The 1,153,433-nt window shown below is 42.3% G+C and overlaps 4 protein-coding genes, 1 long non-coding RNA gene and 2 pseudogenes across 15 annotated transcripts; 5 read left to right on the top strand and 2 right to left on the bottom strand.

Annotated features, from left to right (window-relative positions):
• Window positions 1-37,894: 37,894 nt before the first annotated feature.
• On the top strand, window positions 37,895-38,919 carry LOC113902547 (annotated as a pseudogene). Its single transcript, XR_003513858.1, has one exon. The product of XR_003513858.1 is annotated as a prohibitin pseudogene (transcript).
• Window positions 38,920-226,881: 187,962 nt separating this feature from the next.
• Window positions 226,882-836,250, bottom strand: FAM155A (family with sequence similarity 155 member A). 2 transcript variants are annotated; one of them, XM_027557947.1, is made up of 4 exons: window positions 835,293-836,250; window positions 257,247-257,418; window positions 230,915-230,960; window positions 228,564-229,033 (listed from the first exon to the last, which is right to left on the bottom strand). In XM_027557947.1, the coding sequence occupies exons 1-3, from the start codon at window positions 836,199-836,201 to the stop codon at window positions 230,938-230,940; spliced, it is 1,104 nt and encodes a 367-aa protein (XP_027413748.1). In that variant the 5' UTR covers window positions 836,202-836,250; the 3' UTR covers window positions 228,564-229,033; window positions 230,915-230,937. The 2 variants fall into 2 exon arrangements, with proteins under 2 accessions (XP_027413746.1, XP_027413748.1); XM_027557945.1 differs by lacking the exon at window positions 230,915-230,960 and having other exon boundaries at window positions 226,882-229,033.
• LOC113902550 lies at window positions 283,227-287,269 on the top strand. Its single transcript, XR_003513860.1, has 3 exons — window positions 283,227-283,399; window positions 283,630-283,877; window positions 286,600-287,269. It is a non-coding gene; the product is annotated as an uncharacterized LOC113902550 (long non-coding RNA).
• On the top strand, window positions 475,109-475,958 carry LOC113902549 (annotated as a pseudogene). The gene has a single exon (XR_003513859.1). The product of XR_003513859.1 is annotated as a non-histone chromosomal protein HMG-17 pseudogene (transcript).
• A 180,515-nt stretch (window positions 836,251-1,016,765) lies between the features above and the next one.
• Window positions 1,016,766-1,024,441, bottom strand: LIG4 (DNA ligase 4). 6 transcript variants are annotated; one of them, XM_027557948.1, is made up of 3 exons: window positions 1,024,354-1,024,439; window positions 1,021,709-1,021,881; window positions 1,016,766-1,020,972 (listed from the first exon to the last, which is right to left on the bottom strand). In XM_027557948.1, exon 3 carries the CDS (start codon window positions 1,020,942-1,020,944, stop codon window positions 1,018,209-1,018,211), a length of 2,736 nt encoding a protein of 911 aa, XP_027413749.1. In that variant the 5' UTR covers window positions 1,020,945-1,020,972; window positions 1,021,709-1,021,881; window positions 1,024,354-1,024,439; the 3' UTR covers window positions 1,016,766-1,018,208. The 6 variants fall into 6 exon arrangements, with proteins under 6 accessions (XP_027413749.1, XP_027413750.1, XP_027413751.1 ...); XM_027557949.1 differs by having other exon boundaries at window positions 1,024,349-1,024,367; XM_027557950.1 differs by lacking the exon at window positions 1,024,354-1,024,439 and adding an exon at window positions 1,023,951-1,024,313.
• A 158-nt stretch (window positions 1,024,442-1,024,599) lies between these two features.
• ABHD13 (abhydrolase domain containing 13) lies at window positions 1,024,600-1,044,798 on the top strand. Of its 2 annotated transcripts, none has more exons than XM_027557956.1 (2): window positions 1,024,600-1,024,712; window positions 1,039,845-1,044,798. In XM_027557956.1, the coding sequence occupies exon 2, from the start codon at window positions 1,039,865-1,039,867 to the stop codon at window positions 1,040,876-1,040,878; it is 1,014 nt and encodes a 337-aa protein (XP_027413757.1). In that variant the 5' UTR covers window positions 1,024,600-1,024,712; window positions 1,039,845-1,039,864; the 3' UTR covers window positions 1,040,879-1,044,798. The 2 variants fall into 2 exon arrangements, with proteins under 2 accessions (XP_027413757.1, XP_027413756.1); XM_027557955.1 differs by lacking the exon at window positions 1,024,600-1,024,712 and adding an exon at window positions 1,026,905-1,027,159.
• Window positions 1,044,799-1,063,511: 18,713 nt separating this feature from the next.
• On the top strand, window positions 1,063,512-1,095,350 carry TNFSF13B (TNF superfamily member 13b). 2 transcript variants are annotated; one of them, XM_027557957.1, is made up of 6 exons: window positions 1,063,512-1,064,032; window positions 1,064,129-1,064,219; window positions 1,081,730-1,081,786; window positions 1,089,613-1,089,725; window positions 1,089,812-1,089,962; window positions 1,093,398-1,095,350. In XM_027557957.1, the coding sequence occupies exons 1-6, from the start codon at window positions 1,063,715-1,063,717 to the stop codon at window positions 1,093,508-1,093,510; spliced, it is 843 nt and encodes a 280-aa protein (XP_027413758.1). In that variant the 5' UTR covers window positions 1,063,512-1,063,714; the 3' UTR covers window positions 1,093,511-1,095,350. The 2 variants fall into 2 exon arrangements, with proteins under 2 accessions (XP_027413758.1, XP_027413759.1); XM_027557958.1 differs by having other exon boundaries at window positions 1,064,132-1,064,219.
• Window positions 1,095,351-1,153,433: the final 58,083 nt, after the last annotated feature.

A 1,153,433-nucleotide genomic window follows, 5' to 3' on the forward strand; every position in this document is an offset into this window, starting at 1 on the left:
CTAATTATGTTGGTTTTCAAATCAAAACTATTTAGGCTTTGCCATATCTCTAGACTGTTGAGAATATTTTAAGATCATATAAATAATCCCAAGGTTTCCCAGAATAAACACTGGGAACTACTCAGCAAACCCAGCTATTTTAGTTCTCATCCAGCCATGCTTCCCTTCGTCTATTTCCAAACCATGCTCTTTTTATTTCCTGTATTATTAAAGATAGCTAGGATTATGCTCGAGTAGGTTCATGTTGAAAAAAGGCTGTGCCTTTTATTTTAAGAAGTTTATGACTTTGTAAATGAAGAAAATACCGGGATGTGAGAACAACCGTGTTGCTAGCATATCCTAACGCTGGCTACACTGAAGCTGAAGCTAAATCCTTGGCTCAAATCCTGAAGACCATTAGCAAGCGCAAACAAGGGGTGGCTTACGAGGACGTGTATTCAGTCCGATGCCAGTCGTCTGTTTACAAAACATACTTACTCCTTAAGACGACTTCCTGGAGCCTTTGCATGGGTGTTGGGTTTCTTAGCCAGCACACACAGCCCCCTTGGAATCTAGAGTCCAGGATTATCCAACCAGACAAGCCAAAGGGGACGAGTGAAAACAAAGTAGAAAGAAAGAGGATTTCTACGAGGATCCTTTGGTTATCTGTGTCTCCACTGTCCCTGAAGGACTGCAAGATGGACTCCATTATTTCGAGAGGCCAAAGGTCACATTCTTAGTTTTTAAGGCAATACAAATAACAGCTGGCCACTGAAGACGTGTCCTTCCCCCTGATTTCAAAACTGGCTTTTCTTTTCCGCACGGCCAGGCTTGGCTTGGATCTAACTCATGTCTGCCTTCTCTCACCAGGTGGAAATCGATTGATGATGCTTAAAACTGGTGATTCAAGGCAGCGATGTGGTTGCATTATTTAGCGATGAGAAAACAACCAGACACAAAGTGTATAAAAGAAGGCCCCGGTTCTGAGGAGCAGGGGTGCGAGGGGCAGGACGGATCAAGGAGCTCCTGCTGCTTTTCTCCGTAAGCCCTGAAGTACCTGCTTTTTGGTTGTTTGTTTTATTATTAAAGACATTGTAGGTGTTACTTCCATTAAAAACAAATCCAGGTTTGGGATTAGCAGATACGCACTACTATATCTAAAATAAATAGCAAGGTCTTCCTGTATAGCACGGGGGACTGTATTCGATATCTTGTAATAACCTACAATGGAAAAGAATCCAAAAAATTATATATCTATATATCGATATATATATATACACACATAACTGAAGCATTTTGCTGTACGTCAGAAACGAACGTAACATTGTCAACTAACTGTTGTTGTTGTTCAGTCACTAAGTCATGTCCGACTTTTTGAGACCCCTGGCCAGGCTCCCCTGTCCTTCACTGTCTCCTGGAGTTCGCTCAAATATCATGTTCATTGAGTAGGTGATGCCATCCAACCATCTCACTCTGTGCCACCCCCTTTTCCTCCTGCCTTCAATCTTTCCCAGCATCAGGGTCTTTTCCAATGAGTCAGTTCTTTGCATCAGGTGGCCAAAGTATTGGAGCTTCAGCTTCATCAACAGTCCTCCCAGTGAATATTCTGGACTGAATTCCTTTTGGATTGAACTATACTTCAATTTAAAAAATTCATTTGAAATAAAACATTTGGTTTTTTTCTAAAATAACTTCCGTATGTCATTCATTCCATTTTTTAAACACAATATATTTTTTACCCATTATTTAAATGTTAAGATTAAGGTATTTTCTCATTAATAAATATTTAGTATCTGGGCCCCAGAGAAGGGAAAAATGGTCAAAAGCACTCTGTTATAATACATTCTGTAGCAAAACAATAGTTGAATGTAAGAGATAAGGGTGATTATGATAAGAAACAAGACACTGAGCTTTTTAATTCTTTTTTTTTTTTACTCCTATAGAAGGACTTCAGAATACAGCTTAATAGACTCATTGGATTGTATTCCCATCCCCCTACTTGATCGTCTCTTTAAAGCAGTGCAGCATTCTTTGGCTGTACCTAGGTTATCATACGGAGAAGGCAATGGCACCCCACTCCAGTACTCTTGCCTGGAAAATCCCACGGACGGAGGGGCCTGGTGGGCTGCAGTCCCTGGGGTCGCTAGGAGTCGGACACAACTGAACGACTTCGCTTTCACTTTTCACTTTCATGCATTGGAGAAGGAAATGGCAACCCACTCCAGTGTTCTTGCCTGGAGAATCCCAGGGACGGGGGAGCCTGGTGGGCTGCCATCTATGGGGTTGCACAGAGTCGGACACGACTGAAGCGACTTAGCAGCAGCAGCAGGTTATCATAAACCTGGCTGAGAGTCTGCACTTTACAGACAGTAGAAGATGTAAAGCCCGGCTCTTCTGCTCTGCTCTCTCAGTTCACTGCCCCTTCGACCCTTGCCCCCACCAACCTTGCATCAGATGCATCTCACTGTAGCATCAGCATCTACCTTGCAGGGTTGACAGAAGAATTAAATGGATGATGCATTTAAAGGGGTTGGCACGTAATAAGCATGGAATAGTCTTTTATTATTGATAAGGAAAGCAAGTAATTCAGTAATGACGTTGCACAGCACAGAGCAAGTAAACGGAAGTCACTTGGCCGCGCCGCTGTGAGTCAGATCCATGTTTGAGTATTGCCCAGCGTCCTGGAGCCAAGCTCACAGCTGATCACTGCTGAACGGATGTTGTCCCCACAAGTTGCAGACACGTATCGATAGCTAAAACCAGGAAAGCCAAACAGTTTGTGAAGGATGTTAGCTTTTATCCAAGAGACATCGTGAAGGGGTTCTCTCCTGCTTTCTAGTCTTACAGGGCTGATTTTATGTTCTCACAAACTGGGCATACTTGAGAGTGGTCCAAATAAATGCCCAGTAAATCGTTTAGGAATTATGTCCCTAAGGACACAAAACTTCCCAAAATTAGGATCCGGGGGAAGATCATTTTCGCTCTTGTTGACATTTTTTTTTTTAAATTCTTGTTTCTTGGGAAACAGACCCCGGTTCCCTGTGGCCAGATAGTTCCCTACGGACCCCCTGCACCTTCCATTTGAGCTGCTTTATGACTTGGCTGTCCTCTCTCCACTTCAGGCCAAGCCACGTAATGGCTTTCAAGTGTGTCCTCTGTCCACCTTCAGGGACCTGGGCTCTCTCTCACACACACACACACACATCACACTCGTGTGCATGCGCTTGTAACAATAAAGTATACGCGTGTTGGTTCTCAACCCTGAAATGAGAAGTCTCATTTGGCGTTTTCTGATTTTTGCCTTTAGCTTTTCCAGCCATAGATGTTTTATATGTTTACTTACTAGAAGAAAACAGAAGCAAATAGAAAAATTTGGGGAACAGACGGGGGGTTTCTGTTTGAGGAAATGGAAACCATACATCCACAATTTCTTAGACCTTAAGTGTGCAAACAGTTATTCCCAATGACTTGTTGGCAGAAAGTGAATTGCATCTTTACTTGTTTATATACAGATGGTGCTTTAAGAATATGAACACCTCGTCAGTAAGAGAGATGACAACTTCACATCTGAAAACAGGAAATACTACTATTATTTCCCCAAAGCTGATTTCAAAGCCACTGTGTTTGGTAAAGATTTCTTGTCTCCAGGCCCCCTTCTCCACTGCAGGGAACCCCTGAACATCAGCGTGGGTTCCCAGGCTCTCCTTTACCCCCTCCACACCAGTCCTCAAGCCTAGCTCACTCTCATGATCTACCTCCTACTTCTCGGAAGTAGAGAGACAATATAAGCTTTAATTCCACCCTGAATGAGGCCAGCTGCATCATCTGTGGGGTCTCAGTGCAAAATGAAAATCTGGGGCCCTGGGAAGGAAGGGTCTAAGGTCAACCTTCCCTTCCCTTAGAACCCTGAGCTCCCAGAGAATGACCGAGAGCTCCTCGGCTGTCTTTATCCAAACTGCTCATGTGTGATTCTCTGCCAGGGCCTCCATCACCTACCCACGTGCTGCTGAGGAAACTCAGGGACTGAGAACACTGTCAAGGGCTGATTCCACCCCTGCACTGGGTTGGGCTTCCCGGGTGTTGCTCGTGGTAAAGAACCCACCTGCCAATACAGGAGACATAAAATACGCTGGTTCGACCCCTGGGTTGGGAAGATACCTGGGAGGAGAGCATGGCTACCCACTCCAATATTCTTGCCTAGGAAATTCCATGGGCAGAGAAGCCTGTGGGGTACAGTCCATGGTGTCGCAAAGAGTCGGACATGACTGAGCAACTTAGCACGCTTGCACTGGATTGGGTTCCAGGCCTCCTCACAGGCTTCAGGTTTTCCATTGCAAAATGGTGCCACATTCATACGGGTACCAGTGACATGGCCAAGCTCTACTAACTTAATTGGGAGTGTGACTGCACCTGCAGGCTGGCTGAGGTGTGTCCGGAAGTCCTGAGGGTGGGCATCTGTGCTTCTCTGCCTTTAAATGTGTATGAGTTGAAAGGCTGAGGGACACAGGTACCGGGTGGGCTCAGGGGTCCTTACCTGGGAACTGACACTGATGAGAAAGGCATGCAGAGCCCCGGCATGGTCAAGACTGATGTTATCATGAGACTTTCTTCTGGTTATGCAGACCTCAGGGGGTGGAAGAAGACCAGATCCAGGACAGAAGGAGAAGGAAGGGACGAGAGAAGGCTGATCTACATGGAGCTCAAGGAGTAAGGCTGAGCAGAGATACTGACAGGCAGCAGGAGTAGCTGTCAGGGAAGCTGAGGGAGGGGTCAGCTGACCAAGTCTTCAAATGTATGTCTATGTTGCTGGCCGCTCCTGTTGAAGAAGCCATCTGCTTGGGGAGGGTTGGTTCCTTAGAGGAACTGCATGGGCCAGCACTCCAGAGAGATCCGCAGTCTTCGCAGGAGAATTAAGAAATCAAAATGTCCCCAGGGAAAGTAAAGGGACATTACTTTGCCAACAAAGGTCCGTCTAGTCAAAGCAGTGGTTTTTCCCAGTAGTCATGTGTTGACGTGAGAGTTGGACCATAAAGAAAGTCGCTTAAAGTGAAGTCGCTCAGTCATGTCCGACTCTTTGCGACCCCATGGACAGTAGCCAACCAGGCTCCTCCGTCCATGGGATTTTCCAGGCAAGAATACTGGAGTGGGTTGCCATTTCCTTCTCCAGTAAAGAAAGCTGATCATCAAAGAATTGATGCTCTTGAATTGTGGTGCTGGAGAAGACACTTGCGAGTCCCTTGGACTGCAAGGAGATCCAACCAATCCATCCTAAAGGAAATCAGTCCTGAATATTCATTGGAAGGACTGATGCTGAAGCTGAAACTCCAATACTTTGGCCACCGGATGCGAAGAACTGACTCATTTGAAAAGACTCTGATGGTGGGAAAGATTGAAGGCAGGAGGAAAAGCCGGTGACAGAGGATGAGATGATTGGACGGCATCACCGCCTCAATGGACATGAGTTCGAGCAAGCTCTGGGAGTTGGTGATGGAGAGGGAGGCCTGGCTTGTTGCAGTCCATGGGGTCGCAAAGAGTCAGACACGACTGAGCAACTGAACTGAAGGGAGTAAGGATAGAGGCTCTTATTAAGTGTGATTGGCCATCAATGGGAAAACTCAACCCAGCAGACTGAATCATAATTCATTAATATTCTTTCAATTTATCATTTTTGTCTCATTTAGAACTTGAAAAAAATATGTCATAAATGTTGAGACTGACTTACAGACTGCATTTAAAAGTTTCAAATCTGACATTTCAGCTCCCTTTTCCTTTTAGGCTGTAAATACATATTTTATACATGTCACCTATTATCTATTAAGAAACAGATAAAGAACCATTTCCTGGTAAAGACCTCCTCAACATTCATAGGCATAATCTCAGAAATTTTATCCTTGAAGAAAAATTGTGAAAAGCTACAAGTATCTTAAAATTAAGGCTTGAAACAGAACATGTTTTTGTATCCTTAATTATAGCAGTTTTCTGCCATACTTGGCTCCTGGGTAGGGTTAGTCTCTATACATATTGTTATGGAAATATTTCTCATCCTTCATGTCTTATTCTTAGTTATATTCTTTTTGTTCAGACATCTAAATTTGAGCTAGATTGGGGTAGGAGAGAATTATTATTTTTGACACATGTTATTTGGGAAAAATAATACCTTTTTTTCTCCAAGTGTATGTAGGAAGTATATTTATTTTTTTAAAAAAGATACAAAAGCACCCCTAGGCTTAAAGTAGGAATATTTAAATATTTTTAACATCTATTCATAGTTTATTATTTAAATTATCTCTCTTCTTAGTAGCCTAGGGGAATAAGGAGTATTTATTTGCCCAGGAGGAAATATCCACAGGTGATACACATGTTCATATCTGGATTTTAAAATGTTTCTCACAGAGTGACCCTACAACCTTCTGCTACAGTGTCATGCTAAGTCGCTTCGGTCGTGTCCGACTCTGCGACCCCATGGACTGTGGCCCTCCAGGCTCCTCTGTTCACGGGATTTCCCAGGCAAGAATACTGGAGTGGGTTGCCCTTCCTTCTCCAAGGGATCTTCCCAGCCTCGTGATCAAACCCGTGTCTCTTGTGTCTCCTGCGTTGGCAGGCGGGCTCCTTACCACTGGTGCCGCCTGGGAAGCAGTGTCATCAGTTGCTTATTTAAAATGCAGATTCCTGGCTTTCAAAACAGATTTATGCCATCAGAAGCCTGCAGTGGGGCCGTGCTCAGCAACTATTTATTGAGTATAATTTTAGATTCTGTTTATCTCCTTTTTGGGTAACAATTACTTTGACATAGATTATATCCTTATTGTTAATTCCACATCAGGAATCACAGAAATGTTATCAATTGTGAGTAGAGCAATTGACTTCAATCATTGAAGGGAAAAAATTAACGGTTATGCAACAAGGCTTCATAAAGTGAAGAAGCAGGAACAAGAAATGGATTCTCATCTGATTCTTTTGCTTCAGTAACACTGAGTATGAGGCACAGCCGAAGAGAGAAAGAATGCATAGTCGACATTTAGTCAAGACAATAATCTGTCTGAAACCCACATGGTGTTTGAGATTCCTATTTGTGGGAAACGCAGGTGAAGTTGAGTGAATGATAAATTATTTAAAAAGTAATTGGACCGCAAGAATCTTCTTCCATTTTGTTTTATCAAATTGGCAACAGCCCTTCCACGTTTGCCAATGTCTGACTTGGGGGAAATGAAATTTGACACAGGGACAGGTAAGGGCAAGGTTGAGTTTGCTGGCATAATAGATAAACCACACTGACTGAATTATCCCCAAGTCGTCTCCTCAGGGCACGCCTCGGAACCTCCCTCACCAACCTTCTGAATTATAAGGCCGTGGAGAACTCCACAATGCTTTTCCAAGAATTCATAGTTTGTTAACTGCGACAATATGAGAACAGGTTTGTAGGTAAGAGGGTGACGCGGGTTCAATCAGTAGACAATGCTTGAGGGCTGATGAGGGGGTAGATGGTGCATAAGGATGAGGGGGTGCTTTGCAGGAACCTGGAACCTTCTATGGCTCAGCCATATTCCCCAAATTCCAGACTTGACTCCACTCTTAATATCTGTATGGTCATGAACACGAAAAGGCATTCCATTTCTTGTTTTTCACACCATGATTTTAAGCTACATCAGTGGTTTCCAAGTCTGGCTCATCAGAATCACCCAGAGAGCTTTTAGAAATCTTGGATTCTCTGTCTGACTCCCCCAGATTCGCAGTCAGTGTGCAGTAAAGAATGAACTGGACCTTAAGAGCGGTCTGACCTTTGCCCTTGGCTGCTAAGAGGGGCTCTCCAGGCTCCTGGAATATCCTGTCTGATAAGAGTGTCTTTGTTTGCCTGGGATTTTGGCCACTGGACAGTCCAACAATGTGACTTATGGCATGGCTTTGGGGGGAATATTCAGGTTAATTTCTCTCTCTAGAGTAACCAGAGTAAAGTAAGCCCAGACCTCCAGGAGGGGCCAGGCATGCAGGTCAGCCCTACGAGCAGGATGGGGCCGAGCTCTGGAAGGATCTCTGGACACCAGAGCTCCAGGTGAGCCCCCAGGTGTGATGCTAGTGCCCATCCTTCCCAGAGATGCCTGCCTGCACCTTGGGTATCTCTGCCTTCACCTGGAGCTCATTTGTGTCTTGTCTGTAATAAACCTAACTGTGAGTGAAGAGCCTTCCGTGAGCTTTGCGAGTCTCTCAGCGAGGCACTGAGCCTGACAGTGGGTATGTGGAGTCCCTCCAATTTGCAGTCAGCGGGTCTGAAGTGCAGGTGGTCCCTGAACCTGCAGCTGATACCTAAAGTGAGGGCGGTCTTGTTTCTTCAGACTTTCCAGTTCATCTAACTCATAGCATTCAATATACAGTCACACCACGTTTTATTGCCATGTGTTTTTATTGGGCTTGCAGATATTGAATTTTTGACAAGTTGAAGGTTTGGGGCAACCCCACTCCAAGCAAGTTGACTGGGGTCATTTTTCCAATAGCATTTGCTCACTTCAGGTCTCCATATCACATTTTGGTAATTCTTGCAATATTTCAAATGCTCCACCAGCAAGAAAGATTATGAATCGCTGAAGTTTCAGCTGATGCTTAGTAATTTTTTTTTAGCAATAAAGTATTTTTTAATGAAGGTATTCACATTTTATTTTAGACATAATGCACACTTAATAGAACACAGGATAATGTAAACAACAGTTTCATATGCACTGGGAAACCAAAAGATTCATGTGACTTGCTTTATTATAATACTTGCTTTATTGCAATAGTCTGGGATGGAACCTACAGTATCTCTGAGGTCTGCCTATATTTGGAAGGAGCCGGAAAAATGTTATAAACAAGAATTGAAATGGCCCTGCTGGGCTATGTTCTATCGAAAGGTCGTCTCCAGGTCTCAACTTTATTTCTTTACATATTTTGTCTATTTGGCACATACATTTGTTTTTTATTTAGACTTCAAGTGCAGGACGTTGAATGATTCATGTTCCTTAATTCAAGAAACATTATCATTCTTGGTTTTGTTGTAATTCTCTATTTCATCGATTTATCCTCGTACCAACACTATTTCTTTTCATCTTGTTTGAGTTTATCCTTCTCTTGCTCTTTTTTTTCAACTTCCTAAGTTGAATGCTTAGCCGTTTATTCTCCAACTTTCTCGTTCACCAAAAAATTCATCATAAGCTACATGCTGTTTGAGCTGTGTTGCATATTTTGGCCTGTAGTATTTTATTGTTCAGTTCCCATGTAATTTACTCTTTAACTGAAAACTTATTTAGTAATCATCCATTCAGTTTCTGAATATCTGGAATCTTGCTTAGTTCTTTTTTTATTGACTTCTTATTTAACTAAACTTGAAGTCAGAGGTCTTGGGTCATTGTTGCCAACCTTTATTATTTTGTTAGAAATAGCAAAATAACGATTTTATAATTCTTTTATTCCTTCTGCATGCATTAGCCAGAATTCTTCCATAAAGAAGAACTATCCCTCAGCAACTTTTTTTTTTTTTACCCTCAAATAAGGTTGGTAAAAGAAATTCAGGATGAATGTTTAATTTTCTTGCCATTATCAATTTTCAAAATCATGGACTTGTATCTTAGCAACCTCCAGTGGTGACCAGTGTGTGTATTTTAATATCAAGAGCCTATGAGCGTTCATATGCTTGAAGTGTTCCATTTATTGCATATCATTATTCTTTTTCATGCTTAGCCCCTCCTCTCCCTGCCATGAGGCCAACCTTTAGGTAAGTCCCTGGGTCCTTGAAATAGGATCCTGCTAGTCTTTGATGTTGGTGGCTTCTCCAGTGGCTCAGATGGTAAAGAATCTGCCTGCAATGGGTCAGGGAGATCCCCTGGAGAAGGGAATGGCTACCCACATAACTTCCTTTCATGCTGACATAGCAAGAAGCTTATGCCAGCAAGACTTATGAACTTTCTCCCTCAGACCTGGCATCTTCTACATCTCTGTGTGCCCAGGCTTTAATGGGAATTGGTTTTAGGGACCTCAGTTTAAGTGCTGTACGTGTTTCTAAGCTCATTGCTTCTAGCCTGGAAAACACACACAGTTTTTAAAGCAAAGCATATCATAAAATTGTTCTGATATTTCCAATTCAAATTTAATATTGCCAGATTTTAAACTTCTTTACATTATTTTATTTGCTCAGAAAATGTACTTCCTCCTTCTCCCATGGGTAACAAGTTTATTATTTATTCTTTATTGTTTCTTTTGAAGAAAATTTTCCCTTCCCCTTATTTACCCAAGAGTTTAAGTAACTTGGAGAAGGAAATGGCAACCCACTCCAGTACTCTTGCCTGGAGAGTCCCATGGATGGAGGAGCCTGGTGGGCTACAGTCCATGGGGTCGCAAAGAGTCGGACACGACTGAGCGACTTCCCTTTAGGTAACCACTATGTCTAGAGAGCTTCCCTAATGACTCAGATGGTAAAGAATCTGTCTGCAATGAAGGAGACCCAAGTTCAATTCATGGGTCGAGAAGGAAATGGCAACCCACTCCAGTATTCTTGCTTGGAAAACTCCATGGATGGAGGACCCTGGTGGGCTACAGTCCATGGGGTCACAAAGAGTTGGACATGACTGAGCAACTAACACTCTCACTCACACTTTAAGTAACCACTGTGTCTACTTAGCTTTTTTAAAAAACCATGTAGCCTACCGTATCGTGATATAGAGACTCTTTCTAGTCGTTCCATAGTCAGCTGTGTATATCCCAGTTTGTGGATGGTACCAAAAATTTTCAACTAGTTTGCTGTTGATGGTCATTTGGGTTGTTCCTAAGCTTTTGTTTTGGGAAATAAATACTTTCTGCATAAATCTCATTTTTTATTTGTGTTCATGTATATTTGAGATCAATTATAAGAAGTAAGACTGCTGAGTCAAAGAGTTAATTCCTTTGGAAATTTTCTAGCTAGATGAAGACTCTTCTCCTGAGTGCTGAATAACTTTGCATTCCCATTGGCAGTGGTAAATGTATGTATTTCCCCATGGCCTCACCAATCTGTTATGTTGTCACATATCTGGATTTGTACTGGGCTTATAAATAATGTAAGTCTCCCAGTGAAGTTTAATATACTTTCCTTTCCCCATGAGCAGGACTGACTAATTTTTTTTTTTTTAAATCTTCTCATTCTTCTTGTGCTTTTGTCAGTGGGGCCCTTATATATTATGAGGCAATAATGTTAGATCAGTAAATGTTTATAAAAATAAAATTCTAAGATCTATCACTTTGTTACATAATGCCAGTTACAGAATTTTCACCTTGAATTTTTATTGTATGTGCTATTAAAATCGCTAACGTGGCTTTCTTTTGGTTTACATTTGTCTGGAGTACCTTCCTCAATGGGCTTCCCAGGAGGCTCAGGGGTAAAGAGCCCCACCTGCCAGTGCAGGAGATGCAAGAGATGCGGGTTCAACCCCTGGACTGGGAAGATCCCCTGGAGGAGGAAATGGTGATCCGCTCCAGTATTCGTGCCTGGAAAATTCCACGTGCAGAGGAGCCTGGTGGACTGCAGTCCATGGGGTTGCAAAGAGTTGGACACGACTTAGTGACTGCCTGTTAGATGAGCTTCTCCTTCCTTCCAAAGCCTTTAACTTGATGGGCAGCCATAATCTGCCCTGGATTAGGACTCAAAAAGGAAATACTGCAAAGAAAATGCTCTCCCTCAACCCGCCCCCATTCCACTCCTGACAGTGTCTGCTCTGGCCCATCACTCTCCCCCACTTCCCAGGAAGCACCACTCTCCCCAGGGCTGTCAAACGGCCCTGATGCCTATGTCTCACATCCATTAACTTCCTCTCATCTCTCCGGATCTCCAGAGTGAAGTCCTGGGGGCAGAGCTGGTAGCCGCCCGTCCCCAACTAGTTTGTCATCCTGACCAAAACTGGAACAGCTCCAGTTTCAATTAAAACTTAAGCAAATAATCTAGTGTGTGCGTGTGGCTTTCTACTCAAGTAGAGTAACTTCCAAGTTATTCGCTGTTCACTCCAATGTGATTCTTTCAATATTCCCCCAAACCTGTTTCTTGATATATGATATATATATTTCTTGATATATGATATTTATATATTTGTAATGTAGAAGATCAGGTCTTTATTATTAAAAATACTTGTCATCAGTTTGGTTGCTTTCTTTATCATTATGCTAGATAACAAGCTACGTTCAGTATGATGAATCTGATGGTGAAGAAATTATATCTGGTTATCTGATCTGGATGTAGAGTCCTGATTTCTTATTAACAAGCAGAGGAAAGCCTTTCGGAGGTTTTGGTGAAAGGAAAATTTCTTTTCTCTGCCTCCAGATCAGAATGGTTCTCCACGGAGCTATGCGCACAGTCCCAAGTATTTTCTCCAGGAGAGCCAAAGGCTGGAACATCATCCTCTATGCTTTTCTTTTTAAAGTGCTGACAGAACTAGATGTTACATAAGCTGAAATCCTAAAGAGAGAGTCTGGTCTGAAACTCAGCCTGGGATATACAGTCTTTGAAGTTAAGGGTCTTCGATCCACGTGCCACCCCTCACCCCCGCCATATGCAGGGAACATGAATGCAGAAGGAAAGCAGGGGAGCTCTTCTAACACAAAATTACTGGGGTCAGTTCCTAGTTCTTGATTTAAATATCCCTTGTTTTCAACTCTTTCTTGTACTTTCTGTCCATCTGTTCCTCTCTAATTAGAAAGATATTTCTGGCAAAAGAGAACTTAGGATGAGACAGCAAAGCCCCTTGACAGAGGGTCCGGGAGGGAGAAAAGCAGTTAATATAATGAGAGGAAAACAGAAATCAAAACATCTGTTTGAGAACAGGCAGAGAGCGTGATTGTGAGAATAGGGCAGTGTGTGAAGCAGCAGGCTACGGTGATGAATTTAATCTCCAAAAGTAAAGCAAATTCTTCAATCTATGAAGACTTCACACTTGTTTAGTGTGTGTGTGTGTGCATTACCAAGACTTTAATATAGTCTTGGCTTTCCTACTAAGTCATGCTGTATTGATAAATGTAGTCACAAAAAGACTGAGGACACCGAAAGCCAACCAGAAGCTTCGTGCATGGTCCGCACACGGTTGAGAGTCAGGCACTGGCCAACTCTGATCCCTGGCAGGAGCCAGTGGCACGTAGGTCACTGGATTTTGTGGACATTTCCCCCAATATTTTTCCCTACATGTTTTATAAATTGGGTTATATATGAAATAATTTATCCTGCTTATATATATAATTATATATATATATATATATAATTTTTTCCCATTCACTAGATGAGATGGGATGAGATGAGAGGATGAGATGGTTGGATGGCATCACCAACGTGATGGATATGAGTCTGAGTAGGCTCCAAGAGTTGGTGATGGACAGGGAAGCCTGGTATGCTGCAGTCCATGGGGTCGAAGAGAGTAGGACATGACTGAGCGACTGAACTGAGCTCTATTACTTTATAATTTTCAGTGACTGTATAAATATTCTGTTATACAAATGTGTTAGAATTTGCCTTTTTCTGGTGCTTTTTAATTTTGAGACATTATTTTTGATAGATATTTTTTTAATAGATCATTTAAAATATGATCTATCTGCTTTTTGATAGATCATTTAAAATATTTTGGTTTTTCACTTCTTAAAAGGGGGTTAATAAAACATGCATGGCATCTGTTAAGACACCAAAAACTGCTTAAGAGAAATAGAGCAGATAATTATTACAACCAGGTGAAATGACTTTAATTATTCAACTTTGAACTAAACTATAATTTCATTTAAAAATTTTCGATATTTCTAAGGCTTTTGAGAGATGATCCCAATCTTACATTTTGTGTTGCTCTGCCAGGCAGTGTTTTTGTGTGTGTGCGCTCAAGTGCAATTTTCCTATAATGGATGGAGGAAATAAGGCATTAAGAATACAAGGTGCTGAGAGCCCTTTTCTGGTAGATACTAAATATCCAAACTTTTTTTTAACCCAAATTATTCAAGCATTTATTTGTAGGGCCCAATAATTCATTGTGTTTGGAATTTCACTTGAAATCCAATTGGAGTACATTTGAAAAGCTCATCCATCTTGAGTAGTGATATCCTAAAATCAATGGTAGATTATGTCATCTACAATGGTAGCAAAATTAAACAATTGTTTATGCATTATTGTTGCAAAGTAAAACTGTATAGCTTAGAGTACATTCTTCCATCCAAGAAAATCCAACAACCTACATGGATGTTTATTGAAAAACACCGTGTATTAGGCTGTGGTAAGAGAAGCAGAACCAGTAGGAGAGAGAGAGAGTGAGAGAGAGAACAGACAGATATTTCCATTTATTGCAGAGAATTGGTCTACAGCGTTATGGGAGCCGTCTAAGCGAGCCCACAGTCTGTAAGTCAGGAGTCAGAAAGAGACGATTAGAGGGTGCTGCACAGACTGCTACCCATGAAAATGAGTTAAAAAGCACAGAGTCTTCAAGCTCAGTGAAGCCCTAAAAGACTCTCACTTAATAAGGTCAGGGCCATCTAGGATCATCTCCCTTCCTTTGACTTAAAGTCAACTGATTAGGGATTCTAATCACACCCACAATGTCCCTAGCATCTGTGTCTGATTGAGTAACTGAGAACTGTGTTTTTACCTGGCCAAGTCGCCATATTAAAACCACCACAATATTGTAAAGTAATTAGTCTCCAATTAAAAAAAAAGCCTTTGCCTATGGAAATAAAGTAAATTGAGCTTAAGTCCAGTTTTCAATGCTGGTTGGAAAGTGTTTGACCAGCTTAGTTTTGTAATTTAATTTTTTGAGCTGAAAGAGTTAAAGACGAACAGCACAACTTTTGACACTTCATTGTCAGTCCTCAGTTTGCTGGCTTTGCGCGGCACACATAGTTAGAATTTGTGAACTTTATACACATTTACTCCATGTATTATTGACTTCTGCAGTTCTTTAAAGCTCTTAGCCACCATTTGCATTAATATTAATATTTAATACAATTCTGGCTAATATTATCCTCTGAATGCTTTTCTATAATAATAGCTTTGCATCTGCACAATACCACTCTTCCAAGGGCTCCTGGTGCTTTGTTGACGACAAGCCAGATCACTTCCCTGCCTAAGTCGTTTTCCAGCCACCCCTAGAGAAATGTTAACACTTCAGAACAGGACCTCGATTTCTGCTTGTAGCAGAGATAAAATAATCAGTGTTGTTACAGCATAAGATCCTTCTCCAGTAGGTCTGTAGGTCTGAGGAGGATTGTTCAGGGCTTTAAGCACTTCACAAAGTCTCATATGGAGTTAGCTACTCGTTACAGTTGTGATATTAAACATAGGATATTAGACATTAAGAAACTCTGTCTCTAAGTAATGGATAAGTTGTAGTTGGAACAAAATATTGTTCAGGTCAATGGGATTTTCCAGTGGTTTTAGGAAAGAATCCGGTGGAGTTTGGTTAGGGTTGTACCTTTTTTATTATGTAGTTTTTATTACAAAGGAGAAAATGTTCATAACCAGGAAGAGGAATGTTCTCAGCTATAAAGTTGGGGGTAACTTAAATACTTCCTCTTTGTTTGAAAAAGTGAGAACCATCTACTGTGTTCAGTCTAAGATACTATCAGTGACATGTCCCAGGAAATGACATCACCTCATTAAACAATAAGCCACACTGATGGTACTGGGGGTCATGAAGTCTCTTGCTGGATTTGTACCTAAATACTTTTGTAGTTCGAGCAAATCACTTAATTTCTCCGTCTCTGTTTCTTCATTGATAGGGCTGGTGAATTGGTTTAAGTGACATTTCTCCACACTGTTGTGTGTAAAACTCTTTAAAAAAGGGAATAAACACATTGAGTGAAGCAAACATTATCTAAAGAAAGGGTATGGATATTTCCATTTGACATGGAAATGCTTCAAAATTTTATCCTTAGTGCCAAATATTTTCTATACTTGAAATGAAGTGACAGTTGGTCAGTCATGTCCGACTCTTTTCGACCCCACATACTGTAGCCCACCAGGCTCCTCTATTCATGGGATTCTCTAGACTAGAATACTGGAGTAGGTTGCCATTCCCTTCGCCAGGGGATCTTTCTGACCCAGGGATCCAACCTGAGTCATCAGCTTTGCAGGCAGATTCTTTACCACTGAGCCACATGGGAAGCCCGTATAATATAATACATGTGGACAAATTAAATATTTATTAAAGAAAATATGGTGGCTATAGTTGGTTTTACATATTCTAATATTATTTTCAAACTTGGTAAAATTATCTTTTCACTTTCAACTTAAAAAATTCAACTTAAAATTAAGTCTAAATTAATTACTTAATCGCATTAGAAATTTTAATACCATTGCTAATCTTCTGGATTCTCTAGGATATCAAATTCTCTTAAACATTATTAGCACCCTACACATCAAATATACAAACTATTGTTCCCAAACTTAACGCATAAGTCTTCATGCAATCAATTTGATTTATATCACCAATATACTTGATTCTAAACCTTTCTGGGTTATTTATAGTCATCTATTTATCTTTTATGGAAACAATTTTCTATCCCAAGTAAGTTGGGTTACATCATTTACCAAATGAGTTTGTGTGTTCAGAAATTTTGGCTGCAGTATGAGATCCGGAGAGGTGGACATCCAGGGCAGTTTTTCCCCAAATGATGAGAGACAGATTGAACCTTTTTTATAGTCTTTTGGTCAAACTGGGCTTCAAGTCCAAACCTTGAAAGTGGAATGGATTACATTTTAATTTGGATATGCAACGACTCCCATTCTCAGCTCTGGTTTAACCTGCCAACTCCACGCATTTAAAATCAGTTAATGAGTAACACTAAACAGCACTTACTCTTCTGTATTGTTCTCAATTTTATTCTTACTCATCTTGCGTGTGTTAGTCACTCAGCCGTGTCTGACTCTTTGTGACCCTACGGACTGTAGCCCACGAGGCCCCTCTGTCCATGGGATTCTCCAGGCAAAAAAATTGGAGTAAGTTGCCATTTCCTCCTCCAGGGGATCGTCCTAACCCAGGGATTGAAGCTGCAGTGTCCCTGAGCCACCCTGAAGCCCTTGAATATGGCTACTGAAGATGCTATTCTTGCCTGCTCTGTGAGTTGGAGCCCACAGGGTTGCCCTGGGCATTTCCCGGAGCACTCAGCCGTCCTGGGAGAGGGTCTGCAGGAGACAGCAGAGCATCCAGAGGGGATGTGGGTGGGGGAGGCTGAGGCGAGACACCAGGCTCTCCGGGAAGGCCCGCAGGCCCGCTTTCTTTTGATTGGTTGCACGGAGTTGGCATTCCTGAATGAGGTGATATCATTAAGTCCAGGGCCTTTCAAGTCCTTGGGGCATAAACATTGCTCACTAAACTCCAGCATTTGGAATGGGTCCTGGGTGAGGAATAGACCCAAGAAGATGGTAATAGAAGTAGTAGCTCTTTTGTGGAGGGGATTGGCAAGCACGCTCCTGCTGCTGCTAAGTCGCTTCAGTCGTGTCCGACTCTGTGCAACCCCATAGACAGCAGCCCACCAGGCTCCCCTGTCCCTGGGATTCTCCAGGCAAGAACACTGGAGTGGGTTGCCATTTCCTTCTCCAATGCATGAAAGTGAAAAGTGAAAGGGAAGTCGCTCAGTAGTGTCCGACTCCTAGCGACACCATGGACTGGAGGGTGGTAAATAATGTCCTTCTGATGACAGTTCGTTCTGCTGTTACGCTCCTTTGTCATCATCAGTCATCATTTCCCTCACCTTTGTCTCACTAAGTGGGATAAGAAGGGAAAAAAAAAGACAAACTGTGATGTCTTGCTACACTCTTGCTGCATTATTTATGGTTCAGATTCTTAAGGAAGTTAGACTTATTGTTCCTACATTGAGCACACAGCTTTCTAGCAAAAACAGCCTCCCCAGGTTAGGACTCTAGGCTCTTCACTTGAGTGGTACTAATTTCCCTCCATCTGCTGGGAAATTGTATTTAGAGATGCAGTTGACCTCATTTGAAATACATCCGCTTTATTGGTGAAAGGTAGGAATCTTATTTATGTAAGAGATAGGTTTCCCAGTGGCTCAGACAGTAAAGAACCCGCCTGCAATGCAGGAGACCTGGGTTCGATCCCTGGGTCAGAAAGATCCCCTGGAGTAGGAAATGGCAAACCACTCCAGTATTCTTGCCTGAAGAATCCCATGGACAGAGGAGCCTGGCGGGCTACAGTCCAGGGGGTTGCAAGAGTCGGGTATGACTGAGTGACTAAGGCACCACCAGGAGATAGATGATTAAGAGAAAACCCCATGTAAAACCCGTTTTGAATCTTTTTTAAGACTGTTTTAAAAACTTATGTTCTGTGTTAAATGACAGAGTCCTTTTCACTAAGGATGTAAAGACTTAAAGATGATAAGGGAGCTAGTAAGGAAAGTCATGGTTTATAGAGTAAAAATTTAATCAGCAAGGAATAAAACTTGGAGAGAGTTGTTTCGAAAAGGAGAAGAAAGGAAAAAGCAGCCGTAAGGAAAATCCCTGGAGGCACTCAGGTGTGGAGGGCCTTCTAGACTCAGAGATAAAAGCTGACGGGTTTCTTGTCAGCTTAGTGCTGCCTGCCTGGCCGGTCCACGGTGAAGAGTGTAGCCAAGAGACCAGAGAGAAGAGACAGCACTTTCCAGAATGATAAGCACAGGCTCGCCAGGAGACCTACATTTATTTAGCACAAGCAGCTTCAATAGCCAAGTGGATCGAGGTGGGCAACGTGCAGGAGAAACCTTAGCAGGTGGAAGGAGCTAGAGCAGCCTGAGGGGAGGAGTTGGCCCACAGCTGAGATTCCTAAGAGGCATGTAAGCCCTGGAGAGGAGAGGACCCTAAAATTGAACTTGATGACTGGCGAGGAAGTCATTTTCTAACAAAGGATGGGAAAATGCAATGATTACATTAAGCTGTGTGATTAAGTCAAGGCTGAACAATGGACATTTTTCTTTCTTGTTTTCTTTTTTCTTGTGAACTTTTAATTCTGTATTGGGGTACAGTCGATTGACAATGTTGTGTTAGTTTTAGGTGTGCAGCGAAGGGACTCAGCCATACATATACCGGTATCCTTTCTCTCCCACACCCTCCTCCCGTCCAGGCAGGCACATAACCTTGAGCAGAGTTCCACGTGCGATACAGCTGGTCTTTGTTGGTTATCCATTTAAAATATAGTAGTGTGTACATGACCTCCCCAAAGTCCCGTTTTAAATATAGCAATGTGTATAAAAAATCGACAGTTTTCTTAAGCATTAAACATATCTTAGTCTTTAAATGCATTTTCTATAGTATTCTTTGACTTACAGCCTATTTGATGATTCTACCATGACTAAAAGATTAATGAATACAGCTCTGTACTGGTTTATTTTTCTCACTCACTAGTTAAAAGCTTGGTAATCAGGCCACTCCGATGAAGACAGAATCTGCAGTCATCCCCTGGGAAAGCCGGTCCTTTGATGAGGGGACATTAAGTCCTAAGACTTACAATCACCACCTCAGCTCTAAGATGGCCATTACAGCCCTTTTACAGGGCTGAAAAGCCACTCAGGAGATTCCTTCATTCATTCAACCAGTAATTGAGTCTGCTGTGTGCAGGGCACTTACTGAGACCTGGGGGTTGAGAGATTCAGGGCACCCTGCCTTCAGAAGCTCCAGTCTAGAGGGGAAGTGTGTGCAAACCTCGTTACACGTGCGGCAGAAAGGGTCAGTTCAAGACTCTCCTTCAGAAAGAAGTGCTTTGTGGTCCAGTCTAAGACACTGGCTGGGAGTGATGGGACGTGCCCGAGTGCTTTCCTCACCAAATTAAGTCTATTTACAAACTTTCAGATTTATAAGTTTTACAAATGTTTAGGAAAAAAATTCTCTGAAGCACAGGTGGTGTTAAGAGGCAGGTTTTAGAGTCGCTCTGGGGTAAAGACCCATAAGAATCTGGCAGGTTGTTCGCCTTTTCTGAGCTGTAGGGAGAATTCGACACCTGAAACAGGGAAAACTTTGATGGTTACAAGGAGTCAGCGAGGGAACTTCGCAGGTAAAGCCGTCTGCACGGGAAGCGATGGGCAGTTTGTAGCTGTTCCCATGACAACGTCAGGAGAGGACCTCTCAAAGTGTCAGCGCTTCCTACTGTGGGTCTTCACCATCCGAATCTGGAGACAGAGACCTCGCCACCCTCAGTCTTGCTTCCGCCCAGTCTGCCCATCACACCTCTACCAGAACCATCCCTCTGAGACCAGAGTGCCCCGCTGACTGCCTGGAGACAAAAATCCCTCTTCCCTGCTTGAACACAAGTTCTCCCCAGGACCGACCAGGACCTACTCTTCCGCATCTTATCTTAGCCACCCACCACCCTGCCAGCTCCTGACCCTGGGAACTGTCTCCTCTCCCCAGACAGACCCAGGGGTGGGCGCTGACCGTGCTAGGTCTCGCCATGACCCTCTTCCTGCGCCTACCTTCCTTCCTTGTGATGCCCTCCCCCTCATCGCTCCGTAAACACCTTTTAAAATCACACGCATTCATGGAAAAGCTCCCCCGTCATAACCCTTCCATGGGAACATGTCTGCCCTGGCCTAAATACACACAAGGGCTCCTACATTATGAAATAACCCAGCCTGTTCATGTCTCCCTCTCTTCATCTGGGTCACAAACTCCTTGGAGTCTCTTATTTGCCTTTGAATTCTGGCATGTAGTTGGCCTTCCGTTATGTTTATTGAATTAAATATATATATAATTTTTTTTCTGATTTGATGTGATGTATATTTACAGGTTCTCATTTTCCTTAAGATAAAGTCCTGACAATTGCTATCGTTTGTTGCTCGTGCAGCCGGTAATTATACATCTTGGTTGGAGCAGTTTATCTCCATCCCTGCGTAACTGAGAATCGATTTGCTCAGCATCATAATTTGAGTCCCCTCTTCCCCGTCCTTGTATTGTCTGCAGTGACCTCTGCGCGTCCCCGAAGTGTGCTGTCCTCTCTTCCTTGGTCCTCCCCTCCTCCCCCGAGCCCTCTGACGCCGTGGACCGTTCGCTTTAATTACACTCCATCTTGTGATTTGTGCTGTACCGCTCTGCGGTCCCTCGTCTCCAGGGTCATCTGGGGTCGATGATATATTCTGGAACCCATCCAGCGTGTCTGGAGTGTGTGTCTATTTGTCAGAGTAACCTGTGCTCATCACCTCCGCCGTCAGGCTAATAGCGCGGTGCGAGTGGAGGGTGGTTATTTATGGGGTTTGCAGCCCCCACAGCCGCTGCTGCCGCCTCTGCTCATTGCTTCCTGGTACTGCTGTTTGGATGTTGGCTAATTCCTTCAAGCATAATGCCGAGAAAATAGCGCTCTTCTGGAAAAGTCCTCCGACAGAGATACCTCTGGGCAACTAAATCCTGCATGGTTTCTTGAGTCTGTTCCCCCTTCTCTGCCCCTTCCCGCCGCCCCAGGCTTTCTAATCTTCCAATCACCTTTGACTTTGAGTTTCTTGGTAGGACATATTTGAAACAAATCATTGTTTCCGTTGTTTCCGTGATCATCTTTATGTCACTGTCTTAATTTTAAATCACTGGTACCAGTGGATGAGAATTCAAATGAAATAAGTGCCAGGGGCAAACGTTATCACCCCTTATACGGTCCCTCCTTCCCCAAACCACCTTGGACCTTCCCATTAGTTTTCCGCTGTCATTTAAAGTAATGCTTACTTGCTGCTCTCAGTTGAACAGAAAGCCTCTATTCTTCTCTCAAAAACAAGTATTTTGATGTCACCTCTTTTGTTTTGCTTGCACAATTTAAACCACTGATTTCTTCAGTTGACTTTTTTTCCCTCCCATCTGAGCCCTTTCTATGTCCTTTTTCTCCATAATTATTTTACTTAATCTTGTATTATAAAACCTCATGGGGAGGATACATTAAGAGCTTGGGATTAAGACACACGTTATATATATATATATATATACACACACACACACACATAACATATACATAACGTAAATGACATATAACTCTGTATAAAATAGATGTTCAACAAGGACCTACTGTATAGAGCAGGAAACTCTACTCAATATTCTGTAATAACCTACCTGGGGAAAGAATCTGAAAAAGGATGGATATATGTATAACTAAATCACTCTTCTGTACACCTGAGACTAACACAACACTGTAAATCAATGATAGTCTAATGGAAAATAAAAATTAAATTAAAAAAGAACTCATTACTTAGCCCTCCACAAATTTGGGAGCTAGAGAGTCCCACGGACAGAGGAGCCTGGCGGGCTACAGTCCATGGGGTCGCAAAGAGTCGGACACGACTGAGCAACTGGCACTAACAAAGACACACCAAGCTCAGAATCTGCTCAAATCAGTCTGTTGAGACCAGACCACTGCCTTCTCTTGTGTGACGTCACGGGTCAGTCCCTAAGGGGAAGGGTGGGTGATGACCCACACAATTCTGAGTTCTCTAGCTTGTCTGAACTGTGTGTGTCTTTCTGGGTTCAGTTCTACTGTTGGCTTTTGCTCCCTCTGACTTTTCATACTGAGGCCCCTTCCAGCGTGCTTGGCTCCCTTTTAAGACTGCAGGCTTGGGAGCTGGGTGGGGTTCTCTGCTGCAATGTGAGGAAGTCCCCCCTTGATGGACACGTTCAGGCTCCTCCTTTCGGTGGGGTGGACTAGCTGGGCCCCCTGGAATGCGGGTACAGCCTGTTTCCTGGCTTCTCTGGAGCGTGAACGGGCAGGGAACCTGCCGTCAGTGGCAAGCTCCTCCCGCCACCTCCAAGGCGATGTCAGAACCCGCAGAGCCAGGCTCTGGATAGCCAGCGCCCACTTGTCCTTCCGTTTGCTGTTGTTTTCCTGATGCCAACCCCCTGGTAATCTACGCCTGGTGGATCTTCAGTCAAAATAAGTATTCGCGAGGTTCTCTGTTGTTCGTCACACCGTATTTGTTTCCGTTGCCCCTTCTCCCCGCCTCCCCCCCGTACCTGCTGGTTTTCTCCTGCGCCACGCCCTCTCTCAGTGTGAATGCATCAAAGCCCCATTTCCCGGGCCCTTCGGAGAAAAGCATTTTTCCAGCTGCTTTCCTTGTTTCTGCTTCATGTGCCCAGAGGCTTGGCTTTCTCTTCTCCAGGAACTCGTTCATCACACACATCTGATGATGGCGTCCTCTCTTCTTGGCTTTTAAAAATAACTGAAGTATAGTTGATTTATAAGGTTGTGTTAATTTTTGCTGCTCAGCAAAGTTATTCAGTTGGTGGCTCAGACGGTAAAGCGTCTGCCTACCATGCGGGAGACCTGGGTTCGATCCCTGGGTGGGGAAGATCCTGTGGCGAAGGAAATGGCAACCCACTCCAGTCTTCTTGCCTGGAAAATCCCATGGACAGAGGAGCCTGGTGGGCTACAGTCCATGGGGTTGCAAAGAGTCAGACACGACTGAGCGACTTCACTTCACTTCACACATTTAAAAAATTCTTTTCCATCATGGTTTATCACAAAATAATAAATATTGTTCCTTGTGCTATTCAGGAGGAGCTTGTTGTTCACCCAGTCTACATATAAGGGTCTGCATCTGCTAATCTCAAACTCATCCCTATTTTTTTCTTTATAGTTACAGATTTTTCTTCTTTTTATACTTCTGACAGACTTTAAGACAAATGGGAATTGATGTACGCACTTATTTCTGCCAGTCTGGGCTTGAAGCTCCCATAACTAGTTAAAAAATTCATGAATGAAGAATTATTTTTGAGGAATTATCAATTATTAAGCACCCGGCTTGAAACTTTCCTCTGTATCATCTCATTAACTTCTCATCATCACTCTAAGTAGGCCCGTTTACAAGTGAAGAGATGGAGGTTCAGAGAAGTCTATGAATTGCCCCAGGTTGCACAGCTCTCAAATGGGGCCACCACCGTGTAAACTCAGGAGTCTGAGTCTAAGCTGAGTGTGCTTTTATTTATGCTATAGCTGAAAACAAACAAGTCACCTTGGACCTTGGAGAAGGTTGGGAATGGTGAAGAAAAATGGGTATTTGTACTTAATCACTGTATGAGATGAGTCTATTTTTTTCTATGGATGGGGTCAGATGTCAACTCTGATCCCATCCCTTGGAATTCACATAAACAGGCAGAGTAACTTGATGGTCAGAAACAGGAGACTATTTTTGAGAACTAAGCACTTTTGAGGACAGAATTAGAGTCCAAAGTGGTCACAGAGGCATGACAAGGAAAACAAAACAAAACAGATCCAACCAGAATAAGTTTCATGGGGTTAGTAAACAAGAATACAGGACACCCAGTTAAATCTGAATTTCAGATAGACAGTGAATTCTCTTAATATATATCCCAATAAGAAACAATTTGTTGTTTGTCTGACATTTCAATCTAATTGGGCTTCCTGTGTTTTCTCTGGCAACACTACGTAGGCATAAATGCATTTTCATGAATTTCAGCCTTAAAACGTATACAGTTGTAGCACAGGGACTCTGATAGGGGTTCCTGTAGAAGGCTTATAGTTTAGGTCGACTGTAATATCAAAATGGGGCTCCCGTGGTGGCTCAGTGATAAAGAACCCACCTGCCAACACAGGAGATTTGGTTTCCATCCCTGGGTTGGGAAGATCCCCTGGAGGAGGAAATGGCAACCCATTCTAGACTTCTTGCCTGGAAAATCCCATGGACAGAGGAGCTTGGAGTGCTAGAGTTCGTGGGGTTGCAAAGAGTCAGACATGACTGAATGAGCACACACACGGCCCTAAGAAAATGGTTCTCAACATGTGGGCTCAGGAATACCTTCTCATCAAATGCAGCTTCCTGGGCCCCTAGAAACCTCAATGTCCAGAAAGATGGCTTGGAAATGTCCATTTTTAACAAGTTCCCCACGTAATGCTTGGACACACAGAAGTTTGAGAATTACTGATAAAGAAAAAGAAGACGTTTCATCAGGTGCTAGTCAGTCCACACCCAGAAGACTGTTCAGTTCCCAGACTGCGTGTTATAAATACAAACACAGATCCTGAGAAATGAGACTGGGGTGGGAGGGCTTTGCTCGGATGCTATAAGCAAAACATTAGAAGGAGCCAGCACTGTTGAACCCAGAGGATTTTCAAGAAACGTGAGAGATTTACTCAAATATGACGGGAGAATATGTGGACTTTTTTCCCAATGGGTGCCCAGAAGTTAGGATTAAGCTCAATGAATAGAATTTACAAGCACAGTTGGGCTTAATTAATATAAGGATGGATTGTTGCCCATTATTCTGCCTAGAAATATAACAGACCTCCTTTCAAGAGAAGTTCTTCTTCATCACTGGGGCGTTTAGAAAAGGAAGGATGAAGGCTTGCCTGTTTATGGGAAGACTGAAGACTTGCCTGAAGACTCCGTTGATGGGATTCCTCGGAGGCTGGCCGTAGGGTCAGTTCTGAGTGAGCATCCGAACACTCCCCAAGTCCCGCTTATACATCACAGGCTCAATATTGAGAACCAGCATGTTTGCACTGAGATGGATAAAAAAACATTAAAGGGCTGAAGTTTCCTAAAAAATAACCAGCCCTCTGAATTTTGACCAGAGTAGAAACTGTTGATAGTGATATAATGATTTTCAAAATCACACTGGACTCAGGGGAATGCAAATTTAAGGCTATTCATCGTGGAGAAGAGAGAAAGCAATGCCACGTCCATGGAGGATTTTCTTTCAAAGGCTGGGTTTGTTTGTGGGGCAGACCATGGGATCTCCTTTTCTGGAGTTAAAACTTCCTGCTGAGACTTGGTCAAGTCCAGCTTAGATGTGAAGTGGGCGGCGACGTGGAAGGAAATGTCCAAATTCGTATCACCCTTGGGGATCATACGATCGTTGTTCAGTTTTTCAAAACAGTCTTTCCTTTAAAATTAAAAGTGGGGATTTCCCTGGAGGTCCAGTGGTTAAGAATCCACCTTCCAGTGCAGGGAACGTAGGTTTGATCCCTGGTCGGGGAACCAAGATCCTACATGCCTTGGGGCCACAGCTAGAGCGCCCAGGCTGCAAATACTGGGCTCCCCACCCACAGTCTATGCCCTGCAACTAGAGAAGTCTCTGCCACCACATCAAAGAGCCTGAATGCCAACGTTAAAAAGTAAATGGAAAAAAAAATACAACTAAATGTGAATAACTGGGAAGGCAACACATATTTCTTTGAAAACGATGAAATCCTATATTCCTTTTTTTCTAATTGAGAATATTTGAAAGTTACTGAATGTATTTCACGCCATCCAGCAAACTCAAATTCCACGTTTGAAGTGAAATGTGATAAATTGTCTTGAGAGGAAAGGAAACACCTTTGAGTTAAACGCTTAAGTTCATGTCAATTTCAGCAGCAGATGCGGCTGCTTAGGAACTGAAGTTGCTTTTTTCTTTCTCCTCCTTTTCACAATGCAATGAATTTTAAAAAGGGATCCCACTCATTACTCAAATTGCCAAGGTCTTAACTCATTCAGGTGACTTGATTGATGGGAGTTCTGGGGGTACTGCAAGCCCTGTGTGACTTTGGTTCAGACCCTGAGTAGCAGGTTCATCCTTCTTATTGTTGTTATTTTAATAGTCAGCCTTTGTCTTTGTCCTGCATTTTGCTTTCCTAAGGAAAAGACCAAAGGGAGGGGGGGATCGGGAAAAGGCGAGCAATAAGAAAGGCTAGATGTATAATCAGGGGAGTAAGCAGCTCAGTTGGGGAGGGGGTGCTGGGGTCGGTTACAGGAGAAGAGGGGAAACCTCGGTGCCCAAGAACTGTTATGATTATTAATTCAGTTCTATGGATCTGAGGCTGGGGTTGGGGGGTGGTGGTGGTGATGGTGGTGGTGAGGAGAGGTCAAGGGAAGGGCGGGGCTCCTGTGAGAGGGGAACCCAGAAGGTCTGGCCTTGGCCCCAGGGAAGGAGGAGACAGGAGGGCCCACGCCTGGGCTGCAAAGGAAAGCACACGCTATTTTTAATTTCAATGACTCTATTAAAAGATGCAGTGGACCCAGAGGACCAAACGGAGATGCAGCTTGGTATGAGGACCTTGGCAGCTTCGCCCACCACTCAGAACGGGCTAGAAGCTGGGGCCGTGGATGGAGCTGGGAAACCTCAGATGAGGGCCAGGATGAAGGCAGGGAGAAGAGGCGGATGCTCGGAGCACAGCTGGGACCAGTCCTGCGGGGACCACATGGACCACGTGGACCCGGCCCGGCGCCCCCGGGGGTCGGGGAGATGGAGCCGCCAGGCTGCCAGCCAGGCCTCTGCCCAGGCTTGTGGACTTTCATCCAAGGTGCTCCGGGTTCTCTGCTGAACACAGTCCTGGGCATTTTTTGCTGCTCAGAGGGATGGAGCCTCAGTTAAACCAAATGCTGAGATGAGGAAGTCAAGGACTGTGTTGTGCCTCAGAGACAAAATGGAGTGAGGCGTATGAGGGGCGTTTCCGGGGATATCTCCAAGATTCAGAGGATTTTCCAGGAACCTTCACGTCTTCTGACTGCGTGTTAATATCTACTCGGATGCCAGAATGTTTGCTTCTTGGGCCAGAAGCTCCTCCATGTACAACTGTTATTTTTCTTTTCTTTTGGTCTGTAGAACTAACAGGAGATACCTTGCGGATAGACTGTTTCTGCTGTTATATACTGCCCTCTGCTGTCCACTTCGATTGTTTTCGACCAGCTTCTGAAGTCAGTGTTTAGGATAGCAAGCTTGGATTAATAAATCAATTTGACTTTTTTTTCCTCCCCTCCTCCTTCTGGGAAAACCTAAAAAAAAAAAAAGAAGAAAAAAACCCTAGATTGTTACATTTAAAATAATAAAGAAACTGAGGCATGTTATTTCTTAATCTTTCTACATCCTCCTAAAATCATAGTAAAAATGTTAAGGTAAAACCAGAGTTTGGCACTTTGATGTTATCTTTCTACTTTTACATGCTTAAGCGTATTCTTAGGAGACTAGAAATTCTTGAGTTAATTTATGCTTGTAAAGACTAAGTGGTGCAGCTTTCCAGATTGTTAAACCCTGTCAGAGATCCTTAGTATGTAAAGAAACCACCTCAGCCCCAAATCAAAAAGTAAAACAAAAAATGCAGCAAAATATATTTGAAAGCCAAACTAGACTTTGCGAGACATACTCGAGGCATGGCTTCTGAATAGGCGGGTATGTGAAATAGCTCGATAGCCACAGTCACCAGACATTTCATGCTTTGTAATAACTTGCAGTTCATAAACCATGGGTTCATGCTTAATTGTGAAGGGAACTCAGATGGAGTGAAAGTTGCAACGTCTGGGTTAGAATTAATTGTTTCAAAATCCTCAGCCTGTTGCTTTGTCTGCTGAACAAAGCTCTGTCTTTAATAGTAATTAGGAGAAAGAATTTGGTGTGTCAAACACTTTCTTGCAAAACCAAGGTTCAGTGGTGAATTCTAATTAAAGTCATTTTATTATTAAAAGAAAGCCAAACATACTTTTAAAAACATCTTTAAAAAAGAAAGTCACTGTGGCATGGCAAAGGATTGATCATTGTTTATGGAACTGAAGCCTGTTTTAGAGTTAGCTGTGTTCTGTTGTTTATAATTATTTGGGGGTTTGGAGGTCTCTCGTGTGGCTTTTTCCTGGGTTCTTTAAATTAAATAGCACTGTGTCTCTCACAGCTCCATTCCGTTCTGGTTGAATAAACTTCTTCAGGGTATTGGGGAGGGGGTCCCATCACTTCCTGGACGAACAGTTGGTTGCTGAGAGCAGGTTTATTTAAAGCAAGAAACTCGATTAAATAAGTCTTTGGTCACGCTGTCGAGGAGGTTGTTAACGCCTCGTGGACAACGGCTATCCATGCAGGGGGACGTTCATAAAAGCTTCTCTGGTTTTCTGACCATGTAGGTCTGAAGGAAGCCTTTTCTGTGTATCGAAAGACTTCATGTTCATTTTATTCTACACAGTCTTAATTTGAGTCTGAAAAGGGGAGCTCCAGGGCAGACATAAAGTTAACTTCTCTTTCAATGTCCTAACCTTTGGGTTTTAATTTATTCACTTGTCAATCTTCTGAATGCCTCATGAACTCCAGCCATTGATTTCCGTGGCCGATGCTATTTTTCCTGTTTATGATAATATATTGTCCCATTGTTGTGGCCGCTTGCACTCGGTTGAATTTCCCACACAGAGGACAGGAAACTGCTCCACGGCCTCAGACTTCCTTGGATTGATTTTCACAGAGGCGGGGAGGGCCCTGCCCACTTCTGGGTCCTTTGTGCAGAGCCTGCCTTGGCCCCGACCACCACCCTGGGGACACTTCCTTCCAGGCACCCAGCGCACAGACGGCCTCCTGGGCTCGGTCCCACGCAGCCCCTGGGAAAAGCTCCCTTATCAGCTCCGACTATTATGTCATTTCTTTTTACATACGATGTTTATTGTCTTTAGAGCCCGCTCTGTGGGAATGTTCTTTTCAAGGGCGACAATGGGGAACCGCAGGACAAACCTGGTGAAGTCACTCAGCCTGGGGCATCAGGCCTTCCAGCCCTTCATAATCAGAAAACAAAACCCTCAGCAGCAGTTCAAGGGTGTCTTTACACTCTCTGGCTACTGAATTATTTATTTAAAAAAAAGCTTTATTACCAGTGCCTTATCCACCTCCCTAAATACAGGTTATAAAAAACAATGAAATCCACCCTGAATATTCATTGGAAGGACTGAGGCTGAAGCTGAAGCTCCGGTACTTTGGCCGCTTGATGCAAAGAGCTGACTCCTTGGGAAAGACCCAGGTGCTGAGAAATATTGAAAGCAGAAGGAGAAGAGGGCGGCAGAGGATGAGATGGCGGGATGGCATGGCCGACTCGGTGGACGAGAATTTGAGCAAACTCCAGGAGATGGTGAGGGACAGAGAAGCCTGGCGTCCTGCAGTCCACGGGGTTGCAGAGTCAGATATGACTTAGGGACTGAGCAACAACAAACACTGAGAATCATTTAGGACGAACCAGGAAACCTAAAACGCTTTTTTTTTTTTAAAGATAAGTCAGAGTTTTTGTAACTATTTTGAGTTTCACTAAACACTTTCTTGGGCTTCTCTGGTGGCTCAATGGTAAGGAACTTGCCTGCCAATGCAGGAGACGCAGGTTCCATCCCTGGGTCAGGAAGATCCCCTGGAGAAGGAAATGGCACCCCGCTGCAGTATTCTTGCCTGGGAAATCCCAGGGACACAGGAGGCTGGCCGGCTACAGTCCATGGGGTCACAGAGTCAGGCATGACGTACTGACTAAAACACAGCATACTTTCCTAAGCTTCTCTTGGCAAAGTCAGCATCTATGAGTTCGGATTTAAGAAACACCTGCCCTACATACACTCAGCTGTTAGTCTGAAATACTTTTAAACTCAACAAGTTGTCTTAGACAACATAGATGGTGTTTTTTATTTTATTTTTTTTATACTTTGGTATTGTTTATTTCAACTTTTAATTTTATATTGAAGTGTAGCTGTGAGGACTTCCCTTGTGGCTCAGTTGGTAAAATATCTGCCTGCAATGTGGGAGACCTGGGTTCCATCCCTGGGTTGGGAGGATCCCCTGGAGAAGGGAAAGGGAACCCACTCCAGTATTCTGGCCTGGAGAATCCCATGGACTGTATAGTCCATGAGGTCACAAAGAGTCGGACATGGCTGAGAGACTTTCATTTTCACTTTCATAGCTGTGACAGTTTCAGGTGGACAGCAAAGGGACTCAGCCACACACACACACACACACTCACATATTTTTTTTAAGTAGGGTCACCACAATTGTTGATTTGCTTACTTATGTGCAAATCATAAGTATGTGTGTCAATTATCGTCAGACTCAAAACATCATAAATGTTTTTTATGTTTACTTATGTGCAAATCATAAATGTGTGTCATTTACCATCAGACTCAAAACGTTTTTTTTTCTTTTTGTAAATTTGCCTTTTACAGGACAAGTTTATTCCTAAAGATCACACACAAGGTAGTTGATAAGTTATTAAGAGTCAGGTGCCATCCTTGGAAAACGATTATTAACTTACACTCTGAAATCCCGCTCCCCCAAGGAGCTCGTTATCAATTAGAGAACCTCGGGCAGGAGGAGGCTGACAGGGGAAGCTGGTTCCACAACCACAGCTACAATCCCATGGAGGCATCTATGTGCAAGGGATAATTTGGAATTCGGGGGTTCTTTTCTCTAGTGTGGAAGGTTTCAGAAGTCTCAGAGAAAGATGCCCGCTTTATGGAGACTTTATCAAGGTAACTCGGTCAGAGCTGTCAGACAGATGCGTCTATGGGGAGGAACTCTCTGTTTCAGAGTTGTGACTACATAGCCACAGTGTGAAGCACTCCTTCACGAAAATTGATAGCCAGTTTCTAGATCTAAGGGGGGAATTGGGCTTCCCTGGTGGCTCACATGGTAAGGAAACTGCCTGCAAGGCGAGAGGCCTGGGTTTGACCCCTGGTTCAGGAAGATCCCCTGGAGAAGGGAATGGCAACCCACTCCAGTATTTTTGCCCAGAGAATTCCATGGAGAGAGGAGCCTGTGGGTCACAGTACAGGAGGTCTCAAAGAGTCAGACATGACTGAGCGACTGACGAAGAGGGAGTTAATGGTTTTGATCAGCTGCAAATTATACCTTGTTCGTTTTCATCAACAAATGGCATTATGAGCAGAGTTTGACTGGGTTTCGTAAAATCATTTCCAGAGTTTCGACTTGGCTGAAATCGGCCAAATCACTATCAGGCTCTCAAACAGGACACATTATAGACCGACGCATCTCTGTTCCATTCGTTTGGAAACTCAAAGTTACAGGTATCAGGTCCGCCTCTGAGCACTGTTTCTATCCCTGCAGCAAGTCACCTGGATGGGAGACAAGCTCTTCATTTTACCCTCCAAACCTTTGTTCATTTGTACTGTTCGCCTTTTTGGAGGGCGGAAGGGGGTCCTTCACAGTGAATACATGTTATTGTTTAATTATTCAGTCATGTCTGACTGTTTGTGACCCCATGGACTGTAGCCCCCCAGGCTCCTCTGTCCATGTGATTCTCCAGGCAAGAATACGGGAGTGGGTTGCCACTTCCTTCTCCAAGGGATCTTCCCAACCCAGGGATCAAACCTGTGTCTCCTGCATTGGCAGGTGGATTCTTTACCACTGAGCCACCAGGGAAGCCCATAGTGAATACCTATGAGGCATCAAAATGATATGATCAGATCATTTAATTTGACATGTGAAAATATTGGGAAATGTCCCAGATAGGTTCTTCTTCAGGTGATGTATTGGTAAATATTGGGTCGGTCAGAAGGTTCATATAGGTTTGTCCATAAGATAGTACAGAAAAACCCAAACGACATTTTGGTTAACCCAATAGTATATAAACCAGGAGAATTTTTGTCCCCCTAGTGAAGCGATCAATATTATAGTTTACAGATTTGATCAGATTAATAGTAGAACCATGTGAAGGCAAGCTACTATTTTAATTATGTTTTTCAGCCTTCATTTCCTAATGGATACTCCTTCTGTCATATTTCTCATTTACTGTCTTCTTCTTAGACTGTAAGAAGGTTTTGATATTTTATAAGTCTTAGCCAGCATCAGAAGATTATGTGTATTGGATCCAAGGATTTCTGTTCACAAATTTCCTTACCTAGTGATTGAAAGAAATGGCAACCCACTCCAGTGTTCTTGCCTGGAGAATCCCAGGGATGGGGGAGCCTGGTGGGCTGCTGTCTATGGGGTTGCACAGAGTCGGACATGACTGATGCGACTTAGCAGCAGTGATTGAAAAAGTCCAGATACAAGAGTACACCAAAGCTGTGCAGGCTCCCCTGATTGTTCTCCTGGGGGAGTGAATAGCACAGTGATCTCAGGTGGTATCCTGGCATTCTGACTTTAGAGTCAAAGGCTGATCCAATGAAGAGGGGAGAGTTCAAATTTGTGAGGAAGGAAGGCCGTTGGGGAGCTGGGGCAAAGGATTCTAGTGTAGTGCACTGTTTATTCTGGGGACATGATCTAGGAACTCTATAAAATGTCTGGCTTGAGTGACTGGCTTCTTATAGTACTAAATATTTGGGGAAATATCAAGAGCACCAATCTTGGTTGGGAAGATGAGTAGCTCCAAGCTTGGTTGAGAATGTGTTGAGGATGTGATGAGTCTGTGGTACATCCAGACATCCATGTCCAAAGGGCAATGGCTCTGAGCAGGGAGAAGAGATGGGGGCCAGGTGGGGCTGTGACTCTCCCACCCCAATGTCATCAAGCCTTGAGGGCTCACAATCACCCAGGGAGACGAAGGAAAGGAGGCTAGCTGGCCACGGAAAGAAACCCAGGAAACACCAGTTGAAGGGTATGAAGAGGAGGCCCTCAAAGTGAGACGGGGAAAATGGTGCCAAAGAAGAATCATATGAGGAGGACAGTGTTATAGAAATTGTGCCAGTGAATCCTTGTACAACCCTTTCTCAGGGAGCCATTGGCATGGAACAATCTGGAACAATCTTTATCTGGAAACTTCATCAGGAGTTGATAAACTCTGGCAAGGGGAGCATGACTGATCCATTATATTCTCCAGAGATAATTTATGTAAATTGTACAGTAAGAAGGAACTATAAACAGAAGAATCCTCTTCATTCTATACCTACTGGTCTGGCCTTGAGAATTTTTTGCATGCTTGTTTCTTTATACTTTTGAAAGTATAAATAGTATAAATACTTTTACATATAGTATTTATAAATATGTATAGTTATAGTATATACAATATATATATATTATATTTTCAACAAAATATAGTAGAACCATCCACCCCCTTTTAAGGTCTCATAGGACACAGAAGAGATTGCAACAACATCACATCATTGTAAAGCATCTCAAAAATGAAAAGAGGAGGCAGGTTACTCCACAAGGGCAGAACATCTTTTAGACTATGTTTCTGGAGATTGACTTTGGATGAATTTCTTTTCTTAGGTAGCTTTTACTCTGCTTAAATTATGAAATAAGTCAAGGAAATGGAAATCACCAGCAAAGGGCAGGGAAGATGGTAGGTCCTGACATTTCCAGGAAATAAATGAAATCTGTTAAAAATCAAACAAGAACTCTTCAGATTAAGGTCTCTCTTTGCAGCCATAGAATCCACCCATCACTGCCATAATTAAAAGACAAATGCTAATTAATACATTTTGCACTTTGGAAGGGACAAAGTAGTCCCCCTTGATATTTCGCCAAGGAACGTTCTCTAATACTGGGTTATTACAGAGATCTGGGAGGATAAAGGCTGAACAGAGCCTAGGAGCTCTGATGATAAAGACGTCTTTGCTCCCCTTTGCCGGAGTCATTTCTGTGGGAGTCCTGGAGGCAGAGAGCAGATGGCAGTCGGAAGAAAAATGCATGGGAGGTGAGGAAGGGAAGGAAGAGCGGGAGGATGTCAGTTTCATTGCATTCAAGCAGCTTGGCTGAGAAGAGAAAGAAAGCTCAGAGGGTGGGAGCTCGAAAGCAGCACAGGGCTGGAGAGATTTCTGTTTATTTATTTCAGTTTGGGAAATAAATGAGGATGCTTGGAAGTTGAGAAGAGAGAGAGAAAACAGGAGAGTGCACAAATGAAAATAGAGAGGAGCCTTCTCTCTTCTCGGTCCTCACTGAGTGATCTTCATAACCACAGTCATCAGTTCTCGATGCCTGTCCTCTTTCCTGCCTGGACCCCTCACCCGAGTTCCCAGCGGCATGGCCACCAGGATGTGCGCGCCTGAAGCTGTGGTTCCTAGGGTTCAGTTCAGTTCAGTTCAGTTGCTCAGTCGTGTCTGACTCTTTGTGACCCCATGAATCGCAGCATGCCAGGCCTCCCTGTCCATCACCAACTCCTGGAGTTCACTCAGACTCACGTCCATCGAGTCGGTGATGCCATCCAGCCATCTCATCCTCTGTCGTCCCCTTCTCCTCCTGCCCCCAATCCCTCCCAGCATCAGAGTCTTTTCCAATGAGTCAACTCTTCGCATGAGGTGGCCAAAGTACTGGAGTTTCAGCTTTAGCATCAGTCCTTCCAAAGAAAACCCAGGGCTGATCTCCTCCTAGTCTTGGTTGACTGTAAAATGAAGATAATGGGGCTTGATGAGTTTCGGGGACTTCCTTAGGCCCACACCCTCTGGGCCCCTGCATTGCAGCTGCCCTCTAATTTCCCGCCCCCCCTGATCCAGTCTACATGTGCCGCCAGGACAATTTTTCTAAGCACCTATAGTTCCTTTGGTTTAAAATTCTTCAACAATTCTCCATCAGCTACGTTTGGATAAACTCCAGACTCCTTGGCTTGGAAAAGAAGACAGTCTCTAAAAGTCTCTTTATGAGTCTGCTCTTACTCTTTCTCCATATAGATCTGATTTCCGGCCAGGCCAACTTGTACCTCATTGAATGCATTGTGTGAGCCCTGGAGAGTATCATCTTGTCTTTTTGAGATTCAGTCTAAATGTGGACTCTTCTAGTTGTGTGTGTGTGTGTGTGTGTGTGTGTGTGTGTGTTAGTTTCTCAGTCGTGTGTGACTCTTTGCAACCCCATGGACTGTAGCCTGCCAGGATCCTCTGTCCATGGAATTCTCCAGGCAGGAATACTGGAGTGGGTTGCCATTCCCTTCTCCAGGGTATCTTCCTGACCCAGGGATTGAACTCAAGTCTCTGGACCTGCAGGCTGATTCTTTACCGTCTGAGCCACCAGGGAAATCCCGAACTCTTCTATTAGAATTTCCTAAATGTTCTCAAGCAGTTAGCCCAGTCTGTTCTTGCCTGGTCCGTGTTCTACTTTTCTTCCTTGTTTTCTCTTGTTTTTCTTTCGGCACATGTAGGTCTCCCCCATCCCCCAAACTCCATGGTATGCTTTGCATCTTTAGCACGGCCAGATGTCATATTTGCCTCCTCCAGAGTATTATAAAACCTTCCCAAGACCAAACTATTCACCATTGCACTTTAGCACTTTATAGAAATGTCATCTTCTCAAGTTTGATAAAATGCAAATAATATCCTTCCATGGTTAATGTATCTGTGTTCCAGATACACAGTATGATAAAGACAAGTCAGTTATCAGATTAACCTAAGGAATCACCTTGATTTTGCAGGACCTCTGTAACAGTGCCTAAGGCAGAATTTTAGACCCTTTGATGGAACCAAAAAGAAAAAAGTAGTGAATTCTAAAGAGCAACAGTATAGCTGATAAGAGAAAAACAACATGGAATCAGAGAGTTCCAAGACTGAATCTTCATTTAACTTCTATAAAGTAAAAGTATCTCATCTTGAAAATGGCACCGCGTCTGGAATGTGCAGACCACTTAATAATTAAGGTTGTAGCTAGACATTTCTAACTCTCACTGTCTGTCTGGAAGGGGCTGAGGTAACCAGCTCCTCAGACTAATTCATACTAATGTGAACTATAGTCGAGTCTGCTGCTGCTGCCCTTTAGTCACGAAGTCGTGTCCGACTCTGTGACCCCTTGGACTGTAGCCCGCCAGGCTCGTCTACCCATGGGATTTTCCAGGCAGGAATACTGGAGTGGGTCGCCGTTTCCTCCTCCAGGAAATCTTCCCAACCCAGGGCTTGAACGAGTGTCTCCTGTGTCTCCTGCTTTGGCAGGCAGATTCTTTACCACTAGCGCCACCTGGGAAGCCCCTGTATTCATGTCACTAACCTGTTGACATTTCACAAGCTGGTCTGACACTGATCATTTCCATCTAAATATTCAGATACTGCGCCTCATAGCCCTTGCCTCAAAATATTAAATTTCACCTTCACTCACTGGTGTACACACGAGACATGTTGAGCATGGGGGTAAAACACAGCCAGCTGGGTGAGCCCTTTGGAGTGGGGCGTGTGTCAGACACTGTCAAGGTGTTGGCAGCTCTGGGGCTGTTTTTCACACTAGATTTCGTGATGTGACAAGCAGTCAACATGGTGTTTAGACATCTTTATTGAATTTGCTACAATGTTGCTTCTGTTTTTATGATTTGGATTTTTGACCTGGAAACTCATGGGATCTTAGGTCCCTGACCCAGAATTGAACCCTCACCCCTTACCCTGGAAAATGAAGTCTTAACCACTGGACCTCCAGGGAAGTCTCAGCATCGTACTTTAAATTCATGCATAGAAATCTGCTGTCACCCAGAGAATATCCCGGACCTTTTCCTTTCTTGGGGTTTTCACGCTCCTGCTTTTCTCACAGGTGATTTTACTGTGGAGAAGATGCTTCACTCTGCCACCCAAGGTCTCGAGGAAACTTGCTGTACTCTCAGACATTCCAGTCCCAGAAAAGGGTCTGGCACTGTGTTTCCCCTTCTTCCCCTTTCCTCTTCTTCTTTGTCCTTCCACATCAGCGGCAAGAAAAAGGTTTTCTCCAAACATTTTTTGCATCAGATTTTTACATGCCTAACATGGTCCTTCCAAGATCTGCTGCAATTCTCTCTTCCTTACAAACCTCAGATTTTCTGAAGAACTTAGGGAAAGTCCCTATAGGATTGAATGAGAAGGTTTGGGATATAGCCAACATATGTTCTTGGAACACACAGAATCAATCTCCAAGGAGGGGTTCTATCCATTTCCAGTATCTTCCAGCTCATCGTCTCTGTGGGGGCAGTCCAAATGTCCATCTGCCTACCCTTCTCTTGTCTCCTGTGGAGTTTTATGACAGCTTCATCCTATTCTCAGTTCACGAGTCTAGAATTCTCAACTCCCATAAGTTCTAGGATATGTCACTTTTAAAGCGTGTTCCCAGTGCCTCTCAGGAAGTCAATGGAAATAGGACTCTGGCAACTTTTTCATGCTTAATTTATCCCAGGTGGCTTTGCCATCCCAACATCTTTGCCTGCAACTGACCATACATTTATGTCATGGAGGATGGTGTGATAAGTTCATGTCATTATGTTATCCCAGATTCTGTCTGGGGTTGAATTGTAGAAATATAGATTGAATCAGTTTCCCCTTACCATTATTTTCAATTGTTAGTTGTTTACCAAACTGATGAAAAATTCTGTAGCAAAAGTACATGAATTGCGGGGGAATTCATGTGGAGGTCAGAGTGGAAGCAGGTGTGAGTGGGTCCAGCCAAAGGAGACATGGCTGCCAAAGTGTTTGAGTCCATGAGCAAGTTTGGTCTTGCCTTAGCAGTTGCAGGAGGCGTGGTGAACTCTGCCTTGTAAAATGTGGATGCTGGGCACAGAGCTGTCATCTTTGACCGGTTCCGGGGAGTGCCGACATTGTTGTAGGAGAAGGGACTCACTTCCTCATCCCTTGGGTACAGAAACCAATTATCTTTGCCTGCCGCTCTCGACCACGTAATGTGCCAGTAATCACTGGTAGCAAAGACTTAAACAGAATGTCAACATCACGCTGCGCATCCTCTTCCGGCGGGTTGCTAGTCAGCTTCCTCGCATCTTCACCAGCATCGGAGGGGACTACGACGAGCGCGTGCTGCCGTCCATCACTACAGAGATCCTCAAGTCCGTGGTGGCTCGCTTTGATGCTGGAGAACTGATCACCCAGAGAGAGCTGGTCTCCAGACAGGTGAGCGATGACCTCACAGAGCGAGCAGCGACCTTTGGGCTCATCCTGGATGACGTATCCTTGACGCATCTGACCTTTGGGAAGGAGTTCACAGAAGCGGTGGAAGCCAAACAGGTGGCTCAGCAGGAAGCAGAGAGGGCCAGATTTGTGGTGGAAAAGGCTGAGCAGCAGAAGAAGGCAGCCATCATCTCCGCAGAGGGCGACTCCAAGGCGGCAGAGTTAATTGCCAACTCGCTCGCCACTGCAGGCGACAGCCTGATCGAGCTGCGCAAGCTGGAGGCAGCGGAAGACATCGCGCACCAGCTGTCGCGCTCACGGAACATCACCTACCTGCCCGCCGGGCAGTCGGTGCTCCTCCAGCTGCCCCAGTGAGGCCCACACCTCCTGGGCTAGCTGGACCACAGCCCCGAAGTTGCTCAGCACCACCTTCCTTCTCCTGCCCCAGAAATCACTGTGAAACTTCATGATTGGCTTAAAGTGAAGGAAATAAAAGTAAAATCACTTCAGATCTCTTATTTACTCAATCAGGAAAAAAAAAAAAAAAAAGGACATGAATTGCAGACTTTGCCTTGCATTTGAGGGGCTCCAGAGACCCTGAAGCCTCCAGTCCAGGCCCTTCTGCTTTACAGATGGTATTTTTTGTGAACAGTTTGAATCCTACTGTTGGAAAACGGAAACAATTTTTTTCTTCTGTCTCTCTCTGGATTCATTCAGAACTGTTCACAATGCTCTTTGCCTTTGTGCCCAAAGGTAACAGGCTTGAGAAAATGAAGGGGTTTCAATGATGATGGCTACTCCAAATTCATAATTCACCTGGTTACCGGTTCAGAATTGGCCACTGCATTAGGAAAGGAATCATGAAGGGACAACATATTAGAAAATGGGCTTCTTAAACACAAGAAGGCAGACCCTGTATGGGTTCCAACTATAAGTACAACTGTGAAAAACATCACGGAAGAAAAATGAAGTAGAAAAAGGTCAGTGGGGGTAGTAGGGACTAATTTCCAGCAAAATAAGTTCAGTAAAATTTAGAGTTGTTGTTCAGTCGCTAACCTGTGTCTGACTCTGCAACCACAGGAACTGCAGCACGCCAGGCGCCTCTGTCCTCCACTCTCTCCCGGAGTTTGCTCACATTCATGTCTGTTGAGACAGTGATGCTATCTAACTATCTCATCCTCTGTGACCACAAGTGTAAATAAAATTTACATTTATGATGGGGCTGTTTGTCTCATGAGACAGTACCTCACCCCAGGATTCATTTAAAAGAGTACTGACTACTGGGCTTCAGTCTAGGAGTTTCATTTCTTCCCCAGAGGGTTAGACTCTTGACTTAGAAAAAACATAAGATCCCTATGCCCTGTCCATAAAAGCTTCTGTTGTTTGTTTGACGAGTAAGAGCTATAGCAGCATGCTGATCTGTCTCATGCTACCCACCCAGGGAAGGTTGCAAAGGGAAGTTCTATCAAGTTGCTGTTCTTCAATCCCTCACAAGATCATTTCTTTTCCGTTGTACACAGCCGTGTGCTTTACTGTTTAACCAGCCGAGGCTAAGCAATCAGGCTCCTCCTTTTCTGATGTCCTGGAAGAGCTGGCTGCACGCATCCCAGCTGCCCTGTGCTGGAGGAAATGCAGTTCCAGCTGACTGCAGACGTTTTTACAGTTGGTCCCTCCCTCAGTTTGGAATTCTCCAAACAAATAAAGCTTGGCCATGCCTCTTTTTTTTTCCTTTTAATTTATCCTTGGACTAGAAATCACGTTAGTTGGTTTTGTTTAATGCACTCTACTGATTAATCCATTTATTTAACTGGATTTGAGCACTTTAAAACCACATCACAGATACAATACCTATTTCTAAAGATTTCTTTTCTAAAACTTTCTTTCCAAGTCTTTAAATTTGCTTTTAAATCTCTTCACTATCTAAGTGATTAGTTTCTTTGAAGGAGACTCTCCTTTTTACCATAATTTCCTTTTCTTCCTGGAAGTGATTGAAGGAATGAAGAGTCCTTGAGATGCCGCGAGGATATTAGCTACAGACGATGAGAAAATGGGAGCTGAGCTATGCATTTAGAGAAGGATTTGTGATACGTGGAGATATGCCAGAGAGAGACCATCGCAGAAGTCAGATGATTGCAATGCTAAGTTACATGTTCACCTTTGCTATCGGTTTAAGAAAGCCTTCCCTCTCATGAAGGGAAATTGCTACCAACAGCTACTTATTAGCTGAGTAGTGTTTTCTCTCTTGGTTAAGGTCAACTGCTGCCAAGTCACTTCAGTCGTGTCTGACTCTGTGCGACCCCATAGACGGCAGTCCACCAGGCTCCGCCGTCCCTGGGATTCTCCAGGCAAGAACACTGGAGTGGGTTGCCATTTCCTTCTCCAATGCATGAAAGTGAAAAGTGAAAGTGAAGTCGCGCAGTCGTGTCTGACTCTTTGCGACCCCATAGACTGCAGCCTACCAGGCTCCTCTGTCCATGGGATTTTCCAGGAAAGACTGAGCCAAATATTCACTCAGAAGCATGAGTAAGGTGGGGAGGGGAGAGAGAGGAGGAGAGAGAGAAAGAAGAGAGCACACCTTATGTTGATCTGATCATTAACATCAAGGATCTATTGAAATTGGCAAAAATTATTTCTTCATCACTTTATGTCACTTTTTGCCTGTAGGACTGAGGGCTACTTTTGATGCAATAGAGAGAACTTTTTCCTTCAGTTGAACAGTTCCGAAATAAATGAACGTCAGGTAACTATCAATCCCAGACTGTCTGTGAAGGCAGCCACAGAATCAGCGTGAAGGAAACTAGGCTAGCTTTGGCTGGACAAACCAAGTGACGGAGAAACACTCACAGGTTCTTCCAAGTGTGGCCCTGTGCTCAACCAGCAAAGCCCTGTATGCAGATCACCGTTCAAGCAGTGGGGCAAGGCCGCTCATTTGTAAAATTCACTTTTATTGGAGTGTAGCTGCTTCACGATGTTGTGTTAGTGTCTGCTGTAGAGCAAAGTGAATCAGCTATATGTACACGTATCTCTGGTTTTTTTTTTTTATTTTGCATTTTCTTCCCATTTAGGTCACCACAGAGCGTTGAGTCGAGTTTATTGTGCTATGGTGGGTATGTCAATTCCAGTTTCCCGGTTCATCCCTCCTTCCTCCCCTGTATCCACACATCTGTTCTCCAAGTCTGTGTCTCTATTTCTGCTTTGTAAACAAGTTCATCTGTATCATTTTTATAGATCCCACATATAAGCCGTATTATATATTTGTTTTTTTCTTTCTGACTTGCTTCACTTTCGGCTCCATCCATGTCTCTGCAGATTGTGCAGTTTCATTCCTTTTTATGGCTGAGTAAAATTCCATTGTATATATGCACCACGTCTTCTTTATCCATTCCTCTCTTGATGGACATTTATGTTTTTTCTGTGTCTTGGCTATTGTAAATAGTGCTGCAATGAATATTGGGGTGCATGTATCTTTTTGCATGTGTGTGCACTCAGTCGTGTCCAACTCTTTGCAACCCCATGAAATGTAGCCCCTCAGGCTCCTCTGTCCATGGGATTTTCCAGGCAAGAATACTGGGTTGCCATTTCCTTTTTGAATTATGGTTTTCTCCAGATATGTGCCCAGGAGTGGGATTTCTGGGTCATACAGTAATTCTATTTTGAGCAGTTTTTAAAGAAACCTCCACATTGGCTCCACAGTGGCTGGGCCGATCCACATTCCCCTCAACAGTGTAAAGGGCTCCCTTCTCTCCACACCCTCTCCAGCATGTATTGTTTGTAGACTTTTTAATGATGGCCATTCTGACCGGTGTGAGGTGGTCCCTCACTGTAGCTTTGATTTGCATTTCTCTAATAATTAGTGACGTTGAGCATCTTCTCATGTCTTTGTTGAATCGCCACTCATTTTTAAATGCCTTTACTTATGGATCATTTCATGCTGGTTCCACAATTATTATGGGGTTAGATGTCATGAGTTTTGATGATTTTATTTGATGTTCTTGAATTTATCAAAAATGTTCTGAATCTCTATAATTTGCATATAGTTTAGAGTAAAACTGAAATATGAGAAGGTATCAAAGATAGGAAAACCAAGGCAGTCTATAGTCTCTTAATTTTTTAAATAAAATTCCAGGATTTTCATGGAAATTTCTTGGCATTTTTCCCCAGTAGGTAGATTCAGTCATTCACCTTCTTATCCTTAGCGCAGCTTTCCAGAAAAACAAAGGGAGACTAAAAACAATTCAGCTATCAACTCACATTTTATGTATTTTTAAAAGAGCTCTATTTTGTTTTAATCTTTCAGAAACTTTTCTTCATAGTCAAGAAATCTTGAAACTGATTATATTGAACAAGAAAGATCACTTTCCTCTGAAGTCTCAAGTAAAAATTGGCAGAATGCCCTTTCTCATCAGTTAGAAGAGATGCTATTTAAGTAATTGTGTCTCATTCTTCATCTGTCTAGGAGTTATCTGTGTTCTCACAGGCTCTTTTTCCTCAGGCCTTTGTGAAAACCTCTTACACAGTTTTAATTTCACCTTCACCTTTCCTGCTAATTGGTCATTACATGCTCTTGAATCAAGGAAAGGTGAAATCTGCTCTTGAGTTAAAAAAATAAATAAAGCAAGTTAAGGGCATCGGACTATTGATCTTTCCGAAGGCTGTCTGTGGTCCTAATCACATCGATCAGCATGTAGGGGCTACCGGAAGTAAAGGAGGGCGGAAGGGCCCTCCTTTAATTTCTTATCTTAAATAGCATCCTGTTGCCAAGAGACTCTTTCACCTCCGACACGTGCTGCCTTAAGATAGCCCATCCTAATCAAGTGTCAGTCTGGGTACAAGAAACTTGCCCGGTTTTCTTCTGAAAATGTTCCAGACTCTCCCCTTGGCTCTGTGAACACGTGGGCATTGGGGTCATCTTTAAGTCATCACCTTGGTTCCAGGAAGTCCCCGCTGTGTAGGAATCACACAGTGAAAGCCTGAACTCTCCTCCCTTTGGTCAGAACTCAAGTTCTTCTGGGTCAGTCAACCTGCTGTGCGGAGAGGAGAGCGGTGTAAAGTGAGTCACGTGGGTCTCCCTCACTGCCTTGAAGGGGAGAGAGGAAAGCTTTCCATGTGACAGACTTCTGATGGGAGGCATTTCTCGAAGCGGAGAGTAAGTAAGAGGGATGGAGTGGAAACTTGGGCATAAAAATAAAGGAATGTATGGTCAACTTTTTATCTTCTAAGAAGCTCTAAATATAGCTTAAAAAATGCTTAAAAGCCACATGGGCCATGCCAGTACATGACCGTAGATTGGAGCAAGGCCTGGAGGGAAGTCATAGCTGAACCCTTTCCATGGCAACTTTCGTGATCTGTTTATAGTAGGAATATTTTATTTTATTTTTTTCATATACATAGCATATTAACATAAAGTATGTGTGTTCTGAAAAGCTATGGCAAAAGTATTTCTCTACATGCTGTGAAAAGTTAGCCCAGCAACAGTCAATTTCTACTATCTACTATCAGGTTAGAAGAAAGTTTATTTTCATCTCAATCTTCAAGCTAACTCAGAAACTGAACGAATATTATGCTTTATTAATGGGTAATCTTATTTGTTTTTTTTCTTTTTCAATTTCTCTTATTTAAAAAATAAATTTATTTTTAATTGGAAGATAATTACCTCACAATGCTGTGTTGGCCTCTGCTGTACATCAGCGTGAGGTTTACAAATGTCCCCGCCCTCTTGAACCTCCCTCCAATCCCGGCCTACCCCTCCCCGGTTGTTACAGAGTCCCAGTTGGAGTTCCCTGAGTCATAGAGCGAGTTCCCATTGGTTATCTATTTTACATATGGTGGTGTGTATGCTTCCATGTTATTTTTAAATTTTATATATACTTACTTATGGCTGCTTTGGCCATAAATGAATAAACCAGCTGTGGCACACGGGCTCTAGAGAGCATGGGTTCTGTAACTATGGCCCTCGGGCTCTCTAGTTGCAGGGTGTGGGCTTAGTTTCCCTGTGCTATGTGGGATCTTAGTTCCCCGACCAGGAATTGAACCCGTGTCCCCTGCACTGGAAGGGGGATGCTTAACCACTGGATTGCCAGGGAAGTCCCACATGACCTATGTTAGCCTACCACCCTGCCTTGTGTGTGCCCAGCACTGTCAGGCCGGACACACAGGATACAGACTTACAGACACTGTCCACCCCCTTCTAGTACCCTTCATGTTCATCTTTGGGGTGGTTCATTTTATGTGTCCACTTGGCTGATCACTGGGCCCAGCTATATACTCAAATATTATACTGAATATTTCTGTGGGGTGTTTGTAGGAGAGTAGCATTTAAGTCAGTGGACTTTGAATTCCCTGGCAGCTCAGGTAAACAATCTCCCTGCAGTGCAGGAGACCTGGGTTCAATAGCTGGGTTGGGAGATCCCTGGAGAAGGAAATGGAAACCCACTCCAGTATTCTTGCCTGGAGAATTCTGTGGACAGAGGAGCCTGGTGGGTTACAGCCCACGATTTCATATGAGTCAGACACAACCTAGTAACTAAACCACCACTTTGAGTAAAGCAGATTGCTCTCCATAAAGTAGGTGGGCCTTGTCCAATCAGTTGAAGGCCTGACTAGAATAAAGACTGACACCCCCTGAGCCAGAAGGAAATTCTCCAGCCTGATGGCCTTTGAACTTGTATTGAAACCATGGGTCTTCTGGGGTCTCCAGCATGCAGGCGAGCCTGCGGAATTTGGACATGCCTGCCCTCATTGTCCTGTGAGCCAATTCCTTAAAATAAATATTTCTCTGTGCAGACACGTATCCTATTAGTTCAGTTTCTCTGAAGAAATCTGACAAATGCACTCCTTGTCCCCCTTCCCTCTTTTCCTCAACTCATGTTGCACCCATCAAATGCTTTCCATTGGCCTGAGGTCATGGTGATATGAGAATCTCTTAGGCCAAATATTACTTTGCCCCACAAGGAATAATGAAAAGCTAGAACTGACCAAGAAAGTATCATGTGTCCCCTAAAATCAGTGAAATCTTTTGTATATATTTATGATACTTATATACCAATTGTTATCCATTCATTTCTAGAGGATATTTAAATAAGATAGAATGTGTATTTTGTTTTATTTTATCTTGTTTTAGTAAAAGGTAATAATTATTTGAAAAGCTTATCCCTGAGGAGATAATGGAAGGAAAAAAAAAAAAAATCAAAGTCAAGTGTCAGAGCTGAATGGCCTGAGGAAATTGTGGGAAACCTTGGTGGGGATCTGGTAGACCAGAAATGGTCACCGCATAGCAGCCCCCCACCCCCTTCTCTTACAGCACCAGGTCAGAGTGACCTCATACTACGTCTTAATTTAAAAAAGCCTTTGCAGACTCCCCTTCGCCAGGTAGATACACTCCAGGGCATGTAGTTGAGCCTTCAAAAATCTTCACTCTCTGGATAGGAAGCTAGATTCTGTCCATCTCTCCCTTCCCAACCCCCCTCTACTTCAGCCCCAGTAGGTCACTGAACTTCTTCTAAAGGTTGCCCACTCCTCTGCTTATATGTGGACCCTTCCATTGGCCTGGATGCCCTGTCCCCCCACCGGAGACACCTACTTACCTGAAAAATCTCAGCACAGATATTTCATATTACTAGAGACTTTCTCTGAAAGCTGTATCCAGTTTTTCTCTAAAAAGTATTACATATTTTTAAAAATATATTTTTGACAAAGGGCATTTGTTAATTTGTTAGGGTGTATGTCTACCACTCCACCATTAGCTTCTGAACCTTCTCAAGAAAGTGACCATCCCTGATATATCTTTGCACATAGTAATGCCTGACAATAAATGCTCCATTAAAAGTGAAAAGGAGCACGCACCCAGCTCTGACAGCATTAGCTTGATAATAGTGTTAACAAGTAGTCCTTTTAGTACTTTCAAATTTCTCCCACTCCTGTGAGGATAATGGAAGTCTTTTCAACAGAAATACCAAAAAGAAAGAAAGAAAAGTGCAGATAAATAACGGAGTTCCTTATTGTGTAGAGAATTTAAACCTTAAACTCATTACCTTTTTAGAAGGAGTTAGAATGAGCATTGGAGAAGGAAATGGCAACTCACTTCAGTATTCTTGCCTGGAGAAGCCCAGGGACAGAGGAGCCTGGTGGGCTGCCGTCTATGGGGTCGCACAGAGTCAGACATGACTGAAGCGACTTAGTAGCAGCAGTAGCAGAATGAACATTAGCAGAGAGATTAAGAACTAAGAACTGAAATTATCACTAAGAATGGAGAAGCATGGAGGGCTGATCCTACCCCATCTCCAAAAGAAGGAAAGCGGGAAAAAACAAGAGAATGGGAGGCTCCCATTGAAGGAACCGTCCAGGCACGTCCAACAGCAAGAGGAGGAGAGAATTTCAGGGAGGCACATTCTCAAGTCTGAAACTTTAAATCTCTTACAGACAAGATTTGGAATAACAAACTTCAAGTCCACCTCAGCACATGCATTCCAGAGCAGTTCTCTTTCCATATCCAAACATGTTCTCAGCATCTTATTTTGAGACTCAGTTTTAAATTATTGTTGTTCAGTTGCCAAGTTGTGTTCAACTCTTTGCAACCCCATTCACTGCAGCATACCAGGCTTCCCTGTTCCTCACCATCTCCCGGAATTTGCCCAAGTTCAAGTCCATTGCATCAGTGATGCCATTCAACCATCTCATCCTCTGTCATCCCCTTTTCCTCCTGCCCTCAATCTTTCCCAGCATCAGGGTCTTTTACAATGAGTCAGATTTTCACATCAGGTGGCCAAAGTATTGGATCTTCAGCTTCAGCATCAGTGCTTTCAAAGAGTATTCAGAGTTGATTTCCTTTAAGATGGACTGGTTTGATCTCCTTGCTCTCCAAGGGACTCTTTTAAATTATTATACCGGATAAAATATTTAGGTTGTGTTTTGAGAGGTATTTTCCCCCCTGAAGTTGTTAAAATAGACTGCTTGATGTAGAATAAAGCTCACAATCAGTTAAAGTGGAATTCTGACTTCTTACTTGGTATAACGGTAAACACGTTCGTATTCTGAGGCGTGAGCAAGTATTTGAGTTGGGGTCCTCACCCTTTACTCTGGAAGGAGATGCTTGGCGAGCTTTGAAGGCCAGCAGATGTGGACACGGACCAGCCCAGAGTTGCTGGGGAACCTTGTTTTACACCAATACATACTCTGTTTCCTTTCTTAAAATATACACTGAGTGGCATGGCAGTTCACATCTTCTGTACTTAGAGAAATATTGCTTTTCTTAAAAATGGAGTTGGACTGGCTTCCTTCGTGGCTCGGTGGTAAAGAATCCATCTGCCAATGCAGGAGACCCAGGTTTGATCCCTGGGTCGGGAAGATCTCTTGGAGGAAGGCATGGCAAACCACTCCAGTATTCTTGCCTGGAGAATCTCATGGACAGAGGAGCCTGGCAGGCTATAGCCTATGGGATCACATGGAGTTGGTCACGACTGAACGATTTAGCATACACGCACACATTTGGAGAATGACTTTCCAGGAAGGGGTGTGTGTGTACATGCCTTTACACAAGGGTACATGGATTTTTTGTCCAGGGGATAATCATGGGAGACCAGAGAGTCTCTGAACAACAGCAGGAAAGGATGAGGTGGTCATTCTGGCCACAAAACTGGAAGATGATCCGTCCACCTGCTGAAGTTCTAGATGGCCATGCTTTGCACTGTATATTAATAACCCACACTTGGCAAGTCTTCCTTGAACACCAGAATCAGATAAACTGTCACTCACGTGTTCCCTTAGGTGTCTGATCTTGAACGTAAGGACCTGCTTGTCTTTACTCCCACTCCCCATCTCTTCTACATCACAGCTGGGGGCAAACTCATCCTCTGGGCTGCTCAGGTCAGGAGAACCTTGGATTCACCTTTCATTTTTCTCTTTCACTCACAGTCTGCATTCAATCCATCAGTAAAATTTGAATCTCCCTTCAAAATACTGCTCCTCTGCTGCGAATTCTGGGGGCTCATTTGCTATCAGCTCTTCCACACACTGTTGCAAAGTCTTTCCAGTAGGTCACCTCCTTCTGTTGTTGCCTCTGCAGCGTGTTTGGAAACCAGCAGCCTGAGTTGTGTGCCTTTAGTTGGATCCTTCAATATCTTCCCATTTCACTCTGAGTCAAAGGCCAGGTCTTTCCGGTGGTCTCAATGACTCTGTTATATTGACAGCCACCCTCTAACAGTGTCTTGATCAAGGTCCTCCCTCTCCTTCACTCTGTTTCCAGATACTTCTGCATCACTGCTGTCCCTCCACTCTCAGAGGAAGCCCTACCTCAGGGCCTTGGCATGGACTGTGCTTCCCTCCTGGAGCAGACTGCTCCTGATCCGTCTCTCATAAACACTCTTATGTCAATTATGAATTGATGCTTTTGAACTGTGGTGTTGGAGAAGACTCTTGAGAGTCCCTTGGACAGCAAGGAGATCAAACTAGTCCATCCTAAAAGAAATAAGTCCTGCAAATTCATTGGAAGGACTGATGCTGAAGCTGAAACTCCAATACTTTGGCCACCTGATACGAAGAACTGACTCATTGGAAAAGACCCTGATGCTGGGACTGACTGAAGGTGGGAGGAGAAGGGGATGACAGAGAAGGAGATGATTGAATGGACGTGAATTTGAGTAAGCTCCAGGAGTTGGTGATGGACAGGGAAGCCTGGCTTGCTGCAGTCCGTGGGGTCACGAAGAGTTGGACATGACTGAGTGACTGAACTGAAACCCTCTTGTATCTCACAGGTCTTTGCTCAATTCTATGTTCTGATTTCTTCCCTGGTGAACTCTATTTAAAATGGTGAATCTTCCTGAATACCTGTTCTGTCTTCTTGCTTTAGTTTACTGATTTACTTGGTATTTTATTTGTGTATTTTTTTATACACTATATTCCAAGTGTGTATACGGCTCCTCTGTTGCAAATTTCAGGAGCTAATTCACTATCATCTCATCTGTGCACTATTTCAAAGGCTTTCCAGTAGGTCTCCTCTTTCTGTTGTCCCTGCAGTGTGTTTGTAACCCAGCTGCCTAAGTTATTAGCCTTTAGTCAGATCCTTCAGTATCTTCCCATTTCACTCTGAGTAGAAGAGTTTATATGTATATACAAACTCTAGCACTCACTCATGTGTGCTCAGTCGTGTTTGACCCTTTATGACCCCATGGACTGTGGTTAATCAGGCTCCTCTGTCCATGGGATTCTCCAGGCAAGATTACTGGAATGGGTTGCTGTTTCCTTCTTCAGGGGATCTTCCTGACCCAGGTATCAAACCCACATCTTTTGTGTCTCCTGTGTCGGCAGGTGAATTCTTTACTGCTGAGACACCTGGGAAGCCTATAAACTTTATAAGGGCACATATTTTCAATCTTTTAAAATTTATTACTCTATCTCAGTGTCTAGATTTTTGTCTGACATGGATATTTATTGAGTAAATAATTCTGAGGCCAGATAATATTTCCATACTCCTGTCTTTAAGAGTTGTATGTAAGGCAGGGGGAACTTTAAGCCAGAATGATAGAAGAAATCAAAATATTTCCCTCCATTTTAGCATTCATGATATGAGAGATTTATAGGCATGTTCTGGACATTCCTGACAAAGAGCAGAATGCCAAGAAAGCTATTGAAATCCCACAGATTGGAATGCTGTATTCTAGACCAGTCACATCAGAAAACCATGCTGTGCTTTCAAATAAATCACAAGAAATCCAGCATGTCCCAGAAAGGACTCATCATCTTCTCCGTTTCCAAGCACTGAGTGTCCTATCTTTGGGTCATCTCTTTTCAGACATAAAATCTCAGGATGGCATAGTATACCTCCCTCCACATTGATTTAATTGCTGCATGTCATTGAACTTGCCATTAAAACTGGTCTTCTTTTCTGATCTTCAATTTTGCCGTCCCTCTGCTGGAACTTCATATCTCCGCCTGGTCTGTTGCTTCCCATCTGTTTCTTTCCGTCCTGGATTCTGCTCTCTCTGCCAAAAGTTCTCAATCTTTTATGTGCTATGACTTTCCTATAAGCAACACACTCACATGGACAAAGCCGAACAGTCAGTCTCCTTCCCCATCACTGTTCACAGGAATAAAGCAAAGATTGCTGCATTTTTTTTGGGTATGAGAGTCGTTAAAATATTTTAACGGCATAAAAGTAATGCAGTCAGCCATTTGAAGATATAAAAATGTCATTTAACTGGAACAGTAAATAAATTGCCAGTTTTTACTTAAAACATTTTTATTTTTATAGGGAATAAGTCAAACATACTGAAAAGCAATGAAAATAATATAACAGATACCCAAGTATGGACCACCCAGATTTACCAGATGTTAAGCATTTGTTGCACTAACTTCAGAGTTCTCCTCTTTGTTTTAAAGAGAGGAAAAGAGACACCACTCAAACTGGGCCTCCTTCCATACCCTTCTCTTCCTCTCCAGAGGCTAAAGTTTTGTATATCCTTGCTGTGCGTATGTTTGTACCCCTATTATGTTTCTATTACAAGCAACTTATATGATTATCCCTCTTGAATTTTTACTCCAATTGCATCATTATATTTACCGTTTGTACCCTACTATTGGCATCGACATGTGTGGGTACATGGTAATACAGTTCATTCAAACAACGGTCTTGTGGGATTCCAGTATTTGAAAAACCCACTGAGAAATGGAGTATTTTCTGCCTTATCAGTAAACAAGGATGTAAGTTAGCAGCGATTGCAGCCCTCCAATGTGAGCTGGTCAGCCCTGAGGGACCTCGGGAAGGAGAAGAATGCCTTCCATCTAGAAGCCATCAGACTGCAGTCACTCCCTACGGTGAGCTCTGAGGAGAGGAAGCTCAGGATGTGAAAACACAGAATACTGAACATCAACAGCTGAGGTGCATATGAGAGGAGTGATTTCAGTGAGCCCAGACCCTTGTATCTTCCATTACATAAGAAACTGCTAAATGCCTTAACTTGGGTTATCTGGTTTTCTTTAATTAACAATAGTCTTTTGATGTTCAGTCTACCTGCCCTTTGTTGCAAAACTTCTGTATAACCTGGCTTCTTGCTTCCACCTCCCACCTTCTCGGAGCAGTTCTCTCACAGTCACTTGAGATGCTTCCTCCTGGGCTTGAGTCCTAAGAATTTCCACCAAATAAAACATAACTCTCAATTTTTAGGTTGCGTGTAATTTTTCAGTCCATACCATCTACTTATGTGTTCCCCTACTGGGGAATAGTAACTTTGTTCCACTTTGCTCATTATCTCACTGGTACAAACACTACTGCAGCAAAAAGCCTTGTGCACATAAGGTAGGCCTTCTAATCCAGAGGAGATTTGCAATCCCTCCACTTAGTGAACACACCTCTTCAGCTCTCCACAGTAGTACTACATCCTAGATGGTTGTACAAGGCACCCAACCACATTGTATCAGAGTTCTTCTATCATTGTCACATACAGAGTGATTAATAGGTTTTCCAGTCTGATGAATTGAAATCGAATTTCATCACTGGTTTAATTGCATTTCCCTTATTATGAATAATGTTGCAGGAGTATATCCATATATTTACTGGCTCTTCTCATTGTTTTTCACTCTGCATGGCAGAATGTTCACAGTTTTGTGTACTCCTTCATTGGGTTGTTTGCTTGTTTCATTAATTTGCAGCATAATATATCTATATTCTAATCTTTTGTAGGTATATGTGTTGGACTTCCCAGGTAGCTCAGTGGTAAAGAATTCACCTGCCAATGCAGGAGACGCAGGAGACCTGGGTTCAATCCTTGGGTTGGGAAGATCCCCTGGAGGAGGAAATAACAACCCACTCCAGCATTCTTACTTGGGAAATCCCATAGACAAAGAAGCATGTTCAGCTGCAGTGCATGGGGTCACAGAGTCTGATACTACTGAGCTGAGCACACACACATGCATGGGCATATGTGTTACATATGTTACATACATATGTTACAAAGGTTCTCTTCCAGTCTGTAGTTTGTTTTCACTCTATTTGTGTTCAGTTGATAGCAGTTTGTTTGAATTTCTAACTTTAATTAGGCCAACTTTATCAATCTTTAGTGTTCCATTTTGTATGTGTATGAGCTTTACATGCTCAACAACAATGACATAATCCTCTATTTTCTTCTGTTTCTAAAGTCTTGTTGTTCAGTTGCTGAGTCATGTCTGACTCTTTGCGACCCCATGGATTGCAGCACACCAGGCTTCCCTGTCCATCGCTACCTCCTGTAGTTTGCTCAGACTCATGTCCCTTGAGTTGATGATACCATCCAACCTTCTCATCCTCTGTCACTCTCTTCTCCTCCTGCCCTCAATATTTCCCAGCATCAGGGTCTTTTCCAAGGAGCTGGCTCTTCACGTCAGGTGGCCAAAGTATTGGAGCTTTAGCATCAGTCCTTCCAATGAATACTCAGGGTTGATTTCCTTTAGAATTGACTGGTTTGATCTCCTAGCAGTACAAGGGACTCTTAGGAGTCTTCTCCAGCACCACAATTTGAAAGCATCAATTCTTCAGCACTCAGTCTGAGAACAAAGCAACGTAGCACCAGGCCACCCTCTCTCCAGAGACTCCAGGGAGAATCTGACCCTTACCTCTTTCAGATGTCTCTGGCTGCCAGTATTCTTTGGCTTGTGGTCACATCTTCAAGTGTCTCTGTTCTCTGTCTTCATGTTGGCTTCTTCTGCGTGTGTCAGATCCCCCTGTACTCCTTCCTATAAGGACACTTGTGGTTGCACTTAGGGCCCACTAATCTGGAATACAAATCTCCATCTCAAATCTTCAATTTAATTACATCTCCAAATCACCATCTCCCTATTTTGTCATATAAGGTAACATGTACAGGTTCCAGGAAGCAGAAGGTGACTGTCTTCAGTGGTGGTGCTGGTAGAGGAGATAGGACGTAACACTTTTCCACCTGCCTTAGTAACTTTATAGTGAAAATGATTAGTTAACACTGGACAGTCATTAGAAGTTTGCTTGCTTTTTTAAAAAAAATTAATATACAACTCAAAATTTAGAAAGTATTATCATGGGAATAATATTGATTGTACTTTAATTTATATAGCAAATAAGTAATTGACAAAATTTGATACCTATGACATTCTGCCACAGAAATGGGGGGAGGTATCAGAATGTTAGCAGTATCTTAGATTTCAGCAATTAAAAAATTTTTTTATTTGGAGTATAGTTGATTTATAATGTTTTAGTTTTAGGTGTACAGCAAAGTGAATCAACTACATATATGCTGGAGAAGGCAATGGCACCCACTCTAGTGCTCCTGCCCGGAAAATCCCATGGATGGAGGAGCCTGGTAGGCTGCAGTCCATGGGGTCACTGAGGGTCGGACACGACTGAGCGACTTCACTTTCACTTTTCACTTTCATGCATTGGAGAAGGAAATGGCAACCCACTCTAGTGTTCTTGCCTGGAGAATCCCAGGGATGGGGAGCCTGGTGGGCTGCTATCTGTGGGGTCGCACAGAGTCAGACACGACTGAAGTGACTTAGCAGCAGCAGCAGCAGCATATATCTGCTAGTTTTTAGAACCTTTTCCCACAAAGGCCATTACAGAGTATTGAGTAGAGTTCCCTGTGCTCTACAGCAGGTTATTATTAGCTATTTTATATACAGTTGTGGGTATATACATGTCAAGCTCAATCTCCCAATTTACCCACCCCTCCAATCCTCTGGTAACCATAAGTTTGTTTTTTTATGTCCATGAGTCTATTTCTGTTTTGTAAATATGTTCATTTATATGCTTTTTTTTAGATTCCACATGTAAGTGACACCATGCAATATTTGTCTTTCTCCGTCTGACTTACTTTACCCAGTATGACAATATCTAGGCCCATCCACATTGCTGCAAATGCTGTTATTTCATTCTTTTTATGGCAGAGTAGTATTCCATTGTATATGTGTACCACATCTTCACTACCCATTCCTCTGCTGATGGACCTTTAGGCTGCTTCCACGTCCTGGCTGTAATAAAAAGTGCTGCAGTGAAGTTTGGGGTGCATGAGCAATTGTTTTAAAAGGAAGAACTAATTAAATTATTTCATCTCAGTTGGCATGGGCTTTCCAGGTGGCAGAGTGGTAAAGAATCCACCTGCCAATGCAAGAGAAGCAAGAGACTTGGATTCAATCCCTGGGTAGGAAAGATTCCTTGCAGAAAGGAGTGGAGACCCACTCCAGTATTCTTGCCTGGAAAATTTCATGAACAGGAGAGCTTGGCAGGCTACAGACCATGGGGTCACAGAGTCAGACACAACTGAGCACATAGTCTCGTGCTTCCGTTTGGCATACACTGCCTTTGACCACTTGTCTCTTACTCCTTTTCTCCTTTCGCCTTTTACTGCATCTCCCTATTTTCTCCTCCCCCTGCCTCTGCTCCCCACTCAGGCAGACACAAAGAGGCCACGTGCAGGCAGAAACAGCGGAGGTTAGTGGTCCGAACTCTAACTGAAACCAGGGCTTGACAAACCTATCCAGCAGCCAGGCGAGAGGCAGGGCAGAGGAAAGGACTGTCCATGCCCTCTTTTCCTGGAGGAGGGCATGGTTGTCACCTCTGTCCACACAGAGAAAGTGCAAGTGCTAGTTGCTCAGTCGTGCGGACTCTTTTGCAACACTGTAGCTCGCTAGACTCCTCTGTCCCTGGAATTCTTCAGACAAGAATACTGGAGTAGGTTGCCATTTCCCCTCTCCGGGGGATCTTCTCGACCCAGAGACTGAAGCCGGGTCTCCTGCACTGCGGGCAGATTTTTACCGTCTGAGCCACCAGGGAAGCTCACAGAAAGCAATGCTGAAAGTGCACCTGCCTTAGGAGTGATTGATGCAGGTGGCTGAGCGCGACCCACTTAATGGTTCCAGAGGGAGAATTAATCCCTGTATGAACAGCTCGAAGGAATCTCAGGGGTGGGTCTATGGCTGGGGCAGAAGCCGACTTTTAGCTAATTTGGGTTGATATATCAATCAACATGTATTTATCAGTATACATGGGTGTCCTCAGTCATGTCTGACTCTCTGCGACCCCATGGACTGTAGCCCGCCAGCCTCCTCTGTCCATGGGATTATCCAGGCAAGAATCCTGGAGTGGGTTGCCATTTCCTTCTCCAGTTATCAATATGCATATCTGTATAGCTGGTGAACTTTGGTAAAATAAGGGATAATACTCATTTTGCTTTTCTCTCTAGAACCACGGAGATGACAATGTTTTGTACACAGTAGGAGCTCACTGAATGTCTCTAGTGTAAATACCTTCGTCTGGGTCAGAAGCCATTTCACACATCAAATGCTTCAGAAGATTCGAATTTTAAAGATGGAAATTTTCCTAGAAAGAGGAACTACACATGAAAAAGAAAAGGTTAAGTCTGAAAACTGACTAATTATAGGATTCAGAGGCCAAGCTGTGATTTTTTTTTTTTTTTTTTGGACAGGAAATCTTGAGGTTTTTTGGTGAAGTTCAAAGACAGCTATTGTAACAGCTTTGGAGACGATTCCAGGTCAGTTGTGTGGGTGTCTCTGCTGCACATGAAGTCATCCTTGAAATCTTCCTCTCATAAATGAACTGTTATTTTAGGCTTGGTGATGAATTGGAATAGAACATGGCCCAATACTAGAAATTTTTTGTAGGGGAAAAATAATGCTGCCTAAGGATTATGTCGGAGAAGGCGATGGCACCCCACTCCAGCACTCTTGCCTGGAAAATCCCATGGACGGAGGAGCCTGGTGGGCTGCAGTCCGTGGAGTCGCTAAGAGTTGGACACGACTGAGGGACTTCACTTTCACTTTTCACTTTCATGCATTGGAGAAGGAAATGGCAACCCACTGCAGTGTTCTTGCCTGGAGAATCCCAGGGACGGCGGAGCCTAGTGGGCTGCCATCTATGGGGTCGCACAGAGTCCGACACGACTGAAGTGAGTTAGCAGCAGCAGCAGCAGCAGGATTATGTGGGTTCCCAGGTGGTGCAGTGGTGAAGAACCCACCCGCCAATAAAGGAGATGCAGGAGACGTGGGTTCGATCCCTGGGGCAGGAAGATCCCCTGGGGAGAGAAATGGCAACTCACTCCAGTATTCCTGCCCGGGAAGTCCCATGGACAGAGGAGCCTGGTGGGCTACAATCCATGGGATTGCAAACAGTCAGATGTGACTGAGCACACATAAGGATTATGTGGACAACATTTTACAGTTAAAACAAATCAAATGCACTTCGTTTTGGGGACCAAGTCTAGATTTTTAATATGTGTTTTGTTTTGGAGGCTCTTTTGGAAATGATGGTTTCTTGATGTGAAATGCTTCTGGCTCAATTCCATTTCTTTACTGACACTTGAGGGGAAGTCTAATCAATAACTCACTATTAGGTTGAATCTCAAATAAAACAATGTGTTGAACATCATTCTGTTTGTGATGAATATATTCCATTTGTAGTTGATACATTATCCCAAATCACATGGTTCAACACCAGACATAGAATGGTTTGATTCTTGAGTTTAATGTTTCTGAATTTGAATCTGTGGACTGATGACTGCAAATGACCAGTCTCTGGGTCTTCTTTTTAGAGAGTCTGTTCAGCATGTGGGGAATTATCAGGAGGGGGAGATACAGTTTCCTGAGAGTGTAGGCTTGTGCCTTGGTTTCCAAGGGCTGTAGTCAGACACAGTTGCAGGGGGTGGGGCGGGTTAAAACAACAGGGATGCATCTTTGACCTTCTGGAAGCTGACAATTCAAATCAAGGTGTTGGCAGTGCTGGTTTCTCCTGATCACTCTGAGTACAACCCTTCCTAGCTCCTTCCTAGCTTCTAGTGACGGATGACTGTCCATTCCTGGCCCCCCCTTGACTTGCAGCCGCATCACTCCATTCTCTGCTCCATCCTCCCCAGACAGTCTTTGTTTTCACATGGATGCTTCTCCTGTGTCTTACATAGACATCAGCCATACTGGGTTATAGGGACTCACCCGCCTGCAGTACGACCTCATCTTAACCTGACTAATTCCACCCACAATGGCCCCATTTCCAAATCAGGTCAGGGTGTAAAGTAACATAGGCACCCTTATGGCGAAGCCTTCGATGGTGGGAGAGCCAACCAGGCACTCTGGTGATGACAATGGCGTGGCAGGATTTCAGGACATTCGAGCAGGAAATATTACATCAGGAGTGAAGGAGGGCTGTAGGAGGTGGCAGGAGGGAAGAACACCGACCTCACTGCTGCATTCCTTGGTGCTGAGGCTTTGAGCACAGCTTCTGAGGAAGGCTATGAGAGATATAGCTTCTGGACAGGACCAGGAAGAGGACAAAGATGCAGAAGGTACAATCTAGGGAGAAGTCAAGGAAAATTCTAGAAGGGAGGTGGTCTCTGAGAGGGCACCAGCAAACAGAAATCACAGAGGATCATAGAGAGTTTTAGGACTGTTCACTGGAGAGGACGAATGAGCAGTGATGCCATGTTTTCATAAGCATGAAAGGATGAGAAAGGGACACAGAGCCCTCCCTGCCAACTCCTCTGACGTGAGTGGGTCCAGAGAGGAAAGAGACTCTGCTCAGAAACTCCTGTAGTCAGCACCCCTGGGCGCTGGCTGTGTGCCAGGCTTTGTGACTACCTAGGGGCACCGTTCCAGGCTGGGAAGGAGTGAGTCTGCTGTGGGGTCAGGGAGGTTGAATACAAAGTGAAATATGTCTCAGAACCACATAAACACACAGTCACAGGAGCATGTAGAAGGCTCGTTGACTCGTCCGGGCCCCACCCGGCACGGCTGGTGATGGCATAAGAGTCCAGCATTGAGGAGGTTGGAGGGAGAGCAAATTCGGGGCTTCTGGGTGGATGTTACAGTTGTAGAACCCCAGGGTCCCTGAATGCCGGGCTGAAGAGTTGGGTGAGTCTTCCGGTCATGAGCATTAAAGGAGGAACTGAATAACCCCCTCTGAAATACTTGGGCAGGAGTCAAGCCTTTATGAAGTGAGGTGCTGGCTTCTTGCATCATTGACTTAACGGACATAGGTTTGAGAAAACTCCAGGAGATGGTGAAGCCTGGCATGCGGCAGTCCGTGGGATTGCAAAGAATCAGACACGACTGAGCAATAGAACAACACCAACAACCCGGCTTCTTGCCTATGAGAGGGTTTGTTCTTTGCCTCCTGAGACCTACGTGGCTGCTCTGTGGGCAGCCACTGAGAAACCCTTCAAGAGTGATCCTGTCAGAGGAGAAGGGCGTCTAAAAACGGTGCTATAAATGGGGCTGACTGGCAAGTGCTCAGCCACCCATGTGCTGCACCGAGGTCGGTAGGCGCCTGTATACTTCAATCAGCATCAGGAACTTCATTTTCATGTAAACTCTTTCACGTGTCTGACTCTTTGCAACCCCATGGACTGTAGCCCGCCAGGCTCCTCTGTCCATGGAAATTTCCAGGCAATGGGTGGGTAGCCATTCCCTTCTCCAGGGGATCTTCCTGACCCAGGGATCCCACCCAGGGCTCCTGAACTGCAGGCAGACTCTCTACCATCTGAGCCAGCAGGGAAGCCCCATCATATTAAGTCACTAACTGTTAGTTCGTCCCCTTGTCATTCCCTGAGGATGTTAAAGGGCAGAGTGTAAGATGAGATGAACTTCTACCCATCAGGCTATTGACCTCTGGAGTTCTTTATTTTTTTTCTCCTTCATAGTTCTTTTCATTGTTTTTAGCATGTGGAAAACCATCCAGTGTGTATTATTGTAAAGGATGTGTACAGGATGTGGATTTTGATGAAAAGTCCCCTTTGATAGATAAAAGAAGATACTCATCAGGGCCAAACCTAGAGAAATAAGTGTGAGGGATCGCTCCAAGTCCTTTGTCAGCCTCTTCTAACTGTGCCCTGCAACGGAGTAAGGGGGACGCAGATAAGGGGACGTGAAGAGACAGTCTGTGTGGACTTAAGGCTTTTGATCACGGATCGCACCTAGCAACTGATTCTGCACTGACCTTAGAAGTAAACAATGTCAGGACCAGAATTGCTCCATAGCTTAATAATCTCTTCAGAAGGAGATTTGGAAAGGCATTATTAGCATGATCATTGACACTAAAATAAATACGCTTGCTCTAAGTGTTCTGGAGGAGAAGTCACTTTAAAATGACCACGAAGAATTAGAAAGATTATATCACAAAGGAGAAAGATAGTTAAAGAGATCATTTTTACGACCATTGATTTATAATTCACTGATTGGTCTTATTACTTATGTGAATATGTGAACCATATTCATAACTCTAAATCTCTTTGATATTTTTCCAAATATTGCAGTCTGTTTTCTGGAAATGGTCTTAAATAAACCAATCTGGTATTAAGATAATGAAAGAATTTAATTTCCCCTTTTTCTATGTGCTCTGTATCATTTTTTTTCTCAAACTACCTGTGGTGAGAAGCCAGATTTTAAAATTTCCAACTCACTGAAAAACCCTGTGTTTGTAAAATACAAAAGAACTGAAGTGCTAAGAAATGACTAGAAAAGAAAAGGTATAGGAAACACAAGTATAGTTGATTTAAAATGTTGTGTTAGTTTCTGCTGTACAGAAAAGTGATTAAATTACATATATATTATATGTATAATATATGTGAATCTATATATACACATACATACACATTCCTTTCCATATTCTTTTCCATTACTGCTTACCCCAGGATACTGAGCATAGTTCCCTGTGCTACGAAGTAGGGCCTTACTGTTTATCCATTCCATATGTAACAGTTGGCATCTGCTAACCCCAAACTCCCAGTCCAGTCCTCCCCAGCCTCTCCTCCCCTTGGCAACCATAAGTCTGTCCTCTACGTCTGTGAGTCTTGTTCTGTTTGTTCATTTGTGTCGTATTTTAAATTCCACAAAGAAGTGATATCATGTGATATTTGTTTGTCTCTGTCTGACTTATTTCACTTGGTATGATAATCTCTATCTATGTTGCTGAAAAAGGCATTATTTTGTTATTTTTTATGACTAAGTCATGCTCCATTTATATATATATATATATACACATATATACATATATACATATACATATATTTAAATGCAGGAGACCCAGGATCCCTGGGTAGGGAAGATCCCCTGGAGAAGGAAATGGCAACCCACTCCAGTATTCCTGCCTGGAGAATTCCACGGACAGAGGAGCCTGGCAGGTACAGTCCTTGGTCTCCAAAGAGTCAGACAACGACTGCACGATTAATTTTCACGTTTCATATATATATACCACATCTTCTTTATCCATCCATCTGTCAATGAACACTTAGGTTGCTTTCATGTCTTGGCTATTGTGAATAGTGCTGTAACAAACATTGGGGTGTATGTATCTTTTTGAATTATAATTTTGTCTGGATATATGCCCAAGAACAGGACTGCAATATCATATGGCAATTCTGTTTTTAATTTCGAGATACCTCCATACTGTGCTGCACTAATTTACATTCCTACCACCAACAATATCAGTTCAGGTCAGCGCTTTCTGACCCCATGGACCACAGTGCACCAGGCTTCCCTGTCCATCACTAACTCCTGGAGTCTACCCAAACTCATGTCCATTGAGTCAGTGATGCCATCCAACCATCTCATTCTCTGTCCTCCCCTTCTCTTCCTGCCTTCAATCTTTCCCAGCATCAGGGTCTTTTCCAATGAGTCAGTTCTTCGCATCAGGTGGCCAAAGTATTGGAGTTTTGGCTTCAACATCGGTCCTGCCAATGAACACCCAGGACTGGTCTCCTTTAAGATGGACTGGTTGGATCTCCTCACAGTCCAAGGGATGCTCAAAAGTCTTCTTTGACACCACAGTTCAAAAGCATCAATTCTTCAGTGCTCAGCTTTCTTTATAGTCCATCTCTCACATCCATACATGACTACTGGAAAAATCATAGCTTTGACTAGACGGACCTTTGTTGGCAAAATAATGTCTCTGCTTTTTAACATGCTATCTAGGTTGGTCATAACTTTTCTTCTAAGGTGCAAGCAGCTTTTAATTTCATGGCTGCAATCACCATCTGCAGTGATTTTGGGGCCCCCTAAAATAAAGTCTGTCCCCATTTCCATTGTTTCCCCATCTATTTGCCATGAAGTGGTGGGACCAAATGCCAGGATCTTAGTTTTCTGAATGTTGAGTTTTAAGACAACTTTTTCACTCTCCTCTTTCACTTTCATCAAGAGGCTCTTTAGTTCTTCTTCGCTTTCTGTCATAAGGGTGGTGTCGTCTGCATATCTGAGGTTATTGATATTTCTCCTGGAAATCTTGATTCCAGCTTGTGCTTAATGTCGGAAAGCCTCAACTTCTTTAATTCTTGGGTTCAATGGACATGAAATCATTTTTTCAAAATAGTTCCTCTGAACTTCAGCACCTGACTAGCCTAGGACATGCAGCAGTTCGGGGCCAGCATCTTTGCAGAAGTACAGCTCATATGTTCACTGTAAGCAAGGAGGCCTTGATTCCAACCCAGTCATTTCCACCCAGTTCCTACTGGGAAAAGAACCCGCCATCCCCAGCATGGGCTTCAAGATGAGTATGTCCTCCTTTCCACCCCTAAAGGTCTCACAGTTGGATGCTGAATTTCTGATGAATCAGGCACTCTCAAACTCAATCCTACATTACTTTGTTGGAAGCCTCTTTTATTGAACAATTATTTTTAAATGTAAAATTATGAATTTGATCATTTAAAAATGCCCCTTTCTCCAAAATCTATTTCTATAACCAATTTTTATTGTTCAATAATTACCTACATGTATTTCAATTCACATTCTAGATTTTTTTCTTTTTCATATTTCCTTGTGGCTCAGCTGGTAAAGAATCCACCTGCAATACAGGAGACCTGGCTTCGATCCCTGGGTTGGGAAGATCCCCTGGAGAAGGGAAAGACTCCCCACTCCAGTATTCTGCCCTGCAGAATTCCAGAGACTGTATAGTCCATGGGGTTGCAAAGAGTCAGACACGGCTGAGCGACTCTTGCTTTCTCTTTCCCTCATAGTCCTTTCTCCATAGATTTCCTTTCTTGCTGTTCCAGAAGACAAATATCCTTGTAACTTCCCTTTACTCTGCTAAAGTACACTCTCGGTATTATTTCAGTGTTATTTTGACTTCTAATACTATTGCTAACAGTGATAACTCTACCTCTTAGATTACTGATGGTTCATTTAACAAGAGTACAGTCTTTTTATGTGGTAAAGGTGAAAATATCACACAGTCCTAGATCCCCAGGGACCTCTCACAAAATCTCACTTTATTAAGCTATCAAATTGGGATGTAATTATTCATTAATGAGGATTTCAGTGAAATGCCAGCATTATGTGTGTGCCCATGTTGCTGTATTTGACCTCTAGTTCTAGTTCCTATTTACTCAGATGATACGAGACTGTTACAAGGGACAATAAACTTTATTAGTGAAGAAATATGATGCCAGTGCTGCCTCCTAATTTACCAGGCTCTCACGAGCGTAGGAAGAAATTATAAAACTTTGACAGCGTTTTGCTTCAGACTATCTGTGAGTTATTATCTAGCACTGCTCACTCTCCTCTGCACTCACAAATTGATTTTGGATGATTTGTTCAGGTTTTTCCAGGTAAGGAAAATAGGCTGACGCCTATAAGTTCCAGGGTCATCGTTCATCCCATTTTAAAATCTAGACACTGCGTTTGCCCTTTGCAAGTCCTCTGCTGCTTCACAGTGTCCTCCACGAGTCCTTAAAAATAATGGCCGATCACCTGATGGCTGAATATTTCAGCCAAGTTCTCTGACATAATAAACTGTTAGTCCTACGCATTTGAACAACAGCAACAAAAAGGTGGAGGGAGGGGAATGGCTCAGATCAATAAAATGAGACATGAGAAAGGAGAAGTTACAACCGACATCACAGAAATATGAAGGAATGTAAGAGATCACTACGAGCAACTCTATGCCAATAAAATGGACAATCTAGGAGAAATGGATGAATTCTTAGAAAGGCGTCAGCTCCTAAGACTGGACCAGAAAGAAATAGAGAATATGAACAGACCAGTTACCAGTAGTGAAATTGAATCTGTGGTTAAAAAACGCCCAAGAAACAAAAGTCCAGGACCAGATGGCTTCAAAGGAGAAATCTACACACATTTAGAGAAGAGATAATACTGATCCTTCTGAACAAATCTATTCTTTCAAAATTATTTTTAAGTAGAAACAAGCAGGAAGATGACCTCATTAATGGGATAAAGATAGAAAACCGTTTGCTCACAGGAGCCTATTTGGTTCTGATAAGAGAACACCGACCAAGTTTTGATGGAAAAGCTCCATTAAATGTGATTTCTAATTTTCTTATATAAACACCAGATTGTATTCAAAGAGTGGCATGCTAATTTTGTGTTCCCTCCCACAGGGAATACAAAAAGTGAACAGCATTTGTCACTCTTACAGGATTGTAACCAAAATTGCAAACCCATGTGGCCCATGGAGAGGACGAGGTTCTTGGCTAAAAGTGGCTCAGCCCATTAGGATCAGAAACTTTATTGGAATGCTGGGAATATCCCAGTTTCTGTACGAGCTCCAAAGACATGCAGGAGATGCTAAGTGAATGAGCACACATCCCTGGAGGTCAGTTCTGCTCAGAGTCAGCCCAGGTGATCCTGTAGCCTGATTGGACCCAGGGAGGTGCAGGCTCATTTCCAGTTTGTGTGAGGATGCTCTCAGATGCTCCCTGCCCAAGTCAACACTGGGTACTCACCGGCCCAGGGGAGGGAATTTAGTGCATAGCTCTTCTTCGAGCTCCACTCACCTCTCTCATGTCCAGGGTGTTTGCAAACCTGCCACACCTGTGTCTTCTGGTACCCAGTCCTGAAAACTAGATGTCGAGCTAGTCCTCTGGCAAGCTCAGTTAATGGGTTAATTTGCTTATAAAATATTTGGGAAAAGCGTACCGGTTTCCTGAAGGGAGATAGACACATATATAAATCTGGCTAGTAGGAGCCATTACTGTTGCAAGATTCCTCCTAACTTGACATTTCTGAGAAAATGGAATGCATGTTTCCTTGGCTTCCTAAACCATCTGGGGGTGTGAGGGTGGGGAAATGACATTCCTGAATGAAGCTCTCAGTCTCCCTGCTGAAGCCGACCCCCACTCCTACCCCACAACAAAAAGGGGCAGGTAGGTAGAGCAGGGGTATAATACCCACCTTCATTTTTAAATACCAAACACCACTTCTGCAACATCATTGACAATCTATATCAATTCAGATCTCTGAGAGGGGCATTTACACACGTGCTTATTGCTTAGTCCCTGAGTTGTGTCCGACTTTGTGACTCCATGGACTGCAGCACGCCAGGCTTGAGACAGACCAATTGAACACATCATCATCAATGACTAGAGAGTCAGATATCCAGCGTCCTTGGACTACAACTCTACCTGAGTAGTCTGAGAAAGTTAAGATAAAAGTTAAGATAATCTCCGTGGTTAATAGCCTTTTGTCTTCATTTCTTCACTGGCATCGAATTTCCTTCCATTTGCAGGAACAAGGAAGTACATTTGGTCCCAATATGAAAAAAAAAAAAGTATTTTGTCTATATTGATGGCCTGGTGGCTCAGTGATAAAGAAGTTGCTTCCCAACACAGGAGATGTGGGTTCAATCCCTGGGTCGGAGAGGTCCCCTGTAGAAGGAAATGGCCACCCAGGCCAGTATTCTTGCCTGGACAATCCCATGGACAGGGGAGCCTGGGTGGCTAGAGCCCATGGGATCACCAAAGAGTCGGACACGACTTAGCAACGAAAACAACAACATATTGATGGCCATTCAGTGTTCAGGTATTATTGTTAAGATACTATATATGCATTTTTTGGTAAAACCTGCTGATACGGGAAGCATGTAATTACAGTGGTCAGAACTTGTATTAAGAGTTTAGTTGTAGCTACTAGAGCACCTACAGATACTAGTTTTGTGATATTAAGGGAATTTAAATCTTGAACCAGAGGAAAAGAAAAAGAAAGGGAAAAGCAGAGAAAGAGAGAGATACTTGTTTCTTTCTTTTTTTTCTTTTTACCTAATTGCAAGAAAAGAAATGGGCCCTTGGCATGCCTTGAACTGAAGGTAGCCTGCAGGCCCATTGCAAGCAGCATTTTGTTGTATAATTTAATGACCCTCACATACTTCTATCAAGGTGTCTGAGGCATTTTTTCCCCCTTTCATACAAATCTCATGGTAACCTTTGCTCCCCAGTGGTTTAAATCACATTCTTAAGGGATTAAACTGTTATGACAAAAGAGGAATGTTTAGATACCGGGCTCTGCAGCTCAAAATTTGTCAGATTAGAAACTGTGTATTTTATAATCTTTAGATCAAAGAAGCTCTCCATCAAAGCTTTACATCTACTACAATATTTTCCCAACCTTTGCTGAACCTGAATTGTTTTGGATTATCTCACGTCGGGTTCACCGAGTCTGCCTAGGCTAATGTGTAGGGCCAAGCTTTCTCCCAAATATTTTAAACATTCTGCACACTAAGCTCCAGGTACTTGCTGACTGAGCCAAGCAGCCTGCCTTGACAGTCTTTGTAACTTCAGTCCGGGAGTGGACGCTTTTTTAGATTAGTATGATGGATAAAATGCTGTAAGGCAACGGTTTACCTTGCATTAAGAACACTGCTCCCTGTCTTTAACCGGCTGACCAGATTGCTCCATAAAGAGACCTTTTTATAGAGTTTTTAGATCTCGATGGATTAGGTATCATTACCCCGTTGGAAAAGAACAGTTCAATTTTCTCAGAAGAATGGTTTGTCAGAGCAGAGCAGTTTGTCATTATCCATCTCTAAATCCAGCAATCTTGTTTCCCAAACAGGCACAAAGCCATGATCATTCAAAGTTCAAACTGCCAATTAATTTAGAATCTGCTCCCTGAATTCCTTTATGACTGTACTGCCGTGAATTCAGAAAAGCAAGCTTGAGGTCAACTTGGTGGGATCTATTATAAATATCTTTGTATGTTAAAGGAGCAAACAAAAATCGATGCCATCTTTCTTTCGATGGAAGATATTTTCAAAACTGTATTTTCAAAAAATGTTTTGAAGGGGAACCCAAATGAAGATTAAGTGCTTTGAAAATTGCTTTTTTGATGTCATGAAAAGGACAACACAGGTGTGTAGCATGTGAACATTTAAGTCAACGGCGTTTATCTCTGCGTGTTAGATGTCTTCCGTTCATATGTCATAGAGGGTAACGCGCATTGTCGAAGAGATGAGGGCCTTTATATTCCAGAAAAGCAGAAGACGATGACTATGAATGCTGTTTGCTCTTTCAGACCATCACCTTTACTGTAACACGCTGGTATATTTCTCAAATGAGTTATAAGGATCAGTTTTGAAAGGGTGCGTCCTGAAATTCATCATTGCTTCTAGAATTATGTCATCATATAAAATCCACAGGAAAAATGTCTTCTGTTGTTCAGCATTAGGAAGAGTTGTGGGGTTTTTGTTGCAACCGCTTTGCTTATAACTTAGGAGCACAGTATCTCCTGCATCCAGCCATTTCCTCCCAGCTTTCTGAGTGCTCGTGCTAAGTTGCTTCAGTGGTATCTGACTCTTCACAACCCCGTGGACCACAGCCCTCCAGGCTCCTCTGTCCATGGGATTCTCCAGGCAAGAATGCTGGAGTGGGTTGTCATTTCCTCCTTCAGGGGGTCTCCCTGACCCAGGCATCAAACCCCACCCCACACCCCCGCCATCTTATGTTTCCTGCTTTGGCAGGCGGGTTCTTTACCACTAGCGCCACCTGGGAAGCCTTCTGCGGGCTGAACATGTCCGTCTAGGTTTGCAATCTGGCCTCAGCAAGGTGTAGAGGGAGCTGGGGCCTCCCTCTGCAACCTAAAAGCCCACTCTTGATCCCTTTTTACTTTCCAACCTTTCACATTACCTTTAGATTCTTTTGATTGCCTATCGTTTTGCTTTTTGTCCACGCAGAGCTGTATGCAACAAGATCTTAGTTCCCTGACCAGGAATCGAGCAAGCACCCCCGCCCTGAGAGCACAGAGGCTTTTCTTTTTTTTTTTTTTTTTTGAGTTTATTTTCAAGTGGCCAACACCCACATGGAAAGATGCTCAACACCGCTCATTATTAGAGAAATGCAAATTAAAGCTATAATGAGGTATCCGCTCACACCTGTCAGAATGGCCATCGTCAAAAAACCTACAAACACTAAATGCTGGAGAGGGTGTGGAAAAAAGGGAACCCTCCAGCACTGCTGGTGGGAGTGTAAATTGATGCAGTCACTGTGGAGAATGGCAGGAAGCACAAAGTCTTAGCCCCTGGATCACCAGAGAAGTGCTTTTATTACCCACCTTAATTAACTTTGTTATATTGTATAGATTTTTGTAAATTAACATCCTCTTGGGAACAAGTAAAGAGTAAAACAACAACAGCAAAAAAAAATAGGACTTTTTTTAAGGGTAAATAATCATGTGAACGGAGAAGGCAATGGCACCCCACTCTAGTCCTCTTATTTGGAAAATCCCATGGATGGAGGAGCCTGGTGGGCCGTAGTCCATGGGGTCACTAAGAGTCAGACAGGACTGAGCGACTTCACTTTCACTTTTCACTTTCATGCATTGGAGAAGGAAATGGCAACCCACTCCAGTGTTCTTGCCTGGAGAATCCCAGGGACGGGGGAGCCTGGTGGGCTGCCGTCTGTGGGGTCGCACAGAGTCGGACACGACTGAAGCGACTTAGCAGCAGCAGCAGTAGCAGCAATCGTGTGAAATAAAGGCAAAAATTGAATATGTGTGGATATATGACATCAGTAGAACGTGACCTTGCCCTAGTCTAGAGTGGACCCCAGGAGATCCTCCTGTTTTACCAGGAGGCTTGCAGCAGTGAAAGCCTGCTCAGAGTCCCCCCAGCAATGTTGGGGACATTGCGTTGTCCTCCAAACCAGCCAGCAACAAGCCTTCCCCTTCAAAGGTCTGTACTACAAGAAGTTTCATGGTGTCAGGAAACACCCTCCTTGTTCTCGAGGAGGCAGTGCTTTGCTGATGGAGACATCCAATCTACAAAAATAGAATTCCTTCTGATACAACTAACACTGATGTTGACCTGGACATAACTAACTAGTTCTGCAGAGATATTATTTTTTGGTGTCTCCAGGAAAATGAGCTGCTGGGATGGTTGGGGAGCAAGAACTAGGAGACTGAGGAAATCACTGGAGTCTTAACTCAGGGGTCAAGGAGAACGTGGGAGGCAGTCGTGGGTACTGGCCATGCCTGGAGCCTGGACAGCATAGGGAGGTTTAGGATACCTGGCTTTTCCCCAAGTTAGGGTCATTAGAAGTCTTAGCTAGTTCTGTTTGGGAAAATGTTGCTGTTTTCTAAATAAAAAATAGAAGAGAGGTTTAAAATGACAGAATGTAGGAAATAACCACTGACTGCTTTGAAAATTAATGCCCGTAACAGCTGTGATTTATTAAATAGTATTTTGTCCTTGGTCTCCATTGGGTAACCCCTATGATCTATAATCCTTATGGTCATCCTGAGATGTCATCATCAGGATTCCTGATTTATAAGCAAACACACAGACACGCTTACGTCTGGTCCCTCAGCAAACTGCAGCAAAAGTGAGGCTTGAATCAGCTCTCTCTGATTACAGAGACCGTTCTCTTAACCACTCAATAACGTATTTCGTGGGGTATTTTATGTTGACTCCCATGAATACATGCCACTTTCATGCTGTTTTTAAGCTTTATTGAAATTTTCCAATTCTGGATATTGCACATAAGTTACTCATATAATATATGATCTTTTGTGACCAGTTCTTTTCATTTAGCATACTGTTTCCAAGGTACAACCATAGAGTAACAACTCTCACGCTCTATTCCTTGTAATTGCCTAGTAATGTCTTTACCACATTTACTTATCCTTCCATCAACTGATAGACACTGCTTCCACTTTTTGGCAATTATGAAGCATGCTGCTCTGAATATGTGTACACTTTTGGTGTGGACATACACTTTCATTTCTCTTGGCTGAATACCTAGGAGTGGACGTGCTTGATAATATGGAACTCTGTTTAACATTTGGATGAACCACCAGAGTGTTTATGGAATAGCGTCACCATTTTCTCCACATGCTTGTCATTGCCTTTTTGATTCTAGTCATTCTAGCGTGTGCATGTGTGTGCATGTGTGTGCGTGTGTGTGTGTGTGCGTGTGTGTGTGTGTGCACATGTGTGTGTATGCACATGTGTGTGTGTGAAGTGGGGTCTCACTGTACTTTTGATGTACATTTCCATAATGGCTAATGATGCTGAGCATCTTTTCGTCTGCTTGTTGGTCGTTTGGACCCCTCTGCAGCCTGCCCCTCCGGGAAGGCTCCACAGCCCTAGACTGGGGCTGGGGGAGAGGAATGTCTTCATGCCAGTTTGCATCCGCCTGCAGTGGCACCTCCGTCGTGGTGAGCTGCAGACGGTGGTGAGTGGGGATAGTGAAATGGATCATGGCTCAAATGCCACAGACTCCTGGTGCTCTTACTGAAACTTAGTTGGTTGTAGTTCCATCACGTACGTCCGACTCTTTGGAACCCCATGGACTGCAGGACATCAGGCTCCCCTGTCCTTCCCAGTCTCCCGGAGTTTGCTCAAATTCATGTCCATTGAGTCGGTGATGCCACATAACCATCTTATCCTCTGCTGCCCTCTTCTCCTTTGGCCCTCAGTATTTCCTAGCATCAGGGTCTTTTCCAATGAGACTTAGTAAATAGTCTTGAATAAATGTTTCTCTCTCTCTCTTTTTTTCCTATAGGTCCTTAGGACACTTCCCAGAATTTTGGTTATATGTATATTTGTGTATGTTTAGTAATTTCCCCCGCTTATGGTTATTCTATAGGAAAATTGTTCATTGAGCTCTTCATGATGCCATCTAGAAAGTGTCACCCTTGAATATTAGTTTTAATATTAACTTCAATGATGACTCATGTAGCTTGAGGTCAATCATAACTCTTACTAGATCTTTCTGCTACTTATGGGATTTCCTTGATGTTTAATTGATTTTGCATTTACATTTCAATGACATGCACTTCTGACTTTCTTTTGTCATCCAGCCTCAAATTTACTCACATTGCTTTATAAAGTATATAAAAATATATTACATAAATTATATGTAAAATGATATGAGTAAAAAATATATTGTTGTTCAGCTGCTCAGTCATGTCCGACTCTTCGCAACCCCATGGACTGCAGCACGCCAGGCTTCCCTGTTCTTCACCATCTCCCAGAGCTTGCTGAAACTCATGTCCATTGAGTCGGTGATGCCATCCAACCATCTCATCCTCTGTTATCCCCTTTTCCTCCTGCCTTCAATCTTTCCCAGCATCAGGGTTTTTTTCCAGTGAGTTGGCTTTTTGCATCAGGTGGCCAAAGTATTAGAGCTTCAGCTTTAGCATCAGTCATTCCAGTGAATATTCAGGGTTGATTTCCTTTAGGATTGAGTTGTTTGATATCCTTGCAGTCCAAGGGACTCTCAAAAGTCTTCTCTGGCACCACAGTTCATAAGCATCACTTCTTCAGCACTCAGCCTTCTTTATGGTTCAACTCTCACATCCATATGTCATTATTGGAAAAACCATAGCTTTCACTACATGGAGCTTTGTTGGCAAAGTATATAAAACATATAGAAACACATAAAATATAAAATCACATTTCTAATTGATATGGTGATTCCTCCTTTCCTCATTTCATTTTTGTGTTTTATAAGGTATTAGGAATTCTGCCTAACGTAGCATGTAAGACATCATAAAAAGTAATCCTTGCAGCAGCCAACAGAATCTAGCTTCTAAATGTGTCTCAACATTTGATGATCTCGGTCTCCGGTCCTCCACGTGGATCATTAATATGTGAGTCTAATAATCCAGGTTCCACAGTCATTTTTATGGTACAATCCAAGTTCACACTGCACTCCTAGCTGACTATCTTTAGAACAGGACCCTTCATGAAAAAGCTTAACTACGTTATCTCAGTACATAGAGACCATGCCACAGACTCTCATCAACCAGCAAACTCGATCATGATAAGCGCTGCAGAGGTCAGACGCCACAGCCTTATCGGTGTTGGCTGTCCATGACAATTGTTTTCCTTTTGCTGATGTGCCTGCCAGGCTGTCAGAGAAAGAAAATGTGCCATCTTCCTCATTTGCCTTTTACAAGGCCATTATGAGTGTTCCATGCTGGCATGCCCTTGCGGTGCTTACGGACAAGGATTTCTGTGCGCATGTCCCTGTGCGTGTGTGCTGAGGGTGTGCTGGGGTGAACAGAGGGGAGAGGACTTCAGGATGGGGGGGATGTCTTAGCTCTACTGACAACCCATGTCTGTGGCTACACTCTGTATCTGTTGCTCTTTTCATTTCTGGATGTGTCTAGAATGTGTAGGTATTCAATATATTTGTGGATTACGTTAATAGGTTCTTACATTCAATTTTCAAAAAAGGCTGAGTCCCACTTACATTCTATCATTCCTACTTATGAGATTTATTTTTATCAATTTCATCATGTATCCACATCAAATTTTAAGCACTCTATATATATACTGATCTTATAAGCTTCAATTTCATTTTTTTCTCTCTTTTATCTTCTCCACTTTATTTCATTGCTGCCTGAGACATTCTTTTATAAATTCCTTCTGTTCACATGCACACACACCTACACACACATAGACACACTGGTCCCTACTCTCCTGTCTTTCATGGTAGGCGTACTGCTCACAAAGACCGCCCCCTGCCCCAGCAAGGTAAACCACAAGAGTCTTCCCTCATCCCCCTTCCAGTTGTGCTTCTTCAGCCTTGATCTTGAATGCTAGCCCAAGATACAAAGCAATACCAGTGAACTTCACCTTCACAAGCAAGTGAAGGATGAATAAGAACTCGGTAGACAGCCAAAAAACCTTTAAAGGCATGGGAATGTGTGTTTGTGGCAAATTATGAATGGTGGACTGTGTTGTATGGTTAGAGCATTGGCTGGAAAGATGCCTTAGACCTCCTTTGTAAAGAGACGTGGAATGCCATTGTTGGGGTTTTGTATTCATTTTTAAGGGGACAATAGGGAGAGCCATTTTTGTAGAAATGGGTGATGTTATCTCAGCTCTATTTTATATTTGTTTTTGTTGTTCAGTCGCTAAGGTGAGTCCGACTCTTTGCAACTCCATGCACAGCAGCACGCCAGGCTTCCCCTTCCCTCACTACCTCCCGGAGTTTGCCCATGGAGTCAGTAATGCCATCTAACTATCTCACCCTCTGTCGCCCCCTTCTCCTCCTGCCCTCAATCTTTCCCAGCATCAGGGTCTTTTCCAATGAGTCAGCTCTTCGCATGAGGTGGCCAAAGTATTGGAGCTTCAGCTTTAGCATCAGTCCTTCCAATGAACACCCAGGACTGATCTCCTTCAGAATGGACTGGTTGGATTTCCTTGCAGTCCAAGGGGCTCTCAAGGGTTTTCTCCAACACCACAGTTCAAAAGCATTTTACATGGATAACACTAATGCTGAGGAGAAATGGATGCTAGACCAGAGGGAGAAAAGGCTGGGGACAGGAAGATGAATGAGGAATCCGTTCCTATAGTCTAGGACAGTTAATATGGGCCCCTGAACTTGAGGAGTGCCAGTGGAAATGAGGGCGAATTTAGGGCTGAAAGTTCTCTAGAGTCAGGGAGACTTGGTTGTCGTTTATTTGCTCTGTCGTGTCCGACTCTTTGAAACCCCATGGACTGTAGCCCGCCAGGCTCCTCTGTCCATAGAATTTCCCAGGTAAGAATACCGGAGTGGGTTGCCATTTCCTTTCCCATCGGCTCTTCCCAACGCAGGAATTGAACCTGCATCTCCTGCTTGGCAGGCGAATTCTTTACCGCTGAGCCAAGGAGACACAGTTGTACTGTACTGGGTTTCTGGGCAGCAGAGGACCGGAGACTGGCTCTGCACTTCCTGAGTGTGTGTGACCTGCACCTGGTGTGTGAGCAGGTTTGTTGCAACTTCACTGACACACGGGAGGTATGAGCCCCTGCGATGTGGCGTTTGAGTCTCTGCAGTACAGCTGTGAGGAAAAGTCTAATAAGAACTTTAACATAAGACCCTCAAAGACCAGGAGAGAATAAGTGCCTGAGGAAATAAATAGAGAATCAGCATAAAGTTGGAAATGGAAGACACAAGATAGAATCAGATTTATTTAGTCACCTGACCTTCAGCTTTCTCATGTGAAAAAATGGGTTCTAGTTAAGATTCCACATATTGTCTCTAAAGACATCTAACTCATTTTTTAGCATTTCTTTCCTTTTAACTATTTTATTATTGTTATTTTATTTAGTATTATTTTTTGCCTGAGCATAGAGGCATGTGAGATCTTAGTTCCTCAACCAGGGATCAAACCCATGGCCCCTGCATTGAAAGTGCAGAGTCCTTACCACCAGACCACCGGGAAAGTCTCAAGACATCTAACTCCTTACAGATCAGTGACAGCTGACTATTAACCAGATACCAAAGTTGTCATTTTGTAAGCTCCTTAGAGCAGGAAGTGAAAACTGGGGGAAATTGGAGATCATTATTTATGGATGAATGGGGCATCAGAAATCTTTTCCACGAAACCCCCCTCAGCCCCCCAAATCCTGGTTCTTCCTCCAGCTCCCACCTTGATTGACAGTCTTGCTTTTGCCATGTCACCACCCCGATAAGGCTCTTTCTAGCCCTTCTCAGTGACTGTTGCATGAAGCAAATCCCAGCTCTTCCAGTGGTTTTAGCTTCACCCACACGGAGGCCTCACACGTCTTTGCTGTGGTTTCCTCCCCTCCCTTTCCTGCACATGTCTTCTTGATGTCCATGCTCCAATCCCTCCTATCTTCACTCGACCAAGTTCTCCTCCTCAAATCCTCACTTGCCGACTTCTTCACGCTCAGCCTCACTTCCTCTCCCCCAGCAGACACTCTGTCCTCGTGCCCTGAATTCCCTGGGCCCTGAGCACATCTCTTCTGGTGCTCACGGCCCGCGTCCTAGGTATTTGTTTATGACCCTTGACAGGTGGCAAGGTCCAAGAGCATTTTCCCTCCTCTTTTCAGTTCTTGCAAAGCCTGGAACATTTGCCTGCCCAGAATGACTGCCTGAAAGCAGATTTAGTGAATTAAACAGAAGCAGTGTTCTTAGGCAAGTATATTTGGTTCAGCAGGAGAACTGGGTCTGGGATGCCCAGACGCACTGTCTCGTGTGCCTAATTTCCCTTTCTTCCCAGACATTGTCCTTCCTCCTGCATATGCATCTCTTTGTCGGTACTCTGGGCAATGAACTTTAAGAGGGGAGGGACTTCCTCGGTGGTCCAGTGGCTAAGAATCTACTTGCAAGGCGGGGGCACAGGTTGGATCCCTGGTTGGGGGCCTAATCCCACATGCCACAACCAAGTCCCTATGCAGCCAGATAAATAAATATTAAAAGAAAAAATCTATCTATAAAAAATGCAAGAGTGGAGTTTGGTCCCTTTGAACATTTATCCTTCTCATTTCTTTGAAAGCCTGTGATGGAATGATTTACATCTTCATTTCGGAGAACTTCGTGCTATATTTCATAACTCAGTATTCAATTTTTTTGCTTGGTCTTTCATATTTAAACTATTCTCTCTTAAAAATAAAGTGGTTCACCGGCCAAGTGTACTTACCTATGTAAATAGAATAACTTCATTGAGTGAGAATTTTTAATCAAACTGTCTTGGTAGTCTGTGAACACTGGTTACACAAACAGGGAGACAAGAAAGCCCATAGAAACCCTATATCATCAGAGAAATGCTCTGTGTGCTTTTCAGTTTAATTCAGCAAGAAATAGCAATTACACCATCTGAACATTTCAACTGAGGACCATCTTAAACATGCATCAAATATTAGGATTAATATTGCATGATTCCATTTTTTATGACTCCTTGTCTAGTTTTATGGTAGTTTTATTTCTTCAGTGGAAACATCTTTAGGTATAATAAATTTTTGCAAATATTGGAGCATTTATAAAATAAAATAAAGCAAGTTCCTTGCTTTGATGTTACCTACAATAGCGTGTCTTAACTTCTTGGACCATAAACAAATATTAATGAGTTTGTGATTTGTCATGAAATCTTTGGGACCCAAAGAAATGAGTTTTAAGAAACAAATATGTCTTGAACCTTCTAGAATACCTTCTCCTCTTTTGTTTTAAAAAAGAGAGTAACGTATCAGTAATCGAGAGAATTAATCAAGGTGAGCAGAAATAAAATTTCAAAGCAATGTAGAGTTCTTTCTGCTTGAGTAGCACAAAGATAATTATTTGTCATAACTGTTGTTGCCTAAGGGAATGATGGAATTAGAGAATTGTACTTTCAAATAGATATGGTTTATTACTTTCTGCATTATTTTAAGCTTGTTGTTGCTCAGTCACTAAGTAATATCTGACTCTTTTGCAACCCTATGAACTGTAGCCCGCCAGGTTCCTCTGTCCTTGGGATTTCCCAGGCAAGAATACTAGAGTGGGTTGCTATTTCCTCCTCCAGGGGATCTTCCTGACTTCAGGAATTGAACCCATGTCTCTTACATTGGCAGGCAGATTCTTTACCATCTGGGAAGCCCATTTTATTTTAAGCTTGCATCAATCAGTGTGTACATAAAGGAAAGTTGTTTTTTTTTTTTTTCTGGAGTGAAGATAAATTTATGCACAGTAGCCACTATTCTATTTTTTTTTAACTTTTCAAATTTCACCATAAGTTTAACTAAAACACCTCTGAATTCAAATACTTTAACACCTGGTATTGTATTTTAGGTCTCTGTTTACTAACCAATTTTCATTGTGTGTCCACCTTCTTAAAGACCCTGGGTCAGATGAGACTTGCAGAATTTTGGTTAGTACTCTGTCTTGGAGAAATTTACAAATTCTGAGAGAACTAACCATTTTTAAAATTCATGTACTTCCCCACTTGTCAAGGATGAAAGCCATGCCCATCAGTCTTCAAGAGCTTGTATTGAAAATCGGTTATTGACTCAAATTGTGGTGGATAATGTTTTGCCATCTTATGTTTTCGTAAAAGGTTTTCATTGTGTGTGAATTACTTGTCCTTCAGTTATAATCTCTCTGAATGTTTGTCATCGGGATCATGTGAGGCCCCCTCTCATCCATTTTCTTGAGAGTTTCTGGGTTGGCAGCCAGTGTGTTTACTGAACAGTGCTTCGTGGCCATTGTATAGACTCAGGGTAAAAACTACAGCATCACCTAGATGTCGACAGACATGCTGTCTGTGTAATGTATATATTTACACATGTGTATTAGAATACAGTTATACACATCTGTGTTTATTTGTCTTCATATATATTATGCCTCTTTATAAATATTTAATGAAATATTTAATCAGGCCTCATCAAATGAAGATATAGTATTATATTGGAAAGGGTGACAATTACATTGTACAAAAACAGTACTAATTTTTTACATTTAGAATCTGAAAAACAGCACTCAAAAAGAAAGAAATTACCAAGGTGAACAACCTAAAGTGAATTTATATTTATTTCTTTATTTAAGAAGCTAATAGAAATATGCTTATTTGATCAAAAACCTTAGACTATGCTAAAATTTAGAGTAAGAAGATATAAAAAATCAGGGATCTCAGCTAGGTGAAAACTTTTTATCAAGTAATAACATTCTAATTTAATATCATTAGGATGCACGAAATATGCATGTTAAACCCAGGGATATAAAATTCCCTATTAATGTAGCTAGGCTTCCCTGGTATCTCAGTTGGTAAAGATTCCATCTGCAGTTCCGGAGACCCCAGCTTGATTCCTGGGTCGGGAAGATCCCCTGGAGAAGTAATAGGCTACCCACGCCAGTATCCCTGGGCTTCCCTGGTGGCTCAGAGGGTAAAGAATCTGCTGGCAATGGAATTAAGGTAATGTCCAGTCAAACTCCCCAAATGAAGATGCCCCTAACTACAGTTCACAGGTCCTTCAGCGTCTCAGAAGGCCTTTCCCTAACTACAGTTCACAGGTCCTTCAGAGTCTCAGAAGGCCTTTCCCTAACTACGGTTCACAGGTCCTTCAGAGTCTCAGAAGGCCTTTCCCTAACTACGGTTCACAGGTCCTTCAGAGTCTCAGAAGGCCTTTCCCTAACTACGGTTCACAGGTCCTTCAGAGTCTCAGAAGGCCTTTCCCTAACTATGGTTCACAGGTCCTTCAGAGTCTCAGAAGGCCTTTCCCTAACTATGGTTCACAGGTCCTTCAGAGTCTCAGAAGGCCTTTCCCTAACTACAGTTCACAGGTCCTTCAGAGTCTCAGAAGGCCTTTCCCTAACTATGGTTCACAGGTCCTACAGAGTCTCAGAAGGCCTTTCCCTAACTATGGTTCACAGGTCCTTCAGAGTCTCAGAAGGCCTTTCCCTATGGTTCACAGGTCCTTCAGAGTCTCAGAAGGCCTTTCCCTAACTATGGTTCACAGGTCCTTCAGAGTCTCAGAAGGCCTTTCCCTAACTATGGTTCACAGGTCCTTCAGAGTCTCAGAAGGCCTTTCCCTATGGTTCACAGGTCCTTCAGAGTCTCAGAAGGCCTTTCCCTAACTATGGTTCACAGGTCCTTCAGAGTCTCAGAAGGCCTTTCCCTAACTATGGTTCACAGGTCCTTCAGAGTCTCAGAAGGCCTTTCCCTAACTATGGTTCACAGGTCCTTCAGAGTCTCAGAAGGCCTTTCCCTAACTACAGTTCACAGGTCCTTCAGAGTCCCAGAAGGCCTTTCCCTAACTATGGTTCACAGGTCCTTCAGAGTCTCAGAAGGCCTTTCCCTAACTATGGTTCACAGGTCCTTCAGAGTCTCAGAAGGCCTTTCCCTAACTATGGTTCACAGGTCCTTCAGAGTCTCAGAAGGTCTTTGCTATGCTGTCTCTTTGTTCACACCCTGATCCAAACTTCTCTGTGAAAAGCCAAAGCATTATACCCAGCATTTCCTCTAGCAGCTTCAAAATGTTCCTTCCTTGATTTACTTAGAAACCATTCTAATGGACTGCTTAGATAGGGTGGCCCCATTATCTGCAAAACTGACCTTACAAAGGAGCTGATTTGATTAAATGGCTTCACGCGGTAGTTAATAGATAATCTTGGTGCTGAGGAAATGGTCTTCGGCCAGCCCTTGGAGGAAGGGCTGTTTCAAATAACAGATCAAAACTTTTCTCTCTCTTTGTTCCTTCCACCCTCATATCCACATCTTCATTGTTTAATTAAGAGATGACAGAAATGGGGATTTTTCCTGGGGCCTCAGTGGTAAAGAAGCCACCTGCCAATGCAGGAGACACAGGTTCAACCCCTGGTCCTGAAAGACCCCACACGCTGTGGAGCAACTAAGCCCATGCACCACAGTTACTGAGCTTATGCTCTGGAGCCCAGGGGGCTGCAACTACTGAGGACCGAGCACCCTAGAGCCCGTGGTCCGTGATAAAAGAAGCCAGCACAATGAGAAACCCACACACCGCAAATACAGAATAGCCCCTGCTCACCGCAGCTAGAGAAAAGCCCGTGCAGCAATGAAGACCCAACACAGCCAATAAATAAATAAATAAAATGGAATAATGGAGTAAATAAAATTTCAAAAGAGGCCACACATGCTCCGTATCTGTAATAAAAAGTAAAACGAAAGCCAACAACAAGGTTCCTGAGTGCACACATATTCCTCTTTCTTTTATAGACGTGAATGGAAGAAGAAGAGGCCCCTCGTCAGCCGTTCTTAAGCTTGCGTATCAGAATCTGCGTGCAAACGGCGACGGCTGGGCCCACCCCTCAGAGATTCTGATTCAGCCATCTGGGTGGGACCTGAGTGCGCAGATCTCAGCACCCGTGGGTGACGCTGCTGCTGCAACCCCTGGCCCGGGTTTCAGAATCACTGCTGACTACTTGCTGCTTCTGGGTTCCACTTGGAAACAGTCAGCTTTGTCTAGTGTTTTAAAAAGAGTCACAGTTTTTGTTCAGTCACTAAGTCATGTCTGACTCTGCAACCCCCTGGACTGTAGCCTGCCTGGCTCTTCTGTCCATGGGATTCTCCAGGCAAGAAGACTGGAGCAGGTTGCCATGCCCTCCTCCAAGCGATCTTTCTGATCCAGGGATTGAACCCGCAGAACAACAGACTGGTTCCAAATAGGAAAAGGAGTACGTCAAGGCTGCATACTGTCACCCTCCTTATTTAACTTCCATGCAGAGTACATCATGAGAAACGCTGGACTGGAAGAAACACAAGCTGGAATCAAGATTGCTAGGAGAAATCTCAATAACCTCAGATATGCAGATGACACCACCCTTATGGCAGAAAGTGAAGAGGAACTCAAAAGCCTCTTGATGAAAGTGAAAGTGGAGAGTGAAAAAGTTGGCTTAAAGCTCAACATTCAGAAAACGAAGATCATGGCATCCAGTCCCATCACTTCATGGGAAATAGATGGGGAAACAGTGGAAACAGTGTCAGACTTTATTTTTCTGGGCTCCAAAATCACTGCAGATGGTGACTGCAGCCATGAAATTAAAAGATGCTTACTCCTTGGAATGAAAGTTATGACCAACCTAGATAGCATATTCAAAAGCAGAGACATTACTTTGCCAACAAAGGTTTGTCTAGTCAAGGCTATGGTTTTTCCTGTGGTCAAGTATGGATGTGAGAGTTGGACTGTGAAGAAGGCTGAGTACCGAAGAATTGATGCTTTTGAACTGTGGTGTTGGAGAAGACTCTTGAGAGTCCCTTGGACTGCAAGGAGATCCAACCAGTCCATCCTGAAGGAGATCAGCCCTGGGATTTCTTTGGAAGGAATGATGTTAAGGCTGAAACTCCAGTACTTCGGCCACCTCATGTGAAGAGTTGACTCATTGGAAAAGACTCTGATGCTGGGAGGGATTGGGGGCAAGAGGAGAAGGGGACGACAGAGGATGAGATGGCTGGATGACATCACTGACTCTATGGACATGAGTCTGAGTGAACTCTGGGAGTTGGTGATGGACAGGGAGGCCTGGCGTGCTGCGATTCATGGGGTTACAAAGAGTCGGACACAAATGAGCGGCTGATCTGATCTGATCTGATCTCCTGAATTGCAGGTGGATTTTTTATTGCTGAGCCACTGAGGGAGCCTGCAGTCAAGAACTATATTCAATATTATGCAACAATCTATAAGGAAAAAGAATCTGGGAAAGGTTATACATATATATAAGTATAACTGAATCACTGTCCTGATACCTGAAACTTACATGGTATTGTAAATCTACTATACCTCAATAAAAAAATAAAAATAAAAAGATAAGAATAGTAATGCTATCTTAAAGGAAGATTTTTCATTGCTTCATTCCAAAAGGGAATCACATAAATGCTTTTCATGCATTTTATTTACTTTTGTGATGTTGATCTAGGTTGCCAGATAAAATATAGGACGCCCAGTTAAATTTGACTTGAAGATAAACAGTGAGTAGCTTTTCAGTGTAAGTATGTCCCATGGATAGATTTGCTAAATTTAGAAACCCTACATTGAGTCACAAAAACTCAAATCATGGCCTGTTGTTTCATCCTGAAGTATAATCTTTCCAATTAAGCAAATTATGATCTGAGTGGAAAAATGTATATAGTCTATAATGATATTAAAATTTCCATAATATCTCAAAGTATAAATAAAATATGAGGTCATTTTGCATTTTAAATAATAATGCTGCAAATTTGAGATGATCACTTTTGGTTAATTATGAGGTTTCATTTTATTCCTTAAATGCCTTTTAACAATGATTCTCTCTAAATTAAGGCAAATGCTACAGTGGTAAACTAGCAAATTTGCTTCACTTTACCTAGAGAGGTTTAGAACATGCTGTAGCTTTGTATTGAATAAATAGAATGAGAAAAACAATGGGTACACGGGAAAGTCAGAGATGAGATCAGCTATAATTACAAGTCACTGTAGACTTTGAGGAAGCCAGTGGTCTCTGTTTTCTAACTCAGAAAGAGGATTGCCAGGGATCAAGGCTGCACATTTGGTAAATATTAGACTTCAGAAACTCAATGTTGAATTGGGGCTCCTTGATCACTGTTGAGCTGATGGATGACAGTCGAAGAACAAAGGTGTTGCCCATGTGGATTTCAAATGATGATTGAGTAGAAGACCCTGTTTCAAATTGATGCATAACTTCTAATAACACTGATTGGCTTTTTAGGAGTTAAGCAGCATCAGATCTAGGATTTCTCAAATGTATCAGAATTCTCCAGCAAAGCTCATCTTTTCATTTTCTCTTCCATGCAAAAGAAACTTTCTAGTAGTCAGAACTCTTGCCTGGAAAATCCCATGAACGGAGGAGCCTGGAAGGCTGCAGTCCATGGGGTCGATGGGAGTCGGACACGACTGAGGGACTTCACTTTCGCTTTTCACTTTCATACATTGGAGAAGGAAATGGCAACCCACTCCAGTGTTCTTGCCTGGAGAATCCCAGGGACGGGGGAGCCTGGTGGGCTGCCGTCTACGGGGTCACACAGAGTTGGACACGACTGAAGCGACTTAGCAGCAGCAGCAGCAGCAGTAGTCAGAAATTGATTGCAGTTCACTCTGGCAGGCACCCACGTGCTTCTTAATCATCAAAAGAGAATGAATTGTTAGAAACACAAGTGGCCATGGATTTGAGAGATTTCATTAATATTTTTTACTGCAACATGATTCCTTTAATTGTCTGACATGACAAAGACATGTTCTTCCATCTTTCCAGCATAGAGTCCACGGTATGTTATGTTCCTTTGGCACAAAAGCAAATAATTGAGTGCAGTATCCACTACTTCTGAAATATATCTCTGACTTTTTTCCTCTGTAGTGCTTAAGGTTGATATAGCTTTTATTTTTACAGAGTGCAAATTTGAGTTGTTCCCAGGTTGAGAAATATTTTCCATGAAGGACTATGGAAAGTAAAATAAAAATGATGTTGACTTAGGTATTTTGGTACTTACACATGAAAGAAAGCTTTTAGGAGATTATTTCTTAAAAAAAAAAAAAAAAAACAGCTTTCCAGGATTTCTTAGTAATCATAATCTAGCCTAAAATTTTCGAGAAATTTTCAGGAAAAAAAAAAATGCCTCCAGCTTTTTGGACTGAAAGCCAAGTTGAGTGTTGTTTGGAACATCAGTCTTGAAGGAGCTTTGCCACTAGGATTGCTGTAAATGAGGTGATGCTTGCCAGGCTGCTCAAGTAACACCTCAGCTAAACAAGTGTCCCTGTGTCTTTCCAACATTTTTATGAGAAAACAACCCATTTATTTCTTTGGTTGGAAAAAAAAAGGTCTTACTGCCAATCCACTCAATAAAGAAAGCTTTGGAGGAAAATTCCTGGTAAGTAAGAAGCCAATTTCTTTCTTCCCTTTCTTCCTGAGTTCCCTGCAATTTGGTCTCTACCACCACCATCCCTGGTGGCTCAGTGGGTAAAGAACTGCCTGCGATGCTGCAGACATGGGTTTGACCTCTGGGTCAGGTAGATTCCCTGGAGGAGGAAATGACAACCCACTCCAGTATTCTTGCCTGGAGAATCCTTGGACACAGGAGTCTGGCGGGCTATAGTTCAAGGAGTCATGATCAGACACAACAGTGTGACTTGCACACGCACACACACACGACATACTCACATTTACTTTTCATCTCATTGCCTGTCTCCATCCAATCACGTAGTTCTATCAAGGCAGAGATCTTTGTTTTGTTCACTACTCTATCCTAGACCAAGGACAGTGCCTGATGCAGAGTAGTTGCTGAATAAATATTTATTAACAATTAAACAGATAAATCCCAGTGAAGCAGCAAATTTATCTCTTTCAACCCCAGATACTGCAGTGGGAGAAAAAGATGGTAAAAGTTGGGAGGGAGGAAGCAAGCCATCATCACAAACATAGATTAAAAGGCTTCCATTGGGACATTGTAGATCATACTCCACCCAGGAATTATCTATCTTTGATTAAACCAGAGAATTCTATCAAGTTTCTCATACGTATTTTATTTTGTCACCACCTTTTTACAACAGGTATTTTTTCGGTGGGCATTAATATCCAAGAAGATTAGTTTTTCTGACACTTCAAGGCTGTGTGGAACAGCAATTAGGAGGAGAAAGTGCTGACATGACAGAAATTCAGCAGATGAAATCAATAAAATTTAAAGACAACTCTGAGATGGAACATGGATTGAGTACCATCTGCAATTAACATATCCACCCTTGTTAAGAAATCTGGCCAAGTCACAAGACTGGGAAAGCTAACAGTGGAACCAAGATGAGAAGAAAGACATTCTTAAGGCTGCATGTTTCTTTAGTGGCTGATCATTCTTATGACTTAATCCCCATATATTTATTCTTTAGTGTTCTGCTTAATACACTGTATCATAGTGTTCCAGTAGTCTCAACTTGCTTGTCATACATGAGGCTCAGCTCAGAAGAGCATGTGAGATATTAAAGAGAGGATCTTGAACTGGGTATGCAGTTACTAACCTGCAGAGATTCAGGAAAGAAGGGGAAAGTACTTTCCTACAGAATGGCAACAAAATAGGACCCATTCGTGTGTGCTCAGTCGTGTCCAGTTCTTTGTGACCCCATGGACTGTAGTACCCCAGGCTCCTCAGTCCACGGGATTTTTCCAGGCAAGAATACTGGAGCGGGTTGCCATTTCCTCCCCTAGGGGATCTCTCCACCCGGGGATCGCACCCAAGTCTCCTGTGTCTCTTGCATTGCAGGCAGATTGTTTACCATTGAGCTCCATGGCAAAATGCTAATCTTCAGTGATAGCTAGATTAGTACCAGAACTAGAGGCTGGAGCCATATACGTTCAGTCGTATCCTGTGCTCTCCCTAGGATATTGTAGGCAGTTGGTGTGAGTGAGAATATGAAAGTAGGAATGTTGGCCATTAAGTCTGAAGACTAGCGATTAGCTTTAGTTGGCACCAAGACTTTGTTTTTCAAAGCAAGGTTTGGAAAGGAAGCTGGGTTTACCACGGCAACAGGCCCTGTCTGCATTTCCCTGCTTCCCTGGAGATTATGTGGATTTTCCTTCTACCTATATTCCCATGGTCTCCTGCATGATAAGATTTCTTTCCAGAATCACTGTTTTTGGATATGAGCATGGCAAATTGTTCCGGGGTTTCAGCAGTAGAGAAAGAGAAGCTACCAAAATAAACCTTAAGGGAGGGGGCATTGTGCCTGTGAAGGCAAGAGAGTGATTGATATTCTATGATTCTTTGTCATCATCCTAAACTCCACCAATGTAGTCAAGATAAAGCAATCTGGTCCAAATGACATGCATGCATTTGAACATTGTTTCCATGAGAAAGAATATCTTAGGACCAGATACCTCAGTATTTTGAATAATTCTTTAGAAAATCCATGACTTTTATCTCATCAGTAAAATAATAAGACAGGAGTGTTTCTCCCAACGTTTTCATAAAGTACACAACCATGAAGCCCAACAGGCACACTTCTTCCCATGTTTCTACCTTTTTCTCTTCATCTCAGTCTATCTGTTCTTTTTTTAAAAAAATTATTTACTTATTTATTTATCTGGCTGCGCTGAGTTTTCACTGGTGTGCAGGCTTTTTGCTAGCTGCAGAGAGCAGGGGCTGCAGAGAGTTGCAGCGGGCGGGCTTCTCATTGCTGTGGCATCTGTTGCTGCAGAGCGTGGGCTCTAGGAGTGCGGGGTTCAGTAGTTGCGGCACGTGGGCTCAATAGAGGCAGCTCCCAGACTCTCGAGCACAAAATCAGTAGTGGTGGCTCATGGTCTTAGCTGTGTGATCTTCCTGGACCAGGAATTGAACCTGTGTCTGCTGCAGTGGCAGGCAGATTCTTTACTACTGAATCACCAGGGAAGGCCAGGCTATTTGTTCTGACAGGCAAGGGGGATTACTCCCCCACTTCTCAAAAACCCTTCACTTCATTCAACAGTTTCTTTGAAAGAATTCGGCTCATGGAGATGATTAGTAGTGGAAAGTCTACTCCTTAAACCAGACCTCTTTTCCTCCTCTCTTTCGTCTCCGCCACCATCCCAACCCTGTCATGTTGCTGTGTGTTGTACTCTGCACACAGAAGGCACTTAGCACATGCATTTTGTTGAGTATTCAGTGGCATCCATGAGATATGTTGTTGCCATGACTGCTGCCAGTAAAGGAGGACAAATGAGAGGGTGTATTAAGCAGGAATGTGGCAGCGTCACAAAGTTCATAGATACACTTTCCTGTTGAAATATTTCTAAACTAACGCGTGACACTTTGCTGGGTATCATTTTGAACATAGCGATAACTTCTGAAGAAGATAAATCACAGGACCAGACAACGCTTATTAGCCCGTGTGCTGTTATTTCCTAAGCCCTCTTTCCACGTGTGATGAAACGGGCAGCCAGGGGAGATAAGGGGAGTGTTTAGAAGCGTCTTATCCTGGGTCCCAGATGAATCGCACAAGTTCAGTGTGTATTCCATGCGGGATGCTGTTCTTTCATTTTGCTCTGATGTTTTACGAAAGTGCTGCTTTAAAAATACTAATTATCTTTCCTCCAACTCTGCTTAATGAAAATGTTTCATGTTGCTGAGACTAAAAGGAAAAGAGTCATTCATTCACTGATTGTTCTCCTTCCTTTCAACTAGCTCCTGATGTCCTCAAATTGTAAATTTGTTTGTCTTTTTTCCCTTCTACGTTCTATGATAATTATGCTCCTGGCCACTCTGCCTTCTCCCCCATCGTGGGCTGTATATCCATGTTTTATGATAGCTTTTCTGTTACACTTGGGGAAAGATAAAAGAGCCTGTCCCCTAGCAGGAGGTGGGCTCATGCATCCAGCGTGACTCTGGGGCAGGTCTTGTGGGGACTTGCAGTTTCTCTCGAAGACTTAGCGCTCTTTCCTACCGCTTCCACTTTCCTTGTGAACTTGCTGAAGAGCCCAAGGCAAAGGTTGGTTTTTACTTTGCTGGTCAGATTTGCAAGCTTAAGCTGCTGCTGCTAAGTCACTTCAGTCGTGTCCAACTCTGTGCGACCCCATAGACAGCAGCCCACCAGGCTCCCCCGTCCCTGGGATTCTCCAGGCAAGAACACTGGAGTGGGTTGCCATTTCCTTCTCCAATGCATGAAAGTGAAAAGTGAAAGTGAAGTCCCTCAGTCGTGTCCCACTCTCAGCGACCCCATGGACTGCAGCCTTCCAGGCTCCTCCATCCATGGGATTTTCCAGGCAAGAGTACTGGAGTGGGGTGCCATTGCCTTCTCCGGCAAGCTTAAGCAGTGTGTAGTATTTCAGAAGCCACAATAGGGAGCAAACAAGAGGCTTGCCTGGTGGTCGTGCCTTTCCTGTTCACCCCTCTCCTCCTCCCAGAGGCCCAGATGTCCCTTCATCACAAGCCTTGGCGGTCCCTCAGAGCCGTCCAGGAGAATCTTGCAAACATCCCATTTTCTCGTGCATCATTCCCCTTTTCCCTGCTTTCTCCCTACCTCATAAAACTGCTGGGATCCGCAGAGATGAAGCACAGATGCTCAGGGATAGCTGAGATGATCCCTGATTTGGGGCTGGAGAGGGAGAGGGCACCTTGTCAGTTTCAGTAATCATGAGGAGGGGTCCTACCGCAAGACCCCTTTCTCCTCCATGACCATTCAAAGTGAGATGGTTCAACCACCCTTGAGAAGAAAAATGTAAATCCAGGATATTAAGTATCTACAGATAAGATGCTTTCATCTTCATCAAGAATATATAAACTGCCATTTTATCTCTCTCACATTTCTAAAAGATGACCATGACCTTTGCCCTTTCTAAGAGAGGACGGTGACCTCCCCCGGCAAGCTTGATCCATCACCTCCTCTTTCGCGCGTCTCTGGCCTCCCAGATAGGATTTGCTTTTGCAACACTTTCAGCTTTTTGTGGGTTTCATTTCAAATTCAGAGCTCTCTCTGTTTTAACTATAAGCATTGCTTGATGCATGTTTTGTCTGAAGCACACTACTGAGGGAGGCGACCTTCGGATGGTTCTTCCACATCTACAGGGGGATGAATTTCCTTGCTTCCAGTCTCATGGGCTTTGTGGGGGTGCTGCTGGCATCTGGGCAGCACAGCGAATGCCCCACAAACCCCCTGGACTGAGGTTTTTGCTCATTCGTTATTTAGAGCACAGAGCACGCTGGCTCAGGAGAGGCTGGCCTCCGCGGAAGTCATCCTTGTTGGGATTGCATCGAAGCTAAGATGGCTTAGAAGGACAACTGGTGAATAACAACACGTCTCTATTTCCTTTCGCATCGCAGCTGGGAGGAATCAGCTCGTTGTACAAGCCCAGGCTGTGCTGGCCAGTTGGCGGGGAGCACCACAGAGCGAGTGCCAGATACTTAACAGCTGTATTACTGCTTATCCATCTGTAGCAGGAACCATATGCCAAACCCCAGAGTAAGTGGGGAAGGGGATCCCTTGAAGAAGAGATTTTTCAAAGCCGCACAGAAAAAGCATTTTCCCCTCTAGTGTACAGGCTTTGATCTCATCTTCTTAAGCTCCTTTATCTGTTCCCCACCCAAGCTGGACACCCCACATCCTTTAGAGTTCATGCAAAACAGGAATGGGACATTTTGCTTCGTCATCTTCAGGAAACTATCTTTTAGGTAACTTGCAAAGAAACCTAATGCCTGTTTGCATTTTTTTTTTTAAGAATCATGTAATGGTTTGATTCATAAAAAAACTTCTCATGATGTTTAAAACACTTTATCTCCATGTTTCATCGTAATATCCCATTTGGAACTGTCTTTGAAAAACACAGAGTAAGTACCTTTAGGAGATATTCCAAGGTTTTATTCATCCTAGCAATTTCAGAAGTTCATAATCGACAGTCCAGGAGCACATCCCAATAAGACCATCTAGTCCCTTTCTTCCTTTCCAAGGTCGTGGGGGATCGTGAGAACGGAACTTGGGAGACAGTCTGATCAGATATTTCATTTTCTAAAAGGAGATGCCCATTTAAGTAAATGTGAATTTTAGAATGAGGACTGTTTAGAGTAAGTCAATCAGCTACAGAAATTATTTCTTGCTGGAAAAGAGAAGAAAATATTTTCCCACTCTTTTGCAAAGATCTCAAAATACAGATGGCCAGGGGCCAATGGCCGCGAGAATATGGAAGGGCTCCCTGGGTCACTGAGAGATGGCAGAGCCACCCTCCAACTCAGAACCCGGCTGCCTTCACAGTTGGTGGTGGGCCTCCCTCGCCGTCCTCAGTTCTCAGGGTTGGCCTTGGGAGGTGGCCGAAAAGCTAAACCTTCATTGTATTTCCCCCTTTATCTACCATTAACTTTGATTTCTAGGTTCCCCTTATTACTACGAAGAGCGATATTTCACCTCTAAATACTGCTTTATTGTTTAAATAGTGTTTACTCACAAAATAGTTCATTTAAAGAGATGTCCAGTGCATAAAACTGCAATGTCCTTTGGAAACTGACCCACGCTGGATGATCAGGTCAGCCCTATTTGGAGACATTTTTATATTATCCTAAGTATAAGCCAGGGAGCCACATGGGAGAGTCTTTGCGTGGAGCTGGACTTGGAAAAGAGTCCAGCCACTGAGCAGCAAATAAAGGTTCTAATGTTTACTTTGATTTTTCAAATAGCACAGTAAGGGATCCACATTCTAATTTTCAGCAATATTTTTTAAGAACTCTCTCCATTTTCCAATTGTTCATTCATTCTCAATTCTCCAGATTCTGAATCACCAAGAATGTAATCTTTGGCTGACATCATAGGTATTACGTATGTGTGTAGTGTATACAGCATGTGCTTATACAAATGCATGTTGCTCCTTGGAAGAAAAGCTAGGACAAATCTAGACAGTGTATTACAAAGCAGAGACATCACTTTGCTAACAAAGTTCCATATAGTCAAAGCTATGGCTTTTCCAACAGTCATGTACGGATATGAGAACTGGACCATGGAAGAAGGCTGAGCACTGAAGAATTGATGCTTTTGAACTGTGGTATTGGAGAAGGCTCTTGAATGTCCTTTGGACAGCAAGCAGATCAAACCAGTCAATGCTAAATGAAATCAACCCTGAATATTCATTGGACGGACTGATGCTGAAGCTGAAACTCCAATACTTTGGCCACCTGATGTGAAGAGCCGACACATTGGAAAAGACCATAATGCTGGGAAAGATTGAGGGCAGGAGGAGAGGATGACAGAGGTTGAGATGATTGGATGGCATCACCGACTGATGGACATGAGTTTGAGCAAGCTCCAGAAGACAGTGAAGGACAGGGAAACCTGGCGTGCTGCAGGCAATGGGGTCACAGAGAGTTAGACATGACTGAGCAACTGAACAACAATGAATACAAATACATATATAATACACATGCAGATATGTTATTCCTCATAGACATGTGTGTATACACACTTACAAGATACATATCCACTAAATACATACATGTAATATTCATGAACACAGAATAATACATGCATATACATATACATGCAAATGTATGTACATGTGTGCTTCAATTTAAGCATGCATATGTATGTTTAAAAGACTAGAAATAATCTTAGCAACACATACTTGTTATTTATCTAAGGGTAGTGGAATTATAAGCAATTTATTTAATTTCTATTTTCATTTGTTCTCCAAAAAGTCTATAAAGCATATCCCAAATAGCATTCCCTTGTGGCTCAGCTGGTAAAGAATCTGCCCGCAATGTGGGAGACCTGGGTTCAATCCCTGGGTTGGGAAGATCCCCTGGAACAGGGAAAGGCTACCCACTCCGGTATTCTGGCCTAGAGAATTCCATGGAATGCAAAGAGTTGGACATGACTGAACGACTTTCACTTTCACTTTCAAATAGCATTATTGCATTTTGTCCTCATCAGGAGCTGCCAGAGTTTAGAGTTTCGAGGAACAGCTTAACATGGCCAGTCTGGTCATCCCCAGTGAAAGAGGGGTCCCCACCCAGGTTGTCTGGAAGAGGTTTATTGATGTACAGAGTGGCAACCATGAAAACTGCAACAAGGCTGCCTTGCTAATCTGCTGGGATTGCCACAAGAAAGTACCATGGATAGGCGTCTTAAATCATCATCATTGATTTTTTTCATAGTCAGGTCTGGAAGTACCAGATCAAAGTGCCAGCATGGCAGATTCTGGGGAGGGCTCTATTCCTAGCTTACACGTGGCTGCCTTCTTGCTGTGTCCTTGTAGTAGTGGAGACCTAGAGAGAGAGGGAGATGGAGAAGGAAGGCGTTCTCTGGTGTCTCTCCCTTGTTGTTTAGTTGCTCAGTCATGTCTGACTGCAACCCTACGGACTGTAGCCTACCAGGCCCCTCTGTCCATGGGATTTTCCAGGCGAGAATACTGGAGTGGGTTGCCATTTTTTTAAAGGGGATCTTCCCGCCCCAGGAATCGAACCTGTGTCTCTTGCGTCTCCTGCATTGGAAGGCAGTTTCTTTACCGCTGCACCACCTAGAAACCTCTCCTTATGTGGATTCTAATCCTAGCATGAGGGCCCCACCCTCTGACCTCCTCTAATCTTAATTATTTCCCTGAGACCCGGTCACAGTGAGGATCAAGGCCTCAGCATAAGAACTCGGGGGAGACACTCAGTCCCCGGCAGCGGCCATCCGCTGATCTATTTCAGTAAGGGTTCCAGACTGATGACATGGCTCCAGGGAGGTTTGCAGGGACACAGGGCTTCATTTCGGTCCCCTGAGACCTAGGTGGCTGCATGGCAATGACCACACGATCCACAAAGACATAGCTCACATGCCCTTCAGAGTTCCCAGGGGTGAAAGGTAATACTACCCTAGAAATGGTGCAAAAAAAAAAAAAACCCTTCCACTCAACATGCTATTTTCAATTCAGTACAGATGATAGGAAAAAGGCATACACAGAAATTAAAAGAAAAACAAATTCAAAACAGATGTCAGGAAATACTTTGCTCCCCAGAGGAGGGAAAAAAAAATAGATGAGAAGAATATTTAAACAAGGCAGTTTACTGAGCTAAGACACCGGGATCATCCTTTAAAAATAGAGACTGGGCGCTGGGCTGCGGGAGGAGGAGGGGGAAATGGACGCTAAACTTAGAGTGAGAAACGTGACCTTCCGTAGATGAAAACTGACCCAGTGTGAGCTGGCTGGTGGACCGTGCCCCTCTGCCCCACGGCCTTTGTCTCTCCCTGGGTGTTTGAAAGGTGTGTTCAAGTTGTGTTTATGAGACAGGAAATACATGTTTTAGCAGGAAATAAATCTGTCCCTGCATGCACAGATGGCTGCGTATTTCATTATGTTGGGAGCCAACAGTGCCCCTTTCACCTGCGTTTCTACTTCTGATTCTATCACATCAACACAACCTCCCAGACCAAGGTCTCATAGCTGGTTTTCTGGACGACTCCAGGTCACGTTTACAGAGCAAAATTTCCTGAGTGATTATCGGTGGGTAAGTTCCTCGCTCAGATGCACGGTTAACAACTTCTCTCGTTTCAAGGGCGAGAGTCACAGTGGTTGACAAGCCGAGAGGAGGTTTGGGGCCAAGACATTTTCAGTTCATTTTAGAAATACGAGTCTGAGGAGAGGCCGAGCAGCTTTAAGCTCCTCAGACACGTTGTTGTGGGTGTCTTCATCTCTGCGTCATCGAGTCACTCAAACAAGCAGCAAGTCAGACTGCCATAAAAAAAGAATGAAATAATGCCATCTGCAGCAACGTGGATGGGCCTAGTGACGCTCACGTTAAGTGAAGGAAGTCGGATCGAGAAAGAAGTACGATATCATTTACATGTGGAATCCAAAATGCGACACAAATGAGCCTATCTATGAAACAGACTCACAGCCATAGACAACAGTCTGGTGGTTGCCAAGGGGGCGGGGATGTGAGGAAGGGAAAGGCCGAGAGACTGGGATAAGCAGATGCAAACTATTGTATGCAGGATGGATAAGCAACAGGTCCTCCTACCGTATCATGCAGGGAACTATACCATACTTGCTATCTTGTAAGAAACCATAATGGAAAAGAATATGTGTGTGTGTGTGTGTAACTGAATCACTTTGCTGTACAGCAGAAACTAATAAGACTTCTGTGGTGGCTCGACAGTAAACTGTCTGCCTATAATGCAGGAGACCTGGGTTCGATCCCTGGGTTGGGAAGATCCCCTGGAGAAGGCAATGGCACCCCACTCCAGTTCTCTTGCCTGAAAAATCCCTTGGACGGAGGAGCCTGGTAGGCTGCAGTCCATGGGGTCGTGAAGAGTCGGACATGACTGAGAGACTTCACTTTCACGTTTCACTTTCATGCATTGGAGAAGGAAATGGCAACCCACTCCAGTGTTCTTGCCTGGAGAATCCCAGGGACGGGGGAGCCTGGTGGGCTGCCGTCTATGAGGTCGCACAGAGTCAGACACAACTGAAGCGACTTAGCAGTAGCAGCAGAGCGACTTCATCTCATTTCATTTCATAGAAACTAATAAAATATTGTAAATCAACTATACTCCAATTAAAAAAAATTAAAAAGAAATAAATCAGGCTGCCTGATAATGATGTTTAAAATAGAGGAAAGTTTACAAAGGCAAGGTTTTGATAAATTTCAGTATGAAACTAAAAGAAAAGTAGTCCCTAATGTCAAGATGTTCACAGTACACTGAAAAGTCAGTGGAGTCATGAAAAATGTCACACAAAATGCTGTCTCCTTCACTGACTCGTTCTCAGCGTCTAGCAGAAAGCTCACCATGGCTTTGTGCTTGGTAAGTCACATGGAAGGAATACACAGCCCATGCTTTCTGTCTGTGTTCAGATTATTCCTGCCTTCCCTCTGTCATGAAGCACACTATTATTATAACTAACAGTGTTAGTATTGGTTTACACACCTCTTCTGGAAGCATCTCAGACAAATGCCTGCTACCACAACCCCCGCCCTGCAAAATCTCTCCCTTCTCTGAGCTCTCATAAACCACTGTGCATGCTATTATCACAGCAATGATAATGTTCTATTGTGATCAAGTATCTATTTGTCTCTTGCCCTCAAAACAAGCTACCCCTCCTTGAGATCAGGAGAATGCATGACTACACTGCTTATCTTTAAACCCTGGCACATGTCCTAGCATAGAGTCCATGCCCAATAAGAGTTTATTAAACTGAAGTGACCTGGGAAATTATCTTAGTTGGTGTTCACCCCCCATAAAAAGCTTGATGTGAGGTCTCGGGTGCAAGTGGTCCATTTGGAGGCTGATTCCAGGCATGAGGGGGCTTCCCTGGTGGCTCAGATGGTGAAGAATCTGCCTGCAATGCAAGAGACTCAGGTGCGATCCCTGGGTTGAGAAGATCTCCTGAAGAAGGAAATGGCAACCCACTCCAGTGGAGGACTGAGACAGGGGAAGAAAAAGCCAAGGGAAAAAATAATGCACCAGTAAAGAGTGTGTCTGCTGTGAGTAACTGGGGCTCAAGCCCTCTTGGGACCCCTTGGGAAATCACATCATGTGCAGCACAGATTTCTCCTCCAAAGGGAGAGATGGTCATGCATTTGCCTACCTGTCCCTCCGTCCATGAGTAATGGTTGTCCTGAGGACAGCACTGTGGCTGCCCAGCTGCCCAGACTGAATGCTTGCCACTGACAGTAGCCTCTATTGAGGGCTATCGTTTAAAAAAAAAAAAGAAGAAGAACAATGGGAGATTTACAACTTCAGGTGCAGGCATCATAGAAATAAGAGGAAGCAAGACACCTTGCTCACTGTCGAAGAATACACGCTAGTGCGTCTTAACATTTTCACAGGCTTCTTAAAAATAAATGTTTATATTGATTTATTGATTTGGCTGCGCTGGGTTTTAGCTGCAGCTCACAGGATCTCCAGTCTTCCTTGTGGCAGGCAAACTCTTAGTTTGTGGGGTCTAGATCCCTGACTGGAGATCGAACCCAGACCTCTTGCACTGGGAGTGCAGAATCTTAGCCACCAGACCACCAGGGAAGTCCCCTCATAGGCTTTCTTAAAACTGAAGTATAGTTGTTGCACAATGGGCTTCCCTGGTAGCTCAGATGGTAAAGCGTCTGCATCCCCTGGAGAAGGAAATGGCAACCCCCTCCAGTACTCTTGCCTGGAAGATTCCATGGATGGAGGAGCCTGGTGGGCTACAGTCCGTGGGGTCGCAGAGTCGGACACGACTGAGCAACCTCACTGGCACTGTTGCACAATATTATGTAAGTTACAAAATAGAGATTCACAATTTTTTGAAGTTATGCTTCATTTGTATTTATTGTAAAATATTGGCTATATTCCCTGTGTTGTATGATATTTCCCTTGTTTCATTCTCTTCGTGGCTGAGCAGTGCTCCATAGTATGTATGCGCCACGTCTTCTTCATCTGTTGATGGACATTCAGGTTATTTCCATGTCTTGGCAATTGTAAACGGTGCAGTTATGAACATTGGGGTGCAGGTATATTTTCAAATTAGTGCTTTGTTTATTTCAGATATCTATCCAGGAGTGGAATTGCTGGGTCACGTGGTAGCTCTATTTTTAATTTTTTGAGAAAGCTCTGCACTGTTTCTCACAGAGGCTGCAATAATTTGCATTCCCACCTACAGTGTATGAGGATTCCCTTTTCGTCACATGCTTTTATGAGCTCTGACATTCATAACCGTAGACTGGTAGGGCCTTGTGTTAAGTTGTAGAAGTTATATAAAAAATCTGTGGCTGATATCTTTGAGACCCCTTAGATATTTATTTACTAATCCTAACCATGTCCTCTCTGGGACAGAAAATTCATTTTACAGGTAGGAACTGACTGATACAGAAACAAAAGGATTCACAACTTGTGATGGTGAGGGAAACACATTTCCTGACTTTTAACTTCAACACTGTCTACTAAACTAAGCAACAGCGTTGAGTGGAGCAAGCACACCCTATCCTATAAGACAAAGTGAGGGGACTTGTTGAAGATGCTGCTGCTGCTGCTGCTAAGTCACTTCAGTCGTGTCCGACTCTGTGCGACCCCATAGAGGGCAGCCCACCAGGCTCCCCCGTCCCTGGGATTCTCCAGGCAAGAACACTGGAGCGGGTTGTTGAAGATGAGCAACAACAATTATCACGTGAATGGGAAACATCTAAAAAAATTCATGGCACCCCTTTGTGGCAGAATTTAATCATATTAGTTTATTTGTGGATTTTTTCCCCCTCAAATTATGTTTGACTTTGGAGTGAGAGGAAACTTGGTATTTTGCTTGGTAGAGAATTAATCTGATTTAAAATTCAAAGGCTGAGATGACATAAAAGAGCATCAGTGATATTTAAACAAAAGCGAGGATTTCACAAATTTGGAAAGTCGTCTAATTGGAGATATCATGCTAGTTTTTAAAAACTAACAAACTTTGTGTTTTCTGTAAAGAATATTACAACTAGTGCATGTTGGTCATCTTCAGGGTGAAGCTGAAACAAAAGTTTACATTTTGAGTAAACTGAAAGTGTTAGTTTCTCAGTCATATCTGACTCTTTGGGACTGCATGGACTATAGTTCATGGGATTCTCCAGGCAGGGATACTGGAGAGGGTTGCCATTCCCTTCTCCAGGGGATCTTTCTGACCCAGGGATCGAACCCAGGTCTCTTGCATTGCAGGCAGATTGTTTACCATCTGACCCACCAGGGAAGCCTGTTTTGAGTAAGGTCACATCATATTCTGTGGAATACTGTGCAATAGTCACTCACTAATGCTATGACATTAGGTCACTTTTGGGTCACAAATGGATCCAATCTAATATGTGATGTATAACTGAATAAGAAGACCCGATTTATGAATAGGTTGTCTCAAGAAATAAGGAATGAAAGTGCAAGGAGGTAATTCTGGAAATTCGCCTTTGAAGGTGTCTTCAGTAGTCAGCGGGGTCAGAACAGCTTTACTGTTGGGAAACTTCAATCCCGTCTGATCACATTCTCAGCGGCGACCTTCTCATGGATAAACCCAAGCTGTACAAATAATGATGTACTAGGTAACAAAGATTAAAGCTATTTAGAAAAGATAAATTCCATGGTATCGGGGCAGAATAGTCAATAATTTATTTGGTCTGAAACGCATTGTCATGTCTGCAGAAGTCAAGTAGGGTAACTGGGTGGGGGGGTGGTTGATATTTATCCTGTTCTTAAGAGAGCAAGATGTCGGGAAGATGTTTGTAAAGCGGTATTGAGTTATTCAGATGCACGTGGAACCTGGTTCATCCTCCACTGGCAAGACCCGTTCCCCCTACCTTCTTTCATGGGCTAGAGAGAGAAAAAAAAAAAAGATCATTGTTAAGGAATCACAGCCTCTCTGGATTAGAAGGGGGTGTTAATTTTCAAGTTTAATTGTTCATATGACACTTAATGCTTTTCTCTTCTATTCTTATCAGTGGCCTTTAGGTCTTTGCCTGAGTTTCAGCATCACTGAGGCATCTCGAACTTCTTCAGACAGTTTATTCTGTAGAGAGATGTGTGATTTCCTGATAGCTTTCCTAGATATTCTTAAAATGCAGTCTCAGGACCTTCCAAAAGTGATCTTAAGTACAGAGCATGAAATCCATCATTTAATAAATTATGAAACTCTTAATGCAGCTGAAGATCAAACTGGCTTTGGTTTGGCAGTTAGTCATACTACACTGTTGATTTATAAAAAGCTTAATCCACCTAGGACCTCACAAGGCTCATTTATGCCTGCTACCTCCAGGGCATAAATTCTCAGTTGTCATCTTGTAGAAGAAGCTATGAAAATTGAAGGTGGACTACGAATTTTGAATCCAGTGGGTAATTATTCCATCAGGGGCTTCTCTGATGGCCAATGCAGGTGATGAGAGTTCGATTCCTTGGTCAGAAGATCCCTGGTGTAGGAAATGGCAGCCCACTCCAGTGTTCTTATCTTTGAAATCTCATGGACAGAGGATCCTGGTGGGCTACAGTCCATGGGATCACAGAGTCCAACATGACTTAGCAACTAAACAAGACATCAGACTCTAGGTAGACGCTATGGCCGTCCTATGCCTCTTTCTGAGCTCACTGGCCCGGACACCAAGATCGCACAGCAGGAATGTGGTGTGGGTGTATCCCTTCCCTGCCAGGGTTGCCTTTCAAACCACTGCACCTGAGTGTGTGTACAGCAGTGGTTTTCAAGCAGTTGGGGGGAGGTAGTTTTGCTCCCCAGGAGACACTGCGTGATGCCTGAAGACGTTTTTAGCTGTTGTAACTGGGAGAGAGTGAATTGACCACAGGAGGAAAGAGGCCAGGATATTGCTAACACCCTACAAAGCATAAGATGGCCCCCCAACAACAAAGAAAATCAGACAGCCCTAATGTCAGTGGTGCCGACTTTAGAACTCCTTGTGGTGACCATCATCGTTATTTACAAGACCATTCAGTGCCTTTCTGCGCGAATTGCTGAACTAGGGAGCTGGACTGACTTGTTCTCCTTGAGGTTTAGTCGCTGAAACAACCAATCCTGATCCGTGGGGTGCAGAATGTGTGGAGGAAAAACACAATCGTACCTAGGAGCATGTTTATCGCTGTATTTCCTGACACATTTAACAAGAAGACCTGTGACAATTTCTTCTGGGAGGTTAGGTGGCAGAAGCTCATTACATTAGATTCACAGTTACACCCACGAAAGTAAGAAAATGTGAACCCAAATGCACATCTTGAGGGCCACTTTCTACAATGTGGACTGTAGGTATTTGGGCTTATATCATTCAAGTTGATGCAAGCTGTTGATCCTTTTAGTTAGGTTACATTCGTTGCAATTCCAGGAAGATAAAGATTTATGTAAGGCTCTACCACATTTTAAAATATATATATATATATATTTTGCAATCTCAGTACTCAGATTGTGTGACCTACACCTTGTACTCAGTTGCTACGTCATGTCTGACTCTTTGCAGCCCCATAGACTGTAGCCCACCAGGTTCCTCTGTCCAAGGGATTCTCCAGGCAAGAATACTGGAGTGGGTCACCATTTCCTCCTCCAGGAGATCTTCCCAATCCAGGGAATCGAACCCAAGTCTCCTGCATTGGCAGGCGGATTCTTTGCCACTTGAGCCACCTGGGAGGCCATCTCTAGCTTAGGTAGCTCCTGAAGAAAGGTATGGTTTCTATTAAAATATTAGTTAATTTTCAATGCAGTAATAGATTGGCCTGATTTGTAAAGTAACTTGATGTACTTTATCTTCCCCAAGTGATTCCTATATTTATTGCAATGTATATTTCCTCAAGTTAAAAATTTTGAGATGAGCTCTCAGATACATTCATCTGACCCGACCTCTACTGAACGTCCTTCCTCCTGCAGGTCTCCATAACAATTCAGCCCACTGTTTTCATACTCAGCATTTCCTGCCCTGTATTAAGGCAAGTGGGTCTGGGACATTGTGCTGTTCACCCTCTGCCTCTCATCGGCTACTTGAATAAGTATCAGTTAATATTGAATAAAATATTTTATTCAAAGTATTGAATAAATATAAACATATTCAAACATGTTGCATATGAACCATATTCATAAGTTCTTGGCCCTATGGGGAACACGGATCCAAGTTGAGTCCCAGGGCAGAGAGTCCCTCTGGTCAGAACAATTACTTGCCCATTCAGTACATCACAATCTTTAAGGGTTATTGAGCATGTACTATGTGAGAGTCACTAAGGTTTATTGAGCATGTGCTATGTGAGAGTCCCTTGGACTGCAAGGAGATCCAACCAGTCCATCCTAAAGAAAATCAACCCGAATATTCACTGGAGGGACTGTTGCTGAAGCTAAAGCTGCAATACTTTGGCCACTTGATGCAAGCAGCTGACACACTGGAAAAGACCATGATGCTGGGAAAGATTGAAGGCAAAAGGGGCAACAGAGGATGAGATGGTGGGATAATATCCCTGACTCAGTGGACTTGAATTTGAGCAAACTCCAGGAGACAGTGGTGGGTAGAGTAGCATGGCAGCTACAGTCTCTGGGGTTGCAGAGTCGGACACGATTTAGAGACTGGACAATATCGACAACTGTGTGCTGTGTGCTAGTTCAAGTGCATCCCAGGTAAGCGTTCACTCAGTTCTCATGACTTCCAAGAAGGTGGGTACCATGGTGATCTCCATTTTACAGCTCAGGCACAAAATAAATGACTTGCCCGTCTACCCGGGGGTAGACACTGAACCCAGCACGAAGAATGCAGATGAAGCAGTACAATCTTTGGTCCTGTCCTTACGGCATTGAGAGTCTACAAATAAGCAAGCAGGGAACACTTTACACTATGGCGATAAAAATCAGTAGAGGCTGTAAAGGATGCCACAGGGAGGCATAACCAACTCAGACTTCAGAGTCCATTGACAACCTGCTGCTAATCTGAGGCCCGAGGATGACGGCTCCTGAGAAGGGGCTGGGCATCATAGGGAGTGACCTGGAGAGTCTCAGGAATATAAAAGGTCAGCACGACCGCACCACAGTGGGGTAGGGGGGAGTGGCGGGGAGGGACGCTGGAGAGGTGGCAGGAGCCGACATCATTGACCCATGAGACGCGTTAAGGAGTTTGCACTTGACTCTCAGAGCAGTGGGGAGCCGTTGCAAGGTTTTGTTATCTCCCATTTTAAAGTTTTCAGCGGAAGAATGACGCGATCGTTCCTCAGTATTTTGTATAACCTGTAAGGGGAAAGAATCTAAAAAAAAAAGAAAAAAAAAGGCATGTATGTAAGTGTAACTGAATCACTTTGCTGTATACCTAAAATTAACACATTGTAAGTCAACCACAGTCCAATTAAAAAAGAGAGACATTGATGGATACTTTTGTTTATACTTAAGGAAATTGCTAAGCATAAGCATATCTAATGTATGTGTGCATGCTAAGTCTCTTTAGTCGTGTCTGACTCTTTGTGATCCTATGCACTATAGCCCACCAGGCTCCTCTGTCCATGGGATTCTCCAGGCAAGAATACCGGAGTGGGTTGCCATGCCCTCCTGCAGGGGAATTATCCCAACCCAGGGAGTGAACCAGTGTCTACCGGCTTTGGCAGGTGAGTTCTTTACCACTAGCACCACCCGGGAAAATCTTGTCATGTAAAACGTAGTATAAATTTAATTCTATCCAATGAACTGTTTCCCAACCTGTTAAAAAATATTAAATAGTAATAATAAAAAAACCTAGCATGCCTTTTTAGATTTTAAGAAGTGTCAGATAAATCCAAATGTCCTAAAAAGGCACTCTCATGGGGTCAAGATTGTGTAAGGGAGGCAGTAACATTCATTCAATCTTTCACAAACCGACTTGACGGACATGAGTTTCAGCAAGCTGGTGATGGACATGGAGGCCTGGCGTGCTGCAGTCCATGGGGCCACAAACAGTCGGACACGACTGAGCAACTGAACTGAACTGATCAGAAACTGAAGGATGTATTTCCTCTGCCACTTTCCTTAAGCCTAACACAGGCAATCTGCTTGAATTGTCACTAGTTTAAAATGTAAACTTCTAAAACGAAAGCTGCCCAGATTGGCAGCAATATATTGGAGGATAAAAACATGAGCTGGTTTTTTTTTATTTTTTTAAGAAATCACTTGGAAGTTAATCCTTGGAGTTGCACATTCATGGATTAGAACACATGGTGAAGATAAAGATTGACTAGCAAGATTTCTTGGATAGAAGCAAATTAATACATATTCCAAGGAGCAATGCAGAATATGAAGAATGTTCATTGTATGGACTGTTTCAGAACACTGCCATAAAGACTGGTAAACTAACAACCTATTGTTTGACATTTGCAGGAAGGATGTTGGATGGAGTAGCTTTCCTTGGCCTCCTCGCCGTGGATCTGAGGCCTTATTTGGGCATATTGCTCTGCGCTATATGAGCAGATGCGCTGAGAAAGTAAATAAAACTCTTTCCTCCTGGTGTCTGGGTCAGGATGAAGCTCTTTTAACCTTTACACAGGGTACAGCAAGAGCTGAGCACAGTAGAATGGGCCCTCAGGTAAGACCACAGGAGCCATCTGGAGTGCAAAGGGGCAAAGGAAAGTATCTTAGTCAACTCTGCTGCCATAACAACATGCCGTAGACTCACACGGCAACCTGCATCAGTACTCTTGCCTGGAGAATTCCACGGGCAGAGGAGCCTGGCGGGATACGGCCCATAGGACCACAAAGAGCCAGACACTACTGAACTGACTTATCACGAAATTCCAGGGCCTTAAGTAAGAGACCTTTATTTTTCACAAGCTGGAAGCTGGAAGTCTGAGGGTGCCGAGTAAGGTCAGCTTCCTCCAGGCTGGTACGTGGCCAGCCTCTCACCTTGGCTCGCATGGTGGGGAGAGAGTGCTGGTCTCTCGTCCTCTTTTTATAAGGGCACGGCTTCCTTCATGGGACCCCCACTCTCACGACTGCACCTAAGCCTCATCGCCTCCCAAAGGGCCCATCTCCAAATATTAAGACCATCACAATGAGGGTTAAAGCTTCAACATGTGGAGCTGGGGGGACAGACATTCGAACCACAAGAAGCAAGTTCAAAGCGAGGAACAAGCTCTACTGAACTTGGGACTGTCTGTCCATCTAGAGGATCTCTCCATTTTGATAAGAAACAATTCTATTGCTTATAGTTTTGACTTTCTTTTTCTCTCTCTCTAGTTTTTTTCCTTTCTTATTTTACTCCTTTTCTCCTTCCTTCTTTCCTTCTTGTTGCTGGCATCAGCAATTTGCAATTAATGGACTAAAAGTTCTATTTCTGTTTTCTCTGAGGTCAAACCCATTAATGGCAATGGACTTTAGGCAGCCCTTCATCCAACTGTAACTTAATTTGGAATTTTATATTTCTAATTTAGAAAAAAGCCCTATATGCAGAAAACTGAATATGAATTAAACAATTATTTCCTATTAAAAGATGAAAGTTTAAGGAATAAAAGAATCTAGCCTGTCAAATTAGAAATGAAGGTATATACCATCTTAAATAAGTGTTGTTTCAGCTGTTTAATAGAACCTCCCTGGGAGTACATGAGATGTAGGTGATAATAGTTACTATGGCACTAATAATTTAGCTCTCCAAAATGAAAGTTTTAATTGCACCCTTAAAAACTTTGACCATCAACTACTGCAAAGATTTCCTCTAGAAGACACACACGTACATTTCTTTATATAAGTTTGACACTGGCCAAATAATAGGTCAGTAATTAGATGCTTGGCCATTTATAAAATCGGGGAAAAAAGACATTTAAAATCATGTAGTGTGCGTTAGCCCAGGAAGCATGATATTACATTTTGCTCCTTAAATTCCTACATATTTGGCAGGTTATTTCACTTACTCTCAGTTATTGATATTGATGGAACACTCTGTATTGTAATGTGGCAGGTTATTAAATCTCAAGGCCACTCATCATAATTTATGTTGCCATAGTTTGAAATACTGCAATCAGGATTGGTACTTAAGATATTCTTGTGTGTGGGACAGGGAGGAATGAATAGCTTTTTTCTCATTGAAAGGACTTCTTTCCCCTTCTGTCTAGGAGAGCTCTGGCTACACCAGAGCTTGGCAGGGCATTTTGTCTCTCTCCACATCTGATGAGACCCTTTGCAAACTCCTCCTGTTGCTTTGCATGCGTGCTCAGTCGCTTCAGTTGTGTCCAACTCTTTGCGATCCCATGGATTGTAGTCCACCGGTCTCCTCCGTCCATGGGATTCTCCAGGCAAGGATCCTGGATTGGGTTGCCATGCCCTCCTCCAGGAGATCTTCGCAATCTGGGGATCAAACCTGCATCTCCATGTCTCCTGTATTGCAAATGGATTCTTTACTACTGAGCCACTGGGGAAGCTGCTTGTTGCTTTGGCTTTATTTAATTCCCTTAGCCCTGTTTGCCAAAATAGTTTATCTTTCTATATACAGTCCCCATTGTTTCCTAACTGTTTTAATCACTTCCAAGTCATTCTAAAAAGAAAATAACTGTAATAAAATGCAATTATCAATGCTGGCAGTATTGGATTTTTAAAGAAGTAAAGCTCCTTAACTCATAGCTCATGAAACAGTCTTTATTTTGTAGGTTTGTGTGACTTTATCCCAGTACAAAAAGCATTATCATGAAGCATCATAAATAAGGAGAAATAATGAAATACTAATTTGAGCCAACCAGGCACTAAAATAGCCACATTCCTGACCACTTGCCCCCTGAGACTTGCTCCTCCCACGGGTCTTCCGCTTTCAACAAATGGCAATGGTTCTTCCCAGTTACTTAGGCTTCAGATCCAGTTATTTGTGGTATCTCTCCTCTCAGAGCAAATCCTGCTGCCGTGACCTTCAGAGTCCTCGACCCAAGTCTTTTCACCATCTCTGCACACACCACGCTGGTCCCAGCCACCGTGACACTGGCTGGACACCTCAGAGCCGCCAGGCTCTTTCCTTGGCTTCCCCTTGGTCCTCTAGAATCCTCACTCAATAGCTACATGAGAGGATCTTTTTGTTATGGGGGCGGATTGGTGCCCTCTGCTCAGTCCTGAGACCCTTCACACCAATTCAAGGAAACGACAGAGCCTCAAAATGGTGGCCTGGCGTTCTGACCTTACCTGGCCCCCTTGAGTTCTCGCTCTTTCCTCTCCAGCCATCCTGGCCCCGCACTGATCTTCCCAGCTCAGAGCCTTGGTGGGTGCTGGTCTTCCCACCTGGACACATTCCTCCCTCATTTCCCATTAGAGCTTCTACTTCACCACTTGCTGGTTGGTTGTTACTCAGATATCTCATCCTGAGGCCATCTTGACCACTTGATTTAAAAGCTTCAGCCCTCCTATGACATGCTGTGTACACACATATGGTACACTGTGTATTTATTGGGTATCTTTTACCGCTCCCACAACCACCACCACAGAATGTGAGTCTGTGATGACTGAGACGTGCTTGTGATTTTTAAAATGTGTTATTATTGTTGTTATTGTTTTTGATCTCTTGGCCATGCCACTAGGCATGTGGGATCTTAGTTCTATGTGTGCATGCATGCTAAGTCACTTCAGTCATATCTGACTCTTTTGTGACCCCCATGGACTATAGCCCGTGGGCTCCTCTGTCCATGGAATTCTCCAGGCAAGAATACTGGGGTGGTCTGCCATGCCCTCCTCCAGGGGATCTTCCCGACCCAGGGATTGAAGGCACATTTCCTTCATCTCCTGAATTGGCAGGTAGATTCTTTACCACTGAGCCACCTGGGAAGGCTTAAGTATTAAGTCTTAGTAGCACAGATACAATTACCCTCAGATCAAACAATCCCTTTCTGACCACCAAGTCCTCTTTTTCCACTCTATTACTAATGTACATTAATTTTTCTCATCCTAAACTGTCTGCTTCTTTGAGGAAAGGAGCTACATACTTCTCCCCATTTCAAATCTTCCTGGGATGCTAAGTTCTAAGTTTTATCTAAGTAACTTGTTTGCAGACCTGGAATAGACTGATCTCAAGCGTTCCCTGAGTTTATCTGCTAAGAATTCACTTAATTCCTGTGAATTTCAAGTTGACCCCACCGCAGCCTTATTACTTCATACTCTTTTGGAGTTCTTGGCTAAGTGCGTACAAGGTCATAAACAAATCTTTTAATCATATACTTTTCCTGTTCCTGTTTTTATAACACATGATGAAAAATTGTTTATAAATATGGGATTTAACTATTTTTATTTCAACTGACAAAGACTGTAGGTAAGATTTCACTTTTATAAAGTCAATATTTTGGGACTCTTTTTAATATATTCATAGTATTGAGGCTTAAAAATGTTTTCTGGGGGAAGTATCATTACATACCAGTGCTTGGAAGAATTCCTGGGGAAAATGGATGCTATAGATCCACAGGGGATGGTGTTTGTTAGGGAGCCACCTGGTGCGGGGGGAAGAGTTCAGCCTCTGATGTTTGGTCCCAGTCTCCCCGCTCACCTCGTCCACCAGGAAGGGCAGGACTCAGCCCTGGATGGGTGGAAGCCAGGTGCTCCCTCAGCTGTCATCCAGCTGCCTGCACACTCAGCCTGAGCCGGTGGGATGTGTAAGCAATTTTGAACTAATCGTCCTTTTGCCTTGTTGGGGGCACCTCCACAGCTGCACTCACACGTGACCTTGGACCTCCTCCTTCGTAATGGCTCTCATGCTTGGACAGAGACGGGGTATGCACAACACAAAATTGTGGTGATGACGCTAATCCTCAGCTGCTCCACACTGTGGGAGAGGATGGGCCTTTCAAGGTCTGTGGGAAAGCAGGGATGGAAAGCAGAAACCAGCCTCACATTTGTTTTTGTTTTTCTTTTTCCTATTTCTCCATATTTAGTTTAGAACTGACAATGGACTCCTACATATCTCAACTCATGAGTTGTTAACAGTGTAGAGCCATCACTTCTTGGCAAATAGATGGGGGAAAAGTGGAAACAGTGACAGATTTTCTTTTCTTGGGCTCCAAAATCACTGCAGGCAGTGACTGGAGCCATGAAATTAAAAGGCGCTTGCTCTTTGGAAGAAGAGCTATGACAAACCTAGACAGCTTATTAAAATGCAGACATATCACTTTGCTGACAAAGGTCCACATAGTCAAAGCTATGGTTTTTCCAGTAGTCATGTATGGATGTGAGAGTTGGACTATAAAGAAAGCTGAGCACTAAAGAATTGATGCTTTTGAACAGTGGTGTTGGAGAAGACTTTTGAGAGTCCCCTGGACAGCAAGAAGATCAAACCAGTCAATTTTAAAGGAAATCAACCCTGAATATTATTTGGAAGGGCTGATGCTAAAGCTGAAACTCTAATACTTTGGCCACCTGATGCGAAGAAACAACTCATTGGAAAAGACCCTGATGCTGGGAAAGATTGAGGGCAGGAGGAGGGGTTGGGCAGAGAATGAGACGGTTGGATGGCATCATTGACTCAATGGATAAAAGTTTGAGCAAACTCCAGGAGATAGTGAAGGACAGAGAAGCCTGGCATGCTGTAGTCCACGGGATATCAAAGAGTGGGACATGACTTAGCAAGTGAGCAATAACAACAAGGAGCTATTTGCTAACTTTGTTTTTTAAGAAACCAGGACATCTTCGCTTGGGGTAGCATCCGTTCCCGGGTACCATTCAGCACCTACCTACCCTGTGCCTGACAGGCGTGTGACAATTCTGGATCTTGTGTGAGATAAAAGCCACCAAGCCCCTACTTTCTACCTCCCAGCCTCTGAGGTCTATGTTAGCTCAATTGGAGAATAGTTAATAAGTTGTCAGAAAGAATTTACCCATGGATATTTCAATTATCTTTTATCATATCCCCATGAACTGTAAAGCAATAAAACACAATAAAGTCATTCTAATCTTACTTTAAATGATTTTAGAAACAATAGAATTCACTAGCCAACTATGTCAGAAATCTTTTGGTGAAAAAGTGTGGATATCCTTATCTTGATTTTTTTTCAATTCATTTTTCTTGAAGCTTAGGAGTGTTATGAATGTATATTGGAATGTAACTAAGGAATTCCATTGCCAGTTAAAAGATACTTTACTGGATGCCCATATAAATAACCTTCAGTGAGGACATACTTTACATTCTATTTGGGATGCTAAATACAGAAGAAAGTCCATTGAAACACTAACCCCTGGGGCTCATATGAACTTAAGTCTTTTCCACAAAGGAGCAAAAAGCAAACACTAACAAGTCCAACAAACGTAACCATCCCAGTCAGTCAGTGAAGTTGCTCAGCTGTGTCCCACTTTTTGCTACACCATGGACCGTAGCCTCCAGGCTCCTCCGTCCACGGGATTTTTCCAGGCAGGAATTCTGGAGTGAGTTGCCATTTCCTTCTCCAGGGGATCTTTCCAACCCAAGGACCTCCCGCATTGCAGGCAGACGCTTTACCGTCTGAGCCACTAGGTAAGCCACCAGTCAGTTAGTTTAAGGCTAAAATGTAAAGTCTGTTTTATGAGCCCAGTGTATTTTCTTTGACAAAACGTTTATTTATCAGACCAAAAAGCTAGGGAAATAGATTTTTCAACACAAATTATATCACCAGGTAGAATTCTAGTAATATAACGAGCAACACATGAGTCAAGTGTAGAAAGAGTTAAACCAGATATAATAATTCAGAAGTATTGTTGCTTTAGATTTGGGAAAAAATAGAAATCAACCTGAATTATTCACATTTTGGAAGATATATGCTTTCAGCAAACATAGAATACACACATACATATATTGTGTTTTATTGCTTTATAGTTTGTAGGGATATGATAAAAGACTATTAAAATATCCAAGGGTAAATTCTTTCTGATAACTTATTAAGTGGGCTTTCCTGGTGGCTCACATGGTAAAGAATCTGCCTGCGATGTAGGAGATCTGAATTTGAACCCTGGGTCAGGAAGATCCCCTGGAGAAGGAAATGACAACCCACTCCAGTATTTTTGCCTGGAGAATCTCATGGACAGAGGAGCTTGGTAGGCTACAGTCCACGGGGTCACAAACAGTCAGATAAAGCTCAGTGATTAAGCACACACTCACACACATACACTTTCAGCAAATATGAAATACACACATATAGGCATGCAGTCAAAGCAAGGCATGCATGGCTAAAGATGCACACACACGCAGTGTGTGTTTGCATGCCAACATAAATTACCCTCATGTTCACTTTTGGTCAATAATAAATTATAGACCAATTTTTCTTTGTTTTGAATCGACTGTATGTTTGTTCCATAGGCCCAGGCACACGCGCAGCTCATATGAGGGACACTCAGTAAATATTTGCTAACTTTGACTTCACTGAATTGAATGAGTTTAGGACTGTGTAACAGAATCCCTGCTTTACAGGAACCCACTCGCATCAGATAGTACTGGACTGAACCAAGTCAACATTCTCATTGCCGAACACTCTCCGTTTTCCAGGGTACCTTCAACACTTAGATGCAAACGCTGGGGACAGAATACTCTAAGCTGGTAAAAGTGTGTTGATCCTTGCCTTCTAAAGTAGCACCTTTACAAAACAAAAACAAGTGACTATTTTGCTTCCCTTTGTCTTGTTCTATTTTCGGCTTCTCTGACACAGTATCAGTTTTTCTAATAAATCTCCAGCGCAGAAAGGAAACAATACCCAAATTCTGGAAGTGGGACAAACTGTTAACTGAACAACTAAAACTAAGCGCATCATTTTGCCAAACCTGGGGGAAAGTTAACATGAAAAGGGGACAGGCTGAAACAATTCTCAGGATTTTTGTTCTGTGAATTTCCAAACTGGGCCTTCACTTCCACCTAAAGACCTCTGTAGAGTCTAAATTTCTCTTTCAAAGTGTTCCTTTTTAAATTTTTTTCTCATTGAGGAATAAACACGACAAAGGGCTTCTGTTTTTGCTCTTCAGGTTAAACCAGCAGAAGCAAAGGGCCTCTGTTTTCCTTAAGTGTGACCCCTCCTGCGTGGAAACGAGGAAGGACAAGCTGGCGTGTCTGAAGTGACCTCTTCTGGGCAGGATGTGGAAGGCTGATGGGTCTCCTTAAGCAAGACCTTCCAACGTATCTAATCTAAAGTAAATAATGTTCCAATATCCTCAGGTGGAGAACTCACATTCCTAAAGGCTTTCCTGGGCAAGGAAAAGGTCAGTAAAAATAACCCAAATAAAACGGCAACCCAGATAAGATTATCACACAACAGACCGAAGAACTGCTTGGTGGTGATGGTCAATCTCTGCAGAAATGTTCCGTCAACAAGCGAGCCATAAAAGGAGCCAGAGTGCACGGAGTTTATTGGTCTCATGGGAACAAAATATTGATCAGACAAGGTAGTGCCACTTGATAATCTTCAAACGCTGCTCAAGTAACTGGTTACTGATTTGAAGAGTACAGCAGATAATTTTTAAATAATTTCTTCAGTGTGAAAGAAAAGCACCATAAAGCAGGTGAAGAAATATGAAGTGCTAATTCAGGTGATTTTATGGTAGAGCCATAATTCCCTTTTAAGATAGAAACCTTGATCAGGGAGATGATCAGTGTTGGGTCTTTGCCTTTTGAAACTGTAAAAACAGATGAAGAGCAAGGCAAATATAAAGTGAGTTACATACACACAAATGCCCCCAAATAAGTATATTCACAGAGATTCACAGACTTTTCCTGCAATTTCCCATTTATCAGAAAGAGTGGGGAGTCTTGAGTTTTAACCACACAGTGGATTTGACTCTACTTAGATTCTAAGCATAATTACACTTTTTCCTGCAGATGTAACACTTTCTGAAAAGGAAGTCCTTTTGAAGTCTAGGAAGAAAGAAGAGACCCCAGGTGAATGGTTTTTCTCTGGGGACTGATCTTACAATCGTTAGATAATATGGACCATTAAGTCATTTCCATAAAAACTGGGGTAGTGATGCTTTTCAGCTTGCTTTGTAGAATGAAGAAAATCAACAATGCTATTTTCTGACATACAAAGACCATCCCTTTTCCCACCATTAAATTATCTGTCCAATTTTAGAATCATTTTGGTATTTACCAGACACCAAACTACCTTCAGACATTCTCTACTCTCTGCGTCTCTAAACTGCTCCTGGTTTACTTTCTGTTCTGAATTTGTGTAGAGCTGCCAACTGCATGATAAAAAAAGGAAAAAGTGAAAAAGAGTTTGTTTTTGCTTCTTTGGTTTCAATTAACATCTGCCATCTCCCTGACCTGAGTTCTGACAACACAATTGCTATGAAATATTGGTTTTAACTTAAAACCAGAAATCTTGAGTGTAGGTTTCTGCCAAATAGGTGCTAGTTAGAACCAGCTGCCTGGAGCGGAACTACTAAGTGCTTGAAGGTTGCCTCTGATCTGAGCCAGTCTCCCCGGCAGAGCCCTTTCAAAGGAGAAACTGCCAGAGTGGATTCGTCTCCAAGATGGATGAAGATTTATCTATAGCCCAATCAATGTGTCATTTCTCTTCTTGTTTAGTTTATCATTGGGTAGATCCCAAAGTTAAGCCGAAGTAATGAACGATAGCTATATTTAGAAACTTAGAGCAATTATCTTGGGATATAGACCGTGGTGGGAAGGTGTGTGCATTTGAGGGTGTGAAAGAAAAGAATTGGAATATCAATAAATCTGCAGACTACAATCATGGAACACATGTTTGGGGGAAGTGGCCTGAATTGTGGGTGTCTGATGGAAACTGCGAGCCGAAACAGGCTCAAATCACTCCTCAACATACCTGTGCCACAGGTGACCCTGGATCATCAACAGCAATCAAAAGCTTAAGTAATGGAAACAATTCTCTGTGGGTAGAATTGGCCATGGTCATCTCATTAAGCACACAGATCTGTGTTCAACGTAATTAGTCATCTAATTACTCATCCAAAATTAGTGCATTCATATGCCTAATTAATTATAATTTCATTCATACTACCCTGTTGGTAATGCTTTTGTTCTCTGTTCCAACAAATCAAGTGGCGGAGGAACATATTTGATCTGGAAATTGATTTGGGTTGCGTCTCATCATAAACATATTAAAACACTAATGAATAAAACAGTGAGAGTGTTAATTTCCATAATAAAGATAACACCCCCTCAACTATTAACTCTTTCTAAGGAATGTCGGTTTCAAACATTAGAGCCGTTTACCTCACAGAACCTCAGATGGAAGGTCGAGGTCGAAAGAAGATCTGAGTTCAGATACACCCAGTACTAACAATGGACGTTTTCCAGGTGGCTAAGTGGTAAAGAATCTGAGTGCCAACCCAGGAGCTGCAGGAGACCTGGGCTCCATCCCTGGGTCAGGAAGATCCCCTGGAGAAGGAAATGGCAACCCACTCCACTATTCTCGCCTGGAGAATCCCATGGACAGAGGAGCCTGGTGGGCTACAGTGTGTGGGGTTTCAAAGAGTTGGGCACAACTTAGCAACCAAGCAACAATAACAACCTGTGCACATAAGAATGAAAATTAGTGTAGAGCACAGAAAACCTGGGATGTAGAGGGCTGTTGGGTTTCTTATGAACAAAACAGATTGTACACTATTTTTTGGTCCACTGTTCATAGCTGAACCAGGTAAGATTATTCAGAAAAGATAGCCTACTGTATAGCACAAGGAACTCCACTCAGTGCTCTGGGGTAACGTAAATGGGAAGGAAATCCAAAAAGGAGAGGATGTATGTATACATACAGCTGATTCACTTTGCAGTACAGCAGAAACGAAAACAACATTGTAAAGCAACTACTGTTCAAGTCGCTAAGTTGTGTCCGACTCTTTGCAACCCCATGCAGCACGCCAGGTTCCCTGTCCTTCACCGTCTCCCCGAATTTGCTCAAACTCACGTCCACTGAGTCCGTGATGCCATCCAACCATCTCATCCTCTGTCACCCCCTTCTCCTCTTGCCCTCAGTCTTCTCTTCTTTCCTCAACTGGGACCTTTTCCAATGAGTCAACTCTTTGAATCAGGTGGCCAGAGTACTGGAGCTTCAGCTTCAGCACCGGTCCTTCCAATGAAAGCAACTATACTCCAATATAATTAATTTTAAAATAATAAAAGTAAAAATAAATAAGATCATCTCATCTGAAAATTGTATGATAGTCAATCTACGCTTTTAGTGTTTTTTCCCAGAAAAGTAGTGAACAGCTGTTTCTAGGGGATTGATCATGCCCTAGTCACCAGGGGCTTTGAATTTTGACTCATTTAATCCTCTCAACTGACCATAGAAATGGCCGCTATATTGGCTTCGTTTCCCAGAAAAGAAAATTGAAGCCCAGAAATATTAGATCACGTGCCTGAAGCCACCAAAGGGGGGCCAGTGAAAAACTGTTCTTTTAGGAAATCAACTGTCACGCGATCTGTTCTGAGTTTTGTCCCAGAAGCATGGTAGAAATAAAACACTACTGACTCTGAAGATTGAATACGAAGAATATTAATAAATATTGGCTCTTTTTTCCTTTTCATTTTTGACTATACTTGTGATCTGCATTGACTTTCAAGCTCGACCATGGAAAAGGCGCCAGGCAGATGCCCACTGCCTGCCTCAAACTCTGTGTGTGCTAACGGGACAGCGTGTGACACTGTGAGCTTCAGTTCAGTTCAGTTCAGTCGCTCATTCGTGTCCGACTCTTTGCGACCCCATGAATTGCAGCACGCCAGGCTTCCCTGTCCATCACCAACTCCCAGAGTTCACTCAGACTCACGTCCATCGAGTCAGTGATGCCATCCAGCCATCTCATCCTCTGTCATCCCCTTCTCCTCCTGCCCCCAATCCCTCCCAGCATCAGAGTCTTTTCCAATGAGTCAACTCTTTGCATAAGGTGGCCAAAGTACTGGAGTTTCAGCTTTAGCATTATTCTTTCCAAAGAAATCCCAGGGCTGATCTCCTTCAGAATGGACTGGTTGGATCTCCTTGCAGTCCAAGGGATTCTCAGGAGTCTTCTCCAACACCACAGTTCAAAAGCATCAATTCTTCAGCACTCAGCTTTCTTCACACCCACACATGACCACTGGAAAAACAATAGCCTTGACTAGACAGACCTTTGTTGGCAAAGTAATGTCTCTGCTTTTGAATATGCTATCTAGGTTGGTCATAACTTTCCTTCCAAGGAGTAAGCGTCTTTTAATTTCATGGCTGCAGTCACCATCTGTAGTGATTTTGGAGCCCCCAAAATAAAATCTGACACTCTTTCCACTGTTTCCCCGTCTATTTCCCATGATGTGATGGGACCAGATGCCATGATCTTCGTTTTCTGAATGTTGAACTTTAGCCAACTTTTTCACTCTCCTCTTTCACTTTCATCAAGAGGCTTTTTAGTTCCTCTTCACTTTCTGCCATAAGGGTGGTGTCATCTGCTTATCTGAGGTTATTGATATTTCTCCCGGCAATCTTGATTCCAGCTTGTGCTTCTTCCAGCCCAGCGTTTCTCATGATGTACTCTGCATATAAGTTAAATAAGCAGGGTGACAATATACAGCCTTGACGTACTCCTTTTCCTATTTGGAACCAGTCTGTTGTTCCATGTCCAGTTCTAACTGTTGCTTCCTGATCTGCATATAGGTTTCTCAAGAGGCAGGTCAGGTGTTCTGGTATTCCCATCTCTTTCAGAATTTTCCACAGTTTATTGTGATCCACACAGTCAAAGGGTTTGGCATAGTCAATGAAGCAGAAATAGATGTTTTTCTGGAACTCTCTTGCTTTTTCCATGATCCAGCAGATGTTGGCAATTTGATCTCTGGTTCCTCTGCCTTTTCTAAAACCAGCTTGAACATCTGGAAGTTCATGGTTCACATATTGCTGAAGCCTGGCTTGGAGAATTTTGAGCATTACTTTACTAGTGTGTGAGATGATGCAATTGTGTGGTAGCTTGGAGCATTCTTTGGCATTGCCTTTCTTTGGGATTGGAATGAAAACTGACCTTTTGCAGTCCTGTGGCCACTGCTGAGTTTTCCAAATTTGCTGGCATATCGAGTGCAGCACTTTCACAGCATCATCTTTCAGGATTTGGAATAGTTCAACTGGAATTCCATCACCTCCACTAGCTTTGTTCGTAGTGATGCTTTCTAAGGCCCACTTGACTTCGCATTCCAGGATGTCTGGCTCTAGATCAGTAATCACACCATTGTGATTATCTGGGTCGTGAAGATCTTTTTTGTACAGTTCTTCTGTGTATTCTTGCCACCTCTTCTTAATATCTTCTGCTTCTGTTAGGTCCATACCATTTCTGTCCTTTATCGAGCACATCTTTAAATGAAATGTTCCCTTGGTATCTCTAATTTTCTTGAAGAGATCTCTAGTCTTCCCTATTCTGTTGTTTTCCTCTGTTTCTTTGCATTGATCATTGGAAGGCTTAGCTCTCTGAAAATAGAGGGCAATTACTGAGGTGCACTGCTTTGAAGTAAATCTGAATTCTCGTAGGGGTTTAGAAGCTGAAATGAAGAAGAGAGTGCTAGCTGCCCGCAGCCAAGTGCTCTCAGAAGGACAGGAGTTTGGGATCACTTCTTCAGGATCGGTTACTAATTACTAACCTGAAAAATTGTCCTAATTCCTGACACACTGGGATATTTTGTTGTGGCTTAGGGCTGGCTCTGAATTACCATCTCTCCCTTACCCTCATGGAGTGTCCCCTACATAAAAATGAGTCCTGTTCCAAGAGCCTGTTCTTAAGTCCCGTTTGTTCCTAAGTCCAACAAAGTTAGGCTAGGAACCCAACTAACGGGCTTCCCAGGTGGCTCAGTGGGTGAAGAACCTCCTGCAGTGCAGGAGACCCCGGAGATATGGGTTCAGTCCCTGCGTCGGAAAGATCCCCTGGAGGAGGGCACGGCAGCCCACTCCAGGACTCTTGCCTGGAGAATCCCACGGACAGAGGAGCCTGGCAGGTACAGTCCGTGGGGTCACAAAGAGTCGGACATGACTGATCAACTGATCAACTGAGCACAGCACTCAGTCCTCAGCTAACACAATCGGCTGTATAGTACTGTACTGTAATAGGTTTATGGTACTTTTCACACAAATAATACATTAAAAAACAAACAAAAACAATAAAACATTTTTAATCTTCCAGTAACATACCTTGAAAAGTACAGCAGTCCAGCACAATAGCCAGCACACAGGGGCTGGCATCGAGTGAACAGGCAGGAAGAGTCACTGGCTGGAGGAGGGAAACAGGGCTGGAGGACCGTCAGCAACAGGAGACTAGGGCAGGCTGCGGTGTTGCTCACACCAGACACTGGGGGAAAGTTCCCATCTTTGAAAGTTCAGAACTTGGAGGTCTGTGTGTAGGGGACTTATTGATATCTGCAACTTTTCTGGGATTAGCCAGCACCATCCAAAGCAGTTTGAATGCAAGAGTTTGCTGCTTGATGACCTGGTTAAAAAGAATGCATGCATACATGCTAAGTCGCGTCAGTCATGTCCAACTCTGTGCGACCGTATGGACAGCAGCCCACCAGGCTCCTCCATTCACAGGGTTCTCTAGGTAAGAATACTGAAGTGGGTTGCCATTTCCTTCTCCAGAAAAAGAATGCAAATGGGTATAAAATACCTGTATTCCCACGCTGGTTGGATCACTGTGGGAATAAATAAAATGTAGCTTGGACTGGTGCCAGAGCACTCTAAAAGCCCTGACTTCTAGGCCCAGATTGGCTCCTAGTTTGCAATGTAACATAGGTGAGGCACCTAATTTCCCTGCATCTCTGTTTCTCTTTTTTAATAAGCATGGATTGACTTTTTTCAGGTCTGAAAAGAAGAATGACCTGGCAAAAATGATTTAACTTCAGTTGCTTTATGCACATACTGGTAATAAAAATAGAAATAATAATGAACAGATCATAATAATGAATAAGAAGCATGAACAAGAGGGATGGCTGCAGGGCAGTAAGTGAAATGATGGTCTTGATGATATAAAGACTTCATGAATGAGATGACTCTGATGTGTGAGGGTGTAGCCACCCTTCCCTCCCTTCCTCTCTAAAAAGTAGCAGCTAAATGCATTTCCTGGATGCTTTATACACAAGAGGAGATGCTTCACTTCTAACTACACTGTAAACTATGTTTAAAAAAAATCTACTTTTTAAAAAACTGGGCCACTGACTCATCTTCATATTATGGTTATAAAAGGAAAAATTTAAACTCCTCAAGGGAAAGAGACACAGCCAGAGAACCCAATTACCTGGCTGAAATTGTACAAATATCAGTTCGCACACCCAGCCTCAGAACAATAGCTATTGTAATGAGTTACCTTTTTCCTTGAAAGGCCTCTGCTTCTATCCCCTGGTTTGCTATTTTCTCCAAAGGTTGCTATCCCGTCTGAGCTATAAAGACATGATGCATGGGTTTCCTTTCTTCGTCTCCACCTTTTGAATTTGGTACAAAAACGAAACCATTCATTTTCATTTTTCTCAGGAGTTTTCTTGCCTTAATGAATGTTTTTATGAGAAAGAAGGAAAGGAAAGATAAACTATGCCAAGAGAATAGAGAAAATCTTAAAGGGGACAAAAAAAATGTGAGAGAAGAAAGCTGAGAAGGAGAGAGAAGCGAAGCAAGGAGTCAGAAAATTAGAAGGGAAGAGAAGGGTCCGGTCTGCGGGACTCTGTGCTCCTCTTTCTTTATTCACCAGTTCCCATTTTCTTCTGTTCCCTGCTTCCGTCTTCTCCCCCTCTGTTTCTGCTTGTGCCCTTCAGAACTCAGTGCAACTAGAAAGGCTCCTTGTCTTTCTTCCCAGATCCTCTCTGAATGATGAAATAAGATCAAGTCTATTCATAATTGCTCTGTGCTGTTCAAAAAGCATTTTCCTGAAGGGAGCTTTCTACTTTATTCATTTCAGCTATTAATGTGTATATAATATGGCTTCATTCCTAATTATTTTGTCACCATTTTGTTAACTGTCCAGAATCTACATTTGAACTAAGACACTTTAATTATCAAATTAACACAATTTCATGGTTGATATGTTCAATTTCTCACCACTGGACTTTTTAATTTTCTTTCTTTCTCTCTCTCTCTCTCTCTTTTTTTTTTATTAACTGGCTCCTTTCTGGTCCTTTCCCCTAGTCATACAAAGAGGTGCCTAATACCCTTGGTTAACATTCATGAATACTTTCCATAAATATGCAGACATTAAGGGTTGCAAAAGAGTGCCTGTTCTTGCAACACGATTTTCCTTGTAGTCTTTCTTCATTGATTTCTAACCCAGCAATGACATTTATTTATTCACAGGCTATGATCTTCAGTTCAGTTGGAAAAAGAAAAATTCTCATGGCTTTTTCTACTGCTAATTGCTTGAACTCAACAGCCTTAGGTACAAAAATAAAGGCCCTTGGCTTTAATGAAAAGAAAAGGAACACCTACAATTGTAGCTAACATTAAATTATGAAAAGAAGAAAGATAGGTTACTTTTTTAAGTTGTCAAACACAGATGATAGAAATGAAGAAGTAATGGTGGAATAAAAGAGAAAGTAATTACAAGATCCAGAATAATGAATTTCTTAGCTTACTCATCGTGAAGTCCTTTGCACAGTTTCTCTCATGGATTAAGGGCCGTGAACACACTGGTCCTGAGCCAGGAGGATGGCAGCTTTCCTCCCGTGAGACTCAATGCTGATTCAGAGGCAAAGTAACCATAATCATTCTCAGATTCAGAAAGTCATCTCCCCCACCCTTAAAACATTTATAGTTCTAGAAATCCACCTTGATGACTCCGGACTGGCTGAGATGGACTCCGGACCATCTTAATAAGCATCTTTATTGGGGTATAATTTATATACCATAAAACTGACCCTTTGAAATATATATTGGAATGACTTTTGGGAAATTGACAGAATTATGGGAAGTTTACCACAATCCAGCTTTAAACATTTCCACCATCCCCCAAAGATCCTCTGTATCCATTTCCAGTCAATCCCCATTTCTGCCCTCTGGCCCCAGGCATCACTAATCTTTCTTTACATATTTGCCTTTATAGACACTTCATGTAAACAGAATCACGCAACGTGTGGTCTTTCGTGTCTGATTTCCAGCGCTCACCCTCAATTTTACTGTTACAGCGGGTTTTCCAACAGGTTTGGTGTAAATTATGGTTCCTCTTATTATCAGCTTTGCCGAGGTCTGCAGGATTATGTGGTACCTTCACTGGTTATAAAGGTGGACAAACACCGCATCATGCTGAAGGGCAAAGATAACTTTTTAAATGATCAAAAGAATATCACCAAGAGTAGGAAGTGAGAGCAAGCACAACTGCAAGAACGGGTTGGCTGTAAGAATAAGACATTTATTCAAAAAGAAAGACAAGCATGCAGTGTGCACTTGGTGTGTTAGCGTGTTTAGAGAAACAGCAAAGACGTAACATTGAAACTTGACTTTTTAAAAACACATTTTAATAATGTACTATTGCTTTTAATTTAAAAAATAAAGTTATCAGCGATTTTCCCAAAGTATCATTTTATAGTTATTGAATTTAAAATGATCTCTTCTTAATAGATGATGCTTGAGTCTTTTTTTGAAACAAAGCTTCCATTTATCGAGGAATTCAACCGCTCAAAATTATAGCATACTGTCGTCTTTTTTACCAATTCAGGATTATTTCTGGGGAGAAATCCTGACTGAGAGTTTGTGGAAACACATCTACAGTTTTGAAATAATTGTACAAAATATTGGGATCTTCCTTTCCAATTGCATGGGGATACAGCGAGTGTTGACCAACCCATAGTGAAGCCCAAGGCGACCAGTAAAGTGTGTGCCCTCGTGTTCATACTTGTATTATTTAGAAAATAGATTTTATTTTTTAAGGCAGTTTTAGAATGACACAGGAATTAAAAAGGTAGTCCGGAGAGTCCCCATATACCTCCTCACCCAGTTTTCCCTGTTATTAGCACCTTACACTGGAACTGTAGATTTGTTACGATTAATAAGCCAGTCTTGGTAGGCTAGGACTAAATAAGGTCCATAGCTTATTCAGATCGCCTGAGTTTTATATTATTTTTTTTCATTTATTTTTGGCTGCACTGGGCTTTTTTTTTTTTTTTTTTAGAGCTTTTCTAAGCTGCTGCGTGGGCTTTTCTCTAGCTGTGGCTTGCAGGCTTCTGTCCTTGCAGAGCACGGGCTCTAGAAGGTGCAGGCTTCAGTAGTTGCTGCCCGTGGGCTCAGTCATTTCAGCTCCCCGGCTCTAGAGCGGGGGTTCAACAGCTGCAGTGCGTGGGCTTAGGTGCTCCACCGCATGTGGAATCTTCCCAGACTGGGGATCGAACCTGTGTCTCCTGCATTGGCAGGAGGATTCTTAACCCCTGGACCATCAGGGAAGTCCTTGTTTTCACCAAATGTTTCCTTTTTAGTCCACGATCCTGTCCAGGATGCACATAACACTTCACCCTCATGTCTCCATGGCTGTGATAGTTTCTTAGACTTGTTTTTGATGCCCTTGACAATCTCGAGAAGGACTGAGCGGATATTTTCTGGAACTCTTCCCTGTTGAAATTTGTCTAGTGTTTTGTTTTGTTTTATCCCCTCCTCTAAGATTTGACTGGGATAATGTGTTCTGGGGAGGAAGACCACAGAGGTAAGGGAAGTCCCATTCTTATCTCAAATCAAGGGCACACGCTGGCCACATGAATTAACTCTATTGATGTCAGCCTTGACCGTAGGACTGAGGTCAGAGCTCTCAGCTCTTCCCACTGGAAAGTTACTCTCCCACTATTTCCATGCCATCCTTTTTGAGAGAAGTCACACTCCACAGCCCATATGTAAGCAGAGTGAGCTTATATGCCACCTCCGTAAGTGTAGAATACTGCATAGGTTATTTGCATATGTGTCTATCCTTCCCTATTTATTTATTTGCTTATTTATTTAGTCACTTATTTATATTATTGTGAGCTCATTGATGTTTGGATGTTTATTTTATATCTGGGATCCCCAGATGACTCAGTCTACAAGATCCTCCGTTGTGACACCAACGCAACACCACAACATTGGGAAAGGACAGCTAGTGCTCAAAAGGGACGTTTTTAATGATGGTGCCCAGCAAACAACCCTTCTTTCTGTATCTAAAGCATGTCTACACGCCCAAGGCACGCGCAGCAGGGGCTGGCAGGGATCAACCCCGGTTGACCGAGAAGCACAGTAAAATCCACGGTGAGCTCAGAGCTTCGCTCATTTGTAACGTCACTCGCTCACACATGCGTCAGTTCATTATCACATTCAAAGGGTGTTTGTGAGTGCTTTGTTTTTCATAAAATATTATGTAGTTTATTTTTAAATTTTGTATATTTAGCACAGTTGATTGACAACACTGAGTTAGTTTCAGGGAAGGGCTTTCTTGATGTCAGGTGACAGTTTGGGTTCCGCGGCTTTAAAGCAGATCTAGGTGGGAGATGAAGCAGTTCAAGAGATAACAAGGCACAGTAGACTTTCAGGAGGTTTCCCTGGTGGCTCAGTGGTAAAGAATCCGTCTGCAAGGCAGAAGATGCAGGTTCCACCCCTGGACTGGGAAGATGCCCCAGAAGAGGAAATGGCAACCCTCTCCAGTATTCTTGCCTGAGAAATCCTATGGACAGAGGAGCCTGGTGGGCTTATACTCCATAGGGTTGCAAATAGTTGGACTTAGCAACTAGAAAACAAACAACAGGCTTTTAGGAATATAACGTGAGTTAGGAGGGGAGGATACTTGCTCACACTGTGGTAGAGGCAATGGTCCTGGTGATTCATCACAAAGGATGAGAGCAGAGTTGGAGAACATTTGAGGCAAAATGAAACATACATGCAACAAGCACAAGTGGGGCCTTTGTGGGGCTGGAAGAGGGTGCTTGTGGTGCGGTGGGCACAGCATCTCTGAGAGATGGTGGGAGAAAAGATGCCGAAGAGCACGGAGCCAGGCCACATCCAAAAGGGTCTGAAAACCATCTTGAAAAGCTTTGTTTTGATATTTTCTAAATAGTGTGGTTACTAGACGTCAGTGTCACGAGGTCTGGCAGCGCCGCGGGGAAGAACTGTGGGGTGTTTTGCTTGGAAAGAGAGAAATCTCTCTGCATCTATCGTCCCCTTCATTCATAGACTTCAGACTTCAGTTGTGAACAGAGGTGTGAACTTGACTCTCAAGGCTGGGCAATACCATCCACATCCCCGAAATAACTCTGTGACGACAGACACAGCTATTGTTCCAACCACAAGTCACCTTTCATGGGAAATAAGCCAGCCCGGGAGAGGATAACTCAAAAGAGAAGCTTGAGATGGACCCAGCCCGGGGACAGAATGCTCACCTGTGGGAGGGAAGGGGAGATGCGTTTAGAAAAGGGTTTTTAAAACTGCTGTTTTAAAGAGCTTTAAAAAGCAATTTTAAAAGCACTTTAACTGTTTTGAAATGCCAGCATTTTTCATTTGTTCCCAAGCAGTAGGACACAAGTGACCACAAATGTATACACCACGTATATTGAGGTGCACCAGATAAATGGCCAAACATGTCACTTTACTCTAAAATATCTTTCCCCCCCAAAACACAGCCTTTTAGAAAATTTCCAATGCCAACTTTTCAGGAACAAATCTACTTCAAAGAAATGTAGGAAAGTACCAGAAGCTGATTTATCACATGTGAAATGATAAATGTGCAACCCTAAATGTGTTAGTCTTATGACATTTTTTCTGACTCGATTTTAGGGTCATTCTCTATTTTATATTATTTTAGTTTTAGGTTCTTTAAAAAATTTGGTACTTTTTTGGGGGGCCAGTTGGAAGGATTAATTGCAATTGATTTCTCTGAACACTCTTTAGTGGTTAGGTCATCACTGAACCTTTTCTCAATATAAATCCTTTAGGCCTTTTAATCACAACATGTGTTATATTCTGCACACCCTAAGGAGAAATAATCTCCTTACCAGGGCAGCCTCCATCTGCCCAGCAGGCATTGTGAGCAAAGTGAAATGAAGGAGAAGACCTTCTAGGTTTCCCTTAATTAATTCCCTAATCTACTGCTGTTTGTGTTGAGAAAATCAATCACAACCCAGCTTTGAAAAAAAAAAAGTTCAGCGTGGAATTGAACTGAGCTAACTACTACAAAGATGTAAGACCATCTTTATTCTAGAGTCATAGATTTCTTTATAGAGTCTTATCTACACAGCTCAGTGATTTTGGTAGATTGTCAAAAACTATAGAAGCAAATCATTTTTACTTAGATTTTACAAGTAATTACTTATTTATATGCAAACACGGTGCCGAATCTGGCCTCTGCAGACCAACCCTAAATTAATTCTCAGAGACAGAGTTTTGGGTGAAGTAGGAAAGAATAACATTATTGTTTTGCCAGGCAAAAGGGGTCACAGCGGGCTATTGCCCTCAGAACTGTGCGTTCCAACCTGAAGAGAGTACTGAGGGAGCTTTTAAATTTAATTAATTAACTAAATGTGGTTGTGCTGGGTCTTCACTGCTGCCTGGGCTTTGCTCTAGTTGTGGTGAGTGGGGTCTAATCTCTGGTTGAGAAGCGGTTCGCAGGCTTCTCAGTGGGTTGGTGTCATTGCGGAGCACAGGGATGCATGGGTTAGTAGCTGTGGCTCCTGGGCTCTAGAACACAGGCTTGGTAGCTGTAGGGCATGGTCTGGGTTGCTCTGAGGCATGTGGGATCTTCCTGGATCAGGGATGAACCAGTGTTTCCTGTACTGGCTGGCAGACTTTTTACTGCTGAGCCACCAGGGAAGCCTGAGGAGTTTTACAGTGATGGTTCAAAGAGGGCATGATCAGCTCATGGACATGCTTCTGATTGGTTGGCGGGGAGGTAAGGAGGAGTCAGCATCTAAAGCCTTCTGCTTCTGACTAGTCTGGAGTCCCAGTGCTTGTGGGCAGTGTATTCTTGACTTGTCCCAGCTGTTGGGGGTTTCAGTATCAGCAAAAAGCTTAAAGATCTTGTCATGTGTATGGCATCACTGACTCAATGGACATGAGTTTGGGTAAACTCCAGGAGTTGGTGATGGACAGGGAGGCCTGGTATGCTGCGGTCCATGGGGTCGCAAAGAGTCGGACACAACTGAGCGTCTGAACTGAACTGATCCCTTGAGGAGGAACAAAGACCTTGCCTCAGGACTGCCCTATTGTTTCTTGAATGTTCCTCCCTTGTCTCTAAATTCCCTCCTTTCTCTAATTAGCAGCTGTTTCAACCTGCCTATTGGAACTCAGGAAGATAAAGGAGGCTGAATGAAACCTATTTCCTGTAATCAAGAAATGGGGGACACAGAAAGGCTTTTGTGAGCCCCACAGGGTCTGGCTCGGTATCAGTACATCATACAAAATTTGTAAATTGGGCTTTTTATCTAACCAGGATGATGCTCTGAATTTTATCTATCAGTATAAATGTATATGTTGACATATTTACATGGATATATACATTTATGTCATGTATAAATATATACATATATATATGTGTGTGTATATATATATATATATATATATATAGTCAATACCAGGGAAAACAATGAGAGATGAACAGTAGAAACATTGAACAGTATATTCAGAATTTTGTAGAAAAGTTAAGAAAAATAAATATGCTTTCAACTTTAAAACCTGCTAATTGATAAGAACATTCTGAGATTTTCTTCGCATGAAATAAAGCTTAGGTGAGAATGAGTGAGTGTTTAGGTTAAGAATGCTCTATTAAGGCTTTAAAGAAGAGAAGATAGTAGAGAATGTTTTCAAGATGGGCAAACATTTTAGGAGTGCAGAAAAAGATGCTCTTCGATAGCTTTGGGGTTGAGGGAAGAGACATGAAGCCAAAGCAAATGAATGAAAGTGCCCTTGTGAACCAGGAAAAGGTGGGAAATGGTGGAGCTGAAGGATCGTCACCGATAGGAGACGGAGGGCAAGCTGCAATTTCATTCATGCCTGACGTTGATGGAACGCATGTTCGCATCTTTGAAAGTTTGCGGCTTGAAGGTTCATATGTAAGGGACTTACTGTGGTTTATTGCACTGAGATATCAGTGTAATGCCGATCCAGAAACCTAGAAGGCACGTTGATTTTTCAAAATAACTACTTCATAATTTTTCTCACATCTTCTTTGCTTCCAGATGATAAATGTATTTATGGCAGAAACCTGTATTTCATTTTTGAATCTCCAAATGCCTGGCCCAGAATTTGACCGACAGATGGTTGGATGGCATCGTCGACTCAATGGACATGAGTCTGAGCCAACTCCGGGAGATGGTGAAGGACAGGGAAGCCTGGCATGCTGCAGTCCATGGCATCGCAAAAAGTCGGACCCAACTGATCGACTGAACAACAACAAAAAGTGTGACAAAAGGTTTGTTGAATGGGTGCACAAACCAGGCAAACATCAGGTAAAATTCCAAGAACGTGAAGCCAGATGACCTCAAAGTCTCATTTATAGTCTGCACTTCCCAAAGGCTATCTTTCATCCCAGACAAAGCTCATGTGGTCTGTGATCCTGCTTTTCTCCACATCACTCCTCCCATAATACATGTGGAACACAACCAAAACAAGTTGAAAAATAAAATGTATTAAAACACAGATGATGAGTCTAAAATTTGACTGACTTGATCAGCTGGATTAACTGAAACAGGCAAAATAGTGAAAACCGATACAAGAGTGAAACAGCAGTTTGCTCTCCGGACCATAATTTTACTGCTTTCAACGTGCTGTAAAATGATGCTTCTCGAACTGTGGCTGAGCTGAAGACATCAGTGTAAAGACTATTGTTTGCTAAGTCGCTTCAGTCATGTCCGACTCTCTGCGACCCCATAGACGGCAGCCCACCAGGCTCCCCGGTCCCTGGGATTCTCCAGGCAAGAACACTGGAGTGGGTTGCCATTTCCTTCTCCAGTAAAGGCGATAGTGGGCTTTAAAAAGAAAATTAATAGAACATCAGTGAAGGAAGGTCAAAAGGTAGAAGGGGATTGGGAGTTTAAGACTGACACATACACAGTACTGTATTTAAAATAGTGAACAAGGACCTACTGTATAGCACAGGGAACTCCACTCCACATTCTGCAATAACCCAAATGGGAAAAGAATGTATTGAAAAATAGATGTATGTGTGTGTATAACTGAATCACTTTGCTGTACACCTGAAACTAACAAAACATTGTAAATCCACTATAGTCCAATATAAAATAAATCTAAAGAAAGAGGTAAAAGAAAATTCACGAAACTTAATACATTCCTATATTTGTAAGTGATCGGTCAGGGTCACATAGAGGGATGTTAAAAAGGCTTGAAAAACACGGATGTGGAGGAATGCTAAAATAATCGATGCTTTTAGGGTGAGAAACTTACACTTTTCTGGATAAAAAAGCACAGGGGATTTCTTCCTGATCATCTCCGGCAGACCACATCTGAGCTCTGAGAAGTCACTAGCAGACCGATGCCGTGAAATCACCGACTTGGCGTGACTATCGGCAAAGCCTCACCATGTAAAAGTCACTGCCTTTCGGGTGGCATTTAAAAAAAAAATGCTGTAAAACATCACTCGCTGCAGGAAGGTCAGGCTGATTCAATCCTTTCACGGAGAAGCCTGTTCTGTTGAAAGATCACACAAAAAAGAAAAGCACCTTCATTCCATTCTCACCCCGCGTGGCTCTGGGCTGACAGGGAGCGGCTTAGCGCATCTGCTAAGTGCTTCACAGAATAACTTGGAAGCGATTGTGAGGAGCAAATTAATAGTCTGAATGCAAATTGGGACTGGAATGGCTTAACAAGAACATATTGACCTTCACTGCAAAAATGTTCATTCATTGCCTTTCATTTTCTTAGAAGACCCATTTTCACATAGCTCGCTATTAAATGTGCTCTGTCTGCGTTCCCTTTATGATTTCCTGATTTATGTTAATAGTATTTAGCCAGTATACATGCACTTGCTCATTCATTCATTCATTCACCTTTATTGAATTTTGACGGTGTTCCAAATTATGTGCTTAGATGCCAGGGAATAAGGAGGGGGAACAGTTTCTGCCTGTTAGGAATTTTGCAGTTTCAATGGGGGAGAAAGACAAGTGGATGGGGGGTTAGAGTAGAGTGTGATAAATTTCTCAGTAGGATGCTATGAAAATATTGAGGAGGGATATTAAGATTAGACCAGATGTCAGGGAAAGTTACCCTGAACAGATGATGCCCAAGATGAGAATTGAAGGATGAAGAGTTTCTAGCCATGAGAAGAAGGGGATAATTGATGGGGTTAATTGATTGATTTTTCCCCACTATCTTGCATTGATTCACGCAGAGGAATAAGAATCGGTACAAATAATAAACACTGCTTTAAATACAGATAAATAGCTCTGGTTTCTAAAGGAAACAACTCTAGATAATTCGAAGTTAAGTATTTTCTTAAGTTCCTATTAAAAATAGAAGACTATTTTGCATAAAGTCCTATTCCACCATAACTCTTAGAGGACCTTAAGGGTAAAGCAGTGAATTCTGTATTCTTAGAAGTCACCAGAAAAATGGGAGATAGTTGATGGGGTCCGAGGTGGTAGAATGGCTGAAGGAAGACTATAAAGATCAGACCATTTAGAATACATCCCATCCAAGAAGTCACCCTCATGCCACCTTCTCTCAAAGGCCAGCAAGCTGGTTTCCTTGACACCAGTTTCCCTATGGTTTATCCTGTATTCTATGGGTATTTAACATCCCAAAGTCTCTGTTTCATTTTATCCCTTCCCGCAGGGAAGGAGGGGCTTCCCAGGTGGCTCAGTGGTAGAAAAACCACCTGCCAGTACAGGAGACTAGAGTCTGATCCCTGGGTCGGGAAGATCCCCTGGAGGAGGAAATGGCACGCATTCATGCATACTAAGTCGCTCAGTAGTGTCTGACTCTTTGCAACCCCACAGACTGTAGCCCATCAAACTCCTCTATCCATGGGATTCTCCAGGCAAGAACACTGGAGTGGGTTCAATATTCTTGCCTGCGAAATCCTACGGACAGAGGAGCCTGGCAGGCTACAACTTAGCATACAGGCAGAGAAGGAGGATAAATATTATTCTAACAGCTAAGATTCCCCACTGATCAGCGCATGTCTCTTTCTAACCTGTTTCCTTCCAGTCTCATGTATGAATTACATGCATCACTGATGCTGGTTCCTCGACGGCCTTATTTCTATTCTTTCCTCACATTCAATTAGCTTGAAACTTGCAACAGAGAATGTAGAGATGATTAACTATGCCAACTCTTTACTCTCTTCCTAGCTACAATTTTGGCTGTGTCTGTGCTCAGCCCCTAGTTCCATCCCTCTGGTTTCAAGGGGAAAGACATATTTTCTCTTTCACCTTCTTTACCTTTTCTATGTGCTCCCTGTGGACTTCTCTTCTCTCTCTCCCTCTCTTTTTCTCTCTATTTTTCTGGGCAATTTCATCCATATGTGTGGCTTCCTACACAATGACTGAGAACCCAAAAGCCAGGTCCAGCTAAGACTTGCCCCCCAACCCCAGTTCCCAATCTGTGTTTCCAGTTTCCTGCCAGACCTACAACCTTATTCGAAGAAGCACTGAGACTGGAATTAGCCCTACTTTTCAGCTTGAAGGCAATGGTTTTAATTACTTGAAAATCAATTCATCAACTCTTATTCATGCAATAATAAATGGTCATCAATGCCAGTGGGCTCCTGAGATCTAAGGAGAAGGGCCAAGCACACTTTTCCATCTCATATAATCCTCATGACAACTCTGGGTGGTGGTGTGATAGCTCTCCTCATTTCTGCATTTGACACCTAAGTCACTAGTATTTCAGAGGTTAAGTTATGATTTCCTCCAGGCCAAATGTCTCCTGCTTAACACATCCAGTCAGAGGTCTAACTATACTTCAAAATCCTTGCTTTTGAATATCTCATATGCTGCTTTCAAGTAGAAATGCTTTTTTTCTTTTTTTTTTTAAGCATTCTGCAGTAATCTGTGTTTGCCTTATTAAAACTCCCATGGGGAAATATGTTGTTTATTCTTCTGTTTTGCCAACTAGAAACTAGAAGGCAAGGAACATGAAGAAGAAGCTCTCAAATTGTGTGTTCACAGGGTGATCAGCTGATCTAGGAATTAAATTCAAACATAGGTATGGGCTTCCCTGGTAGCTCAGTGGTAAAGAATCTGCCTGCCAATGCAGGAGACATGGGTTTGATCCCTGGGTTCGCAAGATCCCCTGGAGGAGGAAATGGCAACCCACTCCTGTTTTCTTGCCTGGGAAATCCCCTGGACAGAGGAGCCTGGTGGGCTACAGTCCATGGGGTCTCAAAAGAGTCAGACATGATTTAGCGCCTAAACAACCATGCATGTTGCAGCACATAATGAAGCAGAAACCACAGGCTGCCAAAGTCAAATCAGAAAAGTCTGACTCTTGCTCTTAATATGTATTTGAAATTTTAAGAAAGTTTAAACATTGTCTCCAATATTGATGTTAAAATATTGTTTACCATAGTTTTCTAAACTCCTATAGAAGCAGGACCTAGCATTTCTCAAAGTCATGAATTAAGCTTGCCTTTCTCTTCTGTGTCTTACTCAGTCATGTCTGACTCTTTTTAGCATTCTCTTTTATTTGTATTTACCTCCTATTAATTTTTAGCCTTTTTAGTATTATTTCAAAATGAACATCCTTAGGAATTACTCTCTTTTCATACATTATAAAGCTACCACTCATTCGTAATCTGTTATCTGTGATGACAAAATGAAATATTATTGCACAGTTCCCTTTATTCTCTAAAATGAGAGCTCCCATGAATAGGCAGATAACACAGGCTTCAAATGACATAAAGAGCAAAAAACCAACATATCAAATGCCTCACACACTTAAGCAAAGAAAGATAATTTTGTTCCTGAATAATCAGAAGGTCATGGAAGGAGGCAGCATTATGCTGATTGTTTAAGGTCAATGTAGAGAACGGGTTTTACCCTTGCGGACAGAAATCTCTACTCCAGTCCTGTGAACTGTCTCATCGGGTCATGGGGAAGAAGGTCTTATCCCATGTTGTTGACAAATCAAAAAAAAAAAAAGTCTCGGAGAAGGCAATGGCACCCCACTCCAGTAACTCTTGCCTGGAAAATCCCATGGATGGAGGAGCCTGGTGGGCTGCAATCCATGGGGTTGCTAAGAGTCAGACACGACTTCACTTTCACTTTTCACTTTCATGCATTGGAGAAGGAAATGGCAACCCACTCCAGTGTTCTTGCTTGGAGAATCCCAGGGATGGGGGAGCCTGGTGGGCTGCCGTCTATGGGGTCGCACAGAGTTGGACACGACTGAAGCGACTTAGCAGCAGCAGAGTATATATTATTATTAGCTCATTTGTTTAACTGAGAAATGGACAGAGTGAAGAGAGGAAGAGACTGAGGAAAGGTTGGAGGGAAGGCATAAGACACAAGACATTCACTCCCTAGGTCATCACAAGCCACACCCATCCTTCCTGTCTCACTGTAACCGGTATGGGGAATTTTGCACATTCATATTCCCTCCCTGAGCCCTGTAGCCTCTTAAATTTGTGACTTTGGCCCCTGAAGTTGAGGGAGAGTTCGAGTGGGTCTCCCCCAAAAAAAAGTCTCTAAAGAAGTGATTCTAAGTGACGAAGTAAACAGGAAGAAGGTAAAATGACAGATGTTAAAGTTGAATAAACTCTTGGGTGATGGGTTTTGAAGTCATTTATGGAAAAGTTCCTAGCTCTTTTCAAAGACTAACACAAAGTGATATGATTTCTCAGTTTCCCCCAGAAGTGACTTAGGAAACACAGGCAACAGCAAATATAAGCTTCCGTCAGTATTCATATTATTTTGTTCTTAAAGAAAATATTATTAAGGTTCCCTGATTCATACCCTCTCCCGCCCATTGCTTCCAGAACATTCCGGACAAGTCCTGGTTGACTCTCCTTTACTTTATTGTTGTTGGTGCTCAGTCTCTAAGTCCTGTCTGACTCTTTGCAACCCCAGGGACCCAGGCTCCTCTGTCCTCCACTGTCTCCTGGAGTTTGCTCAAATCTGTGTTCATTGAGTTGGTGATGCTTGTTTATTGGATTTCAGCAAATGTCCTGCCATTGCTTACTGCAGTCACAGCATTCTAGGTCTGGACTGAGAATCCCTGGGTGGCTTGACTGTTGATGAGTCAGCTTGCCACAGACCACTAGCTCCTGACAGCCAGTCTCTGCTGTTGAAGGAGCAGTCCCTGGAGCAGAGCTGCGCTTGTGACAAGTTCTCACTAACGCATTCCAGTGCTGCTTCGTCGTTAACTCTGGCTTTGTCTGCAAAGTATAGACACGAGGTTCTGTGCTCCCAGCCCTCCTTCTCATTTAAAATCGTGTCTCCCTGTCTTGACTGTGGAACACGTGGTCTCACTGTACTACAGGCAAAACCGTGTTAGCAATTTGAAATGTGGTTTGGGGAGAGGTGATAAAACCTTCCGTGAAAGTTGTTCTTGAGCCTTTTCTTGGAAATACTGAATTTAGATCCTGACCGATAAATCAGAAAGTCCCAATGTCTTGTCTGAAGTAGTTTGGGACCTAGAATTGAAGGAAAAGTTGTGGAAAATGTTATTGTATGCCCTTAGCTAACAATTGATTGAAATGTATCTTTCTAAAAGCCTTAAAAAAAAATAAATAAAAGCCTTATTACTTCAAATTAAATAGAATTATAGTCATTCAATTTCACAAAAGTTTAAAAAATTATCTCTAATAATTTATTGTAACTTAATATCCAAAATGTCAATCATGATGGTATGCTCTTGAAATCACTAACACTTATATTTAGAAAACAATTATCAGCTCAACAGTTATGGTCTTTAGAAGAAAATGTGAGCCCTCACAAATAAAACATTATCGCATGATGCCTATACACCATAGGTTAGTGATTATTACTTTTTTAAGAGAGTTGATTCATTTGGGAATCTGATTAATAGGATAACACTATCCTTAGAAAGGATCTCCTTTGAACTTCTACACTATTTTTTTAAAGTACTTTTTAAAGCTGTTTAAACCATTATCTCCCCATTCTTTGTTCCTTCAGTTGTGATTCTGCTCTTACTAGCCACTGAGAGAGTAAGAGGTCTTAGTTTATTGCCTCAGAATGAAGAAAGCTGACTCGATTTTGGAGGTATCTCTCTGAAGCCTGCGTGACACCATTACAACAAAAGATCATCTTAAAATACAGATATACAGTCAATCTCTAGCCTGGTGACGGTGGTTTAGGAGCTCAGTTGTGTCCGACTCTTGGGACCCCATGGGCTGTAGCCTGCCAGGCTCATCTGTTAATGGGATTTCCCAGGTAAGAATATTGGAATGGGTTACCATTTCCTTTTCCAGGGAATTTCTAGCCTAGAAAGATGAATTCACTTGAGAGTTTCAAGCTAGCCTTGCTGTTAGCTACTAATAGGATTTACTCACATTTCGTTCATCAAAGCAAAACTGTGGTTACTGTTTATTGAGAACTATTTATGTTATAAGTGTTTCATATTTATTGCCTGAGATCTCCAAGACATTCCATCAGAGTGGTTGGTATTACACCTATTCCATACACGGGGAGCCAGACTGAAAGGTTTACATAACGGCTCAAAACCACAGTTAATAAATTGTTAAAATAGGAGTCAATCCCATGATCCTGATGTTACAGAGGTCAAACTTAAAAATGCTTCTGATCACGTGACAATATTTGAGAGGTAGATAAATGGTTGTATTAGGCAGGGTTTTCCATGCAATTATGGAGGCTAGCAAATTCAAAATCTATGGAGGAGGCCAGCAATCTAGAAACCCAGGGAAAAGTTAGTGCTTCAGCCTTAAATCCAAAGGCAATCAGGCGAGGAATTCCATCTTCCCTGGGGGACCTCAGCCTTTTCTCTTAAGACCTTTAATTGGAGGAAGCCCACCCAAATTATGAGTAATCCGTTTTATTCGAAGTCAACTGATTTAATGTTAATTTCATTTAAAAACTGCCTTCACAGTAAAATCCAGTGAAAGTCGCTCAGTCGTGTCTGAATCGTTGCTGCCCATGGACTATAGCCCGTGGAATTCTGTCGGCCAAAATACTGGGGTGGGTAGATTTTCCCTTCTCCAGGGGATCTTCCCAACCCAACCCAGGGGTCGAACCCAGGGAATGCAGAATCTCCTGCATTGCAGGCGGATTCTTTTGAACCACAAGGGAAGCCTTGTGAGATCTAGACTGGTGTTTAACCAAATACTGGGTACGATGATCGAGTCAAGTTAACAAGTCACCACAATGATCATTAGACAGGAATGTAGAGAAGTGTCAAGGATCTGATTGGTGATTGTCAGCTTCGGGGCCTTTCTGAGGTTCCACAATTTTGTTCTTCTACCCATGAGGTGGAAGTATGGGTGGTATGGGAAGTATGGGAGGTATGGGTGGTTATAACCAAGCCAGGTGACGTGTCCTCCAGGAGTTCGCCATCAAACCAGAGACTCATCATGGAAATCCCATTAAAGAAGAAATTCATGAAAAAAAACAAAGAAACGAAAATGTTCATGAAGAGGCTTCTTAATTCTTATAAACAGATGATGGACACTCGCCAAAGTTTTTTGCTTTTGACCTCTTTCCTGAGCTGCAGTGGCTGACCAGTTCTCAGGATAAGGAAGCAGAGATCAGAAAGGTCAATACCATAAGTCAACAAGACTGAGACTGAACTGAGATGTATTATCTGACTCCCAGTTCTTTTCCTGCTGTCTTGACTTCTGCTTCTGTTTTATCAGTCCTGTGCAGTTGGGTTACTGAATAATTCTGGGCATAAAACCAAAATCTGTCTATAAGTCTGCTCTGTACTTCTGGTGGAGTTGCAGGGCTATTTAAACCTTCTTGACCACATATCGACCCTCTGGTTTTAGCGACCCTCTGTGTGTTTTATTGCATGCTAACTTTCAAGAGAAGAACATGGGGAGCACACAGTGAGGAAGGAAGCCCTCAGAAAGTGGAGGACCACTGTACTGACTCTGGTGTGACAGGTGCTGCACTTGGGTGACCTTTGGGTCCATGATCTGACCTTGACCTGTGATGCTCCCGTGGAAGAGGGTTTTGCCTGTTCCCTGGAAACCCTTAATGAAACCCAAACCCTGCATGCATTTCAAGTATCATGTCAGTTTTCATCAAATTTGATTAATATACTTCCCCATCCTTGCTTGATCCCAAATTATTCTTTCAAGGTATCTCAGCAATGGCTGGAAAACAAATAATCCTCTTTTATTCCTAACCAGATTAACTGTACCACCTGGTGTATACTCCCTTCATCTTGTTAAAGATCCCAAATCATGACCCGAAGAACAGCAACAAAATTTTACTAATAAGACTTTTAATAAACATTTTAAATTTACTTTTAAAATGAATAAGACATTTAAAATCAAGCCAGTCTTCTGGATAATAAGTCAGCCCTCAGCACCTTAAGAGTTTCCAGTGTAAAGATAAGATTTCAAAAACCAACTTACTTAAAAATCTGAACAGAAACTTCACACCTGCAGATCATCTTAGAAATGTGCAAAATGCAGACACATTTTTAACAAATATAGAAATAACATCCACACATTAGAAATAGAAACTGAGAAACATGAAACCTTACAAACTTGCAATAAACTTTAGAGATGAAAAAATTAAATGGCCCCCAAAAGAACAGATCGGTGACTTTTTATCATTCTAATGCTAAGATAAGAAGCCATTTGCTATCTTTCCTAACACATTAATTTTTACATGAAGACATTTCAAGAATTGCTTAACTGAAAATATAAATTTAAAGCATTAAAGATTTTTCTTAGGAGGGAGGCTTTTCTCTTGCAAAACTTGAATACTGAGATTAACTGCATTAATTTTATGACATTATCCTATCTTACATTTCTTCTCTTTTCTTCTGTTTCTTAAAATCTCTCATTCATGTCCGACTCTTTGCCACCCCATAAACTGTAGTAGTCTGCCAGGCTCCTCTATCCATGGAATTTTCCAGGCAAGAAAACTGGAGTAGCTATCTGTACCCTTCTCCAGGGGATCTTCCCCATCCAGGAATCAACCTGGTTCTCCACATTGCAAGCAGGTTCTTTATCATCTGAGCCACCAGGGAAGCCCTATCTTATATTAACCCATGCCTAACCTCAAACCTCATAACCATCATAGTGATTATTAGAGAATTATTGGGTAGCTAAGAGTTATTAGCCAGAAATAATTAGGAAGGAATATATGATCAGGTATTAAGTAGTATGCTAAGGTCGCTGAATGCACTAGCTGTTTAGTTGAAGAGAGGCCCGTGGGAACAGCCAGGGGGAAATCAAGGTAAATTCAAAATTTTCACAAAAGAAATGAAGTGTGCGTTGGATTCAACTGGCATATACAGATACAGCAATAGTGACTTGCTTAGTGATGCAGTGGTTCAGACTCGGCAGTTCCAATGCAAGGGTTGTGGGTTCGATCTCTGGTCAGGGAACTAAGATTCCAATGCCATGGCCACAATGTGAAAAATAAGATGCAGCAACTTCAAGTTTATTAGGTTTTTGGTGAGAAAAAAAAAAGCGGTAAAAATGCTTTTTCAGTTCTTCAAAATCATATCTGTATTCTATGGTTTGATAATGTTAACTTAAGAATTTACTATAGTCACTCAAATAAAAATTGAGGGAAAAGATATGTAATTTTCAATACTTCTGTCACTGGCCATGAACTTTAAAATATCAAATAATCAGCAAGTTCAATCTCTTTTTGCCACCCAAATATCGTTTATCTTCCTCCCACTTTTCATTCCTGCTGCTCCCACCCAAGGTTGGCCCCTGCACAGCTCCGAGGGCAGAGTTTGAGTGTGTTCTCCTGGATGATGCCCTTGATTCCCCTGAGTGGACCTCCTGGAGCAATGCTGGGACCCCGATTCTTCTTCTTACCACTCCTTCCTGGGGCTCTGGCTCCTTTTATTTATTTTTTTTAATCTAGTCACCTCCTTTCTGATGCTTTTCCATCCAAAGCTACTTTCTAAACTGATGCAACAAATTACCTTCTGAACACTCTAATCTCACTGTTCTAATTCCTTACATCCTTCCTTTATTCATTCATCAAAAAACTACCAAGTTCCTCAATACTCACCGTATTTTCTAAGAACCACTGCACTTCTCAAAATTTAAACTAAGTGCCATACCTTTTTTTCTTTGACAGATATATGATTTTTATATGTGGGCACCATGTCTGACCCAGGAGCACTCAGAGCCTTTCTGATGGGACCTCCCACCTCGCCAGCCGCCCGGCTTTACCTGTTGGTTACCTGCCAGTACTTTTTAAGGATTTGCAGCTTTTTCCTGTAAACTGGAGGCTATTTTCTGACCCTTGGCCTTAGCATGTGCTCTTATGGCCGCTGAAGTTTTGTTTATGTCTTTTCATCCTTCGTGGCTCACTAGAATGTCCACCAAGCTACAGGACGGCAGGGGTTCTATTTTTCTTTAATTAAAATTTCTGTATACTTATTTTTAGTTTTAACTTTAAAAAATTTTAAAGTTTAAAGTAATTTTTTAAAAGGAGCTCTTGTTCTTTGTTCCCTGGGATAATAAAAGCACCTAGGGGGCTTCCCTGGTGGCCCAGTGATAAAGAATTAGCCAGTCAATGTAGGGGACATGAGTTCAATCCCCGGTCTGGGAAGATCCCACGTGCCAAGGAGCAACTGAGCCCGTGTGCCACAGCTACTGAGCCTGTGCTCTGCAGCAAGAGGGGCCACAGCAATGAGAAACCGGCTCACCGCAACTAGAGAAAAGCCCACATGCAAGGAAGACCCCACAGAGCCACAAATCAGTAAATAAACAGCAGCTAGAACAGTGCCTGGCATGCCGTAGACACTCAGTAAATCTTGTTGAACGTCTGAATGAACGAATGAAGTGAAGGCCCAGCTCAGATCACTTCTGGGCAGCACTGGGAGTTTCTTAAAGCAAACACTCCAGTGGCTAAAAGGGGTGATGTTGGGGAGGTATTTCAAGGGACACGGGGCTTCCTGTAACAGAATGAGCGGATGGGAGCCAGGAACTTTCCCAGGAGGACTGGCCAATGAGCTGCTCCTGAAAGAAGAAGGAAGGGGCAGATATTAGGAACCAGGGCCTTGTGCCAACCCCCACAGAATTTTCCTTTCTTCCGCTCACTTGGTTTTACTCATCTGTGACTCAACCTCTGCTGAATCACACAAAGCACGTCTAGCCTCTCTGAGTGGGACGGACACACGCAAAATTGAACAGACACATGAGGAAAGCGTAAAATGAACCTGTAAGAACAATGTCAGGAAAGGCTCAAACCCATGACAAATGAAGTTCATGAAAAATGCTAGAAAAACCATAGACCTTCTTTTCTGTTTGAAGCGACAAGAACAAAGAAAGAATGGGTCCTCGGGAACTCTGACGTCATGTTGGCCAAAGGCAGAGAACTGTGTTTCCCAGATGGCTTTGGTGCCTTCAACTCAGAGGACGGGCTGGTCCCAAAGTGCACAGGGTCAGGCCTCTTTGGGGGAAAAATCCAAATGCAAGTCAGCTGCAAAGAATCTTTAAACAAAACTGACCAGTCTCAATACACTCAAGTCTTTATATGCATGAGAATTCTATCTGAAAGTGTTCAGTGGATATGAGTAATCTCAGAAAAACTATAAGTTATAAAAATATATGGATTTTGTGAGGTTCCTTTTTTTTTTTTTTGGATTGAAGAATGGCAACTAGTGCAAGTCTTCTGGAATTTCCAGAAACGACAGACTTTTGGGAATTGTGGCCAAAATAGACAATTAACTCTTTTCGGCAGGTTGTCTGTGAGTATTTAGAAAAGAATCTGGTGATTGTGCATTCGCTAAAAACACATCAAGCCTGACCAGAGAAATGCAGTATTTTTTGTTAGGGTTACTAGGCACACGTTTCAGATGAGCCAGATGCAGTTGACAGTTACTCTCATACTGTTGTGACTGTGATACTGGAATGTTGAAGGGACAGGAGATTTGGGGCTGAACTCAGAGGTATAACATCAGGCTGCCATCTGCTGTTTAATTATCTGAGGCCGCCACGGAGTTCAGAAGTTCAACACGCTTCTGTCTCGAGATCCATCTTTCTCAAGATGTTTATCAGTAGCTAAAATGAAGGCATAAAAAGCAGGCAGATCTACTTTAGAAAGACAAATACATCTGAGGAATATTTGATATACTGTACTGAGCACACTGTGAGGCTTATTATTTCTTTTGGAATATCTGGGATGTGGGAGAAAGGCATGTTTGGGAGGATTGCATGCAATTCACCATGCTAGAGGGGCTTCCCAGGTGGCTCAGTGGTAAAGAATCCGCCTGCAATGCAGGAGACCCAGGTTCTATCCCCAGGTTGGGAAGATCCCCTGGAGAAGGAAATGGCAACCCACTCCAGTATTCTTGCCTGGAGAATCCATTGACAGAGGAGCCTAGTGGGCTACAGTCTATGGGGTTGGAAAGAGTCAGACATGACTGAGTGATTAAGCACACACCAACCACTGTGCTAGGTGACAGGTGATATCTAAGATTTCTGAAAGCTTGAAATACTTCCATGATGTTTTAGCTCTTAGGGTGTTAATACGAATTTTCCTTACCGCATGATGTTTCAGGGCCTAGATTTGGATCTATAAATGAGAGACCCTCTTTATGACCTTTAAAACCACGACGAGCCTTGCTAGACTTTGCACACGTCTCTCTCTGTGGGCTCTGCTAGACGCTGGGCAGAACTGTTCTCCTAGGTCCTGTTCTCTGGGTCTTTCTCGTGTGCCGTAGCTGGACTTTGGTAGGAATTTCATGAAGCGGAAACGGACAACACAGAAGCAGTATTCAAACATAGGACTCGGTGGAAACCTTTTTTTAGGGTTTACTTCCTGTTAGAGAAAGACAAGCCACAGGACCCAGTGACGAGGCATGGTGGCGTTGGAAGATTTGGGAGAATCAACAAAATAAAAGGAAAAGTCATTGACCCTACGTCAAAGAAAGACAAGAATGTGACTTTTCAAGTAAAATTTCAGCAGAAGGGAAAGCGTATACATTGAAAGTGTTAGTGGCTCAGTTGTGTCTGACTCTTTGTGATCCAATGAACCATAGCCTGTCAGGCTCCTCTGTCCATGGGATTCTCCAGGCAAGAATACCACAGTAAATTGTCATTTTCTCCTCCAGGGGAACTTCCTGACCCAGGGGTGGAGCCCAAAGTCTCCTGCATTGTAGGCAGATTCTTCACCATGGAGCCACGAGGGAAGCCCCTATACATTGGAATTGACCCCCAATTCTGGAGTCACCTCCTGCCCACTTTCAACTCTAGGCTCCAGCTTTCTCATCTGGTTCACGGAGAAGACTATGCAACATCAGGATAGGGACATGCAGGGGCGGGGCATGTATACGGGTTTAGAGAGTGCTGCCCACATGCATTGCCTACTTCATGCGATAAACGGATGAAGAGTTCTTATCTAAGGCCTTGCAGGGAACTATGACCACGCTGCTCCCACATGTGGCTTCAGGATTGAGCCCCAGCAGTGCCAGGCGGCCCAGGCCATGCTTCTGCCCCTGCCTGAACACCGCCAACCAGGTTTTTGACAGGTGACATCCCAAACCACCAAGCTCCTTCTTTCTAAAAAGAGAAGGTTGAGAAGGCTAACTTCCCCGATGGCTCAGTGAGTAAACAATTTGCGTGCAGTGCAGGGGACACAGGAAACATGGGTTCGATCCCTGGGTTGGGAAGATCCCTTGGAGGAGGAAATGGCAACCCACTGCAGTTTTCTTTCCTGAAGAATCCTAGGGCCAAAGGGCCTGGCAGGCTACACCTTCTGGGGTCGCAAAGAATCTGATATGACTGAGCATGCATGCTTGCACGCGCATGCACACACACACACACACACACACACACACAACATTCCTATAGCCAACTCATCCAATCACTTTTGTATCAAAAATGGCATTTCTTTAACTGTTTTAACTTATTTGTGTTGGCACAGCATATTAGTAAGTCTGAAATTTTGTAGCATCACAGAAGATGAAATATCAGTACTGACTCATGTGTCTTCATTCTTTTCTACCTGCACCCAGTTTAAGGGGAGTTTTCTAAGAACGTTTTAAGAAGCATGCCTGGCAGCTGGTTGCTGTTCCTGTCCATATCTCTATGACCTCGCTCTTCGAAGTTCTGACCCACATTTTAATTTCCATCTCAAAAAAAGTGGTTGCTTCGGTACATAATGGATCCTACACTTTTTTTTTCCACTTTAAAAATCTACTAAAGTTTCAGAAAAACAAAAAACTGAGTGCAGACTGTTCAATTTTATCTAAAGCAGCAAATCTCTTCCTGGGAAGTTCAAATAGAGGCTAGCCTCTCCAGAAACAACTTTAAATAAACTTAGAAACGGAGCGGTTTAGACTTTCCATTCTTGGCAAATAGTACTTTTATTTTAGCGAAGGGAAGATGATGAAAACTTTCCAAGGAGATCAGAGGTGACCTTCCCTACTCTTAACTTGATCCACCCCAACTGGGGGGCACTCTTTGCCCCATATGCACAGTTTTCAGCAAACACATTCTTAAAGATCTTTTCAGCTCGCTGGTTTCAATGAATGGTGAGTGGACACATATGTTAATGAAGTATGTTTACTACCAAAGCTGATGCTGAAATAAAACGACTGGCTAGCCTGCCGTGTCCATTTCTATTGCTGGCACGATCGATTGACTTCCCTTGTGTGTGTTCTCTATGTTCCATCTCCCTCACCCTTTCTTCTATCCCAAGGAGACAATTCACACTGACTTTACTATAATTTTTGCTCAGCCCTTCCCTGCTTCCTGGATGGCCCCCATGCTCTAAATCATGGTTAATGTGGTAGAGATGTTCCCTTCCAGAACCCATCTCTTCAGCTCCCGATTTTTCAAAGTTCACGTTTTGCCAAAGTGTTCTTTGCCTCTGGTCTTAGTTCGGTTCAGTCTCTCAGTCATGTCCAACTCTTTGTGACCCCATGGACTGCAGCACACCAGGCCTCCCTGTCCATCACCAACTCCCGGAGTTTATGCAAAATCAGGTTCATTGAGTCAGTGATGCCATCCAACCATCTCATCCTCTGTCGTCCCCTTCTCCTCCTGCCTTCAATCTTTCCCAGCATCAGGGTCTTTTCAAATGAGTCAGTTCTTTGCATCAGGTGGCCAAAGTATTGGCGTTTTAGCTTCAATACCAGTTCTTCCAATGAGTATTCAGGACGGATTTCCTTTAAGATGGACTGGTTGGATCTCCTTGGTCTCAGTCAATTGCCACTTGAAAAATGTTGCTAGGAAAATTGAAAAAGCAGGATCTTTTGTTTCTCCACTTATTCTAAAATGTCCTGCTTCTAGAAACAAAACGTTCAGGGACAATTTTGTCTTAATTTTTGTTTATTTATTGTCTGTGCTGGGTCTTTGATGCTGCCCGGGCTTTCCTCCAGTTGTGACAGGCTGGGGCTGCTCTCTAGTTGCGGTGCACAGGCTTCTCTCGTGGCGAAGCACAGGCTCTCCTGCACGTGGGCTTCAGCGGTCGTGGCTCCCAGGCTCACTGATGGCGGTGTATGGGCTTAGTCACTCACAGCAGGTGGAATCTTCCTGGAGTAGGCACCAAACCTGTGTCTCCTACATTGGCAGGCAGATTCTTTACTGAGCCGCCAGGGAAGTCCTAGGCAAAATTTTAAGCCTCAGTTGGTGGACACATTTTTTAGTTTTACCTATTTTGGAGGAAGATGAGTCACTCTCATTTCTCTAGATAGTTATGTCTCCCGCCAAAACACCGAGCTCAGTTCAGTAGCAGCTTTGAGTAAATCACACACACCTACATTTTTCTAACATATTCCATTGTTACCAGAACCCTTGGAGGAAGACCCTGTTTTTTTTTGAAAAAACAGAAAATTAAACTAGTTTCATTGCAAGTGTGCATACAGTGTCCTTAAAACATGGAAACATTTTTATTGCCATTTCTTATACTTTATGGCCAATGCATCTGACCAAAAATCCATCTCCAGCCAGTGTTTTTCCATCAGATGGAGACTGAGTGACTGTCCCAGCAGGTGACAGGAACTTCTGCGGTGTGGTAGACACACACCTGAACTTCAGCTTCATTGTTCAGGCAGGAAATTACCCGATTTCCCTGCATTCTATATTTTCACTCTTTCAAAGCACACATTTAAAGTGTGCCTTTATAAACGGGTATCACACGGTCTCACTTTCACAGATGACAAAGGCTTGGGGGAAGTTCATGCTTGGCTATTATTAACTTATCAAACAGCCACAGTCTCAGGCATTCTTTCAGGCAATAAACCATATTCCTTTTGTTGTTGGCTCACCCTTTATTTTTATGGCCCATTAACCAGTACTGAACTAAAATCAAATTTATAAAGATGATCTAATGCCCATGTAAATAGTTCTGCAAACGAGTTAGTCATCTGAATACCCAGCACAAGGCAATGTCAGCATAAGGTTATGAATCAAACACAAGCATAGATTTTAAATGGTTGATGATTAAAATATTCTTTTTAAAAGAAACTCATGACTAAAAATATGAGAGAAACGGTAAAAAAAAAAAAAGTTTGGCACAAACTTTAGCAAACTTTCCAGTTGCATACACAGCAGGATTTATGGCTGAATGAAAATCGTGCTCCCTGTTGGTGAAAGTGCAGGTTACAAGTTCCCACTTCTTGTTCCTTCTTGTTCCTTGGTATTGGCCTTTGCAGGAGTTGAAGGTCTCCAGACTAGTTTTTCCATCTCTCAATACTAATACCATCCAACTGTACAAAAGCTTTACCTTGTGAGTCCTTTTGCCATCCTGGGGAAAAAATTAAGATGAAACAAAATTTTAATTTATTTATTTTGCTGTGGACAATTTTTAGAGTCTTTATTGAATTTGTTGTGCAGTATGACTTCTGTTGTTGATGGTCTGTTTTGTTTTTTTTTTTTGCCTAAGGGGCATGTAGGATTTGAGTTCACTGACCATGGATCAAATCAGCATCCCATGCATTGACACTTTGTCAAGAAATTTTGAAAGGCAAAATCTCAACCACTGGATCAGGGAAGTCCCTGACATAATTTTTGAATGTGAAAATTTTTGTGATTCTAATGAGAGGATTGGAGATTTTTGAACCATTAATTATGATGATTTGATCTTAATTTTTCTTTCTCAAATAATAAGCAGCTTTTATTTTGAGGAGAAGAATTGAACTAAATTCCTCCTAAATGAAGGAGGTGAGACATTCCACAGAGACCCCCTCTGGCTTGGCCAATCTGTGGCCACAGGACCTCTCGGGGAGGTGGGAAACGTCACTCGAGATGCATGGAGCCACGCAACAGTGTCAGCACTTCTCAGGGCTGTTACGCTGCTGTGATGCACTCTGCTCCCAAATGGTACTCTCATGATGCATAAAATATGGCATTTCACTGTGGGCTTCTGCAAGAAATTTTGCCAATCAGAGATCTATTTGAAGTGAGATGCTATGATAATGGAGGAGGTTGTGTGGTTGAAAGACAGGGCCTTTCTCTCCCATATGGGTGGACTCTCCATGACTGTGGTGGAGAGAAGTGAAGACTGATTCAGATATTTCCTGGTGGTGGTGATGTAAATGCCATGGACAACATTATAGGATTTTCCAAAATGATGAATAATTCTTGGGAAAGTTCAGGGGGAAAAATATTCTCCCTCAGTTGATATATATTTGCATTCTTAGAAAACACTATTCATATTAAAACTGTACAAAAAGCAGTTTGCATTCATAATTAATCAGTTTGATTTTAGGAACAAACATCATTGGCAAGTTTCTCTTCTTCATATGAAAGTTTTGGGGGACATAGAAAGCGTGAGGGAGTTGGGATCATTCTTCATTTGTTCTCCCTGGTGGAGGGCCAGCCAGCCACACTTTGCAAGAGGGAGACTTCCATATTATTATTTGTTAACTTGTCTTAGAGGCAGCGATCTCTTGGCAACCAAAAAACGAGGTCCCCTGATCTTCAAAATCTCCCCTTGGGTCTGTTCTTCCTTTTAGAAGGGGACTTTCTTTTGTAGTGACAAGCTCTGTGGGGACCCGCAGACCAGGTGAGACTATCAGAGAGAGGCCAGCACCTGGTCTCAGACACGGGGACAGGAGCCTTGAGGGAAGATGCTGACAAAAAAGAAGACATTGACAGAGGAAGTTCTCTGAGCACTCAGGAGCCGGACAAGGAGCACAGGCCATTCCAGAAGGAGAAAATGCAACTGAGAACAGATGACCCAGCATGCACAGGCCAAGGACCAGGACCCCAAGTGGCACCCAGCCCCAGAAACTGAGAAATGGAATGTTTGCTGCGTATCAAACAAAGGATGGCACTGTTGTCAGCGGTTGCAGCCACCCTGAATGGTGAGCTGATGAGCCCAGAGGGAACTCAGGAAGGCAAGAATGCCTGCCATCTAGCAGCCATCAGCCTGCAGCCACTCCCTACGGTGAGCCCTGAGGAAACTCAGGATGTGAAAACAGGATACCGGCCCCCAGATGGCTGAGGTGCTTCAAAGGGAATGATTTCAGGGACCCCAGACTCTTGCCTCTTCCCATGCATAGAAAAGCACTAAATTCCTTCACTTGGGATATCTGGTTTTCTTTAATTAACAAAAACATTCTGACATTCAGACTACCTGCCCTTTTTTGCAAAACTTTTGTGTAACCTGGCTCCCCCTCTTGCCTCCTCAGAGTAGTTTCTCAGAGCTACCTGCAATGCTGCATCCCAGGCTGCAGCCCTCATTTCGCCCCCAATAAGACTTAACTGTCCACATTCACATTGTGCATTTTTTAAAGTCAACAAAACCAACACTGAGTTGAATCTGACCAAAAACACAGGTGGCCCCAAAAGGGGAAGCACAGATTGATCCTGTAGAAGGAGTCACCTCCTGAGAAGACCATAGCCCATGCTTCTCCCCCTGTGGAAAGCAAGGACAAAGCTCCCAAGGAATCCTCTAGCCCAGCCCTCTGTCCTGGCCAAGCCCTGATCTTCACTGGTATCAAGAAATATCTAACACCCACTGTGAGAATCATCCTCTATCCACACAACTTGGACATTAAAAGCGGTAACCTTCCAAGTTCATCCAACTCCCAATGTGTTTACTTTGAAGGTCCAGAAAAATAGCAAGATTGTTTTTGCCTTTCTTAAAAGTCTTTGATTTTACCTCTTTTTGTATTACTCTATTAAGCCATTCTATCAATGGCTAAATTGTGAATCTGATAGGTTACATTTGTTAGTTTGATGTTTTATAGGTAGTGTAGTTATAGTATTTTATTACTGTTTAAAAAAATAAACCAAGAAAACAGACCACAGAATCTTGGTTTCTGGTGTTTAATATGCCTCTATAGCATAAACTATACTGAATATTACATAACTGAAACATTTAAAATTCAGATTTATTTCTATATAACTAGGGCTCAATATCCTCTTATTATATGATTGATATTATTTACCATTATAGTTGATAGAAAAGTCAAAAATTTTAACCAGAATATGCATTCTGTTCTCTTCAAAGGCCAGAACATTGGTTGTGTTTATTAGTAACATGCTTCTTAACTCATTTTTGCTCACAAGAAGTACAGTCAGTAGAAATTTCACCTTGACTGACCTCTGCTTCCACATTCACATTTTATGGTGTGTGGCCTGTTTATTTTGCATTTCTGCATGTCTGCACACCTTCACAGAAACCCTGGAGAATGGGTGTCAGGCACGTGTCATCTGCTACCATTCAGACCACATGTTTTCTCCTGTTTGTGGCCTCATAGTTGCAGGGAACTTAGCAGTTTTGTTCATCCTTGTATCCACAGCACCTAGAATGGTTGCTGCCATGGATTAAGCACTTATAAAATAGTGGTTACAAAAAGTTCAGTTTAGTCACTCAGTCATGTCCAACTCTCTGTGACCCCATGGACTGCAGCACACGAGGCTTCCCTGTCCATCACCAACTCCCGGAGCACACTCAAACTCATGTCCAATGAGTTGGTGATGCCATCTAACCATCTTATCTTCTGTTGTCCCCTTTTCTCCTGCCTTCAATCTTTCCCAGCATCAGGGGCTTTTCAAATGAGTCAGTTCTTCACATCAGGTGGCCAAAGTATTGCAGTTTCAACCTAAGCAGCAGTCCCTCCAGTGAATATTCAGGGTTGATTTTCATTAGGACTGACTGGTTGGATCTCCTTGCAGTCCAAGGGACTCTCAAGAGCCTTCTCCAGCACCACAGTTCAAAAACATCAATTCTTTGACGCTCAGCTTTCTTTATAGTTCAGCTCTCACATCCGTACACGAGTACTGGGAAAACCATAGCTGTGAATAGATGGACCTTTGTTGGCAAAGTAATGTCTCTGCTTTTTAATATGCTGTCCAGGTTAGTCATAGCTTTTCTTCCAAGGAGCAAGTGTCTTTTAATTTCATGGCTGCAGTCACAATTTAGAGTGAATTTGGAGCCCAAGAAAATAAAGTTTGCCACTGTTTCCATTGTTTCCCCATCTATTTGCCATGAAGTGATGGGACCAGATGCCATGTTGTTAGTTTTCTGAATGTTGAGCTTTAAGCCAACTTTTTCACTCTCCTCTTTCACTTTCACCAAGAGGCTCTTTAGTTCTTCTTTGCTTTCTGCCATAAGGGTGGTGTCATCTGCATATCTGAGGTTATTGATATTTCTTCTGGCAATCATGATTCCAATCTGTGCTTCATCCAGCCCAGTGTTTCTCATGATGTACTTTGCATATTAAATAAGCAGGGTGACAATATACAGCCTCAATGTACTCCTTTCACAATTTGGAACCAGACTGTTGTTTCATGTACAGTTTTAACTGTTTCTTCTTGACCTGCATACAGATTTCTCAGGAGGCAGATCAGGTGATCTGGTATTCCCATCTTTTTCAGAATTTTCCACAGTTTGTTGTGATCCACACAGTTAAAGGCTTTGGCATAGTCAATAAAAATAAATATATCTTTTTCTGGAACTCTCTTGCTTTTTCAATGATCCAACAGATGTTGGCAATTTAATCTCTGATTCCTCTGCCTTTTCTAAATCCAGCTTGAACGTCTGGAAGTTCACGGCTCATGTACGGTTGAAGCCTGGCTTGGAGGATTTTGAGCATTACTTTGCTAGCATGTGAGATGAGTTCAATTTTGTGGTAGTTTGAACATTCTTTAGCATTGTCTTTCTTTGGGATTGGAATTAAAACTGACCTTTTCCAGTCCTGTGGCCACTGCCGAGTTTTCCAAATTTGCTGACATATTGAGGGCAGCACTTCCACAGCATCACCTTTTATAATTTGAAATAGCTCAACTGGAATTCCATCACCCCCACTAGCTTTGTTTATAGTGATGCTTCCTAAGGCCGTCTTGACTTCGCATTCTAGGATGTTTGGCTCAGGTGAGTGATCACATCATGATGGTTATCTCAGTCATGAAGATTTTTGTACAGTTCTTCTGTGTATTTGTGCCACCTCTTCTTAATATCTTCTGCTTCTGTTAAGTACCTACCACTTCTGTCCTTTATCATGCCCAGCAGTGCATGACATGTTCCTTTGGTATCTCTAAATTTCTTCAAGAGGTCTCTAGTCTTTCCCATTCTATTGTTTTCCTCTATTTCTTTTCATTGATCACTGAGTAATTATATCTTATCTCTCCTTGCTATTTTTTGGAACTCTGCATTCAAATGGGTATATCTTTCTATTTCTCCTTTGCCTTTAGCTTCTCTACACGCAAAGGACAGGAACAAATGGGTGATAAATTGTCCATCCTTATGTTTTAAATAAATGCTGATTATTTTTCAAAACTCTTGACCCACTGGATTCAGGTTGGCTAAGTGAAGCCATAATGTCTCATTTAAACAATCTTCCTATGGAACATGCACATATAAACACACACTCTGTATTAGCCCATAATTTATGAATCCTCATTAAATAGTCAGTCTTGATCAACATCTCTATGATATTTATCACCTTTGTTCCAAGCAAGGAGGATGAGCACAGCAGAGAACACAGTGAAAATGGAACTGTGTGCAATAAGTCTCTCTGAAGACAAAAAAAAAGTACTATGAGGTGGATCCAGCATTATGAGGTAACCAGAAAATTTACAATATCAGAAATAACTGCAGTCTTGGCCCAGAGACTGCTGAACACATGAGGTTTGTCTTCAGTCCTTATGGCACTACCATTTGGTCATGGTGTCACTAAATATTTAGGTATGTTTCCACCATGAGTTAAGTTCAGACACTGAGAATAAGTCTACAATAGTATATAATTAGATGGCTTGAGGATTAAATGTTTAATCCTCAGAGATATAAGAGGTATGAGTTCAGCATCACTGGAGTGTTCAAGTTTGGGCCTGGCGTACACTCGGTGGAGACGGTGGAGAAGCTCACGGATCATGCCAGGGTGGTGTTGGAACTACTCAGCCTTCAGTATCTTCCAAATCTGGGAACTTATAATTTCGTGAGACAAAATCCCAAGCATTATTAAGCTCTAAAACTAACTGTGGTGCTGGGTTTATGAAGCAAATGTCAGAGAGGGTGAGAGGCTTCAGGGCAGCTCTAAGCTGAATCAGCAGAAGGATGCAGTAGAGGACTTGGGAGGATGTTTAGGACTGGGAGAATGTTCTGAGGAAACCTGCAGAGGAGGAGAAAACCCTGGAACACACTCAGAGGTCAGGTTAACTAAAATGAAGGTCCCTACAGAACTGTGTTAAAATTGGGCTCTGTGAGGTGCAGTGGGAAGAGATAACATGTTGCCAATTGAGAAATACCACATTAGTGTTCAGTACAATATTATCCAGCTTCCACCGAGAGACTTGGACGGCCAGGTGGAATGTCAGGTAGCTTGGCAGGAGGTGATGCTCTCAGGTCCAAGGTTAGCCCAAAGTATGAGTCCCCGAAGAAGCAGAGAGCTCTGAAATGTATCTCAGTTTCCAGGAAACAGGCAACCATGCAGGCAGTTGACATCACAGGAAAGATCTCTGGCTTCTGAAGAGACCATTAAGAGAAAGGGAACACTCAAACCTCAAAGAAAAGATGTATCCCCAGCAAGCAACCAAGATAGAAACTCAGGGGACTTCCCTGAGGGTCCAGTGGTTAAGACTTCACCTTCCAATGCAGGGGGTGTGGTTTTTACTCCTGCTCAGAGAGCTAAGATTCCATATGCCTCATGTCATATGGAATCATGTCAAACATGTCAAAATGTATGACAGAGCAGTATGGTAACAAATTTAATAATGATTTTTTAAAAAGATAGACACTTAGATATGGTGCCATATGCAAAGGATCCTAAGGCATAAATCAACAGGCCGGTGAATAGAACTAAGATGTGAGGCCAGAAGGGGATCCCATGAGGAGGCCAACTTGTTTCTGAGCCTCTAAAATACTGGCATGAAGTTCCCTAAACTTGTATCCTTGCTGTGAAGCTGGACCTCAGGGTTTGGGATGAACCTGAACTAGAGATGGAAGTTAAGGAGTCTTAGCCACAAGGTTTGGAAAAGAGGGGAAGAAAGAGGCCACCAAGAACAGTAGATATTTTTAAACCTGATGTCCACTCTGATCAGATTCTTCCCTGGTGGCTCAGACAGTAAAGAATCAACCTGCAATGCGACAGACCCAGATTTGATCCCTAGTTCGGGAGGATATTCCCCTGGAGAAGCAAACAGCAATCCACTGCAATATTCTTGCCTGGAGAATCCCAATGGGCAGAGGAGCCTGCTGGGCTGCAGTCCTTGGGGTCACAAAGAGTCAGACACAACTGAGTGACTAACACACTCTGATCAGTTGTCCAAGCCACTTTCTGGGATGTGGTACTGAGAAGGTTTCAGAAGATATGTTAGTACGTTGTGTGAAAAAGAATGCCAGAGCCAAGTAATGGAGCCTCACAGGAGCATGGGATGGAGGTCAACACACACCTCACGTGTTCAGCATTCTTGTCCAGGAGCATCCAAATTAATGATGAGGCTCTGGACTGAATTAGCGTCAGGCAGACCTCGATTACCAGACTGAAGAGGCGTGATGTTATCTGAGAGCCAAGGGACTTCACTGAGAGATCACGGCTAGCGTTGCTGTGCACGTCTGGTGTTAGATCAGAACAGGTTTGCGGACAAGCTGTATTGATCAGGAGAGCAGAGGCTCTCCAACATATGTGTTTGTGGCTCTCAGCTTCCAGGCTAGTGTGAGACACGAAATTCTGTGCCCTCACGTGAAGTTTTCTGTGCGGTGAATTGTAGAAGCCATTGCCAGTAAGAATTATTTCATGTACACAAAATCCCACGTGCAGCCTGCTGCAAATTTATTCATGATCTTCTCCAGCTAATAGGAGGAAACTCAGTGGCTGTGCCAAAATGACAGGATGATTTATACATAAAACTGAAATCCACGTTAAAATTCTTTGACTTGATTTACTGTTCTGGAGTTTAAAGTAAAATACAGGGATATTTGGAAAAAAATAAAAACAACCTTTCCTTAGTTCTCAAATAATTTAGAGGATGATTCCATTGTTTTCTGATTCATACCATGCTTTAGAAAAATAAAAAGTAATCCTTCCTAAGGTAAGATGTGCAGGGAAATGAGCATCATTGCTCACCTAAAGTAGAATTTGTGTGTTGCTTAGGAAGATATGGGACAAAGATACTGGAGGAATGACACCAAAACTAATGTAGAAACTAAGTAAAATTATAGAATTGTGATCTGAACATTTAAAATATTTATGCATATATATTTTAAATGTTCAGATTAAGAGATATATATATATATACATATCCTACAGCAAGCACATTTTATAGGTGAGGACAATGAGACCCAGAGATGGCAGAGACTCATCAAAGGTTCATAATGATTAGAGGCAGGAATAGGACTCGATGAGACCTGCCAAGAGCAGAACCTTTGTCATTTCCTCACCATCATGATGCATTTTGAATGTTCTATCCTTTACTTTGTAAAATTAATTTTTCAAAAAGTACCTATTTATTTATGTGGTGTACCAGGCCCTTTTAAAAAATTTTATCTTCAAGAAAATATTTATTTATCTGGCTGTGCCAGGCCTTAGTTGTGGCAAGCAGATCTTGGGTCTTCTTTGCAGCCTGCAGGACTTTTTTGTTTAGTTGTAGTCTGCAGGGTCTTTAGCTGTGGCATGCGAACTCTTAGCTGTGACATGCAGGATCAAGTTCTCTAGCCAGGGTCCCCTGCATTGGGAGCTGAAAGTCTTGGCCACTGGACCACCAGGGAGGTCCGAGCTTTCTTTTAGAGCGCCATCAATTCTCCTCCAGTTCGAGGATGAAGAGTCTCAGATTTGCTAACCTCTGTCACTGCCCTGCCCTCCTCCCGACCCCTCGACCTTCCTCCAAGGGCCAGTACTCGCCCTGTACCTCTCCTGTGGACCTCTCCCTGCGGCTGCCTCTTCCTTTCTCACTGTACTCTTGAATTTCTCAAAGGGACTCTCTATCAGTGCTCTCATTCACTTGGTGGCTTAAAAAATTTTTTTTTAAGTTTTATTTTTTCTTCTTTGTTAGAGTCCATAAACAGGCTTCCCTGGTCGCTCAGATGGTAATGAGTCTGCCTACAACATGGGAGACCCGGATTGGATCCCTGGGTGGAGAGGATCTCCTGGGGAAGGGAATGGACAACCCACTCCAGTATCCTTGCCTGGGAAATCCAACGGACAGAGGAGCCTGGCGAGTTGCAGTCCATGGAGTCCCAAAGAGTTGGACATGACTGACTAACACTTTCATTGTTCATAAATTGCCATCAGCTTCAGGTTTGCTTATTTTCAAATTGCTTTTTGGTGTGGATCATTTTAAAAGTCTTTATTGAATTAATTAATTAATTTATTTTGCCTCTGGCCATGTGACATGTGGGATCTTAGCTCTCTGACCAGGGGTTGAACCCACACCCTCTGCACTGGAAAGTGAAGTCTCAACCACCGGACTCCCAGGGCAGTCCCAGCCTTAGGGTTATTAAACGTGTGTTATAACACCACTCCCAGGCTCAAAGGCCTTCAGTTCAGTTCAGGTCAGTCACTCAGTCTTGGCCAACTCTTAGCTTCCCCATGAACTGCAGAACACCAGGCCTCCCTGTCCATCATCAACTCCCAGAGTTTACCCAAAAGCGTGTCCATTGAGTCAGCGATGCCATCCAGCCATCTCATCCTCTGTTGTCCCCTTCTCCTCCTGCCCCCAATCTTTCCCAACATCAGGGTCTTTTCCAGTGAGTCAGCTCTTCTCATCAGGATTGGAGAAAGGATTGGAGTTTCAGTTTCACATCAGTCCTTCCAATGAATACCCAGGACTGATCTCCTTTAGGATGGACTGGTTGGATCTCCATGTAGTCCAAGGGACTCTCAAGAGTCTTCTCCAATACCACAGTTCAAAAGCACCAATTCTTCGGCACTCAGCTTTCTTTATAGTCCAACTCTCACATCCATACATGACCACTGGAAAAACAATAGCCTTGACTAAATGGACCTTTATTGGCAAAGTAGTGTCTCTGCTTTTTAATATGCTGTCTAGGTTGGTCATAACTTTCATTCCAAGGAGTAAGCGTCTTTTAATTTCATGGCTGCAATCACCATCTGCAGTGATTTTGGAGTCCCAAAATTAAAGTCAGCCACTGTTTCCACTGTTTCCCCATCAATTTGCCATGAAATGATGGGACCAGATGCCATGATCTTCGTTTTCTGAATGTTGAGCTTTAAGCCAACTTTTTCACTCTCCTCTTTCACCTTCATCAAGAGGCTCTTTAATTCTTCACTTTCTGCCATAAGGGTGGTGTCATCTGCATATCTGAGGTTATTGATATTTCTCCCAGCAATCTTGATTCCAGCTTGTGCTTCATCCAGCCCAGCATTTCTCATGATGTACTCTGCATATAAGTTAAATAAGCAGGGTGACAATATACAGCCTTGACGTACTCCTTTTCCTATTTGGAACCAAATTGTTGTTCCAAGTACAGTTCTAACTGTTTCTTCTTGACCTGCATACAGATTTCTCAGGAGGCAGGTCAGGTGGTCTGGTATTCCCATCTCTTTCAGAATTTTCCACAGTTTATTGTGATCCACACAGTCAAAGGCTTTGGCATAGTCAATAAAGCAGAAATAGATGTTTTTCTGGAACTCTCTTGCTTTTTTGATGATCCAGCAGATGTTGGCAATTTGATCTCTGGTTCCTCTGCCTTTTCTAAAACCAGCTTGAACATCTGGAAGTTCATGGTTCACATATTGCTGAAGCCTGGTTTGGAGAATTTTTAGCATTACTTTACTAGTGTGTGAGATGAGTGCAATTGTGTGGTAGCTTGGAGCATTCTTTGGCATTGCCTTTCTTTGGGATTGGAATGAAAACTGACCTTTTCCAGTCCTGTGGCCCCTACTGAGTTTTCCAAATTTGCTGGCATATTGAGGGGAGTGCTTTCACAGCATCATCTTCCAGGATTTGAAATAGCTCAACTGGAATTCCATCACCTCCACTAGCTTTGTTCGTAGTGATACTTCCTAAGGTCCACTTGACTTCACACTCCAGGATGTCTGGCTCTAGGTGAGTGATCACACCATTGTGATTATCTGGGTTGTGAAGATCTTTTTTTTGTATACATCTTCTGTGTATTCTTGCCACCTCTTCTTAATATCTTCTGCTTCTGTTAGGTCCATACCACTTCTGTCCTTTATTGTGCCCATCTTTGCATGAAATGTTCCCTTGGTATCTCTAATTTTCTTATAGAGATCCCTAGTCTTTCCTATTCTATTGTTTTCCTCTATTTCTTTGCATTGATCACCGAGGAAGGCTCTTATCTCTCCTTGCTATTCTTTGGAAGTCTGCATTCAGATACTTATATCTTTCCTTTTCTCCTTTGCTTTTGGCTTCTCTTCTTTTCACAGCTATCTGTAAGGTCTCCTCAGATAGCCATTTTGCTCTTTTGCATTTCTTTTTCTTGGGGATTGTCTTGATCCCTGTCTCTTGTACAATGTCACAAACCCTATCCATAGTTCATCAGGCACTCTGTCTATCAGATCTAGTCCCTTAAATCTATTTCTCACTTCCACTATATAATCATAAGGGATTTGATTTAGGTCATAACTGAATGGTCTAGTGGTTTTCTCCATTTTCTTCAATTTCAGTCCGAATTTGGCAATAAGGAGTTCATGATTTGAGCCACAGTCAGTTCCCAATCTTGTTTTTGCTGACTGTATAGAGCTTCTCCATCTTTGGCTGCAAAGAATATAATCAATCTGATTTTGGTGTTGACCATCTGGTGATGTCCATGTGTAGAGTATTCTCTTGTGTTGTTGGAAGAGGGTGCTTTCTATGACCAGTGTGTTCTCTTAGCAAAACTCTATTAGCCTTTGCCCGGTTTCATTCTGTATTCCAAGGCCAAATTTGCCTGTTACTCCAGGTATTCCTTGACTTCCTACTTTTACATTGCAGTCCCCTAAAATGAAAAGGACATCTTTTTTGGGTGTTAGTTCTAAAAGGTCTTGTAGGTCTTCACAGAACCATTCAACTTCAGCTTCTTCAGTGTTACTGGTCGGGGCGTAGACTTGGATTACTAAGATATTGAATGATTTGCCTTGAAGATGAACAGAGATCATTCTGTCATTTTTGAGATTGCATCCAAGTACTGCATTTCAGACTCTTTTTTTTTTTTTTTTTTTTACTATGATGGCTACTCCATTTCTTCTAAGGGATTCCTGCCCACAGTAGTAGATATAATGGTCATCTGAGTTAAATTCACCCATTCCAGTTCATTTTAGTTCTCTGATTCCTAGAATGTCGACATTCACTCTTGCCGTCTCCTGTTTGACAACTTCCAATTTGCCTTGATTCATGGACCTGACATTCCAGGTTCCTATGCAATGTTGCTCTTTACGGCATCGGACCTTGCTTCTATCACCAGTCACATCTACACCTGGGTATTGTTTTTGCTTTGGCTCCATCCCTTCATTCTTTCTGGAGTTATTTCTCCACTGCTCTCCAGTAGCATATTGGGCACCTACTGACCTGGGGAGTTCCTCTTTCAGTATCCTATCATTTTGCCTTTTCATACTGTTCATGGGGTTCTCATGGCAAGAATACTGAAGTGGTTTGCCATTCCCTTCTCCAGTGGATCACATTCTGTCAGACCTCTCCACCATGACCCGCGGGTCATGGCTTAGTTTCATTGAATTAGACAAACTGTGGTCCGTGTGATCAGATTGGCTAGTTGTCTGTGATTGTGGTTTCCATCTGTCTGCTCTCTAATGCCCTCTCTCAGTGTCTACCATCTTACTTGGGTTTCTCTTACTCTGGACGTGGGGTATCTTCACGGCTGCTGCAGCAAAGCACAGCTGCTACTCCTTACCTTGGACGTGGGGTAGCTCCTATGAATTTTTCATATGGATTTGGGAGAAATGTTCTTCAGAGCCCCATATTCAATGCCCTAAATCATAACACACGCTTTTCCCAAGAAAATCACTTTTATGCCCCCATGGATAATCTATCATTTTAATATTCTATATAGTGGTACAAATGTGTGTCACTTTATAAACTTGTCCCTGTTTATTAAATTTCATTTACTCAGAGGCTTTGCCCTGAGACCGAGTCCAGCCTGACTCCCTGTGCTGGGCTTGCTGACTCTTTCATCACCAGTGCTCAGGTGTTCGGTGAGAGAGTGAAACTCTCCTAGCAATTTACACATTCTGTCAATTCCTGACATAAGCGTTTGCATTGCAGCTGCATCAGCCTAGTCTCTATCCCAAGAATACATACTGCACTGTTTTTTATCTGTTCTACCTTCCCCATCAATCTTTTTCTCTTCCTCCCTTTCTGGCCATTCAGACTGGATTTTTCTTTCATCTACTGCTGATTCTACTCAATTGCTCTTTTTTTCCCTTATTTTTAATTTCTTGATTTTTAATTTCCTTTCTTGATTATTACAACTGGAAAAGATTCTTCTCGCTTCAGACTTTCTATCGCTTAAGAATTTCAGTACAAGACGTTGCATGAACTGTGTCCTAAAAGCCTTATATGGTGATTATTTGTGTGCGTGCTTTATTTTCTTGTGGACGAAGGTGGTCTTACCCATAACTGTGCTTGCCAGCATAGTTAGTACCAAAGGAAAGAGCGGAGATGAAATGCCAGTTCAAGATGGGACATTTACCATGTTACTCAGTAATAACATAAACAGAATGGACAGTGTAAAGGAAGAGGTTATTGGCAAACCAAGACTTGGGAAGAATTTCTGAAAGGTAGGGAAGCAATTCACACATAAGTATTGACTGGTGGGCATTTCAGAGCTCAGCAGTCAGAGAAAAATTCTAAACCTTCCTTTTAAAAAATAGGAGCAAGTGTTAAACAAACATGAGACTTCTTTTTTCTTTTTTTTAAATTTTATTTTATTTTTAAACTTTACATAATTGTATTAGTTTTGCCAAATATCAAAATGAACCCACCACAGGTATACATGTGTTCCCCATCCTGAACCCTCCTCCCTCCTCCCTCCCCATACCATCCCTCTGGGTCGTCCCAGTGCACCAGCTCCAAGCATCCAGTATCGTGCATCGAACCTGGACTGGCAACGCGTTTCATACATGATATTATACATGTCTCAATGCCATTCTCCCAAATCTTCCCACCCTCTCCCTCTCCCACAGAGTCCATAAGACTGTTCTATACATCAGTGTCTCTTTTGCTGTCTCGTACACCGGGTTATTGTTACCATCTTTCTAAATTCCATATATATGCGTTAGTATACTGTATTGGTGTTTTTCCTTCTGGCTTACTTCACTCTGTATAATAGGCTCCAGTTTCATGCACCTCGTTAGAACTGATTCAAATGTATTCTTTTTAATGGCTGAGTAATACTCCATTGTGTATATGTACCATAGCTTTCTTATCCAGTCATCTGCTGATGGACATCTAGGTTGCTTCCATGTCCTGGCTATTATAAACAGTGCTGCGATGAACATTGGGATACACATGTCTCTTTCCCTTCTGGTTTCCTAGACTTCTTATGAGCAAAATCTAACGTTTGACAACCATGGAGTGACAATGGTCTGAGGGAAACCATGTTAGCATTCAGGCATTGGGCAAAAACTAGGTGCCCTGCAACAGAAAAAGATTCAGCAAGTTTATTTGGTCATGCACCTTTTAAAAAATAAACTGTAAACAATTTTTAAAAAATGCAAATTCAGGATACAGATCCAAAAAGAAATCTGAGAAAGAAGAGGATATGAGTTTTAAGGGGGAGCTAGGAGGAGCGCATGGCAACCCACTCCAGAATTCTTGTCTTGAGAGTCCCCATGGACAGAGGTGCCTGGTGGGTTACAGTCCACGGGGTCACAAAGAGTCAAACATGACTAAGCAACGAATAGATAGTGTCGTGCAAAATGAGTGATTATGTCTCCCATCAAGAAAAAAAGAAAGGTAATTACAAAGTGAGGTTAAAAAAAAAAGGTGAAAATAAATCATCGTCCCCAAATGAAATTTTGACATAATTCTTAGCCAGTGATGGAGTTTAAAGAACAGTGGCTTTTGAAATAACAAAGACAAACAAACACTCTTCAGGTAATACGTAGGAAAAGAGAAGGCTGACAGATATTCTCAATTCAGGTATCATCACTGTGCATTTATGAGAGCCACAACCGTAATTACCACAATTTTCTTTTCTAGAGAGTGATTTATCACTTTTTATATAATGACCCACCTTCTAAAGTTTTTGAAAAATTTCGGACTTCATAGAGATCTATAAAAATTGATGTATATTGTTGATAAGAAACTTTCGTTCTAAATTTGGCAAGTTCTTCAGCTTTGTTTTTTCTAATAAACTTTTTAATGAAATATAACACTTTGAAATATTAACAGTGCTTTTCTCATGATTATGCTCTACTTTTCCAAGCACATGCATCACTCTTAAAACAACAATGGAACATCACTTTAAGCAAATTATTATAAGGAAATTACTATAATAAAAGTGTCAAAAATATTTTAATGCTTTTATCAATGATATTGCAACCCAATTCTGAAAACCTCAGAACTAATGAGAGAGTTTAATTGATTTTTCAACTTTAATGGGCTGTTTGTCTCTTAATTTTTTAAAATCAAACTGCCCTATTTACTTTGAATTTAGAATTTTATTTCTTCTGAGTAATTACTATTACTATTATTTAATTCAGAATTATTCTTCCTCTTATTTAAGGAAAATAAATCTGAAAAAACTTTTAATGAAATTAATCAAGATTCAGGAAGAGAAAAGTTTGCTCCAAAGGTAAGGGAGAAGACAATCATTGATTAGGCTCTTTTTGTTATTGATCAAGTATAAAGCTTTTGAAGATCAACCTACAGTGAAACATTCTTTCAGTCCTGAAAAGGAGAATCAAAGTCCTGAAAGGGTCAGAGGAACCTGGAGTGATCCGTGATGAGGAGAAGGGAAGATGGGGTGGGGTGTAGATTTGGCACCTGTTTAAACTCAGCTGGTGATGGGATGTATCCAGGAACCTTGTCCAATAGGAAGGAGCAGGCGGATGGAAGTGGTTGAAAGGAAATGTCTGACTCCGGAGTCAGACAAGTCTGGCATGAAATCTAACACTACAATTACATAAGCAAATGGAGGGACCTCCTCATGCTTTATTTTTCTTATCTGAAATATGGTGATAATAAGTGAAAGTGAAGTTGCTCAGTCAGGTCCGACTCTTTGCGACCTCATGGACTGTAGCCTATAAGGCTCCTCCAGCCAGGGGATTTTCCAGGCAAGAGTACTGGAGTGGGTTGCCATTTCTTACCTTAATTCTTACCTTACATATGCCTTGAGGATGGTCAAGTATGGACAGGAGACATTACCAGGATTCTAGGGGATCTGTTCTCTGCAGTGGAGGAACTGGAAGGCAGAAGAGGTTCAAGGATGAGCTTTGGTCCTGATAAGGCTGAAGTACTGACATGATGTTCATGCAGAAACAACTTGTACCAAACAGACGTGTGCAGAAAGTGCAAGACTAAGCCAATGTGCTTCAGCCCTCAGACTGCTCGAGATGGGTCTCATCATCCCCTTCAGGCTTTGTCAGGTTCTGCTCATGTTTCTGCTAAACTGAACTTACAAACAATGCTTCTCAATTGTACGTTTGAATCATAGGTAACAATTGGGAAGTTCCATGGCTCACATGGCAAAGAATCCACCTGCAATGCAGGAGAAGTGGGTTCAATCCCTGGGTCTAGAAGATCTATTGGAGAAGGGAATGGCAACCTACTCCAGTATTCTTGCCTGGAGAAGTCCCTGGACAGAGGAGTATGGTGGGTTACAGTTCATGGGATTACAAAGAGTTGGACATGACTGAACAACTAATATTTTAACATTTAAAATATGTATTTATAGCTGGGTCCTACTTGCTACAATTACTGAGATGGTCCAATGAGTAGCTGAGATTGAGAACCACTGACCAAAGTTGGTTAGTCTCCACAACTAAATGGAGTTGAAGAACCTGGAACTGCATTGATTCCTCAGCTACAAAAAATGCTACCTCTCACCCGCTCTTGTCTGTAGTCCCAGAAATGACTGCTATCTTGGGTTCCGCATCAAATTCTGACTTAATTTAGGTGAAATGAATGTATTCCACAGTTTGAAGGTTATGAAATAGTGCTTTAAGGTAGATAACTCCCTGTAATAAGCCTTCTTAAATAAATCTTAGACAACACATATATAAGGATCTGTCATGCCATGGGAACATGACATTAAAATCTTCGCTTTGTTGGTCAAGCATTCAAGTGAACTCTGTATATATTTAGATCAAAACTTTCTCCCTCAGTCATTTGCTTGTCTGTGTGAGGCTTCCCAAAACAGAGGGAGATGGTTTTCAAGCCTTGTTAGGATGTTTTTCCTTAGTTTTCAAGATAATCAATACAGACAGGCATGTTTCCTACCGATAGTACTCCTGGGACTAATGTCTGTGACATTAGAAGCTCTCTGTGTGTAGACTGTACATGGTTCCACCCTAGTCTATATAGGTGGGCTTCCCAGGTGGTTCAATGGTAAAGAATCTGCCTAGCAATGCAGGAGACATAGCTTCGATCCCTGGGTAGGGAAGATTCCCTGGAGGATAGCATGGCAACCCACTCCAGTCTTCTTGCCTGGAGAATCCCACTGACAGAGGAGCCTGGAGGGCTGTAGTCCATGGCTCACACAGAGTGGGGCGTGACTGAAGTGACTTCTCAGGAACACACACACACACATCAGTATTCTTGCCTGGGAAATCCTGTGAACAGAGGAGCCTGGTGGGGTACAGTCCCTGAGGTCACAAAAGAGTCGGATATGATTTAGTGACTAAACAACAAACCTAGATACTTTTATAAGTTAATCGATGGGCTTATTTACGCGTACCCCCTTCATCTTTCCAGTAAAGATGTAAGATGAGATGATGTCTAACGTGTATCTATGACCCTGATTCTTCATCTTTCCTTGCAGAGTGTAAGCCTTTGGCTCCATCCTGGGCTGGAGGGGCCAGTGAGGGGTTGGTTTGCTTGTGAGAAGCCCTGCTTCTGGGACATGGTCTGTTCGTTTGCTCATCATTCCATATGGCCCATTGACAGCCGATGGCAACTTTGCTCATCATTCCAGTTGGGGGTTGACAGATGACAGATGCCACTGGAGATGGCTCTCTCTCACACATGGCCAGCCAATCACGAGGCACCCCCCAAAGGTGGGGACAGCATCCCAGCCAACAGATGGCATGGCCTGTCTTGATGAGGCGGTAATTAAACATTTTGGCTAGAAATCTCTCTCTCTTTTTTTTTTTTTTTTGGTTTCCCTTAAGAAGTTGTCACTCACTCCCATATGCACTGCTTTTCTCCTTCTCCAAACATTTTTTCACACTGTCATTCAGGCGCTTGACAGAAAGTTCCCACGAGTACATTTTCAGAGATTCTGATCAAACAAATGATAGGAAATCAAAAGATGTAACCACTGAGGTTTAGTACATCGAAAGGAAACAACTGAGTTAACGATAGCCACTGTATGAAAGCCACGGGCGGTTTTTGTTGAAGGTGCATTGCTTCTTTTTTCAAAAAGGATGGTCTCAGAGGCCACTACTTTACTTATAGCTTTCTTCATATTCTTGTTGGTGTTTATGTTTCAAGAAGATTGTTCTTTTTTCTCAACTGGGATTCACCATCTGATTGTTTGTGTAAAAAGTCCATGAATTTTGGCCAAAGTTTTGCTATTTCAAATCAGGTCCTACAAGCCCACAGCAGAGCATGGGGTATTTAAGCACTCGTTGGAAAGAAAAACTTCCTTCCTAAGAAAAGAAGGCAGGTTTTATCTGGTGTCCTCTTTATCCAAACACTTCATTCAGATCTGTTTCTGGGGATTCCCCTCTTTGTATTCCCCCCCACTTCACAGAATTCTTGTGAGAGATTCTATCATTTCACAAATAAAAAAAGTCCTTGAAAAATACCATATATGTATCTAATAGAGGAATATAACACATAATTTAAAAAGCTATAAAATATTTTGACATAAAACTGTGAAAAGTGCTACTTGAGGAAAGAATCCTGTTTATTTTGTCTCTGTTTACTTAAGGGAGCTAACTTTTCCTGAGACAAATGGTAATTAAAAAAAAAAAAAAAACATGTAGAGTAGAGGTTTTCCTAAGGGAAAGAAAAATATCTCTTCCTAAATCTGAAAATCTTTGTCTCAATAAGCACTCTAGAGAAAAAAAATGTGTATTTAAAAATAAACTCATATCTATGATTTATTGAAGGAAAAACCTGCTGCATATTAAATTATGATGATCAACATGCTTGATTTCATCAAATACTGTGTCTTACAAAACTTTAATCCAATTTGAGGGCTTGTTTTGTTTTTTTTTTTTCCCTTAAAGACAAACACACAGAACCATGATCCATAGAAATCCACCTCTGGAATTGAATTGTGTATTTTCTGCTTTCTCCTGTTATTACCACTAGTGGCTATACTTCTCGTTATCTGCAGGGACCACAGCTCGTTCGTCACTGATGTGATGAAACTTAATGGCTTCTACACATTGTTACCAAAGGTGACAAAGATGAAGAGCTCTTCATCCGTGGATCAGAGATGGGACAAGGAGAGATACATCTTCAGAAATCCTTATCACGGACTTCCCTGGTGGCTCAGTGGTAAAGAATCGGCCTGCCGACACAAGAGACGTGGGTTCGATCCCTAGTCTGGGAAGATCCCACAACAAAGAAAAAGAAGTCCACAAACAGAATCACACCAAGCCAGAGAAGACTTATGGGGGCTTTTTGATTTGTGTGTTATTGGTACAATTTCTTTCCATATTCTCTTTAGAGTTGTCCTCATTCATCATTGAAGTTGACTTGAGTTCTTACCTCTAGGCTAGTATTAGAAGCCTTTGAGACTTCAAAGAACTTGTCTTAATAATGGTCTGTGTAATGTCCATACCTGTAATTTACACACCTGAAAATCAAGGCATTAGAAGGCAAGTTGAAAAATAGTATACAATAATTCATGCTTATTAGTTTTCCCTTCAAATGTTTTCATTGAATACATTTCCCACTTATAATGGCTCATAGAATTAGTTCGCCAAAATGAAGCTATATCTAATTCTGTAGCTGATGGCTTTGGGATATAAAGTGAAAGTGAAATTAGTCGCTCAGTCATGTACAACTCTTTGCGACACTGTGGACTGTGGTCTGCCAGGCTCCTCTGTCAATGGAATTCTCCAGGCAAGAATACTGGAGTGAGTTGTCATTTCCTTCTCCAGGGAAATCTTCCTGACCCAGAGATCAAACCTGGGTCTCCTGCATTGCAGGCAGATTCTTTACCATCTGAGCCACCACAGAAACCCCTACAGGTTGTAAGGAAGAGAGCAAAAGCAGATCAAAGCCAGACTCAGTGTCCTCTTAGTCCTGCTGCTGGAGTGACCAGCTAAGTCTGGGTTTTGCCAAGATTAGAGCCTGAACCAAAGATCTGAGTGTAAGTAATTTCTTGGGACGTGCTCCATGAAGCCTGGGAAAGCAGGACAGAGAAGGGGTGAGGCTGGGCAGGTTTTGAGATGAAGACCCAGATTCTCCAGGTTTCTGCAGGAGCTCTGAAAGTGAAAGGCGGCTCAGACGTGTCCAACTCTTTGCAATCCCATGGACTATACAGTCCATGAAATTCTCCAGGCCAGAATACTGGAGCAGGTAGCCTATCCCTTCTCCAGTGGATCTTCCCGACCCAAGAATTAAACTAGGGTCTCCTACATTGCAGGTGGATTCTTTACCAACCGAGCTACCAGGGAAGCCCACGGGGAGCTCTGGAAGGTGTGTCCAGGCCAAGTCCTGGGTGTTGGTCCTTCCACACCAGTCACTGATCACAAGTTGGTGGTGGCAGTCAAAGGAATTCTTGGTTCTCTGTTAGTTGGGCCATGAACCCATTGGCCAAGACCAGCCTCTGACTGGGGCCAATGTGGATTACTAGGAGGCAGTTTGCAGAAGCTGGGAGACGATGCGCAGGGCTGGTGAGAGGCACAGGCTCCGTGTGCCTGGGGAAAGGGTGGGTGGTGTGCACTGACCTTGGGAAAATTACACTATCAGGGGACCAGATTCTTTTCTTTTAAGAGAAAAGACAGGAAGAAGGGTTAGGTAAAAAGACAGTGCTACTGGGAGGATTAAGTGACATACTATTTAATACACTAATCAATTAGCAATCTTTACTTTCTGTGCTTCTTAAGCTGCTTTTCCATATCATTTCCAGCTGAGGAATGTTCAGTGTTTCTGGTTGCCTACAGGGAGCTCCCAGTTTTGGCATCTGAGGTTATTTACTAATGTGAATCCAACATTTCCATCAGCCACTCCATGAATCAAAACTGTTCAACCCAAGGTCATTGAAGGTCAACACATGAAGTTCAGTGAACCCTTCGAAATTGTGTGGAAATGCAGAATGCACCTTTTCCTGGAAAAAGAGCCTATTGCTTGGAGAGGCAGAGTGGTGTTGAGCCCGAATTCCAGGTCACCCATTTCTGGCTGCATGACCTTTGACCTGTTTACACTTTAGTTTTGTCATCTAGTAAAAGGAGAGCTTGGTCACGAGACCTCACGGGGTTGTGAAAGTTAAATTAGTAAAAAGCACTTACATGAAAAACATTGAGGGTACATTGAAATTACATGTGTTACTTACCATTTACATAACTGCTAACACCATTCTTATCGTTATCATCAACATCGTATGATGATATGCTGAAAGGGATTTGTGGCCAAAACATGCTTGGGGACCACAGCCCTGATGCACTTGGTACTGTGACCTCACTGTTCTCTAAAAGCGCCCCCCCCCCCCGACCCCTGCTTCCTGCATCTGTGCCTTTGCTCCTTACTGACTCCCATGAAGGGTCCTCAATGCGGTAACACTCTGGTACCCATTTAAGGGCTGGCTCCTCCATCCAGCAGCTGTGTCTCTGGCCCCAGCATCTGATTCTCCATCTGCCGAATCCCCATCGTACTGACAGTTTGCTCAGCCAATCAGCTGTAACCCAACACTTCTGAAGCTACCATCAAAGTTCCCCACTGTGTGCGTCGCATCCCAGTAAATCCTAAGCATGCAGAGCAGATGCTCCAATCTAGGTGTTCAATGTATCTGATTTTACTTGTTATTGAAATACAGTGGATTTATAGTGTTGTGTAAATTTCAAGTGTAAGCAAAGTGACTCAGTTATATATATCTATAGAAATAAATATATTCCTTAGCATATTCTCTTCCATTATAGAGTATGATAGGATATAGAGTATAGATCCCTGCGCTGTACAGTAAGTCTTCATTGGTTATATATTTTATGCATAAATTAGTTAAGTGTTAGCTGCTCAGTTGTGTCTAACTTTTTGTGGCTCCATGGACTATAGCCCACCAGGTTCCCTGTCCGTGGGATTTCCCAGGCAAGAATACTGGAGTTGGTTGCCATTCCCTTCTCCAGGGGATCTTCCTTACCCAGGGATGAAACCTGGGTCTCTTGCATTGCAGGAAGATTCTTTACCATCTGAGCCACCAGGGAAGCTTCCCCTTCTTGGTTATATATTGTATACATAATAATGTGTATATTTTAATCCCAAACTCTTAATTTATCTCTCCTCCTTCCCCTTTGGTAACTGTTAAGTTTGTTTTATATGTTTGTGACTCTCTTTTTGTTTTGAGAGTTCATTTGTATCATTTTTTTTCAGATTCTACGTATAAGTGTTATCATATGTTATTTATTTTTCTCTGTGTTGCTTACTGCACTTAGTACAATAAAAGGTAGGTACATTCATGTTGCTGCAAATGGCATTATTTTATTCTTCTTTATGCCTGAGTAATAGTCCATTGTGTATATGTATGACATTTTATTTATCAATTCATCTATCAGTGGGCACTTTTCTGGCTTCCATGTCTTGGTAAATAGGGCTGTAATGAACATTAGCATGAATGTAGCTTTTAGAATTTTGGTTTTTGCTGGATATATGCCCAGGAGTGGGATTGCAGGATCATGTGGATGTAAACTGGTACAGCCACTATGAAGAACAACATGAAGTTTCCTTAAAAAACTAAAAATACAGCCATCCATGCTTTTGAACTGTGGTGTTGGAGAAGATTCTTTAGAGTCCCTTGGACTGCAAGGAGATCCAACCAGTCAATCCTAAAGGAATTCAGTCCTGAAAATTCATTGGAAGGACCTGATGTGAAGAACTGACTCATTTGAAAAGACTGATACTGGGAAAGATCGAAGGTGGGAAGAGAAGGGGACGACAGAGGATGAGATGGTTGGATGGTATCACTGACTCAATGGACATGAGTTTGAGTAAGCTCCGGGAGTTGGTGATGGACAGGGAGGCCTGGCGTGCTGCAGTCCATGGGGTCGCAAAGAGTCGAACACGCCTGAGCAACTGAACTGAACTGAAGTGATGCATCATTTTAATGGAGCTCATGCTAGTTGCCAAAGCAAAAACCAAAAGAGTGAGTTCACCCTTTAGGAAGGGATTTTAATGTTATGAGTGCCTCATCGACTACCTGACACTTAGTAGATGCTCAGTAAATATTATAAGCAGTAGTTGGGTTTTACTTAAATGACTGTGCTTGGAGTAGATATCAACATTGATGAATTCTAGGGCATTGTTACTTATCAACCTTTATTAAATAAGGGAGGGAAGATAGTATTCACATCACAGTCATGGAGAAGATAAAAGATTACAGCAAAACTGGAAGGAAGAGCATAGACTTTTCCAACACTACCACTTCTGAGGTGGAAAGTGTCAGGAAGGATAGCAAGCTATTGCCTGCTTAAAGTAACTGTTGCTATGGGGCTGGTTAATGATACCTCGTTAGTGATGGAAGATAATGAGATGATAAGGGTAAGATTCATTGACCTTTCAAAGGCTTTTGATTTACTAAATGACACTATTGGATAAGCTAATTAAATTTGGCTTTTCTCCTGCAGTGATGGCTGAGTTCTGGTCTCATTTGATTAGTAAGAAAAATCAGGAGCTGTTTGAAGGCCATCAGTCTGATTTATTACGATTCCTATTCAATGGTGCCTTAGGGCTCAATAACTGATTGGCTTTATTTTTATTTATTTTTAAATTATCTTTCTGATGCCAGGGATAAGCCAGGAATTCACTTATAGAGAGATGATAATACCACTTCACATCCTGTTTCCTTCGTGTCCCACAACTTAATAAGCTTTGCCTTCTGAGTCACTACTTTTGCCAACAAGGAGAATTCTGAAAGATAACTTACTGATCATGAAAACCTTACTTGGTAACAAACTCCCCTAATACTGATGAAAGCAAACAAATCTGCATGAATCTGAGGAAAGCAGAAAGGAAAACAGTTTGGTATAATTCAGTTTTTCGACAAGTCTACCTAGTTGTCACTTTCCAGCTAATTTGCTGAATGTTCATGCAACTCGATTTTTAATGGTAAAAGCCTGGCATTTTTCTTAATAAATACTAGTTTGGTTGGTAAACCAAATCTTACACTAAACTACAGACTACTCAGTAATAGGAAAAAATAACTACACTTGTTTTTTAGACTGAGGCATATATTTAAAATGTGTGACACCTACGAAAAAGCTTGTAATTCTGTTCTTTATTGAAACTGAGTTCTAGTCTTCGTTGACTGTAGTTTAACGTAAGGAATGTAAAGCAATCCTCTTTTCAAATAAAATAAGGTCATTTTTTTAGAACTTGAGAGCTTAGATTTATTTCCATTAGGCTTTCAAAGACACACCTGTAAATACTCATTTGAAAAGTTGAGCTGAACTCCAAGAATGAAATAAATCATAATTCGTACCTAGGATTTATAGAAGAATGATAAATTGGGCTTTTGGCCTCGCTATTACATAATAGAGAACAGCACAGAGCTAAAAGCCTACTAGCAATATACACCTACCATATGACCCACAGCCAGTCTACCGGCAGGCCTTTACCCAAGAGAAATGAAACCCTATTTCCATACAAAGACTTCTTCACAGTGTTTGTAGGAGATTTATCTGTCAAAGCCAAAAATTGGAAACTGCTCCAACTTCCAGCAACAGGTGAATGGATTAAAAAATTGTGGCATAAACATATGATGGTATATGACTCAGAAAAGACACTGATGCTGGGAAAGATGGAGGACAGGAGGAGAAGGAGGCAACAGAGGATGAGACGGTTGGATGGCATCATCAACTCAATGGATGTGAGTTCAAGCAAACTCCAGGAGATGGTGAGGCAGAGGGAAGAGTGGTGTGCTGCAGTCCATGGGGTTGGGGCATAGAAAGATGCTACAACAGAGATGAGCCTCAAAATAAGTGTGATGAAAGAGGACATATTGTAGTATTTCATTTGCATACATTTCTTTAAAATCCAGACTAACCTATAGGGATAAAATGCAGATCAGCACTTGCCTGGGACTAGGGTGTGGAGTTGAATGGGGCTGGTGAAGAATTGGGGAGTTTATTGTAGTAGTCAGGGTCCTTCAGAGAAACAAACCAACACCATGTAAACAGGTAGAACTAGAGATGGATTTATTTTAAGGAACCAGCTCCCCAACTGGCGGGCTGGTTGATATTTCAGCTCAAGTCCAAAGGCCATCAAACATGTGAGTGCTGTGGCCCAGAGAAACTGACACATAAAATTAACCGTCATAGGGAGGGCCAGCAGGGAGGATTATAAAAGGCCATGAGGAAATCTGGGGGTTCCATACATCACTCATACATGGGGGTTTCATGCTCATTATCTTGATTTCAGTGATAGTTTTACGAGAGCATATGTAAGTTAAAGTTGATCAGTCTGTATACTTTACAGGATACACAGTTTATGGTATGTCCATCACAGTTCAATCAAGTTTTTAGACAGAGTCTGACTTAAAAGATAACTGCTGGGTGGGCCGTTTGGAGGGAGAGTCCTCACTTTTGTGCCTTCAATGACTTGTGAAAAAAAAAAAATGCCCATCATCAGAGAAATGAAATCTTAACCCAGGAAAATAATCTGCAGACAATAATCATGGTCCAGAAGTTCTACTTTTTAGAAGTCGCATGATGAGAAACAAATAGGTATGGAGTAAACAGTACTTTTGACACTTTCTTGGCACAGTTGAAGACTTCACATTTCTAATATTAACTATTTTCTTTAAATAGTAGTTTGTAAAAAGAGTCCATTCTTTGGTATGTGGTTTTCTGGGCTGTGTGATGAATACAGCACAGATGGAGACTGGCATGTCACACCCTGGTGTACAAATTCATGTTGACAGGGGTATTTTATGCCAATGGATGGCAAGATAATGAAGTCTGAAATAGAACCCACATTGCTCTTTTCCTTCCTCTGCCCTCCCATGCCCACCTCCCTACTAGTAATGGGTAGATAATTATTTTAGTAGCAAAACAAACCTTCAAATTATTCATTCTTTCTTTCTTGTGGAAAAAAAAATGAATTACATTCATTTAATGGTTGTAAATGCTAATAAGGCTCTGAGAGATGTGTTATGCATAAAGTCCAAATAGTAAATTCATATTATTTAGGCCCAATAGACTCAAGGCCTTCAGAAAGAATGCTGAGTCATTTTTGATAATAAATGGAGGCCTTAATATAATTAAGACTTCCCTGGTTACTCAGGGAATTCCTTGGTGGCTCAGAGGGTCAAGAGCCTGCCTGCAATGCAGGAGAAGACCCAGGTTCGATCCCTGGATTGGGAAGATCCCCTAGAGAAGGAAATGGCAACCCACTCTAGTATTATTGCCTGGGAAATCCCATGGATAGAAGAGCTTGGTGGGCTAAAGTCCATGGGTTGGCAAGAGTTGGATAGGACTGAGCCACTTCACTTGGTGGCTCAGATGGTAAAGAATCTGCCTGCAATGTGGGAGACCCAGGTTTGATGCCTGGGTGGGGAAGATCCCCTGGAGAAGGAAATGGCAACCCACTCCAGTATTTTGCTTGGAGAATCCCATTGACAGAGAAGCCTGGTAGGCTACAGTCCATGGGGTTACAAAGATCTGGACATGAATGAACGACTAACATTTTCATTTTAATATAATTAACAACTTGAGTTTTTTTAAACTTTGTCATCTTTCTAAACTTAAGCTTCTGCATTTCAAGTTGTCCCTATCTGTGAAATCCATAAGACGCTTCTTCTTATGACTACTTTTCTCATTGACATTTCCTTCTTATACTGCAGTCACCAAGTTGACCCAGGTGAAAATACCCCTCAGAATTTGCATTATCCCAGCAGAATAAAGACGAGGAGGCTTTCAGAGCTCTCACAGACTCAGACTCCTCCTCAACACAGTGTTCCAGGAAGCACTGGCAATTAATTGTTTGGTACAAGAGCACCGAAGAATTGATGCTTTTGAACTGTGATGTTGGAGAAGACTCTTGAGAGTCCCTTGGACTGCAAGGAGATCCAATCAAGTCCATCCTAAAGGAAATCAGTCCTGAATATTCTTTGGAAAGACTGAAGCTGAAATTGAAACTCCAGTAGTTTGGCCACATGATGTGAAGAACTGACTCACTGAAGAGACCCTGATGCTGGGAAAGATTGAAGGCAGGAGGACAAGGAGATGACAGAGGATGAGATGATTGGATGGCATCACTGACTCAATGGACATGAGTTTGAGCAAGCTCCCGGAGCTGGTGATGGACAGGGAGGCCTGGCGTGCTGCAGTCCATGGGGTTGCAAAGGGTTGTACATGACTGAATGACTGAACTGAACAAAGGAATTGAAACAAACTGATCACCACTAGTGCAGACAACACAGTAAAGGTAGAAAGAGCAACTCTGAAGATGTATAGAGTCAGAGATATAAAGTGTAATCACACAAAACGCTTCTCTATTCCTTATCTGCCAATCACACCCCTGTCTTAGCCTACATGTACAGAAAGACTCTATTCCACTCAAACGTCTAGGAAGCTGAGGTTGTAGGAGGGAGGGCTGATTATGGGAGAACATTCTTTTCCTGGGTGGAAAACAAGATGATTTTGCCTAGACTTCCGATCAAGGTGTACATACTCCAGGCGACACTGCACCAGGCCATGATGCCTCATTCATGTTCTCCATGGGATGGTGACCACACGCCCATTCATAATCCCAAGGGGATATTCACTTGCAAATCCTAAATACCTTGGTAGCTGAATAATTTGTGTTTATTTCATAACAGTCTTGAGAAAGAGTAAGGAGCAGTCGCCATGATTACTCGCATTTTACCTGCAAGGTAACAGTCAGAAAAAAGGCACCGGCTTGACGAGGTGCAGCTAGTCTATGCAGAGGGAGAGCCAAGCATTTCTTCTTATTGTTGCAAATTAGTTTATTTCTCCCAGGAAGTCTAATTCGCTTATACTCTCCCATCCACCTCCTAGCTTCTTATTACATAAGAAAAGCAATGCTTCTCCCATCAATATTTGTCTTCCCTCCTATAACATTGTAACTAGGACTTAGAGAAATGGCACAGGCTGTCTCTCTCCCTCTCTCTTTCTTTTTTCCTCCCAAGGCAACCCATTTATCAACCGCTATTTCTCCAGCAATGCTAACAACTGCAGTGGGGCTGGACCATCTTCTAAACACAGACATAAGTCTGCCATGCTTTCCACCAATTGAGGACGGGAGCTGTGTGCATTATATTCATTGATTTTTGCATCTCGATAAGGCAAAGGGGTACTTTCTGAAATGCTTGTCTGATGTCCCCCAAATGGCATCCTGTGTTTCTGTGCAGGGATGCCCACTTTCACCCTGTATGTGTCTCCTGGGATCACTTCAGATCCAGACAGGAGAAAACTACTTCGGTAATTGCCGATGTAATTGGCCAGCATCGCTCTCCAGGCTGCGCTTGCATGTCTTGTCATGTCGGGACGCTCCAGAGTCACATTATTCCCAAGATGGCATTGTGCATGGCTTTCGTTTCCCAATCGCTGTGTTAAACGCCCCACACTGCTCTCCCGGTTGATTTCAACGGCCCGGACGATGAGACTGAGGAAAGGCGGGTGCACACGTGCTGTCACAAGGAGGAGTCTGTGTGGGCATGTGCACCCCTGTTTACAAACCCTATTAGTGAAATTCACCCACTCGCTCAGCCAGCAAAGGCGGTGGCATCCTTGGGGTCTTGGTACACGGGCCCCCACAGGGTCGTGCAGGGAACATGGACATAGAATTTCTCAGCAGGCTGAGGCTGAAATCACTTATTGAAACTGGAAATAAAAATAATGAAACCACAAGATCACAGAAATCCAAGGATTTGAGAGTTGAAAGGGACCCTAAAGAATATCTAATTTAATTCCCCCTTCTAGGATAAAATGAGGCCTGAGTCCCAGTGAGGTTAAGAGGTTTTAAAGAGGATAATTTTGTGTTCCTCTTTGTTTTCTTCCTCGAGGGCTTTCAATATTTTGTGTTTGTTTTTGTCTGTATGATGTCTTCTTTGAGAATCAACTCTTAATTTTACTTGATATTGGGATGGGAAAGATAGATGAAAGGAAGGTCATTTATATCTTCACTTTTGGCTTTACATGTGAGTCCATAATGTCCAGGAAATTCACAGTGTTAAAGAGTGAAGATGTAGTCCTAAGACCCTCCCGAGGTCAGAATGTAAACTCACTGGAAGGGGTCTGGGTTTCTTATGTAAATATTTCCATATTTAAATCCAACCTTTTTTTCTTCTATCCCCCTGCACCCTATCTTGTGTGTGTGTGCTCAGTCGCCCAGTCATGTCCAGTTCTTTGTGACCCCGTAGACTGCAGCATGCCAGGATTCCCTGTCCTTCATTATCTTCCAGAGTTTGCTCAAATTCATGTCCACTGAGTTGGTGATGCTATCTCATCCTCTTAGACTCTCTTCGACTATGTCAGATTAAGCCATGAGGATTCAGAGTCAATAGCTTCCTTAAACTTTCTGTAAAAACTATACATGTCTGCTTATTTAAAAATTTGGTATTTATATATTATCGCCAATGCAGGACACATCTGTGAACCCAGGAGATGAAAATGTCAATAGAAATTTCAAAAATCCTGGATCTTGCCTTGTTTCTGCTCCTGCTTCAGCACCCATTTCTAGAAGATTCACTATTCTTTTGAAGTCACAGAGCTTTGTGATAAACTGATACAGATATGGTCCTTCAGCCAGAAAAAGAATAGATCCACACACAGAGAGAGAATCCTGCTTACAACTTCTAGGGAATACAAACATCTCAGGTCAAGAACCTTTATTACGGATTATCTACAAGAAACTTACTCCATTTTTTACAGTGATTTAATAGCTGAACTTGTGTTTGGAGTCAAACTGAACTAGTGGTAGGTCAATTGCTTTTAAGAATAAAATTTTTAGCCAGAACTGATGACTGAGTCTAGGGGAAAAACCAGACCAAGATATTTGTAATAACAGAGATTTCTTGCGGGTTGGCATAAAGGAGACTCATAAGTGAAGGATTATGAGACATTTAAGGTAGATGCACATAAAATTATGAAAGAGATGAAAGGTTGTTAATGAAATGCTTTAGTAAATTTTATTATTTCCATAGAACTGAAAGTATGGGATGTAGATGTGGTTGAAATACAGTTTTCTGAAATATCACTCCCACCAAAGGTGAGCCAAAGGTCAAACTAAGACTACCCGTATAGAATGTGGGTATTTCAAGAAAGGAAGAATTATGTGATGAAGTTGTAATGCACAGAGTCAAAGAAAATAAGCACAGCGCACTGGACCTTGGCTTAAGTTTACTGTTTGATGTAATTCCAGATAGAGTTTTTTTTTTATTTTTATTTTTTATTTTTAAACTTTACAATATTGCATTAGTTTTGCCAAAAGAGGCGGGATCTTGAAGAGGAGAACCGATCACTCAGACAGATTTCAGAAACTCTAGAAATTCCATCTAGGAATTGTCAAAAACAGAGACAGCGCATATTTCATCCATTTAGAAGTCATTTTATTGAATAATTACTTGTATTCAGTATGAGGTTAGACAAGACAGGGAGGACGGCAACCCCAGTTAAGTATGACATGATGTGTATGATCAATAAGATTATTGAGAACAAACATACATAAAACTGTCAAATAATTACATGAGGAAGCATCTAAGTATTGGCTCAAAGAGCGAATAATTGTTCTATTTTTAAAATACAACAAGAACATATACACACTCCTATATATAAAACAGATGACTAACAAGGACCTACTGTATAGCACCGGGAACTCTAGTGAGTGCTCGTGATAGCCTAACGGGAAAAGACTCTAAACAAAAGAGGATACGTGTATATATATTACGGATTCACTGTGCTTGACACCTGAAATGAGCAGCACTGTAAATCGACTACCCTCCAATAAAAAGTTTTAAAAAGTAGAGCAAGAAAAGTGAAGGAAGAAAGGGAAGGACGAAGGAGTAATTGGAGGTCACTGATCTGGAGGAGCTGGGAGTTGAGTCGGCTTGGGAGCGTGGAGAGGACCTGGAAGACAGAACAGTCGGGCGAAGGGTGTGTTGTTTCTAGTTTTACCTCGAGCTCTGTTAAAATAGTTTCCTGCCCCTTAAGGGAGTCTGAAGGGGATATTCCGGTCCCTGACCAGTTACTGAGCAGCCTTGGGGACAGAGGACTTCACGGCCCACCTTCCAACGTGACAACCCTAATGGGGCACCAGCCTGCCCCTCCCACCTCCCTCAAGAGGTGCCGCGTTGCAAAGTCAGGGCGCGCCTGACATTTCTGCAACAGATGTGACCAATTAATTCAGCGAAAGTAAGAGCCAAGGAGGCTGTTTGGTGTCACGTAGACAAAACAACAGAACGGAGGGGCCCAATCTGTCATTTCTATTGAGCCATTATTTTGAGGACATTTAATTATGGGTCTCGTTTCTTGAAGCACGCTTTGAGGATACCTCTTATTGAGAGGACCAGAGTCAGCTGTTCTGGGGGCGGTGGGGGTGTGCTGGTGGGGAGACAACAGTTTCCTCCAGGGAAAAGGATCGCCTTCTTCAGTGGAAAGTCTCCCATGGTCATTTCCAAGGAAGGAGAAGTGAATTAGGAAAGGTTGATTTTTATTTTGGGGGGAGGGGGTAAGATTTACAAAACATGTGGTTTATAACGTTTATCCCAGAGTACTCTCTGGATTTACCCAAACCATATCAAAAAGATACATTCCATTAGTTAGCAACATAATCTCAATCCTTTCAAGTGTAAAATTTTTTTTTTTTTTTAATGTGATTTGGGAATTTTCCAGTGACATAAGGTCTCTGCCACCATGGATGCCAAGGCAGTTTTAAGTTTGTTTGTTTTATCTTTACTTTTTGTAAACCTATTCTACCTTTTGGTAAACACAGAAAATCCTTCTTTAATTTCAGTGGAAACTTATATGTTTGTAAATGCATCCAAAGAAACTAATTATGCTCTTGAGTGTATCTTTCCAGTTACTCAATACCTGGAGATTCAGACACACCCTTTGGTCAACTGGACTTTGCACCGTCCTGTTTGCCAGTCCCGGAAGAATGTTCAGTTCAGCTCAGTCGCTCAGTCGTGTCCGACTCTTTGCGACCCCATGAACCACAGCATGCCAGGCCTCCCTGTCCATCACCAACTCCCGGAGTTCACCCAAACCCATGTCCATTGAGTCGGTGATGCCATCCAACCATCTCATCCTCTGTCATCCCCTTCTCCTCCTGCCCTCAATCTTTCCCAGCATCAGGGTCTTTTCCAATGAGTCAGCACTTCGCAATTGATTTCCTTTAGGATGGACTGGTTGGATCTCCTTGCAGTCCAAGGAACTCTCAAGAGTCTTCTCCAACACCACAGTTCAAAAGCATCAATTCTTCGGCACTCAGCTTTCTTTATAGTCCAACTCTCACATCCACACATGACCACTGGAAAAACCATAGCCTTGACTAGACGGACCTTTGTTGACAAAGTAATATCTCTGCTTTGTAATATGCTGTCTAGGTTGGTCATAACTTCCTTCCAAGGAGTAAGCATCTTTTAATTTCATGGCTGCAATCACCAACCATCTGCAGTGATTTTGGAGCCCAGAAAAATAAAGTCAGCCACCGTTTCCACTGTTTCCCCGTCTATTCGCCGTGAAGTGATGGGACCAGATGCCATGATAGGAAGAAAGTTGGAGAGATTTTACTGGCTACAGCCTTGAAGTTGATTGTTATTCTCTATCTGTTGTGTCCTCTCTTAGCAGTTCACTTTGCACGGGCCTTCCTAAGTCCAAAAACACCAATTTGGCATGCGGGCTTCCCAGGTGGAGCAGTGGTGAAGAATCTGCCTGCAGTGCAGGAGATGTGGTTTTGATCCCTGAATCGGGAAGATCCCCTGGGAAAGGAAATAGCAACCCACTGGGAGAATCCCATGGAGCCTGGTGGGCTACAGTCCACAGGGTCGCAGAAGAGTTGGACATGGCTGAGCAACTGAGCACACGTGCACACACCAGGAACAAGACGGTCCAGGATCTGAATTCTCTAGCCATCTGACTGAGGTCAGATTATTAACTTTTATGAACCTTGGTGTTTTCATCTGTAGAGTGTGGATAGCATAACTACCTCCTCAGATTGTTTGAAAACGAAATGAAATGCATGTAAAGTGTGGACACGGTCTAGTTGATGGAGTTGGTGCCTCATTTTCTGCAGACTGCCTGGCTGTTGAGCTGGAGCCCTTGGCTTGACCAGCATCTCTAGGCTGATGACTCCCATGCTTACCTCTTCTGGTCCAACCTCAGCCCTGAGTTCTAGGCCTGCCCACCTGCTGGGTACCCGGCCATCTGGGAGGTGGCAGCATTAGAGCAGGATCAGGGTTGCCCATGCTCATCCCCTCTGATGACAGTCACTGCTGCAAAAGCTCCTTGGTGTCTCAGCTTCCTCCTTTGTTCATGAACACCCATGCTCAGTCCTGTCTGACTCTGTGCGACCCCATGGACTGTAGCCCGCCAGCCTCCTCTGTCCGTGGGATTCTCCAGGCAAGAATACTGGAGTGGGTTTCCATGTCTTCCTTCAGGGGATCTTAATGATCCAAGGATTGAACCTGCATCTCCTGTGGCTGCTGCGTTGACAGGCAGATTCTTTACCACTGAACCATCTGGGAAGCCCTCCCTCCTTTGGTAGCTGGAATCAAAATACCTGTCTCTGGCTTTAAAAGATTGAATGAATTAATGTGTGAAATGCTTAAAACATGCTTGGTCCATTGTCAGCACTCAGCGCCTTTTAGATCTCTTTATCTCCATTGAATTTCTAATGGACATCTCAGGCTTGCTTGTTTTGATAGTTGATTTTAAAATGTCATGTTAGTTTCAGGTGTACAGCAAAGCGATTCAGTTATATACATAAATAGTTCTCCTTTTTACATTATTTTCAGTCACGGATTATTACAGAGGAGCCTGGTAGGCTGCAGTCCATGGGGTCGCTAAGAGTCGGGCACGACTGAGTGACTTCCCTTTCACTTTTCACTTTCATACATTGGAGAAGGAAATGGCAGCCCACTCCAGTGTTCTTGCCTGGAGAATCCCAGGACAGAGGAGCCTGGTGGGCTGCCGTCTATGGGGTCCCACAGAGTCGGAAACGACTGAAGCAACTTAGCAGCAGCAGCAGCAGTGTTCATATGTCACCCCCGAATTCCTAATATATCCCTGCCCCCACCTTTCCCCATAAGTTTGCTTTCTATCTGTATTTTGTGTACATAGGAAACATACGGCCAAAGAATCTGAAGAAGCATCCACCTATCTATCTATTTACAACGGAATTGCTTTGCTGTCCACCTGAAACTAATATAATACTGTAAATCAACTATACTTTTAGTAAAAACTTAATTAATTAGCTTTAAAAAAGAAGTCAACAAATCTGGGGAAGGTAGGACCTGATGACGAGGGGAAACAGGTGCCAGAAGAAGGGTTGGTCAGAGCTCAGGTCCTTGTCGCCAAGAGTCTACATTTTATATCCTGGAAACCAACAGAATGTTGTGAGCCTTGGAGTTACTCGATTGATTATTTTTTTGAAAGTTTATTTTGACAGTCATAGGACAAGGGGATTGAACAAGGCATGTTTGAAAGCCAGGACTATTGTCAGTAAATCTTGATGAAAACTGTTCAGAATAACCTCCCTTTTGCTTAAAGTCAACAGATTAGGGACCTAATGACATTTACAAATATCTTCCCTTTTACCATATGATGTCACCTATTAATGGGACTGAGATTTTATCATCTTCACAGATCTTGGCCAAGCACAAGGGAGCCAGATTGTACAGTCTGTGTCCATGAGGGCAGGAATCTTGGGGCCTTCTTAGAATAGGGATGACATCCCATGTTCCTTAGGAGGGAGGCAAAACTATTGTATTCATCTGTAAAATGGGCATTATAACACCTTAACTCATGTGAGGATTAAGTGACATGAAGCATGCACTTGTCAAAATACCTGGGAAGACGGTCACACTCACATGACTGTTTAATAAAGCAGAACACCACCAAACCTAGAGGGTCCACACTCCCGCCTGCCGCACCAAGACTTAATATAGTTCAAGGTTACTACGGCACCTGCCTTCCATGTTCCCTCCCAGGACTGCCCAGCTGGATGGATGCCGAAATGGAAGGTAAAAGACACCCATGCACTCCTGTGGCCCGCAGATGGCATTCTGCCCTGTACTGTTGCAGGTAGAATTCAAGGATTTAAGTTTGGGGGGTGGAATGGGGCACCTGGAAGTCATATTCCAAATGTTTAACAGTCAATAAGGCACAAGAAATTTCTGATAAATCAGAGGCCAGGTTGATATCAGGACCTAAAAAGACTCTTGGTGGACATTAACTCTTTATTTAGTGAAGTGTGATGAGCCGCCACTTTCTAAGCGCTTATGAGTGGTTGCTGTCTACCAAAAGGTGTGGAGATGTTTGGATATTTTATCAATTGATATTCAGCATGTACAGAGTAGCTCTAGACTGGCCCTTTTCATGGTTTAAGAATATTTGTTGTTCAGTTGCTAAATCATGTCTGACTCTTTGGGACCCCATGAACTGCAGCACACCAGGCTCCCCTGTCCTTCAGTATCTCCTGGAGTTTGCTCAAACTCATGTCCATAGAGTCGGTGATGCCATCCAACCTCTATCACCCGCTTCTCCTCCTGCCCTCAGTATTTCCCAGCATCAGGGTCTTTTCCAATGAGTCAACCCTCCGCACCAGGTGGCCAAAGTATTGGAGCTTCAGCTTCAGTATAAGTCCTTCCAATGAATATCCAAGGTTGAAGAATATTCATGTCCCAAGAAAATTCCCAGGAGAGGAAATCTATTAAACCAAGGTCAGTAAATGCTTGAGATTAAACTATCAGCCCCAGAGGGAAAGGCCATTTTATGCAAATAAATGGATTTGATCCCGGTCTTTATGATGGAGGAGAGGAGATACTCTGAGATAAAAAGGAGATAAAACAGCCACTCTCCCCTCCCTACATCTGTTCTTCTCTCGGGACTGTCCCTAACATCTGTTAGTGCATCAGTTACAAGGCCACAGAGCCCTGGCACTGCTCTCACGCACCGGAAACCGTGGGAAACTGGTTTTATTAATTAGAGCGCCTGCCCACTGGAACTATTTGCGTCCATTCATAACTCCTTGACATCCCTGCAAAATAAATATTGGGGTATTCACTCATCCCAAGCAATTATCTAAGTGAAGCTATATCCATCACAAGGGTTCATAAACTGGGAGAGTCGAGTATAAAAAATTCTAATTAAAGGAAGCCTACTTCTAATAGCAAATACCCCATTCTCATTCATGTGCATTAAGCACTGACACTTCCAGTATTGGAAATGAGATGCCAGCTATCATGATACATTGGGGCACAGCAGCAGGCCCTCTCTCTTGGAGTGTGGGTATGACAGTGGAAGGTTCAGAAAGCTTTATTCATTGGGGCACAGCAGCAGGCCCTCTCTCTTGGAGCGTGGGTATGACAGTGGAAGGTTCAGAAAGCTTTATTCACGTGTTTGAAGTTCTGAGTGGCCACTCCGAGGCACTGCCATCCTCCCGTTCACACCAGATTTGAGGGAGAGCAAGCCCAGGGCTCCAGGACTCAGTGTCTGTGGGACTCAGCCCTCTCGTCTGTGCTCAAGGAGGCTGCGACCTGCTCACACCACATGGACACTCAGCAGACACCAGGCTGCTTTCAACATTCAGTGAAAGTCAGGCCAGCATGAAAATCAGAAGCCACCCGTGTTTCCTGACATCAGGGGTCAAAGGTCTTCACAGAGACTTCTGCTTCATTCCAGCTTTCAATCCTGAAGAACTAGCACCACCCCCCATCCATTTTTTTTGTCTTAAAATGTAAAACATACATACCCATATATAAAATAGATAACCAACAAGGACCTACTGTACAGCACAGGGAACTCTACTCAATACTTTGTAATAACCTATAATGGAAAAGCTATGGTTTTTCCAGTCGTCATGTATGGATGTGAGAGTTGGACCATAAAAAAGTCTGAGTGCTGAAGAACTGAGGCTTTCGAACTGTGGTGTTAGAGAAGACTCTTGAGAGTCCCTTGGACTGCAAGGAGACCCAACCCGTCAATTCTAAAGGAAGTCGTCCCTGAATATTCATTGGAAGGACTGATGCTGAAGCTGAAGCTCCAATACTTTGGCCACCTGATGCAAATAGCCAACTCATTGGAAAAGACCCTGATGCTGGGAAAGATTGAAGGCAGGAGGAGAGGCGGGTGACAGAGGATGAGATGGTTGGATGGCATCACTGACTCAATGGACATGAGTTTGAGCAAACTCCGTAAGATAATGAAGGACAGAGAAGCCTACATGCTGCAGTCCATGAGGTTACAAAGAGTAGGGCACACCTTAGCAATCAAACAACAACAATAATGGAAAAGAATTTTAAGAAGCATCTATATCTGAATCACCTTGCTGTACACCTGAAATGAGCACAACATTGTAAATTAATTATATTTCAACAACTTATTTTTAAAAGTAAATTAATAAGTAAATGCCAATCCATTGCCCAGGTCTGTGTCAACTCCTAAGTTAAACAAATCATTCATGGAAGCCTTTCTTGCTGCATTTACCTTCTCACAGGGCTTTTTTTCTGGTACTGTAACAAAATCGTCCTGCTGAGTCTTGACTTTGACATAGAGACTTGGTGGTGATGGTGGTTTCATTCATAGGTCCTGTCTGACTCTGTGACGCCATAGACTGTAGCCCACCAGGCTCCTCTGTCCATGGGATTTCCCAGGTAAGAATACTAGAGTGAATAGCAGTTTTCTTCTCCAAGGGATCTTCCCTACTCAGGGATTGAACCTGTGTCTCCTGCATTAGCAGGCAGATTCTTTACCAGGGAGTTGGGCAGCCATCTAAATGAGTTCTCTCTTTGTTCCAATCTCTTCCCCAGCTTTTATCCCTCTGGAAAGCGGCCTCCTTAGCCTCATCTTCAAAAGTATTATTGATACTGTTACTGGGTGATGCAGTCAGTCCTGAAAACTGTTTAAAAAACTCAGCTTCTCACGGAAATGTCATCACCTCTGGTTTCACCATTCATTCCTGGGGAGTGATACAAGCACACAGTTAAGCCTTGAGGCCCCAGGAGACACACGGTGCTGACCTAAGATCTCACCTTTTACCCAGAGTTAGTGGTGATGGAGAAAATGATGAATGAACATCCCGTTTCCTTAAGCATAGAATAAAACATCGGTGCAGAATTTTATTTTGGAGATTTCACAGGATTACATGCAGCTAAAAAAGCCAGTTAACGTCTGTTTCCTAGACTGAGTTCAATGTCTTTTTGAACTTTAGGAAGAGAAATCTTTGAGAGGCATGGGACAATGACTACTTTAGAAGTTTCTGAAAATAAATATTGATAATGATGATTTAAAGAGGCAGAACCATTCTAAGGAAATTACGTAAAGGGATCTCAAAATAGGGTCTGACATGCATACACCAGGTGACCTCATTACTAGTCTATTATTAGCTCCATCGCTGAAGGTCTCTTGCTTTTTATTCCCCATCTTGAACGGTGAAATAATACTGTCTGCCTGCCACCTGGTTGTGAAGATTAACGAAAGAATGCTTGCGAGGCATTTGGAAATTTTTTTGCATCATATTCATTCTAAGTATTTACGTATTTTATTTGCTCGAAAGAATGTGGAATTGAAAACATCGGTTCTTGGGAATTTTTTTTTTCCAACAGTTACACCCTACAGTCTATTGTCAGTCAAATTAATACTGGTTAAGAAATGATTATTCAATCTTTTCTGATGCATTGCATTGTGTAGAACAGCAGTGTTGCATGTCTAAATGACAAAACAGCGATTCTCTGTTGTAAACATGAAGTATTAAGCAATTACTCTTCATTCTGAGAGCAGCTATCAAATCCTCAAGAGGCCTTTTCTATAGAAAATAGCAAATCAGACCCGTGTAAAGGTCTTTGTCAGCTTTCAGAATTTGAAACAGCATCTTCTGGAGAGATCTGTGATGATTTTTTCAGGAAAGTACATTTCTCAGAAAATACAACTTTTAGATTTGCAAAGATGGATTACTGCTTTGTGGAGGAGCTGATGCAAGGTGTCTGTTGTTGGCATCACACGATTCAAAGCAATGTAACCAAAATAAAGTAACTATCATGGTGACATCTTGAATTTCAATGATATTCATTCTGAAGAATATGTGTAGAATCACATAATCTCATTTAGTTGTGAAATCTCTGAAATTGAGCAGGATGTTGTATTTTGAAAGACAGTGTCACTAAGAAATGCTGTGAAATTCAGAAGTTGGCAGTAAGTTGAAGGTAGACCCAGGCTTCCTATCTTCTATAAAATAATTTTCTGTTCATAAGTGTTTATAAAATATTTGGGGGAAAGTGACAGGTTCCTGCGAGGGTGCCTTGAGTCTTCTTCTCCCTCCTTCCTTTCATTCTTTCTCTGCCTTTCAATTCATTTCTGCAGTTATTTATTCATTCATTCATTCATTCAACAAGCATTATTGAGAACCTACCACATTGTTCTAGGTGCTGGAGATATAGCAGTAAATTAAAGAGAAAAAATTCCTACCATTATTGAGCTGGAATTATAATGGGTATGGACGATGAACTCTAGTCCTCTTTTTATGTGTATTGCAGAAGAGTTGTAAATGACTTAGTGACAAGCCACTAGCAATAAAACAACATTTATGTATGAAAAATAGCCTTATTTCCAACCCGTAGGACACTGAGAAGCGTGACATTGTTGTATAAGATGCAAATCTCTTTATCATCAGGTTTAATAGAAGACAGCTGTATTCTCACATCTGCTTTGCATTCCATCGACTGTGACCCACTGTTTTGGTCTAAGTACTGGGGAAGAAAATCTGGCCTCACATAGGTATGAGGTTTAAGAAGAGAGGAGTACTATGATAGCCTTTTGAGAGTATTCTGGATGTTCTTCTTTGCCACTTCAATCAAACTCAACAAATGATCACTTTGGAATGGTAAGGTGAAACATGGAACCTGAAATCATACCTTTAAACTCTCCACGTGCTGCTGCTTTGAAAGCCTTTGGATTAGTTTACACTTTGGATTTCTGTGTGTACTCTGTGCGAAGTCGCTTCAGTCATATCCAACTCTACAACCCCATGGGCTGTAGCCCATCATACTCCTCTGTCCGTGGGATTTCCAAGGTAAGAATACTGGAGTGGGTTGCCATTTCCTTCCCCAGGGGATGTTCCAGACCCAGGGATCAAACACTCTTTTCTTATGTATTGTACATTGGCAGGTGGGTTACTGGTGCATAACTTTGATATATGAAGTCTTATACAATTTGATAACTTATACAATTAACACATATTCATACTGATATTTTAAAAATCATTTTTGTTAGTAATCACTGATCTAATCAGAAAACTCTTTGAGTACTGGAAAACTATTAAGTGCACAAGGGTGAACAGCAGATGTTTATAGTTGTAATTTTTGTCCTCAGCTCAACATTTGGCAACAAATAGTGTCAATTGATTTCCTTGCGTTGACCTCATTTTATCCATTTGGGACAAAATATCTGTCCAATACCCATGTCTGAGTAACCATAGTTTGCCTGTCAATCCTTTTTTCAAGTAGAAATATCATTCCATGAAAAAAAAAAAAAAAAAACTACTAGCCCAGCTCACAACTTGATTATTATTAGTGCTTTTCCTTTAGACAGTCATCTGACTTGGACTCCCAGTAAAAGTGCTTCAAGCTTTCTTCCCATTTCAACACACAGAATAATAAACACCACCTACTCAAGGGTCAAGTTTTCACAAATGATTATTATTTTTACTATGCAATCAACATATTTAAATAAAATAGAGGATTTGGGGATTGCATGCTTGTGCTGCTGAAAAATACATCAACTACAAATACAGTTTGGTATCCCTGTTGTTAGTGCTAAAGAATCAGTGTCATCTATCTTTGTTTGTTTTTAATACCAAGAGGGCACACGTTGCCACAGCACAAAAGGCATATGACATCTTAGTATTATGTAGTTAGCCTTCCAGCCCTGAAAATCTCAGAGTTCCCCAGGATCATGCAGTCATATTTTGAGAACTACTACTGCAGAAAAGAGTTCTCAAACTGTAATGCACACCAAAATCACCTGGAAGGTTTCTTAGAAGGCAGACTGCTGGATACCAGCTCAAGACTTCCTGACTCGGTAGGTCTGTGGCAAGCTCAAGAATCTGCATGCCTAACAAGTTCCCAGATGAGGCGATGCTGCTGGCCTGGGGACCGCAGTCTGGACACACGTCTGTAGAGGAAGGTAAATTCAGCTCTTTAGTGTGCCTGTCATTTCTTACAGACAGGTTCGTACCTGTGCAGTTACAAGCAGGCCGTTCACTTACAGACCATCTCGCACTGCATCTTGCACACAGTGGGCCTTCTGTCAATGATTTGGTAATCAAATGCCTTGAGTAGCGTTACCGCTATTGAAACAGCTTTTCAGACGGGCCTCTGGAAAGAAGATAGGACCTTATAAACATAATATGGACATCTTTTTGAGATAATGTATGTGGCACCTGATGCATCGTGTCTAATCCAGGTTATCACCAGTAAGCTTGTGTGCGTTTTTTTCAGCAGCTTAGCTTTTGCTTCTTGCTTCCTACGATGTTTCCGGAACCAGCCATGAGGAGACTTCTCGGTTATGTCTATATGATCCATCAAAATAGGGCCTTTGAGGACGGGCCATTTTACATCCAGCTCAGATCATTCTCAGTGTCTTCAGTTTCCACTGAAATTGAATAAGCCTGTGACCTTAATCTATCCATCAAGGAAATCTCACTCAAACAAATGGCTGCTTATCCAAGTTTTAGAACTGGTCTTCAAGGTGAATGTGTCTTAATAACTTTAAGGTCACTTCAAGTTAAAGGGGGAAAAAAAAAAGAGTCTGATGGATGAGGAGTGGTAAGGTAGACAAGCTCTCATTCCAAATATCAAAATAACTCAAAATGTCCACACTTTAATTATTTCCCTCAAACCATATATTTTCGATTCATTGAGTTTAGAACAGGATGGTTAAACGTCATGAAAAATTGAAAGACTGTATTTTTATTTCTGCTGTGATGAAGTGGCATTGTATTTCTCTGTACTCTGCTGTTAGCTGGTTTTTCAAAATTTATTGGCATGATATCCCAGTCAGCACCAATGTAAATCAAATTTATTATTAAATATTTATTTTCTGCTAAGGAAAAAACATGAAATTGAGATATACTAATAACCAAGTGCATGACTGAGTATTGAAAGAAGTAATTTTTAACTGTCTAGTATCCAAAATGTCACTTTTCATTTCATTTAGAAACAATATTTCTAGATCTTTAACACATTTTCTTTTCTCATAGATACAATTTATATCAGAATAGTCCAAATACATTTTTATTTATCATGGTTAGGTTTTAAGACATTCATTATACACTTTTGAATTACAAAAGGATTTAAGTATAAAATTTAATAGTATGCCATCAACGAAGGGATAAGATTCTGGTAAGAGAAGATGCTAAATCACACATTTTGGTTACACTGTGTGAATAATTCTTTGGAAAGAATAACGTCAAGTTCTTAGGACCAATGAAGGTTTTATATATCTTAAATTATCACCACCAGCATTGACTTTCAGAAAGTCACAAAGCCCAAAAAGGTCATTCTAGCTACTCTTATCTGTTTTCCAACCAAACTATTACACTTTAAATTACACTAACCCACTACACCACCAGGTCCAAGACAAAACTCACCAGCTGGTGGCAGTAACACGATTCATTCACCTTCCGTAGGTTTTTGGGTTGTGTTTCCTGTCAAATAAAGCTTGTGCTAAGTCTTCAGCTGTCCCTCACTTCTCCTCGGGGCATAACAGACTTTGCAAGCAGCTAGAGTCCCGGTTTTGCCTCAAATGGCTTTTTATATGGAGACGGTAATCGGAGCGTGTTGGACCTCTGAGCACCATTTTGACACAGTGGCCACATACAGACCTAGCCTCCTACATCTAGGATGCCTACGTGGCACGTGTTCATCTGAAAAGCAGTGCATTTAGGGGCATGTGTGTGTGTGCGCGTGCTAAGTCACTTCACTGGTGGCTGACTCTTTGTGACCCTGTGGACTGTAGCCCGCCAGGCTCATCTGTCCATGGGGTTCTCCAGGCAAGAATAGAGGAGTGGGTTGCTATGCCTTCCTCCAGGGACTCTTTAACCCAGCGATCAAACTTGCATCTCCTGCGGCTCCTTCATTGCATGTGAATTTTTAAAGTTAACTAGTTAATTTATTTCAATTGGAGGCTAATTACTTTACAATATTGTGGGTTTTGCCATACATTGACGTGATCAGCCATGGGTATACATGTGTCCCCCATCCTGAACCCCCCTCCCACCTCCCTCCCCATCCCATCCCTCAGGGTTGTCCCAGAGCACCGGCTCTTTACCACTGAGTTAACTGGGAGCTTGGAAGCCCTTCGGGGCACATGGGAGAGTTCTAATGAAGGCGAAACAGTGTATCAAAACAACCCCCAAATAACTGCGCAATGGCAGCAGCCGTGAACCAGGATGAAGGGACCCAGATGTCCCAGTCTCCCTTCCTTCTTCATTTGCTGTTTTCCCTTCTGAGTCGTGAAGACTTTTAGCATGAGGCTGAACGCAAGGGCACTGAGTAATTGCTCAGCGCTTCTCTGCATTAGCTTTGTACTTTTCTATCTTTGGAAGATTGCCTTTCAAAGCATATGAGAGTGAAGCGGAAAACAAAAAAGAATGTTCTCAGGAGGAAAATGTTTGAGAACTATTGGATTGAAGAGTGCGGTGTGAAGAGATGCTCTACAGTGGTCCATGGCTGACCCTCCACCTCTCAGAAATGTATACTCCGTGCTTACCACTAGTTACTGTATTTTGGAATCACTCATACACTAGGGTTTCTCAGCCTTGACACTCTCAACCCTTGGGTCCAGGCAATTCTTTGGAGAGCTATCCTGGGCAGCACAGGACGTTTAGCTGTATCCTTGTCTTCTACTCTCTAGAAGCAAGAAGCACCCCCGTCAAAACTGTCAAAACCAAAACTGGTTCTAGACATGCCACATGTCCCCTGAGGGGCAAAGTCATCTCAGCAGGGAGCCATTGGTACCACTACATCAGTCGCTAGAAGCCTCTGGGAACCATTAGGAAAGTACATGATGAGGGCTTTAAAGAAGGTTCATCTATCATCTGTCACAGGATGGATTCTTTATTTAAACTTTATATGATATTTTGAGGGTGTTTTAAGTGGGTGGTTTGAAAGAAATGTAGTGGAAGAAGTAATGTCTTTTAGGAAGCTATTTCAATCAGTTTTTTGTTCACTCAAAAAATATTTATTGACCATCTGCTATCCCTTGGACTGCAAGGACATCCAATCAGTCCATTCTAAAGGAAATCATTCCTGAATATTCATTGGAAGGACTGATGCTGAAGCTGAAACTCCAATACTTTGGCCACCTGATGCGAAGAACTAATTGGAAAAGACCCTGATGCTGGGAAAGATGGAAGGAAAAGGGGACGACAGAGGATGAGATGGTTGGATGGCATCACCAACTCGATGGACATGAGTTTGAGTAAACTCCGGGAGTTGGTGATGGACAGGGAGGCCTGGCATGCTGCAGTCCACAGGGTCGCAAAGAGTCGAACACAACTGAGCAACTGAACTGAACTGAACTGGTATTGGCCAGACACTGGGAACACGAGTGTGATTGGAGGTGTGGTTTCTGCACATCTGGTGCTTACAGCCACTTAGTCAGCAATGGCAGTGAAACTGTGGTTCTTTGAGTTAGCAGGATCCCCTTTACCTGGAGAGTTTGTGAAACCCTCATCTCTGGGTCCTGCTCCCAGAGCTGCTAACTCAGTAGGTCTGGGGTCGGGCAGAGAAAGTGCATTCTAGAGTCTCAGGTGACCTTGATCCTCAGGGAGCCAGTTTTGAGGATGATGGTGAAGTACGCATGGCTGGTTGCTTTGGGAACATGACTGTAAACCACCCTGAAGGATGTGCTAGGTGAACTGGGGAGGAGGACCTTGGAGCCAAGGAGGGACGGTTCCAGACCCAGGCCTAGAAGTAAGAACCGACAGGCATAGAAAACATTTTTTAAACAGAAAGCTGTTAATTGTGACACTGCTTTAGTCCAAGTATGGACTTTCAGCTCAGCAAAGAGAAAGCTGTGTTTTATGGGCATGAAAACACACACAGGAATATCAGGAAGAAACTTTTGTTTCGCAGTGAGTTTGTTTACCTGCCTTTCCAACTGGACTGAGCATGGAGATCGTGTGGGGTTTCTTATTTTATGCTGGTCCACAGGCCATGCCTTCTGCAGGGAAGAGTCCTCTTTCCTGGACAACACTAGAGGAGTATTGATCACATTATTTCTTTACATGTTTGTTTTCTAGTCTCTATACCCAGTGCCTTTATATTTAGGTTGCAACTTTGAAAATACCAACGTAGTCAAATGTGTAAGTCTGACTCTTTGCTACCCCACAGACTATTGCTCCCCAGGTTCCTCTGTTCATGGGATTCTCCAGGCAAGAATGCTGAAGTGGGTTGCCATTTCCTCCTCCAGGGGGATCTTCCCATTCCAGAGATCGAACCTGAGTCTCCTGCACTGCAGGTGAACTCTTTACCAGAGAACCACCTGGGAAGCCCCAACACAGTCACTGTTTTCCGAAAATATATGAATCTCTCCTCTTCCCATCAGTTCCACTTTGCCATTGTGGGCATCTTATCCACAGGATTTGATAGATTGAAAAGGATGTCAAAATCATAGATAGGATGAGCTAAGTCTTAGGTATGTTGACTTTTACACGTGGAATCCTCCGAAGTGACTCAGTGGCCTTAGGTCATCTCGTCCAGTATCTCCCAAAGGACATCTGACAAATGGTCTAAGTCAGGTTCTCTAATTAGACTCAGAGCACATGGCTAGTATGGGAAGACTTCATCCAGGTCTTCTTAAGCCCAATCAAGTTCTCATCTCTGTCAACTTGCTCATATCAGGTGATAAAATTAACTGGGTATCATTTGTTCAAATATGTTTATTACTACCAGCTATTAACACTAGAACTTACCTGGTGGCTCAGACAGTAGAGAATCCATCTGCAATGTGGGAAACCTGGGTTCGATCCCTGGGTCGGGAAGATTCCCCAGAGGAGGGCACAGCAACCCACTCCAGTGTTCTTCCCTGGAGAATCCCATGGGCAGAGGAGCATGGTGGGCTACAGTCCATGGGGTCACAAAGAGTCAGACACAACTGAGAGACTAAGCACAGCACATTAATTCTTTAAAACAAAACATTCTGCAGTTTCTAAACAGGGTGGGATCTGCTCTGAAAGGGCTTATCCTTCCTGTCCTCTGTGCAGGCCCCTGGTGTGTGCACCAAGATGTGTACATGTCAGTAAGAGCAGAACCTCATCATCCTCGAGAAGACAAGTCACAGGCTCCATCCTCTGCTCCCTGGCGAGTGCTTCACAGACAGGGCGATTCAACACTCTGTTCCTTTATTGGGCACATAATCTTCATGAATCTCCGTGTTTGAATGCAGAGCTTCTGAAATCAACCCTGAATATTTACTGGAAGGACTGATGCTGAAGCTAAAACTCCAATACTTTGGCCACCTGATACGAAGAGCCAACTCAGTGGAAAAGACCATGATGCTTGGAAAGATTGAGGGCAGGAGGAGAAGGGGGCAAGAGAGGATGAGATGGTTGGATGGCATCACTGACTCAATGGACATGAGTTTGAGCAAGCTCTAGGAGAAAGTAAAGGACAGGCGGGCCTGGTGTGCTGCAGCCCATTGGGTGACTTAGCAGGTGAACAGCAACAGAGCTCCTGAAATCTCTTTAAGTTGTCCTGATTCCAAATACTTTAGAACTGCCTTGCAATTCTCTGAAAGGTTAATTTTGTAATATTTTGGTTATGGAAGCCCTCTTTTAAATGACTGCAGTTAAGAACATCTCAAAGTGTCAAGATAATAACACTCTGTACTTACTGAGAGTTTTTCCTCTCCAGGGATCATGGCACTTTCCAGTGGGTTTCTCAAGGACCCAGAGAACCACCTAGCCCAACTCCAACTTCAGCACATGTGTCTAAAGGGAATCCTTTACCCATCATCTGACCACATTTTGCATCTTCACTCTTTTAATGTGAAAGTGAAGCATTCCTGTTAAAACTATCCTGGCTTTTTTTTTTTTTTTTTAATGGGACTATTCAAATCCGGTACTTTTGGATATTGGGAATGTTACTTTGTAACTTCCAATCATGCCCTCTGTTTTTGAAGGGTCAAAACATTTCCCCCTGCATCTTCGACAATCATCGTGCTCTCCTAAGCGTTATGAAAGTTTCTTCAGATGCACTTACTTCAGATGAATCTCCTAGAATATATATTGTACAACAATGTGGTTTCAGACAGTGGAAAAGGCACTGAGAGAACAAAGCACCGCGCTTCATTAAACAGTCTGAAGGGCCGATCTAAAGGGCAAAGCTTTGAACGGCTAAGTTATCACAATGAAAACGTCAGCCCAGAAGAACCCACTTCATCCACGGGACCCCTTGGTGCCTGGAGCATACACGGTAAACAGGAACAAAAGCTCCTGCCCATTCAAAAAGGAAGCCAGGCTATTGGTGAAAGCAGAGTTTAGCATGTGTTCAAAGCACAACGAAATCGAGGAAATAATTTACTCCAGGGTTATTTCAAGCTTAGAAAGAAGAAAAAAAATCACTTCCTAAAACTGGAAGACTGGTTTTAAGAATAAAGACATCAGGTAATTAATCAACAGGAATATCATGCTCCTGAAGGGAATCTGCCAACATTGATTATAGATATAAATACAGATAAAGGTAACCATGTGGGTCTTTAAAAAAAAAAAGCTGCGTGGGTTTTATTCTTGCCTGAGAGCACCTTTGAATAATCAGCATGCATTTTATTCTTGGCTATATCCTTGTTATTAATAAAATAAATTGCAAGGTGATCAAAGACAGAAAAATATTCATTAACAATAAATCCTGCTCAGAAAATACATTTTGATAAGTACTGTGAGATTTTAGAATTCTACAGCTCCAATCATGCAGTAAAAGAGGTAAGAGGAAAGCTTTATCACTCATCCTCGCAGGTAGGCATTTGACTAGTTCTTTGCCAAGTTAACATAAATCGTAAAACCTTTTCATAGTCCCTTAGCATGATAGAAAAAAAATGAGTTACAAATATTTATGGAGAGTCTAGTGTCCCAGGCAGATTGATTATAAAATGTGGAAACCTACATAATAAACAGAAAAATATTGGGAATGTTTTGAACAGGAAGGCTGGCTACCCAACTCAGCACTGTCCAGTTTCAAACTTAGGAAAAAAAACAAACAAAATCTTCAGCAAACAAAATCCATGCTGGAAAAGTGATTTGATTATATAAATAATGATTTTCTTACTCATGGGGAAGTTGTTCTATCCTTGATAGTTATCATCAATTTAATTAATAATTACAACTTGTAAAATACTTTTTATTTATATCATGATTAGAGGAAGACTGTGAGTTTCATTATTAACAGATCCTTCTAATTATTGCATGTTTGGGGAGTATGATAGTCTGCCTGTTGCTAGGTACTAAGCTTTCTCCCAGTAGTACTTGCTGTCTGGATGTAGAATGCTGCCTTTGAAGAAAAAATAAAGCTATTTCTGAGTCTGGCTTCTACATTTACACTTTTGAAAAAATAAAATATCTTTATTTTTTTCTGGTGGGAAAAACTGTGACAGAAATAAGTGCTTACACAGATTTAAATACAAGAAAATAAGCAAGTGTTATCTGTCTGTTTGATGTTTGTAAAAAAAGTTGACACGGCAAAAGCATTCAACTTAGTGCTATAAACTTCAGGGCACCCACCTAAACACATCCAATTCTCTTTTATTCTTAAAGCTCCCCTGATCCCTTTATATTATCCCCACTTGAGATGTTCTATAGCGCTGAAAGCAAATTGAACTGAAATGGAATTCTTAGTAGGCATAATTTTCTCCACCTTTATAAAGAAGAATCCTAGGCCAGACTCCAATGAGCTGATCTTATTGCTTCTGCAACAGTTAGATAAGCTTGGAACTGATTCACCCACTGAGAAGAGACACAGCTTGAGAAAAGTCAAGCCTTGGCCTGTATCAAATGCACTGACCTTCTGTTTACATATATTTCTGCTTTCTTTACATCCAAATCCAATTTACAGAAAATGGCATGTTTAATCTTATCTATGGTGCTAGCCATTAGGAAGATCCGACTGTACGCTTGTTTAAAATCCTGAAAAGTGAAAGTTGCTCAGTCGTGTCTGACTCTTTGCGACCCCATGGACTATACAGTCCATGATATTCTCCAGGCCAGAATACTGGAGTGGGGAGCCTTTCCCTTCTCCAGGGGATCTTCCCAACCCAGGGATCGAACCAGGGTGTCCTGCATTGCAGGCAGATTCTTTACCAATAAGATTCTGTCAACGACCCAACTGTGTGTCATGGGTTTTTGGCTACAGCCCTGGACCTTGACATGATATCTCTTCACGCAGATCTGCATGATGGCATGGGAGCAGCTTCTGGAGCACATGGTTCAGATGTGTGGGGACCGCCTGCCCTGCACCCTGGCTCTCTGCTGTACACACATCTAGCCCCCCATGAGCATGGATGTTTGGCTGGGCATGGCTTCCTCCAGGTCTTATCTGTTACTCCCTGGCCCACCTCCCCGATGTTGGTCATTCTGCATGGAATGCGTCAGGAAAAAGTAGAAATGACACTGAGATCCTGAGCACAGACGTAAATGAGGCCATGATGAAGCAGTTTATCAGCATGGCTTCTGGTGCAGAGGTGGAGACAAATAAATGCCTGCTGAGAGGAAGTGGTTGGCGACCTTGCCATTTCAGAGTGTGATTCGGTTTGTAACTTCATACTCTTCGTTGGGCAGGACTCTGTTGATCCATTTTTCTCTTCTTCTGTGAGTTGTTGTGAAATCAATCAAGGTATTAGTTGACTCTACCTAATAACATAAAAAAAAATCAATCAATCAATCCTGGCTCAAAGAGAATGATCTATGACGTATCTTGACACAGATTCCTAGGAAAACTAAATTTGAAGTGAAGAAGGGTAGCGAACATCCCTTAAATTACTTTATAGGCTTTTGCTTCTTTTTTTTTTTTTTTCCATTTGGCTCAGCGGCTGATTATCATTCATTCCACCTTGTTTTCGTTGAGGCCAAAGGCATGTGGAATCCTACTTATTTCATCGTTTCATTGTAATACATTTAATTTTTATATTTCATTAACAAAATGGCAATAAAAGTGACACCAAATTTATGCAGCCAGGCTAACACTGGGTCTGAGATGTTTGATAGTTTTGTGTCAGCTGAATGAAATATGATGTTTGACAAAATCCTCCTTGTGATAAATGATGCTTAGATTTGTTGCCGTGCATTTCATCACCACTAAAACATGATTTATATTGTCTTCTTCAGCATTGAAATAAAACCCCAAGCAAATTCCCCTCACTATAGATCTAGATCTTTCACCTTATTAATGATCTTTTATGGCTTAGAAGAGTGATTGCTAATAACCACTGTATGTGGATTATAGTACAGTAATAAATAATTATCTCCTAAGGTTATGTACATGGTGATTGCCTCCCCACTAGAAATTAGAGGAGGATAAATGTGAGTGTGCACAGAGACAGGATTTCCAGTACTGCTGTCCAGATGACTGGGTGAGTCCATCGTCCAAAACATGCTATTCAAATACCAGAAGGCTCAAAGTCTTTTACTGACGATCTTTGAGTGTCACACGATCCATCTCTCTTTCCCTTCTTCATGGGACCATCTCCACGCTATTTCCCATATCCCTTTGCTCAACCACATCCCGTGCTATTTCCAGCATGTTTTTGCCTGTATCCCACCTGCTCCTGTGCCTAGTAGAGCTTCCTTGAGCTTAATAAGCTTCTGGTCAACTCAGGTGAAGCATTTGTTCTTCTTGGAAGCCTTCCCCAGGTCCTGTAAGCAAAACTGAGCACTCGGTCTTGTGATCTCCTGTGATAAACTTATTTTATATAAATATATATGCTATTTATATGTATATTTATGACATATAAATATCCTGAGATATCATCATTTATATATGAAAGGGGTGTGTGTGCAGTTGTGTCTGACTTACTGCGACCCCAGGGACTGTAGCCTGTCAGGCTCTGCTGTCCATGGGATTTCCCAGGCGAGAATACTGGAGTGGGCTGCCATTTCCTCCTCTAGGGGATCTTCCTGACCCAGGGATCAAACCAGTCTCTTACATCTGCTCCATAGGCAGGCAGATTCTTTACTGCTGAGTCAACTGGGAAGCCCATTTATATATAACAAGTAAACAAATATTACTGAGTGTGGTAAGATTATATATAAATTTATATAATATATATGCATAATATATATTATATATTTATATACTTATACATAAGTATATACACTATATACATTTATATTATATATAAATATATTATCTTACTACACTCAGTAATGTATGCTTGCATGCCTCATTCCTCAAAGGCAGACATCTGTCAAGTTAATCTTTGTATCTGGTAGTCAAGCACCGGGCACTTAAGAGGTAGTTTGGTGAATGAATGAATGAATGTAATGCAATGACTGGAAAACTGTTTGAAGGGGAGAAGCTGCTACTGCTACTGCTAAGTCACTTCAGTTGTGTCTGACTCTGTGTGACCCCATAGACAGCAGCCCACCAGGCTTCCCTGTCCCTGGGATTCTCCAGGCAAGAACACTGGAGTGGGTTGCCATTTCCTTCTCCAATGCATGAAAGTGAAAAGTGAAAGTGAAGTCGCTCAGTCGTGTCCGACTCTCAGCGACCCCATGGACTGCAGCCTTCCAGGCTCCTCCGTCCATGGGATTTTCCAGGCAAAAGTACTGGAGTGGGGTGCCATTGCCTTCTAGGAGTATCCATATTCATTTCTGAGATTGTTCCTGGGCTTTAATACCCTTAAATGTGCCAGTTGTTTGACCACTCCTGGTCACCTAATACAGCTAAATCTGTGAGTCCTGGACAGTGCTCTTTCTTGCTTGTTTTCTGTCTTCTGCACAAGAAGGGAGTTCCTTGAGGGGGAACCTGTGAATTAGGTTTCCTGTATTTCCAGCCTACACTGGCCATGGCACATGGCAGGTGCCCAATAAAAACATGTTGAATGAATCAACCCCCAGTCCTGCTGCACCACTGATTCCACACGTACTTCAAAAACTCCCTTTATCCAAGTACAGGCTTACCAGGGGGGGGCCAGCAGTAAAGAACTGGTGTGCCAATGCAGGAGATGCAGGTGTGATCCTCAGGTCAGGAAGATTCCCTGGAGAAGGCAATGGCAACCCACTCCAGGATTCTTGCCTGGAAAATTCCATGGATGGAGAAGCCTGGTGGAGCTACAGTCCATGGGATGGCTACAGTCCATGGGATGGCTAGCAACTGAACAACAACATCCATCTAAGTATTGCAAAGTTTTCAGTAATGATGGCAGAATAGGCACTTTGTTCATCAGACCTTCCAGATCAGACTTTCAGGTATCCTGTGGCCATCCTGGTGGTCTTTTCTTCGCAGGACACAAGGCCCAGGATATACCCAAAAGGTAAAAATGTTGATTAATCCCATATTTACATAAAATAAAAATGAACTAATATTTAACGACTGCTAACAATTGCACTCGTCTCACATGCTAGTAAAGTAATGCTCAAAATTCTCCAAGCCAGGCTTCAGCAATATGTGAACTGTGAACTTCCTGATGTTCAAGCTGGTTTTAGAAAAGGCAGAGGAACCAGAGATCAAATTGCCAACATCTGCTGGATCATGGAAAAAGAAAGAGAGTTCCAGAAAAATATCTATTTCTGCTTTATTGACTATACCAAAGCCTTTGACTGTGTGGATCACAAGAAACTGTGGAAAATTCTGAAAGAGATGGAAATACCAGAACACCTGATCTGCCTCTTGAGAAATTTGTATGCAGGTCAGGAAGCAACAGTTAGAACTGGACATGGAACAACAGACTGGTTACAAATAGGAAAAGGAGTTCGTCAAGGCTGTATATTGTCACCCTGCTTATTTAACTTATATGCAGAGTACATCATGAGAAATGCTGGACTGGAAGAAACACAAGCTGGAATCAAGATTGCCAGGAGAAATATCAATAACCTCAGATATGCAGATGACACCACCCTTATGGCAGAAAGTGAAGAGGAACTCAAAAGCTTCTTGATGAAAGTGAAAGTGGAGAGTGAAAAAGTTGGCTTAAAGCTCAACATTCAGAAAACCAAGATCATGGCATCCGGTCCCACCACTTCATGGCAAATAGATGGGGAAACAGTGGAAACAGTGTCAGACTTTATTTTTCTGGGCTCCAAAATCACTACAGATGGTGACTGCGGCCATGAAATTAAAAGATGCTTACTCCTTGGAAGGAAAGTTATGACCAACCTAGATAGCATATTCACAAGCAGAGACATTACTTTGCCAACAAAGGTTCGTCTGGTCAAGGCTATGGTTTTTCCTGTGGTCATGTATGGATGTGACAGTTGGACTGTGAAGAAGGCTGAGCGCCAAAGAATTGGTGCTTTTGAACTGTGGTGTTGGAGAAGACTCTTGAGAGTCCCTTGGACTGCAAGGAGATCCAACCAGTCCATTCTGAAGGAGATCAGCCCTGGGATTTCTTTGGAAGGAATGATACTAAAGCTGAAACTCCAGTACTTTGGCCACCTCATGCAAAGAGGTGACTCATTGGAAAAGACCCTGATGCTGGGAGGGATTGGGGGCAAGAGGAGAAGGGGACGACAGAGGATGAGATGGCTGGATGGCATCACTGACTCAATGGATGTGAGTCTCAGTGAACTCCGGGAGCTGGTGATGGACACGGAGGCCTGGTGTGCTGCGATTCATGGGGTCGTAAAGAGTCGGGCACGACCGAGCAACTGATCTGATCTGAACATCCTGACTGGAATGTCATGACTCAATGGACAGGAATTTGAGCAAACTCTGGGCGATAGGGGCAGGCAGAAGGAGCCTGGCGTGCTGCAGTTCATGGGGCACAAAGAGTAGGACACAGCAACTAAACACCACCATTCTCAACAAGTAAAATGCCCTAATTCTTGCCAGCCACCCCTGGAGGAAATGCTCTTTATGGATTCTCTCTAAAATATGACATTCTTTGCCACTGATGGTACAAAACCCATAAAATTAGAAAAACCTGAGAAGCTCTTGGAAAATGGTATTATTCTGATGGTCAACCTAAAAATGTTAATTTGTGAACCTTTTGCCACCTATCAGGAAATAGCTCTAACAATTTCACTTTAAATCTCCAGGATATTGGATCCACTCAACTACATATTTGAGTACCATGTGGACGTGAATAAACTCTAAAATTTAGCTTCACCAACTTCAGACAGATTTTAATCTTTCTTCTACATCTGAGGAAGTAATACCCTGGATGTTTACTGAGTGACGTGAATACACTAACGACAACAAAACCATTGTTCTCGGTTTGACTTCTTTTGAAGCATTCCTGATCATTTCAGAGCGGAAAAAATGTGAAAGTTTCATAAGCAGAGCTGATGTTTTGAAAATACACACCAAAACTCACTGTTGTGGAGGCAACACTGGAAGGCGACATCTCAGTCGGTCTTGGCTGAGTCCCGCCCGGAAGCAGAGGCTGCTCAGCCCGGAAGTCCGGTCCTGATGGGAGGGGCCCGGAGTTAGTCTCCGCCCCTGACCCCAGGTGTGGAGCTCGAGCTGAGCCCCGTGCCCTCCTTGTTCATCCGCTATAAACTTGCCGCTCCACCTCGCCGCGTTTTTTAGTCTGGGGCCGAGTGTCTGTCGCAGTTTCCTGGCTTGCATTCTCCTCTGCAGATGGACTCCTGCCCTGGCCTCCAGCTGACTTGGGTTGAGCTGGCCAAGACCTTGGGGACTGGACTGTGGCCTATCTCCCCAGCCCCTCACTGCTCACTGCGTCTGGAGCAAAAATCCTGAAGAAGAGGGATTGTGTTCACGATCGCCTTCCCCACGCCAAGCCCTTCATCTGTTGCAGCTGCTGCTACTGCTGCTGCTGCTAAGTCGCTTCAGCCGTGTCCGACTCTGTGCGACCCCAGAGACGGCAGCCCACCAGGCTCCCTCGTCCCTGGGATTCTCAAGGCAAGAACACTGCAGTGGGTTGCCATTTACTTCTCCAATGCATGAAAGTGAAAAGTGAAAATGAAGTCGCTCAGTCGTGTCTGACTCTTAGTGACCCCATGGACTGTAGTCCTCCAGACTCCCCTGGCCATGGGATTTTCCAGGCAAGAGTACTAGAGTGGGTTGCCATTGCCTTCTCCTATCTGTTGCAGAGGAGATGACAAATGCCTGGTCAATGGATGAAACCACGCAATAAGTGTCTCCCTCTCCCAAATGAAGACCCTACCTCTAATGAATACTCCTTCTGTTTACACTCACCTTTCTCTGAGGTGTCATCCTCACCAGCTCTCTCCACTTCCACGTTGCAAAAGTCCCAAGTCTACTAGACACCTTGTGCTCAAGATTCCCCCTCTGGGGCCCGTCTGCTGAATCAGCCTTCTCAAATGGCGGAAACCCAGACTGACATCTCTTTTGCGTCATAACTTAGGAAAGTGTTCTTTGGACTGCTAGTCACTCATGTTGGATCTCAGCCATGACCACTGACCTCCTTAGTTTATTCATAAATTTCAACCACCCAGCCTCCCACTCTTGGATCTGCCTTGAATGAGGATGGGGAAGCAAACCAGAGTTTCCACCGTGGTTTTCAGGCTTTATAGGGCTTTCTAGAGAAGCGGATATTGCTCCTATGCAAAGAGAAGCATCAGAGATGAGAATGGATAGGAAAAAGCTGAGTCCTTGTGTGATAATTAACCTTTGTAGAATCAATCTCCTCATTGGAAATATAGGTATTATAAACTTCATCTTAAAAGTTTGAAATTGATATTTAATCAAGTATTTTTAAAAGCACTGTAAAGTGCTATTCAAATTAAGTTAATTTGAATAAGTTAAGTCTACCAAGGCCTTCATATGAAAGAGTCTACTAAATTTATTAATTTTAATACATCATCAAATGTATATAGGTCATATCCAACTCTGTGACCCCCTTGGGCTGCAGCCTGACAGGCTCCTCTGTCCATGGGATGTCCCAGGCAAGAATGCTGGAGTCAGTTGCCATGTCCTTCTCCAGGGGATTCTCCCAACCCAGGGATCGAACCTGTGTCTCCTGCATTGGCAGGTGGGTTCTTTCCCACTAGCATTCACCTGGGAAGCCCGGAAGGAAATGATCCTAGTACAATTGAAATAGTTTTAACCTTTAATTTTCTGAGTCTCGAAAATGTTATTTAGTTCAGTTTAGTTCAGTTGCTCAGTCATGTCTGACTCTTTGAGACCCCACGGACTGCAGCACACCAGGCCTCCCCGTCCATCACCAACTCCCAGAGCTTACTCAAACTCATGTCCATTGAGTTGGTGATACCATCCAACCATCTCATCCTCTGTCATCCCCTTCTCCTCCCACCTTCAGTCTTTCCCAGCATCGGGGTCTCTTCCAATGAGTCAGTTCTTTGCATCAGGTGGCTAAAGTTTTGGAGTGTCAGCTTCAATATCAGTCCTTCCAATGAACACTCAGGATTGATCTCCTTTAGGATGGACTGGTAAATGCTTAACAATTAGGAAAAAGAGTTCACCATTGTCTTATGTTCGCACTGACTTAATTATGGGGTAGAATCCTCTTTCTATGTCTGTCCACTCCATTTCCTTCCGGTCGGTCTCTGAGCACAGAATTCCCAGCTTACTGAGAGGGCCCCGGCAGACTCTATGCTCACAGGAGGCTATGGGCAGTTGGGGCCCAGCAGGTCATCCGGCCTTTCACTTCTGGATGCAGGGTGGGGTCACAGACAGAAGAGGGGGTGCATAAGACACAGGTATGACAATGGGGCACTAGGTCTGGGGTCTTGGAATCATAAAAAGATGCTAATCCCAACAAAGAAAAAGAAAGCAGAACTGAAGATGGAGCCAGAAGTCCAGTTAGTGTGCTGGGGTGGGTAGAGCTCCGTGATTTTGTGAGCACGTGGGTTTCTGAACCTCGTGCAACAGCAAGATGCATGGGCTGCTGGTGTGGGAGACGGGTGCATGGGTTGCCTCGGTCAGTTTGGGGTGACTTCGTGGTGAGGCTGAACCTTTCTGTTGAAGCTGGGATGTCTGTTGATGAAGGGTCTGGGGAGGACAGGGGCCAATGCCTCTTTTGATCCTGATGGCTCACCACCAGGCTTAGCTCATCACACCAACCTCTCAACACATGTATCACTGCAGCCGAAGAGACTTATAAGTTACCTTGTGTTTATTTAAAGCAGCGGAGAAGAGGAACGACATGGAGGGCATGGGAGGCAGACAGGGAAGTGGGGAGATGGGGCAACCAAGACAGATGAGGGAGGAAACGTCAGTGCTCTCAGTGGCTCACACGAGGCGGGGATGGCGAGTGGCAGAGATGCAGCTCGTGGCTTTTCCGTGTTAAGGGGCAGACCCTACGCATTGTGAAAATGAAATGAAGGAAGAGAGCAGAGGGCTGGGGGGAAGACCCTGAAAGATCTGCAAGGCCAGGGACTGCCAGACAGTCGTCTCCCATCCACAGCAGATGCCTGGGAAGACGGTGACTGATGGGGGAAAGAGAAAAGAGTATCTTCTCGAGAGGAAGAGGCAGATTCAAGAGGAAGAGGTGGTATGGGGATTGACCACCATTTGAGGAAACCTGTGGTAGAGATGCTGAGTGTTTCGCCACGTCAAGTTCACCTCAAGTGAGAGACTGAGTGAAGGTTCTCTCTGCAGGGTGTGGGGACCTCTTGAGTCTTTCGGCATCTAGTTCAGCAGGCAGAGGCGTCACCAGAAGGCTGCATGTCCTGACCACAGCTGCCCACCGAGTCCAAGGTGGATCCAAGAGCAAGCTGCATCTTGTTCTGGCTCCTGGTCACCTGTCACTTTGCACCCTTCCCAGTGAGAGAAGCAGATGGAAATAGGGTCCAGTGAGAAAGTATTAATAGCACACCTCAGAAAGACACAGGCCGCCCCTGCTCATCTAAATAATGGATTAACATTTAAGGGGAGGGAGACAGAGTGCTGCTTGGCTTAGAATCCTAGGTGAAGGTAATTTTAAGGTCTGTTGATATTGAAATTCCTCTGACTTTCGGGGAGCAAAATGGTTCCCAAGGACAGTCGCACTAGCCCTCCCACTCTGAAACCCTACTCCAAATAAAACCCGCATGAGTGTTAAGTTCACCAATATTCTTTTATAACAAAGTGGACTGATTCTCAGAGCTGCTGATGGAACGCTTTAATTTGCAAGCGGGCTTCCCAAGGCTGAGTAAAGCCTCCAGATGCAGGGAGAGTGGCCACGTCGCTGTGCTTGGCCTGTTTAATGCAGGCAATATTGTAAACAGCACTCTGGGGGGAGGTTTCCGAAGTGCGTTTAATTGCATTTTCCACTTCTGGTAACAGCAAGGGATTAAGCCGGGATGGCGTGTAATGGAGCCTGCTCCATCCTGCCACCTTAGAGGGGCAGGCACACAGAAATCCAGGACCGTGAGCTTGCAGGAAGAAACCCCATCGACTTTATTTGAGTAAGTCCATGAACAACCAAGAGCAAATACATTAGTTTACATTTTACATTTTCTGGTGATCAGTTTGCAGTGTCAACCATCCACTGGTAACTCTTGTGAATGAAAAATAACTTCCCTCTCTAGTTTTCAGAAATAAATTCTAAGGTGTGTTTTCTACACAGTATCGTTTAAATTATTTATGCCGTATTGATGCATCCAGTATAAAATAAGGATATTAGGAGGATGAGCTGGTTAGGTAGCATCACTGACTCAGTGGACATGAAGAGACAGTGGAGGATGGAAGCCTGGCATGGTGCAGACCATGGGGGTCACAAACAGTCAGACAAGACTTAGCAACTGAATGACAAAAAGGGCCTGGAGAAGCAGATGAGTTTTAGTTTATTTTTTATTTGGTTGTTTGGGCTGTTATAACACCCTGAGGTGTAAGAAGGAACTCCTGCTGAGTTAATGAAGGGGGGTTAGATATTAATTTTCAGCATTCCTGCTGAGGTCAGATTTTCTCAGTGCTATACTTCCCGTGTCATCTCTATAGGTCCTGCCTACAGAGCCCTTTCCAGTGCATGTCAAATGGTGTTATTTTGTATTCCTATATTTAGTCTTATAACATCTGGGCTACATCAGTAGATTAGAATTTGGGTAGATTTTCTCAAAAGGGAATTTATTCACCCTTAACCTTGGCTGTGTCAGAATCACTTGGATGATGGTTAGAAGTAAAAAAAAAAAAAAAAAAAATGCATGCATCCTTACTCATCAAGTTGTGTCTGACTCTTTGTGACCCCATGGACTGTAGCCTGCCAAGCTCCTCTGTCCGTAAGATTTCCCAGGCAAGAATACTAGAGTGGGTTACCACTGCTTCTCCAAGGGATCTTCCTGGCCCAGGGCTCGAACCCTCATCTCTTGTATCCTCTGTATTGGCAGGCAGATTTTTTACCACTGAGCCACCTGGGAAGCCTGGCCTCAAACCTTGAGAATTACAAATTGAATTTTCCCCAGGTGATTATTCTACACATGCAACTTGAGAGCTGCCGTTCTAAAAACACACTGCTGCTGCTGCTGCTAAGTCGCTTCAGTCATGTCCGACTCTGGGTGACCCCATAGACAGCAGCCCACAAGGCTCCCCCATCCCTGAGATTCCCCAGGTGAGAACACTGGAGTGGGTCGCCATTTCCTTCTCCAATGCATGAAAGTGAAAAGTGAAAGTGAAGTCGCTCAGTCGTGTCTGACCCTCAGCGACCCCATGGACTGCAGCCTTCCAGGCTCCTCCATCAATGGGATTTTCCAGGCAAGAGTACTGGAGTGGGGTGCCATTGCCTTCTCTGAAAAACACACTAGAGATCCTGTTTGGTCTATGCATACAGATTTTTATTGGTCCAGTAAGAAATTGTTCCAAGACTTGGCAAGGAGTCCCCAGATGGCATAAACTACCATTTTGTACTTAAATTGGAAGAACACCAGGACTTTCCTGCTTTTATCCCATAATTTTGCCACAAGTATCAGTCCACGCCAATGGCAGACACCCCAGAGTCATCTTGGAAACAGAGTCTCTCTGTCTAAAACCCAACCACCCTCCAGCATGTTCAAGATGGGCTGGCTGCTGTAAACATCACCCTCTCCAGGGGCTCAGGGCAGCACTCAATCTGTCCTTCCTGCTCTTGTTCAGAAAGCCAGGCTTTCTGCATATGGTGGTTCTGCTGTGTCCTACCCCTGGGAGTCCGGGTGGGATGCCATGACTTTCATTGGGCAGATGACGGAGGACAGAACATCACACCAGCGCACATTCCCTCAGCTAGAAATCATTCCAAGGAGTTCACTTCACTCAAGAAGCCTGGGAAACACAGGCTGGCTGGTCGCCCACCTGGAAAAAGTCCTGGGCCTGCATCCTTCCACCAGGGGAGAGTCCTTTCTGATTCGTCCCTGGTCAGCCCCACCACACCACTCCTCAGGCTCACCAGTCCTCTGCCACGCTAAATGGATCATCATGGATTCCTTAGAAATTCAGTTTGACCATTAGACCAGTAGGTGTGCATGCTCAGTAGTGTCTGACTCTTTGTGAACCCCACAGACTGTAGCTGCCAGGCTCCTCTGTCCATGGACTCCTCCAGGCAAGAATACTGGAGTGGGTTGTCATTTCCTCCTCCAGGGGATCTTCACAACCCAGGGGTCAAACCCATGTCACCTGCATCTCCTGCACTGGCAGGCGGATTCTTTACTACTTGAGCCACCTGGGAAGCCCATTAGACCAGTATCTGGTCTAAGCGTCCGGGATGGTGGATTGCGTATGATAGGCAGACAGTGTAAATGAGGTCTTCAGTGCCTAACACTGACTAAATCATAGTGTTTGAAATGAATCATATTGTAATTCTTTTTTGTTGTTGTCGCTGTGTCCACCTCTAGATTTTCTACATGGCAGAACATTTCTTTGCTTTTTGCATTTCTAGTGCCCAAGCAAAGTGCTTAGTAAAAGCACAGAGATGAGGTCTCTGGGCTAAAAGTCCAATATCTGTCACTTACTGGCTGTTTAACGTACCTCTGTCTCAATCTTCAAACATTTATAATGAAGATGAAAATCCTCCTTTCTTTATGGGGCTGTCTGAGAAGTAACTGGGCTTCTCAGCTGGCACTAGTGGTAAAGAATCCGCCTGGCAACGCAGGAGATGCAAGAGACGAGGGTTCGATCCCCTGGTCAGGAAGATCCCCTGTTGGAGGAAATGGTGATGCCCTCCAGTATTCTTACCTGAAAAAAATCAATGGACAGAGGAGTCTGGCGGGCTACAGTCTGCTGCTGCTGCTGCTAAGTCGCTTCAGGCGTGTCTGACTCTGTGTGACCCCAGAGACGGCCGCCCACCAGGCTCCCCCGTCCCTGGGATTCTCCAGGCAAGAACACTGGAATGGGTTGCCATTTCCTTCTCCAAAGCATGAAAGTGAAAGTGAAGTCACTCAGTGGTGTCCAACTCCTAGCGACCCCATGGACTGCAGCCTACCAGGCTCCTCTGCCCATGGGATTTTCCAGGCAAGAGTATGGGAGAGAGTTGCCATTGCCTTCTCTGGGGCTACCGTCTATGGGGTTGCAAAGAGTCGGACAAGACTGAGCACTCACACATGCTTGAGAAGTAACAAGTACGAATGCTTAGCAGAGTGTCTGGCAAATAATAGACGATGACTGCTACTCACCATGAGTCTTCGTGCTGGGACATGTGGGTGGAAGTTTGATGAGGGGATATGTGAGACAGAAAAGCTGGGAGACTCTAGCAGGATTCAACACAGCCATTCAGCTCAGAAAAAGCCTCCAGGAAATAACTTTGTAGAAATAACTTTGTGAATTTAAGTAGTTCATGAAACATCTACCTAGAAGGTTTAAAACTGCGTAAAGGAATACAAACAACTGGCATTTAAAATGTTATTGACAAGACAATAAATGCTCCCAGGAAGGCCATATATGCTCCCAATTTAACTGTTTTAAATAAAAAGGTTTCACACGCATTCTTTAATAGTGCAAAATGTAAGTCCCATTTGGGAATTAGCATACCTGAGCTCTAATATGCTAAGGTGGGGTTGCGAATAGTGGCAACAAACACGTCCGATGAATTCTCTAGGAAACCGAAGTTTTGATTCAAAATTCAGAGCTAAAGTCTGAATGCTGCTTCACACTGCATTTAAAAGATCAGAAAAAGTATGTAGCATAGCTGTTAACAAACTCATGCCCTTTAATATCAGTAATTATTAATACTTCAAAGAATATTTGAATTTGCTTAAACCTGGTTAATAAGAAAACCTTCTTTCTTTCTGCTCTGTACAAATTAAGCATTAACCAGGCATTTCTCATAACAATATCTTGTTGTGACTCATGATATGGGTTTTTCATCCCAACACAGCAAATTTTTTTATGTCTGTGTGTGCACAACCCCAGACGTACGAGAAGAGTTAAGTGAACTGTGTGATTCAATGACGTGTTTGGAATTCAGACTCAGTGACACTGACCTGCTTGTTTCTCCACCTTCTCCAGCTCTACCCCAAGTATGACCTGCCATACTGAAGGAAAAAAAAAAAAAAAACAACCAAAACAAAACAGCTCATGTTAGTAGTTAAGAGAGATGGTCTTTCCAAATGTTAGGGTGACCATCTTTTCCCTAGGAGAATGGATACTCCTAGAATACTCCTGTGTCGCTGCTCTGGAAGAGATAAGATGTCCCCAAGGATAAACACCGAGATGGAGACAAGCATTCCTAAGAATATGAAAATCGGTCAACTCTTAAATTGCTAGTCAGATCAAAAGACAGGGCTTCGGTCTGCTGGCTCCCAAACTGCACGGGGGTGGATGGGACAGGGAAAGCTAGAGGTTTTCTCTCATCTCCGGAGAATACAGTCAGGTAAGTGCTGTAATAAAGAGAAGATCTGATCTAAAACAGGACCAGAGGAGCAGTCATAGCCTTCAAGGGCAGGATTATTGCCTCCTCTGAGCCTGGGCGGAACCACCCCGCAGGAAGAGCCCAGGTTTCCACGCTGCTCTCCCCTCATGATATGAGGGGTAAAGAACCCGCCTGCAATGCAGGAGACACGAGTTTGACCCCTGGGTCAGGAAGATCCCCTGGAGAAGGAAATGGCAACCCACTCCAGTAGTCTTCCTGGGAAATCCCATGGACAGAGGAGCCTGGCAGGCTATGGTCCATGGGGTCATGAGAGTCGGACACGGCTGAGCAACTGAACCATCAGTAGAGCCTTAGCTCTTTCTCTCAAAGCTCTCAGTCTCTCTCTGTTTCTCTCCCTCTGTCATTCTGAATTTTCCAGGCCACCCTTCTCCTGAAAGTGGTCACTCCTCACACTAGCCACTCAGCACTGAGGTTCTGGCTTGCTTTTGTCCGCTTGCTCTGCGGTCTCCCAAGTGCAGTGCCAACTAGACCTTGAGCCTGAAGCGTCCGGCCCTAACAGAGCCTCAGGCCAGCAAGTTGGCTGCTTGTTCTGAAAGCTGACGAGGTGCAGAGGGCTGCCTTCTTGACAAAATAAGACGTGTACGTGCTCAGTCACGTCCAACTCTTTTTGACCCCCCTGGACTGAGCCTGCCAAGCTCCTCTGTCCATGGGATTTCCCAGGCAAGAATACTGGGGTGGGTTGCCATTTCCTTCTCCAGGGTATCTTCCAGACTCAGGGATTGAACCTGTGTCTCCTGCATCTCCTGCATTGGCAGGAGGATTCTTTATCACTGAGCCACCTGGGAAGCCTGAAATAAGATGGGTGTGAGTATATTCACATTACGTATTTTCAGATTAATTCCTACCAACCTCCACTTAAATCGTAAAGCAATTGTGGGAGTGAATTGTATGTATCTTAAGCCAGTCTACACAAGATCAAGTATAATGTGGCCAAAGCTGTCTGCTCAGTAGGAATCAGACACGCCTTGTATGGAACTCTGGTGTTGTGACCTACAGAGCTTTACACATTGGACTTGGGAAACTCTTTGAGACTTGAGTTTTTCATTTGGGACAGCTCATCCAGGCAGGGAGAAGGTAGACCTAAATGTGTTAGAAGACACTTGTATCCTAGACACATTTGTTTTCTGCACTATTAATGTCTATCGTTAAGTCGTGTCCGACTCTTTGCAACCCAACGACTGCAGCCTGCCAGGCTCCTCTGTCCATGGGATTCTCCAGGCAGGAATACTGGAGTGGTTGCCATTTCTTACTCCAGGGGATCTTCCCGACCCAGGAATGGAAACTGCATGTCTTGCATCTTCTGCATTAGCAGGAGAGTTCTTTACCACTGAGCCACACGAAGGTGTTTCTACACATAGAGATGATATAATGGCTGCAGTTAGTAATCGCTGGCCGCTTGCTCCATCCCAAAGGGCTTTTTGAAGTCCTTTCTGAGCATTTCCCCACGGCTCCTCATGATAACTCTAGGAGCTCAGTATTATCTTTAGCTTTATTTATAACTGAAGAAATGAAGGTGAAAGAGACTTGGCAGACTCATGTCAGGTTCCAGAGCCAGGTAGGTACATTGCTGTTTCAATACTTGGGGGTCACAGCTCAGGTATTTTATCATTATGCCAGGAAACATTCAACTGTATATGACAGCGTGCTGGATACAGTGCTTCCTGAGCATAAATGATGTCCCCAGCACCATTTTAGGTCCCAAAGACTCACGAATGACTGGGATCCACAGAAAGGCCTTAGAAGTTCCATCCTGGTGAGCCTGCAAATCATAAAGATACCTAACACTTATTGAACACTCACTATGTGCCAATGATAAGATGATCTTACATAATTTAGAAACCATGCTTAGGGTTTTTAATTCCACTTGAAAAATAAGGCAAAGTGTTACTTCTCAATTGCAAGCATTTTCTATAACTATATAGTAACCCAGTAATGAGAGTGATAGAGTACAAGCATTCTGCCTCTGCTTTTTAAAATTAATATGGGGGCTGGACTCAACTGAAATGTTGGTTTGGATCAGTATAGGTTCTAATACTTTTTAATGTCTCTTTCAACAGCTTTAGTAAATCAAGCCCATTAAGCCTAGGCTAACTGACTGGCTACCAAGCATTTTGGCTGATAAACATATTAATGTGTGCTTTCTGTTTGTAGTTCAGCTAACTTGATGGGGGATGTGGTCAGTTTTATTGGTTAGAGTTCCTGATATTTATCCCTAGTGAATCCTCCCATGTAACTTCAGAGGGTTTTCAATGTTACATGAAAGCATTCACTTAAGGCTTTGCTCCAGTGGAGGCTGGATACACGGTGACTACTGAGTATCCACTAGCAGAGTATCTGAAAGGATGTGTGAAGGTCACCTTAGGGTGTCTAAACTATACCCTCAAGCCATGGGCTCAGGGGCTGACACGGAGCTAGGAGGACCCCCAGAGGCAGTGGGAGCTCACAACAGGAGACCCAGGAGGCATCGAAGGACAGAGAGATGTCCCTGAAAACAAGTCCCGTGCTGGGGACCCAGAGGGGCAGAGAGCAGAAGTGGAGAGAGACGAGCCTGTAGCCTGGACAGGGGGCAGCCACAGTGGACAGTCGGGCTTTTTCTGCTCACAGGGAGGAGCTCATGTGTCAGGAGGAGGCAGCTCCTATGTACATGTCAGGGAAGCGGGCAGGGCAGGAGCCCACAGGGTGCTGGAAGGGGGGTGCCCCATGGATGGGGTGCAGCTTGGGAGGCTTCAGTGGCTGTTTGGCATCTTGACTCAGGTCTTGCTGATGCAAGCCCACCTGCAGTCACCTGAGAAAGTGAAACAAAGATGGACCAGTTCTGTGGAGAAAGAAGACGTGCTGGAGCTATACAGTGGAGGGCTACTCAGCCACGAAAAAGAACAGCATGTCTGCCGGCTGCAGCCACCTGGTTGGACTTGGAGGGCATTCTGGTGAGTGAAAGAAGTCAGAGAAAGACAAATGCTGTATGATCACTTTTATGTGGAATCTATAAAACAGCAAACTATTGTTGCTCATACTGAGTCAGTATGAAGCAGACTCACAGATAAAGAGAACTTTATCTCTCTAGTGGTTGGCTCGTGAGTGAGATAGATGGGGGAGGGGCAGACGGGGGTCGAGGAGTAAGAGGTACAAGCTATTATGCAGGAAATAAGCTACAAGGATATACTGTACATCATGGGGAATATAGCCAGTATTTTATAATTATGTAAATAGAGCATAATCTTCAGAAATTATGAATCACTATATTGTACACCTGTAACTTATTAATATTACTGTGCATCAACTATACTTCAACAATTTTTTTAAAGAAGATTGATCCATTTGAGGCACCAGAGGCAGGGGGAGGAGGAAGCACAGGGTGGGATTTCTGTGGAGAGAGTAATATGGAAACATGTACATTACTATATGTAATATACATAGCCAATGGTTCAGGGAGCTCAAACCGGGCTCTGTGACAACCTAGAGGGGTGGGAAGGGGAGGGAGGTGGGAGGGAGGCTCAAGAGGGAGGGGACACATGTATACTGATGGCAGATATTTGACATTTGTTGATATTGGCAGATATTTGGCAGAAATATGTTGACATTTGGCAGAAACCAACACAATATTGTAAAGCAATTATTCTCTAATTAAAATAAATAAATTTAATTATTTTTTAAAAAAAGATTGACCTGTTTGACACTGTCTTTTGTTATAGCTTGTCCCTGTGTGTGAAGTTCAGGAACAGGCAGGGTGCTCAGAAGGACAGGCCACTGAAGTCTGAAAGAAAAGGGGAGAGACATAGTCAACCTCTTCATACATCGGCTCCAGGACCACGCCAGGGCAGGATGGGGCAGGATTCTCTAGGGTCCCCAGACGCAGCCGCTGGTGCCCAGGAGATGCTCCACCAGCCAACGTCAACCTGAGAGCATCTGGATTTGCAAAGTGACTTAAAGACCTTCAGCCTTTGATCACTAAGTGTCTGCGCCCTCTTTGAAGCTCGTGGGAAACTGGTTTCTCATAGAAGCCCTTATCCTGTTTGGTGGTTCTTATGGTTCCCTGGTAGCTCAGACGGTAAAGAATCTGTTTGAAATGCAGGAGACCCGGGTTTGATCCCTGGGTCTGGAATGTCCCCTGCAGAAGGACGTGGCAACCCACTCCAGTGTTCTTGCCTGGAGAATCCCATGGACTGAGGAGCCTGGGGAGCTACGGTCCATGGGGTTGCAAAGAGACAGACACGACTGAGCGACGGACACACACGCGTGGTTATGGAGCTCTCGTTGGAGTGGCCTGCAACCTGTCTCATGGCAGTTTTCCCCTGCGTTCTTGGTTCTGCTAAATTTGACCGGAAATAGGGGTGTGGATGCCCCATCCCCTGCCCTGCTTACTTGAGGGTTCTGCCTCAGCTCTACCGACCCTAGGGCTTAGAAAGAATGTTCCTTCTACCTCGATACCTCCGTCCGCCCACACGTTTTATGTTCCGATTCATTGGGTTCCATTTTCAGGACCAAAAAATAGGAGAATTCAAATGTACCCAAGACCACGTTCGCCCACTCAGGCAGGTGAAAACCTATGTCACGCCCACTATTTTGGATTTCCTTGTACACGTGTGAGGAAAGGATCTGGTTTACAAAATAAAACCCGCACGTTGCTTTGTTTAGGTTGATCTCGTCTGTGTTCTTGGTTTGAAATGCAGGAATTAGGGAAATGCAGTAATTGAATTTGAAGTGATTTAAAAAATTATAGGGATAATAAATCAAATATATACCTTAAGCCACAATACATAGAAATTAATCCAAGAAGGATACCGGTAGCCAGTCTTTGTCTCTCGTATGATGTCTCATCCAATTTAAAGATGAGTAAAACCAAGAGGAAAACAGTAACTCCAGATAAAACAATAGTGATTTCGCGCGTAATTAGAACTAACCATTTCTTTTCATTTATAGAACATACTCCGATGACCTCTACGGCTGGTGCCAGGATAACACATTAATTTATAATTATGCTTTGATTTGCAATGAAAAATGGAAGAGACTATTATTCCCTTCCAATCCAAGAAACGCGACTTAGTTAAATTATGAGGCGTTGCTGCCCCCTGCTGGTATATTTTGGTATAACATATCTAGAAAAGATTTTGATGTGTGTCGCTTGCTTCATCAGTTCAGTTCAGTCGCTCAATCGTGTCCGACTCTTTGCGACCCCATGAATTGCAGCACGCCAGGCCTCCCCGTCCATCACCAACTCCCGGAGTTCACCCAAACTCATGTCCATAGAGTCGGTGATGCCATCCAGCCATCTCATCCTCTGTCGTCCCCTTCTCCTCCTGCCCCCAATCCCTCCCAGCATCAGAGTCTTTTCCAATCAGTCAACTCTTCGCATGAGGTGGCTGAAGTACTGGAGTTTCAGCCTCAGCATCAGTCCTTCCACTTGCTTAGTCGTTTCCAACTCTGTGACCCTGTGGGCTGTAGCCCACCAGGCTCCTCTGTCCATGGGATTCTCCAGGCAAGAATCCTGGAGTGTGTTGCCATGCCTTCCTCCAGGGGATCTTCCCGACCCAGGAATAGAACATGGGTCTCCAAGTTTCTTTAATAAGAAGCCAAATTCTAAAAATCATTTTACATGTTAGAAGTGAGTGTTTTCCTTTATGAATGTACACTTAATCTATTAAAAAAAAAAACATTAAGTCATGTGGCTTCTTTCGGTTAAAATGGTGGATAAATCTTTTGAAACCCAGATATAAATTAATGAGCCAGAAAATGCTGAAAACATAATGCTGGCTGTTAATAGCATGCATTTATACGACATTTTCAAAGAGCACTTAATACATGTTTTCTCATTTAGTCTCCCATTATCCCCAGGAGAAAGCAAATCATTATATTTCATTTGTTCAACTTCTTAGGTCTGTGGGTGCAGCTGGTAATTGATTTTTCCAAATGCAAGTTGTAGACATTTAATGGTTCATGATCAGTTATGTGTCTCCTCCCACAATACCAGCAAGCCGCAGCACCTAAACATCAGTAAACATGGGTTGCACTCTCCTTGAATAACCCTGACCCCATTCAGAACCACAGGGACAACTACACAGTTTAGGGGTTTCCACTGTTTCATCTCATCTTTAAAATGAAAATTTTGGATCCAAAGGTGAGATAAAGCATCACTTAGAGTGAATTATGGCTTATGATCCACTTAAGCATTGGCACCTGTTCCAAATCAGAGTTTACTTCTTTATTTTTGTATATAAAAGAGAAAATTGCCTCTGTCCTTTGCTTAAGGACCCAAGGGGTCCCAGAACAATTGCTGTGCTCTGGTTTATATCCCTGAAGTCCAGAGAGGGGATATTTGCTTTGCATTTGTGCAAGAAATTTCCAGGGTTTTGTTTATGTTTGCTCATTTGTTTTGTCTTCTGAAAACTTCACATTTTTAGGGCGTGCGTGTACCTGCTCAGTCGCTTTGTTTGTGTCCGACTCTTTGCAACTGTATGGATTATAGCCCACCAGGCTCCTCTCTCCATGGGATTCTCCAGGTGAGAATACCGGAGTGGGTTGCCATTTCCTTCTCCAGGGGGTCTTCCCGACCCAGGGATCGAACCTGCCTCTCCTGGGTCTCCTGCTTTGCAGGCCGAGTCTTTAACCACTGAGCCACCTGGGAAACCCTTTTAGGGCATGTGGAAGGATACTCCAACTACATATTCAGGTCATTTCATTAAGAAGATTCACCCAGGAGGCACAGCAAACCAATAGTTAAGCCTCATTGTACTGCGGGGGCAGGGGAGTGGGTGGGCGGTTGCCTTTTATATATCTTATTTTACAAAGCCCAAGAGTGTTCTCATGTTAAAGTGTTTTACAGCGTTTTGTTTTAGAGCTTATTAACTGAGGCAAAAATCAGAGCAAACTCCTTCTAGCTGATAGCAGCTCGCATTCTGCTCCTAACAGAGTGAGCTCCTGGAAGGAGGCTTCATCCTCTGACTCCGTGGACCCAGACACACGCAGCGAAAGCCTTTGGTGACCCAGGCTCTCTGGTGGCAGAGGGCATCCTGGGCTAAGTCGACTAGATGTGCCTGTGCCTTCCGAGGGCCCCGTCCTGGCAAGAGTTATACAGCAGACAAAGAGACACACACATTTATGGCGGGGCTAAGCACCTGGTGGTTGAAGAACCCGCCTGCCAAAGAAGGAGATGTAAGAGACGCAGGTTCGGTCCCTGGGTAGGGAAGATCCCGTGGAGAAGGGAGTGGCTACCCACTGCAGTAGTCTTGCCTGGAGAATCCCATGGACAAAGGAGCCTCGTGGGCTACAGGCCATGGGGTTGCAAAGAGTCGGACACGACTGAGCACACGCGCGCGCACACACACACACACACACACACACACACACACACGATAAGCCCCTGGAGAAGCAAAGATGAGAATGACTGTTGAGAGAACTGGCAGTCACCAGACCATCAGACCACGGAGTCAAGGTCTCCGTGCACGCATGGTACCATGTTTCATACATCTCAGCCGCACCGATTGTCAGATACCTTGATAGTGTACCTTCCATCAAGAAAAACAACGTGGCTAGTTAAACTGTCACCCAGTGCTTTCCTTCATCTAGAGTCTGGATTTAAACTTACCAGAAGTGATTATTCTTGACATAGTTAGATATCAGTTCAGTTCAATTGCTCAGTTGTGTCCGACTCTTTGCAACCTCTTGGACTGCAGCACACCAAGCTTGCCTGGCTATCACCATCTCTCAGAGTTTGCTCAGACTCGAGTGCATTGAGATGGTGATGGGTGATGCCATCCAACAGTCTCATCCTCTGTTGTCCCCTTCTCCTCCCGCCTTCGATCTTAAAAATCATGTCACCTCTGGGTGAAAGTAAATAGGAAAATGTGAACAACATAAATGGAGGTGATCCAAAAATGTTCGCATGTTCAGAGCTCAGATGGGAGTGAGTGGAACGAGAAGAGGCATAGAGACCTGGGTTAGACCTTGTGAGGAGCGTGTTTCTGGACGACAGAGCAGCGGGACCGCAGGTGCAAGGGGACACAGGGACCGGAAGTGAGTGGGAGGAGATGCAGGGGGACATAGGGAGCACGAGAGGAGGTGCAGGGGACGTGGGAACCGGAGGTGAGTGAGAGGAGGTGCAGGGGACACAGGGAGCACGAGAGGAGGTGCAGGATGCAGAGGTGAATGAGAGGAGGTGCAGGGGACACAGGGAGCACGAGAGGAGGCGCAGGGGACGCAGGGACCGGAGGTCAGCGAGAGGAGCAAGAGGGACGCTGGTGACAAGGACCCGGCGGAGCACGGAGCTGAAGGAGGCGGAGGGGAGGGGTCAAGGAGCAACATCCCTGAGAAGGTCCTGGGGACGTGGGCCTGGACTGGGTGCGTGCCTTTCTCTGATGAGAGAAGGGACCCGCCCTTTGGAAGCACAGGAAGAGGAGCTGACCTGGGGAGGGTTTCAGATCTGAGATGAGAAGACCACAGGGTTTAGGGTTTAGTGTTTCCGTCTGATGTTCCTCAACCCCAAAGTTGAACAGGAGGCCAAGTCATTGGCTGAAAAGGAGGATTTGAGAGAGGAGGTTACTGGAGGTTTGAGAATTGAGGAAAGCTATCAAATCATCTTTTGCCAAACAGCGAACGTTGTCTGAGTAGAAACACTGTCATTCTGTTAGACAGACTGCAGGCCCCCGGAGACCAGGGCTTATGTAATCCTACGGGCTGGACGGAGCCAGCAACTATTTCCCACGTGGGGACAAGCCAGCGATGCATGTTTTTCCCTGTGTTAGAGTTTGCCCAGCAAAGACCTTTGGAGAAAGATCAAGAGAGGCAGACTGATGGCTAGGACATCATTGTAATAAATACTGGGTCACACTTTCAGAGCTCTTACTGTGTGCCAAGCTCTGTCTCGACGCCATGGGGTTGCAAAGAGTCGGGCACGACTGAGTGCCTTTCACTTCACTTCACTTCCGATGCCTTTGGAATAAAACACAGCGATGGCCACCGTGTTCCTGCTTCCCATTTCCGTAATCTCACCTCCTTGTCTGTAGCATCTGAGCACTCCCACGTGGCTTCATCCCTGAGCTCATCACTTCGACGATCAAGGTGCCCATCTCAGTGGACGCCCATCCCACCAGCCTCAGCTATAGATCAGCTGCAGGTCAGTTACCTAGGAGCTTTCAAGGACGCTGTTTTTCTCACCTATTGCCTTTCTAACACCTTAGTAAACCGAGTGTCTCTGGGGCCCTGATAGTTGACAGAGTAAAGGAGAAGGTGAAGCATTTGCATATGACGACATTCCCCGACACCGTTATTTCCCCAAGCGTTTAGATTTCCTCCTCCGCGTTCTGACAGCTCTAAAACTTCAGCCCCATTAAATTCAGGACAACGTCCCATCCAGTCATCCAAGTAGACTGTTTCATCTACTTCCAGCTGCTTGAACTATCACATTAAATTCAAATTCCCAGGGAAGTGTACCCCAAACTGTAAGTGTGAGCTGAGACAGTGTTTTATTGGTCTTGTGGGTCTAGCAATCTGGGAATCCGTTCCCACACATATTTGCTACTTTTCTGCCAGTATAAATTGGCTGATTTAGCAATGATTGGTGTGTACAAGTTATCTCCTCCAAGATTAAACTTTGCATTACCCGACACAGAGTACGCTGGAAGATGCTTTATGTACCAGCCTGGAGAAGGATATGGTGGTAACCCCGTCAACACTCTGCCCCTGCTGAGATCTCACGGGGGCGCGAAGCTCCTGGGGCAGCCTCCTCGGACGGGGGGACAGGGGCCTGTCTGACGGCCAGAGGGGACCCTACAGAAGCTGGCATTCAAGACTCAGGTTCATCCCCATCCAAAATCTCTCAGTCCTACTCTTTAGTCAGCCTTCTCCTTACCTCACGTAAGAAATTTAGCAACTGTGCATTCAACTTGCTTTGTAAGTGACAACCTAAATAATGTCGTGTCTGGTTGGAGTTTTTAATGATGCTCCACTGTGGCTGTAAGAAAGAAGACAATTAAAAGTAATACTGATGCATTGTTTTTTTAAACTGTTCATTTTATTTTTGGTCGTGGGGGTCTTCGTCCCTGAACTCTGGCCTCTCTGGTTGCGGTGAGCGGGCGCTACTCCCTGCCGTGTGCAGGCTCTCTAGGACCTGGGCTCAGCAGCTGTGGTCTGTGGGCTCCGGAGCACAAGCTCAGGCAGTTGTGTCTCATGGGTTTAGTTGCCCTGAGGCGTGTGCACCCTTCCCAGACCAGGGATCGAACCTGTGTCCCCTGCACTGGCAGGCAGATTCTTAACCACTGGACCACCAGGAGTCCAGGAGAAGACATTTTTAAAGCCACTAATTTTGGGACTTATATTTCTCTGACTATTGAGTGGGGAGTTTAAAGCCCTGCCCCATCTTTTTCTTTAAGATCTCCACTGCAGTGAGTCCTAGAAATTCCAGCCCACTGTCCGTGTGGTCACCATAGGTGAATAAATGCTGTGATAGTCAGAGGTACCACATGCTTTGCATCCAGGTACCTTGCCTTTAACCAACAGGTCATCCCGAGCATCCACGGGTAGAAATGTCTCTTGGCACATTAATACATGCAGAATTGTTTTGAATAGATACATTTGGGACCTTCCAACTTTAACTGCTAAGCAGATTTTTTTTTTTTTTACTACATGAGTTCTCAAAAACTTTTATATACTAAACTGCAATATATATATATATATATATATAATTTTCCCCCAGACAGTCTCACTGAAGGAAGGCTCCTGGCATAGACGCTGGGTCTTACGTCTTATTTAGTCCCCTTTGATGCACCTTGATTAAATTCTTGGAATGGCTCCCTGTATTAGTTTTCTATTGCTATATAAGAATTTCCCATGAATGCGACTGCTTAAGAAAGTCCACATCTCTTCTCTCATATTTTCTGTGGGTAAGGAAGCCAGGTGTGATAAAACTAGATCTGCTCTTGGGCTCTCAAAAATCATCAAAAGTGTTGAGTGGGGAGGCGGTATCGAGGCCCACCTGGAGAGGGATCGACTCGGGTTTGCAGAGTTCAGTTCCTTGGGTGGCAGGAACGAGGACTTGGGTTTCTTGACGATTGCTGGTCAGAGGCCACTATCAGTGTCCAGAGATTGCCTCCAGCTCCCCGCCTGTGGGCTCCCCGACACACGCTCCCCCAGGAGTCAGGAAGTCAGGTGATCAGTTACATCATGTCATCGTATCATCACATCCACACAGGCACATGCATCTGTCACCTTTTCCCTATTCTGGGGTAGGAAGCAAGTTACAGGACCTTCCCCAGCCCCCACATACACACACTCGGAGGAGGCATTTACCCAAAACAGTGAAACAGGAGACAAGGCTCATGTGTAGGTACCTCAAGAGTATTTCCATCTCTGTCCCCTTTGTGGAGCAGTCTTTTGTTCCAGCTGCTCACAGTTCACTAACAACCTCATTTGAGGGGACGTGGTTAGGTTTATCCATGTTATGCATGAGCCAGACCGTCAATTTTCCATTTACCCGTGCCTTCAGAAAGACGCAATGAGATGTGGCTCCATGGGAGCCAACTCAACAGACCCATCTGTTTTCTTATCATTCTCTTCCTGCTGTTCCCATTACCGGCTCTGTCCCCTTGGGCCAGTTCTGGCTTCAGTTCTAGACGCAGAAAGGCACCAGGGAGGCAGGGGAATCAGGACAGAGCCAAGTTGTGGGACACGGAGGTGCCAGGGGGAAATTTAGACCCAGGAAGTTCTGTAGTGCTCGGCAGAAGGAACTCTCCAGGGGAATCCAGAAGACCTACCCCTGTGACCCAGCTGGCACCCTCTTCATGTGGCAAATATTGGTAGCTGTCAATAGTCCACTGTGCAAACAGTATTTCTAGGAACCAACCATTCAGGTCTAATACTACAGTTTTAAAATTTAAACTTGGCTTTCCCCAAGCTATTTCTGTTTTTTGCCATGATTTGTGAGTGCCCAGGAAATATCATTTTTAATATTAAGCAAAGCAACTGTAGCTGTTATGGTGAGTCAGTTACCAAAACACACGGAACACACACCAAAGCCAAACAAAAATGACTTGGGGTGACTCACCACCTCGCTGCTTTTCTCCCCCCATCAGCCTGAATAGCTTTTACCATCTGAGCCACCAGGGAAGTCCCAGCGTGGAGAGTTAACAGCATTTTATCAAAGTTTCAAAGCAGCATTTATACAAAAACCAATCCAACTCATAAAACTCAGTAGTGTGCATGGCGTTCTCCTCTTTGAAAAATACCTTCTTAACTAATCTGTTTTTTATCTTTCCAAGATATGTCCCTTCCCATGTGAGTAACTTGGAATAAAGTGGCCCATTTGGCTCCATGTGGTATTTCTGTTGGCTCATCATCTCGTAACACTGCAATACAATTGCATCAAGAATAAAAAAGTTACTCCACCAACATTTGCTGATAACATTCTCTCTCCTGACCACTGGGAAGCTCATTATTCTCTAGGTAGAACTGGGAACATTAAAAAAAGATGTTCGCTATTTTACATAAACTTTTTGTTTTTACCTACAACTATTTTTTTTAATTTGTTATTGTACTTAATTTATATTTAATTTTGGTTGCACTGGGTCTTCATTGCTGGATGTACTCTTTCTGGTTGCGGATAGAGGGGGCGACTCTTTAGTTGGGCTCCAGAGGCTTCTGGTTGCAGTGGCTTCTCCTGTTGCTGAGCTCAGACTCTGGGACACGGAGGCTGCAGTAGCGGCGGGATGTGGGCTCCACAGTTGTGGCTCCCGGCTCTAGAACATGGGCTTCATAGCTGTGATGCATGGGCTTCCTTGCTCTGTGGCATATGGGATCTTCCCGGATCAGGGCTCAAACTCAGGTCTCCTGCTCTGGCAGGCAGATTCTTTACCACTGAGCTGCCAGGGAAGCCCACATTTTTTAAATTGAAAAAAAAAAAAAAGAAATTATGCATCTCTCTTTGGTTCTAAAATTCAAGTAAAGAAAAAAGAATTAAACATAGGTATTTAGGAAATTATGGGAATTCTCCTGGCCGCCCCCACAGGGGGTGACTTCAGGGAACATCTCCCCCTGCTACAGATGACCCACGCTGTCACTGAGCTGCATGTCGTGCTGCGATGAGATACTCCGTAAGTTCACGTGTCCCTAGCAATAGCGTGGGTGTTCTCCCTTTTAATAGAGTTCCTTCTAGAGAACAGTCATTTTCTCTGTCAATTTTGAGAGAATGAACCCCAATCACTACACCCCTGGGCACAAGATAATTTGGTCCTTTGCCAATAACAGACCGAGACCATAAAGTGAGGAGCACAGGTCCCAGTCCCTTTCAGCCACGTGCCGCTAGCTTTCATCGCTATAAACCTGTCACGATGGGAGATCACATCTATTACTCACCTTGACCAGCGCCCTGAACACTAGGGTGCATGCTTGCATGCTAGGTTGCTTCAGTCGTGTCCGACTCTTTGTGACCCCATGGACTGTAGCCCATCAGCCTCCTCTGACGATGGAATTCTTCAGGGAAGAATACTGGAGTGGATTGCCTTGCCCTCCTCCAGGGGATCTCCCTGACCTTGGGCTTGAACCAGCATCTCCTGTGTCTACAGCATTGACAGGCAAATTCTTTACCACTAGCGCCACCTGGGAAGTCCTCAACACGAGGCTAGTCTGTCTCAACTAACGTCACCTGGTTTTCCTAGGAATTCCACAGCCTCGCGGTATGATCACATTTAAACAGTATTGAACCCAAATTCTCATTCTAAGAGACTTGACAACTATTAAGCTGTGGATAGAACACTCTATAAATAAATTCACTAATCTTGAGCATCAAAAGGTAAGAACAGAAAAATGGGAGCTCCTTTTACCAGATGATTTTACTGCATTTCTCCTGTTTTCCTAACAACTAAAATTGCGATTTCCTTTTTTTTTTTTTTTCATTTAAGGCTAAAATTGAGTTCTATGTTTCATCAATCCAGGCACCTTCCCAGGTTGAGAGCAGAATTAGACGAAATGTCCTGTAAGGAGAAGAAGAAGGACTTGGTGTTAGAAAAATCACGCTTGTGAGTTAGAGGGGTGGGATGGTAGGGGGAGGGATGGAGGGGGTATATTTATACAGACAGCTGATCCCTGTGACTTCACAGCAGAAACCAGCACAACATCATAAAGCAACTGTCCTCCAGTTAAAAATAAACAAGTAATACTTTACAAATTTAAAGAAAAGAAATAAAGCCTCATATTGTTAAAAAAAAAAAAAAAGTGGGGGGGGGTTCTTCCTAGGTGGCTCAGTGATAAAGAATCTGCCTGCAATGCCAGAGACCTGGGTTTGATCCCTGGGTTGGGAAGATCCCCTGGAGGAGGGCATGGCAACCCACTCCAGCATTCTTGCCTGGAGAATCCCATGGACAGAGGAGCCTGGCGGGCTACAGTCCATGGCGTCGCAAAGTCAGATAAGACTTAGGGACTCAACAGCAACAGCAACAACAAAGAAACACAGTCAAATCCAAACACAGGGCTTGAGCACTTGTGTGACCTCGATCCACTTTCACGCTCTCTCTGAGACTTGAACCACCTCCAAAAATGTAGGTGAAAAAGGATCTCTTATATGGGCTTGTGTGAGAACCAGAAATGAATTATGAAAAGTACCTGACAGATACTTAAAGAAAAAACACCATCTCCCTGGAAGCCTTCTTTGTCCTTCTGGGACAAATGACTCATCTCCCGCCAGAGGTCTTCTTTGCTAAAGCTTTAATCATCGTCATGTTTAGAAAGTAGACATGGCTTTCCCACACTGTCCACTTCACCTGGATTGATACGGCCAAGGATTTACCAGAAGGACGAGAGAAAGCCCTGGGTCTTGGAATGAACCACAGCTGAAGTGCCCACTGGGTGTGGAAGGGAGCAAAAAGTAAACGTGTAGAAACTGTGTGTCTGGTTTTTAGAGCAAATGTCACCCTCCATGCTGTTGGGGAGTGGTCCCACCAGGATGCCTGCTCAGGGGTCCAGTCGCACACTGGTTGGCTGTGGTCCTGATTTGACGAATAGCCACTCTGGAAAGTTCAGATTCCTTTCTGATTTTTCTTTTCCTTTTGCCTTTCACTTGTCTTTGTAAGTCATGCTGAGAAAAATGATCAAGCCCCATTCATTCTGCCTCATAGTATTTCTCTGGTTCACCCCTCTCCTCTGTCTCCTTTACTGTTGAACTTGTTCAGAGTCTCATCATATCTCATCAACATTACAGCCCCTTCCTGCCTTATCGCCCTCAGTCTGCACTCTCTGCTGCCTCCAGGTGAGAAGCTTTGCATGTGTAAATTTCACTGTGCTTGTGCTTACTCGCTAAGTCATGTCTAACCCTTCATAACCTAGTCGCTCAGTCGTGTCCAACTCATGGACTGTAGCCCGTCAGGCTCTTCTGTCCATGGGATATTTCAAGCTAGAATACTGGAGTGGGTTGCCATTTCCTTCTCCAGGGGATCTTACCGATCCAGGGATCAAACTCGTGTCTCTTGTGTTTCCTGCACTGCAGGTGAATTCTTCACCCACTGAGTCCTTGGGGATGTCCATAAAGCTCATTATGCGGTATTACTTTTAAAACCATTTTCTCATGGCTTTCTCTTACGTTGGGGTCAGATCCAGACTTCCAGGCTGGGTTATGAGGTCCACCTCTTGTCTCTGCATCCGTGAGGCTCTCCTGTACTTCTCTGTGACCTGCAGGAAGCTTCCTTCAGCTCCGGTGTCTTTGGACGAGACCACGATTTCCGTCTGTGCTCTGACGGACTCCGACTTGATCATTTCTTGTTTGGCATTCATTTGTTTGGCTGTGTTGGTCTAAGTTGTGGCACATAGAGTCTTGGTTGCATCATACGAGATCTTCATGGAGGTGCACAGACTCTCTAGTCACAGCTGGAGGACTTAGTTGCTTCAGGGCTTGTGGCATCTTAGTTCCCTGAGTAGGGATCGAACCCACATCCCCCTGCATTGAAAGGCAGATATTCTTAACCACTGGACCACCAGGGAAGTCCTCAGATTGATTACTAAGATGTGACTTTATCTGTGGAACTTTCATTTCCACCAAGCAGAGTTAAGGGTTCCACGGTCCGATTTGCAAGCTCGGGACTTACCTCTGCTTTATAATCAAACGTCCATCCTTCTCCGACTCTGGTCTAAGAACTCCTGGAAAACCAGAAATACTTCTTTCGTTGTCTGTTTCCCCAAAGCCTAGCTTAGTCCCAGTGACAGGGAGGATTCTCTTTTTCTTTTTTCCAATAAATGAATGAAAGTCATAAAAGTAGGCAGTTTATATCAGTTTCATATAAACGAATGAATGAAGATGTAAAATGTGCATGAGTGTGTGTTCAGCCGCTAAGTCATACCCGACTCTTTGTGACCCCATGGACTGTAGCCCGCCAGGCTTTCCTGTCCTCTGCCATCTCCTGGAGTGTGCTCAAACATGCATACTCTTCTCAAAATAATAATAATGATAAAGCATTAGGTATTGATTTGAATCTTCAGGTTCTTTTTCTCTTTCTGAAAACTTCCATACAGCATAAAAGAAGAAGAGAAATGTACTTAGCGCTAATTTGACTACCATAAGAGATGGTTTTATTATCCAGAAATTTTCTTGGCGTTCATCCTGTGATTTAAAAACCAAACACCACCCCTGCTCCCCCACATCTTGCTCTGATTTGAGCTTGACTGCAGAGCAGGATGGGGCCTCAGTCCCCTCCAGCGGGAGAGCGTCAGTGATCAGGGCACACGTCGGGGAGACCTGGGCGGGGGTGCCTTCAGGACGATGAGCAGTGAGCCTGCCAGAGACTCTATGGCCAGGACTCAAACACTGCACCCAAGCCTCACTGATTTCCCTCTGGTGTCACAAAAAGTAAATTTTCACTTTCCACTCACCTTGGAGAAGAGCTTGAGGGAGGAACAGAAAAATGATTGATGGGTTAAATTTGCAGCCAAAAAGGAAGAGAGCAGGCGTTGACCTGTTTTCAGGAATGAAATCACGTGCTGATGGGATGCATTAAATATGTATTTTGCAGGATTTAGCTATTACTTGTCACTGCACACGTGTGCATGCTAAGTTGCTACAGTTGTGTCTGACTATGTGACCCCATGGACTATAGCCCACCAGGCTCCTCTGTCCAGGGGCTTCTCCAGGCAAGAATACTGGAGTGGGTTGCCATTTCCTTCTCGAGGAGACCTTCCCAAGCCAGGATCGAACCCTTGACTCCTGTGTCTCCTGTATTGGCAGGCAGATTCGTTACTACTAGAGACAGCTGGGAAGCCCCCATTACAATGTACGTAAATCTTCTAACCCCAAAAAAGTCAAAGTCATTGTCTGCAATGTATTCTAGTGTATTATTATATTAGTAGTTTTCACATTCTCTAACAGATTCCCTAAGTCATTTTGAAAAGACTATTTCTTTGTGAGTCATTGCAATAAATTAGTTCATTCAAGTTTTCACTAGAAATTTAAAGGGTCTTAGTTGCTCTAATAGTGCAATATTTAATATATCTTACATTTTTAATATTGTTTGTTCTGATGAGATGATTTGTTTCCCTTTTTAATTCTGAGAGTCACAGGACAGGCAACATGATTTAACAACAAAAACCCTGACATGGGTATAGCTCATTTTAAAATCTAAAAGTTGACAGAGCAAGAGAGCAAAAGACAGAGAGACAGAAAAAGAGAGGGAGTGAGAGAGAGAAATAGAGACGGCAGGGGTTGGAGGGTGTGGAGAGAGAGGGCGGGACAGGCATGGGAGGCAGAAGGAAAAGGAGGAAGAACTCAGGATAAAAGGAGGTAATTAAATCTGCTTGTAACAACCTGAAGATTTTGTCTGGTACATATTGAGCCTAACGGATGAATAGGGAGATTTTAATTTCAAGAGTTTTAGTGAACATGGGTATGACTGCAAAAATCCATATGACGTGTGAAGAGAACTAGGAAGCTAAAAAAAAAAAAAAAGAGTTTCTGAAAACCCACAGGAATTAAATAAAAAGGTACGTTGTCTTAAAGGGAAAGGGAAAACTGCCAAATCTGAGACTCTATGATTTAAAAAATACCTGAGAAGGTTTTACGTATGTTTTATATATTCAGTCATCATGTTGTGCATTTTGCATATCCAAACTCTCATTTCGCTGCATCACATCTCAGGAAAAGAAAACTGCATTAAATCAAAGCACTGGCTCGTCTTGAGTTCTGCTTAGGTTTCACCAGGAATTTCACCAAAACTGAGTCACTTCTTAGAGACTTAGAGAAGAGCTTTGCTCCTTTCAGTTTTCCCTTGCTGATAATGCTTGCACACCCTTCAGACTAAGGAGAAGGAGAGTAGATGTTATTGTTTCTAGCATTTAAAAACAGTGACATCCTTGGCAAGGGCTTAGCAACACCATGGTTAGGTCCCTCGGTCATCACAGGGCCATCACGGAGGTGGACGTTGAGCCAAGAGGGTGCTGGGCCCACCTCAGCCACTCAGATTGCCTTCAGTCCATGGCAGTGGGCCACTGGCCTTCTGGACAAATTGATAACAGCAGCAGAAATTTTTTCCTTAACTGTGTTGATCCATTTTTTTCATACCATATACACATATAGCAAAAAATAAAAAAGAAAAAGAAAAAGTCATTAAGCTTAGTACTGAAAACTTTGAAGGTAACTAGATTATTTTTTGAGACTCAGTCAACCAGATGATCAAACCTAATATGCATATTTTCAAAAGGAAGTTTGGCCAGTGCTGTTTTGAGTGGGGTCAACTGTGACAGCTGCATGATGGCATTGAAAGAGCTAATTCACTTAAAGCGAGTAATCCAGCCAACCAGGGAAACAGGGCACAAACAAAGCTTAGCAACGTCTTATGTATCTCTTTAGTATTTGTAATATTTAATATTTTAAGAATCTAAGTTTGACATTTAAGAAGTAAAGCATTTCTCTAGCTGCTAGCATCCCATGTGGAGGTGCTGTGAAACGTGTGTGGTTTCACGTCTCTTAGAATTGAGTGTCATTACGACTTAGGCTCTATGTTTCTGTTTATGTAAAAATTGTACTTGAGTGAATCTAGAATGAGAGTTTTAAAATAACATATGTGTTTGCATAGTTGTCCCTGTTTTTAATATATCACACATCATTAACAGAACTAAAAAAGTGGAAATACCAAGTTTCGGTGCAAATATTAAAAAGCTTATTATTGATATGGAAACTCAAGGAAGAAAAGATAAAAAGTAGGAGAGCAATCAAGTGTTTCCCCCCACCCCACTCCTCCACCATACGGCTTGCAGGATTGAAACCAGGCCCAGGGAGTGAAAGTGCTGAATCCTAACCACCAGACCGCCAGACGCCGCCCCACTCTCGCTGTGAAAAGCTGCCATAGGTCTAACACCCTCTCTCCTTATACACACACGCACGCATGAACAGTCAGGTACCCACCTGCAGTCCTAGTGAGGAGAAGATGTGCTTTTCATTCCTTTGCACGTTGTATACTTCCCGTAGCAACACCCCTGTCAATTAGAGTATTACTAGGAAATGAATAAAACAATGCCTGAGACTGATCAATATTTTAATGTCGTCCAGATGCCAAATGTCATTTGCCAATTCAGCTTTGGCATATGGACCTGACACCCAACTACATCTTTTGTTTATTTTTTTTCCTGATGAAAGTGAGGGTTTTATTCGTTCATACAACATCCATTTTTACTTTCCTGCCTGCCTGCCTGCCTGCCTGTTATTTCCCTTGCTGCCTTCTTTGGTTTTAATGACTATGTTCGTGTATGCTCAGTCGTTTGTCATGTGTGACTCTTTGCGACCACATGGACTGTAGCCCGCCAGGCTCCTCTGTCCATGGGATTCTCCAGGCAAGAATACTGGAGTGGGTTGCCATGCCATCCTCCTGGGGATCTTCCTGACCCAGGGATCGCACCCTCCTGCTTTGCAGGGATTGTCTCCTGCTTTGCAGGCAGATTCTTCGCCGCAGAGCCACCAGGGAGGCCTCTTCAATGACCACAGGTTCTAATAATTAATGGTACCAATTCACTGATAAGAAACTAAATTCCCTTTTTCTAATGATGTTGTCATTCAAAAGAACAACTGTGGCTTACTATTTGTAGGAGAACAATATTATCTTTTTAATGAAAGAAAAGTCCACATAATGTATCACCAAACGTCAATGCAATAGGAATAACATAGAACTCCATTTATGTTATCTGACATTTGGTTTTGCAGTATCAACATATTCTTCAAACTGGGATTTCTCTATTGTAGGAAAAAAAAAAGACAATAATAAATATGGAGAAGTCTGTTTCATACATTTGTGGAAAAATTGTTATTTTCTTGATTCTCAACTTGTTTTCAGAAATAATTGTTTTAAAAGCTGGCTTAAGCATCTACATTCAAAAAACTAAGGTCATGACATCTGGTCCCATCACTTCATGGCAAATAGATGGGGGGGAAGTATAAACAGTGACAAATTTTATTTTCTTAGGTTCCAAAATCACTACAGATGGTGACTGCAGCCATAAATTAAAAGATGCTTGCTCCTTGGAAGAAAAGTTTTGACAAACCTAGATAGCATATTAAAAAGCAGAGACATCACTGCATCAACAAAGGTCAGTATAATCAAAGCTGTGGTTTTTCCAGTAGTCATGTACGGATGTGAGAGTTGGACCATAAAGAAGGCTGAGAGCCAAAGAATTGATGCTTTCAAACTGTGGTGTTGGAGAAGACTCTTGAGAGTCCCTTGGACTGCAAGGCGATTAAGCCAGTCAATAATAAAGGAAATAAACCCTGAGTATTCATTGGAAGGACTGAAGCTGAAGCTCCAATACTTTGGCCACCTGATGAGAAGAGCTGACTCACGGGAAAAGACCTCAATGCTGGAAAAGATTGAAGGCCAGAGGAGGAGGGGGAAACAGAGGATGAGATGTTTGAATGGCATCATCTACACAATGGCCATGAGTTTGAACAAACTCCAGGAGATGGTGAAGAACAGGGAAGCCTGGTGTGCTGCAGTCCATGAGGTCATAAACAGTTGGACATGATTTAACGACTGAACAACAATAGTATCGTAATCCATTATCTACTATTCAGTGGTCACCCAGCATGAGGAAAAGAGAATAAGATGATGATAAAGGTGTAGTGTCTGAATTTTTTCTGTGCAGAACATCAAGCATGTTATTGAGTAGGAGAACCACTGCTAATGATCCTTGGATGTAGCGAGATCTGTGTTTTGGTGAGTTTATGGGCTCAGTCGTATCCGACTCTTTGAGAAACCATGGACGGCAGTCCGCCAGGCTCCTCTGTCTACGGCATTCTCAATGGTTGCTCCCTAATTTTGTCAAGGAGTCAGTGTCTATTTGAATCCATTAGGTGATCAGAGGAAAAGCTGCTCTAGCTCACTGAGTCAGTGGAAAGGCCGCAGGGAAGTGGTTACGTGTTTACCATCACAAACACTGGGCACAGAGAGCCCTCTCACCGTGGAGTACATGGCAAGCAAAGACTGAGCCAGAATTACAGACGATTCCAGCCAGCGCAGGCTGACAAGACTTTCCCCTCCCCACCCTACCCTCCCCTCCTCACCTAGACGAGAAGTGCATACTCATGACACTGCTGTTTCTCCCAGCTGTTGAACTTGCCTTTTGGAGGACTTACCTCTCACTGACAGTACTGGTGGTTTTGGTTTCCCTCTTTGGGCTGCCACTTACCCAAACCAAAGCTAAAACAGGGGCAGGTGGAACCTTCCAGTCCCCTTCTATTGGACAAGAATCTCAACCATGCACACAAAGAGATTAGTATGAACAGAAAATGAAACCCTGTTGTCAAGGGATACTATGTGTCAGCATTTGGCTCAGTGTCTAGATGCATTAAGTTCTTGGCATCCCTGGAAGAGTGGGTGCAGCTTGCATCTGGGTTGTTGCGTCATCTTCCTGAAGGAGTGGAAATGCCTCTGGCAAGAACAGAAGCAGGAGGAACATTGAAGGAAGGGACAGCAGCGGGGTGGTATTTGCCAGGCAGAGGGAGGTGAAGGTCAGGGCACACTTTGCTCTGGTCATTTTCTTACGGTCATGAAGAGCTCAGTGGAAAAGGAGTTCAGCTGCTAAGTTCCTCCTCCTGAGTCCTCATCCATCCCTCCCCTTCCAGTAGTCACGGCTCTCTACCCCTTCTCATTGCACCCTCAACTCCACTGAAATCTATAATCTACCAAAATGGTGAGGCACTACCACAACTCTCTTCCCAAAGTGTCACAAAATGTAATGCAGCGTCTGTGTCCCCCAGCCACTCGCCACCCACTGTCCCCAGAAATAGCGCCATCGTTCCCATATGTTACAAATACTACGCCTGTGTGTGTGCACGTGTGAACGTGTGTTTGCATTTGCATAAAAAACAATTTTCAAAAAAGGAACGAAAACTGGAGAATTTTGCATTTTGGGTGGGTTTTTTTGTTGTTGTTGTATTTGCGCAGACCTTTTTAGGATTTTCAGTCTCAACAAAACACTATTAAAACAAAGAATCTAGTAAAATATTTGTGCATGTACTGCTAAACAATTCTAGCAATTTTATTAAGCAATACCTTTATTATTTTGAATATTCTTAACAGACTGGAACAAAACAGGTTTTTGTTTTTTTTTTATTCAAAACAAAATATGCATACTGTAACGCGTGTCGCAGAGTTAGGTATGATGCAGAGATTAAAGTTTTGTTTCAACGAAAACAAATGCCTGGGGGAATTTCATAGCTAGAAAGTTAAGAACTAAATTTTGTTCGCTAACAGGACCTGTTCCATGGTTTACCTTCGTCTCCCAGCTGTACAGCAGTCATCCCTGAATCGCAGTTCCCGAGTGTAGTTAGAGAATAGTAAGGAATGTGAAGTGGTTATTTTTTTAAAATTATTTGTTTTGTTTTAAAAACAGCCCTTATTAACTCTTCCTTTCACTGATTCTACAGTAAACTCATAAAAGCCTTGTTTGTTTGTTTGTTTTTAAGAAAGCAAATTCATAGACACTCAGCGGGTGAAATGTTCCCACAAAAAGGAAAAATACAAACAGAGCAATCCGAGTTCTCCTCTCGTCTTCAACTACCTGGAGCATGTGAGGGAGACAACGATTCTGCACTTGAATGAAGATGGCTACCCTATTTTTTGAAAAGAAGGTCTTTTCCATAATGCTGAATTGGATACACTTTATACCTGGAGGAATTAAAAACCCTGTGTAGGGGAATACTGGGGTGAAATGGTCTAGATTCTGTATGCAGTGGTGTCTACGCATATCTGCCAACTCCCCCGCAACAGAAAAGGAGGAAAAAGAAGTCCAGATTTGAGTCCTTGGATTCCTGTCCCCCTGACCATGGGCGGCACATGCTCGAGTATTCCTGCAACAGAACTGAAATTCTAATGAAAGCCCAGCCGCCTGCAGGCTTTCGTGGCGGGGGCGGGGAGGTCCCCACCTGCTCACACCCCCTACCCTGGGCGGCTGCCTCCAGCCACCTGACCAGCGAGGAAGGCCTGGGGCCCTTGGGATGAACCCAACGGAGTTCAAGGTAACATAAAGATGTGTTAACTGTTTGATGCCACCTGTTAAGGAGAGCACTTGTTTGTTCAGATAGAAGGGGGCCCCCCTTTCTGCAACAGCGGCTCAGAGGCCCAGCGGAGCAGGCGCTGTGCCCACCATGGCGGCGACAAGGACTGAAGCAAGCGGATGGCATCTGCTGGGGAGGGAGTCCCCGGGCGGGCAGGGTCGGGGACGTGGGTTCCTTAGGCAGGAGGGAGAGTTAGGGAGCTTTTTATTTTATTTATTTTTTCTTGTTTTCTTTTTTTTTTGTCTTTTTTTTCTTTTTTATGATTTTTTTGTGTGTTTGTGTGTGTGTTGTAGTTTTTTTTTGTTTTTTGTTTGTTTTTTTGGCTATACCGCAAGGTCATAGCTGTCATTCCGCTAATAGAAACAGACAGGACATGAGACAGAACTATCTGATGAACACACACAATGACTAGAAATATATATATATAGAGAGAGAGAGAGACAGTGAAAAGACTTAGTTTACCTCTGAGAAACCATCCCCCAAAATAAAGCCTGTATTAACAAGTGCAAAAACAAAACAGATAAACTCAAGTCCAAAGGAAAGCAAAGAAAACCTCCAAACATTAAAACACAGTGTATAAAATGGTGTGAGAAATCGAAGTCACTTTCCAGCCTTTTAGTCCGTAAAAAGCTGTGCGTGTGTGTGTGTGTGTGTGTGTGGTGTGTGGTGTATGTATGTGTGTGTCTCCTGGTTTGGATTCAGGCCATCCAGGCCCTGCGCCAAGGGATGCACGCACAGGTCCGGTACCCAGGCGGGGATGTGCGCGGGCGGGTGGCCGGGGCTGCGAGGATGCTCCAGGGTGCGGAGTCCCTACTCCTCGCTGGCGGAGCGTTCGTCCAGCGTGTGGACGCCCCCGACGCCCAGGGCCGTGGCGTTGTGCGCCACCGAGGCCGTGAGGACCGTGTGGAGAAGCATCAGCACGAGAACGCACAGTCTAAGTCTGCTGGGGCCGAGCCTGGGCGCCGACGAGGCCGAGAGCGACGTCCGGGGGCAGGCGCCGCCTCTGTCCCCTGCCCCCTTGGAGGGGCTCTTGGGTTTTGCTTCTCTCCTGACGTCACAGCATTCTGGTTCATCATTGGTTAGAAAGGTTTCGTAGAGCCCTGGGTGGGGGATGAAGAGAGCGCAGGGTTAGCCGGAGGGGAAGGTGGGCAGAAAGGTGCTCAGAGCGGAGGGCAGTGGATGACCTTAATGTCTGATCCACCGCACCATCAGAGCGAGTGTAGAAGAAAGTCGCGGCACTACGGTCTGGGTCAGAGGCCCACCGTGCTCCCAAACCAGCACTTTCAGCTTCCTCACTGTTCTTTTTTTGGACTCTTGGTGGTCACCCTCTGAGAGTTCTGGCTTGTGATGGATATTCGGGGATGAAAGATTTCATTACATCCAAATCAGAATCCCACGTTCTGGATCCATGTGGTGCCACCAAAGACATTCAGCCACCATTATTTTTTTCTTTAATAGGACTGTGATTAATTAGTGCAATGCGTAAAGTGACACCACCTAGTTATACTTTAGAATATTTAGGATATTTCATTTAGGAAACAACCACCCAATTGTAATACCAGAGCTACAGGGACCATGTCAATAATCACTTCCTTTCCGGAACCTCACCATGGTTCACATCTCCCTTAATGGGCTTAACCATCTACACACCAAGTAGGTGACCCTTTTCCAAACACGTCTCTTATTCTTCCATTTGCTCTTATCCTATTGATGACTGCTTAAACTGAAGCCTTTTTTGTCTTCTGCCTGGACCTCTGCCCCACGCTTCTCCCTTTCCAATTCTCCAACACTGCTTTTCAGTAATTGTGGGTGTAACTCGTCTCCCACTCGCTTATTTTCTCTCCTTTTTTTTCCTTCCCTAGTCACAGAATCTCAATCGCTTTTATCTTTCCCCTTCTTCCTCTAAAAATACACACTGTTCTTACTTTTAAATTGACAGATGGATATGTTGGAAACTTTTCAGGGGTGAAAAAATAAAACAACTGGCTTTCTATAACCTCTCCAATCTCATTTCTTGTTACATCATGTATAACATTTTTATGAGGTTACTTAAGCCATTTTGTATCTTTTTTTTTTTTTTTCTACTTGACTAAAACATTTTCTCACGAGAGTATGGTGTTTCTACATCAATTTTATTGTTACTCTTAAGCCTGAAAACCTTAAAAATGATGATGGATTAGCTGTAAGGATTGAATATGATTATGTATGTAAAGTGCTTGACTCAGGACACAGCACAGAGAAATAACTTGAAAAAATCTGGCTACTCTGAATTGTAATCACTATTCTTAATGTCTCAGGCTTCCCTGGTGGCTCAGATAGTAAAGAATCCACCTGCCAAAGCAGGAGACCTGGGTTCCATCCCTGGGTCGGAAAGATCCCCCTGGTGAAGGGAATGGCTACCCACTCCAGTGTTCTTGCCTGGAGAATCTCATGGACAGAGGAGCCTGGAGGGCTACAGTCCATGTGGTCAAAGAGCATTGGACACGACTAAACGACTAACATGCACAATAATGTCTCTCTGACTCTACTTAATTCATGAAATCTAGTCTCCTGTCTTCTCTTTCAGACTCACTGCTCAGGGCTCCAGACATCCTGAACTACTGGCAGTTCTCAGAACATGTGACACTTTCACCCAAATCTGTACCACACAGCCCAAGCTTCTTTCTGGAATTTTCTCCATCAATTTATAACTTTAATTTCTCTTTCAATAGAGCAATTACATTTTTTCTTTTAATCACAATTGCTCATTTTCATGTCAATTTCCTTATGTGTCACTGTACGAGCAAAAACTATACAGTATCAGCCTCACATTCCCAATATGTTGCAGAATGTCTGAATAAAATAGATACTTAATGAGATTTGTTACATGAATAAACTCAATATATATTTACTCAGTAAAAGAGTCTATTAAATAATATATTATACAATGCAACCTTCATTTCTTAAACAAATGACCAAGGTATCCTTATAATGATGCTTACAATAGTCATTTCTTCTTAGGCATTCAAAGGTAAACTTCACCTTCGCCTAGGTAGAATATGGAAAAAAAAACTGAATTAATGAGGTCTGCAGCTCCGACATTTTTATTGTATGATATTTTCTGTTTTCAAATAAGATACCTCATTGAGACTAGTCATTTATTGAAGTATATGTTTTTCAAAATTATATTCTTCAAAGAAGAGTTTATAGTTAAGATTATAACAATAGAAATCTAAAGGGCATTTAGATTAACATTTTGGAATGTTAACAGTCAGAATACAGAATAGGTTTAACAATGTCATCCAAATAACAAGTTCTTCCCAAGTTGCTCAGAACCAGCTTGCTGATTTATACCTGAAGTCATTTCAGAAAAAAATAAGGTAATTCATTCAGGTCAGTACATGTACTCTTCTTGACTAAAAAATTAATACTCTTTCCCTTTTCCATTTGTTAAGAATTTTTATTCAGAGTTACGCATTCATATTAGTCATCAAATACTTCTATAAGATACTTTATTAAAAAGTTCATCCACCCTCCCATCTCAAATTCTTCCTCCTCAGAGGCAAATATTGCCCTTCTTTTCTTTCTTTCTGTACTAGCTCCATTTCTAGAAATAACCTACTTTACATTTTTCTTGATTTTTCTTTTTTTTTTTTTTATCACTATCTATAGATCTCCCCCTACCCAGGACACATGAGGATAAAACATTCATTCTGAGCCTTCTCCAGGCAAAAGTAACCCCCATTCCTCCATGGTGTAGCAAGTTTAATACGTATGTTCCTTTATTGCTGCTGCTGCTGCTAAGTCGATTCAGTTGTGTCTGACTCTGTGCAACCCCATAGACGGCAGCCCAGCAGGCTCCCCCGTCCCTGGGATTCTCCAGGCAAGAACACTGGAGTGGGTTGCCATTGCCTTCTCCAATGCATGAAAGTGAAAAGTGAAAGTGAAGTCACTCAGTCGTGTCTGACTCCTAGCGACCCCATGGACTGCAGCCTACCAGGCTCCTCCATCCATGGGATTTTCCAGGCAAGAGTACCAGAGTGGGTTGCCATTGCCTTCTCCATGTTCCTTTATTAGGATGCTGTAAAAACAAGTCTCAACTCAGATGTGCAATGAACTTTCATTTTCTGTTCTTATTCCAGTTTTTCCTAGAGATAACGATTATCTTAGAGTTTTCTACGTACTTACTAATTCAATACCCGTACTTTGCCAACTCTTGCCTATCAGCTTTATTTCCCTAAACTATCTCCTACAGTCTTTAACCATCCAGACTGGTTGCTTTTATGCCTAATGCAGATTCCAGCCTGAAAACTCCAATGAACTTCCCTCTTGGCAGTGCTGGCAGCCTCTCTCCTTTCTCTTTTTCCATATTCCTCTTAGCTCATTTTGGTGGACCAGGCATCTAGTATTTTCATAAGGACAAATTCTAGAGTAAATTTCTGAGAAGCTGTATGCCTAAAATGCTTATCTCACATTTAACTGATCATTTGGCTGATCGTGGAATTCCAGTCTAGAAATTCTTACCCTTCAGATTTATTTGAGCATTACTCCCATAACTTCTCCCCACGTGGCTCAGTGGTAAAGAATCCGCCTGCCAATGCAGGAGACATAGGGAACCTAGCTTCGATCCCTGGGTCGGGAAGATCCCCTGGACGAGGAAATGGCAACCCACTGCAGTATTCTTGCCTGGAGAATCCCACGGATAGAGGAGCCTGACGGGCTACATTCCGTGAGGCTGCAAAGAGTCGGACACGACTGAGAGACTAATACCATATAATAATTTTATTGAGGTTGTCTCTTTTTAAAATTGCTGGCACTGTAATTTCCGAGAGCTCTTTTATATACACTCTGCATTTTCCTAGGTGGCTGTTCTCGCTTCGCAGTTGCTTGTATCGCTTGAGCTTATTCCTGTGCTTTTGCTTTGTCCTGTTTCATTTCCTCCCAGCGTGTGTTCTGTTTTCTCCGGGTTGCTTTTCTCTTCTTTGTTTGCCTCTTTTTTTTTTTTTTTTTAACATGGGAAGCCCTGCTCATGTCTGTCACCCGGTCCAACAGTTTTTTCCAACCATCTCCAAAAAATAGGGTTCCCCTCCCACAAGGGAATATGCCAGCATTTTTCTCTGCCGAGGGAGCATGGGTTGGGAAGACGCCTCATAAACACACTTCCACCAGGTCCCCTTATGTCGTCCCCTCCTCCCAAGTGTTCCATGGTGTCCATTCCTGTGTCTGGGTGGAGACTTGTGGAGAAATCTGGTTGACTCCTTGCTTCCTCTCTGCTGCTTTAGCTTTCGTTTCCCCAGGCATCAGCAAATCCTTTCAAACAGGCACTGAACTTCTTTCTGGCTTCTACGAGGGCGTGGTGGTTGTCGCCCCATCCAGTCTTCTGCCCTTTTGGATTTCTGTCTGGTAACAGTGTCTTTCTCTCAGGTCTGCCTGGAAAGCTCTGCTGCACTCTTTCCTCCAGCCGTCTGCTCTGTCCCCGTGTCTGGTCACCCCTCCAGCCAGGACTGCTGCCTGCAGCTGGATCAAGCCTGTCTCGGGGTCTCCCTGGAAACTCCCCGAGCACAGGCCCTGGGCAGCCACCTCCAACAACCAGGGCACCTGTGAAAGCCAAACCAGCCTCAGGCCTGTGAAAGCCACACCAGCCTCGGATTTTTTTTTTTTTTTTCTATCTGCTGAATAACCTTCTTCTCTTACTCCCTCACAGGTGTGGTTCCGAGTTCTTCCTGCTCAACCACCTGGACCCAGATACTTCCTGGGAAAGCCAACTTAGAGCAACTGACTCTTCCTCCTCATTCAAAGGAGCCATAAGGACACATTACCAAATGAAGGAATTTTTCAAACAATAATCTCATTGCACAAATGTGTAAGGGGATGAACAAAGGACAAAGGCAAATTTTCAGTTAACGAAATGTTGTTCTGATACATTTTGCTACAAACTCTTCTCTTTGCAATATCTATCTGACATGAATTATAACAACTATATTCTTGATCTTTTAATACTTTTCTCTGTACTGTGTTGTACACTGTAGAGTTTCACAGTGATTTGAAAGGACAGTTCAATTCACTTACACTCACTGTCAGACCTGTAGTGCGTGTTCTTGCCTTAATCATCATGTAACAACATTTGCAAACATTTAAAAGTGTTTCTTGACCATTTCCTTTGTTGCTTATCTAATCATTTGCAGTGTGGATTTACGCGCATATCTTCTAATTTGTTAAATATGTGCAATTATTAATTCTACTAGAACTTACCTTTTATTTAAAAAAATCACACATTTGGACACATTTGTCTGATTATCAGGATCAATGATGAGGAAGTTGTCAAAATTTTACTTCCTTCAATTTCTAATCCCTCATCGTTTTTGAGGCTATAATCAGATGTTTGAAACTTATTTATTATCAAATTACTAACATTTTGTATCTTCCCCTCAATGACTATTAATAATAATTGCCTATTGTTTTAAATGTACCTTACTCAGGGATTATTCAGGTGCATTTAAAAGAAACTTACTAAGAGCTAATACAGGCAACAAAACCAAACCAAACCAAGTACAGTTAATGGGAAGAATATGACAAAAATTCAAGGCTATTCCATAGTCAAAACTATGGGTTTTCTAGTAGTCATGTATGAATGGGATGTAAGAGTTGGACCATAATGAAGGCTGAGCACTGAAGAATTGATGCTTTTGAACTGTGGTGTTGGAGAAGACCTTTGAGAGTCCCTTGGACAGCAAGGAGATCAAACCAATCAGCTTTAAAGGAAATCAACCCTGAAAATTCGCTGGAAGGACTAATGCTGAAACACCAATACTTTGGCCACCTGATGCGAAGAGCCAACTCGTTGGAAAAGATCCTGATGCTGTGAAAGATTGGGGGCCGGAGGAGAAGTAGGTGACAGAGGATGAGATGCTTAGATAACATCACTGACTCAATGGACATGAGTTTGGGCAAACTCCAGGAGATGGTGAAGGACAGGGAAGCTTGGCATGTTGCAGTCAGTCCATGGGGTTGCAAAGAGTTGGACACGACTGAGCTAATGAAAAACAACAGCCTTTCTTCATTTCATCTTGTTTTCCGTCCCTTTCTGTCCAAGCTGGCCATGTTTCTGCTAATATAAAATTCTCACTGACTTTGTGAGACTTGATGTCACAAGGTTCACCCCATTAGGCAAGAAGCTCCCCCACAAGCCCTTCCTAGATAGTCCCTCCTATACTTTTGGCTGCTCCTCAAAGGGCTGAGGGGAATCTGAGTCACACCTAATCGCTTCGAAAGCCTTTTGTGTAACTTAATGCTCTGACCTTCCAAACTTCCCGAGGTTGTAGAATGGTTGTACAGACACAACCTCAGGATTTTTGTTTTGTTTTCTCTAGGGCATGATTTCCCAAGAGCAATTTTTTTTCTTTTAAATCTTTTGCCATCTCGGTAGACTGAGATTTTCCCAAATCATCAAATCCTGGTTTCCTGATTGTTGTATGTCTCTCCTTTTGCATTTTGTTATAAGTAGCAAGAAAAAACCAGGTCACACCTTAAACATTTGCTTGGAAATCTCAGCTATGGAGCCAACATCATCGCTTAGCATCTCTGCTTTCCAGCTAACTGCAGATACAATTTTGCTAACCTTTCTTTCTTTTAAAATCCATTTATGTATTTTTGGCCACGTTGGGCCTTAGTTTCTGCATAGGGTTTCACTAGTCTCGGCTCCTGTGTGTAGTTGCCCTGTGGCATGTGGGATCTTATTTCCCTGACCAGGGATCGAACCTGTATCCTCTACCTTGGAAGGCTGATTTTTAATCACTGGACAACCAGAGAAGTCCCCTCTGCTAAGCTTTTTGATACCACTGAAGATGTTTCCAATTTCCATAAACACTTTCCTCATTCCCTTCTGAGGCCTCCCTGGCAGGTTTGAATGACCATATTCCTACTAACATCCTTTTGAAGGCAATCTGGGCTTTCTCTATCATGCTTCTCAGAATTTTTCTAACTTATTCCACTGCCTGGTTCCAAATGCATCTCTGCATTTCTAGTCAATCCTAAAGGAAATCAACCCTGAATATTCAGTGGAAGGATTGATGCTGAAGCTGAAGCTCCAATACTTTGGCCACCTGATGTGAAGAATAAACTCATTAGAAAAGACCCTGATGCTGGGAAAGACTGAGGGCAGGAGGAGAAGGGAGCAACAGAGGATGAGATGGTTGGATGGCATCACCAACTCGATGGACATGAGTTTGAGCAAACTCTGGGAGATAGCAAAGTACAGGGAAGTCTGGAGTGCTACAGTCCAAGGGCTCACAGAGAATCAGACGCAACTTAGCAACTAAACAGCAAAGGCATTTGTTATAGCTGCACTCCACTTCTATGTGCTGGAATCCCTATTAATTTTCCATTTATTGCTGCTATAAAAAGCTGTCACAGACATCAGAGTGGCTTAAAATGGCATCCAGATATAGCCTCACAGCTCAATATGTTGGAGCCTGGAACCAGCCCAGGCTCCAACCTATTGAGCTGTGAGCTTACACCTGGATGCCATTTTAACCCAGGATGATGTTGGTGACAATATCTTATGAGGCTGAAATCAAGGCGTTGGCCATGATTCTCCAAACTGCGTCAGGAGGCTGGCAGAATTTAGTTTCAAGTGGCTGTAACACTGAACTCTCTCCTACCTTGCTGGTTGCTGCCTGGAGACTCTTGAGCATCCAGACACCTCCTGGGTCCATGGCTCACGAGCCCCTTTCTCAGTCTTGAAATCTAACAACAGTGGATTGAGTCCTTCCCATGCTGTCCATCTCTGTGATCTCTCCTTCAGCTTCATCTTTCTGGCTGACACTTCTGTATCCTGTGATTACGCTGGGTGGGCCTGGATAACCCAGGACGGTCTCTCTAGTTTAAGGTCAGCTGATTGGCCACCTTAATGCCATGTGAAAAGTCCTTTCTGCCATGTAATGTGCCATATTCATGGGCTTATCAGGAAAGACCACAGGGGCTAAAATCTTGGCTACGACACAGACGTTAATATCCTTCTCATTTCACTGTGGGTTTGGATACCTTGTGACATCTCTTTGGATATTTCATATATTTGTTGTTTTCTTTTTTTTTTTTTGAATTGGAATTTGATGTATCACTTTTTATTTAATTTTTTTGTAAATTAATTTATTTAATTGGAGACTAATTACTTTACAATATTGTGGTGGTTTTTGCCATACACTGACACGAATCAGCCATGGGTGTACGTGAGTTCCCCATCTTGAACCTCCCTCCCACTTCCCTCCCCATCCCATCCCTCAGGGTTATCCCAGTGCACAGGTCCTGAGCGCCCTGTCTCATGCATCAAACCTGGACTGGTTGTTTTCTAAAATTTCAAGAAATTATATCTCCACATGGCTTCTTTGCAGCTTCTCCTGCTGGGGCTCTTACAATCTAACCATGGTTTTCTTCCACACTGGAGAAATCCCTTCTAGCATGGCTTGGATTATAAATTCCTTTCCCCACTGCCGCCTTCATACCATTTTGTTGTTTCATTTTGTTTTATCCACATGGGGTGGACTCTGCTCCTTCCCTGCAATGCTTCTTCCTCTTGTCACCTTCAGCTGTCACGTCTCTCCTGGAGGCAGGACCGTCTTCAGGGTGAGTGAACGGACATGAAATGGGCAAATGTCAGCTCCCTTCCCGACACCCCACAAGTCCTTAGTAGGAAGGCTTCCTCAAACCCGTCCAGGAAGCTCATTCAGTGTCTAGAGAGTGGATCCTGGCTTTTGTGGGCAGACGCCCTGCTGCACAGGCAGGACTGGGGAGAATATGTTGGCTCAGACGTCAGCTCAGGGCCTTTAACCCATCACCGAGCTCCTTCTCCTTCTGTTCTGCTCTCTCTCTGTCCCCAGAGCAGCTCGTGGTCGTCACAGGGTCCCAGTGGCAGAATGGTCCCCGCATGGGCTGCAGTCTGCTCTCAGGGCCTGCTCTGCCGGCCCACACGGTTCTGTGTTCCCCAGAGGCCTGCACCTGCCTTTGCCCTCCTGTACATTTTTAAAAACAGTCTCTGTTTTAGCCATGTCCCACTTCCTAGGTTTTATAGCTTCCATGAATGTATCCCTTTTTGTAGTTTTAACTTCAACTTCAGTAAGAGTCAGAGGTAGGTGGAAAGTCAAAGTCTGGCTTCAGCTTGCCACCTTGAATGGGAAGTCATGCCCAAACTCAAATGCAGTGGTCTGCTCATTACCAAGACTACTTTTTGGAGGGCTTCCCAGCAGCGCTCGTGGTAAAGAACCCGCCGGCCAATGAAGGAGATGTAAGAGACGCAGATTCAGTCTTTGAGTTGGGAAGATCCCCTGGAGAAGGGAATGGCAACCCATTCCACTATTCTTGCCTGGAGAAGCCCATGGACAGAGGAGCCTGGAGGGTTACAGTTCATGGAGTCACAAAGAGTGGGACACGACTAAAGGGACTCAGCACAAGACCACTTTTTACTACACATAAATCCTTAGCATTTCAAAAGACAGTTTCTGAAATTAGTGTTTCACCTTTAATATCTTTTTGTTTTATGTTTGTTACAACAGTGGTTTCACGTGTATATAACCTAGTATTTATTTAGAAATAACATACAAAAAATATATAATTGCACCAGTATCCAAATTGTATCCACTTTTTAAAAAAAGGTAAAAATAAAATAAGTGACCTGAAAAGATTTTGCTAAATTTCGGCAATTATTTTATCATTGGACTGGTAAAACAATATAAAATGAGAAGTCACTCTCAGAAATCTGGAAAAAAATTTCCAAATCATAGTGACCATCTGCAGAAAGAATAAGACTTCAGTTCAGTCACTCAGTCACGTCCGACTCTTTTCCACCCCATGAACTGCAGCACGCCAGGCCTCCCTGACCATCACCAATTCCCAGAGTTCATTCAGACTCACGTCCATCAAGTCAGTGATGCCATCCAGCCATCTCATCCTGTCATCCCCTCCTCCTCCTGCCCCTAATCCCTCCCAGCAGTAGAGTCTATTCCAATGAGTCAACTCTTCGCATGAGGTGGCCAAAGTACTAGAGTTTCAGCTTTAGCATCATTCCTTCCAAAGGAATCCCAGGGCTGATCTCCTTTAGAATGGACTGGTTGGATCTCGTTGCAGTCCAAGGGACTCTCAAGAGTCTTCTCCAACACCACAGTTCAAAAGCATCAGTTCTTCGGCACTCAGCTTTCTTCACAGTCCAACTCTCACATCAGTACATGACCACTGGAAATACCATAGCCTTGACTAGATGGACATTTGTTGGCAAAGTAACATCTCTGCTTTTCAATATACTATCTAGGTTGGTCAAACTTTCCTTCCAAGGAGTAAGCGTCTTTTAATTTCATGGCTGCAGTCACCATCTGCAGTGATTTTGGAGCCCCCACAAATAAAGTCTGACACTGTTTCCACTGTTTCCCCATCTATTTCCCATGAAGTGATGGGACCAGATGCCATGATCTTCATTTTCTGAATAAGACTTAGGAGCATCTATATATTTACAATCTTTACTGTATCTTTTCAAGGCAAGGGCCAATCGTAAGCAATTAAAGTATGCTGTTCTTGTTGTTTAGTTGCTCAGTCGTGTCCAACTCTTTAGGACCCCATGCACTGTAGCCCACCGGGCTCTTCTGTCCATGGGATTCTCCAGGCAAGAATACTGGAATGGGTTGCCATTCCCTTCTCTAGGGGATCTTCCCGACTCAGAGACTGAACCCACATCTCCTGCATTGGCTGGTGGATTCTTTACTGCTGAGCCATCAGGTAAGCCCCCAATTAAAGTATATATTTGAAATTGATTAGTTTTATTTTTGAAAGGAGTAGTGGCAAATGTGTCAGACCCATATGATAAGTTTTAAGGCTAATATCACTTTTAGCTCTAACTACTCCATCTTTACTATGAACACCTAGCAATCAATCCACTTATCTCCTGGAGAACAGTAAGTATTTGTTTAATGAAGGAGAGAAACCAAAGGATCATGCATTAACACCGTTGAGCTGTAAGAGATCATTTCAGTGGATTGAATATATTAGCACATGTATATAACCAACAAAGGTCCATCTAGTGAGAGTTGGATTATAAAGAAAACTGAGCACCGAAGAATTGATGCTTTTGAACTGTGGTGTTGGAGAAGACTCTTGAGAGTCCCTTGGACTGCAAGGAGATCCAACCAATCTGTCCTAAAGGAAATCAGTCCTGAATATTCACTGGAAAGGCTGAAGCTGAAACTCCAATACTTTGGCCACCTGATGAGAAGAACTGACTCATTGGAAAAGACCTTGATGCTGGGAAAGATTGAAGGCGGGAGAAGAAGGGGACAACAGAGGATGAGATGGTTGGATGGCATCACTGACGTGATGGATGTGAGTTTAAGTAGGCTCCAGGAGTTGGTGATGGACAGGGAGGCCTGGCGTGCTGCAATCCACGGGGTCACAAAGAGTTGGATACGACTGAGCGACTGAACGACTGAACTGAACTGAGCTGATAACCCAATAGTAAAACATCAGTACACGTATCAGGAATCAGGAAGAAAAGGGATGTAGAGTCTGAAGTACTGGCCACACAAGTGCCTGCCTGTGTAAAGGTCATTCAGAGAGAATAGCTAAGTGCATGCTAGACAGAAGACAGATTGCTCTCAAAACTGAAAATTGCACCGAATGGAGATCAAAGGCCCACACTAAAATGGCAGAGAAGTCCTACAAAGAACTCATTCATTTCCTAAGATCATAAGACCATAAGCTAAATTTAGGGATAAATTAGAAATGTCTTAAAGCTCAACAGAGAACTTCCTCAACAAAGGGTCCTAAATTTTTCTAGGATTTTACTAAAAGAACAAAGACTGTTTTCTGCAGCCTCAACAGAAGTAACATACAGCTGATAAATATCACGTTACATTGTTATTGCCCTAAAATGGTTACAGTGATATTTTTAGTTATGAAAAATTTATTCTAAGTAAATAAAGAGGAAAATTGTATTGGATGAAGAACATATTTGCTCACCAAATACATCATTTAATTTTCCACTGCATCCTTGATGATTCCTTTTAGAGTGGCTGAAGAATTGATGCTTTTGAACTGTGGTGTTGGAGAAGACTCTTGAGAGTCCTTTGGACTGCAAGGAGATCCAACCAGTCCATTCTGAAGGAGATCAGCCGTGGGATTTCTTTGGAGGGAATGATGCTGAAGCTGAAGCTCCAGTACTTTGGCCACCTCATGCGAAGAGTTGACTCATTGGAAAAGACTCTGATGCTGGGAGGGATTGGGGGCAGGAGGAGAAGGGGATGACAGGATGAGATGGCTGGATGGCATCACTGACTTGATGGACGTGAGTCTGAGTGAACTCCGGGAGTTAGTGATGGACGGGGAGGCCTGGCGTGCTGCGATTCATGGGGTCACAAAGAGTCAGACACGACTGAGCGACTGAACTGAACTGAACTGATGTAGACTTCACTGGAAGGGGTGAAGGAGAGCCATGTGGGCTCCTGGAAGAGCAGCCCACACCCTAGACTGCCGCTGTCTTCAACTGTGCAAACCATCAGAGCCAGGGGCTGCTGGTGGGACAGAAAGACCTGTGTTCTTCTTCCTGTTCCAAGTACCAGGGGCTTCCCTGGTGGCTCAGTTGGTAAAGAATCCAATTGTGATGCAGGAGACACAGGTTCAAGTACTGGCTCAGGAAGATCCCCTGGAGGGGGACATGGCAACCCACTCCTGTGTTCTTGCCTGGAGAGTTCCATGAACAGAGGAGCCTGGTATGGGCTACAGTCCATGAAGTCATGAGAGTCAGACTGAGCAACTGAACCACCACCGCCAGCACCAGGGACCTGAAACAAGTGTGGCTGGTCAAAGCCACCCGAGGGAAGGAATAGAATCTTGACTTATTCTTATTCTTCTAATTCTTTTCATCTTGACTCCTCTTCCACCCTCATGATCTAGCTATGGTTTCAAGGTGCCTTCATTTTTCTGCTTGGGTTGCCCTTACAGATGTGAAGGCTGTGTATGGGATTTCATGAAGTGCATTTCCAGAATTCAGAGAAACTCGTTTACCTGTGTCACGTGAGTCTAGGAGGAGATGAAGAAAGTGGATCTCTCCTAGATGTTTGATCCCCTGGAGAAGGAAATGGCAACCCACTCCAGTATTCTTGCCTGGAGAATTCCAGGAACAGAGGAGCCTGGTGGGCTACAGTCCATCGGGTCGCAAAGATTTGGACATGACTGAACGACTAAGGGCAGCATTGTTACCCAGGAAGAAAACTGCATGGTCCTGGTTAAGGAAATCACCCATTATGTTGCATTTCTACTCATTTTCGCTACTTTTCCCTGTGAAGTGACACGGTGGAGCTCACATACTGTAAATCAGCATCATGTCTGGTAGATTACTCAGTCCTTTTTAATTTGGAAATCCTTAGTAACTGTGACTCTGCAAAGGAAATAGCCATAAAAACAGGAAACGACATTAAAAAAAAAAAAAAGCCGACGGCTGTGGAATCTCAAACAGTGACTGGTAATTGAAGAGACAGTTTTGCTAATGCTTTGATCCATCCATGAATGTATTTAGAGTACCAACAATATTTCCTGCTTTTCTTTCCAAAAAAGAAAAACAGACTTTCTGTGTAATCAGAGAACATGCTCAAACCATCCCAACGTGTGTGTGCTCCCCTGCCTACACACACAAACACACAACACACACACACACACACACACACACACACACGTTGATGGCTTCAAGACATCAAAACACCTCGTAAATAGACCCTGACTTCAAATATGTGCTTTCTTTTCAATGAGGTAGGGGGAAATTATTTTCTTAATGTGATCACCAGTTTTTGAAGCATTAAATGTGAACAAAAATAGTTCTGATTTTCATCAAAATGTTTTTACTCAAAACAAATGCCAAAACTTAGTTTGTCATACTAAGACATTAATGAAAAGCTAACATTCTAGAATTCTTAGTGGATGAAGTAAGAAAATTAGTTTCAATATGTGAGAGTCAATATTAAATTCAACAAAAGAATTTAACTAGAATGATTATCTTTATTTGTCAGGTGTGAACTGAATTGACTTCCAATAGTTTTGACATTCGAAGCAGCACAGCAATTTTTTAAAAAAGGAATTATAAAAATATTGGAAAGAATGAGACTGATGGCAGGAAGGTGGGTGTTTGGGGAATGAGCTATAGGTCCATTTAAAGAGGATACGGCTCATTAGAAGGCAGACTTCCATAAAAAATAAAATCATATCTTAGAGTCACACATATTTTCCACAGACAGATTCTGACATGTCATTTGACTAAGGATGGTATCAGGTATGTTGTTGTTGAGTCTGTACGTCATGTCTGACTCTTTGCGACCCCAAGGATTGCAGCACGCCAGGCTTCCCTGTCCTTCACTATCTCCTTGAGTTTGCTCAAACTCATGTCCATTGAGTCAGCGATGCCATCCAACCATCTCATCCTCTGTCGACGCCTTCTTCTCCTGCCTTCAATCTTTCCCAGCATCAGGGGCTTTTCCAATGAGTCGGCTCTTTGCATCAGGTGGCCAAGGTACTGGAGCTTCAGCTTCAGTCCTTCCAATAAATATTCAGGGTTGATTTTCTCTAGGACTGACTGGTTTGATCTCTTGCTGTCCAAAGGTATCAGGTGTATTAGTTGTTTGTTCTCCCAGTTACAGGGTCAGGTGGAGCAGCATGGTTTGGTTGATTTTGTCCAGTGGCACTTGGGTTATCTCTCTGTCATGCTTCCCAGCTGTTGCTCCCTGAGGTTTGGTATCTGACAACAATCGCTAATTAGTCAAGAAGTGCGAAGTGACAGAGATAAAACCCCCGAGCATTAGTCTTTTTTGGGGTGTGGGTGGGGGGACAACAGGACCTAACACTCAGTTATGGATCTTCTGTGAGAGACACAGAGTAGCTGTTCTTTGAGAACAACAAAGGCCTGTGTTCTGGTTTCTGTTGGTTACACTTAAAAATACATATCGAAAGGTGTGTGTGTGTGTGTGTGTGTGTGTGTGTGTGTGCCCAGTAGTATTCCAACTCTTTGTGACCCCATAAACTGCAGCCTGCCAGGCTCCTCTGTCCTTGGGATTCTCCAGGCAAGAACACTGGAGTGGGTTTGCCATTTCCTCTTCCAGGGGATCTTCCCCACCCAGGGACTGAGCCTGTGACTCTCTGTCTCCTGCACTGGAAGGCGGGTTCTTTACCACCAGTGCCACCTGGGAAGCCCGTAGAGAAGTATATATAATATAAAATACGTAATTATATATATATATATAAGTATATATATACAAATATATAGAAGTATATATATGTTATACATATAGTAAACTGGGAAAGTATTAAGCTGAGAAGATATGAAGAACGATAAAAATGAGTTTTGAAGTATGTGTCGCTCAGAGGCAATACAGCGTAACCTCATGCGCTAAAAAGCAGACTCCTTGGGCCTCTTCTTTTCCACAAGAAAACAGAGACGCAGGAAAAGGAAACTATGCATGAGTCCTGGCAGACAGAAAGGGAAGAAGGGAGGGGAGGAAGGAAGAAGGGGTTATGTATTCAATTAAGAATTAGACAGATATTAAGAGGAGATATAAAAGAGGAAAAAAGGACCACGAATGTAAGGAGAAGATCATGGCTGAGGGAAGGCTAGCCACTCCGGATACAAAGTGAAGTTCTGCTGAGCGGGAAGGAAACCTGTGCTGCCCAGAGCCAGGTGCCTGCGCTCGTTCGGAAGGCTTTAGGGGGAACCTGGGAGAAGACTTGCTTCCTCTGTTCTTCGGTGGTCTTTTCTGCTCGGTTCAACTGCTGAGCGGTCATGTTGGATGCATATGGCTGAGGGAAGCCCCTGCCTGCTTCCTTACTGCTCAGACCTTTCTAGGTGACCCCTGGATCCATGAACAGTTGGGACCTCAGTCCTCCTTACAGTCTGAGAGAGTCAGTTCCTAGGTAGGTTGATAGGGAGTCTAGGGGTCCCCAAGGAGAGAGGGGTCTGGAATTCTCAAGGAGGAAGAAAGGACAAACTTTTTTTCTTTCTCCACATTCCTTAGGATTATATAACAATAATGTATCCTGCCTAAGGACAGTCTTTGGATTCAACCTTCTGTTATCTTAAAATGTAAATTATGGGAGTAGACCTGGTCTTTACAAGGATGTATCTTGCCTAAGGACAGTGTTATCTTAAAATGTAAATTATGGGAGTAGGTCTGATGAGGTCTTTACAACCTCCAGACATTCTTTGGATTATATAACCTCATTGTTAACACTAGAAAGCGGGTACTCTTTCTGCCCCCCTCTGATGCCTATGTCAGAAGCTTTCTCTATCTCCTTTATACTTTAATAAAACTTTATTACACAAAAGCTCTGAGCGATCAAGCCTCGTCTCTGGCCCCGGATTGATTTCTTCTCCTCCGGGGGCCAAGAATCCCGGTGTATTCGCGTGATTCAACAACAACCTTTCAAGTCCAGACCCAAGTGTCCATACAGCCAGCACGAAACCTGCCCTCACAAGCTCGTTGACAGCTCATGTCCTTCCAGCTCTAAACCTCCATCGGACTCCACATACGGAGTTCCCCTAATTACACATTCACGATTGGTTCTTTTGTGCTAACTGATGGGCTCGTGATTTTTAATACATTTCATGCTTTTCCTGATGCTCCACGTGTTTTAAGTATTCCGTCTTTGAGGAAAGAATAACAGAAAAGGACAGCGATACAAGCCATTCTTTTTGTCAGGGTTGAGACTGGGAGTTTGAAAGCTGTCCACAAATCTCATAAAACTGTCATAGAAAAAAATGTGCCCGCATTTCCTCCCTACACCACAAGAGTGGGCTGGAAATGATGAGAACACACACATTTCCAAAAGGAAGGCAGTTTATCTAGAGATAGAACGTTTATCTACCTAGATGTTGCCTCCTTTTCATCAGGATTTCTTTTTTAGAGCAGTTTGAGGTCAGCAGCAATGTTGAGCAGAGAGTAGAGAGATTTGATTTTCCAAACTGAAAGTCGCTAACTGTAGTTTCCTGAGATGAAAGGTTTGCAGATTCAGGTGTAAAATTTTCTGATTAGGAAGCCTTGAAAAACGTGGACACGGCATACACAACAGCTTCGCAAACTGCATGTGGTGGTTTTAAATTCCTTCGAAGGGAGGCTCATGAAATCGATGAAAATAATTTTCTCGTATAATTAAAACCAAGCCATATTGGTTAATACTCTTTCTTCCTCGTCATTACTCTCTCTGCATAATTATTAGCCTCCAAATCCTCTTGGCTGAGTTCTCTCCTTGCCTAGATAATTCCTTTTTATTGCTTCTTCTCCTGTAATCCCCCAGAACTTCTGAAGTGCACAGAATCTGTCTCCATGGAAGGGTGAGGCCTTATTCTGTTCTTGAACAAACAATGCTGAATGTGTTTGTTCTAGTCCCAAACTGCCAGGCGTCATGCAGAGCCGCCGGGACAAGGTGCTGGGCGGCTTACACGTTAGGACTTGACGGCCTCACAGCTTTGGAGGCGGGTGGTGGAGACCAGGGGGTAGGCTGGGGTGCAGGTGGTGGCTTTCCCTGCATCCGTCCACACCGTGTTCCCTCCACGTGTGCTGCGGGTCCGAAGGGCCCCGTTGGACAAGGACACTGCTGTGAGATGAGTTGAGGTGTTAGAGCCCTAAATTTCAGCTCCTCCGAATGTGACCGTATTTAGAGAGGCCCTTGAAAGCGATGATTCTGCTAGAAGGAGCTCTTTGGAGTGGGCCCGAGTCCAGGGTAGCTCCTATGAAAAGAGGAAGCTTGGACACGCAGGAAGCCCTGGGTGTGCACACATGGAAAGAGTGTGTGAAGGCCCTGGGAGAGAGGCCTCTGGAGAAACAGAGCCTGCCAGCACCTTGACCTGGACGCCTGGTCTCTGGGACTGAGGGATGACACCTTCTGTTGGTTAAACCTCCATCTGTGGCATCTCGTTATGGCAGTCCAAGCAAGTTAACATGCCTGCTGGTCAGCCCTGGGTTAGGGCCCATTCTGATGACCTCGTTTTAACCTGATTACGTGTGTGTGTGTGTGTGTGTGTGTGTGTGTGTGTGTGTTAGTCACTCAGTCGTGTCTGATGGCTCCTCTATCCACGGGATTGTCCAGGCAAGAATACTGGAGTGGGTTGCCATGCCCTCCCCTGGGGGATCGTCCCAACCCACAGATCAAACCCAGGTGTGCACTGCAGTTACTTTCTCTACTGTCTGAGCCACCAGCCACCTGATTGCATCCATAAAGACCCTATTTTCATATAAAGTCACATTCTGAGAAACTAGGGGAAGGGGGTTGAGACTTGAATTGAGGGACAGCAGGCAATGTAACCTTGATGCTCAGTTTGAGGGGCATTTAAAATGTAAATTCCACCAGGGAGCTGTCACACTGTCCATCAGGCGTAGAGTCCTCGTCTCCCAGGTGAGTGAGCAACGTGTGTGATTCGTCTGAATGACACTGAACCTGAGTCTTCACTTTGCCTGTTACAGGAGGGTCACCGTGAGGGACAGAATGGCTTTTTGGGGAAATGCTGATGTTCTTTTCTGACTCCAATGGAGGGATGCTTTGTGGAAGCGCACCTGCTTGTCAGCCCCCTTCCTGAAGCCTCGATAATATCGCCAGCGACAGATGCAGACGGGAGGAGCCTGGTGGCCGCACAGGACACCCACCCCGAGGCCTTCCTGGGCTGCCCCTCCTTGAACGGACTATCTGTGCTCACAGCAGGGACTATCACAGATGCCCCCCATTAATTAATTCATTCACTATTTGTTCACTGAGCACAAGCTGTGTCAAATGCCTCTGGGGGCACTGGGATACAGCCATAAACAGCACGTGGTGTGCTGTGCTTAGTCGCTCATTCGTGTCCAACTCTTGTGACCTCACGGACTGTAGCCCACCAGGCTCCTCTGTCCATGGGATTCTCCGGGCACGAATACTGGAGAGGGTTGCCATGCCCTCCTCCAGGGGATCTTTCCCACCCAGGGATCGAAGCCAGGTCTCCTGCATTGCAGGCAGATTCTTTACCGACTGAGCCACCAGGCAAGCTCAAGAATACTGGAGTGGGTAGCCTATTCCTTCTCCAGGGATCTTCCCAACCCAGGAATCCAACTTGTGTCTCCTGCATTATGGGCAGATTCTTTACCAGCTGAGCGACCAGGGAAGCGATAAACAACAGACATGTTCACATAAGTCTCCCAAAGCATGAAGAGAATGCTGTAGAATATGAAAATTATTCATGCCCCAAGAAGAACATTTTAAAAATGATTTTGAACAGTAACTGCATCATGCGTAAAAGAACTGACCTCCTAAACTTTTACTAATTTGAAGAAAACTTCACATTAAACACGAGAGTAAACACTACGATGATCTGATACATTAACAATTATGACTAAAATGGCCATCTCATCTGGTAATGTCAAGCCAGTCCACCAAAGAGACAAGATTTCAAAACTGAGAAGAATTGATTCTGTTTACATTTTAAAATGCACCAAATGCATCATTTCCTCATGGGACCTAGACTGAGCACAAAGCAGACGCTCGTGTAGAGTCACAATTATTTAGGTAAACATTTTAAAGGCCTTTGTCGTTCAGTCACTAAGTCATGTCCGACTCTTTGCGACCCCATCGACTGCAGCATGCCAGGCTTCCCTGACCTTCACTCTCTCCCGGAGTTTGCTCAAACTCATGTCCATTGAGTCAGTGACGCCTTGGGTCCTTGTCTTTACCCTTCATAGTGATATATCTGTAGGTCTGTATGTGTGCAGTCTAAAATGTTTGCTAACTAGTCAGACTGAGAAAAACTAGCCTTCTCAGCACAGACTCCTCCAGAGGACAGTACCAGACGTTCCCCTTTCTTCAAGCAGAAAGGATGGTCTAGGCAGAAAGTACACGTGATGTTCATTTTTAAGGTACGCGGCGTTGTGAATGCACGAGGTACTGCTGAACACTGGAGACGGCACCACACACACCACAAGCTGTGTGTCCCTCCTCTCTCTCCCTACAGAGGGACCCTGTCCTGTTGGAGGCCAGAAAGCAGACCTTTGCTTCCAAGCTCATTTCTGGACAGACCGATCGACTGGTCACCTCCTGTTTCACTTGTGATGCAAACACTGGACTGACAGCCAGGAAGCTCGGGACTATCTTAGCTTCTGCAGTAACAAGTTGTGGGGTGGGGGCAGGTTAGGGGTGGCAGCTCTGCTTAATCCACTACAAAAGCGGCGTCAGACTGCATGACGTCCGTGACTCAGGCTCTAAGACTGATCGAGTCACGGGGGATCATGGGAATGTCCAGAGCAGCTTGGTACCCAGAACAGCTAGTAGGTGGAGACACATGCTTCACAGAGGCTTGACTGCAGAGATGTTTACCTGCAGACACAGCTAGGAAACGCCTTCACTGGAAAAGGTTTCACCTGTTCTGGGAGATCCCTCTTTGCCCAAAGCTATAGGGCTTCCCTGGTGGCGCAGCCGGTAAAGAATCCACCTGTAATGCAGGAGACTCATTGGGTCGGGAAGATTTCCTGGAGGAGGAAACGGCAGCCCACTCCAGTATTCTTGCCTGGAGAATCCCAGGGACAGAGGAGCCTGGAGGGCTGCAGTCCATGGGGTCGCAAAGAGTCAGACGTGACTGAGTGACTGACACTTTCATCCTCCCAGATAAACTTTAATTTCCAGAATGAAAGTCCTTCCTCGTCTTGCTGCTCTGACTGCTACATGTCAGCCATCGACACCTCTGTCTCCTCAGTCAGGCAGGTTTCTGGGGAACCTATAGAAGGGTGTGTATTTCACCTTCCCCCTCGCTCTCGGGAAGCTCTCTAAACGTTTTGATTCAATGTCCACCTGAGGGCAGACCCACAGCCTGACTGCCCATGGTGCCCTGCTCTGGTGCTTCCAGGGCAGCAATCAATTGCTGTGACTTCAGAGAAATGCTGCTGTCCATCCTCGGGAGCTCAGAGAGGATGCGATGCTCCTGCCCAGGCCAGCAAGTTTCAGTGTGGCCACAGGTTAACTTGGGCTTCCCTGGTGGCTCAGTTGGTAAAGAATCCGCCTGCAGTGCAGGAGACTTGGGTTTGATCCTTGGGTTGGGAAGATCCTCTGAGAAGGGAATGGCAGCCCACTCCAGGATTCTTGCCTGGAGAATCCCATGGACAGAGGAGCCTGGCGGGCTGCAGTCCACGGGGTCGAAACCATGAGATGATATCACACGTCCTCACCAGGGCGTGTTAAAGAGAGGACAGCTTTCTGCTCAGTGACCTGGGGACAGGCCAGGAAGTGGCTGCAGGCTTCGCCCCTCCAAATCCTGGGACGGTGAGCCCCGAGCTCCCTGCCATACAGACTGGGCACACTTTGGGGCTGATTCTACCCCAGGCCACACAAAAGCTCCAGGCATGGGCTCCTCAGCTCTGCCTGGTCTAATCCCTTTTGTTTCTCCTCTTGGATCAGGTGGGGTAGAGACAGAAAACACAGAAGCACCACTTGGACTATGTCAGAACGTCTTGGAGGTATGCGGGCTTGGGAGGGTACAGCCAGCACGCCTGGAGGCAGGTGAGTTTATCGCCAGTCCTGCCTGGCTCTCCCACCAGCATCATCCAGGGGGACCTGGAGCCAGAGGCCATCCTCCACCAACACCCAAAAGGATGGCCATGTGGTCTGCAGCCGGAGCGCTTCGCCCTCATGCTGCCCCTCTGACTCACACAGGACCCTGCGCGCTCAGGGTGATATGGCTGCAGACCTGTCTGACTCTGATCCGGCCCTCGGCTACCAGGAGGGGCGAGAGTGCTGGAGGCCCAGTACGGCCAGCCCCTAGTAGTGATGAAATAGAAACCCAGCGGGTGCGACTTTCCAAAATTCCTAGCCACGGGCAGAACCCACCAACCGAAATTCCACTCCAGGGCTCTTTCCCAGCATTAGCCTCCTTGCTCAAGGCAAACTTGAGCTGCTGCGGAAACACACACAGAGGTGGACGTTGGGGAAGGTGATCTTAAGTATGAGGACCTGAGCTCAGATCTAAGTATACGCATTTAGTCCGAAAGTGCAGGGTTTTCAGGGAAGACGGTGTCCCAAACACATGAAGGTACTACATGCTGCGCGAGGTTTTTAAAAGTAACTTGTTTTCATATTTCTTATTCTAGCTTGGAGAATCCCAGGGATGGAGGAGCCTGGTGGGCTGCCATCTATGGGATCACACAGAGTCGGACATGACTGAGGCAACTTAGCAGCAGCAGAAGCCTAATCATAGGCTTCCCTTGTGGCTCAGCTGGTAAAGCATCCACCTGCAATGTGGGAGACCTGGGTTGGATCCCTGGGTCAGGAAGATCCCCTGGAGCAGGGAAAGGCTACCCACTCCAGTATTCTGGCCTGGAGAATTCCGTGGATTGTATGGTCCTGGAGCCTCAAAGAGTCGGACATGACTGAGGGATTTTCACTATCCTGATCATGCTGTCTTCCTTCACACTTCCCTTTCGGCCTAAGTACGTATGTAAAGATTTTTTTTTTTTTAATTGCAATACATAGCTAACTGGTATTTCATTATTCTTTCTTCCAGGGTCTGGGGTGGGGGAAGCAGAAACAAGTTTTAGACAAATCATGAAACATATTCACATGCTGAAGAAAGTACAGAAATTAAAAATATCATAGATGTCCAAATGAAGAGATCTCTGGGTAGCAGATTATTCTACTAAAATACTCCTTTGGTGAGAAAATCTCTTATGTCATCTTTCTAAAAAATCTTTGATCAATTCTGCAGTCACGTCAGGACACGATTTTGGGAAGGTTTTTTCACAGTTGTGAATTCTCTCCTGTGAATGACGCGAGACATGCTTTAAAAAAATTCCTTTCTGATGTGATCGACATGCATATCCAAGTATTCTCCATCATTGTCTCTCCACTGATGATTGAATTTCCCGGCCTGCGGGCCATTGTCTGCTTTAGGGCCCCTGCAGGAGCACGTCTGTGCCACCAGGGGGAGCCCAGCACCCATCACATCATAATCAGACCTGTCACCCTACCCATGCACCCACAGCCAGCCCACTGTGTTTTCCCGACCAGCAGAAGCATAACCTCCTCCTTGTCACAGCTCAAAAAATGAAATGCAGAATTTACACAGAATTCTCAAATATGTTTTATCTCCATTGTCAGTAACCCCCAGCAGATCGATGTCTACTTTTTTCTTTTTTCTTCCTTTTCAATAATTCATCTATGAAAAATACAGCAGCGGATCCTGTCGAGTCTCTTTTATCCGTCAATCAAGAGGCAATTTTCATAATGTTTGTTACCATAGCACCTGCAGCCTGCGCGTGCTGCTGCTTCTGAGTGGTTAATGCTGGTTCCCCAGCCCAGGTAAGCAATCCAGGGCTTCCTCTAGGGGATTCAGGGAGAAGGCGAGGGAGTGTGTGTGGGGGGGAACCCTGCCTGATTACCAGGATGATGGGTTGACAACACAGAAGCCATGAACGACTCCACCCCCTCACTCTGAAGATGAAGAAACAGTTTCTAAAATAGTAGAGTGGTCGTGTGAACCCAGCTTGAGAGCAGAGCCCACTCTGAAAAGTTTTAACTCAAGAAAGCCTGCCATCCAATGACAGGCTTCACCCTGACAGCGCCTCGGAATTTTTCCCTGATTAATTTCTCAAATGCTCCTTCAGCAACATGTCAGTTTTCTTCTCTAACAGGAAAGCCAGGAGAGATCTCCAGGCTAAAGAGTCTTTCCTTCGTCTCCTAAGACGGAAGCAGAACTTAACATCCGAGGATGCCCTTCTCTCCTCTAGCTTTGTGGTTGCATTTGGCCTTGACCTTCAGTAACAGCCTCAGTGAAAGACACTGTTCAGCAGTTGACGTACATTCTCAGATATTTCGTTGCTTTTTTAAATAAGCTACCAGCTTGCTAAGGATGACCAAAAAATAGGAATTTAAGACATTCCCATGTAGGACATGGGTAAGTAACGTGCCTCTTAAGAAATGATTCATTAAAGATGGCATCTAGTAACTTTTCAAAATTTTAAGTAATTCCCCGATTAAAGGAATTTTAAATATTTAAAATAACTTAAAGGAATCTTGTCTATTCTGAGCCCTCTAACTGGCTTCCTGATCCCAAGGGCTGAGATGCACTTTTTTTTTGGACAGAGGACAGAAATTCTAAGCATCAGTATATATCCAGTAAAAGCCTATGTGAGAGGAACCACTAGAGTCCTGCAATCCCACATCTCTGAAAGACTGGAGAAGCCATCGTCACACCACTGGTCCGTCGCCATGGTGAAGCAGCTTGAACACAGTTGACCCTCCCTAGACCGCATCTGGCCAGCGAGGCTTTTGCAGTCACATGCTCACTGGGTACTTTTTTGAGCTTGACTTTTAGAGAGAATCGCTTTCCTTCTGGAAGCTTCAGAATTGGAGGTATTGGATCCATATTAGTAGGAAGATCATGTGATTAATTATATTGAATCTGAAGGAAACGCTACTCCTTCAACTTTTGATGATAAACGATGCTATTGTCCAGCCTATAGAATGGAAACAAAACCATTTATTAATCTTTTTAAAGAAGAGGAATTACTGAAGGCAAAGGTGAAGACCAGTCTACTTGGTGAAATCCTTTCAACGGAACTGGGATTTGTTGTCATTCACCCATTTCATTGAGGAAGAACTGGAACCCGCCTGTGAGCCTGCCTCCCGGGGTCGGGGAGGGGAAGGGGGTCTCAGGTTATGTGCAGCCAACTGGAGAACTAGGAAAAAGACTTCCATTTCTCGACTAGGTTGAGTCTAATTCTGCCAGAGCACAGAAGACGCTTTATTCGAAATGCATAAAGATGTGTGAGATGACTCTGCTTTCACTCCAAATTTACCTGAAAAGGTGAATTCTTTGTATCTCCATATGTGTAAGAGACTGTGTGACAAAGTTTGGGATCACATTTATACGCAAAATGCATGCCAAAGTCTCTTTATGTGTTATGTATGCACATAGAGAGACCTCATATGCAAAAGCCTCACTAGTCTCCTTACCAATGCCAGCGGCCACTGGGCTCTGTGGTGGGGTCTCCCTGGTGGGCCCTGAGAGCTCTCTTCTACCCAGAAGGAGACACGCTGGGGGCCCTGGTGGGGACCCTGGTCAGTAGGGACATGGCACCAAGTGGTTCTTATCAGCAGAAATCTGTATCTTGTTCAGGCCCAGCAACAAAGAATGGACCATAAAGAAGGCTGAACGCTCGAATTGATGCTTTCGAACTGTGGTGCTGGAGAAGACTCTTGAGAATCTCTTGGAGAGCAAGGAGATCAAACTAGCCCATCCCAAAGGAGATCAATGCTGAATGTTCATTGGAAGGACTGATGCTGAAGCTGAAACTCTAATACTTCAGCCACCTGATGTGAAGAGCTGACTCACTGGAAAAGACCCTGATGCTGGGAAAGATTGAAGGCAGGAAGAGAGGGGGATGACAGAGGATGAGATGGTTGGATGGCATCACTGACTCAATGGACATGAGTTTGAGCAAATTCCGGAAGATAGCAAAGGACAGGAAAGCCGGGTGTGCTGCAATCCATGGGGTCGCAAAAAGTCAGACGTGACTGAGTGACTGAACAACAACAAAGCAACAGAACTCAAGGGGCCTCTGGGACGCAAAGTGGGAAGGGATGGCCGCCAGTGATCCGGATACCCGAGAACTCTTCCAGGAGGCCTGGGCCACAGCTCAGAAAAGAAGGTCAGTCTGAACATTAGTACATTTTGTCCAAAAAATGTTACAGAACTTACAGGCAAAATGCCTTCAAAATGTTATTCTACACATTTTTGAGAAGTAAGAGAAAGAACAGAAGCTGAACTGACTGTGCAGAAAGAAGAGGCCGGTTCCCAAAGATTCAGTGATGAGATTCTCCCAGGAAGCTTCCAAAGTCAGTGACAGTTCCCCCAGACCTGAAAAATGACAGCTCTCTCTTTCCCTGTCTGTGCTCCTTGATGATGCAGATGAAACATCTGACTTCCAAAAACTCAAAGGTAATTAAAATATATAAGACAGACTTTCTGCACACGTTGTGCAGAAAGAGATTAAATTCCATGTTAGGCTTTCTGATGGCCTTAGAAGTATGCAAGGAAAGAGACAAGCACTGAAACCAAGGTTTCAGATTCAAACTGACAGAGAAGAGACCAGGAAGCAGGAGACAGAGACAGGTGTTACCCCGTGGTCTGAGGCTGCTGTCCGCTCTGAGAAGCTGCGGACCTTCTCCAGGGAAAAAGCTATGTGTGTGTGCATGAACAAGAGCGCCACCTCCACATGGAATTCCAGAAGTTTCTCTGAAGTCTTAAAATCATGGACACCTCATTGACACCGAAGTCAAGAGATGAAGGCCTTATCTTGATGACCATTTGTTGAAAATGTTATATAGAAGTCAAATAACTAAATAGCCTGTGACTGGTGAATTCTGGCTCTGATTCAAAGGAAGGAGGTGTTGCTATCTTTCTGTGTTTCTCCCTGCCTTTCGTTGTCTGTCCTCCCAGCAGAGAGGAGCTGTATGAAAAGTGATCTCAGCATCAAATGGGTGGAGCCACATAAACAGCTGGCCAATCCCCTTACATTCCTCGGGTGCCACGTCCGCGACCCGTGGATGACGCATCCTTGACGGATCTCACGCTCCGGGCTCCGTCGGTAATGCTCGAGCCAGACGTGCCTGGGGGCTGTTGCTGCGGCTAGTTTACTGCTGAGAAGACAGTGGCTCAGAGACGATGCGCCGCAGAAACAGGAGAGCCCCATCTCTTAGCCTTCATCCAGATGGTTTTCCCACAAGTCTGGTCAGCATAGCCGTCCTCCCATGCATAGGCAGGTCCTCGGGGCAGAGCCTCGCTGGACGGTCTCTTGAAAGCTCATCACTGAGAACAGTACAGCTAATGGATGGGCGTGGAGATAAATGCTCGAGAAAGAATCCGGTAAATTCTCACTGATCAAAACTTGAAAATGCCGCAACTCGAGCCATCCAGTTAGGAGGACATCAGGGAGCGCTTTTTGAGAGGCAACGGAACAACAGCTCTGATGGGTACATCACAGCGGCGGAGTGGACCGTCCTCACCCGCCTACTCAACATTTATGTTAAAAAGCAATCTCCTCTTCTCCTTTACATCTTATTCTATGCCTGAATGGTGTAATGCTTATAAATACCCGGAAATTGAAGGCCGCTATTGGTGTTCTGCCCAGTCTGAGTCATTTGATCAAAGAAGAAAACATCATCAATGGGAAATATGAGGTAAAATTGCTCCTGGTCCTTAGTATGTGATTCTAACACACACACACACACAAGTAACTTAAATGAGTGTTTCTTTATATTCTTGGTACACACACACACACACACACAAAGTAACTTAAATGAGTGTTTCTTTATTCTCTTGGTATACACACACACACACACACACACACACACACACACAAGTAACTTAAATGAGTGTTTCTTTATACTCTTGGTATACACACACACACACACACAAGTAACTTAAATGAGTGTTTCTTTATACTCTTGGTACACACACACACACACACACACACACACACACACACTTATTTAAGTATATACTTGGGCTTCCCTGGTGGCTCAGATGGTAAAGAATCTGCCTGCAGTGAAGGAGACACAGGTTCAATCCCTGAATTGGAAAGAGCCCCTGGAGTAGGAAATGGCAACCCACTCCAGTATTCTTGCCTAGAGAATTCCATGGACAGAGGAGCCTGGTGGGCTACAGTCCAAGGGGTCGCTGAAAGTTGGACACAACTGAGCAACTTTCACAAGTATATACTTAAATACTTGTACTTATTTAAGCTAATAAGTATTGATTTATTAGCACCTTTTTTTTTTTGTCAGAAAATTTCACAGGCCCTAGGAGCAAAATGAGTTCAGAATTTATTCTGCACACTTTTGAGAAGAAATAAAAAGAACAGAAGTGCAACTGACAGTTGGGGAAAGAAGAGACGGATTCCCAAATATTCAGTGATGGCATTCTGACCTCAACTTATTGCTGGTTTGAAGAAGAAATGTAATTTTACTGGCCTTATCTCCTCATCTGTTCTCAGGTTAATACAAAGACATGGCAGGTGGAACCCAACTGTCTCTAAGTCACATTTGGAACAAATCTAATGTTGGCTGACATGTTGCCATGTTACCCTTTTACGAACGTAATGATGGTGGTCACAGACAGACAAGACATCGCGTGGCATTTCCGAGTCAGTTTCGGGTCCTTTTGGGAGGGGTCTGTGAAGGAAAGAATGGAACAGTCCTGGCCGAGCCTTCAGGCTTCGTAGGTAGGAGGAGATCCCCAAGCAAACAAAGCCTGGGTGCCAACGCAAGTCCACCGCCTGGGCTGGGTGCCCGCCCCGCCCAGCACTGTACCTGTACAGATGAAACTGGAGAGGCCCCCGTAGATGACTTCGTCATTGTCGGGCAATATGAACGGACACCGAGTCTGAACCTCCAAACAGTATTGCTTGCAAGGGATCGTCTTTCTGCAGTTCAGCTGCGCAACTTCAAAGTACTGGGAACACAGCCAGGCTTTGTAGACGATCTGAAACAGAGAAGAATCAGAAATAGGGTGGGATGACAACAGTTCTGACCAACGGAGGACACGCTGTCCTGGGAGAAGCATGCTGGGGCTTCGAGTGGCTCCTGAGAAGACGTGCACTTGGAGAAAGCCTATGACACAAGGCCAGCTGCAGACAATGTCTTGGCAGCAGCGAAACGCTGTTTACGGAGCCCTTCGGAGGACTCGACAGGTGACGGGCTGTTGGTGCACGTGCTAAGTCACTGCAGTCGTGTCCGACTCTTTGCGGCCCCCCAGGCTCCTCTGTCCATGGGATTCTCCAGGCAAGAGTACTGGAGTGGGTTGCCCTGCCCTCCTCCCAGGGATCTTCCCCACTCAGGGATCCTACCCACATCTCTTGCGTCTCCTGCATTGGCAGGCAGGTTCTTTACCACTAGGGCCATGTGGGAAGCCCCAACTCAAGTGAAAAACTGTGAAGTTGAGCAGGACCTGAAGTTTTAAAAATCCAGTGATAGACAAGAAAGGAAACAATTGTGTGGCTCCACTGGGGTTATTTACTGCAGGTGTGAGGTGCTGGGCCCTGTAGCTGTTCAGTCGCTCGGTCGTGTCCGACTCTTTGAGACCCCAAGGACTGCAGCACGCCAGGCCTCCCTGTCCCTCACCAACTCCCTGGAGTTTGCCCAAGTCTGTGTCCATTGCATCGGTGATTCCATTTCTTTTACATGGGGACATTTTTTTTTAATATAAAAGGACAAAAAAATGCTTTGTTTTGTTTGTAAGAAGGTGATGCTTTTTTGAACTGTGGTGTTGGAGAAGACTCAAGAATCCCTTGGACGGCAAGGAGATCCAACTGGTCCACCCTAAAGGAAATCAACCCTGAATATTCATTGGAAGGACTGATGCTGAAGCTGAAACACCAATACTTTGGCCACCTGATGCGAAGAACTAACTCATTGGAAAAGACCCTGATGCTGGCAAAGATTGAGGGCAGAAGGAGAAGGGGATGACAGAGGATGAGATGGTTGGATGGCATCACTGACTCAGTGGACATGAGTTTGAGGAAACTCTTGGACAGGTGATGGACAGGGAGGCCTGCTGTGCTGCAGTCCGTGAGGTCACAAAGAGTGGGGTCGATTGACTGAACTGAACTGAACTGATGCTTTTTTGTTTAAAAGGGCCAGAACCTTGCAGACGCCAGCTATTCCCACCATAGACACGAGGTGGCGCTGAGTCCCTGGCAACGAGGATGCCCTGGTTTGAGCTTGAACCCCAGGGCCCTGGGCGGACAGTGGTGGGCCTTGACATTCATGTCTCACATCGGAGACACTAAGGATCTCTCCGTCCGAAAACCCGGAAACACCCAGCCTAAATCAGATAGCTTACATTCGTGCCGTGGTGAGGAGGAGGAGTTAGGACCGCTCATCAGATCCTGGACCTTCAGCCTCTGTGATCGGCATGAATGTTTGATGAATATTTGCTTAACTTAGTGACATGTGAAAGGGCTATGATCTCATCTAACCCTCTGTCGTTGATAGGTATTTCGGAAAACAAATGTTGAAAAACAAAAACAGGCTTTTCTGTATCAGGGAACAAACTGAACCTGGTGCTGCTGCTGCTAAATCACTTCAGTCACGTCCGACTCCTAGGTCTCAATAAAACGATGACAAAGTATCCCACCGTACCCACGGCTGTGACTCAGGTATTTCCCTGATGCTTGGTTCTATTCTTCTGTTTTCAGGGTTAATACTATTCAGGTAAGATTTTGCTGCCTATGTCCTACCTGGAAAAGTGGGTGGTTTGCAGTTAAATGTACACTGATGATAAACACCAGACAATAATAGCAAGAATAATAGGAATTGCGTCCCACAGTCTGGTCTAAGCAGCTGACATACGTTTTCCCCCCCATGTAATTCTCAGCACATGCATTAGCACAGGGATAATAATCAACAGTAGAAATAAGTGGACAACCCAGAATCCAAACAGAATCTAGGTAACTCTTGCCAATATCTGTAAGGAGGATTCTTGTGTCAGGAAAAGGAGAGAGAAATAAATGGCTCTGAGACACTTTCCAATGCTGCCCTTTAAGAATTTTTTGAGGGGTGGGCGTTGAGAAAGTTAGGTGTTTTCTGGTGGCACAAAACCAGAAACCAGGGAGATCCAATCAGGCAATCCTAAAGGAAATCAACCCTGAATATTCATTGGAAGGACTGATGCTGAAGCTGAAGCTCCAGTACTTTGTCCACCTGATGCAAAGAGCTGACTCATTTGAAAAGACCCTGATGCTGGGAAAGATTGAAGGCAGGAGGAGAAGGGAATGACAGAGGATGAGATGGTTGGATGGCATCACTGATTCAATGGACATGAGTTTTGAGTAAACTCCCGAAGTTGGTGATGGACAGGGAGGTCTGGTGTGCTGCAGCCCTTGGGGTCGCAAAAAGTCGGACAGGACTTAGTGACTAACAACAGAGGGATTTTCAGACAGAAGCCCATGATGAAACATGAATACACTTGTCTTCCTTCGTAAGAACACCATAGTATATAAGGAAGGCCAGAACTCTTTTTTGTAACGGCTTAGCCTTCTCCTACAGTGACATACGGGATCATCGCTTTTCTAGGTGTCACTGAATAGTATAAATGGCTCTGTGATGCTAAAGAATAATTTGGGGAAGGAACAAAAAGAGAGTTAAGTCTCCTGGTGATAAACGGACGGTTAAACTACCTTTAACCCCCTTCTCCTGGAGGGTTTGCACTTCCTCTCTCCCGGGAAGCAGTTTCGTTGCTAGGTAACTACGCTCCAGGACAGCCCTCCCCCACCCCACTGCATGCTCCCCGCCTTGGGAATCATGGCTGAGTGTACCACTTGGCCTGACAGCGCCCAGCCTGCAGGCACCAGGAAACATGCTCCAGTTACAGTCCCGACAAGGAACAGACAAACTAGACTAGACTGCCAGAGGGGTCTGCGTAAGAAGGACATTTTCACTTAAACAGTTGCATACCAGTTTTCTCTTTTTCCTCCCAGAGCATTTTCTCATTTGTTATTTTCCCCTATGAAACCCTTGAGACAGTTTTGGGAAATAGTCTACAAATAAAGAACCCGATTATAGAGAGATTATCGTAGGAACTGCCTGGAGTTCAGGCCAGCACTCCCTTCCTGGGCCCCCAGGCAGCTGGGACGCTTCTGAGAAGTGGAAAGTGAGGATGACAAGGCAGGGGCCGGGTTTCTGGAGCCCCCGAGGGGAGGAGGGCAGTTCAAGGGGGAAAGGTCCTACGGAACGCCCAGCTGAGCCTCTCATTTTAAAGTGAGAAGGGGGGCTGGGAAAGATCCCAGTTGACGGCAACCCCCAATCCCTGCCCTCCCAGGCGGTGTTCTAACAACTCAGCACAGTGTTGGAGGAGAGATCCACTGATCCAGTTGTAACCTGTTTTTTTTTTTTTTTTTTTTCGGCAAGTCACTCCATCCCAGACTCGCACTTTCTTATCTTCCCTTGAAACTCTGTGCTGTGGGCTGTAGCGAGCACCCCTGGCCCCGCTCCCACCTCTGGCTGATCGCTGGGTCTTCCCTTCACCAGGTTACTGGGGCCTATTGGATGGTGCGAGGCGAGGAGGGGACCCCAGGGAACTGTGGTCCACTTGACTCTTAGATGAATTTACTTATTACTTTTTTAAAGATGATTCTTAGTTCTCATAAAAAGTTCTGGCTGTAACTGGCAGGAGGCAGGAACACGGTTGAGAGGAAATCCCTGGAGACGGACCGAGTCCAGAGGCGCCTGTTTCCCGATGGTGGGACGTGAGGTTAAGCCTCGGGACTCTGGTAGGGGGCGCTTTATGTGGGTAGCGGGAGGAGCCAGAAACAGCCACCATTCTTTTCACTACAACTTGTATCATGGTTTTCAGCCTCATCCTTGCACGTGACGTCAGCACACACTAGGTCCTGATTCTGGGAGGTCCCATGACCTGGGCTTATCTCCTGGAGAGCCTGTCACAAAACACCCAAGACTTGTATTTTTTCCCCATGGGGCTTAGAGTTTCATTTAAGTATACTTGTCTCCATCCTCTGAAATCTATATCCACGTTTTAGAGCAAGGAACCAATTTATATTGCAAATACATGTTAGCAGGCCGAAAAAAATAATGCCGGTCACAATTTTTCATTATGAAGAAAAATGTCAGGTACGGAAAGGGGTCGCCATTCTCACCTTAGAGGACAGCTTCTTTCTCTCCCCTTTCCCGTGAGTGTTACTAAGGGCTGGCTCTTTTTCCACGGGTAGCCTGTGTTGATGCATTTTATGAGCTCCTTTGCTGTCAGCTCTCATGCGTGTGTGGCCTGTGTTTTGAGCGTGTGGGGTGGGTGCGGGGGGAAATAATTGGTTTTGCAAGCATAGTCTGCCGCGGTGACGGCCTCCGGCTAATGCACTTTGATGCGCCAGGCATGTTGTTACAATTCTAAGTGGAGGAGAAAGTCAGAATACATCTTCACATTCATATGTCTGAATGTCTTTCGTCTAAATCTGTGTCAGTGTCTGGCTAAAGCACAGGCTGCACCCAGAGACTGGAAAGACTGCCGTGCTTTAAGAGGAAAACAAAAAAACAAACCCTGCCTGCAGGTTGAGCCAAGTCTCCCTCCTCCGAGGATGCTCAGAGACGGGCAGCCTAAGGAGACAGGCTCCTTGATCCGCCGGAGATTCAGAGTGTCAGAGAGCACACCTCGTCCTGCTGTGTCTTGGCTCCATCTCTGAAATAAAATGCAAATGCCTTCCTGTTTTCTCTCGGTGACCCACTTTGCGGATCTTGTTATGACACTTGATCTAATCCCCTGAACTTCAGAACGACGGCCCTAGCTTCCGGGCGCTGCCCTAGGTTTGTAAGCCCAGAGCCCTGGGCGCAGTCCCTTCAGGGGAGGCCATGGGTGAGGGATGAAAAGGCAGGCCCGGCCTGGTCCGTCTGCCCGTCAGGGGTGGTACCTGGAGGTCCACAGACCCTCAATGGGCAATGATAACAAGAGGAGAATCCACTCTGGGAGCTTCCTGGACTAGAGGATGCGCCCAACCGGTGATGATCTCGGTGACGAAGGAAACCAGAGAAGGATCGGCAGTGTGTCCATGGTCTGGGGGACACAGGGCCAGCTGGCTGCTGCTTTCCCTCCTTCCACCATCAATAGATGCCCGCGCTGTCTGAGACAATGCCGTCCCGGCCACATCTTATCTCCTCCCCTCATCTCACTACGTTTTGGTGTCAGCCCGAACCACCGTCTGGAGAGTTGCTCTTTCTAAGCAATCTGGCCTCTGTGATGACAAACCCAGCTGCTAAAATGGGCTGTTTTCTTATTTGCCCTCTTGACAGCAATGATTGACGCTGATTAAGAAACTATTTCTTGAAATGCCGGCCCCCTGATTACGAGAATCCTATCCATCCTGGGCTTCTTCCTGCTCCGCCAGTCAGTACAGCATTGGTTGTTTCGCTGTAACTGTCGTTTCCCCGTGTCGGTGCGCCCTGGGCTTCTGTTCTAAACTTTCTAATGCACGGTCTTTCAGGTAAATCGCCCACTCTCAGGACTCAGCTGTGGTCTTTAAAACAGGGAAGCCTAAATCTGTATTTCCAGGGCACCCCTTTCTCCTCTCTCTCTCATCTGCTCTGTCTACAAGCTGCGTTCTCTGTGTCTCTGGGTCCACGCTCTTTAGCATCTTCGCTTCTGCAAGTCCAGAGTGAAATCCAGCATCTGCTCTTCAGAGAGAAACGAGACTTGAGAAATCGGGGGTCACCCAGTGCCGCTTCTGCTCTCTCCCACAGCCGCTTTACCCAGGCTCTTTGGCCCAGGGCCTGTGAGCCTGCTTCCTGAGTACCAAGTCTGCCAACCTCTGGATTTCGGCTGGCACTGTTGTTTCAGCCACTCCCCTGCTCGCCTAGCAATGCCGCATCCACGGACGTGCCTCTATGCTTCAGTCATACACGCTCCTACATGCTGGCCACCACCCGGCAGTTGGGGCGACCACTGTGAAATCCATCTGCTGGCATCAGCACTCCACTTTACATCACCCGGGGCCTCTCCACGGCACACGGGGGAGTTCAAACTCCCTAATTGCACTCAGAGCTTTGCGACCTTGCCCAGCTGAGCGCTCCAGTCTCAGATCCTCCCCTGGCCCACCGCGGCCGTGGAGGGTGATGCACAGGGTCAGTGATGCACCTCATCCCCTGAGACCTTGCACCCTACTCCCCTGTCCACCCCGTGCACACAGCCCTTGGCCTGGGCGGTTCCTACCCATCCCGTGTGATTTTCGTATGTAAACCTTCCTGTCCCCAGTCTTAAGCCCACCCCTCTGAAGCTCCTGGAACGTTCTCTTCCTGTGGACTCACGCTGAAGGTGAAACCCTGTCTGTCTGCCTCCCTTTCTCGGCTCCCATGATGGGACCTTGTGCACACTTTTATCTTCTTGGTGCCCTGGGTGTACCTGGGAGAAAATGACCATCCATAGAGTTCTTATTGGAAATTCACACCATGGCCTTCAGGTATGCAGAGTGTGTGTGTGTGTTTATTCGCTCAGTTATGTCTGACTCTGTGACCGTGTGGACTGTAGCCTGCCAGACTCCTCTGTCCATAGGATTCTCCAGGCAAGAATACTGGAGTGGGTTGCCATTCCCTTCAACATCGGATCTTCCCGACCCAGGGACTGAACCTGGGTCTCCTGAATTGCAGGCTGATTCTTTACTGTCTGAGCCTCCAAGGAAACCTCCAGGTGTCCACTGTACTCTCTGGCTATTTGGTTCGTGTGAGCCAGTCCGCTTGATTCTGAGATCCTGCAGAGAACAGACTCAAACTGTGAACTCTGATGTGCTTCCAAGATATTGAGTCATATGGATCCCTTTAGAGGTATCAGCAAACTCCCTTATGGGAGGACAAATAAAGCCTATGGAAATGAAAAGTAAAAAGCCTACTTCCTGAAATGAATCTCTCTTTCCCAGCGGATACCGTGGTTTGGGTGCTGAGAAACACATGGGGTGGGGTGTAAGCAGAGAAGGATTTCTGCATAAAGGAGGCAGGAGGTGGTCCAATGAGCAGGACTCAGGGAGGCCTGCAGAGCCCCGAGGGAGGGATTTGCTCTGAACCTATCATTTGAGATGGACGAGCTGCTCTGGCCGGGGTTACAGCAAGAAGTGTCCAGAAGTCAGATTACACTAGCCCATCCCTTTCCAAAACAGTTCTATGGCACCTCTAAAATGAATGTTCATAATGGTAGAAGTGGGAGAAGTGAAAGCTCATGTTAGTGACCAGGCTGTCAGGAGCCTTGCCGTGGGCATCGGAGGGGAAGGTCAGGCAGCAAGAACCCAGTGATGAGCGCCGGGAGCACGAGGCCAGGGGGTATTCAGAAAAACACCTGATCCTGGAGTGGCTGAACCATCACACCAGCACTTTCTGCTTTACCCGGCTGGGAAAACCAAGAGCGTATTTAGTGTCTCTTCAGGGACGGCTGAGAATTGCCAAAACGTCAGGCAAGGCTTTCCCTTTCTTTATGGACAGCTCTAACATTGCAGCTGCATTCGCGGTGATGGACTCCTTGAATGAAGGTGCCTCGTCATTTTACACGGCACAAAGGGGGCCTCGAAACCCTGGGTCTTGGACTGCAGATGGAGCTTTAAAGATGATGCACATGGCGTAACTTTGGAAAAATTCAGGCGTGAAGTGAACGAGAGGACACAGAGAGTATGCTCAGCATTTTAATAACACTGTGGGTCCAAGATAGTAAACGAGTCTATTGAAAAATAAACAAAAAGGAAAGAAGTCCTTTAATGGAAACCACCTCTGCGTGTCGGCCACGGGTGGACATAACAGCCGCTTTCTCAACAGCCTTTTCAAGGGGCAGGAAAGGAAGGGGACAAATAACAGCTTGTTCTGCAGGCTGTCAGCCAGTCAACACCTTGAAAACGTGGTGGTATTATGTCCCATGGTCCTCTAGACATACCCTGCGTTTAACGAGGTCTTTATTAACTCCCATCAAAGTGCCAGTGATCCCATTAGAATTTACAGCTTTAAAAAGACAGCTAGGAAACACTTCGACATAAATTCAGTCTGGAGTCCCAAAGTTAAGTGAATTGAGAATGTTGAAATGGATTAAAAATTTGGGAATACAACTTTTTGAAGAAGGAAATGGAAGTAAGTCTGCAGATAAATCTGAAACTAGCTTTAAGCATGGTAAGGATAATGCATTCATCAAGGAAACGGGAGTTAGTACAATAGATTCTCCTTATTTTATAGGAGTCGCATACAAATTCATGGAGCAGTTGATTAATAAATGAATGTTGTAACCCAGAATCTAGAGCATGTCTAGAAAATATCAGTGCATTCAGTAGAACTATTATAGGTAACCAATACACTAACTAAAAAATGCACATGTATTCTTTTTTTCACAAAACTAAATAGAATGGGATACACTATAACTCCTTCACTTAATGAAAACACATAATAAAGGTCTAAAAGAGAATCAAGGCATAATTTTATCATAGACCCCAAAGTAAAATACGGAAAACTTGCAGTAATAAAGTAAAATGAGTTATCTAACAATCTGATCATTTTACATAGCCTTGGACTATAATACTAGTGTATAAAATGCCCGGAGTAAACATCTAAGTTTTCTACTTCTTTGCAGTATTGTCAAGACATTTCTGATGAATAATACATGGTAACAAATCCTTTATGATATCAGAGGCATGTGCTATGCTGTGCTAAGTTGCTTCAGTCGTGTCCAACTCTTTGAGACTCCATGGACTGTGCCCGCCAGGCTCCTCTGTCCATGGGATTCTCCAGGCAAGAATACTGGAGTGGGTTGCCATTTCCTTCTCCAGAGGATCTTCCCAACTCAGGGACTGAACTCACGTCTCTTCCATCTCCTGCATTGGCAGGTGGGTTCTTTACCATCAGAGCCACCTGGGAAGCCCATTAGAGCCACAGGGGTTGTCGATTAAAACAATAATAATGTCTTTGCCCCTTGGTTGAATGGACGCTGCGTTCTTTATTTTTCCCATGGGTGAGAAGCAGCACTTCCGGTCCTTTGTCATCAAGTCCAAGCTCAACAGCGCTCATTGTGGTTCTCTGCTTTATTCTGGCAGGACAGGAGAGATGACAGCTCCTTATGGAGATGACGATGCCCACGCCAGAGCCCTGAGCAGGGTTCCCTGTGCTACACAGGAGGTGTGCGTTAGTTACCTATTTCATGCACAGTATCGACAGTGTACATGCTGGGAGGCTGCAGCTGACACAGGAGCTGACTGGTTGCTTCCAGCCTGGGCTTCAAAGGTATCATTCGATCTGTCTGTTAATCCACATCTATTTATTGAGAGTCACCTATCGGCCTGGCTGTAGGGAATTCCCACCAAGGGTGGAGGGTGGCTTGAAAGCTTTGTGATGAGACATTTTCCCTGGCACCAAGCATAGTATTGTTAAAGAAAACCAGGCAAGACATGGTGGACTGTGTGCTACCAGGAGGTGCTTTGGTTTGGAGAAAGTAGCGATGAGTGGTGTCTGATCCTCAGCCTTTCCTGGTGGGGGGTCTTGCCTCCATGTTGGCTGCTGACTGATCAGGGCAGAGGGTTGTTGAAGGCTGGATCGGCTGCAGCAATGTCTTAAAAGAAGACAAGAGTGAAGTCTGCCACATTGATTGACCCTTCTCTCCACAAACGATCTCTGTGTACCAGGCAATGCTATTTGGTAGCATTTCACCCACAGCAGAACTTCTTTTAAAACTGGAGCCAAACCTTGCAGACCCTGCCACTGCTTTATCAACTAAGCTGATGCAAGATTTTAAGTCTTCTGTTGTCGTTTCAACAGTCTTCACAGCACCGTCACCAGGAGCAGTTTCTGCATCATGAAGCCACTTTCTTTGCTCACCCATGAGAAGCAGCTACTCATCCTTTCAAGTCTGATCATGAGGTTGTAACAATTCAGCGGTGTCTTCAGGCTCCACTTCTAATTCCAGTTCTCTTGCTGTTTCTACCACATCTGCAGTGACTTCCTCCACTGACGTCTTGAACCCCTCAAAGTCATTCATGAGGGTTGGAATCAATTTCTTCCAAACTTCTGTTAATGTTGATAGTTGCATTTTCCCCATGAATCACGACATATTCTTAATGATACCTAGAGAGGTGAGTCCTTTCCAGAAGTTTTTCCGTTGACTTTGCCCAGATCTATTAGCGGAATCACCATCTAGGTCAGCAATAGCCTTACAAAATGAATTTCTTAAATAATGGGACTTAAAAGTGGAAGTTCCTCCCTGATTCACAGGCAGAAGAATAGATGTTGTGTTAACAGGTATGAAAGCAACATGAATCTTGTTGTCCAGCCCCATCAGAGTTCTCCATTAGGTGCATTACGAATGAGTAGTAATATTTTGAAAGGAATATTTTTTTTCTGTGCATTGGGTCTCAAGAGTGGGTTTAAAATAGTAAACCATGTTGCCAGTAGATGTGCTGACATCCAGGCTTTTTCATTCATTAATAGAGCACAGGAAGCGTTCAGTTCAATTCAGTCACTCAGTCATGTCCAACTCTGCAATCCCGTGGACTGCAGCATGCCAGGCCTCCCTGTCCATCACCAACTCCTGGAGCTTGCTCAAAATCATGTCCATTGAGTCAGTGGTGCCATCCAACCATCTCATCCTCTGTCGTCCCCTTCTCCTCCTGCCTTCAATCTTTCCCAGCATCAGGGTCTTTTCCAATGAGTCAGTTCTTTGAATCAGGTGGCCAAAGTATTGGAGTTTCAGCTTCAGCATCAATCCTTCCAATAAATATTCAGGATTAATTTCCCTTAGGATGGACTGGTTGGATATCCTTGCAGTCCAAGGGACTCCCAAGAGTCTTCTCCAACACCGCAGTTCAAAAGCATCAATTCTTCAGTGCTCAGCTTTCTTTATATAGTCCAACTCTCACATCCATATATGACTACTGGAAAAACCATAGTTTTGACTAGATGGACTTTGTTGGCAAAGTAATGTCTCTGCTTTTTAATATGCTGTCTAGATTGGTTGTAGCTTTTCTTCCAAGGAGCAAGCGTCTTTTAATTTCATGGCTGCAGTCACCATCTGCAGTGATTTTGGAGCCCCCAAAAAGTCTCTCCCCATTTCCATTGTTTTTCCAGGAAGGGCAGTTCAGCATAATTCTTAAGGGTCATGGCATTTTCAAATTATAAATGAGTACTGGCTTCAATTCGAAGCCACCAGCTGCATTGGTCCCTGACAAGAGGGGCAGCCTGTCCTTTGAAGCAAGGCATTGACTTCTCCTCTCCAGCTATGGAAGTCCTAGATACCTATAGGTACCTTCCTACAGAAGGCTGTTTTGTCTACATTGAAAATCTGTTGTTTGGTGCAACCACCTTTATTAATACTCTGAGCAAGATCTTCTGGAAATACTGCAGCTTCTACTTTAGCATTTTCTGCTTTATCTTGAACTTTTGTGTTATGGCCACCGCTTCTTTCCCTAAACATCATGAAGCAACACCTGCAGCTCTCAGCTTTTCCTCTGCAGCTTCCTCTCTCTCTCTCAGCCTTTTACAGTTGAAAAGAGCTGGGGCCTTCCGGAAGAGGCTTTGGTTTATGGGAATGTTGCGGCCGGTCTGACCTCTCTAGACCACTAAATCTTTCTCCACATCAGCAGTAAGGCTGTTTCACATTCTTATCATTGGTGTGTTCACTGGAGAAGCATTTTTAATTTCCTTGGAGAACCTTCCATTTAACATCCACAGCCTGCCTAGCTGTTTGGCACAAGAGGCCTAGGATTCAGCCTGTCTCAGCTTTCGACATGCCTTCCTCACTAAGCTTAATTATTTCTAGCTTTTGATTTACAGTGAGAGATACGTGACTCTTCCTTTCATCTGAACACTTAGAAGCCATTCTAGGGTTATTAATTGGCCTAATTTCAACATTGCTGTGCTTCAAGTAAGACCTGAGGAGAGGGAGGGAGCCGGGGAATGGCCTGTCAGTGGCGCAGTCAGAATACGCGCAAACTCTGTCAGTTAATTTGGTCATCTTCTACGGCAGGGACTGTGGGTCCCTGAAACAGTTATGATGATAACCTCAATGGTCACTGATCATAGATCGCCGTAACGGGTATCATAGCAATGAAAACTTATTAGACTTACCAACATGTGACAGATGCTGTTGGAAAAATGGTGCCAACTGACCTGAGAGACCAGGGTTGCCACAAACGTTCAATTCGTGAAAAACACTCAAAGGAAGCAAATGCCGTAAAACCGAGGTATGCCTGTGCTCAGCTCCTCACCTAGGTATCAAAGCCTTGCCTACGTCCAGTGAGCGCGCTTGTTCCAGTTTCATGAGGTGAAAATTACGATTCAGAGAATTTCATCAATGCCCAAGTCCCACGGGCAGAGACCACAGCCACGCCTGGCTGAGTTCAGGCCACCTTACTCTGCACTCCTGCCCTGAAGAAAATGTGCTCTGTTGTACCCCACAGACCTCCGGTGTAAAGAAAACACTAACTTCTGAGAGTTTCTGTAGGTTGTTCCTGGGTCTTCTGGGGATAGGGTTGGAGATTTGAACATTTTTAATGCTTTGTACTTTGTTTCATCTCAAGAAGATAGTTCAGCAACTGCTATGCATTCTCCTCTATAGTGAAAAATTTTCAGTACAGCGAAGCATCGCCATGTTTGTGATCTTATTAACATACACTCGTAACACCAAGCTCCGGTGACATGAGTATGCCGTTGTTAATGAGAAAAGAGTCAGGATTACGTCTGCAAACAGTTGTGCTACATGCTCAGTCGTGTGCATCCCCTGCCTGTCACTAAAGCTAACAGCCACCACCAACCAAATCAGGAAGCTGCTTTTCCTAGTCCTGGCCCTCAATCCTGCTCTTTCTCTCGCTCCTTCTCTATGTCTCCTGTGAACATTTATTCGACTATTAAATTACATAGAATGGACACCAAAATTATTTATCTTTGAAACTGCACTTGATAAACATTTTCACTATGTCCATTTAAAATCTGAATATATTTCCCTTTCACAGATATTTATTTATAAAGTGTTCTGGCACACACACAGACACAGAGACATATACACAGACACAGAGATATACACACAGACATGTGCATGGATACACACACACAGAAAACACACACATTTCTTTACAGTTGGCCAGATTTCATTATCTCCTCAAAGAAAAAACATCTCCCGCCTTTCCTTACAGTGGACTTAGAACTGAGCTATTCCTTACAAGTTAAAAATAAAAACACCTGACTACTTTCCACAGCCATGCACCCTCCTTATGCTTTTTTCCTCTGGGTAGAATTATGACTCCAAGAGCCTTTAGAACATTTAGTTCCCTTCATGAAGGTTGTTTTCTTGAGAGTCAGTGAGTGGGGAGGAGGATGATTTACCGGAGTGAATGCCTTTGTTTAAACACACACCAAGGCCAAAGTAACCGACTGGAGGGGAGACGTTGGGTGGGAAAGATCAGAAAGCAGTGCTATTTGTGTGATATCAAGTCCAGAAATCAGGAAATCCTGTCAAAATTATAGTTTGATTTTATTCCTTACAATTTAACATGTTCTTCATTGTTTAAAGTCAGTTTCAGCCAGAAAATGTATGCTGTTACAAGAGCGAAACAAGGCTAATTGCATATTTATTGGAATTTGTTAACATTTAGATGGAAATTGCTTCTGTTTGGTGAAAAATTATCCAATAACCTGCTTCTTTCACATAGTTGAGAGGTGTGAGAGGTCATTTATTCACTGTGGAACAAGGTGAGTAGGTGACAAAACATAAGGTCCCGATGGTTGAAATTCAAATCCAACCATCTGAAAAAATGTAACACCAGTTTCCTGCTACAAATTTGAAGACATATAATGATGATTACAGCAAATTGGTGATTTCAGATCAGATAGAAACAGCATCTTATGAAAAACGAAGTTGATGAGCACCGACACTTACACAGCACTTGTTTGTGCTCGGTCACTCAGGTTTGCAACCCACTAAGGCTTCCCTGGCGGCTCAGATGGAAAACGTTTGCCTGCAATGGGGGAGACCTGGGTTCAATCCCTGGGTTGGGAAGATTCCCTGGAGAAGGAAATGGCAACCCGATCCAATACCCTTGCTTGGAAAAACCCATGGACAGAGGAGCCTGACAGGCTATAGTCCACAGTGTCGCAGAGTCGGGCACAACTGAGCGACTTCACTTTCACTTTTGCAACCCACTGGACTGTAGCCTGCTGGACTCCTCTGTCCATGGGATTCTCCAGGCAAGAATACTGGAGTGGGTTGCCACTTCCTTCTCCAGGGGATCTTCCTGACCCAGGGATCGAAGCCAGGTCTCCTGCAGCTCCTGCATTGCAGGCAGATTCTTTACTGCTGAGCCACGCATACACCAGAAGCTGTTGATAAAAGTATTACTTGATCCTCTCAAGAAACCCCCCAAAATAAATAACAGTATTTATCCTTTTTTTTTAAACAGAAGTGAAAAAATGAGGCCCAGAAAGCTAACTCCCCAACTGAAGTGAGCAAGCTAAGCCAAGGGGCCAGGACTTACACACAGGCTAGCTATTTTCAACTCTCACGCACCCAGCCACTTAGCTCTGAGACCTCTGTGATGACTGCTAGATATTCCATATTCTCAAAAGCATGTGGTCCATTCAATACTGTATATGTTGTATGTAAACATTCTTGTGTTACGTCACCTCAGGATATTTCTTTTTGGCCAAATAAAAAGTGTAGATGGAGCAAGCCAACATACCATCAGAACAGGGTAGAAAATTCTCTGAGGTTGTGTATCATTCATCGTCAATGGTTCTCTTCCTGTTTGAGTCCAAGCTTCAGTCCCTCTCTATAAATCTTCCATTTTACAAACCACAGATGCTGTGTACTTCCACACAGACTGTCACTTGTATGTAATATTTTACCCCAATATTTCTTGTAGAAAAAGAGTGACCGTCTTTCCCTCTAGCAAGCAATGCAGTTGCTCCCAAATCCTGCAGTTCTGACTGGCTGTGAATCAGGCTACACCTGCTTTTGCCTTAATTTCTCCTTAGAGGCAGGTAGTGTTGAGGCAGTCTGTCACAGACTAGACTCTTCATTAGAGCTACACTTTATCTGATATTTGTAGAGGTGCTGGAGAAGATTCTTGAGCCCCTCAGACTGCAAGGAGATCCAACCAGTCCATCCTAAAGGAAATCAACCCTGAATATTCATTGGAAGGACTGATGCTGAAGCTGAAACTCCAATACTTTGGCCACCTGATGCGAAGAGCTAACTCACTGGAAAAGACCCTGATGCTGGGAAAGATCGAAGGCGGGAGAAGTGGGTGACAGAGGATGAGATGGTTGGATGGCATCACTGACTCAATGGACATGAGTTTGAGCAAACTCCAGCAGATAGTGAAGGGCAGGGCAACCTGGTGTGCTGCCGTCCATGGGGTCACAAAGAATGGGACACAACTTAGAGACTGAACAACTCTATGTCTAGCACTGTGCCTTGATCTATGAAGAGTTACTGAATGGGTTAATTGTCGCAGCTAAAAATGTTCAAGACACAAGGTGTGTAAAAATCCTTCCAAGAAAGATGTTTGGTAAACACAATGCCTGCTGAGAACATTTAAACATCATTATGAATGGATTTGGGCCTTCTGATCAAATAGTCTTGATGGCCACCCTAAGTTAAAATTTGAGCACGCTGTTTTTCTGAAATGTCTTCTCCATAACATCATTCAAGTTTGCATAGTACTGGTGATTTTCATGTCTTCATAGACAAGTGTAGGTATAAGTGAAACAATCAACATTCCCCCCACAGCCAATACATGCAAGATTTACATGATGAGATTGACAACAGAATGGAAAAGAATACCTAATGGAGAGATAAGAGCCCTTCAAGTGACAAGGATCTGAGAAAAGCTGTGAGCACTGTCACTTATTATTTGGATGGGTTGAAGAAGGGCATTTATTTGCACTTAGATTACTTATTCGAGTTTCAGTTAGTAATTCCAATTTCACAGGATTTTGGGAAGGATAAAAAGAACCATATGTATGTAAGGAAAAATAAAATACAATAAAATCTAATAAGATTTTGCTAATGTTATGTGTTGGCAAAGACAGCTGTTTCATAATGTAAGCTCTTTATGTATAACACACTGGCAGAAAGAATGGATCGCCTTTTTTTATTGAATATTAACTTGATCATTCCATCAACATCTACAAAGTATTATGTGATGGGCCTGGGCCAGATATATTGGTAAAAACGAGTGGTACCATTGTTTATCAACCTGTATCTTTTTGGTTAATTTGGCTAAATGGTTATATCAATGAAGATTAATCTCAAAGAAGGTTAATGGCAGCTACAATCTATTATTGAGCTTCCTAGGTGGCTCTGTGGTAAAAAACCCACCTGCTAGTGTAGGAGACACAGGGGAAGTGGGTTTGATCCCTGGGCCAGGAAGATCCCCTAGAATGGGAAATGGCAACCCCCTCCAGTATTCTTGCCTGGGAAATCCCATGGACAGAGGAGCCTGGCGGGCTACCGTCAATGGGGTCTCAAAGAATCCGACAAAAAAAGAAAAAGAGTCGGACACAACTGAGCATGCACACACAACAAAGAACTATATGATGGGAAACAGTCATCTAAAATCAATACCAGTCATGATGGTGGGGACCGTGTGCTGCTGGAGAAGGCCCTCTGTCCCTGGGGACAGGGAAGTGTCATCCTCTTGGCCTGGTGATAGTGTGGGACCCTTTCTCTTGCTGGAGGACGCACAACACCAGCAGCATAATTGGGTACTCAAAGTCTGTTTGTATTTGGAAAGTGCTTTATGTAACTGTTATTATGCATCCAGGGAGGCCTTTAGCTCAGCTGCTAACCTTTGCATCACACAGTTCAGGAGAGCAGGGCGAGGAGCCCACAGAGGCTTCAGAGTGCGTGAGAAAACTGGGGGAAGGCTTGTTTACCAGGGAAAGCAAAGCTTCCCTAGAAAAGGCAGCAGACTGGACCGGTGAACGTCTACAGCTTTATTCCTGGTGTTAAATCAATTCCCCTCGCTGCACCCCGACTCTGGGAGCAGAGATCATTAAGAACACATTCAAGTGCTTAATTAGGTTTTGAAGGAGGTTTCTCCATTAACATTAATTAAAGTCTCCCTGGGCTCCAGGAAGCTCATTTGCCAGGTAGGGGTTTCCCAGGGTCACTTATCTTCCTGTTGCTGCCTCAGCAAAACCATCTTTACTGCCTCAGATTCCAAACTGAGCTCCAAGTCCATGCAAGACAGAAGGAAAAGCAAAGGAGCACAATTCCTCTTGGTGATGGGAGATTAGACTCGTTATAGGGAAGGCTTTCCTCTTATGATTTTGCTGTTGAGAAGGAAGCTACTGTTGGTTACCCTGAAAGAATGTGCTGTTGCTAAGTGTCTGGGGCTAAACTGTCTCGGAGAAATGTTAAAGTAAAAGTGAAAGTTGCTCAGTTGTGTCCAACTCTTTGAGACTCCATGGACTATACAGTGCATGGAATTCTGCAGGCCAGAATACTGGAGTAGGTAGTCTTTCCTTCTCCAGGGGATTTTCCCAACCCAGGGATTGAACCCAGGTCTCTCACATTGCAGGTGGGTTCTTACCAACTGAGCCAAAAGGGAAACCCAAGAAAACTGGAGTGGGTAGCCTCTCTCTTCTCCAGGGGATCTTCCTGGCCCAGGGATCAAACTGGGGTCTCCTGCCTTGCAGGTGGATTCTAGAAGCAGGCTTCTATTTCTATGGATAGAAAAAATTTTTCATGAGAGTGTTAATTTTATTAGGTTGAGCTCTAATCGAGCCAAATTTATTAGGTTGAGTCTGGTATTCAACTCTTTTGATCTATAAAAACGGCAACTTCATATGGCTCAATCTAATAAACTAGAATGTTGAAATTTTATATGAGCGCCAAATCTCTTTTCCTCTCCTTCATCTCTGTTCTCTATGCCCTTGAATTTCAAAAGCTTTTCTGTATCTATACCTGTGGACTAGAAGCACAGAATAAGGTCAGCAACTTTATCTCTGGTTGCCTGTTGGGGTGAAAAAGACTTTCAGTCCTTTTTTGTGTGAATATATTGACATTCTTGTATTGACTTTCATAGGTCCATGTGTCTTCTCTTTGGGGTGTTATTTATTTATTTATTTTTGCCCTTCAGTGTGGAAGGAACAGTAAGATGAAGTAGGAAAATTACAAACTTTAAGATGATAAATATTTATTGCATGCCTAGTGGGTATTGAGAGAAATACAAAGGAGACACAAGGAAGAAAAATGAAAGGGCATTAGAGAAAGAGATAAGAATGGGGTGAAAGAGAAAGGTGCCAACCAGGCTGGGGAGCAGAGGAAAAGAACCGTTGAGGGCACCTTAATACTGAGAGCCCGTGATGGCTGTGGGTAGTCCTATATTCAAGGGTCTGCAATTTACCAAGTGAAAGCTAAGTAGCATGTATTTTGAAATGGAAAATCAGCAAATGTAGTTTCTATAAAAATATTTGCCCAGGGCAGCGTAAAGAGGGGATTACAAGAATGAATATGAGATCTAAGGCTGTCCATCCAATACAAAAAATCTTGCAATAACAATCTCCATATTCCTTTGGTTATTTGCATATTTTTGTCTGTGCTAGTCAACTGTCTTCTACCGTCTGAATGATCTTAAATGTTACATAGGTATAATTTGCTGGAAAATAGTGGTCCAGATTGTGGCTTTCTTAATTGTTCACATGATCAGTGTTTTTTTCCCTGCCGAGCTATGTATAACTGTGCATATTTGAAGTTACATTAATTTTAGACTGGACAAAATTGCCTAGTCTAAAAGGGCATGGAAGAGATCCACATTAGAAAAAAAAAATCTATGCCCTACGTTTTTCACTTTGCTCCTCAGCATTGCTACAACCAACTGCATTTTGTTCTTATTTTGCTCTTTGAAGGCTTTTAGTATAATATACAAAAACAGTTTTGGAGCTGTGCAGAAACATTTCCCCCAAGAGACAGCTGTTAATTTTTGAAGTGATTTTGAGTACCAAAGCTGGTGTGTGCACTTAAAGTGTTAAAGTGTTAGTAGCTGAGTTGTACCTGACTCTTTGCAAGCCCGTGGACTGTAGCTGGCCAGGCTCCTCTGTCCACGGGAAATCTCCAGGCAAGAATACTGGAGTGGATAGCCATTCCCTTTTCCAGGGGATCTTCCTGACCCAGGGATCGAACCCATGTTTCCTGCCTTATAGGTGGATTCTTTAATGTCTGAGCCATGCACTTAAAGAGCAACCCAAAATTATATGTTGTGGCATCAAGGTAGAGGGGAAGGAGAATGGAAAATACTAGGTGCTCTTCAAAAGTCTTTCACGTTTTCAGCCTAACTGATGTCTACAGACAGTATCCCTGACAGCAGAGGAGTTTTGATGCTTTGTCACATGTGCAAGCAGTCAAACGTTTTTAAACAATTTTGTTTCCTTTCATTTTCTAATAATAGAGTTCAAAATGGATGGGTGTTTCTCAGTTCAGTTCAGTTCAGTCCTCAGTCATGTCCGACTCTTTGCGACCCCATGAATTGCAGCACGCCAGGCCTCCCTGTCCATCACCAACTCCCGGAGTTCACTCAGACTCACGTCCATCGAGTCAGTGATGCCATCCAGCCATCTCATCCTCTGTCGTCCCCTTCTCCTCCTGCCCCCAATCCCTCCCAGCATCAGAGTCTTTTCCAATGAGTCAACTCTTTGCATGAGGTGGACAAAGTACTGGAGTTTCAGCTTTAGCATCATTCCTTCCAAAGAAATCCCAGGGATGATCTCCTTCTGAATGGACTGGTTGGATCTCCCTGCAGTCCAAGGGACTCTCAAGAGTCTTCTCCAACACCACAGTTCAAAAGCATCAATTCTTCAGCGCTCAGCCTTCTTTACAGTCCAACTCTTACATCCATACATGACCACAGGAAAAACCATAGCCTTGACTAGACGAACCTTTGTTGGCAAAGTAATGTCTCTGCTTTTCAATATGTTATCTAGGTTGGTCATAACTTTCCTTCCAAGGAGTAAGCGTCTTTTAATTTCATGGCTGCAGTCACCATCTGCAGTGATTTTGGAGCCCAAAAAAATAAAGTCTGACACTGTTTCCACTGTTTCCCCATCTACTTCCCATGAAGTGATGGGACCAGATGCCATGATCTTCGTTTTCTGAATGTTGAGCTTTAAGCCAACTTTTTCACTCTCTACTTTCACTTTCATCAAGAGGGTTTTTAGTTCCTCTTCACTTTCTCCCATAAGGGTGGTGTCATCTGCATATCTGAGGTTATTGATATTTCTCCCGGCAATCTTGATTCCAGGTTGTGCTTCTTCCAGTCCAGCGTTTCTCATGATGTACTCTGCATATAAGTTAAATAAGCAGGGTGACAATATACAGCCTTGATGTACTCCTTTTCCTATTTGGAACCAGTCTGTTGTTCCACGTCCAGTTCTAACTGTGGCTTCCTGACCTGCATACAGATTTCTCAGGAGGCAGGTCAGGTGGTCTGGTATTCCCATCTCTTTCAGAATTTTCCACAGTTTATTGTGATCCACACAGTCAAAGGCTTTGGCATAGTTAATAAAGCAGAAATAGATGTTTTTCTGGAACTCTATTGTTTTTTCCACGATCCAGCGGATGTTGGCAATTTGATCTCTGGTTCCTCTGCCTTTTCTAAAACCAGCTTGTGTTCTTAGTGTGTCGGAAAAACCATGAAAGTTGGGGCACTGACCATAAGCAAGGTTGATCGAGCCACTTGATCTAAATTTAACATCTGCAAACAAGGCCTGGGAAGAATGCGGTGACCTGTACGTCAGTCCTCCAAAGCACGGCTTGACGTCCTTGGCATTAAGCATTTACGGAAGCACTTGGAAACAGAGCCAAGAGAGTGAGACGGGTGAGGGCAGGCCCTGCCATTGCCACCGTCGTGCCGGGCATCCACATCAGAGGACTGACAGGTGGAAAGTTCAGAAGAAGGGGAACCGTGGTGCTGGACAGGACAGGAGGGCGCTCTGGCCATAAGAAGGCTGCCTTGACTGTGGTCTTCTCGACAGTCAGATGGTATCTTCCACGTTGTAGAGAGTTGTAGAGATCTCAGATGCATGAGAGTGGGGAAACAGCAATACAGTCTTATAGGTTCCTTCCGCCTCTAAGCTGCCACTGCTGCTAAGTCGCTTCAGTTGTGTCCAACTCTGAGCGACCCGATAGATGGCAGCCCACCAGGCTCCACTGTCCCTGGGATTCTCCAGGCAATAACACTGGAGTGGGTTGCCATTTCCTTCTCCAATGCATGAAAGTGAAAAAATAAAGTGAAGTCGCTCAGTCGTGTCCGACTCCTAGCGACCCCATGGACTGCAGCCCACCAGGCCCTTCCATCCATGGGATTTTCCAGGCAAGAGTACTGGAGTGGGGTGCCACGGCCTTCTGCACTAGACATGGACTTAAAAGCCAGGAAAGCCCATTTATCTGAATAATGTTTCTCGCTCATCAGTGATGAAAGGACAAAGGCACTTTCCTGGGCCGGATGCAGTGCAGACAGAGGGCTAAAACCCCAGGCAGAAACACCGTGCGTAGCTCCTGGAGAGCTCATAACATACAGGAGGAAAGGGACCTGTGTTTTTTGCGACTTGCTCTTTTTCAGTTATTGTTCTAGAGGCTTTATACACTGTGGCTGATGGCATCCTCTGCAGAATTCCATGTAGCCGGTACTCCTGTACCCCATCTTCAGAGATGAAGGCACTCGGACCAGCAGAGGTTAAGTAACTTGCCTGAGATCACATGGGTAGCTGGTGCTGGAGCAGGACTTTGACTCCAAACACACCAGCGTCAGAACCTGTGTGCTTCTCTGTCCTGATATGCTGCTTCTCATTTGGAGAGTGTTGTAAGTCCACAGGGAAGCTTTTTAGTTAAGAACAAGCATTTAACAACTAAAATAGTTGGGGAAAGGCCTGCTTTAATTCTTCATTTTGAATAAGTATAAATAGAAAGATAGAGATGCATCTCCATGTCATATTTGGAAACCTCAAATCAAGAAGATTGAGTTGACCAGGAAGAAACATGGAAATAGGAGCCCAGAGGAAGATGAGGCCCTGTGATAAAGTCAGGACACAGCTAAAACCCAAGGCAAGAGGTCACCTACAGCTCCAACCATCTATAGGTCTCCAGTCATCTACAGCTCCAGCCATCTATAGGTCTCCAGCTATCTATAGCTCATGTTATCATCTCTTTCTAAAGAGAAAAGATGACAAGCTAAAACAAGATGTATCTGTAGTCCACTGTATCTGAAAACAACAAACCATTTAGGAGAAAGTAGAAAGCATACAGCATCCATAACCCATAGCGAGGGCCCATGAATTCCCAATTCAGTTCAATCTTTGACAGATCTTGAGATAAAGGGCCTTATTGGGTATTCACATACATAACTGAGTGGAAAATATCTCCAATAGACAATTGCAGCCAAAATTTGGGGGCACAAAAAAGGACAAAAATACCCGTCAGTGGTTTGCTTCAGAGTTCCGAGGGCGGGTTTCTGTCTGGCTCTGTCTGCTGCGTGTTACATAAGCGGATCTCGGGCAGCAAGAGCAGAACAACAATCAATACGACTAAATCGAGTTCAGTGCCTAAACAACTGCGTCTACCACCACAACAAGGGCAGAGGGACGGGGTGAGGGAGAGGGGGATGGCTCCCATTAACACACACGCAGAGTGATGTTTACTTCTAACATACACCATCAAACAGCGAAGGGAACAACAATCTTATTGTCCTGTATATATAAAAAAAGAAGCACGGAAGTAGAACTGTAGAATCATAGTCCTCACTTTAGAAACTACTGCATCCAACCATTTACCCAATGAAAGTCATTTCCTCTGCATCTTTTTTTTTCTTAAAAGTCTTTGTCTAAAAATTATTTGTCATCCACAAATACATATACATATTTTTTTAACAGTGAAAGGAAAATTGACTGCAGAGGTATTTCAAAATGCAACAAGCCGAATAATCACAATTAGAAAGAGTTTAATTCATCAAATGTGTATCAGACAACTAGCAAATCACTTTTAAAAGTTGTTATTCATTCTCAAACTAAATGAAGAAAGACACAAAGATTAAGAATATAGTCTATTGGTAAGATGTCAAAAAATAAGAGTTATGATATAACATTATAGATGATTTAACACATTATCTCACTGTACCACATGAGCTTTTTCTATTATTGCATTCCTTTTATTACAGTTATTTGAATTATGAAATTATTAGATGAATTATATCAGGAAAGGACAGCATTAGCAATAAAGAACTATGTTGTTGAAAAATCTTTCATTTTCCAGTGCTATATACATACACTGGAAATTCAGTGTATGGGATCCAGAATTCTGAGTCTCAGACAAGAAATTAGACATCAGGGGTGTCGTTATCTTTTCAGTGGAGCAAGCTCAATTCAGTGGAACTTCATGTGTGTTCCAGTTTTAAAGAGGCATAAATCGACATGCTCTTTCAAATACACTCTTTCTTTCTCATCTTTTTTAAAGAAAGCGAGTTCGCACCTGGTCGAAATCTAATGAAAAAGAAGACTTTCCCCGAGCTTTGGCGAGCCCCTTCTTGCATTAGGGGAGCCTGGTGACCTTCTTCATCTTCAGACACTAGACAGAACCACCTGCACGGCAGAGTCTGTGCCAGCCGTGACCTGATTATCCTTTCACAAGGGGTAACGTGTCCTTGAGGTGGCAGGATTCTGTGTTCTCTGCTTTAATGAGGATGCCATTTTTATAAACATCAAAGCCCGGCTGGACAGCCAGCCCGGTGGGGCTCAGAGGTGCCGACCGCCAGCCCTGTGCTCAGCAGCCATCGGTCACGTGGAAAAGTGGCAGGACAGGCTCCCTCAAGTCACCTACTCTCCTTTGCCAGGGCTGCGTGGCCTTGGGAAGAGCCACCCTGAGCCCCTGTCACTGTGTCCAGACAGTAACTCAGCAAAAAAAGAAAAAAATAATAATTAAGCTCTCGAGTCATCTGCTTTAAAAATTTAAATGTTTTGCAACATGGTTATTCTTAAGAACTGGTCTGTGACATATTTGTTTTGGGCAATTACTGATTGACAGTCAACAGCGGGACCGACTGACACCCAGAAACTCTTCATCCAACTTCAGAAAGAGATGCTGACTCCATGACCCTAATGCCTGGAGGCCTCCCCCTCATCTCCACTTCCTTCATCCCAAAGATGCTCTTATCCAAGGAATCCCCACTCAGCCTTCCTCTGAACGTGGAAGACTGAAAATCTCCATGCCTGATAGTATCATAGTGCATTAAGTCAATTAAAGACCGACATATACAGAAAAGTAAAGTGAAAACAGGCAAGTGTTAAAAATGGGACACACACAAGTCTCCACTGAACTGTGCTTTCTACATTTAATATAGAAGAGTGGCCCTAATGTCTAATTTCTCATTTGAGACTCAAAATACTGGATGCCATACTTTAGTCCACAGCACTGGAAATTAAAGATTTTTCAGCAACATGCTTCTGTATTTCTATCACTGTTCTATCCTCATGTAATTTGTAGAGTAAGTTTACCAGAAATCAGTAAGCAATATTCATTGTTGAAGTGCACTGCCCTATTATTTAAATAATTCCTGAAAGTAGTTAATATATATTTACTAATAATTCCACTTTGTTAAAAAGAGTAACATAAAGAAACCCAAGTTTCTGAACACATATTTTTCAAAAAATACATTGCATTTGCTGCAAAGTAAATGGTTGTGATGATTCAAAGAAGCACCATTTTCAAGAACACTTTTAATCAAATATTTTTCAAAGAATTATGACAGAATTTATGAAATCATAAATGGTAGTGGTTGTGTGCACGCTAAGTCACTTCAGTCTTATCTGACTCTTTGCGACCCTGTGGACTGTAGCCCATCAGGCTCCTCCGTCCATGGGATTTCTCCGGCAATAATACCGGAGCAGACTGCCCTATCCTTCTCCAAGGGATCTTCCCGACTCAGTGGTTGAATGAGCCTCTTACAACTCCTGAACTGCAGGTGGATTTGTTACCATTAGCACCTTCCGGGAAGACCCCATAAATGATAGATGTTCACAGTACTTTCTTCAGTTCAATTAATACTTGGTGTGGGTATACTACCTAAAATGCCTTGGTTAACCCCACCACCTATCATGCTTTGAAGACGTGGGATTTTTCCTCACTTACAGATACCATTGTAGAGAATGATATAGAGGACTTCCGTCTCCTGACAGCGCTTGCCAGTAGCTCTGACCTCGGTCCAGGTGCCCTCTGCCCGAGACGGCAGGAAAGACGGCACAGACCGAAGTCTCCACAGCCTGCTGCTGGGGGGCGCTCTCTGCCCCGGGCTGGAGTTGGCACCAGGTCCTGGCACCCTGTCTGGTGCCCGACAGGCATCTGCCAAAGGACACATAGAAGGAAGCAGGAGGGCCAGAAAGGGCCCGTGAAAGGCCGGAACTCCTCAGGCTTCCCAGTCCAGGAGCCGTGTTCTCTGCAGAAGAGGCGGTTTAGATGCCGCGGGGTGCTTGGGTTTGGCCGGAAGTCAGCATCTTCTCTTCTGAGAACCCGCGGGCTCCGGTCAGGGTGAAGGAGACGGGAAGCACGGTGCTTGGGCCCAGCCGGAAGTCAGTGTCTTCTCTTCTGAGAATGCGTGGGCTCCAGTGAGGGTGAAGGAGAAGGGAAGCACGGTGCTTGGGCCCGGCCGGAAGTCAGCGTCCTCTCTTCTGAGAACGCGCGGGTTCTGGTCAGGGTGAAGGAGAAGGAAGCACAGTGCTTGGGCCCGGCCGGAAGTCAGCGTCCTCTCGTCTGAGAAAACGCAGGCTCTGGTCAGGGTGAGGGAGAAGGGAAGCATGGTGCTTGGGCCCGGTCGAAAGTCAGCGTCCTCTCTTCTGAGAAAGCGTGGGCTCTGGTCAGGGTGAAGCAGACGGGAAGCACGGCTCCTCTCCTGGCTCAGCCCAGAGGACAGCAGACCGCAGACTCCCAGGTCAGGAGTTAAGAACGCACAGTATCTTCATGGTGAAAAGTGGTATGTTTCTCAGTGCTACACAAATTAGCGTAGGCTGTAAATGCCATCTCTCCATTGAGTAGTTTAATGATATTTGACCAATATAATTCTATTCCTGGGACATATTATGTAGTATATATTTTATATTCTTGGGACATGTTATATATATATATATTCGGGATATATATATATATATATATATATTTTTTTTTTTTTTCCCCTCTCTGTTCATCTTTCTTGATTATTTTAAGAGACATTATGGTAAGCACTGCTTCCCTGGAGGCTCAGATGGTAAAGAATCAGCCTGCAATGCAGGAGACCCAGGTTCCATCTCTTGGTCAGGAACATCCCTTGGAGAAGGAAACCGCAACCCACTCCAGTATTTTTGCATGGGGATTCCCATGGATGGAAGAGCCAGCCAGGCTACAGTCCACCGAGTCACAAAAGAGTTGGACACAACTGAGCAACGAACACAAGATGCCTTTAGAGCATGTGTTTGGTAAGTGCTTATCTGTCACCATTTATGTTAACAAAGGAGGTGACTGACACGAAGGTACAGGCGTTTTTTATTCAGACCACACCAACTACATCACCTGTGCTTTAGGAAATAGGCAAAGAGAGCCAGCCGCATCTGACGTAGGAATCTATAGTACGTTTCTGTGTGTCACAGCACGTTTTTAAGAATTCTCTGAGAATATAAATTGGACTTTTCTGTGTGTGTGGTTAGTATGTTAGAATGTGGTTTCAAAGTTTAAAGTGTTTACATTTAAAAGAGGAAATTCTAACTAAAGATATCCTTTGCTTCACCTATTTTTAAAGACTAAACTCCCATGGAAAAGGGGTGAGTTGGAAGTAAAGACGTCGTCACATAAGAATGTCTCAGAATGGTTAAGGCAAACTCTTTCCCAGATCTGCTGATGGAGCCACCAGAATCACTCTTCCTGGCTCCGTGATCACTGCATATTGAGTTCTCACCCACCCCATCTTGTTTTAGTTCTTCATTTTCATACCCACCTATGAGTTTTATTCAACAGGGAAATTCTTTTCAGATGGCCCTTTATCAGCTATAAAACTATCAGTCTAAATTTAATCGAGTAGTGTGAACACATAATCTATGACCATTTAAGAGTGGCATTACAGGTGTTAATCCTCTCAGTGAGGGATTTTATCCACTTGTAAAAATAACCTGGATGTTTATTTATGAACGACAACATATGAATCCTTATAGAGGAGACACAAACCACAAAACATTTATTTTGTTTTGGCAGAAAAAAGCTTCTATGCTTAACTTGAAGCTTAAAAATAAGTATAAAATGTAGCGAAATAAGGGCTTCCTAGGTGGCGCTAGTGGTAAAGAACCCACCTGCCAATGTAGGAGACACAAGAGACAAGAGTTCAGTCACTGGGTTCGGAAGATCCCCTGGAGGAGGAAATTGCAACCCACTCCAGTATTCTTGTGTGGAGAATCCCATGGAAAGAGGAGCCTGGTGTTCTGCAGTCCATGGGGTTGCAAAGAGTCGGACATGACTGAGCGACTACTTGAACTGAAATAAATTTTCTGGGCATCTTTATGGGGGCCAACCTGATTTCCTTAGAATTTAATTCTACTATAATAGAACTTCAGTACCCTTCCTCCTCTGTACCATTATGGTGTTTTACTGAATGATCCTGATTTCATTTTTGGTTTTGTTCTATGATTAGCACAGGTTAGAGCAGTTCAGAGCTGGAAGGGCTCTAAAGAAGCAGGGTTAGAGATCAGAATGCCTGGGTTTTCTCCTGAAATGCCCTCGTCATGGGTATGTTATCTCCATCTTAGACTAAACACATCGACTGAGTCGCTTAGACTTGAATTACCTGCACCAAGGAAGTTAATATTCTCCTACTGCCCTAAACATTCTTCCAGCTCTGATATTCTGTGGTTGGTTGAAGCACATGGTCAGCAGAGCCAAAAGTATAGTGTTTATGTGTGTGTTAGTTGCTCAGTCGTGTCCAACTCTTTGTGATCCCATCTGCCAGGCTCCTCTGTCCATGGGATTCTTCAGGCAAGAATACTAGAGTGGGTTGCCATTCCCTTCTCCAGGGTATCTTCCAGGCCCAGGGATCAAACCCCAGTCTCCTGCATTGTGGGCAGATTCTTTACCATTTGAGCCACCAAGGAAGCCCTTAGAGTGTTTATGCTGTGCTGTGCTGTGCTTAGTCACTCAGTTGTGCCTGACTCTTTGGGACCCCATGGACCGTAGCCTGCCAGGCTCCTCTGTCCATGGGATTCTTCAGGCAAGAATACTGGAGTGGGTTGCCATGCCCTCTTCCAGGGGATCATCCCAACCCAGGGATCAAACCCAGGTCTCCCTCATTGCAGGCAAATTCTTTATCATCTGAGCCACCAGGGAAGCCCATGAATACTGGAGTGGGTAGCCTATCCCTTCTCCAAGGGGTCTTCCTGACCCAGCAATCAAACTGGTATCTCCTGCATTTCAGACAGATTCTTTACCAGCTGATCTACCAGGGAAGCCCTGCCGTGTTTATAAACCATGGTAATTCTCAATGCTTTTGATATCAGATGTGAGGACTGGCTGAGCTTCAAAGTGCCACTGGAGTCCTGGCTGATCACCGTCCAGTTACAGCATCTCTGTCAGACTGGGATGAGAGGATGGAGGCATCCAGAATGCTTGGTATTAGTTTGCAATAATTACCTGCAGGTTTAATAAATAAGCACAGTGGAGACTTCTCAGTAAGAAAGGGAATCCTTTTCAGTTTCTACTCAGCCACCCACCAGCTCTGTGACAAAGCCTGAGTGTCTCTGTGCCTCGGTTTCTTCCCAAGTATAAAATGGGTTACTCATGACATGCGGCTCACTGGCTGTGAGGATTTTATGGTTAATGCAAGAAAAGTCCTTAAAACCGTGTCTGGCATCAGATACCCATCTCTTGTGTTGTTCTTCTGCCTGCAAAGTGGGAGACCTGGGTTCGATCCCTGAATTGGGAAGATCCCCTGGAGAAGGGAAAGGCTGCTCACTGCAGTATTCTGGCCTGGAGAATTCCATGGACTGCATAGTCCATGGGGTTGCAAAGAGTCAGACATGACTGAGCAACTTTCACTTCACTTTTGGAAAGCTGACACGAAGCCAGGCTCTGTGACTGCATGTAGGATCCTGGAAAGGTCATTTAATGATCGGGACACTCGATTTCTTTGCCTACAAAATGGGAATGTCTGTTTCACAGGTTTCATTGCCACTGGTCAGATGACGATCATGAAGCTGAAGAGCTGCCGCAGAGATGAGGGGAGTGCAGCCCCCTCCCCCTTTTTTCCAGGAAGACAGCACGCCAGGCCCGCCTGAATCCCTGGCAGGAGATGCTGAGTGGGTCCAAACAGCATGCTGCCTGGGATGCGTGGGAGGGCCTGCTGACTCTGGAAGATCTGCAGAAATCTTATTTTCCAATTAGCGCCGCTCTTGCTATTGACAGACCTCCAAATTCTTAAACCCTTGGCTGCACAGAACATTGAGTCACTCACCCCTACTTTTTAAATTGCTTCAAATTGGCCTTTCAAGTCCATTTCCTAGCTTGCATTCCCAGCTCAGGAAAGTACAGAAACGTACCTTCAAAGCGGGTTCTGCAAATCAGTGATTGATTCTTGATCAATGACTTTCTGGCTCTCAGCATGGACCTGGCTGCCCCCCGACCCCCATCCTCCATTCATTCCCACCAGAACCTGGTGTCCTCAGCACTGAAGAGGCTGCGGAGCACCCCTGCTGCGGAGGACCTTCGGCCTCTCTCTTCCAGGCTCTGCTCCAGGTGAGCTCTCCGCAGGAGCTGCCAGCCCCTGACAACAAGGAGAAAAGAAGGAGAAATAACGGAGGACGGCCAGACACCTTCAATAAGTTCTCTTTTACTTATTTTATGGAATAAAGTTGCCTTTTGCTTTTGGGCCAGTGGTAGGTTTCCTTCATAACATTTAAACATGAATATTTTTTTAATATTTTTTGCATTTACATTTATTTTAACTAACTGATCCACATTAATTAACAAAGGATTCATAAATAATTCAAGCTTGGAGCCATGCGCACATTATTTATGTCTTTCTATTTAATCTAACGACCCCTTTTACTGTGTAGCCCCCTGGAAGAAGACTCTGTCTATGGATTCTGTCTCTTTAGATATGAGACTAAAACTTTCCTATAAAAACACTGAATATGTTGGACAAAAAATGATTACCTAACTTTCTTCCAACTTTTGCTCCACAAGCATAAAGGCTCATATTCCTATCATTAGTCATGCTTCCAAGGAATATCTAAAATGCCTCCTTACCCCCCTCACCACTCCCAGCTGTAGGCCTGTCGTCCCCTCCCGGTAGCTCGCTCACGTCCTGGCCCACAGATTCCTCACAGGACAGGCAGGGAGCTGGGTCCCCAGCTCACTGTTCTCGGCTTTCGAGCCTTCGCTGTGCTCACATTGCACTGGGACTCAAGGCCCAGGCCCCACCTCTGAGACCTTGGCATCCTCTGACCCCTGCCTCCTCTCTGCCATCTTTTCCCCAGATCTCTCTCCCATGGGCTTCCATTCTTCAAAGAAGCTGAGCTCTTCCTGTATCTTATTTACCTTATGTGCTAGATGCCCTGTCCCCCACCTCTTCCTTCTCCTTCCTCCTGCGACACGGCTCCCGGATCATGGGCTGATTTCAGCTCAGCCACAACCCTCCCTGCCCTTTTTTCCCATCACGGCCCCAGCTGGTTTCCTCCAGGGTCCTTGTCACTGTGTGTGTCAGTTACGCCTTCATGTGCTTGATCACCCCCTGAAGCTTTTGAATTGTGGTGCTGGAGAAGACTCTTGAGAGTCCCTTGGACTGTAGGGAGATCCAATCAGGCAATCCTAAAGGAAATCAACCCTGATTATTCATTGGAAGGACTGATGCTGAAGCTGAAACTCCAATACTTTGGCCACCTGATGCGAAGAGCCAAATCATTTGAAAAAGACCCTGATGCTGGGAACAATCAAGGGATGGAGAAGGCGGTGACAGAGGATGAGATGGTTGGATGGCATCACCGACTCGATAGACATGAGTTAACTCTGGGAGATAGTGATGAACAGGGAGGCCTGGTGTGCTGCAGTCCATGGGGTCCCAAAGAGTCAGACATGACTTAGCAACTGAATAACAGCAGTCCTCCAAATCCTGAGCTTATAAGACTCAGGTATCAGCCTGGGACTGAGCCTGGGTTCACTGACTGTCTGGCACCCAACTTAATGCTTTGGAGGGCTGTGAGCACTCACTGAACATGTTTTAAAGAAATGAATGGACAAATAATCACGCTGAGCATCTGCATGTATAGAAAGAATCAGATTTTAATTTTAAATCTAAAGCTGAAAAATATCAGGTTGAACCATATAAAATAATTATTCTTTTAGGAAAAAATAGTCAAATGTTGAAACTTCCACGTGCTTCAGCTTAATAGCTCTGCCATGGATACAGGTAGATAAAAATAATATCTCCCAGTGGACCAGACCTAACCTCAAGGAAACACAAAGATAAAAATGGCCAAAGGGTAGTCGCATCAAGGGTTCACCTTTCAGTCTCTAGTACTTTTCTTGTTCTTGTAATATGCTTCGTGACATTCATTTTAATGTTAAAACATCGAAGACCTGATTGCCATACTGATAAAGACATCTCATGAAATAAAAGGATACAGCTTTGTTGAAAAAGAGAAAGAGCTAGAGAAGGGCCTTCTGATATTTAATGCCACCTTTCCTTCCAGTCCCCTTATTTGTTTTAAAGCTTTAGTTTTATTTCTTTTAGCTACAGTATATATATATGGGGCTGACAGGAGGGATCAGGAATCCAAAGTATACTCTGTCATGAAAGGGAGATGAAATGACGTGATATCCTCTGACTCCGATGCTGTGGGTTCTGTGAGGCACTCAGTTTTGCCAAAGACAGACTGTACTGTTGAAGGTGTTTCACGTTCGTCCCCCTCCCAGCCCTCTCCTCCCTAATCCAGTCACGGAGGAGAACTACTGGAGCAAGCAATGCCAAGTGTTTCTGAAATCACAGAAGTCAGGCCATCCTTGTGGACTACAGGAATGTTGCCTTTGGTAGCGAATCCATCAATTAAAAGGCGCATCAAGGACTTAGCAGCAAGCTGTGCCATCCTTTTGTGTCAGACTTTGCTACATAATTTTCCCTGCACAGGAAGTCATTTCAAATCCGGCAGCAATGATTCCACTGTCAGCATTGTGTCTTGCAGTGATGCTGCAAAGCCCTGAGTCAGAACAAAGTTGTGACGTTGATAAAAAATATTAATTGCTATGGTGACTTTGCTCGGAAGAGGTTACTTGTAATTTCTGATGGTCAAAGAAGAACACCATCAGTACAGTATTATACATCTTGTCACTTTCAAGAGTTGTGTATTCACACTACTGTTTATTTATTATGAGCTTCATCACGGTGACCTAGTATCCTATGAGAATAGATCCATTTTTTTTTTCCTATGAAAGACAAGAAGAGATGGATAGGAATTGTAGACTTATGAAGACAGATTTGTTTGTCTTCAAGGGTAGATGTGTTTGTTCCATTGACACAGATTCTTCATGTCAGAGGGCAAATAGCCAGTGTTTGGGGAATATCCATGATCTGGGTTTTACACATCTTGTGAGGCTTATCTCTCATCTCCCTTTCCTTTCATCTGAGAAGTTTTATTTCCATAGTTGACTCAAACAAAGTCCTCATAGAGGGAAAGAGTATTTCTCTGCCTACCTCATAGTGTTGTGATGAAAATACTGAAACACAGAATGGGGGTAGTATATGGGAAACCAATTAATAAATTATAAATGTATTTCCAATTGTATTGTCATAAAGTCAAAGGAAAGACATATTCATCTTTGCCCACTAATTTTGTTTAGCTATGGAGTTGTCATCTGATCCTCACTGATAGCAGATAATAAGTATGTTTTCCTATTACTTATTTAACTAAGACCCAGAGGACAAGATGCTTCTCATTATCTCTGATGGTCAAAGGAGTCCACCATCAGCACTTTTTAATGAGTTAGCTGACCAGGACCATGATCACTTGGCAATTTAACACTAACTTTAATTTATAAAGCATCTATTATAATAGCTGGAAACAGCTCTTTAATCTTGAGGTACCAGAATACAAAGGACAAGATGGTTGGAAGGCATCACTGACTCAATGGATACGAGTTTGAGCAAATTTTGGGAGATGGTGATGGACAGGGAAGCCTGATGTGCTGCAGTCCACTGGGTCGCAAAGAGTCAGACACGACTGAGCAACAACAATAACCAGAATAAAAGAGGCTGTCAGTGTGGGATAATTCTGCTCTCATTATGACTTTGTGACACTTAAAAGTCTGTTTCTAAAATTTGAAACGAATTAACAACTGTCTGTGAAATGAACAATAGCTAATTTTTCTTCACCTGAATTACTTATGCTAAGAAAAATATGGTCTTCCTGTTGATCAGAAGCAAGCTATCAGTTCAATTCAGTTCAGTTCAGTTGCTCAGGCGTGTCTGACTCTTTGCGACCCCATGAACTGCAGCATGCCAGGCCTCCCTGTCCATCGCCAACTCCTGGAGTTCACCCAAATCCATGTCCATTGAGTCGGTGATGCCATCCAACCATCTCATCCTCTGTCATCCCCTTCTCCTGCCCTCAATCTTTCCCAGCATTAGGGTCTTTTCGAAAGAGTCAGCTCTTCGCATCAGGTGGCCAAGGTATTAGAAGCTATAGATCTACTGAAATTTTAAAATTTACTTTGCATTATGTTTCTAGTAGTTAGTGAAATCCAGTCCAAAGTTTTATTTCATTCGCTTTTCAAAACATTAGACACAAAAATGCTTGTGCCCTGGATCATACATGCCATGTGCATCTAGGCCTCCTGTAACTGACAGAGCTTGCTCAGACTCACATCTCACCAGGCAAAGCTCTATTTTCAGGTCAACGCCTATTAATAATAATTTCATCTAATAGTAGAGTCTTACTGTAAAGTGAATCCTAAGACAACCATTTAAATGATTTTATGCATTCATATGCTCACTTTGCTGTTTTTCTTCTTTGTATCTTTCCCTAGGCGTGTTTGCCATGAGAAGCTAAAATTGCATCAAATAGAAAAAAAAAAAAAACTTTTTGTCTATCAGTTCATGCAGGAGGAAGTCCTATTTTCAATACATATATATATTTCCCCAAAGAATTGCCTCTCAAAAAGCTTAAGATAAGGGGAATTCTTTCTTGGATATTCAGGCCAAATTAAGTCCCTCCCCCAGTTCAGAGGTTTTTGTTTCAGTGTGTCTGATTGCCAAATCCATGCGTCCATGCCCCAGTCTGCCTTTCTCTGGAGGCCCAGCCCCACACTGAATGCAGCACAGACAGGGCCTCCTGGAGGAGCGATTAGCCCCTGAAAGGGGAACTCAGCTCCCGGCAGGCAGGATGCGCCGCCCTCCCCTGGGGCCAACATCTCCTCCTCCCCTCGGCTTTGCTGACTTTGTTGGGACCTGGAGTGTCCTCTCACTCCGCCCACACATCTTTATCTCGTTCTGCACGAACAGCAAAACTGCACTTCACCGAGAGCCAGAGCATTTTGTACACTCTTGATCTGTGCATTTTGAAAAATTCATTTGAAGACATGCTTCAAGCAGTACGAAGTATTTTTTTCTTGTAGGTTTTCAGGTTGTAAGTATTCTTGCAACAAGAAAGACAAAATCATTTTCTTTACCCTTCAAGGTCCAGCTCTTTCCCGGCTTATCTTCAGCCCGTACCACAGAACTAGTTCTTTTACATTATACATTAAATTGTGCTTTCATTATATTTAGCAATCTTTTTTTTTTTTTAATGAGAACAAAGCAAAGTTCGAATCCTGCTTGAATATCGAAAACTCAATCTTGAAATCCTGTTAGAGAACGTAGGGTATTTTGTGTTCTTCTACCTTCTTTGTTCTCTCTTTCAAAGATCAAGTTGTTTTTCTTTAGAATCCTTGTTTTGTTTTCCAGAACTGGGAGAAACGTCACAAAAAACTCTCATGGGGTCAAAGGCATAACTTTCAAAAAAGACCGTTCAACCATATTTGTTTATTTTGATGCCTCACGAGTATTTTTGAAGGTTATATATAACATCTGATTCAAGAACATTTCCCCATTTAGAATGTTTTTGCCAAAATCTTCTGCACAGAAAACCTACCAAGACAATTTAAACATAATAAAATTATCGTTTCTGTTTTCTCTGGAAGAAAATGCTGCCTTGGAGATTATTCTTTATGATAAATTATCAAACATAACGCTTATGTTTGGATGGAGGAAAGAAGAGAGGAGAAAGCTTCATCTTTCAATGATAGTTTCCAAAATTACAATAAACAATTAAATGGTGACTTTCCGAATTAAAAAGTATGTTTATTTTATAGTCACTACACACATACATGACAGCTTCCACTGAGGTATTTCAAGAATTCTATTATTTCTTTTATGAGACTTATTTATAAGGATTTATTTCTCATCTGTAAAAATTTACTCAGAGTTGTAACTAAACATTTCCAAGCCAGGGAATAAGTTCTCCTCATCCAATTCAATTTTTAATTAGTTTGGCCTTTTTTAATCTCCTTGGATTAACATGAACGAGAAAAAGAAAACAGTTGGAAATGCTACAGTGAGTCTAGATTAATGCTACCAGTAATCAATTGGTCGAGACACATGAGGGCAAAACATTATGTAAGTTGCTCAGAAACACATGATTCCTTTTTCTTCTTCAATATCTACAGGACCAAATGTTAAGACTCAAGAATGAACAGTCCATTCATCTTCAAATGTTAACGAGTGTCAGCTATTGAAATATAATTTCTGGAAAGACGGTGACAGAGAAATCTGTTAACCTGCATGGTCCTGACAGACATGGATAATCAATGTTCCTTGTGAGATACCCCAGAATGAATTTGATTTGCATAACTGATCAATGCAAGTGAGAAAAAGATAGTACAGTTTGCCTATTTTCATAAATACAGATATTAAGCAACTTTAAAAGAGCCCTTGGTGAAAAGATATTTAATGGGGGAAAAAAAAATGAAAGCACTGCCTGAGAGAGTAGGAAAGAAAAGAATATTACACACTGAGATCACAAGTTAAATGTACAGTTGAAACGCATGTGCTTGAAAAGAGCTCCCTGCTTCTCAGGGGAGACATGAGGTTATGTTATTTTGACTGAAAGAGAATTGAATTTAATAAGTTCAATGTAGGAAACAAAAAGTCATGATGATGGGATGAGATTAGAGCAGAAGGAAGAGCAGGGATCTTAAGAAATGACTGTGGGATTTGGAATTCACAGAGGCAGAGACAAGTCAAAACACAAAACCCTTCCATTGTCTGACTTCCGGAGCAGAAACGGGCTGAATATAAATGAGTGTGCCATTATGCGGTGTCTGAAGAGGTCACACCTGGGCGTTTTGCTCAAAGTCCAGGACAAGACAGCAGCTTAGCAAAGAGGTGAAAAGGATCAGAAAATGTTGCTAACAATTACCCGATATCTGGGGGAATATCCACATCTACAGGAGAGCTTTCAGCAGCTCAGATAACAAGGTGCCCAACTGTGTATCTTAACATTATTATTATTAATATTAACCTCACTTTGCTGCAGCAACAATGAAAGGGTGGGAAAAATTATTTAGAAAGATAAAGACAAAATGAGCACAAAGACAGAAGAATGTTGTCTCTTCACAAGGGGATGGGAGACAGGACTGCCAAAAAACAAAAGGGCATGGATTAAAGGGAAAAAAGACTCACAGATTCAGTGGAACCTGGCAGGAAATTTTATGCAAATTTTATGCTTTATGTGCAAAACACAGGTGCACTCTGTAGTAAGAATACTATGCTTAGAATTTAGACTAAAACCTATCATTTCCCGCTGAGGTCTTGCTAGTTTAGTCACCCAACTGACTACATCTTATTCCTAGGTATGGTAGACAACCATTGAAAGCAATTTATTCACCGGCTTAAATTCTTGCAAAATTTTTGCAAGTTGAAACTTTCAAAGTTTCCTGTAGCCTAAGGAAAAGCCAGCAGTGAACTTGTTGCTATTGTTCAGTCCCTAAGTTGTGTCCAGCTCTCTGTTGACCCCAAGCACTGCAGCATGCCAGAGTCCCCTCTCCTTCACCATCTTCCAGAGTTCGCTCAAATTCATGTCCATTGAGTCGGTGATGCTATCTAACCGTCTCAGCCTCTGCCACCCCACTTTCCTTTTGCCTTCTATCTTCCCCAGCATCAGGATCTTTTCCAGCGAGCCGGCTCTTTGCATCAGGTGGCCAAAGTATTGGAGCTTCAGCTTCAGCATCAGTCCTTCCAATGAATATTCAGGGTTGATTTCCTTTAGGATGGACTGGTTTGATCTCCTTGATGTCCAAGGCTCCAGCACCACAATTTGAAAGCATCAATTCTTTGGTACTCAGCCTTCTTTATGGTCCACCGCTCACATCCATACAGGACTACTGGAAAAACCATTGCTATGACCATATGGACCTTTGCAGGGAAAATGATGTCTCTGCTTTTTAATATGCTGTCTAGGTTTGTCATAGTTTCTTTCCAAGGAACAAGCATCTTTTAATTTCATGGCTGCAGTCACTGTCTGCAGTGATTTTGGAGCCCAAGAAAAGAAAATCTGTCACTGCTTCTACTTTTTCCCCTTCTGTTTGCCATGAAGTGATGGGACCGGATGCCATGATCTTAATATTTTAAATGTTGAGTTTCAATCCAGATTTTTACTAAAACTTGTTAGTAAAACCTAACTTTTCCATTTTTTTTCCCTGGAGCTGTGCTTTCCAATATGGTAGCCACTGGCTACATATGGTTTTAAAACTGAAATTAATACAACATTCCTAAAAATTAAAAATCCAGGCTTCTAGGTGCACCAGCCACATTTTAAGTCATTGAAAGTCACGTGTGTGTATATTGGACAATATAGATATAGCTCACAGACTCCAAGAAAGTTCTACTGGACAAGTAATGTTCTGGGTTTAATGGAGCTTTTTGATAATATGATCATTTTGGCTGTACAAATTAATGTACAACCTTTTACTCTCACAATATAGAGTTCTGAAATAGGCAGTTTCTAAGTGAATGACATTTACTTGGATGAATATGGATGAAGACATCGTATCAAATAGAAAAAAAATGTTCAAATCTTTTTGGAAGGCTAATTTAAGATGACAAATATAAAACATAGAAGTGTGCCCTGTCTACACGGATATGCATTTTTAAATAAAGTAAAACATGCATTTTTAAAATAATAATGGCATACTGAAAATTGAACTATGTCATAAGACATCTCAGAATATTTCCTGATTTGAGAATTTGCATCTTCCTCACAGTCTTTAACTCATTCAGAGGAAGCTTTCTACCATATTTAATATCACATGTAAAAAGACGTAATAAAACTACTCAGATTACTATCAAAGCAAAATTTATCTTCTGGGATTTTAATGACAAAGATATGATAAGGAGATAACTTAATTTTCAGTCATAAGTTTATAGTTAGATATTGCTGTGATGATTTATGGCAAGGAAATCTCAATAAAATGGAGTTCATTGAGAATCTTATGTTTTCATTGAGGAATGGATCTAGAAAAACACAGAAAAATTACATCCCAAATGGTCTGTAAAATTCAGACAAATTAATTGCCCAGGGGGATGCTAAGGAATTGAGTCTATTCCAATTCATGCTCTTATTCCAACAAAAATACCAACGTGAGGGAGACAAAAGGTATTTGGTGAGGGACTGTAGCTTGACAGCTTTGTATAAAATGAGATGAGATACTCAAGACTCATCCTGAAGGGTGATGGGACTCCCTCTTAAGCAATTTTTCATGTACAAATGCTCCGCTTTCCCATTTAGATTCAGAAGAGCCCAAACTGTATCAGTGTTGAATACAGATGCAGGAATGTGGCTAAAGCCTTCCTTTTTATTATGTCATAGATGAAGGGTACTTTTATTTTTACTCTGGATCATCTGTCTTCTTTCTCTCCTTCCTTCTATTCCTCCCTCCTTCCTTCCTTTCAGCATCTACTTTTTAAAGACATATTGATGGTAAATTATGTTGTCCTTTGGTTTTTGTCTAAAAGCTTTTTATTTAATAAAAGTTTTGTTTTGGAAATTACATGTGCTAATGAAATCAATCACAACACATGGTTTTCATGTGGAGTAACTAGATGTGTATCCATTAATCACTTTATAAACACACACCCAGTTTTACGGGACATCCCATCAGTTATAAATCACTGGTTCTCAACACTGGGCGCATACTGGCATCACTTGGGGAGTGATAAAATAGGACATCAATTTGTCTCCTAACCAGAACAGCTCTAACAGATCCTCCAGGGGCTAGCTGGGTTATTGGCATTTTTTTCCCCAGCTTCCTAGTCAGTACTGCTGTGTAGCCAGGATTGAGAAGTATGGATGAGATAAATTCTCCACTACTGCTGGAGCCCTAAATTATGATTACGTATACGCAATGCCGACTATACATCAGGAAAAAAAGGTCATGTGTTTAAGAGATATTATCACCAAGAGAAAGATATAGGAAAAAAACATATTTACATAATTGAACTGAGCTACAGTCCATCCTAAAGGAGATCAGTCCTGGGTGTTCACTGAAAGGACTGATGCTGAAGCTGAAACTCCAAAACTTTGGCCACCTCATGCGAAGAGTTGACTCATTGGAAAAGACTCTGATGCTGGGAGGGATTGGGGGCAGGAGGAGAAGGGGACGACAGAGGATGAGATGGCTGGATGGCATCACTAACTCGATGGACATGAGTTTGGGTGAACTCTGGGAGTTGGTGATGGACAGGGAGGCCTGGTGTGCTGCGATTCATGGGGTCGCAAAGAGTTGGACACGACTGAGCAACTGAGCTGAACTGAAAGACTACTTACCCTGTTATTAATCAAGCATAAAAGGTATTTAGTGTATTCACATCAGAAAAAGAGAATTCAAAATATGACCCCCAGCAATAGTTACAAAAGTTTTAAAATACTTAAATATATATATATATATATATATATAAGAATTAGAGAATTCCAAAAGAATGGGGATGACCATGTCTCATCTCACATGGTATTTCACTGGCAGTCTTGAAAATAGTAACATGAGATGTTAACATTAATGTGACAGAAATGTCACCCATGTTTATTCTCACTGACACCTTGTGCTCCAGTTTTCAGAGATGATGGGAAAGCGCAGTCCCATGGCTCATTAGCTTAGGCACACTGTGCAGCTGAATTCTCCAGTGAATACCTCCACTTCAACCTCATTATATGAAGTTTAGAAAGCAGCCCACCCAGAAAATCCAAGAAAGCCCTATTCCTGGCTGCTTAGAAAAGAAGTCACAGAATTAAAAGAACAGTGCAAGATACTGTTCTCCATTTTGTCTTGAGTTTTAAAAGACATAGATTTGGTAAAAGTGGAACAGAAGATGTTGCTTCTGATGACAGCCAAGGTAGACCAGGAGCTTCCCTAATTAAGACCAAGTGAAGGCAATGGTACCCCACTCCAGTACTGTTGCCTGGAAAATCCCATGGACGGAGGAGCCTGGTGGGCCATAGTCCATGGGGTCGCTAAGAGTCAGACACAACTGAGCGACTTCACTTTTAATTTTCACTTTCATGCATTGGAGAAGGAAATGGCAACCCACTCCAGTGTTCTTGCCTGGAGAATCCCAGGGATGAGGGAGCCTGGTGGGCTGCCGTCTATGAGGTCGCACAGAGTCGGACACGACTGAAGCGTCTTAGCAGCAGCAGCCCTCATCACAGATGCATGCTTGCCGGCAGGCACAGCCAACGGCAGTGGCCTCAGGACCCAACCTGGAATGAGAGGTTGCTAACTGTGATGTGGCTTCAAAGGGCACCGCAAACTGCAGCTAGGAGAGTGCTGAAACTTAACTGTGGAAATGCCAAAGAAGGTGGGGAAAAGGATGCAATGTGAGCTAAGTCACTGAGGGAAAAGCAAGACTGTCTAGAATGTGCAGGTTTTGACTTCCTGGAAATGTCTTAATTCTATTACTGTATGACTTTTCAGAATCAGTACCTAGACCTTTCAAAAGAAGATCTGAACCAATTCATATTGCTAAGACCTTTGGGACAATGTGTCTTTTATTCACCTCTTGTATCACTGCCTTCTCCTCTTTCTCATATACTTTGTCACTGAAGCACATCTCTGTAGCAACAAGTTAGACACCCGGCAGGTTGTTTCTCAATCCATTTGCCCATAAGTCAAAAGAGATACTGCGTGACTGATGATTAGTGCCTCTCCAGACGGCAGGCACAACTGGAGCAGTTTTGCAGATGCTCACGTTTGCTCTTCAGGCGATCGATTGCCCATACCAGCAGAAAGCCACCTTGCTGCCTTTGACAGGTTCCTAAGCTCCACCCTGAAATAGGGAGGTCACCCCATCCTACCTCTTTGTTCTTCCCTCTCCATGCATCTCTGGTCTGGTTTCCATGATACAATCCTATCACATCATTCTACAGTACTAATTCTACAGCTTTGTTGTTGTGGCTGTTCAATGGCTAAGTCGTGTCTGACTCTTGTAACCCCATGGACGGCAGCATGCCAGGCTTCCCTTGTCCTTCACTATCTCCCAGAGTTGGCTCAAACGTATGTCCACTGAGGCAGTGATGCTATCTAACCATCTCATCCCCTGTCACCCCCTTCTTTTCCCGATTATGAAACACTAAGACCTTAGCACGACTTCAGCCCATTTCTGCAGCCTGACCTCCTGTCACTATCTTGACTTCTTAGCTCCAGCTGCTCAGTCCTCTTTGCCTCTTTCTGGACATACCTAAGATGTTCTTGACTCAGTGCGTTGGGGCATGTGGCTGCCATCATGCCATCACTTCCTCTTTGTTTTCCACTTAGTTTTCTGCTCAAATGACACCTCTTCAGAGAAGCCTTCTTTCTCAACGCCCCTTGCTGTTTCTCTATTCTTGCTGCTTGTATCATCTGCCACCATAGTATATATTCACGTGTTTACCTATGTGTTTTGCCACCGGGATGGATATAGGGGTGATGACGGTGAGGGCTTCGCCTTGTTCACCACTGTATTCTCAACACCCCCAACAGTATCTGCACATGACAGGTGTTTCGACAATAAGGTTGGAACATGTTTATGTAAACTGTGAGCAGTTTAGATATCTCCAGGGGATCTTGCCTACCCAGTGATCGAACCCAGGTACAGGTTCATGAGATTGAAGGCCATGTGTCTGCGGGCAAGGTCTGGGACACTTCCTGTGTCCTGGCCGCCTAGTCCCCACAGCAGTCTTCTGCAGGAGGTGTCGTTCTCGTTTTACAGAAAAGAGACAGGGAGCTCACCCAGAGATGAACAGAGGCAGAATCTGAACTCGGGCCACCGGAAGCTCACACTTTCAGCTTCGTTCTACTGAAAGGCAACAGGTGAGAAGTGAGACTCGTTGACTGTTGAAGAGTCAGCAGAAGGTGACTAAGCAGAAGCTGGAGGTGTGTTACAAGGTGTGTGTGTTGGGGGGAAGACAGAGGACAGGAGAACAGTAGCAGAGGCTACTGAGAGTTTTGTTCACCATGGTCTAAAAGCCATCACCAGAGTGGGGGGAACTGTGATTTCTGCAGCCACTATTCACATTGATAAAAGACTTCTCCTAAAGAGAGGAAGCCACCTAAGAAAGTGAAATGACATAACCTGCAAAGTGAGGCTTTTCCTTTCCGATTCTAGTCATCACTGACAAATCTTTTTCCCTATGGTCCTTACTGATTTCAACCTTTGATGCATCAAGAATTTGGGGTAAATTATATTTCAGTCTTGTATTAATCAAGAAAATACTATAATTCTAGTTATCATCATTAGCATGTTGGCTTATAACCATAAAATATCCAGTTTAACGATATTAACTCAAGGAAGTAGTTAACAAATATCACTGGATCCACGTAAGCCCATATTTATTTAACCTTTCCTTTTCCAAAGTTGGTATTTCTCAAAAAAATACAAGATTACTAAACTCAGGACATACTCAGTTTATATGAATTTTGCTCATTCACAGATTTTGCAAATACCCTTTTCAGTCTTCCCCACAGGGAAGAGGATTGTAAGCAGTGCTTGGGAAGTAGCTGTCTATTTCATTCACAGACCTGCATTCCTATTTTAAAGCAGGAGAAATAGACAAATCTTTCAAAGATGACATATTCACTCCATGAATGGGGGGCATATTGGTAGAAAACAATTCATTCTCTTATCCCTTTAGCAAAGAAAGATTTTTCATGCTTACTTTTCTGTTCAGCCCTTTATGTTTCATACTTTCTAATACTGAAGCAACTTTTAAGTAAGAGTATGGGTTAATATTCAACTCTGAAGCTGTGGGGATGGGGGGGCGACTATACAAGGTAAAGCTCGGATCCATGGGGGCCCACTCTCTGAGTAACAGTAATTTTCATGGCCTTCTGAGTCATTGGCTGACATCCTTACAAGGTTTAGGAAGGACCAGAAGGATCAACTCTACTTTGTAGATATAGAAATTTAATTTCTGCATATACATAATTGGGAGGACTAACCCCAAATTTTACAACAATTAACATTTTCAAGTTCTTGGCCCAGCACACTTAGTATATACAGTATCTAATTTAATGCTCACAGTGCCCCCTAGCATTGTTACTATTATCATCATTTTATAATGGAAGCAACCCAGGCCATGTCTTTGGTTCTGCACACCTAGGAAGTCACAGATCCAAGATTTAAACTTTGTGTGTCTGTCTCTGAAACTTTCCTTTTAGTCACTTTTCTCTTTCACCTTTTCTTCAAAGAAAGTAGAACCTTATCACTTGGTCAATATACTCAGTGGCCTCCTAATATCAGAAGGTATGATCAATATGTTAAGAAATTTGAGAAATCAGATATTGGCACAGGCAGTAATAACCAACATTATTTGACCCTGGATGCTCAGTGCCCACATACAGCTATCAGAAAGCAGGGATGCTCACATGGTAGGTGGGGTGAATCTGCACTGGCTGGGATTCACTGTCAAATTTAAAAGTGTTTTTGCAAACTAGTTGTCTAAGCAGATAGAATTAAACATTAAACAAATTTACAGTCAAATTATAAGAGACCAAGGTAATAAATATTTAAAGTGCATTACTCCTTGCTTTACTGAACTTTATTATTATCTGCATTCTCATTGAGGTTTTTATATGGAGCACATTTGGATGGTGGAAACATACCATTTGGATGGTATTTCCACCGTCCAGATATGGGTGGGGCACTGCGTTTCGTGATGCGTTTGGTGGTGTCACACGGGTGGTGCAAGTTTGGCCAAGAAGGCCATGTTTACGGGACAGAAATAGGTAATCAATGTAAGTCACAGTTTGATTTATTGCTTTGTTGATTGTTTAGTCCTAAGAGAGTGATGGAGAAAATGTTAGTAAACCAAATTAAACATAAAAGTGCTTCATGAACATAACCGTCACATTGTGAGTAGCATAAAAATTGTGGAAATATCTTTACAGTGTTCAACAACTGTCCCCTGATCCAGAAGAGAGGCTGCTCTCACGTCACTGCATTGACAAATGCTGCTGCTGCTGCTAAGTCGCTTCAGTCGTGTCCAACTTTGTGCGACCCCATAGACGGCAGCCCACCAGGCTCCCCCATCCCTGGGATTCTCAAGGCAAGAACTCTGCAGTGGGTTGCCATTTCCTTCTCCAATGTGTGAAAGTGAAGTCGCTCAGTCGTGTCCGACTCGTAGCGACAAATGAGAGGAGTTTTACTGTGCCTCACTGTGTCGGTGTCTTCCCCCTGCTTAATGTAACTAAGAATAGCAACCGCCATTCATGTTTGGCCACACTCATTGGTCAATTTGTCCATTGCAACCATAGTTGGGGTACACATACAAGAGTTTACCAAAATCAGCACAAGTATTCTGCGAGAAATGGTTAGCTAAATAGAATTTGCAACAAAGAGGATTACGTGTCCCTACTTTTATAAACTGTGTGCTTTGTTGCTGTTCATTTGCTGAGTCATGTCCAACTCTTTGTGGCCCCACGGACTGTGGCACGCCAGGCTTCCCTGTCCTTCACTATCTCCCTGAGTTTGTGTACTCAGGTCAGTATCAGTAACATGTAGAATGAACCTAGGCACTTAAACACCCATGCAGGCCTCTTGAATCTGCTGTTGACCATCTACCTGAACACCCCAGAGGACACCATTAAATAAGGCCATCGTGATCTTGCCTCTCTTGGAGCACAGACTCATTCAGCGAACGACAAGAAATGTAAAATACTTGCTCTAACCTATGTTTAATGTTCAGAGAAAACATCAGTGTGTGAAAATGCTATGAACACTCATGAGACTCAAATCATTCTTCCCACTTTATTTTTTCTTGATTTAGATTTAATCTCCTAGAGGCTCTAGTAGACACCTCTGGGGTAAAGAGCCTCTGAGCATCACTCCGATGGGCTTTTCTCTTTGATATTGAGAAACTGCAGCAGGGAACTCTCCTATTTGTGAAGAGGCCAGTGACCTATTTCCCACCTCCTGCTGCCCTGAGGCCAGGGGACTGGGCTGCCATCACTGCAGCTGGGTCATGTGACTGTACACGAGTGTGGCTTTGAGGGATCACAGGGATGGGGGAGGGGCGATGCAACACCATGCAGGGCCCCAGAGCCAGCCCCGAGCCTCTGAAAATCTTTCTCCTTCCAGGACAGAAATAGGAGGGGGAACTCCAAGTAATTCAGGCTTTGCTGGACGAATTTAGAAAGTGACAGAGCTCCTTCTAAAGGGAAAATATACCTCCATAGCAATCAATAATTTCGGGCACAGCTTACACACACCGTAAGTGTATCAACGAGTCCATTCTAGTTCGTGTTGCACTGGAACAGTTTCTGAGTGTGATGACCTGCTTCCCATAAGAATATACTTTTGTGATACCTAGCATATCACTTGTGTGCTGCTGCTGCTAAGTCACTTCAGTCGTGTCCGACTCTGTGCAGCCCCACAGATGGCAGCCCACCAGGCTCCTCCATCCATGGGATTCTCCAGGCAAGAACACTGGAGTGGTTTGCCATTGCCCTCTCCACACTTGTGTGCTAAGCCACTTCAGTTGTATCTGACTCGTTACAACCCCGTGGACTGTAGCCCGCCAGGCTCCTCTGTCCATGGGATTCTCCAGGCAAGAACACTGGAGTGGGTTGTCGTCCTCCAGGGGGTCTTCCTGAAAGAGGGATGGAACATAAATCTTACGTCTTCCGCATTGGCAGGCAGGTTCTTTACCACTAGTGCCCTGTGGGAAGCGTACCATTTGGTAACAGCAAAAGACTGCAAAGAAAATATGGTTCTGATCTTAGGTAAATTCTACAGAAATTAAATGATAATTGAATAGCTTCCAATGAATTAAATGTGAGATTATTTTTCAAAGCTTTTTTTTTTTTAATTAGGTTGCTGAAGCAGTATTTCGAGCAAGAGGATCTTTGTTTCTGTTTTATTCCTTTTGGTTTTATAATACAGAATCTCGTTCCCATTGTCTTGCCCAACATTTGAAATTCAAGGTAAACAACCCTGCCTTGACTCATTCCTCTAGCTAAAGAGAAGGTTTATAGCTTCTGACCCAAAAGATTAGAATTAGCTTGAAAGACTGGTCATATCTACAGTAGTAAAAAAATCAATTAGAATAAATGCAAAGTCCTTCCTCAAGTCTCTCAGGTCTAAGACCACATGTTACTGGAAGTGTGGTTTATCCAGACTTAATTAGCCTAAACTTGACATTATCTACTGGGATGATGGACACCAGTGTGGGCACCACTAGGCCAGTTTGATCTCGTAGTTCTCAGTAGGTGGCATTACCAGGATGGGCAAATAGAATAGATTTCTTCTGAACTCATTGATGCCACAGAGAGCACTGCACTCAGTTCTTATGTGACATATTGACAAAGCAAAATGTCTCTGAAAGTAAGGTGACCAGAATGGCCAGTTATCCATTAAAGGAAATATGTTTATGGACAGCTTGTGGAAATAAGGTTATTCAAACGGCACAGACACAGCACTCTAAGCTACTTCTCAGTCTTTGAAGGATATTCTCAGTGAATCAGGAGGTGTGGCTCCATAACATAAAGTTAATAAAGCACTGCTCCCAGCGGCTCTGAGAGCTCCATCTTCAGAAGATTAAGGCAGAAAGCAGATTTTGTCGAGGAACTTAGAGCCTCAAGGCTAGGAATTGGAAGCATTTGTCTCTTTCCAAATATCAAGTCTGTAATTCTGTAAAATCTTACTCACATGTCAGGACTCGGAGGCCAGCAGCAAGAGAGTTGGGTTCTAATCCATGCTATGAGAAAAGCTGAGATCTGGAAGGAGGCATGCAAAACAAAGAAAAAAAACCCAGCAGAAACACTATGAAAAAGAGGAGAAGGGGATGATGAAACCAGTGTGGTCAGATACTACAGTGCTGAGGGCCAGACTGGGGAGACACTAGGAATAAGGAGAGGGAACCTAGAGTTCAGGATGTCCCCAGGCCGCCGTGTTTGGAGGTTACAGGAAATGACACAACAGACTGGGCGCAGGAGTCACGGGGTGTGTGAACCTCAGAAACCAAATTACCTCCAGGCCTGAGTCCTCTGAGCAAACAAACCCCTCATTATTCAACAAAGCATTAATACATACGCACACCAGAGGAAAAAGTATCTCAACTATTGCAGTTTCAAAATGGAAATTTCAAGGCCAGTTTAACAGGCTTAAGAATTTCTTTTTCCCCCTCTCCATTTCAACAATGTATTCAGGTATGAAAATCTACCTGGGTCACATGTGTCTTTCAAAAGCATTTCTGGGATCATTTGTCGGCTGCTAGATCATTTACTTCTGAAACCTAGATTAATGCTCCCCAGAGTTCAACCTTATATCCCACTTAACTCGTTTTATACTCACTGCTTCAGATCTGCCTTTGCATTTTATAAATAATTTAAAAATAAAGCAAAAAGGAATATTTGTTTATTTCAGTGCACTAATAATGTAACCTAACAACAGATCACAATTGTTCTTCATTTTTTTATTTCCTTATTTGGTTACATGCTTAGGATTCACATTAAGGAGTAAATAAATTAAATTGCGCGAGCATCTACCTATTACTGCCACGAATAATGCAAGCTCTCGCAAGCAGCATAAAGCTGTAGGATTGCTTTCAGACAGTGGCAACACTTGTTGTTTGTTGTTTAGCGGCTCAGTCATGTCCGACTCTTTTGCACCCCCATGGACTATAGCCCGCCAGGCTTCTCTGTCCATGGGATTTCCAAGGCATGAATACTGAGTTGCCATTTCCTTCTCCAAGGGATCTTCCCCATCCAGAGACTGAAACCCCTCTCCTGCACTGGCATGTGGGTTCATTACCATTGAGCCACCTGGGAAGCCCCAAAGTCAGTCTAATTGCAATTTCATTTCTTGAGCCAATACATACACTATATATCAAGCTAATTTCAGAAGTGATGCTCAAAACACTTTTAATGCTTACAGGAGAATGGTCCATTTATTCTGATAAATGTTTACCCAAAGCTATCACTTCTATTATTAGGGACTTTTAAATAATGAGAGAGAGGATATTACTAATCCCTATACATGCGGCCACATGTCCTTTATGATTTGAAACTAGCCACAAAGAAATAAGCCATGATTTTATACCGTGATCAGAGAAGCCCACACTTATAGACCATCTACCATTTCTATTTCTTGCCACTTTTACCCTTGAGGAATAGTTTTCAGGGACTCTGACTTTTTTTTTTCCTGTTCCCTCATTGCTAAAGTCCTTCCTGTACCTGATTCCTGCTCCTCCTAGGAGCAAAACCAATTCTCCTTGATCCTTTAGGCCTCAGACTATAAGACATTCTTGAGTTAAATCAGATCTGCTTAACTTTATTGCAATTACCAGTAGTTCTATCTACCAATCTAGTTATTATCTCTCTCTCTCTCTATATATATATATGTGTGTGTGTGTGTGTGTGTGTGTATACACACACACACACACACATAGATAGATAGATAATCTATCTCTTGATTTATTTTCTTCTACCTATGAAAACAGAGAAAATGTCTTATTTAGCATTGTTGTATCCTCTGAACTGAGTACTGATATGCAGAAGTTGACCCTTAAATAATTTATTGAACACATCAATGAAAGAAGGAATACAGCCTTGAGTTTTCAAGGAATACTGGTATGATTTTAAGTTTAAATATGGAAGTTTGGGGCTTTCCCAGGTGGCAGTAGTGGTAAAGAACCCACCTGCCAATGCAGGAGACCTAGGAGACATGGGGTTGATCCCTGGGTCGGGAAGATCGCCTGGAGAAGGGCACAGCAATCCACTCCACCATTCTTGCCTGGAGCATCCCAAGGACGGAGGAGTCTGGCAGGCTATGGTCCATGGGGTCGAAGAGTCGGACATGACTGAAGGGACTTAGCATGAGCACGAGCATGGAGTTTATATTTAAGTGTAAGTTTAAAGGTAAAATTAAATTATTTTGATGCAATGGGTTTCCATGACATTTTAGTCGAGAGAAATAAAGACAACTGAAGATTTTCTTGATAGGTTTTTATAAATATCTTCACTTGGCAAGACTTGCGAGAGGCCTCTAGAAACTGGGGCTCTTAGCGGACAGCCCACGAGGGAAGAGCCACCAGCCACTGAGCTTGCTCAACAGGCTGCATAGGTTTAGAAGAGGCCTCACACTGCGGACGAGAACACAGCCCGGCCAGCACCGAGGACCACGGCTGACTGAGCCGAGCACCCGTCCTGCGGTGTCGGGCCTGGCCCACTCGAGCTGTGTGTCAGCGAGAGGCGCTGCTTTCAACGGCTGAGTCTGTGCAATTTGTAAATGGCCGAAAATGGAGAGATTGTCCTAAAGGTGATCTGAGAGAGAACTGTATTCGATATCCTCCAATGAATGGTAATGAACATGATGGTAAAGAACACGACAAGGAATAGATAAATATGTATGTTTAACTAAGTCACTTTGCTCTACTACAGTTCAGCTCAGGTCAGTCACTCAGTCGTGTCCGACCCTTTGCAACCCCATGGACTGCAGCACGCCAGGCCTCCCTGTCCATCACCAACTCCCAGAGCTTGCTTAAACTCATGTCCATTGAGTCGGTGATGCCATCCAACCATCTCATCCTCTGTCGTCCCCTTCTCCTCCTGCCTTCAAGCTTTCCCAGCATCAGGGTCTTCTCTAAGGAGTCAGCTCTTCCCATCAGGTGGCCAAAGCATTGGAGTGCAACAGAAACTGACGGAGTGTTGTAAACCAACTAAACTTCAATAAAAACGGAAAGAAAGATGATCTGGGTGACGAAGATGCTAGCCCAGTGCCTGCCTTAGCGAGTGCTTCAGAAATGCAGTTCCCGTTCCCGTCCTGTGGCTGGACCATTACTCTGCAATTTCATAAACCTTACACACATCACACTGGAAGGTCAAACCCACGCCTCATGGCAAGTTACGATTTGGCAATGAACTTTAGCAAACGAGGATAATGTGAGCACGTTGGAGACCAATGTAATTGTCTGTACGTTATAAGTAAGAATGCTCATGAGACGTCCAGACTCTCATTTGGACCACTCTCCTATCTCCTAGCTTGGTGCTCGGGTTTCAGAGAGCAACTTCGCACATTTGCCTACACTCTGTAATGAAATAGCTATGACAGTACATGCAGCATCACAATATCATAACGCAATATTTATACTCACATGCAGCATATATATGCACACAAATGCATAACATACATAGGTCCACATACATATATGACAAGTTTTCCGACCAAAAATAAGCAGATCCACTAATTTCCATGAAAAAAATCGCCAGAACTTTTTTTAACAGTATGTGTTCAGTTACATTTGATGATTCTATATACAATTGTGCACTTTTAAAAAAAAACAGTTTGTAATGACATTAGTTTGTTTAACGATTCTTGTTTTGGATAACGTACTTGGCCCAACGATGTTGCAGGCTCGGGAAACAATAAATCGGTATTGAAGTGCACTTTCAGTCCTCCAAGACTTATATCCACTTCATAGACTATAAAACCAACAAAAGCCCTGGAGAAAACTTTCAGGCAAAGAGACAAATGCTATAAATCACTGGTTGCTTTGAAATGTGCACACATCTGTCAAACTGTTAGAACTGAGGAAGCTGAAGGCGGTTGGCAGCCTCAACTAAAGAACTCCTCTAACAGGGACTGCCACCCATTCGAGATGAACATTAACCCCATTGCATAAGCTATCTAAGTAATGCATGCTTTAAAACGTATGAGCTGCAATACAGAAATAGGAACGTGGAAGGCATGCATACGGTTCTTTCAGTGAGAAAGTAAAGAGCACTAACAAGAAGCTTGGGTTGTTCACTCATACCGCCATGTATGTTATAAAGCCTTTTAATTCATATTATTTATGAATAATAAATAATTTAACTTTTTGTAAAAGACTTAGTATTTTATTTTGGAGTATAGTTGGTTAACAGTGTTTGATGGTTTCAGGTAAACAGCAAAATGATTCAGTGATATATACACATGCATCTATTCTTTTTCAAATTCTTTTCCATAATGATGGCCAAAGATTATCAGCAATGATGCCAAGAATCAGAAGATCCAAAGCAAAAGCTACCCTAGAAGAGAGTCTCAGGACACGTACTTACTGTTGTTCTTGACAATTTAATAAGCATTTTTAATAGGTAGTCTATAAAACAGAGAGGTAGACGGGGGAGGGAAAAAGAACATGCAGGAGCTGTCTTTAGAGCACAAGAAGAAGCACCGCGTGTGCAGAGAATGGGTTGAAGACACGAGGGCAATGAGAGACAGAGAAGTGCTGCATTTCTGCAGATTACTCAGCTACACAGCAGTTTAAGGAACAAATTGGCAGGCAGTGATCAGAAACCGAGCACTGTTGCTGAGAAGGGCACGGAGCACCCTCCGACACAAATGTGCAGAAAAGGAAGTAGCAGCAGTCTCTGCCAACGGCACTGATGCCCAGCAGACAGAAAGCAGCAGCGGGTTCTCACGAGAGAATGCAACAGAACACAGTGAAACGCGAGGCAGACTTACTCTGAGGCACCACAGTTCCTTTAGATGGCAGTGTGTCTTAGAGAATTAAGGTGGCAGACATCCAGGCCACTCGCAGTACCCACCCACACGGTCTTGTGCTAGCTGAGAATAACTGAGCCACAACGCAAGTCTCGACTCAGTAAGGTTGGGGCTTCTTGGAAAAGTCCCTCATTTCTTCTTCTCATGTACTGATTCTCGGGATAACAAAATGGAACTTCCCGCCTTACCTAGCTTTTAAAATTGCAGTCATCTTTTCATTCTTCTAAGCAAATAATTTTTGAACTGCGGTGTTGGAGGAGACTCCAGAGAGTCCCTTGGACTGCAAGGAGATCCAACCAGTCAATCCTAAGGGAGATCAGTCCTGAGTGTTCATTGGAAGGACTGATGTTGAAGCTGAAACTCCAATACTTTGGCCACCTGATGCGAAGAGCTGACTCATTTGAAAAGACCCTGATGCTGGGACAGATTGAAGGCAGGAGGAGAAGCGGACGACAGAGGATGAGATGGTTGGATGGCATCAGTGACTCAATGGACAGGAACTTGAGTAAACTCTGGGAGTTGGTGATGGACAGGGATGCCTGGCATGCTGCGGTCCATGGGATTGCAAGGACACAACTTAGCGACTGAACTGAACTGAACTGAAACAAATAATATCCAAAATTTTGACCAAATTTTTAAGATATTGCACCAAGGAGCAGAAAGCATGTGCTTATATGGCTGCTGCTGATTCAGTTTTATGATACATGAGAAGGTATCAGGATGTTTTCTTTATTAACTATAGCGTTAATGAAATGTTTTTCAGCATTATGACTCAAAGCTTTAGTTTAGGATTTCATAGCATCAGTGTATACATTTTCTAAGAGCTTGTTTTTCTTATGAAGGGGAAATACACCCTGACTTTTCATTCATTTAGAACTAAATTTAATTATGATCAACTCAGCCATGGGTTCAGATATTGTTTGCCTGGTCACTGGCAGCCAGAGCTGTGCTATTTTGGGGTGAGTCCCTGGTGTCTTCTGTTCCTGTGATTTTACTAAGCCATTTATTTGCCAAGTTGTGTTTATAACCTTTTTCTTCTGTAAAATATTTCTGAATCTGTCAGACGCACCCCCCTCCCAGGAGCATCTCTTTCAGTAATTTATTTCTTCAGCTGTATTCCATCCCTCAGTGATAGAATATATATGTTTAAAAAATCTATAATGAATTGACCTTAAGATAAACATGTTAAATAAACCCTCATTATAAACAACCATATACATATGTGTATGACATCATCAAATTTTAACTGGGACATCGTCTTCCGGCTATGAGGTCACATTCTCTGCCTCTCCTTGCAGCCAGACACAGCATGGGGCTAAGCTTTACCCGGTGAGACACAGGCAGGAGAATCACAATGTCCTTATGGGAACAGGATGTGACTGCTTTGTTCCCTTCTTCCGGTGCTTCCCAAGTACAGGGACCAGCTGGACCTACCGGAGCCACCTTGGAGCAGGAGCGTCTCGGAAACAAACCACCTACGGGGCAACCGCTGTGTAGAGACGCTGGCTCTCTGGCTCTGTGAAGCTGCCCTGCCCGTCCTGACTGCCTGAATCTACTTCACTTGCCAAGGGAGGAAGACATTTCAACTTTGCTCAAGGCGCTGTGGTTAAGGTCTCTGTCACTTGTCACCAAACACAATTCTAATTAATGGAACATCAGGACCTGATGGCTTGAAAGGAAACATTCATTCATGAGGGGGAATATCTTTGTGAATAAATATAATATTCTTATTTTCAATAGGCTTGAAGTATCTTTTTAGTTACCCAGATGTTTATTAATGCAGGTTCTTAAATTTACTGAAAATTTCTACCCTTGGACCAATAAATCAGTCTTACAGCATGACACAAAAATAAATTTTAGATTGAACGGCATTATCTTTTATATATTTTTAGTCACCAAACAAGAAAAAAGAAGCCACTGACACATTTATCTGCCCATCTAAAAAGGATTAATTACCACATCATACAAAGTTTTTGCTTCCCACCAGGAAAATTAACATAATTAGGATGTGCCATTAAGATGATATATTAACAATATATTATGATAGACATTCAATTTAGTTATAACACAGAACTGCAAATACTGAGTTGGGACATCTTACATGCTTACTATCTTCTCGGTGCAAGGCGACAGATCCCAGGAGAAAGAAAAATGATGTCATAAAAGAATTACCACAGAGAACAATGATAATCAGATTTCCTAGGGAAATAACCTTCTGTTAGCTGAAATCATTCTCCAGTTTACAGGAAACAAGTAAAAGTTTTAGGGACTTTCCTGGTTCCTCAGTGGTAAAGAATCCACCTGCCAGTGCAGGAGACTCGCGTTTGATCCCTGAGTCAGGAGAAGGAAATGGCAACCCACTCCAGTATTCTTGCCTGGGAAATCCCGTAGACAGAGGAGCCTGGCGTGCTACAGTCCATGGGGGCACAAAGAGTCGGACAGGACGTAGCAACTAAACGACAACAACACAGACAAAGCTTTTAGAGTGTGGGACTGACGTGACGATTGCAATATTATGCAAAGATGGACTCTGTCTGGCATTGGAGGCGAATACTGGTCATGTGAGAAACTGGCAAAGGGATCAGTTAGAAGACCATGGTGGTGGAGCAGGTGCAGTTAAGAGAGGTCTTCTTTGGGTGAAAGCAAAAATAAGAGGAGGAAGGGAAGGATTTGAGAAATGTTGCAAAGAATGGCCTGATAGTACTTGGTGACTGGTTAGATGTGCAGGGAGAGAAAAGAGAACATTCAGATCAGAGGCTGCCCTCTGGTTGTCTGATTATCTGTGTAACTGATGGGTAACGCGCCTCATGTAGTATGGTTATGTGTATAAAATATGCACATAGCTTTAAAAGTTATAGTTACAAAAATCTAGCTTCAAAAGTGTATAGCTACAAAATACACTTTTGTATTTTTTTTATTTTTGTTTTACCAACAAACCCTCTCTCTCTGGCATCATCCTATTAATTTTTGTTAACCACAGTATTTTAAAGGGTAAATTATTTTAGAAATTAAAATTTCAAAATTATTTATATAGCTTTTCCAAACATCTCTCTAATGGGCTAGACAGGTTGTCTCTCAAAAGCTGTGTTTCAGTCAATAGCGTTTAAATGCAAATAATATATCTTTCCTGCGTCCAGAGCAATAAACCAGGTTGCATTCTAGTGAGGCAGGCAGACGGAAAGTATCCCTATTGGTTCTGCATTTGAGAGACCAATTAAAACACCAATCAATCAGCTTGTCAGGACCCTCATCCAGTCATTAGGTAATGTATCAGTTATCCGTCATTGCAGAAAAAATTATCCCCAAACTTCACACCTTAAAGTGGCAAGGTTTTTAACCTCACAGCTTCTATGGGTCAGGACTGGGATCATGACTTTGCTATGCCTGCAGTTCAAGGTATCTCATTTCTAGTGCTGTCAGATAAAATGTAGATTAAATGCTGACATTTGAATGTCAGCAGGTGAATAACAAATAATTTTTTAGTGTAAATGGGTCTCAAACATTGCATGGGACATATTTATACTAAAAAAATTTACCATTGTTTATCTGAAATTCTGATTTATCAGAGCGTCTTGTATTTTTAGCTACTAAATCTGGACACATCAGAGCATCTTGTATTTTTAGCTATGAACCCAGGAGGTTACAGTGAAATGCTGGCTGGGTCTGTGATGTCTCAAGACGTCACTCACCGACGTGGTTGCCCGTGGGGCTCAGGGTCTCATGAGCTGGGTTCCTCACTTCTTTGGGAGCTGTTAGATGGAGGGTCTTAGTTTTTGGCCAGACCACACAGACCTCTCCCTAGGGCTGCTTGCAAAATATTGTCTTGCTCCCCAGCATGAGATCCAAGAGAGGGTTCAAATGGAAGCCACTGCCCATTTCTATCCAAATCTCGAAAGGGACAGCCCATTCTTTCTGCCATATTCTATTTGTTGAAAGAAGTCAGTCAACTGGTTCACATCCAGGAGAGGGGGCTACCCAAGGCCCTTTCTAAGAAGCAGGGATCAATGGAGATATCACGGAAGCTACCCACAGTGGTTGTATTCCCCAAAAATGAAATTTTCTAAGTTCAGAACAGCCTTTAAAATCATAGCTCATTTTTTCCCTGCCTTATTCCTCTCTCCCCTCAAAACATATCCAAAATAAGAAATAATAGGTTACCTGACCATAAGAGATTTAGCACACAAACAGCTAACTGCATTTTGTAGAATTAATGATGAAGAACGGCTATATAGACATTGAAACTCATATGCATGAATTCTGGGTCTAATAAAAGTTATTTAAAAGCTATCTTTCTATAGGCCTAGTTCAATACAGAATGATATTTGCATACCTCCTCTTATGATGAGTAGTAAGAAAATCAACGTATTCTATTGCATCTTTTTATAGATTATGACAGAATATTAAACATTTTTCCAAACTGCACCAAGATAAACACATTACTTATAAATTAAAAACTCTAAAATGATGCATTTATATTTAAAATTAAAACACTCTATTATCTGAAAACTATCTTTTAATTGAGCTGGCTCCATACATAAGAATTTTAATTCTTAATAACTGTTTACAAAATGTTGATTATGTATTGATGACACTAACAAGAATATTTTAGTCAGAAAACAGTAAAGGAAGAGAAACTATAAAAGAAAATTCTTCAAGAAACATTTCACAATTAAATTCTTTTTCTCTTAAATAAGTTATGTAAGATACAGAACATTGCATTCACATCGCAGTTTTTCATTGGGTTCTAGGAAATTATGTGAACTTTCTGGTAATCTAAGATAATTGTTTTCCTCCTCTGTGATTTGGAAATAAGTTACGGTATCAGTCAGAAAACTTCCAGTTTATGTCTTTAGAATTACAAAGGCATTTTTTCCTTCAGATCTTAGGGGCATTTTGAGTATCCTCGTTAAAAGATGCCTTAATTATTAGTGCCAGCCTCTTTCTTTACATAAATAATTGTTGTAGTTATTAATAAAGCTGTAATTTCAGTTAGCAAATGCCATGCCACGTTAGGAGTTAGATCATAGGTGTTATTCTTAGCATTGCCTCAATTTCCTTCTTTCAGGAAAGGAAGAGTTACAAATTCATTCCTACTTTAGGCAATTTCCTCTAAAAACTCAACTACCCAGAAGGGAAGCTTTCCACGCCTTCCCTTGGTCAAGACTGAGCTGTTTCAGGCTATCTGCAGGCCGAGAAGAGCCATCATCAGGATCTAAATCTGGATCTTGACAGTCAGGTTCTCATTAGCATCGTGCTAGAAAATGGCTACTTGAAGTCACTCATCCAGGGAACGAAATTGGCTTTTAAAGCCAGTGCCTAAAAGATGTAACCATGCTTCCCGCTTCTGGCTGTCTCTTTCTCCCAGTCCCCAGCCTCTATTTCGGTCCCCACCCACGGCCGATCCACCAATTCCCGGCATTTCTTCTACTCACCTGTTATTTAACAAAGCATCAGTCAGAGAGTTTATGGAGATGATTCAAAATATCAGCATCAAATCAAAATGGTTTTAAAGGGCCAAGCGAGCTGGGGAGTTTAACAGCTGTGATGGGCACTGGCTGTGACATGCTCTGCCCCACGACCTCCTCACATAGTCCTCCCATCAGTCCCTGAAGTGGACCTGCTGGTCCCCTGCACGGGGTGCAAAGTTTTTACTAGATATTTTGACGGTTTCTGTGCCTTTGACTTTGCCAGCTTAATAATTAAAGGGGAAAAACTGGCCAAGAGCAGCCACTGTGTTTCCCTTTTCCACCATGATTTATGGGTCAGAGCAACAGTTTTTACAAAATGTTTAAAAATGTGTCAAAAAATATGGGTTACCCAGTTAATCACTGGTCACGTTAATGTCAACTCACCATTCAAGGACACTCAAAGTTTCGAGAAATTAGTAGACGGAAGAGTCAGTCACTCACTGGAGTGTCGTATGTATTTTTTAGCCCCATTCATACTCAAGATAGATCTGGACCCGTTGATCTCTGCCCTTCCCAAACTCACGCTCTAATGTTCTTTGTTAATTATCTGCCAAAGCAGGATTTCTTTTAAAAGGAAAATCCTTCCTAATCAGTCCATGTTATTTGGTGTTTGTGCAGCCTATGAATAAAGAAGATAATCTGTTAAAGACCACACACGGTCCCTGGACTCAGGGACTACACAGGCCTTTCCTCTTCTCTCTCCATGACACTTATGTTCACTGACCCTCATCAGCACCTCCACTGCGACGGATGGATGAACAAATGAGTGAGGGGGTGGGTGGGTGGGTCTATCATGTTTCACACTCTAAGAGCCTACAACAACAAAAAAACACACATTCTGACCAGATCGGCTAATTTTGGATGCCCAGTAGTCTGTTTATGTAGAATGAAATCACTTACCAGTTAATGGCAGGACATGAACTGCTGTTTTTTAAAAAATACCTGATAATGATATACTTTTACCTGATCCTACTAAGCCACGGATGACTGGCTATGAAGCAGAATTGCTAAGAGAAGACAATTAGCTTGTGAACATTTGGAATAATGCTTTCCCCAGTACAGTGGAATTTGTGATCTGCTTTAAAGACTGTGCTGAACTTCTCATGTTATGCAAAGTTCTCCTTTCCACATTGCAGCAAGGTTACCAGAGGAAGTCAGGAATAAAAAAAAAAAGCTGATTGTATTCAAGGCGAATGAAGGTCATCCATCCTCACCTGGTTGCCAGTCTATTTGTTTTTTTTTTTCAGGACTTTAAAAAAAAAAAAATCATCTTCCCCTTCTTGACCTCCCACTTTCTGTATCAGCCTCTACCTTGACTGGAATCAAGGCCATCTTTCCTTGAGCTGTATCAGTTTTCTTCCTTTGTTTCCTCAAACCATTCATCTACTCTCCACTTGCCCTGACAAGAGGAAGAGATGGCTGCCCCATTCCTCCACGCTTGCCAATGCAAAATCCTCCAGAGATGCTCTTGAAATCTCCTCTTCCCAGACCTTGCACCATCAATTATCCTGTTATCTGTCTTTAATCTCTCCATCTCTACATACTCAACTCTGCCTACAAATGCTCCCTTGTTCTAAAAACTCCTACCCTCGGTCTTGCATCTTTGCAACACACAGCCTTATCTTTCAAGCCTTTTCTATCATCAGTCTCCACAATCTCCACTTGCTATTACACCTTCATTCTCTCTTCACTGGTTCAATAATGACCTGCAATCTATGCTGACAATTTAATAGTAATAACAGTTTCCCAACAGCCAGTTACCTTCTAAGTGCCAATTAAGATGGCATTTTCTCATCTCTTATTCTGCTGTCTTCTGTAGCACCTAAGCTCTTCTATAAATTTCCTATTATTCATCAGACTGAACCATTACATGATCAATATAGCACTTGATGTCTCTGAGCCTTGGAATTCTCCCACTGACCACTTCCAACTGTTAAATTTCTCTCTTTGCCATGTAAAGTCCAGCTCAAATGCTTTTTCTATGAAAATGATCTCTTACTATTCTGAAAGTTCAGGTCTCCTCATTTGTGTCTTTAGAAACTTCAATTGTGTTGTTAGTTACCTGTGCAAATACTACATCTCACTTATGCAGTAGATTGAATGAGGTCTGATAAACTTTATAGGTCTTTTTTTACTTTGCATCGATAGTTTGGTAACTGGGGTTTCATCAGTCACCCAGGAGTGCTCTATATTGAACCATGAAGAGGTTACTGAATGATATCAATACATGCAAACATTTGTTGACTGATTAACTTCCAATATATAATCACAGAAGGTATAACCAGAATGTAACCTACAGTTTAAATGCCTTTATGTTCGATGGCAAACTATAATTTAAAATGTGTACAATCTGTCTCCAGTATGTCTTTCTTTAGTTACAAACCAAAGAAGCATAAGACTTTATGCTCTGAATTGCCACCTTTATGTAAATTGTGGCTATCGAGCTCAAATTAAAGGTCAAATATTAATAAAAGAGAGCAAGTTGTATGTTTGTTTTTTGTACCACTTGCCTATGTAGACTATGGAAATAGGAATCTGTGCATCCAACCAGAGAATTTCACAACTGAAGCTATGTCTCTAGTTTTTCTAATTGGCTAGGATAAGACATTCATCAGAAACAGTATTGTAGCCCTCTGGGTTGACAGCGTGGCAGAGCTTTATATTTGTTTAATTGAATATTTTCTATGGGATGTTCTATGATGCATATCTATCTTTTTATAGCCCTGTACACTAGCAAATATGAAGACCTGTGACTATGTAGGGGCTGTAGTCCTCTGAATACTCATTGGTGACTAATTTAATTTGTTCCAAAAATATCTATTGATTGCCTGCTGCATGCAAGGTACTGTTGGGTGCTTTGGGGATAAAAAGATAAATTAGACAGAAATCCCGCTCTTAAGGGACTCTTAGTATATTAGGGGAGCTTCCCAGGTGGTGCTAGTGGTAAAGAATTTGCCTGCCAATGCAGGAGACGTAAGAGACGCCAGTTCGATCCCTGAGTCGGGAAGACCCCCTGAGGAGGGCATGGCAACCCACTCCAGTATTCTTGCCTAGAGAATCCCATGGACAGAGGAGCCTGAAGGGCTACAGTTCATAGGGTTGCAAAGAGTCAGACATGACTGAAGCGACTGGGCATGCACACATGCCCAAACTGCAAATTGTCATCGTTAGTATCAACAGTCTATCCCAGAGAGGTCTTCAGAGGTCAGGCTGAAATCCTATGGGAATCAATGGAGTAGCCTAGTGGTTACTGAGTATTCGTTACCAATGTCACCTGTGCGAAACGCTATAAGTAAAACATATAAAGCTGTCGCTTGCACAAGGCTTGGCTAATGGCTACAACAGAGAGAACGAACTAGAGAGGATGAATGGACTAGGAAAGGTAGAACCGGTGACCTGTGACCAGTCAGGTACTTAACGTGACAGCCAGCCTCCGAGGCCCCTACTGATTCTGGCCTCTTGGTGGGGTCAGCGCCCTTGTGTGAAAAGAAACCAGAGCATCCTCTCTCTCCTTTTCTCTCCATATGGGCATGGAGAAGAGGGCATGTGAACCGTCAGAGAAAGAGCATTGCCTCCAAGTCAAGAGAAGATGCTGAGGAATAAAACCAAGCTGTGTGCCCCCTGGATCTCTGATTGCCAACCTCCAGAGCTGTGAGAAATACATTTTGGTTGTTTAAGTCACTCAGTCTACCATATTCTTTATGGCAGCCCGAAAAAACTAAGATAGTCACCAACTAGATGTTCTGGAGCTGAAAAGTACAATAACGGAAATAAAAAATAAAGAATTGGCAAGAGCTGTTCATGACTTTTTAAAATAAAATGGTAACCATGATCTTCACTCCATCTTCACCACCATCCGTCCACACTCACTGTTTGGCAAACTCTTCTGGTGCATAAAGATTCTGACTTTTTCGGCGGAACGTTACAGCGAACACAGCAGTATCTAAAATCAATCTGGGCCCCATTCTTTACAGGTGCTCTTGGCAAACACTGCCTCGTTCAGACGTTTCCCATTCTGACCTGACCTACACAAACTGTACACGACGCAAGCCAGCGAGTTTCTGCGGTATTATTTCAGCTGAGCATTCAGGAACACTGAGCAAAGACCTCAGTAATCAGAGGGAATGAAGAAAAGCATTTGATACAACAAAGAGGGGAAAGCTGCGATGCTGGTGTGTTACAGGGCTGTCTTCAAAGTCTGGGCTGTTCTGACTTTGTTAGGGCCTCTCTGACCATCTGAACTGGTCAGATAAGCAGTAAGCAATTCAGTTTTCTTCCAGGATTCACAGGGCTCTTTTTGCAGACAGTTGTGCTACATTACACAGAATTCTGACGACCTAATAGGAGATTTGTACACTAACCCAAATGATCGTCTGACATTTGCTTGAACTGTACGAGGCCGTTATTAATAAACTGAAGCTCTGGTGTATTTCTGGTTCTGTGGTTTCACTGTGATATGCAGATACTTCAAAAGACTTGATCCTTGCCTTCTAGGTCTCTTTTTCTATTAATATTGTATAATAAAGTACCAAATATAAAATTTTAATAGCTAACTCTGTGCTTTTATCATAAAATAATCCTCCCTAATCAAAATTCATGACTGTCATTTCAAAGATTTGAAGTCGTACCTCAACTGACCCGTATACAACATATTTAATAGCAGGCTGGTCTCACGTCTCTGTAGGAAATATACATGATCTGAAAACATTTTTTTTTTAAAATATGTGAATAAAAGAGAACGGTGGGACAGCTGATAGTCTCTCATATTCCCGGTACAAGTTCTCCGTTAGCTACATTTTGAAGTTAAAACAGTGACAAGCCCATTGGATAAAACAAGTAGCTCAAAAAAACTCAAATATATTAGAAGACTATCTGTAACGCAGATGTGCCCTCGTTCTCCTTAACGGCGTCTCATTGCGTGCTCAGGTGCTAAGTCATGTCCGTTCTCCTTAACGGCGTCTCATTGCGTGCTCAGGTGCTAAGTCATGTCCGTTCTCCTTAACGGCGTCTCATTGCGTGCTCAGGTGCTAAGTCATGTCCGTTCTCCTTAACGGCGTCTCATTGCGTGCTCAGGTGCTAAGTCATGTCCGTTCTCCTTAACGGCGTCTCATTGCGTGCTCAGGTGCTAAGTCATGTCCGTTCTCCTTAACGGCGTCTCATTGCGTGCTCAGGTGCTAAGTCATGTCCGTTCTCCTTAACGGCGTCTCATTGCGTGCTCAGGTGCTAAGTCATGTCCGACTCTGCAACCTTATGGACTGTGGCCTGCGAGGCTCCTCTGTCCATGGGATTTTCCTGGCAAGAATACTGGAGTGGGTTGCCATTCCCTCCTCCAAGAGATCTTCTGAACCCAGGGATCACACCCACATCTCCTGAGGCTCCTGCATTGCAGGCAGATTATTTACTACTGAGCCACTGGGGAAGCTCAGTGTCTTATTAGCTATTAAATGAATTCTGTCGATTTTATCTTCACCTCAATGTCTCAAGGTATTGTACTTTTCCCCCCTGTTGTACCAAATACGCTTCTTCTTCCCCTCTGACTACTGAGGTCTTTGCCCAGTGTTTCTGAATGCCTTAGCTGAAATGATACTTCAGTTCCCATCCCTCTCTTAACAACATACCATACTTCCCTCTCAAAATACTCATCACTGGCAGTGTGTTACATATTTACTGTTTACCCACTAAAATACACGCTCCACGAAGTATCAACGTATGTCCTGTTCAGTGCTGAATACTCATCACTTAGGATCGTACATGGCACAAAAAGGTGCTCAATAATTGCTCACTAAAAGAAGTGATACCTTGTTTCTTTTAAAGACTCCATGTTACGCTCCTTTTATTTTAGACTGTAATAATTATTGAGGTCTGCCACGGTACGCCTTTATAACACACAGATGTTATGCTATGTTATACCATACACCTATGCACACACACGCACACACCTACGGGGAGGTGTGTTCAAAGCTGTTTACAGATGCTTTAGACTTCAGTGACTTAGAGGTTCATCAGATCCAGACCCGCTGATGCTTTTAGGGAGTCTGGACATTGCAGGGCACACATGCCAACCCGTCAGTCACCATCTGCAGTCCTCCAGCTGAGAGCCATTTGAAAGTAAAATGAGCTATTTCCTGGATGAATTCATCACCAATCCTCTACCAGAATAGCTTGGAACGTAGATGTTTCAATGACTAAAAGAACGTTAGAAAAAAAAAACAAACCACGGTCATTCCTGTGAGTCACAAAGTGTAAATGAACAGATGAATTCAAAGACTAAATGAATTCAAAAGATGAGCCCCTTCCTAGGACCAGCAGGGACAGGGATGAGCCGTTTCAAATGTGGGGCAGGGTCGGGGGCAGTGATCTGGTCCAGGAAGGGTCAGCAGGACGGGTGGCGGGTGAAGGTATCAGGCGGCATCGCCGAGTGCTGAGAGCTGATAGGATTATCCCGTGTTTGGAGGATGCTTGGACTTCAGCAGACGTTTTTTGGTAGAATTTCTTTATTAAGCTTTTAAATTTGCTACCTATCCGCAACCTCAGAAACCTCACACACCCACTCTCCCACAGAGGTGGGAAACTGGAGTACATTTTTGCAACAGAATGATGGTGAATGATCTATCAGGACACTTAAACTTTAATGATTTCAGGAACCAACCACTGTAATTACCTCCTCTCTTAAAAAAAAAAAAAACAAAAAAAACCAAACAGGAATAGGAGGAAAGAAAGGTATTTCTTAAACTAGTATTTTATTTCAAAAAGGATTTGTTGCAATTTAGAAAAGCAAGTGTATATATATATATATATATATATATATATATATATATATACATATTTAAATATACATATCATCTATAGGTCTACATAGGCTGGCATAGATTTCTGGGTCCAATATCAAATTTGTATCTCACAGAATTAATGAAAAACCAGTGCCAGTCTGAACAGACATATTCAGAAAACAGTTATTAATTGACCGGGTGGAGGGTCTTGGAGTCCTCACTGGAGACTGTGAGGCAAATCACAGGAAGAAAGGCCATGGCTCCCTCTCAGTTGGTTATGACTGACTCTTTTTTTTAAATTAATTTATTTTTAATTGAAGGATAATTGCTTTACAATGTTGTGTTGGTTTCTGCCACGCATCAACCTGAGTCAGCCCTCGGTACACACGTGTCCCCTCCCTCTTGAGGCTGCCTCCCACTGCCTGCCCCATCCCAGCCCTCTGGGTCATCACAGAGCCCCGGCTTGAGCTCCCTGAGTCATACAGCAAATCGCACTGGCTCCTGTTTACACATGGCAGTGTGCATGTTTCGTGTGACTCTCTCCATCCGTCCCGCCCTCTCCTCCCCGACTGTATCCAGTCTCTTCTCCATGCCTGTGTCTCCTCTGCGGCCCTGCAAAATACATTCATCAGGGCCGTCTTCCTAGATTCCATATATGTGTGTTTATATGCGATCTTTGTTTTTCTCTTTCTGACTGACCTCATTCTGTATAATGGGCTCTAGGTTCACCCACCCCATTAGAATTGACTCAAATGCGTTTTTTTTTTTACAGCTGAGTAATGTGTTGTCTGTATGTACCACGGCTCCTTTATCCATTCATCCGTCTGTGGACATCCAGGTTGCTTCCATGTCCTAGTTATTGTAAATAGTGCTGCAGTGAACATCAGAGAACACGTGTCTTTTTCGATTTTGGTTTCCTCAGGGCATATGCCCAGTAGTGGGATCGTTGGGTCACATGGTAGCTTTATCCCTAGCTTTTTTAAGGAATCTCCATACTGTCTGCCATAGTGGCTGTCTCAATTTACATTCCCACCCACAGTGCAAGAGGGTTCCCTTTTCTCCACATCACTGCTTGCAGATTTTTTGATTTTGGCAATTCTGACCAGTGTGAGGTGGTATTTCACTGTAGTTTTGATTTGCATTTCTTTTTAGTTTCTTCCTTTTGTGACATTCATTGTTTTATTTAATTCTCATACTTTTTGAAGGGTACTGCTGTTTTCACTCACTGTAGACAAACTGAACTTTATTCTTTCTAACTAGTCCATGGTCACACAGTTACAAAATATCAGATCTAACATTCACATTCAGATCTTTATCTTGTACTATCTGTGAAACTTTGGGGAAGCTACTTAATGATAATAACAATAACAAGAAAAATTATTGCAAAATTTATTGGAAAACCCATTCGTTCCACAAATATTTATTTAGCACCTAACCTGTGCCAAATAATCTATCTGAACATTTTTCCACGTCTTAACTCTTAGGATCCCTGGTCATGCTATCAGAGTGGTACTATGATCATCCCATTCTAAAGATGTGAAAATTGAGGGAATGGCTGTTTAAGAATGGTGTCTGCTGGAGTTTGAAACAGAAGCATCAAATTCCTTTGATTTTGAACTAAACTATTGATTTTCCAAATTAAATTTTATTATTTTCAGAATCAAACCCTACGGGCATAAAATTCACCTTGTCTGTCAAAATCTGACTATTTAAGTTTCCCTAAAGTGTTTGCACGGAGAAGGCAATGGCACCCTACTCCAGTACTCTTGCCTGGAAAATCCCATGGACATAGGAGCCTGGAAGGCTGCAGTCCATGGGGTCACGAGGGTCGGACACGACTGAGCGACTTCACTTCCACTTTTCACTTTCATGCATTGGAGAAGGAACCGGCAACCCACTCCAGTGTTCTTGCCTGGAGAATCCCAGGGACGGGGGAGCCTGGTGGGCTGCCGACTATGGGGTCGCACAGAGTCGGACATAACTGACACGACTTAGCAGCAGCAGCAAAGTGTCTGCAAAAACTACTGGTTATCTCAGTACCCTTGAAAGTTGGTGTTTTGAACTGTCAGTGCAAATTCTGAAGAAAAAAAAAAATACTGATTGAATTCCTCTGAAATGTAAGAGCTTAAAAAAACGTAAGGAAAAAGCTGAAAATTGTTAAGCAAGATACAGGGGAATATTCAAAAACATTAAAAAAAAAACACTGCCAATTTGACTATATTTCCAGTTGCATGTACATTTCCTTATCTAATTTAATAGGATATAATTTAACAGGAAAACAAAAAATGTGCATAATATCATCAAATTAATAGCAGTCCCACAAACTATATTTTCTCTGCCAAAAAAACTCTGCCAAAGAAGTACTTGTACTGCATCCAATTCAATTTCGTTATAGTGTTTATTTTTAAACTTGCTTTGAATGTATCAGAAAAGTAACTGGAAGATAGGCTACCTAGTACTATTTAAAAATAGCTACAGTTAAATTTGCTCGCAGCTGATTTTTGGAGGACTACCTTTTAAGAGAATATCTAGTGAATATTAGTGAGACTAAAAACCAATGAAAGTACACTCTGCTGCCTCCAGGATGGTCAGGACGGGAGCAGAACAAGGATGAAGGGCGACTCCGGACTGGTGTGGGCCCTGAAAAATCATTTCACTGAAGCTCTGACTTCAACTTGGTGTCGGCTCCATGGAGGAAGTTTCAAGAGAAAGTATTTCACTTTAAACTGACCAACAGTGGGTATCAGCTGATGCCTAGCTTTCATTATTTTAACAAATATTTACCAAAGGATGTCTAGTCAGGCCATTTCCAGGTCATCACAGTGTACAGACACGGAGGTTCTCACAGGGGACAGAGAACACTGGCAGGTAAAAAGTGAATGAAAATGTAATCTTAGGGGCACTTCCCTGGAGGACCGGTGGTTAAAACTCTGCACTTCCACGGCAGGGGACACGGGTTCAATCCCTGGTAGGGGAAGTAAGATCCCACATGCTGCATAACATAGGAAAAATGCCCCAAAAAGTAGGGGGAAAAAATGTGTCTGTGTGTGTGTGTAATCTGCAATCTTAGGGAGTGGCTAGAGGTGATCAAAGCAAGGCAATGTGACTGAAAGTGTGTACAGACAAGATTCTGAAGGAGGATGAGACTCGCCCTCAGCCGCGCTCAGCGCCAGGGTCAGGGAGGACCACACCCACCATGGACCGGGCGGGCAGATGCCACCTGAAGTCAGCCTTCTGGCAAAGGTCTTCAGGAAAAAGATCAGAAATTGAAGGCAGCATTATCAGTCACCGCTCAGACGCATGTAGACTGCAGAGTTCCCTTTTCACTGAGTAATAAAGCTGTGACAGAAAATACAGATGACATTCGTGTTGGATTTTCCTGACCCTCTCAGCTGGCACAAAGGTCCACCCTGAATGAAGGCTTTTATTGTGACTCTCCTTCCGGGCTCCATTATAATCTCTTCTTCGCTCCCTTGGCAGAAGATGGGAGGCTCTGTGGGGAAAAGGATCGTGTCTTTTCATCGTTCTACCTCCGGTGTTGAGGACCCTGTAAGAATGTCTGCTGAATCTATTAATGACTGCTTCGATAATGAAAAGAAATACAATTTTTCTCAATTTGCCAGTAAAATAATTGTGACCTTATGCAATGCATCTACCTGAGTTTCATTGGTTCCCCTCTAAAATTTAGTATATGCCTGAAATTACCGCTATGTTTAAAACTTATGGAGACAGATAGGTGACCTCAGGATGTTAAAGGGAAGGGGGAACTTGACATTGTCCTCAAGAAGAGGGCCAGTCATTTCCAAAAGGCTAGATTTCAGAAAATGTAACTTACAGGGGGAAAGGAAGAAAATCAAAGGATCTCAGATTTCTTCCCAGACCTTTCTCCAAAGGGATGGATGATTGTCAGAGTAACTGATGAAACGTTGAGAACTGGTTCAGTCTGGCAGATATGTTTCTAACTTGAGTTGAACTCACCCACTGAAGCATTTCTTACCTCAATAATGAGGCTTATGTTTTATATTTTAATGAAAACTTTTAAAGTTATTGCACAGATGGAAACGTGGGGCAGACTTAATGAATTATGGCTGAATAGAATATAGCGACATGAATGTGAACTGCATACATCAGAAGCAAAATGAGAGACAGGGCACATTTATAAATATTTCCATGGATCTACAGGTCAAATGGGAGAAGGCAATGGCACCCCACTCCAGTACTGTTGCCTGGAAAATCCCATGGATGGAGGAGCCTGGTAGGCTGCATTCCATGGGGTCGCTAAGAGTCAGACACGACTGAGTGACTTCACTTTCACTTTCCACTTTCATGCATTGGAGAAGGAAATGGCAACCCACTCCAGTGTTCTTGCCTGGAGAATCCCAGGGACGGGGGAGCCTGGTGGGCTGCCATCTATGGGGTCGCACAGAGTCACACGACTGAAGTGACTTAACAGCAACAGGTCAAATAATGTTATCCAATTCCATGAGAAAATTCTGAACAATCCAAGGGAGCAGCCATCTCCACAGTAGAAGCTATCTACTGTCCACCCAAATACATCCCAAACTGTAATAGAAATCTTTCTATATTTATGTGCTGAAACTTGGGCAAGTCTGATAGGTCAGGCTTGAATTAAAATGTATCAGTAAACATATATATATATATATACACACACACACATAACACATAGAAGTATTTTTTCCCTTGAGAGAACCTTAGACTTATAGAAAAATTACAAAAATAGAATAAGAGCTTTCTCATATACTATTCATCCAGTCTAATCATAGCGCCTTATATAACCAAAGCCAATTCTCAAAGCCAGGTAATAAGCTTTACGTAGTACTCTTAAACAAGTATTAGAATTTATTCCAATTTTACCTGTGTTTTCCTTCTCATCCTTTTTCTGCTCTAAGATTCAACTCAGGACCGACATTGATTGTTGTCTCTTCTTCCTCTCCTTCAGCCTGTGACAATCTCTGTCCTTTCTCCTCTGCCATGAGCCTGACACTTTGGATGAACACTGCTCGGTTGTTTTGTAGAATGTCTCTTATTTTGGGTTTGCCCGATACTTTCTCATGCGTAGATTGATGGTCGAAAGATGCCCCCAGAAATGATGTTATGCCTACAGGTCCAGACTCTCCTGTATTTTCTCTACCCCAAACCATGACTTAGCCATTTCTCCAAAGAGCCCCGATTCCTGTTCTTGGAGAAGGGTATTTAGAAAAAAGGCTACAATTAAGAACTAGGAATATGAAAACTTACATTTAAAAACAATACATTTATCAAAACCGTGTCAAAAAAGTTTCTCTCAAATTAGATACCACTTGTGCTTTGAGTTAACGTTAAATTAATTAAATTTATTTAGTATAAGCAGTGCGTTGGCCACAAAGTTCGTTTGGGTTTTTCCATAACACCTTATGGGAAACTCAAATGGACTTTTTGGCCAACCCAATATGCTGTTTGTATTTGAGAACCAAGAAGTTTTTACATCTAGATAAATATATAATGGAAGTTTCAGACTGAGCCTGAAAGATTTAGGCGTATCGAGAAGATCAGACAAACTAATGTGAGCTTCAGACTGAAATGAAGTTTCACTGGGACTGAAAAGATTTCAGGACACATTACAGGAGTTTAGACAGAACTACGTGTGTGTGTGTGTGTGTGTGTGTGTGCGCAAGGGCCGGAGAAGCAGAGAGAAGACTGAAGACTATGCTGAGAGTCCGCAGAGAGCACAGCAAGTGCAGTGCCTCGAATTTGCATGGTGCTTTAAAAAAGACTTTGAGTTCAGAATGCCGGACACATTAGTTATCAGTGGGCGGGGACAACACCCCTCAGAATCAACAAAGGAAAAATGAAAACACCCATTTTATAGCTGAAGAAACTGTACCTTGAGAGGTTTAATGGTATCCACTATAAATGCTTAAAATATGGATCCAAGACTAGGATTCTTATTTTCTCATGTCTAGTCTGCTGCTTCTTAAAAACCTTGAATAATAATTACACCTAAGAGCAGGAGGAAAATCCAATTAAAGAAGACAGAGTGGAGTGAAAAAGGAGACCCACGACATGCTGGCAAACCAGGGGAGACCAGTGTCAAGAGATGGCAGTGATAGGAATGTCAGTTGCCAGAGGGAGGTCTGAGCCTGTCAGCTCAGTAACCCTGTGCAGATGTTCTCTGTTACTTACCACAGTGGGTATTGTGTCATGGACACATTAAAGACCATTAGTTAATTATGAGTGCAAGCTAACTCCTGGAAAATAAATGCAGAAGTCTTCCAAGGTCTCACTGGAGCCCTGTTTTGAATACAGAATAATAAGAACTCAAAAGAGGTCCTTCAGTGTACAGGAAGATAATAGGCTGTTAGAAGAAATGCAATCAGGAGTTTTCAAACCAATAGTTGGTTGAACAAAACAACACGAAACTCTATGCCCCCTACTCTAAGTCCAAGCCTTACACTCAGCAATTAGCTAGCTGTTCGTATGTTAGCAAATCCCACCATCTCTTATTGTCAAGTTAAAAACACTGACTGGATCTGCAATGTGTCCAGCAATTTGTTTTAGGGACCAAAAAGAAGTCTAAAGAATTTTTTTCTTTACTGTATTTAGGTTGATTATCTTAAGAAAAACGACAAAACAGATCATGAAATCTCACATTTATCTGTTCATTATTTACAACAAACTTCAGAGTAGCAATTGTTAGGGCATAAAAATGAAATTAAAATGCCGGTTGCCTATAGATTTCTAAAACGAATGACATTAATATATTCACATTTATTATTATATTATTTATTACTGCTTCATTTATTGGTTATCCAAATGCTAATTTTATTTCGGAGGGTTGTTTAAAAATTTCATCATGTTTTAAACTCATGCCTTCCTTATGCTTTAGACTTCTTATGAGCAGACGAAGCACGTCTCCATGAAGAATGACGACTCTGACATAGTTTGGCAGGAAAGAGGTGTCTCTTTTATGACATCATTGAGCTACCAAACCAACCCACGCGTTCTCCTTGAATACTACACAGCATGAAAAGGAATGAAATCCTGAACCATAGAGCAACATGGATGAATCTGATAGACTTTACGCTGAGCAAAAGAACATATGCTGCCTATTCTCTTACATCTGAAATGCTAGAAAAAGCCAAAAATAATCCAGGGTGAAAACCATGAGAAAAGTGGTTGCTACTGAAGGCTGGGAGTAATGAGAGGGAAGCCTTCTGTAAGAGAAAATGTTCTACCCTGTGAAAAGAGAGAGGTTACGCAGGTCTATCCGTTTGTCAAAAACCATTGCTAAGATGTATGCATCCTGTTGTCTGTAATTTTTACTTTAAAAATGGAAGAAGCAATTAAAAAAATCCAGAAGCAGTAGGGGGAGGGGGTGGAGGTATAGATGACTTGAGATAGAATGTTGATTACTACAGAAGTTGGGTGATATGTGCGTGGGGATTCATTAGTTCGGTCCTAGTCTCGTTGTACATGTTTAAAGTTGTCCACGTTTATAAATTAAAAAATGAAAACTATAAAATATTACACAACTAAAAAATGAAATGAAAAATTTAGATGATAAATTCTAAGTGATCTCAAAGTCATTACTTGTTATCCCAAAGTCCTTTTTTAAAATTAACTTCTTTGAAAGTCAAGAAAAGCTACTAGACATGCCAAAAACAAACAAGCAAACAAACAAAACTCAGGGTAAGACCTGTCATGCTGACATAAGACTGACGTGGGACCTTGACTATGAGCTGGATCACACAGCTGCTCTCCGCCTCCTGTCTGGAGCGCCAGAGGGCAACTGTGCGGTCGGAGTCAAGGCCCGCCGCCCCGGCCACGGTCCTGTTCATGGCGATCCGTGGTGGTGGTTTTGTTATTTAGTATCAGTGATGACTGAGTGTCCATGATGAAATCTGGTATTCCAATGATTTGCAAACCCTGAATGTTGAATGAATTATCATTTATAATTTGTGAGGGGCTAAAGAAAGAGGCTCTGCTCATGTTCTGTCAACAAAGCCACCCCTATCACTGCACAATAAAAATGAATGACCTTTCATTTTCAGTCAAGAATTGATTAGAAAAACCATCACACCTGATATTTTTACCGTGAGAATTATGAATTGAGTAACTTCTATTTAAAACAATACCAAGTCTTTGGAATGCTGACACCTAAAAGCCCTGGTGACATTTTTCCATAATAAAATAAGGTGTTTTTCATAGGTATGTCTATTTTCTTCCAAAGCATACGTGCCCACTCCCCTGATCAAAGTCTTGCTACGTCTGGGGTCTCAGTCACGTCAATGGATGGAGTGCACACTTGTGATGAGGTGAGGTTCCTCAGACCAGTAGCTCTCAACCCTTATTGCCTTTAGAATCACTGGGGAGCTCAGACAGCCAGTGCCCAGGCTACCCCGTTAAATCAGAATTGTGGGGGCCGGAGCGCTAAAGCTCCAGGATGACCCAATCAGCAGCGAAGCTGGAGAACCGGTGGGGTGGGCTTCCTACCCTCTTTTCCCCTTACTGGCTGGAAACGGTGTTCTGTTTTCTGATCTGCTTGCGGTGACAACGAAACAATTACCTCCATTAAGAAGATGCCTGTCTCTTAGGACAGAGAGGAGAGGACAGAGAGGAGAGGACAGAGAGGAGAGGACAGAGACTGGAAGTGGAAAGTTCCGGCTTACTCCCGTCCACTAGGCAGTGACACGGACTAGGCAGAACAGTCGCTTCAAGGGAGAAGCATTTTTCCTGATTACTGTGATTGATTCAATGTTTTCGTGACTCTTTTTTTTTTTTTTTAATACAAGAAGAAGTTGTTGGAGCCATAAAGGCAGACATTTAATTTGATGTCAGAAAATTAAACCAGTAAATGGAATCAGTCTTGGGGCCCCCGCTGTTCTTTATCGTTCTCGGTAGCATTGCGGATGGTCTGTTCACCCTTGAACAATTGAGGGAATGAGGAATCCTTAAACACAGATAGAATGGCTTTCTGTCTATCTGACAAAGAATGCTCATGAGACATTGAGAAAGGAGCAATCTTCATTTATACGAATGTTTCGAGTAGACGTAATAAACTTGCTGTGATTGATGATCGTGGGCAGTTAGCTCCTTAGAAGTGATATATTAGACTGTAATCCATGATGCAGTTTATAACTCTCATTGATGGTGTTATGATTATCTTCTAAGGAGCAATTAATATTATGAAGTACACACCCTTAGTATAATGCTAAGGTGCCTGGGGGCCGGATGGTGGGGGCCGGATGGTGGGTGGGGCACTGAATACACCATTTGTGCTGCTCATACCGCAGTCCTTCTACATTATTTCCTACCCAAGAAATCGCAGGGAGCCTCATTAGATTTCTGCAGCGTTTTTCCTCCGCGTTTCCTCTTCTTCGCATCTATGCCTTTATTCTTTGCAGTGTCCATAGCAATTATGACCAAAGTTTTCAAAAACAGAGAGGTATTTGTAATGATGTGAAATATTACCAATAATTTCCCATGAATTTCAAACAGAGAGACTCCGAGTTTCCAAAAGTTAGTGGGCACAGGACGTGAAGGGGGCTTCCCTGCTGGCTCGGAACAGGCATCACCATGACAGGAGGTCAGAATGCGAGCCCACGGCAAGAAGAGGTGCCAGAAAGGGGAATCTGGTGATCGTGGTCAGGTATGAGCCCACGTGGCTCAAACTCAATGTAGAGCCTGGTGCGTGGTAGAATGGGTCGGTTCATTGTTGTGTGGTCACTCCCAACTCTGAGTCTCATTTCACTTACCAGGACACTGACTATAACATAACTGGGGCATCTGACACGCTCCTCTTAAAAACGCACTGCTCATTTAATGATTTGGTCAGCACGCAGCTCCGATTTCAGCTTCTCGCTCACTGTGGCTCAGCGGCTCTCCTTCACAAGCCCATTCATTTTCTGAGTTTCACTGTGGAGAAGATCCATCTGAAGTAAACACTTGCAGCCATTTTATTTCTTCATTTTAAGAGCAGAGCACCCGGCAGATTATCTCAAACATTCCAGATGTGAATTCCATACGGCACTTTGGCTCACAAGCTACCAGCATGGGATGCAAAGGCGGGGATACAGTTTTTGTTTTGTTTTCTCATGCGGCTTTGAGTGTGCATGCTGTTTTTGGTTGTGTTTTGTTTTTAGACATTTATATTGTGGTTACTTCAGTATCAATCAAGATGTGATTTCTCCTGAAACACTGAGAAAGGAAACAGACTTTCTTTCCTTTTTACCGGTGATGCTTCTTTATACCAAAATATCAGGATGAATTTCATCTCATCACATTTACAGGAGAATGGTAGCTCTCCTGACATGAAATTAATGTTGGAATAACCACAACGGCAAAACCCAGGAGTTTCTTTCTCTACTGAGTTATGTAACTCTATCAAGCATCTTAACCTAAAACACAATGAAATCGTCCGTGATTATTAAAGACCACATATGAGTGAAAAGACTGGCTAGAAATTAGAAAACGTGGTCTGAGGGAAACCAGGGTATCAATCTGATAATAAAACACCTCTGAGGGAGCCAGATACCCTGAATGCTGCTCTAAGAATTTTTTCTTCCCTACTAAATGAGCTCAGTCTTTAGCTGTTACCATCTCTGCTCTCAGTACCGAGTGCATTATTTTTGCTGGAAGGTACTTCCTCTACAGTCTAAGTTAAAAAAAAAAAAAGTGGTGAAAGAGGTCTAGTGCAAAAAATAATTTCTGCTACCTCCCGGCAGGCTTCTTTTAAAGATAAACACGTTTACCATCCGAGTTTAACTGTAATTGAAGTTGTACATCAATTTTAAAAGAGCCATCTGAAAAGTAAAATGGTTGGTGCTGCTTCTCTAATCTGAAAACTGTCAGATCTTAAAACATATATCTCAAGACTTACAAGCATTCTAATTATTAAAACATCTGTTTTTGTGGCATTCATTAGGTTTACTGGCTTAGAAGTGAGCACAGTAGCACAGTAGTCAAGAAAGAGTTTTCTTAAGAATAAACTGTACTTAATTGTTCTTTAAATTAATGATAATTATATGATAATCTGAGCAAATTCATCATAATTCAGTTCCCTAGGAGTGCCCAATAAAAATCTAAAAATAATTAAATAGCAGACTTCCGATTTGAAGATGGCATATTTCAGACACTTCTAAAACTGCCTTCTGTAGTTGGAAATCTTAAAAATAACATCAAGGAGAATCAGAACAGTAATATAATCTTTTATGAAACCCAGAGACACCTAAATCCTGGAACCACAATCCATACAAAAAGTAAAAGCCAAAGGAGAAGTGGTTGCTGACCTAATAAGAAAGATAAACCTTAGATGCTCATGTTGACGGATTAGCACAGAGAACTCAATACAGATTCTGAAATTCCCATCCACCAGTAAAAAATTACCCAGTCAGCTTTTTAAGTGTCTCTCTCCTAATCTCACACAGGCACACACACACACACACACACACAGAGGCAAGTATCATAGGATATTTGAGAACGTTTCTTATTTACACAAAAATGAAACCAAAATAAATCAAGAGAACACTTGGAAAGGCTGTCATGATACAAAGAGCAGAAGAAAATATCAATACTACGAAAATTATATACTCACATAAAAAGTGAAGTTGAAAGTTGTTCAGTCGTGTCCCACTCTTTGCGACACCACGGACCATACAGTCCATGGAATTCTCCAGGCCAGAATGCTGGAGTGGGGAGCCTTTCCCTTCTCCAGGTGATCTTCCCCACCCAGGGATTGAACCCAGGTCTCCCATATTGCAGGTGTATTCTTTACCATCTGAACCACCAGGGAAGCCCAAGAATACTGGAGTGGGTAGCCTATCCCTTCTCCAGGGGATCTTCCCAACCCAGGAATCGAACTGGGATCTCCTGCATTGCAGACGGATTCTTTACCAACTGAGTTATCAGGGAACCAACAATCTTGTAAATAGCTCTCAATCTACTAACTTCTGCTTGAGCCCCACTGCCTTTACCCCAATAAGGCCCACCCTCCTTCCCGTCCAAGAACATGGTGACTGCCTTCTAATCAGGCTTCCACTTTCAGCTGGCGGCCTAGAATCCACTCCCCACCTGACAGTCTGAATAATCTACAGAGGCAAAGCTTTTCATCTTCTCTCCGCATCAGGCTAATGCACTAATTCCTTAATAAGATTCCGTATGATATGACCCTACTTAGCACTTTCTAGCTTTTTTTTTCAGCACCCCTCTCTACACTCCCTTTCTCTCCTCCTAGTTCTACCCAATCTTAGTTCAGAAGCACTGAATTTTCCTCAGCTGCACTCTGAGCAAGTGCTCCTTTGCCCCTCCTATCCCTTCACATATGGTGTGAACTTGAACTTGACTGTCCCCTGCAATCCCTGTGTACCAGGTCTTACCCCGGTCATCTCAGCATTTCCTCCTCCCTGCCAAGGCTGGGTTAGGTATACAGTTTATTTGACATGGAACTTACCCCACTGGATTCTTTGTTGTCTTTTATGTGCTAGTATTTCCTAATAGACTATCCAACCTGGAAGGAGCCTGTTTATTTCTCCATTAACATGTCCAGGGCATTGCACAATGCAAAACATTTAGCAAACACTCAAAAATGTTAGTTGAATTAAGAAACGAAAGAATGAAAGAAAGCTCATGCAATTCAAATAATGGAATCAGAGCAGCACAGCTGCCAGCTGATGGAGTACGGGATCTAGCCAGAAAATATCTTCTCTGTACACCTTCATTTTTCCATGACAGTGTCAACCCAGACACTTGATGTGGTGGTTCATGGATCGCCGCAAACTCTCCAGCGGCTAAATGGACACTTTCAATGAGAATTCCCTGCCCTCATCTTAAAATCAACTTGAAAGAAACTAAATGTATGACATTTCCTTTCAGACTTGACCTTTGTTCAGTACCCCTTTTGTGTATCAAAAGAGACAATGTGAAAGAATTCACGTTGGTTTTCATGAGTGTTCTCAGATTTATGCAGCTTCATGGGCTGGCGGGTGGGGGAGGGTGCGGGGAGTGGGGGTAGGTAGGGTAGGTAGGGGCCTTCCCTGGTGGCTCATATAGTAAAGAATCTGCCTGCAATGCAGCAGACCCGGGTTCAGTCACTGGGTTGGAAAGATACCCTGGAGAAGAGAATGGCTGCCCACTCCAGTATTTTTACCTGGAGAATTCCATGGACAGAGAAACCTGGTGGGCTACAGTCCGTTGGGTCGCAAAGAGTCAGATGCAACTCAGTGACTAACACTTTCACTCTTAACCAGTAATTATTTAACTACAACCTCCACACTACAATCTAGGATAACTAAAACAAAACAGATAAAATTTAAAGAAAAGTATTAAAATATTAACTTTAGAATTAAAAAATAATAAAAAGGCCACAGAAATTCTTCCAGTTAATAAAAGAAAAGAAGCAAAGGCTAACAAAAGAGTTGAATAGGGCATAAAATAATTTGAATTTCTGGAAGGAAAAGTGTTTAGAAAGCATGCAAAACCCAATAGCTTAAGTTAATAGAATTACTTCTCCACATTGACTCTTTAGTTACAGAGAATGAAGCCAAGGGACCAAATCAGAATTAAATTGTTAATCATGCAGGATCTGGAATGGATTAAAAAAAAATCAGTACTACAAAGCAAACCTTGAGACAACAGGAATTATTTCTACAAGCCTTCCACTATTAATAAATACTTGTTTAATGTTGCAAGAATCACACTTCCTTCAAGTAAAGAACAATGACTTAATGAGCAATCACTAAGTTCCGTATCCTGGGCACTTCACTGGTGATGTGGCTGGCTTACTTGGGCCTGCTTTATTGATTACAAGTTTTCATCTTTTAATTGTAACACATGGTTAGGTGGTACGATCTCTGGATGTGAGATCTGGATATGAATCTTTATGAATTTTTATTGAACAGATTTTCTTAACAGGTACTATTATGTCTTTAAGAATATTATTTATCAATATTTTCCAACTATATTCATGTTGATGTATGGCAGAAATGAACACAATATTGCAATCATCCTCCAATTAAAAATAAAATAAAGTTTAAAGAAAAGAACTATAAAAAATTTTCACGTGAGTTTATAGATAAGGATGTCTAAATCTTGGAGAAATTTACAATATTACTGCACACTGAATTTTAAAAAGCAAAAGTTACAGTGGATGAAACAAATCTAGAGGACATTTATTTAGAAGGATGGCAAATGTTTTTATTTTTGTTGGTAATGTATTCATTTTACTTTTCCCATCAATATTAAGCATTCTAATTATGGGTCTTTAAATTTGAAAAGTGGAGTTTCCGAGATAAATTAATGAGTTGAAGGGAACAGTCTGGCTAAAAGAACAGAACAAGCAATTTTATTTTTCTGAATATCGAGACAAAAATATGAGAACATTGCAAGTGACGGATACTGAGTATTAATCATTTTCCCTGTAGTCTGTGCAATTTTCCCTGCTAGAAGACTATGTCAGACTCCACTGGAAACATTAAATCTGCTTTGTGAGTTGAAGAAAAAGCTACGCTTAGCTAGTTTGTTCCAAGTGTCTCAATGCTGATTTCAGAAATTATGAGTGAGATGACTTTCTGAGGACCAGGACGTTCGCCAACTTTCTCTCTGGAAAAGGAGTCCACAACCCTTTCAGACACTCTAAAGGCTGAGAAGCTTGTTCTCATCTGGACCTGATCTCTGTTTCTAGCAATTTCTGTGGGTTGTTCCTAGTCCTGAGTCTAGAAATACATGGAATCCATCCACGACTTCATTAACACGCCATTTCAGCTATTTCTATAGACCTTTTTTTTTTTTAACCGGTTAACACTTTTTTGATTTGACTTCTACCATTCTCACTGTTTAAAATGTGACTTCTCAAACTTCAAAAATGTAGATATTTCTGATCCGTGCCTGTGTGCATGCTCCGTTGTGTCCGACTCTTTGTGACCCCAGGGACTGCAGCCCAGCAGGCTCTGCTGTCCAGGGAATTTTCCAGGTAAGAACACTGGGGTGGGTTGCCAAGCCCTTCTCCACCAGTATCTCCTGTGTCTCCTGCGTTGGCAGGCAGATTCTTTACCACTGAGCCACCTGGGAAGTCCCACATATTTCTGATGTATTCAGTCAATTCAGGCTGAGTGAGATTTTTATGTCCTTTCCTCTATGATTGGAGGCTATGCTTTATTACTATTATTTTTCAGTAGCCACATCAGCCACTGTATTGGGTGGATGTGTTTGTCATTGTGGTTCAGTCGGACTCTTTTGACCCCATGGACAGCAGCACGCCAGGCTCCTCTGTCCTCCACTGTCTTCCGGAGTTTGCTCAGATTCATGTCCATTGAGTCAGTGATGCTATCTAACCATCTCATCCTCTGCCGCCCCCTTCTCCTTTTGCCTTCAATCTTTCCCAGCATCAGGGTCTTTTCCAATGAGTCAGTTCTTTGCAAGTATACTGAATATAGAGTTTTTGTTAAAACAGGTCTCCTTGTCTTGTGTATGTGAAGATTTTTTTTTTTTTTTTTAACATTAGCGAGTCTCTATATTTACCTCCAGATAAACCTCCCTCTGTGTAAGCCTAGTATGTAGAACCTCCCTGCCCTCAGCTTGGTATTTCCCCTTAAACAATATTCTCCAGAACAAAACAAAACCTACCTACATGTAGGAACTGGGGTATGTATATGGTATCTAAAAGACTGTCATAAGACGTCTTGTTGCATGCCTCATGGGAGACAATGAAAACTTCCTAGGGCGTAAGATAATCTATGACATCAGACTGGATAAACTAATTTTGGATTCTTGTGATGACTTCTGATATCTCACAGACCAATCATTCAATACAAGAAATCAACTATGGATCATTATCATGGTACCTGTTTTCCTTTTTTCTGCCACTGAGAATTTTGGAGAGATATTTTACCTCTAATTTTGTGGCAGCCCCACCTCACCTCTTGTTTCCGGAGAAACCCCAAGGCTGGTTTTACCATCACTGACTGTACTCGCTAACAGTAAGCACAGTTAATTTCCAACTAACATCTCAGTGAGCTGTCTCTCTGTTTCAGGGTTCCATCAACACATCAGAGGAGCACTGACAAGCAAAGACCTGGAGAGAGGGGACAGCTCAACTGTTGTTCCCTACTTTCCAAACTTGCTGCTGCAGGATTAAGATTATCTTCCAACAAAGCTGCAGATGTCCCTGTACTACACAACTTCTGATTAGTTTTACAACAGCTGTACCCTAGAATACTGTATTTGTAAATCCCCAGTGTCTCCTGGGCAGACTTAGAAGCTCCGCTCTGATGCTAGAACACTTAGACAATTTTGCTGCATTTAGGGCTTTCATCTTCAGATCATCACTTAAAATTTTTGGGATGGTTCATCTGTATTGCTTCCACATTTTCAACCTGATAAAGGAAATTCATGTATCAGGCCCGTGAAATGGAGACCACCCCAGTGGACCAGCTCAGGAATCTACTCGTAGGTCAGCCTGCACTCACTGGAAGGTCCTCACTGTCAAAGAGACCAATCACGATCCTACAGATCAGCGTTAGCTAGCTCACCTGACCCTAGAAAACAGGACCTGATGCCTTACAGGGAGACGCACGACCTCCCTGTGCCATTTCCAAGGTGCTCTGCTGAGGCTCTGTACAGTCCCTCTTGCTTAAACTCACTCCTACACAGGAAGACTCCACCGTAGTCCCCAATACAAGGACTGCATCCCCTTGAATGAATGGCATCAAACTTGTTTTTCTGTCATTTGGGCTTCGCTGGTGGTTCAGACAGTAAAGAATTGGCCCACCGTGAGGGAGACCCAGGTCCAATCCCTGGGTCAGGAAGATGCTCTGGAGAAGGGAATGGCAACCCACTCCAATATTCTTGCCTGGAGAATCCCATGGACAGAGGAGCCTGGGGGGGCTACATCCACCGGGCCGCCAAGAGTCGGACATGACTGAGTGACTAACACACATTTCTGTTGTTCTTTATTTTTTTGGAGGGAAGGTGGTTGGAGAGGGGTCACTTTATACTCAGCTCGAGTTATTTTCTGACTTTTGCCCCTTCCAATTTTTTCTCTACTTTGTCTTTGGAGGGAGCATTTTAAAATTTAATTGTTACTTTCTCTGCTGACAATCTATCAGTGGCTTCTAATGACTCGTTTTTCTCTGACATCAGATTTTAGGAGATGAGGTTCTGCTGTTCCTCACTGCCCGGGAGCCTGTTACAGTGCTTGCACTGCAAGTGGCCTGCACTAAATACTTGCTGAGTAAAATAAATGTACGATCACTGAATCATGAAACATACCACCATGTTTTTCCCTGGTCATCCTTAGTTTCTTCCTTAATTTTTTGTTTTAAATTTGAGCTTATCAAAGAGACTGTTAGGACGTATCTGCCCTTTATATCCTATACGGATTTTGTCACCAGTAGGAGAGACAAAACTAATTCATAGCAGATTCACTTTTATGATTGTCCCAACACGTTGACAAATATTTTCCAAGACTGCCTATTATTTTTCTAACTCATCAGTTGAGTCGCTCAGTCGTGTCAGACTCTTTGCAACCCCATGAATCGCAGCACGCCAGGCCTCCCTGTCCATCAACAACTCCCGGAGTTCACTCAGACTCATGTCCATCGAGTCAGTGATGCCATCCAGCCATCTCATCCTCTGTCATTCCCTTCTCCTCCTGCCCCCAATCCCTCCCAGCATCAGAGTCTTTTCCAATGAGTCAACTCTTCGCATGAGATGGCCAAAGTACTGGAGTTTCAGCTTCAGCATCATTCCCTCCAAAGAAATCCGAGGGCCGATCTCCTTCTGAATGGACTGGTTGGATCTCCTTGCAGTCCAAGGGACTCTCAAGAGTCTTCTCTGACACCACAGTCCAAAAGCATCAATTCTTCGGTACTCAGCTTTCTTCACAGTCCAACTCTCACATCCATACATGACCACTGGAAAAACCATAGCCTTGACTAGATGGACCTTTGTTGGCAAAGTAATATCTCTGCTTTTTAATATGTTATCTAGGTTGGTCATAACTTTCCTTCCAAGGAGTAAGCGTCTTTTAATTTCATGGCTGCAATCACCATCTGCAGTGATTAACTCATAGTATCTTATATTTTTCATCAAAGATTTATTAAAAAATATCTTGTCATTTTAAAGCATTTTGTTTTTTTTGTATCCATAAATAGCTTTTTAAACCTCATTTTAACTTTTCCTTCCTCTAGGATTAATATGTTTACCTAAACTCAGCAGGAACTATTTCAAATTTGCATTTCTGAGGTCTCTTTAAAATGCTTGACCTTGTATTTAACATTCTAGTTAACAGATTAAAGTAATACATTTTAAAAAATCCTGTTTTAAACAGTCTTCAGGGCCCTGTCTGCATATTCAGAGACAAATTTCTTTAAGGAAGTCTCTAAATTCCAAGAAAGTATCCTTATTCTAGATGATACTGTTGCATAAAGTTATAATCACTGGTTGATCCAAGCATTCCATTTCATCACCATGCATATACATTAACTCATGGTATATTGTGTGTGAATCTGAATTTGTATGTGCAGTAGATGAACATGCAGTTTCTTGAAACAGGGGCCAGATTTTCAAGAAATATTTCCCATTTTTCAGTAGTTTATATCACTTCTAAAGAAATAATTATTTATTGCAGAAAAGGTATGGATACAGGACAGTTATGCCAAAAAATCTACTATCAAATAACTCAAGGTATATTATTTAATGCCATGTACACTGTATCTCCACTAGGATAGTAACAAAACCTGGACAAGTCGATTTGTTCACCTTAACCATCGTAAATGATTTTGTCTGTTGCCACAAAAAGGATTTGTTGAAGCAATTAAATCAGTTGTAAAGATGACTACTAAAAATCCCTCCATCCTGCCAAAGATAATCTGGTCTATCAAATACTATCTTGAAATTGCCAGTGGCTTCTTTGAAAATATGGACATGCACTGTTAACATAGGAATTATTTGTCATGGTCTAAATTTTTCATGCACTTAACAAGTACTATATAATTTGAAAAACATAGTGTGTATCATTATAATATACAATGGCATAATATGATACCATATAATAAAATAATCCAAATACTTTAATGCAACGTAATGGCCTAATAATATAATGCATAATAACGAGTTAAGTTTTCCAAGAATTTATGTTTCCAGTTTTTTTCACATTTGTTTCCTAATTAATCTTCCAGAAAATTCTGTGAGACATATTTTATAGTCCTGATTTGACCAGGAAAAAGAAATTCATGGAAAATAACAACTTGTACAAAACCTGTCAGTTTCAGAGCTGAGAGCAAAACACAGGTGGGAAGTCAATTTCTTTCCTCTGACTTCTAATACCACCTTCTACAGTAGCTGCTAGTTTTTTAAGAAAACAAATCTATTTCTCATCAAATCATTTCACTAGCATCAAACCAGCAGAAAAAAGGAATATTCAAACGTTCAAACAATATTTTTAAAAAATTTGTGGTAGTGGAAATAATTTTGAAGGCTGAGAAGCTAGGAAGCGGGAATCAGGAAGCTGGAGTTTGAGTCTTCTCTAAGTCATCTAACATCTGGGAAAATTAGCATCGGTCCTTTCTTGACAAGCACACCTGAAGCAAAGTTTTGGGTGGGTTAGCCCAGCTTACGCACCAAAAACACTTTCTCCGATTCTCCTTCAGATAACCAGATAGGCCAGGCACAGCTGATCTGATCAAACATTTCAGGTCTCTGAGAATATTCCTAACAAAAGGCATTGAAACTTGAAGCTTTCTTGAACTATACTTATTTCAAGAGAAATCATTTTATGAAATAAATGCAATATGAATGAGATCACCATGGCTGAACTATCCCATAATGGGTAATATTCTAATAGGCTGTCATTCACATACTTAATACATTCTTTCCTATTATCAAGCTTTTGGTATAATTACCACTTAATCAAATGTCACTGAGTGTCCTAGATATGGTAATATATCATTCAGGGTGATGAAACATGATGATAGCTGTACTTTTAAAACTTACCTGACTTGGACCACCAGACTGCATAGGCTTCTCAGGGTGGGTGATGGATTCACTTGCTCTTCTCTTTACATATTTGGGGTTGCAATACCAGCGTTCCAAAGGCTAGTTAATTCTTCTTAAGTACTTGATAATTAGCCTCAACAACCATCAGAGATTCAGGGCTCTGTGGTTAACTTTGGGCTTCTCTCGTGGCTCAGTGGTAAACTATCCACCTGCCAATGCAGAAGACATGGGGGAGGTTCGATTCCTGGGTCAGGAAGACCCCCTGGAGAAGGAAATGCCAACCCACTCCAGTATTCTTGCCTGGGGAATCCCATGGACAGAGGCGCCTGGCGGGCTACAGTCCATGGGGTCACAAAAGGGTCAGACACGACTGAAGCGACTACATAACAATGGTTAACTTTATGTGACTTGGGACTGTACCGGCCAGTGGATACACACTTTTGTTCCGGTCACTTCTTCCTGAGAGTGTGGTACCATCTACCCAACTCCAGGTCATTCTTCACATCTTAGTCCAAAGTGACTTTTCTCTCCCTCCCCTCTCTCTCTCACACACACACACACACACACACACACACACACACACACACACACACACACACATTTTGTTCAGCTCTCACTGCAGTATTCTCTATTCTCTCCCAGCAATGTATAATTTTCCTCCCTAAACTTGTCACAGTTCGAGCCCAGGACCTAGCATGTTTTAAGTGCTTAAAGCAAACTTTTTCTGACATTCGTTCAGATTTTTTGAATAACTGTCTAATTGATCTCAACTTCAGCTCGAGTCCAGCTGGATATCACAAACCCTCACCTCAAGCATTTTCCTCTGTCAGTCAGCTCTTGCAGGGCTTTTGGGAGGGATGGTTCTGACACGCTGTTTGGTTTCTCTGCTGCCTCTCTCGCTTCTACAGGTGCATGGGGGTTTGGAAGAACAAAATGTATTTCTAAAGGAACAGCATAATGCCTCATAAATCTTTTTACCCGTGTTCTGGGAAAACAACTTTCTAATCTCATTTTTAAAGGGAGAAATCGAGGGATAAACTTGGAATCCACAGCCTAAGCCTCTCCCGTTCACGTAGGAAATAAATGAAAAGCTCTGATGTTTTCAGGGCTCATCCACACTGCTTGTCTAAATCATCAGAAATTTACCTCTTTTGCCGACTCTCAAGCAAACAGAATTCCAGTGCCAACCAAGAGGTGTTTCAGGGACAACAGGCCAACAGTCTACAGCAAATATTGTTAACTAGGTTTTTTATTAGAAATGTAAAATTAGAGATGTTTCATCTGTATGATAATATAAGAGGTAAGCTTTTATAAATGAAGAGAGGGGTCTCAACAAAGCCAAATTACGATGATCTTGAGCTATGAAATATTCAAGACCATAAAAACAGACTGCATTTCTATAAAATATTGTTTGAAACATAATGCTTGTTAGGAACGGATAATACGTCTTGAGGAATTTAGGAAAGCACAATATAAGGATGAAATCTTAGTAGATGTTAAAGTTTGCTTTGATAAAACAGTTTACATTTTTGATGCAACAAAGTCCAAAGCATTTTTCTGGAAATCCATGTAGCAATTTAATAGCCAAATGGAGTAGAAAAAAGCATTTTAGCAAATGCAATCTGATGTCAAGTATTCTGGAAACATCATGTCCTGACCTACCTAAGTGTTTTCTAACAAGCCTAATTTTTGACTATCTAAATTTTCTAAATTTTCGACTATCTCAAGAAAATCTGGCTTGAGTCTTTAATTTACTTTTTGAAAGAAACTGTCCCCACAGGTTTTATGCCTAACTTCATCTTTAAAAATGGCAGCCCATTTCTCCCCCCCACCTTTATTTCAGGTTTATTATGAACTGAATGTCTCCTCCAAATTCATATGTTGAAACCCCCTTGTGATGGCATTAGGAGGTGGGGGCTTTGGGAGGCGATCAGGTTTAGATGAGGTCATGAGGGGGTGGTCCTCATAAATGGGATTAGCGCCCTTGTAACAGGACACGTCAGAGAGCTTGCTTCTTTTCTTCTTTTTCTCTCTTCCACGTGAGGGTGAAGCAAGAAGGTGGCTCCCTATAAACCACCAGAACCTGCGTCAGCACAATGATCTTGGATGTGAAGCTTCTAGAGCTGCGGGAAACAAACATCTATTGCTCAAACCCATTCTGTCTGTGGTATTTTGTTATAGCAGCCCAGACCAATGAAGACAAGGTCCTAGGATTTGGAGAAGGGAAGTTTGGGGAATGAAAACACGTGCTTTTCACTTGGGAGACACCTTTGGTTCTGGAGACTCAAGGAGAAGCTCGGTGAGGAAGCTCTGCCAGCACCGGGCTTCTGTAGAACCATGCTCCCATTGAGCTGTTCTTCCGTCTGCCTGTGAAGGGAAGACACTGTATTTGCATTCTGGGAATCTGGCCCCTATGAGAAATCCTAAAATAAAAGGTGCCGCACATTCTCGGATTTCAGCACATCCAGCTTCTACTCACGTCTCTCCACGGTCTTTCTCGTCCAGACTTACAGCGTGAGGCTTGTTCACAGATGCACGTCCAGGGCCATCTTTCAAGTTGCGAGGCTGTGTCACCATGGTTACACAGGGATACTGGGGTAAATGCGCTTCGAGCAATAATTGTTTTATATTTGTGTACAAACAGCTGAAATGCACCTTTCAATTGCAAATGTAATCCGTCTAAATTCAAGCCTTGTCATGAAGAACGTCACAGAACGCTCCAAACAAGAAGAAAAAGGAAGGTTTGTGCCAACAAAATTCTTTCAAATACATGAAAACCTTTCTATCAGCCTAGCTGCTTGTGTCACATCCTTTTCTACTTCAGCATCTCTCCTCTCTACTTACATAGTGAATCTTTTCAATGGCTGACTGTAACCTGAATCACCAAGATGGCCCAGAACTTACAAAAATATGTTATAATTGCAACGATATAGAATAAGATGAAAAATTAACTATAGAAGAAAACAAGAGATTAATAGTTTTAAATATTCACTTTTTTCTAAAGTGTTTGAAGCTGGTTTACAAAAAAATAGTAATATAATAGTAATCTGGAAACTTTAGTTTTATGATATTGAACACAAATATCTATATATTGATTTCATTTTTATTAGTGTTTAGAGGAATTTCAAACCTAACCTTTCCCAACAGTGTAATAACAATATAGAACAATTGTTCCATCATTTGTGAATTCTAAGAAATGATTTGTTCATAAATAATAATAATGATATAAGATATAAAGACAAAGTTCTTGGGGCAAGATGAATGCTTACCGTGTACATATGATCACACCTTCCCCCCAGATGATACGTGACAAAGGAAACCAGTCTCAACACTTTATTTTAAACTGAAGAAACTGAGTCCCAGAAAGAATCAAGCAATTGATAGAAGTTTGTATAGTGAACTAGTAGCAAAGTGAGCCCTAAAACTTTTCCTGATGGTTGTTGCAGGCTCTTCCTCTAAACTTAAGCATAATAGAACAGTAACTTTTAGATAATTATTCATGAAGCAATTTTTATATAACAGATACAATTTTCTTTCAACTAATACTTAGAGGAAATTACTATGTATATTTAAAAGATTCAGAAGGGGTCAGACACTTAGAAAAGAATATCAAAACGTTTATAAATGCTTTCATAAGACATTTCAATTTTATATGTCCTAGAATACTAACTCTTAGGGATGAAGAACAATGCATGGTTCCAAGGACATCAAGATAGTCCCTGAAAGAATGAGAGTAAAAATCACAAAGTACCCTACTTCTGTTGTCTGTTTCAAAAGAGAATTACTTGCAAAATATTTCCTTCCCAAAGCAAATTGTCAGTAAATTTAAATTTCAATAAAAGAAGAATTCTTAAATGTGGATATGAATACTCAGTTCCTGGAAGTGGACCTTTGCAAATAGTTCCTTTCTGTATATAAAACAATCTGCTTTTGAATATACAGATGCTTTTAAAGTGGAAATAAATAGCTGATTTTCAGAAATACTCATTTGTTGGTTTTATAACAAGTCTGGAATGATCCCTCCCTTCCTTGTACAAATTGCCCAGTTTGCAGAAGGGACAGTCACACCTCCATTGAGCCATAATGCCATTTGGCATTCAGATAGGGAATTTAAACATGGAAAATTAAATCAAAACTGTTTAAACAGTGAAAGAAATTTTTACAGAGGTGTGGCAGGAGTGGAAAAATACAGCTGGAGGGTCTTTCTTTCACCTGCTGTGACAGATGGCTGTCCTCAGAGCTGCACAGAGAAGTAAAGCCCTTTCATCGCCAGAGGCCAGGGCCAGATTCCCAGAATGCAAATACAGCATCTTCCCTTCACGGTCAGACTGAAGAACAGATAAGTGGGAGCCTGGCTCTACGGAACTGTGGTGCTGAAACTGAACTCCTATCAGTATTCCAAAATGATTCTAAAACAACGGAAGGTTAAGATAATTCTACGTCCGATAAACAACTTGAACAGTGAAAAAAATCAGATGCTCCTTATTGATGGCGCTAAGTTGCTTCAGTCGTGTCCGGCTCTTTGCAGCCCTATGGACCGTAGCCCACCTGTCTCCCCACCAGGCTTCTCTGTCCATGGGATTCTTCAGGCAAGAACACTGGAGTGAGTAGCCATTCTCCAGGGGATCTTCCCAACCCAGGGATTGAACCCAGGTCTCCCACCCTCCAGGCTGATTTTTTATGATCTGAGCCACCTGGGAAGTATTTGTGGCAATTATGTTCTACTCTGATGCTGTGGATACCGAGGTGGTGTATACTAACCATAGCTCCTAGAGGGGAGCACGGGATTGCGTTCCTGTGAGCTTCTGGTCACGATATCTTTATCAACCAACCAACATACAACCTGGTTTTATGTGTGTTTCTGTTTAAAGACGCCACATTTAATACCTAATGTTGGTGCCCTGACACCGAACTTGTGCCTGAATGAAGCCCCTCTAACAGATGACCTTCTCTTTAAGTCCTATCCCAGCCTTCCTACACAAGATGCCCCCTTCAGCACCAGGCTTGGGGGCCATTTTAAACAGGGAAATCACCAGTTCAAAAAGTATTTAAAAAATGCAAAAGACGTGGCATGAAACAGACCATGGAAAGAGTACATGCTTGTGGTATCACAGCTGAAACAAGAGGGCAGAGTTACCACCTGAGCTGGGAACGTGCCCCTTGGGTCACAAACTTGCTCTGTGAGTCCCTTAGAGACCAGGAAAGCACCCGGTATTCGATTTGGGGGGGGTTAGAAATAAATCTTATCAAGTAGGTGAATTTGCAAATATAAGATCAGCAGACAATGAACATGGTTAAATCTGTACCTTACATCCTTGTGACTTACTTTATAACTGGAAGCTTATGTGCAGCAAGTTATTGTAATAACTTCCCCTGGTGACAGATGGTAACCGGCCATATCACAGTGACCATTTCAAAATGTGTACCAATACTGAATCACTGTGATGTACCCCTGAAACTAATATGGTATTTTATGTCGATTATACTTCGGTTTAAAAAGAAAAAAAAGATTGGCAGAACCTGAGAAAGCCCATGAAACAAATACCTGAGATATTGTGGAAGATTTTCATGCAAGGCTTTCAGATATACAGTGGGCTAAAATGCAGAGCAAGTGAAGATGAAAATGGAAATGACCATTGCTCCTGCCTTATTTTCCCAAGAGGACAGGGGATGCTTCCAGTCTGGAGAAGGGGCTGCTTCTGCTGGTTGATTCGGGTTGTATTTTTTCCTTGCTACTCAAGAACTTACTGTGATTTGCAAGTTTCAGAATTTCCCACGGATGAATAATTCAGAGAAAAGGATGTATCTTTATTTTTGTGTGTTTATTTCCTTCCGAGTTTCCTTCAAATAAAGGGAATGTATTCTGTTCGTTCATATCACTGTTTCATTCATGGAGCTATGTTTAGAGGGTAAGAAATGCCTCAGCAAATTTTAAAACCCACATTGGAAAGGAAACTAAATATTAATGAAATATTCCTGTTGTATTTAAATGAAAGTGATGGCAGATCAAACTCAAGGGAATCCAACTTCACCAATACTTTATTTCACATAGCAGTAATATTCTGAGATTTGCATAGTGGGATAGCAATATTATCTGGGGAGGTCTTCCCAAAATAGAAACCCATGAATATGTGATTTCGGTGAACCTGGTCATCTGATTTTATCTCTGTTGAGAGCATGTGGCCCATAGAACCAAGAATGAATGCTCAGCACCTCAGCTCCATCCTCACCCCTCTGTATGCCCCCTACAGAACCACCCAAGTCCCTAAAATGTCCCTTTACAGCACCCTTGATTTGCACATTCTTCTAGAATCTCCATCACCCTCTTCGTGAAAGACCACAGGAGTTGACTAGAGGTAAGGTTGTGTTTTTAACCTTAGTGGAAGCAGGGAAACACACTGCAGTTAGAATTTTGCAATTCTTACTAGAAATGGAGCCTTTGTTTACCTTTAGGGCTGTGTATGTTTTTTTTTTTTTAATTTTTGGTGTGGCTCTTTACACAAATTGAAAGCAATTTGAGGGGAAAACAGTGAAGCCTCCTGAACACAGGACTTGGGAACAAATCCCCTGGTTTGTTTACTGAGCCCCAGTGGGCCTATCAGTTCTCCGGTGTTTGGCTTTGCTGGGTGAAATGAAAGGCTCCTAGGCTCAGGCAGGGTTTGCGACGGAGGCTTAGCTCACTGCTTGTTATTCGTGGTGATGCTATGGGGTTTTGGTTTGGAGATTTTGAGAGTTGTTGTTAAAGATGAGGAGATGCGAAAACATAAAGGGCTCACTTGCCCAGAGTCTTTATAAATCTCCTCCATGGCATAGTTGGGATGAGGCCTGGAAGCCGGAGAGAAGCCTGCTTCCCCCAAGCCTGCCCCCAAGCCAGCATCCACACTCACACAGAAAGAAAAGAGAGACTGCTCTGCTCTGCTAACGAGAGAGAGTAAGAGGGGGCCAAGACAATCCCAACCTAAATTTCCTGGAAATGAAAACCTGGGGCCCTGGCTATCAGAGGACATTTCCATTCCTTAAGATTTTTGTATTCAGTGATACCTGACAACTTCAACTGGGCACTGTCACTAAAACAGCGGCTCCTGAAGCTCCTGTATTACACGCAGCACAAATAAAACTGATCAAGTGTTTCAGAGCTATAAGCTGTCTTCACGAGTCTCAGAAAGTGCTGGAGGAGGCACGTTTAAGACTCTCCTATTAAATCTCACAGAGCAATGGCCTTTCCCTATCTTTCATGTACAACTGAACGTCTCCTTTTAATTTTCCACTGCTTTAAAAGTCATTTTAAAATCCCAACCGCCAGGCATGTTTGTGACTTCTTCGTGACTATCTCAAAATCTGTAGCCGCTTGGAAATATTATTTATTACATTTCTTTTAACCTCAAGCAAGTTATACTCATCTTTTCATTTATTCTATTGAAGTTATAGTTAACTTACTATGTTGTGCTAATTTCTACTGTACAAGCAGCAAAGAGCTATCTATATATGTGCTTTTTCACATTCTTTTCCATTATGGTTTATCACAGGTTACTGGATATAGCTCCCTGTGATACAGTAGGACCTTGTGGTTTTTCCATCCTGTACATGTAGATTGCATCTGCTAATTGCAAACGCCCAGTCCGTCCCCTTGCCCCATACCCCTTCCCCTTGGCAAGCACAAGTCTTGTTGTCTACATCCGTGAGTCTATTTCATAGATAAGTTCATTTTAGATAAGTTCATTTTAGATTCTTCAAGTTGCACTCTTTTTTTTTCTTCTCACCAACTATAATATACTTGTTTCTACTTAATTCATAAAGATATACTTACAAAGTTTAACAAGTCCCTGTTTTCAGTTTTATAAACTGCACATCTTCAAATGTTAACTATCTTTTTTTTTCAGTTTTAGAAAATGCATCTCCAGTCAGCTAATGTGGCAGAAAACTGTGGAAGGTAATAGAAAGGTTGGCAGCGGGGATGGATTTTTCTTATAGTCTTCCTCTTTCTTACACACTTAGTATCTTATTAGTATTTACAATCTAATAAACCCATGGATTGGGAAATTGCATTACAGATCCTTCACAGCATAAATATTAAAATAGTTGAACTCTTATATATAAATATATATATGTGTGTGTGTGTATATATATATATTTAATTTTCTGGCTGCCAGTCGTACAACAGCCACTGACGTTGTAAAGTCATTTGTTAAAATCACACAGAAAAGAACACAACCTGCTTCCTAAGGCAGCATCAGGAAGTCAAATGCGGGCAACTCATTACGTGCTATCAACCGACCGAGTCTCACTTGTTAATGCCCTGGAACTCAAAACCATGAGTAGAGCTCAGTTATCAGTAGTACTATTTTCCTTATTATGAAAGTTCCCTAAAGATAATCTACTATAAAACAGATCTGCATTTCCCCCCAACAGTCTAATTCAAGCAAGACTCTTCTGAATGGGAAAGCTAATTTTAGTTGTGTAACTGAGCTTGAGTTGGAGTATCCCCAAGCCCAAGCTTCCCTGGTGGCTCAGACGGTAAAGAATCTGCCTGCAATGTAGGAGACCTGACTTCGCTCCTTGAGTCACGAAGATTCCCCTGGAGAAGGAAATGGCAACCCACTCCAGTATTCTTGCCTGGAGTATCCCATGGACAGAGGAGCCTGGTGGGCTACAGTCCATGGGGTCATAAAGAGTCGGACACGACTGAGGGAGTGACACTTCTACGAGCCCTTTTCTTTCCCCTTACTCTGTTTGACGGTGACAAGAGAATCAACTTAGAAAAGTAAGAACTCTTTCAGGAGCGGCTGTTACTAATCAATATTAATACATTCGTACATAATGATCAATTAGGGAAACCAATGCCATTCTTTTCTATACCAAATAGCAGGCCATCCTGGAAATGAAATAAAGCATCTCCTTTTGTTAACTATGAAAACACGTCAGAAGAAAAGGCCAGGGATGAGTATGGCCGCTCTCATGACGTAGCCCGCCCTTTGGAAAATGAGGTGTCTGAACGGTCAGAAGCTTGTTCTGTTAGGTCAGAAAGCCTAGGGCTGGTCCTTTAAAATGCTGGGTATGGGGGTCCCTCTCTTAGACCACAGTGAGATGTGGAAATTCACAATTCTATTATTTCTTTAAACTTGATGATAGGGTGATTACTTTGCCGCAGAATAAAATGTGCTGTGGTCACTGTTTGAAGACTGGAGCCCAGGCCTGAGCCTGCACTGCCTTCCATCCCACACTCCTGCTGTGTGATTGGTTTCCTGCACAGCTGGAGGCGCGAGGGGGCTGAGCGGCACTGGGACTCCCCAGTGAAGGGCTGGAGCTTGACATCCTGCGATGCGTCTGCTGAGCAAGGTCACCCAGTGAAGGGCTGGAGCTTGACATCCTGCGATGCGCCTGCTGAGCAAGGTCAGAGCTGGTGAAGCAGCAGATGGGCACCTTAGCCTTTGCATTCCGCCTGCGACTCCAGCCCTCAGCGTTCGCGTCCTTTCTCTCCCTCGATCCTGCGGAAGCTTTCAGTCTATCGTTACAGTCATTTCCTCTGTGAAAAAGTCAAGGTCTCAGAGCTGAAAAAGGACCACGAAGAATCAAGAAAAGCATCCGGGGATTCGAGACGGTCGATGCATCTCAGCACAGCACAAAGACTTTGGGGTCGGAGGCACCGAACGGCCATCCTGACCCCACCATTTCATGGCTTGATTGTGACTGAGTTGCTTAATTTTTCTACGTCCCAACTGTTTCATGTGTGCAATGAATAATAAGAAGAAATAAAAATAATCCCTTAGCAGATGGCTGAGAAATTTAAAAACATACCTACCTACAACCCTGTCACACACGTCTTAACAACTTTAAAAAATTGTTGTTGTTGTTGTTTAGTCACAACTAAACAATTTGCAACCCCATGGACTGTAGACTGCCAGGCCTCGCTGCCCATGGGATTCTCCAGGCAAGAATACTGGAGTGGGCTGCCATGACCATCTCCAGGGCATCTTCCTGACTCAGGGATGGAACCCATGCCTCCTGCAGCATCTCATGCACTGTGGCAGATTCTTTATTGCTGAGTCTAGGACAACCCAACATTCAACACTGATTAAAATCTAAAATGGATCGAGTGCCATATTTCATCTATTATAAAGATGCACATACTTTCATATTTTAGGATCTCTGAGGTGGGATGTTCCTTAGGCATAACACCTTAAATTCTATGACATACAATATAATCTTTGTCTACTTAACATAACAATGCATAGTCTTTGCTAAAGTTGACCTCTCACTGTTTGCTAAGAATTGAACTCTTTCAGTTCAGCGGATTCTTGGACTGGATTATGGATTATTTCGCCTATTTCCTCCAGCAACTCCTATGGGGTAGAATCCCTTTATGCAAGAGGCTAAATCTGATTGATGTGGTTGGTACTTAGGGAGGAGCTGGCACAGGAGAATGTGGACCAGTCCGAGGAGTGAGGCAGAGCTGGGTTGCCAGTCAGTGATTCTGTAACCATAAGAAAGCATTGAGCAGATCGGCATTCCCCACCAGTGATATCACACAAACGTGCCTACAGTAAAGTCGCCATGCCTAGTGGTGAAGACGTGACGTCTGGAGCTGGCCTGTTGGCCTTTGGTTACTGCCTTTGTTACGTAAGACATACGTGACGTTGCCCGTTGCCCTCTCCTCTCTGAGTCTTGGTTTTCCCTTCAGTAAAATGGAGCTAAAAATCAAATAACACGTCATGGGGATGTTGTCAGAATGAGGTAAGTTAGTATTTGCAAAGCTCCTCAAAAAGTGCTTATCACCTGCTAAGCCCTAGTTAAGATCAGTTACTATTTTCACTATCTACTACGGCTGTGATGTTTAACGGAGAGCTTGTGTAGAAATGTCTGTGGCTGCGCACCGTTGGGCCTATTGATCCCGCGTCTTTCACGGAGATGTGCATGTGAAACAGCCTAACAGAGAACCATCGTGAAATAATTCACAGGTTTTTCCACACTAGTCTTTGATCTGATCATTTTTGCTGATCTTTTGTTGACTTAGAGATGTATGTCCTGGGTTTGCTTAAAATGTAGCAAATTCTAACCAGGTACTCAGAGGGGAGGCAAAGATGCCGGGTGGTCCAATAATCCTATTTACCTCCACCGACAGTGCTTCTCAAAGGAAATGAGTGCACAAGCCACCTGCAGGGTATGTCAAAATAGAGGCTCCTGCCCCCCACCCCCGCCATTCTGGTTCTAAGGCTTGAACTGGGGCCCTGGGAATCTGCATTTTTAACAAATCCCAGGTGACACAGACACTGCTGGTCCATGGACCCATTCTTTAAGAAACACTAGCCCAGGGCTCCTCAAAGTTGCTGTGTAAATATCACGCCCAGAAGAAACAGAAGAGTCTGTGATTTCCATGGTAATGACATGTGGTGTGTGCTAAGTCACTTCAGTTGTGACCCCGTGTGTCCAACTCTGTGACCCCATAGACTGTAACCAGCCAGACTCCTCTGTCCATGGGGTTCCTCAGGCAGGAATACTGGAGTGGGTTGCCATGACCTCCTCCAGGGCATCTTCCTCATGCAGGGATCAAACTTTGACTCTTAGGTCTTCTGCATTAGCAGTCGGGTTCTTCACCACTAGCACCACCTAAGTGCAGGCAATGACGTGTGTATGCGTGTGTGAAAGTCGCTTAGTCATGTCTGACTCTGTGCGACCCCATGGACTGTAGCCTGCCAGGCTCCTCTGTCCATGGAATTCTCCAGGCCAGAATACTGGAGTGGGTAGCTGTCCCCCTCTCCAGGGCATCTTCCCAGTCAAGGGATCAAACCCAGGTCTCCCACATTGCAGGCAGATTCTTTACCATCTGAGCCACCAGGGAAGCTCAAGTCATAAATTTGGAGGAGCTAGAGTGTTGAGTGGAATTGCAGAAACTGTATCAATTCTTCCCTCAAAATGAGAAATTTCATCCTTTACTTCCCAGTAATGGTGGAACACTTCTCAGCTAAAGATAAAAACCAATTGTAAAGAATAAGCCATTCTCTTTCTCCTTCACCACTAACTCAATTTGTGCTCCAGTCAGAATATACTGTGCTTTTATGAAAAGACCTTGATGATGGGAAAGATTGAGGGCAGGCGGAGACGGGGATGACAGAGGATGAGACGGTTGGATGGCATCACTGACTCAATGGACATGAGTTTGGGTGGACTCGGAGAGTTGGTGATGGACAGGGAGGCCTGGTGTGCTGCAGTTCATGGGGTCGCAAAGAGTCAGACAGGACTGAGCCACTGAACTGATCCTGTACAAGCAATACAACCAGCTGTTCTGTGGATCTGGCTCATTGTTTCTTGTGTGTGTGCGTCTGTGCCCACGCATGTATCAGCGTATAACATTTTCTGTGTTCCCCTACAATTTTTTGCCATAATTAAGAAAAACGCTTTCCTTTCCTATTCGTGCAGCTAAGCCAACACTGAAGCACAATTCCCAACGGACCACGTGATCACTGCTGAGAAGTGCGCCCCGTCCCCCTCCTTCAAAGATGCCAGGCGTCCTCAGAGATCCTGTCCTCCCAGACGGCCATCCCCACCCGTGTGCTCTCCCCTCCAGGGGAGCATCTTGTCCCGTGTGCTCCTTAAGTGCCTCCTTCTTTTCTTTCCTTTTTGCTGAAGGTAGAAACCAGAGCGTGGATGGGAGAGAGACTGGGCGAGCAGACAGACACAGCGGCCTCCATGACCGAGGCTGCAGACAGGCTCAGACCGGATCAGAGGCCGCCTCTGTGTCAACCCGGAGAATTCGGGGCAGGTCTGCATGTGCGGGGGCCCACTCTGCCCCGTGCACCCCGGGGCCCCTTTCCACATCCCCAGCGGCCACTCGAGTCCACAGTGGTCCGTTTTCAGCGTCAGCCTCTTTATGCTTTCTTTTTATTTCGGATTCGTTTTCTCCTGAGTTTCACTCCAGCAGCACCTGCGATGTGAAGCAGTCTCCGCCTCATGACAGACTGGCGGGGTGGCTGCGGGGCCATCACACTGCGTGACGGGGACACGGGGCTCAGTCTGGGCCCCGGGGAAGGAGTTCTCTGACAGGCTGGGATCTCCGTGATTTATAGAAGGAAAGCGAGCTGCAGGAACTCAGGAAAAGTCTGTTATTGTCCCATCTTTCCTTCTCCTAGTGTCTCCTCTCCTTGAGTGTCCACACATCCTTCTTCCTGCCAACGTGCAGGGTAACGGCAAGATTTCTAACAGACCCTGGGGCTGCGGACAAGGAGGCCTGGACCACCTCACTGTCCAGCACAGGAGATGTCTTTCCATCTGACAAACACACCTCCCGAGAGCTGCTGTTGCACAAACTCTGAAACATTAGCAGCGGGTCTCCTAGGTAGACAACGTGTGTCACTCCTGGGCGCAGCTGAGAACACACCACGAAATGGAGGGGGTGATGAGCTCAGGTAGCGCGTGCAAGTTGACCTAAACACACTGAGTGTGTGCGTCTGTGTGGGCGTGTCTATATACACTGTGTATGTGTGTGTGTTAGTCACTCAGTCGCTTCCAACTCTTTGTGACCCCATGGGTCACCCGCCAGGCTCCTCTGTCTGTGGGATTCTCCAGGCAAGAGTCCTGGAGTGGATTGCCATTTCTTTCTCCAGCGGATCTTCCCACCCAGAGATTGCACCTGGGTCTCCCGCATTGCAGGCAGACTCTTAGCCAACTGAGCCACCAGGGAAGCCTATGTGTGAGTATATAGATACATACAGAGAGAGGGGGAAGCCAGCGCTTCAATGTCTGTAATAAATGTGAGCACTATAATCCTCACCACAGTCCATGGGTACTATGGTGTCCTTCATTTTGCAAATATACACATATATTTGCATACACATATATGTGACACAGAGTCAAAGACACTCAGAGGGAAGACACGTAGCAATGGAGGTGGAGACTGGAGGGGTGCAGCCAGCGAGTGCCAGGGGTTGCAGGCAAGCGCCGGAAACTGGCACAAAGGCAGGTGTGGAATGCCTTCTCCCTCTGAGCCCCCGAGAAGGGATGGGCACAGAGACCTCAGGCCTGCAGCACTGTGAGAGAGATTTCTGGGGCTTTAAGACTCAGTGTAGGGGCTTCCCTGGTAGCTCAGCTGGTAAAGAATCTGCCTGCAGTGCAGGAGACCCTGGTTCAATTCCTGAGTCAGGAAGATCCGCTGAAGAAGAGATAGGCTACCCACTCCAGTATTCTTGGGCTTCCCTGGCAGCTCAGCTGGTAAAGAATCCGCCTGCAATGTGGGAGACCTGGGTTTGATCCTTGGGTTGGGAAGATCCCCTCGCAGGAGGGTATGGCAACCCACTCCAGTGTTCTTGCCTGGAGAATCCCCATGGACAGAGGAGCCTGGAGGGCTACAGTCCACGGGGTCACAAAGAGCCAGGCATGACTGATTGACTAAGCAGAGCACAAGCCTCAGTGTGGCCCTTTGTCTTGGCAGCGCTAGGATTCATGAGGGAGTTAGGAAACACATTTTGAGTTATGATACAAGGTGTAAAAAACCGTCTGTGTAATTATTACAAGCCCATGACAGGCTCTGTTTATCCAGGTACGACAGTCTACTTTAAAATTCCATCATCTCTCCTTCAGGGGCCGACTCTCTTGCCAAGTCAAATCCTGATGAGCAGTAAATGCCCATTTGTCCTTGTTTCCGGACCCTTGTAGTGCCACAGAGTGCAAATAGAAAAAAGCCTGTGTTTGAGGCAAATGAAATGAAAAAGACTTTCTGATTACTAACCATACCTCTATCTGTGACTGCAAATATTGTCCTTACGCTAATAACAGCGTCTAAACTTCAACTTCAACAGTGTCCTCTGAGCATGTCACCACAAAGAGAGTTAATTGCTGGTTGTCCATGAAACGTTCCAGGCTTTTTAGAATGCACGGGCTCTATGACGCAAATGCGGTGGGGGGTGCACCCCCAAACCAGCAGTTGCTCTTCTCCAGGTGGGGTTTGGTCTTGTCTGTTACTCCTCATAGCAGAAGGGAAGGAAGTCTCCCCACCCCTGCTGATTCTAGGAAGTCCTGAATACCACTGACGTGCTTCCTACACACCTATTTCAGAATATTCCCGTGGTTCGACTGGCTACATTTAATTACCTAGAAACATTCCTCAGTCGTTTGTACACTGGGCTAGCTTTGAATGCTGTTTATTTTACTTCTGTGGAAAACATAAAAGAGCTTCTTGATATTCAATTGGCTGACTGCTATGCCAGGGACACTTTTAGAAGAAAGAACAATACTACTTGTATAGTTCATGGATCAAATAATTTAATTCATCCAAGTCATGAGCAATCAGGATTTTTAAAGAAGCATTTCATTGGCATTAAAAGGGTGAGTTTACTCAGAAGCAAATTTAACACTTGAGCAGATTTCAATAAATGTGTCAAATCATTTAGGGGAAATTTAAAATGCATATAATAAACATTCTTTTCTTAATCACTAATGAGAAGTGTGCATTTATTTCATTTGACGACAAGTCATATTTTCAAAGGAAGCAGGCATTCAATATTTTGATGATACGAGGCAGGGATGTGTATGGGATGGTATTTTTAGACCATTTAAAAATATAAGGATGAAAATCGATAAACTTAGCTACAATAAACCCTTCGTATTTCTCTCATTTCCATTTCCTTCTTACTAAGCCTCTGTTTTGTTTCAGACACTAGCTCTTCCTTTGTAAGAGGTAGAGAGCAAAGATGCTCTGACCCAGACACCATCTGTTCTTTAAGAATGCTTTTGCTAAAAAGGAAAAAAAAATACATTGTGGGGAAGGGGAAAAAAAGGTATCGTATGATAAACCACAATGGGAAAGAATATTTTTTAAAAAGAATGTACATATACATATAACTGAATCACTTTCCTGTACAGCAGAAATTAACCCAACATTGTAAATCAACTATACTTTAATTAAAAATAAAAATCTAAAAATTTTTTTTAATAAAATTTTTTTTAAATAATGTATCTGCTGTTCCTTGCCAAACGAGATGGCAAGTTGAGTAGTGTAAGCGGCCACTGGAATACCGCCCGCGGAACGTGGTGGTGGACACTGGGCACATATCTGTGACTCCTGACTGTGAAGGAGGAGTCCTGGGGTGTTCCCTTTAGCCTGATTCTTACACCGATATTTTCTAGTCTATGTATTTGCAAAAGAGAGAAATGGCTTCCTTCTTCATCTCTCCCTCCTCCCGCTAGCTAGTTTTCTCTGCTGAGCTACTCAGAAACTTACTGGACGGGTTCTGCCTGCTTCACTTGTGGCCTCCGGCCCCCGTGGCCGCGCTCCGGCCCATCAGTAGGGGCCCCGGAGGTCCTCTGTCAGATCAGACTGTCCTCAATGTCCTTGCACGGCCCACAGGAGAGTAACTGTTCTGTGCAAGACAAGCCAGAGAGAGGAGATAAGAAAACGGAGCAGTCTCATCTAATTGCTTCGTCTTGCCTGATGCCCACAAGCCGACCCTCTGACTTCTAGAGAAGAGAGGTCAGCGTGTGCTGCCCTGTTATGTTCTCTGCTTTGGGATAACACAGAGAGTTGTAACATCAAGACAAATCCATTTACTAAAATTCAAATACATCTTCATAAAGCTAAAAGAGAAAAGACACATCATCTATGACTTCCTATGAAAAAATAGAGCTTTATATACAAAAACTACTGATTTGCTTAGGAAAACCCATGATGGGCATATTGTTAGTGGTTCACAGAAAAGCAATACTATTTTTAAAAGTTAGGAGAACAGTCCCTTACTAACCTGTGTATTAATCATCTTTTCATTCACACAGAAAAAGGGACCATAACTCATGAAGCTGTTGTTGTTCATCGCTATGTCGTGTCCGAGTCTCCGAGTCTCTGCGACCCCATGGACAGCAGCACACCAGGCCTCCCTGTCCTTCACCATCTCTGGAGTTTGCTCAAATTCATGTCCACTGAGTCAACAATACCATCCAACCATTTCACCCTCTGTGACCCCCTTCTCCTTCTGCCTTCAATCTCTCCCAGCATCAGGGTCTCTTCTAGTGAGTTGGCTCTGCATCAGGTGGCCAAAGTATTGAAGCCTCAGTTTCAACATCAGTCCTTCCAAAGAATATTCAGGGTTGATTTGCTTTAGGATTGACTTGTTTGGTCTTCTTGCTCCGGAGACAGTGGTTCACACTGAGGTGGCAGGTCTCGCGGAAAACAGTGCTTCTATGACTAGGTTTACAGCCTCAAACCCATCATAGGTCATCTTAGAGGACAGAGAGTACTCATGCACAAAAAAGAGAGTTTTTGAAGCAGAAGCAAACAAATAGTTTCTAAAAAGCCAAAAACAAAGGGAGAGGGATAAATTAGGCTACATGATTTTCTAAGCAAGGCTATGAGAGAGAATCAGTCTCCAACTTCAGTTTGAGAAATATTGGTCTTGGCAATCAGTAATTTTGGCAAAATGATGGTAAGTTCTAGAATATATTTTCTCTGGATTTTTCTAAAGAAGTTGCCTGTGCAGAAGGTGCTGCCTGGAAATTAAGAAAGGTGAAGAACAGCATCAGAGGACAAGGTACCTCAGTGCATTTTATCACTGAGACTCCTGGCCCTGAAACATTTCAGTGCAAATCTAGGATTGGTTGCTACACGGCCCTTGTCTGACTAAAGGCCCTCCTTACTGTGACCAGTACTGCCTTCCTGAACGCCTGTGATACAGGGTCCCGAGTGCCCCCTCCTCTAACAAACACACAGTCTGATGTGATGCTCCTGGGGTAGGTACAGAAGCAGAATCTAAAACCTCAGAAGCTTCGTGGATCTTGCATGAAGCTCTGTGGACGTGCCCTCTGATCCACCAGTAACCACACTTTAGTACTGGCTCACATCTGCAATTCAGTCCTCCAAGATAGTCTACATTAGCCATATTAGGCAGGGGTGGATTTTAATGAAAATATGAACTCTATGACACGGTAGGGATGCTCAGTTAATTAAGTTTTCCAAACTGTCAAGGGTCTACAACAAAAACAGAATTTAGGTCTCTAGTGAGCTCAGTGCAAAATGGCTCCCCCAAACTTTAGATTCTTTCAGATTAGTGTCTATCGACCAAGATGACTGAAATTGCTTGGGAAGCAAAATTACAGTGTGGGTAGCCTTTATCACTTCAAAGTGAATGGTCTATTTGCCCTGTTCTAGCATGACTCTGTTCCGAAGCCTGCCGACCTCTCCATTCATGCCCATCCTGCCTCACTGCTGAGCACTTGTGATCAGGAAGGGGCTGTAAACACGCGGATCCTGAAACTGACACCTCCAGGACAAAGCTTTGGAAGTTAAAGGACTCCCAGTAACAGCTGGCAACTGTGTTTTTCAAAGTTCACGGTTAAACACTAAACAAGAGTAAATAAAACTTTTGGAAGTAAAATTCTATTGTTAGAGAGAAGCTAACTCTTGCTAAAATAAACTCAACTCCTGTTGAGTTCTCTTGTTATCTATGCTGCAGAGGGACACGTTCTGCGGTCAGATCGACAAGGGCAAAAACAAATTTCCAGAAAACTGTTGAATTTACCGAGAAAATTTGCAGTTTGCCTTAGAACACCAATTTGAGGAAACAAATGCCAACCATGCCAAAGTCTCTGATTCTGCTGAACTCAAACCTTTTCTATGTTACAGTCCTGCAGTTCCCATCAACGTGTGGTGACTCCCAAGGTGCCCTGTGTCACACAGACGCAGTGAGGGACAGGAAGATGAGTCAGACATAAAGTGGCCTGAAATCTCATAAAGAAAGGAAGAGATGTACAAGAGCACGTACAGTGCAATGTAGAAAGGAGATGGATGTAGAAAGGGTGTTGTCACAAGTCTGGAGAGAGACAGAGCAAGCGAGATAACTTCTGGTTGAGGGACCAAGAAAAACATCCCAGAGGAAGTAGCTCTGGAATCTCTAACAGATGACTGGAGGGGAAGCACAGTCCAAGGGAAGGGCCCTTTTGTATTCTCCAGAGTACTTCGCTCACTCCTATAAAAAAGAAATGTGACTGCCAAAGTAGGGAGACATAATCTGGAGATGATAATGACAAATGATTTCATACTTTCTTGCAGAGAGCGATGCAGTAACAGATGGGCATAAACTGGAGAATTTAGTTTCCTGAGGAGTTTTCGAATAAACTGCTCAGCACAGCTCACTATAGGTTAGGGGTCACTGTCAAGTTCCCCATGACCCATTAATTGCACACACGATATCAAGTGTAGCTCACAGTTTCAGGACTGGGTGCTTATACTGCATTTGCAATAAGGAAATAAATGAAGAAACAAACAAAAGAGTTATATAGTAATGTACATATATACAGACATTAACACACACATGTATATCTCTGCACAGGTACATATATGTGTGTACACACACATATATATATTTCTATATATATGCATATACATAAGCACATGTCTTTCTACCTATTTTATATAAAATGTGAAAATTTTAATGATTTTAAAATATGAAATAGTAATAAAATGTGAAAATATTTTATATAAAAATATACCTTATATATATACCATATAATTCAATCACATTTCAGTTCAGTTCAGTTCAGTGGCTCAGTCCTGTCCGACTCTTCGTGACCCCATGAATCGCAGCACGCCAGGCCTCCCTGTCCATCACCAACTCCCAGAGTTCACTCAGACTCACGTCCATCGAGTCAGCGATGCCATCCAGCCATCTCATCCTCTGTCGTCCCCTTCTCCTCCTGCCACCAATCCCTCCCAGCATCAGAGTCTTTTCCAATGAGTCAGCTCTTCACATGAGGTGGCCAAAGTATTGGAGTTTCAGCTTCAGCATCAGTCCCTTCAATGTACACCTAGGACTGATCTTTAGAATGGACTGATTGGATCTCCTTGCAGTCCAAGGGACTCACAAGAGTCTTCTCCAGCACCACAGTTCAAAAGCATCAATTCTTCGGCACTCAGCTTTCTTCATAGTCCAACTCTCACATCCATACATGACCACTGGAAAAACCATAGCCTTGACTAGACGGACCTTTAGTAATGGTTTAATATTCTGGAGGAGGGCATGGCAACACACTCCAATATTCTTGCCTGGAGAATCCCATGGACAAAGGAGCCTGGTGGGCTAAACAGTCCAAGGGGTCGAAAAGAGTCACACACAACTGCAGCAACTTAACATGCATACACAAAGAATTTATTCATAACTTAATAAATTATTAATGTCATAATAATAATATTGGTATAATTTGATTCCTGATGTCATCATTTCTTTTGCTGTCTTACCATAAGAAAGTTACCTAACTTTTCTGATGGTACATTTTGGCAGTTTCCCCAACTGCCAAAAGAAACGAATACTGGAAACTGCCACACAAAGCATTTGAGCAGTCAAGAAAGAAAAGCTTTGAAGCTCATGGCACTTGGTAAATGCTGGGAAACAAATCTCCGCAGTGTTTTTAACCCACACTATTAGCTGTGAAGTTATGTTAACCACACACCACGAGATAAGGAATGCTAATTCAGCTGTTTGAAATACCAGACCTCCTTATATGAAGCCTGAAGAAGATACTCCCAGAAACATGTCTCTTGAAAATACACAAAAGAAACACAGTGTCGAAATTAAAAATACAATGCCCTTTGCCACTGCCGGGAGAATAAATATGTCTGGCGCCTGCACCATTGAACACAATATATTACACAAGTGAATTCAGTCAGCATCCCCAAAGAGAGATCCATGCTAATGTGCAAGCTTGAAACCATCAAATTTTACATAATTGAAATGTTGATTCTGATGAGCAACATGTCTTTTCTCTGTTTGTGTAGGGGCTTCGTCGGTTCTGGATGTGAAGACAAATCGCCTGGAGAGACAGCGCCCCTGTACAGCCTGTCAACCACAGAGCACTTTGCCCTTAAAGCCCCACTGGGTGTTAATTCCTGGTTTTGAAAACTGCTTCAAGTCCTGGGCATCCTTGGAGACCCTGAACGATGTCTCTGACTGTCCCCTTAATCGTACCTTCTCTGCCCTAGTCAGGCTGGCTCCGGGACTCCTCCAGACACACTGGGACACACCCTTCCCTGGGAGTCTGTTCACTGCCCTCTCATTCTGAGAATTCCTTCTTCTCTCTTCCTGCACATCAGATGGATCCCACTTTTCTCTAAGTCTCTTTCTCCTGCTGGGATTTCCCCTGGACCCCAGTCCCACAGTGAACATCTCCCACCTGAACACGATTATATTGTCCTGTTGACGGGTGGCGCTTTGCTAATGGATATACTGGTGATTGTCCTCCTCTTCCACTGGACTTCAAGGTCTGAGTTAGTCTGGTCTTTGCCCTCGAATGCCCTGTTTAGAATGGAATTTGTGATCCACTTAGAACAGCCGCTATGGTGTCACTTCATCAAAGACACAAACAATACGCCTTTACAAGCAGCCAATTCTATAAATATTAAAGAAGCATTGAGTGGCATGTCGGTACAAATTTCTAAGTTCTACTCCCGAAAAGGTTATTTTCTGCCTTCTTTCCTTCCTTTTCCCACAGAATCAGTATCTCTCCACTTAAGGACCCATATAAAAAATATTGCTGCCTCTAGAGGGTGGCATTTTAATCACTTTTTAAGTGGGTTGAAATCCAAGTGCCCTCAAGGGCTCCAAAGATTCCATCTTTGTCAGCCTCCCATCTGAGCGGAGTGTGCGTTTCTGGACAACAGAGGCAGAAGGAAACCAGGCAACCACCTTCGATTGTAATTCGTTCATTTGCACTTTAATGAACAAATTAGTATGCCACATAAGTTCTGCTCTCCTGTCATGATAAAACTCGCATTATATAGCCTGTCATTATTTTTACTATGGGCACAAGGGAAAAATCGATTTTTAGAGCTGATGATCACAAATGTGGCTATGCTGTTGCATCGATGTGAGAATTTGCAAATGACTTGTAGCAACATGTGGAAGACAAGGTAAAATTAAATGCATGACAATGGAAATAATTACTCTGATGATGCCTGCTAGGGCACTAATAAAAAAGACGATAACAGTAGGCATTTGTATGCATCCACAAGTCAACAAAAAAGGCATTGGAAAGAAAATGAATCAGAGCCAAAGGAAGTTTGGGTAGAGTTCTAATTATCTTGGACTCAATAGTGTATTACAGCCTAATCTTGATTCAAACTGTTAACACAACCTCCACCAGTCTATGGTGGCCAGATCCCAGAAGAATTCAGGCCCGAATAGTCTTTCCTCTTCACTTTCAGATCAAAACCCCATTGGAATCATCAAATCCTCACGGACTTGAACTGCTAATGAAATATCTCACCCTTTTCGAATCATGAAAATTGGAGGCTTAGTTGTTATTTGGCAAGTTCAACCAACTTTATTTTTTTTTAATTATGAAAGCTTTCAAATACAAAGAAAGAAAAGAGAATAAATGAACCCTCGCATCCTATCAACTGATTTTAACTCATAGCAAACTGTAATTGATCTGTATTTCCACCTACTTTTTCATACTCTGGATTATTCTGACATAAATGTTAGACATTATATTGATATATTTTATTTAAAAAACATATTTTAAACATTAAAAAAACAGCATCATCAATTATCATATCTAGAACATATAGTAAATTGCTTACTGTAATCAAATTTCTTATTCATAATTTTTAATAGTATGGTCAAATCATAATGCAAAGATTGTAATAGGCTGATTTTTGAAAGCTTGTTTCTAATCTTACAGCTACCCTTCTCTCTCTCATTCTCTCTATTGTCTCCTGCTGTCTTTCTTTTTTTTCTGTTGCAACATTTTTGGTTAATAATCCATCTCTTTTTTCCTGTAGGATTTCCTATAGTCTCAGTTTACTGACTGCATATCAAAGGTGTTATTTGATATGTTCTTTCTCCCATGTTTCCTAGAAATCAGTAATTAAATGTATAGGCTTTATCATTACTTTATCACTACTTTGCCAACAAAGGTCCGTCTAGTCAAGGCTATGGTTTTTCCAGTGGTCATGTATGGATGTGAGAGTTGGACTGTGAAGAAAGCTGAGCGCTGAAGAATTGATGCTTTTGAACTTTGATGTTGAAGAAGACTCGTGAGAGTCCTTTGGACTGCAAGGAGATCCAATCAGTCCATTCTAAAGGAGATCAGTCCTGGGTGTTCATTGGACGGACTGATGCTAAAGCTGAAACTCCAATACTTTGGCCACCTGATGCGAAGAGTTGACTCATTGGAAAAGACTCTGATGCTGGGAGGGATTGGGGGCAGGAGGAGAAGGGGACGACAGAGGATGAGATGGCTGGATGGCATCACTGACTCGATGGACATGTGTTTAAGTGAACTCTGGGAGTTGGTGATGGACAGGCAGGCCTGGCGTGCTGCGATTCATGGGGTCGCAAAGAGTCGGACACGACTGAACGACTGAACTGAACTGAACTGAGAGGCTTTATCGGTTTCAGGTTCCCTTTTTTTCCAGTCAAATCTTACATACATAGAAATATTTTACTTTGTAGACCAACAACCAAGAACTTCCTTTCCTTACCAATGAATGGTTCAGCCCTCCTCTATCATGAGCGTGTACTCGGATAGACAAATGAAAGGTACTAATTACATTTCCTGCAGAGCTAGGCTTGAGGGGTTCAGGGAATACTGACAAAAGGAAGTGACTTTTGATGAGAACTTTGAAGCCTTCTGATGAAGACTGTTGCAAAAAGCTCACAGAAGAGCCAAGAATGTAACTGGTTCAGGAAGTGAGTATTAGATGGTTGGAATCTACTGCTCAGGGAAAGCTGAAGACCAGACACACGAACATAAAAATAGTCAGTGTGGCAACAGACAGGGAGAACATCCCAGGAGAAAGCACAGTGGGGAAAAAGAAGACACTGGAAAGACCCAGGATGTAAGAATATGGAAGAGGAAGATGAGTCAAGAAAAAAAAAATATGAGCTGAGAATGGGAATAGGTGAATTAGAAGAAGAAATAAGACTGGAGAAAAATGTTGCAATCAGAGGATGGCACAGCAGAAGGTTAGTTTTAAAAAGATACAGGAATAAGGTAAAAAAGGAAGGAATTAATATTTGCAGATAAGGTCACTTTCATAGGTTCTGGGGTTGGGATTTCAAAATATCTTGTTTGGGTAACTCAATTCAAGCCAAAATAAGAGCTTTTGGAGGGAGATGGAGCTCCTACAGCCCTGCAAAGCACCGAGTGTCCTGACAGGAATTCCCCATGAGCGTTGAGATGCGTGTCCATGTGGGCACCCACATGACAGCTGAATGTTCATCTGCGTGTCCCTGCGGGCACCCACGTGATGCCGAGTGTTCACGTGCGTGTCCACGTGGGCACCCACGTGATGCCGAGTGTTCACACGTGTGTCCCTGCGGGCACCCAAGTGATGCCGAGTGTTCACATGCGTGTCCACGTGGGCACCCAAGCGATGCTAAGTGTTCAATGCGTGTGTCCACGTGGGCATCCACGTGAGGCTGAGTCTTCACGCGCATGTCCCCCTGGGCACACACACAGCGCAGCCACGGGTGATGCAAAACTGGTATATCTGCAATTGGTGAGGTGTTTTTTTCTCTAAACATGCCTTTATGCTCATTATTCAGACTGATACAATATCTTATATCCTCTTTCATAGAATCATGATGTTCCCAAAATTCAAAGTCTTATCATACATCAATTGGAATCATCAAGTGAAAAATAAATCTTATATGGAAAACAACAGATCGCATGCCTAACCGTTGAACTTCTATTAGAATAAATTAAGCCACTTAATACTGCATATGCTTTAAAATCCTCAAGTCAAGCATTTGTATTTGGTTTGTCCATTCCTATCTAGACCATCAGATAGTCAGATGTTCCTCTAAAATCTTAGTATTCCTACAAGTACTAACTTCAGCAGTTTTCTAATGGTCAAAGAGGATTCTATACAATCTTACACAGAACACTGTTTATCCTACATGAGGTCGATAAATACAGTTTATCTGATTCATTCGGAATAAATATCTGGTTTTACTCAGGACTTGCTTATGTTTAAGACCCACAATAAATGAGATAATTTTTGATTTGTTCTAAAATTGGCCTCAGGATTATGAATAAGTTGGGTCTAAATACCTCTTGGATCAGAAATTCCTCAATAGGGTTTATAAATAAAATTGTAAAACATTTAATTTTATTTCAAAGAGAGGGTGCAGTGAAATAAATTTCATGTTGCATTTCCCTGTCTCCTTTGGGTGATATAAGGTCACCTGGAAATCCAGTGACAAGTGGCTTCTTTTAGGGAGAGTGTCCTTGAGAAAAAACAGCCATAAATGAAATTAAACAGGCATAAATGGGCAGAAATAAAAACTTTCATCATCATACTTTCTGAACATTCTAGTAAATAATGAGCTGAGTAAATAGTAAGCTATGTTTTGAATACCATTCATAACATCATATTTGGAATATTTCTCTTTTTGCTGAGAAACAAAAGCTACTTCAATTCAGTTCAGTTCAGTTGCTCAGTCATCATATCTGACTCTTTGTGACCCCATGGACTGCAGCACACCAGGCCTCCCTGCCCATCACCAACTCCCGGAGCTTGCTCAAGCTCATGTCCATTGAGTTGGTGATGGCATCCAACCATCTCATCCTCTGTCGTCCCCTTCTCCTCCTGCCTTCAATCTCTGCCAGCATCATGGTCTTTTCCAATGAATCAGCTCTTCGCATCAGTGGCCAAAGTATCGCAGTTTCAGCTTCAGCATCAATCCTTCCAGTGAATATTCAGGACTGATTTACTTTAGGATTGACTGGTTGGATATCCTTGTAATCCAAGAGACTCTCAAAAGTCTTCTCCAACACCACAGTTCAAAAGCATCAATTTTTCAGTGCTTAGCTTTCTTTATGGTCCAACTCTCACATCCATACATGACTACTGGAAAAACCATAGCCTTGACTAGATGCAAAGTATCTTGGTTTGTTAAACAATTGCTATAGCTCACAACACTTAAAAAATTGTACAGTGGGTCTCTTCAGGTACTTAAAGTAATGTTGACACAGAGAGGTCAAATTTGTCTTTGATATAAAAATTTGTTACTCATCTCGAAAAAGAAGTGCCAACTATTTCATTTTTGTAGAAACTTCAGAAAGCACAGAGGCTAGGCAGCCATAGTGTGTGGATGTGAGATGCAGGCACACGGCTGTCCATCAAATCTAAGCCTGTCTGCAGGTGTAACACACACTCCAGGGGCTTACCAGGGGAACACAGTGCTAGCAGCCTGGTTAGCAGTGCAGACACACCCAGGAGGCATCATGTGCACTCTCCTGCACCCATCTTTGCTCCGGAGTCCGTGCATCCAGATCACAGGGTCTGGCTCTGCCCATCCACTCCTTAAGGATGGGAATGCCAGGCTGCTCAGTTCTCAGCATCAGCATAGCACCTCTCGTGCAGATTCAGTACTCGATGCTGTTGACCAAATGAGCTAAGGTTTAAGCAAAGGAGTCAGCATTCTCCTTCCACTTCATCTTCAAGGTGGTTAAGGACCTTAACAGGGCTTTCCCGGTGGCTCAGACAGTAACAAACCTACCTTCAGTGAAAAAGACCTGGGTGCGACCCCTGGGTTGGGAATATTCCCTGGAGAAGGGCATGGCAACCCACTCCAGTATTCTCGCCTGAAGAATTCCACGGACGGAGGAGCCTGGAGGGCTGCAGTCCAAGGAGTCACAAAGGGTCGGACACGCTTGAGTGCCTGAGCACTCACACACAAGGACCTTAACACAAATCTGGAAACAGGGCCAGACACGAGCTTAAGTCCCAAGTTCACGAACACCTGTCTCTGAAAGCCTGACACAGACTCAGAATGATGTGACTTTTGACACTGAGATAAAAAGATGGGGCTTTTCATGAGTCTGGTCTGTTACTGAATATGTGATGGGTCTGGAATTCTTTCTTCATATTTTTCCTTCAAAAAAAGAACAGCAGCATATTCACTTGAGGATGCTCCTCAACCTATATTGTGATGGATATAGTTTTATTGGGAAGTGACCAGATCAGGTTTGAAAAGGTGCAGAAGAATCACAACTGTGGGAAATACCTCACTGCAGGCTGTGAATACTTGACCCGCCGTGAGAGGAAACGGTGAGTGAACTTTCTGCTGCTTTGCTGTTGCCCAAGGACTTTTATGATGCTCTGAAGTTCAGAATCATTCTCGCAAATTTCTTTGCTCTACGCCTTTCCTATGGAGGTGGTACAGAGGAACTTCACACCACCAACACACATCTCTCAGCTCAGTCTTCCACTTTAGAACTTCTCTAGAGTTTCTGACCTGAGGAAAAGTGGTAAAGACGGAGATGCAGCAGGAACGTAGATGCATGTATGCCATACGTACAGTCTTTTGTCGTCTGCTGTGCACATGGGTGCCTTGGGCCGTGGCCGGGTTGCTGAAGAAGTTAACTTCCTTCTGCAGAGGCATCTTGCCTAATAAAGAGGATGAAGCTGTCTTGTGGCCTCATTTGTGGACTGAATCGGAAGGTAAACTCAGTGTTTAAATCCAAGCAGAGAGATCATCTCTAAAGTATCACTAACCGTATCGCTTCCCAGAGCGACAATCTCATTGGTTTAGAGAATAACTGCCCAAGCTATGTGCTTATATATATTTCCTACTTGTTCATTATTCAGCACAACTAGTCCCTCCAGACAGTGTACCAGCTCCTTACGTGTCAGGGGCTTGCTATTTTGCTCTAATGCAATAAATGTGGAGGTTCAATTACCAAGCACCAATGAGATTGTGAAGTCTCTTGTGGGCCTGCTCTACAGTTCCCTGCCAAAGGCAACAAAGTAAGTCACACAACAAGCAGAGAAATCCTTCGAAAACATGTAGAGATACCCAGAGTGATAATCCATCACGGTTTATTCTGATGGAAACCATAGCTACCCCGAGCGGGTGCAGAGGAGCAGTCCAGAAAGGGAGGCAGTGAACGAGCCTCATTGATGAAGAACTTCTCTGGGACAAATGACTTCTACGAAAACTACATTCCTATCTACAGGAGAGCAAAGCAGAAGTGCTTACTGTGCTATGATTGTAATGACAAAAAGAGAGTTAGGTTATACACAGAGATCCATTGCCGCCTATGAGAAAAGCTTTTGAATATCTCAACTTGAAGTGGGAATTACAACCATTTTGACTCTGCAATATCCCCCTGCCTTTCTCTGTTAGTCTCTTTCTGCTATTAAGTTCTGCAAAGCAATGCCTGTGCTAAACCTGTAATCAAGGACGTTTATATATGTGGAATGAGTCAGTTCACAATACGTATAGCAACAAAAGGTCTCAGGTCAATGTATTTTTGAGGCAAGAGATTCTCATGTAGCCGTATACCCCCTTTATGTTACTCTTTCAACCACACCTTGCCAGTGCGGCTAATTTGGATCACAGCTTCAACTCTGCCAGTGGACCTTGGCCTTGGAAGACACGTTGAACTGTGGCACAGAGGTTCCAAACTGATGGTGGCTTGAGCAACGTAGAAGTTTACATCTCTGTCAGTTAATCGTAAGCAATCCAGGGTTGGCCAGAGACCCCACATCCCTGGGGACTCCAGCTCTCTCTCCCTGGTCCCTCTGTTACCCTCACGATACCTTTTCACCATCAAGGCATCATGTCAATACTTGAGCCTGCAATACGAACCAATACTTGAACCTCCCTTTAAGATACTTCCTGCGTATTCCGTAAATCCCTCCTGTTGACATCCTGCTGGCCAGAACTTTGTGACTTGGGAAATGAAGTCTTTATTCTGATCGTGGGTGCATGCTAAGTTGCTTCAGTTGTGTCCAACTCTTTGCAAACCTATAGACTGCAGGCTGCTAGACTCCTCTGTCCATGGGATTCTCCAGACAAGATTATTGGAGTGGGTTGCCATGCCCTTCTCCAAGGGATCTTTCTGATCCAGGGATGGAACCGGTGTCTCTTGAGTGCCCTACATTGGCAGGTGGGTTCTTTACCACTAGCACCCCATTGGTTCTGGCTCCAAATAAACTCCAGGGGAAGAGGAGAATTACTGGGCATAGCTAGTCTTGAAGTCAAGGAAGGATGTGAAAAGGCAAGAGGGAAAGTGAAAGTTAAGGCAGTGAAAGAAACACTACAATTGAGATGCACGTGCTTAAATAAGGAAAATAATATTTTTAAAAAAACGGAGGGATAATTCCTCTTACCACACATTCAGTTAGCGCCAATGTAAAAAAGGGATTTGGGAAGGAATTACGGTGAGAAAACACTGCGTGGAAAGACAAAGCTCTTTGGGAGAACCACAGGTCACTCTCTGCCGTCACACGGGCCTGAGCCCCACCTGCTGGTGCTCGCTGCACAGGTCGCTCAGTCCTGAACAGCGTCTGGAATTCACAGTGTCCTAACATCTTTTTTCCAGTTGAGAAGACAGAGGACACAGCTCACCCTCATTTCCTGTCTGGATATATTGATCAGAAGATAGAGGACAAAGTCTCACACTCATTTCCTGCCTGGATACATTGATCATGAGTTTCCTATCTGATTAGCATCTCCTCTGTCTGACGGAAGAAAACCCATCGTGGGAAGAAATTAATTATGAAGGTGGCCTGTATTTTGCCTCACCAGGAGGAGAAGAACACACAGCCCATGGCTTCACAGGAGCCTCCTGGCCTGCAGGACGAGCCACCTGACACGTTTCCATTCGACACCTAATCATCGTGGGCTGAGGGTACCCACAGCTACACAGTCAACCCAGTTACACATCCCCTTGTGCCAAATCATACAGTATTTCATCTTCACATTCATCACTATTCTGAGAGGCAGACAGGGAAATGGCACTGTCCATTGACAAACTGCTAGTCAAACATTTGGACAGGCTATGATTTGGACACCCAAATCAGGGCTGGACTTAAGGAACTCAGGTAGACAACTTCACAGCAGAAGGAAAAAAGATGCATTTAGAGAAAGTCTTTATTGCAAAAAGGATGCCTTTCTGAATCTGCTGACTTTGATTTCAGTACAGCCATTATACTCTGGTTCCATAGGCTTCCCTTGAGGCTCAGTGGTAAAGAATCTGCCTGCTAATGCAGAAGACGTGGGTTCGATCCCTGGGTCAGGAAGACCCCCTGGAGAAGGACTTGGCAACTCACTCCAGTGTTCTTGACTGGAAAATCCCAGAGATTTCCAAGGGCCTGGCAGGGTACAGTCCATGGGGTTACAAAGAGTTGGACACGAATGAGCATTTTCACACCATGCACCTGGTTGCCTGCGAAAAGAGCTAAATTGTTCAGCATGGAATTCTCTGTATATAAAACACAGGGTTCTGTGTACTTAAATTGTGTGACATAAATTGCCTTCTTTGATGTCTCATAATTCTTGGAAAAATTTACAAGTCCTTGCATATTTGTAACACAAATATGATGCCTTTACTCCCAACTAAAATCCATATGAACCTCCTCATTATATGGCATGCAGTGCCTTTTGTGTTAATTTCCTATGGCCGTTGTCACAAATTCGGTGGCCTACAGCAGCAGGAATGTAGTCTCCCTCAGCTCTGGAGGTGTTGGGAGGGCCATGCTCCTTCCAGCGGCTCTGAGAGAGATTTCGCTCCTTGACTCTTCTGATGCCTGGGGGTTGAAGGAAATGCTGGTCCTTCCTTGGCTTGAAGCCACTTCACCCCAATCTCTGCCCCATCATCAATGGCCTCTTCTGTGTCTTCTCTTCTGTCCATGGGTCCCCTCTATAGGACACTGAGATTGGATATAGGGCTCATCCAGACAGTCCAGAAGGATCTCTTCATCTACAGATGCCTAATGATACTGATAAAGTTTCCTTTTCCAAATAAGCAGCACCAACAGGTTCTGGGGGGTGGGTGTGGATATATTTTTAGGGGACCCACTACACCCTTGATTGTGTGGCTCGCTGGGTTCACTTTAATCTCATCTCCTGCAACGCCCTGTATACTGACCTATCTGTCGCCCTTATCAAACACGTCGGTTGTTCACACAGCGTTGCGTCTTCGCACTGCAAGAAATGTGGTTTTCTTTCTTGTGCAACTTGTGACCTCCTACTCATCATCTGCCCCAAATTTCCAATTACTGCCTCCACGTGCCCTCTTCCAAGGGAAGCTGGTGCTCTTCCTCCGAACCTGCAGAGCGCTGAATGCACAAACATACCAGAGCCCTTGTCATGATGCTTCCTGGTGTTTCTACAAAAGCTTCGTCTGATTGTGTTTCCTTCACTGTAGATTGCAAAAATTCATCTTGTGTTTCTTTCAACACCCCAGGTGCTCTGTAATGTTTTTAATAACATTTTTTATATCACAAATAAACTGAAACTGTTTAAATAAGTATAAAAGGAAAAAAATATAGATTGCCTGAAACCCAGACGTCAAAGGGTTTCTCTGGTGGCTCAGATGGTAAAGAATCTGCCTGCAATGCAGGAGACCTTGGTTTGATTCCTAGGTCAGGAAGATTCCCTAGAGAAGGGCATGGCTACCCACTCTAGTATTCTTGCCTAGAGAATCCCATGGACAGAGGAGCCTGGTGGGCCACAGTCCATGGGGTCACAAAGAGTCAGACACGACTGAGCGACTAACACCAGCACTACCATCAAAAGTTAAAAACAGGAAACATTTGATTCATGTAGATCCTCCCTATGTTTATGTTTATTTCATTGTATGTGCATGCTGCTGCTGCTAAGTCAGTTCAGTCGTGTCCGACTCTGTGCGACCCCATAGACGGCAGCCCACCAGGCTCCCCCGTCCCTGGGATTCTCCAGGCAAGAACACTGGAGTGGGTTGCCATTTCCTTCTCCAATGCATGAAAGTGAAAAGTGAAAGTGAAGTCGCTCAGTCGTGTCTGACTCTTCTCGACCCCATGGACTGCAGCCCACCAGGCTCCCCCGTCCCTGGGACTTTCCAGGCAAGAGTACTGGAGTGGGGTGCCATTGCCTTCTCTGTGTATGTGCATACTTGTGGGTATATAAAAAGTTACTAAACTCAATCTGTAAATATATTTTGTCCTTCCAAGACACAGCATGCACTTAATAAATGTTTGTTGAATAAATTAATGAATCAAAGAATTAAAAAATTGCCAATTAAAGATAGCTACAATGGTCACAGAATAAAAGATTCAAAGAAGTCATTACTTTGGCCCAAACATAAGTCTTGGCTAGGGTTCCTGAAGATTTATTTTTAAGATCTTATCAAAAGGTGTTTACTTACTATCCAGGTTATATACAGATTTTAGGAGTAGAAATAAAAGAATTCTTCCACATAGTGAAGATACTTTATTCTTCTAAGTAATTCATTCTTGAAGTTGTCTCTTCTTCACAATGTCCTAAAATGTAACAAAAGATGTTTTCCCCACCCTCTCAACTTCACTGTCTTTCCGAAGACGGTCTTGAGCAAACGTGGAAAGAGAGTATTAATAACTGTGGCCTCATGAGAAACATCTAGTTCACTCATTCAATAAATCAAAGACAGAACAGAAAATAAACAAGCTTTCATGAGTTTTTACCTTTTATGAATTCAAATTAACATGAACTTCGCTGCAGGAGCAAAAGTGATCAGGGAAAACTTGTAAATAGAAGTCCATCCTTCTGAAGCATACAAATCTATTTCCCCAAGGTTAAGTGTCTATTAGCCTGAGGCACAGAGAGTACAAGTCTGTGAACTTGACAAAGAATAAACCCCCCAATTCTTCCCTCCACGTTGTAGTTCGGCAAGAGGTCAGCTATCCAGCATGCCTCCTCAGGGGCAAACACTAACCCCTGCCTGGTGTTCACCACACTCGGGGAGAGGAGTCTGCTCTGGCTGGGAGGTACACAGCCCACTCCTAGAACAGATTTCTTCTGACTCTGGAAGACACTCGGGTTTGCTGAGTTCCTAAGGAGAATTCCAACACACTCTCACAAAGGCCTGCTTTTTATGCTGTGTTCTCAAAATGGGAAGTCTCAAAGATGTGCAAAGACCAAACCTGTAGATGGTGGGCCACTGGAGAGCCAGTGAACTCAGGTCAGCACAGACATCAGTCAGACGTAGGCTGCCCTGCGGGTCGGTCTAAGAGGAACCTCGTGGGAAGGGAAAAAGTGAAAGCTCTATCATTTTACATTTCTCAGCCACTGAATGGCAGACTTCATCCTGATCCCCTGTGTAGGGTTTGGCTTTAAAAGGAGACATGGCAGAGGACACGGGAAAGCAAACTATCAAATGTGGAATTAAGGGACCCAGAGAATTTTAGCTATGCTCTGGCCCTGAGTTTCCTCTGAGGCAAATATATCAGAAAGCTCTGAAACAAGGAAAAATCCAAAATATGAAACAGCAAAGGTGATGCTTCATTAGTTCAGTTCAGTCACTCAGTCGTGTCCGACTCTTTGCGACCCCATGGACCGCAGCACGCCAGGCCTCCCTGTCCATCACCAACTTGCGGAGTTACAACAAGCGTATTTCATAAACTTGTCCTTCAACCTTTTATTATGATCAGATCCATCAGCCAGAACAAAAATGATATTTTGAAATTAGTAGCTATGACTGAGAGCTGCAATTTTATAGATTTTACAACTGGTCTTAATATCCACTTTATTTTCTTGTGATTGTATAGACCCTGAGAAATTACGATTTAAAAAAATAGTATTTAACCTCAATCTAGGATAATCTTTAATCATGTAGAAAGAGCCGAAAATAAAAGCTGGCAGCAGTAGTCAAAAAGGAGACATCTGATGTGTTAAAATTTTATTGCGTTTTAGAAATATGTAAACATATCTTGTGGAATAAAAATGTAATCAAATGTTCCCAACCCTTCCCCTTTCCCAGGACTCTGCACAGTTGGAAAATTACCTGTCAGGATGGCCTCTACGAGTCCCTCCAGCCCCCAAAGTCAGTGACTGTGCATTTGTTCTTTGAGCTGAGTAGGATGCTGCTGGCTGAACTCCTGCTCCGAGGCTCTGCAGAGCTCGGGGAAGTCTCAGCTATGTACGCAGCCTGAGAAGGCGAGATGCCGGGATGATAAATCGCTACAGATGAACTAAGGTCTTGATTTCTTTCATCTTGCAGACTCATATAATCCCCTCTAATGCGAAGGTTTTAACAACGTGAATGTGATTTAAAGGACCTTGAAATCTCCTTTCGATCAAATCCTTCTCTGACAGTGTCAGGATGCCTGCGGGTTCTATTTTAGAAAACCTTCTGGGCAGCCTATGCCAGGCCTCTGCTGAAACAACTCGTTAGGGACGCCTGACACGCCAGCCATGAACATCCCAGGCAAACTTAAATATAAACGTGATTGGCATAACCACATCATCTTACTCGCATATTTCACAATTATTTTCAGAGTGTCTGCTTGTTTGAAAGGCTCTATAGTTATCACTGAGCTAATTTCTGCCCTCTAGGAATTTGAAATTTAGCAGAGAAGAAATATTTAATGAAACTGTGTGCTGTGCCTGGCGCTCAGTCATGTCTGACTCTGTGCCACCCATGGACTGGAGCCTGCCAGGTTCCTCTGTCCATGAAGATTCTCCAAGCAAAAATACTGGAGTGGGTTGCCAAGCCCTATTCCAGGGGATCTTCCTGACCCAGGAATCAAACTGGGGTCTCCTGCATGGCAGGCAGATTCTTTACCAGAGCAGCCCAATGAAATTACATCACTAAAATAAATCATATGGCAGATATCATTACAATGGCACCCCACTCCAGTACTCTTGCCTGGAAAATCCCATGGGCGGAGGAGCCTGGTGGGCTGCAGTCCATGGGGCCGTGAAGAGTCGGACACAACTGGGCAACTTCACTTTCACTTTTCACTTTCATGCATTGGAGAAGGAAATGGCAACCCACTTCAGTGTTCTTGCCTGGAGAATCCCAGGGGGAGCCTGGTGGGCTGCCGTCTACAGGGTCGCACAGAGTCAGACAAGACTGAAGCGACTTAGCAACAGCAGCAGATATCATTAAAGACAATCATGGAAAGAAACATGAGGACGAAAAAGCTCTTCGAGATGGACTGAATAATCGGGGAAGATCTTTGATTAGATGAGTAAGGGAAAACAATCTGTGGGCAGATCCCAGAGATCTACAGAGTGAAGGCGTCTGGAAAGGAGCCACAGGCATGGCTGTGGACATTGAGATCTCAAAGGCCTTGGGAACTCTGAAGAAAACCTGATCAATTTTGTTCAGTGCAGGATTTCTCAAAAATACACGGCCACTAATCTATTAATCACTCATTCACTGTCAGTAAAGGTGCTACTATAATATCAGAAACATCTGGATTGGACCCTAACTCCTTCTCTGCTAGCCGCTGTGAACTTGTCTGTTAGTAGCTCAGTCGTGTCGGATTCTTCACGACCCCTTGGACTGTAGCCCATGAGTCTCCTCCTTCCATGGGATTCTTGAGACAAGAGTACTGGAGTGGGTAGCCATTTCTGTCTCCAGGGGATCTTCCCAAATTTCAGGGGTTGAAGCCGGGTCTCCTGTATTGCAAGCAGATTCTTTACTGTCTGAGCCACCAGGGAAGCACCAACGAAGTCATCTAACCTCTCGGAACCTCAATTCCTTTATCTGAAAACTGAGGATAATACGTACACTCTGACTCCTTTGCGGGTGAGTCCCTGTAGCTGTCTGAGTTACATAATCAATAAACGGATAATAACGCCTTCCCATGAGGCAGGAACAGCACCGATCAGAGAGCAAGGTTCTAGCTGGGAGCTCAGTAACTGCGGGCTCCCATTTTCTCTTCCTTCAGTCTTCATTAAAGAGGAATGAGGCTGAAGAGGAAAGTACCTTTGTACAGATCGTAAATGAAATGCAGCCCTGAGACCAGCACTCGGCTCTCCTGACAGCTGGTACAGGGTCTTCATTTTCACTCTGAGCAATGGCTGATGAAGATGTCTGAGAAGTGAAGATCCGGGGATGGATTGAAGATGCCCAATGGGATGGATGTGAGTAAATGAAGGAAAATCCCTATTTTTAATAGTTTCAACTTGAGAGACTGTTAGTGATGCGCTCAACATGACAGAGAGCGCTGAGACCCTGATCTGATCCCCTCGGCTCACTCTGCGTTACCCTGCACGTTCCTCTTGGTGCTAGCGGTAAAGAACCTGCCTTGCCAATGCAGGAGACTCAAGGGATGTCGGTTCGATCCCTGGGTCGGGAAGATCCCCTGGAGGAGGGCACAGCAATCCACTCCAGTATCCTTGCCTGCAGAATCCTATGGACAGAGGAGCCTGGCGGACTACATACAGTCCATGAGGCTGCAAAGAGTCGGACACAACTGAAGCGACTTAGCATACAAGCACACAGCTGTAGCTTCAGGGAGGTGGGACCTCACCAGGATCCTAACACTGGGTCCAGCCGCATTCCTAAACAAGACCAAAGGAAAAAGGGGCTCTTTGGATTCCAGGGCTACCTCATCTGTTTGCAACAGATGCTCTTCAGATCTGATCTCTCTAAGCATCAATCTGGTCTTTCAAAATGCCACAAGAGGGCAACACTGTCATCTTTTTCTTTCTTTCTTTCTTTTTTTTTTTTTTTTGAACCTGAGATTTAGGCTGATTCTCGGGTTCAAAATCTCAAAATAAATTTCACAGTTTCAGATGATAAAAGTGAAAGAAATCTGGCTGAGCATGGTAGAAGGTTAGGATTATCTATCAAAGCAATCTACCTTATTTACAGGGAATTTCATGCATTTAAAAACATTTATGAAAAATCCTCTGTACATAGCGATCAATATTTTTGACATCAGACTTAATATTCCTTAAAAATGAAGCATTTTTAGGAAAAAACGCATTTGGGATGTTTCTGTCCTTTCCGATGTTCCTTTGTTTTCCACGATACTTATAGTTATAAAGAATGTATATTATGAAGGTCGTTGATGTCCTGTTTCTTCCTGTTTCCTGTGCAAACTCTTCTCTGCTTTAGTCAATCTAGACCAGTTATCATTCCATAAATGCAAGCTAATTCCCCTACATGTTTCTGCTTGAATCGAGACTTCATGCCATTCATACCTTCTGTATGGAACAGCATACTATCAAGAACATGGAATTGTTTTTGGAGAAATTTTTTTCTACTCTTGATTCAGCACATGACTTCATCAGAGCATCTTTGCGCGCTTCCTAAACGGCTTCACTCGTGTTCGACTGTCTGCGATCCCACGGACTATAGCCTGCAGGTCTCCTCTGTCCATGGGATTCTCCACACAAGAATACTAGAGTGGGTCGCCATACCCTCCTCTGGGGGATCTTCCTGACTCAAGGAGCGAACCCGAATCCCTCACGTCTCTTGCACTGGCAGGTGGACTCTTTACCACTGGCACCACCGGGGGAGCCCAGGGCATCTTCACTGGGCTAGTTTTCAGTTCAGTGGAAGATTAACAAGTAGATTGCCTTGCCAACTCTGGAATACAACTTATTTCTTATTGTTTCAGGTTTGGTATTACAGGCTAAGCTGTACCTAAAAATGACAACTTAAATATCATTAAGTAGCTTTCACTTGAGAAAAGTATTTTGTAATCATCACGGAGTTGCTTGAAGAAATGCTGACTGAGATGCTATTGATTACCTCAATCATCAAGGCGAAACAGAAGCTGAGGCTGCCCCAGTCTCATGTCGAGAGCAAATCAAGAAAGAGAATTAATTCATGGTCTAAAGTTTTTGCTAATTTATTTTCTTAGATAATTTGATGACACGTTGACACGTGTTTATGAGATGAGAAACATCACCTGATTATTTTTCACTTAGGCTTGGAGCAGAGGTATACTTTTGTAACTTAAAGTGGTACCATCCGCCTTTATAGGGCTTCCCAGGTGGCTCAGTGGTAAAGAATCCACCTGCCAATGAAGGAGACTCCAGGACTCTTGCCTGGAAAGTCCCATGGATGGACGGGCCTGGTGGGCTGCAGTCCATGGGGTCGATGGGAGTCACGAGTGAGTGACTTCACTTTCACTTTTCACTTTCATGCATTGGAGAAGGCAATGGCAACCCACTCCAGTGTTCTTGCCTGGAGAATCCCAGGGATGGGGGAGCCTGGTGGGCTGCCGTCTATGGGGTCGCACAGAGTCGGACACGACTGAAGCAACTTAGCAGCAGCAGCAGCAGCAGGAAATGAGGGTTTGATCTGTGGATCAGGAAGATCCCTGGACAGAGGAGTCTGGCAGGCTACAGTCCATAGGGTCAAAAAGAGTTGGACATGACAGTACACACACACTGGTTTTTAAAAATTTGCCTTCACATACCTTCTAAAGACATAAATGGCTCAATTAGATTGCCTCTAGTTTTACAGGGGAAAAGTGTTAATATGTGCATATACTCAACTGCATTAATTTTGATAGGATAAATGCAGCACATTTAGAATCTTAACAATTATGATTCAAGCCATCCAGGTGAGTAAACTATATGAACAGAATGGGCTGTGATGCCGTGTATCTGGGCATGGGTATGTGTATTTAGCTTTCAAGTATGTAGTTTCAAAGAACATTCTTCCTACCTAATCAGGTTCTATTTAACATGTGAAAGCTGCTCTTGACATTCTCTATTCAACTAAGCCAACAAAGAAATGGAAATTCTTTTACTATTTCTTATGTTCTCACCTATTCATGAAAATGTATATTCAAGAAGAAAAAGCATTCCAGAAAGTATCTATCATGTAGATGAACAGGAAACATCTCATCCCTGTGCTTTGTCCAATTTCAGTGATTAACAGCTTCCGATTGCATAGTTTCATCATCAATTGAGAAAAAAATATAGAACAGAAATACATGCAAAGTGATTTAAGCGTCAATTTTGAATTTTTGAAAGTTGAATATTTTAATGATTTTTAAAAATAATGTAAGAACTCTATAAAGAACAGAAAGAATAGAATGACAAAGTAGCTCCAACTTTGAAAAAAATGAAGAATGTTCTAGAACATTCTTCTTAAAGAAGGTTCAGAAAAGATAGACCAAACTGGAGTAGGGAGTGAACCTGGGGAAGTGGAAAATAGGTGTGGTGGCCAGGCTCCAATATAACCCCAATGATCCTCTCTCTTGATGAATATTCAACACTCATGAGACCCTTCCACAGACACACACTGGAACTTCCACTTTCTCTTAGCATTTTCTATTTATTTAGACAATTAGCATGAATTCATACAAGCATCCCCAAAGCAGCACCTTCCCCCATCTTGATTCTCCCTATGCCCTATGCCTAGTAAAGTAGCTGGTGCACAGTAGGCTCTTAATAAACATTTGTTGAATAAATTCAACATCTTCCATTGAAAGTATGCTCCTGGTTCAATATGAAAATGACCAGAAGACCCTGCAAATGCAACCAGCCACCTTCTTTCTCAGGGAGTTGCCAAAGACTGTAATGTAACAGAGACCACAAATTGTGCCTAATATTTCAAAAATACCTTACCTTCTGTCTGCAATAAAATGGGCTACACATACATCAAATGTTTCAAAACCCTGAAAAAATTGAGCTGTTAACCAATGACAGCGTTGTAAGCCTCATCTACCACTGTGGAAAGGAGGATGAAAATTTACCTACTTCATCTCACATGGTCTAGACAAAAGCGGAGAGAACTGCACGGCAAGGAAGATGGATTGCTCTGGGAATTCATGGTCTCTGACCTCAGCCAGGCCCTCCAAATGCCCAGGAATCGCTGTGTTTCCCTTGTCAACCCTCTCCTGTTCAGCACAAGACGGTTGTAAAACCTTCTGTGCTCTCCCAGCCACTTAATATCAGCCGGTCTCTCTGTCCCCACCATCCCCTCCCCAAGTCAATGAGGTCACTTTGGCTCCTGATCGGCCAAGCTCCTTTGTCCATGGAATTCTCCAGGCAAGAACACCGGAGTGGGTAGCTGTTCCCTTCTCCAGGGGATCTTCCCAACCCAGGGATTAAACCTAGGTCTCCCACATTGCGGGCGGATTCTTTACCATCTGAGCTCCCAGGGAAGCCCATTTAGTAGAGGGAGACAGAAACCCCAGAAGGCAACTCGCTCTCCTGCAGGAAGCTCACGCACAGCCCCACCCTGACCTGCCCAGGAAGCTGCGCTGCAGGGCTCTGTGTCTACCTGCTCTCCGGACCAGGGCTTAGCAGGAACCAGGACTGGCCACTGTCCCCTGACCTTGGGAGGAGTCCGCCTCCCAGGAAGGCTTAGACGAGCCCTGGAGCCAGTGTGGGAGGGGAGTCCTAGAAGAGCACAGGAGACAACTCTGGGTCTGGCGTGGGAAGCCTGACCCCCTGCATCCCAAAGCGGGTGGTGGAGAATCTGAAGGAATGCACTGTGGGGTCTCCTCAGTGGGTCACAGAAAACAAAGGGATTTCAGAGGTTCGCAGACACAGGAAAGGAGGAGACAGAAAGAGAAGGGGAGAATGCCAAGGCCATTTCCCTGACTCAGGGCCCTGGGCCCTGCCCTCACTCTCAGTGCAGTTCGGTTCAGTCACTCAGTTGTGTCCGACTCTTTGTGACCCCATGGACCGCAGCACGCCAGGCCTCCCTGTCCATCACCAACTCCCGGAGTTTCCTCAAACTCATGTCCATCGAGTCGGTGATGCCATCCAGCCATCTCATCCTCTGTTGTCCCCCTCTCCTGCCTTCAATCTTTCCCAGCATCAGCCCTTACTCTACTTTGTCTCAAACTTACATGAGAACTTAAGTGTTAACATTCCTTTCCTAAACAACCTTTTCTTCTTTCTCCTTGTTCTCCTTCCTGTTCCAGGTTTTATCAGCTATCATTTCTTTACTTAACATGCATCTCCAGCACTTGTTGCTTGTAAAAGAGATAGCCAATGGAGATTCGCTCTAGGACTCAGGGAACTCAAACTGGGGCTCTGTAACAACCTCAGAGGAGACTCTTGAGAGTCCCTTGGACCACAAGGAGAGCAAACCTGTCAATCCTAATGGAAATCAACCCTGAATGTTCATCCGAAGGACTGAGGCTGAGGCTGAAGCTCCAGTACTTTGGCCACGTGATGGGAAGAGCCCAGTCATTGGAAAAAACACACAGTAAATCCTGAACTGCTGCACACAAGAGCTGCCTGAAAGGCCCACGTTAGAACGGTCTTTGTTGTACACGTTCTGTAAAACGCTACAAGGAAAATGAAAACGATTTTTCTCCTGAGTAAATCAAGCAGTGCTTACATATTTGAATAAGGCAGACAAATTGTGTCTGTACGTTTGAGATCTATACAAGCAGTGTACAGTCGTTACCGTGTTACTGCTCTTTAGCAGCTAATAATTTGCTGATACATAATACATATGTTTGCAATGTGGCCAGTTTTGATGGTTAGCGAGATGTTCAGGCTGGAAACACATGCAGATAGTGTTTTTGAATGTTCTGAAAGAAACGGTCATTTATAAACTTACTCTGAGAATACATTTTCTCTGAGAATTGTTTTACTTTTTCTAGCCATAAATACTATGAGAAATTACTACAAATTCTGGTTCCAAGTGATAAAACATGTAGCTGAGTATCTGAAAATCTGAAAATTCATCTGAATTATTGTCAGCACTCTTGTTGAAACTATAGGTGGAAAAGAAATAGAAAACATATAGCTAATCTTGCAAGAAATTTTAGGTAATACAACAGATTTTTTTTCCCAAAATTTTTAATATTATTGCTGAAAAATAAAATATACAGGCATTTACTCTTTTTTTTTTTAATAATGCAGCTATTTGGACAGAAAAACAAATGATGTATTGATTATCTTGAAACACAGGAAAATCAGGACTTGATATTTTAAACGAAAAATACAACCAAGATCACATTAATTTAGAATGCTTTTATTCTTAGTAGCATTCTGACCAAAGTAATGATCACCACTGTAGGTTGATAAGTCATTGCTAACACAACTCCTTATTGTATCATGAAAAAAAAATAATTGCTTTCCCTAGGTAACTTACAGGACCTCTTCCAAGAAGAAATTATTTTATCTTCATAGACCACCTTGCGAGTTAGACATCATTTTAAATAGAATTGAAATGTTCCACTTCTTATGTAGCTCAAAAAACAATCACTTTATGTTCTTCTCAGTGATAACCCAGAAATAACCAGAGTAGTGGGCTGTTAATTAGTTGTAGCTTCCCTTATCACCGAGGAAACAATGAAAACAAGTCACAATGACTTTACACGTCCTGGTCCCAAGCCAGGCTTGATTCTGTTATTGCTATAGGAACTCTCCAGCAGAGTTTCTCAGAACTGTTTCCACAAAGCGTAAATGATCATTTACTGATACGACGTTGCCTACTCCAAGTGCATTTCCGAGTTCAAGGATGCTAAGGATTTCAGGTCTGCAATCCTTTTCTCTGGGGAAAAGCAAAGGGACTCTGACCAGAAGGCAGGGTTGTTGCCTGCCCACAAGGGACCGTCACGGAATGCCTGCCCTTTCTAGGAAGAGGGTCCACACCAGGGCAGCCTGGCCATCTGTGAGTCCGTTTCACTCCAGACTTGCTGTAACCCACCTGGAGAATTCTCGTGTGCCTCTTCACCACCCTGCATTCAAGAAACCTCATCCGATTAACCGCATCCCAGCCTGAGCACTTCATTAAACAACACCTGCTCAGAACTAATTAAGCTTCAGACAAATGGCACGCCTTCAGACAACTTATCAGAGAATTAGCTTCTATTTAGAGAGAAATGAGCAACCGGGTGGGTCATCTGGGGTTTAGACTCAAGGCTGAGGTGCAGTCTCTCTGCTAAATCCGGAACACATGGAGATGTCAGAAACGCCAAGACAGATGTGAGCAAGTACGTGCTCGATTACAAAGTCCCACACTCACTTGGGAATTTACTACAAACTCCTTTTACGCTTCAAGAAAATAAAGTTATACACATGTCAAGAATGTTTTTAATGACAGATATGGCCTTTTTTTCTTCTATGATACTAGAAAGTAACAGATTCTTTCACAGTTATTATTCAGTTACAATTTGTTGTCATTACGTGTGGTATTTCTGAGTCAGTAACCGAATATGCCTACTAAAATAACCATTTAAAAAAAGCATTAGTATGTTTAACGTTCCCAGTTCTTCGATTTTAATCAGCATAGCCTGAAAAATTTCAAGTATTCCAACCTTTACCAGATCTTTGAATACTTGAATGCTGTTTCCTTTATTTTTTTGAAAACACTCTCATTATTTTTTGTATGTGATTAATTACAAAACAAGAAAATATAAAGTTATATAAACAAATTGTCATAAGGAAAAGTCTTATATGAAGATGGAGTAATTAAGAGTTCGAACTGCTAGCTTTAACCACTGAAACACAATTTGGGTGCAGATTTCTATAGCAAGGAGACACGTGTGCGGGCCTGCTAAGTCACTTCAGTCATGTCCGACACTTTGCAGTCCCATGGACTGTGTCCTGCCCAGCTCCTTTCTCCATGAGATCCCCCAGGCAACAATAATGGAGCTGGAAACCTGGTGGGCTATAGTCCGTGGGGTCGCAAAGAGCCGGACATCACTGAGCGACTACAACAATAACAACAACATATATTCATTTACTTATTCATTGCCTGTTTCTCCTATAGAAATAAAAGAACAAAAAGGGCAGAAACCATATCTTTTTTCCAAGTATATACTCAGCATTTAGAACAGTGCCCAGAACACAGTAGGACTGTGACAAATAGTTATTGGGGACGGGAGGGAGGTGGAAGAATAAAAATAAAATAACAATGTGATGCCTCTGGGCCTGAGCAGAGCTTCTGACCCTCTCCTGCTGCCCCCCCGCCCCCGCCCAAAATGAAACATTTTCTATCTGGCCAGTCACCATTCATTATGCAAAAATAAATTGAATAATTGTCCAGAAATACTGATCAATGGAACAAAATAGAAAGTCCAGAGATAAATCCATGCATCTATGGACAACTTACCTTGGCAAAGGAGGCAAGAATATACAATGGAGAAAAGACAATCTGTTTAACAAGTGGTGCTGGGAAAACTGGTCAACAATGGAGAAAAGACAATCTGTTTAACAAGTGGTGCTGGGAAAACTGGTCAACCACTTGTAAAAGAATGAAACTAGAGCACTTTCTAACACCGTACATAAAAATAAACTCAAAATGGATTAAAGATCTAAATGTAAGACCAGAAACTATAAAACTCCTAGAGGAAAACAGGCAGAACACAATCTGACATAAATCACAGCAAGATCCTTTATGATCCACCTCCCCAGAGTAATGGAAATAAAAGCAAAAATAAACAAATGGGACCTGATTAAACTTAAAAGCTTTTGCACAACAAAGGAAACTATAAGCAAGGTGAAAAGACAGCCTTCAGAATGGGAGAAAATAATAGTAAATGAAACAACTGACAAAGAATTAATCTAAAACATATACAAGCAGCTCATGCAGCTCAATACCAGAAAAATAAATGACCCAATCAAAAAATGGGCCAAAGAACTAAACAGACATTTCTCCAAAGAAGACATACAGATGGCTAACAAACACATGAAAAGATGCTCAACATCACTCAATATCATAGAAATGCAAATAAAAACCATAATGAGGTACCATCTTATGCTAGTCAGAATGGCTGCTATCAAAAAGTCTGCAAACAATAAATGCTGGAGAGGGTGTGGAGAAAAGGGAACCCTCTTACACTGTTGGTGGGAATGCAAACTAGTACAGCCACTATGGAGAACAGTGTGGAGATTCCTTAAAAAACTGGAAATAGAACTGCCATACGACCCAGCAATCCCACTGCTGGGCATACACACTGAGGAAACCAGAATTGAAAGAGCCACGTGTACCCCAATGTTCATCGCAGCACTGTTTATAATAGCCAGGACATGGAAGCAACTTAGATGTCCATCAGCAGATGAATGGATAAGAAAGCTGAGGTACATACACACAATGGAGTATCACTCAGCTATTAAAAAGAATGCATTTGAATCAGTTCTAATGAGGTGGATGAAACTGGAGCCTATTATACAGAGTGAAGTAAGTCAGAAAGAAAAACAGCAATACAGTATACTAACACATATATATGGAATTTAGAAAGATGGTAATGATAGCCCTGTATGTGAGACAGCTAAAGAGACACAGATGTAAAGAACAGACTTTTGGACTCTGTGGGAGAAGGCGAGGGTGGGATGATTTGAGAGAATAGCATTGAAACATGCATATTACCATATGTGAAACAGATCACCAGTCTAGGTTCGATGCATGAGACAGGGTGCTCAGGGCCGGTGTACTGGGAGGACCCTGAGGGATGGGATGGGGAGGGAGGTGGGTTCAGGATGGGGAACACATGTACCCCCATGGCTGATTCATGTCAATGTATGGAAAAAACCACTACAATACTGTAAAGTAATTAGCCTCCAATTAAAATAAATTATTTTTAAAATAAATAAAATCTATTGGAAAATGTGAAAAAAAAAATTGTATAACTATTCAAACGCTAATCTTAATTGAAAGTCTATCTGAATAATTAGACATTTAAAAAATGGAACTCTGTCACATGAATTACACATAATTGGAGTTATACAGTAATTAAAAATAATTTAATGAATAAAACTGTAACTTAACAGTCACATCCATAAACTAATTTAGCAAGTTTGGGTGAGGGGGGCACTAAAAGATTAGTAAATTTGTAAGTGTTATGAAATAATAATGCTCAGGAACTTTGGGCTGCAGGAGAGGCAAGAGGTAACATCAGGACTGTGCATGGGACATCTAGGCTCCGTGCATCTCCCAAGAGTTTGAATACCACAGCTTCGTAGTTGGGTATATTTGAACATTCTGTGACCTCATTAAATTATAAAGATTCTTTTCAGTATGTGCCTGTAAGATGTCTGCATCTTCAGAGAAAAACAGAATCTACTTCAATATGCAAATACTGTTGAGGGTATTATGTAATTCCTGGTATATCACACAACTTCAGGAATCAAATGGCAAAATAATTCTGTGATCCTTCTCTTTGGAAAGTGATTTGCTGTGGTTCAGTCCCTAAGTTGTGTCCAACTCTGCAACCCCATGCAACTCTGAAGTTTGCCAGGCTCCTCTGTCCTCCACTTTTTCCCAGAGTTTGCTCAGATTCATTCCTATTGAGTCAGTGATGCTATCCAACCATCTCATCCTCCAAAAATATAGTCATTGCTTTTATTAACACATAATTGAACTAGTCAAATTTAGCCTATTAATAGCACCTATTATATGATTTCACCTCATTTGCAAATGAAAACTCCATCTGGTGGTGTTCTACTAACCTGGTTAGAATTCGACATGGTTATTCAAGCTACATAAACACCAGTCTCTGTGTACATACTCACTGTGTGTATTTAATGTGTAGATTAATGTAAAAGATTTTAGTGTGTAAGATTAATGTAAAAGACTCTGATCTTTTTAAAAAGTTCTCCTAAAACTATCAAACTTTGAAATTCCATATACTACAAAGCTCTATGCATTAAAAAAAAAAGTTTTGTTTCTTTGTGGGTAATAATTGATGTTTATCCCACTGTTATGCTTAGAAGTATTTTGAGGGAATAAAAATCATACTTGGGGGATAATTCCCATTGCTCTAGAAAAACGAAGCACCTGGAAAAGTATTAGTCACTCAGCTGTGTCGCACTCTTGAGACCCCACGGACTGCAGCCCGCCAGGCTCCTCTGTCCATGGGATTCCTTAGGCAAGAATACTAGAGTGGGTTGCCATGCCCTCCTCCAGGGGAACTTCCCAACTTAGGGACTGAACCCAGGTCTCCTGCATTGCAGGCAGATTCTCTATCTTCTGAGCCACCAGGGAATAACATTTGCTCTTTTATCCTGAAACAACAGCGACAAACTCATGATATAGAATTGAAATCAAGTTGAAAAAGAAGAAAACAAAAGGCTGAAAAGTAAGTGACTCAGAAAATTAAAATGAAGTTTTAAAAACTGCAACACCTGAATGATAAATTGGTTGATTTGGTTTTAATGCCCTTAGTTCGGGTAGGTATCATGTCCCTTATAAATTCAAGTTAGGTGCAATTAAAAATTTAACACAGTGTATTAAGCCAAGTGCATCTATAACTCCAACGCCTGTGTGTCTCTGCAGAAGACTAGCTTTGGCCTCTCATCTTACTTTATAAGAAGCCTAGGGATTTAGTACCAGAACTATTATATAAGTACTTAATTTTGGAGCGGCAAGTTACTCTTCTGAAATTTTATTTTGAGTGGGAGAAAATGTTTTCTATAATTTATATCCCTTTACAGGGAGTAAAATGAAGCAATATTTCTCCCCAAATGAAAATGAGTCAATCCTGAGTCTCCAGCATTGCGGGTGATTGCTTCACCACTGAGCCACCAGGGAAGCCCCCTGCACATATATTGTGACAAAAACGAAACAGTATTTCTCCCAAATGAGAAGTGAGTCAATTACCATTTAAATACGTGAAACCAAGCAAGCGTATTTTTTAAAAAAATCAGACACAAATAATAAAAGGCACTTTGTCAACAAACTTATAGCTTGGTGCTTATAGCTTATAGCTTTATGAGCTTATAGCTTTATGAGCTTATAGCTTGACTTTCCCTTCTTTGAGGGTCAGCATGTTAAAATCAAACCGGCTCAATCAGAGTGGTGAAAGGGAAAGTTAAGAAAGACCCATCTTTATCTGTATGATATGAACAAGAAAATCAAATAACTTAGTAAATAATTTAAAATGGTGGCGGCCGCGGTGGTTTATTTGCTAAGTTGTGTCAACTCTTTGCGACCCCACGGACTGTCCATGGGATTTCCCAGGCAAGAATACTGGAGTGGGTTGCCGTTTCCTCTCCGAATTTCATATGGAAAATATGTTAATTTTGCTTTTCAAAGTCTGATGGAACAGGTAGCTTCTCTCCCAGTTGAGACATCTTGAAGAGGAGGAGTGGAAGCCTAGGTTTGACTCTCGGTCCTGTGCCCGGCTGTGGGACTTCAGCAGCAAAGTGCTCCCGGTAAGTCTGCTTCTCCATCTTCAGAAAGCAGATGATAATATCCATACCTACCTGCCAGGGTCATAGAAATTAAATGATATGATCAAAGTAACGTGGTGAGCAGAGTTCTGGCACATATTAAGGGGTAATTAAATGTCGGTGTATTTCCGTCATTATTATTTTGAAAAACTCTAAAGTTAACAAGAATATCATTTTTTCCCCCATGTGCAGTTGATATAAAAAGTATCTGCCCTTCCCTTGCTTTCTTTTCTAAATAAGGAATTCCTTTATTTAACTCTGTGAGGAGAGGTAAAGCCGATGTTTTTAAGTTCTTGGAAATTAACTGCACTACAAGTATCTTAAAATAACAGGTTTTCAGGCTACTTGGAGGACAAGATACTGTTTTCTTCAATAACTTGCAAACTGTATATGCTGATTGTTAGAAAATAATGTCAAAGGAGCAAATTGCACATTTTAACACTCTAGTCCCATTTATAGAAAATGATATTTCATAGTGTACTGTAAAATTTTGTTCTCACTCATTAATGATATTTAAGTTAAACAGAAAGGACTTTTCTTAGTTGAATCCAGATACAGAATTAGAAAGGAATAAAACCTCTTGGAATATGAGCAGTCCACTAGCTCACAACTGCAGAATTAATTTTTAACTTTGAAACAGAGAACAATCTTTAACTTTGAAATAGAGAACAGCTTTCCCTTAAATGACACAAAATCACATTCTTTATTAAACACTATTGAACATGAGATTGTTACGTCTTTATTCTGTCTTCTCAGTGCAAACTGGCTTGGGAAATCTGGCATTGAGGAGAATGGGTAAATACCAATTCAAAGATGGGTTTCTACACTAAAGATAGGTTTTCTTCAAAATAACAGCAATGTAATCTCTAGATTATTGACAAAATAAAGTATCTAATGGCAACATTTGTAGACAAAACCTCTTTGGTTGGCTCTCTGTAAGTCAAATCGATCACTTCTGACCCGAGAGTGAAATGATTGTGTCCACGATGCTTCTTAGTTTGTGAGCAATCTGCTGTCTCCTAACTGGGCTTTCGCCCTGCTGTCCCACTGCTTGGGACGTCTCTGCATATGCCTTCATCGTCTTGGGGCTTCCCTGGTGGCTCAAACAGTAAAGGATCTGCCTGCGATGCAGGAGACCTGAGTTCAGTCCCTGGGCTGGGAAGATCCCCTGGAGATGGGAATGGCTACCCACTCCAGTATTCCTGCCTGGAGAATCCCACAGACAGAGGAGACTGATGGGCTACAGTCCTCGGGATTGCAAAGAGTCGGATGTGACTAACAGTTTCCCTGTCACTTTTCAACGTCTTGATTTATTGTGGCTGCTAGAACAAACCCTCCACAAAGACTGGCGGGTTTATACACACAAGATGATTACTTCTCACTGCTCCGGAGGATACAGGTCTGAGACAGGGCTCCGGGAAGGACAGGTTCCGGTGAGCGCTCCCTGCCTGGTGGTAGAAGGTGAACTCACATGCTGAAGGGCTGAGGGATCTCTTAGAGGTCCCTTTTACTAGGGCACTAACCCCACTCACCAGGGCTCCACCCTCACGACCTAATCACCTCCCAAAGGCCCCACCTCCTAACACATGGATCTCCAACATGGGGAACACAGACATTCACTCTGGATTTTATCTTGATTGCTGGCTATAGATCACTGGAGAAGGAGAGGACAGAGGATGAGATGTCAGATGGCATCACCAGCTCCGTGGACATGAGTCTGAGCAAGCTCCAGGAGAGGTGAAGGACAGGGAAGCCTGGCGTGCTGCAGTCCACGGGGTCACAAAGTGTCAGACATGACTGAACAACAACAACAGCTGGGGAGATTTTCCTGAATCCCCAGCTCTAACTGGATTTTGAGGTAAGTGCTCCAATCCTCACCCTACTTATATCATAGTGGCTAACCACATGACCCTTGACAATCATGTGAATCCTATGAAAAGCGAAAAAGGGCCTGCTGACCTCAAAGTTTTACTCCAGTGAAATTCCAAATATGACCGCGCATTTTTCACTGGCCACTGACATGTCAGAGATGTTCAGTCCAAGGCCTGTCGCCTGTATCCCAGAGAACACTGAGGTTTCTGTGCAGACAGCTTAGAGGCCAAGAGAAGGTAACATAAGATGATGGATGTTCCAGGGAAGGGATAAGAGCTAAATTATCTTTTAGGTAAAAGTGACACATTAAAAAGAGCTTCACACAGGCTCTTCAGGTCACAGCTGGTGTTACAGACCAAACAATGACATATTTTCTGAATCTGGAAAGACTGTAGTTCATATATTAGACGCTCTCCTCCCCCCAGAACATGCATGTCCACAGCAAAGGTAGCTGCTTTAAAATAAAGAGGACACTGATGAATAGAGAATCCCTCCATGGTAGACAGAGGGCTTCCCTTGTGGCTCAGCTGGTAAAGAATCCGCCCGCAATGCAGGAGACCTGGATTCGATCCCTGGGTCGGGAATATCCCCTGGAGAAGGGAAAGGCAACCCACTCCAATATTCTGGCTTGGAGAATTTCATGGACTATATAGTCTACAGAGTCGAAAAGAGTTGGACACGACTGAGCAACTTTCACTTCACCTGGGTAGAGATGAGAAAAACCTTGATCAGGGGCATTTGGCTGTTTAGACCATCTTAGAAATTCGGACAACTCTGACAGAAATTTAATTATTTTCTGGAAATGATCCAAATGTGAACTTTCAAAACTCAGAGACATTTCAGATATCTGTATTCCTTCTTGCAGGAGTTTAATCTGTCCAGTTCTGAGACCACAGGCGGGATGATATGTGACAGAGAGTTTCTGTCCTAGGTCCGGCCCCCACCAGGTGGCCCGGAGCATGCAATCCTTCTCTGACTTCAGGGAGCTGAGGTCTCTGAGTAAGACAAGACTCACCTGCACACCTTTAACGGGCTGCTGCCAACCCTGGCTGATCGGGGTCTGCGCCTGCCCATCTACCACTGCCTGGTTCAGCTGCAAGCACACTATTAGACTGAACGAAAGATTCCTTCCTTCAGGAAGGAAAGCATGTATGATCAGACACTAGATCTGCTCGGTGTCAGGGAAATGAAACCACCCCCCACAACCGCCACCTGAATGTGATCCAATTCCAAAGACCAGTTCCGATCTGACACGAGATTTTTGTAACTGCAGGGTCGGGAAGAGGTCACGCCTTGCCCCAGACTGACAGCAGGATGGTAGACTCAGAATTTGCACAGCAAAAAAGGTGCCACAATTGCAACTCTGGAACATTAACAATTAGTTAGGTGGCAACCAAAATTATGAAGAAAGTTGGTTGAAATTCACGCGTATTTGCACTTTTTCTAAAGCTAAGTTGCTCTGTGCACGATCACAACAGATGTCTCGACGCCCCTAACTCATGGTGGGGGGTCCTCACTCATCTTCTCTCCAGAGCACATCTCCTCTGCTTCTGCTTTTTCTCTCCTCTCCACGTTTAAACAGCATCTGAGGCAGGCCTGTGGTGCATCCCTCAGCATGCCCTTCCTCTCACTGGCCCTTTCCATTAATGCCCATGCCATGTCAGCAGCACCAGCTGCTGGGCAAACCTACCTAGTATTAGAAATAAATAGGGGGCTACCCCTCCAGTACTCTTGCCTAGAAAATCCCATGGATGGAGGAGCCTGGTAGCTGCAGTCCATGGGGTTGCTAAGAGTCTGACAGACTGAGCGCCTTCACTTTCACTTTTCACTTTTATGCATTGGAGAAGGAAATGGCACCCCACTCCAGTGTTCTTGCCTGGAGAATCCCAGGGACAGAGGAGCCTAGGGAGTTGCCGTCTATGGGGTCGCACAGAGTCGGACATGACTGAAGCGACTTAGCAGCAGTAGCAGCAATCTTTGGTCATTGGAGGGATTGATGCTAAAGCTGAAGCGCCAATACTTTGGCCACCTGATGTGAAGAGCTGACCCATTGAAAAAAGACTCTGATGCTGGGAAAGATTGAGGGCAGGAGGAGAAGGGGACGACAGAGGATGAGATGGTTTGATGGCATCACCAACTCAATGGACACGAACTTGAGCAAATCTGGAAGAGAGTGGAGCATAGGAAAGCCTGGCGTGCTGCAGTCCATGAGGTTGCAAAGAGTCAGACAAAACTTATTGACTGAACAACAATAGCAATCTTTGGTCTAGTAATTAAAAAGTCAAAGGAATAATGGAATGTTCCTGGAATTTCTCTTACAGTGCTTAATCATCCATAACACAGATCATTTGAAATCTACTGAAAATAGACTTTTCATTTCAGGAAACAGAAAAACCCTCATCTATAGTTTATTACCCAGCATACTTTGTCTAGGGTACTGTACCAAGATATGAAAGCAAAGATATCTCTATTTTTCGAAAGCTCTATGCTAAAGGTTCTATTCTCAAATGCTCTGAAAACTGAGACCTACAGGGGACTCAGGCCCTGGGCTCATGTAAAAAATCTATTATGCTCTTATCAGCACATCTGTCTGAACACTACCTCATTCCAAATACTTAAAGACATTGGAAAGAACGGCCCTCTAATCTGAGGAAGTCGAAAGAAACAAGACCTCAGCTCCATGCAAAACCAACCAGGTGCAGTCTGACACAAGACTTAACAGTCTAAAGGGAGAAACTCTTGCCCTGGATAGAAAGCCTGTAGGTTTTATGGCGAACTCCCTTTAAATAAAAAGCCCTCCACCAAGTAAAATGCATTATTAGGAGAGAACGGTGCCTGCTAGTCTGCCCCTAGTTCCTAGTGCATACAGCGGCTGTGGAGGAAAGAGAGGAGCCCAGGCATCAGAGCCCATGAAGTGCTGCCACCAGGAAACCCCGGTGCCGGGGCGGCCAGACCCCCCGTCCATGGGAGAAGATGCCTCAGGAACAGCGAGTAGCAGACAGTACAGGAACATATCAGACATCACGTGACACAGTCATGTGACCTCTTCCGAGCTCCTTACAACTACAAATTTCTTTCAACCTGCTCGGCTCTCAGGATGCCGCCATACTTCAGCACAGTCCTCTCCAGCTGCAGGGGGTGGAGCAGCTCCCTAGCAGAGCCCTGAGTTCAGTTCAGTTCAGTCACTCAGTCGTGTCTGACTCTGCAATCCCATGGACTGAAGCACTCCAGGCCTCCCTGACCATCACCAACTCCCGGAGTTTGCTCAAACTCATGTCCATCGAGTTGGTGATGCCATCCAACCATCTCATCCTCTGTCGTCCCCTTCTCCTGCCTTCAATCTTTCCCAGCATCAGGGTCTGTTCCAATGAGTCAGCTCTTCACCTGAGGTGGCCAAAGTATTGGAGCTTCAGCTTCAGCATCAGTCCTTCCAGTGAATATTCAGGACTGATTTCTTTTAGGATTCAGCTGAGCCCTGGGCACCTCAGATCCTCCTGTTATCCTGTGGAAGCTCGTATTTTCCCCTGTCTGCCTCCTCTCTCCCCACCACTTGAGTATCTAATATTCAGACACAGGCTGCCCACCCAGGGGGAGGTCTGAAGATGCCTCGAAGTCCCCACATTACAAGGCTGCTTCCTCCGCAGACGTCCAAGGGGCTCACGTCCTCATCCTCAGTACGGGCACTCTTCCAAAGTGCTTCTCACCTGCTAACACCTCTTCTAACACCTTCACTACAGGCAGGGGGTGAACTGTGTTCCCAGAAAAGACGAGGTCCCAACTCCCAGGACCTCAGAATGGACCTTATTTAGAGACCGTCTTTACAGAGGGGGTCAATTTAAAACGAGGTCTTTAGGGTGGACCCTAATCCAGTATCTGGAGAAAGAAATGGCCACCCATTGCAGTATTCTTGCCTAGAGAATCCCACAGACAGAGGACCCTAGCGGGCTACAGTCCATGGGGTCACAAAGAGTTGGACAGGACTGCAGCAACTTAGCAGGCATAATGCAGTATAGTAGGTGCCCTTACAAAAAAAGGGGGGTGTTTGGACACATGCAAAGAGGGAAGAACCATATGAAGAGACATGGAGAAGACAGCCATCTTTAAGCCAAGGAGAAGGGCCTGGAGCAGACCCTCCGTCACGGCCTCAGAAGGAACCCACTTCTGCTGACACCTGGAGTTTAGATCTGCAGCTTCCAGACTGTGAGATGATACATTTTCACGGTTTAACCACTCAGATGGTGGTACTTCATGGCGGTGGCCCCCAAAACCAACACACACACCATCTATGTTGCTCAGCGACCCATCATCACCTCATGATGTACTGAATGCCTGCCCACACACGCAGGCCAGCCTGTAAGCTCACGGAGTCAAGTTTCATCTGTTTTGTCCATTAATCTAAGCATCATAATTGCTCTGAACAGCACCTGACATTCAGCACTGTTCAATGAATACTTACTGAATAAATAAATCATTTCAGAGCACCAACTCTATCATATTCATAGGTAATTTGATGTGACAATCAGGGCTAAAAGTTGAGGAAAGGACCTTGGACTTAATAGCTCAGTAGTGACTTAATATAGCCTATAAAATGTGCCTTGTCAGATGCTTAACATGAAAGTAAAACTTTCAAGGTTTGATTTTTTTTCTAATCATATCTCTACTTATCTCACGATTTTGGGGGTGAAGTTGTGGCTGGACCATTTCGGTAGTCAAAATATATCTCTTAGTAGAAGATTCAAAATAACTCTTTCCTTTGACCAGAAACTTAATTCGACCCTGGAGAGCTTATAAGCTATTAAATTCCTGAATCAATTAAACATCTTGAAGCATAAGTAAGAAGCAAAAAATCCCATTAGAACAGTTGTGAACAAGCAACAATATTTAAAGCCCAGTGCTTTAGAATTTACTTGAGAAAAGGTTGATACATCATTGACTACCCAAGACCGACTTGGGCAATGCTGTTACTTTACAGATGAGAGAAGAAAGGCATAGAGAAATTCAGTAAAGGGTCAGATTTCACAGGAAGATGACAGCCGGACTCCCAGTGGGTTGCAGGAAGCTAAAGCAGAAATAGAGCCCTTTCTATACCATTCTTTCTGTAAATCCAAAGTTCAGAAGCCAAGATATACCTTCAGCCAGGTAGAATGGGGCAGAAGAAGCAAAAATACAGTAATAAAAGTAGCAGCAGTAGTAACAGAGGTTCTTTTTAAAAAGAATGAAAGACAGATTGCTCTCTGCATTCAATGTTTATTTTTTAAGAAATTACTTAGCATTTAGTGTGTGCCAAGCATCAGACACAGCCGCTCCCCGATGCAGGAGGAGGAAGAAGGAAGGTCGAAGCTGGGAAGCCACTGCCCTGTGCAGGTAGGATACGTGGGGGTGTCGGCTCCTTCCTGCTCTTCGGGGTCCTTTTCACCCTCTTCCATGCGGGCAGGCCCCTCCCACCTCTGTGGATGAAATCAGCACGGGTTCCAGGAAGTGGCTCCTGGCTCTCAGACGGTAACAAAGCGGCTGAGACACTTGGTCACTTCAAGTCATGGTCTCCAATCAGGAACTAAAGTACCAGCTCAGCGTAATAATCAAAACGATCAAACCATTAGTTGCTCAGTCGTGTTCGACTCTTGGTGACCCCTTAGACAATAGTCCACCAGGGTCCTCTGTCCACTGAATTCTCCAGGCTTGAATACTGGAGTGGGCTGCCCTTCCCTTCTCCAGGGGATCTTCCCGACCAGGGAATGAACACAGGTCTCCTGCACTGCAGGCAGATTCTTTTACCATCTGAGCCACTGGGGATGTCGCAAACTTTGTTTGAAATCTGCAGCTCCCTTGCCTGTCATCAATGGCAGCCTCTCCCTTTCCTGTTTCCTGTCCTCCCTTCTTGTTAACTTTTGCTTCTGTGGAATCTTCAGAGACCCTCTCCCTTCCAACTCCCTGGAGTGACTTCACCCCCTGGGGCTTCACCCCGGAGTGCCCCACACGCGGACCAGTGCCTCGCTTGTCCAGTGGGGTGGCTGCGGGGCTTCCCTCCATCCAGATTTACCAGAGGGAGCAGACAGCAGTGTTCCTCCATGCGCCTGCAGTCCAGGTGTCCATTTGGAAGGTGACATCTACTGTCTTAGGCCTGAGCAGACTCCTGGGTGAACCGCTCCATTCTGATATCCTCTCAGAGCAGTGCTGCAAGAAGGATCCAGCCAGAGCGGGCAGACGGAAAATCCAAACCGAGTTATGGCCGCAGGAGGAGGGCCCACAAAGTGCGGACGTGGTCCCAGCGGGACGTTCCAAGGGGGACACCCAGTGAGGTTCTGCTTCATTAAATTAAACGATGTATTTTCGAGTTCCCACAAGTGCCAGGCGTTAAGAAAGATACAAAAGTATAAAAGCATAGATTCCACTCCCCTGCCCCTGGTAAATACATTAATGAGTTACTGAGAAGGTCTATGAGAAACGGAGAATGTTCTCAGAGAAGACCAGCTTTTACCTGACAAGAAAAAAGCTAGTCAAAATAGTCAGGTTGGTTGTCTTGTGTTCACGGAAGCAGGCAGATGAAAAGTCACTTTTAGAGCTGAGATGATCTGCTGACCACACGAAATGAGGGCATTCCACAGGGCTGCACTTTCCGCTTCTGCGGTGGTAGGTGAACTGACCGATGACCACGCTCGCTGGGTCAGCCCCGGAGTCGGTAACAACCTCTTGAAGGCCGTGAGCTGAAGGCCATGGGAAGCCTCCTAGGAATTACTCGGCGCTGCCCAGGAAGGTGGGGCAAGTCAGCACCTCAGTGCAGAGCACAAGTTTCTGCTGTATCTAAGCATTACTTGGTATAAACTTTTGGCTTCCTATATTTGATGTTTGTTGCTGTTTAGCCGCTAAGCCGTATCTGATTCTTTTGCCACCCTGTGGACTGTAGCCTGCCAGGCTCCTCTGTCCATGGGATTTCCCAGCAAGGACACTGGAGAGGGTTGCCACTTCCTTCTCCAGGGGATCTTCCCGATCCAGGGATCGAACCTGCATCTCCTGCACTGGAGGCAGATTCTTTACCACTGAGCCACCTGCAAAGCCCCACATTTGATGTTTAGAGTTCTCCAAAGACACGGCTGTGAGCTCATCCCTTTGCTCCGTATTTGTCAAACAGAGTAATCTATGACAGTGTCCAGTTTTAGACTCTAGGAAGCTAATGCCTGGCTCCAGTCTATTTAAGTTAGTGACTGCAAAAAAGAGAGCAGTCAAAAAGCTACTTTGATGTTTAATATTAATATGTCTTCCTATATATAGAAAATTCCAGCATTCTAAAAATAACCCAGAGACTGGCATGGAAGGCTTACCATATAAATGATGGCCATTCTGAAAAGCAGTTACAATTGGAGTGGCTAATACTCTGTTACATAATTGATCCCTTTACAGAGGAACTTGACTGATATTTATTCATTCTCCCTTCCAGCCACATGACAATGTTCCAGAGGCACAGAAAGAATGGGGAATTCATATTTCACCCTGATGTTCTTCGGTGATGGGGCTCAAAATAAAAACTTCAAAAGCCGCTTTCTGATTATTTGCTTAATGGGAAAAATGTATGTGGAGGGTTATATACAACATTTATAGACTTAGTTCAGTTCAGTCACTCAGTTGTGTCTGACTCTTTGCGACCCCATGGACTGCAGCATGCCAGGCCTCCCTGTCTATCACCAATTCCTGGAGCTTGCTCAAACTCATGTCCATTGAGTCTGTGATGCCATCCAACCATCTAGTCCTCTGTCGTCCCCTTCTCTTCCTGCTTTCAATCTTTCCCAGCATCAGGGTCTTTTCCAATGAGTCAGTTCTTTGCATCAGGTGGCCAAAGTATTGGAGTTTCAGCTTCAGCATCAGTCCTTCCAATGAATATTCAGGACTGATTTCCTTTAGGATGGACTGGTTGGATGTCCTTGCAGTCCAAGGGACTCTCAAGAGTCTTTTCCAACACCACAGTTCAAAAGCATTAACTCTAGACTTAAGAGGGATATAAATTATACTATACTCAAAGAAGATGGGAAATATATTGAATCTTTTACATAAACATATATTTATATATAATTGTATACATTATCTATTTTACTATATAATATAACCATATATTCTTATATATAAGTGCTCATTTGTATGGAGATATACATACATAAAATATACACGTGAGTGTGTGCTTGCACGTGTATGTGTGAACACGAATGACTGTGTGCATATGTGTGTTTGTGCATTTGTGTGTGCAAGGAGGGATGTGTGTGTGTCTTCATATAACTGGGTGTTTCTTTGGCACTCAAAACAGAATGCCCACAATCTAGGGAGATGTCCAACATTCATAGTCACCTAACCTGCACCATCTTTCCTTAAAATAAATTATTTAAAACAAAACTGGACACACACAGAGTGCCTAGCAGAGAAGAGATCAGTCCAGCTAAAGTCCGCCTCTCCTGCCTGCTCAGCTCTGGTGCTCCTTGCACTGTGGCCCCCGCCACGTCACCATCATAATGCATCCACCTCAAGTCGTGGCCTGCAGAACCTGCTTAATCAAATCCCCTGGCTTCCCATTTCCTGTGAGTTCAGATCCTCTTCATGCATGGCACGCTGACAACCTCAGAGTTTAAAGGGATATGAAAACCCGAGTGCTTTACCAAGAAAAGAAGTAGCAGAATGCTCTAAATCTCAGCTCCAATTTCTATTAAAATGTTTATGTAACTGCTTTGATTTTCCTTTGCAAACCTGTCATAAAAAGACCAAACAAAAACAAACCTGGAAAGTGGAAAAGAACAATAATTGTATTATTCTGTGTACCTTATTGTTGCAAAGGTGAATTTTTATATAAAATGATCTGCTAAGTAAAGTTACTGCAGAATGATACTCCTTTTAAAAGACTGTAATGTTTCATTTTAAACAGTTTTGCCAGACGGTGATGTATAAGAAATGATAATAGAATTAGAATTTTGCTAATTGTCTGCAATGACATTCACTTAATACCACAATTACTGTATACCTCTACTTCAGAATTGCATATTTGGTTTCATGCATGTAATTGTTCAATAAATGATGCACAAGTCATCTAATTTTCTAGCTTTTCAAACATAATTAGGCATATTAACATATGTGAATTTAGCCTTTTATCAATTAGTTATGCAAATTGAGGCATGGATTATTCAATTTATCCAACTTAGTTAAGTTTATTAATAATAAATGATTAACTCAGTCCTTTAATATATATAATTACGCTTACCTTAGGTACACTTAAAATACCAGCAGGAAGAAGACGGCCTCCAACCACACTTTTGGCATGTGTGCATTCTAAGTAGCTCAGTCATGTCCGACTCCGTGGACTGGAGTCGGTGGACTGGTCATGACGTGGACTGGTCATGTCTGTGACCCCATGGACTGTAGCCCGCCAGGCTCCTCTGTCCATGGGGTTCTCCAGGCAAGAATACTGGAGTGGGTTGCTGTGCCCTCCTCCAGGGGGTCTTCCTGACCCAGGGATCCTGCCCATGTCTCTACGTCCCCTGCGTTGGCAGGTGGGTTCTTCACCACTAGAACCACTTGGGAAGCCCATGCTTTTTGGCCGTGACTCTCAAACATAAGAAGCTTCTGGAAGGCTTGTAATAACATAAGTGCAAGACTCTGGACTCAGACGCTAGGGGTGGTAGTCTGAGAAACTATTTTCCTAAAAAGTTTCTGGTTGATACTGACACTGATGGTCTGGTATCCACACTTTGAGAACAGCTTTAGGACAAGTTTAAACCCAGGGTAATTGCTATTGCTGAAATTTCAAGGTAAAGAGCATCAGCAGTTAACACTGGTAAATGTTGATAACCAGCATCACCAGATGTTTCAGATTAAAAGTCACTTAATTCCAGTAACAGTTCAAAGTTTCTCAGCCAAGTCATGAAACCACAGAAAAGCTTTTGGAAGTTAACTTTGTTAATAGTGAAGTATCAGTTGCTCTTTTAGATTGACTACACACCCATTTTCAATTCCAAGTTTACTTTGAATTGAATACTTTACCTAAAGACAGTATCTTAGGAATGTTTTAACTTCTGAAGAACTACTCTTAAAACTATTCCAAGTATAGTATCATTTTTGAACTGTTTTGAAAATAAAGTCTGTAAACTTTTGCTGTATTTTTTCAAAATAAAGTGGACGTTTTTAATAAAAATATTTGTTAAAGCATCAAAACACTTCAGCTTTCAATTTTTTGAGTGTTTTAAAAATTATTTTAGCAACTGACAACTGTGTGCCAAAAAATAGAACTATATCTTTATAAAAGCAAGGAAGGAATAGACTAAATTAACCTGAACACAATAATGTGGTAAAAGTTTAAACCATCTCAAGATTCAATTTCATCTGGTCTAGTGGTGAGCCTTGAATCACCTCCATTCAAGGCAATGCCTTGGGAGGGAACTTGTGTTTAATTGGATAAATTTATAATCTATGCCAGACTTGCATGACATCTGCAAGGCCGGCAGTTTTGAAGTATCTGAAAGTGACAAATACTTCAAATAATAGTAAATGAAACAAACTGTTCAATTTTGTCACAAAAATACTTATCAAACAAAAGCAGAATGACTTTAACCAAATAAATGTGATGTTTTCATTCAAATATTTATCCATTAAAATATAAACAAAGTTATAGTGAGAATAAGCTCCAATTACTAAAATTTGCTCTGACTTTTCCAGATACTTTAGCAACAGTAAAGATAGCTTATCCTCAATTAAAAATAGTACAGCATGGTCAGAGTTAACTGAACATGCTGTTATTCTGTGAACATAAAGCAAGAAAATATAAAATGTATTTTTGTTGAAGGTTGCTGCTGCTGCTTCTAAGTCACTTCAGTCGTGTCTGACTCTGTGTGACCCCAGAGATGGCAGCCCACCAGACTCCCCTGTCCCTGGGATTCTGCAGGCAAGAACACTGGAGTGGGTTGCCATTTCCTTCTCCAATGCAGGAAAGTGAAAAGTGAAAGTGAAGTCACTCAGTCGTGGCTGACTCTTAGTGACCCCATGGACTGCAGCCTACCAGGCTCCTCTGTCTATGGGATTCTCCAGGCAAGAGTACTGGAATGGGTTGCCATTGCCTTCTCCATGATGAAGATTACAGGCAATTATGTTTTTAAAAAATTAAGGTATTTTGAGAGGCATCCTTCAGGAAAACACTAGAGGTAAAATACTTGGGAAAGATGTAGCGAATGTGCCAATTAAAAGTATCTAAAATGTGTCACATTTTAGAAGAAGCACATTTGGAAGAAGCACAAGCTGGAGTCAAGATTGCTGGGAGAAATATTAATAACCTCAGATATGCAGATGGCACCACCCTTATGTCAGAAAGTGAAGAGGAACTAAAAAGCCTCTTGATGAAAGTGAAAGTGGAGAGTGAAAAAGTTGGCTTAAAGCTCAACATTCAGAAAATGAAGATCATGGAATCTGGTGCCATCACCTCATGGGAAATAGATGGGGAAACAGTGGAAACAGTGTCAAACTTTATTTTTGGGGGCTCCAAAATCACTGCAGATGGAGATTGCAGCCATGAGATTAAAAGACGCTTACTCCTTGGAAGGAAAGTTATGACCAACCTAGATAGCATATTGAAAAGCAGAGACATTACTTGGCCAACAAAAGGTCCATCTAGTCAAGGCTATGGTTTTTCCAGTGATCATGTATGGATGTGAGAGTTGGACTGTGAAGAAGGCTGAGCACTGAAGAATTGATGCTTTTGAACTGTGGTGTTGGAGAAGACTCTTGAGAGTCCCTTGGACTGCAAGGAGATCCAACCAGTTCATTCTGAAGGAGATCAGCCCTGGGATTTCTTTGGAAGGAATGATGCTAAAGCTGAAACTCCAGTACTTTGGCCACCTCATGCGAAGAGTTGACTCATTAGAAAAGACTCTGATGCTGGGAGGGATTGGGGGCAGGAGGAGAAGGGGACGACAGAGGATGAGATGGCTGGATGGCATCACTGACTTGATGGACCTGAGTCTGAGTGAACTCTGGGAGTTGGTGATGGACAGGGAGGCTTGGAGTGCTGGGATTCATGGGGTCTCAAAGAATTGGACACGACTGAGTGACTGAACTGAACTGAACTGTATCAAGAATAATCATTCCATGTGTGTTCATATTTAATGTTCAAATAATTCATATATTTTTGTGGGGGAGTTGTTTAACATGCATATAGTTTGTTATCTTTTATTTTTAAAAAAATTTCATTAAAATGATTTTTATATATAACTTTTTATAAGTTCACCAATGTAATAAAACTTTTATTGATTAATATGTACTTTTAAAGATTACACATTTCAAATATCCTTTTTCAGTCTCAAAACTGACTCCAATTGAGAACAGATTACATGGTTGATCAAATTTCACTTTTTATTTTTCTAACTGTGTTTTACCTTCTCTTCCACGTTAAAAATAATGTGTTTTATTGTCCTCCCTTAGAATTCTAGTAAAAAAAGAACACAGACAAATTTAAATCTGCTTTCTGCTTTCGTTAACATGTCTTAACATTTCAATTTTACTCTTTTGTCTTTAAGAATCTCTTATAATCTTTTGAACGATCTAGTTTATAAAGCAAGACTTGATATGTATGAAAGTGAAATGAAAGTGAAAGTTGCTCAATCATATCTGACTCTTTGTGACCCCATGGACTATACAGTCTGTGGAATTCTCAGTTGGTAGCCTTTCCCTTCTCCAGGGGATCTTCCCAACCCAGGGATTGAACCCAGGTCTCCAACATTGCAGGTAGATTATTTACCAGCTGAACCACGAGGGAAGCCCAAGAATACTGGAGAGGGTAGCCCTCTTCTCCAGCAGATCTTTCTGACCCAGAATCCAACTGGGGTCTCCTGCATTGCAGGCGGATTCTTTACCAACTGAGCTATATGTATGCGTGTGCTTGGAAGGACTTGAATGGACCAGCTGAGACAAGACCTCACATAGGTACTCCTTCCCTAATGAAGTTCTCCAGATACCTGGCTCACTCAATCCCATTGAGATGGGCTCTAAGAATAAATGAAGTCTTAATCATGAGTATATTCTGACTTGGTGAATATATAAATCCTTGTTGAACACGGGAGATCTAAAGTCCAGTCAGCACCCGGTAAAGGGATTTTGTTTTCTAGTCCAGTAGTTGGTCTGCTAGTGACTATGCTGTCTCCTTTAAAATCAGATCTAAGATATCTTCATCACCAAAAACACTGGAGATAAATTAAAGCAAATTATTATTTCGTTGATTGTTTTTTGTATGACGGGCTTTTCTCTGGAGTTTCTCATTTCCATGTCAAAGGGAAAAAAATATTGTGCATCTCTAATATAAACAGACTATTTTTAAATTATCCTCACCCAACTGAAAGAGCTGTCAGTTTTAAAAACCATGCCGAGCTTGTCTTCCCGCTGTAATAATTGCCAGTCTGCTGTAACGACATGTGACCGAGGGTATGTGACTGCATTCACGTTAGGACAAAGTCAGAATCAAATCCATCTTTACACCAACAGTTTGGCTTTTCAGTTGTTTCTGAATTACTTAATTTACTTATTCGCTTATTTTAGCATTCAGCTGAATAGTGAGATCAAAACCATAACATTTCTTATGGAAGTCCTTTAGACGTCCATACCTGTGGAGGGCAGACTCTCAGATGGCCCTCATTACCCACCCGGGACTCATGCTCACATATGATCCTCTCCTCCCAAGGGCGCAGTGACCTAGCAAAGCTGATAGCACGTCCCTTCAACGCCAAGGTTTCACAAGGCACTGATGTCACCCTTTCAGACTCTTCTCTGCTGACCTTGATGAAGCAAGAAGCCACGGGCTTGCGAGGCCCATGTAATCAGAAATGGAGCAGGGCCCCCAGCCAGCAGAGAGCAGAAAGCTGCAGTCGTCAGTCTAACAACTCTCAGGACCTGTGAACAACCAGCCAACAGCCACAGGAGCTTGGAGATGGACCCTTCCACAGTCAAGGCATCAGATGAGACCTCAGCCCCACCCAAGACCTTGAATTCACTCCCGGAGAGACCCCTCTCCTACCCTCTGGCTCAAGTAGTGGTGCTAAGTCACTTCTGTCGTGTCCGACTCTTTGTGACCCTATGGACTGTAGCCCTGTAGGCTTTGTCTGTCCATGGGATTCTCCAGGCAAGAAGACTGGAGTGGGTTGCCATGCCCTGCTCCAGGGGATCTTCCTGACCCAGGGATTGAACCTGCATCTCTTAAGTTTCCTGCATTGCCAGGAGGGTTCTTGACCACTAGCAGAGCCAGCTATGCTGTGCCTGGACTCCTGATCCATATACACTGTGAGATCAAAAATGAGTGTTGGTCTAAGCTTCCAAATGTGTGGTAATTCATATATAGCAATAGATAACTAATACTTGACACTGTATTTGCATTATATAAATTATTAATTGTTTTTACTTATAAATATATCAACTAGCAGTGCTACACCACAACCACACTCTTCATTGAGAGACACAGAAGGGCACAGGCTTTGAAGTCCGACGGAGCTGCATGTGTAATCAGCACGTTTATGCAAAGTACTTAAACTCTCTTGGCCTCGGTTTTCTCACCTCTAAGAGGGGTTATATTGGGCCAAAGAGTTCATTTGGCTTTTCCATACAATATTACATGTTTCTGTAATATTGTATGGAAAATCCTGAATGAACTTTTGGGCCACCCCAATATGATTCTTACTTCAGAGGGTTGTCCGGTGTATAAGAAGTGTGTTCTCTTACCAGGTCATCTGGAGTTATGACTATTAAAATTTTAAAGAAAACACTATAATCTATAACTTTGGGGTTTTTTTCCCCCTTATTTCTGGGCACTCTGCCATTCTACCTTGACAACTCTTTCCCTTTTCGGCTCAGTCTACTGCCCAGCTGTTGAGTCTCAGCAAAGATGCTGTAATTGTTGTCCTACCAAAGGTCAGAGTCTTCTCACAGACAAGATGTCCAGGTTTGGGTGCCTGCAAGACGGATGATTTAATCTCTGAGTTGACTGACTGCAGCTCTTCCCACCTTCGCTTCTTTGTTCTGCTCTGGCTGTGCACCCTGTTCCCATAATCCTTTATGCTTTAGAAGCAGAGAAGTGTGATGGTGGAAAGGAGTAAAGTTTCTAATGCTTTTGCTTAAAATTCTCTTGCCACACTTCTGTTATCTGTGTAACAAACACGCTTGCTGTACCCAAACATATATGTGACTGGTGGGAGATGCCCAGGTAAAGAGTTGCTCTGCAGACAGATCAGAACTGGGAGAAAGTCATATGTCGGAACGGATTAAATGTTCAGTGCACTCCATCACTCTGTTGATTTGGTCTTTAAAATGTGTAATTCAACATTTTCAACGTACTCAGAAGGTGAAAAAATAACACATTTTTCATAGCTTATATGACATACCCACTGGGATAGTTAAGCAAATTGCTACATCAGTCCTGCAAAGCTGGGGAAAGAAAGTGGTCAATTGTTTTAATAAATGCTAAGCAACTTCTGCTGGCAAGGTCCTCCTGGAGGAAATCCAATACCTTCTCTCCCCACAAAGATCAGAGAGAAGCAGTGACTCACCTCCTTCAGGAACATCATATTAATGATTGAACGTATTTATACACCTTTTGAGCCTTTTTTCATTTTTTTATCTGAACTAACAGAACCTTCTTTTCACTTCATACAACCATCATGATGTCACACTGTGCTTGCTGAATTGTTCAGTCGAGTCTGACTCCTCATAACCCCATGGACTGTAGGCTGCCACGGAATATACTTTAAAAATAAACTCTGGCCTCAGATCTTATTCTTCTTTTTTAAAGGATACTACAGATTTATATTGATATTGTTCATGTAAAGATGGGCTCAATATAGGACAGAAATGGTATGGACCTAACAAAAGCAGAAGATATTAAGAAGGGGTGGCAAGAATACACAGAAGAACTGTACAAAAAAGATCTTCACGACCAAGATAATCATGATGGTGTGATCACTCACACTCATCTAGAGCCAGACATCCTGGAATGTGAAGTCAAGTGGGCCTTAGGAAGTATCACTACTAACAAAGCTAGTGGAGGTGATGGAATTCCAGTTGAGCTATTTCAAATTATAAAAGATGATGCTGTGAAAGTGCTGCACTCAATATGTCAGCAAATTTGGAAAACTCAGCAGTGGCCGCAGGACTGGAAAAGGTCAGTTTTCATTCCAATCCCAAAGAAAGGCAATGCCAAAGAACGCTCAAACTACCGCACAATTGCACTCATCTCACACGCTAGTAAAGTAATGCTCAAAATTCTCCAAGCCAGGCTTCAGCAATACATGAACCATGAACTTCCAGATGTTCAAGCTGGTTTTAGAAAAGGCAGAGGAACCAGAGATCAAATTGCTGACATCTGCTGGATCATGGAAAAAGCAAGAGAGTTCCAGAAAAACATCTATTTCTGCTTTATTGACTATGCCAAAGCTTTTGACTGTGTGGATCACAACAAACTGTGGAAAATTCTTCAAAAGATGGGAATACCAGACCACCTGACCTGCCTCTTGAGAAACCTATATGCAGGTCAGGAAGCAACAGTTAGAACTGCACATGGAACAACAGACTGGTTCCAAATAGGAAAAGGAGTATGTTAAGGCTGTATATTGTCACCCTGCTTATTTAACTTATATGCAGAGTACATCATGAGAAATGCTGGGCTGGAAGAAGCACAAGCTGGAATCAAGATTGCCTGGAGAAATATCAATAACCTCAGATATGCAGATGACACCACCCATATGGCAGAAAGTGAAGAAGAACTAAAGAGCTTCTTGATGAAAGTGAAAACGAAGAGTGAAAAAGTTGGCTTAAAGCTCAACATTCAGAAAACGAAGATCATGGCATCTTGTCCCACACTTCATGGCAAATAGATGGGGAAACAATGGCTGACTTTATTTTTCTGGGCTCCAAAATCACTGCAGATGGTGATTGCAGCCATGAAATTAAAAGATGCTTGCTCCTTGGAAGGAAAGTTATGAGCAATCTAGACAGTGTATTCAAAAGCAGAGACATTACTTTGCCAACAGAGATGTGTGTATTCAAGGCTATGGTTTTTCCAGTAGTCATGTATGGATGTGAGAGTTGGACTATAAAGAAAGCTGAGTGTGGAAGAATTGATGCTTTTTTTAATATATTTTATTTTATTTTTTAACTTTACAATATTGTATTGGTTTTGTTGCTTTTGAACTGTGGTGTTGGAGAAGACTCTTGAGAGTCCCTTGGACTGCAAGGAGATTCAACCAGTCCATCCTAAAGGAGACCAGTCCTGGGTGTTCATTGGAGGGACTGATGTTGAAGCTGAAACTCCAATACTTTGATCACCTGACGTGAAGAGCTGACTCATTTGAAAACACCCTGATGCTGGGAAAGATTGAGGGCAGGAGAAGAAGGGGACGACAGAGGATGAGATGGTTGGATGGCATCACTGGCTCAATGGACATGGGTCTGGGTAGACTCTGGCAGTTGTTGATGGATAGGAAGGCCTGGTGTGCTGCAGTTCATGGGGTTGTAAAAAGTCGGACATGACTGAGTGACTGAACTGAACTGTTGTTCAGTCACTAAGTCACATCTGACTCTTTTGTGATCACATGGAGTATAGCCCTCTTGGGCTCCTCTGTCCATGGGATTCCCCCGGCAAGAATATTGGAATGGGTTGCCATTTCATTTTCCAGGGGATCTTACTGACCCAGGGATGGAACCCAGGTCTCTTGCATTGGCAGGCAGATCCTTTACCGCTGAGCCACCTGGGAACCATAGTCTTATACTATTGAAGAAGTGGTCATAAGATTTGTTTTGATCCTTGGAAAGATTAAAGGTGGAGAGGTGCCTAACCTTTTGAGTTGGATGACATCGCATAAGGCTGAAGATTCGCCAGTGTTTTTATTTGGATTTTCAAGCATCAATGTGAAATCATCAAAAACTTTAAAAATGTTTCTTCACAAATCTTTCTGTAAGACATTGATATGGAAGTATCTCATTGTCATAATAAACATCATCTTAAATCCACCCTAAATTCCACCTAAATCCACCTGAAAGTCCAGCTTTTTGAGAGAGAGGTAAAATCAAAACAGTCCTCCCACCCCTTACCTCACCTCACGATGGAACTGGAACATTTTTCTCCCAAGATTTAATTCTTACCAATTATGTAACAGATTCTGTCAGTGTGCAGCTTGTAATTAGCAGATAAAAACAACTTCTGAGGCTTGCACTAACTATTCCATAGGAAGGGCAATTTTAAAGTAAATGGCATCGCAGTGCTCTCAGAAGCACCATGATAACTTCTCTGAATTAATGATGCTTCGGAGAGTTTGGTTTATTTTTTAAAAAGAAAAATAAATATTTTATCCATTCTTATATAGTCAAGTAAAGCACTGACACATTTTACGATGGACCAACAGAAAGCAAATTCTGAAAACTAAACAAGTCAGTCCCTAAGAGAGCAATTATTTAAAAAGCGTGCAATAAACAGTCACCATGAGAAGTTTAGGAATGATTTCAGCACTAAATAACAAACAAGGATGTCAGAGATGCTGTTGTAAAGTCAACAAATATTCCATGACTGTCCACCATGTACACCTCAGTAGGAATTACAAGTTTACTACAAAAGGAGTCTCGTGGGTGCCATGAAAAATAGCAAAAAGTATTGAACAAAGTCATCAGGAGGAATTTAAAGAGATGAGTCAGAAAACAAAACCCAACATGAATAGGCTGTCAGCTTTAAGTGGAAAAGAATGTTTACATACAGGAGGTGTGGCTACTGGCTGGACCCCAAGTGGAGGATGTCAGTCAGATCTCAGCTCAGTTTAATAGCTTCTTAAAGGACCCATCACCCAACCAGCAGCACAGTAAAATCATGGTCATAGTCATTCAACAAATACCCATGGAACATCAGGCTCTGGGCCAGATGCTGTGGAGACACAGCGATCCACAGAACAGGAACAAACCGTCTTCAAGCTTGTGGTCTTGGGACAAAGTTAACCAAACCACCATGTAAATAATGCAAAATTGCAACTGTGAGAAGGAAAGGAGACGAGAAGGAAACATGGGAAGGAGTGTGTGAAGGATCTGAGGACAGTTGGGGAGATTTTCCTGAAGAACCACTGCTTGGGCTCCGCTCTGAGAGAGGAACAGATGCAGGTCTGGGGGCTCCTCTGAGTGATGAATTTTTGCAGGTCTGGGGGAACACTGCGGGTTGAAGGGAGAACGTGAGATGACTCGGGGACATTCAAAGAACTAAAAGGACATCAACGGTGGTAACCTGACCTAGAGAAGTGGGACCTACTCTGTGAACTTTGTGATTTAACAATCACAACAACCAGTGAAAATAGTTTTACTATGATTCTCATTATAGATACGTGGAAACCAAGGCTTTAGGAATCTTAAGCAGTTTATCCACAGTTACCCAGAAAGTAAATGACAGATCTCGATCTGATAACATCAGTTGGTGTGCATTCCATAAAAACACCATGCAGTTAGACTGGGGGGAGGGGATTCCCCACAACCTCCTCTGCCTTGGAGCCACCCCCACCCCCCACCACAGCACGCAAGCACCACCCTGTGCCTCCTTTTCCTGTCTACTGATGATTCCATATTACAGGAACGTCTCAGTTTGCATTCTTAGATCTTGGCAATGGGACACTATCAGCAGATGAGGAGAGAGGATTTAATAGACGTGTATGCCATAATGAAGGTATACACATTAATTTCTGTAAATTCCAAACTACTGGTATGGGAAGGTATATCATGAGCTTTCTAGAATACAGTTTCATGTCAAATGTGTGAAAATACTCTATTCCTACATATGTTAGGTAATAACACTTGGTGTTTCCCAAGAGGTAGTAAATGCTTTAAGATATAAATGGTTCAAGGCGTTTTATTTTTAGTTAAGTTAATGGACCATGAAGATCAATTCAACTTACTGAGTCCCCTACGGCAGGCGATTCCTATGCACTAAGCATCTTTTTCAGCTGACTTCCAGGATGTCATCTTCTGCTGGTTTCCTCATTTCCTTGATCTCCCTGCAGTTCTCCCCATCTTCCTACTCGGGGTTTGGGGGGGTCAGTATCTCTAAACACCCTGGACCTTTTCTCTTCCCTATATTCACGGGCTCATATTGTGGTCTCATGCAAGGCAATGGCTTCTGGCTGGTGAGCCTTCAAAATATCAGCTCTCCTCTCAGCCTCCTCCCTGAACTCTACGGTGAGATGTGTTTCACACCGGGGGTGGCAGGGGGGTGGATGGGTGTACTTAGTGTGTTACTGTGTTCTGGTCACTTCACAAAGCAAGAGGAAAAGAAACATGGAGTGGACTTAGTGATATAAAGTGCACCGTGCTTTGTAAATGATTAGTTCATGGAACTATTATTCCTGATATAAACCCACGGCGCACATACACATATTATTCTAGGTCACAATGTAAAACGAGTTTACAAGACTTCCCTCACGGACCAGCAGTTAAGAATTCCCCTTGCAATGCAGGGGACACAGGTTAAGATCCCCGGTCAGGGAACTAAGATCCCACGTGCGGTGGAGCAGTTAAGCCTGCGTGCTGCAAAGATTCCTCGTGCTGCAAACTAAAACCGGGTGTAGCCAAGTCAATCAGTCAATCTTTTAAAAATGCATTTACTAAGGTGGTCAATGGTCAAAACACTGAGAAATGCTTCTGTACAATCTAATATCCAGACAAGGACAGAGGAATCCTTCCATAAGGCAAGTGTGAGTGTGTCACTATTCTGTTCGGCTCTCCAGGGCTTCCCCCTCCACGACTCAGAGTCCCTCTCCCCAGGTCCCTGCTACTCTCTCTGCACTGGCACAGCCCTCAGCTCTAGGCTCACCAGCTGCTCTGCTGCCCTGGAACCCACCAGGCTCCCTCCTGTATTGGGGCTTCGCACGTGCCCGCTTCTCTCCTCTCCACGGACCCTGGGATGGCTCCTCTTCCATCAGAGGCCTTTGCCACCCACACTGGGTAAAGCAGCAGCACCTCCCTGTTTCTCTCTTTTTCCTTTTGGTGTTTTTTTCCTCAGGTCTGCATCCAGACCTTGTATTACAGTATTGATTTGCTTCGATGTCTCCAGCCATCAGAAGTCAACCCTCTGAGACGGGAGGGCTGTGTTTTAGTCACAGTGGTGCCCTGCTATCTAGAGCAGAACATGTGCTCAGTAAATATTTACGGGTTGAATGGATACATTTCAGTTCAGTCCTGACTGCAAAACCTGACATATAGTTTATCTGGGAGTCAGGAAGATTAGACACAAACTGAAACTAGTGGAAAAATATATGAGAAACAACTTATAATTAAATGTAATGCTATGCTATGCTAAGTCACTTCAGTTGTGTCCGACTCTGTGCAACCCCATAGACGGCAGCCCACCAGGCTCTCCTGTCCCTGGGATTCTCCAGGCAAGAACACTGGAGTGGGTTGCCATTTCCTTCTCCAATGCATGAAAGTGAAAAGTGAAAGTGAAGTTGCTCATTCGAGTCCGACTCTTAGCAACCCCATGGATTGCAGCCTAACAGGCTCCTCCATCCATGGGATTTTCCAGGCAAGAGTACTGGAGTGGGGTGCCATTGTAAAAGTTTAGTTAAAAGTTGAGAGAAGAAAGGGATTCAGAAAGCTGAGATATTACGTGTTGTTTTCACAGAGAGAAAGGAAGTGGGGTAAGCCCGAAATGATAGTGGACCAGGAAAGGCAGATTATAGCACTCAGGAGTGAGGAATGATACTAATTTAATGATCACCATGTCTAATGAGCAACCAGCACAATATTCAAAGTCTCATTTTGAATGACATATTTTCAGTATTAGCATTGCTAAATATGTAGACTTTCCTGTTGTTACTTTTCTGATTTCCAGAATCATCGGTTCTTTCCTTCCCCAAAGTACAAGTGGAAAACGGAAAAGCCATCTGAATAAAATCTACTAAAGGAATCACCCTACAAATGTGAGTCAAATTGGGACTGAAAAGGTCTATTCGGGAGAAACAGGCCATGTCCCACCGCCCTGAATGGCCATTTATGAGGACCTGTACCTGTACCTGTTTCCAAAGTAGGAAACGACTAAGAAATCACAGTACACACACAAAAATAAGTAACAATTAAAGCTGCTAAAACATGCGAAATGTTTGCTAGGTATAGAGTAGGGAGAAAGACTGTGTCTCAGAAGAGACAGTAAATGAGACTCTATATGACCCTTCAGTATAGACAACCTGATTTTATGTCAATCAGTTTCAGAATATATACCTCAGCTGTGTCCAACATTTCTTATTCAAAATTATAAAGAGGGAGGAGAGTAAAATACACAGGGCAAATCATAGCCACTCTGAAATATCCTGAAAAATATCTGTGTAGAGCCTCAATTCCCACCCAATATAAGGCATTTGCTCTGGAAGAGACTTGAAAACACCTAAGCCAAAGGAACCCAAAGCGATCAGATTTTCAACTATAATAAGATTTGGAGGTGGTAAGTTGTACAGAAAACTGAGAGTCAAAAAACTATCAATGGATATGCTTGAAATTGGGCATCTGATTTGTTTAGGTTTTACTGTTGTTCAGTCGATAAGTTGTGTTCGACTCTGTGAGACCCCATGGACTGCAGCACACCAGGCTTCCCTGTTCTTCACAGTCTCCCAGAGTTTGCTCAAACTCATGTCCATTGAGTCAGTGATACCATCCAACCATCTCATCCTCTGTTGCCCTCTTCGCCTCCTGCCCTCAAACTTCCCAGCATCAGGGTCTTTCCCACTGAGTCAGCTCTTCACATCAGGTGGCCAAAATATTGGAGCTTCAGTTTCAGCATCAGTCCTTCCAGTCCATATTTAGGGTTGATTTCCTTTAGCATTGACTGGTTTGATCCCCATGCAGTCCAAGGAACTCTCAAGAGTCTTCTCTAACACCACATTTCGAAACCATCAGTTTCAGTGCTCAGCCTTTTTTATGGTTCAATTTTCACATCTATACATGACTACTGGAAGGCTACATTTTTAGAATGTGCAAAAAATATATTTCCTCTAACAGTAAAATTACATCTCAGCTTTTTAGCCTTTAGGGATGGTTGGACTGAAGTCTCAGGAGCAAGGGATTGCTGGAAAGGTTATGAAATTCAAAGAAATGTAAAGATATTTAAGGAAGGTTGGTGGGTTTTCCTCTGTTGCAGGGCTCATGACAAACGCTTTGTTATAATCCGGCCCACAGGCTGCAGGTAAAATACAAAAATGTGGAGTTGACTTGAACATTCAGGGTTCAGCGCTGACTGTAGTTCTAGGGCTGTGTGAGACCCTGCAGATAGACCAGCGGAAAGCGGCCACTGGCCCGCCCGTCAGCGTCCTTCACCAAAGCAGGAAGGCAGTCACTGGGCAAGTGAGCACGAGATGATGAGAGTCAGCAAGATGGGCAGGACATTAGGGGATCAAAAGAAAGGAAGACTAGCTGGGATTACGGACCACTTAAGATGAGCTCTGCGTGCCCACCCTCACTCCCCACACCAGTGACTGCCTTAGGCTCTACTAGGTCCTGCCCTGAGATGGGGTGGACCTCAGGGTAGCTTTCCAGAAGCTGCTTTTAAAAGATGAGAACAGCCAGCTAGGTAAAAAGGGACCAGAAGGGACGGCCTGGGAGAAGATCTGGGCAAAAAAGAACTGAACGTGGACAAGAAGGTCCCTGGGACACCTCTGCAGTCTCGGGGTCAGGGGTACGTGTGGGCGTGTGAAGGGGAGTGTGTGTGTGTGTGTGTGTGTGAGTGTGTGTGTGTGAGAGTGTGTGTGTGTGTGAGTGTGTGTGTGTGTGAGTGTGTGTGTGTGTGTGTGTGCGCAGACAGTGGTGTGGAGGAGAGTAGCTGGAGTGGAGGCCAGCAATGCTGGCAAAAGTCCACCTCTCTTTGCTATTTTATCCTAAGAATGACGGGAAACCACTGACATGATCTCATTTGTGCTTTCAAAAAAACCTGACAATCCACAAATTATTAGAATCTACCCAACTCACAGTTTCACGGCCAAGTGAGATGTGACACCAAGTGAGAGGCAGACACGCCACGTGCTCCAGGTCTGCACACACTTAGAGGGCAGTTTCCCAGTGGACCTCAGTTTTCATGGAAGCAGCGGCAAGAGTAATAATAGCTTAATGTGTGACGGAAATGTATTTATACAAAGGCTTCCCTGGTGGCTCAGAGGTTAAAGTGTCTGCCTCCAATGTGAGAGACCCAGGTTTGATCCCTGGGTTCAATCCCTGGGTCGGGAAGATCCCCTGGAGAAGGAAATGGCAACCTACTCCAGTATTCTCGCCTGGAGAATCCCATGGATGGAGGAGCCTGGTAGGCTACAGTCGACGGGGTCGCAAAAAGTCAGACAGGACTGAGCGACTTCACTTTCACTTCCATTTATACAAAGCCCCAAGCTAAACGCATCACAAAACTCCTCCCATTTGATCTGGCGTAATGCTATGGATGAGCTTCTATTATTCCTTTCATTTAATATCAGTGATATTAGAAAGAACTCTGCTGGGCCCAAGGATCAAAGCCGGGTCTCTCATAATGCAGGCCGATTCTTTACCATCTGAGCCATCAGGGAAGACATTAAAAAGAACTTGCCCACATTGGAAACATATTGGTAACTGATCAGCCTGGCTGGGGAAGCCCTGAATCAGCTGCCCCCAGGACGGCCGTTTCGTGTACGTCGTTGATTTGCTGTGGCTGCCAGCGCGGTGTCGTGACTGAGCTCCCAGGATGCTAAAACGCAGCATCTCCACAGGGCCATCTATTCTCACAGAGGATGGCAGCAGGCCACTGCCGCTCCGCATGCCTGCTGCAAGCCTCGGTTGCTGAGTTCATATTGCATCTCATGTGCTGTGCACGTCACTGTCACATAATGCTATGGCTGCGACAAAGCATTAAACGATTGTTCAGTCAGATGTTGCCTGGAGAATATTTACAAGACCGTGATACAAAAAAAAAAAAAAAAAAAAATGCAGATTCACCCATTAACTCCTTAACTGACAGGGCACAGTCAGGACTGAGGCTCCAGCTCTACCACAGGGGAGCCTCCGGCATAACGATGTCTTCACAAAAAGGAAGTCATGGATATTATGCCTCTTGAACTTGTAGAATCTTCATTTTTTAATAGTAAAAGAAACATGCTTCTGTCAGGGCAGTGTATCAGTTTATTTTCCAGCAGAAATTCCAACTTTTCTTGTTTGGAAAGTACTTTGAGAATAATTTCTTGTCATGTGTGACCTATGAAGGACACGTGAGCTTTTTAAAAATTTAACCTGGATTTGTTGAATATTACGAATAGTTGTCTTCTTGCCAAAAGGAGGAACATCTTTTCCAGAACCAGTCAGAAGGGAACACAAATTATGAAAAGAATAATCCCCATTTTTATCTGTCAAATTGAAAGTAAACCTTTTGCTTGTAGGGGAAATATCTGACATTGATTTGTTCGATCCCTGGGCTGGGACGATCCCCTGGAGGAGGGCATGGCAACCCACTCCAGTATTCTTGCCTGGAGAATCCCATGGACGGAGCCTGGTGGGCTACAGTCCATGGGGTTGCAAAAGAGTCAGACAAGACTGAGCGACTTAATACAGCACAGCACACGGTATATTTTATGTTTATGTGTTAGCTTCATATTTGAGCAAATGAGTCTGAATAAATCAACTTGGAAAGAATAATTAATTCCCACATAATTCTAAGTGTATTTTATTTGCAATGATAAAAAGGTTAACTGCTAACAGTCTTAAGTTATATTTTGAATACAAGAAACAAATTTCTACATTTAAATCTCATCCATTATCAAGGGAGTCCTATTTGTGTGTCAGGCCAAAAGATAGAAGAAAATGATAGAAGACAATTAATCAATCTTAAATCATCTCTGTACAATTTCTGGATTATATACATATTTATATATATACATTTATATTTTTAACTTTAAATTTTAAAATGTATATTTAACTTTAATATGTATGTATATTTTTTAACTTCTGCTGCTGCTGCTGCTAAGTCGCTTCAGTCATGTCCGACTCTGTGCGACCCCAGAGACGGCAGCCCACCAGGCTCCCCCGTCCCTGGGATTCTCCAGGCAAGAACCCTGGAGTGGGTTGCCATTTCCTTCTCCAATGCATGAAAGTGAAAAGTGAAAGTGAAGTCGCTCAGTCGTGTCCAACTCTTAGCGACCCCATGGACTGCAGCCCACCAGGATCCTCCATCCATGGGATTCTCCAGGCAAGAGTACTGGAGTGGGGTGCCATTGACTTCTCTGGGTTTAATGCTTATGTGGTAACAAACACGGCTTCCTTCTCTACTGCATTTTGGGAGAGATTTTCTGAGTTGGGAGAAGTTTCTGTTTTTAATTATGCTTTCCCAGTAACTGCCACTGAGACAAATTTTCCCTCAAACCTTGTACTCTCCTCTTTTTCAGAAATTTTTCTAATCGTTTTTTCACCTTCATTCCTCATAAACAATTCAGAATTGTTATCTAAGAGTTGAAAACAGAAAGGGGTTTTAGGATTTAGACTGAACTTAAATTTAGTATACCTACTAGATTTAAAATTAATGTTTTAAACTGAGCTTCACATCAAGAAAGTAATGTTTCTGCATTTATTCTCTTTCTTTTGTCCACCCCAATAGTTGAGTAGCTTTCCTCTTATAGTTTCTGGATACTCATTGTTAAATTTATATCCAAGTATTTTATGAGTAATTACTATTGTTTTTAAGTTTAATTTTTAGGCCATTTTTCTTCAATTATATATATTCACATGTATAATTTATTTTATACATTAATTATGCAGTCTCCTCAGAGACCACTCAATTTTTTTCAGCAAGATTTTTATTAAATTACCTTGAGATTCCCAAGAGTAAATATCATATTATTCCTAAATAATGATATTTTTCTTCTTCATAACTAAAAAGAATGGTACAGATCTTATCAAATGCAGTGCTTGCTCCCAGCGAACTTTTTATTTATTTTTTAATATACAGATTATTAATTTCAATCTTACTTCTCAATCTTGACCATACATTTCCTGTAAAATCATGGTTGTATATGTTTTTTTTATCACATCTTAAGAAGCGAAAGTCACAAATAGACTATTAAAATAATATTTTGAAAGAATCTTATTCTGAATTTTCACTTTCATAGTTATAGATGTTTTTACCCTTGCCCAATATCTTAGAAGCAAGTATTGAATAAACCCAATATATATAAAGATAAAATCAAAACTGTCACTGCCAGATAAAAACTGTGATGAATTACAGTGTCTAACTGAAGATAAAACCCACATAAGAAAAATAATACCCTAGTAATATTATCATTACAAAATAAACTTTCATAGGAGTTTTGACTAAATATAAATTGACATAATTCTGTAAACTTAATTTTGTAAGCTTATTTTGAAAACATACAGATTGGTAAACAAGACAGGCAAAGTTAACTGATTTTACCACTAATCTGTACATGGGACATGTATCTATGTGACGACGCTGTCTTCCTAGTACATGGCCTATCTTCATAAACCACAACCATCTTGTCTTTTTTTATTTTGCGGGTCAGGGACCAGTTAGTTAAAGAATAAAAAGATTAATCAAATATATTAACTCTGAGATAGTAAAATTTTATTGGACTTTATATCCACTGACAAATGCCCAGTAGCTTGGGGTAGGGGGAGTAAGGACCAAATGAGAGATTTTTTTCAGTGCAAAACAAAGGCTCCTCTGGTTGGAAACCACAGCACACAATGTGCTACCTAGCCTGAAACAGATTTAGGATGAGTGGTGGGTGAGAACTGGCAAGTTTTCCTTCACACGCATCTTGCTGACAACAGAGCAGATTTCATTATCCTGAAAGAAAAGGCCCAAACTTTCCAAAGCAATCGAAAAATAATATGTTTATGACACTTCACCCTAATTAGTTATTGCTGCCCTGAAAAGCACTTCCCTCTGAACCTGGAGAAACTTAAACTGTGGCATAATTTACTTTTCTTCTAACTGTAAATGTAGAGGAAATTATATAATTCATTTTTGCATTTTCCTTTCTAGTCAGAATCATCTGTAATCTTTTTCCAAAAAATGACATTTGCAAACTGCATGTTTCAGTATGAGTTGGCACCTTGGGTTTTCTAGTTCCTAACTATGGCATCGAGAAACTCCGTTGTTGTTGAGTCGCTCAGTCGTGTCTGACTCTCTGTGACCCCATGGACTGCAGCACGCCAGGCTTCCCCGTCCTTCACCATCTCCCGGAGCTTGCTCAAACTCAAGGCCATCATGACTCAAGTCATCACCATCAAGTCGGTGATGCCATCCAACCATCTCATCGTCTGTGGTCCCCTTCTCCTCCTGCCCTCAATCTTTCCCAGCATCAGGGCCTTTTCTAATAAGCGGCATTGAGAAATCCTATGGGGCACATCTAGAGTGCAGGAGAGATTTGTTATCTGACATCTGAGACCCATCTGAAGTTAAACCCGACTTCCCAGTGTTTTCTGTAGCCACTTTGCCCTTGAACTCACCTGTTTACCAGTCCAAGTACGTGTTCTTCATGCCACTGTTTGCATATTTGCTTATACTGTTTCTTATGCTTATACTGTCCTTTCTCGATTTTATTCAGCACACCCTTGAAGGAAGAAACCGCTCCTCCCTGAGTCTGAGGACCTGTTGGTGACAGGTCTGACCTGTCAACTGACCCAGCTCTCCAGGACTCGTGGGTCCCCATCTCACTGCTGGTCTTACATGCAACTTCCTCCAACAGTCACCCTGCCAAGAGGGAAAACTTTCCTCCCATCTCTGACACCTTTCATTAGGGTTACTTTATTCACTCCATTTCTTACAATGACATATGATACAATGCTTTGCTTCATTTAGCTCCTTTCCAAAGCTCTTATCTCTCAGCCATCCTCCCCAGCAATGTAGAAGGCATTTCTGGGACTTGCTAGAAGACATTCTGAGTAACCTGTCCATGTCACATCCAAACTCACCCTGGTTTTGGACCCCTAACCACTGTCTGTGATTTGGAACATTGATTCTAATTTCTCAGAGTGAGTCCTTTTCCTGTCCATATCAGATTTTTGATCTTGTTGAAGCCCCAGATACCAATCAATCACATCTTCCCAAGACGTGTTTCAGAGCGTTATCAAAGTCAGTAGCTATCATCTTCATCTAGCAACCCCAAGTCTCTCTGGACAAGGTCAGGTGCAACTCCTCATTTCGTTCTGTCCAGGTTCCTACAACATTTGACATCTGCGCCGTGGAGTTTAATACTTAATGTAATGCTTCCGTGTACTTACCCCTTTCTGTTTGTGTCTTCCCGACTTGAGTGTGAGATCTAGGTGGGAGTGCGTTGCACTAAATTCTGCCCACTGCAGCGGTCAGTGCATGGACATAACAACCCCACTCCAGTTTTACCATGTCCTGTCCTTACCTCCTTCTTGGTAACGTCACCAGTACGTGCAGAAGGCAACAGCATTTTAAAGAATTCAAGTATGGCTCTCTGGATCCACCCCTTCCCTACTAGCTTCAAGAATATATGGGCTTAAACAAATGAAAAAATTCAGATTTAAACTAAAGAAAGGAGGAAAAACCACTAGACTATTCAGCTATGACCTAAATCAAATCCCCTACAGTTATAGAGTGGAAGTGACAAATAGGTTCAAGGCATTAGATCTGATAGAGAGAGTGCCTGAAGGACTATGGACGGAGGTTTGTAACATTGATGAAAACCATCCCCCCTGAAAAAGAAATACAACACAGAAATGGTTGTCTGAGGAGGTCTTACAAATAGCTGAGAAAAGAAGAGAAGCAAAAGGCAAAGGAGAAAAGGAAAGATATACCCATTAGAATGCAGAGTTCCAAAGAATAGCAAGGAGAGATAAGAAAGCCTTCCTCAGCAATCAATGCAAAGAAATAGAGCATAACGATAGAATGGGAAAGACTACAGATCTCTTCAAGGAAATTAGACATACCAAGGGAACATTTCATGCAAAGATGGACACACTAAAGGACAGAAACGGTATGGACCAAACAGAAGCAAAAGATATTATGAAGAGGTGGCAAGAATACACAGAAGAACTACATAAAAAAGATCCTAATGACCCAGATAATCACGATGGTGTGATCACTCACCTAGAACCAGACATCCTGGAATGTGAAGTCAAGTGGGCCTTAGGAAGCATCACTATGAACAAAGCTAGTGGAGGTGATGGAATTTCAGTTGAGCTATTTCAAATCCCAAAAGATGATACTGTGCAAGTGCTGCACTCAGTATGCCAGCAAATTTGGAAAACTCAGCAGTGGCTACAGGACTGGAAAAGGTCAGCTTTCATTCCAATCCCAAAGAAAGGCAATCCCAAAGAATGCTCAAGCTACCACACAATTGCACTCATCTCACACACTAGTGACGTAATGCTCAAAATTCTCCAAGTCAGGCTTCAACAGTACATGAACTGAGAATTTCCAGATGTTCAAGCTGGATTTAGAAAAGGCAGAGGAACCAGAGATCAAATTGCCAACATCCATTGGATCAAAGAAAAAGCAGAAGAATTCCAGAAAAACATCTACTTCTGCTTCATTGACTATGCTAAAGGGTTTGACTGTGTGGATCACAACAAACTATGGAAAATTCTTCAAGAGATGTGAATACCAGACCACTTGACCTGCCTCCTGAGAAATCTGTATGCAGGTCAAGAAGCAACAGTTAGAACTAGACATGGAATAACAGACTGGTTCCAAATAGGGAAAGGAGTGCTTCAAGGCTGTATATTGTCACCTTGCTTATTTAACTTGCATACAGAACACATCATGTGAAATGCCAGGCTGGATGAAGCACAAGATGGAATCAAAATTGCCAGGAGAAATATCAATAACATCAGATAAGCAGATGACACCACCCTTATGGCAGAAAGCAAAGAACTAAAGAGCCTCTTGATGAAAATGAAAGAGGAGAGTGAAAAAGTTGGCTTAAAACTGAACATTCAAAAAACTAAGATCATGGCATCAGGCCCCATCACTGCATGGCAAATAGATGGGGAAACAATGGAAATAGTGACAGACTTTATTTTCTTGGGCTCCAAAATCACTGCAGATGGTGACTGCAGCCATGAAATTAAAAGCTACTTGCTCCTTGGAAGAAAAGCTAAGACAAACCTAGACAGCATATTAAAAAGCAGAGATACTACTTTGTCAACAAAGGTCCATCTAGTCAAAGCTATGGATTTTCCAGTTGTCATGTATGGATGTGAGAGTTGGACCATAAAGAAAGCAGAATGCTGAAGAATTGATGCTTTTGAACTGTGGTGTCAGAAAAGACTCTTGAGAGTCCCTTGGACTGCAAGGAGATCAAACCAGTGAATCCTAAAGGAAATCAGTCCTGAATATTCACTGGAAGGACTGATGCTGAAACTGAAACTCCAATACTTTGGCCACATGATGTGAAGAGCTGACTCATTGGAAACACCCTGAGGCTGGGAAAGATTGAAGCCAGGAGAAGGGGATGACAGAGGATGACATGGTTGGATGGCATCACCAACTCGATGGACATGAGTTTCAGTAATCTCCAGGAGTTGGTGATGGACAGGGAGGCCTGGAGTGTTGTGGCCCATGGGGTCGCAAAGAGTCAAACATGACTGAGTGACTGAACTGGACTGAAAAAAAGTATTTTCATTCATAATGGTATGATATGCTTTCTGCTTGCTTGGCCCAGGAAAGCAAGTTATGGTCTCCAGTTATCCGGCCTTTCTGTGTTCTCTTGAGGAGGCCCTGGGGCCGGCAGCCGGAAGGTGGTCCTGCCTCCTGGATGATTCCTGCCTCTCAGCACTCAGGCCCTGTGGGCAGAGCTGACTGATTTCTGATGAGGAGAATATAGCAAAAGTGATGAGGTAGCACTTCTTCTGAGATTAGGTTGTAAAAAGATGGAGGCTTGTGGCTTGGGTCTTCCTTTATCTTCATGTCTCTCTGTTTCTCTGTCTCTTAGATGACTTAATTCTTGGGAAAGGCGGAGGAGGAGGGGACCATACTGGAAAGGCCCCTTGAGGCTGGAAGCATGTATTTTCCAGGTGGAGCCTTGATGTGACTGCAAACCCAGCTGCACCACAAACCCAAAATGCCACCACCGGGGAAACCCTGGACAGGAGCACCTAGCTACATTATCACCAAATTACAGACCCACAGAAGCTGTGAGATAATGCACACTTGTTTTTCTCAGTTGTTAAGCTTGAGGGTAATTTGTATGTATGAGGATAATACACGTGTAATGGGTTCCCTGGTAGCTCAGTCGGTAAAGAGTCCGCCTGCAATGCAGGACACCCCAGTTTGATTCCTGGTTTGGAAAGATCCCCTAGAGAAGGGATAGGCTACCCACTCCAGTATCCTGGCCTTGAGAATTCCATGGACTGTATCGTCCATGGGGTCGCAAATAGTCAGACACGACTGAGGCACTTTCACTTCACAATACGTGTAATACCACTGAAATACAGATTGCTTGCATCTCCTCTAGAAAAGGAAAGTAAGTGATCTAGTACCAGAGTTCTTAATTTTGTTTCAATGAACTGTTTGGCAGACACTAAATGAAATCTTCCATTGCTTAGGACGGAGAGGAAAATTAGATAGGGAGAATGGCACTGGAGATCGAACCTAATACTGGTTAAATCCAGTAAATAATATGACGGCATCAGTAGAATTTATTGCCTTTTGGAGGTAAGGTTGACTGGCCCCAAGCAAAGTGCACATGCGTTAAATAGCATATGTTCTGAATAGGTTTCTTCTTTCCTTTACAGGTTTTTATGGTTGTTTACATCATGAGAAATGCTGGACTGGAAGAAACACAAGCTGGAATCAAGATTGCCGGGAGAAATATCAATAACCTCAGATATGCAGATGACACCACCCTGGCAGAAAGTGAAGAGGAACTCAAAAGTCTCTTGATGAAGGTGAAAGTGGAGAGTGAAAAAGTTGGCTTAAAGCTCAACATTCAGAAAATGAAGATCATGGCATCCGGTCCCATCACTTCATGGGAAATAGATGGGGAAACAGTGGAAACGGTGTCAGACTTTATTTTTCTGGGCTCCAAAATCACTGCAGATGGTGACTGTAGCCATGAGATTAAAAGACGCTTACTCCTTGGAAGGAAAGTTATGACCAACCTAGATAGCATATTCAAAAGCAGAGACATTACTTTGCCAACAAAGGTTCATCTAGTCAAGGCTATGGTTTTTCCTGTGGTCATGTATGGATGTGTGAGTTGGACTGTGAAGAAGGCTGAGCGCCGAAGAATTGATGCTTTTGAACTGCGGTGTTGGAGAAGACTCTTGAGAGTCCCTTGGACTGCAAGGAGATCCAACCAGTCCATTCTGAAGGAGATCAGCCCTGGGATTTCTTTGGAAGGAATGATGCTAAAGCTGAAACTCCAGTCCTTTGGCCACCTCATGCGAAGAGTTGACTCATTGGAAAAGACTCTGATGCTGGGAGGGATTGGGGGCAGGAGGAGAAGGGGACGCCAGAGGATGAGATGGCTGGATGGCATCACTGACTTGATGGACATGAGTCTGAGTGAACTTCGGGAGTTGGTGATGGACAGGGAGGCCTGGCGTGCTGCGATTCACGGTGTCGCAAAGAGTCGGACACGACTGAGCGACTGATCTGATCTCATCTGATGGCTCTTTCTAATTTTGGTTTGTAGATTTGTATATGATCTGCTTAAAAGTTGGTTATGCAATTAAACATTAATAAAAACCTTACATTGTTTCTAAAACTGCTAGGATTGTGAAGCTACATTTGACAATGAAAGTACTGTAACATAAGATCAGTTATTGGGCACATCACACCTCTATATAAAATCAGACAGTTTTCTGCACAGAGACTGCAAGGAACATTGCTACAAAGCTAGTCTTCAACTATATGGAGAAAGAGATTAAAGTTTTATATGAGAAAGAACGTATATGTTGATTTATATCACCCTTTAGATTCCATATATAAGTAATATCATACGGTATTTGTCTGTCTCTTTCTGACTTCACTTAGTATGATAATCACCGTGCATGCTAAGTCTCTTCAGTCGTGTCCGACTCATAGTGATGCCATGCACTGTAACCCCCCCAGGCTCCTCTGTTCGTGGAGATTCTCCAGCCAAGAATACTAGAGTGGGTTGCCATCTCCTCCTCCAGTGATAAACAGTAGATCCAGCCATGTTGCTGCTGAGAGTCAAGGGCAGGGTCGGGGGAAGGAGAGGGAGTTTGGGATTAGCAGAGGCAAACTGTTACACATAGAGCGGAAAAACCACAAGGTCCTGCTGTGTAACAGCACAAGGAACTGTATCCAAAATTCTATGATAAACCCCAGTGGAAAAGAATACATATGTGTCTAACACAGTCAGTGATGTGCAGAAGAAGTTAACACAACATGGTAAATCAACCATACTTCAATAAAATTTAAAAAAAGGTGAAAGGAGTTCAACACGAATGAAATCAGCTCTTGCAGTAAGTCTCACATCCTTGAAGAGCTACAGTGTAGACTGGAAAACTGCAGAATGCGGGCGCCAGGCAGAGGAGGAGCCCCAATTGGGTGGCTGAACTTTGAGATCCCTTCCAGCTTTAAAGCTTCAAGTTTAATGAAATAGTTACATAGGGCAATATTTTTAATTTCTTTATTTCTCCTTCTTAATCCATTCCTTTCAAACTTAAGAAACACCATAATGACATATTTCTTAAAGAAAAAAGAGGCAAAAATATAGAATATTGTAGAAGTATCAATTGCATTGGCAAATAAAATAAGGTAATGGTTGCAGTGTTTCTGATTTTTAGTGTCAGTAAAAATTGATAGCTTTTGTTGTTATCTGCAAGAAAAATCGCCCAACTCTAAAAATATTTGGAAAAAAAAATCAGAAGTCCGTTGGCTATGGAGCTTTGGGACAATAACTTACTGACATTTTACATGTCTGGGGCAAAAGCTGAAAAGACAAGAAAAGCAATGGAGGTGTGTTTGAGTTTAAACTTCATAACTACATTGTCTATATCCATTTTCAACTGCCCTTAGGACACTATAGTTATAGAATTCAATTTCAGTGTCTCCAGAGAGAACTAAAAGATGGATGCTGTTTCAAAATTATCCTGCTTTGAATTGCTTGCATGATTTTATTGTCAGAAAAAGTAAAAAAAAAAAAAAAAAGAGAGAGAGAGAGATTTTTTCAATTTTGAATAAAACAAAAACAAAAATGCAATGATTGAACTGTTTTATAGCCATGCTTATTTCATTTAGAGGATTTCCCTATTAAAAATTTTCATATGCTGGTAACTTGACATTCTAAAAAAAAGATACACCTTTTCTTGAGGAAAAGTAATCAATAAAACAATAACTATGTATTAGGGGAAACGTGCATGTTTTAATTTTTGCAATTAAGTCAGGTATTATTCACCTTTCACTTGATAGAATTCTTTTGAAGCTCACGTGTCTTAGAAGCAATTCTTAGAGAAGTCAGAGCTGAGAAATGAGATGGCAATCACCCAAAAGAGACGACAGCTACATATACAATTTCATTTCAGAAATTATATTGCCTCCTTAGAGTTTCTAATGGCATCCACTCAATATATTAATCTAGGGAGAGTCCCACACACACAGGCATACCAGGCACATTTGCATTTTTATGGGCCTTATTTATCATCAACTGGGAAACATTTTACAACTTCCCTTTCATGAGTGTTTTTGCGCGTTTCTCCAGGCACGCCATCCAGTATCTCCTGGTTGTTCTTTCCTTTATTTTTATCGTAGGGGCTGCCTTAACTGCTTTTACTCAGCAACACAAATAAAGGGTCATAAAGGGGAGATGTGATAGGTCTTTATCTCATCAACAGATGACATGAAAGTGGCTTTAAAGGTGGAAGGAAATGGCACTCATCTCAAAACATCCATCTACCTTTCAGCAGCATCTCCCCTCGAACCGAGGGAAAGAGAAAACTTAATGTGACATCACCCCATGATTGGAGCTGGGGTGTTGCAGAGCAGTCCTCTCAGAGCCCTGATGATTTATAAGCACACATTTGTTCTGCATCATCTTTGGTGCTTCCTCTTCATTTATATCCAGAGGATTCTAACTGCTCCGGTGTGCATTGCTTTGCAGAGAGTCATAGATTTCTATTTGTTTACTCGGGGTCTTGTGCTATTGAGGGGTGTAAGAGAACTGGCTATTTAGTAAAACAGGGCACTGTAACTCTGACTCGGGGACCAGTGAATTCTAAATGAGGGTAGAATAAATCGCACCAGGTATATCTTATTTCATTCCCTAAACAGAGGAAGCCAGAAAGATAGATGGAAGGCTAGTTATGCATATGTGATGGTTCATCCTTGAGCTGTCTCACCCTGCGGGAGGTCACACAGGCGGCAGGTGAGCTCCAAGTAGCTGCCTTCCAAGTGGACCACGAGGCGGGCCGCAGAGGAGTTGGTGCGTGCTCCCGGGGGCCAGCTTGCCCTGGTCACTCCTCGGCATTGCCCCTTCTCTGTAAACACTGAAAGAACGGTCCTTGGTTGTATTAACCACCAGTGCGTGGCTGGTTGTCGACCCAACCTTAGCCAAAGCCCTGACTGATACACAGCCATGGAGGAGGCAGACTGAGAATCTCGGAGATTTAGGAGCACGGCAGCACCAATCAGGTTTTCTGAAGGTGGCCGTCCATAAGGCAGATTTATTTCCTTTTAGCATCCTGTTCCTTGGGAGGGGAGGGTTCTCTCCGTGTCACTATTAGAGTCCTGCCCATAAAACGCACTGTGTGTATTTTATAGCTCACTTCTTAGGGGAAGGACCACTGCTCCATTCATCATCATGGTTACAATCACTCTTAGGAAACACACGTATCCAACTTCCTCCTCTGCATGACTGTACTAGGCATCAGACCAAAAAGTTAAATGCCTATTTCGTCCCCCATTAAGTGGGTGCATTAGTGGCTCAGTCATGTCCAACTCTTTGCAACCCCACGGACTGTAACTAGGCTCCTCCATCCATGGGATTCTCCAGGCATGAATACTCGAGTGGGAAGTCATTCCCTTCCTGACCCTGGGATAGAACCTGGGTCTCCTGCATTGTAGGCAGAGTCTTTACTGTTTGAACCGCCAAAGAGCTTATTATTTAATACTGGTACTATTAACGAGAAAATACATTTTGTGTTGCTCCTCAGCCCTAGGATCTCAACTGCTGCCATCCTCTTACCTTAGCACGTGAAACTGATGAAGAAGAGCTTGAATCCGCAAACCCTCCGCTGAGCAGACTTTATTGTAAATTAGCGGGAGAGCTGTTCCATGACACCTTAGCATCTCAAGAAATAAAGCCTAAAACTACTGCATGAGTAATAATCACACTCAGCGCATCAGTGGACCCTAGTCGGGTACACTGTTCTCCTTATCTTCAAAACCCCGCTTTTATGTCATTCTTACTGCACAATGATGGCAAGTCAAGGGCAATCGGCAGAGTACTGGGTTCCTAATGCCCACTTCCTAATCATCAGAACCCGTGAATACATTATTCTACATGGTGGAAGGGACTTTGCAGATGTGGATAAGGTAGGGCTCTTGAGATGGAGACCATTCTGGACCAGCTGGAGGGACCCAGTGGAATCACAAGGGTCCTTATCAGGGAAAGAGAGAGGTCAGAGTGTGAGAGGAGCTGTGGCTGGGAAAGCTGAGGTTTGCACGCTGTGGTTGCTGCCTCAGACCAGGAGCCAGGGCAGGCGGCCAGCCACTAGGAGCTGGAAAGGGGATGCATGGGACACGTCCCTCGAGTCTCAGGAGGGATGCGATCCTGTCAGCATCTTGCCTGTAGCCCAGGAAAGCTTAGTTTGGTCCTCTGCCCTTTAGATCTGTCAGGTAAAACTGTGTGGTTTGAAGCCACTAAATCAGGGGTGACTTGATACAGTGGTGAGAGGAAACATGCTGTATTGAAACACAGCAGGTTTGTTCACATCCAGAAGAATTGATGCTTTTGAACTGTGGTGTTGGAGAAGACTCTTGAGAGTCCCTTGGACTGCAAGGAGATCCAACCACTCCACTCTAAAGGAAACCAGTCCTGAATGTTCATTGGAAGGACTGATGTTGAAGCTGAAACTCCAATACTTTTATCACCTGATGTGAAGAGCTGACTCATTTGAAAACACCCTGATGCTGGGAAAGATTGAGGGCAAGAGGAGAAGGGGACGACAGAGGATGAGATGGTTGGATGGCATCACCGACTCAACGGACATGTGTTTGGGTAAACTCCAGGAGCTGGTGATGGACAGGGATGCCTGGCTTGCTTCAGTCCATGGGGTTGCAAAGAGTCGGACACGACTGAGTGACTGAACTGAACTGAGGACCTGAGTAATTCAGCTCCTGCCTTGGGAGTTAGCAACATCGGATGCACTTCTTTTCACGATAGGTTTCATAAGGGAAAAAAAAACACTTTGGAGTGAATAACTCGGCGATTCAAGAGTAGACTCTGAGCAGCAGAGTTCAGGGAAGGTAGGAACGACCAGGAGGGGCAGGTCATCTGGAGCAAGCATTCCTACTCTTTGGCTGGGGGAACAAAGAACCAGAGGCCAGCAGGGCGGAGCTCTGTGTGGAGGTGCTCTTTGCCATCTTCTGCAGCACAAGCTGCTGCTGCCGTTTCCTGTAGAAAGCGCCACTGGTTGGAAATCCACTACTCCAAAACAGAGACCTCTTTCACAGTGAATATTATTTTCAAAAGTGGAAAAACAACTTGAAGGAAATACATTTTTCTTTATTTTTTCCCTCCCAAGGGCAGAAGGGGAAAAACACAGCAAAACTGTGTACATAAAACCTGCATTAAGGGTTCCTGGTATATCTCACTACAGTTGCTTTTGACTGAAAATTCGGTAATATTGTCATATTAAATCTTTTCAGCTCCCATGAAGGATAAAATGAATCTTGGAGCAATAATAGCATTTCTAGCTTTGGAGTTACTCTGGAAAAAGCAGTGCGCTATTATGAATCTACTTAAGACATATAGATAATCCTGTAGGTCTACCAAAAACTTTAGAACAATTTCATGTGCTGAATATAAATCTTCAAATTATTTATTTCCGAGATGTTTCTATAGCAAACCAAGATTGTATTATGTGATCCAGATGAAGTGTTTAAGCAGTCCTTGAAACAGTTGCTTTTACTTTTGGAATACCCCTCGGTTTGGGTTTGTCTGATGTTTCATCAAGATTAAAATCAGGGATCTGCGTTCTCTTGGACACAGTGCCAGGGAAACAGTGCCCTGCTCTTCACAGCACATCAGGGCGTGCGTGCTGGTGGCACGTCTCACCGCTGGTGAGGTTTGTTGACCTGGTTAATGTGACGTCTGTCAGGTTTCTCCACCATAAAGTTATTATCTTATCCTTTGCAGTTAATAAATATCTTATGGAAAGATACTCTAAGGCTATGCAAATATCTCCTTTCTCATTATACTGTAGGCTAGTAGATTTAACATTCACTGATGCCAATTGCCTGAAATAATTATTACTGGAGTGTTTGCTAAATGGTGATTTCTATTTCAGTCATCCCTTCTGTTTCGTTAACTGCAGTTCTACTGCAATGAAGAAGACCTAGTTCTTAATACCCCTTACAAAGCCTGATGCCATAGGGCAGGGCTAGAGATCCTGGCATTTCTACTTCCAAACACAGCAGCCGGATATACCTCCCTCGGCTATTACAAGTCATCACAACAGTGTCATGAGAACAAAAGAAAAAAATAATAGAAGATAATACAGGAGGAGCAGGAGAAAGGGGAGGTGAAGAAGAAGAGAAGGAAAAAACAGAGAGTGGAGAATGGACACGTCTTGATTCCTTAGTTGAGAAACCTGTTGTTCAGTCGCTAAGTCATGTCCAACTCTCTGCAACCCCATGGACTGCAACACGCCAGGCTTCCCTGTCCTTCACCATCTTCCAGAGTTTGCTCAAACCCACGTCCATGGAGTCAGTGATGCCGTCCACCTATCAGCAAGGTGGACGGGACGTGCTCTGGAGAGAGACTGGGATTTTTCCTCTCGACTCAGCTCCATGCAACATCATTGGTCCTATTTACCTACCTTCTCCCTCTCAGTCTCTCCCTCCCCTTTCTTTCAACCTCTTTTGATCCCTTCTTAGTATTTCAGACACAAAATATTAGCACAGATTAGACTTTCTTCATCTCTCACTATGGATAAACAAAAATCCTCCTTAAAGGGAAAAAGACAAATTTGAAACCACTATGCCTTTCCATACACCCCCGAGAGGCGTGCGGTGCTGGGTGAACAGTTCCCAGCCTCCACCCACACTCAATAAGCAGTAGGCTTGGCTGTCTTTTTGTTCTGGTCTGACAGATGCTCTTCTTGCAGATAATGGCTAACATGCAGGGTGCCCACTACACACCACGGGTGTGGCGGTATGTGCGGAATTTTACTTGAACCTCCAACCACAGTGTGAGATACACATCTCCACGATGCAGACAGGCGTGATGACACAACACGGCTTTTAGAAACCCATGTAAGGTCTCACAGGTTGTAAGAGTTGAAGCCAACTGACTCCAGAGACCAGAGCCCCAGCCCAGAGCTGACTCCTTAGCACTGTCCATGTGGCTCCCCGACACGAAAGCCACCCAGTGGGGCAGGCAAGCTCTGCAGCCTTCCAAGCATCACCATCAACTATTTAAGAATGTTTTTCACTCATCAGAATGTCAAAAATATCACGAAAGGGCTAGAAAGAGCATTCTCACATCTTTTTGATCATTAGTATCTGTTTATTGAGTGGTTACCAAGAATAGACTTTGCTCAAACATTGAATACTTACATCTGGTCAGTGGAGACTGTATTATCTCTACTTTGCAAATAGGCTGTGGTTTAAAGCTCCAAGATAACTTCCCCAAAGTAACATATATATTTAAGTGGTCAGGCCAGGACTTGAGTGATGCCAGGCTTACTTATTCCAAACTCTGTTTATAATCATTTTACTATGCTGCATAATAAGCATTTTCTTTGGAGGTTGACCAGAATTAATAAAAACAAGGTACTAATAAGCTGGAGGAATGAACATTTGGTCTTTACTGATTCTAAAGCCAGAATTGAACTATCTCAACAACCAGGAAGCAAACACAGACACACAAATGCACTGCTGCCTCCAGAAGCTCGCTACAAATTTCTTTTGTTTATCAGTTTCCTGAGGCCACGAATCGCAGATGAATGGATGGATATGCCATGTGACTTCAGTAATTTTTAAAAGGCAGCAAATTATTAATTGAACATAATCGGTTCTATCTGCCAGCATCTGTCTAGATCTTAAGACACTGTATGAAGAAATGGTGTTTCTAATTTTAACATAACTCTTTGACTGCTTAAAGTTTAATTTTTTCACATTTATTTCCAGATCTCATCCAATACTAGCCACACCTCAAGTAAACACTTAGGTAACTTTCCAAAGTGGCTGGAGACTCCCTGCCCCACTTGAAAATAAGCCTCTTTCTCATATACATGTGGGCAGTTCTGACACACCATGTACTTACAGATTGCTTTTGCAAGTGATTAACAGAACTATATTTTAATTCAAGTGACTGCTCATGGCCCTGTAAAAGCCAGTTTATCTATCTCACTTAAAATTATTTTGTGTAATTTATGTCATTGATGGAGACAGATATTACATACTTCAGATATTCCTTAGAGGTATATCATTGATAATATGTCATCTTTCTCTTCAAGTCCTGTAGATCTCAACTTCCGTGAATTCTTTAAAAGGTCACTTGATTTCCAGAACTTCTTCAGGGAGTTTTAAGAACTTCCAAGCTTCCCTCGTGGCTCAGACAGTAAAGAATCCGCCTGCAGCGTGGGAGACCTGGGTTCGATCCCTTTTGGGGAAGATCCCCTGGAGGAGGGCATGGCGACCCACTCCAGTATTCTTGGCTGCAGAATCCCACGGATAGAGGAGCCTGGTGGGTTACAGTCCATGGGGTGGCAAAGAGTCGGACACGCAGAGCGACTAAGCACATAAGCACAAGTTAACAGCGGGTCACTAAAAGGCTGTTTAACATGTCTTTAGTATTCTACTTGAAGAAATGAGGCTTTGTTAGATACACATCTCTCTATTCTTTAGGATTCCTTACAAATGGGACACACACAATATGTACAATATGTATCGGCGACAAAGTTACATATATATGTAAAGTTCTTCATTTTATCTGTTGGGTAAGAGAGAGGTATTTGATCTCAGAACCTGGCTCTGTTAGGCAAACCAAAACCTTTCTAGCAAATGAAAGCTACAGTTTGCTCCCTATTTCCTCTCCTGGAAACATTCAGAAAGAAAGTTATTTGGAACAAAGTCCAAATCGGCAGTCAGGAGTAAACTTTGAGAAACAAATGGTTTCTTACCAAAGGCAGAAAACTTTGGAGTTTTATACTGGTTGAATCGACGTGTAGAACCACAAATCAAATGTGGGTGAAAATGTGGATACGTGGTTGATCCATAATTCACCATCGACTGGGTGCATTTCTAAAGAGAAAAGCCTGATCAGAAAATCTGACCTTAAATATTCATATGGGGATTTCCAAAATAGCAGAGAGAGAGCATATATTTGATATCAAAATGTAGAAGGAGAAGAAAGAGAATGGTCAAGTTAGGAATAAGATGATAGAAGAGGTTGACTTCCTGCTAACTCAGGTTTTACTCTTTAATTCTTCGTCAAAAAGAGCGCAGCAAGGAGCCCTGAACCAGAAAGCCTGTCAGGCACTTTCTCATTCGGTCTCCTGCTCAGTCTTGTCAGCCACGCAGCCTCCTCTTCTGCCTGCAACGGGGACACGCTCCCCGCTCCAAGAGATGGTGGCTCCGTTTCTCCTGCATGAAACGGTCCCGATGGGCAGTCCCCGTCCCACACCCAGGTCTCCTCTCATTCTTGGTCACACACCAAGATCGCTGCCTTAAGGAACGTTTCCTTGGCTTCTCAAGCAACTAAGGGTCTTTATTACCTGGAGGCGTAAAACAGAACTTCTCTCCCTTCTTTTTTCTCTTCTCTCCATTTTTTAAAAAATGTTCTTGTCTTTCTGTTTTTGAATTTTATGCTTGAGCAGAGATGACTGGGCACGTGGTGTTTGTTCCAGGTGTACAGCAGAGTGACTCAGTTCTACCCGCACACGTATCTGTTCTCGTACCTTCCATGGCGTCAGTGATTGATCGGTATCGTCCTCTGGGTTCGACGGTGAGCTCCAAGAGACCCGAAATCACGGAATAACTGAAGAAAAATGCTGCACCATTTTACAAAGTTGAAGAAACAGGTACTTGGACCTTCACCAGAGTGCGACATTAGGGGCCACGGGCTTTTCACCGCATGCAGATGTTCGGCCTCCTCCACCACCTTTGAAATCCAGAAGTGTGTTTGGGAGTTTTTCCCTGCGTTTCCATGACAAATCACTGAATATACAAAAAACCTGGGGGAACTTGTAAATGGTCCGATCAATATGCCTTGAGAGATACTGGAGTGTTGCCCTCATAGCTGCCTCTGTATAACCAGGTTCTTTCCTGGAAGTGGAAATGCAGCTTCAGAATTTCTAATTTCCTCCAACCAAATAAGCAGCATCTTCACACACACACACCAAAGGGTTTCATCAGATTGGTTCCAGAGACACTGCTTCCCTTTCTTTCCCTATAGCTGTTTGCTTCTTGAAAAAAACTGGCTCAATAATATCAGGCTACCTTGAGTTGTAAAATAATTCAGATTTTAGATTAAATGAAATATAATAGTTTCTAAAACTGATCATTGTAAAGACTATAAAGTGAAGACAGTATCTCTCATACAACATGAGTGCTTAGCACATTATATAACATTATATCTAATATCAGCCAATTATCCTAATTATTACTATATATTCTAATTTTATATATAGAGAAAAGCAATATGCAAAATTAAAATTATGCAATGATGTCAGGATGATGTGTTAATGGCTAAGTGTGAAAGTGTTAGTCTCTCAGTCGTGTCCAACTCTTACGACTCTATGGACTGTAGCCCACCAGACTCCTCTGTCCACGGGATTCTCCAGGCAAGAATACTGGAGTGGGTTGCCATTCCCTTCTCCAGGGGTCTTCCCTACTCAGGGATCAAACCTGGGTCTCCTGCATTGCAGGCAGATTCTTTACCACTGAGCCACAAATTTATTATAATTTAAAAAATGAGAATATTGACATTTCAAATGGATAAATACACACAACTGAGGAAGCTAAAATTTCTTTTTTCACTAAATAAATATTTTATTCCATTTAATATAAATAATTGTGCTATTTTCATTGTTTTTTAGAACAACCAAATACTTGTGCTTTTTGGTTCACTTTTTATACTTACTGCACTTTTCCAAAATATTTTTTAGTCCTGAAGTATAACAGCAGAATATTTTATTTTTAATTTTAAAAAGCAATCAACGGAACTTGAGAAAGGATTATCATATTCATTTTGACTGGGGAATTTTACTTTATTTTTCCAGGAGACATACTACCAGAGGTATAAAAATACACATCTCTTTGAATTTCACTTCCTGAAAAATAAACTTCTTAAGAAACAGAAGGAAGATTCAGAGGACTGGAGTCAAGTCATCAGCTTTATATAAGAAGTTCCTAAATAATACTTCAAATCAGTTAACTTCAGATGAGAAGAAAGGAAAGAAAAAGAGAGAGATGAAGAAGAGAAATGTTAAGACCATTTCATGACATCTTTGTCCTTTTTAATTAAAAACAAAACAAACTCCCCCGCCTTGCGCTCTCTCCTGGGCTAACTCAGGACAAGGCCATCAGGCAGGGAGCGGATTTCCTTCTCAGATCCAATTAGGAGGTTCCTCTGCGGAGTGGCCTCACTAGGAGCTGCTCATAAGCTGGCTGAGAGCTCTGTTCTAGGAATACAAATTCTCCATCCAAATGCGGTTAAGGATGGAAAGAAAAGATAAAGCTATCTCGAAAATTCAGTATCCTAAAGGAAAATGTACTTCAAGTCAACAAGCATGTATTTAATTTGAAATATTCTATAGGGCTTACAGCACAAACAACCTTACTGGGGGGAAGAGACATCCAGTTCTCTAAATCTGAATGAAGTAATTGGCAAAACAGAATTACTGGGGAGGAAACAGTGAAACTGGCTGGACAGATTTCTTAGAAGAAGCGTTGCAAGAGCTGACCCTTGAAGGAGTGTGTGGAGCAATACTATAAACAGAGCTGACTATGGATAGGATGCAGGGCTTCCCCTGAGCCGTGCTGTGCCAAGATCTTCAGTTGTGCCCCACTCTTTGTGACCCCGTGGACCACAGCCCGCCAGGTTCCCCTGTCCATGGGATTCTCCAGGCAAGAATACTGGAATGGGTTGTCATTTCCTTCTTCAGGGGATCTTCCCAACCCAGGGAGCAAAACCACGTCTCCTGCATTGCAGGCTTTTCCCCCACTGAGCCTTCGGGGAAGCCCCTTAGATAGAGTTGTTCAGTCGCTCAGTCGTGTTCAACTCTTTATGACCCCATGGACTGTAGCCCGCTGGGCTCTTCTGTCCATGGGATTCTCCAGGCAACAATACTAGAGTGCCTTGTCATTCCCTTCTCCAGGGGATCCTCCTGACCCAGGGATGCGAATCCCTACCGCCATCCATGCTGCCTTCTGATCTGGAAATCAGGAAATGCGGGCTGCTGACAGCTTCAATGTCAAAAGTCATTTTCTGGATCTCATTTTTCCCCCTAAAATTTGAGAAGGATTTGAGGTTGGATTATTTTTAGACTCCTTTCCAGCTCTGAAATTCTGAGGATAGAACCTCCTAGAAACAGGGAGTAGCCCAACAAAAGGTGCTGGGCAGCAAAACAATGGAGGAAACGTCAGAAGGGAGATTTCTAATGTAATTAGAAATAATATTAATTAGTAATTAACGTAATTAACTTCTAATGTAATTAGTAATTTGATTTCTGTTGCTAAATTCTCGATTCTCAAAGATTCAAACAAAAAAAAACATTTACTCAAACTTCAGTGCTTTTGAGGAAGTTTTAAGTTAAAGATTTCACTATTAACTAATTATTTATGGTGCCCTCTTGGTCTTATTTTAACAAACTATACACATTTTGCTGCAACTGAAAATTAGTTCTAATAACAGTCTTTTCAACCTTTATACCATGAAAGATCTCTTCTAACAAGACTTTAAGTAAATCATTATACATTTAAAGGTAACTTCTTCAGCATGGTTGAGTGAGTGAGTGAAAGTTGCTCAGTCACGTCTGACTCTTTGTGACCCCCATGGACTGTAGCCTTCCAGGCTCCTCTGTTTATGGAATGTACCAGGCAAGAATACTGGAGTGGGCTGCCATTCCCTTTACCAGGGGATCTTCCCAACCAGGGACCACACCCGAGTCTCCTGCATCGCAGGTGGATTCTTTACCAACTGAGCCACCTGGGAAGCCCCGGCATGGCTGTTGAGTGTTTAATATGAACAAGGTGTTATCCTGGGTCCTCATCATGTAACCATCTCCTTGAAATCCTCACCATATAGATTGTCTACATCTTTCAGAGAAAAGAATTATAAAGTCATCAAAATGTTTTGCATGTGTTAATTATGCTTACCTGCCAAACACAAATTAATATCGTCTAGGTGGAGCACAGGAGAAGGCAATGGCACCCCACTCCAGTGTTCTTGCCTGGAGAGTCCCAGGGACCGGGGAGCCTGGTGGGCTGCCATCTATGGGGTCGCACAGAGTCGGACACGACTGAAGCGACTTAGCAGCAGCAGCAGCAGCAGGTGGAGCACAAGAGACTAAACTAGTTGAGAGGGAAAACAAAGGGCAGTCCTGCCGCCCTCACGCTCCGTGTAGATAAAGCAATGAAATCAGCGTGGTGTGATAACACCACTGGGTTGACTCGTTTCCAGTCGGAGGGGCCTGCTCATCAGTGTCCATAAACTGAATAACGTCAAGAGAGACGCTTCTACGGTGTGGGCATTGCATTGCTCTCCCTCTCTCATGCCATATTGTCACCAATGATGTAAGGGTATTTTCCAGTGCTTTCCAGCTGGTAAGAAATAATGAGATGATTAAAAGTAGGACCAAAATTTCAAGCAAAGAAATGCAGGGGAAACATCGACCTGGAATATGTGAGGTACATTTATCAGGGGACAAATGTAAAAATCCTAAAATCAGTCTATCAAATACACCATTCAGGTTTGCAGGCATTATTAAAACAGCTTGATGGATAAATACTTGGGTTTTCTACATGGCCCAACTTAATAAGAACAACCTTTGATAAAGCTGTTAAACAAATATATAAATTAATAGACTGCTTAACTTTTCCACATGAGAGAGAAGAGGCTATATTTGGATATTGGTGTTAAGTTCTGAGCTTTAATATTAAGAGAGACATCATTTTCTGCAGAATACATCCACAGCAGGGAACCTCAAATGAAGAGAGATTTTAGAATATATATTCATCACTCTGTCCACATTCAAGTATACTTACTGAAAACCCATTCCATAGAAGGAAGTTGGAACATAATATTAATCAAGACTGAAAATTCAAGTAGCCAGCCCTAGACATGGCAAGGCCACAGAGCCAACAGACACCAGAGTTCCTAATCAAACACGCTTCAATGTGTCTCCAGGGCATAAGCTCCAGACACTCTGCTTCTTGGCTCTGTGTCAAATGATCCTCTTCCGGTTGGGCAAGTGAGCCTCTCCCAGGAACAGTCCTCATTGTCCCTTGACCTTACACCTCTAGACAGGGTTCACATGACCCCAAGACTCCCTGCCCCAGTAAATTCAAAACCTTCCACAAAGCACTCAGCTCCCGCGGAGCTTCGTGGTTTGTAGGGACCTCTGTCCGTAGGCTCTGTCAGCTGCTTGTGGCGTTTTCAGCATTTCTTTGTGATTTCAATTATGGTCCATTCAGATAACTTCAGATTATGATTGGTTTTACATGTTATTTTCAGAATTGGGGAGGAATTTACATTTACAGAGGCAAATATATGTGAAGCAGATTAGATATTCATCTCCTAAAATATCCTTAAGTCGTCCCACCACAAACGCGGTGCACTTACCCCAGGGACCTCCCCCAAGCATCTACTCTCTTTCTGACTCTTCCCCCCTTACTTGTCTCTTCATCTTTCCTTTCATTCCCATCTCAAGATACATTTTTATGTTTGTTTGTACAGAAAAATCTATTATCTTATTGTCTGGCCCACAAGTAGACACTCATTCCCCATGGTTCTTCTACCTTCACTTTTAAGCAAATTCTGGGACTATTTCGTCAGAAACAAGCTGACCCTAAATAGAATTCTGGCATCAGCAGCTAATATGAGGACTTCCCTGCTGGTACAGTGTGTAAGAGTCTGCTTGCCAATGAAGCGGACATGGGTTCGACCCCTGGTCCGGGAAGATGCCACATGCTTCAGGGCAACTAACCTGGCGCACACAGCTGCTGAGCCGTGCTCCAGAGCCCACGGGCTACAACCACTGAAGCCTGCATGCCCCCGAGGCTGGGATCCCCAGGAAAAGCCACCACAGCAAGACACCTCCACACTGCAACAGAGACTAACCCTCGCTCACCGCAACCAGAGGAAACCTGTGTGCAGTACCAAAGACCCAGTGCAACCAAAATAAATAATAAATGAATAAAATTATTAAAAACAGATAATTGGATAAAACGCTGATTTTGTTACACTTGCGAAATAAGAATAAATTTACTTTATTATTGTACATTGTAATAACTTTAGGCTGGAAAAGAGACCAGTTGCTACATAATGATGATGGAAACTGTCCTACAGTTAGATAAACTGTTTCTTCTAAAAATCCAAATACCTTACATTGTCTGAGTCATATCTTCTTCACTGGTCAGAGACTTGGCCTTGAGGGTAATTTGACCATCCTATCACAAATCACTCTGCCAGTGGAGTTACAGATCATGGAAAGGAGATTAGGGAGATAATTAGCTCTCATTTATTCCTAGAAGAATGCTTCCTATTTCTTTAGTTCGAAATGGTTCATTTTTGTGTCAAAATGGAAGCACTGTGGGCCCTGACTCTTCTCGATCAGAAATTCTGAGAGAAGTGTAAGGAGAAGACTTCCCTGGAGATCATTTTTCATTTAGCGTGTAAGGTTAAACAGACTCCCAGGTGCTTTGCTGAAATAGAGACACAGCTCAAGAAACATGCAAGCTGCCAATTTGCCGGCTGATGTGAAACCAAGCACTCGGAAGCTGGTGAGCTCCACGTGAAGACAAGATCTCGCGGTTGACAAGCCCTGGCCACTTAAGACTATAAACCACAAGGCAATGTGAGCAAATTCGATGTCCACTGATTAAGGAAGATGTGCTCGAACACCAAGAAATTGTCAAGTGAGAACCTGAAGCCTGATACCCCCCCGCCCTACTAAAGTACTAAAATGCAAAGTAAATGAACCAACTGTACATCCAATTTTGGAATGTTAGAAATATGTCACGTTCTGAATAAGAGGTCTGGTTTCAGCGTCATGTAATCCCATCCTAAACTGAGTGGGAGAGTGTTTTGTTAAGACGCAAAGACACCTAGAGTCAATGAATTCTGCCATCCTGATTTCTGTATTTATGAAATTAGAGACTGTATACCAATGTACTGTGTGCTGATTTCCATTGACCCTTAAAGTGGATGCTCCTATTATCCTTTCTCATCAGTTCAGTTCAGTTCAGTTTGGTCGCTCAGTTGTGTCTGACTCTTTGCGACCCCATGAACCGCAGCATGCTAGGCCTCCTTGTCCATCACCAACTCCCGGAGTTTACTGACTCATGTCCATTGAGTTGGTAATGCCATCCAACCATCTCACCCTCTGTCGTCCCCTTCTCCTTCTGCCTTCAATCTTTCCCAGCATCAGGGTGTTTTCAAATGAGTCAGCTCTTTGCATCAGGTGGCCAAAGTATTGGAGTTTCAGCTTCAACATCAGTCCTTCCAATGAACACCCAGGACTGATTTCCTTCAGAATGGACTGGTTGGATTTCCTTGCAGTCCAAGGGACTCTCAAGAGTCTTCTCCAACACCACAGTTCAAAAGCATCAATTCTTGGGCATTCAGCTTTCTTTATAGTCCAACTCTCACATCCATACATGACCACTGGAAAAACCATAGCCTTGACTAGACAGACCCTTGTTGGCAAAGGACTAGGTAAAGAGAAATCGATTCTTCTCTTCACCAGTTCATAAAGATCCATCATCAGTTCACACTAACCAGAGTTGTAAAAGAAGACTGTATAACTCACATGAGTCTCTTTAATTAGATTTTTCTCTCTGTGCATTTTGCCAGCCCAGCTCTTCTGTACTTTTCTGCCAGTTGATTCTGGAAGCCAAAAGTGATTTATATTTTCCAAAAATAAACAATAATAGAAGCTTGCAGATAGAGTATGACTTGGGTCATTAGACCTAACTCTTGGGTGTAGAGCCACTGGTAGGGCTGGGGGACAGCATTCAAGAACACAGTGCTGGGAGCCGGCTGAACCTTACTTTATATTCCAGCTCTGCTGCTTACTAGCAGCGACTTTAAGGGACTGAAATATCCTCTTCAAGACAGTTTCCCTGTTTTGCAAATGCAGAGAATAGTATGTCTTAAAGAATTTTTGTAGGATTTCAATACAGTGGTGTGTAGAAAGAGTGTAGCAGAGAACCTAAAATGCAGAGAGTGTTCAGTAACTTCAGTCACTGCCACCAGTCTTCTCGGGAGGGTGGGGTGTACAGACACGGGGAGAGGGGTATAAACACAGCCCATTGTAGCCTTTCTTCTGCAACGTCACACTTATCTCCAAGTTGGCTTCGAAATGGCAATGGTTGCCAAATAACTGGAGGTTTCTGTAGATATCAGGTGTGTTTCAAAGAGGTTTTCCTCCCCAGGGCCCTTGATGGGTTTAGTGAGACTTGCCGGGATAACTTTGGCAATTTCTTACCATTTAGAACTTGGCCTCTGTGAGAAATGTGTGGACAGAAAGCCCAAGGTGGCAGGAGAAGGCCAGTCGTGAAAGAAAAACAAAACAGGCAGCTCATCCAGCTGTGGCCCTGAAATGGGTCATGGGGAGGCTCTGGGGGTTTCTGAGAATCTTTCCTAGCTGTGGAGCTGAGAGGATATTGAACATAATAGCACCTTAGAGGTTGATTTAAAAAAATTGAAAGTCAAGTTAGCTCAAAATGTTGTTAGCCAACTCATTTTAAGTGGTTTTCTTTATTAAATTAAGAAATGCAGGCAGCAGTTCTACCTGCTTTTCTGGGTGATAAATCTGTTAGTGTCTTAAATGCTTTCTGCATGATTACATGTACATTCTGTGTTCACTTGCAGACACGTCTAGCAGTTACAGCGGAGCTGTTCACCTAGCCCTCTGCTCCCTGAAGATAACCATGGAAGTACTTGGGCTGTTAACTGCACCTGTATGGGTGGAAGGGACCACGTTCCTACAGGTGAACAGGAGTGGAGGGAAACGGGGAACAGGATGATGTCTGAAGCACAGGAGCTTTGATAGAAATTCACATCTTCACTCTGTGACTGAAGAAGGAGTGAAGATGAACGAGTCTGGGAGTGAAGGGGCTGGAAAGAGAGAGAGAGAGAGAAATTATGTAGACAGATGGAGCATCTGATGATAAAACGGTCACGTCTTTTCCAAGAGCACTGCACCCCATTTCTAAAACCAACACAAGATCAAAGCTCTATGTTCAGTTCAGTTCAGTTCAGTCAGTCGCTCAGTCCTGTCCGACTCTTTGAGACACCATGAACCACACATGCCAGGCCTCCCTGTCCATCACCAACTCCTGGAGTCCACGGAAACCCCATGTCCATTGAGTCGGTGATGCCATCAAACCATCTCATCCTCTGTCGTCCCCTTCTTCTCCTGCCCTCAATCTTTCCCAGCATCAGGGTCTTTTCCAATGAGTCAGCTCTTCGCATCAGGTGGCTGAAGTAGTGGAGTTTCAGCTTCAACATCAGTCCTTCCAATGAATGCCCAGGACTGATCTCCTTTAGGATGGACTGGTTGGATCTCCTTGCAGTCCAAGGGACTCTCAAGAGTCTTCTCCAACACCACAGTTCAAAAGCATCAATTCTTCTGCGCTCAGCTTTCTTTATAGTCCAACTCTCACATCCATACATGACCACTGGAGAAAAACCATAGCCTTGACTAGATGGACCTTTGTTGGCAAGGTAATGTCTCCTTTTTAATATGCTGTCTAGGTTGGTCATAACTTTCCTTCCAAGGAGTAAGCGCCTTTTAATTTCATGGGTGCAGTCACCATCTGCAGTGATTTTAGAGCCCAGAAAAATAAAGTCAGCCACTGTTTCCACTGTTTCAACATCTATTTGCCATGAAGTGATGGGACTAGATGCCATGATCTTCGTTTTCTGAATGTTAAGCTTTAAGCTAACTTTTTCACTCTCTTTCATTTTCTTCAAGAGGCTCTTTAGTTCTTCTTCACTTTCTGCCATAAGGGTGGTGTCATCTGCATATCTGAGGTTATTGATATTTCTTCTGGCAATCTTGATTCCAGCTTGTGCTTCTTCCAGCCCAACATTTCTCATGATGTACTCTGCATATAAGTTAAATAAGCAGGGTGACAATATACAGCCTTGACATACTCCTTTTCCTATTTGGAACCAGTCTGTTGCTCCATGTCCAGTTCTAACTGTTGCTTCCTGACCTGCATACAGATTTCTCAAGAAGCTTTATGTTAGAGAGCAAGAAATGGCAATGATCATAAGTCTATTCTCTATGACTTATGTGAGATGTCTGGAAAGAGAAACATGGAAACTGACATTACCATATGTAAAATAGATAGTCAAGGGAATTTGCTGTATGGCTCAGGAAACTCAAACAGGGGCTCTGTGTCAACCTAGAGGGGTGGGATGGGGAGGGACATTGGAGGGAGGTTCAAAAGGGTGGGGATATATGTTTGCTGCTGCTACGTCGCTTTAGTCGTGTCCGACTCTGTGCAACCCCATAGACAGCAGCCCACCAGGCTCCCCCATCCCTGGGATTCTCCAGGCAAGAACACTGGAGTGGGTTGCCATTTCCTTCTCCAATGCATGAAAGTGAAAAGTGAAAGTGAAGTCGCTCAGTCGTGTCTGACTCTTAGCGACCCCATGGACTGCAGCCTACCAGGCTCCTCCATCCATGGGATTTTCCAGGCAAGAGTACTGGAGTGGGTTGCCATTGCCTTCTCCAGGATATATGTATAGCTAATTTTATTTATAAAAATAAAAATTAAAAAAAGAAATGGCAATAATAGCAAATTATTCATTAGCTTGGTGAACATTGTGCATTTGTTAATATATTTGTTCTGTGATTTATAGTGTCCTCCTAGGATATTTTTGAATAACTGCATAAACCTGCTCTCAGAAATAACTCTTGCAGTTACAATTACTCAGCTAATTAGAATTATCTCAGAACATTATCCAAACAGAAAATTTACTTTGTTGAAAAAAGAAATAAGCAAGCAATTAAAAAACATCTCCTTGAATGTAGAGATTTAAATAAAAGGCAGAAACTGGCAGTAAATAAGGATAATACAGTATGATCAAGTGGGGATTATCCCAAACAATATGATTGCTTCAATTTTGAAAATAAATCCATATCATTCACTGTATTGGCAGAAGAAAGGGAGAAATAAAGTCTGTGATCATTTTAATCAATGCAGAAAAAAACATTTGATAAAATTCAACACCCTTTAAGATTAAAAAAAGGTCAGTACAGAGACTTAAATGGAGCTTTCTCTACCTGATAATAAACACATTGAAAAACGAACATCATAGATAGTGAAATTTTGAAGATCTTTCTACTAAGATAGAGGACAAGGCAAGGACGTGTACTCTCACCGCCTTTACTGAACACAGTAGCGGAGGTCCTAACTGGTACAGTAAACCAAGAAAATACAAGAGCAAGAAGTTCAGAAAGAAGAAAAACTGTCTTCTCATCCCTGGGTCAGGAAGACCTCCTGAAGAAAGGAATGGCTACCCACTCCAGTATTCTTGCCTGGAGAAACCCATGGACAGAGGAGCCTGGCGGGCCACGTACAGTCCACGGGGTCACAAAGAGTTGGACATGACTGGGTGACTAACACTTTAACTTTTCATATACGTGACAAAGAGCTGATCTTCAAAGTACAGAAAAAACGTCTACAACTCAATTTTAAAAAAGACAAGCAATCCAAGAATACTTTAAAAGGCAAAATATTTAGACATTTCACAAAGCAGGAGATACAAATATTAAGGGAATACATTCAAAAAATGTCCAGAATCATTAGTTATCCAGGAATTGCCAATTAAAAGAACAATGAAATACCCTCACACGTTCAGTAGAAAGAGTTATTTTAAAAAAAACCCCAAAACCAAAAACTGATCATGACAAACTTTGCTCCATGTGCAGGGGCTGGCTGATTCTCTCCTCCTGTATATTAGGTGTATGAAATAGGCCAACCACTTTGCAAAACAGCCTGTTGATTGCTTATGAAACCAAACACGCACCTATCCTGTGATATGGTCTTTTCACACCAAGGTCTAGAAAATGAAAACCAGAAAACTTGTACAAAAATGCTCACAGTGTATCATTCATATTATTTATAATTGTCAACCTAGAAACCACATAAATGTGCATCAATAGGAGAATAGCTGAATAAACTGTGATGTATTTATACAGAAATAAGGTCCATTCTGAAGGAGATCAGCCCTTTGGAAGGAGTTCTTTGGAAGGAATGATACTAAAGCTGAAACTCCAGTACTTTGGCCACCTCATGCGAAGAGTTGACTCATTGGAAAAGAATCTGATGCTGGGAGGGATTGGGGGCAGGAGGAGAAGGGGACGACAGAGGATGAGATGGTTGGATGGCATCACTGACTCGATGGACATGAGTCTGAGTGAACTCTGGGAGTTGATGATGGATAGGGAGGCCTGGCGTGCTGCGATTCGTGGGGTCACAAAGAGTCGGACATGACTGAGAGACTGAACTGAACTGAAGGGCTTCCCTGATAGCCCAGTTGGTAAAGAATCCACCTGCAGTGCAGAAGACCCCAGTTCGTTCCTGGGTCAGGAAGACCCTCTGGAGAAGGGTTTGACTACCCACTCCAGTATTCTAGCCTGGAAAATTCCATGGACTGTATATAGTCCATAGGGTCGAAAAGAGTAGGACATGACTGAGGGACTCTGCCTTCCCTTGTAGCTTAGTCGGTAAAGGATCTGCCTGCAATGGAGGAGACCTGGGTTCAATCCCTGGGTTGGGAAGATGCCCTGGAGAAGGAAATGGCAACCCACTCCAGTATACTTGCCTGGAAAATCTCATGGACAGAGGAGCCTGGTGGGCTGCAGTCCATGGTGTCACAAAGAGTTGGACACGACTGAGCGACTAACACACACACATACAGAAATGCTGTGTGTGCGCGTGTGTGTTAATTTCTCAGTTATGTCTGACTCTTTGCGACCCCATGGACTGTAGCCCACCCGACTCCTCTGACCGTGAAATTCTCCAGGTAAGAATACTGGAGTGGGTTGCCATTCCCTTTTACAAGGGGTCTTCCCGACCCAGGGATCGAACCTGGGTCTCCTGCATTGCAATCGGATACTTCATCATCTGAGCCACCAAGGCAAGCCACCTGTCAACAGTGAAAAAGAACAAACTCATAAAGACATTACGAGTGGAAAATGCTTTATACAGAAGAGTGCTCCTGCTAAGTCGCTTCAGTCGTGTCCGACTCTGTGCGACCCCATAGATGGCAGCCCGCCAGGCTCCGTAGTCCCTGGGATTCTCCAGGCAAGAACCCTGGAGTGGGTACATTTCCTTCTCCAATGCATGAAAGTGAAAAGTGAAAGTGAAGTCATTCAGGCATGTCTGACTCTTAGTGACCCCATGGACTGCAGCCTACCAGGCTCCTCCGTCCATGGATTTTCCAGGCAAGAGTACTGGAGTGGGGTGCCATTGCCTTCTCTGATACAGAAGAGTACATAGTCTACAATTCAACTTACATGAAGTTCTAGGACAGGCTGAGCTCATGTATGGTGGCCCCTGGGGCAGTGGGGATGGTGATCGTCTAGAAAGAGCCATGAACTCCTTCCCTGGGTAATGGTGAGATTCTCAAAGTCATAAGTGTTTGTATCACACAACTGTGTGCATTTGTCAACACTCATGGGATGGAGACTTAAGATCTGTGCAGTAGGCCAGTTCATGTAAATTCTACCTCAAAATAAAAAGAAAAAAAAAAGAAAATACTGACCTTTAGTTAATTATAAAGTATACCCAAGTGTTTAGTGGGGAAGTGTGGTGATGTCTGCAACTTACTATGAAATCCATCAAAACTGATACATGAACAAATTGATGCATACTTTTGTGATAAATAGAGAAAAATATTAATTGCAGAATATAGATGGCGGGTGTATGAATGGCCAGTGTATAGTTTTTCAACTTTTCTACGTGTTTGAAAATGATCTGAATATATATATGTATGTATAGAAATGATTTTAAATTACACGAATTTATTACAGAATTCTACAAATACTTGCCAAGGTTAATATAAGTCAAATATACCTTGGGAAAGAAAATTCATCTTTGAGAAGGAAATAAGTTTCAAATTTCTTCCAGATATGACCTAGATACCATAGTTAGAAAGGAAAAAAGCATACTTACCATTCTCAGGACAAGAACAGTTAAAGGTTTTACATTGTGTCATTCAAGTTGAGACACTGGTTCTGTAAAGGTAGGGCCCAGAAACTTGACTGGAATTTAACTTCTACAATGCTCACCTAAGATCTTTTAAGAAACGTAAGTAGGACGAAAAGTATCTCCTGGGTTACAATCTAACTTGGGCTTTTTGAAATCGGCAGAGGAAAATTGCAGAACAGAGTAACAGATGTTTGGCTTTGTTTTTTAAGAAAGACTGATTAATAATGCATACTAGCAACACAATCCTTCACATGGCTATAGGCATTCATTTTAAGGCATATTGTTATGTTTTGGTGTTTGTGTTTAAACCCAGAGACGTCATATATTATTAATAAGAGCTGAGGGAAAGAGTTCACACCACCCAAGAGCTAAAATGCAAATTCCTTTTTTAAAAATTCACAAATATTTGAATTCTTAATGAAGCATATTTAAAGCTTGGCAACCAGAGTGCTGGCTGATTGGTGCCCTTATTCTAAGACAGTCTTACATGTTAAATTAGCATCAAGAGCCTGAAGACAGAGACCGTATTTTCCGCATGTTCTGCGATTCTCACCCTGAGCACTTAGCCATCTTGCCTATGTGGCTGGCAGGGGATTTATAACATCCGAGGGAAATACACATGTATCAGTTTCCTGGAAGAAAGAGCGTGAGAACACTCAGGGCCACAGGACTGACACCGGGGAGCCTTCCTTTGTCCTCTCCTTCAGAGCTGGTTCTCACCAGGACCCCGTCCGTGACCTTATTCTCATTCTCCTGATGCTGTGTCTACAAGGAGAGCACGATACATTGGCCTGTGTCTTCGCGGTAAAGAATGACAATGTTTCCCAGACAGCTAAAGAAAATCCCACTTGCCCTTGATCTGTGATTTTAGGAGAAGAGACAACTACATGCCTGGATAAGCTCTCCCCTCCCAACCGCAACTCCCTTTCCACACTCCTTCCCTCAGGTATTGTCCTTCTCCACGTGACTCATTTAAAGTGTGTCTGAATCCCCTCAACTCTCAAATGTGTTGGTGAACTTTACTTTCAGCTGGATGGCGTTAAAGCAGAGTTCCTTCACTTCCAGAATACACGTCACGGTTTCAGCATCTTTTTGTCCCCTGAATCTAGGATCGGTCAGCTACCCTCATAATGAGGCCAGATTTTTGCTGCCAAAGTCAATAAGTTTCCCCCAAAATGGTCTTGGCTGATCCTGGGTCCAGGAGAGGAGAGGGAGGTGGGGAGAGCGAAAGAAAAACCTCTTACCCTTGACTGTATTATCCTTCAAATGTGACTGAAATTGCAAAGCAAATTACAGATCTCTGACAATTTAAGAGGACAAATTATATGTGCTTTAATTACATGTATGCTTTAATATTTGAACTTTCAAAAAGAAATGCCTCCACTTAATATTTCAGAATATCTGACTTTATCCATTATCCCTGTAGTTTAGGCAGAATCAGACAATCATGGGAAAAGGAGATACAAGAGGTTTCCTAACTTAACAACCTTGATTACAGATGAGGATTCAGGAATAGGTTTCAAAACTCGAAGAAATGCATAGTAATTTCTATTTCTGTTTTTGCATTAAAACTCTACCTGTTTTCAACCACAGTGGCTAACCCTAGCTTACCTGACTGATGGAAGGGGCCTTGAGGGATATACAGACATGGGAGGCATGGGGGTGGGGGAAACCTAACAGCTGATGCATGGAATGTCAGCTCAGTGCAGTGGTTAGCTGGGGTATGTTCCACTTAGGAAAGTTGAGCCCGAAGAAGCCAAAGGCTGTGTCACAGGTTTTCATCTACTCAACAAGTGTTTATTTAACACCTACCATGCACACTCTTCCAAGTGCTGGAGAAACAACAGAAAACATCTCTTCTAAAGTCAGTGAAAGGGTTTGGACAGAGTGTTAAGAGGAAGAGGATGGTGTTTTCCGGGAAGAACCGCAGGTCTGCGGCTGAAACACAACGTGTGAAGGACGAGCAAACACAGGAAATGGGGCATCTGGGTGTCCGTGTATTTACTTCAGTTTACTTACGCGTGAGGACAACAGCACGCAACCTTGCTTGGGATTGGATTTTAGGGCACTAAGCAAATTCTGTAACTTAAAATCTAGGCGTTAAAGCCAATCTCAGTCATCAGATTGGACTTGTTTCTTAACTCTCATGTTGTTCAAGCAGCTCCTTCACACGTGCCCTTACGTGAAGCCTGGACAGCCTGCAGTTTTACTTTCCTTTGGGCTGTCTTTTTGTATAGAATAGACAAAAGATGGCCCCTTCCTTCAACCAATGCAACCAGGTCACCAGATGGTGACCTCAGGTAGATGGTAATTAAAAGGTCCCTCCACCGCCCCCAGAGAGAATTTTTTAAAAATTGTGTTGGGGAGTCTGTTAAGACCCTCTTTAAGTATCTAATTCTGTACAGTTTGCCATTTTGGCCAAATCCCAGGAAATTCAGTCTGTTAAAAAATCACGAGAGTCCTTAAACCTCTTGTTCCTGACATCATTTGTCAGAGACAGAAAAATGTGATGGTAATTAATAGCTGAGAATATTGATGTATTTCATCATTGGTGCAACCATAAAAAATGATTTGCTTGAAATAAATAAATCTGTCATTATGAAATTATTCTTCTTTACAATTAGATTAGATCTGCAGAGAAATTTAACCTGAGGTAAAAGGAGGAGATAGACAAGGTTTTCTGGTTTAACATCCTGCAATTACACAGAAGGCTTCAGAAATAGATTTTGAAACAAGAAGAAATATTGACTAATCTCTATCTTTTTATATTTTTGCATTTGAAACTCTACTATCTATAGCAGGCACCAAGGGACTCCCTAGCTATTTCAGATTTAGTTTGAAGTAAATTGAGTGAATCTATGTTCTAAGCCTCATTCTAACAATTATTTAGATTAAGCAAGACAGTTAAATCTTCCCGGGCCATGCCTTTGATCCTAGCTATAAGTTATTCACTCTTAGAGTAGGCTTATCTTTTCCTCTTAAAAGGATTCTTTGGGGTGGTTTGAAAAGATGTATCTATTTTGTTTAGAGTGATCAAAATATACCTAATATTTTAAAATGACATATGACTTGAAAATTTCAAATATAGATGTTTATTTCCCTTAGAACATAGCTAAAATATCACTTTAAAAAATGTTACATAATTGACATCAATCAGTTTTCTCCCTTGATGCATGAGTTTATTGTTTTTAATGTCATAGAAAGTCCAACACTGATATGAGCAGAAACACTATTAATGTATTACAGTCTATAGTTTAATTCTGAAAGCTAAACAAATATAACTGTAGCAGTTTCACTATTTTCCAATGCTTAGGGTCCCCAAAGTTGAAAAGTCTTCTTTTCCTAGTAGCATACTGCATTTCTCACTCAACAGAATTTTTTTGTAAAATATGAACCTTGGTTTCTCCCAAAGTCTTTGTGGTCTTAGTTTCACAGATAAGGCCGCTTTTGTTTTTTTTAACATATGATCTTAAAATCAACTCTATATTTAAAACTCACAGTGATGAAAAAGTCTTGTAAGCTCCTCCTTTTCAACAAAATAGTCTAATTTAGGGTACATTTATTATTTTCCAAACTGAGCTACATAAAGTCTGAATATATGCCTTTACCACTTACAAAGACAGGCATCTAAGCCAGTTTGAGAACCCCAGGGGTGGCAGGGCTCAGATGTCTGCGTGAAGCAGCAAAGAGGCCAGGTGTCCATGGCAGGGATGGGCCCATCTGCAGGTGCACACCAACCTGGAGGCGATCCTGTGAAAGTGAAAGTCACTTAGTCGTGTCCGACTCTTTGCAACCCCATTGACTATACAGTGCATGGGATTCTCCAGACCAGAATACTGGAGTGGGTGCCTTCTCCAGGGGTACGCTCCCAACCCAGGGATGGAACCCAGGTCTCCCACACTGCAGGCAGATTCTTTACCAGCTGAGCCACAAGGGAAGCCCAAGAACACTGGAGTGGGTAGCCGTTCCCTTCTCCAGTGGATCTTCCCAGCCCAGGGATGGAACCCAGGTCTCCTGCATGGCAGTCAGATTCTTTACCAGCTGAGCCACAAGGGAAGCCCAGAGGTGATCTCACCAGGTGAGTATTCAGGCCAGGGATCCTTACAGCTTTCACTTTCTTAAGCCTGAAATTTTGCAGTTTTTTTTTTTTTAATTCTAGAAAACTATTTCCCACTAATTCAACTTTTTAAAGCACCATGATAAACATTACATACCCAGAGATCAACATTCAGAACACTCTTCTGTCTCCTCTACAATAAAGCCTCTCCTTACAGAACAGGCACAGCATGGGGTAGGGACACTGGGTTAGAAGCAGCCTTTCTTAGTTTAAATCCCTCCTCCACCAAGCTGTGTGACTGTGGGCAACTTGCTCAACCTCTCTGTGTCTCTGTTTTCTCATCTATAAAGATTTTTAATGGGGCTTAATTTATAGAGGTGTTGAAAACATTAAATAAATTCAAATTCCTTGGGATATTGCCTAACACCTAACAACAGAGTCACTAAGTGTTCATTATCAAATAAGTACTATGCCTAACACCTAACAACAGAGTCACTAAGTGTTCATTATCAAATAAGTACTATCATTATTATTATTATTACTATTTTACACAAGACAGACACTACGGTTGGAACTGGGCAGCAACTGGAATTTGCAGTTTGGAGTCAGAAGGGTAAGCAGCCTTAAGGGAAGGGATAAACGTTTTTAAAACTTCTATTATTTTTAAGGGGCTTCCCTGGTGGCTCAGATGGTAAAGAATCTACCTGCAATGTGGGAGACCCAGGTTGGTTCCCTGGGTTGGGAAGATCCTCTGGAGAAGGAAATAGCAACACACTCCAGTATTTTACCTGGAGAATTCCAGGGACAGAGGAGCCTATTGGGCTACAAGTCCATAAGGTCACAAAGAGTTGGACACGACTGAAGCAACTAACACTTTCACTTTTCACTTTCATTACTTTTAAGACACATTATACAATTTATCCAGTTCTCACATCATTAGATGAGGTAAAAATTATTCTCATCTGACAAATGAGGAGAATGAGACCGTGAGACTTGAAGTAACTTGTCTACGCCCACATTGCACGTCTTATAATCAGCCTTGTGTGAACACTGAGCCCTTTCTCTACAAAGCAGATGAGCCAGAGATGACATCTTGAAGATCACACACAAAGGCCCATCTGAATTAGGGCAGCAAACTGAAGCCCTGAGCATTAAACCCACCTGGGAGTCTCAGAACCCAGCTGTCGGATCTGGACAAGGTGCGAGAGGCCAGGGGCTACTGAAGCCCAAGGGCCACTGGGCACGAGCTTGCAGTCTGACCAAAGGGGTTTATTAACCTGATGCAAGCTCAGAAGGCACTGGGGAAGAAGTGCAGAATGCCCCTCCACGTGGACCCAGCACAAAGCACGTTTTGCACGGTTCAGGCTTCAGGTGGAAGGGAAGGTGAAGGACTCGGGAGGGTCTCAGGGAAGTGGGATCAGTCCTAAGTTGGTTGCCATGTCTGAGCCAGAATGGGGAGAAGTAGGCTTGATCATGGACTGGGCCCCATAATGCAGCCAGGGCAGGTCGACCGCTGTCTACGCCAGGAGCCCATGAGAAGAGTGGAGTGGACATGGAGCTTCCTTAGCAAGAAAGAGGGTCACACAGGGCAACCTGCAGCCATGTGCAGGCATTGGGCATTTCCTGTCACTTGGCCATGAGCGCTGTGTCTGCATTCCAACAGGGAATTCACAACAGGGCTACCTGCAAGTCCAAGTCGATGAACTAATCTTGAAGCAAATCAAAGGGGAATGGTTTCCAGGGATTCCACTAAGAAAGACTGATGCTTTAAACCAAAATGCTGATTTCTCATTTTACCATTACAAACAAGACTATCAATAACCAGCATGACCTCTGCAGGCAGAGCTACAGGTGAAGGTTTGTCGTAATTAGAAGGATGTGCTTAGAACGCAGAACAAGCAAAGTTGTTTCCAGGGAGAGAATGTTTAGGGGGTCATGTAAGGCTGCCTGGTGTGTTCATCGTGCTCAGGTAGAGCTCAGCCTCCGGATCAGATTCCCTGTCTCCAAATTCTGGCCCTGATTCTATTCCTGTGTGACCTGGAGTAACTCACTTAACTTCTCTGTGCCGCTGTTTTCTACTGGGTGAAGTGGAGATAGTGATCTCCTTCATAGGGTTATCAGGAAGACTCAATGAGTTAACATACGAAAGTATTAACATTCAGTACAAAGTCTGGCACAGGGCAATAATGTCACTGAAAGGAGTTTGTCGGCCAGCTGCTCAAAAGCCAATAAAGAGGCCAGGTTGGTGGAAAGGAAAGTTTGCTTTATTTCAGATGCCGGCAACTGGGGCTGGGGTGGTGGTGGACATCTGTCCAAAGGCTGACTCCCCGCTTCCCTGACAGGCAGCGGGTGAGAGCTGTTATAGACAGAGTCAGGGGTGGGGAGCCACAGGCAGAAACAGCACAGCCATCTCTGAAGTCATCCTGAGCGGTCATCAGCGGTCTGGCCAGCGTCATCTTGGTCATTTCAGGTACAGTTAGTCTTCAGTCCCGGGCGCACTTGTTCCATTTCTTTGTGGTCAGTTCTCGGAACTGGGGCAGCTCGTGTCCTGGGTACGGTCTGGTCCTCATTAGCTAACTCCTCCACCTGGGGTTTCAGTATCTGTAAGACGGCTCACACGATGTGGCTCAGAGTATGATCTGTAGCCCTTGAGAAAGGGCTGAAGGTCCTTGACGATGCCTAATGACTACCTAATTATTATTATTCAGTCTCCTCGGATTGGGTGTTTTTTTTTTTTTTTTTTTTGGTTTCCATATTTCTCACTTTTCTGATTAAACTTAGTCTTTGACTGAAGTTTTCCATAGGGAAAAGGCAGGCAGAGGACATGTGGTGAGGGGTGGCAGAGGGGCAAGGGCCAGAGTGTCCTGCTCCCCTTCAATAATATCAATAATACGTTAGTTGTTCTTGTTTTCCTCTTTGCAGTGCTATGATTACAGATTCATAATTCTGGCCAGCTTCTCTCCTGACCATGTTCCAAGTGAAGTGAAAGTCGCTCAGTCATGTTCGGCTCTGTGACCCCATGGACTATACATTCCCTGGAATTCTCCAGGCCAGAATACTGGAGTGGGTAGCCTTTCTCTTCTCCAGGGGATCTTCCCCACCCAGGGATTGAACCCAGGTCTCCCGCATTGCAGGCGGATTCTTTACCAGCTGAGCCACAAGGGAAGCCCATGTTCTGAGGGACACTGCCAATTTTTGTGTTTGTTTGTTTGTTTTTTTGACTTTCATTGTACTAAATTTTCTGGCTGACCAATCCTTTAAACGAACACTTTCACTTTTTTTAAGTATGGACTATTTCAATCTGCTAAAAGTAAAGTCTGTTGGTCAAGGCATTTTTTTAAAGGCCATTTTGAAACTCTCACCTCTAGTTAGGCACAGATGTCATCTGTAGTTTAACTACTAGTTGGAGCTGTGTCTCCGGGTCTCCAGAGAGGAGCGGTGAAACAGATGCTGGCCAGGGCACCTGGGGCAGTTCTGGGGCCTGGCCCAGCTTTAGGAATTCCCCTCTTCCCACCTCTCTGACTTTTATTTTCTATTTGAAATTATTGTTCTTTACAGTGTTTCGGTTCAGTTCAGTTCAGTCGCTCAGTCGTGTCTGACACCTAAATTATCAGGTCTACTTTTCATCTGTTTTCATTATTGGGCTTCTGTGTAAGGAAGAAATTATTGGAAGGGAGAAACTCATTGCTGAAGACATTTGCAAACCATGAATCAAAAATAGGTTCCCCTTGCCGTGTGCCCATGGATGGAGATGCTACAGCCTGTGGGGTCTCAGGACGGGCCAGCGCTCTGCTGTCTGGGCTTGTGCTACGTTTCTCTGGTTAGGGGAACCTATGTGCCAGGCAATCCTGGAAGACAGAGGACACAGAACAGGGGTCAGCAAACAGGCTGGTGTGGTGGCCTCGTCTCCTGCGCACTTTGCTCACCACCAACAATGTCAGGCGAGAAGAAGAAGACTGAGTCTCGACTGAGAAAACCAGTGGGTCGGGTCGGGTTGGGATTCAACCCTCAGGACCAGCATGGACCTTCCTGAATCACTAGCCATTCTAAGGGCCTGGCACCGCCCTGTACAAGCCCCCGAGGCCGCCGCTAGAACACGAGGCACACTTGGGTTGAAAAGCAGGAGCAGAGAGGACCAGAGCAGAAACACAGCGTTAAGTAACTTTCCCATTTCTCTCTGCACTTGAGAGTCCTGACCTGCGATTTCCAATTCTGTTCCCGTCTCAGGTGGACTAAAAGAAATCTGCCCTGCGATCCCGTCGCTACCGCCTCCGGGGAAACCTCCCCACCACCTCGCCTCTCCCCTCTTCCTCCTGCAGCCCCGGCCACTCCTTACTGACCCCGACGGTCTCTTCACCAAGAGAGCCTTATCCTAGTAAGTTTCCCTCAGTGCTGCATTTTGAAACTAAGGCATCAAGATGTGCTAGTCTAAGTAACAACCTCTCCCAAATCCGCCTTAGCTCACAGACGTTCAGCAGTGGAGCAATGTGGAATCATCTTGACCCCTTCAGGTTTGGATCTGTATCAGCACAGTTCACTAGCTCTCTGACATCCTAAAACTCTATTTCCTCACGGGTAAGTGAGGGATCACATGAGTGCTCAGGTGTCATGAAGGCCAAATGATATAATACGATGACCAAAGAGATGATACAATGTATGTGTCTCCCATACACATGGGGCTTCCCAGGCGGCTCAGTGGTAAGGAATCCACCTGGCAAACGGGGGATGCGGGTTGGATCCCCGGGTCAGGAAGATCCCCTGGAGAAGGAAAGGGCAACCCACTCTAGTAGTTTTGCCTGGAAAATTCCATGGACAGAGGAGCTTGGTGGGCTACAGCCCACGGGGTCACAAAGAGTCGGACACAAGTGACCAACGGAGCACGTGACTGAGCCCATGTGAAATTTTTTAATGATTGTCAGACGAGAGATTGTTTTATTTTATTTTATTTATTTTTTTGAGATTGCTTTATAGAAGAAAAAAAGTAAACTCATATTCTGTCATTCTGACTGGGGATTACACGCAATACCAAGAACACCACCTAACAACCACCTAACTGTCAGTTCAACTCACAGAGCAATTTATGGTTGTTAAAGCTCTTGGTCTCCAGTGTAAATACAGAGGCAAAGAGGATGGGCCACGAGCCCAAAACCAATCCAAACTGCTTTCACTTGGGAAAGAATATAAGTCAAGACAATAATCCTGAATTGGAGCATCTATCATTTTTATTTGGTTGTGTTCTTTTATGTATGCACAAAGACAGAACTGATAAAATTAGTTTTCTGAAATAGATCTTATATACAAATCAGCAGCATTCTTAAGCTTGTATTTCTTTCAGCTGGAAAGATACTGCATACATTTTTCTTTTCTGAGATCTTTAAAATTTTAAAAGTGCTATTCCTAACCAGTAACAAGCTTAAACAATCTTAATTTGTGCCATGAGTTGAACTGACAGCCTTTAAATGTTTTCTTTACCTCTTTATAACTTTTGTTTAGCTCTCATCATCACTGATTATTACTCATTTTGGTACTTTCAGGGCTGAAAAAACACAGGTAAGATAATGTATAATTATGGAAAAGCATTATTATAAAAGGATGTAGCGACGTTGAGATGATTTTTCAGCTTTCCCTCAGTACTTCAAATGCTAGTGAAAAAGACTTGAGAAATGATTCTATGCAGTTGTGTATTCCACTACTTAGGGACTAAATAAATTCAGAGGAATATTAAAAAAAACTTTAAATCTGCATTTGGAATAAAAGAAAACATATATTCTCTAATGCTCTTTTTTGCTCTAATGCACTCACATGCCCTAATGCACTTTTTTGGTGAAAAAGTGTCAGTCGCTCAGTCGTGTCTGACTCTTTGTGACCCCGTGGACTGTAGAATTCTCCAGGCGAGAATATTGGAGTGGGTTACCAAGCCCTCCTCCAGGTGATCTTCCCAGCTCTCCCACCCCACAGGCAGATTCTTTACTGTCTGAGGCACTAGGGCAGCCCCAGGAATGATATTACCCTTCCCTAACCACAGTTCATGCTGGGCACTGCCTCCCTGCAGTGGCCGGGATAGGAGCCCTGGGCTGTTCCTGGGTGTCCTCTGAACTCTGCCCTGCAGAGCAGAGCTGGGGTCAGCACACCCCGAGCCGGCCTGGTGGGGGGTCACAGGATGGGCTGGGGGGTGTAAACCTGTCAAGAACCTCCTCTCTGTGCCAACCGGGGAAGAAAGCCTGACCTCAATTACTGACAGTGGAACATAAAGAAAGAATGGATGAAAACGGAAGAAGCACCTTGCCGAGGGTGAATAGCAGGACAAAAGAGACAAAGGAATTAAAGCGACTGAGGACTTGCAAGCAAGGACAGTGGTAAAACAGAACGATGATATTTTTAAGTCCGGGAAGATAACATCAAGCAGGTTTGCAGAAGAAGTAGGTGAAGAGATACCTGATTTTCTCCTATTGTCAGGAGCGTGGGGGACATGGAGGTCAAGGCGTCAGTCCCTCGGCTTAGAAGAGAGCTGGGTGCTAGAAATGTAGGCTAAGGAACGAAGCTGTGCGTCATAATAATAGCCGTCGGCCACCGGGGCTCTTTGATGCTATTTTCAGTGTTTTAAATACCGTAACTAATTTTAGCATCACAACAACTTAGGGGTCCCATTAATAGCCCAAATTTAGAGAGAAAGAAAGAAACTTAAAGAAGTTGGACACCTTGCCTAGAATTCTTAGGCAGCTAGGAGAGTGAGCAGGGCAGGCTGTTTCACCTTCTCGCTCACAAAGGTGCAGTGGCCAGTGTTTGCAGCCACAGTTTTCTCCAAAGTGTTTGTCCAGGAGGAGGAGGAGGTTGACAGGCAGTGATGGAAGGGTTGGCATAAATAAGGCATAACAAGCTTACAAGATGACAGACATAGCGACCTGCCTTCTACCATTCCTGCCTCCCCGCACCAGGCCCAGACCCTGGAACCCAAGCCCAACTTCATTCTAGTCAGTGCAGCTAACAGGAGCTGGAGAGGAGCCAAAAAAGATAAACCCTAAAGAAGTCCTGCAGTTGAGGGGCTGGGGGAAACAAATGGGGCAGGTGAGGGATCACTGGAAAGGATGTGGGGAAGCAGGAGTTGCCACGGAGCCTGGAGACAGAGAGGGCCCAGCAGGGGAGGCAGCCTCTGGCCAGAGCCGGAGAGAGGGGAGAGGGCTGGGGAGGACCACGGGGAGAACTGAACACGTGCACCTGAGAGAGCCCTTGAGCTCGAAAACGGAGATCAAAATAGAGCCGTTTTTCTGCAGTGAATCAGGAAACCCCGCTGCAAGGGGATAGAACGCAGGAGTAAGATGAGAAAATGGAAGCATTAAGTTTAGACTGCTGCGCTGAGTAGTTTGGGGTGTGGGGATGTTTAGGTGAAGGAAGCATTTTTAATGCAGAGAAAGGAGAACAGAAGGCTGAAAGCCTGCCAGGCCCAAGATGTCTGGGGCCGTGGTGTTTGAATTCCCTTCCCCAGGCTCTGTGTCCTTAACCGGCTTACACCCGAGAAGAGAGACTGGAGCTGGGGAGAGGAAGGAGCCCTCTTTATCGCCAGCCTCACGAGGCATCACTAATAGTTATAAACAGCTAATTTGCAGGAAGAGGAACGAATCCAAATTCATGCTGCCAATGCTAAATATTTAACTGATGGAAAATATAGGCTTTGAGTTGGCTGTGGAAATCTCCAACGATGAGCTACATTTTCAATCCTTGGGGCCCTGGAGATGCTGTTTCAGTCCCTGGCTCTGCCAGATGGGGTGTGAGTCACAGCACAGGAAATAACACTGGATTTCATATTACGTTGCTTCCACAGAGGATGTGGACCTTCCGAGCCTGGCTGCCCTGTAGACGAAACGAAAACCCAAAGGGAGGCAATTAGGACGGCTGTGCTCCATCGAGCAGACCGGGAGGATCAGGCTGGCTCAGAGCTCCGGGCAGGACACCAGGGGCCAGTGGACACGCCGGATACTCTCAAGGCAGAAGCAGCCGGCAGATCCCAAGACCCCTCCGAGGGACTCACACAACCACAGACGGGCTGCGGAGCGGAGCTGGCGTGGCTGGGTCCATTACCTGCCCATACCCCCTCCTTTCTATTACATCGTGGCTGTCTATAGAGAACAGCCTTCAAAGCACACATGCTACATTGGATGACTATTAAAGCTTTGTAACAATCTATTGTGTCCTGACCACCTAGGTGACAGTCCTTGAACAAACAGTGCCCACTGAGCCACGAGTGTGTGAAGTCACAAGAGCTCACGAAATGACAGGGCACAGTGTCATTCTGGAAACAGGAGCCACAAGGAGCATCTGTGAATAAACCCTTGAGGTTTCTCAACCCCTTTTCTCTTGCCCTCCGGCATTTTTATTTTTTCTTCTCCACGCTGCCCTTCTCACTTCTGCTTTACACTTGAACAGATCTCCTTTACCCAGAAAGATTAGTTCTCTCTTGCCTTCCCTGTCTCCCTGGTTTCTGACCAATTTCTTTCCTCTGACTATCAGACTTGTTAAATAAATAAACTGTGCACAACTCCTTCCAATTTTCCACCCGGTTTGTCTCCTCCCTCCTTGGAGGACATCTGTGGTCCTGATGCTCAGAGATGTCACAGTGTCAAAGGCCAGAGGCGACCTCAGCGGCTAAGCCCAGTGGACCGTCCTCAGCCTCACGTGTGGGGACGTGAATCCCAGAGACACTGTACGGACTCCATCCACCCTGCTTGCTTCCTCGTCTTCCGCTTTATTAGCTTCCCTGACTTCGCGTGTCCTTCCCTCCTCTCTCTCCTGTCTGTCCCTGTCCATCTTTCCATCTGTCACACACGGATGTGTTTTCTTCATTGACCTCCTGCTCCTCCTAGGTCAATTCTTTGCTCCCAGCCCCATGTCTTTCTCAAGCTCACGTCTTACTCTAGAAGGTAAAACACTGCTGATCCAGAGGTCAACTGGTCTGACACATGTGCTGGATCTGCCATGTTTTATTTAACACTGGGTCAAGATTTTTAAAACGGGAGGTCTTAGTGCTCTGGCTTCTACTGAAAACCTGAAAATCTGGAAATGTTTCTACCTGACAACCATCCTTCTGCACGGAGCACAGTCTGCAGCTGAGCTCAGAGGTTCCTCTTGGAGATTTCCCACCATTCAGACCATCCTCCAGGGCCCCACAGAGACTTTCCCAGGACTACTACTGTTGTTTGCTAGGAGAGCAATCGTTTTTGCTGTTAGCCTGATGAAAGAGACTGATGTATTACTAGTAACATATTAGGTCTGGCTAGTGAAATTTATCATTAAAGTGAAATGAGGGTGCTTTCAATGACCCACTTTTTTTTTTTTTTTTACCCAGCAATAGAACATACTGCATCCTAGTTAATGTTAATGTGTATAAAGTAGTATAAGTGACATAGTGCTACTGCTGCTAAGTCTCTTCAGTCACGTCCAACTCTGTGCAACTTTATGGGCTGTAACCCACCAGGCTCCTCTGTCCATGGGATTCTCCAGGCAAGAACGCTGGAGTGGCTTGCCATTTCCTATTCCAGTAAGTAACACGAGGCTCCTCAAAATTCTATAATTGAAGAGAACTATTGTCTTATTTTGTTAAAAGAGACTTATGTATAGAGGAACTTTAGGGTCATAACAAAACCGAGCGGGAAGAACAAAGATTCCACGCTCACACACATGCAAAGCCGCCCCCTCCGCACTGTGATACCCCAGCCCCCACCAAAGTGTGGCAGGAGCTGCAACCCCAGTGCGACACTGACATGTCCCCGTCACCCGAAGCCTGTGCTCCTGGCGGGATCCGCTCATGATGTTGCACGTTCTGCTGGGTTTAGCTAAGTGTTTCATGGCATGCGTTCACCCTCACAGTCTCATACAAAAGTGCCTCCCTACCCTAAAATCTCCTGTGGCCCGCCTCTCCATGCCTTCCTCCTCCTTAACCTTTGGCAAGCTCCGATCCTTTTATGGTCTGCACAGTTTCGCCTTTTCCAGAAGGCTGGAATCAGACAGAATGGAGCCTTTGCAGGTTGACTTCTTTCATCCAGCAAGACGCATTTAAGATCCCTCCACGGTGTGACTTCACAGACCATTTCTTTTTAACATTGAATAATACTCCATTGTTTTGATGTTTATTTATCCACTCGCACCCTGAAGGACACCTTGGTTGCTTCCAAGTGTTGACACTTAAGAATGAAGTTTCTATAAATATCCGTGTGCAGGTTTTTGTGCAGAAGTAAGTTATCAGCTCCTTTGGATAAATACCCAGGTGCACAAGTGTAGATTGCTTCACCTTATTATTATTATTTCAGTGCTCTTGTTGACTGCAGGAATGTCAGGGGCAACACAGTTGGGAAGCCAGGGGGACCTTCTTCATCGACACAAACCATAAAAAGAAAAAAAGGCTTGTTAGAAGCTCTCTCCCCTGATACTCAGTCCCTATTTAATTCAGAACTGGGACACAAGGTATTTTTCCAGTAAAGTGCAAAAACAGAAGAGGAAGAAATGACGAACATTCAGAACATCTTGTCACCCAGGTTTATGCTCCCCATGACATTTATCATTAAGTTTTCAGAATTCTTTTCTTACTGGAATGATCTCCTGTCTGAAGAGTCAAGGAATACTTCCTTGGGACCAGTAGGAATCACCTGAATAAACCATACTGTCTACCTGGCCCATCCTGTTTAATAAAATATGCAGGAACTCTGAACAATAGCTTCTGGCTCGGCAGCAAAGTTTCACCACCTAGCATGTACATGGGGAAACTCTTCCACCGCTCGCGGATTTCACAGCAGGAGTTTCATCTTCAGTGATGATATACAACGTCTTGTAAGCTTTGATCTCCTTCTGCAGGCTCAGATTTCATCCTGGTTTTATTTCAGAAAGATGAGGCACAACTTGTCCTTGCTCAGAACTCATTCAACTCTGGGAAAAGTCTATATGGACGGCATGTAAGAAGTCTACTCTACTGTCTATGCATTCGGAAAACAATCTTTAAAACCACACGGAGCTTCAGAACAGGATATCGTCTCAGTAAAGGGATGAGGTGTGACAGATGAGAACCTTCCCCACGGATGCCATGAGTGGGGTTTAGATTCGCTGCCTGCCCAGACCGACAGCTGTGTAAACTGCCATCTGTATTTAGTTCACAGGTTTCAAATGACAGCATTTATATGGTATTTGTGGATGTGAGAGCAGAAGGCCACTATCAGAAAGAAGGTGGTACATAGAAAAACTCAATGATCAAGTCAATGGAAAGAGTATTTCCTGGCTTGATTTTTCCATTAAAATTGTCTAGGTCCTGCTTTAATGCTAAAGAAGTTTACATCCCAACAGTTACTGATCTTGTCTTAGAGTAAAACCCCTCCACGAGGCACTGACACATTAAAGAGATCCCTGGAAGATTAGTATTGGGAGGGACATTTAAGAAATTTGATTTAAATCCCTTGTTTTACTAACGAGGAAGTTAAAACCTGCCAACAGTCACCTTACTAACCCGTGAAGGCCCACTGGGCCTTGAGAAGCCTGCTTATGAGACCAGGAGACTAGGAAAGAACCCTGAGACTCTCAAGACCCTCAGAACTCATACTGGCACTGACCTAACTCGAGATACTTTTTAAATCCCGTTTTTTTGAATTTGCATCTGTAAACAGTATGCTGAGACCCAAGAATCTGTGGCAGGTACGAAACAGGAAGCGACTCTCTTCCTTGGAACAAAACCTTATCATTCAGACTCTTAGAGGATGCTTAATATTTCATCTGCCGAACTGGTAACTGCATCTTTATAGGCTAAGATCAAATACAAACATGTATATGTTTCTGAGCATCTACAGTCTATTTATAGCTTGAAACTAAATGGCCAGTGGAGGAGGATGAGAACAGATGCCAACAGGAACCTAAGAGAAGATAGTCTTTCAAACGAATGTTCTAGCATTTGCTTGGGTTAAGAAAGCCCAACAAATAAACACTTTCCAAGCACGCTTCTATGGCTATAGTTAGCTAGTTTTGGTTAAACGTTTTTGCATATGTGTAAAAATAGAAACATTTAAAAAAATCAGAAACCACAATAATGTATATTTCTATGGTCCATTGCGCTAATTTCACTGACAGAAGTCAAGAAATATCCACATTCCACGACGACACTCTATGAACCCTGTCTGGGCCCTCCAAGAGGAATTTTTTGTTTTTTTCTGCTGAAGACAAAATAAGTCTTTTGTATGTAAGAATATAATTTCTAAGCTTTTTTTTTTTTTTTTTACCATTTTTCTGACATCTTTTCTGTGCATGTGAACTGAAATCTTGTATGTTGGAACCAAACCAAATGTTTAATTAAAAAGTGAAATGAATATTCCTTTATATCTCACTTCTTTCATCTCAGCCCCAAAGAGGCGAGAGTGGGAGGTGACAAGATGATAAATTAGAAAGCCAGAAGCCTGGCCATCTCCAGGGAGTCACAACCTCCACATTTACCCCCAGGCGGCACTGCTGGCTATCCCACCCGTGAGCCCGTGTCCCAGAGGGGCTGGAGATGGGGCTTCAGCAGGCAGGGCGATTGACTCTTTATATAACAGCCAGTTATTTTCCTCATTTAACACACATCTCAAAGATTCTGAGACTTGGCACCTGCCTCTAACATTAAGAACTAACAACTGACACTCATTGTCAGGGTATTACTCCATTGCTAGGAGTAGATGTGCTCTGCCCTAATACGCTTCCTTTTTTCCTAGGCCTTCTGTTCCATAAAAGATGTTCCTGGGCACCAGAGTCAATGTCTGCAAAGGCTGCACAGAATTCTGCGGTTAAGCAAAGCACTGATCCATTCCGCATCAAGCAAATCTCACTGGAGATCTTCATGTGCTGCTGTCTGTTGCCAGGGGGTGCATATCGTAGGTGGGAAATTTTACACATTTTACAGTGGTATCCAGTATTATATACATGAAACTATGTACATTGATAATGAAAAGTTATCATGGTTTTTAAATTAGATTTTGCTTTTCTCTCAACTCATATTTCTTAAGGTTAAATCGTTCTAAGAATTCATTTTCTTCTAAAGGTGCTTTACAGACTGTATCAAATTTAGCCTTAAATGTAAGAACTCTTTGACTAATGGCGGCATAATCTAATCATGGGTATTCAGTTCAGTTCAGTTCAGTTGCTCAGTTGTGTCCGATTCTTTGCAACCCCATGAACCACAGCATGCCAGGCCTCCCTGTCCATTACCAACTCCCAGAGCTTACCCAAATTCATGTGCATTGAGTCAGTGATGCCATCCAACCATCTCATCCTCTGTTGTCCCCTTTTCCTCCTGCCCTCAATCTTTCCCAGCATCAGGGTTTTTTCAAATGAGTCAGTCCTTTGCATCAGGTGGCCAAAGTATTGGAGTTTCAGCTTCAGCATCAGTCCTTCCAATGAACATTCAGAACTGATTTCCTTTAGGATGGACTGGTTGGATCTCCTTGCAGTCCAAGGGACTCTCAAGAGTCTTCTCCAACACCACAGTTCAAAAGCATCAATTCTTCCACACTCAGCTTTCTTTATAGTCCAACTCTCACATCCATACATGACTTCTGGAAAAACCGTAGCCTTGAATAGACACATCTTTGTCGGCAAAGTAATGTCTCTGCTTTTTAATACACTGTCTAGGTTGCTCATAACTTTCCTTCCAATGAGCAAGCATCTTTTAATTTCATGGCTGCAATCACCATCCACAGTGATTTCGGAGCCCAGAAAAAATGAAGTCAGCCACTGTTTCCACTGTTTCCCCATCTATTTGCCATGAAGTGATGGGACCAGATGCCATGATCTTAGTTTTTTTTTTTTTTTTTTCGTTTTCTTTTTTTTTTTTTTTTTTTTATTCTTCCAATTTTATTTTATTTTTAAACTTTACATAATTGTATTAGTTTTGCCAAATATCAAAGTGAATCCGCCACAGGTATACATGTGTTCCCCATTCCGAACCCTCCTCCCTCCTCCCTCCCCATACCATCCCTCTGGGTCGTCCCAGTGCACTAGCCCCAAGCATCCAGTATCGTGCATCGAACCTGGACTGGCATCTCATTTCATACATGATATTTTACATCTTAGTTTTTTGAATGTCGAGCTTTAAGCCAACTTTTTCACTCTCCTCTTTCACTTTCATCAAGAAGCTCTTTAGTTCTTCTCACTTTCTGCCATAGGGGTGGTGTCATCTGCGTATCTGAGGTTATTGATCTTTCTCCTGGCAATCTTGATTCCAGCTTGTGCTTCTTCCAGCCCAGCGTTTCTCATGATGTATTCTGCATATAAGTTAAATAAGCAGGGTGACAATATACAGCCTTGATGTACTCCTTTTCCTATTTACAACCAGTCTGTTGTTCCATGTCCAGTTCTAACTGTTGCTTCCTGACCTGTATACAGGTTTCTCAAGAGGCAGGTCAGGTGGTCTGGTCATGGGTATTAGAAGGAAATAAATGATATTGACTTTGTCTTTAATATTACTTATTATATTTTTAAAAAGAATCAGTTGGCATGTGAGGACACATCTTTGAATATTGACTGTGGGACTTAAAAGTCAACATGTTACAAAGTCTGAATATACTGCTTTGCTTGTAACTGACCAACTAAAAGACCAAACTTCAGAGAATTATTTTGTTAAAAGGGACCATAACACAGAACCTTGACCAAACCTATGGAGCAGGCCCCAAGCCCTCCAATTTATCATTAGCGTTTTTTCTGTTTTGGTTGTACCACTCAGCCTCTGGGATGTTAGTTCTCCCACCAGAGACTGAACCCTCGCCACTTGTGTGGGAAGCATGGAGTCCTAACCACTGGACCACCAGGGAAGTCCTGACTGACAATCTTAAAAGTAGAAATAATTTATGTTCCTTAAAAAAATAGATCAAATTAAATTATTTTTGAGAAAATTGTATTCTTCCTATTGGATAGAAAAAATTAAAGATAAAATTTAAATGCCCTTTTATTAAAACTATCATGAGCATGAAGTAAATAAAATTGGGTGAAATCATGCTATAATTTGCATAAAGATTTGATGTCATGTCACTTATGAACTAAATTGCTGAAGACAATATTAGACTTACTGCCAAGTTGAAGAAAATGAGATTTTAGAAACATTTATTTCTAAAATGCTTTAAGAAACATTTAATTCTGTATTGAACTTCCAAAACCCTGTATTCTACGTAAAATCATTCTAACAACCTCCTTTATGAAGCAGGAAGAATAAGAAATGTATCCTTTTCTTGCATGTGTATTTTGTCTCCAACTAGGTCAGAGACAGTTTTACGAAGTTGTGTCTGCATTTTTTTCTTTTAATTTACCCATAGCAGTGCCTATGTCACTAAGTACGGCCTACGAGTTTTCAAACCACGTTCTTTGAAACTTGATTTTAAGATCCAGTGAAATTCTCAGTTGCACTCAGTGAAGAGGCATGTGACACAGATGTACACTTTCACTTCTGAAAGACTAGGGTTTGAACTATGCCTCCAGTTCTTTCAAAGCGCTCTCACTGTTTCATGTCCTCTCACTTCTGTGTAGTAAGATTTCATAAAAATTTTCACAAGCCACCTATAAAGGAACAGCAGCACACTCAGTCCTATTTCATTCTTTATGTTCTTAGAAAATCAAGATACTGAAATTCACAATAAAAATTAAATTATCTTCTTCTCATTTATGGCATAATTTTTTATGATTAATGAAAATAAAGTACCAATTAGGAAGCTTACATTATCAATATTGCATTTAGCAAGAGAAACAGCTATATGGGAAGCAAATAAGGTCATTGAAAAGTCAAATACTTTAAACCATCAGTAAAATTTGTATACGATTCAGCGATCAATATTCTGGAACTACTAACCTCAGTAACTGTCAGGCTAAGAAAAGTCATGTGACTGTCCCTCACCTCTGTCTTGTACCAAGTAAATGCTCTTGATGAATGCAATCAAGAAACAAATTGCTGATGCTTTACAACTCAGAGAAGAAAAGCGCTGAACACTTTGGTGAGCTGCAGCGATTCTTGTTTCAATTTAACCCAACTCTAACTTATTAAAATTTACTTGCAATTACCTGAGGGGAGGCCATTATGCCAAAAAGTCTGATTCCATTCAACAAATATTTACTGGTTCCAAGAAGAAGAACTGCCATGGTAAACCTTAACATCCGGAGGAGAAAGAGCAACACTTAAGTCCAGAACACGGCAGAGCGAAGGAAGGGCAGAGGTGTGATGCTGTAAGCATCTGGGACCGTGACCTGCCGCTGCCACGCTGGGCAGAGTGGCTAACCCACTTGAGTTCTGGGCCTGAGTTTCCGCACTTTAACACTGGCAACTGTTAGGAAAAATATGAGAATAAAACAAAATAACGTGTGGACAGATGTTTCTTTTCAGCAGCATAAGCTGATCAGATATATTTTTATAATTCCAGATACAGAACACTTAGTACTTTTAGATAAAATAAACATATTAAAAAGACCTTTTAACAAAGGATCACAAGAGATGACTATAAACAATTACATGCCAATGAAATGGACAACAGGCTGTTTTGATTCTCAGAGGAATTATTAAAAAGTAAACAATTATTCTAAAACAAGCTAGAATCACTGAGTCTTAGCTGGAAGAATCTAATAGTCCCTAACTCAAGTTATTTTGGGCTTCCCAGGTGGCACCAGTGACTAAAAAAACCTGCCTGTCAAGGCAGGAGACATAAGAGACATTTGCTTGATCCCTGGGAACTGGGAAGATCCCCTGGAGGAGGAAACGGCAACGCACTCCAGTGTGCTTGCCTGGAGAATCCCGTGGACAGAGGAGCCCAGTGGGCTGCAGTCCATGGCACCGCTAAGATATATGTAGTTATTCCCAAGCTATTGACTTCTTAAGTTATTTCTCTCTTGATTTGACAGATAGCATAGAAAAGTTTAAAATGTTAAAATGTTTAAAAGTTAAAGTTTAAAGCTTTCAATGCTTTAAAAATCAACTATTTTCACTGATTCAAGTACGAAAGGAAGATGAAGCTCTGTCTCCTCTCTTAGGCAGACAGTAAGCCTCACGTTGTGCATTGCAGACAGCAGAGTAAAAGACTATTCTGGCTGGAGCTGGTCATAAACATCTGGTAATGGTCATGTGCTGCAAACCTTAGGGATGTCAGGGTATTTTCCTTCATTGCTCAGCTATGATCCCTTCCCAATAAAAACAGAGCTTGATTTGACTAAACATTTCATTTCTAGAAAGCTAGATAGCATATTCAAAAGCAGAGTCATTACTTTGCCAACAAAGGTTCATCTAGTCAAGGCTATGGTTTTTCCAGTGGTCATGTATGGATGTGAGAGTTGGACTGTGAAGAAGGCTGAGCACCGAAGAATTGATGCTTTTGAACTGTGGTGTTGGTGAAAACTCTTGAGAGTCCCTTGGACTGCAAGGAGATCCAACCAGTCCATTCTGAAGGAGATCAGCCCTGGGATTTCTTTGGAGGGAATGATGCTAAAGCTGAAACTCCAGTACTTTGGCCACCTCATGCAAAGAGTTGACTCATTGGAAAAGACTCTGATGCTGGGAGGGATTGGGGGCAGGAGGAGAAGGGGATGACAGAGGATGAGATGGCTGGATGGCATCACTGACTCGATGGACGTGAGTCTGAGTGAACTCCGGGAGTTGGTGATGGACAGGGAGGCCTGGCGTGCTGCGATTCATGGGGTCACAAAGAGTCGGACATGACTGAGCGACTGATCTGATCTGATCTGATCTGATCCTTCAGAAGTATTCATATACATGGATATACGTCTGCTATTGTGCCCCTCACGCAATCCATGTGTTGAGGCCCCACCTCTGATCTGGTGGAATCCGGCCATGGAACCTTGGGTGGTAACTCGGTTTGGATGAGGTCCTAATGGTGGGGCCTCAAGTGAGATCGGTATTTTACAAGAAGAAGTGGAGTGTGCTCATCTTCCCTTTTTCTCTTTCCTTCTTTCTGTTTTCTTTCTCTCTCTTTCCACCCCCGCCCCCTCTCCATTCACACACACACTCCATGAAAAGACAGAGCAAGAAGACGGCTGTCTGCAAGCAAGGAAGAGGGCCCTCACCAGGAACTGCATCTGCTGGTTGCTGGCACCTTGATCTCCTAGCCTCTGGACCTGGAGAAATACATATCTGCTGGTTAAGATGCCCAGTCCATGGTATTTTGTTATAGCAGCCCGAGTGCGCAAATGTGTCTCTTGCAGCATTAATTACAAAACAGATGAAGGCGGAAAAACCTAAATGCGCCTTAATGGTCAATGGCTAAATGGGTTATTTTATACACACACAATGGAATCTGATACAGACACAAGCACTACTAAGATGATCCTATAGGGATCACAGAAGGGTGCCAAAGAAATATCTTCGATGGAAAAATTTAATATGATTATAAAGCTTATATAAACATAGCCATATTTACCCACACAAAAGGGTAATATCAAATTATTAATAATAGTTATCCAGGATAATTTGAGGGGCAACTTTCACTTTATATTTTTTTCCCATTTTGCATCAATCAAAGTATTACAGAGTATATAGTGCTTTCACAATATATGACCAAGAAGGAAAACTAGGTCACAGAGCTGGAAAACTGTTCTTCAGAAACTATATAATGAAAGGTGGATAATGGCGTTTTGACATTAAGCCACTCTTTATCTGAACCCTACTGATAAAGCTATCCACCCTACTTGGAGATGCTGAGAGATAAACCCATGGTTCACTAGACCTAGTATTTGAAGTTGTTACCATCCAGAAAAATGAAACAAAATGTTCTTACAAGAGAACCAGGAGGGGCACTCGATTCCGAGAGAGGAGACCAAAAGAGCTGATGCATGAGAGGCATACAGAAGGATGGGCTGCAAATCCCTGAAGATTCCACTCAAATCCCGCTCGTGTTCACTGATACATGCGGAAAGCACTGTGCTTTGGTTCCTTACACAGCCTTCTGTTTGCAAACGTAAGACGCTAATTACCAAAGGGGATCAGATGCCTGGTGTTCTTGACAGAGAGTTTATTGTAGATTTGTAGGGGTACGTGGTGGCTCGATGATAAAGAATCTGCCTGAAACACAGGAGGCCCGGGTTAGATCCCTGGATTGGGAAGATCCCCTGGAGAAGGGAATGACAACCCACTCTAGTATTCCTGCCTGGAGAATCAGAGGAGCCTGGCGGGCTATGGGGGTCCATGGGGTCGCAAAGAGTCGGACACGACTGAGCAACTGTGACTTCACAAACATTTGCTTCTCAAATCAGCATTTTAAAGGTGCCCTTGAGGAGCCAAGTAAAAAACTTATGAAAATAAGTACAATTATAACAATTTTATTTTAGAAACTGCTAGAGAAATTATCAGAGAAGCTATTGTCTCAGCTCAATGAAATGGACACAATTAAATCAGAAAGTAAGAGAGCTTGAGGGAGAAATTATGGCCTCACAGAGGCTCTTTATTTAGAGCTGTTCAATCAACACTATGTAGGAACTCATAGATGGAGCAACACAAACCCAAAGCCTTCACCCTGTGCAAACATACATGTCTCTCTGGATTTCTTTTTAATAAAGGAGCAGAAATGCTAGGAGAAATGAAAAGGAAATCAGTACAATACTCTATAAATCTCTGGTACATGATGCCTCTTGCGATAGAGAAGATTTCAGGTCTGTAGAACCATACTCTTTGGGGAGATCAATTATTGTACTAACTTTATGAAAAAAACAAATATTTCAAAAATAAAAGATTAATACAATTATGTTTGAGAGTGCACCCTCAAGTTACAAAGAAAGCTCTGTCCTCGTAGGCAGCAGGCACCCTCACGGTGGATCTGACATTGTATGGACACAGAAGACTTGTCATGAGCTCTGAATTTTGAACCATGAATCACTCACCAAAGAAAGTGTTTGCAAAATACAGTATTCTGAACTGGCAGGCAATGTGGTATGAAGAGCAACAATCTACAGTTTAGAATCTTTAATTTCCCCCGTTAACTATCTGATCATATCCTTAACCATTTGAGTGTATTTGAGTGTATTCGAGTGTATTTTTTCTCATGCATGAAAGAAAAGAGAAAAATGAGCTAGATTAAATTAAAATTTGGCTACAAAAGTATATAATCCTGCTTTGAAAAAGACAGGGATAAAAATATTGTTGTTGTTCAGTCGCTAAGTCATGTCAGACTCTCTGTGACTCCATGAACTGGAGCACGCCAGGCTTCCCTGTACTTCACTACCTCCTGGAGTTTGCTCAAACTTGTGTCCATTGAGTGATAATACTAAATTAGTCAATTTATTTTGAATATGTTATAAGCAAATTGATCATTCTAAGAGCAAGACCTCTAAAACATTTCTTTCATATTTGGATAGTATCACATCATCCAAAACATTTAATCTTTCATATAAGCAGTGGATGAAGTATAGATAACCTTTGGTCATTTTATTAATTTTGTTTATAAGTACACCTCAATTTAAGCACTCAAGAGTTGAGATTTTTTGCATTCAATCTCACTGGGTTATGACCATAGATTTATGTTGGAATCCCTACATAAACTTATTTGGTGGAAGTTCTCTGGCACCAGAGACAATCACAGAGACCCTTGGTTGGGTCAATTAACACAAATGTTTCCATAATAAGCCAAGAGGCATTTAGGACCTCGGGATCAATTAATTTGTAAGCCAAGCAACAATTTAAGAAAGTAGCTGGAGCATGTGAAGGGACAGTTAGTCCTTTAAAAAAGTAAGTTATATTACTGTAACCTTAAAAAGCATCTTCATGTGACATTTGAAGCTCTTACGAATTGCATTTGTGGTCAGGGAAACTGAGAAGCAAATCCAGTGAAATAAATGAAAATCATCTTTGCTTCCTATTTCAATTTCTAGAAAAAAAAAAGAAAGAAAGAACTGTACAGTTGAATGTTCAAATAACTACTGAGAGCTGAGACCACATGGCATTCTACAGTTTAATTAGCAGGACCAAAGTTTAGACCTTCTGTATCACCATGACTTTATCATTTGTTCCAGCAAATTCTTGCTCAAAGAAGATAAGGCTGTAAACCGGTAAATAACTTCACTGTTTGCTTCAGGAAGTTTCCCGAAAGCAACAGACTGCTCAGACAGCCCCTGTCTCTGAAGAAACAACTGTTTATTCATAAATGCTGGTTTTAAAACACTGACCTTTCTGGGTCTGGTCGTTCAGTTGTTAAATTGTGTCCAAGTCTTTGTAAACCATGAACTGCAGAGCTGCAGGTTTCCCTGCCCTTCCCTATCTCCGGGAGCTTGCTCAAACTCATGTCCATGGAGTAGGTGATGCCATCCAACCATCTCATCCTTGTTCCCTTCTCCTCCCACCTTCAATCATTCCCAGCATCAGGGTCTTTTCAAATGAGTCGGCTCTTCACATCAGGTGGTCAAAGTATTGGAGTTTCAGCATCAGTCTTTCCAAAGAATATTCAGGGTTGATTTCCATTAGGATTGACTGGTTTGATCTCATTGTTGTCCAAGGGACTCTCAAGAGTCCTCAGTCTTGAATAGAGTCACCCTGGCTTGTTTAACATTATGATGACACTTTTGATTTGGCAAGGTCTTTCAGGTAATTGATGTTCAGTATTCATTTTCTTACATAAGAAATGTATGTTTTTTAATGCATAATTCATTCTTTGTTGAAATGAATGTTAAGGTTACTAAATGAGATTTTCATTTCTATTTGGACTTTATTTTTATTTCCTCAGAGAATTCAACAATATCTAATTGATTACTCATTCTAATTAATGAGTATTTGGAAAGACTCAAAACACAAATGCTTCAGATTATTTACAAATGCAATACAATATATCAAGTAAGGTGAAAGAGACCTGTGAAACTACAGGTAATCATATTTTCCGTTAGGTACTAAATATTACATAATTAACAGCAGGCATTGTTCTTTGTGTTAATTTACTTAAAATTCATAAAACATTATGAAATTATTTAAATTATTATTTCTATAACACAGATTAAAGAAAAGAGACAGAGAACAGAATGGTTATGGAACTTGTCCAAGCAACAGAGAAAAGTCAAACAAAGAAAGTCTGGATTTTAAATCTGTGTTTAAACCACTATGCTATACTTAATCTCTTCCTTATGGTTAAACATTTACATTTATTTTTACTTTTTTTATTACTTTTTTTTTTTGCTTTGGAGAAACTAAAGAAACTCAGCCTTTTTTTTTTTTTAGTTTTCATTAAAACCTTAGATTTGGATAAGTTCATCATGAAATACTCACTGTTACATAGATTTTACAGCTGCATTAAGTATTAAAAATACATATTTGAGAAACATATAAGATTTTTAGAAGCAAATATACTCATTTCAGATTTCAAAATAAAATAATTTCTGACTTCTCACGAAAGTTACAGTTCCAGAGTTTCTCTAGAGTTTCATCGTATGGAGCAAACCAGGAGGATAAAAAGTTCTTCGGATCAAAGTCACTTTTTTATTCAAATGAGTTCTGAGTGTCAAAGGAACCGCTGATGCTGGCAGTTCCAGACTTCTGTGGAAGATGTCCTTCAAGTCGGTCCACGGAGCCAAGAGCGGACCAGCCACCCCACTTCCTAGATCACGTCCTCCCTTCTTGCCAAGGCTCTCTAGCCAGCGTCTCAGGTATCTGGTTATGTGAACTGACAATGCAGACTCCTCAGGACACCTGATGTATGATCACGGGCTGCCTTTTGGGAATTTCAAAATTCCTGGCACCATAACAGTCAGTCTCTTACGAACTTTTGCTTCATATCATCTCTGTCGTGTACTAGCTTTAAGCCCACATTAAAGAAATACCAACATTATAAGCATTTCCTATATTGTGAAATGTTTCTGTTATCTTAACATATTTGTCAAAGAGGACCCATTCTATCTAATTATTCTCTCCTCCACCTTAGTCTTCTTTATAAACGATTTTTCACTGGCATATATTTCATGTATATCCACTTTCTGGATATAACTGTGACATTCTGCTCTTTGGTGATTAGAATTGTTAAATAGTTAATTTATAAACTGAATTAAAGTGCTAGATGGGGTTTTAAATGAGATTGCTTCCAGAAAGAAAAAAAAAAACTTGTAGAGAAGAGAAGCAAATGCTTTTCTAATTATGTATATTACTAAATAACATCCTGAACTTCAAGAAGGATGTCATTATATATATTATATCATATAATAATTATGCTATATTCCTACTCTTTAAGCCTATTGCAAAGTAATACTTTAGATGTGAAATGTGGCAGTCATGTATTTGAAACTTGCCAGTACCTTTTTTTTTTTAAGTCAAAGTGATTATTTTTAAGAACTCAGGAAGAATTTAATATTGTGGAAAAAAAGATTCATTTTTGAAAGTCCTGCACAATTATTTCCATTCAATTTTTCTCTCTCTCTTCCCATTTCTTTCTTTAAGTTTTACCTTCATGAAAAGTGTTTGCAACACCACGCATAAGGAAGTATAACATCTTCAGGAAGATGTGCCATTTAAAGACTTTCTGGGAGCAGTGTGAAGAAGAGGCGAGAGCGACGCCTGGATCGACTTAAAGCCCGCACGCCGCTGCATCCCCGGGTCCAGCGCCTACGTCCCGCGGCTGCAGCCACCATGCCCAAGAGAAAAGCTGAAGGGGACGCTAAAGGAGATAAAGCCAAGGTGAAGGACGAACCACAGAGAAGATCTGCAAGGTTATCTGCTAAACCTGCTCCTCCAAAGCCAGAGCCCAAGCCTAAAAAGGCCCCTGCAAAGAAGGCAGAGAAGGTACCCAAAGGGAAAAAGGGGAAGGCTGATGCTGGCAAGGATGGGAATAACCCTGCAGAAAATGGAGATGCCAAAACAGACCAGGCACAGAAAGCTGAAGCTGCTGGAGATGCCAACTGAAGTGTGTGCATTTTTGATAACTGTGTACTTCTGGTGACTGTACAGTTTGAAATACTATTTTTTATCAAGTTTTATAAAAATGCAGAATTTTGTTTTACTTTTTTTTTTTTTAAGCTATGTTGTTAGCACACAGAACACTTCATTGTTGGTTTTTGGGGGAAGGGCACGTCACTAACAGAATGTCTCCGAAGCTGAATTGACGTGGGGGGAAAATACCTTCCCCGTCTAGTTTTGAGAGACTTCCTCTTGGTTCCCAGGAAGGAGGGATTCCTTGGTGTTGATGCACATGAGCCACCTTGGCACAAACACCTTGTGGTGTGGGGAGCTAAACTTTAGTTTTTATGTCCTCCTCTCCCTCTCCACCTCAGCACAGACTTGACTCCCCTAACCCAGAGACCTGTTGGAACCTGAACCCCGTGCTCCCCCAAAATTGATGACCAGTATGTCAGGCAATCTGGACTTTCTAGTGCCACCACTGAGATGGCATCCTTCAAAAGAGCAGCAGTTCCTTCCTTTAGACTGTGGCTCCTCAGAGTGATACTTCGGCCATTTTCATTTCCATTTCCTGAAAGTCAGGGTCGGCTTGTGAAAAGTTGTTAATCGACATGCTAAATGTGAAATGTCAACCCTCACTCTAAACTTTGCCTGTTCAGAGCATCACGTGAAGATTTCTTTGGGTTTTATAGTGGCTTTCTGATTTGGTAGTCCACTGAAAAAGGGAGTTTGAAAGTTGTATACTGTTAACGATTGTCTGCCCATGTCCTGCCTGAAATACCATGATTGTTTATGAAAAGTATCTTTAATAAAGCTGGATACAGTTTGGCTTGGAAAAAAAAAAGAATTTCTGGCCTTATGTAGTGCAAGGGAAAAAATATATATACATTTGAGTTGAGCCCAAACTCAATATTTGAAATATATATATATTATTGAAAAGAGTCATATATATATGAAAAGAGTCACTTTTCATAAAGAACTAAGCATGCTAATCTGTGGAGGGGAATTACTTTTCAAAACATGGAGACAACAGGTCAAAGCCAATCAGGCTCCTGAGAGCTACCGTCTTTCAGCAGGGAGCATTCCCACTGGTATCGTCCCGGTTTACCCTGGAGGACAGTGGGGCTGAGTGAGGAGGCTCAGGCTCATGGGCCTGTGGCTGGCAAGGGGGAGAGCTGGGCTGAAACCAACCCTGCTGGCTTCAGAGACCCTCTTTAATAACAACACTAATCTTGCCTCTCTGGAGGTTAAGCTTACTCATTAGCTAAATCACTCATTAGCTAAATCACTCATTTGCTAAGTCATTCATTTGCTAAATCATCCTCGCATATCTGCCTTGCAGTATTTTGACTCAAATTTGTTCTTCAGTAAAATTTCAAATTGCTACAAGTCATGAGTCTTTGGGGTCTCTACATAGAACAGCTACATTTGTTCATATGAAGGAACCACTCTCCATTTGTGTGTGTGTGTGTGTGTGTTTAGTTGCTCAGTCATGTCCGACACTGCGACACTTTGGACTGTAGCCCACCAGGCTCCTCTGTCCATGGGATTTTTCAGGCAAAAACACTGGAGTGGGTTGCGATTTCTTCCTCCAGGGGATCTTCCTGACCCAGGGATGGAACCCACATCTCCTGTGTCTCCTGCATTGCAGACAGATTCTTTAACCACTGAAACTAAAATAAATTATTTTAGGACAGAACTGAGCTTATATGAGATACGGTAAACTTTATAGCTCTACGTATTCACTAACAATAGGATTGCCAACAAGACTCTAATTTTAAACAAGATATACTGATGAAGGCATTCTAATATCCTTTGATTTAATATATCTACTAACTCTACTGTATTCTTTAAAAATATTTGAAAGAAAAACAAACAAGAGGGAAAAGGTTTTGATCATTTGATACTGAAGTAACCCTTTGATCTTAGTAAAGATTAAGATCTGAATCCTAGTATTTCTGACCACCCAAAGAGGTTCTGTGGTAGCATCTGGTTCTTTGAAAATGAAGATCTTCTCTTCTATTAAATACGATTAAACTGATCTGACAAACTGGATTGCTTGTTAATACCTTAAATTCGTCGTAAATGAAATACTATCTTGAAATTATTTGCTCAAAATAAACATTTGTCACAAAGACCTATCTGAAATGATTTAGAAGTCTAAACGTCTTTTCTGCTGTGGTTTCAAACTCTAGAGGAAAAAAGGAAGCCCAGTGACATTTTCTTTTCTATTAAAAATAGGCTATTATCATACAAAAGCGATCGTACAGACCCAGCCTCGAGCTATGTCACTTCACTGCAAAACACAAACAGATACACTGAATCCGACTTTTTAGGGGATTCTGTAATCCAATTAAAATGATCTGTTAGGCACCTTTTGGGTGAAAGTCAGTGGAGGATACAGGATGAAAACGACAGGCTGCCCTTGTCGAAGCGTCTCCTGCACAGCAGTTAAGAGTGGAAACCTGAGGGAAAGAAGGTGGGAGGCGCTCTGGGCGCTGAGGGGAAGGAACGGGCGGGTCCAAGGAGTGGTAGGAGCAACGCTTCCTGGCAAGGGAGATGCCTGCCGCGGGCCCTGCAGGACCAGGAGTGTGAGAGGCGTCCTCTGTTCCATGACCGTGTGGTTTTCACACGGTTCTACCTGATCAAGTCCTAGAAACACCATGAGCTCTGGTGGAAGTACAGGCTGCGGGCTCAGGTCACGTGGAAAGTGCTCCCTTATCCTTATTTCTGCCTTCTGCATGAACCTGATGATCTCAGCACGGCGGTTAATTTTACGTGTCTGCTTGGTCAGCGGCCAGTGTCCAGGTATTTGGCCAAACAGTCCAGATGTTACTGTGAAGGTGTTTGTTACATGACATTAACTTCTGACTCCACAGACTTTGGGCAAAGTAGATGATGTTCTATAACATGGGGTGGGGCAGGGTCACATTAAATTAGTTGAAGATCTTAAGAGAGAAAAGACTGAGGTCCCCAAAGAAGAGAGATTTCTGCCAGGAGACTGCCTATGGATTCAAGATTGCAACATCCACACTTCCCTGGTCTCCTGCCTGCCAGCCTGTGCAGCAGACTTTGGACTTGCCAGCCTTCATAACTGTGAGCCAGTTCTTTAAAACACGTCTCTCTCTCCTGTTCACACACACACACCCCCCTCATGGATCTCTTTGTGCTGTGCTTAGTTGCTCTGTCGTGTCCGGCTCTCTGTGACCCCATGGACTGTAGTCTGCCAGGCTCCTCTGTCCATGGGGATTCTCCAGGCAAGAATACTAGAGTGGGTTGTCATGCCCTCCTCCAGATTTTCCCAACCTAGGGATCAAACCCAGGTCTCCCGCATTGCAGTCAGATTCTTGACTGTGTGAGTCACCGGAGAAACCCTCTTTCTCTAGAGAATCCTAAATGATACGTTCAGGGACCCCAACGAGAATGTAGCTTTTCAACCAAGGAAGTTTGTAATATCCTTCTATGTTTACAGTGGAGCAGACAATTCAAATGTAGGAGTGAGAACATCCATGTTAAGTAAAAAAGAATGGAAAAAGAAAGAAACCACACCATTTCAAGTCAGGTAGGCAGCCAACTTTCATAAACAGATGTGAAATAAATAAGCCCTTTAAGCAGAAGCATTAACAAAAAGTATATAGGAAATGAATTTTCAGCCAGAGCTTAGGAAATGGCCTAGAATAACTGCCCTAGGAAAACAGAGATGCATTTTGGTCCAGATCAACATGGAAAATGGAGAGTGATCCTATTTGGAGGAAAAATCTGAGGGAATTTCAAGAGGCGAGGAGAAAAGGAATGTGAGCAAAACCAGTCCCAGGGCTGTTTCCTAGCCACGGGGGCCCAGTCCATCCGGATCAGTAATTCAAGCTGTGAACCACAATCTCCATCTCCTTCGCAATGAGCATCATTTTGTCATCTTCCTGGTCTCCACTCCATGGCTCTCTTTCAGAGAGGGCTTCCTCTGCTCCATGCTGAGGGTAACTCTTTCCAAATGGTTTTAGAGAGTCGGGCTTTTCCTGTAGTTGTTGGCGTATCGGTTTAGTGCCTGCCTGCTGAACAGTGCACAGGCTCCCACGTACAAACAAGCACTGGCTGAGTCTGTTTTCATTCATCTGACATCAAGGTGTGCACGTTACAAGATTACTCAGTATCTGTCAATTAATGAATGCATGAGTGAACGCTGTGTAGTCAGCATGATGAGCGGTGTGTGCTAACAGGTGAAATGCATATACGTCTCTGATTTCTTTGACTCTAAGACAACTTCATCCACTGCATTGTAAAGTTTCTGAAGTCTAGTTGTGTAATAAAATCCATAACTTGTCATACTTTGTGACTTTTTCTTAGTCCTATGATCGATGGGATATTTGGTGTGATGAAATGCAGTGTATACTTGGTATGAATCAGATTTCCACCTGTAACATAGAAAAAGTGAAAACTGAAAAGAAAGTGAAAGTTGCTCAGTCGTGTCCAACTCTTTGTAAGTCCATGGACTATACAGTCCATGAAATTCTCCAGGCCAGGATGCTGGAGTGGGTAGCCTTTCCTTTCTCCAGGGGATTTTCTCAACCCAGGGATCAAACCCAGGTCTCCCACATTGCAGGCGGATTCTTGACCAGCTGAGCCACAAGGGAAGCCAAAGAACACTGGAATGGGTAGCCTATCCCTTCTCCAGCGGATCTTCCTGACCCAGGAATCGAACTGGAGTCTCCTGCATTGCAGGCGGATTCTTTACCAACTGAGCTATTAGGGAAGCCCTGTAACTTAAAGTCTGATTTATTAAAACAACTAAAACAGCAATCATAAAGGGTATTTCTTACTGTTTCAATCTACAGATATAAATATGGGTCTTCAAAGGAAGAAACCACCAGGTAAAATTAACTTCAGGTTATTCGGGGAGTGGAATAGCTTTTTAAACTATAAGAGTTTTGTTTGAAGAGCTTGGAACCAATGATTATCAATACTATATTAGACTAGAATGAGATTTACATAGGAAGAATTTGGACCTTCAACTTGGAAGCTAATTTTTAAACTTTTGCACTTGTAATATTATAACATTGTAGCATTAAAAAGGACTGCAATTTTATAGACATAAATATGTTATATAAAAATAGTAACTAAAAATCTTTAGAGTTTTTAAAAAATATATATAATATTGTAAGTCTTAAAAAATTCTAAGAAATGGATACTACTTGTATCACAATTATTATTATTATTCCCACTTTTCACAATTTTGGAGGTTAAATGCTTTATCCAAAGTCCACAAGAAGTAAAGGGAAAAGCTGACATTAAATGCAAATTTTCTGACTCTAAAATTTCAGTCTCTTTTCCCTCAAATCTCTATAGCACAATGTAGAAAGCCAAAAAGGAATGAAAAATTCATCATTCATTACAGTTCTTGACAGCAGAAAGGTAACTGAAATAAAGGAATATGTGTCCAATATCTCCACATATTACAGTACTTCTAGAAAAAAATGATCTATTTTTTTTTCCTGCACATTCTATATTCAATACCAAATTGAACTAGCTCTGTGTCCATTTGTGACTGTCTTCCTTTATAAACACTTTCTGGAAAATGACTTTAGGGAATGGTCAGATTTTTAATCACAAGCACACGTTAGATGTCTGAAACGTCTATTATTCTGCAGGATTTTCAAACTCCCCGTAAGACCTTGGCGAGGAGAACAGGTGTGCAGGTGAGGAGCCTCTGCCCTGCACGACAGGGACTTTCTTCTTCCTCCTTCTTTTTCCTTCTCCTTCATTGAGGTTAAATGAAGAACAAGAAAGCCTCTAACAGGGTTCCTTAGTCCCACCTGGGATTTCCCTATGCCATTTGATAAGTATTGGTTGAGTGAATGCCCTTGTGAATAAATGTTTCCAGATCACTGGTAGCTCTTATAACATGAAATATAAGAATGAAATATTTATATAAGAATATAAATATAAGATTGAAATATGTATGAAATACAGCACACTTGACCAGAGGCAGGAAAAGAGGCGTGTGTGCAAGTGTGCTCATCACCTCCAGCCCTGTGCGACCCCATGGACTATAGCCCGCCAGGCTCCTCTGTCCGTGGGATATTCTCTAGGCAAGAATACTGGAGTGGGTTGCCATTTCCTTCTCTAGGGAATCTTCCCAGCCCAGGGATCAAACCCACATCTCCTGCATTGCAGGTGGATTCTTTATCACTGAGCCACCAGGGAAGCTCCAAGGAAAAGATGAGGATGGAAGAAATGCCTAAAACACTGACGTTTGTACTGAGTTCTAAACGGTAGATGAAGGATGCGACGAAGCCCTGAGAATAGTCCTCTTTTCTTCTGAGCAGCAGAAGGCAATAGTTGTTTTTCGAGTCATCACTCCATAGGCCGTGTAACAGAGAAAGTCTGCAGGAAAACTGGGGTTCACAGCCATAATAATCCATTTCTGGTTTGAAAGCCTTTCAGATGGATCACGGTTGCAGACTATTTGTCTTTAGGGTATTTCTACTGATCAAAGTGCTTGGCCAGTGGTACATGATGGAGTATCAAATCCTGCCTCTTTTTGTACCCTCATGGGACTTGCTAGCCTCGTAAACGCTAGTTAGCTCACACAGCGCTTGGAAAAGACGATTTTTCAAGCACATCTCCTAAATGTGCAGCTCTGGTGGAAGTGCTAAGAAGGAGGGCTCCGTGGGTAATTGCTGCCCTCCCACTAGAACAGCCGCCGCCAGTTACACTGTGTGCGTCTGTGCTCCTTCTGGAGAGGGAGGCGGTGCGGCTCACTGTCGCCTCTCTCAGAGACTGCCAATTAGCAAAAATTAATGAGACACTTGACCGGCACTTCTGCTGGAGCTGCAGGAAGCTCCGGGCTGGGATTCCTTCAGTTCCTTTCCCGTTTCCCTGCACCGAAAACCCCAGGTGTCTGCGGTGACCTCGGCCCCTCCGTTAGCCACGAGAGCAAACCAGCTCAAACCTGTGAACCGGCCTCATCCCGTTTGAAACAAAGACTCGAGCTTTCCCCACCTTAACTGCAAAGGCACTGTCCACGTCTCATTTGCTGTCAGATGCTCAACGTTGATGCTGTAAATACTTGAAGGATGAAACTGCTTGCGTGCAGGCAGTGGCTGGGCCTCAGTCGCTGCTATGTGCCCAGCGTCCAGGACAGAGAGAAGTGTGCAGAGAATTTTCATTTACTGCACACTGAGTGCGGGTTTCCCAGGTGAGCAGCAGTAAAGAATCTGCCTGCCAGTGTAGGGAACAGAGCCTCAACCCTTGGCTTGAGAGGAGCCCCTGGCGGAGGAAACAGCAACTCCCTCCAGTGTTCTTGCCTGGGAAACCCCATGGACAGAGGAGCCTCGTGGGCTACAGTCCACGGGGTTGCAGAGTCAGACACAACAGAGCACACACACACACTGAATGTACAAGTGAAAATCGCTCTAATAAAAATACAAACGTGTCTGAATACAACTGCCGTAAACCACCCAGTGATGTTTGCCTGACCTTTAAATGAAGTCAAACCTTTTACATACATTCAGGGGCTTTGGTAGCAAAGCCTTTTCTTAGCTTCAGCTCCCAGAGTTTTTCACATTTGAATGATCAGCCTCCTCATCACCCCCTTAGAGCTAATGCCAAGATAATTACCTCCTTGTAGAAATATGCCCACTCCCTGGACCGTGACAGGTTTCCCTGTTATATGCCCTCATGCACTTAGAATAGTAATAATTTTCCATAAACCTGTGAAACTGCTCGTCGATCCCGTTACAACTCCTCTTACCCACCCCACCAAATTCTGTGATCCCCCCTGTTTTTACTTCCTGGTTTACTCCTAGACTCTAGTTCAATGTCAGGCATAAAATTGAGTGCCCCCAATATTTGTTACTTTTAAGAAGGCTCAGTTCCCTCTTGGCTACAGTTGCACACATATATGCAGGATGCCCTCTGCTCCCACAGACTGGAAGGGAGCCAAACCGACTGGACAAATGGGCGTTTTCTATAGGTCGTGGTCTGACACGTACTGGGGCTTTCCTCGTAGCTGAGTCGGTAAAGAATCTGCCTGCCATGCAGGTGACCCGGGTTGGTTTCCTGGGTCAGGAAGATCCCCTGGAGAAGGAAACGACAGCCCACTCCAGTATTCTTGCCTGGAGAACCCCACGGACAGAGGAGCCTGGCGGGCTACAGTCCATGGGGTCGCAAAAAGTCAGACACGACTGAGCGACTAAACCACTGCTGACATGGACCAGTTAGCGAGACCTATCTAGTAACTAGAAGCTGATACAGGGAGAAGAATATTTAATTATTTAGTTGTTAAACTGGAAAGGCAATCGAAGTAGAGAGGAGTTACTAGGAGAACGATTACATGAAGCAGCATCAGCAGGAGAATCAGGAGGCAAGGATCTAGGAAGACGGAGCTCTCCTATTAAGCCATAGCCAGGATCCTCCGTTCCCTGGACCCCTGTGTCTCTGAGTCGAGAGCAGGCTGAGCTTCCTGGAGAGAGAAGTCTTCTCCTTCCTGTGCTTCGGGATGCTTCCAGCCTGGTGTGGTTTCACCCACCTGCCCTCTCACGAGAGACCTGGGACCAGTGACCCCGCGGCGGGCGGGGCAAGCCCGGGCACAGAAGGTACTCACAAGGGAGTTTCTTTCTGATGTTCTCACATCCTGTTTCCAATCCCAATTTTCTTGATGGGGAAATAAGGCAAGGAATGCGTTATTTTCTTCTTCCCCTTCATTTCCTGCCCACCATAAGCTGTTTCTACTCAGTCTCTTTAGATACCTGAAGAAGAAGAAGTGGAGTTGCTCAGTCATGTCCGACTCTTTGCGACCCCATGGACTGTAGCCCACCAGGCTCCTCTGGCCATGGAATTTTCCAGGCAAGACTATTGGAGTGGGTTGCCATTTCCTTCTCCAGGGGATCTTCCCGATCCAGGGATTGAACCCAGGCCTCCAGCACTGCAGGCAGATTCTTTACCATCTGAGCCACCAGGGAAGCCCCAAGATATCGGAGGCGATCACTTCTTCTCACCCTGTGTTCATGGAGGCGGTTAACCTTTTAGGGAAATACTGTCTTTGTCTCCTCAACATGTTCTGTGTGACGAGTAAACCCGACACCCTCCTTGTTCAGTTGCTCAGTTGTGTCCGACTCTTCGCGGCCCCACAGATTGCAGCCAGGCTCCTCTGTCCTTCACTAGCTCCTGGAGTTTGCTCACATTCATGCCCATTGTGTCTTGACACTAAGGCCTTTAAAAGGTATCCATTCAAAAGGCTACTAAATCCTAACTTCAAAAGAGTCTGCACCAATTTATAAGGAAAGAGACTGGATTCTATGTAAAACAGAAAATTGTGCAGAGAGAACATGAATTCCTCCCATGCAGTGATCTCACCTGTGTGTTTCCAAGACTGTTCTCAGCTTTATTCCCTCGTGAGTGAAGAGCACCATCCACATGGCCCTCATGGACACATCCCAGGAGGCTTCTGACAACTCAGGAGATGACCATTTAAACGCATAGACTTTCCTCTCCAGATGGACAGTCCTAACTATGGACAATTATCTGGGGTAACCAGGAGTGGACAAACCACGAGTAACTTTCACACACAGTCACATACAGTTAGGACTTGGGAAACACGTCTGCAGGTATCTGTCTTGTTCTTGAGAAGTTTAATGTTGTTAGTAAGGTACTTGCTTTTGAACTGTGGCGTTGGAGAAAACTCTTGAGAGTCCCTTGGACGGCAAGGAGATCAAACCAGTCCATCCTAAAGGAAATCAGTCCTGAATATTCATTGAAAGGACTGATGCTGAAGCTGAAACTCCAATACTTTGGCCACATGACGCGAAGAACTGACTCACTGGAAAAGACCCTGATGCTGGGAAAGGTTGAAGGCGGGAGGAGAAGGGGACAACAGAGGATGAGATGGCTGGATGGCATTGCCAACTCAATGGACATGAGTTTGGGTAACCTCCGGGAGTTGGTGATGGACAGGGAAGCCTGGTGTGCTGCAGTCCATGGGGTCGCAAACAGTCGGACACAACTGACTGAACTGAACTAAACTGAAGGTACTTACAAATAAACAGGAGGCTTCTGTGGGAAAATGGGGGAATTAGAACCAACATGATGAAAACTCCATATCAAAAGGAACAATTTCACTGGTTCAGCATCCATGAACGGACCTGCCGTGGATCCATGGTGTTGAAAATGTATAAACCAATATGATAAATGTTAATGTTACACAGAGTTCTATGTAACATTTTCTTATTCCTCCACAAGCTGTCACAGTTTAAAAATGTGACACAAGCATCACCCTCTTGGGGTTTTCTGCTCAAGTTTATTATGTAGAAATACACTTAAGCATAAAAACACAGTAAATGACAATATAATATACTTGAAAGACTAATAAAGATGTGGAATCAATTCAACTTTGCAAAGAGACCTTATGCTGAAGAGACACCCACGTTTCCAGGAACAAGGACACTGGGGTCCGTATCCCAGTTATTGAACTATCTCAGCAAAGCCAAGCCATGGATCTTCCATGTTCAACTCAAAAAAGCCACACCACCTTCTACCTCCAAGTTATGTATAGCGAACACCTTGAATCTAACCAGCCAGCACATTAGAGCCGGAGATGTTTGAGAACAAAGTAACATGACGTTGTGGCAGAGAAAACAGCCCGAGTGGATTCCCAGCACAGTGAACACCTCGTTAGGATGGAACTAACGTCAAGGACGAACCAGGAGTTGGGATTCAGAACATTCAGAAAGGCCTGAAGAGGGTCTTTGTTTCCCCCTCGAGGGTCACGTACAAATGGCTTTGTCAGTTAGAAGGAGTGACAGGCAGTGGGAGAAAGCCGTCTCAGTGACTTGAGTCCAGGTCTGAGCATGAAAAGCAAAACACGAACGCCTGCAGAGAAGACACAGCTGCAGAGGAGCAGGGGACACTGTATTGATTCGGGGATGCGCAGCTTTGCGGGGTTGGGGGGGGTGTGCAGGGCGGCCTGCCAGGAGATCAGAAGGGAGTCCAACACCCAGGGCTGAGCCCACAGCAGGGGGTCTTGATCCAGCTCCCGAAAGGTGCCATGCCAGTTAGGACGGTCCTGTGGTCCACCTCCGCACAGACTAAGTTAATCGTGTACCATAAGAAAGCAGCAGTAATGGCTTGATTTGAAATTCATCAGAATAACCCCCTCAGAAACTACCGCTGATGCACATCCTCTGTCTCCGTGTGTTAGTTGCTCAGTCCGACTCCTTGAGACCCCATGGGCTGCAGCCCACTAGGCTCCTCTGTCCATGGGATTCTCCAGGCAAGAATACTAGAGTGGGCTACCATTCCCTTCTCCAGGGGATCGTCCTGACTCAGGGATGGAACCCAGGCTGATTCTTTACCATCTGAGCCACCAAGCTGAGCTCACATTTCACAGTCCCACCCATCCCCACCTCTGGACACACAGACCCTCTCTCTTCAGAACACTTCCATACGTTTTTAATAAATGCAACATGCTGAGAACTGTACTCATTCTTACAAAGATCACTTATAAAGGAAATAGAAAAGAAACTGAAGACAACGGCCAAAATGAGCCAAACTGAAGATCAGTGATTTTAAATGACAGTAATAATTATAGTGATGTTCATTGCCATTGTTATCATGCTGATAAATGACATCTGGGCACATATACCCTGTAAGGCACTCAGGTAGGCTGCAAATGTATTTCTGCCTCATTTTTACTGGCCTGTCTGAAACTCGGCCTGATGGGGCCGATCGATGGCAGCAGAAATAGTACCGAAAAGTTCAATTATCTCCCTTTGCCCCTGCAGGCTTTCTTGAGCTCTCCTCTGCACCACTGCCTCCTTAAATTTCCCTTTTATAAAACCTCACTTCACGGGTCACCTCCTCAAAGAAGCCTCCACTGCCTTCCCCAATGGCTTATTGTAACATCTCATCTATAACTCTAGGACTGCAATTCCACAATATTTCTATAATTGGCTGTTTATTTCTCTCTCTCCTTCTTTCCTATCGGTTCCTTGCTGTCTGCAAGTAGGATGTTTTCTTAGGTATCAAAAAAAAAAAGTATGTTGAAAAAGATTAACTTATGAGATTCTGTTAATGGGTGTTCTTCACTGATAAGCAACAATAGACATTTCTGGAGTTATTTAGATTCAAAACTGGTTCAATCAAAACTCCAGAAAAGAAAAGAAGTACACAGTTTCATTTTCTTTGAGGGTAAAACATCTGCAACCAAAAAGAGACAGCTGTTGAAATGACTTCACAGTGATATTAATATGGAGAATAATTATGAAAAATGGAGCAATCTGTTATTAAGAACAAGTATGGCTGAATCAGAATTTATCACTGGAATTTTATGTAACAGGATCATCCACCATTTTATCATCTTTAGAACTGTTCAAAGTGCTCTCATAATCATTATTTTATCTTTATGGTTTCATCCTCTCATGATAGCCCTGATATGCAGAAACAGACATTATCACTTCTATTTTACATTTGAGGAAAATAAAGCAAAAACAAAAAATGTTGGATGGGCTGGACAAGGCAACACCTGGGAACATTTACACCCAGAAAGTAATCCTGGAAAGTAATGATACAAAGTGAAATTTATTTTAAACTTTTGCTTATCACATAGAATCTTAGAAACAGGGTAGGGATCTCCTAGGTATCTGATTTGGAGTCTCAGTGGGTGAAAGGCCACCACCTTATTTTGACTGAAGGACCCAGTACGTTTATTCCACCAGCACAAATTCAAAGTTAGGGACCTTTAGAAACAAAGAAATAGAAGCGTTCTAAAGGGCTGGGATTAAACCAGCAGGTGGAGAGAAGGCTGATCTTGCTATTCTTCATTTTGACATCTCCAGATAGAAACGGCATGAGACAGAGAGGAGCCTGTTGACTTTCTTGATAAAGGGACAAAGACGCAGAATGGAAGGACACGTCCCAGACTCCAACCAGCACAGAGGCCTTACTCTGCCCAGCCGCCGGCTTCTGCACCATGCCCACTTTCTGTGATTGTTGCCAGGCCAAGAATCCTGCTCTGGGAGAGAACTCCATATCCCAGGAAATGTCTCCCGGGATGCAAAGCTTAGGAAGTTAGCCTTGGGCGATGAGCGCTGAAACCTGGCTGTTTTTGTTGTTTAGTTGCTAAGTTGTAACCCCATGGACTGTAGCCCGCCAGGCTCCTCTGTCCAGGGGGTTTTCCACGCAAGAATATTGGAGTGGGTTGCCATTCAATTTTCCCAACCCAGGGATCTAACAGACTCTCCTGTTGGCAGGTGGATTCTTTACCACTGAGTCATGGGGGAAGCCTGCTGCTGCCAAGTCGCTTCAGTCGTGTCCGACTCTGTGCGACCCCACAGACGGCGGCCCACCAGGCTCCTCTGTCCCTGGGATTCTCCAAGCAAGAATACGAAGTGGGTTGCCATTTCCTTCTCCAATGCATGAAAGGGAAAAGTGAAAGTCAAGTCGCTCAGTCATGTCTGACTCTTAGCGACCCCATGGACTGCAGCCTACCAGGCTCCTCCATCCATGGGATTTTCCAGGCAAGAGTACTGGAGTGGGGTGCCATTGCCTTCTCCGAGGGAAGCCTAGGGAAAGGAACAAAACTCCAAAGTCAGCCTGCAGATGAGGGGCTGAAAGCGCGTTTTCAGTTTCAGGTGGGTGTGACACAGATGATTGGCCTAGGCGTCCAGGTTGCTCTTTACCCCCACCCCCTGACGTCGACGGGGCCACGGTTTCCGGTTCCGGGTGTTGGATCCTCTGTGGCTGCGTCATGCTGAGCGATGGCGTTTCCCTGCGCTGTAATCATGAGTCTCACAAGCGCCTGCTTGCCTACTGCTTAACTTTTGTGCTTTGCACTGCATTTCAAGATCGCAGTAGCTTAATTTTTAACATGATGGCTATTGTGTTCACGTTTCCTAAGAAGTCACATAGCGAAAACCATCAGGATTACACCAAGCCAGTGTGACCCAGACATCACTGCGAAAGAACAACAGTCGTATTTTAAATGACAGATAGAAGGACATGTTCAACTGGGTTAGGAAGGTAAACAAGCAAAAGAGTGTATCTGACAACAGACTCTTGAGTTCACACAGCAGACAAGGGGGTATAAAAGCCAACTTGCCCATGGAATCTCCCGGGTTAGCATGAGCCAGACAGGTGTTAACAAATCAATCAGAAGATTTTGTCTCCCCAAAGACACCACTCAGTTAACGCAGCAGTTACTGAACTTATCCGAGCACACTGCACAGATGAGCACATTATCACACTGCACAAATACATGATATCTTGTTATTCAAACAAACATAGTTATCACATCATTCCCTTGAGGGCTCAGTGAAGCCAAGTAACACTTCCTGAATCACAGGTGGAAACGCAAGTGTTCCATGGGGGGACAAAAGGGAGAATGCTGACAACAGATGTGCTGGCCTTCAGAACGCAGAGCTGATTTTGTCAGATGATACTGACAATCATGCTTTCCATAATATTTCAAAAATGATCTGTCTAATCACAGCCACACAATCAAAAGTGGTCTTCCTAGCTCTTAGTTATTCTGAAAAGGGGAACTTTAAATCATCATCTTGATTTCTATGCAGATTTTAATGAAAGCACAGAAAACATAAAATGAAAAAGCTGTTGATACCTTGTATGTGCGTGCACGCAAGCTAAGTTGCTTCAGTCATGTCCGACTTTTGGTGACTCTATGGACTGTAGGCAAGTCCAGCACACCAGGCAAGAATATTGGAGTGGGTTGTCATGTCCTCCTCCAGGATATCTTCCCATCCCAGGGATGGAACATCCCTTGAACCTCCTGCGTTGGCAGGTGGGTTCGTGACCCCTAGCGCCACCTGCTAAGCCCCACCTTGTGTTTTCTGTGTGCTAATTCATTTCAGTTGTGTCAGCTTTGCCACCCTATGAGCTGTAGTCCTGACTCAGGAAAAGACCTTGATGCTGGGGAAGACTGAAGGCAGGAGGAGAAGGGGACGACAGAGAATGAGATGGTGGGATGGCATCACCGACTTGATGAACACGAGTTTGAGCAAGCTTCAGGAGTTGATGATGGACAGGGAAGCCTGGCATGCTGCAGTCCACGGGGTCGCAAAGAGTCAGACACAACTGAGCGACTGAACTGAACTGAACTGGACTGTAGCCCACCAGGTTCCTTTGTCCATGGGATTCCCCAAGCAAGAATACTGGAGTGAGTTGCCACGTTCTCCTCCAGGGGATCTTCCTGACCCAGGGATTGAACCCACGTCTCTTATATCTCCTGCATTGGCAGGCAGGTTCTTTACCACTAGCACTTCCTGAGAAGCCCCTATCCAACTGTAAACTAGACTCTGTTCATCCAACAGCGTATGTGGCAGAAAGCACAAATACACATTTTGGTAAATTCCATTTAGACTATAGACTCTGCCCTCTCACTCAGCTCCTTAAAAACTACCTCCCAAATGCTTCATGTGTCTTGCATACAACACTACAAGACGGCAGGAGATTTGCTTCCCTGAGACACTGAGGTTTTCATAAAGTTTTCTTCACTCCTCAGATGCTTCAAAACATGCACTGAACGGGGTGTGACAGCTATGGAGAGAACATCCACCCCTAGACAAGATGATTACGATCTGTGAGCCACGGGAAAGACGTTAAAATAACGACCTGAAAGTAAGATGAGACCTTCCAAGCGCCCACTACTGTGCAGCGCCCTGGATGAGAACGAAGGGTGGGACGCAGCAAGAGAACCTCCATGTGCTCCTCCAAAGTGCAGCGAGCTCTGTGGGGTTCAGAAGGATCCTGGAAAGGGATGGACGGACTACACCTGAGTTGTTCAATGTCACGTATACATTGTGATGAAAACTCAACAGAAGAAATTAAAAAAAATTTTTTTTAACAAAACTGCTTAAGAACTAAAATGAAAAAACAAAAACTGCTACCAGAGAAGGGCAAACAAATTACACAGTCCTTCCTCGGTTTCTTTATTAAATTGGAAGGTATTTGGAAACCAACCTGGACTTCGCAGATTCAGATTGCTTTTGTGCTTTAACAGCATGTTCCCTGAGAAAGGGCCGTGTAATTGGTGAAGAGAGCCAACGTGCTTTAGCGTGTTTAAAAATATCAGACGTTGTAGGCACAGATAGCCTGTCTGATGAATTTGAAGGTCCTAATTGACTAACAGCTGGTCTCCAAAACAAGCCTGTGGGTACAAAGTGGATGGGCATTTTGGGAAACCTGGAAATTAATTCCTACATGTCTAAAACCTGCTGTTGCTGGCAAGTCAAACCCTAAGAATCCCACACTCCAGCCCTACTGTTGAAAGAACATTTAGCTCAGGTCCTCACGTAGGACTGACACCAGAAATGAGTGTCATGAGGGTCTTTTGAGAGCAGAGCTGCAAGTCCAGGTGAAACTGATGTTCGACTGTATCCAGTTTCATCACCACCCCAGAGAAATGGGGGATGTCCCAAGGGCCGTGGGCAGTCCCGCAAAGTGTTACGGGGGAGGAAGGAAAAATTATCCTATGCACAGTGGGATAGGAAGCAACATGTCAGTGTTATTTTATTAAAAATAGGCAATATCTGATCAGGATTATGTATTTTCCTTTCTTAATTTATGAATATTGAGGGTATCCAATAATATAGCTTAAGAATTTTAAATATTAAATACAAAGTTTTTTAAAAAAAAGTTAAGTAAACTGCTGTATCCAAGAACAGAAAGAAATGTTACACAATATTGTTATATTTTAAATTTTATTTTTATGTAAATTTTTGAAAGTTACTTTCCATTTACAGTTATCATAAAATATTGGCTATACTCCCTGTATTGTATAATAATACATCCTTGAACCTATCTCAATATTGTCATATTTTTATCATACATATTTGATTAATCATTCTTACTGTTTCATTGCTTTGAAGTGGTGCTGTTAATTGTTTTATCTAAATAATAGCACTTATATAATGGAAAAATAAATAATATGAAATAATGTTATCATCCAAATAGACATCAGTGTTTCATGATTTTATTACTGTGTAATTATTTGTCACATATGGCTGTCATGGTTCTGTTTTATCTGGTCTAGTTATATCCTGGATCATCTTCCTACAAAGGAGTTCACTTTGATCACCAAGCCAAAGTCAGGACAAGTCATTTCCTGCCTGATGTACATCTCCCTTCAATTACATCTTTCTAGATAATTTCAGAACCATATTCAATGCCACTTCATCAGTAAGGGCTTTTGCAAACAAAGCAATCAAAATTAATAGTTCATAATTCCCCACAGCACTATGGATAAAACTTTTCTATAAGCTGACTTATACTATAGATATTTAAGTAAGTATTAGTCACTCAGTGGTGTCCGACGCTTTGACCCCACAGAGCCCTCCAGGCTCCTCTGTCCATGGGATTTCCCAGGCAAGAATACTGGAGTGGGTTGCCATTTCTTTCTCCAGGGGATCTTTCTGACCCAGGGATCAAACCTGGGTCTCCTGCATTGCAGGCAGATTCTCTACAGTCTGAGCCACTTCTTTACTTACTTACTTACTATAATCTGGTACTATAGATATTTGGGTACATGCAAATGTTCTTCAGAGAAGGCAATGGCACCCCACTCCAGTACTCGTGCCTGGAAAATCCCATGGACGGAGAGGCCTGGTAGGCTGCAGTCCATGGGGTTGCTGAGAGTTGGACACAACTGAGCAATTTCACTTTCACTTTTCACTGTCATGAATTAGAGAAGGAAATGGCAACCCACTCCAGTGTTCTTGCCTGGAGAATCCCAGGGACAGGGGAGCCTGGTGGGCTGCCATCTGTGGGGTCGCACAGAGTCAGACATGACTGAAGCGACTTAGCAGCAGCAGCAGCAGCAGCAAATCTTCTTCATCACATATAGACAGTCCAGGGTCAGGCGCCCAATCTCATCTTCATAGGCTTACAGGAACTCTCATAGCTAGAGGTCTTTAATCTAATTAATGATGAATGAGTAAATGTGTCTTTGTTGCATCTGACAATTAAATAGAACAAAACAGCTAAATCCTGAATCCACAGATCCACTGCATGCAGATAAAGTAATTGTAAACTTTATCTGTTTCCTAATTATCAAAACCTGTGCCCTTGTAAGAATAGAAAACTATTTCATGAAATGCAAACACCTTGACTGCCTTCCGACTTCTGATCGCTATCCAAAAGAAGTAAGATGAAGCCAATCAGATCTGATATTTTATTAATTTTATGTTAGAGCAGATAAAATACTGATTACCTAAATAAAAAGATATCACATAAAACAAATCCTATACACAGAATCTATGGGTAAATAACAAGAATTTAAAAAGTTGTTTCTGATGGACTATTCTTATATTATAAAAGGAAGCTGCGATCATATTAACCATGTGTCAAAAGGAGTCAGGAAGAGAAAATATGTCAGATAGTGTTAGGCTCAAAGAAAGATTCCTATCGTTGGATCCATTACAGAACAACCACAGGAGAGGAATTTGAAGGGCTTGGGAGGGAATTGTCGGGGAAGAGGAACAGTTTATGTTGGAGAAAATAAGAAAGCCCTGGGAATGTCTGCTTTCCAATCATTGTTAAAAATGGCTCTGGGTTTCTAAAAGTCAATAGAATTTGGGCTGTGGTTTTGGAGGGTAAGCAAGTTTTGTGCAGAAAGGGATATGGGAGGATGATGACGAATGATCAAAGAGTGAGATTTATTGCTGCGATTTTAAGAAGAGAAAATGGTGGGAAGAAGACATCAGAAGAACAATGTGGCACTGAAAAGTGATCTCAGACCGGGGAGATGCCTTGCAAATGCTCGTGTCTCATTTATGTAGGGAAGGACAATGAATACACTGGGATTATGAAAAAAATAAACAGGATTTTGACTTTTGTTCGTGTTCCTATCATTATTTTAACAATGAGCTCAACATTTTTCAACAAGAGAAATAAAAACAGCAATTTTGACAACTGTCATTATAAGAGGCTGGAAGGAATCCTTCCAGGTTAATAAAAAAAAAAAAAATCTTTGTGCAAACAGAAGCAGTTTCCATTCAGAACAAATGAATGAAAATGGATACATGTGAAAAACACAGTAGTAATAAATTTTTTTAATGTTATTAAGTATTCATCATATATGTGTGTACCTATGTACACAGGGACACACATGCACACACACACACACACACACACACACACTGTGATGTAGCCCTAACCTAATGACTCAGTTCAGTTCAGTCACTCAGTCGTGTCCGACTCTTTTTGACCCCATGAATCACAGCTCGCCAGGCCTCCCTGTCCATCACCAACTCCTGGAGTTCACCCAGACTCACGTCCATCGAGTCGGTGATGCCATCCAGCCATCTCATCCTCTGTCGTCCCCTTCTCCTCCTGCCCCCAATCCCTCCCAGCATCAGAGTCTTTTCCAATGAGTCAACTCTTCGCATGAGGTGGCCAAAGTACTGGAGTTTCAGCTTTAGCATCATTCCTTCCAAAGAAATCCCAGGGCTGATCTCCTTCAGAATGGACTGGTTGGATCTCCTTGCAGTCCAAGGACTCTACTTTAGCAAAGACAAAAGGTCGATTCACTTGCAGGTAAAACTGAGATGATGTCTCATTTTCAATTATCTTATTTAACAAATGAATGCCAGAAGGGAAAAAATATGGTACATGGTTAATTAATAAACTTTATTAATATACAGCACTTAAAATTTTCTTAGAACACTAAAAGCATTTTTTTTCTCAAGCATTTTGAGAATTATAGAGCTACAGAATTCACAGATGATTAGAATCAAATCCTGCCTCATATTTAAAGGTTATGTACAATAACGTTAAGTCACTTAGTCTCAGAAGCAGTGGAAATTTTACTTTTCATTTGGAAATTCTAGGTTACGTGCCCCACACATGCTCTTGACTAAGTCACTATTTCACACTGTCTTAAGAATGTGTGATGCCTACGGTACCATTCTGAAAATCCAGAACAGAGCAATGAACAGTGGGCTTTAGAGACCAAAGGAAAAAAGAATCAATTATTTCTTTATGCCTCGGTGTGTATTCTCTGCTATTCTTAATTTGATATCTTCTTCTCTAATGATCCTATTTTTTTTAATGCATATATGTTTTCTTTACATGGAGATAAAAGTGACTTGGGACTTGACCTGATGGTGGGGCTTTATCTACATCATCTAAGGCTATGCTTCTGTTTTATTTTCAAATGATACTCCGAGAGACAACTCTATTGTTTATCTCAGGCAACTCATTATCTTTAAAACTCACCCTAACATTCCATTTAAAAGGTCAGGTATAAAAGTAGCATCAAAATTATCTGTACCATCAAAACAGATCACACACAGTTTATAGGTCAGCTATATCCAATATCCATTATCGCATACAAGGTTAGAAGTTTACAGTCGAGCTTGTCAGCACGAATATGGGAAGGTTTGACAGTCTCACATATATTAATCCTAATGTGGACAGAGATACCAAAAACAGAAAAAAAAACACTGTTTTGCTTTTGTGGTGGTAAAGAAATATGTCTTAAAATATCATTTCATTCCTAACACCACTTTGCTTCAACTTTAATTTTCTTCCCATTGTGTTAAATATTTTTTATGTAATTTTCATTGTGTCCATTCCTTATCTCCCCATGAAGATACCTGCTGAGAACTAAGCTGGTGAAACAGCAAATATTTTGCTCAGTGATTCAATAGACTTAAGTATTCAAAGAGAAGCCCCATTTTCAGAATGTCAAACATATCAAGAAGATGTGACTTCACGCAGTTACCAAGTCAGTTTCCTCATACAATTTTAAGCCTCAGAGTCTGAATTATTTAAGGTAGCCACGGATGGAAACAGAGTTCTGCTTTCTGTTGAATGTGGTGATTTAAAGAGGGAAATTAAATAATGATTTGCTAGAAAATAAGAGAGACGGATTTTTTGTGTGTGTATTTTTTCCATCTTGTGAAATATGATTTCAGGCATTACTTTTCATATAAATAAGTCTTTTAAAGTATAATAGCAACAACCAATAATCTTCCTATCCAACTGAAAAGATGGAACTTCTGAAGGGCATTTTATTGCTTTCCACATGAACAAATGCAAATGAATTACGATTTGGGGCTCCCTTTTGGAGAAGGCAATAAGAATCCCCTTGAATTTAAAAGGATTGATTTCACTTTTCATCATTTGCAAACTCTGTTTGACTTAGGACAGATTATTTCCAGGCCCAAACTGTCCAAAGAGCAACTATTTTTGGCCCTGAGTACCTGCTTCACAATGTCAAGGGTGCAGAGAACATGTACGCTCAAGTAATATGTCTTTTCTCTCTCTCTTTTTTTAATATCTTGGGGACTCATGAAAATATAAGTATGATAAAAATCTCATTGAGAACATTTCATATTGATAGTGTGGAAAATTAGAAAAATACAGTTGACATTAAGTTTTGTTTTTCAAAAAAGACCTTAAAAATATGTCTTAGCTTTTTGGGTTCTCCTTCCACTCCCCAGCACCCCATCCTTCAGTAAACACAGTATAAATCTCCCTTCTGTTTCTCTGAGTTAAATCTCATGGGAGATTTTTGTTTAAAGAGATGCATTATTCTCAGGTGGAGAGTGAAAGTTGTTCAGTCGTGTCCGACTCTTTGCGACCCCATGGACTATACAGTGCATGGAATTCCGGGCCAGAATACTGGAGTGGGTAGCCATTCCGTTCTCCAGGGGATCTTCTCAACCCAGGGATGGAACCCAGGTTTCCCACATTGCGGGCGGACTCTTTACCAGCTGAGCCACAAGGGAAGCCCTGGTGGCACTAGTGGTAAAGAACCCGCCTGCCAATTTAGGAGACAGAGACGCAGGTTCGATCCCTGGGTCAGGAAGGCCCCCTGGAGGAGGGCATGGCAACCCACTCCAGCATTCTTGCCTGGAGAATCCCATGGACAGAGGAGTCTGGTGGGCTACAGTCCACATGGTCACCAAGAGTCAGACATGACTGAAAAGACTTAGCACAAGTTGTTATTAATTTAGAAGAGTAAGCTGCTTAAAAGGTATTCATCAAAAACTATAAAATGAAAAACGCAATGGCTTTAATGAGAACCCAACTTCATGGGAATCAGCCTGTTCCCATCTCATTCCATTACTGCAGATCCCCACCCAAGGGCCCAGAGCACCTTGGCACACCCCTTAAGACTTTGTATGCACCTTCCTTTTAAAAAATCTCTGTGAGATGTTATGCTTCCTGTAATCACTTCAACAATAAATTCTAGAATGTCAAAATTCTTTCAATGAGATAAACGTGAAGAAGAAACATGGATAAATCTAAACCCCACTCCAGCAAGTGCTTTTTTGTAATTCGATTTCCTAAAAGCTTTCAGAAAATGCAGCTGAATTAGTACTAATGTTATTTAATGAGGACTTTTTTTTTTTTTTTCAAATGAATCTATAAAAGCAGAGCTGCAGCTTGCTTCTGTCTGTGTTTGTCAAGGTAACTGTTTTGCAGCGACAGGTGACGTCCCCCTGAACACAGCCCCTAACCCCAAGGAGCAGGCAGCCCCGCGGTGGCCCCTGGGTCAGCTGATTGGCTCCCAGAGAACAGGCGCAAGGCCCAGTGGCCTCAGGATGAACCCTGCAGGCCCGCCAGTGTTGTTTGACTCCAAGTTCAGAAAAATAAACTAGAATGTGGCGTGTGTGGGTGGGCAAGCTCTCTCTCAGCCTCTTCCCCAGGAAACCCTCCAGCCAGGGCAGTTCATCCATTTAGCTTTCCTGCCTTGTCCAGCTTTAGAGGCCCTGGAAATTGTGGCCATTAACAACGGCCTTTAACAGAAGACAGATGTGAGAAGACAGAACAGGCAGTATTTATAATAGACCCTTGGTGGCTATGACTGCTTATTGTACTTTTTAAAAGGACACCTAATTTATTACCAAAAAGGCCTAATTACATCACCATTCACTTTCACGTTCCTTAATGGATTTACATATTCTTTATAACCTGAAGTCCAAAGTTCTTAATACTAAAAGTGAAAGTGCATCTTTTCTATCTGACTTTTTGTGACCCCACAGACTATGCAGTCCATGGAATTCTCCAGAGCAGAATTCTGGAGTGGGTAGCCTTTCCCTTCTTCAGGGGATCTTCCCAACCCAGGGATCGAACCCAGGTCTCCCACATTGCAGGTGGATTCTTTACCAGCTGAGCCACAGGGGAAGCCCAAGAATACTGGAGTGGGTAGCCTATCCCTTCTCCAGCGGATCTTGAAGTCCTTGCCAAAATCTAGCCCTAACTTAGCTCTTCCATATTATCCATAAACTGACCTCATCCCCAAGCTCGTATTTCTATTCAGTATAGCATGGCTCTTTACTCAGGCCTTTCTGCTATTTTGCTTCAACTACCATCACAGCTTACAGCACTGATCTGACTCTCCCCTGCCTGTCATTGCTAGTGCCCGGGAAGAGGGCATCCCAGGGGAAGGTGCTCTGAGCGCCAGATCCAGTAACTCCCTCCTGACAGCTCTGTTTATTCAACGCAGCAAACGCCTACATCTGCCGGTGAGCCCGTGCTGAAGAGAACAGACAAAAATCCCTGCGTGCAGAGTGGCTATGCTTTAGCAGGGGAAACAGGAAACACAGATAAGCTGGAGAAGACTCTTGAGAGTCCCTCAGACTGCAAGCAGATGAAACCAGTCAATCCTAAAGGAAATCAGTCCTGAATATTCACTGGAAGGACTGATGCTGAAGCTGAAGTTCCAGTAGTTTGGCCACCAGATGTGAAGAGCCGACTCATTGGAAAAGATCCTGATGCTGAGAAAGATAGAAACCAAAAGCAGAGCGGGTGGCAGAGGATGAGATGGTTAGATAGCATCTGTGACTCAATGGACATGAATCTGAGCAAACTCTGGGAGATAGTAAAGGACAGGGAAGCCTGGAGTACTGCAGTCCATGGGGTCACAAAGAGTCAGACACTACTGAGCGACCAAACAATGATAAATAGTAAATTTAAAAGCAAAGTAGTGTATGTTAAAACATTATTCTAATTTTGAGATGTAATTCATTCTTTGAAATATAATTCATATCAAATATAGCTCACCAATTTAAAGTGCACAATTCGATGATTTTTAGTACAGAGTTGTGCAACTATCATCCCCCAATCGAATTTTAGAACATTCTTGCCCAACCCACTCCTCCAAATACTTGTACCTACTAGCAGTCACCTACATCAGTGTAAGGCTGCTATTACTCTATTTTCTCGATCTATACATTTCCCATTTTGGAAATCTCAGGTAAGCGAAATAATAAAGTATGTCATCTCTGATAAGTACAATATTCCCAAGGATCATCCGTGTTGCAACAGGTAAGAAAACTTCAATTTTATTCTGCTGATTAAAATCTCCGTGTATATATACCCACCCTTCATCCATTCATCACTTGATGGACAACTGAGTTGTTGCCACCTTTTGGTTCCTGTGAATAAAGCTGCTATGAAGATTCAAGTACAATTTTTATTTGAGTGGAAATATTTTTCATTTCTCTTAAATATACAGTTAGTAGTATAATAGAAGGCAATGGCACCCCACTCCAGTACTCTTGCCTGGAAAATCCCATGGATGGAGGAACCTGGTGGGCTGCAATCCATGGGGTCGCTAGGAGTGGGAAACAACTGAGTGACTTCACTTTCACTTTTCACTTTCATGCATTGGAGAAGGAAATGGCAACCCACTCCAGTGTTCTTGCCTGGAGAATCCCAGGGGCAGGAGAGCCTGGTGGGCTGCCGTCTATGGGGTCACACAGAGTCTGACAGGACTGAAGTGACTTAGCAGCAGCAGCAGTATAATATTTGACTAACAGTATTTTCAAATGTATTTTAAACCTAAGCATAATTAAGAAATTAGCTCTTAATTTATCAGGAAAATCATCTTGTATCGGTAAAATACAGAAGAGAAGGAATACTGAATTTCTGGGACAGCGCTCATTTCTGAGTGGACAGTTCTTTTATGGAGCACGTACTCCTCATTTAACATTGAACAGATGCATATGAAAAGTCTAAGCCATTTTCCAGGGAGGAAATCATTATTTGGATTGTAATAGAGCTTCACAAATAGAATTTTATGTTAAGCTGACCTACTTCAAGCATTTTATTAGGGAGTCCCTAGGTTTTAGCGGCTGACAGCAAAACATAGGAGGAAAACGGGTTTTCTTCAAATTGCCTTTCCTTCGTTAATTTAGAATATAGGACATTTGTTTATAAGTGGCCCCGGAGGAGATTCATGCATTTTATGTGCTAGATTTTTTTTTTTTCTAATGGCTAAGGAAAGTTACATAAGAGGCATTTGAGGCAATCAAGGGCTAATGAACCTGCTCATGTATGTCTAAAAGTCTAAATCACTTTTTTTAAAAAAAGAAAGTCTAAAGGTGTCCCAATATGCTAGAATTTTCTGTCCTCTGTACAGAAAGCAAGGGCAGAAACACTCAATTCAGTGAAGTTCAGAGTGACTGTCAAGTACCCACTTTTTCCAGAGCGATGAAGTTGCTTGAAAGTGGGACTTTGGGTTCTAGGCATCTTAAAACTCTCTTGCCCTCCAGATGTTGGGATTCCTTCAAATCATACTTATTGCATTTATGAAATAGTAGGGAATAATTAGCATTCATTGCTGAATAGATAATGGAAGAACCAAATGAGATATCTAAGTTGAAAGAATACAAATGGCTAGGTGTGTTAGCTAGGAGACCAAGAATGGCTCAGTTATCCAGATGCTCCCAAATGGAATGGCTGGCCTGCCACTTCTGAGCCTCTTCCCACACCTCAGGGTCCTGCTGGCCTTGTCTCCTCCCAATCACCACCTTCTGCATAAAAACAGATGAGGCTCATTAACTAGGAAAAAGAGTAACAAATTATACTGCTCCACCCTATATAAAAATGTATCTATCATGACTTCTGTCAATTTGAAATGGTCATAGGAATATTTGGTCTTAATATAAACATGAAAATAATGATTTATTTATTGTTGCTTTATATTGCTCAGGGTGATAAGTAAGCATTACTGGAGATTTGGCTTGATCTATGAAATTTTGAAACCACTGATTCAGCTCTTTATTTTACCTTGAATAATACAAATATTTAGATTTCTGAAGTTATTCATAAATGTTTTCATCATATAGCAACCAAGGATCATACTAATATATATTATACTATATATTCTACTAATATATGTATATAACTATATGGATATATTAATTACATTAATATAATTTAACATATTTATTTGGGATATTGATTTTATCATTATATTACTATCATACATTTTATATAATTAATGATACACAATTGCATATTGTCTATTTTAGATTGGTATATTCATTGCAACTATGATGAATCATACTAATGAAAATAAGGAATTCTGATAGCATGTAGCTCAGCTGTGCCTAGGAGAGGCTGTGTAACCAACTAGGTGTGAACCTTGAACAAGTCAATAAATGTTTTTTAAACTTTGCACTTTCATCTATTACATAGAGGGACATAACTTTCAAACATTGACAATGAAACGCAGTTCTAGGTATTCAGACTCCATTGTCATCTTTTGAACTCACTCTGGTTTTCCTTTGAGCAGGCAGTTGAAAAGCAACACCAAAAATATGCATCTGAAGGAAAAGTCCCGCTGCGCTTTATCACAGGTTTCAATCACACCCAGGCAACCCCCTTCTCACAACTGATGCAAAATCAGGGAGAAGCAGCAGATCAGCCTCAGACAGGAAGCAGACCAGTAACTTGTTAAACAGCAAAGGAGCAAGCAAGAAAATAAGGCATTTTCCATGCTAAATAAGTTTAAAATTTGGATTTTGGAAATTCTTCTTTGTCTCTTTTTAGAGTATATTATGATTATTTGTTATAAATATAAATCTAACATAAAAATAAATTATTTTCAAATTATATTTTAACAAAGTTCCAGTAATGAATGCAATTAAAAATCTGATATATATATATACAATATTTATTTTTACTCAGATTCTGTTTCAAACAGAAATTGGCTGCAAATACACAAAATACACAAATTCCACGTACTGTTCATGCAGAACTGACTTATCTGTCTGCACCACTGGTATACCTACTTATATGTAGTAGGATTATATCAGGACTTCCTGGTAATGCAGACAGTAATGCAGGAGACCCCAGTTCAATTCCTGGGTTGGGAAGTTCCCCTGGAGAAGGGATAGGCTACCTACTCCATTATTCTTGGGCTTCCCTAGTGGCTTAGATAGTAACGAATCCGCCTGCAATGCAGGAGACCATAGTTTGATCCCTAGGTCTGGAAGATCCCCTGGAGGAGAGCGTGGCAATCCACTCCAGTATTCTTGCCTGGAGAATCCCCATAGACAGAGGGGCCTGGTGGGCTACAGTCCATGGGGTCGCAGAGTCAGACATGACTGAGTGACTCAGCATAGCCCAGCACAGTATTATATCTACATGTGACATACTGCTTTATGACACTGCACACAAACTCAGACTTTCACTCATACAAACATACCAGACACTCTTACAGATTGTATTCCATGTTTATTGATAGAATGACCACACTACTTTCTACTATATATTAATGCGTTAACTCCGGGAAATCTAAGTTAAAAAGCAAATTAGTAATTAGGGGGCTGTTGACTAAGTTTACTGTAATCAGGCCCTCACAACAAAGATTTCAGGAGGAAAAGATTTATGAGAAACAGATTAAAAACTGGTATGTGGGGATATACAATAGTGGGCTTAAAGCTCAACATTCAGAACACTAAGATCATGGCATCCGGTCCCATCACTTCATGGCAAATAGATGGGGAAACAGTGGAAACAGTGAGAGACTTTAATTTTGGGGGCTCCAAAATCAGTGCAGATGGTGACTGCAGCCATGAAATTAAAAGGCTCTTGCTCCTTGGAAGAAAAGTTATGACCAACCTAGACAGCATATTCAAAAGCAGAGACATTATCTTGCCAACAAAGGTCCATCTAGTCAAGGCTATGGTCTTTCCAGTGGTCAAATATGGATGTGAGAGTTGGACTCTAAAGAAAGGTGAGTGTGGAAGAATTGATGCTTTTGAACTGTGGTGTTGGAGAAGACTCTTGAGAGTCCCTTGGACTGCAAGAAGATCCAACCAGCCCATCCTAAAGGAGATCAGTCTTGAATGTTCATTGGAAGGACTGATGTTGAAGCTGAAACTCCAATACTTTGGCCACCTGATGCGAAGAGCTAACTCATTTGAAAAGATCCTGATGCTGAGAAAGATTGAAGGCAGGAGGAGAAGGGGATGACAGAGGATGAGATGGTTGGATGGCATCATCGATTCAATGGGCATGAGTTTGGGTGGACTCCAGGAGTTGGTGACGGACAGGGAGGGCTGGCATGCTGCGGTTCATGGGGTTGCAAAGATTCTGACACCACTGAGTGACTGAACTGAACTGAAGAATAGTAGGGTGGTCCTTCATTTTTTGGAACAGTCACAGAATGTTGGGCTGTCCTGAAGCCCTGTTGCACTTCTGAATGTCACTTTTAAATGATATTTCCATTTGTTTTTTAATGTGTATATCTTTATTAGATCCAGATTCACCTTCTCATTTTAACCACTACAAAAGATGGGAAGAAAGTAATACATTGAGAAGTAAACTGTCAATAAGCAACCATTAACCACTTCAGAAACCGTCCTTATAACCATCTGGCAAAATGGCTTTAGACTGGCTCTCCTTTGAAATTCTTAAAAGAACAATTGGTTTAACTAAGAGTTGCTGCTGCTGCTAAGTCGCGTCGTGTCCGACTCTGTGCGACCCCATAGACGGCAGCCCACCAGGCTCCCCTGTCCCTAGGATTCTCCAGGCAAGAACACTGGAATGGGTTGCCATTTCCTTCTCCAATGCATAAAAGTGAAAAGTGAAAGTGAAGTCGCTCATCGTGTCCAACTCTTCGCGACCCCATAGATTGCAGCCCACCAGGCTCCTGCGTCCATGGGATTTTCCAGGCAAGAGTACTGGAGTGGGGTGACATCGCCTTTTCTGAACTAAGAGTTAGGCTTGTTTACCAACATTCATATGCCTGTACAGTGTTCAATCGAAGTTCGAATGTGTTTGTGATGATGACAGTGTTACTTAAGTGACACATTCAGCTTCACTGCTGTTTTCACAACTCTTATTAACTCTTGGGGAGAATCAGCAATCAGACCCAGTCCACACCATGATTCTTAAGGTCGCGGCCCAGTAGAAACTGTGAGCCAGAGAGGAATGCTCTTCCCTTTGAACCTACAACAGATGGTTTTATTTCAAATTAATTTAGTTCTTACTATAATTCTGCAACCCCTGTTTTATTATACCTAACTTACAGATGATGAAGTAGTTGAGGAAGAGAAGAGCTGCCTCCAGCATGTTGGAGTTTTCCCATTACTCAGCCAAGACTGGCCTTCTGCTGTTGAACCCAAACAATTTCACAGACCATAAACACCAGACAAGGCGAGCCTGTGACCGTGACAGATCTAGAGCATCCATAACCACGTCCGAACACTGACAAAAGCATGGACATTGTGCCAACCACAGATGGCCAGACCGTCCCTCTCTATGCTGGCTAACATGAAAGGCTACTACTTTCTTACAAGCTACAGCTTAGTCTCACTCTTGTGTGATTTATTAAGATATCCAATCATACAATCCCTCACCCCATCAAGTGTCTTGCTTCTTGACAGCAGAGCCCTACTTCTTAAGCCCTTCTCCAGTTGCCTAACACAAAAATTCCTCCCACTCCACATCAGAGACATCCCATGGTGCCCTATAGTGTTTCCTTCCTGCTCCTGCAACAGGTAATAATCCAAGTTGTGTAACTACAGGTGTGCTCCTGGTGTATCACATGCCTTCAATGCTGGAAGGTAGTGACATAGTAAAACACAGAGGTTTAAGTGACTTCAGCAAGTAGCATTTTAATTGCCAGATGCAGGCCTCAAAATGTTGTTTCCTATTATCTTCACCTTGCTGTGACTATGTTATACTGTCATCTCCTGAGATTTATTACACACGACCTTAGAATATTTAGCATGTGATTGGAATCATAAGAAACTCAAATATAGATTTACAGACAATCAGGGGAGAAAGAAAATCACATAGAGCTGATGGAAGGAGTTGGCAAATGAAATCCATAGAGGAAATGAAGGCATCTATAAATATGCAGGTGGGAAAGGGTAGATGAGTTAGAATGATGTCATAAATGCCCAAATACACACCAACTCCAACAAAACAGTGACCGTTAACAAGGCTATTACACTGAGCATGCACTTAAGTGCCTTATATAAGTTAATACATTTCTCAAAACACCACGAGTCAGATAACTACTTTATTCAGATTTGACAAATGAGAGAAAGTGAGGCACTGAGAAATTAGATATCTTGGCAAGAGTCTTAGCAGCTGCTAACTGATCATGCTGGGAGTCACACTGTAGAACAACTGGTCAACCGAGAGGATATCTACTTATGAGGTTACTTTGTTAGTGTTGTTCCATATGGTGAAAATTAGATAAAATCACAGTCATTTTACAAGTGTGGTAGTCCCTAACCATATTTCACGAAAACAATTTTTCACCCCTTTACAACCATCCACTACCTTCATTGTTGACTAGTTTTTTGAATACCTGAAAGTAGGTACCCAAAGCACTTCACCCTCACATCACAAATGTCCGCGAGTTGGTGGTTTTTGAGTGTTATTAATGAAGAATTGATGCTTTTGAACTGTGGTGTTGGAGGAGACTCCCGAGAGTCCCTCGGACTGCAAAGAGATCCAACCAGTCCATTCTGAAGGAGATCAGCCCTGGGATTTCTTTGGAAGGAATGATGCTAAAGCTGAAACTCCAGTACTTTGGCCACCTCATGTGAAGAGTTGACTCATTGGAAAAGACTCTGATGCTGGGAGGGATTGGGGGCAGGAGGAGAAGGGGACGACAGAGGATGAGATGGCTGGATGGCATCACTGACTCGATGGACCTGAGTCTGAGTGAACTCCGGGAGTTGGTGATGGACAGGGAGGCCTGGCGTGCTGCGATTCATGGGGTCACAAAGAGTCGGACACGACTGAGTGACTGAACTGAACTGAATGACTCTCCCAAAAAGGTGAGTGCTGAACCACGAAAAATACCTGTATAAAGTGAATAGTTGCTTTTGTTTGGGAGACCCGGTTTGATCCCTGGGTTGGGAAGACCCTCTGGAGAAGGAAATGGCAACCCACATCAGTACTCTTGCCTGGAGAACCCCACGGGCAGAGGAGCATGGTAGGCTACAGTTCATGGGGTCTCAAAGAGTCAGACACGACTGAGCGACTTCACTTTCACTTTTCCTGGTAGCTCAGCTGGTAATGGGCTTGTAAGTCTGAAGCGTATACTGCACGGCTCTCCAAGTGCCCGATTCCTCATTCTGCTCCTTTATGCTGCTGTCACTAACAAGAACCAGGTGTGTTCCATGGGGGCACTGGGACACCGCCGTTCACACTTTGAACTTGAGACACTCACTGCACCATCTCTCACCACCTTCCCCGCCACCTGAACCCTGTACTTCCGGCATCTCGGACTTATTTCTGGGTTTGGACTGGAGCACAAATGACCCGATTTTACTCTTTGCATGAAGACAGACTTGAAGAAGGAACACTTCCAGGTCTTAGGTCTCAGAGAATGGGAGAATAGGCAGCCCCAGGGATCTAGCGGGAAGTGGTCCTCTCAGGCATTGACTAGGGCGTGGAAGGAAGTGAAAGGAGGAGGGTGAATTGACTGCTTGAGGCGAAGCGGAGTGTGAGGAGAGAGGGACGCCTTTCCAGGGTGCTTTCGCTCTGCGGTTCTGAAAATGCTCCCTCCGCCAGTTGAAGCGACTGGGCGTGACCTGCAGAGCTCTAAGGAGAAGAAAGGCTGATGTCTGATCCACAAGCCATAAAGAGCCTCCATCCGGCTTCCTAAACCGGCAGGAGGCACAGAGGACAATGAGCAGCCCTCGGTCTGAGGGCTCAGAAGTAGAGAAAGGAAGGGCAGATTCAGGATAAAGGCAAAGCTGGTTAATCCATCAGTGTGGCCAGAAGCAGGGGTGCAAGGACAGTAAATGGCATCAACATGTGCTCGCTGTCCCCAGTCTGTTAAAACCCCGTAGCAGAACGTAACAGCCACCACCTTTAAGTATAGAGACACTGTCTTTACACATGAGCATTTGCCATGATGTGAGCAAAAAGATTTTATTTAATTTGACAACTCAGTTCAGTTTTTCACAGCTCTATTAATGTATGTTGCTTTCTCAACATATTGTCAACCTTCAGATCCTGTGTAAAATAATACAGTAATTGAAGCAATCTTGTAGTGGTTGGCAATTACATTTTGGAAAAAAAAAACACACCTTTTCAATGCTGATTTCTACTCTTTCACTGTCTTTATTACAAACAGACAAATTGAACTTAGCATGCAGGAAAAATGAGCACATCCCATTCCCACTTTTCAAGTGCACACATCACGGGAAACCTTTCTGAAGCACCATCCACTGTGATTTCTGACCAGCTAAGGAGGATTTTAGTAAACATTGGGATATTCACTGATATTCTCCAGAATAAACATTCAACTTTGTGTTTTGCCAATTTTCAAAAATGGATGTGGGTTCTTTAATAAACACCTGATTCCAAAGTTTTTAAATTTCACTATTTTGAATAAACTTAGATAAATAAAATATGTCCATGCTGACATTCTTGGATAAAGACGCAGCACAGTGCCTAGAGGTACACTCTCCCCATTGAATGAAACAGAAAGACACTCCTCACTATTCACACACTCTTACCTATTTATTATCTCTGTTTGAAGTTTGTATGTGTCTATATGCATGCGTATCTTGGCTCCAGCTTCCACTGGTCTTTGACAGTGTTTAGAAAAATATTCTATCTTACATATTTATTTGAAAAGTCCAGATCTTTTTTGTAAAATAGACAAAATATAATTGAAAAAATAAAGGAAAAGAAAAAACTGTTGGCAATATTGCCTACACTTCTTAACTTCGTCCCACATATTATTGAGATTTTTTTTAAGTAGAAAAAAAAGGAAATTAAAACTTAACATAAGCTCAAAAGTAGTTTGGAGTAAGGCAGAACACAGTACAGACAGAACCAACCCACAAATCCTGCACAGAGCGCAAAATGAGAGACAAACAAAAACTAGAAAGATTTGATGCTTTGAAAGAAGAGTCATAATGTAAGCACTGAGAAATAAAATAATTGTATCAAATATGAGAAAAATAGTCATTTTATTTTCTCTCCCCTGTACAAATATGTTATTTTTATTGTTTATTTTCAGGTGAAAGATGTAAACATTGCACTGAAAGTGAGGAAAGAAGAGGAACAGAACAGATATGATCAAATATCCCCCCAAATAATTAAGGATGAAGTAGGTCATTTTTATGGCTTTGATTTCATCTAATTATTTACATCTTCTCTATGAACCAAACACAAATGTTGGACCTTGGGAATATCTAGGGATGGGAAGAGTGAGAGCAGTTTGGAGAAAATTAGTGAAATGAAACTTGAGGTATTCATATATGTCTTGGAAAGAAAGGAGCTCTTGGAACAACAGGGAAATGGCTTAAGGATTGTAGGCCTGCGCGTGGCAGTGGTTCCATCATGTCTGACGGGGCTTCTCAGGCAAGAACACTGGAGTGGGTTGCCTTTTTCCTCCTCCAGGAGATCTTCCCAACTCAGGGATCGAATCCACGTCGCCTGTGTCCCCTGCACTGCAGGCAGATTCCTTAGCTGTTGAGCCACCAGGGAAGCCCCGAGGACTGCAGGCCTACGGTCTGATAAGCCTCATAGTTCCACGAGGGGCCAGGTGAGAGGAATGGGGAATTCAAATATACATCATTTCAGCAAGTCATATATATACTACTTTGGTGGGACACTTCTACAAACACTGAATAGCAATTTTGCTTCTCGGAGAAAATGTTAGGCTACTCACATAATTGTCTTCAGTTTTAAGATTTTTCTCTCATACACATGTATGCATATTTCTCAGTCATGCATTCTTCTACTCATTAGACAAATATTTATGAGCTGCACTATGTGTCAGTCACTTTTCTAGGCACTTGGGATACTTCAAGTTACCTGTTCTCCTGAAGCTTACATTCTAGTGGGGAAAGACAGAAAAAAAAATGTTAACATGACAAATCAGAAAATATATAGTATGTTAGAGGTGATAACTGCTCTAGGAGAAAAACTTAGAGCAACTGGTGAGGACTTGGTGAGTGCTGGGGCAGGCCTGGCTGCGGGCAGGCTTCTCCAAGCGGATCAGAGATACGACAGGTTCCTGCTATCACTCTGTGCTAAATGTGATCAAAGCAGATACCTGACTTAGCCTGAAATGGTACATTGACTTCTTTCGGGTGTGCTTCAACAAGCATGATGCTTTTTGGATGGAACATCCTAAACAGATTTGAGAACATTTCAACATCACAGTGATTTATTTGGGAAAGTGGATTTGAAGTGGAACCATACCAGATAACAAGGCCAGAGTGATTCACGGCAGAAATGAAGGTAGGATCAGAATGCCAAGGGCCAAGTTAAGACCACGGTGACCCTCACAGGAAAGTAACGCAGCAAAGTAAACACACAGTTGGACCAGCACTCAGAAGTGGGCAGATATTTTCATGTGCAGAATTTACAATGTGACTTCCAGAGAGTTTGTTTAATATGTGGTAAAGATTATTAGGTGACAGTTTGTGATCTGTGTTTATAACCAACCACAGTTACAGATAAAATATAATTATTGTTCACATCACTCTCCAATGAGACTTTTAGATTTCAGATTCTCAAAAAGGGATGAAAACAACTCTGAGCATTCAATTCTACTTCTTGGAAGTTAAGGATGAAACTTTGTACTGTATGCATGCTACAGATGAAGAAGATTCTTATGTGATATCAAATCAGAAAATGTGAGGAAGAAAAGAGTATTTCAAAGAACGTTTACAGAAGTATGTAACAACTGCAGCTGGGGTACATGTAAGTTACGACCTACAAAGGCCCCTGAGTTATAAGAACTGTGTCTCCCCAGGATGTCGGCTCCCCAGGAACCCTTTTAGAAGGATCACAACACCCAGTTTATGGTTTCCCAAGGGATGGCCATTTGTTCAGTAATGAGAGAGCAATTTAAGTTGTTAAATAATTGTTGATTTTTGCAGGGACAGAGAAAGGATCCCATTTTCACTCCTTCCTAGCCACAGAAACTAAAGTTTCAAAATAGAAATATTTAAAATCAAAATATTAGATAAAACTAAATCTTAATATACTTAACTAAGTGAACAATACTGTCCAGCCAAAGTAATGTTTTTCTCCCACTGCAGTTGTTTGATAATATTACCAAAGGCATAGGTAGAGAGAGAAGGAGCTTAAGGAACAATATCCAGGGATTATTCAATTAAAATTAGTTATTGGTTCATTTTAGAAATAGCAACTACGTATAACTTCAGTTAGGCAATAGATATTTCAAAATGTGGAGTACTCTGGTAAAAGTTGCCAATAATATGCAAAATTTACATGTAAAATATATATATAAATCATAAATAAAATAGAATTCAAGAAGTAAAATGATGTAAAGTAAAAAATCATTACAATGATTAGGCTTTATTTTTCAAGGACTGGAAAGTTCTTCAGTATCTGATAGTAATTAGGGTCAGCATCATGAATATCAAATTGTAGATGGTACAGGAGGAAATTATGGGAAATTGAAGTGCATTTGCACTGGCCCAAGTCATACTTTTGAAACCGCATTTTAGGAGTCAATGTAACTGTTTTCATACAGGCATAAGGGGAAATGTGCATAAGAACAAAAACAGTTGGTAAGCTGTCAGTTTCATTGGTTTTCACCTAGATGAATGTGTGCTCAGTCACTTCAGTCGTGTCCAACTCTTTGCAACCCCATGGACTGTAGCCCGCCAGGCTCCTCTGTCCATGGGATTCTCTAGGCAAGAGTCCTGGAGTGGGCTGCCGTGCCCTCCTCCAGGGGATCTTCCCGATACAGGGACTGAAACTGCATTTCTTATGTCTCGTGCATTGATGGATGGGTTCTTCAGGACTTCCTTGGTGGCTCAGATGGTAAAGCGTCTGTCTACAATGCGGGGGACCTGGGTTCCATCCCTGGGTTGGGAAGATTCCCTGGAGACGGAAATGGCAACCCACTTCAGTACTCTTGCCTAGAAAATCCCATGGATGCAGGAGCCTGGTGCAGGCTACTGTCTATGCAGTCTCAAAGAGTTGGACACGGATGAGCGACTTCACTTTCTTTCTTTTCTTTACCACTAGCGCCACCTGGGAAGCCCATTTCACTTAGATGAGAATTTCCTGTTCAAAAATTATGATTAAAAGAGTGTAAATGCATTTCAGGACTCCCCATGTGATTTATATTTCTTCATTCAATAGATTTTCATATGGAAAGTCCAAAAATAAAATGTGAAAGAAAAAAAAAAGATTATTACAATGAAAAGAGGGAAAGATCTGAAATAGACCTGGAGAAAACGAGCTCAGAAACTGTTTGTCATTTGACCTGAATCTGAAAGCAGCAAAACGTCTCATAATGTAGCAATCCTAGTGACCACAGCGGCTGACATTTATTAAAGCGTTACATGGTGCCTGGCAGCCAGATCAGCATTTTACACTCGACTCTCCATGAATGAACTTTATTCACTCAATCATTAGTTAATTTATCAAACCTTTATTGTGTGCAAGGCTCTGTACACAGTGATTCTCAACAGGGCTGCTCTGTCATTGCGTGTAACAGTCCTTCACTGTACGTGACTGCCCTGTGCATTGCAAAGCAATCGGCATGGCTACGCACGCGTACTTGAGGGATCTTGTTGACACCCAAAGAAGCCTCTTCCCACCTTTCTAACTCATGGGAGAGGCGGTGTCACCCTTACCTCCTGCCCCACGGAGCTTGGAGGATACGATCTCTGCCATCCAGGAGCTGGGCTTGGTACCTCTTGCTGCTGCTGCTGCCAAGTCACTTCAGTCGTCTCTGACTCTGTGCGACCCCATAGACGGCAGCCTACCAGGCTCTCCAGTCCCTGAGATTCTCCAGGCAAGAACACTGGAGTGGGTTGCCATTTCCTTCTCCAATGCATGAAAATGAAAAGTGAAAGTGAAGTCATTCAGTCGTGTCCGACTCTTCGAGACCCCATGGACTGCAGCCTACCAGACTCCTCCCCCCATAGGATTTCCCAGGCAAGAGTACTGGAGTGGGGTGCCATTGTGGTACCTCTTGCCCAGGTATTTAAAAACGTGTCAGGAGGTGCGCTACTGGGAACAGGCAATTACGCCACCATCATCCTCCTAGCTAACATGTATCTGCTGCCTAAGGCAGGGATGCAAGTCTGTTAGGTACAGGACCCTTCACAAACCTCCTGGAGAGATCCTCTGATTATCTCCACACACAGGTGAAGAAACTGAAGCACAAAACTTAAACAACTGCCAATAATTCCAGAACTAGAGAACAGTCGAGCTAGGTTCAAACATGTGGTCGGTCAGGCCGCAGAGTCGATGTGTAATCCCTAGGGAGCAGATGTTTCTCAAAATCCCTCCCAGGACAGTATTTGCACACATGCTATAATGAAAAAAAAAAAAAAAAAAGAATGTAAAATTAAATGCATGGCTGTGTTGGGGGCATACATTTGAAATATGGTGCTAGATCCATATAGATACAAAAGCTCTGAAACTAAAACTTTAGTTTTTATCGGGTCACAACATAAGTACTGGGATTCAAACCTGCCAAACTAAGCAGTGTGGAAAGTGACTTCTGGAGATACCAAACAAAGCCTGGCCTCATGAACTGGAAAGAAACTTGCCCAGCAGAGGGTGAGGTAGGGCACCTCTGACTGCCTTTCCCTTCAGATATCTCAGCAAGTGAGCAAACCCTTTGCTGTATCAGGTCTTTGCCCAAATACTATCTCTTCCTCAAGGAGTTCTTCTCTGACAACCCAATTTAAACTGTGAACTGCTGCTACATTTACATTGGTATACTGTGCTTTGCTCAGTCGCTAAGTCATGTCTGACTCTTTGAGACCCTTTGGGCTGTAGCCGTCCAGGCTCCTCTGTCCATGGGATTTTTCATGCAAGAACACTGGAGTGGGTTGCCACTTCCTTCTGCAGGGCATCTCCCCAATTCAAGGATCGACCCCACATCTCCTATGTCTCCTACGTTGCAGGCAGATTCTTTACCAGTGAGCCACCAGGGAAGCCCTTGCAAACGCACAGTAAATTATTAGTATTTTTAAAATAATTACTAGACACTAATTAATTCAACTTCACAAAGACAGGGGTTTTGTCTGTTTTGTTCACGGATAGATTCCTGGAACCTAGAACCAGCCTAACGTTTCAGCCTTAAGCGTGGGGGCAGGCAGGAAGGCAGCCTTCTGTGAGTGTATTACTCACCCCAAACCTGCTTTCATCACCTCGTTGGCAGGCTACTATCTCAGCGGCTCCAAAGTTTAAATTTAAAGTAGCCCACTGAACAAACAGAGAACAGTATACTCATGTATACTCATGAGTACAACAAAGTTTTACAAAATATAGGCATAGATGTCTTCTAATTCAGCCTCTTCCTGAAAGAGCTCTGTCCCAGAACTTGGTAGAAAAGCAGGTTGATTCTCCTTTCCACCTCTCTTTTCACCACCCCCTCCTTCCAACTCATCAGTTCAGTTCAGTTCAGTCGCTCAGTCGTGTCTGACTCTTTGCGACCCCATGAATCACAGCACGCCGGGCCTCCCTGTCCATCACTAACTCCCAGAGTTCACTCAAACTCGCGTCCATCGAGTTGGTGATGCCATCCAACCATCTCATCCTCTGTCATCCCCTTCTCCTCCTGCCTCCAATGCCTCCCAGCATCAGAGCCTTTTCCAATGAGTCAACTCTTCGCATGAGGTGGCCAAAGTACTGGAGTTTCAGCTTCAACATCAGTCCTTCCAATGAGCACCCAGGACTGATCTCCTATAGAATGGACTGGTTGGATCTCATACACATACAGAAAAAGGGCCCTGAATCTTACTCTGTCCCTTTCTCAAGGGATACACTCTTCCAGTCCACAAAAGAAAGAGACAGTTAGAAATACTGGTACACACTGCCATATTTAAAATGGAGAACCAACAAGAACTTATTGTATAGCACAGGGAACTCTGCTCAATGCTATGTGCAGCCTGGATGGAAGGGGAGTTTGGGGGAGAATGGATACATGTATATGTATGGCTGAGTCCCTTTGTCCACCTGAAACTATCATGACATTGTTAATTGGCTACACCCCAATCCAAAATGGCTAGTAAAGAATCTGCCTGCAATGTGGGAGACCTGGGTTCGAACCCTGGGTTGGGAAGATTCCCTGGAGAAGGGAAAGGCCATCCACTCAGGTATTTTGGCCTGGAGAATTCCAGGACTGGACTATATAGTCCATGGGGTCGCAAAGAGTCAGACGTGACTGAGCGACTTTTACTCTCACTTTCTTTCCAATACAAAATAAAAAGTTAAAACATGAAAAAACAAACAAACAAAACAGAAATACTGGTCTCAGTGAGAAAAAATCAAATCTTCTACTGATTATATTAGAAATCCTCCTGCAATGCATGGAGAAAATAATAGACTTATCTGTTGACGAAATGAAAACATAATGGCAGGATTCTGATTATAAAAATAATATCTGATGAAGCCAAGGGAAATAAATATTAAAAAGAAGCACTTATATGCTATGTTATGACCGCATATTGTCATTTAAAAACATAATTTATATCTATAAATGTAAACACACAAAAGGTATACAGAAACATATAAATACGGGATTATCTTTATTTTATTCAGGCAGTTCCCTACTGATGAATATTAAAGTTTTTTTTTTTTTCCATTTTTTTGCTATAAAATGATGAGGCTTAGTTATACACCTTTGTACACTTTTTTTTTTTTTTAATTCCAGAAAATGGTATTGCCAGGTCAAAGGGCATGCCACAGAAACTTTGGGTTCAGTTCAGTTGTTCAGTCGTGTCCGACTCTTTGCGACCCTGTGGACTGCAGCACACCAGGCCTCCCTGTCCATCACCAACTCCTGGAGCTTGCTCAAATTCATGTCCATCAAGTCGGTGATGCCATCCAACCATTTCATCCTGTCATCCCCTTCTCCTCCCTCAAACTTTGGGTACCTCTGGACAATCTGCACTTCAAAATGCCTTTCAGTTTAAATTTCCAACAAAAAAGCAAGAGGATTTCCATTCTGACTCTCTGCAGCAATGGGGTTTTTCAAATACAGAGAGATTAAGATATTGTTGGAAAAGTCAAGTAGACAAGATGTAATTGATTAAAGTTAATTAAATAAAGAAGCCAGGGTAGAAAGTGTTGGCTTGGAGGGTACATCCATGGTTAAAAGAAGCCAAGACAATGAATGTTGTTTTTCAAAGAAAACAGTGTATGAGAGAACGGAATTGATAGATCCAAGTTTCTATCTTAGCCAAATGTCAACATTTGAAGGGTGGGAGAAAGGAGAAGGTCCATAGGAAAAGTTAGGATGAAATGATCAGTGAAGTAGGAGGGAGATAAGGCAGTGTAACAGGAGCCAAGGTAGAGGAGGTTTTCTTTTTTCCTTTGGAATACTGCATAATAATAATTAACACTTGAATCATTTTGTATCCCAAAGCCTCAAAGCACTTTGCAGTCTAATCATTTGAATTTTAGAATACCCTTGGCAGGCAGAGAGTAATTCAGTAGGAAAACTTGGATAAGAAGAAATAAGGTGAGTGGCTTCAAAGTTTACTCAACCTTGGCAATTTCAGGAACTCAAAACCTTGGGGGTAAGAAAGGAAATGTTGACTCTCCTCTAAATTACTGTATATATAATATTTACACATTCTGAGATTCAGATGATTTCCAGAGCCATAGTTCAGCAGCTGCAGTTTAAAAGCTGTGAATTTAAACATATCAGTGTAACAGCTGAGGAACTTGTTCTCAGAAAACAAAAATCTCAGGGGACACAGAGTGTTCAGGCCTCCCAAGCCCACCCCACCATTGCTGACTTTGTTTTCCACGGGCTTTGTTGAGATTAATCTGCAGTTGAGTCAGGGAATCTTGAAGATTTCAAGGGACTATATTAACCTCCTCGATAAGAGTCTACATTTAAATTAAGTTACACTGTTGTTTTTTTTTTTTTTTGCATGGACAAGCTCTATGAATTTTGACACATGTGATCATGTAACAACCACCACAGTCAGAATATGGAACAGTCTCATTGCAGGTGGATTCTAAGCCACCAGGGAAGCCCAAGAATACTGGAGTAGGTAGCCTATCCCTTCTCCAGGGGATCTTCCCAACCCAGGAATTGAACCGGGGTCTCCTGCACTGCAGGTGGATTCTTTACCAACTGAGCTATCAGAGAAGCCCTGCAGAACAGTCACATCACCCCTCAAAACATCCTTCACACTCTCCCCTTCAAGTCAACCCCCCACCCAACTCCTACCTATGGCAGGCACTCATCTGTTCTTCATTGCTATAGCTTTGTCTTTGCTGCTGCTTCTACTGCTGCTAAGTCGCTTCAGTCCTGTCCAACTCTGTGCGACCCCATAGATGGCAGCCCACCAGGCACCCCCCGTCCCTGGGAGTCTCCAGGCAAGAACACTGTAATGGGTTGCCATTTCCTTCTCCAATGCATGAAAGTGAAAAGTGAAAGGGAAGTTGCTCAGTCATGTCCGACTCTTAGCTTTGTCTTTACTAGACTGTAATATAAAGGACCAGATGTCATGATCTTCGTTTTCTGAATGTTGAGCTTTAAGCCAACTTTCACTCTCCTCTTTCACTTTCTTTTTTTTTTCCCTCTTTCACTTTCATCAAGAGGCTTTTGAGTTCCTCTTCACTTTCTGCCATAAGGGTGGTGTCATCTGCATATCTGAGGTTATTGAGATTTCTCCTGGCAATCTTGATTCCAGCTTGTGTTTCTTCCAGTCCAGTGTTTCTCATGATGTACTCTGCATAGAAGTTAAATAAACAGGGTGACAATATACAGCCTTGACGAACTCCTTTTCCTATTTGGAACCAGTCTGTTGTTCCATGTCCAGTTCTAACTGTTGCTTCCTGACCTGCATACAAATTTATCAAGAGGCAGATCAGGTGGTTTGGTATTCCCATCTCTTTCAGAATTTTCCACAGTTTCTTGTGATCCACACAGTCAAAGGCTTTGGCATAGGAAAGTTATGACCAACCTAGATAGCATATTCAAAAGCAGAGACATTACTTTGCCAACAAAGGTTCGTCTAGTCAAGGCTATGGTTTTTCCTGTGGTCATGTATGGATGTGAGAGTTGGACTGTGAAGAAGGCTGAGCGCTGAAGAATTGATGCTTTTGAACTGTGGTGTTGGAGAAGACTCTTGAGAGTCCCTTGGACTGCAAGGAGATCCAACCAGTCCATTCTGAAGGAGATCAGCCCTGGGATTTCTTTGGAGGGAATGATGCTGAAGCTGAAACTCCAGCACTTTGGCCACCTCATGCGAAGAGTTGACTCATTGGAAAAGACCCTGATGCTGGGAGGGATTGGGGGCAGGAGGAGAAGGGGACGACAGAGGATGACATGGCTGGATGGTATCACTGAGTCGATGGACGTGAGTCTCAGTAAACTCCGGGAGTTGGTGATGGACAGGGAGGCCTGGGGTGCTGCGATTCATGGGGTCGCAAAGAGTCAGACACGACTGAGCGACTGATCTGATCTGAATATAAAGGAATCGTACAGTATGTAGTCTTTCAAGACTGACTTGCTCCATTTCTCATAATGTCTCTGGAATTCCTCTTTGTTGTTGCATGTACCTGTGTTTTGTTGCTTTTAAACGCCGATTGTGTTCCATGGTACAAAAGTCCCACAGTTGGCTTGTCAATTCGCCACCGAAAGACACTTGTGTTGATTTTACTTTGAGGCCATTATGAATAGTCTTTATAAATGTGTATTTACAAATCTGTGTGAACATACAGTTATATTTTTGCCTGGGTAAACACTAGCATTCTTTTAAAAGAAACGAGGTTTTCCAGGTCATATGGTAAGTGTATAGTTAGTTTTATAAGAAACTGACCATTTTTTCCAGAATGTCCCTACTATTTTGTACTTTTTTACACTATTTTGTTTCAGCAATGCACAGTTGCCCTGCATAAGCACTAACACTTAATACTGTCTGTTTTTATATACACATTTAATCTAAGTTATTCTAACGGGATGTGGCAACTTAGAGTGGTTTGCATTTCTGTAATGGCTAATATGTTGAACAGCCCACTGTGTGCTCACTTACTATCCATATATCCTCTTTGGCAAAGTGTCCATACATGTTTCTGTCCCTTTTTTAATTGGGTTGTTTGCCTTTTCCCCTGTTGATTTTGTGTGCTCTTTACATACTCTCCATGTAAATACTTTGTCAGATATTTGCAAAGCAAATATCACCCTTTCACCCAGCTCATAGTCTGTCTTTTCATTCAAACTGTCAAAGAACAAAAGTTCTAAATGTCTTTTTTTATTCTGCCTTTTTTTCCCCCTCATTTAGTTTCTTTCTAGAACTACTTACTCTTTACCTCCGTTGTTTCCTTGAGCACAGTGCCTTCACACAAAGGGGAGTGTTATTAAGCTAACCTGACCTTTCAGCTGTACTTAAAACAGGGTAGCCCGTCTCCTTTGTAAAGCCCCATCTACTGAAAGCTTTTCCTGGCAGCCGCTGACGCTGTGCTTTCTGATGCCTTTATCTCTTAACTCTGTTTCAATTGTTTTATGCTATCCGTGTATTCCCCTAGCAGAGAAACAGGGAGTCCTTGTACAGGGTGGTTATTTGTGTGAATAATTTAATATTTATTATTCATCTCATGCATTTTCCAAGGCAATATAGCAAGCCTGACAATTTTTGAGGACTGAGTTTCATTCTAACCACAAATAAGATTATGGTAAGTAGGATAAACAATGGAAATTCATTGTTTAGTGAGGAGATCCCAGAAAAGTGATAGTAAGTGCTGTGTTATCAATATAGCTTGATATGATTCAAAGGTCAAAATGAAAGACGCTGATCTGAAATTTCAGACCTGGGGTTAAGGCTGTGGAGACACTCAGCTCATTCCTCTGTGTTGAGAGGATGTTAAATGTTAGACAAAGGTTAGACATTTGAAATCAATGGAAATCCACCCCAAAGATCTTTTTACAATTAAGAAACAACATCCGATGCTTAGAGGAAAAAAAATATGAGTCAGGAAAACATTTTTGAACATGAGACAGCTTGGAAAGTGTATGTTTATTCAGTGACAAGATAAAATTAAGTTGAAAACAAGCACAGTCTAACTGGTTATGACCAACTGGTCTGTTGGAGACAGCTCCACTGAAAAACTAGAACAGGCATGGTTCCTATAAGCAGCAGTACCTACAGTGTGTCTTTTGGAGCTTTCTAATAAACCCCAGCGAAATTTCAAATCTGATTTTTCTATTGCCTTAAGTGTTAAGGAAAAAAATGTCAGGAAGGACATTGATCTCTACCTGGGGAATTGCAGCTACTGACCTACTGTCATCAGGAGATCACTTTGATGTGTAGAAGGATGAAGGGATTTGTACTGATACACCTCCATGCTTAACTCAGCTCCTTTGTGATAAATTGTTAACATTTGCAAAAGGTTCAGAGGACAAGTGTGGGGACATAAACAGAGGAACTCTGATGGTCTATGAGGAACATAATGTTCTGAGAGCTGGCACAGTTACTCTCCATTTTAAAATTATAAATTTCCAATCATTCAGTATTACTTTTAGTCACACATGTGCGTGCACACACACACACACACACACACACACACAAACACAATATTCAGTTCAGTTCAGTCACTCAGTCGTGTCCAACTCTTTGCGATCCCATTAACTGCAGCATGCCAGGCCTCCCTGTCCATCACCAACTCCTGAGTCCACCCAGACCCATGTCCATGGAGTCGATGATGCCATCCAACCATCTCATCCTCTGTCGTCCCCTTCTCCTCCTGCCCTCAATCTTTCCCAGCATAAGGGTCTTTTCAAATGAGTCAGCTCTTCTCATCAGGTGGCCAAAGTATTGGAGTTTCAGCTTCAACATCAGTCCCTCCAATGAACACCCGGGATTAATCTCCTTTAGGATGGACTGGTTGGATCTCCTTGCAGTCCAAGGGACTCTCAAGAGTCTTCTCCAACACCACAGTTCAAAAGCATCAATTCTTTGGCACTCAGCTTTCTTTACAGTCTAACTCTCACATCCATATATGACCACTGGAAAAACCGTAGCCTTGATTAGACAGACCTTTGTTGGCAAAGTAATGTCTCTGCTTTTGAATATGCTGTCTAGGTTGGTCATAACTTTCCTTCCAAAGAGTAAGAGTCTTTTAATTTCATTGCTGCAGTCACCATCTGCAGTGATTTTGGAGCCCAGAAAAGTAAATTCAGACACTGTTTCCACTGTTTCCCCATCCATTTCCCATGAAGTGGTGACACACAATATTACAACTGATAATTAAAATACTGAATTTTTGCCTCAGTTTAAAAAAGCCTGGGCAGTTTAAGCTTACCTGGATTTCTCTTCTTTAAAAAATAAGATTTAAAAAAAATATTTCAAATGTATTTATTTTACTGGAGAGGAACATAAATAGAACTAATACTTTAAAATGAATGAGGTCATTACTAACATAATTGAAGGAACATCCACTAATTAAAAAACCCAAGTGTACATAAGTATTCTTAAATTACCAGCAAATTACGTGATACAAGATAGCTCAAAAATATTCTCTGCAATAAATCCAGACAATAATATAATAATTTGCATGTTGATAATAGCAATTTAAGAAATCAACATATTTTACTGATTAGAAAAGAACAGTTTTTCACAAGGGGACTGATTTGCTCATCTACATAATAAAGTAAATAGAAACTTCATGTTTTTGTCATACCAAAAGTAAGTTAAAACTATACACTCTGATTAAGAAAATGGATACAAATATATTAAGCAGTGTCAGTTACTTACAGTCTTCAGTAGAGTCAGTTTTTAATCTAAAACATGTCTAATCCAACAAGGATCCATTAGCCAAGTCCCTGGAACTCCTGTTTCTTTGTTATCGTTTGAAATTATTAGAATGACCTGAATTTGCAAAATCTGCTCTTTACAAGTGTCCGGGATGAGTACCCAGTTTCAAAGGCATCGACATTCTGAGGCACCTGAGGGCAGGGTCCTGGTGTCCAGGTGTGTGAGCATGAATTGCAGATGAACGCGGTTCCAAACGGACAGCACACTGCTCGCTGACCAGGACAACAGGTGGCATGTCTTCCCAACAAAAGCTGATGTCAGCCGTCACTGACTTACTCAGGAAAGTCATTTATAGGGGGGATGTCTCGTGCTCAGTCATGTCTGGCTCTTTGTGACCCCATGGACTATAGCCTGCCTGGCTCCTCCATCCATGGAATTCTCCAGGTAAGAATATGGGAGTGGGTAGCTGATTCCTTCTCCAGGGGATCTTCCTGACCCAGGGCTCAAAACCGAGTGTCCTGCATTGGCAGGCGGGTTCTCTACCACTGAGCCACACGGGGAAGCCTAACGTCATCTGTGATACTCTCACAATGCAGATGTGGTTTCTGAGAATGGATGGCAGAGGACCAGGTGTCCATTACCTACAATCAAACCACTTTTGCTGAGAAGTTCAAGATTTGAGGATACAACTTAATAACTGAAGAAACGGGAGCACAGCTAAATATTTTAATGAATAAAAATGGCACGACGCCTTGAATCACAAGCCTCTGATTGGGTGTAGTCCTTGACCATCAAAACTTTCCCACTTGAATTATTTTTCAGTTGAAGTACAGACTCTACAATCCCTTCCTTTGGGGTTATTCAGTCCCACTTCTGTCCTCTTGCATCACCTTATGCCTTCACCCCACTTTCCTCGCTCAACAAGGTTAGGTTAGGTTAGTAGCCTAATGTCAGGGTCTCTTGTCAACCACATTTGTTTTCCTGGTTCTCAGCACAGGCCTGGCACACCCTCCACATTTCAGGGGACTAGCAGAAGGATGAGAACCCAGTTCTGGTATTAAAAAAGCTGTGTGGCTTTGAGAAGTCAGTTAACTTATTTTGGCCTTTGAAAAAAAAAGAAAAAAGAAAAAAAGTGATGCAGGCTGTCAGGAAAGGAGTACATTCTAGACAGGAAAAGAGAGTTTTAAGTCAGGGAGACCTAGGGGAGTGAGGACCACTGGTGGATGAGCCATGGTTGAGCAGGTTTCAGATCAGATCAGATCAGTCACTCAGTCGTGTTCGACTCTTTGCGACCCCATAAATCGCAACACGCCAGGCCTCCCTGTCCATCACCAACTCCCTGAGTTCACTCAGACTCACGTCCATCGAGTCAGTGATGCCATCCAGCCATCTCATTCTCTGTCGTCCCCTTCTCCTCCTGCCCCCAATCCCTCCCAGAATCAGATTCTTTTCCAATGAGTCAACTCTTCGCATGAGGTGGCCAAAGTACTGGAGTTTCAGCTTTAGCATCATTCCTTCCAAAGAAATCCCAGGGCTGATCTCCTCCAGAATGGACTGGTTGGATCTCCTTGCAGTCCAAGGGACTCTCAAGAGTCTTCTCCAACACCACAGTTCAAAAGCATCAATTCTTCGGGGCTCAGCCTTCTTCACAGTCCAACTCTCACATCCATACATGACCACTGGAAAAACCATAGCCTTGACTAGACGAACCCTTTGTTGGCAAAGTAATGTCTCTGCTTTTGAATATGCTATCTAGGTTGGTCATAACTTTCCTTCCAAGGAGTAAGCGTCTTTTAATTTCATGGCTGCAGTCACCATCTGTAGTGATTTTGGAGCCCAGAAAAATAAAGCCTGACATTGTTTCCACTGTTTCCCCATCTATTTCCCATGAAGTGGTGGGACCGGATGCCATGATCTTCGTTTTCTGAATGTTGAGCTTTAAGCCAACTTTTTCACTCTCCACTTTCACTTTCACCAAGAGGCTTTTGAGTTCCTCTTCACTTTCTGCCATAAGGGGGGTGTCATCTGCATATCGGAGGTTATTGAGATTTCTCCTGGCAATCTTGATTCCAGCTTGTGTTTCTTTCAGCCCAGCGTTTCTCATGATGTACTCTGCATATAAGTTAAATAAACAGGGTGACAATATACAGCCTTGACGAACTCCTTTTCCTATTTGGAACCAGTCTGTTGTTCCATGTCCAGTTCTAACTGTTGCTTCCTGACCTGCATACAAATTTCTCAAGAGGTAGATCAAGTGGTCTGGTATTCCCATCTCTTTCAGAATTTTCCACAGTTTCTTGTGATCCACACAGTCAAAGGCTTTGGCATAGTCACTAAAGCAGAAATAGATGTTTTTCTGGAACTCTCTTGCTTTTTCCATGATCCAGTGGATGTTGGCAGTTTGATCTATGGTTCCTCTGCCTTTTCTAAAACCAGCTTGAACATCAGGAAGTTCACGGCTCACATATTGCTGAAGCCTGGCTTGGAGAATTTTGAGCATTACTTTACTAGCGTGTGAGATGAGTGCAATTGTGCGGGAGTTTGAGCATTCTTTGGCATTGCCTTTCTTTGGGATTGGAATGAAAACTGCCCTTTTCCAGTCCTGTGGCCACTGCTGAGTTTTCCAAATTTGCTGGCATATTGAGTGCAGCACTTTCACAGCATCATCTCTCAGGATTTGGAATAGCTCAACTGGAATTCCATCACCTCCACTATCTTTGTTCGTAGTGATGCTTTCTAAGGCCCACTTGACTTCACATTCCAGTATGTCTGGCTCTAGGTCAGTGATCACACCATCGTGATTATCTGGTCATGAAGATCTTTTCTGTACAGTTCTTCTGTGTATTCTTGCCATCTCTTCTTAATATCTTCTGCTTCTGTTAGGTCCATACCATTTCTGTCCTTTATCGAGCTCATCTTTGCATAAAATATTCCTTTGGTATCTCTGATTTTCTTGAAGAGATCCCTAGTCTTTCCCATTGTGTTTTCCTCTATTTCTTTGCATTGATCGCTGAAGAAGGCTTTCTTATCTCTTCTTGCTATTCTTTGGAACTCTGCATTCAGATGTTTATATCTTTCCTTTTCTCCTTTGCTTTTCGCTTCTCTTCTTTTCACAGCTATTTGTAAGGCCTCCCCAGACAGCCATTTTGCTTTTTTGCATTTCTTTTCCATGGGAACGGTCTTGATCCCTGTCTCCTGTACAATGTCACGAACCTCATTCCATAGTTCATCAGGCACTCTGTCTATCAGATCTAGGCCCTTAAATCTATTTCTTACTTCCACTGTATAATCATAAGGGATTTGATTTAGGTCATACCTGAATGATCTAGTGGTTTTCCCTACTTTCTTCAATTTAAGTCTGAATTTGGCAATAAGGAGTTCATGGTCTGAGCCACAGTCAGCTCCTGGTCTTGTTTTTGCTGACTGTGTAGAGCTTCTCCATCTTTGGCTGCAAAGAATATAATCAATCTGATTTCGGTGTTGACCATCCGGTGATGTCCACGTATAGAGTCTTCTCTGTGTTGTTGGAAGAGGGTGTTTGTTATGACCAGTGCATTTTCTTGGCAAAACTCTATTAGTCTTTGCCCTGCTTCATTCTGTATTCCAAGGCCAAATTTGCCTGTTACTCCAGGTGTTTCTTGACTTCCTTCTTTTGCATTCCAGTCCCCTATAATGAAAAGGACATCTTTTTTGGGTGTTAGTTCTAAAAGGTCTTATAGGTCTTCATAGAACCGTTTAACTTCAGCTTCGTCAGCATTACTGGTTGGGGCATAGACTTGGATTACTGTGATATTGAATGGTTTGCCTTGGAAACAAACAGAGATCATTCTGTCGTTTTTGAGATTGCATCCAAGTACTGCATTTCGGACTCTTTTGTTGACCAGGATGGCCACTCCATTTCTTCTGAGGGATTCCTGCCTGCAGTAGTAGATATAATGGTCATCTGAGTTAAATCCACCCATTCCAGTCCATTTCAGTTCGCTGATTCCTAGAATGTCGACATTCACTCTTGCCATCCCTTGTTTGACCACTTCCAATTTGCCTTGATTCATGGAGCTGACATTCCAGGTTCCTATGCAATATTGCTCTTTACAGCAGCGGACCTTGCTTCTGTCACCAGTCACATCCACAGCTGGGGTTCTTTTTGCCTCGGCTCCATCCAGCAGGTTTAGATGCCTGCAAACTTGACGCTTTGGACGCTTCATACCACCTCAGACTGTCACACCACATACACTGAAACCCCCTAAGTGCAGTTCCTGGGTCTAATTTCGACTTTCAGTTAAAAGGTGAGACAGTTTCCACTCTTCCAGGTGCCGTGAGCGGCACCAATCAAGCCTTCGCCGGCTTCACCCGCAGGGCGGTGACCGGAAGTCACGGAGTCGTGCGCAGGAAGCCCTGAGGAGACGAGCAGGCGTCCCTGAAGGAGCATCGCTGCTCAGCCGACTCCGACGGTGACCTCATGCGGAAACTGTCCACCGTGGGGGTCTCTTGGCTTGGCTCTGTTCGTCTAAGTGGCTGTGGGGCTCGAGGAAGCTCTCATAAGGACTCATCACCAGTCCTCGCGTGCTTAACCCGCTCAGGAAGGAGGTGAGAAGGGTCAACGGCCAAGGGGAACAGGCCGGGTGTGACTGGGACCCCAGCCCCCATTCCCACAGCGGCTCTCGGCAGCCCCGCCGGCCCCGCGGGTCTCCCACCTCTCAGACTCCCAGCTGAGGCCTTTCCCCTGCCTCTTCCTCACCCTGGACCGCTCCTCCTGCACTCGCCATACAGCTAGCTCGGGCTCTCTTCAGGACAGCCAAAATAGAAAAGCAATAAAGGAAGTTCTCAGGAGCCGGCTTGGTCTCTCTTCATAACTCCCTCACCTACTCCCAGCCTCCAGCAGCTCTGTCCAGGGCGAAACCTTCCACCCCGGCAGGACTCTCTCCCTTCCTCCACCTCATAGCATGTATCCCAGCTGGTGGTAATCTCTGTACTCGTTTTCCCGTTTCCTGCCTGTATTCTCTGACTGGCGTGAAGAACCTGGTACATACTAAGTGCTCAGTAAAGAAAAAAAAAAGTGAAAGAAATACATCCACATAGAAAGAAGAAAAGCCCAATAATGTCTCCTATTTAAATTTCTAAATTAAAAGAAATGACTTAAATATACTTGGTGTTATTATTTTAATATGCCCACAGTATGTGCATGCAAACATAGAGAAATGCCAGGGTGTAGACAGCGCCTGTAGGGGCAACTGAGCAGTCATAGCAGGACAAACAGGAAGCAAAAACAAAACTGCAAATCACCAAAGCTACTGGGAGGACATAATATCAATTAGATTATAATTATGTGAACTGGAATCCTTCCAGAACAAGGAGGCTAATCGTCTATGAAAAGCAGCTGACACGATGTAAAGAAAACAAGCATTTCTAAGTGATACAGGGACTCTGCTCTGGATTCTCCATTCTGGCAGTAAAATTTCAGAAATAATAATGGAAAGCAGCATAAATGACAGACGTGTATCTGAGCCTATGCAAAGAATACTCCCTATTTTTACCACAAATTTTAGTGAAGAAATTTTAGTTGTGTTAAAAACTTTAACAGAACTAGAACTCTGTCCTCTGCATTCTACATAAATAACCTGTTCTTGAACATTCTCATACACAAATATTCATTTGCAACTGAGGTGTTACCTTAAGGTACACTCCCATAATAGGAAATACTGCATGGAAGAGTATGTATTTATATATCTATAGTATAAAATTGTGGCCCTCTAGAAAGAAAGAGTTCTTGACCACTGATTTTCATCATCAATTACCTCTATTTATTCCAATTCAATATTAAAACAATGGTACTTTTGGTTAAATTCACAATGAATGTTTATTTTTCATGATTGGTCTGTTCGTACATATTCAACATTTTTTCCATTCTATAAGCATGCTCATTTTGTTCTGAATTTGATAGACATACCATTGCAAACAATTTTTCCAGATTTTGACTTGCATTTTAATTTCATGGTGCTTTTGGACATGCCAAAGCTTTGTGTTTGTAAAGACTTACCGACTGATATTCTCTGTTGGATTTTCATTAATTTCATGCTTATAAAGTTCTCTTACAAAGTTTAAATTTATAAGGTTATTGCAATCAGATAGTCATATTTTTGCTTTCTAGGTGATTAAGCCATCATTTTTCACAGTTAAATCTTTTTCAGCTAATTTCTTGTGCTAATCTAACTTAATTTCTTTTCTCTCAAATGATTAGCTAGTTATCCAAGAAGTGCTTAATGAAAACAAACAAACAAAAAAAGCTCTATTCCCTAACTGATTTATAAGCCACTTTATCATACACTAAAACTTGGGGGCATTAGTGGTAAAGAATCCACCTGCCAATGTAAGAGACTCAGGAGACACGGGTTCGACCCCTGGGTTGGGAGGATCCCCTAGAGAAGGAAATGGTAACCCATTCCAGTGTTCTTGCCTGGAATTTTCCACAGACAGGGGAGCCTGGCGGGCTACAGTCCATGGGGTCGCAAAGAATTGGACATGACTGAGCACATGCACATGCACACACAATTTTTCAAGTGCTCTGCTCTGAATAAAGTTTCTTATCATCAACTAAAAATGGGAAAAAAAGTAGGAGAAACTGAACAGAATTATAATTTGAAAAAACTGCAAGTTTTCAAGAACAAATTTTTAAAGTAAAACTGCATCAGATCCTTTGATGTTTTTAATTCCCTCAATATGAGATATAGTATTACTTAAGGATACATCTTGACTTCATTAAGAATTTTCAATTATTTTTATTTTTTTTTTGGATGAGCTGCCATCATGAACTATTTGCTACTTAATTTTTGGATTAAAAAATCATTGCTAGTACTTTGTGTTTCCATGTTTTTCTAAGAAGTGCTCATTCTTGTGGCATGTGTGTCCTCATCAGTAAACATGAAGTTTATCTTGTTAAATATTGAGGCTTCAGGTTATGTAAGGCTCAGGCTTTTGATGTGATCTAGTCCAGGTCCACACTTCATAATCAAAATGCATTAGGTGAAGTTTTTATATACCCATATCTTTTGACATCAGTTACGTAAAATATTTGATGATTTCTCATAGACATCAATCCAACGTTGATTTTTCTGTCTCATATGTCTAGCCAATTTATATGAATAGCCTTGAATATTATTGAAGTTCTCAAGAATTTCAAATTAGAGAAAATATGAGCCCCTGAAAAGATAGCAATATAATCACATTTCTGTGCTAGTTTCTAAAGATAAAATCGCAATTATATTGCCCAAAGACAAGATGTTGACCCCTAGATAGGTTTTGAAAGTTATATTTACATTAGTAGCAGAATGATTAGGAAAACTGAATGAAAATGATAGCTATCAACATATTTTAAATCACATGAAAACGAATGAAGTGTAAATAAAGCTGAAACTCAAAATACAGTTTTAAAAATTGAACTACTTCAATTAGATTCCATTGTTGCCAGTCCTTTTGAATTAAAACTTGAATCATTTTATCCAAGCATAAATATTCCCTGATATATACAGTTATAACCATAATTTTTAAACAGGTTTGGTACTGCTGCTGCTGCTGCTGCTAAGTCGCTTCAGTCGTGTCCAACTCTGTGTGACTCCATAGACGGCAGCCAACCCGGCTCCCCCGTCCCTGGGATTCTCCAGGCAAGAACACTGGAGTGGGTTGCCATTTCCTTCTCCAATGCATGAAAGTGAAAAGTGAAAGTCAAGTCGCTCAGTTGTGTCCAACTCTTCACGACCAATCTCTTTTTTCTTTCTTTCTATATATTTTGATTGTTTGTAAGCAACTGTTAGAAATCTTTACAGAAGTTTACACATTTGAAATGTCTAACAGTATTTATGATCATAGCACAATTCCTGTAATGTGTTCAGATATCTTTCGATAAGAATTTGAGGCAGAACACTCAATGACATAAATCAAAGCAAGATTCTCTATGACCCACCTCCTAGAATAACAGAAACAAAAACAAAAGTAAACCAGTGGGTCCTGATTAAACTTAAAAGATTTTGCACAGCAAAGGAAACTATAAGCAAGGTGAAAAGACAACCTTCAGAATGGGAGAAAATAATAGCAAATGAAACAACTGACAAAGGATTAATTTCCAAAATAGACAAGCAGCTCATACAACTCAATACCAGAAAAACAAACACCATAATCAAAAAGTGGCAAAAAGACCTAAACAGACATTTATTCAAAGAAGACATACAGATGGAAACATACATGGAAAGATGCTCATTATTAGAGAAATGCAAATCAAAACTATAATGAGAAATCACCTCACATGGATCAGAGTGGCCATCATCAAAAAGTCTACAAACAGTAAATGCTGGAGAGGGTGTGGAGAAAAGGGAATGCTCTTACACTATTGGTGGGAATGTAAATTGATACAGCCACTGTGGAAGACGTGTAAATTGATACAGCCACTGTGGAAGACGGTATGGAGATTCCTTAAAAAACTAGGAATAAAACCACCACATGACCCAGCAATCCCACTCCGAGGCGTATACCCTGAGGAAACCAAAACTGGAAAAGATACATGTATCCCATTGTTCACTGCAGCACTATTTACAATAGCTAGAACATGGAAGCAATCTAGATGTCCATCGACAGATGAAGGGATAAAGAAGCTGTGGTACATATACACAATGGAACATTACTCAGTCTTAAAAACGAATGCATTTGAGTCAGTTCTAATGAGGGAGATGAGCCTAGAACCTATTATACAGAGTGAAGTGAGTCAGAAAGAGAAAGCTAAATGTCGTATTCAACATTACTTTGCCAACAAAGGTCCGTCTAGTCAAGGCTATGGTTTTTCCAGTAGTCATATATGGATGTGAGAGTTGGACTGTGAAGAAAGCTGAGTGCTGAAGAATTGATGCTTTTGAACTATGGTGTTGGAGAAGACTCTTGAGAGTCCCTTGGACTGCAAGGAGATCCAACCAGTCCATTCTGAAGGAGATCAGCCCTGGGTGTTCATGGGAAGGACTGATGCTAAAGCTGAAACTCCAGTACTTTGGCCACCTCATGTGAAGAGTTGACTCATTGGAAAAGACCCTGAAGCTGGGAGGGATTGGGGGCAGGAGGAAAAGGGGACGACAGAGGATGAGATGGCTGGATGGCATCACCAATTCGATGGACATGAGTTTGAGTGAACTCCGGGAGTTGGTGATGGACATCGAGGCCTAGCATGCTGCGATTCATGGGATCGCAAAGAGTTAGGCACGACTGAGCGACTGAACTGGAAGTGGAAAACATATACATGGAATCTAGAAAAATAGTACTGAAGAATTTATTTACAGGGAAGCAACACAGAAACAGACATAGAGAACAGACAAATGGACATGGGGAGAGGGGAGGAGAGGGTGAGATGTATGGAGAGAGTAACACGGAAAGTTACATTACTGTATGTAAAATAGGTAGCCAACGGGAATTTGCTCTATGGCTCAGGAAACTCAATCAGGGGCTCTGTATCAACCTAGAGGGGTGGGATGGGGTGGGAGATGGGAGGGAGGTTCAAAAGGGAGGAGATATATGTACACCTATGGCTGATTCATGTTGAGGTTTGACAGAAAACAACACAATTCTGTAAAGCAATAATCCTTCAATAAATAAATTAAATAATAAATTATAAAAAAAGAATTTGAGAGAGTATTAGAAGGTCTTCCTTTGGAAAATAAAACAAGCTCACCACCTAAAGCGAACACTCTGAGACTCTCCTCTGCTGCATGAGTCTCTATGGTAAAGGAAGGGCACGATCAGATCACGACACTGATTAAGGACTCATGAAAAACGCAGTGGCTTCAGAAGAGGGTCTTCCCAAATCCTTGGTGACATAAGGGAATAGCAGCTCTCAGATGGCTGGATGATGTAAATCGATGTTACTGGACAATGGGGAGGAGAAGGAATGAAGACATCTGTGGCTGCCTGAGAAGCACCAAGGAGCAAAACAGCCTGAGACAAATGGTGCAGGAGGCAATTCCACGCACAACAGAGAGAGAGAGCGGAGGCAGGGTCGGGGGAGGACGCCGAATGGGGAGCATAAAGTGCCGGCTTTGAAAGTGCGCTCCGTGGACCGGCAATGTCAGCAACACTTGGAAGTTTGTGGCCACACCCAGTCACTAAACCAGAAACTGCGGTAAGGACCATTACTGTGTTTTAACAAGCCCTCTCACCTCCTGATCGGGAACAATGGAGTGAAATATCCTTCCTAAAATGCATTTCTCTTCTTTACAGACATATTAACAGTCGTCCCTAGAAAAACTTAACCCACTGCAGTTGGCCTTCATAACCCCATCTGTGGATTCGAGCAATCCCAGGCTCTGGTCCGTAGACAGCGAGGCCCAACTGTACTTCACATTGTATAAGATGGACTGGAGCACCCTTGGGTTTGAAATCCACGGGATCCTGAAGCCAATCCCCCATGGAGACAGGACAATACTGATCATTTAGTTGGAAGGGAGGGAAGGAGGAGGGAAAGAGGGGAGGAAGGGAGGATGGGAAGGAGGAGGAGAGGAAAGAAAAGTTAACCGGGAATGCTAATTTCCTGGTGGCTCAGACTGTAAAGAATCCGCCTGCAGTGTCAGAGACACAGGTTTAATCCTTGGGTCAGGAAGATCCCCTGGAGAAGGGAATGGCTACCCACTCCGGTAGCTCTTGCCTAGAAAATTCCATGGGCAGAGGAGCTTGGCACACTATACAGTCCATGGGGTCGCAAAGAGTTGGATATGACTGAGCAGCTGCTACTACTACTGAAATGGCTAAAATTTCACCAGTGATTTGGTAATCACAGATCCCAGGTCTCGCCCTCTGGGATCTGGTCCAAGTGACTGGAGCACAGATACAAGACTCTGTTCCAAGAAAACAGTAAAAGTGATTCGGAAGGGCCTCATGGGCCCCACCTGACAATTAGTGACCGGAGCATCACTGGGAAGGAAATTATCCCATGGATTGTGTGTTACAGGACAGAGTGTTCAGCATAAATCATGTTTTTTTTCTTCTGATGTGAACACATCAACATACTAAGATTCCTGCAGGCTGTTGGTATATATTTACCTCTGTCCCTTTAGACACCCAAATGAGCCTTTTTATAGGAGCACTTTGTATGTAATTAGTTAACCCAATTGGGAACCAAGTTCAACATGTCATTTCCCTTACACATGTGGTTTGTTTTATAACGTAGAGGCAGCATTTGATTATTCTTTAGCTTCATTGCTATGACTTGTTTACTTGGTGACTTGAGGATTTTGATGGAACCAGCACTGACAACACTTGATTTCTACCTTGCCATCTCAACAGTGTTTTCACAGACTTGTGTGGAAGATGACATGATTGGCATCCTCCAGGAGGATGACCAGCTCAGAAGCCCTGAGGGACCAACCATGCAACATGAAGGAGTGGAGCCAGCCGGGGTTCCAGGAGAGTACCGGAGGATCGCGGTGAGGGGGGCCTCCAGCCCCAGAAGCACTGAGCATCACACGCACAACACACACCTGGGGCAGAGTCTTCAGTCTTTTAGAGAGTAGTTCAAGGTACTAACTTATTTGTGAAATGTTCTGATATTTTAAGAACCCAACAAGAGATGTCTCCTTACCACAGCTGACTCATGATCTATGTTTCGAACCTCTAACTGACTTTATGTTCCAATTAAGACATTTAATCGTTGCATCGCTTACTTTTTCTGTGTATAGTCTATTTCCATTCTTTGGGAAACTTCCTTTTATCCTCCATAAAAAGATGACTGAAGAAACCAGTAATCCTTGAGCCGTTTTCCTTTGAACCCTACATCTTGTACCCCTTAAATGTATTTTAGGAAACATTTTCACATGCAAAGCATTTAATCTGCACAGCTCTGGGAGACAGGACTTTATTTTCCTCATGGTGAAGCCACTGGAGCTCAGTGAAATTAGTTTCCGAGGAACCGAGTTAGCAAAGCACCCATCTGGGGTTCTAATTAGGCGATCACGGTCACAGCGCCTATATTTGACAGTGTGTTTCAAGAATACGTTGTCGGAGTCAGACCTTATTGAAGATCCTGGTGTCACCTGAGAGAGTGAACAAACTAGCCTGAACTCTGTAAGCTTCAGCACACTCACCAGTAAGAAGGGGATGATATATGTTCCACAACACTGTTGTAACCCTTACACAGATCCTATTTATGAAAGGGCTAGCACAGCACTTGCAATATTTTTATCGCTAAATGGTCAACACAGGTCAAAAACCACTGGATAAATAGTACCTATTGTTCGGTTCATTCATTCATTCATTTTACACTCAAGCACGAAGTGTGTATAGGTCTATGTGCCCTGCTATGTCATTTCAGCCATGTCCGACTCTGCAAAACTATGGACCACAGCCCCCCAGGCTTCTCTGTCCATGGGATTTTCCAGGCAAGAATACTGGAGTGGGTTGCCATGCCCTCCTCCAGACGATCTTCCTGATTCAGGAGTGGAACCCGTGTCTCTTATGTCTATGGCATTGGCAGGTACATTCTGTTTTTAATTCATCACTGGAATTTGAATGTTTATCGTGCCTCCTACTTGGCTGTGCACTTCTTCCCTATGCCTTATCTCTGCATTCCTACATTCCTAAGTACTCTGTGAAGAGGGCTGACACTCAATAAAATTTTACTCTATTCAACTTAATTTTCTTAAACCTATTTCTTCATCTATAAAACAGGAAGAAAGAAGCCATGTTTATTTAATCACTACCATAAAACCATCCATTGATATTCTAGAATAGGATAAAATACACAAAATATTTTATATAGCATTAATGGAATAACTGTGTTGACATTATTTGAACTATTGATTGATTGATAATGGTTCCTTGACACATTGTCAGTCGCGTGACAATGACGTTCATAATTGCAGTGGGTATTAATGTTTCCACATCCTAATTGGCAGAGCTGAGATTCAAACCAGGTTCTAGCTCCAAAGCAGCTATTCTTAACGAGCCTGATGTACTGGTTTCGCTTTACATTACTGAGGTGTATACATTTACAGAGGCTGACTTTTTTTAAAGTTCCTAATGTTTAACTAGAACAATATAAAGATGGTTCTAGTTAAAATACCATAGTGGAGGTGATGGAATTCCAGTTGACCTATTCCAAATCCTGAAAGATGATGCTGTGAAAGTGCTGCACTCAATATGCCAGCCAATTTGGAAAACTCAGCAGTGGCCACAGGACTGGAAAAGGTCCGTTTTCATTCCAATCCCAAAGAAAGGCAATGCCAAAGAATGCTCAAACTACCGCACAATTGCACTCATCTCACACGCTAGTAAAGTAGTGCTCAAAATTCTCCAAGCCAGGCTTCAGCAATATGTGAACCGTGAACTTCCAGATGTTCAAGCTGGTTTTAGAAAAGGCAGAGGAACCAGAGATCAAATTGCCAACATCCACTGGATCATGGAAAAAGCAAGAGAGTTCTGGAAAAACATCTATTTCTGCTTTATTGACTATGCCAAAGCCTTTGACTGTGTGGATCACAAGAAACTGTGGAAAATTCTGAAAGAGATGGGAATACTAGACCACCTGATCTGCCTCTTGAGAAATTTGTATGCAGGTCAGGAAGCAACAGTTAGAACTGGACATGGAACAACAGACTGGTTCCAAATAGGAAAAGGAGTTCGTCAAGGCTGTATATTGTCACCCTGTTTATTTAACTTATATGCAGAGCACATCATGAGAACGCTGGCTTGGAAGAAGCACAAGCTGGAATCAAGATTGCCAGGAGAAATCTCAATAACCTCCGATATGCAGATGACACCACCCTTATGGCAGAAAGTGAAGAGGAACTAAAAAGCCTCTTGATAAAAGTGAAAGTGGAGAGTGAAAAAGTTGGCTTAAAGCTCAACATTCAGAAAACGAAGATCATGGCATCCGGTCCCACCACTTCATGGCAAATAGATGGGGAAACAGTGGAAACAGTGGCTGACTTTATTTTTCTGTGCTCCAAAATCACTACAGATGGTGACTGCAGCCATGAAATTAAAAGACGCTTACTCCTTGGAAGGAAAGTTATGACCAACCTAGATAGCATATTCAAAAGCAGAGACATTACTTTGCCAACAAAGGGTTCATCTAGTCAAGGCTATGGTTTTTTCTGTGGTCATGTATGGATGTGAGAGTTGGACTGTGAAGAAGGCTGAGCGCCGAAGAATTGATGCTTTTGAACTGTGGTGTTGGAGAAGACTCTTGAGAATCCCTTGGACTGCAAGGAGATCCAACCAGTCCATTCTGAAGGAGATCAGCCCTGGGATTTCTTTGGAAGGAATGACGCTAAAGCTGAAACTCCAGTACTTTGGCCACCTCATGCGAAGAGTTGACTCATTGGAAAAGACTCTGATGCTGGGAGGGATTGGGGGCAGGAGGAGAAGGGGACGACAGAGGATGAGATGGCTGGATGGCATCACTGATTCGATGGACGTGAGTCTCAGTGAACTCCAGGAGTTGGTGATGGACAGGGAGGCCTGGCGTGCTGCGATTCATGGTGTTGCAAAGAGTCGGACACGAGTGAGCGACTGATCTGATCTGAAGATACAGCAAGACAAAGAAAACAAAATCAGAAAGCCGCTAGATTTTGCTAGCCCACGACAAATGTAAAGGGTTCTGAGATGATGTAACAAGAATCCTAAGCAAATTTTAAAAGCGCTGTGGTTTAGCAGGCAATTCCATCAGAATAAAACTGCCGAGTCACTCTGTGTTCTGGTGGAGGGGTGCTCTTTCTGCCTTATTGTTGTTGCTGTTGTTACTCACACAAGTCATAGCCGACTTTTTATGTCCCTGTGGATTGTAGCCCTCCAGGCGTCTCTGGCCATACCGGAGTGGGTTGCCATGCCCTCCTTCAGGGAATCTTCCCTACCCAGGGATTGAACCTGTGTCTCCTGTGCCTCTTGCATTGGCAGGCAGGGTCTGTACCACCCGGGGAGCTCTTTCTACCTTAGGTAGACACAAATGACATTTTCCTAAGTGTTGCAGGGACTGCACTCTACAAGCACTCCTGTTCCTCACAAGAAAGTTACAGCCCCTTGAAAGAGAAGATATCCCAAACTTCTCAGCCTCTGCTAGAGGGAGAAATACCTAACATCTCAAACTACTGTTAAATTGGACAAAGAAACCGCCTCTGAGTTTTGACTTAACCACTTTTCAGTAACATCTACATAGATAATATGTGAAATTATAATTTCTCTATCATGGTCAAAAGATAGCCTCAGGTATTCTAAAATTACATCCTCGATTTCCTAAAACAAATATTTTATACCTGTATGTATATGCTGAGCTGGAGGCAGAAAATACAGACCTTTCTAGAGAAGGGAATGATTTGCTTTTGTAATGCATGCTTGATTGAAAGCTCTTGTGTGACTTCTACAGTGACTGTCGGTCACTGAATTTTAAGACGCTGAATTCATTAGGGGTAAACATCATTTAATCTGCTACACTCAGAATGTTTTATATAAATTAAAGTAATCCAATTTCCAAACTCCTGACATCATAGCAGCCACTGTCTGGGAGATGTACCTACTCAGTGACATATACAACATATGCCAAAAATGCTTTGAGATAAGCTCGAATAATAAAAATCTAAAAATATACAAGTTTGACTACACTGTCTAATTCAGATGACAGGAGATTCTGATTAAGGACCCATGAAAGCCTGTGACATTCTTTTAATAAAGACAATTCCAATAACACTCCATTAGGATTTCCCCCTGTTAAATTAACTTCACAGACTTCTAATGGATTTCTTAATTAGACTTGTTATTAATAAGAATATTAAATAAATTAAAAACAGCCCCGACAGCCACTTACAATAAACAAAAAAAAAATGAAAAGCAAGATTTATGTTCCTTATTTCTCTCCACCCAATTCACAGCTTTTAATAATCTTACAAATTCATTGCAATTAATTATTTGACTGTCAGAGAATAAAAAGCTAGGATAGCATGTGCCTGTTTGAAGGAGATCTTCTTGATGTTTCAGATACAGGCTGATTCTTGGAGCTGCTGTTCTGGCCTTTCATGAAGAGGCTGCTTCAACTCGGATGGCCCTTTGTCCTGTAACTGGGTTATGGCTTCAGGATATTAATTTAGTATGTCTGCATCTGCAGAAGGAGGCTTCCTCCTCTATTTTCCAGAGCAAAAGAAGCATTTAGGCAGAAGAAAGAAGAGCTTTAATTCCAAACTCAAGACATCCGAATGACCAATCTCTTGGCAAACAGAAATTGTGGGGGTGGACAGAGAGAGATGTAAAGAGAGAAAACAAGATTTATCTTCTCTGCAGACAACACCAGAACACTGTATTTTCATCATATATAGCTTGAAAACCGTACAGGTACTGTGCACCTTTATTTCAGGGATATGTACATGGAATTTGCAGCAATAGATGCGAATGTTACAGAGAAGCACTAGGGGATCTCACTAAAGTGAATGCCCTGATGGTGAAGAGCTCTTTAGAGGGAGTCTCAAAATTCTAGCCCACGGGTTTTAACAATAGTAACATGATAGCCTTCAAGTACAAATGTGGAACAACAGATAAAGCAAAGGAAGGTGTTAAGCGTCTTCCCAGGATGAAGAAAAGAAGCAGACTGCCATCCGGTTCACATGCCCTCCCGCCCTGCAAGGCTTCCCGCCTCAGTGGGTTTTACGCAGCGCAGCTTAAAGAACTAACCGTGTGCCTGGCTTGCCGTGTTCCTTCTCCCTCAGCATGAACTCAGAAAGAACCTTTGACAGCTCAGAATAAGGACACCCCAGAAAAGCGACTATAAAGTACATTTCTATATATCAAGTGCTTCTTTATCCTTGGCAACTATACATGCTTGAATGAAGAAGGAATAAAAAAAATTTAATGAACGTGAAGGCAGAGTTTGGGGACGGCCTTGAGTCACCAAGCCAATGTCATTTACCAAACTCTTGGGACCAGGGAGCATAAATGACCTCACTTTTTCCTCCCATGAGCATGAGAAGGAAATCTTGGCTGTCACCTTCCTGGTTACAATGTATGAAATTTTGCCACCACCTTGGAGACAAATTAGGAACCGTACTACATTAGCAGCTAGCATATTATTCAAAATCCAAAGATCCTGGTGTTTTTTTTATGAAACACTTTATACTGGTTTACTAATTCTATACAGCTAAACTGAAAATATCTACTTGAGTGCAATTACAGACATTAGCTATGCCATGCTATGCCACATACACACAGCCATGCCATGACTGAGATATAGAGTCTATTACTCATTCAACTAACATGCGTGTGAGACATACTACAAATCCAGAGTTTACTCCCCCTTTGTAGCATCTGGTCCCAAGGAGTTAACGGTGAGAGTAGACTGAGCAAGAGTTAAATTATGTTATGTGGACTTGTGTGGATTAAAGAAGATTCCAGTTTTCCTCCACACTCCACAGGGCATGTGGTCTGAATTTGGAGGGTTGGCCTCCAGAGGTGGTGATGTCTGATCAGTATTCTGAAGGATGAACAAGGGTGAGCTGAGCAAAGACAGTGAAGGGTAGAGGGGCCTCTGCAGTCTGGAGGGGCATCGTGACCGGCCCCTGTTCTATGACAGGGCTCAGGGGTACCCACTGGGGGCAGACCCCTGGTGCCCACCCTCCCGAGTGTCCAGCGCCCGGGTTACATTACACTGATCACTGTTAGTATGGCAGAAACCTCTGCTCTGTGCACGGCAGCATCTGTTACTAGGAATGCCAAGCAGCCTCTTGTTACCATTGGGAAAGGTAGTGTTGAATGGAACTCTAAATCTTGCTAGGCTTTCAAAAGAATGCCAATTCTGTTTAGAACTTGTCTTCATTATTTGCTTCCCTGATGTCTCAGAGGGTAAAGAATCCACCTGCAATGCAGGAGACCTGGGTTCAATCCCTGGATTGGGAAAATCCCCTGGAGAAGGAAATGGCAGCCCTCTCCAGTATTCTGGCCTGGAGAATCCCATGGACAGAGAAGCCTGACAGGCTACCATCCATGGGGTGGCAAAGAGTCGGACAGGACTGAGTGACTTTCACTCACTCAAGAATTACAGACTGCCAAAGGGAGCGAGATGAACCAGTGTAGACGAAGAGGCTGGGCTCTGGGATGAGATATCAGGGCTTGAATCCTGGATCACTCATTGACAGATGTGAGTTCCTGGGCAAGTCCCTCAGCTGTATTAGGGGTCAAGAACGAAGTGCAGGCCGAGCAGCTGGAGACAGATCTGACTGTGGTGATGATTCCATGACAGCTCCAGTCCTTTAAACACAAGCACACGCTTCCCTCGGAACAGAGGACGGGACCACCCACCCTCGTCTAGTGCAATCAGGGCAAGCTTCCCTGCGGAGGTGATGCATGGGCTGAGACCGGAGGCTGTGAACAGGAGGGTGTGCGTGAAGGCAGCAAGAGAAAGCAGAGCACAGGAGGGAAGGTAACACGAAGGGCAGTTTGCTTTTTTTTTTTTTTTTTTTGATTGGAAAAGTCTTGCTATTAGGATCTAAAGTATGGGCAAGACTGAAAATCATCAAAGTTAAAAATAAGTTGAATTAGTAACAATTAATAATTGCGCAAAGAAGCTGAATAGATACTTCTCCAAAAATGTATACAAATGAATAGTCAATAAGCTCATTTAAAAAAAAAGATGCTTGCCATTGTATTATCAGAGAACTGCAGATCGAACCCAGAGTGAGACGGTGTCTCACGCTCCCTGGGGAGGCTGCAGAGGAGTCCTTGCGCACTGCTGCGGGGGACGGAAAATGGCACAGCCCCTGGGGACCCAGCCCTGCAGTGCCTCACTTGTTTAAACAGAAAGTTGCCGTATCAGCCAGCAGTTTTTCTCCTGGGTACACATGTTAAGGAACGTGTAACAGTTGTGCAGACAAGAAACTGTACACAAACATTCATAGAAGAACTGTTTACGACAGCTAAACGATGGAAACCACTCAAATATCTGTCAGAGGATGAATGGTGAAACAAACTGTCCTTTATCCATATGAAGGAATGTTATTCAGCAGTGGAAAGAGGTGTACTGATACAAACAACTAATAGAGGTAACCTTGAAAAACACTGTGCTAAGTAAAAGAAGCCAGTCAGAGGCCACAAGTTTTATGACTCCATTTATACAAAATGTCTGGGGCAGACAAACCTATAGACAGAGAAAGGAACTTAGTGGCTACTTGGGGCTGAGCGGGATAGTCTGAGATATTAGGACAGAGGGGTAATAACTACAGGACGGGGTTTCCCTTTGCAGTGATGAAAATGTGCTAAGATTAACTGTGATTATGACTGCCCATTTATGAACCTATGCTAAAGCCCATTGAACTGTATACTTTAAATGGGTGTATTGTATGGTATGTGAATTATGTATGTATAAAGTTGGTTTCTTGAAAAAATAGTAACTGAATTAGATTTGGTCAAAAGGCGTTTTCACTTTGGAAAAGAAGCAAACTTCACTGTTATTATTTCCTCTCAGCCAAATCCATTTCCTTATTTTACACGGGGTTTAGTATGACGCCCAAGGCCATGGCTTTTCATCAATATATGATATTAACTGAAAATAAAATTAAAGAAACATATAAGTTATTCTTTACATGTAGTTGTTAGATAATTCCATAAAGCTTTTCACAAAAATTAAAAATAAAAGTCAAATTATTAGCTTATAGTTTTTCTTGGAAAATGTGCTAAATATTACACTTTTGGATTATTAAAATGATGCTATAATTTATCATTTTAACTCATATTTAGAAAACACTAGAAGCCATGGCATTTTATATTCTGTGATGATTTATATTAACTCCCTTAATCCCCTCATCTGTCATGACCCCCTTTCTCCTCACAATGTTTAGTAATCTCTGATCTAACCTATCATCATCTTGATTAAACCACAATGTTTAGTAATCTCTGATCTAACCTATCATCATCTTGATTAAACCTTGTTAAGTCTCTCACCTCTGTTTTCTAAAGAGCCATGTTGACTCACCCAGTTAGAGACATCAGTTGAAGTCATCCCACACACATGCAGATCCGAACTCTTTAACAGACTTCATGAATATTAAAAGTCAAGTTGTTGTCTTTTGTTAGAGCGACTGCACATTAGAAGTGTATGCAATTATTGTGTGGCTACAGCATTCACATTAAACAGGATTACCACTAAGCTTGTGTACTTTGAAATGTGAAACATTGTTATTTCTCAGAGTGAATTCTGTTCCTAAATTCAGAACAAACAGTTCCTGTAACAGACACCAAATTGAATCAAGGGAACTCCAGGTGCCCCGAGCACTAAAACCTAACGTAAAAGCTACATCGTAGGTTATGATTCCATCCCAGCTCACTGTGTTTAACATAGCGGGAACCACAAAATGAAAACCACATATTGCAGATCCAAGTGCATTTACTGAGACCTACTCATGGGAAAAATGACCCAGGTATGCCCTCTACCTTTTATATGAAAAGGCAAGTATAATGCAGTCAACTGGCAGAGACCTTGGCTTACTAGATATCTCCCTAAAGAAACAAAAATCTGCCATACACACACACACACACACATACACACACACACGTGTATATAACAAGTTTATATATACTGTTTATATGTAACAAGTTTTAGAGTTCTCAACTTGAGTTAGAAGTGAAATAGTGGAAATATAGTGGCAATTTAAAGTGTTAAATATCTATAGATGACAAAAGATTTTTATTGTCAATACATATGGCCAAAAGTGTTTTTTGTTGGGTTTTTTTTTTTTTTAAACCTAACAGTGGGTGGTGTTTCTAGTCAGGGAATAAAGTCAAAATATAAACAAAGCATCTTGGTACTCAAACATATCAGAATGCATCTTTCTGCTAGAATTTGTCAGACGATCAGAATGTGCAAACATGATAATAGCAAGCTATATGTACAGCAAATGAAATTATGAAAAGTCACTCTGAGCGAGCCATCTAAAAGCAGGCCACTCACATAAGGGAGGTGAGCAGACACCTGGTTTTAGGGAAGGGCCCTCAAATCTGCAAATGCAGTTTCTGAGACAGTCGAAGGATGTGATTTTTACCCAATCCTTCAGTTAGAAAGGATTTGGCATTCGTGACGTTATTTTAATATGCTCTGTATTCCCAGTTCACAGACTTCTTTACTTCAAATGAGTCTAGCTGTAAATGAGAATAGATGTCTTAACTATCCAAAATGAAGAAAAACAGCAATTTTCCTCACAATTTCCCACTGTAATAAACAAAAATATCACAAAGGCAAAATAGAAGCATAAGCAATTTCCAAAGTCAGAATTCCAGTTTCTTCTAAGCCATTTTGCCACGACACTGAGACAAATCAGGTCTAACAGCAACATTTTGGTCAAACTGGCCAGAATGCCGTCGCAGGCTCCACCTGCAGGGACCGCTGCAGGAAACCCGCTCCTGCCGTTGCCTCTGTGTAAAGGTCTGGCCCCCTCCCCTCCACAGAGGAGCCTGCTGCTGACCTCCGCCCTGGGGGGAGACTGGAGCACGGCGAGCGTGAGCTGAGAGGCAGAAGAGAGATGCCCTCATAAAAATCCTGGAGCATTCACTGCGTGCCAGTCGCTTCCTGTGGAGCCAGACGGAGCCGGAGGTGAACTAACAGAGGTCCGGTCCGCTCCAGGGGACGGATGTGGACCACAGAGCGACCACACACGAGCAGCATGCCCTGGCAGACTGTGCCGGGTTGCTCTGGGCTCTGGGTCAAACTGTGACCCTCCCTGCAGACATGGAGAGGTTCTATCTCCCAGGACCCCTAAGCGTGCTCTTATTTGGAACTGGGGCCTTTGCAGATGGAGTCAGGTTAAGAGGAGGTCATTCCCATCCAATCCTACCAAACCCTAATCCAGGGAGACTGGTCTCCTCATAAGAAGGGAGAGATACAGAGGCAGATTTGCATGGAGGGAAGATGCTGCGAGATGCAGGGAGAACGCTCTGAGATGCCGGATAAAGAGAAGGGAGCGATGCTTCTCTCAGCCAAGGGGTGCCAAGCGTTGCCAGCCATGCCAGAAGCCAGGGGAGGGGCAGGGCCCAGACTCTCCCTGCGGAAAATGTGGTCCTGCCAACACCGGTTTCACACGACCAGCTTCCGGGGACGAAGGCGGACGCCTCTGCTGTTGCAGGCAGCACAGTCAGACCCCAGGCTGCAGGAGAGCCCTGTAGGGACTGGAGCTGATCTCAGGAGGAGGGAGCAGGGAGGTCAGGAAAGACTCCCTGAAAATGTGACGTGGGAGTCTGAGGCCTGAAGGAAGGGTAGGGGGAGCAGATAACGGAGTTGGGGGTCAGACGTGTTTCCAGACACGAACCAGCGTGGTGCAAAGGCTGTGGAAGCCCAGGCGTCTGATGCGCTCCAGCTGGGAGGAGGTGGGTGAGGATGACACCCCGACAGTAAAGCCCGCCTGGGGAAGGAGGCAGGCAGGCCAGCAAGGATGTAAAGGCCTCAAGGGCTGAGGAACAAAAGCATTCAGCAGGCTCGTGTCTGAGCAGGAGACAGGCTCTATGCACGACTCTCTTCCTGCGTGTTCCGTCACCCTGGAACGTATATAGCATTGGAGCCTACAAGGAGGCAAGTGTGGGTCACTCAGTCATGTCTGACTCTCTGTGACCCCATGGACTGTAGTCCGCCAGGCTCCTCTGTCCATGGGATTCTCTAGGCAAAAGTACTGAGTGAGTTGCCATGCCCTCCTCCAGGGGATCTTCCCCACCCAGGGATCGAACTCAGGTCTCCGGCTTTGGAGGCAGATTCCTTACTGTCTGAGCCACCAGGGAAGCCTCTTGGCACCTAGAGATACCCTTAATAACTAGTGTGCCCAACAGCGGAGCTTCTTTCCAATAGCAGATACCATTCTGGAAAGGACATTTTTGCAGGCCTCTGTTCACCAAATAAAAGCAGGCATGTCCTGGACACTGAGATGTCAGCGCGTCTGAGAACAATTCCCAGCTTGCTCCTGGAGACCTCACAGGGGGCTGGAAGCTGGTGGGCCTCCCTTCTTCCTGGGGAGAGAGCCAACCACCCAGCATCACCTGTAACTCACACTAGCCTCTGGGGCCGGGGGCCACCGTGCCCACAAAGGCCACTGTGAGTCAAGGCCGTGGTGATCTGTCCGTCTTCCTCCTCTGCAGGCTGGTATCGTGGGAGGCTGCCGCTTGAACTTGGGGCTTTTAATAAACAGACTGCCGTGTTCGTCCACCAGCAAGAGAAGTCAACGGCAAGCACAAATCTGCCTTGTTATGGCCTCCCAGCCTTCCCTAACACAGGTTTGCCCAGAAACATCGCTCACACACTTCTTTTTAATTGACCTCATGGGGGTTACATGTCCAGATTGTAATAGCCTGAATTATTTCACTTTAAACTAGGATCGGCCGTCCTAAAACTACATTCATTTGTGCATTCATGTTCTATATTGACCTTTTTATTTGCACTTCCAGGGGGCAAAAAAACCTGTGGCTGCAACCTTGAACACTGCAAATACAAATCAATAATGCTTCGCTACAAGTTAAGCTTAATTATTTTGTTATCGCTTCTATTTCCCATTCTCTTGGCTGTGTTCAACCTAACCATCCAGGCTTGCTATGCCTTAAAAAAATCCTCTAAAGACCAATATTGAACTAAAAAGAAAAAGAAAGCTATATAAACAAAGTCCCATTGAAATAGTATATAAAGCTACCTGCAGTAGAAAATAAGAATTTTGTCAAATATATCAATACAAGTGTAAGAAAAAAATAGAAATGTTGTGATAGATGATATCCAGGAAATATATAATGCATAAAATATATGTATTAAAATTGACATCTCTCTTTTCCCACTCCCCCTTTTCCAAGTAGCACTTCCCTGGCTACCTGATATCATATTTGTCATTTTATGGTATAGGAAGGAAATATGGCAGAGTGATTTTCAGAAAAAATGTTCGCAGGCCTGATTTTCTAAATCCAACTCAAATACTAGCTGTGTGACCATCACTAAGTCATTCCATCTTTCTTATCATCTTGAAGTGAAGTGAAGGGAAGTCACTCAGTCGTGTCCGACTCTTTGTGACACCATGGACTGTAGCCCACCAGGCTTCTCCATCCATGGGATTTCCCAGGCAAGAATACTGGAGTGGGTTGCCATTTCTTTCTCCAGGGGATCTTCCCAACCCAGGGATTGAACTCAGGTCTCCTGCATTGCAGACAGACGCTTTACTGTCTGAGCCACCAGGGAAATCTACCTCCTCATTTGCAAGTGGGGATAACAATACTTACCAAAATTAGAAAATAAAATGGCAAAAATATATGTTTCTGATCTTGTTCTTTGGGGCCTCACACTTGGGAGAACGTCCCATAAATGGAAGTCATTAGTAATATTCAGAGCTTCCCTTATTGCTCAGTTGGCGAAGAATCCTCCTGCAATGCAGGAGACCCTGGTTCCATTCCTGGGTCGGGAAAATACCTTGGAGAAGGGATAGGCTACCCACTCCAGTATTCTTGGGCTTCTCTTGTGGTTCAGCTGGTAAAGAATCCGCCTGCAATGCAGGAGACCTAGGTTCGATCCCTGGGTTGGGAAGATCCCCTGAAGAAGGGAAAGGCTGCCCACTCCAGTATTCTGGCCTGGAAAATTCCATGGACTGTATGGTCCATGGGGGCGCAGAGTTGGACACGACTGAGCGACTTTTACTTCCAATAATATTCATAACTTATAAAGAGAACGTACACTGTAAACTGTACTTTTATGACATCAGAAGAGAACACACAGATATAATAATTTGTTATACCATAGTTATGTGACTTAAAAGGGCAGAGGTCGTGAAGGAGTTGTTATTACTGTTTTCCATATTATAGGGAAATGCTGTACTGAAACTGAAATCCAGAAAAGGGGAATTCTATTATGAAATTCCGTATTTTTCCATTTTCTAATATGTATTAGAATAACATGTTTCAAAATTTTGTAATTAAAGAGTCTATAATAGATACCATCTGTGGGTTACTGATTTTTTTTTTAAATCTGTTGTTTAATAATAATATAACTATGATCATTTTGTGTTTACCATTAGTCAGGTCATGTGAAAAGCATTTTACACAAGTCCACTAATTAATCCTCACAGCAGCGAGGTTGGCAGCCGTCATTATCCCCATTTTACAGATGAGGTAACTGAGGTGTGATTTGTCAGTGCAACACAGGGTGCAAAGGGCAGGTTGGTGGCTGCAGAGCCCACGTTCCCGACCCGCCCACACTGCCCCTCCCTACAGCTCACCCTCCGCCTTCAACACTGGGGACCTCAGGGGAGTGAGTCCATCTAGGGGGTGACACAGATTTCAGTGAAGTGGCTCAGTCATGTCTGACTCTTTGTGACTCCATGGACCATGGACTGTGACCTACCAGGCTTCTCAGTCCATGGGATTTTCCAGGCAGGAGTACTGGAGTGGGTTGCCATTTCCTTTTAACAGAGCGGTAAAGGCATGCTTGTGTTAATATTAAATTGAAATTATTGATCAAGTCTAAAATCCAGCAAGGCCATCAGTGAAACAAAATGATATTTAGAAAACATAGATGGAAGAGCTGTGTCTGCAAGACCACAGGCGGTAGGACAAGGGATCACAGAAGAAAAGGCTATTAACCTAGAAGAAACAGTGGAGGAACCATCCTGATTGTTAGCACTGTCTACAAATCCCTCCTCCATCCTGATGGCTGATCTCTGCCATCCATCTAAGGGAGGCACCACCTGCCCTTAAAGGTGTCTCCAGCACCCTGGAGGAGAAGGGGACGACAGAGAATGAGAGGGTTGGATGGCATCACCGACTCAATGGACATGAGTTTCAGTAAACTCCAGGAGTTGGTGTTGGACAGGGAGGCCTGGCGTGCTGCAGTCCATGGGATCGCAAAGAGTCAGACACGACCGAGAGACTGAACTGAACTGTTATCTCCATATATCCATTTATATATATGGAGAAGGCAATATATATATTGCCTTATACTGCCAATATATATATATTCATAATGAATGTAGTAGTCCTACAAAAAGAAAGAACATGTGAAAAAGATGGGTAATTATGTTATAGCCTGCCAGTTTTCAGACTGTAATCTTAAGGGTATTTAGAATATGTTTAAAGCATTACATCATATTTTTAGAAAGTAAAAGATTCATGTTTTACCAGTGATTTGTATGTGTGTGTTAAGTCACTTAGGTCATGTCCGAATCTTTGTGACCCCATGGACTGTAGCCCACCAGGTTCCTCTGTCCATGGGGATTCTCCAGGCAAGAATACTGGGGTGGGTTGCCATTCCCTGCTCCAGGGATCTTCCCAACCCAGGGATTGAACCTGCCTTTCTTGCCTCCTGCATTGACAAGCAGGTTCTTTTACCACTAGCGCCACCTGGGAAATCCGAATGAGTTAAATAGGCATTTAATCACTCTTGTCAGTCATTTATAGAGACCTTACTGATACACTTGGGGTGAACAGTGTCACCGAAGTTATTCCACGTGGAGGCCTTCTCAACTCTGCTTCATTTATAAGAAAGAAGGCTCACTCTGTGGCTCTGACAGCCTGATTCTAAACCGATCCTGCCCCAGTTCTCACCGCCTGGGGGTCCACGCCTGCTTAAAGGGCACGTTCACCACCTGATCGAGCCAGGAAGTGGAGGCCTCTGGCCTCAGCAGCCCCCCTGACCCCCTCCCTGGTCACCCACCACACACCTCAGTGTCCTAGTCTGTAATTGGAGATGCTCCTATGACCTCACAGAGTTGGGAATGGGCGGGGGATGTTACAGATGGCATGGGGCATGGTGCAGGGCCTCCTGATGTATGGCAGGGGGTCTGAGCTGACCCCAGAGGAGTCAGAATTCAGTGCAGCTCCGGGCTGCCTCAGAAGGAAGCTGAGTTTCCAGCTTTCTCTAGATTGCTTGCGAGGACAGAACTGTGTCTGGTCTTCTGTCCTGGGGAAAAGGCCACAAGGGAAAACTAAAAATACTTTGCGGGGAGGATCTGTTGAGTTCCCGAGGCTTTGCAACTTCAGACAGGGATTGGGGAAGGTCAGGGCCGAGCACACCAGTTCCCCCCAGCACAGACCAGTGAGTGCCTGCAGCCCAGGGAGGGCTGAGGGAAGGCAGGGCGGGTAGAGCCTCTGCAGCCTGGGGACCCCAGGGCCTCCCCGTTGGCTCCCATCAAACTGGATGCTTCACTGATACACGTTTTGACCCCAGAGCTTGCCGGCTCTCTTCCTTTCTAACAGCCGCTGCTCCTGGCCCCCCAGCCCTGCTCGCTGCCCCGCAGTTTTATATCGTGTCTTTGTGACTCCCTCTCCAGCTGCCACCCAGGCATCGTGATGAATATGCCATTCCTTTGGTGGAGGGAAGGTCTTCCCAGGGCAGAATGCACCATCAGGCTGGTCCACAGGGCTGGGTGCGGCGTGCCAGACTCCTGTGGGGAGGATGCTAAGAAGGGAGGAACCAAGACTGCAGAAGAAGCATCTGCCCGGCTCTGCAGGCAGGCCAGGCCCCAGGGAGGCACAGAGAGAGCCCAACCACCCAGGAGGTGCTGCTCAGAGAGGTTTTCCTCCTCCTACACATGACAGGTAAAAGAGACCACGTTGAGCTGTGAAACCCCGCTTTGACTCCAGTGATTATCACAGCTCTCTCATGATTCTAGTTGGCAGCAACCAACAGAATCCAATCCATCATTTGGCGGGCTGCTTAATTATCCTGGGATCCATCCCCCGCCCCAACCATCAGAATAGGCGCTGGAACAGGATCATACAGACTTCTTCATGCAAATTATCCCTCAACGTTTGTTTTTTGAAAGGAGGAGAAAAATGTTTGATTATAGTAAAACAGATTTGGGAAGCTCTCGGGAAACCCGAATCCACTTTGGATAACAATCATTCGCTTTTCTCCACTTGCTCACATTGCCTCATTGTTAACCAGCGCATCATTCATTAGGTATGCCCCCGAAGAATAATGAAAATAATTGTGAATAACAGGGGGAAACCTATTTGAATTAGCAAATCAGTAGGCTTTATAGAGTAAATTTAGAAGAACTTCAGTTTTACTGCCTGCAACAGTATAAGGTTATATAAAGACCGTTGTTGTCATTCAGTGGCTAAGTCACGCCTGACTCAGTAGCTAGCAGAACATATGGTCCATTAGAAATGGTGCAGATCTCTTTCTGTGTGTTTGTTTTATTGTAGCAAAAAGCACATAACATGAGATCTGTCCTCTTAATGAATTTTCCATTGTACATGCCAATATTGTTAACTATAGCCACAGTGTTACGCAGTGGACTCTAGAGTTTCTTCCTTTTACAGAACCAAAACCTACGTTCCCCACCCCTCAACCCTGGCAAGCACCTCTCTACTTTCTGCTTCAATGAGTCCGACTACTTTAGATACAGCAAGTCGGTAGTAAAATCATGCAGTGTTTGTCTTCTAATGACTGGCTTATTTCCCTCTACTATGTCCTCAAACTATACTCTTTCTACCCCCTTCTGATGTCTGTGTCAGAAGCTTTCTCTATCTCCTTTATACTTTAATAAAACTTTATTACACAAAATCTCTGAGTGATCAAGCCTTGTCCCTGGCCCCAGATTGAGTTCTTCTCTTCCGGAGGCCAAGAATCCTGGCATCTTTGCGTGGTTCAGCAACAACCTTTCATCTTGGGAGCTCGTCTGGGATTCTTCAGGACAAGATGGCAGCTAACAATTCCAGCCTCACTCCTTTGAACTGTATCCTGAAAAACTGGGATAGATCTGATCCCCAGGGCTTAAAGAAGACACACCTGGTCTTCCTATGTGATACTGCATGGCCGAAGTATCCACTGGAGGATGGCGAATGGTGGCCATTTGGAGGGTCTCTTAAGTATAATACTATTTTACAATTAGACCGGTTCTGTAAAGAACCAGGGAAATGGGTAGAAGTAGCATATGTGTTGCCCTTTTTCTCTCTGCGAAATATGCCAGACTTATGTCCTAAGGGTATAGATTTGAGTGTGGCTCCTTCAGCTCCCTCCTGTCCTCCTACTTTGCTAGATGAGATGGAGGACAGGAGACAAAAAGAGATAAACAATAGCAGGTTTCTCCAATCTATCCCTGGGATATAGGCGCAGAACAGCCAGAGAGACTGAGGAACAGCCACACAACCTGTTACCTCTTCATGAAGCACCCACGGGGAGAAATAATCAGCCTATGAGAGTGCAGTTCAGTTCAGTTCACTCTCTCAGTTGTGTCTGACTCTTTGCGACCCCATGAATTGCAGCACGCCAGGCCTCACTGTCCATCACCAACTCCCGGAGTTCACTCAAACTCATGTCCATCGAGTCAGTGATGCCATCCAGCCATCTCATCCTCTGTCGTCCCCTTCTCCTCCTGCCCCCAATCCCTCCCAGCATCAGAGTCTTTCCCAATGAGTCAACTCTTCACATGAGGTGGCCAAAGTATTGGAGTTTCAGCTTTAGCATCAGTCCTTCCAAAGAACACCCAGGACTGATCTCCTTTAGGATGGACTGGTTGGATCTCCTTGCAGTCCAAGGGACTCTCAAGAGTCTTCTCCAACACCACAGTTCAAAGCATCAATTCTTCGGTGCTCAGCCTTCTTCACAGTCCAATTCTCACATCCATACATGAACACTGGAAAAACCATAGCCTTGGCTAGACAACATTTGTTGGCAAAGTAATGTCTCTGCTTTTGAATATGCTATCTAGGTTGGTCATAACTTTCCTTCCAAGGAGTAAGCGTCTTGTAATTTCATGGCTGCAATCACCATCTGCAGTGATTTTGGAGCCCCACAAAATATAGTCTGACACCGTTTCCCCTGTTTCCCCATCTATTTCCCGTGTAGTGATGGGACAAGAAGCCATGATCTTAGTTTTCTGAATGTTGAGCTTTAAGCCAACATTTTCACTCTCCTCTTTCACTTTCATCAAGAGACTTTTTAGTTCTTCTTCAGTTTCTGCCATAAGGGTGGTGTCATCTGCGTATCTGAGGTTATTGATAACAAGCCTTTTTCTTATCAAGAAATACAAAGAATCAAGGCGGATCTCAGAGACTATTTAGAGGACCCAGAAAAATATATTAGAGCTTTTAAAGGTTTTACTTTGTTTTATGATCTTACTTGGAAGGATGTGATATATATCTTGGGACAAACGCTGACTCCCGACTCAAAGACTCAAGTTTTGGGAAAAGCGGTTGCTTATGGAAATAAATTTGGAGAAGGAAATGGCAACCCACTCCAGTGTTCTTGCCTGGAGAATCCCAGGGACGAGGGAGCCTGGTGGGCTGCCGTCTATGGGGTCCTCTGAAGTGACTTAGCAGCAGCATGTCCTCAAAGTTCATCCACACTGTAGCATGTAGCAGGATACCCTTCTTTTTAAGGCTGAACAATGTTCTGCTATATTATGTACCAGTTTCCTTTCTGTCAAGGAACACTTAGGTTGTTCCCACATCTTGGCTACTGTGAACAGTACTGCAGTGACCACGGGGTGCAGACATCCCTTCGAGATCCTGATTTTAATCCCTTTGAATATGCATTATACACTGAGAAGTAGGACTGCTGGATCATACAGTCGTTCTAGTTTAAATTTTTTTGAAGAATTTCTATACTGTTTTCCACAGTGTCTGTACAAGTTTACACTCCCACCAGCAGTTACGAGGCTCATGTTCAATGACTAGATAAGAATGGTACATGTTTAGAGCACTGGTGAAATTAAAAACAAATGCCCCAACTTGACCTAAAAGAGCTCAGGAATATATTTAAATAATTTTTTTTTTTTTTGCACAAATTACTATTGAATCTTCTCAAATTCTAAATCAGTAAAGTTTTAAGTTTAGTCCAAGAATGTATTCTTGTCTTGAAGGTTATTCTGGCTTTATATTTAAGCTAAAGTTGTTTAGGCACAAGAGGATTCAACCAAATTCTTATACATATAGGTCTGTGGGAGACATACCAATTGATTAATAAAAGAAAGACAGGGAGAGAGAGAGGAGGGAGAAAAGGTTATATTGGCCACAGATGTGAGGCTGGTAATAGTTCTGTTTGCTTTTCTTCAAAACTGTGCCTTTTTTTTTCTTTTTTTTTTAGATATGTGGGAAAGCCTTGGGAAATAATAATTGGATTAGAACTTTTTTTGATCTTTCCTTTAACATTAGAACTAAAGAGACCATATAGAAAATGCTGAATTCCTATCTGTTTCATTGTTCAACAGTTCCTTTGGATTAGGTGTGCTGTCAGCAGTGGACAGAAGAAGGAAGAGGATGGAGAGAGACAGGAAGAGGCAGAGGGAGAGGATGGAGCAGAGAAGGGGGGGAGGACGTCCCTGACACAGGAAGAGAAGCATGAGCATTCAGTGCAAACCACTGCTTAGCGCCAGCGCGCAGCTGCCCATCGAGCCAGGCGCTGGGTTGGTGCACAGAAGCCCACTGACCCCAAGTACTGAGAACTGGAATTCGATTTTCAATTGCCAACAACGTGGTATCTATTATTTATTTAATATTCTATGGCCGGAGGCTTGCTTCTTAACATGAATATTGTTTTGGTAGTATTTTTTAAAGAACCTTCATTTGTCATTCAGTCATTCACCTGAATTGACGGCTGACTGTAGCCTGGAACTCTTCTCAGCCCTACTGCTGTCCGCAGGTGAGCAGGCACGGTGTGTGCACAGAGTTCTTACTAAACCCTTCTAGAGGCGTCCTGGAGGGTGCAGCCCAGCCCAGTTCAGGAGAAGACAGAAACTCTGTGGAGGGTGTTGGGGTTTCTGCGCAGCTGGCGGAAGACGAGAGCCTGCTCTTTCCCGACTGTTTCAATCCTAATGGCCCTCCTCTGGGGTGTGCAATAAAAATACCTCCCCACTTTAAGCTTCACTGGGGATATTTTAGTTTTCTTTGGCCCTGCCTGAGACCTTTTGCTCGTCTATAATTCAGACAAAGGACCTTGATAGGTAGTTAGGGTTTGCTTTACCAAAATCTTTATTTGACATGTTTCTTGGAGTACCATTAAATACTCATCACTATTTATTAACTTTACCACTCTATTTAAAGGAAGCTACTATCTATGCTTTTCAATCTCAAAGAGAACTTGCTGAAACCAGGCTAGATGGCCAGCTACTCTCCGTACCAAAAATCCACCATGCTGTCCTTTCTCCCCAGTGGGTAAGTCACAAAGATCACGCTGGTGGCCACAACTGAGCTTCTGCTCCTGGTCAACACGGTTCTTGGAGCTCAACATCAATCCACTGGTAACTTCATAAGCAAATTAATTAGGACTGGAAAACTGAAGGATTGGCCAAGGAGAGAGCTTACCACCAAGTCAAGGCTAATTCCAGGAGATGTCAAAGTTATTTCTACAATTAATAGTTATTCAAATTCTGGCTTTATGAAGGTGAAGGAGACTTACCAAAAGTTGGGGTTATTGCCAGTAGCGTCAACAGGACTTGGGACACCTCAAACAGACCACCTGACCTGCCTCTTGAGAAACCTGTATGCAGGTCAGGAAGCAACAGTTAGAACTGGACATGGAACAACAGACTGGTTCCAAATAGGAAAAGGAGTACATCAAGGCTGCATATTGTCACCCTGCTTATTTAACTTATATGTAGAGTACATCATGAGAAACCCTGGACTGGAGGAAGCACAAGCTGGAATCAAGATTGCCAGGAGAAATATCAATAACCTCAGATATGCAGATGACACCACCATTATGGCAGAAAGCAAAAAAGAACTAAAGAGCCTCTTGATGAAAGTGGAAAAGGAGAATGAAAAAGTTGGCTTAAAGCTCAACATTCAGAAAACTAAGATCATGGCATCTGGTCCCATCACTTCATGGCAAATAGATGGGGAAACAGTGGAAACAGTGTCAGACTTTATCTTGGGGGGCTCCAAAATCACTGCAGATGGTGACTGAAGCCATGAAATTAAAAGATGCTTACTCCTTGGAAGGAAAGTTATGACCAACCTAGATAGCATATTCAAAAGCAGAGACATTACTTTGCCAACAAAGGTCCGTCTAGTCAAGGTGATGGTTTTTCTCCAGTGGTCATGTATGGATGCGAGAGTTGGACTATAAACAAAGCTGAGCACTGAAGAATTGATGCTTTTGAACTGTGGTGTTGGAGAAGACTCTAGAGAGTCCCTTGGACTGCAAGGAGAACCAACCAGTCCATCCTAAAGGAGATCAGTCCTGGGTGTTCATTGGAAGGACTGATGTTGAAGCTGAAACTCCAGTATTTTGGCCACCTGATGTGAAGAGCTGACTCACTGGAGAAGACCCTGATGCTCAGAAAGATTGAGGGCAGGAGGAGAAGGGGACAACAGAGGATGAGATGGTTGGATGGCATCACCGACTCAATGGACATAGGTTTGGGTGGACTCCGGGAGTTAGTGATGGACAGGGAGGGCTGGCGTGCTGCAGTTCAAGGGGTCGCAAAGAGTCAGACACGACTGAGCGACTGAACTGAACTGAACTGAAGCAGTAATATATAGACTTGACCCCAACTGTAAGACTCCTCACTTCACACCTCATCATCATCATCAACAACCACTAACCTGCAGGCTAAGTCTTTCCAATTAGCTCATTTTCACTAGATTCTAAATCCTGTATCTTCCATGAACTATAGGGAATAATGCAGAAAAGGCTTATTAACTCAGTTCCTAATATATAATAAGTTCTCCATAAAGACATATGATTAGCAGGAGTAATTTCATTATCCACAAACCCTGAGATCTGCTGCAGCTTCCAGTACTTCACCCGGTCTCAGTTTCTCCTAAATCTTCACTGTGGACTGCTGGCCATGGGAACTGACTGCAGCAGGCAGAGATCTAACCTTCACAAGCAACACAAGTGGGTCTTGGCCGATGGGAGAAGAAAATAAACGTTTGGGGATATCCTAAAATCTTAGAGAACCAGACTTGGGGAATGGGGACCTGTATGGCCCAAATGATGCTGCAGGACTGTTTGAGGACTCAGGCCCCACCCCCACATGAGCCTCTGGAGGCTTTGTCTGAGCTGCCGACACAGGCAAGGGCCCTTCCTGGCTCCCCTCTCCCTGAGAAACAAAGAAAGTGAAGCTGTTCAGTCCTGTCAAACTCTTTGCGACCCCGTGGACTGTAGCCTACCGGGCTCCTCTGTCCATGGGATTTTCCAGGCAAGCGTATTGGAGTGGGTTGCCATTTCCTTCTCCAGGGAATCTTCCCGACCCAGGGATCGACCCTGGGTCTTCTGCATTGCAGGCAGATGCTTTACCATCTGAGCCACTGGGGAAGCCACTCTCCCTGCTTCCCTGGAAAATGAAGGGTGGTTATCCCTCCTTCCATTATTTCGGTTTCCCAGAAGCCTGGCCTTTTTTGTGAAAGAAAACACATTTTGCAGAACAGAACACTCAGACACAGAAAATTTAAGTCGTCTTCTTAAGGCACAAGATCTGTGGTTCCCAAGTCCCATTTTGACATGCTTTCTACCATACACACTGTGAAAGAAAATACAGACGGAAAACAAACAACTGATGTTTGATGAATAGAAAAGAGGCTCCACAGTGACTCTGATTTTCTTTTAAAAAAACACTTAAAATGTTACCAAAAGTGCCTGCTGCCAATGTTGTGTCTATGCACCATTGCTGTGGGTTGGCATTTTTGTGGGCTGTGTCATTGTCACAGTGGTCATTCATAGAAGAGAAGCGGTGGCATTTAGAAAGACTGAATAGATGAAACAGAACCAAAACCCGAGCCGTGTCCCTGTGGACACTGTACACTCAGGTCACTGGCCCAATGACTCTCAGAGCTTCCCCTGTGACTCTTCCATGGGGAAAAAAAAAAAAAAAGGATGAAGATGCGTTCAGGAGGAAGAAATGAATTGCTCCCAAACAGTGCAGAAGATGAGCGGTGAATCTGAATAAAACGTGGGTCTCTGCTTGTCTGTACAGCATTCCAGTCAGGCTAACTTTACCTCTAAATGCATTAATAGTCCCGTACATTTCTTGAAAGGAAATACTAACATGATCACCTACATAAACTACTAAGAACAATGGTGGGTACTGACAATTATTTTCACAGGAAGAGTAAATCATCCACTTTTGCTGTTGGGTTAAGGAATGGCATGAACGGGAACCTGTTGAACGGGAGAGGTGGGGGTGGTGGAAGATACCCCATGGCGGGGAAACTGCAAGAGCAAATGCAGAGAAGCAGACTGAGCCGTCAAGGAAAGGGTGGGAGAGAAGGTGGTGGCGGGTGACCTCCAGACCCTGCAGAACGCGCATGGGGCTGGACAGACAGCTGTCCAGGTAAGAAATAATCCTTAAATCATGTACAAACTGCCTCATAAAAAGCAAACGAGCTAAGGCAGTTGACAAAGACACAAGGAGTGAGGTAAAATATGACAATAATTGGAGAAGTATTGAAGAAAATACATGTGGGAGAAATAAAGGAAATATCTAATAATATATTGTTCTGACCTGAGCTTCCTTATCCAAAGTAGAGAAGGAAACATGATCAGACCTGGGTGTCATGGTGACCGGGGGGTGGGGGGACACACACTGCCCTTCTGTCCTCGTAAGTTGTCAAGGGGAGGATCAACTACTCAGGATGGAGAGTCTCCGAAAATCAAGGTCGAATGAGGGTCGTGCAATGAAGCACAGGCTCAGCATTCAATCTATGTCAAAGGGAGCAATAAAATCTCAAGGGCTGCTGTTTGTATCCTTCTTCAGTGTTCACTAATGGCAAAACTTTAAAAACTAATGTTGACGTCAATCTTTTATACAGGGGGAAAGGATAATGATGTTCTGCGAAGGGTCAGTATGAAGACAGAAAAGGAGAGGAAAAGGGGAGAGACTCCGTGACCATGGAACCCGCGGGGATGAACATGGAGTTGGCTGAGGAACGCGAGAAGGCGTATGACGCCAAGGTTTCCCTCTGTAACCACGAATCATGAGATCTCACTAAGGAGGGAGGGAGCCCCGAGGGAAATGAACACCTCACGTGGGATTCAGAGCACATGGGCAATGGAGAAACAGAGTGGTTTGCACATGCTGAGTGTGAGAAGCCAGTAGGACTTTCCAGCGGAGTGGATCGAATCTGCAGGCTTCCAGGAGCAGCGTTTGGAGTCGGCAAAGAAAAGTGACGGTATGATAAGGTCAAAAGTGAACGCCATGATTCAGACATGAAAATCTGCCATTTGTGGCAACAGAGGTGGGCCTAGAGGCATTATGCTAAGTGAAATAAGTCAGAGAAGACAGAGATCTTCCTTAGGTGAAATCTAGGAAACAAAAATTTAAAACAGCTCATTATAGACACAGAGAGCAGACGGGTGACTGCTGGTTTCGGGGAAGTGGGCAAAATGGGTGGAGGGGGAGGTCAAGGAAAAAGAAAGAAGGAAAGAAGGAAGGCTGACAGAAGACAAGAAAGGAGAGAAGGCGTGTACTGTCTACACACAGCGGAGTGGGGTTGGGGGGGGGGGTCATTTCTGGGACTGAGAAGAAAAAGAAATCCCGGACAAGAACTAATTCTCCAGGATTTGTCTAATGATTTTCTTTCAAGGACACTGAAAATAAAAAAGCAAACAGGTACTGACATTATGTCCAATATTACTTAGAAGGGCCCTTTTCACTCCAAGATTAAATATGTTTTATGTTTTCTTGCAGTAATAATAATTTAAAAAACCTCTTTAAATCTAATCTTTTAAAAGGTTTGAAGTAAAATTTTAATACGGCTTGAAGTAGGATTAGGTTTTAAGTTATTTTAAGTGGACGGCAGTATCCCCAAACTATGTGTCTACTGGCACATCCTTACTAATAATGTCTTCCTAATACAGTCAATTCACACTCACACGCTCACTAACACACACTCAGGCACACTCACGCACAGAGGTGTTCAGTCTGTGTGCTCTCTGTGATCTGCCGGTGCTCCCCCAAGACCAATCTTTTTAAAATATTCATATGCTTATATTAGCCAAGGCAGAGGAAAAACCTTCTCAAAACAGAACCTGAAAGTCTTCATCACAACCATCATGTAAACAGGATAAACCCCCCACGTGGCTGAGAAGTTAATTAGTTGTTCTGAACACACTTTTTCCAGCCTTATTTCCTAATACCATCCACCACTAATAATGCCACATTTTTTTTCAAATATCCTTTTAATTATTTTTATAATACATCACAATTATTTTGTGTCATCACATGCGTCTTCTAAGTGTTGAATGACCTTGTCAGTTTTTTTTTTTTCCCTGAACCATTTGAAAAGGGTATGTACATATATATATATATCAGTTCAGTTCAGTTCAGTCACTCAGTCGTGTCCGACTCTTTGAGACCCCATGAATCGCAGCACGCCAGGCCTCCCTGTCCATCACCAACTCCCGGAGTTCACTCAGACTCACGTCCATCAAGCCATCCAGCCATCTCATCCTCTGTCGTCCCCTTCTCCTCCTGCCCCCAATCCCTCCCAGCATCAGAGTCTTTTCCAATGAGTCAACTCTTCACATGAGGTGGCCAAAGTGCTGGAGTTTCAGCTTCAGCATCATTCCCTCCAAAGAAATCCCAGGGCTGATCTCCTTCAGAATGGACTGGTTGGATCTCCTTGCAGTCCAAGGGACTCTCAAGAGTCTTCTCCAACACTACAGTTCAAAAGCATCAATTCTTCGGCCCTCAGCCTTCTTCACAGTCCAACTCTCACATCCATACATGACCACAGGAAAAACCACAGCCTTGACTGGACTGACCTTTGTTGGCAAAGTAATGTCTCTGCTTTTGAATATGCTATCTAGGTCAGTCATAACTTTCCTTCCAAGGAGTAAGCGTCTTTTAATTTCACGGCTGCAGTCACCATATGTACATAGGTACATATATACATATGTAAGAGGATTCCCAGGAGCCTCAGTGGTAAAGAATCTGCCTGCAATACAGGAGACTTGCAGAAGATGCAGGTTTGATCCATGAGTTGCAAAGATCCCCTGGAGAAGGAAATGGCAACCCACTCCATTATTCTTGTCTGGAGAATCCAATGGACAGAGGAGCCTGGGGGGCTACAGTTCATGGTGTCTCAGAGTCGGACACAACTGAGCAACTGAGCACACACACACACACATATATACACATATCACCTTTTACATAATATTGGTCCTTAATACTCATCTAAGTCTTAAATCCAAAGAAGAAGGGTGTTGTCTTACATTATAACAGTGCATAATGCAGCCATCAGTCAGTAAATGTAACATCAACACCACGGTTTCATGTCACACACATTCCATAAAGCCAACAATGTCTACTAATGTCCTTTATAACATCCCCCAGTTCTGAAGCAGAATTCAGTCCACGAGGACAAGGTACTTAGTTGTCATGTCTCTTGAGTCTCCTTCATATCTGGAACAATCAGTGACACTGACATTGTGAAGGCCGAGGATAAGTTATTTTACAGAACATTCCTCTCTTGGTTTGTCTGATGCCTCTGACCAGAAGAACACAGAACGGTGATTCTCAGGGCACCACATTTAAAAACACACACTGTCCACTCCCAGGGGTGATGTTCATTTTGAATTCTTGGTTAAGGTATTGTCTAACATTTCCACTGCAAAAATTACTATTGATACATTCCCCTTTAACTCTTGCAATCTATAGGGAGAAACTGTGGGAACATGCAAACATGTTGTGAGATTTTTAGTTTGTAAATCCCTACCCATTATTATTTAAGACTACTGTTAAGCTTCTAAGTGAAAGTGGCTCAGTCGTGTCCAGCTCTTTGCGACCCCATGGACTGTATAGTCCATGGAACACTCCAAACCAGAATACTGGAGTGGGTAGCCTTTCCCTTCTCCAGGGGATCTTCCCAACCCAGGGATCAAACCCAGGTATCCCTCATTGCAGGCAGATTCTTTACCAGCTGAGCCATAAGGGAAGCCCAAACTCATAAGCTTCTAAGATGACACGTTATTTTTATCTTTTTGGTATGAAACGTTCATCAGTCCCAGAGCATAGAAAACTTCCCCCTCCTGCCCCCATGCAAGCCTCTGGTACAGAATGCCTTCTAAGTGTTGATGGCATTGTCTCCTCCCTTTGTTGACTCTAAAAAGGTAGGGACCACATGTTGCCAGCGTTTAACATTCTTCACTCTTGAGAATTAGTTACATTAGTACTCAGGGACTTTTATTGAAAGAAATTCTCCAAAGTTTGTCATTTAAGATTTAAAACACGAGATGCAAAATGGAGCCAATTCGTAATCCCTTGAATTTAAGCATATTCAGTAAAATCACATTCATAGAACCTAACAAGGACTGCCTAACAGTCTATGAGAAAACAAGGAAGAGATTTTGCTAGTCTGACTTTGCCTTGAGATCTTGGGAACAAAAAAGTCTCTTGCTCCAGGGTCCACTGCACTGTCTGGACACTTTCTGGGGACGGTGTAGAGCCCATGGAATTATCTAGGCACGGCTTTAACCCTCACAGCCATTCTGCAGCACGTGCTGTTTTGAATGAACCCCGGGCTAGCATCTGTGCAGTTTTATCTCTAAGAGAAATGACTGTCAGGGCGTATTTGTAATTTGTGTGTTCTCTCCTTATCTGCCACTCAGTTTCTAACCACAGGACTGTTGGAGAAGACAGGAGCCTGTAAACCTCACAGGCCTTGGATCTGCACAGACTCACCCTTGCTGTGCCTCTTCTGTTTTGCATGCGACCCACGGCAGCTGCAGCGCCGGGCGTTGTGAGGATATCTGATGTAAACACAAAAGTTTCCATTTTATCTAGCTCTGAAAAAAAACTGGTTGATAAGCGCTCCGGATGCAGTGGATCTTGGAAACCATGACCTCCTGTGTAGCTTCTCCAGGTGCCACCCTCGAAGGTGGACCTCAGAATCCTGATGCTATTTGTTTCCAAGACCACATGGCTTTGTCCTCGGATGTTCCTGGACCATCCACTGTGCTCTAGGCTGGAGGTAAATTGGCCCTGAGCCTGAAGGCCTTTGCAAAATCAGCTAGAAGAGGGGCGGGTGGTCTGAGTCCTCTTTCATTGAAGACAAGTCTGCCTCTCAGCCAAGCAGAGCCTGCACGGCTTCCACGCCTCGTTTCCCTTCTGTTCCACCTCAGAACTGCCAATGCCGACTTCAGAAATCAGCTGGCCCTACTGAGAACTCAGATGGGTTTCTTCAAACAAACAGGCAAATGTAAGTGAATGAATTTAACGAGTTTTAGCAACTGTTTATTCAAATCTGAGTTAAAAAAAAATAACTGAGCACAAAGTCGGTGGCAGGCACATTATTTGATATGTGAGGAGTGAACACACGGAATGCGATCAAGTCCTTGCCTCAAGGTGACCCTGGGATACTGAGAATGATGACTACTTTATGTGAACTGTAGGTGCTGAACTCAGATCCCAAGCCCCTATCTCAAAAGCCAGAACCCCCTCCAGAAGCACCTAGATCTGCAGACTCAAGGACAGGCACGACCTCACGGGTCAGTTCTGACAAACCCCAGCAGGGCTGGAGACTTCCGCTCTTGGAAGAGCAGGGCAGACTCCAGCAGCATCACTGAATCTGCCCGAATCTGCGTTTTAACATGTCTCATAGGTGATCCGGCTGCACAGTGATGTTTGAGAAGCGTGGTTGAGCAGGTTGCTCGTTTTATTCCATTTAAAACAGTGACATAACTTTGCAGAGTTGAACCCAGATGAGGAGATCGTGCTTTATGCCGCAATATATTTATAAATAAGTAATGTATTATTTATTTATCCCTATCAAGCCCTAACGTCCCTTAACTCTGCCTCATGTTGCCGAAAGTCTTTGAAGAACGCGCAGCTAAACAGCCCTGTGCGGTTGCAAGGGAATCAAAAGAAAACATTACCATTCCGGTCACTGGAGGCAGCACCAGCTGTTATGTAATTCTGTTATAAAGCTATTTCCTGCTACTGGAGGGTTTGAAATAACATTTACTTGTATAATTCTAATTCCATTTAGTTTATCCATCCGGGGCCAAATAAAAAGCATAAATTAATCCACTATGAATATGTCAGGCAGATAACCATTTTAGAATAGGAGAGAATTAAACGTCATTTACAAATTCTTTATAACCTTATCAAAATACCTTTCCCGAAGATTTCTAAGCATCCATTGTATGTCTCATACTTGACCCATTATTGTTTACCAGAACGGTATCTTTCGAACTTTCAGAGTTCTCAGCAAGTTCTGGGAGATACAAGGTATATTGGCACAGATGGCCTGCAAAGAAGCAGCTTTGGAGAGAATGGAGATCATATCCAGTCCTCGTGGAGGGTGGGGGAATGAAACGTCCTCTCTTTCTGCAATCCAGAGGGTCATCTTTTAAACACGAATATGCAACTAATCAATTGGAAGTCTTTACTGGTCTAAAGTCTAATGGCTCTAAATTTATTTTTTTTATTTCAAAGGTTTTAGAGATGCATATTGTAACATAAAGCAGCTGTGAATATATGAATATGTATGTCTGTGTGTGTGTGTGTGAGAAAGAGAGAATCATCAAAATAATCTTACTTCCTCAAACTGGGAATCTTCATGAAAAAGGAACATTGCCAGTCACCTTTTAAGTCCCCTCTCTGCCTTCTGACCAGGTTCTGGAGTAAACATCAAACCGTGTCCTTCCAACACGAGGCTGTTCTATGCAGTGGGCCTTCCTGGGTTACCCTGGCTGCTGGTTCTCACCCTGAGGGGAGTACGGACTAAGCTTGTTCCCGAAGGCCAGATTCTGCTCCTCTTCAGAATAGCTCACGTGAACACCCATATCTGAAACCATCTGAACACTGCAGATTGCTACTCTCTCTAGAGGGGCATAGATAGAGTATGCCCCTCTCCATTGATTTGGAGAGGGCTTATTCGATAGATGGGTCAGCCTATCTATTTAGCCTATAGCTTATTCTGCTCCACGGTTAGAGGGGTGTCAAGGGCAAGGGGACTGAGCTTCTTTTAATCAGTCTTCCTACTCCACAGTCCAGCTACAGGCAGCAGGCCCTCTTCATCCTCTGCATCTAAGACAGGGTCGTTAGACTTCTGAGGCCAAGGCCCGTGTGCAGCTCAAGCTGCGACAAGGCTCAGAAGGCAGGGAGCTGATGCCGTCCTAGTGAGCCCAGGCGGGACCACTCCCCACAAGAACTGCCACAGGATCTGTGTCCAAATCCAAAGGAACATGACAGTCGTGTTTTGGGAGCACGGTTACGTATGAAGGCACCAATATGGTTTTCAGTTTTACACTGACCCATATGGTTAAACAGGGATGTGAGTGCCTATTTTTCTTTGCTTTTCATTTTACATGGAGAGTCGTGTTTAAATCAGGAAAGAACAAGAAGATGAGACTGGTTATATTGAGAGAAAAAAAGGAAATATAGGGAACTGTGTCTTTGGATGAAGTGCGAGAACAAATGGAAGAGGCGGAGATGGAACAAATGAAGGAGAATCGAGGGGAAAATACAGGCAGAACACAGCAACTTGAAAAACGAGTGGAGGGAGGAGAGAGCGGAACAGAGAATGGGGCTCAATTATAGAAACAGGGAAACGTGTGGACGAAGCAGCGTCCCCCAGAGGGAAAGGAAAAACGCAAAATCAAAGTCAAGCAGCCACAACAAGGAAAACAAGCAGTGTCACAGAAGAACCAGAAACACAGAGATTTACCGGAGGGAGACAGGCACGCGGCCCAGAATCAGCAGTCACTGCCGTGAAGAGACATAACGCAGTGGGAGCTCTGCTGCTGCTAAGTCGCTCCAGTCGCGTCCGACTCTGTGCGACCCCATAGACAGCAGCCCACCAGGCTCCCCTGTCCCCGGGATTCTCCAGGCAAGAACACTGGAGTGGGGTGCCATTTCCTTCTCCCAATAGGAGCCCTAGGAACGTGGTAAGGAAAATATGCTAACAAGGAGGAGACGGTCAAGTAAAAACAAAACAAGAAGGGATCCCTGGATAAAATGGACTAGAGAAGAGACAGAGATTCTCTAAAGAAAAACATTCCAACGGGTTGGAAAGCCTCCTCTGTATGCCTAAATCTGCCAAGAAATTCCCTCTTAAACAAGTACTTGTTCTCAGCGGGCCTCGATTTTCTCACCGGTGAAACATGACTGCTATATCATGATAAAGAATGCACGTGTGCACACGCATCAGTATCAGGATGTGGTCTGTTTCGTTTCTCCCCCTGTAACTTATGACTTCTCAAGGCGTCTATTTCTTCCAGTAGGAGAATAATCGGGTTTTTCTCCTTAATGTGATTGTTCTTGAAATTGATAAGCTCAAAATACTTTGCCCAGGCAAAAACTTTGAATTTCCCTGTGAAACTTTGCAATTGATTTCACTAGTGACCTCTAGCAGCCTCTTATAGGAATAGACTTCAAACATTTACATTTTTAAAGGGCAAAGAAATGCTTCTCAAGCTCAAAAATCACCAACGAATAACTAGAGCCTAGCTCTTCAGGTAAAAGATAATTCTGTTTTTCCAGATAGAGTAAAAGATGTGCTTATGTCTTAACATACATGAACTGTAATTTACTTAGATAAAGGCCAATATAGTCTTTCCCTTCACAGGACAGTAGTTATTAACACTAGGAGAATTTCTAAGGGGTAGGCACATTTTTCTCAGCGACATTAAGCTGAGAAGATACTCTTTTCTCATCTAAAGTCAAGAACTGCTATAAAAACGTTCGCCCTACTCGTGGCAATCGGGAGGATTTTATGAGAGGGCATTCACAAAAGATACCCACAATTTTACAGGCAAGGAGGGATTTCACTGAAGACTTGAGCAGAGCACATTCTACTGGAAACGAGGAACACTTTCAGTGTTTCCCACACTCTGCGATAACAATATGAACACAAATAGACTCCATTCGAAATAGAGATGAGCGATCGGGAGTCACAGTCAAGTCTCTCTGAACCTTAACGACTCTGTTGGGAGCGATGGCAGAGGTGCAAGGCCCCTGGAGTTTGAGGGGAGACAGCCTTAAAGGCAGGAGGAGGGGCTCAGATGCCCTTCAGCCTGACGTGATCCGAGGTGGAGGGAGAGACACACTGCACAGCACCCCGCACGGCTCACCGCCTCGCTCAGAGCTGGGGGCACCAAGCCCAGCCAGCGCAGGGTGGGGGTGGGGTCCGAAAGTCTCCAGGGCTCGCTTTCCACGTAAGTTTTTTTTTTTTTCATTTGTACACATTAGTACAATTTAAGATAATTGTATTTGTATTAACTCCATGAGTGCTGTCGGTCCTAACAAAATACTTCTCATATATGTATGGTTTTCCTGGTAGCTCAGTTGGTAAAGAATCCACCTGCAATGCAGGAGACTCCGGTTCGATTCCTGGGTCGGGAAGATCTGCTGGAGAAGGGATAGGCTGCCCACTCCAGTATTCTTGGGCTTCCCTTGTGACTCAGCCGGTAAAGAAGCCACCTGCAATGTGGGAGACCTGGGTTCGATCCCTGGGTTGGGAAGATCCCCTGGAGAAGGAAAAGGCTATCCACTCCAGTATTCTGGCCTGGAGAATTCCATGGACTAAGTCCATGGGGTCACAAAGAGTCTGACATGACTGAGCAACTTTCACTTTCATATATACATATACATATATATATATATATTACCATTTCTGATTCAACAGGTCACCTTTAGGTGATCTCAAAGAGAGCTGGCTGTGTGACCAGAAGGAATTTGACACTTGCAGGAAAGATGAACTTCCAAAGGCTTGGAGACCTCCGAGGCAGGGCCCCTGAACCCTGGCTGGCTGGGCTGGCTGACCTCAGCATGAGTATATGAGCACAATTTGAATCTTTAAAATCTTTAAAAAGGGGAGCAGAATCAACAGAGCCAAGCTCTTTAACCTGTTGCACTATAACCTATTCTGAGTCAAGCCCTTTTGAGTCTCCTACTTGGCACTTAATTACGTAAGAATGAGTCTTATGCCAGTTTTCTTCCACCACTTCTCATCTAAAGATAAAGACCAGATTACTGTCTTTATCACTAATGTCTGTTTCTTCTCTTCTCACCCCAACTAGAATATAAGATCCATGAGAACAGTCTTTTTTTTTTTGACAACAGACCAATTTCTAGCAGCAAAAATACAAGCGATCAATAAAAATGTGTTAAGTAAGTGAATACATGAGTCAGTGATTGAATTTTTACAATTGATCTTGTGCTACATACTCCTGCATTAGAATCACTTACTGGAGATCAAGCTCTGCTTTTTCATGTTAAGTGAAGCTTGTAGATAAAACTTAGTGAACTGTTAGTAGCAGATCCAAGTCTCACAGTGTAAAAGGCTTCCTGGGCCTGTTGTTCTGAAGGCCTGTGGTTGATTCCATAGCTTGAAAACTGCTAAAGGACACCTGGGTTCTTCAATCTGCGTATCAATGAGCAGCCCTTCTTTAGCAAAGACGTTATCTTTGAATTTCAAATGGAAACCTGCACTCTGCGTAGAACGGGCTGGGAATGAAAGTCACTTACCATGGAGGGCTGGAAGGACTGAGGCTGAAGCTCCAGTATTTGGCTATCTGATAGAAAGAGCCAACTCATTGGAAAAGACCCTGATGCTGGGAAAGATTGAAGGCAGAAGGAGAACAGGGCGACAGAGGACGTGATGGTTGCATGGCATCACCGATACAATAGACATGAGTTTGAGCAAACTCTGGGAGATGGTGAAGGACAGGAAACCCTGATGTGCTGCAGTTTATGAAGTTGCAAAGAACTGGACATGACTTAGCCACTGAACAATGACAGCAGTCATGGAAGGCAAGCACATCAAAGTCCTTGAGAACTCCAGGACAGTGAAGCAGTCAGCAGTTGTTATTGTACGGTAAGGATCATGCACTTACATTGTAGGAATACCTCCTCAGCTAACAAAATTCTTAGACGCATGCAATAAAGTTTTTCCTGAGATTTAGAAAGGGGGTCTTACTTCTTCCTCCACCTTTTTTTTTTCTTTTTTGCTGTGTCAGGGGTAAGGGAAAAATTGAGACCTAAAGTGCACACTACCCACTGTGAAATTCTATTTTCCACTAACACTAGAAAGTTACTTGGATATAGAATACAAGATTATTTATAGTTGAATGAAGTCATAGAACTTTGGTGAATTTCCTAGATTAACAAAATTAGTAGACTCCAGGGGAGAAAAAATGGTCTTATACACAGAGGGACTTCAAGGCCCTCTGCTGGGGAATGTGTTCATTGTGTGCTTGAGAAGACTGAGGTGCAAAGAGAGAGCCACCAGGTCAGAGAGCAACCAGGGCCAGAGCCCAGTCCAGGCCACCATCCCGGAGCTCCAGTCTCCAGGGTAAACTCTGCATAGACCCCCTGACTCTCCTACATATCCAGGAGGGCAGAGTCACCTCAGAGCACGAAGGCCAACAACAGAGACTCAAGGAGCATGTCAATGATGTTGAACGATGGCAAGCAGGGATTTACATTTCTTGATTTGATTCACTGGTTTGCTCCCGTCGTCCACGCTGTGCCTTTTCTCGTGGGTCTGGCCGACTTGCTCCACCTCCAGTGCATGCCTCGCCGTCCTTCTCTTTCTCTCTCCTTCGGCTAAAGACGGACACCTGACTCTCCCTTTCTGCCACCTGACTGTGGTTGGGAAGGATTTGTGAAAATATCAGACTGCTATAAAAATTACTGCATTTAGGTGAATATTTTTTTTCCATCTGTAAGACAAGTCAAACATACTGAATTCCAGTCTGAGATTGAGCACAGTCTGAGTATAAAACAAAGTTCATGAAGGTATGTTTGGAAAGAGGTGTGTGGGGGGTGTGTGTGTGTGAACACATGCACACACATGCAGATTTGACACATTTAGTGTCTGGCTTTTGTTCCAGAGCAAGAGGATAAATAAAACGGTGACAAGATCAGACCTGATTAACTTCTCTGTCCTACTTGAATCAGGAAAAAGAGGGTGCAATCTCCCATCCTCTTCAACTTCTGTATTTAATGATGAAAGGCAATCTCTCCAACAGGTCTTATCATGGTAGATAATGATCCAGCTCTAGTTGGGACAGTTTTCAGTGCACTAAAAAGTTCCATTTCAGAGAATAACCACGGAATCAGTAACTTGTACATATTCACTGACATTGTTCCTTCTTGGGTCTAAAATTCCTAACAGTGAAACAATAATTACCCCAAAGAGAAGAGCATTCTTCTTTCTCTATTCCACCAAGAATTCTTTGTTCAGACTAAATTTGAAGACCTCTATGTGTCAGAAAGCCTAAAGGATGAGGGCTGGAAAATGGAGATAAATAAATCATGCTCTCCACTGAACCAGGAATCCAAATTCCCTCCTCACCCAGCCTAGAGGAGGAGCCTAACATAAGAAGCTAATCATCACCCCACGTGATATGCTATAGTAAGACTATGCACACAGGCTTGCACACAGGTCACCTTTACACAGGTCAGAGAAGGGATGATTAATTTCGGGAAGCTTCTTTGATTTGGATCTTACAGAACTGGGTGGAGTAAGCCAGAGAGAAAATGAGAAAACCAGTCTACAAAGAGAGGGCAGTCTTTATAAACGCAGGGGGGATGAAATGGTAGGATGTGTATTAAAAATGACAAGTTTTGGCAGGACAGTTTGGCAGGACAGAAGTGTAGACAACAAATATTTCCTACTCTCAACTGGAGACTAACTTCCTAACTGTTCATACTCGTTGAACTCGTCCATAGATGAGCGTCCTCATGAGAGTGAGGATACAGCAGCCAGCCCTACATGGTCAGGAGTTACATACAGTAGAGGGTAGGCAAAACTTCCACAACAAAAAGTGTCTATTCTATGACCTAAGTGACATGGAAGTTTGTTTCAGTCTCAAGTAAGAGGCTGGGATTAGGCAAACCAGGCTGTCAAACCACACGGCCACACATAGCTATAAGGAGAGAGAGCAATGTCCATTCTGACTGAGCAGCTATAGACTCAGGAAGAAAGGAGAATGGATTCTGGGGGAAAAAAAACTAACCATTTGTAACACTCCAACCTATTAAAGTCACAATACTTCCAAACCAGGTCATCTGTCATCTGGGAAATATATATTCTTGCCTCTTTGGCCAAGTCAAGGAATGTACCATATTGTTCCTCACTCAACGTATTAGCTCCGTGATGTAAATAATTCACTTAAATCTTCTTGCCTCTGTTGTGAAAATCTCCTTATTGGTTGAATGGGTGGATTTGTTTTCTTGTCAGTTTGTCTCCCTCAGATTTTCTGTGGTCTCTGATGCTGTAAAAACTACCATGTTCTTGAAACTTACCCACCCCAACCCTGTGAACTCCTTGAGTGCTGGAACTCGAGTGCTCCAAGTTCAGCCCCTACCTCTCTGAGTCCTGTCTGATTCCTCCTCTCTTTCCAACCTTGAGTGTTTGGCTTTGGCCCCTGACCCATCTTGCTAGAAAACGTTCGTCTTTTCTTTAAGACCATCCGTCTACTTCATCGTCAAGTATCAGCTCTGATGCCGTGTCTTCAGATGCATAACCCAACCTCCAGCAGATTTCACTAAGACGGGAAACTCCAGGAGTGCAGCAATGAGTTGATGCTATCCTCTCCCCAAATTCTTTCTCCTCCTTCTCCTCATCGGGTATCTATTCTGCAGTCATTGGAACTTAAAATCTGAATCTCTGACTCCTCTACTTATTTGACTCCCTCTACTTATATACCCAGTTTTTTTTTTTTTTACAAGTTCCACCATCTTTTCTGTTCAAATAAGTCCTAAGTCAATCAACTTGAATCTCCTCTGATTGTTTCTCCTCTTGCCCAACACCCTGTTCCCCATCATGTCCAGTCTGATTTTCTTTTTTGGACATCAATCAGGACTTGTTTAGTTAAACTCACTAATTTCAGACTCATATCTTTAATTCCCACTATTCCCCTCAATCCATTCCACTTAACATTCTAATAGAGTAATTTTTCATCCTTCCTCACAATTCTTTTGTCTGGGGGATGGAGCCATATGTGCAGATATTCAAATATATACTGTCTATTAATAGCCTTATTTTTGTCTTAGCTGATTTTTATCTTATTTTTAATTAGTCTGCTTTGCTGGTATACTCCAAGGCCTCATGTCACAAACTGGCCCCACCACTGACTTTTCCCTTTCTCCCATTTTCTAGGTCTAATCCATCAGCTAGTCCTGACATTCCTACTGCCCTCCTCAACTACTACCACTCTAATCCAAGCCACCGTTGCACGTGTTTAAATGACTACAATAACCTACTAACTGCTTGCCATGCTGAGACTGCTACAGTCTACATCCTCTCACATTTCTATTTCAATATCCATTTTCCTGTTAAATATCCATCCAGCGTTTACTTCTGGAAGCCCGCGCTCCAGTGTATCTGTCTTCCCGGCCCCACACTTCCGCCCGGTTCCCACCCAAGCCTGGGCACCCGTCTCTCCGTCGCCTGGAGCTCCCTCCTCCGTTCCAGGCACGCGGGTTCCTTTCCGTCCCGGCGGTCGCAGCTGCGATGGCGCTTCGTGCAGAGGTCTGCCCGCGACTCTTTCACAGCAGCACCGTCCCGTCCCGTCCCGGGTGCTCTTCCTCTTCAGAGTCTGTTCACTCTCTCAAACTGTTGTCTACATGGTCAGCTTTTATGGGCCTTCCCTTAAGAATGTGTTCCCGACGAGGGGGCTCATTCTCCTCACTGCTCTCTCTTGCATCCGGAACTGTGTCAGGTAAATGGCAATCGATCAGTTCAGTTCAGTTCCGTCGCTCAGTCATGTCTGACTCTTTGTGACCCCGTGGACTGCAGCACACCAGGCCTCCCTGTCCATCACCAACTCCAGGAGTTTACTCAAACTCATGTCCATCAAGTCAGTGATGCCATCCAACCATCTGTCATCCCCTTCTCCTCCGAACTTCAATCTTTCCCAGTATCAGGGTCTTTTCCAAGGAGTCAGTTCTTCACATCAGGTGGCCAAAGTACTGGAATTTCAGCTTCAGCATCAGTCCTTCCAATGAATATTCAGGGCTCATTTCCTTTAGGATAGACTCATTGGATCTCCTTGCAGTCCAAGGGACTCTCAAGAGTCTTCTCCAACACCACAGTTCAAAAGCATCAATTCTTCGGTGCTCAGCCTTCTTCACAGTCCAACTCTCACATCCATACATGACCACAGGAAAAAACCATAGCCTTGACTAGATGGACCTTTGTTGGCAAAATAATGTCTCTGCTTTTTAATATATGTTGTCTATGTTGGTCATAGCTTTTCTTCCAAGGAGCAAGAATCTGTTAATTTCATGGCTGCAGTCACCATCGGCAGTGATTTTGGAGCCCAAAAAAATATGTGCATTGAATAGTTTCCTATTTATGTGACTCTGTTCTCACCCATCATCACACATAAATTCATGGTAGTGGTAACTGTTCTTATTCCTAAACAACTCCATCTCATGGTGATCATTCCCTCATCAGATTTCTTTGGGCACTTACTTCTCATATGACTAATTTGCTACAGATTTATAGGCTTTCTTCCAGCAATTTTGGTATTCCCTTCTACATTGTCACTGAAGCATCCTATGCTACAGGTTACTTAGCACAAAACCCAGGACATGGTATAAAAACACACAAAATTGTAAACACATGACGGGAAAGATAATCTTATTGGCTGGATGTTGTCTAGAAACTAATATTAATATAATGACACGAAAGCCTAAGAAGCACATTGTTGTTGGTTTGTTTTTTTTTTTCCAAATAGTCCTAAGTCATAAATAAGTACTAACAAAGAAACCAGGAATCCAAGCCCAGAGGAGACATGGATTCTTCTCTGAGGATACATTACGACTAATGTGGAACCACCCGCATTCTGTAGAGACAAAGTAATTGATGATGACACTGGAAATACAAGTGTTACAGGAGCGCTGATGGACAAGTCCCCTGCCTTTTCAGAGAAGTACTGAAGGTTTCAGACAGGTAACAACCGGACCTGGTCTCAAGGACTGAAACCATTACAGGCCAAAAAGAGGTTTACCAAGCTATGCTGGAGCAATAGAAAACTAAGTGAAGTCAAAGGTCCAGCATGAAGTTTGAGTTGAATTTGGAGCAAGAAGCATAACTGGTTATTGGATCAGAATTTATAGAAGATTCTCCCAACTTTAACCTTTAGTTATAAATTGTTGCTTTTCTTAAATTTTCATTTAGGGAAAGATTTAAAGTAAATTTGAAGTTACATATGCACACACACACACACACACACATACATACATATATATATATATTCTTCTTTTACATGTAAGAAAATGTATATATGCCAAACATGGAAAATGTTCATATTTAAGATCAAAGAATTCTAAGAACAATAATTTTATGACGATTTCCTTCCCTAAAAAGGAAAAAAAAATAAGTGTATGTACAATCTAGACAGATTCAAATTTTTTCATCTGTAATCATGTAATCAAGCCTATACACTCAGGCACTGTTTCCTCACTTTGGTTTTGCTCTTGAGAAATCCAAACCTTTCTGATTCCTGATTCTTTGAAAGTCATTTCCCCCCTGTGTCTGGAAGATTTTCTAATCTTCCTCTCATCGTTAATGATTTGAAACTTCCCAATAAGGCATCGAGGGTTAAGGTTATTTTAATCATTTCCAGGAAAATTTCTTCAATTATTTCATGGTTATTTTTTCCCTCTTTCCTCTGCCTCTTTTTGTGAGTCATCCAGTCTTTTCATATAGAAGGAAATAAAGACTCTGAATTTGACAGACTAAACATTTATACATATACTAATATAATATTTCGGAGAAGGCAATGGCACCCCACTCCAGTACTCTTGCCTGGAAAATCCCATGGACGGAGGAGCTTGGTAGGCTGTAGTCCATGGGGTCGCTAAGAGTCGGACATGACTGAGTGACTTCACTTTCATTTTTCACTTTCATGCATTGGAGAAGGAAATGGCAACCCACTCCAGTGTTCTTGCCTGGAGAATCCCGGGGACGGGGGAGCCTGGTGGGCTGCCGTCTATGGGGTTGCACAGAATCGGCCACGACTGAAGTGACTTAGCAAAAAAATAGCAATATCATATTTACAAAACAATATAAAGTTATATAATTTATGTCATATTTATAATGTACATATTTACAAGAATCACTTTTGTGATATACTTAAATCTTTAGAATTTATATATATATTTTACAAGGTGAGTATATTTTCAAATAATATTAGTATTTTTCATATCATCAAATAAGTAAAATGTTTTTCCTATGACATTTTACTTCAGATCAGTTAAAAGTTGCGTGTATGAGTGCTAAGTTGCTGCAGTCATGTCCAACTCTTTGAGACCCCATGGCCTGTGTAACGACTGGCCTGACAGGCCCCATGTCCATGGGATTCTCCAGGCAAGAATACTGGAGTGGGTTGCCATTTCCTCTTCCAGAGGAGCTTCCCAACCCAGGGAGCAAACCTGGGTTTTCTGTGTCTCCTGCACTGCAGGTGTATTCTTTACCCTCCGAGCCAAGGGGGATACCCCTCAACTGTAAATTATGAAGCACTATTTTGTTATGTATGCGTGAACTCCATTCCCATATAATAAATATTTTCTATTGGTTGTGTGGCCAGCGGTAAAATACCACAAAAGCCATCCATTAAAATAACCATTGGGACTTTAAGTCTAATTTTAAGACATGCACACTTGGGAGCAAATAGTTTCAGCCTTCTGTTTAAAAAGCACAGTTAGTATGTATAACTTTTGACATTCTCTCACCTAAAGAGCCTCAGGGTTTTTAATCTGACATTAATGATTAACACTTCAGGAAGTACTCACACTTCTGGAAATCGGACGCACAAGCTGTGCATATACAGTTAACAGGGCTGCAAGGACCTGGCTTTCATCAGATTTCAAAGCGCTGTGTCCCTAAGCCTTACTGTCCACCGAAATGCACTGTGACCTTTCCCAGCACCTGCTTGCTAATGAGGCCCCTTTCTTGCTTCTGGTGTGTCTTTCTTCCCCTCATTATCTCCTCCACTGACTCCTACTGAAGAAGAAAGGTTTACTCTACTCCAAGCCTAACCACCAAAAAGTTCCTTTAATTTTCCATTACCTGTCATGAGAATTAGAGCAATGCAGCCTAAAGACCATACAGGACAAAGGCCCTGGTACCTGAACAGATGGAATCTATTTGGTTTTAACTTACTCCCAAAATTGTTTCAAGATATGCAATAACCTCTGGGATCGCCAATGAACAACTTTTCTTCTCCTGCTTCTGAAAGGAATGCATGCATTTTTTAATCTCAGTTTTTTAAATTTATTTATTTTACTTTACAATATTGTATTGGTTTTGCCATACATTGACATGAATCCGCCATGGGTGTACATGCATTTTCTTGAATGAATGACACAGGGATGTGGGAACCAGCTACATAAACATAAGATAAGTATGAGTCCCATATATGATAAAATTAGACACACACCAGAATTATTTCTGGAGACCAAACCAGTCAATCCTAAAGGAAATCAACCCTGAATATTCACTGGAAGGACTGATGCTGAAGCTGAGGCTCCAATACTTTGGCCATCTGATGCGAAGAGCCAACTCACTGCAAAAGACCCTGATGCTGGGAAAGACTGAGGGCAGGAGGAGAAGAGGGAGACAGAGGATGAGATGGTTGGATGGCATCACCGACTCAATGGACATGAGTTTGAGCAAACTCCAGGAGATGGTGAAGGACAGGGAGGTATGTTGTGCTGCAGTCCATGGGGTCACAACTGAGCGACTGAACAATAAGAGTTATTTCATAAATTTAATAGGAGCTGTGATTTGGAATGCCAGAGAGTCGAAAGCTACCACTTATGAGTATGGTACTCAGCAAGTAGAATCACAGAGAGTATTTTAATGCATGACTATTTAAGGAAACTAGCTACTTTCTTCTGAATCTTGAATTTGAAGAACTCATTTTTTATGCATTCATTTATCAGTTCATACCTGCAGTTTAGCATCATAAATTAAACCTCAAAGAAGCAGTGATCAATGTGTCAACTAAGAACAGCAGTTAGAAGAGGCTTTTAAATTATTTCTTCTTGAGGGAATGTCAAGCATCAAAATGGTTCTCATTCTTTATCACTGAGGTAAATAACGTTAAACCAAACAGAGGCATTAACGGAGCTGCTGTGTGTTTTCAGCCTGCACTTCTCCCCTGTGATTGATGGAGAGGGTGGTTTCTGACAGCAGGGAGGTCTCCCCAGGATTCCCGGAGCTGCTCAGATGGAAAGTCTCTGTGTCCTGCATGGCTCCATCTGAAGTCCTTAGGCTGGGTGCTTCTGGCTCCTGGTTCCCTGCCTTTTTCTTCCATTATACTGTATTATTACTATTAGTATACTATTGTCACAGCTATCACTGCTACTTAATACCAGCTTCTTTTTCTTAAATGCCTAGTAGGGGACTTCCCTGGTGATACAGTGGATAGGAACCCGAGCGCCAAAGCAGAGGAAACAGGTTTGATCCCTGACCCGAGGAGATTCCACATGTCACGGTGCAACTAAGCCCGTGGGCCACGACTATTGAGCCCCTGCCCCGGCGTCCACGCCCTAGAGCCGGTGCTCCTCAGCAAGAGAAGTCACTGCCACGAGAAGCCCCTGCACCAGCTAGAGAGCAGAGTAACCCCGTCCACCGCAAGCAGAGAAAGCCCACGCACAGCAGCCGAGACCCAGAGCAGCCATAAATCAATCAATAAATTGGACACGACTTAGTGACTGAAAAACAACACATAAATGAATAAATAATTTTCTAAATGCCTATTAGCTGTGATACAGTGCCGGCTTCCTTACATAATTAAAAATAATTAATTCTCACAGTAGCTTTGGGAGTGAGTTTACTTTGCAGATGATTCACAGAGTCCCAGGAAGGTAAAGATACTGACTACAGACACACAGGCAGAAGGTGATAAAACTGCAGCTCAAATTTATTATGATTTTAGAGACTTGACTTTTCTTTTACATGAGGCATGAGTCTCCTTTCAAAATAGGATCTTGATAGTCAGTTGCCTAAACAAATCAGCTAAGGAAACTCTTCCATTCCTTCACCTGGAGATCGATACAAATACATCTGGGACAAACCACTGCCAGCTGGTATACAGTGGTGGGCAAACAGAAGTACCTGATAAGCCCAAGTGCTTATAGAGGAGAAGAAAAAGCCGACTGATCTTGCAAGAAGTATGAGGTTTCAGCTCTTAGATACAGCTGATAATTCTCTTTCAGGAGCAAACAAATTACTGAGCTTTCTGAAGATCTCACAAAGGCAAAGAACAAGACCTCTGTGTTTTCTTTCCTTAAAGAAAAAAAATGAAGTATTGGACAAGATTCCATAGATGAGGTTTCAGACTAGCATCTATTCTTCCCGGCAGAGCCTGCGGTAGGGTTGCTCCACTAAGGGAAATTACCAACCGTTTATCATCACCTACTTCCTGCTTGCCGGGGCTCACAACCCAGCTGACAGCCTCCGCCATCTGTTCTCAGATCATAGTCAGGGACAATAAATTCCTCGGAACAACAAAGCAACGCTCTCTGTGTTTATTGTTTCTACCATTACCACATACCAACCTCGTAAACACGCTGTATGGTGTTTCATTAATTTAATCACTCATTCCACAGAATCCTTTCTGCTGGGGAAAAATGATCAGTTCTCGGAAGTCTCACACAAAGTGCGTATGTAATGACTTTTGACCGTATGTTTAGCTCTGGAACGTTTGCACACGATGCAGACAGGATGCAGAGGTAGTCCTCAGACACCGATAACGGGAACACGAGCTCTGGAAGAACGCCTGTCGCCTCTGCAGGTGACATAATGTAGTCACGCCATGACATCTGCTCTACACTTACTGAGTCGGGAAGGCTGCATGCGAAGGAAGCAAGAAGGGACACAGAAGGAACTTCCAGGCACCCGAAAATGAAGCTGCCCTGCCTGGAGCAAGTACTGCAAGAGAACAGCTGGTCTGAATCTGTAGCCACGTGGAATCTTAATTTCATTTTACTCATTTGTAAAGTGGGCCCGACCACCATCCTATAAGCTTCCTGCTGCTGCTAAGTCACTTCAGTCGTGTCCAACTCTGTGTGACCCCATAGACAGGAGCCCACCAGGCTCCCCCGTCCCTGGGATTCTCCAGGCAAGAACACTGGAGTGGGTTGCCATTTCCTTCTCCAATGCATGAAAGTGAAAAGTGAAAGTGAAGTCCCTCAGTGGTGCCCGACTCTTAGCAACCCTGTGGCCTGCAGCCCACCAGGCTCCTCCGTCCATGGGATTTTCCAGGCAAGAGTACTGGAGTGGGGTGCCATCGCCTTCTCCACAAGCTTCCTAGAGTGGTTATTAAGAGAGTAAAGCTCCAAGAGATGTGGTCTTACATCTCCTCTACCAGTGAGCGTCCCACTGCTTCACCTGGTGACAGACATAAGCATATGAAGTCTGAGGGTCACAAGGGTCTTCAATTTCCGTGGCTCCAAGCACAGAATGCAATGGCTCCAATATGCTCCAAGAATACCAGTATGTTACGGATATACCTTCAGATATTTTGTTGGTTACTCAATTAAACAATTGAATGTGTCTAGTTATGAGAGGTAGGTAATTTAATTTCTGTTTTAAGACTACCCTTTCAGAAAGGAATCACTGAGAGATCATACCTTTATCCAGGGTTCTCGTAAATATACTTTCTGCCAGAATGGAATTTATAAAATGCATTAGTTTAAACAGCATAAACCACAGGAAGATATGTGAAGTCTATATTCCTCTCTTCTGTATATCTAGGGCCTGCACAATAAGATGCCTTGAGTAAATGACCGAATGATTGAACAGTTTATAGAGTTCTCTTGCTTGCTCGAATAAGAGACTTTATCCCCAGAGGCTTGTTGAATTAAGCCACCATACTCCACCCATCAGGGGCTGTTCCTACCATGCCCACAGAAAATGGGTGCGCCATAAACACTCTCCTTTCCTCTCTCACAGTGACATTACCCAAGAGCTTCTAAAAGCTGAGTGTCAGTGGTCAGCCACTGTCAACAGACACACATTTCAGCTGATACATTTAAAGAGCCTTAATAGACATTATTCTATGTCTAGTAAGGTAGTGGCCCTTATCACTGAAGGCAAGTTTGAGTCTCTTACTAGATTCAGCATGGCATGGGATAACACAGAAATACAGGATCTGAAACAGTTGGGAAAGATGATCGTGACAGCCTTAGACTCTGGAACCATAGGGAAAGTTCTTCATAAATGAACCAATGGAGTGTGCTCGGAAAAGGCAGACAGGCTCCAAATAACTGGGCATGGAAAAGGGTTCTGGGATAGGAGGGTCTGGACACAAGCGGGAGAGAGAGGCATCATCAAAGAGCAACTTTGCCCCTTATACTGTTTCAATGGAGGCTGTTTTGGTATTTGGGCTTCCCAGGTGGCGTTAGTGGTAAAGAACCCACCTGCCAATGCAGGAGATGCAAGAAATGTGGGTTTAATCCCTGAGTCTGGAAGATCCCTTGGAGTAGGAAATGGCAACTCACACCAGTATTCTTGCCTGGAAAATCTCATGGACAATGGAGCCTGGCAGGTCACAGTCCATGGGGTTGCAGAGTTGGACAAGATTGAGCATGCATGCACTTTTTGGTATTTATAAATCTGTTATTTGTGAGTGGGAAAGGGAAAACAACATAAATAAATTTTCCCCGGACAATTTCTGGCAAGTAGTCTCAGGATTTTTAATTTCTACATCTGCATAATTTTGGTTGCTGCGTAAAAAGAAATGTCCTTTTGAGTTTTGTTTTTTCCTGAATGGGGCATACTTGGCACCATGTCCATGGCATTCTGCATGTGCATAAAACTGAATCAATTCTATTTTCCAGGAGTAATGAAAAAAGAGAGAACAGAGCCAAACCTTTAAATGCCCTGCGTGCACGTGAGCCTCCATCAGTGGGAACAGCACAACTTGATGTCATTCTGAGAAATAGATTAAGCATTTTAAATGTTGAAATGCTGAACTTAATCAAAGGCTAAGGCGCATTTCTGCCCAAAATAATTTAATTACAATCCATTTTAATTGAAAATTTGCCTAAAATCTTCAGGACAGAAAATAGCAAACAGGTTGCTGCCAAGATATTTTGGACCATGATTTTTGTTCCTGGTTTTTCTCATTTTTTAAAAATTTTTTGTGGTAGTATATATGGTGAATTCTCAAGAAGTCAAAAGTCAAATGTCAGTTTGTGAATTATTCACATTGTTGTTCATCTCTTGTTCACGACTTTCCTTTTCCTGCTTTTTAACATTTTCGTGACTATTGGCTCACTAGGAGTGTTTAGAAAAATCAAGATGAAGATGAATTTACATGCACTATTTTTATCACCATTAAAATTTTGGTTACATTTTAAGGTTATAAGAGAAGCCGAACACAAATTCCAGCTGTCTGAATTTTGGTAGCTTTTTACTAAATAGCAACTAAAATACTTTGTACTATAATCTATTTATCTAGGGAAATAATTTCTTAAACACTTTGTAATTTTTATAGGTGCAGTTGAATCAATGACATATTTAGTTAAGTTTTTGGAAGTTTTAAACTTTATTTTATGAATTTGCTTTAATATTTAAATAATTATGAATGGCTCTTGAGGGTAAGTGATCTCTCCAAGATTCCATGGTGGCTCACTAGTAAAGAATCTGCCTGCTAACACTGGAGATGTGCGTTTGATCTCTGGGTCAGGAAGATCCCCCGGAGAAGGAATGATAACCTACTCCAGTACTTTTGCCTAGAGAATTCCATGGACAGAGGAGCCTGGAGGGCTACAGTCCTTGGCCTTGCAACATGACAAGTCCCTGACATGACTTAGCGACTAAACAACAATAGAGAAAATAACTGGTATTTGCCCTCTAAACATGAAATTAATGATATTAGAGTGCATTTACTAAAGCTTCGTCCACAATATTTAATATAAACGTATCCAAATTCTGTGTAATTAGACTGCAATTCTGAAATGAAACGTTAAAGTATAATATTTCCAAAACACAATTCATGTATAATTAGATACTGATTAAGGGAGTAGATATCTGGTAAACTAGTTTTTTTCTCTGATTGCCTGATTTTTGAAATTCCCGAGGCAGTGATTATACGCCGTGATTGGGCTTTCAATACTTGCTAAAACTTGTAACATCAGGCAGGATGACCAAACAGATTACATATTTAGACTAGCTGCCTCGTTCGCATCTCAGCTGACAGAGGTAACTGCAGGCTCTGAGTTACTTCCACTACTTCTCTTAGTTAACAGGCTATTATTCCTTAGTTTTTACTTGAATGAAGTTAAATTTCCTTTTTAGTCCTGTTCTCCGCTAGCAAAGAAGACACTGGAGATACATCAAGACTGTGATTATAATAGTAGCAAGCACTGTTTTGACAAACATTCTTATCACGAAAAATACTAATCATTGGATCGTTTGAAAATGTTTAATCTTTGTCATGAAAAGATAAATGAGATGATTCAAAAATCTGAATTGAGTTGGTAACAACTCCACAAAATTAATACCAGTCAAGTTCTGGCTTTTAAGGTCAGAACTCTATTTGTATCATTTCTTCTAAGAAACAAAACTATGCGTTCATTAACCTTTCAATTTCCAAAATGTTTCAGAGTTGCTTAGGATAAAACAGTGTGATCCATGACATCCAGGATAATCCTTGTATTGTGTGGGCATAATATTCCCATAAGTATCATGTACTGAGTAAGTCTGTTCATTGGTTGAAAGAAAATAAAGTTGCTTGAATTACAGATTATTAACTCTACAATGTGGCTCAGATGGTAAAGAATCTGTCTTCAGTGCAGGAGACCTGGGTTTGAGTACTGGGTTGGGAAGATCCCCTGGAGGAGGGCATGGCAACCCACTCCAGTATTCTTGCCTGGAGGATCTCATGGACAGAGAAGCCTGGCAGGCTATAGTCCACGGGGTTGCAAAGAATTGGATACAACTGAGTGGCTTGTGTCTGACTCTGTGTGACCCCATGGACTATAGCCTACCAGGCTCCTCAGTCCATGGAATTTTCCAGGCAAGAATACTGGAGTGGGTTACCATTTCCTTCTCCAGGGGATCTTCCCAACCCAGGGATGGAACCTGGGTCTCCTGCACTGCAGGCGGACACATTACCATCTGAGCCACCAGGAAAGCCCTTCCCCTAATTAGGACAGACTATATAGTATGACTTCTTACAAGTTGCCCAGACAAGGAATGAACTATGAAGAAGAAATTTTGGAAATCATTTCCTTTTTTGGTTAGGGCATTAAGCAAAGAGATGTGTTAAGAAAAAAATATTTAACCTATTTATATTTCAGAATTACCCAGTGATCTGTTAAGTATTCCACAAAACAGGAAACCCAAACCTCACTGTTTTTTATCTTTTAAAATAGAAGTCATCTGTCTTACTGAAAATCAGTGACTTATTGAGCCTAACTGGAAAAAACTGTCAGAAAATCAAAGTTTCTTCTACATGTACATATATAAACTTTAATATACTCAGATTCCTATAGGATCAGGCTGTTGACAATAAATAAGCCTCCAACCAAAAATTTACTCTAGATTTTTCAAGGAACTTTTTTCCCCCTTTAAGCCTTCTGCTTTAATCACTCTTATCTAGAACAAACAGGTAAGGACTTGCTTGGGGCGTTGGTGTCTGAAGATACCACTCTACTTCAAATCTTTAACTTAAATCTAGCAGAGTACGTGTTGCAGTCTGCTTTCTGAAACCTCAGGGAACTTATTAATAGTGCCTCCAGAAGCACGGTTATCATTTGAACCTTGGATTTACAGAGGTTCTTAAAATCTTATTACTCTTCCCTTAACATTTTTCTATTTTGTGTTACAGCTAGGCTCTCCAACAAAGAGAATGGCAATTAGGAGTGTGAGTGATATACAGCCAATTTTAAGCCTAAATATTCTGATGAGCAATGGTAGGAACAAATGGACACTAACTAAAGGGCTTACAGGTACTATGCTGCTGCTGCTGCTAAGTCGCTTCAGTTGTGTCTGACTTCGTGCGACCCCATAGACGGCAGCCCACCAGGCTCCCCCGTCCCTGGGACTCTCCAGGCAAGAACACTGGAGTGGGCTGCCATTTCCTTCTCCAATGCATGAAAGTGAAAAGTGAAAGTGAAGTTGCTCAGTCGTGCCCGACTCTTAGCGACCCCATGGACTGCAGCCTACCAGGCTCCTCTGTCCATTGGATTTTCCAGGCAAGAGTACTGGAGTGGGGTGCCATTGCCTTCTCTGTACAGGTACTATATAACCTAACAAATTTGATGCTTTTTTAAAACGGAGAATCCCTATGGCTGAGAATGTGCTGTGTTTAGTGGCTCAGTCGTGTCTGACTCTTTGTGACCCCACCAGGCTCCTCTGTCCATGGGATTTCTCAGGCAAGAATACTGGAGTGGGTTGCTATTTCCTTCTCCAGGGATCAAACCTGGGTCTCCTGCAATGCAGGCAGATTCTTTACCGACTGAGCAACCACTGCTTAAGTCATGTCATTTTGAAGCTTTATTACTTACAGATTGCATTCTAACTGAGCTAGGAGAGTATTCCCATGGCTGAGAATAGTGATGTTTATTATCCTAATCAAAGTTTTCCACACACCTGTAAGAAGGTCTGCTGGAGCCTCTCTATACAGTTCTCATACCATGGTTTTACACACTGGTCCTGTCAGTTTCACAGCGTACTAAGTGCTCGGTCAGGATCATGATAAAACACTGAAATATGACGTAACAGCACAATTATATAATGGATAAAACCATCTTCATTGCTTTAATCATAAAAACAACAACAAAAAATGTCTTTCTGGTTTACAAGTGAATATTTTGTGACATCAAAAAAAAAAATAGATTTTGAACAGAAAGAAAAATACTGTTTAAAATCGGTGGAGTCTTTCTCAGAGGTTAGGAGCAAGCCTCAGCCATCCCTCACTCCACTCTCTGTCCATTCACAAACCTTTCTCTTGTGAGTTTCCCTGCACTGTCCTTTGGTAGGAGTGAATGGGCATCACCTTGAACCGGCATATGAGTAAGAACGGACTGTCTGTGACTTGTCTGAGTACTGAGATGAGCCAAGTACCTTCTCCTCATGCAGTTTTGACAAGTCCCCTGCTCCATCTCAGAGCCCAGCTTCCTCCGCCTTCATCTGTAACCTGGAAAGTCCTTCCATTAACTGTGGTTGACAGACAGATGAGGCAGTCGTAGGGTTTGGGTGACTATTTTCTAAATACAGGATGATAAAACCGTTACTAACTCAATTGTAAAATTTATGAAGACTATTTATTATAAAGCTTATTGACAGAAAGAACATGTAAATGTGAAACTGAGAAGCCACAAAGAGGAGAGGTGGTGTTAGTGGTAAAGAACCCGCCTGCCAATGCAGGAGATGCATCCTTGGGTCTGATCCCTCCATCAGAAAGATCCCTTGGAGAAGGAAATGCCAACCCAATCCAGCATTCTTGCCTGGGAAATCCCAGGGACAGCGAGCCTGGCGGGCTCCAGACCACAGAGTCACAAGGAGCTGGATATGGCTGAGTGTCTGGGCAGGGAAAGAAGAGTGACCATCAGTGGGTCAAATGTCTCGTGGGATGAACAAGAATAACACTGAATTCCCAAGAGGAGGATAATCCAATATTTCAATGGTTTCCCAGTATTTTTTTATAACCAAATGGTACAATGTTTACTAAGATTTCTTGGTAAACTTATGCTTAGTGCTGAACAGGAAAAGGGAACTTTCAAGTGAGTCTAAGATGGAAGCGAATGAGGTGGACGACGGGAGGAAATATTCGGAGACCTCTCCCCGCAACAGCTCGAGTAAATGGAACGGCAGGAGAAAAGAACTCTCATCTGAGTGACCAAGCTTCCTCTCTGTGACATAACAGGCTGGGAGCAATCAGCGTTGCTTCTGACTTCTTCAGACTGATGGACGTGCCTGAAAACGCATCAGAGCTTACCTTTTAGATGAGTTACTGCAGGCAAACGCAAATGCTAATCGGAGCGTTCTGCCACTATATCACACGTTCAGTTAAATGCCAGATGCAGTGTAAGAAGGTGCTCATATTCACTTAGTCTTAACATATCAGGGTGTATACCAAATGAGTAAAGTGTAACTGGATTTGGGTTTCTTGATTTTCTCTCTCTGTTAGTTTAAGGGAAAGAAGAAAGCCATTTTTTTCTTTTCTACAGCCTTTTAGAATTGTAGTAGGTACCACTTGCTTCATTCTGGGAGAAACCAAGTACGAAAAAAACCTCCTTGAATGTCTCTTGGTAATTTTTTTTTTCTCCAAATATGTAGGTAAACTTAAATTAAAATTTTTGACAAAATAGTTTCCAAAAATTAAACTTAGTCTGAACATTTTTTCCCCAATAGTAAATCTGTATGAAGAATTATTGTTATTTCTGATACTTCTAAAGATGGATGGAGATTCTGTCGTTCTTGGAACACAGAAGTACAGATAATTTACAACATTTGCCCTACAATTTCAAGTACTGACTAAATCAAATATTTGTTTCTAAATTTCACTTTTATTCAATTTTTTTTCAAATCTGCTATACTATGATCCCATTTCTTTCTGCCCCTCCCTCCCTTTTGTTTGTCTGTGTGTGTGTATGTACAGCAACTAAAATATTGCTTTTGGAAAAAGCCAAAACAGAGAGCCTTAACTGTTTCCAAGCTCTCACTTGCTCTCTCTCTCTCTAATATTTTCCCATTATTTTTATGATTACTTTTTAGTCTCAATTTATTATAATGGATGAGATGTAGCATGTACTGAGAAAAATGTTTACCGAATTCAGTTTAAGACAGAATCAGGTCATGATCTTGTCATTACTGCAACATCCCACAGAAACAGAACATTTTATTTAATAAATGCAATTAGTAGATGATAACCCTAAATAAGAAGCTATAAACGCATAGAATTTCAGAACTAGGAGAGGCCTAAGACCACTTCCCACCACTGTGTTCTGTGTACCACTCGGCAAGTGCCAGCACTAACGTCCAGGGATGCCACCTGGTATATCTGGGGGACACACACCGTGCGCTTGACATCACACACACCATGAAACCCTGAATAACAGTAAAATGGCTATTCCGTGTCATCACTACAAACCAAGAAAAAAATTCCATTATGATCAAAGACCAAATACAGATTGTCTCTGGTATGTCTCTATCAAGAAAAAACAGAATTAGGAAATTGCATTTGTTTTGAGACTATCACAGCCAGGTTCTATATACGGTCTTTTTTCTGTTCAGTTCAGTTCTGTTCAGTCGCTCGGTCATGTCCGACTCTTTGTGACCCCATGAACTGCAGCACGCCAGGCCTCCCTGTCCATCACCAACTCCCGGAGTTCACTCAGACTCAGGTCCATAGAGTTGGTGATGCCATCCAGCCATCTCATCCTCTGTCGTCCCCTTCTCCTCCTGCCCCCAATCCCTCCCAGCATCAGAGTCTTTTCCAATGAGTCAACTCTTCACATGAGGTGGCCAAAGTACTGGAGTTTCAGCTTCAGCATCATTCCTTGCAAAGAACACCCAGGACAGATCTCCTTTGGAATGGACTGGTTGGATCTCCTTGCAGTCCAAGGGACTCTCAAGAGTCTTCTCGAACACATATTTAATTTTTATAACAATATTTTAAGAATATATTACAGGCAATAAAACCTCAAGAATACTGAGCTTCAGACCATCAGATAATAGGACTTATTTACATTTAAGTAAACCTTTCTCAGGAGTTCATCAAGGCTGTATATTGTCACCCTGTTTATTTAACTTCTATGCAGAGTACATCATGAGAAACGCTGGGCTGGAAGAAACACAACCTGGAATCAAGATTGCCGGGAGAAATATCAATAACCTCAGATATGCAGATGACACCACCCTTATGGCAGAAAGTGAAGAGGAACTCAAAAGCCTCTTGATGAAAGTGAAAGTGGAGAGTGAAAAAGTTGGCTTAAAGCTCAACATTCAGAAAATGAAGATCATGGCATCCAGTCCCATCACTTCATGGCAAATAGATGGGGAAATAGTGGAAACGGTGTCAGACTTTATTTTTCTGGGCTCCAAAATCACTACAGATGGTGACTGCAGCCATGAAATTAAAAGACGCTTACTCCTTGGAAGGAAAGTTATGACCAACCTAGATAGCATATTCAAAAGCAGAGACATTACTTTGCCAACAAAGGTTCATCTAGTCAAGGCTATGGATTTTCCTGTGGTCATGTATGTATGTGAGAGTTGGACTGTGAAGAAGGCTGAGTGCTGAAGAATTGATGCTTTTGAACTGTGGTGTTGGAGAAGACTCTAGAGAGTCCCTTGGACTGCAAGGAGATCCAACCAGTCCATTCTGAAGGAGATCAGCCCTGGGATTTCTTTGGAGGGAGTGATGCTGAAGCTGAAACTCCAGCACTTTGGCCAACTCATGCGAAGAGTTTATTCATTGGAAAAGACTCTGATGCTGGGAGGGATTGGGGGCAGAAGGAGAAGGGGACGACAGAGGATGAGATGGCTGGATGGCATCACTGACTCGATGGACGTGAGTCTGAGTGAACTCCGGGAGTTGGTGATGGACAGGGAGGCCTGGCGTGCTGCGATTCATGGGGTCGCAAAGAGTCCGACACGACTGAGCGACTGATCTGATCTGAAACCTTTCTCATTTCAAAAAATGACTGTTCTGGCCTGCATGTTTGTGTATTCCCAAAATTCATAAATTGAAATTCTAAGCCCTAAGGTGCTGGTGTAGGAGGCAGAACTTTTGGGAGGGGACTGTGTCGTGAGGGTGGACCCCTTCTGAATGGGATTAGTGCTATTATGAAAAACACCATAGAGAGCTCCTTCTGATCTTCTGCCTTGTGAGTCTGCAACATGGAAGAGACTCTCTTCTAAGACACCGGCACCTTGATCTTGGATTTCCAGTCTCCAGAACTGAGAAATGAATTTCTATTGCAGGTAAGATGTTCAGTCTGTGGAATATTGTGACCAGCAGCCTGAACAGTCCAAGTAAGGCAGGACTTCACCTCAACCTTCTAGATAGCAATCCATTCATCCATCTCAGTCTTCATTTCCAGATTTCTCAAAACTGTCAATCTGAGTCCTCCCCTTTCCTCTCCAGTTCATTTGACATTGGGCTGAAAGGGATCTCTTGGGCCTACTCCCCTGAAACAGATACTGCAGTTTAGGTTTCATTCAATAAGTAGCCTGCCTTTTATGTTTGACATTGCCAGTCTTCCTGAAACATGCTACCTGCTTGGCTTCCATGACAACTCACAGTCTTCTGCTTTTATTTCCCTCCACGGTTGACTCTTCCACCATGTTCCCCCAAAATGTAAGTTCCCTTTTCTCATCCTTCCCAGTGGAACAAACTGGAGGCAATGCCAGTCTGTCCTCTGGCCAGTCCTGATATGTCCCTCTGGATTCACAATGCTGACCCTTCCTCTGCACACTCCCTAAACTGCTGGTTTCTGTAAAAAGTATATTCTTGCACAATTCTGCTTCCTCTGTGTTTCCTCTGAAGGCCCTGTGTACTCTCTTGATTTCAGCTCTCATTTGCAAGTTGACATCCCCACACCACAATCTTCAGACCAGCCCTCTGAGGTTCTGATGTCACCTCTAAATACCAAGTGCACGCCTCATGCACTATATGGCAACTGAAAACTGCTGTCCTCTGGAACTTTCTCTCCTTCACGACATTACAAAGTCAATTAATCTAGAAGTGTGAGTCAAACTTGACCTCTTTCCTACCCTCCTTCAGCATCCAATCAATTGCTTATTTCTCCTAGCCGCCCCTTCCCCGGCAGCCTGACTCCCCTGCGCCCTCCACATCTCTCACTGCATCTGAGCCGTCTCCACATTCCGGTTCTGGGCCGTCTTCCACATGGCTATTGACAAGACAGAGCGACAGTGGCAAACCTTACTATCTCACTTCTCCGAACACTCTAGCCTGTACTTTATTGCTTGGGAAATCAGACGTTTGATAAACATTCGATGACTTAAGTCATGAATAATGGATTGTTTGCATGAATCTGAGCAGTGAGATATGCAGCCAGTCACTCTGTGGCATCAGTGACACCAGTCCCTTCTCTCCTTCCCGCCTCCTTTCTTTTTTTACTCTGTGTGTGTGTGCACGTTTTCTGCTAAACTGATTACTTTGGCATATTAGCAAAGCATTCTGTGTTTGCTGCCTTTAAAATAATTCCAAAAGCTTCTGATTAGAATTTAATTTATGAGAGCAGAAAATGACGAAAAAACAGTGAGCCAAAATTCAACTATGACAATTATCCCTATAAATTGAAAAGTAAAAGTCAATTAATATTATTGCTTTTCCCTTTAAAGAACATGTTAAAATGGTGCTTTCTCAATAACAAGTCTGTTAAAAGTTTGAAAATCTTGGCAGAAAAATAATATGCAGTGAATTCTCCATACACTCTCCATAATGCTACCAGCGGGAGCAATACACTCTCAGGCCAGGATTTCATTACGTTTTACAATTATTCCACATCAAACGTTAGATGGTACAGAAACTAATGAGCCTTTCATCCTCTTAAAACACACACACACACACACATATGGAACATTCCAGGAACATGGGAGCCACCAAGACCCTGAGCCACCACGTCCCTGAAGTATTGTCCCTCATAGTTAAAGGAACAGAAATTCTCCAGCCTTTTACATCAAAACCGCATAATAATAGTTTTTAAATTGTCTCATTGTTCATAACCAGGGGAAATTTTTTCCTTTTAATTGGAATACATCAAATCTAGGACATTATGAGAACACGTTGTAGCTCTACGAAAATTACTCTTACACAGAATGTTCTAGGCCATGAGAACAAATTCAAGGCATTGCTTTCTCCTCGTCCACAAAGTTTACTATATTAAAGTTGTTTGAAGGAGGTTTCTCATATTTTCTATTGATTGAACAAAAAACAGCCATTGTATAGATCACTGAGGGAAGTTTTTCTCTTATTGCCTGGATTTTTAAGCTTTCCATGGCCCCCATCTGCACTGACTCCATTTGGTGACATTCCAACATAGCTGGTACTAAATAAATGCAGAGTCATGACCAGTTTTATTTGTATATAAGGAAGAACAGACACATTCCTAATGCATGCTTTCTAATTGCCATATTTTCCAGATAATCACTATTTAAGAAGTTAAACGCAAAATTCTGATTAACATGTCCAGTCTGAGCCAGCTACCACATGGCATCACTCGTGACCGTGAGTGGTGTATGACAGAAAACTCAGAATAGCTCTGACGAACTGGGAAATTAAGGCTTAAAGAACTAGACCTATTTTAACACAATGAGTAGGAAGTACAGGCAGTCACGTGACCTGTCTGCCACCACTGTCTGAAGTTCGCTCTGTATTGGCCCAGTGCACCATCTGGCTTTCCTGCTTAGTTTTTAGATGTTGCTGGGACTTCAATTTAGCTATTTAGCCAACAGCTACTATGATAATAAACGAAAAGAATAATTTTAAAGATTTTCAAGTAATTTTCAAATCACTAATACTGAGCCTGCGGGTGTAAGTGCCTATGCATATGTGTGTGTAGGGGTGTGTGAGCGTGTGTGCACACGTATGTATAGGGGGTCAGGCTCTGAAGGCAATAAGAGAATCAATCTTCAGAGGAGGAGGAATTTAAGGGGGAAAGTGAAACGAAAGTGTTAGTCACTCAGTCACGTCTGATTCTTTGTGACCCCATGGACTGTAGCCTTCCAGGCTCCTCTGTCCATGGGATTCTCCAGATAAGAATACAGAGTTGGTAGCCACTCCCTTCTTCAGGGGATCTTCCAAACCCAGGGATGGAACCCAAGGTCTCCCACATTGCAGGCAGATTCTTTACAGGCTGAGCCACCAGGGAAGCCTCTAAGAGGAAAAGCATCCAGGCAAATGCAAGGTAGCAGATGTCTTGTGATAGTAAGGTCTCTGCCTGTCTCATCGGAGGATAAGCATGCTACATCAAACTCTCTAAAGAAGTTAAAGTGCCTCTCATAGGAAAAGGCAATTTTCTTTCCTATTCATTTTTCCCCCTAAATTGGCAATATGCTCAATGTTAAGGACGTGGAACAACAGATTAGTTCCAAATAGGAAAAGGAGTACATCAAGGCTGTATATTGTCACCCTGCTTATTTAACTTCTATGCAGAGTACATCATGAGAAACGCTGGGCTGGAGGAAGCACAAGCTGGAATAAAGATTGCCAGGAGAAATATCAATAACCTCAGATATGCAGATGATACCACCCTTATGGCAGAAAGTGAAGAGGAACTAAAGAGCTTCTTGATGAAAGTGAAAGAAGAGAGTGAAAAAGTTGGCTTAAAGCTCAACATTCAGAAAACTAAGATCATGGCATCTGGTCCCATCACTTCATGGCAAATAGATGAGGAAACAGTGGAAACAGTGGCTGACTTTATTTTTCTGGGCTCCAAAATCACTGCAGATGGTGATTGCAGCCATGAAATTAAAAGATGCTTGCTCATTGGAAGGAAAGTTATGAGCAACCTAGACAGCATATTAAAAAGCGGAGACATTACTTTGCCAACAAAGGTCCATCTAGTCAAGGCTATGGTTTTTCCAGTAGTCATGTACGGATGTGAAAGTTGGACTGTGAAGAAAGCTGAGTGCTGAAGAATTGATGCTTTTGAACTGTGGTGTTGGAGAAGACTCCTGAGAGTCCCTTGGACTGCAAGGAGATCCAACCAGTCCATTCTAAAGGAGATCAGTCCTGGGTGTTCATTGGAGGGACTGATGTTGAAGCTGAAACTCCAATACTTTGGCCACCTGATGCGGAGAACTGACTCATTTGAAAAGACCCTGATGCTGGGAGAGATTGAGAGCAGGAGGAGAAGGGGACGACAGAGGATGAGATGGTTGGATGGCATCACTGACACAATGGACATGGGTTTGGAGTTGGTGATGGACAGGGAGGCCTGGCGTGCTGCGGTTCATAGCATCGCAAAGAGTCGGACACGACTGAGCGACTAAACTGAACTGATACTTATCTCAGTAGAAAACATTGTGCCTCTTCTTCCAAGCAGGTGAACTTTTTTAAAAAATTGAAGAATAGTTGATTTACAATGTTTCGTTAGTTTCAGGACATTGACTCTAGTTCGCTGTACTAACAGTAGATCCTTGCTTATCTAATGTATATTTAGTGGTATATCTGTTATATACCTGTTAATCCCAAACTCCGAACTTATTCCTTCCCTCCCCTCCCCTTTGGTAACCATAAATTTGTTTTCTATGTCTCTATGTTTCTGTTTTGTAAATAAGCTCATCTGTGTCGTTTTTTTTAGATCCCACATACAAGACATCACATATTTGCCTTCATCTCTCTTGGTGTGATCATCTCTAGATCCATCCATGTTGCTGCAAACGGCATTTTCACTCTTATGACGGCCGAGCGATATTCCACATGCTCCTCACCCATTCACCTGTCGGTGGAGGCCTCGCTTGCTTCTATGTCTCAGCTGTTGTAACCAGCGAGCAGCTGTACTTTCTGAAGTCAGCTCAAGCCGCTGAACAGTCATAGCAGTGGTCTGCTTCTCTAGGGAGGCGCCTCTGTTTGCTCCGCTTCTGTCTGGTGTTCTCCTGAGACATTCTGATCTATATTTAGATGACAATGAGCCCTTACTGATACTTTGCAGAAACTGAGGGGGCTGTTATTCATACCTGCTCTCTGCAAACATCAGAAGTCGCTTGAGGAGACTGTGAACAGATTATTCAGGTAAGTGCTTGGAACTGTTTTCAGACTCAGTTTTCAGAGACGCTGGCGTCAATTAGAGTGTTAGTGCCTTAATGCCTGGGGACTTGTGTAACGAATGCATACACATGCACTCACACATTCCTACACACTCACGGCACTCTGCACATGCAGAAAAGGTGAAGGCAGAGATGATTCAAGCTATGCTTTCAGTACAAGATCTGGGAAACGTGTAGAGTATGTTCTCCGTCCAGCATCTCATCTCCCACATCATTCATTCCAAACCTTTCCTTGTATAATAAAGACAGCGAAAATGCGTGAGTCTCAGGGTGTACATTAAGGTCCAGCTGAGACTATGAATATCACACTCATGAAAATTCTTTCTTTCCAGGGCTTTCGTTCTTATAAATAATGGAGGTGACATAAAGGGTACTGAACTGTGGATATGGCTCGCTTCTAGGGAAAAAAATACAAAAGCTTACAAAAGAAAAATAGTCAAGGTTAGGTAATTCAATACATTGAGAAACGAGTACAAGGTATCTCAAGACTGAGTCTTGACAAGCCTGTCTGATTTTTTTAATGAAAGGAGCTTTTGCACTAATTATACAAATAATGCAGGACTATTTTTTAAAATCAGTCATATGGTAATGAATAAAAGATAAAGTAAAAATGTGTCCAAAACTCTGCATTCTATTACCTACACGGGGATAACTACTGTGAACCTTTTGTTCTTTCCACATTGCTTTATGAGGACACACAAACACACAATCCCAAGTTTTCATAGATGTATGATTTCCATTTCATCTACATTTATATTATAGATACCAATCACTCTTGCTTTTTTGCCTTCATCATTGCAACAATTTCATACTTTCTTTAGCTGAAGACTCTTATCTTCCAATGTCTAAATATTTAGGTGTATGCATCCTAAGTCACTTCACTTGTGCATGACTCTTAGAGACTATAAGACTCTAAGTGGACTCTAACCCACCAAGCTCCTCTGTTCATGGGATTCTCCAGGCAAGAATACTGGAGTTGGTTTCCATGCCCTCCTCCAGGGGATCTTCCTCACCCAGGGATCAAACCTGTGTCTTCTGTGGCTCCTGCATTGCAGGCAGATTCCTTACCACTGAGCCACTGGAAAGTGAAAATGAAAGTCACTTAGTCATGTCCAACTCTTTGCAACCCCATGGACTATACAGTCCATGGAATTCTCCAGGCCAGAACACTGGAGTGGGTAGCCTCTCCCTTCTCCAGGGGATCTTCCCCACCCAGGGATCAAACCCAGGTCTCCCACATTGCAGGCAGATTCTTTACCAGCTGAGCCACAAGGGCAGCCCAAGAATACTGGAGTGGGTAGCCTATCCCGCTCCAGCAGATCTTCCTGACCCAGCAATCAAACCGGGGTCTACTGCATTGCAGGCGATTCTTTACCAACTGAGCTCTGAGGGAAGCCACGAGGGAAGACCCTAAATATTTAGGTAACCCAAAGCTTAGTCCTTAAGTATCTATACTGACATAATGGATAATAGCATTCAGTCTCATTGTTTTAAATGAATTTATAGATCAAAGTTTCTCAAATACATGCCTCTAGTTCTGAACTTTGCTCTTGAACACCATCTATACATATTTGGTTGCCAAAACAATGTTATTTATTGAGTGCCTAATGTCTAGATCACATTTAACCTGTCATTTCCTCCCAAAAATGCACAGGCACCCTCCCGAGCTCGTCCCCTTCCACTCCCTCGAGAATGAGAAGATCCAGAGGAGTTTTACATGCACTCTCAGGCTGGAGGTAAGGATACTTGAGCTGGGAAGGTGCCAACCAGAAAGGATGGATTCTCCTGCACAAATTCCCTCTATAACACAAAAATACAAATTTGGGAATCTGAAATAATCTTATAAATTACTTTAACCTTTTTTTTTTTCATTTTCAGCTGAGGAAATGAGGTCTAGAAAGATGAAATGACTTTGTAAATTTATACATCCAGTCTCCTTTCCAACACTGTCTCTGTCTCCTTGCAGAAAGGATAATTTCTGCTAGCCTCTACATCGATTTCCTGAGTTACCTCAAATGCACTCACGTTTTCACTAGGAAACTACAATGATCTATAATGCAGGTATTTATAGCATGATAGCATGGCTTACTAATGCCTTCCTATCTTCCCTAAATGTTACACAACGTATTTCCAACTGTACTCTAGTTTTACCTTTAAATATTTGGGGAATGCTTAAAAGGTTTCACTTAATATTTAGTTTGATTCTATAAAAGGCGTGATTCATTAAATTACATAAGTTTTGGAGTTCAGGCACTTATAGCTGCAAGTTTTCTCAGGGATCCATGCATCTCACTTATGTTCCTGGTAAACTCACAGAACCGGAACACAGAAACACACGGGGACAGATGATTCTCTGTGCTCATGTCTCATTAGACATGTTACAGTAGACATGCTTCGCAACTCATCTTCTCTAGTAATTATGGGCAACCTCATTCTCAGTTGATGACTTGCCCAAGATATCTCTTAAGAGAATGAAGGGACAGGATAGTTTTAGCACCTCTCCTAACACAGACTTCTGGTCAGAGTTCTGTCTGTGAAGAGACATTTTTGCAAGTTCAAAATTATTCCTTAGTGAGATTTCTTAAAAAGTAAAAACTAAATCTTCTTAACTGATAAAGCAACGATAGCATTAATCCTAGATCTCAGTTTCCTTTTTTCTTGGACATGCCTGCAACTTAATACTTAGTTGTGAAATTTAAATGCTACTGAAATGGGGCTGCCAAGGCATTGCTAATTAGAGTGTACTTTCTGTTCACACTTTCTAGGTGACTTATGGGCCCATGACTCCATTCTCTTAGTCAAAAATCAACAGAGGCACCAGTTCATTTCTGAAGAAGAAAGACTGTCGGCTCTATCTGAACCTATTCAAATGTAATCACTTACTTGCAGGTCGATCAGAAAAGTTGGCCAAAAATGAGGTGTTCTTTTATCATTCTGAAGCAGCAAGGAGCTGTTTGTTGTTGTTTAGTCGCTGAGTCGTGTCCCGCTCTTCAGGAGTTCATGGACTCCGGCCCTCCTGGCTCCTCTGTCCACGGGATTCTCCAGGCAAGAATACTGGAGTGGGTGGCCGGCTTCCTTCTCCAGGGGATCTTCCTGACCCAGGGACTGAACCAGCGTCTCCTGCACTGAATGCATAGGCAGGCAGATTCCTTACCATTGAGCCACCAGGGAAGCCTGGCAAATGAAATACTCTTGTGGATTTAAAAGACTGAAGTCATAACCGTGCCAATGTCACAGCTGAAATCAGTGATACAGGGTTATTTTTAAATACGCCAGTGTGTATCAAAAGTTAAAAGACGGATTAAACAATATCATACAAAAATCAAGCTCCCTCTCCTTTTAATAACAGAGCAGTAATGGACACATTCACAAAGAGCCAGTTTAAAATCTGACGCTGATAACTAAATTGAAGAAGAAAACAAGGATTAAGATAGGAATCCTTTGACCATGGTGTGGCTGACCAGTGAACCGTGCTATCTGCACATGTGGCTCCATTTTCTGTTTCCATCTGTTACTCCAAATACCAACAGCATTCTAAGGACTAGTTATCTGTTTTGAAAATGCCATGCTTTTTGCCCATTTGGACACCTGATGACTTACATTTGTCAGCAGAGCCCTGGAAGGGTGCTCTGTCCCTGTTGCCCTGGAGATGGGGCGGGGCTAAAGGTGAGAGGGCCAAATGCAGGAGGCTGTGTTTCCACCCAGAGACTTTTTAGTTTCATCTGAGGAATAAGTCATTCTCAATTTAAAATCTTTCAGAACTAATTTGTCCTCTAGCTATATTTGAAGACGAGAAGAAATGAATCATGTCAAGTGTCTAAGCCATCAGAACAACATCCAAGCAGACAGAAGTTGAAATACTAATAACCACTCCACACTCAAGATTTTAAGCGTGACCTCGAGACCAGAAATGATGGTCCTCCAGATAATTACCATCTTGCCAGTGCTCTTCCTCCTCCTTCTTTTCCCCTGAACTTTTCCCCCGAGCACATGAAAATTGCTTTTTGCTCTTTAGGAGAACTGAGAGGTGACACGTTAGATTTTTGTTTCTTAATCTGTAACTATTTGCTCATCTTTTCTGTCCACATTAAGATTTCAGCAGTTTGGTTTTCCTTTTTTTTTTTTCCCTAAGGAATTAAGAAAAAAATTTTCTCATTTGTATGATTAGACATTTTAGAAGACTGAGAATCAAAACTAAAATGCTCAAAGCAATGCAGTTCCAATCTGAATTAGTGGATGTTTCGTTTCTTGGGAAATATATTTGAACAACACATTGCTCATTTCAGAAAAGTCTAGGGTGCGTACTTTTTTACATGTTTGATGTTCTTTTGAAGATTTCATTAAAAACACAATAGGAAAATTATTCTCTCTAATTAAGACTGGGAGTAAAACATAAGATGAGAAAATTGGCAGAACGTGGTAAGTTGCCTCATTAATATCCCATAATATTTTGATTAAAAAAAAATCAAGTCTCAGCCTGAAATTTACCTAAGAAAATGGCTGTGCTACCTCCCAGTTACCTGGTGAGGATACACTCTGTATGATCATCTTGAAAGTGCTGTGTCCCTGAAACTGTGGCCGATTTCTGGTATGGAGCAGACAGTGAGTCATGAGATGATAACAATGCTACACGTACTACTGACGGCAGCTTGCTCTTTCTAGGTGCTTTCTTACGCCCCCCTCTCCCTGTTAATAGATTCAGACTTGGCTGTACAGATTGATAAGAGATTCAAAGATAATTCATGAGTCCTATTTGCTTAACTGCATAATATTATAATAGTTTTAATACTTTTGATAATACTTTTGTGTTTAACATTTTTTTCTGCCAGCTTTTGCTATGGATATTATTTATGGGTTTCATGAAATAAAAGTGATTTGTTAAAGGAAATAAGGCTCTATTCCTAAGAAGGGAAGACTCCCAACTTGGTCTTTCTTAGAAATCTCCATCTCTGTGCATATGACACTGGAAAGTTCTCCGGCTTGAAAATGTGGCCTGTCTTCCCATCTGGCGTGTTTCCAGAGAGCCTGACGGATGCTTCCAACCAGTCAGAGCCGGGTGGAGTCACTGCCGCTGGAGACACCCGCTCCACACAGTGAAACATGTTAGCTGAAGCAAACGTGTGTTGAAACATTATTTAGCAGACAACCTGTTCCCACGCTGGGATGCTAATGCTACTCCTATGCATTAGTTAACTCCTTCCCAAAACACAGACGAATCGCTGAAGTTACAGTCCATCACGGGGCACCAGCCTGGGAGTCCTGAATTTTACTATTGGATAGTCTGACCTCTGACAGATTCCCTGATGTACCCTAAAGAACACAGTTCTTCATTCACATCTATGCTGCATGCAAAAGGCACAATTTGAGAAGAAAAAAAAAGTGTTTTCTACTACTTAAACTCACATGTACAATAAAAAGCCCCAGATGAGTACTTTGTAATCCTTGCTCGCGCCGTAACTATGATGGGCACTAATGTTTGCAACGAGCGCATCAAGCAGTAGACGTGGATCTACCCTTCCCCGAGAAAATATTCTCTATCTTCCTACCCATTTTCTATTTCTTAGCATCTTTTGAGAAGAATCATTTAAAGTATATTTGGTGATAAGTTAAAAAACAAAATCCAAGTTAAAACCGTTTACATCTTAAATTTCATTCCCTAGTTGAAGAGTCAGTTGGTTGGTTGGTTCCTATTTTCTCTGTTACAATGTTTCTCTAAGATACTAGTGATTTGCATTTCTTTTTTAAAAAAAGCTTGTCTAATCTGAAAGTGAATAACTTAATAGGCTTGATTTTTCATCATTTCATAGCAATCTAGCTTTGCTGAATAACAGTGGGACTGTTTGAATTTTGCTATTGCTGTTGTTCAGTTCCTCAGTCGTGCCTGACTCCTTGTGACCCATGAACTGCAGCTTCCCTGTCCTTCGCCATCTCCTGGATGGTTGCTCAAACTCACGTCCATCAAGTCGGTGACGGCATCCAACCTTTGCTCTGTCCCAAGCCATTTGTAACCAGAGGCAACTCTCTCTTTGTTACTCTGGAGCCTAATTCTTATCATATTTAGTCTCTGGTAGGTGGGGAGTTTCTCCAGGGCTTATAATGTGAAGGCTTTTGAGGCATATTAGCAAAAATAATAAAAGAAAAAAACTGCCAAGAGAAAACCAGAATGTACTTATGAACCATTTAGATATGAACAATAGCAAGAACAGTTCATATTAAAACATCAGAAATTCAACCACACTGGTCTTAGAAATTTGTAAGCTTGAATGGATTCGTGAAATATAAGAAAGGTCATAAAATAAACAAAGTAGGCATTCGCTTCCAAATGCTGGAAAATAATCATATGGATAGCCCAAAGGAAAAAGAAAAAATGAATACTGAAAAGAATGTAATTAGATGTAATGAATCAGATAGCAAAAGTAGAAGAGATTTGCAATGAAACCGGAACTAGTAATAAAATGGAAAAACTTCAGACCAATTCCAGCAAAGAGAAAGAAGTCCAAACTAAAAAAAAATCAACGGAGTCTGTTTATTTGATCCCAAGGGCTCTCTGTGGACAGTGACACAGCCGCCCCCCCCACTCCCCGCCCTGACCCCTTCTCAGACCTGGGCTGTCTCTACGGCAGAGGCAAAGTAGCGAAGCTCCTAAAACCTAGAATCTGGAGTCAGACCTTACAGGTGTGAGTCCCAGTTCTCTCACTTACTAGCTGTGTAACGCTGGACAATTTACTGAACTACCCTTCCCTCACTTTTTGTATCTTTTCAATGGGGAAAATCACAGAACCTAACTCAAGCAAAATTTGTAAAGCACTTAGAACCATGCCTGTAAACAGGCTGAAAGCAAAAATGTGAAAGTTAACGCCTGCATCAATAAGATATAAACTTCCTAGAAAATAAAAATCTATCTGAAAAATAAAAATTTATAAGGACAGAAAATGAAAATGTGAGTGTTAGGATTAAATTCCAGAAACTCACACACACACACACACACACACACACACACACTGCTGAGGTTTCAAGTGGGCACCAGATCTCTAGTAATCAACTTCTGTCCCTCTGCCTGGCGATTTGCATGCTCTTTGAAAGCAGGCCCCCATCACTTCACTGCTGTCACACTTAGTATTAATCCAGGAGCACGGTCATTTTTAGTTCAACGAGGGCTAAGCATTTTGGTGCCATATATGTTGTAACCAGATTTTCTGTTAATAAGTATATCTTTCAAAGCCACTGATCTTCTCTTTTGTGATGGTGAAATGTTAAAACTGAAAGCAAAACACAAATTTGGCTTTGAAACCAAAGTCACGGAAACCTTCTGAAAGGTTTCAGAAACCTCCCTGCTACCCAGCAAACTGGATGCTTATTCTTCCCTCCTTTAGTCCAGAGCAAATGTCAGTAGCTGCTAATTCATCCATCCTTTGTAGAACAAATGCCAGACAGGCGGACTCGTGAGAAGACACTCAGTGCTCTGGGGTCATCAGGAATAGTGGCAGAGTGGAAGGACCAGCTGGTCCCCAGGCTGCCAGGAGCCCTCCCACTGCAGAGGGTGGAGGAGGTGCCCCCAAAGCAATTCTGAAAGCTCTCTGCCGTGCCCACCTCTTCCTGGATGGCAAAAAGCACCTGGATCTACAGACAGATGGACCCCGAGGACAGAAATACAGAAATGAAACCCCAGGTATGCAAAAGCAAAAGGCTCCTACAAAGCTTAGTTATTCTGGAAAAAAAAAAAATTAACATAAAAATGCCAGGGTATGTACAAAATGGGATTTCTCCAGCACATTTAGCAAGCTGAATTCATGATAGAGATACATTCCATTTGTCAAGGGACTTAATAATTCAAAGAAAAGAAACTGGGAGTTTTAAATTTTGCTTCCTTAAATTTGAATGTATTCATGTCCCTCTAAATTTAACTGTGAAATGCTGAAAAGACTTGGCCTCCACCTGAAGAAATATGAAGCCCTTTTTTAACCCTTGATGAAAGGAATCATTCAGTTTGCAAACCAGTGGCTGCATTTAACTGTGCTGTCAGAGGACCATTAGTGATAACCACTCTGTGAAAGAATTCTATGGTTTTCCTTTACACATCGAGGAGGAAGAACATAACGCTGCGGATAACAAGTTCTGTGAAGAGCAATGTTTCAGAAACTGCGTGAACATTTCGGCTCTAGCTACCTGAAAGTGAAGTGAAAGTGAAGTCGCTCAGTCGTCTCCGACTCTTCGAGACCCCATGGACTGCAGCCCACCAGGCTCCTCCATCCATGGGATTTTCCAGGCAAGAGGATTGGAGTGGGGTGCCATTGCCTTCTCCAGAGGATCTTCTGGACCCAGGTATCGAACCCAGGTCTCCCACATTGTAGGCAGACGCTTTAGCATCTGAGCCACTGCTACCTGAATATGAAGTTTAAAAAAAAAAAGTCAATTCTCACAAATGAACGATGGTCTGACCATCAGCAGGGGCACAGTGAACAACCCTGTTCCCTGTCAGGAGGCACAATGGCCCAGCAAAGAGGGAGCTCGCAGAGGTCCGTCCCTGGGTTAGAGAAGGCAGAAACAGAGCAAGAAAAGAGCCACAAATTGAAAGAAAAACTAAGTTGAGGCAGGAAGACTAGCACGGGCCAAGAGGGACAGATGGAAAGAAGAAGGTCGAGGGAGATGCAGACACACGGAGGAAGCTGGTGGTATTCCCACCTCTCTCCTCCTTCTTCTCCGGAGTTCCCTGCCACAGCCTGGGAGCCCGTGTTTCCTCCCCTCCCCTCCCCTCCATTGTCCATAATCTGCCACTCAGAAGGATCTAACTGCTCCGGTGTGTGTGTGATCACCTTTTCCTATCGAAATTTTGCTGCACCTCATTCTTCAAAGCGCTTGGCGCAGGTAACGGAACGGGTAAGTGCATTTTGTTATCTAATTGTTCATTCACTCATCACATATTTATTAGACTATTGCACGACGAGTCATACAAACATCATGTCTGCTTTCAGGCAGCACAATAATAAAAATGAAACTCAAATACATTAAAGCAACTCACAGGCTGTGATAAAGTGCTACTGAGCATGTAAGCCGGGTGCTGAGACAGAAAATAGAGAAGGACCTCAAGCAAGCTCAAGAAAAGCCTCTTGCAGAAAAGTGATTTGGGCTGAGACTGAATGAAGCCAGAAGAAAGCAGCTGTTCGTGGGCAGAGCACGCCCAGCAGAGGAGGAGGGGGTAGGGGCGGAGTGCTGCGGGTCAGGGTCACAGGGCCATGTGGACATGGTTGTCACAGTGCAAAGGAAAAACCCTTGGGTTTTCAATGAAGGTGTGACATATTCTGATGCTTTTAAAAAGCTCATTCTGCTGTTGTGTGGGAAGTAAATGAGCGTCGGGATGAGCAAGAAAACAAAGAGGGCACCTGGAATACTTGTGCAGCGGTGGAGGTGAGCATGGCGATGGTGGCTCGCCGGGGTTCCTCCTGGCAGTGGGCGCCGAGGAGGGGCTGCGAGGCGATCCGCAGGACTGGCGAGTGGACTCCCTGTGTCAGGGTTGTGGGGGAGAAATCTGAGGATTCGAACGTACAGGGAGAGAAGGAAATGCGGTGGATGGGGCACACGTGGCCTCAGATGTGGCTGATCTGTTGTCGTCCAGTCATTCAGTTGTGCCCCACTCTGCGATCTCATGGACGGCAGCACACCAAGGCATCCCTGTCCTTCACCATCTCCTGGAGTTTGCAAAAACTCATGTTCATTAAGTTGGGGATGCCATCCAACCATCTTATCCTCTGCTGCCCCCGTCTCCTCCTGCCCTCAATCTTTCCCAGCATCAGGGTCTTCTCCAATGAGTCAGGTCTTTGCATCAAGTGGTCAAAGTATTGGAGCTTTACCACAGTCCTTCCAAAGAATACTGAAGGTTGATTTCCTTCAGGATTGACTGGTTGGATCTCCTTGCAGTCCCAAGGATTCTCCAGAGTCTTCTCCAGCACCAGAGTTTGAAAGCATCACTTCTTTGGTGCTAAGCCTTCTTTACGGTCCAACTCTCACATCCATACATGACTCCTGGAAACACTGGCTGATTTATTTCTAAATATTTCTCATACCATCTCCTCCTCTTTATTCTGACCGCTGCTACCCTAGAAGATCCTCCTCATCTGGTATACTAACTGACATGAGGCACATACTCCATCAGAAAGGATCTCATTGCTCCATAGCAAACCCATCTCCCTCCGGGACCCCAGTCATCAGCAGTGTTGGAAGGAATACAGCTCTACAATCAGAAATTCAGACGGGGTTGCCTCAGAGTATAATGCTAACCTTTTACATATTGCAGTTTTCTTTATTAGATCAGAGCCAATTACCCGATCTTTTACTAAAGTCAGATTTGTAAAGCTAAGAAAATGTATGAAGCATCTAATGAATTCCAGCTTTTGAGAAAACCACAGGCTATTTGAATTGGAAGTTTCCCAGACACCATGCAGTTCTGCCACCTGACATATGAATGAGCGGGCTGCTTCCAGGAACACAGGACCTGCCACAGACCCGGGACAGGAATCCGGGCCTCCTAATTCTTAGTGTGCAGCAGTTACACTCCCAACGTAACCACATCATACGATGATTTAACCAAAACATCAGGGGTCAAAGTCATTTCTTTTTCCCCCAGAGGTGGCCAATGTGGAAATTTCAGAGGCTCTACAGCCTGGACATTCTGTTTTCTTGTCAAATTTCCCAAATCATAAATAGATTAGGAGGTTGGAAAGAAACAGGTGTCCTTCTTTTTGTGTGTTCATTATTAAATAATCTGGCACGCGTCAATGGGACATTTTTTTTTCCTCTGGCATTTTCCAATTGGCTCTCATAGGACCTTTAAAATGGAATAATTCTTAATTGTGATGTTTGAAACCTGTTCCAAAAACAAAAAAAAAGCCTATTCTAGGACAGGAAAAAATAAAAAGAAAGGCATTCAGTCCTTAGCCAGGAAGCTTATCATTGAAGACCAAAGTACACATTGGAACTACAGTTTGATGGTGAGCCAGACAGTCAGAGGAGGGATTTCAAAAGAATGGTGATGATTTGGTCAAGCGGGAAATACTCCTGATATTTAAAGCTATCAATACCTGAGCCACAGAGAGCCATCGTACACTAAGAGGGACCATCTGCGTGGGGAACAGCATGCTATTGTCGGAACGAGACACAGTCATCTCTAACTGTATGTGGCCTTCCGGAGATTCTAAGAGGGACGGAAAAATCTCTGTGATTCTATAATTGAATGTTCAAGACTCTTTAACAGGATCTGTTACCAGGGAACCTCTTTATCTGCATCATTTTTCTAACCTTTATCCACCAAGGGACGCCCTCCTCACCCATGGGTTCCCTGTGGATGAGCAGTACTTGCTGATACTTTTGCACCAAGGGACGTGCTCACAGCAGTGAGAACCTTGCTTTCTTGTCCACCATCTACTCTTTGGACACCTAGAGTATAAAATGGCAATATATATATATGCAAAACAACATCCAGCCAACAAGTCACACCAGATGCACCTCCTAAATATTGAGTGTATTTCCAAGTCAATCCTATTCTTCCTTTGATAGTCTGTTCCCATGGGACCATGCAGCAGAGAAATCCAGAACTGTCTGTGAGGGAGGGCATCCATCAGCTAACACCACGCTTCCCTTGTCCCAGTTGATCCCCATTCTGTGTGCTTCTAAGTTTTCTAAAATGTCTGATTTGACCAGCAACGTCAGTCCCCAGTATTAGAAGCAATCTTTTCTGTCTCCTTCAAACTCTTCCCGCTCTATTCCTCTCTCCCTCCTTCTCATCCTCTCTCTGTTTTAAGTTCAGTAGGAAAGACATTCCCTGATAGCTCAGTTAGTAAAGAATCTGCCTGCAATGCAGGAGACCCCAGTTCGATCCCTGGCTCAGGAAGATCTGCTGAAGAAGGGATAAGCTAACCACTCCAGTGTTCTTGGGCTTCCCTGGTGGCTCAGCTGGTAAAGAATCTACCTGCAATGTGGGAGGTCTGGGTTCGATCCCTGGGTTGGGAAGATCCCCTGGAGGCGGGCATGGCTATCCACTCTGGTATTCTGGCCTGGAGAATCCCATGGACTGTTAGTCCGTGGACGAGTCAGTGACTTTCACAGGGACAAGAAAAATGCATGCCATTCACCTCGTCATAGCTTCCAACGCACCAAGCTTACTGGGGGCTCACATGCAGGGCACAGGTGACTAGAACCCCAGGGAACGTCACTCGTGATTAGGGTCAGACCCCCGCCTGATCCTGAAAGTTTTGCTGCTGACCCATCCCATTATGGAAAGGGTGTTCTGGTTAATCTTCCAGGAGGTAATTACATCTAGGGCCTCAGATTCCCCTGCAATTTCACCCGATTCTCCCATCCCAAATTACAGGGTTAACACGGCAGCCCCCTAGGAGGTAGTTTGTACATTCCCAGGTCGATTAATAATATTTTCTTATCATATTTTTGGTTTGATAAATACTTTCTGGTATCATTAAGGATACTTAAGGTTAAAAGAACGGCAAAAACACGAAGGGACTTCTCTTTCATTACTGACCGTGTCAATCGTTCTAATCTCTATGAAGAAGCTGCGAACTGTGAGGAACAGTCCTGTCTGGTGAACTTTTCAACTAAATTACTCTGATGGGAAATTACAGAGAGAGCTGTTGAGTCACCGAGAGTACAGTCGTAGCAAAGCTTTTGCTGTGCACGCCTGCCGCTCCCGCTCCTGCTAACCGGCTCTCGCTTGAAAGTGGCTGGACTCTTTGCTCCTCTCGTATAGTTGCTAGGATACTGCTTTCTGCCTCTAGATATTTCTATTTCTCCGGGACCATATACATTTTACCCAGGCCTGCCTCAAAGTAATGCCTGCCTATCTGACCTGCCACCCCTACTCTAACACTGAACCCTCAAAACCCTTGAGAAAAATTGAGCCACGCTACTCCACTGAAGCTATAATGAAGGCCCAGATGAGGCAGAAGTCAAGCTGAAGTCCAATCACTTGGGTTCTGGTCTGAGTACTATCACAAATGATTGAATTTCCTGAGCCTCCCTTTCCCTCTCGGCTCCGGGAATCAGTTTCGACCCATGTAAGTGGGAAGAAGACTGTCCCTTCCACAGGAGATGTCCCTGTGATTCACGGAATGGTATCTGAAATATGCTCATGAGAGAGTTTTTTTTCCAAAAATGATTCTTCCACTCATCCTCTGTCTCCGATTAACTCTCCTGCTTACCTTAGAGGTTAAAAGAAAAGAAAAATATTCTATACAAAACGCTGGGGTTGCTTTCAGCCTCAGGATTTACAAATCCATCTGCCCAGGTGGAATGTCAATGATTACTCAATGAACAAATCACTATTCACCAGCAAAAACTATCCCACTTCAGATATAGCTCGGGTATTTTTATTTTTTATGTTTGTGTTTTTGTACCCTTTAGACGGTACACCCTGCAGGGACTGGTTTTCAGAAGCTATTACAGAAACTGGTCCCAGCGATGGAATTGCAAATGACTGAGACCACCTATGGTAGTTTTCTGGCAAAGTGAAGAAAAAAAATACGTTGATATGAGACCACGTATATCTAGGAAACAGGTTCATAGCACCAGGCAAAATTGTAGATCATGGAATGAATCTGATTTGTGAGTGAAATCTACAGTACGCCCATATATCAAAAACAAACGCTGAATAACATCACTGATCTGTGGAATCTGAAGAAGCTGAACACGGAGAAACAGGGGATAGAATGGTGGTGGCCACGGCAGGAAAAAAGGAGAGATGCTTATCAAAAGGTACAAACCCCCAGTTACATGAGGAGTCAGTTCTGAGGATTAAGTGTCCAGCACAGAGATTACAGTTATCAGTACTGTATTACATACTTGGGAGTGGCTGGGGAATAGATCTTACCCATCCTCACCACAAGAAAGAAATGGCAATCACGTGACCTGGTGAAGGTGTTAAGATTGTGGTGGTAATTGCTTTGTAATATTTGTGTGTATTAAATCAACAACTTGTAAGTTACCTGTCACTTATATCTCAATAAATCTGGAAAAAGTCAAAAATATAAATTATCATTTTCACAAGAAAAAAGAAAGCAAATTTTTGTAATAGGTTCTACCGTTGACACAGACTGGCTCTGAAGAATGAAGTGGGTTCGGCTCCACAATGGATCACAAGGGCTTGAGTCCCTGGGCTTGTAGGTCTCACAGGAAAGCGTGGAGAGCATGCACCATAACACACACACACACAGTCAACTCTATCAACTCTACTTAGTCTTTCAAGTCCGATTAATACAGTTAAGTTAGAGGGTTTATAAATCTACCATTTTAACATCTTCTACTATGACTTTTCTTTTACTGAATTTGTATTCAAAGAAAAAAAGAAAACCATAGAGGATTTTTTATGTGCTTCTTTTTTTCAGAAAAACATTGTTATTCAAGTAAGGTCACACTGTTTACATCGAAGCTCTACATCATTGAGAAAGGAAATATTTCTGAAAGGAAACAGGGTAAAGAAATTAGAAAATAACTCCTCTTGAGCCGTATCTCTAAAGCTACTCTTGGGAGTGTTTGAATGCTGAAGAATTAGATGCAAAAATATCCTCAAGTCTTAAGTTAAATAAAGGTACTACCTGAACCACCGTTTCTTTCTGCTGTTTGGAGTGTCCAAGTCAACTGCACAAACCTGTGTGGAAACACAGAGGTCAGGAATGCGGGCTGGGGAGTAAGGAGAGGGACGTGCCCTGGGCTGCCTGTGCACCCCAACACTCCTGAGCCTCCCCAGACATCGGAAGCGATCACAGATATCTATTCGTCAACTGAGCAAGTAAAATGGCCACATTCAGAAGACAATATGAATTAGAAACAATTTTGAGGGACTAGATACTATGCAGGTCAGGAAGCAACAGTTAGAACTGGACACGGAACAACAGACTGGTTCCAAATTGGAAAAGGAGTACGTCAAGGCTGTATATTGTCACCCTGTTTATTTAACTTCTATGCAGAGTACATCATGAGAAATGCTGGACTGGAAGAAACACAAGCTGGAATCAAGATTGCTGGGAGAAATATCAATAACCTCATATACACAGATGACACCACCCTTATGGCAGAAAGTGAAGAGGAACTAAAAAGCCTCTTGAAAGTGAAAGAGGAGAGTGGAGGGGAGAGTGAAAGAGGACCAAATCAGTTTGGTTGAAAGAATGAGGCGGTATTTTCTAGATGGAGTGGGAATGACAGGCACAAGCATTTTAAACTATGACAATGGATGAACATGTATAGAGGGAAGTGTTTATTAACATATGAACTTGACCGACTGAGGCACAACTGCTATCCAGTCGTGTAACAAAACAACCACAACATCCATTTTCTTTTGCAGAGGACTTTAAAAATTTGCAAAAGGTTTCTGAATATTATAGCATTAAGTCTTGATGGAGAATAATTCAGTGATGGAGGAATAATCATTCTTACTTTACAAACAAAGAAATGGAGGCTCAGGAATGTTAGTGAATTACCTAAAGGTACTTAGGGAGGTAGATATGCAAATTTCTTCTGATTTATTGCGTAATGCACTTCTACTAAGCCAACATATGGTTTATACAAATGTAAGTACATATTTCGTGGGACCAGTGAGGACGAAGGATAGGGGAAAACACAGGTGACAGTTATTGGAGTGCTTAAACTCCAAATTATTTATCAGAACTCTTGCCCTCCACAGTGTATTAGAGTTTCTTGGTAAAAACTGTCTGAAAATCAGAGCCTTTTCAATTTGCAGTTCTGGGAAAAACCACAGGGTGTCATCCTGTGTGATACTTTTGCAAAGCTTCTCTTTTTAAAGGTGAATTTCACTATTTTGAAGAGTAATTCATCCCTATGATTTAGAAATCAAAATGATTTAATAAATTATAGGTTAAAAAGTCTGGCTCTGACTCTAATTTCTGTTGTCCTTGATTTTCACACTCACCAATCCGTCCTCACCTCATTGTGTATACCCCTGTTTTCGACACTCAGATACACACACATACACAAATGCACGGAACACACACATATACTCACACACACACACATCTCCCTCTTTCTTACAAAAAAAGGTAGCATAACAGACATAACTTTTCACTGTTTTAAATTTAACCCATCCTGAGATATTTTATTATCTGGGGTTATTAATAACCTCAGATATTTCAGTTATTATATATCTGAAATATCTAATATCAATAACCTCAGATATGCAGATGATACCACCCTTATGGCAGAAAGCAAAGAAGAACTAAAGAGCCTCTTGATGAAAGTGAAAGGAGAATGAAAAAGTTGGCTTAAAACTCAGTATTCAGAAAACTAAGATCATGGCATCCGGTCCCATCACTCCATGGCAAATAGATGGGGAAACAGTGGAAACAGTGTCAGACTTTATTTTTCTGGGCTCCAAAATCACTGCAGATGGTGACTGCAGCTATGAAATTAAAAGACGCTTACTCCTTGGAAGGAAAGTTATGACCAACCTAGATAGCATATTCAAAAGCAGAGATATTACTCTGTCAACAAAGGTCCATCTAATCAAAGTTATGGTTTTTCCAGCAGCCCATGTATGGATGTGAGAGTTGGGCTGTGAAGAAAGCTGAGTGCCAAAGAATTGATGGTTTTGAACTGTGGTTTTGGAGAAGATTCTTGAGAGTCCCTTGGACTGCAAGGAGATCCAACCAGTCCATCCTAAAGGAGATCAGTCCTGGGTGTTCATTGGAAGGACTGATGCTGAAGCTCCAATACTTTGGCCACCTGATGGGAACAGCTGACTCACTGGAAAAGACCCTGATGCTGGGAAAGACTGAAGGCAGGAGGAGAAGGGGACAATGGAGGATGAGATGGTTGGATGCCATCATGGACTCAATGGACATGAGTTTGAGTGAACTCCAGGAGCTGGCTATGGACAGGGAGGCCTGGCATGCTTCAGTCCATGGGGTTACAAAGAGTCGACACGACTGAAGGACTTAACTGAACTGAACTGAGATATTTTATAATTAATACAATCTAATCAATTTTGTGTCCTTTTTTTTACAGCTGTAGATATATGAATGTGTGGGCATATTTATGGATATGTGCTTGGGTTCTTTCTAATTTTGGCTGTAAAACCTTTAAATAGTGAATTGTAGAGCAAAGTTAAAGTGTTAAGTTCCTCCATATCCGTGGCCTTTGACCTTTGGCTCCCAACCCTCCTCTCCCAGTTCCTATTTGAGAGTCACCTACATTCCCCTCATCTCTTCAATAAAGGAGAAGGGGAAAGGAAGGCAAGATGGGGAAAGATGTTCTGGTTCCAAATTTTCTGAGTAAATGTTGGGTTATAGCTTCAGGCCAAAGTTAAAAATAACACATTCAAATGCTATACCATAGACCTTTACAACTTTTTAACACAGATTGTTTTCCACAGAACTCCTGGTTTTTTCCAACATGCAAAGGATTCCTTTTGCTTTGCAGGGCCTCAGTCATTAATGCTGAGGACCTATCAACAACCACAGTGCAGGCACTGAACTCCCCTGTAGAAAATCATTTTTGTGCCTTTAAAGATTAAATTTGCACATCCTAACCTATCTTTCCTTGCAGCTTTATGCAGATTTAGCATTAGATTCATCTCTATCCATGGACAATGTAGCTTGAAAAAAACAAAAACATGGAGCAATGTTTTTGATTAAAAAAAAAAAAAAAAAGGCTAAAAGGGGAGCATCCTAGCAATTCAGAACATATATCAACTTCCTGGCATTTAGCAGTAAACAGCACACAGATATGAACTACCTACTCCAAACCATTAGCTACCTCTTAAGTAATTGAGTAATTTTAATGCAAAAATTGTTGTTTAAATTGTTGCATATCAGAACATGCTTAAAAGTACCTTTTGGATATTGTGAAATGCCATAATTTCCATCTCTTATTTTTATATATCTTATTGCTCCATTTTATGTATGACAATAGCCATCTATACAAAATTTATTTCGAAAATCAAAGTTTATTAATGACATGCTGAAAAAAATTAACCAGGTCTTTTTCAACCCATTTAACCCCAGTGTTCTTCTTCATCATTACCTTCATCATAAAGCTTTCCATCAGTGTTCCAGCCCAGGTGAATGGTACAGTGTTCCAGGAAGATTAATACTTCTGGAATAATGTTCTTTCTAGCCTTGAGGCAGACTCTTTGCGACCCACAGACTGTAGCCTGCCAGGGTGCTCTGTCCATGGGATCTCCAGGGCAGGATACTGCAGTGGGTAGCCATTCCCTTCCCCAGGGGATCTTCCTGACCCAGGGATTGAACCCAAGTCTTTCTCCTGCCTTACAGGCAGATTCTTTACCATCTGCACCACCAGGGAAGCCGGCCCCTTCTCCTCCATGGTAAAGTAATTGGAGATTCATTCCCTGTGAATCAAAACTCCAAGACGGGAATAAGAGAACCATTAAGGGAGGAGGCTAGGCCCTGTTGAGACCACGTATTTCTTTTTCTTGAACTGGGGAGACCTCCCTGACCACATAGGTGCAGAGAATGCTCCTTAGAGACCAAAGCGGAGCTATGTCAAGGGTGTTCTACCCAGACGCCTTTTCAGTAAAATCCATTTTGGCTAAGAGACACGTGGGCACACACGGGAGGATCCTGAGATATACCAATACGGACGGTGAACCAGGTAAATCAAAACGACTGGCCAAAGCAAGCCTGGATGAAATCACCCGTGAAAGTAACTCAAACCGCCGTGAGGGCAGGACTCAGTGACTCCCTCCTTGAGCTGCCTTGTGTCTGTCCACACACACTGTACTCTTTTTCCTCTTCACAAACATTTCACCGGTTTCACTGCTTTCCATCTCCATGAGAATTCTTTCTGCAAAGCCGAAGGGCCAGAGCCCTGGTCACTGACCTCTGGTCTAGTGGCTAGGATCTGGTGCTTTCTCTGCTGCAACCCAGCATCAGTCTCTGGCTGGGAACCCAAGCCCCACTCCAAGATGCTGCAGGCCGAGGCCACCTGAGATCAGTCTGAGCTACGAGACACAGATTTAACCTGCTGAAAACAGGAAATTCATTCCTACCTGACACCAAATAACTTGTTTTGAGTGATTATTTTCTCTGACAGGCTGTTTTGGCAATGCAGATATAGCTTAGTCAATTTAGTGCATGAATTGATACATGAGGGGTTTCATATTCAAAGCAGAAAAACTTTACAGTTGTACACTCAACATCCAGAGTATTTGTTTAGTTCAATAACACTTATTTTAAAAGATTGACTTTGTAGAGTATAATTTCTAACCTGTTAGTCTTACCCACTACATAAAATTGGAAAAAATAACACTGGATGTTTAATAGTTTTGTTAATTACTGATGAGGTGACAGGGATGTCAAAAATCTTTTTTTTTTAAGTCATGAGCTCCCACTTTTATATATCTCAGTCACTGCAAAAAAGTTATATGCAAAGGTGCTCCTTGAAATAATATTTATAACTGGAAAACAATTGAGAAGATCTACAATAAGAAGGTCATTCAATAAACAAAGGCACATTTTACTTCTCATTCTTCTCTGCCAGAGTGCAAGAATGACTGCCAAAGCTGAATCAACTCCAGAGCGCCATATGGTTTCTCATTCTCCCCTACCACAGGCTGAGAGTGAAAGTCGCTCAGTCGTGTCTGATTCTTTGCAACCCTATCCATGGAATTCTCCAGGCCAGAACACTGGAGTGGGTAGCCTATCCCTTCTCCAGGGGATCGTCCCAGCCCAGGGATCGAACCCAGGTCTTCCGCATTGTGGACAGAGTCTTTACCAGCTGAGCCACCAGGGAAGCCCAAGAATATTGGAGTGGGTAGCCTATCCCTTCTCCTGCAGATCTTCCTGACCCAGGATTCAAACCAGGGTCTCCTGCATTGCAGGCAGATTCTTTACCAACTGAGCTATCAGCGAAGCTCTCTACAACATCCTACAAAGAGCAATTCCAGAAGCTGAGTCAATTTCAAGATGGAATGAAAACACATTGAAAATGGAATCAAAATATAGCAAGGTGATTTTTGTCCCCTGTTGAAATAGTTATAATCCAACTTATGTAGTCCCAGCTCTATGTACCAGTGAACTTGGGAAAGTCTTAATTACCTAGAAAATAGATTATCATTTCCCTGGGATATGGGAATTAGAGAGTGATTTTCAAAAAACTTATGAAAAGAAATGAGTACCTTGTGAGATTAAGCCCTGCACCAGTTTGATTCCATCATACTAATTTACCAGACCCTTGTCGCAAAGAGTTGGACACGACTGAGTGACTGAACTGAACTTATTATTAAAATGAACAGATTTCTGGAGGCTTTATCCTCCCTATTATTATTGTTAGAAAAGTCCCTCATGGAGTTCATAATTTCACAGAATGTCATTCTTTTCAGTGTTATTTACCATGAGTGAGGGGGAGGCTGTTTTTTCACAAGTGCCAGTGAAACCTTAATGAAGGGGTCCCTTCTGAACCTCTATTTTCTCCACATGAAAGACACTTGAATATCAGCAAGGGGAGCACATTCTTCCCTCTATGGAGAGGAGAGAAATTTCCTGTAAAAGTTATATTTTAAAGCCTACACAGAAGGCCTAAAGAAGAATGCCACTCAGAAAGCGCCCTGGAACAAAGGATCAAGTGAAACAGCACTTTGGAGAAACCAAGGTAACTATGGACTCTGTGTTTTCATCCCCCTTCTGATTATTATTAATTCTCAGCTTAGTTCAAGCATCCTCTTTCCAGAGAGAAAGTACAAATTTGCATGCACTTAATGTGAATGCCTTCCATAGGTTTGCTTATTTTGCCTTAAACTCCAGGCTAGTTATCGTTTTGGAGCAGTTCTGAAATCCAGCTCATTTAAACAATAGGGAGGCAGTGTTAAAGGCTTTTTTTCCTGCCTTGAAAGTAGGAAAAAAAACCAAGGACAGTAATTCTGTTTTCATTTCGAAGTAATGTATATATGGAATCCATAAATATTACAAAGATGAAACTATGCTCTCATACAATTGAAAACGCATGTGCTACCACACGAATCAGATGACGCCTCTCTTCAGTGGCATGGACACCTTCTCACCCACATGATTGATCTTCTATGTCTGCTTGCTTTTTAATAAACCATTGTGAAGGTCTGCTACGCTTCAAGCAGACGTTTGTTATCTTTCCAAAGCAAGACGTTTAATTTAAAGAGACAGCCAAGATTCATACTCTGGTCACTTGATAAATAAATCAACAGACATGCTTTACTCTGCATTCATTCAGTGCAGTTTAGCTGACTGAAGGCCAAGTCCAGAGCCCTCTCATGTAATGGGCACTTGCTGTTGTTGCTGTTGTTCAGTCGCTCAGTCGTGTCCAACTCTTTGAGACCCCATGGACTGCAGCACGCCAGGCTTCTCTGTCCTTTACTATCTCCTGGAGGTTGTTCAATTCATGTCCATTGAGTTGGTGATGTTATCTAAGCACCTTTTCCTCTGTCGTCCCCTTCTCCTCCTGCTTTCAGTCTTTGCCAGAATCAGGGTCTTTTCAAATGAGTCAGTTCTTCACATCAGGTGGCCAGAGTATTGGAGCTTCAGCTTCAGCATCAGTCCTTCCAATGAATATTCAGGACTGATCTCCTTTAGGATGGACTGGTTGGATCTCCTTGCTGTCCAAGGGACTCTCAAGAGTCTTCTCCAACACCACAGTTCAAAAGCATCAATTCTTCGGTCCTCAACTTTCTTTCTAGTCCAACTCTCACATCCATACATGACTACTGGAAAAACCACAGCTTTGACTAGACAGACCTAAACTTTACCTCCCGAAACCCCACTTTCCTTCCACTGGAATGCCCCTTCTGGTCACTGCTTTTCTCTAGCAGAATGTCAAGTGAGAATACTAATTGATCTTCTGTTATTTTGTGAGCCCCAATTAGACTCCGAGGCCACTGGCAGAACTGTTACAGTGAGAGCATGTTTCATTCACGCAGCCCACCCTTTACCTCAGCTCCTTTTGTGTCGCAGAAACGTCTGAGGAATGCTTCCCCATTTCTACATTTCATCAAATATGCTTCACATTATTAAAAGGTGTATTGATTCAATGTGCTCACAACTATACAGCAAATGGAAAAGATAATTAGGTGAAATAAGTTTGCTAAAGTATTTTGCATATCAAAGGTAACACGGTTTTTTAGTTGCTTGCGATAATTCTCAATGCTCTTTTAAAATGAGAGACTAAATGAGTTTTAAGTAATATCTTGAACATTCTTTCAGTCACACATTTCTTTTTTTCTTATTCAGGAAAGGAACCATTAGATCTGATCCCGTCAGTTTGCATTTGATCTGATCCAGTCAATTCGCAAATGCTACCAAAAAAAAAAAAAAAACTAAACAAACAAACCAACCCTGATTAGCTTTCACATGGAAGGCCAATGAAATTTTTTAAAAAATTATTACTGATAATAAAATAATTTATCAAAAACTGGGCAGTTTTTAGTAAATCAGAGCACTGAAGCATTAGATTAAGAAGTGATGCTAATGTGTTCGTTCTCTGAATCCTTACCTTAAGGCTCCCCAATTAAAGTTCACACTGCTTAGCATATCCTTTTAACTTCTGCCTGTCATTGCAATAGGGTACCTATACTCAGTCTTCTGCTTCATAAAACTTTACTTGAGAGGCAGTGTATTTTCCAATGTCTTATCCATCTTTCATCCACCAGCTAGGAAATAAATTAAATTCCTTAAAACTAATGTGGCCAACTTTTTGCAAGGTGGCTACCATCCATTGGTCAATATAAGCTGTGAGATAAAACAAATAATACAGTGTACTCAGTCGGGAATACTCACTTTTAGTCCTGACATCAGCTGAACGAACAACTTTGGGCCACCATATCCCTGTTCTAAAGAGAAATTGGGTGAATTATATTGTAAAAGTTCTTTCAAGTCCAAATTTTCAGTTCAGTTCAGTTCAGTCGCTCAGTTGTGTCTGACTTTTTGCGACCTCATGGACTGCAGCACGCCAGGTCTCCCTGTCCATCACCAACTCCCCAAGCTTACTCAAACTCCTGTCCATCAAGTAGGTGATGCCATTCAACCATCTCAACCTCTGTCAATCCCTTTTCCTCCCACCTTCAATCTTTCCCAGCATCAGGGTCTTTTCCAGTGAGTCAGTTCTTTGCATCAGGTGGCTAAAGTATTGCAGTTTCAGCTTCAACATCAGTCCTTCAATGAATATTCGGGACTGATTTCCTTTAGGATGGACTGCTTGGATCTCCTTGCAGTCCAAGGGACTCTCAAGAGTCTTCTCCAACATAACAGTTCAAAAGCATCAGTTCTTCAGCACTCAGCTTTCTTTATGGTCCAACTCTCATATCCATACATGACTACTGGAAAATCCATAGCTTTGACTAGATGGACCTTTGTTGGCAAAAGAATGTCTCTGCTTTTTAATATGCTGTCTAGGTTGGTCATAGCTTTTCTTCCAAGGAGCAAGCATCTTTTAATGTCATGGCTGCAGTCACCATCAGCAGTGATTTTGGAGCCCCCCCAAAATAAAGTCTGTCACTGTTTCCATTGTTTCCTTATTGATTTGCCATGAGGTGATGGGACCGGATGCCATGATCTTAGTCTCTTGAATGTTGAGATTTAAGCCAATGTTTTCATTCTCCTCTTTCACTTTAATCAAGAGGCTCTTTAGTTCTTCTTCGTTTTCTGCCAGAAGGGTGGTGTTATCTGCATATCAGAGGTTATTGGTTTTTCTTTGGGCAATCTTGATTCCAGCTTGTGATTCATCCAGCCCAGCATTTCGCATGATGTACTCTGCATATAAGTTAAATAAGCAGGGTGACAATATACAGCTTTGGCATATTCCTTTCCTATTTGGAACCAGTCTGTTGTTCCACGTCCAGTTTTAAGTGTTGCTTCTTGACCTGCATACAGATTTCTCAGGAGACAGGTCAGGTGGTCTGATACTCCCATCTCTTGAAGAATTTGCTACAGTTTGTTGTGATCCACACAGTCAAAGGCTTTTGTGTAGTCAATAAAGCAGAAGCAGATGTTTTTCTGGAACTCTCTTGCATTTTCGATGATCCAATGGATGTTGGCAATTTGAACTCTGTTTCCTCTGCCTTTTCTAAGTACAGCTTGAACATCTGGAAATTCATGGTACATGTACTACTGAGGCCTGGCTAAGACGATTTTGAGCATTACTTTGTTAGTGTGTGAGACAAGTGCAATTGTGCAGTAGTTTAAATATTCTTTGGCATTGCCTTTCTTTGGGATTGGAATGAAAACTGACCTTTTCCAGTCCTGTGGCCACTGCTGAGCTTTCCAAATTTGCTGGCATATTGAGTGCAGCACTTTCACAGCATCATCTTTTAGGATTTGAAATAGCTCAACTGGAATGCCATCACCTCCACTAGCTTTGTTCATAGTGATGCTTTCTAAGGCCCACTTGACTTCACATTCCAGGATGTCTGGCTCTAGGTCAGTGATCACACCATTGTGATTATCTGGGATGTGAATATCTTTTTTGTACAGTTCTTCTGTATTCTTGCCATCTCTTCTTAATATCTTCTGCTTCTGTGAGGTCCATACCATTTCTGTCCTTTATCGAGCCCATCTTTGCATGAAATGTTCCCCTGGTATCTCTAATTTTCTTGAAGAGATCTCTAGTCTTTCCCATTCTATTATTATTCTCTATTTCTTTTCATTGATCACTGAAAAAGGCTTTCTTATCTCTCCTTGCCATTCTTTGGAACTCTACATTCAAATGGGTATATTTTTCCTTTTCTCCCTTGCCTTTAGCTTCTCTTCTTTTCTCAGTTATTTGTAAGGCCTCCCCAGACAGCCATTTTGCTTTTTTGCATTTCTTTTTCTTGGGGATGGTCTTGATTCCTGTCTCCTGTACAATGTCATGAAGCTCCATCCATAGTTCTTCAGGCACTCTTTCTATAAGATCTAATCCCTTGAATCCATTTGTCACTTTCACTGTATAATCATAAGGAATTTGATCTAGGTCATATCTGAATGGTCTAGTGGTTTTCGCTACTTTCTTCAATTTACGTCTGAATTTGGCAATAAGGAGTTCATGATCTGAGCCACAGTCAGCTTCTGGTCTTGCTTTTGCTGACTTTATAGAGCTTCTCCTCCTTTTGCTGCAAAGAATTTAATCAATCTGATTTCGGTGTTGACCATCTGGTGATGTCCGTGTGTAGAGTCTTCTCTTGTGTTGTTGGAAGAGGGTGTTTGCTATGACCAGTGCGTTCTCTTGGCAAAACTCTGTTAGCCTTTGACCATCTTCATTTTGTACTCCAAGGCCAAATTTGCCTGTTACTTCAGTATCTTTTGACTTCCTACTTTTGCATTCCAGTCCCCTATAATGAAAAGGACATCGTTTTGGGGTGTTAGTTCTAGAAGGTCTTGTAGGTCTTCATAGAACCGTTCAACTTCAGCTTCTTCAGCATTACTGGTCAGGGCCTAGACTTGGATTACTGTGATATTGAATGGTTTGCCTTGAAACGAACAGAGGTCATTCTGTTATTTTTGAGATTGCACCCAAGTACTGTATTTCAGACTCTTTTGTTGACTATGATGGCTACTCCATTTCTTCTAAGGGATTTTTGCCCACAGTAGTAAATATAGCGGTCATCTGAGTTAAATTCACCCATTCCAGTCCATTTTAGTTCACTGCTTCGTAAAATGTTGATGTTCATTCTTGCCATCTCCTATTTGACCACTTCCAATTTGCCTTGATTCATGGATCTAACATTCCAGGTTCCTATGTTTCTAATATGGAAAGAAAGTCCAAACTACCTCAGTGAGCACCTTTGATGTAAACTAAGTGATCATTCAATTTAAGAACAATTTAGTGACACATGACACCTGAGAATAGAGGGAAATGCCACTATTAAGCACCTTTGGAAGGACTGCTGACTATCACATGTATCCAATTCTCTGCTGCATATTTAAAATTCACTTGTCATCTGGGCACTGAGATATCCCTCTACACAAAACACAAATCTATTAACATTTTATCAAATTCCACAACAAGAATACTGTAAAAATGTTAGAAAATTGATGTGCAATAAAGAAGAAACATTTCTAGACATACAAAGATCAAGTCAACTTTATGAAATGTTCATTACTATTTCAATAATTATAATTGTTTTTATTTACTTGCTGTTTTTGAAAACAGTACTAATATGTAATCAATATATATACATTAAAATATTCTACTCTCACCCATTATATTTATTCAACATAAACAAAATCTTTGAAATGCATTTTTACAATTATCTGTTAGGAATTTATAATATTGTTCTCACAAGCTGGAATCAAGATTGCCGGGAGAAATATCAATAACCTCAGATATGCAGATGACACCACCCTCATGGCAGAAAGTGAAGAGGAACTAAAAAGCCTCTTGATGAAAGTGAAAGTGGAGAGTTAAAAAGTTGGCTTTAAGCTCAACATTCAGAAAACGAAGATAATGGCATCCGGTCCCATCACTTCATGGGAAATAGATGGGGAAACAGTGGAAACAGTGTCAGACTTTATTTTTTTGGGCTCCAAAATCACTGCAGATGGTGACTGCAGCCTCCTTGGAAGGAAAGTTATGACCAACCTAGACAGCATATTCAAAAGCAGAGACATTACTTTGCCAACAAAGGTTCATCTAGTCAAGGCTATGGTTTTTCCTGTGGTCATGTATGGATGTGAGAGTTGGACTGTGAAGAAGGCTGAGCACCGAAGAATTGATGCTTTTGAATTGTGGTGTTGGAGAAGACTTTTGAGAGTCCCTTGGACTGCAAGGAGATCCAACCAGTCCATTCTGAAGGAGATCAGCCCTGGGATTTCTTTGGAAGGAATGACGCTAAAGCTGAAACTCCAGTACTTTGTCCACCTCATGCGAAGAGTTGACTCATTGGAAAAGACTGATGCTGGGAGGGATTGGGGGCAGGAGGAGAAGGGGACGACAGAGGATGAGATGGCTGGATGGCATCACTGACTCGATGGATGTGAGTCTGGGTGAACTCCGGGAGTTGGTGATGGACAGGGAGGCCTGGTGTGCTGCGATTCATGGGGTCGCAAAGAGTCGGACACAACTGAGCGACTGAACTGAACTGAACTGAACTGAAGGCATGAAGTTGCATCCAGCTAAAAGTATTAACGAAGGTGACTGCACTGAACACAGATTTTCAGTGTAGAGAAAATAGCCTTCTATTGGAAGAAGATGTCATTATGACTTTAGTAGCTAGAGAGAAGTCAGTGACAGGCTTCAAAATCTAAAGGACAGGCTGACTCTCTTATCAGGGGCTAATACAGCCGGTGACATAAGTTGAAGACCATGGGCATTTACCATGGTAAAAATCAGAGAGCCCTTAGGAATTACGCTAAATCTATTTGGTCTGTCTTGCCTAAATTAAACAACAAATTCTGGATGACAGCACATGGTTTACTGCATATTTTAAACTTACAGTTGATACCTACTGCTCAGTAAAAACGATGTCTTTCAAAATATTACAGCTCCTTGACAATGTACCTGGTCACCCAAAAGCTCTGATGGAAATGTATGATGAGATTAATACTATTTTCATGCCTGCTAATACAACATCAATTCTACAGTCCATGGGTCAAGAAATAGTATAAACTTTTAAGTCTTATTATTTAAGAAATACATTTTGTAAGATTCTCTCTCTTACAGATAGTGATCCTCTGAAGGATCTGGGCAAAGTGATTTGAAAACTTTCTGGAAAGGACTCAGCTCTCTACTTGTCATTAAGTATATTTGTGACTAATGGAAGGAGGTCAAAATAGCAACATTAATAGGAGTCTGGAAGAAGCTGAATCCAGTCCTTGTGGATGACAGTGAGGGGTTTAAGACTTCAGTGAAGGAAGGAACTGCCAATGTGGTAAAAACAGCAAGAGAACTAGAATTAGATGTACAGCCGAAAGATGTGACTGAACTGTTGCACTCTACCGATGAGACTTTTAATGGGTGAGTCATTGCCTGTTCAGATGTGGTCTGCTGATGAAGATATTGCCGAGAGAGTTGAAATCACAACCAAGGGTTCACAGAATTTTGTATAAAGGTAACTGACACAGCAGCAGCAGGGTTTGAGAGGATTGGTTCAAACTCTAAAAGGAATTCTATTAATCCTGAGGGTAAAAGCTATCAAGCAGCACTGCATGCTACAGAGAAATCCTGCATGAAGGGAGAGTCAGTCGATGCGGCCAACGTCACTGCTGTCTTATTTCCAGAAATTGTCACAGCCTTTGCCCTGGGTTACCTTCTGCAACCACCCTGTCCAGTCAGCAGCCGTCAACACGGAGGCAAGACTCTGTACCAGCAAAAAAGGTCATCTTAAGACTCACTGAAAGCTCAGGTGATGTTCAGCACTTTTTAGCAATAAAGTACTTTTTAATTAAGGTATATACATTGTTTTTAGACAGCATGTTACTGCACATTTAATAGGCTGCAGCCCAATATTAACATAACTTTTACACTCACTGGGAACCAAAAAGTTCATGTGACCTGCTCTACTGCAATGTTTGCTTTATTGTAGCATTCTGGAACTGAAGCCACAGTATCTCCAATGTATGCCTGCAGTTAAGAAGCTGTTAAGGTAATCCGGAAAGTAGCCATGTAATTTTCATTGAAGACAGAAAAAAAATAAGATGGGAATGAACACACTCACTGAAGTAGACCAATCGATCAATTGATCGATCTACCATCTATGTGTCTATGCCTTTGCTGAATTCTCTTTGCCTGATCAGATTGAATCCATGCTCTTACATATGAGGACCTTTCAAGTTCGCCAAGCTGTCTGTCCACTCTATCCATCCCCTCTGAGTTTCACTGCACACTCTGGATAGTCATTCTGGCTCATTCATACCCCTCTATATAACATGAGTTTCTCTGACTTAGGGCCTTTTCTGGAGCTCATGATTCTTCCGGAAATCCTTGAACATTCACATATGAATGAAAAGAACCGCAAATAGCATCCTCTGTCCCCAAAATAGCATTAAACTACAGGCTTGCTCTGAGCACCAGAAAGCCATCACTGCACAGAACTCCTGAGTCGTTCTCATCCACTGCAGCCCAAACAGGGCTACGGTTTCTGCCATCCGTCCACCTGTGATCCCTGCCATAGAGCCGTAGAGCAAGCTCTTGATATGTGCTTGTTGAATGAATAATCGGAACAAAGTTACATTTTTGTTATAGTTATTAATAGGTGGTTTAGACTTTATTTTGCATATATAGGTCTGATCTAAGTGTGGCATAAAAAAGGCAAATGTTTCAAGACCAAAAGGAATTCTGAGCTATGGTTTATATGGTTTATGGTGTATGTTACAACATATTTTTACTATCCTCATCTTTGGGGTGACTGACACATCAAATACTGAGCGGAAGAGATGAGGACTCATGCAAATCCAACAGGCAGCTGAGGCAATTACCTTGGTAACTCAACTCAAACCTCCCAGCTTTCTGAATCTACAGACCTGAATGTTTACATATAACAGTGTTCTGTAAGTATTATCTTATGTGGCAAAATGGCTTATGTTTTCCTGTGCTGGATATTCAACACCCCCTTAATAATTATGTAATAATAAAAGCTGTCAATACATGGTACCCACTCTGCGTTCCCCCATGTTGGCGGATTATGCCTGGCCACGCCTACCTCTGCCCTGTGGGTTGTGCTCCCATGTCTTACTGAAAAAACCAGAATCTGAAAATATAATGCTAAATTATGAGAAAAGAATGTTAACGGGGAAAGACTGCCTTTTAAGACAGCAGCTGAATATTAATCCTAATTTTAACTTTTAGGGAGTTGAAATACGAGAAAATCACTTATGAAATTTGGCAAACCTAACAGACACGATGCCCTGAGTTTACTGGGCACGCATGATCCAGGCTGGGGGCCGTCTGCAGAGTTCTTCACTCCAGAGCACACGCTGCGAGCAAGCAGAACACACAGCAGATTCGCCTGGAATTGCTGGGCTGGGGGGCCGCACACAGACTCCCTGGGACCTCAAGTGGCAAGTCATTCCTGTTCTTATCACGAGCCTTCCACATCCTTGCTGACAACAAACCCAAGGACAACATATCTCCTCTGATACAGATGACACAAAGCCAGAAATATGAGAAATATTTCACAGGAGACACTTTTCGTTTTTCAGAAGCAATCTGGGGAAATATCAGTTCAGCCACACAACAGTCTCTCGCTCGCTCACCTCTTCAATTTCCCCTTTAAAAATTCAAAACAGATGACTCTCAGAGGCCTCAGAAATGGCAATAACCTATGTTTAAGCCTCCAAATTTCATATCCTGGGTATAAAATAATTTTAAATGTATATGTTAATATGTAAATAACAATTAGTGACAGCTACTGTTTGCAGGGCATGCCTAGTTGACATGCAACTGAATTTAATTTACAGTGGGTCTACGGTACCACATCGGGGCATTAGCAATGCCTCTAGTAGGATGTGCGTGTTTTCAGTGTTCTGGGGACAAGCTTTCTATCTCTCTGGGACTATGCATCTTTTCTACAAAGCTATCTATATAATCATCCATCTCCTTCTATACACACACACACCGAGACATTTAGTTGGTCTCTGTCTTTTCCTCCGTGGGTTAACTGCACTGTTGTGCAGCCCTCCTAGACTCTGGCCCCCGGGGAAGGAAGCTAAATGAGGTGGGCTGGAAAGGCCTGGCCTTGGCTCATGTCTGCAGAAGACCCCCTTCTGTGTGACCTTCACTCTCCTCCTGCCTCTCCTCGCTATCCTTCCTTAGGAACCATCCTTCCAAAAACATTTCCAGCCTCTGCAGTTTTCTGCATGTGAGCACACCTCAGGACCATCGACCCTCTCTCTCCCCTCTTTTCTTGGCATCCCCTGCCTCTCCAGGCAATGACCTGCTGCCCCACCAAACCTAATAACAGGGTGAAAATAAATTCATTTAGCTACTTACATCCAGATGTCATAAAGGCTAAATTTGATAGAGGTTTATGCAAACAGATATATATATATAAGGTCAATGACTTTAAGACAAAATGAGCATAAACATTATATTTAAAATTTCAAAGTAAATAAAAGACAGAAAATAGAAATGAAAGCTGAAACTTTTATAACAGACAGAGATTCATTCAGTCTTATCTGACTCTGCGAGCCCACAGACTGTAGCCCTCCAGGCTCCTCAGTCCACAGGATTCTCCAGGGAAGAATACTGGAATGGGTTGCTATTCCCTTCTCCAGGGAGTCTTCCTAACCCAGGGATCAAACCCTGGTCTCCCGCATGCAGGCAGATTCTTTACCATCTGAGCCACCAGGGTAGCCCTAAAGTCTCATCCAAAAAAAAAAAGAAAACCATGAACGTGCAGGTGTGTAGATTTCACTGACAGCTTTAGCGCAGCTCTTTTGAAAATTAGCACCCATCTCCACTGAGGCCTGGTATGCAAAATAAGACATGCAGGTCTTTTTGGAAAAGAAGAATAATTGATCTGGTGATTCCAAAATCATATCCCATTTTTAATTTAATTTTTTTAAACAGGCTTTGCTTATAATTAAAAGAATGGTTGAATAGCATATTCAGACATGCACAGTTTGACATAAAGACAATTTCCAAAGTCTGTGACATTTCAAAAAATAAATGTCTGAAGTTCTCCATGTACACAGGACACAAATATAAAGCACATATAAAATACAGATACAAGGAATTCTGAAAATAATAAATGTAAAATATAAATAAAATCGGGTCAGGACACTCAAGAACTTGTAAGAACTGCACTGATACTGTCAGGAATTTTCCTCCCATCCAAGCTATCTACTCCCTCTCCTGATTCTGTGATATTTTATGGCCTACAAATGTCATATTGTTGTTGTTCAGTCACTAAGTCGTGTCCGACTCTTTTGTGACCCCGTGGACTGTAGCCGGCCAGGCTCCTCTGTCCATGGGATTTTGCCAAGCAAGAATACTGGAGTGGGTTGCTATCTCTTTTAATACTTTCCTAAACCTCTTTTCTCATTTCTTTCCTCTTTGAAAAGACTTTGAATAATACTATAAAAACAAAACCAGACTATTTTAGGCCTACTTTACATTTATTTTCATATACATATATGTTACTTTATATATCATATAAAAATAAAACTGGTCTCATTATTATTCTAAAGAGTATAAAGTTCAGGGGAGAAGGCAGGAGGAGAAGGGGGCAACAGAGGATGAGATGGTTGGATGGCATCATCGACTCAGTGGACGTGAGTTTGAGTAAACTCTGGGAGACGGTGAAGGACAGGGAGCCTGGCATGCTTCAGTCCACAGGGTTACAAAGAGTGGGATAGGACTGAGCGACTGAACAACAAATAAAGCTCAGAGAGTCATATGGACTTTAACAGTTTTTTTTTTTTTTTTTTTTAAGTCAGGATATACTGAGTACTAGTTATTTAGTCTTTCATAGAACTGTGTAGAATTATAGGACTGACTCCAAGCAGGAAACTGGTTGATCAGTAAGTATTTACCATCCGTACAAGGTATATTTAGTGAATGACCTGAGAGAAGGGAGGTTAGGATGGTGGGAAGCAGTAACTAAAATGCTAATTTACTTTCCCTCCTCTTATATATATTTATATTCCAGCTGGAAAAATGTCATTAATATATGTGAACAGATCAGAGAACAAACTGGTTTCCAAAACATGTGCTGTTGCAAGAGAAGTTTAGAAAAAAGAAAAAACTCTAGAGCTTGGAGCAATGTAAAAGACTTATTTTTGGTGGTGGGACTTCAGCTCAATTGTGAAAGACTGAGATAAGTAGAAGGGAGGAGAAAGAACAGAGGTGAGAAAATGATACGAAAGGAGATCCAGAGGCAATTATTCTTCTTCCTCTTATGACTCCCTTTCTCACCTCTTCCTTTCCTCCCTTGCTCATTTATCTCCCAGGGAGAGAAGGATGATAGAGGGCACAGGCAGAATCAGAGAGAAGAATGTCGAGAGGGTCAGAAATGTCACTGACTCCCATCAAGGCAGAAGAAAAAGAGACCAAAGAGAGGATGTTCAGTGTCTTACTGAGTCTGTATCAGACGCCACACAGGCATCTTGGAGGAAAAGGCTAGCAATGGACTTGAGATGGAGCAAAAGAGTTACAGTTAACTGTTTCAGGGAAGTGCTAGAAGAAGCCCTAGAAAGAATATAAAAGTATGGTTGTACTAAGAGTAACGGGTTATGTCTGTTACAGTACCCTGTGTTGTCTACTTCATATTTATCCAAATCCTGATGATTAGAACACACAAGCAAAAAAATTTTGACCAAATCTGAGTATGTGAATGTCTTAACAACCAAAGCTTCTATAAACTGCTAGTAAGTTTGTTTGGAGAATTGAATAATGGGTGGGAAACACTTAAACCCATGAATAACCCCTGACTGTTATTTAATGTTAGTTGGAAATATCAGTAGCAGCCCCAATCAAAATAAAATCTATTTGTTACACAGGTCAACAATTGGCTTCGATAGAAAAGCCTAGTCACAAATCCACGGTATAATTTGATATCTCACTCTAGCTTACTCAGTTGTTAAACCTGCAAAGCTGAATCAGACTGAGAGATGTTCAGGAAGGAAAAACACATAATTGAGATGTAAACAAAGCATTTTTTGAAGGTATGGAAGGGAAGATAATCAGGGAACTGTACCAGATCACAGAAAGAGTGCTCTAATTGCAGGCTGAATCTGTTACCAATGGAAGCATAATGCCGGAAGTCAATTGAGTTTCTCCTGCACGGTTGAGAAGCACAAACCATCACTACCTCAGTCAGCTGAATTACTGAATCCATTAACCAGCATAACTGGGTCCAAAAATCAGAGGTTCCAAACAAGAAATAAACTGGAATAAAACACGGAGGCGTTTTCCCATGCACCCATCCACTGAGAGCTTTTAAACAAACACATCTCTGTTTGGAACTGTGTGGCGCCAATTCCATGGAACAGAGATGAAACAAACCTTCATTGCATGTTATTTAGAAGGTTGATTTGTGGTTACTCAAGATGGAGACTGATCAAGAAGACTATACATCTAGCAATTTATTTCCAGGAAAACATTATATCTGACTGTAACAGAATGAAATGCCTTCATAACGCAGTGATTTTTAAACCACGCATCATTTTATTTTGATTTTTTGGTTGCTTTTAAATTAATGGTGGCTTCTTTATTATTACTATTCTTATACAGTTTTATATGATAAGGGGATATACGTTTTACGATATGAAATTATAGTAGTCTTCAAATTAGTCTCAATTTTATAGTTAACACAATTAACAGATTCTTTTATTCATTAAAAGACATTATTTGGTTATTCATTAAATAACCAAAGTTATTTCAGATTTTTACAATATCCCCCAGTATTTCTGAATCTCACTTTCTCTCCTATTCACAAATACATTATATATGAGATAAGACTTTATTTTCTTGGGCTCCAAAATCACTGCTGATGGTGACTGCAACCATGACATTAAAAGATGCTTGTTCCTTGGAAGAAAATATATGACCAACCTAGACAGCATATTAAAAAGCAGAGACATTGCCAACAAAGGTTCGTCTACTCAAAGCTGTGGTTTTTCCAGTAGTCATATATGTATGTGAGAGTTGGACCATAAAGAAAAGCTGAGTGCCAAAGAATTCATGCTTTTGAACTGTGGTGTTGGAGAAGACTCTTGAGAGTCCCTTGGACAGCAAGGAGATCCAACCAGTCAATCCTAAAGGAAATCAACCCTGAATATTCATTGGAAGGACTGATGCTGAAGCTGAAGCTCCAATACTTTGGCCACCTGATGCGAAGAACTAACTCATTGGAAAAGACTCTGACACTGGGAAGGACTGAAGACAGGAGGAGAAGGGGAGGCAGAGGATAAGATGTTTGGAGGGCATCACCGACTTGATGGACATGAGTTTGAGCAAGCTCTGGGAGTTGGTGATGGACAGGGAAGCCTGGCATGCTGTGGTTCATGGGGTCACAAAGAGTTGGACACAGCTGAGTGACTGAACTGAACTGATGAGGTAAGTCTGATCCATTGACTCGATTTTGTTGTATTCTAATGAGAATTCTTTCTCATTCATTCATGAGGTATTTATTGAAGGCTTGTTATGTTGCAGATGCTATTCAAAATGCTGGGTGGTGGGAGTGAGTTGAGACGGAGAAGCCCTGCTTTAGTGAGCCTTACCCTCTGCGAGAGGGCTCAGGAAGAAGACGGTGCTAGGTAAAGCAACGTAGGATGATTCCAGAAAGTGACACAGCTTCATAGAAGAGAAAGGTCAAGAGAGCGATGGAGTCGGGGCAGAAGCTGAGGGAGCCTCTGTGGGTCTCTGAGTCTGGGAAGACCTCTCTGAGGAGCCAGAGGCTGAGTGTGTCAGGGGCAGCCATCTGAGGATTTTGGAGGAAGCTCTCAGGGCACAGAATGGGCAAGGACATGAGGGCAGGCCACACAAGGCCAAGGAGGCTGCGGAGGAGCAAGCTTCAGGCAGCGGGAGGGCGATGAAGTCCTGGACACAAGGGAGGCCGGGCCTGAGGGGCTGATACGGCGAGGGACCCTCACGCGGCTGAGCCTGACCACCATCTACACGCATGACGTAAAAACGCTTCTCATTTACAGGAGCCCGAGACACTGCTGCTGATTGATTATTGTTGGAACAGCTGATTGGTTACACTGCATTCCCAGTAAAAGCAAACTGTTCTCCTGAGAGAAATAATGAAAAAGATAGCTGTCCCCATGGAAGAGGTAATTTACCTAATACAAGCTATTTGTTTTGCTGGAGGCCAAATGGATTACTTCTTCTCCATCCTGCAGCCACCTTGCAAGGCAACGTCCAATGCCATCTCCCCCTGCTCCTCTGACGACCCTGACCGGGAAGCCGGGTCAAAGCCTTGTGCCGTCTGACTCTTGCCTACCTGTCTAACATACCTCTCAACAAGAGCACCTTCCTTTGCCGCCCGGGTTGCAGACAAATGGGTTTTACACTTCTGTAGATACGCCGTGCCACGGCTGTGTCTGCTCCTACTATTTCCTCTCTGCCTCCAACCCATGCTTCTAAGATCTCAGCTTGAGTGATTCTTTATCCAAGAAGCTTCCCAAGCTACTCAGCCTGCGCCACTCATCTTCCATCCCCTCGTCTCTGCCCTGTCCTCGCGGCAGCCTGTGTGTATTGTTTTTTGCTTAGAATGTCGGTTCTCCTCACCAGATGGCACATCTTCAGGATGCAGATTTTGAGCATATAAATCTTTGCATCCCGAGCCTCTAGGAACAAGTCTTGACACAGAGGAGGTATTCAGTGAACTGTTAAAAGTAAACGAGGGTCCCTGACCCGGATCAGAGGTGTCCACTCTTTGAAGCCGGCCTTCGCGCCCCAAGTGGAAATGAACCTGCTCAGCTGTGTGCCCTCTCTGTGCTTTTCGCATTCTTCATTTTTATGTCGACACCACCCTACAAAGATTATTATGAGTGGGGATGTATTCTGTTTATGTCGGTATTCACAGTACCTGAGGAAAAGAGTTGGTACATAATAAATGTCTGTTGATTATATAAATACTTGAGAAATATCATTCAATGTATTTTATATTATGGTGGTTTGGAGACAATCTTCATAATCAAACAGCATCCAAGCAAATGCACGATAAGATAATAGAAAATCTCATATTCAAAAGGATTATAATTATTTAATGCTTTAAGTATTTATAATTTACCTGGCCTTCTTGTTACTGTGGCATGGCTTTGGTGAACGGGAAGGAAATCATTTAAAATGATAATCACAAGCATCTTCTACCAAAGAAGAAAACAAGTTTACACAGTGTTGAGGGTTATAAACAAATTCTATGTCTCCACCAGTAAGAACCATGGCATTAGTCACAGGAAGAAAATGAAAATTATAAGCTTCCCTAGAAGACATAGCCTGCAGCTAAACTGGTGAGGACATGGCTTGTTTTGCAATAGTACAAATAGATTTTAGTACTTAGAAAGTCAAGGCAGGGAATTTTAGAATATAATTTAAAATGAAATATTCCTGGCTGTATCTGCTTACTTGATTTTATTTAATTTTAATATAATATTCTTATGATAAACTAAGAAGCCATTCAAATGATTCTAGTCATTTTTCCTGGCAACATTCACATAATCTTCAATTAATTTCACATCAGTTTTACATTATGAGATTTGAGATGAATAAATATGAAACCAAAACAATAACCTATAGATCAAGTATTGTTCAAAGTTGCGGTTGATGTCTCACGGAAACATTTATCAGCAAGAAAACAGTATTTGCAAAATATTCCTTTTAAGATTTTTCCCCTGAAGGCCTTGTTTGCATGAATGTTTTTCTAAGAATAATGCTTTAGTGAAAGAGATATGTTTGACTTGTGTGTTATGCCATTCTGTGAGGCCTGAAAGCAATAGTGATGGGTGAAACCTAAGAATACAAAGGAATTAACACTATATACTGTGCTACAGCTGGGTCCTGAGACCAGTATTGAGGCCCTGTGATAACAGATGAAATATTAAAAGGTATAACATCTTCCTTTAAAGAATCACCATTTTGCTTAGGGGAAAAAAATACAGATTTGGGAATAAAAATAACAGTGAAATCAATGATAGTGATAATAGCTAAAAGCTATGAATGATTCCCCACCATAGGCAAAGGACTATTCCAAGCCTTTGACTTGAAATCATTTATCCTGTCGGTACGCATTGGAGGTGGACACTCTTATTATTCCCACTCCACAGACAAAGAAATGAAGCCCAGGTTCACGCAACGCAAAGTGGCAGAGCTGTAATTTAAATGTGGAAACCGCGCCGAAAGTCCCAAGTTCCTGCCTGTTATATCGGCACTTAGAAAATGACGCGCAAGTAAAAGAAACTGTATGAGAAGCTCCCGGAAGGTAGGGACCATGAAAATAGGGGCATTTTCCCTCTGCAAGTTATATATCACTGTGCCAAGAACGTAATGAGTATGTAGCTGTGTAAAGATTAGTGCATGGAACCAAATCTCATGGATCAGAGTTTAAATTTTCCAGGTACCTCCATCTACTGGGGTTACACACAGACTTTCCTGAGGAAATCTGTTCATGCAGTTCCCCTTGGAGCGGGAGAAGGAAGCGGACCACACGACTTCAAATACGGGTTTTGTGAGCTCCTGCCTGACTCTTCTATGACTTTTCCCAACACTGGCATGTTCTTGGGTGAGCCTCCAACAGAGTCCTGAGAATCACCCATCACAGCTGCAGGATGAAATGGCCGGGTATCAGCAAGCAAGACGCCAGTGTGTCTCTTAGCATCTCTCCTTCTACGTTCATTCAGTTCCCTGTTTTTCCAGCAAAGATGCTGTTTTGGCAGTATATTTCCATAAAGAATGTGTGAACATATGTATTCATTTTTATAGGTCTCTTTATTATATATATATAATTTTTAAAAAACATTTTGGCCACACTGAGCAGCAGGCAGGATCTTAGTTCCCTAATCAGGGATCGAATCTGAGCCCCCAGCAGTAGAAGTGCAGAGTCCCAAACACTGGATCCCCAGGGATGTCCTCTGCATTCACTTATAATTTAATAGTCAGAGGGACTTTTAAAACCTCTTGTTTAAATTGACCAGGTATTATCTTAGCAAAGAATCATTTGACAGCAGCTAGATAACTCCCAAAGAGGAGCTTCTTTCAAAGATGAAGAAACAATTCATATAGGCTAAAGGCAGTTAAATGTAGCTGGATTTCAAAAGAAAGGAACACAAACACCGGAGTCCTGAGATCTCCTCAATTCTTATTAGCTTGGTTTCATCCTTTAGTCTCTACACAGAAAGATGCTTCTATTTCTCAAGTGTCAGAAAAGAGGCAGGCACCCAGACGTGCCTCACCATTCTGCATTAGGCAATAACCACAGTCCTGGCGATAAAAGTTAGAGGGGTGGCAGGACTTGGTCAGGGATCACACCCTGGACTTTCCTGGCCCAACTCAGCAGGACCAAAGGGCATGGCCACCCTAGGGAGCAGTTATCTCCTCACCCCACACCAGTCGAATCCTAGTATCTCAGGAGTGGGATTCAGAATCACCTTTCTAGCTTCTTGGGCAGTTCCAGTGTACAGACCAGTGTGACAAACACAGGCTAAGGCCAAGTGACGGCCTCAGACCCTCAGAACCAACAGGGCCTGGGAGCTTCTTAGAAATGCAGAATCCTCCAGGGATACTGGATCAGAATCTTAACAAAATCTCCAGATGATTTTCATGCACAGGGAAAGCTGAGAAGCACTGATTTAAACACATATCAAAGCTGGTAGGAAGTGACTGTCATAACTCACAGAGCTGTATTTTCACTAAGACTAAAGCTTCTGTTGTTGCTTAGTGGCTAAGTCGTGTCTGACTCTTTTGCGACCCCATGGACAGTAGCCCGCCAGGCTCCTTTCTCTGTCTGTGGAATTTCCCAGGCAAGAATACCGGAGTGCGTTGCCATTACCTTCTCCATAAACTAAAGGTTGGGTTTCACTTATTTTACTTCTCTATGCTTCAGTTAATTGAGCTAAAACATTGGCTATGTCTGCACAATTAAAAAAAAAGAGACATTGAAGTCAGCGCTTACCCACAGCTTTATTAAGTCAATATTGTGTGTCTGACACTGTACCAGACATTGAAGCTTTCAGTTTCCAATAAATAAAAAATAGACTTTACATGCTCAGTTATAAGGTCGTGATCATTATGCACACTGCATGTAGTTGAACTGAAATTCATCCATTTTGCTCCTTTACAATCATCAGTGTCTAACATTTATCTATCAATATCAAAAGACAACTCCGGAAAATATGAATGTGATTCATGCTGGGTGAATTTGTTTTTACTTATATATTTATGAAATGTGTAGAGCTTCTGTGAAAGGACAAACCAGCGCATCCAGGAGGTGTGGGTAAACAGATCACAACGGCCGAAGCTAGGAGATGTCTCTGCAGAGGGGAAATGAGGGTACGTGAGTCATCAGAACATCTAGCCGTGTTAGTCATGGTGCTCATTACAGGACGCTCTGGTTCATCCTCCTCATTAAGTTTTACTTTAACTCAGAAGTTCCTTTACCTTGACTTAAGGATAGCAACTGTGTCCTGCTTTTGTATTATACGTGATTCAGGACAAGGAGCTGATGTGGAGACCTCGTATTGAAGTTTCTGTCTCATCTTAATGTCACATGTATGAGAGTCGCAGCACGTGACAGCAGAGAGTGTGTCTCAGAGAGCGAGACGGCAGGTATCACGGCACACTGATGGCTAAAGAGCAGGTTACAGGTGGGGCAGCTAACTACAGGATGTCAGAGATGGAAACCTTACAAAGTATTAACATGGAGTAAATAGAAAGGGTCAGCAAACCAGGAGGAGGCGGTTTAATAAACTATTTCCATCACGAAGGCCGTATGATACAGTTAGACTGCTGATGGTTTGAAAGACTGTTCATTGTAGGAGGCTTCCCAGGTGGTGGGAAAGAATCCCTGCCAATGTGGGAGATGCAAGAGACCTGGGTTTGATCCCTGGTTGGGAAGATCCCCTGGAGTAGGAAATGACAATCCACTCCAGTATTCTAGCCTGGGGAATCCCATGAACAGAGGAGCCTGGTGGGTTATAGTCCATGGGGTTGCAAAGAGTTGGACAAGACTGAGTGCGTGCACACACACACACACAGGAAATAATTCCAATAGAATGAGATAGGAAAAAGTCAGAATAGAAATTCTCATGTATAGTTTTTGTGGGGCTGGAGAAAACAGAAGTGAAGACAATTTAAAATATAGTGACTGTAGTTAATAACAACGTATACTTGAAAAGTGTTGAGAGTAGATCTTACACATAGACCCAAAAAAAGTAACACTGTGAGGTGACTGATACATGAACGGGCTTGATTTTGTTATCATCTCTCAGTGGATATATATGGTTGTACACCTTAAATGTATATACAATCTTCATGTGTCAGGTTTGCCACAGTAAAGCTCTGTGTTACCTACACATTTAGAATTGTTACATCTTTCCATGAAATAACTATCCTATTAGTAAAAATAGAATATTGTACTAATATTCTTCCTTTGTGGGGAATTCCCTTGAGACTTCCCTGTGGCTCAGCTGGTAAAGAATCCGCCTGCAATGCGGGAGACCTGGGTTCGATCCCTGGGTTGGGAAGATCCCCTGGAGAAGAGAAAGGCCACCCACTTCAGTATTCTGGACTGGAGAATTCCATGGACTATACAGACATGGGGTCACAAAGAGTCAGACACGACTGAGCGACTTTCATTTATTAGTACAAAATGTTTTTCTTTATAGAGTCTACCTTGATTTATGTTAGTCAAATTAAACCAGTTCTGTTGAGACCTTTATCATATAATTTTTCCATATATTTACTTTCAATCTTTCTGTATTTTAATCTTCATTTTGCTTTGAATGCTATATAGTTGCATGTTTTATCCGATTGGATATTAGTTCTGAAGTGGAATATTTGACAATTTATATACATTTTACTGGATTTAATGGGCTTTACTGATACGTTTGGGCTTATGTCTACTGTGAAACTGTTTGCAGCCTGTTTGACCTGCCCATTTAACACTTATTCTTCCCTGTTTCATAGCTTTCTTTTGACAGCAGAGTTTGCTGTTGTAGGCCATCCTCGACAATGGCTCCTTCGCAAAGCTCTGAGCCCTAATCTCCCTGATCTTAGCGTCATGAAAATGCTAGAGGGGGGAGATGTTTTCATTTCTAGCTGTTTTATTCTTGGCTTCTTGGACATTTGCCCTGAGCAGTTTCATTAGCAAATAACTCAACAAACTGAGAAATTGGTACTGAGTACTGGGCTCATTTCTTTGCACATTTCTTCTGGGTTTTTGTTTCCTGGGTCTCGTGGCAAAATTCAGCTGCAGGCTGGGTCTCCCAGGCTTCAGGAGGTATAGCAAGAGGCCTAGAGCTCTCTCCGCCTCTCGGCGGCTGCTCTGACCCCGCTCTCTGCCTCTTGGCCTGTATCAGCTCCCGTAGCGTGAAATGCAGCACGTTTGGCTCCCTTTGATGTCTTCCCTTCCCTCTTGGCAATGGTCCTTCTGGCTTCGGCTGCTTCAGCAGCTGGCTGATCCTCTCACACATAGTTTACAGATTTTATCTGATTTTTCTAGTTGTTCTCAGTAGGAGCATTGGTCAACTACAAGCTATTCCTTCACAACTGCAAGAGTAGTTTTATTTTATAAATGAAAGCATTGACATTCCCTACCTTGTTCTCCTGAACACAAATTCCCTGGGTAACTGCCAGCTACATAGGAAAAAAAAAAAAGGAATGAAAAAAGTGTAGATGCGTAAGAACCTTTTCAATTTCTAAAATAATAGCAGGAATATTTGCCTAATGATGCAGTAAAAATATTAACAAAACAGCATGAGATAGAATTACGGCTTTCTCACCACTGAAAAGCTACTCCCTTAAAATAAATTCTTTGAAGAGATCTTTCTTCCCTTGCAGCTTCCCTTACAGCTTCCCTGGTGGCTCAGCTGGTAAAGAAGCCACCTGCAGTGGGAGAGACCTGGGTTCGATCCCTGGGTTGGGAAGATCCCCTGGAGAAGGGAATGGCAACCTACTCCAGTAGTCTGGCCTGGAGAATTTAAGGACTGTATAGTCCTCGGGGTCGCCAGACACGCCTGAGTGACTTTCACGTTCACTCTCTTACCTCTGCTATTGCTTTTCATCTTGTACTACATTTTCCACAGTTAAAGTGCCCAGTGATTTGTTCATCAGATGACCTCGATTATTTCCCTATACTTAACTACTGAGTAAAATAGTTTTCTTTTTATGTGAATCATTTATCTATTAATAATTAATGTGCAGTAATGTGCATTTGATTTCCAATATAAATTAAGATATTCTCTCTCCTTCTCTCTCTCTCTCTCTATATATATACACATATATATATATATATAGTTATAACTTTTGAGTTTCCTACATTTAGCTTTATTTAACCATCACATAAGTATAATACAAATCTTTTCACACCGACATTAAAGTTATCTTTAACTCCTTGTCAGTAAAATTCATGATGTCCATTCAGTTTGAATTTGAATGGCCTTAGTGCCTGGAAAATCCCAAGGGCGGAAGAGCCTGGTGGGCTGCAGTCCATGGGGTCGAGAAGAGTCAGACATGACTGAGCGACTTCACTTTCCCTTTTCACTTTCATGCATTGGAAAAGGAAATGGCAACCCACTCCAGTGTTCTTGCCTGGAGAATCCCAGGGACGGCGGAGCCTGGTGGGCTGCCGTCTATGGGGTCGCACAGAGTTGGACACGACTGAAGCGACTTAGCAGCAGCAGCAGCAGCAGCAGTGGTTAAAAAAGAGAGTGAATTTTTATTCTTCTAAGGCCAATAATATACATAATTTCTTTAATGATTTGGTAACATTAATGCACTCAAATGTTGACCAAGCAATTCCACTTATACAAATGTACTCTGTAGATATATTTGCTTATGTGGACAGAAACATACATACTGGATAATAATCACTGCAACTTCTTAGTAAACTAAAAGTTTGGAAATATTCTAAAGACCCATCACTAGGGTCTGGTTAAATTACATTAAATTGCATTAAATGGACTCAGTGAATCGCTGTGAGTCTTGAGGTCATTTGCTATGTGATAATAAGATTCACTAAAAAATACTGGTAAATGAAAATAAACCAAAGGAAAGCAATGGAAGGACCGGGATGTTCCCGGTAAAGGACACAAGAAACTAAAAAAAATCCCACCTGCCACACGACCTGAGAAATTTACCTTTTAAATTATGTGTTCTTATCATTATTTATATGGGTTATGTGTTCTATGTGTTTAAATTATCTGTTCTTATTAATACATTTTTTAAACTATATGTTACTTTTCAACCAAAAACATTCTCCTTAATTAAAATAGAATACATGTGTCTCTAATAGATTCTTTTGCTCCTACAAAAGCAGAACTGCAAACTTAACACACCCCCATAAAAGTCTTAATAACTTAATAACATAAGTGAGATGCTGTTTAACACAAAACACTCCTATTATAGCAGGAACATGGACTTCAGGAGGCCCCACCAATGATGACTTATCTGTCCCGAGCAGCTTACTGCTAGCTCTGAGTTAAATTTGCCAAGCGAGAAAAAACATAGAAAAGGATTACTTTAAACACAAACAAGGGATACTTAAGTGGGGTGTGTAGCAAGTGTTACATAATGCAAACAATGGCATTAAATAGTCTCTAAATTTTAAGTCAGGAAGCTTTATCACATGTTGAAAATGTTATTTAAAAGCTTGTCTATCTAGGAATTAATTTTTAAAACAGCCTAGCAAATTAAAAGGCCAACTGTAAATTTCCATCCTAAACACGCCCTCAGTTCAGTTCAGTTCAGTCGCTCAGTCCTGTCCGACTCTTTGCGACCCCATGAATCCCACCACGCCAGACCTCCCTGTCCATCACCAACTCCTGGAGTTCACTCAGACTCATGTCCATCGAGTCAGTGATGCCATCCAGCCATCTCATCCTCTGTCCCCTACTCCTCCTCCCCACCATGAGCCCCACGAACAGTATGAAAAGGCAAAAATAGGCCCTATGTCCCACCTATTTTTCTCTTCAACCATAAACAAACAAAAACCAAACCCGGGCGATCACTGATCTTTTTACCGTCTCCGTGGTTACGCCTTCTCCAAATGTCACATGCTCGGAACCATACAGGGTGCAGTATTTTCACACTGCCGACTTTCACTGAGCAGTATGTATTTAATGATCGTCTACGTCTTTCTGTGGTTTGATGACACATGTCTGTTTAGAACTAAACAACGTCCCAGTGCGTGTATTTCCTGAGGTTTGTTTATCCATTGACCTATTGTTGGACATTTTGGTGCTTCCAAGTCTGAGTAATTATGAATAAGTGCTATAAACACTCATGTGCAGGTTTTATGTGGATAAGTTTTCAACTCATTTGGGTAAATACCAGGGAGAATGATTGCTGGATCATATGGTAAATGCATGTTTAGTTCTGTAAGACTGCCAAACTGTCCTCCAAAGGAGCTGCGCCACTTCGCGCTTGCACCATAATGAGCGGGAGCTCCTGTTTGCCACGTCCTTGCCAGTATGTGGTGGTGTCAGTGTTTTGAAAGCAGGCATCCCAGTAGGTATGGATCAGTATCTTGCTTTAATTGAATTCCCTAGTGACACATGATATTGAGCCTCCTTGTGTGTGCTTATCTGCCCTCTGAATATTAGGAGATAAATAAAGAAGATTCTTTGCTGGGGACACTGTTCAGAGATTTCCCCCCATTTTAAAAGCTGTTTGTTTTCTTAGACTTCTTTTATATTTTGGATATAAGTTCTTTATCCAATATGTGTTTTGTTAATATTTCTCCTTGCCTGTGCCTTTTTTTTTAAATCCTCTTATCACTCTTTTAAAACATTAAAAAATGGTATCAGCTACAGTATGAACTAACCCCGTTACTTTCTTTTTTATCCTGCTATGTGTGGGGACTTTCAGTTTTCATTGTGTACACAGATATACAGCTTCCCTTGTAGCTCAGACGGTAAAGCGTCTGCCTCCAACGCGGGAGACCCGGGTTCGATCCCTGGGTCGGGAAGTTCCCCTGGAGAAGGAAATGGCAACCCACTCTAGTACTCTTGCCTGGAAAATCCCATGGGGTCACAAAGAGTCAGAGATGACTGAGCGACTTCACTTCACTTCACAGATTCTCATAATAAGACTACTATATCTTGAATCAAGATATTAAATTATCAAGAGAAATATATATACATCTGTGTTCTTTTTATACCAAAAGCCTTCTCAAAGATTATGCTTTAGTTGAATGTTACACAGTAAGACTTACAAAAATCGGCTTTTTAATGTATTTATGATACTGTTTTTATTGTTTTTTCCATTATATTTTAAACATGATTGAATTAAAAATTATTTAATTAGATATTTAAGATGATTAAATTTGATATTTCCTTTGCTAAGCATTTTCATTTAAGTCCTGGGTTAAAGAGTTAGTTGTTTCATATGAATTATTTTTCCTATGAGGCATATCAAATGTACACACTGTATATATTTACTATTATTTAATCCTGTTTAAGTGCAAATCAAACATTTAACATAAGAAGTTGGTCAGTCAAAAAAAAAAAAAAATCCTAGAGAATTACTTTAAAAAATTCAAGCTATGTTAAATAGTTGAAAGGAAATGTATGTAATGGAGACAGGACAGGGGAGTCAACGTTTTATAAAACAGACTATCTTTCAGGAAACTTTGTAATCTGTGATGTGCTGGGCCTGGAGTCCACACTGAAAAGATGATGTTAAGCAAAGGATTCAGGCACAGGTCAGGCCTCAGCTCTTAAAAGTCAGCTTGTCATTTAAAACCACATTCTATGTAAACTATTGCTGACATTTGTGACTTACTTTGGCCTATAAACTGTAAAACTTAAAAGCTAAAGAAACACTAATTTAAAGACATCCCTGATAGTGTCCTCTAAATTTTAAAGACTAAACTTGCTCTGCTGATCAGTCCGGTCTTACAGTAAGTATTTGAGATTTGCCTGGGAGCTCTAGAGTGGGAGGAGTTTGTGCCACTTGGGGGCATATCCTCCACGGTTATTAATAATATACTCTTGATCTATCTGATCAGATGAAGCAGACGCAGATGGCTCCCAAGCTAATAATAGCAAATGCAAAGGAAGGTCACTTTAGTTTTTCCAAGAAGTCAGCAAAGTCTCGCATCCTTAAGGACCAGTTGTCTGGCAAGGAGAAATGGCCCGGCGGGGGAGTGCAATGAGACTTCGCCACCTAGTGGCCGTCATCAGTTTCCAACAAAGGAGCTGACTTGGGCGGATGATGCATTCAAATAGCGACATATGCTTAGGGAAATAATTAGAAATCTATTACCATATCTGACCTTAAAACTTGGGCGAGATGAGGAAAACGAGCTGTTGTCCTTATTTTATATATGGAGAGAGAGAGGGAGAGGGTCAAGGACTTGCCCAGGGTCCCACAGGGCCCTGCCGACGGACACTGCCACTCAGACATTCCGACCAGGGCTCCTCCCATGCTCCGTTTTTATTCGCACAGAGCAATGATCCGGAAGCAGGGACAACTGGTCATGTCAAGGGTGCTTGAAGGCATTTCACTACTCCAACTGTTCAATGCCTGAATGTTGAGTCACCCAGCTCAGTTTTCTCTTATCTCATTTGAATGAGATTTTCATCGGTATTTTAATGTCTTGCAGATTTCATTGGCTTCTATGTGTGGGGTGAGGGAAACCCCTGAAATAAAGAAAACCTGCACAATGAAGTGTTGAGATTATACCTTAAGTAACAGTTGAAAATTCGATGGACACAAGTATTAAACAGATTTAAAACACTAGCCTGCTCAATGGAACAGCACATTCATTACCTTTGGAATGGAGCAGACATTTCGCCTTGCTTACCTCTTTTCAGAGGAAACCCAAGCCCCACCCACACCTTCGTCTTCCAGCACCCGCAACCATCTGTGAAGACAGCTGAAGCATCGGCTTATTACAGGAGGCTCCTAGAGAACTTCCACACGCTGCGTTCTCAATAACAGGCACTTGGCAATTACTGACTCTCAAGTGCCACGATCTAGTCCAATCAAAACAAGACTCGGGGTGGAATGAAGAAGGGAAGGCAGGGTGTGTCTTTCCACCAGATGTTGAGATGTTCAACCAGGACCACGGAGAGTGCCCCCGTGACTACATCAGAGCTAATTTTAAACTTGGGAGTTTTCCATTTTAATGAATATGAGATCATGAACAATATCAAGATACAGCATAATTAAATAAAAATCTTTCTAGATATGGGTATGATTACCTCTGGGCTTTCCTGGTGGCTCAGATGGTAAAAAAAAAACAAAAAACAAAAAACAAACATCTGCCTGGATGCGGGAGACCTGGGTTCGATCCCTGGGTCAGGAAGATCCCCTAGAGGAGGGCATGGCTACCCACTCCAGTATTCTAACCTGGAGAAACACAAGGACAGAGGAGCCTGGAGGGCTACAGTCTGAGGGGTCTGTAACTAACACTTTTCACTATAAATAGCTTTCTTATGCTTTGTTGAAAAAAACTTTTTGAGTTTGATGCAGAATACTGTATTACTTTTTATCTACTTCCCCTTCAGTCTGGGAGATTTACTAGTGAAAACAAGCTCTTGCTTGAGTTCAAACTATTTTGCGACCTAATGTCATCCTGCAGATAAGAGTGAAAACTACCAAATGAAAAAATAAGAATCAAAATGTCAAATACGAACAAACCTGGCCCTTATTTTCCTATCATTAAATTAATGCATTTGGGAGTTTTAAGCTCTCCTCAGAAAGCATACGGTGGTCAGGGAACAAAACATTTACAAAGACACTTTTTTCTTTTTATCCTTTTTTAAGTGTTAGAATTTTGAGACTATCTCCCTTGAAATATTCCAGGAGTATTATTTTATTTCAATTTTTCTTTTTCTTTTTTAAGAGCTTATGCATCTGGTGACTATTTTTAAATTAAAATTGATTTTTCATTTAATTTTTATACATTTTTAAAGGGTTACATTCCATTTACAGTCATTACAAAATATTAACTATATTAGCTATGTTGTACATCTTTTTTTCCTTTTTTAAATTTTTAATTGGAGGATAATTACTTTACTATGGTATATTAGCTTCTGCCTCAATTTTTGTTCCCGTTCCTATCTTGATAAATTTATCACCCTTACGTTGTGAATAAAGGACTTTATCCCTGGGATCACTTTGTTGATGATTTCCTCTTCACAGTGTGGACAACACCAACAATTAGAAGCCGCACTGGATGCCCTGGACCACTGCATCCTGAATTTATCCACAGGATGCTCTGTGTCCACTGGGTTCACTTGTTTTTGTTTTTTCTTCCCTTCATGATTTCTGCCAACTATGTTTCCTGGAAGATAAATGAGGTTGAAGGAACTTCACTCTCTAACGATTCTGGATTGGAAATAACTGCAACCTCCCACCCACCACTGGAGCGGAAATAAAATTCCAATACAAAAGCATTTCTTGGGGATGAAAACCTTGCTAAAACAATGGCAGGGAAAAAAAGGTAGAATTTTCTTGGACTATTTCTAGGAGCATTTCTAGCCTTGAGAATAAAGTTAAGCTGTACTTTGGGCTTCCAGGAGATTATTCATAGAATCACTATATGCAAATCTTTTCATTGCTGTAGAAACTCAAAAAAAAAAAATAAGCGATTGGAATGGATATGCTTAAACAAATCCTAAGAATTCTATGTTCCCATCTGAGTCTTAGATATCAATGCTATGGCTGAAAGAATTAAATGAAAGAAAAAAATTTTAACTAAGATGATCTCATAGTGGGAAAAGGAACATGAAAATGTAGCAAAGCTTGGTAACCCCCTAACTTTATTCCAGAAAATCCAACAAAAATTACCCAGTGATTAAAACAAAAACAAAAAACCCCTAAGTCCTGCCAGGAAATTCCTAAAACTCTTCAGATCAGATCAGATCAGTCGCTCAGTTGTGTCCGACTCTGCGACCCCATGAATCGCAGCACGCCAGGCCTCCCTGTCCATCACCAACTCCTGGAGTTCACTCAGACTCACGTCCATCGAGTCAGTGATGCCATCCAGCCATCTCATCCTCTGTCATCCCCTTCTCCTCCTGCCCCCAATTCCTCCCAGCATCAGAGTCTTTTCCAATGAGTCAACTCTTCGCATGAGGTGGCCAAAGTACTGGAGTTTCAGCTTTAGCATCATTCCTTCCAAAGAAATCCCAGGGCTGATCTCCTTCAGAATGGACTGGTTGGGTCTCCTTGCAGTCCAAGGGACTCTCAGGAGTCTTCTCCAACACCACAGTTCAAAAGCCTAAAACTCTTATGATGGTGTAAATCCCCCATTACATTTTTTTCTTCATACTTAGAATTTTTTTTTTAATTGGAGTACAATTGCTTTACAATGTTGTGTTAGCCTCTGCTGTACAATGAAGTGAATCAGCTAAATGTGTACATCTGCTCCTCCCTCTGGGACCTCCCTCCCACCTGCGCCCCCAGCCCAGCCCTCTAGCCATCACAGAGCACCTGGCTGAACTCCCTGTGCTTCTAGGAGGTCCCCGCTCACTATTTACATTACATATGGTATTGTGGCTCCTTGTACTGTATTTTTCTATATTGTTAAAGATGATCCTGTGTAATTCCTAGAAGCAAATGCACTGGATGACATTCACTTTCTTTAAAACAAAGGCCTTTCCATGAAAAAAATAGAAAATTTCATTAATTCTTAATAAAAGGCTCTCTGAAAATAGATTGATATAAAACAGTTTAAACCTACTAGAGTTGTAAATATAGCCTTCACAGATCTTAATTTCATCATCACCGTCTCATTATCTAAGACTTTTCAGCCAATCTGATAGTTTTCGATCCCATGATTTATAAAAAATTAGAAAAAAAGACAGAACAATTTACCATTTTTTTAATTTGTGAGTTTTATTTTATGATTTTTTCCCCTGAAACTAATGTAAAACATTATAAAATGTATGTATGCCCCGACTGTACTGGATAAGTAAAATAAGAAAGAAATCAGTACTCTTCTGATATATAATTTTGGTATAATTTATATTGTTATAATTTGGTATAAATATTATATTTATTTGGTATAATTTACATATAAATTCTGTATAATTTAGGTAAACGTTGGCTTCCTAATTTTTAGTTGCCATGTCTCTGAAAACCTGACTGCTGAAAGAAATAAGTATTTTTTTTTAATGTATAGAATGGAAAAGGAAATGGCAACCCACTCCAGTATTCTTGCCTGGAGAATCCCACAGCTGGAGGAGGCTGGCGGGCTACAGTCCACGGGGTCATAAAGAGCTGGACACGACTGAGCGACTGACACCAATGTGTAGAAAACTGCATATATTTCAAAGCTCTCTTGGCAAAGACTAGGTGTTCACTTTTTCTGCTGTTAATGTCTACACGTGTGGGAGTCTGAAGTGCGGAAAGGATCAGAGTAGCGAGAGAAAGGTACAGGAATCAGAAATAAATGCAATACTCATCTCTGCAAATACTTCAACCAGAAGATGCAATGGTCAAATTACTGAAAAACAATACCAAAACTCAAATATTATCAAAAAATATGCTGACAAAGGGAATAAGACAGATGTAACATAATGGAAACAAGAACAGAGAAGATTGGTGGAAATCAAATAGCTTTTAAATTATCATTGGTCAAGGCTAATTTTGTTACTGTTAAAATGAAAAATAAGGTTATGACTATGATGCAAACATAATTTTCAGAAATTATAGCACTAAATCAAATATATAAGTACTTAATAATGTCAAGGTAAAAAAGCCCTAAAACACTAAGTATAATATATTCTTATTTCACTTATTAAATTCTCCCATCAGAATGTCTTAATGTCACTCATTAATTTTTGAAATATAGCAATTAGAAAAATACAGATAACTCTGCTTGAGTCTTTTAAATTAAAAAAAGCTTGCTTAGATATAGAGTGCAATTTGAATATCTACCCAGAGGACTGATGTTGTTCCAAAATAGCATTCCATTTGCACAGTATCGCTTAGATTACACCAGTTAAATTTATTTAAATTGCAAAATTATTGCATATATATATAGCCACCCTATAGCTTTCTATTTTCATTTTCACTTTTACCACAAACATGAAAAGGATGTTAGTGGCAATGTAATATTTGGAGACACATAGAACTTGGAGTTAGTAAATACATGTTAGAAGGAATAAGTATTGGTGTGTATATAGACAATAATATTGATGAATGTATGATTATAGTTCATTCTGTAAAATATGTACTCTGCTACAAAATAAGGGCTACAACTTAAATAGGTGTTAGTAGGGAAGATAAGGTAAGTCCACCTACCAGGGATTCTGCAGGTCATATCTAGTGGGCTTCCTGCACCTTGGCCTGGACTCTGGGTGTGTGTATTTCAGCGTGTGCAAAGGGAATAACACCACGTCTGGCAGCTGCCAGGGACAGTGCAGTGACAGATGAGTAGGTCCTTCGGACAAGGAGGAGGTACTTTGGGATCCCAAATGAAGGAGAAAAATTCCTACGTAACAAAGTGAGGCGGGAGGAATATGTTAACAGGGACTCTAAAATCTCTTCCTTCATTTGCAAAAGCAAATGAAGTATTATTACCCGTTCTGAGCTTGGAGTTAAAAATGAAACTAAACATATGACATTAGTCTGGAAGCTAGAGAGCATCTCTCTCTCTGTAGAGGCTTGGGAGAACTTGCACCGAACAAGTACGGTACTGGGAGGGGATGCAGGGCTTTTCTTAGACAGATTCACACTCCAGACACCCAGACTCAGGGCTGATTTATCTCTCCGCATTTGGCAAAGCCCTCTGAGACAGAAGCTCTCTCCCTGGGTGTCACTAGGGGCTGTGTCTACGTGCCGGCTACATACACAAGTGAAAGGGTGAACAGCCTCTCTGATTGTATGGCGCCGACTTTCATATATTTGGTGAAATATTTTTGAGCTCTACGTACTAGAACACAACTAACATTTAGTAAATCTTTTCATGACTTTTCTGTAACCTAAGCTTTCTCTCCACAAAACAGCAGCATTGATTGCCCACTGGGCATCACGTTGACAAAGCAAAGTAACCAAGCCATTTCAGTATGTTGTTCCGCCACCAAATTCCCAGTTTTGTAGAAATGGCATGGCTTATTTATAGAAGTCGTAGAAATTGAATAGAGTGCTTTTTCTAGTTCAATGAATCACGAGCTGTTCAAAAGGAAGTACATGTCTTGGCCATCACCGGGTCCACCCCAGCTTCTAGCAGGGTGCCTAGCATGTGGCTGTGGTAGGGTAACTACTTGGAAATTCATATATTGTTTACAGATTAGATAGGTGGGGAACTTAACCTTGGAGAGGGTCACCAAAGTGATCTTACAGACAAACAAGAGTAAAAGTAATTAACAAAAGGGTGGATAAGTGAAAATCAAGTGGCATTCTGCTTTGATTTGCAGACTTTTATTCTTTATTCTAGACCTGGAGCCTGTTACTCCAACTGTACCAGCCCTGCAGCCTCATGGATGCTTTGTCACCCCCGCCCACATTTATCATTTCTTACTAGTATTAAAACAACCCTCTGGCCACAAATCATTCCTTAGCTCTGGTTTCTTGCCCTTAATACCGCTCTCAAGATATTTCTGTAACAAAAAATGTGATCAGCATTCCCTCCTCAAGCTGTGTGTTTGACAGGTCTGTGTCGCTCCATCATGAGATGCGTAAAACCCGCTGTACCTCCAGCTCGTCTTGCCCACGTGCTCTGTGTCTGTGTAAACTGAACTCTCTGAAGTTACTCACATGCACCATTATTCTTCCGTTTCTATGAAGCCTTCCGTGCCAATCCTTTCATTCTATCTGGGATACGCTCCTCAACTAGCCTCACTCCCTACATACACGCACACAGTGCACAGGTGCACACACGGAGCTCTCCTCCTAATTAACTCCTACTCATCACCCAGGAATCCAGTGAAATGTCACTTCCCCCGGGGAAGCCGACCACACCTCCCAGGGTGAATCAAGAGAGGAAGAGTCTCTTGATTCTCTGTGCTGCACACCATCCCATTTATACTTTTAGCCTATAATTTGCATGTAACCTATTGTATTTATCTTTCTCCCCACTGGATGGCAGGTGACTTATCAGTAGAGAGCGTCTTTTATCTTTGCGTCTTTGGTACCCAATGGAGTGTCTTCCACGTTGTTGGCATTAAAAGAAAAAAGTCAAATGGATAAATACCAAAAAAGATCTCTACTCCTCAAACTATCAACATTTAACTTATTCCAAGAAACCCTCCCCCGTCTTCTCTCCTGTAGCACTTAGTTGGCATCTTATTGGAGACATTGGGAAGTAGCTCTAATTATTTTTATAGGAGGGAAAATAGGAGCACCTTTCAAACAACACTGGTTCAGTACAGTGAGCTTCTAAATTCTATGAACTTTAAAGATAAGTTTGTACTCATCATCAGAAGACAGGTATTGAGCACCTTTGGATCTGATTTCTAGGATTTCTCATCTGCCTCCAGTCCCACCTACATCCTCCTCCCTCCAAATCTCACCAGCATGTAGGAAAACTATTTTCATTGTTGGCAATGGGTGCTCGCGAGGGTATTTTACCAGACTCCATGAGACACTTTCAATTTAACCTGTGACACACTTTTTTGCTAGCTTGAGAAAGCAGTTTTTTAGCGTGCTTTTACTTTGGTATCAGCTACTCAAGACATATTTAAGCAAGTGGGGTGAACCACGTGATACCCCTGAAACCACCAGCAGGCACATCTTTCACAAGGGAACAGGCGAACCAGGGTGACAGATAGCTAAACGGGAAATGCATGAGGTAGAAAGTGAGAGTGAAAGTGAAAGTCAGTCATGTCTGACTCTTGGCGGCCCCATGGTCCAAGAAATTCTCCAGGACAGAATACTGGAGTGGGTAGCCTTTCCCTCCTCCAGGGGATCTTCCCAACCCAGGGATCGAACCCAGGTCTCCCTCATTGCAGGCAGATTCTTTACTAGCTGAGCCATAAGGGAAGTCCAAGAATACTGGAGTGGGTAGCCTATCCCTTCTCCAGAGGATCTTTCTGACCCAGGAATTGAACTGGGGTCTCCTGCATTGCAGGTGGACTCTTTACCAACTGAGCTATCAGGGAAGCCCATGATGGAGAAGCTTCCTAACAAATAAAAGCACTGGGTGTGCAATATCTTAAACAAGACATGCTGCACAACCCAAGAATTAATTCAATTAGCATTACATGAATATTCTGTGAAAACTGAATTTCCTCCCATATCACAGTTTGAGATAATATCCTGTCATCCATCAACACTGGGAAAATCATGGGTTCCCCAATACACATGGAGGTAATTATGCCAGCTAATAAGAAATGTCAAGGAATAAAAATATTCTACAACACTAAATTTATACATATCTTAAGCCTGATACTTAAATCTGTTACAGCTTTATCCAGAAAGGAGAAAAAAATATGACGAAGTAAAGGCAAACAGAAAATCTATTTAGAGTCCTTAAATTTTCTCAGTTCTTCCACCTAAACTGTAATTTTCTAATTTTGTGGGTTATTTCTATAGCTACAATCTTTTGAAAAATTGTATGAAGAAATTATTAACATTTATTTCTTCCCAAGGAAAGCTAAATTCAGAAATTCAAATTAGGTGAAAGTAAAAAATAAAAGGGATGGTGCGGGTTTACAGAACGAAAGCTTCTCTAATTCCATGAAAACAGAACCTTTCTCGGCATTTCTGGGCATGGCAGTCTTCCGGCTGGTGGTTCCTCTCCTCCCCACTTCGGCAGCCACTGTCTTCATCTGCTGGGTGTCCCAGGGCCTGGTCATTATAGCCCTGCCAGGGCTGGTGATAAATGAGCTGGAGGTAACCTCAGTCACGGGTTATTCCAAGAAACATCCACATGTTTTCCTGGGCACCAGATCCAACCGGCTGGTAGTGAAACTTATTTCCGGGATATGTCTCTGTGACAGAAGGCAACAACCAGTGACGTCGTCACCTCCTACACGTCCACCTTTTATTTAATAGACTTTTAACATTATTGAGAGCATTGACAGTGGTTCCTTATAGAGGAAAAATTAACTGTGATAGCAATCATATAAAAATAAACAGCATAGGAAATACATGGGAATAATCTTTCTTGAAAATTGGGTTTGCCACCATAATATGATTTCCTACAAATGTGTTTCATGCAGTTATCCAACACCATGTCTATTCAAAATAATTTGAAGATAGAATTAATGTCCCTTTACTCTCCTTTTCATTTTATGATTTTAAAGATTCTGAAAGTTTAAATTAACAAAGCAACAGTAAATTGTTACGTAAGATGTTATTACATAAGATTCTATATTAAAACATAAGAAAAGGGAATCTGTACTTCTGAACATATTCTAATTGATAGTAAATATTATTACAACTATTATTAGTTGTAAAAAGGATACTCTCATTTTTCAGGAGCTCTAAGACCAAGTCACAGAAAAGATTTAGTTCAACTAAATAAAAACTATTTTATTTTTTAAGAATAAGTATATTCTAAAGATTTTGAAGCTTAAAATGATCTTGGTCATTTAAAATGTATTCCTAATCCTAACTTAAGTGTTAATTTTTGATATTTGTACATCATTCACCCCAACATGTCTAACTATGTAAGAGTGAATGAATTCACTCACCTAAACCAACAGAATAAACATAAATATATATATGTGTGCCCCTCGCCCACTTACTTTGAAGCTGTGTATTCAACTTCAATCATTCCATTTCACAGAAAAAAAAATTATGCTGGTACTATGTAAGTATCATCTCATAGTCTCACCGTAATAAGCCTTTACACTAAAATATACTGTGTTATTTCATACTTGAAAAATAATATTCAACTGTGTTTGGAGGTGATAAATTCAAGTGATTCTTTTCATAACTTTGCACACAAAATTCATTCATCAGATCCTCAGGGAACACATTTTCTTTTCTCTGTCCAAAGGTAATAGCCCTGAATAGAAAACTGATGAAGTAAAATTGTTTTATCCTACAGGCAAAAAAAAGAAACCTTCATGAGGTATGTGGTGAATACCAAGGCTGTGGGGAAAAACAGGTAAGCTATTTTCAGCAGTTGAGAACCTAGTTCTTATTATTATTAATAATAACTGAATCATAGTTGACTTTACAATATTATGTTAGTTTCAGGTGTACAATACAACATTTAAATACATTATGAAATGACCCCAATAAACCCAGTAACCATCGGACCTTACAAAGCTATGACAGTGGTATTGAGTCTGTTCTTTATGCTGTATTATTAGCTCCTTGTGACTTACTTATTTCATGACTGGAGGTTAGTACCTCTTAATCCCCCTCATCCATTTTGACCATCGATTTTGTCCCTTCCAGCAACCACAAGTTTGGAGAGCCCAGTTAATTTTTGATAAACTTCACAGCAGAACACTCTCAATCCCTGACTATCAAGATAATAGTCCTTTTTCTTTTTACTGTAAAACTTAATGCCTCAGGCCACAGTTTACCTACAGTGATACATGTTAAATTCTTTGTATTGCTACCTCGAGAAATACGTTATAATTTGTTCCAGACATTTTAGACAATACAATAGTTCATCGCAGAAAATTTGAAAAATCTTTAACATTCTGGAAGACGTTCCCATCAGCCGTTTGCCTTCATCTTTCTAGAGAAACGACTCAGAGAGAGGCATCAGTCACTCCTCGTTGTCGACGCTGATGATAAACTCTGGCATCTCGGTGGCTCTCAGCTGACCCCAGCACCCCGTGGGCTCCTGTGCACACCACCCGCTGTCCCGCTGGGCGTCTTCTGTCACCCTCACTCTCAGCCTCTCGGGGTTGCAGCCGCCCTGGGATTGGTCCTCTTCTGAGTCTACACTGGCGCCTTCTGGGTCCCACCCAGGGCCCTGGCGTCCATGCCCCCCAGGTGCTAATGGCCCCACGTGTCCATCTCCAACTCCTCAACCCTCGCCTAAGGCCAGGTGCGCAGCTGCCTGCTTCCCGCCTCGGAGACGTCTGAGCAAAGCCCGCCGGAGGAGGCGTGCAGACCGCCGAGTCTCTGCTGTGGACGCGGGGCCTCCAGTCCTCCTCGCCCCCTCCTCCCCCTCCCAGTCGCCCCACCGGCCCGCACATTCGCCCTGCCAGTCCTCCCATCGCCCTCGCGAGTCCATCCCCTTCCCCATCTTGCCTAAGCCTCCTTCCACGTCTTTCTGGGATCAACACCGCCGGCTCCCCGCTGATGCCCGCTTGCATTCTCATCCACCCAGTGGAGGAGACAAGTCTCCGAGACAAGTCAGATCAGCTCCCCCTTCCCAACAAAAGCCTCTGCGGTTTCCCATTTCCCACTAGATTCAGAGCTGCTCCCAATCTCCCCGTCTATGAACTTCTTTCCTTTTATTCTTTCCTGAACCCTCTTTCCTACTCTGCTGCTACTGCTGCTGCTGCTGCTAAGTTGCTTCAGTTGTGTCCGACTCTGTGCGACCCCATAGACCGCAGCCCACCAGGCTCCCCCGTCCCTGGGATTCTCCAGGCAAGAACACTGGAGTGGCTTTCCCACTCTATTCATCTTTAACTCATGGCTGACTTTCTTTACCTTTGCCACAAATATAAACACAAGAACATACACCATTGAAGGCATTAGCTGAAGCTGTCATTTTCTGCACTTTATTCTTTTGGCCCAGTGACGCATTCATTATTTGTTCTTACTGATCTTCGCCCCAGCATGTGTATTTTTTCTGCAAGCACTTTGCAGTCTCCCAAGGATGCCTTGAACTTGAGGTTTACCTGCACAGGTGGTTTAATCCCCCTTCTTCATACCCTACACTTCCTTTTAACAGCTGGCCAGGAGAAGGCAATGGCACCCCACTCCAGTACTCTTGCCTGGAGGATTCCATGGATGGAGGAGCCTGGTGGGCTCCAGTCCATGGGGTCGAGACTGAGCAACTTCACCTTCACTTTTCACTTTCATGCATCGGAGAAGGAAATGGCAACCCACTCCAGTGTTCTTGCCTGGAGAATCCCAGGGACGGGGGAGCCTGGTGGGCTGCCATCTCTGGGGTCGCACAGAGTCGGACACGACTGAAGCGACTTAGCAGCAGCAGCAGCACACAGACAGCTCAGGACAAAGGGGAACAACAGTGGGCGAGGGAAATGGAAGGTGGAAGAAAGAGATGTCAAGACTTCCAACGGACAATAGGGTGCTTAGAACCTGACATGGAAGAAAGAGATGTCAAGACTTCCAACAGGCAATAAGGTGCTTAGAACCTGACATGCTACAGTTGCTGCAGTGAGATAATAAACAGCTCTGAATTCCCTGTAAAGGAGAAGTTTGACTAGTTTTACAATTCTAATTATTTGGCAGAACTCCAGGTTTCCCTCTGTGTGTGTGTGTGCATGCTGAGTTGCTCAGTTGTGTCCAACTCTTTGCAGCCCTATGGACCATAGCCCACCAGGCTCCTCTGTTCATTCTCTAGGCAAGAACACTGGAGTGTGTTGCCATGCCCTCCTCCAGGGGATCTTCCCCACCCAGGGATCAAACCTGTGTCTCTTACATCTCCTGTATTGGCAAGTGGATTCTTCACACTTGTGCCACCTGAGAGACCACCCCCCCTCCACCATCTCTATTCTCAGCACTAACTTTCTGCATAAAACATGCAAGGAGAGAGATCCTAACAAGCAAACCAGAAAGAGTTATCACCGTGTTTACTCCAAGACTATGGAGGATATCTCTAAGGTAGACATACATTGCTAGCATCATGATAGCTTTTTTCTTGAGCAAGAATTCTGTTTTTACAATATGAACACTGTAAATATTGGAACTGATAGGTTGCCATCTCAGCTTTATCTGCAATAAAACTTATAGACAAGCTTGTGGATCATCTCTAACAAGTATAAAGCCATCTGTGGCATGCTAATTCTTCAGAAAACATATTTTCCTTTCTCTGACTCAGTGTAACCTAGAGTTAAATACCTTAGTGTTATTGGTGGCGATATTTTGCTCTCTTACATTATCTTTCACATTTATTTGTATTTTATCTCATCTTGTCATGTTGTTTATGTTTTTTCAATGGCCTTTAAAGCTTCTGAAAATATTGAGGATAATAAAGAAAAACAATAAAGAACCAGAGAAAAAGAGAAACTCTTATACCATTTTAAATAGACAAGCAAATGTCCTTAAGATTTTTTACAGATTTCAGTACTAAAGTCTTGATCTTAATTCTTCCTCCACCTATATTAAGTGCTCAATAAATGAAATTTCAGCTAAGAAACAGGTATCCAACAAGTTAATTGCATTTAACTTCAACAGTTACCATAAATATATTTTCATTTGAGTCATTTATATTTATGTAAAAACACCCTGTACACTCACACACACATGATTAAACACTGATAAGCCCTGAAAATATCAGTATCATTTAATTCACAAAATCATGCTATAGGAACCTATCATCACCCACTTTCCCCAAAATATGTTTCATTTCAAATTATTGAAAGATCTTTTCCCCTCCAATTTTAATCGTGAGCCAAGGGGAATCAGTTCAGTTGCTCAGTCATGTCTGACTCTTTGTGACCCCATGAACTGCAGCACGCCAGGCTTCCCTGTCCATCAGCAACTGCCGGAGCTTGCTCAAACTCATGTCCATCGAGTCAGTGATGCCATCCACCAATCTCGTCCTAGACCCCATATCAATGACTGGTTATTTTAAATAAGTAAAAAAAAAGATTTGTCTTGTGTTTCATTATTTATGTCACCTAACAATTTGGGCCTCAGTTTCTTCATTAATTATGTAAGAACTTAAACTAGAAGATTCCTAAGATTGTTAAAGTCAATGTGAAGGTAGAGAAGCAGCATAAAATGAAGATCAGCATGTTCTTTTCAACATGACATACATTTTCAAGCAAAAATTAATGCTCAAAGTCAATTTTTTAAAAGCCAAAATTTTAGAAGAAAGCCAAGTGTCTATTCAGCAGAAACAAATTTAAACTGTGTAATTTCTATGGCTGTCAGAAATAAGATCGTGATGGAAAATGTAGGGTATTATAATTCTTTGATGGCAAAATTATTTGATACCTAACCAAACACTGTAAAATCATGAGAGGATATGAACTTGTGAAATATCTCTTCTCTATATAATGGAAAATATTTCTTATTTTTTATGAGGGCAGGAAAAACCTACTTTTTAAATTGTGTATGTATCTTTATATCATTTATTCAACATAATTGACATCTTCAAAATTATAAAAATATAGGGCCATATGGAAATTTGGGTCAAGGATTATTTTTTAAGTAGAAATGATGAATCACTTAACTGAAAATGTATACTGATAATTCAAATAGTTTCCAATTTATTTTGAAATTGTCCTTTCAAAAGTTACTGGAGGAAGGCACAGCGCACCCTGCTGAACCTTAACCAAACCATCACCCCCTGTTCAGTGTCCTGGCGTCTCAGCGCTAAGTCCTCTCTGGGACAGGGAAGCCCAGCGTCTTCCCTCCCCTCCCCACCCCACCCAGGCAGCCTTGCTGCTGCTGTCAGCTGGGGGGCGGGGAGGGTGCAGAGAAGTTTGTGCTATGAGCTGGAGCCCTGACTTCCCTAGGGGCCCTCTTGGCTCCGTGGTCTATGCATCTTATGCCTAGATAACGAAATCTACCTGTGTTCCTTGGTTTCCATTTGCAAAGCTACATTTTACAAATGCAAACAAACCTTCACAAGCAGTGGTTCCCACTGGAGGGAGGTCGTGTGTCAACCGCAACAGTCTTGCCTTCTTCCCCCACTCTAGGACTCAGACGGGCTCACACTCCAGGACTCCGGGGCTGCCAGAAGCAGGAGCCGCTCTGCCCTGTGCGCTCCGGGATGTGCCTGTTAGAGTCCAAGCCACTCTCTCTGCCCTCTGAGACTCTGCGCCTCAGACACTGTTGTCCCTCTAACCACTTTTCGTTTTTTAGCCATAGCTCATCATCTACTTCAGAGGGATAGTATGAAATTTAATGAGATTGGGTCCAGAGCATACTACACGCTTCTTGGTAGATAGACAGTGCACTAAATATTGGAATCATCTCCTGAGTTTTCACTTTCAGATAACAGTTTTTTGGGTTTTTTGTTTTTTCAAAAAAAAAAAAAAAAAGCCCTAAAAGCTTCAAAATCAGAAATTACTAAATGCTTGCTTTTTACATTTTCCTTTCCATGTTATGCACTGAAGTATTATGGGGCGCTGATGCTAAGTCTGTATTTTTCTTATGTTCGTAACTACACACTCATCTATGCAGTCAATAAACATTTTGTAAGGCCCCATTATATGTCAGCACTCCCCAAGACTGAGATCCAGAAGAAAGGAAGAGGAAAGATCTTCAGGTTGTGAAACTGTGCAGACAATGATGCTGCAGACCCGCTGTGATGAAAGCTTGATGCCACTTAAAAGATGTTTGGAATTAATTTGCTCTCACCCTGTGATTTTTAATGATTCACAGAAAATGCAAAAGGGTTACTTTTTAATCCTCTGTTAGGAAATGAATCCCCTGAATTTCACCAGATGTTTGTGCCCAGAGATAAGTTTATACTTCCAGTTTGGAGTCACTTATTAAAATTGCTCATAAAGTTTCATTAACCTGAGACCACCTGAAGGTGACTAGCTGGTTTGCATAAAGGTGGATTGCATGGTGCTGCTGCTGCTGCTAAGTCACTTCAGTCGTGTCCAATTCTTGCGACCCCATAGACGGCAGCCCAACAGGCTCTGCCATCCCTGGGATTCTCTAGGCAAGAACACTGGAGTGGGTTGCCATTTCCTTCTCCAATGCATGAAAGTGAAAAGTGAAAGTGAAGTCGCTCAGTCTTGTCCGACTCTTCGTGACCCCATGAACTGCAGCCTACCAGGCTCCTCCGCCCATGAGATTTTCCAGGCGAGAGTACTGGAGTGTGCTGCCATTGCCTTCTCCAGTGGATTGCATAATGGTATGTAAAGGATGGGCTAAGACAGGCGTCAACAAGGTGAACCGAAATTAAATTCTGAAATGCACATGAAGAAAGCACGGTCTAAGTGACTAGTAAAATAGGCACATTCCTAAAAATAGTCTCATGCAAGTATGCGCACGCACATGTGCACACATGCACACACTCGTGCTCACAAGAACACAGGAAGGCTCAGAGCGTCTCCTTTATCCCATCATCACTAAGATACTGAAAGGGAACGTGAGGAATGGACTTAGGGAAGGTCTCTAGAAAGAGGCTCAGCCTCTGAATTTGTTTTCTGAGGTAAATTGGAGCCATCATAGCTTTCTGCTGCGGCTGCTGAATACAGTAAATTACAGAGTGGACATCAGCAGCTGGCCTTGCTCCTGGCTACACAGACGTGCCACTAGTTACAGTCTAGTTACAGGACTAGTTACAGTCCTGCTGCTCTGTTGTTGTTGTGCATATTAAAAAAAAAATGACTATCTTTACTATTTTACTAGTTGCTAAGACCATGCTTTCTTTACATGCATTTCAGAATTTCATTTAAATTTCACTTTGGATGACTGTCTCAGCCCATCCTTCTACACAAGAAATTCGCCTTTATGCAAACCAGCTAATTACCTTCAGATGGTCTTAAATTCACTAGGAAAACTCCCTAAAAATTAACCAATGATCAATAATTTTATGAAAAATGGCCACGGATTCTTCAGTAATCAAAGAATAGTGGTTAGTAAGTATGATGCCGTATTTCCTGTCTAGGAGAGAGTCACAGGCTTGGAATGTTAGTAGAGATCACTACTGTGATGGAAAATGGATCGTGTGGTTTTTAAAATGGTTCTCTGAGCTTTCATTTTTCAAAAATGTGGAAGACTTTTTAATAATGGAAAAGTACCCTACTTCTGTTTTTAGGGTAAAACTGCCTTGAAAAGATTGCTCTCCTTTCCAGTTTATTTCTATTGAAACAATCAGAATTTATTTCTGCCTCATTGTTTTGCATTGTTTTGTTTTCAAATAGCATTTATTTGGGGCTCCCCTGGTAGATCAACTGGTGAAGAATCCACCTGCTATGCAGGAGACCTGGGTTCAATTCCTGGGTCAGGAAGTTCCCTGAAGAAGGGATAGGCTACCCTCTCCAGTATCCTTGGGTTTCCCTGGTAGCTCAGATGGTAGAGAATCAGCCTGCAATGTGGGAGACCTGGGTTTGATCCCTGGATTGGGAAGATCCCCTGGAGGAGGGCATGGCAACCCACTCTAGTACTCTTGCCTGGAGAATCCCCATGGACAGAGAAGCCTGGCGGGCTACAGTCCAGGGGGTGGCAAAGAGTCAGATGTGACTAAGCACACAGCATTTGTTCAGTCCACACTGTGAATCCTGCAGTGTGGTGGGCCCTGTGCCTACCCTCGAAGGCTAAGACACGAGACTGGAAAGAGACAGGTAAGTTGCCTTTCTAAGATATGTGCCACCTGCATGCATTAACAAATAAGGCAGAGGCCTGAGGAAACAAGGAAAGACTTAACTTTTAAGTCTTAGACTAGACCAGCAGACGAGATGCTCTCAGCACAGGACAGTGAAGGCTCTGGGGATCCGGGGACCAGGGGCATACTCATGATGGCAGGAGTGGCAGGCCGGTGGCAGGAGATGATGTCATCTATGCAGGAGAGGACCATCCCTCCCTCCTTCCCTCCCACTGCTCAACCGTAAGATCCTCCTGGAAGCTTGGGGCTCAGTTCTGAGGACTGCATCCTCACAGATAGAAGGGAGCTGAGTAGGGGATCCGTGAGGTGTGAGGGGTTTGTTACAAAGTGCAGAGGCCGTTCCTAGCGGCAGAACTCTGCAGGAGAGAGGAACAGACCAGGAGTGGGCAAGTGGCTGGGCTTTGGGACCAGAGAGATCATCCCTACAGTGTTAAAAGGCTCAATTCAGATATCACCATTCACACTAAACCTTCCCTTTCAGAAGAAAGCTGGCATTCTGTGCACTCTTGCATAATGCCTTCTGTCCTCATGTTCATGTGGCCACCTCTGTACTTCACTGGCAGATAGTGGTCAGCCAGCCCCACTAGGATACCTGCTTCCTCATCCCCACTGCCCTCCCATCACCTGCTCGTAGACAGGGTCATCAGCCAACACGTGCTAGTTGACTCGATGTGATTAGAGTTGTTCTGATTACTTTTCTCTAGGGGGTGGAATCCATCTTTACCCATCTGTTGAAAATGTTAAAGTAGCTTTATCATGTTGCATTACAACTTCTTTCCCCTTGGTTTCTTTCTCAGGAATCCCTAGAATTCTGAAAGTGTATCATTAATCATCCTGAAGTCCTAATACGAATGTGGACCAGAATGTTCTGCTCAAGCCAACAAGAATTTTCAAAGTTACAGTAACATTAAGGGCAAATTTCTCAAACTGAAAGAAAGGTTCCAACAATTTTAGTCACCATGTTCTATATGTATATGCAGATTCCTTCCTTTCCTTCTCCCTCAAAATCTAACCTTATATGACAAGTGATCTGACCCAGATAATCTGTCCAGAGTGTGTAAAACATTTAAGGGTAAGGGTCTCTGGACAAAAGGTCCATACACAGGCTGGAGACAGTTGTGTGGCCATCTAGCTAATGGTAGCACAATGCAGGGTTGGCAAGAAAGCTGCCCATCACCATCAGCTAGGCAACCCAGAGACCACAGAAAATACACTCTTTGGACACAAAGACCTATGACTTTGGAACTGAGCCTCACCACTGTGCTTAGGGCTTCCTTTCCGGATATAACACGGGAGTCTCAGGTGGACAGAGCACACCTCTCTGAGTCACACCTCTTATCTGTATGGGTATTTTCAAGTCTACCTTTCAGAAGAATTTCTGTTGGCTATTTGTCCAGGGCTGTGCTTAGTTGCTCAGTCATGTCTGACTCTTTGCGACCCCACAGACTGTAGCCCACCAAGCTGCTCTGCCCATCGGGATTCTCCAGGCAAGAATGCTAGAGTGGGTTGCCATGCCCTCCTCCAGGGGATCTTCCCAACGCAGGGATCGAACCCATGTCTCTTGCATTGCAGGTGAATTCTCTACCATTTGAGCCACCAGGGTAGACCTTTATCAGAATTCTTATTGGAAATGTAACCATTCACTACAAAACGGAAGGGGTTATCTTTTCTTAGGGGTAAATCCTTCTAGACAAAATGACAAATTGTTTAATTTCACAAAAGAAAATGTTTTTAAAAGCAATTCCATGAACGTAAGGAAATGCTCTTGATGACTTTAGAACAATAAATTGATTTGAAAAAATAAAACAGATCAATTACCATTATTGGATATTAAATTTTCAATTAAACTCTCATCTGGCATTGTCTGAACGACACAAACATTTCTTAATTAACATTTTTGTGCCATTAAATTCTTCACTGGGTATCATGTGGCCATTAGATGTGCTGAGTCTACAGTGTCTACAAAGCGATATGTTTCTATGATTCTTTGTCTGGATTTTCAGCCTCCTGCTGCTTGGTCTCCATCACCAACCTGTTAAATGTTTTATCTCCAGGGGCGCCAGTTTCTATTTCCATTTGGCATAGTTCTTTCCACACCCCTAGATCATCACACCTCCTTCCGTGGTTTAATACTGAACTGCACGCCGGTGTCTACTAACCATCCACCTCCTGACCCGGCCTCTCCAAGCTGCTGTTCCTCTCTCATCTTATTTCCGTCACCATCCCACTCTGCCTGCACCCCTGCCGGGGAAAGGAGGAGAAGTTGGTGTTTCCTACCCCCTGAACAGGAACTGTGGATGAAGTCAAATGATATCTTTTATGCCTGCGTTTGCTGTAGAGGCAATCATGCTTTCATTTAATCCTCATCAATCCAAACAAGTACTTTCTATTCTCTTTGAATGAGTGAAGAAAATGAGATTTGTAGATTTAAGCTATTTTCCCAAAGTCACAGAACAGGGCGTGGGGGAGCAGGGGTGGGCCATGTGTGCTGAGTGCATGGTGACCACCTCTCTGAACCCCACAGCGAGCTCCACCACTGAAACCCACCCAATTAAAAATAAACACATTTAAAAAGGAACAAAATGATTTCTTACAAGAACATGTAAAGATATAATATTAAACTGTCAGGTGAAAATACATAAAATATGGTCAAAATATTGCTTAACAGACTTTTAGTTATTCTATTTAGCTGCTTTTAATCATGTTATTCAGTCGATATACCCACAGCCTGGGTGATTACATGGTAAAGAGTTAAATGTGAAATGTGAGATAACAGAAGCAAAAACGAGCAAAATAATACATGCCTTTGACTCCTATGCCTTACGGAAGTTTGAATTGAAATTTCTGGAACACTTTATATGGGTTTAGAGTGACAGCTTCTCCTCTCATGTGGTAACATTTCCAGTGTGTTTCTCCCAAGGTAAACTGAGAAAAATATCTATATACAGCAGTCACTTGACTATTTTTTTCAGTGGAATCAGGAATTTTTGGATTTCTTACTAACCAGGTCACAAATAATTACAGAGCCACAAGGACTATTTTTCTGTGTGTGTGTAAAAATGAAAAATAATCCTGGCTAAACTGTTTTTGAAACCGGTGACCTTCTCTGAAGCATTCATGGAATAACAGGTTTACAATTCAGTTGCATGCATTTCTCTTTTCTCCCAAGGAACTTGATCACTAGATGACATTCTGAGTGTGAAGGATTAATTGTGAGCATGGCATTCATCTGCTGGGAATGAGGGAAGGTGTGGTAAGTGCAGAGGAGAAGGGAAGGAGGTGGGCAGGAAATTGCAAAGCTTTAACTGCACAGAAAATTCTAGAATGATCCTTCACTTTGTATAAATGTGTCCACAGCTCATGGAAAGTGGGTAGAAAGGTTCACTAAACTAGCACACCATCCTATACCATCCTGGGGCAAAGCCATTAACTTCTTTGAACACTGGTTTCATTTGTTGTAGCTTAAAAGGCAATTAACAAAGTATTTGGCAAATAATTGGTGTTTTTTATTTATATGTATATATTATGTGTGTGTGTGTGTGTGTGTGTGTGTGTGTGTGTGTGTGTGTGTATCTGAGCCACCAAGGAAGCCATTGAATCTGCCTGCAATGCAGGAAACTCAGTTTGATTCCTGGGTAGGGAAGATCCCCTGGAGAAGGGAATGGCAACCCACTTCATTATTCTTGCCTGGAGAATTCCATGGACAGAGAAGCCTGGCAGGGTAAAGTCCATGGGGTCACAAAGAGTTGGACATGACTGAACACACACACACACACACACACACATTCCCTTTCCTTAAGCTTGTTGTTGTTCTTTAGCCACTAAGTCATGTTCGACTCTTTTGAGACCCCATGGACTATATAGCCCACCAGCCTCCTCTGTCCATGGGGATTCTCCAGGCGAGAATACTGGAGGGGGTTGCCACGCCCTCCTCCAGGGGATCTTCCCCATCCAGGGATCAAACCCAGGTCTCTTGTGTTGCAGGCACATTCTCTACCACTGAGCCACCCTGGCAAGCCAGGCAGCTTAAATGAAGATTGCAAGTTGCAGTTTTGACTCACACTCCATGTATCTGACTTTATCTCTAGGGCCGTACACATCATATATTCTGGAATAGTTTCAGTTTCCTGCAGCTTTAAAAATGTTCAGCAGTACTAATTTATTAGATCAAGAAATTAATATTTTATTTTTTCAGAGGTTTGCTGGTCTTTTCACAGAAATTTACAGCAAAATATATATATATATATATATGCTTCTTCTAGACTTCAGTTTTATTTGGAAAATATAGACATCTTTAACTATGCACAATAAGATAGGATTCAAGGCATTTTTGTCTTTATGAATTCCCTCTCAGGTACATCTAGGGCTTAACATGTAACAATTTCTCAAAGACTGTTGAAAGTCTTTTCTCTGCTGAGGGACAGGACCTGAGTAAGGGGGTTACAGAGCCGGAGGTCACACTGCAGGGCCTCTTCACCCCCACCTGGACCACGTGTGCAGGTGAGCGCTGGTTAGAATCACGATAAACGTTAGAGGACGCGGCTCCTGGAGCAGCTGCCATCTCTGAGTAAAGCGAAACACAGCACCTCGGAGGGGCCTCTGTGCCTTCACAGGGCGCCTGCACCCACCCCTAGGACCTCTTCAGAGCCCCCTCCCTGACGGGGTCCAGAGCCCCAGCGCTTCTCTTTCGCAATGGTTTTGCTTAAATGTGGTATCATTTAAGCAAAGATGTGTTGGTTTATGAGTATCTGCCACTCACAGGGGACCGTAAGCTCTGGGAGAGCCCGACTGTGTCTGCCCAGCCCATTCTGCACCCCTATCAAGTAGACCCTTCCCATCACCACCGAGGGGCACACCCCAAGTCAGAGCAGAAAGTCCGAGCGTCGGGGGGCAGGTTGTCTGAGTCCAAGTTCAGCATGCTTTCCAATTCACCACAGCTGCATGCACGGCCCAGTTCAGTTCAGTTCAGTTCAGTCGCTCAGTCGTGTCCAACTCTTTGCGACCCCATGAATTGCAGCACGCCAGGCCTCCCTGTCCATCACCAACTCCCAGAGTTCACTAAGACTCACGTTCATCGAGTCAGTGATGCCATCCAGCCATCTCATCCTCTGTCGTCCCCTTCTCCTCCTGCCCCCAATCCCTCCCAGCATCAGAGTCTTTTCCAGTGAGTCAGCTCTTCGCATGAGGTGGCCAAAGTACTGGAGTTTCAGCTTTAGCATCATTCCTTCCAAAGAACACCCAGGACTGATCTCCTTTAGGGTGGACTAGTTGGATCTCCTTGCAGTCCAAGAGACTCTCAAGAGTCTTCTTCAACACCACAGTTCAAAAGCATGCATGGCCCAGAACTATTCAAAAAGTCTGACCTTTCTTCCTGAGTTATAAGTTTAAAATTAAATTATGTTTAGTTTTAATTTTAATAACAAATACTTTTTCTACACAAAGGTGAATCACATAGTTGAGGTTTGACAGAAAACAACAAAATTCTGCAAAGCAACTATCCTTCAATTAAAAAATAAATTAATTAAATGCACACATGTACAAGAAGGTGTAGACATGTACAAAAGAAACCCAGAGAATCACATCAGCAGTGCTGTGAGAAAGCACAGTTTTATTTTGATTTTCTGCTGCCCCTTGACGATAGAGACAGTGGGGAGATCTTTCTGTTTCCGTGGTGAACCTCTGGCACAGTCTCTGGGCCATTTCTGCACACGCAGACAGACGGGCTCACAGGCTTTTATGTGGCAAACACTTAATTCCATGAGGGGAACCGAGAGTGAAGCGGCTGTTCTGAAGACCAAGACGACCCAGCGCCGGGTCTGCCTCCGTTCTCTACAGGGGAGTGTGGGTGTGTGTGGGGGGACGTGTGTGGATGTGTGGGGTGTGTGTGTGGGGGGGAGGTGTGTGGGTGTGTGTGGGTATGTGGGTAGGTGCGTGTGTGCGGGGTGTGTGTGTGTGGGGTGTGTATGTGGGTGTGTGTGGGTAGGTGTATGTGGGGGTGTGGAGGGGTGTGTTGGGGGGTGTGGGGGGTTTGTGCGGGTGTGTGTGTGGGGCGTGTGTGTGGGAGGTGTGTGTGGGGTGTGTATGTGTGTGAGTGGGTGTGTGGGGCTGGGGGGGCTGGTGTGTGTGTGTGTGTGTGTGTGTGTGAGTGTGTGGGTGGTTATGTGGGTGGGTGTGTCAGTAGTGTGTGCGGGGTGTGTGGGGTGGGTGTGTATGGGGGTGTGTGGAGGGGGGATGGGTGTGTGTGTGTGTGAGTGTGTGCGTGAGTAGCAGTGGGGCTGTGGGGGGGTGTGTGGAATCTGCCTGCTCACATCTCTGGAGTGTGGATGCTGGGCTCCCGGAGAGGCCTGAGTAGCCCAAGCAGCCTCTTCCCTGGGGGCTCTGCCTGCAAGCCCCCCTCCCTGGCCCCTCCCTCCTCGCCCCCTCCCCCTCCTTGGCCCCCCACCTCTCCTTGGCCCCCTCCCTCCTTGCCCCCTCCCCCTCCTTGGCCCCCTCCCTCCCCTTTGAACTGCCCACCCCTGCCCCGCCCTGGCTTGGCCCCCGCCCGCACAGCTGCCCTCTCTCTGGGGGCTCACTCGGGACTCTTCCTGGCCTCCGGGCTCCCAGCTGAGGCTGTCCTGTGGGGTCTCCCGGGCACCTGGTGACGGGACCACCTTGCTCCTGTGACCACATCACCGGCGTGAAAAGCATCCACGCAGCCTCGCTCCGAAGCCTCCGGCCAGCCCCCTGGCGAGCCTTCCACGCCCCTCCCTGTCGGGTCCCCAAACCTTTCCCGCCCCAGGATCCTGCTTGGCTGGGAGGCAGCGAGCCCTGCCTGGGACTTCCTTTGGTTCTGAGTTTAGAGACATCTCCCAGGCCGTTTCCCGTGGAAACCTGCAGGGGGAAGGACATGCTTTGATCACCCCCAGTTTGAGGTCTGTTCCCCTATTCTGGAGCCTCGGGAGTCTGAGGGCAGAGGCTCCCGTTCTACCACCATCACGGAGCTTGAAGCCAGGATGCACACAGACATCGTGGAACACACCATTCCGGTTCCGAGTCCCATGGCCAGGGGCGAGGCCCAAGTGATCCCAGGGAGGCTCTGGAGGAGGGGGAAGTCAGGGGTACTCCTGGTGAGGGGAGGGGGCCAGGAAAGTGGACCCCCCCACCCCACCCCCGGCCAGCTCTCCTCCATTCCAAACAGGACAGGGAATTACAGGTTTCAAAGATGGAAAACCAGCAACATCTCAGCATGTCACACTGGCGTGATCCTTTTCCTCAGCAAAGTAGGAAAAAAATCATGTCATTTCAGTTTAGTTATCTCTAGTGGATTATTTCACTACCACCCATAAGGGACTTCAGGATATTTAATACTTTTCCATGAGCACAGCTGTGGACAGGTATCTTCAACTTGGGGATAAGTTTCTAAATAAAATCACGCCTAGCTAATCAACCTCTCTGACTAGCTGGTATGCGTGGATACTAATTCTGTGGGTCCCTGAAGGCCCACGACTCCTCTGTCACCTCGCTGCCCTTCAGGCTGCCTCCTCTGCTCCGTGGGCGCTCCTGTGAGCCTGAGGAACACACCCTCTACTGTGCATGCACCTCATCTTCCTTCCTGCTCAAAAGTACTCCTTTAAGACACAAACTCTCTTACTTGAGCATTTTTGTTTCCCGAGCAGTACTAACAGCAGAGAAGGGGCAGGATGAATCTTGTCCATGGGATTCTCCAGGCAAGAATACTGCAGTGGGTGGCCATTCCCTTCAGGGCATCTCCCCAACCCAGGGATCAAACCTGGGTCTCCTGCATTGCAGGAGCGTTCTTTACTGTCTGAGACACCAGGGAAGCCCTAAAGTATTTTTAATTACTCAAAATTGATTATATGGGAAAGCAAGGGCTAAAATTCAAGCACAGAATGACAGCAGCTTGAAATAAAAAATGGTCTAATATTTTTTAGGGCTTCCCAGGTAACTCTCCTGGTAAAGAACACACCTGTAATGCAGGAGATGCAAGAGACATGGGTTCAATCCCTGGGTCGGGAAAATCCCCTGGACAAAGGCATGACAATCTGCTCCAGTATTTTTGTCTGGAAAATCCCAAGGACAGGGGAACCAGCTGGGCTACAGTCTGTGGGGTCTCGAGGAGTCGGACATGACTGAGCACACACAGGACAGAATATTGAAAAAAAGAAACAAAAACCTTTGCATATTCACTTGGGTTCTTGACGGGTATATTTAGATGCAAAGTTTATGGGAAGGAAGAGGGATAAGACAGGACACTGTTATTTCCCAAAGACATTCATATTTTCAGTAGGGGTTAATAGAAAATTGTATAAATTACTTTAACTATGTTTCTATTCTTTTGCCATAGACTATATTATTTTTAAAGGGAAAATTTTCATCTTCCCTGAAGCAAAATTTTGTTTCAACAATGTCTCTGTAAATCTTTAATGGGTTCAGTGGGTTTCTCTGGAAATTCAGATTCCAACCACATGAAGCACACCAGCATTGAGGGGAAAGAGACAGTAATGAAAGCAAAGTGCAGAAACAGAAAGAGGAAATCAGCCTTGTTGTCGTCATCGTTGGTGTTCGGTCACCCAGTCGTGGCCGACTCTTTGCAGCTCCGAGGACTGCAGCACACCAGGCCTTTCTGTCCCTCGCCATCTCCCGGAGTTTGCCCAAGCACCCAGGACTTTTCAAATGAGTCAGTTCTTCGCATCAGGTGGTCAAAATACTGGAGCTTCCGCTTTAGTATCAGTCCTTCCAATGAGTACTCAGGATTGATTTCCTTTAGGATTGACTGATTTGATCTCCCTGCTGTCCAAGGGACTCTCAGGAGTCTTCTCCAGCACCACAGTTTGAAGGCATCATTCCCTTGGCACTCTGCCTTCTTTACGGTCCGGCTCTTATGACCATATTTGGCCACCCTACTGATTCATTTAACCAGTCTCCTGGAGCACCAAGTCTTTGCTGCTCTGCTGCTGCTAACTTGCTTCAGCCACGTCTGACTCTGTGCGACCCCACAGATGGCAGCCCACCGGGCTCCTCTGTGCACGAGATTCTCTAGGCAAGAATACTGGAGGGGGTTGCCATTTCCTTCTCCAAAGTCTTTGCTAGTCAACAGTGAATAAGTTAGACCAGGCGCCTCTCTCATAAGGCTTATACTCTAGTTAGGACGGGGGGAGCAGATAACAAATAATCCACAAAAATCATTAATGGTGGTGCTGGGTGTGATAAAGTAGGCTGGGGGTGGCAGGGGAAGCTCTCTTAAACGGTGATGTTGGATGGAAGAACTTGATGAAAAGCCATGGGAATGTCTGGGTGTAGAACTTTTCCAGAACAGTCTAAGGTTGCACGGTAAAGGCAATGTTGGTATGTAGGAGAGACAGCAAGAGGGCCCACAGACCAGGTGGGAGTGGGGAGACTCTCCAAGGGAAAGCCAGAGGCAGTGTCAAAACCAGCATGTTCGTCACCCTACAGACGAGCAATGCTAGCTCCAGTGTCTGTGACCTGCCACCTGAGAAGTTCAAAATTTCAACCCAAAGGAAGAATCTGCCTGGAGGACTGAGAGGTCAGAGAAAAGACCGGTAGAATGTGGCTCCTGGGTCTGGTGACGTAAAACGCATTTCCTAATGAAAACGCCACCAACCTGAAGCAGACAAGGATCTCTACACGGAGGTCGTGGGTGAGGCTGATGGCAATGAGAAGCGGGAGGGCACCTTTTAAATGGAGTAGAAGGACCAAACGAAAGGACACGTGATGGAAAGACCCAGCCAGGAGAGCCTAGACTCTTGTTCTGTCACTAGAGTGGCCAGGAAGGTTCCTGGGACAGCCTGCTGCCCTGGAGACACTTTCTCTGCAGGCCCCTTGAAAACGCCTGGAGAGACGTCACCACGGTTAGGGAGGAGCTGGCTGTGTCTGTGTGCTCCCCACCTCCCACCCTGTCTCACCTTTTCCTCCGTCTCTACTCCTCTGCCCTCCCCACCGGCTATTCTCCTTTGTCCTCCTTCCCCTCTCTCTTCCCTTCTCCTTTTTACTGGACTCTACTGTTTACTTTTTAAGATGACAGTTTGTTATAATGGATACAATCCATAATTGTGAATTAATCCATTCTTTGTTTCAGAAAGTGAAAGTGAAGTTGCTCAGTCGTGCCGGACTCTTTGCCACCCCATGGACTGTAGCCTACCAGGCTCCTCTGTCCATGGGATTTTCCAGGCAAAGGTACTGGAGTGGATTGCCATTTCCTTCTCCAGGGGATCTTCCTGACCCAGGGATCGAACCCAGGTCTCTTGCATTGTAGACAGATGCTTTACCATCTGAGCTACCAGGAAGTCCTTTGTTTCGGGGTCCCACATAAATGAAGAATCACACTGGAGTCGAATTTTTTTTTTTCTCAGCTTTCTAATAAATGAAACTAAAACCACCTTGATGCTAGGCTGACAATTAAAGGGAATATACCTCGGTCTTACGGAATTTGGCCAAAACGGAAATTCAAGGGGTGGTCCTTTGAGTGCACCTTGGAACATGAAAAATAATAATATCAGAAGATTTAATTTTAAAATATGACATCAGAAAATCATGACAAATATTTTCAAAGCTGGATTTATTTTTGTGATGTTTGAATTCTCCATGTAAATCTGGGAATGCAATAGTAGTGGGGAAGAAAAATATCTTTCCTTCTAGAAAAAGTTTTCAGATTCTTGATACATGTAAGTGACTAAGTCATGGCAACTGTGAAAACACTCCAGGCCTGCCCTTTGGTTTCATTTGCCTCCATTCCTTTTTGCAAGTTGAAGACACTGTCAAAGGTCACATCTCATGGAGCACTGTATGTATGCTATCATTTTGGTAATTAAACAATATAGCTCCCCATAGACATAACTAAGTCTGGACTTGTACCTTTTTGGAAGCGATTAGTATTTAAATTCAGCATTCGAGTAGGTATAAGTTGGTGAAAAATATGGAAAAGCAAGTTGAAGAGAGGAACGAAGCATAGCATTAACGGCCTTTTACTGTTGTGTTACCTGATTTACTGTGGTGAGTCTTCAAAGCAGGTCTTACTATCCTGAGTTTACGGATGAAGAACATGGGCATAGGGGAGTTACATAGGGGAGTTTAGGAATTCAGAGCTAAGAACGAAGGAAAAACTAAACTGACATGCAAATTCAGTTCTGCTGTGATCTCAAGTCCATGCTCAGACCATTCTATTACGCTTTAAGGGTTAATGCAATCCAAGTCTCGGTGACGACACTCACAGTGCAAGAAAAAGAGATACGGGGCTTCACTCAGAGCAAAGGAATGCAAATTAGAGACTATCATATTCTCCATATGCAGTTCACAGGTCCAACAGCATCTAAAGGTTTCCAAGACTTGACTTCCCCAGGGAGAATTCTATGTAGGACATTCTGAATGATAACTTTGAAGTGTGTTTGTTCTGAGAAGCTGAAGTGGTTTTTGCGTTGTGTCCTGGGGAATTAGTGAGTGATCTGAACTAAAGAAAGCATTCAAAATTAAAGATGTTTTGCTTAAGTGGAGCAGATCAACTGTTTACACTGAGAGTGCTCATCTTAAAATTTAGGAAATAAAAACTACATAGTGAGGAATGGTACAGACTCCGAGTCAGGAGGAGTAGTCATGAGGAAAATAATGTTTTCGACTAGTCTACCAAACACGATCAGAACAAACACTTTGAGGGATGGGAGGAGAGGTGACGGATGCCACTCGGAATGGTGTCTTAAGCAAACGATCAAACGCTGCAGGGGAGAGGATGAAGAGACAGGGAGAGGTGAAGTTTAATTACTCACACTATACACACTTGTGGAAAATTACTAACAGTCATGAAGAAGGTACACCAACAAGACGCTGGTAAAAATGCACTCGTGCATTCTTGCAGAGACTTGGAAAATCAACTTCGTTTTATGTAAATCTGAGCCAAGAGTTCATTGTTGTGAGTTGAATCAGTTCTGTTCAGTTCAGTTGCTCAGTCGTGTCCAACTCTTTGCGACCCCATGAATCGCAGCACGCCAGGCCTCCCTGTCCATCACCAACTCCTGGAGTTCACTCAGACTCACATCCATTGAGTCGGTGATGCCATCCAGCCATCTTATCCTCTGTCGTCCCCTTCTCCTCCTGCCCCCAATCCCTCCCAGCATCAGAGTCTTTTCCAATGAGTCAACTCTTTGCATGAAGTGGCCAAAGTATTGGAGTTACAGCTTTAGCATCATTCCTTCCAAAGAACACCCAGGACTGATATCCTTTAGGATGGACTGGTTGGATCTTCTTGCAGTCCAAGGGATTCTCAAGAGTCTTCTCCAATACCACAGTTCAAAAGCATCAATTCTTTGGCGCTCAGCCTTCTTCACAGTCCAACTCTCACATCCATACATGACCACTGGAAAAACCATAGCCTTGACTAGACGAACCTTTGTTGGCAAAGTAATGTCTCTGCTTTTGAATATGCTATCTAGGTTGGTCATAACTTTCCTTCCAAGGAGTAAGCGTCTTTTAATTTCATAGCTGTAATCACCATCTGCAGTGATTTTGGAGCCCAGAAAAATAAAGTCTGGAACAGTTTCCCCTGTTTCCCCATCTATTTCCCATAGAATTCCCCAAAATTCATATGCTGACAACCTCATCTCAAGTACCTCAGAACGTCCCTCACGTGGAAATAGGACCATCAAAAATGCAAATGGTCAAGTAAAGCTGAGAGCATTAGGGTGGCCCCTAAGCCAGCATGACTGCTGTCCTGCATTAGGGTGGCCCCTAAGCCAGCATGACTGCTGTCCTCATCAAAAGGGGGATTTGGACACACGCACACCGAACAGTGGTCGGAAGATGAAGGCAGAGACTGGGGTGATGCGGAGATCAAGAGATGCCAGAACTTTCCAGCAACCCCAAGAAGCGAGGGAGAGGCCTGGAACACATTCACCCTCACAGCTTCAGAAGGAACCACCCTTGATCGCAGACTGGCAGGCTCCAGGCTATTGTTTGAGTGCCCAGTTGCTCAGTCAAGTCCAACTCTTTGCGACCACCTGGACTGCAGCCCGCCAGGCTCCTCAGGCAATGAGATTTCCCAGGTAAGAATACTGGAGTGGGTTGTCATTCCCTACTGCAAGGGATCTTCCCAACCCATGGATTGAACCCCATCTCTTGTGTCTCCTGCACTCGAAGGCAGATTCTTTACCAATAGTGCCATCTGGAAAGCCACCTGTTTGAAAGTGTTAGTCACTTACTCATGTCTGACTCTTTGCGACTCCATGGACTGTAGCCCACCAGGCTCCTCTGTCCATGGGATTCTCTAGGCAAGAATACTGGAGTGGGTTGCCATGCCCTTCTCCAAGAGATCTTCCCGACCCGGGGATGGAACCTGGGTCTCCCACACTGCAGGCAGACTCTTGACCACCTGAGCCACTCACTGCCTCACTTGCGGTCCTCTGGTACGGCTGCCCTTAGCAGGTCACCAAAGTACCCCAGGATGTATTTCTCTTCTGACTTTCTATACAGCTTGTATCATATCATAAGAGTGGCATCCACATGCACTTGGCTTTTGAGATCAGAATCAGGAAAATGAAGAGCTCGTCTTCTGTCTCCCATGAAGCAGAGGTCCCTTTTTCTTAGTAACAGAATTTTTTCAAAGTCAAAAAGTGCAGCAACCAATTAACACTGGAACATTAGGAAAGGCAAGTATCTGAAATCCATTTATACTGTGTAACTTATTCTCAAATATTTCATATGAATGTTAGGCCTTGTTAGATGATTTGTGATGTAGTTCACAAATTTGAAAATAAAAAAAGTGGTATATGAATAAAACAAACATAAACAAAGTCTGAAAAAGATTTAGTAAAAATGTATGTTTCTTAAAAAAAATTAAGCCATAATACTCTAGCGGTTCCTTTATTTTGTGGATAAATTGAAGACAGACTGTCCTGTCTTTTTTTATCCTCACTTCCAGACATAGTTTTTAGCACACTGTAGAAAATCCTACGGACAGAGGAACCTGGCAGGCTACAGTCCACGGGGTTGCAAAGAGTCAGACACGACTGAGCGACTGAGCACACACACATTAATACATGGACGGTAAATGTTTCTCAAGTCTGTATATAAACAAGTGAAGCAAAATAAAATCTTATGGACAACTCAGCATAATATATTTGCATAAAAAAGAAATGATGGGAGATGTGTTGAGATTCATAAATAATTCACGTTATTTAAAATCATTCACCTGATGATTTTGAACTATGAAAAGTTTAAAAATAGCTAAAAGACTCAATTTATTCCTCCCCAAATTAGGCTCTAGTTTGAAGGCTTTGCAGTCAATGCCAATTCTTTGTTACCTCCCTTTGATAGCTGAATTTGTTACATATACAATGAACTAATTTTCTAAATACTGATTTTGTGTAAAAAATGAATTTGGTGAAGTGGTATATTGGATATGTGAAAAAAATATGATGAAACACAAATTTTATTTTTCATTCAAAATCTCAATTTTCTTGAGAAATCAAATGTAACTTGGTTTTGTGTTACATAAATCTGGCCCAGTTTAAAGTAATCAAGAAATTACTTTAATTCAGCTACTTATGGATTAAAGCATTGTATTTTATTTGCTGCTAAAGAAATCCAGACTATGTGATTCTTAGTAGTTTCTTTTTGAGTCTCAAACAAAATCACATAAAAATGCTAAGTCTAAAGTTAAACGATCCATTATAACTAAAAAGGCCCACCCAATATATTGGAAAGTAATCTTCTCAATTTGACTTATATTTATGGCTATGTCAGACCAATAATGTCGACCTAACATAGAAGGATGTCTAGAAATCTACCCTTTTAATATGTGCCTAAATAACTAAAAAAATGGTAAAAATTCTTAAATGAATTTTAATAAAAGTTCTGAGGTTATATAGCAAAGAACAGTACATATTCAGAACAAATACAACAGTCGAAACATTCTTCAGTGAGAGTTGCATGGAAATCACCAATATTCTGTTAGTTGTGCAAAGTCCTTTTACAAAGTTCTTTTCCTTTTTCTCTGTAATGGAAGTGAAAGAAGAACTAGCTGTGCCTGATCATCAGCTAAGTAATGATTACTTATTGAGAATTTTCTGCGATACTGCCCCTCTTAACTGCCACCAGCTTTGACCCAATGAAGATAATATAGTATGTTTCCCCCCCAAAAAAGATGTCATAAACACACACATCAAACAGAAGACACAATTCACTATGGGACATGCTAAAACATGACTGTCAGATTCAAGAGCCACGGTCTTTTCTAAGTATTGGGCTGACTGTTCTGCACACTCACCTCGTGGATATTTGCAAGATCTCCTTAGGTGAAAGTCACCACCTTCATTAACACACAGATGAAGAAACTGAAGAGGACAATGATTAAACTGTGCATGTGGGGTCACAGAAGTCGTAGTGATGTTACAAACACTGCACATTCCACCATCTGCTTCTCTGCACTCCACCATTAAAAGACAGAACGAGATGGAGAAAGACGTTTTGCCATGGGTGAAATTACTCTACGTGATGCCCTGCAGCAGCAACCAGTACTTGTTAAAAACGTGGACCAGGGATTCTTCAAACAGACGTTGAAACTAGAAATGATCAGGAGACTGAAGATACCATTTGAAATCCTAGGAGCTCAGGAATGGAACCTCTCAGCCTGAATCCTTCTTTTAAAATGGAAAGCCAAGTTGTCTTTCACTTTTTACTTCCTCCACATGCTCCTTACTCTTCTCTCCATTTCACTTCTGAGGATTTGATAAGGCAGGCTGCATTTGCTTCTAAATCTGTCTGTATTTCTTTCTATTTCATTAAAAAGTCAAAATCAACTGTGAAAGCAATGATTGGTTTGCATGGGACTAAATTCTTGAGAAATTTGATACATTTCATTTTCTTTTGATGGGATGGTGGGGGGGAATCTGCCTGTAACAGGGACTGGGCCCCACTAACAAAGTACTCCCATGCCACCAAATATATATAATCAAATCTTATTTATAGCAATAAAACAGTTACTTTTCCTCCTGAACAAACTGTTTCTATGACATTACTTTGGAATTGGTTCTGGTTATAGATCCCAGCTCCCCAACTTACTTGAACTTAGGTAACTCTTTCCCCTCCAAGTCTCAGTTTTCTCAAATGTGATATAGGACCAGTAACAACTACCTTTAAGGTGAAAGGGAATAAAAATACAAAAGCACCTACTGTGTCTTAATAGTCACAGAAAGATGAGTATATATTAATATATATGTTGTTGTTGAACACTCAGAGAAAAATGAGTATATATATAATCGTAAAGGAAGTCAGACCTGAATGTTCATTGGAGAGACTGATGCTGAAGCTGAAGCTCCAATACTTTGGCCACCTGATGCAAAAAACTGACTCACTGGAGAAGAACCTGATGCTGGGAAAGACTGAAGGCAGGAGAAGGGGACGACAGAGGACGAGATGGTTGGATGGCATCACCAACTAGATGGACATGAGTTTGAGCAAGCCTTGGGAGTTGGTGATGGCCAGGGAGGCCTGGCCTGCTGCAGTCCATGGGGTTGCAAAGAGTTGGACACGACTGAGTGACTGAACTGAACTGAACTGATATATATATTATATAATACACACACACATGTATATATAATTGGTAAGAGAACTGCCATGAATCTGGATGCGTAAGTAAGGTTAGGGCACCTTTTAATCGTAAAACATAACTTTAACTTCCTAGAAACCACAACACACTATTATTTATTTAATTTTATTTACTATTTATTATTTATTTAAATCAACACACCTAGTGGTGAGGGTCACCATGGCATAAGGGTACATTCAGTGATTCTCCTCTCACATATTTTCTCAACAAGTTAAAAAATCATTTTAGAGGCAGATTCATAGTTTTGTACCTAAACAGTTTTGCTTATTTCTTCCTACTAACACTGCTGTCTCATTTGTGCTTACTCACAGCCCAGAATAAGCTCTTAATTTAAATACAGAGATTTTAGTCCATCTCATTTTATAGATGAAAGGACTGGGTTCTTAGAGACTGAAGATAACAGGTTGCCAGTGAACGCACAAGTAATATAGTTCTCCTGGCCTCTAGTTGAGCTCTTTCTCTATCGCACTGTGTACCCTTGGTTTATTATCCAGTGTCTTCCTGATATACTGTTGTATTTAGGAAGCCTATACAATTAAGCACACCTTTATGAAAAGCATAAATAAGATGCAATTTTCAACACAATGCCTGGGTTCAATAAATTTTGGTTGAATGAATTAGTGCAGTTTTATGGTGGAAAATATGAGGTACATTTGCTCATCCATAATTCTTGGTAAGAGCCTTTATTAGTCATCTTTGAGTCTGTGAGACTTAAAACAGTAGGAAGTACAGGAGTGTCTCTGGTAGAAGCTACGCTATGTGTAATTTACATTTCAAAACTTCCAGGACCTTGCAAATGTTAATCATGGTGGACATCCGTTTGATAATGGATGATTCAAATCTGATTTCCATTTCTCAGCTGAGAACCTCACTCAAATGGAAAGCAGAATGAACACAGACAAGAGAGGGTAGAATTAAAGACTCGGGAGTCAGACACTCAGCTTAAATACCAGCTCTATTACCCACTTTCTAGTATGTGAGCCAAGTATTTCACATCTCCAGGTCGGCAAGCATGCATGTATGCATGTGTTTGTACATGTATATGTATTATGTGTGAAGATACCTATAACTTGTGTGTATATTTCTGGTATATACACAAATATTACATATATATACAACTGAAATATCAGAACCAATAATATTTCACAGACATGTTTAGAATTTGGGAATTCAGATTAGATGATGTATATATGAAATAACTCATAATGTTTGCTATACAAAAAAACCTCAATAACTCGCAGCTTTAATTTTTGTAAATTACATGATGTTTATATTTGGAATCATTTTGCATTTGGGAGGTTTTTATTTTTCTAATTGCCCTGATTTTTACATTTTGTGTGTTGAGTCCCTGGCCTGTATCCCACCTTCACCAGCCTCCTCCACGGTTATGGACACATTCTCTCTTCCTTAGCCTCCCCTCCCCACGTGCTATTTTTTATTTTCTTTATCTGTATGGGCAAGAAGTTAGAAAGAAGCTAGTATGGTCATTATGGATTAATGATCAATAATAAGGCCTTCCCTTGTAGTTCAGTTGGTAAAGAATCTGCCTGCAATGCAGGAGACCTGGCTTCGATTTCTGGGTCAGGAAGATCCCCTGGAGAAGGGAACCCACTCCAGTATTCTTGCCTGGAGAATCCCATGGACAGATCAATAGTAAAGGAGAAAGAAGGGATAAAAAATTGGTACATTGAGAAACTTTGGTGAGTTTTAGATAACTGTCTAAATAATGATTATACTGAATATAAGTTACGTCTAAAGCCACATATCATGGCTATAAAAACTGAAATTGTAAATATGCCTAATTTTTAAGTATGTAACATTTCAATAGAATTACTAACCCCAAGACAACTATTTATAAGATTTCTGGTATGTTTCATGTGAGACTACTAAATAATTCCTTTGTAGCAGCGGATTTGTGAAGAATACCTTATATGAACATACTAATATACCAAGTATCTTATTTAAATAAAAAAAAAATTCCAAGAGCTGGAATTAATGGCTTGTAATGAACTTTAGTGAGAAATATTAATTTTAACTTAGCATTCATAAATTAAAATGGATAATTTCATTTTGAACTTTATGCCTTATTGTAGTAAAAACTTATTTGCATTTTCTGATATTCGACCGTGTATTTCACCTATAATTACTTTGCTTCCTTGAGTATATCCATTTTTCAGACTTTAGTTAAATATTTTCAATTAAAAATGGCTGCTTCTGTTCTGTACTGAATATTTTATTGTTTTTAAAGGCCTTTTATTTATTAAGAAAACTTTCATCAAAATGTCTATTGAGGAGGAAGGAGGGAATTTCAATTTTTTCACAATATCTATCTTTAAATATAAAATAAAAAAATTGTTAGCTACAAATTATTATAAACTGAAACAGTGTTTGATTTGAAAACCTATTTTTCTTTGGTTGCATTTGTTCTTGACTCTAACACTTTGTAACTTAACAGTCTCTTAGCAAACAACTCGACTCTTCCCTACACCACCTTCGGCACAGCAGCAAATTCAAACCTCACAGCATAAAACATCTGTGGAAAAGTCCTCTCCACTCTTACCCCATCTACTCATCTTCCCAGTTTCCAGTGTATAATATACAAGCCAATTCATTTATAAAATCTCTACCCTTTTCATGCAAATAGCATCAATACCATACACACTGTTCCACATTTTGGCTGTTGGTTTTGTCTGTTTAGATTTTAAACATATTTTTCTAGGAAATCTCAAGGGAATTCATAAAGGCTATCCTCATAATTTTGTAATAGCAATTACTGTTTCATTATATAAATATGTCATAACTTATTTAACCAGTCTCCTGATGATAGAAATTTAGGTTATTTCCTATCTTTTCTTATTCCAAAAAAAAAAAAAATAATGTAATGAGTTATCTTTGGACATACATAATTTCTCAAGTGTGCTGGTATATACAAACTGTTGATCAGGGATATACAGGGTTAAAATTCAGGAGATAAACACCAAATTACCCTCCAAAGGTGTTTTGCCAGTGTACACACCCAAAAGCAACTACAATCTACTTTTCAAGTGTCTCCCTGCTCTGGGGTTCAGTCAGGGAAAGTTCTCTAACCTCTTACCATGGTACTAACTGGGGTCACTTTCCTGTTTTCAGAGGTCATTTTCTCTGAGGCCTAACCTTGATAAAGGGAGGAGAAACGCATGGAATAAAATTCAACTATCCTGGATCAACTTAGGTATGAGTCTGTTCACAGATCCTCCTTTCTAAAACAACCGAAACGTCATACTGAGCAATAACCCTCCTGGACAGTCTAGGATCTTGTCCCGGGGTGATGATGGAGGGAACAGGGTGAAGGAGCATCTGGAGCACCATCATTGTTTTCTTTCTAGTTAAAACAGGTGATAACCTGTGTTCATTTTAGTGGGTTTGCCTTGACTGAGAAGGGGAGGGTTCCTAAAGCCATGCAGCCATCTGGAGAAAAATACACAAGGAGATCACAGCAGACTGTAAACTCTAGTAGGTACACACTGCCCGGTTCCGCTGGTCACATGTATCTCTGTTTGGAAGGAATTCACACTGCGTTACTCACTGACTCAGGAAAAGGGTCTATATACATACACACACACACACACACACATACACACATATACACACATATACACACATACACACATACACATACATACACACACACACACATACATACACACATACATACATACACACATACATATACACATACACACACATACACACATATACACACATACATACACACATATACACACATACATACACACATATACACACATATACACACATACATACACACATATACACACATACACACATACATACACACATACTTACACACACATACACACACATACACACACACACACACAATTGTTGATGACACTGTCAAGATTGAGAGTATGAAAGTTTGGAGTCACCAGATTTGATTTAAATTTGGTTCTTTCACTTACTATCCAAATGACATTAGCTTAGTTGTTAAATTTCCTTGACTTTTAATTTCACTCTCCAGAAGTAACGGTGTAAGCTGCATGCACTAAAATTAATACAACAGAAAGTTTAAAATATCAATTTCTATTACAAAGCTTATTATGACAAGCATCCTCTGTCTACCTGCTCCTGACTCACCAGTCTCGTTTCTCAGAAACAAGCACATTTTAGTTGTTTCTTTTAATATCTACAGCTATATTTCTTAAAAAAAAAAAGAACGCTTAAAAATTAATTCTTAAAATATACATTTTAGGAATTTTCTACTCATTTTCCATTATGGGGATGGATATTCTGCCATCTCAAGCAATTTCTTACTTAAATTAAAAACTAACTTGCACAATTTATAACTAATTAAATATCATTCCCTGCTGAACCCAAACATTGTAATATGTTTTTATTACAATGACAAATTGTACAACGTACAAATTTGTTTTTCTTAGAATTAACAATTGGCTTGAATCTCTTCATTGCTTATTTTTTTTAACGTATCCATTGTGAAAACTTCCCAAAGACAACTGTAAAAGCTCTATCATCTAATCCACTTATTTTCAAATGCACCAGACAACCTATAAATTCTACTTTTTTTGCTTGCTCATTTGTTTCATTTTGTTTTGCTTTATGTAGTACTTCACACTGGAATTTTCTAGTCCGGCCCCTATAGAGAACTTCTTTTTCTTCTTGCTACACTCCCTGTTTCTTTTCATGATTTACTTCATTGTTTTGATGGCACATCATGGTAAAAACTGAGAGAGAGCAAAAACTTCTTTTAGAATTTTACATATTTTTCCAAAAGTATCTTTATTTTTATTGCACTCTTACTGATACTTTGGCTGGCTATATAATTCTAAAATATTTTTCCTTCAGAAATTGAAAGGCCTTTGTTCTGTCTCCTAGCTTCCAGCATTGCTCTTAAGACATATAATTAAATCTGATACATTTGCACGAAACTTCTTTTCTTTTTAGATGTTGTTGGTTCTCACTATTATGCCTGAAAGCGTGAAATTGCGTGGTCATGTACCTTTTCCCCCATCCATTATTCTCCATGCTTGGCGGTCTTTTTAATGTAAAGATCCGTGTTTTCCAATCCTGGCATAAATTATTGAATTTTTTCTTTCTTTGATAATATTCCATTTATTTTCTTTTGGTTTCCCTTTCTGAAATTCCAAGTAATTAGGTCTGGTACTTCCTACATTGTCTTATATCATTTACTAATATTTTCTAGACTATTGCCCATCTCTTTCATTTTCATCATACTTTTTGGGAAATTCCCTCAACTTTAGACTATAATTCCTCTGGTAATTTTTTTCAGCAATTATAGTCCCAGTTTCCAAGAGTTCTTTTTCACTTGTCTGACAATTTATTTTACATCCTATCCTGCTCATTTCTTTTATTGCAGCGGCATTTATCTTGAGCCAGTTGTCTGTTGTGGGCTCCTAGGTTTTAGCATCATTAGGTCTTTTGTTGGGGTTATTGGGTTTATCCAAAGAAGAATTTTACAGGCTCGAACTTTGGGGAATACACACCTGGCCACAGGCATTCTCAGGTAAAATGATAAGAAGATAGGGAACCCCGCCTTTCAGAGTATCGAATGCGATACAATCACTGTATTTTTATTTCTAAACTTCACCCTGGAATCGAGATACCTCAAGTCTCACTTTCTCCGTATCACTTACCCCAGAGAATAAACTGAAGGAGGCGAAAATGGGAGCAAGAATGTTCCCTGGATGTTTAGGTTCTGACCGGTGGGTCTAATTGATGCGCAAAGAGACTTTCAACCAGTCTTCCGATTATCAGTCCCACAGCTGGCCTGCATAATTCACAGAAACTGGCTTTTCGCAGACCTCTTTTTTCATGTTGTATGACAGGCTTTAAAGACATTTCTCTCATTTAAACTTTTGTGTCAGGCATCTGAAAAAATACACATTACTTCCTTCTGCAGACAGTGAAAGAGAGATATCAGTTCAGTCGCTCAGTCGTGTCCGACTCTTTGCGACCCCATGAATCGCAGCATGCCAGGCCTCCCTGTCCATCACCAACTCCTGGAGCTTACTCAAACCCATGTCTATCGAGTCGGTGATGCCATCCAACCATCTCATCTTCTGTCGTCCCCTTCTCCTCCTGCCTTCAATCTTTCCCAGCATCAGGGTCTTTTCAAATGAGTCAGTTCTTCACATCAGGTGGCCAAAGTATTGGAGTTTCAGCTTCAGCATCAGTCCTTCCAATGAACACCCAGGACTGACCTCCTTTAGGATTGACTGCCTTGATTTCCTCGCAGTCCAAGGGACTCTCAAGAGTCTTCTCCAACACCACAGTTCAAAAGCATCAATTCTTCGGCCAAAGAAGAGAGATATGCTCAAGGTCAAAACACTGTAAATGGTGGTGGTGTGATCCAAACCCAGCTTTGTCCAGTCAGGAAGCTTATGCAACTGACTTCTGTGTGGAATCACCACCCTCAGGAGAATGTAGAGCGGATGTGCCCCACCTAATGCGCTCCCAACACAAGCTGGAGTCAATGTTGCTGTTTTCTTTCAAAAGAAACTTGAATTTAAATAAATTCAAACCACTTACTGCAGTTAGCCCCAGGAAAGTACTCAAGATAAGGCCATGCATCGCAGGAGAACACACTTGCTTTTGCGATATTAGCAGATTATGTTCCCTTGGTAGCTCAGTCAGTAAAGGATCTGCCTGCAATGTGAGAAACCTGGGTTTGATCCCTGAGTTGGGAAGATCCCCTGGAGAAGGGAATGTCTACCCACTCCAGTATTCTTGCCTGGAGAATTCCACGGACAGAGGAGCCTGGTGGGCTACAGTCCACGGGGTTGCATAAGACAAGACAACTTAACAACTAAATCACCACCATGCAGCCTAAGGCAGTGCATTGCACAAAGTTCATACGCTAAGTCTACGAGACGAGAGCAGTGCGTGTGTATATGTGTGTGCTCGTCATACATATTTATAATTACGATCCAAAATGGGCTATGTTTACAGTCGTGCTCAAGTATAAAACAACACCGAATTTGGCGCTGATCGTAATGCGTGCAAGCATTTTCAAACAGAAGCAAAACACTGGCTTAGAAAGAAAGGAAATGAGAAAGTAATGTAACTGTCCCTGCAATTTACTCCAAAGCCAAGCCCCTAACTGAGGACAAACAAAAACAAGGATGGCGTTCAGCACAGGAAAACAAACAGACGCTCTTACGGAAACGCTAGTGCAGATCTTGGGAGGCTTTGCTTTTGTTTTTCTTTTTTTCCATTGAGAGTTTATATCTGGTGATAGATTTGTAGCAGAGGGAAAGGAGTCGATAGTTTCTGTTCCGGTGGATATGCGCTGTGGATTGCGAGGCAGGGAAGGGGTGGAGGGGAGGCGGGGGATGGGGTGTCTGGAGCTGCAGAGGCAGAAACCGCCGAGGAGCCATCAGCAGCTTAACTCCACAGGGAATCTGAGCTCCAGCTCCAACGGCACCAGTGACTATAAGGTACACGTCTGGATAAATGACGAGTTATTGCCTTTAAGGACACATTCTCAACATCCTCCTAAACTGCAGAGGAAGAGAAAGCTGGATGTCTGCAGTATTCCGGAACACAGAATCCAATCCTTAGTGGCAATAAAACGCCCGAAAACTGCTCTCCCTGATGTCTACGTGGGAGGGAAAGTCAAATTATTCTTCAGGAATGTAAGCAGAACTCTGCTCCCTTCCAGACATTATAAATTTCTTCCTTCACCTCATATTTCTTTTGCTGGGAATAGAGGATGGGTATGTATAAGGACCCAGCAAGACAGATTATACTGGCAGTCACTTCATGAAGCCTAATAAGGGTTTTTATTATACTTAGATTTCTCACTTGGGTTCCTTTGAAGTAGGTGAGTTCTATCCTGCACAGATTTCACGGTCACATTCATTTCTTTATGCTTACTGCTACCCCACCACCCCTCACTGGAGCTTTTCTCAATGCAAACTTAAACGCAGCATTTGAGGCGGTCTTTTTCATTTGATAACTGGAAAGCAAGATTAGTCCCAAGCAAAGCATCATCATCCAGAAAAAAACAAAAGAATGGATTTTCTGAACGAGAAGATGTTGACTCCAGCCCCTACTCACACAGAACAGGCTATGGGATAATGGTGCATGTCCTCACATGGCTTCTAGGATTGGCTACGAGATGGCCAATCTTTGACCTTCCTATCTTCTAATCTAAAAACATCAATTATTTGTATCTGAACACAGTTGTTAATTGTTCAGCATACCTGGTGAGAGAATTCTGTCCTGCAGCTTTTAGATTAAGCACATTCATGTGACTGTTCCCATACCTGGCCATTCAGGTAGGGTAAGGTAAAATCTAATCTGGCAAAGAGTAATTTCCTTAATTATGCGAGTCACACAAATGACGCTTCCAAGGTCAGTGATGAAGAGCCTTAGCTAGATGTTAGGACTAGTAGGGCTTTTTCATTAGTTTTGGCTGTTTCATTTCGGAATCTCCTCCCTTTCGAAACAGAGCCCAACTCTCAGCACCCAACTGAAAACTCCATACTCTTTCTGTCCACGCCCCCAGCCAGGGTACAGCCCAAGGACTTAGTGTCTGCCAACCAGAAGCACTCAGTCCCTACTGTGGACAGGAAGCGAACGAGATGAAGCGGAGAGAAGGGGTGGAACCACTTCTGGTGAATGTCTGCAGTGGCAGCAGTGAACACTGCTCCAGAGATGGAGATGTGACCTCTTCCTACGGCTGGATGTTGCGAGATCACTGCACTGTTCGCAAACACACAGCTTTCAAACCCGGCTAGCTGGCTGCCCTAGAGTCCCTGTTCTGTTAGTTTCTGTTAGCCCCAGAATTTCTAGTAGCCTTAAATACAATATACTCTCATGCTTATATTAGCTGCTTGCAAATAAGAACTCTGACTGATATTCTGTGTTTTCTGTTTGCTCCAAAATATTTTTATTTTGGGGACTTCCAGACCACCAAGACACACAATCATTCCTGATTTTGGAAATGCACGTTATTCTAATACAAATAATTAGACTCTGTCCCCAGTTGTTTGCATGGATATGTGTGTTTTCTAGATGACAGCAAAGAAAGGATGAATAGGGTCAGTTTGCTGCCATCTAGAAAATGCCTGTATAAATTTTTTACACCAAGATAATGATGGGACCTTAGAAAGTCATGATAAAATTTGCTTCTAGGGAATAGTCTACCCTTAGGGAAAAATATATTGCTTCCATTTTTCTCCATTACATCTGGAATCAAGGTATTCTTGCTGGGGAAAAAGAGTAATTCTTATGGAGACCACAGCTGCCCCTTAAAGTCACAGTCTTCGTTTTTGGCCGAAGGTTTGTTTTATGAACAATCCCTCAGTTACTTCTATCAGATCTCCTGAAATGGTCCAGTCCCTAACGTGGGCAAGAACACAGCTAAAGCAGACAGCATATAGGCTGGGGAAGGGAAGAAAAACCAACCAAGTGAGAGTTTTGTCTTCAATAATATGGTAACATCTCGAGGGCAGACTAACATTAAATAATATGAATGAAAAACACCCTTTATTATAAGAGAAGTACATGCCATTGCAGGCAGGTTTTTTACCATCTGAGCCACCAGGGAAGCCCCAAGAGAACTATATGCCAAGTGCCTCTCTGGTTACCAGGCAAGATGTGCTTTGTAGGGAGATGGGCAAATATTCACCACATTCTCTCTGGATCAAAGCCTTCAGCTTGACTGCCTGTTAACAGAATAGCTGTCTGATCAGAAACGTGCTTCACAAGATCACTTATACTGGGAAGGAGATGAGGAGACAGTCTCCATGGCAAATGTATCACTGCAGCCTCTAAGGAAATGTCTCCTGGAAGAAAATCCTTTTGAAAAATCTCTTCATTCTCTTATAAAACTGGTTTCCACTAGTTGGAAGCTACAGAGGGATCAAGTCTTAACTTGGATGTGGCTTTCAGAAACTCTTCTGAGCGATTTCACTATTTAAGAAACCCAGACTAGTCCTTCAGTGACTTTTCCTGCACCATTTAAAACCCTTATGGCATATTACAATCCCTACCAGATACTGGCGGTAAATCATTCAAGGTCTACTGCATAAGGACTTAGTCCCAAACATAGAACATTTCTAATGGAAGTTTTCACCAGACTTCAGATGTAACTGAAAAGGATTCTATGTAAGTACGTGTAACCATATCACGTAACTTCCTGGTGTGTCAGCTGGTAAAGAATCTTCCTGCAATGTGGGAGACCCAGGTTTGATCCCCAGCTCAGGAAGATCCCCTAGAGAAGGGAATGGCTTCCCACTGCAGTATTCTTGCTTGGAGAATTCCATGGACAGAGGAGCCTGGCAGGCTACACAGAGTCAGACACGACTGATTGACTTTCACCTGCATAACCACATCACAGACATAACCAAACTTCTAGAAATCCATCCCTTGTTGGAAAAACTGACAACTGCTCATTAGATAACAAACCCTCAGATCAGCTCAGTCTTGGTAAACATTCTTATTTCTTATATTCATCACCCTCAACTCCATCATCATCTTTTCATAAATATCACTACCACCACCATCATCAATATAGTCATTATAGCTTAGCACTTACATTCAACTGAAGATAGGGGTTTTCAAAGCCCCCTCCCTCCCAAAAGCTCTAAGAGACCAAAAATTCTAGAGTAGGGCTCTCTTTCTTTTTTCCTTTCTTGGCCAGGCAACACAATTTGCAGAATCTCAGTTCCCCGGCCAGGGATCCAGCTGCAATGAGGTATAGCGTTCTAACCACTGGACTGCCAGGGAATTCCCAGGTCTCTCTGTCAATTAACTCTTCAAAAAATATTTATTTAATCTCCTAAGCAATACAAATTATGACTGCCCTCAAAGGAACTTAAGTACACTGCTGTCCAATAGAATTTTCTATAATGATAGAAATACTCTATCATCAGCATCAAACCCAGAAGCCATGACCCATGTGTGGCTTTTGAGTGCTTAAACTGTGATTAGTGCCACTGAGAAGATGATTTTTTTTTTATTTTATTTAATGCTACTTCATTAAATTTAAATTTTAAAAAGAAAACATGACTATCAACTGCTCTCTTAGATACAATTAAGGTTCAGTGGACTAAGAAGGTAATTTTAGAGAAGGTCACAAAATATTTCTCATTGTATTATTTTCTGCTCTTTTAATATATGTTGTTTAGGATAGAAAAACATGGTTATTTTATAAATTTCCATTTCAAGATGAAACAATTGAAAAGTTACTGTTAGTAAATGAACAGATTGTGAGTTTTATCCACATTAATTAATTCTTTTTGGTTTTATATGTAAAAATACAGAACATATTATACATTTATATGTATATTTACATAATCTATAAAAATATGATATAAAAGCACATTATTAATTTGATGCCTATTCATGTGATGACACGCTCACTGAGATTTAACAATTTGATCAATTTTGGCAGTCACTGGCATCCAATGAGAAGGAGATGGGAGGCTATCAGTTATCCTAAGATATTGTGTAGACAGCCCACTTTTGAGTTTTTTATATAAGCTAAGCTTTACAGCATCAACGCAATTCTATAAAAATCAGCAGGGATACTTAGTATCTATCTTGTATGGAATACTAGTATATAAAAATGCTTTTCCCAGTTGTTATGTCTCTGTGGGTTTTATTTGCTTGGGAATGATTGAATCCAGGTATTAGGAAATTATCTGATGAAAGGCCACTTCAAATGACAATGACTTTTCTACACTTTATCTTTTCAAATAATGTGATTCCTCCTTCTGAAATGCTCAGTAACGTACCACTCACAAACAGATGTCATAATAGTTATGTTGTTGTTTCGTAGTGTCTGACTCTTTGTGACCCCATGGACTGTAGCCCAACAGGCTCCTCTGTCTGCGGGATTTCCTAGACAAGAATACTGGAGTGGGCTGCCATTCCCTTCTCCAGCAGATCTTCCTGACCTAGGAATCAAACCCTCTTCTCCTGCAATGGCAGGTGGATTCTTCACGACTGAGCCACTTGGGAAGCCCTTATGGAAGTATGTTTACCTTATTTTTCTACTACACTATAAGCAACTTGAGAGAACAGGCCGTATCTTGTTCATCATTGTGCTATTCTTACGGGATAAGAGAGTGCCCTGCTGGCAGCAGACAGGCGGAAGTGCTTCTAGAGCTGAATGCAGTATACCAGTGTGATGCTGCACCAAACGCATACCTTCCTTTTACAGGGCTCCTTTCAACCTAGTGTGAAGTATATGCATTCATGAAGGAAAAAGTCCAGAGAAATGTCCGTGAACATATCAAATGCCTTCCTCATCATCTTGGGGGGATCTATGCTCTAGGAGGGTTTGTACGGAGGATTTTGTAAAAAGAAGAAGAAATATCTTATGGATCTATGACAAAACCCAGATGTTCAACAGAAGTTTCAAACAATATTCTCAAGAGTACTCCTAAATACTACTTAATATGGAAACAGGTGGGGAGACAGGCTTTAAAAAAAAAAAAAAAAGCATGCTTTTGCTATAATTATCAATCTTTGTTTATACCCAATTAGTTAATAAGAAACATGTTTGGTACCAAGAATACTTTTATTGAAAACAGTGCCTTGTATGAAACACCTTTAGTTGGATTTCAAAGCAAGAGAAACAGGCCTTTTACATGGACTGATACAAAAAGTCCCCAGCCAGCATAAACAAACAGGACACTACTTTTTTCAATCCTTCCATACCAAAATATTAAAAACTCTTTGAATTTTACCTCAATTAACTACCTTAATCTGTACACACCTTAATAAAGTTATATTTTAATCCTATATTAAACTCACATTCTATAACTTGTACCTTGATTAGGTAATAAGGATCTAAAAACAAAACAAAACAAAATGTCCAAAGGGAATGGTGACCGCATTAAACTCAGCCGTTTTCATTTGAATTTGGAGAAGTTCTGAAGCCTGCATTCCCCCTCTTTCTGCTCTCTCCTGATAGAGATATTAATAAAGAGTGACAGTCCCCAAAAAGGAGGAAAAAACCGGAAGGAATGAACCCTTAAAAACAAACAGATGGTAATAACAGCAATAAAACCGAGGCTGGGGCATACACAGTCTAAAAAATATGTCAGATGTGAGCCATAAACACACAGGAAGTCCTCAGCTCCTGAATTACGCTGAGCTCCAGGATGAAATATTGAGGCCTTGAGAGCCTTAGAAATTAATTCTGAAGGTTCTTTTTCAAGATTTGATTAACCGGTAGGAGAAACAACACAAAGCCGAACAGAGGTAGGGACGCAGGGACGTGAAATACAAAAAGCCTCTTCCGCATCCCCGGCTTTATTGCGGGGAGAAGGAGTCTTGCCAGATGGTGGACTGCTATACTTGTAATTTTACTGTGGCATGCGCTAGGAGGATTAAAAAAAAAAAAAAAATGAAAGCACTGAAAATGTCACCCAGTGCGAAAGGCTTGTATGAAAAGGTACAGAGCTTCCTTTCAGCAAAAAAAAAAAAAAAAAAAGTCTACCAAAGCTTTTTCAAATCGTTGCCTCATAACCGCTGCAGTGGTTTGATTCCTTCCATTCAAAAGACAGTCTCTCGTCTGTGATCAAAGCTAAGCCGCAAACCGAACAGACAAGGAGGCCTGAGGTCCCCCCGGGTCTCGTCTCCACTGGCGACGGGCCGCGTCCAGACGATCACCGGGACCGAGGCGGAGGCCGGTGCGCTTGCTCCCGCGGGGCCGGGCCGCAGGATCCCTGCAGGAGGGCCGCCCCGACCCCCATCCGTGTGCCGGGCGGACCACAGCACAGAGGGGACCGCCGTGCGGGGCAGCACCCGACGCTGCCCAGAAACGGCAGTCTCCGATGTCTTTTTTACTTTAATTACATTCTTCTATTAATAATTTCCTTGTTCCTTCAGAAAGCAGAACGTTACAGAATCTTGATTACCCTTGGAGGGAGACGAACACAAACAAATGGCTTTCACTCTCTCAGAGCTCAACAACATAAATGGACCTTGTTCCTTCCTAATTCACGCCGTGATTTTTTTTTCCTTCCCTGTTGTCTTTTAAGGACGCTAATATTTTTCTACTGAATATAATGATGTAAACAGGTATGATAAGAGTGAAGCTTATGGTTTGCTTACTGCTGGGCACCGTGGCAGTGCCTGAATAAATGGCCCCGGATGAACCTCACAGTGGGACCGAACGGTTCGCACTGTATGATCCACATTCTCTAGACCCAGCAACTCAGGGGTAAAGAAATCAGACATGTCGCCTGAGGTCACACACTCGACTGACGGATGGACTGCATCAGCCAGTGTTCATAAAACTTGTGCTGTGAGAATCTTACCCCAATTTCTCATCTCAGTCCCTGATTACTTAGTAGACAATAGACTATGGAGGTAGATCAGACCAGATCAGATCAGTCGCTCAGTCGTGTCCGACTCTTTGCGACCCCATGAATCGCAGCATGCCAGGCCTCCCTGTCCATCACCAACTCCTGGAGTTCACTCAGACTCACATCTATCGAGTCAGTGATGCCATCCAGCCATTTCATCCTCTGTCGTTCCCTTCTCCTCCTGCCCCCAATCCCTCCCAGCATCGGAGTCTTTTCCAAAGAGTCAACTCTTCGCATGAGGTGGCCAAAGTGCTGGAGTTTCAGCTTTAGCATCATTCCTTCCAAAGAAATCCCAGGGCTGATCTCCTTCAGAATGGACTGGTTGGATCTCCTTGCAGTCCAAGGGATTCTCAAGAGTCTTCTCCAACACCACAGTTCAAAAGCATCAATTCTTCGGTGCTCAGCCTTCTTCACAGTCCCACTCTCACATCCATACATGACCGCAGGAAAAACCATAGCCTTGACTAGGCGAACCTTTGTTGGCAAAGTAATGTCTCTGCTTTTGAATATGCTATCTAGGTTGGTCATAACTATCCTTCCAAGGAGTAAGCATCTTTTAATTTCATGGCTGTAATCACCATCTGCAGTGATTTTGGAGCCCAGAAAAATAAAGTCTGACACTGTTTCCACTGTTTCCCCATCTATTTCTAATGCAGTACTTGGATGCAATCTCAAAAATGACAGAATGATCTCTGTTCATTTCCAAGGCAAACCATTCAGTATCACAGTAATCCAAGTCTATGCCCCAACCAGTAACGCTGAAGAAGCTGAAGTTGAACGGTTTTATGAAGACCTACAAGACCTTTTAGAACTAACACCCAAAAAAGATGCCCTTTTCATTATAGGAGACTGGAATGCAAAAGTAGGAAGTCAAGAAACACCTGAAGTAACAGGCAAATTTGGCCTTGGAATATGGAATGAAGCAGGGCAAAGACTAATAGAGTTTTGCCAAGAAAATGCACTGGTCATAACAAACACCCTCTTCCAACAACACAAGAGAAGACTCTATACATGGACATCACCAGATGGTCAACACCGAAATCAGATTGATTATATTCTTTGCAGCCAAAGATGGAGAAGCTCTACACAGTCAGCAAAAACAAGACCAGGAGCTGACTGTAGCTCAGACCATGAACTCCTTATTGCCAAATTCAGACTTAAATTGAAGAAAGTAGGGAAAACCACTAGACCATTCAGGTATGACCTAAATCAAATCCCTTATGATTATACAGTGGAAGTGAGAAATAGATTTAGGGGCCTAGATCTGATAGATAGAGTGCCTGATGAACTATGGAATGAGGTTTGTGACATTGTACAGGAGACAGACCATCCCCATGGAAAAGAAATGCAAAAAAGCAAAATGGTTGTCTGGGGAGGCCTTATGAATAGCTGTGAAAAGAAGAGAAAGGAAAAGCAAAGGAGAAAAGGAAAGATATAAACATCTGAATGCAGAGTTCCAAAGAATAGCAAGAAGAGATAAGAAAGCCTTCTTCAGCAATCAATGCAAAGAAATAGAGGAAAACAACAGAATGGGAAAGACTAGAGATCTCTTCAAGAAAATCAGAGATACCAAAGGAACATTTCATGCAAAGATTGGCTGGATAAAGGACAGAAATGGTATGGACCTAACAGAAGCAAAAGATATTAAGAAGAGATGGCAAGAATACACAGAAGAACTGTACAAAAAAGATTTTCACGACCCAGATAATCACGATGGTGTGATCACTGACCTAGAGCCAGACATCCTGGAATGTGAAGTCGAGTGGGCCTTAGAAAGCATCACTATGAACAAAGCTAGTGGAGGTGATGGAATTCCAGTTGAGCTATTCCAAATCCTGAGAGATGATGCTGTGAAAGTGCTGCCCTCAATATGCCAGCAAATTTGGAAAACTCAGCGGTGGCCACAGGACTGGAAAAGGTCAGCTTTCATTCCAATCCCAAAGAAAGGGAATGCCAAAGAATGCTCAAACTACCGCACAATTGCACTCATCTCACATGCTAGTAAAGTAATGCTCAAAATTCTCCAAGCCGGCCTTTAGCAATATGTGAACCGTGAACTTCCTGATGTTCAACCTGGTTTTAGAAAAGGCAGAGGAACCGAGATCAAATTGCCAACATCCGTTGGATCATCAGAAAAGCAAGAGAGTTCCAGAAAAACATCTATTTCTGCTTTATTGACTATGCCAAAGCCTTGGACTGTGTGGATCACAATCAACTGTGGAAAATTCTGAAAGAGATGGGAATACCAGACCACCTGATCTGCCTCTTGAGAAATTTATATGCAGGTCAGGAAGCAACAGTTAGAACTGGACATGGGACAACAGACTGGTTCCAAATAGGAAAAGGAGTACGTCAAGGCTGTATATTGTCACCCTGTTTATTTAACTTATATGCAGAGTACATCATGAGAAATGCTGGACTGGAAGAAACACAAGCTGGAATCAAGATTGCCGGGAGAAATATCAATAACCTCAGATATGCAGATTACACCACCCTTATGGCAGAAAGTGAAGAGGAACTCAAAAGCCTCTTGATGAAGGTGAAATTGGAGAGTGAAAAAGTTGGCTTAAAGCTCAACATTCAGAAAATGAAGATCATGGCATCCGGTCCCATCACTTCATGGGAAATAGATGGGGAAACAGTGGAAACAGTGTCAGACTATGGAGGTAAGAGCATGATAAAATAGAGTTTAAGTTAACCAGCATATACAATAGGTATGTTATATATTTATCAGTAGTTTTTCTGTATCTATGTTTTTAATGAAAGGGTCAAATGAGAGCATGACCGTAAACCTTCCTACAAGCGAAGAAACAAGATACTTGAATTTTTTTTTAATTACCTAATGGGTAGTAGGCTATAGAGACTAAAGGAGAAAAGCACTGTGAAATAACTTTTGAAAAGAATCAGAATGAAGAGGGAGAGAGAGGCAGAAAAGGCTATAGGAAAAGATCTCATATGTGGGTTAGAAGCCCTAGACAAGGGACCCTGTCTCAACTTTTACGACCAGTGGGGCCTGTGACAAATGACTTCAAGTCTATGGATTTAAGTTGACTTTATGTGAGAAATAATCACTGAAGCTTTTAATCTGCAGCTTTTCATTCTGTGATTAAAATTTTAACATAAAGAATCTACTTCATGGCCAACATTCCATTTCAGGTGATCATAAGACGTGATGATGAGTAAGTCCGTGTAAAGCTCACAGGCAGCAGCTGTCCTTCAGTTGTCCCAGCTGTCTCCCAAGACTGGCTGCTGGCTCAGTTTCCTAGAGTCTTCCACCACAGGAGCAGATCCCCTGAAACTGCTCTAAATCACTCATTCACAAGTTTGGGCAGTTCCTTAACCTGCATAGAACACTGACCTCTCTTGTGTACCCTGCTCTGCTTTGATAACCCCAGTGTACCCCCTATGATTTTGACATAGAAGTGTCTGTATCAATATTATTTCCTACTTTAAATTCCAAGATTCCAGGGATGGAATGGTGTCCATGGCAACATCCGCTGCTTTGGGCACTTGTGCTGGAAAGACTTTCATTTTTAAAAGATGTCTCAAAAACTAACCAAGTTCTTCGATATGGAGGAGCTTCTTCCACAAGTCCTTCACCATGGGCTTCCCCGGTGGCTCAGCGTCAAAGAATCCGCCTGCCAATGTAGGAGACCTGGGTTTAATCCTTGGGTGGGGAAGATCCCCTGGAGTAGGGAAGGGCTACCCACTTCAGTATTCTTGCCTGAAGAATCCCATGGACAGAGGAGCCTGGCAGGCTACAGTCCACGGGGTCGCAAAGAGTCAGACACGACTGAGCGACTAACACACTCACACACACGCACACCTCCAGCTGTGGCCACAGACAATTAGTTAAGGTCCACAGAAAGTAAGTATTTTGGAACTTTTTATAATGATGCAATAATTCGCAGCATTCCTGTGTCTAATCAAGGGAGACGACTGTTGAACAAGAGTATCTCCTAGTTGGAGTGTTTCAGAACTCAGTGATAAGTTGTGCGTGGCACACGAGAGCTTTGTACACCCCCGGAGGTTATGATGTACTAGGAAGAGTGCAGCCATCAGGACAGACAGTGTGCAAAGCACTGTCTACAGCACACATTCCTGCCTTAGAGACCTCTAGAGACTTTGCCTCCCCACTGTGGTTGGCCACACTGACTGGATTAAAAGCCTCCTCTGAAGTTTTTAAATGAAAACAATAGCTCAAAAGATTGCCGTACAGTGCTTTCTTGCAAGGGGACGGATTTTTTTTTTTTTCCCTGCAATTACAAGTATTGCTCCAAAGAAAAGAAAGTAAATCGATCAGTGTAAGGGATATGGCACAGTAGCTGTTTCTTCTGATGCTGCTTTATCAAAGTTTGCTAAGTTCAATGACTGGAACACAGTTAACTTTGGGAAGACTGATGTTAACCGTATAAATTAGGCTGTCCGTTGCAGGCGGTAATTGAAACCCATTTATGTCACCCTTCAAGGCAACATTAATTTCCCACTTTCCCCTATCAATGCTTCCATCAAGACCATTCAGATGTTCTCAAAGGCATCAGACTCGTTTGCACTTCTTAGCTGGAGTTATTACCAAGGATAAAACAGTGCTGAAAGGTTCAAAATTCACGAGTCTTTCCATTTGGAAAAGAGAACTTTCAATCACTCTGGAACACTGCTCCCTGATTTCAGACAGGTGTAAAATTAACCCCAGAAGATAGCATCATAGCATATTCCTTTTCACTGCATGTACTTTCCTCCTTTCCCTCCTAATCTCCTCCTCAGTATAACGAAGGGCCACGGCTTGATATGGGGGAGAAACTCTGCACTTGAGTTACAGATCAGGTGTTTGGTCAACTCACTTTCACTTCCTGGGCAGGCAGGTTACACATTTTAAAAATATCTCCTTTTTGGGAATTCCCTGGGAGTCCATTGTTTAGGATTCTGTGCTTCCAATGCAGGGGAAGGAGGTTCAATCCCTGGTTTGAGGACTAAGATCCTATACGCCGAGTGATGCGACCCCCACCTGGTCCCCTCTAAAAACCAAAGACACAAAAATCCCTCCTTTTCAAAAGTGGGATACACAGTGGCTTGCCTGGCTGAAGACAGGACTTGTGATGATCTCTAAACATCAATTTGTTTTCAGATGAAATCTCTTTAACGGTTGATTGGACTTTATGTGGGTTGCACATCTCAGCAGAGAGCATGGTGAACGCTGAGTCTGGTAGGAAGGGAGTTCAGCTGCTAACTCCAGGAGTGACGGTGGCGGTGGAGGAGCAGTAAAGAAAAACACATTTTACAGCTTTATGGTTGTTTTAATGCTGGGGGGAGAGACTGGTTCTAGAAAAGTAAGAGAGCCAAAGGGAAAGCATTAATCGCTCAGCTGTGTCTGACTCTTTGCGATCTCATACACTGTAGCCCACCAGGCTCCTCTGTCCATGGGATTTTCCAGGCAAGAATACTGGAGTGAGTTGCCATTCCCTTCTCCAAGAGATCTTCCTGACCCAGGAATTGAACCTGGGTCTCCTGTATTGCAGGCAGATTCTTTATTATCTGACCCACCAGGGAAACCAAGAGGGACAAGGCCATGCTGAATAAAAATGTTGAACTTGGAAGAATCAAAATCACTGAAATCTCAGAATTGGGTGGAAGATTCAAGACCATCTACTCCAATGGCAATGGCACCCCACTCCAGTGCTCTTGCCTGGAAGGCTGCAGTCCATAGGATCGCTAAGGTTCGGACGCAACTGAGCGACTTCACTTTCACTTTTCACTTTCACGCACTGGAGAAGGAAATGGCAACCTACTCCAGTGTTCTTGCCTGGAGAATCCCAGGGACAGGGGAGCCTGGTGGGCTGCCATCTATGGGGTTGCACAGAGTCGGACACGACTGAAGTGACTTAGCAGCAGCAGCAACTCCAGCTGCATATCCTGCTGGAAACTGCTCCCCAATCCTCTGCAGTGTCTGCCAAGCTCACATGTCACCCCCGGTCCCCTCTGTGAGCTCAATTCTTCTTTGTGAGCCAATAAGATGTCTGTGTGCCCTCCGCTCATTAATTCTGGTTGTATCTACTGGAAACAAACATCAACAAAGTTCCTCTTCCAGCCGACAACCACAGAGCTGTGTGAAGCAGTCTGCTGTGCTCTCCAGAGTCCATCCAATATATGCTTCAGCTACAAAATTCCCCAAGTGCAGTGCCCTGACCAGCAGTATAAGCATCATCTTCAAATTTACTAGAAAGGCAAACCTCAGGTCTCACCATAAATGCCTACTGAGTCAGAAATGCTGGAGCTGGAGGCTAGCCTGCACCAGTCTCACAAACTCCCCAGGTGATCCTGCTGCACACGAGGGCTGGAGAACTAGAAAACCCCCCAAAAGGAAGGAGGGGAGAACCCAGGAAGGAGGAAGGTGTTCGTGGAGGCAGCTGGCAGACACTGGAAGCTGGGCCCAGGGCCCAGGGCACAGCAGTTATAACCAAGAGCTGACGAGAGTGGGAGAAGGGGCTACACCCAGACGAAAAAGGACTGAGTCTCAATGAGAAAAAAGGAATCTTCTGCCTTCATCATCTTTCAAGTTGCTGAACGTGTGGGGAGGGGGGGTGAAGTGATGCCCTCACGCCTTCACCTTCTCTCGCTTCCAAACCTCCAATCATGACTGTTGGCACCCAAAGTAAGTGAGGGGGATCACACACACCACCCAGCCCCGGGCAGGTCCTCAGTAAATGTTACTGCTGCTACCACTTTTCAGGCTACCAATTTTTTTTTTTTTTAATCAAAATGATTTTGAAAGAGCCATCTATGTCTGTCTCCTCACACCTACTCTCTTTACTACTTGAAATCTGGACAACTCTCTACAGACATTACCAATAACTTCTTACCTTGCAGGTTAACAAGGTTCCTAGACATTTCTAATGTTTGACCCACTGAGCACTTTCACTCTGTGAATATTCTCTCCGTTGCTTCAGCATGGCCTTGTTCCTTTTGCCCACTGCTGCCATCTCTGCCCCTAGACTCCATGTCTGCAGTCTCCTTTTTTCTCATTTCCCATAAATGTAAACATTTACCATTCTTTCTTCTTTTACGGTGATATGGTCACACTTATCACTTGACTGGATAGTTGACTATCACTTTTTAAAGAAATTTCTAGATTTCTATTTACTATATCCTGATCTTTTCCTCTGTTCACTTTCGTAACAGCCACAGCTCCTAGGCGTGTCAAGAGTCTAGTAATGCCTGCTGGAGTAGATTTTTAAGCTCTGCATTTGACCATCTTAAAGACTGCAGCAGCAAATTAGCCAAATCAGATGATGGAAGGAACTCAGCTGGGGAAGCAGGGAGAGTTTGTTATTTTCCCAGGCATTACCCACCTGCCTGCACTGCAGTTCTAATCCATGTCCTTTTAATGACTGATCACTTTAGAGTAAAATCATGCTGTGCTGAGAGGAGTGATTCCTCCCACCTTCTGGGTAAACACAGGTTGAAACACATCTGTTTACACCAAAGGCTGCAGATCTGCTGGGTTGTTCCCCCACCCCCACCCCCATTCTGGGAGCCTGATCCAACACAATTCTATTTGTGGACAGTCAAATCTGAACCGAACACGGAGGTCATGGGAGGCGTTCTTTTCTAAGTCTGCTGAGTCCACATGACTTCCATCCTCGCGGGCATCTCGTCATGTGCATAGGCGACTGTTTCCTTGGAATCTGAGAACTGCGATGTTTACTCTGAGGCCGCATTCGTCTACAACTGATTTGCCATAGGATCTCAACACACATAGAAGAGTCTCTACTAGAACAATCCTAACATTCACTTCTGGAGCAGATATCCAGGACTGGGTTTCGAGTGCTCTGGCTATCAAACAGCAAACCATAGAAAATAAAGTTAACACACGTGAGAGCCACGCAACTTCCTGGGGGCTACTGTGCCCCCAGGCACTGTGATGACAATGGCTTTGCTAACGCTTCTGTCCCTGCCTGCCTGCCGTCTCAACCCGTGAGCTGGAACCTTCAGCTTCCACCAGCACCTAGGACTGAAGGGAAACACAGTCCTCCTCATCGCAGCCCAGAAGCCCTGAGGCCCATTTAGAGACTGAGCGGCCCCGGCAGCCTGAGTCCATCCTACGGACTTCTCTGGCTTTTCGATGCTAGACTGCATTTCAAATAGAGACGGTTTCATAATTTGAGTTCTGTGTGTTCTTGAAGAGACAAACAGAACTCGGCTGTCTGCAGTGTTCCGGCGAATCTGCCTTTCTCTCTCTCCACAGCACAGAGGAGCCCCAGCCCGGGGCCTGGCTGGCCCCACGCTGCAGGAGACTGGCCTGTCCGTCCCTGCGCAGGGCTTTCCTACCCCGGGCTCTGCCCCCGGCGTCCGCCAGCCACTCCTGCGACAGAGTCCAGACGCCTCTCTCCCTGGAGGGATGGACGTTGGGGACGGTCTCCATCCGCATTTCTCCTTCTCCGTACATTCATCCCACTCCTGGTGGTAGCAGAGAGAATGCACAAAACCCTCCCAGCTCGCTCCTGCAAGAGGAGCCCGCAGCCACACGGGCTTCTGACTGCAGGTCCACAGCCAGCCGTCAGATACACTCCTACCCCTGCTGCTAGAACGTGCAAAAACCACTACAGTATTGTAAAGTCATTAGCCTCCAATTAAAATAAAGAAATTAATTTAAAAAAAAACTTTCTCAAGCTACATACGAATTCACAAGGCTCTGGGCGTGCTCTGTGTATCCCCCACACCCTGGCTCAGGAGAAATGGAAGAAGTCACCGCTGAGGGCTTTGTTTTCAACCTTGCAGATTTAAAGCCCTTATACAGTCACACGGAAGCATTCAGCAGGTAATGAAAGAAAAACACTGGTGAAATTATATGTATACCATGACTTAACCCGGAGAAGGCAATGGCACCCCACTCCAGTACTCTTGCCTGGAAAATCCCATGGACGGAGGAGCCTGGTAGGCTGCAGTCCATGGGGTCGCTAGAGTTGGACACGACTGAGCGACTTCACTTTCACTTCTCACTCTCATGCATTGGAGAAGGAAATGGCAACTCCAGTGTTCTTGCCTGGAGAATCCCAGGGATGGGGGAGCCTGGTGGGCTGCTGTCTTTGGAGTCGCAGAGTCGGACGCAACTGAAGCAGCAGCAGCAGCAGCATGACTTAACCAGAGAGAGGGAGACAGACAGACGGACGGAGACAGAGATAGAAGAGCAACCGAGGAAGAAAGGAAAGGAGAGAAGGAGTCGGGGGAGTGAAGACAGAGAGGGAGAGAGAGCGTTAAAGAACTCATCCCCTGGTCTTGGCACGCAGTGAGGAGTGGCGTCCACATTCCTCCTGTAGTCAGAGGGCCCAGGCGGAGACAGCCAGGAGACGCAGTCTCTGAAGCGGATGATGATTTGACGGCTTACGTTCTAGGAGGTAGGAGGTGGTCCGGCACATCCTTCCTGCTCCACTGCCTGACCTCAGTGTTCCAGAGCCCGGGGGCAGAGGTGGAGCCCCCGGACTCAGGACCAAGGCTGTGAGGCTGTTCCTGAACAGTCTTTCCTGTGGAGCCTGCCTGCAGCCCCGCCGGACACGGAGGTCTCCTTTCTCCAGATGTCTGCTGATGGCCCTAAGAGCAGAGCCTGGGAGAAAGGCTCTGCGTGCAGAGAGACCTGACGTCAAACCTGGGGTATGTCTAGCCACATCCACAAGGCAGGTCACAAAACCTCCCTAATCCTTATTTCCATCTGGAAAGCCGAAGTAATAAGATACCATTCCAAGGCTGCTGTAACCATATCAAATATTGCATTTAAAGCATTCAGTCTAGTCGGGTCAGACTGTTACAACCTGGGATGGATTCCAGCCTGCATGTCCCTCTTGGAAAACCATATTACTAAATATGGCTGCTCTGAGCACATGCTTGATCCAACAGGGTAGCTATTAAAATGATCACGCAACTTAGGATTGTCTATGCATGTATCCATCATAGATTTCCAATATTGAAAAAGAAAAAACGTACAGGCCACCTAGTTAGAACTCACATCTAAAGCTGGAGTTCCTCGTGCAATAATCCTGATGAATTATTGCATTCATTCATAGTATGGAGCCAATTTGCTGGGGACCCAAGAGGATGATAAGTATGAAATGAAGGTTCCCATTTATGTAAGTGCCCGGATATCTGGCTGCTTCTACGGGCCCTGACTCTCCAATACATCTAGCGTCCTGCAATTCCCATTGCAGTGTACTAACTCAAAAAGTCCATGTTTTGTCACCCCTTAAAATACATTAAATTCCCTAGACATGCCCTGTATGCTGGAAAGACTGTAGCTGAGAAGTCCCGAAAGATGGAAACACAAAACTTCAGAGACCCTATGTACCGCCTGTGTGTGAGGCATATTGCTGGCAGCTGTGGGGGAGCACGGATAAGAACGTCCGCTCTGCTCTACGAAACCAACATCCAGTGACCTGCGCTGAAAACTTTCCGAATGTGGATCCTGTGGAAATCAAAACAATATCCTGGCAGCAGGATGGAAGTTAACACAAACCCACAAATCACAAGATTTTAAACTATGAAGAGAGTACTGCTTCTTCCTGGTGTCTAACACGGCACAGCAGCTCCATGATAACAAAAGCACTTAAACACTTTTAATAGACCTTATACAATCTCTTTAAACCCGAAGATCTCATCTCTCCACAGAAACCAAAGCACTAACTTGAAAAGATATAAGCACCCTGATGTTCACTGCAGCACTGTTTACAACAGCCCAGATATGGAAGCAACCTGACTGTCGATGTATGGATGAATCGATAAAGAAGATGTATTTTTTTATACAACAAAATATTGTTCAGCGATTAGAAATGAAATCTTGCCTTTGATGACAATGTGGATGAACCTAAAGGCTGTTATTCCAAGTGAAATAAGTCAGGAAGAAAAAGACAAATATTATATGATTTCACTTATATGTGGAATATAAAAATCAAAGCAAACAACAAACATAAGACAGAAACAGTCTCATAAATACAGAGAACAAACCAATAGTTGCCGGAAGGGAGTGCAGAATGTGTGAGACAGGTGAACGGGACTAAGAGGTATTAACATCCTGTTATAAAATAAATAAGTCACAGGGACATAATGTACAGCAAAGTGAATATACTCATATTATTACAGTTATAATAGTATATAATAACTTTGTAGGGAGACTGATGGTAATTATACTTATCGTGATGAGTATTTCATAATGTATCGGAGAAGGCAATGGCAACCACCCCAGTACTCCTGCCTGGAAAATCCCATGGACGGAGGGGCCTGGTGGGCTGCTACATCCTTTATTACCCTTGAACAAATTAAACTACTTCTTATTCATCGTGCATTTGGCAGTGGTGTTCTCTCTTATCAAGTTTCTATCTCACTTTCCTTTTCATCCTTTTACGCCCCCAAGTTCAGTATGGTAATCTCTTACATTTGGTTTGAAATAATCTTTAAATATCTTGTACTTTCATTCACTTAGCAAATAAGTATTGGATGCCTCGTAAGTAACAGTTAGAAGAGAGACAATCTTTGTCATCACTGGACTGTGCACACACACACACACACACACACACACACACGCAAACGGTTTTGTGATAAGAATAAAGGGTGACACAAGACAAACTTAAGAACCTTAAACTGGACCGGGCAACCACTGAGCCTGCCAGGTCTTAACCACATGATAAAAGATAGATCAAATATGCAAACATGAGGAAGGAAATGCATTTCCTTGAGTTACTGAATAGTGGTCAAAGCCAAAAGCACATTTTTGATATTTTCCAAATGGAAAACTCCAGAATTTTTTCTAGGGATTATACATGACAGTCTGCATTATAAACTGGGTTCTGAGTTGAAAGTGAAATAGCCCTAATGAAAGCATAGGAGGAAGTCACATTTGAAAGCTAAAGATTCATCATATTGCTGTTCCTTCAGTAGAGTGCCTGCTTCCATTTTGAACTCTACAAAACATTTCAATTCTCCTACTTACAAAATGAAACTTTCAGATATCAAGCTTAAGGTCTCCCTCTGAAGTGCATTTCTGAATTGAAGTTTCATCTTTAATCATTTAATTATTTTCTGTCATGAAATACTATCCCAATTGCCTCTTCTCTGCAGCTTACATACATATCAGAAATAGCCAATCAATTAAGTGATTAATTAATTAAAATTATTAAGTATTAAGTACCATCTGCTTTGGAATTAAATCTGTTCACTTAGGATGTTCTTCCTTAGTCCACCTGTCCTTACCTAAGTGCCCGCTCCCCATATTCTTGTAGCGAATGTTTCTACTTTGTAGGGAATCACTAGCTACTTAAACACGGGAGACTTACAGAATGACTTCCTGTCTGTAAGGAAGAGCTTGGGTTAGTCATGTATAGAAGTCATAGGTATTCCAAATATGATTTTAAACAGTGAAATTTCTACCTCAAGCAATAGAATAGTTCACCTGCATTATTTTTCTGATATATAATTTTAGGGCTTTAGGGCTTCCGATAGCTCAGTTGGTAAAGAATCCACCTGCAAAGCAGGAGACCCCTCTTCAATTCCTGGGTGGGGAAGATCCTCTGGAGAAGGGAGAGGCTACCACTCCAGTATTTTTGGGCTTCCCTTGTGGCTCAGCTCGTAAAGAATCCGCCTGCAATGCAGGAGACCTGGGTTCGATCCCTGGGTTGGGAAGATCCCCTGGAGAAGGGAGAGGCTACCCACTCCAGTACTCTGGCCTGGAGAATCCCATGGACTGTACAGTCCAAAGGGTCACAAAAAGTAAGATGCAACTTTCACTTTTATTTTATCATCCTTAGCTCTAGTTCACCGAGTCACTAAATACAAAACTAAAAACGTTCTCAATTACTCGGTGTTCTGATTAAATGATAACATTTATAAAAGAAGGAAGACATAGGCTTTGATGCTAAAGTTACATTGTCTCTCTTCCCACCGTACTTACCCTGACATCTCAAAATTCATTTCAAATTGTGTAGTGTCAATATATTTCTGACATACTGTGTTGGTCATTAGGGAAAGGAGCAATTAATTAAAAACCTTTAAACTTGCAGTTGGCCCTTCTTCTCCTAGGAGGCAGGATCCACAGGTTCAGGTCCCGCTGCAAGGGACCTGAACATCTGTGGACTCTCCTTCCCTGGAGGGTCCTGGAAGCAAGTCTTAGAGGATACCAAGGGATGACTCTATATATATATATGGGGTCACACAGAGTCGGACACAACTGGAGTGACTTAGCAGCTTAGCAGCATACTTGAAGTTGACGGGAGGCATTCAAAGCAGAGCAAAATACGTCTTCTAATGCTGGCCAGACCTCTGTGCACACAGTCAAGTGCAGTTAACGTGCACTTAATGTATTGGCTCAATTTCCACAGTTCTGTGCTAAATGCTTCCATAGTTACATGCTAAATGTGACTTTTTGGACGGTGGGGAGGGATTTGTATTATTTAACTTTTGTTAAACAAGCCATAATTTGGCGTGATGAAATTACAGAAAACAGGATGGCATGTATAAAGTTTTATATAGTAAAAAAAAAATAAAACCATGACAAAAAATGTATCTAATTTGCATTTGCTTCCAATTAAGTTCTTCTCCATAAATTCAAATTATATTAAAAAATGTCTTTGTTGTTTGGAAAATATGAAGCTATGAATCAAATGGAGTTTTACCTTTTCTACAGATAAGACTGAAATAAATTGACACCGATTCCCTTTTCTCTGACTGTGGGGCCAACAACCACACCTATCTATGACCTGCTGGAGAAGTAGCATGTTCGTCTGTCCAGATGTGTCACAGTCTTACTATTATCTGTTTAATTTCTATGGATGTTGAGGAAAAAGTTGGCCCAACGTAAGTATAAGAAGGTTGGGTAAATAAGTAGAGTGAAACTGAGAAGAATGTCAATCTTCTAATTTCAAGACAAAAATTCCACTTGAAGCAATTGAGCATTGAAGCAGAATTAGTTTAATGGCTTGATTTATTAAATTACCTGTAACACATTTCCAAGTATCCAGTTGGGCTTCACAGACCGTTGTTTAAAATCAAGCAGACCCATATCTGGGTTGTCATTTTGTTTGTTCCCTTGTGCTCAGTCCAATTTTATTGGGCTTCAGAATATGTTTGCTATTTGGATCAGAAATTTATGTGGTTTTTAAATATTTTATCTCTGATACATGTTCCCTGGTCAAAAAATTTTACTGTTTCATCTAACTGTCATATGACAGCCTGAACAGTTAAAATGCCCTTATATATTGTTGTATTTATCAATATTCCTTACCTATTCACTTGAATTTTATATTAAGATACATTTAAAGTTAAATTTTAAGTTGACTAGCTTAAGTTGCAAAATAAGGGATTTGTTTTCACTGAACAGATGGCTGCAAATTAATTTGCAAAGGCATGCGATCGCTTACAAAGAAGCACAGAAAAAAGATGAAAATGTGAGACAGTTTAATGCACTTTTTAAAGGAAAAATGTAAGACTATTTTGTACTCCCAATTTCCAAAGAGCTGTGCCTCAGTTGCTTTTCTTGTCTAAGAGGTGTTATTATCAAGGTTTGGCATTTTCTAACTTCAGTAATTCTTCATTTTTATTTTTCCAGGTTTGGAATCCACATCTGCTTCACTGTGTAACCTATATGTTCCTAAAATTTCAGCATGGCAGAGCAGAAAATTGGCCAGAAAAATACTTAAGTGACACAAAAGACTGCCCATTGCATATTCTGAGGCACAGACTTGAGACCAGTGTGTCTTTTGCTAAAAAAAAAAAAAAATAGAGCGAGTGCTTGCCATGCCAAATAAATAAATAAATACGATAATATACATAAAGAAGCCAACTAAAATAAGTGTGTAAAACATTTCCTCTGAAAAGACTAAAATGGGTAAGATCCATTGCACCCCTACCTCTGACTTCCCGTGGGTTGTTCCAGAAACTAGTCCTGAAGAACACTCTGGGTCTTGGCACTTCTCCTCAGAGTTCCAGGCTGAGGAACCGCTCTCTGTGCCTTTAGGACCTGCATCACACTCAGTGCTCTGTGGGTTTAGGAGCACCCCTGCAGACAGCAGGGGAAGACAGAAAGCTTCCATGAATCCAGCAGCAGCCATCCATTACAGCCCTTGCTTCTGGAACCAGTTCCTGCAGTTTCTCCAGCTTCTGAAGCTGGAGAGGAAGAAGAATCCAGCAGGGAGGAAATGGCAGAAGAGCATTTCCTCCCTGAACTGCACTACCTGGTTTGAACGCGGGAAACCGGTCTCCTGTTCAGAAGGAGGCGCAGCAGAGAGGTCAGGTCCAAGGGGCAAGGAAAAGGCCAGAGCGACAGAGGATAAGAGCCTCGTCCGAACGGGCCGCAGGAAGAGGACACAGGCCCAGCGACAGAGGGTAAGAGCCTCGTCCGAACGGGCCGCAGGAAGAGGACACAGGCCCATGCGCGAGTTGAAAGACACTCTGACTAATCTCTTGAGATTAATAAATGGCCTATAAATGTTTGTTCATCATGACAGAGAATGCCGATTTAATGGACTCCTCTTAGGGGATGCGCAAGGCACCGACTACACACTGATTTGGTTCAGCAGGCAAACCCGAGTCTCACAGTCACTTGCGTCTATTTTGTATTGCAAAGATCTAAGGAGATTTTTACATTTTTAAATGGTTGTGTAGAAAAGCGCTGCAAATAAGAACATGTGAAAGAGACCATACACTGACTACAAAGCTAAAAGCCAGATATTTATCATCTTGCCCTTTACAGAGAAGTCTGCCAATCCTTGACCTGAGCATCTTACTTGGCCAACCATAAATCTCCTTTTCTGCCTTATCCTCACGGGATGCTATGTATGCTCCATTACACTGCTCATTTTACAAATTAGTTTGAAATGAATCAGACTAATGAACTGTGCAGTTCCTCTGGCCACATACAGTTATACACAGGATGGACTTTGGGGACAGATGCCCAGAAGAACTGACTCAATCTCCCATAAGTACTGCATGTTTACTCTGTGCAATGGAGTCAAAATGTATTGTTTTCTTGATCCATGAAGCTCTTGGTCAATACCATAAAAGCCATCCCTGTTAATTATCAATAGCAAAATCTCTACAGTATCTATCTTCTAAGCCCGCTACTAAAGTGGCTCAGGAAAGACCAAACACCTGTCTGTTCAGGGAAACATGGGAGAGGACACTCAGCAAGTAGGATTCTACATACAGACATACGGTCGAGAATCTTCTCACTAAACATGGGAGAGGACACTCAGCAAGTAGGATTCTACATACAGACATACGGTCGAGAATCTTCTCACTACTGTTTTGCCTTAAGTGATTTGTTTTCACAGAAGGCACAAACGAGTTACTGAGAATACTGTTAACACACAGACGCTTTTCACAGATTTTGCACATCGCAGTGAGAGTCAGGCTCAGTGAACACTCTCCAACAGGAAGACCTGAGCCACGCTCACCATGGTTTCTTCTCATTTTTTACTATGACTGACATTAGCTGCTGAGATTTTTATTTTTGCTTTGTTTTTTTTACCTTTAGCCATGTCATGAATTTAACTTGGGACTTTAATCTATTTTAGTGTTTTCTCAGTATTTCTGTGTTTTGACTTAATTCACTGTCTGTAGTACACAGTGAGTCTCTTACCAATTGTAGTGCTCCAATCTGCTACTTGCTCTTTCCTTAAAAGACATTCGGTGTTACTGTGCATGAACGTCCATTGCAAAAGTGACTTTTCATAAAGAAATCATTTTAATGAATTTTTAATAAAAAGTCATACTTCTTCAATGTTTTTGGGTACTTAATATTATTACATAAAACCGGGCAAGCATCTCAGATGACTTGTCACCATTTTCCTTGTACTGTAAGTTAGTAAATGAGTAACAGAGTCTCAAGTGAGCACTCCAGACACTGCAGGAACCAACCAGCGTGCCCTCTACAGGCTAACACGCACTGCAAGTCTTGTTTCAGAGTCTGTGTGCAATTAGGGACCCTGCAACTTATAAACTCTGTAAATTACCTCTGGGATTGCAGCCTCAGTCCAGTGACGAAGTGCTTTGCGTCACACACCACCTGTATGCTCATGGAATGTCCACCCCAGAGAGGGATGTGCATGCCACAAATGGTGGGAGAGCAGGAGAGCTATTCCTAGAGTATAAAATACAGGAACGGGTGTTACTAGGAAAGTACGTAATATTGTATATTGCCACGATCTTTCTTAGGAAGTCAGTATGATGACTAGCTTTGCAGAAAACAAACTGGGGAAGGAATCTTTGTCTAAAAGTATAGAAGATACAGCATATCTTCCTAAGGAGATGATTCAAATTATTTCCCTGAGTACCTCTAAATAATACAACAATATCACTCTCAACAGGAGCTTCTATATCATCTGTGAATTCTCAATAAATGTCACAACTTGGGTGCAACTGCTAAGAAACGTGTTCTTGAAGATTCACATAATAATTTTTACTAAAGTTTAAGATTCCTAAAAACCCTTCTTTCCTGCTTTCCTCTGCCATATTGAATTCTCCAGAGGGCTAGCTATAGTAGATTGGGAAGGGCTACCCAGACTGGGCTTCCCTGGTGGCTCAGAGCGCAAAGCATCTTCCTGCAACCCGGGAGACCTGGGTTTGAACCCTGGGTTGGGAAGATCATCTGGAGAAGGAAATGGCAACTCACTCCGGTACTATTTCCTGGAAAATATTGCCTGGTCGCAGAGTCGGACACTACTGAGTGACTTCACGTTCACTTTGCACTTCTTTCATCTAGACTGTAGGAAGCTGTATGGTAAGGGGAAACACAAGGGAAAATAGGAATTGGGAATTTACTACTGCTGTAAACGGCCCTACTGCTCCTAGGCTGACTCTTTCTGTGTTATCCTCACATTTGCTGACTCTTCCTTAGCTCCCTGGGAGCAGCCTCACTCATTCCACTTCACAAAGCTTTTCTGGACTCTTTCCCATAGATTTTGAGCACTGTACTTGGTGGCTCAGATGGTAAAGAATGCCTGCAATGCACGAGACCTGGGTTTGATCCCAGGGTCAGGAAGATCCCCTGGGGAAGGAAATGGCAACCCACTCCAGTAATCTTGCCTGGAGAATGTCAAGGACAGAGAGGAGCCTGGTGGGCTCCCATCCATGGGGTTGCAAAGAGTTGGACATGACTGAGCAACTAACAGTCATGTAAATTATGTAAAACAATATATAAAACATGCTATATTTTACACAGAATAACATGAAAAAAATATAAAAGTATACACATGGAATGTGTGAATAATATTCATCTTTCATATGCACAACACTGACGGTTCGCGCTGGGTCAGCTCCACTTGGGTTTGTACATGGTGTACACGTATCCCAGTGAGTTTTACATGTGTAGGCAAGTGCTTTGAACACAATGAACACCTGAAAAGATGCATTAACTATCTGCAAGCCCAAACACCCAGCCACGGGGCAGCCTTACAGGAAGTCACGTGTGGACGTGCCCACCTCCCTCTCTTCCCCGCTAGAGCTGGGCCATGCCCCGAGTGCTACTGAACAGGCATCTTCTCTGCACAGGTTTTCAGAAGACGGCCGCGGGATTGCTCACCCGTGTATCCGGGGCACAGCCGCCAGAAAAGCGCGAGCAGTCTCTCCTAAGTCTCACAGGGGATGACAGAAGAGAGGAGGGTCAGAACGGGCACCCCCGGGGATGTGTTTATTCTAACTGACTGCTCTCAACAGCGACATCTGAGGCTTCTCCTCATCTTTTGCCCACACGCGGTCGTAGCACACAGGCGTCTGATCACATCTATGACAGGAAACACACACCCAGCTGGAGCAGCTTAAGCAACAGGGCCTCACCGCTGCATGACCACCGCATCTGCGCCTCAGCTTGCCTCCTCCGCCCATGAGGGGTGTGCACACACTGTGCACACAGCTCACCCTTTAGCGAAACTTGGTTTTCCCCAAGGTTTTAGAGTCAGAGAAAGGCAGTGGGTGGGGCGTGAGGGCAATGTTGTTGGAAAAAAAGCACCGTGCTAACTGAGTGAGCTAATATGAGAATTCATAAAGCAAGACAGTGCCCTCTCCAACCCCCGAGAGAAAAGGGACTCCTGGATCAAAAGCACCTTCACTCAAGACTTCTAGAAATAGTGGGTGTTTCTCTGGGTTCATAAGTTACTCTATTAGGATACAACAATGTCTGGAACATTAACCCATCAGTCGTTATGCCAGTTTCTTAAGCCAGTGCCTAGCCTCACAGCCTGTTACCCACGGTGCACTGCAGGAATTACAGCAGTGGGCTCCCACACTCTGCCCTCACCCACCTCCCAGAACACACACGTGCCCTAATGCAGATGCTGCTGCGGCAGAGTAAGCTCACTCTGTCACAACTTGCAAGGCCTCTGTGGGTTTGTTTTTTTCTTTTTCTTTTCCAAAATGGCTTAAACCTGTTATTTTGTCTTCTTGTTGAATTTCTAAAGGCAGTGCCAGAATTTTGGTCACATACAAGATTCCAACAGCTTACAATTTTACATTTCTGTTCATATATGTGAGTCTTTAAAAAGCAAAATGGTGCAAATAGTGGAACCAGTAATGCATCTCAGATCTATTACTTTTGTAAAAAGCAAAAGCATACATTAGTATTAGCCTGAAAGATGGGTATATCTGTATTAGTTTAAGACTAAGCAAAGAATTTTTACTAATTTCTAATCTACATAACAAAAATAAATCAATGACATTAAAAAAAAACTAGTAGAAATATCATACCATTAAAAGCCACTAGGGCACAAGCGAAGATTAACTTACACTGTTACCTCTATCGTTCATGTGATATCAAAATTCATTCCCAGGATATAATTTGTGTTTCCCAAAAGAGGGAAGCAAAAGAATAGAAGCTATAGAAATAGGAGTCTAGTCCTGCCATCACATCACTTAGTTATGCTAGAACATACAGTAGGATCAGCCATTGATGAGCCCTGCAATTTAATTCTGGGAAGGTCATCACCCAGGAGCATCTACAGTGCCACATGGTGAGACAAGAGAAAACACATGGATCTTTTCCGTGCCTAGAAAAGCATCATAACTGAATTAAGACAGATCCAAGAGCTAGATACTAGATACTAGATACTAGATACTGAAAATATATTCACTTTCTGCTATACCGCCAGTGGTTTCCTAAAATTCTGCTAAGAGTTGTTGCTGTTGTTTTGGGTCTGTGTGTGTGTGTGTGTTTATGCTGTGGTACATAGTTAATCTGTGGCACGATGAAAACAAGCTTTGGATCCAGAAAGATGTATTTTTAGCTCTTCCTGCCTATAGCCAGGGGACTTGGATAAAATGCTAATCTCTTTGAGCCTCAGTTTTCTTATACGTATCGTGTGAATACCAATGCTTATCGCATAAGAATATCATGGAAAGTGAAAGTGTTAGTCACTCAGTCGCATCTGACTCTTTGCTACCCCGTGGACTGTAGCCTGCCAGGCTCCTCTGTCCATGGGATTTCCCCAGCGAGAATACTGGAGTGGGTTGCCATTTCTCCTCCACGGAATCTTCCCAACCCAGGAATTGAATCTGGGTCTCTCGCATTGCAGGCAGATTCTTTACCATCTGAGCCACCAGGGAAGCACATAATTAAGATAAAATAAGATGTGTAATGTGGTCATGTCACTAATGATGATGAGAACCACCACTGATAGCATGCACTGTAGGTCAGTGAATTATATATAATACTCTTTGCTACCGCGTGGACTATAGGCCACCAAGCTCCTCTGTCCGTGGAATTTTTCAGGCAAGAATACTAGAGTCGGTTGCCATTTCCTCCTCCAGCAGATCTTCCAGACCCAGGGACTGAACCTGAGTCTCCTGTCTCTCCTGCACTGGCAGGCAGGTTCACTACCACGGTGCCACTGGGAGGCCTGACATTAGAGCCTCCAGAAGATGGTTCACTTCTGCGTCCCCTCCCCAGCACACTCCAGGCCAGAGGTGAGACATGGCTATGAACACGCCCCACCTGGGGGAGTAGGACAGCAGCTCACTGGTGACCTAACCCCATCCAGATATCTGCGGGGTCAAAGGCTATCAGATGCCCGTGGGAGACCCTGATGTCCATCAAGAAAACAACTTTCCACCAGGAGACTTGGGAGGCTGGGAGCTTGGAAACGCTGATAAAGACCTAATCTAGCTGCGTGAACCCTAGTGGGAAACCGGAACCCAGACCACATATTCTCATGAGTCTCAGAGATACATTTGGTTTAATAAGTTTTAGCTCCACATTTGACTATTAGACATATACAGTAAAGGCATACCGAAGCCAAGGTGCCTTTTGCGGCAGACTAAATAGTGGGCATTTCTAGATTCCAAGTGATCAGGACGACAACATGGTTGAATGAATAAAATAATTAATTTGCAGCAAAAGGCCAAATGTTTTCAGCCAGTATTTGCGCTTTGGCAGCTTGCCTTTTTCTCTTGGAGTTAGAATGATGACTAGCCCATTTCACCCAGGAAGATACTATGAAATCGGAAAAGCTCTCCTCTCCCTATTCCCATCTAAATACACATACGTTTCATGACTAATTTTTCTTTACTCAGATTAAACTGAGAAAGGGGTAAGTGGCAAAGAAGGAAATAAAAAATGGATTACTTGTCTTGCCTCAAACAGACCTTTTTAAAAGGTCATGCTCATAAAATTGTTCTTTTTATTAAAATACCTAATCATGCTGGTGAAACAGTAAATAGTGTACAAATTGCTGTAACCTTCTAGATTTGAATTCACATCATGCACAGATTACTGGCAAAAGGACACAGGCTTCTCCTCCAGCCCTGCCCCTTTACTCACGAACTGTTTTTGGTGGAGGGTAAAGGAAAAGCGAGCCCCGGAATCTAAAATGACAACATCACAGCTAACAGAGGAGTATTTGACATAGTCTTGTCTAAGAACGATGCCTGTGCATTCTTGAGCTACTAACTCTTTTCAGTGATTTTTCTATACTCTGACTCGTGTGCCCCTCTCCTGGCATTGATCTCATTTTATCTTGTGTCAAGGTTATTGTTATATATATTAATCTTATGTTCCCTGCTGGACTATAAAGACCCTGAGGACAGGGACAATAACTACATACTGATTGGTTAAATGATGTGACCTACAGTCCAATGGGATATAAAGAACAAAGACTGTGTGTTATGGCCTCTCTCCCAATCGCACCAAGATAGACACACATGCACGCGCGTGTGCGCACGCACACACACACACACACACTGAATACGCTATTTTAACCAGCTGCAGTCTGTCTGTAAGGCATCTGGACACTGTCATCAGAGTGCGGCAGCGGCGGCGGCAGCCAGTTCCGTAGGTTGGGGAGTGCTTCCTTACTGGAGTTCCCTTGTTGACTTGTTCGCGCAGGTTGATTACACCCCTGGCTACTGCTGCTGTCAGCAGGCTTCCCTGAAAATAAGATGCTGCAACTCACAGGCAGAAACAACTCTGCACAAATAAGTAAAAAACCCACTCATCCCTTCCCGCCTAGTTATGAATCTCTTTAAAACACCCCTTGTTAGTTCTCGAAATAACCCCCAAGGACAGCAAGAGCCCACGTTACCTTTACACCCCCACTGTTCCGTCTGGGTGTGAGATCACCTCTCAGATGTCAGGGGTCTTACATGGTCCCTCTCTCTGTCCTTCCCAGTTCTGGGGTCTATAAACTCCAGTCTGCTAAGTCACTGCTTTTAGTTCAACAAGTTACGACAAAAAGCCAGAGTGAATCAAAGACTCGTGGCTAATTTGGGGTGTGATGAGGCACTGACAGACAAGCAAAATATATGGAGGGAGTGCCAGAGGAGAGAGGGGAAGCTTCCCTCTCCAAAATTTAAAATAAATGAAAGCCACTCCGCCATATGAAGACAATTTTCCCTAGACTAGCTTGGCAGTGGATTCCCAGGCAGTGAGGAAATCCTAATGGCCTGCCAACCACTGGAGCAGGTCCTCATTTCTAATTACACGTATTTCCACGAATTATAACTTTGTGTTTTGTCTGTTCAACCAGTGTGGAAGCCAGCTGAGAACCACATCAACTTCTCCATAATCCCCTCCTTTTACTCTGAATACTAAAATATTATTGTTAAATGTTGGTAAACAACATTGTTAAAGCTACATAAGCAAGCACCAGTAACCTCTTTACTAGTCATTATGTAATTTCTAGCTTTTGAGATTATTATTAATAATTTCATAAAAGCATTTCTCGGGAGTTTGTTGTAGTTGCTGCTTCTACTGAATAGCTAAGAATAAATGAAATTCCTAGGTTAAACGTGATAAATATTTATAAGCTTACTGAGACAAATTACCTTTGAAATAGGTTTTATCAACATTCCAGTGTGATGCAAAATTCCCATTCACTGAACCCTTAACAGCAACAGACATCTTAAAACCAAATGATTTTTTAAAACTATTGATGGGGGAAATCAGAAAAATGTTATCATTAAATTTTACTTAACTTTGATAATGATAGGACATCATTTCCCATATTTCTTAACCATGTACAGTTTCTATACTATATAATCATTTTTTCTTAACACTAAAACATTGACTTGTTTTGGGAAAAAGGATTCAAACTAGAAAGCTAAATTTTACTTAGTTTCACAGTAGACTTCCAGAGATGCTAAAGGAACTAGAGTAGAAGTAGTTTTTCTAATTATTTGTAGATTTCTTGTTGCATTGTCTGATGGTGTCAATAAGCTATAAAAGCATTGCAAATAATCCGTTGTCCTGTAGAATACACTGCTGTCGGGCACTCAATATGCCTAATGGAAACAATTTCCTTCGTCTAACATAGAGGTCATAATATTCTTTCTGAAGAATACAAAACATAAGCATGGATAATTCAGAGAGAGGGGTACTAAAACATACAGTCATTCAAAAAATAGAAAATTTCTGCATAGTCATAAATACATGTTTACAAGAAGCAATAAAAATAATTCTATCTCATTCAGTTTGATACTAAGGAACAAGATTAAAACATTCAAAAATACAGGTCTCTGCACTCAGCAATATTTTATTGCAAAAAGGTGACAGAATGAAAATATAAGTCACTCTTACCTGTTTGCCATCTGAATCATTCAAGTGTCGGTTTCTAGGAGTAACTTGATGATATTTCTTAGAATGTGCATTAAAATAGTTAATAGCATATACGTTTTATTTATGCCCAGACAGAAAAAAAGATACTGCAACCAACTTTCTAGAATGTTCCCAATTGAGATTTATTTCTACCTCTGAGAAGTTTGTTTTGGATGGAAGGTCACCACTTTTTAAAATTGAAGTATAGTTGATTATGCTGCACAGAGTAGCTCAGAGGGTAAAGCGTCTGCCTGCAATGTGGGAGACATGGGTTCGATCCCTGGGTCGGGAAGATCCCCTGGAGAAGGAAATGGAAACCCACCCCAGTACTCTTGCCTGGAGAATTCCATGGATGGAGGAGCCTGGTAGGCTGCAGTCCATGGGGTTGCAAAGAGTCAGTTTGATTATGTTGATATGGTATTGTATAAGTTACAAGTGTACAATAGAGTTATTCACCGTTTTTAGAGGTTATACCCCATTTACAATTTTTACAAAATATTGGCTATATTCCCTACATTATACAATATATCCTTGCAGCTTATTTTCTACATGATCGTTTGTACCTCTTAAGCCCCTATCCTTACATTGTCCTCCTATCCTCTCCCCACTGGCGATTGTTAGTTTGTTCTCTGTGTCTGCAAGTCTGTTGCTTTTTGGTTGTAGTCACTAGCCTGCTGTTCTCTTAGGTTGCACACATAAGTGAGATGATACAGGCTTCCTTTCTCAGCCTGACATGTTTCACTTAGAATAATGCCCTCCAAGTCCATCTACGTTGCCACAAATGGCAAAACTGCATGTTTTTATGACTGAGTAGAATTCTGTTGAAAACATTTACATTTTCTTCATCCTTCTGCTGATAGCCACGTAGGCAGTTTCCGTATCTTGGCAATTGTAAATAATGCTGCTATGAATATTAGGGCACTTTTTTTTTTTTTTAATCATTGCTGGGTTTTTTTTTCCAGATATATACCCAGGAATGGAATTTCAAGAAATGTCAAACCCATTCCAATATTCTTGCCTGGAAAATTCCATGGACAGAGGAGCCTGGCGGGCTACAGTCCATGGGGTTGCTAGAGTCAGACATGACTGAGCATGCAGGCACACTATGGTGGTTCTATTCTGAGTCTTTTTAGAGCAGTCTCCACCCTGCTCTCCACAGCGGCTACACGAATGACATTCCCACCGACAGCGTACGAGGTCTCCTTTTTCTCCACAGCCACACCACTGGCACTTGTGATTTTTCTGACAGCCTTCTGACGGGTATGAGGTTTGGATCTCACTGTCCTTTGGATTTGCATCTGATGCCTGGTGATGTTGAGCATCTTCTCATGTGCCTGTGGGATATCTGCATTCCCTCTTTGGAAAAATGTCTATCCAGTTCTTCTGCCCATTTTTTTTTATTGAGTTGTATGAGATGTTTATATATTTTGGGTATTAACCCTTTATCAGGCAAAGCATTTGAAAATATTTTCTCCCATTCAGTAGGCTGTCTTTTCATTCTGTTGATGGTTTCCTTTGCTATGCAAAAGTTTCTAAGTGTAATTAGGCCCCCTTTGGTTATCTTTCCTTATATTTCCTTTGCTTTTGCTGTGTGTGTGTGTGTGTGTGTGTGTGTGTGCGTGTGCTCAGTCGTGTCCAACTGTTTGTGACCCCATGGACTGTAGACCGCCAGGTTCCTCAGTCCATGGAATTTTCCAGGCAAGAATACTGGAGTGGGTTGCATTTCCTACTCAAGGGGATCTTCCCAACCCAGGAATTGAGCCCACATCTCTTGCGTCTCCTGCATTGTTAGGTGGGTTCTTTATCACTGAGCCACCTGGGAAGCCTTCCTTTAGGAGACAGGTCCAAAAAAGTATTGCCATGATTTATGTCAGAGTATTTTGCCTATATTTCCCTGTAGGAGTTCTATGGTTTCCAGTCTTATATTTAGGTATTTAATCCATCTTGAATTCATTTTTGTGTATGGTGTCATTCTTTCACACGTAGCTGTCCAAGTCTCCAGGCGGCATTCATTGACGAGACTGTCCTTCCTGCACTGTGTCCTTTTCGCGCCTTTGTTGTCGGTTAACTGAGCACAGGTGCAAGGGTCTATTTCTGGGTTCTCTATTCACGTCCACTGATCGATGTGCCTGTTCTGCTCCGGTTGACTTTTATAGGTTACACAGACTCACGACCTCGATGGAGAGCCTCCACATGCACGCTACCGCGTGCGTCCGGCATGACTCTCATCCCAGGCCCGCACTTGGCCCAGCTTCCCTGCTTCTCCCTGTTCCCTGTCCCCAGGCTGGTCCTCCTCCTCCTAAACAGTCAGCTTGAGTCAAATAATTAGTCATGTAAGACTGCACAAGGAAACGACAACGATAAGACCGAGCTCAATAACAATAAATGATTAAGAGCTTTTCCCCTAAAATTTTAGAATGAGTAAATAAGAAGGCAGTTGGAAATGAAGTGATGCATTTTCAACAGAGCTGCAAATAGTTTGCAAAGCAGAACTGCAGTTACATTTTATAATCAAAGAGCATATCCGCTCAAAAATCTGCCTGCAGGGGTTTCCTGGTCACACACGGGACAAGTTCTCACAGGCTGACACTGATCTCAATGACTCATCAGGAACATATGGTGACAAAGAAATGTCTAATGTATTACTGGGGTAATGCCATCCTGATGCACGAGGTAAATGACGCTATTTATTAGCACCGAGGGCTGCCCAGGTGGCACTGGGGTGAAGAATCTGCCTGCCAATGCAGGAAAGGCAGGTGTGACCCCTGGGTCAGGAAGATCCCCTAGAGGAGGAAATGGCAGCCCACGCCAGTATTCTTGCCTGGAGAATCCCAGGGACAGAGGAGCCTGACGGTTTCCAGTCCATGGGGTAGCAAAGAGTCAGACACGACTCAGCAACTGAGCATGCACAGAGGAAATTAACTCTACAGCATATTCAGATAAGTAGGGCTTGATATATACTTGCACAATTTATATCTCAAAAATAATAGTTTTATAAATCTCAGGTAAAAAACAATATCTATGAATAGAGAAAAAGATGCATTTTCTCACTGGAAATGATTGATACAGAATGAGAATACTCATTAAGAACAGAAACAAAACCATAGAATAGAGTCCAGATAGAAATAATCTGTGTGGTATCTATTGGTAATTATAGCTATTTTCTTTATCTTTGGAAAATAAAGATGAAGACTTCAAACAACTACTTTTGGTTTGGGGAACTTAGTGTAGAAATACTTAAAAATCAATTAAATATAATGGTATAATATGAAATTATGAGTCATTCAATTATTAATTACTATTGATCTTTCAGACTCATGTGCAAACTATAATAAACATTAATATATTATAATAAATAATAAAAGGTTATATATTACATAATAAACTATAATAAAATAATATATGTAATTATAAAGTTAAAAATATTTGCACATGAGTTTCACCTATTTTTAATAAATCCAATTATAGTATTCTAGGTAACCCCCTAAGTTATTTAACTTATATACAGAATGCATCATGTGAAATGCCAGGCTGGATGAATCACAAAATGGAATCAAGATTGCTGGGAGAAATATCCACAACCTCAGATAGGCAGATGACAGCACTCTAGTGGCAGAAAGTGAAGAGAAACTAAAGAACCTGTTGATGAAGGTGAAAGAGGAGAGGGGAAAAGCTGGCTTAAAACTCAACTTTCAAAAAACTAAGATCATGGCATCTGGTCTCATCACTTCATGGCAAATAGGAGGGTAAAAAGTGGAAATAGTAACAGGTTTTCTCTACTCGGGCTCCAAAATCAGTGCAGATGGCAACTGCAGCCATGATATTAAAAGATGCTCGTTCCTTGGAAGGAAAGCTATGACAAACCTAGACGGCATGTTAAAAAGCAGAGACATCACTTTGCCGACAAAAGTCCATATAGTCAAAGGTACAGTTTTTCCAGTGGTCATGTATGAATGTGAGAGTTGGACTATGAAGAAAGCTGAGCAATGAAGAACTGACGGGTATGAACTGTAATGTTGGAGAAGACTCTTGAGAGTCCCTTGGACAGCAAGGAGATCCGACCAGTCCATCCTAAAGGAAATCAGTCCTGAATATTCATTGGAAGGACTGATGCTGAAGCTGAAGTTCCAACACTTTGGCCACCTGATGCAAAGAACTGACTCACTGGAAAAGACCCTGATGCTGGGCAAGATTGAAGGGGGGAGGAGAAGGGGACGACAGAGGATGAGATGGTTGGATGGCGTCATCGACACAATGGACATGAGTTTGAACAAGCTCCTGGAGATGCTGAAGGGCAGGGAAGCCTGGCGTGCTGCAGTCCACTGGGTCTCAGAGAGTCAGATGCAACTAAGCAATGGAAGGACAACAAGGCAGCTCCCAGATACTAGTGAATTCCTAATACCATCACTATATAAATCATTTTTATATAATAGACAACTTTTTGCTTGAATCACCTGTCCAAGAACGTTTTACCAAATGTGTGGATTGCTCTGCAATCTTTTTCTTGAGGATCAGGAACACAAAGTCACACTGGACCCTTCACAGCAAGGGGTGAAGTATATGCTGGGGACATAAACAGAAGGTAAAGTATTCTGTGGGCTAGAGTGGGAGTGGGAGCAGGGGGATGGAGGTGAAGACAGCAGAGAACGTCTTTAGGTGTCGTTAACTTCAAGAGTCGGAGTGGCAGCGATCAGGATGCTCGCTCACTCCTTCATTCAGCACACATCCACGTGCTCCCGCCATACGCCGGGCACCACATCGATTCTCCTGTCTGAGTAGCGCATTGTCCGTTGTAGCACAACAAAAACCAATTATACGAGTATAATTCCCTCCGGAGAACATGCATCGCTCATCAATGGCATATTGACATACAAGTCTAAGATCTATTATTTATATTAATTACAGTGCTAATTGGATGATGGAATCCCAGTAACACTGTGACTCTCTCATAGTGCTGATTTCCCAAAAAGCAAGTACGACAAAGAATATTTTCTACCCATTTCACAGGGAGACCTGTTAAACAGCAATTATACACCGGGGAATATTTTAACCTCTCCTCAGAGAAATATTTGCCAAGGCATACATTTTCAAGGAAATGATGAATTTATTGTTAAGATTGTTTTGTGGATAAAGTGAAGATATGAAAAATGACAAATGCATTCATTATTAACCAGAAACAACGTTTGAGCACCTATCTTAACCGCTTTTATACAGTCTTTAAAAAGCAATCTTACTGGATTCATAGAACTAAGACATTATATAACAATTTTAAAATGCCTTAAGTAAATAACTTGGGATGTTTTGTTTTTCTGTTTGTTTGCTTAATACGAAAAGATATCCATATTAAATCATGCCCACTGGCATATTTCTCAATTACTGAAGCCATACTACTTGGATTTTTTAAATGTTTTTGATGTAGTTATTGCTTCCTTAACTTAACTTGTGGCAAACAAAATTTTGATTACAGGTATCCCTAGAGGAGAGTGCACAGAGGTCAGGCCTCTGATTATGTCCTCCTTGTTCGGGGACGTCCCCCTGTGCATAAACTCCACGTGAGCAACACTGAGGTGGGCCCGCCGTGCCCAGGGCTTCGTTCACAAGGGCTCACACTAGGTCTGCCATCCAACAGAGACACCAGATAGATGGCTGGAAGTCTATGAGCGGCTGAATCAGTGCCACCATACTAAGACTCGTGCTCACTACACAGAACAGGGAGATAAACCCACAAGGCTCTGCTCTGGAAGGCTACTGCAGACTCTCGCTGTGCCCACATCAAAGCGCTTGCTTGTCTCCCTGGGTGCTTTCCGGATTCATGAGGGGCTCCATCTTTCCTGGCCAGGCTGGGGGAGCTGAGTTACCGTCACTGGGTGTGGCCCTCGGCCAGTACGGAAAGGACCAAACGCGTGACTACTTCAGGTCCCCACCCCGAGTGCAGACACACAGAGGACGGAAGCTCAGCTTCTCGGAGCCTTGCCCTGCCGGACAGCATGCACGCTTCCCTCCCTGTCTCACCCCTCCCCTTCTCCTGAAAGTGACGCCAAGATCAGCTTCAGAAGACATTGCTTACACTCAAATCCTCGTTTCAGTCTTGACTTTTGGGACAAGCAACTTGCATTCTGGCAGGAAATGTCAACTTTAAATCACAGTAGTATAATATTAAAAGGAGCAGAAGTCATGGGGAAGTGCAGATCCAGGGCTCTGAAAGCTCAGGCAGGGGCTGTACCTGGAAGAACTGATAGAGACGCACTCGAAGAAGAAAGAACGAAATGTTATATTCGAAATCCATTGCTGTGGGTTGAGCCTCACTTGATTAGGGTACACACACAAGAAGAAATGGAGACTATTCTTAACAAAGTTAAAGAAACGAGAACCATACAGAGGCCAAACAGCAGACTTGAATGGGGAACAGGGTGAGTCTGGCTGGACCACAGACCTCGTGAAGGCGGCCAGCGGGAGGATGGGCTAGAAAGGGACTCTGAAGTGTCTCTTTGACCAAGAATTTCGACTGTTATGTAGGCAGTGGAGAGCCTGGACAACTTTTTAGAAAGTAAGCATCGTGATCAGAATGTGCCTTAGGAAAAATGACCTGTTTATTGTGTAAAATAGATTAGAATTGGGAAAGGAGTTGTGAAATCCCTATAGAAGGCTAGTACAGTAATCTGGATAGCAAATGATGGCGCCCAGAGTTAAGGTTACAGCAGACGGAAAGAAAAAGAAAACAGATGTGTATACTAGCCACAGCCTGACTGGCTGCAAGACAAGGACGTGACCATAAAAATGAAATACAAAATACAGCAGGCAGAGAAAGCTCTGAGTCAGACAGACTTGGGCTCAATCCAGGGTGAGAGCTTGCAGGCTCTTTCAACTTTGTGAGACCTGAACATTTTCATTTGCAAGAAAGAGAAAAGGACACACCCCACTGGCTTGGGAGGCATGAAACATAACACATTTGAAGTCCAGCGAGTGCCTGGAGAACATTAAGCATGTGATTAATTGACGGCAGTTACTGTCACTGTCCTTAAAGCATTAATAAGTAAGCGAAGTCCTTAAAAAACGATATCCCCAAAGCCACACTTAGCCAAAAATATTAACTTGTGAAAATAAAGAATTTACAACAGAATGGATAAACAACAAGACCCTATTGTATAGTGCAGGGAGCTATAGTCAATATCCTGAGATAAACTGTAAAGAATATATATGTCGATAATGTGTATACTTTACTGTACAGCAGAAATTGTACAGTAAAATGTTAACACAGCATTGTAAATCAACTATATTTCAATAAAATACATAAAATACGATTTACCAATCAGAAGAGGGGTGGGGTCTATCAGCCTAGCCTCACTCGTTAAAGACAGGAAGACGAAAGACGGACAGGTGGGCACCTAACGCAGAATCCAGCGCGTGAGTCCATGTGAACCACTGAACGCACGCATCTGCCTCCGCATCCGTGATCTCAAGACCACCCTGAGCTTGTGACTTGGTTTCGCTTGTAGGTCTGACTACGGTAACACAAAACGCCGGCTGGGCAAGCCAACTAGAGAAATCTCCTTTCTGCGAAAGCGGTACTTTTTTAAATTGAAGTCTGATGAACACTGAATTGAAATTTATATAGAGTCTCTTACGACATGGTTTAACATGATTACACTCTCAAAGACAAACTCAAATTTCTAAGAGTGTCAACCTTAAGATCACACTCTAGGCAAGGAGAATTTAGCAAAACTGTTTACTCATTTCACTTCTTGCACAGTGCCTGGGACACGATGGCCTGCCACACTCCTGCGTGAACGGTTCAACTGTGCAACTTCGTTCATTCTGAACTTGGCCTGTGTTCATCGTCAGCTGCATAAGTAAGAAGGAGCCATGACCAACTTCAGCAAAGTCTGTTAACAAATACGACACTATCGATCTTCCAATTCAACATGCGGAAGTTCTGTACCATAAAATACCACGGTCAAAGGGATAGCAACATCGACTTTCATTGCAACTAAAACTCAAATAAAATAGAAACATGATAACCCATGATTTTATCATTTTTATATAACTTTGAAGCAAGGCTTTCTTCCCACCTACAAAGAAAGTTACACAGAACAACCGTGAAGGTAGGATAGATGCTGATACACTGGGAAGAATCCTTGACTGAGAGTTAAGAAGCCAGGAGAGAACTCTGCTCTCACCTCTGCCATATACTAGCTGGCTGATATAGTCATTCTGTAGACGCTTGCTAGGACTCAGTTTCAATAAATGTTCATGAGACTGTCGGATTAGATGATCATGAAAGTCTCCACAAGTTCTAAAATCCCCCTTGAAGCTTCTATTTCTCCTTAGACAATACAGATCTGAATCTTCTCACTCTCTTTTTATTTCATAATAGGGTTTGCACAGATAAATAATAAAAAGTAATAAAATATTCATTGTGACCTATGTCAACTTTTCTGACTTAAAAAAAAACCTCAAATCAGGGAATTCCTGTTCTTGTACATAGCACCAATATTTATTATTTATTACAGCCAGCAAGGCAGAGCAGTTATTTCAGATCCTGGGCAGTTCACCCCAGGTGCTTAATGAATATTGATGACCCAATCTCTGTCTAAAGGAAATAGATATTCTGTTGGGGAAAAAAATCAGGTTTCCTTTCAAAACCTTACAGGAAACATTGTTACAGAACTTGATTTTTCACTGTTTAGCATTTTGTTCTAGGATAGACTTTTTGAGATCAACTGTTCTTTAATTCATCCACAACTGCATATTAGTAGCAGGGTTATTCTCTAACTAGAAATTTCGCTAACAAAAAGCCCGAATTCTTTAGGAGTTATTTTCTACGTCTTTGCTGCAGACACACGAAATTTCTGAGGCTTCTTCACAATGTTAATTGGAAAGAAACACTTGGAGGACTCTTTAAGGACTCTTTAACAGGGCCTTTCAAGCAAGCATTCTTATGTTTACCGATAATCAGACCGAATGAAGATTAAATGTTCTGTTCTTCATGTGGGCATCTGGCTATCCTTCTCAGAGAGAACAGAACAAGTTTCTATGGTAATAAACATGGCTGAAAGACCACCGTGGCTTCGACAGTCTATCAAAACATCTGCGAGTATATGTACCCAGATCCAAACCCCAGAGTACAACGTTCGCCTCTCACAGTGAATCAGTGGTGAAAGGGAAACTGCAGAGAACATACAAAACAGAGACGTGTTCGATCATCACAGACCGCAGGAGCTCCTCCGCGGGCCCTCGGTTCCAACGTCCCTGAGGTCCACAGCCACACACTCAGGTGGGGGCTCAGAACCTAGAGATGGTGAGAAGGGGGCTGATGGAGATGCTTACGCCAGCATCCGGACCAACCCCAGCCCCACCTGGGATCCGTAAAGACATTTCCAGAGTCCCCAAGGACAGGACCAGGGCCAAGCATGTGGCTGAGCCAGAAGCCAGGCGCCACCGCTGTTTCCCAGCATGCTCAGCTCACAGCAGGGGGATTTGGATTTTCACCCTCACTCTCCCAGTCCCTTCCTCCTCCCAGTTACGGGCTCCTTTTCGCTCTGCCTCTCACCTACTCACTCATTCCTTACTCCTGCTCCAATCTCTACCCAGACAGCCTGGGAAAGTCCTGCCTTGCTCTGAAAAGACTATTTCCCCATTGCCCCTGGACTACAAAAAACCATTATTTCAATAACAATTCTTAGATCATTTGACTATGTTCCAGATACTTTTCCAAGTATTCTCCATACATTAACTTATTGAACGCTCACAATAGATCTATGGATGAGCACTGTTATTACTTCTATTAGTAGCTGAGGAAACAAGTAGAAAAAGCATCAGAATCACCCTAGAGTCTCTGTGGTTGTTCCACTGCTAAGGCGTGTCCGACTCTGAGCCTCCATGGACTGCAGCATGCCAGGCTTCCCGGAGTCTTTAGTATGTCAAGAACCTGAGATCTGAAATCACATAGTGGGGCTCAGTAGTATTTTTCACTAAACCCTACTGCTTTACTATACCACAGTGTGATATGAATTATCTAAAATGTATTAAAATTTATTGAGATTTGCTTTATGTATGACTCAGTAGGTGACTTTTTAAGTGAACAATATATAGTTTAAATATGTGTATTTTATAAGATATACCTACATGAGCTTTACGTACAAGTTTCAATAAATTAAGCCTGTACCTTGTGTTGTTCAAATTTTCCTTATGCTTGCTTACTTTTCGTTTTCTTGATCTATCAATAATTGAGAGATATATGTGCCTATATATTCTATACCATTATGATAGGAGAGCTCTGTAATTCTACCAAGCTTGCTTTGCTTCTACGTTAGGCTTTTCTGTTATTGCATATAATTCTAGAATCTTTATTTTAATATTCTAGCTTTCTGGGGAATTTCAGTGAGCTCATATGGGAAGAAAACATCGGTTAAACTGACTGATGTGTGTGTGCACTCAGTTGTGTCTGACCCTTTGTGACCCTGTGGACTGTGGCCCGCCAGGCTCCTCTGAGCATGGCATTTTCCAGGCAAGAATACTGAAGCCAGCAGCCATTTCCTACTCCAGAGGATCTTCCCGACCCAGGGATTGAACCTGCATCTCTTGTGCTTCCTGTGTTGGCAGGAGGATTCTTTACCAATGCACCACCTGGGAAGCCTCAAATTTGATTCATAGTCAAGTATAAAGAAAATTCACCTAAACTTTCCAAAATTACTTACACTTTGAATAAAAAATAATCTTTTATTTAAAAATTAGAATAAATATTTTGCTTGTGGAATGTTTTTTAAAATGTGTGGACCTAAATATTTTTGTGCAGAGTTGTTTCCTGAACTGCTTGAATCTCACCAAGAATTTTGATCTCAAAGAAAGCTGGCTTCAGGCTCACAAAATTTGCTTTTGTCCAAACCAATATTTCTCCAAATTCTATCTACTCTAAAAGATTCTACTGAAATAGTAGCATTCCTACAATTCATTCAGGAATATTATTTTTTCATTGTCCATTGAACACAGTAGATGTCATAAAGTCAAGGCCTTTACAATTTAACTTCAATTTTCACCTTGAGTCCTTTTGATTACAATTATACTATAATCAAAGCATTATTTGCTTCACTCCAATGGTGATCTGCATTTTCTGCCTTATGTTCACACGATTCTTTCTGTTTGCAAGGAAGGCTCTTTTCTTCTCATCTCTGTATAAAAATTTGCCATCCTGTGCAGCTAATTTCAAACGCTGCTTCCTTTGTGAAGCTCAAACCTCCCACCAGATGGGACCTTACATTTACTCTACTGAAACAAGGGTTGTCTTTCAGCTGTTAGTAAATGAACATCCATCCTTTGGTTTGGTTAATTGCAAGTCTGTTTTACCTCTGTCTGACCCATTAAACTCCAAGCAATCTGAGTGGAAAGAGTATTTTATTTATTTCTTTATTGCCCAAACACCCAGCTGAACAGATATTTTTTCAAAAGGCTCATACTTTTCTGAGATGGCCAAACCCTAGAATAAGCCTAATATTTGACAAGCAGCCTTGGGAACTAATGGAGAGTCTTGTAGGCCCATATTCTATAATCTACACTCATTATATCTTTCAACTTTGTTAGACACAGATAACTACAACCCTGTCATATCATAGTCCCCTCTTCTGGAAAATAACTATTTAACACAGAATTGTGTTTCTTAAAAAAAAAAACAAGTTTAGTACTTTTAAAATCTAAAACAACTTATTGTTAAAATGTACATATGACTTTTCTGAGATTGTAAAAAATGTTTTTTAAAAACTTTAAGATTAAAATACTTAATTCTAAATTTAATTATTTTTCTTTCCTGCATACAATGAGTAGTACATTTCATAGAATTATTTTATGTCTGACTATTTTCCCTGTTCTGATTACAATGAGGAAAATCTTAAGTGAATCAGCTATTGAAAGAGCTCATGTTATTTCTGTAAACAATGGTTTCAATTCCAAAAGAATGACAAAGTTGAATTTCAGCTACAGAAATATGACTCTTCCCTGCCTCAGTAAAAAAAAAAATCCAGTTTCCCTACTTCTTTTCAGGGATCAAATTAATTTTTATATGTTATTAATGAATCACTCTGAAAGAGGAAAAAGCAGGAGAAAATGAAAAGCAGGAAACTGTATCAAGCATTGGAGAAGGCAATGGCACCCCGCTCCAGTGTTCTTGCCTGGAAAATCCCATGGACATAGGAGCCTGGTAGGCTGCAGTCCATGGGGTCGAGAAGAGTCAGACATGACTGAGCGACTTCACTTTCACTTTTCACTTTCACGCATTGGAGAAGGAAATGGCAACCCACTCCAGTGTTCTTGCCTGGAGAATCCCAGGGACGGGGGAGCCTGGTGGGCTGCCGTCTATGGGGTCGCACAGAGTCGGACACGACTGAAGCGACTCAGTAGTAGTAGTAGTATCAAGCATTGCTCCTCTGCTTTCTTAGTGGTAATTTTATATCCTTTGTTAATCTTGTGTATAAAGATACTTCAATTCTAGCTTGTGGTTTATAAGACACAACATTCACTTTTCTTTTCCATGTATTATGTACAAATGCACGCTTTGCAATTCTATATAACTTTTTTCACAAGTTCTACATCTTGTTTAACATAAGGAGCAAAAAGGAAATCTCAAAGTAATAAACAAACAAGTCTTTACACTACAACTGCATTGGCTATTTCTGCTACATATATGGCAGTTATTTCCTGATACAGTTATTCTCCATACCACATAGTGGTATGTCCATTACCACTGAATCTCCAGTGTCTACAGCAGAGTCCCTGGCAGAACATAAACTCCTAATAAACATTTGTTAACTGACCTGACAATTAATTAATACTCATTAGTCAGAAATAGTTTTTGACCAGTAGCATTGAATGCCCTCTGGTATTTAACTTAATGTCATGAATATTTAATTGAAGCTAATGACAAGAATCAGAAATGTGTAGCATGAAATATGAAAATATCTGTGCTGAAACTGGGGTGAGACTTCCCTGATAGCTCAGTTGGTAAAGAATCTGCCGGCAGTGCAGGAGACCCCAGTTCGATTATCCAAGCCAGGCTTCAACAGTACGTGAACCGTGAAATTCGAGATGTTCAAGATGCATTTAGAAAAGGCAGAGGAACCAGAGACCAAATTGCTAACATCCCTTGGATCATCAAAAAAGCAAGAGAGTTCCAGAAAAACATCTACTTCTGCTTTATTGACTATGCCAAAGTCTTTGACTGTGCGGATCACAAGGAGACTGTGGAAAATTCTGAAAAAGATGGGAACACCAGACCATCTTACCTGCCCTCTGAGAAATCTGTATGCAGGTCAAGAAGCAACAGTTAGAAGTGGACATGGAACAACAGACTGCTTCCAGGAACCAGTCATCAATTGGAAAGGAGTACATCAATGCTGTATACTGTTACCTGCATATTTAACTTATATGCAGAATACATCATGCAAAATGCTGGGTTGGATGAAGCACAAGCTGTAATCAAGATTCCCAGGAGAAATATCAATAACCTCAGATACGCAGATGACACCACCCTCATGGCAGAAAGCGAAGACTAAAGAGCCTCTTGACGAAAGGGAAAGAGGAGAGTGAAAAAGTTGGCTTAAAGCTCAACATTCAGAAAACTAAGATCATGACATCTGGTCCCATCATTTTATGGGAAATAGATGGGGGAACAATGGAAACAGCGAGAAATTTTATTTTGGGGGGCTCCAAAATCTGCAGATAGTGACGGCAGCCATGAAATTAAAAGACACTTGCTCCTTGGAAAAGAAGCTATGATCAACTTAGACAGCATATGAAAAAGCAGAGACATTACTTTGTTAACAAAGGTCCGTCTAGTCAAAGCTATGGTTTTCCCAGTAGTCATGTACGGATGTGAGAGTTGGACTATAAAGAAAGCTGAGCGCCGAAGAACTGATGTTTTTGAACTGTGGTGGTGGAGAAGATTCTAGAAACATGTGAAATTAATTTTAACTGTACATCTTATTCAACATAATGTATCTAAAATCTTATCATCTCAGTATCTAATGAAAATAGAAATTATTCCTCAGATATTCTACTTCCTCTTTTCATATAGTATCTTTGAAATCTTGTGATTTTTTTTTTGCATTACACTTTAATCATATGCTAAAATTTCAAAGGTCAAATATAGTCTTAGTAAAACAATGAAGATATACTTAATGTAAGTTTATTTTACACTGCATCAGTTTTTAATTTTAAAATGATTAAAATTAAATGAAACTGGAAAAAATCATTCCTTCCATCCCATGCACCCCAGTTCAGAGGCTCAGTAGCCACAGGTGGCCAGTGGCGGCCATACAGGAGGGCGTGGGCATGAGGCTCAGCACAACATCTGCGTGAAAACAGAGCCAACCCACCACGAGGCTAGTCTCATCTAGTCTCAGCCAGTGAGGCTAGGAAACACAGCAAGAGCTTCAAGCTGTCCAATGGAAGGTCTATCTAGGGCCTTATAAAGTAACCATGGGAACTGAATTTCTCAAGGAAGACATACAGGAAATTACTTAGCCAATATTTAACTCATACTAAATTGATGCTTTTGAACTGTGGTGGTACAGAAAACTCTTGAAAATCCTTTGGACATCAAGGAGATCAAACCAGTCCATCCTAAAGGAAATCAACCCTGAATATTCATTGGAAGGACTGATGCTGAAGCTGAAGCTCCAATACTTTGGCCACCTGATGCAAAGAGATGACTCACTGGAAAAGACCTTGATGCTGGGAAAGATGGAGGGCAGGAAGAGAGGGGGATGGCAGAGGATGAGATGGTTGAATGGCACCACTGACTTGATGGACAGGACCTTGAGCAAGCTCTAGGAGATGGTAAAGGACAGGGAAGCCTGGCATGCTGTAGTTCACGGGGTTGCAAAGAGTCAGACATGACTGAGTGCCTGAACAACAAGAAAACAGAACTAATCACTATTTTTTTTAAGTTTTGACAAAAATTTCTCCATTTAGCTTTTTATATCTGAATGTGTTTTAGAATGAAACTGTGTAATATGAATGCCTTTTCTGTTGTTTAGTCACTAAGTCATGTTCAACCCTTTTTCGATCCCATGGACTGCAGCCCACCAGGCTCCTCTGTCCATGGGACTTCCCAAGTAAGAATACTGGAGTGGTTTGCCTTTTCCTTTTCCAGGGAATCTTCCTGACCCAGGGATCGAACTTGCTTATCCTGCATTGGCAGGCGGATTCTCTACCACTGAGTCACCAGGGAAGCCCCAATACGAATGTCTACCTTTGTGGAAAAGAGAAGGAAAGAAAAAGAGGGAAAAAGAAAATAAAAGTTATTTATTTGGGGCAAATCCTTAGCCACCACAACTTTATTTTGTAATTTAACGTGAAAAATAAAAGAGAAATATGAAAAGCAACAAATAAAACAAATAATTATGCTATAGTAACAGGTAACAATACTGTTGGGAGAAGGAAATGGCAACCCACTCCAGTACTCTTGCCTGGAGAATTCTGTGGACAGAGGAGCCTGGTGGGCTGCTGTCCATGGGGTTACACAGAGTTGGACACGACTGAAGCAACTTGGCATGTATGCATGCATTGGAGAAGGCAATGGCAACCCACTCCAGGGTTCTTGCCTGGAGAATCCCAGGGACAGAAGAGCCTGATGGGCTGCCGTCTGTGGGGTAACACAGAGTCCGACACGACTGAAGCGACTTAGCAGCAGCAGCAATAATACTTTTAAGTAGATATAGCTTTTCACTAAAATAATAATTATGCTGTACTCCGTTGACAATTCTAAGAAAGAATCATAGATCTTAAATGGCATTCTCTTAAATATTAACATGGAAGTCCTTTCCACTAAAAGATCACAAAATAAAATATTTGAAATTAGGAAGTAAACTCGCTTAAGGATATTATTTTTCAATTCATAAAGCTAAGATGTATTAAATTTGAAATAACTGATTTTTAAAATCTGTTTAATGAGATAGGAGAAAAACAGAAAAATTCCAAGGTAGAAAGTGTCCTGTAAAGGCTACATCCTAGAAGCATAGGTGATAGTCCAGGACCTTAATTTAGAAGCCTCTTGACTGATGATAAAACAGAGCAGAAACTGATTAATCTCTGGGAGCGATAACTCTGGTGCTATTAAGAATTCCAAACTGGCAACTTCATTTCCTCCAGGGCAAAGCATACTTAGAAAGGAAAAGCTGTTTTACCATAAAATCTATTTTGTAGGCTTAGGAGGTTTCAGCTGGATGACATGCCCTAACCTTTCTGGAGTAGGTAAATTATCACAAGGCTCGAAGCAAAACAGCACAGCGTGCGCCAACAATATTTCACATGGCTTTGCCCAGGATAGAAGTAAAACAAAAGCTGCATTTGTATGCTTATGGAAACCTTCTTTCAGGTTAAAATTAACAGAAAACTGACCTTGACAAATGTGCTGTTTTGTAGTGTTAGAAAACATTACTTGCATTAAAAATTCACAGCTATATGAAAGTGAAACTGTTAGCCATTCAGTCGTGTCCGACTCTTTGTGACCCTACAGACTGTAGCCCACCAGGCTCCTCTGTCCATGGGATTCTCCAGGCAAGAATACTGGAGTGGGTTGCCATTCCCTCCAGGGGATCTTCCCACCCAGGGATCAAACCTGGGTCTCTTGCATTACAGGCAGATTCTTTATCATCTGAGCCATAGGGGAAGCCCCACCACAGCTATATGATAACAAACAACTGTCCTTTGAATTAAGCACACAAAAACTGGCTTGACTATTTTACCTTAAAAATACCTATTTATATATTAATTACAAAGTTAGAGCACTCATCTGTATATGCACATTTTATTGAACCAAAATAATTCTTCTTCAAAACAGACTTAATTAATTTCAACAGACTTTTCTACTATATATATCATGTGCTAAATGGTATTGACTATGTACAATGTTTAGTCCTACTAGGATACTATCCTGTAAAACACTTATGTCTCAAATGCTAAATCATGATGAGGAGAATGCAAAAATTCATAAAACCAAAGCTTTATTACTTGAATATAAGGATATTATACTGCATATAATATAATATATGTAATATATTATACATATGTAATATATGTAATATAATATACATTATAATATATATGTAATATATGTCATATAACATACATTATAAGTAATGCTCAAAATTCTCCAAGCCAGACTTCAGCAATACGTGAACCGTGAACTTCCAGATGTTCAAGCTGGTTTTAGAAAAGGCAGAGGAACCAGAGATCAAATTGCCAACATCCGCTGGATCATGGAAAAAGCAAGAGAGTTCCAGAAAAAACATCTACTTCTGTTTTATTGACTATGCCAAAGCCTTTGACTGTGTGGATCACAATAAACTGAAAGAGATGGGAATACCAGAACACCTGACCTGCCTCTTGAGAAACCTGTATGCAGGTCAGGAAGCAACAGTTAGAACTGGACATGGAACAACAGACTGGTTCCAAATAGGAAAAGGAGTACGTCTAGGCTGTATATTGTCACCCTGCTTATTTAACTTATATGTGGAGTACATCATGAGAAACGCTGGGCTGGAAGAAGCACAAACTGGAATCCAGATTGTCGGGAGAAATACCAATAACCTCAGATATGCAGATGACACCACCCTTATGGCAGAAAGTGAAGAGGAACTGAAAAGCCTCTTGATGAAAAGTGAAAGAGGAGAGTGAAAAAGTTGGCTTAAAGCTCAACATTCAGAAAATGAAGATCATGGCATCCAGTCCCATCACTCCATGGGAAATAGATGGGGAAACAGTGGAAACAGTGTCAGACTTTATTTTGGGGGGCTCCAAAATCACTGCAGATGGTGACTGCAGCCATGAAATTAAAAGACGCTTATTCCTCAGAAGGAAAGTTATGACTAACCTAGATAGCATATTAAAAAGCAGAGACATTACTTTGCCAACAAAGGTTCATCTAGTCAAGGCTATGGTTTTTCCTTTGGTCATGTATGGATGTGAGAGTTGGACTGTGAAGAAGGCTGAGCACCGAAGAATTGATGCTTTTGAACTGTGGTGTTGGAGAAGACTCTTGAGAGTCCCTTGGACTGCAAGGAGACCCAACCAGTCCATTCTGAAGGAGATCAGCCCTGGGATTTCTTTGGAAGGAATGATGCTAAAGCTGAAACTCCAATACTTTGGCCACCTCATGTGAAGAGTTGACTCATTGGAAAAGACCCTGATGCTGGGAGGTATTGGGAGCAGGAGGAAACAGGGACGACAGCATGAGATGGTTGGATGGTATCACTGACTCGATGAACATGAGTTTGGGCGGACTCCAGGAGTTGGTGATGGACAGGGAGGCCTGGCGTGCTGTGATTCATGGGGTCGTGAAGAGTCAGACATGACTGAGTGACTGAACTGGACTGATACTGCATATAATCATATACTATATATCTATATACATTCATAATTTATAATAATATAGAATTAAATTCATCTTAGAATTAAGAATTAGAATTTTTGCATATGATAAAAAACATAGATTTTAAATGTTGCAAAGTATATTCACAATATTGTATCAAATGTCAAATTTTTTCAAAACATTAATGTAAGAGAAATTCAATCATTATCTAATACACAATGAAAGGAATTAAATTAAATTCAGTAATTAATGGTATGTCAGAAGCTTTAAATACCTGTTCAATGTTGTATCTATTACACACATTACACACTATCTTTATCCTTTCTCTACAAGAGACTGCCAATCTCTTGATTTTCTGATTGTCTTTTACCACTATATTAGCCAACATTTAGACATTTGCCATAAGTATTATGTGTTAATAAGACAAAAATTGATTTTTATGGGATTTGTAGTTACTTTTCAGTCACTCGGTTATAATGCAAACACTTCCAAGTAGATCACAGACTCAAAAATTTGTTCACGGCCAACTGATTGCCTTTTAAACAAAGAAGTCAGCAAAAGAACAAAACTGCTTTTTTCTATGAAGCAAAACTCAGTGTAGGCGTGGGTCTCCCTTTGGCCACCTGCCCTTTGATTTAGATTTTTTTCTTCTTTTCCAGAGAGCTTTCCTAGTATCTTGACACATTTTTAACTTTCTGAGTCAGCAATTTACTTTTCTTTAGAGCCATTTTTCTAACTAGTTTATATTTATAGGTTCTTTCATTCATTTTGCAATTCAGCTTCAGTCCATTCAGATTTTCTGACATTACCAATGAACTTTAACCTTTGGTTCTTTCAGATCCCAAATTGCTTGTTGAATTTCTTGAAAGCAAAATAATAAATTTTTTCTTGTTGCTGATTTTATTTAAATAATGCTTTTGATCATGACAAAAACAATGCAGTCATTTCTTGAAGATGTTCAGCAGATGAAGAAATACAGAGCAGAATTTACCAAAACTTCAAAAATTCACATTTTTATGGCAATTGATCATTGAAAAAAGGTACCAAGAACACTCAATGAGAAAAGGAGTTTCTTTGATAAGTGGTACTATAAAAATCACATTCATAAAGAGCCTCTTGATGAAAGTGAAAAAAGACAGTGAAAAAGTTGGCTTAAAACTCAACATTCAGAAAACTAAGATCATGGCATCTGGTCCCATCACTTCATGGGAAATAGATGGGGAAACAATGGAAACAGTGACAGACTTTATTTTCTTGGGCTCCAAAATCACTCCAGATGGTGACTGCAGCCATGAAATGAAAAGATGCTTACTCCTTGGAAGAAAAGTTATGACCAGCCTAGACAGTATATTAAAAAGCAGAGACATTACTTTGCCAACAAAAGTCCATCTAGTCAAGGCTATGATTTTTCCAGTAGTTATGTATGGATGTAAGAGTTGGACTGTGAAGAAAGCTGAGCAACAAAGTCATGTATGGATGTAAGAGTTGGACAATAAAGAAAGCTGAGCAACGAAGAATTGATGCTTTTGAACTCTGGTGTTGGAGAAGACCCTTGAGAGTCCCTTGGACAGCAAGGGGATCCAACCAGTCCATCCTAAAGGAAATCAGTCCTGAATATTCATTGGAAGGACTGATGCTGAAGCTGAAACTCCAATACTTTGGCCACCTGATGTGAAGAACCGACTCATTGGAAACCATCCTGATGCTGGGAAAGACTGAAGACAGGAGGAGAAGGGGACGACAGAGGATAAGATGGTTGGCTGGCATCACTGACTCAATGGACAAGAGTCTGAGTAAGCTCCAGCTGTTGGTGATGGACAGGGAAGCCTAGCATGCTGCGGTCCATGGGATCACAGAGTCGGACATGACTGAGTGACTGAACTGGACTGAACTGTAAAAACTGGTTTTCTACTAGCAGAAGAATGAAATAGGACCCTGATTCACTCCATCTGTAAAAATCAACTGGAAATGGGTTGAAGACTTAAATGTAAGACCTGAAACCATTATGGTATTGGGAAAAGACAGAGGAAAAGTGTTTCGACACTGGTCCAGGCGATGCTTCTTGGGGGATATGGCCCTAAAAATGCAAGCAACAAAACAAAAATACACAGATGGTATTTCATTAAACTAAAAGACTTCTGCACAGCAAAGGAAAAACAGAGCAAAGAGAGAACCTACAGAATGGTAGAAAATATCTGCAAACCATACATTTGATGAGTTAATATACAAGGAACTCAACTAAATAGCAAGAAAATAAGTAACCCAACAAAGAAATGGGCAAAAGACCATTTCGACAGAATAGACGGAAAAGACCTGAATAGACATTTTTCCAAACGAGACTTACATATAGCCAATGGGTATATGAAAAAGTGCTCAACACCATCAGGGAAATGCAGATCAAAATCATAGTGACATATTCCCTTCCCTGTTAAAGGAAAGCTACTCTCAAAAAGATAAGCGATGTGGGAACGTGGGAGGGAACCTTAGTGGAGTATGGTGGAATGAACACACACGGAATGGCACAGCCATTACGGAAATTAGTATGGAGATGCCTCAAAAGGTTAAAAATGAGGGAGTTTGGGGGAGAATGGATACATGTGTACTTAAGGCTGAGTCACTTGGCTATTCACCAGAAACTATCACAACACAGACTGTTAACCTGCTATACCCCAAGACAAATAAAAGCTTAAAATTTTTTTAAAGAATATATAAAATATAAATCTATTAAAATTAAGCTATGAAAATTAAAATTATTAAAACTATTAAAATTTTAAAAATAAGAACTACTATATGATCCAGCAATCTCAATTCCAGGTGTATATCCAAAGGAAATGAAATCAGTATCTCAAAGCGATATCTGCACCCCTGTTCACTGCAGCATAATTGACAATAACCGAGATACGGAAATCACCTCAGTGTCCACCAACAGATAGACGTATAAAGAAGATGTGATGTCTGTATCTCCCTACCCATATTCACCCACTGAGGAAGAAGGAAATACTATGATTTGCAACAACGTGGATGAACCTGGAGTGTATTGTACTCAGTGAAACAAGTTGGTCTGAGAAAGACAAATACTGTCTGATCTGACTTACACGTAGAAGTTTGTTTTAAAAACGTCAAACTCATAGACGCAGAGAGCAGTAGAGTTGTTACCAGGGGCTGGGGTGGGGGAGAATGAGGAGAGGCAGGTGCAGCGCAGTCACGCAGGGTGAGCAAGGCTGCAGTGCAGGCAGGGTGACCACACCCAGGAGCTCTGTACCCAACACTGGAGACGTAGGGGATAGACTTCAGGTGCACTCACCACACGCACAAAAGGGTGACTATGTCAGGAGAGAATATGAATATGCCCATTAGCTTGACTGTAGCAATCATTTCACTATTTATATGTGTATCAAATCACTATGTTCTATACCTTAAGTGTATGCAATTACATCATTTTTGTTTGAAATAGGCATTATAAAAAATGTTGAGTAGATGATGAAGAAATCCTAAGCTGTATTTGCCAAAACTTCAACCTGGCAGATTTTTTAAATTACATAAAACTAATTCACTTTTTATTTATGTAAAGAAAGAAATGTGACATATTAAAGATACACAGAATGCCTTTTGAAAAAACTCTATGTAATTGTTCAATTTTTTGACATCCTGAAAACTTCAGCAATAAACTTTATAATGGGTGAAGGAAGTTAAAAAGTTCAAATTTCTAGCTATAAAATAAATAAGTCAAGGGGATGTAATGTATAGAACTATGACTATAGCTAATATTATTTTAATATGTATTTAGAAGTTACTATGGAGAAGGCAATGGCACCCCACTCCAATACTCTTGCCTGGAAAATCCCATGGACGGAGGAGCCTGGTAAGCTGCAGTCCATGGGGTCGCTAAGAGTCGGACACGACTGAGTGACTTCACTTTCACTTTTCACTTTCATTCACTGGAGAAGGAAATGGCAACCCACTCCGGTGTTCTTGCCCGGAGAATCCCAGGGAGGGGAGCCTGGTGGGCTGCCATCTATGCAGTCACACAGAGTCAGACACGACTGAAGTGACTTAGCAGTAGCAGCAGCAGAAGTTACTAAGAGAATAGGCCTTAAAATATTTCATCACACAAAAAATTCTGTAACTATGTATGGTGCTGCATGTTAACTGGACTTATTGTGCTAATTATTTGAAATATATACAAACATTTGTACGTACAACATAATGAAATTAATGTAATCTATGGGAAGCTCAGCTGATAAAGAATCCACCTGCAATGCAGGAGACCCCAATTTGATTCATGAGTCGTGAAGTTCCCCTGGAGAATAGGTTACCCACTCCAGTATTCTTAGGCTTCCCTGGTCGCTCAGACAGTAAAGAGTCCACCTGCAATGTGGAAGACCTGGGGTCGATCCAGGGTTGGGAAAATCCCCTGGAGGAGGGCATGGCAACCCACTCCAGTATGCTAGCCTGGAGAATCCCCATGGACAGAGGAGCCTGGTGGGCTACAGTCCAGGGTGCCGCAAAGAATTGGACACAACCGAGTGACTAAGCACAACACAACACATATATCAAATATATCTAAATAAAAAAAGATTTTTTTGATCACAATTATTTTGAAAGTTCTCAACAGAATGCATTACTAGAACAAAATCAGTACAAAAGATACAGTTGAAAATAATAAATATAAAGAATTGCCTTTAGGGTCAAAAAGTTAACTGCAGAGATGAAGATGTGGAGTGGCAGGGCTGACAGCGTCTTCTGAGTGCTATGTGAGCAAACAGAATGCTCACCCAATGCTGTATTTGGCCACCTTTTCCCAGGGAGTGAGTCCAAACGGAAGACTGTACTTAAGAATACCGTGTTCAACTCCGATAGGACGTTTTAGAAACAGATATGGACTAAACAGAAGTCGCAGAGAAGGCTGCTTTCAATACTGTGATCTGCTAAGCATGAAGAGATTTTCTCTAATACATGGGAAAGGGTGGGGGAAAAAATGACAATACTGTGCAGAGTTTTCCTATATATAATAAAATTAAGCTGTTATCAGATAGGGGCTGTTTTATTTTGAGGTTATTTTCCTACTTTTGAAGTGAAATTTATATTTTACTTCTGGAATAGTAGTGAAATTAGATACATGAGTGTGACTTTCTAATGCAATTATTTGAAAAGTCACTGATCTCATTTACTTTCCTGAGAACTCATCCAAAAAAGGGCTATCAGAGTATGTAGAAATTGTATATACACACAAACACACACACAAATGTATCATACCATGTACGGAACATTTGAAGAATCTGAGCTTAAAGAAATACCAAAGTTCTAAGCAAAAGGAAAAAATGAGTTCCCAATTTCCTAGTTTGGAATCAGGGTCTGGGTTCAATCCCCAGGGTAGGAAGATCCCCTGGAGCAGGGAATGGCAACCCACTCCAGTATTCTTACCTGGAGAAACCCATGGATAGAGGAGCCTGATATGTTACAGTTTGTGGGGTCACAAAGAGTCAGACACGACTGAGTAACTAACACACACACAGACAAACAAGTAGAACTTGTTTAGAGATGGTTCTTTTCTAATTTCCAATCAACTCAAGATAAAGAGCTTTCCAGATACTGTCTTAAAAATAGTGAAAAAAGTTCTCAATAAAGACTTTAAACAAAACCTGGATGGAAATGAAACCGGAAAGGAAACAGAGGATTGCTGTCCTTCATATGAAAGTTGAAGAGGATGGTTCTTCACGATGTTTTCTTTCTAAGACTACATGATTTTCTAGTTAACTATTTTAACAAGTTCCTTTTCATATGTGTCTCTAAAATCCACTCGAGTATTTTCAGTCTCCCAGTGTTTTCAAGAATAATATCTTTATATACTTAAGCTATGAAAAAAGTAAGAAGACATAAATATTATGGAATGATGGTAAGTAAAGTTCTCTTTCTTTAATTTTTGCTATTTTCCTTTTAGTTTTCATTTTTTCTGGGAGTTTTTCATGAAAAGATTTAAATCTTCTGGGCAAGTTATATGTAGTAACAATCCCGTGTGTTTCCTTTGGTCTTTGTTGAATATAATCTCAAATCTCAGCTCTAAAATCGTTGGTAAATTTAAATAAATTATAAGGCCAAAGAGTTAAATGTGTTACACATTTCAGCTTTACACCAAAAACAAGGTATCTAGTTACTTGTGAGGACCCCTGAGACTATAGAAATTCTCCAGGAGCTGTTATCACATGAGAGCTAATGCTCAAGAGATACATATTTTTAAATGATTTCCTGAGTAAATCAACTCCCCAAATCAAAAAGGAACAAAAAAATCTTTAAAAATAACGAAGGCATTTTGTGTGTGTCGCCAGATTCCTCTGTGCGGCTCTGTTTAGATCATATGCTCCTCCACAAGCAGTCTTGAGCGTGGCCCCTTTCACTTTCTGAATAGAACACAGAGTGTTTAGCTCCGTCTCTGACCCTTGCAGAAGCTAGCTTCCAATGTCTTCTCTCCACTATTGTCCTCAGTGGAACTATTTCCTTTCCAGGCCACACCATATTTGGTTTCTTGTCTTTGTTCACATTTTGCTTCCAATTAAAATGTGCTTGCTTTTTTCTACCTGTTGGATTGCCACATTATCTTTTAAGGTTCAATATCAATTTATCCAAAAAAAAAAATGTCCTTTTCATTACCCCATCCAAAGTAATCCAGGGCTATTTTGTTACATGTCATATGGGTACAACTTCTGCTCAATTTATGTTGCACACTAGATTACAGATGCCTGGAAGGCCAGAATTGTTCTCAATTAACCTCTCCTAACTGCCACAGTTCCTACAATGAACTTCGGTTGACAGACAAAACCGTTAGAGCTGCTCAAAACTGGCGCTAAGTCTGCGTGAGTGCACAAGTGCTGGCACACATATGCACAGACACAGGGAGAAGTTACAGTCTGCTGCAGACCGAGAATCGACCGGGTTCAGCAGGCAGAATTTGTCTCAGAACTCAAATCTTCAGCAGCGCCACCAGGAGCCCTTAAGGAGCAATGGAAATCAAAATCCAGCAAATCCACTTGCCAAAATTTTTATTCATACACAACTCTATGACAGTCCTGTAAATTTCTACATAAAATGTAGATATGACCACTAACAAAGGGGTCACTAATGAGAAAGGACCTACTTTCAGGGATAAGAGCCCTGCCAAACATAGAGTATCTAATAAAATCTTGTCTTTTAAGTTATTAAAGACACATGTTTAATATGTCTTTGCAATATTTCATCTGTGTGACTCGAGAGTAAAATCTCCAGGTAAAATCTGAAGACTTCGTTATGAAAAATACTAAATTATTTTTCTAGGGACTCAAACTTCCCCAAAACAATGGCAGCATTTCATACTGAAAATTGCTCACTGTGTCCAACTCTTTGCAACCCTATGGAATAGTCCATGAAATTCTTCAGACCAGAATACTGGAGGGGGTGTTCTCCAGTTCCCTTCTCCAGGGGATCTTCCCAACCCAGGGATAGAACCCAGGTCTCCCGCATTGCAGGTGGATTCTTTACCAGCTGAGCTACCAGGGAAACCCAAGAATACTGGAGTGGGTAGCCTATCCCTTCTCCAGCGGATCTTCCCGACCCAAGAATTTGAACCAGCGTCTCCAGCATTGCAGATGAATTCTTTACCAGCTGAGCAACAGGGAATCCCAGTGTTTCAAAACCAAATACTAATTCATATCAACAAAGAATACATTTCATAGAGATGGAGAACAGCCCTCAAACTTCAATATGCATAGAAAACATTAGGGTGGGGGTCCTCCTTAAAACTAAGTTTGATTAAGTCGTTCAGGGCAGCAGCTGAATTTCACATCGTTAACAAGTTCCCCTGGGTGCTGCCGATGTTGCTGATCCATGGATTGTGTACTTTGAGGAGCAAAGATGTACGGTAAGCAAAGATGCAGATTATTAGAATCAACCATAATTAATATTAAATTAGTTTAATGTCAATGCATATAAAACATTGATACAGATGTATAAACTAGATATATTTACATAAAATCATGATAGAGGCTCCACATTTAACAAAAAATAAAATAAATGTTAGCCTGGACAGGCTTGACATGGTTTCTATATCCTCACACTTGTCATTTTAAAATGTTTGGCCCTTATTCAACATGCATACTTAACTATATTGAACACCTCCAGGGATTAGTCACCATTTAAATCATTCCCTGCAGCCCATAAACCATGAATATCAATTTTCACAAGACATCATGGGTCAGAGGCAATCCTGAAGGGGTGCAAAGAAAGAGGGCGTGTCAGCAGTGAAAGCAACAATTAACCTCAAAAGGAGATCTGCACTTTCTGTTTCACTCAGTAAACAAGGACAGAAGGTTCAGTGCCTGTGAAATTGTTTAGTCACATATGAAGGTTTCAGGATCTGATTGTGCTGTAATGACATTAGACGCACTTGTCACACAAATCCTCACAATTAGGCTCACGAATTCTTTGATGCGTTGTTGTCAGAAGTTTCATTTCATAGGTTGGTATTCAAAGCTACAAATCGATGTGTGCCTTAACTTCTAATTGTCCTTCATTATGAATATCCATTCAATGGAACTTCGGGAAAGAAAAAAAAAAATTATATGCGGATGTGATTCCAAACTAAAGACTCATGTGAACACGAAAGCCCTGCCCTATTCAAGGTCTCAGGAGGCTGGAGACACGGTCCGCACCTTGCCACAAGCAGCAAGGTCAGGAGGCTGTGCATGCCAGTGTGAGGTGAGGATACGGAGCGGAGAGACAGGAGCTCGGGAAGGTACGGGGCCTGCCTGACCCAGATGATGAGGGGAGATCACCGCTGTGGTTGCAGGAAGGAAGGAAGGCCTTTCGTGAATGTCCCCACACGCGGAAGAAGACTGGGGACTGATGGAGAGGAAGACACGACCCAACGGAGGCTCCAACCGGCGTGGGATGACGAGGAGCGTAAACACGCATTCACCGAAGTGTTTCAAATCTGGAGTGTTTTTATAGCTAGGGGCTGCATGTTTACAGAGCTTTCGCTCCCTGCTCTTCAGATAGACTTCCAACAGTATCTTTGAAGGAACACACGCCAAGGCCAAGGCTGTTAACGGGAGCGTGCGGCTGTGTGTCCGGTGGCTCCTCCTCTCCCCAGACGGAGCCCGGGTTCGGTCGTGTCTTCCTCCCGCCGCGGGGGTGCTCCCGCGCGGCCTGCCTGCCTTCCTGCCACCGCAGCGGTGAGCTCACCTTAGCGTCTGGATCGGGCAGGCTTGTAAAACGGAACTGTGATATTCTAAGCCTTTCTCTCAAGGTCGGCTGTGAAGTAAAAATGATATGAAAAATGTGCAGACGCTTGCAGAGTTATAAGCATTATCTAAATGCCGGACATTTTTTTACCACAATCCCAGGAAAGTTCGAGCACTCAGCTACAGGATGTCGTTTTCTTCTTTAATGTGCGCTATTTCTCCACAGCTTCTACCAATTATACTTCATTTTCTTGGTGGTCATAGCAATATGCTCCTGACCTAATTCTATTGTGGGAGTAGTTGCCTCCGACTTGCTCTAATTAAAGGAGCAGAGCGAGAAGACAGGAGCTAACATTTATTGAAAGCCTCCGTCATTAGAAGCATTGAACAGCGCACTTGACATATATTATGACAGTAGTCACTGTCATTTACTGAATTTTCACTACACATCAGGCATCATACTAAGCAACTGTCACAGATCAGAGCATTTAATGCTCATCGCTCATATTTGAAATGGTTACAATAATTACTATTATATAAGGAAGTGGTGCCCCAAATATTTCAGGCAGCAATAGTTCTGAACGTGACTTCAGACTCAAAATGTCTGATTCTAGGAACACTCCTGCTCTTTTGAACTGTGTGACCTTGAACAAATCACTTAAACATCCCGGTTGCCTTTCCTCCTCTGACAATGAGCACAATCACAGTATCTAACTGCACAGAGTTACCATGCAGATTAAACAAGTAAGGGTGAAAAAATGCCCAGTATTTAAAATTGCTTGGAAAACATCAGGGATAGCATCTTGCCCTACTATCATTATTGCTGCAATTGTTATTACCATCATCATAATTATGGACTCAAGGACATACACCCGGTAGGGCTGAGCACCGACCCATTCACTCAGTCCACAAGTATTTATTTAGTGTGTCCCCTGGTGCCAGGAAAAAAAGAATAATGGGAAAGAATGGATGGTCTTATTTGTATAGCTCCTGTTTAGTTTGCAAGGCTCACATACTGTTAGAGAACATGTTAAAGCTATTATTGTGATAACTGGAAATATAAGGTGCATAGAAGAACACACAGGTGGACATCTCTCACTCTAAGAGAGCCACGTGCGTCTAATGTAAAAGTTGAGTCAGAGGTTAACAGTACAAGAGATGGGGGAAGAGTCTCCTGACCAATGGAAAGAACATGGACCAAAGTCCTGCAGTGAGAGTTTGAATGGGGGACAGGAAGACTGTGTGTACCTCAAGAGCAGGTTTTGAGATGGGTAGGACAAAAGTCAAACAGCGTAGGCAGAAGCCAGATCAAGACCGTCTTACAGAACAGTGACAGTCGGAAGCTGGATGGAAGGGAGAGAGGACTTGTCTAGTGGGCACAGAGTTTCAGTTTTGCAAGAGACATTTGAGAACGTTCTGGAGAACTACTGCCCAACAGATTGAATACACTTGATGCTACAGAACTGTAGATGTACAAATGGCTGAGAAAATAAGTTTTATTTTTTTAACACAATTTTTTAAACTACTAAAAAAAATGAAAAGTAATAAATTTTCTTAAGGAGTTTTGATTGTGTCTGCGGGGCAATGAGAGACCACCATGTGGTTTCAGAGGGGAACTGAGACAAGATAAAATAATTACAGATTGCCCAGCCTCTGGATACAGCCTTTGAGAACACTGAAAAGAATAACAATGAGCACAGCTGTTTTGATACTTTCTTCTTCTTCTAATAGGCTTCAAATCTCAGCTTTAAAAAAAAGGGGGGGGATGAAATCATCACTTATTCTGGCATCCAACAAATCGTGTGATACCATCTCATATATGTTGTAAAATAAATAATACAACAGAAACAAAAAAATGAGAAAATCAAAATCCACACAAGTTAGAAATATCCATTTAAAGTGCTCTTAAACCTCCTCCCCCTGCCCCAGGAATTAGTCACCAACAGGATTTAATGGATAAAAATAGTGACTCTGGTAAATTAAGTATCACTAGATGCTATCCTCTATATAATGTCCACTTACTGTCTTAAAATAGTTATTCAGTTGCCCTGTTATTATTTTCTTCAGACTAAATCACTGGTTCTCAGATTATGTACCCTTAGAACATCTGGGATCTATACTGAAGTTTTCCATACTGAAATTAAAAAAAAAAAAAAAAAAATGGCAGGCCTTTCCAGTTCACTGGGGAGGAAAATAATAGATGGGGTTGTTTCCATTTAAAGTTTCCTTCAGAATTGTTTCTTAAAGCTCTTCGGCCTGCTTCTACTTGTCGTAAACAAACATCATGAATGAAAAAGTAGAAAATTGATATTATTAGAAACTTTAGAAACAGCTAATGATTCCTGTCACTGACTTGAGCATTTGTGGTTACAGGGATATATGCAGAAATATAATATAAACATGCTAATAGTAAAATATTTACCATTTTGTGTCATTGAACTAATACCTCAATATCATATACAAGGTTATGCAGAGACAGGACTACCAGATATCCAGACACTTGGGTGAGGTTTCCCATCACAGGCCAAGAGGTCTGCCTTACTTGCTCCAAAGCGGCCCCAGCCCACTGACACCCTGTCCTAAGTGTGTTACCTAGTGTTTCCTTCCTCCTGCTTTGCACTGTATACTTAAATAAACATAATAGTCCCAGTAATTCAATCTTCTTAGTTTGGTCTTCAAATATTTCTGTTCCATGAGCTCTAGAAAAGTCTGCCAGGCAACATACTTTGAGCTACCATGACATCAAGGGAACTTCCCCATGGTGATGACCACTTTGCTTCACTTCTTCTTTCAGCTGAGGAGCTGAGGTAAAGAATTATGACACCTGGGCATGACAGAAAAGGAAATAGATGGCAAGATACTGTAGCACCGAGGCAAAGCTTTATTTTATATGTGTACATATATATATATATGCCTGGAGAATCCCATGGACAAAGGAGCCTAGTGGGCTACAGTCCATGGCGTCACAAAGAGTCAGACACGACTGAGTGACACACACACACGTATATATAAAATCTATAAATATGTCTGTATCTGTATATCTCTGTACCTATGTCCATATCTGTATCCATGTATCTCTGTCTATCATAGAGAGAAAAAGAAAGACTGAGGACCCTGACATCAATATCTGACAAAATATCCTAATGAAGGGACATTGTCTCATCTAGGTGACAATAAGGTTTAAAAAAAAAATCAAGAAATGGAAAACCAAGTACATCTGACATCTTAAAAACAGCACCTAAAGATTACTGTGTTTATGTCAAAAGGGCTGTTTGTGTTGTCAAACATGTAGCGTGAAATAGCTGGAAGTGTCTTCTATCAAAGAAATATTCATCAGATGACCAACATCTGTAAAATTAGTGGAAAAAGTACAAATACCCAGGGATGTATCCGGGACATACTTAAATGGAGTTTACAATTTCTCCCACAAAATATTGTCTGTGCTGAGGTCAACTATGTGATCTCAAGTCAAGCCCTTTGGAGAACGACATTTGATTAGTCATTTTCAGCCACTGGACTGAAAGAACCAAGACAGAGTATACACAGTGGTTTATCTTTCAACTTGGGAGCAGCTTATGCACAGAGCGCAGAGGACAGCCCTGCTTTCCAAGTCAGTGCAAATTACTGCATCCTTCAGTTCAGTCCAGTTCAGTTCAGTCGCTCAGTCGTGTCTGACTCTTTGCAACCCCATGAATCACAGCACGCCAGGCCTCCCTGTCCATCACCAACTCCCAGAGTTTGCCCAGACTCACGTCCATCGAGTCAGTGATGCCATCCAGCCATCTCATCCTCTGTCGTCCCCTTCTCCTCCTGCCCCCAATCCCTCCCAGCATCAGAGTCTTTTCCAATGAGTCAACTCTTCGCATGAGGTGGCCAAAGTACTGGAGTTAATTTCAGCTTTAGCATCATTCCTTCCAAAGAAACTCTGGGGCTGATCTCCTTCAGAATGGACTGGTTGGATCTCCTTGCAGTCCAAGGGACCCTCAAGAGTCTTCTCCAACACCACAGTTCAAAAGCATCAATTCTTCAGCGCTCAGCCTTCTTCACAGTCCAACTCTCACATCCACACATGACCACAGGAAAAACCATAGCCTTGACTAGACGGACCTTTGTTGGCAAAGTAACGTCTCTGCTTTTGAATATGCTATCTAGGTTGGTCATAACTTTCCTTCCAAGAGGAACTGCATCCTTAGTAACTTCTTAAATAAGAGCTGCTCCTCACCTGTGGAAAGAGGTATCTAGTAGATACATCTCTTCTAGAGACATTCGCCACTTCTCTGAACGAGACTTAACACTGAGTAGAAAGAAAATATGTTGCTACAAGACCACAGAAATCTCCAGCACCAAATGCACAAGCACCTCGGCAGAAGAGGTATTGAAGTCTCACAACTGTCTTCATTCTTCAGCTTTGTTGTGTTAACCGCAATTTACATATTTTTATTGCGCCACAAACGTTCAACAAACCATAAATACCCATTTCCAAAGAGTTGGGTATCATCAGAATCTGTTCTGAATGAATGCAGTCCAGCAGGGCTTCTAAATTTCTCCCTGAAATAGTCATCTAAAAACAAAATTCTAAGGCTCAATGTCAGGTTAATGTGGGTGGGATAGTTTGGACTGGTTATATAAGGAATCGCAAACTGTCATCTTCTCTTGATTAGCTATTACAGCTTAGCACATAAACCTGCAAACCCACTTACATAATAGTTACCTATCTAGTTCTAACTATGAGTATGTATATAAATGTATCCAGTATAACACACAGTTACACTACTGAAGGATAGATTTTTAAATAAGGATAGGTTTAAAAAATGAGGCAGATTTAGAAAAGAAATTAAACAGTCTCTTATAAGCCATTTAGTAAATAGGATTCCTGTACGTTCACGCTTTATATTCACAATAAATGAAAAGAGATACCTTGCTTGCATCATTTCTAAAACCTGTTCTCACTGAATGGTCCTAAAACATATTCTTAGTTTATTTAAGCCTACGAAATTAATAAATATTTAAATTAATAAATATTACCTAGATTTGGGTGGCTTTAAAAGGAATGAAAATATTCAGAGAGCAGCTATTATTAACCTTTATAAATATTTGAGGAACATATTATATCTATGACAAATCACATTCCTTTAGGGTCTAATCAACTAGCTGTTTTAAATTCCTCTTTATGTAGGTCACATTACTCTCTTTTATAAAAATAGCTATATTTTAGTTGAGTTTTCTCCTTTGCTCATTGTAAAAATTAAAAAACAGCATAAAGAAGAGGAGGGTCATCCATAATAACCCCATCAGAGGCTACCACTGTTTACATTCGGTTGATTATTCTTCACGTTGACTCAGGAGGTGGGTGTAACTGCAGACACAAGGGCAGCTGTGCCACGCGCCTCACAGTTCCATGCCCCCTCCAGCACAAGGGCACTGTGGCTCGGGGCTACCTGAGAACCTGAGCAAATCTCACTGAGGGTAGTTTTAGTAAGATGAGTCTGTGTCATCCCACACGATCAAGTAAATAAGATAGGCATCTTTCATATTAGACAGCCAGCTAAGGCAAGCAGTGCTCTGTAGATGTGTTAGAAATTCTGCCTTGCAAAGCAGTAAGCTGTGGGTAACAGTGTGCTCTCCAAAACATTTCCTTTTCAAATCAAGTGCAAATCAGAGAAAGAAAATGTATGACGAGGTCACTAAAAATTAATTTTCTTTCTTTCAAGTGAAATTATACTACAGAGCAGATTGAAATGTGGTCAGTTAGCATTAATAATGACAGGAGACAGCAAATCTGCTATTTCAAATACTGCCTGGGTTAATGACACATATACTTAATGCAGATTTAAGCTGATAGGTAAAGTGTCAAACTGGATATTTTAGAACTTTTGTCAACCTATGAGAGAATTTTTATCTATATATGTAAAATATAAGAAAAATTTCCTCTCATGTTATGAACATATTGATATCTTTGTGTTAAAGCAACATTCAAAAAACTGATTCCATTTAAAAATATGACAAATTGTACCAAAATAAATTGAATGTAACAAAACTTCTAAATTGCAAATTATCATATATTTATTTCATATATTTGGAGAAGGAAATGGCAACCCACTCCAGTATTCTTGCCTAGGAAATCCCATGGACAAAGTCTGACCCTGGTGGGCTACAGTCCCTGGGGTCACAGAGAGTCGGACACAACTTAGCAACTGAGCATTGGATTCAAAATGATTCATTGAAAGGCGGAGAATGTGTGTTCAGGTCCCATCCTTGGCTTTAATGATGTCTGATCCATAAAAAGAATCATCTGAAAGCTACAGAAGTAAAAACAAATTCATTTTGATTTTCATATTATAGAAAGAGCCCAAAAGCAACTTAGAGAATTTGATTTTTTTTAAGAATTTCATATTATGTTATCAATTAAAGAAGCAGGTTACTGACAACAGAATTAGAACTGGTGGGGGCTGGGAGACAGGGAATATGCAGCAGACGAGGAGGAACCAGAGATGAAGAAAGAGATTCACACGCAGACAGTGACAGCGGGATACTCCACAGAATGCTTCTCTCACGTGCAAAGACGATAAATGTCACGTGTAAGCAGAAACAGAAAAACGAAGAAGCTGCAAATCCACACGGTGTGCCCTTCTGCGATAGCTTTTCTAAAGTCACACTGGGCTTTGTGGTTGGATGCAGAAATGGCTTGTCACTTCCTGTTACTCACCCCAGGGCCAGACGAGATGAAGTCAGGGCCGGGGACTCCCCCCGCCTGCGACACTGCTGCTGCTGCTGCTAAGTCGCTTCAGTCGTGTCCGACTCTGTGCGACCCCATAGACGGCAGCCCACCAGGCTCCCCCATCTCTGGGATTCTCCAGGCAAGAACACTGGAGTGGGTTGCCATCTCCTTCTCCAATGCACGAAGGTGAAAAGTGAAAGTGAAGTCGCTCAGTCGTGTCCGACTCTTAGCGACCCCATGGACGGCAGCCCACCAGGCTCCTCCATCCATGGGATTTTCCAGGCAAGAGTACTGGAGTGGGGTGCCATTTCCTTCTCCACATCCACATGTAAACGGGCAGCACCTTCTAGCCCTGAACAAGGGATCTGCAACAACCACTGGGTACGACATGCTATTTTGTGGTCCTAAAAGGCTCTGTAAAGCCACGCAACATGCAGTTTCATGGTCCGTATCAGAATGTTCTAGGATGTCATATACCTATATGTCAATTAGGGGACTGCTGCGTTCCTTCTGAAAAGTACCCGAAAGTGCATTAGCACAATAAAGTGAGACAGAATGATAACAATATATAATGTGCTTTCACGTAATCGTCAGTGTTATATCGGTGCTGCTGAAGGCCATGTCATATAAATCACACACATATATATATTTTTTCCTTTACATATTCTCCAGATTTACATTGATAAAAATTAGGAAATTCTTGCAAATTTTTGGTTTATAAACTGCTTCCTCCTGGGTCAGACTTTGTAATTTATTTATATATATTTAATGTGTGTGTGGTTATATAATCCTACAATGCCATTTAAGATAGAAGTTTCCTGCTTACATATGATATCATACCCTACTTTAATATATACTTTGAAGCAGTGCTAGATCTCTACACAGTGTTTTTCTTGTTGTTATGTTTTTATTTTTTATTTTTTTTCTTTTTCTCTCCGCCCCCTCCCCACCCGGCGCCAGCCCCGCCCCGCCTCGCCAGCACCACCCGGCCGGCGCGCGGCGGCGGCCACGCCCGCCAGGCGGCCGGCGGCGCTGTTATGTTTTTATGTAAAACAAGTTTGAAGAGTAGGGAGATATGTACAAAGGAGAGAGATGCTGAGAAAGCAAAACTCCCCAGGACCATCCTTGGACCATCATTCCTGCAGACCCTCCCAGGGACTAGAGCAGCTGGGGTCAAATGAACCTGCATGCGTAACTCTGAAATGGCAACCCACTCCAGTATTCCTGCCTGGAGAATCCCAGGAACACAGGGGCCCGGCAGGCTACAGTCCACGGGATCACAAAGAGTCGGACACAGCTGAGCAGCTGAGCAGCAGCAGCAGCCCCAACACTGGAAAGTCGTGTGTGCTTGAACCCATTATTTCACTTAGCTGAACCTCAGCTTTCATAACTGAAAATGGGGTCAATGACACATACCCTATAACATTCTTTTCAGAAGAAAATTAGATATTACATCTACAGCATTTTGAACAGTTTATGGCTGGCAGTAAGCACTCAATAAATGGATAATGGTTTACTCTGACAGGTTAAGCACTGCACACTTACGGCAAGTTAGTTAACTATTGTGATTCCTGGCTGTTCTACAAAATAAAAATAAACATACCTACGTATAACTGGGCCTCCTTTTCAGGACTAGAGATAATCTATGGAAATATCATAACACAAGAGGGCACAATAAATGAATACTACATGATAGTTTCAAAAACATTTAGGATGTGAACCAAATTATTGAGAACTCTTTTCCTAGTTGAGATTTCCAGAAACATTTATTAAGATCAAGGATGGACAGTTTGAACTATTCTCTGAATAAACTTCCCTCCATCTGGTAAGAGTATAAATTTTAAAAATTCATACTACTCATGAAATTGATAAACAAAGTAACTGGCAGATACAGAAACTTCTTCACAATTTGGAAATAAATACAGCGCTGACCTTAAGAACTTTTTGTTAACCTTAATTAAACCAGCCAGCCCCCCATTGGATCAATGGCTGTGGATGAGCACAGCAGAAGTCCTGTCCCTGAGCCTAACTGCAAGGGGCTATGGTCACTTCTCGAAAAATTCTATTAGCATCAGTCAGTTCATTCGCTCAGTCGTGTCCGACTCTTTGCAACCTCATGAATCGCAGCATGCCAGGCCACCCTGTCCATCACCAACTCTCGGAGTTTACCCAAACCCATGTACATCGGGTAGGTGATGCCATCCAGCCATCTAGTCCTCTGTCGTCCCCTTCTCCTCCTGCCCCCAATGCCTCCCAGCATCGGGGTCTTTTCCAGTGAGTCAACTCTTTACATGAGGTGGCCAAAGTACTGGAGTTTCAGCTTTAGCATCAGTCCTTCCAAAGAAATCCCAGGGCTGATCTCCTTCAGAATGGACTGGTTGGATCTCCTTGCAGTCCAAGGGACTCTCAAGAGTCTTCTCCAACACCACAGTTCAAAAGCATCAATTCTTCCGTGCTCAGCTTTCTTCACAGTCCAACTCACATCCATACATGACCACTGGAAAAACCATAGCCTTGACTAAACGGACCTTTATTGGCAAAGTAATGTCTCTGCTTTTGAATATGCTATCTAGGTTGGTCATAACTTTCCTTCCAAGGAGGAAGGATCTTTTAACTTCGTGGCTGCAATCACCATCTGCAGTGTTTTTGGAGCCCAAAAAAATAAAGTCTGACACTGTTTCCACTGTTTCCCCATCTATTTCCCATGAAGTGATGGGTCCATCAGCATAAACTCCTCTAATATCTCAGACTTCAAAATCTACTTTATTTTTTCTATTATTTTGATAATCCAGTAGTCGCTAGAGTTATGCGGCTCATTCTCCTGATTATTTCTGTTTCGGGGAGCTGCCTACAACTCAGGGGCAATTGGGTACACCTCATAATCCACTTAGTCATGCATTGTAAGGACTGATGAAGAGTCAAGGTTAACTTTATAAGTGAAATAGGTTTTTCATGCCTAAAGTTCTCAATGTGAAAGTGTTAGTCAATATTATTTATGTATAGCAAATTTCCATGAATGTATAGAATAGTAACTCTAGCTTGTTTTTCAAGGAAAGCTCTACTTGAGGAAAGGTATTTTCCATAAGTATCTACAACTGGGTTTTAACTTCTGAAATAGACTTCAAGGTCTATAAGTAAAAAAACAGACTGTCTTATCCAATGATCCTTCTCATTGCTTCCAAGCCATTATCCAATTATGTTCCTAAAAGTACAGGGTTTACCAACAGCCTGTCTGAGAGTTGTCTTGCGTCATTAGGAAGATAGGCTAATGGCCAGGGTGACTCTCCACGGGGCCATACTAAGAGTTCATTTGATGGCTTTGTTCTCTCCGACTTTGACTAGTCGATTAAATCTTTAATGACCTAAACTTTCATTTTTCTCTTCCCTTTTTAAAGAACTTGCTGACTTCCCTTTACCCTGTGCCTTCTTTGCTTCTGGCAATTCCTTTGCTGCACTCTTGGTTCTGGCCTAAATTTCCCTTGACCTTTAGTAGTCCTTGCAGTTATCTGCCTTCTGAGGAATTAGAAATTTGGGTTTAGCACCTTAAATAAAACCACTTGCCATGTTGGTTTTCTCAAAGGAGCATGAAACAATTTCACTTGAAAATGTACTTAGATTTATGTACTTATATTTTATCTTGCAGTTTAGATTTGCAAGTTAGTAATTAAAGTTAAAAAAAATCTAACAAAAACATAAAATTAACATAACTCTTAGTTTTACTTTCTGGATGTTTCCAAACCTCAAATTGCTAGGTAGGTTTGAGATTCTATTTTTATATTAAGTTATTATTAGTACAAGTACTTGGATTTTCAAAAAGATTTTGCAAATGAACATGCAGAAATTAGAAAATTAATTATGAACATAATATATAAATTTAATGATTATCAAGTAATTGAATTCAATTGTATGTAAAATTAAAATATATAAATATATACACATACATATATATAATAGCTATTTTCTTTAAAGAGATATTCTCTTTCTCTCTCTCTCTCTCTCTCTATATATATATATATAGCCAGTGAATGTAAAAATACTGAGGTAGGTGGACCATTTGGCTGATACGGTTATGCATTCTGGAGCATTTACAAACTATATGGGGAAAAAAATCCTCTCCTGGCACAAATAACAGTCAGTATGTCTCCATTTTCTGAGATAAATTCAATCTGAAACATAAGTTCAATGAGGCCTTTAAGGAGTTGTATGAAATGCTGTGTGAAAAGAATCCCTTATTTTAAAAATGGAGAAAATATAGCAGCAAAAAAAAAAAAAAATCTGAAATTTGCAGTATCACTTACAGCAGCTTTTCCTAAAATATATTCAATAAAAAGAAAAAATTCTGTGGTAAAATGATCATGAGAAACACAGTAATGTATCTCTCTTGCATCATGACCTTGCATATTAGCTTATTTTAATTAAGTCTCTGAGAGCTTGGGTTCCCATTTGATAAACACACTCGTTTAACTCTGAAAGCTACACTGTATGAAATGAACCTTTTAAAATTCGATATTTTTTAATTATATAGAAAATCTCTTCCAATTGATTTGGGATTGTTTCCAGTTAAAAATTAATGTTTAAGTTTTACACAGTAGAACATTTCACGATAGATCTCTATTACTATTACACTTAAAAAAAAAAAGGTTTATTTAATGAGCATTAAATGGGTATCTAAAATGCACTTTACTTGCATTTACAAGCATTACTTGCTAAGCACAAGTAATCTAGGATGAATAATTCACATTTCTTACTTTTAAAGAGCTTATTTTCATCAAAGGATAGAAGGAAAGCACTGGTTCTTAATTAAGGTGAACAGTCTACTGGCCACGTGTCTGCAGAAGCTATGTGACTTGTGATCTATATTTTATTCACATTTTGACACATTCCAGCTTGGTCATATTCTACCTTGATGAATTATTTTCAATTTTCTTATCAGAGACACGAGCTGAAACAAAGACAGCACTAGAAAATGTGAAACCATCTTGATATGTACGATAAATCACAGTTCATGGTTATAAATCATACTCATAGAATAAGCCAGGTTAAAAATAATACTGAATGTGGATTAATATCTTTGTTTAAAGCTCCTGTAGGGCTATACCTTGAAGCTCTCAGCAGACTGATCTTGTGATTCCTTTGCCCTGAGGTGAACGAACTACGAAGTTTATAAAATAATCCTAGAGGATTAATGTTTCTCTTCTTATTCCAATTTTTATACCTCTCCATTTCTCAATACATTTCTAAAACCAAACCAAACAAAAATTATCCTATATGAGATTTATCTTACATTTAAAATGTTTTTCTGTTTTGATTTCCTTATCACTTAAAAATAACAATATCATTACTTTGTATAAGTTTAAAGTCAACTAGGATGTAATAGTTATTTTATGTTTCCATTCCTACCAAAGACACTTTTCCCCCCAAAAGACCAATTTGAGTATTTTAAAGAGCTCAGTATTAAATTAATTACCTAATTAATTATGTCAGCCTGTTACACTTCTAGTCATCAACTGTTAATTGAGGGTCTACTATGCTACAGATACTGAGCTAGAATATTCACCTCTTAATGAAAGCTAGAAGAGCAGTCACTTTACTCATTTCTCTTGATATTTCCCACATGTTTAAGATGGCTCATTCTGGTAGCAGTAATTCTGAGTCAATTTTAATGTGTGTATTTATGTGTATGTGCATATGAGTGTCACAGAGCTCCCATTTTGGATGTGGCGCCAAGCATTTTTCTGAATGGTTTGCAGATCTTAGTTGCAGCTCTTTATTAGGGAACTGTCAACAAATTTACCTTTTAAATCAACTGGGAACATGAAGTCCTTGTCAGTCACCACTGGGTTCCAAAAGCAATTTGAACAGTTGATTGTATTCTGCCATTCTGTTACAAATTAGGAAGACAAAATTCCTAAGAAAATACAATCACAGATTTCACAGTAAGAAATTCTATGATCCTTTCTCTTTTCCTGACTAGATTTTCGACAAATTACAACCTCTCTGGGTCTAAATTTTCCATCAGTGAAATGGAGTTAAAAGTACATCTGACCTAACAGTATATTACTGTGGTTATTACATTCTGTTGTTTATTAATTCGTCCAACAGATATTTGTTAAAACTACGTGTGAGGTTTGCTGCTAGACGGCAAGGCTGGAGTGCTGGAAAAACAATCCTTCTCTTTGACTTCTTGAGCCTACAGGAATACATCGCTATGAAATTAATCATGCTCCAAGGAGGCTGAAAATTTTCTTCAAGGGCCAGTGAGAAATCTTATTTTTTATGGACCTTCCTCCCTCCTTCCAGAATCAGGAGGGACCTTTCCTCCCTAATATCTCTGTATTCTATATATGCCTAGTAAATGTGTCTCCCAGACTAGCACACTACAGTTACAGGTGTAAATTCCTAGGTCTCCCATCGGACTATCAACTTCATTTGGATGGAAACACGAAGTTCTACTTGAAGTAGACAACATGGTGGGTACTCTCACATGTTGTTTTACTTGCTTGTTACAACAGCACAGAAAGGCATCCCGTTCACCTTCACGAAGATAAGGGAACTGCATTTGGGCGTGGCTGAACAGTCTCCCTGAGCGTAGCTGGGAAGGGACCCCGCGAGGCTGTCCTGGTGGGCTGGCTGCTCCGCGCCTGGCCTGGAACAGCTCAGGGGCGCTATCTCAGGAGCACGCACGGCCCGAAAGGAACAGTCGAGTCTGTTTTCTCCCATGTCAACTGTAAGACTTGTTGGTCTCGGCAGCCAGAGGGGAGAAGAAAGTGCCACGGCCCATCAGCTGCCTCTTCTGAACGCAGTCAGGAAAGCCCAGAACAAATGCACAAGGTGACCTAAATCGGGGGCAAGGTTTCTTGTTTTAAATCATTCTTATCCTTAGAAGGGTTGAAGTTGAGCAGTCCAGCAGATGGGAGGCAATGGAGGGCAGTACCAGGGGTCTTGGCTCTGAAGCCAGACAGGCTGGGCCCTAATCCGTTCTCCATCACACACAAGTCATATAGATTTTATGTAATGTATACTTTAAAAAATTTTGATAAACATTTTTACAACATACTCCTAGAAAGGTGCTTCCTATGACTCTGTGACATGATGTTGTGCTTCCTCTTCATCTCGTTCACACTGTCTACTGATTTATTTGCTGATAAATTAAAAACAAAATTTAATAAGATAGATTTAAATGGTTGTGTGCGTTAAGTTTAAAAAAGAATTAATTCCAAACCCCAAGGAGACCGGATAAATTTTGAAAAACTTGTTAAAAACACCCAGGTCTTGCAGGGAGGCTGCATATGTAACAGGAGTGAAGAGAGAGATTTGGCTGACAAAACTTCCCTGCAAACTTGAGCTGTGTGGACAGAACACAGGATTCAGAACAAAGGAAACACGTGTCTCCCTCTATCCCTTGATGCGTGGAACCTATTTGGAGCATCGTGTTTAAATGTGGGCACATGTTAAGAAGGAACTTAATTAGAGTGTGCCCAGAGGAGGAAAATCAGGAGAGAGGAAAGTTAAAGCAATACCATGTGAGGACTGGTCAAAGGAACCGGGACTGTCGGCACTGTTGGACTGAATGACTGCTGAATTCACCTTAGAGGCTGAATGTAGGGGAGGAACCGGAGCTGAAGGCAGACCAGGATCAATGGCTGGACCTTTGAGGAAGGCAGATTTCAGGCCGGGGCTGAGACAGGAATGCTGTATTTCAGTGGAGGAGTCGACTCCCTCTCTCTCAAAGGTCAAAGCACACATTTCCCCTGCAGACAGAACGAAGTCTACAATCCCTCCCACGTCTCCTGCTGACTCCTCTTCCTTCTCTCACCTCTCATTCTCCAAGGTGAGCAAGGGCCCCGGCCGGCATCCAGTTTCTCAGGGACTTTTTCTAAACAGCCAGTGGATCTCAACAGCCTCGGCTCTCACTAGTCAACTATCAGCTCCTAAAGCTACATTTTTAGCCACAGATTCTCACATGTTTCCCTTACCAACTATTTTCACTGAAAAAAGTATTACTATTTAGTTGTTCCTAATCTTACATTTGTACATGAATCTGAACAATCTCCAGGAAATAGTGGAAGACAGAGTAGTCTGGAGGGCTTACTGTCCCTGAGGTCACAACTCAGCAACCGAAAAACAACAACAATCTTAAAATCAATATGCCATCAAGTTAGGTCAATGTATTTATACAAATCTCATTTCATATTCAGAATATTTGGGCTGAATTATTCCAGGGAGACACAATATTTTAATTGTTCTCTGCTTTTTTTATACATAAAGCTCTCTGGCCTTCCTGCATTTTTCTGGTGTATATTCCGTCATCTTATCATCTTATCCTGATGGCAGAATGTACAGCAGAAAAAATGAAGGGAGGCTTTTGGATTGACTTGATCTAATTGAGGATGAATCTAAATGAGCAGGAACACCTGCATCATCATAGAATCAACTCCGTGTCTGAGTTCATGGTGTCCCCTTAGACGACTTCATCCTTCCAGTGTTTACTCAGAACCAGAAAGTCCACCTCTAAAACCACCTTCTTCACTACATGCTGCATGCTATCATATCTTTAAGTAAATTTTTCTTTCCATAATTCACTAAGGAAATATACAATTACAATCAGATACTTCATAAGTTCTGATTCACACATACGATAATACTGTTTCCAAAAATCAGATCTAGTGGCTTTCATACTGTTGTCTTCCACGCACCCTTCTGCTGATAACAAGCAGGTGAAAGAGCCTTCCTTGAAATGCTCGTCCCTCGTCACGTGCCCTGGGAGCCAAATCACTCAGAGCTGGAGAAAAAACGCTGATTGCCAGCACACTCAAGGCTAGTTCTTTACTCTTCTGCCTTTTAGACCAAGTTTTACACTGACATTTTCATATATTACCTGAGATCTCTCCACACTGGGATGATTTAATCAATCTTCTCAAACTGCCTTTTGAAATTCCTTCTTTCTATTTTCTCCCAGGACCTCAGGTAACTTCCTTTTACTTATGAAGTAGATACTAATATTTCAATTCTTCTTTTCCTTTTCATGCTGAGACCTTCAAGTTGGATACCCTCTGCTATAAAATTTAAAGCACAACTAGAGATCTTTGGAGAATAAGTTGTATTCATGAAAGTTAAAAGAGAATTTTTATTTTTACATAAAAAATGTGCTATTATTACTTTGTGCTCTGTGTACAAAAGACACATCTTGCCCTGAATTTACAATTGTTGTTGTGCTGTTGTTGAAACAACAGGAAAAAAAAAAAAAGGAAGACATACAGATGATCAACATGTACAGGAAAAAGTATTCAACATGATCAGAGAAATGCAAATAAAACTACAATCAGATATTACCTCATATCTGTTAGAACAGCTATTATTAAAAAGACAAGAAATAGCAAGTGTTAGTGAGAATTTGGAGAAATGTGAACCCTGGTACACTGTTGGTGGGAATATAAATCAGTACAGTCTCTATGGAAAACAGGATGCAGGCTCCTAAAAAAGTTAAAAACAGAAGCACCAAGGAAGCCAGCAAACCCATTGCTGAGCATTCATCCAAAAGAAATAAAATCACTATCTTACAGAGATACTGCACCCCAATGTTACTGCAGCATTATTCGCAATAGAAATAGCAATAACAGAAATAATAATTCATGACATGGAAAGAATTGTCCATCAACAGATGAATGAGTAAAGAAATTGTGATGTGTGTGTATATACACAATGCAGTAATATTCAGATATTAAAAAGGAAATCATGCCATTTGAGAGAACACAGATGAAGCTTGAGAGCATCATACTACTGGATACGTCAGACAAAGCAAGGCAGATACCCTGTGACCCCACTTACACGTGAAAACTAAGAAGAAACAAAACAAAGATGAGCTTATAGACACAGAGACCAGACTGGTGGCGGCAGGTCCTGAGAGCCAGGGAAACAAGGAAATGTTGCTCAAAGAGTAAAAACTTCCAGGTAGAAGACAAATAAATTCTAGAGAGCTGGTGTGCATCCTGGTGATTATAATAGTTAATGGCACTGTGCTGCTGCTGCTGCTGCTGCTAAGTCACTTCAGTCGTGTCCGACTCTGTGTGACCCCATAGACGGCAGCCCACCAGGCTCCCCTGTCCCTGGGATTCTCCAGGCAAGAACACTGGAGTGGGGTGCCATTTCCTTCTCTGATGCATGAAAGTGAAAAGTGAAAGTGAAGTCGCTCAGTCGTGTCCGACTCTTAGCGACCCCATGGGCTGCAGCCCACCAGGCTCCTCCGTCCGTTTCCAGACAAGAGTACTGGAAGCGGGGAACCATCGCCTTCTCGGTAACGGCACTGTGCTGCACACTTGGAAGTGACCAGGCTCCTCCGTCCGTTTCCAGACAAGAGTACTGGGGAGGGGGGGCAGCCATTGCCTTCTCGGTAACGGCACTGTGCTGCACACTTGGAAGTGGCTCTGACAGTAGACCTTAAATGCTCTCACTGCACCACCACCACCAATTCCAGCAAAGTGATAGTGATGTGAGGCAAAGGACGTTAGCTAGCCTTATTGTGGTAGTCTTTTCACAACACACATATGTATCAGATCACCACACTGTACACATTGAACTTACACAGTGGTATATGTCGGTATTATCTCAATAAACCTGAGGGGGGGGAACCTCTACTGCAACGTCTTCAGTAACAGGATGTGAGCTCAGAGAGATGGAAACCAGGTGTTTATTCATCGTTATATTCCTAGCTTTAGTACACTGCCTGTCACATATTAGAGGCTCAAATATTGAATTATTTAATCAATAGTGTTAGTCGTTCAGGAGTAACTGACTCTTTGCGACCCCAGGGACTGTAGCCCATCAGGCTCCTCTGTCCATGGGATTCTCCAGGCAAGAATAGTCAAGTGTGTTGCCACGCCCTTCTCCAGGGATTTAATCAATACCTGCTAAGTATTTTATTAGTTGCATAAACTAGAACATAGACGAAATGTCAAATATTTACCAAATTTATGGTGGATTTGCAGCTTGCTTTTTTACTTGTAATAATATTGCAAATTTCTTTTTATGCAAGAGAAAAATAACCAATATTGCCCATGCTAATATTATTATGCAAAAGATCTAATTTCATTTGTATATTTTTGGAATCAGAGATGTGTCTTCAAAAAAGCAAGTTTATTTTAATTCAACGAGTCTTTTCTACATTAATCCTTCTAAGGCAAAACAAGGCTGTATGGGAGAGTTTATCTCCCCAGATAAGAGGCTATATTCCATAAGCCTTAAGAGATTTAAAAATCGACATCCAGGTGAAGAAACAGCCTGAGTAACTTAGTGATGCCTTTTTAAAATTTGATCTACATTTTGGATCTGTACAAAACTTTTATTCAGCTCAACCCCCAACCACTGCATGTAAATTCTTTACTAATTCCAGGTGTTACTTGAGTCCAACCACATCTCTTCCACCATCATTAATAATATTACATGTTTGAATGATATTTTAGGAGGAATCTGTCAGTAACTCCCACACAGTGATGCAGGCACAGTTGACTAGACCCTGTCAGAAGTATCTCCCATTTTTCAGCTCTTCTCTGCAGCCCTTCATCTGGGTTGCGTGTCTCTGCTATGGGCCTCTAAGAGTTATGCTCTTTAATTTTAATAATTTTTTAAACTGAATGTGGTATGTACTCACTGTAATCATTTATGTGGAGAATAAGTGCATATGTTTTATTTAATCATAATAACATTCTTACTTCCCAGCTCAGTAAAATCTGTTGAATGAATAAATGAACCAAAAAGCTGACTAATGTATGGTCATATTTGTGATGATTTTTCTGTACAAAACTGACTTACTATGTACCAAACACTGTTTTTTTTGTTTGTTTGTCTGGTGTTTGTCTCCCTAGCAGATGATAAAAATTGTAAAGAAGGCCAAGTTACATTTCTATGGATGACTTTCATTAAAAAGTGAAAATATCTTAACATTCTACTAGAAGTAAACTCACCCCTGTTCTAGGAAGCACCCCCTCACAGATCTGAGCTCCTGAGAGGCAGCAGGTCTGGTCTGGGTCACTGAGAGGCACAGCCACACCACGGCTTCCGCAATTAGGGGAGAGACTGAGACAACCAACTCTCCTTCCCTAGAGTCACAAACAGCTGACGGCTGCAGGCGGTGTAAGAGACGACGGGCTACATGGGCCATCAGGAAAACCTGTCCCCACCAGGGTCTGCATATATCTGTTTGTTTAGAAAAGAAGAGCCACACAGAGACGTGGCCTAAATAACCCTCCCCTGCTTACTCTAAGCGGCATGTCTCAAGCAGAAATTGCGATTTTAAGCAACCACAACAGGAGGTGAAGATATGGAAATTTCATGTTGCTAGTGAGCATCGCAACAGCAACTGTCCTGAGTGGTTACACAGAAGCACACAAACGTATCAGAACAGTTGTTCCCATCTGTCAGTTCAGGAAGATTTTTCCCAGTACATCACTGACTTTTTTTCTCCCTTTGTAAGAAAAGAAAACTTCTCAGACTGCCTTAAAGTATATAGGTGAATTAGTTTATGGTCTGCTCTGATCAGTATTTAAAATGAAATTAGTAAAAGATGTCACTCCATTGAGATGCAAGGAATTGTCTACAATAACTGTTCTCCTGAACAGACTTATTCATGGTTTCACTTCGATGGCAGTGGTTCTCAAAACCTATGGAAACGATGAATAATTTTCCTGGGTAGAATTCTAGAGACTACTGTCTAAATCAAGATCTGACAGGATATAGAAGGCACTCAAATTGGGATAAGGCTTTATTCATAAAGGAACAATTGTGGGCAAGATATAAGGATACCAGGAAGGGCAGTGTGAAAGCAAGGGGCTACCTTTTCCCACAACAAACATCCAAAAAGGGAAGGAAAGGACGAGAAGGGAAATTCCAGAGAGGGTCTCCTTGGAAGATCAAACGCCTGTTGAGAACACAGCTGTGAGCCCCAGGCAGCATCAGAGGAAGGGAACCAAGGAACGACTACTCTAACCATCGGCTCCTCCTTCCTCTCACCGTCTCCTGGGAAAACCACGCACCTCACTCAGACGGCTAAGGGACCGAGTGAGACGCTGCTTAGAGCAAATGCTAAGGGCCCGCCTCCCTCAGCACGGTGGACAAAAGTGCCGAGTGAATCTGGTGGGACAGACATGCGTTTGCCATCTTCATCTTAGAGAGAAGGATGCCAGACTCTAGACAGGCTAACAAATGCCCCTAGTAGAGACACACCCTGGAACCTTAAAATAACTGTTTCACACAGTTATTCTGTCTCCTGGTCTATGCTTATTACTGACCAACATTGAAAACCTACCAAGCTTTAGACTATTATGCACATCTAGTGTTATTTCTCCATTATTCTATTAAATTGTGATAAATATTCATTACGGAGGATTTTAAAAATTCTTTTTTACCAATCCTCTTGTATATATACAACAGAAAATACTCTTCTACTGATGAGAAATCTGTACATAGGCCTGGACACCAAAATTATTGTGACCAATCTGAAACTCCAGCCTTAAATGTTTCCAGTAAAGGTGCACATGGCAGAAAAGATTACCGTCACAATCATGAGTGTGAACGCTTATGCAGGTGGACTTCTCAAAAATGTAAACTTCACTACAGGCTCACGCTGCTTCTGCTGCTGCTAAGTCGCTTCAGTCGTGTCCAACTCTGTGCGACCCCATAGACAGCAGCCCAACAGGCTCTCTCGTCCCTGGGATTTTCCAGGCAAGAACCCTGGAGTGGGTTGCCATTTCCTTCTCCAATGCATGAAAGTGAAAAGTGAAAATGAAGTTGCTCAGTTGTGTCCGACTCCTAGCGACCCCATGGACTGCAGCCTACCAGGCTCCTCGGTCCATGGGATTTTCCAGGCAAGAGTACTGGCGTGGGGTGTCATCGCCTTCTCCAAGAGGCTCATAAGTGCTGCAAATTCACAGGAGCTGAGCTTTGACTATGCCCTTTGTTCTCTTTATGATTCACAGTGTATACATCTTTAATTGTCCAACAACCCATGTTACCAGATCCATGATATGTGGCTCGAGCAGGGCGATTAAAACCAACTGCTCGCATGTCTTCTGAGGAGTTTTAGAGAATGGAATTCAGAGCTACCTGACTCTGGCTACTGTAACTAGTACATCATTCTGTTCCAGTAAGTTGGTAACTAAAATAAAGTATATATAAAGTTATTTCTTTAGAAGAAAATTCTACCAGTCTGAACTCTCTCACTACCTAATGTATACAGTTCACAGGTTAAGCAATAAAGCCACTGTTTTCAGAAAACTACATTGTTCGTGCTTAAGTTACTAATAAGTGTGTCTCAAATCCTCCTAGGTCATAGAAATCCTTTTTTTTTTTTTTAAGGTTGGTGGCTTCATCCATTACTGTGATTTATCAAAGCCTAACTCATGTTTATATCCTTATCTTCTGGTTAGGTAGTTGGGCATCTGTAAAACATTATCCTGAGTGTTTTACTTAATCTATTTTTATAATTTTTCCAAGCTATGTTTTTTGACACCAACCAGACAGAAAGTAATACTTGATTCTGCTTCTAGTAAGAAGTAGATTTGTGTCAAAATTTTAGCATTTGTAATCTCAGCTTCAAAGTTTCTGCCGTTAACTAGTCGTAAGTTTGAATCACGCTTAGTTATTCTGAATCAATTTCTACTGCAATTTTAGGTTATAAAGTCTGTCCCACCTACATAGCCTATTATAAATTCTGGTATCCAGACACAAATAAACCCACTTCAGCTTAACTACTTTCTTTAGTCTCTAAATTGACAGTGAATCATTACAGAGTTTTAAAAAATTTCAGTCTTTAAAAGTTGGCTTGAAATTATCTGAAAAACATGAGCTTGAGTATGAATTTTTTAACTCGTTCTGTTCACTCCTGTTTTTAAGCATGGTAACTAATACTTGAACGACTCCAAACGGGTGAAAGAATCTTCACTGTTAAAATAATATCTGGAGAAAAGTTACACATCTTCTATGGGTTCTGTACATTATTCTCATAGCCATTTTATATTTCACCTACAGCCGATCTGCATTTAACTGGAATCCACCGCACAGTAGCACACTCCTTACTTCTTGTTCCTTGGAAATGAAGAACAGCGGGCTGCTGCCCGTCCATTCAACCTGCAAGCTCTTGGTTATGTTGCTCTTGGTTTCCCTCGCGCCACCCCCATCTAAGCCAAGGCAGTCCTCCCTTGGGCTTTTGGCCCCTCCCCTCTTAAATACCTGCCCCGTCCTTCTCTTTCCTCAGGTTAGCTGCTGGATTCCTGAACTGGACAGAGATGCACAGGATCTGAAAATGCTGATTATAATGGAAAATGTCTTTTGTTCTCTATTCGGACTAGCATGTGGGGTTTTTTGTTTGTTTGCACCTTTCTGTGCTTGGGACTGCCAATGTTAAATGCTTGTCACAAAATATGTTAAGATATTGAGACTGTTTTTTACAAAACTTCCTTCATCCACCAAAAAAAAAAAAAAAAATTCTATGAAAACCTGGCTTGTGTTGCCAGTTTCTACAAGTATTCTTGGAATCTACACAAGTAGGTTAAAAAATTCTCACTTGCACTATTTTCTATCTGCAGAATATTAGAAATACTGGAGGCTCCATTATAGGATCATTTAAGGATTTAAGATACTGTAAGGCAAACCTCTGTCACAAAGGAAGCACCGAACAATTACTTTCACTTATGCTTTTTGAGTTATATTTTGAGTGTTGTATAATATATCATGCCTAAAGCTACATTTAAATTGAATCGAATAATGGATTTAAGTTCTTAAGTATTAGGGGAAAAAACATCTATCCAAACACAGTTTTTTAACAGTGAAGAAACAGGAAAATCTTTGGATTCATTTATTCCCAGTCTACTTATTGATTGAGAGTGTAACAATAAAAACAAAAAGAAAAAACAAAACAAAAGAGGTGAAGTGAACATGCACATTAATCTCACAGTGTTAATTTGCATATAAAAATATTTGTAAAAAGAGTGCACATCGAGCAAGGCAGGCAAAATCAGCTAAGGTAATGTTAGAGTCCTGAATTTGCAATTTTTATTCAGAATACAAGGGCAATTATAAAACATGCCAGTGTTTCTGGATAAAATAAACTACAGTCAAGTAATATTTAGGTCAATCTAAATTTTTCATTCTCAGGCAAAAAAGAAAAAAAATCAGTACAGAGCTTGTGAAAGAGGAAGAAAAAGCCACTGATCTAGGGAAGAATAGAAAACTTGAATAAGGCTCACTATTCACAGGCAATGCACCCAGGGAGGCATTCTTTTGCAGAAGCCACTGGTCAGCAAAGGGTTGAAAGTCTCACTAAACAGAGCAGTCCATCCTTCTGAGTCTGACGTTCTCAAGGACATTCACCTTGAGCCATTTACCAAGCTGAGGTTTAAATGCTGGAAGAAAAGGTCTTTCCATTTTCCGGGAGGAAGCCTTTCTCTTCAAATGAATTCCATGTTTAGAAGGTAGAAGGTTCTGTTCTTTTACGACTTCAATATTCTCCCTTTACCTAGCACAATGCTGTACACATAATAATTATTTGACATTTTGCTCTGGGCATCCTTGTGGCTCAGATAGTAAAGAATCTGCCTGCAATTCAGGAGACCTGGGTTCGATCCCTGGGTCAGGAAGATTTCCTGGAGAAGATAACGGCAACACACTCCAGTATTCCTGCCTGGAGAATCCCATGGACAGAGGATCCTGGCGGGCTACAGTCTATGGGGATGCAAAGAGTTAGACACAACTGAGCAACAGACACTTTCACTTTTCAATAGTGCTATAGCTCCTAAAGCACTTGCATTTTTCACTTTGTAAGCCCAAATTATCATGTTAGTAAAAAATGAGGACTTATAACATACACTTCCAGCACTCCATTAACTGTCACATCCTCGACTATAAAAGACACTGCTCTCATGCACCTTTCGCCTCACTAGTCCTGCGCTACGTCAGTGAGAGCAAGGAAAAATTCTTGAAACAGGAATCTCCTGCGCTGTAGAACTTTTTTTTTCTTTCTTCTCCCTATCCTTCCTTGCCCTTTCCTCTCCTCTCTTCCTTCCTCTTCTGCAGTCTTAAAAACTGTTTTGCTTTTTACTTGTTAAACTTCATACCAGACTGATGACTACCAGACTCAAAAGTACATCAATGTCAACACTGATGAGTGTCTTACAGTATTCCTATGCTATTTTTAAAAAAAATATCAGCTATTGATAGTTAAATAATTGTATTATATCAAAACATGTTTTAAGACTAATCTAAGGTAATCTTTGTATGTGATAATTATGTAGACTAATAATTCTTATATATATTTCCCTCAAAACTTAGAGTCATGATTATTGGATTTCCTTTTATTTATCTTATGTACCTTGTTTCTTTCAACCTTTTGAACGGTATAATAAATACAGTGTAGTTTTTAGTCACATCAAATAGCATCCAAATGGTCAATAATTCCTCTTTCTCTGGTCTGGGATTTCATGGTTCCATTTCTTAAACTGAATTTTTTCTAGCCTAATGGGAGATTCGCTAGTGTTTGCCTGTATTTAAGATTTCCCTTTGACATTGTTATTTTCCAAATTTTCTCTTATTTTGATATGAACAAATGCTTGAGACGTGTTTAATTTTCATTCATGTTGCCATTTCAACTCCACTTAAATTTTCTATGAAGCCTGTTAATTCTCCTAGTAATTATTAAGAATCTCCCCAAGTTTTAAGCCCATGTCTTTTCACTGATCCCTGCTGTTGTCTGACCTTCCGGAAGTGCTTGCGTTGCTTCCCTACCTCTTAGTGCACGCCCTCGCCAAACAACGCACCTCCCTGACTTCCTGATGTCTCCAATCCCGCTTTAGTTGCTAAGGTGTGATCACAGTTATCATTCTAAAATGCCACTCTGATTTATCATTTAGACTAACTTCACCATAATATCACCTTTCCAATTACAGAATGAGGAAACATTCCTCAACAGGAAATGCAAACTTCGACACCTGTATAGTCTTCCAGCAAGGCCGTTCACCGTACTTCTATGTTCTCTTCCTATTCTGCACATAAAAGTATTTTCAATGGACCAAATGAAACACATGTTAATAGAAATGGCCCGAGATAGCTATTCTTTTCTATATTTAAAAAGTTTGGAAGTAATTTGCCACTATTTAAACTGCTTCTCCATTTTTTCCTCAGCTTGGATTACAGCAGATTCTGTAGAAATCTTTCAAAAGCAAGGCAGACGACTATGCTCTGAAGGACAATATTCCTGGCCTCAGAGACACGCGGATGTGTGAGAAAGGGTACAGTTTTCCCCATGATTTAGGCTTCCTGCTTTCACCCATGAATGCCAACATCCACTGGGTCATGGAAAAAGCAAGAGAGTTCCAGAAAAACATCTGTTTCTGCTTTATTGACTATGCCAAAGCCTTTGACTGTGTGGATCACAATAAACTGTGGAAAATTCTGAAAAAGATGGGAATACCAGACCACCTGACCTTCCTCTTGAGAAACCTATATGCAGGTCAGGAAGCAACAGTTAGAACTGGACATGGAACAACAGATTGGTTCCAAAGAGGAAAAGGAGTACATCAAGGCTGTATATTGTCACCCTGCTTGTTTAACTTATATGCAGAGTACATCATGAGAAAGGCTGGGCTGGAGGAAGTACAAACTGGAATCAAGATTGCTGGGAGAAATATCAATAACCTCAGACATGCAGATGACACCACCCTTGTGGCAGAAAATGAAGAACTAAAGAGCCTCTCGATGAAAGTGAAAGAGGAGAGTGAAAAAGTTGGCTTAAAACTCAACATTCAGAAAACGAAGATCATGGCATCCGGTCCCATCACTTCATGGGAAATAGATGGGGAAACAGTGGAAACAGTGTCAGACTTTATTTTTCTGGGCTCCAAAGTCACTGCAGATGGTGAGTGCAGCCATGAAATTAAAAGACGTTTACTCCTTGGAAGGAAAGTTATGACCAACCTAGACAGCATATTCGAAAGCAGAGACATTACTTTGTCAACAAAGGTCCGTCTAGTTAAGGCTATGGTTTTTCCAGTAGTCATGTATGGATGTGAGATTTGGACTGTGAAGAAAGCTGAGTGCCGAAGAATTGATGCTTTTGAACTATGGTGTTGGAGAAGACTCTTGAGAGTCCCTTGGACTGCAAGGAGATCCAACCAGTCCATTCTGAAGGAGATCAGTCCTGGGTGTTCATTGGAAGGCCTGATATTGAAGCTGAAACTCCAATACTTTGACCACCTGATGCGGAGAGCTGACTCACTGGAAAAGACTCTGATGCTGGGAGGGATTAGGGGCAGGAGGAGAAGGGGACGACAGAGGATCAGATGGCTGGATGGCATTACCGACTCGATAGACACGAGTTTGAGTGAACTCCAGGAGTTGGTGATGGACAGGGAGGCCTGGCGTGCTGCAGTTCATGGGATTGCAAAGAGTCGGACACGAATGAGTGAATGAACTGACTGACTGACTGATGGGACACTTTGGACAATCACTAACAATTAATAAAGATCATCAATTGCTGACAACAATTCACTTTAGCTCTGTGTATGTTCTCATGCTTTCCTTGCAAAGTTATTTTTCAAAGAGCAAAATTTATAAAATAAAATGCATATTAAATGCATGCTGCTAGTTAAGTATGCTGACTTCTTATCTCTAGAGATTAAGACAGTTTTCATTCAGGACTGTGACACTGTGATTAGTCCCTGGAGCCCTAAGAACAGGACTTTCTTTTGTGCCCTTTTTCCTTTTGAATTTTGATATCTGCTCACTCTCAAGCAGATGAGCCAAGTGATGGAGCAATTTAATTTATTAGAAACAGTGTATTAGAAACCGAGTGGAAATTCTTTTTCTTTGGAAGGGTTTTACGGTTTCATTTTCAGAATTTCTAAATAAAGTTTGCTAATGTGGGATAAAGCAATATTTCTTTTTTTGAACTGTGTCTTTCTGGCTTGTCCAACTTTGAATGCAGCCCATTGTCCTGGCAATAAAGGTGAACAATCTGCCCCAAAATACTGCAGAGCAGAATGCAACATTTGCCAAAGTAATCATAGTAAATACATAAATTAAGGGCTTTTGAACATTCATAAATGCCAGGAACTTTATGTTTTCTCTTTCAAGTTCACAACTCTCTTATAATTAGCCTGCTTTTATAGAAAACATCAGCCTCAGAGAGCCTAGTGTATTTAAAGTCCCACAACCAAAAAAGCCAGACTTTACCCCCCTGGTCTTGTTTATCCCTGAAGACTTCTCCTAACCGTGGTATCCACGTCCACTTAGTGCAGAATCTTTGCACGCCCAGCAGGGGAAGGCCTGCAAAGATGATATGGCCCTAGACATGCACTGCAGTGACCTAAGCGCCTTCTGCTGGGATGTGAAAGCAGGCAGTGCAACATCACGAGCAGGTGACTGTGGGGCCGCCACCAGCCTCCTCTCATTATGCCCTGTTTGCAGCCTCTTGCCTGGGGCTGGCTTCACAGAGGATCCTCGTGCCGAGGGGAGTGGGGCCTGCTTCCAAACGAGGTAAATGTGCGAGGGCCAAGGGCCTAGGGTACACTCCATAAACGCTAGTTTTCCTGAACCTCCTTTTAACCTTCCTTCTCTTGCATATGCAAATATGAGAATGATGAAAGCAATGGGAGGAGTTTTATGCACATCAGCTTTTCTACAAACCCAAGGACCTTTATGGTTAAAGGCTAGAACTGTGGACTCGTTATTTACAAGTAACTCTTACAATGGACAGGGCTTGTTTGCTTATAATAATAGATCTTAGGGTAGAAGGTTCTACGGACTGATTCTTAGCTACTTTTGAGAGTAGAATTAACACACGTTAAGTATATAAAAGAGCATCAAAATAATGCTGAAAAATTGAAAACTGTGTTATGACTAGTAAATGAAAGCAAAATAGCAAGGCTGAGGATGCAAATGTTCAGATTCCTTGTACTTTTTAGAGAAAGGAAAAACAACAACAACAGATTAAGAATTTACCTGCTAAGGTTAAGATCGTTATCAGGTTAAGATGTAACTCTGGAATTTGAGTTACATCTTTTTAAACTAACTACTGGAGACAGGAGAGAGCAATGAAAAATGAAGAATAACAAAATAAAATACAGTGAGAGAGGAGAAAAGAAGGAAGGAAAAAGAAAGAGATGTAAAAGAAAATAAAGGAAGAAGGGAAGGAAGGAAGAAAGGGACTTAATAATTGTTTTTAAGATCCAAACTATACCTAACACTCCTTTTCCAATCCCCACACTTCAGTCAAAGTAATTTGCAAATTACAAATGAATAAACATTCAACTCTTCCTCTCAGCATCATTTAGATTGATAATAAACTCTAGGTATTTGGAAAAAAGCCTTGATGGCTGCTCTAGAATCATATTTTATCCAACAGAAGAAAATCACCGACATTAACCAACTATCTTACATGCTAAAACCAGTTCTTGAATCACATTTCAAGGACAATGGTTTGGATAATCATCTTGCTACAGGTTCTATATAATTTGTCAGTTAAACAATTTAAATGCCTTGAGTAATACTTGTTCCCATTTGCTTTGACTAGTCCTGTGTCCCTTGTACACATTAAAACAAAAATAAGAAGGCATACTACCAGCATAATATTAAGATATTTGTTAGAAAAGCATTTAGAACTATAACAGTGTGACTGCTGCCACAGAAATCTAGGGATTCTAGATAACTGCACATAATTCTTTCATTAAAATACTCTTCAGTGCCTCCATAGGTAACTTCTTCTCCTAGCTACCCAGTGTATGTGCAAAGCGTAGCACTAAGACACCTCCCGGATATCTCAGAAGAGTAAACTAAGTGGTACACCAGGATGACGTCAATCTGTGTTAAAATATTTGCAGGAAAGGTTACGAGTAAATGAGCAATTATTGGGAGGGGGCAGGGTGCGATTACAACAGGGTCATAAGGTAATGCTGGGGTATTGTTCTTCTCTTTATGTACAAGAATTCCAAGGGAATCCAGTAAAAGGTAATAAGACGAAGACAGATGGATCTGGCAGAACCTTGGCAGCTGTCAATAGAAAATAGAGATCAGAACCTTCCGTTCCTTACAAGGTTTTTCTAGAAACTGACAGCAGAAAATTAAAATCCTGTCAGGGGCCAACTAAAGATGTGCCCTGTATTACTGACATAATATTCAGTTGGATGTGAACAGATTTTTAATTTCATATCCTAATTAACGCTGATAGAGAGCAATTTCAAAAATGTCTCACAAGGATGAGCCGGGTCCACTCAGTCAGCTCTCAAAAACCGGCCAGGAAGCCCTGCGCAGACTTCGCCCTCCCAGTGGCCTGCCTGCTTCCCTTCCTCATCACACCCTGCCCCGTGCTGGCTGGCTGACTGTGGTTCCTCTGCCTTCTGAACACATAACTGGCTCAGGTCTGTAACTATTTGTGTCAGCGATTTGAGGAGCCATCTCGTGTGCCCACGTTGCTAGTTGGGAATATATTTTAGAGATTTTTAAAAGTTGAAATTTGCATGAAATCTATCTTATGCAAATATCCCAATATGAAAAATTTCTCACTAGAAATATCTTTAGCTCCATTATCAATAAGTTGGTTGCTAAATGTCTCTTCTCACAGGTAAAGAAAAGATATGTGTATCTAAGCTCCACAGAGGTCACTAATCTTATGCTATAATCTTTTTTGTTTCAGTTTGTAACACTCTTCCATTTTTCCATTTGGGCGAAGAACAGACTCATTGGAAAAGACCCTGCTGCTGGGAAAGACTGAAGGCGGAGGAGAAGGTTGGATGAGGATGAGATGGTTGGATGGCATCACCGACTCAATGGACTATGTTTGAGTAGGCTCTGGGAGTTGGTGATGGACAGGGAAGCCTGGCGTGCTGCAGTCCATGGGGTCACAAAGAGTCAGACATGTCTGAGTGACTGAACAGAACTGAACTGAAATTTATTATTCACTTAGCATATTATAAATGAGTATGCTGTGTAGATATACCTAGAAAAATGTTTTATTATCCCAAATAGAAATGACAAAATTAGTCTTCCCAAAATAGGTCTTTGGTATATTTTCACTTTTTCTTTTACAGCCTACAGCTAATTTATTGGTAAATATATCTGTATATACTACAGATCATTAAAATAAAAACAACTTTTACAAACAACATCAAAATCATACTCTTTGTAAAATATACCCTTAGAAATATTTCTTGCATATAGATTTTCTAATCACAATCTGTGAAGATTCTATAAATCTTAAAACCAGTAAAATATACAATATTCTGTATTTTTTCTGTAACCCTTTTCTTATTTTCTTTTTTCTACAGTCATCTAAACTTTACTCAAGTGCATAACATATACAGACATACAATTCCTAGAATAAAATATATGTACAAAATATGGGTTCCTTGAGGAAAGAAACTAATTTTTGTACATCAATCATGGTACCTAACACAATCTTTAGCAGAGAGCATCATTTCATAAATTGTTAGAGTGTAGACGGATGAATGAATAAAAGGAAGGTTGCTGACTGTGCCAAACAGAGTAAAAAGGGAAAAGCCATTTTTATACCATCCCTATTGCTAGAAATTTTATTAGTTCAAATGCTTGGTTTGAAAATTGAGTATAACCATTTGCCTGACAGAACAAAAAGAAAAAACCCAAAGTTGGGTTCAAGCGAATTCAATGACCAATAAACTCAGCTGCACTAGATATTGAAAACTTCATCACGCCTTTCATGCAGAAATGGAAAGATCTCTTCATGGAGTCAGAGGAAAAACTGCCTGAAAAATCTTGTTTGGTGTCACTGTATCAGCACACAGCTATTCAGAACTACTCACTCAGCCCCTTCTGAGCGTCAGCATCATGCTCTTTACAGGATGTCACCCACAAATCAGAGCAGCGGGCCTCGCCCTCTCAAAGACTACGAAAAGATACAGGAGCTGTCCCTGCTATATGAAATAAGCAAGTGAACAGCTCAGAAAACCAGAGGAGACTGGATTCAATTTGTAAATAATGTTAGTCAGAATTCAAAGGGAAATGACAATTTAATTCTAAATAGAACATTTCTAAAATGAACACAAGTTGGTCAACATTTCTCTCAGAATCAAAGTTGGTTTCCAGGACATAATAATGAGAACTAACAGACAGCCTGCTCAAAAGCAGGTAACAAAAGTCAAATTAGTATTTTACGGTCTAAGACCTTTAAAAATTGCTTTGCATTATTCAGGATAAAAACCATCGAGAAATATTTGATATGTCATTTGCATTATCTGAATATTCATTTTCAAAACACTACATATGCACTTTTCTGTCCTTTCTCTGCACATATTTTTATAATGATGTCCCCAAGGCAGGTGATACATTCCCCCAGACAAGTGCTAAACTCTCTGAACTACAAGTTTCCTTAGAAAAATTATCTTAGAAATATGGGGGCTAAATTTTGTGTATGCTTTTAATTTGCTAAACTAACTAGAAATAAAATTATCTCCAAATAACAAATTTAGCAAGCCTGTAATGAAAGTCCCTTAAACAGCAGGGATATCCAACCACAAACTCCAGGAGACAGTGAGGGACAAGGAGGTCTGGCCGGCTACAGTCCATGGGGTCGCAGAGAGTCAGACACGACTTAGTGACTCAACAACAAACCACGAGGGCCATTATATACCAGGCACTTTCATCTGCAATACTTAAACCCCTACAATAAATACGGCAGACTCCAGGGGGCAGCTCCTGCCCAAGTCCACGCTGGTGAAAATGGCAGAACCCGATCCAAATACTAGCCCCGATGTCAGGGCTCTTTTCATGTATCACGGACTGATTCTGTAATTCAGCTCAGCCAGTGGGTTCTGGGACATAAAACCAAACTGCCTAAATCTCCAGCACAGCGTTCCCTGCATCAGCGCACTCTGACTACACCACCATGGTCAGTGTCATCATAGAGACCTTTCTGGAAGCTTACAATTTGGATCCTAACAGCTGAGGTTTTCTAATGGCTGGTTGAGGGACGGTGGTTTGATGTTCCTTGTATATTTTCTAAAGCAACGGTAATGTTGGGAATAATTTACATGTGGAATTGATCGTTTTCAATTTCTGAGAAAGAGAATTTGATGGGAATGGCCAGAGAAGAGTGCAAGTGCTTGATGCTTCAAGCCTTGTTGCCTTGCAAATCAGTGGCAAAGGATGGTACTCTGTTTCAACTGACTATAAGAATCCACCAGAGCAAACTATTTCAAATACATCACAGTTGTGCCTCAAACTGAAAAGAGCTCTCAGAGCACTGCATCTTTGGTCCTAGCAGAGAGGGAGACAGAGTCAGGGGTACCAGACAGAAACACCTGGAATGTGATGGTCTGTGTAAGCATGACTAATGTTTGCTTCATTTTTCTCCTCACCAAATCTAAATGTCTCTTTGAAAGTGCAAGTCGCTCAGTTGTGTCTGACTCTTTGCAACCCCATAGACTATACAGTCCGTGGAATTCTCCAGGACAGAATACTGCAGTGGGTAGCCTTTCCCTTCACCAGGAGATCTTCCCAACCCAGGGATAGAACCCAGGTCTCCCACATCGCAGGCAGATTCTTTACCAGGTGAGCCACAAGGGAAGCCCAAGAAAACTGGAGTGGGTAGCCTATCCCTTCTCCAGCAGATCCTCCTGACCCAGGAATTGAACCGGGGTCTCCTGCATTGCAGGTGGATTCTTCACCAACTGAGCTGTCAGTGAACTACCTCTGCCGTTCACTTTGTGAGTCCTGCAGGGAAACATCCTCGCTTGTCTCATGTACACCTTCACTACACAGCTCACGACTGCATTACCGTAAGGATCAACTAGACTGATCCAGTTGTACACCTTCACTACACAGCTCACGAATGCATTACCGTAAGGATCAACTAGACTGATCTAGTAACTTTGCTTCTGTTTTCTGAGTGACAGCAGAGACACATGAACAATACCTAGGTGGAAGCATTTGGGCAGGAAATCCATTGCTTTCCTTTGAGGAAGGGTCCACCCACCCATTTATCTTTTGGACACCATGTAACAGAGCTTACTAATATTGAGCAATGGTCTTTCTTGGCTTTGCAAGTTCACTTTAGAGGTGGTTAAAGTTTTTGAAACCCAGAATGGCATTAAGCTTTCCTAAATTGATTGGGTTTTGTTACCCAGGCCATAATCCTTTGATCTCCTTTAGCTTTACATATTGGAGAAGGCAATGGCACCCCACTCCAGTACTCTTGCCTGGAAAATCAGGGTCAGACACGACTGAACGACTTCACTTTCCCTTTTCACTTTCATGCACTGGAGAAGGAAATGGCAACTCACTCCAGTGTTCTTGCCTGGAGAATCCCAGGGACGGGGGAGCCTGGTGGGCTGCAGTCTATGGGGTTGCACAGAGTTGGACAGGACTGAAGTGACTTAGCAGCAGGAGCAGCAGCAGCTTTATATATAGAGAAGTTACTCAAGGTGCACATCTAGGGTTATAGATGCCAATGAAAACCTCAAAGTAAGACTTCAAGAGCCACTGACCTGAGCAAAGTGAGACAGACAAGTTGCCTATACTAAGTAATGGGATCTGCTTTAGATTTCCAGACTTGCTTTTCTGCAAAATAAATCTAGCACACACACTACCGTGAACACCTTACTCCTGAGTCGCTGACTCAGATATCGGGTAATATGCACACACACTACCGTGAACACCTTACCCCTGAGTCACTGACTCAGATATCGGGTAACATGCAGTGTTTCCCTCTCCTTCCACTGTTGTCGAGTCCGCTGGTTCATTTTCCTTGGTTCCAGTCTCAGTGAATGGCCAAAGCGAAACAAGTGGTAGTCACACTGACTTTTGCTTCATCACAATGACACACCAAGTCCTGTCCATTCCCCCAGCCCAATATGTCACAGTTGTGTCCTTTCCTCTCTTTCCCTCTTCTGTCTGGAATGCTCCTTAGTCAACCATTTTAAAATGCATTCAGCACCAGTTAAACCCAAGACACCTCTCCAGTGCCGGGAGGCAGGAGAAACAGACTTACGCGGTGTATTCTCATTGCCTTTCACTCCCCTGTCCTTCACATGAAGCTTAAAAGCTATTTTCTTTCTCTGGGAAGCCTTCTCCAGTTCCGGTGCCAGCATAAACCCATTTAATGCCCTCGCTGTGCACAGCCTTCAGCATCCATGGTGGACTGACCCCACGAGCAGGCGGGCTGCCAGGAGAAAGGGGCCTCTGCCTTAGTCTGTCACAAAGCCCGCCACGCAGGGGGCGCTCAGCGCACAGGAGGTCCAGCTGAACAGACTCTCCTCCCACCAGGCAGAACACCGAGGCGCGGCTGTGCTGTCTCAGCGCGAGGCCACTTTCAATGTCTACACATGTTGGTTACTTTAAAGATGATAATATATGTTTATTAAAATTTCAAGCATTAAATTTATAAAGGAAAATTAAGGCATAACAAACTGTATCACTGTGTTCAATTAGTGGTTGAAAAAGTGCATGTGGGGTTTACTGCCTTGAACAAGAAATAAATAGAAACTAAGATATTTACTTGTCAATATAAAAAAAATATGATATTGTGCCTTATATAGTCTATCTTTTGCTTCAAATTATGTTTTAAGAGACCTAAGGAATTAAGTACAGTACCATGGAAGAGTAAAACTTACATCATAATTTATGTACCATAAAAAATAAATATAAATGTACTTACACTTAAATAACTTAAACCATTGAACATATCACTGACTTGTTGGGTGACCCTGGACAACTGACATTAAACAATTATCCTGGAGCCAGGCAGCTGAAAACAGCAACTGAAATATATTTAGACAAGTGTAATTATCCTTGGTTTATGTTTTTATGGGTTCAACTGCGTAACATTTGAGATAGCATTAACTACATCAGACTGTAAGTAAATTCTACAGGTCATTGCCCCATTTTTTTCAATGACTTCTAAGAGCTTACTTACATAAGATATGCCGTCTTCTTAAATGCGCATCTATCACCACCAATTATTCCCTCAAGTGCGCTGAAACCTACCAGAGTCATTAGCACCAGCAGTTTCAACCATGCTTCCCTTCGCAGTGCTTCTTTCACCTGTACGCTCTGTGCCGTATTTTAGGATGTCCAAGGTACATTTATTTCTTTACAAGGATAACAAAACACATTTATTCTCCACCGTCACAGGGGTTTTTTATCCTTACGGAGGGAAGAGACAGGTTGGGAAAAGTTTTAATAGACTACAGAGTCTGTCCACTTTCTTCTGACCCTTTATTTCCATGCAGGAGAAAAAAACGCATGGCTTCTAAAATTTCTTAATGACAATCCATGAGTAAATACACATTTAGTTGAGAATGGAACACTATATAATCCTCTGTGCAGCTAACACTCCAGATGAGTGATCACAGGAGTAAACTGATATACAAATAAAGCATTTATCATCGTCTTAGAAGTCTTGGATAAACATTTTGGAAATATCTTCTTAATGAATTGGTTAACAACTCTTAACTCCAGTGTGTTAGCGTGGACTTTCAGTTTAACTTCAGTCTGTGGCCTCTTCAGGCCCAGGTCCCTGACAAGGAGAGGACATCTGATCATGCACCAAAAGGGCCAGTTCAAACACTTGCAGGTTTAAAATAAAATGCTGATATTACCATATGTGAAATAGATTACTAGTCCAAGTTCAATGCATGAAACAGGGCACTCAAAGCCGGGGCTCTGGAACAACCCTGAGGGATGAGACGGGGAGGAAGATGGGGGGGTTCAGGGTGGGGGACACATGTACACCCATGGCTGATTCATGTCAGTGTATGGCAAAAACCACTACAATACTGTAATGTAGTTAGTCTCCAATTGAAGTAAATAATTAAAAAAATAATAATAATCATATGGTGAAAAGGGATTGATAGTCTTAAAATATATTTTTACTGTTATTCAATGTTATAAATAGATTTTGTAGAATTATGTAGAAGGAAACACAGAGAAATCTTCAGAAAGCTCACCCATTTTGTAACAATTGCAGACTGCAAGTATTCTAAACTAAGCATACAAACCGGAAAGTGACCTACAGAGAAAAGGAAGGGACATGCATTTGTGCAGAGATGACCTAGTTTCTGAGACTAAATATTCTGCTCTGCTCCAGGTTCTCTTACTGACACCTTTAAAATTCTCTATGCCTTTGTTTTACTTTATTTTACTTTACTTTATTTCCTTAATGCAATCACTGATGATGTGGTTTTATACTGACCTTTTTTATTTAGGGGACATAAAGTAGAATATATTGTGTGACTATATGTTAAAACACTCTAGATAAAATTAAAGAAATTATCTCTGAAGAGAACCATAAAAAAGGAATGAATCTTGATGCACACCACTTAAAAAAAAAAAGTCAATCATGTATTGGTTGTGTTCATCTCTTAATATCATCTCATAAAATTTCTACATAAAATATAAAATGGTATGAGTTTTATACAGCAATGAATTATTCATTTATCATTAACTATGGTATCAGATCAGAAAAGCAAAAATGTCTTTATGAGGGGTTGATTCAGTATATCAAGTGATGAAAAAATCAAAATTCATTTTGAGAACATTTCTCATAAAAGTCATTTCTTAATCTCTGACCAGCAGTTCTGATAGTTTCCAATGACACTGAAAGGTCTGCATTTTCTTTTCTGTATATGTCTCCAACTAGCTACAAGTAATTGAAAACAAAGACTTTTTAACCCTAAGAGTTTAAATGTAAGAAATCAATATTTGTGCTTAAAAGCACCTGACTCATGTGTTTCTTTGCTTTCAAAATCATTCTTACAAATTGCATTACTTTGCTAATAGACATTCTATAATTCTTTCTCAAAATTAAAATAATTTTGGGCAAGTGATCCTTTTTTCCATTTTGCTGAATTCTAACATGTTTAAAACTCTAAATATCAAGGCAAGTCAGAAGACACTTGCTAAAATACCTAATATTGATATGTACTTGAAAAAGAACAGAATAGTGTATTTAGTTTATTTTAGTATTAATCCCTTCAAGACTTCTTTGTAAATTCAGTTACAAAATATTCAATATGCAAGCATGATTTCATTGGTATGAGAATCTGCTTATTCAGCTTCAGAAAACAATGTGAATTATGGCAAAATATTATTTTCAATATGTAATGTACACTATGTGCATCCAGACTGCAAACTGTCACCATGCATAAAAATACAGTATGATAAATTATTGAAGAGTATAACTGCACTTGGCTGATTCTACACAGGCAGACAGGATCAAGTAAGTAGAAACAAAGGGTTTAACACATCAAATAAGCAACAGATATCTAAAATGTTTGACAAAAATATAAAACTTTTCAAATCTTATCGAATGTTGATTTTCACCAAAAAAAAAAAAAATCATTAAACACCGATAGTTCCCACTAAAGAAGTAATTGTAGATTTTACATTATTCTTTTCACACTACATTACCTGCATATTGTGATAAAACAGTAAATGTATAAATGATAAATGAACTCACAAGATTTCAGTGTGGTTCCTTCTACAAACAATAAATTAAACAAGAAGCAAATCTAGCGAGCTGTAGGCTTCTTTCATTAACAAGCTGTCAGATTTAAGAAAATTACTTTTTTTCACTTTATTTATCAAAGGGTATGGTGGGACCCAACCCACTCCAGCATTCTTGCCTGGAGATTCCATGGACAGAGAAGCCTGGCAGAGTCAGACATGACTGAAGAGACTTAGCGTGCACACAAGTACCGTGGGACCCAAAAGCCTCTGCAGCCTAGATGTATAACCTACAGGAAATATTTTATGAGGATGACCATACAAATGATGGCACCAACCAATGTTCACAATGAAATGTTTATAATATTTACTTAGATTTTTACACATTAAAGAAATGTCCTCCCATCTTTCTCTCTTTTTTTTAATCCTGAAAAATACAAATTTCACTTAGACTTTTTTAGAAATTTATTCCAAGGCTGTTCCTACTTTTGGCTTGCTTAAGCCTGTCTTTCTCTTTCTCCTGACTTCTTGTCCAACAGCATTGTTTCAGCTTCAACAAATGCCAATACTATTGACATCTACCACGGACAGAGGCTCGTAGAGAAACACAGGTCGAGACTCAGGCGGAAGGAAAAGCTTCGCTGATACAAGAAGTGGTTTTTCCTACTTCCATTTCCACTTGTGGTTGTGACAGAATCCCCATCATACAAATAAAAACTACTCCTTGGAGAGATTAGAGAACAATGTGGAAAATTATGTAGTAAAAGAAAAGGCACTGGAAGATAACATTCTGAAACCTCTCAACATTTATCTCATCACTTCCCAGAGCTAGAAATAAGTCTGTGGCAGTATAAGCCTGTTGTTGTTATTGTTGTTGTTTTTCAATTAATATCAAATACAAGGCAAAGAAACCTTGCTTTCCAAGATCACAGAACATGCAAAATTTGCAGTGACAATCATACCGGTGAAAAAGAAACAGTCTACCCTGGTAGTCTGCTCCCTGACAATGGGAAGCAGCCTTGAGGCCAAAACAAGATGCAGAGACTCAGACTGGGAGCTTTTGGGTCCAACATTCCACGTTTCTCCTAACGATGCGATTTACAAAGAAACAAAGCCACAGGCCAAGTCTGCTTCTCAACACACTGGTGGTGTTTTTAGTCTCTAAGTCGTGTCTGACTCTTTTGTGACCCCATGGACTGTAGCCTGCCTGCCTCCTCTCTTCATGGGATTTCCCAGGAAAGAATACTGGAGTGGGTTGTCATGCCCTCCTCCAGGGCATCTTCCTGACCCCGGGATCAACACCATGTCTCCCGCTTGGCAGGCAGATTCTTTACCGCTGAGCCACCAAAAAGCCCCAAATTCTGCTTAGTGATTTATAACTTTCACCCATGGATCCATCCAGCGCTTTAAACAATTTACCTAATATTTGGCATTTAAAACTTCTCATGATTAAAACTAGTTAACACTTATTGTTATTCTTCCTTAAACAAAGTTCATGCTTCCAAGAAGTATAATTTTATGAAAATTTGTAAATAACGTTACATTATTTCTGGCCCAATATTATAAAGTTTTAGAAAGCTTAGACTGCCTTGGCCTTACTCGGATAAGATTAGCAACTGTCTTAATAAGTAATCATTGTGGCACACGTTTGGTCAGATTTTGATAAATTGTGAACTGTGAGCATTGAATAAATATGCTTTTTTGTATATGTCATTTTCCCACAGCAAATTATCACAATGACCAAAGAAACCAAAGCTATAATTAAGTTGATAAAAAATGAATATTACATTTTACAATTGTATCATAGGTCTTAAAAATAGCTATTTAGAAATATAAGTTTACTATACAAACAACACACAAAACACACAAACCTACCTGGAGAAACTGAGGTATTTAAGTCCTCTTATAAGAATCAGGAAAATCTACTGGTTTTTCCAGCCATCATGTATGGATGTGAGAGTTGGACCATAAAGAAAGCTAAGTGTCGAACAATTGATGCTTTTGAACTGTGGTGTTGGAGAAGACTCTTGAGATTCCCCTGGACTGCAAGGAGATCAAATCAGTCCATCCAAAAGGAGATCAGTCCTGAATATTCATCTGAAGGACTGATGCTGAAGCTGAAACTCCACTACTTTGGCCACCTGATGCAAAGATCTGCCTCATTGGAAAAGACCCTGATGCTGGGAAAGATTGAAGGAGGAGAAGGGGACGACAGAGGATGAGATGGCTGGATGGCATCACTGACTCGATGGACATGAGTTTGAGCAGGCTCTGGGATGATAATAAGCTCATTTTGGAAGGCTTCTAAGATAAATTTGGGGAACTCAAGCGTGTTTTCGCATTTGCTTATGTGATTTTATATTACCTTAGGTTATGATAAACCTAGACAGCATATGAAAACAGACATCAGGTTACCAACAGAAGTCCGTATGGTCCAAGGTACTGTTTTTCCAGTGGTCATGTATGGATGTAAGGGTTGGACCATAAAGAAGGCTGAACACCAAAGAACTGATGCTTTTGAACTGTGGTGTCAGAAAAGACTTTTGAGAGTTCCTTGGACTGAAAGGTGATCGAATCAATCAATCCTAAAGGAAATCAACCCTGAATATTCACTGGAAGGACTGATACTGAAGCTGAAATTCACTGTCTGATGCGAAGAGCTGACTCACTGGCAAACAGTCTGATGCTGTGAAAGACTGAAGGCAGAAGGAGAAGAGGGTGGCAGAGGATGAGATGATTAGACAGCATCACAACACAATGGGCATGAATCTCAGCAAACTCCAAGAGATAGTGAAGGACAGGGAAGCCTGGCGTGCTGCAGTCCATGGGGTCGCAGAGTCAGACGTGACTTACCAACTGAACAACAACAAACAAGGTTGACTAAATACTCGATGCTGCTTACTACATATTATTACTACAGATAATGCACACTGTATTTTTAAAACGTGTTTATTTACATATTGTTGTATAAACATCGCTAATGGCCATCCACTGGTGAATGGATAGAAAACGTGCAGCATATCCCTACCACGGATGTTACTCGGCAATAAAAATACAGTACTAACACAAACTAAGATAAGACGAACCTTGAAAACATATGCTAAGTGAAAGAATCCAGTCGCAAAAGGCCACACGTTGCCTGATTTCATTTACACAGAAGACTCACAATGGGCAAGACTACAGAAGCAGGGCAGGCGGGTAGCTGCCTAGGGCTGGGCGTGTTGAGGGAGGCAGGAAGCGCCGGCTGCCCCTAACAGATCCAGAGCTACTTTCGGGAGTGAGGACTGTGTTCTAAAACTAACTGTGGAGATGGTGGCACAACCTTGTTGATATAGTATGAAGGGTAAATTTGACAATACGTGAATTATATAGCAACAAACTTGTTACAAGAAAAATTTTATTGATAATAAAGCATATGCGATTGTCTATATGACAAGGCTTGTTGATGTATTTGGTGTTAAATAAAACAAAAATCAATTTAGAATCAAATTGCAATAGAATTATGTTGAATTTTATTTTTATGTAGGATGTGTCCATCTAATTTGTTGGGGGCCAGAGTGAGGTACTCCGCCCGTGACAAAGGTCATGAGGAAGGAGGCTCGACATACGCAAAGGCGGGATCGAGCCTCAGGAGTCCCCCTGGAAATCCTCGAGCGTCTACCCCCATAACCAGAGCCTGCCTACTTTACTACTTTGTGCTCTCACCTACATCTCTGACTTTACGGGGGGCTGTCCCCCACCACCTCTTTCGGAGAAGGAGTTAACCTAGAGCTCCAGTTAATAATAATTCCTGGGCGTGATAAGAGTGTTTTAACCTACAAACTCCTCTGAAGGTTCTCTAGCCTGCCTGACAGGCTTGTCCGGCCACATGTGATTGCTCACAGCCTCCCAACCGTGAGAGGCACAAGATGCTTTAAACCTTCTAAAAACAGGTTCCTTAGAAAAGTTAGAAAACTATTAGTATAAGTATAATGGGCTAATTAGAAATTGTGTTGGTGAAGGGTTTTTCATTTGTTGAGCCAATGTTTGTTGCTAAGTCTCCATATCCCCTGCCCTTACACACATTAATGAATATATAGAATTAACCTTTGATATTAATCACGTTAGACCTTAGGCTAAGTAAATTCTTTCCTTAACTAAAACCCACTACACCCTCACCCTGTAGGAATGTAACTTTATTTGGGTGGCGTCTGTTTTGAGAATAATCAGCCCTGGAGAAATAAGTGTCCCGGTTGATTGACCGCTGTCACAAGGAGAGGGTCGTAAATTGTCAGCAGGCCCCCCTGGCCAGAAGATGATGTAACACCCCTAAGACCTCTGTATACCTTTGTATGAAGCACCTGACTTTGATAAAAGTCAGGACTGCTGTCCCCACGTGACTTTTGTATAACATCTTAGTGTATAAAAACAGACTCTGGAAAATAAAGAATTGGGATCAGTTTCTCGAAATACTGGTCTCCCCATGTTGCTCTCTCTCTCACTCTGGCTGAGTCTCCATCTGGAGCGCGGAACCCACCATGCTTACTAATTATGCCTGGGCTTCTAAGATCCGACCGGGGAGGCCTCAGTGTCTCCTCTCCTTCGGGAGAACGGAAGGATGCCTGCGGCCTACGTAAGTGGTGCAAACTTCTTGTCTTGAAGTTTTATTGGTCTCCCGCGTAAACCAAGCTACTCAGCCTCTTTTCTTCACTGAATTTTCCTACTGAGCTATCCTTATTCTATTACTCTTTATATCTTTAATTAATATCTAATTGAAGCTATTGTATCCTGATCCTCGCCTATGCCGTCTCTCCTTCGAATACCCTGGATCAGCCGGGGCTGGTCCCCGGCACTAATTCATACAATTAATTTTCTACCAACTACGCAGAAGTAGCCAGAGCCATTTAAAAGCAAAGAGTGGGGGTCAGCTAATCAAGCAAATACAATCATGAGTGACATTTCCAAGCTCATTTTATGATTTCATTTTTTCCTTATTCTGTTATACATATGGACTTCTCTTCAGGGAATTTAATGCAAACGTTTTTGTCATTTTTTTGAAATTTCTGTAGGACTTTGTTCTTGGGTTAGAGAGAGAAAGAGATAACATAATATGAAATATGAGTACCAATATCAATAAATGAAGAGGTAAAAATGTGATTAAATATAAGTAAATAGGCTAATAAAAATAAATATTAAGATCTTCACATAACAATCACATAAAATATATCTCACAAGTAAAAATGGAAATGTAATCATTTAATAGATTATCTTGGAATGCAATGCATTTGAAATGGTGAACTGTGCAAAATGACACATTATAGGTATGAAAACAGCAATGCATAACAGCTATGTTATCTTTGTATTATTTAGAATGATGTTTCTAAAACTGTATGTAAATTTTTAAACCAAGACCTGTGATATCAGAAGTACAAAATGGTTAATGACTCACACCAGAGCTATACAAAGATACATACTATGATATCTTAAGGAATGTTATCTTTCAAACATTCACCATGGGGAGTACAGAAATAGTTATTCTATAATTTCTCCTATGTCCTCTCCAAATTTTCTTATAAAGAAATTTTTCTTCCTTTTATAGGTAATCCATCCATCTGCCACTAATCCTCATTAAAGATTTGTTCTCAACATCTCACCATAGAAGATATCCCATCAGTCTGCAGTCATTCTCAAGTCTCCTAAACTGTAAATACAGACTCCAATAAGGTCCCAGTGCTTCTGTCGAGTACGGTCCCTCTCCATACCACTGATAAAACTGAAGGGGCACTGCCCTAAGGAGCCACATTTCCTCAACACAGCATCCATATAATCTAGCTTTCACTTGCTTTGCTGTACTGTAGCAGCACAAATAAAAGCTTTTGCTTTCTACAAACACCCACCCATCCACTCACCCATCCACATAGCCATCCATCCATCCATCCACACAACCATCCAACCACCCATCCATCCATCCAACCACCCATCCACACACCCATCTATCCATGCATCCAACCATCCATCCAGCCACCATTTGACAAACACTTGTTGACTGTCAGGTGGTCTGTGGGTGTGGATATAAAGACATATAAAGCAAGCACCTTGCTCTGAAGTTGCTGTTTGGCGGTAGAGACAAGCATGCAGTAAAAGATCAATTCCTATCCTTCTTGAACTGTCCCAGTAAGTCGGAGGGTTGATCAACGCTGTCTTTCCTATAAAGATCTCTTCAGTGTTATATGATGGCCTCTGAGGACCATCAACAAGTATCCCCTGGCCAGAGAAAGGGGTGCAGTCATTTCCTGGGGGCATTCTGGGAAGCATTAAGCTTCTCTTGTTCAGCTGGACACACTGAGGGGCAGCGATCAGAAGGGCTCGGTTCACCTGCTGCTCTCTCTCTTTTGGGGGGGTATGGAAGTGGAGGGAGCGCACAAAGCACTATGAGCCTGAGTGTCAACCAGCCTTGGCTCAAGGCCCCTTGTTCACGGGGGTTGCTGGGGATAGCGAGGGCCAAGTGCATCTTGGCTGGGTGGCCCTGGTAAGGGCTGAGGGCCCCGGGGACCCTGGATTGTGGGGTCCATTCACAACTCCTCCTGATGAAGTGGGAACACTGAGGATGAGTGCCAGTCCTAGAGAGCCCCTCATCAGGCGACAGGTCACACGTGTGGAGTTGTAGACAGGACAGTTAGAGTGCCTGTGTCTGTCACTAGATGTCAGAATCTGTCCTAAAAATCCAACTGAGCAGGCTTGAGAACTCAAACGTTAAGGGTGAACACATGCAGCTATGTCCTTGAGGGAAGAGGATGCTGAGAAATTAGGGAGAGCGACAGCTTGCTCCTGAGAGTTCATCCTCAGTTATTTTCCTTCTGCATCCCTTGGACTAGGTACACACATTGGCACATACTCACTTTAGTAACACTGGCCATGACCACAGGGTTTATTGCTCGATCTCCTGAGCTTGGCGTCTTGCAGATAGGTAGGTTTCCAGTAAACACCCACTGAGGAAATGAATGATTTGTAATCAGTTAATTGAACAAGCTCCTCTTCCCACTTGAGTATGAGTAATATGAGGTCAGAGATCGTATTTATCTTGTTCACTCTGAATTTTCAGTGTTAACACAGTGACTCGCACACGAAGAACAGGCAGTCAGTACATATCTTTAAACACGACTGACTCTGCTGCGCACAGTCGTCTGTCAGAGTCGACCAAAGCAGTGTTTCTTGCATGTGTTCCTTTTTTCAAGCTCAGGACGTCACCTTTTGCATGTACTAAGAAGTACACCCACTGCTCTACCCACCTACAATTTACTTTATAAGCTGCTAAATCGTCCTGAAGTACAAGTCTCCTTATGCCTTTAGTGAAGTGAAAGCAAAAAATCGCTCAGCTGTGTCTAACTCTTTGCGACTCCATGGACTGTACAGACTGTACTATTCTCCGGCCAGAACACTGGAGTGGGCAGCCTTTCCCTTCTCCAGAGGATCTTCCCAACCCAGGGATCAAACCCAGGTCTCCCACATTGCAGGTGGATTCTTTACCAGCTGAGCCACAAGGGAAGCCCCATGTCTTCAGTACTTATAAATACTAATCACTCCCCACTGACCACTGACTAAGGTGTGGACTCAAATTGCTTCAGGAAGATGTTACTCATTCTCTGACAATACACTCCCAAGAGACGAATCCACAGTCTCCATCTCGAAGTTCTCTCTCTCTCTTCCCCTTCTTCCCGCCTCTCCTCCTTCTCTCACACATGTTCCACCATTTAGACCTTCCTGTGGCCCTTGCCGCTGTGTATTCTGTAGGGTTTCTGATTTGCAGTTACTTGTTTGTGCAGTGCTCTAAACTGGCTCCAGCTTATTATCAGTTTCCTCTCCAACAATAGATGCATTCAGAGAGAATCCAGAAGCAAAATCCTTGAAATGTGGATCGCAGGCCCTCCTGCATCACCTGGCGTGCTTCACTCCGGGTTCTGCCCAAGGTGAAGAGCTCAATAAACACATGTTTCATGAATGCTGCACCGAGTGGTGTTTTGTGAAAGCGAGAATTTCCTGTTCTTCCAAAGGTATTTCATGGTCAACTGGACTCATTGCAATCATATATTTTCATGAGTACAACTGACTCCGGTGGCCTGAATCATATTCATATTTTTAAAATTGAATGTGCATAGACATCTGACATTTGCTTTGAATGGATCATTCCAGACTCTTCATGGTGTATCACACAAGCTGGAGAAAACTGCCCTCAGCCTCGTTACCTGCAGCTCCCTATCTACCTTGTCAAGGAGCTGACACACAAACTTATTTTTTTCAAAACCTGCCAGGCAGAAGCTCAACGTATTTAGGGAGTCTAAAAGCCTAAATGACAATTTCCAAATGAATATTGGGAGAGTTAATCTGTTTCCCCTTATCTACCGTATAAATCTTTCTCTTCGTGCCCAAGGGCTTCAGATTTTAATAGAAAATATCTGTTTCCCTCTTCTCACTGCATTGGTGTTTCTATCACTGTGACTGCTGCTGACAGAGATTTTCCAGTTCTACTCTGTGGCTTAATAACCACAGGAGACACTGATTTGGCAAAATATGATATTATTTCATGATGTTAGTTCATTATCAATGTTTGAAACCTGGCAGCTCAACGTGCCTGTCATATATTTACCCCAGGTATTAGTAAACATGATCTTGCGTTCCTTGAACTCCCATGGACGTGGATAAAATGCATAGCTATTCACTTTGCACACTCCCTCCCCTGGGCGTTTCATTAAAAACAGGAATGCAAGCATAAAGCACAGCCACTAAATGCATGTATGCATCAAGGCCTGTGTTCCTCCATGTCAAGTATGTCTCCAGTGCTGAAAATAATTGTTTCTTTAGGGACAAAAAAGATATTTATGTGCTTAAATATGACTTTGTAACTTATTTGAAGTGTTTGTAATGAATTTTATGAAATTTAAGTTTATTACAGCAACACTTATAAGAATATTTGGTGAAGATTTACACTGATATCCTTCAGCCATTGAAATGCCAGGTTGCTCAACTGCTTCCCACCGTGCAGTTATCACAGCACTTAGATTCAGTAGCTATACCTGCTGCTGCCTAGACACAGGCGCAGCTCTGCGATGCCCCGTTGATGTCAGGACGCCTCTGTTACATGACGAGGGCATTTCTTCTCTGTGGTACTCACCCCAAAACCCATAACCCCAGTCTTATCTTGAGACAACTAAAGACATATCTAGCTTGGTGATATTCTACCGGGTAAGGTAGTTCAAACTCTCCCGGTCAGAAAAAGTGAAGAAGTGAGAAACCGTCACAGACCAGAGGAGACTGGAGAGATGAGACAACTGAGTCAGTTGGCGGCTTGGATTGGACTTGGGACTGGAGCAGAAAGAGGACATTAATGGGGCTAATTGGTGAAATCCAGATAAATTTGCATCATTAACCTTGTTAACAAAAAAAGAACAGAAGTTAAACTAGACGTTTATTTGTGAAAATACTGTCATTCTCCTTCACCTTTCCTAAGCTTTTGAGAAACGTATCTTTATCATTTCATGATTCATGTTCACGGTGGAGCACGTTTTCAAAGGGCTATAATGACCCAATTGGCCATGACACAATATACCCTTTAAAATAGCTCTAGCATCACGATAGACGTATACAATGGAGCCGCTGGCTTACTATTTACACTCTCTCCTATACACACAAAAATGAACTGCCAACATGTCTCTCTTTGAGAAAGAGCCCATCTGCTTCTCTCTGAGACATGTGCACACCCTAGAAGGCAGGCGTTTTACTATATAAAGACTTGCCACGAAGGTGCCAGGGCACCCAGGAGACAGGCCCCTGGCTCACCCTCCTCAGCAACAACACAAAGCCCGAACGCCTTCCATTCAGTTTCAAGGAAATGTATTTGCGTGGCGAGTTCTGCTCTGCCTCTGACCCAATCAACTGCCGAGTGTCACGAAGGAGTGTGCTGGGACCACTCTTCCTTCCCACCAGCAGTTCTCAAGCATGGCCTCTGTACCAGCAGCATCAGCGTCACCTGGGAACCCCTTCACGTGCAGGGTTAAGAATTACTGAATCGCAGACTCCGTAGGGTAAGCCCAGCCATCTGTGCTCTGACGAAGCCCACAGGGGCTCCCACAGCACGCCCAAAGGTGGATCCAGCCTTCACCATTCATGACAGCCACTCGGTGCGACAATGGTTTTACGCCACCAACATAGACAGCCATGCAGTCTTATCGCTGCAGCTGACAAAGCATGACTACTGTTCGAGTCCTGAGCTCCTTTTGTTTACAGCCTTTCTTATTTTTTTCCTTTTATTTTACCACTAAGTGAAAGCGAAAGTCGCTCAGTCGTCTCTGACTTTTTGTGACCCCATGGACTATACAGTCCATGGAATTCTCCAGGCCAGAAGACGGGAGTGGGTAGCCATTCCCTTCTCCAGGGGGTCTTCCCAACCCAGGGATCGAACCCAGGTCTCCCTCATTGCAGGCAGACTCTTTACTAGCTGAGCCACCAGGGAAGCCCATTTTTACCATTAAAATGACTGAAAATGTTCCAGGTTTGGGCACTACAGTTAAAGGGATAGATGGCCATAACATTCTGGAAAGAGCTTAAAACCTGGGGACACTGTTAAACAGAGAAAGAACAAAGACAAATTCCAGCTTAAAAAATTTAACCCTTCAGTCAGTTTATATGGCTATAGTTAAGCCAAAAACTTACCCTGTGTGAATATTAGTTCATCATTCTGAGGAGGGCTCCTCTCTCTTCAAACTGGGGTTTAACAAAGCATTTGCCACTGGCTGAAGCAATCAAGCCAGCACCATGCCGTTTGCTGAGGAGGAGAACCTGTGTAAAGGCGCTGGACGCAGCTGGCCAAGGGATACGCTGCTGTTAGAAGCACTTGTTTGGTTCACTGTGACAGTCCAATTACCCAAATTTCTTCTCTCAACATCTGTCTCTCCCCTCTCTCTCCCCTATTCAGAATGGCCAGTCACCTGCCCTATTTGGCAAAGTCCTCCCTATCAGGCCCAGTACGACAGCTTCTTCTCTGTAGGGTCTTCCTCTAACAGGGACTTGGATGCAATTAAAAGTTCCTCTAGAGGTAGCAAACTGTGGACTTCACCGCCATCACGCTTGTCTGCACGGCTGTCGTCTCCCAGCCAGCTAAGACAGACACCCTCCCAACTGCCCTGAGGCTCTGCACTGCTCCGCTTATTCTCAAACCATCAGGCAAGCCCACTGGTTTCCCACCGCTGAAGGCTGAAAGCAAATCTCGCCACCAAGGTCAAGAAGCCCATGCCTCCTGCCTCAACTCCCTCTGGGTTCCGGTCCCACTGGCTTCTGTTGCCACATCCAAGAGCCTGTCCACCCTCTCCAGAGGCCTCTGTGTATCTGCCCGGAATGCCTTCTCCCTCACCACCCACTTATGCCCACGTGTCTTCCAGAGAAAACTCCCATGGCCTTCCAAAGACCTTCTGCACTCTTCCATTCATGCAACTTTATGTAAGTCTGTGTGATAAGTTTACAGATTCTGGAGCTGGAAGACCTGGGTTTGGATCTTAGTCATGCTGCCTACTGAGATGTATGTGTGATACTGGGCAAGTTACTTACCCTCCTCACTCTCGATTCTCTCATCTATAAGACAGGAATAATAGCAATGCTGATTGCACAAGGCTGTTGTGAGGAATCAGTGAGTTAATACATGAAAAGTGTTTCTTGCATCTAGGGATTCTCAGGTGGTGCAGTGGGAAAGAATCTGCCTGCCAGTGCAGGAGACGAAAGAGACACTGGTCTGATCACTGGATCAGGAAGATCCCCCAGAGGAGAATATAGCAACCCACTCCAGTATTCTTGCCTGGGGAATCCCATGGACAGAGGAGCCCTGTAGGCTACAGTCTATGGCACTGCAAAGACTTAGACACCACTGAGCATGCATGCATTTGCATCCAGAAAATGCTCAATATTATTACTGACTATTGCTCTTATCGTTACCCCACATCAGAATATATACTCCTTAAAGACAAGGGCAGTGTCCATCTCCTCACCTTGTGGAACACATTAATTGTACATGACTGACTTTCAAAAATGTCTGTTGAATAAACAAATGGCTATAGTTATTATTATATTTAGCACATATTAAAATAATTATTTAACTTATATGCAGAGTACATCATGAGAAACGCTGGGCTGGAAGAAGTACAAACTGGAATCAAGATTGCCAGGAGAAATATCAATAACCTCAGATATATAGATGACACCACCCTTATGGCAGAAAGTGAAGAGGAACTAAAAAGCCTCTTGATGAAAGTGAAAGAGGAGAGTGAAAAAGTTGGCCTAAAGCTCAACATTCAGAAAACCAAGATCATGGCATCTGGTCCCATCACTTCATGGGAAATAGATGGGGAAACAGTGGAAACAGTGTCAGACTTTATTTTTGGGGGCTCCAAAATCACTGCAGATGGTGATTGCAGCCACGAAATTAAAAGATGCTTACTCCTTGGAAGGAAAGTTATGACCAACCTAGACAGCATATTTAAAAGCAGAGACATTACTTTGCCAACAAAGGTCCGTCTAGTCAAGGCTATGGTTTTTCCAGTGGTCATGTATGGATGTGAGAGTTGGACTGTGAAGAAAGCTGAGCACCAAAGAATTGATGCTTTTGAACTGTGGTGTTGGAGAAGACTCTTGAGAGTCCCTTGGACTGCAAGGAGATCCAACCAGTCCATCCTAAGGGAGATCAGTCCTGGGTGTTCTTTGGAAGGACGGATGCTAAAGCTGAAACTCCAGTACTTTGGCCACCTCATGCGAAGAGTTGACTCATTGGAAAAGACTCTGATGCTGGGAGGGATTGGGGGCGGGAGGAGAAGGGGATGACAGAGGATGAGATGGTTGGATGGTATCACCGACTGGATGGACATGAGTTTGGGTGAACTCCGGGAGTTGGCGATGGACAGGGAGGCCTGGCGTGCTTTAATTCATGGGGTCACAAACAGTCAGACACGACTGAGCAACTGAACTGAACTGAAAATAATTATTATAAGTACATAATTCTGTTTTTTCATTGTATTGTCTGACTGTTAACAGTAGGGATGATCTCAAAGTTATCTGCTTTGACTGCAAGTCTAACAGTGAAAGACATACAGTAAATATTTAATGACTGAGTGAACAAATTAGGAAATAAATAAAAATAAAGTGTGAATAGATTAAATGTCTTAAAGCCTTTTTTGCCCATAATTTTCTTTACTACTTGCCTCTTGGGTGATGCTTCACTGCACTGAAAATGCTCCAATGCATTCATTTTCCATTCACATGAAGCCTGGGGAAACATTCCTGAGATCTGAGCCCACAAGGAAGATAAAGGGCAGAATGGAAGCCATAGGTCTGCTACTCTAAACAGGAAATTTTGGACTAAACTAATCCAGATTAAAGGATTAAAATAACCGATTCAAACTAAAAATTGCTTGTCTCCTACATGCGTGGACTCCTCCATTTTCGTACATAAAACAGGCCATCACAGAGTTCTGGGAGGAGAGGCCAGGGGCCTGGCTGCAGCTCATTTCTGATGAGACCCCGAGAAGCACGTACGGACACGCCTCCCAGCGTGCGCGTCGGCCTCCCCACGGCTCGCGGTCATGAATCACGCTCGCTCTGCACCACTGCCCTGACGGCTTCCGGTTTGCCACTTCAGTGGCCAGTGTCAGGAATATGAAAGGGGAGATAAAGCAACAAATTACCTTCCACCTCTCCTGAACACTGGGACATGATCCAAAACCAAATTTAGTGGTTACGCCGCTGGTATTCATCTTCTTGTTTGTTTGGATTCTAACAGTGCTTTAGACGCTTAGAAAGGAAAGGCAGTGCTGAGAAAAGTCCACTCAGGATTCTCAAAAGCAAAATGCAACGCTCAGGTCCTAGGGTAAAAGAGACATATTCCTGCCTAGGGGAGAGTTAGGTGAATTTCTGTCCTTGTTTGTGACAAGTAACCTAAACTCTACCTTCTAGACACCACCTCAACTGCAAAATGAGAATATTAGTCAAGGTTTTATAACTGTAATTTCCTATTTCTCTCACTATATATATATAGTATATAGGTATATATAATATGTATATAATTTATTTCCTGTTTCTAACCTAATCTAAAAGAATCATGTTATGTAATTGGTGAAATGCCATTTTTCAATATCAAATGTATTATAACATCAAAAAATGTTGATACCCCTTAATTTTTAACAAAGTATCTATTACTATAATCTTTCATTAGAATTTTCTTTCCTTTATCTGAATTCTTGCCTCAGTCCATAATTAGGCCTCAATCCCTATTATCCTTGTTAAAAGTACAATTCACAGTATTAACTCCTAAAAATATTATTTAATATTCAAAGCTACAGAGGTAATTAAAAATAAGTAAATTCACATACTTGTAGAAAATAAATGACTTCCCTGATCTACTCATATAAACAGTTCCTCAACCATGCAAAACTATAAAAAGAAGAGAAATTTCATAAACTTTTTAAATGAAAGGTTACTGTTACCATTCCAACAAAGTCCACTAATCTACCTGTATTTTGACCACAACTATTATAAGCCACTGAAGAGAAAAAGCGTGTCACTGGCAGTCTTTTAAATGTAACTACTTTGCTGGAGAATGGAGTAGAGTATTTTAGATTAAGAAAATAAGCAAGGAGAGGAAGAGAGAGAGACTCATTTGAGGTGATTGAAAAGTGGTCTTTCTAAACGATTCCATTTCTGTGTAAGACCCATCCTGCATGGATGCACACGTGCATGTGTGTGTGTGTAGCCCCGACTATAGTGCAAAGCCACTCAACCAACAACACAAGCTGAGAGAGTGTGCCTCGGGGAATGCCAGCAGTTGAAAAGCTGTCAAACACAGTGTGAGGACCAGGCACAATAGAGAAAGCAGGAATGGTATCTGCATGCTTAAAACAGAAGAGCCTGCCCCAGAAAGAGCAGAAAGAAGCACTATCTAAAATGGTCCAATGCGAACAGAAAGATGCCAAGAGGCTCCAGACTGAAAGAGTGAAACAGAAAAAAAAAAAAAAAATGCATAAAGAAAAAGGCAACCCATAAACAATTTTCAGCAAGGATGGGAAAGTCTTTCCAGCATTGTAACTGTTCATGTCCGAGCAATTTCCTGGATAAAACATAAAGGACACAAGTGGAGAAGACCATGGTCAACTCATAGACAAGAGGACGTTTCCCCCTGGACAGGGGGTGGTCTTTGGGCGCAGAAACACTTCCGTCAAAACACTGCTTCAGCTTTTTATTTTTGTGACCTTGGGAAAACATACACATCTCCCAGCCTCAGTTTTCTCACTGGTATATCCGGCATCAGCGATCTCAAGTGTATAAGTCACTTAGGTGTGTCCGACTCTTTGCAACCCAATGGACTTGCAGCCGGCTAGAATCCTCGGTCCACGGAATTCTCCAGGCAAGAATACTGGAGTGGGTTGCCATTCCCTGTTCCAGGGGGCCTTCCTGACCCAGGAATCAAACCTGGGTCTCCTGTATTGTAGGCGGACTCTTAATCATCCACCAGCGAAGCCCTTAGAGATCTTAGAGTTGTTGAAAAAAATGTGGTGGGCTTTGTGCCTTGCCTGACACATAAGTAGGTGTTCAATCTTTACAAATTAATGAGAAAAACAAGACCTTACACAAATGGAAATAAAATTATAAGAGAAAGCAACTTAAAACATCAAATTATATCAGAATGCCTCAGGCAGTAATACTAATCCACGGAAATCTATTTATTTATAAGATTCAGCATCCACCATGTTCTGGAATAAACCTCAGCCAGGCATAATTTCTGACATTGCATTAGGATTTATGATATGCTCCTAAAACTACAAATATTGCAATACACTTGTTTTAATCAGTCAAGTCTAATATTATCTGACTCATCTGATAGATATAGAAATAAATATTTGTGGAGTACTTATTCAAGAATTAAAATATTAATATTCTCCTAATAAAGGGCCACTTGGAGTCTTCTTAACTGCATTAGACTTTGCATTTTTTTTCTTCTGTTCTCCTATGTGCTTTTCAGCTAGCTGGGAGTCTGCCTGAGCTCAAGGAACATAAGGATTCCTTGTTAAACGAGTTATTTCTTTCCATTAGAAGGATTCACCCCGAGCACCCAAGAATACCATTTGTCCGAGGATCTGCTGTAGAAACATGGAGAACAGATCTATTCCTAGGAACTAAACCAGGTGTCTTCCCACAGGGATCCCTGGTCATAAGGAAATACTAGAACTCAATGGCCAAAACCCACGTCCCCAGGCCAGTAAGCTATGCACCTCTAGACTAATTCATTCCACTTCTCCCTCTCTCTCTCTTTAGTCACTAAGTCATGTCCAACTCTTGGGACCCCATGGACTGTAGCCCGCCAGGCTCCTCTGTTCATGGGATTCTCCAGGCAAGAATACTGGAGTGGGTTGCTATTTCCTTCTCCAGGGGATCTTCCCAACCTAGGAATCGAACCCTGGTCTCCCGCATTTCGGGCAGATTCTTTACTGACTGAGCTATGAGGGAAGCCCAATCAACTATACTCCAATAAAGATAAAAACTACACGCCACTTACTTTTTTATTTATTTTTAAACTGAGGATAATTGCTTTATAGAATTGTGTTGTTTTCTGTCAAACCTCAGCATGAATCAGCCACAGGTGTACATGCATCCCCTCCCTTTGAACCTCCCTCCCATCTCCCGCCCCATCCCACCCCTCTAGGTTGATAGAGCCCCTGTTTGAGTTTCCTGAGCCATAGAGCAAATTCCCGTTGGCTATACTTTCTTAATTCAATACTATCCACATTTTTTATTTTATATTTATGGGTCTATATAAGTTTTGCCCTGTATCCTCGGCAAATTCCCGTTGGCTATACTTTCTTAATTAAATACTACCCACATCTTTTATGTTATATTTATGGGTCTATACAAGTGTTGCCCTGTATCCTCATTCATTAAGGCTGCTGGAACACACTACCGTAGACTGGATGGCTTACAAACAACAAGAATGTATTTCCCACTGTTCTGGAGCCTGGAAGACCAAGGTCAAGGCGCTGGCAGAGCTGGAGCCTGGCAGAGCCTGCTTCCTGGTGCTCACTGCAGCGCTGCCTGTGTCCCCCCAGGGGAAGAAGGGGTGAGAGATCTCCCTGAAGCCTCTTTTTTGAGGACACCATCACACTCGAGGGCTCTGCCCGCATGACCAGATCACCTGCGAAAGGCCCCGCCTCCAAACACCACCACTTTGGCAGTTAGGCCTCTCAACATATGAATTTTAAAGAAACAGGAGCATTCAGCCTATGAAAGGCTATTGACTCTGCAAGTCAATAGTCTTTTTTTTTTTTTCAACAAGTTTACTTTTAAAAAATCTATAAATACTCATTTTTATTTTCCACAGACACTTAAAAATGAGATAAATTACATGTTTCTTTCTTTATCAGTATAGTAGTCATTTGAAGAAAAAAAAACACTATAATAAATCTTAGTTGTGGTTTTAAGAAAACTGAACTTGGGTAAACTTGGGAAAGGGCAGTTAAAAGATGTCTTTCAGCCCAGAAAAGATAAACTCTTCTGGGACTATCAAGGTTCACATATCTACTTGAACAGAAGTGTAACAGATGAGGATGTGTTTTGTCCCTGGGTCAGAATCTCCTTGCTGGCATTGGGGCGACCACACCAATGCGTACTCCTGTCACTGATACTGATCTTACAATTGTTCCCGCAAACCAAAGGGATCTGTGAATTGGATTTCCCATCATTTCTCATTTGGGCAATTTTCAGCTTACTCTTAAAAAGCTGAGAGCACTTCGAAAGTACACAATCGTATCCTTCTTTTTGAAAGGGTTTGTATCAGTGATTAGAATCAAGGCTCCTGTTAGTGTCGTCTGCACTCCAAATTTTGTTTTTATTTCAAGGCCCAGACTCATGTCCTTGTGTGCGGTTCGCATCGGCCGTGACGGCAGGAACACAGGCAGCGCACGGCCTCCGATGAGGCTCCACTGCTGTCTATGGGGTCGCACAGAGTCGGACACGACTGAAGCGACTTAGCCGCAGCAGCAGCGACCACACCCGCGCACCTCAGTGTGCCCTCCGTCTTTGTCTACAGCCCCTCTTATCCACTCTGATAAAATCAAACCCCTCAGAACACAAAAGGTGGTTTTCAAGAGTTGAACATAGAGAACTTCTGATTCCCCAAAGAGAAGAACACTGTGAGGAAACCCAGAATACGTAGTGATTCACATTAAATTTAATGACAACACACATAAACACACAGAGACACACACACACACACACAAACCTCCCCTAAGAGCAAGCATGATTTCCATGTCTGGTGCATCCCAACCCAGTATCTCTTTCCAGAGGTTTCTTTCTGCTTGGAGAAGCAGATACAAGAAGGATGGCCTAACAATTGGTCACCTGTCCAAAACCGTGTAAAAGAAATCTGAACTCATCCTTTCATTTGATAAGTAACAACTCATCTGCATGAATAGGGATGTGGGTTTAGATCTGCCTCCCGATGGCTCCATGGACACAGGACCCCAACAGGCTACAGTCCATGGGGTCCCAGGAGTCGGACATGACTTAGCAACTAAACCACCACCACCACCGATGGCTCAGACTTCGCTGGTGGCTCAAACAGTAAAGAATCTGCCCGCAATGCAGGAGACCCGGGCTCAATCCCTGGATCAGGAAGATCCCCTGGAGAAGGGAATGACAACCCACTCCAGTATTCTTGCCTGGAGAATTCCACAGACAGAGGAGCTTGGTGGGCTACAGTCCATGGGATGGCAAAGAGTCGGACACAACTGAGAGGTTAACATTTCAGAGCTGCTTGGAGGGGTGGTACCTGTCTCTCCAGTTCGGTTATAGCTGTAACAAGACTTACACAATGACATTTCTTCAAGCAGTCAGGTTATGTGCCCTGGCCCAGGGTTCAGAATCCACAGTCTCAACTTACAATGGAATATTGCTCAGCCTTAAAAGAAGAAGGAAATCCCACCATTTGCAACAATATGGATGAACCTGAAGGATACTGCTGCTGCTAAGTTGCTTCAGTTGTGTCCGATTCTGTGCAACCCCATAGACGGCAGCCCACCAGGCTCCCCTGTCCCTGGGATTCTCCAGGCAAGAACACTGGAGTGTGTTGCCATTTCCTTCTCCAATGCATGAAAGTAAAAAGTGAAAGTGAAGTCGCTCAGTCGTGTCCGACTCTTACTGACCCCATGGACTACAGCCTACCAGGCATCTCCATCCATGGGATTTTCCAGGCAAGAATACTGGAGTGGGGTGCCATTGCCTTCTCCGTGAAGGACACTATGCTAAGGGAAATAAGTCAGACATAGAAGGACAGGTACTTCCACTTAATAAGGTATGTAATAGTCAAGCTGATACAGAGTAGAACAGTGGTTACCAGGGGCTGGGGGTAGAAATGGAGAGCTGCTAGTCAAGGGATATAAAGTCTCAGTTACACAGATGAGTGAGTTCTGGAGATGGTCGCTACAGCATACTGCTTATATTTAACTGCACTGTATTATACATGTAAAACTTCAAGATGGTAAATCTCTTACTAAATGTTCTTAACATGGACAGGGAGGCCTGGCGTGCTGCAATTCATGGGGTCGCAGAGTCGGACACGACTGAGCAACTGAACACAATAAAATAAGAAAAATGAAAACCAAGATTTCTGGCCCCCTTGTTATCTGCCATCATAATGCTTCCCATGAAAAGGCATTATTCCATGACACCATTTTACTCTCATCTCATAATAATATTTAAAATTTCAGTTTTTGCAGACTTAAGATAGCTGTATTTTATTTTTAACAATACCATTCACTAACATATGTGTTAACTCTGGCAACTGTGAGAAATATCAAACCTAATGCTAAATTAGACCATTTCTGTTTCATATTTCAGTCAGAGAACATGAGACTAAATTTGATACCTGTTTTTTTTTTTTTTTTTAATAACAGTAAAGCTCTTACCATTATGCCACGAGAGCAGAGGGAAAAGCAATGAATCACCCCCCCCTTATCAGCCAAGCTGTGCAATGGTAGTCATCAGGGTACTGGCCAACAAGGGTGGCAATTGATGGTGTACTAACTGGGTGAACAATTAACCAGTGTAATTAAAAAGATTCTGAATCTCATGTCTAAATGTTACCCCAGACAGCTGGATCACTTGCCTGGAGAAAAGCTCTGCTCTCCAATTTTTGATACGAAAAATGGAATTATTTCTCATTCTCATATCCCCCATGTGGATGATAATAAACATAACTCTCCAAGGAACATATACATTAAGTTATTTCAACTCTACTTAAGGTATAGTATGCAATTTAATTTTGAAAATTCTGTCAAAACATTATTCATCTGTAAGGTTACTTTCCTAACTGTGGGATGATAATTTCCTGTGTAACAAATCATTCAGAAGGGTTCCTAAGGAGACGAGACAAGAACACCAAACTAATTCCAGGTTTAATATGACAGCAAATGGCACCGAGAGAGAAAGGGAAGACACCTGCAGGAGACATGCTGTAAACGATACTCTGAAGCCCGACTGTGGAACACACGGCAGTCACATACATGCTAGAATCTTCCTTCCGTTCTGTTCTTTCTTCGTGGAAATCATATGTCATCCCTGATGGCTGATATGGGGTTAATTACTATCTAATTACTTGTTTTTCCCTTTGATATAGCGCAGTACTTATTTACAAGACAGCCGTTGAGATGCAGTGTCTGGTTAGACATGGAGGACACAGAGGCACTCAAGAGCACAAGTTCACCAGCAGAACGGCTCCCGAAAACGTCTTTCTACTTTCAGATACCCAGAAGGGGAAAACCCTTACAAATCTTTACATGTCATCAATATCTTCTCCTGAATGATGGAGACATAGATTAACCTCTCTTTTCCCCTCCTAACTTTCAGCACTGTGAAAGCTCTTACAATTGAGCATGATTGACATTAATGTTAAAAAAGGACCACTGTATCCACCCACTCGTCCTCCCCAAAACCGGAGGAACAGATCTGACTTTGGAATCGTATCTTCCCTCAGCCAATTCTGCCCCAAGAGGGAGGGTCCAGGGACGTGTGTCTTTCATGACACTGGCTCTGAGGCAGGGGAAGCATACACTCCAGAGCGGATCCATTTGAGTAAAGTTAAGAGCCGGTGCGAGATCCACAGGCAGATCAGTGGTTGAGGACTAAGCTCGTTATTAACATTTTTAAAGTATATAAATGCTGGGTGACATAAAATCTGTGCAATGACAACAGTAATTAAGAGCTGGCCTTCAGGGATGCCTGCTGTCCCCTAGGCTGTGCGCTGTACAGTCTCAGTTTAATTGTCCCAACAACTGGAACCCCAGAGCCGGCACAGGGAGCCAGCCCCACATTAAGCACAACACAGAAACAATTTTATATAAATCTCAGAAAACATTTTGCTTGAAAAACTACCAAATTATTTGTGTTCTATACCAAAAAAAAAAAAAAAACTAGAAAAGTATAATATATCTTGAAATCAAGGTAGTTAACATTTAATAGTGTTACTTTCTTGTTAAATCTAAAAAGGCATCATCAAGAATGAGAAATGTCTTTCTGAAAACCGAACTACCACACTTGATTCTGCAGTTAAGTTTTTAATTTTTTTTTAAATGATAGCTTTAAATAGTGGAAATAGATCACAACATTGAAACAGAACAAAAATACGATTCCATAATATTCTGGGTTAAATACTGCTCTATATTTGAAGGGTAATTAGCTGCATGTTTCTAGCAGTGAAAGTTCTGACCTGGCTTCAGAATTTCCTTTGAAATCCTCACTAGCCAAGTGACCTCGGGCGAGTTGTCCTACATTCGTTGTTGAGACAATTTATATGAAAAGCTCTGTAAATGGAAAAGCGCACTGTGAATGTGCTAACACTAGGGGATGTTATCCACAACCCTTTCTAAGCTCATGGTCCTCAAAGAGCATCCACCATGTAGAAACACTGGGGGAACCAGGGCCAGAGAGGATAAGACAGATCAGCAGACAACACTCTCAAAGCTTCAAGTTCCGATTTACTGAGCGAAGAGATATGTGGCCATGATGATAACACTCTGCAGCAATAAAGGGCCTTTTCCTCCCAACATCAATGCACCTCCACAAGTTTCCTCGGGCATCCACCTTCTAGAGGGATTTGGAATGAGTTCTGTAAGTACAGAGAATGTTGCAGAGAATGGGTCCTGAAAATAGAGGGCAGACGCTCTATTGAGAATGCGGATAGATCAGAGCCTGAGTGACACAAATGACCTGAAGCCGTCTGGGGAGGGCATAGGGACCCTGAATGCCCCACCAGCTACACAGACTCTCCCAGGACGCGGCATGACATCTGCTTTCACTTTCTAGATATAGCACTTCACAGCACCTCCCGGGGTTCCGGAGCAGAGATTTGAAGAGAATGAAGCACGGAAATGATACTTAACCAGTTCTTTCTGCAAAGAAAGATACCCTGAAAACCTCGAAGATCATTTCACAGAGGCCTCTCTGACAGATAGCACTCATACCTGACTTTTAAGGGAGGATCCATCATTAGATTATGCAGATTTCTTTCAAAGATAGGCCGAAAAACTGACGTGAGACCCATGATGCTTCAGAAATGTGCTCTGGTTTGGTATTTAGATTAGGCGCTCAGTAGAAAGGGTTGTAACTTCTGTTTAGACAACTTTGAAAGTCTGGAAGCCTAGTAATAAACAAGAACCATTCCTGAAGGAGCAGGGTTCTGAAGAGCTTGTCTTTGACCCTTTCTCACATTTACTAACAAATTTTGCCTTTATGCCATAATGCTTGCTAAATGCTTGCTACTCTGAGTGCACCCAAAAAGCCCAACATCCCCTGGGGCTTGATATAAAGGCATTCTCAGAACCTAACCCATTTATGGGATAAGAATCTGCAGGTGATTCAACACACAACGTGTATTGAAGAAGCACCACCATGGACTGTATCTTCCTTATCAGTGTCCAACTCTGCGACCCCATGGACTATAGCCTACCAGGCTCTTCTGTCCCTGGGATTCTCCAGGCGAGAACACTGGAGTGGGTTGCCTGAATGGGGATCTTCCTGACCCAGGGATAGAACAAGGTCTCCTGCATTGCAGGTAGATTCTTCACCATCTGAGCTACCTTATTCCTTAAGCAATAAAATAAAATCACCTTGAATGCTTTTATTTTTCCTTTTCAGCTCTAGCATTTTCCCCTATAATGGTTTACACTGTACAGAGCATCCTACACTTGGAAATTATTTTGCTTTTCCTATTCAAAGGGGGCTTGGGGACACATTTCTTAAAGACACTGCACAACATAGCTCATTGGTGGGAAGCATGCATGGTGAATGTGCATCCGGGCTATATCACTGATTAAAGAGGTCTTCGCAGAGACAATGAGACAGCAAGAGTGTAAAAAGTGCTTTGGAGATGTTTTATTCAAGCTATCATTTAAATTCATGCAAACACACCTCCACTCTAGTCTTCTCCCCCTGCGATCTCACTTGGCTTAGAAAGATACAGGCTGTTAGCGGTTCCAGTTATTCCTGAGCAGGTGGGAGGGTGACGCGGCGCTCTTCAATCACTCATCTGCAAGGAGTTTGGGGATGTTTTGAGTATGAAAGTCATTATACGAAAACAAATCCTCTTCTATCACATTCTACTGGTGAGTAATTGTTATGTTCTAGCAAGTGAAGAATTAACAGCATTGCCTTGCAGAAAGACAGCACATGCGCTTCCCCCACACGAACCTGCAGGCGCCTTATCTTTGCAAAGCTCAGAACCCAATTCTGGATTCAATTCTGGGTCTAACACTCTCAGAGATGGAGGATTTGTGATGACCTCCACCACCCCGAAGTAAGTCAATAATTGCCATCCTCTGGGGAGAAAAATTGCCAACATCTGCTGGATCATGGAAAAAGCAAGAGAGTTCCAGAGAAGCATCTATTTCTGCTTTATTGACTATGCCAAAGCCTTGGACTGTGTGGATCACAATCAACTGTGGAAAATTCTGAAAGAGATGGGAATACCAGACCACCTGATCTGCCTCCTGAGAAATTTGTATGCAGGTCAGCAAGCAACAGTTAGAACTGGACATGGAACAACAGACTGGTTCCAAATAGGAAAAGGAGTACGTCAAGGCTGTATATTGTCGAGTATACCATGAGAAATGCTGGACTGGAGGAAGCACAAGCTGGAGTCAAGATTGCCGAGAGAAATATCAATAACCTCAGATATGCAGATGATACCACCCTTATGGCAGAAAGTGAAGAGGAACTCAAAAGCCTCTTGATGAAAGTGAAAGTGGAGAGTGAAAAAGTTGGCTTAAAGCTCAACATTCAGAAAACGAAGATCATGGCATCCGGTCCCACCACTTCATGGGAAATAGATGGGGAAGCAGTGGAAACAGTGTCAGACTTTATTTTTCTGGGCTCCAAAATCACTACAGATGGTGACTGCAGCCATGAAATTAAAAGACGCTTACTCCTTGGAAGGAAAGTTGTGACCAACCTAGATAGCATATTCAAAAGCAGAGACATTACTTTGCCAACAAAGGTTTGTCATATTCAAAAGCAGAGACACTACTTTGCCAACAAAGGTCCATCTAGTCAAGGCTATGGTTTTCCTGTGGTCATGTATGGATGTGAGAGTTGGGCTGTGAAGAAGGCTGAGCGCCGAAGAATTGATGCTTTTGAACTGTGGTGTTGGAGAAGACTCTTGAGAGTCCCTTGGACTGCAAGGAGATCCAACCAGTCCATTCTGAAGGAGATCAGCCCTGGGATTTCTTTGGAAGGAATGATGCTAAAGCTGAAACTCCAGTACTTTGGCCACCTCATGCGAAGAGTTGACTCATTGGAAAGGACTCTGATGCTGGGAGGAATTGGGGGCAGGAGGAGAAGGGGACAGAGGATGAGATGGCTGGATGGCATCACCGACTTGATGGACGTGAGTCTCAGTGAACTCCGGGAGTTGATGATGGACAGGGAGGCCTGGTGTGCTGCGATTCATGGGGTTGCAAAGAGTCGGACATGACTGAGCAACTGATCTGATCTGATCTGGGAGAAAAATGCCCAATTAGTAAGAAAGATGGTGGGTAAAGTATTCATATTTAGTTGGCCTAGCACAAAGAGTTGGACACGACTGAGCGACTTCACTTTCACTTTTCACTTTCATGCATTGGAGAAGGAAATGGCAACCCACTCCAGTGTTCTTGCCTGGAGAATCCCAGGGACCGGGGAGCCTGGTGATCTGCCGTCTGTGGGGTTGCACAGAGTCAGACACGACTGAAGTGACTTACCAGCAGCAGCTAGTGATTAGACTAATTCTCATGCCATGAAGACGAAACCAGTCATATTCCCCTTATTCTAGTCTCCTCATGTAAGCTCAGCTGTCATTTAATTGATCTGGCATGTCTGATGTATCCTTTTTTAATCCATCTTCCAGACTCCAATTTCTGTAATTTACCTAAAATTGCAGTTTCCTCATTAATATGCTTCTGCTTCCAATTTAAATAGTTTGCTGTTTTACACATGGATAAAGTCTAAACTTTGTAGCTTACTGTGAAAAGGTCTCCACTAGAATAATCACTGATCATTTGATAGTGTTTATTGGTGCCAAATACCATACAAACAGGAGCTTCCCTGATGGCTCAGTGGTAAAAACTCTGCCTGCCAATGCAGGAGACGTGGCTTTGATCCCTGGGTCAGAAAGATTCCCTGGAGAAGGGAATGGTAGCTCACTCCAGGATTCTGGCCTGGAAAACCCCATGGATAGAGAAGCTGGGCAGCTACAGTCCATGGAGTTGTAAAGAGTCGGACAGAGCTCTGTGGCTGAACAACCACCAGCACCACAACCACACAGACACTTTCCAATATCAACTCAGTTCACTGTCTGAGGAAAATTGTCTTGTCCCTCATTTTCCTTACTAGAAAACTAAGAGAGAAAGTTTAAGAAAGTTGCCCAAGATCACGCAGCTAGCAAGCAGCACAGCTGCATTCTAGCCCCAGGTCCACAGCGTGAGAATGTGTCCAAGTTTAAGACAGAAATACCTCTGAAGTGCCACTCACATTGTAGGTAAGGGACCCTCACTACCTGTTCAAAATTGTAAGAGAAGGTGTAAGTTTTGAAGACAAGGAATAAAGGAAGAAAACAAACATGGTGAAAGGTTAGGGTTAGACATTATTTTAATGTCTTATGTAAGATTTTAAGAATTGGAGAAGGCGATGGCACCCCACTCCAGTACTCTTGCCTGGAAAATCCCATGGATGGAGGAGCCTGGTGGGCTGCAGTCCATGGGGTCGAGAAGAGTTGGACACGACTGAGCAACTTCACTTTCACTTTTCACTTTCATGCATTGGAGAAGGAAATGGCAACCCACTCCAGTGTTCTTGCCTGGAGAATCCCAGGGACGGGGGAGCCTGGTGGGCTGCCGTCTATGGGGTGGCACAGAGTCGGACACGACTGAAGCGACTGTTCAGTGCTTAATTGAAAGTGCTGACATAGTGTATTGCGTTCAGCTTGCATGTAAACCTGTACTTCCCCTGCACCTTGTATCTCTCTTTAATAGACAAAGACACAAAAACAAATACTCTAAAATATATATATACTGTGGACTTCCTATGTTCTTTGTGTAGATAAAATGAGTTCTACAAATTGATCCTATAAGTATCCTAATATGTAAGTATGGATAAATTTTAAAATGAGCACAGTTGATAAAGCGGTGTACTGCCATGTAAATTTGTTCAGATATGTAACAGTAAAATACCAAAGAACAGTGGTTTCAAGCAGGTAGATTTTTTTCTCACTTTAAAAAGGAAAACTTTTGGAACAAGTTGCCTCACTTGGGTGCAGTGACTCAAAATATTCATCAGGTTCCCTGACTAAACTTAGGACTTTCCTTATGAAGGTTCGGGGTGCCTCATGGAGCTGGAGATCAAACGTGCCTTCTAGGTAGCAAAGTGGAGAGATGGAAGGAAAAAAATCGTGTCCTTTCCCTCTAAGACGGAGAAGGCAATGGCACCCCACTCCAGTACTCTTGCTTGGAAAATCACATGGACAGAAGAGCCTGGTAGGCTTCAGTCCATGGGGTCGCTAAGAGTCGGACACGACTGAGCACCTTCACTTTCACTTTTCACTTTCATGCATTGGAGAAGGAAATGGCAGCCCACTCCAGTGTTCTTGCCTGGAGAATCCCAGGGATGGGGGAGCCTGGTGGGCTGCCGTCTATGGGGTGGCACAGAGTCGGACACCACTGAAGTGACTTAGCATAGCATTCCCTCTAAGATGACCCCTCTGAACGACCACACTGAACTCCCTCAGACATTCTATTGGCTACTCCTTGGTCACATGACCCCACAGAACTGCAACTGACTTCAGGATATTGGATTTCTCTTATAGTTTATCAATCAAAACCAGTTCCTAAGTCAAATCCTCCCTAATCCTTCCTTGTTGAACTTGACCTTTCCTAGTGATTACCCGGCTCCTGATCCGGAATACAAAGAGTTTTAAGCATTTCAGTCTCTCCCATTGAATGCTCCTGGGAGACAGGGGTCATCCGGGCACGTTCTTATTCATGTATTCAGCAAGCATGAACAGAAGGACTATTATAGGTACCTCCCCCAATGTTTTGCATATGGAAGTTGCTCAATAATATGGGTTAAATTATGCAGTTACACTTAAGCAGATTTCAAATAAAATATTAATAACACATAAGGTTTCACAATCCAATGTGGTGGTCAAGGCAGTCTGGGAATGTCTGTGCCCCCACCTGTCACTGCCAAAACCAGTGCCCAGGGAGCTTGCCCTGGACGAAGGCCCAGCTCCAGATGCCCTGGGGACCATCCCAAGGGAGCGAGCTGGACAGAGGCAACACCCTGTTTAGCGCAGTGAATGCCATGAGGATGTGCCACTTACGAGAATTTTCATTTAATAGGAAAATAATACTACTAGTAAAATGCCTGAGGGGAGAAAATGGTTGACATCGCAGCACTGAAATCATCTATATAAGTATTGCAGCCCATAGATATTCTACGTTCTTCTCTGAGAATGACTCAGGGCAGGCATATAAAACAGAAACACAGAAGAAAAGCTGGAATATCTGTTTAACTTTTTTAAAAGCCCAAACTACAAAAAAACAAAAATGCTTTCAATTTTTATTTAACTTTGTTTTGCTTTGTTTTTACACAACACATTTCACAAAGGCTGTTTTTACACTGCCATGGGGGAAGCATATTGTTTGAGTAAGTTCTGGGAAAGAAAAGTTGATTATATGCCTTTTTTACTTTTTACAATATTTCTTGCATGCCTGAAGTATCACTGAAACCTCGAATATTCTTGCAAAAGAATACTTTTCACAAACCATATACAGAAATGTGTATCTATATTTAAATTTCTATTATTTTAGAAGTACATAAAATAATGAATGGCTACCTATTAAAAATAAAAATATATTTTTCTGCTTATATTTATGAAATCCTTCTTAAATATAAGTTGGTGAAATATCCTTTGCATATACATGAGACAATTCAATAAATTTTTTATCTCATTTTGAAACATTTTAGCCAATTTGGCTTCTAAGTTTAATAAGATAAGTGATAGAAATACCCAATATACATATTAAAGCAAATGTGATCCAAAATTCATATACTCATAGATATCAGCATTGCAAAAAAACACTAAAAAAATCTACCTCATCATTTACCTGTATGATGGTGACTGCAGCCATGAAATTAAAAGATGCTTATTCCTTGGAAGGAAAGTTATGACCAACCTAGACAGCATATTAAAAAGCAGAGACATTACTTTGCCAACAAAGGTCCATCTAGTCAAGGCTATGATTTTTCCTGTGGTCATGTATGGATGTGAGAGTTGGACTGTGAAGAAAGTTGAGTGCTGAAGAATTGATGCTTTTGAACTGTGGTGTTGGAGAAGACTCTTGAGAGTCCCTTGGACTGCAAGGAGATCCAACCAGTCCATTCTAAAGGAAATCAGTCCTGGGTGTTCTTTGGAAGGAATGATGCTAAAGCTGAAATTCCAGTACTTTGGCCACCTCATGCGAAGAGTTGACTCATTGGAAAGGACTCTGATGCTGGGAGCGATTGGGGGCAGGAGGAGAAGGGGACGACAGAGGATGATGGCTGGATGGCATCACTGACTCGATGGACGTGAGTCTGAGTGAACTCCGGGAGTTGGTGATGGACAGGGAGGCCTGGCGTGCTGCGATTCATGGGGTCGCAAAGAGTGGGACACGACTGAGCGACTGAACTGAACTGAAACAAGGTAAGTCTAGTTTCCATATAAGAAAGTCAAAACCAGGAAAGATCCAATTATTTGTGCCAGGTGACAGGGAATAATGTGTCTATTACAGATGTTTGGTACCTTGCCATTTTAAAATTCATTAAGTGCTACCAGTCATTATGATGCAAAAATCAGAATTGCTTTCAAAATCAAATACATGGATTAAAAATATATTATATATAAAGAGTAAAGGTAGGAATCTGTACATTTACCAGGCTTGGAGATTCACAAAGCACACTGACTTACAGAAGACTCTGAGCAGACCGGCCATATAGAAATAAAATTAATTTTTTTTAAGCTACCAATTCTCAAGCACACTTGAACACAAAATTCTTTATCTTTCAATATCTTTTAACCTCCTGTGTAATTAGTGATTCCCCAGCACACTCTTGGGGGAAACTTGACAGTGTTTTAATTCAATCTTAGCAGATCTCTGGGAAGAAGACATCTGCCAGTGTGATATTTACGCCCAGCTTTTTATTTAGATATCTCTAGCACCCTCCCCTCGCCCGACCCGAATCAGCTTCTGTGTGCTCTCTTCAATAAAAGCATCACCCAGATATTCCTGGACATGCCAGGGATGCAGTCAGGCTGCACAGATCACGTGTGTGCCATCCAGGCCAATGAGACTTCCCTGGGTGGTAGAAATACAAGTAACATTTACCTGACCGCATTTAGCAGAACATCCACGGTGACTGAGTGCTGGCTGCATGGTCACGTCAAGCATATTTTCTTTATCTAGCAAATGCGTCTATGGCACTAACAGTGTGCCAGACTCTATTACAAGTGCTTGAGTAACCTGGGCTTACTTAATCTTTGTAACAATCCCAGGCGTTAGGTGCTATTGCTAAGTCACTTCAGTTGTATCCAACTCTTTGTGATTCCATGGACTGGAGCCCACCAGGCTCCTCTGTCCGTGGGATTCTCCAGGCAAGAATACTGCAGTGAGCGGTCATTTCCTTCTCCATGTGATCTCCCCAACACATGCAGGAACTGAACCTGAGTCTCTTTTGTCTCCTGCATTGGCAGGCAGGTTCTCTGTGGATAGCACCAACTGGGAGGGGCCATTATTATCCCCTGATGAAGCAACTGGGAATTTAAAAAGTTAAGCAAAAGTTAAGTTAAGCCAAACCACTGGTAAACTGCAGAGACAACCTCTGAATGTAGACACTCTGACTAGGGAGCTCAAGCAACACGGGAGAGAATTATCCCCGAGAACCACTGATCTCTCCAGTAAAGGAGTTGCCGTCATATGACAGGAGCCCTGCAAAGCTCACCTTACCTTACCAAGAGTCACATCATCCCATTGAGGGCATACAGCACAGTTATATAATAGCAGACCTTATAATGCTGATCTTATAAATACTGGCACAAACTCATTAGACTTCATTGAAGAACTGACAATCACTGAGAGTTTCTTATTGAAGTTTATATATTCTGACATTCATAAGGACAAAATGACCTTTTGAGTAAGGGCCAGCACAATAAATTTCAATCACCCCTCACCTTATTAATCATTAACTGAGTAGAGAGTACATACAAGTTATTCCTGAAGCTGCCATGGAGATACAAAAAAAAAAAAACCATTCAGATATTCAGCCACTATATTTAGCCAGAGATAGCCACTATTTTCTAGAATTTAGATGTTCACTGTGGCAGCCACTAGCCACATGTGGACATTTAAATTAAATTTTAAACTAGTTAAGTTTAAATAAAATTAAAGATTCAGTCCCTCAATTGTACAGTCACAGTTCAGGTACCAACAGCCACCTGAGGCTACTGGCTACTGTCCTGAACAGTGAAGATGTCAAATATTTCTATTATCATGGAAGGTTTTTTTTTTTTTTTGAAGCATAACTGACTTTGTGGAAGGTTATTTTAAACAGTGCAGCTCTTGAATAATCTCCGCTAAGATACAGTTAAGCATTTGTAACTTCCTCTGCAAAATAAAGGACACGGTAACCTTGCTGTAAATAACAAGTCTTGGTCTCTATATAACTTTTGAGAGATTACACATTTAAGATACAAATATAATAATATTTTAAGGTCATAAAAGTTTTTGTGAAATTATTTAAATTCCAGAATTTAAAAATGAAAAGCTTTGATATCTTTTTCAACTTCTACTTGGTGTCCTTTTTAATGCCTGAATAATTGCCCATATGTACGTAATTTTCTAATTTTACAACTGCTATTCTATAACTCATTTGAGAATTTCACTCTTTTTCTCCCATAATATTTCAGAATTGTATTCAGTTCAGTTCAGTTCAGTTGCTCAGTCGTGTCCGACTCTTCGTGACCCCATGAATCACAGCACGCCAGGCCTCCCTGTCCATCACCAACTCCCGGAGTTCACTCAAACTCACGTCCATCGAGTCAGTGATGCCATCCAGCCATCTCATCCTCTGTCGTCCCAAGTGAAACATCCCCATCAGACATCATGCACTGTATCATATTAGACATTCATCAATGTCATATTTCTGGGCTTCCCAGGGGACTCTAGTGGTGAAGAACCTGCCTGCCAATGAAAGGTTCTTCAGTGGGGGTTCGACCCCTGGGTCAAGAAGATCCCCTAGAGGAGGGCATGGCAATCCACTCCAGTATTCTTGCCTGGAGAATCCCACAGACAGAAGAGCCTGGCAGGTTACAGTCCATGGGGTAGCAAAGAGTGGAACACAACTGAACTGACTTAGCACTCATGCACACAGTCAGATCTCTACATTGGAAATTATACACATTATGTTCAATGAGCCTAAATTCTCTATCCTGGGAAGTGGCCGAATTCAGGAAGGCTGTGTCTGTTTGTGCTTTTAGGAAAAGGAGTCCATCAAGGCTGTATATTATCACCGTACTTATTTAACTTATATGCAAAGTATATCATGAGAAATGTTGGGCTGAAGGAAGCACACGCTGGAATCAAGATTGCCAAGAGAAATATCAATAACCTCAGATATGCAGATGACACCACCCTTATGGCAGAAAGTGAAGAGGAACTCAAAAGCCTCTTGATGAAAGTGAAAGAGGAGAGCGAAAAAGTTGGCTTAAAGCTCAACATTCAGAAAACGAAGATCATGGCATCTGGTCCCATCACTCCATGGTAAATAGATGGGGAAACAGTGGAAACAGTGTCAGACTTTATTTTTGGGGGCTCCAAAATCACTGCAGATGGTGACTGCAGCCATGAAATTAAAAGATGCTTACTCCTTGGAAGGAAACTTATGACCAACCTAGACAGCAAATTAAAAAGCAAAGACATTACTTTGCCAACAAAGGTTCATCTAGTCAAGGCTGTGGTTTTTCCAGTGGTCATGTATGGATGTGAGAGTTGGACTATAAAGAAAGCTGAGTGTAGAAGAATTGATGCTTTTGAACTGTGGTGTTGGAGAAGACTCTTGAGAGTCCCTTGGACTGCAAGGAGATCCAGCCAGTCCATCCTAAAGGAGATCAGTCCTGGGTGTTCATTGGAAGGACTGATGCTAAAGCTGAGACTCCAGTACTTTGGCCACCTCATGCGAAGAGTTGACTCATTGGAAAAGACTCTGATGCTGGGAGGGATTGGGGGCAGGAGGAGAAGGGGACGACAGAGGATGAGATGGCTGGATGGCATCACTGACTCGATGGACGTGAGTCTGAGTGAACTCTGGGAGCTGGTGATGGACAGGGAGGCTTGGCGTGCTGCGATTCATGGGGTCGCAAAGAGTCAGATACATCTGAGCGACTGAACTAAACTGAACTGAACCCTGATCTATATTCCTGAGACCCCAGTCCATTTTGTTTGACATCTGAAGTTAAAGGGGGAGCATCTGTTAGGGAGTTGTTGCTCTTTAGTCACTCAGTCATGTCTGACTCTTAGAGACCCGTGGACTGTAGCCCACCAGGTTCCTCTGCCCATGGGATTTCCCAGGCAAGAATGCTGGAGTGCGTTGTCATTTCCTTCGAAGGGGATCTTCCCAAGTCAGGGATCAAACCCACGTCTCCTGCATTGGCAGGCAGAGTCTTTACCATTGGGTCACAAGGGAAGCCCCTCTGTTAGGGAGTTCAGTTCAGTTTAGTTGCTCAGTTGTGTCCGACTCCTTTCGACCCCGTGAACCGCAGCATGCCAAGCCTCCATGTCCATCACCAACTCCCAGAATTCACCCAAACTCATGTCCATCAAGTCAGTGATGCCATCCAACCACCTCATCCTCTGTCATCCCCTTCTCTTCCTGCCTTCAATTCTTCCCAGCATCAGGGTCTTTTCCAATGAGTCAGCTCTTCCCATCAGGTGGCCAAAGTATTGGAGTTTCAGCTTCAACATCAGTCCTTCCAATGAACACCCAGGACTGATCTCCTTTAGGATGGACTGGTTGGATCTCCTTGCACTCCAAGGGACTCTCAAGAGTCTTCTCCAACACCACAGTTCAAAAGCATCAATTCTTTGGCGCTCAGCCTTCTTCACAGTCCAACTCTCACATTCATACATGACCACTGGAAAAACCATAGCCTTGACTAGACGGACCTTTGTTGACAAAGTAATGTCTCTGCTTTTCAATATGCTGTCTAGGTTGGTCATAACTTTCCTTCCAAGGAGTAAGCATCTTTTAATTTCATGGCTGCAGTCACCATCTGCAGTGATTTTGGAGCCCCCCAAAATAAAGTCTGACACTGTTTCCACTGTTTCCCCATCTATTTCCCATGAAGTGACGGGACCAGATGCCATGATCTTGGTTTTCTGAATGTTGAGCTTTAGGCCAACTTTTTCACTCTCCTCTTTCACTTTCATCAAGAGGCTTTTGAGTTCCTCTTCACTTTCTGCCATAAGGGTGGTGTCATCTGCATATCTGAGCTTATTGATATTTCTCCTGGCAATCTTGATTCCAGCTTGTGCTTCCTCCAGCCCAGCCTTTCTCATGATGTACTCTGCATATAAGTTAAATAAGCAGGGTGACAATATACAGCCTTGAGGTACTCCTTTTCCTACCTGGAACCAGTCTGTTAGGGAGAGCCACAGCTTAATCTGCATCCCTGGAAATGGATCCTGACATGAAGTATTGCATGTTGCATATGAGTGAGGGTCTTTAAGGAAAACATCTTTCTTAAAGTAGACTGGCATAAGCAATGTTCTTTATGGCTAGCAAAATAATGTAAGGTATTTTAGGCGAAGACTGTTCCTGAATGATGTAGTAGGCAGACTTCAGTAAAGCACTTGAAGCCAGACAGGACCAACTCCCATGATTATAAACCACATCTCAGAGGGTAGTAAAGCTCCCAGCAAACAATGGACTTTTGTACCTAACATTTTCAGACAGTTTTATTGGTTTATTAGTGATAATGGAAAGAATGTATACTTTGTGATTAACTGACTTAGAAACTCAGGAATAACCTCCTTCACTCCCTGGCCTTCAAGGCACCAGCTCTTTGATGTCTGCTCAGCTGTCTCCTGCAGTGAGATACACTTCCTGTAGTCTGCTGCAAGCTCCTCGTGTCTCTCACCTCTCTCACCGACAGTCAGTGTTTCCTTGACTGAGTTACCTGGGGATCTTGCTAATGCGCACATGTATACCCGGAGACATGATTAAAATGCAGATTCTAATGCAGGGATGCTGCAGCTGCAAAGCAGGACCCAAGCCTCCATTTCTAACACGCTCCAGTCAGGGCTATGCTGTTGATGTACAGACACACTCTGGGCGTCAGAGAGTCCCGGACACGTCTCTGCCGTTTACACACGTAGGCCTTGCTGGCTTCAGGTTTCGGTTGCGATACTGGGTCGTCTGAGTAGGCTCTCCAAAGCCACACATGGTACCTGGACATCCCCTGGAGTAGCAGTAGCCATGTTATATTGCAATTATCCATTTGTGTGTCTAAGTCTTATTTGTCTTTGTCACCCAGTACCTAAGAGAATATGCCTACCTACAGTAGGATCGATACACATATGTTTAATTGATAAATGACTCATTATTTTAATCTACAATTCAAAATTGTACCTTACTAATATTATAAATTAAACGTACCAGTAATGGACTTTAAACTCTGAATGTCAAATTATGAATGCCAAGGGTCTGCTAAAACAAAGGCCAGTGGGGTGTGAGCCAGCCTCACTGGTACGACGGTTACAAAGACCGCACAACCGCAACGCAAAACATGGTCCATTCCACGCCTCTGAATCCTAGCCATGTCCTGGAAACTCGCTGGAAACACGGAAGTTTTCAGGTCCAGAATACTAGTCCAGACTTGGTATTTTAACAAGATTCCCCAAAGGTAAACGGAACCCACTGTAATTCCCTGTTTCGGCCCTGTTTTCCATCAGGTACACACTACAACTTCTAAGGGGCACACGGAAGACCTCTGTGCTGCCTTCCCTGGGACAGAGGCCAAACTGACTAAAAGCCCACTAAGAAGAGCCACGAGAAACAGAAGCATCTGTGAACGCAATCAAACAAAAAGCAAATTAGAACAAACTTAAAAGCACTTTAAGACATTGGAGAGAAACCACATATTAACTGATGATCAAAAATCCTGTTTTATAAAACAGACTTTGCATCTAACATCAAATGCTTCCTAAGAGACAGTGTTTAAAAAAAAAAAAAAAGGTGTATTTTTAAAATTTTCTACTCACGTACTAAAGCATCAAAACATGCTTGGTCTTCACCTTCTGCATAATTAACTTTGATGTAAATTAGCAAATAAGGAACATTAATATTCATTCCCTTATCAAATTTCTAAAGGAATTCCTTTCAAAGAGTTTTTAAAATAATTAATTAGAATATAAGTGAACATTTCTTCCTCTACTATTTATGACTAGAAATAAATAGTCTGTTGAGTAGAAAGTTGTAAGTAGTCACTAATAAAATGCATAATTAAAGAAAATCTAGAAAATCAATAACTATACAAGACACTCTTATGAAATGACCAGAAGAAAACTTAAAATGAATTCGAGCATAAATTTAAATTTTAAAAGCCAAGTAATTATGCCAGAGTTTTTTCTCTCTCTCTCTCTTTTTTTTTTTTTTTGCAGGATGTTAATAAGAATTTGAAAATTCATTACTATGTAGGTCATTCTTAAAATATACTTCAATGGGGTTTTTTAAGGAACAAAAAATCTTGCCTCTGGATTCAATCTTATTAAAAGAATATTCAACAATAACTATAACTGAATTCAACATCCAGTTCTCATTGCAGACTAGTTCTTCATACTTCATCTTCTTTTCATTCATCACAAACCATTAAAATACCTTCAGTCCTTTAATAAAGCTAATCATAATACAGTAATTACATGAATCATGCTTTGATTTGAAGAAATCCAAACCCACTGATAGTTTGACAATAGAATGAATATACTTTGAAATGAAGACATGAGTTTGCTTAAGTTCTTTTTTCCTAATTCAAACAAGATTTTGACACTGTGATCCAGCTTGATTTCATCTCAGAATCACACAGAAAAGACCACAGCTAAATTCTGCCTGATGGTAAGAGTGTAACACAAAGATAAGTGCTTCTGGGAGTTACAGAAGATTTGCCTTCCCCACTTTCCTATGATTATGGAATTAAAACTAGGTTTTCACCAAATGGATTAAATCCAGTCAACAAATATTTGGTGAACAATTATGTACCAACTGTGCTGCAAGGATAAATAATAAAGACCTGGAGCTAATTTTACATAACACATTATTTCTAAGTCAATAATTATGCATAAGACAGACGAAAAACATACATAGCTTAAGAGTCAGTTCAGAATGCCTAGGAAAATGATTCAATTTATGGAAAAAGAAAAATCCAGAGATAATCTTTTAAATTCTTGAAAGTGAAAGTAATTGTCCCTCAGTTGTGTCCCATTCTTTGCAACCCCGTGGACTGTAGCCCTCCAGGCTCCTCTGTCCATGGGATTTCCCAGGCAAGAATCCTGGAGTGGGTTGCCATTTCCTTCTCCAGGGGATCTTCCCAACCCAGGGATGGAACCCAGGTCCCCTACATTGCAGGTAGATTCTTTATTGTCTAAGCCACCAGGAAAGCCCTTTAAATTCTTAATTTTATACTAGTAATTCTCATCACTTTGGCATGACCCAAGTCCAGATGAAGGATAGTTAATTCCATTGTCTTCTTTATATACCAAGATGCTGCTGCTGCTGCTGCTAAGTCGCTTCAGTCGTGTCCAACTCTGTGCGACCCCAGAGACAGCAGCTCACCAGGCTCCCCCATCCCTGGGATTCTCCAGGCAAGAACACTGGAGTGGGTTGCCATTTCCTTCTCCAATGCATGAAAGTGAAAAGTGAAAGTGAAGTCACTCAGTTGTGTCCGACTCCTAGCGACCCCATGGACTGCAGCCTACCAGGCTCCTCCATCCATGGGATTCTCCAGGCAAGAGTACTGGAGTGGGGTGCCACTGCATATGCTTAGACTCATTTTTCAAATAGTGCCCACTTCAACTTTTAACAACCAAAAGGTCTGGTCTGTGCGGTAGAACTGAGATAGCTGATGACAAGAATGGGTGGAAGCTGAGCCACGAAGAACGATAAACCTAACCTGATCCTGTTGCCCAACACCAGTCTACTCACTCCTCCACACCTGGTCCTCAATGAGTATCAATTCAGAAATTAGAGCATATCTCCAAACTTTGCTTTCCATTTTCAGCACTAAGCAAATCTATTCAGATAATTTAAATTCATAAAACCATAGTAATATAAATGGGGAAACATATTTCAGAACACTCCTCTAAATTTTGGGATGCCTTTAACCTCTGTGCTTTTGGGAGAGGACTCCAAAACATCACTATACACATCAGCCCACTCTTCTCCCACTCCCCAGAAAGTTATAATTTGCTTTCAAATTACTTACATTTTAAAATTACATAAGGAAAAGTCTCATCTATCAGTTATATCATTTTATCTCCATATATCATACCATCCAAAAGAATGCCACTAATAAGGTAATCTTTGGAATACTCTTTTTTTTGACTAGATAATTATTTTTTTAATTAATTTTTTTTACTGAAGGATAACTGCTTTACAGAATTTTGTTGCTTCCCATCAAACCTCAACAAGACTCAGCCACAGGTATACATAAATCCCCTCCCTTTTGAACCTCCCTCCCATCTCCCGCCCCATCCCACCCCTCTAGGTTGATACAGAGCCTTTGTTTGAGTTTCCTGAGCCATACAGCAAATTCCCTTGGCTATCTATTTTACATATGGTAATGTAAGTTTCCATGTTACTCTTATATTTTCCTTAAAAAAAAAAAAGCCTCATTTTACACTTGGAAGGTAATGGCAGAGTTGGATTTAATATATAATTTTTAAAAACATACATTTAAAAGTACCAGCCATCAGCAAAGACTTGAAATATAAAAACAGATCTTCTCTGAGCCCAGATTCTCTGCATCTTATCCTTACTAGCTCTGGTAGACTGTACTGCTGCATGCCATTCTAGCTTCCTCTCTGCTCTACTGAACACAGGAATGGTCGTGTGACGCTTCAGCCAGTGAGATGGAACTGTAAGCAGTCTGTCTCACTTTTGAGCTGGACTTTTATGGTATTCTGCCTCGTTTCTTTCTGCCACAAGACTGACAATGTTCTAAGCAGCGACTGTTCTGGCAGACTGAAGTCTGCATTGAAAATGCATAACAGAAGCACTGCCAATCCACAACGGCATGTACTGTTAGCAAGAAAGAAATCTAGGAGGTGTCTTTGCTGTAAGTCACTGACATTTGGGGATGTTTATTAACTCAGCATAACCTGATCTATCCTGATTGATACTGCCTACTTACCTCCCAAGTCTGATTTTATACTCCCAGTCCTACACCAAGGATATTTTCACTCTCCCGAAAAAAAAAAAATACAGTAAGCAAGACATTGGAAAACCATTTTACTCAAGTAAATATGATGCGGGGCTTCCCTGGTAGCTCAGTGGTAAAGAATTTGCCTGCAATGGAGGAGATATGGGTTCAATCCCTGGGTCAGGATGATCCCCTGGAAGAGGAAATGGTAACCCACTCCAGTATTCTCACCTGGGAAATCCCAAGGACAACGGTGTCTGGTGGGCTACAGTCTATGGGGTCGCAAAGAGTCAGACACGACTTAGCGACTAAACACACACGTGCACACACCACTGCACAGCGGTTAGGCAGGCAGAATTTGAGCCCTAGTGAGCGTCGGGGACTGACGGCACAAGTTGCTCCTAGAAACATGTCTGCCATTCCAGAAAAGGTAAAAAGAACTAAGTATTCTAGTTGGGCCAGAATAGTTGAAGATAGATAGTTTTAAGGCCTCTATTCACAAAGGCGGTTGCTCTAAAGTGCCTTCATGTTTATTTCAAATCCCATTGCTGAAATCTTTAATCTGAATTTAGCATTATGGGCAGCATTCCAGACAAATGAGATTTATATGGATGACTAAATAGGCATATGAGATTACTCTATTGGTCTAAAAAAATCAATCTTATTATGGAATTATAGGTCACCATTTAGAAACTACAGGTTCTAAAATTCATTAATTTACCCTAAAAATGCATTTTAGGAAACAAATTGCATTCTTCTGAAGCATTTATGGGATATCATTCCATGAGTACAGCAAATCTCTTAAATTCTAAAAAATATTACAAGGCAAAGTTTAAAATTTAATTTCACACAGAAACAATTTTGGAAGAAGTAAGACAGACTGACAATGATCACTTTCAATTTATTTAATTAAAAGTTCACTTTGTCCATGCAGAATCAAGCCTATAAGATTCTCCTTACATATGTGTGTGTATGTATTAGTAGCTCAATTGTGTCCAACTCTTTGCGACCCCATGGATTGCAGCCTCCCAGGCCCCTCTGTCCGTGGGATTCTCCAGGCAAGAATCCTGGAGTGGGTTGCCATTCCCTTCTCCAGGGAATCTTCCCGTCCCAGGGATCAAACCCAGGTCTCCTGCATTGCAGGCAGATTCTTTGCCATCTGAGCCACCAGGGAAGTCCCTTCTTTACATATGTCCCTGCAATAAAATGTATCTGTACCTAATAATGCTGATGATCTCCTACATTAATAGTCACACATGTATCAAATACTGACGTAGTAACAAAACAAAAATGAAGATGTATCTTGCCTGAGGGAATTTAAAAATAAATGACATTGTCTCTGCTTATCTAGAGACCAATATCTCTGAGGGACCTTAACAGTAATTGATGGTCAAACAGTCTCTAGTGTGCCACCATCCATTGTCCTGCTCTTCACGTCCTGGGGTAGCCCAGCCATCTCCCTTCAGTGTCGGGCTGCTACTGCTAAGTCACTTCAGTTGTGTCCGACTCTGTGTGACCCCATAGATGGCAGCCCACTAGGTTCCTCTGTCCCTGGGATTCTCCAGGCAAGAACACTGGAGTGGGTTGCCATTTCCTTCTCCAGTGCATGAAAGTAAAAAGTGAAAGTGAAGTCGCTCAGTCATGCTTGACTCTTAGTGACCCCATGGACTGGAGCCTACCAGGCTCCTCCGTCCATGGGATTTTCCAGGCAAGAGTACTGGAGTGGGGTGCCATTGCCTTCTCTGTCAGTGTCGGGACTTGCTTCCAAAGAACAGAAGAGGACGAAGATGACAGCTGTCATTTTCATGATGACGTTGCATAAGACTGTAACGTCTGTCTTGCTGAGAAAATGTCCTCTTGCTGTCTTTCAAGAAGCAAGACGCCAGGCTGTGGACGAGCTGAGGGAGGGCCACCTGGCAAAGAACCAAAGGCAGCGTCCCGCCGATGAGCACTGAGTACCCCAGGTCCACAGTCTCCAAGGCACGAATCCCACCAACCACAACTCGGGTTTGGAGTCTGACCTTTCCCTAGTAAAGCCTCAGTGGAGACCCCAGCTCTGGCTCACACATCCACTGCAGACTTGCTGAGGACATATCCAAACCACGTCAGACTCTGACCTGCAGGCACTGAGAGACAATGCCATGCATTGTTTTTAGTCTAAGTTTGTGGCATTTGTTACAGAGCAATGACTAATACAGTGGAAATTCTCAACTTTGGGGCTTGGTTTTTGTTTGTTTGCAAACCAAAAATAAATAGACTTAAGCTGCTTCACTTTAAACTTCAAAAAGAAGTCAAATACAATATTATTTCAGTTTTGAAACTATCCATGAAAACTGGTAAGCACCCCATTGAATAAAATGCTTGGTAAATGACGTATGTGAGAGTTGGACCATAAAGAAGGCTGAGCACCACAAAATTGATGTTTTTGAATTGCAGTGATGGAAAAGATTCTTGGGAGTCCCTTGGACTGCAAGGAGATCAAAGTAGCCCAACCTAAAGAAAATCAACCCTGAATATTCATTGGAAGGACTGATGCTGAAGCTGAAACTCCAATACTTTGGCCACCTGATACAAAGAGCCAACTCATTGGAAAAGACCCTGATGCTGGCAAAGACTGAGGGCAGGAGGAGTAGGGGGCGACAGAGGTTGAGATGGTTGGATGGCATCAATGCACATGAGTTTGAGCAAACTTAAGGAGATACTGAAAGACAGGGAAGCCTGGTGTGCTGCAGCCCATGGGGTCACAAAGAGTTGGACATGACTTAGCAACTGAACAACGAAAGCACTAAAACGCTGACTGGTGCTCTCCTTCATGACGACTGTTTGCCTCTTCCTTCTCTCCCCAGCATTCAGACCCATGCTCCTGACCAGCCACTTGCTCCTGATTACACCAGGCCTAGTTCTCTCTCTTGATTTCTGGCTTTTAATTCTTCCCCAAATATTCCAGATAAATTGAATGTGAAAACTTGTACAAATGATGTTTAGAAAATTCCAAAGACATGGCTAGTAGGTGCATGATACAAGAAGTGATGATTTTAATATGTGAGTGAAAATGTTACTACTTCCTCCTAAGAAAGAGTAAAAACTTGTGGCTAAGAGAGAATATCATAATAATCAACCACTTGAAAACGATTTAGGTCATAAATGCAGAATAAGTTCTTCAATTTCAAGTGGGCTAGCTATCAGTTCAGTTGTTCAGTCGTGTCCGACTCTTAGTGACCCCATGGACAGTTCACTATAAATATATAGTTCACTATAACTTGTTAGTCTTAAAAAAAAACCGAAACATGAGCATTTCAACTGAATATTCCAGATAACGCAAAAATTTCGGCAGACACATTTTGACACTTTAATTATGTGAATGGTTGTACGAGCTTCCACTTGACTCTCCACAGATGGACGCACAGTGAGACACACGGGTGACCTAGTGAAGGCAGGAGCAGCTCTTGGAGACGACTGTGCCCGTCCCTCCGTGGCACTGTCCCTGTGCAGCCTCCAACTGCATCTTTTCAGCTGTGCTGCACGCAACCTGCTCACAGGCAGCGTATCTTAACACCACATACATCAAAATTCCTCAGATGATGACCTGGCCACAAGAGTCAGTGCATGAATACTGGTTACTAAATGAATCAAATGAACTGCCAGGAGAATATGTCACAAGAACAACTTCAACTTACCAGCACTGCTAACCAGAGAGGGGGAAAAAAATTCAATAATGCATATGGGACCACATAGGTTTCTTTTATTTCAGTGTTCATTAGCTTTACTCAGTGAAACCTCTCACTTAATGGAGAATCAGTCATTCAACAAACTATTATTGAACACAGCCCCACGATCTGTTGTTGAGTAACAAACCACCAGAATGTAGTATAAAATGGCAACTACCTCAGTACAGCTAGGATTCTCTGCCTCAGGAAATCAGACATCACACACAGGGCACCTTTTCCGTCCTCTGAAGTGTCTGGTGCTTTAGAGGATTTGAAGGGCTCGTGGTGACTTAAATGCTGGGCGGAGGGCTCACCTGGAGGCTTCACTCACATGTGTGGCACCTGGCCCGGGACAACTCAAAGGCTGGGCTCAATCGAGACCGTTCATGAGAAAGCCTACCCGTGGTCTTTCTATGTGGCTTGGGCTTCCTTACTGGATGGCGGTCTTGGGTTCACTGGCAGCCCAAAGCTTCAAGAATACGTGTCCTGGCGAACAAGGAAGAAACTGCATAACCTTGAATCACCTACCTTGGAAGTCACGGAGCACTATTTCTGTGCTGGTCTTTTGAATGAAGCAGTCATAATAAGCATACCTGGATTCAGAGGGAGGGCACCCTCTCAGGTAGAGAAGCATCAAAGAATCTGCCTCAATGTTTTATAACCATCACGAGCTCAGATTTTCTTTCTTTTCTTGTTTAAAAAATGATTACACAAAAAATAAGAATAAGTCATAATTCCTAGCTTAAAGGGTCGTCTCAAAATCTAACAGGAGAAACAAATGGGCAGGTACATATGTATGAAGTCAATTGCATGGATTTATCATGTAAACCATCCACATGCTGCTAGAAACTGTCTTCAAGCTAATGTTTTTGGTTATTTTCAACTTTCTTTCTTTTCAATAATCTTTGAAAATCAAGGACTGGTTCTATACTATAGCAATGTAATAGAAAACAAATATAATTGTCAAGAGTTTTAAGTAAAAGTCTTATGCTCTTTGCTTACTTTTCTGCAAAATGGGGAGAGTTGTCTGACCTACTTCAGAGAATTAAACAAATTGGGTCTAGCAGCAACCCTGGGTGCTAATTGTGAAGCACGCACACACATGATCGTAACAGGGAGGAAAACTGTCCTCCAACTTTGGGCATAGCTTTGCTGCCTGCCCATGAATCAAATCAAAATTTAAAAAGCAAAATTAATATTTACAAAGATAGAGAAATAGCTTTTCATAATTTTTTCCCTATACTTGGGTTGCTGACTGATTAACAAACTTTCTTCATCAGAGGGCCAAAGCAGTCACTATACTTATATTTATTTCTATATGAATAATACAAAAAGTCCCTGAATACCCATTAGGGAGTCAGCTTCTTCCTTGTCATATTGCTAACACTCTAGCTCATTCCACACTGTGAAATGACACTGAAATGCTTGGAAAGTGGTTTTTTTAAGCCACAGTGCCAGTTTACCAAATTATAATAAATATAACTTACACAGACTGTAATACTGGCATAATTAGCAAACATTTTCCTCCCCACACACCATTGATTCTTTTTTAAAACAGTATTGAATTATGAAAAAAATTAAACATATAGAGAATTTGAAAGACTAATAACTAAACACCCATATAATCATAACAGATTTGGCAAATGTTACCATAATTATTATACTTTTATATTTCCATCCAAACTACATCAAAGCAAGTCACAGATGTCACAATGCTCTCCTTAAGTGGAAAGTGATATTTTAAGACATTTCTCTGTCGGTTACTTAAACTTTTGGAACTATCTGACCTATCTAGGTGATTTCTCAGATGATATAACCATTGTAAAGTTTATTTTTCCAGTCTCTCAAAATTCATAAACTAATCAGCAGAACTAAACAATGATATATTTTTTCTATATCAGAATTTTTTTAATTGCTTTTCTGAAAAGGTTCAGGGATGAATAGTTATTTCTTTCTCTAAGTGACCAGATTAAGGAAACACATCCCCACTGCAAGCTATGGAATAATTACACTGTTTATTACTTTTGAAACCCATAATTACCCATAAAGAAGCATGTACAAATAAAATACTATGTTTATATTTGCCATATAAAAAGCGCTCTTGTTCAGCAACAAAGATATCAAACACCATATTTTATAAAATTAGTATTTTGTAATTATTTGACTTAGGGCCGATTGTATTTTTAAGAGAGAAAAAGTTAATTTATAAGCAAGTTAGAAGAAACAATTTCATGTTGAAATTGCAGCACTGTCCTGATTTCAAAGCTCTAAGTGAAATCTAATTTCCATTTACAGGTTGAAAGTGAGACCACTTGAAAAGAAATATTTGTTACCAAGTTGTGTTTTTTAGTAGCAGATTATGAACACAACAGTTTTAGCTTAAGAGATTTACATGCCTTTTAACCTTGTTCTCATTAACAAGTACCTAGAAAAAGAAAATCAAATATTCTCCTGGATTTTCCCTCATATTCCTTGCTTCTTTATGTTAGTAAGTACCCTGTTTATATATAAAGTTCTTACATTTTTTTCATGTCCATATATGAGTCACACATGATGAAGCATCTGATTATTTATTCTTTTTTTAACTGGGTGCGCTGTGGGATATCTTTTATCTCAGTGCCTAAATTACTATTGCCATATAATAATAGTGCTCAAGTTATCTAAGAACAGTTACCACTAAAGATCTGTTTTTAAAAGGAAATATTCATTCGTCTTTATACTATGTTTTTTTACTATAGAGCACCAAAAACTATGACAAAGTGCATTCCCAGAGGCGATGATTACAAATTAAGTTATTAAAATGTTCTTTATGGAGCATCCTTTAATAGATCTGGATGGCAAAGAAGATTAAAATAACCACTGTGATCACTCTGAGAAAATGGGTGTGTTTTCTTCAGGCCTGACACTCTTTTGGCCCCTCTGATCCACCTGCTGAAATCCAAAGCAAGCACTGGCAGCCCTGAGCATGGCCCTTCACCATTAACTGGAGAAATCAGAGGAACTGAGCTGAACAGCCTCCTGAGAAATTCTCTTTAATAATTTACTACATTAAATGCATCATATATTGTCACAGTAGAAAAAGAAGGAAAAAAAAAAAAAAAAACGGGAGAATAAGAATAGGCTCAGGGCCATACAAAACAGCCCAGAATGGAGACCACATTGTACAAACAAAAATAAATTCTGATCATCAGTCACACAGGAAGTGGGGACCTGACTGACCATCATGTGTTGCCTCTGGTCTCTCTGCAGCACCTTCACCTGGTCATGTGCATGTCAAATGTCAGGCCACTAAGATAAACTAATATATTTAGATGAAGGGAAAATGTTTTTTCCTAAACAATATCTACGTGTCTCCTGCATTGCAGGTGGATTCTTTACCTGCTGAGCTATCAGAGAAGCCCAGACAATATCTATCATGAGTTAACTCTTCCATAGTTCATTTACAACAAAATCTAGTCTTGACTTGAAAAAAAAAAGTAAGTCGTTGAGTGCCTTTAGCTATAATGTTTTCATTTTTATTAATATAAACAAGTGATAAAGAAATGCAAATTTGTACTGCTGAGTTTTTGCATTTCCCTTTCACTTTTCACTTTCATGCATTGGAGAAGGAAATGGCAACCCACTCCAGTGTTCTTGCCTGGAGAATCCCAGGGACGGGGGAGCCTGGTGGGCTGCTGTCTATGGGGTGGCACAGAATCGAACACGACTGAAGCGACTTAGCAGCAGCAGCAGCTTTTGCATTTAACTATTTAAAGTGGGTACTGTGGAAAAACTTGAACATCCATCCAATTAGAGTGCAATGCTGGAGAAACTCTAATACAGAACCTAACTTGTAGCTCAGCTGGTAAAGAATTTGCCTGCAGTGAGGGAGACCGAGGTTTGATCCCTGGGTTGGGAAGATCTCCTGGAGAAGGAAATGGCAACCCACTCGTCTTCTTGCCTGGAGAATCCCATGGACAGAGAAGCCTGGCGGGCTGCAGTCCATGGGGTCACAAGAGTCAGACACGACTTAGCTACTAAACCACCACCAACGGTCAGTGAACTTCGAGTTGGGCGCATTTGCCATGCTGCTGTCTGGACAGCACAACCGGGGCGAAGCCCAGCCTCTCTGTCCATGTTAAAACTGACTCTTTATCAGCATTTTAAAGGCTCTACCTTCATGAAATAACTGAAGATTATAAAAAATCAACCCTGCTGCCCTCAGAGAACCATTTTAGATTTTGTTACGAAAAGCTCAAGCGCTTAATGTATGAAACATAAGGTTACAGATCTGAGGCTTACAAACATTCAAGGGTCTTGTTAACTTTCTCCAGATCTTTAAGTTATTTGCAAATAAATTATTTCTCAAAGACTAAACAAACAAAAAGAGTTTGGTCACTCTTTTAATATGCTCGCTCTTATCAAAAATTATTTAGATAAATAACTGCTTTGACTTCTTGTAGGTGAAGCAGCATATACTCGGTTGGCCTGTTCTATCCATAAAGTCATACGATCAAAAAAATACAAGGACCTAAAGATTGAATCATTTATTTTAATAATTTTAAATAGCCAATTAATTGCACAGAGAAATCAAGTCCATGACTGAGCAGCTGATAACTATGCCAGCTGAAAATAATCTATATTCATCAAAGAAGCCAAACTATGCTGACAAGGATTTTGTTTACTCAGACTTGAATTCCATCTCAGTGGAATTTTCAGACATAGTAAATGAAAATGAACCTTTAGTTTAAAAAGTCTAAACTTCAATGATAAGGAAAGGGCTCATTTTTTTCATAAGTGACTTCTAAATTTTCAATACATATTTAGAAAATCCATGGGGCAGATTGAACATATCTGAATCTAGTCCTAATTCGCCAGCCCTCTACAAAGCTAATCAGATGTAAGCCTCGCAGCTCCACTGACAGCTGGGTCATCTGCACTTGCCTGCGGTCTTTTTCCCCACGTGATGACACCTGGATTTTGACATGACGCCACAGCCTCAGAAAGCGCAGGTGCCCATAACTCCTTGCTTAGCAGCCCATAGGGACCTGTCTCATTTTCACTAAGAAGGAGAAATTCTGTTTTTGTTTGTTTGTTTGTTTTTAATTGTTTAAGATTCAGATTCACCTTTTTAAAAATACTTGCTTCTCTTCAGACAGACTCTCACTGCTTATCTAGGGTCACTGTGACTCCCAAGATTAAATACATCACCAGTGCCTTTTTAAATGCCTCTATGGAAAATAAGTCAAAAGTCTCTATCAGGGAGTTGACCTGCACCAGGACAGCTCTGGTCAGAAACTGATGACTGGATCAGAAGGGGACAAACTTGTCAATGGTTTCCATCAGCTCAGTGTCTAACAGTCGGGTGAGCTTTGCAGGGTGACGCCATCCTGTCTTCTCAGAGTAGCCTGGATGAACAAATGAGAGCTCCACCCATCCACTATATATATATATATATACACACACACACACGCACTGCCCACACGGCTTGCAGGATCTCAGTTCCCCAACCAGGGATAGAGTCCAGGTCATTACAGTGAACGTCCGGAATCCTAACTACGAGGCCACCAGGAAACTCCCTCGCCAGCTACATTTTTTATTATATACCTGTTCCTTCTCTCCTCAACATGGATATGTATGTATCCACATCTTGCAGGAACTGATGGAACAGCCATGTAAATCTAGGTGTTTCTGACTTTTAGGCCTCTGCTCTTCTCCTATACCCAGCTGCTGTAACAGAAACACTGGATGAAAGAAGTTATAATTTCTCTTATGTGCCAAAGAACTTTATGTTCTATCCACTCCTGCTGTCAGCCACCCACATTCTCCCCCTAGAAAATTAAAAAAAAAAAAAAAAAACTAGATGAGCAATGATTTGCGGCAGAGTGAACACATTATAATAAAGTCAGAGGCCATGAGATTAAGAGCCAGATACTACTGGTTTGAGTTCTGTCTATGCCACACCTGTCTGTGACAATTCTGGCTCACTTCCTACGTTCTCTAAGCCTTAATTAACCCATTTGTTGAAGCAAGACCCTGGCTTCCACATGGCAATTTTTATCAAGTTAAAGAACCTTGCTGCGCCTTTTCTTTCTGAGGGTAACTGTGTACCGTTCCCAGAGCACAGCTCAGTCTTCCAGCCTACCCTGTTCAGTCTGGCGTATCTCGGTGCCCGCCACGTTGGCCTCGTCCACCAGCTGTAGTTCAAATACTGAGGCAACCTTTAACTCTACTTCCTCTCCCCCCGCCAATTAATAAGAACACTAAGCATGGCAGAGTGTGTAAACGGAGGGGCAGAGAGGAAAATAACAGGGGCAACCGAAGCAGAACACGAAGACAAGTAGTAGAGGGTTCAGCAAAGGGCTCCAACTTTCAAAATGGAGCTTGGAGGCACAGGAGACTCTGCAGTGCCTGACGAACAACATAACAGAGAATTTCCCCCAAGACTGTTTTCACCCCAAGGTTTCCAGGAGATGGACGGTTATTACAATGGTTTCTCCATGTGTCCTCCCCCAAACGTTTGTACACGAAAGGGCTCAAGTCCCTTTGCAGTAATCTAAGAGGATCCACTGAGTCTAAAACCCAGCACATGTTAATTTTTAATCTGAAATAACAAGGGGAAAAGTCAAGCTTTAGGAATGCAACATTTTCACCCTGAATTTTTGTTTTCAGCTGAATTTTTGTTTTCCGTTTCATTCTAAAGACTCACCTTTAGTCACCTTCCCAAAGAAGCAGAAGGGATGTAGACATAGTAAAACCAGGTTTATCATGCAAAATACAAAGTCTGTTTATAAAACTCTTGTAATTGACTGTTGCTTACCAGAAAATTTACATGAGATCTCAAGTGAAGCAATTTTACTGATTTCCCCACAGCTTTCTCCCCATGGGTTTTAATGAACTGCTTCTACTTATTGGGCATCATCAAGCCCCAGGTTAGATACTTCAACATGCATGGGAGTCTCTTGATTTCTTCCCATAACTGTCTTATGAAAGAGGTGCTAGAATCCCTATTTTAAGTTATTTGCATGATGTCATATAATTAATAAGAGATGAAACTGGGAGTTGAACCCAGTCTATCCTCAATACTTCTTGTAACTATCTTACTATACTTCTCTATTAGGTTTAAAATTAATTTCTATTTTTAGAACTTTCTATCAAACATACTAAATATTTTTGAAGAAAACAGATAATGAGATAGCCATATTTAATTCCACAGACTCTATAAATATGTCACTGAACCCCAGGACAGCACATTTCTAAAGAAAATAATTCACAGTGACACATATAATTATTTATGATCTCATATTTACAGCTAATAATTATTTTCTATTATTTGAAAATGAATATTCTACTTTATTTAAGCATTTTCAAGTTAACAATTGTACTTATTATCTGAAATTCTGAAATTAAAGCATTGTTCCTCTTTAAAATATAAACAATAAAACAAAGGATCTTAGCTGCACAGCACAATGAACAAAGATAAAACCTCCCTCCTTCCCAAGAATAAGCAATAAATTAGAGCCTGTCCTCTTTCCTTTGGGATCTGGGGCCTTTGCTAATTTTTTCTGAAAGTGATACTTTCAATATCATACTCCCATCTGGGTCCCAGATCAAAAGCTACAAATATTCTAATGCTTATTTCATCATAAAATATTTATTCCTTTAAACTCACATCTTCCCGCCTTTTCATTTCCTTTTTCTTTTCACCACCGAACTTAATGAAGAATCGTTCAAACTAGTCTTTATCTCCTCAACTCCAGCTCATTCCTTAATGCATCACAATTTGACATCTCTTTCATCATTCTATTGAAGCTAGTCTTGAAAGGTTCAACAAGACTTGATTGTCAAATGCAGTGACCTATTTCTAGGTTTCATCCTACATGTTCTTTCTGAAACATAAGACACCCTTGACTGACTCTACATCCTTCTTAAAACTCCTCCCTATATTGTTCAGATCTTCACATGCTAAGGGTGCTCTCCTTTCTGTCCCCCTCTGCCCCTCCCCGCCCACCCTCCCCCATTCTCTCTCTGTTCTCATCCTCCCGTTTTCACTCTCGTTCCCTGCTTCTTTTCGGTCTCTAGTTCTGGTCCCTTTTCTGCCCAGACCCTTTAACGTTGCTCTTCCTCAGAATTCATCCTTGACATTCTCTCCACGTAATCTGTTTCTGTTAAATCATCTACTCTCTGCCCACAGCTTCCTAGATCAAACTACATCACATGTAGAGAGGAAATGCCGCACCAAAGGCCCTACTTATACGATACACTACCTACTGACATCTCCTGATGGCATCATCTCCAAGAACGGACTCCTGTCGTTTCACCAATCTCAATCCCAATGCGTTCTTCCTCCTGTATTTGCTATTTCATTCCATGCATCCACATCCAGAGTATCACCTTTCCTAAAGTCTGAATCAAATCCTTCCTCTACATGGCAACTGGTAAATTAGAACCCAGAAAAGTCTCCTGAATCTTGCTTTCTTCTCCCCTTCCATAGCCACCATAGTCATTTAGAATATTCTCTCCATCCTGGTAGCCACTAGCCACCTGGGGTTATTTAAATTTAGACTAACTGAAATGAAATATAATTTGAAATTTAGTTTCTGACATCACTTCACCCTCTTCCAAGGGTGAAGTGATTGCTGCCAGGGCTAAGTTTTGAGGAAAACAAACCATCTCAAGTAAATCACTTGATTAAAATTCCTCTCTGATATTACATCACACAGAGGATGAGATTCAAGCCCTTAGCATGGGATACACGGTTCTTCACAACTGAGCACTAATCTCTCTCCAGAGGCATTTCCTCCAGCTCTTGCCATATAGCTTACTCAATGTGTGAGTGGAAGTATGTCCCCCCAAATTTATACACTGAAGCCCTGACCCCTCAGTGTGATTGTATTCAGAAAGAGGGCATATAAAGGGCTAATAAAGTTTAGATAAATATTAAGATTTCCAACTATTGCAGATTTCAGGCAATATGTACACAATTCTCAACTCATAAACTCAACATCTTTTAAAACACTGTGGTAAAAATTGGATGGCTGTTGAAAAATGTTAGACAACAAGTGACTGTATCTCACTGAACTTACGAACTCAGTGTAAGGACTAGCACAGATTTCCAAAGTCTGCTTCCCTCCCTTCAAAACTGTATCTATATCCGCCCTCTGTGCCACTCGAAATGGAAATCTAAGTGTTCTGCTGGTAGTCATACCATTTATTCATAGTCATAACTGGCCCCCCCAACAAGACTTTATGAACCTGGAATTCTTGGCCATTCATTCCAGCTGTCTAGGACTCCCAAATTTCTGCCATCATAGCTTTCTATATCATCTATAAAACACTTTTAATGATAAATGAAAAATTAAAAAGTATTTGTGGATTTATATACTTATCTCTTCACTATTCAAGATGAACTGTGGTGTTCATTGGAAGGTCTGATGTTGAAGCTGAAACTCCAATACTCTGGCCACCTGATGCGAAGAGCTGACTCATTTGAAAAGACCCTGATGCAGGGAAAGATTGAGGGCAGGAGGAGAAGGGGATGACAGAGGATGAGATGGTTGGATGGCATCACTGACTCAATGGACATGAGTTTGGGTGGGCTCTGGGAGTTGGTGTTGGACAGGGAGGCCTGGTGTGCTGCAGCTCATGGTGTCGCAAAGAGTCGGACACAACTGAGAGACTGAACTGAACTGATTCAGTATGACTGTGATGATCATAATGAAGGGAGAAAAGAAAACACAATAAGGTGAGGAAGTGAGCTTGATCTTTAACACTACCAGCTGTTTGAGCTCGGGAGAGTTAACTTTATGTCCTCACTTTACGCATCTGTAAAATATGTGGTAGAACTTATAAAGATGGCATGATTAAATGAATTAGACTAGTTCCTGACTTCTAATCAACTCGAAAACCTGTTAGCTACTACTGAAGCTCGTCCTGGCACTTAAACTTCTGAGTGACTTCGATCATTTTCTGAGAAAACAAATACTTTGTCATGATCATATGTTTAAATCTTCGTTCAATTTTTTTTTCCCCAAATAAACTAAGTCAGTGACAGTTCAGGAGGAAAGAGACTGATTATTCCTGATGGCAGTGGAGATGCAGAGAAGTAAGACTTCCGAACTCTGGGTGTCCCATGGGACACAGGCCCTGCAAGTGAAGCCTCCAGATGCCAGGAGAGGATTCAGCCAGATGAAACCAAGAGGGCACACTGACAGGAAGAAGAGGAAATCGAGGGCTGAGGACTCACGGTTTTGAGTAGAGCCCAATTTCCTTCTCAAGAGGGGCAGAGCATCTCACATATACAATTCCCATGTATTTCTAAAGAAGTAATTATTGCATCCACCCATTCCACATACATGTAGATATACTACTACGGCTGCTAAGATCAGTAACTGAATTTAAACACTAGCAAACTTGCATTTTTTTGCAAGATTTTTTTTTTTACCATCCATAATAGCATCTACAACTTTTTCTTTTAATAAATGACTCTGTGTAGAAACAGAGAGGAAAGGTCAGCTACTAACCTTTTAACACTTTAAACACCCAAGAAGGAAATATTTTCATGCATTCTACACAACGCATAGCATAAACCATGAACTATTACCAAAGAAAGGCAGATGTGAATTCCTGTTCTCAGTTTTAAAGCATCGAAGGAATTTAAAACATTTTATTACTAAAATTTCATTATTTGGATTGTAAGGTTTTATTGCTTATTAATTTAAGGTAAAACTTAAATTTAGTGTTTCACAGCATTTCTAATCTAAACTTTAAAAAAATAAAATGTGATGATATTACAGTCCCTTCAAAACAGAACAATGATAAGATCCCTCTAAAATGAATTCCTAAATTAAGTGTGATAGCATTCTGTGTCTACTTAGCAATTTGTACCTTCACAACACTCTATGAATGTCAACTAGTTATTCCAGTATGACAGAAATAAGTAAGAGAGGAGATATGGCTCGTCACCATAATGGAGAAAGAACAATTAAAAAGAATTAGTAATTCTCTAGGTTGAATAAAGTAAATAGGTGAAGAAAGAATAAACCAAACCACATGAAATACTATGACAAGCTGAGATGTTTTCTCTTAAAACCAATGCATACTTTTGAAAAAGTCTAAATTTTAGCCATTTATACAAGCTAAAATTAGAGACAAAGTAAGGAGGCTGAGGCTCCTCTAATCAAATAGTTGATCGTCTCACAGAGAAACAATCTGATTTCTGCACTCATGCGCTCAGCCCATTAGTGAACAACAGAATAATGCCTCAGTTCTGGCTAAAAGACAGAAAATCCACAGCCAGTAGGCCCATCCTTGAATGTTCGAAGCTCCGGCCTTTTCTGCAGCCTTCTCTCCGTGTTCTTCCTCGGCACGTTCCCTAATGCTCGCACACAACTGGTTCGCATTCATCCGACTTCCTCCGCCCCGCCACAGGGTATTCGCTCCCTCTAGTCCGGTAGCCTTTACCACTTAGAAACAGTGTAAGTTCCTTTCTCATCTGTTGAACCAGTGAGGCTATTATGTATTACAGAGGCGCAGGACCTAAAAGGTCTTTCCACTTCGCTTGTCACTCAACTAGAACAGCGGTTCTCACCCTAGGCTGCACAGCGCCAGGGAAACTGGAAGAGCCCAAGCTCATGACGCAAGTCAGGCCAATGAAATCAGAATCTCTTCGGGCTGGGCGTATTTTCAAAGATTCCCAGGATATTCTGCTGTAATGCCAAGGACCACTGATCTAGAGTAAATGTTAACTGATACTGAAGAAATATCTTTTGAGCGTAAGTCAACATAAAGCGAACAATGACATGTTTGGTGCCTAGTCAACATGAGGTCAACATAGAAGATTAAGATTGAAACGGAAATGAGGAATTGAAATTGAGGCAATAGGTCAATAATGCAAACCAAAATAGTATTGTGTTTCAAACAGCTATCTATATATTTGTTTTTGTACATTCAATCTACTATCAAAATATATCTTGATGCATTCTGATTTATTTGTGGGACAGCATGAGACTGAGAACATTATTCGATTTTTTTTCTTTATACTTTAATTCACCTTGCATATGCAGACACCAATCTCATCTAATTAAAGTGATTAAAACCAATGTATAACAGCAATTATTAAAATTTTGTGGTTATGCCCTATATAGCTACTAATCTGACCCAGTTACAAGTCAGAATTTTTTAAAAAAATCATTCCTTGGTTTATAAAGCACCCCATTTTTATATGGGGCAAAAATATTAAAAATTAAAATCTGGTCATAAAAAGTTATGACAGTGGCTTTGACCTTATAAATGGCCTTATTAGTGGTTAAAGTGACCATCTGATGGTTAGACTGTGTGATATTGCAGAGAAGTGATTCAGTTATAAAAATATGATTTGAAAATACTACAGTGGTAGAATGCAAAAGAGGTCTATTTGCATATTCCACATTCCAGATACTGTTATAATATATACAGTAGCACTAAACTGATTACAGCAAAATATTTTATATATAATATTTAAGTGGAAAAAATTGTTATTTTATTTCCTTAAAAATCATTTTAAAATATCTACAGGATATGACACTAAAATAAATAAGAATTTTAAAATGACTTTTTGTGTAAACTACATATTATGTAACCAAATTTTACATTCTCAAACTGCTTAATGTTTTTGAGTGGTTTCTGCAAAGGATACACAAAGCTCTGAGTATCACAATTGTTACATACGAGGAACATTAGCAGAGTATTCATCTGATCATTGTCTGTTATATAAAATATGCAATATAATTTAGCATAAAATTATGAAATAAAAGTATAAGAATGCATACATTCTTGCAGTATAAGGATTATAATCTATTCTAAGAGAATTAAAATACAGTAGTACAGTGATTTATATTAGAATCTAATCTCAAACTCACTTTGCCTGACCATCTGTCTTGAGGAATAAAACTATTAGTAATAAAAGTTTACCTGTAACATGGACATTTATATTCCCTAAATATTTGTTTTATAATATGTAATTTCAAGAATGCCTAGAAGCTAAAGAATGGCATATTAAAAAAAATCTTCATAAGAAAAACAACTAAACAAAAATTAAGGCATTTTAATAATGTACATTGTAATTGTTTATGATTGGAAGAGTGTATTTTTTAATATTGCCAGCCATCTTGAAGACTTTCACAGATTTGTCAGATTCCTGCTGTATGTTAAAAACATTATTTAGAATAAAATGCAAAGTTCAGAGAAGAATTACTGTCATAATTTTTGCTACTTGAATGCTATAGTTTAAATGATATATGCAGAAGTTCTTGTTCTTTACCATAAATTAATTCCCAGATAAAAGTGTATATTTATTTTAAAAATTAAACCAGCTATCTCTAAGAATATTAAAAAATATTCTTGGGTGTAAATGATTTCTATTATATATTGCAAATAAACCTTTACTAAAGTAAATCCAAGCTATATTTGATCTCCAATGACTACGGGTCCAAAGCAATATGATTTGATTAAGTCAATATTAAGAGTTTTTTTTTTCGCTATAATGGGCCAAAAGTCCCTTAAATCAAGTTCAATAAAAATTAAATTTAATCCATTTTAATTGCATACCTACATGGAATGTGGCATTTTTTGTTTAATGGGAGCAATTATAAAACTAGAAGGCAATAATATGTCCTAACTTTTAAAGTTTGGGAGTCACTATATTAATCATGTAATTATACATGGGTATTATAAAGTTAATATATTTCTTCTAAAATATGAATTCTAATTATTTGTATAATTAATATTATAGCATATATCCTATATATAAATGTATAAATATATTAACAAACCATTAAATTAGATTTTTTTCATGAATATATTACCAACTCTGGAAATATAATGCATTTACTTTTAATGTAGCTTAAGGCTTTGTCATTAACCTTAAAATGTAGAAAATTTTGCATGGACTATATATCTTTAACATTGCCCTTGAAGATAGATAGACATCATTTCAAATTATAAGCATGTTTGAAATAAGTAAAAGTGTTCAGAAAGAAACTCAGATGCATTCTTCAAAGACCACCAATAGCATTTTAAGTTAAGTAATATACTTTGTATGTGGATATGATCGCAGTTTTGCAAAATCATAAAGAAGCTGTATGTTAAGCTAAGGATCTAATTAATAGATTTGTAAATTATCAACCAAGAACACACACTGAACACACCTCACCCTGGCACCCAAAATTTGAAACTGTGTGAAAACAGTTATCCTGGAATAAATGTCAAGTGTTTCTAACTGACAACCAACCAACCAAAAAATAGCTCAAGGCATCACAAGTAATAAATCCTGTTTTGTGGAGATGAAAAACTCAAATGTCTGTGTTTACTTTTCAGTATGAAGAAATGTTTCTAAAAGGAGTTAAGATTTTTTTAATGTGCTTTTTTGCATATAGCTCACAATGACTACTTTATATGAAAACATAATCCAGAAGTAGTTCCTAATATTACATGTTCATTTAACCTACACTATACCTTATAGCTATGATGATATAAGTATAAAGTTGATAATTATTTCAGGTCAAGAGAAAACTCTATATTTATTGATATATACATACATGTATAGATATTTATTATGTGAATATTCAAATAAAATAAATTTGACAGGCTTATTTAAGAATATTCTGTAGTCTGAAATGTAGACTACCTTGTGAATACTGAGCCTATGCAAACTGAAGTAACTAGAAATTTCTATGAGAGTTTACATTCAAGGAAGCAAGAAAATTCAAATTATTACAAGGGATCACTTTAAACATAAATATACTGAAACCTTTGCAAGTTTTTTACTGGTAGTAAAATTAGTAGACAGATCCATTTCCTTGCAATTCTGAGGAAACATTATCTTGTCAAAATAAATAAGTATGCAATAAATATACTAGTCATTCATTAGTAACTTCTACCATTAAGATTAGTTACCAGGCATATGGTTAAGAAGAATATATAAAAATCTTTTAAGATCCATTTATCTAATGAAGCAGCATTCCAAATTAATGCTGCAAATGCAATATCATTATCTGCAAAGAAGATACATTTCTGGTCTTAAAGAATGTTGGCAAAGCAAGCTTAGTTTTAGTTTAGCTTAGTTGTCAAAAGCACAACTAATCAATACAAGCTAGAATACAGCCCTTGAACTGTGTTCAGTTTGAGTAGGTATCCCTTAGGCCAGTTCTCTTGTGAAAGCATCACAAGAACCCTTTGATCCATACTGCCCTTGACCACACTTTTCCAGCAAGGGAGGCAAAGGAGGCTCAGTTGTGTTCCTTAGGGGAGGTTCGGGGTGTGATGAAGAGAAAGGTAGAGAGACAATATGGCGGATTATTTCTTTTGAAAAGCAATACTATTTTACTGCATTAAGAGATTACCTTTGGGACAAAACATCAAGGTTTATTGAGATTCTGCCATCATTTCTTTCCCTACTAAAAGGTCACTGCAGTATCTTCATCTTCAACGGAGCTCTTGAGCAAATCTCATTTCAGCACCATGGACAGCAACACTTCTACTAGGACATGTGCCCATGGTCACATTTGCCATTTCTTAAGAAACTTGCATACACTATTCCTTTGTGAATCAGCAAGGTTTACAGCCATTATTATATTCAACAGGAAGGGGCTGAAGATAATATATGCTATTAATGAGTTCAGTATTTTTTAGTCATGGCATTAAGCATTTGCCAATTAATACTTCCTGAGAGCATCCTGAAAATTCAAGCTAATTACATAAGGTGACTAATAAATAATCTAACACTGATCAGTTATCACCAGATACGTAATCAAAATTTTCTACTCATACTGAGCTTCTGATCAATAACTATACACATTTCTAAGAGAAAACAAGAAACTCGTGTGAGTAAATACGCTTAGGAAGGCCCCCCAAACTTTCAAAACAACAAGAATTACTCCTGGAAAACACATAAAACGCTTTTAGTTCTTCCCACATAAACAATCACAAACACTTTCTCTTGTCTCTTTGGCCAACCAGCTTAATTTGTCACTATCAGAGACTTCATGTGTCAGGTCCATAAGCCAGACCACACATGCCTGTCTTAGCCTGTTCTGATTTCAGCTGTGGTCACCAGTATGCAGTCCCATCACAGTCTTCCTCACAAGCTTCACTCAAATTACATTAAAAAAAAAAAAAAAAAAAGTGGCAGAATCTGAACCAACTCCGTAGCTTTAAGAGATAGTTAAAGCACTGACTTTATCTCAGAAGACCAGAGTCCTCTTGATCTTCCAAGGATTCTCAGAAGGCACTGATCCATCAGCAATTCACAAGAGAGACCCAAGTCAAGCAGCAGGTCAGGCGCTTAGAACCACAAAAACAATGGTCGAAGTAACAAAACCAGAGTCAAAAAGCGACTTTAAAACTCTAGAAGACACCTCCACCCAACACACACAGAGATAACAGCGCGAGGAAGGGGGAAAAAATCCACGGGTTCCTACCTTACAGTCCTCAGGACACGATTTCACCGAGTACTCCTCCGATTGTAAGTATTTATGCAGCACGCTTTCAAACTCTTCGTACTTCTCCTGAGCGTGGTGGTCGTAGTCTTGGTAAGCCTCGACGCACTGTCTGCAGGTGGTCATCTCCCCGCCCTCCTTGAGCACCACATCCAGACTACAGTTCAAAGTGTTGGGACTGGACAACCCGGAGAACAACTCCCAAAGTGTGTAGGAATTACAAAACGAAAGGTAAAAATCCGACAAGTTCCAGAGCGGAGTTGGCTGCGGCGGGCCCCGGGTCTGCTGCCCCTGCTCCCCCCGGGCCGCTGCCCCCCGACTCCAGTTCCTGGCGCACACGGCGTCCGCGCTGTCCACCGTGAAGCACTGGCCCGAGGAGGCGCCCTGCGGGTAACAAGTCTCCAGGCGCCACGCGGGTCTGGCAGAGTTTCCTGGAAGAGGAGTCTTGCCCCGGCTGTCGGTGCCTCGGCCGCCCTTGCCGCCGCCGCCGCCTCCCAGGGAGGGGGGCAGGGTGGGGGACGGGGAGGCGGAGAGGAGTCTGTGAGCCTGGGCGGCGGGCGAGGGCTCCCCCATGCTCGCCAGGAGCGCGGGCCAGGACGGCTCGTGCTGCCGCTGCCGCTGCCGCTGCTCCTGCCGCTGCCGCTGCTGCCGCTGCTGCTGCTGCTGCTGCTGCTGCTGCTCCTTGTCCCGGGCGCGGGTCAGCTTGGCCTCGGCGCAGAACCACAAGTGATCAGAGAGCAGGACTGTGAAAAACAAGAGAGAGGCCAGAGACAGTCGCCATTTCTGAGCCCTCTCCGAATCGATGAACGGTTTCTCGTTCTCCCGGGGTGCTGCCAACCAGATTTTTAATCCGTCGTCATACTGCCGACACATCCAAGCACCCCTGGTCATATTTTGGGAGCGCACAGCCCTGGCCGACTCCACCGCGAGGGCTCCGGTGCCGGTGTCACCACAATATGCATTGACTTAGGGGTTCGATTGCCTTCTCCCCTCCTCCCTTTCCTCTCTCTCCCTCGCTCCTCGCTCTTTGCCTACATCAATATTACCAGGCTTCGGAGGGAGGCAGGACTCGCTTCCGACCTAAGCATCCGCCGACCCCATCCTCTGTCGAGTGGGAAACAACAATGCAGAGACAGGGAGGCAGGGGGGAGAGGGTCGCCCGGAGGCGGCGGCGCGGCTGTGGCCGGCGGCGGGCCGGGTGCAGGAGGCGACGGCGGAGGTGGCGGGGTGGCGGCGCCTGTCAGCCGGGCACGGGCAGGGCGCGGGTCCCCATGGCCCCGCGGAGGACGGCCCGCTCTCCCCGGCCAGGGGCACGCCGCGTCTCCGCTGCCCACGGACTGCGGCCGGAGCGCCTCGCCGGCGCCTCCTCCCCACCCCCCGCCCGCTGCTCCTTCCTGGGCTCCTCCGGCGGCTACTTCTCGCTCGCTCTGCTCGAGTCCGGAGCCTGGGCGGCCGCCGGCAGGGCGCTCCCGCCCCCCCACCCCCCAGCCCGCGCTCCGGCCGCCGCCGCTGCCGCAGGTCCGCCCGCGGGCGCCGGGCTCCGACTGCTGACGCCGCCTCCCCCGGACCTCGGGGCCGAATCGCCTGCGCTGGGCCTCCCGAGAGCCACAGTCATCTTCAGTCCCCGGCTAAGTTGCCGCCATCTTCGTCCTGGAGAAGCACTTTTTGGGGGGGGAGCGCCGGCTCGTGCGTCATCTCCTCCTCCCGCGCCGCGCTCGCTCCCTCCTGGCGCATTGGCACCGGGCTCGGCCCGGCAGAGGGGGAGGCGAGGGCGCCGGGGGTCCGGGGTGGGCGGGGGGAGCCCGGCTGGGCCCGCAGGCCGGCCTGAGCGGCTGCGCGCTGACGCCTGCCCTGCCTTGCCGTCCGCCAGCCCACCCCTAGCCCCGCCACCTTTGGTTTTTTTCTGTTATTACTGATAAAAGTCAGACTGCGGACAGCAAGGTTTGAGGATGCCTGCTGAATTTCTTCGGCACCTCCTGCTCCCTCTCGGACTCCGAGAAAAAGTCCGAGTTGCGGCGGGTGGGCAGAGGCTTCTAGCGGGCGAGGGTCTGGATGTTGCCGCCTTAACTAGACAATGAGCGTGGGCTTCCGACGAAAGGCTGCGGGCACGGGAGGAAACCCGAATTGGCTGGCGGGGGGCAGAGGAGGGACACCTGATCTCTTTGCATGTCTCGGGATCCCTGGACAACTAAACATCAACAGCTTCCAGTGTATTATCTTGTCAGATGATTTTAGTACATGGCAGGGGTGAGGCGTGTGGCATACATCCTTAGCTGTATGTAGGACAGCGACATTTTTCATAAAGTCAAAGATTAGAAGTGGCCACATAGAGTATCAGAGAAAAATACTAGGACCTCGCCTTCCAGCCTTCACTGACTAGCCCACCGTTTCGAGTTCCAATCCTCCTGACCTCGGAGGATTCCTCCTCCGATCTGGAGCATCCCAAGCTCTCGTGAACCCCACTCCGAAGACCTGCGCCCAGCCCCCACCGAGCTGGGCTCTGCCGTCGCCCAGGACTTCCGCAGCACCGTGCCGTCAGGCTGCCCTGACGGGTGGCAGCTGTAGCAATCCGAGCCTCTGGTGCCCCTTAGCGTTGGCTCTTGGAGTTCCGAGAAGGAAAAGCCTGTCACGCTAGGAAAATCAGGGGTCCTCTCGACCCCGCCTCATGCGGGTCAGTGCTATGGGCAAACATCAGTCTCCTTTTATGTGAAGACCGTGCTCACTCCGCCCCTCACGCCCACCGAAGCTGCGAGGGCAGGAGACGGAGCCGGTGCCGGCGCCTTCCCTGGGCGCGCGCCCGGAGCGCAGCAGAGGACGGCGGTGTGTTCCACTGAGCACTCACTGTGGCAAGCTCCTTCTCTGCTTTCGAATGACTCTAACTATTCAGTAGGGTGCACATTGACATGAGCAGTGTTAGTGTGCCATCGCTCTAAGTATGCTGAGAACCCAAAAGGACGGATCGTCCGTATTCATATTCTTTTTAGAGGTGCTGTGAGTGTTGACACCGGGGAGAAGTGGGTATTTTTTAAAAAGCAAGTTGCAAAAGATAATTGGCAAGATTCGACCAACTGGTCCTTTCTGTGGCATAGTAGGGTATATATTAATACTAAATTTTACCCATGTTAAATTGTAAGTTTCTAAAAACTCCGTGCAGTGGCCATCAAGGCTTGGTGCAGTTTGACAGCTGGTTGATCTAAAAGTGTCATATAATGTTTGAGAAGACAACCTGTGTAAGTATACCATTCTGGTACTTTGGCTTTTAGCGTGCTGAATTTTAACTCCATAAAAGGTCTAGAAACTAAAATATATACTTTCTATGGCAGGTTTATCCTTATCTTATAGCATCTTTAAGCAAATTTCCAGGTTCTGTTGAAAATTTAACATAAAAAAAACCCACTTTATCTGAGCTTTGTATAGAAAGCAGAAGCTGAGGAAATAGTCTTTTCGATTCTTCTCTTTTCATAGTTTAAATTATTTTGACATTGAATAAAATATTTTTCTTTTAAAATATTTTTCTTTTTATCCAGTGATGTGGATAAAGATATCCTTTGGAAAAATCTCTTTAAATTTTAGAAAGCATTTTGTTTTTCTCCTACCCTCTCATCATGATTACTTTTTTCTTAAGTGTAAAACTTCAATACACTTAAACCAAATCATATTTAAATATAAGATAAAGTCTGCTTGTAGAAGTAAGTGAGTATATGGGCGTGGCATTTTCTATTGTATAAATAAATACGTATGAAAGATAATATCAAAAGTCTCCATTTCTATTTCTTGATAAACATTCTGCAGAATATGAAAGTGAACACAGTGTACTCTAAATCCTGAAATGATTCTCTCTCCCTTTGTTTTGAACTTGTTGACCCTTTGTGACAAAATAGAGTGTGATAATCCGAGGCCTTTCTTTCTATAAACACAAAGTTGGGTTTTGTTTTGTTTTGTTTTTTTTGCTTAGCTATCTATCTTTCTCTCTGTCTAGATGTAGTTGTTTAATGCCCAGGTTATAGGATTTAATTTCCTATTTCTTTCTCTTACCTACCCCCTTCATTCTTCTTCACCTTGTTTCTTTCTAACCTGAAGCTGTGCTCCATTTGTATTTTTTTGATCTCTACTGTGCAAGACTGAAAGCTCAGAAAATCCTTGGATAAGGAAGTCCACGTAGGGAGGCTCACACAGAAGTTCACAGGCAGACTAGGCTGAGTTTCAGAACACAAAGATGATCTGAGCTCAGGTGACTGGCTTTTTAACCAGAGGGAATTCCACCAGAGCCCTTCTGCCACCCCAAAGGGGTAGAGGAGGGCAAAGTGACTGTTAGGGTTCCCAAGCTGAAGTACCTAAACAGTCACCACTCCCCACCTGTGCACCATCTGGCCACCACCCAACCCTGCTTCCTCCAAACCCATTTGCTTTCAACCCGGGCAGGTTGGACTTTCAGCTTGAATCAGACCTGCTCTTGTTCACAGTGATTAATAACACCTCAGCTGAATATAAGGAAGATCTTAAGTTATGCCTCCAAGAAAAAAGTGGCAGATGTTCTGCTGAAATGAATTATCACATTTGTTCTTTTTTTCTGTCTTGAAATATATATTCTGTCTCTCCTGTCCCAAGTCCAGCATACTACAATTCATACTGACTCTCTTCCCCAGCTCCTTCACTCCATGTTCATTTTCAGCTTCAAATTTATGTCCACTAGCCTGGAGTTGTGGTTTCTGTTGTATGCTCCTGCTATTGACAGACAGACTCATTAACTAGAGGATGGACTTTAAAGCTAAGAGGCAACAGAGCTGTTCAGATCAGATCAGATCAGTCACTCAGTCGTGTCCGACTCTTTGCGACCCCATGCACTGCAGCACGCCAGGCCTCCCTGTCCATCACCAACTCCCGGAGTTCACAGAAGACTCTATACATGGACATCACCAGATGGTCAACACTGAAATCAGATTGATTATATTCTTTGCAGCCAAAGATGGAGACGCTCTATACAGCCAGCAAAAACAAGACCAGGAGCTGACTGTGGCTCAGACCATGAACTCCTTATTGCCAACCGAGCTATTGCAATCAAACTATTCACAATTACTTTAGACAGTGCTTCTCCTCATCACATCTACTGAGAGGTGGAGTCAGATAATTCTTTATGGGGTGGGGGCTCTGCATACTTTGCAGGAGCTTCAGCAGCCTCTCTAGCTTCTACTCACAAAACACCAGCAGCACACGCATCTCCCCCAGTTGTGACAACTAAAAAATGTCTCCAAGCATTGCCAAATGTCCCCAGGAGCAAAATCACCTGAGTTGAGAACCACTGCTCTAGAAACATCTCCAGTTAGCAGTTCAGTTCAGTTCAGTCACTCAGTCATATCCAAGTCTTTGCAACCCCATGGACTGCAGCACACCAGGCTTCCCTGTCCATCACCAACTCTCAGAGCATGCTCAAACTCATGTCCATCGAGTCAGTGATGCCATCCAACCATCTCATCTTCTGTCATCCCCTTCTCCTCCTGCCTTCAATCTTTCCCAGCATCAGGGTCTTTTCCAATGAGTCAGTTCTTCACATCAGGTGGCCAAAGTATTGGAGTTTCAGCTTCAGCATCAGTCCTTCCAATGAATATTCAGGACTGATTTCCTTCAGGATTGACTGGTTGGTTCTCCTTGCAGTCCGAGAGATTCTCGAGAGTCTTCTCCAACACCACAGTTCATAAGCATCAATTCTTTGACACTCAGCTTTCTTTATGGTCCAACTCTCACATCCATACATGACCACTGGAAAAACCATTGCTTTGACTAGATGGAACTTTGTTGGCAAAGTAATGCCTCTGCTTTTTAATATGCTCTCTAGGTTGATCATAGCTTTTCTTCCAAGGAGCTTTTCTTCCTAGGTTGGTCTTTTAATTTCATGGGTGCAGTCACCATCTGCAGTGATTCTGGAGCCCCCCAAAATAAAGTCTGTCATTGTTTCCATTGTTTCCCCATCTATTGGCCATGAAGTGATGGGATTGGATCTCATGATCTTCGTTTTTTGAATGTTGAGTTCTAAGCCAGTTTTTTCACTCTCCTCTTTCATTTTTATCAAGAGGCTCTTTAAATTAGCAGGTACTTAATTCATATCTGCATGGCAGAAGCTCTGGCATCACAGATGAAGCTGTAACTCTTTCGCTATATATGGGGAACTTAAAATCTTCACCCAGAATCACCACCTCTTGTTATAGAATTGAAATATTGAAATAATAACAATAAATAATATCGAAAATATTTAAATTCCCTTTCAGCAATATGTGAACCGTGAACTTCCTGATGTTCAAGCTGGTTTTAGAAAAGACAGAGGAACCAGAGATCAGATTGCCAACATCTCTGGATCATAGAAAAAGCAAGAGAGTTCCAGAAAAACATCTATTTCTGCTTACTGACTATGCCAAAGCCTTTGACTGTGTGGATCACAATAAACTGGAAAATTCTGAAAGAGACGGGAATACCAGACCACCTGATCTGCCTCTTGAGAAATCTGTATGCAGGTCAGGAAGCAACAGTTAGAACTGGACATGGAACAACAGACTGGTTCCAAATAGGAAAAGAAATTCGTCAAGGCTGTATATTGTCACCCTGTTTATTTAACTTATATGCAGAGAACATCATGAGAAATGCTGGACTGGAAGAAACACAAGCTGGAATCAAGATTGCCGGGAGAAATATCAATAACCTCAGATATGCAGATGACACCACCCTTATGGCAGAAAGTGAAGAGGAACTCAAAAGCCTCTTGATGAAAGTGAAAGTGAAGAGTGAAAAAGTTGGTTTAAAGCTCAACATTCAGAAAACGAAGATCATGGCATCCAGTCCCACCACTTCATGGGAAATAGATGGGGAAACAGTGGAAACAGTGTCAGACTTTATTTTTCTGGGCTCCAAAATCACTACAGATGGTGACTGCAGCCATGAAATTAAAAGACGCTTACTCCTTGGAAGGAAAGTTATGACCAACCTAGATAGCACATTCAAAAGCAGAGACATTACTTTGCCAACAAAGGTTCGTCTAGTCAAGGCTATGGTTTTTCCTGTGGTCATGTATGGATGTGAGAGTTGGACTGTGAAGAAGGCTGAGCGCCAAAGAATTGATGCTTTTGAACTGTGGTGTTGGAGAAGACTCTTGAGAGTCCCTTGGACTGCAAGGAGATCCAACCAGTCCATTCTGAAGGAGATCAGCCCTGGGATTTCTTTGGAAGGAATGATGCTAAAGCTGAAACTCCAGTACTTTGGCCACCTCATGCGAAGAGTTGACTCACTGGAAAAGACTCTGATGCTGGGAGGGATTGGGGGCAGGAGGAGAAGGGGACGACAGAGGATGAGAGGCTGGATGGCATCACTGACTCGATAGACGTGAGTCTGGGTGAACTCCGGGAGTTGGTGATGGACAGGGAGGCCTGGTGTGCTGCGATTCATGGGGTCGCAAAGAGTCGGACACGACTGAGTGACTGATCTAATCTGATCTGAACCTCCCACACTCTTCTCTATAAAAATCATGGGGATAAATGATAATTACCTAAATCTGATTAATGTCAGAATTTTCTCCATAATTCAGATAAAATATTATTTATTACAGATTGTTTACTAATCAGGCAACTGTCTGTACTTTATACATGGACCCTCAATCACAATGTGAAAAAGTGAAAGTATTAGTTGCTCAGTCATGTTCAACTCTCTGTGACCCCTTAGACTAGCCCACCAGGCTCCTCTGTCTGTGGAATTCTCTAGGCAAGAATACCAGAGTGGGCTGCCATTCCCTTCTCCAGGGCATCTTCCCGACTCAGGGACTGAACCCAGGTTCGATCTGCAGGCAGACTCTTTACAATCGGAGCCACCAGGGAAGTCACAGTCACAATATATCATAAACTAAATCAAACATATGTGTGAATTCACATAAATGTAATTATTGTTATCAAATGCATGTTAAATACCACATGCACAATATAGAAAGTTAAAAATAACAACGAATTTTAAAGGTTGTAATCCCAGTACCCATATATAGTTGCTATTTCCACGATCTGCAGTATCTAACATTTATTTTACATTATAAATCCCCTATTTTGTGATATTTAGTAAACCAGATTTGTTTAAGGACTGAAGTAGGAGGTCTGATAGCATACAAATTCACATTTACTAGATAATAATGCAATCTTCCCACAGTATTGCATTGTGACCTGTAATCAGACACACAAATTCTAATGATGTCTCAAAATATTAGGATCTCTCTCTTTCTCTGACCAGGTGATTAAATCAGAAAGAGAACGAGAAATGGGAAAATAAAAGAAATGAACAATATATAAAATTAAAGGTTCACTACTCTCAAACAAGGGGAAGAAGCAAAGTCAGACTCTGTTATTTTCATCTTATTATCATTTCTATCTAGTCAAACTATGTCTCACAAAATATTTCAGTGATGCTTAGTAAAATCTGAAATACTGCAACAGCATTTTACTAATTTTCTAAATAACTGGAAAAATACTACTTTCTACAATAGATTACAGTTAATTCTTTACTTTTAGGTAATCTGAACCTTCCCTTCTTCTAGTTCCCATTTAGGATGTTTTCAAATAAGCCAACTTTAAGGGTACATGCCATCTGAAAGTAAACGGTCACAGCCAGCACCACTTCTGCTTGCTATGTGTTGGTCCAAGAATGAACCACGAAGAGACTGAGATAAAAGACCATATCTAGCCTCTTGAAGCTTAGTAAAGGAGAGAAAAGGACTGGGCCAGCAACCACAACCTGGTGAGGAATGATAAAGGATTAGCGATGTGGGAGGCTTCGGAGGAGGAGAGATGAACTCCAATCTGATTTTCAGACGGCCCAGGATAGAAGGAATCGGGGTATTCAGTGGCATTAGGAAGTATTCTTCAAGAAGACCGCCAATGTTTAAGGACTCTGGCACTCAAAGGACCCCAGGACACTGGAGGATCTATGCGTGAGTGGGCTGGGCTGGAGTGTGGGAGGCACACGGCGCAGCTGCAAGGAAGAGACCAGGGAACAGGGCTGAGGCTCCCTCGTGAGTGATACTGTATCGTAAGCCAAGAAACTGTCTCTTCTGAAGGTCCCTGGGATTCACTGAGGAAATGTAAATAGTGATTTAGAAGTTAGTTTTCATTAACATCACTGTTCACCAAAATCAAAATCAGAAATCTGTGCAGGGAAGGTGTTAGCCAGATTAGTAAATACGTGGATTCTTGTTAGCTGATTGGTTCATATGGAGCACAGTGGAAGAAGAGCAGCTAGCTTGGCTGGTATGTAGGTTTCATTTATCAGAAAAAGTAGGCTGTGGAGTCTAGAAACTCCTACACAGGTTTTACCTAAGAGTGTGACTAATGGCACAGAGAAGCCTAATAGAACAGGCACATTTTAGAAGGCAGCTGAATAGCACCCAGCTGCAAATACATTATACTGAGGGATCTGGTGATTAAATGTGCTTTTACGAAAGAACATTGCAGAAATAATCTACATATGTGTCACAGCTCCGTGTTTACTGTTCAGGATGTCATTTATGCTTATATCTTTCAAAGAATTCAGGGTTCTTATTTGATTATATTTTTTGATGCAAATCTGCACCTTTATTCCTAATGAAATGAATGAATTATGAACTGGAAGGGAGAGATTTCTTTTACTTTGATTTTATATATAAAAGTAATTAAAATGATGTTTTGTTCTCTTTTCAAAAATTTATTTCTTAGAGTTAATTATCTGCCAAATAATTTTACCACAGAAAAGTCAAACCGAGAATAAATATTTTATTTTCCAATGAATGCGATTACTTGAATATGTCCACTCTGTGAATCAAATCACTCCTGAGCTATTTTCTTTTTTCACTTTGAATGTCTTCTGGATGCACAAAAACAGGCACATCCTCTTAGTTGTTATTATACACTGTTTATGCGCCACACGTACATGGAAACACATCATGTCCCCTTCATCTATTAATCTAGAAGGCAGTCTTGTGCTTTCAGAATTCACAGATAGTGTGCAAATTCTTGACTAATATGTCTATATTTTTAAAAACAAATTATGGATTAAGAGCTAATGAAGAGTATGCTAGGTTTATTTATAAAGAAAATAAGATTAAACCTTTAGATTTAGGCCCACTATAATTTTCTAATATAACCTCTCTTTAAAGGAAAGGGCAGATTCCAGCACCATAAGGTACCTACTCTGAGGGCTCTGGTTAATTACCAACAATGGAAATGTGCCAGAGTCACTCTGAACCTCCAGGGACCTTGACTTGAGTGGGCTGGTTGGGCAGAATCGGAACTTGCTCTCCACCTGTATGCTTCCAGCACGCTCTAGCTCAGTGGTTTCCAGACACTGGTGGGCAAAAATCAAGTAGGGGCTTAGTTAAACTGGCATCACTTCCCAGAAACCCATTTCAACAGGACCCAGATGAGGTCCACATAAACTGCACTTTTAACACATCTCTCTGGGTGAAGTTGTACGACCAGTGAATCCTGGTATCCACGGTGATGGCCCTGCTGAACAAGAGGCCAGTGTCAGTCAAATTAAAGTACACACTTTAAATTCTAAACCAATATCAAGATTTGTCTGCTAGAGGATGTACTGTTAAATAACAGTATTTGTGATTAAGAATTAGCACATGTAGGCTTAGTTCATGAACCCTTTCCATAGAATGCAAAGATAGTACACCAACACATAACATTAAAAAATCTACATCATCATCATAGAAATTACTTATTATTTGCCAAATACTGTTCTGAGTATGTGTGTAAATGCACACACCCAAGTTTTTAAGTAAAAAAAGTCACAAAGGGAAAACACTTCCTTCAAGATACACAGAGCAAGGTCCATATGGAGAAACGAACAGAAGTTACTGAGAAACAGGGAAAAGATTTGAACAGCAGAAAAAATCTGCCTATGTCTAAATAGGAAGATGGTTATTATAAAAATGGAAATTCTCCAATTACTGTACATATGCCTAAAAATAAGGTAAGATTATTTTTCCTGAAAGAAATTATTCCTCATAAAAGAGGAAGCCATTTTATATTTGAATCCTTACTAAATATTTCATACTGTCCGAGCCTATCTCTATTTTTATTTCAAACTTCTTTTGGGGAAGATGCATTCTCCTCAAACCATATACATCAATGTTAGTTTAACATACATTCCAGTGGGTACCCAATGGAGCTATCAACATAACAAAGGAAATTTTTTTTAAGGAGGTAAATTTAGTAATTTTTTCTGGGGTAATGATGCCACAATACAAGTATCAGATGTCCTTTAAAATAAGGATTTATTAAATAACATTTAATAAATGTTCCTGTGGCAGTGGTTAAGAACACATTTTCAGGGATTCTTTTTAAGGAGAAAAGAACATTACATTAATGGACTCTCTGGTTTGGCACAAAGTTTCCTAGCAGCATCCTCATAAACCGATCTAAGAGCTGCTCATCAAGCACAGAATAAACTCGGTGGGGGCAGTTAGTGTCTCTAGTGGTGACACAAGTTCAGATGCTAAATATGCAAGTGGAGAGTTAATATTGTTTCTCAGCATGTGAGAGTATAAAAAGGTGTTTCAAAATTAAAGTATTACTTTAAGTACTGATTCAAATAGGTGTGTTTCTAAATCTACACATAAAATGCTATGAATGCTAATTTAATTTTCATCCTTAAAATTGATAAGTACAAGCTTACAGGAAGGGTTTCCCTAATAGCTCAGCTGGTAAAGAATCTGCCCGCAATGCAGGAGACCCCGGTTTGATTCCTGGGTCAAGAAGATCCATTGGAGAAGGAATAGGCTACCCACTCCAGTATTCTTGGGCTTCCTTTGTGGCTCAGTTGGTAAAGAATCAGCCTGCAATGCGGGAGACCGGGTTTGATCCCTGGGTTGGAAAGATCCCCTGGAGAAGGGAAAGGCTGCTGCTGCTGCTGCTAAGTCGCTCCAGTAGTGTCCAACTCTGTGCGACCCCATAGACAGCAGCCCACCAGGCTCCCTCGTCCCTGGGATTCTCCAGGCAAGAACACTGGAGTGGGTTGCCATTTCCTTCTCCAATGCATGAACGTGAAAAGGGAAAGTGAAGTCGCTCAGTCGTGTCCAACTCTTAGCGACCCCGTGGACTGCAGCCTACCAGGCTCCTCCGTCCTTGGGATTTTCCAGGCTAGAGTACTGGAGTAGGTTGCCATTGCCTTCTCCGAGGGAAAGGCTACCCACTCCAGTATTCTGGCCTGGTTCATGGACTTTCTAGTTCATGAGGTCACAAAGAGTCAGACACAACTGAGCCACTTTCACTTTCACAAGCTTACAGAAGCCTTTTTGGGGTAAGTTTCTGATTCATCAAAAGATATGGGCCTTAGGTGTATTCTATGTGACTTTCTCTTATATTCAGGCACAAATATGGATTGTTAAACACAATTTCAATTAAAGTAGGTATTTTTCCATAGAAACTGACAGCAAGTTATAAAGGACATATGGAATCTTAGGAGATATTAGGATGGATCCTTCCTGAATGTGATCTTGCACAGGAACGTCTGTCTCCAGCTTCATCTGCCCTCGAGACACGGTCTCTCCCAGACTCTCCCCCATGACTGGCCTATCACAAGACCCAGCAGGCAGTTATGGAAAGCACTCTAGGAGGGGGATATAAATGGTGACTTACTCATTCCATGAACAAACGATGCAGGATCCAGCCTGTGCCCTGAATCTCTCTCCAGTGCTCAGAGAAGCCCCAGCCAGAGCTTGGGCGAGGCCAGTTGCACAGATCTCACAGTGCCATGCCTGGAGAGTTATTCCCAGACGCTAGATGCTATTCCCACAATACCATACAGAGAATGGATTTGTGACACTAACTACAGATTTGATCATAAGCTGAAATCAGATATACCCACCAAAGAGCAGACAGTGAAATATTTCTCTCACTGATTCTCAGACGTTAAAATCCACAGGGATGATAGTGACAGAGGTCAGGCAAAACTTAACTGTAAATAGTGAGGAGGGAGAACATGCCTAGGAGGGCTACATCCAAAGGAAGTGGCCATCTAGTTTGGGAATGTCTCAATGCAGGTGAATTTTAAAATGAATAAATAAATAAAAGTAAAGAGGGTGAGAACCTTACCATGTGCTAAAATGTGTTTTAATTACCTAATAACTAAATCAATGTGTAAGTGGCCTAAAAGTAGGCAAAGAAAGGGGGGAAATAGAAACCACAGAGATAAGACCTATAAAGAATGAGCATCTGGTGAAGGATTAGGGAAGACACCACACAGTGAAGGGTTCTGGGACAATGGATTAGACACTCAAATATGAGTTCATTTATACACTTACTATCCTGACAGTAAAGAGTCAGACTCAACTATCCTGACTCAATAGTAAGTATATAAATATTCATTTATATCCTGAATATATATATCCTGCCCCACAAAGAATTGGACACGACTGAGCGACTGGACTGAACTGAGCTGAACCTGGCAGTAGGCTCTAGCTCCTTGTCTGGCAGAAAGGAGTAACAGGAAGTGCAGAGGGTAGGCCGAGGGAATCAGTCTTCTCCCGGGCTCCAGCACACATCTAAATGTCGCCCCTCCGTGCCTGTGTTTAGCTTAGGCTAAGCAGCTTAAGATTGGAGATCTGGCTTTCCTAACCATACAAGGTCCCACCTATTGGATAGCTAAGTCTTTTCACTCACAGGCTAAAAGCAGATGTTCCTGCTATCAGACAGGCCAGTGTCCGCCTCAGTCTGGGACTCTCTCCTTCCTGTAAACCATAACACATTGCATTTTTCCCACCTGGGCTTCGCTGCTTGCCTTCCCAGTGTATGTCCTAAGTCTCAATACTCACAAGGTGTGTTTAACTATCTGTTTTACCTATTTTATGTATATTTCTATTCTGCTGGAATTGTTTTTTTTTCCTTTGCCTATGCTTTACCTTGAACTAGAATTAACTTCCCTCATAGCTCACTTGATAAAGAATCTGCCTGCAATGCAGGAGACCTGGTTTAGATCCCTAGGTTAGGAAGATCCCCTGGAGAAGGAAATGGCAACCCACTCCACTATTCTTGCCTGGAGAGTCCCATGGACAGAGGAGCCTGGAGGGCTACTATCCATGGAGTCACAAGAGTCGGACATGCTTAGCGACTAAACCACCACCACCAGAATTAGTTACTAGCGGTGAAAAACATAACAGTCAATCAAGATAGGAGTTTAAGAAAAGTTTAGAAGGAATGATACTGTATGTCTGATAAAACATTACTATTCTAATTCAGGTAACACTTTCAAGCTGCATCGAAATACAAAATTATTTGGCATTGTATACCTCTGATCCCTGGTGGCTCACATGGTAAAGAATCTGCCTACAATGCAGGAGACCTGGGTTCGGTCCCTGTGTCAGAACGATCCCCCAGGGAAGGACTGGCGACTCACTACAGTATTCTCACCTGGAAAATTCTATGGACAAAGGAGCCTAGCGGGCTATAGCCTAGTCCACAGAGTGGCAAAGAGTCAGACACAACTGAGCAACTAACACTTCCACTTTCTTTCACCTCTGCTTAATTTAACTCAATATGAGAGGTAAAAAAGGAAGTGAAGTCTTCTTAGTAAATTACTTAGTAAATTACTTCTTAGTAAATGAGAATGTCAATCAATAACAATTGTTTTGCAAAGTAATTTAACAATATTAATTAAAATTTAAAATTCTCATATTCTTTAGTAATCTCTAAACATCTATATTTTAAAAATAGGATCCTGGAGAAAGTACCAGTGAAATAAGATTAGAACATCTAAGACACTCAACAGTATAGTCAATAATGTAACAACTGGACTAGGGAAATTAGGGGAAGATGAAGAATTAAACTTTTTTTTTTTTTTTACTAGAATGAACAATCCTAAGTGAATCCTACATAATGTTCACTAATCAAAACATCTTGCATATTCAGTATTCAACAAGTATGCTGCTGGTAAGTCGCTTCAGTCGTGTCTGACTCTGTGCAACCCCACAGACGGCAGCCCACCAGGCTCCCCCGTCCCTGGGATTCCCCAGGCAAGAACACTGGAGTGGGTTGCCATTTCGTTCTCCAATGTATGAAAGTGAAAAGTGAAAGGGAAGTCGCTCAGTCGCGTCCAACTCTTAGCGACCCCATGAACTGCAGCCCACCAGGCTCCTCCATCCATGGGATTTTCCAGGCAAGAGTACTGGAGTGGGGTGCCATTGCCTTCTCCCACTCAACAAGTATAAATGAACATTATCTTCTTCAAGAAAATTCTAGAAGGATGACCAACCATGTGAGGCAGATACCAGAAAGAGAGCAAGGCAAACAAACACTCTCACTTCTCAGGGTTTTTCACCCAGAAGGCAGGGCAGTGAAAGCCTCAGGCATGAAGATGCAGCAGGGGCAGAGAGCCAGGGAGATGGTGGGAGGCCCGCCACTGCCCCACTGGTCCCCTCCCTGTAAACTGTTATTGAAAGGCACCAATCCACAACCTATAAGCCCTGTGGAATCCAATGTAATATCTCCCTCTTCTTCTCCCCAAAGAGAGGACTGAGACTTGCGTTTAGAAACCTGGGAAGGCTGAGCCACAGGTATAGCTAGAAACCATCACAGCGGCCAAGTTTCTGGCAAGCACAAGAGCCAGGACACAACGGGACTTCAAACACTGCCATGGCAGACTGGGCCCCTAACACGGAAGACTGAGCCCCTAACACGGAAGACTGAGCCCCTAACAACCACAGAAATACCTGAGGACACTGTTCTCCAGAAGGTGGGAGGCTCCTCCTTAGGGATCCAAATTGACACAGAAGGAACATTAGGAGTGAGAGAAGGTTCAGGTGACAGAAGGGGAGACACCCAGGAGAGGTCTAAGAAGTACTAGAAAAAATGAGACTGTCTAAGGCGAGAGCCTGTGGCATGGGGCAGAAGGAAAAAAAAAAAATCATCCCAAGAAGTCTTCAGAGAGATCATGGAATGGCTACCTGAGTGAGGTGGGACCACACGTTGAATCCCTCGGGAAAACAACAAAGTTGAGGGGCGGGGTGGGGGGGGGGTGGCGTCCACAAGCCAGCAAGGAAACACAGAAAGCCCCCTTACCTCCCCATCCCATTATCTCATGCAGTGGGAGGACAGAAAGGGAATATATTCTAACGCATAAAAAAGGTTAGGAGGAGAATCACAAGGAGAAAGATAAAAATAATCCCAGTAACAATTCGACAAACAGTGAAAACACACAAGAAACATGCAGCCACAAGGCAGATGAGAATGTATCTGAGACTTCATATTGATCTAGAGGAATTTTAAAGCTTGGAAACAACCAATCAAAAACAGTAAAGTTCAGAAGGGATGGAGCTATGGTAACTCAAACCTAGATGTATCATTGAATCATTTTGTAATTGAGTTCTTGAAAAATTGGTCTGAATTTGCACAAAATTGGTTGGGAATCTTCATCAACATATTCAGTGAATAGAAACTTCAGCTTTTGAAGAAATGGGTAAGCTGCAATTACTGAAAATGTATCTCGCAAAGTAGAAGACCTGGAAAGTTACCCTGACAAAAGCAAGAGGGAGTGAACAAACCAAAGGATGAGAGCTCAGATGGTGTACAGAATTTAATTTTTAACTTCTACAAGTGTGATTGGGAATATCTTGGATTGTGAGAAGAATTTTTGATGAAGTTCCTATTTTAATTGGATAAATTTATGCTCTGACTGGGACAGAATGAAACAAGAAGGCCTATGATTTTTCAGCATATAAATTTGGTAAAATATTCAAAAGAATCACAAATAGAATCAACTGATTTAAAGAGATTTTTTTTCTTGTAAAAAATTTTCTTGAAGATTGATGATCTGAATAGAGGCTTAAAAGACAATATCTGGAAAATACTTTGGTAAAATAATTACACACTTAATATTTTTAAGTATTAAAAATATATACCTGAAAGGAATAGTTTCTCAAAAATACCTGGGTATACAGAGAAAAGTGAATAAAGGTTTCAAAAAATATAAAATTATTAACCATGAAGTAAAAATTTGAATATTTCAGTAAACGTAACTAATGACACAAGTGAAAGTCACTCATGTCTGACTCTTTGCAGTCTATGGAATTCTCTAGGCCAGAAGACTGCAGTAGGCAGCCTTTCCCTTCTCCAGGGGATCTTCCCAAACCACGGATCGAACCCAGGTCTCCTGCATTGCAGGCAGATTCTTTCTGTCTGAGCACCAGCGAAGCCCTGATACTATTATACTGAAGAAAAGTAACTTATTTCTTTAAAATACCAGTGACAGGCTATTATAAACAAATGTAGATAAGAAAAGATTTTGTGAATATGACCAAGACTATTACTCTGTGTTACATTTTAGTGCTGATAATAAATAAAAGGTTTTAAAGATTTACTTTAACATATGTAATGTTGCTACAGATTTAAGGCTTGCATCCTCTCAAAATTGATATGTTGAAATCTAATCCTTAGTGGGATGCTATTAGGAGCTGGGAGCCTTTGGGAAGTGCTTAAATCTTGAAGGAGGAGCCCACATGATGGGATTAATGATCATACAAAGGAGACCCCAGAGAGCGCTCTCACAGGAGGACACAGTGAGAAGCATCATCTACCAACCGGAAGCTCACCCTCCCCAGACTCTACATCAGCCAGCACCCAGTCATGGGCTTCCCAGACTCCAGAACTAACAAAAAGGACTCCAGAACCAAAAAAAAAACTTTGTTGGGTACCAACTGCCCCGTTTATGACATTTTAAAAGAACAGCTAGAACAAAGATGATGAATATATTGTATAAGCACTATTTCATTTTTTAGAAATAATGTTAATTTTAAAAATCATTTTGAACAGAACATTCCATAAGCTCACCAATATGACAAAATTGAGTTACACATGAATAAACAGCTTAAAAATTCACATAATTTTACTTTTTGTTGACATCTTTAACTTTCACATTGTCCCAGGTTGGAAAATAAGTTATACAGCCACTTTAATCTTTAAGCTGTGGTGAGTAAGATGGTGTAGTATTAGATGACAGATAATCACAAAGACCAGTGGGGAGAATGGGAGGAGCAGAAGCAGAAAGAGATCCTTCTTATATGGATGCCTCACTTAAGAGAGACACAGCATGTAAGACAGAGGAAAACTCAATAAACATTTTGATAATTGATATCAATAAATGGCTATGGGATAATTGCACTAACATACAATAAGAGTGAAGGTTAACTCTTACTTTACAAAACATAAACTCCAAATTGATTAAAATCAAGAGGGAAAATTATAAAACTAAGCATACAGGGAAATAACTTCCTTACTTAAAGATAGGAAGTAATTGTTTAAGCAAGACACAGGAAACACCACCCATAAATTGCATTATTTAGGCATTGAGGAATTACTAATAGTATCATAATCTATAAAGACTACTTAAATTAGTAAAGAGGCAGACAATACATAAAACCCAACAAAATAAAGACATAAAACCTGATAAAATAAAGACTTAAAGCCCAACAAAAATGTGAAAAACAGTAAAGAGGTACTTCAGGAAAAAGGAAATTTACATGCTTAATAAACATGTTAATAGGTATGCTTAACTTTACTAACAAGAGATACACCAGGAACAATCACAGTTTGATACAATTATATGTCAACAGACTGACAGTGGTTGTTTTTTTTTTTTAATCTTTTTTAGTTAATCTGACAATATTGAGTGGAAAGGAGATGTAATACAATAGGAATTTTCATACATTTCTGGCAGGAATATATAATACAAATACTTTGCATAACAAAGCAGTTCTGGCCTTATCTTCTAAATGCAAAACTATGTATGTCCTATGACCCACATTCAGTTCCAGTTCAGTATATGTCTGAGAGAAATGTATGTTCTTCATATGGCCACAGATATGTGATCACCACATTTTTTTTTTGGTAGTTGCCTGAGACAGGAAAGCATAAAACATCCTCTCACATCATAATGAAAAAATAAAGTTTGGTCTGTTCATATATATTGTCATTTATAATACATAAATGACAAAGAATAAACCACAACTGTGATCAATGCTTTACATGAATCTTACAAATATAATACAGAGCCAAAGAAGCCAGTTAAAATCCTGTCTACTGTCTGAATCTGTTTATGTAAAACTCAAAATCAGAGATGGGTATAGAAGGTAAAATTATAAAGAAAACTAGAAAGTGGTTGTCTCCAGAGGGAAAGGACGAGGGGGCCACTCACCCCAGTTCTCAGTTCAGTATAAACTCTCACCACATCAAGAGGTGGGCTTGGAACCAAACCTTCTCAGTCAGCATCACATCTGATTCTAGGGGGTGATTCAAATAAACAAGTGAAAGTGAAGTCTCTAAGTCCCGTCCGACTCTTTGCAGCCCCATGGACTGTAACCAACCAGGCTCCTCTGTCCATGGGATTTTCCAGGCAAGAATACTGGAGTGGTTGCCATTTCCTTCTCCAGGGGATCTTCCCAACCCAGGGATCGAACCCGGGTCTCCCCAACTGCAGGCAGACACTTTACAGTCTAAGCCACCAGAGAAATAAAAAATAAACAGGCCTGAGCCAAAAGAGCCACCGAGTTTCAGTCATAGGATTTTTCCAACTTCTGGAAAGAGAGAAGAGTACTTAAGCACAGATCTGTTGGTGGTCTGACTGCCACAGCAAGAAGCAAGTCTGTCCCAGGAAGGCCAAGGAGAGGAAAGCAGAGAGAAGCAGTGGAAGACAGGGGACTCTGTGCTCAGGAGATCACAGCGATTTTTGAATCTGCATTGGACAAAATAAAACCAGTTCTTACAACTGACTGTTGCTTGAGCCAGGAAGTTGACTCTGCTTAGAACAGTTCAGATGGACTTTTCTGTCCCTTGCAGCTAACAGATCTGACACTCCGTAAGTCATCAGAACGTCACTCCCCACAATTTTACCTTTCAGTATATGCGTCTGACTGCCTCTCACACTTGTATGTGCTACACAATTAATTAAATAAAATCCAAATACAGCTGACCCTTGAATAACACTGTTTTGAACTGTGCAGGTCTATTTACACATGGGTCTTTTTCAATAGTAAATATTACAGTACTACATGAGTTCTTTCTTCCTTCTAGAGTTTATTCCACTGTTACTAGAAGTCTGTTAGGAGTCAGATGGTAATTTCAAACGAGTTCAACACTGCCTTTTTTGTGACCCGAGCGGCACACCTGAACTTCCCAGGCAGTGCTAGCAGTAAAGAATCTGTCTGCCAATGCTGGAGACTTAAGGGATGCAGGTTCGATCCCTAGGTTGGGAAGATCCCCTGGAGGAGGGTATGGCAACCCACTCCAGTATTCTTGCCTGAAGAATCCCATGGGCAGAGGAGCCTGGCAGGCTATAGTCCAGGAGGTCACAAAGAGTTGGACATGACTGAAGTGACTTAGCATGCCACACATCAGAAACAAATCACTGGTCTCTAGCCAGAGTCTGAGCAGGGCAGACAGCAGTGGAGAGCATCCCCTTGACTCCAGGATTTCCACCGGGGCTGAGTCACCTGGATCAACTCCGGCTTCGGGATCCCAGGTTGGTGCCATGGATGAACAGTGTTGAATCTTGCCTTCTGCCATTCAGTGCTGCCTCCCACCCTCATTTCTCCTGAATTAGATTCAATAATCACAAGGATGCAGGGGTGTTCCTTACTGTCTCCTGGAAGTCTCTTTTGTTTGGGGGGCAGTTAAAATACTTTAGTTTGCTTTCAGCTAACCAGGGCTGATTCTCTCAACTCTGCATGACGGCAGAAGTATTCGCTGCAGTTTCTGCTGTGGAAGAAAACCGACACCAAAATTCTGGACACCTGAACATCACTTCATACTAACTCAAGTGCACTGTGCATCAGCTTAGAAAGGGAGGCGTTTGAGAGCGTGCGACAGATATCATACTTAATGCCAGGGCCCGCAAACTTTCCATTTATAGCTGTCACTTCTCCTGTCTGAGGCCTGTCATTCCTCTCAAATTTCAGTGACATACTGTAACGCCAACTCAAAATTCTCCACTCCTGTTTCTGGCACCGTCTATCCGACAAATGTCTCTAGATTCTGGCAACATCAGGAGTTCAGAACTGCGCCTGAGAGCTGACCCCACGGCAGCTAACCAGCCTTGAAGGCCTCCTAAATCAAGAAAAGGACTTTCATCACGCGGCATGAATCTTCCACTGACATTTTTTCATGGCTAAATATCTAAATCCCATTTCTTGATAAAAATTTACATTTCCAAAGCCAGTTACTCTCCAGTTTTCACATTTTTCCTATCACCACGTGGCTCCTTAGCCTTTCTCAGTCTAGCAGACTCACCCAGGCCTCCAGGGCCAGGCCCTCCACCTGAATCACCACGTCTTAAAATGTACAGCTCACAGAATTCCAATTAAGATCTCTCAGAGAAGTTTCCATAACATCACCGCCTCCGAGGTGGTGTATAAATCCCAAGTCTTGCCTGATCTGTCTCAAACTGACTGCTTCACATTCAAGGATTTAACAGGCACAGTGAGAATCCATTCTCAATTCAAGTCTGAAGGACAGTTTAATCTAAAACATACTAGGTACTTCATCTCAGTACAAAAATCCCATGCGAAAAAGTACATGTCACTAAAGACGGCCACGTACTTTAAGACTGGACAAATTTAGCTCTGAGCACCTCTTCCATAGCTTTGAAGAACCCAAGCTGTCTCCAGAGCTTCTCTGAACCCCTAAATCTTTTTTCATTTTTTTAAGAAAATTTAACCTTGTTTTTCTGTCTGCTCTGCTTCTATTCATGTGCCCCGGCTTCACTTCTTACTTTCTTTTTTTAAAAATTAATTAATTATTTTTCACCATGCTCTGCAGCTTGCAGGATATTAGATCCCTGACCAGGGATCCAACCCAGGCCCCAGCAGTGAAAGCACCAAGTCCCAATCCCAGGACCACCAGGGAATTTCCCCAGTGGCATTTCTGCTCAGCCTACTCAGGTCTCAATCAGTGTGTGCTTTCACAGCCATACTTCGGATACTCTGTGTTCCTGAACAAGTAAACGTTTACAGGGAGGGGACCAGTGGGGCAGTGGCGGGCCTCCCACCATCTCCCTGGCTCTCTGCCCCTGCTGCATCTTCATGCCTGAGGCTTTCACCGCCCTGCCTTCCGGGTGAAAAGCGCTGAGAAGGGAGTGAGTGTTTGCCTTGCTCTCTTTCAGGTGTCTGCCTCACATGGTTGCTCATCCTTCTAGAATTTCCTTAAAGAAGATAATGTTTATTTACACTTGTTGAGCAGTGAATACACAAGATGTTTTGATTAGTGGACATTATGTAGGATTCACTTATTTAGGAATGCTCATTTTAGTTAAAAAAAAAAAAAAGGCAGAGCTTAATTCTTCATCTTCCCCTAATTTCCCTGGTCCAACCACTACATTACTGACTATACTGTTGAGTATCTTAGATGTTCCAGTCTTATTTCACTGGTACTTTCTCCGGTATCCTAGATGCTTAAATACCCGGATCCAGCTCTCGCAGTGAGCTCAGGACACAGCGACTCTACAACCCTACCCTACATGCAATTCACTTTTTCTTTTAGCATTTTCAGTTTACAGCAAAAGAAGCAGGATTGTGTTCTATTACAGATTTATGCTTTCTAAATTTAAATTTGCCTTTTCTACCGTTTTTAATATTTTATTCATCCTGATTCACTTTCAATCACAATTCTCAAAGTGAGACTATATTTTAATTTTTCTATTTAATCTTCTAGTTCTTCCAACTCCAATTTCTTAATAGAGGGACCACATTCCACAGATCAGATCAGATCAGTCGCTCAGTCGTGTCTGACTCTTTGCGACCCCATGAATCGCAGCACGCCAGGCCTCCCTGTCCATCACCAACTCCCGGAGTTCACTCAGACTCACGTCCATCGAGTCAGTGATGCCATCCAGCCATCTCATCCTCTGTCGTCCCCTTCTCCTCCTGCCCCCAATCCCTCCCAGCATCAGAGTCTTTTCCAATGAGTTAACTCTTCACATGAGGTGGCCAAAGTACTGCAGTTTCAGCTTTAGCATCATTCCTTCCAAAGAAATCCCAGGGCTGATCTCCTTCAGAATGGACTGGTTGGATCTCCTTGCAGTCCAAGGGACTCTCAAGAGTCTTCTCCAACGATCCCCAAAATAAACAGTAATTGTCCCATTCACATACCAACCTCTCTTCTTGAGCTGCAACTGCCTTCATAGCATCTTTGAATATTACCCTATCTTGCCACGGTGTTCTTAACAGTGAGTAAAAATGGTTTCTTTCAAGTTATGGGTGGTTGTATAAATTTAAAGAAACTTTCTGAAGACTAGTCTGGCAATATATGTCACAATGTAAAATTAGTACAACATGTTATTTGAAAATGGTCTTTTTCCATGAAAGAGTCTGAAGGAAATATTCCTAGAAGAAAAAAAATATGCATATGGATGTTACTTGCAATTTTCAGAAAATAGTAAAGAGCATGATCTGATCATCTATCAAAAAAAGAGACTAGCTACGAAAATTATGATGTGTACATATGCACCAGAATCAACTTTGATCAATTTACTGATATGCTTTCAAGTCTTACATTTCTTGTGATCCTGTGTTAACAGATATTTTTCATATTTTGGATAACCACTACCGAGTCTCCTAGATATTTCTGGCAGATAACAACTGGCTTCCTCGACAGAAATCAAACCTTCGTTTTGCAAACAGCGTAATCAAGAGGCATGTAAGACAGCCCTGGAGAGCTGAGCGGAGCTCTTCTTTGTGTGCTGTACACATGACACTGCCCTGCACATCCCTCTAGTTATTGCTGCCTGATGTTCACAAAGTCCTTGCTTCCCATTCCTGGATTTCTAGCTCCCATTTAATGCATATTTTTCATGAATGCACAGAGTAGGTGATCAAGTGTATCTGTTTAATAGAAAGTCAACGGACATATCTCTGTTCTACTCCTGTCCATTCACTCCTGAAAACTTTTTCTGAATGAGTCTAGTTAAATATATACTTCTTTTGCTTTATTTCAAACTTCTGTCAGCTGCCACGGCCCATTACATTTGCTCTATAAAATACTTTCCACACATTATTTTCTGCTGCAGGCACAAATGAAGATATTCTCATGCATGACACATTTCCATGATATACCCAGAATTTCTATATTCAAACTCGTTAATTTTGTTGGGAAATCAACCTACATTTTTTTTGCCACAAATCCTGAAGAATAGTAGTATCCATCCAAAGTATCTGACTACATATTTTAATTATTTAGTTATGCACATATTTCTGTATGCTGTGTAAACTGCTTCTTTCTCTTCAAAAAGACAATTTCAAATACAAATTAGTGAGAATATCAGTATTTGATGGAAAAATTTGCATCTGTCTATACACACATGCATGTATGCTGTGCTAAGTCACTTCAGTCGTGTCCAACTCTTTGCAAGCCCATGGACTGTAGCCTGCCAGGCTCCTCTGTCCATGGGATTCTTCATGAAAGAATACTGGAGTGGGTTACCATGCCCTCCTCCAATAATATTTAAAAGATGCTTACTCCTTGGAAGGAAAGTTATGACCAACCTAGATAGCATATTCAAAAGCAGAGACATTACTTTGTCAACAAAGGTCCGTCTAGTCAAGCCTATGGTTTTTCCAGTGGTCATGTATGGATGCGAGAGTTGGACTGTGAAGAAAGCTGAGCACTGAAGAATTGATGCTTTTGAACTGTGGTGTTGGAGAAGACTCTTGAGAGTCCCTTGGACTGCAAGGAGATCCAACCAGTCCATTCTGAAGGAGATCAGCCCTGGGTGTTCATTGGAAGGACTGATGCTAAAGCTGAAACTCCAATACTTTGGCTACCTCATGCGAAGAGTTGACTCATTGGAAAAGACTCTGATGCTGGGAGGGATTGGGAGCAGGAAGAGAAGGGGACGACAGAGGATGAGACGGCTGGATGGCATCTCCAACTCGATGGACATAAGTCTGAGTGAACTCCGTGAGTTGGTGATGGACAGGGAGGCCTGGCGTGCTGCGATTCATGGGGTCACAAAGAGTCAGACATGACTGAGCGACTAAACTGAACTGAACTGATATGCAAATAATTTACAATACTCAGTAGTGATTTTCTTGTCCATATATGTGATAGTGAGAATGTTTTGATTTTATTTTCTCTCCCTCTGAGGACAGGAGTATGGCAGCATAGGCAGAAGCCTTTAGGGCAGGAATTCACAGCAACATGTGTAGACCAAAGAATAAGACATATAAGAAATATATTCTAATTGCTCTCCACACCCCACCTGGCCCCAAATCTTTGCAATATTTATAACTATATGGCTATGCCCCAACATGGGAGGGGATATTTTAAGGGTACTGTGTCTAAACAGAATAAGTTTTGAATTAAACATTAAATTGAATAATATAAAAAGTTACGTCTTTTTTGTACACCTGAAAATTATATACTGAGATGTTTATCTTCTTCATACATTCAATAATTGATCAAGACACAGGCGTGCCCTGACACATTGCTAGGAAAAGCTGTTCTAGTAGGAAATGAGAGCAGTCAGCATCTGATGCTCTTTCAGTAAAACATCTGCTTCACCTGCTTTGCTTTGCCATTCTTAGTAGAGTTTTCCAATCAAAATGGCTCATGTTTAGCTTTCAATAACGAAAATAAAAATGAATTAGGGTCATGTCTACACTCATAATACTTGTTTAAGAGGCTCTTCTTTCTTAATCAAATTTAATGACTGCAACATATTCTACCATCAGGACTCTGGGTAAGTGCCTTGATCAAACTCAATTTTAAAGGGCTCTTGGATGTTCGTTAGCAGATGAATGGACAAAGAATTTGTGGTACATATACACAATGGAATATTACTCAGCTATGAAAAAAAAGCATGCCTTTGAGTGAGTGCTAATGAGGTGGATGAAACTTGAGCCTATTATTCAGAGTGAAGAAAGTCAGGAAGAGAAACACCAATACAGTATATTAATACATATATATGGAATTAAGAAAGACAGTAACAATGACCCTATATGAAAGGCAGCAAAAGAGACACAGATGTAAAGAACAGACTTTTGGACTCTGTGAGAGAAGGTGAGGGTGGGATGATTGGAGAGAATAGCACTGAAACATGTCTATTACCATATGTAAAATAGGTGAGTAGTGCAAGTTGGATGCATGAAGCAGGGCACCCAAAGCCAGTGCTCTGGGACAACCCTGAGGGATGGGGTGGGGAGGGAAGTGGGAGGGGGTTCAGGATGGGGGGACACGTGCACCCGTGGCTGATTCATGTTGATGTATGGCAACCACCACAAGACTGTAAAGTAACTATCCTCCAATTAAAATAGATTAATTAAAAAAAATAATAAAGGGCTCTTAGGTCATGTCTACATTATGAATAAGACCAATTAATGAGTCAGGAAGAACAAGTGATGCACTGGAAAGAGATGAATCATTAGTAAATGATAAATCATGTTTTTACCGACATTCAGGGCAGTTCAGATGACTGGGTAGAGTTATAACGATGAAGTTCATTTAAAGCCACACAGATGAACACAACTACTGAAATAGAAGGAACAATAGACTGGAATCTATTTTAACAAGTTGATTGTTCATATAATAGGATACATTGGTACATATTATTCATTAGAGAAATAATTATGAAATATATCACTCTGTCAATTTTATTCATTTCGTCAATATTTCAATGTTTACTTTAGGCGAGCAACTGTAATTTTCCTGGAGATTTAAAAGGATAATATGTTTTTATATTTAATGTCAAGAAGTTTCCAACATGGTAACAAATACAGATACGGAAATAACTAATGATAAGTATGTTTATATATCCAAAATATTCAAGTAGTTCTTCAAAGTCAACAGAGACTACAAAAAGGATGCAATAGTAAAGTATATGGGTAAACATAAACAGCTCTCAAAGATGAAGTTTAACTATGAGTTACTAGTAAAGATGAAATTCACCAGTAAATGAGACTATTAAAACTAAAAAAAAAAAAAAAAGGAGTGTGGGAAGATATTTGACCCCATGAAATTGGAAGAAATTTAAAAGAATGAGATACACCATGGTAACAAGGAGAGGGGGGTAGTTCAGATGACTGGGTAGAGTTTATAAAATTTAGAAGCATTTACTGATAATCAAGTGGAAGTCTCTCAGTTGTATCCAACTCTTTAAGACCCCATGGACTGTATGTTGCCAGACTTCTCTGTCCATGAAATATTCCAGGCAAGAAGACTGGAGTGGGTAGCCATTCCCTTCTCCAGGGGATCTTTCTGACCCACGGACTGAACCCAGGTCTCCTGCATTGCAGGCAGATTCTTTACCATCTGAGCCACCAGAGAATCCCTTTACTGATAATCAGTTCAGTTCAGTCTCTCAGTCGTGTCTGACTCTTTGCGACCCCATGAAGTGCAGCACGCCAGGCCTCCCTGTCCATCACCAACTCCTGGAATTCACTCAAACTCATGTCCATCGAGTTGGTGATGCCATCCAGCCATCTCATCCTCTATCATCCCCTTCTCCTCCTGCTCCCAATCCCTCCCAGCATCAGAGTCTTTTCCAATGAGTCAACTCTTCGCATGAGGTAGCCAAAGTATTGGAGTTTCAGCTTTAGCATCAGTCCTTCCAATGAACACCCAGGGCTGATCTCCTTTAGGATGGACGGGTTGGATCTCCTTGCAGTCCAAGGGACTCTCAAGAGTCTTCTCCAACACCACAGTTCAAAAGCATCAATTCTTCTACACTCAGCCTTCTTCACAGTCCAACTCTCACATCCATACATGACCACTGGAAAAACCATAGCCTTGACTAGACGGACCTTTGTTGGAAAAGTAATGTCTCTGCTTTTGAATATGCTATCTAGGTTGGTCATAAGTTTTCTTCCAAGGAGTAAGCGTCTTTTAATTTCATGGCTGCAGTCACCATCTGCAGTGATTTTTGGAGCCCAAAAAAATAAAGTCTGACACTGTTTCCACTGTTTCCCCATCTATTTCCCATGAACTGATGGGACCAGATGCCATGATCTTCATTTTCTGAATGTTGAGTTTTAAGCCAACTTTTTCACTCTCCACTTTTACTTTCATCCAGAGGCTTTTTAGTTCCTCTTCACTTTCTGCCATAAGGGTGGTGTCATCTGCATATCTGAGGTTATTGATATTTCTCCCAGCAATCTTGATTCCAGCTTGTGCTTCCTCCACCCCAGCATTTCTCATGATGTACTCTGCAGAGAAGTTAAATAAGCAGGGTGACAATATACAGCCTTGATGTACTCCTTTTCCTATTTGGAACCAGTCTGTTGTTCCATGTCCAGTTCTAACTGTTGCTTCCTGACCTGCATACAAATTCTCAAGAGGCAGGTCAGGTGGTCTGCTATTCCCATCTCTTTCAGAATTTTCCATAGTTTATTGTGATCCACACAGTCAAAGGCTTTGGCATAGTCAATAAAGCAGAAATAGATGTTTTTCTGGAACTCTCTTGCTTTTTCCAGATCCATCAGATGTTGGCAATTTGATCTCTGGTTCCTCTGCCTTTTCTAAAACCAGCTTGAACATCTGGAAATTAACGGTTCACATATTGCTGAAGCCTGGCTTGGAGAATTTTAAGCATTATTTTACTAGTGTGTGAGATGAGTGCAATTGTGTGGTAGTTTGAGCATTCTTTGGCATTGCCTTTCTTTGGGATTGGAATGAAAACTGACCTTTTCCAGTCCTGTGGCCACTGCTGAGTTTTCCAAATTTGCTGGCATGTTGAGTGCAGCACTTTCACAGCATCATCTTTCAGGATTTGAAATAGCTCAACTGGAATGCCATCACCTCCACTAGCTTTGTTCGTAGTGATGCTTTCTAAGGCCCACTTGACTTCACATTCCAGGATGTCTGGCTCTAGGTCAGTGATCACACCATCGTGATTATCTCGGTCATGAAGATCTTTTTTGTACAGTTCTTCTGTGTATTCTTGCCACCTCTTCTTAATATCTTCTGCTTCTGTTAGGTCCATATCATTTCTGCCCTTTATCGAGCCCATCTTTCCATGAAATGTTCCCTTGGTATCTTGAATTTTCTTGAAGAGATCTCTAGTCTTTCCCATTCTGTTGTTTTCCTCTATTTCTTTGCATTGATGGCTGAGGAAGGCTTTCTTATCTCTTCTTGCTGTTCTTTGGAACTCTGCATTCAGATGCTTATTTCTTTCCTTTTCTCCTTTGCTTTTCACTTCTCTTCTTTTCACAGCTATTTGTAAGGCCTCCCCAGACAGCCATTTTGCTTTTTTGCATTTCTTTTCTATGGGAATGGTCTTGATCCCTGTCTCCTGTACAATGTCACGAACCTCAGTCCATAGTTCATCAGGCATTCTGTCTATCAGATCTAGTCCCTTAAATCTATTTCTCACTTCCACTGTATAATCATAAGGGATTTGATTTAGGTCATACCTGAATGGTCTAGTGGTTTTCCCTACTTTCTTCAATTTAAGTCTGAATTTGGCAATAAGGAGTTCATGGTCTGAGCCACAGTCAGCTCCTGGTCTTGTTTTTGCTGACTGTATAGAGCTTCTCCATCTTTAGCTGCAAAGAATATAAGCAATCTGATTTTGGTGTTGACCATCTGGTGATGTCCATGTGTAGGGTCTTCTCTTGTGTGGTTACTGATAATACTTACTGTAAATATAACTCGCTGATATTTGTGACCAGTTACAATTGATGTCCCTTTTGAGTCAACAACTCCAGCCTTAGGAATAAACCAACGGGAAACAGTCACATGAGGGTATGAAATAATATATATCTCATGAATGCAATGTTGTTCACCCTTTGATTATTTGAAGTAGTAATGGCCATCAGCAGGAGAGATAATTAAGATACCTTTGGTATTGTCATAATACAATGTATCATTCAGTCTTTGGAAATAATGAAACAGAGTCACATGAACTAATTTAGAGAGCTATCCACTTTAGGAAGATAGGGGAAATGAATACTGTTAAAGGAAAAAGCAAACTGCAAAATAAAAACGGTAACTGATGAGTTCATGTAACAGTCCCCTGCTCCCACTGAAACAAGAAAACATTGAATAAAATAAAAGCATGCTTGTTTTTAATGCCATCGAAGAACAATATATGCAAACAAACCTAAAGTAAATAAATTCTGCAATGGATAAGTCCTTTATCAGTGAGCAAAGAGAGACATGTAAGTGGACAAACAGGTAATGTAAGTGGAAGGATATGACCATTGAACCTGGAGAGACCTCTGTAGGAAAAGGAGAAAGTAGCCCAATTTTTATTAACACTGTTGCTAGGAAAATCTGGTTGATAACTGGAGGAAATCACCAACCAGAGTATCTTGACAGTTGCCCTCCACCGGGCTGTTGCTAAGTTAACTGAGACAGAGCACAGCTGGAAAACAGAGCACAGCTGGAGCTGAATTCAGCGAACCTGAATAATAACTAACACTGCAAACAGACTCAGTCCCAAGAAATAGAGGAAAGACCAAAAAACACAGTCCCTCAGGCAATCCAAGAAGCTGATGGCTGGGGGAAAAGGCAAAGACATTTCCTGCTATCTCATTTAAAATCAGAGATAAAGTAAAACTAATTAAATTTGTAGTTGTTCAGCCTCAGTTTCAGTTCCACTCATGGTGTTAGCCACTTCATTTAGGCTTCAACAAAAGAATGTGTTTCCACTGCAGCAAAACCAAAGAAAATGATCTATTTAAGTCTCTTTTGAATCTGTATATAAAATGCCTAGCATAGTACAAGGAATAGAGACATTCCAATATACATGGAAATGTCATCCGTAATCACAAAAAGCCACCGCTCAACAGGGCCAGAACAAAGATGTCCTACACGTTGAAATCAGGAAGCAAGAATTAAAGGATAAGATAAAATTACTAACAATTAAATAACTAAATAAAAAGACTAATGGAGACAGGTATTATTGATTTATAGGATAAGATGGTTAGAATGTGTGAAATGACGGGGATTTCAGCAAAGAAACAAAGGCTCTAAACTAAAACTAAACAGACATTGTAGAGCTAAAGTTTAAAAATATCAAATTATTTATTGAATAATATTAATAGCACATTTAACTTAGAAGAAAAATAGTGAATTTAAATAAGATAGATAATATTCAATTCACAAACCATTAAGATAAAGAAATCAAATATAGTATCAGAGACATAGGCTTCCCTGGTGGCTCAGTGGTAAAGAATCCACCTGCAATGCAGGAGCCATAGGAGGTACAGGTTTGATCCCTGGGTTTGGGAAGATCCCCTAGAGAAGGGATGGTAACCCATGCCAGTACTCTTGCCTGGAGAATCCCATGGACAGAGAAGCCTGGTGGGCTACGGTCCATAGGGTTGCAAAGAGTTGGACATGACTGAAGCAAGTTAGTACACACATCAGAGACCAAAAGGAAATCAAATAAACCTACATAAATGAAATTGGATTTACAGAAGGGATTCCTTTGAAAAAATATCTAGAAATGACATTTCAGGGTTCTATGATAAACATGGGGCTTCCCTGATGGCTTAGACGGTAAAGAAGTCATCTGCCAATGCAGGAGACTTGGTTCAATCCCAGGGTCAGGAAGATTCCCCTGGAGGAAGGCAGGGCAACCCACTCCAATATTCTTGCCTGGAGAATCCCATGGACAGAGAAGCCTGGTGGGCTACAGCCCACGGGGTCGCAAAAGAGTCTGACACAACTTAGCAACCAAACGACAACGACAACATTATCATGTGACAATACTAAAATTAAATGTTTGTCTGGGGTCTAAGTTTACAAGCTTTCAGGACACAGTACGTTATTTACTACTACTAAAATAATTCTGTAAGAACAAAAAGAATTAGTTTTCTTCTTTTTTATTTTCATTTTTCCTTTTTGTAGATGAAGAAAATGAGTTCCTACAAACATATAAATTTCTCTGGGTCAATCAGGAGGTAATAATTTCTGGAGGACTGACTGAAACCTAGTTACTCCACCGCCATAAAAAATTATTTTCTAACTGCAATCAAATTTTAAATTCATTCTCAAAATAAAATGTCAATACAATTTAAAAGTTTAGCTATATTCAAAACTGAATTTGCAAATAAGAGAAAATGGGCAACCTTTATTCCCTAAACTTCAGGCACAAGTACATACTTCTCTGAATGTCTGACAGGAGGTGATGACTCTCACATTTAAACTTCCTTGCTTTAAAGAATGATGGCTGTTAGTTTATTTCATATTAGCATTCGTTTTCTAGATTTTCCTCTGACTAGAAATACTGCTTCAACTCCACTCACCATGGCAACAAAACAGCTGAAGATTCTTACAGCTTGCCTAGTGAAGAAAAATACTTGAAAATATCCTTTGATGCTAAAATTGGTTTTGTTTTCACAGTACCACATGAAGCAACTGAGGATGAGGGATATCACCATACATTTCAGATGGATTCACCCAGCAGGATCATTGAGGGTATAGCAGAGAAAGAGGGAGGGAAGCAGGGAGGGGGCAGGGAGGAGGGACAATACCATGTTTGTATATTTGAAGAGACATTTGTGCACATATGCACTCCCACAACCAGGCTGCGCTGATATCACTGCACTCACTTTGTTGTTGGATATTTACTGTTTATCTGGCTTTCTCCTCTCCGTGTGTTCAGTCACTCAGTCGTCTAATTCTTTGCAACCCCATGGACTGTAGCCTGCCAGGCTCCTCTGTCCACGGGATTTTCCAGGCAAGAATACTGGAGTGGGTTGCCATTTCCTGCTCCAGGGGATCTTCCCCTCCCAGGGATCAAATCCCTGTCTCTTACATCTCCTGCACTAGCTGCTGGGTTAAGGAGATTACAATTGCCTTGAGGGCAGAGACCACTCCTCATTATCCTTGAGCCTCCATCTCTTTTTTAAAGTCTATGTTGCATGAGGGATTCCCAGGTGGCACAGTGGTAAAGAATGCACCTGCCAATGCAAGCGATGCAAGAGACACTGGTTAGATCCTCGGGTTGGGAAGATCCCCTAAAGTAGGAAATGGCAACCCACTACTGTATTCTTGGGCTTCCCTGGTGGCTCAGATGGTAAAGAATCCGCCTGCAATGCGAGAGACCTGGGTTCGATCCTTGGGTTGGGAAGATCCCCTGGAAGTGGGCATGCATGACAACCCACTCCAGTATTCTTACCTGGAGAATCCCTATGGACAGAGAAGCCTGGTGGGCTGCAGTCCATGGGGTTGCAGAGAGTCAGACATGACTGTGACTGAGCACACACATGTATTGAATAAAAGAATAAATTAGGATTTTTATAAAAGAATCAAAAACATAGAAACTAAAGAATATTTAACTTCAGACAACTTTGGAATCTTGGCATAAAAGAAACTGCAAAAATAAATTTTTTCTTGAATATATTATTTGTAGCAAAACATGTTAATCAGGCTATTTTCCTCTTTCTCCTAGGATAAGTTGCAGAGCCCTTCTGTCAAAGGGTATTTGCTTATACAGTTAATATCTAATTGAATTAAACTAAACACATTTGGAAAGGTAAATGTCTTGCCAAATATAGGTAATAGATTACAAAGCTACATTGAGATGATTATATTTTTTTCTCCTGGTTAATTTTTATTTATGTTTATAACAGAGATTGGATTATATATCTTGAAGAATGGTTCAGTTGCAGTTTCATATTGAAAAAATTTGCAGAGAGACTGAGAGAGGAGGCTGAGGCTGCAGCAGGAGAGGCTGCAGCAGGAAAATCTGCTGGACTCAGTGATGCAATTTGGTCATCTCCAAGTAGTGCTCCAGTTTAGCAGAACTCAGCACAGATTAACAGACTTGCTGTGGTGCCTAATATTCCAGCTCAAGAACCAAATGAGATCAAGCTCTGAGCCTTTGGAGTGGGAGCACTGACTCCAAGACCCTAGACTACCCAGCATCACCCAACCACCAGTAACACCCTATGCAGGACACCTCATCTAAACCACAAACAAAACAAAAGTACAAACTCAGTCATCAGCAGACAGGATTACCACCTCACTCAGCCTTGCCCATCAGAGGAAAAATAAACAAAAACTCAGCACAAATCTCACCCTATACTGAGCTTACACAAACCACAGGATCAACCTTAGGAGGGCAGAAACCAAAAGGAAGAAAGAATTCAACCTTGAAACCCAGGAAAAGGAGACCTCAAACACAATAAGTCAAAAAAAAAAAAAAAAATAATGAAAATGCAGAGAAATACTACACAAATGAAGGAACAAACTAGAAACACTGAAGTCCAAATAAATGAAGAGGAAATAGGCAAATTACCTGAAAAAGAATTCAGAATAATGATAGTAAAGATGATCAAAAATCTTGAAGACAAAATGGAGAAAATGCATGAATCAATTAACAAAGACCTAGAAGAAGTAAAGAATAAACATACAGAGACGACACAATTACTGAAATTAAAAATACTCTAGAAGGAATCAATAGCAGACTATCTGAAGCAGAAGAACGAATCAGTGAGCTGGAAAATAAAATGGTGGAAATAACCTCTGAAGAGCAGAATAAAATAAAAAGAATGAAAAGAACTGAGGATAATCTCAGAGATCTCTGGGACAATATCAAACACACCAACATTCAAATTATAGGGGTCCCAGAAGAAGAAGAGAAAAAGAAAGGGTACTAGAAAATTTTTGAAGAGATTATAGTTGAAAACTTCCCCAACATGGAAAAGGAAATAGTCAATCAAGTCCAAGAGGCACAAAGGGTCCCATACAGGATAAACCCAAGGAGAAACACAACAAGACACATACTAATCAAACTAACAAAGACTAAACACAAAGAAAGAATATTAAAAGCAGCAAGTGAGAAGCAACAAGTAACATACAAGGGAAACCCCGTATGCTCAACAGCTGATCTTTCAGCAGAAACTCTGCAGGCCAGAAGGGAGTGGCAGGATATATTTAAAGTACTGAAAGGGAAAAATCTACAACCAACATTCAGTTCAGTTCAGTCACTCAGGCGTGTCCGACTCTTTGCAACCCCATGGACTGCAGCACACCAGGCCTCCCTGTCCATCACCAACTCCCAGAGTTTACTCAAACTCATGTCCATTGAGACAGTGATGCCATCCAACCATCTCATCCTCTGTTGTCCCGTTCTCCTCCCGCCTTCAATCTTTCCCAGCATCAGGGTCTTTTCCAATGAGTCAGTTCTTTGCATCAGGTAGCCAAAGTATTGGAGTTTCAGCTTCAGCATCAGTCCTTCCAATGAATATTCAGGACTGATTTCCTTTAGGATGGACTGGTTGGATATCCTTGCAGTCCAAGAAACTCTCAAGAGTGCGTTCTCTTGGCAAAACTCTGTTAGCCTTTGACCGGCTTCATTTTGTACTCCAAGGCTAAATCTGCCTGTTACTTCAGGTATCTCTTGACTTCCTACTTTTGCATTCAGTCCCCTATAATGAAAAGGACATCTTTTTTGGGTGTTAGTTCTAGAAGGTCTTGTAGATCTTCATACAACTGTTCAACTTCTGCTTCTTCAGCATTACTGGTTAAGGCACAGACTTGGATTACTGTGATATTGAATGGTATTTGCCTTGAAAATGAACAGAGAAGAGATCATTCTGTCATTTTTGAGACTGCGTCCAAGCACTGCATTTTGGACTCTCTTGTTGACTATGATGGCTACTCCATTTCTTCTAAGGGATTCCCGCCCACAGTAGTAGATATAATGGTCATCTGAGTTAAATTCATCCATTCCAGTCCACTTTAGTTCACTGACTCCTAAAATGTTGACGTTCACTCTTGCCGTCTCCTGTTTGACCACTTCCAATTTGCCCTGATTCATGGACCTAACTTTCCAGGTTCCTACTCAATATTGCTCTTTAGAACATCAGACTTTACTTCCATTACCGGATACATCCACAACTGGGCGTTGTTTTTGCTTTGGCTCCATCTCTCCATTCTTTCTGGAGCCATTTCTCCACTGATCTCCAGTAGCATATTGCGCACCTACCAACCTGGGGAGTTCATCTTTCAGTGTCCTATCTTTTTGCCTTTTCATACTGCTCATAGGGTTCTCAAGGCAAGAATAATCAAGTGGTTTGCCATTCCCTTCTCCAGTGGACCATGTTTTGCGAGAACTTTCCACCATGACCTCTCTGTCTTGGGTGGCCCTCAACATGGCTCATTAAAAAAAAAGGAAAAAAAGAAAAAATTTGCTTTGTTTCCTCTGTAGGAGCATTTCCTGGGGGCTTAGTTTCCAAAAATCTGACAGCCTTGTTGATAGGTCTCTGCTCTTGCATCCTAGTTATCAAGAAACAGTAGTCTTCGTTTGGGGAGAGTTATATCAGTGTGGGCTGTTACATGTTTAACAATATCAATCCAATCCAAGAGAAAAAATAATGCCTATGTTTGCAGTGTTTGCTGATCTCTGGTATAAATACACCTATCATGACCAATTTGGAGCTGACAACACAGTGTTGCCTAATGCAGAGCTAGGAAGAGATGTGCAGTAGTAACACTACCTGGTGATATAGTACCTCCACAATAAAAATATAATAGGTGTAAGTAATCGTAACACACAGACAGCAGGAAAATAGCTACTCAATGATGAATCTTGAACATTTATTATTTTTTCTTAATAAAATTTAATTATAAGCTGATATAATTTAATTTGTAATAAAGGCTGTGTTAACATGCTCACAATCTTCTGTCATGTGTGGGCAGAAGCCTACTCCACAGCACATCACTGGACACTGGCTTTGTATTTTTGTTTCTGATTACAGTGAGCAGGGGTATGTTGTCTGATTCCCTAGAACGGCAGCTCTTGGTCTGAGTGAGGAGGTATGCAATCTTCCCATCATTGTACAGCTGTGGCTACACACACACACACATGACAATGGCAGTGCTGTGTACTTTATCTGCAAAACTAGGATTACTGAGAAAAAGCAGAGGCAGAGAAGTATTAGTAGGATGGTACAAAGTTCCCAGATTCTCTCGCTATTCACAGAGGCAGCCTGTGTTGGGCTGAGCTGACCACATCAAGGAAGGACACCGACACGGTCTAACCCTCCACTCAGTCTGTGGATTATAGAGAAAGGAGAGCAGGGCAGATGCAGTGGATTATGTAACCACCAAGCTTCCTGCTGAAGAAATAACCCTGTTTGAAAACAAGAGCTTCCAGAGCTGTTCTTCCATTGAGTCAACTTATACATACAGAGTCAGATCCTGAAGAGGAGGAGGAAATGACTCTCTAGAGCATTTTGGATGTGCTTGTCTTCACCCCACAACTTAGGATAGTCCCCCAAATAAAGCAGACTTGGCTATATAATGCAATAATTTCTTTTGTCAGGCTAGACTTCAGCTTCCCCAAGTCAGCCAATTTTCCTGAACAGTGTAGGCAAATTCCAGAATTTCTCAGATCTCCTTATGAGGTAGGTAGTAGGGTTAAGGTCTGTTTATAGTGTCTGAACTATTGAAGGGAAAGATGACTTCACAGTCACATCTGTGCCACTGACAACCTGGTCAGAGGATGGAAAGTGGAAGTAGAGGTAACTGAGAGTGGGTGTGCCAGACCAGAAGTACCCAGGTGTGCAACATCAGCTTTGGAAACTGATTGGGCTTTCATCACTCTAAAAGGAAAGGAGTATTTTAGCAGGCATCATCTCTGGCAGAAATTTCACCAGCATCTTCAGAGAGTGACTTCCACCAACTACTCTACAGAGATGATTAGCGGAAAACCACAGAACACAGCCGTGAATGGAAAACCCCTACTCTTCAGCTGCCATGTGATAGAACAAGCTCCTCACATACCTGGGTGTCATCTTAGGTGGAGGAATGTGGATGGGATAACATTAGAGACTAAGCATGCTTTCCTAAGAGCACTGAGTGATTTCTCAAAGGAATGCTTGAATTATCCCATGGGACTGAGTTTAGTCTATTGGGGTTAAATTGTATTTCCCCACTTCTGAGTGAGAGGGGAGGTCTAAGGGAAAGGAGTCTGTTTCCTTCTTTGAAAAGAAGGAAAGAAGTTAAGTTCACTTCTTGCATTTGAGTATGACATTGATAAATCCAAGATTTTTCTCTTTTCCATAAAATATTCTTAATAATGCAAAGCAAGATTCCCATATGGGGGTGGTACCAAGCACAGTCCACCCACTATGGTCTGAAAGGCATTAAATTTCTCTTTTAATATTTCAACATCACTATTTAAGCATCCTTCAAATACTGACGGGAAACCTAATATGTCAAAGATCCCCTTATTAAATAAAAAAAAACATATCTTCCATTTGTACAAACCAAAAAATAAATCAAATCACAAAAATTTACATGACTTGCTGAAGGTCAAACGGTCACTAGTTAACAGAAGTAGTACAGAGCCCAAGTTTCCTGCTGCCAGCTGTGATACTATTTCCATTTAAGTGTGCCAACCTCATTTATTAAAAACATTTACTGGGCTTCTACTCATTTATTCCAAGCCCAGAAATTCTATTCTTTTAGAGAATTCACAGGAGACTTCCTGCCTCTCACCAGAAACTCTTTCATTTAATTGGTACTTTTTGTAAGGCTTCTAAACGTAAGATTTAGAATGACCAGAATCAGATGTCAGGGGATGAGGGGAGTTTTTTTTTTAATCAAAGTTCCTTTCATTTCTATACAAGAAAATACTAATAAATCACCCATATATTTTACCTGCACTGATTTCACAACTCTCTGCTGGTGAAAGAACCTAGGACTAAAACATCTTTCTGGTTTTTGCTGCTAGATAATTTTCCCTAATTCCTCTAAAGTCTGTTTAGAATTTCTACATCTTCAATGATTAGTTTTGTTTATTTCTACTTTTCTAGAAAAAAGTGTATCTCACCCATTTTTTTCAAAATTGTTTGCTTAGTGTTGAACAAAAAAGTCTCATGAGTAAATTTCCTGTGTCTTTGATTAGTTCTCCTTATCATGTCTGCTTTTGAATAGTTGGGCTTTGCTTCTTTTTTCCCTTGGAAAGAGCTAATGATGTATATACTATATGGTGCCTTTTTTCCATCAAAGATAAAAACTGTAATATTTCATTACAATTATTTTGAAGATCTTCTGTAATAATTTTTTTCTCTCTGACACCACTCCACCCCACTCCAGAGTCTTCACCAAACGTCTTTAAAGAGAGCATTCAAATTCTAGAAAGTAGGATATTTTCCCATTTTTATTCATTTATTGTTGTTGCATTTTGATAAAATACTAATAACCTTACATCTTCTTTGTGAAATTGTTTGAGGTTTTCTTTGTCTATTTATATGATTACTTAAAGATGAATGGGCTTCCCTGGTGGCTCAGATGGTAAAGAATCTGCCTGCAATGCAGGAGACCTGGGTTTGATCCCTGGATTGGGAAGATGCCCTGGAGAAGTGCATGGCAACCCACTCCAGTATTCTTGTCTGGAGAATCCCATGGACAGAAAAGTCTGGAGGGCCACAGTGCATGGGGTCGCAAAGAGTTGGACACGACTAAGTGACTAAGCACAGCACTTAAAGATGAATGGTCACTTTGTTGACAAGACAAACAGGGTTAATATCTGGCCATAAAATCCTTCACTGGAGATTATAAAGGTGCAAACCATGGATGATATGTGAATGAATGAAGGTCACTCGAGAACATCTTGAAGCTTAAGAATTTCTCCTAGGCCCAGCCTAGTATATTAGGCAGTAGAAATCTTGCTACTCGTCAAATCTGAAGCCACGCCAGAGAATGCCTCACCTGGGCCAGGTGTGCTTCATCAATCTTGGAGCTACCCTGTGCAATGCATCACTGCAGGACAACAGGGCCCCCAGACCTGAAGTCCTCATCCATCACTCACAGTCTCAGGCTGTACAATCTGGCCTGAATCAATTCATGAATTCAGTGTCTGAGAACCAGGACAAAGGATAATTTTCCAGACAGCTACAAGATCATGTTTAAAATGCCTTCCACGTCTTGTAGTTTCTTTGGGCTAGTGGATGGCATATGGTCACTTGACCAAAAGGCATATTCTTTGTTTTCAAAGTACTGAATTCATTAAATCAAGTAGATCTTTTATTCATCAAATTATCTAGGTCATCTTTATCATCATTTTTTCCACACACTATGCCACAAGAAAGGTAGCATTGAATTGCCTACTATATCATTTCTATTTCTCCTTGATTTCAATAGACGAGAATTGCCTGTTTTATGAATGTTTCTGATATTTTATTACATGAATAATAACTGTTAGATTCTTGTTGTGGATTTCATACTTAATACAAAATTGGCCTTTTGTGTTCTATAATGTTCAATAATTTTAAGTCTAACACTGACAGGTATCATGACTCCTGCTTTCAGTTTGTGCCTGGACTGTTTTAAATGTCTCATTATTCTTAGTGTTTTTGAGTCACTTTTTGTTTTAGTGACTTGCATGCCATATACATTTGCATTTTATTCTATAATTCCACTTGCAAGTTATAGAATTTTAATAGCTGAGTAAAAACAATTTAAGTTTCTTGATATGATCAGTGTTCTTGGTTTCACATTAATATTTTATGTAATGCTTTCTGTTTTTATTGGTTTTTATTCTTTTAATATATTACCTATATGAGCATGCGTGTTTTTCTTCTGATTGTTTTGAATTTTGTAATTTTGTTCCGTTGATCAACTTTAGGTTAGGTACATCCTCTAGCTTGCTTTTCTCCTACTTTTGTCAATTGATTGCATAAATCCAAAACAGGTGCAGAACTATTTGTAAATAACAATGTAGACTTAATAAATGATGATAATTGATAGTAACTATGTAGAAATATTAAGTTATTTTAGTCTTATTTCTTCCTACAAAGTATTACCACTGTATTACAAACATTGCTGGTATCTCAGCACAACTGTATTTTTCTGTCATCAACTTTGAAGCTTGATAAACTGGACAAGACAAAGGGGGTTGGGGATTAAAAGTTATGAATGAGGCTTCACTGAATTTTTATACCATGAAACATAAAAGTCTAAATAAAAATAACTTTGGCTTTCCTTGTTTTGCTGACTGCTTTTCTCTCTACATCCATTTTTCCTTCCCTTCACCACTCCTCACTTTCCTTCACATTGTTTATCTAGATGAATCTAGGATTTATACAGCCTATATTCCCCTTTCTTCTTTCCTCCTTTCCCTTGATACTATCCATTAATTAATGAGTCATGGTGCCCATTACACCTACAAATTCCATTTTACAAAGATAATGCAATAAAAATTGTAGTGAACTGAAGAGAGACTAGAGAATGATAAATAGTCTGTGTTCAGAATCAGACTTTGGTTCTCAAACAATCAATTAAAACTGCTAAAGCCTTCAATCCTAATGAACCACCAGAGGAACACCAGATTTTTCTAAAATTTTGTGCATGTAAATAAATGAAAGGAGAAAGCTAAGCACAAACACAATCAATATCTTTTTAAAATATCTAAGCAAAGAGCAACAGATGACTACTAAATTTTAAATTATTACTTTTGAATACTTGGTATAATGTTGCTTAATTAGAATACCAAATAATGTATTTATCCCTGAGAAATAATTTCTAGAATAATAAAATTTTTATTCACTAATTCACTTATCCATCAGGGATTCACTGAATATAAATTGAATGCTAACAATATTCCAGAGAATGTGAATGCCATAAACCTGAATATGACAAAGCCTTCGAATACTTAACAGATTTTTTAATTTAAAAATATTCCAGGGATTTTCCCAGTGGTCCAGTGGTTAAGACTCCAAGCTTCCACTGAGGTGGATGAGGGTTTGATCCCGGGTTAGGGAAATGAGACCCTGCATGCATGCAGCACGGCCAAAAAATAAATAAATAAATTTTAAGCATTCCATGTACTTGCAGAAAATATAGAAAAGTAATGATGCAGAAGAATAATGCAAAAATAGAGAGAGAGATACATACATACACCCATAGAATCAAAATTATGTAACCTTCCTGCCGGGAGCCGGCGTGAGGACCTCTACCCGTGGCAAAGGTCATGAGGAAGGAGGCTCGACAAACGCAAAGGCGGGATGGAGCCTCAGGAGGCCCCCTGGATATTCTCGAGCATCTACCCCTCAAAACCAGAGTCTGCCTAGTTTACTGCTTTGTGCTCTCACCTCTGACTTTACTGGGGGCTGTCCCCCACCACCATCTCGCTCTCTCTGATAAAGAGTTAACTTACAGCTCCAGTTAATAAAGTTCCTGGGCATTAGGAGTGTTTAAATCCAAACCCCTCAGATAGCTCTCTAACTCGCCTGACAAGTTTACTCGGACTCCTACAGCTATGCATACAGTCTCTCAGCCTGGAGAGGCATGGGAAGCTTAAGATATTCAAATAGCTTAGAGCCTCTCAGAGAGTTAGAAACTGTCAGAATAAAACTAGTAAAAGATTTTATTGATGAGCCAATGCTTGCTGCCAAGTTTCCACATCCCCTGAATTGTATCCTTGAATGTGTATTAATTAATATAGTTGGTATGTAGAAAAAATAAGTAGTGGCCTTGGTGTTAGCAACTTTAGACCCTTAAGGTAATAAATTCTTTCCTTTGTTGTAAACCCACTGCACCTCTGCCCTATAGGAATGCAACTTTATCTAACACCTTCAGAGGATGGCGCCAAACCTTAAAATAAGTACTCTTAGAGAAAATAAGTCTTACGGTTGACAAACCTTTGTCAAGAGTCATAAAATGTTAATAGGCCTTCTGGTCAGAAGATGATGTAAATCACCTAAACCATTTGTATAAGATAAGTTTGCAGAAAAGAAACCCTGGTTTCCATAAGGACCAAAGACTGCTGACTTTGTATGATTTCACATCCCCTATTATCCTCTATGTGCAAGTTAGGGTATAAAAGCCCCTGTTGAAAATAAAGCTGCGGGCCTTGCTCATCAAAGCTTGGTCTCCCCATGTCATTCTTTCTTTTCACATTCTGGCTGAGTCTCCATCTGGAGCGTGGAGGTCCTCTGCGACCATTTATTTGCCTGGGCTTCTAAGACCCACTAGAGAAGGTGCCTAAGGTGGGGCACCTTCCGCTATTCGAGAGGGCACCTGTGGCCTCCGTGGTCAGAGCTAACCTGATGTCACAGGTTATACTGATTTTCCGCGTAAACCAAGCTACTCAGCCTCTTTTCTCCACTGAATTTTCCTGCTGAGCTATCCTCATTCTATTACTCTTTATATCTCTAATATTTAAATAAAGCTATTGTATCCAGTGAGCTCGCCGAAGCCATCTCCCCTTCGAATTCCCTGGATCAGCCGGGGCTGGACCTCGGCACCTTCCATTTTTTGATTTGTGAAAATATAAATATACATTAAACATTTATCTGTATGCTTTCTTTGCTGAAAAAGGTCCATGCAGTCAAAACTATGGTTTTTCCAGTAGTAATGTATGGATGTGAGAGTTGGACCATAAAGAAAGCTGAGCGCCAAAGAAATGATGCTTTTGAACTGCAGTGTTGGAGAAGACTTGAGAGTCCCTTGGACTGCAAGGAGATCCAACCAGTCCATCCTAAAGGAGATCGGTCCTAGGTATTCATTGGAAGGACTGATGCTGAAGCTGAAGCTACAATACTTTGGCCACCTGATGCGAAGTACTGAGTCGCTGAAAAATGGAAAAGACCCTGACACTGGGAAAGATTGAAGGTGGGAGGAGAAGGGGACAATAGAGGATGAGATAGTTCGATGGCATCACCAACTTGATGGACATGAGTCTGAGCAAGCTCCAGGAGCTGGTGATGGACAGGGAAGCCTGGTGTGCTGCAGTCCATGGGGCCGCAAAGAGTCGGACACGACTGAGTGACTGAACTGAACTGATGCTTTCTTCAGTTTTTTTTCACTGCTATTAAATACAATTGCTTTTCTATGTAATTCAGTGGTTAGTTTTTTGGCTTTACAGTAATCTATTAAATAGACCCATCAAATTTCATTAAATGGCCCACTACTGTTGTACTGAATCCTACTCTTCTATACTATTATTGTCTACAACTTTTCAGATTGTACAGTCTTTCCAGTAAAATCTGAGCATAAACCCAATACATAAATATCTATTTATAAATTATGTATCACTGTATATATTTCCTAATGTACAAAGGCAATTTCAATTATTTTTTCAAAACTGAGGAAAACTGGTAATTTTTTTAAAAGCACATTTACTATGAAAATAAGAACTAAAGAAGAACTAAACAAGAACTAAAGAGCCTCTTGATGAAAGTGAAAGAGGAGAGTGAAAAAGTTGGCTTAAAGCTCAACATTCGGAAAATGAAGATCATGGCATCTGGTCCCATCACTTCATGGCAAATAGATGAGGAAACAGTGGAAACAGTGGCTGACTTTATTTTTCTGGGCTCCAAAATCACTGCAGATGGTGATTACAGCCATGAAATTAAAAGACACTTACTCCTTGGAAGGAAAGTTATGATCAACCTAGACAGCATATTAAAAAACAGAGACATTACTCTGTCAACAAAGGTCCATCTGGTCAAGACTATGGTTTTTCCTGTGGTCATGTATGGATGTGAGAGTTGGACTGTAAAGAAAGCTGAACACCAAAGAATTGATGCTTTTGAACTGTGGTGTTGGAGAAGACTCTTGAGAGTCCCTTGGACTGTAAGGAGATCCAACCAGTCCATCCTAAAGGAGATCAGTCCTAGGTGTTCATTGGAAGGACTGATGAAGCTGAAACTCCAATACTTTGGCCACATGATACAAAGAGCTGACTCATTGCAAAAGACCCTGATGCTGGGAAAGATTGAAGGCCGGAGGAGAAGGCGATGATAGAGAATGAAATGGTTGGAGGCATCACCAACTCAATGGACATGGGTTTGGGCGGACTCTGGGAGTTGGTGATGGACAGGGAGGCCTGGCGTGCTGTGGTTCATGGGGTCGCAAAGAGTCGGACACGACTGAGCAACTGAACTGATCTGAACTATGAAAAATTTCTGCAAAAAATTCCTGAATTCCCTTCACAGTCTACTTTCATACTTTCCTGGAACAGGTATAGAATAGACTTCATTCCAGAGAAACATCTGCTCTTCTACAAGGCGTTACTGTTCTGGGGTTTCTGCTAAATGCCTCTGTAAATCATTGAGAATTCTATGATTGGTCTGGTCATAGTTTAAATGTGTTTTAACCTTGTGTGAGCTCTGGAAAGAGTTCAGCTTATCTCTTGCTCACTTTTTACCTAGACTTTTTAAAGCCACCCTCTTTGAACCAGGGCTTCCCTGGTGGCTCAAACAGTAAAAAGTCTGCCTGCAATGTGGGAGATATAGGTTCAATTCCTGGATCAGGAAGATACCCTGGAGAAGGAAATAACAATCCACTCCAGTATTCTTGCCTGGAAATTTTCATGGACGGAGGAACCTAGTGGGCTACAGTCCATGGGGCCTCAAAGAGTCAGACACGACTAAGCAACTAACACCTTCAACACCTTGCACGCATGGCTAGGACTCAGCAAAGGCACCACAATATCACTGTATTGATCTCAGGTGCTCTTTCACCACAAGACTCCCTCCTCTGCAGTCTGTCCCACAACTTCCAGCCGCCTCAGCCTCTCTACCATCCCATCTCCTTCTCCCAAGTCCAAGGAGAATGCTGGCCTCGACCTCCATGTCCTTACTTCATGCTCCTAGTCCAAAAATTGCCTCCAGGCAACAAGGTGGATAACAGTCCTAAGACTCACCACCCTCTTTACTTTCTCTCAAAGATCACATCAGAGGGTATTTGATATCCACTGTCTGAAAACAGTTGTTTCGTATACTTTTCTCACTTCTCTAATTAGTTATGACAGTAGGTTAAGTCTGGTCCTTGTCATTTCAACACAGCTAGGAGCAAACGTCTATCCACTTAAATTTAGCTAAAAACATAAAATTCATTGGACATATTTTTTTATTGCATATGTTGTCTGTCTTTATCTTTCAATCTTGCTTTGACGCCATTTTCTCTTGTTTAGAGAATTTACTCTATCGGTTCCTTCAGAATGATACCCTGGATGGTACACCTACCAAGACCCTGCTGTATCAGATAATATTCTTCTTCTGCTTTCAGACACGATTACTATCTTGGATGTGCAAATAATGTTAAATGGAAGTTCTGTACCTGAATAATCTGTAAATATTGTTCCACTGCCTTCCAGCTTCCAGGATTGCAAGTAAGAATTCTCATGATATGATCCATGATCAGTTTGTTGAAACACAGTCAATATAACTAGCGAAACACTACTGCAGGGTAGGGACCAGGCATGAAGAGAGCCTCAGGCAAGCTGGTCTAGATCCTGACACTCTGCTTGGTAGCTGAGTGATCTCGGGGAAGTTACTTATTGTATGTGTGTATATATATATATATATATATATATACACACAATGTGTGTATATATATGTGTGTATATATATACACACACACATACATACACACACACACACACATTTTTTGTCTCCTTTTCCTTACTGATAAAATAAGAATAAATAGTAGTACCTGGGTTAGTTTGAGATCAAAAAGTGTTTAAATATAAACAGCTTAGAATATTGCCTGGCACACATTAACTACTGAACTAATATTAAGTAATAATATCATGTGAAACGTCACTGCAAAGTCTCTTTGCAATAAACCAGACTAGTTCATTTTTGGTCTCCTTTTCCTTACTGATAAAATAAGAATAAATAGTAGTACCTGGGTTAGTTTGAGATCAAAAAGTGTTTAAATATAAACAGCTTAGAATATTGCCTGGCACACATTATTGGTCTCCTTTTCCTTACTGATAAAATAAGAATAAATAGTAGTACCTGGGTTAGTTTGAGATCAAAAAGTGTTTAAATATAAACAGCTTAGAATATTGCCTGGCACACATTAACTACTGAACTAATATTAAGTAATAATATCATGTGAAACGTCACTGCAAAGTCTCTTTGCAATAAACCAGACTAGTTCATTTTTCCTTATGAATAGATCTCCTCTACCCACTAACTTCTCTGAGCAAAGGAGTAACCAGTCTGCTTCAATCTTCTGTGTTTTCTGTTATTTAAAAAAGTGCTTTTGGTGGCCTAGCACATCCAATTAAAAGTTTGATTGTTTTTAGGACAAATATGATTATATGAGATACTGTTTATAATAGTTAAAATTTAGAAGCAATCATAAGGTCAAAGTATCAATAAACAGCTGAAAAAATCTCTCAACAGAATATCATGAAGCCAATACAAAAATTATTTTCTAAAACAATATTACCAAGTGGTTTTGTTGGTGATATAATGTTAAATTATAACAGTAGAATCATATATACTTTATATGCTATTATCTTATGCCTCTATAATGTATTCAAAGAAAACAGACACATCACAATATTGCACAGTGACTATCTTTGAGTAATAATTTGCTTTTTTTTTAGCAATGTTAGCAATGTTTCTTTAAATTTTGAAAATATATTACTTTTAACTTCAGATTAAAAGCTGTTTGGGCCAAGTGATTCTAGAGTTGTTACTTGTTATCTTTCTGTCCTTTGGCACTACCAGTCTTATTTATCCTTTGTCCTCAGTATGGACTCAGCACTTTTGCAATATTCCTGCAGAAGCATGTACATCCACACATACATATACATACCTATATGTGTGGTTGTACACGGCTGTCCTGGAGTATTACAAAAACGTTGCTTGATATACACATATACTGCTATTTGATATATATATACACACACACACACACATACACATACATATGAGAACATACTTTGTCTTATGAATCTATATCTATATATTTACATTATTTTTAACTATTTCACATAATTCTACCATGTGGTTTCAAAGTTACTTTGCTCTTTTTACTATTTTCTCTCTCCTTTTGTAAGCCTTTGGGACCATCCCAAGGAAGAAGTGGAGGAGATAATTTGATTTTTATTGTGTGAAAAATACTGAAAAATAAAATAAGACAGCTTAAAAACAACCTTCTTTCTTTCAATAGTTTAAACTTGGTACATTTTATAACTAAAGACCAATCTTATCTGCAAATAAAGGACCAACTTCCCTGGTAATGACTCCTTGAATTCTGATTACGCATTTGGTGCGTGGCCAAAATGTCTTCAGAATGTATCCTATCAGCATCATCGAATGTCCCCAGGATTGTCAAAGTTCATTTTAAGCATCAATACAGATCCTCAAACCCCATATATGGAATATGTGTGGCCTCAAATTTTTGATGATGAAGAACTGATAGGTAAAATTCGCAGGATACTGAGGTTTTTAATAGATCGTTTATGAAATTATCATGGCTTCTCTATTCTACAAGCAATTTTCAGTGAAAACCAACTTCTACGATCATTTGCTACAATGTGATGACTGCCACTATTGTATTGAACTATTTCCTGTTGGGCGTACAATCACAGATGCAGGCTATTTAAGTGTTCTTTATTTCCCCTGTTTATCCTCACCACTAACATTCTATGGTACATCATTTTTAATCCCAGGATACTTTGATATCAGAACCCCAGAAGACTGATTGATATGGACAGATAGAACCAGAAACAATTAGGAATATACACTCAGATATTTTACAACTTCTGTCGTGTCGTTTGCTTCGATGAACTTTTGTGAAGTAAATATTCTGTTTGCCTTTATAGACATTAAACAGTTAAGAATGAGACCAACTAAGAAATCTGGCCATGGTCACATAACTTACAAGTCAAGGAGCTACCACGTCTTACTTCCATGCTCATTCTACCTTTCTTCACAGTTCAGTCAACCTCTCACCTCTAACCACTTAAGTGCACTCCAAATCTTGATCCTCGTTTCATGTTTCTAGAGCTTATTAATGTTTCTAGATCCTTATTAATGTTTCTAGCCAGAGGACTATTCTCTGGCTCAAAGTCATCATGCATCCCATACTGCCCTCAGAGCTTCCTAAAACATGTCCCCTAAACTAGCTTTGCAAACTCACCAGCCATTCTCTTAGAATATATGCCATATTTTCCAATCAATTTAAATGATTACTCCAGGACATAGTTCATTGTGTCTTGCCACATATTCTTCTAATGCACTGGATACAGACAGTATTGCTCTCCTACTCTCCAAAATTCTGAGGTCATGCTATTAATGCCTTCATACTTGGTCCTTCAGTCGTGCCTGACTCTTTATGATCCTTTGGATTGTAGCCCACCAAGTTCCTCTGTCCATGGGATTTCCCAGGCAAGGATACTGGAGTGGATTGGCATGCCCTTCTCCAGGGATTGAATCCAGTTCTCCTGTGTCTCCTGCATTGCAGATGGACTCTTTAACTGCTGAGCCATCAGGGAAGTCCCATACTATTAACAGTAATCACGTTTGTAAATTATTTTGTGACAGAATCAGGCTGGGCACTCTGCTGCTGCTGCTGCTGCTAAGTCGTTTCAGTCGTGTCCGACTCTGTGTGACCCCATAGACGGCAGCCCACCAGGCTTCTCCGTCCCTGGGATTCTCCAGGCAAGAACACTGGAATGGGTTGCCATTTCCTTCTCCAATGCAGGAAAGTGAATGAAAGTGAGGTTGCTCAGTCGTATCTGACTCTTAGTGACCCCATGGACTGCAGCCTACCAGGCTCCTCCATCCATGGGATTTTCCAGGCAAGAGTACTGGAGTGGGGTGCCATTGCCTTCTCTGGGGCACTCTAAGCCTTGGCTATTACTCCTGACTATTCCTCTACTTCCTTCTTTTCCTCAGTGTACACAACCCAGAGCATCTTACAATTCCAGAGACATGCACCAGTGTTCTCTCATCAAACTTTTGGATCCATCTCATACCACCTCACTCCCTCCCACAGCAACCTCACATACAGTGACCCAATCCTACGCCTACTCTTTCCCTGGGATGAGGAAGAGGAAAGTGACATCACCACTTATCAAGTAAGCTTGAGGTATTAGGCTGCAGCCAGAAGGGACCAGCCCACTGGCTAGAGCTGCTATCTACCCTGCCCACGGTCAAGCCCCTTCTTCTGAGGCTCATATCCAAAGACTAGCAGATGCCAGGCCTGGCCCTCTTCAGTTCAGTTCAGTTGCTCAGTCATGTCTGCCTCTTTGCAACCCCATGGACTGCAGCACGCCAGGCCTCCCTGTCCATCACCAAATCCCGGAGTTTACTCAAACTCATGTCCACTGAGTCAGTGAGGCCATCCAACCATCTCATCCTCTGTCATCCCCTTCTCCTCCTGGCTTCACTCTTACCCAGCATCAGGGTCTTTTCAAATGAGTCAGTTCTTTGCATTAGGTGGCCAAAGTATTGGAGTTTCAGCGTCAACATCAGTCCTTCCAATGAATATTCAGGACTGATTTCCTTTAGGATGGACTGGTTGGATCTCCTTGTAATCCAAGGGACTCTCAAGAGTCTTCTCCAACACCACAGTTCAAAAGCATCAATTCTTCGGTGTTCAGCTTTCTTTATAGTCCAACTCTCACATCCATACATGACTACTGGAAAAACCATAGCCTTAACTAGATGAACATTTGAAAACAATTATGCAGAGCTAGTCTGTTTCCAGAGCCTAATTTTCTATGTGTTGTAGTTTGGGTTTCTTGAGAAGCATAATCTGTGAGAGTTTTGCAGGGAAAATATTTATTAAGACATACCCTTGAGACCAAAACCAGTGGAAGGTGAGGACAGAATGAAAAGATACTCAATACCTTGAGCATTTGTTCCTGTACAGACTGTGTGCAGAGGCCTGAAGATTAGAAAGTTTCTGCTCAGAGCTTTAACAGTAAAAAAGGTTTTAAAAAAGAGACTTGACTATGTCAAAGTGATAATATTTCCATTTTTACATAACATTGTGAAGTTGCTGAATGTGGGGCTTATCTTGTGGTCCTCAGGACATGTTCGGGGGACAGAGGTCACATCCTAAGAATGTTATTCATATATAGATAGTCCCGACTTACAATGGTTCAACTACAATTTTTTGACTTTACAATGTTGTAAAAGTGACCGCATTCAGTAGAAACTGTTCTTCAGATTTTGAGTTTTTGTCTTTTCTAGGGCTAATAATTGGAGAAGGAAATGGCAACCCACTCCAGTGTTCTTGCCTAGAAAATTCCATGGATGGAGGAGCCTGGTTGGCTACAGTCCATGGGGTCGCAAAGAGTCAGACACAACTGAGCAACTAACCAACCAACTAGGACCAGTAATATGTGGCACTCTCCTCTCTTGTGGAGTTGGGCAGTGGCAGCGAGACATAGCTCCTAGTCAGCCACACGATCATGAGTCAACAATCCATATACTTACAAATACTCTGCACCCAGGCAACCATTCTGGTTTTCACTTTCAGTACAGTATTCATTAAACCACATAAGATATGCGACACTTTATTATAAAATAGGCTTTGTGCTAGACGATTTTACCCAACTGTAGGTTAATGGAAGGATTCAGAGCATGTTCAAGGTAGGCTAGGTTAAGCTATGAATTGTGCAAGGTTAGGTTTATGAAATCCATTTTCAACTTAGATATTTTTAACTTATGATTTTATTGGAGGTAACTCCATTGTAAGTCAAAAAATATCTGCAGTTATGATTGAGGATGCCTGTTTGTACACTTGCTTGCCACCTGCCTCTGCCCCTAGGATGTTTAGTCTGTGAGGCCAGGGACATTTTATGATGGTCCAGCATCTGAGGGTTTGTGCCACATAAAAGTATTAACAGTTATTTGTTAACAGTTGTTGAATGAGTTACCAACTGCTTTTTCATGTGATGATGTGAATAAGAGCTATATACAGATGTATACCAAACTGTCTAGTGTTCGTTTTTCATGGCTGTCTGCTCACAGTTTAAACAAATAAGGTGGAACTCTGCCTTGAGGTATTTTTGTTACATGATTATTTCCAGAATGATGAAGGCTTAAAGTTTAGGGTCAAGTCTGCAGGAAAAGCTGCTAAACTGAACGCCAAGAGTGCCAAGAACACTGGCAAAAGAATAGATTAAAGTTTGGGCTGTGTTGACCATGTACCATAAAAGGCCTGGTGTCGTGTTCTACTAATCTACTAACTGCATGGCCCTTTCATGGCAGTACATCCCCCATGTCTTTCCTTCCACTATTGTAAATTAACATCCATATCATCAACACAGTTCATTTTGACCATTGGCCTCAATGAGAGAAAGAATATTAAATGCAGCAGAAGTCATGTCAGGCTTTTTCCAGCAGCTTTGCAAGAAAACAGAAAGAATGATTGTAGACTAGCTTATATTCTTCCTATTATATTAAAATAATACTTTACAATAACAAATGTAATAATTGCTCATGGCAGAAAAAAGTATGAAGTAAGAAGGTCATACTTGCATAAAAGTATGAAGAAAGAAATTGTTCTCCTTATTCCCACTTATAAGAGAGAAGTATTTTTGAATATTTTGGTATTCTTAGATTTTTGTTACGGTGTTTTCGTGTGTGTGTGTGTGCGTGTGCGCACACATGCAGGTCAGATCTGTATTTCTCTACAGCCTTTAAAGAATAAGAAATGGCACTTTTTAATTTAGTTAACCAAACCAACTCTGGTTTGAGAGCCTTTACCTCAACATTGGAGAGAACTGTAGTTTTCAGGACTCCTCAGCATATCCCTTTGTTAGAGGTACCTCAGCATGTTTCTCCAGAAAGCCTGGAAGGTGTCTGGCCTCTGGTCACTGTACTGATCTCTTTATCACTGGGCCCCTGATCTACAGGTCTGAAATCTGCTTCAGGGTGGACAGCTTCTTTAGAAGGGCAGCATTCTCTGAGCCAAGGTTAGTCATCTGGGAACTTAAGATCAGCTCCAGGATGTCTTAAAGGGGTTTCCATACTCACTCTTAATTACATTATGTATTTGTATGTACTGCTTCCTGGGCCAGGGAGGTCCCCTGGAGAGGGGAATGGCTACCCACTCCAGTATTCTTGCCTGGAGAATTCCATGGACAGAGTATGGCGGGTTACAGTCCACGGGGTCACAAAAAGTGAGACACCAAGAGCAACTAACACTTTCAGGCAAATTTACCATTCCTAAAAGAACAAATACTGAGCTATTCATCTGGGCTTTCAGGACAATATTATCTTTTCTCTTCTTCAAAGATATGCTTTTATGAATCTCTTATTGGAGTTATTTATTAATTTTCCTTGTAGATAAAAAAATCTCCCTTTACCAAATGCAAGCTGATGGTTGCCTATCCACCTGATTTCTGATGCAATACTTTAAGGTGTCTCTCTGAATGTCACCGTGTACAGACTTCCTACATGCTTTCCCTCTGCTGGGAGGGCTTCATCTAGAAGCCACGTTGCCACTGGAGATGGGCTTATCTCCAGCCTCAACTGTCTGAGTCTAACAGCAAAGGAACAGTGTACAGATATCCTGTCACACCTGTCACAAGATAAGAGGAGCTTCTGAGGAAGAGAACACCAGGGCATCACAACCTAACTCCACTCTGTGTCCATCAGTCCCCGAAACATAAATGTCAAAGTCACAAAGTCACTCAACTCAGGGTCATCAAGCAGCGGGCTTACTGTTTCCCAGGAGGAGGAACCCCAGGGCTCCCTATATCCACCCAAGAACAACTGAAGGGAGGTGATGGATCTGCCCACCAACAGAGAGCATCACAGAAACTGCTAGGTGTAAATCTTCCAGAAAAAGGAAGGCGAGCTGGTGGGGAAGGAGTGGGGGACTCAGGGTGGAGGAGCAGCTGGTGTGTGGGGTGCTTTTCTCTCGGCAGCATCAACAGGGATGAAGGAACTGCACACAGGGCAGAGCCGACCCAATCCTCAACCTCCCCACCCTCGACGGCAAGATGTTAGCGGGGGAGGGGGAGGCTCACCCCTGACAAACTCCAGTGCTAAGAGGTGCAAGAAGTATGAGTCGCAACATGCGGACAGCCCGCGGCCCAGCACTGACAAGCGAGCCCAAGCTGAGGCCACACACGGGGAGTGTGGGGAGGGGCCCCCACCCCGGGGACCCCACCCCGGGGACCCCACCCCATCCCTGCCACATCCCCACCGCCGAACTCCCACCTGACTCGTCCACGGTCGTCCTCTCCAAGGCCTCCCTCGCTGCTCCCCGAGAGACGCCTGCAGCCCAGCAGGGCGGAGGCCCACGTCAGGCCTCAGGTCTCCCCTAGAGGCCTCCCCGAGTGGCTGCCTTGGGAACCCGGCAAGCAGTGGCAGCCATCGCCGCTCCTCCCCGCCCCTTCCTCCGGGAGGCACTGGGCCCTCGCGGCCTTACCTGAGGTGGAGCCCAGCGTGCCTCAGGGCTGCGGCCTCGGGCCTTTCCTGCCACTTTGTGTGGCCGCACTGCATCCTGGGAGGTTGTGAAGCGAAAGCGAGGGGCCGAGGGGCCACTGAGGTCCCACGGGCTGGACCTCCTCAGGGTGGGTTGAGTTCCGGAGAAAGGCAGGGACCGGCCTCAGAGTCGGCCCCAAACCTCTCAGGAGGCGACCCTGAGCCAAGGCCTTAGGCACAGTGGAAAGTGCCAGATATGGGGAAGGTGGAGATTTAGCCACAGTGAGCCCCTGAGAGACTCCTAACGCCAGGACCGGCGGGGCATCCCTGTCAGACATTGTAGGTTTTGTGTCCAAGGAAACTGCGCTTCGCTCCAGGACGTGGGTTCCGTGCTGTAGCTGCTTCTCTTCCATCGCAATCACCTGGGGTTGCAACAGAGGACATTTCCAGGGCAGGACAGGTGTTGTATTTTCAACCTGATTCTTTGAAAGCAGGCCCAGAGGGGACTTGAGAGGGGAAGTGTAAGAACTGGAGACCAGCTCTGGGAATACGTGATGTTGATACTCAAGGGTTAGGATACACCTGAGAGGACCCCGCATGGAGTGATCTTTCAGACACACCCCCATGATTCAGACCACAGCGTTCCCAGGATCTGATCAAAGCCGGACCCTGGAAGCTGGTCACTGTGGCTTTCTCACCAGCTGTGTGACTGAGAGGAGGGCAGGTATCCCCCTGGAGAGTATTCTCTGACTTCTATTAATAACTGGGTTCCAAGAAAGGCCTGTTGTGGCCAGTGTCCTTCTTCCCCTATGTGTCCAGTTCTTCCCAAGAAGGATCCCAAAGTGGTATAAGGAAGTGTTACACATATGAAAACTAAGGTTCAGGAAAGTTTACCTTTCTCCTAGCAGGTGAAAGGAGAAGGCAATGGCACCCCACTCCAGTACTCTTGCCTGGAAAATCTCATGGATGGAGGAGCCTGGTGGGCTGCCATCCATGGGGTCACTAAGAGTCGGACACAACTGAGAGACTTCACTTTCACTTTTCACTTTCATGCATTGGAGAAGGAAATGGCAACCCACTCCAGTGTTCTTGCCTGGAGAATCCCAGGGATGGCAGGACCTGGTGGGCTGCCGTCCATGGGGTCGCACAGAGTCGGACACGACTGAAGTGACTTAGCGGCAGCAGCAGGTGAAAGCATTGCTGTTGTTTTCCTTTAATTGTTTATAGTACATACACACACTACGTTAGGTGTAATTGGGAGTTTTTCACAAATGTTTGGTTATACCACCATCAAGATAGAGAACAATCCATCCTGGGAAAAGAATTGGTCTTATATTACCCCTCTGTGTTGTACTTCAAAAAGCAAAGGGGGACTAAAGAGCTTCTTGATGAGGGTGAAAGAGGAAAGTGAAAAAGCTGGCTTAAAACTCAACATTCAAAAAACTAAGATCATGGCATTCTGTCCCATCACTTCATGGCAAATAGATGGGGGGAAAGTGAAAATGGTGACAGATTTTATTTTCTTGGGCTCCAAAATTTCTGTGGACGGTGACTGCAGCCATAAAATTAAAAGATGTTTGCTCCTTGGAAGGAAAGCTCTGAGAAACATAGACAGCATATCAAAAAGCAGAGTCATAACTTTGCCTACAAAGGTCCAAATAGTCAAAGCTATGATTTTTCCAGTAATCATGTATGAATGCGGAGAAGGTAATGGCACCCCACTCCAGTACTCTTGCCTGGAAAATCTATGGACAGAGGAGCCTGGTAGGCTGCAGTCCATGGGGTCACTAAGAGTGGGACACGACTGAGCGACTTTACTTTCACTTTTCACTTTCATGCATTGGAGAAGGAAATGGCAACCCACTCCAGTATTCTTGCCTGGAGAATCCCAGGGATGGCGGAGCCTGGTGGGCTGCTGTCTATGGGGTCACACAGGGTCGGACACGACTGAAGCGACTTAGCATAGCATAGCATGTATGAATGTGAGAGTTGGACCGTAAAGAAGGCTGAGCACCTAATGCCTTCTAATTGCAGTGCTGAAGAAGACTCTTGAGAGTCCCTTGGATTACAAAGTGACCAATCCAGTCAATTCTAAAGGAAATCAACTCTGAATATTCATTGGACGGACTGGTGCTGAAGCTGAAGCTCCAATACTTTGGCCACCTGATTCGGAGAGCTGACTCATTTGAAAAGACCCTGATGCTGGGAAAGATAGAAGGCAAAAGGAGAAGGAGGTGACAGAGGATGAGAAGGTTGGATGGCATCGCTGACTCAATGATCATGAATTGAGCAAACTCCAGGAGATAGTGAAGGACAGGGAAGCCTGACATGATGCAAACCATGGGGTCACAAAGAGTCAGACACGACTTAGCAACTGAACAGCAACAACAACCCTGAATCACTGATCTACTTTAGGTCTCTATTACTTTGCATTTTCTAAAATATCATTCAAGTGGAGCACTGTGTATGACTCCAGTTTGTAAACTTTGATGCCACATTTGTAAAATTGCATTAATTATACAAACTTTATAGTGTTAATCTAAGTTCAGAATTTTTGACTTGGAGTGGAGCACATTATATCCTCAAAACTGAGAGATCCCACTGTTATAAATCATGTCATTTTAGGTAAGATCCTGTACTTAATCTTCATTTGCATGTTGAGAGGAATGATGTGGGTGTGTTTCAAATGAGAAACTAATAACTATGAAAATTACATAATCTCTGTACCACTAAGAAAACATAAATTGGCACTAAATATAAGAGAGGAAAAAAAGCACAACTATACAAAAGAAAGATGAACAGAATCACTTATACCAGGTAAAGTAAAATTAATGGAACACATAACTGAAGAATTTAATTTAGTCCCATTAAGTAGTCTCAAGGAAATAAGGGATTATAAGCCATTACAAAGAGAACCAAGGATCATATTTGTATTAATTTATTTTTATTTTTAATTAATATTGATGAATAAATAAACAAATTGGGAAGAGTAGAGTAAATTTAAAGGCAAATTAATAACTCAGAGTTTCAAATCTTTATATTTTTCTAGGCAGTGTCAGAAAGAGATAAAGAAGTAGATAATGCAAAGTAACAGTTTAGGAATATTAAGAACAGAAAAAATGCATCAACATCAACATGAAGGGAGTACTCAAGGACAGGAAAAAGAATTCTAAAGGAATGCTATCTTAGAATTTCCAAGGGTAAGAGAAAAATTGCCAGCTGATTTAAAAGCTTCAGAGTACTCAAAGCATCACACTTGGAAACAGTTTTGGGAAATTGAAGCAAATTAAGACAAGTATGTTTCAAAACCTCCAGAGGTGAAAGAACTCTTCCCTTGACAGAAAACAAATTCCAACAGATCAGCCTCAACTTTCAATTGCAATTTTGATGGAGGAAGAAAATGAGTATTTTCAAGTGTTCAAGTAAATAAGTTTAAGGCTGTATTTTTATATTCAATTCGATTATCACTGGATTAATAGTTAAAGAACATTTCAGCCTTTCAGGCATCAGATGGTCTGCCATACCTAGCTCTATTTATAAATACTCTTGGGGGAAGAACTCAGATAAGAAAGAGAGCAGTATTGTGGAGGATGGTAGGTGCCACGGAAGTCATGGGTTCACATATTTTAGTAAAATGAACTGTTTTCTCACAATGTAAGGAACCGAATAAAACAAAGCAAGCAACAGATGTATATTCTTGACAATGTAGACCTAAAATTCTAGGTGTTTTTATTATACTTTAGCTGCAGACGGACAGAGTGTTCAAGAGTAGAGAACGAGTCCATGAGTCTGAGTACTGGCAAGCATGTTCATTTTGGTGGGGATGATGTGGACAATGACAAACTGAAGTTAGCAGGCAAATAATTTTACTGTCTATTAAGGAGGGAAGAAAGAGTCCCAAGACCAAAAGTTTCAAGAATTTCTACTTTTGAGCAATGACAATAATTGAAACTGGGCTGCCTAAATCATCCTGGGTGACTCTAAAAACAATGCTGAAAAATAAAAAGCATGATTAGAGATAAATTAACACCGTATCAGTCCTTTCTTATAAATCTGATAAGCAAAATTTTAAAATGTACATATTATTCAAGGATATCTATTATTGTGATAATTCTACAAAGCAATAGGAGGAAATGACTGTCAGCACATTAAGAGAAGGAAATGGCAGCCCACTCCAGTACTCTTGCCTGGGAAATCCCATGGACAGAGGAGCCTGGCGGGCTACAGTCTATGCGGTCAAAAAAGAGTTGGATACGACAATGACCGAACAACAAGACTGGTACCATGTCCAAGGAGCAATGGGGACAGGATAGAGAGTAGCCCACAAGACCCTCACTCTAAAGTACTAACATATTTAGCAAAGCTTTGATTCATGGGGTTCATTTTTTTCCCAGCGTATTTTTTAAAACTAAATATTGGCTGCAGTTGCTGGATTTTCTCTGCTTAATGGACATCAACATACCAATTTTCATTAATAACAAACTGTAACTAATCCTTAAACAGCACAGGTTTGAACTGTGCCAGTCCACTCGTGTGTGTTTGCTTTTATTTTTTTTTTTCCAGTAAATACAGTACTACATGGTCTGCAATTGGTTGAACCTGCAGAGTGGAACTGCTGGCACAGAAAGCTGACCACAGGACGTAAGCACCACGGGTTCTGGTATTGAAGTTGGCTACTGGGACCAGTCCCCCTTGGACACTGAGGCAACACCATACAGATTTTCAACTGCCTAAGATTTTCAACACTCTTAGCCCCTGCATTGATCAAGGGTCAACAGTACATGCTAGAGAAAAATTTGCATTGTTGGTAATAGCCAAGAGTTCATAAGAGTTGAGGTGCATTGTCATGTCATTCTGAGACACTGTGTAGTTCTTTATGACGGGTTTGAAGAGTCTGTGCCATTCTTTTTTCTGTTTTAAATATGCTAACAGAAAGTTGCCAGAGTGGTGATGATGTGATAATGCTGGTGAGCCAAGGCACACAGTTATTTTAGAAAGCAAAGTATACACAATAAAAATGTTGTAAGTGATGGAAAAATAACAAACGTTACTTGTTTGATTTCTCTTTGAATGTCTAAATAGTTCTGTGCAAACTAATGTGTTCTTAGCTAAAAAGATTGTTCCATATACTAAGCTGTTCTTTTACTTTTGAATAATTTTCATATTTAGTTCATTCTATTCAGGTTATTTACTTAAGCAATACGTATTGAATTCCCTACCATGTGCCATGCATACAATACAGGTAGTAAATTTCTGCTTCACTATAAGTTGTTTTAAGCAGTTGTTGAATAAGTGATTTATGGATAAAAATGAATAAATTATAAATTTACCAAAATTCATTCAATGAATAAGCATCAAAACTGGAATTTGAGCCCACTGTTCTGTATCTGAAGCCTTTATGTCTATGCTGTCTTCATTTAACAGCTGTGTGAATTGTACCCTCATGTCAGGTTCTGGCTACTCTCTTCAGAACATATCATTATTATTTGTTTCTCCCATTTACAGTCAGACTGCCCTGTGCCTTAGAAGATTAGTTTAAATGAGTCAGCATATTTACTGACCCAAGTGACATCATTCCTCATGGTTAGAAACATACATTAGAGTCAAGTAAAAGTTTATATCAACAAACACATGGAGTGGTTGGAGGTGACAGATGGGGTGTCTTGAGAAAGGAGTATGTGACTAAATCTCATCACAGCATTTTAAAAATTACCTTTGAGATGTAGGGTGAACCAAGAGTCTAAAACTTTAACTGATATGTGAAGATTGCCTCAGTAGTATTCTGGCTTCTTCTACAAACCACATTAGTGAATCACTGGAGAGATGTTTTCATGTCAAGAAATGTACTGAGGGAATGTGAGGGCAAACTGCCTACCTTCATTTATGCCAAAGATACCGAATGTTCAAAATGCAAATAGACACGGTCCTTTCTCTGCATGCCTAACACTATGCAAATATAAACTTAGGAAAAGGCCCAATGTAATATGCAGCAGGAAAGTAAATAAGCAAGCACAGTCTCTTGACATATTTTGTGGTTCGGTAATACAAGTCTTTCTGTTTACAAGGAATTTTAAAGTGCTGGTCTTCATATTTATACTCTGCTGCAAGATTCCGTGTTGGAGGGTGTTTTTGTTTTTTTTTGTTTTTGATCTGGTGTGTTTTTACACAAAAGTCACATGAGATTACTGATCTAAAATAAATGTAAATATATGTGAAAGCCTGAATGTATGGGTAATCTTTCATTATGTAGAGAGCAGCACTACTGGCTAATGTTTAATACATGCTAAAGGAAATAAAAATAATCAAGAAATTCAATTTAAGAAATGATGTTGTTACTAGAGCATGCTGAGTTGTAATGAATATTCACCATTATTCTGGTTAATTGTACTATTTTCTAAATCATATTATTTCAGAACATTATTGCTTTGATTATTCAAAATATCTTCTTTAGAACATACAATGCTTACATAAAAAGTGTGTATACCAAAATAGTACAGTTTTCATTACATATGCACAAAGACAAGGAAGTATACAGGGAATAAAAATGTTCTAGAGAGAGACATATTCAATTCAGAGACAAAGCATGAGCATGTTTCTAAAGTGCAGTGTCTCAAAAGAACAAAGCCTGTCTTATATAATATTACATATGTAATATGCAGGCTTCCCAGTCGGTGCTAGTGGTAAGTGTTAGTCGCTCAGTCATGTCTGACTCTCTGTGATTCCATGGACTGTAGCCCCCCCAGGCTTCTCTGTCCTTGGAATTCTCCAGGCAAGAATACTGGAGTGGGTTTCCATTCCTTTCTCTGGGGGATCTTCCTGACTCAGGGATCAAACCCAAGTCTCCCACATTGCAGGCAGATTCTTTACCATCTGAGCTACAGGGAGGAACCCAAGAACCCGCCTTCCAATGCAGGAGACTTAAGTAAGAGACATCAGTTCAGTCCCTGGGTTGGGAAGATTCCCTGGATGAGGGCCTGGCAACCCACTCCAGTGTTCTTGCCTGGAGAATCCCATGGACAAAGGAGCCTGGTGGGCTACGGTGCATAGGGTCACAAAGAGTCAGACACGACTGAAGCAACTTAGCACACACACATAATATATATTCTATATATTATTTATATTTCACAACTGAATCAGAATAGCTGGCCAACATTTTTATGGCATGTCTCGAGGTCTCTGAAGACTATGAAAAATGTTAGGAAAAATGCACTCAGGCAAGAAAGAAACTGCATTTAGAACAGATATTTAGCAGGCTCCTGAGTGCCTCAGTCTCACCCCTCTCCAACATGTCTTCCACACAGTTCTCAGAATTCTTTTTCTAACATGAAATGCAATTTATGCAATTTTCCTTTCCATTTTTTGAAAACGTATATTTCTTTTAGACAGATTTCCCTTTTTTATAATATTGTGATCTAGTTCTACCCACCCTGGTGGTACAGATGGTAAAAGAAATCTGCCTGCAAGGCAGGAGACCTGGGTTCGATCCCTGGGTGGGAAAAATTCCCTGGAAAAAGGAATGGCTACCCACTCCAATATTCTTGCCTAGAGAATCCCATGGACAGAGGAGCCTGGTGGGCTACAGTCCATGGGGTCACAGAGAGTTGGACACGACTGAGTGACTAACACATGCAAGATAACAATAAGATACAGTACAAATGAAAACCATTACTAACTTCCATTTCTACGACTTGGGTAAATTTTAGAGTACTGTCAGATCACTTTTGATAGTGTATGAGCAGATTAAACACGAGAGAAAATGTGACCAGTTATATTCTTCTTTTCAGCACACAATTATCTATGAAAAACACACACATATACACCTTGAGCTGGAGGATCTCTTCCCCTATATTCAGACTTTCATCTCTTTCAAAAATGAGACAAATAGAACAGAAGTTTTCTAAAATAATGTCCTACTACGAATGAAGAGCATTCTCTTATTAGCTCCTTTAAATCTATTAATTCTATTTTGAAACATTCAGCTAAAAATGGGGGAGATAATGTAGCGTAAAACCAGCTAGTAGTGTAGCTTTGTAATGTTCAGAGGAGTAATACCAACCAAAATTCTGTTTTAGAATATATGAGATGAAGCTTTACACCTAGCCATCAGTTCTACAGTACTCCACTGGAAGAAAAAGATGCACCAGTACCTAAAATTGTCAATAAAATTCAGAAATATTAATTTTTAGAAATATTCTTCACTGCTTAAGACCATGAATATAACATGCAATGCTATTAAGTCCTGGTGATCTAATGCTGCTTATGTAAAAGAAGCAAAAAGCCCAGCTTTTGGCTAGTATTAAAGCAGTTGACATTAGAATTAATCTAAAAGACAATTTAAATTAGGTGTGTAAGATTTGATTAGTGAATTAAAGTAAACCATCCTTACTCACGCATGTGAATAGCTAAGTTATATATTATAAGATATTCCTCTTGTAAGAGATAGTTCTGTCTTTTTCTAAAGGTTGGCTATTTACTGGCAAGTGAACTCAGAGGGCCAGATGGCCAAAGCCATACGAGATCATTAGACAGTTCCTGTTAAGATTTTGGACAACAATTAACAGAAGCCCAGCAGGACTTCCCCACTGTTGACCCCTAAAGGGTGGCTAATCAGCAGCATATGTGTTTATTTATACCAGCAGGCCCTTTTAATTAACAGCTCTGAGGTGTGTACTTTGGGGAATTTAGTACAGTATATTAGGAAAAAGTTTTGACAATGCCCAGTTAAAAAGTATAATTCATATTAAAAGTGAAGGGAGACGGTAACAAAATGTCAAGAGGTCTAGTCACAATATGGACGGAGCAATTATGCAGACGAGCCCAGCAACATAGCCTTTTTGTTGGTTCCAAGAGTCGCTCCCATTTTCACTCTCTCACTCCAGTCTTGACAAGTTTACCTCATCTGTGGTACTGCCCTGACACCCGGAAGGTTACTACAGTTACTGAATCATTATCCCCCTCCGTGTTGTTATTGTTCAGATGCTCAGTCTGTCTGACTCTTTGTGACCCCATGGACTGCAGCACACCAGGCTTCCCTGTCCTTCACTATCCCCCAGAGTTTGCTCACATTCATGTCCTCTGAGTCGATGATGCCATCCAACCATCTCATCCTCTGTCGTCCCCTTCTCCTCCTGCCCTCAGTCTTTCCTAGCATCAGGGTCTTTTCCAAAGAGTCAGCTCTTCACATCAGGTGGCCAAAGTATTGGAGCTTCAGCATCAGTCCTCCAAACTCCTTGTAATTAGATCCCTTATCAGCCTTGATCCAGGGGTCATTGTAGATATCAAGCAGACCTCAGGATATATGCATAGCATCCTTGAGGCAGTGGAGTGCTGAAGACATAACAGGAATATTACCTCTTTATCCGAAAGATGGACTTCATGTAGTTAATTTCCTTTCTACAACTGGCATCACCAACACAATGGACATGAGTCTGAGCGAGCTCCTGGAGATGGTGAAAGACAGGGCAGCCTGGCGTGCTGCAGCCCATGGGGTCAGACACGACTGAGCAGTGGAACAGCAACAACGATGACTGGAGAAAGTATTTGCTCAGTCGCTTCAGTTGTGTCCGACTCTTTGTGACCCTGTGGACTGTAACCCACCAGGCTTCTTTGTCTATCCGATTCTGCAGGCAAGAATACTGGAGTGGGTTGTCGTGCCCTCCTTCAGGTGATTTTTCTGACCAGGGATCAAACTTGAGTCTCCTGCATCTTCTGCATTTGCAGGCGGGTTCTTTACCCACTGAGCCACCTGGGAAAGTATATTGAAAGATTATGTAATTTTCTTTCATGGTCTTAGCCTAATGTTAAAATGCTTCCCTGGTGGCTCAGATGGTAAAGAATCCGCCTGCGATGCAGGAGACCTAGGTTTGATCAGGATGCTGAGTCTGTGAGTGGGTTTGATTCCTGTGTCTGGAAGACTCCCTGGAGAAGGAAATGGCAACCCACTCCAGTATTCTTGCCTGGGAAATCCCATGGACAGAGGAGCCTCGCAAGCTACAGTCCACAGGGTTGCAAAGAGTCGGACATGACTAAAGCTTAATTCTTTAAGCATGTGAGATACAGTTGAAGACTGATACATGCAGAAGTAAAAACACCATCTTCAATACCAAATTTACTCTGGTAGAAGTCACTGAATTATGATTGGCATAAACAAGGTGGCCCCATGCCGAGAACTCCATTAATCTTGACCACATGAGTTTCCGAAAAGCACTGGACCTCCTTTCAAGGTCTCCAAAGGTAAAAATACCAGTAATAGTAGTTATACAAACACAGTAACATAAACCAATGTTCTAATTATTCACTTTAATTTATTTCAGAATGTTTGCCTAATTTCAGCCTCAAGAAAATAATTTATATTCAGAAAGTACTTCTGAACATCATATTGGTTCTGATCTTTATTTCGTGTATCTGTCTTTGAGCTTTGAACATGCATCTCATTTCCATATTTTTCAAATTTATTTGCTATCTAATATCTCATTTCATTCTGGCAGTACCTGTGGGAAAGGGTCAGAGCAGATATTATTGTCCTTATAGGTAAGAAAGGAAGAGCAAGTCCTACAAACCTCACAGTATAATAAGGAATTTCAACCCAGGATCCTGATTCTATGAGCAGTGTTTTCCTCGCAAGAGAGCTTCTATAGGAAACTGCAGTATCCCAGACTTCTAGGATACATACAGATTTACTTGAGGTACTAATCATTTCCACATTTTTAAATCGTGAAGAAGTTATGCACAATACTATTAAAATGCTTTTATACTATTGTTACAGAGAAGGCAATGGCACCCCACTCCAGTACTCTTGCCTGGAAAATCCCATGGATGGAGGAGCCTGGTGGGCTGCAGTCCATGGGGTTGCTACAAGTCGGATACGACTTGGCGACTTCACTTTCACTTTTCACTTTCATGCATTGGAGAAGGAAATGGCAACCCACTCCAGGTTCTTGCCTGGAGAATCCCAGGGACGGGGGAGCCTGGTGGGCTGCTGTCTATGGGGTCGCACAGAGACGGACACAACAGAAGCGACTTAGCAGCAGCAGCAGCATACTATTGTTAAAGTCCCAAAAGCATTCTCCAGGTATTCATTGCTATTATGTCAGATAAATTTTGTAAGATCCACCTACCACATTTGATGGATAACATTCTAGTATTGTAATTCAAACATGCGTTTTCAAACTGAATAAGAACCTTATGTTGCTGACTTTACTTGTGGTTAAATAATAGTTAATGAGTCCAAGGAATAAAGCTATATATGATTGTTTAATATTTGGTAACTGGTACCCCAGCATTTTTACCACAATAATAGTAAATTTCACTTGATAGTATATTTGAGGGAAGATGATAATTTAATGAACCATTAATATAAAACAAAGCAGAGAAATCTGAATGCTAAAAGATCCAATTTTTTGATGATTTTATTGCATACTGAATTTCTTAAAAAATAAGACAATTTTAAATCTTTTCCTTTCTAATGCCCTCACCAAATCACTAAATAAGCTGTAATTACATGAATCATTTATAAAATGCTTCAGTTGAGAAACAGATGGGAAGAAAGCAGGTAGGTATGTATCTTAAATGTGTGTGATACCTAAAGGAAAAGATATTGTTACTTGGCGTGATACCGTGACTGATTAGATCTAGATTTTAAATTGTATTTGAACAAGTCACTATTTTTACTTAAAATGGAATGAATACTAAGACAATACCAAGATGTTCTGAACAGGAACACCCTACTAACACAGCTGCTATATATATGTTGCATTCTGCAGAGACTGAACTGTATATATTATTGTATTTTAAAAGAATAGACATAAAGAATGATGTCATAATATAACTGTGGCAACTATGCCACACGTCACAGTAGACAACTCAAAAATTTTATGAGGCTCATTAAAACCATACTTGTATCAAATAATGATGGTGAGCCTTCATCTTTCAGTCTGTGATTACATGTTAAATTCATTGCCTTGAATTTTTAGAGATTGATTAGTAATATATGAGAATTCTATTTTATGTATTATAGTAGACCAGTTTATACCACAGAGTCAGAGGCTTTAGATAATGTTTAGAATTTTAGCAATAGTCTAGCCAAAGTCATTTAACATCTTTGGGACTTCAAATTCTTCATTTTAATTTAGTAACTTAACCAAAAGCCTACAACTAATTCAGGTAGAGCAAAAACTGGAATTGAGGTCAAATGACCTATTCAGTACATTTTCAACCACTCTATAGTATGCCCTGAATATTAGGTGACCCATTAATTGCTCAAGGTCTTAGAATTAGGCAAGTCAGATAGTACCCTTTACCTTATAAACTCAAAGGGAAGATAATCCCTTCACCAGTGGTGGGAAACTCAAGATAATCTTAAATAGAAAATAAATGGTCAAAAACTTTCAATATATTATATTTTTTTGAAAGACAAAATTTTGATAAAATATAATTTTCAGTGGAAGTAAAACTTTGTCAAATAGGATTCTGAACTTATTTTCCTAAGTGTTCAGTTATGCATTTGTAGTTAAATATGCTTGTTTAAAAATGGGCATGTTCTTTTCAGGATGTAATTTTTCCAACATTTTTATTTCTACTACCACGTGTGTTAGAACCTTTAAACACAAAAATTGTGGTGGCAAAGATAAATGGAAATTAGGAACATGCCTTTTATGCAGATTTCTTGGAATTTACCTTTTCCATAGTCAAAAATAGACATGAGCTTGAGTAAGGTCCAGAAGATAGTAAAGGACAGGGAAGCCTGGCGTGCTAAAGTCCATGGGGTCACAGTAGGTCGGACACAACTTAGCAACTGAACAGCAATAGTCAAAAAGCATTTGCTGCAACAAAGTTAGTAACGATAGTGAGATTATATAACTTCTTTAAATTGTACCATCAGGTATTAATTTTAAAGACCAAAGATGCACTGAACTCACTTCAGTTGATAGAGTTTATTTTGAAGCTACATGAAGAATAAATAGAAGATAGGAAACTAGCTGAATAGAGGCACAGACAAGCCTCAGTTAAACCAAATTGTGATGGATGCAAGACATGCATGGCCATAATGGGGAGATGTGGTTTGCCTCAACAGAAGTCCTCTTCTGCTTCCAACACTGACCCTTCTGTCCATGGGATTCTCCAGGCAAGAATACTGGAGTGGGTTGCCATTTCCTTCTCCAGGGGATCTTCCCCACCCAGCGAGCGAACTGACATCTCCTGCCGTGCATGCGGATTCTTTACCTGCTGAACCTAATCCGTAATAACATACTAATAAAAATATCCTTGAAGCAAACATCATCCACTGGATTGAAGTACTTTTATGAACTGGATGGTGTTTCCTTTTGATTCATGCTTAAACTGGGGGCACAGTTCACACTTTCCACTTTGTTTCCTTACTAATGAGAGTGAGTACTAGCACAAAGAATGTACCCAAGTCTAAGAATGAAGGTATCACACCTGCTTCCACTGTTAGAGTCGGCTTCTCTAGTCTTCCATTGCAACTCACACTGTTTTCCTGCATGGAGCCAGCAGGGTTGCATGGGTGCTCTGCGCTGCAGGACAGTTTGCCATGTTCCTCATTATTGTCTTGTCAGAGAATGAATGGACCTTACCATTAGCCCTTCCATTGATTTTTAGCTGAGTATCTAGTCTTCACTGATGGACAGCATGGCTATTAATTACAGAAGCACTCAAAGCTGATACAATTTAGGTATTTTGCTGATGACTGCTTTTTGAGTTTTAGCATTCCTTATGCTTAAAAGTCCTGCAAAAGTAATGTAAAACACACTGTTTTCCACTAGAATTTTGTTAGAAAAAAGGTACTATAAATACATGCAAAATATAAAAGTATAAAAATAAAAAAAGTATAAAACTGAAGTAATTATTTAGATAATACAGGCAAAGAAATGCTACATCCAAATCATTGAAATAGTATTTATAGTAGACTTTAAACTATTTAAAACATTCATTTTTATTTTCTTAACAGCTTAAGGAATACTTCATTGTCTTATTCATTACATGATGGCTAAATGTTACCCAAATTATTAATAAATCCGCTAGTGACATCAGCCCACCTGGTTTTATTTTATAAAGAACTTTACTCAGAAAGAATTGGAAAAAATATGCAACCATTGAAAATGTACACTAGATTATTCTAATATGTAAACATGCTATTACATTTGTTATCTTAGTAAAATCCAGCTATGTTTTAAAATCAGGAAAAAATAAAATGAAAATTTCTGTAATTAACTCACACAATCAAGTTACATGTTTTAATTAATATTAAAAATCTTCATTTGGAATTTAAGGCATTATCATCACTGCAAATAGAAAGTATCTTAGAGATATTGTGTGTAGATTAATATAAATAAAATCATGAAGAATAAGTATGGGTTAAATTGTTTCCTCACCAAAATGTGAAGGCCTAACCTCCACTACTGTAGCATATGTCCTTACTTGAAAATAGGCCCTTGCAGCCATAGTTAATTACAGTCTAAACATGATACTGAAATAGAGGGGTCCCTCACCTGGTATGACTGTGTCCTTATAAGTAGCCGGCATGTGGAGGTGGGGGCTTCCCAGGTGGCACTAATGTTAAAGAGCCCGCCTGCCAATGCAGGAGTCATAAGAGACATGGGTTTGATCCCTGGGTCAGGAAGATCTCCTGGAGGGAGGGCATGGCACCCCACTCCAGTATTCTTGCCTGGAGAATCCCACGGGCAGAGGAGCCTGGCAGCCTACAGTCACAGGGTAGCAGAGTCAGACACAACTGAAGCGACTGAGCACACGGGCATGTGAAGACGGAGGACTGCTAGAGATGCATCTACAAGCCAAGAAACCCGACAGATTGCCCATAAGCCCCCAGAAGGTAGGGAGAGATGAGACGGGCCTATACCCTTTGGGTTTCAGAGGGAGCCTGGCCCTGCCCACACCTTGAGTTTGGGCCTCTAGCCACTCGAATTGTTAGACAGCACGTCCCTGCTGTGTTGAGCCATCCAGTTGGCAGAACTCATTGCAGGAAACTCATACAAAGTCCTTCAGAAATGAATATTGACAGTAGCACCTATCAAACTGAAGACATTGTGTGAAATGTGAGAGCAGCGTCAGTGGATCTGAGTGTTCCTCTCTGCTTTGGCGGCATATTGCTGTTGATTCAGCACTTCTTGTTAGTAGCCTGTTGCATTGTAAGATAAAGTTGTATTGATAACGGTATGAAGAAACCTTTGGGTTCGTGTTGAGAGGCCAAATTGCAGGCCCCTCTCCAATAGGTCTTTTGAAAAGAACATCTTTTTGAACCTTCTTTAGGTCCCTCAGTGAGACTCACCATTTAGAAAAGATGCCAGTCTGCAAAATGAGCACATTGACAGTGAAAGAAAGCAAAAACAAGGCAAGGGTAAGACAGCAGTGACCTGGTCGGAAAAGACAGGATAACTCACTGAAGAAGATGAGGCCCAGCCTGGCTTTAGGAATGCATACAATTACTCCACGAACAGGGGCATTCCGAGGGGGGAAAATGTTGGGAGAAAAACACAGGGGCCTCAGTATTCTTCCAGGTGACTTAAAGCTTCAGTCACTCTGCGCCTCTCAAGGTTTCATTCCAGGTTCCAGTTTTATGTCCAGCTTTCATGCTTTGCAACATCTAACAAGTTGTAAGTGAATACAGAATAGCATTATTTATTAAATCAGTATTTCTCAAATGTGAGCGTCTGCCAAAATGAAAAGGAATTGCAAATGTTAGGGCCCTCGGCTGGTTGGCAGCAATAGAATAGATCCTTCTCTAACAGCAGATACAAAACACAGTCCTTCCCCTAAACTCCCTCCCGTGTGTCTCCTTGCTCACCATCGCAGCATTTTCCCTGCAGGGAGACACTGCTAATCAGTCACAAGTCACTTCACTGCTGACAAGGGCGCAGCTAACAGTACTCATCTCAGCACTGAGGTGGCCACTGTCAGTTAGTCAAGGGTGCTGTGTGTGCACGTGTGTGTGTCCATGTGTGTGCGTTAGTATAAAGGGGATGTGGAGGTCTCGCAATTGTAGATTCCTTCAGAAGTGAAAGGTACAGTGGGTAAGGATCTCAAGGATGAGAAAACATAGAAAAAAAGCACTGTTTTGTATGAAGTTGAGAGAAAATACAATTTTACTTCCTCCAAAATACATGCTCTCTGCTAGTGCTAAAGAACCTTCCTGCCAATGCCAGAGGTGTAAGAGCCGTGGGTCTGATCCCTGGGTTGGGAAGATCTTCTGGAGGAGGAAATGGCAACCCACTCCAGTATTCTTGCCTGGAGAATCGCATGGACAGAGGAGCCTGGCGGGCTACAGTCCATGGGGTCGCAAAGAGTTGGACACGACTGCATGGAAAATGTTTTACTTGTTTACAGAAAGATTTTGAGAGACTTCACGTAATCCGAGCACAGCTAAACCATCATTAGCAGGTGACACCAGCCTGCTTTCACAAGCGTGTGTAATATAGCATAATTGATGGGTTTTGATTCCAAAAGAAGGAGCGTTTATCTGTCTAACACCTCTTCCTCCGTCTTCCCTATCACACAATCAACTGTGGGTAGGGTGGCTTCCGGGGGTCAGTCCCCCAGACGGCTGCTTTTCTCTATTAGCAAAGCTACTGGTGGTGTGTCGGCCCTGTGAGCTTGTTGCCTAAACAGATGTGGTGCTGGGTGGGTGCCAGTCCAATTTTCTCTTAATATTTTAATACGAAACCAGTTATTATGCAGGAATATGTGCAGAGAATTAAGTACACTGAACAAAATGAGGGTTATGACTTAGAAGATTCCACGAATTCCTTCAGCTGCTTGAGTATAATCACAGAAAGTCATATACTTTTTAATTTCTTTGTTTTTTAATTGAAGGATAATTGCTTTACAAAATTGCGTTGTTTTCTGTCAAACCTCAATATGAATCAGCCATAGGTGCACATATATCCCCTCCCTTTTGAACCTCCCTTCCATCCCCCATCCCACCCCTCTAGGTTGACACAGAGCCCCTGTTTGAGTTTCCTGAGCCATAGAGCAAATTCCCGTTGGCTATCTATTTACATACGGTAATGTAAGTTTCCATGTCACTCTTTCCAGACATCTCACCCTCTCCTCCCCTGTCCCCATGTCCATAAGTCTATTCTCTATGTCTGTTTCTCCATTGCTGCCCACAGCAATCAGAGAAGAAAAAGAAATAAAAGGCATATATTTTTATCCCTATTTATCTAAGCATACAAAGAGGAAACATTTCAACATACGAGGAAAATTCAAGTACAACTAACACAGCAAAGTGCCACCTTTGTTCAGATACTGCTTTCTGCACACAGCACTGGCAACCAACCTTCCTGGGCCCCATGCGAAATAAAAAGGTGGGGCCCCTCGCTAAAGACATTGTTAAGAATACTGAGATGGCAATAGCAGGGTGTTAAAGCGAGTGTGGACCCTTTGAGGGGCCTGTGTGACGACACAGGTCCTGCCTGTGAAGCCAGCTCTGCTTCATGGTTAGACCTGCCACAGTCTGTGTTCATCCCATCACTGCGGGATCTGGTATTTTCGTTTCCCGATGACCTTGTCTCTTTTTTACCGTATGATGGATGAACTCTTTTCCCCTTTATTCAGTCTTACTTGAAAGTGAGGGGGGGAAAAGTCAAATCCAGTTTTTAATTTATTTACTGTTGATGAATGATCAGTTTCTTCCTAGACAGAAAGGACACTGAGAGTAAGTTTAGAATTCCATGAGTTAAAAGAAAAAGAGCGTATAAAAGACTTGAAAATGAGTTATAAACAACTTAGACATATTTAATGTATAATAATAATATATTAAGCAGTAATTCAGAAATGACTTTAAATGATATGTTTATGTTATTTTTCACTTATTTACCATTCTTTTATCAGCATTGTTGAATAGAGAAACACTATCAGGAAGCAACAGTTAGAACTGGACATGGAACAACAGACTGGTTCCAAATAGGAAAAGGAGTATGTCGAGGCTGCATATTGTCACCCTGCTTATTTAACTTATATGCAGAGTACATCATGAGAAATGCTGGGATGGAAGAAGCACAGGATGGAATCAAGACTGCCGGGAGAAATATCAATAACCTCAGATATGCAGATGACACCACCCTTATGGCAGAAAGTGGAGAATTAAACAGCCTCTGATGAAAGTGAAAGAGGGAAGTGAAAAAGTTGGCTTAAAGCTCAACATTCAGAAAACGAAGATCATGGCATCTGGTCCCATCACTTCATGGCAAATAGATGGGGAAACAGTGGAAACAGTGTCAGACTTTATTTTGGGGGGCTCCAGAATCACTGCAGATGCTGATTGCAGCCATGAAATTAAAAGACGCTTACTCCTTGGAAGGAAAGTTATGACCAACCTAGACAGCATATTCAAAAGCAGAGACATTACTTTGCCAACAAAGGTCCATAGTCAAGGCTATGGTTTTTCCAGTGGTCATGTATGGATGTGAGAGTTGGACTATAAAAAAAGCTGAGCGCCGAAGAACTGATGCTAAATTTTCAACTGGCGTTGGAGAAGACTCTTGAGATTCCCTTGGACTGCAAAGAGATCCAACCAGTCCATCCTAAAGGAAATCAGTCCTGGGTGTTCACTGGAAGGACTGATGTTGAAGCTGAAAGTCCAATACTTTGGCCACCTGATGCAAAGAGCTGACTCATTTAAAAGACCCTGATGCTGGGAAAGATTGAGGGCAGGAGGAGAAGGGGATGACAGAGGATGAGATGGTTGGATGGCATCACCGACTCAATAGACATGAGTTTGGTTAAATTCTAGGAATTGGTGATGGGCAGGGAAGCCTGGCATGCTGCAGTCCATGGGATCGCAAAGAGTTGGACACAACTGAGCAACTGACCTGAACTGAACTGATCCCCAGTTATTAAAAACATTAAAAACATGAAGTTTCACAAGCCAAATGTATTTCAATACATTAGTTTTGTGCTGATTGATATGCAGGTATGGACTCTTTACTATTTCATTCTAAAAATCCAATTGCACGTAGAACCTATTGATTTTGATTTCTTTATCAAGAGCAAACAATTAATATCCAAATTACTTAGGCTGGCACGCATATGTTAATGTTTCTTGATAACTTTTTTGAGATATTTTTGTATCACCCATATCCCTCACCCATTTGAGGTGTACAATTCAACGATTTTAGTAACTTTAGCAAGTAGAGCAACTATCATCAAAAATTAATTTTAGGGGCTTCCCTGGTGGTCCAGTGGCTAAGACTCCATGATCCCAATGCAGGGGGACTGGGCTCAATCCCTGGTCATGGAACTAGATGCCACATGCTACAACTAAGAGTTTGTATGCCACAATTCATAGAGCCCTCATGCCATGAAGAAGACCTGCTGCTGCTGCTGCTGCTAAGTTGCTTCAGTTGTGTCCAACTCTGTGCGACCCCAGAGACGGCAGCCCGCCAGGCTCCCCCGTCCCTGGGATTCTCCAGGCAAGAACACTGGAGTGGATTGCCATTTCCTTCTCCAATGCATGAAAGTGAAAAGTGAAAGGGAAGTCGCTCAGTCGTGTCTGACTCTGTGCGACCCCATGGACTGCAGCCTACCAGGCTCCTCCGTCCATGGGATTTTCTGGGCAAGAGTACTGGAGTGGGGTGCCATTGCCTTCTCTGCAAAGAAGACCTAGTGCACCCAAATAAATGAACACATTTTTTTAAAAATCAGTATTAGAATGCTTTCATTCTTCTAACAGGGCTTCCCTGGGGGCTCAGATGATAAAGAATCTGCTTGTAATGTGGGAGACCTGGGTTCAGTCCCTGGGTTGGGAAGATCCCCTGGAGAAGGGAAAGGCCACCCACTCCAGTATTCTGGCCTGGACAATTCCATGGACTATATAGTCCATGGGGTTGCAAAGAGTCAGACATGACTAAGCGATTTTCATCTTCACTTTCACGTTCCTCTAATAATGTCCCCCATACCCATTTACAGTAAATCCCAATCTCCACCTGGAGCCCCAGGCGACCACCAGCTCTGGTCCTTGTTCTTGAATTTAGAGACAGGACTTAATGGGTTTACATCACAAGTTCTCTTTTTCAATAGAAGAGTAATTGCTAGTTATTTCTCACAGGAAGTTTCATATGTTTAGTGATTCTAAATGATTTTAGAACCCAAATGACAATAACTCATCAAGGACAAAACGTCTTAACACCACTTAAAGTAAAACTGAGGGCCTAGTTCATTCAGATGGCTCTGTTAAATTGTTAATATGAGAGTTGAAGGTAAATGTTCTTTAGTGACATAAATCTTGACTCTCAGTTCTCACTGAAAGTAGACTTTATACCATGGTTCTGCATAATAAACAGGAAGCAGAGCTTAGTTAACAAAAAAACTTGCTTACTGGTAATAAGTCACCATATCCCCGGCAGAATATCTATCAGAACCAGCCATTTTTGTTGAAACAAACAACCTAATTTTGCCATTTTTCTAGTGGCTTCCATTCTGGAGCTCAGGAGTTGAGAGTTGTTATTGAGCTTGCTCACAAAGCCCTGACACCTGCCCTCTTACATATACTGGCTTTAATTGTCATGTACCTGATGAGGATCTGAAGCGTCTCTCTATCCCTCCAAAGTGGAAGAAGCTAAGATGTTACACATTGCACCTCCAATTACTGAAGCATGGCACATCATATATGTGGGTCTTTTTCATATTTGCAGTCAACACATAGTGTATTAAGTCTGGTCTGTTGGCTACATAGCCCATTAATCTGCTATTTTGAGTGAGGCATAGAACAACAGAGAACTTCCCAGCTGGCTCCAGTGGTAGAGAAACTGCCTGCCAGTGAGGAGACTTAAGAAACACAGGTTCAGTCCCTGGGTCGGGAAGATCCCCTGGAGGAGGGCATGGCAACCCACTCCAGTATTCCTGCCTGGAGAATCCCATGGACAGAGGAGCCTGGCGGGCTACAGTCTATGGGATCACAGAGAGTCGGACATGACTGAAGACGCTTAGCACACCACACAGAGAACAAGAAAAGACTCTGTATCCTGCCCAGGCTGGTGAAGCTTCTCTAATATCTGGGCCTCAAAAAATCCCATCATAATTAAAATGTTTATGAGAAGTGAACTTGACTCCGGCAGTTCAAACAGGATCATACTAGCAAGAGATCCGTTAATGTTGGAGAAAAGCCATCTCCTGTTGCACACATACCTTATGTTCCTTTAAAAGAACTATGTCTGGCTTTCTCCTGGGACTGAGTAGAGATCCAGTGCATGTCTCCTCAGACTTCACATAACTATTGTCCATCATGAACTAGTGATAAGCTCACCCCTACACCATAATGCTGGGTATTTTCCACCGCAATTCATAACCATGTAGAAATGGTATTTAAGAGGTCAGGCTTGACAGGTTCTCTGGAGCTCTACAGGAAGGTCACAGGTGTCACAGGACAAAAATCTCCAGAATTAACTGAGCCCCATACCAGCTGCTGCCAGGAGCCTCATGATCTAGGCTAACCAGTTGTTGACGCCGTAATACTCACCCTGTTACCCACCATAGCATCCTAACAAATCACCTAATACCTCCTTCCAGCAGAAATTTTGTGTGTCTCAAGGCTATAAATATTGACTACTTGCTCGCAAAAGGGGTCAACTCTCCCTTGAACTGACCATTGTTCAACAACACCTCCCGCTCTAATAGGCTCCATTCTCCTCGCACACTGCCTCATCTCTGGAAATTCTTTTCCAACCCCATACAGACTATGACAGGCCCAAAAGGTCCTAATAAGTTTGCATGAGCTGGAGCTTGAATGCTGACCAGCGGCCTCATGGAGGCTTCCGTAAGAACACTTGACTGAGGAATAAAACCCAGGACCCCGCCGTTCATGAGCCCCTGGTGAGAAGTGAACCACTGCTTGGCTGCAACCTTCTCGGAACACTGCCTGAAAGATGCTGGTGAAGGCAGACATCCCCAGTGGGCAGAATTTCTAGCTCTCATATTCTGTTGTTCACTGTGTGTGGATTAAGAGACAAAAGGGTTATGGTCACATCATGATGTAAGATCATGATGTAAGAAACTGATGTAAGAAACTGGAGAAGAGGAAAAGGAAAACGTGGAAAGTCATAGAGATTATAAACAAAATCGATCGTATGATGAAAGAATAGCAACTTAATATCTTATGAACCACACACACACTTCTAAGTCTTTACCCCATTTATATGCTAATCTGTGAAGAGATACCATTTCTAATTTCTGCAAATGAACAGAATCTAGTTTTTAAAGTTTTACTTTGGCAAAGGCTGTGCATCTAACTATTTAATTTTATTTCAAGGACTTAAAGAAAAGATTGCTATAGATGTATGGTGGCAGCATCAAGAAGTTCAGTCTAGCCTTAGAAAAACTTCTTTTAAGGTCTTAATTTAGGGGCCAATATAAGGTCACAGGGCTGGAAAAGGTCAGTTTTCATTCCAATCCCAAAGAAAGGCAATGCCAAAGAATATTCAAACTACAGCACAATTGCTCTCATCTCACACACTGGCAAAGTAATGCACAAAATTCTCCAAGCCAGGCTTCAACAATATGTGAACTGTGAACTCCCAGATGTCCAGGTGGATTTAGAAAAGGCAGAGGAACCAGCGATCAAATTGCCAACATCCATTTGATCATTGAAAAAGCACAAGAGTTCCAGAAAAATATCTACTTCTGCCTTATTGACTATGCCAAAGCCTTTGTCTGTGTGGATCACAAGAAACTGTAGAAAATTCTGAAAGAGATGGGAATACTAGACCACCTGACCTGTCTACTGAGAGATCTGTATGGAGGTCAAGAAGCAACAGTTAGAACTGGACATGGAACAACAGACTGGTTGCAAATAGGAAAAGGAGTACGTCAAGGCTGTATATTGTCACCCTGCTTATTTAACTTATATGCAGAGTACATCATGCAAAATGCTGGGCTCGATGAAGCACAAGCTGGAATTGAGATTGCTGGGAGAAATATCAATAACCTCAGATATGTAGATGACACCACCCTTTTGGCAGAAAGCAAAGAAGAACTAAAGAACTTCTTGATGAAACTGAAAGAGGAGAGTGAAAAAGTTGGTTTAAAACTCAACATTCAGAAAATGAAGATCATGGCATATGGTCCCATCACTTCATGGCAAACAGACGGGAAACAATGGAAACGCTGACAGACCTTATTTTCTTGGGCTCCAAAATATGCACAGATGGTGACTGCAGCCATGAAATTAAAAGACACTTACTCCTTGGAAGAAAAGCTATGACCAACGTAGACAGCATATTCAAAAGCAGAGACATTACCTTGCCAACAAAAGTTCATCTAGTCAAAGCTATGGTTTTTCCAGTGGTCATGTATGGATGTGAGAGTTGGACTATAAAGAAATCTGAGCATAGAAGAATTGATGCTTTTGAACTGTGGTGTTAGAGAAGACTCTTGAGAGTCCCTTGGACTGCAAGGAGATTCAACCAGTCCATCCTAAAGGAAATAAGTCCTGAATATGCATTGGAATAACTGATGTTGAAGCTGAAACTCCAATACTTTGGCCACATGATGCAAAGAACTGACTCATTGGAAAAGACCCTGATGCTGGGAAAGATTGAAGGCAGGAGGAGAGGGGGACGACAGAGGGTGAGATGGTTGGATGGCATCACCGACTCAATGGACATGAGTTTGAGCAAGCCCCAGGAGTTGGTGATGGACAGGGAAGCCTGGCGTGCTGCAGTCCATGTGGTCGCAAAGAGTCAGATATGACCAAGTGACTGAACTGAACTGATAAGGCAACTTGCTTAAAAGACTAAATATACATCTAAATGAAATCCCTTTCTCAATAACAATAACAACAAAACTTAAACTACTGCAAAGGGGACAATTTGTTGTTGTGCAGTCCCTAAGTCGTGTCTGATTCTTTACTATCCCATGGACTATATGGCTCGCCAGGCTCCTCTGACCATGGAGTTCTCCAGGAATACTGGAGTGGGTTGCCATTTCCTTCTCCAGGGGATCTTCCCAACCCAGGGATCAAACCTGTGTCTCCTGCATTGGCTGGGGAATTCTTTTACCACTGAGCCACGTGGGACGCCCCAATGATGTCATTACTGCTTACATATAAGCTTTTAACTGAAATACCATTTATTCAACTTAGAAAAAAGACTAGCGTCATCTTTTCTTCTAGGGCAACAAGTGTCTTTAAACTTAGTGGAGGAGAAGGAGGAGCAGATTTGCAAGCCACAGTCTGAATGCTCTGTAAAGGGTGTTCTGTTCTAAGTAGGTAAGTGAACAGTCTTTCTGCTCACAGGGTGAGCTGCTCAGAGACGGAGTGAAGTGTATCTTAATAAAGCCCAGGCTGTGGGCTCTAATCTACAGCATTATTTTCTCAGCATACCTTGACTAGTAACAGCATTCTATAGAAAATATCACACTTACTTTGATAGAATTATATCTTCTTTTATATCTTGTTATTAATTCCTAAGTGAGTTTATTGCTTAAACTTAAAGAATAGGGCATTTTGCCATAAAAAAATTTTTTTTTGTCTTGCAGCTCCTATTTCCTTCAGCACCATTCAAATATCCATGCAACGATGATTATTTCACTAAATCATTCATTCCTTTATCTATTTGTTGCAGTCAAATATTAGCTCTCATTACAAAATGGATAGGCAGAATAATTAATTTAGATTTTTAGTTAAGTAATTTGGCCTTTCTGAGCAGGCAAAAATTAATTAAACGTCACTTCTGGCTTAAAGCAGATTCTGCTCTGACGTCTAGGCCATTAGCAGTCTCTGGTGGATGAAGATCCTTAGTCCTCAGGGTGTAGCCCCTAAGATGTGTCTGGCTGCAGGAAATCGGACTTGTGGCCTCAGGATTTCAGGCAGTTTCCTCACCGCCATGGAACTCTGACTATTCTCGTTTTATCCCTTTGCTGTGCTCTGGTCACTGGGCAAGGCCCTCATCTCCACGCACTCTCTCCTGCGATGGCTGGCTCAGCGCCCCTTGCTGGCTGACACCCACACCTTGCTTCCTCAGCTTGAAGAGTCCAGCGTGGCCTCCCGCCGCAAGGGGCTGTGTGTTTCTCTGAATTCCTAGCGCAAGTGGCACAGGCTCTGTCCCTCTCTGTGGTCACCTTATTCCCTCAGGCAAGTGTCCCCTGAGTCGCCTGCGAGGCCTGACCCCAGTATAAATCAACATTGTCAACTACACGTGGGCACGTGCCATCTGCCTCGCCAAGGATTGAATCACGTGGTTGTGAGAGCTGGACCATAAAGAAAACTGAGCAGCGAAGCATTGGTGCTTTTGAACTGTGGTGTTGGAGAAGACTCTCAAGAGTCCCTTGGACTGCAAGGAGGGCAAACCAGTCCATCCTAAAGGAAATCAGTCCTGAATATTCTTTGGAAGGACTGATGCTGAAGCTGAAAGTCCAATACTTTGGCCACCTGATGCAAAGAACTGACTCATTGGAAATGACCCTGATGCTGGGAAAGATTGAAGGCAGGAGGAGAAGGGGACGACAGAGGATGAGATGGTTGGATGGCATCACCAACTCAACGGGCATGAATTTGAGCAAGCTCCAAGAGTTGGTGATGGACAGGGAAGCCTGGCGTGCTACAGTCCATGGGGTCACAAAGAGTCAGACATGACTGAGCGACTGGACTGAGAACCAAGGAAGGAGGTCAGGGTGGAGAGCAGAAATGAGACTCTCTGTGCTCAGGAAAGCCTGGCAGGATGGGTCTTCAGATAGTTAGCTATTATCAGGAGTTGGTTTTATGAGCCCACTTCTTACAACTCCTCATATCTAGAAAAGCATGAAACTCCTTTACGGTGATGACTGCTCCTCAGGACTAGTGAAGGCTTTCACTAAACTAGTAGAAACTTCTGGAAAAATAAGCGCATGATTGTGTGTATTCAACCTTCACCAAAATCACAGATATCCTTACCTTTCCCCCTCCTCTTTGGAGCTGTCTCTCAGAACAACCTGAGGTGCTATCTCCCAGGCCGCAGTCCTCATTTTGCCGCGAATAAAACTTAACCCTCAACTCTCACATTGCGTGTTTTTTTGTGTGTGTGTGTGAGTAGACAGCATAGACCCAGGGGTGGTACGGAATCTCCAGCCCCTTGCCTGTGGCACAGGGCCTCATATTCCTTGGACTTCAACCCGTCCATTTGCAATGACCTGGGAGAAAGCTGCTATTCAGCATCCTAACTGGGGTCTCGGGGTTGTCCCTGACCATTGACTGTACCGCTTCCTCCCCGCAGGGATCAGGATACGGGGCTGCTTCCACCTCCTCCCTCCTGGATTCGTCTCCAAGCCCCCAGGCTTTTCTTTCATCCCATCCGTGTCCTACCCACCACCTCCAGACTAGGCAGAAGAACTAGACTTCCTCCCTATTCCAAGGGCAGGTAGCACTAGACTCCCTGATGAAAAAAGGGAAAGCAAACAGCAGTCTTTAACCACATACTAAACGGGCCTGCCCAGAGAATTGTTTTGCTGCGAAGTTCTATTTTTCACAGCGACGACCTTGCATTTGTATTCCTTCTGTAACATTACTAATCTCTGCAGGCAAATGAACCGCCTGGGGCAATGAGGCCTCAAGTCATGCATTAGTAAAGACATTTCAGGAAGACACATTAATACATCTGTTTTTTTTTTTTCCTCTGTTGAATAACTTGTATTGAAAAGGTGGGTCAGTACCAGGTTAGTAAAGATCCTACTCAAGGTGAAGAGAAAAAACAGTGAGACAAAATATATAAATCCAGAGTGGGTATAACTCTAAAACACAGGAGAAATATCTGTATAATCAGAGGGCTGAGAAGCCTGCAGGCCAAAAACGGAAGCAAAACTTCTAAACCAGGGTTCATCAAAAATATACTTTATTACCTCAGATTCATGAGGTATGCATTAAAAAAAAATAGTAAACATTCATCTCTGAGTTGGAAATTCTGAATCTATGAATTTGAGTTGCAATTAAGATTCAATTTTAGGAAAGGAAAGTTCTGTAAATGGTTGTAACGAATTGCTTAAAGGTGAAAAGTTCAGAGTCTACAAGAAACACACACAGTGACACAAACACACTCACACACACTCAGATGCACACAATCACACATACACACTCAGACACACACATATAATCATACACAAAAACACTCGGACACTCAGACACACTCACATGCACATAATCACTCACAAACACACACACTCACAAACACACACACAAACATCCACAAACACACAAACATAAACACACACATTTCTCCATCGCACCCTCACTTCTGAAATGACCCTGTGTGAGAGAAGGGCAGTTTTTTGCAGGCACCAAGGAAAAGTGTTCCTACAGATTCTTATAAAGGAAAACGTTTTATTGCATAACAACTGTGACTGATGCTGCTGAACGGTGCATGTGAAAGTTAAGAGAGTGGACCCCAAGAGTTCCCACCTCATGGAAAAAAGCATTTTTCTCTTTCCTTTCTTTTTATATCTGTGTGAGGTGACGTATGTCAACTGGGCCTATTGTGGTAATTATTGCACAACACGTGTAAGTCAAACCATCATTCTGCGCACTTTAAAGTGAGCTGGTGCCAGGTCAGTTACCTCTCGACGACACTCCGGGAGGGGAGAAACCGTTTCTGAAACGTCGGGCAAATCTGTGTTCTGGAAGTGCTATGTGCCGCTTGCGTGTGGTGTGCCAAAGAACACAGTTAAAAAACCAGAACGCTCTGGACTCCTCTATCCCCCGAGCAAAACTTTTACTACTGCCGCATTTTAAACTCAGTCCTTCCTTTTTTCCCAGTTGCCTGGCTCTACCCTGGCCACTCCAGTGGGTATGGAGCATTGGACGGTGGGCATACAGACTGAGAAACGCTAAGAGTGTAAAACACACCCAGCCTATCAAAGGCTTAATATTGGAAAGTACTGAAAAATATTTCAGTAATTTTTACATTAACTACTTCCTGACATGATAATGTGTGGGATATTTGGAATTAAAAAGAATATGTTACTAAAATTGATCTCACCTGCTTCCTCTCACTTTATAAATGTGGCAATCAGAAATTTTTAAATTATAAAATTTATATTTTTATATAAATTTATAAATATATAAATTATGTATTTATAAAATATAAAATTTTAAATTCTAAATTAAATTATACCTCTCATTTCCAGCATGCCTTATATTTCTTATTTCTGTTGGATCGTATTACTATGGTATCTTAATCCTTCTAATTATGCTTATTTGAAGAAAAATTATGCTTTTCCTGGAATGTGTTAGTTACATCTATATGTAAAAAAGAAAAAGCTTTACTGACACTTAAATAAAACAATCAAGCAATATGTTCTGAGAAATAGCTTATTCAGTGTTTTGGAAAAGAAATGTGCATTAAAATTTAATCTGGATAATTAAAATTTTCTCTAGGTTTAGAAAGCATGATTTTTAAAATTATTTTAGTGTCTTGACACAGATATAGGTACATATAAATGCACGTGATTACATTAATAATCAAATCCTATATTTTTTAAATGGTTTTACGCTTAACTGTCCCTTTTCCCATCTTGGATTCTCCATTCTCATCTCCACAGCATGTTAACAAAATAAGCAATCTAATTTGTAGCCTTCCTATATTTCCATGCTCAGATAATCATATATATATATATATTTGCATTGGCCAATAGGTGTGACATGCATGTTCAGTCGCTCAGGTATGTTTGACTCTTTGCGACCCCATGGACTGTAGCCACCATGTTCCTCTGTCCATGGGATTCTCCAGGAAAGAAGACTGGAGGGAGTTGTCATTTCCTCCTCCAGGGGATCTTCCCGACCTAGGGATTGAAACTGCATCTCCGGCATCTCCTACACTGGCTGGATGAGCCACCTGAGAAGACTCTGCTGCTGCTAAGTCGCATCAGTTGTGTCCGACTCTGTGCGACCCCAGAGACGGCAGCCCACCAGGCTCCCCCGTCCCTGGGATTCTCCAGGCAAGAACACTGGAGTGGGTTGCCATTTCCTTCTCCAATGCATGAAAGTGAAAAGTGAAAGTGAAGTCGCTCAGTCGTGTCTGACTCTTAGCGACCCCATGGACTGCAGCCTACCAGGCTCCTCCATCCATGGGATTTCCCGGGCAAGAACACTGGAGTGGGGTGCCATTGCCTTCTCCAGGAAGACTCTAATAGATGTGAATATGTGTGTAAATGTATCAGCCATTTTTGCTTTGCAAAAAAGTAAATTCCTATTATGCACGTTTTTCTAAATCTTTCCCTTTTCACTTACAGCTCTTTTTTGGCACCACTCCAAGTCTACTTGTAATGTTTTAACTTATTGTTTTCTGCAGAATATTCTGTGTGTCTGCAGAATATTCCAAGATGTGAGTTCAATGTAATATATTCAGCTACTTCTCTATTGATGGGCAATTCTTTGTTTTTAGGTTTTATTTCTGTTTGCTTGCTTTCAGTCATTACAAGCAAGACTTTCATAAACACCCTCATACATATTTCAGATTGCCAGGAATGATTGTTGTCAAGTTTTGTACAAGACACACATATATATTATAAAATGTTATAAAATAAATATTGCTGGTTTGCTTTTACACGTGATATGCTGTGTCGTATTCTTTGATAATGGTAAGAATAAATGAATCCCATGCAGGGAGGAGATGCTTGCTCCCTCCATGCCTTGCCAGTGTGCTGAGCATGAAATAATATACTCTGCTCCTTTTATCACTGTTGCCACACACTAGTAATACTGGCCATATTTTTTCAGTTTTCAAGTTGGCCATTTATATTTGCTCTTGTATCAATTGACAATTTAAAGCAGCATCCTTCCATAGAACTTTCTGCCATAGTAGACATATTCTTTTGAAATGTAGTAATGTCATTAAGAAACTGAATTTTAAACTTTAACTTTAATTTAAGTGACTACACTTGTCCTCTGGTTATCTTAGTGCACCTTGAAGATTTAAATCCTTATTAAATTTTCCATTTTTTATTTATCTTATAATTATCAAATAGCACTTTTTAAAATTTATTTATTTTATTTTAATTAGAGGCTAATTACTTGACAATATTGTATTGGTTTTGCCATACAACAACATGAAGACATACAGATGGCTAACAAACACATGAAAAGATGCTCAACATCACTCATTATCAGAGAAATGCAAATCAAAACCACAATGAGGTAGCACTTTTCATACTATAGAAATTAACACCCCATTTATCATCAGTGGGCTTCCCTGGTGGCTCAACTGTAAAGAAACTGCCTGCCATGCAGGAGACACGGGTTGGATCCCTGAGTCGGGAAGATCCCCTGGAGAAGGAAATGGCAAGTCACTCCAGTATTCTTGTCTGAAGAATTCCATGGACAGAGGAGCCTGGCTACAGTCCATGGGGTCAAAAAAAGTTGCTCATGACTGAAGCGACTAACATTTTCACTTTTAAAAAAATCATCTATATTATATTTCGTTACATCTAGCTTTTGGATACATATTATATCTTTTTTAAGCAGGTAGATATTGCCAAATTTCATACATAGATATGTCTTTTAAATTTTTCTCAATAAATTTGGTATGTATTTATGATTTTATAATATGTTTAACAAGTAGGGTGAGAGAACATACCTTGAATAATGCCTTTTTCTTAACTATATAAAGTACATTCTAAAACTTTTCTTTTTTGCATTTTAATATTTACTACTTAACAAATGGCATAGTTTTCAGATGGCTTCTTGCTTTCTCTTTTTATTACTAAAAATGGACCTTGTTTGCTCACTTGGGTAGTGTGTGCCTGTGTCCTTTTACTAAAGCTATTAATCACCTGCTGGGGTTTTAGATGAAGCAATATAACTGTGATATAGATATTCAACGTTTATTAACTGTTTATAATGTCTTCTTGACAATTTCTCATCTGTTAGAATATATTGGATCCCCAAAACAACCTATGGTTTTATTGTTCTAAAAATTGAACTGCCGCGGAAACTAGAAACTCGTGGGCACCAGATTGCTGAATATTAAGTTGAGAGTATATGATATTTAAAAAGTCAACCTGAAACTTACACAATTGACTAGAAATCTTTCCTATGGGACTATGAGGCCTGGATGAAGGTAAGTAAGATGAAAGCAGAATGGATTCCGATTTAATCTCTTTTCTCACATACGGTAAATTTATGCATGTCACTCAGTTAAGGAAAAGTTATATTTTTATTGCATAGGAGAAGCAATAAAAATAGGGCAGTTGTAGTTTTTTTTCACACCAAGAAAATTGTGAATGTTTTCACATATGTCACCAAGATTGTACTTGTGCAGAAGACACAATATTGCGAATTTTCTTGAGGGTGCAATGCACTGTTGATTCAACAGACTTTCTACTTGTACCGTGTCACCAGAATAATGCTTCTTCGTTTATTTTTGAGTTAACGTACTGACATTTATCTCACATTGCACTGTTGTTTCAATGTCTAAAATACATTTTTAAATTAATACCTGCTAATTGAAGAAAATTTAGAAAACCCCAAAATAATAGAGTAAGAACTGAAAACTAAAGACAAGGCAATGTTCAATACTCTATTGATCAATAACAGAGCAATTGTCTCAGACATCTGACTTCCATGACTCCTTCACATATGTTTAAATTTAATGGATTTAATGCTCCATAGTTTTTAGATCAATACATGACAGATTGAGGGAGTAGGCAAAGATTTTAGCAAAGAGATGAAAGTTCACACTGAAATAAGATTCTACATTGGTTGAAATGAATTGTAAGTTGATATAGTTTCCTGACTTCATGAAATTGTTACCCAACTCTTTGGATCAGGCAAGAAGATGGAATAGCCACCTTCTTCCTGCAATAAAGGTTTTGCCACTTTATTTGTGTTTCCTCATCCACAAATTTACACACGTGCACTCATACACAGTTGTGGGGTATTTCCTGAATCACGAACAGACATAATTATATACAGCTTTGCTTTCCCTAAGCTCAATTTAAAGAATCTTGTAGGAGCTTTTAATAAATTCAAGTATATTATCCTCTAGTTCTTCTGGAAACCAGATGGAATAGTAATATTTCATTGCTTCCTTGTGAAAGGTCAACCTTTTCCAACCACATTTTTCCATTTATTGATTTTATCATCAGTGCTATCTCTAATTCTCTAGTGCAGTTTTGATGGTTTCAGAAATCCTGATTCTTTGGACACTTGTTATCTATTTTGTCAGATTATAAATTCTTACCCTCTGTTACTTTTAGAAGTGAGTGCCAGTGAGTTGCCTATTAATGACATTGATTTATTGGTTCCATAATCCTGAGGACTTAAAATAGAAATCATTAGCCAAATAATACATGCAAAGTTAATTCTTAGGAGGTGCCTTGGTATGATAGGAAAAATCTACATTGTAAATAGATTACATTCTTGCTCTGCTCTTTACTTAACCCTGAGCAAGTTACTTAATTTTCATAGTTTTAATTTCTCATCCATAAATGGGAAGGATAATGCCAGCCTCCACCAGCCCCTTCATCTTCACTCCCTTTCTGGAGACCAGGTAGGAAATTAGAGCATCAACTCCAGCATCACGTGCTTGGACCTGCTGCTCAGTCTCCCAGGCGATGTGACTTCGGGTTACACGGACCATTCCCCACATCCCGGTCCTACTCTTCCCCTTTCCACCTCTCAGAACACCTACCCTCCTCGAATCCACATGCACTCCCCTCCTTGTTTATCCAGAATATTAGGGAAGGCATATTTTTGGTAATCTTGCCAAAGGCCTGGCATTTATTAAACTGTCAACAATAATATTGTCACGCTATCAGCACTTTTTATTCTTTCAGTAGATAGTTTTCCATGTTAGTTAAGTTGAAACCCACGTATCATTTCCAAATTTGAAGAGGAAACAGTGATATGGTTTTAAGATTGCATTAAAGTCATGTTGATGTATGGCAAAACCAATACAATATTGTAAAATTAGCCTCCAATTAAAATAAATAAATTTAAATTATAAAAAAAAGTCACAAATTCTCTTTCCCCTCAAAAACTACTGTGGTTCTGGCAAGACAGGAGAATGGTGCTCTCATCCGAACCCGTGGGAAGAGGCTCTGCAGTGGGTCCCTTCAGTCTACGGCCTCTTCCCATACCTTGTTGTAACATCCACAGAAGCCAGTCAAACTGTAAAATGGCAAAAATTATTGCTCACAAAGCCCTGACACCTAAATGTCAGTAATTCTAAGAGAGACAAAAGTATTAATGCCTAGAAATTGCATAATAAAATGCAAACACCTTGAATATTTAATTTTCAATATCTTCTTCTGAATGCAAATTTTAAGCCAAAGGAGCAAAATGGATGACAAAACCAAAAGGGACATGAAGTGAATTACTGCTTTTATATAACAAAACATCTCCTACAAAAATTGTAGTCCTCTTATCATGATCATAGATGCCTAGAAATAAGCAAGTGCCATTTCCTTCATTTATTAGCTTCAAGCACCTATGCTATGTAACACTCAATGCTTGTCAGTTTATTTATTAATGTATCTGAGGGATCTGTTCTTACAAGTCTGGCCACATCTCTGTGAGGCTGTTTTATTGCCAGTTTCAGTATTTACACTTATAGGAACATTGACACCAAATTAACTTCATCTCAAACCTCCATGTTAGCATTGTGTTTATCAATACCAAAATGCAGCAATAATCGTATGGCATTTTCCTAGGATGCAGCTTACACCATTAAAATACAAAAGGAAAACATAGGTGCACAGCTGTTGTTTAAACAGAGCAAGAAATCACATTAGCAATCAGAACAGCTGAACAGCTAAGAATGGTTCCGAGATATATTTAAACACTTCTTTAAATATCCCATGCCTTGGAAAGTGATAAAAGATAGCCTAAACAAAAGAGGAATTAAAAGAACATGAAGTCTGAATATAGACAATCACAGGGACGACACATACACACCTCGGTTTTCATTTTGTAAACAGAATATCCAGTGAAGCTTTAACTTGCGCACATAAAGTGAAATAAAACTGTCTGTGGCTCTACAACTAAATGTCTGTATGAATTTTAACCCATGGAAATTCACATTTTTTTCGCTCAGAGGACTGAGTCTAACCTGGTAGTGGGGTGACACCCAAAGCAAGTACAAGACTCAGAAAGAAGTGGAAATGGTCTTTGATGTCTTGTGGCTCAACTGGCATCTGCTGGGTTATCCACTGGCATCTTTTTGGCTTTGGTTGTTTATCACTCAGGATTCAGGAGCCTGTGGGACCTGTGACTTCTCTGCCCTTGAGAAGAGGAGGAGAACTTAATGCTTCCATGCCTCACCACACCCCACACTGTCCACCTATCTAGGGCCCTTATCTTACTCAGTCCTGTTTGTTGGTGTTGTTCAGTCATTCAGTTGTGTCTGACTCTCTGTGACCCCACGGACTGCAGCACACCAGGCTTCCCTGTCCTTCCCTATCTCCCGGAGTTTGCTCAAACTCATGTCCATTGAGTCAGTGATACTATCTAACCATCTCATCCTCTGTCGTCCCTTTCTCTTTTAGACTTCAAGCTTTCCCAGCATCGGGGCCTTTGCCAATGAGTTGGTTCTTCCCATCAGGTGGCCAGAGTATTGGAGCTTCACCTTCAGCATCAGTTCTTCCAATGAATATTCAGGACTGATTTTCTTTAGGAGGGACTGGTTGGATCTCCCTGCTGTCCAAAGGACTCTCAAGAATCTTCTCCAGCATCACAGTTTGAAAGCATCAATTTTTTGGCACTCAGGCTTCTTTATGGTTCAATTCTCACATCTATACATAATTACTGGAAAGATCATAGCTTTGCCAATACAGACCTTGGTCAGCAAAGTGATGTCTCTGCTTTTCAATATGCTCTCTAGGTTTGTCATATGCCATTTCCTTCTCCAGTGCCTTAGATTTTATCCTTTAATATGAATAGCTAATTCTTGAAGGTCATGGTAGAAAAATAGAGATAGGGACAAAGCAGGAATTAGGTTACTCGACGTACATAGTAGAGTGTATAAAAAGTATAAATCAGTAATGCCACTTTCATTTACTGAATAAAAATCAAAAAAAAAAAAAAAAATCAAGCCTTAAGCCAAGCTCCTGAGTTGGAGACAAGGTGCTCCTGGTTCTTGGAAATTTAATGAATTCAGTCTCTCAAAAAAACTTGTCCATATTTATGATATTATTTGTGTTTTTTTCTCTTTTGCCTGATTGCCTTTTTAAAATGTTTGGTCCTAAAATAACTTAAATTCTTTGGACTTTTTTTTGTTTTGACATTCTCATTTTGCAGCTGCTGAGTATTGAATTGTCTCAGCCAGCTGAGGGTGTCTAAACTGCATGTTATAACAGCGTTACTTAGACTCTGTAACCGTTCTGCTAAAATATTAAATTTGCATGAGGTAATAATTAACACTGATGCAAAATTGAAATAAGTGGTAAGTGTGACAGAAAAAAATCTTGGTTCTCAGGAGTGACCCTTGTTTCAAACACTTTGGTTTTCCACCAAGAACATATGGATGTCAGGTCAGATATTTTAAATCTTGATTCTTGGTTTGAAAAAATATAGGCCACCTATCCATAGGTATTGGGTATGTTTGTATGTTAATTTACCCTAGGAAGGCACATAATTCAAAATTCATTTTACTCTAGTCATTAACATATAAAATTAAAATATGAAACTTCCAATTACCAAGGTCCAAACATTCCAGGGAAACGTACTTAAGCGTCTTTTCATACATCTAAGAGCCTGGATAAAAACCAAAAAATTCAGTTTCCTGCTCATTTGAGAAATTGTGACATGAGATGGATGCAGCCTAAGCTGTGTTTCTTCGGAGTGGTGCCTGGTCCACTTCTTTCTTTGCTGTCTAGTTACTGGGAGCGCAGCAGATGTCAGAGACCTTGTTAGGCGCTGGGGGTACAACGTGTTAAGTACAGAAGACATAGAAGCCTTGATTCTTACTCCCACAGAATTCACATCACCATTATTATTTTCAAACCTCAGAATTGATTAGATGATTCCTGCTACTTAGAAATTACCCACAGGGCCTACCAGCAAACTTTTGGGGGTGAACTTTTGCTAGTTTGCATCCATGTAGAAGCAATCTAGAGAATATTACATTGTTATATACTCTAGCTTAGCTAACAATGCAGACAGGAAGTCAAATATTGCAAATATTTGTTAAAATGATGGCCTGGGATTCTCTTTGAAATGTGATAATTCACCAAAATCACAGATGTAACAATTGTTTCATTTTCTCAGATAATTCAATCAGAAAACACTTCCAGATTTTCTAGATTTCAGTGTTGTCATTCTAAATAAAGCTTGCTTTTATCTTCCAAGAATTTTACCCTCTTATCTTCTGCTTAAGTAACAGGCACGTCTGCCGATCAAGCGTTTCCAGCTTTTGAGGGAGCAGTCAGTGACAGGTGTTGTCTGATGTGAACTGAGGGAAGAAACCAAAAGAACTAATAGCTGAAACAACGAGGGTTTGAAAACGGCAGTCAACTATGACCTTTCTGAAGACTAATGCAATAAACAATTCTGAAGCCATACAAGGTAGAAGAGAAATAACTGATTACCAACAAAAATGTATTCTGCAACCATACAATGTAGGAGAGAAATAACTGATTACCAACAAAAATGTGAGCTTTGCTTTTTTATTTACAGGCATCACCATGTGAACTGTGCCTATTCATTATACTGATTGAATACGAGGTAACATTAATGACGTATTTTTCTTAGAGAATTAAAAATTATTTCATAAAACCTTATACTGAATAACTAAGATAGACACATCTTTTATTTTTCAGCTGACTCTATGATGAATTAGAAATCTTCATGTTCTCCCTAGTGTTGTTGCCCTTACTGCTTGCTCCCAAATCACAATTATAACATGGTTGGCAAAGAAGAAAGCCAGAGCTATTAGAGTTACAGAAGGAGGCTGTGGCAGCCCAAAGTCACTAGTAAGCACCAAGGGAATTAGAAAATGTTTCTGTATCACTCTAAATTCTTGACAACTATTCAAAAGTAGGGTTAAATGGTTTGTTGCTACATTAGGAACACATATCTGCTGTTCATGGAAATAAAAACAAAGAGGAACAGTCTTATTTTTGTCTGGTTCATATTGCCAGATTGCTTTTTAAAAAGATTGCACCTATATGCACTACTCACAGCGATTGTTATAGTCTTTCTAAAAATAAGTGGTTGTTATTAAAAAATCAGAACATGTTAATTTCAGAAACATTTAAAAGTGCATGTCAGCAAAATATAGAAACATTTTAAATAACCAAGGCTTCCCTAGTAGCTCAGCTTGTAAAGAATCTGCCTGCAATACCAGAGACTCCAGTTTGATTCCTGGGTTGGGAAGATCCTCTGGAGAAGAGTTAGGCTACCCACTCCAGTATGCATATGCTTCCCTGGTGGCTTGGCTGGTATCCGCCTGCAGTGTGGGAGACCTGGGTTCCATCCCTGGGTTGGGAAGATCCCCTGGAGAAGGGAATGGCTACCCACTCCAGTGTTCTGGCCCGTATAGTCCATGGCGTCACAAAGAGTCGGACTCCACCGAGTGACTTTCAGTTCACTTTACATAACAATGAAATGGTCATTGTTAACCTCCTGGTATAGGGGCTTCCCAGATGGCACAGTGGTAATGAATCCACCTGCCAATGCAAGAAACCCAAGAAAGATGGGTTCAAGCCCTGAGTCAGGGAAGTCGCCTGGAGAAGGAACTGGCAACACACTCCAGTATTTCTTGCCTGGAAAATTCAATGGACACAGAAGACTGGAGGGTTACAGTTCGTGTGATTGCAAAGAGTTGGACATGACAAAGTGACTAAGCATACCCACACACAATCTCCTGGTATATTTATTTCCAGGCAGAGGAGAAACGGTGGCTAAGAGGGAGAACTCTGCAGTCAGGCTGTTGGGGTGAAAATTCCAGCTCCATTTGTAAAGACACCCAGACCTTCTTATTTGTGCCTCTGTTTCCTTGCTGTTGAAACGGGCATAATAACAATATCTAACTATAGAGCAGTTTCCAGGGTAGAGTGGTCATTACGTACGACGTAATTAAGGCACGAAGGCCCAGAGCAAGTGTCAGTCAAAGATGCCGTTACATCACAGTCTCTTCAGAAGAAAGGAGATGAGTCTCTGTTGTGAGCAGACCAGCCTGGGTCAAAACCCTCTCGTACTTAGGAATGTGGAATAAACACTCTCCTGGTCAGGAAAGCTTCTTCACTCTGACTTTTCGGGGCTGAGGGATGGTCCAGCAGGGGCTGAGCACAGTAAATGCTGGTCTCCTAACCTCACGGGGTTTCAGCAACACAGATACAACCGAATGCTCAGACTAAGACTTAGCGGACTCCCTGCATGCGTTTCCAGCACTTTCCCTGCGGGGCCCTCCTCTCTGATGCCCTTGTGCCCTCCCACTATTATTCCCCCAACCCCTCCCCAGGGCCTGGAGCCCGCTGCGCTCTGCTTGGGTTTCGCTCTTGCACTGGTTTGGGAATGTGTCTCCAGACACAAGTCGGGGCACCTGGGAGATTCCCCCATCTGTCTCCTTTCTACCTGCTCTCCAATGTCTGGAAAGAGCATTTCTTTCATATCTTGTCCAGTTTTCCAGTTGTTCACAGGGAGAAAGTAAATCTGCTACCACCATGGAAGGAAATGGGAATCTAACATATAGTTTTACCCATTGGAAAAAAGTCGCAAGAATATATTAGAAACTACTCCACATCAGTGGCTTATAAAAATCTATTTACTTTTGCTATAATTTAATGATCACTAAAAAAAGTTCATCCAAATTTGTCCTGTGTGTCTGAAAGCCACATGAGGTTTAAAGCCCGAGCTTGCCCTTGATTTCATTATAGTATTTGTTGTCATGGCTTTAACCTTATTAAGAGTTTAGCATCAATGTTATATACTTTGGAAGCATTTATACTAGAGAAAAGTTTATAAAGGAAGTTCCTAAAAGGAGAAAAATTCCTTGGTTCCACCTAACATTGAAATGAATAAGAAATGATGTGTAAGATGTCTTACTTAACAACGCACAACATTTTAACCAAGTAACCCCCTTTGCTGGTCAACCAAAACTTTGGTTTCACAGTGTTCATGGTCATATAGCATTGGCATTCTTGAAAATCCACCTATTCTCATCATACTTCTTCAGAGGACAGGTTTTTAAAATCATAGCTCACGTAACAATTTATGATTACAGAAGCCATGATGGAGAAACCCCCCAAGGGAGTCCCAGGGTTCTACAAACTCCATGGCCAAGGGTAGGATTGAGGAAAGATCACCTGCCTCTAACTTCTCCAGGGCTTATCCAGTCTACAGGGCTGGGAGAGAGTGGAGACAAAGTCAGCAATTCCATGAATCCCTCCTCGACATTTTGTACCCAAAGCCACACTGTATCTCCCGGAAAATATATTGAGAGAGGAACACAGAGTCAGGTCAAAGATAACTCTAATGGTTTATTTATCTTCCCAGTTCTTAACTGCGAACCGCCAGCCCAGCGAGGAAGATAGCTGGCAGGGGAGAAAGAGCAGTTTCACCCCCACAGCTGTAGAGAACTGGTACTCAAGTTTGCATCGGTGGCAAAGACTGGCTCATGGGAACTGGGGTAATTTGTAAAAATGTTCTTTTGGCAAAAACTGCTCCACTAAAATGGAGAAGGAAATGGCAACCCACTCCAGTATTCTTGCCTGGAGAATCTCAGGGACAGAGGAGCCTGGTGGGCTGCCATCTATGGGGTCGCACAGAGTCGGACACGACTGAAGCGACTTAGCAGCAACAGCAGCAGCAGCTCCACTAAAAAGCATAAACTATCTATCTTTTCACACTGTATTTCTCTTCCATATTGATACATCTCTAATCCTGCTTCTAAAATCTGGCAGTCTAATTTTCTTCAGCCCAAGTATGTGAAGGTTTACCTCAGTTTTGGTTAGTTCCTGAAGCTGGTTTTGTGGCATTTTATTCCTAAATCTTGTATCAGAGCACTCCTTCGATCGCTCCCAGTATGGTCAATTGAACAATTTTCTCTCTTACCTTTTATTACTATTTTAATTACTTTATTTTCTTCTTATGCTTCAACTTCCTCCTCTCCTGTCTTTTTATCTTCTGTAACAATAAATCTCCATTTCCATATCTGTAAAATAGAATATTTGGATTAAATACTACCTTATCTTGTTCAGTTGCTCACTCGTATCTGGCTCTCTGTGACCCCACGGACTGCAGCACACCAGACTTCCCTGTCCTTCACTATCTCCTGGAGTTCGCTCAAACTCATGTACATTGAGTCGATGACCCCACTAACAGATTTATGAATTTTATGCCTTTGTCAATAAAAAGAAAACATTCGATGGGAATTTGTTTGATAATTATCTTGAAGATACTGAATTTAAACTTAATGGAAATAAACCATAAGAAATTATTTCTCTATGTTTCACTTCCCAAAAGTCATAGCACTTGAGTCATCGTATTCATGTTCTTTCCCCAGCTCATTCAGTATGAAATTTTGGCCTCAGAAAAACTTGTTATTTCTTTTACTTCTCAAAATACAACTACAGATAGACTCTAATTAGCGTCTCAGTGTATGCCATGTACCTTTCAGGATGGGTTACATCAATAAGGCTGGGAGAAAAGCTAAGCCGGTTAAAGAAAAAATATTTACCAGATTTGAAAATGCTCTCAGGTTTCCAGACTAATTTATTTTTCTTGTTCCAGAGGCAGTCTTTTAGAACTCCACCTTTACTCTGGCAGGTTTGTGTATCACCGAGCAAGCACTGGGTTCTCTTGTTAGTTTATTGCTGAAGTAGATGGCACTGTGGGCGGCTTGTTTATTTCACATCTTCCCTGCACTCTGCCTGGGTTTGTTACCTGGCACCTGTCTCTCTTTGCAAGCAGGTCGCCCCCGATCGTCCACATGTGGCAGATGGTGGGCATCTGGATGGCCCCCAATGTCCTCTCTTTCTTTTCTGGAATCAATACTGTTAAAAGTTGTTTTCTTTCTTTTTTTTTTTTTTTTTCGCCTCTTTTCACCAGCTGTAGGCAAAGATTTCATTCTACCCCGTGTCACCCCTGCCGGACTCTGTCGTGAAATTTTACAGATTGGAATGGATTTCAATGCTACGAATCCACAGCAGGCTGCTGCCGCTCTGCCTCCAGGGCGCTCCTGCCCAGCGATTTAACAGACCTGCTCTGACAGGGTGCGAACCTAACAAGCCAAGGCGATTGCTCTCTGGAAAGCTGTTGATTTTCTCCTAGACAGAGCTCAGAAGTGTTGCACAAATTAAAGAGAAATACCTTCTTCCTTAGAAGCCAGTATACTTATTGCAATACTATCCCTTTACATACAAACACAAAAGTTTCTGCACTGCTTAATGTAACATCTAAGGCACAATGATTGAGGAATGGGGTATGTGTTACTGAAAAGCACCTGCCAACTCAGTCTCCAGGTGAGCTCAGTGCTTAAAGAATTCACCTGCAATGCAGGAGACACAGTAGACACAAGTTCGATCCCTGGATTGGGAAGAGGCGCTAGAGAAGGAAATGGCAACCCACTCCAGTATTCTTGCCTGGGAAATCCCATGGACAGAGGAGCCTGGAGGGCTACAGTCCACAGAGCTGCAGAGCCAGGACTAAGTGACTAGGAATAACTAAAATACAAGGAGGGCTTCTTAATATCATCCAGCTTGTAAACCAATAGCTTAATTTTCAACATAATCTGAGCTAAATGTTCCCATTCTAAATATCACGTAATACAGCATATTAATATTTTGATTTGCATTCTTTAAGTTTTACCTTGCATTGTGCTAAGGGAATGATTCGTGCTATCTCTACGCATACCACTAAACCAGTCATAACGTACGCACAGTGAGAGACACAAACCAGAACCGTAATGTGCAAAACAAAATTAAAATATTTTAACATTTGTAAAATACTACAGCCAATGCCAGATAATACTTCTGAATATTTTATGTTATTACAATGCCTGCCTGTATCTTACTAAATGCCACATCATAAATTTAAATATTTAATTTTACATCAGGTAAGTTAAATATCAGGGGCTTCCCAGGTGGCGCTAGTGGTAAAGAATGCACTTGTCAATGCAGGAGACATAAGAGACACAGATTCCATCCCAGAGTTGGAAAGATTCCCTGGAAGAGAGCATGGCAACCAGCTCCAGTGTTCTTGCCTGGAGAATCGCGTGAACAGAGGAGTCTGGTGGGCTACAGTCCATGACATCACAAAGAGTTGGACACAACTGATGTAACTTAGCATGCGTGCACACAAGTGAAATATTTCCTCATAATATATAGAAAGAACTCATACAATAAAATACTAGCATCTGTTTTCATTCCAGGAAATCTAAAATAGTTGTTTTTCCACAATGGTCAAGCCAACTTCAAAGTCATTTTCCATAGATCAAAAACAATAAAATCATTATTACTATCCTGCCAATAGGATACATTGGATTGTCTATATAGAAAATGCTCCAATGAAATGTGTTTTATTTGAATGGATATCCAACCAAAACAAATGTAATGATCTTAATATGAGGTTTTCTAAATTTCAGAGACATGTCTTCAAAAATACAAACAGAGCTGAGGAAAATAGCATTAGTGTTCTTAACAACAACTACGTCCTTCACAAATGTCCCTGTAGCAGAGTCAGCACAGCTTTCCACACATCCCCTCCAAATACTTACGTCAAATCACATGCATCAATGAAAAGGAAATTAGGAGCATTTCAATCTCTTATTCAGTGTCTCTACAAGAGCCTTGTGAAGTGGGAGGAGCACCTTTAAATCGTCTCTTCTTATTGCAGCCCAGCTCCCCACCTTCCCAAGGACAGCAATTGCTTCTGACACTCTCATGTCCACACTCACCTCTCAAATCCCCCAAAACTCTGACTTTTACAATCACTACCCAGTTGGACCATAAAGAAGGCTGAGCGCCGAAGAACTGATGCTTTTGAACTGTGGTTCTAGAGATGACTCTTGAGAGTTCTTGGACTGCAAGGAGATCAAACCAGTCAATCCTAAAGGAAATCAACCCTGAATATTCATTGGAAGGACTGATGCTGAAGCTGAAGCTCCAATACTTTGGCCATCTGATGGGAAGAGCCGACTCATTGGAAAAGACCCTGATGCTGGGAGGGACTGGGGGCAGGAGGAGAAGGGGATGACAGAGGATGAGATGGTTGGATGGCATCATGGACTCAATAGACATGAGTTTGAGCAAACTCCGGGAGATGGTGAAGGACAGGGAAGCCTGGCGTGCTGCAGTCCACGGGGTCACAAAGAGTCAGACATGACTTAGCAACTGAAGAACAACCATTTATTATTAAATTTGGGGCTTCCTTGGTGGCTCAGTCAGTAAAGAATCTGCCTGCAACACAGGAGACTGTCTGCAATTCAGAAGACGCAGGTTCCATCCCTGGATCAGAAAGATCCACTGGAGAAGGAAATGGCAACCCACTGCAGTATTCTTGTCTTGGAAATTCTATGGACAGACAGCCCGGCAGGCTATAGTCCATGGGGTCACAGAGAGCTGGAGACAACTAAGCGACCAAGCACACACACATCTCTCCTGCTCATTTCTGAGAATAAGTGTCTGTTTGATGAATGCCATGAGAAATAGGTTGCATATAGACCACATCACAGAAACCAGCTTACCTGAAAGAGTGCTGTGATTTTCCCTGGGAAAACGGTGAAAATACCAAATCATTTTGTGTACTATCTTTCTAATAGTTGAAACCAGAGTTTGCAAGATGTCGTGTTTGCACCCAATTTGAGAGCATGTAGGTCAAGTAGGTTTGATTTTATGACACTCCAAAAGCTTATGATGTTTTTCAAAAAATATTTATCTGGCTTTCTTATAATGAAAAAGCCCTTTGCTTCTCCACAATAATCAGAACATGAAATATTCGCTGGTGTTCCAAATGTAACCCACGGGGTTTCTTAACATGTCTCTATAAGACTCTCAGGAATTCTGCACAAATGTTGGAAAATCACATGCTGGCAAAGTCATTAAAAAGGAGGAAAACAGATGGTTCTTTGGCTCGAATTTATGCAGGCAATTTTGCACGTTCAGGACAAGTTCAATGAAATAAAATTTTCAATAGGATTTTAACTAACAAATAGCTGTCCAGCCACTTTTTGTTTTAGAAAAATTAAGTTTCACTTTTATTCAACTTGCTCCAACCCCCCACCCCCTGGTGAGAATATCTGGGAGGAAGAGACCAAAACTTAAAAACAAGTGTGCTTTGCTCTGCTGTCATGCCTTGAATTCTAGTCACTGTTGACATGGGAAGGCAGCATAGCATGGTGGTTAGGAGCTTGTGCTCTGGGGTAGACAGAGTTCATGTCCTTAACTGTTCTGGGTTGTTTTCTAACTGGTGTTACTGCTCAGTCACTAAGTTGTGTCCGACTCTGTGACCCACGGACTGCAGCACACCAGGTCCCCTGTCCTTCACCATCTCCTGGAGTTTGCTCAGATTCATGTCCATTGAGTTGGTGGCGCCATCCAACCATCTTATCCTCTGCCGCCTTCTTGTCCTTTTGCCTTCAATCTTCCCAGCACCAAGGTCTTTTCCAATGAGGCCTTATTGTTCAGCATGGGCCGTAATTACAGTGTTTACTCATTAGACCTTTCCTGAGGAGACGGTCCTTGTAGAATAGTGCCCCCTAGAAAGCAATCAGTCACACACTTGTGTGTCTCTCTGACCTTCTGAGTGTTTGTACACACAGGCCAAAGCCCTATCTTCTCTAGGTTTCTTCTTCTTTAATAAAGTGAGGTAAATAGAAGACTACTTTAACCTTATCTATTTGAATTGTTCTCTTGAATGGTTCTTTACTCTGAATCTCAGTGTCTTATAAAACTTAGAGGAGACGAGTCCGAACACCTGGAGTGGTTATGGATTGCTCTTTGCCCTTAGAAATGAGCCACTTAGGAGTCCTTGGTACTTTTTAGCACACTGGAGACTGTATAAGATCTTCTGCTTCACCATAATGTCATTGTTTGGAGGGAGAAAAATAACAGAGTTAATAACTCATTCATTGGGAGTAAGGTGAGGTTTCCACTCAACTGTTTTATCCTGTGCTCACACAATGTTAGCAATGACAAGTCCTGTGAGTGTGTGTTAGAAATTACAGTTGCGAGGACTTGCAGTATCAGAAAGTACCAATAGGGTTTCCCTGGTGGCTCAGTGGTAAAGAATCCACCTGCCAATGCAGGAGACGTGGGCTGGATCCCTGCTCCGGGAAGATCCCACGTGCCCCGGGACAATTAAGCCCATGCACCCCAACTACTGAGCCTGTGCTCTAGAGCCTGGGGGCCACAACTCCTGAAGCCCAAGTACCCTAGATCCGGTGCTCTGCAACCAGAGAAGCTACCACAGTGCGATGCCGGCGCACGCAATTAGAGCGTAGCCCCCACTTGTCGCAACTAGAGAAAAAAACCTGTGCAGCAAAGACCCAGCACAGCCGAAAATAAATAAATAATTTGAAAAGAAATCATCAAACTGTTATTAATAAATAAATAAGTAAAATAGGAGTAATAACAGAAATGGGTTTCCCAGGTGGCACTAGTGGTAAAAAATCTTGCCTGCCAAAGCTAGAGCTGTTAGAGACATGGGTTCGATCCCCAGGTCAGGAAGATGCCCTAGGGGTGGGCATGGCAACCTGGAGAATCCCATGGACAGAGGAGCCTGGCAGGCTACGGGCCATACTGAAGTGACAGCCCAGCGCAACACACAATAACAGAAACAAGCTGTGTTAAGCAGCTTCACAAGTTACTTTTTCCCCATTCAAACACCAAACGGAGAGTCATCTTGAAAAACGAGGTCCTTCAGACAAGGTGACTGAAACTCCCCTGTTCACAGCTGGCTAATTAGGAGTTTAAAGGAGGTGATCCTATTGAATTCAAAGAGGTCGTCTTTCTGAGTCTTTCCCGAATCTGGTTTAAAGAGATTTTTTTTTAGCAGTCCACTCGCAGAAAAAAAAACACAGGTCAAAGGATCCTTTTCTATTCTCTGCAGTAATTACGGTTGAAGTTTTGTACTTTATGTTTCTGTTTTCTAAAGAACAAGAGGACTTGGAGCAGCTAAAGAGAAAAGCATATTGATTTTAGGAGTGCATCAAGACCACTAAAAATGGAACCCATTTCCAGAGCTTAATTTCATCTTTTGTACTTGCTTTTTTGAAATGGATACATACAACCATAAATTCCTTCTGATCCTTGGGTACAGGGGAAGTCGGAGGGCGCGATAAGTCACACCCACAGCAGAATGGCCATGACGTTAACACCCAGAATGCTGACAGGCAAGATGGTGATTGAAACGGATTTGGTGCTTCTGTTTTCATAAAAACAAAACAAACACACTCTACAGTAACTGTTAGTGCTTACTCCAAAATCAAGAGCTTCTGGCATGGGTTGCAAATCTTTAAAAGAACCCTCTTCAAGAAAATCAGAGATACCAAAGGAACATTTCATGCAAAGATGGGCTCGATAAAGGACAGAAATGGTATGGACCTAACAGAAGCAGAAGATATTAAGAAGAGATGGCAAGAATACACAGAAGAACTGTACAAAAAAGATCTTCACGACCCAGATAATCACGATGGTATGATCACTCATCTAGAGCCAGACATCCTGGAATGTGAAGTCAAGTGGGCCTTAGAAAGCATCACTACGAACAAAGCTGGTGGAGGTGATGGAATTCCAGTTGAGCTATTCCAAATCCTGAAAGATGACACTGTGAAAGTGCTGCACTCAATATGCCAGCAAATTTGGAAAACTCAGCAGTGGCCAGAGGACTGGAAAATGTCAGTTTTCATTCCAATCCCAAAGAAAGGCAATGCCAAAGAATGCTCAAACTACCGCACAATTGCACTCATCTCACACGCTAGTAAAGTAATGCTCAAAATTCTCCAAGCCAGGCTTCAGCAATATGTGAACCGTGAACTTCCTGATGTTCAAGCTGGTTTTAGAAAAGGCAGAGGAACCAGAGATCAAATTGCCAACACCCGCTGGATCATCAAAAAAGCAAGAGAGTTCCAGAAAAACATCTATTTCTGCTTTATTGACTATGCCAAAGCCTTGGACTGTGTGGATCACAATCAACTGTGGAAAATTCTGAAAGAGATGGGAATACCAGACCACCTGATCTGCTTCTTGAGAAATTTGTATGCAGGTCAGGAAGCAACAGTTAGAACTGGACATGGAACAACAGACTGGTTCCAAATAGGAAAAGGAGTACGTCAAGGCTGTATATTGTCACCCTGCTTGTTTAACTTATATGCAGAGTACATCATGAGAAACGCTGGGCTGGAAGAAGCACAGGCTGGAATCAAGATTGCCGGGAGAAATATCAATAACCTCAGATATGCAGATGACACCACCCTTATGGCAGAAAGTGAAGAGGAACTCAAAAGCCTCTTGATGAAAGTGGAAAAGGAGAGTGAAAAAGTTGGCTTAAAGCTTAACATTCAGAAAATGAAGATCATGGCATCCAGTCCCATCACTTCATGGCAAATAGATAGGGAAACAGTAGAAACAGTGGCTGACTTTGTTTATGGGGGCTCCAAAATCACCGTAGATGGTGACTGCTTACTCTTTGGAAGAAAAGTTATGACCAACGTAGACAGCATATTAAAAAGCAGAGACATTACTTTGCCAACAAAGGTTTGTCTAGTCAAAGCTATGGTTTTTCCTGTGGTCATGTATGGATGTGAGAGTTGGACTGTGAAGAAGGCTGAGGGCCGAAGAATTGATGCTTTTGAACTGTGGTGTTGGAGAAGACTCTTGAGAGTCCCTTGGACTGCAAGGAGATCCAACCAGTCCATCCTAAAGGAGATCAGTCCTGGGTATTCACTGGAAGGACTGATGTTGAAGCTGAAACTCCAGTACTTTGGCCACCTCATGCGAAGAGCTGACTCATTTCAAAAGACCCTGATGCTGGGAAAAATTGAAGGCAGGAGGAGAAGGGGACAACAGAGGATGAGATGGTTGGATGGCATCGCCGACTCAATGGACATGAGTTTGAGTAAACTCCGGGAGTTTGGGATGGACATTGAGGCCTGGTGTGTTGTGGTCCACGGGGTCGCGAAGAGTCAGACACAACTGAGCAACTGAACTGATGTCTTTCTGCATTTCTTTACTTTTAACTAATATTTGTCTTTCGATGTTAAATGGGTTTGTTTTAGGCAATGTTGGGTCATGTTTGTTTGTTTAACCTACTCTGTCTGACCATCCCTGCCTTTTAATTGGTGTATTTAGATGGTTCACACTGGGTGAACATGGATTATTGACAGCTGCTCTGTATGTGACAAACTACATCGGTCTGGCAGGATTTTTAGATATAAGACCCATGGAAGCCTGGGAAAGCTCCAGTCTGCAGCCCCTGAATGTTTCTCTCATTCATACCAGTCCACTCTTAACCTTGAACATGTGGTCAAAGTTACCATTAAAGTGTCCTTGTAGGTTTATGGCTCCAGCAGGCTTTCCACCAGATAAGCTGATCTCACCTCTGATCCTCTGCATTTGCTGATGGTCCCAACTGTATCATATTGACAAGACATACATGAACATTTAAGTGACTCATGTCTACAGAACAGTAGTAACTCTGGCTGCCTCAAACTTTGCTAAAAATATTATAAAACATACAAATAATTTTAAATAAGACTATACATAAGAGACACAATTTTCCTGCTGTTTAGTAACCCCATATCCTCTGATCAATTTGAAAGAAGCATTGTGTATATGCGTGTGTGGGTGCATGCTCCATTACTAAGTCACGTCCAACTCTTTTGTGACCCATTCTTTTCCGACCCCCTGGACTGTAGCCCACCAGGCTCCTCTGTCCATGGGATTTCCCAGGCAAGAGTACTGGAGCAGGTTGCCATGCCCTCCTCCAGGGGCTCTTTCCCACCCAGGGATCAAACTGTGTCTCCTGCATTGGCAGGTAGATTCTTTACAACTGAGCCACCAGGGAAGCCCCCAGAGAAGCATTATTAAATATTTTTAAATGCATAAATGCAAAAATATTTTATAACATTTAAATGTAACTAAAAATCAGGAAAAATGTTGTTCAATAATATAAAATTGTACAATAAATCATTAAGTAGAATGTACTTAAAATGATAGTTAAGACCTAAAGACAGTTAAGAAGACACAGTCAGGATATAAAAATAGGCAGTGTTTCAGTTGAGTTCAGTTCAGTCCCTCAGTCACGTCCGACTCTTTGTGACCCCATGAATCGCAGCACACCAGGCCTCCCTGTCCATCACCATCTCCTGGAGTTCACTCAAACTAATGTCCATCGAGTTGGTGATGCCATCCAGCCATCTCATCCTCTGTCGTCCCCTTTTCCTCCTGCCCCCAATCCCTCCCAGCATCAGAGTCTTTTCCAATGAGTCAACTCTTCGCATGAGGTGGCCAAAGTACTGGAGTTTCAGCTTTAGCATCATTCCTTCCAAAGAAATCCCAGGGCTGATCTCCTTCAGAATGGACTGGTTGGATCTCCTTGCAGTCCAAGGGACTCTCAAGAGTCTTCTCCAACACCACAGTTCAAAAGCATCAATTCTTCAGCGCTCAGCTTTCTTCACAGTCCAACTGTCACATCCATACATGACCACAGGAAAAACCATAGCCTTGACTAGATGGACCTTTTACATAAGACCAAATCAACAAAAATTAGTATATTTGTTTCTATAACTAAATACATGTTAACAATTTTTGCAAAACAAAACAAAAATAATTTTTGTATAATGGTGATTAAGTTATGAGTGTGTGTTTTTTCTATTTTGTCTCATGCTATGCTCAGTTGTATCTGATTCTCTGCGGCCCCATAGACTGTAGCCCACCAGGCTCCTAGGTAGGTCCTTGGAATTCTCCAGGCAAGAATACTAGACTGGGTTGCCATTTTCTTCTTCAGGGGATACTCCCAACTAAGGGATCAAACCCTCATCTCTTGTATCTCCTGCATTGGCAGGTAGATTCATTACCATTAGTGCCACCTGGGAAGCAGTTCTTAACATTTGTATAATGGTGATCAAATTAGGATGTCTTTTTTTTTTTCTATTGGGTCCCATATCACATTATATTAACATGATAACAAAATTATGCTTAAAAGCAAAACAAAATTAACAGTCTTTAATACATTTATGAGTGAAAAAAGATAATTTATATGTAAGAGTCACATCATTAGTTACCACTGCTGCTGCTGCTAAGTCACTTCAGTCGTGTCCAACTCTGTGCAACCCCATAGATGGCAGCCCACCAGGCTCCCCCGTCCCTGGGATTCTCCAGGCAAGAACACTGGAGTGGGTTGCCATTTCCTTCTCCAGTGCATGAAAGTGAAAAGTGAAAGTGAAGTCGCTCAGTCGTGTCCGACTCTTAGCGACCCCATGGACTACAGCCCACCAGGCTCCTCCATGGGATTTTCCAGGCAAGAGTGCTGGAGTGGGGTGCCATTGCCTTCTCTGATAAATCACCATTATTTAATACTTTTCAGCAATCGAACTAGAGAAGATGAAAAAGATAATCTAACTACCAAGACATTTACAGAGAGAGAAAAAAACTTTTTTCTCTCTCTGTAAACTTGTGATAATGTTTCCATGTGAACTTATTTTTGCAAAAGTGCTAAATAAATGCAGAGTTAAAATAAACCATATAAGCCTTTGCTTTAAAAAAAAAGAATTTTTCATCATTGATCTCTCTAGTAGTACATGCATTCTACTAATGTCTATTAAGTGAAGATAATACACCAGAGAGATCTCTGGGAGAAGGGAGGGACAGAATGAGAGAACATTGATTTGTCAGTTTATTACTCTTTTTTTTGGCCACACTTCAAAACCTGAAGGATCTTAGTTCTCCAGCCAGGGATTGAAGCTGGGCCACTGCAGTGAAAGCACCAAGTGCTAACCCCTAGAAAACCAGGGAATACCCTACATTGTAAAATGTGTCTATCATTCTCTTAAATATACATGACCAGAAAACCTGAAGACATATTTTATTCTCTGTTCATTAATAAAATTTTATAGTGCTCAGACTAGCAAATTTTTTTTACTATTTCCAGGCCAAAGTAAAAGGTTTTATTATTTTAAAAAGGGGATTTATTATTTAAATAATACATAACCTTCAAGATGCAAAAATGTTATTTAATGCTTTACCCTTGGACTGCAAGGAGATCCAACCAGTCCATCCTAAAGGAGATCAGTCCTGGGTGTTCATTGGAAGGACTGTTGTTGAAGCTGAAACTCCAATACTTTGGCCACCTGATGCAGAGAGCTGACTCATTTGAAAAGACCCTGATGCTGGGAAAGATTGAGGGCGGGAGGAGAAGGGGACGACAGAGGATGAGATGGCTGGATGGCATCACCGACTCAATGGACATGAGTTTGGGTAAACTGTGGGAGTTGGTGATGGACAGGGAGGCCTGGCGTGCTGTTGTTCGTGGGGTCACAAAGAGTTGGACATGACTGAGCGAATGAACTGGACTGAATGCTTTACTAAAACCTTAAACGGGGTCCTGGTGGCTCAGTGATAAAGAATCTGCCTGCAATGTAGGAGTCCCAGGTTCCATCCTTGGGTAGGGAAGATCCCTTGGAGAAAGGAATGGTTACCCTCTTCAGTATTCTTGCCTCAGAAGTGCCATGGACAGAGGAGCCTGGCAGGCTATAGTCCATGGGGTGGCAAAAGAGTTGAACACAACTCAGCGACTAAATAACAATAAAAATCTTAAATGTTGAGGAATATTATACAACTCATTCCTTTCCACTTAATTGGCTTGTGGACAAAGTATGTCCTTACATTTCGGTAAACAAAGGCTTTCATGCCCATAAAGCCATCAGCCCCTGTGGTTCTCCTCACCTCCTCCCTCCCCACCCCACCACAAGGAAACCCAGATAGAGCAAAGCAGGGTGGTGGCCCCAGATAGTTAAGATGAGTATCAAAGAAAGATTTCAATAAGCCTGGACTCTTGCATCTTCCCATACTTAGAAAAGTACTAAAATCATTGACTGGAGATGTCTGTTTCTATGGTTAGCAGTAATCTTTTTATTTATTTATTTTATTAAAGGATAATTGCTTTACAGAATTGTGTTGTTTTCTGTCAAACCTCAACATGAATCAGCCATAGGTGTACATATATCCCCTCCCTTTTGAACCTCCCTCCTATCTCCCGCCCATCCCACCCACTAGGTTGATACAGAGCTATACAGCAAATTACCATTAGCTATCTATTTTACATATGGTAATGTAAGTTTCCATGTTACTCTTTCCAGACATCTCACCCTCTCTCCAACTCTCCCCTTGTCCATAAATCTATTCTCTTTGTCTGTTTTTCCACTGCTGCCCTGAAATAAATTCTTCAGTACCATTTTTCTAAATTCTGTATATGGGCATTAGAATATGATATTTATCTTTCCCTTTCTGACTCACTTTTGACTACATGGGTTTTTTTTTTTTTTTTTTTTTCAGCAAAAACTCCTTTATATCCTGACTCCTCCCTTGTCTCTTGAGAACAGTCCTCCAGAGAAATGAAAGACTGTATTCCAGGTTTCAATTTTCAATAAGTCCACTGACTAAAAATTCTCAACTTTTAGGGTGTGGTTTTTTTTTCAGGCCACAGGCTCATAAACTTAACAAATGAATAGCTGTTAAAGATATACAGAGATAGTCTTTCTTTCTCAAATGAATATTTTCTAAAAATATCACAAATATTGTCTCCTGAGATAATTCTTAATTTTATTCCATAATGGGGAAAGGGAAGGTTCTTCCAGAAAGAATAATAATAGTACATGAGATACATAAAGAAAGAAAAAAAAAAACAGATACATAAATCTGAGTGGAGAATTCAGTGCGGTGGTAAATGGAAAATCAGGTTGGTGACAAAGAAAGTCAGGTCAATTACAGGAAACATAATGAGTTTCATGATCCACTTCTTATTTTCCAGTAGGCAAAGCACAACTGTTTGTCTAATCCATGACAAGTAGCAATGCTTAACAATCACATTTGAATTTATCAGCAGATAATAAGAAATGTGAAAATATGAAGCCTAGTGCATCTGATGAAGTGTTATCCTAACCCTGAACCAAATTCTCAGAAGAACACTGAGCTTTACAAAAACGTAGCCAAACTCCCCTTGTCCATCAACATCAAGTACAATGTGTGCTCAACTCATTCTGAACAAATGGCTTTATAACTTTTATGATGCATGTATTTTCAGGGGTGTGTGTGTGTGTGTTTCTTTATAGTTGTTGTTGTTCTGTCCCTAAGTCGTGTACGACTCTTATGATCCCATGGACTGCAGCACACCAGGCTCCTTTGTCTTCCCTCCGACCACCCCCGTTTCCTGGAGTTTGCTCAAGTTCATGTCCATTGAGTCATTGATGCTCTCTAACCATCAACTCCTAAAGGATAGTCATTTTTCTTTCTTTCTGCAAACTTTTTTTTTTATAGTGGCTTCTTAAAATAGGTGTGTGTAAAATTTAGGTTATAAAAATACATCAGTTCTTAAAAAAAGAAGAGCAGTTCCCAATTGTGCTCAGGGTTGTAGAGAGAAGTTACAGGAAGTCCACTTCCTTTGTTAAAGAGCTCAGCTCACCTACACATACATCCTCACCTGTGAAGGGACCTCAGTTCCACCCCAGGAAAGCTCTGGAGTGGGACTTGCTGTCTGGGATTATTCTACAAGGTGTTTAGTCTCCAAAACCCCTCAGCCTTTTAGCTGCTGACAACTAGCTGCCTAAGAGAATTGCCAGTCTCCCACCACTGTGGCAAGTTAACCACTGTTTTAATGCATACCACTGTGCCTGGCAATTAGTAAGTTCTGAACAAATATTTGTGAAATGTTATTAACTATATCGGAGAAGGGAATGATAACACACTCCAGTATTCTTGGCTGGAAAATCCCACAGACAGAGGAGCCTGGCAGGCTACAGTCCATGGGGTTGCAAAAGGGTCAGACACAACCTAGCAACTAAACAAGAGAAACGACATGAGCTGCGTGCCTAGGTGCCTGAAATGAATCCAGTTTTTCTTCTCAAAGTCTGTTTCTACATGTCACCTCGTCTTCATCTTATTATTATCCTCCCAGACACTGGAGCAAGAGATTTCTCAGTCAAATGTATTTCTTACTTGCCTTTATTCACTCATACATAATTCATTAATTCTACAAATATTGCTGCTAGGAGCTAAAATAAGTGCTGGTGACACAGAGTCAAATAAAACACAGCCTCTGCTTTCAAAGATAATTGTATCTAGTGAGAAAGAGAGACAAGTAAATCCAGATTTAAAGGACAAAGTGCCAAGTGCAATGACAGGAAAAAGAAGTCGTGAGTCCAAGGGGGAGGGGAGTCCCCAGGGGGGAGGTGCTTATTCTGGTAATGAAAAAAAAGTCACCCACTAGGATCAAGCCATTAGCCCCTGCAGTTGCCCAGCAGAGCTGCTGCTGCTGCTGCTGCTGCTAAGTCGCTTCAGTCGTGTCCGACTCTGTGCGACCCCATAGACGGCAGCCCACCAGGCTCCCCCATCTCTGGGATTCTCCAGGCAAGAACACTGGAGTGGGTTGCCATTTCCTTCTCCAATGCATGAAAGTGAAAAGTGAAAGTGAAGTTGCTCAGTCGTGTCCGACTCTTCATGACCTCATGGACTGCAGCCTACCAGGCTCCTCGGTCCATGGGATTTTCCAGGCAAGAGTACTGGAGTGGGGTGCCATTGCCTTTTCCGGCCCAGCAGTGCACCTGAGGGAAATTCAGTGGGCAGGAAAACAGGAAGCATCCTGTGCTTCGGATACTGGCCACTAGATAGTTAATATACAGTAAAGAATCCACTCGTAATGCTGGAGACCGGGTGACAGGGCTTCTATCCCTGAGTTGGGACGATCCCCTGGAGGAGGAAATGCAATCCGATCCAGGATTCTTGCCTGGGGAATCCCATGGACAGTGGAGCCTGGCGGGCTACAGTCCATGGGGTCACAGAGAGTTGAGCACAAATTACTGACTGAGCACACATCCAGGAAACAATTCGGTGACCCCAGACTCTCGCATCTTCTTGTACATAGAAAAGCACTAAAATCACTAACGTGAGATGCTCATTCTTTGGGATTAACAATCCTCTTTTGATGTCCGTGTTTGTTTGCCAACAGGGGAGCAAAATTCGCCACTCCAAAAGGTATGTCTTCTGCATAAGGATTGATTTGGGCTGATTATTTTTTATTATTTAAATTACTATTTTTAAAAAGACTCAGGAAGTTTTTCTTATTACTTTTCCCTTAACTGCTGAAAAAAATTTAGATAGAGGACCTGTTTCCGGGATAAAGCTTTTGTGAGAGACGGCTGCATAGAATGTAGGCTGCGTGTGATTCATGGCAGGGATGGGGCTCTGGGAGGGCTCGGTGACCAGACTCCACCCTGCATCCCACTGTCGTCTAACCGATCTCATCATACCTTCCTCATCACCTGAAGACTTCCCTGCTGTTCGCCTGTTCCCCATCCTCCCTGCTCTACTCAGCACAAACATGTCCTTTAATAAAGCTTTTGCGCACCTAATCTCATCATGGCGTCCACTTCTTGCAGAACTGCAAGGGGTGACGCACCATCTTGGGTTAAGCGCTTGGCATTTGTTCAGGCTGATATTTACAAGAAAGTATTCCTATCATCACTTGACCGTGATAAACTTACTTGTAGGTAATTTGAATTTGGTCATGCTTGGCTCCAAATTTTATACTCTTTCTACCAAACAACATAGCCTCTATTAAGTGCGGTCCCTGTCAAATGCCTCAAATATTGCCTGGAGCCTTAACCATATTTTTAGACAAATAAATCCCATGTTTATTTATATATCTCCCAAATGAAGCCCTGAATCAAACATAATTTGATTGATTCCTTGGGTATGACCTGTCTCAAGCTTTGATAATTGTATAACCACCTTGATGAAAGCTCTCAGAAGCATAGAAATACAAAAAATTCCATAAAGTATGAGTATAGTCTATATACACTTTTAAAATATATTTATATCCCTACTGTACCACTTCTCAGAGAAGGCAATGGCACCCCACTCCAGTACTCTTGCCTGGAAAATCCCATGGACGGAGGAGCCTGGTGGGCTGCAGTCCATGGTGTCGCTCAGAGTCGGACACAACTGAGCAACTTCACTTTCACTTTTCACTTTCATGCATTGGGGTAGGAAATGGCAACCCATTCCAGTATTCTTGCCTGGAGAATCCCAGGGATGGGAGAGCCTGATGGGCTGCCATCTATGGGGTCGCACAGAGTTGGACACGACTGAAGCGACTTAGCAGCAGCAGCAGTACCACTTCTTAGAGATTTTCAATTTTATCTGTCACATATCACAAATACTATGACATTTTGGTACCTAAGCAAAAGGGGTAAAATGGAGAGACTGTCAATAATAACTCAAAGCCTGGAATTCTGAATCAAAAGGGCCCTGAAATCCAAAAGATGAGATTTCAGATTTAGAGAGCAAAAGAGCTCTTTAAATGTAAATTATGATTAAGAAGTGACATTTTTATACCTGGATTCACTGTGGAGGAACAGAACAAACTTTTCCATTTCATAAAAAGGCAAACTTGCTCATTCTTAAAAGATGAAAAACAGCACCCTTGCCTTCAAACACAACTGACTTGGTGGCAGTGAAAACTGCCAAGCTGTCCACCATTAATTACTCTTGACAAATTGGTGGACTAAGCTGCCTGAAGTGTGTGTTTAGCTGGTTCTTTTATAAATGAGAGATGGCTCTCTGTTTGTCATATAACAGCTTAAAAGGCACGGTTAATATGAATCCTGTGTAAGAATGCTAATGCCTTCTAGAAAAAACAACCTTGATTCAATGCTTTATTCAAAGTGGCCAGTTGTGTTTGTAGACCTGAGTTTGGCAAAGACAAAAAGAAACATCAAATAAAAAAATACCATTTCACAACTTTTCCCTCATTCTAAGATTGGCAGTCTTAAAAAGTCCTGAAAATCTCACACAGCTTCACCATAAATATTACCCCAAATTAGTAGCTGTCAATTCTGCTGTGATGACCCTGGATAAAGACTCAGAATAGTGAGCAATAATTAGGGCAAAGGGCATCATGATTGGCAAATGATGTGTTGCAAACCTGGGGTAGAAGAAACCAGAGAAAATAGCTCACGCACACAGACCTTCAGCCAGGCTCCCTAGATGGCTCAGCAGGAAAGAGCCTGCCTGCAAATACAGGAGATATAAGAGATGAGGGTTTGATCTCTGGGTAGGAAGACCCCTTGGAGGAGGGAATGACAACCCACTCCAGTATACGTATATAGGTATGAGAGTCGCTCAGTCGTGGCCAACTCTTTGCGACCTCATGGTCTGTAGCCTGCCAGGCTCCTCTGTCCATGGAATTCTCCAAGCAAGAATACTGGAATGGGTTGCCATTCCTCCAGGGGATCTTCCCAACTCAGGATAGAACCCTGGTCTCTCACATTGCAGGCACATTCTTTACTGTCTGAGTCACTTGCCTGGAAAACTCCATGGACAGTAGAGCCTGGTGGACTATAATCCATGGGGTCACAAAGAGTCAGACACGACTGAGCAACTAACACTTGCACTTTTCACCAGGGTAGAAGACGTGGCTTAGAGCCCTGATCCGAGAAGATCCCACGAGCCACAGAGAGACCAAGCCTGTTCACCACAACGACTGAGCCTGTGCTCTGGAGCCCAGGAGCCGCAACTACGGAAGCCCACGTTCCCCAGAGCCTGTGCTCTGCAATAAGAGACGCTCTGACAGTGAGAAACCCTTGCGCCACAGCAACAGAAAAGCCCGTGCAGCAGGAAGAGGCATCACAGGCAAAAATAAATCAATAAAGCTATTTTTTAAAAAAAGAAAAAAAAAGACACTTGATATACAGGTATAAACAGATATAATACAGGTATAAAGTGTAGGCAGGATCAGTGGTCACATCATAGCCAGACAACAGGAGCAAAGTAGAAATCCATCATTAAAACCAAAACCAAACTATTCTGAGAAAAACTTGCACAAAATTTAGGAGGTAAAATGAATGAATATCAAAGGTTATGGAAGCATTGCACTCAGTAGTTCTTAATTTCTAGGTGAGGACTCCTTTAGTTTAAAGTGACAGAGACCCAAGACAGATTCGTTTACACCAGGGTAAAAGAAATGCATCACCGTGCATCTGGGCAGTCCCAGAGCTCTGTGGTACCCAGACGTTGAAAGCATCTCATTGTCTGGCAGGCTGCCTTCATGTGGCGGCCAGGAGTGAAACGGAAGTTCCTGTTTATATTATCCTCTTGCTAAGAAGCCCAGGGAAGTCAAAATCATATCACTCTGGACAGGTCCGGCAGGTGACCTTGGAGGATTCTCATCAGCCCGTTTGGGTCAAATACTCCTCCGCTTGCTAAGTACTGGACACCCAGTGGACACAGGACTGTTGTAGACAGGTCCCAGTTACGCCTGGTTTACCCCAGCCCGAGACTGGAGAAGCATCAAAGCTGTCTAAGCTGGGTGAGTGAGTTCTGCACAAGAAGAACGGGTTTATTACCTGAAGAGGTATGGAGTTGGTGGAAGACCCTGCCCGTGGTCCACCTGATCTGAAACCACTGCTGGCCACTCCATCCTCAGTTCTGAGAAACTATTGGAAAACAGTTTTCCATCTTGATCCTGGGAAAATGGTGCCCATCAGGAATGAGCAAACATGTTGAGTGTTTGAGCACGTTATTTTAGTTATTAGATCCTAATCTCTGTTCCTGTCCTCATTTTATATCTGATCTGTTTCTTTTTGGTGGCTCAGTGGTAAAGAATCCACCTGCCAATGCAGGAGACCCGGGTTCAATCCCTGGGTCAGAAAGATCCCCTGGAGACGGAAATGGCAACCTGCTCCAGTATTCTTTTCTGGAGAATTTCATGGACAGAGGAGCCTGGCGGGCTACAGTCCATGGGGTCACAAAGAGTATGACACAACTGAGCGACTAACACTTTCACATTTCTTGTTTCTTTTTTACTAATCTTTGTCATTCCAATGCCAGGCTTACAATCTGACCTTAATTATCCCTGTTCCTGGGCCTTAGCAAAAATGGCCAGAGATGCTTGTATGCATGTGTTTTGAAAACCTCTTGCAAGGGTTTTTTGTTGTTGTTTTTAATATTCTCTGTTAACATTGCCATCTAAGGGTCTTTGAGACAAGCTTCCTATCTTACATTAGCTTGAATCCCTTGGGTCTCCCTGGAGTATTCTGAACCACCGTTCTGGTCTGTAAAGCAGACAAACAGCTTCTACTGAAGTAGCAGAGTAGTTCCTGGTTTTTTCCTTTAATAGAGGAAGTCTGTTCAGTTTTCAAGGTCTAGGTTTCTCTTCTGATTTCCAACACCCCAAAGCATCATTCTAGCAGGACGTGTACTGTTTAGTTTGTATATAAGCCTCTCTGCTGAATGGTTTGAATCTTCCACAGAGCATTTAATACCCTCCTGGGTCTGGAGAGAAGAACAGCCTTAGAGTTCTATCTGGTTGCTAACAGTGGTTCCAGGCTGGCACTCTGGCAGGAGCTTCCATGGGCTGGCTACGGATATCAAGTGACATCAGAGGACACTCAGGCCTCTTTCAATGGCATTTTTGTTTTTTTCTCAGAGGCACAAGATAACCAACAATGACCAGTCTTCAGTTTTATAGCTTTTCTGACTCCCGATGGTATCACAAAGCACTGTCAGTATTTGCCCGGTTACATTCCCATGAGATCACAGCAGATGGCGTCTTGGAAGTTTGTCTTTACTTCTGAGAATAGTCTGGTTCAGAGCCCATGCAGTGCAAGAAGCAGGATGTCTAAACCCAGCAGAACATCTGAGTGGCCAACTCAGGGTGCTGGGCTGGAACCTGGGCAACTTTAGGATTCTCTGGACATAAAATCCATAAGGAACATAAAATGAACCAACGTACTTTGTTTCCAAATTAGTAAAGAAAATGTTAAGTTCGGTAATTTGTATGATATAGCATGACTGAAGGAAGGCCTCAATCATTCTTATAAATAGGCACATAATTTTTTTTTAATCTGAATACTTTAAAGTCCTTTAAGGGGCAACTAAAATAGAGGGAACACATACCAAGGTGTCATAGAAGAGAATGCATTCCAGGGTGACATCCACTCAGTTATGCCCTTAAAACACAACCACGCTGTCCTTGAATCATCTCTCTGAACATAGCAAGTTCCTTCCATAAGATAATCCACATCTCCTATGGATATATCATGAGTGAATTAGTTAAGAGCATTTTGAGTTCTGTGTAAGAAGAAGCATATAAATTCCTATGTTGGCACAAACAAGGAATAATTTTCTTGGCACTAAAGGAGTTAGGCTTTTTGCAGATGAAGTAGCAAACTGTCAGAAGAGAGACTGATGCTCTCCAGACTGACCTGTAAATACATGCACAGGCTTTACTACATCGGCAACTTTCACAAGCACTGAATTCACTGAAAGTGCTTTTAAATCAGAAATGCGTCGTGTTCTATGGTGTATGACAATGTCTTATGAATTTATATATTCTTTCATGATTGCTTAAAGTCTAGAAAAGATGCACTGGAGCTTAAGGTTGACTCCACTCTGCTGGGAAATGATGGAAGGGGAAAGGCATCATTATGCCGGCCCACATGCACTTCCAGGACTGCATTCAGCTCAACTCCTTATACTGGAAAGAGATCCCAATTGCTGGAAAGAATTTGACTTCAGCATCTTTTCAAACTCCATACCATCTTATTCTCTCATTTTGTTTTCCACAGGAAACTACATCTTAGAAGCTGTTTTTCACATAAATTCTTCAGCAAATGAAATGGTGCCTTAAGCTTTTTAAGAAAGCCCCGTGGAATCAACTTAGTCAACAGAAAGAAAATTAAAAGTAGTTGACTAAGTCAAGGGTCAAAATTGCAAATTTTAAAAATATGCTGATTGAAAGTACGTATTTAGCAATAAGAATGATTCTGTAGCAAGAAGTGTATAATGAATAGGAGAGGATGTTATTTACATATTTAAATTTTGTTTCATTCTTGTTATACACAAATAAAAATGACAACTATATTCCAGTGTTAACTGAAATGCAGTCACACTGTATTGGCAATCGGCAATCAACCTTTCTTTGGGTGATTATTATCAAGAGGCTAAACTGATTCACGGTATTTTTACAAATCAAATTTAATCCAAGTCAAATCATTTCTTTCACATATAAAGTTGTGGAATTTATGTTTGAATCTTGAATATATTGAGTGAAAGTGAAAGTGTCAGTCACTTAGTGATGTCTGACTCTTTGTGACTCCATGGACTATAGCCCATCAAACAGCCTTGAATATGTTGGATGTTCAATCCTAACATTTTTTAACATCTCTGATAGTCAACTGTATTTTATCATTGATACGTATCATATTTCAGTTGGCAATGAATTTATTATCTAGTGGTATAAAACATAATAGTGTAACTTTTGGTGGCATCTTATTTTCCATGAAATAAGGAAAATCCTCCATTAACTCCCTGGTGGCTCAGAGAGTAAAGAATTTGCCTGCAATGCAGGAGACTTGGGTTTGATCCCTGGGTCAGGAAGATCCCCTGGAGGAGGGCATGATAACCCTCTCCAGTATTCTTGCCTGGAGAATCCTGGACAGAGGAGCCTGGGGGGCTACAGTCCATGCAGTTGCAAAGAGTCAGACACGACTGAGCAACTAACACTTTTACTTCTGAGGAAAATCTTCTATTAACTCATATAATTTAGAAGGAAACAGGACAATATGGTGAACAGAATATCCCAGGGGCAGATGTCATGGAGTCAAATCTTGTCATTAGCACTTGATTACTTTTGTTGCTAAAACTTTGGTACAAACTCCAGTAGGAGAACCAGAGAACCAGCTCAAGCAGGCAGGCAAGAGGTACAAGGGGTGGGTCCCCCTTTCTTTTCCTTTTGTTGTATTCGGGCCCTCAGTGGATTGGGTGATGCCCACCCACACTGGGGAGGGCCGTTTATTACTGAGCCCACAAGTGCAAATGCTTCTCTCGTGTGAAGGCATCCTCACAGAATCCCAGACATAATGTTTAATCTGGGGACCCTGTGACCAGGAAAGTTAACACATAGCCATCACAATAGTCCTCAAAAAATTCTAGTTTCAATGAAGGCGTATATGAAACAATGCCACAGCAATTATGGGCTAGATTCTGTGACACTGACCCTAGTGAAAAAGAATTCAGTAAAGGAAGAAGTTGGTTTGGGCTTGAGAAGTCAGGAGCTACTTTATGAAGAATAATAGCATTGAGATTGTCTCCAAACAAATTAAAATTAAAAAGAATAGAGAGAAATAATAGGAAGATGACACTCTTTTAAAAGTGCACCTTGAAACGAAATCTGGAAAGGGTAAGACTTTTCTCTACTGTCATTATTGTAATAATAATTTATAGCATTCAGTACTTTAGAGATTTCAAATTACTTTCCCATATAATATTTGAGCAGCCCTACTGGATTTCCATTAGGAACATAGATACAAACTTTGGAGGTTTATTTTTCTGAGCAAAATGTTAGTAAATAGTCCCAAAAGTTAAGAGATTAAACAAGCAAAAGCAGTATGCCCAACACAATGCTTTGATTACATATTGAGGAAATTAACTGAAGGCATTATTTCCATGGGGCGAGAAAGGTTGGTTGTATATGGACATCTGATGCAATTTCTTCACAATCTGATCTCTACTTTGGTAAATAAGCATATTTTTTAAAATATAAAAGCCTATAGTATTTGTCTACCTATGGGGCAATCAATTGCCCAAATTAATATGCTATTCCTTTTGAAAATGCTACAAATAAGCTTATTTACAAAACAGAAACGAGCTCAGACTTCGAGAATGAACTTATTGTTTGCAGCGGGAAGGACAGAGGGAGGAGATAGGGCATTTGGGAGGGACGTGTACATACTGCTACAGTTAAAATGGATAACCAGCAAGGACCTACGGTAGAGCACAGGGAACTCTGCTCAATGTCACATGGCAGCCTGGATGGGAGGGGGGTTTGGGGGAAAACGGATACATGTCATGTATGGCTGAGTCCCTTTGCTGTTCACCTGAAGCTATCACAACATTGTTAATCACCTATACTACAATATAACATAAAAAGCTTAAAAAAAAAAAAAAAAAAAAAAGATGTTTCTTCTCAGTGAAGAAAAGCTGTACTGTGTATGTAAAATGAGATCTTGTCATCACCCTGTCTGACCACTTACCCCAGGAGCTTCCTGTCCCATCTCTTTGCTTCTAACTGAACCTCACCCCCAGCTTGGCTTGCTTGCTGTGAGTCTAAGAATTAAACCGTGTTCCTGGATCCACTTTGTGCACCTAGCCAACTCTACCTTCAGTGACTTTTCCAACTCAAGCCCCAGCCCCTGTCTTGGCAGCAGGTCTCCTGTCTCTCTCTCTCTGACTGCTGCCCATCCAAACACGGATCACTCATTGGCAGTTTCCCGGTGTTCCAGAACCTCACAGAGGCCTTCCCTTCACGGAGCCTCTATGCAGGGCTGATGGACGCAAATAGCCCCAGGTCATTCACCTTAAAACCTAAATAAAGAAACAAACAATCGGCCAACCAGAGGTAGAGAATCGGTATAGAATTTAAAGACTCAAGAGACAGTTTTGTATAACAGATTGACCTGGGGTATCCTCTAATGCACATTAATGAAGTCTCCTTTATGTACAGTTGGGAAGATCCCCTGGAGGAGGCAATGGCAACCTACTCCATTGTTCTCGCCTAAAGAATCCCATGGACAGAGGAGTTTGGCAGGCTGCAGTCCATGGAATCCCAAAAAGTTGGACACAAATGAGTGACTAATACTTTTTTTTATGCAGAGTGAAGCTTCAGTGTTTTAAGTGTGCAGAATTCAAAAGCCTCTAATCTGGAGTTTTCCAGGGTCATAAGGATCTGGAACTTCAGAAAATAAAATCAGAGAAAATTAATTTCTGTAGGCTTATTTCCTATTTTCTGCTTTTTAAATAAACCTATTTCTGTTGTTGTTCAGTTTCTCAGTTGTGTACAACTCTTTGCAACCCCGTGGACTGCAGCACACGAGGCTTCCCTGTCCTTCACTACCTCCCAGAGTTTACTCAAACTCACGCCCATTGAGTCCATGATGCCACCCAACCATCTCCTCCTCTTTCCCCCTCTTCTCCTGCCTTCAATCTTTTCCAGCATCAAGGTCTTTTCCAATGAGTCAGCTCTCCGCACCAGGTAAACCTATGTCCACCTTATTTTTTCAGTAATTCTGAAACCCAGCACAGTGGGAATTCTGGTTTGATATTCACTGACTTAGACCCATGACCCTCAAAAGAGTGGTTTCTACATAGTTTTGGAACAGACCAGCCATACCTCACTCTCTCTCCTTATTGCTATCACACAGGCAAAGTCACTTACAAAAGAATGTTTAAAGAAGTAAACATTATTACATTTTTAATGTTCAGCTGTGCTTTTTAAATTAAAAATTTCCAATTTATGACATGATTGGATTCTCAAGTGCCAGAGATCTTCAACTAACCTAGGAAGTTTAATCACTGTCTTTCAGCGGATAAATGGCAGGGGTCACTGATGATAAGAAATTAATCTGTTCTTTGTTCACAAAAATTCACAGAAATTCATTAGGATGCAGAGAAAAATGACCCAAGTCAATTGCTTTCAACAAATTACAATTATGCAAAATGAATTCATCATATAGTTGGAGTTCAAACACATTGCTTTATTTTAATCCTGGGGAAGCCTCCATGAATAGCCTTTGTTTCTACTGGCTCATGTCAGACTGTTTTATTCTCACAGATCACAAGTTGCAGGCTCACTCTGACATACTGCCTTGCAGTGAGGAGACACAAGTTACAATTTAAGACTGTGATCAGTTCCTCATGAACTACCATAGCAGTGCTGCTTATTTTTAGAGTACTGTTATACTTGGCAACACTTTTAGACTTTAAAAATTCAGTTATGGGAAAAAAAAAATCTAGGAATATTTTTAAAGCATGATAAAGGTTAAATGAGTTCCTTTGTGCATGTCTGCCTACTCAAGTCCGACCCTTTGTGACCCCATGGACTGCAGCCCACCAGGCTCCTCTGTCCATTGGATTCTCCAGGAAAGAATACTTGAGTGGGTTGCCATTGCCTCTTCCAATGGATCTTTTTGACCCAGTGATCAGAACTAGACTCTCCTGCATCTCCTGCATTGCAGGTGGATTCTTTTTTTTGTTTGTTTTTAATGTAAATTTATTTATTTTAATTGGAGGCTAATTACTTTACAATATTGTATTGGTTTTGCCATACATCAACATGAATCCACCACAGGTGTACATGTGTTCCCCATCCTGAACCCCCCTCCCACCTTCCTCCCCATACTTCTGGGTCATCCCAGTACACCAGTGCCAAGCATCCTGTATCGTGCATTGAACCTGGACTGGCGATTCGTTTCACATATGATATTATAGATGTTTCAATGCCATTCTCCCAAATCATCCCACCCCCTCCCTCTCCCACAGAGTCCAAAAGACTGTTCTATACATCTGTGTCTCTTTTGCTATCTCGCGCATACAGGGTTATCGTTACCATCTTTCTAAATTCCATATATATGCATTAGTATACTGTGTTGGTGTTTTTCTTTCTGGCTTACTTCACTCTGTATAATAGGCTCCAGTTTCATCCACCTCATTTGAACTGATTAAAATGTATTCTTTTTAATGGCTGAGTAATACTCCATTGTGTATATGTACCACAACTTTCTTATCCATTCATCTGCTGATGGACGTCTAGGTTGCTTCCATGTCATGGTTGTTATAAACAGTGCTGTGATGAACATTGAGGTACATGTGTCTCTTTCCCTTCTGGTTTCCTCAGTGTGTATGCCCAGCAGTGGGATTGCTGGATTGTATGGCAGTTCTATTTCCAGTTTTTTAAGGAATCTCCACACTGTTCTCCATAGTGGCTGTACTAGTTTGCATTCCCACCAACAGTTTAAGAGGGTTCCCTTTTCTCCACACCCTCTCCAGCACTTATTGCTTGTAGACTTTTGAATAGCAGCCATTCTGACTGGCGTGAAATGGTACTTCATGGTAGTTTTGATTTGCATTTCTCTGATAATGAATGATGTTGAGCATCTTTTCATGTGTTTGTTAGCCATCTGGATGTCTTCTTTGGAGAAATGTCTGTTTAGTTCTTTGGCCCATTTTTTGATTGGGTCATTTATTTTTCTGAAATTGAGCTGCAGGAGTTGCTTGTATATTTTTGAGATTAGTTGTTTGTCAGTTGCTTCATTTGCTATTATTTTCTCCCATTCTGAAGGCTGTCTTTTCATCTTGCTTATAGTTTTCTTTGTTGTGCAGAAGCTTTTAATTTTAATTAGGTCCCATTTGTTTATTTTTGGTTTTATTTCCAATATTCTGGGAGGTGGGTCATAGAGGATCCTGCTATGATTTATGTCAGAGAGTGTTTTGCCTATGTTCTCCTCTAGGAGTTTTATAGTTTCTGGTCTTACGTTTAGATCTTTAATCCATTTTGAGTTTATTTTTGTGTATGGTGTTAGAAAGTGTTCTAGTTTCATTCTTTTACAAGTGGTTGACCAGTTTTCCCAGCACCACTTGTTAAAGAGATTGTCTTTTCTCCATTGTATAGTCTTGCCTCCTTTGTCAAAGATAAGGTGTCCATATGTGCGTGGATTTATCTCTGGGCTTTCTTTTTTGTTCCATTGATCTATATTTCTTTGTGCCAGTACCATACTGTCTTGATGACTGTGGCTTTGTAGTAGAGCCTGAAGTCAGGCAGGTTGATTCTTCCAGTTCCATTCTTCTTTCTCAAGATTGCTTTGGCTATTTGAGGTTTTTTTGTATTTCCATACAAATTGTGAAATTATCTGTTCTAGCTCTGTGAAAAATACTGTTGGTAGCTTGATAGGGATTGCATTGAATCTATAGATTGCTTTGGGTAGTATACTCATTTTCACTATATTGATTCTTCTGATCCATGAACACTGTATATTTCTCCATCTATTAGTGTCCTCTTTGATTTCTTTCACCAGTGTTTTATAGTTTTCTATATATAGGTCTTTTGTTTCTTTTTTTAATTGTTTTTTAAGTTATTTTATTTTATTTTTAATATAAATTTATCTATTTTGCTGCTAAGTCACTTCAGTTGTGTCCAACTCTGTGAGACCCCAGAGACAGCAGCCCGCCAGGCTCCCCGGTCCCTGGGTTTCTCCAGGCAAGAACACTGGAGTGGGTTGCCATTTCCTTCTCCAGTGCATGAAAGTGAAAAGTGAAAGTGAAGCCAGCCGCTCAGTCATGTCCGACTCTTAGCGACCCCATGGACTGCAGCCCACCAGGCTCCTCAGTTCATGGGATTTTCCAGGCAAGAGTACTGGAGTGGGGTGCCATTGCCTTCTCCATTATCTATTTTAATTGGAGGCTAATTACTTTACAATATTTTATTGGTTTTGCCATACATCAACATGAATTCTTTAGGTAGACATATTCTTAAGTATTTTATTTTTTTCATTGCAATGGTAAATGGAATTGTTTCCTTAATTTCTCTTTCTATTTTCTCATTATTAGTGTATAGGAATGCAAGAGATTTCTGTGTGTTGACTTTATATCCTGCGACTTTACTATATTCATTGATTAGCTCTAGTAAGTTTCTGGTGGAGTCTTTAGGGTTTTCTATGTAGAGGATCATGTCATTGCAGGTGGACTCTTTACTGCTGAGCCACTGGGGAAGCCTGAGTTCTTTTATGCCATTTTTTAATTGCCATGTCTTTTTCCAATCATTATTACCTTTCCCACATATCTGCCTGATTCTGATGCTGCCGATCTTAGGCCTGTTTTATCAGGGAGTATATTTTTCTTTAGGTTTAAAGGGTACTTTTTATGTTTTTATAGCCTGAGCAAATAGCTTACTCAGTCACAGCTCTCATGAACTGATTTAATAGATGTTTATTGAGGGCATGAGTAACCTTGGAAAATGAGTTCTAGAGCCAGTTAAAATAAATGAGTCAGCAATTAGGGTTTAGACTGTTCTCAAAAGGTTGGTTTTTGCCCTTTTATGCCACACATGGGGCTTCCCTGATGGCTCAGAGGGTAAAGAACCCACCTGCAATGCAGGAGACACAGGAGATGTGGGTTTGATACCTGGGTTGGGAAGATCCCCTGGAGGAGGGAATGGCAATCCACCCCATTATTCTTGCCTGGAGAATCCCATGGTCTGAGGAGCCTGGTGGGCTACAGTCCATAGGATCATAAAGAGTTGGACACAACTTAGCAACTAAACATGCATTCATGCTTGCCACACATAGGTCATCAGTTATGTGGAGTTTAAGCAGGAATAATATTGCTATGGAATATCTAAATCTAGGCCACCTGTTTAGCACCCCTTGCATGAATACAAGAAGTAAGCATGGAAATCTTTGGGCTGGACGAGAAGTGAGAACTGGGTTAAAATTTAGATACTAAAATACAAATCATTAAGGAAAAGTAAGCTCTCTCTCCTAAGCTTGAATTCTACTCTATGTGAAAAGAATTTTCCTAGAATAAAGAGCAAATTTTGAAGGAAAATCCTGATTGGGAGGACAACTGCTGTCTTAAAATACATAATGTAAGGTTAAGTCCCTTGGACTGCAAGGAGATCAAGCTAGTCAATCTTAAAGGAAATCAATCCTGAATATTCATTGGAAGGACTGAGGCTGAAGCTGAAGCTGAAGCTCCAATACTTTGACCACCTGATGCAAAGAGCTGACTCATTAGAAAAGACCCTGATGCTGGGAAAGATTGAAGGCAGGAGGTGAACGGGATGACAGAGGACGAGATGGTTGGATGGCATCACCAACTTGATGGACATGAGTCTGAGCAAACTCTGGGAGATAGCGAAGGACGTGGAAGCCTGGTGTGCTGTAGTCCATGGGCTCGCAGAGTCAGACATGACTGAGTGACTGAACAATAGCAACAAAGGTTGTTTGTGGAAAATCTTATAAATCTTATTTGAAAAATTTCTGGGGATTTCCCTAGTGGTCCAGTGGTTAAAACTCCATGTTTTCACTGCAAGGGGCCTGGGTTCCATCCCCGGTTGGAGAACTAAGATCCAGTATGCCACAGAGCAGTCAAAATTTTTTAAAGAGTAAAAAATTTTGTATGTGTTAATGCATGTTGGGATTTGAGATGGTGGTGGTGCTGGTTTAGTCACTTAAGTCATATCTGACTCTTTCGACCCCATGGACTGTAGCCCACCAGGCTCCTCTGTCCAAGGGATTCTCCAGGCAAGAATCCTGGAGAAGGTAATGATAATCCACTCCAGGGATCTTCCTGACCCTGGGATCAGGGATCGAACCTGCACTTCCTGCACTACAGAAGGATTCTTTACCTCCTGAGATAAATTATATGAATCAATAAAACTAAACAAGATAACTTACTCTTTTAAGGAAAAGGCATCCTGGTTAGTAAAATTTTTGGACATTTGGAAGAAAACAAAAGTGATGAAGGCAGTGATTGTACAGTTTTGCCAGCCCTGTCTCTCAGGGGAGGGGGCTGCTGACAGAGGATCAGGAGTCCTGTGGGCAGGGGGCAGGGGGCAGGGACAGTAAAAAGTGTGCATCCTTCGTGGGTGGGGTCCCCACAAGTCCCAGCCGCTGGGCTCCTGGAAGTCCTCCAGGAGGCTCCCAAATGAGACTGCACCACCCCTCAGTGGCGTTTTCTGTCCTTAAGTTTATCATCCCTGCTTTGGGGGGTGGTAAGTCCAGAGAATCTCCAGGATTTCAGTTCCTTTTCTCCAAACCTAACTTTTCCAGTATGCTTCTTAAATTCATTTGTCAATTTGAATAAACTTGAAATCAAACAACACACACACACACACACACACACACAGCTGTCCGTGCCATTTTCTGAGAGGTACTATTGAGAGGTTGAGAACAGATGTGGTTTGCTCAAAACAAGGCCTGACACAAAACCAGTGCTCTGGGGCTGTTCTTATTGTGAGTTTTATTATTGACATTAGGGATCATGTGAAAAATGTGAGAACTTCATCCTTGGAAATGAAGCACAATGACCCACATTTATATGAAGCAATGCACTGTGCCCCAGCACATTATGCTGTTAGGGAGTAGCCCATTCTGTGGTGGCTATATTTAGAAACCTAATGCATTTAAAGAGAAGCAGGCTCTGCAATCCAAGGTTTCAAATGTGTCAACAAAATGTGTGTATTTTTAATTACACTTTTATTCTGTGTATAATTATGTGCAATTTAGTCTTTTTATAAGAGAGAAACATACTTCAATTTTCTCCCTGTCAAGACGCAGGAAGAATTGTTAGAATAAACATGGCGTTATCATGTAAATCAAATTTAACGTGATGAGCAGCAGTGCAGTACAGCAGTTCAGAGCAGGAGATTTCATTTCAAACAGAAGCGAGTTCAAGCCTGTTTCCACCAGCTGGCAAATGATGAGTCTGACCACGCTGCTTAGCATCCCAAGGACTCAATTTTCTCCTCTATCACACAGAGGTGGTAACAACAATAGTACTTACCTTGTAAGGTACTTGTGAGCAGAATATTTTTAAACTGGTTGACCGGTGCAAGGAGCATTTCATAAGTTTTAACAAATGCTATTTATTGTGCCATTATTGTTTGTCTTTTCATTCTCACTCTGGTAAGCCGAGTCCTGATTATTTTCTCCCTTGGGAAAATTGCTCCTAAAATGAAGTGTCAGTAAGCCTGAGGTCTGAAGCCTGAGTGTACAGAAAAAGTCTTTTGGGGGAACTCCCAGGGGATTCCAATATGGATCCAGGGGCAGAAACAAATTTCTGGCATTGTCATCAGGATGGAAATCTCCCAAAGTCTTAACTGCTTCTGAGAGTGTGGGCAATGTCTCCACACTGAGGCCAGATTTCCACTGGTTGCACTGGGGTGGGAGAGGCTGTCCCAAAGGAAGGGGCCCTGGACAGACCCAAACCCAGAAGGATGCTGTACCCAGTAGGGAGTTGAGTAGAGAATTGTGGGATTCTCTAAGGCAACTTCATAGGATGATGGAAATATTCTACATTTTGTTTTGGGTGACAGTTAGTCAGTCAAAACTCACTAATTTGAATTATTAAGGTCTGTGCATTTTATTGCATATAAATGTCAAGTAAGTACATTTTAAAGCAAACAAACCACTTCACAGAAACACCTTCTCTCAGTCTCTTAGTTGTGTCTGACTCTTTGGAACCCTGTGGACTGTAGCCGCCAGGCTCCTCTGTCCATGGAGATTCTCTAGGCAAGAATACTGGAGTGAGTTGTCTTGCCCTCCTCCAGGGAATTTTCCCAGGGATCAAACCCAGGTCTCCCGCATTGCAGGCAGATTCTTTACTGTCTAAACCACCAGGGAAGCCCACAAATACTGGAGTTGAGTACCTATCCCTTCTTCTGACCCAGGAATTGAACCAGGGTCTCCTGCATTGCAGGCAAGTTCTTTACCAGCTGAGCTACCAGGGAAGCCCATGTCACAATCTACCATTCAATAAAATGAAAGAGGAAATTCAGAAAAAGTCAGTCAGTCAGTTCTGTCGCTTAGTCATGTCCGACTCTTTGCTATCCCATGGACGGCAGCATGCCAGGCCTCCCTGTTCATCACCAACTCCCAGAGTTTACTCAAACTCGTGTCCATTGAGTCAGTCATGCCATCCAACCATATAACCCTTCTTCTCCCACCTTCAATCTTTCCCAGCATCAGGGTCTTTTCCAATGAGTCAGTTCTTCGCATCAAGTGGCCAAAGTATTGGAGTTTCAGCTTCAACATCAGGACTGATCTCCTTTAGGATGGACTGGTTGGATCTCCTTGCAGTCCAAGGGACTCTCAAGAGTCTTCTCAAACACTGCAGTTCAAAAGCATCAGTTCTTTGGTGCTCAGGTTTCTGGTCCCATCAATACATGGCAAAATTGATGGGGAAACAATGGAAACATTGACCGACTTTATTTTGGGGGGGCTCCAAAATCACTGCCGACAGTGACAGCAGCCATGAAATTAAAAGACGTTTGCTCCTTGGAAAAAATGATATGACCAACCTAGACAGCATATTAAAAAGCAGAGACATTACTTTACCAACAAAGGTCCATCTAGTCAAAGCTATGGTTTTTCCAGTAGTCATGTATGGATGTGAGAGTTGGCAAGAATACACAAAAGGGCTATAAGAAAAGATCTTCATGATCCAGATGGCATGATCACTCACCTAGAGCCAGACATCCTGGAATTTAAAGTCAAGTGGGCCTTAGGAAGCATCACTATGAACAAAGCTAGTGGAGGTGATGGAATTCCAGTTGAGCTATTCCAAATCCTAAAAGATGATGCTGTGAAAGTACTGCACTCAATATGCCAGCAAATTTGGAAAACTCAGCAGTGGCCACAGGACTGGAAAAGGTCAGTTTTCATCCCAATCCCAAAGAAAGGCAATGCCAAGGAATGCTCAAACTACCGCACCATTGCACTCAGAAAGAAGAGACGCACATGATAGTTTCTTCGATGTTTTTTTATTTTTGAATTCAAATTAATAGATAAAAATTAAGAATCTCATACACAAAGGCATTTTATAAATGAAATAATGTGTCTTCAATATTTAGGTGGTCATTTCCTTTTTAATTTGTTGTTAGTGTGTACAACATTTCTAGGTGTTTTATAAGATGGTTTTAATATTCTTAAGCTTAAAATATTATATAACTTCTTTTTTAAAATTATGGTCTCGTGTATCAAGAAAATTAAAAATAAAATTTAAAAAAATTATCCTCATTTATCATTATAAATATTGTTCCTTAGAATAGCATTTTTAGACTTATTCCCACTCAGAAAAGCAAAACAAGTAACATTTTAAATGGCTTAATAAAAAGTAGAACTCAAAAGATTTTGTTCTGATATGACTTGAGGCATGAGACACATATATTTCTATAAGCAAAATGTTCAAGAAAATGTATGGATACCATTGCTTCCTGTTAAAAAGAAAGAAATTAGAGGTAAGATGTATTGGAAAGCCTATATTTGCTTGTACACTATTGATTCATTTCCTTTATGCAACAGTCCTATTTAGTTTGTATATCTGGTGGTAACTGTTAGAAAATCTAAATGTTTATATGTGCAGCGTTATTTTTATACTTGTAGTCATTCATGTATACACTCACATCTCTATATACCTGTGCCTATATATTTTATGATCTGTAAACTGAAAATAATTATATGATTGACTAATTTATACATTCTTTAACCCACAAATATTTTCTAAGCACCTCCTATGAGCTGAACACCATGTTTGAATAAAGAAACCATAACCTCACAGATATCCTAGTATAGAAAGTATATTACTTGTTTCAAGAAACAGATGAAAAAAACTATGTAAAGCAAAAAGGTAGTGATGGCAATTATGAAGGAAATGATGAAAGAGATTGGAAGAAAGATATTGGAGAGAGAACTCATGAGTGATGAGAATTCTAGAAGGACGGAGAAAAAGACCAAAGGACAATTTGCATATACACATGCCCAAAGGTGAAAAATACACCTTGAATCTGTAATTTAAAAGGCGTCCCCAAATCCCAGGATAACTTTGTAATCCCTGAATTTGAAGAATAAAGAAAATATAGTGCACACTCTGTGATGCATGAAAAAAAAAAACCAGATGGAATCCAGTTTTTTGTTTTGTTTTTAATGGAAACCCTGGTAGGAAGATGGCAGTGGCGCAATATTACAAACTTTGGAGAAGCCAAGATTGCAAGGAAGAGGAGCACAGCAAGCCAAGATAGCATCCGCCTGCTGGTGCAAAATAGATAGTCTCGGAACTGCCAAGTTCAGGAAGGAGTCTGTTGGTCGGGCCTTGGCTTGTGGCTAGAAGTTCACGCCCTGCCCTTGCCCAGAGTCTGTGTCCTCAAAGCAAGTGCCCCAGGTCTCCGCGCCAGCTGGCTTCTCACGAACTTCCAATAATAGGAGACCTGATGGGAGAGGGCAAGCAGGAGCGAGGGAGAAGCCGGGATCGTTCTTCCTCCTTCTCCCCGCGTCGGGTTGCCTCCTTGGCGGGCGCCAACTCTCTACTGTGGTTCCAGCTCCCCACACAGCTCTGGCAACACTGCCTGGCCCCCTGATTACTCCAGCCCTGATGGAAACAGTCCCCCTTTGCTAAAGCTGATCAGTGGGCTGCCTCACCTCTTTCACACTTTGTCACTGGTTCGCTGTCACTGGCTTCTCACCCACTCGATCGTCTCACGTGGAGCCTATTCACTGACAAGACCTGATGCGTTGTTCAGGTACATCATCTACCAATACCGTAAGTATTCTAAGAAATGACCTTGGAACCACAGCAGGCACCTCAGGGGACACCAAGGAAGGAAGAGTGGGAAAACAGTGCACCTTGCTTTGCTAAACCCTAATGGATGCTCATAATGAAAACGGAAATTTGAAAAATTATTGTGATGTAAAGCTTCTTAAAGTAAAAGAGATGCATAATAGGTGTGAGTTTAATAATATTTCAGAAATAAACGGTTTTAGGCCCTCTGAGAGAATAAAAAAAGGAGACAAGGTAATTCAAAGTAGTCTTTTTTTGATTGCACATGAAGGACCTTAGTTCCTCAACCAGGGATATCAAACCCACGCCCCTTGCACTGGAGGCAGGGAGTCTTCACCACTGGACTGTCAGGGAAGTCATAATTCAAAGTATTCTTAAGAGTTCATCTTGGGGCAAGGAAAGCAATGGGAGTAAACACTTCAGGTGGGGGCATGCAAACATTATTTAACACTGATATGTTCCTATAAGGTAGGAAGAAGATTTAGAAAGCATGCTGGAAACTCCATTTTCACAGGAAAAAAAAGAGAATGATCCAAACCATGAAAATAAATGCCAAAAGAAGAGAAGATAGCATTAAGTATTTCAGTGTATGGCAGCTTTAGCGTAGGTTTATCAAAATGTCAGTGGGTTAAAATGTTGTATCACATACAGTGAGGATCAGACTGCATTAGGAGTAAAAATAGCTCTTTATCATCAATGAAATCACCACAAGACAAGGTGACAGAGAGGTTTACAGTGAATGAATGGCAAGGCCACACCAAGCAAGGACAATGAAAAGAAGCTCCAGAGGCAATATTTTCATCGAATAACGTGAAGCTCGAGGCTGAAAGCCTTGAACAGAGCAAAGAGAGATAAAAGCGAGGTTTAAATTTTTGAGTCTCGGAAGAATAAACCTTAATGCATGTAAAGAAGAGACCGTATAATAATAATAATATAATAATAATAAGCAGAGATCATATAATACTTCTGCAGCAGGCCTAACTGGGCCAAACTGCTAATGGAGGAGATAGACAGCACCATCAGGGTCCTGGAATCAGGCAGCAGGTGTGCTAAGAAAGGAGACGGCTTTCTGAGCTGAGGAACGGCAGTCACAAAGCAGATTTTCCACCATCTCTTGCCTCTGAAAACTTACTTAGTGACCATTAAGTCTGCATGCGCCTGACGAGGCCCCTGGGGCCACTGCTTGGACGTGGACACAAGCAGCAAGCCCTCTGCATGTCTGAGAGCGCATCTTCAAGGTATGCGCACTTGCCGGCTCCACTATCAAGAAAGAGCTGACCTCTGCTGCCAAGAGGAAGTATGAATGGTTTCTAGAAATTTGTTACCAGTGACAGCTCAGTTCAGTCACTCAGTCGTGTTTCACTCTTTGCGACCCCATGGACTGCAGCACACCAGGCCTCCCTGTCCATCACCAACTCCCGGAGTTCACTCAAACTCATGTCCATCGAGTCAGTCATGCCATCCAATCATCTCATCCTCCATCGTCCCCTTCTCCTCCTGCCTTCAATCTTTCCCAGCATCAAGGGCTTTTCCAATGAGTCTATTCTCCGCATCAGGTGGCCAAAGTAACGGAGCTTCAGCTTCAGCATCAGTCCCTCCAATGAATATTCAGCACTGACAGCTGAATAGCAAAGTGATTGACAGTGACAGCTAACTCATAGAAAAGTATCCCCAGAACACATTTGCTGATCCATTTATTTTTTATCCAATTATTTTTATTTTGTTTTTTATTGATTTACAAGGTCTTTTTAATTTCAGGTAAACAGCTCAGTGATTCAGCTAGTTACATATATATACGGTTTTATAAATGTGTGTGTGTGTGTGTGTGTGTACATATACAAGGCTTCTCAGTCAGTAGTCTGACTGCAGTGCAGGAGACCTGGGTTTGATCCCTGGGTTGGGAAGATCCCCTGGAGAAGGAAATGGCAACCCACTCCAATATTCTTGCCTGGAGAATCCCAGGGACAGAGGAGCCTGGGGGCTACAGTCTATGGGTCGCAAGAGTCAGACATGACTCAGTGACTGAGCACACAGCACATACATATATACATATACATATCAGATCAGATCCGTCGCTCAGTCATGTCCGACTCTTTGCGACCCTATGAATTGCAGCACACCAGGCCTTCCTGTCCATCACCAACTCCCGGAGTTCACTGAGACTCACGTCCATCGAGTCAGTGATGCCATCCAGACATCTCATCCTCTGTCGTCCCCCTCTCCTCCTGCCCCCAATCCCTCCCAGCATCAGTCTTTTCCAATGAGTTAACTCTTCACATGAGGTGGTCAAAGTACTGGAGTTTCAGCTTCAGCATCATTCCTTCCAAAGAAATCCCAGGGCTGATCTCCTTCAGAGTGGACTGGTTGGATCTCCTTGCAGTCCAAGGGACTCTCAAGAGTCTTCTCCAACACCACAGTTCAAAAGCATCAATTCTTTGGTGCTCAGCCTTCTTCACAGTCCAAATCTCACATCCATACATGACCACAGGAAAAACCATAGCCTTGACTAGATGAACCTTTGTTGGCAAAGTAATGTCTCTGCTTTTGAATATGCCATCTAGGTTGGTCATAACTTTCCTTCCGAGGAGTAAGTGTCTTTTAATTTCATGGCTGCAGTCACCATCTGCAGTGATTTTGGAGCCCAGAAAAATAAAGTCTGACACTGTTTCCACTGTTTCCCCATCTATTTCCCATGAAGTGGTGGGACTGGATGCCATAATCTTCGTTTTCTGAATGTTGAGCTTTAAGCCAACTTTTTCACTCTCCACTTTCACTTTCATCAAGAGGCTTTTGAGTTCCTCTTCACTTTCTGCCATAAGGGTGGTGTCATCTGCATATCTGAGGTTATTGATATTTCTCCCGGCAATCTTGATTCCAGCTTGTGCTTCTTCCAGCCCAGCATTTCTCATGATGTACTCTGCATATAAGTTAAATAAACAGGGTGACAATATACAGCCTTGACGTACTCCTTTTCCTATTTGGAACCAGTCTGTTGGTCCATGTCCAGTTCTAACTGTTGCTTCCTGACCTGCATACAAATTTCTCAAGATGCAGGTCAGGTGGTCTCGTATTTCCATCTCAAAGTATATAAACTGCGTTTGGGATAAGTTAGGAGGATAACAGATAATATATATATAATATAATATATAGTATAATATATATAATATAGTATAATATAATATATATAAAAGAATATATATTCTTTTCAGATTCTTTTTCCCTTCTAGGTTATTATAAAATATTGAGTAGAGTTCCCTGTGCTATACAGTAGATCCTTGTTGGTTATCTGTTTTATATATTGTAGTCTGTATCTGTTATCCTCCTAAATTATCCCAAACACAATTTATATACTTTGAACTTCAATAATATTTTCCAGAAGATCAAATAAAGCTAGTTAAGCTTCCAGCCTTAGAATCAGAACCAAAGTAAAACATGCAAAATACTCTCATGTACAAGGGATCGCAACCCCAGTCTCTCCCAGGGCTGGTTCCCATGTACACCCCTCTGCCTACCGGTCCCTTCTTAGGAAAACACCGTAAATTTACCTTCTTATGTGTTTTCCACATCAGGGTGAAGGATGGTATAGAAAGAATCACAAGTGTCTGGTGATTGAGTGGATACAAGAAGTTAAAGTGCAAGATGACTTAAAATGATCCTTAAAGTTCTCAAACCTGAATGACTGAGAGGGCGCTCTAGTACTGACAGAAATGACGAGGTCAAGTCTGTTTACATTTCAGGAAAATGAGTCCACTTGTATGCAGTGGCCTGCTGGAGCTCTTCATGAGTCTCTGGACAAATAACACTCATGTTCAGAAAACGGTCCAAGGATGCAGATCTGGAAGTGGGAATCATTTGCATAAAGGGCTGGTTGGAGTCAGGAGGTTGTATCATTTCAAGGAAAAATAAGGCACAGATTTGAGGACAACTTGGGGAGAAGTGAAGAGAGGAAATCAACCAAGCAATCAGGCTCCTGTGTGCAGAGTTGAATGTGTACTAAAGAATTTTACCCAGAAGTCTGGTTATAATCAGATTATAATCAGAAAGTTGCATTTTACCAAAGGTCCCTGTGCTTAAACATCAAGCAACACACACAGAAAAAGCGGGGGGAATATTTTCACATGGAAAATTGGAAAAGTAAAATCTCCTAAAATACAAAGTGAGTCGAATCAGTTGGTAAATCACGCTCTAGGTTAGAGTGAAAATGTCGGGAAGGAAAAGAAAGTGTCAGTGCCCCCTGGAGTACAAGCAGAGCCTCAACGAGTTTCAGTGGGTGAAAAGTATTCGTATGAAAATATTCATAAAGCTACCTTAACAAATACAGTCTTCTTCAAATTTCAAAGGCCTCCTGTTTCCCACTCAGCATTCCCTCCCTCAACCACACACACGCACACATGCACACACACACATGCATGTGAGCACAAAACTCATCAACATCTAAGCCACATGCACTTCTGAATTGGTGTCTGCTTTGTTTGTTTTAATACAAATTATTTCCTCTGAACTATAATTCCTTGAGGGAATGAATTTCATCTCTTTCTTTCATCCTGGTATTCCCTATGTCTAGAAGGATGTCTTGCTAATTGAAGGTTATATGTGCACGCTTACGTACAAACGTACATGCACCAAAAACATAGACAATGTGTATACAGCGCATATACATGGTACACACATCTATGTATCGTTGAGCCATTAAATGCATTTGTTTCACATTTACTATGTATGTATTTCTCTATAAGTGTATATATATTTATATATATAAACAGATTTGGAACAAATGCATTTAATGGCTCAATAATACTGTTACTTATGATTAAGCACATTAAATCACTAAACAGCTGATTTTAAAGAAATAAACTGTAAAAAATAAAGAGACGGAGCACTATAGCCTCAGTTATGCAGCCATCAAGGTTCTGGACCACTAGGTACCATCTCCTGTGGATGCGCCAGGAAGACATCATCCACTGGGAAGGCAAACCTGGGGAGAGCCATGAAATTGTCCTGACATCAGAGTGAGAGCCTGGAATGAGACTCTGACTCTACAACCTTCTAGAGCCAGGGATGTCATTTCTCTGGACTTTAATGTCCTTTTTAAAATAAAACTAAAAATGGGACTAATAAGAATCCAAAGCTCCCTTTTAGATCTAAAGCTGTTTCTATTGCTAAACCACATGCGCAGTAATTAAAAGGAAGCTTTGCCCAAAGTCATGATCAGCACACTGTTGCCTGAGCAAGTACTAGAGGAGGACACAGTGAATTGAATCTCATCCAGTGTTGAAATTTCAAAATAATCATCAGGAAATTTTAAAGCACATGTAAGGGGTTTTGCCTAACATTTCCGTACCAATCATTTCCTTAGCAGTTTTTCTTAATCATTTACAAAAAAATTCACAAATATCTCATCTTAAGACATGACATAGCATTAACGACAGCCCCAAATCCATCTAACCTGGAATTCCTGTTGGCAAGATCCAAAAACTATATTCTGTGCACTCAGTAAAAGCAAAGCAAAGCTCTCAACAGCTTTGAATTATTTAAGTGAAATCATTTGAATCCTGAATTTATAGTGATTAATCGTCATACACTAATGAATCTTTATCATCTTGGAATCAAACATCTTCTCTTAAATATAGATTGAGAATCAGAGACTTCCAAACATTTACTCTAATTATTCTTGGGTCCTGTAAGGTCTTCCTGGGATTTCCAGGTGCCCAGCATCTGATCTCAGGAGCCCTGGGGCACAGATACCACTTCACTGAGGAGTCAGATTCTCTTGTCTGGGAGTTGGAATCTTGCATGAAGACATTCATAAGGAGAAAAGGCCATTGGAGAACACTTATTCTATTTTTTGGTGAATTTTATATTCTGTTCAATAGTTATTCATACCTCATGTTATAATTGGGAGAGGGAAATGGCAAGCCACTCCAGTATTCTTGCCTAGAGAATCCTGTGGACAGAGGAGCCTGGTGGGCTGCTGTCCATGGGGTCGAACAGAGTCGGACACGACCGAAAAGACTTAGCATGCATGCATGCATTGGAGAAGGGAATGACAACCCACTCCAGTATTGTTGCCTGGAGAATCCCAGGGACAGAGGAGCCTGGTGGGCTGCCATCTATGGGGTCGCACAGAGTCGGACACAACTGAAATGACTTAGCAGCAGCACGTTATAATTACCTGGGAACCCTCCAAAAGTAAGTAGAAAGAGAGAAAGAGAAGGAAAACTTGTACTGGGGTGGAGCAGAGTCCCTAGTTTTTCTTTCATATATTTTATTTGTTGTTTTCAGTCGCTTAGTGGTGTCCAACTCTTTGAAACCCCATGGACTGCAGCATGCTAGGCTTCCCTGTCCTTCACCATCTCCCACAGTTTTCTCAGACTCGTGTCCATTGAGTCGGTGATGCCAACCAACCATGTCATCCTCTGTCATTCCCTTCTTCTTTATAACCTAATTATTTTCCAGTACCTTATGGTACATGGATAGATATTTAATGTAGTCTTTAAAACAGTGTATTTTTTATTTGGAGTGCATGTGGTTTTAAAGTCTCTTGATGGCATTGTGCAAGACATACTGTTTCTTTCTTCATAAGCAAATGCTTTTAAGCATCCATGTACATAATTCATTGCCTCTAACTGCTTCTTTTAATTACTGTACAGTAGTCCTTGCTGTAAATCTATCAACTTTAACATTCTCTTCTCCCAGAGATGGACAACAAACTTGGAACCAACTCTCTGCAACACAGATAACACTGCGGTGAATATTTTTTGAGCATACTCCCATAAGGACGTATGTGAGAACTTCTTTGGGGTATGTAGCTAAGAATGGAATTACTGTGTTATGTGCGTAGTTTGGCTAAATGACAGATTGCGCTTACAAGTGGCTGTACCAGTCCACACTCTAGAATCAAGCCATGAAGTTTTATATATATATATATATATATATATATATATATATATATGTGCTCAAATCTGCACTATTCCTTGGCAACATCCAGGTTGTTAATTTTTTCATTCCAAAATTTCCAAGGGGATATTTCTGTTGTATTTTTCGTTTCTATATTTATCAGTGATTCTGAATATCTCTTCATGGGTTTTTAACTTTAGGATTCTTTTTTTCTTGTAGCGTTCACCCTATCATATCCTTCACTCATTTTTACATCAAGGTTGCTTCTGACTTGTTGTTAATTTCCAAGCCGTCTTTGCACATTTAGATATTAGGTTCCAGATGTAGACTTGAGAATATTTTCCTTATATTGCTACCTGCCAAATAATTTCATCCATGGGTTCTTTAGTTTGATGCCCCCAGTGTTTTACCATATTTCTTTACATACGTGTTTTTTTTTAAATTTTTAAATTTTATTTTATTTTTAAACTTTACAATATTGTATTGGTTCTGCCACGTATCGAAATGAATCCGCCACAGGCATACACGTGTTCCCCATCCTGAACCCTCCTCCCTCCTCCCTCCCCATACCATCCCTCTGGGTCTTCCCAGTGCACCAGCCCCAAGCATCCAGTATTGTGCATTGAACCTGGACTGGCGACTCACCTCATATATGATATTATACATGTTTCAATGCCATTCTCCCAAATCATCCCACCCCCTCCCTCTCCCACAGAGTCCAAAAGACTGTTCTATACATCAGTGTCTCTTTTGCTGTCTCGCATACAGGCTTATTGTTACCATCTTTCTAAATTCCATATATATGTGTTAGTATACTGTATTGGTGTTTTTCTTTCTGGCTTACTTCACTCTGTATAATAGGCTCCAGTTTCATCCACCTCATTAGAACTGATTCAAATGTATTCTTTTTAATGGCTGAGTAATACTCCATTGTGTATATGTACCACAGCTTGCTTATCCATTCGTCTGCTGATGGACATCTAGGTTGCTTCCATGTCCTGGCTATTATAAACAGTGCTGTGATGAACATTGGGGTACACGTGTCTCTTTCCCTTCTGGTTTCCTCAGTGTATGCCCAGCAGTGGGATTGCTGGATCATAAGGCAGTTCTATTTCCAGTTTTTTAAGGAATCTCCACACTGTTCTCCATAGTGGCTGTACTAGTTTGCATTCCCACCAACAGTGTAAGAGGGTTCCCTTTTCTCCACACCCTCTCCAGCATTTATTGCTTGTAGACTTTTGGATCACAGCCATTCTGACTGGCGTGAAATGGTACCTCATAGTGGTTTTGATTTGCATTTCTCTGATAATGAGTGATGTTGAGCATCTTTTCATGTGTTTGTTAGCCATCTGTATGTCTTCTTTGGAGAAATGTCTATTTAGTTCTTTGGCCCATTTTTTGATTGGGTCATTTATTTTTCTGGAATTGAGCTGTAGGAGTTGCTTGTATATTTTTGAGATTAGTTGTTTGTCAGTTGCTTCATTTGCTATTATTTACTCCCATTCTGAAGGCTGTCTTTTCACCTTGCTTATAGTTTCCTTTGTTGTGCAGAAGCTTTTAATTAGGTCCCATTTGTTTATTTTTGCTTTTATTTCCAATATTCTGGGAGGTGGGTCATAGAGGATCCTGCTGTGATGTATGTCGGAGAGTGTTTTGCCTATGTTCTCCTCTAGGAGTTTGATAGTCCTGCAGGTGAAGAATTCCCTGGCAGTCCTGTTAAGACTCAGTGCTTTCACTTCCGTGGGCCTGGGTTCAATCCCTGGTCGGGACTGAACTAAAATCCCACAAATCACGTGGGTTGGCCATTAAAAAAGAAAAAAAGTTCTGCAGGTAAGTCTACTGTGTAGCCAGGGTTCACTCATGATTCCAAATCAATGAACTAGACAGGCGGTTTTTCTGCAGCTCATACCTGAGATGGTTTTGTCCTTGTCTTCGCTAGTTTCCATCATTGTCCAACTCAAAATGTGGTCTTTGATTAAGGGAAAGCCACAGCTTACTTCATATGACTACCCTTACAAATGTATATACATATTTACAGTATGTTATATACATATTTTTAAACTTATTCCCTTGCTTCTCCTTCTCTATAGCTGAGGCTAAAATCTCAACCTTTTCACTAAATCCAAAATGAATCCTGATGTGAATGGAGGCAGAATGGAAGAAGCCACTGTGATTTGTTTGGTTCCTAAGCAGGGTTCATCCTGGCTGGTGTGCAGGCTTAGAAGGATCCATGAGAAACAAAAACAGGCTAGATGTGGCCATAAAAGGTGCAGTTTCTCACTGGGGTTTTGCCATTAACCACGTGTGCACCTTAGAGTCTTAGCACCTGGGAACCAGTGCTCAGAAGTATTTCTTGACTGAATGACTTAATTTTCTATATGATTTTGGAAGACGGTTGTAACTACCTGAGTCCACATTGTCCTTAAACAAGGGAATTAGAGTAAATGATGTTCAAGTCCTCTTTCAAGTCTGTGATTCCAAAAGACTGAAAATTTTCTACCAAGTATTTACCATTTATGAAGCGTATCACAGCATATACTTAGACTTTTATAATGTATACTGTGTTTTTGTAGGAAATAAAAATCTCCTGGTATTTTAATCCTGTTGTGTCTTAAATCTGTACAACTTAGTGTAAATTCCTTACTCTTAACAGGCCTATGTATCTATAGAACCAAACAAGCCACAAAAAGTAAATTTATTTCAAATGACTATTTATTCACCTGTTTTCTTGAGATTCACTTACAAATAATGACTTCAATAACAAAGAATTTGTATTTAAAAGCAACGAAGATTTTGCCCTGGGTTTATTTCAGTTCTAACATTTTCTCTCATGTTTACTTAAATATATATACACAGAAAATGCATGTTTGCATTGGTGTGTTTTATAAAATATTAATAACTTTAAGACTTGGCTGCTTGAGTTAATATGGCTTCTCACTTTTATGAAATGCTGTCATAAGAAGTTCTCTAATGCCAATTTTAATTAGGATTCACTTGTTAATTCTGTACTACTGTCTGCTTGAATATAAAGTTTGCATAGCTGCATTACCGAATTCTGACTTGCATGAGTATATATTGTAATCATTGCCATTATCAGACGCGGAAGAAGTCTTCATTGACAATAGACTATTGGAAATTGACAAGTAAGTCAACCCCCAACATGGAGATGGAAAACGTGTGAAAAAGGCAGAGGTTGTTCCAAACTTACCCAGCCTCTGCCAGGGAGACATGTATCACGGCTCAATTCCTCTACTCCTTTCTCAAATTGTGGCAAAATCCTCTTTCCTGAAATACACTGCAAAGGTTTACTTGTGGTCTCTGCCTGGAGTGAAGTTAAACACAAAAGTAATTACAGTAGCAAAAGAAAAGAGCTGGGAGTCGGTTCCAGAAAGTAATGCAGATGACCCAGAATACACTTACACTGAATGTTTAATTAAACACTCAATGTGAAACTATAGAAGGCCTCTGAGCATGTTTTCTGGTCTCATATGGGATTTTTCCTGGGCTAGTAGAGGATCACAGTTTGAGAAATAAGATTTTGAGCATTATAACTAATAAAAACATTAAGGTTCTCTTATAAATATTCAGAATGCATTTTTTTAACTGAGAAATTTAAAATCAGGAAACCAGTGGAAGAAGCTTAATACTTTGTCAAGATTCTAAATAATCCTATTATCTATTGCCATGCTCTGGTTTTCTAACAGAAAATAGAGCCTGCAGAAGATACAGCTAAATTTTCAACTAACGATTTCCAAATGGATGTAGATGAGAAATAGTAAGAATACGTAGAAACATCAGATACTCTCACAGATCTTTGTTTTACTTAAGTTTATTTATCTCCTGAGCTTCTTTGAAGAAGCATAACCGCTCTCAAGCTTGCCTCTCTTCAACATGCAATGATGATGCTAATAAGATCCACCTTCTCAAAGAGAACAGGACGAGAAGGAGACAGAGAAACCCCAGGGCACAGAAAATGAGCTAACTGAATAACCTGTTCCCCGGCAGAGAGTTCTGGCTGTCCCTCTAAAATAATAAGACAGAATATTTTTAAAAATTATTCATGTCTACTGTTTTGGAGAAGATCAATGGTTGTCAGCATGAGACTCGAATGATTTAAAAGGAAAATTGTAGGTGTACCGTCCTTTCAATTAAAAACAGGTAAAAATGTTAATAGACAAATGAACAGGGTTCACCCTGTAGCCATTCTCATTAGAGCAGCCCTGTGTTATCTCTGTGACAACTACAAAGATCTGTTTAATACCTAGGAGCTTTGAGATCAGCTCACTGTAGTCTGTAGGGGTGGAAAAAGGGGAGTGATTTTAAGAACATTGAATTCCATCTTTCACTTAGAGCTTCTTAATGATTGTTTTTTTAAGACACAAACTTCCATAATTGTACTCGGAATTAGATTGCTAATTATCAAAGTAGGATGGACAGATATGAGCTAATCTGATCTCTTTCATTCAGAGCTAAGCCTGATGCAGCTGGATCGTCAAGAATATGGGAATTTCTGTTAGATGAAACGTGGGTTAGGGTGCTCGTTTCATAATTAACTGTAGCACGGCCATAGCTAAAGGCATTACCTTTCCTAAGCATCACTGTCCTTATTCATAAAATAATACAAATGGTAGTATCTATCATACGAGGTCGCCAGGAAGATATTAGGTCACACACAAACATAAAGTTCTCTTGGTAGGGGAAGTGCCTAATAAATGGCTGCTTTACGATTAACGGTGCATGGGTGGTGCAGTGGTAAAGCTCCCACCTGCCATGCAGGAGGCCCAGGTTCGATTCCCATCCTGTGCAGCCTCAGCATCCGCTTATAGTCATATGATTAATGTTCTCCAGGTCACTACCCCCATACCACACCATCCATCACAAACTATTGTAGAAAGAACGCTGGACAACACTGAATTGTCTTGCTTTTGACATCAGCTTGATCTGTGATTCAGGGCACATTTCTGTCACTTCTCTCAACCTCTGTTTCTCCTAGTTAAAACATGGGGTAAGCCTACATAGAGCTTCCCAGGTGGCGTTAGTCTTAAAGAACCCACCTGAGGAAATGCGGGAGACATAAGAGACGGGAGTTCGATCCCTGGGTCTGGAAGTTCCCCTGGAGGAGGGCATGGCAACCCACTCCAGTATTCTTGCCTGAAGAATCCCATGGACGGAGGAGCCTGGTGGGCTATAGTCCATGGGGTCGCAAAGACCCGGACACAACTGGAGTGGCTTAGCACGCACGCACACACAAGCCTACGTATCCTTTAAGTGCTTTTCTAGAATTAAAATTTCATTATTAGCTACTTTTGTCAACATTCCCAGTCTCTGAATAACACCTAGACGGCTCACATCTTTCATGTGAGGAAGGTGAACAGACTCACACAATGCTGTTGCCATCAACAGAAAAATGACAGGTTCTTGCCTTTGCTGTTTGCTACACATTTTCTCCTGACCTGTAACAGAACCAATCAATACAGAATGAGTGTATGACAATTACAGTGAGGTACGCTGATGGGTCCTGGGAGAGATCCGAATTTGAGAGGCAAACACTCACATAAGGGAAAAAGCTACTTTCGTTCAATCGTAAGCATAATGCATGTCACACATCAGGTACTGAATCTTTGCTTACTTGCACGTGTCTCTGCTACGTTGGTTCAGTCGTGTCGGGTTCTTTGAGACCCTATGGATGGTAGCCTGCTAGGCTCCTCTGTCCCTGGGATTCTCCAGGCAAGAATACTGGAGTGGGTTGCCATGCCCTCCTCCAGGGGAACTTCCAGACCCAGGGGTCAAACCCGTGTCTCTTAAGTCTCCTGCCTTGGCAGGCGGGTTCTATACCACTAGGGCCACCTGGGAAGCCCCTTGCCAGGAACCAAGTCCTGGAATCATGCAACAGTCCACCCAGACGACTTAAAGAATAAGCCCTTGGGATTCTGCTGAATGACCTGAGGATCAGCCCCTTGAAAGTTCCCAGACGTCCAGAGTTTGACGTGACGCAGAGGATGGACAGGCACCTCCTCATGCCCTTGGGGGGCCCTGGGTCTGATGGAAGGTTGAACTTTCCCAGGTTAAACCTAGCGACATCATCAGCATCATCCCTATGCCAGCTATCCCGACAGCTCTCTGGATTGGAGCCTTACTCAGAAGCCATTTTTAATTTTAGCATCTGGAGAGCTGGGAGCCTTCCAAACCAGCAAGTCATGCTTTATTTCTGTTGATCGTCTTTCTTGTACTTATTCCTGTCCTTATGCATTTTTTAAATAAGCAGTGGGAGCAATCAGGTAACGCCTGCAACACCCTGGTGGTTGAAAAACACCCCTCGGATAAATCACCTGGCAAATTAGGTGTATTTTCCATCTTCCACATACCCACAGGTGACAGAGTCACCCCATGTGTCTCTAAAATAACAAGCCCACACCTTGTCATTTCAAATCATATCTCCTCTCACTGCATCTCAAACCCCGCATGGAGTTTTCAGGATTACCTCACCAGCCGGTACCTCAACCCTCAGTTCAGCCTGCCATTTGCAGTGAATGGTCATACAAGAAGAGGAAATGGGATTGGGAAGGGAGCAGACGGGGAGAGACACAAGTAGGTGGACGATGAAAGAGAAACAAAAATCATTAAGAAACACCCTATGCCCGGCATCATGTGTACAAAGGCCAGTGCAGAACCTAGACTAGGGTGAGGTTTTAAGCATCCAGATTTTGTTTCCTGTCTCAGACCTGGTGTGACCAAACAGCACCCCTCGCAGCCCGTCTGTTTACCTCTTCTACGTCTCAAATTTCTCTTCTGAGAAAAAGGAGGATCCATCAGGTCCCTTTGGTTCTAAAATTCTGAGCTTGGGCTGCCTTTGGAAAGCTCATGCAAAGAACGAACTCGACATTCCTCATTACCCTCAAAATCCGGGGTGATCGATCACCTGTCAGAAAAGCCATCCTCGGGTCCCCTCCCAGCCCAGCTGAGGACAGCACGTCGGTGCTCTCCGTGTCGTATCACCGAGACTTGACCCACCGGGGCTGTCAGTTTTTGCCCTGTTTGTTTAGCTTTTCCGTCAGTACAGTTGCTCAAATTGACCCTCATTGACGTCTTTCTTTGTCACCAGAATCTCATCTGCCTCCTTACTGTCCTCCTCTAAGTGATAACTCACGCCCTCCCTCCAGATCCTTCGGTTCTGCATCTGCAGGATTCAAGCAACCACAGATGGAAAGATATCCAAAATGATTTCAAGAAGTTTCAAAAATGCAAAACTTGAATTTACTGCCCAGCAACTGTTTACATTGCGTTTACATTATATTAGGTATTGTAAACAATCTGGAGGTCATTTAAAGGGTACAAGAGACTGTGCGTAGGTCATCTGCAAATATTGGGTTGGCCAAAAAATTCGTTTGGGCTCTCTACCCCCTGTCCCCCTCCACAAAACCTGGGTTTCTGAGTCCAAATGCAGGTTATCCTCCTCTCAGACCCTAGGAATGTAGGGGTAAAGGAGATTGAAGGGGTTAAAGCGGAACCTCCATCCCATGAGCAGACAGACAAACCACAAAATGAAGCTGATCCTCTGTGGCTCTGACTTGAGGTCCCTCTGGGGTTCAGAACCTCAGCTTTCTCACATTTGTATCACTCATGTATTTCTTAAGTTTATTTATGCACCTTACTAACCCCTGGCAAGTCAAAACAACTATGGAGCATCAGAGGACCTGCCCTGGTTGGCCTCCCAGGAAGAAAAGAAGCCTAAATGACTACCTCCGGTGTTAGATGACAAGGACTACAACACAGATGCTTATGTAAGTGCGGAAGAGCCAGCTACTTGTGGACTCTGGGCAGATTGAAGGATGATCCAGAAGAGATGAGAGATTTCAACTGAGATTTAGTGGAGAGACATGGCAGATAGGAGTATAGAAATGCGAAAGTTTATCGTGTGTTTAGGGGAAGTACTGAGTCATTCACTTCACCATTATGCTACCCCTAAAACATGAAGAAGCTAAATGTTCAACATAATTCCAAGCTAAAAAGTGTGGTTAAAAGTGATTCAGTCCTCCCATATGAAAAAAATGAAACAAAGCCTTAACCTGTTTAATATTCTTATTCATTTCTTAATGATCTCCAGCTAAATGTTCTTTAACTTACATTGGCTTCCATTTTGTGGAACTGGAAGCATATGCAGTTAATCAGCCTATGGGGGAGGCAGCGGAAATCAAGGGCTTTCTTCATTCTGTCGGTGCTGGTCCTGCCGGGGGGGCGCCCCAAGTTCTGTGCCCTTTTTCTCAATATTCCCTCAGCTTCTTTTTCATGAGTTTTCTCATCCTGCATCCCACAGCTGGCTGCTGACATCATTTCCTCTGGCTTTTGTTCTCTAATGAGGTCGAGGTCTGTCTTTTGAGTTCTCTGTTCCATCTGCCTGGTGTTAACTTGCCACAGAAGGTAGGGTTCTGATTAAGGGCCATTCAGGATTAGGATAAAAAATTCCCTTCTTATTTTCCCCTGTCTTTTAACACATGGGCTCAGGCACTTCACTTGTGTCTGACTCTCTGCGACCCCGTGGACTGTAGCCTGCCAGGCTGCTCTGTCCGTGGAATTTTCCAGGCAAGAATCCTGGAGGTGGGTTGCCATTTCCTTCTCCAGGGGATCTTCCCAATTCAGGGACTGAACCCAAGTCTTCTGCATCAGCAGGGGTATTCTTTACTGCTGAGCCACCCAGGAAGCCCCCAAATTCAGGTTAAATCCACTTAAAACCCATCTCAAATTCCTAAGGAGCTGTCCCTGTGACCTCACTGATATCAGGCGGGACTGGGGAGGTAGAAGAGAAGAGAGATTTACAGCTTTAAAAGCCTTCCCACTGCAACCCTTTGTGATGGTCTTGGGAAACGGTCTCTCCTTTTGTGCAGGGTGGGGTTCAATCTGTGTGGACACTGTGAACTGTGCTGTCCCGTAAAGATGAGCTGCCATTAGAAAATCTGTTTCTTTCTCAAGGTCCTGTATTCTGGTGTCTAGTCTTTGCATTATAAACCTGGAATAGCAGTGTGATGTTCTGTATTCTGTAACAGTGCTGGTGATTTGCCATGGTATCTAGCAGACTTTACCTGATGGAGATGTTAAGGTGTAGTAGGTCGAGTGACCAATATTTGGAGTGTTAGTGCAACGACAAAGCCTAGTTAAATTCAATGAATGCACAAAGGTCATCCTCAATGTCCATCATCATCTGCAACCATTTTTTCCTCCTTCTATCTTGAACAGAGTTCTGCATCTATCCACATGCTATATCCATCTCACTTGTGTGGCATTGTCCCAGAAGTCCTCTAAACTTTCACTGCCTACACATACTTTCTCATGATACAGATATAGCATCACTTGGTCAGTGATGACTTCCCAAAACTTAGAATGGACTGACTGCCATTCCATACCACCTGAGTAGGTAGGTAACCAACTGAGAAAAACCTATACAATGTTAAAATTATCTGTTTGTGCATCTTCCTTCTCTAGCAGATTATAAGCTCTTTATATTATTTTAGATTTTTGCAATATGTGATTATAATATCTCAAGGGGTGGTCTTTAGGCTACTATATACAGAATACATTAAAACCCCCAAAGATTGTTACATTTTCTCTTTCTCTTCTAAATTTGTGTCCCCAGGCACCTTGAATAATTCCAGTGGGAAAATGGGTGCTTAATATATATTAGTAGATCTGACTTGAATAATGAGCTATGTTATAATAGGACTGTATTATATCAATAATTAAAGTTTTAGTCAAATCCTGTGATAAAGAACAAGGCTTAATTCACCCTAGAGAGGGCACCAAGCCCTTGAAAATGACAAGATTAAAGGTTTATTAATATTTCAGGAAATGTGTAATCATTAACATTTATCTGTGATGGCTCCTATTTTTAATGCTATGTCACTTTAGGACTCAACATGTCAGCCCTATGAAATTCAATTTTCCAGTTATTTGATGCTTATTCATTGGGTGACCACTGGAGAGTAATAACAGCAAATACAGAGCTTTGGGAAATTATGACCATTCCTTCCCTAAAATAGTGAAATCCTTTAGAGAAAGGACAAGGAATAACTAAAGAGCACCCATAAATCACACAAAAGGTATGTATACTTGAGGGAATAAGCCTGCATTAAAGGACGATACTTAAGTACATTTAACAGAAACAGTCAAATAGTAGGGCAATAATCTCTTTAAAAAGAAAAATCTAAAATCATGATAATCACTAGCGAAATGATGCATGTGACCATAAAAATAACAACTGTTAGAAATAGGTCTTGTACACACAGGGAGCCCAGCCTGGTGCTCTGTGATGACCTAGAGGGATGTGATGGGGAGAGCCCCTAGAGGGAGGCTCAGGAGGGAAGGGACACATATATATACATATACACATATACTATATATATAATTATGACTGATTTGCATTGTTGTATGGCAGAAACCAACACAAAACTGTAAAGCAATTTCCCACCAACTAAAAAATAAATTAAAAAAAGAAATGGTTTTTATATAATGGGAATGAATCTAAAAAAGAAACATATATATTTATATATATGCTACATATTATGTATATTCCATACATACATATGAATCATTTTGCTGTAACCTGAAACTAATACAACATTGTAAATCAACTATATTTCAATAAAAAGTGGTTGTTTTTTTTTAAGAAATAGTTTCACACAAAGTCACAGAGGTGACAGCACATGTTGGGCCCCTGTCGTCTGTTCCTGCACAGCAGGATGCTATCTGCTTTCTCACAGGGGAGTAGCACGTCACTTCTAGAACCAGAATTCCCTTGCAGAGACTCCACTATGAGGATACACTTTTACCAAGAGCAGGTGATCATCAGATGATTAACTGAGCACAGGACTGCCTTCACCACTGGGGTCTCTAGCTCTGCAATTTCTATTCAGTCTGCTCTTCAAGGAGATGTATTTTCTGGAAGCTGCCAGTCGACAGACCCCACACGCAAATGCAGGCTTTACATTAGGTCTCATATAAGCTTTTCTGCTCAAAGGAAAAGTGTATTACTGAGCATTTAATTTTAGTAAAATCCCTCACTGTTTGATAGCCCATCTACATAGATGTTTATTAAACTGCAAGGCCAAAAGTATGTGACATTGGGGTACAGATTTGTTCAGGTCTTGGTCCTCAGAAATGATTTAACCTTTCACTCGAGGTGTTCAGTGGAATCTTTACATAGTGCAGAGCATTCATCACCAGTAGCCTGTGTTCATTATTCAATTGATATTTGTAATTTCTAGCTCAGGAAAGTAAACATTCTCAAGTATCTACAGTACTTCATCAAGGTGGGTTCAGCTGTTGACATCTGCACATATTCTAGTGGGTGAGTTTGAAATATCACCACAATCAAGAGAAAGGAGAAGGGCCAGCAGGTTGACTGACCCTTGGTCATTTAGGAAAAGTCTTTATCTCGCTCCCTCAGACTCCTCTCTGTGTGCCTCTGAGCTGCGTGCTCTGAATCTGTCCTCCCAGACAAATTCAGCCCTACCCCACAGACAGGCCCCCACACGGACAAAGAGAACCAGTATTAAAATAGCCACATTAGCCAGACCACGGTAGAACCCTTGGAGAAAGCCCGAGGAACAGGAACAGACGTGAACAAGCATAAACTAACCGCAACACGAAATATACATAAACAGTTCATACCTGTGTAGCCAGCTAAATTGTAAAATTAAAAATAGGGTATGGAAATTCCTTAAAAAAACTCAGAATAAAACTACCATATGACACAACAATCCCACTACTGGGCATATAACCGAGGAAACCATAATTGAAAAAGACACCTATCCCCCGGTGTTCACCACAGCACTGTTTACAACAGCTCGGACGTGGAAGCAACCTTGATGTCCATGGACAGATGAACAGATAAAGAAGCTGTAGTACATATAGACAGTAGAACATTACTCAGCTACGGAAAGGAGGGCAGCTGAGTCCGTTCTGAGGTAGACAAACCTAGAGCCTTTTTTACAGCGTGAAGTAGGTCAGAAAAAGAAACATCATATATTAAAGCATATATATGAAATCTAGAAAGATGGTACTGACGAACCTATTTGAAGGGCAGGAAAGGAGACAGGGGCACAGAGAACAGTGGGGGAGGAGAGGGACGAATGGAGAGAGTAGCATGCACACACACGACCTATGCTGTATAGTATAGCGTGCATACACACTGAAACACACATACACCTCCATATGTAAAATGGATAGCGGTGGGAACGTGCCGTGTGACGCCGGGAGTTCTGTGACAACCGAGGGGTGGGATAGGGCGGGAGGTGACAGGGAGGTTCAAAGAACGAAGGGACATATGTACACCTATGGCTGACTCATGCTGCTATATGGCAGAAACCAGTATTATAAAGCAATGATTCTCCAATGAAAATAAATCTTAAAAAATTAAAGAGTTAGCTTCATAACTTTCAATGTTTAGAATTAACTTTTAAACTGCTGCTGCTGCTAAGTCGCTTCAGTCGTGTCCGACTCTGTGCGACCCCAGAGACGGCAGCCCACCAGGCTCTGCCATCCCCGGGATTCTCCAGGCAAGAACTATTGCTTTACAAAATTTTAAACTATTACTTTTAAAAATATGGGAGTAGCATTTAAACCACATAAATAGCTTAGATGCGTTCCTGTTAATTTAGTATCACTCAAACATTTCAATAGCGCAAGTACCCTAAAAATAACTACCCACTGATGCTTTCTTGACCAGTGTTCACAGGACATGATTCCATTCTTTTTTTAGATAGTCTATTATTGAAGTATTATGCTAATTCAAATGGAACTTCCCTGGGCTTCCTGGTAATTTATGAGGTTTTTAGTTAGCTTCCCTGGTGGCTCAGACGGTAAAGCATCTGCCTACAATGAGGGAGACCCCGGTTCAGTCCCTAGGTGGGAAGATGGCCTGGAGAAGGAAATGGCAACCCACTCCAGTATTCTTGCCTGGAAGATCCCATGGACAGAGGAACCTGGTAGGCTACAGTCCATGGGGTTGCAAAGAGTCAGACACAACTGAGCAACTTCACTTCACTCACTGTTCAATTAAAGTGGTTGCTAAAGAGGGAAGTTACCAAGAAGACACAGTTTAGAATCAGAGAGCTGGGTGAGGACACCCTCACCCCTGTGTGAGTCCCGGGATCTGTATCCACAGAACCTGAGCTCCTCTCTCCTCCTCTGTCAAATAGATGCAACAATACGACCTGCGGGGCTGATGAAAAGATCAGATGAAATTCTACACATAAAACTTCCCAGGAGAGAATGACTACTGCTGCTGGAGACCACTTTCAAAATCCAAGTGTTAAAAGGTAATTATATTGTTAGTTTTATACCCCGAAGTGGCTCTAAACACTACTGTCCAATTGTTATGAAAGAAAAGAAGGAAGAGAGAAAAAAAAGAAAGAGAGAAAGGAGGGAAGAGAGGAAACAATGATTTCATTGTCCATAACCAAACAAAATCATCTCTCTACTCCCACCACAGTGCCCCCTGCTGTTCCTTCCTGGAAAGGCAACTCTGACCGTCTTCCGCCATTTGTCCTGCCCAGCTATACTGTATTCTTCTTCCTCATACACCCTGCTAGAAGTTTCCCCCTTTCCTGAATCTATAATGAACTTCCTGACCGTACTGACTTAATACTTTCAGATATGACCCTGAAACAGGAAATATGAATAAATAGAAATAATTAAGAAGAAAGCTTGACAAAAGGAAGAGGGAGAAGTAATAAAACATAAGATCTCTGAATAAAGGAATCTAGAATTGCTTGGTGAACAGAAAATCATTGTAGGTTCTATACATACTCGTTAAAGGTGAGAGATGTGAATTCATACCAAATGTACACATACCATGCAAAGATACCGTATGTATACACAATAATTTCTGCTGGGTACACATCTAGTTAAAATGAGAAGCATATGAATCTCTTGTATAAGTGAATGACTTATAAATTCCCTTTGACCTCAGAAATTTGTCAATCTATTTATACATATCAATAGTCATTTATATCAGAGGTTTCAAAGCTTCTTTAAGATGAAGTCAGAAAGAACTAAACAGTATTCAAATTGTCATTCTGACAATTTTTGCAAAGTATCTTCTTTTCACAGAAGGTATTAGGAGTGATCCTGTCTCTTCTTTTAATCATGTGATTCAAGAATTGACGTCTGGAACTGTCTTTTTTTTTTTTTTTTAGCATGCTTCAATCGTCTTTTTTGTTTATTTTGGCTATGCTGGGTTTTCGTGGCTATGTGGGCTTTTCTCTAGTTGCCATTAGCCAGGGCTACTCTCCTGTTGCAGAGCACGGCTCTAGGGTGTGCGGGCTTCAGTAGTTGCGGCTCCCAGGCTGCAGAGCACGGGCTCAGTAGCTGCAGTGCACTGGGCTTGGTTGCTCCACAACAGCATGTGGGACCCAGGTATCCAACCCGTGTCTCCTGCACTGGCAGGTGGATTCTTTACCACAGAGCCACCAGGGAAGCCCCAGGGTCTGGAACTGCTGAGGCCCTTTGGTTGTTCTTACTTGAGGTGTGACTGTAGAGGAAAGTGGTGGAGATTGTGTGTCTCCTATAGGTAAGTCTTCCCTAGTGGCTCAGACAATAAAGAATCTGCCTGCAAGGCAGGAGACCTGGGTTCAGTCCCTGGGTGGGGAAGATGTCCTGGAGGAGGACATGGCAACCCACTCCAGTATTCTTTCCTGGAGAACCACATGGACAGAGAAGCCTGGCGGGCTACAGTCCATGGGGTCACAGAGAGTCTGACACGACTGAGCAGCTAAGCACAATGTTGAGCAAGGCAGAGGAAGGGTCAGGATGAACATGGCCCTGGGAATGTTGCTGGAGTCATTACATGAAGCTCCTTTTCTGGATGCCATATTTTTAGTTGCAAACACAGTAAATTAACTTTGCTGTTTAAAACATTTTGAGATGGGTTTTCTATAATGTGCAGCACAAAAAGATGCCCAGTGATGCATATTTAAATAGCTATTTTCTCAAGACATGTTTGGGGGTTTCAAGGAGAGGCTTTGAGTCATCTACAGAGAGCCTTAAAAAATATGAAACACCACAGAGATACAACAGGAAGTAATTTCTCACTTTATAAAAAAACCCATGATGGGCCTCTGATGAATTTGATCCCTCCTAGTGCACTTAAGGTGGGAGCTGACTTGTAAACGCTTAATGTTCTTCTCACACGGAAGTATTAATAGTCTTTGCCTCTTAGGATTTTACAGCTTCTAAAGCTGTTTGAGGTGTATTATCTTATTCAATCTAGGAAACCCAAAGACGCTTATATTGGCCAAGATCCCAGGAGTGTAATTTTAGGAAGAGCTGACATCTGTCTCAATCAGTCTGACACCGATATTGATCCACTCTGCAGTCTCCACTGTCATGCGAGTACCATCCATTCAGAATAACCACACCCCACCACTGCCCAGTCACTCATCTCGCACAAAGCAAACCCACAGCGTTTTCTGTTTGATCGTCACTGGTTCAGTAGCCCTGTTGCCACTGGGAAGCTTCTATCCTTATTGGGAGATAGACTGGGTGTGAAGCTGCCCACAGGTACTAAGTACACCACTTTTGGAAAAGTTACTTAAACACTTCAAGCCTCTGCTTTTTTTTTTTATGTGAAAGTGGAAATGCGAAGGACCCACATCACAGAGTTTTGAGCTCTAAGATAATTCCTTTTACGTTCTTTTAGCTGCCTGTGACTTGTCTTGCCCTCTTCGAGTCTTTGTTCGTAAAAATTGGCATATTTCCCTCCTTTTAAAAATGTTATTAGTTTGATCATTTTATTCCCAAACTTAAAGTCTTTAAGTGATTACTTGGTCCTAAAGAATGAGGCCCGAACTCCCCATCGGGACTTCGAGGATGAGCCCTGAGCTGGCCCTGAGCCACCCTTTCACTTGCAGCCTCTCCCTGGCCATGGGCATCGGGTGTGATCATGCCCAGGACGGCCTGAATCCTGAATGCGCCCGTCTATGTCATCTACCTTCAGTCAGGCTTCCTCCTGCTGTAGACCCTGACCTCCCATTCTTAAAGCATTTACTTTAGAAAACCTCTAAATTCTCCCTGAACCTTTACAATGTATGCAAATCTTTTTTAAAGTGTAGTTACTTAGCTGCTCAGCTGTGTCCACTGCTTTGTGGCCCCATGGACTGCAGCCCGCCAGGCTCCTCTGTCCACGGAATTCTCCAGGTAAGAATACTGGAATGGGTTGCCATTTCCTTCTCCAGGGGATCTTCCCGACCCAGGAATCAAATTCGGGTCTCCTGCATTGCAGGCAGATTCTTTACATGGCTGAGCCACCAAGGAGACCCTGTATGTCCTTCCCGATAAAATGGAAATACCTATCTAATATTTCCATATTTCAATACTTTTCCTAAGTATATTTTAGACATTAATAAAGCAGCTGTTGAAACAAGATTTGGGGTTGTATGTAAGCAAAATCCCACCTAGCCTGGGGACACAAATGCTCAACAAAAAGCAGAAGTGCAGTCTATACACATTCAGTGCGGTACACACACATTAAGCTCAAGTTATCAGCACTTCATCTGCTTGTGCCCTAAAATATCTCAAAACTGAATAAATATGGATGAACATTAATTTTCCAGACACACTACCTGTCATTTTTAGCAAAAGTGCTTTCAAATCAGCCAAAACAGACTTTTCCTCCTCCAGCTGAATACAAGCCCCTAGCATATTAACAGCAAAGAAAGTCATACTTTTACGAGGGGAGGACGATTCTACTTGTACCAACTTTATCCAAGTTTGAATTGTGTTCCTGTAGGGTGCTCTGACATCTCAGATTGCTTGGGATCTTGATATTACATTACCTGGAGGCCACTTCAGTCTCTGCTTGTTAATGCACATGGAGCCAGGAAGGGATCGGCAACTGAAAAGCATTTTCAGAGAAAAATCAAAGATACTCATTTGGAGTTTTAATGAGAAAACCCAGGAAAATGCAACAAGAAAACAGCTAAATTAACTCCGATTGTATTATGTTTAATCTTTTTCCAAGGTAGACAGGAAAGAAGCTTAGATGGGAAATAAATTAATTTTATACTGCATTAGAGACTTCGTGTGGTATTAGCTAGGATCTTTAAAAGGACATTGGTTTTATCTGCTTTGGAATGAGAGTAACTAAGAAGTTAAAAGCTAAACCTAATCGTGAGATGAACTGAACATCCAATCACTTAAACTCTTTGACTTGAGGCTTGTGCTGCTGATCACATGACTAGCCTTTCTCCTGTTATCTTCTGTACTTTTCTGAATAAAGAGCAGTAAGTTTACTCTTCAGTACATTTTCCCCTGGACAGCACACTTCTGGGTAAGGATTGTGAGCTTTCTTCATGGCTGTGTGTCAGTGTATGTTTCACAATCGTGTTAACTTCAGCAAGGACTCTGTGTGTCCCACTGATCGCTCCATGCATTTGCTAAATCGAACAGTTGATGTTTTGACCTTACATCATCTGACTGTTCTGTGGAGTTGGGCTCTATTTAACATTCTCCTTAAAGTGCTAACTTCCACGTCCAAATGTGTTCATTTAAATGCTTACTCAACAAGTCCACACGTGTGTTCCTAGGTCAACTCAACCTCCTGTGGGACCTAATTTTCTTCTCTAGCTCTTATTTCTCTTGGCAGGTTGAGTCTGTGGTTGTTCCATCACATTCCAAATCTAGACTCATCGTCCAGCCTCCATCACTTTTCTCTCCCACATCTAAGCTTTCTTACTGATTTTTCATTGTACATCTCACAGCTGTTTTCATTCTTTCATTCCCATCGTCAAATGCTGCCTTGGGTCAGGCACTCATTACATGTTTTTTAAAGGTCCCCCTGACATTGTTCCTTATCTACAATATCTACAGTATCTACAATACTCCACCTAAATAAACCTAAAATGCTGTACTGATTTTGTTACTACTCCATGTAAAACTCTTCAATATCTTCCCATAACTTATACAATAAAATCTAAGTTCCTTTTAAGACTTTTTCTTCATATTCTTTTTCATTATTTTTTCATTTCATTTTTTCATATTCTATTTCATTATCTTTTTCATCTTATTATAGGATATTAAATAGAGTTCCCTATGCTCTACAGTAGGACCCTGCTGTGAGAGCTTTTAAGATACAGTACTGCTCGATTTTTTTTTCTTTTGAATTTTTTATTTTGTATTGGGGTATAGCTGATAACAATGATGTGATAGTTTCAGGTAAACAACAAAGGGACTCACCCATACATACGTAGACACATATTCTTTCTCCCCCAGACCCCCTCTTCCATCCAGGCTGCCACACAACATTGAGCTGAGCTCCATGTGCTATACAATAAGTCCTTGCTGGTTATCCGTTTTAAATAGAGCAGTGTGTACATGACCATCCCAAAGTCCCTAACTATTCCTTCCCCCCAGCAACCATAAGTTCATTTTCTGTCTGTGAGGCTGTTTCTAAGTTCATTTGGGTCATTTTTTAGATTCCACATATAAGGGATATCATACAATATTTCTCCTTCTCTGTCTGACTTACTTCACTCAGTGTGACACTCTCTAGATCCATGCATGTTGCTTCAAATGGCATTATTCCGTTTTTTTAATGGTTGAGTTATATTCCATTGTATGTACGTACAACATCCTCTATTCATTTCTCTGTCAATGGACAGTTAGGTTGTTCCCACTCTCGGCTATTGTAAACAGTGCTGCAGTGAACACTGGGGTGCATGGATCCTTTCAGATCATGTTTTTTCTAGATATATGCCCAGGAGTTGGATGGCAGGGTGCTATGAGAGCTCTATTTTTAGTTTTTTTGGTACCTGAAGACTGTTCCCCATAGTACCATTGCCCAATTTTTAATATTAATTTACTTTCTCTCTTCTCCATCCGCAATTTTTGCAATAGTAATCCTAAGCTACTTACTTTGCAAATTCACTGTTATGGACTGAATATTTACGTACATTTAAAATCAAGATGTTGAAGCCTTGGTCCCCCACGTGATGGTGTTTAGAAACCTGAATTTCCCCCACTGCTGTGACATGGCCAAAGCTCCGCACAGTCGCTGCTCTCGGTTCAGATTTCTCCTTGGATTCTCAGCTCCTGGTCCGACTTATTTTAAATATCAGCAAACGCCTCTGGGGAAATGCAGCGAAGGTCAGGTTTGACTTTCTCTTCTCTCGCTGGTCTCGGACCCTCAAGTCTAGCTGCCCTGGCTGCTTTCTGATGTCGCTGAACAGATTTTCTTTTGCAGAGGGGTGCAGAGGTAGGTGAGAAGTATTGCTTTAGGTGTTGCTTTTCTAATTCTTTTCTGATTTCAGAGGATACAGAAGGTTTGCTTTGCTGGTCTGGTCCCTCGTAGCTGGAAACACAAGAACCTGCTGGAATGTGTTTAAGCATGTCCCAATCACGTATCACTCTGTCTGCACACATTTCATCATGTATTACCAGTAGATATGATATGCTTAATTAGTTTAACACCAGTCTGTTATCATAAAAATAGCAATAATTACTTAATATAATCTACTATGAAGTCTATATTCAAATGCTTAAAAAAAAATGCCTCCTGAATTTAGATGTAAATGAGGCCCAAACTTTGTATTTTGTTGATGTCTCTTTTAATCTATAACAATCTCCTCTCTGTTTTTTCTCATCTTCATTTATAATAAAAAAAGTAATCATTTTATTTCATGTAAAATTGCCCATATTCTCAATTTTGCTGATTGCATTCTTGTCATGTAACTTATTCCTCCAATTCCTGTATATCCTGTAAATTGGAAGTTAGATATAGAGATCTGATTATGAACAAATTTCTGATAAAGATACTCCTGAGTATTCTGGTAAAGTTTTTATGAGCCTACTCGTAATGTTATCCTGTATTGATCAGTAGATCCAATGCTGTCAGCATAAAACGTTTTTAGGTGAAAAAAGGCATTGCCAGAGACATACAATACGTGTCGGTTTCGCAACTCCCATGTACACCGTGGCTCTTTTCTGGTGGCGTTATCAGCGGCTTCATTTTACTTAAGAGTGTTTTAGTTATAATTACACTTTTATTTAGTTTTAAAGGACATATAAATTCATCTCAAAATATTCAAGCACTGTTAGAGGAACAGCACTTGGCCTGGAAGAACTCACATGAGTAGAAAGAAAAAAATAAATCACCATTGAACAAGATGGGATAAAAGAAGCACCCCCCAGAGATCTCACCACGGAGTAAGCGTGAAGCAGAGGCTCTCCAAGGGTGGGTACCCCCATGGTGCGTGTTGTGGACAGAAAGCCGCGTCCCCCACAAAATGCACATGCTGAGATCCCAGCCGCCACGGTATTAAGAGGTGGTCTTGGTGAATAGCTGGGTTCTCCTGAGTCCTGCTCAGCTTCTGACAGCCCTTCTCCAAGAGGACCATCATCCCACTCAACTCTGCTTCCAGCCTGGACACGAGCTGTGCTACATGTGGACAGACCTCTCATTCTGGGGGTGCTTTCATTTCCCTTCAAGCCTGGGAGTTAAAGAGCATACCTCCTGGCTTGGATGGGGGCCTGTAGAGCATTCCCGAGTGTGTTCATTTTGCCAACTGTGACCACCTGTCTACTCTCCTCATGGCCATATTTTGTAGCTGATCATTCTCTCTCCTGGACTTCCTTGGTGGCTCAGCGGTAAAGAACCTGCCTGACAATGCAGGAGCTGCAGGAGATGTGGGTTTGATCCCTGGATTGGGAAAATCCCCTGGAAGAGGCCATGGGAACCCACTCCAGTATTCTTGCCTGGAGAATCCCATGGACAGAGGAGCCTGGCGGGCTACAGTCTACAGAGTTGCAATGAGTTGGACACAACTGAGTGACTTAGCATGCACACACATTCTCTCTCCCAAATTAAAAGACAGAAAAGACTCTCTGCTTGATTTCAGCTCCTCATTGACCCAGGGCTACTAAGAAATCCAGGTAAGAAGTGGTTGGGTCTAGCCAAGATAAGACAGGTTCCATACAGGCTGGACTTCATCCCAGTCCATTCTCCAAGACCACTTACCCATTCCTACTGGGCACAAAGTCCGGAGTGAGGTTTTAGCAGATAAGGTTGAGGTAGGAGGGCCTTGAAGGTAAACAAAACGTGGCCTCACCTCTAAAAGGAATTCACCGTCCAGTTGGAGAAATCGCGGTGACACCAGATTGACGATGTCAGGAGAAGGCACTGCATCTCACTGCTTTAGGGTGAGAGCTGCTCTTCACCCCAGCCACTCTGACAAACCCCTACCTGTTTCTCCAACCCATGCGTTCTGCCTCTCCTCTGCTCAATGTTGACATTAGTGCAATAACCATTATTGAAAGGAGCCTGGGAGGTGGGGCTCCTCCAGGTTGGGGGAAACAAGATAAACGCACAAAAGGATAAAGTGAGGAATGGATTCAGAGGCTAGCCAGTACAAGACGGTTGGGTGGCATCGTCGACTCAATGGACGTGCATCTGAGCAAGCTGCAGGAGGCAGTGAAGGGCAGCGACGCCTGGCGAGCCACAGCCCACGGGGCCGCAGAGAGCTGGACATGACCGAGCGACCAAACAGTAGCGACATGGCAAGGATGGGGTTCAGGGAAAGACGCCAGCAGATAGGGCAGGAATGAACGAGGCAGAAATATCCAACCAAAGGTCATGTGTAAATCTCCTCACTCTTCCTCATGTCACACCAAGGAAACAGTGTGGGCAAGCACACACATTCTGTCGCTCTGTCCTGTTCCCACATTCGGGGTTATATAACCTGGTTACGGCACAGATGGAGGTGACACAGACCTTGTCCTGGAACGAGATGGGCCGGATGAAGCACAGGACACAGTAAGGATGGACTCGCTGGGCGATGCTCCAGACCCAGAGCCTTCTCCACGGCCCCGTGTTCCCTGTGACACATTCTGTGCCCACGTGAATTTCTCCTCTTCCTCCTGCCCTCACACGCTACCTCTTTGCCCAACAGCAGGCTGCTCTGATTCATCCCAGTAACTTCTGGCTCCTTGAAACCCGTTTTCTCTCCTGCTTGAATAACTTCTAGTTTTATTCATTCATGTCTTTACTTCTTACTGTATCACTCCTTAATAACCTAGTAACATCTCCATCTTTTAACAATGACCGTGGCACTAGTGGTAAAGAGCTTGCCTGCCAGTGCAGGAGACTTAAGAGATGGGGTTCCCTCCCTGGGTTAGGAAGATCCCCTGGAGGAGGAAATGGCCACCCACTCCAGTATTCTTGCCTGGAGAATCCCATGGACAGAGGATCCTGGTGGTTTATCATCCATAGGGTCGCAAAGAGTCAGACACGACTGAAGCAACTTCAGATCAGATCAGATCAGATCAGTCGCTCAGTCGTGTCCGACTCTTTGCAACCCCATGAATCGCAGCACGCCAGGCCTCCCTGTCCAACACCAACTCCCGGAGTTCACTGAGACTCACATCCATCGACTCAGTGATGCCATCCAGCCATCTCATCCTCTGTTGTCCTCTTCTCCTCCTGCCCCCAATCCCTCCCAGCATCAGAGTCTTTTCCAATGAGTCAACTCTTCACATGAGGTGGCCAAAGTACTGGAGATTCAGCTTTAGCATCAGTCCTTCCAAAGAAATCCCAGGGCTGATCTCCTTCAGAATGGACTGGTTGGATCTCCTTGCAGTCCAAGGGACCCTCAAGAGTCTTCTCCAACACCACAGTTCAAAAGCATCAATTCTTTGGCACTCAGCCTTCTTCACAGTCCAACTCTCACATCCATACATGACCACAGGAAAAACCATAGCCTTGACTACATGGACCTTTGTTGGCAAAGTAATATCTCTGCTTTTGAATATGCTATCTAGGTTGGTCATAACTTTCCTTCCAAGGAGTAAGTGTCTTTTAATTTCATGGCTGCAGTCACCATCTGCAGTGATTTTGGAGCCCAGAAAAATAAAGTCTGACACTGTTTCCACTGTTTCCCCATCTATTTCCCATGAAGTGATGGGACCAGATGCCATGATCTAATACTCAGGTCTCTTTTCTGAAAACTCATCGTATTTTTCCTAATACTTTGAATTTTCATCAAGGATTGCAGATCCCACAATTAAACATGATAAAGTGGTTCAGAGACTGGATGTTAGAGCCAGACTGCCTGGTTAAATATCCTGCCTCCTTCGTCTAGCAGCTGTGAAAGCTTGGCCCTGCCTCAGTTTCCTGGTCTTCGAAATGGAGACACTAATAATAACCACAGACAAACTGGTGTGAGTAATAAATGAAAGATACCTGTTAAGGTCTTAGAATGGTGGGAAGCATAGATTTTGCCCTCAATGTATTTTAGCTGGGCTTCCCTGGTAGCTCAGCTGGTAAAGAATCCGCCTGCAATGCAGGAGAACCTAGTTTGATTCCTGGCTCAGTAAGATTCCCTGGAGAAGGGATAGGCTACCCACTCCAGTATTCTTGGGCTTCCCTGGTGGCTCAGATGGTAGAGTATCTGCCTGCAATGCTGGAGACCTGGGTCCAATCCTAGGCTGGGAAGATCCCCTGGAGGAGGGTATGGCAACCCACTCCAGTATTCTTGCCTGGAGAATCCCATGGACAGAGGAGCCTGGTGAGTTACAGTCCACAGGGTAGCAAAGAGTCGGACACGTCGGACACGACTGAAGCAACTCAGCACAGCAGTCACATATTTTAGCTATTTTAATTATGGTTATGTTTAGCATGATATGTCACCTCCGTACTGAAAAGTTATTTTCCTTGTTAGCATGTCCAGGCATGTTCTTTTTCCATTAAAGGGAGGGGGTCTGGCTCAGTCGTAGGGAAATGAGAAACAACAGCATGTTGGTGCTTGGATTTTTTTTCCGAGGCTGTTCCACCCTTTTGCAATAATCTATGCTGCCACCTGCTGGAACTCTCAGGAACTGTTCCCCTCACCAGAGGAGGTGATGAACCTTGCCATGTTCGAAAAAATTTCACATTTACACAAAATAAAGTAAAACATATTACTCAAAGCATTCAGTCATCGATATTCATCTGAGCAATTGCTCTCACTAGCTGGCTCTGTGACTAACTAAATGAGATCTTAAAATGCTTGGAAAGGCCATGTGGTCTGTGAAAAGACCAATGTGACCGTGAGGCTCTTCGTATTTATGATAATAACTGTAAAGGCTCTCTTAGTTACAAAAATCCATGCTTCGGGGGATAGTTTAGTGAAAAGTAGAATGTGAGATAAATGTGACATTTAAAAGATTGCATTTTTAAATTAAGTGAATTTAAATTATTGATATCATAAAACTGTTTTCCTCGTGTTATTTAGAAATACTTGAGTATCAAATGAGAAAATGATTCAACAAATAGGAGACACTGAGATAAAACATCAATAATCTCTATTCAGAATGTTAGGGAAAATATATAAAATATATATTTAAATTTTTTTCCAATTGTTCCAGGAGTCATCAGACATCTGCTTCACAGAGTTTAGGGATGTGTAATGAGAATCATATTTTGTTTTGTGCTATGGCTAAACTTTGAGCCAAAGTGAGAGATAAATTCATTTGGAAGCCTGGAAAATAATATTGGAGAATTTCACAAGTAACTTAGAAAACATAACTTCTAGTGTTTTAAATTTCAGTTCAGTTCAGTCGCTCAGTCGTGTTCGACTCTCTGCGACCCCATGGACTGCAGCACACCAGGCTTCTCTGTCCATCACCAACTCCCGGAGCTTGCTCAAACTTACCGTCCATTGAGTCAGTGATGTCATCCAACCATCTCAACCTTCGTCGTCCCCTTCTCTTTAAATTTAGCTAACCCCAAGCAGAACCTTAGAACGTGTGACATCTCTCATAAGCACTTGAAGGGAATGTAGTACCTGTCTCTTGAAGTTGGAGGGTTGAGACACATTTCAAAGACTTGGTAATATTAGCACATTAGCCCGTATCCCTTAATAATCACTAAGTCATTGGCTACTGGACTCTGTCTAGAAGGAGCGGGGTTAGGGCCGAGCACTGCAGGGGACACCAGGTGGCGGCTCCATCCCTAGCTTTCCTGCTGAAGATGTCTGTGCGTCTGGGCACACCTCTGCCCCTCCCAGGGCCCAGTGAAAGTTCAGTTCTATTAGAAGGATGGGAATTTATGTAAATAAATGTGAGAGGAATAATGAACAGCTTTGAAACAGGTAACCCTGTTTCTGGCTTCCCAGGTGGCGCTAGTGGTAAAGAATCCGCCTGCCAATGCAGGACATGCAAGAGACGTGGGTTCAATCCCTGTGTGGAGAAGATCCCCTGGAGGAAGAAATGGCATCTCATTCCAGTATTCTTGCCTGGAGAATCCCATGGACAGAAGAGCCTGGTGGGGTGCAGTTCATGGTGTGGCAAAGAGTCAGACATTGAGCAGGCATGTGAAAACACTATTCCCACTCTCACTCCTTTTCATGGTGGAGCCAGAAAGACATTTTCTAGCAAGCCAGGCTGACGATCACTTCCCTTTTAAAATCTCTTCCTGACTTGCCATTGCCCTCAAGTGAAAGTGAAAGTGAAGTCGCTCGGTCGTGTCTGACTCTTTGTGACCCTATGGACTGTAGCCCACCAGGCTCCTCCGTCCATGGGATTCTCCAGGTGAGAATACTGGAGTGGGTTCCCATTTCCTTCTCCCAGGGATCTTCCCGACCCAGGGATTGAACGTGGGTCTCCCGCATTGCAGGCAGATGCTTTAACCTGAGTCACCAGGGAAGCCGCCATTGCCCTTGGGATAAAAGTAAAACCCTCAACAGTACCTGTTGATCCTGTTCTCTTTGCCTGCAATCCTCTGTCTCTGCCCACAAGTCCCACCCCCGGTAATCACTCTTCCCCAACTTAGACACCACTTCCTCAAGGAAGCCTCTTTCCAACCCTTCTCTTCCCCCAACCCAAAAAATTTCATAATTTTTTGCATAATTTTGCAGAATCCCTCTGAATCTGCAAGAACCATGGAGGCAAGCCGTCTCACGGTCTTGATCACTATTTAATCCTCAGCCGCCATGCCTCTTCTGGTACACAGCTGGCGCTTAATAAATATTTGTTAAAGGATATAGATGGCTCATCTTTAATAACCCGTGAAGAAAAACCTCCTTTTCAAAAATCTTTCCATGATTTACACTGAAACCACCTCTTCTGTGTGTTTTCTACAAACCATAATAGGGCTCAATCAATAGACCTATTCCTCAAATTAAACAATTTTAAAAGCACATAGATCTCCATTATTTTTCCTCCCTGAGTTTCTTTTCACGAATCACAGGCTTTCTGACACTGGGACCTTGCATTAGAACCATGTCTTTATGCTTCTTTCTGAAAATTCTTCCCTGACCCTGGAAAGTGGATGAGATGTCTCTCCCAGGAGCTCCTGTGCCCTCTGGTCTCCAGTCTTTCTGTTGAACGAAACCATGAACTCTTTAAGACAAGCACAGTGTCTTGTTGTATCACTGGTGTCTCGTGTCTAGCATCATTTATGTCTGCCCAATTATTTAAAGATAAACATACAACTAGGTGGCTCGGTGGTAAAAAATCCGCCTGCCAATGCTGGAGACACAGGAAATGCAGGTTTGATCCCTGAGTTGGGAAGATCTCCTGGAGAAGGGAATGGCAACCCACTCCAGTATTCTTGCCTGGAAAATTCCATGGACAGAGGAGCCTGGTGGGCTACAGTCCATGGGGTCACAAACAGTTGGACATAACTGAGCATGCACACAAGGAACATACAAGTCAATGAATATCCAACAGCAAACTCAACAGAAGAAAATTCATTCTTAAGCAGTAGGTGGCAACAGTGGAAAATGTCAAAAGAATATCCCCTGGGATATGACCAGGAAGCCTTTGGTGTGAGGTCTGCAATTGGGCTACCAGTTTTCCCAGAGGAAGTCACCTTATATATTGAATTTATTAATATAAATTTAGCTACTCTTGTCTAGATGCCTTCCAAATTTGCTATACCTTTTCCCAGCTCCAGAAACCTGAACTGGTTTAATTATTCCATTTGTAATAATATTTTTGTTGGCTCTGTTTTCCCAGGAGCCCAACTTGTAAAATACTTATTTTCCAAGAACTGATAAAAGCTTTTATATAATTCCTTATCTAATTAAGCTATAACTTTAATACATATATGATGCATGCCCCAGTTTGAAAGTATACTTTCCTATTTCTGAATATTTGTAGATTTGGTGAAATTCTACCTTTAACAACAACCCAATATTGGAGGAAAATGAATAAGGAAGCAGAAAATGAAAGTGAAAAACTTTCCTTTTAGGTTTAATCAGAGTTCAAACATTCTAGAAGAAAGAGCACTCTGCAACAAAATTAAGAAAGAATGTTCCTCTCACATTTATTTATATAAATTCCTGTCTGTCTAATAAAGCTGTTTATATTAGTGCTTCTCAATATTTACAGTGCAAATGAATAATTGGAGATCTTGTTAAAATCTTGCAGGGGGTTTAGAATGGAGCCAGAGGTCCTGTATTTCTGACAAGCTCCCATCAAGCTGATGGTCCTGGACTGTGAACCACAGTCTCAGCTGCTAGGACATTTTGTTGCTGTTGTTCCATCAATAAGTCAAGTCAGACTCTTTTTGACCTCATGGACAGCAGCACACCCCTGTTCTTCACTATCTCTTAGAATTTGCCCAAAATCATGTCCATTGATTCAGTGATGCCATCCAGCCATCTCATTCTCTGTCGACCCCTTCTCTTCTTGCCCTCAATCTTTCTCAGCATCAGGGTCTTTTCCAATGAGTCGACCCTTCGCATCAGGTGGCCAAAGTATTGGAGCTTCAGCTTCAGCATCAGTCCTTCCAATGACTATTCAGGGTTGATTTCCTTTAGGATTGACTGGTTTGATCTCCTTGCTGTCCAAGGGACTCTCAAGACTCTTCTCCAACGTCACAGTGTGAAAGCATCAATCCTTTGGCACTAGAGCACAATTATTTCCAGCACTTTAAGGACAAGAAAACCTGTGCCTGTGTGTCAGGGGAATCTGATGGCCTCGGGATGAATCTTAAGGGTATGAATATGTCTCAGTTATATTTGACTTATCACAACACCTTAAGCTATTATGTCAATTTATTTTTTTTTGCAAAAACAGTCATTCCCTGAAATTAATGTTAAATCTCTTCCTAAGTTAGTCCAACCAGAAATAGTCTAGTTATGCATTACAGCATAGCAAACTCTCCCCAAACTCCAAGGCTTTAAATAACAGTCATTTCATTGTATTTCACAATTCTGAGGGCCAGGAATTCAGGCAGGGCCCTCTCCTACTCCCCAGACTCAGGGCATCTCTAAATGGTACCTTCAGCAGAGCTGCTGGACGCCGGACACAAAGGTTCAGGCCTCAGGGTCAAGGTGGGAACTGCCAGTCCTCTTAAAAGCAAGTCATGGACCACCAGGGCATCACTTTCACCCACGCTCGGTCAGCCACGGCCATCACAGCAGCCAAGTTCCCAGAGGACAAGCAGGCCTTCCTCTGCTGGGAGAGCTGTCAAGAAACGCGCACCCATCCGCAATCTCCCACAGCTGCCTGACCTCAGAGAACAGACTGACGTCATGGAACCAAAGCATGTCCGAGTATCTGTGTCCAGCAGTAGGAAGAACTGGAATGTTTATATCAATTTTTTCTCCTTAAAATTGGTCATGTATTCCAGTTGAATTTCTTTGCATCTCTCTTCATTTCACTTGACTGTTATAACCATAAGGTGGAACTCATTTAGGTTTGCAGACACGTTTGTTAGTGCTGAGATATGTACCTCTCTCCATCTCAGTTTTCTTCTTATTAAATTGAGTAAGAACTATGTGATTGCTAAGCCTCCTTAGAACTCCATGATTCCAAGATATTTAATCTATTTTGTCATCTTATGTATAATGTGCTTGTAGTAGTTTAAAAAATTATTTAATATATTTAATGTCTCAAAAGTATACCAATCCAAATTAAAAAAGTATATACATGTACTTACATATAATTTTACATAATATATAACATGTACCAATTATATGTAACATATACTATGTATTAATTATATATAATATGTATTAATTATATGTAATATATAACATGCATATTTATACCCTAAGTCTCTGCCTCAGCTTTATTTCCAGCAAGTTATTCAAGAGCTTCTGCATAATTTAAGTACTGCTTACTTAAAGATTTACCACTTTAATTACAGACATTCTCCCTCTTTGAAAATCCTTTAGATGTTTAGGGAAATCTTACAGCTCACTCAAGTCCATATAATTTATTTATATAACAAAATTTTAAAAGTTAACTAAGACCTTCCTCAGTTTAGATTATGATCGACTGCTTTAAATTTTCCACCTTTTCTCATTTTGTACAAAACACTCTCTTGCAGCCATAATTTCCAAAAAGTTAAAGTATTAAAAAAAAAATTGCACCCATCGACCTCAACCTCTATCTCCCTCTAAAACTGAGTGATAGTGAATCTTTGGATTGACACTCAAACCTAAAAAAGGGGAAGAAAAAAGAAAGTTACATTATAACAAAAATGTCATGGAATTTTCTAGACATTTCTTTAAAACTACTGGTGTATATTAACTTTTAAAGAGAACAAAAAAAACATGTTTGTAAAATAACTTATGTCACAGAAAGAAAAGGTCTGGGGTTAGAAGAACCAAACATCTTCAGATGCATAAGTTTCAGGCAAGGAATGAGATGCCTGATGAGAAGAGGATACGAAAGGAAGGAGGAAAGGGCGGGATGGGGAAAGCCCATGTGCAGGAAGAAGGAAAGGACAGAACACAGGGTCTGAGCTCTCATCCGGCTGATGCCAGCCAGGCCCTGCTGGCACCCCTCAGGAAATGCACCGCTCAGGAAGAGCAAGGACTCAGAGCCAATGTGCCCAAAGTATCATTCATCCCATCTGAGATGTAAAATGGAAATGTTTTAATGATAGTTCTTAAATATTTGTTGTTGTTCAGTCGCTAAGTCACGTCTGATTCTTCATGACCCCATGGACTGTAGCCCACCAGGCTCCTCTGTCCATGGGATTCTCTAGGCAAGAATACTGGAGTGGGTTGCCATTTCCTCCTCCAGGGGATCTTCTCAGACCAGGGATCGAACCTGCATCTCCTGCACTACAGGCAGATTCTTTACCACTGAGCCACCTGGGAAGGCCGGTTCTTAAAGATGCATGGTTTTATCCTCACATTTGAAAAGTAAGCTATCATAGCTGAGTTGTGTTCCTGCCACCCCCATTCATGTGTTGAAGCTACTTTAGAATGTGCCTACCTGAGAAGGGAGATCCAACCAGTCCATTCTAAAGGAGATCAGTCCTGGGTATTTTCTGGAAGGACTGATGCTAAAGCTGAAACTCCAGTACTTTGGGCACCTCATGCGAAGAGTTGACTCATTGGAAAAGACCCTGATGCTGGGAGGGCTTGGGGGCAGGAGGAGAAGGGGACAACAGAGGATGAGATGGCTGGATGGCATCACTGACTCAGTGGACATGAGTTTGGGTGGACTCCCGGAGTTGGTGATGGACAAGAAGGCTTGGCATGCTGTGATTCATGGGGTTGCAGAGAGTGGGACAGGACTGAGTGACTGAACTGAACTGAGAAGGGTATTTAGGGGGCTGATTATTCAAAACGAGGTCCTGATGGTGGGCTCTAATCCCATCATACTGGCATTCTCATCAGCAGGGGACACACAGAGACAGGGAGGACACAGCCACCGAGGAAAGACCACTTGAGGCCCTCGATCACCCGGCTGAGGTAGAGTCCGCCCGGTGTCTCCGCCATAATATTACGCTTCTCCTTCCGTCTACACCGTACGGCGAGATTTCAACATCCTTGAGCCTCAGTTTCTTCCTGTTGTAAAATATGGACAAAGCTACCTCACAGTGCTCCGGAAGCAGTTCTGTGAAATGATGTCTTCAGTCTGATGGACGCGGGCAGCATCTATTCTGTGTGAACCTTGAGCAGAACAGCGAAAATGCAGGCGCGCACGGCTTTCAGCCCCAGCTCCAAAGCCAAGGAGGGTCTTACAAAACACTCCTCCGACCCATTCTCCATGAGCCTGGAGCCCCCAGTGTCACAGTCCGTCCTTTCAGTGAAAGTGAAGGTGCTCAGTCGTGTCCGACTCTTTGCAACCCCATGGACTGTAGCCTACCGGGCTCCTCCATCCATGGGATTTTCCAGACAAGAATACTGGAGTAGGTTGTCATTTGCTTCTCCAGGAGATCTTCCCGACCCAGGGATTGAACCCGGGTCTCCCGCATTGTAGGCAGAAGCTTTACCGTCTAAGCCACCTGGGAAGTTCGATATCTCTCCCCGTTTTCTCAGCCAGAGAACACTGCTGACATTTAAAATTGCACACGGTGAGGGTTGTGAGTCAAGTTTTATTTGGGGCAAAATGAGTACTATAGCCTGGGAGATGGCACCCCAGATAGCTCCGAGAGACTGCTCTGAAGCGGTAGGGGGAAGGTCAGTATATATGTGGTTTTGGTGACTGGGAAATGCACGCAATAAAGCGCATATTTTCTGCAGAATGTTGCTGCCAGTCACCAGGAGAAGACGTCACCAGGAAGGAATTTACTGCTTTTCTAGACATGAAGAAATGCAAGAACTGCACTCATAAAATCAGCCCCTGAGAATATTTAACTCGCTGAAGACCTGTTCCACCAGTTTTTCGGGAGCACAGAGTGCCTCATTTCTGCCCTCCACCCTGAACGCCTTTCGGGGGCGGTTGAAGGTCAGCAGCTGCAGTAGCACGGATTTCATCCTTCTAGAGGTAGATGGCGCGCACCCATAGGCAAGTGCCAATTTGTCATTGACAATGCCCAGCACCTAATACCATCTTCAAGGGTACAAAAGTCTACCACACACTCCCCCAGCAAGTCCTGTGGCCACTTCCATTCAAAGGTCTGAAAAATAATAAGCAGCAAGGAATTTTTTTTTATCATCCCTTGTTTTCCTCTTACGCGGCTATCTGTTCCATCAGTTGCTCATGAGCAACCTTATGGAATAATATTTAATTAGCCCCCTTTGGACACTCTCCCAGTTTTCCAGTCTAACACTACTAAGATAAAAATACAAATTTGAAGAGTGCAATGCTGCTACTGCTAAGTCACTTCAGTCGTGTCAGACTCTGTGTGACCCCATAGACAGCAGCCCACCAGGCTCCCCCGTCCCTGGGATTCTCTAGGCAAGAACACTGGAGTGGGTTGCCATTTCCTTCTCCAATGCATGAAAGTGAAAAGTGAAAGTGAAGTCGCTCAGTCGTGTCCGACTCTTTGCGACCCCGTGAACTGCAGCCTACCAGACTCCTCCATCCATGGGATTTTCCAGGCAAGAGTACTGGAGTGGGGTGCCATTACTTTCTCCAGAAGAGTGCTGTAGTACATAATATTTAATCAATTAATGATAGGAGTTCACTATATAAAGTACAAGTGGAGTGGGAAAAATCCCCTCAAAATAGAGGTAAAGGATTACATTTCCCCCAAAGACCCATTAAGATTACTATGACTCTAGATCACATAGAGTGCCTAAGTAACAATCCTTTTTTTTCTTTTTTTATTGAGGCTAGAAACACAGTAGGAGTTCAGAGAAAAGAGAAGTTAGAGAAGGCCGCTGTGAGTGAAAATGTTGCCTTCCATTTGGTGTACTGCTGGCCAGTCGCTCAGTTGTGTCCTACCCTTTGCCACCCCATGGAGTGCAGCCCGCCAGGCTCCTCCATCCATGGGATTTCCCAGGCAAGAATGCTGGAGTGGGCTGCCACGCCCTCCTCCAGGGGACTTTCCTGATCCAGGGATTGAACCCTCTTCGCCTGTATTGGCAGGCTGGTTTTTTACCACTGAGCCACCAGAGAAATTCTTATTCTGATTTGCTGTACTACAAAATCAGGTCTTTGTTTAAAGAACTTTAAAAATGTGTATGCAGGGCTCATTCTCATAATATTCTACACTTTCTACTCTATTTCATAGTCAGTCACCCTCTCCCATCAGCAGAAGGGCTGGAGGGCAGGTCTACAGGCCCTATTTGCTATCAGCAAGATCACCAATGAATTAGAATCAGATTGTACCCAACAATTTACAACTAGAATGAAACATATCTCCTTTTTTCCATTAGTAAAAACTTGTGAAATAATGAAGGAATCATTAAAATGGAATCTTAAAAATTACATCAGCCAAAAGAAAAAAATGGGCGTATCTTATGAATTTTGCCAGGAGAGAAAAATAAGACTTCAGATTTCAGTGTTCAGTTTCATTTTTCACTGTCTCACTTTTTTTTTTTTCAAATTCATATGAATTTAATTTTCCTGGAACCTTCCCCTTGGTACAAAAGTACTAAAAATCCAGAAAAACACAAAGACAAGAAAGCACTCATAATTCTCTCATTTACATTGAATTCATATTCAAATTTTGTTATATGATCACAGGTTATATTTTTTCCATGCAAGTTTTTTTTTTATTTGCATACTGTTTATATCCTTTTGCAGGCTTCCCTTGTGGCTCAGCTGGTAAAGAATCCACCTGCCATGTGGGATACCTGGGTTCGATCCCTGGGTTAGGAAGATGCCCTGGAGAAGGGAAAGGCTACCCCACTCCAGTATTCTGGTCTGGAGAATTCCATGCACTGTATACTCCATGGGGTCACAAAGAGTCGGATACGAATGAGCGACTTTCACTTCACTATACCATTTTGCACACATTGCATGCTCTGAAATCTTCTTACTCAAAAATTTAAGAGCTGTATTATGTCATTATATGAAGCTCTTTATTTGACTTAACCATTTAGATTCTTCCCCAATGTTTTCTATTGCAAACAGTATTGTGGTGAGTACCCTTGCATACATGTCTCTCCATACACAGAATTTCATTGTAAAGAGTGATGCTAACCATGAGGGCTTCACTGATGGCTCAAGCAGCAAAGAATCTGCCTGTAATGCAGGATACTTGGGTTTGATCCCTGGGTCAGGAGGATCCCCTGGAGAAGGGAATGGCTACCTACTCTAGCATTCTTGCTGGGAGAATTCATGAAAAATGTAACCCCCACATTCTTACTATGTTAAAATAAATGAATATGATTAAAATTATGCATATCATCTCCACCTCTCCCATCAGGTATTTGATGGCAACTGATGATTAGCAACTGCTCCTACAGTGATCTCATTTACACTAATTAACAAAATCAAATAAGGTTGAAATTTATTGTCCTGCTCAGTGAATCATGAGTCTGGCAGCTGCTCCTACCAAGGCTGGCATTGGAGCCTGGTTGTAACAGATTGTCTGAAAAAGTATTTTGCTGATTATCTTCTAATGAATTTATTCTTAGGAGACAATAGTATGAGAAATACATCAAGAGATTTCTCTACTGAAAAAAATTGAAGCTAATTTTACATGAGGATTTCCTATACAAAAGAGGAAGCTCCTTCAAATAATCAGCTTACACTGATGGAAACCAGGAAGCTCTGGTTTTATGTTACCATGGGCTGAGGTACCATCATTTATTTAATCAAACTTCTGTCATATTATTCTCTCTTCTTCATCATAGTATAATTTTACAGTAACTATGCTATGCTGATAAATATATGTTTTTGTATATGTGTAACAACTTCTGAAAGATAAATCTCTGAAAATTCACTCACTTGGCCAGACTATAAATACATTTAAAATTTTGTTAGCTATTTTCATTCAGAGTACCAATATATACATGATAGAAATATTTGCATCAAAAAAAGCATGAAGAATATCTATTTTCCTCACATTTTTAACAACAAAATACTTTCAAAGTTTTGGTTTGCAAATCAGATGGCAAGAAGAAAAATACTTTAGTTTGTCATTGTTATGGATGAGGAGGATATATTTTTATAAATTTAAAAACACTGTGTTTTGTTATAAGTATATTTTTATGTTTTTGAACAGTTTTTCACATACTTCTATTTGTTATTTTTTTTATCTAGTTGATAGCCTTTCTTATCAGAGCTCTTTATGTAATAAAGGAAAGTCATGTTTCTGCTATTTTGTTACAAATACTTTTGTTACAAATACTTGTGTCACCTCCTTTGACTTATGGCATTTACCACAGAGTGTTTTTACAAATTATATTCATTAAATTTAGCAATCTTCTTCTCTGGCTTCTATTTTTGTTTTTGTTTTCAGTACTTAAAACACCCTTCTCCTAAATTTGTATTATTTGCATGGCTTCCTTTTACTTTCATCTATCTGTTTATTTGAGATGTATTTAAACAATGAGAGAGGCTTTGTTTCCTAGATGATTAACAGTTGTCTCCAAGCTACTTATTAAATCATTCATGGTTTCCCTCCTTGACATAAAGCATCACCTTTATAAGACACTCAAGTTCTCATATGCATCCATCGGAATTCAGCAAAACCAAACAGCTCAGAATTCTTTACCCCAGTAGGTAGCCAACAAAGACTTTATCCAGGCTGAGGCTGAGTTAAAGAGAGCACTGTTATTTAAATCTAGAGGTTAGATTCTATCTCCTAACAATAAAATGGTCACATTAGGTAAAATTGAGAGCTATACTGAAATTTAAAGGCATTCATCCCATCAAAGGGTAAAATTATATTTATGGGACATGATTTCCACTTCATACCTAGAGAAAAAACACAATTGTATTATACTCTTTCTTTATTTCTTTTAGGTTTTTGCAAATCATTTTATTGTGTTCATTTTATCAGACCCAATCCAAATTACACAGTGACTCGTGGGCCAGAGAAAATCAGTTTATAAATACAGACAGTAGAATTTTTCTATAAATCCGTTTTGTTCTTTATAATTATTAAAGTTGTACTGTGGACTCTTGCTAATTCCCTGCCCCCACACATACAGTGTTGTAAAACTGGGAGAAATGTACTCTGATTTAGCAAACATACCCCAGAGAAAAACCTATAGTTTTCTTGATCTTAATGAGCCAATTTATATACACTTATATCCCAGCCATCGAAAATTGGCTCAGGTCCTGATTCCTATCTTTTTCATTATAAACACTCCAACTTATCAAAAAGCAGGCAGTGTCTCTCGGGCCTCTGAGGCTTGGCTGGGGTCCTGAACACAGAGGGTCATGGGACGGTCTTCCAGACTGGCAATTAATAATAAATAGCATTTGCAGAGTACTTCACATCTTCAAAGGACTTCGCAAACAGTAATTAACCCACATTCTAACACTTTTAAAGGAAGAACCAGGAATTGGCTTTCGGTTTATGAATGAGAAACCAGCTTCCAATGAAGCTGTGGTTACGCACGGTCTTTTGGAGTTACAAGGAATGTCAGGGCTTCTTTCCTTCCATTTCAGGCGAATCGTTCTCAGCCTCACCGTTACCGACATTTTGGTCTGGATCATTAGCTCAGGAGGGGAGCTTTTCTGCTTCTTGTAGGATATTTAACAGCAGCCTTGACCTCTGACCCCTTGAGGCCAGTCATACCACCCAAGTCCTGACAAATCAAAAGGTCTACAAGTGTTGACAAACGCCTGGTGGGCACAAGTCACTCCCAGCTTCTATGACTTGCAACTGCCGCTTTGTAGGAGAAAGGGCCAAAAAAAGACTGGTAATGCCGTTACAGGGTTCCTGGTACAAACGAGTTTTTTCTCCAATTCACACTCTGTTGTTACGTGAATCACAGTACCTCTGCACCTATTGCTTTTCCTCCTCATTTATATACAAAAATAATAACTGATGAGATAGAGCCTTCTAAATATAGTTCTAATACGAACTCACATGTGTGTGGACACACACACACACACAGTCCTCATAACAACTGCATAAACCAGGTACCACCACTGCCCTACTTTACACAAGAGGAATCGTGGACACAGAAAGGTTGCCGAACTTGTCTAAGTCGGTGAAAAGAGTGTTAGTCGCTCAGTCACGTCTGACTCTTTGTGGCCCCATGGACTGTAGCCCACCAGGTTCCTCCGTCCATGGAGTTGTCCAGGCAAGATTCCCTTCTCCAGGGGATCTTCCTGACCCAGGGATCAAACTAGGGTGGCCTCCTGCATTGCAGATGGATTCTTCACCATCTGAGCTACCAGGGAAGCCCCTAGGCAGGTAAGCCTAGGTTCAACTCAGGCACTTTTCTTCCAGGGTCTGCGCTGTCGATGACTGAGCTATACCTGGATATATGTTGTATGTGCTTTTTTTTTTTTTTTTTCCCCAGCAATGAGTTTTGCAGAAGTGGAAACTGTTCAGTAAGTGTCAGCATAAAGTCTCTAAAAAACAACAGTGGTGATATGAATAAGGAAAACAAAGTCTCAAGAAAAGCACTGGGGCAGCTGGGCCGATGTATATTTGTAAATAAGTATATGGTGAATCACTTGATAAACACAAGACACACTGAAGCATAAAAGACTCACAAAGCATGATTCATATCCTCAAGGAGCCAATCCAGAATATGATATCAGATAAAAGGATTACAAGGCAGAAGATTATAAGGAATACCTCAAATTCTAAATTCCTGGGTGGTAGGGAGATTTATTATGCTGAAGGCACTAGGGTAGATCGTCTGGCAAAAACGTCATGTGAGCTGTGACTCATACTTTGCCAACAAAGGTCCGTCTAGTCAAGGCTATGGTTTTTCCTGTGGTCATGTATGGATTCGAGAGTTGGACTGTGAAGAAAGCTAAGTGCCGAAGAATTGATGTTTTTGAGCTGTGATGTTGGAGAAGACTCTTGAGAGTCCCTTGGACTGCAAGGAGATCCAACCAGTCCATTCTGAAGGAGATCAGTCCTGGGTGTTCTTTGGAAGGACTGATGCTAAAGCTGAATCTCCAGTACTTTGGCCACCTCATGTGAAGAGTTGACTCATTGGAAAAGACTCTGATGCTGGGAGGGATTGGGGGCAAGAGGAGAAGAGGACAACAGAGGATGAGATGGCTGGATGGCATCACTGACTTGATGGACACGAGTTTGGGTGAACTCCGGGAGTTGGTGATGGACAGGGAGGCCTGTCGTGCTGCAATTCATGGGGTCGCAGAGTCGGACACAACTGAATGAACTGAACTGAGGATTTGAAATTTGAGGAATGAGGCCCTCAGAGGACATTTCAGATGGAAAAGATGAGATAGTCATAAAGTTGAAAGGATGAAGTGTAATAAGTCAGTTTGGTTGGAACTGGCTAAGCAGAGAGAGATAAGATTGAAAAATTATCAGTTTGGTAATAGGTAATCACTATTGGATAATTTGGTAATAGATAATTAGGCAGGTAATAAATGGGCTTCCCAGGTGGTTCAGTGGTAAAGAATCCACCCACCAATACAGGAGATGCAGGTTCAACCCCTGGTCTGGGAAGATTCCCTAGAGAAGGGAATGGCTATCCACTCCAGTATTCTTGCTTGGGAAATCCCATGGACAGAGGAGCTGGCGGGCTACCATCCATGGGGTCACAAGAGTCAGACATGCCTGCATGACTAAGTACACACAATGAGTGTACCACAGTCTGTCTGAACTTTTCCTACTACCAAGCAAAGGAACACAAACGAGGAAGAATCTCTTCAGCGCTTCATGTGAACTAAGCACTGGTGAGCACTTTGACATACATTACCGTCTTTAAATACTCAAGGGTCTCAGAGAGAACAGGATGAGAAGAGCTATTGGTTTCAACTGCTGAGTTTTCAACTGGAGACTCAACTGGGAAAGCATCTGCTTCCCTGTGCTCATGGTTCAGTTTTTACAGCTATAGGATCCATCACAGCTTTTGTCTATGAAAGGCAGAAAGAAGAGAGAGAAGAGAGACAAAGAGGCTGGGGTGAGCCTGCTACTAAGATGGAGACTTCTACAGTGCGGGGTAGTTATGGAATACCACCCATCACCTCGTACTATTCTACTGACGAAGCAGCAAATCACGGTCCTGCCTTCCATCAAGTGGAAGGGATTCCGTTGCTGTTGTTACCGAGTTTCTAAATCCTATGCGACTCCTTTGTGACCCCATGGACTGTAGCCCGTGAGGCTTCTCTGTCTATGGGATTTCGAGGATGGAAACACAAAGAGGCAGAGACCATGGGGACCACCTTAAAGTCTGCCCACCATAGTCCATCCTCTGACCCTCAAAGATTTACTTCCCTCCCATATGCAAAGTAATTTGCACCCTGCCAAGCTGTGCAAGAGTCTCATCCCATTATAATATCAGCAAAGTACAAAACTCTTTGTCTACATCAGGATCAGGTGCGAATGAGGTCTCCGGTATAAAGCTCTCCATCTATGGATGGGCAAAACAGAAGACACAAATGATCTGCCCCCATACACCCAGCACACCGTGGTCGGAGTGACCAGGAACGAGAGCTGGACACATTGCCCTTCAGCAGGGAGGAGAAATGCAAGACAGAGAGGAGCCTCTGTCCACAGCAGTTGTGAACTGCAGCCAGGCTTGGAGTTTCTGGATTTGTTTCCAAAGCTTGGGAATGATTCTCTGTGGCTCTTGGCTCCACTCTCTGGGCTCGTAGTTCTGCCCTCTGACTCATCCTTTTTTCATGAAAGAAAGCATATGTTTGCTGTTGAGTAGTCTTCTGAGACTGTGTCCTGCCAGCAGAACTTGGGTGTTTTCCCTCGGTCTCTTTTCATTTTATACTCTCTTGGTCCCTTCCAGGCTAAGCTGGCAGTGTGTTTGCTGAGATAATTTTTTCAGGAACCCTGTGGATCTCCCGAGGGGGGTTCACAGTGGGGTTCACTCCTCTGGACAAAAGTCACACAACAGGGCAAGATGAGACCTTCTGTCCTTTGGCCTCCTTCTGAGATGGCTCAGAGACAAACACGACATCAAACTTACTCTGGGTCGTGGGTATACTAACAGGATGATGGAGAGGACCTGAGAGAAGGTCTTCAAAGAACCACCTGGTGCACATCTGATCTTTACATATTTCTGAGGTCTCAGCAAAGTTTCCGCAGTCAGACCTTCAGTTTTTACTGTGTGTGATACTTTTGAAGCAATGTCTTCATTTCAATAGCTTTGCTATCTAGAGGCTGAGAATTTTCAAAATCATCAAACTACGTTTTCTTTCACAGGCAGAAAAATGTTTTTGTTTGAATCCTTTTGCATTTTCCTATGCTGCTGCTACTGCTGCTAAGTCGCTTCAGTCATGTCCGACTCTGTGTGACCCCATAGACGGCAGCCCATCAGGCTCCCCCATCCCTGGGATTCTCCAGGCAAGAACACTGAAGTGGGTTGCCATTTCCTTCTCCAATGCATGAAAGTGAAAAGTGAAAGTGAAGTTGCTCAGTCATGTCCGACTCCTAGCGACTCCATGGACTATAGCCTACCAGGCTCCTCCAGGGGATTTTCCAGGCAAGAGTACTGGAGTGGGGTGCCATCGCCTTCTCCGCATTTTCCTATAAGCAGCAATAAACCAGGGGGCACCTCGGGCACTTTGCTTGTGAATCGCCTTTACTATGTAACCAAGGTTGTCACCTACACACTTTTCACATAATGTCAGGAGTGAAAGGGAAAGTGTTAGTCACTCAGTTCAGTCAGTCACTTGTGTCTGACTCTTTGTGACCCCATGAACCGCTGCACACCAGGCCTCCCTGTTCACCAACTCCTGGAGTTTACCCAAACTCACGTCCATTGAGTTGGTGATGCCATCCAATCATCTCATCCTCTGTCGTCCCCTTCTCCTCCGGCCTTCAATCTTTCCCAGCATCAGGGTCTTTTCCAATGAGTTAGTTCTTTGCATCAGGTGGCCAAAGTATTGGAATTTCACCTTCAGGATCAGTCCTTCCAATGAATATTCAGGACTGATTTCCTTTAGGATGGACTGGTTGGATCTCCTTGCAGTCAAAGGGACTCTCAAGAGTCTTCTCCAACACCACAGTTCAAAAGCATCAATTCTTTGGCGCTCAGCTTTCTTTATAGTCCAACTCTCATATCCATACATGACTACTGGAAAAACCATAGCCTTGACTGATGGACCTTTGTTGGCAAAGTAATGTCTCTGCTTTTTAATATGCTATCTAGGTTGGGCATAGCTTTTCTTCCAAGGAGCAAGTGTCTTTTAATTTCATGGCTTCAGTCAGCATCTGCAGTGATTTTGGAGCCCTGAAAAATAAAGTAACTTACTATTTCCACTGTTTCCCCATCTATTCGCCATGCAGTGATGGGAACGGATATCATGATCTCAGTTTTCTGAATGTTGAGTTTTAAGCCAGCTTTTTCACTCTCCTCTTTCACTTACATCAAGAGGCTCTTTAGTTCTTCTTTGCTTTCTGCCATAAGAGTGGCAGATATCATCTGCATATCTGAGGTTATTGATATTTCTCCTGGCAATCTTGGTTCCAGCTTGTGCTTCATCCAGTCCAGCATTTCTCATGATGTACTCTGCATGTAAGTTAAATAAGCAGGGTGACAATATACAGCCTTGACGTACTCCATTCCCTATTTGGAACCAGTCTGTTGTTCCATGTCCAGTTCTAACTGTCGCTTCTTGACCTGCATACAGATTTCTCAAGTGGCAGGTCAGGTGGTCTGGTATTCCCATCTCTTTCAGAATTTTCCACAGTTAGTTGTGATCCACACAGTCAAAGGTTTTGGCATAGTCAATAAAGCAGAAGTAGATGTTTTTCTGAATCTCTCTTGCTTTTTCAATGACCCAGCAGATGTTGGCAATTTGATCTATGGTTCCTCTGCCTTTTCTGAATCCAGCTTGAACATCTGGAAGTTCACGGTTCATGTATTGCTGAAGCTTGGCTTGGAGAATTTTGAGCATTACTTTGCTAGCGTGTGAGATGAGTGCAATTGTGTGGTAGTTTGAATGTTCTTTGGCATTGCCTTTCTTTGGGATTGGAATGAAAACTGACCTTTTCCAGTCCTCTGCCCACTGCTGAGTTTTCCAGATTTGCTGGCATATTAAGTGCAGCACTTTCACAGCATCATCTTTCAGGATTTGAAATAGCTCAACTGGAATTCCATCACCTCCACTAGCTTTGTTCGTAGTGATGCTTCCTAAGACCTACTGGACTTCACATTCTAGAATGTCTGGCTCTAGGTGGGTGATCATACCATCGTGATTATCTGGGTTATGAAATTTTTTTGTACAGTTCTTCTGTGTATTCTTGCCACCTCTTCTTAATATCTTCTGCTTCTGTTAGGTCTATACTGTTTCTGTCCTTTACTGAGCCCATCTTTGCCTGAAATGTTCCCTTGGTATCTCTAATTTTCCTGAAGAGATCTCTAGTCTTTCCCATTTTATTGTTTTCCTCTGTTTCTTTGCATTGATCAGCAAAGAAGGCTTTCTTATCTCTCCTTGCTATTCTTCAGAACTCTACATTCAGATGCTTCTATCTTTCCTTTTCTCCTTTGCTTTTCACTTCTCTTCTTTTCACAGCTATTTAGATTACATAAAAATTAGGGAATGCAGAGTGTTGAGTGGTATTTTTGATCTTAAGTATTATGATACATTTTGCAAGAACTTGAAGGCCTGGATTATCCTCAGAATTCAATTTACTTTGATTTCTTGAAAGGGCACGCCTTCAAGTTGGCAGTAGCTGCCCGATTCCTTAATGAACAAGTAGAAGCATCTAAGGAACATGTGCCATTTAGTAAGACTATCAGGAGCTTTGACAATTTTACAGTCATCAGTCGAAACTGATTAACAGGGACTTCCCTGGTGGTCCAGTGGTTAGGACTCTGCACTTCTGCAGCAGGGGGCATGAGTTCGATCCCTTGTTGGGGGATTTGGGGAACCAAGATCCCACAAGCTGCATGGCACAACCAAAAAAAAAAAAGGCAAAAGAACAAACAAAAAAACTGATTACCAAAATTTTAGGTACGGATATTCTCGAGATCTCATGAGCGTCAGTTCATCTGTTTTATCCCATAACAGGAAGTACACTAACTCTACAAAACAACACCTGCTATTATTTGAGCAATAAGCCTGTGCCAGACTAATGTTGGTCTTCCCTTGTGGCTCAGCTGGTGAAGAACCCACCTGCAATGTGGGAGACCTGGGTTCGATCCCTGGGTTGGGAAGATCCCCTGGAGAAGGGAAAGGCTACCCACTCCAGTATTCTGGCCTGGAGAACTCCATGGACTGTCTATAGTCCATGGGGTCGCAGAGTGGGACACGACCAAGTAACTTTCACTTTCACTTTGAGAGTAATGTTAATGCTTTGTGTCTTCAGTCTCCATACTTCTTAGTTGTCCATTTTTGGATGAGATTAATTCCCCTGAATGTTTGGAAGAACCTGTAGTCAAGAGTAACTTCTCATTTCACAGAACTCTCACTGCCCTTTTCCAAAACACGGTGACTTGCTTCCTGAAAATGTTGGCTATTTCATTCCCCACTTTCATTTAGACCTTGGATTTCTTGTCTCTATTATCCCTAGCTTGCCTTTTTTTTTTTTTAACTCAACCCCAGTAGTTTATTTCCAGTCCTGGAAGGACTGACGGTGGCTCAAACTTGAGCACTGGTCTAGATGGTGCCTTTGGGTCTGGGTGGGGCTCCTTTTCCTCTCCTGCTGCTGTCTTGGACAAAACCCCTCCCGGTTTCAGGGTGTTCCGTCTGGTCCTCTGTGCTTTTCAATAAACATCTGCTGATTATCTGTGTAGTTTCTGGGTTTCTCAGGGCCCTGAGAGGCCCATATGATCCTTCTTTTTCATTCAAATATTAATCCCACTGAGACTTGTAGTTCACCTGTTTACCCTTACCTCTTGCACATTTAGATTTTTGGGGACACCTCATTACCTGGTCCTGTCATAAATGTTGTCCTTGGGTGTTTTGTTATTATCTAGCTGTTCCTTCTGGGTTTTATGTGCTAATTTGTAAGAGATGCAAAAACCATTGTTAGTGCCATCATCATCCCCAAATTTCCAAAGCTACTGGTTTTTTAAAGCATTCATGTTTAAGAAGTCTGTTTTTACTTATTTTTACTTCCTTGACGAAGAATGCAGTAGAATTTCTATACCAATTTTGTATTGCTCTTTAATCAATTAACAGAGTTACACGACCTAACATATTAATATTGGCTCATCCTCATATTCATGGGCTTCCCTGGTGGCTGTTAGAAAAGAATCCACCTCAATGCAGGAGACCTGGGTTTGATCCCTGGGCTGGGAAGATCCCTGGAGGAGGATGTGGCAACCCACTCCAGTGTTCTTTCCTGGAGAATTGCCCCATGGAGGAGGGAGCCTCCAGAGAAGCCTGGCAGGCTACAGTCCACCACGGGGCCGCAGAGTCAGACAGGACTGAGACACTCAGAGCAACTCAGCACATATTCATGGGAACTGCCTACTACTTGGAAATATTTTACTGCTCTTCTTTTTGCAATATTTACTTTCTGAAAGAAGTGTTGTTGAACCATTTTGTCTGTATGTAACTATACAGTCAACTACGTTTTTAGTATTTAGTAACTATCTAACTACGATTTACAGAGTAGAATGTATAAATCTCAAGTTCAGAAGCTTTGGAGGATGTGCACGTCCATGTAACTGCAGCACAATGACATATCATCTTTCCATCACTCTAGAAAGCTCCCTTTGCTCACCTCCAGTCAATCTACCTACTTGGGAGGATTCTGTCTTTACAAAGTCAGGGAATGCAGAACCAACAGGCCATCTCAAGTCACTGGACATTATTAGTGATGGTGACTCAGTACTTTTGACCAGGGAAGTAATATGAAATGACTTGCATGTTTAAAAGTAAAAATTCTGTTTGGGAGAAGAGATTGTAGTGAAGTGTACAAGGAAAAAGGCCAATTAAGAGGTCATTCTTAAGTCCAGTAGGTCAAACAGGGTAGACTATAGTAATCACTATGCAGTGAAGAGATGTAGACTAGTTACTGTAAGTTGTTAAGGGGTGAGGTGTAGACTATGGTTACCCTAAGTGGTGAATCTGTTTGGAGGCTGGATCCAATAAGATATGCTATGCACTGAAGCTATGAGAGCAGATGGGGAGTCAGGGATGAAGCTACTTGAGCAGCCTGGTGAGTAGACGTGGGGAACTGTGTGGATGAGGTCTAGTTTGCTTATTTTACAAAGCAGAATCAGACCCACAGACTTGGAGAATGATTTTAAGATTGCCACAGGGAAGACTTAGGGTAAGGGGCAGACTGCGAGTTTGGGATGTACACACTTGGACATGTACACACTGCTTTACTTAAAACAGATAACCAACAAAGATCCGCTGTATAGCGCAGGAAATTCTGCCCAACACTTTATAATAACCTAAATGGGAAAAGAATCTGAAAAAGAATGGACAAATATATATATGCAACTGAGTCACTTTGCTGTACACCCAAAACTGACACAACATTGTTAATCAGCTATGCTTCAATACAAAATTTTTTTAAAAAGATGTTTGAGAAATCAAGAAGTCTACTATGAAATATCATTAGATGAAATTATGTGATCTAAGGTTGCTTCAAAATAATTCAGAGGTCTGTAAATATGAAAAAGATTGATAATTGCTAATTGTTGAGAATGGGTCCTATGCACATACAGGTTCATTATGTCAGCCTCCTTGTTGCATTTACCATTTTCTTCTATGAGTAAAAAAAAGAATAGTTATGGTTGGACAGGTTGAGAGGGCCAAATGACTTCATGTGATGCTATGTAAATGGTCAGATATGTGAACTCAAGCAAAGAAACTGGGACTAAAGAAATGTGGGAGTCGTTAGTGCATTTAAAGCCACTGGGCAGGATTCAAACACTTGTGGACTGAAAAGAGGGAGAACAGGTCTAGAAACTGAACTCTCCAGCATTTAAAGATGAGGAGACTCTAGAAAGGCATTCTTGCCAGAGTTTCACAGTGTGTCTCAGATCACTGAAAATACATAACTTGGAATCAGCAATTCCATTCCTAATAATGTAAACAATTTACTGCAACGTATAAGAAAGAAGTACAGGTGACACGGTGAAGTAACCTGGAGACCAGTGAGGCCCAGGTCCAGCACGTCACAGACCAGTCAGTGGGACAAGGTGCAGCAACCGGTAGAGCTTAGTGACCGGAAATATGCTCATCATTTACTGAGAAAAGCTAATCATATAAAGCATGATAGCTTATTTTACACTTGTTGACACTGAAAATATGTATTTTGTATTTTCCTTATCATCAATAACGTAAAATAGTAGATGTTATCATCTTTGGTGGTAAAATTGTGTCCTTTTCTCTTCACTACACATATTTTGCAATTTTTCTCAATAGACATTGGGTAAAACTATACAAATTTAAAATTTTTAATAAAGCTCATTTAGTAATATGAAACACAAAGGCTCTTCAATAGGAACTGACTTAAATCAAAATGACATTGATGCCTTAACGTCTACTTGACTGAAATAACAATTATGAATTTTTTAAAATAAATATAAATTATTTTAATAGCATATTAAATATTTTATTTAAGTTAAGAAATACAACAAAATAACATACATTTGTTCCTCTGTTTGAATAAAATAACTATTTACAAACAATCTACACACAGTTTCTCAAGTACCAAATTCCAAGTATTTAACTGATGTCATGAAACATATTTTTCAAAATGTACAGGCTGCATTCCAAAATCTGGTATATTTTGGTTTTACATATTTGGTATATAAATCCAGATGTAATATATTTATATTTACACATACTATACACTTTAAATAATGTAAGAAAAAATAAGTCATTTTTAAAAAATCAAAGCAATTTACTTTTCTGTAGAGAAAGTTACAACACACACACCATTCTGATACCTTTTCAATGGGCCATATGTAGGAAAACCACTCTTTGCCGAATACTATTTATACTGAAGTACAAATTCATATAAAAATATTTTCTTTAAAATATGCTCTATTTTAGAAAAAAAATTAAGTGTAGGCCAAGTACATTTAAAATTGCAAGAGATTTAAAAAATCAAACTGATCTAAGTTTTTAGGCCATTACTCAATCTCCCCTGATTTAGCTAATAACATCATTAACAAGGTGCTTTTAAAGTGGTGCAATGCTAAAGAATCTGCCTGCCAATGCAGGGGATGCAGGAGACATGGGTTCAGTCCCTTGGTTGGGAAGACTCCTTGGAGGAAATGGCAACCCACTCCAATAGTCTTGCCTGGAAAATCCCATGGACAGAGAAGTCTGGCAGGCTACAGTCCATGGGGTTGTTAAGACTCGAACATGACTGAGCACACACATTAACAAGGCATTTTATTCATGAGCCTGACCTTAACCTTAAAAAATAAATTTGTTCACATTTCACACTTAAAAGTGGAATTTTAGCCTTCAACTCAAAAAGACGCATTTACAAATCCAAATGTGCCAACAATATTTTTCTTGCAATGCTTTTATTAGGCAAAAGCCATTATTAAAAATTTTATTCGACTTCAGAAAATCCTGTTTAGGTCACTACTTTTAATGAATCTAAAAGCTTCTATTTTATTAATATGAGTTAAAATTTTATATTTGTATAAGGAGATTGTAATGGTAAACTTTTAATTTCATCTTGGTCATAAAAATAATGAAATACTTACTATACTGCTAAAAATTTTTCTTTCTTGACATTGGGCCACTGGGTGTCTTTTCACCATTTGTATTTCTTGATAAACAATCCACTTTTTTCTTTTAAGTGTTTTCCTTGTATACATGAGTATCTTTTTTCTTATTATTAAAAGCTCTATAAAGATACAGGAAAAAAAATAAAGTTATGATGACCGTCTGTATCTAGTAATACTTTTTAAGCACAGATTTTTAAAAGATGAAGATAAAACATGGTTTAACATTTTATCATAATAATCTGTTGCAATGAGTCGGTCAGATCTGAGGCTTGCCTCACTAGAAAGCTAGCTTCAAACCAAATACCGATTTTCCTCCTGTAATTCACACTTGTCTATTGAAACAGTGACCCAACGTTCTTGTAAGATTTTAAATTTCCTCTTAAGAGTCCTTCGAATAGCTTTCAAGTCTGCAACCCGACTCTGATCCTCCCCAACAACCACGTGAGACACTCCCTCAGCTAAACAGGAAACTACTTGCGCTCCATGAAATCGAAGCTCCAAGGCTGTGATGGCTAACCTAGCTCCCTTGATTCTGGTACTTAAGTCATTGATGACAGCGTACAGGTCCAAATAAACAGTGAGGTGTCTAAACATGCTAAGAGGTGCACTGGCCCAGGAATACCTGTGTTCCAAATCAGCAATCACAGGACTCATCTCCCCTGGAGTCTGCTCACCAGCGTTTTTAATTCCCAAAAACACTTCCTTCAGTTGGTGCAAATCTGTGTCAACAAAGTAACTATCCCCGTATTGGTCGTATTCCTGGGCGAAGTGCTGCTTTGTCGACGGGCACATGTGGATCATGAAGCGGGGTTGCCAGGGCACACAGCTTCTGGTCCTAAAACACTCTAGCAGCCACTCTGGCTTGACGACATCATGTTTATCTGAAGAGATGATATTCTTCACTCGAATGTTCTCAGACCCTGCGATCACACAGTACGTGTCTGGGCCTGGGTTCTGTACTATGTAACCACCCAATTCGGCAATTCTGTTCTCCAGGTCAGGCTTGGGATGGCTGCTGGTTCCACTCATGACACAAAACTCCACGTCTTCAAACACAGTAGAAACCCTGTTTACGTTAGAAAGGTTGGGAGCTTTTAGGTGCTCAATAATTCCAATGACTTTCTTCATCTTTGGGGCAGCTTTCCGCTTTTTCTCTTGTGGTTCATCATCACCACCCAAGTAAAGGTGTCTGGACGCGAGCTTTCCACAGGCTTTCCCTCGAAGTTGCTCTAAGTCCTCCAGGGATGTACATTCGTACCATTCTTTGTCTTCTCTTATCTTCTCAATCCGTGGAAAACGCAACGTGCAGCCGGTTTTATACATGTCACTGGGGACGATCTCTGTGGCCTTAACCTGAACAATGACTGAATTGCAAGGCTCGATGTAGACCTCTGGCTTCTCTGTTCCACATAGAATGTTGCTTGGTGGGGCTTTCCTATGAAAAGGCTTCCAGTGTTTGGCCAACTTCAAACCCAGGTCATACAGTTCTTTCATGGTGTAACCCGAGCCCACGCGACACAGAGTATGAAACACTGAGGGTTTTTCACCAGAAGGGGGCTTCTCTGACACAGCGCACAAAAAATGGGACATCATCCCGCCCCGGGCACCCTTCCCCCAGTAGCCCCCAATGATTAAGATGTCCAGCTCATCCATCAGTCCATTGACATACTCTGGTTTAATTTTTAACCATCCTTCACCTCTTTTATCCGGCTTGTAAATGGACAGCGGGTGTTTTACCATGATCCCCTCTTCTCTTTTATCTATCGCTTCATTCAAAGCATCAATTACTTCTTTCTTAGTATGAGCTTGTGTTTTCTGCACTATTTCTATTCTACCTGGTACAGGTGTGAAAACACTATTAAGAATTTCATACCTCTTTCTCAGGGTCTCATGTCCTAGTTTTTTATCATTAACCATCAACACATCAAAAACACAGTAACAAGTCTGCAGCTCAGAATCTTCCACCATTCTTTTAATATCAAACTTATTCCCCTTTTGCATAAAAGTTTGTGTGTTAGGGTTGTAGGCCATCATCTCACCATCGAGGATACAGTTCAGCACTTCTGTTTTGAATGCATTATGAATGAATGGTGTGAGGGACCCTTCCTGTGGGGAAGCACCAAACTGGTCTACATAGTTATACCCATTGCGAGAGAAGTACCGGTACACATCCCCATCCTTGTGCATCTGCATCCGCTCGCCATCCAGCTTGGTTTCGATGTAGAAACTCTGGTGTTTCATGTCCTTCTCAATTCGCTCGATATCTGCTATAGCGGCCAGCATGGGTTTAAAGGCAGAGAATAAGGTGATGGAAATGTCACTGAGTCCCACTGAAGGATCGTGTAGTTGCCTACAGACCTTCTCCAGATCTGTGGTGACATTATGCAACTCGGCAGCATCACTGTGAAAAATAGAAAATATAGTTTGCTGACTAAAGCCAAGCTTTAGGTCCTTAACAATCATCCGTATCAGCCACTTTTGTTCAAGTGCTGAACTCTGAGTTATAAGCTGAAGAACACTCTTCTTCATTAGGTCTTTCCTTTTGGCAGAATTATTGCTGGCAATGGAGTCTAAAATGTCATTTACTTGCTGAATGCTTAGGCTTCCTTTCTGTAGACACCTGGGTTTCAGTACAAAGTACGCAATCATTGCAAAGTCTCCAGCATCTCCACGGGTTCCGGTCGGTGTTCTGTAGTTCAAAAGTTTAAGGGCATCTTTTCCATCTCGAGGCAGGTTAAGCAATTCAATATAAAGCTTAGCCAGCATAGTTTCTTTGATTCCGTAGGCCATTCTCTCTCTTTCCAGCTGAGGAAGAATAAGTCTCATGGCTGGATAAAAAGAATCTGTGACATCTTTTTGGTTCTTATGAAGGGCATCGTGAAATTTTCTCCAAGAATCTAAAAATGCTTTGAAGTGTCTGATTTTTTCTGCACGCCCTTTACTTTTCTGTATTCGTTCTAAAGTCGAACATAAATCTGCAAAAGGAACATGAGATGCAACAGTTTGTGAGGTTTGTGAGGCAGCCATTGAAGCGATGGTGAATCTTCTGGTTTATCTGGTAAAGCAAAAAGAGAGTAACTTTAAAAGATAAAATTCAACTAAATATTTAATATAAAGACCTTATAGAGTGTGGTTTATAATAAATGTTCAGTAACATTCATTACATGAAAACAGATAATACTATAAATGACGTCTCTTTGCAACCTCTACACTGAATGATAATCAACTATTTTGCTTCAATCCCAGTTCATTTCTGGGCTCCTGAGGTCTTTTCTTGTATTGTTCTTCTTTTTCTTTCAGACCACCATTACACAGCATCAGAAACAAACTTTTTTTCTTTATTTACAAACAATTTTTCACATTTTATCTTATTTTTTTATTATAGTTGATTTATAATGCTGTGTACATTTCTGCTGTAGTGCAAAGTGATTCAATTATACGTATATATGTGTGTGTGCGTGTAATTTTTTCCTATTTTTATTATGGCTTATCACAGGATATTGAATATAGTTCCCTGTGCTATACAGGAGGACCTTGTTGTTTATCCATTATATATAGGAAAAAAACTTCTTAAAATCATGTTTTTACCAAATCACTGGTTCACTGAATTGAAATTTGGCTGAACTGAACTTGTGCATAGATAATCCAGACCCCTTCCCCTCCAAATAAGCACCCTCTCCTTCCTGACAAAGTCTATGACTGTTTACTATCACTTCTTCCCTGCTCTGACAAGTCACACTGGCAGCCAAAGCCCAAATCAAAATACTCTCCCCATAAAATTCTCACTTTACCTATCTCTCAACTCTAGCATCACAGTTCGTACAGTTTCACAAATGTGAATTCATCAGCACAGGTTTTTGGCTCATATTCTCATGCCAGTAATCCTCCAGCCACCTGCTGACGACATATGGGCTAGACACTGTGCTACGGGCGAATACAGTGTGCTCTGCTTCAGGTGCACGTTCTGTAACGAAAAGAGGATGTTATGGGAATGATTATAAAGTGCTCATTGCTTTAAGAAAAATATAATAGAAGTAAAATGCCATGAGACAGAGCTCCCCACTGAAGAATCTTCTAAAATCACTGAGGGAAAAATGGGGACCTTGCTGGACTAGGGTCTAGATTATTTGTTAAAGTGGTTACCACAATAAAATTACTTTGAAGCTTTAAATATTCACGCATGTTCTATTAAAATGTATAACAGAACTATTTTAATATGGTTTAAACTATATAACACTAAAATATACTAACTTTTGCCAAAAAAGATTTAAGTAAAATGTGTACTCTAAGAATCTGAAGAATGCCTTATATTGTAGTTTCAGACACCTCAAGTAGTTCTCAAGTAGCCCAGAGAGCAGGGAGCCAGAGCTGCTTCCAGGAGTGGGGAGATCTCTTGTGGTACAGAGTCCAGGAGATTCCCCACCCTAGGAAACAAAAGGGAATACCACAATGTCAGCACAAGGCCACGTAACCTAGCAGTTGGCACAAGGAGTCAGTCACCATACCACATTTACTAAACTGTCAGTCTCTGGAAGTTAGAAATCGGTATAATTTGTACCACATAAATTGGCACATAGGAGTTCATCGGTTTGTTGAATGAATTACTGAAACGTGGAGCTGAGTTCCTGGAAAAGCACACCAGGGAAAGCCAGGAGCTGATCACACACCCACACAAACACAAGTGGTGGGGTGTTTGCTTAAAACATTCAGCAGTCATGACCACTTTGGGGAAGGTGAACAACATTCATTTGGGGGCCTATAGGGTAAAACAGCCTCCCTTCTCAAATTCCTGGCAAAGGAAACCCAACTTCTTCTACCCAGTCAGACAGGCCAGGAGAAGACCACAATGCTGAGTGTTTTATCTTTGAATATGGGAGCTGGCTTCCCCTTGCTGTCTCATTTGCACAACTGACTGCACCACCTGTTTAGATCTATTTACTGTCTCTTCTCTCAAGACCTTCTCCCTCAACCCAGCACATTATGACACACAATGCCCTGTTTACAATTCATATACAATATGTATAAAATGAAGTATGTTGAGAAACACTTTTTTGAATGCTCAAGTCTGGTGTACAGTTTCTGATCTATCTGTAGATTCTACTATGAACTCAGTTTCCCTGAGAAAGTCCCAGGCAAGGACTCAAATTATAGGAGCAGTGAGAACCACATAATGACATAGAGCTATACATGCGTCCTAAGGCTGTCACACAGATAACAAAGATTCCAAGATTAGTATAAAATGAATACACTTTGAAAATTTTTACTTATGAAAACTGTACAAGAAGTCAAATATTAGTATTTCCACTGCTTTTTTACACACTCTTATTTTTTGGAATCTGAGCATTTTAGCTGATGTTTCTGATTTATGAAAAAGCAAAACAAACAAGTTTGTGCTTAGGGCTCAGAAGTCCAATAAATCCGAGTTAAGTGTGAAGTCTAACACTTATTAGCTGTGTGATATGACACACTGTTTAATTTCTCTACTATTTAACTTCTCTAAGTTTCCTTAAGTGTGAAGTGAGGTTGATAACTACATATAAATTAGGATGACATCTGACAATTTACATAAGATGCTTAACGTAGTACATGACATTTAATAAGCCCCTGACCAACTTCAGTACTATAATGCTTGTTGGTTAAAAAAAACACACACACACACACACACACACACTGAAAACATAAATATTACAAAGTACCAAAGCTCTTAAGAGAATGAATACAGGAATTAGTATTAATAATGACTCATCATCCATTCAACTGCTGCCTAGATCGTCGCCCTGAAGTGAAAACCAAACGAACTCCCGAGGTTTTATTCCGTGAATAAGGGAGTCAACGCTATTTCATTGCAGAGAAAGTGACTGTACAACCCTCGACAAGACAAAAGGGATTACACTTTCCACAGCACTTTGTGATATTGTGGAAAGAACCTCAGAAGAAAGAAATTAGTCGTGGGAAAAAAACCAGTGTAAGAAGAGAAACTAGCATTCCCTCAGGCCAGACTCCCGTGCAAAATCACTGAAGGACCCATAATACCATCGACTGCATCCGAGGATCCCCAGTTGGCAGGGTGGGCGCCAGAATCTTGGCAATTCAAGCAGCCAACACGGTTCTTGAGAGAGTCAAAGGCACCACACTCCCTCGCCCCACGTCCCAAGGGTGGGATCCTGGGCAAGCACCTTGAAGCCGAGACGCGGCTTCTAACGCAGCGCGTCGCCAGGGCATCGACGCCCCCTCAGCTGGGGACGCCGGCGGATGAACCGAAGGACCAAGAAGAAACCTGAACTCTTAAGACCACAGCGTTTGCTGGACTGAGAAGACGAGACACGGCCCCCGCCTCCTCGGCAACACTTGTCCAGCCTTCGCCTCACCTCTGGGCCCTCCCCGGAATGCGAGGTCCCTCCCCCGCCTCCGCCGTCGCACTAACCCCCTACCTGACCTGAAATCACAGGTGCGGCCACCAAACCGGAAGCAGGAGCGCGGACGGCCGCTTCCGGCAGCTGCTCCCTGCGCAGGCGCAGTCGCTTACCTGCGGACGGGGCCGTCCCGACTGAATAGGGATGCTGTGCGCATGCGCCGTCTGCACCTGCGGAGTCCAGAGGCTGTGATGTCAGGGGGACGATGTGCGCAGGCGCAGTAACCTTCCGGAGGGCTCTGGGAGGACCGCCCGCCTGGCTGAGCTGCGGAGGACCGGAGGCAGCGGGGGTTACAGTGTGGTTACAAACACATATCCGGTTGGCCTCAGCAGCAGATCCTATTTGCAAACGGTTGACCCGCGAGAGTGGATTTCGTCGCGAAGTAAGACCGCAAAACACTTTGTCCACTGGCTCGTTATTGGCACTTTGAGCCTGTGCCTCTCTTTAGGCTGCTCTTGGCAGGTGACAACCTCTCGAGTTCTGCTCCCTATGTGTAAAGAGTGGTACCAACGCTCATTTCCGTGGTTGAGAAACCGCCCAGGGGGGAAGAGGGTGTCTTCCTTCCCCAAACGTCTGCTGTTTCATTTAGGTGGAAAAATATGCTTTCGCAAAATTGTCTAAGCCTGTGCTTTCCTATGTGTTTTTCATGATGATGCAACTGTGATGCGTTCTCGTCTAATTCATAAGAATAAAAAATGTATCATTCATAATATAAACAGTTGCATACTCGGAAATCAACTGTGGAGTTCTAGTTTATATTCAAGGATTCAAAATAAAATCATGCCACAAATCTTTATTGAGCAGCTACTACGATATTGTAATTGTACTACATATGCAAAATTGAGAAATGAAAACAAATCGAATCCTTATGTTCTAGGAGCTGTAGATTTCTACCAGTATGCTCTTATGGTTTGTCCTCTTCCACCATGGAGAACTGAGAATTTATTCATAAAGTGTAGGAGGAAACAACTTTTAGAATTAGACATTTCCTTTTAGCATAAAATACTATTGCTTTAAAATGAAATTTTGCTGCAACAGGCTTGAAGAATACATCTTGAAGCCGTTAAGTGCCCTTGCTATGCTATGCTATGCTAAGTCACTTCAGTTGTGTCCGACTCTGTGACCCCATAGACGGCAGCCCACCAGGTTCCCCGTCCCTGGGACTCTCCAGGCAAGAACACTGGAGTGGGTTGCCATTTCTTTCTCCAATGCATGATTGTCTAATGTACAGAAGCCTCTTTTTACAAACTAACACACATTTAATTCACAGTACTAATATGTAGTAAAGCTGGACTGAGGTCTAGCTCCTTCTAGCCCAACAGTTCATTTCTTTATATGTCTAATTCACCTATATTGACTGAACATTTCTCTGAAATCACTTGACTTGTAAAGTCACATGGTACTGTTTTGTGGGTAATTCTCCCACCTACTAGTCAACCTATCCATGTACTTGGGAGGAGTATCCAACAGTGTTAAGTTAAAGGATCCCCTACATGCCCATCTTCTGCAAAGGCATTCGTATACATTTTCGTACCTTGTTCAGCATCTGTTGAGTTGCTATAACGTTGGGGACTGTGCTCTGTACTAGTGATGTAACAGGGGACCCATGAATCACGAAACCAAACTCTTAAGTTGATTCAAATCCCACTCTCCAATTTACCATGTTACTGTAGCCTTTCTAATGCTTGGTTTAAAGAGAATCAACAGTTTTTCATTAAGTATCTCCTAGAGTTGCTTTGATTATTAGTTTTTGTTCGTAAGCGGTCGTCTGTCTTGGTGGGTGGTGCTTATCAGGTAATAACAGGAGTTATTATCAAGAGCCTCTGTGAACTGGAACTCTCAATCTGGTAGCGATTTCACGTTTTAAGAAAACATTATGAAATATCCTCTGTAGATATAAAACAGAGTCCAGAGAATAGGGACTGACAGGAGACAAACACCTATAAACAAACAATTCGGTACAGCTTGGTGCGCATGGGGTTGACCGTGAAAGTCACGACGTTCCAGCTTCAGGCTCCATTTGTGTGGTCACTTCCAAAGCCTTGTTAGGGGCCCTAGAGATGTTGCCACGGTCTTGGGTTTTTGTTAAAAGTTGCAAAAGGTAGTTTTGAATTTTTCTTTCTTTCTTTTTTTTAAATAAAAAGGCCGTCTAAGTGGTACAGGTCTCGGGGTCTAATAAAACATGCATCCGCTCGTGACGGTGCGCCCTGATGAAGGTAGGAGCGGGCTGGGCTGGAAGAAGACAAGAAGTTAAGTGCCCTTATGGGAGCCCTTATGGAAGTGCCGGAACTCACTGCCATACCTCTAACAACCTTCTGGGGCAGACACTCTCTTTGGGAAGAAAAGCGTCCCGCAGCACATCCTGAGGCGTCAGAGGCAGGGCGGGAAGCCTACCGGTGCTCGGAGGATGCCTGACACGCACGGCGGGGGTACCCAGCCCACCGCGATCGCACGCGGTATCCGGCCTCGCGGTATCTTGTCCGTCCCGGGCCTCCGTCGCCGGGGACTCCCCCACTCCCCCGCCCCTACCGGGCCGCCGTCTCTGCGCATGCCCAGGAGGGCGGGGGCCGCCTTCCCCGCTCCCGGGAGGAAGGGCCAGAGCAGGTGATGTGGGAGCCGGCGGGGGCATTTGCCGGCGACACCGAGCGTGAGCCGGAAGTCGGGGAGCCGAGCGCGGCGCCGCGGGAGCTCGGGGCCGGACCGTGGCGACGGCGGCGGCGGTCCGGCGGCGGGAGGCGGAGGAGGACGATGAGGAGCGACGGAAGCGGCGCCGGGGGACGCTGCTGCGCGGCGCCGGCTCCCGAGTGCGCGGCCTGCCCGCGGGTCTGAGTGAGTGCGGGGCGGCCGGCGGGGGGCCTCCGGGGGGCTGCTCGCCGCGGGGCCGTGCGGGGGCGCCTTCGCCGGCTGAGGGGGCCGGAGAAGCCCTGACAGACACCGCTGTGGGCGCCCGGGGCGCGCCTGTGCTCCGCGGGCCGGGAGGGGGCCCGGGGCGCGTCCGAGAGCCGCTGTCCGCGGCGTCTGCAGGGACGCGCGTGAACCCCAGCACCCCCCGGCCCGGCCCTCCCGCCCTCGGGACGGGTGCGGCCGGAGCCCCGCTCCCAGGGCTCAGGGGGCTGGGGGCGGCCTGGGCCGCTCACGTCAGGGACAGGCCGTGAGAGCCGCGGCTGTCGGGGCAGGAACTTCGGGGCGCTGACGGAGCCGCCCCGGAGCACCCCCGCGGAGTTGAGAGTCAGTTTGGCTGGAGACGCCCGTGTCAGCAACGTGTGTGGATATTTTTCTACAAAATGCATCACGAGACTTTACTGCCCAAGGCGTCACAACCGCCCCCCACCCCAAACAAGTTTTATTATTCACCGGCCCTTTGAGTTACCTTTACCCCGTAGTACGGACTCAGTGGAAAGACAAAAGGAGATGCGGGCTCTTAAGTGTCAAGCTCGCTTTTCGTGGCATCTTATTCCTGGTATCATTCGATCGGGTGGTTAATTCTTCGTGGGCAGGCTTAGATTGCTCGCATGTCTTTTTTGCTAAAAGGTTAAGTTTTGTTCTAAATAAGAAGTAAATAAGTCACGGTTGATCGTCTAGTGTTCTTGTCCTAATAACTGTCCTGCTGAAGACCTAGACCGCTCATTGTTAATACTTACTGGGTGCCCAGCTTTGCTCAATCTCCTGAAAATCTTTAGGCGGATTTCCATAAGGTGATGTCACTGTCGTCAAGGAATCCGCAGCCCTTGTAAAACAGGTGAGTTAGGCTACACTAGTGAGTGCCACCGCGTGAGTGTGTGCCAACTGCAGGATGTGGCGTGGTTGGCAATAGGGAGCAGAGGTCCAGGGAAGGCTTTCTGAAGGAACTGCCACCCGCGCTGAGTTTTAACAGAAAAGAAGGCGTCGCCCTCGTTACTTCCTGCGGGCCACGGCTCGGGTGTTCTCCAGCGAGTCCTGCCATTGTTTAAAATCCAAGTCGAGCTGACCTGCTAGCTGTACTTTAACCCAGTCTGCTCTCGTAGGTAAACAGAATGCTTTAAATTCTGCCTCCTGTAAGGAGCTGTGTTTATCAATGCACTGTATTACATTTGATCTCAGCCGAGTTGTAATTAGGTGTTTGATCTCCTTTTTACCTACGAGGAGACATATATTTAGAGAGGGTAAGGGGGTTGGCAAAAGCCACCTAGCTATTAACATACCGAGCTTGGAAACAGGCTCCTTCCCATCGCACAGACACTGCCTGCCGCTGATAGTTTCCTTTGGAATGAGGAATTTCCTTTGGAATGAGAACAGGAAGCCAGATGGTGAATATCTGAACCTTGGCGTATATTCAGACACACCTCAGGCCTGGATAAGAGCATTTGCTCACCACGCTGTCCTGGGTTAACCATCCACCCTCACGTTTTGCCATGATCTTTCCTCTCTCGTCTCTTGGAATCTATTTCTATTTCTCTGTTTTTTTCTTTAATTTAGAACTCAGTTGTTACAGATTCTAAAATCTTTCTAATTCTTGTTTAGTCGCCTCCACAACATTTGAGGTCCTTGTATACTCTTTTTACAACAGACTTTTAAAAAAGGATTCTAGTTTTTTCTAATTAAGATTTTTCTTTCCCTGAAGTGATAGGCTGCATAATAAATGACTACATTTTATGTTCCTGTTTCTTGTAAGTCTTAACTCCTACAGCAGTACATTGTACTGGAGTTGCAAAGCGGTAGCGTTTTCAGGCCATGAACTGTGTGTATTTATGAGTTAGCCTGGGAATCTTGCTTCTCCTGTAACATTGATTTTATAAGAAAATGAATTCTAAGTTTGATCCATTTGGTTAATAGTATTTAGAACACTATCCCTTCACAAGTTGGAAACTTCCTGAATTACATTATCATTTTTTATTTTGACATCAGTGTTTACATTTTTAGCCTTGTAGATCTTTTTTCTTTTTTTAAATTTTCTTTCTTTGATATTTATACTCTTAGAACAAATTGTGATTGACTTCCATAGTGACAAGAATCTGTCGTTTTTGTTCTCTCAGAGTTGACTCTTATATGCCAAGTCTTCTGTGTTTCAAGTGAAAGGGAAACCCAAAAATGCTACCGAGTTGCTGTCTAGTATAGTGTTCCAGATGTCTGCTCAAGCTGATTGAAATCCCAGTTAAAAATGCTCTCTGAACTCTTCAGTTGCTATCCAGCATATCCATAGGCAGTTATTGTTCATTTGTCCCATAGGACTATTAATACTCGCTTTTTCATTATTGATGACATGTGGGTAACCATTAGGGAAATAGATAATTCATTCTGTGGTGTCTCCAGCACGCTGATAGCGGCTATTTGTGTTTCCATTTCAGCTGTGCAGCTGGCATGGTTTCCTAACTCCCCAGTGCTTAGCAGAAAAGGAGATACACTAAGGCGGGAAGGCTGAATCTGCTTCTCTGTTACTTGAAATGTGACTGGAAGCTGTGAATTCCCCCAGAGGATACCATTCTCCCCTTGTGATGTAGGGGTCAGGAGTGACACATGAATTTTCTTCCCACTTTGTTCCCTTGAACCTGTGCATGGTTTTGTCACTTGTTGGTATGGTTTTTTTAATGTATGAGCAGTTTTTTTTTTTTTTTAAACAGAATGTTCCTAAAATCATCAGTTGAGATAGATATAAAGACCTTTAAAATAATAGTACATTTACGACTTTTTAAAATGGTGTTTTGTTTAAAATTGTATTTATTATTGATTACTCTTCAATCAGTTTGTTTTTGAGGAATTCCTATTTAATTCCTGTATAGGTAAAACGTCTTTTATAGTTTTCAAAGACCTTTTCCTGTTGGCAGAATCAGTAAATGAACATATACCATGCAATTCGATGTAAACTTTTGCAGTTTAAAAATAATGATGATAATTAGCATTTACTTTCTTTTTGTGAATCAGTTCCAACCTTCATTAAAATAAAATTTTATCTGTGATTGAAAGAATAACATACTTCTCCAGTTTACTCTGCTGGGAAAGATTGAAGGCAAAAAGAGAAGAGGGCAGCAGAGAATGAGATGGTTTGACAGCATCACCAGCTCAATGGACATTAATTTGAACAAACTTCGGGTGATGGTGAAGGAAAGGGAAGCCTGGCGTGCAGCAGTCCATGGGGTCGCAAAGAGTCGGACACGATTGAGCGACTGAACAAAAACAAATCATTGGGACAATCATAATTAAATGTATTCATTCCCATAGTTTGAGTTTTAGTTCTTAATGTAAGTTGTTAATCTTTATTTTAAATTTTTAGATAAAATACTGCCCCATAAAGGATTGATATAAAGAGACTGCCAGCTTCACAGGGAAAGCAGTAGTATTCTTTGGTGAGGAGGAGGTTGAGGGTCGTTGTTACTGTACACTTGGAATTAATCTGGAAGGTGCCATTTGCATCACTGACATTGCTTTTTATTGGAGAGAATAACCTGAGTTCCCTGTGCAAAGCAAAGAAAAAAACCCGTCGAGTTCATGGAAACTCATGATGGTCTTTGAATACCAGCTTTTCTTCTTCCCCTCCCGTTAATTACAGACTCCTAAAACATAACAATGTCGTTTATTCTGTGAAGATTGTTTAGCCAAAGTTATTTTCTACAGCTTTGACTGTGCGTTGTTTAGAAATATTACTTTGGTGGTCTGGGAAGGAGACTGAACATGTTTGATGAGTAAAATATTTTACAGACCTCAGTTGAAATATAAAATCACCACGTCTCCACACATCTGTGATTTCTGGAGTCCTGTATCTCTCAGTAACTTTTCAGGTACTCTAAAAGTCCCATACCAGGGCCTCCAAATTTCCACTGTACCAGTTAGTGAAAACAGTATTATTGATAATTCAATACCTACTTTCCAATTCCAGCCTTTAATTTTTCTCTATTACCTGTAAAGTAGAATTTGTGAGACCTTAGGTATTATTCAGGTAACTGCTTCCTTTTACAAATGTAGAAACTCAGAAAGCAACGTACAAGGATGCTCATTCAGAGTGGTTCCCCACATTTAAACGTGGGCGTGACTAGTCACCCGAGGTGTGCAAAGCAGCAGTGACTGGGTCAAAGCCTCACTCAGGGCGATAGATGACCAGGCTGAAAGGTCAGCTCCCCATGTTTGTCATCTGTCTTATGGCCATAGTCCTTGGGACCCAAAGAAATTATGTGTCTTTACCAAAGATATTTCTCTTCCAGGACCTATAAAGCTTTAGAAACCAGTAAATATTATAATGCACAAAAGATTTAAATTAATGTAGTACCTCATTCTTAATTTAAAGGTGTTAAGTCTTTGCAGAAAAAGGCAATAAAATTATGTAGTTAGGCAGTGTAGAATAGTGGTGCTCAAACTTTTTTTGTTTCAGAGCACCTTCACATTTTAAAAAATTATTGAGGTCTCTAAAGAGTTTTCCTATATGTAGACTATGTAGAAAGATATTTATTATTTTAGAAATTAAGAGTGGGAGCTTATAAAATGCATAATTTTATCACTTAAAAATAACAGTAAAAAAATCCATCATATTTTAGCATAATAACATTTTTATGCAAAAGAGCCATCTTTGCCAAAAAATTAGCAAGGAGTTTAGTGCTGTTTTACATTTTTGTAAATATCTTTAATGTCTGTTTAATAGAAGACAGGCATATTATCATGTTTCTACATTCATTGTCATATGGTAGGTTGTTTTCGGTGAAGTTTATAAAGAAAGTCAGGCTCACACAGATTTATGGTTTTAAAGGGGTTATTTTAATAGTCTTTTCAGATAATTGTGGATATACTCAACAGATGGTAGTTTCTTAAAGATCAGTTACATTGTGGAATCTGAAATCCATATCAAAGAACTTTTTGTCTCCGTTATGGTAAAATCCATTGGTTTATCTTTCAATGAATTTTTTTTTATCTGTGCTTGATTTTGGTGACACCAGTCATTGGTCATTGAAAATATTAGTTTACTGTGCTGGGCAGATTCTTCCAAATATTCGCACATTTAATGTGTTGTCAAAAATCACACTTGTTTGTGTCATTACCATCACAGTGCCATCAGAAGAGCCTCTTAAGTCGAGGAAGCTATTAGCACCTTCACTCATTTTTCAGAAAAAATGTCTGCCGAACACAGAAATCTGAACAACCACAGTTTATCAGTTGTCTTTTTAGGTAAAAATGGTGTCACTTAAATAAAGCAGCTAGTTCCTCCCACACCTCAGATGTGTTTTCAGTACAGTCCATAGGGTCGCAAAGCTTCAGATGGGACTGGGCGCAGCCACACTCAGCAGTAGTGCCTCATGCGCCCCCCTTGCTTGGTCACTCGTTGTCACAAAATGTTGCAAAGTGGACTCACTGATAGAGATATGATAAAGAGGACAGTGGCACCTACATTTTGGTGCCCCTGTCTTGAATCTTGCTAAGGCACTGGCAGCTTCACCCATCTTTCGTTTTGTACCACTAGTGCGCACGTCAGACAGCGAAACAGCAAGCAGCCTTCTAGTCTGCTTACGTTGATCCTGTTGATCTGAAACACCCTTTGAACGGGCCTTGGGGACCCCAGGAGTCTGCAGCCACACTTTGAGAACCACGGGCATAGCGAGGTCTCAGGTTTCATCGGGACCTTATAGTTCACCCAGTTCAACTGCTCTACTTCACACTGCCCTCGCCAAGTATTTATTTAGATTTTGTTTGAATGCTTCCAGTTCCTGTGAATAACTGTGCTAAATGAATAAAAATAAGAGACATAGACAGCTGCTTGATGGAAAGTAAGAGATTCGTAACCCTGGAATTGTGCTTTGTCCTGTTATTTTAAAAAAGTGCATACTTATAAATTTTGAATCGCCTGTAGTGTCTGTGATTGAGATAGCAGATGGGTGCAGGTGTTGATGGCATTGCCTTTCATCTTTAAATCGGATGATAGCCTGCATTGGAATCTGACGAGGCTTGGAAAGCAGCCGTGGGGGTGTTCTGTGGTCTAGGCTGGGCTTGAGAAAGCCCTTGAGAACTCATATAATATCATTGAGGGTGGGCACACACTTGCTATTAATCTCATTTTTAAGCCTCAGCTTATAGAACAGTTATTTAAATATTTCCCCTTAGGAATGGAACCATTTCCCGTCTTCTGAGTCCACGTGTGAGAGCACGTGACAGAGGTCAAGTGAGCATGTCCGTCATCGCTCCCTCAGTTGACTGGATCCTCAGCTAACCCTGTACCCAGCATGGTGGTTCTGACAGCTCCAAGCTATCCATTCTTTGTATCTTTAGCCTTAAATCGCTTATTGTACTGATATTTAAAGATAGGAAGCATACGGAGTGGTCACGGTGAACCAAACTACTTAATGTTGACCGTAAAATTCTCACAGTGATCATCAGCAGATCCATATGTTTCATTCCTATGATCCAAGTGCTAATAGAGTATAAAAAGATACTACTAATTGTTTCAAAACTGTTCTTTTTAAGAAGCAAACAATCATGATTAGATTTACTTTGGCTATGAATAATAAAAAATTAATCATGTTTTTAATAGGTTATTTTTTGAGAAATGTTCACTAATATCAGTGTGATACTTCTAACCACTTTATCTAAATAAAAAGCACAAAAATTACTTTTCCAAGATTGATATTTTTTATTTAGCTGTAAAACATGCTATGATAATGTGCTAATTTTTGATACAGTAATGTAGATTTAGTCTGCATGTTATATTAAGCCCTAGAATCAGCTGGTTTTCAAAAAAATAACATTCGTTCACATATCATGCTTTTTTGTTCATAATTTACATAAACCATGGAAAACATTAGCTAAGGAGGATTTGTTTAGTTTGGGATAAGTTTGCGTTGCTTATGAAGCATCAGGTACTCAACAAACAGATAAATTGAGATTATGGATGAAGTAGACATGAAGAATTCATAAACAGGTATGATGGAGGCATGAGAAAGAATGAAATCCCCAAGGGAAAGAAGGGTCAGTATACAGGTCCTTGGAAAACACCCCTGTTCAGGGATGGGTCAGAGGGGAGACACACGAGAATTTTATTCTACTGGAAGCCAAGGAAGATTCAAGATTTAGTGCCACTTAGCAGTACATTCGGAGAGGGCAATGGCACCCCACTCCAGTACTCTTGCCTGGGAAATCCCATGGATGGAGGGACCTGGTAGGCTACAGTCCATAGGGTTGCTAAGAGTCAGACACGACTGAGCGACTTCACTTTCACTTTTCACTTTCATGCATTGGAGAAGGAAATGGCAACCCACTCCGGTGTTCTTGCCTGGAGAATCCCAGGGACAGAGGAGCCTGGTGGGCTGCCGTCTCTGGGGTCGAACAGAGTCGGACACGACTGATGCGACTTAGCAGCAGCAGCAGCAGTACACTGTTGCAGTGTGGACGAGAAAAATCCATTGGATTCATTAGCAAGCGGGGTTTGCTTTTTATGAGAGATCCTCATGATAGCTCATGCTTTTCATTGAATTCTCTTAGTGGTTAAGCAGGTGCTGGAATGGTTAAAGACACAGACAGATGGACTTGAGAGTCAGTTAATGTGTGATAATTTGGCAAAGGCATGATTGAGAAATGGGAATAAGTTAGGTATTTATTTAAGATGTGGGACTTGTAGCTCATTCGATAAAGAATCTGCCTGCCATGCAGGAGACCCGGGTTTGATCCCTGGGTCGGAAAGATTCCCTGGAGAAGGAAATGGCAACCCACTCCAGTATTCTTGCCTGGAAAATCCCATGGACAGGGGAGCCTGGAGGGCTACAGTCCATGGGGTCGCAAGAGTTGGACACGACTTAGTGACTAACAACCACCACCACCAGGCGTGAGGTTAAAAACATGGTGATAATGTAAAAGAGGCGTGGAAGACGAGGGATACTGGGCACCGGGCTTCTGTGCTCAACAGGGCTAATGTCCTTTCCCTCTAAACAACTTTTCTAATCCGTGTAAACTTGGGTTTCACTTCAGGTATGTTAAACTCACCGTTCATCTCGATTGCTTATGGTTCTAAGATGTTATCAGCAAATGCAGTGCAGCATGCAGAAGAGCCTGGCAAAAATCCACCTCTTCTGGCAACACCTTTCATGAATGTTTGCCTCCTAAGATGTACTTTCTAAGGGGTAACTAATTGCCTTGCTTATTCGGCATGACCAGCAGCAGTGGTCTTGGGTTCAGCTGGACATTCTCAAAAGACGCAGTAGACCATACCTGACACCAGCCTCCCACTGCCTTGTTGAGAGATGCGGATAGAAGACCCGGCTTGGCAGAGTCGGGTGCGTCATTCCACGTGACGACTCAGGCCGGCGGGAAGAGGATGCAGGGCTGGGAGCAGGTGGTGCTGTGACCCAACTGCTTCATGCCCCACAGGACACGGGGTCTTTTGTTGCGAGACAGAGGCATAGTGTCCAGGACTCAGCAGAGAGCACGCCAGGCACACACCTTACCCCGCTCAGCCCAGACTCGGCTCTGCAGTGGTGTCAGGCCCACCACACAGAGAGCTCCTCAGAAACATTTCTCATCGCCTACCTGTAGGAGGTTCCCAGGGAAACAGTGCTTGAGGGTTAACCAGAAGTCATCACTTTTTCCTGGGGGAGAAGAGGTTTTGTTAACCCTTTATTCACACTAATTTTTTTGGCAAAACAGATGGGAAACTTACTGCTAGCTTTAGGATCTGTTGACTGTTTTCAAGGAAGTGTTGCATTTTTTACTGACCATCATAGCATCTGGGTTTATGCGAAGTTATTTTTACATCTCAACAGATGGCTCAAGTTATGCCTTGAATAATTGTACTTGGTTGATAGTTTCATCAAATTTGTTCAGTAGAAGTCCTTCCTGGATAGTTTGCTAGATCCAGCTCTTTGAAGAGCATGGAGCTATGGTACAGAATGGGGACGGAAGTCATTGGCAATTGGGTTAGCAAACATAAGGCAGTCCGTGAGCAGAGGTCTCTTTGTAAACCACCGGAATGCTGCAGTGTATTCAAGAGAAGACACACACACTCTCTAGAACATTTTTTATTAACCAGTCCTTAAAATTGACTTCCATTTGCTGTTCCTCAAAGTGAATTGGCTTTTATTGACTTGCACAGTGTAACAATCCATTGCAAGATTGCATTTGTGTATCACAAAGTCATTTAATGTAGGTGACTTTTCAGGAAAGCTTTGTGGAAAACTGCAAGGTTAATCCTATATTCCTAAGCAATAATGGACTCAAATATGCCACTTTCCTGATGTCCACTCTTAAATATACATGTCCAGTGTTCAGAATGCAGTTACGTGAGCATTTTAAAAATTCTCATTCTACCGAAAAAAAAATTCAAACTGAAAATAAGTGATACACCCAAGATTACTTAACAAATATATGGTAGAACAGACTTTAAGGTGTGGAATTTTACTGTGTTTTTTTCCTGATATGTCACAAAACAAATGATATTTGAGTTACACATCTCTCTGATACTTCTGTCATAAATGATTGGCTTGACTATGAAAAAAAATGTACCTTTTTTCACTAAAGAAATATCTTAAATGATACATTTTCCCCAAATGGTACAGTGCTCTAGTGTATTTGTATGTTATATCCCAGACCTTATTAATCCTAATCGTTATACAAAGATTGTTTTGTTTTGATGTATCAAATAAATGCCAGTCTATTTCCGAATTTTCCTATACAACTCCTAGGTATAAATGAAAGTCATTCTCTTAGACTTAACAGAAATAAGGATTAAATTAAGTAAATGTTAGCATTAGATGAAAAAGGAAAGTGGTCCGATGTGGCTCTGAGACCTGGCCCTACAGTGACGGTCATAGAGCAGCGCTGTGTAGTGGCTGTTGGTGGATAGTCGTCCCGGACCTCGAACCGAGTTGGCTGTCCACCTGGACCCCAGGGCTGGGATTAAGGCCTCCGTGCCTCGACTTGTTCAGCTGCTGTAGTGCAGCCTCTTTCTCTCAGCCTTGTTTTTCCCAGGTCTGACCCTTAATGCCCAGGTCCTGCTGCCCTGTCTTCTAAGCTTGGATACCTGCTTTTCTCTTACTGTCGAGCTTGTTGTAATAAAACTTGCCACAACTGGGTGGCAGTATTGGTTTCAGAGCAGCTTCAGAAGAACGCTAGGCTGTTGGTTTGTGTTCAAAGAGAGTCATTTGAACAAAAACTCAAATTTGAAAATCCATGTTTAGTGAAATAGTTAACAATTTTTGGTGAGATAATGATGAAAAATTAAATCTATTAAATTATCTAACTCATCTTTATAGCCAGCATAATTTAACTTGATCTTCAGTATTTAATTTGATGAACTAAATACTACATTTAAAAGTTTATGGCATACAGTAAAATTTTAAAGATAAGTCATTAACAGTTATGTACTAAATTTAAGACTAACTTTATGGATAGTTTTGTTAGTGAGTAAAAGAGAATTTTTTTTAATGGTAAATACTTAAGTAGATGACTACAAAACATTATAGCATCTCACCTTTTTTGCCTTTTTAAGACGGTATGTGTAAATTTTATTTGATTATAAAAGCATTGACTTCTGAAAGCTTTTCTTCTGTATTTTCTTTATATCACTTATATTTTTCAGCAAAGTTTTAAAAGATTTTTTCTCCAGTGAGTAATTTTCTTCACTTACCTCTGGTTCTCAGATAGAATTTTCTGTGTCTTTGTTTCACACCTGTCCCCCAAGTGTCTACAGCCGTATCAGTATGCCGAAGCAGTCTTTGCTGACTCCCTGGTGTGAAGTTGCAGTCAGGGCTGTGTAAAGATTGAACATGTTGCACAGTGCTAGCAGTCTGAAGTTTCTTTTAAATCAGTTGTGAAACACAAATTATTAGACCGTTTCTTAAAAATAATACAGAGTCGGACACGACTGAGCGACTTCACTTTCACTTTTCACTTTCACACATTGGAGAAGGAAGTGGCAACCGGCTCCAGTGTTCTTGCCTAGAGAATCCCAGGGACAGGGGAGCCTGGTGGGCTGCCGTCTCTGGGGTCGCAGAGAGTCGGATACGACTGAAGCGACTTAGCAGCAGAAAGGGCTTCCCAGATGGCGATAGTGGTAAAGAATCTACCTGCCAATGCAGGAAATGCAAGGGACAAGGGTTCTATCCTTAGGTTGAGAAGATCCCCTTGAGAAGGAAATGGCAACACACTCCAAGATTCCTGCCTGGAAAATTCTATAGACAGAAGAGCCTGGTGGGCTACGGTCCATGGGGCCTCAAAAAATGATTGAGCACAGTTTTAAATTGTTTTTTAAATTTAGCTATGCAAGAACCTCCAAATGGGGAAGGGATACTTTATTTTTTTTATCCTAGTTTAATTATAATTTTTTTCTATAATGTGGAAAATTGACAATAAAGCATATTGGATTGATCTTGACAGGTTAGACTCTGTTAACTCCCTCTTTAATAAAATTTGCCCTCAATCTACTTAGCTTAATAATTGTGTAGGATACAAAATCAATATACAAAAATATGTTGTGTTTCTATAAGCTAATAATGACCTATCAGAGAAATTACGACAACCTCGTATATGGTTTCATTGAGAAGAATAAATAGGTAGGCAGAACACTCTTTGACTTAAATTGCAACAATGTTTTTTGGATCTGTCTTCTCCAGTCATGGAAACAAAAGCAAAAAATAAACAAATGGGACCTAATTAAACTTAAAAGCTTTTGCACAGCGAAGGAAACCACAGATAAAATGAAAAGACAACCTATGGACTGGGAAACAATATTCGCAAATCATGAGACCAACAAGGGCTTATTTTCCAGAATAGACAAACAGCTCATACAGCTCAATATCAAAAACACAGCAAAACACCACAACCCAATCAAAAAATGTGCAGAAGACCTAAATAGACATTCCTCCGAAGAAGACGTACACGGGGCCAGTGGCACGTGAAGAGGTGCTCAGCGTCACCAGTTGGAGAAATGCAGATCAGAGCCGCAGTGAGGCGCTACCGCAGGTGTTCTCACCCGCACCTATGTGTGCTACTGGCCTCTGACTAGACTGGCTGTGGGGTCATCGTGCAGCATGTGCAGTAGACCTGAAGCTGACGTAATGTTACGTGTCCCTTCACCTCCGTGTAGAAACTGCCCTCACCCTCCTCAGCTGGCCAGTGGATGCACCAGGAGCCTTGGCGCCTGGCTTCCTGGCCTCCGGGCTCTTCTGCCTGCAAAGCTGGGACGTGGCCAATCCACTTAGGCTCCTGAGCCTGTGTTCCCTCCTGGAAAAAATGGGGAACATGGCATCAGTTTATTTTTCTCTTAAATCAAGGAAAATACATGAATGAGAGTATTTTTAACGCATTTTTTTTTAAACCTGCTTTTTTTTTTCTTTTTAGAAAATGAATATATTTAATGCGTATTTGTCTTTCATCAGTACAGCAGTGGAGGGTGAAAACAGCTTGGGAACTGAAGGGACCGAGAGAATTAGGACAGTCGGTTTTATGGATGGCCTGGTGTGGTTTCCAAGGATTCTCCTGGTGATGGGATTGGTTACATCATGGACCTAACTTTTAAGCTAATAGATACATGGCACCTCACTGACTCTCTCTCTCTCTCTCTTTCTGTCTCTAGGACACTTGCAGAGAGCCACGATGGAAAAGTCCTGGATGCTGTGGAACTTTGTTGAAAGATGGCTGGTAGCTTTGGCTTCCTGGTCTTGGGCTCTCTGCCGCATTTCTCTTTTATCTTTAATAGTGACCTTTCATCTGTATGGAGGCATTGTCTTACTTCTGTTAATATTCATATCAATAGCAGGTATTCTGTATAAATTCCAGGATGTATTGCTTTACTTCCCAGAACAGCCATCTTCTTCGCGCCTTTATGTTCCCATGCCCACTGGTATTCCACATGAAAACATTTTCATCAGAACCAAAGATGGAGTGCGTCTGAATCTTATTTTGATAAGATACACTGGAGACAGCTCGCCCTATTCCCCGACTATAATTTATTTTCACGGGAATGCAGGCAACATAGGCCACAGGTTGCCAAATGCCTTGCTTATGTTGGTTAACCTCAAAGTCAATCTTCTGCTGGTCGACTACCGAGGCTATGGGAAAAGTGAAGGAGAGGCAAGTGAAGAAGGACTCTACCTGGATTCTGAGGCTGTGCTGGACTATGTGATGACCAGACCCGACCTTGACAAAACAAAAATTTTCCTTTTTGGCCGTTCCTTGGGAGGAGCGGTAGCTATTCATTTGGCTTCTGAGAATTCACATAGGATTTCAGCCATTATGGTTGAGAACACATTTTTAAGCATACCACACATGGCCAGCACTTTATTTTCATTCTTTCCAATGCGTTACCTTCCTTTATGGTGCTACAAAAATAAGTTCTTGTCCTACAGAAAAATCTCTCAGTGCAGAATGCCTTCTCTCTTCATCTCCGGACTCTCCGACCAGTTAATCCCACCAGTAATGATGAAGCAGCTCTATGAGCTCTCCCCGTCTCGGACTAAGAGATTAGCCATTTTTCCCGATGGAACTCATAACGATACGTGGCAGTGCCAGGGTTACTTCACGGCCCTCGAACAGTTCATCAAAGAAGTAATAAAGAGTCCTTCTCCTGAAGAGATGGCCAAAACTTCATCTAATGTAACAATTATATGATGTTTTCGTTTTCATTAATGCACTGTATTTTAATTTGTGCAGAATGATAAAAAAAAATACTCCTTTCTAGAAGCGTGTTATGTCTGTACTTGTCTGAAGAGTGACATTAAACTTTGAAAGGACTTCAGTGCTCCTTTAAAATGATCCAAATAGTTTTTTACATTTGAAAAACTATAATTATTGGGATTATTTCATACATTTTCACCAGACTTTTCAGTGTGGTTGCGTATCCATATCTTTAGTTTAATATGCTATTATAGCATATTCAAAAGTTTCTTGTTGCCCAAGATGTACGTGTAATCCGTGTGACACTTAGATTAATGACTAAGTGTGAAAGGAGACATGTAAACGAGAAACCTTTGGGTATTATTCCTTTAGTAAATACTGGGACAATCATGGTAAGCAAACTTAGTTCTGTAATTGCATTTTTCACCTTAAAAATTAAAATGAAATGCATGGTGGTGTTTTATTCCTTGACTTATGCAATGCACTGTTTTTAATGTAAATAGTACTGATCATATACCAGTGTATATGGTAGCCTGGGTTATATCTATTTTTATGTAAACTCTATTTTGTTTTTAGCCAGAAATGAAATTGAGGCCTGTGTGCAGGTCGCCGTTGACTTTTGCTCTGCTGAATCCTGAGATCCAGCCTTTTCTTCAAAATAAATGGGACCCCCTTTTCCAGTGTAAATGTACCATGTTTTGTTAGGTACAGTCTGGATCATGGCATGTAAAAACAGAAATTGAGACTTTTACTGCAGCTTTGATGTGCATATTTGAACTTTTTAACATTTGTATCAATGATTTTGGTGGCAAAAAGAGTTTTAGCTTCTGTCATTTTGTAAGTCTACAGCTGAACCACTAATAGCGGTCATAATGAAGATCAGAACCTATTTAAGAATCAATTAGGAAGTCTTATTACATTATTGTACATACTGTTTTACAAAAATTCCTACGTTTGCTTTTTTAAATCCAAATATCTACGTGGATCTATCCCACTGAAGCCAAGGTAACATTTATTGGACTTTCTGAAAATAGAAGTGACGAAAACAAAAGTAAATGAAAATTATCTTCTTCAGCTTAATGTTTCAGTTATAAAATAGAGGAGCTGCATCAAAGGACAGCTTTAGGAAGTCTTATTTATTCATTTTCTACCTGTGAGAATGTGTGAGTGAAAGAACTCTAGAGCTTTTTATCACAGAACCTATTACCACGTTTAACCATTAAATGGCTGTAAATGAGAAGTAGTATTTAGACATATAGAAGAGTAAGAAAAATCTTACTTAAAAAAAGAGCCCCTTAAACTTACAAGATTACCTGAAAAAACATAAGCAGTCCTCAAAAATTAGAGGTAATTGAGATGTGTACATTATTGCATCAGCTCTAACGTACGCTGTTGTGAATATTTTAGCTGTGTTTATTGGCTTTGTGCAAGTAGCTCGGACAGAGAAAGAATGGATTAGTAATCTTGACCTCAGTCAAAAACTCTGGGAAGACAGGGCAGGAGACACTTTTGCCAAATCACATTCTTGTCTCTCACTTTCTGTCAGTGTTTAAGAAAAAATAAAATACAGCAAGTGTGAGTTCTCAAGGATAAATGTTTTCTATAAATTGTAAAAACATCATGCATTTAAAAACGAAATTGGAAACGCATATCATGGAAGGTGTATTTTGTATGCATAAATTCACGACAATTAAAGGCTGCTTTCATTCTGTCAATCATTGCTGTGTAGAATGACTATCCCAGATAGTAATACGTTAAAAAGGAAGAAGACCCGAAAATGTAGTGTATCTAGACATGAGCTTACCCAGACTTGTGTCACTTTTTAGCGTTTACAAAGTACATTATGTTTTCTTGTGATCATTTAGTACACTGGAGCAATTTATCAACTTTAGTTATAAATATACTGATGAAGCATAAAAAGCTTTTTCTTCATCGGTGTTTCGTTTAATGCTGCTGTTTTTCTTAGTACTTCAGGTTTATTTTTTGTTTGTTTTTAGCAACCTCCCCACCGGTTTTTTTGTGTATCCCATTCCTACCTTTGTTCTTCTCTTCGGGTTGAGGAGCCTTTTTTTCTGCAGCAAAGGGGAGAGGTTGTGTCTAGGGCTGTAGTATTTAAATCTCTTTCCTAGCTTCTTTGTGTATTTGAGGCTATTTCCTTAAATGGGAAACATGTAGAAGACAAACTCCTATTATCAGGGGTTCATGAAGCCCATGGCATCATTTTTTTTTTTTTTAAACATCTAATTTTGTGGCCAAAGCAACTGGTCAAGAAAACATGAATTCATGAGTCACACCTTCATTTTGGACTCATCTCTTAGTGGGTATAGGCTTGTGTCCGTCTTATTAATTTCTGTCTCATTTATGCAAGAGCAGCTGTAGGCATTTCTGGATGAGGTTTTAAATGTAATTTGGAAATCCTAGAGTGATTTTTAAAAATAGAATAAAATTGATTGAGATCAAAATCCATTATTCTAAAAGGGATTATTGGAAGTAAAATGGTGAAGAGTATCCTAAAGAAAGACACTGCAAAATACAGGAGGAAACCGTTCCTAACAGATACAAGAATACTACCAAGATAAAGACAACTGGAAAGGTGAATGAGACATGTGTCCCTAAGGGTGGCTCTAGGATGTAATTAGCTGCTGAGGTTGGTGACAAGGAAGCAGAACATGGAACGCAGAACGTAGGAACCACGGCGTTTCTAACAGAGAAGGCGACTGGAGCACCTGTTAATTGTATCTACCCTACGTCTTTGCAAATACTTTGACTGTAAAACGTATTTTCATTAAAATGGTATTCTGAATTTTGTTATGGGGCAGCTTAAATTTATTTTTTTCTTGAATGTAGACAGTTGATAATAACCCGTGTTCTACCTTTGTGTCACCAGATTAATGACACTGTAATCCTTGCTGAGGATTCATGCCACCTGATGCTTTCATACTCATGAGTAGTTTATACCATTTGGTTTGAGATGGGTCTGGGCTTGTTTGGTGGACTTAACGAAGGCCATATTCAATTTTATATAAACTATCATGCAAGCCCGGCCAAAGTGTAGTTTTTGATTGAGTCCCTTCCTTAAGGTTAGGAGTAAATACGGTAAGTCTTAAAAAGGGATGTCACTGACATCCCTTTTTAAATTAGGTCGTGATTGAGAGAGCCGAAAACCTCCACTGACCTTTCCCCTCTTCGTTTTTCTTAATATGTTTGACTGCAGTTACGGAGAAAGAAACGTGAAAAGAGTACTTTTGGATTATCTGCTTAAATTTATGTATTTTCATATCACTCAGGTAAAGTTGTGAATGACAGAGCACAGACATCTATTTTTTAAATCAGAGTAGAAAATAAAAAGCACTTCTGTTAACTTATATTGCCATATATGCACATCATCTTAGCTAATCAGAAATAGTGTGTTCATTTGTGTGGCAAAATAAATGCATTCATTCTAATAGTAGTCAACACATTTTTGCCAGATGGCACAAATATACCTCCATTTATATTTTGTTTCTCAAAAATGTAGTTTAACAATAGGACTGTGTATAAGAGACACTTTTATGAAAAGTGTCAATATATACATACGTAACAGGGATGAGTGTATGTTGAACAATTTCTGTCAGTACACCATATGCTGGAAATTCCAAGTTGTTTTCAACCCATTCAGATACATTCAGGATAAAATAAGTTAATCCAATTTCATAATGTAAATCATATTTTGTTATTTGCCATAGTTTATTTGAAGCCGTAATAAACTTTTATAACTCAGATTTGAATGTTATAGTGCATTATGTGGTAATCATGGCAAGCAAACATTGACATTTGTTTTTTTACAAATAAATTTCTTTTAAAATATACTTTCTATTTTTCTGTACTGACATATGCAATAAATTGATACATTAAAAGTTTGATTAATGTCTTAAGATAGTTTGTTTTCAGTCTTTTCTATTAACCTAAATTATATAAAAGGACATTAAATCTTCCTCAGTGGTCAAATAAACTCGCGAATTTGTACTGAAATTAATGAATTTTTATTGGTGTGAATAAAAAGTTAGATCTACTTTCTCTTCCCTATATATATATATATATATATAATGAATGTAGTCCCATTAATATATATATTAATGTATAATAATTATACATTATTATAATGTATAATATTATTATACATTATTATAATGTATTATTCTCCCACATACATTTCATTTAGGCTAATATTAAATATTTCCTGTATGTGAACTGCTGGTGGATGAGACCCAAAGCATTTGATTAGTTACATTAATATAGGAATGAATGGATTTTAACTGTTCTTAGTTAATGTTGCCTTGAGAGTTCATAAAGTGCCTTTTTGTGAAATTCTGCTTTTCTTCTCATTAGTATTGAGTTAATGATTCGGGGTTAATTATAAAGATGCCCCAATAGTCACTCGACCTTTAGGGGTCTGTAGCTTGCTTTACGTAACCAGAAATCTGTTTGCTTAGATAGTGTCAAAACCAGCTAGATGACGGGAAAGTGGCCCCTTGCAAGCAGAGGTGAAGATGTCACCTGGAAGAGACTGCTGTTGCATGGGTCGATCTGGGGCAAAGTAGGATCCCCAGTGTGCTTCCTGTGGGATCACCAACCTGGATTCCCAGGGGAGCAGTTTTCAGATCTCTAGTTCTTAACTTTCAAAGGGTAATTTTTTCCACATTCCTGTTTCACTCTCCAACTCTTGCTTTACACCCTGAAGATGATGAGTAGTTGGGTCTGGTTAGAGAATGTAACTCCTGTCTTATTAAGGGGAGTGAGTGATAGTTGCTCAGTCATGCCTGACTCTTTGCAACCCCATGGACTATAGCCTGCCAGGCTCTTCTGTCCATGGGATTCTCCAGGCAAGAACATTGGAGTGGGTTGCCATGCCCTCCTCCAGGGGATCTCCTCGACCCGGGGATCTCCCCAACCCAGGGATCAAACCCACCTCTCTGACTGTCTCTTGCTTTGGCAATCAGGTTCTTTTTCACTCCTGGGAAGTCCATATATATATATATATGTATCTGTGTGTGTATATATATGTGTGTGTATATATACATACCCATGCTCCAAACCTGATGAAGCGTGAGATTCTTGAAGTTCCCCTGCCTCCCTCCATTAGAATCCTTTTCTGCCTGATTAGCTGGAGATAGTTTATATTGTTTGCACCTAAGAGACACCTGAGGGGTAGAACATCCAAAAGAAGATGCTGAAAAGGCCTCTTGGTTTGGGGAAGGAGCTCTGGGCTAAAGATGGGTGTCTTAGTCACCATCAGAGGCACGACAAGAACGGGTGGTGGACAGCGGTGTGACTGTACTTCATGCACCTAACTGCTCATCCAAAAATGGATAAAATGGTCAGTCTTGTGTTATGCGTATTTGTCCACAGTTTTAAAAACAGGAAAGAGTGGATGAGAATGTTTAGGGCAAGAGTTTAAAAGGAAAGGAGAATGTAGGACCTAGGCTGAGGAGTAGGAGAAGGAGAGAAGTCTCAGAGGAGACAGAATGAGCTGTTCTATTCTGCTCTGGGCAGTCGATGGCCCTGTGCGCATGCCAAGTCACTTCAGTTGTGTCTGACTCTGCAACCCTGTGGTGTGTCCCACCAGGCTCCGTGAGATTCTCCAGGCAAGAATACTGGTGGGTCCCCATTTCCTCCTCCAGGGGATCTTCCTGACTCAGGGATCAGACCCAAGTCTCCTGCGTTGGCAGGTGGGCTCCTTACCGCTAGCGCCACCTGGGAGTAGCTGGCACTTGGTTGCTCAGAACAAGTTTGTAGCCTTGTTCACGGTCTGAATGAACGAATGAGTTTACTCCTCAACTGGGGTGCTTCTGAGCTTGCTGAGTGTTAAGCGCAGGTGTAATTACGTATGGGTGATAAAATTTGGTATAAAGTATCATGGTGAACAAGATTAGCAAATTGAGGTCATAGCTTAGAATGGCTTCTTTCATCAAAGAGCAGAGTCCGAAGGAACTGGATGGTGAAGGGAAGACACAGACCAGTGCCATTGACTGACGTCATCAGAAGCAAGGTGCTGGCAGGATTGTGAACTGTTACATTTCAGAGACCAGATTGCATATAACTATTAAACAGTAAGTTTTATCACTTTTTAACCCAGTTTTCACATTGAGAAGTCTGTCCTGAAAATACAATTAGATGAGAGCCTGTGTAGACTTATACTGTAATATGACTTTTTTTTGTAGTAGTGCTCAAAACAATGAAACAACAAAAGAGCTTGACACTCCATCAGTGGGAAATAATAAATTATCAAAGGAATTAAAATTTATAAGTTTGATCCGGGAAAATACCCATGATATATTTTACTGAAGAAAAGCTATTGCAGTGCAATGCTAGCAGTATTAGTCCATTAGAAAGCATATATATAAATAGAATAATATGTAGGTGGGTATATATATGTATATGAATAAAGAGAAAGGTGTTGGTATAAAATCTGTTTATACCAACACCTGTTTATACCAACGCCATCTGACTTTATATAATATACACTATATACATTAACCTGTTGATACTAATTACAGATCAGGGAAAGACTGCTGTCGGGGAAGAAGGAAGGAAGAGATCATTAGTAGGTACAGAACTCAACATTGTTCGATTTTTAATTAACATGCAATATGTTGACCAAGTATAAGCAAAATAATTCTTAATAAAAAGAAAACTTGGACAAAAATGTGGGTTTTCTTGTACTTAATATTGAAAAGACAATGGAGAATTTTTTGGTGTATGATTGCTTTAATAACTTTCCCCTCCCCTAGTTCACAGAAGTAGTCTTTTTTAGTGGTACATCTGGTATTAAAAGTCAGAGTACTGTGGGGATTCCCTGGCGGCCCAGTGGTTAGGACACTGCAGTTTCCCTGTTGAAGGTGGGGGTTCGGTCCCTGGTCTGGGAACTGTTCATAAGGTCCCACAAGCCCCAGGGCACAGCCAAATAATAATAATTTTAAAAACAAAATGGCTAGTTTTAAAAGTCAGGGTGTTGTGGATCAGCTTGTAAATTACCTCAAAGAAATAAATGTTATTTAAAACATTTCAATTGTAAATTGATAATAATCATTATATATGCACATATATATTTATGTATAAAATATTCCATATATCCGCCATCCTTCTGTATCAATCTATCGACCTATCGATCAGTCATCTCAATCTACCATTTATGTCAACTACTTCTTAGGGATGTATAGCATTAGATACACAATTTTCTCCATCATACATTTTCCACCTAATATGTTTATAGGTATTTTAAAAATAGAAGTATTTTCATAATGTTGGAATTTGAAGGATCTAAACTTAATTGGAAAACACAAGAGCGTGTAGTGAACTTCAGATTTCAGGTCCCTTTAACAGATGAGGTTTATTTGTTAGATCGTCAGCTGTAGCAAATACGCTTATACTTGTGAATATCTGGATTCTCTACATGTTAGAGGTAGAAGTCTATGAGCCTTGCCCCCTCCACCTGGCACCCAGACATGTTACGTGAGAAGGAGAAGGAGAAGGAGGAGGGGAGGAGGAACACAGACAGCCTGGACCTGGAATCAGTGTCGGAAGTGGGGTGGAGGCCGTCTTGTGGGGCTGAGCCCTCAACCTGTGGAATCTGACATAACCCCAGACAGATGTATCAGAATTGAAGTATGCAGCTGATACCCATTTCAGTATCAAATTCTGATATCCATTTCAATATCAGAATTGAAATGGGCAGCCAGCTGGCTTCGCAGAAAATTACTGCTGGGGGAAAATTTCCGCACATCTGTTGTCAGAAGAGTTGAGAGTATGACCGTGGTGTGAGACTAAACAGATACCCAGAAAGGGCAAACAGAAAACTAAATGAAAAAAAGATACACAGGAAGAATACTGAGGTTTTCTTTATAAGCCTATTTGAGAAGACTTGCCGATCAATGAACAGGAACTCTGCTTCATTTCACATGGTAAATAAGTTAGTGTTTGTACTGCTTTTTTAAAGTAAATTTTTACAGAGCTTTAAAAAGGAATGATGCTAAAGCTGAAACTCCAGTACTTTGGCCACCTCATGCAAAGAGTTGACTCACTGGAAAAGACTCTGATGCTGGGAGGGATTGGGGGCAGGAGGAGAACGGGACGAAAGAAGATGAGATGGCTGGATGGCATCACTGACTCTATGGACGTCAGTTTGAGTAAACTCCTGGAGTTGGTGGTGGACAGGGAGGCCTGGTGTGCTACAATTCATGGGGTCGCAAAGAGTCGGACATGACTGAGCGACTGAACTGAACTGAACTGAAAAATGTCTGTTGTTCATCACTAATCAGGGAAATCTAAATCAAAGCCACAATGGCATATCACTTCACTTCTGTTGGATGGCTACTGTCAAAAAACAGAAAATAACAAGCATTGGCAGGAATATGGAGAAACTGGAGCCCGTAAGTGCTTTGATGGACGTGTAAAATGGTGCAGCTGCTACAGAAAACAGTATGGAGTTTCCTCAAAAAATTTAAAATAGAATTATATGATTCAGCAACTCCACTTCTGTGTATGTATCCAAAAATGTTGAAAGCAGGATCTCAAAGAGAGATTTGCATGCTCACATTCATAGCTGTGTTATTCACAGTAGCTAAAATGTGGAAGCAACCCAAGGTTCTCACTATCCATTATCGGATGGATGAAGGGATAAAGAAAATGTGGCATTGCATTAATAAATATTCTCCTGAACAGATGTGTAAATACACACACACACACATTCCAGTACAAGTCTGAATTCCTGAGAACCAGGGGATCTGATGGTCTAAGTTTTCTTATGAACATTAACAGGCTCAAGACACAGGAAGAGCCCGTATTTCACAAGTCTGGAGGCAGGAAAAGGCCTATGTCCCCACTTAATTGGCTGGAGGAGTTCATTCTTAGTCAAGGCAAAGTCTGCCTTTTTGTTTTATTCAGGCTTTCAGTTGATTGGTTAAAGGCTACCCATATTACTTGGGCTTCCCTGGTGACTCAGATGGTAAGGAATCCACCTGTAATGCAGGAGATGCTGGTTTGATCCCTGGGTCGGGAAGATCCCCCTGGAGGAGGAAATGGCAACTCACTCTACTACTCTTGCTGGAGAATTTCAGAGACAGAGGAGCCTGACGTCTATGGAGTTGCAAAGAGCCAGACACGACTCAGCGACTAACTAGGGCCATAGGAGGCATTGTGAGCAAAGGCCAGTCCTGGGAATCAAAATGCTTTTCTCTGTACTGATTGGAGTAGAAGAGACATGAAAGGGGAGTGAAAGGAAACCCAAGGAGCAGGGACCAACCCTGGGCACACAGCTGTCATCAGAACCCTGATTTTCTGAGCCCCGCCCAGGGCTTTGTCCCCTCACTGCCACCTGCTGGAGCCTGAGAGGTTGTGTACAATGCCCCCAAGTATTCCTCTCCTTGCTGCGAATCCGTGACACACAGGAGTTTCCTAAAACGGAACACCTGTCCTTATCTGGGATGGGGTGAGAATTACAAATTCAAAAGTCAACCATACTAAAGAGAAACTGAAAAGTGACTTCAAAAGGGTAAGGTCAACACAAACTACTATATATAAAATAAACAGGACCCACTGTATAGTGTGGGGAACTATATTCAATACCCAGTGATAAAGACCATAGCAGAGTGTGAAAAAGAAGATGTTTACATGTACACCTGCCCCACCTTGCTGTACATAGGAAACTAACACAACATTGTAAATTGACTATAGTTCAATTTTTTTTAAAGGGTAAGGTGGTAACTTTTATGTTACATGTATTTTAATGCAACTTTTAAGTAAAAAATGTATATATATGTGTATATATACACATGTAGTAGAATAATACTTGCCCATGAAAAAGTAGGGGATCTTACCATTTGTGACGTGGATGGACCTTGACACTATTATGCCAAGTGAAATAAATCATACTGAGAGAGAAATGCTGTATGAGTTCATCTGCACGTGGTGGCAGATATAAAACAGACAAAACAATACTCGTAGATACAGAGAACAGACTGGTGGTTACCAGAGGGGAAGGAAAGGATTTGTAGGGGTGAATGAAAGGGGGAAGGATCCATTGCACAGGAACAATGGGGGTGATCACCTTGTAGTGTACACGGAGGTGGAGTTATGTTGTATACCTGAAACTAATCTAATGGCATATGCCAGTTTTTTTACCTCAACTTTAAAAAGCCTCAAAAAATGTCTACAGTTAATGGTTTAAGACTAGTGTTCTAAAATGCTGAAGGATTTTAATAGTCACCAGCAGAGTACGGTTTATTTTATCTGACTTGTCCTTAGTTGATTGGGCTTCCCTGGTCACTCAGATGGTAAAGAAACCGCCTGCAGTGCTAGAGACCTGGGTTTGATCCTGGGTTGGGAAGATCCCCCGCAGGAGGGATAGGCTACCCACTCCAGTGTTCTTGCCTGGAGAACGCCCATGGACGGAGGAGCCTGGTGGGCCGCAGTTCATGGGATCACAGAGTCAGACACGACTGGGCAACTAAGCACAGCACAGCCTTGGCTAATTATTACTAGTCCTGCTGGTTGATAAGTGATCAGGATCGCTTCTCTTGAGTGTGGAAATACTGACGTCGTCTGGATTGTGTTTCATTTTGGAACTATTAGAAAATTATTATTCAGTTTAAAGTATGTAAACAGCTGTAGCTGTGAGATAATTGATTATGCTTTTGGTTAAAATTCTGGAAATCACCCTCTTTTTTTCATACTAGTGGTAGAACAAAGAAGCTTACATTTAAAAGGAATAGACAAAAAATCAAATTCAAGTGTAATACATTCAGATATAATTAACAATAAATGCAATTTACGAGTTCTGACATACTAAACACATTTTATGACTCTCCACGATTATTTAATGCAGCTTTTTAAAAATTTCTTATAAAATTGTATTTCTGTTGAGCAATCAGACTTGGTAATAAAACAATTTGAGAGTCAGAGAGTGTTTATATTTTGAGTAGCAGGAAAGCACAAGAAGAGCAGTTGCAGATTTCCAATAGAGGACTAAACATAATGGAGTTTCACTTTTCTTGAGACTTCACACATACGCAGTTTTCTAATGCTTTCCCCCCTTATGGACAGATTCTCAGCACTAAGACTGTTGAGTGGAAGTGTCTGTGTTTTCGCCGTTACAAGATATTGCCAGATCAGTTTCCAAAAAAATTTTACTAATTTACGTTTTTGAAAGAGTACCCTTTCCTCACATTCTAACTACCAGTACATGTGTTGATGTTCAGTCGCTAAGTTGTGTCTGACTCTTGGCGACCCCATGGACTGTAGCGCCTCAGGCTTCCCTGTCCTTCATAATTTTGGTCATAGTTAACAATTAATCATCAGTGGTTATTATCCTTACTAGTTTTCCTTTCCTGGATTATTTTGCCTGGTTTTATTCCTTCTCCAGTTTCTTTAGATGAGCACTTGATTCCTTTGAATATTGTATGTTTTGGCCATAGCTTTGTTTTCAGTGCTATAGTTTTACTAATGAGCGTTGCCTTGACTGTTTAGTATTTAAATAGTTTTCCTTCTGCTTTCGGGGTGGTTTCTAACTTCAGTTTTGCATACCTCCTTGCGTCAGAGTTTATCTGTGGATGTGTCTTTACATTTTCAAGGAAACAACACATTGGCTGTTTGTAATGCTTTCTGTTTATATTAACTACGACCAATGAGTGTGATGTTCCAGTTATCTGTTGCTAAGTGATGACCCACGCTGACTTAGTGGCTTACAGAAGTGACAATGTGTTACTTGTGTGATTCTGTGGGCTTCCCATGGGGATTCTTCTGCCAGCCACATCCTCTTCTCTCCTGTGGACACAGGTCCCTGCAGCCAGGCGGGGCTGGAAGGCTCGGGATGGCCTCACTCACACATTTGGCGGCAGGTGCTGGCTCTTGGCTGTGACGCTCCATGTGTCATCCTGTCCGGCAGTGATGTCAGACTGACATTCCTACACGGTGGTCTCAGGAAAGTAGTCCAAGAGCCTGGAAACTGGAACTCGGTCATGTCTGCCATATCCTACTGGTCAAAGCATCTCACAAGGTCAGCTCAGATTCAGGGGCAAGAAACCAGAGGGCCTTTTCATAGGACACAGAGTCTTGTTGCAAATGGGCTTCCTCTAGAGGCTCTGATCTCACAACCTTTGCAAACTATCACAGCAGCCCGTAAAACACGCCTTTTTTGAGTTGTTCATGTTGATTAAACTTTGTCAGTGTCCCTGGTACATCTGGGGAAAAGAATCTCTTTTCTTAGACATGAGTAACTGTCTTCCTCTTTTTTGAATATCCTTGTACTAAATCATATAATAAATAACATAACTTCAGTAAGTGTAAAACTAAATCCAAAGGAGAAACAAAGGGAAATACACAGAAAAAAGCACTAGTTGTCAGAGACTTGAGTTGATCTCCATTAGTCTGTGACAGACCATATTAAAAAATAAGGATATTGAAGACTTAAATAATAAAATGAATAAGGTTGTACCTTATTTTCAAGTACCTGTGACTGCAAGGAGATCCAACCAGTTCATCCTAAAGGAGATCAGTCCTGGGTGTTCATTGGAAGGACGGATGTTGAAGATGAAACTCCAGTACTTTGGCCACCTCATGCAAAGAGCTGACTCATTGGAAAAGACCCTGATTCTGGGAAAGATTGAGGACAGGAGGAGAAGGGGACAACGGAGGATGAGATGGTTGGATGGCATCACCAACTCAATGGACATGGGTTTGGGTGGACTCTGGGAGTTGGTGATGGACAGGGAGGCCTGGCGTGCTGCGATTCATGGGGTCGAAAAGAGTCAGACACAACTGAGCAACTGAACTGAACTGTGTTATATTCAGACAAATGACAGTATTATTAATCCACAAAGACACTAACTAAATTTTATAAATGGAAATAGTAAAAGAAAATTATAGTGCTTTGAGTAAAAATTAGTAATACAATGGAAAAAATGCTTGAAAACCCAAAAAGAATAAATATGTCATAAAATGATTTTTGAGTCAAAGTAGAAGTTCAAATCAAATTGTCAGATTTTCTTTAAAATATTAATGACAAAGCATTGCTTATCAAAATAGGATTGAATTCACTAAGCAATACCTATAAGAAATTTAATAGCCTATATATTGAGATCAAGTAAGAAAGGAAATGAATGCTTCAGCATTCAACTGAAGTCAGAGCAAAGAACAGCAAAATAAACTTGAGTAGAATGAGGCAAATCATAGAGATAATAAGTAAAACCATCTGCTGATTACTTTGACAACAATAACAAAACAAGTAAGTTTTGGCTATCCTCCCAAAGTAGACAATTTTTTTGGACAGCTAGAAAAAAGAGACAGCCACATATTAAAACTGAAATTGAGAACCAGGTTAGAAACTATTTTGCATAAACCTATCCAGTCAAATTTGAAATTGTTCAAAATGGTTGATCTTATACAGTATCATGTGAGCTCTGTGAAGTGGGCATTTTCAATTTTTGTTTCCTTCCAGCACTGAGAACACGAATGAAGAACTAAATGGGGACTGCCCCTCATTTGGAGACCTCCTTCCCTTCTTTCTTAATTCGTTTTCCTTGCACACAATATAAATGTACGTCAACTCCTATTTCCCCTGATTATTACTGCAAAATTTGTTCTTTTGTTATCTTTTTAGCATCTGTAATAGCTCCAGAAACATTCCCTTTTTCATTTGTTAATGCAGCTTTCTACTTTCTTTTTCCCTTCAATTTGTCTCCCCTCAAATTATTAGTTCTATTTGCTTTTTCAAATAACCACTTTTCTTTATCCTCTCTATTGTGTGGTTGCTTGCTATTTTATTAATTTCTTTTCTACTTTTTGCATTTCTTTATCTTTAAGCTTATTTGCTTTTACTTCTTTAATTTTTTCAGACTGTGTGAATGGTTTACCATTCTTCTTTTCTAAGATTTGCAATTGAAGCTGTCATTTTCCTCATAAAAATAGATTTAGAAGCAGCTCACAAATTTTGATAGCCTACACATTTTGCTACATTCAAGGATTTCATCAGGTCTCGCTTGGGTCTATTTTTCTGAGTTTCTACTTGGCGAGCACTTTCAAAATGTGCTTTGAGGTCCTTCATAGATAAAGAAAGGTGTTTTCTTTCTACAAGCTTTGAAATTGTTGTCTTTTAATCTATCCACCTCCCCCCCCAACCTGTACCATCTCCTGTGTTGTGTTTTGAGGTTTTACTTACACTTAAGCCAGCTGGCCGGAGAAGGCAATGGCACCCCACTCCAGTACTCTTGCCTGGAAAATCCCATGGATGGAGGAGCCTGGTAGGCTGCAGTCCATGGGGTCGCTAAGAGTTGGACACAACTGAGCGACTTCACTTTCACTTTTTACTTTCATGCATTGGAGAAGGAAATGGCAACCCACTCCAGTGTTCTTGCCTGGAGAATCCCAGGGACAGAGGAGCCTGGTGGGCTTCCATCTATGGGGTCGCACAGAGTCAGACACGACTGAAGTGACTTAGCATAGCATAGCATAGCATAAGCCAGCTGGCCAGTAATTCAGAGCTCATAAGTGACCATCCTTTCCTTTGTAATTCATCTACCCAACTGTTTCACTGGGAAATTATGGGAATCTTTTATAGTTAATAAGATAATCTCCTACAGTTGTATTTTCCATTAACTTTTAAAACTCCGGTTGTCCCCGTCGCCTCTGTTTTCTGTGTGTGCAGGAGGATCTTTCTGTCACACCTTCTCACCTCTCCTAAGCATCTCGGCCCTTTCCTCTACTGGTTCAGCTGGTGGGAAACCAAGTCCTCTCCATCTGGATAAGCTGGCCTGGTGCCCACAGGGAAGCTTGCAGTCTACCCATGAGGGATTGGCATTCAGGGAGACACTCGCTTCCTCTCCCTACTTACCTCCTCCCAGCCCCAGGGACGGGAGGACTAGCTCCACTCTACCTGGTTCTTCTGGGCCCTCTCCAGGTTGGGGATGCCTGGCATACTCATGGGGGATTTGTGCCCCCAATGCCTGGGCCCAAAGGTTTCCGCTCTGCCATTTATTCCAAGACCTACTGAGACCTCAGTCCCAGATTCAGTACTGCCAAAGCTGGCTTTGGGAGAAGAAGGTCACATCTTTTTTCTCTATCTGAGACCTGTTAGAGCCCAGGGTCTCACTAACATCCAGCAGCCTCTAGCCTCCTCTAGTTTGTCTCAAGAAAGAGGGATAAGTCAGAGCCTGTAGGAATGATAAGAAAGATGAATTCAGGCTGCATTCTTCTCAGAATGCCCTGGGCTTCCCTTGATTTTTTTTCTTTCATTTGAAGTGATTCCCTCCTTACATGCTGTGCTGTGCTTAGTCACTCAGTCGTGTCAGACTCTTGCGACCCCATGGACTGTAACCCACCAGGCTCCTCTGTCCATGGGGATTTTTCTAGGCAAGAATACTGGGGTGGGTTGCCATGCCCTCCTCCAGGGGATCTTCCCAACTTAGGAATCAAACCCTGGTCTCCCACACTGCAGGCATATTCTTTACCATCTGAGTCACCAGGGAAGTCCCCCTCCTTACATGGTGACCCACAATTCTGATTTTCTATATTCATTTCTGAAAGAGGCGGCTGAATTTATTCCCAGACCACATAGAGAACACAGGTACATTCGGTACGTCTGCACATAGCAGCACCTTTAAAGATGTGAAGTTCCCTGAGACTGAAAGTTGCTCAGTCATGTCCGACTCTTTGCGACCCCATGGCCTATAATAGTTCAAGGAATTCTCCAGGCCAGAATACTGGAGTGGGTGGCCTGTCCCTTCTCTAGGAATCTTCCCAACCCAGGTCTCCCACATTGCGGGTGAATTCTTTACCAGCTGAGCCACAAGGCAAGGCAAAGAATACTGGCGTGGGTAGCCTATCTCTTCTCCAGCGGATCCTCCTGGCCCAGGAATTGAACCAGGGCCCACTGCATTGCCGGCAGATTTTTTACCAGCTGACTCTGCTAAATAACTGAAGTTGTGAAAAAGTAACTTTGTACTAGAAATGGAAATAAGACTCTTCTTAATGAATGACCTAGTTTTTCTATTGATATATATTGACCTTTCCTCTTGACATTGTAGTTTTTTCAATGTAGACTTTTGGAAACTTTTCAAAAGAACATTTGAAACTGTTATGTAAAAAGTTCTTTGGTCCTAGGTATATGAATAGCCTCAAGCCAGCAGAATTAGTTAGGATGCTTTGGGATGCATTAACATCTACTCTTGTCCCAAATTGGCTTAAAGAATAAGGAAAAAGTATAACTTAATATGGGCTTCCCTGATGGCTCAGTGGTAAAGAATCTGCCTGCAGTATTCTTGCCTGGAAAACTCCATGGACAGAGGAGCCTGCTGCTGCTAAGTCATTTCAGTCGTGTCCAACTCTGTGCGACCCCATAGATGGCAGCCCACCAGGCTCCCCCATCCCTGGGATTCTCAAGGCAAGAACACTAAAGTGGGGTGCCATTGCCCTCTCCAAGAGGAACCTGATGGGCTACAATCCACTGGGTCACAAGAGTCAGACACAACTTAGCAACTAAACAACAGCAGCAATTACTTGGTGTAAGAAGTCCCCAGTGGGGAACAGGTAGACTTGGTTGGTTCCGCAGCACGGCAGGGCAGTCAGAGGCCAGGCTTTCTTCCTAGCCTTCACCTGTCACCTGGGCAGCACAGCAGTTGTGAATGGCCAGCCTGGCTCTACGTTGTCATATGGAGACCTGTGACAGTGCGGGAAGGCTGTCTTTTTCTTTGGCTTCTCTCTAAAGATGACAGACCCTTTCTCAGGAGCCCCCCTGCCCCCAGGCTGATTGTTAGGACCTCTCCTATCAGTACAGTCTCAGCAATCAATGCTGGTGTGGATGGAATCACCAGGATTGTGTTGCAATGATGAGGATTAGAGTGTGCAGTTATTATCCTACCAAGACGGCTGTCTGGACAAGATCAGTTTCTAGATTTGGGCCAGAAAAGTGTTTGTTAAGATGGTAAAACAAAACCCAGCATCCAGATGTGTCTGACTTCTGAGGCTGTACACCTAACACCCATCATTCTATTTCTCACATTTAATAAGCAAAATTTCAAGTAAATCTTTAAAAACGGTTGCAAACTCTGCTTTATTCATCTTTAAAGACAGACAGAATTTCATAGGTAATGTTTCCTACATGGGTATAATTCTTTATTTCTCTCAACATTTTTGAGGTGATCAAATCTGACCAGGTATTGTTTGAGTGTGCCTGCGTGTCAGCGTAGGGCTTCCCAGTATGAGGCTCACTGGTAAAGAACCCACCTGCTGATGCAGGAGACCTAAGAGGCATGGGTTGGATCCCTGGGTCCAGAAGATCCCCTGGAAGAGGACATGGCAATCCACTCCAGAATTCTTGCCTGGAGAACCCCATGGACAGAGGAGGCTGGGGGGCTACAGTCCATGGGGTCAAAAAGAGTCCGACACAACTGAAGTGACTTAGCACACGTGTGTGTCGATGTGTATTCTCTGTGTCATGTGTGTAAAATAGAAAAATCAGTCTATATATATGAAATAGATGGTCACATGGACTGATACGTATTCATTGTAATACAAATGAAAATATTATCCTTGGAAGTATTATAGAAGTAAAGGATAACAAACTATGTTGGGGGCCGGCGTGAGGCACTCTGCCCGTGGCAAAGGTCATGAGGAAGGAGGCTCGACATACGCAAAGGCGGGATCGAGCCTCAGGAGTCCCCCTGGAAATCCTCGAGCATCTACCCCCATAACCAGAGCCTGCCTACTTTACTACTTTGTACTCTCACCTACTCCTCTGACTTTACGGGGGGCTGTCCCCCACCACCTCTTTCAGAGAAGGAGTTAACTTAGAGCTCCAGTTAATAATAATTCCTGGGCGTGATAGGAGTGTTTCAACCTACAAACTCCTCTGAAGGTTCTCTGGCCTGCCTGACAGGCTTGTCCAGCCACATGTGATTGCTCACAGCCTCCCAACTGTGAGAGGCACGAGATGCTTTAAACCTTCTAAAAACAGGTTCCTTAGAAAAGTTAGAAAACCATTAGTATAAGTATAGTGGGCTGATTAGAAATTGTGTTGGTGAAGGGTTTTTCATTTGTTGAGCCAATGTTTATTGCTAAGTCTCCACATCCCCTGCCCTTACGCACATTAATGAATATATAGAAGAAATAAGTATTAACCTTTGATATTAATCACGTTAGACCTTAGGCTAAGTAAATTCTTTCCTTAACTAAAACCCACTACACCCTCACCCTATAGGAATGTAACTTTATTTGGGTGGCGTCTGTTTTAAGAATAATCACCCCTGGAGAAATAAATGTCCTGGTTGACTGACTGCTGTCACAAGGAGAGGGTCATAAATTGTCAGCAGGCCCCCTGGCCAGAAGATGATGTAACACCCCTAAGACCTCTGTATACATTTGTATGAAGCACCTGACTTTGATAAAAGTCAGGACTGCTGACCCCATGTGACTTTTGCATAACATCTCAGTGTATAAAAGTAGACCATGGAAAATAAAGAATTGGGATCAGTTCCTCGAAAGACTGGTCTCCCCATGTCTCTCTCTCTCTCAAACTCTGGCTGAGTCTCCATCTGGAGCGCGGAACCTGCCATGCTTACTAATTATGCCTGGGCTTCTAAGATCCGACCGGGGAGGCCTCAGTGTCTCCTCTCCTTCAAAACTAAATTGTATGCTAATTGAAAATAGTATTAAACAGAAATTTCTTAAAAAACATACTTAAATAAACACATACTCAAGAGAATTAAACCTGAAAGCAGTTACATTACAAATTGAGGACAATTCACAAATGAAACTGAAGTCTTATAAAAGAAGATTTTTTTCCCCAACGGTAACAAAAATTACTTTTGGTGCTAGATGTTAAGCACCCACCTGCCAATGTAGGAGACGTAAGAGACGCAGGTTCGATCCCTGGATTGGGAAGATCCCCTAGAGGAGGGCATGGCAATCCACTCCAGTATTCTTGCCTGGAGAATCCCATGGACAGAGGAGCCTGGTGGGCTACAATCCATAGCGTCATAGAGTTGGACACAACTGAAGCGACTTAACGCTACAAAAATTAAGCTCCAGTAAATACACACACACTCCTCTTTTGAATATAGCCATTAAGAAATAGAAATCACTGGCATCATTTTTTGTATAAGAAGTAACTAAAGTTGTCTATGTTTAAAAACATACCATTACTTCCTGGTTCAATTAGAGCGATTAGCACTTGGCCTTCCAAATCAAGTTTCACTGTAATGACAATAACAACTGACTGAATCTATATATTTCCACCAGAAAGCAAAATGATTTTTTTCTGAACTGTAGTAATTATTTGTATCCAGCCATTTGCCATATTCTAAGTACTTGAGGAAGCTGGTTTTACCTGGATCTATTTTTCCGTACATCTGCCTTTCTGGAAGGACTCTTGTTTCCATTCTTGGATCATCCAGATCTTTATGAAAGACACTTTTTTCCCTTAAAGAAATGGGTACAGAAGAGAGTTCCCAAACCAGCTAATTCCTCATAGAATTGTTAAGCCAGCAGTTAGTTAAGCTTTCTGAATATCTTTGAGGTTGTCAATATAAGAAGCAAGTGGTCCTAGAGCAGATGTCTGTTTTATGCTGTGATTCATCAGTGAGATAAACTCCTGACTTTAGTTCTGTTCAAATATCCTCTCTGCTGTTCCTCTCTGCCCTCTGCTGAGTAGATGGGTCAGGGGACAGAGGACTCACTTTGTTTATTCAGTGTGTCTTAGCTCTGTTGCACGAGAATGCTGGACACTCCAGTTGAGAAAAAGAAGTGGGTGAAAAGAAACTGAATCACGGCAGAGAAGTCTTGGCTCAGCTCCAGCCCTAAATAAACATGAATGTGACCGAGTCAATGACTAAGGACTACGATTTGTTGAACAGATTTTCAGTTAAATTACTGTCACACCCTTTCCTCTGCAGGAAACAGATCCTAGATTGATGGAGTAATAACTTCCTTTTGCTCCTCTAGTAAGAAATTTGAGAGCACACGAACGCCAACTTCATTTTCTACCTGTTTTCTGAATCATATCATGGGCGTCGGGGACCTCACCTGCCCATGTCCCGGGCAGGGCCCTCCCCCTTCTGCCTTTGGAGGGGGAGCTCTAGCTAGGGGCACCCACTGGTGGTCCAGACCACAGGGGATGCCAGCAGACTGCTCATGGTTCTCTCCGAAGAGCAGCTGAAGGCAAAGCTAACTTCTTATAGGAAAGTATTCCCTTTCTTTTCTGAACTTTTACTGCAGAACACAGAGAGAAGTGGCTTGTCAGAAGGGGAAGGATGTCCACCCACAGAAAGACACTGCAGGTGTCCAGAGTGAAAAAGAGAGGAATTGGCTTCCAGCACTGCCTTGAATTCTTTCGTTTTTCTATGTGCTTAAGTACTACGAATGTGTGGTAAGTTGCTTCAATCGTGTCCAACTCTTTACGACCCTATGGACAGTAGCCCGCTAGGCTCCTCTGTCCATGGGATTCTCCAGGCAACACTGTCCATGTCCTTCTCCAGGGGATCCTCCCAACCCAGGCAAGTTCTTTACCACTAGCACCACCTGGGAATACACACCCATATAATCTGGGTGAGTTCCAATTACTTTCAGTCAGAAAGTAATCCCCAAACTAATCCTCTTTTGAAAAACTGAACAAAGGTCCATCTAGTCAAGGCTATGGTTTTTCCTGTGGTCATGTATGGATGTGAGAGTTGGACTGTGAAGAAAGCTGAGCGCCAAAGAATTGATGCTTTTGAACTGTGGTGTTGGAGAAGACTCTTGAGAGTCCCTTGGAGTGCAAGGAGATCCAACCAGTCCATTCTAAAGGAGACCAGTCCTGGGTGTTCTTTGGAAGGACTGATGGTAAAGCTGAAACTCCAGTACTTTGGCCACCTCATGCGAAGAGTTGACTTACTGGAAAAGACTCTGATGCTGGGAGGGATTGGGGGCAGGAGGAAAAGGGGACGACAGAGGATGAGATGGCTGGATGGCATCGCTGACTCGATGGACGTGAGTCTGGGTGAACTCCGGGAGTTGGTGATGGACAGGGAGGCCTGGCGTGCTGCAATTCATGGGGTCGCAAAGAGTCGGACAAGACTGAGCAACTGAACTGTTACCTGGTGTGTTTTATCTTGATTGACTGGAAACAAGAACTGTCAGGAAGCTTGTGTTCCACAAAAGATTCTGCACACCCACTGGCAGATGATGACTCCCACCAGCGAAATGGGACCAAGGGAATCACTGAAACACTTTTTCATTTTTTTAAACAGAGAAATATTTTTAAAAGTCATTTTTTAAAGTCTTGGAGCTTGCAGGTGCAAAGGGGGCGGGGGGACCAATCCCAATAGATAAAAATGAATAAGGCTGATGACATGACACTTTAGTGAGACACGGAGGAAGCAGGCAGTCCTGGCAGGTAACTCGGGAGACACCTGGTTAAGGTGAGCACAGGCTTTTTCTCTAGCAGGTGGGTGCCTGCGAAGCCCTTGCAGCTATGCCCAGGGAAAGGCACAAAGACATCCATTGCAGCAATAATGAACATATTACAATTGAATATGTGAAACATTCTGTTCATAAAATGAATGGATTCCACATAATGAATGAATGGAATGAATGGAAATGGAAGCATCTTAAAGGTAGCTTGTTCCACATTCCTGGGAGTCTTGTTAGGATTCTCAGGGACAGTTATCACCCACCCAGAGAGGACACTGACTCACAGGCCACACCACATCCAACAGTGGAGACTTGAAGTCCAAGCCCCTCTGGGTGGAGCTGCATCCACCCAGGTTGGGTCACATGATTGACTGGCTCGAGTGGGCCTAACAGGGGAGGAGCAGATAAGCTGCTCTAGGAAGAGAGCAGTTAATGCGGGTTCCCGAGCACCCAGAGCCAGAGAAGGTCGCTTCTTCCCCAACCAGTGTGCTGGGGACTTGCAGCTCCGGAAGTGCGGACCGCAGAGGTGGGAGGGCTCCTGGAGCCTGGACCCCCCATGAATGACTGATTCCCAGCCTCCCAGGACCCCCGAGTCCCTGGAGGAAGACCTCAGATTTCTCTTGGAAACTGCACCCACCCACGTATAAAGACTACCCACCCCCACCACCCCTCACCTCTCACCCACCCTCCGCGTAGCTGATCTAAACAGTTCTCCAAAATGTAAGAACATTCTTTTTATAATGGCGCCAAGACGATAACGGAGCAGAGTGCCTCCCAGCGGACCTCTGTGCCTCCTTTGAGGACACTTCATTTTATTTCCTACTTAAAGACTGTTCGTAAATCACTCTCCAGCGGAGCCCAGTTCACCACTGAGGCACTTAGCTTATCTGACCTTCACATGAATTATCTTTATCACACTTAGCAGGAATTTATTCCTGTTCTTTCCCCCTTCCCTACAAAGCCACGTGGCCCCAAGTGGACCCAGTCCTCTCCTAATGCCTGAGGGGCAGCTCCTTAAACACCTTCCTATCTTAAAAGCTCCCCAGAGTGTGCTGGTCCGAACTGCCAGTTCCCTCCCCATCAGTAGATCTTCGGCCCCCCCACCCCCCTGGGTCCGTGCATGAGTGTTCTGAGATGCCATTAAAATTCTTACAAAAACTGAAAGTGAAATGAGGAAGACCGATTGAGCAATCGGATAGAAGGGTGAATGCCAGGAAGACCTAGCCTACAGTTGGGGCAAGAGATGCAGCCGCGGCAGAGAGGAGAAAATTCAGGAGAACTCGCCTCAGGGCGAGCGCAGCCGGGCTGGGCCGTGTAGTCAATGTGGGACATCAACAAACCCAGATAACAGGAAATGATCCATTCTCTGTGGTCACTCAGGCTAGGGGCCCCAACCTGCAAAGTTCAAGGAGGGAAATGGATGACTCCACCGGGGAGCAGTCCCGCCTTTCTTGCCCTCAGACCAGAGAAGAAATGAAACTGAAGGAGGGAGGCTCCGTCCTGCCCCAGGAGGAAAGCCCCTCCGGCCGGTGCTCCAAAGATGGAAAGCTGCTGGCCGTGACCCTGCTGCTCGCCGCCTCGTCCAGCTGCCTCACGGTGCTGGCTTTCTGCTGGGTGGCGTCCCTGCAAGCGGAGCTGGGCAGCCTGCGGGCGGAGCTGCGGGGGCGGCCGGGCGCCCCCCAGGCCGGAGCCGCGGCCCCGCGGGAGGCTCCCGGCGTCACCCCTGCCCTGAAAGTGAGTGTGCCGCAGTAGCCGCCGCCCCCCGCCGCAGCCCCCCCCACCCCCAGACCCCGACGCCCCGGCAGTAACGTGGTGGGGCTTTTCTCTTAGCAGCGGATCTTTGCACCCCCAGCTCCGGGAGAAAGCAATTCCAGCCAGAGCGGCAGGAGTAAGCGTGCCCTGCAGGAGGCAGAAGAAACAGGTACGTTTGCGGGGGAACAGAAGCGCCCAGGGGTCCGGGCTCCAGGGCCCAGGTGAGGAGGAGAGCATCCTGCTTGGGAGAGGGGCGCTGAACAGAAGCCGGAGGCTGGAAAAGGCATCCCAAGCCTGTGTGCCCCCCAGGGCGGAGCCAAGCCCTGGCCAGCGTCCTGGGCTGACCGCGTGTACTGTCCTCCTGGGAGCACGTTTCGGGGGCATCCGTCTGTGCGGCGGCGCTTGGAGCACAGAAGAGGGGAGAGGGGCTCACCTCTCCCCTCAAAGAGAGAGCTCGCGCCCACGTCAGGAGCACCGTCTGGCAGTCCTCGGGCGCGGGGGAGGGGCGGGGAGCTCCAGGAGCTAGTCTGGAATGAGGTTTGGTCCATACGAGGGGCAGACCGCATCTCCGAGGGGCGTAGCTGCTGCGAAACCACGTGGAGACCAGGCAGGTGCACGTTGGTGCTCTATTTGATTTCTTCCCTTTTTAAGAAGAAGCCTATTTTACACACTGGGGCACAGAGATTTTAATGCTTTTGCTTATTATAATGCTCCTCCAGGAGCTCCGCAGGTTTATAATCTCCTGGAATAGTTCTTTAGTGATTTCTACCTGCTCCACAGACATCTCAGATTTGGGAGGGGGGGACACCCCAAACTTTCAGCTCCAGTTCCTTCATGTCAAGGATGGAAAAGAGAATTTGCATTGCATTACTAATATTGTAATTTAATAAACCCTTTGTGCTGTTTCCCTTTTATATTGCAGGAGCATTTTTTGAGCCCCTAGAATGTGCCAGGCAGGCTTGTCTGGGGGAGAGGTGTTGTCGCGTCTCCTGTTTCCTTTAACCTTAGTGGTGACTATGAGGCAAACTGATCAGGTGTAATTATTTACCTGTATTTGCACTTTGCAGGAGAGTGCTTGAGAGACAGATTAGGTGTTCTGCCTCTCTCTCTCTCTGACACACACACACACACACACACACACGATGCTCCTTCTGTAAACTTATTTTTTCACTAAATGCCTTATTCATAGAAAAAATTCCTCTTTAGTTTTATACAGCAAAACATTTTGTATCTGCTTATCATATCCCCATGCCGGTTGTCAGAAACATCTGGGTTTACACATTTTAAAACTGGAAAACCCTCATATTTTTACTATACTCTAATATCCTTATTTTCATATTTTGCATTTTGTCATCCATATTTTCTGCGTAATTGAAAAAATACGGCACATATACTGTGGTATATTTTTGTGTTGACTTGCTGCACAATAAGCTTTTTCCTTATTTCTAAGTAATTCTCACATATATTAATTTATTATCTTATAATTATCATGATCATTTCCAATTTTTTTGGTAGAATGGAACATGTCAAAATTTTTGTGCAAATCTCTTTGTTTCTGAGGAGTTTGATGCATATACTCAATATAAATTCCGTAGATAGAATGTCTGAGCCAAAGAGGGTGAATGTCTTTATCACCCTTGCTATCTGTTGCAATATTGTTTTCCAAATGAATTATAAATGAATGCAACAGAAATGCAGTGTACAAGTTCTTCACATCCTTACACGTTTTACCTTTAAAGATATATTTTGGCTAGCTCAGTAGTTGAAAAATAGTGCCTCAAATTTAATTTGTGGCTTGCTTACAAATAAGAATTATCTTCTTTTTGCATATTTTGATAGCTTCTAATTTTATCCTCTACTAATTTTTATTTATAACTTCCCTTACTCATCTGTCCTATTTTTAAAATAATTTTGAATAAACTCTGTATTAGGCATCTTGTTTATCAAAATTTTGATGTAAATGTTTTCACAATATTTTGCTGCTTTTTAGAACTTGTACAGAGATCTTGCATCTGTATATTTTAATGTGATACCCTTTTTAAAATTTTTCTCTAAGATATCAAAGTTAAAATACACACTTATCCATAATCTCTTAAAGTAGTTTGCTATTTTTTCTGCCATTTTGACTTTTTTCTAGTAATTTAGTGTTGTAGTTGGTATTAAATCCATTAGTCCTGGAGTTTATTTTGGTGAATCATGTTATACTAGCCTTAACTTCTCCTTTCTTTTACTTTTTCCTTCCAAAGTGTTGCTAAATATCTAAACCAAATTAATTAGATGATTCTTTTTAATTCATTTGCATTGAAACACTTACTATATTATATTGAGTTCCTCATATATAGTTGAATCTATTTTGAGACTGCTTTTTTTCATTGATTTATTATCCTATTTGTCTGCAATAAATATTTTAAGGAATTTTGTAATAAAATGAGCTTCAATATCTAGTAGGGTGAGAATGCCTCATTCTCCTTCAACCTTGTCTGCTAGTACTCCTACCTGTAAATTTATTATTAAAAATAAACCCTAGCTCTCCCATTCCAAGAGGATATAGACTCATTACAGCAGATTTAAGAAGGAGAAAACTGAGTAAGAAATGAATAACTCCCTAAGTCCCACTTCCCCAAAATATGTTCTATTAATACATTAATATTTTAAAATTTCATCCCATGTGAATGTTTTTCCATATTTGTGTTTCTAAGGCATCCAAAAATGATATACTCACAAAAATTTTTCTCCAAATAACTTTCAGTTTTTAGAAAATTTGGAGAATAGCAGAAAATTCTAACCAACGAATAAGAATCCACCCAGTTTCCATAGCACAGATGTAATCACTATTATCAATATCATGGTTTATCTCAGATTTTTATAAAAGTTTAATGTAGCATATATATGTATTATATTTGTGTATGTACACTGTGTACATTACAGTAGATACTGCATATTTTGTATATATTATGTATATGTGTACAGTATATACACTGTATACTTAGTTACATATGCAGTACTTAGTCACATATATATCTCTCTGTCTCTCTCTACATATACGTATAGCATTCATAGATCCCAGAGGAAAAATTTAGAGATAAGAAACTCAATGATGGTTATTATCAGCAAATCTCGTCAATAAAATTGACTTGAATGTTGTTTCATCCTTTCACGCAGGAAAAATGTCGTTTTGTTTAGCACTACTGTAAAATTTGTTTATGTATATACCAAGAAGTTTGTATGAAGCTCCATGATTTTTCTCTGTTTTCCGTTTGGTGAGGTCCTTCTTTTGGAATTGAGACGATTCTATGCAGTTTGAATCTATGGAACTTTCTTTGGTTTTTGTTTCCATTCTAGTTGTGACTTATTTTAAGTAAAACTCAGAAGCCTTAGGTTATCCCTTCTAGTGTTAAAATGTTAGTTTTCATTTCACTTATTAGTCATCTATGTATGTTTAGATGCATTTTATTGGAGTTTTATAAAGCCTGTAACTGAGGAAAAATGAATTTTCACATTTTGAATTTATCTATTCAAGAATTTTTAATATCTATATTAAATATAGAATTTTAAATTCCACAATAAGGCAGTTTTCCTTATATAGGTTTCACTATTCTTTCATGATTAATTAAAAAATGTTACTGTTACTTTGGAGCCTTGGCATTTTCAAATTGCTTGTTAAACTGTTTAAAAAAATACAGAGTTTTCAAGTAAATGATGTATAGTATTTGACCTCACACTTATTTTTAAGCCACACCAGGACACTTAGGACACTTAGGGGATTTATAATTAACAGAATTATAATATTCTTCTAGATTTTTCCTAGAATATTCTGCTTTCTCAACGTCAGTTTTGTCATCATTTTATAACCATGCTCAAAAGTTTCACAGCTAAATATGGTTAAGTAATATATCAGAATGTTACCCATTCTTATTTTCCTATAAATCCAACCCAGATTTCAGCAGGCATCTCAATTTTATTGGGTATATATTCAATTTGTAAGTAAATTCCAGTATGTTGTGGGCTAGTTCTTTCAGTATCTGATACTCATCACAGATCACCTAGGAAGGTTCTTTTCATTTGTGTGTAGACTATCTGTACAACTAAACGGTACAGACTTCTGTGGTCTGGTCCCATTTCTCCTATTGTATAGTCATCATGACCCTTGCACCCTGTAGGTATTCCATGAACAGGTATGAATCAATTTGGGGCTCAATATCAAATAAGATAGAATGATTTAGGAATGATTTGGGATCATTTTGCTTCCCCCATGGCTCAGCCGTAAAGAATCTACCTGCAACGTAGGGGGCACAGGAGACGCAGGTTCAATCCCTGGGCTGGGACGATCCCCTGGAAAAGGAAATGGCAACCCACTCCAATATTCTTGCCTGAAAAATCCCATGGACAGAGGAAGCTGGCAGGCTACAGTCCAAAGGGTCGAAAAAGGATTGGACACAACTGAGTGACTGAGCACCCAGCACCAAGTGACATCATTCTGCGGGGGGGCGGGGAAGGGATTTTCCCATATTTCTTCATTTGTCAAGTTTTGATCAAAGGCCCTCTTATGAAATTTTTTTAACTTGACCTTTTAAAGAACTGCTTAACCAAAAAATGAGCATGATTAGAAGACTCAAGTCCCAGGGGTGTGGTCCGGAAACCCCTTCCCTCAGACTCGCTCGCTACCCCAGGCAGAGGCAGTATTTGGGTTCATTGAAAAGCCGGAGAAGCTCCCCTATTCAGCAACTTCTTTAACTACAATTTCATGCATTGTTAATTTATGTAGTTAATTTTTTTTTTAATTTTAATTGACGTATTCTTTACATACTCAGAAAAGAGCATGTATCTTCAAGTCAGTGAAATTCACGAACTGCACGTCAGCACATGAAGAGCAGCACCCCCATCAGCCTGCACACCCAGTTGGCACTCCTTGCAGACACCCCCACCCCACCCAGGAGTAAAAGCACTGCTGCCACTTAATTCTAGAATTTGGTGCTAGGGCTCCAGTTTTGCTTTTCTTAACTATGTTGTGTTTCAGATGAACGTCTTAGCAAGTTTCCTAGGTTTCATAAGAATTTCTGATTGTAATCTAACAAACAGAAATGTGGGGAAATCCAGGAGTAAAATTGCCAAATGGCTTACGATAGCCAAAAATTCACTTTTCAGCCCATAAGTGTGTTTGGAGATAGTCCCAATTAAAAAAAAAAAAACAACCCTAAAGTGACACAGCTTCGAAGATCTTATGCATAAATATTTCTTTAGTGATGGAGTCACAGTGATCCATGTGTTGAACCTGAACTTAGCTGTGATTCTCTTCATAAGAACCTAAAGATAATCAGCTTGAGAGTCCATCAAGAAAGTGAATTCTTCCAAATGCATTTCTACTCAACTCTAACAGTTCACTAATAAAATGAGGTGACCTTTTGCTTTCTCCCTTGTTCAGTGGGGAATTTAAAAGTTATCGGAAACCCATGTGTTTCAGATTTTGGAAAGACAAAAATTATTTTTATTAATATTTATTATACTTGTCTCAATTTTAATAACAAAAATAGTGGTGAAAGCATGAGCATTTTAAAGAAAGTAAAAACAAGAGCAGAAAAAGAATTGCTCATATTTTATCTTGTAAATATTTCCTGTAAGATTCAGACCATTCTACTTTATATTTCTGCATTTTTAAAATAAACTTTTTGGAATTATTTTAGAATTACAGAAAAGTTACAATAACAGTTCAGTGAGTTCCCTTATGACCCCATCTAGTTTCCTCCGAAGTTAGCATCTTATGTTACCTTCGTGCCTTTGTCACAACACAGAGACCAACATGGATTTAACTAAACTCCTGGAAGTGTTAGTTGCTCAGTCATGTCCGACTCTTTGCGACCCCATGAACTGTAGCCCACCAGGCTCCTCTGTCCATGGGATTCTCCAGGCAAGAAAACTGGAGTGGGTTGCCATGCCCTCCTCCAGGGGATCTTGCCAATTCAGATATTGCACGTGGGTCTCCTACACTGTAAGCAGATTCTTTACTGTCTGAGCCACCAGAGAAGCCCTGACTTTATTTGAATTTAACCAGCTTTTCCCCTAACGTCTTTTTATGTTCCAGGAGCCATCCAGGACACCACAATGCATTTGATTTTTTTTTAAAAATCAGAGTTTTGAATATAATAAATATGAGTGCGTGCATGCCCAGTCATGTCTGACTCTTTGCAACCCAATGAAATGTAGTACACCAGGCTCCTCTGTCCATAGGGTCTTCCAGGCAAGAACACTGGAGTGGGTTGCCATTTCCTCCTCTAGGGGATCTTCTTGACCCAGGAATCAAGTCTGCATCTCCAACATTGGCACATGAAATCTTTACCACTGAGCCACCTCTACCTCCTTAATACACATAAATTAATGCCTAATATGGTAACTTAAATATTTCCCTGGGGTAAACATTTCTATTGTTAAACATAAGTGTACATGCTAAGTCACTTTAGTCGTGTCCGACTCTTTGTGACCCCCCTGGACTGTAGCCCACCAGGCTTCTCTGTCCATGGGATTCTTCAGGCAAGAATGCTGGTGTGGGTTGCCATTTCCTCCTCCAGGGGGTCCTCCTGACCGAACCCGCATCTCTTGGCCTCCTGCACTGGCTGGCGGTTTCTTTACCGTTAGTGCCACCTGGGGAAACAGAAATATATCAACACTTTTTTTTTTTTTTTTGAGTCTTGAAATCCATAGTCCATTTCCTTTGCAAGAAAAGACGGGATGTCTGAGGGGTCTGTAGCATCCAGTCTTTGCTTTATCGACATTTTGGTCTCAGCTGTAACTTCCAAGGCTGTAAAATGCATGTTGCAAGTATGCAGTGTGTAACTCAACCATCCATTCTGTCCCCAAATGGGGCTGCAGCCTCTTACCCAGCAAGGGCGTGTTCTTTCCTAGAACAGAAACAGATGGTTGCTGTCATGGTGATCTTTGACCAGAGCCTTCCCTGTGTGTTATTTTTCTTGTCCCCTGCTTCAATAAGGAGAGACTTCTTTTCAGTGTTGCAAGAGCTGGCTTCTGTTCAATTTCCACAAAAGTATTTAAAATGCAAATAGTGACCTGATAACCACATCTCTGAACCCTGTTCTTATCAAGTTTAAAGTTTTGGGAAACTGAAGAGCCAGGAAGCAGATCAACCAGGGTAGCCAGAAGTGATATTGTGTCTCTTCCAACCTTCCCTAACCTCAGAGGTTCCTAACACTGTGCTGGTTGTTGGGTATTGATCAGAGAACAAACAGATGAAGGTTTTCTGCCCATGGGATATCACATTGCAGTGAGGTGGGAAGCCACAGAAAATGGTCAATAAGCATAATTGATGAGTAAACTATAATACTTGAAAAGGGCAAATACATTGCAAAAGTGAACATTTTAGGGCGAGGTTAAGAGAACCAGCAGAGTTAAGGGTGAGGAAGGGCAAGGGGATGTGTCTCTATTTCATATAAGAGAGGCCAGGGTAAGTATTTCTATCTAATTCCAGAAAGGTCAATTGTTCTTTATACTTTCATCATTAAAAAACTTCAGACATGCGTGGGATTCCCGTGTGGGGCAGGGGTAAAGAATCCAATGCAGGGGACGCAGGAGACGCAGGTTCAATTCCTGGGTTGGGAAGATTCTCTGGAGGAAGAAATAGCAACCCACTCTGGTATTCTTGCCTGGGAAGTCCCATGGACAGAGGAGCCTGGTGGGCTACAGTCTTTGGGGTCACTCAGCACACATGCACACATAGGTATTTTAGAAATAAAGTCATAATGTTGAAGGATGCATTCTCATTAATAGTTCTGTAAAAATGGATGATATTCATTTTAACGGTTAATTGCACTTTTTATGGGTCAAGTCCTACTTACACGATCTGTGTTGGTCAGCTGCTCTTTTGTTGTGGTGGGATTTCCTTTTTAAAAAGTATCCGCATTTCTGAGGAGTTAGAGAAACAGACTTTTCTCAAAATAGAGGAAACGCGTACTGTGTAAAGCTCTGAGCTAGGCATTCTGGAACATACAGAAAAGGGTAGAGATGAGTTCCATGTGAAAGCTCTGGGTTTGGCCCTGTGGATGCATGATTATCATTTGCCCTCTTAATAAACCTAGGAGGTTGGCATCGCTGTCTGCACTTTGAAAGTGAAAGAAAGTGAAAGTGATGTCGGTTAGTCGTGTCTGACTCTTTGCGACCCCGTGGACTGTAGCCTACCAGGCTTCTCCGTCCATGGGATTCTCCAGGCAAGAATACTGGAGTGGGTTGCCATTTCCTTCTCCAGGGGATCTTCCTGTCCCAGGGATCGAACCCGGGTCTCCCACATTGGAGGCTCACACTTTAACCCCTGAGCCACCAGGGAAGCAGCCCAAACGTAGTCAGTCACTCCTACCGGGAACCCACTATTGAGTTGGAAACTTTAAGCTAGTGTTGCTTGAGCAACTCAGAATTCACTAAGAGGACAACCGAGGAGTGAGAGGTGAATGTGAGTGGCGAGGGTAAAGAAACAGGTTCGGGGGGTGTGAAACTTGGGGATCACTGAGGCGTCCAGGTGCAAATGTCCCCTGGAGAGTGGAACATTCAACAGCCAACTAGGCGATTTATTGCTGCCTTTCTCCAGATGGTCAGCTGAGTTTCTACTTTCGGTTTTACCTTCCTTGACTTCAGACCTGTTGGCATGTTGTGTCATGAAGCTAATGTTCTTCACTGTTAAGTTAGGTTGCCCAGTGCCTCCTGAGTATTCCTCTTTATTAAAGAGAAATATCCTAAAATAATACAAAGAAGTCATGACAAAAGCAAAAGCATAGCCTGTGAAGATGACTCAATTAAAGAACTGGTAACTTTAAGTTGAAATACTTGACCATTTGCAAAATTAAACATGAAGATAGCGTTTTTTGTTTTTGCTATTTTATTCTTGGGGCTTCCCTGGTGGCTCAGTGGTGAAGAATCCACCTCTCAGTGCAGACGATGGGATTTCGATCCCTGAGTTGGGAAGATCCCCTGGAGAAGGCAATGGCAACTCACTCCAGTGTTCTTGCCTAGGAAATCCCATGGACAGTAGAGTCTGGAGGGCTACAGACCATGGGGTCACAAAAGAGTCAGACACAACTTGGCAACTAAACAACAGCAATTTTATTCTTAGTGCTTAAGAGGCTACGCAGAGGGCGACCATCTGACATGCCCTGTGTTGCCTTAGGAATAGCCTAAGAGTGGTGCATGACAATGTGCAGGTGATCCAAGACTCTTTCTCTGCACATATACATGTAGGCCACGTTCAGATATATTTCTTTACTTCTGTCAGTTATGTTTATTTCTACTGTATTTTATTAGCTTCATTCCAGGCCCTCCTAAAAATCAGCACCACTTTCTTCCCTCCTCAGGGCCATTATAGTGTTGCTGTCTTCCTGAATTCACTAGAATTGAGAGGCTGCTTCTATTATTATTTTTTAATTCTCCTTCAAACACATATACCCATTAGTCAGAAACTTTTAAAATTTTCTTCACAGTTTGTTTTGGTTGCTCCACTTACATAATTGCTTTTTAGACCAAATCGCCCTCGTTTTTATGTTTATTACCAGTCAACAGCTGAATCTTGACTTTTGTTCTCCCTTTATAGCAACTGATTCTACACAGAGACACATGTATGATCTTTCTTAAGCACAGAATGCGTTAAGCAAGCCCCTCTCAAGATTAAAAATTCCTAATTTTTTTTTCTGTTTTATACCAGGTCAAAAACAAACTTCTCAATTTAGCTCTCCAGAAATTCTTTTAAAACTCTTTCAACTCGTATTGTTTCTTAAGCTACAAATAAGTAACTTAACAAAATTTGCTGGTAAGGCAAACTGCTTATGTCTGATAATAAAACTTTATAATCCTGTTCCCACTCTTCAAATTTTGTATTCCCACTCCGATAGAAATGTTTATCCCAAAACCATGACTTCTTCGATTTCTTCATAAAAATATGTCCAGGATTAGGTCAACGTGCATTTTTAAGGGGTTTTTCCTAATTAAATTTTTACAGCCACTGATTATTTATTCAAAACTAACTCAAGCAAAGGGTTTCCTAGATGGCACTAGTGTTTAAGAGCCCTCCCTCCTATCAATGCAGGAGACTAAGAGATAGATGTGGGTTGGGGAGATTCCACGGAGAAGGAAACGGCAATGCACTCCAGTATTCTTGTCTGGAGAATCCCAGACTCCTGGCGGGCTACAGTCCAAAGGGCCACAAAAAGCTGGACACAACTAAAGTGACTTAGTACGCAAGCAGGTCAAAAAAAAAAAAAAAAATCAAATTTCTACATTTGTCCTGACTTCCGTGTACTGAATGTTAGGCATCACTTTCAGAGTCCTCATTTTTAAAACATGTACAGTGTAATGTGTAAGAAGACAGAGGAAAGAAGACAGATAAAAGAAAATGAAGGGTGGACATTTCATTCAGACTGAAGAGCTTGGAAGAAGTTTTTTGAATGAGATGAGTGAGGAGAACTATGGGAGTAGGACAGATGGACAGAATACGGACAGTCACATGGACAGAATATGTGCAATGGGAAAAGTTCAATGTGGGGCGCTTCTCATGGGAACCACACACAATATGCAGTAATTGCATGATTTATGGTAGTTTCTATTAGATTTAGCTTTGTTGGAATAATGTATAAGAAACTGGATTCCGGTTTGAAAGGGTTTGATTCCAACACAGAATGCAGTACAACAGCTATTTGTTTGTTCTTTAATTGTTAAGTCGTCTCTGACTCTTTGTGACCTCATAGACTGTAGCCCCCCAGGCTCCTCTGTCCATGGGATTTCCTGGTATTCCCAAGAATACGGCAGTGGGTTGCCATCTCCTTATTGCAGGGGATCTTCCTGACTCAGGGATTGAACCTGCATCTCCTGCGTTGACAAGTGGATTCTTTACCACTGAGTCATCAGATGTGAGCAATTCCATGAACTGGCAAGGCTCTTTTCCTGATTAAATGATGTCACACTTTAAAAGGTGGCTTTCAACCTCAATCAGTCCAACCACTATTCCAATTATAAAGTTGGTTGGATTTTATTATATCAAATACTGAGCAGTACTAAATGATTTCTGTCCTGAAAGTTCTTATTTTAGGAATTCTCTTCTGTAAACTAGTTTTGTCATCAATATAATGTATTGTTTTAGAAATATTTTTCACATGGTTTAATATTATGAGTGAATTTTCTTATGCTGTAAAACTGTACTTAAGATTAATCATTTGTGTTTCTCAGATCATTAGGATATGTAATATATATATAGATACACATGTACATATATATATATATTTAGAAATATGTGTCTCCCACTGACAGAAAAAGGTTTTTTGTTTTTTTGTTTTTTTTTTTTTAGAAAAAGGTTTTAAAGTATGTTGCTGCCTTGCTTAGTTAAAAAGAAGTTAAAAAGATAAACTATTCTCAAACTCTTATATAATTCCCCTCAACTGTAGCAGAGGGAAGATGTATAAAAGACATCTGAAAACCAAACGCCATCAATTAATACTACAATTGTTATTAATGTTTCTTATTTTAGACTATGCATCCTCAAAACTCTTGTGGTTGGATATCTATGCCATTGGGACATTTTAGAAAAACAATGCTGCCCTTTTTTTGACCCACTTTTTGTGAGTAATAATCTATAGGTCAAAGATCAGCTGTATGTCGAATTGGAAAGAAAATCCTGAAAGACTTAACTGGAGATAAGTTGTTAATAGATACCATATGTCCTAAAAAGGGATTTCCCTGGTGGCTCAGACAGTAATGAGTCTGCCTAAAAAGAAGAAGACCCAGGTTTGATGCTTGGATTGGGAAGATCCCCTGGAGGAGGGAATGGGAAGAGTTAAAAGGTGAAGAGGTTAAGAGAACTGATGGGGTTGATGAAACCTGAGTGGCATCTAACCAGGACAGGATGCAAGGTCCTGTTCTTATTTCCAAGAACATGTGTCCTTGCAAAGCCCCATGACTTTCTCCAGAATAAGGAAAATTAATGAAGAGCACTGGCTTCAGTGAGTATAATTCAAACCCTGCTATTAAACTGTCATTTAAATGTCCCATTTTCTTTTCTGAAGGTTTTCTGAAATAAAAATTTCTCTTCATTGTGTATTGTCTTCTAAAAGTTATATTTCTGCTACCGTGCACTGGGTTTTTAAAGATTTTTAAAATATATGGACCATTTTAAAAGTCTTTACTGAATTTGCTACAATACTGCTTTTGTTTTATGTTTTGGGTTTTTGGTCACAAGGCATATAGGATCTTAGTGCCCCGACCAGATATTGAACCTCTGCACCCTCCGCACTGGAAGGCAGAGTCTTAACCACTGGACAACCAGGGAAGTCCCTGCTGCAGCTGCTGCTGCTGCTAAGTCGCTTCAGTCGTGTCCGACTGTGTGCGACCCCAGAGACGGCAGCCCACCAGGCTGCCCCAGCCCTGGGATTCTCCAGGCAAGAACGCTGGAGTGGGTTGCCATTTCCTTCTCCAATGCATGAAAGTGAAAAGCGAAAGTGAAGTCGCTCAGTCGTGTCCGACTCTTGGCGACCCCATGGACTGCAGCCTTCCAGGCTCCTCCGTCCACGGGATTTTCCAGGCAAGAGCACTGGAGTGGGGTGTCATTGCCTTCTCCAGGGAAGTCCCCTAGACCTTTGCTCTTCAATGTGTAGGCTGTGGCCAAGTTTTAGTCGGGCTCTGGAGATTAAAGTTCAGGTATTTCATATTAGTTTGGTAGTTTCCAGATATCATTCATTAGGTAAACCCCTTTCGGTCTGAGGAGGAGGTGAATCTACTACAGGCGTTTCATGGAAAAGGTCAAGGAGAGGGCTAGTTGAGATAGTGTTTCCTTTTTGTTAAGGTGTTTGTTTATTTGTGGCCGTGCTGGGTCTTCATTGCTGAATGGGCTTTTCTCTAGTTGCGGTGAGTGGGGGCCGCTCTCCACTGCGCTGCATCTTCATTGCTGGGTCTTCATTGCTGAGTGGGCTTTTCTCTAGTTGTGGCGCGTGGGGGCCACTCTCCACCGCGGTGCGTCTTCATTGCTGGGTCTTCATTGCTGAATGGGCTTTTCTCTAGTTGTGGTGCGTGGGGGCCACTCTCCACCGCGGTGCGTCTTCATTGCTGGGTCTTCATTGCTGAGTGGGCTTTTCTCCAGTTGCGGCGCGTGGGGGCCGCTCTCCACTGCGGTGCGTCTTCATTGCTGGGTCTTCATTGCTGAATGGGCTTTTCTCTAGTTGCGGCGCGTGGGGGCCGCTCTCCACCGCGGTGCGTCTTCATTGCTGGGTGTTCATTGCTGAGTGGGCTTTTCTCCAGTTGCGGCGCGTGGGGGCCGCTCTCCACGGCGCTGCGTCTTCATTGCTGAGTGGGCTTTTCTCCAGTTGCGGCGCGTGGGGGCTGCTCTCCACTGCGCTGTGTGGGCTTCTCGTTGCAGTGGTGTCTCTTGTTATGGAGCGTGCGCTCCAGGGTGCTTGGGATTCAGTGGTTGTGGCACGTGGGCTCAGTAGCTGCAATTCCCGGGCTCTGGAGCACAGGCTCAGTAGCCGTGGTGCCTGGCTTAGTTGCTCTGGGGCATGTACGATTTTCCCAGATCAGGGGTCAAACCCATGACTCCTGCATCAGCAGGTGGATTCTCTACCACCGAGCCACCAGTGAAGCTCTGAAATAGTATTCCTAGTATTTCCTAGGTCTCTTTATCTGTTCCCTTGGCCTTCTTTCTCTCACAGTATCCTTCCATCGTGCTCCCAGTTTATTTGGTTCAATACCATTAAGAACAATAATGCTCGTGCTACTCCTACTAATAGCCAAGACTGACTTTGCAATGATTTTGTCCCAGGTACGCTGCTAAATGTTTCAGGCGCATCATCTTACTCAGTCTTAACAGTATGCATGTCCATGGCAAAGGAAAGATGGACAATTTGGAAATTTGACTTTGACTTGTGTCAACATCCTCTTCTTTTTCTGTGTGGAGGAAAAATTAGAGTTTCGCATGCTCCAGTTGGCGCCTGCATCCCTCACAGACCTTACCGTGGCCACCTTGTGTGTAGTGATTCCTCAAGAGGTGTTTGTTAGAAAAGTAGGTGGAATATGGCAGCTCCAGACACTGTGCCTTTCAGTCTTGAGACGCGTGGATGTTCTGTTGTTCCTTTCTTTCAAGCTGTCCTCATTCACAGCTACTCTGCCTGCTGCGATGCATTTCCATATTTGCTTTGCCGACGGTCTGCGGTGGTAACTGCAGTAATGAGTCACGTTGCCCTGCTGCACAGACACTCCTGTTATTGTTTTCCAGCTTAAAAAAAAATGGCACAAATGATCCTATTTACAACACATAAATTGAGTCACAGACATGGAAAACAAACTTATGGTTTTCAAGGGGGGATGTGGTGGGATAAACTAGGAGTTTGGGGTTGACATATACACACTATTGTGTATAAATAAGGGGCTTCCTGGTGGCTCAGGATCCCCTGGAGAAGAAGATGGCAACCCACTCTAGTACTCTGGCCTGGAAAATTCCATGGACGGAGGAGCCTGGTGGGCTACAGTCCATGGGGTCGCAAAGGGTCGGACATGACTGAGTGACTTCACTTTCACTTTTCTCTTTCTGGTGGCTCAGAGGGTAAGCAATCTCCTGCACTGCAGGAGATCTGGGTTCAGTCTCTGGGTCAGAAAGATCCTCTGGGAGAAGGGAATGGCTACAACTCCAGTATTCTTTTCTGGAGAATTTCAGGGACAGAGGAGCCTTGCGAGCTACAGTCCATGGGGTCGCAAGAGTTGGACACAGCTGAGCGCTAGCACTCCCATATGTAAATAGATAACTGATAAGGACCACTGTAAAGCACAGGGAACTCTATTCGGTAGTTTGTAAGGGCCTATGTGGGAAAAGAATCTAAAAAAGAATGAAAAGTCAAAGTGGTAGCTGCTCAGTCTTGTCTGACTCTGTGCGACTCCATGGACTGCAGCCCACCAGGCTTCTCTGTCCATTGGATTTTCCAGGCAAGAATCCTGGAGTGGGTTGCCATGCCGTCCTCCACAGGATCTTCCCGACCCAGGGATTGAACTCGGGTCACCAGCATTGCAGGTGGATTTGATAGTTTATGGCGAACAATGTTGGATTCGTGATCTACGAAGAAGATTTGGCTTTGGGACCAGGGACCAGGCTTGATCACTCAAGAGCTTTTGTGTAGCAGAGTTTTATTAAAGTATAAAAAGGGAGAGAGAAAGCTTCTGACAGAGACATCAGAAGGGGGATGGAGAGCGGCCCCCTCACTAGTGTTAGCAAGGGAGCTGTATACTTTTTTAATTAGTTATTACAATAAATCAAAAGAATGTCTCAAGGTTGTAAAAATTTTACCAGACCCACTCTCACAATTTACATTTTAGGATAACAGGATTAGAACTTAACAATAGAAAGATCCTACCAGGCCCTCTCTCATAATATACATTCTAAAATATCAGAATTAGTCAGAAGGTTTTCAGGAAGCAGAAACTGTCCTCAACCAGGATACACTGTTGTTATATAATCCCTAGTACAGAGTTTAAACTGAGTTGTGTAATCATCAGTTCTGGGCTTAAAGAAAAAAAAATGTTTTATGTGACTAAGACTAAGAAATGTAAAGAAAAAAAAAAAAAAAAACACTGTCTGTCATTTCCTCCTCCTTGAGAATTCCAGACCCCTATCTCCTTCTCAGGGACCTCTGACTTCTTATTAACCTGCCCAGGAATTGACTCAGATTCTTTACCATCTGAGCCACCAGGGAAGCATATGTAGAACTGACTCGCTTTGCTGTACAGCTGAAACTAACAGAACATTGTAAATCAACTATAAAAAATCAACAATAAAAAGAAATTTAAAAAAAAGAGCCACAAGCTAGCCAAAGCGTTCTGCTCCTATCCAAACCATCAGATTAATATAAAAATGTGTCAGAAACATCTCGTGGTTAAAAAGGATTGTGGTTTTTAACATTACAGTTCTGCTTTTAAATACCAAAGAAAATTTTCTAGCGGAGTTTCTTATGTGATCACTGCCTTTAACAGCGTTCTTTTTAGGCCTGTATTTGCATGGCTTCAGAATATCACATAATTATTACATCTGTTATTCCATGGTTTCTGCTAATGATCTGCAGTGGGAACTCTCCACTGTGTTAATAAGCTCTTAAAATGTATACATTGTGAAGCATGTTTTTAAAGCATTACTTCAACTCTAAGATGCGTGGTATAAAATAATCTAAACTAATATTTTCTTAATTTAAAATAGGCACACTTAGCTCCATATTCCATGGTTTTCATAGATACTGCTGTGCTTTCTTTTCCTACAGACAGAGTACCTATTTTGCTTTTAACCTGAAGGCACTGTCTTCATTTAGTAGAATAGCTATATATTATTTTGGGCTTTCCTCAGTTGGTAAAGCATCGCCTGCAGTGCAGGAGACCTGATTCCTGTGTCAGAATGATCTGCTGGAGAAGGGATAGGCTCCCCAATCCAGTATTCTTGAGCTTCCCTGGCAGCTCAGCTGGTTAAAGAATCCACCTGCAATGTGGGAGACCTGGGTTCGATCCCTGGGTTGGGAAGATTCCCTGGAGAAGGGAAAGGCTACCCACTCCAGTATTCTGGCCTGGAGAATTCCATGGACTGTATAGTCCATGGAGTTGCAAAGAGTCGAATACGAATGAGTGACTTTCATACTGCATATTCTTTGATGCGCTCTGTGGAATATTCTGTATGCAATATGCAATGTGAATAGATGTGAGTGGATGTGTCCCAGATGCTTTACTGCTAATGCAGCTGCCTAGGGAAATCTTCTATTTTATCTTAAAAAGATGTAGCTCTCCTCTTTCTAGTCCCAAACATTTTACCAAAAGCCTGACTTTGGCTCCAGAGTGAAAGAGGCATGATTAAATTCAGGCCCTGTCACTGTCTATCCCTGGGGACTGGACAAGTTGTTTACACTTTCCAAGATGTAATTTCCAGTAGGTAATTCTTAGGATTTTTGTGAAGTCGCCTGGATTTATACTAGCTCAATAAATGTTAGCAATTATTATTTTCAGTAATATTAATAGTGGTATTTTCAGTACTAGTGAGTTATGATTTAATGTTAGATTTTTAAAAAAAAAACAAAAAATCATTTTAGAGGAATCTGATCATTTGGCTCGTATATTTGAGGGAACTGGAGAACAAATGACAGTAGCTAAACTTTCTTTCTATACAGGCGTATGTTTTAGAAGAAGTTCAGCTAAACTGTTTAGATGGTATTCCCTGGTGGCTCAGAGGGTAAAGCATCTGCCTGCAATGCGGGAGACCCAGGTTCGATCCCTGAGTTGGGAAGATCCCCTGGAGAAGGAAATGGCAACCCACTCCAGTACTTTTGCCTAGAAAATTCCATGGATGGAGGAGCCTGGTGGGCTACAGTCCATGGGGTCAAAAAGAGTGAGACAGGACTTCACTTGTTGGCAAAATAATTTTAAAACTACTATATTTCAATAGCATAGAGTTTTTCTAAAACTTGAATTTCAAGTATATACATATTGCATTTAAAGTAGAAGTTATATTGAGATCTGTGGGCATATTTCCTAAAGGGATTTTAAGAACAGCACGTAGGCAGTGAGAAAGTATTGATATGATTGATCAGGGGCCATTGGAAGAGTGGGTTTGTAGCTTTGTATTCTTGGTCGTCTTCGTCCCCTATTTCTATTCATGTAACTAAATGATATATTTTTGCTTTTCAGTCACTCAAGACTGCTTGCAGCTGATTGCAGACAGTGACACGCCCACTATACGAAAAGGTAATCCAGCATCACAGGGACTTTCCCACTTAGGATTCAGTTCAGTCCAATTACCTGTAATTTCATGCCCCAAAACTGTATTTGAACTCCACCTCAAATCAATGATCTGCCTCAAAACTTCTTATAATCAGATTTAAGATAATAGATTCATTTAAAATAATTGGGGAATAAATATGTAGGCTCCTATAATAACCTAACAGAGAGAATTACCTTTAGGACATAATACTAAGAAATTTTAAATAATTAGCATGTGATAAAGCAAAATTAGTACTAAATCAAAGTCAGCTTTTTATTTAGAAATGATTTTGGCTTCTATAATGCCTCAAGATCATCTTCAGAAATATTCATTCCTCTGTTACATTAGGTCATAGAATATTTTAACAGGATGAAGATAACACTGAACATAAAGACATTTATATTAATTATTTATCAATAAGTATAAAATATGTACAAATAAATAACATTTTTGTGATAAACCTTCAGTGTGAAATTATTACTTTATATTTTACATGTGCTGGTTAAAAACATACACTTTCCAGTTACAGTGTGGGCACTGGGGCTTAGCAGCGAATAATGTGTATGTGAGTCCTCATTTTCACAGGATTTACCTTCTATGAGGGGAAAACAGAAAACAAGCAAATGAACAAGTAAAATCTATCTTGCATCTGTATTTTTCACTGTGATTTTATCTTAAATGCAACCCCAATACTAAAATACTTGAAGTTTTGTTATTGCTTATTGTTTGACATTTTCCAAAGTCCAATGTTTGCAACTTTTATTAGGTAGCAAATTGTCTCCTAAGAATTCAGATAGAGCCAGAAGAAGATTCGAAAGACCAGTGAAAAATTATAACTTGGAAAAGTCTTGTTTTACACATTTGGCCAAAACCAAACATGCTGTTCGTCACTGTAAAGGATGCAGCTGCTCCTCCGCTGTGAGCTTGCACTTCACAGAGCCGTGGTCTTCCTGGCGCGGCGGCCGCTCCACGCTGACCCTCCCTGGAGGGTCCCAGGGCTTATGTGGACCCTTTGCCACGTGATGAGTTGTGACTCCAGTCAATCTCGATCGTGTAAATAAACGTTGGTGTGTGTGGACATTTCCACAGTACTACTTGACTGCATCCTAGAAATCTTGGTCTGCTGTGTTTCTTCTTTGTCATTTGTCTCAAGATATTGCCTCGTTGAGGCTTCCCAGATGGTGCCTATAGTAAAGAACCTGCCTGCCAATGCAGGACACGCAGGAAATGCAGGCTGGACCCCTGGGTGGGGAAGATCCCCTGAAGGATGGCATGGCAACCCACTCCAGTATTCCAGCATGGAGAATCCCATGGACCGAGGAGCCTGGTGGGTTACAGTCCATAGGGTTGCAAAGAGTTGGACATGACTGAAGCAAAGCCACTTAGCACACACGTTGCCTGGTTATACAAAGAATTATTTACCTTAAAAATGCAATACTGATTTTGTTTTATATTCAACATCAAGTATTATGGTAGGTAGAAACGTATTTCCTCAAATATGTCCACACCATAATCCCTGAAACCTGTAAGTTTATTACTTTATCTGGCAAAAGGGACTTTGAAAATATGATTAAAATAAGGAATTTGGGTATATTATCCTGGATGACTTGGGTGTTTCCAGGTGGCAATAGTGGTAAAGAATCCGCCTGCCAATGCAGGAGACCCAGGTTCAATCCCTGGGTCAGGAAAAAGCCCTGGAGAACGGAATGGCTACCCACTCCAATATTCTTGCCTGGAAAATCTCACGACAGAGAAGCCTGGTGGGCTACAGTCCCTGGGTTCACAAAGAGTCAGACACTGAGTATAGCACACATCTAATCTCCCCATCTAATCTCCCAGACCCCCACCAACCCCATGCTCTAGACTCTATCCTGGGAAAGCTGATTGCTCTCTCCTGGGGTGGCCCCAGGATAATCACAGAGGCCCTTCTTGAGGGGGCTAGGGGTTCAGGGTCAGAGGAGGGGAGGTGGCAGTGAGAGCAGAATTCAGGGTGAGGAGACGGCTGCCTGTGAGGACGGGGGGGCCGCAAGCCCAGGAGAGCAGGCCAACTCTAGAAGCTGGGGGAGCCAAGGGCTGGACATACCAGCATTCAGAAGGAACACAGACCTGCCAGCAGTTTGACTTTGCCTGATGAGACTTCTGATGTTTGAAATGGGAGATGATAAATGTGTGTTGTTTTAAGCCACTGTGTGTGGTAATTTGTTACAGCTGTAATAATAAATTAATGACACTCCTCTGAATCAACTTTCCCTGACACATAATGGGCCTTTGAAGACTGTAATCATGCCAAGTGGTTGCTCTGCTTGAATTTTTCTTGCTTTAGTTATGTCTCTCGGGGTTCTAATTATGTATACACTGGTAATTATTTTTTGGCTGTGCCGGGTCTTAACTGTGGCATGTGGGGCCTTCTGTCTTCATTGCAGCCTGCAGGCTCTTAGCGGTGGCATGCGGGATCCAGTTCCCTGACCGGGGATTGAACCTGGGCCCTCTGCATCAGGAGCATGGTCTTAGCCACTGGACCAGTGGAGAAGTTCCTGTGCTGTTAATTCTTGACCTGTTTTTTTTGTTTTTTTGTTTTTTCCCTATAGTTCTACAACTTTTCTCAAATTCTTAGTGCTTTCTTTATTTCCCTCTCATTTTGCTTTGTGCAGAGTCTATGTGTCCCTTCTGAAGCTTTTATGTTCATCTAAGTGAGCTTTTTTCCCTCCTAATTTCCCGAATCCTCTTAGCTGACAGCTGACACTGTATTGCCTGTAGATTCCTGCGTGTATATGAGAGATTCATCACCTTCTGTGAGTTGATTTTTTGCTGACTCTGTGTGAACTTTGCTGCCTCCCGGCCCTTGACCATTTCCTTGGCTTCTTCTCTTGACTTTTACGCTCAGCTTCAGTGTGACCTCAGTCGCTTCGGCCTGCCTTGGAGTTATTTTGGAGGATATAGACATGACTCTATATCAGACAACAGACATCAGTCTGTTTCTTGCACAGGGCTTACGGGAGGTGGAAAAGGAGGGAGGGGATTCCCACGGTCGGGTTGATAACAGAAGTCTCTTTTGGTTTTTCAACATAATGATTTCATAGAGGCAGTGATGAGGTTTAATCTCACAGTAGAATTTGACAGTTGATAAGTCTCGTTTTACTGAAAAGATTTTATCGTTGATTTTTGGTTTCGGCTGCGCTGGGTCTTCACTGCTGCGTGCGGGCTTTCTCTCGTTGTGGCGAGAGGGGTCTGCTCTCCAGGTGCAGCGTGCAGCGTTCTCTCTGCTGTGGCTTCTCTTGTTTCAGGGCGCAGGGTCCAGAGTGCAGGCTCAGTCATCGTGGCTCGCGGGCCTGGCTGCCCCGCAGCATGTGGGATCCTCCTGGACCAGGGATCGAATCCGTGTCCCCTGCACTGACAGGTGGATTCCTAACCAATGGACCATCAGGGAAGTCCTCCCTTCTTTTCAAAACATGTGCTTTTCTTGGTTTGTTTCTCCAGCCACGTTCCTTGCTTTTTTTATCCACTGCTTTTCTAAACTTTAAAAAAAATTCCTTCAATGTGGACGTTTTTCAGACCTCTGGCACAGTCCCCTTATCTTCATTCTTGTTTCTTTGCAGTCTCAAATCCTCCTGTGTTGTCACTTAACAGCCATGTGTGATGGCCTCAATGTAGATCTTTAGTCCAGCAGACTTTCCTGAGATCCAAGCCTATTTATGCCTCTGTCTGTTGAGCGCCTCTTCCTGAGTACCTTGGTGACATCTCATCGTGAACTCTAGACCTCTCCCCCGCATCTGGTCTTCCTCCTGTATTCCCTATTCCAGTATGCTGGTTCATTAGTTGTTCAACCCAGAATTCTGGGTGTCACTCTTGACTGCTTCCTTGAAGTCACTGCATTAATCTCATAACTTTATTGACGATTCCTCATATATGTAATTTGAACTGCTGTGTTTCTCTTCGTTTCCATTTCACCCTCCTAGTACAAACCCCGTCTTCTCTCACCTTGGCTGGTTCCCTTGACTCCAGTTTTGCGCTCTGCTCACCTGGGAACTCCACAGCGGTGTTCCTAAAACCCAGCCGTCACCATCCTTCTCCACTGCGCACAGCCCTGCCGGGCCTCCCATCGCCTCTCTGGCAGCCCAGCCTGCGTGGCTCTGCCAGTCTGATTTGTTTCTGCGGGTTTTCCTAGTCCTGCCTCAGCCGCAAAGCCATATGCCTGTGGATGTCACTGCCAGACATGTGGGTTCAAGTAAAAAGTAAATCCCTATTCCTTGACTTGGCTCACTTCATCTGTCTTCAAAAGTATTATCAGTATCTCTTCTCCTTTAACACTATTTCCAGGAATTTTAAGATAATAAAATAGAAAATCAAGAGAAGTAGTCAAGGGTGATAGCTGTGATTGACAGCTGCTCTCTGGAGTATTTATGGTCAATTATTTAAGGAAGTAACACTGGAAGAATAAATAATTGGGAGGACGTTTCCTATTCATAAAATAGAATAAAAAACAAATATTAGCAAAATAGATCCGATTTTCCTATAAAAATATATTCTTCTAAAATTTATCTACAAGTCTTTCACATATATCAGAACAGGAAAGATCTACTCTCTTAAAAGCAGGCATTTTCAGAAATACATGTGAATTATTTTTATATTTGAATACTGTCATTTTAATTTAATTTCACATGTTAATGTACATAGTAATTTGTTAAGTTTTCAAAGACATTTAAATACATCAAATATTTAAAGCTGCGTGGAGCTGGGAAGTTCACACTTTATATACCAAAATATATTAGTATTTTAGCTGTTGAAAACAAAATTAAGCATGAATGCTCCTAGTATTTACCTTCATTGACTGAAATAAAACCCTACCATATAAGAACTGTGAGTTGAGTTTATTCAGTGTCTTACTGAGAACTATAGCCTAGCCCAGGAAACAGCCTCTCAGACAGCTCTGAGAGACTATTTCAAAGTAAGGCAGAAGCCTGGATTTATGTAAATTTTTTTTTTCTGGAATAACAAAAGATTACTGCTAATCACAAAGAAAAAGCACAGATATCTCACTTCAATGATTTTAGTGCTTTTCTATGTACGAGGAGGAGGTGCAAGAATCTGGGGTCATTGAAATCTTTCCTTTCCACATTCTTAAATATCTACTGTACGAAGTGATTCTTACTGGCTTAGAGAAGCTTTCTATAGAATAGACATTTAGTGCATGTTTTCTTGTTAGCATTTACCTATCCGTGGTCTAACTAGCATGCAAAAAACACTAAGTAATTTTTAATATGTAGAAACATATCATGTATGATTAAGTTTATAATCCCTTTACCTTTTAGTTGATTTTTTAGTGTATTTTCGTAAATTTAAAGTTCACTTAGCTGCACAAATTGCTGGAGTGCGTATTGTGTGCTCGCTGCATTCTTGGCCCCTGGGTTTCCGGCTGTCACTATGCGATGGTCATTGCCTCGGCCTCAGTGTCAGCAACATGGATCTATGTGTGCTCTTTATAGCCCGTGGACTGTAGCCCGCCAGGCTCCTCTGTCCATGGAACTTTACAAGCAAGAATACTGGAGTGGGTTGCCATTCCCTACACCAAGGGGTCTTCCCAACCCAGGGATCAAACCTGCACCGCTTGTGTCTCCTGCATCGGCAGATGGATTCTTTATCACTCTTGCCTCTTGGATGGAGTGTAATCCGTGTGTGTGTGTGTGTGTGTGTGTGTGCATGAGTGCTCTCATGTATGTGGGCACGGTTGGGCGAGAAATGTACACAGTAATAAAAACAAGTAGATGATTCTCTCTAACAAGAATTTTTCCAGCAAAATAAGATGAAGTGCCAAAAATAAAAGAGAAAATAAGAATATAAGCCGAATAAGGACTTGTTTTTCTTTTTCTTCTGACAATATAATGGTGAGCTTTGGTAAGAACTGACTAACTTAATAGGTATAAGTATGGTGTAGAGAAATAGAGGATCAATGTAAAGTACTGTAAAAAAAGTTTGTAGTCAGTAAATATGTCTAGTCAGAACATAAGCGTGCAGACTTAGAAATACATGTTCCATGTCAAGAGTTCATATTACCTCTCTGATGGAGAGTGTTTCATTTCCCAGAGATTCAGTAACCAGGTAGTAAGATGCTTTTAAAACATGGAACGCTAGTGACTAATTGCATAGCACAATGGTTAGTATTTATTTAAATACATATTTGCTGCATTTGTTTTGGGTCAGGCATCATTTAAGGCCCCGAGGAAACAGCAGGGAACCAAACGTGAGCAGTCCCCAGGCTCAGAGAAGTTGGACTCTAAGATGTGTATGGTTCTGAAGGCGGACAAGAAGCCTCTGTGCTTAGAATGTCAAATAAAACGTGAAAATAGTTGCCTTCAGTCATCAGCTTGTATTTATAATTTTTAATAATAACAACCCTGATATTAATTCTTCCTCACATTTTCAGAACTCTACCTTAAAGAATGCTGTGGGCATGTGATCTCTAAACAGAATTTAAAGCTACGGCATTATAATCTTTTCCCCGAAATGATGTCGTATGAAAACAGGCGATGATGAGGTTACCTCTGTTCTGTGTAACCAGGGAGATCTTTATTGGTGGACTGTCGTTACCCAGGGTGGCACCGGAGGGTTTGCACCAAGGGAAGGGGTTTCTCAGAGACCATCTTTGGGAACAGAAAGTTGGGGGGATCGGGCTGCCCCGTGTGTGGGAACTGAGGAGAGGAGGGGTGAGCTGTAGGGCCCCTCCCTGCTGCCTCCTCTCTCCTTTCTACCCACCCCCCCTCCAAGAAGGGTAGAGGAAAATTTTTCTCCTCCCCAACAGACTCAAATAGAAACTGAAAATCTCTATCGGTGTGTTATTCAGAGACCTTTCTTTGGCCTCAAACTCTCCCATCCAGACTAGACATTATTATGAAAGTTGCTGAAATACAGAAGGAATCAAAACCCCAGACATGACATATGAAGCGCTTGCTTTCAAGTTCCTGTATCTCATAGCTGGCCTGGGGGAGTATGTAAAAGATGCTAAGAAACCGCCAGAGGATGGTCATTTTTTAAAAGACGAAATTCTCCTTTAAGTTTCAGACTTAGGTTAGTGACTAAGCATGTTGTCAAAAGGTATGTGAGTCAGGTCCGGCTGCTCACTGCTCAAAAGCCAAAAACCAGGCCAGTTGGTGGAAAGGAAAGTTGGCCTTATTTCAGATGCCGGCAACTTGTGGAGGAGAGTGGTGGACATCTGTCCAAAGGCCGACTCCCCCCAACCCTCTGCTGACAGGCAGCGGGTGAGAGCTGTTATAGACAGAGTCAGGGGTGGGGGGCCACAGGCAGAAAAGCACAGCCATCTCTGAAGTCATCCTGAGCGGTCATCAGCGGTCTGGCCGGCGTCATCTTGGTCATTTCAGGTACAGTTAGTCTTCAGTCCCGGGCGTACTCGTTCCATTTCTTTGTGGTCAGTTCTCGGAACTGGGGCAGCTCGTGTCCTGGGTACGGTCTGGTCATCATTAGCCAACTCCTCCACCTGGGGTTTCAGTATCTGTAAGACGGCTCACACGATGTGGCTCAGAGTATGATCTGTAGCCCTTGAGAAAGGGCTGAAGGTCCCTGATGGTGCCTACTGACTATTACTATTTAGTCTCCTTAGACTGTTCTCCTTTGTTGCGGCATTTCTCACTTCTCTGATTAAACTTAATCTTTGACAAAAGTTTTCCATGGAAAAAAGGCAGGCAGGGGACACGGTCGGGGGGCAAGGGTCCTGGAGTCCTGCTCTGTTTCAAATGGAGGTAAAACTGCGTTTCTCAGGGGTTTTCTTTTCCCTTAAAAACCATTCTCTTCATTGTAGGAGCGTACACCTTTGTTCCTTGGCTTCTCAGCTTTAAAAGAGGAAGAGCCCTAGAAGAAAAAGAGAATAAAATTTTGGTCAAAGAGACAGGCTACTTCTTTATCTACGGTCAGGTAGGTTCGACCCTGAACCCGCCGCCGCTGTCCAATGCCCCCGTTTCGTGCTGACTTCTGACAAAGTTCTTTGGTTTGTTCCTCAGGTTTTATACACCGATAACACCTTTGCCATGGGACACCTAATACAGAGGAAAAAAGTCCATGTCTTTGGGGACGAACTGAGTCTGGTGACTTTGTTTCGATGTATTCAAAACATGCCTGAAACACTACCCAATAATTCCTGTTACTCAGCTGGTAAATAATAGTCCTATATACATACAGAGAAAGACATTCCTCCGTATACTGTGTGGTGTTTATGGTCTCGAATGATGAGTTAGTCTGTTTTGATAGAGACAGATGCAATCATTACTTTAGATTTTCATTAATTAGCTAACTGGTTATTAATAAGTTTATCCTTTTTATATACGTTTAGAAAGGGCAGTAGCTTCACACTGACCCACTCTAGAACAAGCTTGTTTTCTTGGAGCTGTGATAAGAGTGGTTGCATCATACGAGAATGATGACCTGTGCCAGGCACATCCATCCGCGCTCCCTGCTGTAATCCTCCTTAAGAAAGGGAGGTGGGCACTGAGACACAGAGATGTAGCACATGTTGTCTGGGGCTGCACAGCTGAGCAGCTCCAGAACTTGGTTTAAATCAGCCAGTCTGCCTGAGTGGGAGTCACAGAATCTCACCTCTTCCTTACCTCCCTCCTGTGGAAGAAATGCCCTTTGGCCAGTTTTGAATGTCAGATCCAAGGGCACCATTTCTCTTCTGGGGTCAGTGGACACCAGATGGATACAGCTGGGACGCTAAAGGGTAGGACCGAGCCTGCCTTTCAACTCAGGGCCAAAGGACTGGAGAAGAAAGGGAACATGCAGGCTGTCTTCATTTCAGGTCTGTTTGGGCTGTGATTGCCTTCAGTTATTGTTCAGCTGCTAAGTCCTGTCTAACTCTTTGGAACCCATGGACTGCAGCCTGCCAGGCTCCCCTGTCCTTTGCTAATCTCCCAGAGTTTGCTCAAACTCATGTCCATTGAGTCAGTGATGCCATCCAACCATCTCAGCCAAATGAATTGCCATCAAAGCCTTCCTTTTATTTGGGGGTAATTTCAAACTAATCAAGGCCAGTACTTGAAAAAAAAAGTTGCCTTAAACACATTTATTTCTCTCTGGTGGTTTTGACAACTCCACTCAGGACCTCAAGGAATGTTTTCCTTTCCAGACAGCATGAATGACAGTGTGGAACAGGGAGTGGGGGTTGATTGTGTGCTCTGAAGCTATGTATTCCAAAGGCACTTACTGACAAATGCACCAGGAATCAAGACAGAAAGATAATAATGCAGATGCTTGTCATCCTGGACCCATAGCCATAAAGAGCTTTGACGGGGTGTTAAGGAAGTTTGCTTAGATTTGAATTCCCTAATTTTCATAGAGAACTGTTATCCCGCAGCCTGTGGTAATCAGTATTTCTTGTTGCAAAATACCTATAAATGGGGAGGTCACTTCAGCCTGTTGTTTACTTACATTAATTAGCACTTAGAGCTTTACAACACACTCCTTTATACATTTTTCTGATCATCAGCTCCTCAAGGTTACTTCCTAGCCTGATTTTTTAAGAATAAATAACTTGACCTTAAAGATATTTCTCAGTGCTGATAGCTTAGCATCATTTACAAAAAGTGTTCTCTAGGAAATTTCAGGTTTGCAGTTTTTATCTGTTCTAGAGAAAATTTGTTTTACAATCATTAAAAGCTACACATTGGTGTATAAAGTGTTTCCATAATAATCTGAAAAAAAATTAAAGTGGTCCATTTGAAGAGCCCAGTATCACACCAAGGAACCTCTCTTGTGCATGAAACTGATTCTTATTCATCATGTCATTAACAAATTAGCGATTACTACCATCTGGAAGAACTGAAATCGCCAGTAACTCAGTGTTGAATATTTAAGTAGGACCTACTTTGAAAAGTAGTAGTTAGTTTACACCGACTTTGAGAATTACTGTTACCTAATGATGTGTGTGGAGAAGGCAATGGCACCCCACTGCAGTACTCTTGCCTGGAAAATCCCATGGACGGAGGAGCCTGGTAGGCTTCAGTCCATGGGGTCGCTAGGAGTTGGACACGACTGAGCGACTTCACTTTCACTTTTCGCTTTCATGCATTGGAGAAGGAAATGGCAACCCACTCCAGTGTTCTTGCCTGGAGAATCCCAGGGACAGAGGAGCCTGGTGGGCTGCCGTCTCTGGGGTTGCACAGAGTCGGACACGACTGAAGCGACTTAGCAGCAACAGCAGCAGCAATGATGTGTGAACTATAGCCTTTGTCAAATTATTAGATTATCTTGAATATCTGTGATAATTACTAATCATTCAACAAATCACTTCAATCTTTTTTTTTACTACTCAATGTAATGATCAAATGCCATGGGAATCCGGAAAGAATGCCCATCACCCTTAAAAATATCTAAGTTCTTTTGTTACTGTCTGTCTTGGTCTGTTATCAAAAAACAATGACTCCTTGGGCATTCTGATCACTGCCCCAAAATGTCTGTGAAGGTGTCTGGTATACCTGAAATGTTCAGGGAATAAACACTCACTGGCTATAGTTGGAGGAAACCCAGGTGTTTGGGGCTTGACAGAGGAATTGAGGTTAAGGTAGATGTGTTTCTGTAAATATACTTCCATGGCTTGCTCATGAAACAATGCACCTGCTTTTAAAATTATTAGTTGTGAGTATTGACAATTTAGTTGTGTCAATGTGTTATTTGTTTGTTCCTTGGTTTTCTTCTCTGCCCCCGTTCCTCTTTATTTTTTTTCTTCATATTTTTCTTTTAAAATGGGGTCAGGAATGACCTGATACCCTGAGTGTAGTTCCTGAGTTGCATTTTGTATTCCTGAATCACAGGCTACCTTATTGTAAATTAGGCACATGCAGATTAATCAGTTCTGAGAAGCTAATTAGCTTCTTACTTTTGATTTTAAAGACAGGTTATGGTCATTTAAGGAAACACAAAATATAAAGGACTATAAAAAGCGCTCTGAATGACTCCAAATTCCATAGTCTGGACTCTACAGAAAGACTCTGTTAGCAGATGTGTTTTGCTAATAAGTAGTGTTTTGCTTTTTACTTTCTAATAATTCACACATTATATGCCCATTTGAAAGTATATTTAGGGCTATGCAGTGTGTGTGTGCATATTTTTGTATTTTTATTTAACATTATTTTTTAAAGTTTCCCATGTCCAGTGAAGCAGAACCACTTTTAACTTTATAATATTCCATCTAGGGATGTGCTATGATTTACTAAACTTTTTTTCTTATAGTTAGACTTTTGGTTATTTGGATTCTCTGTTTTATCAACAGTAGGTGATATTGGGCTGGCATAAAGTTCCCTTGGGTTTCTCCATAACATCTTGCAGAAAAACCCAAGTGAACATGCTGGCCAACCCCACACATTCGTTTGTCTGTTATAACTCCTTCTGCTCATTTCTTTTACTATTTTTTTTAATTGTTAGGCAAATAGAATAATAACTGGTCTAGAAACCCACTGGTGTAATGTGAAAAATGAATGCCTGTGTGAGTTTTTTTTTTTTCCCCAAAACCAAGTCGTCTTCTTTAATGTTCTGCCCTCCCCTCTTCTTCACCTGCACAATGGCTTCAAGTTGTCGCCAATCATTCCTTTCCAGGCATCGCCAAGCTGGAGGAAGGAGATGAACTCCAACTGGCAATACCCCGGGAAGATGCTAAGATATCCCGAGATGGAGATGGCACGTTTTTCGGAGCCCTGAAGCTTCTGTGACCTGCTCACACCTTGTGTGTGGCTCTTTTCTTCCCTTCTCTGTGCCTCTAAAGAGAAAGCACTTAACTGGAAATACCAAAAGGGAAAAACAAAATAGTTACCATAGCCTTTTCTGGGAGCTATTTGTTTTGGTTTGCTGCAACTCGACCAAAACAGGAAATTTAACAGACAACCACAGCCAAAGGGTGTCATGTGAATTATGAGAACTAGAGCCTATTTACGGAAAAATAGAATTAGAAAGACTTACACTATAATGCCACGTTGGACAACTTAGTGCTTACCGCCTTGGAAGAAGCACAAGATTCAAAGGGGTGATAATCGTTTCTTCCAGAATGATATTCCACTGTTTACTGTGCAACAGAGCCTGTGACATTTGGGGGGAAATCTCAGGATTTATCCTCTATTTTTATGTTAAATACCCTGTCTTTTTCTTCTATTAATACTGAGGAAATGGAAGAAAAAAAAGGTAGAGAAATCTTGCATTCTATACATGAAAAAGTAACTCAAAGTTTAAATTTAAATATTGTATTAGATAATCGGACTCAAAATAGGATACTGTTACTATTTAAGTCTTTTAGGTTTATTTTGAGTTTGCAGTTTTAGCTCTAATATTATGTATTACCCGCTGGAACACTCTGTGACATATTTCACAGAAGGGCAATCATTCTCTCGTGTGTCTACACTTCAGAGTATTTTTTACAGCTAATTTCAGTTACTTTGGAAACTTTTAATATAATTTCAACTCATGCATATAAACGTTCATTGAAAAAAGTAACCATCATTGTTTTTACGTAAAAGTAAAATCTGCCATAGAAGTTAATAAACACATTTGTAATAATGTAATATTATTTCCCTTTATTTCCTATTCTTCTGTTTTAAATTGCTGCTATTGTAGTTCACATATCCCAGCCTTTAAAAAATAGTCATGTTAATAGCTTTTCAGAAGTGGAGGATTGATTAAAGTTCCTGGCATCCTGAGTAGGGTATATGCCATGTGCTTAAAGTGCCTGGCATCCTGAGTAGGGTATATGCCATGTGCTTAAAGTGCCTGGCATCCTGAGTAGGGTATATGCCATGTGCTTGTTCTAAAGATTGTTGCTGTTGTTGTTATTGTTCAGTTGCTGAGTTGTGTCTGACTCTTTGCGACCCCATTATCACCTGCCAGAAGACATTGTCCTGATTTTCATTTTATAAAGAGCCATTTTTGAGAATATCATACTACTTATCTTTTATAACATCACTTGTTTCACTTTTTAAAATGTCGTAAGTTTATACCGTTTACTTCATTGTTTAAACAGATGGAAAAACAGACCCTCGTCTACACGACTGTTCCCCAGTCTACATTAAAATATTTTTAAAGGTATTTTTTCAAAACAAACGTTTGTATTTTGTGTCTAAAATTAAACTTTGTTCAACATTCTGATTCCTATAGTTTCAGCTTTTGGGTTAAAATAAAACATGTTCTGAATTTATTTGTTTTACAATATGATAATGAAAAAAGTGATAGGCAGGGTAGAAGCTTCGACATGAGGAGGAAATCAGAGGTGTTCTCAGTGTTGCTGCGAGTCGGATCGCCAGAGAAAACACGTCAGTGCCTTTGCCTCGTTTTTGAATTGTTCGTCTTACACCATCCATCTTTTGGTTTCTCTCTGTAACACTGAATGTTGTCATAAAAATTAGGTACACAAAGTGAATGATATTCAGTATCCTGTGGTAAACCACAATGGAAAAGAGTATGGAAGAAACTGTGTATATGTGTACAATTGAGTCACTCTGCCGTATAGAAATTAACACAGTGTTGTAAATCAATTATACTTCCATTAAAAAGACTGAAATGATAGAATTAGGTGCATAAGTGATAAACATTATAGATTAGTGTGTGTATGTGTCTTAGTTTGTGATGCAAAGTATCTGAAGTCATAAATATGTCTTTTTATTTCAAAAAGGATTTGTTTACTTCAATACTATATATGTGAAGTTATACATCAAATATTTCTTAGGACTTGGGTTAAATAAGGGTTTCCTAGGTGAAGCTAATGGTAAAGGACCCTCTTGCTGATGCAGGAAATGTAAGAAACACAGGTTTGATCCCTGGGTGGGGAAGATCCCCTGGAGGAGGGCATGGCAACCCACTCCAGTATTCTTGCCTGGAGAATCCCACAGGCAGAGGAGCCTGGCAGGCCACAATCCATAGAGTTGTAGAGTTGGACACGACTGAAGCGACTTAACTGAAGCACGCACAGGTTAAATAAAGATAATACCATAATGATAGGCTTGGGCTGTAGGCTTTTGTAATCTACAGCTTGCAGCATTTTGCTTTTTAAATGACTTAGCATATTTTGTCAGCAGATGTGGAATTCAGCCACATAAAATAGTTTTCAATGTTACTTCACTTTCCACTCAACCCAGCATTGAAACGTGACTCTTATCTTCCTTGTCAGTGAAATTGTGAGGAAAATCAGACATTGGTTGAATTAAAGCTTATGTAGCCATCAGGAAGTAGAATTAAATCAGAAAGAGAAGACAAATACCATAGGACATTACTCCTATGTGGAATCTTAAATACGACACGAATGAGCAGATCTACGAAACAGGAACAGGATCAGGGAGACAGAGAACAGACTTTTGGTTGCCAAGGGGGAGGGTGATGGGAGAGCGATGGGGTGGAATCTGGGATCAGCAGACGCAAACTAGGATATGCAGGATGGATGAGCCACGGGGTCCTCCCACACAACACAGAGAACTGTATTCAGTGTCCTGTGATAAACCATCATGGAAGAGTGTGAAAAAGAATGGATAGATGGATAACTGAGTCACTTTGCTGTACAGCGGAAATTAACACAACATGTGTAAATCAACTGTACTTCAATAAAAATAAATTCAAAAAAGGTTAGGTAGATACAGAGAAATTCACTGCAACAGTCAGTGCTCCTGCCCAGGTTCACCCTTCTCTCTTTTTCCTGCAATTAATTTTAGCAGAAAAAGATGTTATCTTGGGATTTCCTACCAAGAAAATTTCTAAGACTTAAGTATATGGGCCCAGGCCAGATACTCTTCTGTCTTAAATCCAAAATCAAGACTTGTGATGCTAAATAACCACCCAGCTGTTGTTCAGTCACTAAGTCATGTCCGACTCATTGTGACCCTGTGGACAGCAGCACGCTAGGCTTCCCTGTCCTTCCCTATCTCCTGGAGTTTGCTCAAACTCATGTCCATTAAGTTGGTGATGCTATCTAACCCTCTCATCCTCTGTCATCCCCTTCTCCTCCTGCCTTCAATCTTTCCCAGAATCAGGGAAAGATCTTTTCCAATGAGTTGGCTCTTTGCATCAGGTGACCAAAGTATTGGAGCTTCAGCTTCAGCATCAGACCTTCCAATGAATATTCAGAACCGATCTCCTTTAGGATGGACTAGTTGGATCTCCTTGTAGTCCAAGGGACTCTCAAGAGTCTTCTCCAACACCACAGTTCAAAAGCATCAGTTCTTCAGTGCTCAGCCTTCGTTATAGTCCAACTCTCACATCCATACATGACCACTGGAAAAACCATAGCCTTGACTAGACAGACCTTTGTTGGCAAAGTGATGTCTCTGCTTTTAAATACGCTATCTAGGTTTGTCATAGCTTTTCTTCCAAGGAGCAAGCATCTTTTAAAGTTTGCATTCATGAATGCAGCATTTATGGCTGCATTCACCGTCCACAATGATTTTGGAGCCCAAGGAAAGTGGGCCCTGAATGGCTGAGCAGAACATCCCGAGGAAGTCACGGTGCAGCCCTCACTGACACCTGGAGGAGTCCCTCCATCCTCCAGGTTCTGCAGAGAAGGTCCTCCCAGGGTGCTTTGTTAGGGGCACAGCAACCTGTCCAGAGAAGAACCTCAAGAATTCTGTTGCCCTTTGAATCCCGAACCAGGAGAGGAGACATTACTGTTCTAGAGACCTGCTCTAAGAGACTCTCCTGCTCTAGGAGACCACCAGAGAGCCTGGACGTGTTTGGTTTGGCTGCCACGTTGCTTCCTCATTTTCGAGTTGTTTTCGAATATAAACTTCTAGACTCAAGACATGAAACAGGACATTTACACTTCTTTCAGAAATACAGCTGTTTTCTTTTGCAGCCTCGGAGAGGGATTATAATATACGTGCAATAATACTAAGAATCATAAGGGCACAGCCTGGTGATATGTTTTCACAAAGTGGAGCCCCTCCTGACATCACCTCCCCAATCTCCGCACCCAAATCTCGCCAGCACCCCGAAGTCTGTCACCTCCTCTCTGACCTTCAGAGATCACCATTCCGATTTCTGTCCTTGAGGTAGAGTTTTGCCATCTGGACTTCATAGAGATGGGACCTTACAGCATGTAAGCTTTTGAACATCTGTTCACTGCTTTGTGAAACCCTTCCACACTGTTTCCTATAGAGACAGATCATTCTCCTTCTTGGCTGAGTAGAATTTCATTTTGCAATTATATAACAACATATTTGTTTGTTTTATTATTGAAAGACTTTGGGCTATTTCCCGTTTGGGCCTGTCATGAGTTATGTTTCTGTAAATATTCTCTGAACTGTGAATAGTCTCTGAAAATATTTTGAGGACCCCTATGATCTGCTGGATTTACACATAAGACTGCAATTGTGTTTTGTTGTTTTTATTTTTTAAGTTGGAGTATAATTGCTTTACAATGCTAGTTTCTGCTGTACAAAAACGTGAAGCAGCTACACACATGCATGTATCACCTCCCTCTTTAGCCTTCTTTCCACCCGTCTAGGTCATCAACAAGCTGAGCTCCCTGTGCTATACGGCAGGTCCCCACAGCTCTCTGTTTTACATGCAGTACTGTATATACGTCATTGCAGGCAGATTCTTTACCTCCTCAGCCACAAGAGAAGCCCAGAAGTGTTAGCCACTCAGTCCTGTTCAACTCTTTGCGACCCCATGGACTGGAGCTCGCCAGGCTCCCCTGTCCATGGAATACGCCAGGCAAGAACACTGGAGTGGGTAACCATTGTTTCCTCCAGCGGATCTTCCTGACCCAGGAATTAAACCAGGGTCTCCTGCATTGCAGGTAGATTCTTTACTGTCTGAGCCACCAGAGAAGCGAGTACATATGTCAGTGTTGTGGGAACGCATTGTTATGATATAGACAGTGTGCCCTGCTTCACTTAGTACTTCCAAAACATGTCCTGAATCATAAACAATTCCAGAAAGTCACACAGAATCAGGCTACCCGAGACCACAATTGCCAAGGCTAGTGTCTTTTTTCAGCCGACTTCAGCCAGGCCGGTGCCCTCTGCTTTGTTGCAGACCCTGGGGCTCTCTTTGGCCCGGTGTTATCTCTCTGGCCTGTGCTAAGATTCTGTATAGAACTTACTCCAGATTACCCATGGGCTCATTCACATTTCTAAATTGATTTGTAAGTGAGTGCGACTCTCACTTTCACAGGTCCATCAGGGTTAGAGGGGGTCCAAGATCTCCCGGCTCCTGTGAGATCACCTTCTCCTTTCTGGGTTCCCTTCTGTGGGGAGGGGTGGGCTCCTCCCCACAGGGGCGGGCTGGCCTGGGGCCACGGGCGACCCCAAGCACAGGGACGGCCCCGCTCCGCCGTGCCCACCACCAGGAGGAGGAGGGCATTGTCTTTGAAGCGCTGTCTGAGGCTGTCTCCGGCTTCCTCCTGACCTTCCCCGTTGCCCCGTTGACTGAGTCTTTTGCACAACAGGTGGAAGGGCCCCTGTGTCTCCCAAGCTCACCTGACACCAATGTGGGAACTGCCAAGTGAGGGAAGGTCAAGACACTAGACATTTCTGTACAGGAGGGAAAAACGTGGAATAAAGGACAAAGAGGAAGAGGAAGCAGTGGAAGGAGGCGGGGGGAAGAAAGAAACCTTTTCAGTGTTTAAGGAGGTGAAACATACCCCAGAGAGGGTAGCTTGTCTTTCTTAGGACTTCCTTTGTGGCTCAGACAGTGAGAATCTGCCGATAATGCAGGAAACCCAGGTTCGATCCTTGGGTCAAGAAGATGCCCTGGAGAAGGAAATGGCAACCCGCTCCAGTATTCTTGCCCAGAGAATCCCATGGACAGAGGAGCCTGGCGGGCTGCAGTCCATGGGGTCACAAAGAGTTGGACGTGACTGAGCGACTGAACTGAATTGAACACTTCATTGCAGTTTTATTGATCTTTCCAGGGCTGTTCTTTTCCTTCCTAGATACCAGCCAGGGCACCTCATTGCATGCAGTTGCCATGTCTCTCTCGCCTCCTCTGGGCTATGCCCGTACCTTGGACTGCCCTTGTTTTCCTGGTCCTACTGTTCTGAGGAGTTCTAGGCAGATGTTCTGTAGGATGACCCTCAGATTGGATTTGTCTGATACTTGTCTCATGATTTGGATGGAGTTATGATTTTGGGGGAGGAACCCTGAAGTGAAGCATCCTTCTCATCATGTCAGATCAGAGATACGTAGTCACCTGGCCAGGTAGTAATCGCCAAATTCTCAAGGAACTAGTTTGAAATTCATGTTTCTCATTACTTTGGAAACACAGCCTTACCTTTGCTTCGTAGAAATGTCATAGCCGTGCACAACCACCAGAGGGAATGCTAGAACAACTAATTGTTGTTCAGCAGCTCAGTCGTGTCTGACTCTGGGACCCCGTGGAGTGCAGCAAGCCAGGCTTTCCTGTCCTTCACCATCTCCTGGAGCTTGCTCAAACTCACGTCCGTTGAGTTGGTGAGGCCATCCAACCATCTCGTCCTCTGTCATCCTCTTCTGCTCCTGCCTTCAATCTTTCCCAGCATCAAGGTCTTTTCCAATGAGTCAGCTCTTTGCATCAGGTGGCCAAAGTATTAGAGCTTTAGCATCAGTCCTTCCAGTGAATATCCAGGCTTGACTTCCTTTAGGAATAACTGGTTGGATCTCCTTCCAGTTGAAGGGACTCTCAAGAGTCTTCTCCAACACTGCAGTTCAAAATCAATTCTTTGGTGCTCAACCTTCTTTACTGTCCAGCTCTCACATCCATACATGACTACTAACTAAACCATAGCTTTGACTATACAGACCTTTTCTGGCAAAGTGATGCCTCTACTTTTAACATGCTGTCTAGGTTTGTGATAGCTTTATTTCTAAGGAGAAAACATCTTTTAATTTCATGGCTGGAGTCACCATTCACAAGGATTTTGGAGCCCAAGAGAATAAAGTCTATCAAATACGTCACTGCTTTCAGTCTTACGCCATGAAGTCACGGCATGGATGCCATGATCTTAGTAGAGAAATACTAAGAATGATAAAATCAAGAACTGGACAAGCATTAAAAGACCAACCAAACCCTTTTAATGATTTCTTAAACCATGTTCAACTCCTAACTAAAGCTTGCAACATATTTCTAAAGCTTTCAAATCTGTTCCCCTGTGATGCAAATTGATTCCTGTGTGGTTGTACTAATTGTAAACCCAGAAAATTTTGGACTACTGTATAGTCCACAGAAGTTGGGGGCAGAATGATAGCAGGGAGGGGCTGGAGAAAGAAAGGTTGGAAGACAGTCTCCTCCCTAAACTGGTCCAGGTTTCGTAGAAATCTCTTCTTATCTCTGACTTTTTAACCAGGAAATGGTTACATCTGTTTAATTTTAAAAATCATTATATTCATGTTATATAATGATTTATGTATATATATGTAACTGCACAAAGCTGATTCATACACATTATTTTTTTTTTTTGGCCACGGCATGCAGAATCTTGATTTTTGTTTGTTTCTTTGTTTTTGTTTTGGCCGTGCCTCAAGGTCTGTGGGATCTTAGTTTCCTGAGCAGTGATGGAACCCGCACCCCTGCCGTGGATGTGGGAGGGTTCTAACCCCAGGACCACCAGGGAAGCCCTCCCTCCTTGTGGTTTTAACTCGAAGTTCCCTCCTGACATGGGATGGTGAGCATCTTTTCAGACTTATTTGCCATCTGTAGATCTTCTTTGCTGAGTGTGTGTTCAGATCTTTTTTTCTTTTGCCCATTTTTCAACATATATTCCTTATTGTTGAGTTTTAAGAGTTCTTTGTCTATTTTTTATATAGCTCCTTTATCGGATGTGTGTTTTGTAAAGATTTCCTTCCAGTTTGTGATTTTTTCATTTTGTTCCCTTACATCTAATTTTTGCAACCACCCTGTGATTGGAGGTGTTAGTATTAACTCTGTCTTGTAGATGAGGAACTGGGGCCATGTCTCACGCAAGATCTCAGAAGCCAGAGCACCCGCTTCTGGACTGGGGCCCCTGGAGGCGCTGGGTCTGCAGAGCCAACCACGTCTTCACTTTCATGTTCGTCCGTATGAGCTGTGTACCACGCGCCCTCTGTGCTCCGCTGAGACCCTCCTGTTGGTCTATTTTCCATTCATGTTACCCTAGAAACCGGCGCCTGCTTGGAAATGCAGTGAGCTAGCCAGAGTCAATGTTTAAGAATAGACTTTTAAATACCGTAAAATCAAACCCTGCTTCCAAAAAATTACATGCAAATCAACAGCAGGGTTGTTTTTTTTTTTTTTTTCATAGTCAGAGAACAATAGCGTGGTTTCTTGAAAGAGCAGGGAAAACCCACAATAACTTAACCCAGGGGATTTCATTTTGTCCTCAGCAGAAGTGAAAATGAAGTGTCAGGAGTCAGGCCATGGGGTCAGTTCTCCTTACTTTTAATCACTTTGGCCTGGAGATTTCCCAGGCCGAGGGCTAGAATATTGGTTTCATCCAAACAGATACCCAGGAGAAAAGGTGGGTGACCAACACTGTGTGTGTACCATCACCTCTGCCAACTTTTCTTTCTTTTTTTTTTAAACTTATGACTTAGTTTTTAAATTTCTTAATTGGAGAATAATTGCTTGGTGTCTGCCCGACAGCAGTGGGGATCAGTCATAATTGTCTCCCTCCCTCTTGAGCTCCCTCCCTGCTACCATTCTACCCGGGTCCTCGCTGAGCGGGAGCTGGCCTCCCTGGCCCACAGCAGCTGCCCTCCAGCTGCCTGTTGTCCACATGGTCAGTGCTGCTCTGTCCGTTTGTCCCACCCTCTCCTTCCCGGCTGGGTCACACGCCCGTTCTCTGTGTCTGGGTCTCTATCCCTGCCTTGAGATAGGGTCATTAGGACCATTTTTCTACATTCTGTATCTGTGCATTAACTTACAATGTTTGTCTTTCTCTTTCTGACTTCACTCTGTATAACAGGCAATTTTTATTAAAGGGGGAGACTTGGGAAATGAGGGGAGGCAGTGGGGGGTTGCTGAGTGATACCTTCAGCATCTGACAGGCCTTCTTTAAGGAGTGGCTTGTCTTTCTGTCCTGCACATCTCCAGAGAGCCACAGGGGGCTCCAAAGGAACTTAAGTACTTTTCTCTTTTTCAACAAGGAAATGTTTTCTGGGCAGTACAGCCACCCTGATGTGGAATCTGCTACTTCATTTTAGTCTAAGTGTCCTGTGTCAGAGACATTACTTTGCCAACAAAGGTCCATCTAATCAAAACTATGGTTTTTCCAGTAGTTATGTAAGGATGTGAGAGTTGGACTCTAAGGAAAGCTGAGCATAGAAGAATTGATGCTTTTGAACTGTGGTGTTGGAGAAGACTCTTGAGAGTCCCTTGGACTGCAAGGAGATCCAACCAGTCAATCCTAAAGGAGACCAGTCCTGAATATTCATCAAAAGGACTGATGTTGAAGCTGAAACTCCAATACTTTGGCCACCTGATGCGAAGAACTGACTCGTTGGAAAAGACCCTGATGCTGGGAAAGATTGAAGGAGGGAGGAGAAGGGGACGACAGTGGATGAGATAGTTGGATGGCATCAGCAACTCGATGGACATGAGTTTGAGAAGCTCTGGGAGTTGATGATGGACAGGGAGGCCTGGAGTGTGGCAGTCCATGGGGTCGCAAAGAGTCAGACACGACTGAGCGACTGAACTGAATTTGTGCTATCAGCCTTTCCACGCTCACAGGTCGTGGAGCTCGAACTATCCACTTTCTCAGCATCAGCACTGGCTGGGAGGAGAAACGGGGAGGGGTCCCAGGAGGGCATGCCGAACCTCCCCAAGGGGCCGGGGGCCTGGAGGAGGCGGGGGAGACCCACACCTGGAGCAGGGGATGCTCGTGCGCGTGGTTAGAAGTCACTTTACAGGGAGCGGAGTCATGGAAGGGGCTTGGGGAACACAGTACAAAGCGTTTCAATTCAAGGCATTTGATGACGAAAGAGAGGAGTTTCTCAGCCATCGGATGATGGGAAGGGAGTAAGCGCAGGAACTGGACGAGGCATTCTGGGTCACGCGCGGGCGCCAAGCCTGGATCCAGGGAAGAGCTGGTGGAGGATACAGGAGAGGAGGTCCTGGAGCATCCCGGCGCAAGAGGACTGGGACCCTGCGGGAAAGCGGGGAGGTCCGTCTAGGTACCGCGGCACCAGAGGGATAATCCAGGTGCAGAGGACGCGCAGGTCAGTCTAGAGAAGGAAAAGGAACATGACGCCGTAGAGACCCTGTTTTCGTTGTGACTCAAGAGCTGAACTTCCCGACTCCGCCAATGGCTGTGGGTTCCAGGCCGAGGGCCCATACCATCCGCGGCCACCCCTCGCAGCCCCTCTGCGGGCATCTCCGCTGGGCTGTGGGAAACGCCCCCTGCCCTCCGTGGGAAACGCCCCCGCCCTCTGTGGGAAACGCCCCCTGCCCTCCCTGGGAAACGCCCCCGCCCTCTGTGGGAAACGCCCCCTGCCCTCCCTGGGAAACGCCCCCGCCCTCTGTGGGAAACGCCCCCTGCCCTGCACGCGGGGGTGGGCCCCTGGTCCGCCTCTTGTTCCCTCTTCTCTCCTCCCATCTCCCTGCAGCCGCGCGGGCGAGGGAGACCTTTCGGAGTCCTTTGCTTTCCCCACTCATCTTCTCCCATCCAGTCCGTGAGAACATCCAAAGTCCCAGTGGCCTTCTTTGCTGAAGGACTTGGTGGTCCTAGTTTCAAGCAGCTTATTGAGGCCGCAGTCAGATCGCCTTTCATAAGTGGTTTAATAAACTTTTTCCCACACTCTCCACACCGATGCAGACACGGTGGGATGGCCCACACCTCCCGGCCCCTCAAACTCCCCATCTCTTCCTTCTGTGAGCCACCCACACCAGCTCACAGCCTCGGCGACAAACTTTATCTTTAAACTAAATACCTGCCAGTCCCGTTGAAGTTCCTGCGGCGACGCTCCATTCAAGCTGAAATGACCATAACCTTCACGTGGTTGCTGAACCAAACTGCTTGCATTCATGGCCGGGTGTGCAGCTTCGTCCTGCTTTCTTCTAATTTCCAATTAGCTTGTGAATTTAATAAAAAATTAGGTTTCGCAGACCCTGAGCCTAGAGGCAGCCTCATTGATGTTCAGTTACCTTTGTCTGAACTGGATCAGCCATGCATCACTAGGAGTAAAGGGGTTTATCTGTATTGTGAATCGTATTAATAGCATACTTTAAAATAAGACAATTTTTGTGATTTTATTATCCATATCTAGAAATATCATAGTCTTAATGACTGTGTTATTCATCTTTATCTTGGAGTTCCAGTCCATCAATTTGCTTTTAAATTAATGCACCAGACCAAAACAGTGTTTCAATACAGGGCATATTTGATATTTCAAAGACCACACATATTTTGCTCTTTAACTAAGAAACGTCTTCTGTAAATCTTCACCCACACACATTTCTCTGAACGTACAAACTTTGAATTAATAATTTGGAGCAGTGTGCATGTCTCTAAAGTGGCAGTTAGGGGAATCACTTCTATTTTGCTTTGATTAATTAAAAATTGACTCCAGTGAGTGTTTGTCTAGGAATTTACTTTCTTTACCGTGAAGCCTTTGTAACTCTCTCCATTTGGGAGTTGCTTAAGCCTTTGCTGATATGACACAGAACTTCATTTTTACCTATTTGATGTATCTTACTAAATTACCTACCTATTACACGGGTGGCTCAGTGGTAGAGAATCTGCCTGCAATGCAGGAGATGTGGGTTCAGTCCCTGGCTCTGGAAGATCTCCTGGAGAAGGAAGTGGCAACACACTCCAGTATTCTTGCCTGGGAAATGCTACGGGCAGAGGAGCTTGGCGGTCTACAGTCCAGGGCATAGCAAGGAGTCAGATATGTCTTAGTGACTGGGCTTGCTAGATTACCCAGAAATTACCTAAAATTACCTGGAAAAGCAATGTAATGTTGTGGCAGAAGCATGGGGTCCTGGTGTCCAATGAACTGACTTGAATTCCAGCTGTGTTAATTTTAGATACATGTTCCTGAGTAAGTCCGTCATTTTTCTGAGTCTCTGTTTTTTATCTGTAAAACAGGGATAGGAATCTGTACAGAGTGGATGTGAGAACCAGAGATAAGTTTATAAAACTTACAAACTCGCTTAGCAGCTCAGTTTCTGCCTGGGGCAGGTGTGGCCATGAGCTCTAGTCCAGTATGCCTTTGGTACCAGGATGATGCTGATCGGGGCTAAGGCTGGCTCTATCTTACCCACTTTTCTACCCCCGTCACTTAGCTCACCGTTTTATTCACAAAAGGTATCCGTTTATGTTTCTTAACTGAGGAAATTAATTCTTAGAGGAAGATATTCACAATAGCCAGGGCATGAAAACAACGTCAATGCCCATCAGCTGATGAGTGGATAAAGACAGCGTGCTATTTATCTATAATGGAGTATTACTCAGCCAGACAAAAGAATGAAATGATGCCATTTGGAGCAACTTGGTTGGACTTGGAGATTATCAAACTAACTGAAGTAAGTCAGAAAGAGAAAGACAAGCATCATATGATAACCACCTATGTGTAGAATCTAAACTAGGCCACAAATGAACTCATCAGTGAAGCAGAAACAACTCACAGGCATGGAGGACAGAACAGACCTGTGGTTCCTGAGCGTGGGGGAGTTTGGGGCCACTTGGACAGCAGCCTCCCAGAGGAAGATGCTCCTCAGGACCTGACCGGCTAGCACTAAAGATACAGGATGGCAGAGGCAGTGGTGCTGCTGCAGGAAAAGCAAAGACAGAAAAGAAAGCGAAAGTGTTAGTCTCTCAGTCGTGTCTGACTCTCTGTGGCCCCATGGACCATAGCCCGCCAGGCTCCTCTGTCCAGGGGATTCTCCAGGCAAGAAGACTGCAGTGGGTTGCCATTTCCTTCTCCAGGAGACCTTCCCAACCCAGGGATTGAACCCTGGTCTCCTGCATTGCAGGCAGATTCTTTACTCTCTGAGCCACCAGGGAAGATAGCAGGTGTGGGGCAAATAAAAAAAAGAAAGAAGAGGCCTCTTGCTGCCCATTAGAAACCAGGGAAGAGCTGTCTCCCCTCCTTTTTCTTAGACCATCTTCTTTAGAAAGCTGGCAAGTTCTTTCCCCATCTCTTTGAAGTGTATGTAAATCTTTCTGAAAGCTAAACTTAGGTTTCTCAGCTCAGGAAAGTCTTTCTCAAGGACCTGGGAGCCATCTCCTTGAGGTGTAACTTCCAGGAAGGTTCCCTGCTGTAAGAGAGATAGGCATTTGTTTTTCCTTTGTATAAAGTCAATTAACAGACACGGATGGTCACCCAAATTACCAGGTAGATGCAGGGTGAGTTACGTGGGACAGATGTTGCTGTCAAGTCCTGTTACTTGAGGATTACTCTACTGTTCATCCTGAGAATGTGTAGCTAATGGGCTGCATCCACTTGGCAACAAAGGAGGGTGAGATCTCTTTCTGTTCTCGCAATCTCGTAGCAGACCTCCTGCTCCGTGCATCACGTTCTGGTTGAGTATCTCTTCAACAATAAAACCATGTTCTTTCTCTACTGACTTTATGGAGAGGATTTCCAGGTTGGAAGAAGATTTTGTTTCAAACTATATTTTTTCACTAAATGGTGATTCTTGGGGAAAGTCTTCATGATTTCTTTGCAGTGTTTATTCCAGCACGATAATAATGTTGAGATGTGGGCCTCAAACATCTTCTTTGCTCATAGACATATGATGTCTTTCCTAGCAGGTGAGCATACTGTCACGTAGGTGCCCCGTCCTGTAACTGCCGAAGTCTCTGATCAATCTCATTGCTTCTGCCTGAGCCCGAGGTCTCCCAGTCCATCCCCCTGTACCCACAGGTGGTTGGTTCAATATTGTTTATCCAAGTGTAAACTGGTCCCCAGGATAATTTAGTCAAGTTATAATGTTAAGGATTAAAACCCAGTGTTCTTTGGGTAGGGCTTCCCAGGTGGTGCTGGTAATAAAGAGCCTGCCTGCCAGTGCAGGAGACGTAAGAGACCTGGGTTTGATCCCTGGGTGGAGAAGATCCCCTGGAGGAAGGCATGGCAACCCACTCCAGTAACCTTGCCTGGAGAATCCCATGGACAGAGGAGCTGGTGGGCTACAGTCCATGGGGTCACAAAGAATCGGACACGACTGAAGCGACTTAGTGTGCATTCACGTTCTTTGAATAGTGATATTTTTTGGTGCCTCACTGGAGCTTTGCACTCCTTTCCATCTTTGAATATTTTTATCAGATTTTCAGACCTTTATCAATCGCTTCGATTTCTATTTTTATAATTTTTCTAATTGATTTAGTTCTATCTGTAATAGACTGAAGTTGAAAAAGGAAGTCAAGAAACACCTGAAGTAATAGTCAAATTTGGCCTTGGAGTACAGAATGAAGCAGGGCAAAGGCTCATAGAGTTCTGCCAAGAGAACGCACTGGTCATAGCAAACACCCTCTTCCAACAACACAAGAGAAGACTCTACACATGGACATCACCAGATGGTCGACACTGAAATCAGATTGATTATATTCTTTGCAGCCAAAGATGGAGAAGCTCTATACAATCAGCAAAAACAAGACCTGGAGCTGACTGTGGCTTGGATCATGAACTCCTTATTGCCAAATTCAGACTGAAATTGAAGAAAGTGTAGAAAACCACTAGACTATTCAGGTATGACCTAAATCAAATCCCTAACAATTATACAGTGAAAGTGAGAAATAGATTTAAGGGACTAGATCCGATAGACAGAGTGCCTGACGAACTATGGATGGAAGTTCATGACATTGTACAGGAGACAGGAATCAAGACCATGCCCAAGAAAAATAAACGCAAAAAAGCAAAATGGCTGTCTGAGGAGGCATTGCAAATAGCTGTGAAAAGAAGGGAAGTGAAAAGCAAGAGAGAAAAGGAAAGACATACCTATTTGAATGCAGAGTTCCAGGAAATAGCAAGGAGAGATAAGAAAGCCTTGCTCAGTGATCAGTGCAAAGAAATAGAGGAAGACAACATAATGGGAAGGACTAGAGGTCTCTTCAAAAAAATTAGAGATACCAAAGGAACATTTCATGCAAAGATGGGCTCGATAAAGGGCAGAAATGGTATGGACCTAACAGAAGCAGAAGATGTTAAGAAGAGGTGGCAAGAATACACAGGAGAACTGTACATAAAAGATCTTCACGACCCAGATACTCACAATGGTGTGATCACTCACTTAGAGCCAGACATCTGGAATGAGAAGTCAAGCTGGCCTTAGGAAGCATCACTACGAACAAAGCTAGTGGAGGTGATAAAATTCCAGTTGAGCTATTTCAAATCCTGAAAGATGATGCTGTGAAAGTGCTGCGCTCAATACGCCAGCAAATTTGGAAAACTCAGCAGGGGCCACAGGACTGGAAAAGGTCAGTTTTCATTCCAATCCCAAAGAAAGGCAATGCCAAAGAATGCTCAAACTACCACACAATTGCACTCATCTCACACGCTAGTAAAGTAATGCTCAAAATTTTCCAAGCCACACTTCAGCAGTATGTGAACTGTGAACTTCCAGATGTTCAAGGTGGTTTTAGAAAAGGCAGAGGAACCAGAGATCAAATTGCCAACATCCACTGGATCATGGAAAAAGCAAGAGAGTTCCAGAAAAACATCTATTTCTGCTTTATTGACTATGCCAAAGCCTTTGACTGTGTGGATCACAACAAGCTGTGGAAAATTCTGAAAGAGATGGGAATCCCAGACCACCTGACCTGCCTCTTGAGAAACCTATATGCAGGTCAGGAAGCAACAGTTAGAACTGGACATGGAACAACAGACTGGTTCCAAATAGGAAAAGGAGTATGTCACGGCTGTATATTGTCACCCTGTTTATTTAACTTCTATGCAGAGTACATCATGAGAAACACTGGGCTGGAAGCACAAGCTGGAATAAAGATTGCCGGGAGAAATATCAATAACCTCAGATATGCAGATGATACCACCCTTATGACAGAAAATAAAGAAGAACTAAAGAGCCTCTTGATGAAAGTGAAAGAGGAAAGTGAAAAAGTTGGCTTAAAGCTCAGCATTCAGAAAATGAAGATCATGGCATCTGGTCCCATCACTTCATGGGAAATAGATGGGGAAACTGTGGAAACAGTGGCTGATTTTATTTTTCTGGGCTCAAAAATCACTGAAGATTGTGACTGCAGCTATGAAATTAAAAGATGCTTACTCCTTGGAAGGAAAGTTATGACCAACCTAGACAGCATATTCAAAAGCAGAGACATTGCCAACAAAAATCCATCCAGTCAAGGCTATGGTTTTTCCAGTAGTCATGTATGAATGTGAGAGTTGGACTATAAAGAAAGCTGAGCACTGAAGAATTGATGCTTTTGACCTGTGGTGATGGAGAAGACTCTTGAGAGTCCCTTAGACTGCAAGGAGATCCAAACAGTCCATCCTAAAGGAGATCAGTCCTGGGTGTTCATTGGAAGGACTGATGTTGAAGCTGAAACTCCAGTACTTTGGTTACCTCATGCAAAGAGTTGACTCATTGGAAGAGACCCTGATGCTGGGAGGGATTGGGGGCAGGAGGAGAAGGGGATGACAGAGGATGAGATGGCTGGATGGCATCACCAACTCGATGGACATAAGTTTGGGAGGACTCCACAAGTTGGTGATGGACAGGGAGGCCTGGTGTGCTGTGGTTAATGGGGTCGCAAAGAATCTGACATGACTGAGCGACTGAACTGAAGTTGAAAAATAAAAGCATTTCCCCTCTAAAGAACACCTCACAACCTTGGTGACCCAGAGGAAGTCACTAGAAAGGCTTCACGAGGGTCTGTGTGGGCACTGGACCTTTCTGCTCTAGCAAAACGTGTACTGCAGTGATAAAAGAACATAAACTGGGAATGTGAACTAAAATGTTGCCTGTCATGTCAGTAAACAAAGGATGCTGTGGACATCAAGCCATCGCATCACAGGTGCCTGGACGGTGAGCCTTAAGGGAACTCAGGATGGAGGAAAAACAGCTGCCCTTGTAGTGATCAGCCTGCAATCACCCCAAAGGTGATCCCTCAGGGAATTTGGATGGGAAGTAACAGGTGACCAGTCCAAACAGCTAAGGTGCAAATGAATGACTTCAGTGAGCCCAGACGCTTGCATCTTCCCCTACATAGCAAGGCCCTAAATTCCTTTAGAAATCTTTTTTGATAAATATTTAATATTAAGAGTAATCTTTTGATGTTCTGATTTCCTTGTCTTTTGTTGCAAAAAAAATCTCCTTTATGTCCTGGGTACCCACTGCCCGCCCCCGCTCCCTGCCTTGCCTCTTTGGAACGGTTTCTCAGAGTTATCTGAGATGCTGTGTCCTAGGCTTATGTCCTCAGATTTGTCCAATGAATAAAACATGATTCTCCACTTTTAAGTTGCACATTTTTTTTTTCAGTTGTCAGGAGGGAATAAAGTAGAAATCTTTCCCTCCAAAATTCTTAGATATTTTAAGAAATTATTTTGAGAAGCACCGTACTTAAAAGACAAACTCATTAGTGAAAGGATATTCGCTTTCAATTGGGCTTTGGGGTTGAGCATCTTCGGTTCTGTCGGTCCCATCCCAGTGAGCCAAAGTGCTTTGGCTAAATTGCTTCCAGTCTAATCATACTCGGTTTTTTCACACAGGGTGTTGTGTTGCTGTACCAATTAACTGGAGTGATCCTAAAGGGTCTTTTTCATTAGTGAGATTGTCCTAATGGATAAAGCAATCATTTGCTTGGAGTCTGTCGGAAAAAGATCAGGGTTGAGTAACAGTTTCCAAGTGGCAGGACGCTCCTAGCATTTTGTTGCTTGTTTGAAAAGTATAAATCTTTAGCAGCCGCTAAACAAACAATAGAGTGTTTGCAGAGACGCTAGTAATAGTAAAAGGTTCCTGACCAGAACTCTCAATTCCTGCATTAGAAAATCATATTAAAAATACCTTCTTCTGAGAAAAGGGAAGAGGTACAGTGACAGGGAAGTGATGATTTATTCAGGCTAATAGTGAACTATAATGACCTCTCATTTAATGTAAATCTTCAAAGAAATTTCTTCATGGGGTATCAGTCTTAAATTTCACTGGCTGATCATCTCACCCTTAAAAAATTAATGTACTTTTCCGGGTGGCTTAGGAGAGAGTTGAAGGCAGGATAAAATTTGGCTTCAATCCCATCCAATCCTGGTCCTTGACTTTGAAGACAAAAGGCTGCAGCGTTATGTCTGCAGGGCTGACCGCTAGATGGAGTGCAGTAACAACGCCTCCTCCATTTCTTCAGCGGCTAATAATAGAAAGCTTTGCTTCTGAGCAACTGCAAAACCTGTACGCTCATAACTGATACGCTCACATAACTGATAGACTGTCGTTTGAAAATGAGAGGTGGACTGTTTAATGGCCGTGGAATCCGGCCTCCAGTTTTACCAGTTCTCTGTTTGGATAGTGCTCTGCCAGGTCCCACATCCCCCTAGCCACCCCCCACCCGCCCCACAGAAGCAGCAGAAAATGGCCACAGTGCCAGGTGGCCAGTGATGGCAAGTTGTGGGCGGCATCTGAGTGCTAGCCATTTGGGAAGTCGAGATCAGGAGGGCCTATAATAATGTTATCCCAGTATTTTACCGGCAGGCCAAAGAAGGGAGAGCTGAGCCTTCGAATCTCTACAGGGAAGGTCCAGATGGATACCTTGTGCTTGTTGCCAAGGACATAAAAGGGAAGATGGAAATGGAGGCAGGCAGGGAGGGACTTAACGTTTGTGGTTGATGTTGCAGAATCAGAAATGAACACTCTGCTGCTACGATGTCTAAGAATGATCATAAAAGATACTGTACGCCTTGGGATAAACCAAACTAACAGATCACCCTATGGGTTCTGGTACCCGAAATGATGGGGCCTCCCTGGTGGCTCAGGTAAGGAATTCACCTGCCAATGCAGGAGACTCAGGAGACACAAGTTCGATCCCTGGATTGGGAAGATCCCCTGGAGAAGGAAATGGCGACCCACTCAGTATTCTTGCCTGGGAAATCCCATGGACAGAGGACCCAGGAAAGGGGGTCACAAAAGAGTCAGACATGACTTAGCACCTAAACAACAATAACCCTAAATGATAAAATCTTGTCTACTTTGTAAATATCTGGACTTCACAAAAATTTGTCCCTGATTTTTTTTTCCTGTCTTGTTGTTTGAATATAACTTTGTGAATACGATAAGTGCTGAGTACTGCTATTTTTCCGCCATGAGCAGACTAATACAAATGTACTAAGCCCGGTCATTTGCCACTGCTAAAAATATTTGTTGCATTTTATGTTTGTTGAGCCAGTCCTTCTGATTGACACCTTCTGAAAGTCAGACGCCTGATTTTCCTAGACGTCTTTGTGAAGAAACACCTTCCTTTTGAAAGTGAGTCTGCGTCTGAGTTTGCCTTTGACAAGACATACACTGTGTTCAAAGATGTTTGGTAAAGAAGAAATCCGGCTTTTAGAAATAGTGCTGGGGTCTTGACATAATCCACACAGTAGACAGTATTTCGGTTGACCTGTGTAAGTCTTTTCACTATTTTTTTCAACCAAATAGTTGAAACCACGGCCTGTAATTCTGTAATAGCTTCACGGTGGAGAATTTTGCCAGTTGACCTCTAATATTCATCTTTCCCCTTTTTTTCAGAGCAACAGAGTTTTCACCAGGTTAATCGTTTCTCAGAACATGTTAAGCAGCATCTCACACAAGAGATGGACGGGGCCATTTGAGTTAATGCTGGGCGAAAGAATGTAAGCAAAAATGTTGTGGGCAGTTTTGGGAAAGCTTTCTTAATAGATAGCTTGCTTATGCTCTCTGTCACTCTCTCTTTTGTCTAGTACTGCCTGCCGGCTGGAATACAGTCTTTATGGCTGGTGCTACAGCAGCAGTTTTGGCCCATGAGGTGAATTTAGGGAAAACATCCACGCCAAGTTGAGAAACAAGAGCTTGCCAACCTAAAATGTTGTTGGGCAGCAAACCAGCTGTTGACATAATATCCTTAGATTATATAAGAAATAATCCAGCTTCTGTCTTGTATGTTAGTCACTCAGTCATGTCTGACTCTTTTGCAACCCCATGGACTGCAGCCTGCCAAGCTCCTCTGTCCATGGAATTCTCCAGGCAAGAATCCTGGAGTGGGTTGCCATTTCCTTCTCCATCTGTCTTGTATAAGTCTCTGATATTTTGAATCTTTTGTGGGTTTAATTATGTGTTTCCCTCAAATTTTTATGTTGAAGTTCTAATCCCCAAGTACCTCTGAATGTGACTTATTGGAGATACAGTCTTTAGTGAGATAAGTAAGTTAAAATGGAGTTAGTAGGGTTGGTCCTAATCCAATGCAGTTGGTTTCCTTACAAAAAGTTAAAGTCTGGAAGTGGATACACTCAGAGGAGAATGGAAAGCAGAGACACAGGAAGAAGATGGCCATTTACACACCAAGGAGAGAAGAATGAAAAAGAGCACCCCTCACGGCCCTGGAAGAAACCAAATTTGGACACCTCCATCCCAGACTTTCAGGTTCCAGATTGTGAGACAGTAAAGCCCTGCTCTTCAAGCCTACAGTCCGTGGGGCTTTGTGATGCTAGTCCTAGAAAACTAAGACAGGGTCTGAGCACCAAGAAGGATGTTGTCAGAGAAACAAGTCACTCTCAGTGTTTCCACTTGAATGGCTTTAATACAGGGAACTGAGAAGGTCAGACCAGACCGAAGTGGTTTCGTGTGCACGCAGGCAGTCTCTCACACAAAGCCCTTGCTGCGTCAGTTCCTAGAACCGGCTTCAACACCCTGACCTCCCAGACTCTCGGTTGACCTGGATGACAGCTTTCAGGTCCACAGTAAAGAGCTCATTCAAAGGGGACTTCAGATCTTGTGGTTCCAAGCCCACCCTGGGGAGGACTGTTCCCAAGCGGGAGAGAAGGCGCACGGGAAATGCCGCTCTGTGCCGACACTCAGCGGCCCCAGCTGGTGGGGCTGGGGGTCCTCCTGCCGCTCGGAACAGCTGTCGCTTGTCTGAAGGGGCAGGTGAAGACCAGCTGGGACACAGGCAACTGCAGCTGTCCCCCTAGGATGGCTGAGGCATAAATCCCTTCAAAAACAAAGTCTATGTGAGGTTTGAAGTCCCCTCAAATTGCAAAGTGCAGAAAGTCTTTGTAAATACCCAGGACATGAACAAAGATGAGAGCCGGAATGACAATAAAGATCGTCACGTTACATGAAGGTTTTTGTTTGTTTGTTTGTTTTTTAGGTTTATTTATTGACTTACGGCTGTGCTGGGTCTTCACTGGTGCACACGAGCTTTGCCTGGTTGTGGCGAGCAGGGGCTCCTCTTCGCTGCAGCGTGCACACTTCTCACTGTGCTGGCTTCTCTTGCTGGGGACCAGGGCCTCCGGGGTGTGTGGGCTTCAGTACTTGGGGCACCTGGGCTCAGTAGGTGCAACTCCTGGGCTCAGTTGCTCTGCATCTTGTAGGGTCTTCCCAGACCACGATTGAACCCATGTTCCCTGCATTGTCAGGCGGACTCTTAACCAGTGTTTAGCAATATTAGAAGCTATCCAAATGGTTCATATAATGGTTTATTTTATTTCTTCTCCATTTCTTTTCCAATTCTTAGATGTTTTCATTTCTAAAGTGTTAGTCGTAACCTGTATGTGTGCTCACCCTATTCCTTCCCGTTCAAACACTTCTCCCCTTCTTTACAATGCTTAACTTTGTCAGTGGATACTGGCTTATATTTTCACAGCACTGTTTTTTTTTTAAACAAGTTCAATTGCTTGAGAACTTCATTAAAAAATAGACTTTAAAAGAAAGTACAGAGATTTCTGATGCACCCTCTCACCCTGCTCCTAGTATGATTCACCTGTTACAGCTGATGAGCCAATTAAATACATTCTTTTTAACTAAAGTCCATAGGTCACAGCACTTTTTAAAGAAGCAGACATCAGTTTACTGAGATTTGAGAATGCTGCAAGAAGACCGTACAACTTTATTATTCTTCCTTGCTTACTGTAATAATAAAATTCCACTATTACAGTTTTTGGTTAAATGCCATCCTTACCACAAGAGCATTATTTACAGTTTAATAATTCAGATTAATGAATGAGCTGTTAGAGGTCTAAGGACACGATAGAGCTGAGGGAGATACACAGTGGAGAGCAAGACCGTCATTTATGTAGTGAGCACCCTTCTATTATTGCGAGGGTTTAACACTGCCACCTTAGTCTCCTGAGGTCATAGTGCTAACAGTAGTTCTTAAATCCACTTGCTTTGATATGAACCCAATAGGCACCATGGATTATCTCAGCCAGAGAAGCAAAGGGTGGAGTGAGAATAAAGCATGACCTTCAGTATGAAGACAGGGACGCTGGCCGCCTTCACTGCTCAGAGGCTGCTGAACGAGAAGAGGCCCAGAGGACGCAGTGCTCGGGTTCTATTTTTTCCTGAAAGTGACTCCAGAGTGTTGTGGTTGTCTGCCGAGGAAAACGGTGCATTTCTCCCTCTGGAGAGTTTCGGCTTGGCTCTCCCAGAAACTAATGTATAAGTCTGCTATTGCACTTCCCCCTCTGGCCCTTTGGGAATATGATTCTTTATTTAAAGATCCCAAGGTGCATTTATTTGGCTACATCTCAAAGACTCTGAAATTCTGTGACCGCCACAGAAGAAAGAATACCTCTGTGCTTTGGCAACTGGTTGAAAACAGAATTCAAAGTCCTTGTCAAGTTCAGCTTTCCCTTAGATAGCGCTCTGAGAGCCATTGTACTCAAAGTCAGAGGAGTCATGCGTGCCTTGAGCCTCTCCGTGGTGACTCTAAGCGCTCTCTCCACTGAGCAAGGCGCTTACATCCTAGGTGATGTACACACTTATTCAAAACTACCTCGTGTCAAAGAAGACACATTGCTGGAAGGATCTGACATATTTTTAACTTTGCTTGACATTCAGGAAATAGGGGAGTAAAAATGCCCTGTGATTAGGTCTTCACAATTGAAGCGTCACTGAGTCGAGGCCCGAACAGAAAGAAAGACAGGAAGATGAATGCAACCTTTCTCTTCATCGATGTGATATTGACAAGGTAACTAACAGTATAGCTCCTGGATGGAAAATGGCTAAGCAGGGTTGACAGAGATGCTGGTGAGCTCTGCTCGGTTGCTTCGTTCTAATGGATTTACCTTGGGGGCGCATTGGCTTTACTAAAAACATTCAGTGGGAAGCTGCAATCCAATAGTTTATTCTAAGAGCTTCACATGTCTCTTTCCACCAACAATCACTTTTGAGTACACATGAGACAGATGTCAGAAGCGCAGAGTTCAAGATGGAAAAGACATGGACGCTCTTCTCAAGGCAGGCTCAGTCACTCTTTGGGAATGCTATTCTCCAATTCTGCAGAATGGAACTTCTGCACTTGTTTGGTTTTAATCTAGTGAGTGATCAGCAACTAGGGGGTGATTCCTGCAGTGCTGTTTGACTCCCACATGTTCCTATTAAATTTTTGTTCTTCTGCTACAGGAAGCAATCATCAGAAGGGAATCCTCATCCTGGAAGGGTAGGAGGGGCCCCAGGGTGGGCAATCAACACCCTTTATTAGATTTTACTCATCTCCTGAGTGACAGAGTGCATTGCTCATAGGAACGCCCCCAAACACTTTCCTCAGCCCTTTGAGGAGCAGTTAGAGCCTACGTCTCGGGCCGGGAGGAACGCCATCCTCCTCTTTATTTCAGATTTATTTCAGAAATCACAGAGCTGTCTCCATGTGTGTCTATGTTCTGTCTCCATCTCATGGAAGGTGGTGTTCTGGCTTCTTTGGCGAACAAAGTAATTTTTTAAGAAATGCTCATTGATGAGAAGGTGATTCTAAAGTTGCAGGAGATGGATGCATGAAATACTCTGCATGGGTGAGCTTTTGTTTTTATTGTGGTAAGAACAACCTTAACTGATCGTATGAGTAGAATCAAATGAGTCAACCTGTTTCTTTGTTCATTTGTTTAACTAAATGTAGTCTCTCAATGCCCTAGTGGCTCAGATGGTAAAGTATCTGCCTGCAATGCAGGAGACCTGTGTTCGATCCCTGGGTCAGGAAGATCCCTAGGAGAAGGAAATGGCAACCTATTTCCTTGCCTGGAGTATCCCACGGACAGAGGAGACTGGCAGGGCTAGAGTCCACGGAGTTGCAAAGAGTTGGACACCTGGAGTATCCCATGGACAGAGGAGACTGGCAGGGCTAGAGTCCACAGAGTTGCAAAGAGTTGGACACAACTGAGCGACTAACACTTTCACTCTCTTGATGGTTCTGTCTCTGTTTTGGTGTTGTGTGTATAAAACCGTAATCCTCTGCTTGCTTTCTAGACCACAGCCCCTGAAGAGTCATCCTTAAAGCCCTGTCAATGATTACGAAACAGGTCTTAGTTGACGGCTGTCTCCGGATCAGTCTCTGTTTTAGTTTTGGGAGATGTTGTGAGGAACAAGAGAAAAACCCCTGCGCAGGGAGGTATATTTCGAGCAGGAGGCAGACAATATCAGCAAAGTCAATACAGGAAACAGACAGCATAGGCACCAATAATCAGAACTTAGGAGAAAAGTCTCAAAGCTGGCTTGAGGGGGCAGGGGTGGCTACGGAGTGTCGGAGTCCAGGGAAGGAGCAGGAAAAGACAGGGACGCGTTGGGGAGTGTAGACACAGAACGCCTCATGGAGAGGGTGACTTCTGAATGAACCCTGAATGAAGGCAGGGAGCTGGTCACGGCTGACAGGAGAGGAGCAGAAAGGAGCCGCGCATTGAAGTCCTGGGTGCAGGTGCCTGGCGTGTTGGGGAACCGGGTGCCTGGGAAGCCGAGAACGGGAGGCAGATTGGCAGGAGACGAGGTCGGGACATCATACAGGACGGGGAGAGTTCTGTGTCTACTCCGAGGTGGGACTGTCTCGTAGCGTCGCGTCGGGGGAGTGACCACGTATGACCTCTGCTGTCATAGGCTTATACTGACACGCGTGGAGAATATGCTGAAAGGAGCCATGGCAGAAGCAGGGGCAAGTTAGATTCCATGATTAAACCCAGGGTTCACGATGCCCTTGACCGGGGGATCCATCATGAAGACAGTGAGAAAAGACCACATGATTGTTCCTGGAAGGAGCAGACTCCAGAGGGAAGGCTCGTAGCACAGATCCCACACGCCGCTGCTAAAGAACCTCCATGTCCCGACTAAGACCCAGGGCAGCCAAATACAAAAATACAATTTTTAAAAAATTACATCTACAGAGCAGAAACAGACTCACAGAAAAGAGAGAACAAGCTAGTGGTTACCACGGAGGGAACAAGGGGAGGGAAAGATGGGGCATGGGATTAAGAGGTTAAAAACTACTAGACATAAAACGATAACCAACAAGGGTGACTGTACCGCAGACAGAGGGGAGGTTCATAGCACAGAGTTCCCATGGCCTGAGACGGGGAAGTCTTCACATGGATGGGAATGGAGAAACTTGTTTTTAAATACAGCTATTTTTTCTTTTTGCTTTCTTTCTTTCTTTATTAACTGAAGCATAGTTGATTTACAATTTTATATTAGTTTCAGGTGTACAACATGGTGATTCAATATTTTATAGATTATACTCCTCTTCATGTTTTTATGAAACAATGGCTATATTTCGCTATGCTGTACAATATACACTTGTAGCTTATCTCTTCTTCCTTTTTAATCATTATCTTATATTGGAGGAGTATGGTTGATTAAGTCTTCCCAGGTGGGTAAAGAACCCACCTGTCAATGCAGCTGACAAAAAAGATGTGAGTTTGATCCCTGGGTCAGGATAATCCCCTGGAGGAGGAAATGGCTACCCACTCCAGTGTTCTTGCCTGGAGAATCCCATGGACAGAGGAGCCTGGTGGGCTACAGTCCATGGGGTCGCAGAGTCGAACATGACTGAAGCAACTTAGCACGCATAGTTGATTACCGACACTGTGTCAGCTTCAGCTGTACAGCAAAGTGGTTCAGTTATACATACACAGGTATCCATTCTTAAAACTTTTTCCCATTTAGCTTGTTACAGAATATTGAGCAGAGTTCACTGTGCGGTAGAGTCAGTCCTTGTTGGTTATCATTTTATATCCCGTAGTTTTTAACCTCTTAATCCCATGCCCCATCTCGTCCCCTCTCTTCTTCCCTCAGTGGTAACCACTAGCTTGTTCTGTCTTTTCTGTGAGTATGTTTCTGCTCTGTAGATGTAATTTTTTTTTTAATATTTTTTATTTATTTGGCTGCCCTGGGTCTTAGTTGTGGGCATGTAGGCTTTTTAGTAGTGGCATGTGGGATTTAGTTCCCTGACCAAGGGTTGAACCTGGGACCCCTGCCTTGGGAGAGTGGAGTCTTAGCCACTGGATCACCATGGAAGTCCTTAGATGTAAGTTTTTTAAAACTAGTAGAATTCTCAATGAGGGGATAAGTAGATGCGGGGACAAATGGTTTCTGGAATTTGGGGAAAATTCTGAACTGTAGATAACTGTTTGGGACATATCAACACATAGGTAGTGTTTAAAGCTACGAAACTTGATAGCAACTAGAGAATTGGTACGATTGTTTTTAAAGCCTCAGAACAGACAAAGAGGCAGAGACTGGAGTTGAGGGCAGGCCTGGGATGTTCAGGGCAGGCCTGTGCTGGTGGCTGGAACGTCAGAGGAATTCCAGGCCTCCTTTGGGAGCAGCTTCTGTTTAGGCCCCCCAGGGGGTCACTGGCTTGGCTGACAGCTGACCTTCGCTCTGGCCATTGCATAACTGTGGATCTGAGTCTTCGGAACTGTTCGGTTGTTCAGTTGTTAGTAATTCTGCAGCTGCAAATATTATGTCACAAATGCAAATATATTCATGTATTAAAATATTTCCCCCACAATTCAGCATTTTATTTTATTCATTTACAACGAGCTTGCCAACTAGACAGTAAAGTGTCTTGGTTTGTTTTTACAAAGAAAGGATCTTTTCTGCACAATTCGTAGTAACTTTAGACACCTAGTAAGCCTTGGACAGGACAGTGACTTAAATAGCAACAACAGGAAGGAAGCATTCAGCGGATACTTTCTTGTTTAGAGATAATCATTTTATTTGTTGTTGTTCCGTCACTCAGTCTTGTCCAGCTCTTTGCAACCCAATGGACTACAGCACGAAAGGCCTCCCTGTCCCTTACCATCTCCTGGAGTTCGCCCAAGTTCATGTCCACTGAATCAGTGATGCTATCCAACCATCTCATCCTCTGCTGCCCTCTTCTCCTTTTATAATTTTATAATCATTTAAAATTTATATAATTTTATCACCATTTAAAATGTATATAATGTTATCATCATTTAAAAATTTTAGGACCATAATAATGGCCCTAATTTTAAACTATTGTTATAGGACTCAAGTATAATAGAAATGAGAAGACTTCTGAAGGCATATTCACAATTTCGAATTTCAAAAGTGTATCTTGGTGATTCTTGATTGACCCTCCCATGAGGATAGACTTGTCAGCTATGGTAGGGTTTACTTATTTGTAGAGGACATTTATTTTAGAAAAGGGAAGAGAGGAAACCCAATTCCGTTGCGAGAATCTCCATAATAATATTATCCTTTGAATGTATTTTGACACCACCTCCTGTATTTAGAGAGCATAATGCTAAAAATACCATCTGGGACAGCTGGGTGTCAGATTCCAAAAACTACAGCTGCTCTGGGGTGAACTTTTGATGGATGCCATCCGGAGTACCAGTTGTGAATTACTATCATAGCAAAGGTTTTCCTGTTCCTTAAGAAAAACAGAAATGAAAGCCACAGAATCAGACCTTTCAAGCAGCATGGAATACTTTTAAAAACCCTCGCCGAATGACACCATAATGTAATGAAGTGTATGAAAGATGTGTCTGAATAGAGGGCTGCCAGATTTGACAGCGGAAAGCCAAGCGCACGCAGCACAGCTGCATGAACTCCTAGCAGTTTGCACAGACTCTCCAAGACAGGGCAAAAAGCTGAAGCAGACTGAGAGATTTCATTTTCTTTTTCACAAGAAAGTGAAATCCACGTGTCAACACGTCTTAACTCAGCCTTCCTGAATTGATCCAGGTTCTCTTGAATGCTTTCAAATGATACTATTTGTTGAGCATCTGTCGTGGTCCACGTGACATCCGTCATCTCATTTAATCGTGGTGACCATCTTTGCGGTGTGTGTCCGTTTCCACATTTTACAGGCTTGGGGGTATATCCTCACACAGGGCAACGCACTTGCCCGAATAACCCATTAGTTCCTATAGACTGACAGTATATAACTTACAATTTAAAAGTTTAATTACAAGAACTGCAAACTAAGGACAAAAGAAGTGAAGGAAATTTACATGGAGTAACCCACAAATCCGGGTTTCCCAGGTGACTCTAGTGGTAAAGAACCTGCCTGCCAATGCAGGAGACAGAAGAGACTCGGGTTCGATCCCTGGGTTGGGAAGATCCCCTGGAGGAGGGCACAGCAGCCCACTCTGGTATTCTTGCCTGGGGAATCCCATGGACAGAGGAGCCTGACGGGCTACAGTCCACAGGGTCACAAAGAGGCGGACACAGCTGAAGCCACTTAGCATGCACACAGCCCACACGTCCACTCACACCTCAAATGGCATATCCTCCCAGTGGTAGATCAGAAATGTCACCTGCATACTAGACGGAGAGCGCTAGAAGAGTCTCTGATTTCAGAATCACAATGGACCGAAATCACCGCTATCTCTGCCTCTAAATGACAATGACACCCCCTGTAGCACAGGATTAGGCAACTGTTTCTATAACTGTGAAGTATATACTTAGAGGCCTTTCAACAGCAGCAAAACATGCAGAATAATATCACTGTTTACAGTGTGTTCATATATTTGCTCTGAATTAATTCTTGCTAATGCCTGTTTGCTGAAACGTTAATGTATTCAGCCAAGGCAGAGGTGCGATCCAGACTAACATGATGGCAAGGATTTTCACCAAGTGGTCCTTCCTTTGCGTCTTTTGCGTGGGCCCTAACTTTGAGAGAATTAGTGATGACAAAAGTGAGGAAAACTAAAACCGGGAATCACGAAGATGAGTGAGCGTTACAGTGAAAAATGAAGCTCATCCTTGATCTACGGAACTGCTGCTGCTGTCGCCTCAGTCGTGTCCAACTCTGTGCAACCCCATGGACAGCAGCCCACCAGGCTCCTCCGTTAACAGGGTTCTCTCGGCAAGAATACTGGAGTGCGTTGCCACTTCCGTCTCTGATCCACAGAAGGTTGGCCTATGATTAAGGCTGGGTAGCACCTCCCTCGCTGGCATCTCTCACATTTGGGAACAAGTGTGACTCGGTGGGACAAGTTGACCTTGAGTCCTGAGACTGTACCTCCAGTTTCTGTTTCATGCCAATCAGCTGCACAGCCCAAAACCTGTACAACTAGGTTTCCCACTAAGAAGAAGGTGATGTGGTTTGTCTTAGATAGAGTTAGTGTGAGGGGACAGAACTCTGATCTTTGAGTAGTGGGGCGTGGAGATAAGCCAGGGTCCCAGTCACCTGCAATGAGGGGAACCTTAACATCCCAGGAGCCCAGTCTCTCTGTAGACAGAGTCAATCAGAACGTGGGACCCAGGAGTTCACGCATGGATACTTCCTGAAAGCAGCCCAGGGGAGTCCTGTGCAGTCCCGAGGACCCCAGGGTTGCGGGGAGGTGAGAGCACCTCTCATGCCCTGGAGCTTCTTTCTCCTCCTGCGATGCCCCCGCCATCAGGAATGATGGACTACTGAGCCCAGATGACCACAATCGGGGCTTGTCACTACTACCCAAGGCTGTAGCTCTGCCTCTGGTAGACTGCCGCAGATCTAAAGGAAGAAATGGACCAACCAGAAACCTGAGACCTAAACAGATGACCTTCAGAGAACTTGCAGCCTGACACTTTTGTGTTTTTTTTTTTTTTTTCAGGTAAAATGAAGTTTTGTCTGCCCTCTGTTTTTTTTTTTTTAATTTATTTTTTTATTGAAGGATAATTGCTTTACAGAATTGTGTTGTTTTCTTTCAAACCTCAACATGAATCAGCCATGCTGCTGCTGCTGCTGCGTCGCTTCAGTCGTGTCCGACTCTGTGCGACTCCAGAGACGGCAGCCCACCAGGCTTCCCGTCCCTGGGACTCTCCAGGCAAGAACACTGGAGTGGGTTGCCATTTCCTTCTCCAACGAACGAAAGTGAAAAGTGAAAGTGAAGTCGCTCAGTTGTGTCCGACTCTAGCGACTCCATGGACTGCAGGCTCCTCCGTCCATGGGATTTTCTAGGCAAAAGTACTGGAGTGGGGTGCCATTGCCCTCTCCGTACACCTATAGAATCAGCCATAGGTGTACATATACCCCCTCCCTCTTGAACCTCCCTCCCATCTCTCGCCCCATCCCACCCCTCTAGGTTAACACAGAGCCCCTGTTTGAGTTTGCTGAGCCATACAGCGAGTTCCCGTTGGCTATCTATTTTACGTTTGGCAATGTAAGTTTCCATGTTACTCTTTCCATACATCTCCTCCTCCCCTCCCCTCCAGCCTGACATTTTGCAGACAAACGCACTGCAGTTTTTCCCCCAAGAGCCAGGACAAAATACAAATCTGAATAAGGAAACGTTTCCAGTCCACGATAGAAATAGCTGTTTATTCAATTTGTATGTGCACTTCAAGTTTTGATTTTTATTTTATTTAAACATTTTTTAATTGAGCTATAATTTTGACATAAAGCATTGTATTAGTTTCAGGTACAGAACATAATGATTCTATATTTATATATAGTGAAATGATGATAAAAATAAGTCTAGTTAATATTACCACACACAAAAGATGTTTTTAAAAGATAATCACAAATTTAAGGAATGAAAATAGTTATGACTTAAGTCTAGAATTTAGAATCACGTGAGGATAAACTTATTACCCTTGAGCTTTTACTAAGATAAGTAGATTATTCTTGGATGACCGGTAAGCTGTCTTTATGGCATTAGAAATTTTGAAATTTTCTTTCCTGGGGAAAAATTGTTTATTCATTCAATCCTTGAGAGTCCACACAATTGCACAAGGTTTTAAAAAAAATGTACTTGAAAGAGACCAATTTATCTTTGTGGGATCAGTCAGCAGCTACCTATTCATCAATGGAACAATTAACACTTAGCAGCCCCATTTTACAAGACAGAGGTTTTAACAAGACTATTTCACAGTCGATCTGAACCACAAGGAAAAGCAATTTCAAAGTGGACTTTGATTTGCCCTCTGTCAGGGTTCATCAGTTATAGCAACACCATTCACAAGAAGCATGTATACAGCATGAGTGTGATCACAGACAGTGGTCAGTTTTAGGGTATAAATCTGGTGGGGGAGGGCCTATCAGTAATCTTTGAATATTGCTTTTGGGGAGAGTGACCAACAGGGTAATCATGGTAGCAGATGCTGAGTGCCTGAGACTGATGGTGTATGCATGTCCCACAAGACAGACAACGAAGGTTTATGAGCTGTAATGTGCAGATTTGTTCAGTCATGTCTGGACTCTTTGTGACCCCATGCACTGCAGCCTGCCAGGCTCCTCTATCCAGGGGATTCTCCAGGCAAGAAGACTGGAGTGGGGTGCCATGCCCTTCTCCAGGGCATCTTCCCGACTCAGGGATGGAACCTGGGTCTCCTGCATTGCAGGCAGATTCTTTACCATCTGAGCCACCAGGGAAGCCCCAGCTTCTTCTTTGGAGAATTTCACGGGCAGAGGAGCTGTCCCTGGTGGGCTACAGTCCTTGGGGTCGAAAAAAGTTAGACTTGACTAACACTTTTGCTTTCATAGCAGAAACTAACACACTACTGTAAAGCAATTATACTCCAACAAAAATAAATAAAATGGATCACAAATGTTAAAAATAAAGACAAGAATAAATAAAAATTGATTTACTTACAAAAAAAAATAAACCCAGAAATTAAATCCTGATCCCGTGTTTGCTCACTCTTAGGCTTATTTCCAAAGCAGTAAATTCTTTTACAGTTTGAATAATAACATATGTACAGGATAAGGCACAAATAATCTAAGTACATGGTGAATTTTGACACTGAACGCACGATGTACCCAGGTCACCTGTCCAGCTGCCCGGTCCAGTGTAGTAGCCAGAGCTACTTATGACGTACTTATATGCATGCGTGCACGCTCGGTTGCTCAGTTGCTCAGTTGTGTCCTACTCTCTGTGGCCCCATGGACTGTAGCCCACTAGGCTCCTCTGTCCATGGCCATGGAATTTTTCAGGCAAAAATACTGGAGCAAGTTGCCATTCCCTAAACAGTGGAAACAGTGTCAGACACAGTGTCAGACTTTATTTTTCTGGGCTCCAAAATCACTACAGATGGTGACTGCAGCCATGAAATTAAAAGACGCTTGCTCCTTGGAAGGAAAGTTATGACCAACCTAGATAGCATATTCACAAGCAGAGACATTACTTTGCCAACAAAAGTTCGTCTAGTCAAGGCCATGGTTTTTCCTGTGGTCATGTATGGATGTGAGAATGGGACTGTGAAGAAGGCTGAGCGCCGAAGAATTGATGATTTTGAACTGTGGTGTTGGAGAAGACTCTTGAGTGTCCCTTGGACTGCAAGGAGATCCAACCAGTCCATTCTGAAGGAGATCAGCCCTGGGATTTCTTTGGAAGGAATGATGCTAAAGCTGAAACTGCAGTACTTTGGCCACCTCATGCGAAGAGTTGACTCATTGGAAAAGACTCTGATGCTGGGAGGGATTGGGGGCAGGAGGAGAAGGGGATGACAGAGGATGAGATGGCTGGATGGCATCACTGACTCGATGGACGTGAGTCTGAGTGAACTCCGGGAGCTGGTGAGGGACAAGGAGGCCTGGTGTGCTGCAATACATGGGGTCACAAAGAGTCGGACACGACTGAGCGACTGATCTGATCTGATCTGATCTGATTCCGTGATGTACTTACGAAAACCAGTTACTGATTCGACAGTTGGACAATGTTTAAGTCTATTTGGAGCAGCGTGAGTGTGCGAATCTACTTTTATCTCTGTAAAATTTACAGAAGCTAAGTAACAGATCAAGAATTTCTGTTGAAAAATTAGTGTTTGAACTGAGGGCTCCAAATGTAAAAAAGACTGATTGCAAAGGCTTGATACAAAAATATGAAGTAAACCACTACTTTTTATACCATTTTCCTTTTGTATAAAATAAAACACAAGTAGTTCTCAGCTTCTTTTCACTTTTTGCAAACGTGGCTACCGAGCATTTTCAATCACACGTAGCTCGGTCTGTTTATTCTGATCAGTGCTGACCTGGAACATTACTAGTACCCCGACTCTGGCTTCTCTCCACATCTAGCTGGTAGTACCACTGAGTTACCTTTATACCTTCTGGCGAAGATCAAGTGTAGTATGGGGGCTTCTCTGGTGGCTCAGTGCTAAGAATCCGCCTGCCAATGCAGGAGACTCAAAAGACGCAGGTTTGATCCCTGGGTCAGGAAGATCCCCTGGAGTAGGAAGTGGCAACCTGCTCCAGTATTCTTGACTAGAAAAACTCTCCTGGACAGAGGAGCCTGGCAGGCTACAGTCACAAGAGCTGGACACAACTGAGCGACTGAGCACACACTTGTCTTTAGCAGTTCATTAGTTGAAAACACCGCGTGCATTTCCTTCTCCATTCCTCTGGGAGGGGACCTTTCTTGCGTTGCTGTCGCTGTTTGGACTTCAGGCCATTAACATTTGGTTCTAGAAACTAGGCTTCTATAACTCTCTAAGGATCCAGGTTTTATGGAATTTCCCTCTTCCGACAATTTCTGAATGCGTAGTTGTTCTCTAACTCTCGTGAGCTCATTTCTGTCTTACGATATTGGCTAAATGCAGTGCACTGCAAACAATATACATTTTGGTATTCTGTCTTCCAACCTTTTATATCATAGACTATACTTTTACCAAATGTTTTTCTATTTTATAGCGTGTATCTCCTACAATCTACTCTGCAAAGCTGTTTCTTGACCACCGTTTCATTGCAATGCCAGGGCCACATATTTTCGTTTATTCTTATTTCTTTAGCTTTTTATTGGGGTGGCCAAAATGTTTGTTCAAAAACCCCAATGAACGTTCTGGCTAACCCAATGTTACAGTAACATCAGCCTTAATCAAGTTATCAGTTTCTATTTCAGTCAGAGTGTATGAACTGCTGGAAAAAAAGCCCCCCAGATCTCAGTGCAGCCTAGTACCTTTGTACTTCTTGCTCCGTCACAGTGTTGGCTCAGTGGCGGATGGCTGGGGGTGAGGTGGGGCAGGGAATGCATACCTCAGTGGTGTGTTGTCCTGGGAGAAGAGGAGCACCATGGACAGTATAATAAACCCTGACATCCTCTTCTGCAAAGACCTGCCCGTCTCCCCCTGGTGTCTTCCCATGGAATTCTTCTGCCCCTTGGATTTTGGAAAGGGTCACGTGTCGCTCTTTGATGGTTTATTTCCCCCCTTCTGCAAATTGCTATAAGTCGTACCTCCCGTAATGATAGTCTGGGTCACTTATCTTTTCCTCTCTTTTTCTCTCTCGTTTTTCATTTCTTGAATTTGTATGCACCTCCCAATTAAAGTTTTCTTTCTTTCTTGTTATTATTTTCTGTTCCTTCCTCATCTTCCTGAGCCGTTTTGCCTTTTTCCCCTTTATATTATAAGGATTCTTAAAATAACTGGTTCTCATATTGAAGAAGAAAAACTGAATAGAAACTCTGTGTTTGTTGGTGGCCTTATTTACAGACAGACTTCCCTCTGTGATGACCGGAAAAGAGCCATCACCCTTAGATATGACAAATAGGTGGTCCTTTTGCTGGGACTGAAACCATCCCCCTTTTCCGTGTTCTTCCCCCAAATGTCTTCGGAGAACGGATCTGGCAGTTAACTGTGGAGTCTTGCTTCTGCTTTGAGTGTCCCCAAGCACGTGCGCTCTGTGTTTCAAGAGAGCTTATTGGCTACCTTCTGCTCGGCATGTTTCACACTGAGACCCACTCAGAGGCTCCGTCCAGCACTGTCCTGATCATCGCAGCTTTACAATGAGAGTTAAAATCGAGTCCTGTGCGTCTTCCAACTTCATTCAACAACCAATCCAACCTTTAAAGAAGTAACATGTGATAACGTATGGGCTTCAAGTTCCGTTTCAGATTTTTAACTTATGCTTTTATGGGAATTGGCGAGTTATGATTAGTTATCAGTCAGCCCCACCCTATTTCAATTTTAGTATGTACTGTACATATTCACAATACCAGCATTCAGGGGAAAAGTATGAATTTGAGAACCAATGTTTGTAAAGATATCACAGTCATACGCTCTAAGTTGTCCTGGAACCAGGTTGACCTCGATCTTCAGTTAAATAGGTCAGTGCAGTGGAGGCTGCTTTCTAGGAGGTCCAGCCCCATGTGACTCTGAGAACTCCCCTTCCGAGACCATCCCCAGGGATTATACATTTTCCCTGCTCTTAAAGTTTGACTACTGTGCCTGGTTGGCTTGGGAAAAAGAGGTCAGCACAGGAGTCGTTTATAAAACACATGATTTCCTTTGAAACCCACTGGGGGTCTGGGGCATGAACCTTCCCGGGTGGAGTTGCTAAGGCTGAAAACAAAAGTGTGCTTTTATAGCCCCCGGTGAATTGTTTCCACAGCAATCACTTTAATGGGAGGACAATTTCACTTCCTGAGAGCTACAGTGCCTGGATAATATAAGTCAGAAAACTGGATGGAAAATGCATACAATTTTATTTCCCCGACATCACATCCTCCTTGAAAAGTTTCTCCCTTGAAACCTTTACTAGCTAATTTGTGAAGTGTATTTAGACTGGTACCTGAGGTTGAAGCCTATTAAGTGATTAAATAGCTAGCTTACATTTTAAGAAATTGAAAGATTTTGCATAATTTCATTCAGATTTGTAATCCAGTTAGATCAGGGTTTCTCAACCATGGCGGTATTGACATTTCAGGCTGGATAAGTCTTTGTAGGCGGGACGGTCCTGTGCATTATAAGATGCTTAACAGCATCACTGGCTTCCAGCCAGTGGCACCCCCTTCCTCCCCAACCAGTCCTGATTTTCAGAAATGTCCCCCAACATCGCTAACTGTCCTTGACGGGTGGGCAGCAAAACCACCCCCGCCCCCCGTTGAGACTGATTTAGATCTTAGTAGCTGAGTTGCAACTTACATTTGCACAGAGTTAGTGACTTCAATTGGAAACAAAGTGTGTTAAACTAAAGATAAAAAACCATGTTTCAGAAAAATCGTGTCAAAATCAGCACAATGAAGGTGAGCCATAAAATGCACTGACATTTATACTAAATGATGTACTGAACTGTCCAATGCCATATACTCTCTTGAATGCTGCCATCTCTCTTTATAAGCGTGGATGACATAAAAAATCATTCACTGCCCATAAATGTCAAATTTATTTATGTCTGCAATTTATTTTTGCCATAAAATATTTACTTTTCTGTAACGACAAGTTTATTTTTCTGGATGTTGTCTGTTTATGTTTTATGCTGAACTCAATTGACTTCTATAGAGCAGCTATTTGTGGAACCGTGTCAAAAATATTCAAGTCATTTTATTTTAGAATCACACATCATCTTCATATTCAGTGCTGCAATCTCATGCATTTCACTTACAGAACTTATTCTTCCAGTTATTTTGAAGTCATTTCATTCAGAAAACTAAGATTGTGGTATCCAGTCCCATCACTTCATAGTAAATAGATGGGGAAACAGTGGAAACAGTGCAAGAATATTTTCTTGGGCTCCAAAATCACTGCAGATGGTGACTGCAGCCATGAAATTAAAAGACACTTGCTCCTTGGAAGAAAAGCTATGACCAACCTAGACAGTATATTAAAAAGCAGAGACATTACTTTGCCAACAAAGGTCCATCTAGTCAAAGCTATGATTTTTCCAGGAGTCATGTATGGATGTGAGAGTTGGACTATAAAGAAAGCTGAACACCGAAGAACTGATGCTCTTGAACTGTGGTATTGCAGAAGATGCTTGAGAGTCCCTTGGACTGCAAGGACATCCAACCAGTCCATCCTAAAGGAGATCAGTCCTGAATATTCACTGGAAGGACTGATGCTAAAGCTGAAACTCCAAAACTTTGGCCACCTGATGTGAAGAACTGACTCATTTGAAAGGACCCTGATGTTGGGAAAAATTGAAGGTGGGAGGAGAAGGGGATGACAAAGGATGAGATGGTTGGATGGCATCACTGACTCGATGGACATGAGTTTGAGTAAACTCCTGCAGTTGGTGATGGACAGGAAGGCCTGGCACGCTGCAGTCCATGAGGTCACAAAGAGTCGGACATTACTGAGTGATTGAACTGAACGGATGGAATACCATTGGGATGCTGAAAGTCCATGAGCCCCTCTTCTTGTCAAAGTCAGCAAATCTTTCATCCCTACTCCCCTCTGCAGACGTTACCAATCAATCACCTCACTAGCCTGCTTGATGGCTAGGCACAGAGTCTGTCAGCCCCCAGGGCAGTAAACTGATTGCCAATTTGCTAAATTGGTCCTAGAGTCGAAACCCCTGCATCATTCTTATTATAATTCTCTATCTGCAGTTGACATTTGGTTTGACCTTGAGCCAACCTCACCCCTTGGCCTCGACTTTGTCATCTATAAACTGCAAGGGAGCTCACTTTCCAATTCTCCCATCATCAACTTAATGGGAAGAAGGAAGGTGGAAATATATAAAACTGAGGTTTCTTTCGATTCATAATTTTATCATGAAAAACGTATAATATTAGATAGTCTGTGAGAATTTGAATATTTCACTGGTCTACTGTGACTTATATGTGAGAAGAGGACATTAACCCAGGGCATCATAACTCTTCGGAAACATTTACAACAATTCCGTTTGTAAAGCAAAGCTGGACTATCACCCAGAAATTATTCTTGGTAAATCAGGGATCCTGTAAGTTAAGGTCAACTAACCATAGACCAAGGTCTTTTTTTTTTAAAGGACACATTTTCCCCTAGCCTTCTTTTCTGAAAATTTTAAAGTCTTAGTAATTAACTCCAGCTTCCAATTACACTGTTTTTAGCACTCCCAGTTCACAGGAGAGCAATCAGAGCAAAATTCACTTAACATATGGAGCCGCAGCTGTTGCTAAAGAATGAGCCCACGGAGGCTCTGGTGTTTGCCCCCTAAGTCCCAGGTAAAGGGAATAAAATGCAAAGTTCAGGGGTTGCAATCACTTGCCAGTCATGCAGCAGTGTGGAAAGAACTACCATCGTTAGCAATCTGATGATATAATAAGCATTCTCTGTTTAGAGATGGCTAGGCTTCTGCAGGGAGGCGCAGGGCTGTGCGTATGAGCGTGCAGTCATAGTGCTCAGAAGTACAGCTTCTGGGGACGGCTGTCTTGGTGGAGGTGCTTGGATGACCTTGTGTGACCTCGGGAATCTGTGGAACAGCCATGTGCCTTGTTTCTACTTGTGCCAAAAGGCGCTGTCACCTACGACACGGTGCACTGGTTGTGGCTAATGTTGATAACACGCGCTCGACTCTGAGGACACTCTTTGTCCACTAGTCATGGTTCACCAAATCTTCACTATTATTGCTGACAAAGAAGTTGTTCCAGGTTGTTAGGTGTCCCCGCTGTGGACTGAGGCCTCCTGGCCCACAGCCATGACATCTTAGAAACGAATTCCATGATTTTGTGTTTCTCCAAGGCCACCTGTTTCACTTTGGCATCTGCATCAGCGCTGTCAGGGCCATGCACACGTGTGGACCTAAACTTTTTTCCGACTTATGAAGCAACTGCGAGGTTGAGGGGCTTCCCAGGTGGCCCTAGTGGTAAAGAACCCATCTGCCAATGCAGGAGACACAAGACATGGGTTAGATCCCCGGGTTGGGAAGATCCCCCAGAGCAGGATATGGCAACTCCCTCCAGTATTCTTGCCTGGAGGATCCCCATGGACAGAGGAGCCTGCTGGGCTACAGTCCATGGGGTCGCAAAGAGTCCGACACGGCTGAGTGACTGAGCATGCGCGCATGCAAGGTTGAGAGTTTCTGTCCCTTGGATCTGACGGTGGCACAGACCAGTCACTGGCTCCCTCCAGATCTGTCTGGAAGGCTGGGTCTCCGGCATTCAGATCTGAGAACCTGTGCTCTCCATTTCCCTCCATTCAGCCCTGGCAGGTACCACACCTCGGTGCTGATGATGCGGAGCAGAAAGGACACTGCTCAACACCCCCCCACCCCCCCACCCCCGCCCGGCAATGCACTGCTGCTGTTTACTTGACATGCTCACCTGAGCCTCGCCCTACTCCCAGGATCAGGAGCTCCACAAAATGGCCCTACCTGGTTATTCCACTATATGACTGACACCCTCCTGCAAAAGAACAACTGTGTTCTGATCCACTGCTGCTAGGCACAAGTCAGGAAGGTTCCAATAATGTCTGATCTCTGGGACAAGTCCTTAGCTGCCACACTCGTCTTCAGGTGGCCTGCCCTGGGGGTTGCTATAGGTCATCCTTCACCATGAGAAGGGCAGGGGTCCTAGTTTACAAGCAGGAGGCTGAACCACGGCCACCCCAATTACCAGGCTGCACACCAGACCAGGGCGACCGAACCACGCTCTCTGGCAGAAACGCAGTGCATGGAGACCATTTCAACCTCCCCAGGTACCACCGATGAGCAGCCAAGACCTTAGTGTTGATAGCCTTGTTATCCAAAGTGAGACTCCAGTGGCCCCAGGGTGACTGAATCAGAAGCTGCAGGTCAACATGATCCCTTGGTGATCTGTGTGCACATGAAGGTCTGAGACACTCTGGTTCAGAAACCACACTGCAGTTTGGTAGGTCTAGGCCTGCCCTCATGTTCAATCACCTGGACAGCAGTAAACGTCCGTTTTCCTTACGTGCGGCTCTTCTGGGAGCCATACAGAAAGAAGACGTGATGCTTAGGATGGAGATCTGCGTTCCTTCTCCATGAATCTACTATTATTTAATAGCTTTTAAACACTGTGTTCACCACTTACTCCCAGGTGGTGCTAGTGGTAAAGAACCCTCCTGCCCAAGAAGGAGACATAAGAGACTCAGGTTTGACCCCTGGGTCAGGAAGATCCCCTGGAGAAGGAAATAGCAACCCACTCCAGTATTCTTGCCTGGAGAATCCCATGGACAGGGGAGCCTGGTGGGCTACAGGCTGTGGGGTCGCAAAGAGTCAGACCCGACTGAGTGACTAGACAACAATGGTGTGTGTCTGTCAGCCCCATCCCCCCCCACCCTCCCCCCCACCCGCCCCCACCTCCCAGTTCACCCCTCACCCGCCCCAACCTCCCAGTTCACCCCCACCCCGCCCCCACCTCCCAGTTCACCCCCCCCACCCCAACCCCAGCTCCCAGTTTCCCCCCCACCCTGCCCCCACCTCCCAGTTCACCCCCCAACCTTGCCCCAACCTCCCAGTTCACGCCCCACCCCAACCCCAGCTCCCAGTTTCCCCCCCACCCTGCCCCCACCTCCCAGTTCACCCCCCAACCCTGCCCCAACCTCCCAGTTCACCCCCCCACCCCAACCCCAACTCCCAGTTCCCCCCCACCCCGCCCCAACCTCCCAGTTCACCCCCCCACCCTGCCCCAACCTCCCAGTTCACCCCCCAACCCTGCCCCAACCTCCCAGTTCACCCCCCCACCCCGCCCCAACGTCCCAGTTCACCCCCCCCACCCCGCCATTCCACCTGGGAATCCATACCTTTGTTCTCAGCCTCTGTGTCTCTATTTCTGCTTTGCAAATCAGATCATCTATATTTATTAGATGGTGTGATCACTCATCTAGAGCCAGACATCCTGGAATGTGAAGTCAAGTGGGCCTTAGAAAGCATCACTATGAACAAACCTAGTGGAGGTGATGGAATTCCAGTTGAGCTGTTTCAAATCCTGAAAAATGATGCTGTGAAAGTGCTGCACTCAATATGCCAGCAAATTTGGAAAACTCAGCAGTGGTCACAGGACTGGAAAAGGTCGTTTTCATTCCAATCTCAAAGAAAGGCAATGCCAAAGAATGCTCAAACTACCGCACAATTGCACTCATCTCACACGCTAGTAAAGTAATGCTCAAAATTCTCCAAGCCAGGCTTCAGCAATGTGTGAATGGTGAACTTCCAGATGTTCAAGCTGGTTTTAGAAAACACAGAGGAATCAGAGATCAAATTGCCAACATCCGCTGGATCATCGAAAAAGCAAGAGAGTTCCAGAAAAACATCTATTTCTGCTTTATTGACTATGCCAAAGCCTTTGACTGTGTGGATCACAATAAACTGTGGAAAATTCTGAAAGAGATGGGAATCCCAGACCACCTGACCTGCCTCTTGAGAAACCTATATGCAGGTCAGGAAGCAACAGTTAGAACTGGACATGGACCAGCAGACTGGTTCCAAATAGGAAAAGGAGTTCATCAAGGCTGTATACTGTCACCCTGTTTATTTAACTTCTATGCAGAGTACATCATGAGAAACACTGGGCTGGAAGAAGCACAAGCTGGAATCAAGATTGCCAGGAGAAATATCAATAACCTCAGATATGCAGATGACACCACCCTTATGGCTGAAAGAGAAGAGGAACTAAAGAGTCTCTTGATAAAAGTGAAAGAGGAGAGTGACAAAGTTGGCTTAAAGCTCAGCATTCAGAAAACTAAGATCATGGCATCTGGTCCCATCGCTTCATGGAAAATAGATGGGGAAACAGTAGAAACAGTGGCTGACTTTATTTTTTGGGCTCCAAAATCACCGCAAATGGTGATTGCAGCCATGAAATTAAAAGACTAGCTTACTCCTTGGAAGGAAAGTTATGACCAAGCTAGACAGCATATTAAAAAGCAGAGACATTACTTTGCCAACAAAGGTCCGTCTAGTCAAGGCTACGGTTTTTCCAGTGGTCATGTATGGATGTGAGAGTTGGACTGTGAAGAAAGCTGAGCACCAAAGAATTGATGCTTTTGAACTGTGGTATTGGAGAAGACTCTTGAGAGCCCCTTGGACAGCAAGGAGATCCAACCAGTCCACCCTAAAGATCAGCCCTGGGTGTTCACTGGAAGGACTGATATTGAAGATGAAACTCCAATATTTTGGCCACCTCATGCAAAGAATTGACTCATTGGAAAAGACTCTGATGCTGGGAGGAATTGGGGGCAGGAGGAGAAGGGGACGACAGAGGATGAGATAGTTGGATGGCGTCACTGACTCGATGGACATGAGTTTGGGTAAACTCTGGGAGTTGGTGATGGACAGAGAGGCCTGGCGTGCTGCGATTAATGGGTCCACAAAGAGTCGGACACAACTGAGCGACTGAACTGAACTGAACTGAACTGCTATTTCCTAGCATTTCTTGTGAACCTTCAATGATCTGAACGTGAAGTCTAGGAAAGAATACCACTGCCTGTTTCCTTATAAGATCCTAAAATATTTCCAGGGATTGGAAATCCCTTTCCAAACTGGCTGTTCTCCTTGTTCATTTCTACTTCCAGCCCCAGTAAACTACTTTGAGATCCCAGAATCTCCTGTATTTGCTCACGTTTTTGTCTTGCTACACGATGGTCCCTTAGGCTTGGAGGTCCTGGGCAACTTGTCAGTTGCAAATCTCTGCTCAGGTGCTGCTTTCTCTAGGGAGTCTTTCTAGGTGGCCTCAAGTGGATCCCAAAGTTTCATATTTACAACTGTGCAGATTTTTGTATTTACCTCTATGTAGGCAAGTGCAGTGCTAAATCGCTGCAGTCATGTCTGACTCTGTGTGACCCTATGGACTGAAGCCCACCAGACTCCTCTGTCCATGGGATTCTCCAGGCAAGAATACTAAAGTGGATTGCCATTCCCTTCTTCAACGTAGGCAAATGCTTTACTATAAAGTATTTTTTTTCCCGTATCTCTCTATCCGCTGGTCTATAGGCTCCTGTGAACAGGAACCATATCCACTTATCTCTGTATTTCCAGTATTAGCTAAAACAAAACAGAACTCAATGAACATTTGTTATATGAATGCATGAATTCTTTCTTACCTTGACTGACGGATTCACTTTAAGATATTTCGATGTCCCCAAATGTTATTGAAATATTTATTATAGTATTTCTGATTCACTTATATACCCTGAAAATATGTGCAAGTTTATAAAAAATAAACCATCTCTTGTGCTTAAGATAAAAACTGCAGATAAAAACTGAATAAAATATTATATATTCAGAACATACCTTGAATTTTAAATCCTTAACTTATATAAATCAATACATAGCTGATGAAACCATTTTCTCATGAATTTTTCATGTGAAAAGATGAAAAGTGTACCTCCCTTATCATTTCCATTTTTCATTTAACTTAAAGATCTTCCAGTACAATAATGAGTTATAAACCAACACATGTGTAAGCTATACAAGAATTAGTGCTAAAAATATTGAGAATTAAATATAAAAATAAATAATAGTATAAAGTACGTCAAACGGTATTTAAGACATTTTAAAAGTATTTAAGTTTTCACTGTGGGTGAATACAAATATCTGGTTAGCGGCAACAGTGTAACAGGAGAGTGGGAAACGCATTATCTCAGCATCCCAACCAGAACCACTGAGAGCGCTGACTAACTTCTGTTGTGATCTGGTTTCCACAACATCCCACAAAGGGATGGGCACAGCTGGGAAGCCAAGTATCCCATATACCTAGCTGTTGCTGAGTTGCTCAGCCGTGTCCGACCCTTTGCGACCCCATGGACTGTAACTTGTCTGGCTTCTCTGTCCAAGGGAGTCTTTAGGCAAGAATACTGGAAAGGGTTGCATTTCCTTCTCCAGGGGATCTTCCTGACCCAGGGATCGAACCTGAGTCTCCTGCACTGGCAGATGGATTCTTTATCACTGAGCCACCAGGGAAGCCCAGAAATACGATAAAGCCCTCGGAATACCTACTAAGATCATTAACTGTACAAATACTAATGATAAAACTAGATCTTTACCTCAACCACATGTGCACACACATACATACACATGCTTTCATTTAGATTAAGATTTGTAATACAAAATAAACTTTATAAATAGAAGAACATGGAGGATATATGTCATTGCTGTTGCAGCGCCTATTAAGTAAAGCACATATGCATACAAAACTAAATACTAAAGATTGATAAAGTTGGCCTAATTAAAATTAGAGATTCAAACTGCGACCAACACACAACACAAATAGACTGAAAACAAACTACAAATTGGAAGCGAATATCTGTAATTTATAGAATATTTGGACAGCAAGGAGATCAAACTAGTCAGTCCTAAAAGAACTCAACCCTGAATATTCATTGGATGGACAAATGTTGAAGCTGAAGGTCCAGTACTTCGGCCATCTGATGCGAAGAGCCAACTCATTAGAAAAGACCCTGATGCTGGGAAAAATTGGAGGCAGGAGGAGAAGGGCAGAGGATGAGATGGTTGGATGGCATCACTGACTCAATGGACATGAGTTTGAGCAAGCTCCAGGAGATGATGAAGGACAGGGAAGCCTGGCATGCTGCAGTCCATGGGGTCACAAAGAGTTGGACATGACTGAGCGACTGAACAACAACAGCCTGTAACACATATTCCTGTTGTGTGCCTGTGCGCTCAGTCACGTCTGATTCTTTGCGACCCCTGGACTGTAGCTTTCCATGCTCCTCTGTCCATGGGATTTCCCAGGCAAGAATACTGGAGTGGGCTGCCATTTTCCTTCTCTAGAAGAGCTTCCCGACCAGGCATCAAACCTCCATTTCCTGGGTCTCCTGCATTGGCAGGAGTCTTCTTCACCACTGAGCCACCTGGACAGCCCCCATATACCCAGTAGATGTAACATAAATGCACACTTTATGTAAGTGTGAGTTTCAGTGACGTCAGCATGCTGGGACATGTTAGCCTCTTATGTGTCGGCCATCAACTCCCCAGACCTGCAAAAACGAGCACCAGACCCAGAACTGGCTGCTTACACTGTTAGTTTCGCTCTAGTGATCCTTCCCTGGTGGAGTGACCGAAGAATCTGTCACTCGTGAAGCCCAGTTTCTCCCACAAAACTTTTCTTTTAAAGGAAACAACTCTAATGAGCAGATTACTGCAGAGTTTTTATTGAGCAATCAAAATAATGAAAGTAAAATTGAGCAACCAAAATTAAATCAAAATTTCCCCATCATTTTAACTCATTACCATCTCTCCACATTCCACAAGATATTAGTTTGCAGTGGTTTTTTTTCTTCTTTTAAACTTGGATATTAATAATGAATTATATCATGCATTAAATAGATATTTTACAACTGAATAGTTTGGCTTTTAGAAAGGCAATTCAATTCAAATGTGTTTATGTAGAAAAATGGCTTTATTTAAATTAATGGGGGGAAATCCTTATATACGTTTTGAAAATATAATTTAAACCCATACATCATAAAACTCATTTGTTGGCTTATTATAATCATTGAAAATGAATTTACATGTAACATTAACTTTAAAAAACTTACAGTTTTAATGCATAATTCTTTAAGAGTATATCTGAGTGAAAAGCAATTTGTTCTGTTTGGTGTTTATGTAAGAGCAGTTTTATGCAGACTACTAAAATTACTGTGAGGCTTATTTGAAAAAACTAACTTCTTTTTAAGACATTGGCATACACATTCTTTTGAAAGATGGCTGGCTGACAAGATTCCCTGATATTCTGTTTAGCAGAACTTACTTATTAAATGTGCATACTCTATGTAACACACACAAATTCACACCATGTTACATGCAACTCAGTGAAGGGTATTGAATAGATAGTGCTAAGTTTTGGATAATTAGAATAGTCAGTGAGCTGAGAAATTAGAATAGATCACTGTGAGCTGAGTCCCATGTTTTCACTTGTATGCCAGTGAAACAAAAAGCTAGTCAGAATGACTCAAAATATCCTGGGAGTGGTTTGGGGAGCTTGGTTTTCTGAAATAGATTAGAGACATATTAAAATAGTGAAAAGAGTTAAAATTACTATCCAAAATTGCAAAACTAAGATGTGACACTTGGCTAAATGTAAAATAAGCCCAAGATCCAGCCTTTCATATCTCTGTGAATTTTACCCTGTTTATTGCCACCTCTGAGTCCATTTCTTCTCCTTTATTTTTTGATATTTTTATTTTTTAATATACTTATTTCCCTGTGTTGGGTATTAGTTGCAGCATACAGGACCTTCACCGGGGCGTGCAGGATCTTTTTAGTTTCGGCATGCATGCATACTAAGTCGCTTCAGTTGTGTCAGACTCTCTGTGACCCTATGGACTCTAGCCCATCAGGCCCCTCTGTCCATAGGATTCTCCAGGCAATAATACCGGAGAGGGTTGCCATGCCCTCCTCCAGGGGATGTTCCAGGCCCAGGGATTGAGCCTGTGTCTCCTACATCTCCTGCTGTGGCAAGCAGCTTCTTTACCGCCAGTGCCGCCTGGGAAGCCCTCAGTTGCAGCATGTGGGGTCTGGTTCCCTGACCAGGGATGGAACCTGGGCCCCCTGCATTGGGGGTGCAGCCTTAGCTACTGGCCCGCCGCAAGTCTCATGTTTCTTCTCCTCCAGAGGGGGATGAACAAGCTTCAACACCCGAGACAGCATCGCTCTCAGAGAAGCCCCCTTGACCACCAAGGGTGAGGAAGATCCCGCCACCCCCCGCCCTGTGCCTCTTCGAGTTCCGGTACTTGCGCTTGAAATTATGGCGGGAATCAGGCACCTTTTCTAGCTCCCATTCTACGCACACACATGCACAGAGCAAATAATATCCACAAAGAATTACAAAACATGTAAGAGCAGAAAAAAAAATAGAAGAATAAATTTAAAGTGAAGATATAAATGTTCTCATCATCACTCCAGAGATTACACTCTCCTATCTATATAGGCGATAGAAAGATGACGTCAATGACTAAATGACAGTCAACAGTACAGAAGATGGTGGCCATGCGGAGCCTACGGGACCCGCCCCGGAGGGAAACTAGAGGCTAGACCAGGATTGTTGATGAGGAAGAATACGGCTTCCAGGAAGCCTACTCAGAGTTTTTCAATAAAACTGAATCTCTGCATTTTTATATGGGAGTCATTCCAATGATTGCAGAATCGTGTGTGCCAAACAAAACATGTCTGTGGGCCATATGCAGCCCAGGAGAGTCAATATATAACCTTATTCATGTGCGTAATAAGGATGCATTAAATATTTATACCTGGGGTATCAGAAATGCAAAGGCTTAATTACCATAAACATAATATTTACCCCCAGACTTTGTCAGAACAAAGAGACAAAACACAAGCAAGTAAACCAAAAACATGCACACACATGTATGTATTTATACACGTATGCAGCTGCTAAGTCGAATCAGTCGTGTCCGACTCTGTGCGACCCCATGGACTGCAGCCCACCAGGCTCCCCCATCCCTGGGATTCTCCAGGCAAGAACACTGGAGTGGGTTGCCATTTCCTTCTCCAGTGCATGAAAGTGAAAAGTAAAAGTGAAGTCACTCAGTTGTGTCTGACCCTCAGTGACCCCATGGACTGCAGCCTACCAGGCTCCTGCGTCCATGAGATTTTCCAGGCAAGAGCACTGGAGTGGGGTGCCATTGCCTTCTCCATGTATAAACACGCACATGTACAGAAACATAAAATTAGGTCATAATCAATTAAGGTCATCTTGGAAGGGAGTTTAAAGAGAATTTCCTAAAATGTCCAGACTAAAAGTCACCCCAAAGGGCTTCCCTGATAGCTCAGTTGGTAAAGAATCCACCTGCAACGCAGGAGAACCCAGTTTGACTTCTGGGTTGGGAAGATCCACAGGAGAGGGATAGGTTACCCACTCCAGTGTTCTGGCCTGGAGAATTCCATGGACTGTTTAGTCCATGGGGTCACAAAGAGTCAGACACGACTGAGCGACTTTCACTTTCACTTTTCACAAAGGAATGAGAGTCAGAAAAGAATTGGGTTTTCACAGTTTTAACCACAAAATTTCAAGTTCAAGGACTAACACCTTCACAATTATACATAAGAACAATTTTTAATTTAGAATGTTGTTGCAGAAAGAATTTCAGTAAAACAAAATTTAGAAGTAAGAGATTTTTTTTAAAGGACTCAGAAAGTTGATTCCTACTAATCTTTACTTTAGAATATGTTCTTTGAAAATAAGGGATCAATGCCCAAAGTGGAATCAGTAACTGTTGAAGCAATAGTAATCCCTTTTAGAGTAATGATGAAGGAACATAAAACAGTAAGAGACAGGTAGTAGAAATGGGAAAGAAAAACAGGAGACTCAAGAACTCAAGAGGTCTGCAAGAGTAAGTGACGCTGAAAAAAAGGATGCAGAGTTTTGATACTCTATTTTAGAATTTATAACGTACAGCTAATAAAACAATAAAAGCAGATAATACAAGGAAGAAAAAGTAACCATTCATGACATATATAGTTTTCATAGTAATTAGAGACAGTTCTGGAGAAACAAAATAATGAGCTAAAGATGAAAACTACCTCTTTGGATAATAGACAAAAAGATGGATAAATGATAGCTTAATGGATGGATGGACGAAAATAGATACAGTGGCATGATTCAAAGTTAGAGAAGCTTTGGAGAAAGAAAACGGGTGAGCATAACAATTATTTAAATATAGGAATAAGATAATACCTGTGAAAACTGTGGTTTTGAATTAAAAAAATTAAAGTTACAAACCTTAATAAAGCAATAAAGTTATAAAAGTAAGTATAGCTTCATGGAGTTTTTATATAGAAAGAAACATTTTAATTTCTACAAGGAAATCAGTCAATAGTGTCTGATATTAAAGCATAGTTTTAAAAAGCCAAGAGGAGAAGGACTCCAAGTTTTTTAATATTTTTGTCATATTGTTTGCATATCCTTAATAGGATATATTATAAATCCATATCTCTGTGGTAAAGAAAGATTCATCTGACATTCAAAAGTGACATTTTTTAGTTTCACTCTTTTCCTTCTGTTAAATCCAAGTTATATTAAATTTTACACCTTTTATTTAAAAGCAGCATTTTTATTAATAAATTTATTAGCAAAAAAATCCTGGCTAGATATTGCCAGATATGTAGTTTCACTACTGAGGGATTTCTACACGGGAAAGTCATTCCACTGCTGCCATGTCATTCACTTGATTAGTATTGACCCCTTTCATTTCATGGAACTTATTTCTGAAGTAAACTCAATTCCAGGCCATGAACCAAGGGGTAGAGGCTTGAGATCAGTGGAGAAATAAATCCAGACAGAATGAAGAGACAGAACCAAAGCAAAAACAACACCCATTTGTAGATGTGACTGGTGATAGAAGCAAAGTCCGATGCTGTAAAGAGTAATACTGTGTAGGAACCTGGAATGTTAGGTCCATGAATCAAGGCAAATTGGAAGTGGTCAAACACGAGATGGCAAGAGTGAACGTCAACATTCTAGGAATCAGCGAACTAAAATGGACTGGAATGGGTGAATTTAACTTAGATGACCATTATATCTACTTCTGTGGGCAAGAATCCTGAGGAAGAAATGGAGTAGCCATCATAGTCAACAAAAGGGTCCGAAATGCAGTACTTGGATGCAGTCCTAAAAATGAGAGAATGATCTCTGTTTGTTTCCAAGGCAAACCATTCAATATCACAGTAATCCAAGTCTATGCCCTGACCAGTAATGCTGAAGAAGCTGAGGCTGAACAGTTCTATGAAGACCTACAAGACCTTCTAGAACTAATACCCAAAAAAGATGTCTTTTTCATTATAGGGGACTGGAATGCCAAAGTAGGAAGTCAAGAAACACCTGGAGTAATAGGCAAATTTGGCCCTGGAGTACAGAATGAAGCAGTTCAGTTCAGTTGTTCAGCAGCATCTGACTCTTTGCAACCCCATGGACTGCAGCACGCCAGGGCCTCCCTGTCCATCCCCAACTCCTGGAGTTTACTCAAATTCATGTCCATTGAGTCCGTGATGCCATCCAAATATCTCATAATCTGTTGTTCCCTTCTCCTCTTGCCCTTGATTTTTCCCAGCATCAGGATCTTTTCCAAGGAGTCAGCTCTTTGCATCGGGTGGCCAATGTATTGGAGTTTTAGCTTCAGAATCAGACCTTCCAATGAATATTCAGGACTGATTTCCTTTAGGATGGACTGGTTGGATCTTGTTGCAGTCTAAGGGACTCTCAAGAGTCTTCTCCAACACCACAGTTCAAAAGTATCAGTTGTTCAGCGCTCAGCTTTCTTTATAGTCCAACTCACATTCATACATGACTACTGGAAAAACCATAGCTTTGACTAGACAGACTTTTGTTGGCAAAGTATTGTCTCTGCTTTTTAATATGTTGTCTACTTTGGTCATAACTTTTCATCCAATGAGCAAGTGTCTTTTAATTTCATGGCTGCAGTCACCATCTGCAGTGATTTTGGAGCCCAAGAAAATAAAAGTCTGTCATTGTTTCCATTGTTTCCCCATCTATTTGCCATGAAGTGATGGGACTGGATGCCACGATCTTAGTTTTCTGAATGTTGAGTTTTAAGCCAACTTTTTCACTCTCTTCTTTCACTTTCATCAAGAGGCTCTTTAGTTCTTTGCTTTTTGCCATAAGGGTGGTACCATCTGCTTATCTGAGGTTATTGATATTTCTCTCCACAATCTTGATTCCAGTTTGCACTTCCTCCAGCCCAGCGTTTCTCATGCATATAAGTTATATACTCTGCATATAAGTTAAATAAGCAGGGTGACAATATACAGCCTTGACGTACACCTTTTCTTATTTAGAACCAGTCTGTTTTTCCATGTCCAGTTCTAACTCTTGCTTCTTGATCTGCATAATTTCTCAAGAGGCAGGTCAGGTGGTCTGGAAAATGAAGCAGGGCAAAGGCTAATAGACTTTTGCTAAGAGAACACACTGGTCATAGCAAGCACCCTCATCCAATAACATAAGAGAAGACTCTACAGATGGACATCACAAGATGGTCAATACTGAAATCAGACTGATTATATTCTTTGCAGCCAAAGATGGAGAAGCTCTGTACAGTCAGCAAAAACAAGACTGGGAGGTGACTGTGGCTCAGATCATGAACTCCTTATTGCTAAATTCAGACTTAAATTGAAGAAAATAGAGAAAACCACTAGAGCATTCAGGTATGACCTAAGTCAAACCCCTTACAATTACACAGTGAAAGTGAGAAATAGATTCAAGGGATTAGATCTGATAGACAGAGTGCCTGATGAACTATGGACGGAGGTTCATGACATTGTACAGGAGACAGGGATCAAGACCATCCCCATGGAAAAGAAATGCAAAAAAGCAAAACGACTATCTGAGGAGGCCTTACAATAGCTGAGAAAAGAAGAGAAGCCAAAAGCAAAGGAGAAAAGGAAAGATATACCCATCTGAATGCAGAGTTCCAAAGAACAGCAAGGAGGGAGAAGAAAGCCTTCCTCAGTTGTCACTGCAAAGAAATAGAGGAAAAGAATAGAATGGGAAAGACTAGAGATCTCTTCAATAAAATTAGAGATTCCAAGGGAATCTTTCATGCAAAGATGGGCACAATAAAGGACAGAAGTGGTACGGACCTAACAGAAGCAGAAGATATTAAGAAGAGGTGACAAGAATACACAGAACTATACGAAAAAGATCTTCACAGCACAGCCCAGATAATCACGATGGTGTGATCACTCACCTAGAGCCAGACATCCTGGAATGCAAAGTCGAGTGGGCCTTAGGTAGCATCACTACGAACAAAGCTAGTGGAGGTGATGGAATTCCAGTTGAGCTATTTCAAATCCTAAGAGATGATGCTGTGAAAAGTGCTGTGCTTAACATGCCAGCAAATTTGGAAAACTCAGCAGTGGCCACAGGACTGGAAAAGGTCAGTTTGCTTTCCAATCCCAAAGAAGGGCAATGCCAAAGAATGCTCAAACTACTGCACAATTGTGCTCATCTCACACGCTAGTGAAGTAATGCTCAAAATTCTCCAAGACAGGCTTCAACAGTACATGAACCATGAACTTCCAGATGTTCAAGGTGGTTTTAGAAAAGGCAGAGGAACCAGAGATCAAATTGCCAACATCCATTGGATCATCGAAAAAGCAAGAGAGTTCCAGAAAAACATTTATTTCTGCTATATTGATGATGCCAAAGGCTTTGACTGTGTGGATCACAATAAACTGTGGAAAATTCTGAAAGAGATGGGAATACCAGACCACCTGACCTGCCACTTGAGGAACCTGTATGCAGGTCAGGAAGCAACAGTTAGAACTGGACATGGACCAGCAGACTGGTTGCAAACAGGGAAAGGAGTATGTCAAGGCTGTATATTGTCACCCTGCTTATTTAACTTATATGCAGAGTACATCATGAGAAACGCTGGACTGGATGAAGCACAAGCTGGAATCATGATTGCTGGGAGAAATATCAATAACCTCAGATATGTAGATGACACCACCCTTATGGCAGAAAGTGAAGAAGAACTAAAGAGCCTCTTGATGAAAGTGAAAGAGGAGAGTGAAAAAGCTGGCTTAAAGTTCAACGTTCAGAAAACTAAGATCATGGCATCCGGTCCCATCACTTCACGGCAAATAGATGGGGGAACAGTGGCAGACTTTATTTTCTTGGGCTCTAAAATCACTGCAGATGGTGACTGCAGCCATGAATTTAAAAGATGCTTGCTTCTTGGAAGAAAAGATATGACCAACCTAAACAGCATATTAAAAAGCAAAGACTTTACGTGCCAACAAAGGTATGTCTAGTCAAGGCTATGGTTTTTCCAGTAGTCATGTATGGATGTAAGAGTTGGGCTATAAAGAAAGCTAAGCACCGAAGAATTGATGCTTTTGAACTGTGGTGTTGGGGAAGACTCTTGAGAGTTCCTTGGACTGCAAGGAGATCCAACCAGTCCATCCTAAAGGAGATCAGTCCTGGGTGTTCACTGGAAGGACTGATGTTGAAGCTGAAACTCCAGTACTTTGGCCACCTGATACGAAGAACTGACTCATTTGAAAAGACCCTGATGCTGGGAAAGATTGAGAGCAGGAGGAGAAGGGGACGACAGAGGATGAGATGGTTGGATGGCATCACTTGCTGGATGGACTTGAGTGTGAGTAAACTCTGGATGTTGGTGATGGACAGGGAGGCCTGGCGTGCTGCAGTCCATGGGGTCAGAAAGACTCAGACATGAACAACAAAGTTATTCAGTTATACATATACATGGCCCTGTTCTTTTTCAAATTGTTTTCCCGTCTAGGTTATTACAGAATATTGAGTCGAGTCCCCTGTGTTATACGGTGGATCCTTGTTGATTGCTAATGTATTTTATATATAGTGCACATGTAAGGACCTAGAGATCATCCTACTAAGTGAAGAAAGTCAGACAGGAAAGAGAAAACCAGATGATATCACTTTTTATACATGTGGAATCTAAAAAAAAAAAAAAAAGATACAAAGGAATTTACCTATACAACGGAAATAGACTCTCAGACTAAGAAAACAATGTTATGGTTATCAGAGGGGAAAGTCTGGCATGGGGCAGCGGGGGCACAGTGGGATAAAGTAGGACTCTGGGATTAACATGTACACACCAGTATATCACATTCTTATTTGATTTTTATGACATCACCATATTTTTTCCTATGACTCTTCTTCACTCGACCAATTAATTGATTTAGCAATGTGAAAACCTAATTTCCAGTTTTAAGGTGTTCATAAAGCTTCAGTCACCTAATGAAGCATTCTGATTTAAAATGCTGACTACCAGCAATAGGTCAGTTAAACAGATCAATGGCAGACCTGACTTTATTTTTATTGTATAATATTTTTTTAATTTTATTTTTTAACTTTATATTATTGTATTGGTTTTGCCATATATCAACATGACTTTAAAACTATGATAGTTGCTTGGCATGGTGATAAGCACTAATCCAACTGCTTTACTGATCTCTGGCTTTTAAATGTGTTATATTAATATCCTGCTTTCCTGGATATTTCCTGGTGTTTTCTGAGGACATAGAAAATTCTAGATCAATTTAGCTTTGTTTTTCTAGGATGTGTTGATACTACATTTGTGTGTATCTTCTAAAATGAAGGGCAATAATACGTCTGAGATTTTTTTTTAAAAACAAGTTTAACTAGATGAGGAATTGAGTTTTCAGTAGTCAAAAGTCCAGGACAGAATTTGTCTAATTGGTGGCCATTTGCTTTAGTGGTGAAAAAAATTCTAGAGATGTAAACTGTTATGCCCTGGAGCCAAGAAGAAAAGAGAGGAAACATAAATGGATTCCACTTTAATAAAATTACTTTTACAGTTTCTATGTTCCCTTTCAACTAGAAAGTTACACATTCACATATACAGATGTTTAGGTGTTTTCTGAGGTCAAAAAAGCACGTTATTCTATAGTTTTAGGTAAATACAACAATGACAAAGAACCGAAAGTCACAAAGACACGGATTCCCTGCTTCCTGTCCAACTGTGTTCTGTTGTTGTTCAGTCGCTAAGTCACGTCTGACTGTTTGCAGCTTCCATGACCTGCAGCCAGGCTTCCCTGTCCTCAGCTGTCTCCCAGAGTCTTCTCAAACCCACGTCCATCGAGTTGGTGATGCCATTCAACCATCCTCTATCACCCGCATCTCATCCTGCCTTCAATGTCTTCCAGCGTTGGGGTCTTTTCCAATGAGTTGGCTCTTCACAACAGGTGGCCAAAATATTGGAGCTTCAGCTTCAGCTTCAGTCCTTTCAGTGAATATTCTGTGTTAATTTCCTTTTGGATTGACTGGTTTGATCTCCTTGCTGTCCAAGGGACTCTCAAGAGTCTTCTCTAGCACCACAATTTCAAAACAATTCTCTTTAATTCTATTAAAAGTATCACATTGGTCAGTAGAAATGCCACCAGTTGTAACCTTTATAGCAAATGAAATATTGACAAATTTGACTCCATAACAACTTACTACTTGTGTATTGAAAGTAAGATCAGAAACAAAGCAGAGACAAAGCTGCCAGAAATGACAATATGGCCAATCAGGAAAGCCATACATTAACTCTATAAAATGCTGGATAATTCTTTCAGACATTTTTTTTTTAATGCAGGCTTAAGCACCAAGCAAGTACTAAAGCTCTCAAATATTAAAATTGTCAAGACCAAGTATACAGAAATATGAGCCAGCAGCTTGTTTTGGAAAAAGGACACCCCAAATATATTCCCTCAAATTCATCTGTAACCACAGCTGTCCCTCCTGTGTCAATGGGGACTGGATTCACATCACTTGTGTGCTTTAAATATTTTTTTGTGAGTGGTTTTATACCTGATTGGGGAAGATCCCCTGAAGAAGGAAATCGTAACCCACTCCAGTACTCGTGCCTGGAGAATCCCATGGACAGAGGAGCCTGGTGGGCTACGGTCCATGGGGTCACAAAGAGTCAGACACGACTGAGCATTTGAGCACCAAATTGTGCTAACATTGTGGAGGTTGATTTGGTAAAAGCAACCAAAAATTTTTGTAAAGTATGTATCTCTTGAGCCAGGAATTCCATCCACTTCTAGATCCAACTATACACCTATCAATAAAGATGTGAAACTACAGATTAAAGAACAATCATTTTACACAATAATAAATACTGGGTAGCTAATCAGTTAGGAGGAGACTGGTCGGTGGTCAAGAAATATGTCCAAGGAGCCATATTAACCAAGTATACTGCTAAGTCACTTCAGTTGTGTCCGACTCTGTGCGACCCCATAGACGGCAGCCCACCAGGCTCCCCGTCCCTGGGATTCTCCAGGCAAGAACACTGGAGTGGGTTGCCATTTCCTTCTCCAATGCTGGAAAGTGAAAAGTGAAAGTGAAGTCGCTCAGTCATGTCTGACTCTTAGCGACCCCATGGACTGCAGCCCACCAGGCTCCTCCGTCCATGGGATTTTCCAGGCAGGAGTACTGGAGTGGGGTGCCATTGCCTTCTCCAAACCAAGTATAGAGTGAGATTATTAATAAGTGCACATGTATTCCCATGCAAATAAATAAATTTAGAAGATGTATGCCATTTTAAGAGTGATCACCTCTCAGAAAGATTAGATATCATTTGTTATGTGGTTGAAGTTACCATTTTAAGAGTTAAAATACACTAAATCAAGATCAGTGATGAAAATCACTTGTACTCCGTGTGTGTGTGTGTGTGTGTGTGCGCGCGCGTGCACACACGGTTGACCCTTGCGCAACACAGGTTTGAACTTCGACAGCCCACTTCTACACACAAATTTTTTTCCACTGTCAATACTTCAGAACTACTTAGTCTGGAGATTGGTTGAATCCCCAATGCATCAGTGGGCTTGGAGGAGACTTGAATGGGCGGATATGACCATAAGTTATATCCAGATTTTCCTCAGTCAGAAGGCTTAGTACCCCTGACCCCCACCTTGTTCAAGGATCAACTGTGTATGAAAAAACTGCATTCCAAGCAGAAAATAGAATATCTGAGCTTCATTTGTTTTTAGGCTCTGAAGCAGCTTCAAGGCCATGGAGAAGACTTTCTGCTCACCAGCCTGCCCAGATCTATCCAACACACACGCTCCTGGTCCCCATGAGCCAGGCAGATAATCCAGGGGCCTTAGGGACTGCCATCCCCACTTCCTTAGGAACACAGACACATTAGTCCTAGTACCTGAAGGGGCTCCCATGTGCCACAAAGGCAGCAGAGCCCCTCAGCAGGAGCCCGCCTCTCAGGACCCATGGATCTCACCCCCTTCCAGGTGCTCTGTGACCCCCACCCCATCTCCTGTCTCTCAAGGCTCCCTCCTGCCCAGGACTCTCCAGGAAAGTCAGGGTCATCTCCCCAGTGGGTTGAGCATTTTACAGTTTCCCCATCGGGAAACAGACTGCTTTTGCTTCCATCCTGGCCAAAAGCTTGGGAGGAGAAGGAATTCATGAAAGAATCACCGATCCTGGCTCCTTGTCTGCAACAAGAAGAAAGAAAATTACAGGAAATACTGAGACAATGTGCTCTGTCAATAACTTCTCTCGGTCACATAGTGAAAACCGATTTAAGCAAGTCAAATCTGAACCTCTGTGAAAATGCTAAGGGCAAGAAAGCATCAGAGAAAACAAAGACTGGCTGTCTAATTCGGAATCAAATTGCAAATAAAACCGTACCATCCAGTTGAAAGAGAAAGGCAAACAAGCCTTTTGAAGACAAGGAAACCAGCTAACAGATGATGTCAAACCTGCAGTTGAGCACGGAGGCTTCTCTGCACACAAAGCTGCCTGGCGCTGAGCCCCGTCCTAAGGGTCTGCAAGCCCACTGGAGCCTCAACACCAAGAAAGGAGCTGGGGGTGGGGAGGATGCCCTCTGCTCAGTCAGCCGGGTGGGAAGTTGTTCTCATACCACTCAAGATGCCCAGCTCTCCATGGGAGCCGCTTGCCCAAACAGATCAAGTTTAACCAACTGTGGGGTGAATCGACAGTTACCTCCAGAGTCCTGGATTAAGAGAAAGCTTGTGCGCCTCCTGGTCACCTTCTCCATCAAGTTCGTTTTCAAGAAGAGCAATCGTGTTTATCCCTGAGTTTTCCCCACATTGGAAAACATCAGCTGGAACCTGTAAGCTGCCTTCCTTTCACATCTCAGCACCCAGAAGTGGAATTGCTGGATCCCACGGTAGTTTCAGGTTTTGGACGAATCTCCATACTGTTCTCCACAGTGTCTGCACCAATTTACACTCCCACCGACAGTGCACAAGGATTTCCTTTTCTCCACATCCTTGACAAAACACAGACTCTCTTGTCCTTTTTGATAAAAGGCATTTTAACAGGTATGAGGTGATATATCATTATGGGTTTGACTTGCATTTTCCTGATGAAGAGTGATGTTGAGCATCTGTCTTTTTAGGTCCCCGCTGACTATTTGTATGTCTTCTTTGGAAAAATATCTATTCAGATCTTCTGCCCATGTTTAAATTGGATTGTTCTTTGTTATTAAGTTGCATGAGTTCTTCATAAATGTTGGATATGAACTCCTTATACACGATTCATGATAACTCCTGATGCCTGATTTGCAAATATTTCCACCATCTGGTAGGTCGCCTTTTCATTTTGTTGTTGGTTTCATTTGCTGTATGCAATTAAGGCTTAATTTCTAGTTTTCCATAGGCAATTTGTCCTTGAATGAATTTGCTTGGTTTCTAATCAAGATGGCATGTTCCTCCTGCAGCTGTCCTGTCAGTCCTGGCTGGGTCTAGAGCAGGGGAGCAGGGGTCTGGAGAGACGTGGACCCTCACCCTCTGAAGCGCCTGCAAATGCAGCTGATTCACTTTCATGCCTCTCAGGAGAACTGATTTCTGGGTCTCTTTGCCAGGAAGTCACGCCTGCTTCTGACTTGCCTAGTGGCTCAGCAGTGAAGAATCCTCCTGCCAATTCAGGAGACACAAGAGATTCGGGTTCAATCCCTGGGTGGGGCAGTTCCCCTGGAGCAGGAAATGGCAACCCACTCCAGTATTGCCTGGAGAATCCCATGGCCAGAGGAGCCTGATGGGCTACAGTCCAAAGGGTTGCAAAAGAGGTGGACATGACTGAGCAGCTATACAACAACAACGCCCGTTTCCCAGCTCTTGGGGACCGACCAGGAAGCACTGCTCTCTGCTTCTTGCTGCATCTCTGCTGTTTTTCTGAGGATAAATGTGTTTGCCTCATTATGAGAAACTGACTCGTGTTTATGTTTAACACCTAGCAGGAAACGAGCGTTGTTTCTCTTGAATATCTTTTCTTGTTTCTTATTTTTTCAGATTCTTTTCCATTAGAAGTTATTACAAGATATTGAATATAGGATCCTGAATATACATTTTATGTACAGCAGTGTGTATCTACTAACCCCAAGCTTCTCATTTACCCCCCTTTCCCTATGACAGCCATATTTGTTTTCTACGTTTTTGAGTCTGTTTCAGTTTTGCAAATAAGTTCATTTGTATCCTATTTTAGATTCCACATATAGGTGATACCAGGCTTCCCTGGTAGCTCAGCGGGTAAAAAATCTGCCTGCAATGCAGGAGACCCCGGTTTGATTCCTGGGTCAGGAAGATCCGCTGGAGAAGGGATAGGCTACCCACTCCAGTATTCTTGCCTGGAGAATCCCCAAGGACAGAGGAGCCTGGCGGGCTACAGCCCATGGGTTTACAGAGAATCAGACACAACGGAATGACTAATCACATGTGATATCATAGAATTGCTTTTCTGTCTGACTTACTTCACGCAACATGATGATATCTAGGTGCATTCATGCTGCTGCAAATGGCATTATTTCATTCTTTTATTATGGGGAATATTCCATTGTGTACATATATATACCATATCTTCTTTATCCATTCCTCTTTCAATGACATTTAGGTTGCTTCCATGTCTTGCTATAGTCAACAGTGCTGCTATGAATGTTTGGGGGTGCATGTCCCTTTTCCAATCAGAGTTTTTTTCGGGGTATATGCCCGGGAATGGGATCGCTGGATCATATGGTGCCTCTATTCTTAGTTTTTGAGGCACCTCCTTACTGTTTTTCATAGTGGTAAGAATTTACATTCTTACCAACAGTGTAGGAGGATTAACATTTTTTCTTTGAATTCACAGAAGACTGTAAGCAGAACAAAAGAGTAAAATCACATAAAAATGGAAAGAGTATTCAAATACTAAGAACCCATTTGTATTAACATCCAAATACGTCTGTCAAGTCTTGATTAAAGAGGTAAGC

This window comes from Bos indicus x Bos taurus, chromosome 12 (assembly GCF_003369695.1).
Source record: "Bos indicus x Bos taurus breed Angus x Brahman F1 hybrid chromosome 12, Bos_hybrid_MaternalHap_v2.0, whole genome shotgun sequence".
NCBI classification, from domain to species: Eukaryota; Metazoa; Chordata; class Mammalia; order Artiodactyla; family Bovidae; genus Bos; species Bos indicus x Bos taurus.

Bases quoted from the DNA above. Each gene is read 5' to 3' on its own strand.
- FAM155A (XM_027557945.1), bottom strand. From the start codon at position 836,201: ATGACCAGGGGTGCTTGGATGTGTCGGCAGTATGACGACGGATTAAAA. The intron at 257,419-835,292 runs GTAGGAACCCGT...TCTCTGTTTCAG, and splicing joins CGTGTCCTGAGGACTGTAAG to ATCGTCTACAAAGCCTGGCT. The intron at 229,034-257,246 runs GTACAGTGCTGG...TCCCCCACCCAG, and splicing joins CTCCAGTTTCATCTGTACAG to GGCTCTACGAAACCTTTCTA.
- LIG4 (XM_027557951.1), bottom strand. From the start codon at position 1,020,944: ATGGCTGCCTCACAAACCTCACAAACTGTTGCATCTCATGTTCCTTTT.
- ABHD13 (XM_027557956.1), top strand. From the start codon at position 1,039,865: ATGGAAAAGTCCTGGATGCTGTGGAACTTTGTTGAAAGATGGCTGGTA.
- TNFSF13B (XM_027557957.1), top strand. From the start codon at position 1,063,715: ATGGATGACTCCACCGGGGAGCAGTCCCGCCTTTCTTGCCCTCAGACC. The intron at 1,064,220-1,081,729 runs GTACGTTTGCGG...TTTGCTTTTCAG, and splicing joins GCAGGAGGCAGAAGAAACAG to TCACTCAAGACTGCTTGCAG. The intron at 1,081,787-1,089,612 runs GTAATCCAGCAT...TCTTCATTGTAG, and splicing joins CACGCCCACTATACGAAAAG to GAGCGTACACCTTTGTTCCT.